The following is a 1016424-nucleotide window of genomic DNA, read 5'->3' as shown; positions in this document are numbered from 1 at the left end:
CCATGGTACCTTAAAGTGAAAAGCTAACTTTTTGTTCTTAAGTTTTCTCATAAGGTATAAAGAGCTGCTTGCTCTAAAAGGGCAGATGTGTGTTTCGTGGGTAAAATAACTCAGTTTTCTAAATCTTTTTCAGACTCTATTTTTAGCTGCTAAACTTTAAATCAGTGTTTAAACTCTCAATCAGCTACAGGCTGACTTTGATACAAGTAGGATCTCTTCAGGAAAAACATTACCAGCCCATGTACTTGTATCTGAAATGCTGTCTTCAATGGGGAAGATGAAATTTGGCTATTTATGATGTTTAAATGCATTGTGATTCTCTGGCAAGCTTATGGCATGGTTCTGGTTAGATGTGTTTTGAGTTAGCCCTAAGAAACTATCTGTAAACAAAGTGCCTCAGGCTCCCAGGTAGCCGACTACGTTTTTATATGTTCAGTTTTGTCTAGTGAAATCACAGGCACTGTTACTACCTGTAGAAATGGAAGGCTTATATGACAATCACCTTTAATACATTTACTTTTTAGTACCTTTATGGAACAAATACCTGAATTTGTGTTGTTTTCTTAAAAATTCTGCCTACATAAAAACAGTCATAGTGATCCTCAACTACCAAGAAACAGGTTGGGGTATGGAAGAGTGAGTAAAAACAAAACAGTCAACCGGGCGACGTGGCTCACGCCTGTAATCCCAACACTTTGGGAGGCCGAGGCAGGCGGATCACGAGGTCAGGAGATCGAGACCATGCTGGCTAACACGGTGAAACCCCATCTCTACTAAAAATACAAAAATTAGCTGGGTGTGGTGGCGCGTGCCTGTAATCCCAGCTACTTGGGAGGCTGAGGCAGGAGTATCACTTGAACCAGGGGTTCGGAGGTTGCAGTGAGATGAGATCACGCCACTGCACTCCAGCCTGGAGATAGAGCCAGACTCCGTCTCAAAAAAAAAAAAAAAAGTCATAGTAACCTCAAAATATAGGCACTGAAGTCCAAGTACAGTGATTAGAAGGAGAGGGTTTAATTCTTAAGAGTTTTTGATCATCAGGTTCCTGCTTTAACACAGACCAGAAATAGCGAAATTAAGATCAAGGAAGCTAGAAAACATTAAAAAACACAACAGAATTAAGCCATTTAATGTAGAAACATTTGGTTAGCACCAGGTCTAGAAGTCTGAATACTGCAAATATTGCGCCTGCTACATAAGGATGACATGCCATCAGCCTTACCCAGTTCAAACATAGCACTCAAGGCTAACATTTACTTTACGTCAGGATAGTTATCCACTCAAAACTGTTCTATATGCTCTGGAAGAAAGTGGAGAAGCATGCATTTAAAAAGATACGTCCAATGTTGATAAAGTTTAAGATGTTAAATTCTGTAACCTGAAATACAGGGCCTTGATCAAAGTAAGCTTTTTTTTTTTTTTTTTGAGATGGAGTCTCGCTCTTTTGCCCAGGCTGGAGTGCAGAGGTGCAATCTTGGCTCACTGCATCCTCTGCCTCCCAGGCTCAAGCAATTCTCGCACCTCAGTCTCCTGAGTAGCTGGGATTACAGGCACTCACCATCATGCTGGGCCAATTTTTGTATTTTTGTAGAGACGGGGTTTCACCATGTTGGCCAGGCAGGTCTTGAACTCATGACCTCAGGTGATTAGCCCGTCTCGGCATCCCAAAGTGCTGGGATTACAGGCGTGAGCCACCGCACCTGGCCCTCACTCATAATTTTTGAATGAAAGAATTTATTTATAAAAGGTGCCAAATATCTGGAACCACTATATTACCTATAATAAGTGCATCAGTAGAGCACTATATAGAAAAGCTATGGTCCTTGACTTGGATGAGATGTACATTTTCTTGATCACATGAACTTCTTGGAAGCATTGTAAAACACTGATTCTCTTATTTTTAAAATAAAACTTCAGCAGATCTTGGGACACCTGTTTAAGGGAGGCAAAAACTTGCCAAGTTTAAGGTACAGCAGCTGAAGTGTTTAAGTGATCTGAGAAAGTGAAAAAAAACTATGGTTTCTGGGCAAATTTTGGTCATTCTGTACTTTCCCCTACTGCTAATGCCCTAAACCAATGCAAGTTAAACAGTAACAAGAGGGCCCCTGCCCTCCCACAGCTATGACTTCACCTTAACAGCTTCACAGATATTCCAACTCTCACCACTCTTGGTCCATCCATGTACTATCCAAAACTAGTTTACGTGCTCACTGTCTGACTTCTCCTAGTGACCCTCCACAATAGCAGAGGCTATCAGAAACTCTATCCTTGTTCGCTTCTCTTAAGCCCAGTGTGTACCACAATGCCTGGTCAAAAAATCATTTATGAATCAGTAAATTATCTAGTTCCCATATCAGAAATGTGGAATCATTCAATTCCCTCTTTACCCCTATGTTCATATTAACCATCAAGCCCTACAGTTACTAAATATTGAACTCTTGAGTTAATCTACTTCTCTTCACATCCACATCCACCACCTTCTACCTAGATTATGTCAGTAGCTTACTAACTGGTTTCTGTTTGTTTTGTTTCCTTTAATATGTAGAGGCAGAACAAGTTCTAAAATGCATATTAACCATTTTACTCCCTCACCTGTTTAAAATACACTGACTTTCCACAGATGGCTATGTAAAATGAAGTTCAAACTCGACAAGGCCCTTCATGATTGGTATCCTGCTTTACAGCCTTATATTTACTTGCTATCTTGTTATACTGAAAGACTTGCAGTTCCCTGGTAGGTTATGACCTCTGTCACCTTGGAGACTGTATAAATACTGCTCCCTCTGACCTTACTGCCCACTCTCCATGGCCCCTCATCTTGGAATGGTTAGTTCCTATTCATAATTCAGAATCCGGTTTACCCACCTCTTTGAGGTGCTCTCCTTGACCTGCCCTCCACCCTCCACCTTGACAAAGCTGTCTTACCTTCTTTGTACTCCCTCTGAATAATGTGTCTGCTTGATTTCCCCTTCTACTCTGTAGGTTTCTATAGTGTAGGAACTCCATCTCAATTACCTTTTCCTCTACTCTAAGTTCCTTTAGTGTAGGAACTGCATCTCAATTACCTTTTCCTCTACTCTAGGTTCCTTTAGTGTAGGAACTCCATCTCAATTACCGTTTACTCTAAGTTCCTTTAGTGTAGGAACTGCATCTCAATTACCTTTTCCTCTATTCTAGGTTCCTTTACTGTAGGAACTCCATCTCAATTACCTTTTCCTCTCCAGTGCCCAGTAGAATGTTAAAATTCATTCAATGGATTCAAATGACCAACTTCAATGCAATTTAGGAACATACTGTTGTAACTTGTTGATTTTATCTCACCTGGAACTCTGCACCTTTGAAGTGTTGTCTTATTATCCAACTCTTATGACCCAAAACTCCTGTCTTTCCAATGCTCTCACACTTATGAGTAAAAGAAAATTGCCTCACTTCTTTTTTTCTGCATTTAGCCTAGACATATTAGCAACTTATTGTGAAATAGTTAAGAGGGAAAATGTTCTTTGTACTGAACTTGAAAGTTTTTAGAAAAAATATATATTGCTTGCTAATTCTTTTGCAAAAACTGCTTTACTTACTATTAATGTGAAGGGTTGCTAAGTATGGCTTTCAGGTTGTCACAATTGGATCAGATCTACGGCTGAGCCCATCAGTTCTGAACCACATAACTAGAAACCCCCAATTGGATTTCATGAGAATCATGATCTTGACATGTCCAAACAACTCACTGTCTTCCTACTAAGACTTCATTGGCAAAAGGCACTGCTAACTGCCTAGTCTCTGGATTAGAAACTTGTAGTCATTGACAGGCACAGTGGCTCATGCCTGTAATCCCAGCACTTCGGGAGGCTGAGGCAAGCAGATCACCTGAGGTCGGAGTTCGAGACCAGCCTGACCAACATGGAGAAATCTCATCTCTACTAAAGATACAAAAATTAGCCGGGCATGGTGGCACATGCCTGTAATCCCAGCTACTTGAGAGGCTGAGGCAGGACAATTGCTTGAACTCAGGAGGCGGAGGTTGCAGTGAGCTGAGATCGTGCCATTACACTCCAGCCTGGGCAACAAGAACAAAACTACATCTCAAAAAAAAAAAAAAAGAAGAAGAAGAAAAAAAGAAACTTATAGTCATCCTAGAATCCTCCCTCTACCCTAAAGTCCATATCCAACCACTGATCAAGTCATCTTGAGTACATTTACTTAACTCACATGCACGGATTCTTCTTGCATTCCTCACGACCACTGCCTTATTTCAAGCTTGCTTTATCCTGCACTTGGCCTATTCCAATTAGCTCTAAACCAACCTAACTCCAAAATTCTCACCTTCCTTCACACTGGAGGCCTTCCTGAATTATAAAAGAATGGCTCATTAAATATAGACCTGTTTAGTGGTTTTCAAACTAGGGTTCAGGATCTGCCAATTTTCCACAAGCATCTTATTTTGATTCTTAACATATATGCAGTATCTTGAATTACCTGGTTAACCATTTATGATGGCACTTATGTCAAATAGACAAAAATTTAAAGAATGGAATTTAATATGTAAATGACACATTTGTTCCTTATGAAAGGCAACTGATAAAAAGAGTTATAGAAAAAGTTATCTATCCCATGGCTAGGATGCAAAAAAACATGCTTCATTAATGGTCACTATAAAATTCACACTGATGCAATATAGTTTTAGCAAAGCAACATCATCATTCATTGCTTTTGGTTGCAAACTGGAATTTTATCATTTCTATAGTCTTGTTTGTATTTAATTTATAAATCTACTTTTAGTTGTGTAAACCTCCAAGAATAAGGAGTTTGTTACTGGTCTTAGGTTTGTACATACTTAAGTAACAATACATATGTAGTTTAAGTCAGTATCAAAGTGGCTGTGTTGGCCGGGCGCGGTGGCTCAAGCCTGTAATCCCAGCACTTTGGGAGGCCGAGACGGGAGGATCACGAGGTCAGGAGATCGAGACCATCCTGGCTAACACGGTGAAACACCGTCTCTACTAAAAACATACAAAAAACTAGCCGGGCGAGGTGGCGGGCGCCTGTAGTCCCAGCTACGTGGGAGGCTGAGGCAGGAGAATGGCGTGAACCTGGGAGGCGGAGCTTGCAGTGAGCTGAGATCCGGCCACTGCACTCTAGCCTGGGTGACAAAGCAAGACTCCGTCTCAAAAAAAAAAAAAAAAAAAACAAAGTGGCTGTGAAAATTTTTTTATTTAAAAGGGGTTGAGGCCAGGCACGGTGGCTCACACCTGTAATTCCAGCACTTTGGGAGGCCAGGGGAGGCCCATCACTTGAGGTCAGGAATTTGAGACCAGCCTGGTCAACATGGTGAAAACCCATCTCTACAAAAATTAGCTGGACATAGTGGCGCGTGCCTATAGTCTCAGCTACTCAGAGGCTGAGGCAGGAGAACCCCTTGAATCTGGGAGGCGGAGATGGCAGTGAGCTGAGATCACGCTACTGCACTCCAGTCTGGGCGACAGAGTCGAGACTCTGTCTCCAAAAAAAAAAAAAAAAAAAAAAAAAAAAAAAAAAAAAAGGTGTGGGTGTTGAGACATCAAGCTTGAGAAATGGGTCACCGGGCGGATCACAAGGTCAAGGGATCAAAACGACCCTTGCTAACATGGTGAAACCCTGTCTCTACTAAAAATACAAAAAATTAGCCAGACGTGGTAGTGCGTGCCTCTAATCCCAGCTACTCAGGAGGCTGAGGCAGGAGAAACGCTTGAATCCAGAAGGCGGAGGTTGTAGTAAGCTGAGATTGTGCCACTGCACTCCAGCCGGGCGCCCAAGCAAGACTCCGTCTCAAACAAACAAACAAAAGTTAGTATTGATGGCCCATATGCAAAGGGAAGTGCATTAGACATCACCTTTTAATGGGAGGTGTATCCAAGTTCTGGAACAGCATATGGTACCAGAAATAGTGTATGGCCATTTTTGGAAAATAAAACATGCCATAAAGTCCATATGAAGATGCAGAATCCTCTTACTCCTTGAGATCTTTCAGTTGCACACGTTATTGTTTTCATTTGCTCTCCCAATAACTTTGAACATCCTGGGGGAAACTCATCCAGACTACACTATTCTAAATACTGTTGTGTGTTTTTGCTATGTTATTTAAGAATATTCAATTCTGCCACAGAAATTGAGAGAAACTAAGTATGGGAGCAAATGACTTGTTAGACATAATGAAATTTGTAAGATGTATTATGTATAAATAAATAATTATGCTGTGAGGCATGTTAAAAATAGGATGAACGGAACATATGTGTATTGAACATACACAAAAATAATGGAACACATGAGAGTTCCATTTTTAGATTAAAAGGGCTGGAAAGACCAAGTAAATCTTTTTTTTTTTTTGAGATGGAGTTTCGCTCTTGTTGCCCAGGCTGGAGTGCAGTGGCGCAATCGTGGCTCATCACAACTTCCGCCTCCCAGGTTCAAGCAATTCTCTTGCCTCAGCCTCCCAAGTAGCTGGGATTACAGGCTTGCACCACCACACCCAGCTAATTTTATATTTTTAGTAGAGACGGGGTTTCTCCACGTTGGCCAGGCTGGTCTTGAACTCCTGACCTCAGGTGATCCGCCAGCTTCAGCCTCCCAAAGTGCTGGGATTACAGGCGTGAGCCACTGTGCCCAGCCCCCAGTAAATCTTAAATATTCATAAGGGAATGATCATGTTACTGCCAGATTGACAACTACGTTATCCCTAAATCAGCCACTCACTGGTGAGATCCACTCTGGCCCCACGCGTGCTCTGTCCAAGAAACACAGATACCATCCATAACTGCTCAGTAGGTTTATTATAACTGGTTATAAATCCAGTTATAGCTGGAGTCAGGTTCCAGCAGTTCTCCAAAAGAAAAATGTGTGCTGGCTCCACCTTCTACCTGCTGAGCACTCTTGCTCATCCTCACTATGGTCCTCATAGTGACCATATGGTCCTTCCACCAGCAAGGAAGGCTGATGCATCAAACAGTACATGAACAAGATTCAGACGGTATAATCCTTCCACTCTCTCCCCTTCCCACATCCTAACCAAAATATGTTAGTCCCCTCAATCTCTTTCCCCTTGCTGTTATGTTTTAAAATGATTTAATAGGGTACAGCTTGTATGCTTGTTTGGCACAGAACTGACACCCGTTTTGTGAAGTGGCAGCTAAGAAGACTGGCTGACGGAAAGCCCAAGGAAGGAGGCAAGATCGAGAACAACAATCCTATTAATTTGAAAGTGGCAGGGCAGAATGGGTCTGTGGTGCAGTTTAAGATTAAAAGGCATATTCCAGCTGGGCGCAGTAGCTCACACTTGTAATCCCAGCACTTTGGGAGGCCAAAGCGGGCGGATCACTTGAGGTCGGGAGTTCAACATCAGCCTGACCAACATGGTGAAACTCCGTTTCTACTAAAAAAATACAAAAATTAGCTGGGTGTGGTGGCAGGCACCTGTAATCCCAGCTACTTGGGAAGCTGAGGCAGGAGAATCACTTGAACCCGGGAGGCAGAGGCTGCGGTGAGCCAAGATCCCGCCACTGCACTCCAGCCTGGGTGACAGAATGAGACTCCATCTTTAAAAAAAAAAAAAAAGGCATATACTGCTTAGTAAATTAATGAAAGCCTATTGTGAACAGGGTTAGGCAATGAGGCTGATCAGATTCTAGACTTCATGTGCAACCAATCAATGAAATAGACACACCTGTAAAGTTGGAGAGGGAGGCTAAAGATACAATTAATGTGTTCCAAGGACAGGAGGTCTTGACTGAAAAAGGAGTCTGCTACTTTAATACAGAACTCTGTTCTTAGGTACCAAGAATGCATTTTCATTTAGAAAACTGCAATTTGGTTCCACCACACCCTGACTACTATAATTTTCTCTATCCTTTCATTTTCCTCTTCCCCATTACTTTATTGTATGTAAAGTATATGTTAGTTACAATGTAACTATGTAAACAATTAAATGTGTAACTACAAGATCTCTAGGAGTAACAGAATTCTACATCTTCATATAGTCTTTATGGCATATTGTATACGCCATAGTTATAATGCATAAAAGTGTATTGCATTTTTTAACCAAATGGCCACTGTTATCTTTTGATCCACATCAAATGAAGACAGGATGGGGGAAGAAATATGGTTTTGTGAAGAATCCCTTCTCCATTAGTGCCATGCTCATTGAGGTCTTATCTTTATATTCGTTATTTTGCTCCATTTTAACAACAACAACAAAAAACAACCCACACATAAAACAAACAAAACACCATAACAGTTTTTGCCTATCTTCTTCAGTTGAAGAACTGTAATGTATTTCGTTTACAGCTGCAAAGCCAAGGACATTTTTTTTGTTTTGTTTTGTTTTTTGAGACGGAGTTTCGCTCTTGACATCAAGGCAGGAGTGCAATGGCGCGATCTAAGCTCACTGCAACCTCTGCCTCCCGGATTCAAGCGATTCTCCTGCCTCAGCCTCTCAAGTAGCTGGAATTATAGGCATGCGCCACCACGACCGGCTAATTTTTGTATTTTTAGTAGAGATGGGGTTTTGCCATGTTGGTCAGGCTGGTCTCGAACTCCTGGTCTCGAGTTCCATGACCCTCTGGGATGGCCTGACTTGTACGTGGAAGCTACCATTACATCAAGGTAATTTCCCACCCCATAAGTGTTTTAACAAGTAATATATTATTAAATTCACACAACAACCTTATGAGGAAGGGATTATTATTCTTACCCTATAGATGAGAAAGCTGAGTCTCAGAGAGGTTGACCCAAGGTAGCATGGCTAACAAGTGAGGGAACCAGAATGCATGCCCACGATGATTCTTTTTCACCAAACTCATTCATGTTTGTATCATGAATGCCTAAACATGATGCCCGACACACAATATTGTTTGATGACATTAAGTGAATGAATCTGATTATTTGCCAAGTGGCCTATAGTAAATTGAGACTCAGTTGCTTAGTAGAATCTATGTGGCTATTAAAGTTCACAGATGAAAAAAATTTCACTCAGCATTTGACCCCAGTAGTTGCTTTAAGAAGGACTGTCTACCCCCACTCTATGGCAGGTTTGAGAAAGAGCTTTCGGCATTTTCAACGCTTACAGTGAGATCTTGATCCTATTTACCATCCTTCAGCCATCCACAAAACAGGTGCATGCTGTTCGGGTCACGGCAAGATCCCGTCAGTCTTTCAGCTTCAAACTACTTAAATCTCTCTTCCATTTTATTTTTGTTAGACCAAACTATTTTTTTTCAAAAAAAATTTTTTTTTCAAAATGTTTTCCTGACTTTAGTAACTTGTCCCTCTCCCCCTCACTCACCCGCATTGACACACACACTTTCCCCCAGCCACTTCCCCTTTTCGGTTGTTTACGCACAAAACCAGCCAGCCCTTTCCCTACCGAAGTGTTTGGCGGTGTAGCTGCCCCGTCCCTGGCGCTTCACACAGCAACAGCGCGTTCTCTTGGCCTCCCGCAGTGTCTCAGGACAGTCCGGGCTAGCGCAAAGCACCGTGTTCCTGGTGCACCACGAGGGTGAGCTCGGGAATCTCGAGCCGACCTGCAAGACACCTGCCGCACCAGGTGGCTAGAACCCGGGGAGGGCGAGGCGAGGTGGGACCGGGCGGGGTGGGCAGGGAGCCGACTCCCTCACGGGGCCGGCAGTAAAAAGAGACCGCGAGGGCTCTAGGCGATCTCCTCAGGAGTGGGCGCCCGGAGGGGGCGAGCGGAGGAGGCGGGACCGATGCGGTGAGGTGGGGCCAGCTGGAGTAGGCTGGGCCGTCCAGAGCCGGCGGCGTCCCTCAGGGGAAAGCCGGGCGACTGGGCGGTGCAATAGAGTAAGGCGGGGCCAGCGGAGGCAGGGAGATTTCCTTAGGCCGCAGGCGGGGAAGTGGGGCTGGCCGGGATAGGCGGAGCCCCGAGGCAGGGGAGGCGGGGCCTGCCGAGACTGGGAGAATCCCTAAGGCCGCAGGCTGGGAGGCAGGGCGGGCTGAGACGGGGAGGATCCCTTAGGCCGCAGGTTGGGGAAGCGGGTCGGCCCAGGCGAGGAGATTCCCTTAGGCCGCAGGCGGGGAGGCGGGGCTGGCCGAGGTTAGGCGGAGTCCCGAGGTGGGGGAGGCGGGGCCAGGCCGGCGCTGGGAGAGTCACTCGATGGACCGGCGAGAAAGCAGGGCCGGCGCGGCGGGGCGGGGCCGGCCGGGTCCCTAGCGCTGGGGGCGGGGCGGACCCAGCGGACCAGCGGACCACCTGCGGCCTGTGGTAGTTGGAGGTAGCCTGCTTAGCTCAGTTCCTTCAGCGCCTGTAGCTTCGGCGGAGTCTGCGCGATGGGTGACCCGGAAAGGCCGGAAGCGGCCGGGCTGGATCTGGATGAGGTAAATGTTGCTGTCGCTTCTTCCCCCTCCCCGCAGACACGCCAGCCCGTTAGATTGCAAGTTGCAGGACCGCTGTAGGAAATGTTATTCGTCGCGGTCAGGACAGGCCTGTCCGCCCTCCCTCGCCGCAGCCTGGCTTCGTCGTTGCGAGCGCCGAGGAGGCCGTCCCCGGGGAGGGCGGAGGAAGGAGCTGACTTTGGGTTTGCGTCCCGCTCCGCTGCTCTGCCCCGGAGCCAGCCAAGGACGACGCTTGGAGGCCTCAGGCCGGGGTGAGACTTACCCCTGCGTTTATCCGCCTCACGCTCTCCCACCCTCCTTCCCTGTTTTGGAGCCCTGGCTAGGGAAACTGAGGCAAGGAACGAGGACTGTGGCGGCTCTGCTGGAGAGGTGCATACCATTTGGGATGGAGAACGCGTGTGGAAATTGACACAGGTGGATGGGGTGAAGATGACACGTAGAAGGGGATACGAATTCCTCATGACCTCCTCCCAATGAAAAAATCAGGGTAGGAGGCCGGTTTTGCTCTGGCCCGGCTCCTTAACTAACTGAATCTTGGGGTCACTTTCTTCCTTTATACAATGGAAGTGATACTTCACAGAGAATTAAGGAAAATGCTTTATGCAAAGTGCCACGAAAGTTGTAAGTGCTTTTAAGCCCAAGTTGTTCATCCTGTCCACAGATCTTATGCTGATAAAAGTACCTAAAATAAACCAGAATTTGTTAGACTCTAGGATTGTATGGTAGTTTAAACTGTTGCTGTATAATTTTCAAGCTGTCATTTTGTAAATACTTCTAAGTCGTTTGTGAACAAGAGAAATGCTTTTTGTACTACTGGAACCTGTTGCTGTGGTGCCTTTGTTTTAATACTGTGAAGATTTGGAGGAAACAAACGTTTCCACCCCCAAGAGATTCATGCTTGGCCCTACATTTCTTTAGAAAGTTGTAGATTCCAGGTTTGGGATTTTATTTTATTTGACTTGATTTTTGTAAGCATTTAGTAACTAACTGTAAATACCCCTCAAGCATTTTCTTCCTGTTTTTAAACAAATGCGTTTAGTACCAACTTCCTTACTCAAAGGGGAAAATTCAGACTTTGCTGTTTATGCTAATGACACCAGCAGTGATTCAGGCTTAACACCTGGATATTAAACTTTATTTATTACTCCTATCTCGATACAGACCCGCAAAGACAGACAGAATTTTAGATTCAGAATGAATTTTAGTGGTCCAAAAGTTTTTAACTTGAGATGCTGGGATGCCTGAAGCACTTTGTTTTTCTAGATGCCAGAGTGCATACATGATAGGAGACCTACATCAGAGTGACTTGGAGTATTTTGTAAAAAATGTTAATTGCTGGACCCACACCCCAAACATAATGAATCAAAATCTTTTGAGATCTGCATTTTTAACAAGTACTTCAGCTGATCCTGGTACACATATTAAAACAAAAACAAAAACCCCCCACTGTCTTAAAGAGTCCATAGGTAGACTAGAAGGGGCTTTATAAGTCTGAAGTGGTATGTAGATTTTCTATGTGCAGATGTTAATCTTCTGAGAAAGGGGTCCATAGTTTTTGTCAGTTTCTCAGAGTTAACTATTGCTAATCTAATTCGTAGTCTATTTTCAAGATAAAGTTTAGGCCAGAAAACATTAAATGGCATGCCCAGGACTCAGTAGTGGAGCTAAATTTAAAACCAAGTTCTTGCACCTGGGCCAGTATCCCATTTGTTCTGTCAGATTTTGTGGGATGAAAATGATACTTACAAGTAGTGTATGACTATGACAACATGCAGATATTTTACAGATGTAGAAGAGACATAAAGGCAAAGAAACAGAAGTGGTAGAATTGGGGCTGGATGAGAGGTAAGAGCCTGGTATGATGCCAGCCTAGACTGGGGCATCATAGATGCTTGCTGGGGAATCTTGACCTAAATTGTTGTCCTGACATGCCCAGGCATATCTCCCAACTGGATGACCAGAAATTGAGTCAGTCAGAAACTGAAAGTACCATTCTGGAAAAGACAGTAGAATGTCACTAAGGAATGCCTACTGCTAAACTTTATTTCAAATTCTCATCGCTTCACACCTGTGCAGCTACAATAATTTTGTTGTTTCTCTATCTCCTATATTACCTGCCATTCAATCCTAATTACCATTGCCAAGTTAATCCTTCATTAGACCAGTGCCTCTGTGTTACTGACCCTGTACCCCCCAAAAAACTCCCAAAAGGGGCGCAGTTCCTACCAAAAAGCCTGGCCAACACCTTAGGCTGGTGAAGTCTTGTTGAAGCTGCTTTTTTCATGCTAACTGCCACATCTTTATTCAAGTCCTCATTTCCATCTTTGAAATTGTTTCGTTAGTTGCTTGCAAAATCTAGTTTTGTATCAATTAATCCTATACGTGGGTTTCTGATTAGTCTTCCTAATGCAACCTCTATTCATGTTAATTCCCATTCAGAAACTCTCCATGACTATTTGTTCCCCCAAATCTGTGGGGTACAGATTTTCAAACTGTACCCTGCAGTGAACGCCAGCAAATGGGGGCAAATGGGGAGAATTGGAGTATGAGCCTTCCAGACCTCCAAGTGTTTGAAGATCTTTGGCCATAAAATTGATTCCTAACTTCTTAGTCTGATTTATCTTAAAAGTCTGGATCCTTTGCTTTAGCCAAATCACATCATTCCTACTTTTGCTTTTCCTTGTCCTGCATCCATTTCAGTCTGTTTTAATCTCAGCTGGCTCCTCTTCTTTCATCTGCCCTTTAAATATCAGCATTCTCTAAAGCTGTATCCTTAGTTGTCTTGCTACTCTGTATGTTCTCTCTGGATAATCACATCCATTCCCTTGGCAGCCACTAATGGGATCTCCATCACTCCTGTTCTGCAGTGTTATATTTTTAACTGCTTACTGGACATCTTGAAACTGAATTCATTATATTTTTCCTTTCTTTCCTTTTTTTTTTTTTTTTTTTTTTGAGCCAGAGTCTCACTCTGTTGCCAGGCTGGAGTGCAGTGGCACCATCTCGCCTCACTGCAACCTCTGCCTCCTGGGTTCAAGTGATTCTCCTGCCTCAGCCTCCCGAGTAGCTGGGATTACAGGTGCACGCCACCATGCCTAGATAATTTTTGTATTTTTAGTAGAGACCGGATTTCACCATGTTGACCAGGATGGTCTCAATCTCTTGACCTCGTGATCCGCCCGCTTTGGCCTCCCAAAGTGCTGGGATTACAGGCGTGAGCCACCACACAGGACCTGAATTCATTATCTTTTCTAATGACCTAGTTGACTTTGTGTTTGTAACTTTGTTGTTATCACCTGGCTTGGTGGGAGGAGTTAAACTTCTGTTAAACATTTAATGTGAGAAGCAAAATTTTTGTCTGATTTATTCATTTATTCTCCAGGTACTGAGCACCTTCTATGTATTTTTTATGTCTTGTTATCACCCAGTTACTGGAGCTGGAAACATCAAGGGCATCTTTAACTGTTCCTTTTCCCCTTGTCCCAAATTCAAATTTTTAGCAAGAATAATTCTACTTCTGAATATCACTTAAATCAATTTTTTTGTGTGTTTCTAGTTCAGGCAAGAGATGGGTAGTACAATAATCTTTTCATTGTTCTATCTGCCTCTAATTTCTCTTCTAATCTAGCAATGTTTCTACAAAAGCAATCTTAAAACATACATCTGATTATGTTATTTGCCTGATTAAAAACCTTCAGTGGCTCCCAATAGCATACATGTTAGAGTTATTAGATGCCAAAGTGTTTTATATATAAGCAGCCCACTTCGACCTGCTCCACAATTTTTTAAAAATCAGATTACTACTAACCAATTTTGCTCCTTTACTAACCCTATAAAAATATAGATACCCATGAGCTTTGAAGTTTCTGTGGCTAGTAGGCTGCTCTCTCATGCATCCATATATTTCTTTTTGTTTTGTTTTGTTTTTTGAGATGGAGTCTTGCTCTGTCGCCCAGCCTGGAGTGCAGTGATCTTGGTTCGTTGCAACCTCTGCCTCCTGGGTTCAAGCAGTCTTCCCACCTCAGCCTCCCAAGTAGCTGGAATTACAAGCATGCGCCGGCACGCGTGGCTAATTTTTGTATTTTTAGTAAAGATGGGGTTTCAACATGTTGGCCAGGCTGGTCTTGGACTCCTGACCTCAAGTGATCTGCCCGCCTACCTTAGCCTTCCAAAATGCTGGGATTACAGGCATGAGCCACCACACCTGGCCAGCCACCACATCCAGCTGGCACTGATATATTTCTGTTCCCACTAGAGGCTGGGTGAGGTGGCTCATACCTGTACTTCCAGCACTTTGGGAGGCTGCAGCAGGAGGATCGCTTGAGGCCAGGAGTTCGAGACCAGCCTAGGCAACATAGCAAGACCCCATCTCTACAAAAATTAAAAAAAATTAACTAGGCATGGTGTCATGTGTCTGTAGTCCCAGCTATTCTGCAGGCTGAGGCAGGAAGATCCCTAGAGCCCAGGAATTTGATGCTGCAGTGAGCTATGATCATACCACTGCACTCCAGGCTGGGTGAAAGAGCAATACTCTGTCTCTAAAAAAAGAAAAATTTTAAAGCTAGAAAGTGTAGGTGATACATTATGGTGTGGAATATTCAAAACACTTGGGGCTTTAGTCGGTGAGCCAAGTTTAAAAAAGTTTGACCATATGGCAGAAGATTAGTAAAAATAAATGTAAATAAATGTATGTGTTTAGGCTGGGCACAGTGGCTCACACCTGTAATCCCAGCACTTTGGGAGCCTGAGGCAGGTAAATCACCTGAGGTCAGAAGTTTGAGACCAGCCTGGCCAACATGGTGAAACCCTATCTCTACTAAAAATGCCATAGTTAGCTGGGCATGGTGGCGGGCACTTGTAATCCCAGCTACTCAGGAGGCTGAGGCAGAAGAATTGCTTGAACCGGGAGACGGAGGTTGCAGTGAGCCGAGATCATGCCATTGCACTCTAGCCTGGGTGACAGAGCGAGACTGTCTCAAAAAAAAATGATGTGTTTAAGTCACATAGTTTAAGGAATACACCATTTTCTTATGATTCCTACCTTTAGCCAATTTTCAAGTACCTGTTTGGATTGCTTTGCATAATAAAGCCTCTACTGTATTATTGTCACTATAAATATTGTTTTTTCAATTTTGTTTGGCTTTGGAAAAAAAATTAAAAGCTTGGTTCAACTCTGAAAAATCCATACAAATGGTTACAGGGTTTTAAATTTTTTTTTTTAACTGCCTATTTTTCACTCTCATGGTATTCTTCAGTTAAGCAGAGACACCAAGAGAAACTTTCATCTGAGGTCATCCAAAAAAAAAAAAAAAGAAAGATAACCTGGAAACACAAGTTTATGCATTGATGATTTGCTGATTTCCTTTCTGTACAGTATAAAACATTTGTTTTGGTTATTTTTATTACTATTTTAAAAGGATAAAAACATTTAAAAGTGAAATTTTCTCCTGGTGTTTGTGACATTAAGGGGATCACAGAGTTCACTGGGAAGTGTTCTCTGCTGCCTTTTAGGTTTCATCTCCTCCCATTGTCCCCCACTACCATGAAGTCCAGACTTCTAGTTCTTCAAATAGAAAATGACTTCTAATTCTTCAAAAATGTCACATACCATCATACCTTTTTTTTTTTTTTTGAGATGGAGTCTTGCTGTGTCGCCAGGCTTGAGTGCAGTGGCGTGATCTCAACTCACTGCAACCTCTGCCTCCCAGGTTCAAGTAATTCTCCTGCCTCAGCCTCCCGAGTAGCTGGGACTACAGGCACGTGCCACCACACCCAGCTCATTTTTGTATTTTTAGTGGAGAGGGGGTTTCACCACATTGGCCAGGATGGTCTCGATCTCTTGACCTCATGATCCGCCCGCCTATGCCTCCCAAAGTGCTGGGATTACAGGCATGAGCCACTGTGCCCTGCTCATCATATCTTTTTTCACATTGTTTTTTTCTTCTAAAATATGGGTTCTTAGATTAGGTCCGCAGATGGTACTCTGGAGAGCCTAGAGTTCCAAGATGCATGAAATTTCTGAAGTTGTATTTAAATGTATGTTTGTGCACGTATCTAAGCATTATGAAATAATATGTCATCTCTAGCCCAGCTCAAGGGTTGATGTTGGTTAACCTCCTTCTCTTCACATTGCAAAATCCTTTGTAATACACTCCTAATCCAGCTCCTCCTCTTAAGAGTCTACAGGTTTTCAGGATAGAACAGGAGAATGTATATACAAATGTGACTTTCATTCTAACTTAAAGGTACTAGTCTTCAGCAGATCATTTATTTATCATCATTTAAAAACTTCATTCATCATCAGGGCATTTGGTGCTGAAGAGTGACTACTTGTGGTGTCCTTCCCAACTTTCAGTAACAAAAGTATGGAAGTTCCCAACTTTCATACTTTCAGTATATCCCAAATTTCAGTAACAAAACTAGCAAAGGCCAGGAGTTTGAGACCAGTCTGGGCAGCATAGCATGACGCCCATCTCTACAAAAAATTTAAAAATTATCCAGGCGTGGTGATGTGTGCACATAGTCCTAGCTACTTGGGAGGCTGAGACAGGAGGATCACTTGAGCACAGGAGTTTGAGACTGCAGTGATCTGTGATCACACTACTATGATCTATATACTCTAGCCTGGGTGACAGAGCAAGACCCAGTCTTAAAAAAAAAATTACTCAAATATTTGTGGAATGAGTACCAACTAAGTGCCAGGTACTGTGCTAAGCACAGGGATTCTACAAGGGGGAAAATGGTTTTTACTTTCAAGAAGCACAGGAAACTATAGACAATTAACAGGGAATTACATTGCAATGAGCTATGTACTTAAATCTAGAACCTAACCCAGGCCTTTGGGGTAATATGAAGAGGGGAAAATATGATTGATTTAGTGGTTATTGTGTTGTGTCACTGATGTATTGAGGTCCTATGTTAAATTACAATTTTCTAAAGGTACCTAGAAATCTGAGTACAGGAAGAAGAGAAATTAGCAGCCCATTTACTTAGCTAACATGCTTGGCACGATCCTAAGTTCTGGGAACATCACAACAAATAAAAATTGGTTCCTCTTCTCCAGGGCTCAAGTGTTGTATCTGAGGAGGCCCACACCTTTAAACAAATAGTTAAAATCAAGACAATCTGTACTGTGATGGCAGTAGGTATAAAGCATGCAAGTCCCCCTGTATTTGCATAGCCTTATGCTTGTATTTTGGGCTTTCTTCTTGCGAAGGCTTAGCCTCCTCCTCTATAACACTTGCTTTGGTGAGGTGACAATGGGTGGAGGCTGGAGTAAGGAACATAATGGGCCTGTCACAGTAGAGAGAGACAGTTTTGGTTAGGAGTCTAGAATTTGTTTGTGTTCTAATCCTGGTTTATACATGTTTAGCTTATTGGTATGTCCTTTGTTTATACTCATTCTCATGCATGTGCGACTCTTCTGGTCCTCTTCTGATGTTCCCGCTGACTATTTTAAATATATCTACATGGCACCATTTGCTCTTAGAGTGCAGTCATATTTTGAAGCAGTATGAATACAGGTTTGTGTTTCTCATTTTATTCACAAAGCTTTGAGACAGCCCACAGTGAGATCATATGCAGTAATGTTAAAATGTAAATAGAAGTAACAAATTGGAGTATCAGAAGGTTAAGATGAACAAAGGTTAAGTTGTAGGTAATGAGTTTTCAGATAAATATTATAGTATTTCAGTGAAGAGCAGAAAGAAAAAACATTAAAATAAAGTAGCTTATACCAGTAGCTTATTCATTCCAGCATTCTATATCAGAGAGACTCTAAAGGGACATTTTGTTCACAAACTTAGAAATTTGTCCATCATGACATTTATGGATCTAGCTTTCTACTTATCCTCAAACTAGCAATAATTACAATAATTTTTGAGTGCTTATTGTATACCAGGCTTTGTTTAAAGCACTTTTAATCATCAGAATAAACCTATGAGGCAGGAATTACTTTACAGCTGAGGAGACTGAGGGTTAGAGAAGTTAAGCAGCTTCCTATGGTGACACACGCACTTCCTAACAGTATTAGTCAGCTACCAGGTAACAGTAAGGATTCAACCCAGGCTGACAGGCTCTCAAACCAGTGCCGTCTCCCTGACTTCCCTAGATGTATGTTTAGGTATGAATAAAGGAGAAATGTCTATATAAAAAGCATGTTTGTACTTTATTTTTCAAAGACATCATCTTCAGATACCAACGACAATGAAATAAAGTCAAATGAAGAGCCCCTCCTAAGAAAGAGTTCTCGCCGGTTTGTCATCTTTCCAATCCAGTACCCTGATATTTGGAAAATGTATAAACAGGCACAGGCTTCCTTCTGGACAGCAGAAGAGGTACGTGGCATTGCCTTCATGAGCATTCATGTCCTATAGTGCAGTGTTCCCTTCTTGTTTTACAGGATATTGAAAAACTTTAACTTATACGTTGAAGAAGATCAGTTGCAGAAGATAAGTTTTGGAATTACTGAGACTAAATACGATGTTCTCAATGTTTTAGTTTAGATTACTATCTATAAACTAGTTTTCTGCTGCAACAATGGCATCTAATTCTCCCAGATTTTTATTTCCAATGTATTAGAACATTTTCTTTTTTCTTTTTCTTTTCTTTTTTTTTTTCTGTTTGAGACAGAGTCTCACTCTGTCACCCAGGCTAGAGTGCAGTGGCACGATCTCGGCTCACTGCAAACTCCACCTCCCGGGTTCAAGCGATTCTCCTGCCTCAGCCTCCCAAGAGCTGGGATTACAGGCACCCGCTGCCACGCCCGGCTAAGTTTTGTGTTTATAGTAGAGACGGGGTTTCACCATGTTGGCCAGGCTGGTCTCAAACTCCTGACCTTGTGATCCATCCACTTCAGCCTCCCAAAGTGCTGGGATTACAGGCATGAGCCACCACGCCCGGCCAACATTTTCAAATTTTAAACAGACTTTGAGTTTGATATGGCCAAGTAAGACTAGTCTCACTAGTCTTATAAGGTCGGCAGAATAAGTAAAATTGCAGCTTTAGTCAAAAAATGAGTGAAAGCTGGAGCAACTCTGCTTCCAACTGAGAGACTTATCTGATTGTACAAAGGGAGGCGCTGCATGAAGAGTTTGATCTTCAAACTCTTCATGGACTCACTCCTGAGTCAACCAGGTGGAATTCACAGTGCTGCTCCCAGTTTGGCCATGCCCTCAGCTACATCAGACGTGACAGAGTTGCCACTGTGAAAGACCAGCTGTAGAATGCTTTCTGTTAATTCCATCTAGGAGATCAGTTGAACACAGCAAACTAGAAAATATTTGCTGGTTGGTAAGGACAGTGGTCATGAAGATGATTGCCCTGTAGTCTAACTGAACAAATAGTTATTGTCTTGATCTTTGATGGGTGTTACCTGTACAGCACTCTTGTTCTGTATATGTTTGTATATGTATCTTTTTAGATAGATGTATCTATTTGGATAGATAGATTTGAATCTATTTTTTCAAGAAGTTAATTCTATAAATGTTAAACACATGCTGTTAAGAATGCAGGCTATGGGGTCAGACTGCCTAGGTACAAATCCTGTGCCACTACTTACTAGATATGGGACTGGGAAAGTTGCATGACCTCTCTGTGTATCCTCATCAGTAAATTGGGCTAGTTGTACTTGGCTATTTGGGTTGTTATGAGGATTAATGAGATGTTTAAAATGGTAGTTGACACTTAGTAAGCACTAAATAAATGTAAACTATTTTATGCACAGAAGGGGGAAAATTTAACTGAGAAATCAGAAGGCACCAATGTTTGAAGTTCTATTACACTAATTTTACCCATATGCCATCTTTGTTACATTGTAGTGTTATATATTGTCAACATCTTTGTTATATTATAGTTGACATATACAGCAAAAAACCAAACCACACAAAAACAAACACCCAATATTTTCATACTGGGTCATAATGCTCGACACACCTGACTGTCCCTAACTGTCTGTGGTTTTTAGAAAGTTTTTTTGTAAGATACAGTTCAGAGAACAAGTGGAATACACAGGTGGCTTTTTGGTTCATCATGTTAAAAAGGTACTTAGGATTCTTAGGATTCTTGAAATTCATTTGGAAATTAACTTGCATCTTTTAGCAAAGATAATATGTGACCTGTAACAAAGAAGCACTAATTTTTAAAAACTGAAATCTACAGGTTGATACATGTTTTTTAGGTAATTATAGGAAGATTCAAATACGTATTTTGAAGATAAGTCAAACACATTTTTAGTTCCACATATTTTTCATTTACAAATTATGTAAATTACCATTTGATAAGCTTAAATGGTTGAGCTTAATTCTTAAATATGGCTGATCAACAGAAACCCTGATCAAAAGACAAAAATCTGGGGTTTGGGACTTTTTTCTTTAAAGCCACTCAGGCAATTACGATAATTATATAGTTTGGAATCAGTATTTAAATGATGAAATTGAGAATTTGCTCAAATAAGAAAAAGCTAGGCAGGAAGGAAATATGACTAATGTAGTGTAAATAAAGTTTACAAGACCTTTGAAAGTGAGTGTTCAAAGAGATAATTTTAATATTTAAAAGGAAGCATCTTACAATATTAACATTTAATATCAAACATATATTTTATGTGGCTCACACCTGTAATCCCAGCACTTTGGGAGGCTAAGGTGGACAGATCACTTGAGGTCAGGAGTTCGAGACCAGCCCGGACAACATGGTAAAACCCTGTCTCTACTAAAAATACAAAAATTAGCCAGGCATGGCAGCAGGTGCCTATAATCCCAGCTACTCGGAGGTTGAGGCAGGAGAATCGCGTGAGCCTGGGTAGCAGAGGCTGCAGTGAGCCAATATCATGCCACTGTATTCCAGCCTGGGCAACAGAGTGAGACTGTCTCAAAAAAAAAAAAAAAAGTGAGGGGTTATAATATATTAGAATGAAGAAGATGTCCTTCAGTTAAACCTAAGTTGAGCTTTTAATAGAACAGAACTTGATTTTTAGGTTGCATATTAAAAGATGAAGACAAATGTTTCCTCCACCCTGCTCCGTTGTATCCCCAGTGCTTAGCACAGTGTCAGGTGTGCAGTAAGTGCTCAGCAAACACTTAAAGAATAAATTAATGGGAAAAAGGGTTTGGAAAATAGCATAAGTACTCAGCAAACACTTAAAGAATAAATCAATGGGAAAAAGGGTTTGGAAAATAGCATGTGATTAAAAAGTTGGGACATTAAGTCCTTTTTGGAAAGGTCAAAGAGATTGAGGCTTTGTGTTTTTTGTTTTGTTATTGTTGTTGTTTCGAGACAGAGTTTCTCTCTGTTGCCAAGTGGCACAATCTTGGCTCACTACAACTTCCGCCTCCTGGGTTCAAGCGATTCTCCTGCCTCAGCCTCCCAATGTCCCCTGGGCTGGAGTGCAGTGGCACAATCTCAGCTCACTGCAACCTCTGCCTCCCAGGTTCAAGTGATTCTTCTGCCTCAGCCTCCCAAGTAGCTGGGATTACAAGCACCTGCCTCCACGCCCAGCTAATTATTTTTATTTTTAGTAGAGACGGGGTTTCACCATGTTGGCCAGACTGGTCTTGAATGCCTGACCTCGTGATCTGCGTGCCTCGGCCTCCCAAAGTGCTGGGGTTACAGGCATGAGCTACTGTGCCAAGGTGAGGCTTTGTTAGAGTAAATAGAAGAAAGGCAAAAGACAAGGACAGTTACATATTTCAACTGTTTATGAAGTTAATCCTGAGAAATATTTAAAAGATTTTTTCTGACAAAATTGAAGCAGGATAGTTTCTCTGATCCCTTCGCAGGTGGGAACTGGAATTCACACGCTGGAGCTAGCTGGCCGCTTTTGCGCTGGCAGGGGCAAACTCCACTCACTTGAACCCACTGTGCTCAACCCCTTGAGGGAAGGAGCATGCAGGTGAGCAGGTGCAGGAGCTTGGGCAAGTTCTTTTGGGCACCAGCAGGAGCAAAACTCCATGCAGGCCTCGTGGCAGTATCTGTGGGGAGTACCCACAACCCTTGAAGACCCAGAAGGAATGTGTTATAGTCAACTCTCTTTTAGTTTTTGCTGTCCGTGGATGGCTTGTTTTAACAGTTCAGTGGGCCCTCTGCCTTTTCACATGAAACAGTTGGTCTCCACCAGTGAGGGCAGAGGGTCAGTGTGACAGCCTTTAGCATCCACACCTGTGGCACCCGAGCTCTTGTTCAGCATCCAGGAAAAATCAGATTACATGAACAAATCGAAGGGTGGTGAATACAGACGATTTTATTGCTGATGAAAGTGGCTCTCAGTGGGAAGGGAAGCTGGAAAGAGGATAGAGTGGACTCCTCTCCAAAGGATGCTGTCAAGCTGTCCCTCTGAAGTTAAGCTGCTTCTCTCTGATGTTCAACCATAGTCTCTGGCATCCAGCTGCTTCTCCTCTTCTCCTCTTCTCCTCTCCTCTCCTCTTCTCTGCTGGTAGAGCCTGGGGTTTTTATGGGCATAGGGTGGGGTAGCAGGGCCACAGATGGTTTTGGAAAAGGCAACATTCGAGTGGGAGAACAGGAATGCATGTTGTCACTTTGGGCTGCAGTTCCAGGATTGAGGGTGGAGCCCTCGCCGGGGACCACCTTCTTCTGCCCAGAATTTCCCTGCCTCCTGTCCCTGTCAAAATGATGTCTACATATGCTGTGTGATGCTGTTTGGAGGTGGGATCTTGGGAGGTAATTAGATCATGTGGGTGGAGCCCTCATGAATAGGATTAGTGCCCTTATAAGAAGAGACATGAGAGATATGATCTCTCTCTGCTATGTCAGGATACAGCAAGAAGGTGGCCATCTGTAAATTAGGAAGAGGGCCTTCACCAAGAACCCAACTAGGCTGGCATCCTGATCTTGGGCATTTAGCTTCCAGAAATGTTAAAAAAGAAGAATAAAAGTATGCTGTTTAAGCAACCCAGTCAATGGTAATTTGTTATAGCCCCCAGAACTGACCAAGACAGGGTACATTGAAAGACAATTTTTGGCTGGGTGCAGAGGCTTAGGCCTGTACTCCCAGCACTTTGGGAGGCCGAGGCGGGCAGATCACTTGAGCTCAGGAGTTCAAGACCAGCCTGGGCAACATGGCAAAACCCTGTCACTACCAAAAATACAAAAAATTAGCCAGGCATGGTTTTGTGCGCCTGTGGTCCCACCTGTGCCTCTGGAGGCTGAGATGGGAGGATTGCTCGAGCCCAGGAGGCAGAGGTTGCAGTGAGCTGAGATTGTGCCACCGCATTCCAGACTGGGTGACAGAGTAAAACCCCGTCTCAAAAATTTAAAAAATAGACAATTTTTAAATTATAGGTTTCACCAAATTCTAAAGTATATCTCCCTTAATTCCAAAGACGAATTCTAATGAACATTTTCAAAAATATTTCCATTCCCAATGGAAACCATGCCTACGTATAAACTGCTTGGGAGGCTGAGGCAGGAGAATGGCGCGAACCCAGGAGGCGGAACTTGCAGTGAGCTGAGATCCGGCCACTGCACTCCAGCCTGGGCGACAGAGTGAGACTCCGTCTAAAAAACAAAAACAAAAACAAACAAAAAAACAGATTATTGGTCACCTGTGGTAGCTCACACCTGTAATCCCAACACTTTGAGAGGCTGAGGTAGGAGGATTGCTTGAGGCCAGCAGATTGAGACCAGCCTGGGCAACATAGTGAGACCCCGTCTCTTTAAAAAAACAAGACAAGGCCAGGTGTGGTGACTCACGCCTGTAATCCCAGCACTTTGGGAGGCCGAGGCGAACAGATCATGAGGTCAAGAGATCGAGACCATCCTGGCCAACATGGTGAAACTCCATCTCTACTAAAAAATATAAATAATTAGCTGGGCATAGTGGCACCTGCCTGTAGTCCCAGCTACTCAGGAGGCTGAGGCAGAAGGATTGCTGGAACCCAGGAGGCGGAGGTTGCAATGAACCAAGATCATGCCACTGCACTCCAGCCTGGCAACAGAGCGAGACTCCGTCCCAAAACAAAACTCAGGTTGTTACCTGCCTGGCATTACTTCTGGATATAAAAGTAGATTGATTACCTGGCAGTAAAGTAGCAGCTACAGTTGGTTAATAGGTGCTTAATTATCTAACACCATAGCAAATATTGTATAAAATGTTAAAGCAATGACTGTTGAGAATCATTAGCTTATTCACTTCAGTGCCTTCTTGACTAGTTTTTATTCTCCCTACTCCCCTTTTAGCCCTTCTTTCATTTGCTCTGGTGCCACTAGATTATGTTAATTTGGATATTTTTAAAGTACATCCTGGCCAGCTTCTTAATTAGCCAGAAAATTTGATTCTGTTGTAATTTTTTAAAGATAAATTTTATTGTGTATGTTTAAGGTGTACGACATGATGTTATAAGATACATATATATAGTAAAATGGTTACCATGGTGTAATAAATTAACATTTCCTTTGCCTCTTGTAGTTTAGCTGTTCCCCCTCCCCCACCAAGAGTAGCTGTAATCTATCATTTAACAAAAATTCTCAATATAATACACTTATTAGCATAACATTTTTGTTCTATTTCTTTGCAATGCTAACATCTTTCTTTTTCCATAGTTTACTGGTAGTGGGATATTCCTACTTAACTTTACAATGGAAGTTAGTTTCCCAACAGTTTCCCAAACACGTTGAGAAGAACTTAACTCCAAATTAAAATTTTTGAAAATCTTTTTATTCCAGGTCGACTTATCAAAGGATCTCCCTCACTGGAACAAGCTTAAAGCAGATGAGAAGTACTTCATCTCTCACATCTTAGCCTTTTTTGCAGCCAGTGATGGAATTGTAAATGAAAATTTGGTAAGATTTTTGCTTGATTTAACTTTTGTTCTCCTTTAGCAGTTAAATGATGATAATGTCATTAAGATTATTAAATTGAGCCAGAGGAAAGATGTCTAAAAAATGAACTAGATGAAGCTTAACTCTTTAAATGTTTTTCTGATGAATTGCTTATCCTTTGACCAGCAAATGTTATTAAATCAAGCATAAATTATACCAATCAAAACTATTTACAGTGCAGTAACATGAGTTTGATTTTTACCCTCAGATGGTAAGCTTAATAGAGAACCTGCACTTTAATAACCTTTGGAGCTCTGTAATAGAATACTGGGTTCTGGCTCCCTATTTTGAAACTTAACTATGGTTGATCAGAAGGCATAATTTCTTTTTAAAAAGAATAGAAAGATAGGCCAGGTGCGGTGGCTCATGCCTGTAATCCCAGCACTTTGGGAGGCTGAAGTGGGCGGATAACGAGGTCAAGAGATTGAGACCATCCTGACCAACATGGTGAAAACCCATTTCTACTAAAAATACAAAAATTAGCTGGGTGTGTTGGCACGTGCCTGTAGTCCCAGCTATTTGGGAGGCTGAGGCAGGACAATTTCTTGAACCCGGGTGGCAGAGGTTGCAGTGAGCCAAGATGGCACCACTGCACTCCAGCCTGGCGACAGAGTGAGACTCCATCTCAAAAAAAAAAAAAATGTGTGTGTGTGTATATAGATATGTATGTGTGTATATATGTATATATATGTGTATATATATACTGTGCAACTAATTTACCACGGATAATTGATGGATAAACAGTACTGCCTAGGATACTGCTTAAAATAATCCATAAGGTCTTTCTGACCTGTTTGTTATGTGACAGGCAGTTTTTAAGTGATAATGCTGATGTCCGGATTCTGATTTGCAGTGTTTAATGAGAGCCTATAGAACTGGATATGTCTGTTTCCCTTTCTTCTTAGGTGGAGCGCTTTAGTCAGGAGGTGCAGGTTCCAGAGGCTCGCTGTTTCTATGGCTTTCAAATTCTCATCGAGAATGTTCATTCAGAGATGTACAGTTTGCTGATAGACACTTACATCAGAGATCCCAAGAAAAGGTATTGTTGGGATTTTATTTACAAAATATTGCTTATGGCTTGGTTATATTCAGATCAGAATTTATTCCAAAATTCAATGTTAAGGAAAGATTCAAGTATGGAAGTTTCTGAGCATAATATTTTTTATTGCTTAATAATGTATTGAGTTTAAAAAAAAACTTGTTATAGAACCAGTTAACCTTTAGATATTTTATCTTTAAGAACTGTTCAGTAGCATCTTCTGTTTAGAAACTGAATACTCAGATTTAGCTGGTTTTGTATGAATCAGATTCAAACTAATAATTTGAGTTTTATTTCTATTTTATGGGCATGTAAAAATGTATAAAAACTGCCGATCTGGTATCATACCATAGAGTTACAGTTATTATCTCTGATTAAGTTTAGTCCAATTAAGAAAAACAAGTGAGGCCAGGCATGGTGGCTCAGGGCTGTAATCCCAGCGCCTTGGGAGGCCAAGGCAGGTGGATCACCAGGTCAGGAGATCGAGACCATACTGGCTAACACAGTGAAACCCTGTCTCTACTAAAAATACAAAAAAATTAGCTGGGTATGGTAGCGGGCACCTGTAGTCCCAGCTACTAGGGAGGCTGAGGCAGGAGAATGGCGTGAACCCGGGAGGCGGAGCTTGCAGTGAGCCAAGATGGCGCCACTGCACTCCAGCCTGGGCGAGAGTACAAGACTCTGTCTCAAAAAAAAAAGAAAAACAAGCGAATAACTTTGCTGTTCATTCTTTTGTTTTTACAGGGAATTTTTATTTAATGCAATTGAAACCATGCCATATGTTAAGAAAAAAGCAGATTGGGCCTTGCGATGGATAGCAGATAGAAAATCTACTTTTGGTATGTGGCTCTAATTTATATATGATCAGATTTGCCTCAGGTGATATGACAATATTTTATGTGGTGTGACTAGCCAGTACTAATCAAAGTTACAGCATGGAAAAGGAGTACAAATATCTCAAATGCACCTTTACCAAAATCATTATTCCTAATAATTAATTAGAAAGTGTTGGTAAAATAAAGCTGTTATCTATTCTACTTAATAAGTTGGAAGTTGAAAAGTTAAGATGTTAGTGCATAATGACAGTTAAATAGGAGTCAGTCATATAGCAATAACAAGAGTATTATAGCAATTCACAGTTTGTACCTGGCTTTTAAGTTTATTTTAGGAATTTTTATTTTTTTTTTTAGACAGAGTGTCACTCTGTCACCCAGGCTGGAGTGCGGTGGCGTGATCTGTGATCTTGGCTCACTGCAACTGCTGCCTCCCAAGTTCAAGCAGTTCTCCCTGCCTCAGCCTCCTAAGTAGCTGGGATTACAGGCACCTGCTACCATGCCCAGCTTATTTTTGTATTTTTTAGTAGAGATAGGGGTTTCACCATGTTGGCCAGGTTAGTCTTGATCTCAGATGATCCGCCCACCTCGGCCTCCCAAAGTGCTAGGATTGCAGGCATGAGCCACCACGCCTGGCCTATTTTAGGAATTTAAAGCAAGTGAAAACTTAACATTTTTGAGGAAACAAATATCTAGTTTCTCAAAAACTAAAGATTAGTGTAATCAACCAGGACAAAAAAACAATTTGTAATAACAGGCTTATTTTTCATAGGTAAGCTAAATGCAAACACCCTTCTGGCTGACTTGAGATCCCATAGCATTTTTTTAAGGAAGTGTATCATATTATGTCTTACACATAATAGTTGCTCAATAAATATTTACTAAATTTAATTAAAATATTTCTATCTTTCATTTGGATAGCTCTAAGTACACATCTCATTCTTATCTGTTTTTAATTGGTGTTCTTTACTTTTTGGTTTTATTCATTATGTGAGGAAGCAAGTCTCAAAATTTTTGGTCTCAGGCCTCTTTGTACTCTTAAAAATTATTAAGAGCTCCAAAGTGCCTTTACTTGGGTAGATTATAGGTATTGATATTTCTGCATTAGAAATTAACATTGAGATAATTTAAAAATATGTATTAGTGCATTCTAAGATAGCAATAATCAACCCATTACATTTTAATACGGATAACATTTTTATATAAGTTTCTGTATTTTCCCAAAAAAAAAAAGAATAGCATGCTTTTAAATTTCTATAAATCTTTTAAATGTCCGACTTAATAGAAAACAGTTGGAGTACCATATCTGCCTTTGCATTTGATTTGTTGCAGTGTATATGTATGTAGTATATGCCTCATTTAAATACATATTATAGTTAGAAAAGGGAGGAATATTTTATTTAGCTTTTCAGATTATTATGAATATGTCATGTAGCTTCTAGAAAATACCATTGTAAAGTATGAGAGACTGGTAGTTAAAAAAAATAAATAATGCCTTAATGTTATTATGAAAATAGTTTTGACCTCACAGGTCTCCTGGGTCTGTAGATCTCTCAGGGACTCCTGGACCACACTGAAGAACCAGTGATGTAGTGCATATATGGGCCAGCATGTAGTATACCAGGGATGAAGCAGATATGTTTGCCTCCTTGCCTTCAGTTCATTTCGAAAATGAGAAAGGCAGCCGGGCATGGTGACTCACGCCTGTAATCCCAGTGCTTTGGGAGACTGAGGTTGATCACTTGAGGCCAGCAGTTTAAGACCAGTCTGGGCAACAAAGCAAGACCCCCATCTCTACAACAAATTTTAAAACTAGCCAGGTATGGTGGCATGCATCTGTAGACCCTGCTACTTGGGAGGCTGAGGGAGGAGGACCACTTAAGCCCAGGTGTTTGAGGCTACAGTGAGCTATGATCCACTGTGCTCCAGCCTGGGTGACAGAGCAAGACCCAGACTCTAGAAAAAAAAAAAAAATTAAATAGGAATGAGAAAAGCACTGGTTCTCAATATATGTAAAAATCATCTGGAGAATTTGTGGAAAAACTCTTAAGAATCCTGCCAAAAGTGATGTAGGAGGCCCAGATGGGACTGAGAAATCTGCATTTTTGTATTCAGTTGATTCCCTCACAAGGAGCTTCAGAAAGACTATGGGAAATGCTGGCTTTAGAGAAAAAAGAAGGGAAAAGGCAGAGTGTTCCATATACACTGAAAATACTAGTATGGACAAGTAGTGATGAAAAATGATGAGCAGGCCCACAGAAAGCATGTATTTCATGAACTACCCAAGAAGGACAACCTAGAAATAGAGAAAACAGAGAAGGCTGGCAGTCACTATGTAACTACATGAGGACTCCAGCTAGATTCTTCATATTGCTTAATCTCAAGGGAAACCCCATTTCGGGTTCTAATTTAGGGTCTCAGAGGAAAGAACATGTTCTAAAATTGTGGAGGGGGAGTTGAATGAATGTAGAGTGGAACAGGGAAAGGGGAAAGGGTGAAGAGTGCATTGGTGACTCTCGTTTTTGGGAGTGGAGCTAAAAGACAGTAACATGGAAATATCGCCTTGCTTTGCTGCACACTGTTACTTTCCTTTAACCAGCTGAGGAAGTGCTATTTTATGAACTGATTGGGCTACCTGCACCGTTAGTAGCTATAAGTTGACAAGGAAAGCTCATTCATCTGGCTTAGGGTTTTGCCTAACATTTTTGGTGACCTTCTTAGTGCCTTTTGCACTAAGATCCAGCATAGCAACTATTCTTTCCTTATATCCAGACTCTTATAAGCCTTTATTTTTAGCTAAAGAGAAACTAAGAATATTTCTTTAAAAATTATTAGTTTGTCTGAAAGTTTATGTTATAACAAGATTCAATTCCTATAGAGCAAAAATTTTCCTTATTATATATCTGTATAGATTTTTAAAAATTGAGGCATCTTGTTTAATTTTTAAAATATTTTTAAAGAACTTTAAAATATATAGATTAAAACTTAATATATGTAATGAAATTTTATTTCAAGCCTCAAAAAATATTAGCTACACAATCTTAGTACATTGCCATCATAGAGGTCAGCTGTATCTTAAAAATATATCCAACCTTCCCCTCTCTAAAATGAATCATGAGGCCTTTACATTCACTATAGTTTTTAGGAGAAATGTTCTGGAACCCTCTTTTTATTTCACATATATCTCAAACAATTGTAAAATGTGCCACCTGTAATCCTTTAATCTTCTCCAAAAAAGAATAGCCTTCTATAACTATGTTATGATTTTCATTCTTTAGTATTCACATGAATGTATAGCATGGTTACAATACCAATTTTCCACTAGGCACGGTGGCTTGTGCCTATAATCCCAGCTACTTGTGAGGCTGGGATAAGAGGATGGCTTGAGCCAGAAGTTCAAACCAGCCAGGGCGACATAGAGAGACCTTAGCTCTAAAGAAATAAAAAAATTAGCCAGGTATGGTGACGCACGCATGTAGTCCCAGCTACGTCAGAGGCTGAGGTGAGAGCATTGTTTGAGCCCAGGAGTTTGAGACTGTTTGAACCATTAATGCGCCATTGCACTACAGCCTGGGTGACAAGAGGAAGACCCCACTCTCTAATAAAAATAAAAATATCAATTTTTCTTTTATTCACGTTTGTATTTAATTATAGTCTACTTCCCTTACAGATAATTATCCTTTTGATGTTACCTTAATGTCAATGAAAAATGTATCAATAACTATAAGTTATCTTAATAGTAAGATAAAAGATACAGTAAGTTATATGTTAAACTAATGACAAGTCTCTATCTTAAGAATAGTGATTATGCTGATGATGATTTTTGAAATGGGCTCACTCTGTTGCCCAGCTGGAGTGCAGTGGTGTGATCATAGCGCACTGCAGCCTTGACCTCCTGGGCTCAAGCATTCCTCCCACATCAACCTCCCAGGTAGCTGTGACTACAGGTGTGCACCACCACACCCAGCTAATTTTTAAATTTTTTGTAGAGATGGGGTTTTGCTATGTTGCCCAGGCTGGTCTCTAACTCCTGCATTCAAGTGATCCTCCTTCCTCGATCTACCAAAGTGCTGATATTTCAGATGTGAGCCACTGCAGCACTTAGCCTAGAGTGGATTTTAATGTCTTCTCTCATCTAGTACTTCTATAGGTTCCAATGAGTCAGTTCAGGACTTGTTTATTTATTTATTTTATTATTTTATTTTTTTATTTTTTTGAGACGGAGTCTCGCTCTGTCACCCAGGCTGGAGTGCAGTGGCCGGATCTCAGCTCACTGCAAGCTCCGCCTCCCGGGTTTATGCCATTCTCCTGCCTCAGCCTCCGGAGTAGCTGGGACTACAGGCGCCCGCCACCTCGCCCGGCTAGTTTTTTGTATTTTTTAGTAGATACGGGGTTTCACTGTGTTAGCCAGGATGGTCTCGATCTCCTGACCTCGTGATCCTCCCGTCTCGGCCTCCCAAAGTGCTGGGATTACAGGCTTGAGCCACCGCGCCCGGCCTAGGACTTGTTTATTAAGTGACTTCTTTGTGTGTGGTCCTGTGACATGTACTGAGGTATAAACCGTGATGTCATCTATGAAAAAGGTTTGTAATGCACTCAAGCACTCAGCTGCCTGTATCTCACAGTCTAATAGACCAAACCTTTCTCCTTAGACATATATAAATACATTTCTCAAGCATATGCAGTGTGGTGACATAAGCACCTTGTGAATGACCTTTTGGGTTAGAGCTCTGATCATCCTGCATAATGTTACAGATATGCTGCCACTGTAGACAGTTTCTTAATAGGAGATGGATTTCTATGAAGTCCTTGCCTAACAATGAGTAACCTTTAAAATTGGCCCTTTCGTATTTAGCAGAAAACGTACTTTTGCTTATTTTATGGGGATATTTTATCTAATAGATAATACTTATTATCCTCAGTTGGGCTTATCTATTTTTTTTAAATTGCAGATCCATGCCAATGGTTTTTGAAATGTTTGCAGATGGTCTGTAAGATACCATAAGTTTCTGAAAATATAAACTTAAGCAACCTCTCCTACTTTCAGAGGAAGACACTTGTCATAAAGTCTACCTTCTACTCACCAGTCTAGTACACACACACATATGTATACATACTGCACACATATGCATGTACCTGCACTCACAGTCATGTGTGGGGCACACATAAATCACCTGTTGTTTTGAGTATGGAAGGTCCTTCTTTGTCCAGACACCAAGACCTATAGAAGTCCATTGTCTGACAGAGGATTTGAAGGAGGCATACCTTTCTGCTCCAGTAGGTAGAGGTGGCACATTTTCTCCTATGGAGATCTTTGGCCATGGCACTAACTTGTGTATTTTGTTTCTTTGCAAACAGTCATGGTATTTATTGATATATATACACCATATACATCAATAAATATTTATTAAATTTATTTATCAAATATACATATTTGCATATATATATGCAAATGTTTGCGGTATCTGATATTTCAAAAACTGAAATGATTTTATGTCTCCCAGGGGAAAGAGTGGTGGCCTTTGCTGCTGTAGAAGGAATTTTCTTCTCAGGATCTTTTGCTGCTATATTCTGGCTAAAGAAGAGAGGTCTTATGCCAGGACTCACTTTTTCCAATGAACTCATCAGCAGAGATGAAGTAAGGAACGGAATGTTTTTCTAGCTATATTTGTATTCATATTTGATGTTCATCTATTTTTCTTTTCTATCTTTTTTTTTTTTGAGATAGGATCTCATTCTGTCACCCAGGCTAGAGTACAGTGGCACGATCATGGCTCAGTGTAGCCTCGCCTTCCCTGGACTCAAGCAGTCCTCCCATTTCAGCCTCCCTCGTTGCTGGGACTGTTGCAGGTGCCTTCCCTTGTTGCAGGTGCCACTACACCTGACCTAATTTTGGTATTTTTTTTTTTTAGAGACAGGGCTTCACCATGTTGCCCAGGCTGGTCTTGAACTCCTGGGCTCAAGCGATCTGTCTGCCTCAGCCTCCCAAAGTGCTGGATTACAGGCATGAATCACTGTACCCAGCCCATTTATTTTTCTTTCTCCTGAAAAATGCTATGGTGACACAGGTATCCTGGTAATTAAAATAGGAAGTCACGTCATCTTGCTTTTAAGACACTGCATTTTCCTCCTGTGTCTCTTACCATTTCTCCTCAGCCTCCTGGTCATTCTTAATATCAGTGTCCTCCTAGGTTCCCGCGCTGGCCTTGCTCCTTTACTGTATATGCCCTCTTGGCTGATCTTATTTACTGTCATGAAATCAGCTACCATCTAAATGCTCATAACTCCCAAAACTTACCCTTTGTCCCAGATATTCTTTGCTAAGTGCCAAACCCATGTATGCTAGTGCATGTTCGACATTTTCTCCTTGAAGTTCCCCCAGTTGTCTCAAACCTGTTATTTCAGAAATCAAACTCATCATCTTTCTCCAAAAATTTGTTGTTCCTTCTGTTTTTCCTATTTCATTGAGTGTCTCTATCCTTCTTTTCCAGTCATCTAATTTGAAATCTAGGAGTCATTTTAGATTGCTTCTTCTTTTTCAGCCACATCCAATCAGTAACTAAACCTGGTCTCCCTCTGCTTGCTATACCCTTTCCATCTTTCTTACCACTTTTTTTTTTCTTTAACCTTTTTTGGATTACCTTCTCAGAAGAGACATCTCAAAACTTTCCTGATCAATTAGGTGAAATTGGCCACTCTTTCTTTTATGTATCCATTTGAAACCTGCACCTGTCCATATCTTGGAGTCCATAGTATGTATTGTACTTCTTATTTCTCTCTTCTGCTAGACTTTAAGCTCCTTAGTGCAGGGACTTTGTTTTATTTATCTTTCTGTTCTCAATGTTTTGGCTATTATAGCTATTCAGTTAACATTTATTGCCTATGCTAATCCTTAACTTCTCTGAACTTTGGTTTCTTCAACTATAAAAATTAACCATTTTGTTAGAATGCCATGAAATAGTGTATGTGAAAGTATTTTTTTAAATGCCATAAAATGCTTCGTATAATTACTTTTTGCTTTTTCATGTCTTTAAATTTTTAATAACTTTTGTTAGAAATGTCATATAGGATTGTTATAGAGAATTGAGAGAATAAAAAATTAATCTCAACACACAGAGAACCACATTTACTGTTTTGTGGATTTCTTTATAGACTTTTTTCTACATTTAATTCAATTTAGATATATAAACATATTTTAATCATTCATATATTTAGGAGTTGAGATGTTCTTTTTCCACTTGGCAAAATACTGCAATCATTTTTCTATGGCATTAAGCACCTTTTGAAAATAGTAGTTTTGTTAGATATATGAGCTAATGAATGAATCATTTATTTGACTTTTATAATTAGAAATTTAGATTATTTCCAGGTTTTTTGTTTTACTATGGTGTAAAATGAATACCTTTACATATATATGAGCTTTGTCCTCCCTTTATATTATTTTTCTAAGCTTGATCACAAAAAGTAGAATTACTAAGTTATAAAGCCATGCATACATACATACTTGCAGATTTTTTTTTCCAGTAATTTTATAACAATTTTCAGCCCCACCTAGCAATGTATAAACATTTTCTACCATACTCTCACCAGAATTTAGATTAATTTGCTAAACGTTTGGCAAATTTGATAGGGGTAATTGGTATTTCATTATTGGTTTTATTTGCATTGTTTATTACTTAAATTGAACACTTTTCATAATGATATTAGTCATTTGTATTTTTTCTGTAGTTGCCTACTTTTATCTTTTGCTTTTGTTTCCGGTTTAATATTAACATTTTTCTTATTTAACTCTGAGTGCTCTCACTATTTTAAGGTTATTTCTTCAGTAGTCTATTATCCTTAAAGGAAGAGGTCATGCTTGCTTGTTCATTGGTGTATTCCCAATGTACAGTGACTGATTGGGTCCTTTCAACAAGTATACGTTTATAGCATTTGTTATATTTATAGCACAAATATAATATAAAATATACATTTGCTTATATTTATTTCATATATTTTCCCGATTTTTCCTTTGCTTTTTAATTTTTGTTCTTTTAACATACAAAACCTTAAATTTTATGTAATCCTCTTCCAGAGATAAATTAATTACACATATTTTCTTCTCGGTTTTTTAACCTTTAACTCTCTAGTACAGTTGGAATTTGTTTAGTCTAAGTAGGATTTAGCATAAATATAATATATTAAAACGTTAGAGTTTAGCTTAATTTTATTTCAAACACTCTTAGGAAGTTTTTTCAATTTGCCTTGTTAAGTAATCTATCCTTTCTTCATTGACTTGCACTGTCTTCTTTATTATCTATTAAGATTTTATTAGACTAAAATCAGTTTCATGGCTATTTTTTCTTCCTTATTGACCTATCAGATTTGATTCTATAACAAACCATTTTAATTATTATAGTTTCATATATTTTAATAATTTGTAGAGTAAATATTGAAACTTTTCTTTTGAAAGTGTTCTTACAAGATTCTGTCCATTTATTCTATTCTTTTTTTTTTTTTTTTTGTGAGACAGGGTCTCTCTTTGTCACCCAGGCTGAGTGCAAGTGGCATGATCCTGGCTCACTGTAGCTTTGACCTCCAGGGCTCAAGCAGTCCTCCCACCTCAGCCTCCTAATTAGCTGGAACTACACGCATGTACCACCACGTTCAGTTAATTAAAAAAAAAATTATTGTAGACACAGGGTCTCACTGTGTTGCCCAGGCTGGTCTGGAACTCCTAGGCTCAAGTGATTTGCCCACCTTGGCCTCCCAAAGTACTGGGATTACAGGCATGAGCCCCTGTGCCCAGCCTTCCAGATTAACTTTTGAATTAAAAACAATCCCATTTAGGCACTTGACCTCTGTGCCCGCTTGGGACTTGACCTCTGTGTACTTTCCGTTCTTTTCTGCTCTAAAGCCTTTTAAAATAAATTACAAGCACACACACACACACACACACACACACCAATTCCATTGAGATTTTGATTGGTATTGCGCTCTGTAATAAGTTACCTGTCAGTTTTCATCAACACTTTAACATCTTTCAGCCTTGATGGTAATTTCTTCTTTCTTCCTTTTTTTTGAAACAGGGTCTTACTGTCACCCAGGCTGGAGTACAGTGGCATGACCTCTGCTCACTGCAGCCTTGACCTCCCAGGTTCAAGGGATCTTCCTGCCTCAGCCTCCTGAGTAGCGGGGACTACAGGCATGCACCACCATGCCCGACTAATTTTTGTGTTTTTTGTAGAGATGAGGTTTTGTCAGGTTGCCCAGGCTGGTCTCAAATTCCTGAACTCAAGGAATCTGCCCACCTTGGCCTCCCAAAGTGCTGTATTACAGACATGAGCCACCATGCCCGGCCTGGGAATTCCATCTTTCTATATCTGAGCTCTCTCTCTTTTCATTTTGAATTTTTGAAATTTTCTTTTTGTTTTTTTGATATTTAGCTCTATACTATCTATTCTGTGTTTTGGAGTCCTGATTATTTTAGGTTGACTCTCCTTGGCCTATTCTCCAATTACTTAAGATTCTATACTATTTATTGCATTTGTATAACCATACTCAGGGGTATTTCACAAGTTTATTTTCATTTTTGGTTGAGTTATCTGTAAGATCATCTCTGCTTTATATCACTTCAGGTGATACTCATCGTTGTTCAGTTTCCATTTTCTTATTATTTGCTTATTGGTATTTTTTATTTCTATCTATTTATTTATTTTTTGTAGAGACTGGGTTTTGCCATGTTGCCCAAGCTGGTCTTGAACTCCTGGACTCAAGCAATCTGCCCACCTTGACCTCCCAAAGTGCTGAGGTTACAGGCATGAGCCACCGAGCCCCACGTCAGTTTCCATTTTCATTGGAACTGAATTTATTTTTATCTTGAGCCTTTCTTATTTAATTACAAATGTTGTATTTTTGAAATCTGTTATTTAAATACTACTCATTATTTTTCAATCATTCCTTAATTATTTTTGAAATTTAAAAATTAGTGAATTTTCATTTCAGGCTTTCTTGCTTTATTTTCCTTTCCAAAATGCTTTTATTTGCAGATTGTTTGTTCATAAATTAGTTTTTCTATAATGTTGATGAACTAAGATTTGCTGGCATTGAACGTTTTTGTTATAGGTTATTGTATTGGCATTTAATGAGATTTGAAGGAAGGAAGTTCCTAGTCCTATTAACCCTCTTCCATTTTCCAGAAGTTCTGCGTTATATTCCTAGAACCACTTTATATGATGCTTGACCCATCACTGTGTGCAAATAGCTGATGACCAGTTATTTGACAGTGGCGTTTTTCTTCTCTTTTAGGGACTTCACTGTGACTTTGCTTGCCTGATGTTCCAATACTTAGTAAATAAGCCTTCAGAAGAAAGGGTCAGGGAGATCATTGTTGATGCTGTCCAAATTGAGCAGGTAAACCAGGAAGTTTGTGTAATTAGCACATCTCTCTTTCTCTGATGTTTGTTCCACTATTATATTGACTCATATGAAATTTTGTAAGTCAATAAAAATTTTGTAGGTCATTTTGTAGGTCAATAAAAATACCAGCAATTTTATTATGGTCGATCTGACAATGCCAGTACATGATATATTACAATTATTATGTCAGTTTACAATTTGCTTTATTCAGTCAGTCTTTATTATATATTAAGGTTTTATGTATACTAAAACCTGTTTCAGGGCTGTTTTTCTGTCTTACTGATCTCTGTCAAATTTTATGCCATAATCAGCTAATTATAGTAGCTTTGTATTTATATATTTTTAGTGACTAGAGAACAGTGATGATTTCTTATTTGTTTTGTATTTTTAATAATGTAGCGAGGTACCTAGCTTGAAGCATACACAAATTTTTATAGAAAGAAGAAGTAAATTAATGAAAAGTAACAATTAAGTTAGAGTATGTAAAGATTTCTTACTAGAAGGAGCTACATGTTCTACTTACGATGTGTTTTTATCATTCTAAAATTACTTTTTTTTTTTTTTTTTTGGTAACACTGCATAGTTTAACAGGCATAGTTTGTATATTGGAAGAGGAAAAAGGCATAACAGGCACTTTGGTATCTTTAGTCATTTTGAGAACTAAATCCAAGTGGTTAATATATTTTTATTTTTTCTCTTAACACTTTACCACTACATAGTCTTTCAGTATGGTTAGAGCTCATTTTATCTCCCAACCCCCAAATCTGTTTCTTTCTTTTTTCTCATTTTCTTTGTTAATTGAGTTTTTCTCTCTTTCCCAGCTCCCTTCCATGGTCATGTTCTTTATGATGATCATCTTTGAATCTTTTTCCAGATATTTTAGAACAAAGTATCTTTTTTTTTTCTATTGAGAAAGCATACAAATCCAAGTCTTATATCTGCTACTTTAAGAAATCCAGTAATTTGGTAGTTCATTTCCATTTATTTTGGCTCTTTGAAAATGTGAAAAAATGTGAATAGTAATACCCCAACTATTTTTAAACATACGGACATCATTTGCTACATTGAAAGAATTTATCCTAATATATTTCCTTGGACAAAATCAGTCTTAGAAATAAAACAAAAGTTTTATTTCTATTTGGAACATACATATTTATAGTTTTGTTTATACTTTATTCTGTTTTTGTTTTCATCCCAGGAGTTTTTAACAGAAGCCTTGCCAGTTGGCCTCATTGGAATGAATTGCATTTTGATGAAACAGTACATTGAGTTTGTAGCTGACAGATTACTTGTGGAACTTGGATTCTCAAAGGTAATGTGTTTAAAAATGTGTTACTACTAGTTAAAATATTATAGGAAAGCAAGGACCCTAAAATATATTTTACTGAAAGCATTTGTAACATACTGTTCTATTTTTTAAATGTCCATGACAGAGACTTGTTTCATATGAACAAGGTTTTACAAAATCCTTTGAAATTTAAAATTAATAACTGAAGTAGGAGGCTGGTAAAATATTAGAACTAATAAGCTCAATAAATTATTTTGCAATAATTTCAGCTATATATTTAATAGGATTATTTTCAAGGGGTTAGGTTTAATATGCATACGTATATTCACGCTTATAAATCTCCATGTGTCTATGTTGTAGTTTGGGAATTAATACTTTTAAATATGGAATAGTTATTAGGAAGACATTAACTGTCATAATGTAACTCTTTGAACAGAGTTATCCAAGTTATTTTTGTCATTTATCAGAGATAATGTACCTGAATTTCATCACGTGTGATTTTCCTATTACTTAAGACATGGAGCCTGCAGCCACACTATCTGGGTTTGAATCCTTGTTCCACCACTTTCTAGCTGTGTGACCTTTGGCAAGTTGCTTAACTATCTCAATTTCCTCATCTATAAAATAGAGATAGTAATAATATTTACTACAAAGGATTGTTGATGAGTTGATACACTTAAAGCATTTAAAATAATATTAGACACATAAACTCACACTAGATGGTCACTTTGTACTTAAGTGAAACACAGAAATTCACTATGTACTATACCATGGTAATTAGAAATTACAGATTTTGATTTCTTGTCGTGAAAATGTAAGTTTAAATTGTCTTTAATGAGAATCCTTATGAAATCTATGATGCTGTGGTAATCATTACCTATTTTGCTGATGTTGTATTAGCAGATATAGCAGAATTATATTCTGATAACCACCCAGGTACTTAAAGAGTCAAGTGTGGCGTAGGTTTTTTTGGTAAGATATACTGCATTTTAACGTTTTAGTTGCAAGATCTTGTCTGTGTTTACTAATTAATGAGAAATCAAGATTATAACTATGTTAATATAATCTCTTAAACTTATGAACCTCACGCCTGTAATCCCAGCACTTTGGGAGGCCGAGGCGGGTGGATCACAAGGTCAGGAGATCGAGACCATCCTGGCTAACATGGTGAAACCCCATCTCTACTAAAAATACAAAAAATTAGCCAGGCGTGGTGGCGGGCACCTATAGTCCCAGCTACTCGGGAGGCTGAGGCAGGAGAATGGCGTGAACCTGGGAGGTGGAGCTTGCAGTGAACTGAGATTGTGCCACTGCACTCCAGGCTGGGCGACAGAGTGAGACTCCGTCTCAAAAACAAAACAAAACAAAACAAAACAAAAAAACTTATAAACTATGTGTATTAAAAGAAATTGTGTTTGCTCATAACTTTTACCAATATTTTTGTTATTAGAAAATGAATTTGCTTATTTAAGCCTTATAGTGAATTCGCTATTCTTTAACCTGTTACCATATCCTCACATCCACATGTTCATGTTCTGCTGCTTATTAGAAAACTGCTGACCCTTGGGTCTGATTTTCCTTTTGGGAACTTGCTAACTGTAGGTATGTAAAACATGCCACCTCCTGCAGAAGAAGATCTAAACACAATGTAAAACTTTGTTTTTCCACAGGCTTCAAAATATCTGAATAAATTCTAAAATGCAGAAATTATAGAGGCCTTAGATTTTTAATGCAATAAAAGTAGAAATTGATTTAATAATTGCCAAAAGCTTCATCTACTTAGAGATTAAAAATATATATCCTTTAGGTCAGGTGCAGTGGCTCACACCTGTAATCCCAGAACTTTGGAGGCCGAGGTGGAAGAATCACTTGAGACTAGGAGTTTGAGAACAGCGTAGGCAACATGGTGAAATCCTATTTCTACAAAAAATTAGCCAGGCATGTTGGCATGCCTGTAGTCCTAGTTACTCGGGAGGCTGAGCTAGGAGGGTCACTTGAACCCGGAAGGCAGAGGTTGCTGTGAGCTGAGATTGTGCCACGGCACTCTAACCTGAGCAACAGAGTGAGACCCTTTCTCCCTCTCTCTCTCTCTCTCTCTGCATATACGTATATCTTCTTTAAAATGAGATTTAAAATGAAAATAAAAATTAATTGAAAATATAAAGTAAATGACAATATGATTACTATATATCAAAACTTGTAGGAGCTGGGCGTTGTGGCTGACTCCTGTAATCCTAGCACTTTGGAGGCCAAGGCAGGAGGATTGCTTGACACAGGAGTTCCACACTAGTTTCAGCAATATAGCAAGACCCTATCTCTACAAATAAAAATAATAAGGCTGGGCACAGGGGCTCACGCCTGTAATCCCAAAACTTTGGGAGGCCGAGGTGAGTGGATCGCCTGGGGTCAGGAGTTGAAGACCGGCCTGGCCAACAACATGTTGAAACCCTGTCTCTACTAAAAATACAACAATTAGCTGGGCATGGAGGTGGGTGACTAGAATCCTAGCTACTCAGGAGGCTGAGGTGAGAGAATTGCTTAAACCCAGGAGGCAGGTTGCAGTAAGCCAAGATTGTGCCATTGCACCCCAACCTGGGCAAAAAGACCGAAACCCTGTCTCAAAAAAAAAAAAACACATACCAAAAAAACACCAAAAACAAGCCATTTAATTTAGTTTGGTCTTGGTTACTTTGTCCGTGCTGTGAATGACTTAGATCTAATTTTTTGAAAAGTCTTCAGTTCTAAAATCCAATGAGTCTGTGACTGTTGGTTCAGTGCCCTTTCACTGTATCTTGCTGTGTATCACAGCTCCAATATTCCCTCACTTTTTGCATACAATTTCTGATGGGGGAATTTCATAGAATTTCACTCAGCCACACACAGCATATGAGTTTTTGGAAAAAAGATATATAGATATTTAAAGCTTTATTTAAAGATATAAATCACATAGCTTGCAATTCACCCATTTAAAATGTACAATTAATAGTTTTTAGCGTAGTTACAGAGTTGTGCAACCATCATAACAACCTATTTTAGAACATTTTTATCACCCCAAAAAGAAACTCTATCCCTATTAGCAGTCAGTCACTCCCCTTTCCTCCTCTTACCCACCTTGTCTTAGGCAACCACTAATCTAATTTTTGTGTCTGTAGATTTGCCTCTTCTGTATATTCTATTTCATACAAATGGAATCATAATAATATGTGGTCTTTTGTGGTTCTCTTCTTTCCTTATTATAACATTTTCATGGTACCTTCATGTTGTAGCATGTATCAGTGCTTTATTCCCTTATATGACCAAATAATATTCCACTGTATGGATATACCACATTTTATTTATCCATTCGATGGGCATTTAAGTTGTTTCTTCTTTTGAGCTATTGTGAATAATGCTACTATGAACGTTCATGTACAGATTTTTGTGTGGATGTATTTTCATATCTCTTAAGTATACACCTAGGAGTGAAATTGCTGGGTCATATGGTAACTCCATGTTTAATCATTAGAAGAACTCCAGATTGTTTTCTAAAGCAGCTGCACAATTTTATATTCCCACCCTGTATGAGGGTTCCAATTCCTCCACATCCTCACCAACACTTATTACCTGTTTTTTAAAAAAGTATAGCCATTTGAGTAGGTATGAAGTGATATCTCATTGTGATCTTGATTTGCTTGTCTCTAATGGATAGTGATGTTGAACATCTTTTCATTTTGTATATCCTCTTTAAAGAAGTATCAGTTTGTCTATTTAGACACTCTGCCCATATTTAAAATTGGGTTACTTGAATATATGTTTATCTGTGGTGTTCTTATTTTTTGCTGGGATACTCCTAAATTGAGAAATCCTCTTCTGTTACCCTTGTGAATCACTGAAATATCCCACACTTTCCATCAAGCTGTATCTCCAAGTCTGCTTCTTGAATTCTTTTTCTTTTTTTTGAGATGGAGTCTTGCTCTGTCAGCCAGATTGCAGTGCAATGGCGTGATCTCGGCTCACTGCAACCTCTGCCTCTCAGGTTCAAGCAGTTCTCCTGCCTCAGCCTCCTGAGTAGCTTAGATTACAGGCACCTGCCACCATGCCTAGCTAATTTTTGTATTTTTAGTAGAGACGGGTTTCATCATGTCAGTCAGGCTGGTTTCGAACTCCTGACTTCAGGTGATGCCACCCACCTCGGCCTCCCAAAGTGCTGGGATTACAGGCTTGAGCCACCATGCCTGGGCTTGCTTCTTGAATTCTGAAGCAGTAAAAAAGCTTCTTGTTAGCATAGTCCCCCTTTTTATTTGGAGACATCTAGTGACTATGGATAACATTTATTGTGTCTTCCCTGATCATGGTCCCTTAATGACAATTTGTTGATTATCTGTTCTCTTATTAACTAAGAAACATATTTAGAACCACAGTAGATTGTTGCCAATTTAACATTTTATAGTATCATGTATGTGTGACTAATAGTAATACCTATGAAAAATGCTCATGGTGTATTGGATATCTCAAGCTGTGAGAACATTTTCAATTGGGCAGTATTAAATATTTCAATTCCTGAAATAGTTGTGTTTTTTTCTATTTATGAGAATGCCAGAGATGCTAGTAGAGTTTCTTGAGGAGGTTAGTGGTCGATCTTGGGTCATCTTACGATTTGTCAGCCTTGAGTGCCTCCAGGGTCTTAGGGGAATGATGGGATCTTGTAACTGACTAGACAAGTTTCCAGAAACCTGACCTCTGTTTTGGTCATCTTTGCTCTTATTGTGGGATGTAATTTGATCTGTTCAGAATGTCTAATGATATTTCTTTCCTTTTTAGATTTTTCAGGCAGAAAATCCTTTTGATTTTATGGAAAACATTTCTTTAGAAGGAAAAACAAATTTCTTTGAGAAACGAGTTTCGGAGTATCAGCGTTTTGCAGTTATGGCAGAAACCACAGATAACGTCTTCACCTTGGATGCAGATTTTTAAAAAACCTCTTGTTTTAAAACTCTATAAACTTGTCATTGGTAAATAGTAGTCTATTTTCCTCTGCTTTAAAAAAATTTTTAAAGTATATCCTTTAAAGGACTGGGGGTTTGCTCAAAAGGAAATCCAAAACTTATTCCACACAATTTGCATTTATGTAATTTTCCTGTTTAACAGCAAGAGTGTGGCCTAAACGCTTTTGTCTTGTCACTGAAATAAAAGATGGCATTATGTGGTTAATAGCATGGGGTGAGGGGTCAGACGTGAGTTTAAGGTTCTGCCCTTACTCCAATGTGTGATCCTTGGCTAGTCAGTTAATCTTGGTAAACCTCAGTGTACTTATATTTAAAATGGGAGTAATAGTAGGTCCTACATTCATAGAGTGGATATGAGGATTAGGATGCAAAAATAAATGCTTAACCAACACTACTACTGTTAGCACCACTACTAATTATCATGTCGTTGATAATATTAATTGCAGTGATGTTGTAATAAAATACTTTCTTTTCCTTAAAGTAATTGTGATTCTAGGCCCTAGGATCTAGAATTAGATCTTTGTATTTTTAATGCTTAGGGGAAGAATATAAGTATCTCCTTAAAAAGAACTTAATTCTCATTAACGCAAGAATAAGTTCTTTGAATTCCTCAGTATGTAGTAAAGAAAATTTAGTTTTTAGTTGCTTTGGGAAGCCTACTTACGGAGTGGAAACCAGGAGGTTATCATGGTAGTTGACCTTGTAAGAAAAATGATTCTTCTTCAGAAATTAAAAACATAACTATTGCCAGATTTAGCCCTGGAATGTTTAGAATCAGGCCAGAATAGCATTTTCAAATAATATTCTAAGAACTTCAGATATTTTGTAGGGGAAAAATGGGATTCTATGGTCAGATGAGTTTGGGAAATGCTGTTTAGCAAGTACAGTCAGTACATCAAAGACTGAGCAGTTCAGTGTGGTACATAAATTTATCTCGCCCTGCATATTCCCAGCATACTTAACACAGATGTTTTTTACCTGTTAACATCTCACCCAGCTAGTGTTCCTCAGAACAAAGATTGGAAAAAGCTGGCCCAGAACCATTTATACGTAGATGAAGGGCTTATGGACTGAGAAAGGGAGAACATGGTAGGGATTATTGAATCATTTCAAATTTATGCCAGGCTGAATAATGTACCAGCAATTGACTTTGGCTGTGTTTCTTTATGGTTTTATAACTCTTGAGCTGTTGTTAAGAGATAGTTCTTTTAATGTGACTATGCTACATGCTAGCCAATGATGAGGGAAAAGGAGGTTTCTCTAGAAGAGACTGATGAAAGGCCGGGAACCAAGGTTTTTGAGAAGTCTGCCCCTATTTGTTTTTAGTAAGTATCAAGAGGTAGCCTGAGCCTAGTTAAAGTTAAACCTGTCTTTGGGTGAAGAAGTCTTAATACTGAAATACTGAATTTTGAATACATTATTATTTGGTGTTCTGTATACCCCTTCAAGCAGTTGTTTCCCACTCCCAACAAACTGTACTTTATACAGTTCTGAATGCTAAAACTTAGAGATTTTATCTTTGCATAAATTTTGGCTCCATTCTTTCCATAACAATCTAATCAAAACTGGGAGTTCTCAAGTGAATGCAAAAGGAGCAGGCCATAACTTTATTTGTTAGAGAGACTGTCGGAAACTTGAGATCTTTTGGCCTACGATAATACCATTAATTTTTGCATTGCTTCACAGTTTGCTAGGTGTTTTTACATCATCTCATTTGATCTCAAAACAGCTTGACAGAACAACTGTAATTGAAATATTACAGATGGAAAGAATGAGGCTCAGGGAAGTTAAATGACTTGGCCAAGATCTGCTCATCGTCACTGTACAGTATTTTTTTTTAGAGGTTGTAATGTCTCATATTTAGTCCTTTGCCATCTATGTTGATTTGCTTTTGTCTGTTTCCTCATTAATTGAATATACTTTAAATATATACATTAATTAAAGTATCAAAATATAGAGAAACATTTGAACTATATTCAGGTAATATGTTTAAAGATATTTATATATTGCCATACAAAAACTTAACATTTAAAACTGATAATATCTGTAATGACATCAGAATGAGAGAAAAAAAGTTGTACAGTGTATATTCCTTGTTTTGAATCTAAATCTTTTTCGTAGGTAATGACTGATGCCTTAATGTGAAGCTTATTTATAATAGCAATAAACCTAACTGGATTTGGATGAAGAAGTCTTAATACTGACATACTGGATTTTTAATGCACTGGTTTGTTATTTGGTATTCTGTCTCTTTTTCCAGGCCTCCAGGTTGCACATTTATTTATTATGTTCAATACTTTGGTTCTTAGTTCTTAAAGAATCAAGAAGTTGTGTAATCTTTTAAAAATATCTTGCAGGTAAAGAAAAAAATTAAGAGTGTGTTTACAACTGTTTTCTCTTTTTTACAGCACATGTATTTAAATCATTGCTATAATAAAGTTAAGTTCATTATTTAGGAATATAAAAACTTGTAGTTCTATGATAGATTGCATTTATTAAAAATGTTTCATTGTAGCACATAGAAATATGGCCAGGAAGGACTTGAGAAGACAGTTTGATCCATTGCTTTTAGACAGGACTGGGTTTTGCTGTCCAGTCATATACAGTAATAGTTTTTCTTACAATGTAAGCTGACCCCAGTCTTGTCTTGATATTAATATATGAAATTTTTATAATTGTCTCATTTAGAAACATCCATATTTTTCTGCTTTTTCTATTGCCATTTTTTATTTGTGCATGAATTGATTATTGAGAAAATGTAGCAGTTTGCATATTTAAAAATTAATCATTTTGCATTTTACATTTAAATATGCTAATATCACTGTCATATAATTCCCAAATTTCATTTGTAGATATTGAGCTAAGGGCTAATGTCAGGACCTGATTTTTAATGCTAAAGCTGCAGATGGGCTAAATAAAAACCAAATTAGTCCTACAATCAGGTATTATGTTTTTCAACCAAGTTGAGTGAATTGATAGTGGACTTGGGAAATATTCCCCATTAGAATCTGGATGAGTGGCACAGAATTGAAATCTCTTTGTTTCCCACCATTTCCCTTTAAGTGCTCTGCTCCTTTGTAAACAGTTAAAGATTTGAAAGAGAATCTGATATTCGCGAGGGATTAGGAAGAAAGGATTTAATCCCTTCAATTTGGGGCTTAATCCTGTTAAAGAAAATGTAAGTGAAAATGGAAAACTGGAGAGAATGATTGCTTTTTGTACAGTTAAATAAGGTCACAATATTCTTACGTACTTTGTTTTACAACTGTGTTTTCATTTTTTCAAATGTCTGGTCATTTACCAAAGTATTTACTATTTACTGTGTACATAGAAAGTTTTATTATGTGTAGTCTATCTAAATTTCTTTTTTTTTTTGCTGAAATACATTATCGTCAATCAAGCCAACCCTGCGTGTACAGAATTTGTTTCTTTTCCAAATAAATTAGTTTTCTTATTTTTTTGGTTCAGTATGTTGAAATAAACCATCATAGCTTCATCATTTTGTCCATTTCCTTTTTGAGGAAGTGCAAGGGCTACCCTAATAAAGGAATGTATATATTTACTATTTGTGTCTGCAGATAAATACATACTGGTTTGTTCAACTGTCACCCCGACCACAGTTTTTACATTAAATGAGATCCCCAGTTCTCTCACCTGTCTTTCTCCCAATCCATAAGCCTCTCTTCATGTTTCTTTGTTTCCAGCTGAGATTCTACAAACATCATATTACTAGTAGTAGCACTCATACCAGTACCCTCAACGCTGTCCCTTATCTGCTTTTTACCATACATAGAAAAATTTAGAAAAACCCTCACGTCCGTTTTGAATGAAACAAGTTAGTTTTTCCAGTATTTGCACCCCAGCAGCCAAATGCTGCTAGAAGAAAAGTCATACAACGAGGCAGTTAGATTCTCTACGAATTCATGATTTCCCTATCTCAGCACTATCTGGAAATCCGACTACAATTTCCTGGTAAACTTGACCTCCGTTGTGCACAATTGCTTTTTCACACCTCCTCTCTCTACCTCTACCCCTGTTTCCCAAAGAGGTGACCATATCTTTGTGGACTTTGCACACATAGAGGTATTCTCAGAGTTTGTAGAAAACTTAGACAATATAAGAGCCCCAAATCTAGAACTTAAGAAGTTAGCAGTAGATATAAATTCCCATGTGTTTTTTCTGCTGTGGAGTCATTACAATCAGGGAGTGATTGAAAATATCTGGGACTAACAGCCATTTAATTTTGGGGACTGCTGCTCTCATTCCCACCATGCGGTTCTCCCAGGGCTGCCAATCCGCTAGTAGGCACTGCTTCTGTCTGGGCACAGGCTTAAGCATGTGATCCAGACTGGGCCAGGTCCTTACCTAGGGTTTTCCTAGTTGAAACTGAAGAAAGAGAACTACTTTTATTCTAAAGACAAGCTAGAGAGAGTCCTAGTTCTAAACTCTCTGAGGCTCAACTGTGTTCTTTGCGTTGTTTCATTTTCAAGGTAATAAATGCTACTTTTGGCCTAAGATAGGTCAAATTATGTTTCTTGATTTTCAACCAAAAGGATTCTAGTTAAAACAGAAGTTGATCCCTGGAAGAAAAAAAAAAAAAAAAGTAAGTGGAAATAATCCGGGTGTTTATGTGAGTATCAGGGTCAGCAAGAAACAGATGGCAATTCAAGTTAGGGTAATTCAAAAGAAGTTTGGCAAAAGGACAATTTAGAAAGTTATGGACAGGAAACCATTGGAAATAGTGTAGTGCATGGGGCTGCCAATTAATTACAGGGCTGTAACCACCCCTGCATTCAAGGAGTTAAGCTTGAGGGAGCAGTTAAACCAGAGGGAGAGAATTACTGATAAGATGTGATCTTTATTTAAAGGAGACAGCAAGCCTAAGGCAACTTTGCTGAGAAAGAGCCAGAAAATAAATACTCTCACCTTGTTCCTCTTGCCTCCTCTCTCCTTCAATGGCTCCCCATTAGCCAAAACCAACTAGGCACAAGAGGGCAAGGGAACTTGATGCCATCCTTACAGATCAGCCTCCAGGAGGAGGGTGGAAAATGGATCCGGAGGACATATAGAAGACATGTCACAAAGAGTGCTGGAAATTATTGGTACTTTCCTCAAAGAAATACAAGAAAGAGATGAGCTCGGGAAACAATTAGTAAGTTTGTAAGAAAAACCAAAAGGAAATCAAGAGACAAAAAATTAAGTACCCTGCAGGACTGAAAAAGCAGGCTGATTGTAAACCCCCAAAATAAGGTTGGAATTGAGAAAATTTCTTTTTTCTTTCTTTTTCTTTTTTTTTTTTGAGACAGAGTCTCGCTCTGTCGCCAGGCTGGAATGCAGTGGCACGATCTCGGCCCACTGCAACCTCCACCTCCTGGATTCAAGCGATTCTCCTGCCTCAGCCTCCCGAGTAGCTGGGACTACAGGCATGCACCACCACGCCCAGCTAATTTGTATTTTTAGTAGAGATGAGGTTTCACCACGTTGGTCAGGATGGTCTCTATCTCTTGACCTCGTGATCTGCCAGACTCAGCCTCCTAAAGCGCTGAGATTACAGGCGTGAGCCACTGTGCCCGACTGAGAAAAATTCTTGAGATAAGAATTCATTAAGACAATCTTGGCAAAGGTAAGAAGAGAGGTGTGAGAAGGTAATGTAAGCCTCCTGAGAAGGTGGGAAAGCGCAGGTGGAGGGCTTGACCTCAGACACTTCCCCTATTGTAGCAGGAGGGAAGCCAGGGAAGGTGAATGGATAGTGATGGGGTATGTCTGTAGTTTAGTGAAGAGACATTGTAAACTTGTTGTTTGTTGACTTAATTTCTCTGTGAAAGAGATGATAAGGTCACCTCCTTGGGAAGTGGGGGTAGGGGCAGCAAGGGAAGGTGTGAAGAAGCAATTGTGGAGGATGGAGATCATAGTAGATTCAGTTTACCTTAGTGTATGGTTTTTCTCTAGCAGCAGCTAGGGTACAAATATGTAAAAACTGGATTGTTGCATTCAAAATGGGATTTTCCTGGATTTTTCTATGTATGGTAAAATATATGTATGTATGGTAAAATGTAGATGAGGAACAGAGTTAGGGCTATTAATAGGAATGCCACTACTAGTAATATGATGGACTCTGGAATCTTAGCTGGCTAGAGAGACATGAAGAGAAGAAGCTCATGGATTGGGAGAAAGTAGATGAATGAGAGGACTTGGGGGTCTTGATTAAGTCTAAGAACTGTGATGGGGGGAGTAGGTGAACAAGTGCTCTGGAAAGGGAGGAGATTGTGGTCAGAGTGAGGTGCTAGAATTGGTGATTCAGAACATGGTAAGTGTGGGAGAAGGAGGCTGGGGTTTGATGCTGGGGAAGCGGGTGGGTTCATTAGTGATGAGAACATCAGGGAGCTGAGTCCAGGGTTTTGCATCTTGGGTGGATCCTGAGAGCCAAGTATTTAAGTCTTCAGTGAAAGAGAGGTACTGTCAGGAGGACAAGATGAGGAGTAGGAGAGGGAGGTATAGCTGAGTTGTGAGTCTTAAAAGAGCAGGGTTGTAACAAAAGAATGGGGTGTCTATGGTCTAGAGGTGTCAGTGGGATCAGAGGACTCCAGCGCAACTTTCCCCACATACCTGAGAGGTCCATGGGGTATGAGAAAATAAAAGCTTTCTTTCCGAAGGCAACATGGGAAGAGTTCCCAGGGCAATGCCCTGTTTCAGGTAACATAAGGCCAGTAGAGGGAGACACCGACTGACTGCTTTTGGAGCAGGGATTACCCAAAGGCTCAGGGCCAGCATTTGGGAGGGGTAGACAAGTGAGGCTGGGACAGGAATGGGGCCATGTACAGCACTATCAGGACTATGGTGAGGCAACTGTAGATAGCTGGGGGTGGTACTGACTTGTTAAAACTGGCTGGGTTGAGGTGCAGTGAAGATCCACCATGTGAAGGAAAGAGTTGTCCTGGTTTTATGGGACCTTGCTAGGTGATGTGCTTATGGCAGGATAGCACTCATTGCGCATCTGGGCTTTCTGCTCCTGTGCCAACTCTCACAACCACATCTCCTGTTCTCTGATCATTTCTCCAGCTTAGCATGTTTACACATCATAGAAAGAAGGGGTGAGAAGCATTCTCCAGTCGCTTACTCAATTGTCTGAGTAATGGTCAAAGGCTATGTTCTTTATACTCTCTCATCAATAATGATAATGTCCAAGTTCTGACAGTAAAAGTGTAAGCTTCACTGTATCTTGAGGATTTATTTCTCAGGAAATTAATAGTCTACGACCATACCACCCTGAACGTGCCCGATATCATCTGATCTCAGAAATTAATAAATATTTATACATACTTTAGGGTTTACAAGGTGATTTTGCAGTCATACCATTGCAATCATTTCATTGGCTCACCAATTTTATGAGAAATTGCTGTCATAATAATATTATTATTATGATAACAATGATATTTGGGACTTGAAGCTCAGAGAAGTTAAGTTTCTTGTCCAAAGTCACACAACTAGTAAGGGGTAGAGGCATGACCCTAACTCAGGCATCATGGTTTAAATTGCATCATCTTTTCACTGAATGCACCTACATTTCTATTGTTACAGCTGGTGGAAGTCAAGACAATTTTTGGTGGGATATGATCCCTTAGACCTACACACCCTCCATAACACACTCCATTGGCAGGTGTCAGTTTAGAGCTGCATTTGTCCATCTCAAGGTCATGCGTCATGGCTTGCTGAGAATTGTGTTTGAGCATCAGTTCATGACTGGAATGGCAATAATGTTTGAAGACATCGAGACTGCAAGGGCAGTTGATACTTGTTTGCTAATTACATTTGGAAAATCCTCTGTGAAGTTTTTTTTTGTTGTTGTTTTGTTTTGTTTTGTTTTTTTGAGATGGAGTCTTGCTCTTTCACCCAGTCTGGAGTACAGTGGTGTGATCTCGGCTCACTGATCCCGGCTCTCTGCTTCCCGGGTTCAAGTGATTCTCCTGCCTCACCCTCCCAAGTAGCTGGAATTGCAGGCACACACCACCATGCCTGGCTAATTTTTTGTATTTTTAGTAGAGACAGGGTTTCACCATGTTGGCCAGCTGGTCTCGAACTCCTGACCTCAAGTGATCTGCCCACCTTGGCCTCCCAAAGTGCTGCGGTTACAGGCGTGAGCCACCACGCCTGACCTTGAAAAGTTTTTTTTTTTTTTTTTTTTTTTTAAGTAAAAAAGTAATTTAAAAGCGTTAAGAAAAGAAATATTACAGGTGAAACTCACAATGGCGTGTCCAGCCAGTGGTTGCTTATGACAAATTTTGGAAACCTGAGAACACATCATGTGGTCTACTGTGTAAAATGTTAGATGTTGCTCAAAGGGTTTAGAGGAGTTTTCCAAGAAGTCTTGCCCAGAACTTAGGGTAATAAAGTGGTGGCAAATAAAGATATGCTTGCTTCAATTTATTTAAATTCCAGACCGATATGTTTCGGATTTGTGGACCCGCCCAAATCTCATGTTGATTTGTAATCTCCAGTTAGAGGAGGGGCCTGTTGGGAGGTGATTGGATCAAGGGGTCAACTTCTCCCTTGCTGTTCTCATGATAGTGAGTGAGTTCTCACGAGATCTGATTGTTTAAAAGTGTGTAGCACCTCCCGCTTTGCTCTCTGCCTCCTACTCCGGCCATGAAAGACATGCCTGCTTCCCCTTCACCTTCCGCTGTGATTGAAAGTTTCCTGAGGCCTCCCGAGCCATGCTACCTGTACAACCTGAGGAACTGTGAGTCAATTAAACCTCTTTTCTTTATAAATTACCCAGTCTCAGTTTCTTTATAGCAGTGCAAGAACGGACTAATACATAGACCATACGTAGCACCCGTTTCTAATTCCTGCTGTCTGGTGGTTTGGGTCTATTGGAGCCAAAAGTCTCAGAGAACTTGGACTGCCCTTCATACAGTTCTCCAAGAGACAGTCTAACCAGCTAACGGCAACATCCAGATACATCTCTAAGGAAAGAGATTGGTAAAAAATTATTCCAAGCATATCTTTTGTGTGTGATAAAATTCATCATCTACTCATTTCCAGGGACTCAGCTTTGTCAATGGGCACCAGACTTCAACATAGAAAGTTTTTTTCCACCTCCAGATTTTTCCCTGCTTCTGCCTTCCTTCCTGGCTAGTCTCTGCATGCTCATGGCTCTCTGTACTTATGACTGCTGTGGCATATGGTGTACTGAAATTGTAATTGAACTAGTTTAAGGTAGGGACCATGCTCTTTACATTTTTATTGTCCTGCGTGACTTGTAACAGATGCTCAGTATTTCTTCAGTGAATGAATGGATGAGGTGACAATCATAATTAATTGAATCAAGAAGACTGGTGTCATGTAATCAAAATAAGCTGCTGGTTAGAAACCATCATTTATTGAACATGTGTAACCCAGATTCTTACACATGTTATCTCATTTAGTGCTCTTAATCCTATTGGGAAAGTGTCTTTTTCCTCCTTCCCGCCACAAATATTTATTATCTTCTAAGTGCCAGGCACTGTGTTAGGTACTGGAAATAAAACCATGAACAGAACAGACACAATGTCTGCCCGCAGAGTGGGGTCGAAACATAAATGAGAAAAGGAAATAAAACATTTCTCTCATTTTCGAGATGAGTTTCAGAGCAGTTCTGCTCCTCGTTTAAAGTGATACAGATAGATCCAGATTTCTGTCCCAGTTCTAACTGATTCCAAAGCTTATGCTTTCCCCAGAATCCCCCAGTCACCTCTAATTGGCACAGAGTTCCAACCCATCTCAAAGGGTTGGTGGCCTGGGATGGGGGTGTGGGTGGTGAGAGCTGGTAGCTGCAGGAGTGATCTGGCTCCAGGGGAGAAGCCAGCAGATGTGAGGGTCAGACACTGCAGCAGCTGGTAGGCAATGCTATTACAGTCAGTGAGGACTTTAGTGGGCAGGGCTGATGGGAGAATTTAGCAAAGCTAATTGCATCTAATTATCCGAGAGGGAAGAGTAGCTTTAGCATCTCCAGCTGCTACCAATATAGAGCTCAGAGTCAGTAGCCCCCATGTGCCCTGAATGGAGTGGGGAGAAAGCCAACAGAAGCTGTTGTGGCCTTCTGCCTTCTCTGGGGCCAGGAGAAGCAAAAGGCGGGGCAGATGAGGGGACAGGAGAGACACTGTGCCGAGTCCCTTTCCTCACCAGACAGGCCAGAGCCATGACCTGGCTGCTTCCCTCGTCCCCATTCCCCATCTCTGGGCTTGGCCTTCCTGTGAGTAGCACCTGCTTTTGAAAATGACAGAAATGTCTTGCTTGAGGGCTTGTTTCCTGCTTTCCTCATGGTGGAGCCCTTGAACCACTGGTTTCTCAGAGCCTGCTCCTTCACGGAGGGAACTGAGGATGCAGATTTTCAAGACAGAAGATTCTGTTTCCAGAGGAGCTTGGTGTCCGGCAGGAGAGATACCTTCGGACACAGAAGATATATGTGCTCAGCCCTGGCCCTTTAGGATGGCAAAATTATAGTAGGAGCCCTTGGAGGAATTTTCCCCTGACTGGCTGTACAAAGATGAAAGTCTAGGGGATGATATCAAGGGGAAACTCTTGTTTTGGTACCAACTGAAAGAGGAAGAGCCTCTTTCCATAAACGGATCCCAAGCAGTTATGAAACAACCGACAAAACCACACACCTTTTCGAAGTATCAGGTGGCTTGGACTAGTCATGAATACCTGTGACTTTGATATTTGCTAATCCACCAGTTGGGTGGAGAGGGGAGGGTCAGAAATGTCAGACAGCACTAATCCTCCAGCCTATTCTGAGAAGAGCTGGAGATAGAGCAGGATGCACTAGCACCTGTCTGTTGTCCCAGAATGGGTCATGTGAGGTCCTTTGGCCCTGGGTATGTGGAGGCGCCCTTCTCAATGTGAGGAGGGCAGTATCTCTGGTCAGGACAAGATGTGGGTGTTTGCACAATCAGATCTGGAGAGCAGGTTTCCTGGGAGAGAGGGGGTCATGAGATGATGCTGCATCCTATGAAACCTACATCTATCTTGACCCGGGTAACTCACTGGCAACCCATAGACAGTCCCTCGAGATGTTGGACTCTGCACTGTGAGATGTGGAAGAGCACAGGCTTTACAGCCAAACTGCTGGGGTTCAAATCCTGGCTTTCCACTTGCTGGCTGGGTGACTTTGACAAATTAGTTGTCTTTGTGCCTGGAGTTCATGATCTGTGAACTGCGAAGAACAGTAGTATGGACTTCTTGTGTTATATAAATATGTGGAGCACTTCAAATAGCACCCAGCACACAGTAAGCACTCAATAATTGAAGCTATTATCTCAAAGCTTCTATTTAGTACTAAAATTTCAACTCTATGCTGGAACATTTCCATTAGCTTAGAGGGGCCTTAAAATTAAGAAGTCTTCTAAGGCCAAGCTAATGGCTTCCTGATACATCACCTTTAACAATTTCTTCATTGTATAGGTTTTCAGTTCCATCTTGCAGACTGGCTGTGGACATTTTTAGCATAAATTTCTAAGTATTCTTAGTATCTAGCATTGTAGTTGGCTGGGAAATATATTCTTATGTTTCCTTAACAAATAAGATAGCTTTACTCTGCTGACAGCATTAGGAGCAATTGACATTCCGTTTACCTTAATTATCTGTGTAGGTTTAACATCATTTGTCGCTGTTATCATGAACATTTTCTTTTAAGGCTAATTAACAAATCACAAGCCCTAATAAGGAACAATTCGTATTTCATTCTACAAATGGCAAAGTCAAATAACTTTAGCAGCGCAGTATGTCACTGCTCAGAAAAGCCCCTGGTCCCAGTAGATCTCATCCTGCTGTCCCCTCAACTGGATTGATAGCTTAAGGGTGCAGACTTGCTGCCCCTCTGTCTTTAAAGCATCTCCTTGCAATGAATAGAATTCAAACTGGTTATTATTTGCAATACAGAGCTCAGTTTGAGACTAGGCCCTACCCATGGATTTGGGCATGGTTGGGTATGTGGAGAAAACTGCAATGGTGGCTCAACCAAAGTTTCTATGCATAGGTTCTCCTCAGAGAGAATCAAATCTGGGGTAGGAGACAGAACTGAGGGGGGTGAACCCTAAGTGATGGGATGGGGCAAAGATTCTGAATGGAGCATGGATGGCATTTGAGAGACCTTCCCAGGTAGAACTGAAGAGTAGTTTCACAAAACTTGGTCTGTTGGGGTACAAAGCACAAAGAGGGTAACACAAAGGAAAGAGGGTCATTCTTTTCTCCAGACCAACTCTGTAATTGACCTCAGTGCCTGGCAGAGCAGGATGATGTAGTAGTAGTGCATATGTGTGTGTGTGTGTGTGTGTGTGTGTGTGTGTGTATATACACACATATATGTCTACATGTACATGTACATATATGTGTATATATGTATACACACACACATATCTATGACTTTGTACATGTCCACGATTTTTCCCTGGGGTAAGTTGGGTTAGAAGAATACAGAATTTTGAAGCTGCCCTGTGTGTGGGTATACATATACACACACGTATATATATACACACACACATATATACATACATATATGTACATATGTATATATGTTATATATATATGCACACATACACAGGCCTTTTTTCAATATTAGAAACTTTCTTTTTACTAAAACTGTAGATATACTCTAAAACCTTTTCTTTGGCCCAATGGGAAGAATTTTTATTTTTATTTTTTTGGCCACACATTTATTTATCTCCATATCAGATACTCTTAGCTATCTACCAAAGTCATTCCAAGCCCTTACCCACTTCCAATGATAGAAGTTGGGAAAACCACATACTTGGCTTCCCAGACCCCCTTGCAGCTCAAAATGACCAAATGGCCTAGTTTAGTTAATGAAACAAAGAAATGTCTGTTGGAGTCTTGTAGAGAAATACTTTTTCCTCCTTGCTAAGGGTGAGGTTTGTGAAAAGAGTGTCTCTGCCAGGCATGCCTCATTGTACCCTGCCTTCAAACAGTTCTGTATGGATATGATCCTTGGAACAATGGCAGCCATCTTGTGACCATGAGGCAACAAACACAAGGAGGAACCAAAAAGCCTTGATTCTAATAATGGAAGAGGTAAAAGGAAAAAGAAACTTGGGGTTTGAATATACTGTTACATGGCTGGACCAGCCCTGAAACCTCCTATCACCCGTTTCCTGTTCTGTAAAACAGTAAATAAACAAAATTACCTAAGCCACTCTTACTCATGGTTTCAATTACGTATAAGGAAAACATCTTAATTGAAACAACCTCTCCTATTTTTTTTACTTGAGACATGGTCTTGCTGTGTCGCCCAGGCTGGAGTGCAGTGGGGCTCAATCTCAGCTCACTGCAACCTCCGCCTCCCAGGTTCAAGTGATTCTCCTGACTCATCCTCCCAAGTAGCTGGGATTATAGGTGCTCTCCACCAAGCCTGGCTAATTTTTGTTATTTTTTCAGTAGAGATGAGATTTCAGCATGTTGGCCAGGCTGGCCTAGGATTCCTGACCTCAAGTGATCCACCTGCCTCAGCCTCCCAAAGTGCTGGGATTACAGGTGTAAGCCACTGTGCCTGGCCCCTATTTGTTTGTTTGTTTGTTTATTTAGAGACAGGGTCTTACTCTATCACCTAGACCGGAGTGCAGTGGCACAATCATAGCTCATTGCATCCTTGACCTTCTGGGCTCAAGCAGTCCTCCCACCTCAGCTTCCCAAGTGGCTGAGACTACAGGTGTTTACCACCACAGCCGGCTAATTTTTTAATTTTTATTTTGTAGAGACAGGGTCTCACTATGTTGACCAGGCTGGTTTTGAGCTCCTGGCTTCAAGTGATTCTCCTGCCTTGGTCTCCCAAAGTTCTGAGATTACAGGTTGGAGCTACCATGCCTGGCCCTTTTAAAACAATTCAAAGTGAGTTCATTATTTCTTCTTATCATTCTGTGTCCCTCACCCATAGGGTGATTTCAATACTCCTATTCTGATTACATTCCTTACAAAACATTTAAAACTGTACATGGACACTCATATCCACTTCTCAGCAATGCTGGAATCCTTCATGTACATTCATTTCCCAGCCCTCATTTGGCATGGCTTTTCTATATTTCAGCAGATGGAATAAGGTGGTCCTGAGTAGTCAGATGCCTTCCTGGTGGCCTCATCCCCTGACGGTGGTGAGGTCACAGAAGAAGGTGTCCAAGGCATTCCTGGGCTCTGCCATTGGGGTGCCCTGCCTGCTTTTCAATTTGGGACAATGCCCCAGCACCCTTCTTTCCTAGGGAGGAGTGCTACTGCCTTTTAACTGAAACCAAATTAGAAATGCTTGATGTTCAAATCAAAACCTTTTTGTCCTGGAGACAGTACATCAGGTACTCATGCCTGGAATACAAGAAACTCTGGCTTCTCCAGATTGGAAGACAGCTGGAATTGTTTTCCCTTCTGCAGGTATGTTTGTACTGAACAAAATGTTTGATTGTATTACTTTTGAATGGCTGGTTTCCTGTTGTGATCTAGCTAATATTCAAGTTTTCTGTGACAGGAATAAATTACAGAGCTTATTCTATCCTGTAGCTTACACCTTTCACAAAACAGCCCAGCTGAAGATGGTGAGACCCTGTGCTCATCATGCCAGGTGGCAAGAGTGGGAAGACGCAGGCAGGATAAGAAATGCCCCCTTCCTGGCTTTAGTGTTTCGTAACTGAGAAGGGCATGAAAGGAGGGGCACAGGCTCAAATGGAGGTATTGTCAGGTATGCTAGGCTAGGACTAGGATTCAAAGCGTATGGTGTGTGGAAAAAAGTACGAGGTCGGGAGTTACAAAGAGTGGCAAAGCAGAAAGATGAAACACTTCAGGCAGAAGAATCTCAGTTCTATGATTTATTGGCCATGTGACCTTGAATGAGTTACTTAAGCCCCTCTGAACCTCAATTTTCTTATCTATAAAATGGGAATATATATTGATCTGTGGTTTGAAGGAGCTGCAGTGTAGACGAGAGTCTGGATCTGAGTTGAGTGTAGAAAGGGAGGAGTGCTGGGAGACAGAAGAGATGCATCAAATCCCAGTTTGTGGTTGGGTTAGTCTTGGTGGGTTTTAATCCTGTGGTCAGCCCAGGCTATCCTGAAAGCTGTTACTCTCAGGGTGCTACCACGTGCTTATTTTATAAGAGAAGGAGACTGAGGTCCCAAAAAGTCAAGAACCTTGCCCAAGTCCAATATAGAGCAGTAACTAGAACTAGAACTAGGTAATCAGCTTTAACTTTAAATCCTTCTTAATAACTTGGCTTTTAAAACTTGTTCTCAGCTGGTCATGGTAGTTCAAGCCTATAATCTCAGCACTTTTGGAGGCCAAGGCAGGAGGATCACTTGAGCCCAGGAGTTCAAAATCAGCCTAGGCAACATAGGGAGACCCTGTCTCTACAAAAAAAATTAAAATGAACAGATGTGGTGGTATACACCTGTGGTCCCACCTACTCAGAAGGCTGAGATAGGAGGATTGCTTGGGCCTAGGAGGTCAAGGCTGCAGTGAGCCATGGTTGCACCACTGCACTCCAGCCTGAGTGACAGAGTAAGACCCTTTCTCGATCAATCAATCAATCAATCTCTCAGCCTCAGGCTAGCCATGGGTAAAATGAGGTTAAAATGAAGAAATTATAGGCCATATCCAGTCTCTGTGCCTTTCCCTTCTCCTTACCCTCTGAACCTCCTCAAATATGAGTTTTACTCACAGTTGGTGATATAGTTTGACTGTATGTCCTTGCTAAATCTCATGTTGAATTGTAATCCCTAGTGTTGGAGGTGGGACCTAGCGGGAGGTGTTTGGGTCATGGGACAGATCTCTCATGGCTTGGTGCTGTCCTCCTGATAGTGAGTGAGTTCTCATGAGAGCTGGCCCCAACTCTCTCTTGTTCTTGCTCCCACCGTGTGATGTGCAAGCTCCTGCTTTGCCTTCTGCTGTAAGTAAAAGCTCCCAGAGGCCTTCCCAGAAGCTGAGCAAGTATCAGCACCATGCTCCCTGTACAGCCTGTAGAACTGTGAACCAAATAAATCTCTTTTTAAAATAAATTAGCGAGTCTCAGGTATTTCTTTATAGCAACACAAGAATGGCCTAACATAAAAAGCTGGTACTGGGAGTGGGGCATTGCTATAAAGATACCTGAAAATGTAGAAGCAACTTTAGAACTGGGTAAGAGGCAGAAGTTAGAAGGGTTTGGAGGGCTCAGAAGAAGACAGGAATATGAGGGAAAGTTTGGAATTTCTTACAGACTGGTTAATTCATTGTGACCAAAGTGCTGATAGCAATATGGACAGTGAAGTCCAGGCTGCTGAGGTCTCAGATGGAAATGAAGATCTTATTGGGAAGTGGAGCAAAGGTCACCCTTCTTATGCCTTAGCAAAGATTTGGATTTATTGTGTCCTGAGGCTGCCCGGAGCAGCAGGCCCTGGGCCTGGTCCCCAAAACCATTCTCTCCTAGGCCTTTGGACCTGTGATGGGAGGGGCTGCCTCTGAGATCTCCAAAATACCTTCAAGGCCTTTTTTTCCATTGTCTTGGCTATCAGCACCTGGCTCTTTCTTAGTTATGCAAATCTCTCTAGCAAGTGGTTGCTCCACAGCCTGCTTGGATTCCTCCCCTGAAAACAGGCTTTTCTTTTCTACCACATGTCCAGGCTGCAAATTTTCCATACCTCTACTTTCTGTCTGCTTCCCTTTTAAATATAAATTCCAACTTTAAGTTATTTATTTGCTCCCACATCTGAATGTAGGCTATTAGAAGCAGCCAGGTCACATCTTGAATACTTTGCTGCTTAGAAGTTTATTCTACCAGATACTCTAGGTCATCACTCTCAAGTTCAAACTTCCCTGGATCACTAGAGCATGCACCCATGCCTGGCTCTCGTGGAGCTTATGCCTGAGAGAACTCCAAGTAGACCTTCATCTTGGCTGCCCAGGGCTGGACAGAGGTTATTACCCCATGAGCTCTGCTATTGTCTTTCCTGTTGAGTCGGAAAGGAGAATTGTGGTTTTCCCTGAAAGTTTACTCTTAATGCTTTGTTAATACTAGGAGAAGAAGAGTGGAGTGGCTCTAAAATGGATATAATTGAGGTTTAATTTCAAGATGCCCCAATACAATGACCAACAGGCACCAAAACGAGTGTAAGACTGATTCCTTCATTTACATAGGAAATTGTGTGGAACTCTTCCATATTGTTCAGCCCTTTAGCCAGATTAAGGAAATAGAGGAGGGTTGGAATGAAACAAGGACACAGCATAAATGAATTTCTTTGGAGAGAAATGCCATCTGGTTGTAAGCCCCACTCCCCTCTGGCGAGAGATGAGGGCTACCCCCATTTCAAGTCTGCTGAGAGGGACTGCCGCGGGACCCCCTGGAGGGCTGACATGTGCTCCCTGCAGCTGAGAACACAGGTGACCTGTGCTCACAACTGCAAGAACTCACAGGTGGTGGCAACAGGTTGTGCTGGGGTGGACTTGCAGCAATTCCCACATACCAGAGACAGAGCTGGCCTGGACCTGCCTGAGTCCTAACCAAGAGGGTCTTCACCAGAGAGAAGGGAATTCCAACAGTGCAAGTGGGTGTGGGTAAATTCCCAGGAAAGGAGAGCTGGGGGGGACTGGAAGCTGCCAGACAGGGGAAAGCTGGTGTCGCTCCCATGACTGAATCGCAGCTGGATTGGCCTGCAGGAGAACTCCCCCCAGATCTTCAGAAGAGCCTACAAAAGAATGCCAGCCTTAAACTCTGACTAGAGCAGAGAGTGTAACTCTAACTGAGAGGGGCACCAGTTTGGAGAAGCTATTTCCTGTCCCTTACCTGGCAAGCCAGAGCAGGGGGAGTGAAGGGGAAGAAGCCAAGAAGCGTCCCACCAAACAGCATCTTTGTGCACACAGGAAAAGGCCTGAGTAGGAATGGTGGGCCCTTTCCCACTTCCCTGGAGTTGCCTAGAGCCCAACTTGCACAACTGTAAGCAATGGTCATGAGACAAAACCAATCACATCACTTTTTGCCACTGCAAGAAAATTTGAACTGGAGAAGGAGAGTATATTTGGTATATTTAACACTAAATCAAATTCGAAGTTTTGACTAATGTCTTGGACTGAACATTCAAATTACTCAGTTGAACTGTTTTGTAATTTATGGGCCCCAGGAGAGTCTACAACCCAAGAAAGAACAGAAGAGGCCATGGCACCTACCAAGTTTTCATCCAAGGGCAGGGATTTGATTTTAGCATGTCAGTGGGTGATAAAAATCAAGTTACACTTTGATTACAACTCAATTTGTGCCTGTTTAACACACAAGGAAGAAAGGAGAAACTCTCAGGTATCAAGTGGGTTGGACTGAATGGACTCAACCTTACATGTCTGAACTATTCACCATATTGGAACAAACAGCAAATAGGTTTAATTCGTATATTGAGACTTCTTTAAGTCAAAGAGTTACAAGCATTCAAGGAGCATTCCAGGAAAGGAAAGAAGATAAGCTTGAACCCCTGGAAAAGGCCCAGCTAATGTTGCTGGGAGAGTGAAGACAAAGTTCTCCAGGGAATGACGTTATGACACTAACATGATGAAGACAGAGTGTAGCTCACGGCCACCGTCTTCAATGTGGGAACCAGTGGATTGACAAAGGTCCTGTTTGGTACAGGACTTTGGGGAAAGGCTGACAGGAGGACTTAGCCACAGAGTTTCTTTGCTGCAAGCAATCAGGCGCTGAGATCTCTTGTAAGTACTGGATATGGGACTAACTTAGTTAAGGAAAGTCCTTATATAAGGCATTAAGACCAGATGCTTGACTGAGTATGTCCAGGGTTCACCACCCAGGACTCGTTTACAATATCTGAAGACATTCCTTAATGCTCCAATCATGGGAAACAAAATGAAAGAGCTGAGAACAGCAATATAACTATGGATGAATGATATAAAGTCTATTAAAAAAAAAAGGAGCAGTCACATGCATGTCCATCATCTAATATAATGACAAATGCGTTCTTGCTTAAATTCCAATTCCTTTTCAAGATTTTGGCAAACCCTTCCAGGAATGGCTAATCCCAAATCTGATTCTAGCCCACTTTTTCCAAATTCCATCCTTCTGGCCCTGGCCTATGTTTATTGTAAAATCTCATATTGGTCTTTAGCTCTCTGAGTCCTGAATATCTCTTTTTATATTGTATTTAATTTAATTTTAATTTTAAATTGGAATGTCTCTTAAGGCCTGAGTGTTTGCCAGCATGCTCCAGTGCACTCATATGCAGCTACTCTGGCCTGGCCTTCTCTTGGCCTCAGAGCACTCCCATGTTGAGCTTGTTTTTACTCAAATTTTCTTCCACGTTTTGCCCTCTGCATGATCTCTAAGGACTTTTTCTTAGGCCCCTGCTCCTGAAAGCCAAATCTTCACCTCCAGACCTCTAAAGCAGTATTTCCCAACCTTGTACCCATCAGGGCACACTGAGAAGATACTTTTGTTACACACTTTTGTTACATAGTTTTGTTACACACTGTGACAAACTGGCAAGATTTGGAGCCCCACGGGAAGCTGCAGAGGCTGAAGGTGACCAGCTCAGGGCTGCAGCCACCCAGAATCAATGTCTCGGGGTGTACTTGCAGGGATGCTTCCTGTGCCCTTGCTGTCCTGAGTGTGGTCCTCAGACCAGCACTATAAGCATCACCTGGGAGCCTGGAGTCCCAGGCCACACAGACCTACAGCCTAGGACTCTGCATTCTTATTTCTACTCTTCTGGTCCTATTCCTACAGTTTATTTTCATTACCTTTCCCCATCAGTCTGTTGGTATGTTCTTCTCTGGAAATAGAGTAATACAAATTTCCTCTCTGAGAAAGAAAAACAGGAAACAGAGATGTGAGTCTTCCTTTGTTCTCAAGGAGACACTGAAACCATTAATTCCAATGCTGTTTGTAAATTGTTTTCTTTTCTATCTGCTCATAGGAAAAGCTACAGAGTTTAGTATATTTTTGCCATTCAAGAGCTAAATATTTACTAATTAATCAGATGGAGACAAGGTCACAAATCAACTTGGCCTTGCTATCCTTGGTGGTAAAGGTCTTTGCCATTTTTGCCCACGTGACAGGTAAACTTACCATGTATTTGTGCCCTTCAAGAACCATGGAATATGTTTTAGACAATTATGGAAAGTCATAAAACATGACTTAGTATAGAAGGTAATAATGGTTTATAAACTGTATTTTTTAGTCAATTTAGATATAACTTAAAATAAGCCTTAGTTTTAAATTCTGTTTCTACCAAAAGCTAAACTCCCTGTTCTAACACTCTAAAAATTCCATTCTAGTTTCTGGTATGTGAAATACCAGTTCTCTTTCCCCCATTGTATAGTAGTTAAAATAAAACCAAAGCACAAGACAAAGCTCTGTTTATTCTTTAGTCTTACACTCTCAGTACAATGATTCCACCATCTTTGTCGGGAAAAATATCCTTGGGATAGAGCATTGCTGAGAAGACTGTCCCTCATGCCAGCAAACAGACCATTCATTTATTACAATGCACTGTTTCCGTTTATAAAGTCTTTTCCCTGGCTTTGCAGAACTAGCATTTTAGAGCCATGTTCTACTCTCCCAGACTAATAGAAATTATGTTCATGACTAAAGAAGTACCTTATATTATTTTTTAAAAATTCTGTGATTAATCCCATCTTCCTAGGGTTGGGTAACTTATCCTGTTTTGTTAGGAGGAGTTCCACAGATATGCAGCAGGCTTCTGTTGAATGAGGAAATATGACCTTAGGGCCAGCATTGCCATTCAGAAGGAAACAAAATATGGAGCCAAGGTCTGGATTGGACACCTTCAGGGTATATGAGTCCCTGTATCTCATGGAAAGTCAATGCCAGATATCCTTCATCAGGAACCTCTGTCAGTGTCTTGGAAAAAGCTGGAGGATCTACTTCCCCTGTAGGTTTTAGGCTTCCATTGTGACTGAGGGTTGTGTGGCTATGAGTATAGCAGTGCTTCCTTCCTATCACCTTTGGAGGTTGTATAGCACAGTGGGAAGAACAAGGGGTGTGGGTTAAACATCTGGCTTGGGATCTGTATTAGTCCATTCTCATATTGCTATGAAGAAATACCCTAGACTTGGTAATTTACAAAGAAAAGAGGTTTAATTGACTCAGTTCTGCGTGGCTGGGGGGGCCTCAAGAAACTTACAATCATGACAGAAGGCACCTCCTCATAGGTGGCAGGAGAGAGAATGAGTGTTGAGCAAAGGGGGAAAAGCCCCTTATAAGACCATCAGATCTCATGAGAACTCACTATCATGAGAACAGCATGAGGGTAACTGCCCTCATGATTCAGTGACCTCCCACTGGGTTCCTCCCACGACACGTGGGGATTATGGGAACTATAATTCAAGATGAGATTTGGGTGTGGACCCAGCCAAACCATATCAGAATCCCAGCTCTACCACTTACTATGTGACCATAAGGGAATTTTTTAACCTCTGTGCCTCAGTTTTCACATTTGTTAAATGGGATAAAGCATCTGACTGGTGGGGCTGCTGTGAGAATTAAATAAAATAAATTGATAAGAATAAGAATGAAAAGTGCTGAGAGCAATACCTGGCATTACTAAGAGCTCAAATGGTGTTAGCTCTTCTTTTCCCTTTCATCTGGCCTCTTCCACTTGTTTCTTGGCTCATGGTCAGTTTAAGAAAGCAGATGAACCTGGAGCCCAGCACAGTTCTCGTTCTCTGTGTCTTTTAGTCTTGGTGTTCTGCAGCTCCATCTTGGAACCGCCTCCTATCTCTTCTGTCACGACAGACTCTTCCAGTGTGATTTCAATGTTTTTTGAAACACTGCTAACCATATCCTTTCTCCTGAAATCCAGACCCCGATTTCCATTTACTCACTGGACATCTCACAGACACAGATGTCATTCACATCAAAGTGGTTATCTTTCCTTCGCTTATAACATTATATCGCAATTCTTTTTATGAGCATATCTTCCTGATTAGACCCCATGATTCTTTTAAGGGCAAGGATTGTTTCCTATTTTTGAACCCTTATTGTTCAGAACAGATTTTGTTTATTTAAAAAAGTCTTAATTTTACTTTCATTTTTAAAACATTTTTGCTAAGTGTAGAAATCTGGATTGAACTTCCCCACCCCTTCCCATTCCCACCCTCAGCACTTTAAAGATCTCTTTCCATTGTCTTTGGGCTTGTATAGTTTCTGACAAGAAGTCTTTGTAATTCTTACCTTTGTTTCTCTGGATGCAACATGTTCTTTTCCTCTAGCTGCCTTCAGGACTTTCTCTTTTTCTTTGGTTTACATATTGAAGTTTAAATATGATGTGTCTATGTGCTTTTTATGGGGGGTTTCTATCTTACTTGGGGCTCTCTAAGATTTTTGGATCTATAGTTTGATGTATTTCATTATTTTTGAAAAATTCTCAACCACACTCTCTTCAAATTCTTCCTCCACCACATTCTCTTTCTCCTCTCTTGGATTTTTAATTGCATGTATGTTACATCATGAATTGTTCCACTGTGTTTGGATGCTCTGTTCTGTTTGTTTTATTCTTTTTATTCTTTATATTTCAGTTTAGATCATTGTAATTGACTTACCATTAAAGTTCACTTTTTCTTTCCTCAACTGCATCAGTTCTACTAATTATAACATTGAAGGCATGCTTCATCTCTGTTATTATATGTGTTTAATCTTCTAAGCATTTATATTGGATTTTTCTCTCTGCTGAAATTTTCCTTTTGTTCTTATGTGTTTTCCATCCTTTCCACTATAATCTTTAAGATATTAATCATAGTAATTATTTCCTGTCAGATTGTTCAAACACCTAGGTCATCTCTTAGTTTTGTATTGTTGATTGCTTTGTCTTTTGGGAGTGGGTTTTTCCCTTGCCTTTGTATGAGTGTCTTATAATTTTTAGTAAAATGCTGTCCATTGCATATAGCATAGCAAAGCATGAGATATACAGTATTTGTGCCTGGAAATGGACACACAATTTCTTCTGCGAGACCATTAGTGTATATGTGTGCTGGTAATGGTAGATGACAGATGCTGAGTCCATCGAGTCAGGAGTTGAGCTAGATTTGGATTCTGTTGTTGTTATGGTTATGTTTGTATACCACTAACTTCACATTCTTCTGGTGTTAACTTTGTTAGAATGAGGACTGTGGTACCAGAGAGTTTTCCTCAATGTTCCTGCTTTCATTTTCGCTTTCTGCTTTCCTTGTGCACCATTCTGTAGAGGGGTCTCTCTCCATGCTCTTGCCCCTCCCCTAGAGGTAGTCTATTGTTGCTTTTTACTTGGTACTTGCTAAGTCTGGTGGTGGAGGTCAGGATATTTTTTTCTGTTATCCTGATCTAGTCTGAGTCTTACATCTTCTGCAACAGGGTTTTAGTGTGGCATCTCAGTCATCCTGCTCCTCCTCTCCATGGAAGCCAAACTCTGTTTTGTACTTGCAGCAGATCTTGTGTGGAGGGAGTTTTCTGTTCCCCTCCAGTGGAGGGGGCCTTTAATTGTGCTGGTACAGTATTCTGGGCCAGGACTGTTACCTTTTTTCTTGTACTATTTCTTTCCCCTTTTCACCCTTTTTTCTTTTATTCTTTCCCCAGCTGCAGTAGATCTTCATTTGTTCCCTGGGGTGACAGAATTTGCTGCCCCATGCTAGTGACTTAAGGCTTTCGTTTTATAGAGGAGAAGGGAGAAGGGTATAAATGGAGTTTCATGTTTTTCCTCTTTGAGTCACATTGTCAGAGCTGGAGTGTCAGAGCTGGTTTACAGCGGTAAGTGCCACCCTGACCTGTTTTTCCTCCCTCCTACTAATATCTTACTGCTTCCCATTGATTGAATCCAACCAGAAGCCATGTAGCACGGGAACTTGAACTGTGCGATCCACAGGGGTTAGCATCCCAGGGCAAGAGCAGGACAGAGAAGAGTGGGGATTGGAAGTGGGGTGGAGGAAATAATGGAGAATAACCAGCACACATATACATATTTTGTAATTATATTAAAGTAAAAATAAAATAAATTCAAGAGATAAGAGAGTGTTTGAAGGGATGGGCCATTGGATCTGGCTGCATTGGGAAAGATATGGATATAGGGCCAAACACAGTGGCTCACACCTATAATCCTAGCACTTTGTGAGGCCAAGGAGGGTAGATCACTTGAGGTCAGGAGTTCAAGAGCAGCCTGGTCAACATAGCAAAACCCCATCTCTACTGAAAATACTAAAAGCAGCCAGGCGTGGTGTTGTGTTCTTGTAATCCTAGCTACTTGGGAGGCTGAGGCAGGAGAACTGCTTGAACCCGAGAGGCAGAGGTTGCAGTGAGCTGAGATTGTGCCACTGCACTCCAGCCTGGCCAACAGAGTGAGATTCTCTCTCATTAAAAAAAAAAAGAGATACGGATATAGAGGGTATCTGATGCAATGGGAGACAAAATAGTTCCAGGCTCTGGAAGCCCTTCTGAGGGAGAAGGTTGAAATGGAAGTGAAAATTTGAGAGAGTAGAGAGGATCAAACACTGTGCTCAGGGGGAAGATGGAATCTAAGATTTCTGAGATGCTATCAAAATTGAGAGCTTGGCCATCGGTAAAGGATGGCTGCAATGGGTTGTGAGAGTCAAAGGATTTGTAAAGCCAGAATATTGGATAGTAGTTTCCTTAGACCTTGATGGAATGAAAGATAATAATGGTACAGAAATTGGAGGGCAGAACTTTGGTACCTCACATTATCCTCAAGGAATGAGGGATGGAATAAAGAGATCAGATGCCAGAGGTAAGGAGAGGAGGAGGCAGGTATGGCCAAATGAGTGTAGCTTGAAAAAAGCTGTTTTATACTACTATTGCTTCTAAGCTTACTGTAAAGGTAAACTGAGGCTGGAGCCAAACCGGGAACTAAGACACAAGGCAAATGGCAGTGAGAATAGCCTTTATTAGGACTCGCGGGCGAGGTTCCTCGGTCCAAAGGTGCGGGCCGAGGAAGTTGCGCTGAGGGAGGAGGGTAGGGGCTTCTTATAGCCTGAGAGGTAGGGAAGCTGGTTGTGCAAACGGCCTGGGGGGTCTTGAAACTACTAGGGCAGGAGTTGAGTAAGGGTCACGAGGAAGGGGTCTTTGGAAACTGTTAACTGAAACTGCTGTTTACAAACTTGTGGAATGCAGGTGAGCTGCAGGTCATGGGGGAGTGTGGCTGCCCAGCTGGAACCTCTGACGTATGCAAGTCTGCGGGTGTGTACAAGGGTGAAGGGAGTCTTTAACAAAAGGCCTGCTACGCCGGGTAGCGCTGCCATGTTGGGTCTAGATTCCTGCCTAACATTCCGACCTCTTTCTAATAAGAAAATGGGGCGACGTGTTCATCTGGCTGCTTCCTGCTGGTATGGGTCGTCGTGGGGTTCTTTGGAGGTCAGAACTCGGGTATAGGGGTGGAGCAGCATCTGATTGAAAGTGACCTGGGAGACTTCTTTCATGTGGTGCTGGATGAAGTGGAGGACACAGGGAGCTATGAGTAGCAAGAAGCCAATGATTAGTAAGGGGCTTAGGAAGGGTAGGACTTAACCGGCCACAGACGACTGCCACCACCTAAGTGAGGGCCTTGATCCGAGGTTTTTCTGGTGGAGTCTTTCCCGAATCTTTTCTAGAGTGAGGAGATTGGTTTCTACTAGTCCTGACTCATTGATGTCGTGTTCGGCCAGGAAGGGGAAAGGAGGGGGTTAGGTTAGAGGAGTTAAAAGGGCTGGGTAAGGGTACTGCAAGCAGTGGGGGCTTATTCTATCTGCTGTGAAGCTTTTTGTAGTGGGTGTGAGGAGTATGCCTAGGTAGGTGACAGAAGGGCTGCAAAGTTGAGCCTTAGCCGGGGTAACCTGATAACCTTGGTCACCTAGAAAATTTAAAAGTGTAGCAGTATCTGCAAGGGAGCACTCCTAGGAAGGACTACATAGTAATAAGTCATCGACATACTGCAATAGTGTGCTGTGGGTCAGGGGACAGAGGACAACATCCTGTGCCAGTGCCTGTCCAAAAAAATGGGGGCTATCACGGAACCTTTGAGGCAAAACAGTCCAAGTCAGCTGGGAAGAAAATATGAGTGTCTGGATCTTCCAATGTAAAAGCAAACAGAAAGTGGCAGTCTGGGTGTAGAGGGATGGTAAAGAAGGCATCCTTCAGGTCAAGGACAGTGAAATGGGTGGTGTCAGGGGGAATGCGCAAGAGGAGTGTATACGGATTAGGAACAACTGGAAAGGTAAGGACTACTGCCTCATTGATGAGGCGTAGGTCCTGCATGAGACGATAGGCCCCAGAGCTTTTCCGTACAGGCAGGATAGGAGTATTGCATGGTGAGTTGGCGGGAACTAGAATGTGCTGTTGGAGCAGGTGTGTAATGATAGGTTTTAATCCCTGTCGATGTTCAAGGGAGATAGGAAACTGGGGTCTAGAGGGAAACTTGGAAGGGTCTTTTAGCCGGATGCGGACCAGAGTGTGGTGCTGGGCAATGATCGGGGTGGAGGTGTCCCACACCTTAGGGTTAATGGGGACTGGAAACGGGAGTGGGGGGTCAGCCTGGTGGGGTTTGTCTGGTGAGAGAAGGGGGAAGAGGAATGCGAGGTGTGGGGAGGGGTTGGGTTGGAAGTGAACTGAGGCCCCTAGCTTGGAGAGGAGATCTTGTCCTAACAAGGAGACTGGGCACAAAGGAACGATAAGAAATGAGTGCAAGAAGAGGGAGCCACCCAGGCGGCAAGACAGAGGAGGAGTCTGGTGGTAGGTGGAGGGAGTTCCGTCAATTCCCATGACTGTGACAGTGGAGGGGTGGCTGGGGCCACTGAAGGAAGGCAAAACAGAGTAGGCAGCCTCCGTGTCCATAAGGAAGGATATGGACTTACCTGCTACCTGGAGCACAACCCTGGGCTTGGCGAGAGTGAGAGGGGTCCCCGAGTCTGGGCCTCTTCAATCTTCGTCAGTGTCAAGGAGCTGGAAGGCGCCTCCAATACCTGGAGGAGGGTCGTCACGTGGAGGTGCAGCGACCATCCTTAGGTCGGGGCAGTCTGACTTCCAGTGGCCCATCTGCTGACAGTTCGGACAGGGGCGGGTTGGCTCCTTTGGGTTAGGGCACTGCCTGGCCCAGTGGCCGTCATTGCCGCACTTGAAGCAGGCACCAGGTGGCGCTCGGGTAGTACCTCCTTTCTCGGAGCTCCTGGAGCCGGCCAGCCTCAGGGCTGCTACCAAGGCCTGGGCTTGGAGTTGTACCTTCTGTTTTAGCCTGGCCTGTTGTTGGGCCTCAGCTGCTTCTTCCCTGGAGTTGTAGACCTTGAAGGCCAGTTTAACTAAATCCTGGATGGGAGTTTGAGGGCCCTCCTCCGCCTTTTTAAACTTTTTTTGGATATCGGGGGCTGACTGAGAAATGAAATATGAGGCCAAGATGGTCCCCCCTGCAGGGGAGGCAGGGTCAAGGTGGGTGTACTGATAAGTGCCTCAGTCAGCCAGTTAAGAAAAACAGCAGGATTTTCATCTGCACCTTGGACTACCTCCTTTAGTTTGTTAAAGTTGACTGATTTGTTAGAGGCTGCCTGCATGCCGGCAAGAAGGCACTGAACCATCATGTCTCGGCGATGGCAGCCTGCCTGCCCTACCTGGTAGTCCCAGTCAGGCTCAGCTGAGGGCACTGCCTTGGTGCCGACTGGCATGGCAGGGTCAGTTAAATGAACCTGGTTAGCATGCTGCCTGGCTGCCACTAGCATGCATTCCTGCTCCTCAGGAGACAGGGTTGAGGTCATAACGACATGAAGGTTGTGCCAGGTAAGATCATATGCCTGGCATAGATATCTAAACTCTTTGATATAGCGAGTAGGATTGGCCGAAAAGGAGCCTGCACGCTCCTCAACCTTAGACAAGTCTGCCAATGAAGACAGCACATGGACCCGGACTACTCCTTCGGCACCTGCCACCTCTCGTAAGGGACACAGGAGGTCGGTCCTGGACCGAGTATGGGCTGAGACAGGCGAGGAAGAGGAGGAGGTGGAGGTAGGGGAGACAGAATCTGTCAGGTTTGGTAAAGGCACAGGAGAGGGGGAGGGGTGGGGAGGCGTTGACGAGGACGGGGATAATGGTGGGTCAGGGTAAGGAGGAGGTTGGGCGGGAGATCGGAGGGGTGGGCGGGAGACCGGAGGGGTGGCCAGGATATGGTGTCAGGAGGCTCAGAAAAAGAGGAGGAATCATCCCTCTCCTTGCTCAAGGGAAGAGACTTTGCGAGTAGGACCTGAGCTAACGAGCATTGAGCACAGAGATCTGGGCGAGAAGGCAAGTCCCAAAAGGCCTGAACATAGGGTATCTTGGACCATTTGCCTAGTCTCTTGCAGAAGTTGGTCAGATCTGTGAGAATGTTAAAGTCTAGAGTGCCTTCTGCAGGCCACTGAGACTGATTATCCAATTTATATTGTGGCCATGCTATTGTGCAGAAGAAAATGAGCCGCTTTTATGTCTTGGCTGAGACTTAAAGTCTGGAGATTCGCCAAGAGGCACCCCAGAGGAGATTTTTGGTTTGGTTTGGACTAGGTAGTTCTCATGGTCTCAAGGCGGGCAGTTGGGAGGCAATGGGAGTGTCCTCCCACTGCCACATGGAGTGTGGGGTACAGTGGCTCCCAGGGAGGTTGGACATCTCCTAGTCCCCGGTGCCAAGGTCACAGCTGACTGGAGAGAGCCCCTGATGTGGCCACGCATTTCGGACAGGGACTCCCAGAGGGAGCCTTCGGGACAGAAGGGAAACTTACCCAGCAGTGATCGAATTGAGTCTTGGATTTGGTGAAATGGCTCCCGGCTCAGAAAGGAGGTCCTGACTTGGGGAGAGGAGAGCCTGCCCGACCCAGCAGGGGTCTGGGGGGGGGTCTCCTCCCGAATTTCAGCACCAAATGTAAAGTTAAACTGAGGCTGGAACCGAACCGGGAACTAAGACACAAGGCAAATGGCAGTAAGAATAGCCTTTATTAGGACTCGCGGGCGAGGTTCCTCGGTCCAAAGGTGTGGGCCAAGGAAGTCGCACTGAGGGAGGAGGGTAGGGGCTTCTTATAGCCTGAGAGGTAGGGAAGCTGGTTGTGCAAACAGGGCCTGGGGGGTCTTGAAACTACTAGGGCAGGAGTTGAGTAAGGGTCACGAGGAAGGGGTCTTTGGAAACTGTTAACTGAAACTGCTGTTTACAAACTTGTGGAATGCAGGTGAGCTGCAGGTCATGGGGGAGTGTGGCTGCCCAGCTGGAACCTCTGACTTATGCAAGTCTGCGGGTGTGAAGGGTGAAGGGAGTCTTTAACAAAAGGCCTGCTACACCGGGTAACGCTGCCATGTTGGGTCTAGATTCCTGCCTAACACTTACTACTTCTGTTATCATTATACTCAGGTCAACTCTCCCATAATAGTATGGGTTTTGTGGTCTGAAAGCATCAGTAGGGAGCCAGAAGAATTCTGATCTGCTTCTATTGGTTTTATAGTTCAGTTACTCTCTTGCACTACACAGTATGCTTCACCCACATTGAGTTTGCATTTCTTAAATGATGGCCATTTGTTTCATGTTTTTCAGTGGCCCATGTTCGGACTCCCAACCCATAGATGCTGTGAGATAAGAAATGTATATTGTTTTAGGCTGCTAAAGTTGTGGTGTTTGTGTGCTATGTAGCAATAGAAAATTAACATGCTCTGTGATACATACTTTGCAGATATTATCTCAACTGATTTTCACAACAGCCCTAAGGAGTTGATGATATTATTATCCCAATGTTTATAAATGAGGATTCTGAGGTTCAGAGAAGTTGAAAAAGCTGTCCAGAGTCACATAGCAGGTAATGGATAGGGATTTAAAGACAGGCCTCCAACTCTAGACCCCATCGTCTTTACCTGCCTTTGATAAGATTTCCAGATTCTTAGTTTTGAAAACACAGTACCAACCTTCAAAAATTTAATATTAAGTTTATAGTTTTACCCACAATGGATAAGAGGATCTGTTTCTCAGCATTCTTGCCAATATTGATTTATTTGTTTTAAAAATGATAAATTTACAGTTCCTGAAGTTTGCCTTTCTTTGGGCATGCCTTCATATTTTTGTTTTCTAACTATAGTTCCTCTTTCATGTATGGTTCATTTATGAACAGCACATTCTTGGGATTTCATAGTAAGAGAGGGTAGCTCATGAGGAAAGCATCTCTAATTTTCATCTCTTCAAGTGAGAAAGCAAATTTTAGATTAATAAACTCTGAGTGAAATGACCATACAGAGACCTGATGTAGAATGGCATTTCAGTGAAATGAAGTGGCAAGCCTGAAGTGCCTGTCTACTTTTGGGCTGTATTTCAGTAATATGGCTATCAAAGCTACCATGGCTTCCAAAGTACCTGGGAAAAAGTCATTCCTATCTCAGGGAGAGAAATAGCCATACCTCTATGAGCTCTAGATATCCACACAAAGTCATTTATTAATGTGTATTTTCTGTGCTTTTGGGTGAACTCTAGAGCACTATAATTAATTTTTCCCCATTATGCCTTTCTGAAAAACTTCATCCTACAAATTGTGTTTCACCCAGTAACAATCGGATTATGCAAATAAAATAATTTGGTAGTAATTAAGTTCAGAAGGCAACACTTTTTGGATGGATTTAAGTTTGTCCCTCAAGAGAACTCTACACATTTATGAGGTTTTTTGCAAATTTATCCAAGGAGGAAATACAAAATATCTGATTTTTGTGATGTTTTCCATGGCATTATTATTAGGAGCAGGTGCTTTTTCTTTCTGCATGAGGATGAAGACTCATTTCAGTTAATAAAACCACAAATTTCAGACACTTCTCAGTGAGAATGGAAATAGTTCAATTATGAAGACACTCATTTTTGTGGTACTATGATTGCTGCTGAGTTTAATAAGAAAAACAATCACGACTGTAACACCCATATTTTCTAAACCCTTTAAAATAAGGCATTAAATCAATCACTAGTCAATTAATATAATCATGATGTTTTAAAAATCAGAAATCTAGGATATGTAGTGATATTATAAATATATTTGTGAAAACGAACATTACCTCCACCAGCCAGCAGAATGTTTTATGATTGAGCTACCTTTGTAGCTCCCTAGTTACTTCTATAGATTGGCTCATGATGATGAAGATGAAGCTGCTGCTGATTGATTGATTGATGATAGTTTTGCCTTAATAAGGACTTATCATGTGCCAGGAATATTATCTCATTTAATCTCCACCACAGCCATAATAATAAGAGCTGTTATTCTTATTTTACAGATGAGAAAATCAATGCTCAGAGAGATTAATTTGTTCAAGGTCACATGGTTGGTGAGTGGCAGAAATAGGATTCACACTCAGTATGCTTGACTCAGAAGACCACTAACTTTGCTAGACTAAGTCATGCCAGCTCTACAAGCTTGGATTAGTGTTTGAGAGCTGAATCTTATGTCTTCGTTCTGGTGGATACAGCCAAGACAGGATCACTGGCAAAGGTCTTTTAATTCTTCTCTGCCTTGTCAAGATCACCTTTTAGGCATTTCTCTGATATCTGATGATACAGAAGTATCTGTATTAGGCTGTCGAAGCTCTGTAATTTCACTAAAATGCTTATTTATTGAAGATAAAGATTATTTATTGAAGATACTTGTTTTTATTCCAAGTATATTTGTATTATTAGAAACTGCAAGTGGCATTCCATGACTCAAATGTTCCTTTTATTTGAAAAGATGATAAATCTAGCGTTTATCCTAGAACTTCACACCTTTCAACAATTAGAAATATGGTCACTTTTGCATGGAGTTAATGGGTTGTGCACAATGTACTTGCCCCAGAAACGTGGTAATTCTCTCTGCAGCAAGGCTTGCCATGGGAACTGTCCATGGTGGTTCCTGGCAGAACTAACAAGTTGTATGAGGAGCTTCCAGTGTGGGACAGGTATTGAATTTCTAGGTAGGTCTCCCTTCCCCCTCAATTTTCAATTTTTTTTTCTCTCTCTCTGGACAAGGTATTGAATTTCTAAGGTAGGTCTGCCCTCCTCCTCAATTCTCAAAATTTCTCTCTCTCTCTCCCCCCGACCACCCCCCACATACAACACATGCTCTTCTTCCATTCCTTCATTCACATATTTGTGAATAAGAGACATTAGGAAAAAGTATATGTATCTAGCTCACTTATGCCCTTATAGTTTAGATTTTGAGATTCTAATTTTCTGATGACTATAAATTGCTATATGTTTATCACATGATAAAACAATGAAAGAATACCCTTTTATAGGAAAGATCACAGAATATCTATCACGCATAAAAATATTTGATGTCTTTAGATTGAATGCCTTTTATTGTTAATCTTTAAATCCAGCCATATAGAAAGGCAAAAAGTACTGTAGTTACAGGCCTACTTTAGTTGAATTTCTGAGTATAAGGACCACTTTTAAAGGTGTAAAATAAAACAACCCACTGTGGTCAACTATATTATGGTTCACCCATGATTTTGGTGCTTCTCTCTGTGGTGTCCCTATCTATGGGAAGATTATACATTCCTACCCTGTTGAACCCGGAAGTGGCCATGTGACTTGCTTTGACCAATCAAATATGGGAAACATTCCACAAATGTGTTTATTCTAAAAAAAACAAAACAAAGGTGGACCACTTCTGAGCAGAAGGAGTTAACAGCCAGCATATATGGTTCACAATGCCACGATGACTGGTAATGTTTCTGACTGAGGTGGCTCTATTAGCCTGAGTCCCAAAGTGAAAATTAATCAAATCAGAGCAGCAGCTGACTCTCACCAGATGGTATGGTTTGAATATATGTCACTGCCAAATCCCATGTTGAACTTAAATCCCCAATGGTGGTGGTGGGGCTGGTGGGAGATGTTCGGATCATGGGGGCAGATTCCTCACGGCTTGGTGCCTTGGGATAGTGAGTGAGTTCTTAGGAGGTCTTGATTTTTAGAAGTGTGTGGGACTGCCTCCACCCCTTGTTCCTGCTCTGCCATGTGGACAGTATATGCTCTTGTTTTGCCTTCCACCATGAGTGAAAGCTCCCTGAGGCCTCCCCAGAAGCCAAGCAGATGGTGCTACCATGCTTGTACAGCCTGTATAACCATAAGCCAGTTAAACTTCTTTTCTTTTTAAATTACCCAGTCTTGAGTACTTCTTTACAGCAATGTGAGAACAGCCTAACATAGAAATTAGTATGGAGGAGTAGGGCATTGCTATAAAGATACCTGAAAATATGGAAGCAGCCTTGGAACTGGGTAATGGGCAGAAGTTGGAAGAGTTGGGAGGGCTCAGAAGAAGAGAGAAATATGAGGGAAAGTTTGGAACTTCTTAGATACTGGTTAAATGATTGTAACCAAAATGTTGATAGTAATATGAATAGTGAAGGCCAGGCTGAAGAGGTCTCAGATGGAAATGAGGAACATATTGGGAATTGTAGCAAAAGTCACCCTTATTATACCTTAGCAAGGAACTTGGATGTGTTGTGTCCATGCCCTAGGAAGTCTGTGGAAGTCTGAACTAAATAGTAATGATTTAGGGAATCTAGTGGAAGAAATTGCTAAGCAGCAAAGTGTTCAAGAGGTGGCCTGCTGCTTCTAATAACCCACACTCAGAGGCAGGATCAAATAAATGACTTAAAGTTGGAATTTATATTTAAAAGGAAAGAAGAGCATAAAAGTTTGGAGAATTTGTAGCCTGGCCATGTGCCAGAGAGAGAAAAAGCTTTTTGGACAGAGGAATTCAAGCAAGCTGTAGAGCAACCACTTATGAGAGATATTTGCATGACTGAAAAAGAGCCAGGTGCTGATAGCCAAGACAATGGGAAAAAATCCTCAACGGCATTTCAGAGACCTTCAAGGTAGCCCCTTCCATCACAGGCATAGAGGCCTAGGAGGGAAGAACGGTTTTATGGGCCAGCCCCAGGGCCCTGCTGTCCCTGGGCAGCTGTGGGACACTGCTCCCTGCATCCTGGCTGCTGTGGCTCCAGCCATGGCTCAAAGGGCCCCAGGTACCACATGGGCTGCTACCCCAGAGGGCACAAGCCTTGGTGGCTTCCATACAGTGTCAAGCCTGTAGGCACACAGAGTGAAAGGATGAAGGAGGCTTGGAATCCTCTGTCTATATATCAGAGGATGTATGAGAAAGCCTAGGTGTCTGGTGCAGAGGCACAGCCCTCACAAAGAACCTTTACTAGGGCAGTGTGGAGAGGAAAAATGGTGTTGTAGGGTCCACACAAAGTGCCCACTGGGCCACTGCCTAGTGGAGCTATGGGAAGGTGCCCACTGTCCTCCAGATCCCAGAAAGTAGATACACCTGCAGCTTGCACTCTGCACCTGGAAAAGCTGCAGGCACTTGACAGCCTATGAGAGAAGCCATGGGGGAATGTACCCTACAAAGCTGAAGAGGCAGAGCTGCCCAAAGATTCCTTGCAACAGTGTGTCCTGGATCTGGCACATGGAGTCAAAAGAAATTATTTTGGAGCTTTAGGATTTAATGACTGCCCTACTGGATTTTGAACTTGCCTGGGGCCTGTAGCCTGTTTGTTTTGGCTGATTTCTCTGTTTGGGAACAGGAATGCTTACCCAATGCCTGTACTCCCACTGTATCTTGGAAGTAACTAACTTGTTTTGATTTTACATGCTTATAGGTGAAAGGGGCTCATTTCCAGATGAGACTGTGAACTTGGGTCTTTTCATTGAGTCGAGGCTGGAATGAATTAAGACTCTGGGGGACTGTTGGTAAGGCATGATTATATTTTGCAATGTGAGAAGCACATGAGATTTGGAGGGTCATGGGAGGAATGATATGGTTTGAATATATGTCCGCACCAAATCTCATGTTGAACTGTAATCCTCAGTGTTGGAGGTGGGGCCTGGTGGGAGGTGTTTGGGTAATGGAGGTGGATCCCTCATGGCTTCGTACTGTCCTTGTGATAATAAATGCTTGAGTTCTCAGGGGACCTAGTTTTTTTAAAAGTATGTGGCACCTCCCTCCCCAACTCTCTCTTGCTCTTGCTCTGCCATAAGATGCCCGCTCCTGCTTCTACCATGAGTAAAAGCTCCCTGAGCCTCCCCAGAAGCTGAGCAGATGCCAGTGCCATGTTTGTATAGCCTGCAGAGCCAGGAGCCGATTAAGCCTCTTTTCTTTATACCCAGTCTCTGGTATTTCTTTAGAGCGATGAAAGAACGGCCTAACACACTGGATAAGTAGAATGAGGGAGAAACAAACCTTGTTGTTCTAAGCCACCGGGTAGGTAGAGCCATGTTTTGCTGCATCCTGGCTTATCCTGACTGATACACTCATCCACTCCTGTTTGCCATCACAAATCCCCCAGGGAAAAAGGCAGCCATAAAATAAATTTCTAATGGGAATACATAATAGACTTGGAATTTAACATAATAAAACCCCACATGTATTACAAAACTCTCAACCTTCTTTTCTCTCATGCTGGCTAGAACCAATCCCTTTTTCCCATCCTAGAACATTCCAGATAGCACTTCAGACCAGTTTCTTGGCTGTCTGGAAGACACTTTTGGGTGCCTAACATGCCAGGGAAGAGCTGGTGGAGGTAGCTGTGAGAATTCCCGTCGCTATGTACAGTATTTCCCTTTAAAAACAACGAAGTTGCCTAAAATCAAAAGGAAAGTCTAATTGTACCCAGTACTAATTTAAAATTAAAGTAATTCCTTGTTGTCTTTTACATTGTATTTACTTTGTTTCATGATTTTTGCCCATCCTATAAGTCCATATGTCCCTTTCTCAGATCTTTTTAACCCTGATACTCCATTTTTCTTTCCAAGCTTCTGATCAACTTGTCAAGCCATTGCCACTCTGCGTGAACCTGCATATATTCTTAATGCAGGGCACTTCTTTTTCCATATAAAGTGAGTAGCTAGGTGCACTCCCTAGAACTATGCCCACTGGGAGGACCTCCCTGTCTTCCAGAGCCATAACGAAGTGGTGGTGTAAGTCAGCAGCAGACTTACCTGATTATGCCAAGCCAACCCATCCACAAAACAGGACTAGTCTACTTTCATCCTCGTTCAAAAGCTTCCCCACTTCCATGTAGCCCTAGGTATGAGCAGAGGCCCAGAAGCAGAGGGGTTCTGGTCCGTCCCCATGTGCTGCTTACTTATGCCCTCTGGCCCTGCTTGTGACTGATCCTGGACGCACCACTTCCATCTTATGAAGGATTGCTCACCTTTGACAGAACCTACCTGCTGATGGGCAGGTCTGGTTGCATGGTCACTTAATGGTCTATGCTCTATTTTTATTTTTTATTTTTATTTTTTAAAAATTTATTTATTATTATTATACTTTAAGTTGTAGGGTACATGTGCATAACGTGCAGGTTTGTTACATATGTATACTTGTGCCATGTTGGTGTGCTGCACCCATCAACTCGTCATTTACATCAGGTATAACTCCCAATGCAATCCCTCCCCCCTCCCCCCTCCCCATGATAGGCCCCTGTGTGTGATGTTCCCCTTCCTGAGTCCAAGTGATCTCATTGTTCAGTTCCCACCTATGAGTGAGAACATGCGGTGTTTGGTTTTCTGTTCTTGTGATAGTTTGCTAAGAATGATGGTTTCCAGCTGCATCCATGTCCCTACAAAGGACACAAACTCATCCTTTTTGATGGCTGCATAGTATTCCATGGTGTATATGTGCCACATTTTCTTAATCCAATCTGTCACTGATGGACATTTGGGTTGATTCCAAGTCTTTGCTATTGTGAATAGTGCTGCAACAAACATACGTGTGCATGTGTCTTTATAGCAGCATAATTTATAATCCTTTGGGTATATACCCAGTAATGGGATGGCTGGGTCATATGGTACATCTAGTTCTAGATCCTTGAGGAATCGCCATACTGTTTTCCATAATGGTTGAACTAGTTTACAATCCCACCAACAGTGTAAAAGTGTTCCTATTTCTCCACATCCTCTCCAGCACCTGTTGTTTCCTGACTTTTTAATGATCGCCATTCTAACTGGTGTGAGATGGTATCTCATTGTGGTTTTGATTTGCATTTCTCTGATGGCCAGTGATGATGAGCATTTTTTCATGTGTCTGTTGGCTGTATGAATGTCTTCTTTTGAGAAATGTCTGTTCATATCCTTTGCCCACTTTTTGATGGTGTTGTTTGTTTTTTTCTTGTAAATTTGTTTGAGTTCTTTGTAGGTTCTGGATATTAGCTCTTTGTCAGATGAGTAGATTGCAAAAATTTTCTCCCATTCTGTAGGTTGCCTGTTCACTCTGATGGTAGTTTCTTTTGCTGTGCAGAAGCTCTTTAGTTTAATTAGATCCCATTTGTCAATTTTGGCTTTTGCTGCTGTTGCTTTTGGTGTTTTAGACATGAAGTCTTTGCCCATGCCTATGTCCTGAATGGTACTACCTAGGTTTTCCTCTAGGATTTTTATGGTATTAGGTCTAACATTTAAATCTCTAATCCATCTTGAATTAATTTTCGTATAAGGAGTAAGGAAAGGATCCAGTTTCAGCTTTCTACTTATGGCTAGCCAATTTTCCCAGCACCATTTATTAAATAGGGAATCCTTTCCCCATTTCTTGTTTCTCTCAGGTTTGTCAAAGATCAGATGGCTGTAGATGTGTGGTATTATTTCTGAGGACTCTGTTCTGTTCCATTGGTCTATATCTCTGTTTTGGTACCAGTACCCTGCTGTTTTGGTTACTGTAGCCTTGTAGTATAGTTTGAAGTCAGGTAGCGTGATGCCTCCAGCTTTGTCCTTTTGACTTAGGATTGTCTTGGAGATGCGGGCTCTTTTTTGGTTCCATATGAACTTTAAAGCAGTTTTTTCCAATTCTGTGAAGAAACTCATTGGTAGCTTGATGGGGATGGCATTGAATCTATAAATTACCTTGGGCAGTATGGCCATTTTCACGATATTGATTCTTCCTATCCATGAGCATGGTATGTTCTTCCATTTGTTTGTGTCCTCTTTTATTTCACTGAGCAGTGGTTTGTAGTTCTCCTTGAAGAGGTCCTTTACATCCCTTGTAAGTTGGATTCCTAGGTATTTTATTCTCTTTGAAGCAATTGTGAATGGAAGTTCATTCCTGATTTGGCTCTCTGTTTGTCTGTTACTGGTGTATAAGAATGCTTGTGATTTTTGCACATTAATTTTGTATCCTGAGACTTTGCTGAAGTTGCTTATCAGCTTTGCTCTATTTTTATTAAAATGAGATAATCTTTCTCCACTGAGGCTCAGTAGTATACTAATAGCTGCTTTTGGGTCATTCATAGTGCATGGTTCTCTGCTGCAGATGGTATGCCCCTGCTCAAAAACATTAGGGGTCTACCATGCAATGCTCCTACTGTAGCATGTGATGAAACACCTCACAGCATCTTTTCTTACCACAGATACTTCAGGTACCATAGGGACTACTGGGTTGCATGGTTCAAGAAGCAGGGCTACTTGCGCCTCAGCCTGAATCTACTTCGGAGCCTTTTCTTGCCCAGGGCCCCACGTAAAGCTGGCAGCCTCTGAGCTACCCAATAGATGGGATGGAACAATATTCCAAATGTGCTGTATCAGAACCCCAAAACATCTACCAAATGTGCTTCTTTCTTAATGATGGAAGGTGTGAGATGCAAACATTTGTATTTTATTTTGGAGAGGATGTCCCAGCATGCCTTGGATCCATCCAGAATCTTCACTTACATGGTGGTCCCCTGCATCTTTGTAGAATTTACCTCTCACCCCTGGAGTCTATGTGTCTTCCCATGCTCCAACGTATTTCCTACTCCTGGATGATCAGTTCTGATTAACCTGACATCACTGATGTTGTGGACCAAACCAATGTTCTTCAGAGTGTCAGGCCGTCCAGGTGCCCTCAGACTGTATTATGCCAGAAGGTAATAGAGTTAACATAGCCCTGGGGCCAGACCATAACCATGTAGGGTTTTCTGTCCTATGTGATTGTGAACTACTTATCCCTCTTCCTGGTAGGAGTGAACAAGAACACAGATACCAGGTCAGTGGTCACATGCAATGTGCTGGAGGCCATGGTTCATCTGCTGTAATAGAGATATCATGTTGGGCACAGCTGCTGCAATTGGGGTTACTACTTGGTTGAGTTTGCCATAGTCTATTCTTATCCACCATGCCCCATCTTGTTTTAGTAGAGGCCACATGGTGAATTAAAGGAGGATATAGAAGGACCACTAACCCTGAATTCATTAAAAGCTTTTGAAGGTGGCACTAATCTGTGTCATTTCCCCGAGATGTAGCCCTATTTTTTATATACTCTCTTAGTCAGGGGTTTGGGGCAGTTTCAGATACTTCTACTTGACCTTCTTCCCTAGAATATCTTACCTCACAGGTCAAGGAACCAGTGTAAAGCATTCAATTCTACCAACTATCAGGTATCTCCATTCTAGTTATTCATGTGAAGACTGGAAAAACAGGTAGCTGTCTGTACCCAGTGGGTCCACTGTGAGCCAGACTTGGGCCAGGACCCCATTTATTGCCTGGTCCCAGGCTATGAGGGCATTTAGGGTTTCTGAGTATCAATTTCAGTATACAAATCTTTGAAAAGTCTGGGCACTCCCATTTCTCCAACGTGTAGCTATCCTAGTAAACAGAAGTAGATCCCTTTGGGGAAGAGACTGGGGAATTACTACTGAATACACTTGCTACCGTGTTGTAGGGTCACATTCTCTTGGGCACAACGAACAGTTCAGGAATAGGCCAATGACAGGCAATGATAGCCATCAGGAATCCTGGGAAAGATTCTTACTCTCTTCTTGTTGGACACGAAGGAGAGAGGATGTAGTAGCTCAAATCGCCACAGTCATCTATGACCACATGAGACCAGAGGATGGAACCAACACTGATGAGGTGGAGACAGAGAAATGGAGGGAGTGGGGATCTTATTTAGATGACATCACTTGAGTCCTACATCAAGTTGCACCTGAAGCCACACTGAAGTGAGCCACTACATTCCCTAGTCTATTCTTCCTCCAGTTTGGATTGTGCTTACTGTCCTACCTGGCACGTTGAGGGAAATGGCATTTGTGACAAGAAGGAAAAAAGAGTTTTCTGTGACTTTTTCCATGTTAAGTTAGGACAATGGTTGGGTTGTGGATAAGGTCATGTAGCAGAATAAACTAGGGAGCTTTTCTTTTCTTTTTTTTTGAGACAGAGTCTCACTCTGTTGCCCAGGCTGGAGTGCAGTGGCACCTCCACCTCCTGGGTTCAAGCAATTCTCCTGTTCAAGCCACCTCAGTAGCTGGGACTATAGGCTAATATTAATAGAGATGGGGTTTTGCCATGTTGTCCAGGCTGGCCTTGAATGACTGACCTCAAGCAATCTGCCCACCTTGGCTTCCCAAAGTGCTGGAATTATAGGTATGAGCCACTGTGCCCATCCATTTTCAAACCACCCTTGCCCGCTTTCTCTACCAGGACCCATTCTAGAATCACCTCCCTTTCTCTCTCTCCCTCCCTGTCTCTCTCTCTCTCTCTGTGTGCACATGCACGTATTTATGAATGTGATAAGTTTAAATCACCTCCCCCAGGTAATTCTGATGCAGCCCAGACAAACCCCTGGACTCACTGAACTGAGAGTGGAACAGATTCTGCTGCCCATATCCTGGCCTTGAACATAATGCCTTGTTAATTCCATGGGCCCAGTGTCTCACTGAGGACCTCCACAAAAACCTCACTTGCTAACTTTATTCAAAGGACTGAACACTCCACCCGCTCCTAGGCCTTCTGTGGCATTCTGTCTTCCAGCTCTCCCTCCTCTGAGAGAGCTACCTGTGGGCTCTTACTTTCCCTTTATCCCCATCTCTGCTCTTAGGACTTTATTCAGGTCAAACTTTTAGGTTCTATGAACTCATCTAGTCACAGAACTAAGGAATTCAAGGTGTGAATTCACAATACAATTCCCACTAACAAGAACTGATTACAAGGATGTGGAAACATAAAAGAATAGATATTTAAAGCGATGAGTGGGAAGTGAATACTAGAATACTTGTAGCCTGGAGGTTTGGCCCCTTCCCGCCCCCTCCCACAGTGTTGTCAAACCAATTCTCTCTCCTTTTCTTTCTCTCTACCAGATGGAAAGAGTTGGTTAAGATTCTGTAAGGTAGTTTTTCCCGATGTGAAGCTAGTTGGTCCTTCCTGTGCTTAGCTGGCCCATCAGCATTCTGTTTCAAGGAACAGGGGAAGGGACAGGCTCTTGTATCACATTATTGAAACCACAAAAGTGAAAGAGGGATGAATCAAAAAACAAAATTGTGAGCACAACATCCTTGATTGAAATGTACTTTAAGTAATTAGACAGGCTATCTCCAAAGCACTCCTTCCAGCTGCCTCCCACAGACAGGGTAGTGCTAGCTGGCTGAAGACATAGAAGGGGAGGTCACTGAGCATGAACAGAGAAAGTGAGCATTTCTCAGCTTCTCTGGAGACAAAAGGCTCTGAAGCTCCAGAATGTCCCATTTTGGAGAAAGACTAAGGTGACCTAGCACTGGACATGGCCCGTTGCATGAAAGATGTTGGTAGATTTCTTAGAAAATGACATACTCGACAGGTCTTGCTGAAGTTCCTTCAACCACAGGAGCTGCTAGGTGGGCCTGGATGTGCTGCGAATACCTAGAAGGCGGAGGGTTCTGTCAAGCTCCACACTTTGTTCTTTGGAGTTACCCCAGGGACTGAAGAGCATGTGTAGGAGCAACCAACACATAGAATGGAGATAGCTAAATGCTGTACTTTAAGTAACAAAATTTACAGAAAGCAAAAACTCTTAGCAAAGTCATTCTGCTGGGGTAGATTCCTTAATATTGTTTGGCTCAATCTTCTCTGCCAGATCACCTACAGTTCAGCAACCACTTCGAGAGCTCACCTAGGCATGGGCCAGTACCAGAGGGTGGGTCTTCTTTTCTTTTTGGGACAGAAACCCTGTTGAAATCTTCTACATTAATTATAATGAATGCTTGTGAGGGTGTAAGGCTTGCAGGCAGGTAGTCACATCTGTGCATATCGTGGGAAAGATAGTCTAGAAGTATTTCATTCTTATCATATGCAGGTCATAGTTTTCATAGCACTTTATATGTCGTATTGCTCTTAGTTTGTAGATATAAAGTACCAAAAGATGAGTGCCTTTAAAGTTGAAATTGTATTTTACTTTTCTATTCACCTTTTTTGAATTTTAAGTGATTTTATTTTCTTCATTGTTATATGTATGTACTTTCTTGTTTTTCTACATGAATACATATTATATGCATTTTTAAAAAGTAGAAACATTGTAAATTATTTATCACATACCATTAATTCCATACTATAAAATCCACCCTTTTTATACCATTCAATAGCTTTAATATATTCATAAAATTTTGCAACCATTACCACTATCTAATTCTGGGACATTTCCTCACCCCCCCCCAAAGGAAACCCTGTTCCATTAGCAGTTATTTCCCCAGTCTCCCTCAGCCTCTGACAACCACGCATCTGCCACATAGGACACCGTGATGAACTATCCAAAGTCATAGGTCTCTGTGAGTCAAACGATTCCGATTACTTCTTTGACTCCATTATCCACTATGGTAACCATGTCTACCTTGCCTTTAGCAATTAAGTGCCATCATTTGGCTTCCATGTTTTCTACCATCCTGAAGCAGTTGGCTTGATAAGATGGTGGAATGGCCCTTTGAAGACTCAATTACAGCCAGCTGGTGGCAATACCTTGCAGGGTGAGGACAGTGTCCTCTGGGTTGTTGTATATGCTCTGAATCAATATCTAATCTGTGGTGTTGTTGCTCCCATAGCCAGAATTCATGAGTTTAGGAGTCAAAGCGTAAAAATGGGCATGGCTGGTGATCCACTAGCAAAGTTTTTGCTTTCTGTCCCCACACACTTAGACTTTGATGATCTATATAGGTTTTAGTTTCAAAGGGAAAAATACTTCTTCCAAGAGATACAACAGTGATCCTTTGACCTGGAAGTTGAGACTGCCACCCAGTCACTTTGTGCTCCTCATGCCTATGAATCCACAGGCAAGCAGTTATTGTACTGGCTGGGGTGATTGATCCTGGTTACCGCAGAAAAACTGGGCACACAGTGGAGATAAGGAAGGGTTTGTCTAGAATACAGAAGGCTCCTTAGAATACCTCTTAGTACTACCGTGCCTTGTGATTACTACAAATCAATGGAAAACTACAACAACCCAATTCAGGAAGGACTACTAATGTCTCAGATCCTTTAGGAATGAAGGCTCGGGTCACACTACCAGGTAAAGAACTATGGCCAGCTCAGGTGCTTGCTAAGGGCAAAGGGAATATGGAGTGGGCAGTGGAGGAATGCAGTCATAAATACTATGACCAGGTAACCAGTTGCAGAAACGAGGACTGTAGTTGTTATGAGTATTTCTTACTTATTTTTAATGAATATGTTTATATATATAAACAATTTTTTTTTGTTTTCTTCTCATTATTATACCCTTATCCTCTCACATAAGATGTATTAAGTAATGGTTACCTTTGTATCATAGTGTTTAAGTTACAGGCTATCAAAATAGAAGAGTGAACATCACCTGAGGACTTTGCATCCTTCTTTGGGGAAAAGATTAGCTTGATTTCGGTTGTACAAAAGATAGTTGTATCATGTAAAGCAGAGCATGACTTTGTTATTGTCCCTATCTGGAGATTAAATATGGTTTGAGGAGATGTGTATGGAGGCCAAGTTGACAAGGGATGCACTGAGATGATCTTTTTGACGTGTCAACTGCACTTGGCTAAACTTCCCAGTTAATCAAACACTCATCTAGGTATTGCTGTGAAGGTATTTCTTTAGCTATGATTAAAATTCATAATGAACTGGCTTTAAGTTAGTGAGATTTTCCTAGGTAACTTGGGTGGGTCTTATTCTACTGAAAGGCCTTTAAGAGTAGAGCTGAGGTTTCCCTGAAAAAGAAGAAATTCTGCCTGTGTTCAGCTGCTTCTGCCTGTGCCCTAGAGTTCTGCTCTGTCTTCCAGATGGCCTGTCCTATGGATCTCAGACTTACCTAGCCAGCCGCTATAGTTATGTAAACCATTCCCCTGCAATAAATTCTGTTGCTATATATCTCCTACCAGTTCTGTGTCTCTGGTTGAACCTGATTAAATGAGCCTAGCTAAAATGACGTTTATAAAATATTAACAGGGATTATTTCTTGGGACGGGGATTAATTTTTAGGAGATGTGCCTTACTTCCGTTTTTGTTCTATTCCATGGTGTCTAATAATTTTGAAAGAGCATTATGAAATAAAACAGTCGTTAAAAATAAGCATTTTTACAAAAATAAAATAGTTACATGTCAGTGATTCCTAATCATTACCTAAAGCCTAATTCCATTCACTAAATGTCTCAGAGAACTCTAGTATTTGTAAAATTTAGAGTTTCTGAAAACATAATTTTAAAACCCTTTGGTTTTTGTCTTTTCCATAGAATTGAACCAAAAAAAGTCTATATTCTCATCTCCTGTGCCCTTTTTGTTTCTTGAATGTTTATCAAGCCCAAGGGCCCTATCTTCCTCTTCTTTTCTACTTGCTGTGAACCATGTACCTAGGGCTGAATACGTGACAGGGCCCTGTCAATGTTTCTTCATAGGTACAGTCCATATACACAAGTGTGTATGGTCTAACTTCCCTTAAATAACTTTTGTCTAGTAATTCAACACAATATCCATGTAATACTTTTAAACTAGAATATGAGCACTTCAGTTTTAAAACATACTAAACATTAAATTATTACATCCCTATTTTCTTTATTTTATAACTATAATTTACAGACTATATTTATTTTGTTATAGTTGAAATAGCTATGCACTTACTATTTTGTACTTTGCCCTTTTATTAATAATATTTCAAGCCTACATAATCTTGAGTCAACATAATCCATAAACTTGTCTTTTTAATGATTATAGAGCAATCCATCATGTAAATATGTCACAGTTTGCTCATCTGTAGCTCTATTTTTGGACATCTGGGTTATTTCCAGTTTCTTTCTCTTATAAATAATGTGACTGTGAAGGCTTGTTTAGACCAATGACTTCTAAAATTTTCTCTTTGAGATCATTTAGTTAGGTCAATATCTCTAAAGATGATTTATTTGGAAAAAAGACATGAGCAACTTGTTACTTATTGCCAAATTGCTTTTTAGAAAGATTAAAACAATTTACAGCATCATCAACAATATATTTTCCTGAAGCCACATTCATGGAATGTATTAATCAAGCCACATTCGATTATTAAGATTATTATTTATTTTTGCTAGTGCATAAGGTATAAAATGGCATTAAAGTTGCTTTAAATGTGCATTTCCTTAATTGCAAGCAAAAATGTTCTTTCTTCCATCTGGTGACACTGTCCGCAAATCCATGTCTGTGAATTGTTCATTTTTACACTCTGAATGTTGATTTTGTGCATGTATTCTCTCTTTATATGTGGTAAGGTGTGTTTTTAAAATGTTTAATGTATTGTGGTAGGAAAAATAATGGCCACCCAAAGATATCCACACACTAGTCCCCAGAAGCTGTGAATAGATTAGCTTACATAACAAAAGGGACTTTGTTGATGTGACTTAGAGCACAGGGGAAATTATCCTGGGTTATCGGGATGGTCCCAATCTAATCACATACATGTTTAAAAGTGGAGAACCTGGCCAGGTGCGGTGGCTCACGCCTGTAATCCCAGCACTTTGGGAGGCCGAGGTGGGTGGATCATGAGGTCAGGAGATGGAGACCATCCTGGCTGACACGGTGAAACCCCATCTCTACTAAAAATACAAAAAATTAGCCGGGCATGGTGGCGGGCGCCTGTAGTCCCAGCTGCTGGGGAGGCTGAGGCTGGAGAATGGCGTGAACCCGGGAGGCAGAGCTTGCAGTGAGCCGAGATCGCGCCACTGCACTCCAGCCTGGGCAACAGAGCGAGACTCTGTCTCAACAAACAAACAAACAAACAAAAAACAAAAAAAAAGTGGAGAACCTTTTTAGTCTGTTTGGAGAGAAAAGTGTTGACAGAAGAACATTCGAAAAGATGTAATATTGCTAGCTTTGAAGATGGAGGAGGCGGCCATGAACCAAGGAATGTGGGCAGCCTTTCAAGTTTGGAAAAGACAAGGAAATAGATTCTCTCCTAGTGCCTCCAGAGAAAAACAAAACAAAAAACAACAACAACAAAAAACACAACCCTGTTAACACCTTGATTTTAACTCAGTGGGACCCATGTTGGACTTCTGACCTATAGAACTAAAAAATGATAAATTTGTATTGTTTTAAGCCATTGTGTTTACGGTAATTTGTTATAGCAGCAATAGAAAACTAATATGTTTAAACAATGCATTCAAGAAGTTTTGCTGTGAAGGGAAGGAAAGAAAAGGAGTGCCATTTAGAGTATTTACAACACATTTTTTCTTAAAACTTCCACACTTTCAGATCTATCGTATCTTCTGTTTAGATGTTTACTCTCCTTTCTCAGCCAGAAAAGTGTATTCCCTGGGAACTGGGTCTTTTATCTCTGCATCTGCAGGTTTTAATCTTGTGCCAGGCACAAAATTATTCAGTATGTTCAAAAAATAAATAATTGTGGATGTTAAAAGACACTCTCTGTCTTTCTCCAGGATGGAACGGGTGACAACATTTACACTTGTGCCTTTAACCAAAGGGACGTACTGTCATGGCTATGGGCATGCTGCCCAGATCTTTGTTAAGTTCTTGTTTTACTACCTATTGTCTCTCTTTTAACTGCCCTCTCAGCTTGCTTTCCTGTGTTCTAAAATAAATGTGCTTGGGCTCTAAGAAGGGGAAGCAAAGCCCTCCAGGGGTTAAAAATAGCCTCACCCTCCTTCTCAGAGTGTCAGGTCAGTTGAGGAAACTAAGTCATGGGACAGAAGTTCTAACTCCTTTCAAATGTTCTCTCTACCTTGCAAAAAGTATGTGGCAGAGTAACTCTGGTTCACCTATCTCTGGCCCCTCCTACTTCTGGAAGATATTAGGAAGGGGTGGCCTTTCCCACCCACCTACAGTTAGGCATGGTCAGATGACTTGCTTTGGCGAAAGATAGGTAAGCAGAAGTGTCACTTCTGGATGATAGCTTCTTAATAGTTGGTGCCATTTTCTAGGGCTTCCTTGGTTTGGTACCTCCATAGGCTGACCCTGAGGCAAGGATTTGAGTGCAAATAGTTTGGGAAGAAACACCAGTAAGGGAACAGGGAAGTAAGACAACCAAGGAAAGGAAGCCAGCAAAGGGTGCCTTATAAAGCCTGTAATTGCTATTGGCAACTGGATTTCAATACTACTGGGGAATTATTGGAGTCAGGGTAGAACTTGCTGCAGAATTATTCCAACTGAGGCTGGGGTATTTATCCACTGATTCCCTATCTGTTGCTGGCTGAGAGCTGCTTCTGGGCATAATAATTCTCTAGCACTTCCAGTTTTCCCTGTAAGCATGCTCTGGGAGCTAGACAACCACTTACTGGAGCAAAGGGTCTTACTAGAGCAAAGGGTGTTTGAAGAAAGCAGCCATTGGCAGGTTAAAGTGAATGTCAGTGAGGGTGTGGCCTCAACAGTGTCTGCAATACAGTGCTTCAGCTTTCATGAAAGTACAAGTTGATATGGAGATATTGAGCCATTATGGAGGGTAGGTGCCCTATGATTACCCAGACCTGGAGCAGATTTTGTAAGAGACATAAGCCACTGAGATGAGAGAGAGTATTTGTCACCACAGCACAATATAGTATAATACTGATTATTACAAAGCATAAATTGAGTGTCATCATGCAGATGGGATTTCAAAAAAATTTCTTCGTATCCCATAGCTTCCCAGAAAAACATTTATCCATCCAGTTCAGTTTAGCAAACATATATAGAACACCTGGGAAAGATACTTTCAAGTTACAAAGAACCATGACATGCATAGTTTTCCTCATGTGATAAGGTTATATTTTATGACTCTATATGGAAGTAATAAAGACAGAGTAGTTGCATGGCTAGGGCTTTTGGAAGAAGAGGAATTGATCCTGTAGAATATAATTTAGGTTTTAGCAACTGACCTATTTGGTTTTCCTTTAAGAAGCAAAATCTGTTACTTTCTACTCTACTGCTTTGCGGTTATGGTGTCTCAGCTACTCTCTGTAATCTCTACCACTTCTCTAGGTTACCAACTGCCTATACTTTACTCTTCCTCCTATCTCAGAAGTGTGTCTTATGCTTTCATTGCTTCATATATCCCATTGCCTTAGGACCTCTACTGATCCCTGACCTCTATGGCTTCATGGTTGTGCTCACATGTACAAGAATTGTACCTTTTCACCCTACTACCAGCTGCTGACTTCTTTTGTGTATTTCACATTATGACTCTTGAATAGAGGATCTGATTGCTTTAGTTGTCACAGTTGGCTATGTTGGGCTAAGCTCTTCTCCTTGGACATTGCAGAAGTTGCAATAATGTCAGTTGTTCATGACTGGCCTAATGAGCTGTGGCTACGGTGACAGGTCATTTGAAGCCTTTACTTAGAAATATATCAAAGATACTTACTACTGTCATTCATTTGTTCATTATCAGCTCATTTCTGTGCATCTACTAAGTGCCACAAACTGTTCTAGGCATTGTGGTTTGTTTCAGGTATCTATTGCTGCATCACAAACTACCCCAATACCTAGTAGCTTAAAACAACAATCCTTTATAATATTCCATAATTCTTTAGGTTGACTGGGCTCAGCTTGAAGTTTCTTCCTGTAATGTTGGCAATGGCTGAGTTATCTTAGTGCTCAACTAGGTTGGAACATCCAAGATGGCTCACCCACATGGCTGGCAGTTAGTACTGGCTACTGGTTGGGATCCTGGCTGAGTCTGTTCAATAGAGCACCTCAGTTTTTCCCCATGTGGCCTCTTTATGTGGCTTGAGCCCCCATAATAAAGTTGCTGGGCTATAAGAAGAATGAAATGGAAGTTTAAGGCCTGAACTTAGGAGTACTAGATTCTCTTGGTCAAAAGCCACATTATACTGGTCAAAAGAGCCACAGAACCAGCCAAGTTAGAAGGACAAGGGAAATGAAATTCCACATTTTGATGAAGGAGTGGAATGTGCACACAGGTCAAAGAGGAATCAATTTGATGATCTTTGGAAGGTATGTACCATAGCCAGCCCTGTGGCCAAAACAGTGAATGTCTCTCCCACATGCAAAGTCATACTCATCTCTTTCCCAAAAGTCATGTTCCACTGTGGCATTGTTGCAAGGTCCAGAGGCTTATCGTGCAGGTCAAATCCAAATATGAAGAGCTCCCTGAGTGTGGTCTCTTTGGTGGTGGTCCTAGGGGTGGAGAGATCTTTGAACTAAAAGGGTTATCCATACATCACGCATACAGTGGTGAGAAAGGTGCAGGATAACCACCATAGACATCTTTAATCCAAAAGAAGGTGAGTACAAGTCTGCCAGATAGAGAAGACAGATATGAGCATCTTGGGCAGAAAGAGCATTGTTAGAAAAAAGACAAATCTGAGAATACCATGGTGAAAATGTAGGCTGAGCAGAGCGAAGCTGCCAGAGTGTATCTGGAAGAGCAGGTTAGGACTTATTTGTGAAAGGCATGTAATAAGATAATACGGAGTTTGATTTTCATCAGGAGATGATTTGGAATTAGTGGAGGTTTTTCAAACAGGGGATTCTCCCTGTTCAGTTGCCTTTTGGAAAGATGACTGAGACTTTAGTCTGGAGACAGAATTGAGGGAGGGGAGGTAGTCAAGACTTCGGATATGGAGAAAGTTTGGAGAGGAACTTTTCTAATAGTATAGGAAAGAGAAGATGAGGACATGAACCTCAGTGACATTAATGTTTTGTCTTTATGACATCAACTTTTCAGTAGAGAAAAGACGAGGTTGTGGTCTAGAATTAGATAGAACTTAGTTTAAAACTCACTCTTGCTTCAACCCGGTTTTGTAACCCAAGCAAGTATTCCTCAATCTCTCGGCCTCAGTTTCCTCTTTGAAAATAATGGTTTCTCCATTTTGGGTCATTGTGAGGATTACATTGGATAATGCACATAAAACACTTAGCATGAATCTGGCACAAAATAAGTGTCCCATAGATATTAGAGTGATGATGATGGCACTGACATTGTGCCATATGGTGTGTGACATAGATCCAAGTTCATTCTCCTCAATCTTATTAAATAGTGTAATGGAGACAGCTTGAGATTTGGAAACAGAAGGGGCTAAGTCTTAACACTACCACTCATCAACAGTGCCATTTTAAAAAAGACAAACAATTTTTGGGAGCCTCAGTTTCCTTCTCTACAAAATGGGGTCACTGTCTTCATACAGGGCTGTTGAGAAGTTCTAGGTACAATAAGATATGTGAAAACCTTTTGTAAATGATGAGGTTCCAAACGCATAAAAAGTATTATTTATCTGATTGTTCCTAGCTGCTATTCAGCATGATTCCATTCTTTGTTACTTCTGGTATGTCATTAACATTTTAAGACTACAAAATTAGAAAATTAGAAACCAAAAGAGACCAATTTCACAACCAAAGAGGGTAGCACTCAGCAAGCTCTGAAGTCTCCTTCAAACTCTGGCTCCTGAGACAAAGTGGCGCATCTCCCTTCACAAAGGCTACAAAGCTGCAGTCACATTCCCACCCAGATAAGAACAGGGCATGTGGTAGCCTTGAAAAACCAGACAGAGAACAAAATGAACAGAGGTTCTGCTCCCTGAGGTGCCCAGAGCTGGTGCCCTGGCTTCGAAAGGGTAGACTTTCGTGGTGTCTGTTTCCTAGATGCCATTGCAAACAGAGCTCATGCAGAGAAATGCTGTGCCAGGCCCATATTTTAATATTGGAGAATTTACTTCATATGAGCTTCAGCAGTAGTTTGCACACCAGGCTGGCTGCCTAAGACCCACTTGGGGTGGGGCTTATAAACAATTGTATTCACTCAGATATTTATTATATCTCTAACATGTACTAGTACTAACCTGAACTCTAGACACAGGGATACAGCAATTAACTAAACCTAGTTAAGACTCACATGGAATTTACACTTAAATGTGGGGATATAAGTGATAAATACATAAATATATCCCATGTCATATGGTCACAAGTGCTATGAGGAAACACAAAGCAGGATAAAGCGGGGCTGCTTCGATCTGTGGCTCCAGCATCTCCTACAGCTCAGCATCTACACCTGCAAACGGGCGGCAACGTAAAGAGGATGTGGAGGGGCTGCGTCCACTTTTAAAAAGCCTTGATCTGGAAGTTTTACACTTTGTTTCCTTTGTATTTTATTGGAGTGATCTAGCCACATGGCAACAACTAGTTGCAGGGGAGAAACTTAGAAATTTAAGCTTTATCTGAACAGTGGACTCTCAACCACCCGTGCATTCAATAGAAGGGGACAGTTATTTGGTGGATTTCTAGTTGCCTTTACCATAGTCTGTGATCATCTTTTCATCACTATTGTCCTATTGTCATGAATACACAGTTTCATGTCTAAATTGGAGATTAATATAAGGACCCCAGACCCTATATATTTTTTTAGTCATATTGACAGCTTAATAGTTTAGTCTTCAGTTGTGCCTAATGGGTGATTCAAACTATCCAAGGGATTTCTAAATTCAATTAGTATATTTTTATGTTTAGAAGTTTTTTTTTTTTTTTCAAATCAGTTTGGTCACTTAAAAACTCTGGTTCTAATGCCATAATTTCAATCCCCTCCTTCCTTTCTTTACACACATTAGGTATCCTAATTTTATCCTCACCATGTGATTATTTCAGTGGTTGTGGTGTCTGTGGTCTTCATCCCATTTGTTTCCTAGGCTGACTCTCATTCAAGATGGCTATTTCCCTTGTGCATGTCTGTGTGTAAACTTACTGAACTCGGATCTTTATTCTTTGAGGCCTGAATTCAGGACATTTCTCCCCAGAGGAACTAGGCTTGCTATTTCCAGGCACCCGGCAGCACTAACAATCCGGACCTGTGCTATCATACATTCTCAGCTTGGATTTCTCTGGCTTTACAGATAGGCTAGATTCCAGCCCCAAACTTATGACAAGGTAACTTGTTGTTATGAATTTTTCAGCAAGATGTCAAACGTACCTCTTAAGAAAATAAGACTTAAGAGAACAAGCAAGTTTTCTTATCCGCCTATGTGGAACACCCTTTTTTTTTTTTTCCTAGTCAGTTCTTCTGCTGTGAATGTCATCTTTTGGGGATCCTGACTTGATACAAAGGTCTGATTCGATTTCTTTCCATTTCGTGCAGGCTCTAGACTTTATTTTCATGTGAACTATTTAAACTGAAACTCCGCTGGACGCGGTGGCTCCCGCCTGTAGTCCCAGCACTTTGGGAGGCCGAGGTGGGCGGATCACGAGGTCAGGAGATCGAGACCATCCTGGCTATCACGGTGAAACCCCGTCTCTACTAAAAAAATACAAAAAATTAGCCGGGCGAGGTGGCGGGCGCCTGTAGTCCCAGCTACTCCGGAGGCTGAGGCAGAAGAATGGCGTGAACCCGAGAGGCGAGATCGCACCACTGCACTCCAGCCTGGGCGACAGAGAGAGACTCTGTCTCAAACAAAAATAAAAACAAAAACAGAAAAACAAAAACAAAAGCCAAAAAACTGAAACTCCAAGCCACCACTGTTGGGGAATACCCCCGGGCAGCCACTGGTTCACTTCACTTCATGGCTTTCTGCTTATATTTGGCTTCTGAGAATGTCTTTTATTTTCCTACCTCCTCAGTGGTACAGAAAAGAGATTTTTTAAATGTTTTCTCTCTCATTTTAGGAATATGTCAAAGATAGCTGGAAATTATTTGCAGATATTAGGGGGATACCTAAATATAATAAGCATGAAATTATGACTAAGTTAAAATCCTAAATATTTTGCTATGTGTTCCTATGGAATCCTAAAAAATGTAAAAAAAATGTAAAAAAAAAATCTTGTGGAACTGCAAAAATGTTTCCATTTGAGCTTGTAGTTTAAATTTTCAGTTAATTCTTTTTGAGTTTTCTAGGTGAACAATTATATCACAACCATAAATTCTCATACTTTTACTTCCCCCTTTATTGTACATTTTTGTAAATTTTTTATCTTTCTCCTTTTTTAATTTTTCAGAACAATGTAAAGCAATTGTTATAAAGGATATGATTGTCTTTTTTCTGTCTTTGTTTCTTTCTGTCTTTAATATAAATATATCTAGCGTTTCCTCATTAAGTAAGGTCCTATAGTTGAAATCATATTTTATCATCTTTAGGAAGCATGTATGTGTTTTTATCAAGAGTTTTTTTGGAATATCAAGAATGGAGTTTAAATTTTTATGAAGTCTTTCAGTATCTATGGAATCAATTATGTGATTTTTCTTTTTGATCTATTTAATATGGTGAATTATATTAATACATTTTCTAATATAAGTGATCTTTTCTTAAACTCCACATGTTCATTGTGTATTTGTGTTTTTTTAATGGACTGGTGAATTTTGTTTGCAGTGATATTAATTCTTTTGATACATTAAGCAAGATGCTATAGTTGTGATCATTTCATTGTGATTAGAAATTCCCTAGGTAACCACTGAGAACTCTCCACCCTGGCTGGTCAGAGCTATTGTCTTTTTACCAGGTGTGAGCTCTGGGGAATTCTATGTTTACGACTCCCTGGTTCTTTTTTACTTTGTCTTGTGATGTTTCACTCTTTGTATGCATAATCCAGCACTCATCAGACTCAAGTAGACCTATATGCAAATCTCTGGGTCTTCTCATCTTCTTACCTCCCTCCTATTCAGATCCTGGCCCACAGCTTCCAATTGTCTCAGTCTCCCCAAACTCTCAGTTCCATCTCTTCATTTTCATGAGGCTCCCAGGCTCTGCATGACTCCTCCAACCTGGGTACCCATAATCCAGATATTGACTGCAAGCAAAATGCTGTGGTCAGTATGGGGCCCGGTTGGCTGTTTCTGTTCTTTCATGGATCACTGTCCTGTGTTGTTCGTTGTCCAGTGTCTGAACAGTTGTTGCATACGTTTTGTTCAGTTTTCCAATGAAAAAGCTTATGTCTAGTCCTTGTTACTCTCCCATAATTGGAAGCAGAAGGTTTTCACTTTGGCTTTTTAACTACAGTTCCTTTTATTTATTTTTATATTGATTGCTCTAAGGATTACATATGCATCATTAACTTATAGTCTTCTTAGACTTTCTACTGAATTACTTCAGGAAAATTACAGAAAACTTGTAATAATATAGTCGCGATTTTTTCTCATCCTTTTGGCTGTTTTTTTCATATATATTGTGTCTTCTTACATTTTTGGGAGATATAATTCACATACCATATATATGATTCACCCCTTTAAAGTATATAATTCAGTAGTTTTTATTATATTCACAAAGTTGCAAAACCAGAGCATTTAATCCAGAACATTTTTCTCACTCCTAAAATAAAAGCAATACTCATTAGTACTCACTCTGTATTCCTCTCTACTCCCAGCCCCTAGAAACCACTCATCTATTTTCTGTCTCTGTGGATTTGCTGAACATTTCATACAAATGGAATAATATAATTTTGATATAAATTTTAAACCTAACAACACTGCATTACAATGTTTGCCTTAGAGGGTCAAATGTCTTAAATTAAGAGAAGAAAAAACATGTAGTTTGTTTTAGTGTTGCATCTCACAGATACACTTACTCATGCCATGAAATAGACCACACTTATGCAAGTATACAGCGATGTTCTGTGTTCCCATCTAACACAGCTTGTGTAAATTTACAGGCAGACTAATGTTTCATCTAAGTAAAACTGGTTAGTAATGACCATGAGCAGGTGCAGGACTCAAAGCTTTCTAAGCTTTACTTCTTTTATCAGCACTTCTGATTTTATAAGCAATAATGCTTATCAACCCCATTCCTACCCAAATCTCCTGGCATGCTTGGTTATAGGAGGGCTTCATGGCGATCCATACATTTTTAATAATGCTTTGGAACATCTCAGTGCCCCGCACTGAGATCAGCACAACACTGGCTGAGCCCCACAGCCAATGACTATAGTTTTTGTATTCATCCACAGGCTACCATTTTTGGTGCTCTTTTTTCCTTCCTGTATATCTGAGTTACCGTATGATGTCATTTCTTTTTATTCTAAAGAGCTTCCTTTATAACATTTCTTGCAGTTTTCCCTTCCATTGTGACAAACAGGGCCCTGGGGATCTTCTGTGACGTAACATATTCGTTACTTGATAAGTTGAATTTTTCAAGGAATTTGTTCATTTTATCGAAGTTATTTAATTTATTGCCATAAAGTTGTTCATATTGCTCCTATATGATACTTTTGATGCCATGGTTTCTGTAGTGACATCCCCTTTGAATACTGATATTGGCAATTTGCCTTTTCTCTATTTTTCTCTTGAGGTTTGCTAGGGGTTTATGAATTCTGCCACAAGGAGTCGATTTTTGATCTTATTAATTTTCTGTATCATCTATTTTTTATTTCATTGATTTCTGTGGTATCTTTATTATGTTCACCTTTCTGCTTATTTTAGGTTTAATTTGCTTATCTTTTTCTAGCTTCTCTTGGTGTTCAGTTATTTCATTAATTTTAAACCTTTCTTCTGCTCTCATATAAACAGTTAAGGTTATTAGTTTTCCTTTATTATAACTTGAGTTACAGCCCATAAATTTTTATATGTTATACTTTTATATACTTTATTCTGTTCAAAATATTTTCCAATTTTCATGGTAATTTTTTCTTTGATCTGTGAGTTATTTATAAATGTATTGTTTAAGTTTGAAATATTTGGGGCTTTTCTAGCTATTAGTGACAATCTTTTCATTCTGGCTTCCCCAGCTCTGAACCTATAACATGTGATCTTTGCAGGGCCCTGGGTAATCTTGTCTTGCAGTCCAGCTATGGTAGCCTGACTTGTAAGGTGGCTCTCAATGGTCCTTCCACCTCCTGATCTACATGCCCTTACAGAAAGAATCCTTTCCCTTTGAGTATGGGCTGGACCTAATGACTTGTTTCTAATCAATAGAATACAACAAAGGTAATAGCATGTTGCTTCTGTAATTAGGTTTTGACATATCATCACTTCTGTTTTGCTGGCAGACTTGTTGGCTTTGATGAGCAAGCTACCATGTTGGAGAGGCCTATGTGGCAAGGAACTGAGGGTAGCCTCAAGCCAACAGCCAACAAAGAACAAGCCCTTAGTCCAACAGCCCTCAAGGAACTGAATCATTCCAGCAATAGGAAAGTGAATTTGGAAAAGAATCCTCCCCAGTTGGGCTCTCAGGTGAGACCCTAGCCCTGGCAGATTGCAGCCTTGTGGAAATCCTTGAAGAAGAGGACTCAGGTAAGCCATGAATGGATTCCTGAGCCACAAAAGCCAGGAGATAATAAATGAGTGTTATTTTAAGTGGCTACATTTTGGGTAATTTGTTGAGCAGCACTAGATAACTAAGGACATGCAGTTAATCCTATGCATACTTCTGGGGCCCTTCCCGTGTGCAGCTCCCTTTTCTTAGGTATCCTTCCCTGGAAATCTTAATAGCTTTAGTAGCCCAGAGCTCTGATCTCCATGCATGTCTGGTTATTTTAAGGGCAAAGGTTGAGTTACATCTTAATATCCTGTACAGAACCTAAGTTAATACTAAGTAAATTTCTAATGAGTGTTCCTTTAGTGTTTGTTGACTGACATATTTTCCAACTTGAACTGCCCCAATGCAGCCTTGATCAGGGACACATCTTAAAGGGAGAATGTAAAAACCTTTGCAGGCCTCCCTAAGTTCGAGCCCCAGGGCTTCATGAACCTTCCCTTTACCAGCTCTCATGTGACAAGTCACTCCTTCTCTTTCTAGACCTGAGTGGAATGGTGTCTTGCAGAATGTGGAATCTGGCTTTTCCAGTGGCCACCAGGTGGCTGGATGACATGGCCTGGCAATGTAGGGGAGTTAGCTGCCTATGGGGTAAACCTTAACCAATAGGAAATGGGAGCCATGCAGAAACTGGGCAGATAGATTCTATTTCCTTTCTCCCTTCTATAGATTTCTCTGAGGTACAGTTCCTCTTTGAAGCCCTGTCAGAAAAGTCCTGTAGCTCCAGGAAATGAACCTGCTCAATGATCTGCTACATCTCTTTGTGACTCATTGTAAAGGAATAGCCTGCACAGTAATCCAGCCTTTGCTTTACATCTTTCTTTGTCTCACTCCCACTTTTCTTCACCTTCCCTTCATCCTAGGCCTGCACCTCTCGAAGAAAGCATCTGTACCTTAACCCTTGCCTCAGGCTCATCTTTCCAGAGGACCCAGACTTAGAGAGATGGCACTCATAGTTTACTTTCCATGTTTGTCTCAATAAACAATTTCTGCAGAGTATACTTTAGCAGAATAAATAGAACTATGACTCACCTTTGATAATTCACATAGTCAGTGTCACATATTATCATGTGTCATATTCTGCCACATTTTGGATGTCTTCTCAAAGACATCTAAGTTTCTTAAACTCTATGCTAATGACAATGGATGTTAAAACTGACTGATTTAGGAGAGTCAATTTGAAGGAAACGATTGAACACATAGTTTGCAGGTGGCTCCTAGATTTCATAATGACTGGATAGAGGGAGTTAAAATACTTTTAAAAGTGGGCAATTTTCCAACTTTCCATGTGAAACTCAATTATGAATTTTACTTTTGCTTTTGCCTGCATCCCATGTCACCATCCTGCCAGGCTTCTTGCAATTTCTGCTGTTGCTCTTCAGGCCCATGAAAATATAAGATTTGTTGAAAGGGCAACTCACAAAGAAAGGCAGAGACCAGTGTTAGTTGGTTTAACTCCCTTCTCTAACCAGTTCTGATTTTCAAAAGCATATTGAGTAGAAGCAAAAACTCAGAAATGTAGGGTTTTCTTTCCTTAAATACATGGGAGCACACAAATAAAATAACTGCATGTACATGCCTGATCCTTTCTTTCCACTATACTGCATGCAGTCAGATGAAAGCATTCCTCCCTAAGCCTCTATCTTCATGTAAATTAGGTGCAATTTATTTTCCCTTTAGCCTCAAAGCTTGGTAAGTATAGTCAGACCAAAAAGGCCATTAATAAAAACAGACCCTAAACATTAAGAGAAAGTGAGTTACTTCTAATGCTTTTCATTATTTTGGAGTAGCAAATTACAGGTTCTTTCATTAGCATACTCAGAGTTCGAGAGAGACTGTCTGGGAGGGTAGCAGTAGCATGGTTTCTTTTCCACTCTGATTTCATTGCATTTACTGTGTCTCCATCATGATTTAATGGAGCTCATCAAGTCTGGAGGGTTGGCAATCATGTGATTCTATGGTGGTTGTTAAAATTGCTCTGATCCTCATATGCATGAGACATGGGACATCCAATAGAGGCCTCTAATTTAGCTTGTAAGATAGGGCTGAGGAAAATTAAAGGAGCATCTTTCCAGAGTTTGACACCATTGAGCTAATTCTTGAAAGCTAAATGGGAGCTGGACATGTGAATACATGAGATGAGGGAGTCCTAGAAATTAAAAAAGATGTTTTAAAAAGATTTTTGCCTTTAGTGAGTAGACCATGGTGTATAATCATTCTTTGGATATTGAGCTTTTATTTTGCCTCAGAGGCACTTTCCTTGAATGATAATGGGATGTACACATAGCGGGAATAAAATATGGAAGACAATCTGTACTACCCAGGGCTAAATAAATATATAAACAAGTAAAATAAAGATTTTCTTATATTATTATCTTCTAAATAATTTCCTACTCAACTAGCCTCATCTCAACCTAAAAACATGTTCAAGTCATGTCTGTCCAGAGAGAGAAACCCTTATCTATCAGGTAGGGCTTTTTCAGGTCAAAGTTGAAGCTGAGACAGAAAACCTGACTCTAACTACTTGACTAAAAAGATAACTTATGAATATTGTTGAAGGTGTAGGGTTAGTCTAGCTCCAAGGAAAGCTGGATACAGTGGCTTGGATAATGTCCCCAGAACCTAGTTTCTCTCCATCTCATAGTTCTAACTTCTGCTGTGTTGGTTTCATTCTTTGTTAGGCTTTCTTCTTATAGGGCAAGACAACCACAGAACTGAGAACTGCTTTTCAGTTAAAATGTTCCTTCTTGCAAAAAAGAGTACCTGCTTTCCTAATAGTTCAAATGAAAATTCTAGAATTGAATCTAGATGCCTAAGATTTCAAAGAACTTGGGTCATTTCTCCATCCATGCCAATTCCTGGGTCATTTGCCAAAAAACGAGCACAAGGTAAATGCTGGTGATACCCAATATGTCCACTTTTGGGTCATATGAAGTGCATGGAATGAAAATAGAGAAGATGCAGCATCCCCATAGCAATTCTTTTAGAATTGTTATCAGAAGCAGGGAGGTAGGTGCTGAGCGGCCAAAACAATCTATGTTGTCTGCCATATTTCCTATGTTGCTTTCTCATCATGCTAGTGCCCTGTTTATCTTACTCGTTGTATGACTTAGCAGGTTTCTTAATGCTTCTGTGCCTCAGTTTCTCCATCTATGAAATGGAGACAATAGTACTTTACAGGGTTGCTGTGAGGATACAATGAAGTAATGTACGTGGAGAACCAATTGTGTCCCAGACTGCTCTCCTTGATGCCTCCTTTTCCCTCCATCCACCATTTAGTCTCAAAGCTTCTATCTCTTGAATTCACTTTATTTCTATTCCCACTGCCACTGCTGTGTTTTCGTTCTGTGCCATCTTTTCCATAGCTATTTTATTACGTCTTTTGGCCCCAAGCTACTCTACTTGCTAATCTTTTCTCCATTTTAAGAACCTAGTTTCAGGAAACCAGTTCCATTCAATTGATTGATATCATCGATTTCTCCATTTTAAGATCCTAGTTTGAAGAACAAAGTTCCAAGGATTAAAAAGAGAAATCTTTGTTACCTGAAGTGTTTCGGTTAGATTTAAGTTAATCAGACTCTTAAAACTTGGGATTGCATTGAATCTGGGAGGATTTAACACATTTATAGTGTAAAGTCTCCTTATACAGAAAAATAGTTATCTTTCACTAGGTCACTATTAGTTTATGATCTAATAAAAAAAGTAAGAGTAATAATCATGTAACTGATGATTTAAGCTCATTTTTCCATTCAATAAATATTGAGCATTCACTATATCTAAAGCTTAGTGCAAGATAGGAAGCAGTTACATTAGATAATGTGAGAGACTGGCTATGAGAATTATAGGCAGTCAGAGGGAGCGAGCTGAATTGGCAGTTGGGCATTGAAAGATGAGAGATCTGGTTAGGTGGAGGGACAACAGGAGGGGATGAGTGAAGGTTAGGGAAAGGAAGCTGGGCTACCAGGAGTGTTTGGGGAGACCCATGTGATGGGAAGAAATGCCAGGCCTTGAAGGCAGATTTCATTTCCTAGAAAAGAGTCATATTTTGAAGGCTTTTGCTAATTAGATACTGGAAATCTGTTTATATATTTAGTTTGGTTTTTTTGAAGATGATTTATTAGTAAACTTTTTAACAGCTTTGAGACATAATTGACATATAATAAACTGCATCTATTCAAAGTGTGCAGTTTGAGAAGTTTTGACTTATTTATATACCTGTGAAACTATTGTGTCAAAATAATGAACCACCATCTTCAAAAATTTTCTTGTGCCTTTTTGTCATTCTTCCTTCCTGCTCCTCCTATCCATCTCTGGGCAAGCACTGATATGCTTTCTGCCATTATAGGTTGTTTGTATTTTCCAGTATTTTATGTAGATAAGCTCTTTTTTTTAGATGTTATGCCTTCTTTCACTCAGCATAATGATTTTGAGATTCATCCATGTTGCATGTATCTGTAGTCTGTTTTTATTCCTTAGTTATACTTTATCATACTTTATTCACTCACCTGTTTATGGACACTTGGTTTGTTCTGAGTTTTTGGATATTACAAATAAAACTGCTATGAACATTCACATATAAGTCCTCCTGTAGACACGTGTTTTTATTTTTCTTGGGTAAATATTTTGGAGTGGAAAGTCTGGGACATATAATTGGGATATATTGAACATTTTAAGAAACTGTCAAAAAGCAGTTGTATCATTTTATATTCCTGCCAGCAATGAATGAGAGTTCAGTTGATCTACATCTTCACATTTAATATGTTCAGTTTTATTAATTTACAACACTTTAGTGAGTTTGTAGTTGTACCTCATGGTATATAATCTTGATTTACATTTCTGTAATAACTAATATTAAGTATCTTATGATATATGTATTTACCATATATGTATCCTTTTGGTGACATGCCAGTCCAACTCTTTTGTCCATATGCTTTTTATTATTTTATTTTATTTTTTATAATATGTTTGCAGCCCAGCCTGGGAAGCTGCAGAGCATGAGTGTTCCAGGAAGAGCTATCTATATTTTAAATTGAAGTTTCTTTTTATTGAAGTATAATGGTTCTTTTTATGTTCTGTCTAGAACTCTTTGTTGGATATTTGAAAATACTTCCAGCATAATATATCTTTTTCCATCCTTAAAAAAAATACTCCCGTTTTTAGAATGATTTTAGATTTATAGAAAAATTGAGAAGATAGTACAGATAGTTCCCATATGTCCCTCACCCAGTTTCCCCTACATTAATATCTTACATTACTATGGTACATTTGTTATAATTAATGAGCCAGTATTGACCATTATTACTAATATCTATAATTTATTCAGATAACCTTAGTTTTTACCTAATGTCCTTTTTTTGGTTCCAGGATCTCATCTAGGACACCCTGTTACATGTGGTTGTCACATCTCCATAGGTTCCTCTGAACTCTGACAGTTTCTCAGACTTCCCTGGTTTTGACAGTGTTGGCAGCTTTGAGGCATATGGTCAGGTATTTGGCAGAACGTCCCTTGTTATGGGTTGAATTGTGTCTCCCCAAAATTCATACATGGAAGTTTTAATCCTTATACCTCGGAATGTGACTATATTTGGCAATACGGATAAGAAGCTTAAGGTTGAATGAGGTCATTAGGGTGAGTCCTGTTCCAGTATGACTGGTATCCTTATAAAAAGAGATTGGGACACATACACAGAGGGAAAACTATGTGGAGATACAAAGAGAAGATGACTATCTATAAGCTCAAAGGAGAGGTCTCAGAAGTCAACCCTGCCAGGATCTTGATCTGAGTCTTGGTTCTGTTGCTTGCTTTGACTGGTTTTATTCTTGCATTTTCACATGGCTTGCACTTTTTTTGTTGTTGTTGTTGAAAGCCAGACATGATGTATTGAATGACGAGATCTTGGGCAAATAACTTTTAATATGAGGTTTTATGTTAATGTTCACTGAATCTGTAACTGCCAGAGACTTCAATTTCTTCTAGTGTTCTTGTTTTTGTCTCTCCTGTTGTCTTTGGAATTTTCTAAGGACTCCTTAAATAGAGGCCTCACCTTGCAGCTCTTTCAACTCTAGTCCACTCTTATTCTACCAGAACTCTGCTGATAAGGTGACAAGGTATGGAAATAAGAAGCATTCTATAATCTTATAATAAGTCTCAGTTTTTTGTGAGCCTGTGTCTCTGGGCTGTGGCCTCAAAAGTGTTTCTTAGCTTTTCCCACTCCCCTGCAGGGAGGAAAGGCTAAGGGGGATGTTGTTTAGCAATTTTTTTTTCCCCAATCAGATAAGGCTCTGGTAGTTTTCATCCCTCAGTTTATGTCTCCAGCAACTTCTGCTTTGGGTCAGCTGATCTGGGCTGTGATTATCTATATTTGCCTCTATCAATTTTGGAGTGATGGTTTGCCCTGCAACCTCAGTTCTTTGATGGCTCAAAAAAAAGTCATTGATTTTCAGTTTGTTCTACTTTTTTCTTGTTGTAAAGACAGGAGTGATGACTTCTAGTTTCTTTATGTGTCACAGCTAAAACTGCTCCATTCTTTTAACATATCCACATCACTATATTAAAATGAGTTTCTTGTAAAGAACATCTACTTGGATCTTATTTTTTATACAATCTGATAATCTCTGTTTTTTAATTAGTGTGTTAAACAATTTGCATTTTGTAATTATTGATATGGTTAGGTTCTACCATTTTGTTTTTTTTTTCCTTCCCTCTTTCTTGTCTTCTTTTGGAGTCTTTGAAATTTTTTAGTATTCCATTTAAGTTTATTTGTTGGTTTTTTGACTAAATCTCTGTGTATCATTTAAATAAAAACTGGTTGTTCTAAGAATTACAATATACATTTCTAACCTTTTGTGGTATAATAAGAATTAATATTTTTTCACTTCTGGTAAAATATAGAGACTTTTGAACTTTATAGCTTCCTTTATTCTTCACCACTTATGTTATAATTTTCACATGTATTAACCTATATACATTGAAAACCCCACCAGACAATGTTATAATTTCTACTTTTGACAGTCATGCATATTTTAAAAAATCTTACAAGGGGAAAATTATCTATTATACATTTTTATCATAAACATAACCTGATTTAAATCACACAACCTGAAATTCATTGTTTCCTTTCTTTCTCTTTCCCCTTCCTACTTTATAAGATTTGTGGAAACACTGAGCTCAACCTGTCATTACTCAGATCTTTAATATTTTTGTTTCCTATTTTATGCAACATCCAAGCTAAACAGCCTCTCTCTTATGACATTACTGATGGGAATGTAAATTGGTGCAGTCTCTTTTGAGGACAATTTAACTCTGCTTATTCTATTTGTAAAATGCATAGTCCTTTTGATCCAACAATTCTAATTCTATGAATTTATCGTACAGTTATACTATGGTCTGAATGTTTGTGTCTCCTCAAAATTCATGTGGTAAAATCTGAATCCCCAAAGTGATGGTAGTAGCAGGTGGGGCCTTTGGGAGGTGATTATGTCATGAGAATGGAGCCCTCACGAATGGAATTAATGTCCTTATGGAAAGAACTCATAGGAGAACTCTTGCCGCACCATGTGAAGACGCAGCAAGAAAGTGTCATCTATGAGCCAGGAAATGGGCCCTCACTAGACACTGAATCTGATGGCAGTTTTATCCTAGACTTCTCAATCTCCAGATCTGTAAGAAATAAATTTCTGTTGTTTATAAACTACTATGGTATTTTGTTATAGTAGCCCACAAGGACTAAGAGACGGTATTGTCGTATGTGCCCAAGATTTATGTACAAAAATATTCATTATAATATTGCTTATAATAGTAGAGGGCTGGAAACTCATTTGAATATCCATCAATCAGAAACTGGTTAAATAAATCATATTATAGCCATACAGTGAAAGACTCTGCAGCCATAAAAAATAAAGAGAACCATGTGCACACATATGGAACCATCTCCAGACATATTGTTAAGCATAAGAAAGTAGGAGCTACAGAATGTTGTGTATAGTATTCTCTCATACATATGCTAATAGATACATAGAATCCTTATGAAACATTTTATAAGAAATGTGTTACTGCATCTGAAAAGGAAGGGATTAGGAAATTGGGAGCATTAGTGGCATGAGGTATAAGGAAGACTTACTTTTTAACATATTCCCTTTTGTATTGTCTAATTTTTTTAAACCATATGCAAGTATTTTTTCAGTTCAACATAATAAACAGGACTCTCACTTCTGGCCATAGTCAAGTAACAGAGATTAAATTTACCCTCTTGCCCCAATCATCTAAAAAACAAGCACAAGTATATGAAAATGACAGTTATCACACATAGAACAGAAAGCACAGGAGAGTGATCTCCCAGACAAGGTAAACAAACAAAAAGAACCTATCATCTACCCCAGCTTACTGCCTGGAGAGTCTCCCGACCAAAGCTGAAGAAGGAGGAACCCAAGTGGAGCTCAAAGGTCTCTCTGAATTAAAGAGACAGAGTTGAGAATTTGGGAGAAGGGGATAAAACATGATTAGAATTTTTAAGGCAGTATACCTGAGGGAAGAGAGCTTCCCAAAAGGAGAGCTCAAGAGATTCCCGGAGTCCTGGAGACTCCAGCTAAGTATTGCTTACAGCATGAATGTGAAGAAAATGAGGCGGGAGAAAGAACTGTCAGAAGAAAAACAAGTGGAACAATCCCTACAGTTCTCACAGAGATGAAAATAATTCATGTTGCCCCAACCCAGGGTGGAAAAACCTTGCAATACACAGGACTTTGGGCAGAGTAGTTAAAAGTGTTAGCCTTGGTAGTTGAGAAAAAATTAGGCCCGGAATAAATACTTCTCTTGTCCTGCCAAACAGCTTAAAAGGATCAAACTGTTACCAACTTACTTAAAACTCTAGACTATTTAAAGGAATTTAAAGATACCTACAACCCACAATAGTAAAATTCACAATGTCTGGCATCCAATAAAAATTTTCAGGCATATGCAAAGAAGAAGGAAAACATAATTTATAATGAAGATAAAAATTAATCTATACAAACAGACCTAGAAATGATGAAGATAATAGAATTAGTAGACAAGGATATTGAGGTAATCATTATAAATATCTTCCAGTATGTTCAAGAATATAGAAGAAAAATATTCATATCAAGGAGAGACATAGAAAATATATGAAGACTCAAAGTGAAATTTTAGAGATGAGCGATACATTGGGCAGGATTAAAACAGATTAGACACTGTAGAAGAAAAGATTACTGAACCTGAAGACATAGCAATAGAAAATATCTAAAGCAAAACACAGAAAAAACACTGACCAAAAAAAAAAAAAAAAAAAAAAAGAACAGAGCATCCGTGAACTGTGGGACAACTTTAAGTAGCCTAATACGTGTGTATTTTGAGTCCTCAAAGTAGGGGTGTGTGTGTGTGGTTGAGTACAATATTGAAAAACTAATGACTAAAAGTTTTTCAAATTTGATGAAAAACTTACAGATTGAAAAAACCAAATAAACCTCAAATACAAAAAACCTGAGGAAAACTATATGATGGCACATCTTAAGTTTCTTGAAACTACTGATTAAAAGAAATACCTTAAAATTAGCCAGAAAAAAAAAAAAAAGACACATAACGGATAGAACAGGTATGAGAGCAGACTTCCTGTTGGAAATAATGCAAACAGAAGACATCTTTAAAGTACTAAAGAAAAACTGTCAACAATTTGACAATAGAATTTTATACATAGCAAAAATTAATGCCAAAAATGAAGGCAAAATAAAGACTTTTTCAGACATATAAACTGTGAAAGAATGTATTAATAGCAAACTTGCTGCAGAAAGTGTTAAAGGAAGTACTTCAGGTGAAGGCAAATTATACCAAGTGGAAATCTGGATCTATTTAAAGGACTGAAGAATACCAGAAATGGAAAATATGTGGGTACATATCAAATACATTTTTCTTATTTTTTAAATATCTTAAAATGTAAGTGACCATTTTAAACAAAAATAATGCCATTAGGTTGTGGGGTTTATAACATATGTAGAAGTAAAATGTATAAAGACAGTACAAAGGCTGAGAAGGGGAAATATAACTGTATTGTTACAATGTTATACAATATGTGAAGTAGTATATTACTGCTTGAGTGTATATTATTATTAATTGAGGGCATATTATTACTATGATAGAGTCATCACTAAAAAAGACATTCAGTAACAAAATAACGAAAGCCATCACTAAAATCACAAAAGCAATCATATAAAATAAACAAAAGGAGGTGTAGCTAATAAGTCAACAAATAAAATGGAATAATAAAAAATAAAGAGGCAGGAAACAATGAAATAAGAACTGAGGTGACAAATAATAAACAAGGAACAAAATGGTAGCTTTAAACCCACACATATCTGTAATCATACTAAATGGAAATGATCTAAGCATTAATTAAAAGGCAGAGATTGTCAGACAGGATAAAAAGGCAAAACTCAATGGTATCCTGCTTAAAATAAACCAAATCTGAATATAATAATACAAATTTGCTAAAGGTAAAAAGATTAAAAATATATTATGCTACTGCTAATCAAACAAAGCTGGAGTGACTACATTAATATTGGATAAAGTAGATTCAGAGCAAATACTATTACTAGGAGTAATGAGGATCATTTCATCATGACACACTGGTCAATTAGAGAACATAAACATTCTAAATGTCTATGCATATAATAACAGAGCTTCAAAATGCATGAAGCAAAATACATGATACAACTTTAAGGACAAATAGACAAGTTCACAATGACAGTCAGAGATATCAATACCCCTCCCTCAAAACATTTCTAACTTCCCTTTAGACTTCTTTAACCAATAGGTAATTTATAAACATGTTGTTTAATTTCTGAATATTGTGGGACTTAAATTCCAAATATTGCCGGGCGTGGTGGCTCACGCCTATAATCCCAGCACTTTGGGAGGCCAAGGTGGGTGGATCACCCACCTTGGTCAGGAGTTTGAGAGCAGCCTGGCCAACATGGTGAAACCCTGCCTTTACTAAAAAAATACAAAAATTAGCCAGGTGTGGTGGCGTGCACTTGTACTCCCAGCTACTGGGGAGGCTGAGACAAGAGAATCGCTTGAACCCAGGAGGCAGAGGTTGCAGTGAGCCGAGATCATGCCACAGCACTCCAGCCTTGGCGACAGAGCAAGACTCCATCTCAAAAAGAAATACAAATATTTAGCAATTTTTCCGGATGTTTTCCTGTGATTGACTTCTCGTTTTCTCATTTAATTCTGTTTTATGCTCAGATAACATATTTTGTATGATTTCATTTTTTTTAAAGTTGCTAAAATTTGTTTTATGGCCAAGAATATGGTCTATCATGGTTAACGTTTCATATGAACGTGAAAAGAACATGTGTTCTGCTGTTGTTGGGAGGAGTGCTCCAGCAATGTCAATGAGATCAAGTCAATAGCATTATTTAGGAATTCTATATCCTTGATGCATTTCTTTCTACTTGTTCATTCTATTAATTACTGAAAAAGTAGTGTTGAAGCCTCCATCAGTAGACTATAGACAGTGAGTTGAAATGGAAAGACAATGGTTCAATAACTTGATAGAGTTCACCTTTTTGGCCACTGAGCATTTATAATCACTTTTCTACACATTTGTACTTCCATACAACAATCAACACTTCTTTATGCTAACACTTAACAAAAGGTAACAAATATTTTGTGTGACCAAAATATTCCTTACCCTCTCCCCAAAATGAAGAAACAAAAGGTTCCAAAAGTCATTAAGTCCATCCCTATGAGACAATCATGATGGATATCTCTAGACTATGTTAATGACCTTTCAAATTCAGTCACAGTGCCACCTGAATATTTTGTAACCTAACAGTGAATCACAATGTTAACCACCACCATCAATTCTTATATTCAATAATAAAGGAATAGAGGAGACTAGAGAGAATTATAAATAAATATACTAGTAGTTATATATACAAATAATTATATATACAAATATAATAATTTTGTAGCATATACTAATATACATATTACTATATGAATACATACACACATATATACATATTCATGAACACACAAACTACATAGGACAAGCAAGGAAGGAAATATGAATAGCTGTCAAGAGTCCCTATGTCTATAAATGGTCACAAGGAGGCTGGTCACTTTCTTCTACCACTACTCTTTAATGTTTCCTTTGTTTTGATCAGAATTTCAGCTGATCAGAGTTATTTACCTGATGAATTAATTCAAGCCTTCATTATTGAAGAATCTGCATCTTTAGTAGCTCTGCTTAAACATTTTTTTCTTTTTGGTAATTATTGTTATTTTTTTTAGACAGAGTACTGCTTTGTTGCCCAGGCTGGAGTGCAGTGGTGCAATCTTGGCTCACTGCAACCTCTGCCTCCTGGATTCAAGTGATTCTCCTGCCTCAGACTCCTGAGTAGCTGGGATTACAGGTGTAGACAACCATGTCTGGCTAATTTTTGTATTTTTAGTAGAGATGGGGTTTCACCATGTTAGCCAGGCTGGTCTCGAACTCCTGACCTCAAGTGATCTGCCCACCTTGGCCTCTCAAAGTGCTGGGATTACAGGTGTGAGTCACTGCATCTGGCCTTTTTTTTTTTTTTTTTTTTTTTTTTGTAAATTCTTATTAAGTTTTATTCTTGGATATGGGAGTATTAAGAAGTACCTTAGAGAATGAATCTTCTGGGTGCCAAACATAATCCTCCTCACCACCACTGTGCAGCAGCAACCTCATTTTCCGTTGGTAGTTGGGATAAATCATGCCAGCCAGCCAGAAGAGTAACCCTTTGCCTATTGGATCAGGGGTGCAAGGAACCCAGAATGATCAGGCACCCTTTAAACTTCCAATTCAGTGAAGCTTTTGTTGTGTCTTCTTGTGGAAGAATTTCTCTTTTAAGAATCAAGACCAGCTGGGCAAAGTGACTCATGCCTGTAATCCCAGCACTTTCGGAGGCAGAGGTGGGCAAATCACTTGAGGTCAGGAGTCCAAGACTAGCCCGGCCACCATGGTGAAACCCTGTCTCTACTGAAAATACAAATAATTAGCTGGGTGTGGTGGCATGTGCCTGTAATCCCAGCTACTTTGGAGGCCAAGGCACGAGAATTGCTGGAATCCAGGAGGTGGAGATTGCAGTGAGCCGAGATGGTGCCACTGTACTCCAGCGTGGGTGACAGAAAGAGACCCTGTCTCGAACAAACCAAACCAAACCAAACCAAACCCAACCAAACCAAACCAAAACAAAACAAAACACCAAGACCTCCAAACCCACCAAACTCAAAGTTGCAGGGATGGGTAAAAAAAAAATTATATAATTGGGTTCATAGGTGCAATAGTAAGAGAAGCTACTCCCATTTCCACTTCTTGATTCCTGGACCTAGATATTCTGCTTATATTCCCTTACACTGGTTGTTAAAGCCTAACTACATCCTGTCTTAATCCACTCAGAGTGTTGTCTCCCAACTGTTGCTATAATTGAGTTTTCAGCAGGCCATCTAGCCAGCTGCTTGCTTTCTGGGCAATGGTGTGTACGGATCTATGGCATGAGTCCATTGCTGCACTTCTTAGTGTTACTGGAACCGGAAACTAAGAACTTCTAACATGAATGGCAGCACCAGCAGTAGAGATTGTGTAGGTTGATGAGATAAGAGAAACTTCATAATTTTTAATCCTGAAGTTTATATCTGTGTCAGACCCTGAGTTTTACTTCTACACTTTTCAGTAAGATATGAAAAATATTGACCAAATCCTACTGTAACTACATTTAAAGTTATGTAGTTCATTAGAATTTCTTGAATGGGCTCCTAGATGGATGGGATTTATTACCATACGATTTTAATTACCCTGGAATTGTTACAGCAGGGATTCAACCTTTAATGCCATGCAAAGATTAATCAATAGCAAAGTTTCTGAGTCTTTGTGGATCTAAAGCTCTTATCAGTAAAGATAATACCAGTAAAGATAAAATAAAATGCCCCTTGATCAAGCCATGACAGACTAAGGTTTCTGTAGGGGTGCCTTTTAAATGGAAATAAAACATGTGGTCTATGAAGAAATTAGTATAGATTTGAATCACAGAATGAGAAAGGAGGTCATGGATTCTCCTTTTACTTTGAAATAAATTACCAGCAAGACTGAAATCTATCAGAGGCAGAAGTCAATATAAAGATGTAAGAGCTGATAAGGGTACTTTCAATTTTAAAATTGCCTTTTTAAATGCAGTTCAGAATATTCAGAATGCGGTGGAGAGTAATTGCTCCATTTATTTCTATTTACTATTAAAATTTAGCACCATCCCAGAACCCAGAAGGCAAAGTTGTTTTCTGCCTAGATACCTAAATATATTTTCTCCATTTCCATTTCTTTAAACATGGCCATGATGCCGTTTGTAACATAATTACAAACATACTTTGCAAATACATCTAGCTATGGCTCATAGGATTTATAAGAAAGAAGAAATAGCCTATGTTTTGAAAGTGTTATCTTCTTAAAGAATAAATCTTTGCTCTGAAAATCTACATATGGATATCCAGTGTGTCCAGATCTCTGGGGAAGGAGGGAAGGTGTTTAAGACTTAGACAAAAAGAAGAAAAGCATATTTTCCCATGAGAGTTGAAAACAAAAAAGAAACATAAGGAAATATTGTCACGTAGAGAAGATAGAGCAAGAAGGATGGGATCCACCTTCCTTGAAAGCACAAACAGAATAGATAAAAGCAGAGCCGCTCTGGCTAACTGAGGTTGGGAAATTGAGGGTGGGATTGGGGAAGGCAAGTCCAGATAAACAGTCCCTCCTCCAACTCACCCCTAACCAGGCTGTTCCCGAAGAGGACTCTGTAGAGCTCGATTTTGAAATCACTGTTTTAAGGAAAGAAAAATTAGAAGATGTTTCTGTTTTCAAAATTTTAAGTTCTAAATGTATAGCTGAACTGATAGCAGTGGCTACATGTCCAGTCTTTTTTGGAGCAACTGTTGTGCTCTTGTTATCTCTTCCTCTGCTGGTTCCTACTTATTCTTGCATGCCTTTACTCACTTTGTACCTTCTGCTCCCCAAATCCTACCTATCCTTTACGATTCCGCTCAGACTAGGTGCTGTGGCCCTTGCCTGTAATCTCAGCACTTTGGAAGGCTGAGGCGGGTGGATCGCTTGAGGTCAGGAGTTGGAGACCAGCCTGGCCAACAGGGTGAAACCCTGTCTCTACTAAAAACAGAAAAAATTAGCTGGGCGTGGTGGCTGGCACCTGTAATCCAAGCTACTCAGGGGGCTGAGGCAGGAGAATCGCTTGAACCGAGGAGGCGGAGGTTGCAGTGAGCAGAGATGGCGCCACTGCACTCCAGCCTGGGTTACGGAACAGGACTCCAACTCAAAAAAAAAAAAAAAAAAAATTCAGCTCAAATCCTATCTCTTCTGTGAAGTCTTTCCTGATCTTTCAAGTTGAATGTAACTTCTCCCTCCTCTGAGGTCCAATCATTTCACTGCATTTGTATTTGTATCAATTAATTAAATATTTATCATTGAATGCACTAGCATGGTGCTAGGAGTTAGGGATACGGTGGTGAATGAGATAGGTATGGTCCTTGGCCTTTAGAGAACTGATTTAGTGGTAGGTAGTAGTGGTAGGGACAGCCAATAAAAAAGTAAGCAAGTAAACGACTTAAGTACGGTTTATGATAACTGCCATGCAAGAAAGAAACTGGGTGATGTAATAAAGTATAGCTGGATCTCAGTGTGCACGTGTGTGGGGGTTACATTGGCATGTGGTGTGAAAGGCCTGCCTGAGCGGCTGGCATATGAGCTGAGAGCTACAGGAAGAAAAAGGAAATGGGAAGGCTGGGGAGAACCACACCCAGAATTATAATATGAAGTCCCAAAGTCTGAGGAACAGAGAACAGAAGGCAAGAAGCAAGTCAAATTGGGATGTTGAGAAGCAGAAAATCTAAAGACAGAGATGGCAGCAGGGACCAAGGAAAACAATTTTGAAACAACTTCCAGATGAGAGCCCGGATGCCCTGGGGGCCTTCTGGCTGGGCGTGGTGGCTGGATTACACAGGTTTATGTTCCTACTTAAGGCCAACTGATTAGCAATTTTAACTCCATCTTCAACTCTTAATTTAACTCCTTTAGGGCCTGGGGATAATGATGTGGACATCTCTGAGAGGTTATTATACTAATGACCTCATGCTGGATTCCAACCCAGCATCTACAGAGCTTTATGACCATGGGCAAGTCAATAACCTTTTTAAAAAGCTTCATTTGATAGTAGGGTAATAGTAATACTTTCCTTGTGGATTTTTGGTGAAGATTAAATGTGCGAATGTGTGCGATGTGCTTGAAGAGTGCCTGGCACACAGCAAGCACTGAGTGTTAGCTATTTTTATTTTAGACTCAAAGAAACTCGCTCATCTGGATCTAGATTAGAGACCCCTCTTGTGAACCCGCGAGACAGCGGCCCTTCTCTGACCATAGCACACCTCCAAATTATTAGGTCGGTGCAAAAGCATTACTTTTAATGGCAAAAACCACAATTACTTTTGCACCATTCTAATATAATGTCACCATCTGTTTATGTGTCTCTTTCCTCTATTAAACAGAGTTCCCTGAGGGTAGGAGAATTAGCTTATGGATCTTTGTAACTTCATCATGCTTCATACAGAAGAGGCTTTCCAAGAAATGGCTGAAATATATTACTATTAGTAGTAAAAAAAAAAAAAAAACCCTAGTCTTTTCATAACATAAGACAAATAAAAGTTAATGGGTAAAAATGTCTCTGTTGTATAATTTTCTCCCACACCATGTTCTTCAAAATTCTAGGACCTCCTACCATTTGTCTTTTATGGAATACTTTCAAGATTAAACAAAATTATCATCAAATTAATTATTATTATTAAAAGTGTTAATTGGCTGGGCATGGTGGCTCACACCTGTAATCCCAGCACTTTGGGAGGCAGAGGCGGTGGATCACCCGAGGTCAGGAGTTCGAGATCAGCCTGGCCAACATGGTGAAGCCCGTCTTTACTAAAATTACAAAAATTAGATGGGTGTGGTAGTGCACGCCTGTAATCTCAGCTACCTGGGAGGCTGAGGCAAGAGAATTGCTGGAATCCCAATGATGGAGGCTGCAGTGAGTCAAGATCATGCCACTGCACTCCAGCCTGGGTGACAGAGCGAGACTCTGTCTCAAAAAAAAAAAAAAAAAAAAAGACAAATGTTAATTGATGAAAAGTGTTTGCTTTAGAAAATTAGTATTCATGAGAAAATTTAAAAGATAACTGATCAGCTGTCACTGCCAACATGACTGGTCTGCTTCTTCACATCCACGCTTTGGAGATGAAGAGTAGTACTGAAGTAGTACTGTGCTCTGACAGTGAACAATCGTTTTTAATGAAAACCTCTCTACTCCCCTCCACACAGTGAAGTTGTGACTTTGGTGGGTATGTCAACATATCCTTAGCTAGTAAGCACAAGCTATAATCAGATGAAGAGATATTATTAAATACACATGTAGGAGGAAAGAAACCATAATCTAGACGTAGGGTGTAGAGATATGATCATCCTTGAATGGAAATCATCCTTGAAAGGAAGAGACATTTAAAAGAAATAAGTTCCTTTTATAGAGCGTGTAAACTGAAGGGGAAAGAAGAGATCTAAAGGGAAATTCCAAAGTCTTAATTAAGATGTCAGGCTTAAGTTATCTCAAAGGGAGTCTACAAATTCTGAGGTTTCATAAGAGGAAGACTCTTCTGTGGGCAAAATTCAGAAAAGATTGGCTTCTAGGTGGCTATATGGGGTGTAGCTTTGATCTAAGGCACCATGGATTCAGTTAGAGTTCAGGGTGAAGATCTCTCCTTCAAGCAAGTGCATACGAATATTAGAGCATTTTCCCTGCAATGTAACATAGGTTTATGTGTGAGTCTCTCTCAGTAGACCTTATGGTTGGTGAAGTATGTACTAAGCTTTGATTCCTATAGATAGAGGGCCCTAAATTATGCATGTCATACAGAAAACAGAGTAACTGAGCTGAATAAAGGAGCTTGTCTCATAGAATTTAAGATCCAGAAGGGAGCAAAGAAGCCTTCTACATTGGTGGGCTCCAAATCTATCTGAATAACAGAATTGTCTATGGGGTGGGTGAGGGTACTTTTTATTAATAAGAATACTAATTCTAAGACACACAGAAGATACATCCCCTTACTCTCTCCAAGAGAGGCAACTCAAAGTACCCACCTAACCAGTCTATGCAGGGACAGATCTCTGGTATAGGGACCTGAAATTTTGTGGCCCAGGCAATCTCTCTTGCTTCACCATCACCCCCGCTCCATCCTTCCAGATGATTCTGATGAGATTTTGGGCCAACTGTTTTCAAACCTCTGCTAAATGGCATGTTCAATTTAGAGAGCATATAAAAAGCAGCTGGGAACTTTGTCTACTGATCAGCCCCTGTCCCTAAGCCTTTTCTCCTGTTACAGAGGTTTTGGTATGCCATCCGGAAAGGAAAATGCCTCAAACATCCTTTGCTACTCTGAGTGTGATTTCTGGACAAGAAATATCAGCATAACCTGGGAACTTGTTAGAAATGCAAATATCAGGCCCAAATCCAGAGGTAATGAATTACCACCTGCAGTATAACAAGACACCCAGGTGATTCTATGGATCTAAAGACTGAGAAGCGTTGTTTTAGGCTAGAGTGATCAGGAGTGTATAGTTTGAAAATGCTTTTTTATAGTTATGTACATTTTTTTTGAAAACAGCATTATTGAGCTATATTTCACATGCCAAACAATTCACCCATTTAAAGTGTGTTATTCAGTGACTTTTAATACATTCAGAGTTGTGCAATCATCACCACAATGCATTTTAGGACATTTTCATCTCCCCGTCAGGAAACCTAATAGCCACAGCTGCTATTCTCCATTTCCCCTTCATCCCTGCAACCCTAAGAAATTGCCAATTTACTTTCTGTCTCTATAGATTTGCCTGTCCTAGACATTCCATATAAATGGAATCATACAATATGTGATGTTTTGTGACTGGCTTCTTTCACTCAGCATAATGTTCTTAAGGTTCATCCATATTGTAGCATGTATCAGTACTTCACTTTTTAATAGCCAGATTATATTCCATTGTATGGATATACCACATTTTTAAAATCCATACATTAGCTGATAGAAATTTGATTTGTTTCCACTTTTTGGCTATTATGAATAATGTTGCTGTGAACACTTATGTTCAAGTTTTTGTGTGGATATATGCTGTGATGGTTAATACTAGGTGTCAACTTGATTGGACTGAAGAATGTCTAGATAGCTGATAAAGTATTGTTTCTGGGTGTGTCTTTGAGGATGTTGCCAGAGGAGACTGACATTTGAGTCAGTGGACTGGGAGAGGAAGACCCACCCTCAATGTGGGCAGGCACCATCCAATCCGCTACAGGTGCAGCTAAAATGAAACAGGTGGAAGAAGGTGGGATAAGCTGGCTTGCTGAGTCTTTTGGCTTTCATCGTTTTCCCCGTGCGGGGTGCTTCCTTCCCTCCTTCCTGCCCTTAGACATCAGACTTCAGGTTCTTTGGCCTTTGGGCTATTGGACTTACACCAATGGTTTGCCGGGGGCTCTCAGGCCTTTGGTCACAGACTGAAGGCTGCACTGTCAGCTTCCCTGCTTTTGAGGCTTTTGGACTCAGACTGAGCCACTACTGGCTTCTTTCTTCCCCAGCTTGCAGATGGCCTATTGCAGGACTTCTCCTTGTGATCGTGTGAGCCAGTTTTTCTTAATAAACTCCCTTTCATATGCTGATTAGTTCTGTCCCTCTGGAGGATCCTGATTAATATATATACTTTCATTTCTTTTTATATACCTAGGAGTGGAATATTGGGTCATATTGTAACTCTATGCTTAACATTTTGAGGAACTAATAAATACTTTCGCAAAGTGGCTACGCCATTTTTCAATCTCACTAGCAATATATGAGGGTTCTAAGTTTTTCTGGATGATGGCTGATCATATCACAAGGACACTTGGGTCTCAGAATGAATAATGCACAACACAAAGGTAAGTAAAATTCATTTACAACCACACACAAATAAAAATCCCTGACTAGGCAAGGCAATCATGAGCAAAAAGAACAAAGCTAGAGGCCTCACACTATCTGCTTTCAATCTATGCTACAAAGTAATAATTCAAACAGCAAGGTTCTGGCATAAAAATAGACACACTGATCAATGGAACAGAATGGGGAGCCAAAAATGAACCTATACATGTACTGTCAATTGATTTTTGACAAAGATGCCAAGGATACACATGGGCAAAGGATAGTCCCTTCAATAAATGGTGTTAGGAAAAATGGATATACACATAAAGAAGAATTAAATTGGACCTTTATCTCATCCCATATATAAAAATCAACTCAAAAGGAATTAAAGACTTAAGCATAAGACTTGAAACTATAAAACTACTAGAAGAAAACATAGTAGAAAAACCATATGACATTGGTCTGGTCAATGAGTTTTTGGATTTGACCCCCAAAGTACAGGCCACCAAAGCAAAAATAAACAAATGGAATTGCAAGAAACTATAAAGCTTCTACACAGCCCAGGAAACAACAGTATGAAGAGACAATCTATGAATTAGGAGACAATATCTGAGAGCCGTACATCTATTAGAGATTAATATCTAAAATATATAAAGAACTCAAACAACTCAATAGCAAGAAGACAAATAATCTGATTTTAAAATGAGCAAAGGGCCTGAATAGACATTTCTCAAAAGAAGACATACAAATAGCCAACAGCGATGTGAAAAATGTTCAACATTGCTAATCGTTAGAGAAATCCAAATTAAAACCACAGTGAGCTATCACCTTATACCTATCAGAATGGCTATTATCAAAAAGACAAAAAAATAAGTATTGGCAAAGAAGTGAAAAAAAGGGGACCCTTGTACATTGTTGGTGGGAATACAAATTAGTACAATCATGGAAAACTATATGGAGTTTCCTTTAAAAACTAAAAATAGAATTACCATATAGCCCAGCAAACTCACTTCTGGGTATTTACCCAAAATATTTGAAATTAACTTGTTTAAGAGATGTTTGTATCCTCCATGTTCATTGCAGCACTATTCACAATAGCCAAAACATGAAATCAACCAAAATGCCCATCAACAGAGATGGATAAAGAAAAGGTGCTATACAAGTATATACATAATAGGATACTATACAGCCTTTAAAAAGAAGGAAATCCTGTCATTTATGACAACATGGTTGGATTTGGAGAATATTATGCTAAGTGAAATATGCCAGGCACAGAAAGACAAAATCTGCATGTTCTCACTTACATGTAGAACCTAAAACAATCAAACTCATAAAAACAGAGAACTGAATGCTGGTTATCAAGGTTGGGGGTGGGAAGGGGGAAATGGCAGTCAAAGAATATGAAGTCCTAGGAGGAGTAAGTTTTTCTTTTGAGATCTATTATTGCACGTTGTGGCAAATATAGTTAATAATAGTGTATTATACATTTCAAAATTGCTAAGAGAGTAAATTTCAAATGTTCTCACCACAAAAAATGATAAATATTTGAGGTAATGGATACGTTAATTAGTTTGATTTAATTATTCTACATTGTATTCATAAATCATAATTCATAAATCACTTCATATCCCATAGATATGTACAATTATAACTTGTCAATTTACAATAAAATTTTAAAAATAATAACCAGAACTCTCATATATTGCTGTTGAATGCAACTTTGAAAACAGTTTGGCAGTTTCCTTTTTATTGATACATAATAATTTTACATATTTATAGTGTGCATGTGTTATTTTAATATAGGTATATGACATATAATGATCAAACCAGAATAATTGAGATATTCATCACCTCAAGCATTTATCATTTCTTTGTGTTGGGAACATTTCAAATCTTCTCTTCTAATGATTTTGAAATATACAATAAATTATTGTTAACTATAGTCACCCTACTGTGCTATCGAACACTGGAACTTATTACTTCTATCTAGCTGTGCTTTTGTACCCATTAACCAGCCTCCTTTCATACTCCTCCCCTTCCCAGCCTCTGGTAACCACCATCTGCTGTCCACTTCTATGAGTTCGTTCGCTTTAGATTCCACATATAAGTGAGAACATGTGGTATTTGTCTTTCTGTGTCTGGCTTAGTTCACTTAACATAATGTTCTCCAATTGCACCTACATTGCTACAAATGACAAGATTTCATTCCTTTTTTTTGGCTGAATAATATTTCATTGTGTATATATACCACATTTTCTTTATTCATTCATCCATTGACAGACACTTGGGTTGATTCCATACCTTGGCTATTGTGAATGGTGTTGCAGTAAATATAGAAGTGTAAGTATCTCTTTGATATGCTGATTTCCTTTTTTTTTGGATATATACCTAGCAGCCGGATCATATGGTAGTTCTATTTTTTGTTTTTTGAGGAACCTTCATACAGTTTTCCATAGTGGTTGTACTAATGTATATTTCTACCTGCAGTGTATTAGCATTCCCCTTTTCTCCCCATCCTTGCCAGCATCTGTTATTTTCTGTCTTTTTGATATATATGGTTTATCTATATATATATCATAGTTATACACTTACCATGGGATCTAGCAATGCCAGTCCTATGTATTTGACCAAATGTAATAGTAACTTCTATTCACACAAAAAACTGTAGGCAACTATTTTAGTAGCTTTATTAATAATTGCCCCATACTGGAAATAACCTAACTTTCCTTCAACTGGTGAATGAATAATAACCTATGGTACATTCATACCATAAAAAGGAATAAATCATTGATGTACTCAACAACACAAATGAAAAACACATGCTTTATGCTAAGTGAAGCCAGACTTGAAAGGCTACATACTATATGATTCATTGATCTGACGTTCTTGAAAAGAAAGAACCACAGAGGCAAAGAACACATCAGTGATTGCCAGGGGCTAGGGTTAGGGCAAAGGCTTCACTACAATGAGCAGTCACATTATTGGAGGGGTGACAGTGCTCTGAATTCTGATAGAAGTGATGACTATTCAACTGTGCATTTATTAAAACCCACAGAACTGTTTATTAAGAAAGTGAATTTTATTGTTTGTCAATTAAAAAAATAAATTGCAAAAGAGCCTTCAATGACTTTGTATTGTTCTTAGAATAAATTCCAACTGAGAATAAATGTTATGTTCTTGATCCCGAGTTGCAAAACGGTCTATGGTCTGGCCCTGACACTCTGTGACCTTGTTTTTTACTCTCCCTTTTTTCCACTGTATTAAACTCATTTTATGCATCCTGTAAGATTGATGATAATGCACCAATTTGCTAGAGCGAACCTAGCAGTGGTCTGTACTGTCACTGCGTTCAGGAGGCCAGGTTGCTACTACTTCTGCTACTACTTTGGATTGAAGTGCTCACTGTGGCTGCTGCTCCCAGTCCCTCAGGGTGCTCTCAGATACAGCCAGCCCAGCAGTGCCTCACCTCCTGTCATATGCCTTGCCTTCCACCTTGGGACTTCCCTGATGTTGTCCAGGCAGCTACTTTGTGGCCACTCACAGGCAACCTAGGAGGGCTAAGTTAACTATGGGAGAAGGGAGCCTGCCAGTAAGTTTTTTCTCTTCTAACCACACCAGTAGCCTTCCTTCACTACCGACAGATGTTTTGAGCTTCAGAAGCATTACATTGCTTCTCTGAAGACCATAGATCAGTACCTCTCTCTTGGATCCCTCCTAAACTCTCAGTAATGCCCCCACACTGCCTCCTGACCAACCCATGGTGCTCCTGCAGACTCAAGTGGCAATGCCCAGCTACAGAATGCACTTCCTTGTGGTTGCTCTCCCTCTTCTCCTGACTCACTTCCCTTTTCTCTCAGTCCTACGCCCCTGTGGTTTCACTTCCTTAGGTACTGTTCATGCCTAACCTTTTGCTCAGGCTCTACTTGCTGAGGAGTTCAGCCAAAGGCGCCCCCACCAAGCTCTAGCCACATCTGATTTCCTTGATTCCAGAATAAGCTGTGTATTTCCTCCCAACCTACCCTCAAATTAGAGACTTTGCACTATGTTTCCTCTGTGTGGCTCCTTCCTCAGCTGTTCCGTCAATCATTCATGTGAATATTGACATATGCACTCATCTAATATGTGTCTTATGTGCTCTATTTATTTTTCTCTCATTAAACTATAAGCCCCACAAGAGCATGAACCTGTCTTGTTTAGTGCTATATCCTGAGAGCCTGGAGCAGCTCTAAGCACATAGGAGGCCCTTAGAATGAATACTTGCCATTGTTGGACTGGCTAGTCTAAAATCTATACATTCAGTTGCTTGCTTGACACAAACTTGCCATTCAGTGCCCAAAGTTTACCAAATGAGGTGGTGAGAGAACTGTCTCAGCAAATGAGATCTCTTGAGGTGGGAGGCTCTGACCGTAGACTTACTGCCAGTTGTCTCAGTGTTCCCAGTTTCCAATACCACACTGTTGAAAGAGCGTTTAAAAAAGCAGGGCCCGGCCAGGAGTGGTGGCTCATGCCTGGAATCCCAGCACTTTGGGAGGCCAAGGCGGGTGGATCACCTGAGGTCAGGAATGTAAGACCAGCCTGGACAACATGGTAAAACCCCATCTCTACTAAAAATACAAAATTAGCTGGGCGCGGTGGCGGGCGCCTGTAATCCCAGCTACTCGGAAAGCTGAGGCAGGAGAATTACTTGAACCTGGGAGGCAGAGGTTGCAGTGGGCCGAGCCGAGATCACACCATTGAACTCCAGCCTGGGCAACAAGAGTGAAACTCTATCTTTGGAAAAAAAAAAAAAAAAAAAAAAAAGGAGGGCCCAACATTCAGGCATAAATCTTTATGTCCTTGAATTAGGCAAAGCCTTTTAGATACAACACTAGAAGTACAAGCATCAAAAGAAAAGATAGATAATTTGTGTTTCATCAAAATGGAAAACTTTTATGCTTCAAAGAACACCACCAAGAAAATAAAAACGCATCCCACAGATATGGAGGAAATACTGACAAATCATAGATCTGATAAGGTACTTACATCCAGAATACACAAAAAAACTCACACCTGGATAATAAAATGATAAATAACCAAATTTAAAATGGGCAAAGGATCTGAATAGACATTTCTGTGAAGAAGTTATATAAATGGCCAATATGAAAAGATGATCCACACCATGAGCCATTAGGAAAACGGAAATCAAATGTTATAAGATACCATTGTATGACAACACATGGAACATATGGGCACAGGGAGGGAACAACACACACAGGGGTCTGTTGGGGGGTGAGGGGCAAGGGGAGGGAGAGCATTAGGACAAATACCTAATGCATGTGGGGCTTAAAACCTAGATGATGGGTTGATGGGTGCAGCAAACCACCATGGCACATGTATACCTACGTAGCAAACCTGCACATTCTGCACATGCATCCTGGAACTTAAAGTAAAATTAAAAAAAAAAAGATACCATTGGACCTCTACTAGGATGGTATAATTTTTTCAGCAGCAGATAACAGGTGTTGGCGAGGATATGGAAGAAATCTGGAACCTTCATATAGCGCTAGTGGGAATGTAGAATGGTGCAGCTGGTTTGGGAATAGGTATGGCAATTTCTCGAAATGTTCAATGTGGAGTTACCACAAGATCTGGCAATTTTACTGCTAGGTATATATATATATATATACACACACACAAGAAAAATGAAAATGTACATCCACAGAAAAACTTGAACACAGATGTTCATAGTAGCATTATCCATAACGGTAAAAAAGTGAACCTAAATGTCTGTCAACTGATACATGGATAATCAAAATATGATGGAGCTATACAATGACCTCTTATTTGTTCATGAAGAGGAACAAAGTACTGATGCATGCTACAACATGAGAGAGCCTTGATAACATTAAACTGAGTGAAAGAAGCCAGTCACAAAGTCCTCATATTGTATCATTCCATTTATATAAAATGTCCAGAATTGGCAAATCTATATATAGAGAAGATAGATAAGTGGTCACTGGAAGTTGAGGAAAGAAGGGAGTGAGAGCTAACAGGTATGGGATTTCTTTATGGGGTGATGAAAATCAGTTCTCAAACTGGTTATGGTAATAGTTTGTACAACTAACTGTGCATATGCAAAAAATATTAAATTGCATACTTTGAGTGAATAGTATGATGTGTAAATTATACCTCAGCAAAACTGTTTCTTTTCTTTCTTTCTTTTTTTTTTTTTAACAGTAGAGATCATTAAAGAAAAGTCACATCAGTAAAGAAAAGTAGATAAAGTGGACTTTAAAATCAACCCTCTCTCAGGTATACCACCCCAAGCACCTTCCTAACTGCTGCCTATGCACAGAGTCTGTCCAGACTGCAGGTGATGAACCAATGACCAGGGGACCACTTGTGGCCTACAGATTCTTTTTGTCTTGGCTTATAGAGCACATAAAATATTTAAAAAATAAGTTGCTAATATTTTAAAATTAGAAGAGTTCGCATTAAATATGAACTTCTGGCTTCTCTTGGGGGTAGGGGGAACCAAACCAAAGTAAAATAAAATACCCCGACTTGATGGCCACACTGGACCTTCTTTTCCCATGTAGAAAAATGAGGCCGCCTTTTTCAGGGCCATTGTGCCATTCTCAGTTTGTCTCTGTATAACCATTTAAGTTACTTCTTTGTCACCTGCTTTTATCCCTTAGGGACATTTGAGTTTGCAACACCTGTGCAGACCTTTCACTGCATCACATCTGCCTGGGTTTGGGTTCTGTTGCCTGAGGCCTTGCTTGATGATTGGCTAATCCCATGGTGGTTTCCAACCCTGGCTGCACATCAGAGTCTCCTGGGGCCCATGTGAAAAAAATACCCATACAAAGCTGGCCATTCCTGCACCCCGAATTTTTTTTAACAATTAGGATTAGACTCTCTTGGAGTGGGGCCTAGTATTAAGAAAAATGAAAAAAACGAAAAACCAAAAAATCCAACTTTCCAATGCAAATTTTTGCTTGCGTTGGGTTAGCAGGTTAGTCCAGCATTTTTCTTCCTGTATGTCCAGGAAGGGAAATGCTGGGCTAACCTGCTCACCCAATGCAAGCAAAGGTTTTAGTATTTGATAACGGTTTAACGGCCTCTCAGATAATTTTTGTTTTTCAATTGAAAGCAACCAGTAGAGCTAGGAAAGGGTGCTTTTGATTAGATCAACCTTTTACTTGATGTTTAAATCAGAGTTGGCAGCTGTCTGGACCTCAATGGAACTGTCCTTTCTATAACCAGTCATGTTAAAAGATTTTGCAAACATTATAACAAGGAAGGCCAGGTCACGGTGCCTTTGCAGCCTTGTTATTTGTAACCAGCAACTTCTTAAATTGATGAAGTTGAGTTGCTCTTGAGACCTTCTGCGGGTTCTGGAAATGTCACTGGGGTTGACAAGCACAAGGAGTTAGTTACAGTGGCTTTTTGAGAGGCCATGAGTGGACGACACAGCAAGACAGGAAACAGGTGCTGGCAGCCAGCAGGCACTCGATAAATATTGGGTGAATGAATTGACAAGACATTTCGCTTCTCATTATCTCCACACGAGATGAAAAATTTGAGGGGAGGAAGGAAGGGCAGGAGAGGGGCCCCTTAGATGTCTTCCTCCGGATTTTTTGTTAAGCCTTTCCTAGACAGTTTACAGAAGGCTTTGGGTAGAGAAAGCACTGGTTAGACGAAAGCAGCCCCCTCCCACCTTGTGGGCATGAAGAGTCCAGAGTAGACCATCTGAGAAGCTTTTCAACTGCCTTCCAAGGCTCCCTTGAACTTCACTGCGGGAGAGTAGGGACCCCGGACCCCCACTCAAATAGAAGTTTCGAAGGAGGTGCTCTAGGCTGAATCTGACCTCCCATGACCCAAGGAGGCAAACAGATGGTACCCCTCGGAAAGTAGCAGTGCAGGTTGGCTAGAGGCCTGGGCGGTGAGCTAGGACTATGGGGCACAGTGGGGACACGCCTGGTGGCTGTACCAGGGCAAGGCGGGGGCGTCCACTGCACCTGCAAATCCCGCTCCTCATCTTGGCCCCCCTGTATCCCCGCGGTCAAGCCCACCCCGGAGAGGCTGCCTGCGGGGCTGCAGTGGAGAGGGGGTCTGCGGCCGAGAGGAGGGAGGCGGCGAGCCAGGCTGGGGAGGGGGGCGCGGCTGGCGACGGTGCTGTCCAGGGGGAGGCGGGCGGAGGGAAGGCGCTGCCGCTGCTGCCGCCGCCTCGCCCGAAGCGACACAGACGCCAGGAGCGGCCGAGGCGGTGAGTCGCAGCGCCTTCCCTCCGCTTCTCGGGAGCCAGAGCGGAGTCGGAGTTGCAGCCGGGGCGGGTGTGCCGGGGGCGGCGGCGCCGGGAGCGGCTGCTGGGGGGACCTATGCGCTCGGGGCGCCGCGGGCGCAGGGGTGGGTTCGAGGAGCGCTCGGTCCTGGGAACCTGGTTCCAGCAGCTCCCTCCTGGGTGCAGTTCACCCTGTCAATTTCTCTGTCATTCCCCCAATGCCTCTGAGGGAAAACAAAACAAAATCACAGACCCTGAGGGTGGGAGGCGGAAAAGGAGAGAGCAACTTTGCAGAGGGCCGCGCAGAGACGCGTGGGGCCGGCGGGATGGGGCGGGATGGGGCGCACTGGGCGGAAGGGGGCGTTGGTGAGCCTGGCGGCCCGGGGACATCTGGAGCATCCCGCCCCGCAGTCCGGGGCGGGGGTCCGGGACATCCGCTGGATCCCGGGCCTGCGGAGTCTGCCCGGAAAGGCCGCAGGAGGCGGGTGCGAGGCGTGGGCGTCTGGGGAGGGGGCCGAGGGAGAGGTCGAAAGGCGCTGGTTGAACCTGGACGAGGAAACAGTCTGCGTTTCGGACTCAAGACCTGAAAGATTCGTGTCCTTGCCCTCGAGGACTCGGAAAGGGTGTGCTGGGGAGATGTGTTTGAGTGTTTTTCAGTGCATACCGATTTATTTTTAGCTCCCAGAGAAGCAGGATGTGCAAAGTGGGTTGTATCAGCCCGGGAGGGGCAGGAGGTCTCCCTGTCCGCAGGAAATACACAAGTTTTTTTTTTTTTCCCCTAATGCTGCAGATGCTTGCTTTAACTTTTGTGCATGGAGAAAGAATGCCATTTGGCTCTCTGCAGAGCTCCTGCCAGGGTTAGTTTCTTCCTGCCGGTCTGTCGGAGGCTGCAGGCGAGGCGGCTGTGTGTGCTTCTGTGCTTACACGCTAGCCCCGCAAGAAGGTCTATGTTCTGTTCCGTAGGGCAGCTACGGTGAAACACAGAAGTAGGCTGCCAAGATCTCACTCTCTCAGAAGGAAACCACACAAGCTCGCTCAAAGTTTTCCCAGTTCTGGCTGATTTGAAAATAATAAACCTAAGCCACTGTATTACCAAGAGCAGAGTTTGCTGTCGGGTTTCTCAGACCTAATTGGAAATGCTTGTGAAGTTTTTCACTCCAATTGGGAGATCCCTGTGTTTCATGGCCAAAGGCCGTGATGCAAAGACTGCAAAGGAGAGGGGGTGTGGTGTGACGGTGGGAGTGTGGGTACTTGCCCTAGCGGGGCAAGGACAGATCTGGGGAGGAGCTTCAGGGGAGGAGGCTCGAAAAACTGAAATTCACATGTTTACCTACCCAAGTCAGATCTCTGGAAATTGTCCTGGAGTCTCCCCTGTCTCAACCATTCATTGTCCAGTCCTTAAGACCCTCTGTCTGTAACTGTACTAGGAGAGTTGCCAATATGGACATTAGGAGTGTGGGCTCTGCAGCCAGACAGCCGGGTTTGAGCTGTGGCTCATTCACCAATAGCTCCTGGATCTTGGGGTCCTTACTTAACCTCTACTGCGTTTTCTGATCTGAGGCATGAGGTTGATAATAGATAACAAAGCTATCTCAGGGTTACTGTGAAGATAAAATGAGTTAATACCCAGAAAGCACTAAGCATCATGTCTTATTGTAAGTGCTGCATAAATGTGAGCTCTTATGATTTTTGTTGTTGTTGCTATATGCCCTCTTCTCTCAGTGCCTGCTATCACTGACTTAGTTCATATTCTCAGCACTTCTTGACTGAATTGTTCCAATTGCTTCTGAGCTTGTTGCTCCCAATCAGGACCATCTCACTCCAGTCCATTCTCCAAACCGTGGACACTCATTTTGAAAACAAAAATCTAAGCCAGTCATTCTGCTTAATTTCCTTTAGAGGTTTTCTGTGGTTTTCAGGATAGAATTCAGACTCCAGGCACTTTCCCGGTCCCACCCTTCTCTCCTCATTAACCTCATCTCCCAAGCCTCCCCCCGACCCCCCCCCCCCCCGCCATGTAGCCTCTGCCCATGCCACTGAGTCTCAGCATCTATCCTCTCCCCAACCTTCCTTGTCTGGTCAACTCCTATGCATTCTTTGCAGCTCAGCTGCTGCCACACTGCCTTCCAGCAGGCTGCATGGCACTCCCTCTCCCAGAGGTGCCTCTGCTTCATGCTGCCATGCTACCCTGGATATAGCCCTTGCATCATTCTGCACTATTATCTATGCATCTGTCTTCCTACCTGCAAGTGCCTTAAGAGATGGATTCTGATTGTAGTACATGTTTGTTGAATGAATAAACAAACACCAGTCAAACACAATCCAGTCCTTTTCACTAAAGCCAGAATCAAGCACAGAGAATAATAGAGAGGAGGACCAAACCAAGCTTTATATCTAACACTCTACAACAAAAAACCTTGGGAAATACTAAGGAATCAAGAGTTGGTCAAAAGAAATGTGGCATACTGTCTTGAAACTGATCTGATCCTTGCCCTCGAGGTGTGTCTTTTTAATGGTGAGGGGCAGACTAACAATGAAGAAACGTAATGATCTGAACCCTTCTCTTTCCTTGCTTCCCTCATAAAAAGGTCGGGCATCTCAGACGTGGCTGTAGGGGATGGAGGTCCAATTTTTTTAAAGGGTTGTGCGGTGAATTGGTTCTGGAGGCAGAGGTGAAGTTCGTAACACAGATGGGTTTTATAGCTTTTCCTTGAATTACAGCATCCCTCAGAGTGTGAATTTCAGATCGCCTGGTATTGGTATGATAACAGGAAACCTCCAGTCACCAAAGCTCTTCTGTTACTTTTTGGACTATTCAATATGTTCAGAGGGTGCTTTTCCGACTTAGGCACCCACTCCAAGCTCTCCAACTCCTGGGGTCCCAGGAAATTGCACAGGAAGATAAGAACTGCTGCTTCCCTGAGGCAGCCCCAGAGTCTGGTTTCAAAGCTCTAGAGCAGGGATTTTTGTACAAGCAAGAGAGCAAAGAATGAGCTTTATATTTTTAAAGGGTTGTAAACAAAAACAAAACACAACAAAACACAGAGAAGAACATGTGATAGAGACCATGTCTAAAATACTTACTACTTAGTTCTTCATAGAAACACTTTGCCAACTATTGCAGTGAAGCTGAGACACACTGGTTTCATTTTGCATGTCATCTGGTTGGTAGTGGCTGCCTGGAAAGCTGGGTCCGATAGGAATCCAAGGCTGGGTCTGGGCTCAGCAAGAAAGTGCTGTGGTCAGCTAGTGATGTCTGTCTGCTAGGGAATGGGATTAGGAAATAGTCTTCACCATTCCTAGCCTAGATAACATCATTTGTGGATAATGAAGACAGAAATCAGGGATAGAGCACATGAGTTAAAAGTCCTTAGAAGGCAGGAGCTTTCTACCACAGCAACGAACAATCACTGCACTTAACACTGATATTGCCATTTATTGAGTGTGTACTATGTGGCCCTGGTTTACGTGGGATACCTCATTTAATCTTTATGATAATTTTTCAGAAGATGTTTTACTTAGGACTCAATTCTGTTGTGTCAGGAACCCCAACATTCAAACTGTTTCAGCAAAAAAGGAATGTGATTTTGGCTCTGATAACTCCTCAGTCCAGGGGAAAACATATCAGGTATGGCCTGATTCAGGCCTCAAACACTGTTAGCAGGACCTCATTTCTCTATTTTTCTCAGTTTGCTTTCATGGAGTCGGCACCATTGTTAGTACCATCTCACTGCGGCCCCATCTCATTGTAGGATGGCTGGAAGAGCTCCAGACCTTACATAGTCTGGGCTTTCAATCCAGCCAGAAAGTGGAAGTCTCCATCCCAGCATTGCTCACAATGACTTACTTTGGCTCGTCAGCACTGATTCAGTCCTGTGTCTCTTCCTGTGACCAGGGTGCCACATGTTACTAGGCTTGGGCTTGGTCACATGTCACACGTTTCATCCCTAGAGATAGGCAGAGAAATAGGAGCAGGGGTGTTTCTCCAGCAGAAAATTGTTATACTCTCACCAAGAGATGAGCCCCTGGATTTTCGATTGCAAAGCAGCAGATGTTCCCTACAGGACTATTAGCATTCCCTCTTCGTAGATAAGAGAAACAGCCTTAGCAGCATGCAATAATTTGCTTAAGGTCACATGGTCAGGAAGTAGTGGAGTTCTCATCTGATATCCACAGTTTATGCACTTAGTAGAATTACTTGTGAGCAGAATATTTAAAGTGAGTTTAGTGAGCTTATGTGAAGCTCTAGCCTCTCTATTCCTGCAAATATAGCTATATAACTTCAAGAAATTTTAAGTTCTGACTGGCTAGAATACATGAGAAAAATGACATGGCATTCTCTGCCTGGATTTTTACTCAACTATTTGATTAATATTCTTGAGCAGTTTCTACACGCTCAGCATTCTGTTAGGTTGTAGAGATATAGGCTGAATAAGATCTAGTCTCCTGTCTTTAGGAATTTATATTCTAACGTGAAAGTGCAAGACATAATTAGGGAAGGGATTGACTAGAATCTGGAGCAGGTGGGGGAATGTGCAGGAGGTGACTTCCCTTCCTTGGGATGGTGGTCTTGCATTTTTGTTTCCTGAGGCAGCCCTAGTACAGTGCTTTGTGCCGTAGGCAAGCAATGAATATTTCTTGAATACAACCTTTTAAAAAACTGGTTAAATATACACAACATAAAATTTACTATTTTAACCATTCTTAAGTGTACAGTTCAGTGGCATTAAGTACATTCACATTATTGTACAACCATCATTACCATCCATCTCCAGAACTTCTTCATCCTGCCCAGCTGAAAGTCTGTTTCCATTAAATACTAAATTCCTATTTCCTCCTACCTTTCAACCTCTGGCAACCACTATTCTACTTTCTGTCTCTATGAATTGACTACTCTAGGTACTTCATATAAATGGTATTTGTCTTTTTTGTGACTGGTCTACTTCACTTATCATAATGTCACCAGTGGTCATTCATGTTGTAAGATGGGCAGAATTTCTTTCCTTTTTAGGATGAATAATGTTCCATTGTATGTATGTACCACACTTTGTTTATCCATGTATCTGTTGATGGATATTTGGGTTGCTTCCATCTTTTGGCTATTGTGAAAACACTGCTGTGAATATGGGTGTACAGTGATATGTTAAAGTCCCTGTTTTCAGTTCTTCTGGGTATATGCCCAGAAATGGAATTGCTGAGTTATATGGCAATTCTGTGTTTAATTTTTGGAGGAACATCCGTTGTTTTCCGTGGTGGTACCATTTAACATACCTACAAGCAACACACAAGGATTCCATCATCACTTGTTATTTTCTGTTTTTTCTTTTAATACTAGTAGGTGTGAAATGTTGAACACATTCTTGAAGGTAGGTTGGAATAGAATTGTGAGAAATAGTGGGAGAGTTTAAACTTCATTCGAGGGGAACCATTGGATAGGTGTTGCCCGTAATAATGGCATGATCAGAAGGTTTGGACATTAGAGAGGGAGGGGGCGGGGAGAAGAGAAGTTACTTTAATTATTTAGATGAGAGAACATAATAGTTTTCCCCACATCTGTACCACTGAAAATATTATGTCTATCTCTAGTAAATGGTTTTGAACTTGGGGAGGAAACATAAATGCAGCATTGAGAGATCTCATGGCCCAGGATTCCTCAGAGAAGTAGACTACTGTTGCTAAAAATAGCACTCATGATAGCAAATGCCTAAAGGTGATTCAAGTATTGATTAATTCTGATAAATCCTATGAAAGATTCCTCCTCCAGCATCCCTTAAGGAGGAAGATGAACTGCTCAAAAGGGAGTAACTGAGGAGAGTTAATGAAGGGACTATTTACAAAGGTGTGGGTAAGGTCAGGGAACCCACCAGAAGTGGCCAGCAATGCGTGGAAGCCTTCACCACCCAGCCCTGACAGCATGAACATGGAATTGTTCAGGGGACAGGACTGCTGGCAGGAGCTGTGGTTTTCAGTAGAGGAATATGACTACTGCCTATCATGGCCTGGTGGGGAGGCATCCAGGTGAATAAGGCCCCAACCACTCTCTTCCATTCTCTGATCTGGTGCCGGTGCCACCCAGTTGGCCAAACTAGCCAGAGCCAGACCTCAAGAAGGCCTGTTGATATGGGACTATCTTGTAGTCCATAGCAGCCAACACAAAGTAGTGTTCTAGTTATCCCCAATTTACAGGGAACTGAACCGAGGCATTGAGAGGTTGAGTGATTTACCAACATTGGGAGCTAGTGCAGGTTATGGAGCTGAAATCTGAAGACTGACAATCAGAAATCAGCACATTTCTTCTGTATATGCAGCTGGATCTGGAAGGTACGTTTTCCCCAACCTGTGTGTTTTGACTCTGGAAATAATCTGATGTGTACAAACTTGGCTTGGCTGTCAATAGGTGGTACGGGTGCCTGCTCAGATCCCCCACTTTTTACAAAAATAATGTACTTAACAGGCATATTTCATACTTGATTTATTATATTTAGATAAAAAGAATATTTTCCATATACTTGATGGGAGTGACAATCTGTCCTTGAATCACATTTGCTCCACATGAAAAAGATGCAAGTTGTGGGTTTTTTTTTAATTTTTTTTATTTTTTGAGTTGAAAGTGCCAACAGAGTTGACAGTGTCACCTGGCTGTTTAAACATTAGTGAGACCTTGGGCTGCCATAAGAGAATACTGTTCAAAGAAGGGAGAGGCTTGTTCCGTCTGTGCTGCCCTGACAGGTACAAGTTAAGGGGATTTCTCATGAGCTGGCAGATGCCGAGGACAGTAGCTGGGACTCTCTGGCCTGGAATCGCTCTGTGGACTTTTATATTCTTTTCTTCACATACATGAAAGCACTGCACTGAGGGAAAGGGATTAGACTCATGTGGGGCCGGAACTAGGCCCACCGTGAACACGGAATGGGCTGCTTTGGAAGGCTTCATATAGTCCCTGGCTGGAGATTGTGAAGCTGAGGCCACAGGTGAGAGATGGGGCTGTGAACTTATATTTGTTTCCTGTGGCCGCTGAAACAAATGACCACAAAATGGTGGTTTAATGCAACAGATATTTATTCTCTCACAGCTCCGGAGGCTAGAAGTCTGAGGCCAAGATGCCATGCTTCCTCCAGGGGTTCTAGGGGAGGCTTCATTCTTTGCCTCTTTTAGCTTCTGGGGGCTGCAGCATTCTTGGGCATGAGGTTGCATCACTTGAGCTGTGCTCCACGTCACATTGCTTCCTGCTCTTCTCTCTGTGCGTCTCTCCTCTGCGCATCTTTTATAAAGACATTCGTCACTGGATTTAGAACCCACCTGTGTGATCCAGAATGATTTTATTTTAAGATCCTTTATTACATCTGCAAAGACCCTTTTTTCAAATAAGGTCGTATTCACTGGTTCCAGGGGTTAAAGCTTGGTTATGGCCAGGCCTGGTGGCTCATGTCTGTAATCCCAGCACTGTGGGAGGCTGAGGCAGGAGGGTTGCTTGAGTCCAGAAATTTGAGACCAGCCTGGCCAACAAGGTGAGACCCCATCTCTACAAAGAAAAAAAAAAAAGAAAAAAAAAATTAGGCCTCTTGGCATACACCTGTGGTTCCAGCTACTCAGGAGGCTGAGGTAGGAGAATCTCTTGGGCCCGAGAGATAGAGGCAGTAGTGAGCCATGTTGACACCACTGCACTCCAGCCTGAGTGACAGAGTGAGCCTTTGTCTCAAAACAACAACACCCCACAAAAAAAATAAAAAAAAGTCTTGGACACTTGGACATACCTCTTTTTGGGGGTCGCCACCATTCACCCCATGACAGAGCTCAGTAGTTAGTATACACGGCAACTATTGATTCTCTGACTCTGTGACGGTGCCCCTAGCTTTGATTTGCTACCTGGATTCTAGATTCCTTGATTCTAGCTTCTAGATTCTAGATGCTTTTGATTTGATCATTTGAAATTTTATTCTAACTTTAGACAACAAAATAAACAAACACTTAAAATCTACCATCCTTTACTTCTGAAATAAAGGGGTGAGTGAAAGAGGCTGTCAAAAGTCAGTTTGTTCCCTATCTCAGCTAAATGTTTTCTGGGCTTCGTTTTGCTGGATGGCATTGAAGGAAATGAACAGGAAAAAGAGCTGCCACTGGTCCTGTTCGGGCTTCTCAGCTGGGGCTTTCTCAGATTCTTTTAGAAATATAATTCCTCAGAGGAAGGCTACGGATGCTGGAGCCTTTCAGGAAAGGGAAGCAGAAGCAGTAGAGACTCGTTTCTAAGCCCATGCTTCAGGAAGCATCCACTACAAATACTGTTTGTGAATGCCATTGGCCCATCGGCGGGTCTTTTATTTATGTATTTTCAACAGTGAGCCCCAAGGTAGGGCCTCCGTACATCGGGCACATAAGGCAAGGTAAAGAGTAGCTTTGGCAATGGCCTGGAGAATTCGATGACTGTAGCCCATCAAATGAGGTGTATCAGAAAAGTCCTCTCCAGGGCATCAATTATTCTGTTTTATTGTCTGCATTGATCGCATTAACTGGGGAAGAGCCAAAATCCATTCAGTCTGTGCTATGGAGAGGCAGTTGTAATTAAGGTCTGTTTCTCTCTAAGGGGCAGCTAATTTTGGTTTCTCAGCTGCTTTACAGTTTGATTTCAAAAGAGAGGAAGGAAAGAAAAAAAGGTAAAAATGCCCCTTCATGTTACCTATCCTACTGTATCATTGTTACTCTAGTTAATATTAACTTTGGATCCTTTTGTTTTGAACCGTGTATCGGAATACTGTGATACGTACAGAATTTAGTGTCCCTACCTGAAGAAAAGGTTTGCCCTGCAGGGGATCAGCTACATAGTTTGTGGGGCTCAGAGCAAAATCAAACTGTGGGAACTTTGTTTAAAAAAATTAAGAATTTCAAGATGGTGCTAGTGGAGGATTCATGCCAGTGTGGGGCCCTGCTGAGCATGGGGCCTGTGTGATGGCACAGGTCACATGCCCATGAAACTGGCCCTGGCTTTGTATATATGCTGAGGATGGTATCCTTTTGCCTACCTGGCACCTTAATTCCCAAAGAGTGACCAGGCCAGTTTCCTCTGCCTTGGTTGGCGCACAGCTCTTCTGTAGGGCAAGGGCAGTAAGCAGTCTGGATATCTCAGCTGTCCTCTCCATATCGCCACCCTCTTTAGGTTCCTTCAGCCACTTCCTCCCCTTATGCCTTCAGGTCTAGGGTGGTCATGGCTTCCTGCTATTACTAGCCTTAGAGTCCGGCATTACCCTTCATTGCTTTCCTGAACCCCTGTGTGACTTTCTTCTCAATAGCCTCTTCAATAGGATTCCTCTGTAGGATTCAAGAGCAGCCTCTTTCATTTTGTGGTTGGGCTTTACCTGATTTGGTAACCCTTGGCGAGAGTTTGGCCACACCTTGCTGTGCTGCAGGGTGGAGAGAAGCTGAGGGGTGTGATAACAGGTGACTCTGCCGGGCTGGCTCCTGGCAGAGACGGGCGATCAGAAGGCAGCACATCCACATCTACAGTGGTGGGGAACATATGCTTGAGAGCTAGACATCTGAATTCTCTGGCCTGACTTTGGGGAAGTCATCTCATCCATAAGATGAGCAAATGACAGCCCTTCACTTACAGGGCTGTTTTGAGCATGAAGCGAGATCACGCAGGCATCGTGCTTATCATAGTGCCAGGCACACAGGAAGTGCTCAAGAAGCATTGTTGCTTTTAGCTTTAGTTCCATGGAGTGACCCCCTCTAGGGGATACACTCGCTACTTTTCTCAGATCTGAACTCAGGCACTGACAGCCTAGACTACACCAAGGATTATCAAGTTTTCATTGATTCACGGTTGTTCGGGGTGTTATTTCTGTCTTTTCAACTAGATTGTTCTGAAATTGTTGTTATCTTATATACCTTTTAAAAAAACGAATCTAAGTGCCCAACCCCGTAGGTAGCACATCATAACTGGCCAAGAAATATTTCTTGGCTAAATATAAGGCGACTACATAATTTATTGTTCACATCGGGACATTTTTGAGAGTGAAAGGGGAGGGCTTTCCAGTAATTACAGCAAAACAGCAGGCACAAATGGGGACTGTCCTAGACAATCCAGGTAAAGAAACAGTTACTCTACTTAAGTGGTTTCTAAAGCAGTTATTTTTGAGCAGTTTTCAAAATACGTTTTTAAAATTTGCCAGCCTACCGTATTTTGTATTCGTCTGCCGTTGGTTTATGAGATAAAAACATGAGATTTGAAAAACATAGGGAAAAATATGTTTAATATTCCTAATAGATTGTTGGCCTGAATTTGAGGCAATGGGTCAAGGCCTCTTACCAGATAGATACCTACCTTTATACTTTGTTACCCTACTTTACACGAGGGTAAACTTTCTTCTGTGCCTACTTTTAAAAAAGATAATCCCCTAATTATTGTCTTTCTTGCAATAGTGATCATTTATGCTCAAAAGATGGCAAAAATAGATTTACATACATGTGTTTTTTGGAACATCTTTGTCTTTGTATTTCTGGTTGCCTGGGTGACATTTCCAAGAGAATACGTGCTAATCTGCTATTATGGAAACAGAGATAAGGTGGAAACTATTTTTAGGCCTGTCTATACCTTTCTTTTTCCTGCCCTAGACCACTTAATTGGTTTATTTTTTTCTGTTTCCATTGTCTGAAGGGCATGCATAGCTTCTGTCTTAGTCCATTTTGCATTGCTATAAGCGAGACTGGGTAATTTATAAAGAAAAAAGGTTTATTTGGCTCATAATTCTGATGTCTGTAACAATTCAAGATTGGGCATCTGGTGAGAGCCTCAGGCTGCTTCCATTCATGATAGAAAGTGAAGAGAAGCTGGCACGTGCAGAGATCACATGGCCAGAAAGGAAGGAAAGGGAGGGGGAGGTGTCAGGCCCTTAATAATCAGCTCTCCACTAACTAATAGAGTGAGAACTCACTTCCCTCCCTCCTCCACCCAGGGAGGGCATTAATCTATTCGTGAGGCACCCACCCCTACAACCCAAGCACCTTCCATTAGGAACCACCTCCAACAATGGGGATCAGGTTTCAACATCGGATTTGGTGGAGACAAACAACCATATTTAAACTATAGCAGCTTCCTTCCTGTAGTTCTAATTTGGGGACTGGATAACTTTTTTGAAAACTGATGTAGTCATTCAGTATCTTCTTCATTTACAATAGCTAAATGTGTATTGATAGCCAATTTGTTTGGTTAGTTGATAACAGTTGTTTTTATCACAGTTTGTCTAAAACAAGCTTAGGCAAGGGATATTTTTGGTATAAAAAAATAATGTGGAGGCAATCTGTAGTTCTCTGGTGGAAAAAGTACATTCCTTCTGGAGCTGGATTAATCTGGTTTTGGTCTTAGTATTGCCACTTATTAGCTGTGAGGCCCCTGGAGCTTGAATCTTCAGGTGACAATGGAAGCAATAATAGTACCTGCCTTATGGGGTTGTTGTGAAGGTTGAGAGGGTTAAGTAGAATAACACATTTAAGGAGAAGATGCAGCATCTCACGAATAGAAGTGCTGATGCTGCTGTTCTTAATATCAAAGGTACAGGTGCACCCTACCTTTAAGAAAATAATCCCATGCAAGATATCACAAATATTTGAATTTCCTAAAGAGATAAATTAGGGAGATCATTGTTTTCTTTACTAAAATGTTTTTGTTTTTATAAACATTTCAGAGAATTTCTTTCAGTGGTGAACATCCTTGGGTGTATTTATAGTAATATTGAAATTAAAAGTTTCTAATTTACCCCAGCAGTTTTAGGAACATAACTGTTGTGTTATCACCCATAATTCAAATGTTCAAAGGCAGCCAGAGTTAATATTTGGGGTCTTTTCTTCCCCTATGTTTATGTAACGATTTTGTGAAGATGTATGTATCATTTATGTGGGGTATGTAACTGTAGTGTTCTGTAAGAGATTTTGAACATTTATCTGACTGTTGCATGTGCTTGAAGGGGAGATATTTAGCCTAATTCCAATATTTGAGATAGGGCCTCAATTACTGCAGTTAGAGATCTGAGATGAGTCATTTGGATTATATGGCAAGTTTGAGAGGAGAGATGGACTTTAATTTGTTGTTATTTAAAACTGTTTAATATTGGGGTGTTGCTCTGGCTGGGGTTCCTTTGGCTCTCACTCTTTTGCGTTGTTATTGTATTTTTAAAGGCAGATTGCTGCACCATTGCTCTGGAGTTTGTCTTGCTGCCCTTGAGGATAGGGGAAGGAGAGAGGAAGCAACACTCAGATACGCATTTGCACACCACACACACACACACACACACACACGTCTCTTTAGTCATATAATCTAAATTTTCTCAGTTGTTGTAAGTGGAGGCTGGGGATGTGGGAAGTCGGTGATGTTGCGTTCCCACCGCCTCACCCTTTGGAAGACATGATGGCCATTTCTATGCCAGGCCAAAGGACAAGCAATGAGAACCAGAAGTCCATTCTAGCCTCTGAAGTTTCTTGGGAAAGCAGCAGGAAGACATTTAAAGAATATGTTCCCCAGACCTTTGGTGTCGTTCCCTCTGTATCATTGCCCCCACAATTATAAAAGTAAGGTATTATAAAATAAAATAAAATATGCACAATATAGAAAATTAGAAAGAAGAAAGAATCACTCTTATTCCAAATATTCAAAGGCATCTTGGGGTATTTATTATCATTACTTAATATAGAGATTTTTTTTTTTTAGTTACATAGTCATATTTATCTATTTTTTAAAATTATTTTTTTCATTTAACCATATGTCCCAAACATTTTATGTTTTATTCTGCAATCTTTGTAGACAATGCTTTATTGCATATATAATATTTCATTGAATGGATTATACCTCAGTTTACTTAGTCATTCAATTTTTGTACATTTGGTCAACATTTTATATACATTTTTTGCTATTATTATTTTTGTACAATAACATTTTTCTCCATTTAACATTATATCCTAGTATATAGTTTTAGTGAATTTAATAGATGGAAGGTTTGAACATTTAAAAACTCTTAACACATTTTTAGCAAAAGCCAAGTTACTTTTCCAAATGGGTTAGAGCAAATCATGTTGTGTGACTGTGTCGATTTCATCTTCCTTTACCATGCCTTGACCATCATCACTTCAAAATACTTTCACTAACTAATCTAAGTGCCCAACCTAGTAGGTAGCACATGATAACTGGCCAAGAAATATTTCTTGGCTACATCTAGGATGACCGTATAATTTATTGTTCACATCAGAACAGTTTTGAGAGTGAAAGTGGGGTGCTTTCTAATAATTACAGCAAAATGACAGGCAGAAATAGGGACTGTCCTAGGCAAATCCAAAATACTTTCTTTTAATTTGTATTTCTTTGATGACTAGTGAGGCTGAACATTTCTTTTTTATATTATTATATACTAGTTGCATTTCTTCTCTTCGTAATTTTCAGTTACATGTTCTTTGCCCTTCAATGTTTTTCATATCAGTTAAAATTAAAAAAAAAATGTCCTTCAAATTTTAAAAGCAATATATGGTTGTGATAACAAGAGAAACAATTCAGGACAAAGATCCACAAAGAAAAAGCTCTGATGGCTCATTTCTTCTCCCAGGGAGCCAGTGCTAAAGGCCTGGGTGTTTCCCTACCTTTCTCCTTGTGTGAATACACTTCATTTTAAAGATACAAAGGGGGCTTGATATTCTCAGTCATAGTATACATATTATTCTGTAACTTGCTTTATTTTTTACTTAAAATATATATTGTGGACATAAGATCTTTATCATAATAAAATATCTTTGGCACATTTGGTACAAATATTTCCCCAAATATTAGTATATCACTTGCCCATTTGACATAGTTTGACATTGGCGAGTGGGCAAATGTTTCCCTGCAATTTCTTCCACTGACAGGACAGCCTGCTCTGCACTTTTATGGGGTTTGCTACTCTGCTGTCTGCTGGTTTTAAAACATTCTTAACCTTCAAAAAAATCATTATTTAATCCAACTATAATTTATTTTTGTGTAGGATGAGGAGGAAATAAGGGGCCAAACTGATTGCTTTTCTCCTTTAACTTACTAATGAATTGGCCCATCACCCTTTATAGAATGAGGCTTAGAAAAAAAAAAAAACCCTTTCATTTCCATAAGGCAAGTTATCCCTTTTATGTGTCCATTTTTTTTTTTCAGCTATAAACTAGTGGTACCATAATCAGGAGAGTATTTTTCAAAGGCAGGGAAGAATTTGCATTTACCTGGAATTAGGTGGTTCCACAGAGAATAACCTGATTTCTCAGGCCCCACATCTTTGCCTTGAATTGAATATCGGGATGCCATGGGAGTGCGCGGTCTGAGAAGCTCAGAGTGCTTCTGCTAACGATTTCACATTCATTGATCCTGCATTGTTGTGACGTAGGAGGGCCACAAATACGATCTCAGTTTACAGGGGATGAGGCTGAGCCAGTCTCCATGATTCACGCACGGTTGTTCCTGCTTTCCAATCCAATAGTTCATTATTTTATATACTTCTGTCTGTTTTTGTGGTTGTCCTTCTGGTTCCCTTTCTTAGTGATAAATTTGTGTTTGAAACTTTAATCTTAGTTGGCTACTTTGACCACTATGAGGAGAATCTCAAAAAGGCTGCCTAGAACTGACGGCTCTTCCAGGAGCATTATTATTATTATTCCTATTTAACAAACATTTATTGGGAACCCGCTCTGTCCACGGCACTATGCCAGATGTGGGAAATACAAGGTGAAAAAAGCACTTTTCCTCTCCTTGAAGAATTTACTACTTTAGTATTGTTGTAGCTCCTGCTGTTGTCCTTAGACCTTTACAAAAGGATATCAATATTTTGTGTTGCGTCTACTCTGCTGCCTTGATTGCAATGCTGGAGGATGTTTTCCGTCCAGCACGTCTTACGAGTGCATTGCAGGCTGTTTCCTATTCACAGAACTACCACGAGGCATTTAAAACACCCAAGGACTTGACTGATGCATATTTTATAAGCTCAGATGGTCTTAGAGATCTTCGGTGTCAGTGTCCTCTGTTTCTAAATAACTACACTTTTCGGCCCCAACTTCTCTTCCTTTGGGCATTTAGGTTACTCAACTGGTCAACCAGGATCTAAAAATAAACCTAGAAACTTTGAGAGTATTTTTCCCCCATTGGTTGATTGATGTGTGTTTTTGTGTATGCCAAACTGCGCTGTGTAACTATTTACTTTTGCATTATGTATAGCACTTAGCAACCCACAGTGGAAATGATAGCTAAGAGCACAGGCAGTCCCCAGCTGAGGCGGGGGAGCTCGCCTGCCCAAGTCTCAGCCAAGTCTCCTTCCCTCCCCCATCCTGTACCTTGCTGGCCTCTAGTTCCTGCTTTTTGCCTTCTCTGCTGGCGGCCAAGTGGGGACCAGGAGCAGGGGCAGGAAGAGCCCCTCCTGCCCCTACTCTTGCCTGTTGAGATTTCCCTCTGCAGGTCAGCGTGGGTGGGGTGAGGGGAAGGACGCAGGCCTTGGCCACCACTGGTGTCTTGGCATTGGTGACAGTCCTGTAGGGTCAGAGGCACTGAGACGCTATGTCTTATTTGGAACTCTAAATGCATTTCCATAAAAAAAGGATACCAGTTGTGGCTGGGCCCTCAAGACAAAACTATGTGACTTCTCAGGAACGCTTTCTTTAGGGTGACATAATTCAGTACTTATAGTGTTGCTGTTAGAGGAGAATACGTTCTAAATTCTAAACATTTCAGGTTAGAAAGAAACTTAGGACATAATCAGCTTGTAACTCAAGGGACCGTCTCTAAAGTTAAAAAGTGGCTTATTCCCACATGAGAATGTCCCTTTGCTTGGGACTTTGGAGTGTGCTGAATGAGCTCAGCCTTTCTTTCCTTAGCCCTCTTCTGTAGCTGTAAGAATACTTTGGTTCTCTGATTTTTAGAGTAGCAATTGTACTAAAAAGTTCATGCCTTGATTTTACCAGAAGGGTGGGAGAAAGGCCTTGGGGAGTATAGATTTAATTCCTTGATTATTGCCTTTTAGAAAAGAATGCAAAACAAAATGTACCAGGGCCATTGTTAAAGATTCTTACTTTTTCCTTAAGTACTCCAACTTTTGTTCCTTTTTAGGACTCTTGTGTGCCTCTTATTCATAATGCATTTTGGGGAACAGATTTGAAGAATATTTCTGTGTGTGTGTGTGTGTGTATATATATATGTATAATAGATACACACATATATTTAGGCTGTGGATAAATAATTTTCTAAAATAAAAAGTTTCTTTGAAAGTTGATTTATATCATCGTTCTTTAGTAAAATCAGTTTTTTTTTAAAGGGCTAGAAAGCATACATCAGCAGTTCAGAATGATTAAATAGTACTTACTTGGAAAGGGACAAAGTCTGTGAACTTAACTTGTGTGGTTTTCACAGACGGGGACAAAGCAGTAGAAAAATCAAAACCCTCCAGCCTCAGGTGAATTTTCTTTCCAACCTCAGAAGGGGTGGGCCCACTTGACACAGGAAGCGTCATAGGACAGTGGTTTGAGTAATGAGAGAAGGCTTATGGGTTGGACTTAGCTGTTGTCTACATACTGAAAGACAGAATGGTCTATAGAAACTCTCCTAATTCCATGGCCTCTGCGTTTTTTTGCAGAGTGCATGCATTACACACAGGACACCTCCCCTACAAGAACAAGGAGCTGCAGAAATAGCTAGAGCTATAGACTGCAATGGAAGAGGAGGCTAAGCTTCTAGCAGTTGCAGACAAAGAGAGAAGTCTTAGAGGCTGGCATGTCAGCCCTGGTGTATGGAATTAACCAGCCCTGAAGGTTCAGTGCAGGACCCTAGAGGATCAGGGCACAGTGCAGGATAAGGATGAGAACAGGGATGTGTCCACACATCCGAGACACTTTCCTGTGCTACCCATAGCCGTAGGTATATAAATATATGATAATAGTTTTATATGTATTGTATCAAAATATATTTATACTTAATATATACACACTTAATATATATACACTTTCCTGTGCTACCCATAGCCGTAGGTATATAAATATATGATAATAGTTTTATATGTATTGTATCAAAATATATTTATACTTAATATATACACACTTAATATATATACACTTTCCTGTGCTACCCATAGCCGTAGGTATATAAATATATGATAATAGTTTTATATGTATTGTATCAAAATATATTTATACTTAATATATACACACTTAATATATATACACTTTCCTGTGCTACCCATAGCCGTAGGTATATAAATATATGATAATAGTTTTATATGTATTGTATCAAAATATATTTATACTTAATATATACACACTTAATATATATACACTTTCCTGTGCTACCCATAGCCGTAGGTATATAAATATATGATAATAGTTTTATATGTATTGTATCAAAATATATTTATACTTAATATATACACACTTAATATATATACACTTTCCTGTGCTACCCATAGCTGTAGGTATATAAATATATGATAATAGCTTTATATGTATTGTATCAAAATATATTTATACTTAATATATACACACTTAATATATATACACTTTCCTGTGCTACCCATAGCTGTAGGTATATAAATATATGATAATAGTTTTATATGTATTGTATCAAAATATATTTATACTTAATATATACACACTTAATATATATACACTTTCCTGTGCTACCCATAGCTGTAGGTATATAAATATATGATAATAGTTTTATATGTATTGTATCAAAATATATTTATACTTAATATATACACACTTAATATATATACACTTTCCTGTGCTACCCATAGCTGTAGGTATATAAATATATGATAATAGTTTTATATGTATTGTATCAAAATATATTTATACTTAACCATTTAGAAAATTGTTGTTCTGCTGGGTGTGGTGGCTCACACCTGTAATCCTAGCACTTTGGGGGCTGAGGCTGGAGGATCACATGAGGTCAGGAGTTTGAGACCAGCCTGGCCAACATGGTGAAACCCCATCTCTACTAAAAATACCAAAAAAATTAGCCGGGCATGGTGGTGCACACCTGTAATTCCAGCTACTTGGGAGGCTGAGGCAGGAGAATTGCTTGAACCTGGGAGGCAGAAGTTGCAGTAAGCCGAGATCACGCCACTGCACTCAAGTGAGACTCTGTCTCAAAAAAAAAAAAAATGTTGTTCTAGAAGGGCCCTCTTGGTGGTAAAGGACTAGGATGTCACTCAAACTAATTTGAGTATCGGGGTTCTTGTAGCAATGACTACTACTCTCATTGATTCAGACCTCACTATGTGCCAGACACTGTTCTGAGTATATTATCTCATGGAATCTTCTCGCCCATCCTGGGAGGTAGTGTGTTATTATTCCCATTTTACTATGGAGGAGCAGGCATAGAGGATGTTCTCTAAGGCAGCTGTGTGGGAAGTGGGAGAAGTGAGTCGCACGCAGGAGGTGACTCTGGAGCCATGATTTCTAACCACTATTCTAGATCTGTTCCTGGAAAAGATTCCATGACAGTGAATCAAAGTACAGCTGGGCCTCATGGCGTTCAAAACAAGGGACTGGAAAATCAGGAATGGAGCCATTTTCTTTCTCAGAGGTCATGTGGTCTCTGCTCAACTAGCCCCTGCTCTTCTCTCCTGTCTTGTTTCTTTATCTTACATATGGCGCCTGAAGGTCAACCAAACCCATAAGGCTGTACCATGAGACTTCAATTTCCCTCAGCATCTCCTGGCATAAATTTATAAGCAAGAGATTCCTATTGGTCCAGCTCACTGAGTCAGGCAACACAAGCTGTTGGAGCCCGGGCAGCAAAATAGTTACCTGCCTTCATGTTGCTCTTTATCTTAGTCTCATTAGTGGCCATTTCCCTGAGGAGGGGATTGTGCGAAAGGCAGTGCACACTGGAATGGGAAGTAGTTCATAGCAAGAAGTTAACATCTCTGGTACAAACTCATTTTATACTTTGATAAACATTTTTTGTTATCTTTACAAAGTTTCTACTTAAAAGAATCTATATATATCTGTATCTATAGAGTCTACATCTCCTTAGGTTACAAATGTTAGAAACCTGATTCAAAGGGGCTTACAAAAAAAAATCAAATTAATTGGTTCATGTAATTATAAAGGCAAAGGTTTGCCTGGATCAAGGTCTCAAGCGATATTATCAGAAATCTATCTCTTGGCTCTGTGTTCGTCTGGATTGATTTTATCCGCAGGCACGTCCTCTCTACATGATCTCGAGATACCATCAGAAGCTCTGGGCTTATCTATTCACTGAACAATTCCAGCAGAAAGCTTCTCTTTCCCCATAGTTACAGCAAAGTTTCCAGGTTTGATTCTTATTACCCTGAATTGGTTTCATGCCTATTGCTCAACCAAACATGGCAGCCAAGCTGATTGGTCAGGCGTGGGTCATTGTCCATCCCTGGAAAGGGCTTAAGTCTCCTTCCACTCCCCACACATGCATTAAAGCACATAGACTGGGAATGGGGGAGTGTGGTCTCCCATGACAATGGACATGTTAGTACCACAAGAAATGGGAAGGGATACTGTCCATGCAAAACAACCCACATCACTATTGAACATTTTCAGGTCTATTACAAATAACTGGCCAGCTGTAATAAAGGTTTTGGGGCCCAGGAAAAGCAGACTGGACCACAGGCTGATTCTTATGTGACAAATTTAAAGACCTAGGAAATCCAAAGTGCAGGGGTAGGCCTACATCCTAGGCCTTTTTTTAGGTTATAATTCTGAAAGATGATGATATTTAGTCAAAGAAAATTGTTATTAAGATTTGCAACTTTTTGAGAAAGATGATCACAGGATGGTTTTGTCTTTACTTTTTGATCAAGTAGAAGGATAAGACTTGAAGGGCTCTTGCTAGGTGCCCCCTATTTGAAATCTAAGCTGTTCTGGCATTAAAATGACTGGTAAATTACATACAGGCTTTGTGTAAACCCTCACAGTGCCTAGGATTTAAAACTCAGTTTATTTAGCTAATGATTAAAATGCCCAGTTTATATATCAATGATCTTAATACTCACTGGGAAATAATTGGTTTTTAACTATATAATCAGGAACTAAATATATAATCAGGGACTTGAAGTCGTGTGGAGGTCAAACCAGCAAGTCTTCACACTTGCGGATATGGTTTGAGTCTCCGTGACCGCAGATGTTCAGTAGCAGTTTGTGTGTATGTGTTTGTGTGCGTGTGCGTGTGCGTGTGCGTGTGTGTTTGTAAATATAATTTTGTACTAACAGAACTACCATATCTCTTTGCTTACTCCACCTGCTACAATGATCCCAGATGTCCATTGGAACAAATTATCAGCTTATGCCTATCAAAATTTTCAGGCAGTTGCCTTTTCACTTATTTAAACATTTGTATTTAAGGGATTAAAAAAGTCCCCTCTTCTGTTTCTCTTCTGTTTCTCTTCTCTTCTGTTGATTTTCATGTAATGTTGACTTTCATATTTAACAGTTGTTATTTCTTTACATGCTGTTTTGAGGTTTTTCAATTGCAAACAACAGTGAGATAGGCATTGAGGGGGCCAGAGCGCCTCCCAGCTACTCTAGAGGCTGAGATGGGAGGATTGCTTGAGCCCAGGAGGTCAAGGCTTCAGTGAGCTGTGATTGCACCACTGCCCTCCAGGCTGAGTGACATAGTGAGACCCTGTCTCAAAAAAAAAAAAAAAAAAAAAAAAAAGAAAAAAAAAGAAAAGAAAAAAAAACAATCAACATGGACTCTAGGGTCTGACTGCCTGGGTTTGAATCCTGGTGGTGTCTTGCTAGCTGCTTCACTATGGGCAAGTTACTTAACCTTTCTGAGCCTTTATTTCTAATAGTTTTATATAATTTCCCTAACACTGTGCGGTATGGACTGTCATTATTCTCTTGTTTAAGAGAGAATTGGGTGTTAGGGAAATTATATAAAACTATTAGAACTGTGCCCATCCCATAGTAAGCAAGCAGTCAATCACTCAATAGGTGTTAACTATTGATATGATTTGAACAGGCAGAGAATGGGGTAGAGTGTGTTTAGGGAGAAGAGACGTGGCAATCGTTGGCAAGGACAGTAGAGGAGAGGGAAGGCACAGGGACAGCTGGGAGGTTGGCGTGAAGCTGAGTCCACCAAAGTTCCTTTCCTCTGAGTCTGTATTTTCCAGAGTCTCCTCTTAACTCATCTGGTTTCCCCAAAAGGACTTCAAAGCCCAAGAGAAGCATATCCGGATCCCCCTGACAATATGTTTCCCAGGATACTAAAGTGGCCTTCTGGTTTATCAGTCAGTGCCTCGATCATTTAGTTGGTGTGGGTTGGTCCCCTAGGGTCTCATCACCCCCGAGTGAACTGATAAAATCAAATTCCTGCATGTGCAGAGCTGAGGACCAGGCCTTGGACCTGTAGTGACCCCTGAGAGGCACAAGAATTGTGAGGCCCAGCTAGAAACCGAGAGCTCACCCACCTCTCTCTTTCTCCTTTCCCTTGATCTTGCTGTTAAACTTTCATAAATGCGACAAACTGCATTCCAGACATCGGTGGGATTGGGCAGAGCCTGGTGTGCAGAAGGAGGAGCTCAGGAAGTGCTTCTGCAGCGGAGGAAGAGTACTCGCTGCTGCTGAGGCAATGGGCAGTGGAGTGGGGCTGGGGGGCCACACCTCAGAAGCTGGGCTCCGGGTTCTGGACCCTTTTTCCACTTGCTAGGTGCCTTTGGAAAAATCCCTTAACTGAGCCTCAGATACCTCATCTATGCAATAAATATCAAATCTGAAGGTGGAAGACTGCTCCATGTCCTCTGGTGTCCCTGCCAGCTCTGACACATGTGCCCTAACAAGGGTACCCCCAGCAAGAGTTAGGGGTATTGGGGCACAAAATGTTTCCTCCCCGTGGAACTCAAGGGGAGCCACAGGGTAGTCTCTGCCTTCGTCTGTGCGCTGATTGCTTTACGTTTGCTTTCCTCGTTGCCCTATTTGAAATGTAAGCTGTATTGTTGGGTGGAGTGTTAATTGTGAGAGGAGGATGGACACAATTGTTTTTGTATTACCTACTGTGCCCATCACAATTCTGAGCATTGAAAAGGTGCTCCATATACATTTGTTAAAATGAATTGAATATTATTGCCTAGCAATCAATGAATTACATCACATTCTTACTCAAAAGACATTATTTGCTTCATTTACAGCATAGCAATAATAAGAAAAACACGACAAATAAAATCGATTATTTTGAAGAATAGAGGATGAGTTTTAAGAGCTATGAGTTCTGTTTCAGAGTTGCCTTTACTTAGTTACAGTTCATGTTAGTTTGTTATAAGATGCTTAATTATTTAGAAGTCATTCTCCCATCCCCAGCTTCAACTCCATAAGATAGAAAATTAAAACATTGATTTTGTTTTAAAATTCAGGCTCCCACACAGCCCCATTTGTAAGAGTGAGAGGTGTTAATACTGCTAAGTTGCTCTTCATGTAATTTGGATAAATGTTGCTCACATCTTTATTATTCTAAGGGGCATTCAAAGGGGCATTCATTTCTAGTCTGAGACTAATGTGGGAATCTATCACACTGGTCAATAAATGAACAGCCTGTTCCATACACACAAGAATTCCAAAAGCTCTCATTTTAGCCACACAAAAGCAAAACAAAACACACACATAAAATACCCCATTTCCACTTGTTCAAAGCTTCTGAAAATAAGGTTATGGTTGCGATATATTCCTAGGCCTTCCTTTGTGAATGCATAGGCCAGCAACACACTCTGGAAATAATTCCCTGCACAAGCTAATACTGTTAGGACTCGGCTTTCTGCCCTGGATCCAGTGCAGCCTTCGTATATAGAATGCTGCTAATTCACCACTAAATCAGGTGTCAGCTAGAGGCTTGCAGACACCCTTTATTTGACTTGTAGTTTTTTAAAAACTTCTAAAAATTTGTTGCTAACTTAAAAAAATAGCGGATGTTTTATAAAAATGCAGATTTCAGGCTTCTCCTGAAAAATCATAATATCCGCATATACTACTGGGTCCATTTCCTGCCTGGCAGCAATCGGAGAGCTGAGTGATGCGTGTTCTCTTTAGAGAGGACGCATGCACACGGGTCCCTGGAATCCCCACCCTTCTGTCTGTCACACATCCTGACTGGTTTCACGTGCCCACATGTCTGCCTGTTCCTTTAAGCATTTTTGAGGGTTTTTGTTGCTGGTCATAGTATAAAATATACATAACATAAAATTTACCATTTTAACCATTTTTAAGTGTACAGTTTAGTGGCATTAAGTACATTGACATTATTGTGCAACCATCACCACCATTCATCTCCAGAACTTCATCTTCCCCAACTCAAACTCTGTACCCTTCAAACAACAACTCCCCACTTCCTCCTCCCCACAGCCTCTGGCGACCACCATTCTGCTCTATTAATTTGAGTACTCTAGGCACCTCATGTAAATGAAATCATACAATATTTGTCCTTCTATGACTGGCTTATTTCACTTACCATAATGTCCTCAAGGTTCACTCATGTTGTAGCATGTGTCAGAATTTCCTTCCTCTTTAAGGCTGAATAATGTCTCGTTGTGTGTATATACCATGTTTTGTTTATCCACTCATCTGTTGACGAACGTTTGGGTTCCTTCCACCTATTGGCTAATGTGAACAATGCTGCTGTGAACATGTGTGTAAACTCTCTGAGTCCCTCAAGCTTTTATGTTTCTTGACGATTTTCTCAACCATTTCCCAGCTCTGCTCTTGTAACTCCAGCTTTTATTTCTCTCACTTGTGCCCCAAAGCCTAAACACTCCAGGACTTCAGCTTAAATAATTAACTTTTTTTTTTTTTTTTTTTTTTTTTTTTTTTTTTTTTTTTTGAGACGGAGTCTCGCTCTGTCGCCCAGGCTGGAGTGCAGTGGCCGGATCTCAGCTCACTGCAAGCTCCGCCTCCCGGGTTTACGCCATTCTCCTGCCTCAGCCTCCTGAGTAGCTGGGACTACAGGCGCCCGCCACCTCGCCCGGCTAATTTTTTGTATTTTTAGTAGAGACGGGGTTTCACCATGTTAGCCAGGATGGTCTCGATCTCCTGACCTTGTGATCCGCCCGTCTCGGCCTCCCAAAGTGCTGGGATTACAGGCTTGAGCCACCGCGCCCGGCTAATAATTAACTTTTGAGGAAGCATTGAAAAACATTCTTCAAGATATTTCATGAAAATGACTTGGATCCTTTAAGATTGTTCAAAGTAGTTGCTGTGGGATTTTTAAGATTTAATGTCACATTAATAAAAGTATCTGGATATAACATTTTGTGATTTATTCCTCCTTGAATTTAGTTATGAAAAGCTCCTATTTGAGGAAGAAAATTGCAATATATTTGATTGTTTTGATCCAAACAAAACTTATTCTTCTTGGTTTGTGTGCTATATATGCTAAAGAGGCCTTTTGTTGTAAGTGTTGATGAGTGAGGAATATGAAAATAATTTAGGTTTTATTTCCAAATTTTCATGTTGCATTAAGCTAGGAAAAGCGTGACTATTTTTCAGGGAGTATTAAATGGAAAGGACAAAATACAGTTTTTGCTCTTTGTTTTCAGAGACTATGATTTCTTTCTCTTTTCTTTTCTTTTCTTTTTTTTTTGTAGACAGAGTCTTGCTCTGTCTTGCTCTGTTGTCCAGGCTGGAGTACAGTGGCGTGATCTCAGCTCACTGCAAAGTCTGTCTCCCGGGTTCAAGTGATTCTCCTGCCTCAGCCTCCCGAGTAGCTGGGATTACAAGCGTGCACCACTTTCGTAAATTTTTTGGTAATTTTAGTAGAGATAGGGTTTGTTTTTTGGTAATTTTTGGTAATTTTAGCAGAGTTGGAGTTTCACCATGTTGGCCAGGCTGGTCTCAAACTCCTGACCTCAGGCAATCTACCCGCCTTGGCCTCCGAAAATGCTGGGATTACAGGTGTGAGCCACCATGCCCGGCTGAGAGATTGCTATTTCTGATTTGTTTTTTTAAGTAATGGCAACATCAACCTAAATGTCATTATCTGACAGAAGCACATGGCAATTCAACTTTATTATTATGTGAACAAAATCTTGATGTCAAGATTCAAGGATCAGTTGTGTATCTTGATATGGGCATATTATCTCTTGATAAGGACTTGGCTCTTCCTGTTTACTTATGTTAAAATGAATACATTTCAATTTCAAGACATATAGGGGAAATCCCTAAAGTTAAGATCTAACATTCTTGTCTCATCAAAGTGTGTTGTACTTTGGAATGTTCTTTTCTACCTGCTCCCCATTCTCAAAAGATACTGTTAGTGACTATGTGAAGGAATTCTTTCCCTTGACAAGTCTTTGGTGCCTTGGACGATTGGTGTAGCATGGATTAGTAAAGGAGGCCATTTTTACTACTCAGGACTGTTTTGTTTGCAAGTGACAGATATCTAACTCAAATTACATAAACAAAATACCTTGGGTAACTGAAAATTCCAGAGGTGGAATTCAGATCCATTTGGATCAAGGTGTACAAAGAATGTTAGGAACCTGTCTTTCTCACACTTTCTACCTCTCATCTCTGCTTTCTTCTGTGTTGACCCAATTCTCAGTTGGTTCTCTCCAATATGGAAGCCAACATGGCCATCAACAGCTTCAGGTACCCATCACCCTCACAATTAACAAGCTTAGAAAAAAGAAAAAAACTTCTATAGTAGCTCTCACAAAATTACCAGTGAGAGATGAAGTCATTGTTGGGTACATGCTCATCCCTGAGCCAATCACTGTGGCAGGGGATGAGTATCATAATTGGCCAAGTCTCATTCATGTGGCCATCATGGTACAAGAAACTGAGGAGTGGCTGGTTAAATTCCAAGTGTTTGGAAGGGCAGGGTCTGGTGCCCTCCCTCCTCATAGGGAGGGCAGGGTCTGATGTCAGAACAAGAAAAAAGATGCTTCAAAACTCTCTTCGGGGAAAGACTAGTTTTATTCATCCTTGTTTCTTTTAGGGTGAATGACACAAGGCCTACCAAAGTTGCTCAATTATGGTTGCTGAGTAAATGACTGTATAAAGGAGTGATTGAAGAGAGTTTAACTGAAGAATTATTTCTATGGTGTCAGCAAAGTTAAGGGAAACCAGCAAGCGATGATGAAGCCCCGCAGGCCCAGCAACGTGGGAAGCTGTTAGAATCCTCAGGCCAAAAGAAGCCGGGGAGAATAGTTCCTAGAACCTGTGAAAGGATTAGCTGGAGAGGGAAGCCTGGAAGGAGCTGAAACTGGGGTTAGAGGAATGCAACATTGTCAAACTGGGGCCTGGTGAGGAGGAAATGGGGAGGATAAATACCCCAATTGCTCTCTCATCCCACCCTCCACCCTCTGCAGTCTTTTCCATTACCTCAGCCCATCTAGAAGCCAGAGGATAAGGGACATAGTTAATTTAGCACATGAAGATCTGTCTCCAGGGATCTGGATGGACAACTGGAGGTCATTCCAGTCTTCTTTCTCACTCTCAGTTCTCTTTTGACTTCTTCCTAAAGCATATCTTGGATGTATTCACACCCCACCCACCAACTCTCATACCCAAACACAGACTATACTTATTTTACTGCCTCATACCACATGCCCTTCGCAGGGGCACAGAGATGGCTGTGCAGGAAGTTCTGTGCACATTGTGTGAATGACATCTTCTGAAACTGTCCGATTCACGGTGTGTTCTGTGGCTTTGCATTGCGTTGTGATTTGTGTTGGCTGCTGGTAAGGGTGGGAGGGTTCAAGGAAATAAGAAACAAAGAGATAGGGTGAAGCCTTGTCATATCATAATTTAAAATTAGGAAATAATGGCCAGTTTAGTTTCAGGGGTGAAACTGATTTCTCAGGTTATCAGACATGCTGTCAGAGCAGAGAGCTTGAAGACCAAGATTTCAGTGCTAAAAATGATGAAATCAGTTGAGAGTCTTGTATAAGGAGGTACTTTTGAAATGAGGTTATTGATGATTGCCAGAGAGGGATGCTAACAAGTAAGTGATATCCAGCTTCATGGAGGCATCCAAAACTGCTGGCCTTGGCCTTCATGACCCACTCAACCTCTGATGAAACAGCATCTACATGTGTCACGGGGAAGGGATCTGGAATAAATATCTTATGATGAGCCACAGAGAGCACAAAGCCAAGAGCAAGAAATAATATGGTCGCCATGCACTTAAGCACCCGTGTGGTTGGAACTGGGTGTGGGGGCCTTTGGTTGTGAGTAAGGACCCTGGCTTGCAGGCTTGTTGTGCAGATGCATGAAATAATAGGTGGAAAATGTTCACAGACTATCAAGTGCAGTGTGAATGTTAGATGCCATGAATGAACTGATTCTTTGTCGTTCATTATTTTTTTTTCCTCCTGTGCTAGTTCCTCTGTGGTTCCTAACTGTTAGTCTCACTTTTTAAAAATGAAATGTATGAAACGTACGAATGTACGAATACTATGAAATGTAGGTAAGCTATCCGGGAACTGTCTGTCTTAAATCTCCAACATACATGACTTCGGGTGATGCTGATGTTTTCAGGGCTGTAATTGTATTTCCCAGAAGTCATCCACTATGTTTAGTATCTTTCCCCTTAAAATTCATGTGTTGAAGTCTTAGGCCCCCAGTACCACAGAATGTGACTATATTTGAAGATAGGGTCTTTAAGGAGGTAATTAAGGTAAAACGAGGTCATCTTGTTACCAGTGGATGGTGTCCAGGCTCTTGGCGTTTCGAACAAATAATTGGACAAAATGCACAAATAAAGCAGGGAAAGAATGAAGCAACAAATGCGGAGATTTATTGAAAACAAAGCACACTCTACAGGGTGGGAGTGGGCCCCAGCATAGGGGCTCAAGAGTCCTGGTACAGAATCTTCTTGGGTCCAAATACCCTCTAGAGATTTCCCATTGGCCACTTGGTGTTCTCCTCATGTAAATGAAGTGGTGGCCCACCATCAGTCTGATTGGTTGCAGAAAGCAACCAACCAGAGGCTGAAGTGAAGTTCCAAAGGTCACATTCCTATGCAAATATCTGATTGGTTGCAAAAATCAACCAATCAGAGGTACTTTCAATTTCCCATCTGCTGTGCAGAAAAGATGGGGGTTTGCAAAGGGATTAGTGTCTGGTCCTTTTGTTACTTAGGCTGGAAAGTTAGGATTTTCCTTTCAATTCAGTTCTAGGAAGTCAGCATGAAATGGGCTTAGGTTGCGTCCCTCCAGACCCTATTTTCCTGCCTCAATCCGGGTGGGCCCTAATCCAATACTGGTGTCCTTATCGGACGAGGAAATTAGGACACAGATACACACAGGGGAGACAACGTGAAGACACAGGGAGAGGATGGCCACCGACAGTCAAGAGAGAGGCCTTAGAAGAAACCAACCCTGTGGTCATGAGAAGCCAATGTGAGTGCTCTTGAAAACTCATCTTTGCTTTTCAGCCTGCTGGCCTTGTTTTAGCCTCATCCCTTGGACCAGTATTTATCCCATAAGATTCTTCTTTGAATTTACCTTTTGGATCTTTGGATCAGTTTCCTGCCCTTTAGTGCTTGCTCATGCGACCATACTATTCTTTATTAGAGGCAGGGGGACAAATGTTCAGGTCTCCCCAGGCCTGGGGAGGTTCCTGGGATGCAGGACCTTTAGGGCTAAACCTGGGATGTTCCTAGGTAAACTGAAATGAGTTGTTCACCTTGATAAGACAGAAGCTTTGGTAAGATTTATGTATTTCAGCTTACTGGCTTTGTTGGAAGGTGACTAGTCTAACAGAATGTTATAACTATTGTTACAATTATTGTCTTTGAAATGTTTATTATACATACATTTAGAAACTGTTTTGAAATGGGTGCTTCCACCATGAGGTAAGCCAAGTAATGAAAAAAACAACTTCAGATACTTTTCACTTCCATTGTCTCCTACTTAGTTTCATTTTTAACAAGAATATTGTCTTGGCTTGGGTTTGTATTATTAATAATTTCATACATTTCAGGGTGTACATGTTGAGTAATTATCTCCCCAGTGCTTCTAAGCATTTGCATCAGTTAACTGAACCTTTTAATGAACCTACTAACAATGTCCTTGGCATTATATAAAATATAAAATTGGAGTCAGTCCCTAGTCAATGGGTTTTAGCTGGTCCGAGCCTAACAGATGCTCATAATCAAAACACAGGTCCAAGTTGGTTTACCTTTTACGGCCTTATTTTGGGCAATTGGAAAAACATGAGGTGTTCAGTTCTTTAGATCAAGTAACAAGGGCTCCTGCCTCACCATCAGAACACGTGTTCTTTATTCACATCTCGCTGGCCCAGCTCAGTTCTTTAACACAAGCCACCCACCACACGTGGTCCTGCCTCCCTCATTCCATCTGCCACCCTCTATCTCTCACACCCTTCTCAGTGTCTTCCTGGATGGGGCAGGAGGAAGTACTGGACACATTCCCAGCTCCATTTGACCATTGTACCACCCCCATATCATGTGACACAGGCCTCGCTTTATACTCAACAAAACATACATTATTGCTAAAGCCAAGGCAGGCCGAAGTCCCAGCTAACTTCTCTGTTATTTTTCCAGGGCTATTGCAACAAATTATAACAAATTGAGTGGCATAAAACAACAGAATTGTATTTCCGCACAGTTCTCTGGTAATCAAGATGCCAGCTGGGCCCTGTTCCCTCCAATGGCCCTAGGGGAGACTCTTCTCTTGCATCTCCCTAGCTTCTGGTGGTTTCCAGCAATCCTTTATGTTCCCTGTCATGTGGACACATCACTCCAATCTCTGTCTCCATCTTCCTATGACATTCTTCTCTCTGTGTGTCTCTGTGTCCAGATTTTCCTCTTATAAGGACAACAATCACTGAATGACAGACTTCCCTAATCCAGTATGACCCCATCTTAATTGATTAAATCTATCAAGACTTTCGAAGTAAGGACATATTTACAGGTACTAGGAGTTAGGACTTCAACATATCTCTTTGGAAGATACAATTCAGCCCATAAAAATGTCTTACTATAAATGCCATGAAGAAGAGCGTTTGCTCATTAATAGGACTTAGTGAGATCTCAATCACACACTCAAGATACTAACAATCGCTGGTTTGGAAGCAGAATGGAGTAGTGGAAATAGTACAGGATGTGGAGGCAGATGTCTTTAAATCCCAGCCCTGTTTGAGAGACCTTGAGCAGATCACTTCCCTTTTCTGGTCCTCGGTTTCCTTATTTATAAAATGAGTACAATATCTACCTTACAGAGCCATTGGGAGGTTCACATAAGATGATTTATACAAAGCATCTGCTACAGTGCCTGGTACAGACTAAGTGCTCACTTAATGCTATCTCCAACCGCCCTTTTAAATTGAGCTGATTTCATGTAAATAAAGTTGCAAACTTCATTGTATTCTTCACAGAATTTAGAAGTAAAAACTCTCTAACTAATATTGAGTTATTAGCCAGTCTGAACACCTAAGTTTTGTATTTGAAGAGTGACCCTTTTGGAGTGTGATTGATAATTTTGGATATACAATAGGAAATGCCTTTCATCATGAAGTGGATGGTGAAATGTCCATCAGTGGATACTTTATAGATAATCAAATACCCTGGCTCATTTATAAATAATTGCCTTAGGGATGTGATTGGAAATGATTAACCCTGATGAATTCTTGCCACTCTGGGCTCATCTATCTTATCTTCAGGAATTTGTCGGGCATTGAGGTATTTAAGGGCAGAGTTTGTTTCTTTTCATTAACTGTCACATCAATTAGGAATTGTGTTTGACTGCAGGGTAGAAAGCTGACTTCAGTTGCTCAAAAGCACAAGGATTTGTTTTGTTTGCTCTTAGAAAAAATACTGGCAGGTAGTAAGACCAAGAATGTATGGCTGTGTTTTGGTCACTGGGGACCCAGGAACCTTGTGGTTTTCTGTTCCATTTTTACTGCATATTTTTGTTCTTAAGACAGCCTTATAGTCCAAGATGGCTTTTGGAGCTTAAGCCAATGTTTCAGGTAGAAAGACGGAGAAAAGAAGAAAGAGGCAAAGGGCCATGCCTCCCAGCTGAGTCAATCCTCTTGAGGATTTTACCCAAAGTCTACCTTCTGTTTTTGCTTTATTTTTAATCTTTTTTTTTTTTGCTTTATTTTTAATCTTTTTTTTTTTTTTTTTTTTTTTTTTTTTTGCACTTTATTTTTAATCTTACCAACCATACTTACCTTTAAGGAAAGCTGAGGGCATGTCAATATTTTTAGCTGGGCACTTTGCTACTCAATAATGTAGATAGGAGAGAAGGGATATGTTGACAGCTAGCAATCTCTGAGTCAGTTCTCTCAATGCATTTGATAACCCCCTTCATGATGAAAAGCATTTCCTACTGTCCAATCAAACTATTATTCAGACTCCAAAACAGTCACTCTGAAAGAATAAAAAGAGTAGTTCTTTCTAGAGCACCTAGGATAGTTCTTTAATTCATCAGAGTTTAGTGAAGTCATTCATTTATACAACAAATGGTGACTTTATTTATTTATTTTTTTGGAGACAGGATCTCACTCTGTTGCTCTGGCTGGAGTGCAGTGGTGTGATCATGGCTCATTGCAGCCTCAGCCTCACTGGGCTCAGGTGATCCTCCCTCCTCTGCCTCCTGAGAAGCTGGATCTACAGGTGTAAAGAGGAACTTTTGTGTGCCTGCTAAATATCTGGCAATGTGCAAAGCTCTATGGTTAGAGCAATGAGTAAGACAGACATAGTCCCTGCTCTCATATAGTTATAGTCCAGTGGAGGAGTAGAGGTACATAAGTCAAAGAAGCACTGGAAGACATGAAGAATTCCTATTGTGATAACAAGGCATGATGTGAGAGGTGCAAAAAATGGAACTGTCTTCATTGGACAGAAAAGAGCTAGGAAAGGCTGCTGACTCCATGGATGAGTTGGGATTTGATGGATAGGTAGGAAATAACTAGTTGAAGGGGATGTGTGGGTAAATAGCATTCCAGTAATTCCAGGCATTCCAGGAAGAAGGAATAGTTCAAAGGGAAGGTCAATGTGGGAGGAGCATGGAAAAAGGCTTGTTGCTGTGACTGAAGCACAGAGAGCAAGAGGAAGCACATTATGAAATGAGACAGGGACCAGACATGTGAGGATATGTTAGGCATACTAAGGACTTCAGTCTTCCTTCCAAGAGCATTGGGAAGTCACTGAATTTTAAGGTGGGGGTGTTACCAGAAAGGGGTCCTGATCCAGACCCCAAAAGAGGGTTCTTAGATCTCACACAAGAAAGAATTCAGGGCGAGTCCACAGAGTAAAGTGAAAACAAGTTTATTAGGAAAGTAAAGGAATAAAGAATGGCTACTCCATAGGCAGAGCAGCCTTGAGGGCTGCTGGCTGCCCATTTTTTATGGTTATTTCTTGATTATATGCTAAAGAAGGGGTGGATCATTCATGCCTCCCCTTTGTAGACCATACCGAGTGAGTTCCTGATGTTGCCATGGCATTTGTAAACTGTCATGGCACTGGTCGGAGTGTAGCAGTGAGGATGACCAGGTCACTCTCATCACCATCTTGGTTTTGGTGGGTTTGGCTGGCTTTTTTATTGCAATCCATTTTATCAGCAATGTCTTTATGACCTATATCTTGTGCTGACCTCCTATCTCATCCTGTGACTTAAAATGCCTTAATAGTCTGGGATTGCAGCCCAGTAGGTCTCAGCCTCATTTTGCTCAGACCCTATTCAAGATGAATTTGCTCTGGTACCAACACCTCTGACATTTTCCCCCTCCCTTTTATAAGAGAACCCTTAATCCTAAGAGTTGTGAAGGGACAAAGATTCATCTTCTGTAACTTCTTCGGGCTGAATAGGGGTGATGATATTCCTGCCTAACTATTAGGGTCTCTTGTGTTCAGGGTAGAGAGGAGCTCAGTCAGAAAGCATCAGTATGGTGAGGGCCATTCATAACTCCGAGTTTTGACAAAAGGTGATATCTGGAAGATTAATAATTGTTTGATTTAAGAAAGCATTCAGTAAGTTTATCCTGCATTCCTACACAGAGTATAACAGCACTATATTCTATAACAGTAAGACAAAATAAGTAAAATTATTCCAAGTAAACTAAATAAGAAGGCTTTCCATGAACTGGCCAACTGTTGAAACCATGCTGATATGGGGTTGCTAGATGATTACAGTGTGCCCAGAATTAGAATATTGATTCAGATTTTTACATTATCCCTCCCTCTTTCTTCTGAGCAGCAGTCAGACATCACTGGTTGGTTCACAGCAATAAGCAAGGTTAGCCTAAATTGCAGAAACAAACTCAAAAAACAACTAAGACTAAAATCTAATAACAGGTGTACCATAGTTCTTGAAACATAATTTTTCTTTTTTTCTCTCTCCAGTTTCCCATTTTTACTAACAACAAATCCTGATAAGACTGATTTGCTTTATTATACTTGGCATGATTACTTGTATAAAGTGCAGCAAGAATAATTATTTTTCACTTAAGCTCTTTAAATTGGCTTTGATGGAACTCTGTTCCATAGACAGAATCTCAGATAAGACTTTTTTTTTTTTAAAGCCAAGCCCAGCCACGGGTTTGTACCTTCAAATACCTATGAGTTGGGTAAACTACTCTCCTCGAGGTCCCAAGATACCCTGGGGCTCTGGGGCCTGTTAGAAAGTGACATCCTTTACTTACCACAGGTCAGGAACCCTGTACATGGTTTGTAGACAAGATATGAGACCAGTTTTCCCAAGGGGCTTCTAATAGTTCTATCTTGGCTCAAGTCAAGTTTGATTCCTTAAAGGAAAGCATACCATTCCAGACAATGCCTTGGTAAAATAACCAATTTCTCCAATTGTGTCCTATTACAAAAGAAAACCGATTCTTATTGTACTTATGCAAATAACTATATTGCCATAAGTTAAGAATACTCACAACTAGTTTCCAAATTCCAGAGAAATCAGGTAGAGAGAAACAAATATGCTCCAAATTTTGTTTACAGAAGTATACTCGGTTGTTAAAAGCTATAAATAACTCAAAAGAAAAGTTTTCTTGGCTCTGGAAAACAAAAAGATTCAGCAATGTTTTAAGCAAAAAATTAAAAAAAGATTACTTCAGTTTTTTATTAGTTCAGTCCATGCAGTTAACTCCTGTTCTGTCATGAACATTTGAGCTCTCCATGAGAGTCTTGAAAGTTTTTCCTCTATTCTAATCTCACAGTCTCCAAAGTTATCAGAAACTTGCATTTAAGAATGTCTGTCAAAGTCCTGAAGCTGATGATAAGCCACCTTTTGAAGAGGATCAACATAAGACAATAATCATCTGTAGATGGCAAAAAGTTTTAGGACAGACACTATTAAAGCCACAATTAATAAGAAAATTTGGTTACTTCTGTGGTGTATAACAGTTTCACATAATAATTATAACTATTGATAACATACACTAAGTCATATCAGAATTATAGGAGGTTCTCATAATTTTGGAACACATACCAATAACACATTTATGCAAATACAACCCAAAGAAAGCCAAACACTATTTCATATTTGACAATGCTGTCTATATGATTTTTCTACCAAATAAGTCAATTTTCACCTTTATATTAGTATACTGTTAATGTCAACTCCAATTTTTAATAAAACCTGATAAAATTAAAATCTATCCAATTTGCAACCTCCACCTCCGCCTTCTGGGTTCAAGCAATTCTTCTGCCTCAGCCTTCCGAGTAGGTGGGATTACAGGCGACTGCCACCATGCCTGGCTAATTTTTGTATATTTAGTACAGATGGGGTTTCATCATGTGGACCAGGCTGGTCTTGGACTTCTGACCTCAGGTGATCCACCCACTTCGGCCTCCCAAAGTGCTGGGATTACAGGTGTGAGCCACCACACCTGGCCAAGATAAGATTCTTATAAACCTTTTATAACCCTTTACAAGTTTTTGTTAAAGAGCAGATTAGATTAGTGCTTTAAGAAAAACCTGTTGTGCTTTTATTCTAATGTTTAATTTACAGAAAAGCTGAATACCCCTTTAACTTTAGCCAATTTGTTCACACACAGAATTTATTTTATGAGATTAATTTTTTCACAGACCTTCTACAACTTGTTTAAACCTTCAGCTTTATCCTATCTAACTTAAAACAACCCTTTAACCCTTTAGTTTAGGCCAGAAATCCACATTCCCATGACTTTTTATAATTTTTTACCAAAAACACATTTCACTTTCTTTACACACCTTCCACGTAAAACTGTTTTTATTTTCCAAAGATTACTAAAGTCATGTGAACTAAAAGGCATTACACTTTTTACTTCTCTTTTAAAATATTTAAGCTCTTATTATTCTTAAGCCAATTAAAGCTCTTTCATACATAAGCACCATACACAAAACATATAGAAATACACAGACAGAAGAAGACCTAGTAGTTGTAATATTTTTCATTTGCCAGTTTATTTTCTTTTTCCTCCTTTTTTTTTTTGAGACAGAGTCTTGCTTTGTTGCCCCAGCTGGAGTGCAGTGGCACAATCTCGGCTCACTGCAAGCTCCACCTCCCAGGTTCATGCCATTCTCCTGTCTCAGACTCCTGAGTAGCTGGGATTACAGGCGCCCGCCACCATGCTCGGCTAATTTTTTGTGTTTTTAGTAGAGATGGGGTTTCACCGTGTTAACCAGGATGGTCTCAATCTCCTTACCTTGTGATCTGCCTGCCTTGGCCTCCCGAAGTGCTGGTATTACACGTGTGAGCCACTGCATCTGGCCTATTTGCCAGTTTCTTAATTGAATTACTGGCTTCAGGATGGACCCCAGGGCCAGGAAAGCATGTAGTTTTTAATGGCGTAATAAGCAAACATAGTTGGAAGGCAGAACAGATCCCCCAAAATTAAGGGTCCCAGTTTTATATCAGATTCTGGATCCCCAAAAGAGGGAATCAGCCCATCCCCAAAAGGACATTTCCTACCTAGTTATTACACACCAGAGCTGTCTCATAATGTGAAGTAATTTCTGATGCTCCCAAAAGTAAAAAATGTCAGATAATGCAATGCAAAACAGAACTAAGCCTTAGATTTTGAGAGAGATCTATTTTTAATTCCTGGAGAGCTATCTACTTTTAATTCCTGGGGTTCCATGAGGAAAACAGAGGTTGTTCTTCCCCCCCTCCCCCGAAAACAGGGTCTGTGGCACCTCCTGTGTTTTTTCCCAAGGAACTCCAGGCTGTTAGAGCTTGAATACCCACTTTTAATTAAGCTGACTTTTAACCATAGCACTCTTTAAAAACATCCTTTTGAATTTTTTATTACTCATCTTTAGCCTGGCCAAACGGCAAATATTTCTGGCTTTTAAACGTTACTAAAAGTAACCTCACAGGTACTCTGAGAAAGGAAATTCAAGACAGTTTGTGGAGGGAAAGAATAAAAAATGGTAAAGGTCATGCAGATATTAAATCAGGAAGAGCTCACTCCTAAGCCAGGAATTGAACCCTGAAACCAGGCCACCATTGTGAAAAGAGAAAGCACGGCCATGTGGTTACAAGGTCAAGCTCCTAAGGACATGACTGACCAGTTTCCTGGGCCATTTTGAACAGCAGGCTTAGGTTCTAAGCCCATTTTCTATCTAAAGTAACCCTCTCTATGACAGAAAGATACAGAAAGACAAATTCATAGCACAAAGTGCAACAGATTTGCTACAGCTTGAGATTAGCCTCACAAATCCTTTTTTTCCCATTAATCAAAACTTTACAGAGGAGATAAACAGTAATTTTTTTACCATTCATTTAACTAGTTTGCAGAGAGAGACAGAGAGAGAGAGAGAGAGAAAAGCATTGCCTAAGGCAGGGTGGGTAAGGTGAAGATCTCAGGGAGGCCAGAGACAGACCCACCCATTGCTCATAAGTTCAGGCAGCTGCTTATCAGTCGTGAAGGGATCTTTTCCAGCAGTCCCATCAGCTCTCAAGTTTCCCCTTTTGGGAAGGAAAAAACTCCCCATGTCCCATGGTCCTGTACATCCCTAGTTTTGTCACCTGTAGCTGTCAGCAAAGACTGCAAGGCAGGTTAATCCAAAGAGAATAGCAGTTAACATCCCATAGTGCCAAACCTGGTCTTAGTCAAAATTGACTTTACTGATCCTCTAAATCTTAAGAAGGACTCTAATCTTCTTAAGTTGGACCTCAAACCCAAGCTTGGTCAAGCATCCTTGCCTTTTATTAAGAGGGGCCTATAACCCACTCTGTCTTAGGAGAGACTCTAACTCCCCTAAGTTGGGTCTCCAACCCAATCCCATCCTTTACCTGGGTGTCCTACCACTTACCCAAAGTTGGCCAATCAGTGCTGCAGTCTATTTCTTTTGGGTTGGGGGTGGCAGGTTCTTCAGTATCGTCTCTTTCCTGGTTTGCCAGAAAGATGTTACCAGACCCCACCACTTACCCAAAATTAGCCTTTGGGTTGGGGGGTTTCCTTACTACAGTACCTTCCATGGTTTGCCAGAAAGATGTTACCGGAAACGGGTCCCAGTCCAGATCCTGAGAGAGGGTTCTTGGATCTCACACAAGAAAGAATTCCGGGTAAGTCCACAGAGTAAAATGAAAGCAAGTTTATTACGAAAGTAAAGAAATGAAGAATGGCTACTCCATAGGCAGAGCAGCACTGAGGGCTGCTGGTTGCCCATTTTTATGGTTATTTCTTGATTGTATGCAAAGCAAGAGGTGGATTATTCATACCTCCCCTTTGTAGACCATACAGGGTAAGTTCCTGATGTTGCCATGGCATTTGTAAACTGTCATGGCACTGGTGGGAATGTAGCAGTGAGAACGACCAAGTCACTCTCATTGCCATCTGGGTTTTGGTGGGTTTTGGTTGGCTTTTTTTGCTGCAACCTGTTTTATCAGCAATATATTTATAACCTGTATTTGTGCTGATCTCCTATTTCATCCTGTGACTTTGAATGCTTTAATAGTCTGGGAATGCAGCCCAGTAGGTCTCAGCCTCCTTATACCAAGCCCCTATTCAAGAAGGATTTGCTCTGGTTCAAACACCTCTGTATGTGAAATGATCATATTTGTTCTTTGAAAAGATTACACTTGTAGAGGACTGGACTGAATGGTGGCAGACTAGACAGAAATCCAGGCAAGAGATGATAGTGACTTGATTTAAGAGGAGGGTAATTATGGGTATGGAGAGAAGTGACTGGATTTAGGTGGACAGATTCTTTGAGCCACTTGACTTTTGGGAGCTAATGATGGTATAGATGTGTCTTTCTGAGATATAAAATTTCATCTTTAATATGGAAAAAGAGTGGTTACATTAGATTCATTGGGAATAAGAGGGCTCTGTTCTACAGGTTTGTTTAATCTTAAGATAACCTCGACATCGCCAGACTTGGATTGGTGATATTTTTGTCCTGGTTTGGTCTTAGTGCAATATTTGTAATTCCATATAGTTTTCCAATCATAAACTCTGGTATTTTGATAAAATATGCACAAAAGACCTGTACAGTCTTGTGCACTCAGATGAGCAATGCTCAAGTGATGTTTTCTTTGCCTGTATGAGAATTGTTAGCTTTTTTAATTTCTCAAATTTAGAATTTGAGAAAGAATTGAGAAATTTTAGGTGCCCAAATTTAAACATGTTTTAAACAGGGTACCCAAATGTAATGTTTACTGTTGACTCTTTTCCATCCATAACACTGCAAAAATGTCAGGAAAAAAATATTAAGCAGCATAAATTCATAAGGACAAAGAAAATAAGAAATCAGATGACTATATATGAGAGTCAACAAAATTTTGAAATATGGAAGGCAGTTGGATGAATGGTAATTGACTTGAATTTTAGTTTTTTCTGCTTGGTTAAAAGCCTAAAGCCAATTATAAACAAGCTGATTTTTGCCACAAAATTCCAGACAGGCTCAGATATTGGTGCCACTAGACACTTTAAAAAAAATTTTTTTTAGACAGAGTCTTGCTGTCACCCAGGCTGGAGTGTGGTGGCGCAATCTCAGCTCACTGCAACCTCCTCCTGGGTTCAAGCAATTCTCCCTGCCTCAGCCTCCCGAATAGCTGGGATTACAGGCACCTGCCACCATGCCTAGCTAATTTTTGTATTTTTAGTAGAGACTGGGTTTCGCCATGGTGGCCAGGCTGGTCTTGAACTCCTGACCTCAGGTGATCTGCCTGCCTTGACCTCCCAAAGTGCTGGGATTACAGGCATGAGCCACCATGCCTGGCCAGCACTAGATACTTCTAAAGGCAGGGTTGATAGGAAGATTTGTTTAAAAAAGATCCCCTCTCTTCTGTCGTCATGCTAGGGAAGTACTGTTTATTCTGCATAGATAGGAATTTACTGTCTAGAGAGGGTGACTGGGAACTCCCAGATGTGGGACAAATCAGACATCTGGCAATGTTTGGAGACATTTTTTGTTGTTTCACAATTGGGTGGCAGTTTCCTAGTGGCAACTAGTGGGTAGACGGCAGAGTTCTGCTAAATATTCTACAATGCACAGGACATCCCCATAACAAACAATTACCTGGCCCCAAATATTAATAGTGTTGAGGTTGAGATACCCCAAGTTAAGTGAAGATCTAGGGTGAGACTTTCTGCCTTCCATCCAACCAGGCATGTGCATGTACAGACCCTGCAGGAATGGGGGAATAGCTCTGTGGGGAAATTGACTAGCAAATCAAAAGATACAGACACCTGCAGATTTCTTAACAAGACAAGTTTCTGCCAATCACCCACTGTGAGTTTTACTCATTCTCCCAGAACTTCCATTCAAATTATTATGACTCTTTCTTAAATACAAGCAGAGAGCCACATATGACCAGATAGTTGAGGGAGTCTCTTACATAAAAAAAGGAAATAAAATTGAAGAGAAAAAAGAATTCAGAAGAAAATAATGAATACAAGCAATAGAAAAAAAATGCTAAGAATAACTTGATCATAGTAGCTCCCCTGCCAGGCAGGGTGTCTCACACCTGTAATCTCAGTGCTTTGAGAGGCCAAGGGGGGAGAATCACCTGAGGTCAGGAGTTTGAGACCAGCCTGGTCAACATGGTGAAACCCTGTCTCTACAAAAATACAAAAATTAGCTGGGCATGTTGGTGTGTGCCTGTAATCCCAGCTACTTGGGAGACTGAGGCAGGAGAATCACTTGAACCTGAGAGGCAGAGGTTGCAGTGAACCTAGACCGCGCTGCGCCATTGCACTCCAGCCTGGGCAGCAAGTGCAAAACTCCATCTCAAAAAAAAAAAAAAAAAAAAAGGAATAACTTGATCACAGTATTCTAGAAAGATAAGAGATGCTATTGCACTCCCTAAATTAGAATAGTGTGCTATTAACAAGAAAGGGATATTGACAAAATAAGTTATTAAAAATACGAGAGGAGGAATAAAAAAGGAAGGGTTAGGAAATGAAAAATTCTCAGAAAGTAGAATAGAAAGACTAAGGGATAAGGAAATAGGAGGGAAAAGATAGCAATGAAGAAAAAAAATCCAAGGGGCTTACCTCCAATGAATTGGAATTCCAAAAAGAGCATAGAAGGAAATCAGAAGATAAAAAAAAGAAAAAGAAGAACTTTTCCCAAAGGGCATGAATTTCCAGATTGAAGGGGTCCACTGGGTGTCTGGTAGAAGAGATGCATATCATCATAAAATTTCATACCAGGAATGAAGAAAAATCTTATGAGCTACCACAAAGAATAAGAAATCGATTATTAGACGGACACTATACTTTTCAAAAGAAATATTGGAGGTGGAAGATGATGGAGCACAGCCCTCAACATTTTGAGGGAAAATTATTTCCATTTAGAATTCTATATTCTGTGGAAATTCTGACAAATGTATAGGTGGAATAAATACGTTTTTCACAATTACATGACTGAAGGAATTTCCTTTCTATGTATCTTGCCTTAGGAATAGCTGGGAATGTGCCCCACCAAAAAGACATCTAAATCAAGAGGGAAAAAGAAATGGGATCAGGTCAAGAACCTGCACAGTAAACAGGAGAAGGGAGTAGCCAATTTACAGTGTGCATCAGGCCCACAGAATTTGGAAAGATTCTAACAGGAGGAGGAAGCACTCCAAGAAGGATGTCTTTAAGGAAAACAAACAAATAAAAATGATGTAATTTAATATTGTTACAGTAGGTAGTTAGACATAAGCAGGGCAGGAGAGCCCCCACCCCGCCAACCCAACCAGGAAAGTCAGGAGACCATCAGGTGATGGTCAGACAGTTGTTAAACTGTCTCTAAAATAATAATTGGTTGCAGGCAGCACCAGGGAAAGGCAGTCTTCCAATAGATAGAAAACACCTGAAAGTGGTGATCAGCAGCTTCCTGATAAGATCTCCATAGTTGGGCGGGTTCAAGCTTGTGGACTAAGAGGCCAGATGGTGGAGTTTATCTGGTATATGACCTTCTTCTAGGAACACTCTGCTGGTAAGGGAAAAACGCCTCAAGTGAGCATGTGTACAATTTCACACTGCACGTGGGGCCCCTCCCAAGTGCTGGCAGGCCACTGTGCATGCAGACAACACCCCACCAAGGGAAGAATTGGGGAGAAGGGGGCGTAAACCCTGGAAGCATGCCGGTATATAAAACTCCAGGTCAAAGGTCAAACCATGCACCTGAATCTTTCAAGTCTCCCCGTTGGTCCTCTTCCAAGTGAACCTGACTTCCTTTCGTTTCTGCTCTAAAGTTCTTAATAAGCTTTCATTCCTGCTCTAAAACTTGCCTCAGTCTCTCACTCTGCCTTATGCCCCTCAAATTATTTCTTCTGAGGAGGCAGGAATTGAAGTTGCTGCAGATTCGTGGCCACTAACCTACTTTGGTGCCGTGTGATTTGGATACATTCCCTAGCGGTAAGAATATCTGCAATAAAAGAAATGTTAGGGTTTTGTTTTCAGGATACATAAGTGAAAGTAATGTAGAAAATTAAGTAAATGAAAAATGAGGCCAGGGCAAAAGAAAAGACATGAGCAAGAAAGGAAATCTCTTCTGACTGTGCATTTAGAGAGTGCTCAGTCTGCACCTGCACTGTGTAAATGTTGGCACATAATTATTCATTGAACCCTCAGGCCCATGAAGTAGGTGTGAATACTTTTTTCATTTTACATTTGTTGAAAATGATGCACAAGTTTACATACCCAGTGCCTGGTGGAGGCAGAATTTGGTCAAAGCTGTCTGGAATCATAGTCATAACAATGTAAATACTGTATTGCTTTAATCAAAATAGCGATATGACTATATAGAGGTGATGGTGGAGTCAGAAAATGGGAGGAAGTAATGCAACAGCTAGGTGATACTCTTTGACAGCAGGAAGTAGATATTGTCTGAATGGAAAAAGGAAACGATAGCAATGAAAGAGTTAATGTAAAGATGTGGAGATTATGATCATAGAGAATAGCCAAAAAGAGTCGAGAGTGCCTACTTGGAAGGAATGAGACTGGGAGGGGATAGGAATGGGGTAAAATTGGCAGCTCTTTTTCTTTCCAGGCTTAGAGTGCTCTTTGACTTTAATAATACATATGTGTTAGTCTGATTTTTTAAAAAGTTAAAGATAAAAAGAATAAAGGAACTCTTTAGCCTTGTATTGGATCACCCAGTTGTAATCTAAGCTTCTACACAGGAAAGGTTCATTATCCCCATTCACAGAGGCATTTCACCTTTCTTTTATAATTGCAGGCATCAAGCTTTAATTGGTTATGGGAAGGCTTATAGGGTGTTCTAGAATGGTCTGCTTATTGCCAAAGATAAGCCAAAATCATGCTGAGCTGGTTTGAAATACTGGTCTGCTATTCATAAATTATTTCAATTCGAGAAAAAGGTCTTCCTGGTTTGAGTTTGTAGATTTAATTAGACAATTTCAGAGTCAGTTATGGAGCCAGTTGCCATTTTAGGGTTGAGTCAGGGTTTATGAACTCATCCATGGGGAAGACACTGAGGTTATATTTTACTTTTATGAGTGTTGCCTCCTGTAGTTTTTTCATTCCTTATCTACTGAAGGAAAAATCACTGTTAATAAATACAAGGAGTGAAACAAATTGACTTTTCTTTCGCTCTTCTGGAACTAAGTAGAGGAGACGTTTGCATCTCAGTAGTAATTCTTCTTTTTGTTCTGAGCTCTCTGTTGCATTATTCACCCGTGGACTGGCAAATTATCTGAGTCAGAACCGTAGTCGGAATGGCCTCAGCCAGGGACTGAGAGGCAGACCTAATGCTAACATGAATTTGCAGCCCCATTACAGTTGTGCCCTGCGGTGGGGGAGAGCTCAGTCTCTTATGGCCAGGAAGTCTTCTGAAGTGAATAGGCTTCTATTCTATTTAACCACCACGTGGTCTTGAAAACTCCCTCCTGTTTCTTTTTTCAATTTTAAAAATCCGGTGATTTATTTCCTGATGCTCTAATGTAAAGAAAAAATAATGATTCTAGCCGTGACTGAGGAAATAGTAATTGCAAATGTTAAACAATGCATAGGGGTAAGTTTTCTATGTGGGGCATTTGTGGATGCTGCATATTTGACCGTCTGGAATGGGAGTTGGAGGTGGCCGATTGTGGGTGCTCCACATGTATTTTAGTTAGAGAAGGATCCTGGGAAACCTTGCAATAAGAAGCTCTCTTCATTTGTATCAATTTCTGGCAGGGACAGAGAGCTCATGTGTCAATCATACCTTTAAAGAGAGCTTTACTTCTCAAATAACTGCCCATTGAAAGGGCTATTATTTGAGAATAATAGAAATAAATAATAAAGAGAAAGTCTCTCAGGACAACTACTGACACCTTTTTATTGCTTTTTGCACTCTTAGAGATAGAAAACAAGCCACTAACTTGGCTGCGGCAGCATTAATGAGTATCCCTGTGGATGGGGCAAGGGGGATGTTGGGCTATGAAACCAGATTTAGACAGGCAGTGCAAATACAACACTCAACTCTGCTCTTTTCATTGTGTGATTGTTACAAGGCAAAGCAGTAGGTTAGGGCCACTCTGATGGACCACCAGACACTAATAGCTCATATTTACACCAATAAACCAAATAGTTGCCTTTAGGGCTAATCCAGCAGCTGGAGGGGTCCTTTAGGCTTGTGTTGGTAAAAGCACCAGTCGTGCCCAACCCAGGGTTTCTCCAGTGCCTTGTAAAGGGGCTGCCAGCAGAGCTCTTTAATTTTTATGTTTATCAAATGATGTTCTGTGTTTCTTCTTATGACGAAAAAGGAATCATCTTTAAATGTCAGCACGATGCCTGGCTTAAGTCCGCTGGCTGACGGACTGAACTAATGGGAGAATTGCAGAGTTCAGAAGAGGTAAAGTGCGCATGTGCAAAACCAATGGGCTTTTTACCATTATTTGAATACTCCTCGACTTAAATCAGAAATAGGCGTAAATGAACTAAACTACTTGGAAGCCCAGGGCCCATTTGTGCCACAGTATACTTTTATTTCCATCAGCGTGATACCAACAACATTAAGGATCAATTTTCTGTACGAAAAGGCTTTGTTGAGACAGTGAAAACAAAATGACTCATTAAAGAGGTTAAACCTCAAAAATAATGTGTAGATACATTTGAATTCTAAGCAGACCCAGTTGTAGGCTGGTTATATTGTGGTCATGTGAATTTTTGACATTGTGGTAAACAGTATGTTTTCTAACATTATTAAAACCTTGAATATTTTGTTCTTTTCATTTTTGTTTTTTTTTGACAATAAGAGAAGAGCCACCAAGAGAAGGCGTCATAAAAGAACCCTTTTATTGCTTCTATTCTTAAGGGAGTAGTTCTTGAACTTGGGGAGCTTGTATAAAGCCACCTCCCAGAGCTTTAGATTCAGAAGGTAAAAAGAGGGGTCCATGAATCGGAACATTTACAAAATGCTGCAGGTGATTATGCTGCAGGTGGTCCGAACACCACACTTTGGGGGAAAAAAACCCCAACCAACCAAACAAAAAATTTCCTTCAAATCTTCTTTGGCATCAAAATTTGTCCCATGTCTCAAACCCTCAGGCCTTTGCACACTTTTAGAGGCTTCGCCTCACTGTTTAATGAGTGGGCTGGAGACACAGACCAGCTGGAGCCTCAGAGCCCACTGGTCTTGTATAATTCAAGAACCATTGATTAGGTATGACACACGCCAGCCCTTCTGTCTCCTTGCAAACACAGTTTTTATGGGAACCCCAAGTCCTCATGCCCACCATGCACAGTGTTCACGGAACATTTAGTGTTCCCAGAGGTTCCCCAGAGCCCACGCTTTTGTTTGAGAGCCTTCCTTCTGAGTAAAATGAAACTCCTAAGGCTTTCTCTTTGATGAGTGGGAACACCTATTAAATTCCTTCTCCCTACCCTACCCCTGACAAGAATACGTTAATCCCATAGGGTTGAGGTCCCCTGAAGTTCTCTGACCAGCCCTGACAGGAACAGAACAATAGTGTGCCCGGGAGTCAACCCTTAAAATCTGCAGTAAAATACTTGGCCTGCCTCCCGCTCCCTTTGTGCTCTCTGAAAAAATGTGGTGTGCCATGCTATATTGTTTTTGGGTAATTCTGCAGGCCAGTATTGAAATGAATGCTTGTAGGAAGCTGTCAAGATGAACCTAGCATTAAGCTATAAAGGTCAGTTGGAGGTGGTTTAAATAAAGGCATTTGCTTGGGGTTGTACAGAATAATGGAACTCTTAAGTGAGAAGTCGAAATAGCAAACACTGCTGGCTGCCAACAGCACACCGTGCCATTAACCTTTCATATGAAGTCACTGGAAGATAACTGAATTATATTTCCTCGGGTGGATTTTTTTTTAAGAAGGTGAGTGGCAGCTGGGATCTATTTTTATTAAAAAGGCTTGAGAAATGCAGTGAAATGGCTGTGTGTTTGCATCAGGTCTTCCCTGTTATTTGACAAGGCCTGAGTAATTGGAGGCAGAAGAATCAGTAGTTCTGCCACGTTGCTGTGGCACTTTGCTGGATGTGCTTTATAATATTTGGGCAAGTGTGCCATTATTCTTGTGTCTTAATTTCTCACTTCCTGAAATATGACTTTATGCTTCGTAGCATGATGGGATTTCCTTAAATGTTGGCAGATTGCTTTATGTGTTCAGATGTGCAAAGGGAAAATAATTGAATTTATTAATTATGCATTGCAGGTCATATTCATTTAAAGCTGTCAAGTGATTAGCTGTGGGAGGTGCGTGAGAAAAGGACTGTTAAAATGACAGCAGTTATTGCTATAGATAGGGCTCCTTGTTGCTATGCCCATAACCTCTTAAAGAAATGCACTGTTGACACTTTAAACCCTAGTTAATCAAAACTGGGTTATGGACAACAGAGTCATTTATATTTCTCCCTTTATAGAGAGCACAGGCTATCATGTGATTGCCTTCCAAAAGAGTGGATTCCATGTATAGAGATCATGTTCCATGACAGGAGGTGCTCATCCTTCCTATTTGCAAATTAAGACTTTGCCAGATGCTAGCAGGTGTCATGAGAAAGACACATACACCTGTGGGTCTCAGTTTCTCTCCCTAGAAAATGGGGAAAATACGGTGGTTGTGCAGAGTGTCCTCTTTGGTCCAGCTCACTTACCCAGGATATGTTTGCCATTTTGGGGTTAGAAAAGAAATAACAAGGCCGGCTGGTAGCTCTGCAGTGTCTGGTCTTAGTTGGTACTCAGTGCTGTTTGTGTGCACGAAGCGAAAGCGCACTGAAGCTAGCTCAGGTAAAGGGGGTTTCATGGAAAGGGCACAGCAAACTCCCAAACACAGGTATTGCAACGCAGCCAACCTTCATGGAACTGCAGCAGGAAATGACTAGAAATGATGCGGTGGTCTCCAGTGGCAGGAGTTTTCTGGTTTCTCTGTATCTTCTCAGCCAGCTTCCTCCACTAGGTTCAAGCATGTTTCTGATCTCTGCAGTCTAGAACTCACCACTGACTGTAGATGCTAAGACCTATATTCCTTCATTTACCAAGTATTAATAAGTGCCTACAGTGCTCCAGGCGCTGTTTTAAGCCCTGGTCTCCTGTGGAAGGTTCAGGCAATAATCAGATAAAAAGCAAACCCATCAATAAACAGTATACTTTCAGATGCTGATGAGTGAATGCGAAATAAAATAAGGTATTAAGGTAATTGGATGGGGGAATATCATGCCGCTTTAAAGAAAGTGACCGAGGGGGCATTTGAATAGACTTGAATCATGGGCAGAGCCTGCAATGCAAAGATCTGGGGAAGACAATTCCAGGCAAAGAGGCCAGCATGAGTCAAGGTCGTGTGTCAGGAGTGAAGGTGGTGCTTTGAAAGATCAGCAAGAAGTCACGGTGGCTGGAGCATAATGAATTAGGGGTGAGTAGTGGGATTTGAGGTCTGAGAGGCAAGAGGTAGGGACATCTCACAAAGGGACTTGTAATATGGTCAGACATTTGGACTTTTTTTCTAAGCGAAATAAAAAGCCATTGATTGGAAGGGTCTTAAGCTGACGAGTTACATTTGATCATGATTCACATTTTTAAAAGATCACTCTGGTGGCTGTGTGAAAAACAGAATGTAGAGGGGCAAGAGTAGGAGCAAAGAGACCAAGCAGCTGACTATTACAGTAATCCCCTTGAGAGGTGATGGGGCTGGGCTTAGGGTGGTGGCAGTGGAGTTGGTGAGAAGGGGCCATGTAGGGATATTGCAGGATTTGTAGGTGAGTTGGTTATGGGGTGATAAAAAAAAGAGATAAATTGAGGTTGATGACTAAGCTTTGCCAGAGCAACTGGTTGCATGGGGTGACCATTTGCAGACATGAGGGAAGACAGGGAAAGGACCAGGATGGGGGCGAGGGAGGAGAGAAAATAAATTCATATTTTGGACACGTTAAGTTTTGAGGTGCCTACTAGGTCTCCAAATGAATCTGTCAAGCAGCTACTTGGATATTTGAATCTGGAGCAGGGGAGCGGTCAGGACTGCAGGTTAGCTAAATCTTGCCAGAGGTCTAGCTAAAATCACCCAGAGAGAGAACATGTATAGAGCAGAGGAGGCCTGGGGCTAATCCCTGGGGTACCCCAATATCTAGAGGTGGAGACAAGGAGGAAAGCCACCAAAGAGAACTGAGGAGCAGCAGCCAGTCAGGTAGGAGGTCAAATTCCAGAGACAGTGAATTCAACTGATATCTGGCCCACCAAGGTGTAGGGCTCCTTCCAGTCTGCTCTCTGTCCTTGACCCGGTCAGTAGTAGCTAAAGGGAATGGGGGTATGAGGCCTGCTGTCTACTAAGTTTGTGGGCAGGTCCAGATTTCATGAGAAGGGGAAGGGATAGGCCAGGCAGGCATTCTAACACTTGCCTAAAGTGTAATTTAAATTTTGCTGACAGACTGTTAAGGGATATTATTTCTTTTTATCATACCTTTCTTTTAATTTATCTCATTTTTACAGACTTTTTGTTAGTTCCCTCTTAACTTTTACTTTCCAAACAATTTCAGAGGCATTTGGTACCACCAGTATCAGGATTTCTTCCTACTTTTCTGCCTTCTTTCCTTTCTCGGTCCAGCTTTTAAAGGTTTCTTTCTATGCTCCCGTCCATGGACACAATGCAGCCTCCATATTTTGAACCCTGTGGAGAAACCATAGGATGGGGTGATCATCACAGTCAATTCTTCTCCAGGCAGTGGGGAAATGATCCTTTCAACGTGACACGAGTTTTGTTGGAATGAACCTTTCACCAAGTAGTGCTAAGGCATCCCAGGAGGCTCACATTAGCGATTCCCCCCACCGCAAAGTAGAGACAGGAAAGGAATAGAGAACATTACTTAATTTGGGGAGTTATGTGACTAGCTCTTGATGAAGAGAGACTACATGATTTCAGGAAGGAACTGTAACGGAAGGAACATGAATGGGGAAGATGGTATAGCATTGCTTCACTCTGGCGTCAGGCGGAATTCTCCATCCCAGGCAACAGGTCACTGTGCAGGTGTGAGTCATGGGTGGACCACAGGGACAGCAGGGTCACAAATGTAGGCAATTGTACAAGTCTACCATCGCCATTAGAAAAACAACTTCAAGTGTGTGTCATTTGAGAAGGAAGGCATGCTATTTGCTTTAGGTAATTATACTTACCTGTAATTAATTATGTAATTACAGCTACCTGTAATTATTTGGGTAATTACAGTTACCTGTTCACCAGCATGTGCGGTACATGCTTAAAGATGCAACTAGAGAGGATTTATTCAATCTAGAAGCCTCTTAGATGAGTATACGTATTATTTTGTGTTGGTTCCCTAGATCCTCCTTGCTGTGAGAGGATGCATTCTCTCTGGGGAGTCATTTTGAGCTTCTATTTCCCACATATAAACTGTGGATAATAGAGTTGACCTTTTTCACTCTGATTATTGAGTTTAATGGCCTTGAGATGTGGCAAATCCTATGTAGCTGCTAAAATCTTACTCCATTTCTATGTTCCCAACCTCTTGGCTTCATTTTTAGGGAGACTTTCTGTTATAACCGGTACAGGCAGCAGGTTCAGCATCTGCCCAGGGAGAGTGAGACTGATTTTCTGCAAGCCTCTGTGTGGTCACTCATTAGCTTGACTTGGTTACTAACAGTAAGTCACCTGTGTTCTCTTAGCAGACTGTTTTACAAACATTTTTAAAACATTTCAAAAGTTGAGAAAAGAAAGAGGGAATATCTTCATAACACATTTTCTTAATAAACACGTTTTCTTTTTTTATTCCTTTTTGGTCTTTATACTATTTATATGTATTTTTAGAATTTTAATTATAGCATACACAAGTTGTATAGTCCTTTATAGTATTTCATAGTAGTTTTATTTTTTGCATACTATTTCATAGATTAGAATGACCATAATTTATTTGATATTCTCTTTGGGGACATTTACTTTGTTTCCAGTTTTTTGTTTTTTTTTTGAGACAGAATCTTACTCTGTCACCCAGGCTAGAGTGCAATGGCGGGATCTCGGCTCACTACAACCTCCGCCTCCCAGGTTCAAGCAATTCTCTGCCTCAGCCTCCTGAGTAGCTGGGATTACAGGTGCTTGACCCACACTTGGCTAATTTTTTTGTATTTTTAGTAGAGACAAAGGTTCACCATCTTGGCCAGGCTGGTATTGAACTCCTGACCTCGTGATCCACCTGCCTCAGCCTCCCAAAGTGCTGAGATTACAGGCGTGAGCCACCATGCCTGGCCTATGTGGAAACATTTTCATGAGTCTTGATTCATCTTGCCAATGCCTCTTAAGTTTATTATTAAGATTCTTTTATTGATTTACATAAGAAGGAACCTCAGAAGGGAGAACTATAAAGGAGAAAAAAAACCCCAAGAGATGCAATAAATAATTATCCAGGTTATTCTAATTTTAGCAGACCTACATAATTCTACAGTATTATACAAACACACATTGTATAATATTATAGTATTAGACAACCCTCTGCCTTGGTACCACTATTGTCCCATCAAGTCCTGAGAAAATGAGAGCAAATTTCAATGACAGCTGAACCTCCTGTTACATTACTTTAATCCTATAGTATTATGTAAATGTAATCCTATAGTTTTATATTTATGTTTCCATAAATATTTGTGGACACATAGGGAAAAATTTCCTTTTGGTAACATCTATGAGGTTTAGATTTTTCTTGGTGTGGCACTTACAATGAGTTGTCTACTTGTTATATGTTCTCCTTCTTTCTTACCAAGAGAAATCTGAGTTTTTTCAGAGCAACAGGCCCCATTAAATATTCAGTTTCTCAGAGTGTCTTACAGCTAATTGGCCAGGAGACACAGTTCTAACCAATATAAAGTAAGCAGAAGTCTGTGATGCTGTCTCTTCCCATTCCTCCTTCCTTTTGCCTGGGATGCAGCTGTGACGCATTGAGGTGTAGCAGCCACATTATCACCTTATGGAAAAGAAGCCATACACGAGAAGAAATGATGGAGCAGTAAGACAAAGGTCCCAGCTGAATGGAATCGTAATGGCCCCACCCAAAATAGATTAAAAAGCCACAACTGAATGGAATCATAATTGATATACCCCAAATTGATTAAAAAACCATTGTTCTAGTTTATCGCATATATTTTACAAGCATCTTCAAGTTCTTTACAGAAGCAAGTAGGTGTAAACCTGCATACACATCAGTAGTAATATTGTGTGGAAGTAAATATGCCCACAGGAAGAGGCGGAAGATTTCCTGTGGAACCGACATGAGAGCTGCTGATCAAGTGCAGTCAGGGTTGATGGCCAGAAACCTAATTTCTGAGACTCAAAAACCAGTGAAAAAGTATATAGGTCATCAGTCTGGGTTGAGGCACAAGAATGAAGATCTCGAAGAGAATATGACAAACAGGAAGCTAGGTCAGTCTCCTAGGGGTTCAGAATCAGCTGTCACACCAATGTCAAGAACTTCTGAGATAAAGACAGGGAGAACTTTACAGATGAGAATGAGAATTTGCCCAGAGAGGTGGATCGATATTAGAGAAGCAACCCACAGATACCAGATTGTGCTTCTGGTGCCGTTTCCTCCCTCTTAGTCCACCCAATAGCTTAACCAACCCTCTGCCTTGATACCACTGGTCCCATCGAATCCTGAAAAAATGAGAGCAGATGTTGATGAAAGCTGGACCTTCTGTTCCGCATCTGATGATTGGGTGTTTTTTTTCCCGTAGACTAGCTTTTGGCTCTATACATTTCAAACCTTGTTTCTCCTTCGCTGCCCCCACACTTCAGTGCTAGACACCTGAGGACTTGTTCATGTCCTCTCGCCTTGTGCCTTCAGTAATGACACTGGGTGAATCAGCACAGTGGATGGTAGGAACGTTCCTGAAAGTCCTATCTACCATGGGACAGATAACAACCACTTAACTACACGTAGAAATGATCACAAAACTCATTAATGATGTCCTGCAAAACCTCTAACTCGAGGTATTCCAACTCAACTGCCAGATTCCCAAAACATCTAGTGCAAGTCTGGCTACCTTATGGAAGAACGAAGGAGAACTTGTGGTGAAAAGAGACAGCAATTTCAACCAGTCGCTGTTGAAATACCTTATTAATGCAAAACTTTTTAAAAATGGCTCTGAAGGTACAGCGTTAGGACCCTCCCTAGGGCTTTAGAAGGGGCTTATGTTCCCTGAGAAAGGGTCCTGAAGCTTAAGCTCCTATAGCTTTAAGGCAAACCCATCTTTGTACTCTCCTTTCAGGAGATGTGCCAGCAGCACATATGACACCCTGTGGACTGCTTTGTATGCCACTTGACAATTTGAGACAAATAGCTTTAGAAATAATATATATTTTGTTTTGTTTTATAATTTTAGGTAATCCATGCTGTTGTTAAAAAAAAAAAGAGCATAAAATATTTTTACTGTAATTCTGCCATTTCATGTAATTTCTTTCTGATAATCTTTACATCTATATATAGCTATATAGATATATCTATCTCTCTATCCTCATCAAAAACAGGACAACTTCCAAATGTCATTTTAAAGATGAGATTTATTGTGAGCTTTCTTTTATATAATTATATGTCATGAAATATTCTCATAAAAGGGTGATATTTTATTTTATTTTTTGAGTCAGGGTCTCACTCTGTTGCCCAGGCTGCAGTGCAGTGACACGATCTCGGCTCACTGCAACCTCCGCCTCCCGGGTTCAAGCAATTCTCCTTCCTCAGCCACCTGAGTAGCTGGGGACTACGGGCATGTGCCACCATGCCCAGCTATAAAAGGGTGATTTAAAAAATAACTTTGGCTGGGCGCGGTGGCTCACACCTGTAATCCCAGCACTTTGGGAGGGTGAGGCGGGCAGATCACCAGGACAGGAGATCGAGACCATCCTGGCTAACACGCCATCTCTACTAAAAATACAAAAAATTAGCCAGGCATGGTGGCGGGCGCCTGTAGTCCCAGCTACCAGGAGACTGAAGCAGGAGAATGGCATGAATCCAGGAGGCGGAGCTTGCAGTGAGCTGAGAGCACACCACTGCACTCCAGCTCTGGGTGACAGAGCGAGACTCTGTCTCAAAAAAAAAAAAAATAAATAAATAAATAGAAATATTTACAATATTCTAAATTTCCCTATTATTGGACATTTAGGTTATTTAAATATCTTTTATATTATAAATAAAGTTATGGTAAATATCTTTCTACATCCATATTTATGTGTACTTTTTATTATGTACATGATAAATTCCTAGAAGTGAAATTACTGAGTCACGAGATATAGAAAATGTTAAGAATTTTATACATAGAGATAAGTTATTCTCCAGAAAGTCTGTATGAATTTACACTTATGAAAGAATGTGTGAGAGTGCTTTTCTAACCCTTGCCAGAAAAATGTACAATTATTTAGAAAAATCTTTTGAATGGTGTCCCATGGTTAATGCTTATTTCTCTGATGATTGTGATGCTGAACACTTTTTGTAAGTATTTTGGCTTTGTGTAGCTTATGTAAATTGTCAGCTCCTTGGGCAAGAGTTTTTCATTAGATGATTTTTAATTAAGGCACTACATTTCCCAAAGTGCATAAAGCCTATTAAATGTATTATTATTATTATTATTATTATTTTGCTTTTTTCTCTGTCTGCTCTTTCTCTGGCTTTTCTTCTTTTCCCTAAGCAGAGGCGTGCCCAAAGAGCTGCCCTTCACAAACCCGGTTGTTGTCTTCATGTTAAACTGACCCAGATGATACTCTCATTTTTGGAAGGCTGAAAAATGGTTGACTATCAGAAATTTCATGTGGTTAAACCTGATACATTTCTCCTGACAAATCTGATTTAATTTCCCTTTCTCCCTAGAGCCAAATCTTTCCCCTCTTTCAAGGGTCATTTTAAATGTGATTCTCTTGCTGAGTGCTGCCCCTCCCATCCTTCAGGGACACCCCAGCTGGAAATTCACCCTTCTGATAACCCTTTACATGCACATCTTCTCTGGAACGCTTTTCTTCCTACCATCTGCTTATTTTAGAACTTTCTTTTATATTGAGATATCATTTACATAGATTAAAAAAAAAATCTTATTTGTACAGCTTGATGAATTTTTACATACGTATATTCCTGTGCAACAACCACTCACATCAAAATACAGAACATTTTCATCACTCCAGAGAGTTCTCTCATGCCCCTTCCCAGGTGATAACCACTGCCAGCTACCAAAGGTAATGACTGTTTTGATTTCTATCATAGGTTACTTTTTCATGTCCTTGAAGTCAAATAGATGGCATCATACAATATATACATACTATTTTGTATCTGGCTACTTTTTCTCAACACAATGCTTCTGAGCTTCATCTATGCGATTGCATGTATCAGTAGCTTGCTCTTTTTTATTACTGTGTAGAATTCCATTGTATGAATATATAACGATTTTTTTTTCATACCTTCTCCTGTTGATGGATACTTGGGTTGTTTCCAGTTTTTCACAATAATGAATAAAGATGCTGGCCAGGCATGGTGGCTCCTGCCTGTAATCCCAGCATTTTGGTAGGCTGAGATAGGAGAATCTCTTGAACCCAGAGTTGGTCTATATCCTCACCATCATTTGATATGTACATCTTTTTCATTCTATGGTATGTGTAGTGGTGTTTCATTGTGATTTTAATGAGGCATGTTGTTTTAATTCCATGATGGATAACAATATTGAGCACCTTTTCATATGGTTAATGTCCATTTGGATGTCTGCTTTTATAAAGTGCCTATTCAAGTTTTTTGCCCATTGTCTTAACGACTATTTTTTATGGTAAGTTTTATGGTAAGTCTTAAAGTCTGGCCATTTAAGTCCTCCAACTTTATCTTTCTTTTTTCAGAGTTGTCTTGGCTATTTTAGATCCTTTAAATTTACACATAATTTTCAGAATAAGCTTGTCAATTTCTACAAAACCATACCTGCTGGGGTTTTGACTGGGACTTTGTTGGATCTATAGGTCAGTTTGTGAGAATTGATATCTTCATCTGTGTATATTGTATATCTTGCCATTTATGTAGGTCTTCTTTCATTATCTCAGCCATGTTTTCAATGTAGGGGTCTTGCATATCTTCTGTTAAATGTATTTCTATGTATTTGATTTTTTATGCCATTGTAAATGGTATGGTTTTAAAATTTCATTTTCTGATTGCTGATTGCTAATATATAAAAATACAATTTGTTTTGGTGTACTAACTCTATTTTGTTTCTCTCCTTACTTCATATATTCTTATAGTTGTTTATAGATCAATTTCTTTGGATTTGCTAGATATACAATTATGTAACCTGCTAATAAAGGTTTACTTCTTCCTTTCCAATATTTATGCCTTTTATTTCATTTTTTAAACCTTCTTGCACAACTTCTATACATTTTTCTCCCCTGTAAGCTGCCTGAGGCAAGATGCTTTGAGGCAAAACCCTAGCATAGTGCTTTAAACATAGAAAAGGCTAAGAGAATTTTGGTTGGTTATGTAAATGATGAAGGGGAAAACAATGAAATTAAAGCTGTAATTTGCTATTCTATATGATCAGTGAACCGCTATGAAGAAAAAGGAGACTGATTAAAAACCATTTTTATGAATTGATACATTTTTATTTGCAAGGATTGCCACAGGCGTGTTCAAGACTCTCCCAGGTCATTCTGCTTGGTTTGTGGTTCCTGGTTCCTGGATCCTACACTGATGTTATGTTCGTGTTCATTGCGTTCTTTCATAAGACTCTTACTAAGCATTTTGAGAATTCCAAAATAGCAGTAACTGCTTCTCCCCAGGATAGCACAGAGCAGATGGATCCCTGAACCTCACTGCCTTTGGTCCCAATTCCCCAAGCTTCTGTTGGTGTAGAAAAAAAAATTCTGCATTTTCAATATTGCTGGAGTGAAGCCTGGGAAATTTTCAGCTTTGAGTCTTTAAATTCCAACAAGCAATGTTATTTTTAGATTTCTGCTACACACTAGGAGTTTGTGAGTGAAGTCGTATTAAGGGGTGAGGATGAGGGCCTGTGTGAGTGGGTGGTGGTCTTTTCCCAGTAGCAGCCATTCTTGCCAGTTTTGAAGATACATAGGATTGTGAACTGGCTGCCCATGAGCTGAGATGACTCCCAAGGCAGGAGGAAAATAATTGATTGGACATTGATACCTATTTTTGCATTTGGTTGCAGTAGTTATTTCTCTTTTATAGATTTCATTGTCCATATGGCTGAAAGATGCATGATGAGTTGTTTTCTAAGGCAGTAATTCCATTGTTTGTTTCTTTGCGAGCTGTAGATATGCTGTTAGACATTTAAACAGTAGATTGGTAAAGTATTTAAGGCAGTTTTGACTCCATGACCACAGGGATTGTTCTCTGGTTTTTCCAGAGAGTGGTCCCCATGAATGAGCTAACTATGTTTTTGCTGTTGAATAAATATGGATCATCTTGAAAAAAGTGAAAGTGACAGAAAACAATAGAAAAGAGAAAATCAAAAATGAATACTCTTGTGAATTTGGATTAAATAATGTAAATGCAGAGTGATAACTTTTTTCAAATATTTGAATTTTTCAAATATTTTATATATGTTGTTCTTTTAAACATTTACATATTGACATTAAAACAGTGTTCTAGAAGTAATTTTGTGACTATTATTAATGGAATGTTTCTTTTGCCCCAATCACCTGAATTCCTACCATTCAGAAATAGTTATAATCATTTGTTATAAAATAATTGTAATTGTTATGAAATAATTACTGTTATGAAATAATTACAATTACTTTTTTTTTTTTTTGAGACAGAGTCTTGCTCTGTCACTCAGGCTGGAGTGCAGTGGTGCCATATTGGCTCACTGTAGCCTCTGCCTCCTGGGTTCAAGCAATTCTGGTGCCTCAGTCTCCTGAGTAGCTGGAATTACAGGCATGTGCCACCACATCCGGCTAATTTTTGTAATTTTAGTAGAGATGAGGTTTCGCCATGTTGCCCAGGCTTATCTTGAACTCCTGGCCTCAAGTGATCTGCCTGTCTCTGCCTCCTGAAGTGCTGGGATTATAGGCATGAGCCACCAAACCTGGCCTAATTACAAGTACTTTCCAAATTAAAAAAAAATTATATATCCTGTTTGGAAACCTGCTTTTGTCATTTAACAATCTATGTTATGGGTATATGTCCATGTCAAGAAATACAGAACTACATTATTTTAATTTAACAGCTACTTAGGATTTCTGTGTGTGTGTGCACGCACATGCCCATAAAATAACCAGTTCTTTGTTAATAGATATTTTTGTTTAGGGTTTTTTCCTACTATTATAAGCAATATTGCAATGGATATCCTTGTTCATAAATATTGAGCATTTGTCTGATTAGTTCCTTAGGATAACTCCTAGGAGTGGAATTCTAGGACTCAAATTGTAAATTTTATTTTTTGATTCATATTGCAAAGCTTTCCTGCAGAAAATCTAAATTAATTTATATTCTCATCAACATCAAATTGAGAGTATTTGTTTACCTGCTCCATTGTCAACACTATTTGTTGTGCATCTTTAAAAATTTTATTTTATTTTTAATTGACAAATAATAATTATTTATATTTATGGGCTATAATGTGATGTTTTATATAATGGGATATAATATGATACATGTTTGCATTGTGCAAAATTAAATATAACTAATGAACATAGCCATCACCTCACATATTTATCATTTTATTACGATAACATTTAAAGTCTCTTGTAGCAATGTTTAAATGTATGATACATTATCATTAACTATACTAGCCATGCTGTGCAATGGATCCCTAAGACTTATTCCTTCTGTCTAACTGAAACTTTGCACCCTTTGAACAACATCTCCCCATTCTCCCATCCTCCACTCCCCTCACCCAGCCTCTGGTAACCACCATTCTACTCTACTTCTATGAGTTTAACGTTTTTAGATTCCACATATAAATGAGATTATTCTGTATATGTCTTTCTGTGCCTGGCTTATTTCACTTAGCATGCTGTCTTCCAGGTTCATTTATGTTGCTGCAAATGACAGAATTGTCATCTTTTTTAAGGCTGAACAGTATTCTACTGTTTATATAGATCACATTTTCTTTATTCATTTGTCTACTGATGAACTCTTAGGGTGTTGCCATATCTTGGTTACTGTGACTAGTGCCGCAATGAATGTTTGCATGTCTTCTTTTGAGAAATGTCTATTCACATCCTTTCCCATTTCTAAATGGGTTATTTGTTTTCCTGCTTTTGAGTTGTTTGAGTTTCTTATATATTTTGGATATTAGCTCCTTATCAGATATAGGGTTTGTGAATATTCTCTTCCATTCTGTAGGTTATCTCTTTACTCAATTGTTTTCTTTGCTGCGTAGAAGCTTTTTAGTTTGATGAAATCCCATTTGTCTATTTTTGTTTCTGTTGCCTGTGCTCTTAGGGTCATATCCAAGAAATCATTGCCCAGGCCATGGTGTGGCTTATTGTAAGTCTTGACTTGCTTCTGTTTTTGACTTTCTGTATATTTGTATCTTCAGGAGAATTGTAGACTAAATTAGTTAGGATTCAGTTGGAAAACCCAAAACCACACTAGGTATTTCTAATACCAGAGATTTCATACAGGGAAATGGTTCCCCAGGTGTTGGAAATCTGAACGAGCTAAAAGGAAATGCTGAAGTCACACAGGCATAGTAATAGAAAGAAGCAGCCATCTTTCCCAGGGCTGATGGGAGGGTAGAGGGTATTTACTGGGAGAGGGCTGGAGGAAGGGAAAGAGGACACAATTTAGACCATGACACCAGTACACAAACTCCCTTAACACGCTGTACTTTCAGTCTCAAAACGCTATGCTAGCTCTAGCTTTTTTCCGGTTCTAGGTACAAGGAATGTACTTACTAGTTGTTTGTTAAATAAGTAAATTTTGTATTAGATGCATATTCATATTCAGACTTTTAAGTCTAAAGCCATCATACATTTTAAATTGAAATTACAAAGAAAATCTGTCAGACTTTTAAATGTCAGATGTTCTTAAACTTTATAAACAGCTAAATACCAAATACATGCAAAGTGTCTCGAATATTATAAAACTTATTAAATTTAACACAGAAGTGTAAACTTGAGCTATTTCATCATCTCAGTATTTCATTCTTTAAATGTTCCTAAGGTTGAAAAATCACTTATCCAGTAAAAAAAAAAAAAAAGAGATTTTCTAACTCAGGTAAACTGAGGCTATCATTTCAAGACGGTGGAGGCTACTTGGTCAATTACTTAAAACCACAATGTAGTTGCTTATGGGTTAGGACTTGGATCTGGGCCATAGGATCTGTCTTAGTGTTCCTTCGGGGGATTCAGGAAAATGGGATGTAGCATGTTCTGATCACATGAGAGAATATAACTTGTTGCTATTGTTAGACAAGCAAAACAAAAATAAAATATATAAAGGAAAGCATATTTTGAGGAAATTTCTATGGGAAACAGCAACCAATTGAAAAATTTTGCTATAAAAAGTTAAGAAATTCAGTTTTGAGAAAGGCTGAGTCTTCAGTTTCGAATGTTCAATACCAGAACTCTGTAACCACTGAAAAAGTACACAGAAAAACAAACCAACCTTTCCGGGAGGCCCAAGATCATGGATCATGTCCACAGGAGACCATTCCCAAGGGAAGAAGGGGAATTTCATGTATTCAGAAGGCTTTGTTGAGAGTTCACAGAATGGATGTAATGGATAAATTACTGGCAGATTTTTCATACCATTTACTATCTTGAACAAACCACTTAAGCACTTTGCTAAGTATGCTTTATGGGTAATAAGCTAAAGGGTGTGGGGGATGTATTAAAATGTATACAATACCATGTGGTTACCAGACATTATTGTTAGGAGGTTCATCTTATCCCAACACTAACCTCACGTACATGGATTACGTATAAAAATACTCTTTTGGGGCCAAGTGCAGTGGCTCATGTCTGTAATCCCAGCACTTTGGGAGGCCGAGCCAGGTGGATCATGAGGTCAGGAGATAGAGACCACCTTGGCTAACATGGTGAAGCCCCATCTCTACTAAAAACTACAAATAATTAGCTGGGCATGGTAGCAGGTGCCTGTAGTCCCAGCTACTCAGGAGGCTGAGGCAGTACAATGGCGTGAACCCGGGAGGTGGAGCTTGCAGTGAGCCGAGATCGGGCCACTGCACTCCAGCCTGGGTGACAGAGCGAGATTCCGTCTCAAAAAAAAAAAAAAAAAAGAAAAAAGAAAAGAAAACAAACAAACAAAAACCACTCTTTTGTGAGATGAACATCCAAAAGAAGGAGGAAATTCATGATCTGGGAATGTGGAGGTGGTGAGTGAATCTGGGTTAATTTGGAAAAGATTCATGAAGGATCTGTTTCAGTTTATTACTAGGGGATTGCTGGGGTTGGACTGCTGCCATCACAGGAGTTGGGCTGAGCCAAACTGAGGGTGAGAGAGGAGGGGATGCTAGGGAGGCAGTGATCAGGAGGCTGTATGTCCATTCATTCTACAGTCACCTATCAAGCTCCTACCGTGGGTCCAACAGGGATCAGGACAGATACAGTCTCTTCCTTTGAAACATATCTGGTAGGGAAAACAAAAGAAACAACTAATTATGGTTGTTTTTCGGTACAAGCAGGGGATTGGTTCCAGGACCCCTGTGGATGCCAAATTGGCTCATACTCAGGTCCCCAAAGTCAGCCCTGTGGAACTCGTGAATGCAAAAAGTCTCTCATCCCATGAATACTATATTTTCCATCCATGATGGGTTGAAAAAAATCCACAATTAAGTGGACCTGCGCAGTTCAAACCCGGGCTGTTCAAGGGTCAACTGTGTACGATGAATTATTTAATTATAGTTATTATGATACGTGCCAGGAAGGAAAAGTGCAGTGTGCAGTGGAAATGTGGTATGGGGACTTTATCTGATGTGTGTTGAGAGGGCAGGGGAGCTGAGGCCTGAGGAGGAGGGGCTGGCTGGGGGAATGGCTGGGGCAGAGCAACCAGCACAGCAGAGGCTGCTTAGCCGAAGCCTAGGATGGAAAGGAAATGGGCACCTTCCAGGAACCGGAAGAAGGCTGGACAGACCATGATGAAGCTGGAGGAGGGCAGGACAATGTAGGCCTAGGTAAATGATTTTGGATTTTGGACTCTGTCCTGGGAGCATGGGGAACCTGAGGTGGGATTGGAGTGGAGCAGTTTGGCCTCTATAGGATAGGTGTTGGCCTTGGAGACGATGGGAAGTATCTAGATATTAAAAGCATTTTAGAGGAAGAGTCGCTTGAGTTGGGAACTGATTGTACGCAAGTGGGGAATGAATGAGGAAGTGTTAAGGTTGCTTTGAAGTTTCTGGGTGGACAGTGGAGCCATTAGCGGAGACAGGAGACACTGAAGGAAGTATAGGCTTGTTGGGGAAGATGACAAGCCTGGTTTAGGATACAGTGAATATGTGTTCCTGTGAGACATTCAAGTGGAGAGGCCAACTAGACATCTGGAAATATGGGCTTGGTGTTCAGGATTGTGGAGGTGGGGTGTTTAAGAGGTGATGGATTATAATTGTAACCACTGAGTGAATGAGATTGCCTGGAAAGAAAAGAAGGAAGAGAGAAGAGAGTTTCTTTGGTGGGCGTAGATATAAAGTGAGAATAGGTAGGACAAATAAATAGAAGTTGTTTATTTCGAGCCTGGACCAAAGCCCTTCTGTCCTTAGTGAGATTCATTCTTAATTTGGGGGTTGGTGTGCTAACTCCAGGGCTCTTCTGGTCTAACTCAAATTCCCCTTCTTCCCTTGGGAATGGTCATGATCTTGGGCCTCCTGGAAAGGTTTTTTTTTTTTTTTTCCTTTTTTTTTTTCAGTGCACTTTTTGAGTGGTTGTAGTCTTGGTATTTTTCTGAACTGAAACTGAAGTCCCAGCCTTCTCCCAGAACTGAATGTCTTTTTTTTTTTTTTTTTTTTTTTTTTTTTTTTTTGGAGACACAGTCTCACTCTGTCACCCAGGTTGGAGTTCAGTGGCACAATATCGGCTCACTACAACCTCTGCCTCTCAGGTTCAAGTGATTCTCCTGCCTCAACCTCCCAAGTAGCTGGTATTACAGGTGCCCACCACCAGGCCCGGCTAATTTTTGTATTTTTAGTAGAAACAGGGTTTTGCCATGTTGCCTAGGCTAGTCTTGAATGCCTATCCTCAAGTAATCTGCCTGTCTCAGCCTCCCAAAGTGCTGGGATCATAGGTGTGAGCCACTGTACCTGGCCAGAACTGAATTTCTTATCCAATATTTTGTAATATGTATTTTTCAACTGGTTGCTGTTTCCCATCAAAATGTCCTCAAAATATGCTTTCCTTTATATATTTTATTTTTGTTTTACCTAATAACAATATGTTATATTCTCTATGTCAAGTTTTTAAATTTTTTTACTTATTGTAAGGATCCTGTTTGGCTTCTTGTATATTTAATAAAAAATAGAACATTTCATTTGGCAATTAGAGCTTTTACCTAACAATTAGAAGATGATATGGGTTATTTTTATATACTATTAGAAAGTCACTACTGATTTGCCCAAGTCTTATCATCCTATCAGTTCTGTAGGTTAGGGAGTTCAACTCAGTTTATTCTAAACACTGTGTGTGTGTGTGTGTATTAGTATTCTATGAGCATAAGCTCCATGAGGAGAGATACTTTTGTCAGCTTTACACATTGATGTATCTCAAACATGCAGAAAAGCACCTGGCATGTAGTAAGTGCTCAATAAATATTCATTAAAAAAATTGAATAGTGTGTGTTGGGAATACAGTCAGAGGTGTTTAAAAGACATCCACATACTAGTTTCAATCAGCAAATTCTCATTGTGGCATTGTATGGCTGGTGATTAACTGAATTTTATTGATTTTATACTTTTTTTGGTTATGAGTATCTGGCATGTTTTTGCCTTCAAGTGCTTTGGACTGTGGCATTATTAATTTCTATTTATTTATTCATTTATTTAACTAATGTAGCAGGTATAAATTTCAGTCCAAAAATGGGATCTTAGCCATTCTTGAGGCCCCTTTCCATATCAGGGTTGCACCAGAATTGAGATATGTGGAACACAGGTGAAAAGAGGGACCCAGACCTGGGCCGAGAGTCCAGACGTCCTCAATGTACCACAGTTGCACCTTGCCATGGCCTCAGGACATTGTCACCAAGTAGTGGTCAGATTCTACCCCTCTCATTGTATCTCCCAGCCCATCTAGCTGGCACTAATCCTGGTGGACAACTGTTGAAACAAACAACCTGTGAACCTCAGTGCTTAACAAAACAAATGTTTATCTTCCCTCAAGCAGTGTTAAATGTACATATTCTGATTGAACAGCTTCCCTCCAGGCACTGACTCAGGGATCCAGGCTGCTTGCATCTTGTGAAGCTACCATCCTCCAGGGCTTCACAGTTCTTCACCCCCACCATGTGGAAGGAGGAAAGAAGAATACGGAGAATGAAGTCTTTGGCCAGGCAGAGACACACATCGCTTCCTCTCACTTTCCATTGGTGAGAACTAATCACGTGGCCTCATGTAGGTGCTGCAAAGTGAGCTGGGAAAGGGCCGTAGCTGAGCAGCCAGTTCCTGGCAACAACTCGACACCGTGGGGGGACTATGGCTCTTTAGTGCTTGCCCACCTATCTCTGCCACAACCCTTCTATTTTGCTGATGTCAGCTAATTTTTGCCCATATCCCTGTTGTCTTTAAGAGCACTTGGCTAATATTTTCAATGAGCTCAGACTTTAGGAAAAAAGTCAGGAAGGAAAATACCTTGCTAGCAACATCACTTGGGGCTTGAGAAACAAGGTTTTTTCCAAGAGAAGTCAGCTTGGCTACTTTCATGGAACAGGGGAGAGAGAAATTAAAAAAAAAAAGAAAGAAACACAAGTTAATTTTTAAATTAAGTATCCTGTTGTGCAAATATTTATTGAGCAGATACTATGGGCTAGACATTTAAATATGACTGTGTTCTTCCTCAAGTGGGACCCTAAGAGAGGAAAAAAACGAAGAAATATTGCAGTGCTCAAGACAGAAATGTGTTTTAAAAAGCTAGATTATTTTAGAAGTAAGAGCTAGAATGGAGGAAATCAACAGAGTGGTGGAATCTAGAGAGTGTGGGCAGGGGTAGGGAGGCAACTTTAAACTGGGTAGCCAAAGGTGGCCTTTCTAGGGATTAGAAGGTGATTTCTAGGCTGACACCTGAGACAATAGCAAATTGAGCCTTGTGAAGAACAGAGAAAAGAACATTCCAGGCAGAGAAAACAGCAGCGCAGAGGCCGTGAGATGGGATAGAGCGTGGCCTACGCAAGAAACAGGAGAGAGGCCGGAGTGGCTTGAGCATGGAGGAGAAATAGTGGATGCTGTGAATGAGGCCGGAGATGGAGGTAAAGGCCAGGACACCCAGAGTCGGCCATGGAGGGAGGGGGAGTTTTTTCCAGGTGCACTGGGCAGCCACAGGAGGGTTAAGTGGGGGAGCGTGAGATCCCCCTGATCACTGCTGGTCTGGTGCCTGTCAGTCTGTGCCCAGCCTCTTGATGCCTGATACGCTTCTCCTGTGGTGTATTCCTGCGTGTAGGTACACGAAGTATTCTCTCTCTCTCACTCTCCTTTAAATATTTTGGGCTTTGGGTGGTGGTAGGTTGCAAAACTAGTTCTCATGTATGTCTGTGGGTGAAACACTGGAAGATAAAGCCACTTGTGTAGACCCAGACCGATAGAACTGGAGGACTAGAAATGGAAATGCAATTCAACGGAACAGAGCAAAGGGGGAGCCTGTGAGAAAAAGGGTTCTGGCATTGTGAAGCCAGATGGAAAATAATTGTATTAGACCAGGAAAGAGAGAAGGGCAGGAAAAACAGAGCCTGGGAGAATACGACAGGGGAAGTCTGTTTGCTAGATGTGATTTGGTTTAGTTCTTTATTCTCTACCTGCTCCCCGTTTTGTGGGGTGCCTGCTTCCTGCTGCAGGATAGTGAGGTGTGTTACTGCAATAATATCTGAAGTGGACTCTGGGGCTACACATTCCAGAGGGTATAAATGATACTGCTTAGGCTGCCTCACAGGTATATGTTTAACTTTCTGAATCTGGCTTACGTTCTCCCATTCTTCAACAATTACCAGTTTTTTATGGTAGCAAGAGGCAGTTATGATGATTCAGAAAGATAATGCCTAGTGGTGCTTTACTAGATTCTCTTCCTGGAAAGTCCTTGTTAAAATTATGTCAAGGTCATATAAGGACAGTCGTGTGTGTGTGTGTGTGTGTGTGTGTGTGTGTTTGGGACAAAACTGATTCTGTGTCACTTTAAAAGTATACAGTTGAAGGACGAGTAAACAACAACAGCAAGGTTAAGCGTTTGAGTAACATTTTTTCAGTGATACCTGATCTGAGTTTGATATCTTGACACAGCCTGCCACTTTGGGTTCAGTTGTTATTTTAAAATGGCTTCACGTGTTTTCCTGTCACCTCAGGGGTGCTTCAGAGGCCAGCATGCTGGAAATGAGCACACGTAGAAATAAGACACAGACTCAGGGTTTGCACATATGAGAAGTGGACCCATTTCTCTCCATGGGTTAGGAATGGGCAGTGGTTTGGGGGACTCTATTGGAGATGGTTTGATGGGCCAAGGAGATAATTTTTTCATTTCCACTTTTAGAATCTGAAAGATTTATTTCAGTCTTCTGGACTCTTCCTTTAAAATGCAAACAATTCTGACCAGGCCATTTTCACCCAATACCTCTGTTAGAATTAGTAGAAATGAGCTTGGAGGTAGGTGTCCAGAGGCAAATGGAGATGGGTAGAGCTTAGAGGCTGGAAGGTGACGAGAACTATGGAAGGATGACATCAAGGACAATGTCAGGCCAACTGCCTCATTCATGAGTTGGGGCTGTGAGCACTCTCTTTCTGAAATGTTGTGCTTTGTTTGAAGCGTTTTCCCCAATATTTTTATTTAACATAAATTTGTGCATTTTGGTGCAGAGCTCATGCTGCTTTCCCAGAGTACAAGAAAGAATTAGGTGGAAGCTTCCTATTCAGACATGCCCCAAGGCACGTTAACCTGTGGGCACACACCCGCCTTGCTGGGGGTTTTCCCTCTCTTCTCTAAGGCCAAGTCTTGAAAGGAAATGGATTTCACAAGTTGTGTTCTTTTAAAGCTATGTCACAATGGTCACTAAATAGCTATTTGTGTCATGAATGACTGCCTCCCAGGCTATGCCTCAGTCATCTTGTTCTTCGTGTATTGTCTGGGCCGCGCACCATGCCACTCACACAGTGAGTGCCGACTGCGAGTAATGCAATAAGATTCTAGAATTGCTGAACAAATGCTTGAATAACTGTAAGATGGTATTAGAGATACAAACCTTGTCTTACCTTGGGTAAAAAGCGTACGCTGATCCTGCTAGCAAATGAATGAGATCCTAGAATGTAAAATATATTTCAGGAAGGCTGAGTGAGGAGGGAGTGGCTCTCTTGGGGACAAAAGTTATTTCTAGTTCAAAGTTATTGTGACATTTGTGGAGCACATGACCTGTGACATTTCCTTCCAGGCTTCCCCGGCCTGCCTGCCTTTTCCTCATTTCAGTATTTATTGGCCTCACCTTCAGGGAAGTGGGGAATGAAGAAATGGCTCATTTTACTACTTGTTAGTGCTGTGAGTTGGGTCCAGGAGGGTAAAACTAATAGCTGAAAAAATCCTAAGGGTTTTCTAAAGGCTTACTTATTTGTCTTCTCATGAATAATTGAGAGCCATATATAGTTATAAAATCATATATAGTTATAAAAATTGTCAAGAAACCCACAACCCACTCTTGTCTCCTTGGAAATGTGGTATGGAAATGTGCAAGAAATTTATTTATTTATTACCTTATTTTAATGTTTATTGTGGAGACAGGGTCTCGCTGTGTTGCCCAGGCTGGTCTTGAACTCCTGGCCTCAAGCGATCCTCCCAGCCTCCCAAAGTGCTGGGATTACAGGTACACACCACCTTGCCCACACTAAAATTTTACTTTTGAGGCAGCATAGCTGTGATATTTATGATATTAGTGCCTCCAGTAGCAAACTCCTGTAGCCCTGGGGAGTTTGAAATTGGGATGACATTGGATGGAGGATGCAGGTGGTAGAGAACAAAGAAAGCTGAATTCCAAACATGTGCAGCCTCAATGCCCTGACCTTTGTGTCTCTCGCCGCAATGTACTAAAGGCCTCTGTTTCGTTTGTAAGCAATCAGTCACAGAGGAATAACCTCCCAAAGGTTTGTAGCAAGCATTCCTGGGGATCTGTTGGTAGCTCGGACAGAAGGCTGAGTGCCTGGAGTTGTTCACATCCGCGCTCTGCCCGCTGTCACACTGCCCTGAGGTAACAGGCAAGCTGCAAAGCAGCTTCCTTGGGTGGTGGCGCCTGCGTATGCAGCAGTGGAAATATATGGGCGGATATGAAAAAAAAAAAAAAAAAAAAAAAACCTCACTGATTCACATCAGGACCAAGAAGTAATGTGACTTTTCAGATTAGCAGATCGAAATCTGTTGCAGCCGCTCAGCATTTCTATTTCAAGCCTGGAGAACATCTCTCCAACTGTTTCTTTCTTCTTTCTCCACTCCCGCTTCAGCCCTCAAAGCCCCTGCTGCTTTTCAGCTTTTTGGTTCCTCCTGTGCTGTAGAGTCCATTGCCTGAGGTTTCTTGATTTTTTTTTTTTTTTTTTATGCCAAGGTAAGAAGAATTGTCAAATCTGGTACTCCATTGTAGGCTAGACTCCACTGAAGACACGTCAGAGAAGCAAGGCTGGGGTTCCCATAAATCCTAGTTGAATGAGCGAGGGCATGAGTGGATGGGGAGACACTTAGGGAAGAGTAAAGCGCCAAAGAATAAAGCACAGCTTCTAGGGCGCTTCCCGCTGACAACCCTCGACTTTGCACACTGGCTCAAACACTGTGTGAAGAAAGTTTTCATTCCTGTGTGGTATGTAATTTTTGTACATTTCATATCATTAGACCACCAGATTCATGGAGCAGCTACTACCCGTAGACACTGCACTTGACCCTGAGGTTTCAGAGGTTAATAAGCTTTAGCTGCTATCCCCAAGGGGCTCTCTGTGGAAGCTGTTTGCTTTGGACCTGCATCACTTGTAGAAGTAGAAAGGGCTCAACAAGTGTCTGAGAAAGGGAGTGAATGATGTTCATACAAAGAACAAAAGAACTGAAAGTGATTCAGCAGGTATTATTTGTATTTGGTGGACCTGGGTCCAGTGGTGCCGTGGAGGTGTGGGGAGCCATCCATTCATTCTGCCTCGGCCTGCCTTGCCCTGGTGGCATCTGTTTCAGGGACATGGGGCTGGGTTAAAGGAACATATACCTGACTCGTACAAGCATCCAGTGACCCTTCCGCTGAGCCCTGGCAGTGTTGGGGAGTGGGTGTTGCTAGTACTCTCTCCTCTTGGTGTAGATATTCCCAGATTTCTGGGGCTGCAGGATAGATGAGGAAGGGTTAACTCTAGGGCAGTGACAGCTGAATATACAGCATAAACAGCATTTGGGGATGAGATCACTTCTGTTTTGGGAACCTACAGGCAAACACAGTTGCATTTGTTCGTGTAATCATTGCCTTGTTTGAGGTTGTTTATGTTTAGAAATTCATGCTGGAATATTTATCAGTTGGGGCACAGAAACCAACTCTGGCTACTGAAGCCAAAAAGGAATCCGCTATAGGCCATGGAGCCGTTCCCAGGATTGAGGGAAAAGCATGAATTGTACATGAACCTGGTCTCAAAAGGAAGTGGGGGCAATTCTGGGGTTCTAAATCCTGGGAAACTAAGGGATAGTCTTTTCAGGACTCACCTCAGGATGAATCAGGAGCTGTTTTCCATCCTGAAGTTTTTCCCTGGAGATTCAAATTCCTGGAAGAGCAAGTTGGCTGGGTCATTCTGCCCGTCCCCTTAGGTCACTAAAGGAAGTCAGGTGTGAATGCTGGGAAGGCAGAAGCTGGCAGCTGTCCACCCTGACTGTGAAACGATATTTTCTTTCTCAGGCCTCCCTCTTCCTAATCTCTCCGGTCTATTTCCTTTGAAACAGGCTTTCAAGAGTAGTTTTGAACTTTTAGAGCATTGCTTGGGGCTGTAGTGGACATGTTGGCAACTGCAACTGGAAGAAACCATGAGAACAGCATGGAGGCAACAGATGGAAAAATTTGAAGTTTCATTTAAATAATGATCTTAAAAAATATGTCCCTTTATCTCCTTATTCCAGATCATCTGGATGATATTAATACCACAAGCACCTATTCCTCTACTCATTCATTTTTAGTGCATTTGGATTTTCTGAAGCATTGGTCGGTCCTGAGTAGAAATTCATTAATTGTCATGGTCTAATGAGAAAAAATAGGCTTAATATAAAAATAATGCATCTGCGTCAAGTATAGGCCAAATGATATCACAGAGTGCTGTTTTTAGAAGAGAGAAAAATGTTCGGGAAATGGGGTCTTTATGTGGCACGTGGCAGCTCAAGCATGATGAATGCAAGGGAATCTGGGCCATTGCAGTCAGCACCATATTCAAATCGAAAGCAGCAACTTAGTTTCAGCAAAACAATATAATTCTTTACATGGCACTAATGGTATTTTGAGTTTTATTGGCTTTGCAGTTTTGGGTTAATTTGTGCATTTATTTTATAGTGGTATGAGACTACAAGCATATAAATCATTTTGTAGTTCTATATATTTAAGTGAGTTATAATAAAAATAACTGGGCAACCCTGGTGGTCCTTGAGGATTTTTTTTTCTTTAAAAGGAAAGTACCTTATTCAAGTTTTAGAAATGCTAGCCTATGGGAGATATTTGCACCCTCTCTGACTCTACCTCTATGGGAGGAGACACAGGCTAGGCTTGGTCATGTGACTTGCTTTGGCCAGTGGGATATTATCTGACATGAAAGCAGAGACTTTATAAGAGCTTGTGGATTGGCTTGGCCCCTTGTACTCCTCTCTTTCTCTAGGAGAAGATAATGTTTCAAATGCTGTTGGTTCAAAGAGGATAACAGACGTGTAGAGCCTATCTGAATCCCAGCTCAGCCAACCTGGATCAGCTAAATTATAGCCAAACAACAGATCTGTGAGCAAGAAATAAATGTTTGTTGTTGTGTTAGACTGAGATTCTGTGGTTGTGTGACACACAGCATTGTTGTGGCAATAACTGACCGATATGGTCTAGTATGTTGATGAGGTGGCCACACCCTGGAGCATGTGAGCACAGGATTTACTGAGCACTTACCATATGCCAGTCATTGTGGTGGATGCTGAGGCTACAACAGTGAACAACAAAGACCAAGTCTCAGTCCTTAGGGGGCTTCCATTCTGGTGGGTGTTCAATAATTTTTGCTTGACTATTTATCTGATGAAAGCTTTATTTTTCCTTTTCTCAGAAAGGCAGACTACCTCTACTCTGACTTTTGTTGTTTGTTTTTGAGACAGCAGCTTGCTCTGCCACACAGGCTTGAGAGCAGTGGTGCAATCATAGCTCACTGTAACCTTGAACTCCTGGGCTCAAGGGATCTTCCCCTCTCAGCCTCTCCTGCCCTCAAGTGATCCTCCCACCTCAGCCTTTCAAAGTGTTGGGATTACAGGCGTGAGCCACTATGCCCAGCTAACTTTGACATTTTTGAAAAGTGAAACATATAGGTAGATGTGATCTTATCTACATATGGATTTTATATTTAACCAAAAAGTCAAGGAATAACTTGGCTAGTGATGTCACCATTATCATCAAAATTCCCTTTGTTAAGGCATTTGCTTCTCTTGACTCATGTCTAGAAATGTCTACAAAGAATATAAAAATAGATGAAAAAATAAGAACATCATCATTTTGTCTACCAATTTTGCTCGTGGTTGATTTTGCTTTATACAAAGTTTTGACTGGGTTCCATAACTAAAAATAATCTCCCTGTGTACGTGAAATTTCACCAGGGTAGATGCGCTTGTATTTATGCACGGCTGAAAATTCTGCCGAGTATGGAGGTCTGTGGCGGCTAGGCTGGAATGAAAACACAGTCCTGGGAGGGGATTTGAATGTAATGTTGAATACATTTAAAAATATTATTCAAATGACTGCAAAAGTTCATTTTTATGAATTTAGGACTATTGGGAATCAGCAGCAAAATTTCACATTTCTTGTTTCATGGAGAGCAGGGCTGAAATGCAGCTGCATATATTATATTCAGCTCTCGGAGGCCTTAAAGCGGCAAAGCCCATTTCAGATTTAACTTGAAGGAGTTGTCTAGGCCAGCGCTGGGTAGCTAGTAATAAATAGCAGGCAGTTTTGAAAAATAATCTGTTGCACTCTGGAATGTGGTGAAATTTGGAATATTTTTGCTTTGGTGACCAGCTCCCTTTTGTTTAGGTCCCAAATGTCAGTGGTCCGGGGGGTGGGGTGGGGTAACCCTATGGACACAGTCATGAAGTACTTGGATGTCCATCAGAGCCATAAAAGAGATTTATCCATTCATCCTGGGGACTCCTTCCCATAAGTGGGTATCTGTAGTTCTCAGAGAGAATCTGATGCTTTCTCCCTGCTCATTCTGCAGATGGTCATTCTGTAGAGACTCAGCTTGACTCACTGTAGTCTTCTGGATGGGATTTCTTGTTCTTTCTCCAGAACCTCTGCTTTATCTCACTGAGTTTTCACTTTTGGGGAGGGGAGAAAGGAGTAGATTGTTTGGGTGTGGGATGTGTTGTCGGGGCAGGAGTCTGGGACAGCTCTAAGTCTGAAAGAGCACGATCAAGCTAAATCGTGGAAAATGAGGAAAAGTGGCTTTTGTCGCTTTGTTTCCAGATGTAAATAACACTGCCAAGCCACGCAGAGTTGGAAGAGAATTTTAAGTATATTTTGGAAATGTTAACCATATTGTTTCACCTTGTCCTCATTCTTTTTGCTGCTTTCCCACTTGCTTAGAAACAATGTTTTACTTCTGGTAAAGAAGTTAATGTTTTTGTTTTTTTGGTTTGAGTTAAGCCTGAAGTACTCGGGACACAGATGACTGATTGTAATGCAATCTTGTCAGATCTGCCCTCAAATCTGTTGAATTTTCCATACTTGTCTGACAGCCCTGTGCTTCCCAGGCCCACATGCTGTGGCTGATCTGTTTTAATCATCAAGCTCTGGGGTTCAGTCAAGGGAGAGGTGTTGCCATTGTCAATGGAAAAGAATAAGCATTGGGAAACCTGAAGCTAAATGAGGGTCTGGTTCCATCAGAAATAGTTCTGGGTGGTCAGGGAAAGGAGGAAGGAAATTAGTATTTACCTAATCCTACCTCACCCAGCCAGTGCCTGGACTCAGAAGTGAGGTCTCAGACTGGTTGTCCAGAGAAGCCAGAAGTGGTCAGAACCAGAGATCCAGGGTGATCTATGACCTAGAACATTGGTTTTCAAAGTGTGTTCTCTAACCAGCATCGTCTGTATCACTGGAACTTGTCAGAAATACAACTTGAGGCCAGGCGTGGTGGCTCATGCCTGTAATCCCAGCATTTTGGGAGGCCAAGGTGGGCAGATCACAAGGTCAGGAGATCGAGACCATCCTGGCTAACACAGTGAAACACTGTCTCTACCAAAAATACAAAAAAAATTGGCTGGGCGTGGTGGCACATGCCTGTAGTTCCAGCTACTCGGGAGGCTGAGGCAGGAGGATCACTTGAACCTGGGAGGCGGAGCTTGCAGTGAGCCGAGATTGTGCCACTGCACTCCAGCCTGGGCGACAGAGCGAGATTCCATCTCAAACAAACAAACAAACAAACACCAAAAAATACCACAAAACTTCATGGCCCTACTCCAGACCTGCTGCATCAGACACTCTGAGGGTAGACCCCCTGGCAGCTGGGTTTTACCAGGCCCTCTGGTGGATCCTGATGCCTGCAAAGTTGGAGAACCACAGTCCTATCTTTAGATAGTTAAAGGGCACTAAGAACCCCAAAATCTGTCACTTAAGACTGGGACAGGGAGTGGGGTGTTCAGGTCTCACCAAAGAAAAGAAGACTTTTCCCTTCCTACCTAATAGTTAACAAACTTAGCAGATAATTCTTATGAGATCATTAAACACTCAATCTTTTTCTTTCCTAAATGGTACTGTAGCATAGCAGTGATTCATGGAATATTATAAACCTAGAAAAATGAGTATTCGGATCCTATTTTGATATTTTACAAATGGTTTTACATGTTTATAGCCTGATTTCATTTCTGTTTGCCTTGACTTCTTTTAGAATTCCAGTCTGTAACTAGAAGTGTTATAAACATCCTTTCATCCATTTGTTCGTTCAGATATCAGGGACTGCCTGCTGTGTGTTAGACCCTGAACTTAGATGAGAACACATGGTCTTTGCTATTAAAGATACATAGTATAGGGAGATGATGGAGTTCTGTTTATAATAATAATCACAATATACCCACTTGAGGTGAATATTTGAAGATTTGGGAGCAAAGAGGATGGAGTAGCCCATCAAAGAACCTTACAAGAGGATGTCCTTGGAAAGCCCTCATGGAGAAGATGATATTTGAGGAACAGAAGGGAATGAAACATTTACCATGTAGTAGAGGTAGGAGAGAATGTTCTAGGTAGAGGGGAATACATATGGAACTATATTTGCTGTAACAAAGTACCACAAACTTGGTAGATTAAACAATACAAATTTATAACTGTAGATCAAAAGTCTGACGTGGGTCTCATTGGGCTAAAATCAAGGTGTTGGCAGAGTGCATTTCTTTCTGGAGGCTTTAGGGGACAATCAATTTTTGTGCCTTTTCCAGCCAAGAAAGGCCATCTGCATTCCTTTCCTTGTAGCCCCCTCCTTCATCTTCAAAGATAGTAACGGTGGACAGAGTGCTTCTCGCACTGCCGTTTGTTTGGTTTTCTGGTTGGACCAAAACCAGGTTGGACCACCCTGAAAAACCTATGATAATCTGCCCATCTCAAGGTCATTTATCTTAAGTATATCTGCAAAGTCCTTTTTTGCCGTGGGGAGAAATATACTCACAATGTTCTGAGAATTAGACCATGGGGCATCTGCAGGCCATTATTCTGCAGCCACCATGGATGCCTGAGAGTGTAGACTGTTTTAGAAAGAAAAAGAAAGCCCAGTGTAACTGTGCCAAGGCCAACAGCGAGGGAGAGAGTGCTGCTGAGAAATGGAAATGGTGTGTGGCAAAATGGAACAGGTGACGCTCTCAGCAGAGGTCCGAATTTTAAAAATATCAGTGGCTGACTTAATTCAGTTGATTATTTTAAAGAAGCAATTTCTTTCTTTGTGGGGGAAAAATGAATGGCGCCCAGAGGGACAGGTATAGGTAAGTAGAAAACATTCCGTTTCTTCTTTTTCTAGTTTTTCTTATTTTATTTATCTGTCTAACTCACTGATCCAGAAATTTATTGGGTAAGCCACTGTGAATGACAGGAGTTTGGGTGCAATAGATATGCCTTTCAATAAAAAACTAGTCATTGAATTGCTATAGTAAAAAACTTTATATTCACATTGCCTGAGGGGTGCATTCAGGGTGGACACAGTGTTCCTGTGCAGTAAAATAATGGTAAATCTTGCTCACCTTCCTTTCTAACCGTGTTGTTTGACCTGTGTTCTCATTCTTTTAGCTGCTTTCCCAGTTAAAGATGGCACATCATAAAAGGAGACCTTGCTGGCTATTTTAAATCTCCTAACATTTAAATCTCTCAGCTGGAAAATTATCTTCCTTAGTACTCTGGAATGCATCTTCAAATGTTCATCAGCTGATATTTATTGAATACTTTCTGTGAGCAATAGTGGACTTTAAATTGACTGTAACCTACACACCCTTTTCTGATCCAATCTCCAGCAAATATTTTATTGTATTAAAAGCTCAGACTCTAAGAGCTTAGTATTCAAGTGCTTCATGCCTCAAAACTACCTTGATTATTGTTATTCAAAATTTTTTTCCTTAAAGGTTCACCCCTGGGAAAGGATAAGAGGAAAGGAAAGTTAGGCAGTGAATGTAAGCTGGATCTGAGAGATAGATGTGGAGAGTGTGGAATTAAAAGAAGTAATTTTAACCCAAACTGGGAAGAGTAGTAAATCGTATGGTCACGTTGTGAAAGCATGGGCTTTGGAAGAAGGCTGACTTGAATTTAAATCCTAGCTCATCAAGGCAGGTGGAAATCTAAAATGAAACAGTTATTTTTCAGTAGAGACTGGAGCATGAAAATTTTAGCAACATATATTTCTATCAGGAAAACTATAAAATATAGCCAAACGTGCCCAGAAACAACTTCTATTAAATATCTGGTTGTGCATTGCAAATCTTCTTTGGTATACTCACAGATGCTGAGGTCGTAAGTTGAAGAAGTCTATAAATAGCACTCTTCTTTCCTGCTTGAGTTTAGAACTAATTAAGAAAGAGATACAGGAGTCAGACTGATGAGAAATATCTATCTATCTGTCTGTCTATCTATCTATCTATCTATCTATCTATCTATCTATCTATCTATCTATCTACATGTACGTGTGTGTGTGTGTGTGTGTGTGTGTGTGTGAACTAGCCAAGTAGAAGGGAGAATGTTCTAGGCAGAAGGAAAACCATGTGCGAAGGCCCAGAGGCAAGGGGGAGCATGTAGAGTAGAGAAATTACAGACTTTTTGGTGTGTCTTAACATGAGGTACCCACAAATGAGGCCAGAGGAGTAAGCAGGGGCAGATTACAAAAGGCTTTGTAGGTCACTTTAAGAGTTTTCACTTGATCATAGGGTTGTTAGGAATGTTTGAGGGACAGCTGTCAGGACTCTTGGTGAAATCCTTGTAGCAGTTACTGTCAGACTCCACTTTCTTCTCAATAAATGCAGAGGTTGTATCTCTAACATACGATAAGCACTTGAAGTGATGGCTGCATAGCCTGTGGTCTTGTTTCTCAGCATGAGTACTCGATGATGTAAATCCTGTCTTCATCCAGTGTTTAAGAAATAGAGTGAAGTCCTGAGCCATGAGAATTGCTCACTAACTGAGGTGCTCCAGCTCGAGTGCCTGGACTCGAGAGCCGTAGGTGTACGGCATTAGGCTTCTTTCTCTAAAGAGACTTTAAGTCTCATCAACTAGGATGGGACAATGGAACAAGTCTTTGGTCAGATAGAGAGGGAGGATGAAGGTGTGGTAGCTCCTTGTGATTTCTCTCAGCTCAGGAAACCTGTGGCCAAGATGGAGGACTCTAGTCCATGGGATAGCCTGGCATCCTCACCATGACCAGCCAGCTCCATGGGGAGACTCTGGATGGTTTATTCAGTTGTTCAATTGTGTATCCACCCATTCCTTCAAAAATACACTGACTGCATTTACTGACTATTACTATTGAAATGTAGGTGTGCAAGGGTCTGTAATGAACATTGAGGAAGGCATATATTATTGCCGTTTTGCAGATCTGAAAGCTGGCACCCAAAGAAACCAGGTGACTTCCTCATATCTTGTGGCTCTTTAAAAGGGCAGGCTCAAAGTTCTGACTTGAGTTTTCTTCTCCCTAAAGCTCAGGCGCTGAAAACACACACATAAACAAATAAGCAAAAACAAACATAAGCCCCATTGTTCTTAATAGAGAAGGTACACAAATTCTTACTCAAAAATTGAGAAAATAATGCAGTTAAATCACTCCATATGTCTTATGATATTATTTTGCCTTTTGGATAATTTCTAAGATGTGGAATTGTTTAGTTCAAAAGTATAGAAAATGTTAAAGCTTTACAAATGAATCTGGCAGACTGACCTCTGGAAGAGTGCCAAGTTACCTGCCAGAAATTCATGTTCTTCATTATACGACACTCTAAGAGATCACTGAGGATGTAATGAAACATACCTCTCGGTGTTTGTTTTGTGCCAACCATGAGCTCCCTGTGATGAATTTGAAGGGCTCTGTTTTGATCTACCGTAGGGGGCAGGAAAAATGAGGCTTTAAAAGTAGTTTAGTTCATCAAGACCCAGTAGGAAATAAAAAGAACACAATAAGAAAGCTGAGGAAGAAATTTGATTTCAGTTTACTTCTGTTGCAATCAACTGTTCATTGTGAAATTTCACATAGTCGTGTGTTGTGTGTTTAAGAATGAGAGTGGTCCTCTTACCAACTGCCTAATGACTGACAAATATCCACCATTTGTTAATTTGGTGGAAAAAGAGTAAATCAAGCTATGTCTGAGTCAATGGACTATTCAACAGAACCGGCTGGTTCCATCCAAAGGGCTCATTTGGCACCACCATATGCAGGGTAGAAGTGATAGAAACAAGGCAGGCATTTTATGTAGCAAGTTGCTTAAAATAAAAACAGTGAAACGTATAGTTTTATGTCCTTATTCATAGCTAATATTTGTATTTGTCAAGCACTTATATGAAGACACTGTTCTAACGGCTTTCTTCTCTTTATGTCGTGAATGTAGGCTTTTTGCTCTGGCTGTGAGGACAACAGGCCATTTTTGGGTGGCTGGTAAGCAGGAGCAGTGACTGCTCCTCCCAAGGCAATGGAGTCCCAAAGTGCTAGGCATGGCCCCCACCGGCTTTTTTTTTTTTTTTTTTTTTTAAGCATATCATGAATGAATATGACTTAGGTCTCTCTCTCATTCTTGAATGATTTGAGATAGATTTGAAATTGTCTCAGTGGCATCTTTGTGTAAATGCACTTGGCAATCATTTTGGTCCACTCGGCAGATTCCCAGTGGGTTTGGCTCTGCAGTCCTTCCAGGTTGTTCTTCTGAGGCCAGGTCACAGGATGAGTGACCTGGATATTGACATATTGCTCCTCACAGCGACTGCAACATCTCTACTCCCAGCGGCAGCCTGAGAGAGCACCCTCTGTCTACATCTCATCGACACTGGGTGAATTTTAAGAATACCCCCCACTGCCCGATCTGATGGTTCTGGAGGGGACTTGTATTAGTCAGTGTTTTTCAGAGAAACGGAATCAATAAGATGTGTGAGTGGATACAGAGACAGAGATAGAAATATAGAGATAGAGATATAGAGATAAAGATAGAGCTTATCTATCATCTATGAATATATATCATCCTATCATCTATCTATCTATCTATCTATCTATCTATCTATCTATCTATCTATCTATCTATCTATTGGAAGAGAAAGAGAGAGACATATCACATGGATCCTGGCAAGTCTGAGATCTGTAGGGCAGACCAGCAGTCTGGAGACCCAGAGAAGAGCTGATGTTGCTAAAGTCTAAAGGCGGTCTGAATTCTTTCTTGGGGGACCTCAATCTTTTCTGCCTAAGGAGTTCAACTAATTGGACAAGGCTCATCCAAATTATCTTGTTTAGTTATTTATTTTTATATATTTAAGGGGTACAGGTGCAAGTTTCTTACATGAATATACTGTGTAGTGGTGAAGTTGGCCACCCACATTATCGAGGGTAATCTGCTTTACTCTAATTCTACAGATTTAAAAAGCTAATCCCATCCAAAAAATACCTTTACAGTGACATCTAGACCGGTATTTGACCAAATATCTGGGTATGGTGGCCTCGCCAAGTTAATATGTAAAATTAACCATCAAGGGACATTATTCATTTTGTAAACCTCCCTGCCTCTGAGACAATGGCTTGCACATGGTAATCATGTTCAGTGCATGTGTTTCTGACTCAACGTGTGAGTGAATGACTGAAAGAAAGATCTGACTCTGCTTCTATCTTAGTTCTTTACCTGTATGGGATGCCATGAGGGTCAATGAGGAAAATCACAGTTGACATGTTCTACTATGTTAGAAAGAAAGATGTAAAGCGTTTCAAATTGTGTAAGGATCACATATGGATAGAATTGGGAGAGCATTCAATTTGTATGTGAATAAAGAGTTAAGCTTTTTTGTGCATAGTTGGGTAGCTTCCTTATATATATTTTATCTAAATTGGCAAATCAATTTTAAGACTGAGAGTCCTTAAAAATATGCATTTGTGTGTCAGTAAAAGTAAAGTATAAATACATAAAAAATGAGAGGCCATTGCAATCCTAAAAGATTACTGATTCAAAGTCAAAGAGAAACAACATCTAACTCCTCTGGTATATGTTACTGTTACTAGGTGGTTAACATTGCCAGCTCTGGAGCTGAATTGTCTGGGATTCTGGCTCCACTGTGTATTAGCTTTATGTCTCGGTTTTCTCCACTGTAAAATGAGAATAACAATGATCAGCCTCACAAAGCTGCTGTGAGGATTAAATGCATCACACACGGAAAATGCTGCATCCAGTGCCTGACGTATGGTAAATGGTCGAGCAGTGTTACTCATAGCACCTCTCTCCCTACTTAACTGCTTTTACAGTCAGTTAAGAATAGAAATTACATTTTTAAATATTCCAATTAAAAATATTTCCTATTTAAATCTATATTTAAAATACCAAATACATATTTAATATTAGTGTTTACTATTTAAACATCTCTTAATGTTGAGAGGACATATTAAATTAGATATTAAAGAAATCAAGATTTCTTCATTAGGTTTGAATTTCATAAGACATGAAATGAGATTATGATATATGGTGAATTTTTAAACATACATACAACGAGTTTCTGGGCATATTGCTGTTTATATTTGCAAATTGGGAGCTTCTCCTTGTAGGATTCTATAGTTCACTCCAGTAGAAGGATCTGGCTCCTGTTTATGTGTGACTATGAAATGTTTTGAGATTTCTTTCAGGGCAAACTCTGGCCTGTGGGCTCAGTTTGGCCCAATACTTGTTTTTATATGACCCTCAGGCTAAGAATGGTTTTAACGTTTTTAAACGGCTGGGAAAAACATCAAAAGATGGATAATGTTTCATGATACATAAAAATTACATGAAATTTAAATTTCAGTGTCCATAAATGAAATTTGGCGGGAACACAGCCACACTGATTCATTTGTGTCTTCTCTGTGGCTGTTTTTGTGCTACAACTACAGAGCTGAGTAATTTCAACAGGCTCGGAATGGCCTGCAAAGCCTAAAATATTTACTCTCTGGCCTTTAGGAGAAAAGTTGGCCAATTTCATGCCTGTTTCATTTCAAATGTGGGAAAGCAAAGCTGAAGCGGTGAGATTCAGCTTTGTCCGTTTTGGAAACTGTTACCAGGTAGGGGAAGAGATGGAAGTCTTTAAGGAAAATAAAGTTCCTGAATTATGTGTGGATTTAACCACTTCAAGCTCTCCTTACCTTCCAAGATAACACAAGTGAGAATACTTTTGAGAGGGAGAAGTCCTCTATGGCAGAAAGCCTGATGCCTTCAGAGTTGACACCAAAACGTTGTCATGGCAGGTGGGTCTGCTGTCCAGGCAGTCGAGAGGGAGCCTGTGAATGGAGTTCTGTAATGTGTGATTTTCATGAGGTCCTAATGCATTAGATAAAATGTGCCTAACCCAGTGGGGGGGTTTTTCCTTTGGATTTCCATACTCTTAGGATATAGTATTTTCAACTGTGTCATCAAGATTGATCTGCTGCAATTACTGAGATCTGCAGCACATGTTATCAACACATTGGAAGAACTAAGAAGCCTTTCCTTAAAAACTAAAAAAAAAAAAAAAATTATCTTAAGCTGCCAACCATGAAATGCTTTAAAAATAGTTCTTTGTATAACTTCATAAAGTGCTTCTGAGAGATTCTTCCCATTTACCTGGTGTTGATAAAAACCCAAAGAACATTAAATTCAGTTTCTTTGCAGATAGAAAAAGTCTGGTGGGTTTCATTCTCTGGGCAGGTCGCAGTTTGGAATTGTGCATTCTTCTGCCCATTTGAAGTTCTATTTTAGTTTTTGTTGAAATTTCTCTTTCAGCATAGTTCCTTGTTATTGTTCAGAATGAATACCCTAGAGGAATAGCTTCCAGAAGTCTTGTGTTTTAAACATACTGAAGTAATGAAACGTGATAACTTGGCGCACTGTAGTTTGGATTTTGCATAGCACACTATGATTTTGGACTTCTGTGTTCTGATAGCTTAGTCATGAGCTGAAAGGGCTCAAAGCTATTGCCCTTCAAAGTACAGTGCTGCTGAATAACCCAAATGTCAGCCCTGCAACACTGGAAAAGCAGCAGCAGCTGAATTAGCAGAATGCATTTGAGATGCATCCATGTAAATGAGTTTGAGATTCATCCGTTCACCTTTTATAAACCAGTTGACAAAAGAAAGAATAATTGTGCAGAAAAGGCAGTTTTGTATTTTTATAACAATGAAAAAAATGAGTAAAAGTTTTTAAGAACAATTGAGATGACTAGGTAAATTGACAAGATTAGAAACTGTGAGAATTGCTTTGGGGAGTGCAAAGGCTACTGTGGTCCAGCCACACTGAGCTCTCATAAGTACCATGTACGGAGACCTGTCCATGTCCTTTCCACACATTAGCTCATTGATCCTCACCATTGCACTCCAGGCAGGAGTTACTAGCTGCATTTTGTAAACAGAACTTCAGGCACTAAGAGGTTAAACAACTTGCTTAGGGTCACACTGGTGCTAGGAGTAGAGACAGGATCCAAACCTAGCACCTGGCTCCAGAAAATCAATCAGGCTAACTGAAATTTACAAGCAGGTCAAAACAAGACTGGGAAGAAAGGACACTTTTGGGGGTTGAGAGACAGGGCAGAGAGAGTTGACTTGGACCTCACACTCAGGCTTTGGACATTTCTTCCAAATGAGAGTATATAAACACGTGTGACATTTTTTGGGTGATTTTATATAAAAATTACTTTGCATATATGTTGTATATATAGCATATACTATATATTTTGGTATATATAGCATATATAAAATTATATTTACAAAAATATATAGTATATGCTATATATACAAACATAATTGATAGAATATATTATATATACAAATGTATAATGTATGATATTTAAAGTATATACTATATTAAAAATATAAATGTAGTATAATTTTTGTCATCTTTTTAGTGTTTTTAATAAAATGAGACCCTAAAAAAATTGGAAGTGCTGCATTTCTGTCTTCCCCTGAGAGGTCCTATAACATATTATTGAAGTAATATCACTATTTAATACATAGAATCAATAAAAACCTGGCATAATGGGTAGTTATTTCACTTTTTAGTATTTCACCTTGCAGTATCAATTACATAACATTAACTCTGTTCATTTAAAATATTCCAAAATAAATATATGACTATGTCCTGATTGTTTTACTCAAAAATGAGATTATTAAGAGAATGAAAAGACAAGTTATAGACGTGGAGAAATCTTTGAAAAACACTTATTTGATCAAGGACTCATATCCAAAATCTACAAAGAATTTTTAGAACTCAACGATAAGAAAACAGCTCAGTTTTTAAAAAATGGGCAAAAGGTCTGAAAAGATACCTCACCAAAGAAGATATATAGATGGCAACCATGGAAAGATGGTTAGCATAATCTCTCATTACGGACTGTAGATTAAAACAGCAATGAGATACCACTACACATCTACAATTCAGTACGCGGACACCAACCAAATGCTGGTGAGGATGTGGAACAACATGAACTCTCATTCATTTCTGGTGGGAATGCAAAATAGTACAGCCACTTTGGAAGACAGGATGCTTGTTTCTTACTTACAAAACTAAATATACTCAAACCATTTAATCTAGCGATTATATTTCTTGGTATTTGCCCAAATGAATCAAAAACTGAAGTATATTAAAACACCTGCTCATGAATGTTTACAGCAACTTTACTTATACCTGACAAAACTTGGAAGCAACCAAGATGTCCTTCAGTAGATGAATGAATAACCGATGATACATCATACAATGGAATATTTTTTTCAGCGATAAAAGGAAGTGAGCTATCAAGCCATGAAAAGACATAGAGGAAACTTAAATGCATGCCATTGTCCCTCGGTATCCATGGGGGATTGGATCCATGCAGTTGGCCCTTTGGAATCTGTGCATGTGGAAAGTTGCCTCTTTCACTCTGCATCCTCGGATTTCATGTCCCTTAAGACTGTTTATTTTTTCAGATGTTGGTTGAAATTGCAGATGTGGAACTGTGGATATAGATGGCTACTGGCTGTGGGATCCTGAGTGATTTACCTCCGTGTTTTTCATCTCTAAAATGGAGGAAAAGGCCAAACCTACCATTAATAGATCTGTGAGGATTAAATTAAGATACATAAAGTGCCTCACATATGATAAGCAGACAAATTATAAACTTTTACTTTTCTCTTCCAATGGAATTGGAGGAGCATTAAGGCTGTTACAGGCTTTGCACTCCTTATCCTAACTCTTCCACCACCACCAGTTTAAGTAGTAAGGAAAAGTTGAGTTAGAGGCAGCTGTGTACTGAAGGGTAAGAGGCAACTAAGTCTTTAGTTCTGTTTGACCTGGTTAAAACAAGGCACCTCCCCTTACAGAGTCCCCATAGAAGTCATTGTTTCGAAGTAGAAGTGTGTGCGTGTATTTTTTGGCGCTTTATTTCTCTTCTTCAAATAGAAGAAAGTACATAAGGAGGCAAAACCCACAAACAAATTCAAAACATTTAATGAAACCTCTGACACACACATATATACATGTCATGTATACACAGCAATTCAGCTCAACTGCAGGTAAATGAAAACATGCAGTTCTCCTCTATAGATATTTCCCATGTTGGCTGAAACAGTCTGCTCATAGCCAAGTGGCCACTTGTGTTATTTACTCTTCTCCTGTTCTGCTGGTGAAGAAGGCTGTGAACCCCACTTCCAGTCCAGAGAAAGAGTCTCTGAGTGGTCAGCAGCAACAGTACACACAAGAGACCATTCCCCAGGGACCCGTCAGGGAAGCCACATCTGAGTTAGTGCTGGATGAACAAAGGGACACTAATATGCTATCAAAAGGTGAGTCTTGGGCTAATAGAACTTCTCAGAGAATTGCCTTTACTGAGTTATATTTTCCTGCAATATTGCCTGCTTTTATGGAGGAAGAGAGAGACAGGAATTACTTGAGCAATCCTGTATCTTTGGTGAAGCCTGCACACCAATTTGATTGATATCTTGGTCAAGAAATAAATAACAACAGATGCTGTGTATAACTTAAAGCCCCAATATTTTTAGTCTTTAGTTAATTAATTATATTTTTATTTTTTGCCTTAGGTGGAAAGCTTTAATCAATCTTCTAACTCAGAAATTTGGTGCTTAGAGACCTTTCTTCTATCATTTTTTTCCCTAAGTGATCTCTATTCTTTATGATCCTTAAATGTCTTAAGCACAATCTAGTCTATGAGCCCCTTCAAACCCTCTCAAAAGCTGGTAAGAATAAATCTTAAGTAAATGTAAAAATAGTGTCATATCCTCAAGTGGGCAGAGACTCTCCAAACCTCTTGATCTCAACCCTTTTATTTAAATCACAGAGACATTTGGTTTTAGAACTGGAGGGTTCCTGTATTACAGATTTTTTCCTGAAAAAAATGGGAAGAATAATAATAGTACCTACTGGGCAAGATTGTCAGAAGAAGTAAATTACATAAAGTGTATATAAAAGGCTTGGGCTAATGCTTGATCCCTGATAAATGCTCAATAAATGGCACCTTTTATTGTAATTTTCTTTCACCAGGATCGTTAGCATGTTCTATTATAAATGCTCTAGGTCTGCAGTAATAAAGTAGCTGCAGGGCCCATGTGACTATTTAAATTTAAATTAACTAGGATAAAACAAAGGTTAAATTTCAGTTTCTCAGTTGCTTTAGCCACATTTCAAGGGCTCAATACCACACATGGCTAGTGGCTACCATACCAGGCAGTGAAAACATAGAACCTTTTCATCATCACAGGAAGCTTTCATGGACAGTGCTGCTCTAGAGTATATCAACAGCATTGGAAATTCATAAGCCAAGAGTGTCTTTCAAATATCAGCTAATTAATGAACTAATATCATGTCAGATATCACCTCTATAACATTTAAAAATACTTATTGTGCTATTATGAATAGTGCTGCAATGAAGATGAAATCAACCTAAGTGCCCATCAATGACAGATTGGATAAAGAAAATGCAGTACGTATACACCATGGAATACTATGCAGCCATAAAAAAGAATGAGATCGTGTCTTTTGCAGGAACACCAATGCTACTATTATTCTTAGCAAACTAATGCAGGAACAGAAAACCAAATACTACATGTTCTCACTTACAAGTGGAAGCTAAAAGATAAGAACCTAGGAACACAAAGAAGGAAACAACAGACACTGGATTCTATTTGAGGGTGGAGGATGGGAGGAGGGAGAGGAGCAGAAAAGGTAACTGTTGGGTACTGGGCTTAACACCTGGGTGATGAAATAATGTGTACAACAAACCCTCAGGACATGAGTTTATTTTTGTAACAACTATGTAACAAACCTTCGTATGTACCCCCTGAACCTAAAATAAAAGTTTAAAAAAAAAAAAAAAGGGGAAAAAACTCATTGTGAGCCAGGCATGGTGGCTCACACCTATAATCCCAGTACTTTGGGAGGCTGAGATGGGCAGATTGCTTGAGTTGGATGGCAAACCCCATCTCTACAAAAAATACAAAAATTAGCTGGGCATGGTGGAGCACACCTGTAGTCCCAGCTACTTGAGAGACTGAGGCGGGAGGATCACTTGAGCCTGGGAGGCTGAGGTTGCAGTAAGCTGAGATCTCACCACTGGACTTCAGCCTGGGTGACAGAGTGAGACCCCATCTTAAAAATAAAAATAAAAATACTAATTGTGAGATGAATTAAGATGAACCTATAATAATAAAAAATGACTAGAAGATTAGATGTTTATCTAGCTGGTAAAATTAATTGGGTGAAAGAAAATTACAATGCATTGCTATTGCTTTCCCAATTTGTAAAAGTGGTCTAAGAATATGCATGGAGAGTACATACATGAGCATGAATGTCTGATTCTGCCAGAGAAGCTTAAACATATATGGAATTGTGAGATACAGTAAAGGAAAGGAAAACCTGGCATCATCTTGGCAACAGGCTGAGTTTTTTTCTACGGGGACCCTGGGACCTCTAGATGCCCTGGCCTGGTACGGTAGCCAGTAGCTGTGTGTGGTATTGAGCCCTTGAAATGTGGCTAAAGCAACTGAGAAACTGAAATTTCAGCTTTATCTGAATTAATTTAAATTTAAATAGTCACATGGGCCCTGCAGCTACTTTATTACTACAGACCTAGAGCATCTGTAATAGAACATGCTAACGATCCTGGTGAAAGAAAATTACAATAAAAGGTGCCATTTATTGAGCATTTATCAGGGACCAAGCCTTAGCCCAAGGACCTGGGAGAGTTTATCATATATTGCTCTCAACTGGTGAAGGGGAGTTTATAGATATTTGGTGCAATTTCAGGGCACATCCAGCCAACAATGAATTACGTTAATGTAATTGGTGAACAGTAAACTGTGATCTGTAAAAGCAAAATGAACAACTGCTGCTTATTTACAGTGTACATGGAATAATTTTTATCACATGCTAAATTATTTTGGGGAATGTATTATCTAATTAGAAAGTTATCTTAACATTTAGATTCTAGTTTAGTGATTACCGCTTTATGGGTTCAATAAACTTTGGTGAACTTTGTCTTTGAGATTTTAGAAATGGTTGGCAGAAACGACGCAACATGGCATTGTTTAAATGGTGGGTGGTAACCAATTAGTGATTATGGAATCAGTTTAGTTGGTCATGACCAACATTTAAAAAATGAAATGGAGTGAATAGAATGGAAAATACATTGCATGTATCAAGGGAAAATATTGTGTTATAAAATGTCTACTTTAAATATATATGTAAGGGCATACAGAGTCACAATGAATTTTTTTATTCCATGGATTGTGGTAAAAACATGTTTAAAAGCGACTGATATAGAGGAAATTCGAGTACCAATTGGTTAGTTGAACCCTGTGTTGGTGATGATAATGACGATGATGACAAAAACAGCTACAGTTTGACTGTTTACCATAAACCAGTACTTTTTTCTTTTTTCAAACACAAATTTTTTTTTATTTGGAAAATGCTTTATATAATTCAGTTATATAATAAAGAAAATATGTAAGCATTTTCTAATTTCATTTTCATAAGCAGCCGGTATGGTAGGCACATAACATTCCCAGTCTATTTGTGAGCTATGTGCATTTCAGTGAGGTTAAAGTGCAGTTCCCAAGGTCACACAGCTGGTAGGAGTTGAGATGTGATTTGAACTGACTCTGCCTCTAGGGTTAATGGACTAGTTATACTTTAAGACCCTGTAGAACAAGGCAGTTCTCAACTGCTTGATCACTGCTTACTGACACTGTCATAGAGCATGGCAAGAAGAAATGAAACTAAACTTGATTCCTTCTTGTTATGGGCCCCATGGCAGAAGTCTCATGGCAGCGGTGCATTACTGTAGAAAGCCCTGGGTTTAGAAATAGACGTTTAGGTTTGAGTGTGATGTTGAGCAGTTGTTAACCTTTTTAGTCTTGATTTTCTTCTTGATTTCCTTTATTCTTTTTTTGTAGAGCTATTGTCCAGTCAGGGGCTAGTGCACTTAAATGCACCTACTGTGTACTTCCCATGTACTAATGCATTGAATCCTCACGGGACTCCACTTAGTGGTCCTGCTAGCATCCCTGTTCTACTGGTGTCCAAACTGAAGCCCGGAGAGGACCAGTAACTTGCCCAAGTGCACACAGGTACCATGGAATTCATCTCATGTAGACCTGCTCCTGAGCTATGCTCTTAGCTATATGCTCTTAACTGTGGCACAAACAAGATCATCCCGAAATGTTAAAGGAGTTCTTCAAGTTTCCCCCTCAGGTCTTTGGACACCTCTCTGAATCCCTTCTGACTCTCCATGGAAGTGCTTCCTAGCTTGCAGAAATGTCCACTCAATAGTGTCATACCATCTCTCTTCTTGCCTGCTTACTCCATTTGTGGAATGAAATATGGCCTCATCCTTCTCATGCCCGTAGAAGTTATGCTAAGGTTTCCCTCAGCCCAGAGAAGCAGTTTCCCAAATATGCCTCTCTTCCTAAACCCATTTTGGTGTGTCCTCATATTCCCTAGCAAGGATTAACTATTTTTATTTGCTTATTCGTAAATAATAACTTTACAGCATCTCCAATTATCTTTCTGAATTCCTCTTCTGTTTCTTCCAGTCTTTGTTAGGCTTAAATTTATCAGACTTAAATTCTCAAAAAAGAACTTTTTAAAAATAATCCATGTAGTAATGTTTCAAGTGTTGTTTTAACATATTCTGCTTAAAATGAAGGTCATCACTGGCTGCAAGTAAGTGAACATATGTTAAAATTTCATGTGTTGGTGCTCAGAGTTCTGATACCATTTGAATTTCAAGAATTTGAGGCAAACTAGAGTCTTTGAACAAATGCTCAAATTATTTTTCTTCCTAGTAAGAATGTAACCAGAGTCCTTGTCCCAGGACTTAGGCTATCTTCTTTCTGGCTTGGCTTTTACTTCAGGTAGGGAGAGGGAAGCAAAGAAAATGAGCAGTGGTGTAATTTTCTCCTTCCAAGCCCCCTAACGCCAGCCTGACTTAACACAACACATACAGCTAATGCTGCTGCTTCTGCTGCTGCTTCCCCTCTCCCTCCCCCCTCCCCTACCCCTCCCCTTCCCCCACCCCTCCTCCCTCCTCCCTCCTCCTCCTTCTTCTTCTTCCTCTTCTTCCTCTTCTTCTTCTTCTTCTTCCTCTTCTTCCTCTTCTTCTTATCCTGTTTGTAACGGAGATGAACAGCTCCTAACTAACCACCTAACATTTTACCTTTTATACTTCAAGTCCCATTCTAGTTTACTCCTTAATAGTCTCAATTCTTTTGACCTTTCCTTCTCCATGCCCCCAAATCCACAGCCTTTATTTTACAGCATTTTGCTTGCATCCAGATTTTCAACCTATTAATGTTAGTCTGTTAATGTTTAGTCAAGAATACAGATGCTTGCTGTGTTAAGGGCAAGATAGCCATCAACTCTATGGAAACAATTACAGAAGGCAGCAGGAAGAACATCAAAAACGAAACAAAACAAAAAGCTAAACAAATTTTGAAAACTCAGATCTCTTTCATGCTAAAGAAGAGTTTCCAAAGCTTAAACTTTAATAAATTATCATCCTCAAATGGAAATGGGTGAAGAACACACATGAGCTCTACACGAATTGGGAAATACAGTTAACTGCTCTTAACCATTAGGTGAAGTTCAAATATGAATAAGCCCATGTGACCAAATGACCTCCTTGTGTGAGAGGTGAGGTTATACTTTGGTCTTAATGCATTGACAGAGCAGCTTGAAGATAAATCTCAATTTATCTTAAGCTGTTTTGGCTGGAGTGGTATGTTGGCTACTTTCTTCATGTTCTCCTCTTCCTTTTACCTACACGACTGGACTGCATCTGGCTCTTCCACATTGGAATGGAAAGATAAGAGGAGCCAGAAGTTTTGACTTGGTGTCACTGTTTTTAGGTAGCCTTGAACTCTCTGGGGCCTGGCAGGTGCATGTAAGGCTAACATTTTTCCTTCTGGATGTTTCTGTGGATTTTTCAGAGACTACCCACCCTCTAACATCTCCCAACCCCCCTGCTTTCTGCCCTTACCCTTTGCCACCCTGATCACCGGGTTGTTTTCATCTCTAGCTTCTGTGATGCGGATAATGTGCCCTCTCTCCTCTGACTCTTCACTGATTCCTTCTTCACTTCAAGGAGTCTGGTTGGTAGTCACCTCCAGCTTTCATTAGTTGGGGTCTCATAAAATGTCCGGGAGACCCGACAAGACATAACCTAATGTGACCTCACACCAGCTCTCTCATGAGTGGCTCACTTCTGGTCTGTAGGACACATCCAGGCATCCTCTGCACTCAGAAACTTGGATACCAACACAGCTACCTCTCCTTGAGCTCATGTCAGCAAGCGCAGGGTATCACCTGCTTTAGGATCTGCATCCACCTTCCAAATTGTAGGAGCCCCATGTAAAGCTCTCTGAGTGGTCCCATTGAATTCCCCTTCTTTAGGCTTGAAGTGAGAATAGACTCTCTCTAACCCTTTCCCAAGGGTTAAAGTACAGCTCTCTCCAAAGAAATCCTTCTCACAAATTCTTTTCTCAGTAGATTTTCTCTTGTCTCTGACTTTGATATTCTTGTTGTGGGTGAGAGGTCTCTGTCTTCTAACTGGTTCTTGTTCATTAACTTTGAAATTCTGCCTTGGAGTCTATTAATCTCCAAACTGAGATATAAAAATTTCCCATTTTGGCATCCTGTTATACAAATAACAAGTACACCAAACTCTTTGAGGACTGTGTGTACTGTTAGGCCTAGACCAAGCTTTGCTAGGGCAACATTTGCTCTCTAGGGATTTTAGCAGGGAATTCTTCCCTGGGGAAAAGCCTATTTTAAAAACCGTCTACCCAATAGGTAATGCTCTGATGGACAGAGCTTGCCACCAAATGGTTTAAAACCCATCCTATAATAGTAGGTGATTTGACTTTTTTGGTTAAAAAGAGAACACATTTTTCTTTGATCAAAATATCCAAGATCATTAATTGAGCGCTAGCGGCTGAGGCATTTCCTCTTGATTGTTGCCTTTGCATTCACACTGCCTGTGTGGTTCCAGCTTCTCTTTTGGACTGGAACAGGCCAAGTGGAGAATTCTGAGCTCAAAAATCAACTAGGATGGCAATTTTCAGAAAGCAGTTCTGATTGCTTTGACTTTCTCTTTAGCTCCTCCTGCCTTTGCTCAGTGTCTGCATTCCCCGTATCAAACTGGCTTTGAAAGAGCCTCCTACTCTCTAGGCCTTTGGTCATTACAAGTGAGTGGCCCCAGTCATCTGTGGTTCACTGTGGGGGTTGTGTTGGGCCATTCTGTTAGGTCTGCACAGAGTTTTAAAAGGCAGGTCATCTCAGCTCCTCTGGTTCACCTTAGATCCCGCAATTCCTGCATGCTAACTGCACACATCCTGCAGGCATTTGGGCTTTACTTCTTGGATCTTCTAGTACATCTTCCAGTGCGAATTAAGGTAAACTCTCTGAAACAAACCAACATGCCTTTGAGTTATTGGGAGATAAGGTCAAGTGTTTTTAGTTGTAACTTTCCTTTCCTTTTATCAATGATTTGTTGTTGTTGAGGAGGAGTGACTTTTGGAAATACCTGACAAGATAGAAAGGAGACATTGGGTGTGTGTCGCTATGTGGCACAAAGGCTGCAAAGGTGAAGAATAGAGACAAAAGAGTGCAGATAATAAAAGAAAGGAGATAAGTAGATATTTACTCAGATATGCTTTTTTCCCCTACCAATAAGAGTTGTTCTTTAAAACCTGAATTGAGAAATTAGCAGAATAGGTGAGAGATGACTGAGAAGGTCTTTTGGCCCATGGTACTTTAATGCGACAGAAAACTACCCTGGGAAAATATGCCTGTAACCACCCCTTAAACTTTTACAGGGTATAACCACATCAGCGCCCAGAAACCTAAACTCCTCCTTCAGACCACAGCAGCCCTGTCATAGGGAGCTTCCCATTGGCTTGGTGGTATAATATTTGACTGGAAAGTGTCATGTTATGAGTCTGGCTCTGTTCTGAAGACGGATGCCTGTTTGCGCTCTAGACTGGGATGGAGGCTATGTAATGCTGATCGTAGTGGTAGGAACCCACTTGGGTCTGTGTCCTCATCTCAAACCCAGAATCCTGTTGGACAAAAGGAAGCAACCATACTCCTGCTCAGGCCAGGATCCTTTCTGGAGTATGCAGCAAGCTCATTCATTCTTGCCTGTTTTTCCCCATTCTAATCAGGGTAACAGCTACAGGCTGGGTGGGCGTTCTTCCCCAGCTACAGGTTACCTTTCTCTAGGTTGATACACAAACTCTTTATTGCAGTATCTGTTGAAACCTTAGATTTCTTTCTTTCTGTCTGTCTTTTTTTTTTTTAATTTGAGACGGAGTCTCACTCTGTCACCCAGGCTGGAGTGCCGTGGTGCGATCTTGGCTCCCAGCAACCTTCACTTCCTGGTTTCAAGTGATTCTTCTGCCTCAGCCTTCCAAGTAGCTGGGATTACAGGCATGCACTCTCATGCTTGGCTATTTTTTGTGTTTTTAGTAGAGATGGGATTTCACCATGTTGGCCAGGCTGGTCTCAAACCTTAGATTTCAATTGTAGTAGCATGTTACAATAAGAAGTGAACAAAGCCAATTTTGCTTTGCTAGTCTGTTTAGATAATGTAATTGATACAAATAGCAATAAATGTGTATCCAATCCTTACTATAAGCTAGTCTTTATGTAAACTCATTCAATGCTCACAAACCCCTGGGAAGTACATGTTATTGCATCCCTGTTGTCTTAGTTCCTTTTGTGTGCTATAAAGGGATACCTTTTGTGTGCTGTAAAGGGATACCTGAGAAAAATGGTTTATTTGGCTCACAATTCTGATGGCTGGAAAGTTCAAGATTGGGCATCTGGAGAGAGTCTCAGGCTGTTTAGACTCATGGTGGAAAGTGAAGGGGATCAGGCATGTACAGATATCACATGTGGGGAGAGGAAGTGTTTGGGGGTAGGTAGGTTGCCGCTCACGTGGGAACTGAGTAAGAACTCAACCTGAGGGAGAGCACTAACCTGTTCATGAGGGATCTACCCCCTTTCCAAACACTTCCCACTAGGCCCCAACTCTCAACATCACCACACTAGGGATTTCATTTTGACATGAGGTTTAGAGGGGATGAACATTCAAATCATAGCACCTGTTTTACAGGTGAGTAAACTGAGGCACAGAGAGGTCCAGGAACTGGACTGAGCTCATCTAGTAAGTGGCAGAATAGGGAGCCAGTCCCAGGCAGTCTGACTCCAGAATCTTAGTTCCTATTCACTACTTCCCAAGCTCTATCATATTAATGATGTAAAATTCAGATGAGATTGTATATGAAAGTTAAATAAACTCCAAACTGTGAGACAAATGTCAGTGATTGCTCTCTTTTAGACTCCTTGGGGTGAATGGTATAGATACACATGTCTTCCCTCTAAACTGTGTTATTTCTTTTCTGAAGACAGTGCAAGTGTGATAAGGAACATCAGCAACCCATATTCTAACAATCATCATTATATTCCTTTTCTATGACTGTGTAAGAAAATTACCACAATTTAGGGGCTTTGGCTTAAACAACATACATTTATTATCTCAGAGGTCCCAGAGTCAGGAGTCCAGGCACAGAGGACCTAGCACAGGCTAGCTAGGTCCTGTACTGAGAGTCTCACCAGGCAGAAATCAAGGAGGTAGCAGGGCCTGTGAATTCTCATCAAGGCTCAGGTTCCTCTTTGCGTTGGCAGAATTCATTTCCTTGCAGTTGTAGGCCTGAAGTCCCTGTTTTCTTGCTTGCTATTGGCTGGGGCCTTGCTTAGCTTTTAGAGGGCTCCTGTGATTCCTTGCCAAGTAGCCCCCATAGGCAGGTTGTAACACGTTTGCTTTTTTTGAGGACAGCAGGAGTGTGTCTCTCTGACTTCTGATCCCTCTCTAGTTGGCTAGTATGGAGTGACTAGATCATCACCATTTGCCGTATAATTTAACCTAATTGAGGAAGTGACCATCCTATCATTCTTACAGAGTCCACCCACACTCAAGGGGAAGGGATGATACGAGATGTGTACCCTGGAGGGCCATTCTAGAATTCTGCCCACTGATCGTTGTGGTTTTGAAGCTCCAGGGGGTTTCAGCCACATGGCTAAAGTGAGTTGTGGGAAAATTGTGGAATGGGTTACTAATGAATATGGATGTGCCACTGAAATGTATTCATGTGCTATTCTGGTGAATGCTGTAGAAACTGGAGCCCTGCCACTTAGGGCTTCTAGGGGCTTTGCTGCTATGGGAATAATCAAGGCCACCAAATGCCAGGTGGTGTAAATTGCGAAAGCGGTTCCTGGACTTGATCCTGATGAAAGTTGATGCAGCATCCTTGCTGGCTTACAGGCTCACTGTGTTTCTTAGACTCCGCAAGCCCCATGCAGAGCATTGTGTGATGAACATGTCTTATCCGGAGCAGGGATTGTTCTTTGAGAGAATATAATTATTGCCTCTGTCTTGCTGACCCGTCAGCAATTGTTTTCTTTCCTCGTGGCGTGGGCAGAGTCTGTGTGGGAAGGTGCTGGTTTAATTTCTGTCACATCTCACTTGTCCTTTTCTCAGGGGCAATGTAAATCTCAAAATCGATTCAGTTGGGAATTACCATTAGGAGCTCCAGGGTCAATTTGGTACAGTAAGGCAAAGGCCGTCTGGAAATCCCAATGAGTCACGTGGCATAAGGCCCTGTGGATAAGCAGCACTCTTCTTCCCAGACTGGAATTTTGTGTGTGAAGCTTCAATTCCTGCAAACTGATAAACTGAGATGACTTATGAGTGAAAGGGGAGAAGTAAAGACACCTTATTTGGATACATGGTGGGCTCTTTGAAACCTCTGATATTGAAATAATAAAAATCTTTTATTGATGTGAAATGTTTTTATTGATAAAGTGCTATCAGTTCAGGTCCAGGATTGTTTACTCTTTTGTTTTCTTCATGAAAGCAAACCCAACATCTCATGGTAATAAAGGAGGTATACCAAAATGAAGTGCTTCAGTGTGTTCCCAGATGGTCATGCTAAGAACTGGGTCCTCTCAAGTTCTAGGCTGAAGGCAGTGGCCTATCAGGAATACTTGAGTTGGTACCAAGAACATTTGTGTATTTGTTATTGTAAGTGTAATATATGTTAGTTGTGAAAAATAACACTGGAAAATTAGAAGAAAGGAGAAAGTAAAAATGCCCTTAATCTCAACACCTAGAGATAGCTCCTGCTATTTATATTTATATCTGTAGGAGATAGCTCCTGTTAGTTTGACATATATAATACATGTATGATATGTATATTACATCTATCTATACACATACCAAATGTATACAATATCTACAAACTACAATTTGATAGCTTCATTTAAAAACATTTTACAGGTATATTTTGAGATTTTTGACATGTTCTTAAATATTCTTCTATAGTATAATTGTATGTTGGTTAAGAGCATGGAATCTGGGGCCAGATTGCCTGAATTTGAATGAATACTGGCTTAACACTATTTGATTTCCTGGCCGTGGGCAAGTTACTTAACTTTCTATGCCTTTCTTTTATCTCTGTAAAATAGGGACAATAATAGTACTTATCTCATAGAATTATAGTAAAGATTAAATGAGTTAATATATTTATAAATTGCTTAAAATAGAGCCTGCCTTTTAACATTGCCATATAACTGCTTGCTTTTGTTAATGGTTATGTACAAGTCCATCTTCTGAGGGAGCTCTAATTTATTTAACTTATCCATTGTTTGATATTTAGGTGTTCCCAATTTTTATTACTACAGATTATAAAACCCTTACACATGCTTTTTTGTGTGTTGATTAAAAATTTTTTTCTTTACGTTACAGGAAATAAAGCTTCTTGATCAAAATATATTAATATTTTTCAGATTTCTCTTACTTTTTTGGCAAATTAATCTTATAAAAAGTTGACCAATTGGCACTTCCACCTGCAGTATTGAGTGTGTGTTTCCCCTTATCCTCATGTGTCAAGGCAATGGTAGTATCTTATATTTGATATTTGTTGTTGTTTTTTTGAGATAGAGTCTCACTCCATCACTCAGGCTGGAGTGCAGTGGCATGACCTCAGCTCACTGCTGCCTCTGCCTCCAGGATTTAAGGGATTCTCTTGCCCCAGCCTCCTGAGTAGTTGGGATTACAGGCATGCACCACCACGCCCAGCTAATTTTTGTATTTTTAGTAGAAATGGGGTTTCACCATGTTAGCCAAGCTGGTCTCAAACTCCTGACCTCAGGTGGTCGGTCCTCCTGCCTCGGCCTCCCAAAGTGCTGGGATTACAGGCGTGAGCCACCATGCCTGGCCTCTTATGTTATTTTGATTGGCATTTCTTTGATTGCAAGCTAGATGTATATTTTTCCATATGTTTAGCAATTTACATTTATTCTTTATAAATTATTGCTTCCTGAACTTTACTTATTTTTACTTTTCTCTTTTAAGTGAAAAAAATATAGTGATATATATATATATATATAAGGTTATGTGTGTATGTGTGTGTGTGTGTGTGTATATATATATATATTTTTTTTTTTTTTCTGTCACCCAGGCTGGAGTGCAGTGGTTAGATCTCAGGACACTGCACTCTGCAGCCTCAAACTCCTGGGCTCAGTGATCCTCCTGCCTCAGCCCCCTGAGTAGCTGGGACTACAGGTGGGCATGATTACACCTGGCTAATTTAATTAAATTAATTATTATTATTATTTTTTTTTTTGTAGAGATGGGCCTTGCTATGTTGACCAGGCTGGTTTTGAACTCCTGGCCTCAAGCAGTCTTCCTACCTTAGCCTCCCAAAGCACTGGGATTACAGGTATGAGCCACCATTCCTGACCAGCTTCTGATCTTCTACTAGAGATATTTTGTCATAGTCTCTGTGTTCTTCAAACTGTTTATTATTATTATTATTAGGCTATGTTTCTATAGCAATAATATGATTTTGTGATATAAGTAACATGTGCAATTAGTTGGGGAAAGGGTTGCCATGAATGTCACTAGAAATGGTGCAAGAACATGACCATGTCCTGCCTCTGCAACTTCAGAAATCATTTTGAATGAGGAGTCTTTTGCGAATGAAATTCTATTACAGAAAATTTTTATCTTTGCAATTGTGGTAAATATTGTGACTACCTGGGAGAGAATCTTTTGGTTCATTAAAGAGATAAGTAGTTACCTAATGAGAAACTGTCAGTAATCTCATGGACATGTGGAAGAATATTTATTTTTAAAAGCCTAGTCAAGCAGAGGGCCTCAGGAACAAACGCTGATTCACTCTTTTAATTAGTTCCTGGATTCTGTTGCCTTTCTCTGGACTATGGAGACCTCTGGCTACACAGTGCACTGTTACTGAGTGTTGGATCTCAACAGAAGTTGATATTCTTTGTGTTTTCTGATTTTCTTCATGTGAATCATTGTCTCATGGCAGGCTAAAGCAAGTGTGATACAAATATATTTTTTAAATAACATAAAAACATTTAAACTTTGGAAGAGGGAGGGAATGTGTTCTGTTCTAGAAAATAGACCATTATCAATGGGTAAAAGGTCACCATTTTGGGTAAATATGAGGAAGAACTTTGTTATTACAGAAAGAGTCCCCCCATAGCATGGCTCACCTTTTTGAAGCAGTCACTGAGATTCTTCCAGCAGAGACCAGGTGATCAAAAAGTACGTTACTGAATTTAAGATGAAAAAGGTGGGGCCCATGCACTGGGTGAGACCTTGCACTAGGTTACTTCTAGTATCGTTTGCAACTCTTAGAGATTCTACACTTACGTAAGATTTTAAAAACCATGTGTGTACTTATCTAAAGTAGTGAAATTCATAGAAATAGAAAATAGGATGGTGGTTACCAAGGCTAAGGGCAGGGGGAAAAGGAATGTTATTGTTTATTGGGTATAGACTTTCAGATTTGCAAGATGAAGAAGTTCTAGAGGTTCATTACAAAACAAGGTGAATACAATGAACACTACTATACACTTATAAGTGTGCCTACTGTGAGGTTAGCCCTAGGCCAAGCACTGTCAGGGACACATAAGTTTAAGACAGTCCCTGCTTTCAGTTGTCTCACGGTCCATGCTATTAAACCAAAGATGCTGAGCAGCAGCCCAGAAGCCCACACTAGCCAACCATGATGTCATCACTGCCACTGCCATTGAAGGTACTGCCAGAAGCCCAAAGAAACAAAAACACTCCTCCCTTCTTCCGGTCTTACAATATCCTGCTAGTGCTCCCATGACAAAGCCCAATAAGAAGCCAATTGGTGAGTTAGTCTGAGAAATGTGGCGTGCTACTTTCTCTCCCCATCAGTATAGTGGAAGGTATAAGGATGAATGCGAATTTGGGTTGGCAATACACTGTTAGGCACAGTCCACCCCTTTGTCTCCTTTTCATCTATACACAGCCCTCCACCCATATATAAACTTGACAAAGCAGCAACAGCAACATTGTAATGCTTCTGTTGATGCAATTATCCTTTGTACAAATGAAGGCATGCTCACTAGTTCCCTGATAAGGGGGATACGAAATGCCATTAGTCAGTGCATTTATATTTATATGTTGATGATGTTAATTCCCCTTACAGGTTAATCAAAATCCCATTTATCATGTAACTTACAAGACTAAATTGTAAAGTTAACCACCTAGTTTGTAGTTAACTTATATGACACACTCCTTGTATAACAGACACACTTGGGGAAAGGAAAAAGGCGAAAGTGAGTTCTATACACAAATATGTACAAGGAAGAAAATATACATAGTTGCTATAGTTCTCACTTCTGTAACTGATCACAAAGCTGTGTGTGTGTGTGTGTGTGTGTGTGTGTGTGTGTATTTAGAGGGAGGAGAGAGAGCAAGCAAGAAAGAAAGATGTAGGATTTACATTTTTATATATCTATATCTCTTCTTTCTTTCCTTATCAACTCCCATGTGCTTTTCTCTTTAACCCCTTGGTTGGTGAGGATTCTTTTTCTGAAGGGCTGATGCAAATCTTTACTCCTGAAAAGTCTGTGTCCTTAGTCATCCCTCCTTTGTTGGTGTATTGAAATCTTCTATTAACTTTACTACTGGACATGGAAGTAAAAAGGCACCACAGAGAATCCTCTGGATTACAGACATCTTTCTTAATGCCCCCATTATCCAGCAACAATCTTATTTTAGCTTAGTAATTGGGACCCCAGTTAGCACAGTAGAACCATTTTGGTTTGTACAATGGCTTAAGGAGTCTGAATGACCAAGTGGTAATCTCAAATTCTAGTTCAGTGCAACCATTCTGGTTTCTGCAGCTGGCTTTTCTTTTCTGGGAAATGAATAACTTTAAATGAGCAGAGCCCAAAATCTTAGGCACAGGTAGCAACATTTTTGTGACTAGCGTATTAGGCATAATAGTTAGAATAGACTCTCCCATTTTAATTTTTGATTCTCCAACCCATGTCTTATAGATACGGGAGGAATACCACTCTCTAAGGGTTGTTGATTCAAAGCATGTACTTCATCCTGTAAGATATAGTGCCATCAACTTTCAAGAGGTTACCTCCCAGTTAGTGACAATTGAGCCTTCAGTAGGTGATTCCATCATTCTACCAGGTCAGCTGCTTCTGGATGATGGAGTATATGGCAGGACTAGAGAATTCTGTGGCTGCAAGTCAATTGCTGCACTCTTTTGTTGTGAAATTAGCGCTTTAATAAGAAGTGATGTCGTAAGTGGTACCACAATGGTAAATAAGGCATTTTCTAAATATGTAATTGGTGGTACTTGCAAAAGGCAAACCCATATCCAGAGGAAATGTTGATTTCCCTGAGAACAAATCTTTGCCCACTTCATAATGGAAAGAATCCAGTGTAGTTCACCCACCATAGCATGGCTAAATAGTCCACCTGGACTCATTGCTGGCCCCTGCTGTTCGCAGGGTGAACACACAGTAATGGTGCTAGCCAGATTCACTGTGGTGAGCCTACACGTAAGACTCTTTGATTACTGTCATGACCACTCAGAAGATAAATCTATGGAGAAGTTACTAGGGTGGCTGGGAAGAAATGGCTGGCTGACATCCTCAGAATATGTTATCTTGTCCCCCTGATTATCGACAGCCTTCTCTGCAGTGGACGTCCTTTTGTGAGCATGCACATGAGATACAAATATTTCCCACTCATTGCCTTTTCCAAGAGGTCATCCATCTGCCTATTCCTCCGTCCTCCTTTTTAGCAATTTTCAATTCTGTTCTTTCCAAGTCGATGACCATCTGGCCAAATCATTATCCATTATGTATGAGTTAGTGTAGATTTGTACTTCTGGCCATCTTTCAGTCTAGACAAAACAGATATCCAGATGTGTTATGAAGTTCTACCAACTGGGAGGATTTTCTCTCTCTACTAGTTTTCAGGGCCACCCCGAGTGGATATATAACAGCCTGCTTCTAGCTGTTGCTGATGTATAATGGAGTATCATATGCAAAACGTGTCCGAGTCTTTTTTTCCCCTATCATCGTCTGGTTACAGGGAACTCCTTTTGAAGCCATAGGTGTGGATTGAGAGAGAGGCAGCAATGTATCAGGAGTAGGTGGCCATAGGAATCTGAGCCATCGAATCATATGGCTTACTTGTATCCATAGGACTTGCTACAGACCCATCTTATATACCACTTCCACTTGGTGACAGAGGGTGACTTCACTTAGCTGATTTTATGGTTTGGTGGATTAAATGATGACCTGTTAGTTTATGGTGGGCAGCAAAGCTCATATGGTCATCTAGTGTCCTAGGGCAGGAGTTCTGTCTTCACAAGAGCCTGAAAATATACTTTCAAGGGGAAAAATCAGCAGCTCTTACTCAGAGAGAGAAAATTAGCAGAAGAGGCTGGTTTTGCTCCAAAACTCTAGTACTCTAAGCCATGATTCTTACATAGGGCTTACTCTAGGCTTGGACACAATCCCCTTTTGTACACGGGGAAATGAACTACACCTCCAGGGATCACAGGGAGATCAGAGGCCGCAGGGTTCTATGATTAATGAACATCTTTCCTTTCATGTTTTCATACTCAAATTCTATTTCTTCCTAGCTAACATTTTTCTAATATTGTTCATAGCAATTTATTGAATATATTTTTGCTCACCTTCCTTTAATAGGAATTATTATTGCCTTATTTACCTGTTATACCTCTGAAAGTGATCAGATTTTTCATATTTTCAAGGAGTTTGATGGAGATATTTTTCTTTACTCTTTTTAGATCAAACTACATCATTATAAAATAAAACACAGACATAACCCCCACTGCAAATCAAATATGTAACATAGTGAATGACCATAAGGCAAACACATTTGTAACTACCATTCGGGCCAGGAAAGAGAACTTCACCAGCCTCCCTAGAAGTCTCTTCTGTGTGACCCATCTCCTTCATAACCCCCTTCACTTTATAAGTAACCATTACCTGGACTTTTATGTCAGTTGCCCAGCTATGCATCCCTAGATACTATAGCTTAGTTCTGCTTGTTTAATGAATGTTGATATGCCATTCTTTTAATTTGTACATTCCTGCTCCATCCCTTTCTTTTTCCTTATTATTTGTCTGTGGATGAACTCAGCCTTCTGACTTGTAGAGTTTCTCATAGGCTAGATTTTGCTGATTGCAATCTTATGGTACATTTCATTGTGTTCCTCTGTATTTCTTGCAGCGTGGTGGCTGGAATTTGAGGTTTGATCAAACTCAGGTGCAATTCGTTTGGCAAGATTATAGATGTGTTTTTCCATCAGGAAGCAGATAACATTTGTGTTGTTTGTCTTTTTGTAATATTAACAATGGTTAATGCTTAGATTCATTTAGTTATTGGGGCTTCTAAGATGATGATATTCCACGTTGACATTTTTTTTGCATTTATCACTTGGGATGCAAAGAATTGCTTCCCTTTATCTACTTTATATTTTATTTATTTATTTATTTATTTATTTATTTATTTATTATTTTTTGTGATGGAGTCTCATTCTGTTTCCCAGGCTGGAGTGCAGTGGCGTGATACCGGCTCACTGCAACCTCCACCTCCTGGGTTCAAGTGATTCTCATGCCTCAGCCTCCCAAGTAGCTGGGATTACAGGCGTGCACCACTACATCCAGCTAATTTTTGTATTTTTAGTAGAGATGGGGTTTTTCCATGTTGGCCAGGCTCGTCTTGAATTCCTGACCTCAAGTGATCCGCCCACTTCCAAAAGTGCTGGGATTACAAACATGAGCCACTGTGCCCAGCCCCTTATTTACTTTTTGGTTACCCAGTGATATAGTTCATACAGAGAGACAAGATAAATATTTGATTCTTTTTATTGACCAGGTTTCATAATAATAAGTTGGTTCTCTTTCATCCTCCAAAGGTTTATATACATACGTGAACTTGTGGACTTAAGCATTTTTAATGGCTTCCATTTAATTGCAGTTATCTTTCTGAAAGCTCAAATTATTGCATCTTTGACCAGTGGAAGCCTTTGAAAGTTGGCTTCTGTTTGTTTTTTCCTGGATGTTATTCTTGGATGTTCTTTGTGGATATAAAACTCTTGTGAACTGAAAAATCAAGAACTACTTCTCCAGCTCAGGCCTTTCTCTGATTTATTCATGGCCTTACATGACCAGGGAATATGTTTTGAAGAGTGGGGCACACCCTCTATAGAAAGGGAATACATGGTTTCTGTTTACAAATATTGCTGGCTTTGTCTTAAGAGACCAGAACGCTGGCTTCCTGTTGAGCCATTCTCCTCTGGAAATGAGATTGCCTCACCAGTGTTGTTCACCTTTTCCGGAAAGATCTGATATGAATAGTTTTCTTTAGAATAACTTATTCTTTTAGGAGGCATGTGCTCTTGTCTAGTCAAATATCTGGAATAAAATTGAAAATAGTTGAAAACCTGCCTTTTAACATTTACCCCTGAAATTTTCTATGCAACCCAGTAAAGAGCTATAAATAAACTTTAGGAATAATATAATTAATCTTACTAAATGTGAGAGTGCTTCAGGCTTCTTTGCGTGCAGTAGGAGGACTTGCATTAAAGTGAGCTGTGCCTTCAAAATGTAATTTCGCATCCTGACCGCAAGCTTATCGCATCCCTCCCCTTTTAGTGACCTGTTTTTCCTTCAGCTCGAATGCTGTGTTTTTGGTTTTTATCTCTAGCTTGGGCAGTTCTGAACATTTTAACTCTCTCATTTTTGTTACTGTGACAGTGACTTTATGGAAATAGGGCCGTGAAGGTTTTTATGATGAAACATTGACAGGAGAAGTAATACTTGGCCCAGCACGTGAAACAGAATCACTCACAAGAAAGAATAAAGGTGATTTTGAAAAGCTTATGACATCAATGTCTGTGACAATTTATTTTGGCTTATAGCATTCATGTTTGCAGGCTGAGTAATATAGATTTTCACTTACGAGTTCTATTGTAGAAGACCCTTCCCTCTGTAAAAGATCTGATTCTCTGGCTTTAAGTCTTTTGCCTGACATTCAGGGCCCTCCACAGATTTATTCCTGTCTCCCTCAAAAACACTTAGTGACTTCCTGTTGCCTGTTGGATTAACTATACACTTTTCACCATGATTCCATTTTTACCTCTCCAGGCCCATCTCCCTGTCTTTCCTATGGACATCTCTTCGGATCAGCTATTTTAGTTGCCTCCACTTTCCTGGTATACCCTACATTTTACTACTTTGGTCTTTGCTCACACAGTTTCTTCTATCCAGAATGACTTGCTCTTCTATCTGTATCTGCAGAGATCCTATCATTCCTCCTCCTCCATGAAGTCCTTCCTGATTCCTTCAAAGAAATATCACTCCTCTGAATTCCCAGGCAATGTCTTCATGACAGTTTCTTTATATTATTTTGTTATGTGACTAGCTGTTGTTGCTATTATTTATGTGTTTGTCACCACTCTGGAGTGACAACCATACATCCAAATTTTCCTGGGACACTCCCAGTTTATACCTGTTATCTCAGCACCTTGTCTGGTTAGTACCCTCCTTTTACTCTCAAAATTATCTTGGTTTGGACAATAATTAAATGGTCACTTTTGGAACAAATGACCAGAAGGTTGGGGCTGCATCATGCTCATCTTTTAATCTCTAGTCACTTAACACAAAGAGCAGTGTAATTCACATATGGTGGGCAAAGGAATTAGCAGAAAAGAGATTGGCTTGTGTTGGGGCAGGGACCACTTTGCCTGGGTCATCAGGAAATGCTAACCAGATTAGTTTTTATTCCTCCCAGAGATAGTCTTCCTAATGGTACTGCCCAGGGGCTATTATTTTTCCATCAGAAGGTTGGGATCCCCCAGGGTTTGATAAACAATCCTTCCCTACGTGAAGGCTGCAGGCATTGTTCCCCCTCAGTGGCTAGTGCATTTAGAACTTCAAAGGAGCATACTTGGGCATTGTGTAGAATATTTAGTTCACATGTGACAGAGGCTTGCTTTATTTACTTGCATTCCTTTTTATTTAAAAAATTAACCTACAGAAAAGTTATAGAAAATAGTACATAGTCATACTCTCTTCATTTTGCTACATTTGCTTTCTTTCTCTTGCTTTCTTCCTGTATATACACATAGACTCAACTTTGTGTTTAAGTAAGATGTATGCATAACTGTTCAGTCTTTTCCTGAACTGCTTGAATGTAGATGAGGATATCATGATACTTCACCCTTCAATACTTCTACATGCTCCTCAAAATAAGGACATTTTTCTATGTAAACAATATCATTACTACACCTAAGATAATAATTCACAAAATCATCTCAAATATAGTCCATATTCAAATTTCCTCAAACTTGTTTGGGATCCAGAATCCAAATCTTATCTTGAAACACTACAGTTCCCATAATCCCCATGTGTCATAGGAGGGACCCAGTGGGAGGTAATTGAATCATGGGGGCAATTACCCCCATGTTGCTGGTCTTTGGATAGTGAATGAGTTCTCACAAGATCTGATGAATTTATAAGGGGCTTTCTCCCATTTTGCTCATACTTCCCCTTCCTGCCGCTGTGCGAAGAAGGGTGTGTTTGCATCCACTTCCACTATGATTGTAAATTTCCTGAGACCTCCCCAGCCCTGCAGAACTGTGAGTCAATTAAACCTCTTTCCTTTATAAATTACCCAGTCTTAGATATCTCCTTATAGCAGCATGAGAATTGACTAATACAGTAAATTGGTACTAGGTGTGGGGCACTGCTGTAAAAAAAATGTGGGAACCACTTTGGAACTGGGTAACAGGTAGAGATTGGAACAGTTTGGAGGACTCAGAAGATAGGAAGATATGGAAAAGTTTGAAACTTCCTAGAGATGTGTTGAATGGTTTTGACCAAAATGCTGATAGTGATATGAACAATGAAGTCCAGGCAGAAGTGGTCTCAAATGGAGATGGGGAACTGGTTGGGAACTAAAGTAAAGGTCACTCTTGCTATGCAAAGAAACTGGTGGCATTTTGCCCCATCCTAGAGATCTGTGGAACTTTGAACTTGAGAGAGATGATATAGGGTATCTGGCGGAAGAAATTTCTAAGTGGCAAAGTGTTCAAGAGGAAGCAGATCATAAAAGTTTGGAAAATTTGCAGCCTGATGATGCAATAGAAAATAACTATTTTTGGGGAAGAAATTCAAACCTGCTGCAGAAATTTGCTTAAATAATGAGGAGCTGAATGTTAATCACCAAGATAATGGGGAAATGTCTCCATGGCATGTCAGACACCTTCACAACAGCCCCTCCCATCAAAGGCCTGGATGCCTAGGAGGGAAAAATGGTTTTGTGGGCCAAACCCAGGGCCTCCCTGCCTTGTGCAGCCTTGGGACATGGTGCCCTGCATCTCAGCTGCTGCAGTTCCAGCCTTGGCTAAAAGGAGACAACATACAACTCAGACTGTTATTTCAGAGGGTGCAAGCCCCAAACCTTGGCAGCTTTCACGTGGTATTGGGCCTTTGGGTGCACAGAAGTCAAGAATCGTGGTTTGGGAACCTCTGTCTAGATTTCAGAGGATGTATGGAAATGCCTGGATGTCCAGGCATAAGTTTACTGCAGGGGCAGAGCCCTCATGGAGAACCTTTGTTAGGGTAGTGCAGAAGGGAAATGTGGGGTCAGAGCCTCCACTGGGGTACTGCCTAGTGGAGCTGTGAGAAGAGGGCCACCATTCTTCAGACCTTAGAATAGTAGATCCACTGACAGCTTGCACTGTGTGCCTGAAAAAGCCATAGGCACTCAACACCAACCTGTGAAGGAAGCTGACAGGGTGGCTGTACCCTGCAAAGCTACAGAGGTGGAGCTGCCCAAGGCCATGGGAGCCCACCTCTTGCATCAGCGTGACCTGGATGTGAGATATGGAGTCAAGGGAGATTATTTTGGAGCTTTAAAATTTAATTACTGCCTTGTTAGATTTCAGACTTGCATGGGGCCTTTAACTTCTTTGCTTTGGCCAATTCCTCCCATTTGGAATGGCTGCATTTACCCAATTTCTGTACCTCTATTATATCTAGGAAGTAATAACTTGCTTTTGATTTTACAAGCTCATAGATGGAAGGAACTTGCCTTATCTCAGATGAGACTTTGGACTTGGACTTTTGGGTTAATGCTAGAATGAATTGAGACTTTGGGGGACTGTTGGAAAGGCATAATTGTGTTTTGAATTGTGAGGACATGAGATTTGGGAAGGGCTAGGGGCAGAATGATATGGTTTGGCTATGTCCCCACCCAAATCTCATCTTGAATTATAGTTCCCATGTGTTGTAGGTGGGATCTGGTGGGAGACAATTGAATTATTGGTGCAGTTACCCTCAGTGAGTGAGTTCTTACAATATCTGATGGTTTTATAAGGGGCTTTCCCTGCTTTTGCTCATACTTCTCCTTCCTGCTGCTGTGTGAAGAAGTATGTGTTTGCTTCCCCTACCATGATTACAAGTTTCCTGAGGCCTCCCCAGCCCTGTGGAACTGTGAGTCAATTAAACCTCTTTTCTTTATAAATTACCCAGTCCCAAGTATGTCCTTATAGCAGCATGAGAATGGACTAATACACTGTTATTCTTGTGGCACCCCCCAAAATGTATAGCTGTAGACATACGTTCCCCCTCTGCACACCTTTTGTTATACTTAAGGATCCACATGCTTCAAAGATATAACATGATTTTTGCCCACAGGAAGTTTGTAGTCTAGGAGAAAAAAGAATAAGATGGAAGTGCATTATGTATCATGGGTACTCCAATTTAATTCTGTTCAGGGCACAGGTGAGTTGCTAGGGAGGCAGTGGACTTTTCTATCTGCATGGTTGGGGACAACAGAATATTATGTACACATGGAGTAAGGCTGGAGCTACTACTCATTGATTTTTAAACTTTTATTGAGTACTAGGCACTGTGCTAGCCTCTGGGGATGAACTTTGAACCTGAACCATCTCTACTTCACAGAAGTGAGTACTCATTGTGGGTGATGAGCTTTGAAATAATAACCTCAATATTAACTATATAACCATGAGTTGTGATAAATGCAATGAAGGAAAAGAATAGTGAAGAGCATGTAGCAAAGACCAAACTTCCTTTTGGGGTGGGCATGATGGGAGGTCTGACTGGGAGAGTCACATTGACCCTGAGTCAAATAATGAACCTGACGAATGAGTTCAAGTTAGGTGAATGAAGAGTAGCTAGCAAGGGGTCTCCATGTTGAAATGTCTCCACTGAGGAAGGAAGCAGAACCTACAGAGGGCTGGCACAGCTAGAGTTGAGCCCGAGAGGAGGGTAGTCTCAGGTTGAGAGGCAAGGGACAGGTCATACAGGGCCCAGGAAAGAAGTTTTCCTCTTGAAAAAAGAAAAAAAACATAATCGTTACATGGGCTCTTTTGGAGTTGGGATGGGGAGCAGTTGGTTTGTTAGGACATGGAGAACAAAGTATCCTGATAATTGGAAAGCAAAACAACTTGACAAGGCTGGAATATGGGATGTGAGGGAGGACATCGTGTTGAATTTTGAATTCTTCTTAGAAGCAACAGGGAGCCATTGAAGGGTGAGTATGATCAGAGGGGTGATGTATCAAAAGTGTATTTAAGAAAGAGAAATCTCAAAGATGAATGAATTACTTGAAGACACTGAAGGCTGGAGGATCTTGCAGTTGTCCAATAGGTAGAGGACGAAGGCTTAATTAAGGCAATGGAAATGGGTGGAGACCAGAAGACAAAGTTCTTCAGTAGTCACTATCTGCGGGATTTGGTTATTGATGAGAGGAGGAGGAAGTGGAGTATTAAATGGTGTTCAGGCTCCTGGCTATGTGATGACTGGAAAAGGATAGCAAGAAAAGGAATTGTTTTGGGCAATTGATGGTGTTTTGATTTGCCCCGATAAGTGCCCCTGATAAATGTGATTTGTACCCAATAAATGATAAGGGAGATCCAGCCTGATGTTACATAAGCAACTGATTAGTTAATGTTTTCTGGGCTTGAAGATGTTCTCTCTGAATATTTTTGATCTATTAACATGGTATTTATTAAGCAAGTTGGAAGCATGCAAACTATTTATAAAGGAGTACTTGCATTTTACAACTGACAGATTGCTTTATTCGGAATTACTCATGACAGGCTTTTTTGTGTGTGTTTGAGAGACATTTGACTTTGCTACAGTTTTTTAAAAATATGGTATTTCTGGTATGTTTATATTGTGGGTTTTCAAAAGCAGTTAAATGTCACAATTAGGTTTGCTGTGTTCTGTTTTTTTCCCATTCAGTTACCCATGAAATATACAAGTACAACATCTGGCATTCTTCTTTATAAGAACTCTGGCAAAAGAGCAACAAGGATTAGATTCAGCACTTGTCAAATCATCCAATTGTAATATTTTCATCTAGAGTTGAATCTGAAGCTGGGTGAAACTGCCATGTAAAGAGAAGTTCTGCGTAATGTCACAGAGGGGCCATTTAGGAGAATTCCTTTTATGGTTGGGGCATTCTTGAGATGCCTGGAATAGCCCATTTGTATTGTATCATTGAGATGGAAACACAGCTAGGACGGGTCAAGCCACCCTGATGACAAGATCCACACAACACTTCTTTTCTGTTATTTGTCAGACTAGAGCCTTGGTTGGCTGATAATTGCAGACCTTCCTTTTTTGCTTCATTTTTCTATGGCAAATCCTTGGTCTCGGAAGTGGAAAGCCCCTTTCCTAGCTTGAAGGCCATATATTCTTAGAACTGGAAGGGACCTCGATAACTGTTTTAATCCAAATCACTGGCATTTTTGCCAATGAGAAAAATGAGACAGAGAGATTACACAATTTGGTCAAGGTCAACATACCGAACTCCCTGCCCCTGCTAGATTCCCCCTTGGGAATGGGCAGCCTCTCTCTTCCTTTTATTTATTTATTTATTTATTTATTTATTTATTTATTTATTTTTGCCAGAAATCAGAGAGTCTTCATTCACTTTATAAAAGTCATCTGACTCATTTGAAAGAAAAATAGAGATTTTTTTTCTGAAAACTTATTTTTGTTTTATTCTAAATGAGTTTTCGTTCTAACCCAGTGTGATTCCTCTCTATTCTAAGAGCGCTTTCACGGCACAGTATGACCTCTCTCTAATGGCCAGTGTTGCCTAGTTGGGCTTCAGTATAATGGTTACAACAAAACCCTCTGTGCTTTGGAGCATAGCATCATCTCTAAATTCAGGAAAGAACAGATACTAGAAACTGTGGTCAGTGTCACTGCCTGGGCCTTTAGGGCGGGTGATGCTAGGAACTTCTTTAGAAGCAGCTGTTTATTCAAATGAAATTTTTGAAAGGATCTTTGATTTTTGAAATGACAAATCTCATACCTTGGCCCTAGGACCAAGCACCCCATGACTTGGGAGTGCTAATGGGACTTGGTTGTCACTGAAGGGAGGGTGTGTGATGGGGTGGGTGATACCTGGAGCACTGGCCCAGTCAAGGGAAAGAATGAGAGTTTTAAAAATGAGTTGTGAGGGGGAAAGAGGACAAAAACACATGTGGTGCTTACCATTTACTGGCTTGGATGGGGAGAAATGGATTCACCAGAAGCCTCTTTCTCAGGAACCACTATGACTACACAGTTCTACCTTTCTCTCCCTACCTTCTCCCAGCAGAAAAGAATGGTTTCTGGTCTGGATGTGTGGGAGGGGTGGTAAGTATGGCTCTTGTTCATCATGTTGACTATGTTCTGAGACTCTAGGGGCTTGGCTTAGAAAGCCAAAGCCTTTGCTTTGCTCTTGCTGGAACCTGTTTTCTGTGAGGTAGTGGACACTGCAAGAACCTGTTTCTGAAAAGGATCTGGAGGATGAGAGCAGAGGGGACACATCAATACTAGATCAAAACAGAATGCCCCTACATTTTAAGAGCTCAATTAGAGAAAAACAGGGTCTGTATAGTGGGGTGTTCTCAATCTGAACCGTTTCCAAAAACTGCAAGAGAGTGCTGTCATCTGAGCTAAGCACATGGAATGATGAAAAATTGCATCCTGGTGGATTTTCCTTAAGTCTTTGGAATAAACATAAATCTCTTCTTGCTGTTGCAAAGCTTAACACTTTATTGAAATGATCATAGAATACTGGATTATCCAGAACTGGATTGTTCTGTGGGGACTCAGAGATGATCTGTGCTGGGGAGTCTCCATTTGTCCTTTCAGACCCACCCTCCTCCTTTTCCACACTGTTCTGGATCCAGGGAGGCTGGTCTCCATGGATCCCATCAATGGGCCCCCTGACCTCTGGTTTCTATTTGGATTTGGCCAATGGGAGGCACCTGCATCACCCCCTCTTGGTGGTTCCCTTAACCCTGTGTAAATAGTCACACTGTGTAAATAGTCCCCTGCACTAAAGCTCCCATTTGAGAGTATCATCTCTTTTCTGCTGGGACCCTGTACAAATACATCATCTAATTCTGTATGTCCATTTTACAGATGAGGAAACTGAGTCACATGAGGGCTATGGCTTTTCTGGTTGTGTCTCTTTCCTCCTCATGTTCCCAGACATGGCTGAGTATTTCCAACCTGATATCCCGAGTCCTAGAGTGCTGGATGGGGATTAGGAGACCTCTGGCACTCCTGTCCTCTCTACTTCAATGTGATGGTGCATGCCGAAGAAAGTTCTCTGTATCAAAAAACTGTATCCTTAAAAAATGATATTTTAATAGGACAAAAAAGTAGTTAGGGAGAAGAGTCTCTGCTGGGAGTACACTGTCATTTACTGGGCTAGTGGAAGGTCAGAAAGTATCTCTTCCTCCATTGTGGAGGCACCTGGTGCCAGGGCTTGGCTAGAGGCTGTGGGCTCATTGACCTCCACCCATCTCAGCTTGGTGCCCTGTTAATGCTGTGGTTCTGAATGTGAATACCTAAGCCAATTTATTTCACTTATATCTTTATATTTTCCTTTTATATGGGCATCATAAAAATAAAAAAAAAGTCTAATAGAGCTCTTTTAATATGTATAAAATAAAAATTTTAAGTCTTAGCATTGTATCACACTATAATGTGCCACCATTTCTTTCTTTATAATTGGTATATAAAATAGTATTGTTTCTACAATCAGTGAGTCCTAATTAATGAAATATGGTAGGAAGCTTATTAAATTATCAATATGAATCAAAAGATGCATTGGAAAGCTAAGGACTGAGGATGTCTCTATTAATTCTTTTGCTCAATAAATATTTATTAAACATCTTCTGTAAGACCAGTCCTGGTCTAGGCATTGAGGATCCAGCTGTGAAAGACACAGACATGATCTGTGAACTCACAAGGAAGACAAGAAATACTGAATATGTATTTGTATACATGATGTTACAAAAGAAAAAGTGCAGTGTTCTTTGGGAGTGTTAATAAATGAACTTAAGATGGTCAAGTGCAGCAGATGACTTGACTGGAGGAGCAACACTTAAGTGGAGAATGGAAGGACAAGTAGGAGTTAGTCAGGTGGAGGTGAGTGGGGAAGGAGGAAAGTTAGTCCTGGCCAAGGGAGCAGCGTGTATGAACGCTGGGAGCTGGCAAGAGGTGAGGTGGAACTGAAGGAAGTGTGAAGTAGCTGGAGCTCAGGCAATGGTACAGAGATGAGAGATGAGACTACAGAAGTAGGCAGATGTTAAATGATGAAGTACCTTAGATGTCATGGCAAGGAGTTTGGCTTTTATCCACAGGGCAAGAGAAAGTTGTGAAAGGGGTTCCAGGAGAAGAGTGTTATGCTTAAATTTTAGAATGATCACTCTGACTACTGTGCAAAACTGAAGTGCTATATATCACAGTCAGATGAAGCAAGCATGGTAGTAGTCATACTCGCTTGATTAGTGGGATGGAAGTGGGATGAGAGGACAATAGCAAATGATACAAGGAAATCTTGGAGCAAGCAATAATCCCCATCACTGATTGCATTCTGCAGATATTATATTCTGATTTTAGAAGCAATCAGAACCAATGTAGAACCAATAATAAAGAAAGAAATAGTGGCATATTAAAGTGTGATACAATGCTAAGACTTAAAATTTGTGTTTTATATATATTAACAGAACTCTGTTAGATGTATTTGGACTTTTTAATTATTCTTCCTAGTTCCTGATAAGCTAAGACAATAATTTTATTTTTGACAGAGTGATTTCTTCTGACTTGAGCCTGCAGTGTGCTGTGAGAGATCCAACACCAGGTAAGTATAGAACAAGTTTTTCTTAGGTTTGTAAACAACACTTTTCTCCCAAGATTCCCTAAGACATACATAAACCTAACATTCTATGTAATCCTCATTTTAGCCTTTTGAGTCTTATTTCCATCTTATACATGAGGAAATTGAGGCACTGGTAACTTGACATGCACAAAAATGTTCATCACAGCATACATTATGATAGTAAAATAATACAAAATGAAAAGGAGAGAATGTAAATATCCAATAGTAGGTAAATTGTATTAAATTAATTATGGTACATTCATTTGATGGAAGTATTTTAAAAATATTCATTATCACCTTAAGATGTTCTCTTCTATTCCCAGTTTGCTAAAAGTCTCTATTATAAATATACGTTGAATTTTATTAAATGCTATTCTATATCCACTGAGATGATCAAATGATGTTTATGCTTTCATTTGTTAATTTTAGTTTACATTAATGGATTTTCTAATGTTAAGCTACCTTGCATTGCTGAGATAAAACCAACTTTGTAATGATGTGTTATCTTTTCTATACTTAGCTAGATACAATTTGCTAAGTTTTAGTCATAAATGAGATTGACTAAAATCTTTCTGTGATTTTCCTTGTCAGGAATAGTTTTCAAAATACTGAAATTACTTGCTATTTAAATGTGTACTGGAACTTGACAGTAAAACAGTTTGGGCCAGATGTTTTCTTTGAGGAAAGAAATTTTACTAACTGATTTATTTTCTGATTTATTTAGGTTTTCTATTTCTTCTTGAGTCAGTTTTGTTATGGTTTCAGTTACATATACATATTTCTGTTGAATACATATGCAGGAGGGGAATTTCTGGATCATAAGGCAGGTATATGTTCAGCTTTAGTAGATACTATCAAACTGTTTTCAAAAATGGTTGCATCAATTAAAAAATTTATACTATAATCAGAATCAGGAGTGTATGGGGGTTCTAATTAGTCCACATATTTTCCAAAACAAGGTGTTTTCTGTTTTTTATTTATTTATTTATTTATTTATTTATTTTTTTTTTAGTTAAGCTCTTCTGGTAGGTGTGTAATAGCATCATATTGTTTAAATTTGCGTTTCCCTATAGACTAATGAGGTGGGGCACCATTTCATATATTAATTGGCCATTTGGGTATCTTGTTTTGTGAGAAGCCCCTTTGGGTCTTAAAAATGTGAAAACATTGGGTTGTTTTAAAAATTAAATTGTCTTTCTTATTGAGTTATAGGCATTTTTAATAATATATATTTTAGATATATCCTTGGTAGGATATATGTGTTACAAATATCGTCTCTTTTTTTGTGGTTTTTTACTCATTTTTATGAACAAAAGTTCATTATTTTATGAATTTCATATATTATTTTACCTTTACATTTCAATCTATAATATGTCTGGAATTGATTTCATTGTACATGGTGTGAAGTACAAGGTCAAGATTAATTTTTTTCCATGTGAAGATCCAGTTGACCAAGCCCCATTCTTTTGCCATAGCACTATATGTCTATTTTGGTTAGGGTTACTGAGGTATGATTAACACATGGAAAATTCATTCTCTTAAAATATATGGTTTGATACATTTTGAAAAATGTATGTAATCATTGTTTTACCTCACAATCAAGAGGTAGAATGTATCAAACACTTGAAAATGTACACCTTTGTAGTAAATCTACTCCCTCTACCTGTAGCCCTTGACAACCACAATCTGGATTTGGCTCTCTGCTTTCTCTTTTTTCCAGAATATATAAATGGCATCATATAGTATGCAGCCTTTGTTTCAGATTTTTTCACTTGGAGTATTTTTTTTTTTTTTTTTTTTTTTTTTTGAGATTCATCCATGCTGTTATAAGTAACAGTGGTTTGTTCCTTTTTATTGTTGAATAGAAGAATTCTATTGTGTGGTATACCGCAAGTTTATCCATTAACCAAATGATGAAGATTTGGGTTGTTTACAGTATTTAGCTACTAGGAATAAAGCTGCTACAAACATTCATGAACAGGCCTTTGTGTGGACGTATGTTTTCCTTTCTCTTGGATAAATTACTAGGAGTGGGATTATTGTATCATACGGAAAGCATAGCAAATATATGTTAAACATTATTTAAAAAAATCCCCCAAACTGTTTCCAAAAGGACTGTGCCACTTTACATTGCAATCAGCAATATAAGAAAGTTTTAGTTGCTCCATAGCTTCTCTAGCACTTGGTATTATCACTCTTTGTAATTTTAGCAATTTGAGTGTATAGTGTTATCTCATCATAGCTTTAATTTTCATTTCCCTGATGATATTGAACACCTTTTCATGTGCTACTTTGCCATCTGCATATCTTCTTTGATAAAGTGTCTGTTCAAATCATTCACCCATTTAAAAATTATTTGTCTTAATGATATGTAGCTAATTAGAATATATTCTGGATACAAATGCTTTATTAAATATGTGCTTTGCAAATACTTTTTCTCAGTGTCTAGTTTGTTTCTTTAAAAGTCCTAAAAGTATCATCCAAAGAGTAGAAAGTTTTACATTTTGGTGAATTTCAGTTTATCAGTTTTTAAAAGTGGAAGAGTAGTTTTTTTGTTTTTTTGTTTTTTTTTTTTCCTTCTTGAGACGGAGTCTTGCTCTGTCACCTAGGCTGGAGTGTAGTGGCGCTATCTTGGCTCACTGCAACCTCCGCCTCCCAGGTTCAAGCAATTCTCCTACATCAGTCTCCCAAGTAGCTGGGATTACAGGTGCCCACCACCACACCCAGCTAATTTTTGCATTTTTAGTAGAGACGGGATTTCACCATGTTGGCCAGGCTGGTCTCAAACACCTGACCTCCGGTGATCCACCCGCCTCAGCTTCCCGAAGTGTTGGGATTACAGGTGTGAGCCACTGCACCCAGCCTGGAAGAGTAGTTTTAAGTACTATTTAGGAAATCTGTGCTAAAATGAAGGATGCAAAGATTTTCTTATTTTTTCTAGAAATTTTAAAGCTTAAGCTTTATATTTAGTTATATGATCCATTTTGAGGTCATTTTTTATGTCTTTTGTGAGGTAAGGGTCAAGAATAACTTTTTATATGGATGTCTAAATTTTCCAGCATCACATATTGAAAAAGCTGCTCTTTCCCCATTTTAATTACTTTGACACCTCTATCTTTCTCTCCCCTCTTTGGTACTCTAATTATATGCATATTAGACCATTTTATACTGTTTGACAGCTCTTGCATCATCTTTTTGTTAAAAATATTCTTTCTCTTTTGATTTCAACTTGGATAAAGTTTCTATTAATCTATCTTTAAGTTTGTTTATCTTCTATACTTTCCCTCCCTCATCTAAGATCCTTTATCTTTTCTTGCATTTTATCCTCCTTTTCTATGAAAGCCTTTAACATATTAATCATAGCTATTTTAAAGTCTCTGATTGTTCTAAAATCCAGGCCATCTCTCTTTCTAGCTATGTTGATTGCTTTATTTTGACAATGAGTTGAGGGCTTTTTGTTTTTGCTTTTTTGAGTGTCTTGTAATTTTGATTGCATTTTGGAAAGTGTTTGTAGAACAGCAGTAGATAATAAAGTAAATAATATTGCTACTCAGAATTGGGCATACTTTTTCTTCTGTAAGATTGTTGATATGAAGGGTTGAGTCAATCTTGTTAGTAGTTAACAACAAGATTGGTAATTAGTATCGAGTTTAGGTGGAGATGAATTTGTGATTGCTGTAGTTACCTTCAGCGTAACAGACTCCAAAGTTCTCCAATGGTGGACTGCAGTGACCTTATGCAGTGGCATGCCAGAATGTTTTTCTACATGTCTAAGCTCCATCCTCAGTTTTCAGCAGACTCTTCACCCTTGCTCCACAAAGGGGACCTCTCTCTCCATGTTTGTGCTCTTCTGCTAGCAGTAGATTGCTCTTGTTCATTGTACTAGGCAAAGCTGTGGTGGTGGTGGTGAGTTCTCAGTTCAACTGGGCCAGCCTCAGTCTTAGGTAGGCCTTATGTTTCTGGGCCTTGGGACTGGGGCTTTGTTAGTGTTCCTGCTTCTCTTCAAGGCAGCCAACCTTTGCCTTGTATCTGTGGAGTGTTTTGTGTGGGAGAGAGTTTCCTGCCCCTCCCTCACTGGTAACAGACCTCTTGTTTGTGTCAGCACAGGATCCTGGACCTGCAAGTTTCTTGTCCTTCCCTTAGGGCAGATGGCAGGCTTTTGCTTGTACCCCTTTCCAAGAATCAGTGGATTTTTGCTTGGACCTTGGGGCTAGGAAGGTGTTTTGGTCCTCTACCAGTTGTTGAAAGCTTTTGCTTAATATGAAATAAAGTTTGGGAAGTAGAAGGAGTTACTTGCCTCTGCCCTACTAAAAGGAGAACTCCCCAGTCTCCAGCCCCACCCTTCTTCTTTTTAATGAGTGTTCATTGTGGAACCCTAGGAAAAAGCTTGAGAGAGAGCTGGGGCTCATCTCATGTTTCTGAGGCTCCCAGGGATACTGTCATACTTGCCCACACTTGCCCTTTAGAAATTCATTAACATTTTAGCTGTTTTCTTATTCCTGCTTTCATGATGGCTGCCTCTTTCTACTGTGCCCTGCCAAAGGGGACAGTTTGTGTGACCCCTTTCTCCTTGGAAGGGCATGCCACTCTTGGCAAACTTAGTTCACTTGGTTGCCTTGTGTCCTTAGCTCTCTAATGGGTTCAATACAAATATGATTTTGTTGATTATGAAGCTTTTCTTGTTGTTAGGATGACAGTGATGTTCTCTGTGGTTTTCTGTATCTTACATGGATGTAGAACTGTGTCGCAACTTTTTAAGAGTCACTAGCTTAAAGGAAAATTTTGGTTGTAAATACAATTGCCAGTCAAAAATGAATGGAAACCGAATCAAAAGAAGGCAATAAAACCACAATCTAAAATTTAATAGGAAAACTGAGAGGACTTAAATTTTATTCTTTTATTAGGTTGGCTGTGTTTGGCATTTTTCTTTGTTCCTTTGCAGAAATATATGACTACAATGGCAGGAATATTGCAATAGAATAGCTTTATTCTGAGGTCTGGGGTAAGGGAGAGAGGAAGATTGGCTTCTCCTTGCCATAAATATCTTCAAGACAGGGTGATGAAATGGGAGAAAAATGAAAAAAATACAAAAACGAGACAGTAGAATGGGCATTCTGGAGAAGTTTGCAGCTTCTCAGAAGAGGGGTGTACAGTTAAAGATCTTAAAGAAGGACTACTAATGTCTATGGGTCGAGAAGTGCATCAGTCTAATTCCACAACTTATTGATTTCCTAGCCATCTTGGGAGCATCACGTCAACTTTCAGCTTGGTTATATTAACCGTCTACACCCTTGGTATTCCAGGGGTGGTCCAGGCACCAGCAGCATCTGCACCCACTGAGATCCTGTTAGAAATGGAGAATCACAGGTCCTATCTCAGACCTGATGAATCAGGATCTGCATTTCAACAAGATCCCTGAGTGATTCTTGTGTACTAGAATGTCTAGAATGTACTAGATGCGGTGTTTTACGTAATCATGGTTTCTGTGTTTTTTGTAGTCGACTCTGTATTTAATGACATTAAAATCTTTCAAAGTCAAAATATTTGTGAAGGCAACTCTACTGTAAGGATAACCTGGTGGGGTGGGGGGTACAGTGCACAGAATTAAGACATTTTAAATGCATTTTCTAGTTAAATTATCAATTTAATTGAACAATTATCATTGATATGCTTATTTAAAACTTATTACTTTTAAACTTTTTTTTTGAGCTCTGTGCTCCTAGCATTTAAAAACTCTTTCTTGTAGCAGGGATTTTTCTGGTGCTTTCTCTCATAAAGAGATTTCCTTTTAGACCTATTGCTATGATGGGATCATTTGTATACCCCCCAGGATTCATATGTTGAAACCCAACCCCCAAAGAGATGGTTTTAAGAGGTGAGAGTCTTTGGGAGGTGATTAGATCATGAAAGTGGGGCCCTCATGAATGGAATTCATACCCTAATAAAAGAAACCTATGGGAATTTTGCCCCTTCCATCATGTAAGGACATAGCAGGAAGGCACCATCTATAAATCAGGAATAGGACCCTCACCAGATTCCGAATCTGCTGGCACTTTGATCTGAGACTTCCCAGCCTCCAGAACTGTGAGCAATAAGTGTTGCTTATAAGCCATGCAGTCTGTGGTATTTTATTATAGCAGCCCAAATGGACAGAGACCCACATGAAGCCTGCTTCCTAGGGCAAATCTGCCCTCTCCATATTGGTCTCAGCTTAAGAAACACGTTCCTGCATGAAGTTGCTATTGATGATTCAAACACCTGGCTCACAGGGTCGTAGCAAGGACCCATTCCTCTGACAAGGTTCTTGCCAAGAGCTCTCAACTTCTTAATCTTCCCGACTTTGAGTATCTTGTTATTCAGTGAAGGGAGTGTGCTGCCAAAATTCTAGTTTTCTCAACTCTTGATAAAGGTTAATTTTACATTTGTCCAAATTCTTAAGCTGTTCTCTTTCTTTTAATTCCACAGAAAATGCTAGCCATGATTTCTGGATTAAAGCATCTGCTCTCCTTTTGTCTTTCCTTTTGTTTTTGGACTCAAGTATTTTAAGCTCATTCCTGTCCCCACTTAGAGACATGAAGTCAAAACATTCTGGCAACATCATTAATTTTTTTTTTAAACATATCTTGTTCAATTTGGGACCATTACATATGTGTTCCAAGCGGGTAGCCAGAGAAGGGCACCAGGTCATGCCTGGTGGAGTCAGCCGAGGTAAAGAGTTCTGGTTGCCCTGGCCAGTGAATTCTGGCATAATCTCAATGGTCACCCTTAGCTGCAAAGGAGGCTGAGAAATTTATCTTTAAGTTGGGCATATTCTTTCTGCAAAAGCAATTGGAGCTGGGCTTGTTATGGATGGAGAACTAAATGTAGACATCAGACCAACAAGGAGCTACAGATTAGTGGTAGGACCAGTGCTGCTGTATTGGAGAATGAGCTTAAATTATAAACAGATTCATCTATAATGACACCTCCTATTACTTCGATTGCTGAAATCTTCTTTCATGGAAAAGAAAAATACGTACTGCTGAGACTAGAAATAGAGAGAAGGGGAGGTACCTAGCCCACCATGCACTTACCCACTCTCAGGCTCAGCAATTCAATTCACTCCCTTGAGGGAGCATGGAGGGATGTAGTGAGGTGGAAGAATCACCTTCTAGTAGCTTCAAGAAGATAAACATTTTGTTTTATGTGCCCAGGTAGTAGGAATGTTGAGATGGAGAGAATGATGCTTCTTCTAGTAATTATATATGTATGCGTGTGAGGGTATATATTTATGTGTGTGTGTGTGAGTGTACGTGTGTATATATAAACATATCTGATTGTTATATATTATTACATATTGTGCCAACTGTATTATATTAGTTGCTTTATATGTTTACTCAACTCCTACTACTAATGACCTTGCAATGTGGTGATCTGCTATGGGAGCTGAGAAAAGGGAAAATTCATGTGTGTTTTGTAGTCGTGAAGCCCTTTTAAAGGAGATGGGATGAACTGCTTATAGATCTTAGAGAATGGGTAGACTTGTTTCAGGTAAAGAGGAAGGGTGACTCAGGGTAAATAAACAGCAAGGACCACAGCCACTAGGCCTTCAGCTGTTTCAGAAGCTCACTGCATGATTCATCATTAGATCCCTCTGCATTTCTTCTCAAGACACAAACAAACAAGCAAATGCAGATGACTGGGCAGTAGCTTCTGTGATTACACATCCTGCTACTCCCCGCACTAGAGGAGTGTTTGAGGCAGGCGCTGTTGGTGTATAGCAGGCTCTGGCCTCTCCTTATGTCCTTGTCGTCTTTGACTCCTGATGTAATCCTGATTTGGAAACTCTTAGCAACTAGCCCGGCTTCCTACCCGAGGCTCAGCCCAGGAGTTGGAATTGACAGCTAATTGTCGCCACTGATTGCTTTGCTGACAGTGCTCTGTCGCTATTTTGGTTTTTCTTGAGAGTTCCTTAATTAGAGAAAATGACATCGTGTGCTGTCCAATCAGTTGCTTGTTGGATATTATTACATTTGTAGGAGAATCAGGCGACATTCGGGCTTGTTCCTGCCAAGCTGGTATGAGGTTCATGACCTGCAGCACAGTTTGCTTGGCAGAGCAGTGGTCCCCACACAGCTGAGACCAGTTTGCCACTGACTTAAGGGAAAAGCATTCTGCATTCCCAGTGTGGACTCAAAGTACCCAGGACTCCTTCGGGGCAATGTCCCATTGAAACTGTACACCTCACAGTGGCCAATTGCCTCATAAGAATGTTGACTTTCTTCTCCCTGAAATGAGATATTTCAGGATTGCTTTGATATTTGCCTTTCTGACTAACATGGAAAGACCCTTTTGTTTTTCCATGGGAGAGATACAAATATGAACTGAAGATGAATTTCCATTTGGTGAAACTTTAAATGTGGTTTCTCATACAGTATAGTAAGAACTCAATACACTGCTTTAACTAACAGGAAGGATGATCTTAAATTAGAAAATATTTTGAGTTATAAAATAAGTTTGAAGAGTTTTACAATTCTGAAATCCACAGAATAATTTTTACAAGCTGATTTTTAGGTAGCAGTCCCTTCTGAGGCTATGTTTTTGAATTATTTTGGAATAGCACATACCTACTTTATGTGTTTATTTACACATAAACTAGGTAGGAAAGTTTTATACATAAGATTGTCAAATGAGCACTGACCTTTCTAGTTCCTTATTTCTAGCATTAATTCATTGCATCAAATATTTATTGAGCCTTCAAGGGTACCCTTGGGCTTAACAAAGAAGTATGGGACACAGTTTCTGTCCTCAAGAAACTTACATCCTAACTGGGAAATTAACATTCTCAAGTGAGACCCCGTGACTTCCTCGAAGGGATTTATAAGGTTGTGTAGCATTTTTCCTGGAGTTATCAGTGTTGGAACAGAGAGTAAAGAATGCAGGATTGATCCAGGCTTGAAAAGATAAGAGGAGAAGAATATTGAGGATCCATGGAGAGTTCATAACATTCTCAGATTGGGCACAGAAGGAAGGAGACGAAGATGTATCTGTGTCTGTGTTGGGGGAGTAGGGGTTGACCATAAAGATGGAGAAAGTGGTTAATGGGTATGGTGGATGGGTAGAAGTCAAAGAGGACTCCATGAGGTCAAGAAAGAAATGAAGAGTAAGTAAGGGTCAAGAGAGATCAAACAATGTCTCTTGTCCATGTTTCCTGTGGGTCTGTCTTTGCCTCCTCGACTACATGGTAAAAAAGGGACCAGACATGACATTTCTCTTGTGCATCCTTCCCTGAAGAAATTCACAGCTAATTCATGGGATTTATGAAGACCATTTGGTTGAAATTATCAACTTTCTTGTACATACATAGAAATGATTGAGATGCTCATTGGTTCGTGTGTATAGTGACCTCCAAAGTGTTTCCTGATGTAACCTTATATGGTATAAACACACCCACACACACAATGAAGAAGAGAAAGTCCCCATCACCGATAATTGTTCATTACTTTCAAGTAAAGGAAAATTATTATCTCTAGGGAGACGTCAGAGAGACCCCCGTGCTGGAGGTAATTTTGCCTTACCAGGAAAGCCAAAGTTGCTGTTCTTTCCCACAGGCCGACAGTTTTTTTACTCTTCCTGGTTTTTCAGGCTAAGTGTATTTGAAGGCCCAAATGAACAACTTAAACTTCTTTCTGTTCCTGTTACTGTTTTCCTGCTCAACACTCAACTTATTCTCATGTTTATATTTAACCAGTGTAATCCTCATGAAAGACTTTTACAGTTGAAGTCACAGCGAAAGCTAGAGAATAAAATTTTAATTAAAAAACCAAATTTAAAAAGCTCAGACTTTATGATGTCATAATTACTGTAGATTCTTGGATATTTTATAATTGCTAATCCCTGGGCACCACGCCTGTTGGGGGTAGCAACTATTTGGGGCCAGTGGCAAGGGCAGTAAAAGAATTTACCAAGACAGTTGTAGGTAAAGAAAGGCAGATTAATCAGAGAAAGTATGCAAATACACTGCAAGGATGCAGTGGGTAGCACAGCAGAGAAAGGGCTGTCTGCAAAGAGGCAAGGGTTGGAGGGAAGTTTTATAACATCTTGCTGGAGGGTGCTACATGTTTGTGATTAGCTATATCTCAGAACAATTGGTCATTGCTCTCCCCACAGTGGGGCCCTCCCCAACCTGAAGCCCCTCCCCAACCTGGGGCCCCTACCTCATTGTTGCTTACTTATCTTATCAGGACTCCTCACCACCCACTGTAAGTCCCTTGATATAGTGTCTTCTATTCCTCTTGGCTACCCAAGTGCTTCCCAGTACCGGGGGACACAGTGGGGCCCGTGCCCTGAAGTGAATGTGTCTAATGTCCAGCTCGAACATACCAGCAGTGCCTACTGTAAGAGCTTTTTTTTCTGAGGTAGCATTTTAAAATTCCTTAAGCTGTATCCCAAACATGAAAGATTTGACCTGAATCATGTGGTTACCATGGCATCTAAAGAGAGCCCTTAGAAGCTCATCGATTTCTCCAGACAGAAAGATGGTAAACTGCTCCAAAAGAACATTTTCTACCTTGCAGGCTGAGAATAAACACAGCAAATCTGCTCTTCAAAACTTCTCTCAAGCATAATCTTTTATGAGATATTTGCTGAAAATTGCTCACCGGTTTATATGCTCCAGCACTGACTTGTAGTAGCTTTTCTTTCATCTCTGACCTGGAAGCTTCTTTTCAAATCAAATAGAAATATGAAGGACCCCAGCTAAGAAATCTCTTCCAATTTCAGAGAAGGGTTGAACTACCCTGAGCTTTCCTCCTTATTCAGGGAGACAGAAGCAAAAACAGGTCTGCCCTGAATAAAATGCAGGTCCACTTTGTGCACAGGCAACCTCTCCCCTTCTGACACAGTTCTTTGATGTTACTCTAATTCTCATTAATTGCTAACTCTAAGGCAACAGAGCTTAAATCTTTGAAAGGATTGCTTTTTATACAATCTTATTGTCTGAAATTTGTGCTTAATAGAGAGGTCATTGGACCCCCAGCTTTTTGCCTTAGAGTTAGTAGGCAGGGACTGTCTAAGTCATTGATTTCTATTGCTTGACATTTCTATAACACTTGGCATCTTCAAAACACTTTTTTTACATCCATTGTTATTTGAGCCACAATGGAGTAACAGTGCCGTGAGGCAGAGAGACAGATATTTTAAAAAAAATTACCCCTCGCTACTTTTTTATTTTTTTGAATTAGAGGACCGAAGGTATAGGAGAGACAAAACTTTTCCTCTTCTCTTTTAGGGCGCATGCGCTTGTGTGTGTGTGTGTGTGTGTGTGTGCGTGTGTGTGTGTGTGTGTGCGCGCGCGTGTGCGTGTGTGTGTGTGTGTGTGTGTGTGTGTGTGGAGGGGGCCACGGGGAGGGGGCGGTAGCTGGGCTTGGAAATTCAGATAAACAGGAGAAACCCAAATCTATTTAATACAAGTTTTATGTGACCTGAGGGCACTTACAAGGAAATGAAGACCCAAAGAAGCAGTTAGAATCAGTTACTTCTACACTGAATTGGACAAAGACTAGTAAATTGTGTAATGGTGTCAAGGCAAAGGGGCTTGGTCGGGGGTAGTTAATTGGGTGGAGAAGCAACTACGAAAATAAGGGTGAGTTTATCAAGGTTTGTTTGTACAGATTGCTACTGGCCTCAACTTCTTTTCCTTGATGTTAAGAATGTTGCTTTCCTTTTGGTATAAGGAGGACATTTTTTTTCGCATGGGAGTTTTATCTCCTGCTTTTAAGAAACAGAAGGAAGGTCAGAGTGATCTTGCATGTGCTTTTTTTTTTTTTTTTTTTTTTTTTAAACTGCCTTTAATTCAGAATCGTCAATATGCCAGAGCAGCATATTTTGGAGTGGCACATTCTTAATTACTTTAGAGTTTGTGCCTTTTTAAAAATCGGTTCTTAACCCGTGGCAGACTTGGAACTAGAACCTATTCCTGTCCCTAAGGGTTGTTCAGTCATGATGGACCAAGTATGAGGATGGGAACGGAGAGCTCATAATCCCAGCACTTTGGGAGGCCGAGACGGGCGGATCACGAGGTCAGGAGATCGAGACCATCCTGGCGAACACGGTGAAACCCCGTCTCTACTGAAAAATACAAAAAAAAACTAGCCGGGCGAGGTGGCGGGCGCCTGTAGTCCCAGCTACTCGGGAGGCTGAGGCAGGAGAATGGCGTAAACCCGGGAGGCGGAGCTTGCAGTGAGCTGAGATCCGGCCACTGCACTCCTGCCTGGGAGACAGAGCGAGACTCTGTCTCAAAAAAAAAAAAAAAAAAAAAAAAAAAAAGAATTGTCTGCTTGCTTGTCTGTCTCCTTGATTTGACTTTCAGTTCCTTGAAGATGGAGGTTCTTTTATTTATTGTCAGATCCTCAATGACTAGAATAATAGCCAGCACATAATAGGTGCTCAGTTAACATTGCTAAGAAACAAGTAATAATGTCAACATTTTCACTTCTGTCTATCCTACCTCTTACACATGCCAAAGGCAGAGGAAATGTTGAATGGAAGAATTATATCTACAATAAATAGGCAAAAATATGGACACAGAGGGAGAATCATAGGTTGTTGATTTGCCAGAACCTCTGGGTGAAGGACACTGAATGGCTGTAGAAAAGCACAAAAGAAATTGAAAATCCAGCTCCTGCCTTCGGGGAGCTCAAAGTGTACTCAGAGAAACAGAACACCCACCATGAAAACGATGAGGAAAGTCGGTTGGCCCTGCCTTCTTGGAAACTCAAAGTTTGGGGGAGGGTGTGGACATGCACTACAAAAAACCTTAATCTCAGAGGGAGGAGGAAGTAGAAGAACTCTAGTGTCATTGTCTTTGTTTGGTTCTATAATTACCTGCACCTACATACAAGTGTTTTTATGGATGAAAATAAATTCAGCAACTGGTCGAGGGATGAATCATTCTAATTAACTGGAATAGAAGGTGAACCTTGATAAAGCTTCATTTGGCATTTTTCTTTAAATAGTCAAGTAATCATGCTGTAGTTTAGCATCAGTAAGCAATTGTTTCCATCCTTATCCCTACCAGAGCTAATATTTTCCAAGTCCTTTAGAGCTGTACATTTCAAGGTTCAGTCATCAAGCCACATGCTTATGTATCAACTGATGAAATTCTGATTCAGGGCACCTGAGAATCTGCTTCTTTTCCCCTTAGTAAACATTTTATCTTGGAATAATTTTATATTTACAGAAATATTGCAAATGTTGCAATAAAATGTTGCAAATATAGTACAAAGAGTTCCTGTATTTCCTTCAACCAGATTTTTCTGTTAACTTCTTATAGACCAAAATAATTTGTCAAAATTAATAAACATTGGTATAGTAATGCGAACTAAGCTACAGACTATTCAGATTTCACCAATTTTTCCACTACTGCCCTTTTTTCCTGTTTAATCCAGGCTATCACATTACATTTAGTCCTCGTATCTGCTTAGTCTCCTTGGATCTATGATAGTTTTTTAGTCTTTCCTTGAGCCTGCATTTTTAATAAGCTCTCCAGGTGGTTCTCAGATACTAGAAGTGAACACCATTGCTCTTCCAAAGCCAGGGCATACCTCACAGGTGCTGAGAGGGGACCTTCCCTGGCCTGAGCGGTGCCTTGTACTCTTCATCCCAAGTCGTGCCTGAATCACTGGGGGACCCAGCAGGACACATAAGGCACACTCTGGAGAGAAGTTAACAAATATAACAAAGCACTATTTACAGAAGTGTAGACAGAAATAAGCGAACAAATAAGGGTTGTTAAGGCAACCAGGAACTATTTACAGTGAAAAGCTTTGATTCACTTTGGGAAGGGGGAAGAGGAGTTGGGGCCACCCAGCGGGAGCAGTAGTCAGAGATGTACCATTGGAGAACCAGCTTCTGTCAGAACCACCAGACTCTGAAGTACAGACAAGTGGAGGGAGTCAGACCGTGAACTTACTTCCTCTAGCTCGGATCTCCTACTGATGCCTCCTGTTAATGGAACTCAACAAGAAGCCAGAGGGCAGGGAATGGGCCATACTCTTCCTGAGCACAGAGCGGGGAGAGAAAGGTGGAGAATTGATCTAGAGACTAGGTCTAGGGAGGAGTTGAAGTGACAATAACCAGAATTGTTTTAAAGTAGAATGCAGGAGAGATAGCCTGGGTAGCTAACTGTGCCGGGATTAAAACTTGTGCTCTGTTTATTAATTTATATCTACTGTGTTATTAGGGGCCCATTGCTTACTTAAAAAAAAAAAAAAAAAAAAAGAGATCCAATGAAAACATTACGTTTAGCCTTGGAAACTGTACAGTTTGTCAACTTGTTGCAAATTCAACAAATATCCTTTTAGTGGGTTAATGATGTGAGAGAAAACCATAGCTTCCAGCTAAATAAGTAAATATTCAAACCGAAGAAAAGAAGTGCCATCTGAGATACAGTCTTAGAACGGATCATGAATTTTGAGAGTGGCGTATACTACCTTGTAAGGTTTGGACAAAACAGTGCTTTTTATTTTATTTTTTCCATTTTGTTAACTCTCCAGTTTTTGAAAGGGGAGATGACTTTCTGCAGTATAGTGAATCAAATTCTGGGAACTAAAGAAAAAGATTCAGAAAATGTTTTTCAATTTTTTTTTGTAATTGCAAAGGAATAAGCACTTGAATGGAAAAGAGCTCATAGTATTATTTTATTTTTAGAGAATAATAGCCTACTTTTGTTTTTTATTAATTTTTTTATGTTCCATATACATAGTTGCTTTTATTTTATTTTATTTCAATAGGTTTTTGGGGAACAGGAGGAGTTTGGTTACATGAATAAGTTCTTTCGTGGTAATTTCTGAGATTTTGGTGCACCCATCACCCAAGCAGTGTACACTGTACCCAATGTGTAGTCTTTATTCCTCATCTCTGTACCCTTTCCCCCAAGTCCCCAAAGTCTATTATATCATTCTTATGCCTTTGCATCCTCATAACTTAGCTCCCACTTATGTGTGAGAACATATGATGTTTGGTTTTCCATTCCTGAGTTACTTTACTTAGAATAATGGTCCCCAGTTCCATCCAGGTTGCTGCAGGTGCCTTTATTTCGTTCTTTTTTATGGCCGGGTAGTGTTCCATGGTATATATCTATCACAATTTCTTCATCTACTCATTGATTGCTGGGCATTTGGGCTGGTTCCATATTTTTGCAATTGTGAATTGTGCTGGTATAAACACTTGTGTGCAAGTATCTTTTTCGTATAATGACTTCTAAAGAACTCATTTTATTCAAGCATCCATGGTATTCAAGCATCCATGGGACTTACGTGGAATCACTAGTCTTTAGAACTGGACTTTCCTGGGCTTTTTTTTTTTTTTTTTTTTTTTTTGACAGCGAGTGTGAGTGGGTATGATATTTTTCCCCCTCATTTCAAACCAGGAGTAGAAGTTAGAAAAGAGGAATATTAACTCTAATTGCATTTTTTTGCCATTGAGTTTGACATTAAATACATTAAGTCTGCTAAAAGAGAAGGCTAGTGGAAGTTTGTTTGACTCATGCATACTTTTCATAGGTATGGGCCTTTTGTGTTTGCTCATCATTCTCAGTCAGGAAAGGGACACCTTTATCTTTATTTTAAAAGCTGGTTACATTGGGGTCTTGGCTGGAAACAGAATTTGCCTCCGAGGGTTTGAATGAAGAGAGTCTAGTGAAGGGACTACTGCAGACCCCTGGGGAGGATTATAGTGATAAACAGAGGGTGATCTGGCTCCCAAAAACCAGCAGCAGGGGGAAGCCATTGCCATCCTTGGGCCACAGAAACAAGAGGAGCAAATTGTGGAGTCCCATGAGGGTTGTAATCATGGTGGAAGGGCCACTGGGCAGAAGCCAGAGCTGTGAAGGGACATACCCACTGTGGGACACTGCAGTGAAGTGGAGAGAGTAGGAGAAACAGCACCCAATTACACTCCTCCCGCTCCCCCACCTTTGGCTGGTGCCACCCTTCATCAAACCCAACAGAAGCCAAGGGTCATGGCAGTGTAGATGACATTGGGACAGCGAGAGGTGGAGTATGGCTGGAGGAATTGTGGGGTGGGGAGAGACAGGGAATACCAGCAAAATGGCCCATTGCAATTGAGCCCCCAGATTATTACTTGTGACATGAGGTTTGCAGGAAATGCAAAGTATATGCATTAAATTAATGAGTAAATCCATTTTTAAAAAAAGAGTCAGTTTTATTGTTTTAAAATGACTTGCTACTCCCCTAGCCTGTTCTGAAGTTCTGGTGTAGAAAGACCCTGTTTGCCTGAGTTTTCTTAGCCTCACTGTGTGGTGAAAAAGGTGGTGACCTTTAAGAATGTGGAGGCTGCATTTGACCTCAAGGGGCCTGGAGGGATGGAACAGCTGTTATTGGTTGCCCAACTGGCATTTTCAGAGTTAAAAATGGCTGTCATTACCTGAATGCTCTTATTGTCCTAGTGGGCTATTTCTGTTGGAGCTAAATGTAATTACTGAATAATCATTTCCAGTTGTTCGTTGATTATTTGTGCATACATTATTTAATGAAAATAGACTCAGATGATCCAGTGGTAGAAAAGCCAATTTCTGGGAAAAACATCCACTGTAGCCTCTCATATCCCCAGCTGTAGATTATTGGAAAACAAAAGCAAAACAACATGATCTTAAATGCTCTTGGCAACTTGAACCAAACCTGGTCCCAGGATCATTTAAGAACTTCTGCTGCGAGGCTCAGAGAAAATAGAGCTGAAAATAGACCAGTTGCAGCAGATTCAGTGGAGCGACCTGAAAATATTTTCTTTAGCAGGGAGTTTTTAATGAGCAACAAAATGGCATGCCCAGAAGATTACGTTCTTGGGAGAAGAAATTCGTGTTTGATTTTCCTTTTCCCGGTGGACTACCTCTCTGAAGTAACTTTGCATCAAGTCTTTAAACATGATACAGTGAAAGCTTCTCAGCCTCCTATCTGCAGTGATGTTTTCGTCTTATTTAACCCAATCTTTTCTTCCCCTATTTGTGATGGATTCTTGGGCAAAGCTACCTTCATCTAAAAGGTTCCAGAAAAAAATAAATAAAAGCATACTCTTTAAAAATATTATTTATGTATTTACATTGTTCCTTAGTTTACATTGTGTTTCCTTTGTTCCCTAGCCTGGAACAATGTCTGGCCTGGCTTTGTCCTCATATTGGCTGCTCTCTTTATATCACAAAATGTTAAGTTAAAACGTCAAAAAGTCGTCATAAGCTATTCGCTCTAGTGGCTCATTGGCTTAAATAAAGTTTGAGAGCCTTTGACTCTCAGAGCTTAAATGAGCTTAATTGAAATTTTGAGCAAAGCTTAAAAAGCCAAATCTGTCTATCATGTCTTGTGAAAGGAATGTCATGACTTTGAGTAGCTGGAATCCATAAGCTGCTCATAGTTACTGACTCTAAGTAGATACCAAGGCCTATCTTGCTCTTATTGATCTGACCTGTGCAAAGAGTTTGAGCAGGCAGTTAGTAGTTAATGCAACACCATGCTAGCTTGTGCTTTAACCTAAGTTAAGAACCCGAAGCCTGTGATAATGGGGATTAGCACTGATGTAAAGATAATCTCTGTCCTTTGCAGCTATTCTTGTCTGTGTCAGGATTATTTTCCAAACCACTGCGGTCGTAACATTGATGCGTCTTTAACTCTGTTGCCTGCCATAGTCCCTGGAGGTCAGTTAGTTGCCATGGTTGTCTCTTCTAGCTCTGAAAGATACATCCATTTCCTCTTCCACTGTTATTTTCATAGGCAAGGACCTTCTTTCTGCCCTGACTCATCAAGATGACCTCCAACAAGACTGCCTGCTCACAGGGTTCCCTTCCTCTTGCCACAGCAGGCTTCCTAGACCTATGTAATATTTATCAGGATCTGACTCTGCTTAAAAACTCTCAGCCAGTTACTACCAACAGAGTAAAACCCCTGTCAGTAAACAATGAAGATACTGTTGAGAGCAACTGCTATGGACAAGATCCAATGCTCGGCACTGTAGGAACCCAGATGATGTTCACCTGCTTCTTCACCTTGTGTCCTTGATTAGTTTATAATTTCCTGTAGGCCAGGAATTATACTTGATGTGTAGAAGTGCCCAGCAACAGGACTGGCTTTTCATCAGCATTTCTGATTACATAGCTTCAGTTGATGATAGCTCATTAAAGCATACAGCCTGGAAACTTATATACATAGTCCTCTCAAGGCTGTTAGATGTGGCTCCTAATATTTTTGAAACTGTCTATTTAGAATTCTCTTCAGAACTCCTAAGTTATGAAAAGAGTCTTGTTACTCCATCCTTTTGTTCAAGACACAATTGACTGAATTCCTGCTCAGTACCAGGCACCATGCCAAGCCCTTGGTATGCCAAAAAGCCCACAGAACAGACTGCCAGGAACACACCAGAGGCAAACAAACTTAGGTTTATTACCTTGCTGCTGCAGTAAGAGAGAGTCACACCTTGGAGAGGTGTGGGGCATTTCAACAGGTGGCAGCTTGGGAAGAATATCTATAGAGTTTGCAGGGTTGAAGTTAGTTATAGGATGCTCTTGAAAGAGATTGGTCAGAATTCATAAACCAGGAAGTTGCTGGAACAATCAGTGCTCTTATCTTGAGGACACATGACTCTGTGGCGTTACAGGTAGATCAGTTTGTCTGTGGCCTTATTTAGAACATATATGATATAGTTGGGATATTTGTCCCCAACCAAATATCATGTTTGGGAAATGAAAGCCATAGTGTTGAAGGTGGGGCCCGGTGGGAGGTCTTTGGATCATGGGGCCGGATCCCTCATGAATGGCTTTGGCCATCTTCTTGGTGATGAGTGAGCTCTTTCTCTGAGTTTACAGGAGATCTGGTTGTATAAAAGTATGTGGCACCTCCCCTTTCTCTTGCTCCTGTTTTCACCATGTGGTGTGCCTGCTCTCCCTTTGCCTTCCACCATGATTGGAAGCTTCCTGAGGCCTCCCCAGAAGCATATGCCGCTATGCTTCCTATACAGCCTGCAGAACTGTGAGCCAATTAAATCTCTTTTCTTATCAATTACCCAGGCTCAGGTATTTCTTTATATCAGTGCAAGAATGGCTGAATACAATACGTGTCTGAATGAGCAGGTATAGAGTCCGGGTTTAGTTTGTTTTGCATGTCATGGCTTATACAGGTTTTCAATGTTGTGAATAATAATCTAATTTTGCAATTATGGTTTTGGTTTGAATTTTCAGATCCTTCGCACATCTTAGTTGCCAGCTGAATTGACTTTCCCTTCATCAGAAGAATAATGACTGAGTTCCTGTTCTCAAGAAGTCCCCAGTCTGGGCTATCATAATATAATTTGATGTGTACTATAATAGAGATATAAATAAGGTGTTACTGAGTTCAGAAAAAGCAAACTTTAAAAAAAAAAAAACTATAACTTTGTTGAAATCCTACCATATACAAGGCTCTACACAATTAGGCACTGCTCAAGTTCCATACATTACTTTATTTGATCCTCAGCAATCCTACGAAGTAGATGTTATTTTTCTTTCAAATTTTAAAGACAAAAAAGTGAGATGCAAAAAAAGTTAGATGGGTCACTCAAGGTCACCCAGCTAAGAGATGATTTTAGAACTTTATTAAACAAATGCTTGCTGGGTATTGTTCTAGGTGCTTTATATAAACTCCAATGTAGACCTCTGAAGTAGCTACTACTCTATTCTATTTCATCATTGAGAGTAATGAGCCTTGGGGATATGAAGTAACTGGTCTAAAGTCACAAAGCTGGTGAGCATGTAGTAGAGGCAGGATTCAGATCCCAGCTATGTGGCTCTCTGGGTCGTGCACTCTCCAGGTCATGCACATGGCCCCCTTGCCCTGCTGCTTCTCCTCAGCCCTTGTCATTAGACTTTCATGCCTGTATCTTTAACCACTGTGCTAGTGTGGCTCATGGACAGGAGAAGCTTCACAGAAGGATTGACATGTGGGCTGGGATTTGCTAGATAAATAGGATATCTCTGGATGGATCAGGAAGAGAAGGCTGTGACACTTCATTCAGGAACAGTAGCCCTTGAGGAGCCCTGGGAACAGGAAAATCTCTGCTGGGCTAGGGGTGGGGTGAGGCTTGAGTGTGTAAAATCAGAGAGCTGTGGGTGGTAGTGATAGAGCTGGAGACACTAACACTAGAGTGATAGTGTTGGAACCAGATTGGGACTTCACAGTCACCCTGGCATTTGACCAATAGGATGCTTCTCTTCCCAATACCTCCCTTGGCTCTGAATGGTCACTCTTATTTCAATGCATCCCCTCAGGAGAGAGATCACCAAAGATATACACACTGAAAGCAGTTCCGGAGAAGTTCTAGAAATGTGTTAAGTAAAAGAAGCTTTAGGAAAATATGCTGCCTAGAGATATTCTTATGGCAATTGCCTTGATGAACATAGCACTTATTGTAATGTCTACGTCCTCATAAATTAGAGAAAGAAAATGTCACTACTTTTCAATCAGTCCAGAGTCTGGAAGAGCAGCTTTTATTTATGCAGTGCTGGGAGGTGACTTGCATTTAATCTTCACATCAATTCTATAAGGAAGACTCTATTCATATGTCAGTTGTATAGATGAGGAAACTGAGGCTCAGAGGACTCCAAGGAGTTTGGTACGTCACAGTGATAGGTGATAGAGTCAAGATTTCAACCCGGTTTGATTCCAGAGTTTGTTCTGCCACATTGCTTCAAGAAGTCTATGTCCTTTTAGTTTGTGAAAGTGCAGTATGTCCCAAACACAATGGCCAATCCTATGCCATGGAGAGTCAGTAGTAGGAGAGGCAGGAGCAGCCTGGAGTAGTAGGGAGAGGCAGGAGCAGCCTGGAGTAGTAGGGAGAGGCAGTAGTAAGAGGACCAAGAGGAGGGGGACTTGTTGGAGCTTCACCCACCCTTCCCCATTCTGTGCCAGACCTGCCCCTGCATCCCATCCTTGGGACTTCCTGGTATAAAATAGTATCCCACCCAGTGTTACTCCTTAGACAGCAAGAGATAGTCCAAAACCCAAAGACTGAAATTCCAGGTCCCACTGTGGGCAGCAGAGCTCCTCTTCCCTTTGCTGGGACATTAGTTCAACAGCCAATTAGCAGATAGATTTGTGTTGACCCTTCTGTTAACAACCTAGTAGTTTACTTATTTAACTAATGACAGGTGCCTTTGTTGGGCGCTGTGGGCACAGAAAGGTCTTTAATGACTCTGGAAAACTGATGATATTTATAATTTGGGGTATGGCATTCTAAATTTTTGTAGCACCAGGGAAAAGGTGGCAGCAGCAGGTAATGAACCCAGGGCTACACATTCTGGAAATAGAAGGAATGGTTTGTTATCATCTTTTTTTTTTCCCTCCTGTAGAGTGAACTTGTGGATTAATTGTATTAGTTTATTAACTTACTCTAAGTAGGACTTGTCCCTTTGGCCCTTTGCATGCCCCTACCATCCGTAGTATCTAGTATGGCTAATAAGCATGAGACCACCAGTGTCTGAATCCTGATTCCTCAGCTTATCTTGGACAAGCTGTTTAAACTTTCTGTGCCTTACTTTTTTTTTATTTTGAAGATGGAAATAATAGTACCTACCTTATAGGGTTATTTGAAAGATTAAGTAAAAAAAATCCTTGAAAATCACTCAGCACATTGCTCAGCACATAGTAAGAGCTCAGTAAAGGATAAGAATATTAAATGCTGAGTGAGCACCTGTGGTGTGCCAGGCCTGGGCATGGGCTGAACACTGCACTCCCAGGGGTGCCTTTCATGGACAACAATGTTAATATGACTCTGGAGTTGTGCAATGCGATGACCCCATTCCAGAAACTGCTGTGAGTGATTCACATGTGTTTGCTCTTTCAGCCTTGCAACAACCCATTATTATTCCCATTTAGAATTCAGACAGAGAGATGTTAATGGCTTTGCTCAAGTTTAGCCAGCTGGTAAGTGGCAAAGATGGGGTGTGAGCCATTCATATTATTGTGGTGTGGACCAGCACAGTTGACCTCTTTCCTGTCAGTTGCAACATGGAGGAAAGATCTCCTTGATAGTTTGGTTTTCTTTATTAACCCATAATGCATGATTTGTCTTTGTGTATTTTAATATTTCTTAGAAGCATTTATATTTTTAGCCTTTATAAATAATACATATAATTGCAGTTTAATAATAGAAATTCATAAATTCACTTGACCTTGGGCAAAGGTTATATACTGTTACTTATCGAGTTCAACTGTATGTGATTAGAGAAGAGGAAAGGAAAGAGGAAATGGGGGTTGGGGAGACAGAGAATGAGAACAAGGCCACCGGACATTTGAGTAGTACCAGCACGTCTATCTGCCCATCCATCTGGCTCCAGGGAAGGATTTGTCACCAGCCCATGTTCTTTGTTCAGATGGCTTCAGTTCCCATGCGACTTTCATAATGCAGGCATCTTGCCACATGGAGTGTAGTAATGCACTTTTCATACAACATAGCCTATAAATGAAGCCAGATACTTTAGCTGGTAGTCAACCAGAGAAGCAGGGGTTTGCTCCAGTACCATAAGAAAAAACTGGCTGTGCTAGTTTTTTTACCATCTTTTTTGACAAGTGACATGGCAAGTCCCCAGTGAGACACCTTTCTGAGGGATTTTCAAGAGGACCATCCTCTTCCAAAGACCGATTTTTGCTCTGCATGGTGGTCAGTGATTTTCTAAAACGGTTGTGGGCCCTCCATGGCACCTGCCTTGGCCACAGACGAGCTAAGAAAAGCACGAACAGATTTGTTCCATTCTATTTTCTCCTCCTCTCAACCTGAGCCCTTCCTTGACCTAGTTAGCCCCTTTGCATAGAATGGTTTGCTGAGCTGTATTGCTCTCTCTCCTCAGGGTCCTGTATTGCCTTTCTCTGTTGGCACCAGAAACCTCTGAGCCTCCTAGCCCTTCCTGAACTTTCTTGGCTCTTACCTGCCTGGGAGGAGAACTGACACGTGAATCGGTACTATTTATGTCTTCGGTAACTTTTTGCGACCTTTTGAATGTTTCAAAATTAGTTTTCTTCCTCCCAAAATTTCATTCAGGAGGCCAAAATAAGAAGGTTTTTCATTTTAAGGTTAAAGTCTCTGTGATAGTGACATTACAATAGAGACAGATCAATACTGACTCCTTTTCCCTCAAATTCTCATCGTGCTTGCTGCTCTAAGGGTAGCAGCCTCACAGGAACAGGTAGTATTGGTGGCGTTTCTGTGAGAGGTTAGGGGCACCTGATGATTGATAGCGATTATGACAAGACTATGTAGTTTCTCTGATTGCCACACTGAGGTGACTCAGGGCACCATCAGAATTGGAGGAGATGAATTTTATATATAAAAATAGGATGTTGTTGATACAATGCAGTCAAAAAATGAATCACCATGCCCTCTACCCCTAACAAAATATGTCTTCCTTTCTGCTTAAGACCAAAATAAATTACTTTCTGCCACTGCCATTCACAGAGCCAAATTAGAGCCTAGCTAAGATGGAGCAGAATATTTTTGTCTAGGACAAAGCAAATCAAAATGGCAAGATTACCAGTTAGTGCAATGGCCTAGCCACAGTGGGCACTCAGGTGTTAGTTCATCTGCTATGTGCTGAGGGGATTTTGTTCCACAAGTTACTTTTATGATATCTGCTAATAGATAGGTGGTTGGCAGGGGGCTATATTTAGGAGAATATTGCTTGCCCTAATGCTGTGGGAGTCTCAGGGAATGTGGTTGTATTAGTCTATTTTTATGCTGCTGATAAAGATATACCTTAGACTTACAAAAGAAGTAGGTTTAATGGACTCCCAGTTCCATGTGGTATGGAGGCCTCACAATCATGGCGGAAGGTGAAAGGCACGTCTCACCTGGAGGCAGACAAGAGAAGAAAACTTGTGCAAGAAACTCCCCTTTATAAAACCATCAGATCTCATGAAACTTATTCACTATCCAGAGAACAGGAAGGGAAAGACACACCCCCATGATTCAATTACCTCCCACTGGCTCCCTCCCACAACACGTGGGAATTGTGGGAGCTACAATTCAAGATGAGATTTGGGTGGGGACACTGGCCAAACTATATCAGTGGCTTAGAAACATGAATACAGAACCTGAATTGAGCCTGTTTCTTCATTTTCCCACCTGATTGCTTTGAACTAATAAGGACTGAATTTAAGTGGGATGCTGTCTCCCTCCCTGGCTTCCTCAAAGCTGGGTTCATTGTACCCCCTAGGTCTTGCCCATGATTTCTCTCTCAAGGCTATCATCACATTTTGTGAGAATTATCTGTTCTGTGCACTTTTTATAGGTTGAGACTATGACATATTTGGTGCCAAAAACAGTGGCATATAATTGGTGCTTCCTTGTGGAATGAACGAGTGAATGAATGAATGGTGTTAAGATGTTATGTTTCTCTTTTTTTCAGCAAGTTTCTTAAATAAAAAACCAGGATGAATTCTACAGGGGATGTGGCAGGACCATGCAGGCTCTCCACAAAAACACTATCTAAGCATTCTCCTTACTGACCCAGGCGTGCTGGGACTTTTATTTAAAGAAATGTGATGTGAAAGGCTGTGTTAACCCTCTAAACCCAATTGTCAGAGAATCTGAAATTGTAAAAGTTTCAAAACCTTAAAATGAATGCAAATTCTTATTCTTATCATTTCTGTACTAGAACCAGGAGAATGAGAGGGCCTAGGACCAGATCTCTTTACAGTGAGGTGGGCACTTACAGATGCCACAGCTCTAATCGGATGAGGGTTAGTCCATAAGTCACTTGTTCCAAGGAAACTGAAGGAGTTTTGAAAGCCAGGAGAAGCAAGTGAGTCAGCAGAACAACATCAGCAACGGGGCTATAGTCCATCAATCTAAAACAATGATATTTCCTGTCTCCTTTAAACTGCATATGGACAGCTCCAGGATTAGAGTCAGTGTTCTCGGTTTTTATATTATATATTACATCACAAAATTGTTTTCCAAGTTGCCGCGTTGTAATTTTAAACAAAGTCATAGCATCCTATTAAATCAATCTGCTCTAATTTGGTTGGTTGGTTATTTCCAATTTTTTTACACTGTAATAAGTAATGTCATGAGCATCTTTTTGTGTACAAAGTTTATTCCTTTAGGATGAATTAGTAGTGCATTAAGGGTGAGAAACATTTTTGTGGCTCTGGATACCTATTGCCAGAATATTTTTCAAAGGGCTGTAGTGAATACATCCAAGGCCTGTTTTAGCTCCTTTTGAAAACTGTGTGCTCTGCTCACTGACATTCCCTGCTTTGTGATCACTTGTACTTGTTATAAATCTGAAACTGTATACTTCACATTGCTCCCTCTTTATCACTTGCCACACAGCCCTCACAAAAGCCCGGTTCCCACGAGGTTCAGTCCCAGTAGAGCACCAAATTCAAAGAAACGTCCAACAATCAAAATTAATTAGAAATATTTAATTTCAATCTTTATTGTTTCTCTCAAACAAATCTAATGGACATTCTTAAAACTCCGGTCCTCTCCTTTTCAATCCTGTCGCATGCTGCACTTGCTAGACACCTCTCCATCTCTCTTCCCATTGCTATCTCACCTCTCATTGGCTTCTCTGGTTTTTGTTTTCTGCTGGCACCTGCTGTCTAGCTCATTTATCCAGCCATCTTCCCCAAGGCCCATGCAACCCACAGGGCTCTTCTTGCTGTGTAGAACCTCTCTGGGGAAATAGAGTCTAAATGTCCTCTGGCGGATTTTCTCTCTCAGACTCAGACTTCATATAACAAGGGAAAAACCCTGAAGCTGACTTGGTAAGCAAGAATATACCTTCGTTACAAGCAGACAAGGATGGGGGAAGACCATGGATAGTCACATATTAATAATTTTGTCCTTACCACAGATAACGACAACAACAATAATAACAACGGCACTTATGTTTAGTCAGGCCAGACACCGTTCTAAGTACTTGACCTGTATTGTCACTGAATCTTCGTAACAACCTTATGAATTAACTAATATGATCAACTCCATGTTTTAGAGGAAGAAACTGAACTAGACAATTAAGTAAGTTTCTCAATGTCATACAGTGACAGAGCTGGGATGTTCACTAGGTGACCTGGCTCTAGAGTCTGGGTTCTTAACTACTCTATTCTACTGCCTCAGCCTCTGTATATACATACGCACACATACATGCATATGCATATGTTAATATGTTATATATTACACATATAATGCCTTTCAGTTTTTCCTTATTTTGTCAAAATGTAGAGCAAGAACTTGAAAACACTATGGAGTACCCATGTCTTATGAGTTACTTCTTTTAATTAAAAATTCCTTTTCCAGGTGAGTTTGTGCTACTGTGTCAGTTTGTGTGTCAGATCTTATTGATCTAGGGTATGGTGTTACTTTATCACTTCTTGTGATGGAAAAGGTGTGTTTTGACAAGGTCGGTGGAAAGATGTAATACATCTTGGACTCTGGAATATCCATCTAGTAAAATGGATGTGCTAGTATGCTGACAGGGGAGGTGCTGAGGCTCTGCAAGAAAGGAGTTAGTAATTTAAGTTGATTTTTATCAATTTCTCAAGTAAATGTACACATCCTGCCTATGTCTTGGGTTTGTTTTTCATGCATCAGCTTTTATCATTTATGTTTTTCTTTTGGATATGCCAATTAGGTGGCCTGGTTCATTGTTTTCAGCCCAGAGAGATGCACGATGCAGTGCTCAGATAGGATATACCTTCTCCTTTGGAAAGACTGGTTGCATATTACATACATGGACACAGCTTTCGCAGTCAGAGGACAAAAGTAGGAATTTTTTGATTTTGTTCAAGAAGAAAATGTCTGGCAATTTAGGTCACTCTTCACAGGAAAAAATGCCTTTAAAAACATTAATCAAACATTCACTTTGAAACACTGCTGCTAGTCTGCCCTTCAAAGAGGAGTGCATGTTGAGAAAACGCAATAGTCGCCCAGTTTTCTGTAGTGGAAAGAATGTTGGAATAGGAGTGAGGAGATCTGAGGTTGAGGCCATTTCTGCTGACTTGGGGGGCTTATTACTTATCCTCTGAGTTTTACTGTCTTCATCTGTGACCTGAAGGTTTGCACTAAATAATGTCTATACCTTTTTTCATATGTAATAAACGTAAGATAAACCTCTGTGTAGGTGGCCTTTAAGATTCCATCTGTCCTATGCAGGTGTGATTCTGGGGACCCCCAGGCCTGTCTAACAGGGCATCAGCAGCGCCTCCCTGCTGGAGACTCCTCACTCCCCTCACATTCTTACTTATCAACCCCACTGGCTGGCTCAAGCTCGGAATTACCTAATTAGCAGTTCTGTCCTTAAGATTAAGCACTGGGAAAGACAAAAATATTCCTGGAAGAACCTTTGTTAGCCACTTGCTATAATTATTTTGTTCTGTTAACTAATCTAATAAGCAGTAATTTAGTGTATAAGCTATTAAAGATACTGAGTTGGGCTCCGGGTGTGTGTGGAGTTGGGTGAGGAGGAGAGCAAAGATGCAAGAGAGATGGCCCTGCCCTTGATGCTGGAGAATGGGCAGAGCTGCACAGAGTCAGATGAGAGCTGCAAGTTATGACTGCTGTATGAGTTTAAATGGGGAGAGGGATTGCTGGCAGCTGTGGTGGGCAGGAATTTTTTTTTTTTTTTTAATTGAGATCAGGTTCAAACATGACTTTGCAAGATGGTTGACTGAACAAAAGACATAGGTAAGAGCCTATGGCTTGACATGAATCAAAGCTTATAGCTGGGAATAGCCAAGGCATGTTCAGAACCAGTTCAAGGTGAAGCCATAGTACCATAAAAGATGGACAAAGAGAATTGGAATGTTGTCGGCTGGGCACGGTGGCTCACGCCTGTAATCCCAGCACTTTGGGAGGCTGAGGCAGGTGGATCACCTGAGGTCAGGAATTCAAGACCAGCCTGGCCAACATGGTAAAACCCCATCTCTACTAAAAATACAAAAATTAGCCAGGCATGGTGACACCTGCTATAATCCCAGCTACTCAGGAGGCTGAGGCGGGAGAATCACTTGAACTGGGGAGGCGGATGTTGCAGTGAGCTGAGATCGTGCCACTGCCTGGGCAACAGAGTGAGACTCTGTCTCAAAAAAATAAAAAAGAAGAAAAGGAAAGAAAAAAAAAAGAAAAGAAAATTGGAATGAGCACAGTAAACAAAAAGGAATGACCATTTATTTTTGAACAGGGGAGTGATATACCGATGGCAGCTTGAGGAATGTTGTGTGGCAGGAGTGTGCAAGAGAGTTTTGAGAGGAAAGAGTCCCTAAGGCTTCCAAGTTCCAACCCTTACTCCTTGAATGTTATTAAATGCGTGTTTTAAAAATTTGATCTGAAGATCCTTTCGGGAAGAAATGTTGAGTATAAATAATCTTTCCAGCCAATACAAGCAGCTTGGGAAGAAAAAGGAAATGTTTGAGGGATCCTAATGTGAGGGGACAGGGCTTGGAATGCCCATTCAGGCCTGATTTTCTGGTCCCAGTGACATTCATGTTCATCCTCTTTCTTCCTTTAATTTTTCTAGCCCTTAAAACAGAGTAAAATGTCAAACTGTGAAAGACCACAACTGCTTTTCTTTGTTATATTTAGCCTCTCACAGTTTTTAAAAATATAAAAGCTATAGAATCTGCCTCATCTCTCATTTCTCCATCCTGTCACTGGCTGAGGACGTATTTAACGAGTTTCATATTGGAATTACCAGGAAAAGTTCGGGCTGTCTATGACTGCATAACAAACCACCCTGGGGTCTAGGGGCTTAGCACAACAATCACTTCCATCCCTCACGGATCTCTAACCTGAGCTGGTCCGGGCGGGAAGGCTCAGGTCTGTTCTGTACACCATCAGCTGGGATGAGTCGAGTGGAGGTTGGAGAGTCCACTTTCAAGACGGCTCACTCACATGGCTGGCGGCTGGGAGCTTGGGGCTGTGGGGGTCATCAGAAGACCCGGGGTGAGGGGAGCCCTAGTTTCTGTCCATGTGCACCCCTCCACGGCTTGTTGGCTTCCACACAGCATGGCGGCTGAGTTCCAAAACTGAACATCAGGGGTTGTAATATGCTTTATGTGAGTAACTTGGGTTGTGCTTTGAAAACCTTCACCCTTTGATTAAAGGATAAGGGCAGGCCCTTAAGCTACATAGTTCTTTAAAATCCATGTCCCTGACTCTGGTGTCCTCTGTCACAGGCTACTTAAAGGGCTGGTGTCCATGGGAGGTATTCCAGCCCCCAAAGTGTGTGGGGGCCTGAGCTCTCAGCTGAGATGGGAAGTTGAGTCCCAGTGAGTGAACTGAGGGGATGGTGGGTACTCCCTGGGTAGAGTTGTCTCGGAGAAGCACAGAATCAATCATTAAATACCATTCTCTGTGATTTAAAAGTCGAGTGCTGGGTTTTCAGCACTCCCTGAATCTTGCTCAAAAGGAAACTTAATCAAGAGAATGTTGCTGTACTCTGTTTGCTTCAAATGGGTTCTGCGTGGCTAACGTTATACTTGGCAGCTCTTGGCTTGTCTTCAGTTTCAACTGTAGGGAGAGAGAGGATATTGTTTTGGAGAGTGCTCTAAGCCCTCTCCGCTGATGGAAAGAACATGTTTCAGTGCTTATTGGCCTCCCAAGTTTCTGAGAGTTGTTTTTGAGTCATTTAGAAATAATTAAACTGGGTTAAGCAAACGCTTTTTGCTTCAGAGCTTCAGCATTTATTAGTCAGTTATCCTGTAGAGCAGGTTTTTGCCCTTATTCTTCAAAGCTCAGGCCATTTATTCTGTAAGTGATACTATCTGAGGTCACAATGATATATATTGTTATACTGGTATTTATCAAGACTATGTAATGAAACCATATGTTGGAAGAAGGCTGTGTCTATACAATTAGTCTTGAAAGCAGGAACTTTTCCCTTTGGATGCAGTACCTGGAATTGTGGTACTATATTTTAACTGAATACAGAATGTTTTTGGCATTAAAATCTTTAGGAAAGTTAAAGAGTTAGAAACAGAGAACTGTCCAAGTAATAAGGAGTGAGCCGTTTTCATAAACATCCTGTTCTTAGGTGCTCATGGTTTGTGGAAACCTCAGGTGAAGACATTTCTGAAGGATGCTAGACTGAAAATAATGTCACAGGGTCCAGGCAGGAAGCAGCATATTCAAGCAGATGATTCAGGAGAGACATGTTTACAAAAGTGTTGGCATGGTTAAAAGAAACTAACAGAGGATGACGGAAGCACCCTGAGAAGCCACTGTGACCCCTAAGCCTGGAGGGGACTGGGTAGGGAACCAAACCCAGATACAGGAGGTGCCACTGGACAGGGGCTGCGCCTTACACAGAGGAGCGCATCCACCCGCCAGGAAGATGGTGGGAAGAGTCAACCCACCAGTTCCTCTTCTTTCTGATCACCTGCCAAGGCCATCCATTGGCAAACCTCAACCAAAACCCAGAAAGGCCAGAAGGCCCATGGCTACATTCCATAAAATTCAGCCTTCTGGGGTACAGAGCAGTGTGGAGAAGGGGAGGGAGTGGATTTGAAGGAGCCAGCGGAAAGTATCCATCACAACACATACACACAACACAACCCTACAGTTCTGGTTTGTTAACGTTTGTTTCACAAAGACAAACTCATCAGGGAGGCCTAAGTTGCGTGGGTGAATTTAACATAAGTTTTTCTCTACTAAGATAAGGGTGAAAATTCAGATTGCATAAAATTCATCCCAAAATATCATGAGCTCTGGGACAAAGAGAATTTGAAACTTCTTATTTCTGGCTTTCTTCAGGCCATGGCATAGGGATGGAGTCCTGGGGTTAGGGAACAGGGGGAGGGCTAAGGTGTTTAGAACTAACCTTTCCTAAAGAAAAGGAAATCTTGGTTCTATAACAGAAAATAAGCCCGCGGCAGAGCCCCTGAGATGGGCCAGGGGTGAGGAAGAAGAGAAAACATGCCCATCAATTAGGTGACAACAGCCCTCGCTACCTGGTAGCAGAGGGACAGAACCCCAAAGGTAGGTGAACTTCTGCGATAAACGTGCTCAAAAGGGAGGACAGTTCTGAGACTCATTCAGTCTGTATCTCAGAAGTATGTGTGTCTGGTAGAAGACAGCCACTTGGGGGTCTATTCACACTGTGGCTTATTTCTCCTTTAACAATGGAATTGTTTAGACTCTTGATACTCAGTGGGTTTAGGCTGCTGTTTGGTGCTGAAGCTGCCTAAGATGGAAGGGAAAAGCATGCGTCTGCTAAACCCGTTTCCAGTGTATGCTAACTTATTCAAGGTCACAGAACACGTGTTACATGACAATGGTACATGGAATTTTTTTTTTCTTTTTTCGAGACGGGGTCTCACTCTGTCGCCCAGGCTGGAGTGCAGTGGTGTGATCTCGGCTCACTACAACCTCCGCCTCCCAGGTTCAAGCAATTCTCCTGCCTCAGCCTCCCGTGTAGCTGGGACTACAGGCATTTGTCACCATGCCCGGCCAATTTTTTTGTATTTTTAATGGAGACGGAGTTTCACCATGATAGCCAGGATGGTCTCGATCTCCTGACCTCGTGATCCACTGGCCTCGGCCTCTCAAAGTGCTGGGGTTACAGGCGTGAGCCACCGTGCCTGGCTGTGGAATTTTTTATATGTGAGAACTCATAGGAATTTTCAAGGCTGTGCCCTTATGAGAAGCCTAACTTCTTGCACAGTGACTTTCAACATACACGGTAGGTCCATAGTATTTTATAGTTTATATTTAGTTTATAGTTATAAAGTGCTTTGTAAACTGTAAAACTTAGAGTTTATAGTTACTTCCCATTCAGTCTGCCTTAATTCCTAATATCCAAAAGGACTTGGTGTATGACAAGCTCATGGCACCTGCTCAAAAGCAGTGTCTTAAGGTAGTTTCAATTTCTTTGGCTTAGAATGTGCGTTAGTCTGTTTTTGTGTTGCTATAAGGGAATACCTGAGACTGGGTACTTTATAAAGAAAAGAGGTTTATTTGGCTCATGGTTCTGCAGGGGGTACAAGTACGGCACCAGCGTCTGCTTGGCTTCTGACGAGGCCTCAGGAAGCTTACAATGGTGGTGGAAGGGAGAGGGGGAGCAAGCACATCATATGATGAGAGCAGGAGCAAGAAAGAGACAGAGGAGGTGCCACACTTTTTTCAATAATTGGATCTCACGTGAACTCAGAGGGAGAACTCGCTCATTATCACAAGGAGGGAACCAAGCCCTTCATGAGGGATCCATCCCCATGACCCAGACACCTCCCAGAAGACCCCACTTCCAACATTGGGGATCACATTTCAGCGTGAGATTTGTAGGGGACAAAACATTGAAACCGTATCAGAATGAATCTGGCTCCTTCTCCCAAAATAAGGATGTAAACTACCCTTTGATACTTGGAATTCATATACACTGAAGTCTGTGTTTAGAAAAAGAAATGTTCATATAAATAGGTTATAGTTCCTTAAAAAGCCAGGTTCAGCAGATGTAGCCATAAAAAGATTCACAGGAGCTGAGAAGTTCCTTATGGCCATTTAATTTGAAAGTCACTTTAATTTGTCATTGGTCTTGAATTCAAATATTCACAAGGGTAACCTTTGGGCAGGAGAATAAATCAGTACTGTTAATTGCACTTGTTTAATTCAGCCATGAGAAAAATTAATCCTTTCATAAGCGGCTGGTTTTCTGGATGACATTCTGCTGCTGAACCATTCCTTTTATTTTAGGATGGAAAGAAAGGTTATAAAATGTTTTTAATTAAAAGTTTTAATCTTTTTTCCCCTTCTCTAAAAATACATTGTGGAAGAATACTATTTTAATTGGAAGAAATATTTAGCTCAATGAAACCAAAATATAACTGGCTATAATCAACAAATGAAATAATCAAGATAGGACATCTGAAGGAACCCACAAGGTTTCTTGTAGGTATGCATACAAGAAATTTATACTGAGACCTGTAGTTTTTCAGAATAGGCACTAAGAAACCCTGGTAATAAACCAACGGGTTGGCCATTTGCTATGTGCAAAGCTAGTTTGAGAAATACAAGAGGCGGTTATTGCCTTCAAGGAGCTAATCTGATTGCAGAGATAAAACCCGTGAAAAGTGATGGACATACAATAATTAAATGACCGTTCAGTTGAAATAATGCCACAAAACTGTACTTATCTCCCAGATAAATGGTACTGGTAATAAGTGCTTTATCTGGAAAACAGAGAGATGGTTGTGGAAAAGCATGCAGTGACTTGGAGATGGAACTTGAATTGGGTTTTTAAGGAGGAATAGGACTGGGATAGACTTAGAAGGGCCTTAGGGATGACAGAAGAAAAGCAAGAAATAATCGGGCTTAAAATGGCCTGGGATCTTCATGGCTATGCAATCTGGATGGGACATGAATACTGCCGGTGACTCACTGCTTTCATGGGTAACCTGCTCTATTTTTGCACAGTGTTAGTCATCAGAAAGTACTTTTGTTTAGTCTTCAGGTGAAATCTATCCCTGCCCCCTTGAGCTTCTATTTGAGTTTTTTCCTTGTAGAGAAATGTAAAACCCTCTTCCAAATATGAGCCCTTGAAATATGTGAAGAGGACTATTTTGTGTCCCCTAAGTTTTCTTTTCTTCCCCAGTTCTTTCGGTTATTCCTCATTTTTCATTGTCTCCAGATACTTTGCCTTCTTGTTCAGTTTTGTCTATGTATCCTGAGACCCTTCACCAATACGTCTTTCTCTCGCAAAGCCTGGGTCTGATCCCAGCCCTGTTAAAAACCTGCAGCCCCTCTGCAGTGCCCACAGAATAACTCTGGCCTCCTTGTTTGCCTGTGACATAGTTCTTCATTGGGGGCTAAAACGTTTGCACTGTGCATGCCTCCCCCTTCAGTAAAATGCCGCCTGTGCCAGAAGACAGGGCATAACTGTGACACAGCATCTAATGTGCACCCCACCTCCACTTTTCCTTGTGAGTGGGCAGGGAGAAGATGGGGAGTGGGGCTTTGGGGTTGTACATTTTCCCCTTTGGTGAGAGAGCAAGGCCATTGTCTGAGTGCTATAGACACTGTCTTTTGTTGTCCTGACCACTGTATGGGCTTCCAGGGATGCCAAGGCTGATGGGGAGTCATCCAATGCTCCCCACCCCTGCCCCTGTTTTGGCCTTGGCTCAGCGCTGTGTTTTTGCCCCTCAGAGCTGCCAAGCCTTCACAGGACCACCACCACCCTGTCCTCCCGCCAGTGAGTTCATAAGGCCCCTCAGGCCCTGATGTAACACAAGGACGATCCTGGCTGAGTTTCTGATTTTCACCATTCCTTGAAGCTAACAGGGTCTCCGGGGCATCTACACTGGCTGGGAAAGTAGGTTAGTTGCCAGAATGACCCAGGTCTGCAGAATCCATCCTTAACACTATAGATGGGGATTTCTTCACTTTTTTCTATTTGCTGCTCTCGCTCTGTTGTATAATGATTTGAGCTGTTATAGTCTAACTCAGTCACACTTCTTTCAGCATTCTGAAAGGAAAACTATGTCTATAAATTCCAGGAAGAAGAAGAGATTGTAGCTTTTGGCTTTACTGGGAAAACTCAGAATGAGTTCTTGTTTTTCTTCTGTGTTATTTTAAAGTGGGTAACATGGTTTCTTGCAGATGCCTCTTCCCATCCTGACATCCTGAGATTTCTCATGGTTACTTGTTGATTTGCTGTAAGCTCCAAGAGTGTTATAGGACTCTATTTTTATTCTCCGCATAGCACTTATTTCCTGATATTTCTCATGCATATTTGCTGATTTGTTGTAAGCTGCCTGAGAGTAGGAACATTGTTCATTACTCTGTCCCCAGCATCCAGTGAGGTAGACGTGCAATGAACAGTGGAATGAATGACAAGTCATTCTTGGTGTAGAATGCATTCTTTGCCATACTTTGGGGGAGGGCTGGCCTTATGAGCCTTGTTAGGTTTTAGCTAAAATAAATGTCTCCAGGATGACTGCTACCCGAAAGACACCCTACTGATTACTTACTAGTCTTTGGGGTTGCTCCCAGTGTCCCCCTGCCAGTGGTCATCGGCCCAGCCCCACTCTTGGAATCTTCTGTAATGAAAATCTGCCCACTGCTTTCTGCTTCTCTGGGGTTTGGCTCTCTGAGCATTTCTTGCCTGTTTGTATGTGGGCTGATTTGATTGATCTGGGTAGTCTACCATTTGACTAATAGTTTGCCCCCCATCTTGTTCATTACTCTGAGCTACTGAAAACCCACATCCTTGTTTCTTAAAGGGCCATAGCATTCAGATCCAGGAACTGAGCTTCAGACAGATGTGATTGCTATCTGCTTTTTACCCAGCACTGGTTTTTACCAAACACTGTTTTCCTTTGGAGAGCTTGCCTGCCTTCCTTTCTTCATTTCTTGCTTCCTTCCTCCCTCTCCTCAGCACTCACTTGTTGATCCCCTACTTTGTGCCGAGTGCTTGTGCTAAGTGATGAGGATCCACGGTGAATAAGACAGGCAGGCTGCCTGCCCCCTCAGGCATGTTAGAGACTACTATAAAAACAGGGTCTCACCACCGCCACCTGCATACATTATGTATGCTTCAGTTGAAGGGTTGAGTTCCATTTTGACAAATATCATGGTGTAGAGACTGGGCTGTAGAATCAGGCAGATCTGGGCTGACCTCCCAGGCCTTCCATTTAGTACCCAGGTGACCTTGGTCAGGTAACTTACTTTCTTAATGCTTCAGTTTCCTCAATTGTATAATGTGGAGAATAAATAGTCTTCACCTTGCAGAATTCATAGGAAGATAAAATGAAATACAATTTCTGTAAAGCACTTAGGACAGGACCTGACTCTTAATCCGTGTCAGTAATGAGAGTGAGGATGGTGATAATCTCTGGGAGCCTGGATGAAGGGTGTGGAAATAGTTCATCCTTGATTATTATACAAATGCTCTTAATCACCATTTGCTTAACTAAAGGATAAAAGGTACTGTTTAAATTAGCAAAGGGGAAAAAAGAGGTAAACATAGTTGGGATACATGAATACAGAATCATATTTTTTGAACTTGAAGAATCAGCCTGTGTAGTGTGACAAGCAGGCTGGGTAGCATGACAAGCAGGCACGTGCACTTCTCAGGGGTGGGCACAATGTTTGTATTCGGGTCACTGGTTGCTGTATGGATGAGGCACATCTACCTTAATAAAGAAGCTGCTGAGAGGGGACAAGGGGCTTGTTGGGGAGGTGGCACTGAGGGCGCAGAGAAGGAAGAGGAGAGGAGACAAAGCCCGGGCTTGCTCATTTCCTGCTCTATTTACTGTGACTTACCTAGAGCTCTTTTAGCCTCTTTAAATAACTGAAGACCATCTTAAGTACCAGGGCCTTCATGAAAGTAAGTAATATGCCCAGTGGCCCTATGCTGAGCTAGGATAAAAATCTAAAAACTCTGAGAGGATCACAGTGTGTGTCATAAAGGAGGAATTTGTCACCAAAATGGGAGGGCCAGTACCTGTCTGTGCTGGTGCCAGAGTGTGGTTGAGAGCTGTCTAAGGATTGCAGCCCCCAGAAATGCTCAGGGCAGAGTGGGTGCACCTGGAAGGACGGATGGTGGCGTTGTCCTTGAGTGTTCACATCTGTGTGGCCTTTATTGGGATGTCTGCTTGAAACAGTGAGAGCAGGAAGTGTCTAAGGGGCCAAGCCCCACATTAATAACAAGTTTGCTGCTTGAACATTCAGCTAATTTGAAAATTGTTCATTTTTAAATGCCTTTTAGCAATTTGAGTACTTAGAAAATTTCTTTGGGAAACTTAACAATAATTCCAACAAAAATGTCCTAAAGGATGGAAAAAAAGTCTCCCAATTCTCTTAGAATACTTTTAACTTTTCAGCAGAGGTATCCAAACATAGAGTGTGAATGTTGAATAAATATAGTTTAGGACAAAAATAGAAAATAGAGACTTGTCCTCCTAGTGCGAAAACACATGTAATAACCACAATATTTTTCTTTTTTTTCCACTGTAAAAAAAATTCTGGGTAATGTTTCATGCTAGGCAAATGGTTATTTCTCCTTTCCATCATTACCTGCTGAGAGACAGGTAATGAAAAGGTGGAAAGGAGAAATAACCATTTTTCTTTGCTAAAGAACTCATATATTTAATGTGTCTTTGTTTCTCTTTAAATTTAAATTTACATCAGGAAAAGATTCAGAAAAGATCATGGTGAGATGAAGTATCTCCACGTAAGCCTGCTATTTTCTAGGCATGATCAGGGGCCCTCCCCAACTTCCTGGCACTGTCCCTGGCCCCCCAACTTCCTCTTTCCCCACTCCTGTCCCTTTGCCTTGGATGCTCTTACTGTGTCTATGTTTCTCCTCCATAGCACCACAGTAGTAATTTAAGAATCAATTTTGTGATTCATTTTTAAGTATTTCCCTTCTGTGCTAGACTGTAATGTCCATGAGGGTGGGGGTGTAGACTCTTCACCTGGGTATACACTGGGTCTGGCCAAGTGCCTGACACATAGTAGGAGCTTAATTTATATTGTTGAAAAATAGGTAATGTTTATTGAATGACAGGCATTCTCCTAATGAAAGAATCAGGCTTTAAAATGCTTGGCAAACCATCAAAAAAAAATAAGCTTCAAATAAAATCTAAAAGAATCTATGTGTACAATTTATTTTGTATATTGCTTTGGGTATTTAAGCTATTGCATACATCAGATGCTACAACTAGCTTACATATGAACATTCGAGTTTCCAAAAGTGTAAGTTGAGATCAAATAAATTATTTTATCTTTTCATCCGTGTGTGATGAGGGAAGGGGAGGGGAGTTTTGCTAAGTTGAGTTAGCACAGGGAGAGTAGGTCATTGTTAGTCGGGGGAGTCCCCAATCCCAGGTCTCTCAGGAGAACAATCAAAGAGACATGGCTTGTGTACCAGCCAAGGTCACAACAGGAGGTGGCAGGCACTCTCAAATGGGTAATTTGAGGAGAATTTAACAAAGGGGTGACTTGTGAAAGTAAGGGCAGGGTTTATAGAAATCATTTAGAGATAGTGCAGCACCCAGGGCTAGCCACAGCTGAGAGCCTTTACTTCCCCTAGGGTAAGGCATGGAGAGTTACCAGAACCCACAGAGAAGAGCTATAAAGAGTTGGCCACCTAAAAGGAGCTGTGAAAATGGTAACGGAGCATAGCAAACCCACAGCATCTTGTCAGAGAGGAAGCTGGGGGAGTGCACACTTTTCTTCCACCTCCCAATCTCCTGCCAATGCCTTCTATGAGTACAACCCAACCAGCAGTCAAGGCATAAGGGAACCATTGCTTTGGTCTATAAGGGTCAATTGTACAAGGCCCAGAGCAGAGTAGAATAGGTTGGAGAGTGAAGGTGAAATGCAAAGAGAAGATATAAGGTAAAAAAGAAGATAGAAAACACAGCTTGCATACTCTCCACAGAAGCCTACCAGAGGAACAGAAAACCTGGAAAGTATGAAAATCCCATATTAAAATGAGGACATTTATGTGAGAGCTTTGGAAGGTCAACCTCTGCACTGTCCCAAGGAGGAGAAGTGATATTGCCAATGTCAAGTTGCTGCTCACTGGCAGCAGCTAACCTTAAATTGTAGAGGTCTCACAAATTCAGTCATCTGAACAAATGCTAGTAGTTGCAAGCACCTTGGTGTGTTGGGCACAGGAGCCTTACAAGGGTTATTTTTGGTGCCCCCATTTTCCAATAGAGCAAGGCTGTTTCTGTAGGCTTTTCTTCAGTACAGTGACACTCACAGTGAGGCCCCAGCAGTAGCACCTGGGAGCTAATTAGACATGCAAATCCATGACCACACCCCAACCTTCTAAATCAGTATCTCTGGGGGTGGGGCTTCGAGAGCCACATTTCAACAGCTCTCCAGGTGATTCCTATACACACTGAAGTTTCAGAACCACTGCGTTTGCAGCTATGGCAAACTTTTGGAACATGAAGAAATAAACTTAAGGCTGTGAGTAAAACACCCCTCACTGCACCAGTACACACAATTTTTTCTTACTCTTGGCATATTTTCAAATAGTCCTGTAAAATAAGGAAACTGGGTTAGGGAAGTGGTTTTCAAACAGAGTTTATTTGATCCCCTTAGAGCCAAAGGGGTCACTGGGCCAATTCACCCAACCAATGTAATGTTTAGCTTTATAATATTTCATTTGTACATAAGGTTCTAAGACTTAAGAAGCATTGAAAAACCTCTGGTTGGGATGACCTAAGGTCCTCTCTTGCTCAAATATTCTATGGTGTTGTGTATATGTGTCAATTGCATTGATTCAGTATGTGTGGTATCTATATTTAGTGCTTACATAGATGGGCATATTTTGTTTCATTTCAAAATATTAGTACTGGCGTATGCCCAGAGGTGCTATTTTTCCATTTCCTGTCCTTTCTGGCATAACTAAGGTGTTTTCCCATAGATCTTTCTACTCTGAATGCATGTATAATTTCTAGAATAGCAGTTACCCCTTGTTGGCATGTTATTAGTTATTTTACTATCTTTTATTGCTGTTTTGAACACACACAAAAATTGCAGAAAGTATCATTGCATGTTTGCTTGTATCAGCTTGTGTGTCTGAGCTAGTCATGTAAGCATTTAGGCTATTACGTATTTTTTAAGGGAGCGGCTTCAGCAGGCAGGATCAGAGTTGTTCTGATCCCTGTTGTGTACTTGGCTTATGTGACATCCCACATGCTTGAGCAAGTGCCTGTCCTTTCTGTGCTTGCATTTTCTTGTCAAAAGGCCATGGTAATATTCTGCCTCCCTATGTCACATGGAGTAACTCCAGAATTTCTACATAGAAGGGGGTTTGGGGCAGTAATCTTTTTACTGGGGATAGAGAGTGGGACAGGGACTTTTCATGAAGGTAAATTTGGAAAGGAAGCACACAGCTTTTCTTAGCTTGCATATCAAAGGTCATAAAATTTAAAAAGTTTTCCAAATATGCTTTTGTTTATATTAGGTTGGTGCAAAAGTAATTACGGGTTTTGCCATTACTTTCAGTGAAATGAAAATTGATGAAATGGGAAATTGGTAAAGTGGAAATTAATTATATCAAGGAATACTTTTAAGTAAAATTTGGGCTGGCTTTGGGGGAGGATTATTGAGGGCAGGGAGAGCTAAAGTTCTTGCCCCTGGCCACTTGTTAAATAGCTCTTGTGTGACCCTGGGATCTTGTGAAGATAATAAACTGATGAAAGAATGGAGCAAGTGCAAGATTAGAAGGATTATCAGGCTGGTAGCCTTTGTATTTCCTTAAGGGTCTTTAGAGAAGGAAAAGCATTTGATTCATCTTTATGTCTTTCTCCAGCTCTCAGCACCTGGTACGGTGCCTGACTCATAGTAGCTGTTCAATAAATATGTGAAGTGCAGAAGAATTTGTAATTCAGATGTTACCTGGGGTTGCCTGATTCTTTGATGTATAAAAAGGACTTGAACTCTATCCTAGTTGCTCTGCAACGTTAGAAGCTTATGGTCTCATGGCCTACTCTTGCTCTGATTTCTGGTTGCTCCAGAACTCTTGGTCACACGTCTGTCTCACCTGTGGCTCTTCCCCTCTGTGCTCTGTGTGAACCCATCACCAGCTTCTTCTCCTTGGTTTACCCCAAACAATTCTCATACATGGCATTTGTGTGCAGTGGACAGTCCTAGTTCTTTGTGGATGCCAGTTGGGAGACAGCAGCACATAGATAGTTTAGGGTTAAATATTAGTTTTCTTTTAAAAATGATCCTGGGGAATATGCACCTTTGATATGCCTCTGAAGTCTATTTCATTCAAACCCCTAACCTCAATCTAAGTATAGAAAAACATCAGACAACTCGCAACAGAGGGCCATCCTATGATATGCCTTAGCAGGACTTTCCAGAACTCTCAGGGTCATCAAAAGCAAGGCAAGTCTGAGAAACAGTCACAGCCAAGAGGAGCCTACGGAGACATGATGATGAAATGGGATCCTGGGACAGAAAAAGGGTATTAAGTAAACACTAAGGAAATCTGAACAAAGTGTGGTCCTCTGTTCTCATACCTGGAACAGAAAATTTCTTTCTGCAAATTTTCCTCTTTGCTTTCCTCGTCAAGGTGCTGGTCCTGGCCTCCTGCCCCATCCATATCACTGCCCGTCTTTTCCTCATACCACTCCTGCTTTGGGGCACCTCTCAGTATCCCCCATCCCCATTAAATTTTTCATGGAGCACTTTGGGGGCTCTTTGTTTTACCCTGGCTCATCCAGTTGCTCTTAAAGTGACAATTGTCTCTTCCCACTGCAAGTGAACAAACTGTTTGTTGTGAGCTGCTCCTCAATCCAGATCCAGCTTACCCTATGCAGTTCTGGGGAACTCTGGGATCATAATCTTTCAGTGTGGCCTAGTTCAGGACAGCTGAATTACACCAGCTGGAGCATTCCCCATCAGGGAGAGAAAGGTTTGCTCATCTTTCAAGGCTTTATCTCAATATTAACTATATGTTTTCCCCACGATGGACATTGAACTACTTCTAAACTATGTATTTAGGTTGGGAAAAAGTAACTTCCAATTCAGTGCCAGGCACTGAGGATACTCAAAAATGCCCTTAGTAATGAACCTTCTAGAAATAAGCTGAATTCACTGAGTAGCAGATTTCCTGGTAAGCTTTCAAACATCATTGTTCCTGCAGAAATTATCTTCAGGTTGAAAAGTGGGTTCTTAGCCATGTTATTCTCATCAAGACCATCCTAACAAAAATAAGGGGAAGAGAGGGAAAAAATAGTTACCCTTTTCTGGAGTAGCAGATGGGTTATCTCATTTAATCCCCACAACAATATATTAAAATAGCTATTTTTGTCCCAATTAGAGACAAGGAAGCTGAGATGTGGATGGTGGTATAGCCTATGAGTGGCCCGTCCAGAGTCCAACTGTGCCTGACCGCAAAGCTTGGGCTCTATTCAAAGCCCTGCCTCCTCACTGCTTTTCCAGAAGTCCTGGTGCCAGTGTCATTGGAAGTACTTGATTTTTTTTCCACGTTCTTGACTTGTGCCTTTATTTTTTGTGAGTGCTTTCTAGAGATAGAAGTTTAAATTTGCATGTCAGTTTTCATCCTCATCAACATCCTCCTCCTCCTCACATATCTCTAGTGAAGCAGTGGATTCCTGTGAGAGGTTTCGTGAGAATACATGGAAAGGCTGTTCAGGTCCAATTCTCTTCCCACCCAAGGTGAATCTAAGAGCCCAACCTCCCAGCTGCAGGAAATGGCATGGCTTTCTGCAAGCCATTACATATTTTCTCATGTCTTTTCCAGGTTTCTCATATGTGGCACGTATAAGATGAAGGGAAGGAGGAGGAAAACGGGTTAGGTGGGCAGCCAGGTAAATAAAAATAGAGTCAAGAGGCCAGGTCAGTCTTTCTGGGGTCTCAGGGTCTTTTATTAAGCCATTTCAGCCATCAACAGAAGGCATGATTTGTGTTGATGCCCACTATGAATGCAGTTGGTACCACTTTGGACTGTCACTGTGTTAGTCCATTCTCACACAGCTATAAAGACATACCTGAGGCTGGGTAATTTATAAAGGAAAGAGGTTTCATTGACTCACAGTTCCACATTGCCAGGGAGGCCTCAGGAAACTTCCAGTCATGGTGGAAGGTGAGAGAGAAGCAAAGGCACATCTTACATGGCAGCAGACAAGAGAGAGCAAATGAATGAAGTGGGAAGAGCCCTTTATAAAACCATCAGATCTCATGAGAACTCACTCACTATCATGAGAACAGAATGGGGGAAACTGCCGCCATGATCCAATCACCTCCCACCAGGTCCTGCCCTTGACACATGCAGATTATGGGGATTACAATTTGAGATGAGACTTGGATGAGGACACAGAGCCAAACTATATCAACCACCTAACCTTTATTGTCTGAGGGAAGGAATGATGCTTCAGACAGGAGGAGTCAAGCTGGAGACCATGATGCTCACTGACACCTCATGCTTCGTATCTGTCTTAGTCCATTCTGTGTGGCTCTAACAGAGTATCTGAGGTTGGATAATTCATAAAGAAAGGAGTTTGGTTAGCTCATGATTCTGATGTCTGGAGAGTCCCAGGGCATGGTCCCAGCTTGGCTTCTGGTGAGGGCCATGTGCTGCATCAAGACATGGCAGAAGCAGAAAGGCAGGTGGGCATGTGCAAGGAGGCAAACACAGGGAGGGACCTCACTTTATAACAACTAATCCAGTCTTTCGAGAGTGAACTCCCTCTGTAAGATGGCATTAATATACTCATAAGAGACCTGTCCCCATGACCCAAACACCTCCCATTAGGCCCTGCCTTGCAACATTGCCACAACAGCAATCAAATCTCAGCCTGAGTATTGGAGTGGAAAACCATATTTGAACTGTGGCAACATCTTTAGAACACTTCAAGGGAATGACTTTTGTCATTGGGTGAGGGGGCAGATTTGAACAGCATTGTAGCAAACACAGTTGATGCAACTTAGTGGGTTTATGGGGTTCTTCTGAGTTAAAAACTCGACTAAAATTAAATTTTAATTTTAATAAAATTAAAATTCTGTTACAACGATAGAAGCAAAATTCTGTCATATGCCTTCCTAGGAGCAGCCTAGTTTCTGTTAAACCACATGTTAGGCTTTGAGCCCTGAAACTTAACAACTGTATAGAGTAATATTACTGCTAGAAAATAGCCTGTACAGCCAAAACAATTTTTGGAGTAGACAGAGCTTTTGGGGATGGGGCCACAAAAATTCTACAAAAAGTTCAGACTCTTTTAATGGTAGAAATCTGCCCTCCAGGAGGGGACAGGCAGTACCATTGATGGAAAATTTGCAAGGAAAGATTTTGTTATTATAGTGCTATTACAATGCAATAATACATAATGCAAATACAAGTTCATTTTGGGTGAAAAGAGGTTGGAAGAAAAAGTAGAAACCCGCAGAAGCAATTTAAATAAATGAACAAAGTCTCCATAATTTCCATATTAAAAAGTAAAAGGCATTAAAGAGGTTGTTATTTCCTGCATTCTAAGAATCTGGAGAGCAGAAACTGAAATAAGTAAGGACTTGGACTAAGAAATGATCTATGATAGCTAAGTTACTACAGAGATAGATCAGTGATTGGAAAGTTACAGGTAAGTTACTTAATGCTTATGGAGCTACTTTTCCTCATCTTTCTTCTCCTTCTCATCATTATTGTTACTATTATTATTTGTAGTATTACTCGGAGAGCACTTTGGGGATTGTACCTAAGTGGCTAAGCTAAATGATGTATGCTGTATTATCTGTAAACACGTATGTGCGTGCACACACATGCACACTTAGATTTATTTCTACTTTCTACATTTTTCAGACCTGAAATCAATCTAAGAGCTTGGGCCTGTCTAGTCTGCAGAAGGCTGAAAGGTGTAAAGTATTAGGTCAAATCATATGAAATTGTTTTTGTAAGCCAAACATTAGTCATTTCATATGATTCAATATGGAAAATTCTAGATGTATCACAAAATGTAATGAAATGTCATCCATTATCTGGTAGTAGTTACCAAGATGAAGTTCCACGCTGGAAGAAATTAAAAAGTCCTTTTGAGGTGTGTCTTTTTTGCCAGGCAGAAGCCACCCTGGGCTCTCATAACCATTGGCCCTGTCTGAGAATCAGAAGACCTGGGTTTTACTTATGCCTTCATTAAAAGATACGGTAATTAATATAATACTCTCTCCCAAACTATGTCTTTTTTAGAATTTCTTCTAGTCAAATGAAAGAAATGTTGAAAGGCTTTGAAAAGCTAAAAATTATGTTGAAGTAACAGTATCGTCATTACGAAGTGTGGGGGAATAGACTGAGGGCTGTTCAGAAACAGGAGAATGGAATCTTGAATAATAGAAACCCACTCAGATTTCTTGGTCCATTCTGAGTAGTGGATTCACCAGCTAATACAGGCAGGAGATTTCTCCCCTTAATGTGAGAATGGGCCTTCAAGCTTGGCTTAGATAAAAATGGAGACATCATTTGGATGGTGCCATATTTTTTGGAATTAAAAATAACTGTAGCTTTGTGCTGAGAACTGCAAGGAACAAATGGTTCTGCATGTCACCAGATTTAATGGAGACAGGTGGTGTGCTCGGCTCTGCCCTGGGGGCTTTCCTCACTTACAGAGACTGCTTGTGTTGCCAAATTCCAAGGTGGTTTAAGGCTGAACCAATGAAAGCTCCAACCTGCTTCTCCTCCTGTGAATACAGTAGAATCCAATCGCAATTCATTCAGGACTGGATTCTCAAGCAACTGGGGTCCTCAGAGATGCTTGGATTGCATTTTGCTAGCAAGTATTTTTCACCAGGCAATGGGGCTTCAGGCAAGCTCTTTCAGGAACACATTCACCAGTTTGCTTGGTATACATTGTGGGGTTTTGCTGAGAGTTTACTGGAAGGGGAAAAAATTTATGATAGAATTTGAAGAACACAATGTGAAGAAGGCATATGCCATTTGGACCAGCATTTTTTTACATGAGAGTGATGTGGAGGGTTTTGAGGAAAGGGTGGGTAGATGGCAGGCACAGGGAGTGGGGAAAGAAACTACCATCCCTTTCCTTGTGCCAGGTACTGGGCCATAACAGTGCAGGCATTACAGCATGCATTTTTCACGGTGTCTTGAGCCAGGAGGCATTGTGACCCATCTTAGGGATGAAGAGTGAGGTCTGACAGCAAAGCACTCTAGGCAGTACCTTGGTGTCAACCACTGACCTCAAAGAGATGAGGTCGTGACTTTTTGTTTATCATGACTTAGTCCTAGATGATTAAACTCCATCCTGGAAAAGTCTATTTGTCACAAAAATTGTCTATTGATCTCCTTGTTTGATCCAGAAAAGGTGCTTTAAAGTACAAGGGGCTATATGAAATGGAAGTTAGATCTATTATTTTTTTTCTTTTAAGTTGGCCATTTGTTTCCAGCTTTTGTGATTTCTTCACCTTGGAACAAAACTTCTTTATTCTGGGAAGACCCACTCGAGTAGCCTCTTTTACCTGTGTAGATGTAAAGCCAATACCTACCTACTCCAGAGTCTGGGGCTTGGAGAAACCTGGAGGTCTGTAGATGGGTAACATTGGTCATATGTTCTCCAAAACATATTATTAGACAAAGCTGAAAGTGATGGGCAGATTTGCTTAACACTTCTTAAGGGGCAACTCATTATATTCTCTTTCCCTTTGAGGCTCTGACTTGTTCTCATGGCCAGTGATCTGGGTGTCACACTACACTGGGGTTGTCAGAGGGGAGGTTGCTGATGCTGAAACTCCTCTGGCTAACCTGCCTTGGCAGAGCATCTGGCCTGAAATGATTCTGAAGGTGAGTGCGTGTGTGTGTGTGTGTGTGTGTGTGTGTGTGTGTGTGTGTGTCAATTTCAAGAGCTGTGTCAAGCAACTCTAATGCTGGGAACACAGGCCTACTTTGGGGTAGAGAGTCCAAGAGAGTGAGGCTGAGAGAGAAGAATCCTCACCCTCTGCTGCCTTGCTGGTGGCAGTGCAGGGCCTTGGTTCCCAGGACTCTTGTTGGCATTGATAATCCATTAGGCCCTTGGGTTCTGAGATGCCTGCTAGTTGGCAGGCCCTGGCACTGGAGGTCTGTGTTCTGCTTTTAGCAGCACCACTGTGGTTGTCGCAGTGGCAGGGTATGGGACAGTTAACCAATTGATGCAACTTTCTACCTTCTCCTCTGCAAAGAGACAGTAGCCACATCTGACTGCTTGGATTGAATAGGGGCCCCTAGGATTCCCGTCCCTTCCAGACAAGGGTTTCTCAGGAAGAAAGGCATCTTTACCAAAAGAGGAATCGATCTTAGAGTCATATTGTTTTTACATCAAAATGTGGTGAAGATGAACTTGTGTTCCCTAATAAAAGTCCTTGGATTTTAAACATTCATTTGAATTATTTGATGCCGTTTGCTCTCCTCTTCTAAGAGAAATGGGAGTCCAGCGTACGTCCTTGGCAACTTCCATTGTGGTTTACGACACTGTTCATGAATCAATTGCTAAAATTTTCAGGCTTTAAGGGCATAGTGAGCACGATGTTATCACCAACAGAAAGGTAAAAAATGAAAATAATTTGAATTTAGTTTGTTCCAAAAATTTTTGGCAGCTGTTTTGAAAGCTCTAGTTCTTTCCCTCCGTCAGGCATTCCAACTGCTTTTTATCATGGACGTGTTATGTACGGCTGAACACACACACGTATATGCTCTAAAATTAGCATCATGAATATATATTATTTTACATCCTAATTTGTTCCCCATATAACATTATTTCGTTATTATTTTTCAAAAACATGACTTTTACTGGGTGCATTCTCTTGTATAAATGTACCGTGGTTTAATTAAGCAATGACACAATGGGTATTTCCATCTTCATCATTAAAAATAATGCTCTGATGAACATCCTTGCACCTGAATCTCTGTGATCTCCTCTGATTATTCTTTTAAGGTAGACTCTTGAATATGAAAGTTTTAGATTGGAGAGAAAGTTTAAGCTTCTTCATACCTATGTCAAACAGGTCTAGATAGGAATGCTAAGTTTGCCACATTCTTGCCAACATGTGTTTTAACCTTTAAAAAAAGATTTGCCAACTTGATTTGTAAAAAATGGGTAACTTTTCTCTTTCTCTTTTTTTTTTGCTTTGATTGCCATTGAGTTAAACTATTTTATTTTACTGATACTCTGTATTTTGTGAAATATCTAATAATGTTCTTTATTTTTTTCCATCAGAGTATTTATTTTTTATTATTTCATTATTTGCAAGTGTTCTTTATATTTTAGGGATATTAGCTCTTTGTCATAATCATAGCAAGAATGTTCCTAAAACTTTTATACTGTTTATTAACATACAAAAGCTTTTATTTTCATCCAGTTAAACCTATCAATTTATCCTTTTTGATCTATTTCATTTGATTAAGTGACAAATAAATATGAGTAATGTGGGAATAACAGCACAGCATTGCTATTCCTTACAAATTATTCAGGCAATAGAAAACTTTTTCCAAAAATAAGTGTTTTTCTTTCAATCTGCTATTGCTCTTTTCTTTTTTTTAACATTTTAAAAAATTATACTTTAAGTTCTGGGATACATGTGCAGAACATGCAGGTTTATTACATAGGTATATACATGCCATGGTGGTTTGCTGCACCCACCAACCCGTCATCTGCATTAGGTATTTCTCCTAATGCTATCCCTCCCCTAGCCCCCCAACCCCGACAGGCCCCAGTGTGTGATGTTCCCCTCCCTGTGTCCATGTGTTCTCACTGTTCAACTCCCACTTGTGAGTGAGAACATGTGGTGTTTGGTTTTCTGTTCTTGTGATAGTTTGCTGAGAATGATGGTTTCCAGTGTCATCCATGTCCCTGCAAAGGACATGAATTCATCCTTTTTTAATGGCTGCATAGTATTCCATGGTGTATATGTGCCACATTTTCTTTATCCAGTCTATCATTGATGGGCATTTGAGTTGGTTCCAAATCTTTGCTCTTGTGAACAGTGCTGCAGTAAACATACGGGTGCACGTGTCTTTATAGTAGAATGATTTATAATCCTTTGGGTATATATCCAGTAATGGGATTGCTGGGTCAAATGGTATTTTTGGTTCTAGATCCTTGAGGAATTGCCACACTGTCTTCCGCAATGGTTAAACTAATTTACACTCCCACCAACAGTGTAAAAGCGTTCCTATTTCTCCACATCCTCTCCAGCATCTGTTGTTTCCTGACATTTTTAATGATTGCCATTTTAATTGGCGTGATATGGTATCTCATTGTGGTTTTGACTTGCATTTCTCTAATGACCAGTGATGAGCATTTTTTCATGTTTGTTGGCGACATAAATGTCTTCTTTTGAGAAGTGTCTGTTCATATCCTTCGCCCACTTTCTTATGCTTGAGAAGAAGTGGGCATTCCTAACACACTCCTTAAGAAGCCTTTTGGAGTCACTCTTCCTTAGGTGCTTCCCATTCTGTACCAAAACATTTTCTATTTTTATGAAATATGTGTGCTGCCATATCTATTTTCTGTGAGACATCATTCTTTCAAAATTGGGCGAATCTTTGACTGTCCTTATGGATAATTTGGATTTCTGTAAATGTTTAGACATTTAGACAGATGTTTAGACATTTTAATATGGTATTTGTGGCAGAGATTGGCTCACTATTCACCAAACTTCTATCCTCTTCCTTCTGGTTACACAGCTAAGTCTCTGGGTTATGGGAAATGAAATGACTGTATGAGCAGAAGTCATGTGCACCAGTTCCAGATTTGGCCCAAACCACATGTTTCACCAGGTGCTCTCCTCATACTGTTTCCATGGTGGCTTTGGAAGCCATGCAGTGAAGCTGGTGGAGCCACAAGATGGAAGGCTACTGGGACCATGAATCATCACCAATGAGAACCTTGCCTTTGAATCTATGCAAGGGAGAAAGAAAAACTTCTATTGGATTACACCAGTGAAATCAGAGGGTTATTGGTTATAGAAACTGGTATTACCTTCACTAATACTATATTCTTGTGGTCAAGTTAGAGAAACTTTAGATTTGTAATAGATTATATCCTTGTATGCAAAGAAAGTAGATTAATATAAGCTGATGTCAAAGTGGTGGGGTGTGTCTAGAGGCCTTCTATTCATAGGTGAGAAGGTTCAGTCCTTCTCTTCATAGGTGAGAAGTGGTCAGCAGTCTGGACACTTGAGAATAAGATGGTTAGAAGAGAGCCATGATCAATATTTTCATGTATTTCAAGATTTTTTAATGCGTGGCTTAAGAGAAGATCATTACAACCAGTGACTAGAAATTAAAGAAAGGCATATTTTAGCTCATTACAGATAATTTAAAATAATAGGATGTACTGCCTTGGAAGGACATGAAGTTCAATTAAGTATAAGAGGCTGGTCATTTCCTGTCATGGATTTTTTTCAGTGGAAGTAGAGGAGACCATTAAGATCCTTTCCATATCTAAGATTCAGTGAAACTGTGAGCTACTGTACCACACTATTATCATGATTGACTTCTTAGTGATATCTTTCCAGGTGGTTTCTCTTTTCCTGAGATTGCAGGGCTGATAGGCTGTGTTTGTGATGCCCTCATTTGAATTTACGGTAGCTTGTTGTGCCAATAAAGAACTTACCTTCTAGACACACTGTTACTAGGTTTGTTTTTCAGTTGCAGCTATAAAACTTGGATATTTATTGGCTCATCTAATAGGAAGTTCATAAGAAGAGCAAGCTTCAGGAAAAGTAGATCCAGAAACTCAAATTTTATTATCAACACCCAGATTCTTTCCATTTTGTTATTCTGTCATCTATCCAGTAGCAGTTCTGTCCCTCATTGTGGGAAGTGATGTCAGCAACAATTGTAGTCACATACCTCCTCAGCCATGACCTCAAGAGTTGATAGGTTGCAGGAAACAGAAGTGGGAAGTCTAGTGCCACGTTAAGGAGATCTAGACAATGAAGTGGAATAAGTGGGGTGCACTGAGATGAGAGGGAATCTTTAAAAAACAGGAAAAGGAGGTTAGATATGTGTGCTCAGTAATTAAAAGTTTCTTAGGTTCTGGAGCAGAGGCATGGCATAATGAAAATCATGTTTAGAAGGTTTAACTTGGTGTCATTTCATTGTAAAGAGGCTTTAGTGAAAAGTGGCCATGACTTGAAAAGAGTCTTTCTGAGGGTCTTTCAGTGATGTGTTGGTGTAGTTCTTAAGAGTTTATAAGCCAATTGTTAAATTTTTAGGAATTCTGTATGCCAGCTGTTAAACTGTTGGCAGCCCGAAATGGACTCTGAAGGAGTATTTACACCATGGAAATTGGCAAAAGGTATGAATCAGGGCTCTTTATCTTCGTAAAGCCAGTTTACTACTACCTCACAGGTATTGTGCAATACGTCTTTTTTCTGTTGTTGTTTTTGTTTTTAACCTGCCCCAGGATTATGAGAAATTCTAGTAAATAAAAAGAAAAAATAAATTATAAGACCAAAATAATATCACAAAAACCCCATGGGGTCAATTATAAGTTATTGCTGTATGAGAAACAAACCTAATAATCTATTCTCCTTTATTCCAAATTAATATAGACTAAGTTTATTTAATTTCAAGTGCCTCAAAAGCTTAACTCTAACTTAGTGCTTCTCAAACTTTAGTGTGCATGTTAATTACCTGGGGAATCCCATAAATGCAGATTCTGATTTAATAAATCTGAAGAGGTGTCTGAGATTTTGCATACCCAGCAAGATCCCAGGTGATGCCATTGCTACTGGTCTAGGGACTTTGAATAGCAAGGATCCGAACCTCTTTCAGCCACTGAATTTGTCATCTGTTGCAGGAGAAAAGGGTAATGGAAGCAGGCTGTTGGAAGCATTAAAACTAATTTGACTGAAGCTAGGTGCTGCATAGGCCAGCAGCCAGATTGACTTGACTGGCTCTAGCAAATCAAGAAATGAGAGCAAGCTGAATGGAAGAGATGTTTATCCTTCTTTTGTGTTTGTTTCTGTTGTAGGTAGATCATATGTTTTATTGGACTATCAAGGTAACAAGATGAATTACAGGCTGCCAACTGGAGTTTGGCAGACTGTGCCATGACACAGCTTTGTCTATAAGACACATTGCATTGTTTTCAGACTTGTTGCCCAGGAGTCATTTTTCAAGGGTGAATTATTGCCAGTTCACTGAGTTTGGTGTCACTGAGGAGATTATTATGGGTTTTTGAGTGGTTAAGTATAGACTTCTGCATTTTTTTTTTTTTTTTTGAAATAACAAAATGAATAAGTCACAGTTTGGTCCTTTGCTTTAATAGTGTTTTTAGGAACTCTCTCTTTTGAGATAAACTGATGTCTCTTGGACTGTAGATTTTCATCTAGGGTTTTGAAACTTCACTAAATATATCTGGGTGAAATGCCAAATTTTACTGCCTTTTCTGAGGTTTCTCTGGATTCTGTTTTGGTAAATATTTCACTATGGCCCAAGCCAAATGACTGTAAAGCTAAAGCCAGCCTCAGTTTTTTCTTTGGAAATTAGAGTAGAGGAGAGAGTTGAGGTAGAGTGGAAATGCAGGGACCCTGCAGAGTTGGCTAGAAATTCCTTTGTAAATTTGAATTAAAAGTATAGTTAGCATGCTAGACACAGTGGCTCACACCTATAATCCCAGCTACTCGGGAGGCTGAGGCAAGAAGATATCTGGAGGTCAGGACTTCAAAACCAGCCTGGACAACATAGTGAGACCCTGTCAATTAAAAATAAAAGTATAGTTAGCAAATGGACACCAGATCCAAAATACCCCAGCAGTACCACAGTCACTCTTTCAGAGATGCTGCTTAGGCAACAGTAGTTCAGTTTTTACCAACAAAGGACTAATTTGTCATTGGACAGGACTGGAAACTTTGACCATGAGATAGAAAAAAACTGCTGAACTTTAATCCTGGAAGAGACCTGAGAAATACTCAAATTTACATTGCAGGATTTATAGGTGAGAAAACTGAAGCTTAGATAATTTTATGGCTTGCCCAAAGTTACCCTGCTTGCTGGAAACAGAGCCAACGCTAGAATTCAGGTTCCCTGATATTTTTTTATTATACCACATTATTATTATCTGGTAACTTATTATTTACCAGATTCTGTGCTAAATATTTTACTTATATTATCTCATTTGATTCTCATCAAACCATCTATAATAGCTACCATTCATTTATTCATTTATGCCATGCATATTTATTACACACCTACCATGTGCCAGCCACTGTCCGAGGTACTAGGGATACAACCATCATAACAGCGCTCATATTCTTTCTAATGGGAACAGTAGACAATGACTGAATAAGCCCAAATGTGATCCTTTAGATAGTGGTGAGTGCTACGGTGAAAATGAAACAGGCTGTTATGATGACGGTGGGTGCTTGACGGAGGAAGAGAATAGCTTCAAATTAAGGAGGTGACATTTGGGTAGAGACCTAAGTGACAAGAAGAGTGTCTCAGGCAGAAGAAACAGCAAATGCAAACCCCCACGGAGGGAAGGAGCTTGGTATATTCAAAGAATAGAAATCAGTCAGGGTGATCAGAGTATATCGGTGAGGGTGAAAGTGAAACAAAGGGTCCTCAAAGCCAAGGCAAATTGCTGAGGGAGTGGAAAGCCTCTGGGGGGTTTTAAAAGCAACAGAGCAAAACGATCCAATTCATGATTATTATTGTTCCTTTTCTATCACTTCCTCATTTTACAAGTGAGAAGTCCAGGTTCACAGAGGTTCTGTGACGTGCGTAAGGTCATCCAGCTGTTAAGTGGCACAGGTGTCACCAGCTCTGACTCAAGTAACTCCAAATCCTATGCTGAGTTGTTTCCAATTTTTTCCGATACCAATTTTCTCCTTCTCTAGCCACACTATTCCTACTTGTAAAACAGTAATGCCGGTATGTTAAATGAAAATTTTTGATTTGAAGTTTTCGATATGATTATTTTTTCCTGAAAAATGGGTCAAGGCAGTGTGTTTCACTGCATTCTACTCTATTCTTCACTGCATCCTACTCTACCGAAGGAACTTATTTTTTCCTTGGGTAAGTTCTGATGTTTAAAAGTCCTCTAGCAGCTACTTCAATGAGTTTTTTCTCTGGCTGGTGCTGCCATTATCTTTTGGACACTGGCCAAATGCACCAGCATGGTATGGTGGGCACTGGTGCATCTCAGAAAATGTATAGAAAATAGAAACGAATAATATGGGAGCTGTTTAGCATCCCTTCCTTTGAGCATGAAAGAATTAGCAAATGGCAGGCTCAGTCCTCTTCTTCTGTCCTTCTGGAACATGTTAGACCAAAAGCTGTTACATACGGCTGTCTAAGGTAGGTGTTCACTCAGTGTACATGGGCCTGGGTATTGTGGAATCGGAGAGGGATGCTTTGGTGGTTCAGGAAGGACATTGGAGCCCAAGTGGGATGAAGAGGTGTCTGTACAGTCCTAAGGCGTTAAAGCCTGAGGGGGTGAAAAGGTATCTGCAGTAGGGAGGGTGGGTGGGCATCAGCAGCAGTGAGCAATTGCTATGAGCACACCTAGTGCCCAGATACTGGTTCCTAAATACCATTTTCCACTAAAGGAAACCAAGGATCTTTAGAGAAATTATATATTTCAGAACAAGGGCAGACAAAGTACAAGTTGAGCCTACAACAACATGTTGTGCCAAAAAGTAAGACTCAAAGAATGATGGGGATGTTTCTGAAAAACCTAGTAGCCTGCTGGACGGACCTCCCACTGGCCAAATCTGGAATAATTTGAACATCAAGAAAAGTGATGACAGGTTATAACTCAGTGAATGAGACAGGAATCTGAGTTCACATTAATATAAATAAATTAACAAATAAATAACTGGAAAGTTTTTTGAGGATTGGGATATTTATGCAGTCTCAAAGTACCTTCTTATGAAATACTTACAGATTACAAAAGAAAAGTGAGTAATTTACTCTGGTGTGTCTACCAGGTTTCTCCAGCTAACATCACCATGAATGAGACAAATTGAAATTTTGTGCCACCTGCAAAGTCCAGAGAGAAGAACACAGCATCACTTCTGTGATATTACCACCAAAGATGCATCACTTGAACCTAATTGTGAGAATACATCAGAATAACTCAAATTGAGGGCCATTTAAAAAAATAACTAGCCTGTCATCTTCAAAAATGCCAAGTTCATGAATGTCAAGGTTGAGACTCTGTTGCAGATCGAAGGAAGCTAAATAGCCATGAGAATTCAATGCAACCAGTGACTCAGAACTGGCCCCTTTTGCTAGAAAAGACATTGTTAGGACTAGTGGATGAACATAAATGGGGTCTGAGGATGAGATAGTAGTAATGCTTCAGTATTTTGTTTCACAATTTTGATGTTCATGTTGTGGTTATAGGATTACTACAGTAAACTATTCATGGAATGATGAGGAAAAATATCAGCAACTTATTTTCAAACAGCTCGTGTGCTGTTTCTGCAACATTTCTGTATATTTGGTATTGTTCAAATCATACATTTAAAATGTAAAATAAAAGTGGGCTAGGAGTTCAAGGAATTAGCATCATTCATATACTGTGCAGTTGTGTTTATACTGAAACCTCGCGAAGCATGCTAGCTCTGAAACCAGGTATTCCAGGTTCAAATCCTATTTCTGAATGTCCTTGGTTGAGTTATTTAGCCTCCTTGTCCTCAGTTTTCTCTTCTACTAGAGCGATTGAGGGATAATGACCAATTTTTTAGGTTTGATAGGAGATTTTAGTGAGACAATCACACAAAGGCCCTAGAACAGGTTCTGGCATATGGCAAACAGTCAACATCTCTTAGCTATTGTTCTTATTATTTTGTAAGCAGGTAAAACATTTATGTAATGTAGCCTCCTCAGTCCTTTAATAACACAGCTCCCTTGAATGAGATCCAATACGTTTTCTCCTTGGGCTCGATTCCTCCCTACATCAGTGATATAATAACGAAGCTTCAGTTTATGTGACCAATTATGCTGTATGAGTAAATTCCTACAAGCATTATCAGATTAAGGTAACAGGGTTAAAGATTTTCCTAAAAGCTCTTAGGAAGCCTGTTGGTCCATCCTTGGCCAACTAGATATAATTGTGCGATTTGACCAGACAAAAATATGTTGATTACGACTGCCCACGGCCAAGACTATGGAGGTCTGAAAGTTAATTTCTCTGAATTTAGAATTGCTCATTATAATTCCATTTCTAGAACTGAAAAGAACCTCAGTGATTACTTGTTTCACCCTCTCATTTTATAGGTGAGAGGACTGACACCCTGCATGGTGAAGGATGCCCCAGGTGGGATCATACCGCTGGAGTTTGAACCCTGAGCTACTCTGACACAGAAGTAAAATAGTTTGGGTGATGCTGAGGTCCCATAGAAAAAGTGTTTCTGGAGGAGAAGTGCACATCCTTTTATGGTGTTGGGAGGAATTTACTAGTTCCAAGTAGGGTAACTCTGGGGTATCTTATGGGGTATCTTGATCTATGATACCCCAGCCTGGGGGCTCCATTCCAACAGCCTGGTGGGGTCTCAGCTCTGAAATCTCCCAGTTTTTCTTAGGAGATCTGCATCACATGTCTCACACCATAGACAAAGCACTGTCTCATCTTTTACTTGCCATCCCTGTGTTCCTTCAGGCTCTTGTATAACCAGACAAGGTGTCAGGCCTTAGCCTTGGGCTCCTGACTGATCTCTTCTGAGTCAACCGTTGAGCCAGATTCCTCAAGTGCTCTGTTCACTTTGTGTCCATTTCACATTTTAGGAGACTCCAACTATTTTTGGTAGGAAAACAAATATCCTCCAGGCTGCCAGCGAGTTTTCCAAGACACATCCTGATTCATTACAAAGCCACCAAGATATAGAGGTCTAAAAATAGGGAACTTGCTTAAATCTTTCATTTGGCATCAGGATGCTAAGTTCATGTTAACTGCAGTCAGTGTTTTAGACTGATTTCATTTGATTTCCTGGGTATTATGCTCTTTGGCTGTGGAGGGCAACTTCTTGTTTATCTTCATCTCTGCCTGGCTTCAGATGAAGGCTTTGTGCTTAAAAAAAAAAAACCCAACTTTTCTTTTTACTACCCATCTGGTTAATAATTATTTTCTTTTTTGCTTTTTTAAGCTCACTTGTTATGCTAACATAACTCTGTCTAAATAGAATGTTTATAATTGATTGCATTGTTCATTTTTAAAGTTTTTCTCTTTCTGTTTAATTAGAATTTATGGAATGCCAGAACTAGATCCCTCTCAACAATGCAAGAATCAAAATGACTTTCAAGCCTCCCGCTGGGTTAATGACAGGGTCTGAATTTATCTCTGAGCTCTATTAAGGAAGAAACTTTCCCTGTTTTCATTTATTTCTTTGGGAGGGGGGATTAAAATTTCATTTAAATATGGCATTTTCAGAATTTAACTTTTCCTAATTGGTATCTCTATATTTTATGAAATTGTGAAGTAAACTTTGGGTAGAATGCATTTTGAGAATGAAAGTGAAGTGCAACCATTACATGATTATATACTTCCAGCTGGGCACAATGGTGTGGGCTAGGTAAAAGGGATTTCAGACTTATGAAGGGTGTTCTTTTTTCAATCATTTTTCTGACTCAATTTTGTGAGGTTATGTAGGGGACTTTTACCCGGTTGTCCATATCATTTCTTGACTGTCATCCAAGTAGGCATTATTTAATGGTCCATAGTAGATAGTCTCTCTCTGTGTGTGCCTCTCTCTCTCTCTCTCTGTCTCTCTCTTTCTCTCTCTCTCCACCTCCCTCTCCCTCTCCTTCTTTCTCTCTCTCCCCCATCCCCTTCCTTCCTCAGAATATATGTAGATACATATACATACCTGTATTGCTATAAAACTTCAAAGCACTTGCCTTTGGTGTGTGTTTGCAGTAGCATTTGTGTTTGCAGTAGCATTTGTGGCTTAGGGACAGTTGGGGATTAGTGATTACTGTGACTTGGATAGTCTCACTCTGATTAGGTATCTCTTTCTGCCAGCTGTGTTTGGGTAAACTTCAAGAAATTGGTTTGAGTTGATTCATTTAAGCATAGTCATTGGCCTCACATTCTAAAACATGTTACCTTTCCATGCTTGGCATGTAATCAGCCTGAGATTTTCTTGTGTTTTGGCTGCAGAAGATAGGAAAACCATGATTCAGATTCAGTGCCGGCCAAATGAAGTCTCTCTGGGGTGGGTAAGCAATGTTCCTTTAACATCCATGATTTATTCATCATATCAATCAAGAGAGTTTGGGGACACTTTTAAATTATAATTTCAAACTTACAGAAAAATGTCAAGAATAGTACAAATATTTATTCTAATTCCCTTACCTAGATTCTCCTATAGGTTCACATTTTTGCTTGTTTGCTTTCCATCATTTTCTGTTTCTTTCTTTCTCTGTATGTGTTTTTCTAAACTACTGGGGAGTAACTTGGAAGATACCACAACCCATTACCCTTAAATACCTGAGTGTGTATTTCCTAAGATTGAGCATATTCCTTTCATAACCACATTACCATGATCAACATTAGGAAATTAGATACTACAATACTAGTATCTAAGCTACAGTCTACATATAAATTTTGTCAATTGTCTCAATACCTTCTATAACTATTTTTAAGATCAATTATGTTTGAAAACACTGAGTTTTGATTTTGCTACCTCTATGTTTGGCCATTTTATCCCCACCTTATTGTATTTAATTAAACCGAAAACAGATTAAGAATTATCTTGTTTCTAAAATACTAATTTATGTTTTACTGGAAACTTTTATAAATATGTGAGCCCAAGTCACTTAAGAGCAGAGTCTGTTATGTTGTTAAACATTGTATTTCCTAGAGTCCTTAACTTACTGCCTGTATTTGCAAAGTGAACAAATGGGTAAGAGTCACATTTTAGACCCTAGACGTCTCAGCTTCCTAATTATTAATGATCTGTGACTTTTATTTTTTCAGAAGGGTCTTGTCCTTGGGCTTCAGCTTTTGCCTTGTTCTAGGCTCCAAGATGGGCCCAGTAAGTCTACTTTTTTTGTGAGATTGTATATATTCACAGTTGCCCTCTCTACGAAAGAGAATAGTTAGTGGACTCTCTGGAAGGCATTTCCCTTTTGTTTCACTAGGGCCAACGTCTTCCCCCCTCTTAAAATATAAAACTAGGTCTAGGGATTATTGTTCTATCCCTATATTCTCATTTAATTAAGACCGTGAGGCATTTGGCGATACTTTCTCTTTAAGGTTCTTCTTCACTCTCGCCTTATTCATTGCTTCTGCCATTTATTCACTTGGCAAGACAGTAGTGATCTGAAGAGGAGAGTGGAGGCTATGGGATGGAGGAAAGATCTCTGGGTTCTGAGTGACGTGATCTAAGTCAAATCCTGGCTCTCTTATAGGCTGTTTGTGTGCCAAAATGGGTCAGAGCTCCATTTTGCAGATAAATAACTGAGGCTCAGAGAGGATCAAGGACTTGGGGGAAGCCATAGATCAACTATCACAGAGGCAAGACTCCTCATCCCAGCTCTGAAATACTTGTTCACGAAAATATTATGATTCTAGAATCACGCATGGCATTTATGAGGATGATAATGATGATTCTTATTTCTATATTATCTTTAGCGTAAGTTGTAGTCTACTGGTCTATTTACACTGCCAGGAATGGCAAGTCAGTTTTGTCTCAAGTGCTAACTAGATCACTTTGTAGACTTGCCTGGAGTGCTGTGGAAAGAACTCTGGCCTCAATTCTCTCCTCTCCTCCCTTTGTTCTCTCTTCTCTCTCCTCTTTTGCCCTCATGTCCAAATTGCTCTTGCTTGTTATTGCAGAAAAATGCAGTCATCCTTTCGATTGAGGGAGGACAATGGTTGTTTCTCCCCGTGGTAAGAGTATTTTTCTCTGATGAGAGACAGAGAGAGAGAATGGATGAGGGAGAGGGGAGAAGTATGAGGGGTGGACTCAGAAGGGAAATAAAAGCAGAAAGCAGGAAGCCAGGAGAGGTCAGGGGAAATGAGGAGGGCCTCAGGCTCCGGGCGGGGAATATTTCTGCTTTCCATGTGTCATGACCCACCTGGGCAAGGGAGAGGGGATCACTCACCGAGGAACTTTCAAAGGAGAAAACGTTCTGGCCTGAACAAAGTCCTGTCATATTCTGATGATGTGCAAGTGACCATCATGAGTTGCCATCCAAAATATGGATGAGTAAGAGACAGGCTTGCTCCTGAGGTCCCTAGGTGCTGAGGCTCCTTCTGCCATAGGATGGCCCATACCCTGGAATGCACCTCAAAGGCAGCTCCCATAGTACTTGCTAGTGAGTGTCCCCCATGTTGGCTGGATGCTAAGCCCTTAGAAGGCCAGGACTGTGTCTCTCTTTCTCACCATGGTGTCTACAGAGTATTTGGGAGTTTTAGTGCAATTCTGTTGCTAACTACCTGGAGTTAGGTCAAGGGCTCTGCCCTCTACAAGACTTCTCTTATTTTGGACACTAGCCACAAGCTCTGGGATTGATGGGGGCTTTCCATCAGCTCCCAAAGCCCACAGGCCACCTGCGCTTTTGACCAACTGGCTACAAATTTGGGAATTCCCATTACCCCCTCAGGTTTGATAATTTACTGCATTCAACAAAGGGTGAGGCAGTCACAATTCTGTATGACAGAGATGGCTGTGCCCTCTGAAATCCACATAGTCATCTTATAATAGCACCTTGGCCTAAGTTACTCACCTTCCATCTCACTGAATGCAGTGTGCGTTTATCAAGTGCCTGTCATGAGCGAGGCTCTGGCTGAGCCCTCCTGATTCTCTTTAAACTGTTTTATTACAGGACCCCCTTGAGATCTCTGATCCTTCATTTTAAACCCTGGTCCTTGCAAGAAGATTTCCTCGGATCTTGGGAAGGCAATTTGATAATTGCATGTCATCTTTGTTTTACACGCCAGTTAGTGCAAGGTAGATTTTTGCCTGACTCTTGGTGTCGCTCCAGATTAGAGGCAAGAGAGCTATTGACAAAGATGGTTGGCATAAGGTCAAGTCCTAACAGCCATCAGCTGACCCTTGGTTCACATCATGAAGACCTCTGAGGGACTGTGGCAACTTCGTGCCTCCTACAATATTCTTTAAGTTGGGAAGCACCAACAATGAGAGACTCTTAGGTTGAGGAGCCACCATCAGCAGCAGCTAGTCTTCATCTGGTGACAAGGGGGTGAGCCACCACCCCATCTGCCCCAAGTTGGAAGAGCTGCTGTCATTCTCCCAAATGTGAATGTGATTGTCCTGACAGCTCCTCCACTCTGTGAGAGACTGAAGTCTTGGGCCAGCGGCAGAAGCGTTCCTGTGAGAAATCTGGCTCGTTACCAGAGATCTAGGATGTGCAGCCACCCAAACTCCTCAAAACCTGCAGGGATGAAGGAAAGGAGGGAGATAGAAGGAAACACTGGAAAACAGAAAGTGTTATTTCTTTAAAAAAAAAAAGTTTTGCTGTTGCCTCTGACAGCCAGCTCTGTCAGTTGCATTTGTGACCGCACAGGCAGTTGGCAAGCCAGGCAGAGAACTCTGATCTCATCTTCACAAGGTGCGGATCTCCTGTGCTCCCTTAGCACCCGGAAAAAATTTGCCCCAGGGAACCATGTAGTGCCATCCACACTTAAGGGCCCCATCATCACAACGTTCAAATCTTTCCCACTATGTTCCTATCTTTCTTCTCAGTTGGGGTGTGTTAGGTGTGAAATTTGCCTTCAGGCCCTGTGGGCTTTGGGAGCTGATGCAAAGCCCCCATCAAGAGCCTGCTGACAACACAGGTGCTCTCAGCTGTGACCAGAGATGAGTGGGGGGTCAGCAGGCCTAGGGGTGTCAACACTGGAAATGATTCTACCAGGAGGGCTGAGATGTGTCTGGTGGGTATTGCCTACATGGCTTTGCCTAGTGCCTGCAGCCCCCAAAACCAGGGGGTAAGAAGAAGTAGGGTTCTGCCAGCCAAAGATGGATGGCAGATGAGGCCACAGGAAGAGGAGATGCTGGAATCAGGAAGAGATGTCACAGCTTGGTGGAGAAGAGGCAGTTTGTAAGGCTGGTAGATTTCAGCAGGTCTGGTGTGAGAGGGAGCTGGGGAAGAAGATGTGAGTGGTCAGTGGTTTCATGGGACAGACTCGGAGTCCCGTACTTGCATTCTTTGCATGGACAAGACCCAGCACTCTCAGTTCCCTCAGGAACAGAGGACAAGGAGGGCAGCTCTCTGGGGCTTCCTCCCAGATACACTCAGCAGTCAGTTCCCACTTGCCCTCCTGCCCAGCATCTTCCAGGGATTCCAAGAGGAGCTTGGGTCTAACACTGCCCTAGGAAGAACTTGCTCCTTTTTTGTTGACATGATAAAAAAGTTATCAGAGAAATAAGGTGTTTAAACAATACTTTAGCCAGATGACCCCTTCCTCTCTCTCGCTTAGTCCAGGCATGGCTGTGCCTTGACTGACATTGGACTCCGTGCTCTGGAGAGGACTGGGGGCTCAGCATGGAGGGTGCCGGCCACTTGGTCCTACCTGTGGATGCCTGAGGGACAGTCTGAAGTCGGACAGACAGACCATAGAAGTTCTCAGGCCTCTCTATAGCTTGAGAATCAGATGGATATCCATCGTGGAAACATATCGCTGAACGAGACCCAGGAAACCGAAGTAAGGGGGTCAGATGACTTAAAACCATTTATTTATTTGTTCAAGAAACATTTACTGAGTACCAGGCACTGGGAGGAATGTTAAAATATGACACACACATGAAGTGTTTCAGGAATCACCAGCTCCAGAAGGCTCCAGTCATGGCTGATGGCAGGCACTGAAGCCTCTTCAAACCCGGGTGCCTCCAAATCCAGCCCCATCTGAGGCAGAGTTGAGCAGGGAGTCTGCACTCAGCTGTAGTCCGGCCTCTGATGTGCTCTCTCCCCGACGTTTGTGGAGCATGGCCTGTCCTCTAAATTATTCCGTCTTTGCCAGCTCCTCACTGTCTTCACTCTAAGATTGCTGAAGGTGCTCCAGTTGCCTCTGCCAGCATGCTGCCTGGACATCTCCCTGCTCAAGGCTTTGAGTTCATTAGGTATATTTTCAATCTTCCAAGTTACTGTAGGTAACAATTATACCAAACATTTTGCCATTAAAAAACATGGGGCACCATTTTTCTAGTTTCCTATAATATTTTCCTCATCATTTTTTCTAGCCTCTGAAAACATATATATTGCAATAGGTTATAGTTATAATATATTGCCGCCTGTGACCTATTCCCAAAACCAAGACCACCATTGGAAATGATTCTCCCAGAAGGAGGGCTGGCTGAGGTGTGTCTGCTTGGCATTGCCTACATGGCTTTGCCTAGTGCGTGAGGCCTCCAAAACCAAAGGGTGAGAGGAAGTTGGGTACCTAGAAGTGGAATGCTGCTGTACTAAAAACTATACACTGTAGTGTTTAGTACTTCTGGGTACCTATTGCCATCTGAGTCAACTCTGCTGTTGAACAAATAACCTTAAAATGTCAGTGGCCTGTTACAGCTACAAGAGCTTGTTTCTAGCCTATGGGACTGCAGGTCATTGAGCTTGGTTGGGCTTGGATTCAGGCTGTGGGCTTAGATCAGGTCTGTTCCATGTGGCTCATTCTTCTTGGACCAACAGGCTACTCAGGAATTCTCTTCTACTGCAATGTCAGACCTTCAATAGTAACAAGTGGAGGGAGACAATGTCTTTTGTAGCCCAAGCTCAGACTTTGTTCACTGTACTCTGCCCACATTCCATGGGCCAAGGAGGTCTCTTAGCCAAGCATAACCTCAGTGAGGCACAGATATACATTCTGCTTTTAGTGGGAGTGACTACAAAATCACACAGCAGAGGGAGGGCTGACAAAATGGAAAGATAATGCAATCTATTATACCTATCCTGCTGCATAGGAAGGCTCTCTGAGGGTCTGATGGTCTCTTAAGAAGACGTCCAGTGAATCTTCTTGCTTTTGGCCCCAACAAGATTTCATTACTGTTGTCTCTTTTCACATTTCCTACTTTTAGAAATGCCTGGTCCTGCTAATTCCTGAGCCATTTGGGGATTATGCAATGTAAATCTGGTTGCTTCTTGGCTTTCCGGCTACCGCCTTAGGATTCATATTTTCAGGTTTGTTGAGTCAGTCACCACTTGCCCATCTGCTTTCCAGCTTCCAAAATTTCATTACTGTTGTCTCTTTTCACATTTTCTTTGTCCTTGTGGGTTTATGCCTGTAATAAAATCCCTTTACTGTCATTTTTGTAGGGTTTGGGGAGAGAGCAAGGCTAAATGCATTTTTCAATCCATCATCCTGCCAACCTGGCTCTTTCTTGACACCTGAATGATCAGCCGCCTTTCCCTCTCAGCTGCTCCAGCTTTAATTACGTGCTGCTCAGAGCCCCTTGTTGCCCGGTGACAACCAAGTGGAAGAACTTTGATGAAGTTCCTGACTGATGATGACTCACCTCTCAGTCTGGATGGTTGTTGGAACACAATGTCGGCTGCAGAATAACCCTTTCTGACTCAATGTTGTGTCCACAAACACAAATTTTGAGAAACCAACCACCTCTTCAGAGTTTTGAATACATAGTATCACCTGATCTGTTTTTTTAAAAATCTCAACCTGGGGCATAAGGATCATTCAATTGCTGGATTTTCTTAAGTTAAATTGCAAAAGAATACAAAACATAACCACTTGGTCTATTTGGATGGCCTTCAGTTATTTTCTATCAGGCCATTGGAAATGATGGGCCTGGGAAGGATACTCCGTAGCTGATAGTTTGATCAGCTGTTTAGTGTCTTTCAAATGTGGATTGACCATTGGAGCTTACCATATGACAGAGGGGGAGGCCGAGTTCAAGAGCACTACCATAGTAATAACATTTATTTCCTGACGTCGTTTGACCTGCAGCCTCTCAGCAGTACTAGATTTATACTACTAGCATAGCAGGAGTTCTGCAGGTGAAAGCCATCTCGAAAATTAATGGAAATATTTTTGTAGTGCTATGGAGACAAGGACCTACAAGTTTATTTCCAAGCAGAGAAAGAAGAGAGACTGACCTGTGATGATTAGTGAACCTTCAACCAGATAACTAGGATTCAAATCCTGAGTCTGCGTCTTACATTCTGCATGACCTTGGGTAATTTTCTTGATCTCTTGGATGAGAAAACAGCTGTCTTTGCTCACAGGATTGTGGGGTAAATTAAAGGAGCAATGAAAGCTTTTTGCTACATAAAAGTTCTATTCAAAGACAAGTTTTATTTGGGGATAATTATGAATATAAGTGGCTTATACAAGGTGGGTAGGTAGTAAGCAGTTCATTTTTATGCACTTTTTTATTACTTGGAACACGTGACTCCTAGCAAAATAAATGAACTCTATAAGATGTTTACTGTAAGATACACTTAACAAGAAGCACCTGATGGGCTCTTGGTACATGCCAGTTCCTGTTCTGAGCACTGTATACATAGTAAGTCATCTGAACCTCAGAACCACTCTATGAAGCAAGTTCTACAGATGTTATTATCACCATTTTAAAATGAGGGAAACTGAGGCCCAGGAAGCTAAGTAAGTTGCTGCAGCTCCTCTCGCTTACTAGTGGAGCCAGGACCTCCCCACAGGCAGCCTGGCCCTGGGTCTTCAGGGTAACCTCCGCCCTGCACTCTGGGGTTGTGGAATGGCCACCGTGCACATTTCCTATTCTTTTCAACTGTTCCTTTCTAGGCTGTTCTTCCTTTGATGGGACACAAAATGTTAATGTCTTCTGGGTTCTCGCTCAAGCTTTATTCTCATCTCAATACCCTCTGCCTGAGCATTTGCTACCTATCCATGGTTTTAATCACCATTTATATGCTAGTGACTTCCACATCTGTGGCTAACCCTGGTCTCTCTCCTGGTTCCCAAAGGGATTATTCAACTGCTTACTAAGTGTCTTGCCTGGGATACATTAAAATCACCTCCAACTCCTCATATCTAAAGTTTTACTCCCGATTTTTCTTCCAATCCACTAAGCCTGCTCCTCAGTTTCTCAGCACCCTTCTCCTAGGTAGGTAGGAAGAGTGCTGAGATCATCCTTGGGTCTCCTTCTTCTTCACCTCCTATATCCATGCAGCCCATATCTAAGTCCTGTCAACTCGGTCACCTAAATAGCTCAACACTGTCTGTTTCTTTATATCTTGGGCCAAAACCCTAGTCCAGGCCAGGGCCATCTCTTATCTAAATTATGGCAACATCTTCCCCAAACAGTTTCCCTGCCTCTAGTCTTGTAGTCCTTCAGTAGTTATCTCACATTGCAGCCAACAGGACTTTTTCAAGATATAAAACTCGTCACCTATTTTCCTGCTTAGAACTCTTCAAGGACTCCTAATGACCTTAGATAATGGCCAATTTCCTTAACTTGGCTTCCAAGACTGGCCATAACCTGGCCACATCCTACTGCTTTAACCTCAGACTTCAACACAGTTTTTCCTAATCTTTTTCTACAGCCATCATAAACTTCTTTCAGCATCTCTATGCACCTCTCTCTCACCTCGGGGGCTTTGCACGTGAAGCTGTTGCGTTTGCCTAGAACAGTCTTAATCCCTCACCCACTACACTTTTATGTCTAGCTCCTTGTCATCCTTCAGGCATTAACTGAAAGTGAAAACTTTTTCTGGGAAGTCTTCCTTGACTTTTCTATCCTTTGTTAAGTGCCTTATATGAGAGGGCTTCAGAAAGTTCATGGAAAAATGGAATTAAAAGAGAAAAAAGTATAAACTTGATTTCTCAATATAAACTTCATCAAGGTCAATACAACTTTGTAAGTGATGATATCAGCTGTTTAGTCCATCCCTAAGTAACTGAGGGTCCTGGGAATTTAACCATGTAAATGCAGTCTTTTTTACATTATTAACTGAAAATGGGGCCCTTTAATAATTTTTTTAAATTAGGGAACAAAAAGAAGTCAGGAGCCAGATCATGATTATAAGGTGAATGCCTAATTATTTCACATGAAAACTCTCACAAAATTGCCCTTATTTGATGAGAGAAATGGGCAGGAACATTGTCATGGTGGAGGACTCTCTGGTGAAGTTTTCCCAGGCATTTTTCTGCCAAAGCTTTGGCTAACTTTCTCAAAACACTCTCATAATAAGCAGATGTTATCATTCTTTGGCCCTTCAGAAAGTCAACAAGCAAAATTCCTCTAGCATCCCCAAAAAACTTTTGCCATGACTTTTGCTCTTGACCAGTCTACTTTTGTTTTGAGTGGACCACTTCCACATCTCAGTAGCCATTGCTTTGATTGTGCTTTGTCTTCAGGATTGTGCTGATAAAGCCATGTTCCATCTCCTGTTAGAATTCTTTGAGAAAATGCTTCAAGATCTTGACCCCACTTGTTTAAAATTTCCATTGAAAGCTCTGCTCTCGTCTGCAGCTGACCTGGGTACAATAGTTTTGGCACCCACTAAGTGGAAAATTTGCTCAACTTTAATTGTTTAATCAGAATTGTGTAAGCTGAACCAGTTGAGATGTCTATGGTGTTGGCTATTGTTTGGGTCATTAATTTTCAGTCCTCTTCAATTAGGGCACAAACAAGATTAATTTTTTTTTTTTTTTTTTTTGCAAATTGATGTGGATAGTCTCCACTGTGGGCTTTGTTTTCAATGTTATTTCATTCCTTCTTAAAATGTATTATTCATTTGTTAACTGCTGGTTTCTTTGGGATATTGTCCCCATAAACTTTTCATAAAGCATCAATGATTTCATCATTCCTGCACCCAAGATTCATCATAAATTTGATGTTTGTTCTTGCTGCAATATTAGTGTAATTCCTGTTGCTCCGATAGGGCTCAATTGAAAATGATGTCTTATCCTTTTTAGTAACTCAAACTAGATACCATTCTGACATATTATAAAAAGTTAGTATGAGTTTATTTTGGTACAAAAAAATTGAGCTCCATGCATAGTTTTTAAAATAATATGCATTTTCCATAAACTTTTTGAAGACTCAGTTGTACCCTTACGTGACACTTACTATAATGTATTGCAATTGCTTTCTTACTTGTCTGTCTCTCTGGCGACATTGTAAATTCCTTAAAGGCAGGCTCCATGTAGGTCTAGCCCATCATCGCATCCCCTGAGATTAGCACAATGTTTGGCACATAACAGGAGTTCAATAATCATTTATTGAATATTTAAATAATGTTATATAAAAACATCAAAGATTGCAAATTACCCTATTCTCAAAATAAGACCCCCAAAAATTCACGCTTTGTTTTTTTTCATAGATCACTAAGTGAGAAGGCAAACTGAAGACAGAGCTTTGCTTTATTCAAGACATTGGGAACCAAAAGAAAGTAAAAGGCAGATTTTCCTCCATCTCTTTTTCAGAAATTCTGATGCCCTATTAACTGGGATGCTTTTACTCCTAGGGAAGCTATAATACGAGGAGACAAAGGTAGATGAGGTGGAAGGGCTTCTGGAGGATGTTTCTAAATGCTTTGTGCCTGCAGAAAAAGGAGAGCATTGAGAACCTTTTTCTAAATGGAACAAAGGATGTGAGTGGCACACCATTTAGCCTCGTTTACTAACTCTTCAAACACTAAAATTCTTGCCTGGCAGGAGATAGGTTCTCTAGAAGCTTAGGAACCTTTGAAAGCAGGGATTGAGGACAATGTCTGGACTAACGTTGGCCATCATAAAACTTGTCTTCCACATGACACATCTATCAAAACCAAGCATTATCTGTCTTCAGTAGAAGATGCATTATTGGAGGGGACATGGGTTCACAGTGCCAGCCTAAGCATTTTTACCTAAACAGCTTATCTCATGCTCTTTTCTGTACTCACTGTGGTTTAATTTCCTCTGTATCAATCTCTTCATCCATAAGATGGAGAGTTTGGCTGATAGCAGCTCCAGTCATTAAATAGAGATGAAGTTCTACATGAGACCTTCTATTATTGTCTTACCTGTTTTCCATTTTCCTTTGAATAACTAGTCACGGTTTGTGATTATAAGCTTGTTGGCATTACTTGTTTACTCTCTGCTCCATTCCCCATTTTAGCCCCTGCCTCTCGTCGTCCCCCACCTTCATCTCCACCCACCATTGTAAGGTCCATGAGGGCAGGGACTGTGTCTATTTTGATCCTCTATCCCCAGAGCGTAGCATGATGCCTGGCACATAGTAGGGGCTCAATAAATGCTTGTTTGAAAAGTGGCTGGTTGAATGAACACCATCATGAGGAAAGTCATGCAGTGGCCCCCTGAGTTTTTGCATACATTACCGAGGCTCTCCAGAGAGCCTTGGTGGGGTTACTGATTTATTGTAACAGAGGAACAGGAAGAATAAGAAGGCCTCTTAACGGATGTCACGTAGGACACAAACATTGCTCTGATAGGCCAGCTGTTATTCCATCGATTTTATGTCAGTTGCTCTCTATTTTGTGTTCTGTCACACATCAGCCCCAACTGAAAGGAAAGGCTACAGGCTGGGATTTGAAAGATAATTTAATGAAGGGATTATTTATAGAGGTGTGGGCAAGAGCAGGGGAACCAGATGGGTTACTGAAGCAGGCAGGGACTAGCAGCAGTGAGAAGCTGTTGTTACTCTTGGGCCTGACAGGAAAAGCTGGAACCTGGGAGAAGGGAGGTGTGGACAGGGCCGTGGACAGGAGCCATCATTAAAGAGAGCTGCAGTCACCATTGGAAGCGCATTGCTGGCAAAGGGGGAACAGGAAGAAATACTGCAGACTCTCCTCCTGCTCTTTCGTCTCCTGCATGGTCTCCAATTGGCACTGCCCAATGGGAAAAGGGATCTCAGGTATACATGTATAGGGCATAGAGGTCAGCCTTCTGGGGTACTGGAGGGCAGAAGAAAAGCTAGCATGTGCCATTACTATTAGTGATTTTCTCTTTGCAGAGAGAGGTGCTTGTGATCAAGTTCATGCTGCTCACAGATACTCCAGTCAAGCAGGCACCTGCTGTTCCTTGACTTCAGTTTACAGCATCTCTCTGTTTTCTTGCTTCTCTGCCACTCTCCTTTCTACTGTTCTTTATATGTCTTGCATTCAGACTCTTCCAGAGAAAATCTGACGGTGTCACCCTCTGGTATTGGTCGGGGTACACATAAGCAGCCTGTAAAAACTACCTTCAGGTGAGGTACCTGTCTCTGGTCCAGTTAAGCAGGCTGGTCTTGCCCATGATAAAGACTCTCAAAAAGGGTGATGGGTGACCAACTCCTCAGAGGAAACAGTCTGATTGGAAGTCACCTTGTATGACTTGTCTGGTACATTGTCATCCTCACTTCCACTCCAGTGGTGACCATCCTCCCATATGAAGGATAATAATATCAATACTAGGCTGCTGGAAGGGACTAGCTAATGCTCACTATTAGAGTAATGCAGGACAAGTTGCCCGTTTTTTTTTTTTTTCCCCCTCTTTCTTTCTTTTTTGAGATGGAGTCTCGCTCTGTCACCCGGGCTGGAGTTCAGTGGCGCGATCTCGGCTTACTGCAAGCTCCGCCTCCCAGGTTCATACCATTCTCCTGCCTCAGCTACTTAGCTGGGACTACAGGCGCCCACCACCATGCCCGGCTAATTTTTTGTATTTTTGTAGAGACAGGGTTTCACTGTATTAGCCAGGATGGTCTCGATCTCCTGACCTCGTGATCTGCCCGCCTCGGCCTCCCAAAGTGCTGAGATGACAGGCTTGAGCCACTGTGCCCAGCCAACAAGTTGCCCCCGTTAATTAGATTCATCAAATGTGCCCAGCACTGGTGGGCCTTCTCAACGTGATGCCTTTTCAGCTCTCCCTCCTGCTCCAGGAGTGACTGGGATATCTGTCATGCCCCAGATATTGTGTTCAGGGTCTGTGAGCTGGTTTTCTTCTGCTTCTAATCACAATAGCCATAGTCATTTGTATTCATAGAAGGTAAATGCCTCTGTCAATGAGGTTCCTGATAAGAGGAATGGGGAATAATGCCTTTTTAGTCCTAATCAGCCCTGTAAAACCTCCTGCAAATAGGAAAGGATTGTTTTCTGGCATTTGAGATTATGCTAAAAATTGAATTTAAAAAAATGATAGCAACTGGTTGTTGGTAAAGTTCTAGAATGGCAGCCTTGGTGGGTGGCAGGGATGCTTTTCTCTTCGAGTACCTATTCTTCCTGGATGGGGAGTCTCTTTTGGGCCACCTGCTTCAAAAGCAGTCAGTGCGGCAACCCCAGAGTACTTACTGTGCCATTGCAAACCATTTCTCAGTGTCAGAACCCCACCCCCACCGCCACAATGTTTGGTTCTCTGTACACACTCTTCGCTTCCCCCTCCAGAACACACTTCCCCTTTGCCTTCATCTTGCAGAATTCTCATCTTTCCAGTCCCAGATCAAATGCCCCTTCTCATGACATGGTGCTTAGGGAAGGAGGCTCTGCCGTCAGCCACTTGCATGTCATATCTAGTCCACCACTCATCAGCTGGCTCTTAATTTCTTCATCTTTAAATATGAGATGGTAATTGGATGAAGCTGTATGTCACAGTGGGTAAGCATGTGAATGTTAGAGCCAGATTGTTAGGTTTCAAATGCTGGCTCAACCACCTACTTGCTATGTGACCTTGGGAAAGCTAATGAACCTCTCAATGCCTCGGTTTCTCGATTTATAAAACGGGGGTAGTAAGAAGTATACAATTTTGTTGTGATAATTAAATAAGTTAATGAATGTTATACTTTATTATTCTCTATCTCACTCAGTTGTAAGAATTAGTTAGGTAAAACATGTAAGCATTTGGGATCATGCCTGCCCCAAACTCAGCTCTTCCTATGTAATTGGGGTAGTTCTTATGTTCTGTTGTATTCTGTTTGTTATTGCCCAACATGCCAGCAAGGGTTTGTGCCTCCTCTGTGTTCTCCTAGTATATTGATTATACCTCTAATAGTATTTTTCATACTGAATTATCATTGTTTGGATTCTGTTTTCTCTATTGCACTGTGATCTCTTCACAGGCAAGAACAGATCATTAGTAAATAGTTGATATTCATTAAAATGAAAAGTTTGCATAGCACAGAAACGTTTCTGGCCTCAAGATTGGTGTTGAATAGCTTGTCTGTGAAGTTCTTGGTGCAGCAAGAGGCCAGCAGCAGATGGGTTAATACTCTTTCAGTGCATCTGCCTCTCCTTATTGTCTCTTATGGTTTACCAAGTGCAGTCAGAACATGAGTTCTAGTTCTGAGAGTGGGTGTCACCTATTCTTTAGATAAGCTATATACAGTGTTGGAAATGAATGATGTTAAGTGAGACTTGGATTCTCTCCTTTTCACTTCACTTTAAATAAAGTGCTTGGTTTCAAATGTAGGTTTCATCCCCTTGACTCCAAATGGAATTATACCACCATAAAGAACTGTTTGCTCTGTAAAAAGATGACTCATTCAGGTGAATGGCTAACCAAAATTCTGGGGAAAAAAGAAAAAGAAAATCATAATTTACCACTTACTGTTTTTGGTTTTCCTTATGCAACCAGATATATACCTTTTTCTAATTTGAAGCCATTTGGCTTGTGCTTGTGAGATATTAATGACTGTAAAGAGCTGATATCAAACAATCATATATTTGAAATTGCTGTAGTTAAGGCTGATGGTGCTTTTCGTTATCACCCCCTGTCAGCCTGTCATCCCTACTTCCCCATAAATATTTTTGCAGGTGCCTTCATATGACAAATGTACCACAAAATACACAATATGAGCCCTTGTTTGTCTTATTAGTTGGAAAGATGCACAGAAGTTATTTTTGGAATCTTGTTCATAAGTTTATGTTATGCATGAGAAGAATCATAAACACTAGTTTATATATGTATAGTGAATGAATGAATGTTATATTAGATTTCTGATTCAAAGTGGTCTATGTCAGGCTGGTACTGATACTGGTTCATGGCCTGTTAGGAACCAGGTTGCCCAGGAAAAGGTGAGCAGCAGGCGAACCAGCATTACCTACTGAGCTCCTGTCAGATCAGCAGTGGCCTTGGATTCTCATAGATGGCGTGAACCCTATTGTGAACTATGAATGCGAGGGATCTAGGTTGAATGCTCCTTATGAGAATCTAATGCTTGATGATCTGATTATCTGAGGTGAACAGTTTCATCCTGAAACCATGTCCTCCTATCCCGGTCCTTGGAAAAATTGTCTTCCAGGAAACAAGTGCCTGGTGCCAAAAACGCTGGGGACCGCTGGTCTATGATAGAGAAACACAGACAAGTTTTGTTGTTTAAAATGTCTTATAGCCTAGACTGCAGAGGGAAATTTATCTGATGAAATGTCTCCATTACATTTGTTATTATTTCAGGTTAGATTAAAATCTTAGCTGTGTTGGGTTTTTTCCTTGGTGAAAAGTTGGTATTTACCTTCTTCTTTAAAAAATCCTTTTAATAAGCATTACTAATTTTATCTTAAAATTATTTTATAGCTTTGATGGTGGGTTCTATCAACTCAAGGTCCTATTTGGAAGCCTGTGGAGCCATCTAAATGCGTTAGCTATAGCAAGGGCAGATTTAGGTGTTCTGTGTGGTGCACCTTTAGCTTAGAAACCACTCAGTTTTATTCTGTTTTTTTTTTTTTTTTTTTTTTTTTTTCATTCATTGGCTGAGCAATTAGGCTCTGTGCAGTTTATCCAACATGTTGTGATGCTTTATGTCTTTTGTTTAAACCTAGAGCTTGTCTCCTTCTGGGTTTATATTGTCTGTTGGCTTAACAGCTGTGTTCATTGTACTGTGTTTGCCCTCTGAGTTTCCCAAAACCTGCTGTGCCAGCTGCTGTTTGTAGCCATCACACTGAAAATTAAACAGATGTGGGAGCTCTATCCAGATTCAAATATCTAGTGCTGTTTGGTATATTTCTACTTTACCTGTTGGTGTCATCAGTTGATGGGGACATGTTGAGGCTCTCTAAAATGGACTCCTCTTTTGCTTCCATACACATTTCCTCTGATGGATGATGAATTACTGATTGTTATATAGGTCCACACAAGGGTGTCACTAAATTTTCTTGGTTCACTTCAGTGTTTATGCCCCTTAGTCAGTAAGTTCTTATCAATATCTAACCCAATTTCTTCCTATTGCCACCTAAGGGAATCAGTTTTCGTTGGATCTTTGCTCTAATAATTACTTTTCTAAAAGTATTTGAGATTCATTTCTACATGCTGCATCCAGAACATTCTTCTAGGTACTCCTCAAAATTGCAAATGGAGCAAAATTCATGATGCTCAAGATGTAGACAAATGTTCAAAGAAGTACAACTGTAACCTTGAATATATGTGATTAAGAAAATAGGAATAAAGGCAGGCTAATTGCCACTCTCTTAAAAGCAGCTCTTAAGCTCTGAGTTGGCTCTCAGAGATTTTGGTCTTTTATAATGTGATGAGAAAAGCACCCATGGGCTTTAAAGGAAGACTGACCTATGGTCACATGGCCACTTACTAGCTGTCGGATCTTAAGGCTATTATTTAACTTCTCGGAATCTTTTAATAGTAGTGGCCTCATGGAACTGTTGGATCAAAAGACATTATCAGATAGAAGATACCTCACCGATGGTAGGCATTCCACAATGCTCCTTTCTCTCTGCCAGGTTTGTCAATGCAATGTGACTGTTATGTAATATGTTGATAAGTACACTGAATTTAATTGTTATAAAGTTTCATTAATTACATCAGAATTTGTAGTTATTTGGATAGGGTTGAGCTGAAGTTTATTTATTTTTTTTTTTACTAAGAAGAAAGGATTAGCCAAGCAAATTTTTCTGTCAGCCAGAATGGAGATAAGAAGAAAAATTAAGCTACTTAAAGCTTTTACAAACTCCAATTTGCAGATAAAGAGAAAGAATTAATTAAAAACAATCATTATCTAAGTCATTGAAAGGATTGGGGAGACAACCTACTTAGTAATGCTTGCCTCTGGTTCATGTACAATTGGCTTCTGTGTGATTTACAAAGGTGTGCCTCATTAAAACTCCTCTATATTTCAGACATCTTATCAATTAAGATATGCTTTCATTCATTGAATCTGAATCTGTGAATTTCTCTAGCATTGAAAAAATGGAGTATTGAATAGAGGTAAAGTGCTGTCCATTGGTCACTAAAGCTGTGGGAAAGATCTTCATTCACTTGTACTGATTTATACTGTCACTGCAATTCCTGTTTCCTATGCCTCCATTAATTTATCAGACATTTATTGAAAGACATCAAGGACTGTGGGCACTCATTGACTAAAGTAGAAGACTTTTTCTTCTGGCCTCAGGCTACAGCAATACATCTTGCCTTCCCTAATAGTGAAAGCGTGCTTTCTCCCTCTATAGGGAAATTCCAATCAGATCCACGCACTGATCGATCTCGGACTTAACAAGGTATTTAATAATGACATTTATTGCACATTATACTCCATCCTTTGAATGAATACAGATGAGGCAAGAGTTAATTGTTTGATTTCCAATTGTGAATATAAGGAGAGCAAGCCCTTTGGCAACACCAGACAGATGCTGGTGATCACTTTGTAATTATCAGGGATATATGGGGTCATGTCCCTGTGCTCAGTACAGGTTGAGGGTCTGACCTCAGCTTCAGGCTTGAGGATACACCATAGGTTATTATCGTTATTAAAACATTTTCTTGGATGCAATTATTCGTTGCATCTTTCTATTGCCACTTACAAGTTTTTACCATTATTTCTTTGTTTGTTGCATTATTAAGACATAGTTAGAAATAATAAGACTGAGATTATCCTACCCATCCTGATGCTACAATTTTGATCTTTTCTTTGCATTATTATCCAAATGTATGTGATATGAAAACTATAGCTGTTTATCTTGGAGAACAAGATTGTTACTAGACTCTGTAGGACATAATTGTTAAGAGCTCTGGCTCCGAGTCAGACTGTCTGGATTCATATCTCCATGACTCCACTGAAGTACTATGTAACCATGGTGGACTTTCAAACCTCTGAGCTATGGCTTCAGCTTCTCTTAAGCGGGCATAAAAGTATATTCATAAGAGTATTATAAAGGTTAAATGCAAAATAGCACATGAGTTTTCAAATATGTATATATAATATAAAATAAATAGTAGTGATTTATCATTACAACCAGAAGTCTAATGAGCCAGATATTCTTATGTCAAAATGAGAAAATAATGGATTCTTGAAACAATTGCTTATTGAGTTCATTAAAATTTAGGATGGATTATTAAGCAGAAGGTTTATCAGAATCTTTGGAAAGAGAGAGAAGCAGTAGGGGCTCATAAAAAACAAGTCATGGCACATCATGGTTAAAGCAGGAGCATGCATTAGACTTGAAGTCTGGATTTCAGAAACATCTTTCCTAAGTCTTTCATAGTAACCTTATGGACAACTGAGAAGTTGGGGCTAATATGTGACTTGGGGACCATAGCTTTCAGTTATCTGTCTCAGTATTCTCCAGGACAACATTCTGTTTGTTTTCCTTTATCACACACCACAACTCTAATTATTTGGCTGATTAATTTTTTTATTGATTATTTGTCTCATTAAAAGAATATAAGCTCCATGAGGGCAGAAACCATGCCTGTCTTGATCACATTTGCATCCCATGACTTCATACAGGACCTAGCCCATAGCCAGCAATCCTCAAATATTTGTGGAATGATGAAGAAATGAGAAAATTCTTGGCTGGTCAAAAGGTGTGACCCTGTGAATTTCATTGCAGCACTATTCACAATAGTAAAGAAATGGAAATGACCTAAATGCCCATCAATGACAGATTGGATGCAGAAAATGTGGTACATATACACCATGGGTCACAGAAAAGAACAAGGTCATGTTTTTTTGCAGGAACATGGATGAACCTGGAGGCCATTATCCTTAGCAAACTAATGCAGTAACAGAAAAACAAATACCACGTTTTCACTTATAAGTGGAGCTGAATTATGATAACTCATGAACACAAGGAAGGGAACAACAGACACTGGGGTCTACTTGAGGGTGAAGGGTGGGAGGAGGGAGAGGAGCAGAAAAGATAACAATTGGCTACTGGGCTTAGTACCTCGGTGATGAAATAATCTGTATAACAAACCCCCATGACACGCGTTTACCTGTGTAACAAACCTTCACATGTACCCCTGAACCTGAAATAAAAGTTAAAAAAGAGGTGTGGCCCCAAGAGCAATGGATCCCTAGAATGACGTCTGTTTTAAAACATCACTTCTTTGTTAGGCTTTTCTTGGTTAGGATCATTTAATGGTTTATTCATTCACAGGAAAACATAGAAGGCTTGCTAGTCGTCTCTGTGGGTGCCAGAAGTTGGAAGGTGTAGCTAATATTATAAAACAAAATTTAAAATTATCTCAATAAGCCAAACTATAAGTCAATAAGATTGAAGGAATTAAGAGGAAAAAATTAAATGCCTACGTTTATCAGATTTTTAAAACTCAGTTTCCCAGATAGGATACAAGAGACAAGGTCCAGTGGGAGATCATGTGGAAGAGAGTTGGGTTTTAACTGGCCACACAATAATCTGAGCTTAAAACACTATATCATGGTAGATTTTTAAACATAAACCTACCCTAGACCAGTGGTTCTCAACCTTGGCTGCATATTAGAATCTCCCAAGGCACTGGTAAACAAACAAACAAACAAATAAAAAATACCTCGCCATCAGAGATTTTGGCTCTGTTTTGGGAAAGATCTGAATATTCTAATATATTAGCAAGTCTAATGGGGTTAAGAACCTCTACTCTGACTTTGCCCTTACCAATAACTATATACCTTCTATAATCTGTTGCTAGCATTCTACTTTCTGATTATTACCTTCTATATTTCTAAATAACTGCACTGCAACATTTTTTTGCCTTCTGGGACCTCTGATCCATTGACTTTGCCACCTCTTGGCTATTTCTCCCTTCATTTCCCCATTTCTCTTCATGGTTCCATTCTAGTAGTCCCTGCCTTGCATACGCCTTCAGTACCTCCCCTCCTCACCTGACAAGTCCTAACCATGATTATTAAATCTAAGAGAGACTGAATGTGATTGGAGAAAAATATGCAAACTTGCTGATTGGTCTTACTGAAAATTCATGACTGCAAATGTCAAGTAGAAAATGCCATGTTAGAATCCTACTAAATCTCCTTAGTCAATTTACTCTCATTCTTGTAGATAATTGTTGCACCCTTCTTCTCTCCCAAACCTCAAACCAACCCCTTCCTCACTCTCAGCTGATGGCCTTGCCTCCCTCACGGAGATGAGGCAATCAAGGAACTTCCACAGATTCCTGCTACAAAATCTATTCACCTCCCTGCTTCTGGCCCTGTGCCCTCTTCCCTCCTGTTAACTGAGATGAATCATCACTGCTCTTACTAAAGCCAGCACTTCTCATATGCCCTGCACCTGCTCTCTTACTTAGGCCTTGGCTTCTGCAATTGGCTGTCAATCACCACTGCTTCATTGATTTTCCTGTCTTCCCTGCATCATATCCATCGTCTTACGTAGTATGATGTCTTCCATCTTTAAAAAAAATATAAAAAGAATCTCTTGATCCTATAAGCTATAGCTCAATTTCTCTATTCCCCTTGATGGCAAAAGAGTTGTCCGGACTCATCATATCTACTTCCTCTCCTTGCTTTCTCTCTGCAACCCACTCCACTCAGAATTACCTCCCCACTGCTCCACCAAAGACTTTGTCCAGGCCCCCAGTGACCTTGACATTACCAGACTCCAGTGATCAGTTCTCAGATCTCATCCTGCTGAACTTTTCAACAGCATTTGACACCATGGATTATTCCCTTTTTGTTCTTTATTTTCCTTTACCATTTTAACCACTTGTTTTCTATTGTAAACTATAAACTCTTTAGTTTTATGCTAGGGCCATCAAAATCTTATCTGGCCGGTTCATTTTATAAAAAGAATATTTTAGCATCCTACTTAAACTCAACTTTCATTTTCATGTCTATTGCTATCAAATTTCCTTAGGATGTATATAAAATCTTATCTTTTAGGTCAGCGCTTAGGAATTGTTTGCTAAATTCCAGATTAACTGTGGAAACCTGGTTTTTGGAGTATCTATTCCCCTGTCTCCTACTTCACCATTATATATTAATTGTCTGAAATTTCTTACCTATGTTTATTTTTTTACGTTGTAATTTTCACATTTTGTCTTGCTATTGTTAATTTTGCCTTTTTGATGTAGAGGCTATTCCTTTGTCTTAAATTTTTCTAACTATTCCCACTTCTTTCTCTAGCGCATCTGCTTTCAGATGTCTTTAATTCTTCTTGTGATCTTTAATTTGAGACTTCTTTGACAAGTTTTTTATATATAGTCTCTTACTTTTAAAATGTTTTTCTTCTTCCCAGCCAGCTTACCCCACTGTTCTTTGGTGATATTTTCACTTATTTTAGTTTTGCCTTAAGTCTGAGGAGGATGGCCCAAGTTGATTCTTATCTTCTCTTTGTGTATTTAAATTTTATCTCTTCTTTTTAGTGGCAGCTTGTAAAGCCTATTTTTGTCTTCAAAGTTTAAAAACCTGACAAGTCGGCGTGGTTCTCATTTCCTTCTCAACCAAGGTACTTGGAAGTGCAGCACGCTGCCTCCATTTCTTCACTTCCCATTTAGTTCTAAGTGTTTTGCAATCTGTTTTTTTTTTTAATTTTCCTGTCATAATCTAATAAAACTGCTCTAAGGAAATTCACTCATGGCTTTCTTTCTATTGTCCCTTTCAGTATTTGTCTTACTGAACTCCCTCCTTCCTGAAGCTCCCGACTCTTAGATTCCATGATGCCATTTTCTCTAGACTTTCCTCTATTTCTTTGACTAATTTATGGGTCTCTTTTCTTTTGCTTCTTCTTTAACCCTTCCTGTCCTCCAGGGCTCTGTTTTTATTTCTCCATTCTTCTTACCATGCCTAATCTTCTTGGGGGAGCTTATCCACTCACTAGCCCCTCTGACTTTGTGCTATTTCGTGTACCTGGAATTCTTCCCTTTCTTGCTCTCCCCACTGATTTTTCAAAATCCATTTAGCTATTACTCCCTCCAGGAAGGTTTTCTTCAGTCCTTAGGTTGGACCATCTCCTCCGTTGTGCCCCATGAGTACACTGGTTGACACCATTGTCATATGTTGTAATAAAAATTGTCTGCAATCTTCTTAAGGACAGAAACCATGACTATTTTGTATCCCTGCACCAAGTACAGAACTCAAGAGGTTGTTTTTGAGGCTTGCTTTCCTCTGAATCATATGTAATCCTCTTCATCATCAAACTGAGATTGTATTTCAGCTCAAGAAAAAGTTTTAAAAATTATGATCTGGATCACACTTTCTGTAGTATCTCTGATATACATGTCGTTTGCATATCAAATCCCCTTGATCTACTTCCTAGTCCTATCTAAGTCACTATCATATATTTATGAAGTCTCTCTGTGGGTTGACTTCAGCCATCACTTAAGTGCTAATGATTCCAAAATCCTTTTCTGTAGCCCCTACCACTGTCTGGAACTCCTGATTATTCCTGCACATCCTATCCCATTGCTTGCAATCATTTCTTGTCCTCATGGTACAGATATTCTGCTGCCTTGAGGCCTCCAACCCCCAAGACATGTCCTTTAGGATCGATGAGGACCGGGTACTCCCAAATCCCTCATTTGAGTATAATGTGTAGGTTGTCAGGGCAGAGCAAAGTGGGGTGGAGGTGAGGGCAGCATGGAAAGGCAGTTGCAGGATGAGAGGTAGTTGTACCAGTTTCCCATTGCTGCTATAACAAATCACCACAAACTTAGAGGCTTCAAACAGCTCAGACCTATTCTCTTGTAGTTCTGGAGGTCCAAAGTCTGAAATCAGTTTTATTGGGCTAAAGTGAAGGTGGCAGGGCTGGTTTCTTCTGGAGGCTCTGAGGGGAGAATTCATTTCCTGGCCTTTGTCAGCTTCTAGAGGCTGCTGGCATGCCCCAGCTCCTGGCTGCATCCTGCCAATCTCTGCTTCCGTCGTCACAGTGCTTTCTCCCCTGACTGATGGCTCCTGACTCAGGAAAATTGTGATCACAGTGGGTGCTCTTAGATAATCTCTCCATCTCAAGATCCTTAACTTCATCACATCTGCAATGTCCCTTTTATCCTACGAGGTAACATTGACAGATTCTGGGGACTAGGACATGGACATATTTGAGAGGCCATTATTCAGCCTACAACAGCGATCCTCGGTCAGGGTAGATCATGATCCTTGGTCAGGGTAGAAACACAAGCAAACTACTTTTAGCAAAAGGAGATCCAGAATATTTGATTTTTAGCAGGTATGTGTATATGTGCGTATGTGTGCATCGGGGAAGAAAAATTGTTGCTATCAATGCTATTTCTAGGTAATAGAAAACAACATGAAGGGGAAAACATTCTAAATTTTGTGTGTGTGTAAAAGTAACAAACTTTAGAGTCATTTATCTGAACTGCCTATAATTTATGTCTAAATACTTGACAGCAAAATAATATTCTCTAGCTAACTAACTTGTTAGATTGTCATCATTTAAGTTTGTTTTATTACAGTGTGCTCAGGAGTCTGTTCCCCACCTTAACAAAGTGGGGGGCTTTGTTCAGCGCTCAGTACCTCTAATGAGCTTGCCTTGTAATGGAGATATGAGGCAGCTGGGCTTAAGGACTCTGAGCAAAGGAAGAGAAGAATGATTAGACCTTGCTTTTCTCTCTCCCTCTCTCTTGTATTCTTTTCTTTAAAGAAATCTGTGGTTAAGGGAAATAATTGGCTAAGAGGGGAAAAAAAGGAAAGAAAGTCCTTCATTTGCACAGCTTGCCTTGACCATATAAAAGACACACACCCTGAAGAGGAAGCGCTGCTGAACAGGCAGGGGGAATGGAAAGGGTGATTGGGAGATGGCTTAGTTTGGTTTCCCCTGGAAGCAGATTTTTAATAATGATGTGATTATTTTGGGGGACGTGCAGAAATGTCTCCCAGAGTTGTGTCTTGGGTCAGGAGGTGGGTATTTATCTATCAGTTACCACTCACCATTGGCTGAGGACTGTCGTCAGGGGCTTTACTCCTCTGCTGCCTGGCTGCATCTGTGGACCGCAAGTCTCTGCAGCAGGGGAGGGACCTGGTGGCTGAAAGAACATGCCTTGGATACAACTGACAGAGCACCGTCAGCCCTAGAGAAGCCTGCACTCACCTCGATCTGCCTTCCAACTGCTGCTGAAAACAGAGGGGTAGGTGGGATGTAGCTTAGGGAGCTCAAGATGAGGGCTACAGAAGATCCCTTCTCTAATGGTAGGTAGTGTGGCAGATGGGCTGTGATGGCCACCTGCTTCTGAAGGGAAAGATGACAGGTGCTCCTAAGGGCCTGGGCTGTGAGTGAGACAGATATGGGGTCACACCCCATTAATACATTTGCTCCCTAGCCAAGCCTCTGTTTTTCCGTATGTAAAATGAGAACAACAGCATCTCCTTTTTAGGACTGCTTTGTGAAATAAAAGAGATAATGTGTGTAGAGTGCTTTGCAGGGCCACTGGGACAGGACTACACCCATACACGAGAGTAGTTGTGTTAAAAGGAAAATGAAAAAGACAGCAAAAGCAAACCAAAACCAAAACCAAAACCAACAAAGAAAATACAAGAAAGGAAAAGAAACAGGAATAAAAAGGAAGATGATTGACACTTGAGGCATCTGTTATAGGAAATACATTGCATGTCTTCGTATTTCTTTCTAAATGTCTGCAACTTTTTCAGGACTCAGGACATGGAGTCATGCACACATTTTACTTGAGTGTCCAGTTCAGGCTTCTTTCTGGTCCCCCAACTCTGTGTCCTTGGTATTGCTTTGGTAGAATTTGTGGCATCAGATACACAGTGTATCTGATATTGTTAACAGGGTTGTTTTAGGGCCACCAGCATGTCCTCACCAGCCTTGTGAAAAAGGCCAGACATTTGTTTATTGGAGGAGTCTTGGTTTCTTGCTCAGATGAATGATAAGTGAACTGCCTCAGGTCATCAACTATGTTCTTTTATAAAGTCCAAATCACCATTTGGCAGCAAATGGCTTTTTCACCCAGGGGTGGATGTTTGCTTGTTCCCTGCTTCTTGGAACCCAGATAATGAATACTTAATTCAATATAGGCTTGGTGACCCCAAGGCCCATAAAGAAAGTCAGTGGAGTGGTCCAGGCTGGCGGACATCAGGCTCAATGATACCAGGGACAGTGGTGCTGGTGACACAGCTTTCACCTCTGTTTATGTGGCACTGATAAGGGGCTTCTAGTTCAGAAAGCAGAATCGCTAGCAAACGCCTCCAAAAAAGGAATTGTATAAGCCTTGCCATAGAAACAAAGCAACTCACAGACTTCTAATGCCATGACTTCCCTGGAATAGAAAAGGTCAAGGTAATGACCCAGGCACTTGATGTCCTGGCTGCAGAGGGACACACTCCCCCACAGCTTTCACACACATACTTCATGCTGGCAAAGGATTTGTTTGAATGCTGCTATCTGGATTGCTATCTCTGGGAAGTATTTTAGAGCCAAGACCCCATACAATTCCAGTGGGATGAATGTTGCTTACTCATTCTGCTACAGTTTCCATTATGTGCGCTCTGTGTTGGTGGGTTGTGTGGAACAGGAGATGTGAGCTTTCCTAATTTATTAAACTGGGAGCACAGGCCCTCTCCTGCTGGTCATTTAGGGTGATGAGGGAGGAAGAGGGCCCAGTGGTTAAGGAGCCGCAGGAGAGGAAAGTGCTGAGCTGGAGGCACTGTGAGCTCAGGAGCTCAAGGCACCCTGACATTGAGCTCACATAGCCATGTTTTTGTAAAATAAAGCGATTTTGCTTATGATTGGTTAAGACCATTGTCTCTTCCCATAGGACTTACCCTTACCCTCTGTCGTATTGATCAGCAGCAAGATGGTGTTGGAGTAGCCAGAGGCATTTTGGGAATCAGACTAAAGGGAAGCTGAATCGGGGATGCATTTTGTTTGGGTTTAATGAGATATATTTATGTAATTTACAGTCACTTCCATGTATACATACATCTGGTAGTTAATAAAAATATGTTATTTTTCTGGATTTTTGTGATGCGAAGCTATTCTTTAGTTTTTAAAATTTATAATTTTGTAATTTTCTCATTTTAAAAAATACTCATATTTGTTATCTAATTTTGTAACCATAATTTTTATTTATTTTTATTTTTTATTTTTGTGATGAAGTCTCACTCTGTCGCCCAGGCTGGAGTGCAGTGGTGTGATCTCGGCTCACTGCAACCTCCATCTCCCAGGCTCAAGTGATTCTCCTGCCTCAGCCTCTCAAGCAGCTGGGATTACAGGCACCTGTCACCACACTGGGCAGTGTGGTTGTATTTTTGTATTTTTAGTAGAGATGGGGTCTTACCATGTTGGCCAGGCTGGTCTCGAGCATCTGACCTCAAGTGATCTGCCCGCCTAGGCCTCCCAAAGTACTGGGATTACAAGACATAATTTGTATTTTTAATAAAGAAGTCTGTATTTGTATAAACTCAGACCCCCAAACCTGGATCTGCCCTCTCATCCCCAGGGAAATACCCGTCCCTCCCTCCCTCCCTTTGTTACTCCTTCCCTCCCTCCTTCCCTCCCTCCCTCCCTGCCTCCTTCCCTCCCTCCCTGCCTTCTTCCCTCCCTCCCTCCCTTCCTTCCTTCCCTCCTTCCTTCCTTCCTTCTTCCCTCCTTCCCTCCCTCCCTCCCTGCCTCCTTCCCTCCCTCTCTCCCTGCCTCCTTCCCTCCCTCCCTGCCTTCTTCCCTCCCTCCCTTCCTTCCCTCCTTCCTTCCTTCCCTCCTTCCTTCCTTCCCTCCTTCCCTCCTTCCTTCCTTCCTTCTTCCCTCCCTCCCTTCCTTCCCTCCTCCCTTCCTTCCCTCCTTCCTTCCTTCCCTCCTTCCTTCCTTCCTTCTTCCCTCCCTCCCTCTCTCCTTCCCCTCCCTCCCTCCCTGCCTCCTTCTCTCCCTTCCTCCCTCCCTCCTTGCCTCCCTCCCTGCCTCCTTCTCTCCCTCCCTCCCTTCCTCCCTCCTTCTTCCCTCCCTCCCTCCCTCCTTCTTCCCTCCCTCCCTCCCTTCCTCCCCCCTTCCCTCCCTCCCTTCCTTCCTTCCTTCCTTCATTCCTTCCTTCCTTCCTCCCTTCTTCGCTCCCTCCCTCCCTCTCTCCTTCTTCTCCCTCCCTCCCTGCCTCCTTCTCTCCCTTCCCTCCTCACTTCCTTCCTTCTTTCTTTCCTTCCTTCTTCCCTCCCTCCCTCTCTCCTTCCCCCCCTCCCTCCCTGCCTCCTTCCCTCCCTTCCTTCCTCCCTTCCTTCCTTCCTCTCTTCCTTCCTTCTTTTCTTCCTTCCTCCCTCCCTCCCTCCCTCCTTGCCTCCTTCCCTCCCTCAGTTCCTCCTCCTCCTCCTCCTCCTTCTTCTTCTTTAGGGGCTAGAACTTTGCAATATTCACCTGGGTTCTTGATTTCTTGCTCCTACTCACATTCTCATAGAATCGAGGGGAAAACATTTTATGTATATAAGGGATTAAATAAGATTTTATAGAATGATTTGACAGCCCGACTATCACATAATATGGGAATACCCATAAAAGAGTGTGTCCTGAGTTCTGAGCTGCCCACTTGAAAGGCCTTCTAGATAACACTGTCTCTACCTGATCTGGCCTCCCCGCACCATTCAGGCTCACCCCTCACCTCCCCTGACACCCTGCACGCCTCCCTTTCAAGCCAGTCCTTCCAGTACGGTATATTTCACAGCGCAGTGTTTTTGTATTTAATACTGTTGACTCAGTTTCTCTTTATTCATCTTTCACTAAAAATGCTAACAAATGCAAAATGCTAAATCATCATGTTTCTCAATCTAAAGAACAACTAGAGCATTAACGTTTAGGGAAAAGTTGCAAGAGGCAAGCACGCTGAAAGTCGTAAGAAGTCCTGAAAATGAATAAACAGGAGATCAATAAAGAAAAAAAGAAAAACTCCTGAAAGTTATTGAAGAGAAAGGAAAAAAATAAAACACAGAAAACGTTAAAAAAAAAAAAAAAAGTGTCCATAGCCTGAGCCCATTTGGTTTAGAAGCGAGCAGGTATTTGCACTTCAAAGTACCTGAGGGCAGCATCATGGAATCTCTGATATTCATAATGGTTAATGTGTGGAGCTGGTATATAAAAGGCAGAAATTTGGAAAGATTATCATCCAAAGAGGTATATGTTTTAAAGGTTTCATTTTAACAGGATCTCCGTGGTCCAAGAGGCTTACTTCTGTAGCATACATTGTTTTTCGGTACTATTAGTCAAATAAGATGGTATTGTACTAAATTAATGGAATTTGGGGAAGGTACAGCATAATAGTTAAGACTAAATTTGGAGTGGGACAAGCCTGGCTATAAATCCCAGTTCTTCTACAGGGTTAGCTGTGGGAACTTTTCAAGCTTCATTTTCCTAGAAGATGAGCATCATAATCTCTACATTGCAGGATCGTTGAGAGATTGGACAATCTTAATTAGTTGTTAAGTTCTGTTAAGGACTCATAAAACAGTTGCTGTATGAGGCTTTTTGCAAGATCATTTTTCAGTTAGTTCCTGGCTTGTCATTCAAATTGCAATCCTGACAGATTTCCAATGTTGTAAGAGTTTAGCGCTTCATCAGTCATTTAGGCATTAAATAGACGTGAAAATATTTGTTAAAATATTTTCTCCTCTGTTATTTTTAGGTTTTTAAAAAATATTTTTCCCTGAGAGTAATAGGAGAACAGGTTGCACTGAGAATAAAAGCCACACTCCACCCAGGCCCTGACTTTGGCTTGGGCTGGGCTCTCCCCTGTGGTCAGAGCAGCTGAAGTCTGGGATTGGTTGCCCCACCAAGGCCACATGGAGCTGGGAGGACACTTCCACAAGGACAGGACACTGGGTAGACACAACTGCCTGGATTCCATAGACCCATTGCAAGGGGCTCCTGAGGACCTGCCCAGCAATCTTCTCTTGCCTGATTTTTCCACTTCTTGCCTCAGTGGGCCTCATCTCATGCCACTTTCTTCTGTACCCACTGCTCGGATGTTGAACCATGCCACACCCTTTCCCATCTCGGGGCCTTTGCACAGGCTGTTCCCTCTGCTTAGACTGCCCTTCCTGACTCTTGGCGAGGTTGGCTCCTTCTTACCCTTCACTCCTCCACTTAGCAGATCCTTGCTCAGACACATTCATCACATGCAGACCCTTCTCTGCTACGCTGCATCTCAGGTCTGACTTCTCTGCCGCAGCTCCCTGACAACAGTGCAGGCTTGTTGTATGGATACGTTTGTTTACTTGTATTCCGTCTGTCCCCCCATCTAGACTGTATGCTCCACCAGAGCGGGGACTTTGCTCTTCTGTTGGTGGGACACTCCTGGTGCCTGGCACAGAGCCTGACACATTCAGGCCCTCAGATGTTTTCTGAATGACTGATAATGAATGAATAATAAACTGGTGAAGAGGTAAAATGAGGTGGGAGGAGGCATGAGGGTGGATGACAGAGGACAGCAAGGTGAGGATCATGCTAGTGGGTAAATAGACTTGCTGGGATCTGGTCCCAGGTGGGAAGTGACTGCAAACCAGCAATACTCAGAGTGAAGGAGGAAGCCACAGGAGAACAGGGCCAGTGTCTGTTAATTGAAGAGAGACTTTGGGGCCACTTGTTTCAGGCACCTGTTTTGGCTCTTCTCAATAGGACAGCGACTGTTCTAATTTCTTTGTATGGTATAGGAACAAAAAATAATAACCCGTAACACAATTCAGAACATGAGAAGAGCATTCCAGGAAAGTGGCCACAGAAACTAGTGCCACTTCCCTTAACTCCACTCATTCCCTAGGGAGACTCACCACCTCCTTATCCCTAACCCTAACCCTACCTGGCCATGATACAAGTGGCATTTCTAGTTGTTTATGACATGCTAACACTTGTGTTTCCCAGGAGTTCAGTGAGCCTAAGTGGGGAGAAGAGTGACGGGAAGTTGTTAAGACTGTGGTCTTTGAAGCCAAGTGCTGGCTCTGCCACCTGGTAGATCGTCAGCATGGACATATTATTTAACTTCTTTAAGTTGAGTTAAAGAAATTAAATTTTTAAACTTATTTAAAATGGAAATAGTCACTAATAGAGATGGTTCTGGAGATTAAATTGGATAATTCATGTAAAGAGCTTAGCTCAGTACCTGTGCATGGTTAGTGTCAAATAGAAATTTATTTCTGAGTCCTTCCAAGCCACAATTATCTTCTAATCAGCCCCTGTGGTTGTAGAAAGCTTAGCATGTAATCAACAGAAATAAACTGAGGCTATTGGAGCCAGAAAAGAAAAGTTTATTGGAGGGCTATTGATAGCTTAAAGAACTGAGGGAAGAGCTGACCAAACAGGCCTCAGGAAAGACGAGAACCAGGGGAACGGGGGGTGCCAGAAGCAGGAATTCATGAGCCATCTTTCCAAGGTCCTGCCACTGCTGATGGCTCTGCTGCCAGTGCTCTTGTTCTTGTTGGCTGCAGATTTAAATGCCCGGGAGGGAGAATCAGACAGACTGCAGTGGGCTGGGGCTCTCCCCTGTGGTCAGAGGAGTTGAAGTCTGGGATTAGTTGCCCTGCCAAAGCCACATGGAGCTGGGAAGACAGTTCCACAAGGACAGGACACTGGGTAGACACAACTGCCTGGATTGCATAGACCCATCGCAAGGGGCTCCTGAGGACCTACCCAGTGAACATCTCTTGCCTGATTTTTCAGCTTCTTTCTTATCAACATTTAATTGCCTTTAATCATAGCCCAGCATCATTTCCTCCTGTCTTTCCAGTCAATCATTCCTTCTTTTGAATGACCTCTATAATGTTGATTCGCTCATACATTCATTTGTCAAATGCTGTGTGAAGCTTCTTTTATAGGAACGTATTTATGGCATATTTATTGAATACCTATTGGGTATGGGGTTCTGTTCTGGGGGCTGGTTTAGCTCAATGACCCAAAGAAATCCCATGCCCTCAAGGACATGTCATTGGCACCATTGCCACTTGATGTTATATATCTATTTAACATATAAATAATGTGACTGTGAGACAGACAGCCATAAATAAGTAAATAAATAAATATATAACCCGAAGTGGCAATGGTGCTAATGAGCCAAGTGCTAATGAGACGGGGAATGAGTGTAGAGTGTGAGGGGGTATTGCTCACATTGGTTATTCATGTTTATATGTGTCTGTCCTTCAACTGATCACATTTTGTTACTTTATTCTTACTTGTCTGCCATAAGCGACTAGCTGGCTTCTGCCTTCTGGAGCGAGCACCTTAAAGTACCCTACCCCTGCCCCTTGGTGGATGCTGAATAAATGTTTGTTGAATGAATGGATAAATGCACCCCTTATAGTCTGGCTATCAGGTGTCTATATTTTTCTGCATGTGAAGCACCCAGCCACTCTTCCAAGGGGAGCATTGCAGGTGACGTGGACAGAAGGGAGAATTATGCCTGAGCTCTGCCCTCTTGGATACTCTGTAATGTTTTTGACTGGCTGATTGATTTAACCCTCATTTAGCCAATCTCTCTTCTCTGGAATGAGATTTGTTTCTTTGTGTTATTTATTTATTTTTCTTTTGTCATACATGCTTTCTGAATTTAAGACCAACTCTGAGATATAAATAAGGAAAATATTCATCCCTCACAACTGAATCACAGAATCGACATCAGAATGAATCACAGCATCTGAAGGAACCTCAGGAGAGTGGCAATAATGAGGGTCCTTTAAGGAAGCCTGAATCCTCTTAAATCTATATTTAATGTCTATGTTTATGAAAATGAAAAGAACTAGATGAATCCTCATTTAAGGACTCAGTCTAAAAGTAGACAAGACAATGGAATGCTTTAAAATATTTTTTCGACATTTGTGTAAAATGGAGCAGTGTGGATTGCATGCTGTTCAGACATTGGCCTCCATCTTAGCAGGATCTCTGGTTTTTCACTGCAGGCCAATGAATGCAAGGCCATTGACACAGCTCTCTGGTCCCGGTGGTAACTGTGTTTATAAATGGTCAGCTGTGTTGTGTGTATATTTAGTTTATGCTAAATGCCCCTGAGAGGATGAATATCATCTGCTTCCAGTTTAGTTATGATTTGGAGCATGGTAGATTTTTTCCAGATGAATGAATACTAAGCCTTTTCCATTTCCTGAGGAAAGTTAGGGTTGAATTCTGAACTGCAAATTGCCAAACTTGTTAAATCGAATTAAGACTAAATGTGAAGTGCTGTTGACTCTATTTTCAAGCACTTGTCAGAATATACTGTACTGCTCAATGAAAATGCCATGTTTTGAGTGAAAGATTAGATACCAGTGCTGACAGACCAGAAACCATTTCATTCACCATTAGCATGAATGGATGATATGGCTGACTGATAGCATGGTTAGAAATAATGGCTAAATGGTATTGGTGACTATATAGTATCTTTATATAATATTAGAACTTTTCAAAGCCATTTTTATCTAAATGTTCTCAGAGTTTCATATCTCTGAGGATACAAGAATACACATGATGGTAAAGATGGGAACAATAGACCCTCGGGATCAGTGGATGGGGAAAGAGGTTGGGAGGCCTAGGCTGAAGAACCACCTATTGGGTACTCTGCTTATGGCCTGGATGATGGGATTGGTGGGAGTCCGAGCCTCAGCATCACACAATTTACCCATGTAGCAAATCTGCACATGTATCCTTTAATCTATAATAAAAGTTGAAATAAAAAAAACTATCTTTCCAATAACATTATCAGCCCTGATAAATTTGTTAATAAAGTCTTTAAAATAGTCAAGCTCAAATATTCCATGTTACATATTCTATTCGAAACACAGGGAAAAATGGGATGCCAGTCAATACCTTTAATAATGCAAATAGAATCCCAGCACTAAATATAAGAGAAAGAACTTATTTTTAAAAATGTAATTATGTACAAAGTCCCTTTTAAAAAAACCTTGAAATTAAACCAATATGTATAAAGTATTGTAACCATTATCACTATTACAAAAGGATTCTCTCCAGGATACTGAGAAAGCAAAGTTGGCCAGCTACATGTATTTGTTTATTCATAAGCCATACATTCATTGATAGAGATCTTTTTTTTTTTTTAGACGGAGTCTTGCTCTGTTGCCCAGGCTGGAGTGCAGTGGCAGGATCTCAGCTCACTGCAAGCTCTGCCTCCTGGGTTTACGCCATTCTCCTGCCTCGGCCTCCCGAGTAGCTGGGATTACAGGCGCCCGCCACCTCGCCCGGCTAGTTTTTTTGTAATTTTTAGTAGAGACGGGGTTTCACCGTGTTAGCCAGGATGGTCTCGATCTCCTGACCTCGTGATCCGCCCGTCTCGGCCTCCCAAAGTGGTGGGATTACAGGCTTGAGCCACTGCGCCCGGCCTTGATAGAGATCTTAAAGGAAAAGTTAGGACCAACTTGGCATGGATGTCAGAACTGGAAGGGACTTGACAGCAGTTACACATCATTTTCTGTGTATAGAGAGCTAGTGATAGCGAGTGACTGCTCCAAGGTCACTTATCTGCCAATAAGTGGCCAAGGTGGGGTTAGACCCTAGACTTTCATTTCTGTGCTCTTTCTGTCTTACCTCCTTGCCTCCCAGGAGTGAGATAGATTAGCAAGATAAATGTGTAGTTGTCTTAGTCTTTTCATGCTGCTATAACAAAATACTCACAACTGGGTAATTTATAAAGTACAGAAACTTGTTTTTGTGGTTCTGGACTTCTGGGAAGTCCAAGATCAAGATGCCAGCAAATGTCTGGTGAGAGCTGCTGTCTGCCCAACATGGCGCTTCTTCTTGTGTCCTCACTTGGTGAAAGGGACACAAAAGGGCAAAAGGGCCAAATGCTGTGTGAGGCCCTCTTTTATAGGAGCCTTAATTCCATTCATGAGGGATGAGCCCTCATGATGTAATCATCCACTTAAAGCCCCACCTTTAATACTACAGTAGTCCCTCCTTGTCCATAGTTTCACTTTCCTAGGTACAGTACAAGGAGATATTCTGAGAGAGAGAGAGAGAAATAGAGACCACATTCACGTGATTTTTAATACAATACAAAAATCACATTCATGTGATTTTTAATACAATATAGTGTTACAGTTATTCTATTTTATTATTGGTTGTGGTTAATCTCTTGCTGTGTATAATTTCTAAATTAAACCTTATTATAGGTATGTATGTCTGTATGTGTAGAAGAAAAACATAGCATATGTAGAAAACATAGTATGTATCAGATTCAGTACTATATGAGGTTTTAGGCATCCCCTTGGGGTTCTTGGAATGTGTATTTCCTGTGGATAATGGGGCACAACTGTATTGTACTGGAGATACTACGTTTCAACACCAATTTTGTAAAGACACAAAAATTCAAGCCATGGCAGCAATCTGTAGAATTTTTTTTTTGCATATATATTTTAATAAAGCAGCTATTATATGAAGAATGAAATACATACTCTGTCGTTATTATCCTTGTGCTCCTACATGTTCCTGCTCTTTCAATCCCACCTTCACTATTTTCTCATTAATTGCTGAGAACAAATAGGTAAGATAGGGTGTGTTTCAATGTGCTTCTGTGAGCAGGTCAATGAAACGTGTCCAATAACGTAGAAGATAGATTTTTTTCTTCTCTTGGTCTCATCCAGTTGTCTTACACATCACCTAGTAGCTTGGTATTTAATGGGCTGTCCATTCTGATGCTACAGAAATCTGTCAGGGTTCTCTCATAGGTCAGCACTAGTCACCACTCATTTATTTATCTTGTCATTTAACCAAGCACTTTTTTTTTATTGCATGAAGCATCATCATTTCCAGAGACACCATTTTTTAAAGTAAAATCTCAAAATCTAAAATTGAGTTAATTATATTTTAAATCATAAAACACTTTAAATTCACTTTGACATGTTTTCAGATCTTAGAGGCTGAGGCAGGAGAATTGCTTGAATCCCGGAGGCAGAGGTTGCAGTGAGCTGAGATTGTGCCACTGCACTCCAGCCTGGGCAACAGAGGGAGATTCTTGTCTCAAAAAAAAAAAAAAAGTACTTTTCAAGTTGTATTATGTTTGGGTGTCAACAATATAACTTTGAGATGAAGGAATATACATAAAAATTATTTCACAGATTTTTTTCAGTTAAAAAATCATACTTGGAAAGATTACATTTTATTAAACCAAACATCTCCCATAGTATCTATATTATTAAAATATACAGGTTATTATGAGTAAGGAAAAAATTAAGAATCTGTCTTAGATAAGAATTCTTAGATTGTTGGAGCTAGAAATAGAGTAATAGTTATAATCTGTGGAACATTCCAAGGTTCAATAACTTACATGAAGTCCTTACCACTGATGTATACCACTTCTAGTCTATGTTCAGAGGGACACCTTTATTAACTCTTTGGTAAAATCCTGATTTCTCCTTTAACAGTATTCAATTCTCCATTAAGTGCTTAGATGAATATGAGTCTTTGGTGCATTGACTGAGGTGCATTTGTAGTTATTGGTACATCACCAAATATACAGAAATTGGTTACATGTTTTCTAATGTTTTCCTAACATGTCAGTTGGAATACCTTTTCTTCTTTGATTATTACAATTAATTTTTTAATAAAAAAGGAATTTTAGAAATCCAAACAATTGCACATTTATTGATATTTTATTCCCAATAAAAGTGATACTTTGATATTTAAGAATTCAATAATATAATTTGAGATTTTTTTTTTTACAGATTTCTGAAGAGGGCTTTGGTCCTCTTAATAGCTTTGAAACTGCACTTGACAGACTAATTAGATTGTCTAGACTGGCACTCTCAGGTACTTAAATGCACATTTTACGTCAGACACAAAATCTGAGAGACTCCTCCTTCCTTGTGCCCATTAGTAATGGGATCCAATAGATCACACCCACTTCCTTGAAGCCTTCTCAATCAGACATGCTGAGTTAGTCCTTTCACAGGCAGTTCTTTTGATACCTTACTTCCCTATGAATCTAACCAATATAATATTCCTATTTATTGACTCATTTTATTGTAATTTCCTATTGTCACATTACATGGACTGCGTCTGCTAGTTCCTTTTTTTCCAACTTTTATTTTAGATTCAGTAGGTATATGTGCAGGTTTGTTACCTGGTATACTGCATGATGCTGAGGTTTGGGGTATCAATAATTCTGTCACTCAGGTACTGAACATAGTACCCAGTGGTTAGTCCTTCAACTCTTCCCCCATTTCTCCCTCTCTCCTCTAGTAGTCCCTGGTGTCTGTTGTTCCCATTTTTATGTCCATGTGTACCAATGTTTAGCTCACACTTATAAGTGAGAAGATGTGATATTTGGTTTTCTGCTCCTGTGTTAATTCACTTAGAATAATGGACTCCAGCTTTATCCATGTTGCTGCAATGAACATGCTTTCATTCTTTTTATGGCTGCATAGTATTCTATGGTATATATGTGCCACATATTTTTTAGTCTAATTCACCATTGATGGGCACCTAGGTTTGATTCCATGTCTTTGCTGTTGTGAATACTGTTGCGATGAATATGTGAGTTCATGTGTCTTTTTGTAGAATAATTTATTTTCTTTTGAATATATACTCAGTAATGGGATTGCTGGGTGAAATGGTAGTTCTGTTTTAAGAATTTTCTTAAAGTTTTTAATTCTTAAAGAATATTTCTTTATGAAATCTCCAGACTGTTTTTTTTTCCCTCTTGAGACAAGGTCTCACTCTTTCACTCGGGCTGGAGTGCAGTGGCACAATCATGTCTCACTATAGCCTGGACCTCCTGGGCTCAAGTGATCTTCCCACTTCAGCCTCCCAAACAGTAGTGGTGCATGCCTGGGACTACAGGCATGCACCACCACACTCAGCTAATTTTTGTATTTTTTGTAGAGGTGGAGTTTTGTCATCTTGTTCAGGCTGGTCTTGAACTCCTGGGCTCAAGTGATCCGTCCACTTTGGCCTCCCGAAGTGCTGGGGCTACAGGCATGAGCCACCATGCCCAGCCCCAAACTGCTTTTCTACAGGGGTTGAACTACTCTATATTCCCACCAACAGTGTGTAAGCATTCCCTTTTCTTTGTAGCCCCAAAAAATTTATTAAAAAGTTTTTTGACTTTTAAATAATAGCCATTCTGACTGGTGTGAGATGGTGTCCCATTGTGGTTTTGATTTGCATTTCCCTGATCATTGGTGATTTGAAGCATTTTTGCATGTTTGTTGGCTGCTTGTAGTTTTCTTGTGGGACGTGTCCACATTTTTTTGCTTTTTAAAAATTCTTTTATTTTTTGTTTGCCTGCTGAGTTTAAGCTCCTTATAGATTCTGGATATTAGACCTTTGTTGGATGCATAGTTTGCAAATATTTTCTTCCATTCTGTAGATTGTCTGTTTACTCTGTTGATAGTTTCTTTTGCTGTGCAGAAGCTCTTTAGTTTAACTAGTTCTCATTTTATCAGTTTTTGTTTTTGTTGCAATTGCTTTTCAGGGCCTAGTCATAAATTCGTTTCCAAGGCCAATGTCCAGAATAATGTTTTCTAGGTTTTCTTCTAGGATTCTTACAGTTTGAGGTCTTACATCTAAATCTTTCATCCATCTTGAGTTAATTTTTTTATATGATGAAAGGTAGAGGTTCGGTTTCATTGTTTTGCATGTGGCTAGCCAGCTATCCCAGCACCATTTTTTGAATAGGAAGTCCTTTCCGTGATGCTTATTTTTGTTGACTTTGTTGAAGATCAGATGGTTGTATGTGTGCAGCTTTATTTTCTGTGTTCTCTATTCTGTTCCATTGGTCTATGTGTCTGTTTTTGTACCAGTACCATGCTGTTTTGGTGACTGTAGTCGTATAGTATAGTTTGAAGTCAGATAACGTGATGCCTCCAGCTTTGTTCTTTTTGCTTAGGATTGCTTTGGCTATTTGGGTTCCTTTTTGGTTCTATATAAATTTTAGAATTATAGAATTTGGTTCTATATTAATTTCATTTCTTGTTCTGTGAAAAATGATGTTGGTGGTTTGATACAAATAGCATCGAATCTTCTGGGTTGCTTTGGGTAATGTGGCCAATTTAACATTGATCCTTCTGATTCATGAGCATGGAATGTTTTAGCATTTGTTTGTGTCATCTTAGGTATCTTTTGGCAATGTCATGTCGTTTTCCTTGTAGAGATCTTTCACTTCCTTGGTTAGATGTTTTCCTAGGTATTTTTGTGTGTGTGTGTGTGTGTGTGTGTGTGTGTGTGTGTGTATGCGTGTGTGTGGCTATTGTAAATGGGATTGTGTTCTTGATTTGGCCCTCAGCTTGAATATTGTTAGTGTATAGAAATGTGACTGATTTTTGTACATTGATTTTGTATCCTGAAACTTTACTGAAGAAGTTTATCAGTTGCAGGAGTCTTTGGACAGAGTCTTTAGGGTTTTCTAGGTATAGAATCATATTCTCTGTGAGGAGAGACAGTTTGATTTCTTCTTTTCCATTTGGATGCCTTTTAGTTCTTCCTTTTGCCTGATTGCTCTGTCTAGGACTTCCAGTATTATTAATAGACTGAATAGGGGTGGTGAGAGTGGGCATACTTGTCTTTTTCCAGTTCTTAAGGGTAAGGCTTCTAGTTTTTGCCCCTTTAGTGTGATATTGGCTGTTGGTTTACCATACATGGCTCTTGAATTTTGAGGTATGTTCTTTCGGCGCCTAGTTTCTTGAGGGTTTTTTTCATGAAGAGGTGTTGGATTTTATCAAAAACTTTTTGTGTTTATCAAGATGATCATATGGTTTTTGCTTTTAATTGTGTTTATGTGGTGAATCAAATTTGTTGATTTGCATATGTTGAGCGAACCTTGCACCCTAGGAATGAAGCCTACTTGATCATGGTGAATTAACTTTTTGATGTGCTATTGGATTTAGTCTGCTAGTATTTTGTTGAGAATTTTTGCTTCTTTGTTTATCAGAGATATTAGCCAGTAGTTTTCTTTTTTTGTTGTTGTGTCTTTGCCCGGTTTTGGTATCAGAGTGATGCTGGCTTTGTAGAATGAGTTAGGGAGGAGTTCTTTCTCCTCTATTATTTGGAATAGTTTCCGTAAAATTGGTACCAGCTCTTCTTTGTACATCTGGTAGAATTTGGCTGTGAATCCATCTAGTCCTGAGGTTTTTTTGATTAACAGGGTTTTTTTTTAAATTACTGCTTCAAGTTTAGAACTTGATGCTGGTCTGTTAAGGGTTTCAATTTCCTTCTAATCAGCCTTTGGAGGTTGTGTGTTTCCAGGAATTTACTCATTTTCTCTAAATTTTCTAGTTTGCATGCATAGAATTGTTCCTAATAGTTTCTGAGGATCTTTTGTATTTCTGTGGGATTCATTGCAATATCACCTTTGTCATTTGTGACTGTGCTTATTTGTATCTTCTCTTTTTTTCTTCATTAATCTAGCTAATGGTCCATCAATCTTGTTTATCCTTTCAAAGAACCAGCTTTTAGTTTTGTTGCTTCTTCATATGAATTTTTGGGTCTCAACTTTGTTCATTTTTGCTCTGATTTTATTTTCTTCTGCTAGCTTTGGGGTTACTTTGCTCTTGTTTTTCTAGATCCTCTAGGTTTAATGTTAGACTGCTAATTTGAGATCTTTTTAAATTTTTTTTTTTTTTTTTTTTTTTTTTTGAGACAGAGTCTCGCTCTGCCGCCCAGGCTGGAGTGCAGTGGCGTGATCGAGGCTCACTGCAAGCTCCGCCTCCCGGGTTCACGCCATTCTCCTGCCTCAGCCTCCCAAGTAGCTGGGACTACAGGCGCCCGCCACCTCGCCCGGCTAGTTTTTTTGTATTTTTTAGTAGAGACGGGGTTTCACCGTGTCAGCCAGGATGGTCTCGATCTCCTGACCTCGTGATCCGCCCGTCTCGGCCTCCCAAAGTGCTGGGATTACAGGCTTGAGCCACCGCGCCCGGCCAAAATTTTTGAGGTAGGCATTTACTGCTATAACTTTCCTCTGCTTTTGCAGCATCCCAGTGATATTGGTATGTTGTATCTCTGCTTTCATTTATTTCAAAGAATTTCTTGATTTTTGCCTTAATTTTATTGTTTACTAAAAGCCACTCAGAAGCAAGTTGTTTAATTTTCATGTAATTTTGCAATTTTGAGAGATCTTGGAGTTTATTTCTATTTTTATTGTACTATAGTCTAAGAGTATGGTTTTGATTTTGATATTTTTGAATTTATTGAGACTTGCTTTACAGTTGAGCATGTGGTTAATCTTAGAGTATGTTTCATGTGCAGGTGAGAAGAATATATATTCTATACTTGATGGATGGAGTATTCTGTAGATGTCTGTTAGTTCTCATTGGTCAAGTGTCAAATTTAAGTCCAGAAATTCTTTATTAGTTTTCTGCCTTGATGATCTGTCAATGGGGTGTTAAAGCTCCCTACTATTATTGTGTGACTGTGTGAGTCTTTTTGTAGGTCTAGAAGTACTTGTTTTGTGAATCTGGGTGCTCTGATGTTGGGTGCATATATATTTAGGATAGTTAAGTCTTCTTCTTTAATTGAACTTTTTATCATTATGTAATACCCTTCTTTGTCCTTTTTCACTGTTGTTGGTTTAAAATCTGTTTTATCTGATAAAAGAACAGCAACTCCTGCTTTTTTTCGTTTTGTTTTCTGTTTGCATGGTAGATCTTTCTCCAACCCTTTACCTTTGAGCCTATGGGTCTCTTGAAGACAGCAGACAATTGGGCCTCATTCTTTTATCCAACTTGCCACTCTGTGCCTTTTAAGTGCGAGCATTTAAACCATTTGCATTCAAGTAATAGTGATATGTAAGGTTTTGATCCTATCATAAGTTGTTAGCTGGTTGCTTTGTAGTTTCTATTTTGTAGTTGTTTTATAGAGTCTGTGGGCTATGTACTTAACAGTACTTTTGTGATAGCAAGTATCATTCTTTTGTTTCCATGTTTAGAACTCCCTTAAGGATCTCTCATAAGGCTGGTCTAGTGGTAACGAATTCCCTTAGCACTTGCTTGTCTGGAAAATATTTTGTTTAAATATTTTATTTAATATTTTATTTAAATATTTTATTTATTTAACCTTCTTTTGTGAAGCTTAATTTGGTGGGATAATTCTTTTTTGGATATCCCTAAACTTTGATATATCTAGAAGGCAGCTCATCTGGTACCTGCTCTGAACTGAAAATGAAGGCCCACATTCTTGAGTATTCCTTTACTTAACTCTCATATCCTCTTCCAAGGAGTTATAAATATTAACAAGAAGTCCATTCCAGGTTCCCCATTGTTTCAGTCTCTGCTTTCTTTTCTCAGGGAGTCCATTTTGCTGAACCTCACATCCACCCTAACCTGCACTCTCTTTTCCAAAACACATTATTAACAAGTAATAAACCATGTCATGGGACATCAGTCTCCCAGTGTTCTGCCATTAAAATAGGTGGGATAATGACCTCAGGACAAAGATTCCTTAAAGATATTTGCATTCACCATTATTGTTTTGCATGTCTTCTTTCAGATTATCTCAACTTTGGTCTCCTGGGACCGCTCATTGGTGACAGTCAGAAAGTAAGTGTACATTTAAAATTTTCTTTTTAGCTACAAATAGAAATCTCAGTTTTGTTCAGTGGTTTTCACAAGAGACCATTCTGTTCAAATGTTTTATCAAGAATAGTAGCATAATGAATGGGAGTTTCATATATATAAAAGATACTAAAGACCCTTTAAAAAATTTATGGAAATGATAAATAGAAATGAAGTAAATAAGGTACTGCCTGCCTATCACCTTTGAATATTACTTATAGCATAATAAAGTATATTTGCAGCCACTGAGTGGAGTAGTTTTTACATAACATCTTCATCCCAGGCAGCTGCCAGAGTCTTCTCAAGGGGCACATTACAATAGTCTCCTCCTTTATGTTAAATTGGGTCATATTCCAAGAGGTATCTCAAATGGCATTAAGCACCAATTAACAGATATCAGATAGTCTGGCACCTAATGGGAACATAACAGATATGTATTAGAGAATGAATGTGTGGGTGAATTAATTCATCAATTTGTGTGACAGCTCTGCAAAGTCCTCACCACTGCAAGGCAATGTAGGAATTAGCTCCAAATCTAACTCCAATGTGGTTAGCTCCAAATCAGGATCCAGATACTTGAGTTCAGTTTCAGCTCTGTCGGTTACTATCTGGGTGACTATGGGACATATCCAAATATCTCTGTTTCTTGTTTTTTTCGTTCGTAAAATGGGACTAATACCACCTATCTTGTTGTTAGGAGGTTATTACAAGGATTAAGTGAATTAATATTTTCAAAGTGCTTAAAACAGTGCCTGGCACATGGTAATCACTGCAAAAATGTTTGTCAAATACATTAAAATAAATTAAGAATATAGGGACATTCCAAGATCCCATATTTAGAGACTGAAAAACTGGTTTGGTCTGGAAGCAAACAATACATACCTATTTCCCATACCTTGGTTTCTAATACTATTTTCCGATGAAATGAACTAGGGTTCCTTGGAGAAATGGCTGATTTAAGACTGTGGCAGAAAATATACAAGATGAGCCTGGAGCATCTTGTAGTGCTATAAAGTAAAGGAGTGCACAAAATAAAAATCCACAATGATGGTTGTATGTGAAAAGAATACAGGACCCAACCGAAAGTACTTTCAATGTCCAAAGATGGAAAATTCGAGCAAAGAAAGTTAGAATTAGGATATCACTTAAAGCACAAAATACATGTCTATACTGATGTAAATACATGATTGAATAAATAAATGAAGATAATGTGGAAGAATTCCAAATAATGTATGTAAGATACTCTGCCTTTCAGAGGGTAAAGCATAACCCTCCCTGGGGGCTGCACAGAATGACTTTCTTTCAAAGAGTATAGTAAAGAAAGGGATGGGGAAAGGTAACTTCACAATGGAGAAACCCGAGCAAACACTATCTCAAGCCAGGTGATTAAGGTTAACATCAGCAGTGGCAGGTCACACTGGTAGTAGGTACCCTTGACATGATGTGATGAGAAGAGCACTTTGCCTTTGTGATCTTCCTCTCCAAAATACTTGATCTAAGTCTAATCATGAGAAAAGCATAAGACAAATTCTAATAGAGTGACATGCTACAAAATATCTGACCAGTACCCTTCAAAGCTGTGAAGGTCATCAGAAACAACTGAAGTCTGAGAGATAGTCACAATCAAGAGAAGCCTAAGGAGAGATGATGACTCAATGTAATGTGGGATCCTGGACCAAAAATAAGACATTAGGTAAAAACTAAGAAAGTTTGACTAAAGTATGGAGTTTAGTTAACAATAATGTATCAACATTGGTTCATTGAATGTGATAAATGTACCATGCTAATGTAAGATGTTAATATTTGGGAAAACTGAGTATGGGGTATATAAGAACTTTCTGTATTATCTTTATAATTCTGTAAATCTAAAACTGTTTGAAAATAAAACATTTATTTAAAAAACACTTAAGTAGGCCAGGCACAGTGGCTCACACCTATAATCCCAGCACTTTGGGAGGCTGAGGCAGGTGGATCATGTGAGGTTAGGAGTTCGAGACCAGCCTGACCAACATGGAGAAGCCCCATCTCTACTAAAAATACAAAATTAGCCGGGCACGGTGGCGCATGCCTGTAATTCCAGTTACTCAGGAGGCTAAGGCAGGAGAATTGCTTGAATCCAGGAGGTAGAGGTTGTGGTGAGCTGAGATCACACCATTGCAGTCCAGCTTGGGCAACAAGAGTGAAACTGTCTTAGAACAAAACAAAACAGTTAAGTAGACACACCAAAACCAAAAACAACAAAAATGAGAACAAACAAAAAAAGAAACTGGTTTGGGGGTATACCTTCCAATTTTTAAGTACCAAAATGAAAGTATTTTGATATTTTGAAAAATGTTGAATCCAATTCATTTGTGTTTCAAGACTCACGGATGGAGAATGATATTCTGCATTCAAGTTTTGAATTGAATAAAGGTATACACATGTATAAAGCATTCTGCTATATTTCTGTTATCGTCAACAGCAGGAAGAAAATAATAATTGGCAAAGCAGAACTTTTTTTCAAGAATGGCTGTTATTTGAGTGCAAAGTGGATTATGACATGTGTTGGTTGTATATTGCTACATAACAAATCGCCACAAATATAGTGACTTAAAACAATGTGTATTTGTTATGCTCCATCTTCTTGGGTCAGGAGTCTAAGTACAGCTTGGACCTCTGCTTAGGGTCTTGGAAAGGTGTCATCAAGGTCTTGACTGTGCTGTGTTCTTGTCTGGAGCTTGGGTTTTTTTCTTCTAAGCTCACGTAGCTGTTGGCAGAATCCAGCTGAGATTGTAGGACTGAGGTTCCCACTTCATTTCTGGCAGTCACCTGGGTCACTCTCATGTCCTAGGAATCGCCCATAGCTTCTTCCCAGTGGCGTCTCACAGGCTTGTCACAACATGACAGCTTATGCCTTCAACCTCTGCAGGAGAAACTCCCATTGCAGCGTGCTAAGACATCAAGGCAGTGAAATATTCAATGAAAGCATTGACTATGCCATATTCCATTTGCTAAAAAGCAAGTCACAGGTTGTGCCTGCACTCTGTAGGAGGGGATTACATAAGACATGACTCAGTGGGGAACACCTGAGGGCGTGTCCACTACAATATGAGAGTTACAAAACAGATACATGTGGCTGGGCGTTGGGATTCCACCACACATGAGCAAACTAAAGGAGAGGCAAATCAGAAATGCCTGCTTCTTGCTTTCAAGCAAACTATAGCTCGAGGTAAATAAATAGATTTCATCTCTTCCCCCCGACAAAGTTGTTAAAAAATACTTCTAAATACTCCTCAAAGTTATCAAGTGAGAATTAGGATTATCTGAAGATGAAGGAGTTGGAAAAAAAGATTTGGAGACAGCTCATAAATACATCATCATTTCCCTGACTAATACTTTCTCTTTTTTAGTGAGGAAATTTGCACAAAAATATGTTCTCAACTCCACAGCAACAATGTCTATGCACCTTAATAACTCATTTTATGAAAGTTCAAATAACATGATCTCATTTTCAACTTTTCATGACTTAATTTTTTTTCATTTTTGAGACCAGTTTTTTTAATGCTTATATTTTAAAATTCTGCCTGCCAATAATTATTAATACAATTATACTGTTTAGTTTTTTAAATATTTTACATGATGTTTGTAAATTTCATATTTTAAATGTATTCAATAATTGTTTTCACTAGTTTCTTTCTTTTTTTTTTTTTTTTTTTTTTTTTGAGACCGAATCTCGCTCTGTTGTCCAGGCTGGAGTGCAGTGGCGCAATCTCGGCTCGCTGCAAGCTCTGCCTCCCGAGTTCACGCCATTCTCCTGCCTCAGCCTCCCGTGTAGCTAGGACTACAGGCGCCCGCCATCACGTCCAGTTAATTTTTTTGTATTTTTAGTAGAGACGGGGTTTCACCGTTTTAGCCAGGATGGTCTCGATATCCTGACCTCGTGATCTGCCCGTCTCGGCCTCCCAAAGTGCTGGGATTACAGGTGTGAGCCACCGTGCCCGGCCCTACTAGTTTCTTTTTACGAGTTCTGAATCCTTTCTTATAAAATATGAATTACAAAAATACTGGCATGGCCGTTTGGCTCCAGCATTGTAATCACCACCCAGATTTTTAGGACCTCAAAAATATTTATTTTTCCTGATTGTTCTTTAGAACACGAAACTGTCTCAGAAATCCTTCTATTTAGGTATCTGAAGTGCAAGTTTCTGCTTGCATCTGGAAATAAAGCACAAGATCCCTTATTAGACCTTGTGTCTAATTGTGGGTTTGGATCATGTCATCACTGTGTCTATGAATATCCAGAGAGATTACTACAAACCTCTTAGGGGACTGAAGCAGAAACCTTTGCTATTTATGTCTCAGATATGCAGCCACCATGAAGAAAGCAGGTAACCTGTGGAAACGCAGCTCATTAGTAGCCAAGATGAAATGAAAAGGAAATATATATTGCAATCATTTAATTAATAAACTCACAAGAGGGGCTGGGTGCCGTGGCTCATACCTGTAATCCCAGCACTTTGGGAGGCCGAGGTGGCGGATCACTTGTGGTCAGGAATTCCAGACCAGCCTGGCCAACATGGCGAAACCCCGTCTCTACTGAAAATACAAAAATTAGCCAGGCATGGTGGCGTATGCCTGTAGTCCCAGGTACTAGGGAGCCTGAAGTGGGAGGATCACTTGAACCTAGGAGGCAGAGGTTGCAGTGAGCCGAGATCGTGCCATTGTACTCCAACCTGGGCAACAGAGTCAGACTCTGTCTCAAAAAAATAAAAAAGAAAAAAAAAAAATTCACAAGAGGAAGGATTTCTTGTGGCCTCCTTCTCCCCCCTGCTTTTTTTTTTTTTCCCCAAGTCTCTACATGCCTGTATTTTTCTTTTTTCTACTCGTTCACAATAAGCCTGAGGCTGTAGCTATTGGTTCCTCTTGTGCCAAAGGGTACAAAGGATTGTTATTAAGCATTGTGAGAACATGATCACCTGTAGCTATTGGTAAAATAACTCATTTAGCACATAAAGGTCAGAGCTTACCTGCTTCCTTCTTTCCTCCCTGGGGTTGTTTTCTTTGTATGAATTAAATAAAGGGGTCTTTTTTGAAAAATAGGAAGTAGATTAGAGTAAATAGAAGTAACCTTTCCTGTTTGTGAAGGAGGCATTCAGTGAAAGCTCAGAGCAAGTGCATTTATCTTTAGCTGGAAGGTCACAGAGCGAAATGATTCTTGATCAGGGCTAAATTCATGGAAAGTTTTAGGTTTTCTCAAGGTCATTGGCCTGTAGTGGTCATCAGAGCTCTTTCTCATGGTTTTAACTGAGCTTCACCAGGGATTTAGGTTTGCTTAGTGGTTTTATCAGATATATTTGCCACGTATCTTAATATATAAATCTGGTACATGCACCTTTTACCAAAATTCTGGGTCTATTTATTATGTGAATAGAACAACCACTAGATCTTTTTGTCAAAAGAGCTGGATTTATTTTGAAGTAATGCATTTTATAAATAGTATCTTTGTACATTATATCTGTCTTTCCATTTTGTTTCTAGACCATCCTAGCATCCTTTCTGTATTACAGTGATTAAATCCACATTGGATTTCCTTGTTAGGGAGTGCCTAGGTAGCACGTGGCTGTGGCAGTCTGGGAAGACAGACATTCACCAGCTCATTTGTTATTTCTCTTTATTTGGTACTATTCTTGGGACCCTGTGTCCCTGAAATTACCTCCTCTCATTCTAAGCTCTCCTTTCCTGGGATTTCCTATTACATATGTATTCTGTATTTGGTCATCCCTGTCTTATTTCCCCGTTGTTTGCTATTGATACTTTTTCTCTCCAGACACTATAAGCTCTTGGAGGGCAAGGTCCTGCCTTCTTGTCTTTTATTCCATCACAGTACTTGGTGACCTCAGCACTCGATGCCCACCTGCCACCATCCCTCATACCTCCTCCTCTCACATCGGATCAAAACACTGTTTCCTCAAGTCAAGTAAAAACTTACATACCTTCCATTTGCCCTGCCCTATGCTCAGGGCCACAGAGATGGGGCCAGTCAAGCAAAACTTCCTAGAACACATCTGTCCTAGAACCTCCCATCCTCTTCTCAGGACCACTTTTCCCATCTCAGAGGCCCTAGGCTCCTTTCTGGGCATTTCTCCTGTGTCTCATTCTCTGACATCTTTATCCTCACTGAGGTCGCAGTGTAGGATTGCTCCTCCTAGGGCAATCATGTTCTCAGAGAGTGATCCTGAAGACTAGAAAGACTTCAGGCCCAAAATAATGCCCTCCCAATGGTGAAATTCTAGGTACCATGATAGGCAATGGTGGAGACATGATTAACCCATCCTTGTCCAGCCTCCCTTAAATCATATCACATAGGTAGATGCATACTTTGCTTGCTATGGGTCTACCCTGTCTAGGAACTATTAAAAAACGGAAATGTCGATCTCTGTTCTTAAGATGTAAATAACCTAGCAGGGGCGTTACACTAAACATGCCTATGGAGAAAGATGAATGTACTGTTTAAGAGGTGTTCTAATCACATAATCCTGGGTTCTCGCCTCAGTTTCTCTATACCAGCTGTTTAACCTTGGGCAAGTTTCTGAAAATTTCAGAGGCTCATTTTCTTTATCAATAACGCTGGGATAACAAAGCCTGTTCTGAGGTGGTTATGAAAATTCAATGAGATAACTATATGAGATAGTATATGAGATAATTATATGCAATTCTTGGTACACAGTAAGTAGCATGACACTTGTGCCATCAATAAGTTTGAGCAAGGCAGTGTGGAAGTCTGAGGCTGAGAACAGGAGTATGGAGCAAGGCAGTGATGAAGGTGCAGGAGGCTGGAGGGCTTCACAGGAGGACATTTCTTTGGTTCATGGGAAGCACTGAGTGTTGTCCAGTATCTGTGCCTGCACAGGATGGATACTTCATCCTTTGATCAATTCTTGGAAGCAACCTGCTGAGGAGTGCTGAAAAGTATGAGTGGAACCTGTCAAAAGACAAAATTACAATAAATTTAGTTGAAAAATTGACTTGGCTTTTACTTGTGATTTTAGACTCAGGCACCATCTCATTCTATAAAATAGAATGGGTGCTCTGATGGGCTCAGCAGGAGGGGGCTTATAGGCAGTAAAAGGCTGAAGAAAGCAGAAACAGGGAACAAAAAGCAGATCAGTCGTTTCAAAGACCACCTTGAAAAAGATCACTTTCCTTATAGAGTTAAAACAGAGGAGACTTCTTTATTATGCTGGCTCAGGTAAACTGGGCCTCTTCTGATTTGTTGCTATGAATCTCTTGAGTTTTGGAAAACTGGCCCATTTCAAAGTTCAGTTTGATGATGTGGCACTTAGCACAAGTGACTCCATTTTGATTTGGTCTGGTCTGTTGGGGCCTAGTGCAGGAGCCTAATCCAAAATAATGACCTTCTTTAAATTTTTGTTTAATAAACCCATGCACATTATCACTCTCCAGCTCGAGGGATAAAGGTAGCTTCCTTCCTTATTGTAGCTGTTTATTTCTAAGTCTCTCTCCTCCATTGGACTATGTGGTCCTCCAAGCAGGGATCTGACAGTTCATTCCTGTTATCTTCAGGTCATGAGTAGGAGTACATGCTTAGTGCTTAATAATTGGTGGAATTATTGAAAGGGTAGAAGATGCAGGAGTTTTATTGCATGAAATCTTCTAACGACACTAGTGATCATATGATGCATTTACTAAGACTTAGTACAAGGATGTGAACATGTTTTTACGGCAGGCAAGAACATGGTTCCGTGAAATGAAAGATGGAAATATTGTGGTTTGTGGTTCTCCAAAACAACATTGTTTGTGGGGTCAGAGGAAGAAAAAACATGTGACTTAGGAAAGTTGCAACAGTCTTGAAAATGCTGGGTTTGCTGCTTGTTCAGAAAAAAACCAAACAACACCCTCCCCTCAAAACTTCCAAGCACATAAAACTGGAAGAAGAGCCTGTGTAAAATCCAGCCGGATGCCAAAAGGGACGGGTTGGCAGATTGGAATGGATCATTGCGAATTCCTGCAGCCACCTGGCATGTGATTTAACACTTCTCTGAGCTTTTGTTTTTCCATGCTATTCGGGGCTGAATTTATTCCTATCTTATTGTCCTTGTCAAAAGCAACGATTTCTTAAAAGGCTGTATATTTTCTTTCCATTCTTGTTTACACCTTGCTGTCCTGCTGTTTACAAGATTGGTCTCTCACACTCTGCCTGGGGTGTTTTCTATTCTTGCCTAGTTAAAATTGCCAGAGGAGTTTTTTGAGCTGCTCTATTTTAAAGAATGGGGGAGCCCTGCTGCCTTGTGGAATCCCAACATGGCATGGCATCTCCCCAATAAAAGAGGCACATAGCTATTATGAATTTGTGACCAACTGTGAAACTTTGCACATTCAAGTATTTTAAATGCTTGAAAGTGCCTGCTGTGCATCTTGTTACAGAGATATAATACCAGACATGCTTCTCACATGGGCTGATGACTCCTTGGAAGTTGCCTGGAGAAGCATGAAATGTAATTTCTTTCCGAAGTGGAGCACTTGCCATCTTCTCCCTAGCACTGGGTTGGAAATAATGTTCTATTGCCTCCTGTCCCGTCCCCTCTGCGGGCTGTCGTAATTAAATGAAATGATGGATACAAAGTCCTTTAGCATGGTGCTTCTAGGCACTTAGTAGGAGTTTAATAAAATATACTAAGTGCCACTAGGCACTTAGTAGGAATTTTAAAAATTATTTAATGAAATATTTAATAAAATAATACAATTTATTAAATTATTTAATAAAATAAAATAATAAAATTTAATAAAACTCATATTTTATTGTCTCTCTTTAACATATTATGTCTCTCTTTAACATATCCTTTAAGAAGTGGCTCTAGAGAGTATGACAAGAGTTTCTACATGTTTCAAATTTACCTGCATATGGGGTGGATCCAAATAAGTGAAAATGGCATCAAAGTAGCCAAGAGGAAAGATCTAGTGCAAAGGTAACATTAAACAGCTGCCTATAATTCTCCTAAATGGGCATAGATGTTGACAATGATGACGAGGTTGTTGCAGGGCTGAGACTAGAGAAGGTGAGTAGGACATTTGCTTTTGTGCAAAATTAGAAGGTGCCAAAAACTCCATAATCAAAATAAATAGCACTTAGCACAATGTTTTTAAAAAATTGAATACAAAGCGTCCATGATGGACAAAAGATCAACGTTTTAAATAAAGATAGGATCAATAACAGTGCTGTGCAGAGTCACACTGGAACCCAGGGCAAAAGAAGAAAGCAGTAATAGCGATCCTGTCTTAATTTAAAATATGATATTTTATTCATCATGAATGTCTTCATTTATTTTGATTTTCTTTAAAACATTGCATTAAAATGTTACTTATGTAGATTTATGCTTTTGTGGCACCACCTTAAATCTTGCGCCTAAAAGCAGACTGCTCACCTATTTGGCCTCTCCATGCCCTTGCCCTGGGGTGATGTCCACTAGGCTAGGAGGAAAGTCCCAAAGCGGCCTTCAAATATCCACTCCTTATTCTCTCTTGATCAACTCTGTAGTCCTGAGTTTAGTTTAACTATGATCTCATGAAAAGACTACACCAACTGAAATTCTGATGTTTTTCCCAATCAAGTGACTGCAATGAAAGGTCTAGTTTGGAAGGAAAACTAAGTAAATCATTCATCAGAAGCTTGGTTTAGGCTGGGGTCAGCAAACGGTGGCTGGCATCCTGGCTGGTTGCTTTGCAGGTAAAGTTTTATAGGCACACAGGCCCACTCATTTGTTTTTGTGTCAACCATGGCCATTTCTATGCTTCAATGGCAGAGTTGAGTCATTGCAACCAGAGACCGTACGGTATGCAAAGCCAAAAATATTTACCATGTGGCCTATTGCAGAAAGAGGTTGCAGGCTTCTGATTTAGGTGATTAAAGCACCCAGATGTTCTTGGATCAGAATGTGGTTTTGGCGGCGATTTAGAACTTCCAGTTGTTTGGAGATTATATATCAGAAAATTCAAGGATGTTTACAAAGAATTATATGTAAGAAATGAGGGAAATGGGGAAGGGATTAGAGTTCAAAAAGTAAATTGAGAGAAGCAGCAGGTGTGGTCTGTGTCTGTCTCTGCCCTGTGGAGTTCCATCAGGGCCCAGCTGTGATTTGACATCATAGAGATATTAGATACTTACATGAACTTGACATCACCCATAATTGATGGTAAGCAAACAATGAGTTTGTGAAAAACTGCATTCATTTGCATAAATGAATCACATAAATGATTCATGGATTTAATTACTTCATTCTGTTAATGTGGTCAATTTCAAATTGACTTACTTCACTAATTCAGCAAGCATTTATAGAGCATCTATTTATGCAGAAACTGTATGAGTCTCCTTCAAAGTAGTCTACATCTAAGTCTGAGTGTCAGCAAATAGAGATAGGGAGGCCCTGGAATCATATTCTGATGCTCCTTGAATTTGGGGTGCATAGAGGAGACCACAGGGAGAGAAGAGGAGAAAGAAGGCTCATTGAAGGTTCTGGATCCTGGCTAGGGAGCTTCAACTTTAACCAGTAGCCAGTCAGAAGCTTCCCTGATCAAGGGAGTGGCATGGCCACATCTGCACTTTAATTAGGATGTTAATTGAGTGGTGGTATGTGGAGGGGTAGAGAGTGGTTGTAAGTAGAAGTTGGGAGACTAGTCAGAAGGCAATGTAAATAGTGTGGGATGGTTTGTAGACTTACAGAAATGACAGAGACCTCAAGTCAGTGGCATCCATGGAAATGGAAGGAAAGATACATCTGAGAGAATGTTGGTTAGGGTAGTGCTCAGCCACTTGCTGAGGTTGGCCTCCTGAATTTGGAGTTGAAGTGATTGGGAGGCTGGAGAAGGGAAGAAATAGAGAGTCCAGATAGAAAAGCAAGTGGAGGGGTCAAAAAAATACCCCCGGGGAAAAGAGAAGGGAAGAAAAGAGAGAGAGAGAGAGAGAGAGAGAGAGAGAAGAGGAGAGGAGAGAGATTGGTGCTAGAGATAAAAATTGGGGAATTATCTGAGAAAAGAAAATCATAGAAGCCATGGGCATAGAAAACATCAACAAGGGAAGAAGTTAGAGAATGGAGATAAGCTCTGAAGAAACAACTGTGGTAGGATTGTCAGATTAAAAAATAGGCAGCTCAGTTAACATTAACACTGAATTTCAGATCAACAAAGAATAAAGTTTTAGTGTAAGAATGTTCCATGCAATATAAAAATTATTCATTATTGATCTGAAATTTAAATTTAATTGGGCTTTCTATGTCTTTTTTTGCTAAATGTGGCCACCTTTGTTGGTGGGGATTACTCTTGTTTATGGAATGGGCAAAAGAGAAGGAAACTGGAAGAGTCTAGGAATGGACAGATAGGTTCCAGGAGCACCAGGATGTTGCACTGTCACAGAATCAAAGGGCAGAGTGGGGTTCAGAAGGGTAGAGCAGAAAGCTCAAAGCTGTTGCGTTTGGCAACCTGGGAATCAGTAGGGACCTTGCAGGAAGCAGAGAGAGGTCTGGCTGCAATAGGTTGAGTAAATATAGGAAGAATGATGAAAATAATCAGTTAGATCCTTCTTCTGGGATGCATGATGGAGAAGAGGAGAGAGAGAGAATTGTAAAGGGTAATAAAATAGAAGGAAGGCTTGCAGAATCACAGAGGCCAAGGCTGTTTTCCAGCTTTGGGGAAGGAGCCCAGAGAGGTGGTATCCTGAAGATGTAAGAGGGCTGGTGGTGAAGGGATGGAGTGAGATGTGGATGACGCTGGAGGGGAGAGCAGGATATAAACGGAGGGATTAACCTTTCCGTGAAGGATGCTCCCTCTTCACTGGAGTCATGAAGGAAGGAAGGGGGGAGATGGGAAAAGATGTGGCGATTTTGAGAGTAGGGAAGGAAGGCCTTTTGTTTCTTTTGGCTGTCAGACTGTGCTAGAGAGTGCATGATATGAAGGAGGGATTAGGGGAGCGGAGGGGGGTGGAAACTCAGGCTCAAAATACTCCTTTGCTGATTGCACAGGATAGATATGATGAGGAGCTCAAAGGTGCTTATAATTCATCCAACTGGGAGCAATTTATTTCTCTCATTTTGTGTCTTCTTCCAGCTCCAGAGATCCCTATCGATTCACAGCATAGCTGAATTACTCACCAGGGAAGGGAAAATAACAGAAACAGAATTGAACAGGCTTACTGTCCTTCATTTTATTCAACCAGGGTACCCTGGCCTTAAAAGGATCAAGGCCATTTATGCTCATCCCTAGTCCTACAGGAGCGCAACAGTGGGCATTTTGGGGAATGTGTGGGATTCCTAGTCTGGAGTCTGTGTCTGCAGATTGTGTCATGTGGGGTTAATGGCTCTGCCATGTCACACCCAGCATACAAGGGACTCACAGATATACAGGAGACACACACTAACCCCAGTCACCCTTCTTTCTTTTAGAAGCTGAGATCAAAAGGCAGCCAGGCTATCATGCATATGAGAGAGGATGAGACTGAGGAACAAAACAGCCTGCAATCTCTTAGCCACTTTTCCTCTCTGCTGGTAAGAGCAGAGATACCTTTGTGGCACAGGGAGGAGGCATTTGCAGAGCTGAGGAAGCCTGGGAAGGCTGAGAGAGAAGTGTTTCAGGGAGGAGGTGGAGGAGTGCTGTCTACCCAGGGAAGGTCTTCAGTAGCTCCATCTCCAGAGAACAGCAACATTTCCAACTTCTCTACAGTCCTCATTCTCTCCCTCGCTCTCGCCCCAATGCAAAAGCACAAATGAAATTCCTAAACATAGCCTGGGCGTGGTGGCTCACTCCTGTAATTCCAGCACGTTGGGAGGCCGAGGTGGGCGGATCACGAGATCAAGACATCGAGACCATCCTGGCCAACATGGTGAAACCCCGTCTCTACTAAAAATACAAAAATTAGCTGGGCGTGGTGGCACATGCTTGTAGTCCCAGCCACTCGGGAGGCTGAGGCAGGAGAATCACTTGAACCCGAGAGGCAGAGGTTGCGGTGAGCCGAGATCATGCCACTGCACTCTAGCCTGGTGACAGAGTGAGACTCCATCTAAAAAAAAAAAAAAAAAAAAAAAAAATTCCTAAAAGTAAACCTCTGCGGTGTAGTTATTTTTAGTATTTGCTGTTAGTATTTACCAAGCCTTTCAGTGTTGATTTGTCTGCCCACTCATTTCTTGTCCTGCCTCCACGTGCTGGGCTTGGGATGGAAGGAACACACATAAGAAGCAGCTGGTGACCTCACAGAAATATGTCCTGGAGAGTAGAGGCTGCAGGCCTTTAAAATCGATCTTCTCCACCCCTGCCTTGCAGAGAAGAAAGAAAGGTCTTCACTCCGTTAGCCTTGGAGAGCAACGCAGTTGTTGGTGAAAGTGAAACCATTAGAATGTCTAGGTGGTGTGTAGTTAGGTTAGGGGCCCCAGCCGAAGAGCTGGGTCAGGGAATCCACACATGTGCACAATGTCATAACGCAAGCAAAAATGGGTCAGAGGCCAGGTAAGCAAGCAGAAAGCAGAAATTAGGAGGAAGCACATGCTGGGGGAGAGAAAAGTATAAAAAGCCATGGAATCAGTCAGGGATTTGAGGGAACTGAAGGTTGAGAGTAAAATGAGTAGGGCCAGCGTTGAAAAGGCCAGAGGAGGAAAGCTCTGCAGCACTCTGATAAGCTATGGCTTAACGCTGCAACACTGCTTGTTCCTGCCTCGGCTGTGGGTCCAGTCATCTGGAGGCAGCCTTGCCCAGAGTAGCCACATTGCTCTGTAGGGGAACTCTAGGGCATGTTCTAACAGAGGGCTGTTGAAAGGAGCAGGACCAGTCAAATATGAGTCACATTAGCCTGCATGGTTACTGGACCCCTGGCCAACCCATGAATGTATTCATTTCTTAGGAAGCAGAAAGAAGTTGTTTCCTTTTACTACTTCAAAAAACATATTGGCTTCCTTTTTGCATTCTTTTCTTACTTCATTATTTTTTCCAATTTCTAGGAAAATGTAATGAATGAAGTAAAAAAAAAAAAAAAAAACTCAATGGATGGGCTAACATGAGAATGGAGTGGACAGAGGAAAGAATTGGTGAGCTTGTAAATAGAATAGTAGAAATTACCCTATCTTAGCAATAGATCAAATAGGCTGAAGAGAAAAATGGCAGGGATCTATGGGAATATAAAAATTACCTAACGTGTGTCATCAAGAGAAAATAATAGGGTGAGTATGGTGGCTCACACCTGTAAGCCCAGCACTTTTTGAAAGGCTGAGGTGGGTGGATCACTTGAGGTCAGGAGTTCGAGACCAGCCTGGCCAATATGTTGATACCCCATATCTACTAAAAATACAAAACTTAGCTGGGTGTGATGATGCATGCTGGTAATCCCAGCTACTCGGGAGGCTGAGGCAGGCGAATCACTTGAACCCAGGAGGCCGAGGTTGCAGTGAGCTGAGATCACGCCATTGCACTCCAACCTGGGCAACAAGTGTGAGACTCCATCTCAAAAAAAAAAAAAAAAAAAAAAAGAAGAGATAAGAATAATACAAAGAACAAAAATGGGGGAAGTGCAATAAACTTTCGTTCTCCTCTTAAGTTTTCTAAATTATATTTCACGGTTAAAGCAAAAAATAACACTATCTGATGTAGTTCTTGATGTACATAGATAAATATTTAAGAAAATTATTTTATAAATGAGGAAGAGTAAAGGAATGTAAAGGGAGGTAAGAATTCTACCAATAGACTCTGGTAAGTTGTATATATTTATTGTAATAAGGAGAGCAACCATTGAAAAAGGAAGACAAAGAGATATACCTAAAAATACTATAGATAAATAAAAATGGAATTCTTAAAAAGTCCTAAATACCCACAATAAGTCTAGAAAATAAAAATTAAGGGAAAAAAGTAGAGAACAAACAGGACAAACAGGAAACAACAAAAATGGCAGATATTAGCCTAAGTATATCAATAATTACATTAACTATAAGTGGCCAAAATATACAAATGAAAGATGATGGACATAATGGATTAAAAAAAACCCAGCTATATGCTGTTTATAGGAAATTCCTGTCAGATATAACAATATAGGAGGATAAAAATTACAGAATGAAAAAATCTTTTAATGAAATCTTTTAATGTAAATATTAATTTTTTAAAAAGCAGGAATACTATATTAATGTTAAAGAAGATTTTAGAGAAAAGAAAATTACCAAGGACAGAGAGGGACGTTATATAATGATAAAAGGGCCAATTTACCAGAAAGACATAGCAAACATACTTATTTTGCATGCAAACCCTAAATATATACCCAAAAATGTGAGCTGCAAAATATGTGAAACAAAACTGATAGAACAGAAAAAAGAAATAGGCAAATTCATAATGAAAGTTAAAAACCTCAACACACCTCTCTCAATAACTGATAGAACTGGACAGAAAATCAGCAAACATAGAGAAGACCATAACATTATCAACCAACTAGATCTAATTTACATTTATACAATCCACCCAACAACAGAAGAATTGACTAACAAAATGTATACCAAAATATACCATAAACCATAAAACAAACCTCAACAAATTTAAAAGAATTGAAATTATACAAAGTGTATTCTCTGGCTGTAATCAAATCAAGCTAGATATCCCTAGCAGAAAGATGGCAGGAAAATCTCCAGACAGTTGGAAATAAACAACAAACTTTCAAATAGAATCTGTAGGTCAAAAAGGAAGTTTCAAAGAAATAAAAAAATACATTAAAGTGAATGAAAATGAAAATACAGCATCAAAATTTATGTGACTCAGCTAAAGCAGTTCTGAGAGGAAAATTTATAGCACTAATACAATGCTTACATTTGAAAAGAGGAAGGTCTCAAATTGATAACCTGAGCTCCTATCTGAAGAAACTGGTTTTTCAAGAAACTAGAAAAAGAAAGAGCCAAATAAACCCAAAGTAAGCATAAGAAAGGATATAATAAAGATAAAAGCAGAAATTAATAAAACTACAAGGAGAAAAACAATAAAGAAAATAAACAAAAAGCTAGTTCTTTGAAAAGAAAATTGATAAACCTTCAGCAACACTGACAAAAAAGAAAGAAGACACATATTGTCAATATCTGGAATTAAAAAAGGGACATCATTACAGACCTGCAGACATCAAAGAGAATAATGACATTCTACAAATAACTCTACACATTTAAGTTTGACAACTTATATGAAATGAAGCAATTTTCCAGAAAGCACAAACTACCACAATTCATACAATATAAAATAGATAATTTTGATAGTCTTGTGACTGAGGAAATTGAGTTAGTAATTTAGAAACTCCCAAAACAGAAAGTTCCAGGTCCAGATGGTTTCTCTAAAAAATTCCATAAAACATTTATAAAATAATTAATACCAATTCTCTACAACCTCTTCTAGAAAATAAAAGATGAGGAAATATTTCCCAATTCATTTTATGAAACTGATATTATTTTGATACCAAAACTAGAAAAAGCACAATAAAAGAAAACTAGAGACTAACTACTCTTATAAAGATAGATGTGAGAATCCTAAAAATACTGGTAAATAGTGTTCAGTAATATATAAATGTAATTATATGCCATAACCAAGGGTGGTTTATTCTAGGAATAAAAGAATGGTTCAATATTTGAAAATCCTCAATGTAATTCACTATATAAACAGTCTAAAGAAAAAAATCACAATCACACTAATTGATGTACAGAAACCCATTTGACAAAATTAAACAACATTCATGGCAAAAACTCTCAGAGAAATAAGAATAGAAGAAATCTCCCTCAAATTGATAAACAGTGTATATGAAAAACCTATAGCTAACATTGTATTTAATAGTAAAAGACTGAATTCTTTCTCCATAAGATCAGGTAAGGATGACTGCTGTCACCACTCCTATTCAATATAGTACTGAAAGTTCGACATGGTGCAATAAAGAAAGAAGAGCAAATAAAAGCCAAACAAATCAGAAAGGAAGAAATAAAACCATTCCTATTTGCAGGTGACATGATTGTCTACTAGAAAAATTCAATTTAATCTATAAAGAAAAAACCTCCTAGAACTAATAAATGAGTTTAGTTAGGTTGCAGGATGTAAGATAAACATATCAAAATCAATTGTACTTTTATATACTATCAATGTACACATGAATATCAAAATTAATTATACAATATCATTTACAATCTCTCAAAAACATATGGACTACATATGTGTATATCTAATGAAACATTTATGGGATTCATATGCTGAAAACTACAAAATGCCAATAGAAGTAATCAAAAAGTATCTAAATAGTAGAGAAGTGTGGATTGGATTTGTGTTTGTGGATTGGAAGAGTCAACTTAGTAAAGATGTCAATTCTCCCCAAAATGATATTCAGATTCAGGTTTAATGAAATTCTTATAAAAATCCCAACAAGAGCCTATAATCCCAGCACTTTGGGAGGCCGAGATGGGCGGATCATGAGGTCAGGAGATCAAGACCATCCTGGCTAACACGGTGAAACCCCGTCTCTACTAAAAAAATACAAAAAACTAGCCGGGCGTGGTGGCGGGCGCCTGTAGTCCCAGCTACTCGGGAGGCTGAGGCAGGAGAATGGCGTGAACCCGGGAGGCGGAGCTTCCAGTGAGCTGAGATCTGGCCACTGCACTCCAGCCGGGGCGACAGAGCGAGACTCCATCTCAAAAAAAAAAAAAAAAACAAAAAAACAAAAAACTCCTAACAAGAATTTTGGAGACATATACAAGATTATTCTAAAATTTATATGAAAAGCAACTAGAATGTCTGAAATAATTTCAAAAAAGAAAAATAAAGTAGGAGAAATCACTTGTACTAATTTGAACCTAATTTCAAAATTAGTATAGCTACCGTAGTCAAGACTGTGTGGAATTAGCAAAAAGATTGATACATAGGACAGAACAGAGAACCTGAAAACAGTCACATATATGCCACCCCAAAACTTAAAAAGCAACTCAAAATGGATCATACACTTAAAATAAAACATAAAACTAGAAAACTTGTAAAAGAAAACGTACCAGAAAATCTAAATACCTATGGATTGTTGAAGAGTTCCTGAACATGATATCGACAGCATGATCTATAAAAGAAAAAAAAATCAACAAATTGGACTTCATCCAAATTTAAAATGTTTGTTCTATGAAGAACTCTGTTAGAAGGATGAAAAGACAGGCTATAGACTAGGAGAAAATATTTGCAAAACACATACCTAGATTATACTAAAGAACTCCAAACTCAACAATTTTTTAAAAAAACAAAAATCCAATGAGGGAATGGGCAAAAGAGATATCTTACTGTAAACAATATTTAGATGGCAAATAAGCTCATGAAAAGATGTTCAGCATCCCTAGCTACTGGGAAAATGCAAATGAATGCCATGATGAGACAGCACCACACACCTATTAGAACAGCTAAAATAAAAATAGTGACAATTCCTGTATTAGTCTGTTCTCACACTGTTAATAAAGACATACCCAAGACTGGGCAATTTATAAAGGAAAGAGGTTTAATTGATTCACAGTTCAGCATGACTGGGGAGGCTTCAGGAAACTTTCAATCATGGTGGAAGGGGAAGCAAACATGTCCTTCTTCAAATGGTGGCATCGAGGAGAAGAATGTGTGCTCAGTGAAGGGGGAAGCCCCTGATAAAACCATCATATCTCGTGAGAACTCACTCATTATCATGAGAACTGGTTGGGGGAACCTCCCCCGTGATTCGATTGTTTCCACCTGGTCTCTCCTACGACACATGGAAATTACGGGAACTACAATTCTAGATGAGATTTGGGGTGGGACATAGTCAAACCATATCAATGTCAAATGCTGGTGAGGATGCAAAAAAATGGAATTACCATACCATGCTGGAGGATAAAATGCTAGAGTCACTCTGGAAAATAGTTTGGTGGTTTCTTTAAAACTAAACATACATTTACTATGTGACCCAGAATCACTCTCCTGGACACTAAAACTTTATCTACACAAAGTCTGTACATAATTGTTCCTAGCAGCTTTATTTTTAATAGCCCAAAACTGGAAACAAAACAAAATGTCCTATAATAGGTAAGTGGTTAAGCAGATTGTACTACTGTCATACTATGGAATACTACTCAGCAATGAAAAGGAACAAACACCACTGATACATGCAACAACTTAGATGAATTTAAAGGACATTATGCTGAGTGAAAAAAAAAAAAAACAATATCCAAAGGTCACATACTACATGATTCTATTTATTAATATTATAGGAATGACAAAATTATAAAGATGGAGAACAGATTAGTGATTGTCAAAGATGAGGAATGGGGGCCCAAGGGGTGAGTATAACTATAAAATGGTAGTAGGATGGAGTTCTGTGTGGTGATGGAACACTTCTGTATCTTGATTGTAGTGATGGTAACGTGGATGTACATGTGTGATAAAATAATATGGAACTGTAAAAAAAAATTACATATGGGTTTGCCTCAACACAAATATTGTTCATTCTTGGTATTCTTGGGCATAATTATTTATATGTGAAAAAGATACCATTTCTATGTAGTTGGCTATGTAGTTTCATTCGTTCATTATGTTTCTAAGGTGTACCCAAGCCATTGCATGCTGCTGTGGTTTATCGATATTCCATGTTATCTAATATTCCATTTAATGACTATCACTTATTTCCTTGTTCTCCTGTTAATGGACATTTGTGTTAAATCTAGCTTTTTGCTGTTTCGAAAAAGACATGTTTATGCATGTCTTCTGGGAAGTGTGCAAAAGTTTCTCTGGATGTCTCAGTCTGTCTGTACTGCTATAACTAAATACCTGAGACTGGGTAATTTATAACTAATAGAAATTTATCTCTCACCATTTTGGAGGCTGGGAAGTCCAAGATCAAGGTTCAGGAAGTTTGGTATCTCCTGAAGCCTAGTCAGTGCTTCCAAGAGTGTTACCACCTCAGGAGGGGATACATGCTGTGTCCTCAACATGGCGGAAGGGCAGAAGGGAAAGAGGGCACTCCCTTCAACCTGGAGCCCTTTTATAAGTGTGCTAATCCCATTTGTGAGGGTGGAGCCCTCATGACTTAATCACCACCCCCAAGGCCATATCTCTCAACACTGTTGCATTGGGGATTAAGTTTTAATATAAATTTTGGAGGGAACACTGTCATTCAAATCATAGCACTAGAGAATGTACATAGGAGTGATTTGCTCAGATGGAGGGTAGGAGAGCATTCAACTTCATAAGACAAGGTTAAATTGTTCCAAGTGGTTATATCAATTTCTACCCCCACTAATTTGCATTTTCTTAATTAAAGATGAGATTGCTCATCTTTTCCTACATCCATTCACCATTCATGTTTTTCTCTTCTGTGATGTGCCTGTCAGATCTGCTGCTCATTCTTTTTCTATTGTGTTGTCTTTTTATGACTGATGTATAACATATGTTTATATAACCTGAATACTGGTCTTTTGTTCATTTCAAGTGTTGCAAACTTGTCTCACAGATTGGCTTATGTTTTTGCTTTCTTCATTGTACCTTTGGATGAATGCAAGCTCTTCATATTACGGTTGCGAATTTATCAACTTTGCCTTCCTTTTATGGTTAACACTTTTGTGCCTTAAGAACTTCTCTCCCATTTTAAGATCAGAAAGATGTTTCCCTATATTTTCTTCTAAAAGTTTAAACCTTTGGCTTTTTACAACTAAATCTTTAATTCCTCTGGAATTACTCTTTGGGTATGGTTCCTCCTTTACTTTTGGCTCAGTTATTCCACACTTAATGAGAACCCTGTTATTTTGTAATAGCCGAGTGGATGAGAAAATCAAGGAAGAAAACCCTCATCCACAAGATGTGGGAAGCTGGCTAATTCTTCCTTAGGTAGCCTTGAAATAAATTTTGGTAAAATGACCTAGCTTTTCTTTGCTGTAGCCAAGGCATTCTTGCTTTAGAACTTTTGCAAATGTTTGAGTGCCTCATGTTAAAAAGTAAAACAAACAAAAAGCAATGAATCCCCTGTCACCATTTGAGCTATGTCTCAGATCATTTAAATAAGCTATTTGTTGGGGGAAAAAAAGGCATACATTTAAAATGCCTGTTTGTATAGCATTCAGAGTATGGGTCCTGCTTTTAAAGAGGTAATGCAATTTATTAGAAATATCACTGGACAGGGAGTCGGAAGACTTGTGTTTAAGCCTTGATCTGTCATCACCTGGTTGAGAAACCTCTTTGTATCAGTTAGGATTATGTGCAGTGGCCTGTAACAAGAATCCTTCTACAGTGGCTTAACCAAATAGGATTTACTTTTTCTCATATAACAGCCTGGAAGTAGGCAAGCCAGGCCCAGTGCAGTGGCTCCTTCTTTCAGTTTAGGCTTCATTCACAGCATGTGGCTTTTGTTTTCATGTTTGTGACTTCATGACTGCAAGAGATAGCTCTTCCTCCAGCTTTGCATCAGAGTTGCAGGCATGATGAAGAGGAAGGGCAAAGAACAAAAAGTGAATGCCAGTGTCCTTTGAAAGCACTTTTCCAGGAGCCCTACCTAGTAACTTCGGCTTGTTTGCATCTCCAGAACCAAAATTGTTCCACCTGACCACCATTCTTAGCTGAATCTTAACTCAGCAAATTCCTGCCCTGGACAAAATCAAGATTCTGTAAGGGAAAACGGTAGACTTGTGATTGGATAGGCAACTGGCAGTGTCTGCCCCACTGTCTAAGCTTCCAGTGGGGATGCCTGCCCACTGCTGACAGAGTTGTTTTCATGGCAAAATAGAAGATCAAAGGTAAGAGTGCTTCATACACTGTAAAATGCACTTGATAGACAGAGTGGAAATATTCGGAACTATTTTCTCAGAGAGCAAATCCAATGTCGATGGAAAGTTCAGGCTGGGTGTGGTGGTTCATGCCTGTAATCTCAGCACTTTGAGACACTGAGGTGGTAGGATCACTTGAGGCCAGGAGTTTGAGACCAGCCTGGGCAACAGAGCGAGCCCTTATCTCTATTAAAAAAAAAAAAGTTAGCCAGGCATGTTGGGGCATCCCTCTAGTCCCAGCTATTCTGGAGGCTGAGGCAGGAGGATTTCTCGAGCATAGAAGTTTGAGGTTACGCTGAGCTATTATTGCTCTACTGCACTCCCATCTGGGTGACAGAGTGAAACTCTGTCTCCCTAACTCTGCAAAAAAAAAAAAAAAAGAAAAAGAAAATCCAGCTAAATATAGAGCCTTGGGTCATCAATATCTATTGAACTTCCACTCATTCTCTTTCGGACATCTGCAGATAACCTGAGTACTAGGATTTTTATACAAAGACATCCTCAAATATCAGTCTTCAGATTATTGTGAAGCACTGTTGTGGTGGACATTTGCTGATGCCCTTCCCACTTTCCCTTTACTCTAAGTACCCCCAATGTCTCTCTAGGTGATGTTTGTTTGGATTGACCCTACTCTTACCACCAGGGATAAGTCTTAACTAGTTTAAGCCATTTGACCTATGAGACCCCAAAATACAGTGGCCGATTCCGCAACGGGTCATCAGAATGACCTCAGAACTTTCATTGGGACTGCCATGACGCCGACACTATCCTCTGGGATGATAGATATGTGATCTTGAACTGCTACAACCATTTTTATTGCACCAGAAGGGGAACAGCCTGAGGGTGAAGCCAATTCACAAAGAATACCTGTACCAAGAGAATTGTCTAGAATCAAATGATACAACAAACTTGTGGTTTCCCAAAACCAATCTTACTTCTGGGATTTTTCCCCACCTCAATGAACCGATTATTTCCTTATTTTGTTATTTATTTGTATAAGTGAGTTTGAGCTGGGTTTTCTGTTACTTGTAACCAAATGATTCCTAAGTGATAGTTTCTATATATATTCCAGGAAAAATTATATATATTACATTACTTTAACATGTTATTTATTCTTTTAAATAATTGAAATATATTTAAATAATATAGTATTTAATATATGTGTATATGTATATATTTATATTTAAGTTAGTTTATTCTAATGTTTATAATCCTTCCTGAATTAAGGCCATAAGGCCTGAATGTTACTCAGCACGCCTGTTTCTCCCTGTAATAAATTGTCTGCATAGCATCTGTCCAGAGGAGTTGACAGTGAGATGCTCAGAGCTGATTCCTACTCTGGGGACTGTGCCTGTTACCCCTGGGTTACAAGACTCATTCCTGGGTACTTTGAACCAAAAACCAATTAGGCTAATATACATCAGTGTTCTTGGAGGTGTATTTCCTGTTTCCTGTTTGTGAAGGCAACTACAAAAGAAATAAAAGTGACAGTCTCACCAAAACTTTTACAGAGCTGTCAAATGTTCAAGTACAATATTCACTAATTATGAGTGATCTCGGTTGCAGGGCATCTGATCTCCTGGTGTTAAAATCTGTTGCCATACTGAGGAAGGCCCCGAGATCCCAGGCATTGAGTGACTGCATACTGTGAGTTAGTTTTTTAATCTCTTGAAAGGGTTAAATTGTGTAAATTATGATTCAGAATGCAAAGCTGTATCCTAGGTAGGTTTCTGTGTGTTTATATATTTGTATTTGCTAAGTAGAAAAATAAGCTTTATTATGGGGTAGCCATTTCCATTTTTAACTCTTGATGAATGTGTATGTTACTGAAAAGAAAGCTATGCACCCATTTTAATTAAAAAAAAAAATCTGTTCTCTTTTTTAATGACTGATTAAACGGAAACCTTATTTAAGTGTAAGACATTTAGTAAAACAAAACAGAACATATGATAATGGAGTAAAAAACCTGGCTTGTTGATTCCTGGAAAAAAGGTAATTTATACCCCTCCTTACTTTCCGAATGGACTCATTTAGTATAGAGGATTGAAGAGGATATTATGCAGCAAGTAGATGGGATGTTTTCTAATTCAAAAAAGATTCTTTTGAAATTCTATTATAGTATAATTAGGGCAGCAACACCAGCAATAGTGAATTTCCTGTTAGAAGAGGAACATTATTACTTTCCTAATTTGTTGATATGAGTCTCAAAAGCCATCTCATTGAACAGTTAGGAAATTGGCTTTTCAGGAAAGGAAATCTACTGAATTTCTTGGAAACTTTTCAAACTAAGTTAATGGCCCCAGACAAGAGCTAGTGAAGAATTGCAGGCAAAGTCTTATGGCTTAGACCTCAGTAATATGTTTTGTGCCTGTTTGGAAAAAAGTCATGAAGATTAATCTGATATTTATTTGGTCAAACAGTTGTGTATGAGGAACAAATGGAGAAAATAAAATAAATGGGGGTAGGACAGATACACTGATATCAAATGAAACTTGAGTAGACTTAGCTCTTTTTATCCCACTTCCTTTTCACCCATTAAGTCTCTATGGTTTAATTACTACGTGAGCAACATGGCTCACCTAGATGTAATAAGAAAGTGAAAGTGAAAAGTTTTTATTCCAAATTTGGTAGTCCAGCCCTTCTAATGAGATCTATAGAAGAGTAATGAAATATTTGAAGTCACGTTAAGCAAAATCTAATGTTTTTCCTTTCCTCATGGCATTGAGAACTGAGTCTCAGCCCTATTGCATTTCTCCTGGAGGCCAAGGTAGAGCTGTGCATTGTAACTAGTAATGATCATGCAGTCTGGGAAGCTCCTTCTTCTTGAGATAATTTGGTTGAACTATTTATGGATATCACAACCTGAGACATGGCAGTCGCCATTGCTTTAGTTCCTTGGTTCTTTCTGACATCAAGCTAAAGCATAACAGGAAAATGTGTGTTTTTGCCTAAAGACAGTAAAGCTTGAGTAGGATTTAAGATAAGAACACTTGCCCTTGGCATGGAGGTGTGGATAATCAATATGACGCTATTGGCTTCTAGTCATTTTTATCCCTCCTGCAGCACCTGGGTCCTTCTCTGTGTCTGTTGTCTCAGGGGCAGGTAATTCCTTGCTAGAGTGAGCTCCAAATAAGCTAGACTTCATCTCTCATTCACATGGAGCAAAGGGAGACTGCGAGAGTTCATGCTGCAGGTTTGCAGCATCTGCCAGACACAAACGAGGATGATTGGGATGAGAAATTGACAGAAAAGCTCTTGGGGCAGTGAAGAAGCCACTCCCTGCTTGACTATTAGTGGGCTCGAGAGAGTAGTGGGCAGGCAGGGAAGAGGATGACCTCTTCAATAGAGGTTAAACTTCCTAACAGGTGCTTTCCATAAGAATGGCCTGACTTAGCAAATACTTCCCAAATTTCCTGGGCTTTTTGGGATTTTGTTCAAGAATTTCAGACAATTTAGTAAAAATTGCCTAGTGGCAGAAGTCCAGATAACCATAGATGGGAGGAATACATGTAAAGAAATTATATGAAAGCAAGGTATATGAATAGACTCTAGGTTTACAATTATTACTGATTTCCCGATGTTTGGATATCTCTCTTTAGCCTGCTTAAGCCAGGATGGTTTGTCTGGGTGCCCAGGAAATCTGTACTCTTCCCAAGGCTCCTTATGTGACTAGCTTCTTACTTATAGGATGTTACATGGAATTTCATTTTTCTGTGGTTTTCTAAACTAAAGACTTCTTTGCTTCTCCTCTTAAAAGAATGAAAGCTGTTTTAGCCCTTTTAGCTTAGGAGTTCATTCTTCTGTATTTTCAATGTCCCACAAATTCCCCTCTGTCAAAAAACATTGATTTTGTCAACAGAATACCTTTCATTTAGGAATAATATGGAGAGAGATTATCTCAGAGGCTGAGAGCACGAGACACCAAATATTCAGAGGATAATGAAAGTGTGCTTCCAGATGTTTTCAAATACAGCCACAGAGACAAATACTCATCAGTCGAGTAATTGATTCCCTGCCAACTATTTTCCATCTAGTCATGTTCTTAATTCCAAAACAGCTAATAAATTCGTCAAAAAACAAAAACAAACTCCTTTTGTATTAGTATGTAGAAAAAAATAGAAAGAGAGTAGTTTATTTTCCAGCAATTTTGCAACAAATTTTTTAGTGTCATATAGACATACGCGAATGGTGTTTGCTGGAGATGGATGATGATTTCAATTAACCAACAAATGTTGACTAAGTACCTACTAACTTGAGCCCTAGGGAAGAATGATATGGTGTAACATGGACTTACATATTTGTTAACAGATTATGTTTCTAGAAACATAACTCATTTATTTGTTCAATGACTATGTATTGAGCACTTGCTGTGTGACAGGCACTGTGTTAGATGGCAGGATATTAATAGGGACAGGAAGGCATACAGCTGAGAAGAGTGGGGTTGGGAGCAAAGTTAATCAAATAATCACACAAATACATTTTACAAATGTGTTAAATACTATGATAGAAAACAACAACAGCAAAAACAAGTAACTGAGACTATAAAATGCAGGTACCACATCTAGTCTCAGTGGGGATCAGGGAAGGCAGAAATCTGAAGGTGTGGGAGATGGCCAGAAGAATGGCCAGAGCAGAGGTTCTAAGGTAGAAGGGAGCATGGAGCTTACTAAGAATTGAGCCAAAGCTAGTGTTGCTGGAGAGCAAGGTGGGCATCCTATGGGGGAAAGCTAGAGAGGTGGCAGGAGCCAAGTCATGAAAGACTTTGTAGAGAATGAATAAATGAACTAACATGAGTAGTTTATAACAGGAAATGAGTCCTGTGGTCTTCTGTAAAAATAAAAGGAGTTTGCAATTGTATAATGACTCTGCTGATAGGGAGAAGATATTCATTTACTCACCCAGCCAATATACCCAAGACAAAAATCCCTATTGCCGTGGATCTGAAATTCTAGTGGAACAGGCAGACAATATGCCAATAAGAAATATATAGGTTTTATACTAAGTTTTTGCTTATAAGTAAGTAGTGTAGGTCTTTAGATACAATTTAAAAACGATTTCAAGTATAAATTGTATTGCATGTAAGTGTGGTTATTCTTCTGTTTAGTTAAATAAAGACATATGCTCTAGAAGTCCTAAGAGATGTTCAGGACAGATGTCCTTCAGAGTACCCAATTCACAGTCAAAGACTTTGGAGAAATTTCAAGAGAGGGAAACCAGGCTTTGTATTAATTTATTCTTGTTTCTGAGACAATAGTGATCCCATTGTCCTCCCTGTGCCTCATTCTGGAGTGGTGAGGGGGGAGGAAGGGAGCAATACGAAGACTTAAATGAAACTCACCGAGTCTAACACTGATGGAGAAGGAGCTGAAAGGGAGAGCATTTCAGAGTCTATTTCTTTGGTTTTATTTTCTTCATTTGTTTTTGAAACGGGATCTCACTCTGTTGCCCAGGCTGGAGTACAGTGATGCAATCTTGGCTTATTGAAGCCTCAGCCTCCTGAGTAGCAGGGACTACAAGTGCACAACACCATGCCCAGCTAATTTTTGTATGTTTTGTCGAGTCAGAATGTGTCACTGTGTTGCCCAGGCTAGTCTAGAACTCATGGTCTTAAGCAATCCTTCTGTGTTGGCCTCCCTAAGTGTCTGACCTCTTTCTATTTTTTCTTACCAAAAGGCCTTATGATACCTTATTATATATTTAATATGCTTTATGCATTTTGCACATTTAGCATGTCTAGAAAAGGTTCACATCTTAGAATCAATGTACACAGTTAAGGAGAGGGATTTCTCTCCCACATTCTCAAAAGTTCTTATTTCATATTGCTTCTTAAAGCCATTACTGACTTACAACACAGAAAACAATACATGCCTGGAACCTTATTTGAGGTTTTCAGCTGTGCCTGTCTTTTACAAAGGTCTGCTGGAAGACTTCTTGATGCAATGTTTGCTTAGCTACATAGAGAGTATTACTGACATCAGTGGAATTACACCAGGGCACCCGTGAGGATTACCTTCAGGTCTTGTTTGCAAAAGGCAGAGGGTTTGATATTAGTAGTTCATTATATCAAAGGAAGGCATAATAATTATCTGTTTTAATCTTCAGGAACCTCCTTGTTTCTGACTTTCCTACTGTATGAATCAAAGTGATTATTTCTGTATATGCTGTCTTAGTCTGTTTAGGCTGCTGTAACAAAATATCATAAACTGGGTGGCTTATAAACAACAGAAATTTATTTCCTACAGTTCTTGAGGTTGGGAAGACCAAGATCAAGTTACTGGCAGATTCGGTCTGTTGAGGTCTTATTTCCTGGTTCATAGATGGTGCCTTCTCACTGTATCCTCCCACGGTGGAAGGGGAAAAGAGACCCCAGGGTCTCTTTTATAAGGACACTAAATCCACCCTCATGTCCTAATCACCTGCCCCAAACTCCACCTCCTAATATAATCACCTTGGGGGTTAGGACTTCAACATATGAATTTGGGGAGGGAGGCAGACACAAACTTTCAGACCATAGCATATGCCAAGAATCTTAGAACTGGGAGGAATGATGGACATGTTGTTAATGTGATCCTTTAGTACAAGTTTTTTTCAACATAGCACTATTGTCATTTTGAACCAGATAATTCTTCTGGAAGGGAGTGTCTTTCACATTATAGGATGTATTGCAGTATGTAGTATCAGTATCCTGGTGCCAGTAGTATATGCCCCAGTCATGACAACCATCTGAAGACATTGCCAAATATCTCCTGGGAAGGGCAAATATCACCCTCAGTTGAGCACCCCTGCTTTAGTGCATCCTGATCAATGACTCACACTGCTCTGTTTTAGCCTTGTATTGTAGTTGTATCACAAATGTGTGCAATTCTAAGTGTATAGCTTTCAGTGTAACAGGATAGTATCTTTATAGTTCTGTAATTCTCACATCCACATTGAAGATGATATTATCAAACCAGAATTATAAGATGAAATAATTAGATATTTACTCAGCCAAGTATGTGAAATTCTAATGTGATAATACGTTTTTCTGGGAGTCTCATTTCATTTGTTAAAACCTTAGAAAATTTTACCCTCAAAGTTTAAATCTTACTTAGTGGTTCAGCTGTTTCTGAAGAAGATACGTTTATGAGAGTCTTAATGCCACAAAGACTCCACTTCAGTCAACTGCAAGAATTAAGAGCCTTTTGGTGCCTTGGCACCAAACTTAAATGAGACATAAATGAGGAACATTTAATGAAATCAATTCTAGTTTTATAGGAAACTGAGAATAACAGAGAGAAAAAAAGTGCTGCTCTTGTGTCCTTTGGTGATGGTGTTTGACATTTTAGTGTAATTTATTATAATAGTATACTGGTTAATGTTCCCATATTATCTGTGGCTTAATCAAAGTTTCTGAAAATGGGAAGAATGTGTTCTATCTGTCACTGTAAAGCTAAGAAATGGTATTTCAAAATTACTTCAATCATACATGATTAGATCTTCTAAAGTGGTGTTTTACTGTGCTGTGGTGCAGGGAAGACTTCAAATTGCAAAAATGTACTTAGACATGTAGTAATATATGACACCATTAAAGAGATTATTTTTAAATAAAATTCCTTTTTATTTGTATTTTTTTACTTTAATAGATATTTATTTTGTTAGGTAGTTTTATGAAAGTGAAATTCCTTTTTACTGTTATTGTTCACCTTACTTAAAGGCTTCCTGCCTTAAAGTGTCACATATAGTTCAAATGAGCCAATATTATTTGGAAAAAATAGAGCTTCTTTTGTGTCATGATGCTGTTCAGAAATATTAAGGACTTCTGATTATCTCAAAAATAAAGTTCTAACTCCTTTTCATGACATTCGAGGCCCTCTAGTAACTGGCTTCAATCCATCTTTTCACATTTATCTCCATTACCTCCCTTTGCCTTGTCCCCATATCATATTCCAGCCATAATGAAGGAGGTAGCCCAGGTCATCTTTGCACTTTTCTGCCTCCATAGCCCTTCTCATGTTGTGATTTCTACCCCTCAAATTCTAATCCACTCTTAAGAATCATTTATTTGACAAAATATTCTCAAATTTTCTTAGTTGGAATTAAACTCTCTCTTTTTTTTTGTATAATGCTTTGAAAGCACTAGAGTAGTGCTTTTCATGCTATGTGGGAGAGAATTCAATTTTTGAAAAACTTTCCAATTCATCACAAATCAATAGGTGTCCTTCTGTCTGTGACTACCAGTACTTAGAATCTACCACAGGAAACTCACCATGCAAGTTTGGCAATCTCCAAACCATTCCATACCCCATTCAATGAGATGAGTTCACTTGATTGCACATTTGGATGCTGCAGCAATATCCAGCTGCTATAAAAATTTATTGACAACTACTTGCAGTATCTGTATTTGCCTTATTGAAGTCTGATAAGACTGGTCTATAGACCACATTTTAAGCAGTGCTGTCTTAGACTCTAAGCTCCATGAGGACAGAACCTAGGGCTGCTTTTTTTCATCATCATAATTCTAGGACAAGGCATTGACTTTCACATAACAGCACATTGATTACATGCAGAGGTTCTGTCAGTAGCAGTTCCTGCCTCCAAAGTAGCTTGGATTAGATCTTGATCACTTTTTAACACCTATAGGATCATCATCCTTTACTTATAACAGAAAATAAGAATAAATGGGACTATCAGGCTGATTTATTTTTAAAATACATGCTCTTTAATGTAAAATCTACTAAAAGAAACATAATCTTAGCCTCCTGGTGCTGGTATGACCTCCTTATAAAGATCACTTGATCAATAATTTAATTTTCTTTCACTAGATAGTTGTAAAAATTCACTTACTTCAAGTTCACTTAAGTAAAATAAAGGAAGCTTAAAAGAAATCTAAAACAATTAGCCTCTTAAATAGCAAGACTGTATGAGAGAAATGTGTTCCTTGTACAAGGGAACCCCTGTAAAAAAACAAAATTATATTTAAAACCAAAATGGCTTTCTATTATGCAGCTCAAGGAGAAATACTGAAACTCTTGAACAGTCTAAAATTGTATTTCTGAAAATGAGAATCACATGGAATTAGTTTAGCATCTACCAGTGTAATTTCTATGGGGCAGAGTAACATTTTTCAAAGTTTAAAATGTAAGATTCTTAATAAATTACTTGACAACGCTATTTGAACATAACAGCTCTCACTTTCAGTAGTTCAAGAATGTCTTCTGAATTGGTAGGAAGTTGCAGTTGAATGTTCATAGTTTTCACTGAATGTTTCATTATATTAATGTTAACAGCCAAGAAAAACAAGGACATTTACTATATGTTTTTCCCACCCTTGGCCACTGACTTTTCCGTGGAACATTTGTTATTTCTGGGAAACATATGGCATATGCCCAGAACCATAATTAGTAACAGTTTGATGTTATAGGAGTTTAAAATTTAGCATTTTCTAGCTTCATTAGATCAGTGGCTTCCTCTGAAATATAAAAGCAACAAATACAGATCCTAAAGATACATTCTGGAGTCAGCTTTTTTCTCCTTTACTAACTGCAGTATTTGCTTGTTTTGATGGGGAGGTGTTCAAACAGCTCTTCCCCAGAGCCAGAAGGAGGCACTGCTCTAAGTACTTTATATATATCAACTTATTTAATCATTGCAGTAACAGGTGAGGAAAAAAAGGGACACAAAGACATTAATTTGCCCAAAGTCACTTAAATGGGAAATTGTGTAATCAGGATTCCTCCTAGGGAGTCTGCCTCCAGGGTTTGTGTTATAATATTCATACATAGTATCTTTTATGCAATACTGTTCCTCTAATGAGATGGAAGCTTCCAGAATTCCATTGGTAAAATCCTGTTGAAAAGGTTATTTTCTTGCAGACTATTTCTGACTAATGCTTATGTAGTAGCTGAGAAATGCAGAATGACTGGGGAATGCTGGGTAGCCAGGAATGCTGGATAAATGGGGGAATGCTGGGTAATTAGGAATTCTGGGTAACAAGAGAATGCTGGGTAACTAGGAGTGCTGGATAATAGGGGAATTCTGGGTAACTGGGAATTCTGGGTAATCAGGGAATGCTGGGTAACATGGGGAGAGGGACAAGAAGTCATTAGTTATCAGCTCACCCTAAGCAACCTTCTAGTATCTGTAAACCAGAGGGTTGTCATTAATACAGAATCTGGGACTGCTGCAATGTTGATTATCTTCACATAAGATCCTTCAAATCAGTATTATCTTTGAATCTGAAGGATATATATTTGTAGATGCATTTTACTTCAAATCTTTAAGCGTATTTAAAATTCACAGTTTTCTAGCACTTGCTACATACACATATACAATAGCTGAGAGGAGACATTTCAGGGAAAGAATGTTACTTATTTATTAATTCATTTATTTTTTACTTAAGACTTGAAGACTTTGTGGGGGAATGGGTTAGCAGAGAGAACCCTTAGTCTTTCCAATAGGATATTTACCACGGAGCTCTCATACATATCCTAGCCGGGGGAGAAAAGATAACCACTTTCGCTTTGTGCTGGAAGTCATCAGTTGCTTAGGCTGATTATTCAAAGAAGGCAAAACGTCTCATTGATGTCAAAATGTAGTTTGTCCCATCTTGTGTTACTAATGCAGTTATTAAGGACTGAAAATGTGACATTGCTTAGCAACATGCATAATAGTATTTACTATTATTTGATTTGAGCAGCAGCAGCAATAAGTACTATGTCCTGTAAATGTCCTGGTGACATTTTATTTTCCTTCTCATCTAACTTTGCTTGTATCCATTGCCATGGTATTAAGCAAAATGCTTAGTCTGTGGCTTGGTAGAGTGGGTTTAGATATACTCCCTTAAGTACGGAGATAAGTCCTGAAAGCTGGCATTAGCACAATGTAGAACCAAAAGGAAATTAGGCTGCAGGTAAGAAAAAGTAGTAAAGGATTCCTACAACTGTCATGGTTTATGTACGTCTTCTAATTTTCACTAACGGCAAGTATATCATGATGTCCTGTGAGATGCAGGAACTTGCTATAATACTGTTCAGGCTATTTGTTTTGTTGTCTCTAGTCTTTCAGGCAGCAACTACTGTTCATAATAATCAAAAGCAAACATAATCCCTATTTCCTCCTAATGAAAAGACAGCAATTTGACTAATAACTGTGCCAGCACTCCCTTGTCATTTACACTTCACCCTGTGTGTTGGAGAACGAGTTGATGTCTGCGAGAATTTGATCTGGGTAGACTTCCATCCAAGCCCTCCTTTCTTCTCTAAATTAGAATAGCAACTGTACATCTGAGAATCCGGGCATTTCTCTAGTATTTTCCCTTTTTTTGTCTCCACAGTCATCCTAGCTTGATCTCTTAAATCCTGGTATATTAACTTGACTTCTGCTTGAGGAAGAGCAAGAAATCCCAGAGGCTAGACCATCTAGCTAGAAAGACTGTCACTAAAGGAGTTGAACAATTTTGAGACGAAAGAGGGGCCAAGCTTCTCTCGTAAAAACAATAGAGAAAGAATCAGTTCACCACTACAACAGAGACAGTCATTCATCGTGGAGGGGAAAGATGTTCCACTTGGGACTGTCACCCAGTGATTGATGTCTTTTCAATTCCAGGACATGTGGAGGTGCTTTAGGGATTTGAATCAGTGAGCACATTGTTTAATTCTTTGTCCTTCCCAGGGAGGGATCCTCAATGTGAACATCTTCCTCATGCAGTTTCAGTTTTTGGTGCCTTCCACGTCCTTGGCTTTGCTTTTGCTTTGTTGCATCTTAGAATCATTAATTAATTATGGACCCAGTTCTTTCTGTGCACTTGCTAATTGGATGTTTTGAAAAATTGCTCCATGCTGGCTTCAATAATGAGGAGAGAATTAAAAGGCTGAGAAGTGCTGGGAAATAGAGACAGACCACAATGGTCATGGAAATCTAGCAAAAACCACCGAGATATCCATTACCCCAGTAACCAGGGGACATGGAGCACCGAGCAGAGAGGTTAGAAAAAAGACAATGAAGTGATAAAAGGGACAGGGTCAGTGAGGGGGCCTATTCTTGAGAAGAACACTTGCAAGGAGGGAAATCCTGTGTGAATGGTGCATTGACTGGACAGCCTGAGCTAGCTGTTGCCTCCTGTTGAGGAGGGGAGTTCCCTGAACAGGACGAACAGCCAGGACTTTGGAGTCTAGCATCCTGACATCTGTGACTGCAGTCTGCCATTTACTGTCTGTGGGATGTGGAACTTTACCTCTCCGATCATCCAGTTCTTCTTCTGTGAAATGAAAAATAATAGTACTTGTGTCATAGTGTTGTGGTAAGGAATAAGTGAGATCAAGTTGGTCAGACTGTCTAGGCTACTTCCCGGCACATAGCAAACTCTCAGTAGTGGCTAGTCATTATTACTATGCAGTTATGTTGTCAATTTAATAATGTAATAATAAAATATTAACACAGGTAACTTAGTCTGGCATAGCTCAGGATTTAAAATACTCCGTAGGAGAATCATTGTTTCCATTGATTCTGCTCCTTTCTCTTTCTGGCCAGTTTGTTTTTTCCCATTTTCTCCCTCCCTCCCCTTCTACTTAGGAAGAGGAGAGGAGTTAAAAACTGGATAAGAGGCTGGGCACAGTGGCTCATGCCTGTATTCCCAGTGCTTTGGGAGGCTGAGGCAAGAGGATCACTTGAGGCCAGAAATTTGAGACGAACCTGGGCAACATAGTAAGACCTCATCTCTACAAAAAAAAAAAAAAAACTTTAAAATTAGCCAGGTTTAGTGGTGCACACCTGTAGTCCTTGCTGTTCAGGAGGCTGAAGCAGGAGGATCACTTGAGCCCAAGAGTTGGAGGTTACAGTGAGCTATGATTGTACACTCCAGCCTGGGCAACACAGGGAGACCCTGTCTCAAAAAAGAAAAAAATTGGTTAAGGAAAATGCAGCTGTTTGGCTGGAGGCCTTTGGTTGTTGGGATATAGCAGAAGTGTGGGAAATGCTGAAAGAGGCCATCAAAGCCCAGCTGGCCAGATAACCCATGGAAACCCTTCCCAGTGTGGATCCTATCATCCTGGGCCATTACTTATTTGGCATTTAGACATAGGTGATTTGCAATTTCAGATTCTAGATTTTCTCCTCCATTAAAATGTAAACCTTTACAATGGAAAAGTTTGTTGTCTCTTGTTTACTGCTAATTCTCTAGTGTCTAGATACAGCTATCAGCTTCACCTTTGGGCTCCTGAAAGTCCTCAAATGGGCCTTCAAGTTCTGACACAATCTCCCCCATCCCGTGTTACCTCTCTGATTTTATCTCCTACTACTCTGTGAAATCTAGCTAGATATATTCAGGAGTAGTTAAGACTTTTGGGCATATGAAAGACATCTAGCAGCAAAATGTAGTAGAAAGATTTAGAATGAATCATGTTTGAGGTCTAAGTTCTAGTGCTGCTACTATTTCCTGGGGTGAAACTGGGCCAAATCATGTGACCTTTGCAGGCTTTAGCCTCCACACTGAAAGAGTTTTGGATCGGGGTGCTTCTAATCGTAAATTTAATGGCAATGCTATCCTTGGTTATAGCATAATATGAAGTTGATTTATCCATTCAGAAACATTTCTGAGTATTTTTGGTCCCTGGTGTGAAATTGTGAATCTTAGCCTGGTGATTCATAGGCTAACAGCTGCTTTCCCACCCTCTACCCCAAACTCAGGGCTTTGCAATGGGGGCAGCAGTATGGCCAGAGCTGACATCATGTCCCATTCTTCCTAGGTCCAAGTCATTTCCATTAAGCAGCATTTCCCAGGCTTTTGTCATTCAGGTCCCATCTCCACGATTTTTACTATATCACATTCTATCTATATTATTGTTTACTTAATGTCTTTCTTTAGACCACTCCCTCTCTATATTTTACCTTGCATCTGCCCTAAGCAGCAGTTATAGCTGTGAATAGCTTTGAAGTTGGATATGCCCGCTATACTTTTTTCTAAAGCACATGAAAACAAATACACAACCATAATCCACCATAACTATGCACCACTAAAATTGTCTTGAGTAACTCTAGTGGTTTGCCTTTCACACTTTGGGAAACACCACCGTGAAGGTGAGGGACAGAGCTCTGGAGCCTTCACTGCCTTCCGTGTCCTTCCAGTGATCTTAGGCCTTGGGAGGAAATAAAAAGCCATTCTCAATGAAAATCTAAGGGAGCCCTTTCCAAGGCACTGGAGATTGTTCACTTTATTTTGATTTGGAATGTAGTGCAGAAATGACTAAGCCTTCCCGAGAGGCCAAGGGCTGCTGGAAAGAAGAAAGAAAGGTATTATGCTGGCTTAAAAAACAGAAGTCAATGGGAAAGGAACATGCTGAAGGGAAAGAGCAATTAGCTGAAGTAAAATAAAGCAGCAGAAAAGTGAGAGGAGTGCTGGGGAAAACTGCTGCAGAGAAATGCAGTTGCTCTTAGAAGCAAAGCATTAGTGGAAGTTGAGAGACTTTGCAGAGATCCTCATTTCCTCCTCATTTTGGACTTTCGGATTCTCTCTCTCTTATGATGTGAGAACTGATTAGATACACACAGGGGCTCAGCTTGGAGGCCCAAAGTATGATATTCTTCAATATGCTTCCTGCTATTGGAATCATGCTCTAAACAGGTCAGCTCCTCTATGACATATAGTTTTGGCATGAAAGATGGTTCTAAGACTACCAGAGAAAAAGAGTTAGAAATGACTGTAGACTTTCTCTAGCATCTTTTCATACTTAATTAAGAAAGGGAAGGACCTTAGCCTTTATCATGATATAGATTTTATTGACTTAGGCCCACATATCTGCAAGGGTCAGCCAAATTTAAATTGTAAACATGGTTTTAGAGAATCTGAATTTCACAGCACAACTGGCTTGAGCGATTGTAAACAAGATGCGGGACCCCAACACAGACACTGTGTGGAATGACATCTTAGGCAAAAAGGGCATCTTACCCACCAAGAAAAGTCTGAAAGAATTGGAAGAGGAGGCAGAAGAGGAGCAGTGCATCCTTCAGCAGTCAGTGGTGACAACATACAAAGATATGACTTTGGAAGAGCTGGAGGATGATGAAGACAAGTTTAATGAGGAGGATGAACATGCTATTGAAATGTACAGATGGCCGAGACTCACTGAGTGGAAAGCAATTCAACTGAAGAATACATTTGGAGAAGTTTTGGAGGTCTCAAAGAAGTATTATGTTCAAGAAGTTACCAAAGCTGGTGAGGGCTTGTGGGTCATCTTGCACCTTTATAAACAAGGAATTCCCCTCTGTGCCCTGATAAATCAGCACCTCAGTGGACTTGCCAGAAAGTTTCCTGATGTCAAATTTATCAAAGCCATTTTCAACAACCTGCATACCCAATTATCCTGATAGGAATCTGCCCATGATATTTGTTACCTGGAAGGAGACATCAAGGCTCAGTTGATCAGTCCTCTGGCATCTGGCGACATGAACCTGACAAGAGATGAGTTGGGGTGAAAACTGTCTGAATCTGGAGCAATTAAGATGGACTTGGAGGAAAACCCTAAGAAGCTGATTAAAGATGTGTTGCTGTCCTCAGTGCGGAGCTCTGTCCCCATGAGGAGGGACAGCAATTCTGAGGGTGACTGAGGCTGCAGCTGCTATCACATGCTGAACTTTCTTGTGACAACTTGTCTGGATTTTTTAAAAAAAGAAAAAGCAAGAATGAATCCTTTTGGTTTTTAGTTTTGTATAAATTATGTTTCAAATCTTTACATTTTAGAAATAATCATTGCTGGAAATTCCGTTAAATATTTTGGAACTCTTTTTTTAAACTATAGTATTTCCTCTAAAAAAAATTAAAACCAGCTATTGGTATGGCAAAAAAAAAAAAAAAGAAAAAAAAAAAGAAAATCTGAATTCCAGAGGATTAAAATATCTCTGTTTGGGAACATCTCCCCTGGCACACAGCTGAAGTAAGTGCCTGCAGATGGTCCCAGCCCTGTTGAGGGGAACTGTGTTGGGGTCTAGCATGCATTGTGCTGGGCCCCTGTCGAAGCTGATGAGTTCCAATCGAGAATTTTGATTAGGAGGAGGGAGGTATGTTAGGAGCCAAGTCAGCTGCACAAAGGCTGATTGGAAAAACCTTCTGTATTGTTTTGTGCTTTTCCAGATTTTTCTATTTAAAAATAGTGCCTATTAAGAGGGAGTGCTAATATCGTTACCATCCTTTCCAAAAGGGGACAGGAACTGGGAGGCTCTGAGGAAATTAGGTATGGTCTATACAGCAGACAGGACAGATTCGGCCAAAAGACAAGAAGCTCTTGGTTAAGCTGTACCAGGAATACTATCAATTACTGTTTCCTGGGATGACTTTAGGAAAAACCTAAGAATTAAATTGCACTCAAACACATGAAATGCAGTTTCATATACTGTTTTTCTAAAACCTCGACTAGGATATTTATAATAAGGTTTTGGTTTCTTTCCAGACTTGAGAGAACATTCATCTGAAATTACATTTTTCGGGTCGGTTTTGGCCAGATGTTCTTTAGATAACTCATGAACATTTTCTTTTTTGGGTGGAGGGGTATAGAGCATGGTCCCTTGAACCCTTTTCGAACCTTTTTGTTAGATACTGTTTCTTTCCTCATTCCCTCTTTATTTTCTCTTCTCATTTCTTGAGTCTCTGTAGAGGCTGACCTGTGGGCCAAATCCTATTTCTCCAGACCTTTGTCCCCAGTAAAACAAAACAAACAGACCATCTTTCACTTTTCAGAATTTTCAAGACTATGTCAATGCTTTGACTAAGTCAGACCTTTGGGGAGAGTACATGAATCTCAGCAGCAGCAGTGGTGAGTTGGCCTCTTCCGGAAGGGAATTCACTGCATATGTGTGGGCCACTGAGTTAAAGTGAGTTTCACAGCCCACTTTGCTACCCTTGCCTGGTTCATGAAATGGTTCAAACAAAGTAACAACTTAAATCATCGGAACAGAAAAAAAAAAAAAAAGGATTATTAAGTGCACTCTCTTTTATGTGATTTTTATTTTTGTTTGTTTCATATGAACTTTATGTGAACAAAAGGACCTTGGTGAGTACATGTGCAGCCAAATCAAACTTTAATAGAATCCCCTAAGATAAGACAGGAACTATGGGAAAAGGTTTTATTATTAGGTATTTGTTCTGTCCCTTCTCTGAAACACTCATTTCTAACACTGCTCTTTAGTAGGGAAAAAGTCATTTTTCTTTATATCTAAACTATTGACATCATTATATTTCTGATGGGGGGAAATTTTTAAGTGTGTGAAGTAAAGAGAGTGATGGGAGGCTGAGTTGGAAAGAACACAACATCTAACTGAGTCCCCTCTTCTGGTGAATTAGTATTGTCCCATGCTCATGAACTAGTGTATTTTCTGTTTTTAATTTCCTCAATTTTCAAACTGTAAAATAAAATATTATGGTGTCTGTTTTCTGGGAACAGAAAACACATGTAAATATTCGAGAAATTTGATACAGAGAATTTTGGTTTGAAGCTTGTCAAAAAGATACATGAAATCAAGCCCCAATAAAATATTTTTCTTGCTTACATCTGGTTTATCATGATTTGATTAAATTATTCTTTGTAACACACTCCTGAATGATTTTATAACAAATGCATAAATGGGAGGATTATTTAAATGCCATTATGCTAACCATACCTACAATTTTAGTCATCGCACAGACATGACACTTAAAAATTAGTATACGTGTGTAGACTTTGGTTTAAGTCTTTTATTAAAACAGGACTTTGAGATTTTATTGTTATCAATTAATATTTTAGGGTGCCTGAGGCAAGAGGCACATGGAACCTGCAGCCCCTCACCTTGTCTCCCCTTCCCATCCCTGGCTCTTTGTGGCAGGACTCCCATGCAATCAGGCTGTATTAGTTTTCTGTAGCTGCTGTAACAAATTAGCCACAAATGTCATGGCCTAAAACCATGCCAATTTTTTATCTTGTGTTTCTGAAGATCAGAGTCTAAAATCAAGGTCCCAGGGGGGCTGCATTCCTTCTGGATGCCCTATGGGGAGAATGTCTTCCCTTGCCTTTTCCCTCCTCTACAGGCTGCCCACATTCCTTACTTAGCTCAGAGCCCCTTTATCTCATCACTCCAACCTCTTACTTCCATCACCACATCTACTACTGACTCTGATCCTCTCCCCTCTCTCTCGTAAGGATTCTTGTGATTCCATTGGGCCCGTCCAGATCATCCAGGATAAACTTCCCTTCCTGAGATCCCTAACTTAATCACATTTGTAAAGTCTCCTTACCATAGGAAGTAACATATTCATAGGCCCTGGAAACTAGGATGTGGATGTCTTTGGGAGGCCTACCACATGTGTGAACTCTCCAGGCCCACATTGTTCCAGCTCCATCCTTTACCATCACTGCCCCCTACACTAGAACTGTTTTGTCTGCCCTTGGGAGGACCTCCCCAGGCAAGGGCTCACACAGATCCTAGGAGTGGCTCTGTTACCAGTAGAGGGTCTTGACTGCAATTTGCCCAGGTTCTTGGCATTTTGAACAAAGAATTAGACAAAATACACAGCAAAGCAAGGAAAGAATGAGCAATGAAAGCAGAGATTTGTTGAAAATCAAAGTGTACTCCACAGAGTGGGAGCAGGCCGAGCATTGGCTTAAGGACCCTGGTTACAGGATCCTCTGGGGTCCAAATACCCTCTAGAGGTTTTCCATCAGGCACTTGGCATACACCCCATGCAAATGAAGTAGTGGCCTGTGATCAATCTGATTGGTTGCAGAAAGCCTTTTTTTGTCTGTGCTCCTCCTCATGTGTCAAGGAGTTGCTTTCTGCAACCAATCAGAGGCTGAAAGGAAGTCACAAAATTATGCTCCTATGCAAACATCTGATTGGTTGTGGAAAGCAACTAATCAGAGGTGCTTTCAACTTTGCATCTGCCCGGCGGAAATGGGGGAGGTTTGCAAAGGGAGTAGCCTTTGGTCCTTTTGTTACTTAGGTGTGAAAAGTTGGGGTTTTCCTTTTGATTTAGTTCTAGGAAGTCAGCATGAATCAGCCTTAGGTTTCCTGCCTCCAGATCCTATTCTCCTTCTTCAGCTCAGACCAATTGAACAGGAAATTCCAGGATCCCTGGTACCTGGAGGGCTGTCAGGGTTTAGGAGAATATCAGTGCAAGCTCAGTGTGGGCACAGGGCTCTCAGATTCCTTGACACTTGAGGAGGATCACAGACAAAAAAAGGCGAAAGTGGGGCCCTCTAAGGCTAGAGGCCCAAGCAGGGGCCAGATGCTGACATCTACAAGCAGTGTTCCTCCAACAGCCAGGCAAGCAGCATGATTGAATGCCTGGAGGTGGACCGCAGTCAAACGGAGACTGTCAGTCCCTTCTAAAGGAGGCAGTAGACATACAGTGCCAGGGAAGAGGCCCAGTGTTGCTACATCTTAGCAAAACTAAAAATCTATTTTCATTTTGTTTTAAACAATGTGCAAGCCAGAAAAAAGGGTTGAGGGGACCAGATATGGCCCTCAGCCCTTCAATTTGCAGCTGACCCCTGGTTCAAATGAATGAGCACAGCATACCTAGGCATAGATGACATTTTATTGAATGAGTGAACAATGAACTTCAATGTCACATTAGAGATGGTGCATTAATTAAATTACCCAAAGCTGAAAAATTCATCCCTAATTATGTCACATTGTTCAGTAGGATCATCAGAGATTCAGCAGGGAGATAACATGACAACTTTATGATAAATATTAATAAAATGTCCACGATATGGCAATGACTTCAATTTATATAAACCCTTTTCCATGATACGTTTCACAGACAAAAAATAAAGGCTACAAATTAAATCCCCTTGCCAGTGAAAATTCCAAAGTTAAAGTCCAAAGAAATTAAAATCCAAAATTGAAAGCTCTTCTATGGAGTTAAAAATCCAAAGGAATCAAAGTTCCAATCGCAAAGGTAAAGTTCAAAATTACTTCAGAAATTTCTAAGAAGTTGCTTCATCATCATTTAATCATTTGACAATTCTTTATGGAGCTTCTACTGTGCGCCAGGCACAGTGCTAGGTCCTGGGGGAGAGCGGTGAATAAGAGGCAACCATGTCCTTATGGAGTTGATATTTAGATAGGGAACAACATAAGCAAGTAAAACATGTAGCATTTTAGGTAGTGATGATTGCTAAGGAGAAAAAAACATAGGAAAATTGAAGGTAGAGGCAGTTTGAAATTTTAGATAGAATGGCCAAGGATAGTTCCATTGAGAAGGTGACTTTTGAGGAAAAGCCTGAAGGAAATGAGGGAGGTGACCTGGCAGATACTTGGTGGGAGACCATGCAGGGATGAGGGAGTGCCGAGTACAAAGGCCTGTGTTGGGTGTGGCTGGGTGTGCTTGAGGAACAGTAGAAGGCCGGAGTGGCTGGAGCAGAGAGAACAGAGATGAGGGATAGTAGAGGGTGGTGGTCAGAGCAGAAAACGGAGCTAGATCGTGGAGGGTTCTTTAAAGATAAGAACTCTGGCATTTACTCTGAGTAAGATGGGAGTGCTTGGAAGATCTTGAGCAGAGAAGTGACATGCTCTGACTTGTTTAAGTTTAAGTCAGACCTCTCTGGCTGCTGCATTCTGAAGAAGCTGAAGAGAGTAAGGACAGAACTAGGGACACCCGTTAGGAGGCCATTGTAATACCCCTGGGAATGGCTGTTAGTATTAAAATTTGGTGGTGGAAATGGTGGCAATGAGAAGAGGTCAGATTCTGGATCTGTTTTGATAGTTCATATAACAGGATTTTCTCATGTATCTGACTGGGGTGTTAGGAAAAGAGAAGTCATGAATGACACCATGGTTTTGGTTTAAACAACCAGAATGGAATTGCCATTACGAGAATGGGAATGACTGGGAAGGAAACAGAATTTGAAGGAAAGATCAAGGGGCAATCTGGGGACATGTTAAGTCCTAAACATCGATTAGACATGCAAAGTAGATGAGTAGGTATTTGAAGGTGTGGATCTGGAGTTCAGGGGAGAGGAGCCAAACTGATGATTGTCAGCATGTAGATTTTATCTAAAGCCATAGGACTGGATGAGATCGCCTGGAAAGTATGTGTGGACAGAAAAAAGAAGAGTTTCTAGATCTAAGCCCTGGGTGACTCCAACGTAGAGATCAGGAGGATGAGGGGGAACCAGCAAAGGAAAATGAGAACAAGCATTTGGGAAGGTAGGAAGAAGAAATCATTTCGTGGAGTAGACACTGAATAGCTGTGTCAAATGATGCTGGGGGGTGAAAAGGTGAAGGCTGAGAATTGACCATTGGCTTTAGCAACATGGAAATTAATGGAGACTTTGATAGGAGTAGACTCAGCTAGACTGATGGACACTCTGGTGCCTGGGTACAGCCGAGGCTCCTTTAACAGCCCTAGCCTGGCTATCTTCCAGGAATGGATGTAGTTCTCTCAAGTACTGAAGCACTTGGAAGTAGAGTTAGACACAAGATCACCCAAGTGGATCACTTTTCAATACATCTGAAGAGTTGATAATTGACCTAAGATTATTATAGAAATAGCCCCATCCACTTGAAATTAAAAATAAGACAGTCTGTGGCTCCTAAAAAAATTATTTTAGGCACAAGTCTATTCCCCAAACCAAGTATTTATTATTGTCAAATACCATAGCACAAATACAATACACTGAGTAAAGGAGGGTAGGTAGAGAAAATCTTGATTTCAGTTACACCAGGATCCAGTAAACCTACCATACTGGAGAGCTTGACCTGTGAATTCACACTTAATGAAAGAAATGTTACATGCACAAACACTACCACTGCAGCCACCCAGAAAGAGAGAGGAGAGAAAGAGAGAGAGAGAGGAGAAAGGAAACCCCAGCAGCTTTCCCCACAATATAAACCCTGCCTCCCTAAAGCACAGTCTGGGACCGCATAAGAGTTCATGTGTCCTGCAGGCAGTTAACACCTCAAAGAGATACACTGAGTGAGGAAGGGCTGAGGCTCCACATTCCTAGTTTCTATCCCCAAAGGACTGATTAGAGAAAACACTGCTTCTCCCCTAGGACAGTGAGGCAGGGAGAAGAGAGGCTAGGAATAGCCCTCCAGGAGTCCTCCTAAACACAAACTCAGGGAAAAGATTTGACTTCTCTGCCTCAAACTCCAACAAACACAACAGGAAAGGGAATTCAAATCATTTTATTTGATTGGTTCTTTGGTATAAAATTGGGAATAATAATAAATATGTCTTTGGCTACAATGAAATTAGAAACATGTGAGTTTTCATCATTCAAAATCTCTCTTATTCTGGATGTAGAATATTTATACACATAGTCTTAGATGCTCTTGTGTGTATATCTGTCCATGATCAGGGAGAAACTAGAACCCCCTTACTTCTTGTTGAGTCCTTGAACTGTCCCATCTGCTGATGAGAGCACTTATTATAATTAAAATACCATTCTAACCAGTCTGTTATAAACTCATGAACAAATCTATGTTGAGTCCTTCATTTAAGATAGATAAAGATTACAAGTACTCTTTGTCCTTCTAGAAAATTGGAACAATCCGGCCGGGCATGGTGGCTCACACCTGTAATCCCAGCACTTTGGGAGGCTGAAGTGGGTGGATCACCTGAGGTCAGGAGTTCAAGACCAGCCTAGTCAACATGGTGAAACCCTGTCTGTACTAAAAATACCAAAAACTAGTCGGGTGTAGTGGTGGGCACCTGTAATTTCAGTTACTCAGGAGACTGATATGGGAGAAAGACTTTAACCCGGGGGGCAGAGGATGCAGTGAGCCAAGATCATGCCATTGCACTCCAGCCTGGGCAAGAAGAGGGAAACTCTGTCTCAAAAAAAAAAAAAAAAAAAAAAGGAAAAGAAAAAGAAAAAAAGAAAGAAAGAAAATTGGAACAATCCTATCAGATCATATAAAATATGGCTTTTCTTGTCAAGTCTTTATGAAGATGCTGTTTGTTGTTACCTTAAAATGCTTGTCTCACCTCTCTCTCTCCAGATCTCTCTCCTTTCCTCTGTCAGCATTTAAGATTCTACTTTTCCATGGAGGCATCCATAATTAATCCCACTAGCCCTCATCAGCACTGGCATTCCATCACCCTCACATGCACTGTGGCTTTTGTAGGTCATGGTCGCGCTTTGTTGTTGGTTGTTGATATCCTTGTGTGTCGAGTAGACACATTTGCACACACTTAGCCTCTTGGAAGGAAACTGGAACTCGCCACTCCACAGGCGACTTGAAATGGAACGTTTTATGTTCTCTGAGCCACCCTATGGCAGTAAGTAGATTTGCTTTAAGTGTCTTATAGATTGATTGAGCTTAATTGGAATTATATACAGGACATATAAATGCTTGGGAAAGTATATAATACTATCTGATTACAAGGTGCTGTTCTGATGGTTGGTTAATGTAGTTTAGTTCTCTATTCTGTTGCATGTTAGAATCACGTGGGGAGATTTAAAAAAACACTAATGCCCGGGGCCCATCCCCTTGGAATTCTCAGTTCATTGCTCAGGGATGCAAAGCCGGTGTCAGCATTTTTTGAAAGCTCCCTTCCCTAAGTGCTTAAACCACAACCCTGGTTTGCCGTTTCTTGCCAAGTAAGTCTTCCCCCAATGGTCACATGACTCACTCCCGCATTTCATCCAGATCTTTGTCAAATGTCACTGCCTCAGAGAGCCCTTCCTCTACCCCTCTGTCTGAAATAGTCCTCCCCGCTCTCACCCATAGCTTTCTAGCCTCTCAGCGTGCTTTTGTGTTTTTCAAAGCATTTAATGGTTACCTGATATGATATTAATACATGGAATGATAAGGAAGTGAATTTCATTCAACGCAGGAATGGAGACCTGCCCTCCCATGGAAGCATCTCTAAATTTCCAATCCCCTATTATTTTAAGAATACCAACCACAGAATGGAATGCCAGCCTAAATCCCCCTGGCTGGTGGGAGAAGGCAGATGATGATAGAGGAAGCCTGGGTTAAAAAAAAAAGTGAGAAACATGGTTTAAAACATTTCAAAAAGAAAGGGAAGGGGATAGAGGTGATACAATCTTTTTTAAAAATTGAAAGCAAGACTTTGGCAGAGGCCAAGTTGGCAAATGGAAAGAAACCTCATCCCTACAGTTACAGAACCAATATCTGGATTGAGTGGGTAAATCTAGTTGATCAAAGAAAAACCCCAAGGTTGGTAAGAAAATAGTCACAGATGAGATAGGCTCCGATCTTCCTCCATACCACCCCTCGCACCGTGAGAATGATTCCCAGATGAAAGGGAATGAGAAGGTGATGGAGTGAGGAGGAGGTTTGGGAGCTGGGTGGGAGTTCTAAGGAATGAGCACACAGTGTGGAGAAACAGGCTCCGGGGTCAGCTTGCTTGGATTTGATTTCAGAACCATCGTTCAGTAGCTGTGAGGACTTACACACTTGACTTTTCTTCCTGGGTCTTCACGTCTGAAGATGACAGAAACTCCTGATTCATTTGGGTCGTTGTGAAAATTGAATGAAATAATATGAAAAAGTTTGTAGCAGAGTACTTGGGAGACAGTCAGTGCTTAATAAGTGCTAACAAATGTGTGTTATTAATAATGCCTTTTTAAAAGGGAGTGAGCTGTCAGAGAAAGCTGGAAAAACTTTTCTTTAGTCACATAGCACTTATCCCAGGGAGCCAAGGACAGGGCATGTGACCTAACTTTGACTCTTCCCCAAATGAGGGAGGGATTTTCTATTTGTCCCTGTTAGAGAAAACTAGCATGAGATTAAATGATAAATGGCAGCAATCAAAGTCAGTGAGAAATGTACACAGCTGTACTTGGATATTTGTCATTTTTTAAAATTTTAGTTAAAATTGACTGCCTCCTTTATTATGCTATTAGATATTAATCACTAGTTACTATTTGCTTGTAATTTGAATAGTTTGCTTTTAGAAAAAAGCATAGCAAAGTGAAGCACATGCTAAACATTTTCTAACTTTTGTACAAGACTTTGAAAGATTAATACTAAGGAGGCTTCATGGATCATAATTAAAACACCATTCATTTGGAACCAGCTTCTAAAAAAACGTTATGCCTGTAGCCTCAGACTTGATTAAGGGAAATCCTGTAAGTCCTAGAAAATATCATAATTGCAGTAAGTAGTTTATTAATTATCGTGTAGATTTACTTTATATAAAAACAGTGTTCCTGAAAAACTGCAACTAAAACAAATTTTTATAGTTTTATTCATTTCTTCATTAACTTATATTGTAATATCTGTGAAAGTCAATCGTTTGTTTTGGATTGATTTTTAAGGCACAGTAACTTCTAATTCTTTGTCAGACGTGATAGTTTAAAACCTGTGCATGAATACTTGGTGGTATCATGGAATGCAACCGTTTTGTTTGCTACTTAAGGGCAGCCTGGTGATGAATCCTTTTGCAGATTTGTGGAATTATTATTATTATTTTAAATGACAGTTATATAATTGTGATATAAATGATTACAAACTCCCTGAGGGCAAGGAAATGTATCTTCTATTTACTGCAGCACTGTGCAGTGAAAAGGTAAATAGTACCTGGACATGACTTCGAGACCTGGGAACACACGCAACCTTAACAGCTAACTTGTGTCGACAAGGCACCTACTTTTGCTGAACACTAATTTTCTCATCTGCCTTCCTATCTTACAAATGCATAGGGTCTCAGATGGGATCATAGGTACGAGAAATGCAACAACATATGAGAGAACACAATAGAAACATTATAGCAGGTGCTCAACACAGAGCTGTCTAATGATTCGTTACCATTGGATGTATTTGTTCTTTTAAAAGACTGCAATTTTCATGTTTACTTTTCTTGAGGTAGGGCACTTGTATACTTTGGTGAGCTGTTTGGTTTTTGCTTTTTTTTTTTTAATATCACGCATATGGGCTTAACATATTGACTTTGGTTTGCTCAGACTATGTCTTCCAGGTTTTTCATGAGGTCTTTGTTCCCACGGCTCCTCCTACCTGTGTGTTCCACCCCTGTTTTTAGCAGTTCTGTATGTAGTGTGGTCTGATGGCTAGAGCCACAGTGGGCTCTCCCAGTGTAAGCTGAGAAACCCCACTGACTCGGAGGGTGGCAGGAATCTAGTGAGCTCCACAGTTAACTTCCCCTGGGTCAGGGGTCTCTCAGTTTCCTCCCCTTCAGCCCCACTGACAACCCAAATCAAGAGGAACAAAGTTGCCCGTATTAGTTTTCTTTTGCTAGTATAACAAATTACTACAAACTTAATGACTTGAAGTAACACAGATTTACTATCTTACAATTCCAGGGGTCAGAAGTCTCAACAGACATGCTGAGCTGAAATCAGTGTGTAGACAGGGCTGGTTCCCTCTGGAGACTCCAGGGGAGAATCCTTTCCTTGTTTTTCCAATTCTAGAGGAGTGATGAGTTTTTAAATGTATTACCTTGGCTTTTAAATATAATTTATTTAACCATAAGCTTATATAATTTAATTCTAAATAATGACTGTGTTTAACAACCAGCTTATAAAATTTCTAAAAATTTAACATTCAGCTTTCAGAGGCCAGTACAAGCAATTATAGCTCACAATTGCTTCCATATCTCTAAACAATCTGCATATACTGCTGTTTCTTGATTTTTCAATTTTGACACAATCTCCTTATAATGGAAGATGATGATTTAGCTCCTCTCATTCCCCCATTCCCCTGCTCTCCCTCAATTCTCCAGTGCACACCTTCTTTTACTCCCATCTTCCCAATATAATACTATCACAATTATGGGTTAAAACAGTATTCACTGTTTATGTCATTATGGTTGACTCATTATAGCTAACATATGAGCCACATGGATACATGTGGTGATTGCGTTTCCTTTCTTGTACAACGTTTTTATTCTCCTGGACTTAATTGCCAATGGCTATAGCTCCAAGAGAGAAGAACAATTTTCTCAGTAAGGGTCAACATTTCTGGTGCTTTAGTGGTTTCTTGTGTGTTTCTTGGAGCTGTGTTTATGGAACTCTCTGCTCTCCTGTGCCAGTCAGGAGTGATTATTCTCTAAACCTACAACACACTTTTGTTCTGAGAATCCACTTCATCATCACCTTGGGAGGATTCCCCTGTTTCTTGTGTTGGATGTCCTCCATGGCCTTCAGGTCCTCATCTTTCCAAGTTTTAATCCTTGTTTTTATAGAACTTAACCTCCGGTAGTTTCCTGAGGCAGCAGCTTAAGAAAGCGTGCATTGGAGGTAAGTTTTAATACTTGCATGTATGAAAAGATATATGAAAAGATATTTATCATGGTCCAGTTCTTGATTTCAGTATTAGCTTGGAATACAATGCTTCACTGGAAATCATTTCCTCTTAACATTTTGAAGACAATGATCCATGGTCTTCTTAAGTACAATGCTGCTTTTGAAAAGTTTCAAAACTACAATTCTGATTTCTAAGCCTTTAAAAAATAATAACCAGTCATGTATCTCTAGAAACTTTTGAATCTACTCTTTATCTCTGACATTCTAAAAATTTCACAATGATATGCCCTATTGGGGTCTTTTAAAAATTTATTGTGCCAGGCCTTTGGGCACATGGGCACATTTAGTCTGGAAGCTCATGCCCTTTGTTTTGGGAAATGTTCTTATATTACCGTTTTGGGAACATGCTGATAGTTTCTCTTCCAGAATTTCTATTGTTCATAATAGAACAAGGACATCTTGGTTTAATGCACTACTCTTCTTATCCTTTCTCTCTGTTCTTCTTCCTCACACTTCTTTTCTTTCTTTTTATACTATGTGTAGGAAGATTTCTTAAATTGTGTCTCCAAAATTGTTTATTAAACTTAAAAAATCTCTGTTATCATGCATTTAGCTTCTAGAATCTCTTTGTTAATTTGCTAAGGGGTCTTTATCTAGCCTCCTATTCTTGGTCATGGATATAGTATCTTATGCCTTTCTGAGGCTATTAATTATCATCATATTACTCAGGGTTCTCTAGAGGGACAGAATTAAAAGGATATATGTATATATGAAGGGGAGTTTATTGAGAGAATTGACTCACATGATCACAAAGTGAAGTCCCACAATAGGCCATCTGCAAGCTGAGGAGCAAGGAAGCCAGTCTGAGTCCCAAAACTTGAAAAGTAAGGAAGCCGACAGCGCAATCTTCAGTCTGTGGCTGAAGGCCCAAGAGCCCCTGGCAAATCACTGGTGTAAGTCCAAGAGTCCAAAAGCTGAACAACTAGAAGTCTGATGTTCGAAGGCAGGAAGCATCCAGCACGGGAGAAAGATGGAGGCCGGAAGACTCAGCAAGCCTAGTCCTTCCAACTTCTGCCTGCTTTATTCTAGCCATGCTGGCAGTGGATTAGATGGTGCCCACCCAGATTGAGGATGGGTCTGCCTCTCCCAGTCCACTGACTCAAATGTTAATCTCCTTTGGCAACAGCTTCACAGACATACCCAGAAATGATACTTTGCATCCTTCAATCCAATCAAGATTAACCATCACAATTGTTAAATTTTTTCTGCCTCTGACATTTTTTGTTTCTTCCAAGTTCATTTCTCCTCTTGTTTTGTTGCATGTCTTTCATTGGAGATTGTTCTCAAATATCTGGTCATTCTGTTTTCCATTCATAATTAAGTGCACAATACTAACAAGTTCATTGGAAGCTCTGTGTGCAGGAATGGAGCTCCTTGGGATTCTCATTGGGGCTATCATCCAGACACTTGTTCATTTTGTTGAGGAACCCATAAATATCTATACTGTAGACTTTTCCCTAGGGCTATTCTATTTCTTCCAAGAGAAATCCTCCAATATTTTGCCAGACTGCTGACATTCTAGATGCTGAGTACAGGATGGGAACTGTGAATCCCATTTTCAGTCTCTGGTCTTACTCCCACTCCCTGCTGTGCCTTTTGTTCAGAACCTCTCTGGTTCAGCCTCTTGTAAGTAAACCTCCAGTATCAGTTTGGGATAGGGGAGGAAGTCGCCTAACTGCGGGGTAGAGAAGAGTGCGTTGGAACAAAAATGCTTTCTAACTACCTTTTTATCACCCTTCTTATTTTCAGTTCCACCTCTCACCTTTATTTTCAGAGGGATCTGGTGCCTGTCATTCCTGAGATTTTTCTGGCTTTTGAAGGGCAAATCATTGACTTCAATCACTGCAGATGGTTAATTTCAGTTTTATTCCACTCTGTAAATCCAACCACGTGTGACACTGCTTTCCATTTTCTGAAAATTTGTTGATATCTCTCTTCTGATGTTGTCTCTTCTTCATCCTCTTTTATGTGTGTATTTACATTTTTACATTCTTTTACTGTCGTTTTATTAGAGTTTTGACTGGGAAACGATACTAATAGGTGTATTTAATTTGCCATTTTTAACATGAAGTTTGTATATATGTTAGTAAGGGTTTTGTTTTGTTGTTTTAACCAAATTGCTCTCCAAAAACACTGATTCAATGTCTATCCCATTGACAATGTCAGTGCTCATTACTCTGCATCCTTGCTAACACTAGGTATTATAAGTACATATTTGTATCTTTGCTAAGTTGTCAGGAAATATTTTATATCGCATTGCTATGGCGAACTGGTTTGCCTGGGGCTAACGGGTTTTCTGGGATGTGGAATACTCAGTGCTAAATCCAAGAAAGTCTTGGGCTAACCAAAACAGGTTGGCCAACTTATTAATTGTTTTAATTTAATTAACTTATAGTTTCCCCCAAAACTCTCCGAAGCTGGATTAATTATTGATGCTGAAAGAAGAAATAACTCTATCTTGTTCTCCCTCTTTTACTTCCATTGACTTGACATCTCCCCCTGCTTCAACCATCACCACACTTTGACTTGCTGTCCTCTTCTGCATGCAAATCTCTGCCTTCTTTTCCTCTGGAGATAGCAGAGCAAATCGAAGGTGCTGTCTGGAGGTGTGCTAGTAGGATCAATGGGATTAGCAAAGAAGTCTGAAGCCCCTATTATATTATTTCTTTGGGCTTTATACTTGAAGACTAAACTCAGTAAAAAGTCAGAGTTCTGTGGGAGAGAGAAGTCAGAATGCCTTTGAGTGAGTAGATATGTGCATCTGTGTCTTCTTGGCTGTGTCAGTGTTAGACTGTGTTGGGGATGGGAACCATGCTGGAAATTCATGCCAAAGAGAAACTGAGAAATTGTGCTCCCAAATAGGTCTTATTGAAACTATCTCAATCAAAAGAACTGTGAATCTAAAAGGAGACAGAGTTAGAGGAGGAAGATGGACAGTGTTACATACTCAGAAAAAGTTAAAATTTGAAGCAAATCTTAACATCCTATTATTTATTCACTATGTTGCTATGATACAGCCTTATGGTAGCAATGCTTAGTTCACAAGCAATTTTGGAATTATCTTCATTTATTTACTCAGTGGACACTTGGGATTGATTAGAGGTAAAAGAGCTCACAGCATGGTGGGGAAGAGAGTCACATATATAATATACCAGAGGTATTAGTGAGGTGCTGTGAGTGTACGCACACTGGAAGGAATAGTTTCCCTGAAGAGTGGGGAGAGAGTCAAAGTAGATAAGGCTCTATCAAAGGTGGGCATCTGAATGGCTCCTAATGGAGAGGCAGCAATTTGCGAGGAGTGGAAGGAGTCAGGACATCATAAGCAACCTGTATGTGTCATGATGTGGCACTGTGGATGGCTATGATGCATTTGGCGATTGGGTCTGGCTTTGTGGAAAGCAGCAAGCTATGGAGCTGGGTAAGTAGGATGAGCCTGAATTCCAGGGACTCCTTTATACCTTGCTAAGGAGGAGGATTTTCTACCACAGAAGATATTTTATTGGCTCATTAAGTATACCATAAGTTTTCATATTTATGTAAATAAGTACTGATATTTTAGTTCACTTAGACTAGCAGTTTTCTTTTTTTTTTTTTTTTCTTAATAGCAGCACCATTTCTTCAAATAAAATCTTACACATAAGCCCATGTAGAAACATGTAAGATCAGGCTGGGCGTGGTGGCTCAGACAAGTAAAAAATGACAGTAAAGGAGTCTTTGCACTTTGAGAGGCTAAGATCGACAGATGGCTTGGGGTCAGGAATTCAAGGCCAGCCTGGGCAACATAGAGAAACCTCATCTCAATGAAAAATATAAAAGTTATCCAGGCATGGTGGCATGTGCGTGTGGTCCAAGCCACTCTGGGGGCTGAAGTGGGAGAATTATGTGAGCTTGGGAGGTAGAGGTTGCAGTGAGTCAAGATTATACCATTGCACTCCAGCCTGGGTGACAGAGCAAGACCCTGTCTTAAAAAGGACCAAACCAAACCAAACAAAAACAAACAAAACAAGAAACATGCAAGATCAGAGCTGCTGTAGTTGATCCAGGGTTGGGACTTAGATCCCATTCTTCATCTTTTCCTCTTCCAAAGCTGCCTCCAGGGAACCCCTGGTGTCCTGCAGAGGTGAGTCTGAAACCCACTGACAGCCTGAGGTTAAACCCTGAGGGTGTCACAGCAAGAAGTATGAGTGTTTGTGAAGATATCTCTATTTGATCATCTCTGGACTTCAAATAAAGGAAGGGAAAATGATTACTAAGACTTTATAATTAGAAGCAAATAACATGACATCAATAATACAGTAGATATGTTAAGAGATTGAGCTTCTAAGACATCGCTGTCTTTTATTTCTGTCTTTCTGGCCCCTCATTGTTGGTTCTGGGGATCATCCCTACTCCCTCTGATTTATTTCTTAGGTTTCATGTTTTCTCTACACCCATAATGTCATTTTCCACCTATGTACTTGTACTCTACCTTCCATCTGAGGCCCTGATGCATCTCTATCAAGATGTGCGATGATCATTGCAAATTCTTATTATCATCCCCTCTAAACTTGAGATTTATTTCTTGAGTATATCCATGTCTTTAAATGTAGCCATTTCTATCAGGATTGACTATATTATGCTGCTCTAACAAACAGTCCCCCAAGTCTCAGTGGTTTATTGAAACTAAAGTTTATTTCTCACTCACATGAAATCCTCTGTGGGTACAAATGACTCTCTGGAGTTGCTCATTTAGATGTACACTCAACATTCTAGGCTGCCTCTCATCCTATGATGATTCACTTCCGGGAGAAGGTAAGACTGAGGGATCTCACATCAGCAATCAAGTGCTCTGGCCTGGAAGTGACAAATATCACTTCTGCTCACAACTCATTGGCTAGAGTTAGTCATATAGTCCTATCCAAAAGCAAGGGGGATGGGGTATTATTCTCCTAAGTGTCTGGAAGAGAAGAGGGTGTGCTCCCTCTCCATTACTTGCAACTACTCTTCTTCCTGTTAGGGATACTGGTCCCGTCTGACTACCTGACACTTGTTCATTCTTCATGTTTGTTCCCCTGTGTCTTTTCTGACTCCTCTTCTTCTTCCCTCCATTCCTCTTCCTCCCCAGCAACCTCATCAGGAGGCTCTCACCCATATGTCCAAGCACTGTGCTCACTTCAACCCAACCCTGCCCTCGCTGCTATATTTGTGTGGGCATGCCAGTCTTCCCCAGTTGGACCAACACCATGGCATTATTGATCTCAGTATCCCCAGTACCTAATAGTGCATGCTACCTGTAGATACTCGTTGAGGTTTATCGTGTAAGATGAATGAATGTTGCAAGTTCCTAAACATGTGATTCAGATGCCCAATCTTACTCTGTTACTTTATGAAATTTTTTTTAAAGCTATATGATGTTATATCAAAATATGTTGTTATACTTTGGGATAATTGATGTGCTAGCCCTGAATTTAAGCGTAAGTCCCATTTTTTTTTTCATGGGAGTCTAGGAAAACTATATGTTTATTCAGCAGTAAAATACAGTTTGGAACTTAAATGAGGTATTGATCAATTTCTGGTCTTATGCGAGAAGGAATAAAGCATCAAGAAAAAGGAAAGACTTGCTGTCAAGAACAGGAAAATCTGACAATAGAATATTAAGAATGCAGGAAATGAGGGGAAGTGGAAAGGCAGCAAGTGGGAGAGAAAAAGTACAGGGACGGTAAAAGTGAATGTAGGAGCTTTCTGACCCATGCGCTTCAGGAATGCAATTCATCCCTAAAATACTGTTTAGTGTCTTAGGTTGCAAGTAACCAAATTAAAACCAGATTGAAAGTAGAGTGAGACAGCTGTCATCATGAGACTCATTTGATCTGTTTAAAGGCGGCTGCTCTTATGCAGGGACCAACACTCACCTCCAGGGCAGCAGCTGGTGCACACTTCAAGCGCAGACCCTAGTAGCTACCCCCGGCAGTTCCCGCTGCCAATAGTGCAAACGACTCAGAGAGACTTCATTGGCACAAGGGAATACTCTCGCCTTTCTGAGTAAAGAGCAAGTAGAACTAAAGGTTTCACATTTTTTTTAATATATTTTTATTTATTATTATTATTTTTTTTTTGAGACGGAGTCTCACTCAGTAGCCCAGGCTGGAGTGCAGTGGCGCGATCTCGGCTCACTGTAAGCTCTGCTTCCTGGGTTCATGCCATTCTCCTGCCTCAGCCTCCCTAGTAGCTGGGACTACAGGCGCCCGCCACCACGCCCGGCTAATTTTTTGCATTTTTAGTAGAGATGGGGTTTCACCGTTTTAGCCAGGATGGTCTTGATCTGCTGACCTCATGATCCACCCACCTCGGCCTCCCAAAGTGCTGGGATTACAGGTGTGAGCCACCATGCCTGGCCAGGTTTCGCATTTTAAACATACTTTATATTCCTCCTCTTAGGGGTCTCCAGCCTGCTTTCATGCCAAAGCAGATGTTATATCTGGCATAGAGTCCTCGGAGCAGCAGTTGTTCCTGAAAGTTCCTTTTTGCATCTTTGTGCCTCATGCAGTGGCTTACAGGTCAACCAGGCTTTTCCCCTGACTTTCGACGTGTAAGAGTTTGTGTTTCAAATGGGTTTGGTTTTCTTAATGTCACCCTAGGTTGGTGGAAAGGAGAGTAAATGGAAATGGGGGTAAGCAGGGTCCCCTGGGGAGGTTTACACAGATGGAAGTCTATTGTCTCTTGAGAAGAGAGGAGGCTATTGAGTTTTCATTCCACACTCTGCACCTTTTCTGTTAGCAAAGAACAAGCCCCACTCTCTAGCAATTGCTTTCCACTGGACTCCCCCGCCCTGGCCCCCCCAGCAAAAACCTAGGGATCAACTTAGTTCACTCCAAATTAGAAAATTAAATAGTCATTTGTTTCTTCTTGTCCACAGGGAGAACCATTTTCTTTTCTTCTTTCAAAATTGCCCAGGTCTTGTAAAGGGTTATTAACACCAGAAATAAATACATTGTAATAAGCTTAAATCTCATTGCTACCTGAAACCATCAGATTTTAGTACTGTAATATTTTGATCCCTCTATCTTTTAGGCTCTGACACCAAAATTGCCATAATGAAGGTGTTTCACTTCTTCTCATTCATTTTTATGGGATCTTTTGTTCCCAAATGTCTTTTCATCCCAGCCAAAGGGAGAAATGTTAATAGATCTGCCATCCAGAAGGTTCCAAAGCTGGCCTGTCAGGTTTTCTGTTTTCTTGTTTATTATCTTTGAACTTTTGTTTTAAACACTTATTTACCCTGTAACTTAATGCCTGATAGTATTGAAAGCATTTTATGGGTTTTAATTTATTTAATGCTCATGAAACCCTATGAGGTAGGTACTGATATTATTTTTATTTTACAGATGAGGAAGCTGAAACAAAGAGAAGTGAAATGAAAGCTAGTGAGTGATGGGACCAGGGTTTGGACATGGGCAGTCTGGCTCAAAAATTGTGTGCTTTTAACTACTATGTAATGCTGCCTCACAAACAACTTGTCTCGCAAATCGTTATTCTGGATCAGAGGGTGTTCACTGGCCTGCAATTGTATTTTGTATGGCCCATACACAATTCAGAAGTTTGAAAAATTTACGTAGAAATCTGCATTTCCTGACTTCTTTTGAAAATAGGAATACCAGATATCATTAGGCTCGAATTCCCAATATGGCAACAACAGCTGAGCAACAATCAGCTGTTTAGATGAGGCACCTGCTCTCCAATTTCCACAGTCCCCACCAGTGCAGACCATAGTATCTACTTAAATTTCCTGCACGCCTCAGAGAAGCTTCTGAGCTTGTGACCTCTGTTCCAGCTGCCCTATGTATGGACACTGCCGCAGTACAGCGAGGGCCTGCTGCAAAATGCGTTTCTTAGTCTTCAATACTCATTTCTCCTTGTAACTGGATTTCTGGTAAGTTATGTCTCATGGTGGATCTGCCCCAAAGATAGAGACTGAATGGAAGTGAGTCACCCGCCCTGGCCTCCATTGTTCTGAAGAAGGTTCCAGCCACATGATTGAGGTCAGCTGGTTTGCCAGAGCCAGAGCTGGGTTTCAGGACAGACACACCTGCATCTGATAGTGAAAGGCAAGGTTGAAAGGCCAAGACCAGCCTGAGGTCTGAGAGACCAATGGCATCACAGAGGCCAGAAGTTCAGAGGTGGACATAAAAGGAGTTAGGAGAATAAGGAAGTGAAAAGAACATAGTACAGTGTATCAGAGAAGGAGCTCCAGACTGGCAAATATAACTCCCTTGAGAAAGTTAATGCCTGTCTGCTGAATTCACACTTCCTTATCCATGCGTCTCAGTCCATTCAGGCTGCCATAACAAAATCCCCTAGACTGGGTAATTTACAGATAATAGAAAATTATTGCTCATGGTTATGGAGGCTGGGAAGTTCAAGTTCAAGATGCCAGAAGATTCAGTGAGGTGAAAGCCTGTTCCTCATTCTCACTGCATCTTCACATGGTGGAAGGGGTGAATTGTCCTCGTATGGTAGAAGGGGCAAGAATGTGCCCTTCACCCTGTTTTATAAGGGCACTAGTCCCATTCATTAAGGCAGAGCCATCATGACTTAATCACCTCTCAAAATGCCCCATCTCTTAATATCGCTATGATGGAAATTAGGGTTTAATATAAATTTCAGAAGGACATATTGAGACCATAGTACCATACAATAAAATCAATACCCCAGCTTCATGGAGTTGTTGTAAAGATTAAATGAGATAGTGTACTCTAAGTGCTTAGCCTGGTGCCTGGTGTGATCAATGCTAACCCAAAGGATCCAGGAGGTCTCGAGTGGCTGCTGAGAATACTAATGGGTGTTTGCAGTCTGCCTGTGTGCAGAGGCAGATATGGAGTATGGGTGGGTCCAGTCAGTTCTCAGGGGGCAAATCCAAGACGGAGTTTGATTATTCATAACCTTAACATTGTATTGCCATCATTTATTTTAATTTTTAGTATATTTATTTATATTTAGTTTTTAGTTTCAAAAGTAAATATGATAAACAAGAGAGCTAGGGCAGACAAGAGAGTTATGGGTGACAATGCTAAGTGCTTTCGTCACACTTACTATTTTTTTTTTTTTTAATTTAATGAGAATGCCATACACTTCCCTCTCTCTTTACGTCTAGAAATATTGTATGAACAGTGATTTCATAAGATGCTTGCAACTTTAGGTGAGCTAAGATTTTGCATTTTGTTATTTCTTCACTTCTTTTCTCCCTCACTCTCTTTCTTCCTTACAGAAATTTATAGATTTGTCTTATAATCTAGTTCAGCATTTCCCAAAATGTAAGCTAAAGAACCTAATCTCATAAGATTCTCCAGGAATAACAGGTTTTTATGATCAAACAAATTTGGGAAATGCTTTATATTTTATCTCTGCTTTGAGATTTACTAAACATGTTGAAACATTGATAAGGCTTTCAGTTGCCTTGAAGTAAAACAAAAACAAAAATAGAAAACACAGAACATTTAGTCCAATATTTTCTGAAATGCATTTGGCCATGAAACTTTTCCTTTCTTGAGTAAACCCTAGTAACACCCTGCTGGATCCAACTGGACAGCTGTTGATCTGGGTCTTCTCATTAAATGACTTTCTAACCTTGGAACTGGACTGATTATTGTTACTGCTGCTTTCATTAAAGGTGCTATGTTTTATGTTTATAGATTTATCTTCCTTCCAAAGACCTAAGTTTAAAAAAATCAGAAGAGCGTATCTTCTACCCTCTGCTTCATACATAGTCATTGAAAATGATGTGATGAAAGGATGCATCATGAGAAAGTAAACATACAACATAGGTAAAAGTTGTTCCAGGTCTTTACAAATGTTCTTATATCTTCAACCTGATTATGGCTCAAGATATAGTAACTTTTGCGGGGTTTTGTCATTGTTTTTGTTTTATTTTGTGAAAACATCCAAGAGCCCCCAACAGCCTTTAGATTTGCAGATCCTTTCCTTTCCCAGGTAGCCTTGCATTCAGGAAACATTAACTTCACACAAATTCTTCTTTAAATAAGTGTATAGTGATCTTTTTCCCCTCATGGGCTCTGCACAAACTTGTTCTCTTTTTCTCTCATCATTTACTTACAAAAAATAAAACCTGTTAAGAAGCAATTTGTTCTATGTTAGGTTCATTTACACAGCAGGCGAGCAGGAGATGGCTGGTGACATCAGCCATCTCCTAGTGTCTTGGAAGTGCATTGACACAGGAGCCACCTGGGTTCTGCTTCATCTAAGGAGTGCTTCAGGACATTAGAGAGCTGAGGGAGACAATCCCAGATCAAGTGAGAATTTTCCTTTGCAGGGTAGAGACTGATGCCCAGGCCTGTGACACTCGTTTGGCTCTTTCAGAAGCCTCTTCAGTGACACGGACTCCAAAGCACGGTAGCTGATCTTTCTGGATAACACCAGGCAGAGCTGGACTTAGGTACTTGCTCAGTCCAGAGGCCTCTTCAGATGTGACAAGGGAATGGCTAATCAGATGTGGAAAGTACCTTGAATGAATAGTCTCTGGGGAAACAAAACAAAACAAAACAAAACAAAACACCTCTTAAATTGGTTTTATTGAATGTAGAAGAACTGCCTGAATTTTGTGAATGGCTGGGGAAACACAGGGAAGGGCCCCTGTCTGTAGTGTGAATGCACTGTCTTCCCTTGCTCAGAGCCCCTGCCTTTGCTGTAGCTCTTCCTTTCAAATTCAATGCCAGTCATGGCAGCAAAGATAAAAGAAGCCAGCGCTAGCTTGTCTCTGCTTGCTCATAATTCTGTTCAGGGCAGATTTATGGAATGAATGATTCTTTCCATCACAGTTGGCTAATTTTAGAAAGATTAGAATGCAGGAGACTTCCGTTCCTATGCTAATACAGCCAGGCAAGTTACTACTATCATCTAGCTGTGTTAACTGAATTTTACTTTTGTGTCTTTCTGATTTCCTATCTGAAAAATGAGCAGGGAAATGAAGACCTTTTACAGAATGACATTAGGAATAATGGACAAAAATTCATTACAGACCACTTTACAAATTAATAGCTCCATATTTATACTATGAATCAACATGTAATTTTTATCTTATAAATAACCAAGGTAGTTACAAATTCCTAGTGCTTTTTAAATCAGATACCAAATTCTTTTTTTTCCTTCAACTTTTATTTTAAGTTCAGGGATACATGTGCAGAATGTGCAGGTTTGTACATAGATTAACATGTGCCATGGTGGTTTGCTGCACAGATCATCCCATCACCTAGGTATTAAGCCCAGCATCCATTAGCTGTTCTTCCTGATGCTCTCCCTCCCCATCCCTCACAGGCCCTGGTGTATGTTGGTCCCCCCACAACGTGTCCATGTGTTCTCATCGTTCAGCTCCCACTTACAAGTGAGAACATGCGGTGTTTAGTTTTCTGTTCCTGCATTAGTTTGCTGAGGAAAACAACTTCCAACTCCATCCATGTTCCTACAAAGGACATAATCTCATTCCTTTTTATGGCTGCATAGTATTCCATGGCATATATGTACCACATTTTCTTTATCCAGTCTATCATTGATGGGCATAGGGTTGATTCCATGTCTTTGCTATCGTGACTAGTGCTGCAGTGAACATACGTGTTCGTGTATGTTTATAACAGAATTATTTATATTCCTTTGGGTATATACCTAGTAATGGGATTGCTGGGTCAAACAGATACCAAATTCTATTCACTTGTCTTAAAATTCTTAGAAGCAATGTTGTAGAACAACATATTCCAGGCTGGATTTTACCTTTCATTTTTCTTTGTTACTACTAGATACATGCAAAAAATTGAAGTTAATATTGTAAATCTTACCCTTTAAATGGAAAACAGAGAAGGCACTGAGTTAGAGAAACTTTCACTTTCAAGAGCAGAAAGCAATCAACATTAAAAATCTCAGGACCATTTCAATGTGACTCTCCCTATAAAACCCATAGATTCTGGGAATCATGACCACTTCTTTTATAAATATTATTTCCCTAAAATTAGTATCAAACACTTTTAGGTCTGGAAAGCATCTTGGAAATGGATCTTCTGAGGGGTCCAATAGCTTCTTACTGTGTCTGTTTGAGAGTTAATAGCTCACCTAGAGCTCAGATCTCCTAAATCTCCAGACAAAACTTTTTTCAAGTTTGCTCTTGTTTCCTCATTCCAGAATTATTTTATAGTATCCAAGCCACTTCACTTTCCACCTTTCCCTTCCTATTCTCCGCCATAAATTGGTTCCTATAGCTCCCTGCTGCTACATGGAGACCCTGAGGTGCCATAGGAAAGGGAAGGTTGTTAGCTGAGCCTCTGGGTTCTCTACAACTTATTGAACCAGAATAGCTCAATTTTTAGCTATTTTTCTTATGATGCTTTCCTGAGATAAGGGCTCCATGGCTTGAAAATGTTTTCAAACCACTGTCCTCCCTGACCAAAACCACATGCTTGTCTCACTCCATGTTCCTCATTGAACCTCCAAAATCTCTTTATAGCAACTTTTGTAAGGTTTGTCCCTTCTCTTTTCCCTTTTATACCACTCCCCATCCCTGCTATAGACCTGAACGCTTCCCAGCATCTTCTTTTCAAGGGCCACTGTTTTTTATGAGTGTAAATGCCTGAAGTTAAACTGTCTTATCTAAGATCCCTAAATTCAGCCTCATACCTCAACTCCATGCTCTCTTCCCCAATCTGAATATTTTCAAAACAGCTCCTCAGGACACCTAGGAGGTGTTCTGGCTGCCATAAACCTTAAGTCTCCTTGGGTCCCATGTTCACCCAGAAGCTGTGTCTCTTTCCTGTCTTCAAAGCTACATCAAAGCTCTTTGAGGACAGGAAACATATGTTTTCCATCTTCACGTCTAGCACTGGTTTTTAACATGGTAGGTATCTTAGTTAATAATTTCCTTTGGCTAAAAATAACATGGACCCCCAAACAATAGCTTAAATAATTAAATGAGGGGTTTTCCCTTTCCCATATAATCAGAGGTCTAGAGATGGGGAGTCTGGAGCTGGCATGACAGCCATGATGCTGCAAGAGACCCAGGCGTCTCTGTCCTCTCAGGTATCCTTGGCACTTGCTTGTCACCTGTGGTCTCAAGATGGAGGAACCCCTTCTAGAAGGCATCATGTCCATATCCCACTGAAGAGGAAGGGAAGGCGATCCTGTTGTAGCTCATGAGTGTGATAATTGGGTGTTCACATGCATGTGTGAGATGTGCCACCCTCTGAACCTTGTTATAACACTGGCACATTACCTGTCTGACCTGACTTGGGGGAAAAAAAAGAAGAAGAAGAAGAAGAAGGGAAAGGAATTGAGTCATTTGTGGTGGAAAATTTGTTGGTGAAAGACAGCAACAAAGCAAGAGTCAGGCAAGCTTCTTTAACGAACTTTCTAGAAGTCCCACTTGGTGACATGCGCTTACATTTTACTCATAAAAACTGTGTCACATGAACCCCTCTAGCTGAAAGAAGTCTGGAAAATGTAGTGTTTTTAAGACTGGGTATGTTGTTAATAACATTGGTGTTCTGTCGGTAAAGAAAGAGATAGCAGATATTTGGTGACAACCTGCAGTCTCTACTGGAATAAGTAGGCAAAAATACTGCTTATGGCTGGAATGGAAAATGTCCACTCCCACCATGGTCACCTGTGTTGAGTACCTGGAAGAGTGGTTCTCAAAGCGTGGTCCCAGGCCAACTGCATCACCTGAGAACTTTTTAGAAATGCAAGACACATTTCTAAACTGTCTTGCATTTAGACAGATTGAGTTAGAAGTAGATGGAGTCAGTGATCTGTGTTTTAAATGCCCTACAGAGGATTTTAATGCTGCTAGAGTCTGAGAACCACTGGCCTAGAATGATCATGCAGAAAGTTCTAGACTGTCATGCTCTGCTTGTCTTGATGTCACCAGAGTGGTCTGGGATGGATTGGTGGCCAAGATAGGCACTAGATAATCTTTACAAAGCAGTTTAAGCTCACCCAAATAGAACTAGAATGATCCAGGTTCCTGATGTTGCGGGGTGGAGGGGGAGCTTGAAGAAAAACTGGCATGGAAGTAGAACCAGGCCAACCAACTTTAACATGCCAACAAATGCCAGAGGCTCCTTCCTCTCAAAACTATCTTCCATTCTTCTCAGTTGAAGGGCTTTAGTTGCAAAACAGAAAGTATTACTCTAGGATCTTGCAATTAAAGATTATCTGAGATGCTGGCAAGGATATGGAGAAAGGGGAACTCTTGCATACAATTGGTGGGAATATAAATAGGTACAGTCATTACAGAAAAAAGGATGGAGAGTCCTCAAAAAACTAAAAACAGGAATATAATACCATCTGATCTAGCAATCCAACTGCTGGGTGTATATCCAAAAGAAAGGAAATCAGTAAGTTGAGGAGATATCTGCACTCCCACGTTTGTTGCTGCATTGTTCACAGTGGCCAACATATGGAATCAACTTCAGTGTTCTTCGGCAGATGCATGGATAAAGAAAATGTGGTAAATATACACAATGGAATATTATTTAGCCATAGAAAGATTAAAATTCTGTCATTTGCAGCAACATGGATGCAGAACATTGTGTTTAGTGAAACAATCCAGGCACAGAAAGACAGATATCACACGTACTCCCTCCTATGTGGGAGTAAATAAAAGATCATCTTATGAAGGTAGAGAGTAGAATGGATGATAGTTACCAGAGACTGGGAGTGGTGGGGCAGAGGAGGGTAAATATAGAAAGGCTGGTTAATGAGTACAAAATGCAGTTAGATGGAAAGAATAAGTTCTATATTGTTCGATAGCACAGTAGGATGACTGTAGTTAACAATAATCTACGGTATATTTCCAAATAGCTAGAAGAGAAGATTTGGAATGTTCCAACACAAAGAAATGATAAATGTTGGAGGTGATGAATATCCCAATTACCCTGCTTTTACCATGACACATTATATGCCTGTATCAAAATATTACCTGTACCCCATAAAGATGTACAATTACAATTACAATCAATGAAAAAGAAAGAGTATTTGAAATGTATCATCCTTGAACTTCAATGGGACCGATAGGGATGGTTTGTGTGGAGAGGGTTGTAGTCATCCCATAACATCCATCTGCTTCTCCCCCAAGTAACCCATAATGAACACAGTACAAAGAAGTATCATAAAAAGTGCACACAGAGCACACGCAGCTTCAAGTTGGCTCCTCTGGCCCAGGGCTCCTCCAAGCATGGTCCACAGGCAGATCCATCCTGAGAACTCTTTGTTACTGGTCTGCACTGAGATAAAGAACTGAAATCCGAATGTAAATCAAATACATTACTGGGCTCACTCTTTAGTTCAGCTGACATTTTTTCAAACTAAGACTTTCTCAAAGAAATTAGTGCACAACAAGAAACAAACAGTTCATAGACTGATTCTATGAACTGTTTTGAGTGGCACTGCCCCTGCCTTCCAACTAGACAGTCACCTCTGCCCTTCATGGAGATTCTGTAGCTGCCACTTTAAGCATCCTCCTGTCCTTCATTTCTTTAACAAACATTAATTGAGGTCTATGGTATACAAGCACAGTTGGGATGCTGGGAACACAGTGGGCAACAGGACAAACAATCTGTAAGGGTACTAGTTGTCATCAAATGGCCGTATCCAATGGGACAGTATGTGTGGAAGTACTTCATAAACCTAATTATATTTAAGAATCGGGTAGTATTCTCTTTCCTTCTTTAGATGGAATAAAAGGTGCAAAGAGAACAAGCACCCTGCACAATATTGCTAGAGTAAGAACGCCCCTCTCTCTGGCCACTAGCTGAATTTGCTTCATTCTTTTCTCTCTCTGTAGCGGGTCTCATCTGAAAGAACATTCCTCTTGAGCTTAAGAAGGCAAAAGAATTTAGAGGGTCAGGTGCAGTGGCTCACGCCTGTAATCCCAGCACGTTGGGAGGCTGAGGCGAGAGGATCACTTGAGGCCAGGAGTTTGAGACCAGCCTTGGCAACACAGTGACACCCTGTCTCTATGAAAAATAAAAAAGATTAGTTGGGCATGATGGTGTGTGTCTGTAATCTCAGCTACTCAGGGGAAGCTGAGGCAGGAGGATTGCTGGAGCCCAGGAGTTGAAGCTACAGTGAGCTGACTGTGCCACTGCACTCCAGCCTGTATCACAGAGCCAGGCCCTCATCGCTAAGAAAAAAAAAAAAAGAATTTAGAGTTGCATTTCAGGTGAGAAGCACATGATATTATTGACAATTCAGTTTGCTCCCAACCTCTCTCATGGGTGTCTGAGCATAAAGTCATCTCAGCATATACCATTGGAACTTAAGGGAAAGGGGACTAAAGCTCCAGGTAATGAAAATTACTAGTAACTTGGCCCCTGGTGGAATGCCAGTGAGAACATGCACTTCCACAGGTGCTTGAATTCTCTTGGCCCAGGGCTTTAGGAAGCCACAGGAAAAGGTCAGGATGCTCAGGAATAGAGACGTGCTGTCAGAGAAGGATGGAAGGGTGGAAGAGAACAGTGCTGGGCCTAGCAACTTTCAAAAGACTTGCAAGCCAGTATGGCAAATGTTAACATTTGTTAAATCTGAGGAGTGTGCGTATGGGTGCTATGTTTTTTCTCTGTACTTTCTTTTATATTTTAATATTTCATAATTTAACATTTAAAATTTTTAAAAAGATCCTCAGCCGGGCATGGTGGCTCATGCCTGTAATCCCAGCACTTTGGGAGGCTGAGTCTAGTAGATAACTTGAGGCCAGGAGTTCAAGACCAGCCTGGCCAGCATGGCAAAAGCCCATCTCTACAGAAAATACAAAAATTAGCTGGACATGGTGGCACATGCCTGTAATCCCAGCTATTCTGCTCCAGAGGCTGAGACACAAGAATGGCTTGAACCCAGGAGGTGGAAGTTGCTGTGAGCCGAGATTGCACCACTGCACTCCAGCCTGTGACAGAGCAAGACTCTGTCTCAAAAAAAAAAAAAAAAAAACCCACAATTTTTAAAGATTCATAGAACAAAATAGTGTCTTCAGATGATCAATGTAGCACAGAAGAAGAGAAGCTGCAGTAAATAAAATATTCATGGCCCTAAAATTATGAAGGGCAGTATGTGTGTGTGTGTGTGTGTGTGTGTGTGCGCGTGCGCATGCACGCACACGTGTACATGCACATACTCAGAAGCTTTCGCATGCATCAAAATCCCCTGGAAGGTGTTTAAGCCACAGAGTATTGACTCTGTCTAGTTCTGATTCAGTAGGTCTAGCGTGAGACCTGAAAATTTGCATTTCTAAGAAGTTCTCACAGCAAATCCTCATGATATCTTTTTGAGTAGATATTGTGTACTCTTCCCACAATTACCTGGACTGGTTTGACTCATTTGTTCAACAGATATTTAGTACTTACCTACTATGTGCCAAGTACTGTGTTACATGCTAGGGGTATATGATTTATTGTGCACATATAACTCCTTATCTAGAGGCAATCGTTAAATACGTATTATATGTTTATGCCAAAAGCTGAGCAATCATCTAAACCCTTAAGCAAGCTGTTGGGTATTATAATAGCCAATCAGTAGGACAGGGGAACACCATGGGATGGCTGTGTACAAAAACTACTTTTTTATGTATGGTATTTCATAATGAATACAGATAACTTTCTTTTTCTTTTCTCATCTTACCCCCAACCACCTCCTATTTTTTTCTCTCCTTTCTGTCTCTCTCCCTCCCTGGGATAGATGTGTTTGATGGGCTCATCCAGCAGCTCTCTCAAGCCACCCCTTGCTGCTGCCTGTTACCAGAGGTTCTGAAAAACCAGATATTTGCTCTGCCAGATTCACTGGCAGCTGGGGCTGGCCACATGCTCTAGTTTTGGCTAATGAGATATAAGTGGAAATAGATTGGGGGTCTTTGGGGAAGATTTTGCTTCTATACAAGAGGACAGAGGTAAGAGGAAGATCACTGGCACAGCGCCCTTTCCTGTCTTTCTGCCTTAGGACTGCAACAGCCATCTTGTGACCATGAGGCAACTAACATAAGGATAGTTCCAAAGGTGACAGAGTGACAGAGACTGGCTTTTAATGACATTTTTTATCAATTCAACCAACATTAGCACGCCACCCATACTCAGACTGAATGTTAGTGATAAAAGCAAAGCTCTCTTTTAATGAACTGTTAATGTCTATCGCTTGCAGAGGAAATCACTCCCAACTGATACATCACCTTCTCCCTTTCTTCCTCTTCTTTTTTTTTTTTTTCCTTTTTTTATTTTCTTTCTCTCCTTGGTATGTGTGAATTTTGTCCTCCTTGCAAATTCATATGTTGAAGTCCTAACCTCCAAAGCCTCAGCATGTGACAATATTTGGAGATGGTCTTTAAAGAGGTGATTAGGTTAAAATGAGGTCATTAGGGTGAGCCCTAATCCAGTATGACTTGTCTCCTTAAAAGAAGAGGAAATGTGGACATAGAGATGTAGAGAGGGAAGACCACGTGAAGACACAGGAAGAAGACAGACATCTACAAGCCAAGGGAAAAGACCTCAGATAAAACCAACCCTGCTGACACCTTGATCTTGGACTTCTAGCCTCCATAACTGTGAGAAAATGAATTTCTGTTGCTTAAGCCACTTAGTGTGTGGGACTTTGCTACAGGAGCCATGCTGAGCAAATATACTTCTTTCTCCCACCTTTTACTTCCCCCCATTCTTTCTTTTTCTTTATTTGTGTGGATATATAGAGAAAAAGATAGAGATATATATATATATAAAGATATATATATATGGATATATATATCTCCTCTATTTGTGTGGATATCTATCTCCCCTTAGAGATATATAGATATATATATCTCCAAGGGGTAGCCTAAAGTGAGGAATCCCTTCGTTAGGGCCCCTTAGCAGACTTCTTCTTATGTCTCCTTGGCCAGAATTATGCTGCATGCTTATATGTAAACCAACATCTGAGAAGGGGAATGAAACCACTGTAATTAATCTAAACCAGTCAAGATTCACCCTCTTTGGCTGGAATGTAAGCTGCCTTTCTTACAGCTTATGGATGCTCACAGAACTGTGGGGACAACAAGACTATAAGCAGGGTTCTGTAAGAACAATGGTTATCAGCCTAAGGCAATTTTGCATCTGCCTTTTGCCAATTCAAGGGACATTTGGGTAATATCTGAAGATGTTTTTGATTGTCACAACCTGGGGGAAGAGGGGAGTTGCTATTGGCATCCAATGGGTAGGGGCCAGAGATGCTACTAAATATGCTACGATGCACAGGAAAGTCCCCTACAACAAAGAAGTATCCAGCACAATTGTCACTCATGCCTGGATTGAGGAACCCTGTGTTAGAGGAAGGGAAGAAGGGTGGCTATTAGGAGGACAGCAAGAGGTGTTTGTCATGGATGGAAAAACACATGTACGTGATGTTCTCACAGCCTCCCTGTGAGTCTCACCGACTTCAGGCCACAGCATCCCTGAGTGACAGAAGCTGGTCTCATTACATTGGCCAAGCAGCCCTCAGTCTGCAGCTATCTGTCAGAGACCCAGTGAATCAGAAAGATTGGTGCAGACTAAAATTAGAAAAGAGATGAAAAGTGATTATTTGGAAATAAATTTGAATATGCCTGTTTAGATCCTCCAAGACTGCAGTCTGACATATAAATAAGACTAAAAATATGAAATTGTGGTACCCCGTCATCCTATTCACTAGATTTCACTAGCTCTGAATCTAATAAGGCCTTCATCATTGTGTTAAATTAATGCTTTTTAATATTTAAAAGATATTAATCTTGCTTTGGTATGTTGTTGGTCTATTTTTAAATTTAATAATTTCAAACAGTAGCTCTTCAAGTATTTGGATCAATGATTTTTTATATCCACTCATCTTGATGTTTTGCCGTAAGTAACAAATGGTGTAATAAAATATCTTTGTGCTTCAAGTAATACCTCAGCACTTTTTAAACTTCTTTGCAAAACTTGAATACAGTTTACGTATATGAGTTATAGGCACACATATCTGCAAAGGTGGCTAGATTTTTAAAAATTAATGTCATGACCTGCAATTTCCTTTGCAAAGGAAATTGTCCTGTTTGCTTTATGGCTTGTCCTGTTTGCTTTATGGCTGTTGTTTGCAACATCATATTTTCCCCTCAAATAAAAAATTTTAAAATGGCATAGAAGACTTTGGCTAAATTGGCTAACAGTTTCATAACGTTTGATATTGTTCCAAGTTTTCATGCACCTAATTTTATATATACGTAATGTATCAGCTTTTGATATAGCAAAAAGCACATAGGTAGCTTAAACTGCAAAGCATTTTCTGTTTTTCAGGCTGTATATTGCAAAACCTACCAAGCAACATATTTGCTTAAATGTTCCGTATTTAATTGCCAGAGTTTGCAGTGGACTCTTCATTTCTTAAAGACTTACCACAAATGTATTCACTTATTCAGCTCCTGTGTGTTCACATACATTTCTACCACTATTTTCTTTTCTTCAATCAGCCAGTATCTAGAAGTAAGAACCATCATCTTTAATTCAATCTCTGGCTTATTATAGACCTAGGATCCTCACAGGAATATTTGTTCAATTTGAACATGCTCTTCAGCTGGTTTTTGTTTGTTTGTTTGTTTGTTTTTTTGTTGCCTATGGATGACAGAGTGATGTTTTACACATTTAAGAGAACTTCATTTCCTTATTACATGGACATATTTCTAATTGGCTCCAGGCTCCTTACTATTAATAGCTGTTGAAGATGCACTGTACATCTAATTTAGCACTGCCTGGGGTGACACAATTGGTTCTCAGTTACTTTACTGCCAATATGTACAGCTTATGCCACAGGGAGCCTGAAACTAATTGGTGAGATCCTCGCCCTCTGAGACCGAATCTAACACATGCTTCCCAGACAGCTTCCCTCTCAGGGACCTCAGCGTTCCTCATTATCCTGACCCTCTTTGATTTGGTGCCATGATTGACATAAGGAAGGCAAAGCCACCTCCTCGGCTTGATTTATTCTAAAGATATTTGACTTTATCCATACCCATCCCTGTGGAATATGGAAGCCCTCAGGGGTGACTCCTGAATTTGCATATAGGAGCTTAGGGGTAGCAATATAGAAGGCCAGGGGCTTGAATGAATGTATGTTTGCAGGGAAAACATACTTTGTTTCATTTTAATTGTATTCTTTAGTGAGGAGGTTGATTGATATTTGGTTCCAGCAGGGAGTGTAGGCTCCCTATGTCACCCTTTGTACCTTTGCAGAGCCACTGGTGATTCTCCTTGTGGAAAGCCCTTTTTGGTGCCACCACTGAAAGTCAAACCTCTTACTATGACTTTAAGGAGTATAGCATTAACCAATCCCTTGAGCCTTACGTTCCAGCTCTCCTGCCACCCCAACCTCCCACTCAGCCAAGCTGCAATAATTCCATGAACAGGACATACAGCTTTTTTTTCCCCTCTTCTGTTCCTTACTTTTTGGTGTCCCCAAGGTCTAGATCTGGCCCTCTCTCCCCAGTGCCAACAGCACTTCCTGCACCCCACTATCGTCACAGGTCAGGTGTGGAATTCCCGTGGTTCAACATACAGTTTTCCCCAGCGCAGACTGTGAGCTCTTTGAAGGCAAGGCCCATATCTTAGTTGCTTTGGCATCATGAGTACCCAGGTGGGTTCTGACATTTGGTACTCAATAAAAGTGTATTGTGTTAAGCTCTTATTGTTACTCTGGCATTCTGTCTTTATCAGCAGAAGAGAAGGAGGGTTTCCCCAATAACATGGTGAACAGGTAGTTGAAATATAACCCTATAAATGCTGAAACACTTTCTGGATGAAAAACATCTCAAGTCTCTGCCTTAGTAACAAGGCCTAACATATGTTTTACTTCAAGACTCAAGAATATCATTGTGAATGTTGGTTATGATACTGACCCCTGATATTAGCAGTGTTGCACGACCTATGAAGGTGCCCTGAAATAATGGTGTCAATCAATGCAACTTTATTTTTTTTTTTTTTTTATTTTTTTTTTTTTTATTTTTTGAGACGGAGTCTCGCTCTGTCACCCAGGCTGGAGTGCAGTGGCCGGATCTCAGCTCACTGCAAGCTCCGCCTCCCGGGTTCACGTCATTCTCCTGCCTCAGCCTCCCGAGTAGCTGGGACTACAGGCGCCTGCCACCTCGCCCGGCTAAGTTTTTTTTTGTATTTTTAGTAGAGACGGGGTTTCACTGTGTTACCCAGGATGGTCTCGATCTCCTGACCTCGTGATCCGCCCGTCTCGGCCTCCCAAAGTGCTGGGATTACAGGCTTGAGCCACCGCGCCCGGCCGCAACTTTAAATAAAACATACACATTGACAAAAAAACAAAAAGCATAGGTCCATCCAGTGACCTTCCAGTGAAACACCAAAATTTATTTTGTGAGACTTCGATTTCAATGAGTGAATGCAGGTTTACTTGGCTCATGAGACAGCTGGAATTTTTTTTCTTTTTTCAGATTGTTTACTGTGAACTTCTTATAAATGTTCCTGTTTTCTGTTTCTGGAAAGTATTAATATTCAGGACTGAAACACTTAACTGGGCAGGGTGCTGTGGCTCACGCCTGTAATCCCAGCACTTTGGGAGGCCAAGACGGGTGGATCACGAGATCGAGAGATCAAGACCATCCTGGCCAACATGGTGAAACCCTGTCTCTACTAAAAATACAAAAATTAGCTGGGCGTTGTGGTGAGCACCTGTAGTCCCAGCTACTCAGGAGGCTGAGGCAAGAGAATCACTTGAACCTGGGAGGTGGAGGTTGCAATGAGCTGAGTTCGTGCCCCTGCACTCTAGGCTGGCGACAGGGCAAGAATCCATCTCAAAAAAAAAAAAAAAAGGAAAGAAAGAAAAGAAAAAGAAACACTTAACTATTCAATGACTACAGAAAGGTTATATGAACTTGATCTATATTATATTTGTAATGAAATAATTTTTCACCTTTAGAGAATCAGGTTGTTGTCACAACAAAAATGTTGTATAATACACTGTATTAATAATAGCACACTAAATAATTTTGTCTGTCTTTTCTCTATGCTGTCGTTCAACAAGTACAATTTGCTATATGTTGTGATAAGTAGGATCTGAGGGAGTAAGGGTATACAAGATAGACATGATTCCTGCCTCAGGGTCTTCATGTTTAAAGGGGAGGGACAGACCAACAAATAGAATTGCAATACAGAATGTTTCAATTTTGAGACTTTCACCAGCCTATAAAACATAGGCCACCTTTACCATCACTTGAAATTCTTACAACCTTTTCATCACCAGTTCAAGAGACCATCATAATCTTGACTGGGGCCCATGGTATTGCTCTGGTGGCAGGAATCAGGATTTTAATAAAGGCCTATGGTAATTTCCCTGGGCATGGTTATTTTTGGTGTTTTGTGGTAGGGTTGTAGGTCTGGCTAAGGTTCATAAGATTTATATTCATAATCTCAGTGACTTGTATGTGGAGAAGAATGGTGATGCCTATCAGTGGTAGTAGGTTGTAGTCACCAGTGGGAACCTCAATGCAAAAGACTGTGTCTAAGTAGAGAACATGGGAAGTAATTACTGCTGCTGGAAGTTGGAGCAGAAGTTTCTACTTGGAGCTTTTCTGGAAACACGTTTTGCTTATTCATCAAAATATGATTGAACTGTGTAGATGTCCAAATGTTGTAAATAATGGAATTTAATGGTATGATTTATGCCTGTGTGGTCTTTGTCACGTGTCACTTACACTATTTATTTGATACATATTATATGTAGAGAACCACACTAGACACTGAGGGAACTCTGTTTTGGTCTCAGTGGGTTTACAGATCAGGAATGGCATCAACCAAGGACACAGGGCACACCTGTTCAAGGTCACAGGGCAAGTGCCAGCTGTGAATGGAAGTAGATTTAGGTTCCTAATGAGAAAACAAGAGTGTTGTGTAGGACTGTTTTAAAAACGCATCCCAGTGAAGTGATTGGCAATGGAGAGGTCCCCTAGGTCTGAGAGCAGGAAGAAGAATCCCATAACCCTAGCAGAGCAGGGTGGCTGATATTAGCTGGTGCTGGGCTTGAGAACAACCATCAGAGGTTACATTAAAAATCAAATGTATTATAGGTTTTTGAGATTGAGATTACCTACATTAAATATGGAATAATTCGACTTAACTAATACTTATTTAGAATCTATCAAGGTTCTCTTTAAGCTATAAGGAATTTCCTCTTGTATTCTTCTACATGAATGAGACTAACATAAAAACCTAAAGTCTTTCTCAATCACAAACAGAGAATTAGGGGACTGGGCCAACCTAATTTTGCCTTTTTAATGGTGATTTAAAATTTATTGATAAAAAATTGTCTTACTGAGGAATGCACAGAGTTTTTACTAAGATCGTTCTAGTCTTGTGGACTAATCATAGCATATTAGAATTAGAATTGAGTGATCGTCTTAATTAGGTGTTTTCAGATATTGTTTAGTATAAAATCCTTTGTCTAAACAAAGTTTTAGCTCCAACTCCCAGCGCGAGCAACACAGAAGACCGGTGATTTCTGCATTTTCAACTGAGGTACTGGGTTCATCTCACTAGGGAGTGCCGGACAATCAGACAATCGGTGCTGGTCAGCTGCTGCAGCCCGACCAGCAAGAGCTGAAGCAGGGCGAGGCATCGCCTCACCTGGGAAGCGCAAGGGGAAAGGGAATCCCTTTTCCTAGCCAGGGGAACTGAGACACACAACACCTGGAAAATCGGGTAACTCCCACCCCAATACTGCGCTTTAAGCAAACAGGCACACCAGGAGATTATATCCCACACCTGGCCGGGAGGGTCCCACGCCCACGGAGCCTCCCTCATTGCTAGAACAGCAGTCTGCGATCTAACCGCAAGGCAGCAGTGAGGCTGGGAGAGGGGCGCCCGCCATTGCTGAGGCCTAAGTAGGTAAACAAAGCCGCTGGGAAGCTCCAACTGGGTGGAGCTCACAGCAGCTCAAGGAAACCTGCCTGTCTCTGTAGACTCCACCTCTGGGGACAGGGCACAGATAAACAACAACAAAAGCAGCAGAAACCTCTGCAGATGCAAACGACTCTGTCTGACAGCTTTGAAGAGAGCAGTGGATCTCCCAACACGGAGGATGAGATCTGAGAAGGGACAGACTGCCTGCTCAAGTGGGTCCCTGACCCCTGAGTAGCCTAACTGGGAGACATCCCCCACTAGGGGCAGTCTGACACCCCACACCTCACAGGGTGGAGTACACCCCTGACAGGAAGCATCCAAAGCAAGAATCAGACAGGTACACTCGCTGTTCAGCAATATTCTATCTTCTGCAGCCTCTGCTGCTGACACCCAGGCAAACAGGATCTGGAGTGGACCTCAAGCAATCTCCAGCAGACCTACAGCTGAGGGTCCTGACTGTTAGAAGGAAAACTATCAAACAGGAAGGACACTTACACCAAAACCCCATCAGTACGTTACCATCATCATCAAAGACCAGAGGCAGATAAAACCACAAAGATGGGGAAAAAGCAGGGCAGAAAAGCTGGAAATTTAAAACATAAGAGTGCGTCTCCCCCGGCAAAGGAGCGCAGCTCATCGCCAGTAACGGATCAAAGCTTGATGGAGAATGACTTTGACGAGATGAGAGAAGAAGGCTTCAGTCCATCAAACTTCTCAGAGCTAAAGGAGGAATTACGTACCCAGCGCAAAGAAACTAAAAATCTTGAAAAAAAAGTGGAAGAATTGATGGCTAGAGTAATTAATGCAGAGAAGGTCATAAACGAAATGAAAGAGATGAAAACCATGACACGAGAAATACGTGACAAATGCACAAGCTTCAGTAACCGACTCGATCAACTGGAAGAAAGAGTATCAGCGATTGAGGATCAAATGAACGAAATGAAGCGAGAAGAGAAACCAAAAGAAAAAAGAAGAAAAAGAAATGAACAAAGCCTGCAAGAAGTATGGGATTATGTAAAAAGACCAAATCTACATCTGATTGGGGTGCCTGAAAGTGAGGGGGAAAATGGAACCAAGTTGGAAAACACTCTTCAGGATATCATCCAGGAGAACTTCCCCAACCTAGTAGGGCAGGCCAACATTCAAATCCAGGAAATACAGAGAACGCCACAAAGATACTCCTTGAGAAGAGCAACTCCAAGACACATAATTGCCAGATTCACCAAAGTTGAAATGAAGGAAAAAATCTTAAGGGCAGCCAGAGAGAAAGGTCGGGTTACCCACAAAGGGAAGCCCATCAGACTAACAGCAGATCTCTCGGCAGAAACTCTCCAAGCCAGAAGAGAGTGGGGGCCAATATTCAACATTCTTAAAGAAAAGAATTTTAAACCCAGAATTTAATATCCAGCCAAACTAAGTTTCATAAGTGAAGGAGAAATACAATCCTTTACAGATAAGCAAATGCTTAGAGATTTTGTCACCACTAGGCCTGCCTTACAAGAGACCCTGAAGGAAGCACTAAACATGGAAAGGAACAACCGGTACGAGCCATTGCAAAAACATGCCAAAATGTAAAGACCATCGAGGCTAGGAAGAAACTGCATCAACTAATGAGCAAAATAACCAGTTAATATCATAATGGCAAGATCAAGTTCACACATAACAATATTAACCTTAAATGTAAATGGACTAAATGCTCCAATTAAAAGACACAGACTGGCAAACTGGATAAAGAGTCAAGACCCATCAGTCTGCTGTATTCAGGAAACACCTTTCACACGCAGAGACATACATAGGCTCAAAATAAAGGGATGGAGGAAGACTTACCAAGCAAATGGAGAACAAAAAAAGAGCAGGGGTTGCAATACTAGTCTCTGATAAAACAGACTTTAAACCATCAAAGATCAAAAGAGACAAAGAAGGCCATTACATAATGGTAAAGAGATCAATTCAACAGGAAGAGCTAACTATCCTAAATATATATGCACCCAATACAGGAGCACCCAGATCCATAAAGCAAGTCCTTAGAGACTTACAAAGAGACTTAGACTCCCATACAATAATAATGGGAGACTTCAACACTCCACTGTCAACATTAGACAGATCAACGAGACAGAAAGTTAACAAGGATATCCAGGAATTGAACTCATCTCTGCAGCAAGCAGACCTAATAGACATCTATAGAACTCTCCACCCCAAATCAACAGAATATACATTCTTCTCAGCACCACATCGCACTTATTCCAAAATTGACCACATAGTTGGAAGTAAAGCACTCCTCAGCAAATGTACAAGAACAGAAATTATAACAAACTGTCTCTCAGACCACAGTGTAATCAAACTAGAACTCAGGACTAAGAAACTCAATCAAAACCGCTCAACTACATGGAAACTGAACAACCTGCTCCTGAATGACTACTGGGTACATAACGAAATGAAGGCAGACATAAAGATGTTCTTTGAAACCAATGAGAACAAAGATACAACATACCAGAATCTTTGGGACCCATTTAAAGCAGTGTGTAGAGGGAAATTTGTAGCACTAAATGCCCACAAGAGAAAGCAGGAAAGATCTAAATTGACACTCTAACATCACAATTAAAAGAACTAGAGAAGCAAGAGCAAACACATTCAAAAGCTAGCAGAAGGCAAGAAATAACTAAGATCAGAGCAGAACTGAAGGAGATAGAGACACAAAAAACTCTCCAAAAAATCAATGAATCCAGGAGTTGGTTTTTTGAAAAGATCAACAAAATTGACAGACCGCTAGCAAGACTAATAAAGAAGAAAAGAGAGAAGAATCAAATAGACGCAATAAAAAATGATAAAGGGGATATCACCACTGACCCCACAGAAATACAAACTACCATCAGAGAATACTATAAACACCTCTATGCAAATAAACTAGAAAATCTAGAAGAAATGGATAATTTCCTGGACACTTACACTCTTCCAAGACTAAACCAGCAAGAAGTTGAATCCCTGAATAGACCAATAGCAGGCTCTGAAATTGAGGCAATAATTAATAGCCTACCAACCAAAAAAAGTCCAGGACCAGATGGATTCACAGCTGAATTCTACCAGAGGTACAAGGAGGAGCTGGTATCATTCCTTCTGAAACTATTCCAATCAATAGAAAAAGACGGAATCCTCCCTAACTCTTTTTATGAGGCCAACATCATCCTGATACCAAAGCCTGGCAGAGACACAACAAAAAAAGAATTTTAGACCAATATCCCTGATGAACATCGATGCAAACATCCTCAATAAAATACTGGCAAACCGGATTCAGCAGCACATCAAAAAGCTTATCCACCATGATCAAGTGGGCTTCATCCCTGGGATGCAAGGCTGGTTCAACATTCTCACATCAATAAACGTAATCCAGCATATAAACAGAACCAAAGACAAGAACCACATGATTATCTCAATAGATGCAGAAAAGGCTTTTGACAAAATTCAACAGCCCTTTATGCTAAAAACGCTCAATATATTCGGTATTGGTGGAACGTACCTCAAAATAATAAGAACTATTTATGACAAACCCACAGCCAATATCATACTGAATGGGCAAAAACTGGAAACATTCCCTTTGAAAACTGGCACAAGACAGGGATGCCCTCTCTCACCACTCCTATTCAACATAGTGTTGGAAGTTCTGGCTAGGGCAATCAGGCAAGAGAAAGAAATCAAGGGTATTCAGTTAGGAAAAGAAGAAGTCAAATTGTCCCTGTTTGCAGATGACATGATTGTATATTTAGAAAACCCCATTGTCTCAGCCCAAAATCTCCTTAAGCTGATAAGCAACTTCAGCAAAGTCTCAGGATACAAAATTAATGTGCAAAAATCACAAGCATTCTTATACACCAGTAACAGACAAACAGAGAGCCAAATCATGAATGAACTTCCATTCACAATTGCTTCAAAGAGAATAAAATACCTAGGAATCCAACTTACAAGGGATGTAAAGGACCTCTCCAAGGAGAACTACAAACCACTGCTCAGTGAAATAAAAGAGGACACAAACAAATGGAAGGACATACCATGCTCATGGATAGGAAGAATCAATATCATGAAAATGGCCATACTGCCCAAGATTATTTATAGATTCATTGCCATCCCCATCAAGCTACCAATGAGTTTCTTCACAGAATTGGGAAAAACTGCTTTAAAGTTCATATGGAACCAAAAAAGAGCCCGCATCTCCAAGACAATCCTAAGTCAAAAGAACAAAGCTAGAGGCATCACGCTACCTGACTTCAAACTATACTACAAGGCTACAGTAACCAAAACAGCATGGTACTGGTACCAAAACAGAGATATAGACCAATGGAACAGAACCGAGTCCTCAGAAATAATACCACACATCTACAGCCATCTGATCTTTGACAAACCTGAGAGAAACAAGAAATGGGGAAAGGATTCCCTATTTAATAAATGGTGCTGGGAAAATTGGCTAGCCATAAGTAGAAAGCTGAAACTGGATCCTTTCCTTACTCCTTATACGAAAATTAATTCAAGATGGATTAGAGACTTAAATGTTAGACCTAATACCATAAAAACCCTAGAGGAAAACCTAGGTAGTACCATTCAGGACATAGGCATGGGCAAAGACTTCATGTCTAAAACACCAAAAGCAACGGCAGCAAAAGCCAAAATTGACAAATGGGATCTCATTAAACTAAAGAGCTTCTGCACAGCAAAAGAAACTACCATCAGAGTGAACAGGCAACCTACAGAGTGGGAGAAAATTTTTGCAATCTACTCATCTGACAAAGGGCTAATATCCAGAACCTACAAAGAACTCAAACAAATTTACAAGAAAAAAACAAACAACCCCATCAAAAAGTGGGCAAAGGATATGAACAGACATTTCTCAAAAGAAGACATTCATACAGCCAACAGACACATGAAAAAATGCTCATCATCACTGGCCATCAGAGAAATGCAAATCAAAACCACAGTGAGATACCATCTCACACCAGTTAGAATGGCAATCATTAAAAAGTCAGGAAACAACAGGTGCTGGAGAGGATGTGGAGAAATAGGAACACTTTTACACTGTTGGTGGGATTGTAAACTAGTTCAACCATTATGGAAAACAGTATGGCGATTCCTCAAGGATCTAGAACTAGATGTACCATATGACCCAGCCATCCCATTACTGGGTATATACCCAAAGGATTATAAATCATGCTGCTATAAAGACATATGCACACGTATGTTTATTGCGGCACTATTCACAATAGCAAAGACTTGGAATCAACCCAAATGTCCATCAGTGACAGACTGGATTAAGAAAATGTGGCACATATACACCATGGAATACTATGCAGCCATGAAAAAGGATGAGTTTGTGTCCTTTGTAGGGACTTGGATGCAGCTGGAAACCATCATTCTTAGCAAACTATTACAAGAACAAAACCAAACACCGCATGTTCTCACTCATAGGTGGGAACTGAACAATGAGATCACTTGGACTCGGGAAGGGGAACATCACACACCGGGGCCTATCATGGGGAGGGGGAAGGGGGGAGGGATTGCATTGGGAGTTATACCTGATGTAAATGACGAGTTGATGGGTGCTGACGAGTTGATGGGTGCAGCACAGCAACATGGCACAAGTGTACATATGTAACAAACCTGCACATTATGCACATGTACCCTAGAACTTAAAGTATAATAATAATAGAAAAAAAAAAAAGTTTTACACTGAAGTGTGGTATGTCAAAAAGACAAAAGTGGAGTTGGGTGTGGGGGATAATCCTTATTGATTTACTCCAGTCAGATCTCAAAGGGATCCCCCAGAACCCCCAGGGATTCCCCAAGACACAGAAAACTGCAACTCCAGATCACTTTCCACATTTCATAAATGAGAGTGCCAAGGCCCAGGAAGGGTAAGTGAATCTCCCCATAGTACTACTTGTTAGAGGCAGAAAAGGATCTAGCGTTTTTGACTTATTTTGGCTTATTTCGGCTTATTTCATTGAGCTTTTTTCTGAAAACCTAACACAATTTGTGTATCTTTTCATTTGTGTTTACAAATGCCAGTAGTTTCCAAGGTAAGCTCCTGATTGGTTTGTAACTGAGGGAAAGAGTGACTGCTATGTCCTGAGCCAAGAGAGAAATGGGCTGAATCCACTGTCTGTCTTCCTTGTATTTGATGGTGTTTATCTTTGCTCTTCAGTTGGAAGAGAGTGGCCTCCACAAACCCCAGCCACAGCCCCGTCCCTTCAGTGGGAAATGTAGTTCCACAGATGATGATGGATTTCCACGTGCTTCTTTGTTAGAGCGCGTCTATGTGATTCTGGCATCTAGTAGCTAGAGCAGGGCAGCTTATGAGCACTGGGGGATCTTTTCTAGACTTCCAGGGGTTGCCTTTGGGTAACAAGGCCCTACGCAATTCTGCCTTACTACTCTTTAGGTGATCTAGAGCCATCATTTTTAACCACTGTTCTAAGGTATGTCCACAGCTCTGCATGCTCCCCTTGGTGGTGTAGATTTGTTTCTGCAAAATAGCTACTCAGTCAGGGACCATCCCCATCTTCCCCTTCTGCCCTGGCCACACGCAAACTCACACACACACATACACAGACACACACACACACACAGCTAGGTATACCATATGAGCAAGTTCTAGCGCATGAAATGTGAATGGAAGTGATGTGTGTCATTTCTAGCCCTGTCCTAGCAAACCCTCCCATGCAGTGTTCCTCAGGGCTCTCTCCCTGTTTGTTGGCTGGATATATAGAATTTAAGCACCTAGAGCAATGTTTCTTAAGGTCAGTCTATCAGCATTTGGGTCTGAAGAATTCTTGGTTGTGAGGACTTGTCCTGTGCATCATAGAGGGTTAAGCAACATCCCTGGCTTCTACCCACTCCATGCCAGTGGCACCTCCCCGTTGGAACAGCCCAAAATGTCTCCAGGCATTGCCAGATGTCTCATGGTTTGGCAGAAGGTGGAGGGAAGCAGGGGTTGGGAGGGCAAAATGACCCCTGTTGAGAACTACTGCCTAGAGTATTGCAGAGCCATATGATGGAAGGGGCTAGGGGCCCTGCACCACCCGAGATAGAAAGCCAACTGGCACTTACTGCGCAGGGCTGTGAAGCTATGGAAATGTTGAGGTTTACTTGTTACAGCATCTGATGGTACCTAACCAAGCACACTGCTTTTTATCTGCTTTGCAAAATGAACTTCTACGTAAGATTCCTTTTAAAGAAAGGATCCCTCAAAAAGAATGAAATAAACATAACCTTTGGAAACTTTTGACCCAGTTTAGTCTCTTCCCTTTACAGATAGGAACCAGTTACAAAGAAGTGAGGTGACTTGTCCAAGACCACACAGCTAGGGAGTTGTAGAGGCAGGCCCAGAACTCAGGCCTCCAGGTGCTTCACCCTGTGCCCTAACCTGAAGCCGCTTACCTTTAACGTTCTCTAAGCAGGAACAGATGGAAGTGATAAAACCAGCCACACTGGGTACAGTTTAACTTGGCCTACATGTAGGATGGGTTGATAAAGTGCCTTAAGTTCCTCCCCTGACCCCATCATGTTTCTTCCTCCTGTTCATTGTGTTATATCATCTAAGTCACTATTTAGGGAGAAGGCATTGCCTCACTCGTCAAAGTCCCTGTTAAAAAGCAGGTTGTTTCCTGGGGGAAATCATACTTCTACCTGTGCTACCTGGCAGTACAGATCCCTTTATTAGATTGGTCAGGTGCCCCAGAAGAACAGGGAGAGCCCAAAAATGGGGTCCCGAGCAGCTCAATCCCCAAAGCCGGGCCAGCATGGGCTTCTGATTGGGATGAGGAAGAGAATGAGGAACAGGAAACAAGGGAACCTGAAGGCCCATCCAGTGGCCTAGCCACACCTGGCCGGGGCACGGAGTGAACAGCTGAGTCGCCAGTGGAAAAGATGTTTCCAGCTTCACGTGAAGCCTGGCTCTCATTGGCTCGGGCCCTGGGTGGGGCTCAGCTTGCAGGCCATTCCTGGGGCAGCTGGGTGAGTCCAGCCCCAGCAGGGGGACACTGGCACCTCTTCACACATTACAGTGGTGTCATCTGGAGAAAGGTGTGAAGTAAATGCATCGACTAATGTACCTTGCACACGTTTTCACACCCTCATTTTTCTGTTTCATGCTCCCTTTCTCCCTCAAGCCAGCTCCGAATGTGTGAGTCTTTGTGCCATTTCTGAATTTACAAATCCCCCCAGAAGGCACTCATCATGGACTCTCTTTCTAGATCTTTGTTGCCAGTTATGGAGAAAAGAATGGACTTAACTTTCCTTAGGGCTATTATAAAACAATGATCATCTGTCCCAGGTGGTTAAGCTTCTATAAATTCTCACAAGTAGCAGAAGCCAGGCTCTCACCCACCAGGGAAAGCTGAGCATTGGCCTTACCATTGCCAAGTGTATTTGGAGCCGTTGTTTTTCTCTTCTGCTAACTATTCCTTCCAGCCAAAACTTAAGTTGAGAGAAGGGGAGCAATTATCCTCACTCTTTGAGAATTACAAATTGTATTTTAAACTGGCATATTTTTACCAGTTGTATACACCTTTTTCTCTTTTTTTTTTTTTTTTTTCAGTTTAGATAATAGTTCTTGGAGTTAAACCTTGGCCTTGGGGATATCTGAGCTGGAGGGGGTGTTAATTGTTGAATTGTCCTGAGCTAACAAAATTGTTAAAAAAAAAAAAAAAAAAAAAAACAGTAATTTCATCTTAATTGCTCATGAAAAAAAGTAAAGAAATCTGTAGACATTTGGGGTCCTATATGCTTTATTAAAACTATAAACAGTCATAGCCAAGGCAGTTTGGACAGTCTGCTGAACTGTGTTATTGTTACGAGACTTCAAAACTTAGATATTCAGCTTTTCTATGTTCTGTTGCAACATTTGTTACTTCACCTTTTTGCATCATTTCGAATGGGATAAAACTTTCAGTATTGAAAGTTTCTTGGAAAGTCATCTAGCCTCTTGGTGCTCAAAGTCTGTCTGTGGATCCGTAGCACTGTTATCACCTGAGAGCTTGCTAGAAATGGAGACTTTTAGGCCTTGCCCAAAATCTATTGAATAAGAATCTGAAGTTTACCAAGATCCCCAGGTGATCTGTGTACACATTAAAATTTGAGACTCTGTGGTCTAGTCTGACTGCATCCTATGAGGAACCTGAGGCCCAGGCAGGTTTCCAGAAGGGGAAGCTGTGGCTCAGGAAGAAGGGCTACACCTTAAAAGCAAGCTGCCGTGAACTCATAGCCTCTCCAGACCCAGGCTCAGGGTGTGGCTGAAAGCCTCATGTATCCATTTTCAATCATACTTACACATGGTCACAATATAAGAAAATGTTCTAGAGCTGCTTCTACTGTGGGTACTTTTCTAAAAATAACTGGGAAGGACTTGCCCGGTAGACAGACGGGCTGACATGGTAATTTCAGACCTGGCAGGTGAATAATGAGTCACCATCTATTTAGATCACAGTTGCGGATAGTTTCTCAGGGTGGCAAGACGGCAGTCGTCCACTCCACAAGAAGGCTGGAAGGCAAAGCCCACAATATTTATGTTGGCATTTTCACTGTTTATATGAGGAAATATTTTCATTAATCTCAAACGTGTATTATTGAGTAAGTCTCTGAAATCAGGTGTTTGCTTAAAAAAATAAATATAACCTAGTTCTCATATTTCAGGTTTGAGGCAATAACTACCTCTAGCTCCTTGGAGCTGTGTTAGATTTTATTTTCGCCATAAATAAGACTATACATTCAACAGATTGGTCAGCCATGCACAGATTCTAACATGTTACTGTCATTATAAAGAAGAAATCATTTTTGATTGTCCAACCTTGCTATGTGCCTGGGAAGCAATGAAAACAATTATTTTAGAAGCCAAGATGGGGAGAATCAAATGCCATGTATTTCCGATAGGAGAGGAAGAAGTTCAAATGCTCCATCTGGTGTGTAGGTCTAAGTTCCCTGCCTTGGGCAGAATGGTCGGGCTGTTAGAGGCCTCAAGGAAAAGGTCCCATGGATTTATGGGCAGAAAGAGAGCGAGTAGGAGAGAAGGAGTTGTTTCTTTCCCCGGGTGGAGACAGAGAAAGGAGGATTTGCATTCCTTTGTGACAGGATTGGAAGCATGTAAGTCAGATATAATGTAAGTTAAAATGCAGACCAGACCACAAAGGCTGGTATATAGGAAGCACTCCATAGATGCTCATTCCTTACTGTCTTCTCTTTTTCTCTCCAAGAGTCAAGCTGATGGCACAGTCCAGGCAAAACCCAGAGGCATGTTTGATTTGCTTAAGAGGCCTTTATCTGCACTGGCAAAACACAAAGGAGAATGTTTTCATTGTTACTAAGAAAAGAGCTGCTCTATGAATCATGGCTGCTTCGTGGGAACAGCAGCAGTCAATGCAGAGTTTCCATGCCTCTGGGGGCATGGGGAATTTGGATTTCCTAATGAGAACTAGGGTTCCTGTGGCCTTGCCCTGAAGTGATAGGAGCCATTGAGATCTAGAATCATCTAGATGAGGTCGGAGGGAGCACAGGGTGGTTCTGATTTAGGCTGCTGCACTGAAATGACCCTGGGCAGAAGGGAAGATGCTGGGGGCACAGGCAAGGAGCCCTGAGCAGGTGATTCTCAGGGGCCACAAGTAACTGTGGGTTCATGGGAAAGGTGAAGAGGAGCTCGCACAGCAAACAGCCTTTTAGGGAAAAGCAAGTCTGTCTCATGATCCCAGTTTTTCTTCAAAATAATATATAAAAGTCTAAAAATGGGGAGGGGGAGAAAGCAACAATGACCTACTCAGAATTTCAAATACCCTTTGATAGGTTTCACTTATCAGACTATTACAATTCTGATTCACCAGTGAATTGGAGAGGGATTTGAGAGTGGGTACATGCAAGGTAATGAACCTAGGTGAAGATAATCCAATGGCACAGATAGATCTTCCTAAGCAGTAATAATCATGTCTGACATTGGCATGGCTTTTCATGATTTATAGACCATTCTTATTTGATCCTCATGGCAACCTTATGAGGAATTTCCCTCTCGTTAGCCCATACAGCCTTGGCAAGCCCAGGGTTTATGCTCTTCCACTAGACCAGTGGCCTATACATGTAGGGTGTACAGGAGAATCGATTGCTTGCAAAATAACACTATTTAGATAATTTTTTTCTAAAAATAATGAAGAAATTAAACTTTACCAATACTGAAAATATGGATTGAGCCAGCCATGCCGTGTCTGTTTTATGTCATACAACGCCACATCATGTACACCCAAGCCAGGTCAGCTGAGGATGGAGGGACTTTGCACTTTTCAGAGGGTCGAAGTGCCCTCAGCTTGCTTCCTCACTTCCTGCATATTGTCTCATGTTGCCCTTCACTCAGCACGTGACATGAATTTATCGATTTTATTCTCTTCCTTACTCTGACAGAATGAACAAGCTACTGAAAATTATTCCTCTCCAAAAATGCAAATGAGGGAAATAACAGTGGTGTAAGCGCACAGCAAGTCCCAAAGGCAGCAGAGCCCCACCCTTCTGTTATTCCTATGTGCTCTTTGTCAGTCATAATGTGAGATTGAGAAAAATGACAATCTCATCTGAGCTAACAAGCGGCCAAAACATTTTCTTTCTTTTTTTTTTGAAACAGAGTCTCGCTCTGTCATCCAGACTGGAGTACAGTGGTGCATGCAACCTCTGCCTCCCAGGTTCAAGTGATTCTCCTGCCTCAGCCTCCCGAGTAGCTGGGATGACAGGCGTGCACCACTACACCTGGCTAACTTTTGTATTTTTAGTAGAGACGGGGTTTCACCATGTTGGCCAGGCTGGCCATGAACTCCTGACCGCAGGTGATCTGCCCGCCTTGGCCTCCCAAAGTACTGGGATCACAGGCATAAGCCACCACGCCCGGCCCAAAACATTTTCAGGAAGGTTATTTGAAATGTGAATTATCTTTGCCATCCTTGATAATGAATGTCACCCAAGTATCGATCGTATCTTATAAGCCCGAGGGTATTGAGACTGCATTGAGATCAGCAATTCATTGAACCTCGCAACATCCAAACAGGAAGACAAACCTCTGCAGTTCCCCCATCCCACCCCGTGGTGATTAAAAACATAAGATTCTCAACAGTGTTTTAAAAGTTTGCAAAATTTATTGATAAATATTTAGCAGCTTCTTTTGAGACTTCTTACCTAAAAAAAACAAAAAACAAAAAAAACAACCCTGTGACTGGGTAAATCTGCAACTGGGTAAATGTTTGTTCTTTCTGATGCTATTAAAAATGGTGGAAATAACACTTAAAAATAGATATAATAACAAACAAGATGCCAAATGCCTTTATTAGTCATATAATACTGTTGAAATAGAAAGAGAAAGTATTGCTGAATGTCTGAAGAATCAAGGATGAGAACAAATGATGCTGTATAGGATGTTTGCTATTTAGTTGTATGAAAGCATACGTGTTATCAATGTTTCGGTTTAGGGTATTCGTCAGGTTCAGTTTCAGTAATTCAGAACCTAAAGAACTACTTTAAATTTGTATATGTGTGTGTGTGACACATATGGGAAAATGTACCAGAAAAGATATTTCCTCAACAATTACTTCTTTAAAATTAAATTTCCTCAACAATTAAATTACTTCTTTTAAAAAAAGTTTTATGGAAAACCTAGGTTAAGTGTGCCCACTGAGGCAGAGATTGAGCTAGATAAAAGTCATTCCATGAATTATTCACAGGAAAGCTTTTATAACAAAGTAGTTAATGCCAGAATTACACAAAATGTTACAGGATGTCATCCATATGGGTTAACTTTATAAAAACAAGACTTTTAAAATATAGTGGAGTCTTTATAACACTGTATAATGAGATGGGTAGTGATCATGAAAACCTTTTGTAATACATAGACCAGGTTCTTTGTAAGTTCCTTGTAAGTTATTTTCTATCAAAATATTAAAGGAATTGTTGAATTTAAGATAAGTTATTCAGCTATTCATTTTTCTCCCAGAAAAAGATGAGACCTAAATATGCTGGCCTTTCTTTGATAACAAATATTCTATCTAGAAAATAGGTTGTGAAAAAAATATTAGCACTGTAAAATCATCATAAAGAATGATGGTGAGAAGGAGACATTTTCATTGTCTAACTGGCCGAGGAAGGCTGTGACTAAGATTAACTAAACGCTTCGTCTTCCTCAAACCCATCACCTCAGACTAGATTAAGTGCCCTCCTCCTCTCTGCAATCCTATAATACCCCGTATACACATTCATTCATTCACCTACCCCCCCCACCAACCCACCCACCCATCCTTCTATCCACCCACCCACCCACCTACCCACCCATACTACAAATATGTATTGATCACTTATTAGGTACCAGCGTTCTAGATGGTGGTTATACAAAGCAGACAGTGGACAAAAATCATCGAAAAACCCAGCTGTCATGAAACTTACATCCTAACTAGGAGACACAGATCATTTAAAAAATGAATAAGAAGCTGGTCATGGTGGCTTGAGCTATAATCCCAGCTACCTGGGAGGCTGAGACTGGAGGATGGCTTGAGCCCAGGAGTTTGAGGCTGCAGTGAGCTATGATTGTGCCACTGCACGTCAGCTTTGGTGACAGAGTGAGACTCTGTCTCTTAAAAAAAAACAAGTTATATAAGTTTGTGGTGATAAATATTATGGACAAAAAAAAAAGAGAGAGAAGGAAATTAGGGAGCGCCAGGGAATACATTGTGATTTTAACTTCAGTCATCAGAGAAAGCATCACTGAGAATACAATGCAGAGTAAAGACCCCAAATAGGTGAGAGAGTGAGAACTGCAGATTATGGGATAAGGGAACAGTAAGTGCAGGGAACAGTAAGTGCAAAAGCCTAGAGGGATTGTGCATCTGTTTTAGTTTTAGGTGAATGAGTGACCGGGAGAGGAAGCACTGAATCAGTGAAGTAATCGAGAGCAGGGCTGGCAAGCTGGGCAGAGCCTCGGCCTTGCAAGATTTAGGTTTTTATTCCACGTGAAATGGGAAGTCCCTGGAGGGTTCCTTCCATGCAGAGGTCGTGACATGGTCTGCCTCATGTTTTAACAGGGTTGTTCTGGCTGTGTTATGGAGAATAGACTGAATGGGGGCAAGTGCAGAAGTAGAGAGCTGGAAGGAGACAGGGCAGGGATCAAGGTGAGAAATGGCCCAAGGTGGCCTGGACAGAGTGAAGATGCTAAGTGTTTGCAGCTTAATTGCTATGTTACATTGAAATTGTCTACTTACTTTTTATCTCCTCCATGTACATAGTGCATTTCCAGCACCTACCACAATGCCTCACCCCTACAAAATCACAAACTGTCTCCTTTTTAGAAATGACCCATGTCCATTTTGAGGGTGGTATAGAACTCATTTCCTTGTGGCTAACCTATCTACAAAGGCAATTGAGGTAGAAAAAGTTACTTAAGGATTAAAGGAAAAATCAGTGGTTGATTGTGGGTTAAGAGAAAGCAGATGATTGGGGGAGTATGTTCTTGGTCGTAGAGACTAATTTTAAGGAAAATCTTCCTTTCCTAACAACTCTGTGTGTTTTGGTCTAAGACAGAAAACTGTTTCTATCTGATGTAATAACTTGGAACCATCACATCGCACAGTTCCAGGACATGCCTTTCCCACAGAATGCAGTGTGAATCCCTGAGGTTGTGCAATGTAGTGCTGATTTATGGATATGTATCTATCTATATCTTTGAGAAGTCTCTAGCTATTGGGAGGTGTCTCAAATTCACATAATTGCAGAAATAAAGTGAAAGGCATGATCTCACATACTATTTGTTCAGGGACTTGTGGCTTTGGATAGTTATAGTAGATTGAATAATAGTTCCCAAAAATGTCAGATCCTCATCCTTGGTACTTGTAAATACTTCCTTATGTGGAAAAAGGGACTTCGTAGAAGCTATTAAATTAAGGATCTTGAGATGGAGAGATAATCCTGGATTATGTGGGTGGGCCCAAAATACAATCACAAGTGTCTGTATGAGAAAAAGGCAGAGGGAAATTTGACATGGACAGATGAGGAAAAGACAATGTGACACAGAGGCAGAGACTGTAGTGATGCAGCCATAAGCCAATGAATGCTGACAGCCACCAGGATCTGAAAGAGGCAAGGAAGGGCTTCTTCCCTGGAGTTTTTGGAGGGAGCTCCAACATCGTGTCTTTGGCCCAGCAGTACTGATTTTTGGTCTTTTAGCCTCCAGAACTGTGAGAGAATAAATTTTTGTTGTTTTCAGCCAGGAAGTTTATGGTAATATTGTTACAGCAGCCACAGGAAGCAAGTACACTACTATGGTAGTAGCTTTAACTTATTTCTTGTGTGGTCATTTATCCTCAGAAAGAGCAACTACATTTTCTGTCTTTAGATTTGTCTATGAATATTTCATCAGTGACTCTATGCACAACAGTGATTTTAAAGCGAAGGCAAGGTGATTATAGCACTCTTTGGTAGGAAACACCTTCTACCTCCTGAACTGTTAAGCCAGGATCCTCCTAATTTAGGGTATGAGAAGTCTGTTTGCTAAATAACATTTTTATAAATAGCAAATAGTGGTTGAAAGGAAATTATACAACTGAGCCATCTTGCTTTATGATTTTACTTACTTAATGGTTAAAAATCGATCTATTCAAAGATTCCAAATGACCCACATGCGTATCCATCTTTCTGTTTTCCCTGAAAAAACTGAGAGCAAGCTTTTATCTGGAGTAGAAGCTCTATGGGACATGTAGCAGATGAGTTAACACTATGCATGATGCTAAAAAACCTAGTTAAATGTGACTCCAAACTCAATCTTACTTGATCTTTCTTCATCTTGATACCTCACAACCCTCTAACCCCTGAATCATGGGAAGATTCTAGAAGTCTCATGAAGACTAAAACACTGAGGAATGTTGAAGATGTTTTAGCTGAGAGGCTTATTGCCTAAGTTCCCACAATCTCTGGGAGTGTTTCTTTGCTAACTTGCCCCATTTAGATGTGGAATTTATTACCAAAGATGGAAACCCTGCCTCCAGGGTCCAATCTTCTTGGGTGGACTATGAAGCTGTTCTTCTCTGAAGTCCTGCTGTCTTCCCCAGTATCTTGAGTGCTGGAGGTATGGCTCCAGTGACTCATGGAACCTATGAACCATGGCAATATTGTATCACTGTGACTCAGTGCTTTTCTCTACCTTCCAAAAGCCCGCAATTGTCTTCTCTCCTCTAAGTATTTTCAATGAACTTTGATTCTAGCAACAAAAATCATAAGGGAAAAGTCTTCAGGTAACATCTTTTGGCCTTGCCATCTAAATCCTCTAAGTCAGATGTGAGAAAACTATGGCCTGTGGGCTAAATCCAGCCTACCTCCTGTTTTCTTTTTTAACAAATAAAGTTTTATTGAAAGACACCCATGCCTATTTACTTATGTATTACAATACATAAGTAGCTGCTTTTGTGCTACAGTGGCAAAGTTGAGTACTTGAGACAGAGATGGTATGACCTGCAAGGCCTAAAATGTTTAGTATCCGACCCTTTACAGAAAAAGTTCACAGACCCCTGCTTTAAGTCAAGGGAACTCAGTGTCTGATTACCATCTTTTAACAGAGATGGAAGGTACTGAGAGGGCTGAACTGGACTGAATTACTGCCACAGGATATCCTGCCACTTAGGCCCAGAGGTTGTGGGAAGTCTGAGTTAACTGGAGGCCCAACACGATTTCTATCCAATTCCGAATGATCCTTTGCTCTTGAGCTACTGCAGGGATGGTGGCAACACACATCCCAAAGGTGATCTCACTCTCCATTTACCCACATTCCAAGGCAGGCCAGATCTAACTGGATTGTTCAAGGATGCTTCCGTTGAGGCTGTACCCTCTGTCCATTTGGGTTTCCTCACACATCCTCCACAAGTCCTCAGGCTGCTTCATGTGTGGACGAACTAGACTGGAAGATGCGGAAGGACAGGCCTTCCAGACAAAGAGCTCTTCCTCAAGATCCCCTGGCATATTGTGCTGTGCGCACTGGAGGTGCAGGAGCATCCCTACTGTGTACTACATTAACTGTGAGACCCAACCTTCTGCTCAGAGGATGACAACAGATGGATGCAAATTGTCCTATGATTGCCATTTTGGAATTGCCATTTGAAGACAGTGGTGACCTGTGGGTCTGGAGGAATCACTGCAGGGTGGGACATACGTATCAAATTCTGCGACCTGGGTCAGTTGTGGTGGTGTCTACTTTGGGACACTTCACAAAGAAAGAAGAGGGAAATAAAATGATGCCTATATAATTGCCTCATGGAAAAGATTCCCTATCATGTTACAGAAATATAGTCCACTATGTAATGACTCTGGAGGACGATAGCGTCCAGATTCCTCTTCAGTATGGTGTGTGGTTGGTTGTTAGTTTGTATAGAATGAATGATGGCCTCTGTTTGCCTGCCAACCAAATGTGGGACACTCAGAAAAGCCATTTTTTCACATCAGACAGATCTGGATTCAGATTTTGGGCTTACTTCATTCTGCCTTTGCCACTTTGGTCAATTTAATTACCTTTAGTTTTATCACCTGTAAGATGGGAATACTGTTTCTTGATTCATAATGTTATTGTCAAGATGAAGTAAAAGAGTTAATAGAAAAGACTTCCACACTGCTGGAATAAATAGTAGTCACTCAATTCTTTGCCATTTTCAGCTTGTCTTATTGTTGAACTAAACAAAATTCCCAAGGAGATTTGTGAATTTATTGAACACATTTTATTGAAGAGGTGGTAGGAGCATTGGTTCAGCCAAAAAAATAAAATAAAATAAAATTTAAGATTAGTATAAAGTAATAAGGATAGATCTACAGTTGTTATTAAGGGAAGGTAGGATCTGTATGTATTTATACCCCAGTATGGTGGTTTTCTTTGTAATGCTGGAAACTGTTGTCAGCCTGAGAAAATAGCAATAACAATGTTTCATTTATGGACACAGCTTTCGACCCCATCAGGACCCTGGTACAAAAGGCCAGTGGAAGCTGGGAGGGCTCAATGGATAGGAAGCTTGGCACTGATAGTAACAAATACTGCCAGTAATAATAGCATATTCCAGCTTCTATATAAAGGTTGGGACTGGGCCAGGATGGAAGTTAGAAGAGAGCATAGGTTCTGTGCTACTTCCAAAAGGTATTTCGTTCTTCCCGTATTCTTTGAGATCAGAACAAAGAAACAATTGACTGGATATAGAAGTTTCATGACAAGTAAATGACATTTTGTTCAGGATAATTGTAACGTTTGCATTGTTTCCTTTTGACAGTTGATCAAAAGGAAATTTAAATGTACAGGGCTAACTGCCCCCATGTAGGTCAATAAATAAGCTAGTGCATTCAGTTTTCATCCTAGGGACTCTGGAAGGCAAACTTAGGAGTCTTTCCAGAATTTTCCTCCTCAGTTGACTCAGTTGGCATTCCCCTATATAATTGTTTCAGTGGTGCTGCCACTGGGTGCTTGTCAGCCTCTGCCATATTCAGAGAATTGTGTGGCTTCCTTCTAAAGCTTTGCTGCATTCCGATCTTAAATCCCAGTTAAAGAACTACACATTCTGAGGATAGTCTTGAATTTTCTAATATTTTGAGAGCCCATCAGACCTGTAATGTCCTCACTTCTTCCTATTTAGAATTTATTTTTTCCATACTGTTAACCTTAAGAAGCCAGGAGACTGGTGGTTTTTGCATTTTTTTTTTATTTGCTCAATGTCTTGCCAGGATTGTCCAAAAATATTGTTTTAAAACCTTTGTCCTAAAGAGCTCTGTGAAATTACAAGGCAAGCCAAACTCAGCATGTTGGTTGGAGTGAAGTTCACCAATGGGGAGGCCTTATAAACAGAAACTTAGACTTGCCGGGCGCGGTGGCTCACGCCTGTAATCCCAGCACTTTGGGAGGCCGAGGCGGGCGGATCACAAGGTCAGGAGATCGAGACCACTGTGAAACCCCGTCTCTACTAAAAATACAAAAAATTAGCCGGGCGCGGTTGTGGGCGCCTGTAGTCCCAGCAACTCGGGAGGCGGAGCTTGCAGTGAGCCGAGATCGCGCCACTGCACTCCAGCCTGGGCGACAGAGCGAGACTCCGTCTCAAAAAAAAAAAAAAAAACCTTAGACTTGAAGGAAGACCATTGAAGGATTCTTCTTGTCTTTCCTATTGATGCCTCTTAGAATTGTAGCCTTTTAAACAGAGGTTCCAGTACCTAGTTTTTCAGCCAGTTCTAAGATTTCTCTTTTGCTTCTTTTTCAATTATGTAGAAAATGGCCTAGCTAACAGTAGGAGGAAAACAAAAGAATTTTACATTCTACATGCTCACTGTATTTTTAATTGCCTAAAACTGTGACTACTTGCCAAAATTATTCTGGCATTCTATGAAGAGATGCCATTTGTCATCAGAAAACTTTTGAACTCTACATAAATGCAAAGTATCAGAGGATTTTTTATATCCAGACAAGGCTTATAAAAACAATTAGACTGTACTTTTTGGGTTTTTCTTGGGTCGAATATGATTCTGATCATCAGAAAGGGATTTCTCATTCACTCCTTGATGAATTGCATCAGTAAGGGTCTACTCAGGAAAAAGAAGGCATGTTAGGTATGTCAAACAAAGGAGGTTTAAGACAGACCTGATTGTAAAAGAGCTGAAGGAACAAAAAAGAGGGAGGGTTGGGTAACCCAGAAATTAGATTGTGAGGCTGCTACCACTGGAAGAATGGAAGTGCTGAGGGGAGCCAGCACCCCGACTTGTGCTCACTGGAACTGTTGGAGTTGCATCTGTTTTGGAACTTCCTGTTTGTACCTGCTGGAATTACAAAGGCTGCAGGAGCTCGCAGCTGTTCAAGGCTGCTGCTACTGCTGCTGCTGGAACAGCCAGCACCACAGGAGCCCAGAACTGCTGTCTGCCACCACTGCCAGAACTGACTGCCACTGCTGGGTATGTAGCTGGAGCAGAGAGAAGAACAATGGTTTCTCCCCCTTCGCCCTTTCCACGTCCACCGATGTCTCCCACTGCTTTGATCTAATTGGAAGCCAGTTGTCAGGATTCTGGGAAATGTAGCTTGAAGGGTTTGCTGAGCCTGGAAGAGAGGGAATGGAATTGAAACCAAGTAGGCAATCGACCAGCTCCTTTCTCTCCTTCATGAAGCGGTGGAATGTGTTCTGGGTGAACCTGCCATGGAATATGGCAATGTGTGACACGTCCTTGCCAGCTCTGTGAATGAGTAAATGTTCACTTGGCTTTCTTTTCCTTCCACAAAATATTTTTAATTTTGAGTAGCTTCCACTTACTTAATATTTAAAGATAGACTATGACTACAAAAATCGAGCAATACATTCTATAATTTGTCTTCCGTAATTTGTTTCTTTAGAAAGTTTTGGAAGGAAGGCAACTGACATTGATTTATGCTTTTACAAAGATGTTAGGTGACATACAAACATTTTTCATTTAATACTTACAACAACCTTATGCAGTAAGAATAACTTTTATCCCCAAAAGCAGTGTCTGGAGGAAAGTTTCACAAGCTCTTCATCTCCAGAGCCAGGAGGAGACCTCTGTCTAACACTTTCCATCCAGCCAGCGTGTGGGAGGCTCATATGCTGGAAAAAAATTACATTTTTTTTTTTCACTTAGAGCCCAAGAGGTTCCTGGATATGGGAAGAATAGGATTTATGAGTAGATTGCCAAAGTGTTTTTTTCCCCCACTTTGTGGTGCTGCTATGAGCTCAAAGAAACAATGTGTACTCCAGTGGATAGAGGTGCCAATCTTGAATTTGCAGAGGACTTGGCTTGAATTTCTTGACAGCACAGCTTCCAGTCTTTCTTTTATAGTTTTTAGTTACATCCAATAGATTGGAAGCACTTTGATGATGCCATAGTGTCATGTTCATCTCTGAATCCTAAACAGGACCTGGTGGAGGGCTGGCACCTCGAGAGGCTCAACAAAATGTGTGACTATTTAACTGTGGGTGTTGGAAGGCTCTGCCTCCTTCATGGATCACACAGGATCTATAATCTTCAGAGACAACTTGGTTCAAATCCAGACTCACTGCTTACCAGCTATATGACCTTGGGAAAGTTATTACTTTTTCTATAATCTCTTCTGTAAAATGGAGATAATACCTACCTATCAAAGGTCATTGTAAGAATATGTTGGTTAATGTATATAAAGTTCTTGGCATTATGGTGAGCATATGATAAATGCTTAATGACTACCTGTTTACCATTGTGTCATTTCTTACTGAAGTTAACATATATTAAAAAATCAATTTGATCACTACTCATGAGCAGTGCACTGATTTGAAAATATTTGTAAATAAGAGACCATCTATATATAAACGAACTTTGCTTCTTTTGCATGTTGAGTGCCTGGAAGCTTTCTGCAGGGAAAATCAACTGGTTGAATTTGAAATGGCCTGAGTTTTGGATAAAGATGCATGAATCAAATCTTGTGTATATGCATGTGTATACTCGTGCACGTGGTGTCTTTATGACATTATTCTCTTTTGAAAAACAATTCTTTGGAACTTCATGTTTCGATTTACTTACCATGAGCTTTCTATATACTTGATGATTAAAATGTCCCCATTTGGTCTTGCTCTCTGATTGCTTTCCCAAATTTCTGGTTATTTGCCATTTCATGCTATGAAAGCACAAGAAGATGGGTGCCAATGTAGTTAACTCAAATATTGCCTGCATATTTCCAAGTGTATTGTTTTGAAGACAGTTAAATAGTCACACATTTGTTGAGCTTCTCGAGGTGCCAGCCCTCCACCAGGTCCTGTTTAGGATTCAGAGATGAACATGACACTATGGCAGTCATCAAAGTAAATAAAAACTATAAAAGAAAGACTGGAAGCTGTGCTGTCAAGAAATTCAAGCCAACTCCTCTGCAAATTCAAGATTGGCACCTCTAACCACTGGATATGTCAAGGGACAGCATATCCTGACATTGGTAGCTTTGGTTTAACCTGGAAAAGCTGATTTGGAATTAGCCATGTCATGCACCATTACAGAGCCAGAATTTTTTTACAGCCTATCCTATTCTTGAGCAGGGATTCCTTCCTTACCAGGGCACATATTACTTTGGCAAAAATTATAGAGACTGGATATCAATTTTCAGGAAATTCTAAACCGGTATTAATTGGGTTTCCTTTATTTTTTTACAGTATAAAACCCTAGTCCAAGTTTAAGAAACCCCTCTTGAGACAGTTCTCTAAATTCAAATCATAACTCTGTTTGGGGAGTCTTTACCCCTCAAAATATAAGTTTATTCATTCATTAATCGATTCATCTACTCATTTATTTATTTAACAAATACATTTTGAGTGCCTGCAGTGTACCAGGTACTGTTCAATGCTGTGAACACATACAGAGTGAACAAAATAGGCCAAGTCCCTGGTTTAAAAATGTTAAAGCTAAAAGGGACCTTAAATTTTGGTGCTGTATTTTCATTAAAGGCAAGATTATATAAGTATATAAAATCACTGGAGGTCAGTACACAGAAGATGGGAGAATTGTCTTTCAGACAGTCAACTCTGCTTCATACCTGAAGTCCCTCTTAATAATAAAACAAATTAAAATATCTAACCCTCATAGTTGTAAAGGAGGACATCAGTTAGAATAGTTATGGCTAGTAACAGCTCACCTAATTTAAAATGGTTAGACAATAGAGTTTAACAAAACAAAACATTAAAAGGAAGGGTGGCTTTAGGCACTATTTCTTCCACAGGTGCAGGAGGTAACAGGGTCTGAGCCCCATTTGTTTGAAATTCTCATGGAACGTCAGCCAGCTCGTTTGCTCCTGTGCTCCTGGCAGTGCGTTTGCAGCTGGGCAGTGGGTTCTCTCCTTTCCTCTTCACTCTGTACCACGGGCACTGCTGCTGTTCATCTCACTAAGTGTTATTCATATGAAGAATTAGAATACTGCAACTACAAATGAGTTCACTCCTTCTTTAAGATCCCAAATCTTTTAAATTATATACACAGATATGTATGACGGACGAGTGTCAAAAATGGCCTGGTGCTGTCAAACAAACAATTCTGGCAAAACCCAAGGGGTGGGAAGAGATTTACAGGGGAGAGCAACATAGAGCTTATGTAGTAAAAACTAAAGAAGAAGAATAATCTCACTGGGATAAACTGGGAATTGGGGAAAGAATGTGCAAAGCTATGTCTGGTGAAGAATTGAAATCTGGGTCTCAATAAGTAAAGGAGTAATGGTCATAATACAATTTACAGACAAGAAAATACAAATGGCAAACAAATACATCTTTAAAATGTTCAACCTTTCCGGTAACTCAAGAAATAAAAATCCAAATGATGTCAAGCTATTATTTGGCATTTATTAAACTAAGAACAATACATAAAAAATAAACATTATGTGTTTATAAGTAAACAAATATATATGATGTAGTGCTGACAAGCCTGTGGGAAAATGGTATATTTAATGCTTGTTAGTGTCAATAACAGTTTACAGTTCATTTAAAAGTCTGAAGAGAAATTCTGTCAAAAAGCATAACAATTTTCATACCTACAGCTAAGTAATCACTCTCTTTAGGATTATTCCCAAAGAAGCAATTTGAAGGAAGAAAAGTGATGTATAAAGATGCTTATTTTTATTTTTTATTTTTATTTTCTTGAGATGGAGTCTCGCTCTGTTGCCCAGGCTGGAGTGCAGTGGCGCGATCTTGGCTCACTGTAACCTCTGCCTCCCAGATTCAAGAGATTCTCTTGCCTCAGCTCCCGAGTTGCTGGAATTACAGGCATGTGCTACCATGCCTGGCTAATTTTTGTATTTTTAGTAGAGATGGGGTTTCACCATGTTAATCGGTTGGTCTTGAACTCCTGACCTCAGATGATCCACCTGCTTAGCCTCCCAAAGTGCTGGGATTACAGGCATGAGCCACTGCACCTGGCCCTAAAGATGCTTATATATTGTCATTTATAATAGGGAAAATCTAGAAGCAACTGAACTCTGTGGCAATCAGAAAATGGGTAAAAATAGTATGACATATTAGTTCACTGTAATTTGGCTAGAAACTGAAAAAGATGTGAAGAGGAGAAACATGGAGGTGTTGAAGGCTTGTGGAAGATATTTATTAGCCCACATTGAAAAACAGAGGGAAAATTTTTGGCTTCTCAGTGTTCTGGAATTGAGTGTTGGCTCTTACATGAATATGTAACTCCACCTGTGAAGTCTGGTGTCTCAGGTGAGTGCCGTATGCTCTCCTGAGATGGCATTCTCCTGTCTGTAATCATGGTACTTACCTCCAGGGGATAGCGTGAAGATCAAGTGAGATCATTCGCATGAAACACTCAGCGCAGTGGCAATTGCAAAACAAGCCAAGGAAATCGCTACCTAAATATTATTACTGTAACTGTGTTTATTTTTTTCTTTGTCAAATTAAGAATTAGAAAAGAGCCTGAGAAAAATGGAGAAAAGGTCCTGTGCATGATAATGGAATGGATGGAAGTTTTATTTTTAAGCATTTCACATTATAATGTTTAATAATTTTTAAACGTTGACATTTTAAAAAATATATTTCTGAGTCCAAATACTTCCCAGGGCAAAGTCCTCATACCAGGGCCTCGTCTCTCAAGCAGCTGGAAAGCCTGACTTCATAGCCCGACCACAAGTGCTCAGAATGCAAATACGAAACTACAGAGTCCACCATACAGATTTAAAATGAACTGATTGTATCTTTATCCTTCCCGCAGCTGTTTTGGGAGAAACCGCTCTTCTTAGATGTCTGATTATTCCACACCTGTGAGGATATAGTATTGCTCCTTGAGAACCAAATCATGTTTGAAATCTCTGGTGTCAGAGGGTCTTTAAAAAATGGATGGCTTAGCATTTCCTCAGAATGCTGCATTCACGGGAGGGGCCTTCCACCTGACCTGTCGGGAACAATGCATCTTTCAGTCTGCTGGGCAGTGAATGGGATGCTCTGAACTCCTCTCTTTAGGGTTATTATTCTGAAATCCTCATTGTCGGCAATGCCTTCTTGGCAGCTGGACAGTAAAATGCATCTATCAATTCAGTCTCTTTCCTTTTTTTTTTTGGTAGCTGCTTGGCTAAAGAAGCAAAAACCAGCATAGTTGCATTTTATTCTGGGCACCTGCATTATTTATGCTGTCAGAAATTCTAGGCAAGAGGCTGAAACCGTGATTATTATTAGGCTTGGGAACTGTGTGGACAAGCAAAAGAGACTTTCTTTTAATGTGGGTGACAGGAAAATGAAATGACAATCCGGAAAGAACAAACTCCAAGGCATGAACTTCTAAAATGATCTGCCAATTAACTGTGAAGAGGATGGCATCCTAATCAAGCGCTTGATCTACTTACCAGGCGCTCCCTGAGGCTCTTCTGCTGGCTCCACCAAGTAGAAGGAAAAAGCTGATTCCGTTAGCCGTGTAGAACACCTTCCCAAAAGGAAGAACAGGGACTTCTATTCTGGCACATGAATCATTCTCAGAAGGGCTCGACTTGGGTTCAGCCAAGGAATTGGACTGGACAGAAGTGCAAAGAGAGGCAGGAACATCCTAAATGGCTTCTGTGGCTTGTGTGATGAAAATATCGTCTTCTGGGTTTAAAAGGGATAGAAACACTCTGAAGGGCAAGCCATGAAGAGAGCAGGGATGTGCTGATTTCATCTTTTTTTAAAAAAGACACTTTTAAAAGAGTAGTTTTAGGTTTATAGCAAAGTTAAGAGGAAGATGCAGAGATTTCTCATTTACCCCTGCCCCCACAACATGCATAACCTCCTTCATTGTCAACATCCACAGTGGCACATTTGTCACAACTGATGAAACTACTTTGACACATAATCACCCAAAGTCCATAGTTTGCATTATAGTTCGCTCCTGGTGTTATACATTCTATGAGTTTGGACAAATGTGTAATGACATGAATTCACCATCACAGTATTGTAGCAGGGACAACATTTTACCTCTGTTTCTTAGGGTTTTTTAGCTGGTCCCAAGAATTAAATTGACATAAGACAGATCAACAGGAGAAAAATGTACAAATATAATACAAGTTTTATATGACCCAGGAGCCCTCCTCATAAGGAAACAAAGACCCAAAGAAGTGACAAAACCTAAATGCTTCTACATTAGGTTGAACAAAGACAGGCAATTGTGAAAAAGTAACTAAATTACATTGTAGGGGCACGGCAAAAGTAAGATATGAATTATTTTAACAAGGCCTGTTTGTATAGAATTCTTCCAGCCATGACTTTCCACTACAGAATGTTTCTTTTCTTTTCATACAGAGAGGATGTCTTTCACATCGGAGTTTTTATCTCCTGTTTTCAGGAAGAAATTAGGGAGATTAGAGTCTCCTTGCATACTGTTTTATAAGTGTGTTTTTCTCAGAATAATCCTTATACCACAGTGAAATATTTTGGGGTACATATTCTGCCACCTTTCAGTATCATATGTGTAGTTTCACTGCCATAAAAATACTCTGTGCTCCACCTATGTAAATCTCCCTCCCTCTGACCCTCTAGAAAACACTGATCTTTTTATTGTATCCATAGTTTTGCCTTTTTAAAATAATGTCTTATAGTTGGAATCATACAGTATGTAACCTTTTCATATTGGCTTCTTTCATTTGGTAATATGTGTTTAAGGACCCTCCCTGTCTTTTCATGGTTTTGTAGCTCATTCTTTTTTAGCACTAAATACTATTGCATTGTCTGGATGTACCACAATTTATCCACTCACCTACTGAAGGATATCTTGGTTGTTTCCAAGTTTTGGCAATTGTGAATAAAGCTACTATAAACACCTGTGTGCAGGTTTTTGTGTGGACATCATTTTTCAGCTTATTTAGGTGAATACCGACGAGTGTGATTGCTGGATCATATATTAAGAGTATGTGTAATTTTGTAAGAAACTGTCAAACTGTCTTCCAAAGTGGCTGTACCATTTGCATTCCAGCAGTGAATGAGAGTTCCTGTTGCTCCACATCCTCACCAGCACTTGGTGATGTCAGTGTTCCACATTTTGGGCATTCTAATAGATGTGTTGTAGTATCTCACTTTAATTTACATTCCCCTGATGATATCTAATGTGAAGCATCTTTTCATATGCTTATTTGCTGTCTGCATATCTTGTTTGGTGAGACATCTGTTAAAGTCTTTGGGCCATATTTTAATCACGTTGCTTCTTTTCTTATCGTTGAGTTTTAAGAGTCCTTTTTCTAGATGTAATTTTTGTTTGTGGATATCCAATTGTTCTAGCACCATTTGTTGAAAAGACTGTCTGTGCTCTATTGTATTGCCTTTTCTCCTTTGCCAAAAATCAGATGACTGTATTTGTGTGGGTCTATTTTCGAGGTCTCTATTCTGTTCCATTGATCTATTTGTCTATTCTTTCACCAGCACCACACTGTCTTATTACTGTAGCTTTATAGTAAGACTTGAAGTCAGGTAATGTCAGTCCTCCAACTCTGTTCTTCTCCTTCAATATTGGCTGGCTATTATGAGTCTTTTGCCTCTCCATATAAACTTTATAATAAGTTTGTCAATATCCACTAAATAACATGCTGGATATTTGATTGGGATTGCTTTGAATCTATAGATCCAGTTAGGAAGAACTGACATCTTGACAATATTGAGTCTTCCTATCCATAAACATGGAATATCTCTTTATTTATTTAGTTCTTTGATTTTGTTCATCAAAGTTTTATAGTTTTCCTCATAAAGATCTCGTACATAGTTGTTAGATTTATACCTAGGTATTCCACTTTGGAGGATGCCAATGTAAATGGTATTGTGTTTTTAATTTCAGATTGTATTTGTTCATTGGTGGTATATAAAAAAGTAATTAACTTTGTATCCTGCAACCTTGCTATAATCCCTTATTAATACAGGAGTTTTTTGTTAATTCTTTTGGCTTTCCTACATAGATGATCATGTCACCTGCAAACAAAGTTTTATTTCATCCTTCCCAATCTGTCTACCTTTTATTTCCTCTTCTTGTCTTATTGCATTGGCTAGTACTCCCAGTATGATGTTGCAAATGAGTAGAGACACCCTTGCCTGATTCTTGTTCTTAGTGGGAAGCTGTGACTTTATCACCTTAAGTATGATGCTAGCTGTAGGTTTTCTGTAGATATTCTTTGTCAAGTTAGGGACATTCCCCTCTATTCCCAGTTTACTGAGAGTTTTTAATCGTGAATAGGTGTTGGATTTTGTAAATGCTTTTTTGATCTTTTGATATAATCATGTGATATTTCTTTTTTAGCCTGCTGATGTGATTAATTACATGATTTGATTTTGAATGTTAAACCATACCTGGTGTAAATCCCATGTAGTTATGGAGTATAATTTTAAAAATATATTGTTGGATTCAATTTGCTAACTTTTTATTGAAGATTTTACATTCTGTTTATGAAAGATATTAGCTCATAGTTTTTTTGTAATGTCTTTGGGTTCGGTACTAGGATAATGCTGGCCACATAGAATGAGTTAGGAAGTCTGTTTTCTTCTATCCTCTGAATGAGATCATTGAGAATTGGTATAACTTCTTCCTTAAATGTTTGGTAGAATTTACCAGTGAACCTATCTGGGCCTGGTGTTTTCTATTTTGTAAGGGCATTAATTATTGATTCAATTTCTTTAATATATAAAGGCCTATTCAGATTATTTATTTTGATAACATTTCCAGAGACACTTTTCTGAGTTTAATCACTAGATTGTCTTCAAGTCTGCAGTTTTATGTAGTAAAAATGGGCAAGCATCTGACATGTGGGGAAGGGTAGAGGGTCTTTATGTATATGGACGGATTTTCACCATGAATTCTAATCTTGGGACTTTTCTATGGCAAAATCTGGACCAACCCTATAATAAAAGCCATTTTAAAGATGTCTAGTTTCTGCAGATGTTCTGTTTTCTGAGGGTGATCATGTGATGTTATTGAAGCCTTCCATGCACATTGTGCGAGCTGTGTAATGCAAAACCTGAGGGGTATTTACATAGTGGTTTTTGTGCCAAAAGAAAATATGTTCACTTTATAATGAGCATGTGTTACCTTTAGAAATGGGTGGAAATTTTTTAAAGGGCTTCACTTAAAATATTTTAAATTGGCCTTGAAGTCAAATGACATAGGTTTCAATCTGCCACCAACTAGCTGTGTATCCTTGAGCAAGTAGCTCAGTTACATCCTTGTTACATTGGCTTACAAAACCCTCCCTAAGCTGTCCCATGTTTGCCTAGTTCATCTGGTGCTCCCTACTCTTTTTAGCATTCTGGAATTCTGGTTTCCTTTTCAATTCCTCTAACATGCCATGCTGCAATGGTTTTAATCATACCTTTTGCTCTGCTCAGCACTTCTCCCAACTCCTCATCTGGCTCATTCCTCTTTCTTATTGACTCAAAGGTCATATCCTTAGAGAGCCCTTCTATAAAACTCAAGACTGAGTTAGATCCTCCTGGACAAGCACCAGTAGCTATCTTTCTGTATCGTTATTTGTTAAATGTTGAAATTCTTCAGTAACTGTGTCATGAGGCCAAGGTCTGTGTCTTTCTTGTTCACTGCTGTCTCCCCCAGCCTAGCACAGTGCCTGCCACACAGAAAGCACTCATTGAAGATTTTTGAAGGAAAGAATGAACGAATGAACTGAGGTAGAGAATCTCCAAGATTTTTTTCCATTTTGAGGAGTCAGTGGCATTAATTCAGTAAAGAACAAGGATGTGCTGATGGTGTTTGTATGTGCTCATTTGCTTTCAAGTGATAGAACACCCACTCAAACTGGCTTAGGAAAAAGGAGAAGTTATTGGTATGATACTGAGGTGGCTCAGAGAATCTAAAGAGGAATTGTAGGGACTAGAGAGGCCCTGAGGAGTTCAGAGATTGTAACTGGGAACTCATGCTGGTAGGAATCTGACTTCAAGTCCCTAATTCCTTTAGAGGGTTCCATTGTTACTCAATCCCAAGTGGACAGCCTTCATGGGTCATACATCTTCCTTTCATCCATTATTCTCCTCTTCTGGTGAGGGTAACTCCCTATTGCCTCTCAGTTCCCATTTTTGTTTTGACTCTCTTTACTGTCAATTGAGGATTTCATGGTGAAGTTTCTTATTAAAAATTGCTTGAAGAACAAGCCAATGTCAAGTCTTGATGTTCTGGAATTTTTTTTTAGTCCTTGTCAGCCACGACACAAAGTGGATCCAGACTGTCTGGGCTCTCACTTCTCTTTAGTTAAGTTGCTGAGCTCAGGGGATATTGACTTTACATTATGGAAAACTCAATAACTGAACATCTCATTTTGGATGTAGAAAAATTTAGGCTCTAAAAGCTTTAGTGGTGAGCTTGGTTCATAGACTGCTTTGGTGATGGTAATAAAGGGCTGGATTTTTATATAACCCCTGAGTCTCTACCCGGTGCCCTTTGAATGACCACACTGGCTCTTGAGAGAGAACCTGCATTTGGTTCTTCGGTTGATACCTACTTAGAAAACCAATGTTGTCATTTTGCACAGATAAGACTATGGAAAAGCAACATAGCCTCAAGGCAGGTTTAACAGGACACATTCCCAGGATGGCTGTGTAAATTAACCATCCCACTCCATTCTGAGAACAAATGTTTTCTGCAATGCTATATTTGAATTGTAGATGATAGAAAAAGAGTAGTGCAGTCCTTTGATTTCTTTTCTTGCTTGTGTTTAGCACATTCTCTGATATAAGCCACATAGGCCAGTTCTTGAAAACTGTCATTGCAGTTTAAGTCCTTTTGTAAACAGAAATTCTAGAATCAGAGGACTTGACAGAAACTACCAAAAGCCACCTAGGCAACTTTTTGCCTCTGGGAGGCCTGCCATGAAGACCCTGCAGTAGGTTTTTCAGTAGTGGATTCACTCCAAGCTCGAAGGAACATCTCCCTCCCCTGAGGCCCCACAGCACTTTGCTGTACTTCTCTTGGGATGCTTAAACTCTCTCCCATTTTCTTCCCTATCACCGTTTTAAGGGCTTATCTTTGCTTCTTCCATAAAGTCTTGCTCGGAACATGTACTCAGCATGCATTTGTTGCCTGTATTAATTTCCTATTGCTGTTATAACAAATTACCACAAACTTGGTGACTTTAAACAATGCAGATTTACTGTGTTACAGTACTAGAGGTCAGAGTTCCAAAATGGTCTCATTGGGTTAAGGTGTAGACAGGCTTTATTCGATTCTGTAACCTCTAGGAAAGATCAACTTCCTTTCCTTTTCGAGCTTCTAGAGGCTGCCTACATCTTTGGCTCATGGCCCCTTCCTCCATCTTCATAGCCAACTGCAGTGGGCCAAGACCCTCTTATGCTGCCCTATTTCTACCTTCTTCCACTTTGAAGAACTCTTGTGATTACATTGGGTTCACTGTATAATTCAGGATAATCTCTCTATTTTAAGGTCAGCTGATTGGCAACTTTAATTCCTCTTTGACATGTGAGATAACATACTCACAGGTTCCAGGGATTCGGACATGGACACATGGGGAGCAGGTACAGGGGAGCATGAATCTGCTTATCACATTGCCCAAACACAACTGAAATCAGTAACCTGACTATTGGAACAGTATTGACGGCTGCCTCCTTTTTTCAAGTGGCTTTCTGAAAATTCATAATAAACATTTTTTTCTGAAATTGATTTTTCAAAATATTCCCAGGAGGGGATAGGTATGCTGTAAATGTCCCAATTAATTATTTTTCTGCATTAGGATTTATATATATTTGATTTTATTAAAGCAAGATTAATCTCTATTACACTGTGAGAACATTGATTTATATAAATCTGTGTAAGGGTTATGATAGAAAAGCTTTTGCATTAAAAAAAGAACTAGGCATTAGCAACTCTTTGAGTATGTGGTGTGTGCTTTTTTAGGGAAAGCTTTTTGAGAAGAGACACTAATATCAGCAAAGTAATAAACTAATGTCCTATTTCCTCTCTCTTGTAAAAAAATAAATTTAATAGGCTAAATATTATCCTAGGCTGTGGTTTGTACTGTCATCAGATGCTACTAAATAGAAATTTGGGCTATGAAAATATAAATATAAATTCATAATTCTCCTGATGTTAAGAACTGTTATAATTTACTGACTAAGGAATTGAGTGGAAGCAGAAAAATCACATTTCTAACAGATCCATTTTTTAGAAAGCATAACTTAGGGTAAACTGGACCTTAAATAGCATATTTCTTAATTATTCTCCCTAATTATGGAGAGTAGCTCTTTCAGTCTAACTGTACCAGCTACACTGCTAAATTTGAGCATTACTCCTTACAATCACCCTTGAAGGTAGTTACTAATATTGCCAACTTAAGGACAATACAATCAAGGCATAAAGGGGTTAAGTAAATTGTCCTAAAGTCACATAAATAAAAAGTCATATTTGGAGAGTCCATATTTAATTCAGAGTGTGCCTGACTTCAAAGTTTATACTCTCTCTATTATAACACAGCAAGAGTCCTTGGTGCCAACATTTTGCACAGAAACTCAACAAAATGTGTGACTTTAGACTGGAGATCAATTTTAGAATTACTTCTCTGCTCTTGTTTGTAGGCGTTGCACTGTCAACACAGGCACCACACGGAAAGAATCTACATTTATCACTCTGCTCAGCCCTACTTCCTCATTCTTTGGAAGCAGAGAGAAATAGAATTTGTGATGATTTGTAAAAGTCAGATTTATAAATGTACAGTGGTGTCAGCCTGACAACAAAGAGAGATTCATGGTCTTGAAACAATCTTTAAAAAAAAAAAAAAAAAAGAGCGCAGGCCAAGTGCAGTGGCTCACACCTGTAATCCCAGCACTTTGGGAGGCTAAGGCAGGCAAATCACTTGAGGTCAGGAGTTCGAGACCAGTCTGGCCAACATGGCCAAATGACTGGTTTTAAGTAGAGCTATATTTGGCTGTCTCTTTCCCAGTCTCTCTGTTATATGGTCTGCTTCATTTGATATCACACCCAGCTGTTAGGCTCCACTAATAAACACGACGGGGTTTAGTAGAAACCCCATCTCTACTAAAAATACCAAAATTAGCTGGGTGTGGTAGTGCATGTCTGTAATCCAAGCTACAGGAGGCTGAGGCAGGAGAATCACTTGAACCCGGGGGATGAAGGTTGCAATGAGCTGAGATCACGCCAGCACACTCCAGCCTGCACAACAGAGTGAGACTCTGTCTCAAAAAAATAAATAAAAGTTTAAAAAGAGCAAAAACACAGATTCTACTATAACATTTGCACTAGTTGTACTGGATGCTGTTGATGGAAAAATAATATTTTGTAACTTTCCTTTTATATAGGAGATTAAATATAAAGAGGTGATTTGTGGACCATATTCTTACAAAACAAAATCCTTAGTTTCCTGTGAGAAGCTCTCTGTCTCTGCGAAAAGACTTATTTACCTCATTCAAACTGCGAAAAGGCATGCAGGGTGAAAGAAGAGGCCATTTTTACTCCTGTAGTGATTTTGATGTCTCTTTCCTTCTTTTTCTTAGACTTCAATCCATATGACTCTTCCATGTCCAGGGAGACTTTAAAGAGTCTATGCATGAATATTACCAAATATTAATTAAAGTTTACTAATTTAATACTTGGAGAAATAAAGAGCTGTTTTCCAGTATTTCTTCTGCAATGCTTTTAGAAGGCACTTCTATTTTCTTCTTTAGGGACTCCTGGAAATTTTATAACATTCCACAGCTTATTAAACATGTGATATTTCACCTGCACAAGATGTTTTTGATGGTGGATACTCTAACAGTTGGGAATAGGTTTGGCATGTAGTAGTGGTATCTTAAATAAAATGGAAATCTCTCTCTCTCTCTCTCTCTCATGTAAAAGTCCATAGAAAAGCAATGTAGTCTTGAAATGGCAGCTTTTCTCCATGAAGTCTTCAGGAACCCAAGCTTCTTCCAGCTCACAGCTCCGCCATCCATCTTTAGGGTATACAGCCCACTTCCTCATGGTCTGCAGCGGTAGTCACCATACTCGTGGTCCCAAGCAGTAGAATGGTAAAAGGAATTAACATAAAAAGGGGGCAAAAGGTTTAGACAAGTTTGTTTGCCTGTTTGTTTTTAAGGAAAATTCTGGAAGCTACCACGTGACATATCTATTTACATCCCGTTGGCTTGTTCTTAATTATAAAGCCGCAGAGCTAGAAAGGGAATTAGGAAATGTCTTTATTCTTCACAGCTATTAACAAGCTAAAGATTCTATATCTATGGAAGAAAGAGAAAATGGATATTAGAGAACAATTAGCAACTGCTGCCACAGATGTAATAGGCTGCTCCTTGAGATCTCTGAAGGGCAGCCATGTGAACATAGCATCAAAGAGAAAAACATAAATCTTATAGTAAAGTTTTAGGGAGGAGACATTTGGTTCATCATAAGGAACTTTCTAACAGAGTAGTTCCACAATTGTAAGACCTGACATTTTATAATTGAGAGCTTACCATTACTGGAAAGTATTCAAGCAGCAGGTGCTTACAACTCCTTAGTGATAGTGTAGAGGGGATTTCTTCACTGAAAGGTAGATAGGACTGGGTGACCACTAAGGTATCTTCTAGTCTATGAGCCTGTGAAATCTGCTATTTCTTAACAGCTGTAAGATCTATAATTATGTTCCCCTTTTATTACAGATATTGGTAATTTGAGACTTCTTTCTCTTTTCTTTCTTGATCACTCTTCTAAGGTGTTATTATTAATTTTATTAATTTGTTCAAAGTATCAACTTCTATCTTTTCATTTTTCTCTATTACATTTTTTCCATTTAATTAATTTCTTCTCATTTTATTATTTCCTTCCTTCTACTTTCTTTAGTTTTATGATGCTCTTCTTTTCCCAACTATATGAGGTAGAAATTTAAATCATGGATTATCAGCCATTTTAAAAATTAAATGCTTTTATTGATTCAGGGTCAAGGAAAATAGAATTGTGAAAGTGCTATGTAAATTATAAAGCACAATACAAGGGTGCTATTTTTACCAGTATTTCAGTAACTTTGTTGTAACCCTTTATGACTGCAGGTGATGGTGATTTGGAAGATTTTTGTGTCTGCTTCTAATAGTTTGTATGTGCCTTTCAGATGTTGGTTTAGATTTCTTGAGCACCTTGGCTTTATTCTACTTTGCTATTTCTATTGGATTGTAAAACCAGATAATCCTATTAATATGGTGTTGAATTAATATCAAAATTCTTTGGCTTTTTGATCCTGGGCAAATGATTTAATTTCTCTGGTCTGTGTTTCTGCGCCTTTTCTGGTTCTCTATTTATCCTGTGGATTCAAATTACCATATGGTGTTATTTTCTTACTCTAATACAACTTTGCTCTTCCCCCTTTTCCTTTGTGCCATTGTTGAATATTTTACAATTCTATATGTTACAACTCCAATATATAATTTTATATATATATATAGTTTTATACAATTGCTTTTTTAATGAGCCAAGAGAAGAAGAAATATGCATTTATGACATCTTTTATAATTACACAATTACCTTTTCTGATGCTCTTTTTATCTGAGGTCACTTGCTTTAAGCATGAAGAACTTCCATTAGTATTTCTTGTGAAGTACTATCTACTATCAATGTATTTGGTCTGTTTTAGTTTATCTAGGAATATCTTTATTTTTGCCTTCATTTTTGAAAGATAGTTTTGCTGGATATAGGCTTCTTGGTTGACAGCTGTCTTCTTTCAGCACTTTAAATATGTAATCCCTCTGGCTTCTGGCCTCCATTGTTTTTGCTAAGGCAGTTGTTAATCTTATTAAGGTTTCCTTACATGTAATAAGCCATTTTCCTCTTGCTGCTTTCAATATTTTTTTTGTCTTCATCATTCAGCATTTTAACTATGATATGTGTGGGTTTGGATCTATTTGTCTTTATCCTGTTTGGAGTTCATTAACTTCTTTGATGTGTACATTAATGCTTTTATTTAAATTGGGAAGTGTGTGCATAGGTGCATATGTTTTATACACATATTGATGTCCCATAATTCTTTGAGGCTCTCTCTGTTCATTTTCTTTGTTCTTTTTCTTTCTGCTCTTCAGATTGCATGTTCTCTACCAACCTATTTTCAGCCTCACTCATTCTTTTCTCCACCCATTTAAATCTACTATCATTTCTCTGTAGTGAAATTTTCATTTCAGTTATTCTGCTTTTAAATTCTGGCATTTCCAGTTGGTTTTTTAATATAATTTCTATCTCTTTATTGATACTCTCTATTTGATGAGGCATTGTCATTGCAGCCTCTTTTACTTCATAAAGTATGGTTTTCTTTAGTTCCTTTAACATATTTATAGTAGCTGCTTTGAAGTCTTTTTAAAATACTACATCTAAATCATCTCACAGATAGTTTCTTTGTCTGCTTTTTTTTCCTGTGTACGAATTACATTTTCCTTTTGCTTTGCATGTCTCATGACTTTTCATTAAAAGCTGAACCTTTAAGGTAATATAGTATAGCAATTTTGGATTCTGATTCTTCTTTCTTCTCTGGAGTTTCTGTTGCTGTTTTCTTGGGGATTTGTTGTTGTTTTTAATGACTTGATTAAACTATTTTAGTGAGGTCTATTTTCCCTACACTGCAAAGCCTTTACTATTTATTTTCAGAGGGCACAGCCTTGGGCATACTCACATCACCCTGGAATGACTGGTTTTGGTAGAGCTATATTTGGCTGTCTCTTTCCCAGTCTTTCTGTTATATGGTCTGCTTCATTTGATATCACACCCAGCTGTTAGGCTCCACTAATTTTTTGCTGATTTTTCTAGTATTTCTTAAAATGTTCTTGGGCATAAATTATTTCAGTCTTATCCAATTAAATTCATCCAGTGAAGTTTTGGCGGTTGATATTTGAGGTTTGCTCTTATCCCAGGAAGGATCTTTTTGGCTATCTCCTTTCCCCATTCTCTTTGATAAACTAGCTGGTCTGCAGGTTAGCTTTTGCTCTCCTATAGTTATCCACCTCCTCTCAATTGTTTACCATCAAAATCTCCATGTTTTCAAGAGCACCCTTAAACTTGAACTTTTATATACTCTATTACAAATAAAGTCAGCTCCTTTGGGGAGAGCTTTAGAGCTCTCTGTTCCTATGGATGGCCTCTCCATCTGGGAAAAATTTCTGAGTAACTGCTTTAGGTACTAGGCAGTGATAGTAGTCTCTAGTCTTCTCAAACTGCCTTCCCTGACATAGAACCTCTACCCTAAAAGCAAGATGCATTGAGGGCAATATGAGCCCTGGTATTTTTGATCTACTGGACCTAGAGTAGAGTCTCTGCCTTATGAATAGAGGATAGATAGAAGAAGGGAGTCCCCAACCTCTTGGGTGCAGTCACTAACCTTAGAGCTGGAGAAAGGCTGGTGTCCTACCTTTCCAAGGGAGATAATTATATTCCTTGACTGAGACCTAATGGGAAAAATAGGCCACACTTATGGGTCACATCTTCTCAAGAGAGGAGCTTTTATCAGACTGAGCTGAGGGTTAAGGAAGGACTGGATCTTAATTCAAGTGCTCGAGATCCTAAGTGTTCTTTCAGAGTTTTAGTATATTTTCTTGAATAAATGTTTCTTCATTGTCTATATGCCCTTAGAATGATTATTAGGGACTTTATATATATATGATTTTAAAAAGTATTTTCACAAGTTATACTTAAGTCATTGGGAAACAGGTCCATGGAGCTTTTCAAAGTGCCACTTCAAAAGTAGAACTTCTGTTTTAGCATAAACACATATGTGCATTTTCATTAAATAGTGCTGCATGTAAATTTTGATATATTTTTGTCATTCAGTTAAAAATGTTTCTAGGTTGCAGTATACAGGCATGTCTCAGAGATATTGCAAGTTTGATTCGTGGCCACTGCAATAAAGTGAACATTGCAATAAAATGAGTCACACACATTTTTTTGGTTTCTCAATGCATATAAAAGTTATGTTTATACTATACAGTAATCTATTAAGTGTGAAATGGCATTATGTTTTAAAAGTATATTTTATTATAATTACTTATATATAATTATTTATATATTAATTTATTAATTATATTATATAATAATTAATTATATTATACTAATTACATTATGTAATAGTTAATTATATTATATTAATCATATATAATAGTTAATTATATTAATTATATATTAATATAATAATATAATGGTTATATTATAACCATTATATAAAATATAATGGATATAATTATTATATTAATCATATTAGTTATATATTATATAATAATTATATCCATTATATTTTATATAATGGTTATAAATATTATATATTTAGAAAATGCATTTTTATAGATTATTGTAATATAAAATATTATTTCTAAATGCAAATTTTTAGAAAATAATTTTTCTAAAAATGCTAATAATGTATTTTCACAGATTAATATAAAAAATTATTTTCTAAAAATCACTAAGGAACAAGTTCTAATCTTTTTGCTAGTGGAGTGTCTTGCCCCAGTGTTGATGGCCACTGACTGATCAGGCTGGTGATTGCTGAAGGTTGGGGTGGCTATGGCAATTTCTTAAAATAAGACAACAGTGAAGTTTTACCATATCAGTTAACTCTTCTTTCATCATGGATTTCACTGTAGCATGCAGTGCTGTTTGATGGCATTTACCCATAGTAGAAAATTGGAGTCAATCCTCTCAAACCTTACTGCTGCTTTGTCAGTATACTTTACGTAATATTCTGAATCTTTTATTGTCATTCAACAACATTCACAGCATCTTCACCAGAAGTAGATTCCATCTCAAGAAACCACTTTCATCTGCAGTTACCTCCTCCACTGAAGTCTTCAACCCCTACAGGAAGTCATCCATGAGGGTTAGACTCAACTTCTCCCAAACTCCTGTTAGTGTTGATATTTTGGCCTCCTCCCATGAATCATGAATGTTCTTAATGTCATCTAGAGTAATTAATCTTATCCAGAAGGTTTTCAATTTACTTTGCCCAGATCCACCAGAGGAATCACTATTTATATACTTTAAGAGCTAAAGTCTTATGAAATATACTTTTTAAATAATAAGACTTGAAAGTTGAAATTACTTCTTGATCCGTGGGCTGCAGAATGGATATTGTGTTACCAGGCATGAAACCAACATTAATCTCCTTGTATATCTCCATTAGAGCTCTTGAGTGACCAGGTGCATTGTCAATTACCAGTAATATTTTGAAAGGGATCTTTTTTTCTGAGCAGTAGGTCTCAACAATGGGCTTAACATAGTCAGTAACCCATGCTGTAAACAGATGTACTATGATCCAGGCTTTGTTGTTCCGTTTATGGAGCATAGGCAGAGTAGATTTAGCATAATTCTTAAGAGCCCTACAATTTTTTGAAATGGTAAATGAGCACTGACTTCAAGTTAAACTTACCTCTTGCATTAGCCCCTAACAAAAGAGTCAACCTGTTTTTTAAATCCTTGAAGCCAGCCATTGACTTCTCTCTAGCTATGAAAGTTCTAGATGGCAACTTCTTCCAGTCGAAGGTGATTTCATCCACATTGAAAATCTGTTTTTAAGTGTAGTCACCTTCATCAATGATCTTAGCTAGATCTTCTGCATAACTTGCTGCAGCTTCTCCATCAGCACATGCTGCTTCATCTTGCGCTTTTATGTTATTGAGATGGCTTCTTTCCTTAAACTTCATGAACCTTTGCTAGCCTCACAGTTTTATTCTGCATTTTCTTCACCTCTCTCAGCCTTTATAGAATTAAAGAGAGTTAGGGACTGGCTTAAGAACAGACTTTGGCTTAAGAAAATGTTGTGGTTGATTTGATCTTTTCTCCAGGCTACTAAAACTTTCTACATATGAACATAAAGCTGCTTTGCCTTTTTTTTTTTTTTTTTTTTTTTTTAAATCATTCATATCTTCACGGTAGTAGCATTTTAAATTTCCTTCAAGATCTTTTTCTTTGCAGTAGAGTTGGCTGTTTGGCACAAGAGGCTTAGTTTTCAGCCTATCTTGGCTTTCAACATGCTTTTCTCACTAAGTCTAATCATTTCTAGATTTTAGTTTAAAGTGAGAGACAGGCAACTCTTCCTTTCACTTGAACACTTAGAGGTCATTGTAGGATTATTAATTGGCCTAATTTAACATTGCTGTATCTCGGGGACTAGGCAAGCTCAAGGGGAGGGAGAGAGATGAAGGAAGGCCAATCAATGGAGCAAGCAGTCAGAACACACACATCCGTCAATTAAGTTTTTCATCTTTTATGGGCATGGTTTGTGGTGCCCCAAAACAATTACAAAAGTAATATCAAAGATTACTGATTACTGATCACCATAACAGATGAAAAAATGTTTAAAAACATTGCAAGAATTACCCAATGTGATACAGAGATATGATCTGAGCTCATACTGTTGGAAAAACAGCACTGCTAGCCTTGCTTGATGCAGGTTTGCCACAAACCTTCAGTTTGTAAAGATCACAGTATGTGTGAAGCACAGTAAAGCAAAGCACAATAAGATGAAGTGTGCCTGTAAATCATACCGCCATGGCTTTAACCCGTGGACGACTGAGAAATGCATTGTTTAATTTCCATTCAGGGATTTTCTATTTGTCTTTCCAATATTGATTCCTAGCTTTAATCCACTGTTTACAAAGAGTATTCTCTGTGATTTCAGTCATTTATAATGTGTCAAGACCTTACTTGTGGCCCAGCATGTAGCCAATTTTGGCGAATACGTTTGAAAAAAAGGTGTGTATTTTGCAATTGTTGAGGTCACCAGTTTTCAAATATTGACTAATATATTAACTGGATCAAATTGGTTAATTTTATAATTTAAATCTATATTTCTACTTTTATCTACTGGTTGTGTAAGTTACTGAGAAAGATGTTTTAAATTAAGACTATGATTGTGATTTTTAAAATTTATCTTGATGCTATTAAATGTGTGCATATTTGGAAAGGTAAATTATGAAGTGTTTATATCTTTAGTAGTATTTCTTGCTTATATTTCTATAAAGTACTATTTCTATAAAGTACTCTTTCTTTCTCTTTCTTTCTTTTCCTTCCTTCTTTCTTTCTTTCTTTCTTTCTTTTTTCTCTTTCCTCCTTCCTTCCTTCCTCTTTCCATTCCCTTTCTCCTTTCCTTTCCTTTCTTTCCTTCATCCTTTCTCTTTCCTTCTTTCTTTTCTTTCCTTCCTCCTCTGCCCTCCCCTCCCTTCCCCTTGTCTCCCCCTCCTGTCCCCACCTCTCCTCTCCTCCACAACCATAGCTCACTGCTGCCTCAACTTCCTGGGTTCAAGTGATCCTCTTGCCTCAGCCTCTAGTAGCTATAAAGTATTATGTATTGACAGTAATATTGCTATACCAGCTTTGTCTTGGTAGAGTTTGTATGATATATATGTATTTATCTTTTTACTTCTAGCCTTTCTGTACTCTGGATTTCAAAGTGTGTCTCTTGCATACAGCAAAGAATTATAATATACCTGTTAATACAGTATGATGTTTATTTTCTTTTAATTGCAATATTTGGTCAGTTTATGTATTATGGTAATTATTGATATGTTTGAGATTACATCTTTAATCTTACCATTTCTATTATCTTACTATTTATTGTTCTTTTTTCCTCTTTTCTTCTTTTTGGGAATCAAGTAATTTTTAGAATTATTTTTTCTGCTCTATTAGCTTATTAGCTATATGTTCTTTAGTTTGTTTTTTTGTTTTTTTTTTTAAGTAGTTACTGTAAGGATTACATTGTACCTAATAAGGGACTATTTGTACTTATACAAGAATTCTAGAGTCTTAGGACACTTTAATTCTATTCATCTCTTTTACTTTTGTGCTAATATTCTATATTTGAAATCTACATTTATTTTATATCCCACACAACATTCTAATTTTATAAAATTAGTATTTCTTTAGTGTTATCTATATATTTTCCCTTTTTATATGTCTATGTTTCCATCTGGAATCATTTTTCTTATGCCTAAACAACTCTTGAGAAATTTGGTATACTTCTGTTGGAATTAATTCTCTCTGTTTTTCACTGAAAACATCTTATCTCACCTTCATTTAAAAAATTCTAATTAAACTTTTATCTTGAAATAAATGTAGATTCACATACAGTTGTAAGAATAATACAGAGCGAACCCATATGCCTTTTACCCATTTTCTTCCAAAGGTAACATCTTGCAAAACTGCAGTACAAAATTACAATCAGGATATTGATACTGATACAGTCAAGATACAGAAGGTGTCCGGCACACAAGGATCCTACTTGCTGCCCTTTACAGCCAGGGCACTTTCCTGGCTTCCCTACCTGCTCCTTAACCCCTTGCAACTACTCATCTATTTTTTATTTCGATAATTTTGTCATATCAAGAATGTTATGGAAGTGGATTTATACAGTGTGTGAACTTTTGAGACTTGTTTTTCTGCTCTGTAAAATTCTCTGGATATTCATGCTGGCTTTTGTATGCATAAGAAGTTCAATTTTAGTACTAAGGAGTATTCTGTCATATGGATATAGTGCAGTTCGTTTACTCATTCCCCAACCCAAAGCCTCTGGATGGTTCCCAGTTCTTGGCTGTCATAAAGCTGGCTGCTATAAACAATCAGGTTCAGGTTTTTGTGTTAGCCTGCCTTCATTTCTCTGGAATGTCCAAGTGCAATTGCTGAGTTGCATGATAGTAGCTTGTCAAATTTTTCAAAGAAACTGTCCAGTTGTTTTTCATAGTAGCTTTATCAGTTAAGTTTCTCTGCCTCCTTGCTGGCATTTGGTAGTGTCACTATTTTTTATTTTAGCTGTTCTGATCTCATTATGGTTTTAACTTGAATTTCCCTAATGGTTAATGATGTTGAAAAACCTTTTTGGACTTGTCATCTGTGTATATTCTTTGATAAAATGTCTCTTCATATCTTTTGTCCATCCTTTAGTTGGATTGTGTGTTTTACTGTTGAGTTTTGAGAGTTCTTTATATATCCTAGATATGAGTCCTTTGTCAGATATTTGATTTGCAAATATTTCCCCTCCAGCCTGTAGCTTGTCTTTTCGTCTTCTTAACAGGTCCTTGTGTATACTATCAATTACTTGTTTTATAGATTATGATTTTGGTGATTTTCCAGCACCATATGTTGAAAAAAAATATTCTTCTTCCATTGAATTGCCTTTGTAGATTTGTCAAAAACCCATTGGTCATATTTAGGTGGTGAGCTATTGGGTTCTCCATTCTGTTCCATTGATGTACATGTCTGTCCCCATGCCAATATCCCACAGTCTTGATAGTCGTAGCTATATAATATGTTCAAAAATCAGCTAGAGCGATGTCTTCCATTTTATTCCTTTTTTTCAAAATTATTTAAGCTATTTTAGATCCTTTCTTTTTCAATATAAATTTCAGAATAATTATGTATATATCTGTAACAAATCTTGCTGAGATTTTGATTAGAATTGTGTTAATTCTGTAAATCAGTTAGAGGTTAGTTGATATCTTTGGTATGTTGAATCTTTCAATCTATAAACATGGCATCTGTCTCCATTTATTTGAACCTTTGATTTCTTCCATTGGCATTTTATAGTTTTCAGAATGCAAGTTCTGTACCTGTTTTGTTAGATTTATACTTATTTCATCTGGTTTGGAGCAATTATAAATGGCACTGTATTTTAAAATTCAGTCTCTCCATGTTCATTGCTGGTGTAGAGAAATACAATTGGTTTTCAGGTTTATCTTGTATCCTGTGATCTTTTCAAACTCATCTATTAGTTACTGGAAGTTTTGTTTGTTTGTTTTGCAGATTCCTTGGGGTTTCCTATAAGACAGTCATTTCATCCACAAATGAAACAGTTTTATTTCTTCCTTTCCAACCTGTATGCCTTTAATTTCTTTTCCTCACCTTATTGAAATGGCTAGAACTTTTGGCATGTTGTTGAATCAGTGGTGAGAGTGCACATCCTTACCTGGTTCCTAATCTTAAGAAGAAAACACTTAGTCTTTCACTATTAAGTATAAAATTAGTTGTAGACTTTGGGTAGATACTTTTTATCAAGATAAGGACATTCCTCTCATTCTCATTTTTCTGTGAGTTTTTATCATGAATGGGTATTGAATTTCTTCTAGGACTTTGAAGATATAAATATTAGGGTTTTTTTTATAGTCCTATGGGTCTCAGAAGCCTTATTTCTTACTTTATTTAATTTATTTTTTGTTTGCAGTCTGTAGTCTTCCTGGGAACAGAAGACACTCCACATTCTTACTTTTTTTTTTTTTTTTTTTTGAGACAATGTTGCTCTGTGGCCAGGCTGGAGTGCAGTGGCATGATCTCGGCTCACTGCTACCTGCGCCTCTCAGGTTCAAGTGATTCTCCTGCCTCAGCCTCTGGATTAGCTGGGACTACAGGTGCACGCCACCACACCCAGCTAATTTTCGTATTTTTAGTAGAGACGGGGTTTCACCATGTTGGCCAGGATGGTCTCAATCTCTTGACCTGCCTGCTTCAGCCACCCAAAGGGCTAGGATTACAGGCGTGAGCCACCATACTTGGCCTCCACATTCATTTTTAAAGAACATTTTCTCTGTATATATAATACAAAATTTGCACTTTTTCCTTTTGTCATTTCAAAGTTTATTATTCCATTATCTTCTAGATTTGACAGTTTCTGTTGAAAAGTCTTTTGTTGCTCCTTTGAAGTCAATGTGGTGTTTTATCTTGCTGTTTTTAAACTTTTTGGCATTGTCTTCAGTTTTTAGCAGGTTGATCATGAGGTTTCTAGGTGTGATTTTATTTGTAGTTATTTATCCTTTTGGGGGTATATACAACTTTTTAAATCTGTTGTTTTGTGTTGTAAACCCCAAACATTTGAGACAGGTCTCAGTTAATTCAGAAAGTTTATTTTGCCAAGTCACGCATGCCCATGACACAGCCTCAGGAAGTCCTGATGACACGTGCCCAAGGATATCAGGGCACAGCTTAATTTTATACATTTTAGGGAGACATGAGACATCAATCAATATATGTAAGAAGTACATTGGTTCCATCCAGAAAGGCGGGGACAACTCGAAGTAGGGAGGGGCTTCCAGGTCACAGGTAGGGGAGAGACAAATGGTCGCATTCTTTTGAGTTTCTGATAAGCCTTTCCAAAGGGGGCAGTCAGAAAATGCATCTATCTCAGTGAGCAAAGGGATGGCTTTGAATAGAATGGGAGACAGGTTTGGCCTGAGCAGTTTCTAGCTTGAATTTTCCTTTTAGCTTTGTGATTTTGGGGGCCCAAGATATTTTCCTTTCACAGTATCTTTTTGTAAGTTTTGAAAATTTCTTTATTCTCTTCAAATATTGCTTATTCTTTATGTTCCTTTTCTCTCGTCTTTCAAATTCACATTAGCCTTTCATCATATTCCAATGTCTCTTACATTTTTCTGTATTTTCTATTCTTCTTATCTTGCTTCAGTCTAGATATTGTCTGTTGATCTGTCTCTTTCATTAGTTTTTTCTTTGTATGTATGTTCTTTGCTCTTAAACCCATCTATTGTACTTTTACTTTCCATTGTATTTTTTAGTTATTTAATTTTAATATTTTCCTTTTTTATAAATTTCATTTTTGTGTGAGAATTCTCCAGTTTGCCATCTTTTTCCTTGAAAATACAAATTAGAGTTATTTTAAAGTCCCTCTCTGATGACTACAGAAAATGAATAACTTATGAGTCTACCTATATTGCCTATTTTCTCCTCAGAGATTTTGGTCAGTTAGACCTATTTCCTGGCATGCTTAGTGATTTTGGATTGAATTGAAAATGGCGTATGAAAAATTTTAGGGGTTCTGGAAAATGTCATCTTCCTTTAAAGAGGGTTGATTTTTTTGGAAGGTAGTCAGAAAGGGGGCAAATTATCTTGATCCAGTTAGGGAGTGTAATGATTCTAAGGTGGATCCTGGCTTTTGTGAGGGCTCCTCCATTTCCTGTTTTTCATTTCTTCTAGGACTTAACCTTTCAGTTTTGAGATGTGAAAACTTAGGTTTACCAGGTTCCAACTCCTTGGAGGATATGAACTGTAATTTTGGTTTCCCTGGTACTACACGACTGCCAAACTCTGCCATTCTGTTTTAGCCTCTTTGCTGCATTTCATACTTCACTTCTTGTCCTCTTGTCTCATGCCATTTAGGAATTGGGAAATGCTTCAAGGGGAAAACAGTACAGATTGTTGGAATATCTTTTCTGTGATTCCATTTTTTTCTCTCTCTCTCCAGTCTCAGTCCCTCCAGTCTTGAATATTTTTAAATATTTGTACTCCAATTTTTATCTCTTCAGCTTCTGAGAATGCTAAAAGCCCCACACCACTTAAGAATCATCCAATAATTTCAGAAGAAAAGCAGTGGGAAATGCAGAGTCTATATCTCAGTGCTTCACTAAATGTTTGTGTCTTCCCCAAATTCCTGTGTTGAAACCCTAACCCACAAAGTGATGATATTAGAAGGTGGGCCCTTTTGGGAGGTTATCAGATCATAAGGGTAGTGCCCTCATAAATGGGATAAATTTCCTTATAAAAGAGGCCCTAAATAGCTATCTTGATCCTGTGTGCCCATCCTACCATGTGAAGACTCAGCTTGAAGGTGCCATTCAGGAGCCAGGAAATGGGCTCTCACCAGAGACCACATCTGTAGGAGCCTTGATCTTGGACTTCCCAGCCTCCAGAACTGTGAGACATACATTTCTGTTTATAAGCTACCTAGTTGATGGTATTTTGTTATAGCAGTCCAAATGGAATAAGACACTCAATATATTTTCCTTTTATCTGAGACCCTGGCACTTAAAATTTTTGCTGCCTCTGCCACTCTTTGATGTCTTCCAGCCATAAAAAAACAATCTAGCTATTGTTGTTATTTCAGTGAGAGTACTGAACACGTGCTACTTCATCATAGTGGGAAACAGATGACCCAAATCACCCAAACCTGTGCATTCTAAACATTGCTTCAGCAAAGACTATAATTTAGGCATAGTTTTATTCAGGACATTTTCTCTAGTTTACTTTGCCCATTTTCCTTGATTCAAATTTTTCTGACTAGATTCTTTTCTTGCCATAGAACTCCTTAGGCCAAAGATAGATTAAGATCTTTCAAGTTCCAAGATGAAGAAAAGATAAGTTGGCCTTCTCCCTTTCACAAAAAATTTAAAAATAAAAACAAACCTACATTGTAAAATAAACATGAGAAATAATTCAATTTTTTCTAAAAACATATCAAATGTAAATTATTTCCAAAATTTTACAGAGCTAAGCTTCTTGAGTATAAATCCTGGCTCTGCTATGTAGTAGGTAAGCAAATTACTTAATCTCTGTCTTCAGTTTCTTCAGTTTCTTCAATAGTGCCTGCCTCATAGGGTTATTATAGTAAATGATTTAATAAATGTATAATACTTAGAAAAATATTCCACATGTAGTAAGCACTCAATTAATGTCAGTTAGTGTAAAAGATTTTCCAACATCAACAGCAAGAACCATTAAATACGTCCACATATAACTTACATGTACTCATAATAAATATTTATGATTTAGTAGGGTTAAGTTTGATTTACTTGGAGCCATGCAGTTTTAGAAAAGTTTATGATAACTCAATATTTTTGTTCTTTCTTTTTTCTTCTTTGCCTTCTTTTGAGATTGGGGGTTGGAGAGAGGCTCTCTTCCCTATTAGTAGGAAGAAAAAGGAACCATTTCTTTCTACTCTTCAACATTTATTTCCCCATAGTTGAGTCATTCAACATGGATTGAGGACTCACTGTGTTCTGGGCTGTGTGCTAACTGTAGTGTTGTACAGATGAATAAGATTTCATCCTTTCCCTGAAGATCTTTGTAGGCTTATCAGAGCCAGACAGATAAACAAGAAATGACATACACACTTGAGCCATCTACCCTGTGGCAAGGTGTCAGAATTTTATAATATATTAACTTTATTATCCTCCAAACAACCTTAAGATGTAGGCACTGCAGCTTAGAGGACTTAAGTAACTTGCTGAAGGTCCAATCATAAAAAAGAAGAAATTTGAACCCGGTAGCTCTAAACAGTAGGTCCAGGCCTGCCCACTAACGTTAAGACAGAGGAGACAGCAACATCCCTACCTACAAACATTGACAAAAGACTGGTTAGAATTGCATGACCCAAACCACCTGTTAGTTCAGGTGTGTGAGCCCAGGTCAGACTGCTTATTTAGTGGCATTTACCAGTTATTTCTGGCAAAGTGGTCAAACTAATAATAGGCAACCTTGACATTCTTACAAAGAGTGAAAAATACGATGCAGAACTGTTTTTGAATGGGTATTTTTAAATTTGGTGAATCATTTTCACCTTTAAAAAAACGACTTGTCAATTAGAAAATAAAATGGCACATATTCTCTTCAGTGTAGTGAGCTGTGATTGGAGAAAGCTCTCATGTATTTCCTATGATACGTTCAAATACATTTGGGTTAATTAACCAAATTGGTAGAAATCTGAGCTCCAAAGAGATCATCATCATGCCTTCAACCTCACAGAAGACTGGTAGCTTCCTTCACTCTAAGAGGAAACTCTAAACCTAGGTAGTTTGCAAAGGAAAATGAGTAGGTAGGCAAATTACTTAATCTCTCTCTTCAGTTTCTGGTTGAAGCATGTTGTAGAAAAAGGACTACGTGCACCCACTTTTCATTTTGAAGGTCAGTTCACTGGATTTTTTTTTTTTTCAAGATGAAGTCTCACTCTGTCGCCCAGGCTGGAGTGCAGTGGCATGATCGTAGCTCACTGCAGCCTCCACCTCCCAGGTTCAAGCAATCCTCCTGCCTCAGCCTCCTGAGTAGCTGGGACTACAGGCCTGTGCCACCACGCCTGGCTAATTTTTTGTATTTTTAGTAGACACAGGGTTTCACCATGTTAGCCAGGATGATCTCGATCTCCTGACCTTGTGATCCACCAGCCTCAGCCTCCCAAAGTGCTGGGATTACAGGCATGAACCACCATGCCCAGCCAGTTCACTGAATATATTAAATAGTGATGAGCTGAAGCCCAAGGCAGCATAAAGTATATTTAGTCTTAAAATGCTAGACCAGTCAAAATAAAAGTGTTGTTTTTTTGCTAATTTTCAAATTAATCCGTTTAAAGTCCTGAATTTGAGGCATTTTTTTTTTCTAGAACTGAGAACTTCTTATTTCAGAAGACATCACCTCTTAGCAGAATGTGGCACTGCAGTTTTTCTCTCTTAAACGCTAAAGCTGCATAAAGAGGAGGAAGAGTTGATTAGGCAGCCATGGATTAGAGCCAGAGAGATGGTAAATTAAGCAGCTCAGAGAACATGGGTCCCAGGAAAGCTAGAAGGGTATGTTTTTCTGCCTCTTCCCATTTACTCATTACTATGATGTGCATTTCTGAACATAAAAGCAGAACAATAATTGAAACCAATTGTTAGTTTATGAATTGTGGCTGTTGGTGAAATCTGCTAGTGAGGCTTTAGGTAGACATTGAATTCCATTGTCCTCATTCAAACAGGTAAATTCCCAACTGTCATTAGTCTGAAATTAAAGGAAGAAAGTTCTTTATAGTTTGATTTCAGTTTTGCAGTGCTACAGCTAATCACATCAGGAAAATAACTTTTTAAATAAACGTCTATCTTTTCTCCTAGTTGGGGTTGGGACAGAAATAAAGGAAGATGAAAAAGAGGATGGAATAGGACGGTTCTATGACCAAGCGGCTTGAACATTAGTCTTATTATTAAAGAAGCAATTTCTGATTCTACTAAAGAAATGTCATTCTTTTACAGTGACACAAATGTAATCTGCCTGGCTGCCTTAGGTTCCATTTGTATTTTGTAGCACCCCAGAGCTACTCTTATTTGTTTAGTTATTTATTATTTTTTTTAAGAAACAGAATAGAAGTCCTTATAAGCCTAGCATGTAAAGGTCCTTACAGTTTTGAGGGCAGTCTCCTCTTCCCTGCCTTTTAACTCCTTGTCCTTTGTTTGGGCATGCATTTTCTGAATGTCTTTTTCAGAGTACCTTCCTGTGAGTTTCATTGATTTTGTTTAATTGGCTTCCCATTAATTAGGAAGGAGAATTAACTGGGAAATAGGCACGTGTGCAGAGTTAAAAGTAAGCCAGGGCGGTCCTAAAGGAAAGAAAGCTAATGTTAGAAAGCATGTGAGATAACCCTTTTATTCTGTGACTCTGGGCTTTCATTACCTGGCCCCTGTTGACTCAATGTTGAGTCCCAGCAAAGGGGTATGGATGAGAGGACTCAAGAGTGGAGGATTTGCCACCCATATGGCCCCAAAGCAAAATTTTCAGCTTACTCACACGGTTATTTTAAAGTAATACTGTTTTGAAACTCATTTGGTCATCATTTTTGCCTATCCATTTTACAGTACAGGAATCCTGAATTTATGTTATCTGATGTCTACATCCTACTTGGTATCAGGATCATTAGACGGTCTCATCTGTCTCTGGGCCATCACCCACTGTTTTTTATTTTTCTTTCCATCACAAGCATGGTCTCAGTATATCTATGTAGATTCTGATATAGTTTTTAAAATACATTTTCTTCCAGCCCCTCCCCCTGAGCTTCTATTTTTATATATTTGCTTGCACATAAGTTTAATTGGCTAAGAAAACTACTCCAGAATTTTTCAGTTTCTTTCCTTTTGTTATAGAGAAAGAGAGAGAGAGACATGCTTCATGCTGGTGATAGTGAAACAAATGAGAACTTCAGGGTGGCATGTATTTTCCTGCAAGTAACTGTAGAGAAAAGACACCAAAGCCTTGCAGGGGAAAGTTGTAAGCATGCTGGAGTCACAACTTCGGGGGTTGAGGTTGTCAGGGAGCTGTCCGTGATGGTTCTATGGTGTGTGTGTACACACATACTCTCTCTGTCTCACACACACACACACACCACAGTGACAGATGACCTATTGAAATAATTTCAGAGCCGGTCTGTGGTTGCTACGACAACCAATGATCTCTTGGCTTTCATCTGGCCATGTGACAGGGACTTTGACGTCAGCTAGAGGCAGAGTCTGTGGCTGAGTCCACACAGTCAAAGGCTTGTGAGAATCTGGTGGATGCTGGACCTTGCTGCTGCTGCTACTGCTGTTTCCACGGGCTGTAGAGCATGGACAATTAAATCTTGCACTTCTTCTGAGTGAGGTAATTAGTTTGCTTTATATACAATAGTTAGATGTTTTTATAGCTCATTGTGGTTTTCCCCTCTCTCTTACCTCCTACAAGTTTGTATTCATGAGCAATTATTGTTGTACCAAGGGGAAAATGTGAAGCAGCTTCTAGTTGTGAATTTCAGGCAGGTTCTCTGGAATTTGGTTAAATTTGGATTAATGTTCTGTGAAGTAGGTTAAAATATAATCGCCTTGCAAGCTCAACACTTGCTAACATAACATTATGTAGACGTACGGATTTTGCAGCTTGAGCCAAATATTCTCTCTTGGATTCCAGGAATCCTCCCTTCAGTATTGTTTTGGGTTTAAAAACTCCAGCATAGCCTTGCAATGTGTTTCTAACTTTTCTTTTTACAATTGCTACTCAATTCTGAATCAGCCTAAAATAGTTTGGAATTGGTTTCTATCTTGTTTGCAGCATTCATATTTAGCAACAATAGGAACCACGGGAAATAACATAACTGAAATAAAAGTTGGGATTTTGCTTATAAATAAGACCTTTGGTATTCTGAAAGTACCAGGAAAAATTGTCAACAGCTTCCTGTTTAGAGAGAAATAATCGGGAATATGCCAAGGAAGTTGGGGTGGAACCTTTTACATGTGTGCATGCAATTGCTTTTTGGTTGTTAGAGCAAAGTGCATATTTCCAGTATCCTCCCCTGAAAATTCAGCTGTGGAGAGAATGGCATGAGATGGGCTTTGCTAAGGAGTCATGTAAGCTGTTGTTACTTTTTAAAATCATCATAATTACCTAAAGAAGAAAACAATAGCCCTCAAACGAAATGTGTCATTGATACACGTTCTACTTTAACTCAAACACAGATAGAAGTAATCACTCACAATTTGCTCTGGATCTTAAATGAATAATTTGATAACTGTGATTAATAAGAATTTTATCTTTATTCCTATAATACTATATACTACAAATTGTTTTCTTCGTATTGTAGTTTCTTTCCTTCCCAAGTGTAGTAATTTCAGATTTTCTTTCATGACATACAGTTTGAATTGTTTTGGAGGTTGTAATTTAAAGAATATCTGTAATACTGAAGTTAGCCGAAGTCTAGATTTATAACCAGGTGTCTAAATCTTACAAGTTTAACAGAAAAAGGGGCAAATTTTAGAGCACTACATGTAATACAGCTAGTATTTTAAGTAGTAGAAAAAACTGGTTGAACTGTATATATGAATACTGTATATTTACAGTGTGTGAATTATACCCTAATTTAGTGCAAGAATATATTGTTTTAATTTTTATGTTCTTATTAGTTTCAGAATTCTAATAGCATTTATTTTACTCTTGGAGGTGAAAATTTTGAACAGAATTTAGCTACAGTAATAAGTGAATAACTGTGGGTATATCAATAATTTCTGAATAGCTTTCAATGAGTGAATAATCATTAACTTGCTGGCATTTGACATGTCTATTTTTGGTCAGAGTCTCCATGGAGGATTTTCCAAAAGTCTAACGTGCTTTCATTCCAGGCACATCTACAGAGACATAATCTCATCATTTAATTGATCTCAAAATTATAATAACCCAGAGGCCATGTTCTTAACACCCCTAGAAAAATGATAATCTATATGTAACATTTCAGTTGAGCACGGATAAGACCAGTAGCACTGTCATTTAACAGCACTATCTTCAATGAGGTACACTTTGACGTTTACTTCTTTTACTTGAAATGTGGAATTATCATTATAGTTTTTCCAGGTAGCAGAGATTTTCTTGGTGCTGTCTCTACGATGTTTTAAATTAAAGTCTTATAATAATTGTATTCAATGCCCTTTCAAAATAGACTGCATTTTAGCAGTATGAAATATAAGAGAATAATTCAGTGTTGATGGCAAAATCTCAATGATGAAGTTTATCACTAAAAGAAAACAACCTATGCCGTGAAAGCAGAGATGCTCTAGAATCTACAGGTCTTTTCCTATGGGAAAATAAGAGAAAAAAAGACTCTCATCAGAGTCATTTATTTACAGCATTGAGACTATGTTGATTTCAAGGTCATGTTTGTTGCAGCTTCAAAAGATGCTGGCAAGGAATGAGTTACTCTAGAAACCTGGCTGTTGCATTATTAAATATTTTGTGTATAGTTTCGGGCATTCTTAACCTTTTTGGTGCCATGGACCTCTTTGGCAGCCTGGTGAAGCCTATGTACTTTTCTCAGAATTATGCTTTTACATGCATAAAATAAAGTATGCAAGGTTACAAATCAAACCACTTTCATTCATTGAAAAACGTCAATTGAAGTTTACAAAATTGTGATACATGTTTTGTTAGTAACACATTATTAAATAATACAAACTAACAGCAGTTATAATAACTACCATAATTTTAAAGTAGTGGTGAGCATAAAAGATATTTCAGGATATCTACAACAACTGTAAAATGAGGTGAAAATATCTGTGATTTCTCTTGGCAACAATATCACGGGTGCTGTGGTTTGTGGCCTACATTTTAATTGAAGGAAATACTAAATTTCAGTTTGAGGTTAGTGAAACTGAAGATGTAATTTTTTCCCAACCAAGTTCCCCAGGCCCTCTTGAATTTTATCCACCCCCGAGTCAATTGATATGTACGTTAGTGATGCCAAAAGGTGATAGAACAGCACTGGACAAAACCCATCCCCCCATTTCCACATTCAGGTCCACTGCATCGGATTTATTCTCTGAGTGTGTGAATTTTGCAATGTTCTCTAAATTCTGCATGAAAAGGAGTAATATGTTTGTATAGCTGCCAAACTGTAACTTTCTTTTATTTTCTTCCTTGAGATCCATTAACGGTCTTATGTTCCCTGGATTGGGAAACCCTTGCCTGGTTAGACAGGGGTTAAGAGGAAAACTCATAGTGTTAGTACAAGTTATGCGAGTTAAAACCATGGGCCACGGTAGTAAGACTATAACTATTTACAAAAGAGCCTTTATCCACTCAGAGAAGATAAGCAAGTAGTACTTCGATGAAGAATGCTGGATGTTATATGAGATTGTAGCTGAAGAAATACTCTAGAAGGTACTTCATGTGCTCATAACATTTGAAGCAAGCATTAAAGAAAGTATGTGGCTTTCCAGCTTAATGTAAAGCACATACATGTGTGAATTGATCAATTGTCATGTTAATTCCAGATACTTAAGAGAGAGCCCTAAAGGTTTATCTGACAGAGATCTCTAGGATGAGGCATGTTTGAAATTAAGCCGAAGTGGAGACACTTCCCAAGTATCTGAATGCAGAACCTTATTGGCCTTATTGGATATTTAAGACCGATACAAGGGGTGTTAGTAGTATTGTGTAGCGTGACTTATGTAAGTAATTGTCTCATTCTACATGTTTCTTTAAATGTGCAGAAAATCGTGCCTGATCTTCCTCTCCAAACCAACAGCATAACTTTGCAGTTGGTCAGCTACCGTCACAGCTCCTACGTTCAGAACGTCCAGAGTCATCCTTTCTATGACATCACACCCACTGTCTCCGCGTAAGAGAATGGGAGCTATGACATTTTGCACAAGCTGTTGTTTAAACTCAATCCAAATCCCTCGCATTTGAAATGGAAGCTTAGCAATTTGTCTCTGTGTGTTCTCAAAGGAATTACGAAAGAGATGTTCTCAAACGTTTCTTTTTCTTTGGATTAGAAAAGAACACTTGTCTTGGGAGCTTTTAGTCTCTGTAGCAACTTGATAAAGAAACTTGGAAAAAGTTTAAAATCTCTGACTCCAGGCTGTACTGTTTGCTTCTCAATGCCAGGTGTTTGAAACTTTTCAAAAAGGAATGTACCATTATTTTTCACAAAATCCACGTGTATTTAACTGGTGCTTCATGATGGAAATCTCACTAGAAATAGCATTCCAAAATGTAGTATTTTTTATTGTTTCCAGAAGTGATACCATAAAAGTTAATGCTCACTAAGATTTTGATATAAAAATTATATGATAAATATTGAAATTCACTGCAGCCAAACTAAAAACAGTCTGCCCTTTTTATCTCAGTGGTGAACTTCAGGGGGTTTGTTGCACGTATTTTCATAAGTGCCTTTAAATAAAGACACAGCATCCCTTTAAAATTTAGTAACCAGAATATTCTCAGGTCACAATGCAGTTTTATATTTGATTTGTAGGAAAGAAATCTCCAACCTGAAAGACATTCCAGCTGTTACCTGTGTTGATGGGAGGATTCTTCACATTTTCTGAATCTCTCCCAGTGACTGCAGGAAGACCAAAGGTTGCACATTGCTTTTATGCAAGGATGAATTTTTTTAAAAGATGATTCTGGATTTTGTTTGCTTTAATGAATTTAAGCCCTATCTATTAGAGATAAATGTCAAGAAAACTGCTGTGTTCTTTGGCTCTGGTGACTCCCACAGACTTTGATATGATTCATGTAACTGAAACCATGATCAGCTTTGTGACGACCATATTTACAATAGCGATGGAGATCAAAAATAGCATCTCACAAGAGTTTCCCCATCCTATACCTTCCTACGTCTTACCGTGGATCATGTGCAGCACAGTCACTCAACTGGCAAACATTTGTTAACTGACTACTGCATTCACAGTATTATAGTAGGCATATGAGGTCCTCCCTGATGGAATCCTCAAGTGAGATATGCCACTGGCGTGGAGAACCCAAGTGCCTTTATGGAACCTGGCTTTTGTTTGCTTGAGCTTTTATTCGACCATTCAGTCTTTCATGCATTCAGCAAATTTTGAGCACATACTAGGTGTCAGGCATTGAGCTAGACCCCAGAGTTGCTATGAGGTACAAGACAGGGCAGGTCCCTTCCATCACAGAACATGCAGTCTAACTATATAGAGAACTTGCCCAGATATGTACCATTAACTGTGGTTCTTTTTCCCACAGCCACACTGGCCACTGCAGTCCAAAAGAGAATTTTAAAAGGAAACAGTACAAAACAGAACATCAAACAAAACAGACAAACAACCTGGGAACCATTAGGTTTTACACCAGAGTGAAACCCCAGAAGAGACACTCTGCAGCTGGTGAGCAGCCAGCCTCATTTGTGAGCAATCTGTTCCCATCCATGTCAGGGATTCCAGGTCGGTGTGCTCAGTCCTATTCCCAGTTGGCCAGAGGCTATTTGTCCCGTAATTCAGAAGACAAATGAGACTGGTAGCAACTGACCTAGAGAATATCTTCTTTTATGCAAATACCCTCTTTCATGCAAATAATGAAAACCATTGCATTTTATGAAAAGTCTTTAAATTAGTGATATTTCCAAAAGTATCTCTACCATCTTCCCTGTACTAACCCAGTCAGGACAGGGTCACTGCTGTAATAAACAGCCCCCAGTCTTAATGGTATAATCCAACATTGTTCATTTTTCAGTCACCCAGAAAGCAGGATTGGGAGAAGGGCTCTGCTCCACACAGTCCTCCAGGGACTCAGGCTCCTTCTATCTAGTTAAACTGATCAGGGGCCTGTTTCTACCACTTGCTAGTGATACTCTGGGCAAGTTACTTAAGTCACAGTTTTCTTATGTGAATAATATTAGGGCCTCCCTCTTGGATTTTTGAGGCAACTTACTTGGCATAGAAACTGACAGGTATTAGGTACTCAATCATGTGAACTGTTGTTATTAATCTTCTACTTCTGGTAGTGCTGCCACCACCATCCCCCAAGGAGGCAAGAAGAATCCATCAGAATTGGAAGAGTATTATAATATTAGCTAACATTTAGGAAGCTAGATAGTCTTCAAAGTTATTTTCAAAATAACTATTTTTTTAACAACATTCCAATTTTATAAATGAGGAAATTGAGGCACTGAGAGCTTAAATTGTTGAGTGTCACATAAGTATATCATAGAGCTCTAGGCATTTGGCTCCAGAGTCCTGGCTCTTTATTCACTATGCTATATTGCCTTTCAACTTGGAATATACAGCAGAGCCTCAAATACTGTCATTTCGTTCAACATCATTTTGTTGTAATGTTAATGAGAAAAAAGAATTGGTTTTGTTGTCAATGATGTTGTGAGGACTTACTATTACATATTGTATTTTCCCCAGAATTAATGTTAAATGTTGTGGCAGATTGTATTCAAAAATAACCTTACAATTGAATCCATTACCACATTAAAAAAATTTTTTTTCAGAGATGGGGTTTCACTCTGTTGCCCAGGCTGAAGTGCCGTGGTGTAATCATAGCTCACTGTAACCTCGAACCTGGGCTCAGGCAATCCTCCCACCTCAGCTGCTTGAGTAGCCAGGACTATAGGCATATGCCACCATGCTCAGCTAATTTTTTGTTTTTATTTTTATAGAGATGGGGTCTCGCTATGTTGCCCAGGCTGGTCTTGAATTCCTGTCCTCAAGAGATCCTGCCTACCTTGGCTTCCCAAAGGGCTGAGATTATAGGCGTGAGCCACTGCATTGTCACATGTTCTTCTAGAATCTTGCTCCTCTCCATCAGGAGGTGAAGTCTATTGACCCTCCCTTTGAACCTAAATGGGCTTATGATTGGTCCAACTGATAGAGTACAGTGGAAATAATGCTAGGTGACTTCCAAGGATAGATCAGAAAAAGAATATAATTTTTTTCTCTCTGGCTATTCTTTTACTTCTTGACATTTTTCCTTAGAATCCAGTCACCATATTGTAGGAAATCCAGACCACATAGAGAGGCCAAGAGTAGGTATTTCAGCCAACATCTCTTGCTGAAGTCTCAGCCAACATCCAGCATCAACTGGCAGGCATGTGAGGGCAAGCTGTCAGATGACTCCAGGCCCGGTCATCAGGTCTTCCTTTCCCCTCCCAATGCCAGGGAATCATCCCTGCTGAGCTCTGCCCCAAGTTGCAGTTTCATGAACAAAATGAAAGTTGTTATTGTTTTAAGCCCATAACATTTGGGGTGTGGGGGGTAATTTCTTAGGCAGTCAGAGTAACTGGAACATTGGGGTAATTGGAAATGACTGAAATGTCTGTGGAGAGGGCTAAACTTCAGGTACATATGGATTATTAAATAGACTTTTGCGATTTGGCCTAACCTAACCTAATTTCCGGAGGAAAATATGTTTCTGTTACCAAACAAATTGCAAATGAGCTTTTGGAAATTTGGAACAATGTCCTACATGTTAATGCTGTTACTTGTTCTAGGAAAGGATCTGGGCTACACTGAGGCCAGACTGCATGCCTTAGCAAGGTCTCACTCATTGGCCCCCACTGACTGGGTCCCTCCCTGCAGGAGAGTGCAGTGTGGATGGCAGTACTCGTACCATCTGTCCTAGACCATTGCTCAGTCCTCCTTGTCCACCTTTGTCTCCCTCTCCCATATCTACTCTGTCTAAATTGCTGCCTACTTTTCTATTGTTAGAACCTGTTGTCTCTTTGACACACTCTTTTGGCCCATTTCCTACGCTTCTAGGGCAATTTTTCTGCTCTACTGGTTTGTAGTAAAGCTAGGGTATTCGCCTTAGCCAGGTAAAATTTAGCTAATTCAACAAAATCTTATGCCTCTTAACAAAGTTGCCAAAATGACAGCTATCCCATTGGCCTGTGGATCCGTGTGTCGGTCAAATCTAGCATTTGAAATCCTTGATGTGGTCCTTGTGTCCTTACTCAAAGAGGCATCCCTTTCCCTTCTGCTGTAGAGAAATCAATGCCCTAACTCTCTTCTCACTTACTTAAACTTCACCCCATCCTAATAGTTTACTCCTCTTCCCTTAAGAAGGCTCTCATTCATTTATTTATTCAGCATTTGTTAACTCTGTACAGTGAGCCCTAGAGTTGAGTGCCTATGAAAATATTCCTTTCATGTCCAAGGACTGCTAAGGTTTCTCCAGTTGTTCCTCATTTGCTTACCATAGACACAGGGCAGATGTGGTGCAATCACCCAGACTTTTCAATAACCAGAATATGTCCCACCTCGTCCAAGATGTTTCAGCTAAGTAGGATACTACAAGAGTAATATAGGAGCAGCCAGTCATTGAAAAGGCGACAGTCTAGTTAGGAAGGCTGGATGGCATCTGCAGTTGAGGGCCAGAGCTACGTCTTCCACCCTGTCTTCAACTTCCCGCAGTGCCCAGTATCATGCTGGACATACAGTGCCTCCTCTTTCCATCTCCGTTAGGTGATTAGTGAATAGATTAACCCCAGAGGATAGATGGCATTGAGATGACTTCGGAGAGGAAGTGAGTTTTGAGTTGGGCCTAAAGGATGGAGAGCATCTGGCATGAGGAGCAAAAGTGGAAGGATAATCCTTCATTGAGAAGCATGATGAGGACATCCTAGTGACAGAAATAGGACACTTCTCCACCTGGAATCAAGAACATGGTTGGGAAAAGGAAAAAAATGTATAATCTATATGGTGGGTCCATGGAGGATCTAGGATTTATCAGCTTAAGCTGGATTCAATCTGATAGACACTAGGAAGCTGGGGAAAGCCAGGAGCAGGGAAGTGATGTACATGTTAAGTGGGGTGAGTATATTTTAGTGACTCTGTTTCTTTACACAGCTCATTTAAATCCCTGAATATGTGTTAAGTTAGGGGTTCCCTTTTTGTCCACTTTTCTCATAGAAACGTTTTAACTTTTTAAATTTTTAAAAATGTGAATTCTCTTTTGCCCTCTGTATGGTGTGAGTAGCCATTTTAACTTTAGCTGGGTTATATCCATAGACAGAGCTGTGTAACTTCATAGTTTTAAGCATATAACCTGTTTACTCATCAAAATCATACTCATATAAGTTCCAAACCAAATGAACAAGTCAAGCCTTTAAAACATTTTCTATAAAACTATACTATAATGAGCATATAATGAAAATTGATATAAATATATATTATAGATAATTATAGATATTATATGTATTATATATACACTGAAACCCCTGGGATATTGCACCATTATTCTGAACAATCTTTGAATCATGTCACCAATGAAAAGTTAAATTGTGTTTAGTGAGATTTTATTCGTAAGTTGTGAGTGCATTGCATTACATCTGAAATCTTTGAATACTGATCATCAATATATGTGTCTGGCAACTATCAGAATGTTCTTAACCAGAGCATGCCATCTTTAAGAAAAATATTATAAATTATACATGCAAAAAGTATATATAATATATATGTACAATACAAAGAATAATAGAAAATAAATCCCTAGTTAGCCAATAAAAACAGCATCTGTTAATCCCTCTAGTGAAGTGTAATGCATTGATATCGATGATAATTTCACTCCAGCAGCACACAGATTAGTACTGTCCCTAAGGTCCAATACCAGAAGAAATTGAATCAGCGATGTATATTGTAACTCTTTGATCACATAAAGATTTTAAACCAGTCGAGTCATTTATTTCAGTCTCTGATGGTGAATGAAAGGTATGTTTTGCACTTACAAAACATCACTTCCTATTGCTGCTGGCAGTTGTGAAGGTTTGGAAATTGGTTTTTGTGTCCAGAGGCCTTTGCCCAAAGGTCATTGCCCATGTTGTGGTTTTTGTCACCTCCTGGCTATTCAGGAGGGAATGGTCAGGGAACCGTTGGTGAATCCTGAGCTCCTGTACAAACCCAACTGCCAGGAGTATTTAAAGCAAACCATTCTCTCTCTCAGGGTATATATATATGTGTGTGTGTGTGTGTGTGTGTGTATATATATATATATGTGTATGTATGTATATTCAGAATATATTTCACAAATAGAAGCTATTTAACCATTAAAGATGCAATATTTGGTCCAAATTCTACTTTGTAAAAGAAATTGTCATTAGATCTGTTTGTGCCCACCTTGAAAAATGTTGACCAACTTCCAGTTTTTAAAGGCCAATCTGTTACTATTTAGAAATAGAACTCTCTTTCTCCTCAGACTGTCAAAACAGACTATGGATTAGAGCCAAGACTATACTGTTAATGAACCAAGAGTTCATTAACTGTTCCATCAGCATCCCCATCAGGAGGGGTATTTTGTTAGAGTCACAAAAGGCACAAAACTTAGTTATGCTAAAGGTTAACTAAAAGGCACTGATTTTGAAATACTGTAAAAAAAGAAAGTTTTCACTGAAATCATGTTATATCATGCCTGGATTTAAAATTAACGGACTTTTTTTATTGTGGTAAAATATGCATATAAAATTTGCCATTTTAGCCATCTTTATGTGTATGCTTCAGTTCACTAAGTACATTCGCATTGTTGTGCAGCCATTACCATTGTACATCTCCAGAGCTTTTTCATCTTCCCAAGCTGAAACTCCATCCCCATTAAACTCACTTCCTATTCACCCCTCCCCATCAGCCCCTGCCAACCACTGTTCTACTGTTTTTAAACAGGGACATTTTTAGGGAATTTAAAATAAACCTGCCCTTCCTCTTTCTCTTGCATAAGCTCTTCAACTAATAAAATATCTGTTAAAAGTCCTAAATTAATTGGAAGTTTCTTAGGTTTAAACACATGGGCAAAATGTACACAAAAAATAAACATCTGTTTCATGGAAGATGTTTTAGACATACAACATTGGGAATATGTCCTTGATGTTAAAGGAAAGGAGATGGTAGGCTGAAGTGTGTGTTCCAAATCACTTACTTAAACCAGTGCGAGTTTTACATAATCACTCAACTAACCAGCCATTCAACCCGGGAGACTTTCTAGTCCTAGTAATATACTCAGATAGTCTTATGTTAGTCTTCTATTAATATTCATTTGAAATAACTTAAGTATAGAATCAATATATGTTTATGGTTGAATATTTGGAAGACACAGAAGAATATGAAAAACATTCTTCATGTTTCACTGTTTAAAGATAACAACTACTAATATTTTAAAATTAAAAAGCATTACATTTAATTTTACTTTATTTCAGCAGAAGGAAAAGAACTCTGAAATGAAATTGAGGATTTGAACTTCACACAGCTGTTTGAAGTGAGAGTTACTGTTTCTAACTAATTTTAATTTATTACAAATTAAAGATCAAACTCTAAGAGATTGAGGATTAACTTAAAAATCTAATTGTTTCATAATGAGTACAGGCTTATATTTTTAGTTAATAAAGCTTAGTTAACTGTCTCAGGAAGACAGAAAAAACTGCAGATAATCAAACAAAAATACCCTTGGTTGGGAGAAGGGTTTTTAAAACGGAGTTCAAAACCTACTCCCACCTTTAGGATTGTTCTCTTGGTGAAAATTGTATAAAAAAGGGCAATCTGTAAGGAATATAGTTCATGAAGTCATAAACCGCTTTCAGAAGGAAAATGAACTGTACAATAGGGAAGCAATTCTTTCCCCCAGTGAGCTAACACTCACGGGAAATATAGAAGAACTCCCTGCATCTATTGACTCTCCCCTTTGACCAGAGAGGCTTAACTTTGTTTGCTTCTAATACCAGTGTTTTTTATATTCCACAAATTGTTTAAACACATACTACATTTTAGTTTGCTATATTTGGGCCACAATTGCCCTTCGTGTATATTTATTTTTCTAAAGTTTCTACTTATCTTTGTCTTCTCTGATTGACCTGGAGAAACTAAAATCGTCAGTACATATGTGGCATGTCATAGTTTAATTTTTGATGCTTAATTATTAGTCATGGTAACCTCTTTCTTATTGAAGATGCTCTCCACTAAGCCCTCTGTGCTACCATTTAATGTGGACTAGATTTAAGCTCTTCTACTAGAATTTCTTTCCATCACAACTGGATTATTTTCATTGTCTCCACATCTACCCCTTTCTTAGACTCACTTTCAATTTTTCTAGAGCATATGTTTGATTTTTTTCAAAATAACAGAAGAAGGGCTATGTCTTTGTAAATCTTCATTTTGCTCTCATAATTGAAAAATAGACTCCAAATTACTTTCCATCACAATTTTATGGACTTTGTTTAACTGTCTTCTAGCAACCTGGAAAGCAGATGCAGAGTCTGCTGCCATTTTGATTTTCATTCCTTTATAGGTAGCTCCATCCCCCACTCCTCTCCCATGAACTTTTAGCATTTTCTTGTTGTCCTTGGAGGTAATAAATTTTACCAGGAAGTGTCTGGGTATTTTTTTAAATTACTATTCCTCTTCAGGTTTTTTAAATCCAAATATTCAAGGTTTATTCAGCCCAGAAAAATATTCTTCTATGATTTATTTGAAGTGTTCATCTTTATTTTCTTTGTTTTCTCCTCTAGTAACTCTTACTTTGGAAAGGATAGTGGGTCTCTTAGCTCTAGGAGATGTTAGGTCTCTTGGATCTCTCTTCTATGGTCTTAACTTTTTTCTCATATTGTCTTTCTTCCCTTTTATGTGCATTCAGAGGATTTTCTCAATTTTGTCTTCTGGATCTCAAATTTATTTTTGAGTCATTTCATCACTGAGCATCTTTGTGAAATCATTTTTTATGTTTATGAATGCAGACTTCTCTCACATATCCCTCAAAGAATTACTTTTTTTTTTTAAAGTTACCTTCTTTGTCCTTTGTTTCAACTCCATTTCTTTTAGTATCAGATGTTCTGTTGCTCCTCTGGATCCTTCTTTCATATGTTCTAGGTTTTCCTTCAATAACCAGTAACTTTTGACTGGCCCAATCATATTTATAAATGAAGGACTGGGTTGATTTTATTTAAAAATGAAGGGCTGGGTTGACTGGCCCAATCATATTTATGAATGAAGGCTGACTAGTAGAGGTGACTGGAGAGATTTCCTTGGCAATTATGTAGGAATGGTTTTCCACCACACTTCTCTTCATGAATGGAAGGGCTGGCAGTTCCGCTCACAGGCGGCACATGTGACAGTGGGAAACAGACAGGCAAGCCTATGACTGTCCTGACTGCCAGGACTAGGAAGGCTTTATTTTTAGGGATGAACTACTTTTGTGTACTGCCTTTCAGTACAAATCATAAAGGGGGGTAGAAAGAGATGGAAAACAACATTCTTCATAGTCTTTTTATTAATTTTCTTGACTGTTCCTTGTCCCTGTGGCTCCAGACCTGAATTCTTCAGGATTCTGTTGAGAAGAACAGCTCTCATCTCTTCACTAGCTCTCTCCAAAATTGATTTTACATTGTGGTTTTTTTGGTTCAATCCAAACATACCTTTTGGCTATTTTCTAGAAATTTCTTAAAATTTCTGTCTACTGATGGTAACTTTTCTTGATTTCCATCCAAGTTCTATGATTTATTCTTTTCCATACATATTTTCTGTCACTTAGCTGGAATTTTTGAAGGAAGAACAGGTAGACTATCATGTCTAGTCTGCCATCTTGAAAAGAGATTATATTAACATTAGAGTGGCTGCCCCAATGTGCTGATGCATGATTGGCAGGAGGCCATGGCACATGTCTTACTTTTCATGAGACTATTTCTCCTTCTTTCGTGGCCCAGACAGCACCCCCAACCCTGACTGAGCATATGATCAATATGGATCATTTACACAAGAACGAAGTGAAAACAGATGGGTCACAGGAGCCAATTCCATTCATCAAATCCACAATATCTGCCTCAACCATGTACTGTATCATTCTTCAGGACTCCACTGGGTCCCATTCCTAACTTCCCCAGAACTCCTGTCAAATACCAATCTAAATTACACCACTAACCACACAGTTCTACAATTTTCTGTCTGTCTCCTCCATTAAGCTACAAGCTTCCTGAAGGTACATGGTGTCTCATTTCATATCTGTGTCCTCACTGCACCCCACGAGGACTGGGATTAAGTACCCAAAACAGACTGAATAACTCAGGGACTGAATGAATGAACAAAGAAATGAGCAAGCTTGATGTTGACCTGGGAAACAGGTGTGTTGTCTTCCTTTGCTGATGAGGCTAGTAACCTCCTTTTCAGTCATGTGATGCTTTGGAGAAGGGTGTTTCAGGCAGAAGGAGCAGAATGGATGAAGGCCCAGAGGCAAACTGGAACATGGCTTCTTTGGGGGAGACTGGTGGAAATTGTTCCCAGAGGACTGTTGATTATTAATTCATCCAAAGAAAATCTCTAACCTCTGTTGTATCCTTTTCTGCAGAGTGGTAGTCTGACCACAGGATCCTTCTCATCTTTGCCAGTTCACTGAGTTCAGGTCTAAATAGAGCTGTTTTGTTTTAGCAGAAAGGTTGGGTCCTCAATTCAATAGGTGTCAGTAAATGCTCTTTCATAGTTCTATATAATCATGATTTAAAACCTACATCAGCCTTCTTTGCAAATGTACATTAAAGCATCTGCTTATACTTGTATTAAGTAGCATTACTTGTACTAAGCCCTCACTTCACAGGGACATTATGAAATCACAGGCAGCTTAGAATGGAGCTTTCAAGTCATCCTTGGGCCTCTGTTGCCTGCTGGAATGGATAAAGCATGACCCCCTCAGCCAACGAGCTCTGCTGCTCCTGTGATGTTTGGTAAAACTTCCTTGCTCCAGTGCCTCCGACTCCAGTCAGCATCTGAAAGTTCTTCCCAGAGGTTGGAGTGCTTTGCCTCCTATTTCTGCAAACTTAATATTTAAAAGAATTACTAGTTGTCAAAAGGAATCAGGCTCTTAATTCCTGGTTAATTGAAATTAGTCTTGTAATTTTAGATGTGTTATTCTATTCACAAAGCAGGTACCTGATAAGTGTTTGTCAATGAGTGAAAGAGTGAATGACACATTAGAGGAAAGATGGGGTTTGTCTTTCATGAAATTGGAGTTAAGGGGCACATTTGCTGGGAATTACGCCAGGTAAGTACAGGGATCTGCTTTTGATCACAGGCCATTTGTTCTTTCTATGTTAGCCATTTTCAGTCTGATCATGTGCTGTGCACATCGTTCATCTCTTGTCTTTGGGGATAATTAATTCCAGGTTTCAGAGCATCACTAATGACATCTCAGTAGGGTTCTTTTGTTTGTCTATAACAGGATTGTCTGGGATCCGTGCTGTTCCCAAAGATCTCACTCCTCACGTGATGAGGCAGAGACCCTGACTCACAGGGCATACCCGTCACATCCCCAACTTCTCAGCATCAAACTGGGTTTGTTTTAAGAATGAAGCCACTAGCATTAGAAGTGTGACAGTGTAAGACAGGAGATTCTCAGTTGTATGACTCAGGAGACACCTTGGCAACCCTCAGTGAAATGCTGGGTTATCCTAATAGGCAAGTGAGGTCTTGGAATGCTAACAGTGTAAAGTCAGTGGCATAAAGGGACACGTTCTCAGCAGCCCTTGATGAAGTCAAGACTAGAGACACCAGGAGAGAAATGACTGCCTGTGAAGGTTGCACAGAGAAGATAAGGTTCTCACATTACTGCAACCTCCAGCTGGATCTGAGCTGCTGGGTCAGTGGAGAGGAGCACCAGCCCAAATGGATCCCCCAGCACTCTTGGTTGGAATCTTCCCAGAAGCCTGAGGGGAGAGGTATAATGTCTAAACACAGGTCCCTCCAGTCACTGGCATCAGAATCAGAGCCACAGCAGTGTGGTGGAAAGAGGCAGATTCCTGAGGCCCAGTTCAGAATCTACAGAGGTGGGACTTGGAATCTGCCTCTGTAAAACCTCCTAGGTGATTTTTAACTCACACCAGCTACACATTGAGAGCCTCCTGCACCTCCTAATCTCCTCACTCTATAGGGATCTCATGCTGTGGACAGATTGCCAAGCACCAGAAGTTTTAGCCAAGCATGTGTGTGGTTGGCACATAACATGAGAGGCAAGTTGTGTGCCCTTGAATTTAACAAGTAGTGCTGGAATACAGGCACTACATTAGGCCTTGATGGCAATTCTTGCCTTTAGGGGACAGTAAGTTATGAAGTCATAATCTGTACTCCGAGCCCAATGTGATGAACCATGTAGCATCACTAAAAACTCCTGTAGTGGATTTACGCCATTGGTGACAAAGAGATCCAATGCCAGGAGGAAGTTCTCAGCCTAGATCACTACACGACTGGAAAAAACAACCCTGAGCAAGTTTCCTATTTGTGAGGAGCAACCTAAGGATGGGACTAATCCACAAAGCTCCCAACAGAACGGACACAGATCCCCTTAGCAGGGCTGCCCAAAAGATTGAGGCTGCCAGACTTGGATATCTGGGCACCCTAAGTTGACAAGCCTAAAGGGCAGAGAGCATGCTCCCTTTATCTTTGTCTTCCTAGAAGGCCTAGTGCAGCATTCAGCTTATAGTAGGTAGAGAGAGCCATTGTTAAATGGTTCTTATGCAAACAAGGCTGACCTAGGCGCTGGGCCACATGGGAATGTGGAAGCGGAGAGCCCAGCTAGTGGGACCGACATGCCTTGGGTAGATCTTCTCACATTCATGGCGCCTATTGCCTCCGCCATGACTCACTGCCCATGCACTCCATCACTTGTGAGACAAGATGTGACAAGCAGCTGCTGAAAGTTGTGCCTTGTAACCTAAATATGTCTCTTTGCTCTTTCTAACTTCATGGAAGTAAACCTCTTCTCTAATCACACATGAGTTAATGTAAAGGTTTCAGAAATTAAATCACATTTCCCCACTGGTTAACTTGATCATTTCAGAGTTACATCATCATTGTGGATTGTTTTTTTTTTCCTCTTCAAGGGTAATAAATTAATGAACTATGCACAAGGGAAGTTTCTATTTTAAGAAAGCTGTGTGAAGTGGAAGAATACTTTGTTCAGTTATTTCTTTCATAGTAGGTCTCCACCTTCTTTAAGCTGAAGCACACCTGTTTCAGGGAAAAGAGTTGGCCAACAAGACAGCATTGGCTTTGTGGGAATGTGCCAAAGAAATTTCAAGATATTGTATTCTTTTGATTCATATTCCTAAGTTGCTATCCGGAGGAAATATGCTAGTGGAAGGAGAGAATAGCAGCCATTTACAGGTAATTAGTGAGTCTATGGTGTATGATTCATTGAATTCCATTCTAGATCGCTATTTATAATTATTAGAGATTTCTTGGCAATGCTTAAGAGACAAATTACCCAAATCCCCTTACTTGTCATAGCAGCAATTTAACTTTGCATAAGCGGTACTCCATGACCACTGAATTAGTCATTTTTCATTACCTACCTTTGAGGTATGTTAACATTAGTCCTCTTTAATGAATGAGAAAACAAAGTCCCAATAAAGTTGATTCTGGCCCAAGAACATATAATAATCAGAGTAATGTCCATAATTCTTAAACTTCTTCCCTCTGAGAAAGCACATGTTTTTCAGTGGGAAATACCCTCAATGGGAGGTACATAGGCCAACATTTAGGAAGTGTGTTTTTATTTATATAACTAGTCCTATGTTTAGAAAAGGAATATTCAACTCTAGTCTCACGTAAGAATCAGCCAGAGAGCTTTAATAAAATGCCACTGCTGGGGCCTCTCTCACAGGATTTCTCACTCATTTGGTCAAGTATGAGGCCTGGGCATGGGTCTTTTGAATTAGGTGGGGAAGAAGCTTCCAAGGTGATGCACATGTGCAGGGAGCGTTGGGAATCCTGGTCCTGGCAAAATTCTAAATCTGACCCCACAGTTTCCCCCATGGTCTCCACCATCCTGCCATTAGAGCCCCTGCATGTGGAACCTTCTGGAAACTTATACATATAGCCTGGCTTCCAGCATTTTGTTACCAGAGAGGGGACATTTGCACAGAGTGGTTTAGCAGTTGAGCTGTAGTACAGCTAGATTGCTCTGGCAGAGGAACAGGGAGAAAAGAACAAACCCATGGCATTGTGTGCTGAACTGACTGGTGAGGGAGGGGTGCAGCTGAGAACCCTAGGCTGCCCCAGGATCATGACCGGACAGGAGTGCCATGCTCCCAGACAGGGCTTCTTGACGATGAGTTGGTAGACCCTGATATGGAATGGAAAATCAAGGGAGGCTTCTTGATTCAGAACAGCATGCCCTTTGAAGTCAGACTGCCTGGGTTCAAATCCTGGTTCAATCACAAACTCTGTGATTAAAACTTGGGCAAGTTACAACCTCAAAAATGATTCATTTCCTGATTTGGAAAACAGAAGTAAAAAATTGCAACTACCTCATAATTTTTGGGGACAATGAGATGAGATAATATATGATATAATATACTAGGGTCTACTCCTACCCCTTTCTGGGGTCACTGGATCACCATTAAATTCTCTTTATTAAAATGGGGATGGACCATGACCCTCTTCTTTGAGGTAACCCATTCTCACAAGGAAATATAAGGTTAGATTTAAGATGGTGAACCAAATGTTGTCCCAGAAGCAAGAGATTTCATGGAAAACAATTTAGAAGGGAGGCACTTGGCTTCAGAATAGTAGAGTAGAGCCATGGGACCCATGATGTGTCCTTGGACCAAAGAATGAGAACAGGTACCAGGAGGCCAAATGGGATTGTGACCAGACTTGGGTCAAAGAACACAGAGAGCAATCAAAGCCAGAAATTATAGAGTCAAGTGCTAAGAGAATTGATGACCTGGACACCAAGGAAGATGCCCAGGGCTGAGGACAGTGGGTTCAGGAGTAGCATGCTAAAGAACAGATAGAGAGTTGTTTTGTTCTCTGCCTCCTTGGGTAGTTCGCTAAGCCGAGGGGGTCCCTGAAGTCCAAATCTTAACAGGCCATTCTGACAAATGTGTTTGCCACTAGGAAGATACGATTTCTAAATCAGAGTCCTTGGATTCTGCTCTAAGACTGTGGGCCTATCAGCATTTCCCACAGTGAATCCTACAGAAGGCTGGTTCTAGGGTTGTTCCAGGATAACCATATTTGCTGGATGAATGAAAGTTAGCATGTTTCTTAATTGGAAGACTTTTTAGTGCTTTTAATTTGCTTGTAAATCTCTAAGAGGAGGATATGATAAGACGTGTTTCTCAAACTAGTTTGACCATGGGACCCTTCTTGGCATTGGAATCCCCAACTCCTACTGTTTTTGCCATCTCAACTCAAAGTTTCAGCCTTTAGGCCAGACCCAAGTCTCTCAGGGGTGTATAGAACTCTCTTTGGGATGTGGCCTCATTCCCAGGTTCCTACCACTCAGGTAGAGGCACAAGATAAAGCTGTAAACTGAGTGGAAGGCCCAGGCCTGCCTTGATCGTATTCTGTCTGGCACATAATTGCAACTCAGTGCCTATTTGTGGAATAATTATTCATTGAATGAACGGGATAACCTAGTTCATGCCAAACTCTTTTTTTTCTTTTTTTTTTTTTTTTTTTTTTTTGAGGTGGAGTCTCGCTCAGGCTGGAGTGCAGTGGCCAGATCTCGGCTCACTGCAAGCTCCGCCTCCCGGGTTCACGCCATTCTCCTGCCTCAGCCTCCCGAGTAGCTGGGACTACAGGCGCCCGCCACCTCGCCCGGCTAGTTTTTTGTAGTTTTTAGTAGAGACGGGGTTTCACCAGGTTAGCCAGGATGGTCTCGATCTCCTGACCTTGTGATCCGCCCATCTCGGCCTCCCAAAGTGCTGGGATTACAGGCGTGAGCCACTGTGCCCGGTTCATGCCAAACTCTAATTGCTGACATAGATAGTACCTTGGGTATATCCAGGGTTAACTACTCAACTGACCTGAACTTGTTGGGGAGATGTGTTTTCTTAGGATATTTTGTATGAAACTAAGAATAATAAGGCATAAATTGTCCTGATTTGGTGCCTTTCTTTTTTCACCGATCCAAAATGACTTCATAATAACCTTGCCCATCTCACTTCAAAACAGTCATGAAAATGGTTTGCCAAAATTAAATGCTTCACAAATATAAAATATAATCCTAATAATTTCCTTAGGCATTAGATGCATCTGTTGATGTCCTGGTAGGCCCTGTAGTACCTCATCTGAACCTTTGTGAATATCTAAGCATATGGCAATAAAGCCTGCCCCCAAGCATGTTTTATAACCACAGGCTTTGCAAGTTTAAATGGAGAAGAGAGATGAAACAAGAATGGGCTATTTTCCTTGACTGTTTTATCTTGGGTAATATTTATTTTGAGCAGTTTTCTAAATAAGCAAAGCTTTTCTTCTATGCTTCATGCTCCTGCATCCTAGGAATGATGTATTTTGTGGGAATTTTCGTCCACCCCACCTCCACCCTGAACTTGCTGATCTGGAGGTACCATGATGCTAGCTAGAGTGGTCCCTGGCAAGGCTCTGCAGAGGGTCATGTCAGACACAGTCCTAGCCAAGGCAGGGCCTCGTGTGGGCGCCATATCTTGTTATTGCTTGTGGGTTTCATCCAACTGCATCTACCCGATAGCAGTTCTTTTTTTATTTTTATTTTTTGGAGAGGTAGGTAGAAAGAAAAGAAAGTAACTTTGATACAGAGGTGGGGAACTGGAACTTAGATCCACATCTACAACAACAAGGAAAGTGAACTAATTTTGTCTGAACCCTCTGAGTTGCAAGATGTGTTTGAATTGAAGCGTTAAATTTAAACCTTATTATCACACATAACAATGCATAAAATCACAATGGCCATATTTTCTTAACCCTGCATCATAATACAGCCTAAAGATTTTATCTATGTTTTAAAAAATGTATTTATATAAACAGTCTTCAACCTGCATAAAGATGAAACCACATTTAGTTTTAAATTAAAAAAATCACTGTGTTGAAAATAAAATCATTTGAAATCATGACTTTTGGGAAATCTTGACTGTGGCTGTCTCTGCCCTGTGCCTTGAGAGAGAAAGAAAGACTTGGAAGTCTGTGCTACTTGCCAAGTGTGTCAGGAGTCCTGCTTGTCCCAGATGACAACTGGCACACACGGACAAGCCACTCGCTCTAACTTTGTTTTTTCCTGGTAAAGAAGTAGCAACTACTTGCCAGCCTACTTCTTCTTTGCAGGAAGCCCACCAGGAGTTTGCATAGTCAATCTGTCATTTGAAATCATTTATTCAGTGTAAATCATTACCATCAGAAAGTAAGAAGGAATCTGTTTACAAGGAGATCTTAGATAATGGGAGAAAATCTAGAAAAAAAATTTACAATAATCTTGGCTACTGATTATAACATCACCTCTTGCTGAGATTTCTTTAAGGGGTTAGTCTGGTATACCAAGCATATTCAGCTGCTGAGTTTTAGAAATGAATAATACAAGAGAACCAACTAATGTGCCTTTGGCTCTTCCAAACCAGTCTGGTACCTGCATGAAAACATTGGTTATTTTGGTGTCCAGTTGGAGAGCGCAGGGCCACACAGCAGGATTTCTGAAAATCAAAGCTCTCTTCCTGAAATATATGGTACAAAGGATGCATTTCTGGGATCTGATGTTTTCTGGCTTATTAAAATAATAATGATGGTGTTAGGAACCTTTCACAACTATAGGACTCTTCTTTATGCTCAATGCCAAGAACAACAAAAGCCTCACCAATCTGTGAATGATCTTTGTTCATGTTAGAATTCTCTCCCTGAGCTGTTGGTTCTCCCATCCAGGGCTTGTCTGCTCTCCCTTCAGTTAGGCTGGCCAGCATTGATCCAGAGTCCTGGAATGTAAGTGGCTCAGCCTTTGATAATTAGGTTACCTGATTCCCCGCATCCCCGGGCTAATATTGTTTAAGATTTCACAGTGCTTCTAAATTTACAGATGTAAACAAACAGTGACACACTTTTCTTCAAGTCATTTATTAGAATCAAAATTAGGAAGAGTTTTTAACCTTCATACAGTTGAGCTGGTGAAAGATGCTGTTGTAGGTCATTGGAAATGTTCATCAGTGTCTCAGAAAGAGAGAGAGAAGGAAGGGAGGGAGGGAGGGAGGGAGGAAAGAAAGAAAGAAAGAAAGGAAAGAAAGAAAGAAAGAAAGAAAGAAAGAAAGAAAGAAAGAAAGAAAGAAAGAAAGAAAGAAAGAAAGAAAGAAAGAAAGAAAGAAAGAAAGAAAGAAAGAAAGAAAGAAAGAAAGGAGAGAGAGAGAGAGAGAAAGAAAAGAAAGAAAGAAAGAAAGAAAGAAAGAAAGAAAGAAAGAAAGAAAGAAAGAAAGAAAGAAAGAAAGAAAGAAAAGGGAAGGGAAGGGACGAGCGAGGGAGGGAGGGAGGGAGGAAGGAAGGAAGGAAGGAAGGAAAGAAGGAAGGAAGGAAGGAAGGAAGGAAGGAAGGAAGGAAGGAAGGAAGGAAGGAAAAAAGGAAAAAAGGAATGTGTATTTTCTTCTAATCATGCCTGCTTGTTTTAGTTTTGTAGGCTGTGGGTCCGTTAATCAATGTGAGCCAGTTCGAGGATGGCATGCCTAGGTTATTTTCCAAGGGAAAGGAATATGGTCTTCCACTATTAGGTTTGGAAATATCTAGAGTGTGTTCACTTAAAAGCTTATAGGTAGTATATTATAATTAATTTGCTTTAGGAAGAGAGAGAACCAGAGCAATTAGGACATCACTAATGAGCTGTTTGAAATACTAGGAAACATTAGTCTTATGGATATAAATAAATTGGGCATAGAACATCAAGTTTAATACTGGACACTATGGTTATAGAACATGAAAAGTAGACATTGTATTAGTTTCCTATTGCTGCTATAACAAATCATCCCAAATTTAGTGGCCTAAAAACAACAAATTGATTATTTTACAGTTCTGGAGGTCAGAAGCCTAAAGGTCAACAGAGCAGCCTTTCCCTCTGGAGGCTCTAGGGGAGAAGCTGTCTTCTTGCCTTTTCCAGCTTCTCAATGTTGACTGCCTTCCTTTAGCTCACAGCCCACAGCACTCAGACCTCGCTTCCACCATCACCTCACGTCTGACTCCAAAGCTCCTGCCTCCCTCTTAAGAGAACCTTGTGATAACACTGGACACACCTGAATAATCCAGAATAAGAATAACCTTCCCTCCTCAAGATTCTTAACTTAATCAGATCTGCAAAAATCCCTTTTGCCCTGCAAAGCAACCCATTCACAGGTTTCAGGGATTAGGACGTGAATATCTTTGGAAGGCCATTATTCTGCCTACCACAGACATTGACATCATAGATAAATTAATTTACCCCTTCTTTTGTTTAAATTTTTTTTTTTTTTTTTTTTTTTTTTTTTTTGAGATGGAGTCTCACTCTGTCGCCCAAGCTGGAGTTCAGTTGCACGATCTCAGTTCACTGCAATTTCTGCCTCCTGGGTTCAAGCGATTCTCATTCCTCAGCCTCCCAGGTAGCTGGGATTATAGGCATGCACCACCACACCCAGCTAATTTTTGTATTTTTAGTAGAGATGGGGCTTCACCATGTTGGCCAGGCTGGTCTCGAACTTCTGACCTCAGGTGACCCTCCGGCCTCCGCCTCCCAAAGCGCCGACATTACGGGCCTGAGTCACCACACCAGGCTAATTTACCCTTTCTGATTGGTTTTCTCATTGGCCCTCCTACAACTCTGAAGGAGTGAATTGTAGCTATGGTCTGCAGGTATGGACCGTGGGTGTGACCATGCCATCCTGCAGCGAGACTTCCTGTGAGAATAAGATCTGCTGGTGCTGTGGACTCTGCTCTGTCCGAAGGAAATTTCTGGTGGGCACTAGAGTGATGTTTTCTTCTTTTCCACCAGAGTCTTGCAAATGTAACATGTATTATAACTCACTACTCAGAATCAAAACCTGATTGTGGTAGAGTTTATAGGTAACAGGGCTCTAGATTGAAGCAGGTCAAAGGCTGAGTCTCCCCCTTACTACATGTGAAATGTTGCCCAAGTTCCTTATTTTAATTATGCCTCAATTTCTGTATCTGAAAAACAGAGATGATAACTTCCAGAATTGCTGTGAGATTAGGAAGATAAAATATGCACAGTTTTTAGCACACGCCTGACATATAGTTGTTGCCCAGTTACTGAATATGGTCGGAGGCTTTCAGCAGGCCTACTCTTGCTCTAACCTGCTGAGAACAAACACCACGAGTGAAGAGTAGCCACAAGCAGGGCAGAGAAAGCTGTGGATCAGGCCACAAAGCCATTCCCCAGTTAATCCATGAGGCCGACCGCCAGCATTGTGCAGGGAAAGTGGAATTCTGCACTTAAATTGAGCTTGCAGAATTTGCAGATGGAAAGTCTAAGAACTTGTAGTAAAACCTGGGCAAATCCCAACATGGAATGGTATGGATCATGACATTTTCAACATCATAGAAGAGGTTAGGGTCCAGAGGAGAGAAGTCCAGTTCAGTTGAGTCCATAGGCAATTTCCTTAGCCATCACAGTTAGGGCTGACCCCTTATCCATTAGAACATATGCAGCTATATAATCATCATTTGCTTGCTCACTCCCAATGAATGGAAAATACTGTCTTGTCCCAGAATGTGGCTTCAACTTTATTCCCAATAGTCTACTTTATTGTCATCCTAAGACCTGACTTTAAAAACCTTCTCCAGATGTTGTTTTATGTGTATGTGTGTGTATCCATTCAGTCAATGGATTCTATCAATGAAAAACACCAGTATTTATTTATTGAATATTTACTCTATGCTAGTCATCGTTTAAGTGCTGACTGCCTAAAATATATTTTGTTACTTATTACTTGCAGTATTTTTATTAAAATTCTAGTAAATCTATTATTATTTTGACTTTACAGATAACCAAACTGAGACTTCTAAAGTCTATGTAACTGGCCGAACTTATAGAGATTGTAAGTGGTGGAACCAAGAGGCCAAGCCAGGTCTGCCTGTCTCTAAGCTCTAGGTTCTGGTACCTGAAGGGGGGAAACTCAGCTGAGAATAAAATGATAGCAGGAACAACAACTATTACTAAAATGGAAAGATGTCCGTAAGTGGAGAAAAATGAGTTACAGAACTGTACATAGAATATGATTAAATTGTTGTAAATTAAATAGGAATGTGTATATTATGTATATATATACATATATAGTTTTAAAACTTATTTGGGGGGCCAGGCACAGTGACTCACACTTGTAATCCCAGCACTTTGGGAGGCCAAGGTGGGCAGATCAACTGAGGTCAGGAGTTTGAGACCTGCCTGGTCAACATGATGAAACCCTGTCTCTACTAAAAATACAAAAAAATTAGCCAGGCGTGGTGGCATGCGCCTGTGGTCCCAGCTACTCGGGAGGCTGAGGCGTGAGAATCGCTTGAACCCAGGAGGCAGTGGTTGCAGTGAGCCGAGATCACACCACTGCATTCCAGCCTGGGTGACAGAGAGACTCCATCTCAAAAAACAAAAACAACAAACAAACAAACTTCTTTGGAAACTGATGAAAGTTATGGTCCCTTTTAAAACACATATGTATAGATGCACACAAAATTTCACACACAACTTAGAAGCTCAGGTTAGGGATCTCTGATATGTACATATCACGTATAAAGAAAAATCTGGAAGGATATAAACCAAACTGTTAATCATGCCCTTTAAGGGATTAGATTTCAAGACATTTTTCATGCTATCTTTTATGTTTTTCTATCTGGTGAATTTGTTTTCAATGAACATGTATTATTCCTATAATCCAGAAAAACATGTTAAAGATTATAAATGAAGGCCAATTATTTCCAATTTAAAATGGAATTTACTGGTTCTTTTTCTCCTGATGGGCAGGCTTCTAACGTTTTCCCATGTCATGCTCAGATATGATTGGTGCACCTCTGAAAAAATTCAAAGGACACTTTGGTGAATACACTAAATGTGAGTTATTTTGTCCGTAAAGAAACTTTCCCTAAAAGTTAAGAATAACCGAAAATAAGGAGATGTCGGTGAGTTGCGGGGGAGAGACCATCAGGAGCATCTGGGACAACATCATCAGTGTCTTCCACTGAGAGTGACATGTGCACGTGAGACTTCCAGTGGAGTTTTCTATGTGAGAAACAAGGGGCCTTTCTGACTAATATTATGTGCCCTGTAGAACTAAACAGTAAATGAGGTTAATGCTGCATTTCAGAGCAGAAGTATGTTGTAGTAGAGATCTGTATGCTAAGCAAATTATCCTTGAGCTATTGTTTGAAATGACCTCTTAATCTTCATTTCAACTCAGTCTGGCACTAATTGAAATGGCTGTTTCCAGGGCACCCTGGTGCTTAACAAAAGAGTTTCCTTATGCTCTTGACCTGCTCACTGTTGCAGTCCCTGCCAGTTGCTTTGGGTTTGGAAGATACTTTCTCCCCGTTCCTACTCCTCCCCAACATACACACACCCGCCCGTCTTCAGCCCAGGACTCCCCATAAGCTGGGTAATCAAATCTTATGCTGAGCATGAACAAAGATTCCAGGAGCATCTTACTTTTCACCAAGAACAAAATTTTTAATTATGCATGTTTTTTAAAGGAATCTGTAATATTGCAGATGGATTTATTCTTGGTTTAATCTGATTTTTTTGCACACGTTGGGGTTAGACAATAGGCAGAGACCCCAGTAGTTCTCATTGCCAAGGACAATGATGAGCCCTTCCCAAGGCATTCTCTCTCCAGAACGTTGCCCCACTCAGTTTAATGCAGCAACTGCAGAAACAGCAAATATTTATGAAGCTCCTTGGATCCACGCCAGTGTGCTAGGTAAAAAAGGACAGGACTTCTTTTCACTCCCCTGCTTAATCTGAAAATAGAATTTGCATGCTACTGTTTGTTCCCCTCCTTGGATGTGATGTAAGTTCCGTTTGCCTGGAGTGCTGTGTATAGAAGTCTATATTAGGATAACTGTATTATATATCTTGTTCCTAAAGGTTGGGGCCACAGAAGGATACAAATCTCTTTGCATACTGCTCTATACGATTAGGAGCTTCCTACATACTGATGAGAATCCTGAAGATTCACATCTGCCTGGTACCTTCACAGGTCTGATCTTGCTGCAGGAGGCAGGCTCTATGATTAGCAGACTCTATCATGGGAGCCAATAGACTGTAGTAGTAAAAAGTCCCTGTGTTCAAGTTAGAACAACATGAGTTTAAATCCTGACACAGCCACTTTCTGACTGTGGTTTTGTTAAGTTTCTCACTTTCTTTTAGCATCTGTTTCCCTGCATGAAAGATAAAGATATTAATATCTACATTGCAAAACTATTAGGAGGATTAAATTAGGTGTCACATGCAAAGCACCTGCCACCACAGTGAAGTGCTCCATAAACGGCGGCTAATGACATTATTAGCATGCTGCTAGTGCTCCCATTAAAAACAAAACAAAAACAACACTTTCTCTTGACCCCTTTTTCCCTACCAACAACTGTCCCATTTTCCTGCACTCCTTTTAAGCAAAGGTCTTTCAAAGGGGGCCTGTACTCATTACCTCTGACTTCCCTCCTCACATTAATCCTAAACCCACTCCAATGGGACTTTGGTGCCACTTCTCTGGTGTTATTTTCCTTGTCAGGGTCACCAGTGGCCACCAGACCACTAAAAATGCAATGGCATTTTCCAGTGGAAGTGACCAACAGCAGCATTTGGTATAGGGCATCGCCCCTTCCTCCTTGCTGTGATACTCCCCTTAGTCATGACACCACATTTTCTTGGCTTCCTCCTATCTCAACGGCTGCACCTTCTCAATGTCTGCAGCTGAAGTCTCTGATCTTTAGATGTTGGAGGACTCAGTAATTGTTCCTCTTTCCTATCAACACTGATTCCCTCAATGAGCACATCCAGTCTTATGGCTTTGAATACTGTTTTTGTGCCAGTGATTCCCAAATATATAGTACCAGTTTTCAACTCAGTCCCAATCCCAGACTCAGATCCATCCACCTACTTGACTAGAATATCTAACAGGCATCCCAAGCTCAGTGCATTATTTAAGGTTCTCTTGAGAGACAGACCAATAGGACGTGTGTGTGTGTGTGTGTAGAGACAGAGAGAAATTTGTCATAAAGAATTGGCTCATGGGATTATGGAGGTGGGCAAGTCCCAAGATCTGCAGGGTGACCTGGCAAGTGGGAGATCCAGGAGAGCTGTTGGTGTAGTTCCATTCCAAAGGCCAGCAGCCTCAACACCCAGGAAGAGCCAATGTTTTAGTTCAAGTCTGAAGGCAAGAAAAAAGCCAATGTCATGGTTCGAAGGCAATTAGGCAAGAGAAATTCTCTATTACTTGGAGGAGGGTCAGATTTTTGTTCTATTCAGGCCTTCAGTGGACTGAATGAGGTCCACTCACATTAGGAAAGACAACTGCTTTACTTAGTCTACTGATTCAAATGGTAATCTCATCCAAAAACACCCTCATAAAACACCCAGGATAATGTTTGATCAAATATCTGACACCCTGTGGCCCAATCAAGTTGACACATAAGATGAAGCATTCACACACAGCATGTCGGAAAATTAGACTGTCAATCTTTTGGGCAAACATGACTCTGTGTGTATCTTCCCCTGTCATTGCTTACCAACTTCACCCTCCCAGGTTTAGCTCAAGCCAAAAACCTTGGAGTCATTTCCTCCTTTCATATCTCAGTTACAACCTGTCAGAAAATTTTGTTTACCTTCAACACCTATCCAGACTTCAACCATAGTTTGCCACTTGCATTGCTACCACCCTAATTGAAGCCACAATCATTACTCAAGGAGCCCTGTTCAGAACACCATATTTGAACTGCTGCCACCGGTATTCCTGGTCTCCTTTACTCTAATTATATCCATAGTACTTACTGGTTTCTAATATTCCATATAATTTTCTTACTTTTTCTGTTTGTTGTTTTTCTATTTGCCTCAGACAGAATGCCTAGCACAGTGCCTGATATGTAGTATACACTCGATAAATATTTGTTGGATGAATTGCCATTGTAGAGATAATGAAACTGGGACTTAAAGGAATTAAGTAACTTGCTTGGGTCCCAAGTTAATAAGTAGTAAAGCTATCCTAAAACAGTACCTAACAGAATCATAGGCAAGAGCTGCTGCTATTAGGTAAGTTTCTTCAGTTGAGCATCTATTGTCCATTTTTTATTAAAAGTAGGCGTCTGGGCGTGGTGGCTCACACCCGTAATCCCAGCACTTTGGGAGGCCAAGGTGGGTGGATCACAAGGTCAGGAGTTCAAGATCGGCCTGGTCAACATGGTGAAACCCCGTCTCTACTAAAAATACAAAAATTAGCCAGGCGTGGTGGCAAGCGCCTGTAATCCCAGCTACTTGGGAGGCTGAGGGAGAGAATTGTTTGAACCCGGGAGGCGGAGTTTGCAGTGAGCCGATATCGCACCACTGTACTCCAGCCTGGGTGACAGAGCGAGACTTCATCTCAAAAAAAAAAAAAAAAAAAAAGTAGGCTTTGTCCAGAGAGCAGTGTCTATGGACCAGTGCTGATTTATGTGATCATGTTTGACCATAAGCTAAGGTTTATTCTTTTATCTCTGTGTCTTTCAGCCATCTGATAAACTCCCCTTGTTTTGAAACATTTTCACCTTTCAGAAACTAATGGATTAATATTATGTTCCTCTTGCCTTTTCCTAAGTCTCTTAAGCGAAGCCAGACATCATTTTGGAGATTTCCTTATGAGTTAACCCTTTTATCTTTTTATAATACATATAATAGTATTAAATTATCTCACCAGAGCAAAATGGAATTTTTATTAGCTAGATCTTTATATTATGATCCACAAATACGGGGTGAGAACCTACTTTATGAAGGCTCTGTGGAGGGGGCTGGGTTGGAAAAATAAAGAGGTATCCAGAAGCTCCTGGTCTATTTAGGGGAAATGCATATATATTAGTCGGGATATTGAATCAACTGATTTAACAGAGACTAAGTAACAGTGGCTTAAACAAGGTAGAAGGGTTCTGTCTCTTGCTGTCTCTCATCTCAGCTGAACAATTAAGGGAGAAGAATTGGCCTTATGCTCCCAAAGTCATTTGGGGCCCAACTCCTTCCACAGTTTTGCTCCACCATTCCCAACTATGTTGTTCTCCCGAGATAGTGGAATTTGGATTATACTCCCACATGTACATTCGAGGCCCTGAAACGGGGGAAGAGAAAAAGTGAGTAAATGTACAACCCAGAAGTGGTACATTTCACTTCTACTCACAACTGTTTGGCCAGAACTTAGTCACGTGGCCATACTTAAGGCAATCTGAGAAACCGAGTCTGTAGGGTAGCTGCGTGGCAGATCAGGGGATTCCATTACTAAAAGGAAGAAAGGGAGACTGACTATTGGGAAACAAATAAGTCCCTGATTAGCCATATCTGTAAATACTGCTGTCACCTCCAACTAAATAATAAGGCCTTAAAGGGTAGGGCTGCATTTTACACTTTCAGTGTCTTCAAATGATAAGTTCTCAATAAATATTTCCTGACTGGGTGATTTGGTGAATGCACTTTCATCCGAGAGATTTTCTGGAGAGTTTTCATGATACTGCCAAAAACAAACACTATTCAATCCCAGGGTAAACACTGCAGGAAACTAAATGTCACAGGGCGACATAGTCGTAAGTGGGTTCTCCCTATGCTCACACGCCCTTCATTCTAAGCTGGGGAAGCTGCTGTAGTAACACAGATGCAAAAGATAAACTTGGACTAAATGGCTTCATGTTCCAGATGATTGGCTGCCTCGTTAAAGCACCCAAAGATGAAGCTACTGCTCCAGCAAAGTTGCTGACCTAATTTTGAGAACTAAAAGACAGAGCTAAGTGTGTTTTCATGGCATCCCACATTCCTTTCTTAATTCATCATGTTTCATGGGAACCAGGATCTCAGGCTGCCCCTCCCCCAGGTAGCAGTTAAGCTGGTGGAATTGTTCTCTCTAGTCCATAAGGAAATGGAAACGGATCCTGCTGGAGGAAGTAAATAGAGCAGCAGTAAAGCATCCCTCCCCCCTGAATGTGAACATCTGTTCAAACTTTTCACAGCTCCCAGGAGGAAGTGGATAGAACACAGGGCTTCTAACTATAAAGGGAAAACTTCACCCATTTGCACTCTGCTAACTTGAAATTTATGATGATTTGACCTGACCTGGCTTTGGCTTTATCTCTATGATGCCTTTGAAGAAAGGCCAAACTGGGTAAATAAATATGATAAACAAAAGTCTAAAGGGTGCTGTTATTATATTCACGAGAGCAAACCTTTGTAGGACTTAACTTCATGTACTATTTGAATGTAAATTACTACTGATTATGGCAAGTGAGAGAGATTCAATAACATAGGCTACAGCCACACCTCGACTTGAAAACTTACGTTTAACATAAAGCTGAGTTGCTGTATGAATTTGACAGAAACAGCCTGTGCGCCATGGTTCTGGAATTTCACGAATGCACACTGGCTTTTCTTCATCTATCTGAATTAGCAAGAGGTTTGCTGCATCTAGTTAAGACAGCCAGACGCTCTCCGGGAACTTCAGCCACCCCTAATCCAGACGTCAGTTTGCATTTACTTTAGGATGAATGGAGGTCCCTTCCCCCTCCTGTTGTCATCTGTCCTTCCCAGAATATTTTGCAGTAGGGCCTGTGGCAATCCTTTTCTTCTTGCTCGCTCTGAGTGGTGGCTGCTCAGTGGAGGGCCCCCAGCTGGCTCTGGTTTCTAGCTGCTTCAGAGCCCACTGGCCTGGAGGTAAAGCTGCAGAGTGATAAGCATTGTAAAAATAAAGCCCGTTGCTAAGCCAGGCCAGCCAAACAGCGTGGGAGGAGTGGAAAATTCAGGCTATGTGTTCTTGGCGTGACACATTGTCAGTATCTGAGGTGTTCTGCTGGAGGAAATGGGAAAAGATGTTCTGTAATCAGACCTATCTGTGTATTATCAGTCAGTAGCCCTTGGAGAATCATGTCAAAACTAGGCTCTTGGGACTGGAGCCGTAACCTTGGGTCAGCTTGTTTACTGCCCACCATCTTGACTTGACCAACCCCTTGGGGTCTGGTGTGGCCTTGGGAACCGCAGTGTCTAAATACAAGCGTCGCTGCCCTTAATTGAACTACTAAGAGAGAGTAAGTGCTAGGTATTGTTTAATCAGGGATCAGGCCAGTCTCTCCCTCCACTTAAGCCTCCCATGCGCCCTTACTGATGATACATTTTTATCTAACGCCCTGAGTTACAGATATTACTACCCATGTCAAACTTTGGGGGTAGCGGTACATTTTTATATTTTTTGCACAAAGGAAGTGACTGTAGCTCCTGGAAATTCAGTCTGGTCACCTGAAACTTTGGTAATTTGGTCTGGTCTTCTTTGGGGCTGTATGTCTAGTAATGGGGTTCCCTGTTCCTCGGCCCCCAGAACCCTTTATTGTGTGGCAGATTGAAATAAGAGTAGGAAAGAGAACATTGCTCTCCTAGCCCTGAGAGCAGGCAGGTCCCTGAGATACCTTCAAGATCCACCTTGAATTCAGATGAGAACTCCTTCCGGAAAATAATCTGGTATGTTTTCCTCGTTTTACTGCTTACAATTTTCCCCATCGGTGTATCAAGACACTAACAGCAAATCCCTGTCTCTCTCTCTCCTCCTTCTCCTCCTCCTCCCTGACTCTCTTCTTCCCTCCCTCCTTTTCCCCCTCTCCCTCTTTGTCTTCGAAGACACTTGACGACTTTCTGGCATGTCGCCTAGGCTCAGGAGAGAGAATCTTTATAAAAATTTCTTCTAGCCATTGGCTTGGAAGTACTACATAAATCAGCAAGACACTTTGTTATAAAACTTTCTCATTATCAACATTCACTACTGTTCCATTTTATGAATGCTTCTTTGTCTTCCAGAAAGCATTTAGGATTAAGTAATGCTGTTATTGAAAATGTGGGTGGTTTCTGCTGGTGTGCTTGGCTGGCTGAATTATAGATGGTTGTCATGAATATTACAATGCCAGGTTCCTATAAGTGAGTTAAAAATATTAATGTATGAAGTAAGTTGGGGATGGCAAGTGGAGATTCAGCATCCTCATTATCCGATTGAGCCACTGGATTTGTACTTTGTAGTAAAAGAGCTCTAAGATCTACATGTGATGCAACTCTCCAATTCAAGTAGGGTTTGGGATCTTATTATTGGATGCATAGATTCAAATTAAATTACAAAAAACAAAGTATTTTGCACATCCTGTGTCCCAGCACTATGCTAGACGCTAGAGAGGCACAGATATATAAACACCAGACCTGCTATTGAGGTGTTCATAATCCTGTGAGGGAACTCTAATCTGTAAATAGAACTCTCTTGCAATGTAATGAGTACCACAGAGAGGGCCGAGAGGTATGAGAGCTGCACGCCTAGAGTCAGGACACCTGGGGACAGGAGGCATGTGGTGGACGTGGTGAGTAAGAGCACCTGGTCTTTGATGACAGATATATAGAGTTAAATCCTGGATCTGCCATAATTCATGGGAGGAACAGATTACTGAATGAATTAATACATAGCTTTTATTGTTATTGGGATTCAAGGAAATACTGCAGTGTTTATATAAAGTGCCCAAGACAGCGTTTGGCACCCAGGATCAATGGTGATTTGTCATTGGAAAGTGAGCACTTGTTTCAGGCTTTATTTGGTGGGAATCCAGGCAGGATGAGTAGGAACAGGGGAGGCTGGGACATCAGCAGGAGACAGCCTGTGGAGGGGAGAGCTGGGGCCTGCTAAGAAGGGCCTGCCTCTCTGTGGAGTTGGAGCAGGAGCTGGTGGAGAGAGGGTCAAGTGCTTTAGGCAAGGCAGGCTGGGGCCAGATTACAAAACCATTTGTAGTATTAGACTGAAGGATCAGACATGACACTGAAGACAGTGGGGATTTATTGGTATTGGTGAGCTGGAAAGTGGCATAAAGAGATGTGAGTTTAAAATAATCAGCCAGCATGGTAGTTCACACTTTTAATTCCAGTGCTTTGGGAGGCTGATGGCAGGAGGATTGTTTGAGGCCAGGAGTTTGAGACCAGCTGGGCAACATGGCCAGACCCAATTTCTACAAAATAAAAAATTATCCAGGTGTGGTAGCATACACTTATAGTCCTAGCTGCTTGGGAGCTGGGAGGCTCTAAAAAAAAATTTTAAAATAGCCTCTCTGATAGTTGTTTGGGTTAGGAAATGAGTACAGTAGTGCAGGCAAGAAATTATGTTCACATTTACTTCACCATATTTGTTGAAGGCCTACTGTGTCCCAGGCACTTTGCTAGGTATAAATGAAGGTAGAGTGGAGACAAGGTTAATAAATATAGGGATAGAGAAAGAAGAAACACTATAATAATTTTTTTAGGTAAAATTGATATTAAAAAAAAAAACCTACCATCTAGAACTGGGCTGATGGAGAAGGCCAAGTGAAAAATTATTTCACGGAACAATGAAATCTTTTTGGAACATAAGAATTCAAAATACTTCATTAGACCTGGGAATAAAAAGAATGACAACCATTTTTCTTTTTGCTCTTCCTCTCTACCTCCTTCTTGTTCATTGGGAAAAGTCACAGAAACTAGAGAGGACTGGCCCTCTCTGAGTAGTTGTCTCTGCAGCCCTCAGAGGTCAGGACATGCTCTGTATTAAGTTCCAGAGAGATAAGGAAAATGGGGCAAACAGTTGGAAAGTAACACATAACTTCATCTAGTATTCTCATGGCTCACCATAGTACCTTGAATGTTCAGTTACTTTTCTTTTTAAAAGAGAGACTAGTACTTGACTTCAGAAAGTTGTTTTTTGTTGAAATGGAAATGTTATGAGAGGTTCTATTGAGGAACGGAAAATATGGGGTTATTTGATGAGAGGTTGAGGACATGATCTGAAGGCCATTGTGGGTAAACAGTAGGAGTGAGCAGTGATGTGTAAATATTGACATGGAACTCAGGAGGAAGCAAGAGGAGGAAAAAAGGATTATGGCATGAAATAGTTTTTGCTTATTGGAAAGATGTTGTTCCTAAAGAATAATAAATCTTAAAGGAAAGACAGAGACGTAAGAGACTAAGAAGGGAGCCATTATTGTCTTTGATTGTGTTCATCCTTCCAGAATTTCTCAGCCACACCCATGTTGGAAAGGTGGCCATGGTACTGTGGCATTATTCATTGTCAGGTGAATAAGTCAGTCAATTCCTTATATACTGCATAGTAGAGATTCTAATAGGATAAATTTAATAATTGTGAAACAAGACATGCAATGTATATCAAGCCATATTCTTACCAGAAAAATCTCATCCAGTCAGATTTTCTTGTCAAGTGCGTTTGTAACTGGTGAGAACCACTCACAAACTGCAGTGCAGGTAAAGTTGCATCCCTCTTATTTTAGTTAATTCTTCAGAAATCCAATATACCCCATTAGCAGGCAAACCAGTATCTCTATCTTGTTCTTTTTCTTCCTCTTAATTGTCCTAAAATCTCCAGGGTTTATTCAGTGCAAGGATGGCCCTTGACTTCCGAATGCATAGCATAGACTGCTGAGGTCTCTTTGGTCTACCTTGCACTTGCTTTTCACTGCCACACAGTGGCGCAGTTGAACACGGGCCAGGTACAGTCTGATAGTCATTGCCTATCCGCTGTTGCAGGGAATCCTAGCTGGTCCTGCTGACCATTCAGGCCAAGAGAATGTCCTTGCCAGGAGAGTTTACCTATACAGTGACATCTTGGGTCTCAGGACAGCCACAGTTGTGCTGAGTCAAGGCCTCTTAATGATCTGCCACCTCATGGAAGCTTTCTCCCAAGGTCCTTCACCAAAACAGTGAACTAGCTTTTCTGTTAAATCCTCAAAATAAGGACCTTGAAACACTTATCTCCATAGACAGTGGAGCCACTAGCAGTACATTTGTACTCATCAATGAGGCCACCTCTGATCTGATTTCCTGCCATTTGTCTTGGTTAAAAAAAAGGGGGGGGCGGTCAGGGGGATTTACAAAAACTTAATCTCTGGTAGGTCCCCTCTGATGACAGCTCAGCACACAGTATGTGTTTACGAATTGTTCTGCTTCTTATTCTCCCCACATTAGTCATGATTCCAGAACTTGAAGTGGTTCAAAGTGAGCTCACAGTGGCATTTAACCTGTTGAGAATCTCTTGTCACCACTGTGTGTTTTCACTGGTAAAAAAGTCGTCTGGTTTACCATGTGTCCCCATGTTCCTGATGCATACATATTCATACAGGACATGGAAGCCAAAAGTAAGTGGTTAGCCACAAAAGATTTGTTTTCTCCTATTTTGCTGTTTACAAAGGAGTGTTATCTTATGTTGAAAAGGATTTCAGCCAAGAACAGCAGTGAGGGGGTAGGAGCAAAGTTACAATGTATTTCCCTGGCTTTTTCAAAACCTATTCCCCCATTTCTGCCTGCAAGTCTTAGAATGTGAGATGCAGGCTGGAAAAGCTGCTGGAGGGGAAAGCAGTAATAGAAAAAAGAAGAGATTTTGAGAGACAGGAGAAGGTGGCATGAATGGTGGAGGAAAGAGGTAAGGAAGAGTCAGGAGCATGAAAATTATCTGTGTCCCAGCATTGGGCATGAACCCCGATGGCTGTTGGATCCATCTTTAGGCAAAGACAGCTGTGCTGTGCATGGTTGACGCAGTATATCTGAAACAGGCCAAATTGACCTCTTGTTTACCATGATTAAGGTGACTATATGATTTATTGTCCAAACAGGAATACTTCTGAGAGTAAAAAGGAACACTATTAATACTGAAGCTGGGGCAGCAGGTATCAACTGGGACTGTTGAGGGCAAACCAGGAGTTAGAGTCATTTGTATTTTGAAGGTAGTTTCTTTAAAAATCGAGCCTTTAACTGTGAACAGTGCATTATTCTGATTCCTGTGTTAGCTACAAACAAAATAAGATGGTGCCACCTCAAAGAAATAACAATCTAGTTTCTGAGATGAGACTCACACACAACGAAATTATCAGTCACCATTCAAGGTGATGTCTAACCAAGTACCAAATAAGTGACAGTATGGTCATGGGATGTGGTAGGAAGGGCACTGGCCTTGGAGTTAGAAGACCTGTCTGGATCTCTCTTTAGCGGAGTGACCTTGTGTAAGGTACTTAATCTCTTGGAACATCCATTTATTTTTTGACTGATTGATTCATCCATCCATTCATTCATTTATTCATTCATTCATTCAGTAAACATATGGACTTGCCCTGTGCCCAGTGTATCTTGGTGGTAGAGAACACAGTCTTTACAGAGAGACACCTGGGTTCAGGTTGTACCTCTGTCACTACCTGGAGACCTTGAACTTGTAATTTAACCCTCCTGCGCTTCAATTCCCTCATCTGTTAGATGGTGATAACACCTGCTATGGTCTGAATGTTTGCATCCCCCAAACTCATATGTTGAAATTCTAACCCCTAAGGTGATGATATTGGGAGGTGGGACCTTTGAGAAGTGATTATGTCATGAATGGGATTAGTGCCATTATAAAAGAGGTCCCAGAGAGACCATTGCCCCTTCCACCACATGAGGACACAGCAAGAAGTTGCCCTCTATGAACCAGGAAACCAACCCTCATATCAGATATCAAATCTGCTGGCATCTTCATCTTGGATTTCCCAGTCTCCAGAACTGTGAGGAATAAATTTCTGCCATTTATAAGTTCCCCAGTTTATGGCATCTTGTTATAGCAGCACCAATAGACTAAGACAATACCCAACTCATAGAGCTGTTGTAAGATATTGTAAATGAGAGAATAAAGTGAGATTTTGTATAGGAAACATCCAACAGTTTCCAATATACAGAAAAAGTCCAAGAAATGATAGCTAAATGATAGCTAAAATTATTATTCCGGATACTGTACTAGTTGCTGGAAATGCAAAGGAAAACTAGGGAAAGGGCTCTACTTTGCAGGTGGAAGCAGACCGTGGTGGTACCTGCCGACACACCCCCTAGGGCTGTTAGGAGGGTCCAGTGAGGACATCAGGTGAAAGCACTTCACAGGCTCTGCCATGCTGCACAAAGGAAAGACCTTATGCTTCTTACCGGTGGTTGGGGCATTGTCTAGATCCTTCTCTTTTCCTATTTATTAGGATTCTGTCAACTGTAAATAAGAGATAACCCAAAATATCTTAAATCATACGTCATCTCACAGAACAAGAAGTCCAGAGGTAGAGTGTTTCCAGGATTAGCTAATTCTGTGGTTTAATAATGCCATCAAGAGTCCATAATTGCCGGGCGCGGTGGCTCACGCCTGTAATCCCAGCACTTTGGGAGGCCGAGGCGGGCGGATCACGAGGTCAGGAGATCGAGACCATCCTGGCTAACACGGTGAAACCCCGTCTCTACTAAAAATGCAAAAAATTAGCCGGGCGAGGCGGCGGGTGCCTGTAGTCCCAGCTACTCGGGAGGCTGAGGCAGGAGAATGGCGTGAACCCGGGAGGCGGAGCTTGCAGTGAGCCGAGATCGCGCCACTGCACTCCAGCCTGGGCGACTAAGCGAGACTCTGTATCCAAAAAAAAAAAAAAAAAAAAAAAAGAGTCCATAATTCCACTCTGCTAATCTCAGTTCTTGGTTGACTCACCCACCTCAGAGTGATACATTGACTGCATCAACTCCAGGCATGTCATCCTCACCACATCACACACTAGACTCAGTAAGAGACTATCCCTTCCTTGTGTCTTAAGATCTAAGAAGCCCTTCTCAGAACCCCACCCCTACACTTGCAGACTTACTTGTCTTACTGGCCAAAATTGGATCCCAAGTCCCTTCCCAAGCCAGTCCGTGGTAAGATAAAGTTATTGTAACTGCCTTATGCTGATCAAGATCTATTCTCTGGGGCCTGGGGATCTTTTCATATTCCCTAAAAACATGACATTGTAGAGGGTGTAAAATACCTGAACGAAATCAAACTTTTGTTAACAGGAAAGTGAAGAGAAATGGTTGTGGGTAACAACCAGCAGTGTCATATATTGTCTCTGCAGGTCCAGTTCCTAATTCTACCTCCAGAATTCACATTGGCCTTTGTCCAGGTTCTTGATATCTCCCATCTAGGCTCTTGATTCCTTCTCTATATCCTTGTCCCACCCATCTGGTCTTCCCTTCATCTACCAGTCAGACCTTTATACAATTCAAGCCTGATTATACCATTTCTTAACTTAAAGACTCTCAAGACTCAGTTCAGATGCAACCACCTCTTTGAAGGTGCCCTGGATGTTTTATTTATGTCTCTTTTATAGCCCTGATGAGAGACAGTCATGCATTTGAAATATTTGTATATTTTCTCTGCCTCCCACTATCTTTCCTGTTCAATATGGTACCATTGGCCACATGTGGCTACTGAGCACAGGAAATTGAGCATTGAAATTCAAATTGGGATGGGTTGTAAGAATAAAATACATGTTGAATTTCAGAGATTTAGAACAAAAAAAGAGGATCGTAAAATATTTCATTAGTGGCTTTTAAAATTGTTACATGTTGAAATTCTATTTTGGTTAAATTAAGTTTTCTTCTTAATTTTCAATGTGGTGACTAGAGTATTTCAAATTGCATATATCATTTGACATTTGTAGCTCACATTATATTGCTGAGCACTAGATTGCAAGCTCTTGCAGAGCAGGGCTATACCTTATTTATCCATTATTTATCACACCAGCTTTCTTTTCCCACCTCAGGGTCCATTAGTGTTGGAACCTAGTCCAAACACTTTACTTGGTGAAAATAAAGCGTAAGAAAACTCAATTTAGGGATGAAAGAGCACAGGATAATTTCATGTTATTTGACCCGCACTTCTGGATTTCTGATACATAGGTTATCTTTTGTGTGTTCCAACTCATCTAAGCTCTTAACATCTGCCAGGTTTGGAAATCACTCTTTGTTGTGGTTACTTCAGGGCACTAAGTTATTATGGACTAATCCAAGTTGAAAAAAGAGAGAAACCAGAATTTAATTATTTTGGTCAGGTTTGTTTTTCTCTGTTAGTTTTTATTATTCTGCTTAGATGTCCATCACTAAATTATATTTTACATTTTTAAGGTAGTGGCAGTGTCTCCATGACTATAACCTCAAGAATATTTTAGTTATTTTTACAGTTATTAGGAATAAAGAAGCAGATGTAAATTACGATTTCTATTCAACTTCATTGAATTATAGCTGAAAGTTGCATTTTTTATGGATGAATTATATATATTTTACTGTTTATTGTATTTTTAGCAAGGATCATTTAGAAGACCAAGAAAATGACCATATTATACAAAATATTTAAGAGAAAACCTGTTTCTAACAGCATAATGAAATCAGAAATTTTAAAATATATATTTAGTGAGCAGAAGTGATGGAATTAAGTTTTATATTTACAGTAGCCAAAACATGCCATTGTTTGGGTGAAATAATATTTTTCTGGAAATGTCTGATAAATTTATACTTCTAACTTGGAAATAAATAATATTCATGGTCATAAACCATGTGCTGAAGAATACAGCAGGATTATGTGGTTATCATCTGGTCAAAGGGCCTGGCAGCCTTTGAAAGCTGAGTCGTGGCTGACCCCCACCTTTGGGGTGGGCTGTCTCCACGAATGAGCACAAATCATTGTGGAGTCCATTATTTTTCAGTGGGACTACTTAATAAGTGCTTTTTGCCAGGTCTTGTGAAGATGATCGCTTCCTTTGTCTTTGATCTTTTCTCAGTCACTGAGGAAAGTTCTGCCCCAGTGACATGTGGCCACCAGGAAGCCGGGGTGGATTTCTGGGTCCTCCCCTTTCATGGAGATGTTATCCCTGGACAGCTGGGCAATTCATTTCCCTCCCTCCCTCCCTCCCTCCCTTCCTCCTTCCCTTCCTTCCTTCTTTCCTTCCTTCCTTCCTTCTTTCCTTCCTTCCATGGCGAAATAAACATAACAAAAAATTTACCGTTTTAACTAATTTGGGGCATAAAATTCAGTGGCATTAAGTATATTCACAATGTTGTATAACTGTCACCATTACCCATTTCCAGAACGTTTTTATTCCATAAAGAAACTATGTACCTATGAAACACTAACTCTCCAGTCATCTCCTTCCCCACACCCCGACACCCCAGTCCCTGGTAATCTCTGTTCTACTTTACATTTCTAAGAATTTGCCCATTCTAGGTACCTTATATAAGTGGAAACATGCAGTATTTGTACTGCCATGTCTTGCTTCTTTCATGTAGTGTAGTATCTTCAAGATTCACCCATGTTGTAGCATGTGTCAGAGCTTCATTTTTTAAGGCCGAATAATATTCCATTGTATGTGTATGCCGCATTTGTTTATCCATTCATCTGTTGATGAACTTTTGGGTTGTTTCTACCTTTGAGCTATGTGTGGTTTATAATAGTGATATAAAAGGTGATGACACTGGTCATTTCTGCACTTGGGTGTATTTCTGATGGAAAGGAGAATTCAAGCTGTTATCGTACCTAAAACCTTTTAAGTGATGTACCCTAAAAACGAGTGTGATTTCCTTGCTGAAAAAGAGAGCCACTCTGCAGAAGGCGTGTCATCAGAGGTGGGGACCTCTTTACAGTTCAGATTTCCCAGGGCCAAGTGCAAACATCTCCCAGAGAAGGCAGGCCTGCTCATCACCTGGCAGAAGATGAGGGTAGGGGCTCCTCACTTCCCCCGGACATTCCTAGGCAGGAAGGACTTCAGAGGGTCTAACAGAAAGCTCTAGGCCAAGTGTTGTCTGTTTGCTTTAAAGGGAGAAAAGGGAATTTTTAAAAGGAGAATGAAAGTGTCCTTGTCTCTAGAATTGAAGCAACTTGGAGGAATGAGTGGAGTCTTTGTTGAAGTGAGTGACACTTCTTTTTGGCGTGCCTGCTGCCATTTTATTCCATGTGGTGGTTGAGTATGTTGCAGCCAGAGACCTGGAAATATCCAAATCCTGCTCTGCCAATCGCCCTTCTCTCCTGGGGGTTTCCCTAGGGGCTACAAATATATAGACTTGGGAAATCAAAGTACTTGTTATCACCAGTTGGACAACCAGGCTGGGCCTCTCCACTTATCAGGTCAAGAGAATGGTTTGGACTGAAGGCCCAGATGCGGCCTCTTCTACTCTTTTGGTTAAATTCCAGTGTTACCACCTGATATGGTTTGGCTGGGGTGGTTCCCATAATCCCTATGTGTCATGGTAGGGACCCGGTGGGAGGTGATTTAATCATGAAGGTGGTTACCCTTCATTCTGTTCTCGTGATAGTGAGTGAGTTCTCATGAGATCTGATGGTTTTATAAGGGGCTTTTACCCCTTTTGCTCAGCACTTCTCCTTCCTGCCATGATGTGAAGAAGGGCATGTTTGCTTCCCCTTCTACCATGATTGTAAGTTTCCTGAGGCCTCCCCAGCCATGCTGAACTGTGAGTCAATTAAACCTCTTTCCTTTGTAGACACCCAGTCTCAAGTATGTCTTTATTAGCAGCACGAGAACAGACAAGTACACCACCATCCATCTGCTATGCCAGAAGAGACAGCAGCCCTGTACTATGTGGAAGTAAAAGGGATGAGGAAGAGGGTACCGGGTTTCTGCATATCTCGAGAGCCAGGTGAAAGAGAGAGATAGAGGGAATATATTTGACTTTAACAATCTGTAGTCCTCACCTGTGGCAAATAGTGGACTGGAGGGCTCACTCAGTGATATCAGCGCCTCTTGAAAAGTAACCTGAATAGATGTAGGGGGAAGGGCAGTAGTTTCCTCCTTCCTCTGTATATGCATGGACACCAAGCTAAGGGTTTTATGAATGTTTCTCTATGCAACCTTATATACCATGTACTCACTATCATCCCTACTTTGCAGGTGAGATTACTAAGGCTCCAGGAGTATAAATAGCTAGCCTGTCATACACTTAGTGGAAAAGCAGGGCTCTCACCCAGACCTACTGGACATAGTGGTCTGCGATTAATTATTCTATAATAGTGTTCTTGTCAGACTGGGTTCCAGAGGCCCCCAGAACTCTCGCCTCAGTCAGCCCTTATTTTAATCTTATTCAAAAAGCAGAATGGGAATTCTGTGACAGGTCAGTTCCAGGATTAGTTTTTGCTTCTTTGGAGAAGCACTTCTGATCATGGAGACTATCCATTCTGCAGAGCCATTTATGAGGCTTAATTTAGAAACAATTGAAGTGATTATAGCAAAATTGTTTTAAAAGAAAAAGACAAATGGTCTTATTTCAGGATAATGTAATTATGTTAAGGATTTATTTCTAATCCACTCTGGAACCCTGGTTAGAAATACGTGTTAGAAAGCAAAGCATTGGCTTTAGGAAGTTTTGTAGAAGGAATTTTTAAAGCCCACAAAATGAAACTCATGAAACTGACAAGATGCTGTTGTGCAATTACATATGGAAAACACACACACACACACCACGCATGCACACATGCTCCAGGGTAAGAAGAGCAAAAGAGACCACACTCCTATTGCACAGTGATTATCCTGTGGCACCAGCAAACCTCACATACTCCCTGGCCTTGAGAGAGCCTACCCTGGTTCTGTTCTCCAGATCTGCTTCTCTTCATCCCCATAGTTTTATGATTATATCAGCACAGAGACTGCATAACATACTGGTTAAGAACAAGAGTTCTGTGGTTATGGCCCTGCATTTTAGTGCTGACTCTACCATTGTTTGCTGTGTGATCTTGGATAACTTACTTAACCTCTCTGTGCTTCATCCTTCATCTGTAAGTAAGACCATCTTCAAAGTGTTGTTATGAGGATTAAATGAGTTAGTGTGTGTAAAGCACTGGTTCATGGGGAGTGCTTTATAGGAATATGCTCAATCACAAAAAACCACAGAGGCCAGCCGAGCCCACCGTGGGCAGGGTAGGAGGCAGATGGAGAAAGGCCTCATATTCACGAAGGACCACACTTTTGTCACTCTGTCCACTAAGTTTATATGTCAACTCAGAGTTACACTAGTGAGATTGATGAACGAGCTGACAATCAAGTCACTTAAACTTGGGTCCCTAGACCACAGCACCTAGGGTGCACTGTGAATTAGTATTCTTCTTGATACTACAATTTGCTTGTGAATATTATAACTGTAGTGCATTGAATTTTTATTTGTGTCATAAATCGGCTAAACGTAAATACTTAGAGTAAATCACCATATTTATGAATCTGTTTTTCCTCCCTTTTTAATAAGCCATGGGGACACAAAAAAGGCAGGTGGCCAGGTCTCCCTTGAACTCTGGGATCAAATCCAATCCTTTGGGATATTTTCTGAAAGGAAAATGTCTCATTTCATTACAGGAGGAAGGTCTGAGTCGATGGTGGCAATTCACTCAAATCAGAGCTTTCCTCATTCTGTTATTAGTGTACAATAATCACTTTTCCCGCCAGGTGTGGTGGCTCACGCCTGTAATCCCAGCACTTTGGGAGGCCGAGGCGGGCGGATCACCTGAGGTCAGGAATTCGAGACCAGCCTGGCCAATATGGTGAAACCCCGTCTCTACTAAAAATGCAAAAATTAGCCAGGTGTTGTGTTGTGGTGGGTGTTTGTAATCCCAGCTACTTGGGGGGCTGAGGCAGGAGAATCACTTGAACCCAGGAGGGAGAGGTTGCAGTGAGCTGAGATTGTACCATTGCACTCGAGCGTGGGCAACAAGAGTGAAACTCCGTCTCAAAAAAAAGATCACTTTTCCTCAAGCTCGGTGTAAAAAGGGAACCCTGGAAAGTAGGCTTACAGAGGAGATAATCTGTAGGGAAGGGCAACTGTGGTTGTTTCCATGGTGTCCCAGTTGGGATGCTTCCAGGTACAAGTCTGAAAAACTCCAACCTTGGCTTGCCACAGAGAAAATTTATTCTCTATCTCACACTAGTGAAAGTTATGGGAGAAAGCCCAACTGGTGACTCAGTGATATCATCATGACTTTTTCTATCTGTCTTTCTCACAGCCTCAGGGGTACTTCATCCTAAGGCCTTGCAGTCACAAGATGACCATAACAGTTTTAGTCATATCATCAAACTGCAGGAAAAGGCTGTTTTGCTTCCTTGTGTTCCATCTTATTAGCAAGGAGACTCTTTTCCCAAAGGCTTCTAGCAGCTGTCCTTTCCTGATTCGTTAGACTTCCCCTAACCAATTCTTGGCAAAAAGATGCAACCACTATCATTGGCTTAGACCAATCAGATTTTGCCTGCGTCACTGTGGGAAGGAGGAGAAGACGCCAGAAGGACATCAGGACTCTGTGGGTGTGGGGCAGGAAAAGAGCTGCTGGGTGTGGGTCCAACAGACTGTGTGCAATGCGAACTTTCCAAAGCAGAGGTGTCTAAACTGGGTTTCGTGTTGGAACCACTTATACTGGACATCGTAGAGTTGGCTGCTTTGAGGGCAGTGTTGGTGATGGCATAATTGAGATTGGGCCATATCTCTTAATCAGCACATATTTGATTGGAACATCTTTGCCCTAACACCACAAGAATGAGAGGAACAAGTCCAGGTTGTAATTCCATCGGGGTAGCATGGCATCCCAGATATGACATCTTTTTGGTAGAATTTAGTGAACGATCCAAGTGAAAAATGAACCTTAGCTAACGATAAGGTCATCATTATTACTATTCAAAGATTTATCTACGTAAAATTTATATTTGTCCAGTTAAAGACATAAATGTAATATATTATTATGTAATAATTAATAAACATAACCATTACATTTCAGAGGTGCACGGTGATGATCATTTGGGGTACCGGTTTTGGTTGATGAAAAAACAAGGAAGCTCATTTTGCAAACATTGAAGGAAAATATTTTGCTTCACATTTGAAGACCTGAATTTCAAATCTCATCACAGCAATCTGAATCAACATGAGCAGTTATGAAGCTCTGCCTTGCGTGTGTTCCTGTGTTTCCATCCTGAAGAGGCTGAAGTGAACATGAAATTATGGCACTAACATATATGTATCATAACCTTTGTTGTTGCTATTGCTATTATTAATATTTGTATTACACTGGATAATTTCTGCAACACTTGTACATACAGTACCTCATTTGGTCCATACCTTATAAGGTATTATTGTGCCCATTTTACAGCAGATTAAATGACTTGCCCAGGGTCACCGAACTAGTAAGTGACAGAACAGGAACTCAAATCCAGATCTTGGACCTTGATGTCCATGTTCATTCATTACCATTATGAAACTTTATTGCATGTTTTAGCATTTCTGAATTTCATCTTTTCACTGGAGGCCTGAATTCTGGCTCAATGACTTTCTCTCTCCAAGCCTATATTTTAAAATCCGTAACATGGGATACAATGTTAACTAGTGCACAGAATTATTGTGGACGATTCAGTAAGACAGTGGGTCTGAAAGTACTTTGTAAAACTGTACGCTAGTATACAAATGTAGGTTCATTTCCAGCTGTCTTTCTTTAAATGAGATATGGTGGTGCATAATGATCAAAGCAGGGACTTGGAGTCTGGTGTGCCTGGATTCAAATCTGACCGTAGCACTTACTGTCTGCCAGATCTTGGATAAATTATTTAATCTCCCTAAACCTTAGTGCCCTCATCTGTGAAGTGAGGTGAGTGATACTCTCTCTTACAGTTATTACAGAGATTAAATGAGATAATGTGCTAAAAACATTTAGCATATTGCTAGGCAGGTGACCAGTAATGAAATGAGGGTGAACATTAGGACTGAGCACACTAGGAGGCCCTTGGATGAGTTAGAGACCTATCACATTGCAGGTGATTGTGGTGATGCCAAATAGCAGGACAGAACAGACGTAGGGAAGCAGGGCGCACTCACTGCATTGTGACATCACTTTGTAATTAAGTGTTTTCCCAGAAAAGAATTGTCTTAACCAAGTCCTATCTATAAAAGTTTCTAATTAACTCAAGCCACTCCACAATGCTTGGAAAGACCACCGTGCAGTGTTCTTTGGCTCTAGTACATCTAATTTTGTCTTCAAAGAAAACCTGACACAGTATGAGGGAAGCTGAGAAATGAAAAGAAAATCTTCTGTGGACAGATTTTCTCCACCTACGTCTCAGTCATTGCATTTCAAAGCCCGTTTCCACATAATCGAAACTGTTGCTCACCAGGGCGCGATGGCTGGGCACTGAACATCACCCGTCTGGGTTTATGTGTATTTTAAACAACGAGAGATGACAGGCTAAAATGGTAAAGTGGATCTATTATCTAAGAAAAAGCAATTGAATTATTCTGAATCAATGGTGGAGCATGCGTAATAGATTTGTTGGCTTTTCTCTTTTCTGCAATGACTACATTTTTTGAGAGTTCATAAAATTTTAATTTTTACTGCTTCATCAAGGACGTTCTCACTGAAATGAATAGTCCCCCCCAAGCTACCCCCGACAAATGCTTAATGATGACATGAAGATCCAAAGACTAATGCTTCAAAGCCACTGCTTCGATTCCTACAAAGGCTCCAGCAGTCTTTCCTCACCATACAATTACTAAATTTTATTTTGGTTATTTAAGTCAGGATTTCTCATCCCAGGTGAGCTGTGAGTGAGGCGTTATCGATCCCTTGGCTTTCCAGGCAGCAGGAGTACCGGCTTCCTGGAGTCTTCAGTATTCTCATCCACTTACCAGAGTACCGCATAAATAGTGTCATTTTCTCTGTGTGCCTAGAAGTATAGAGGGCCAAGCAGCACTGTTGTAACAGCCTGCCAACTGTAATAGCCTCCTGCTCCCCTGGTGGGGCCATGTGGGTAGTAGAAATTCCCACAGGTAGTTTGCCTGACTAAGCTTGGTCTTGACAATGAAGATATATGGTAGATAAACTAGCAGTGAAACTGGATCTCTGCACAGCCTGAAAATCAGACCCTAAGATTTTAAAAACTTGATAGAAAGAAACTTTAAACAAAAAATGAAAACTCATTTTAAGATCTGCCAGCACTATGTGTCTTGCTAGAGACGGAGACTTCTCAGTTACTTTGGAACTGTTTCTTTGACGATGATAACCACCCAAGTGAACTTTGAATTACACACACGTAAGGATTTGGTTCTGTTTGGAACTGGAGATGTTTAAAATGCTCTAGTTTTAAGAAGCTAAAAATATATTTGCTTTGGGAAGAGGTGGAGGTCAGGGATAGTCTGCCGGGAAGGCAGAGGTGGGATTCCCATCTCGATTGATACAGGTAGACGGTGCTTCCCTGCCTTCAGTAGATGAGCACCAGGGGACTGAGGGGGCCGGACTGGAGTCTTTGGGGAGGATCATGAGGACCCCGAATCCCAAAGATGGTGGGAGCTGAGGAAGGGAGAAAGGGGCGATTAGAGTAGCTTGATGGCGGCCCAGGGCCTGAGGCTTGACCTGTCGATGTGTCTTTGGCTCGTTCCACCAACAAATTGTATTCTCCTTGGAAGTCACGTGGACACTTCTCCAAGTCAAGGCTCTGTGCTATTTACATCTCAGTGCCTTCTTAACTTCTCTGGGGTTAAAGGAGTTCACACACTCTCCAAGCCACCTCTGTGATTTCCTAGCCGACGCCTTGGCCCGAAGGGATCCTTTCCCACCTACTTGGGTTACTCAAATGTTGGGGGTTACTCAGTCCTTTGTTCCATTTGCAATTAGGAGCAGATTTCAGACAAAATTTGGTCACGAGATGCTGTATGCAGAGCTTAGCTGTGTGCTTCATCCTCAGGACACTTTTATAATTCGATTCTGATATCTGTCCTCATAAATTCATGAAGAGATTGGTTTATTGTCATCCTGTTTCTTCCGGCATCTGTGAATAATGAAAACAGCCTCCGAATTGATAGTGTCACTCACAGCTCAGTGTTATTTGAGGGAGTCCAGGGAATGAAAGGCAGGGAAAGTTCAAGAGGAAAATATCACTTTCCCTTTGTACTCACCTGTCAACATCCCCCTGTGCCCATAAAACCACCTTTACCTTTCTTAATAGGTTGGGTTAAAGGCAAAACCCAACAATTCTAATTGCTGCTTAACCCAATCTCATAGTGAAGAGAAATCCTACCTTTGTTGTAGACTTAAATGTTTCATGCGTAATGTGTTATTGCCTTAACTAGGTTATGCTATTTGAATATAGATATCACAACTTTTCTATAAAGCAATCATCTCTCTGCTCTACAAGCTGACCAGTCTACCCTGCCATCCCATCCCATATCATGCTTTGGACCTACTGTAATATCCAGGAACACACTGAGTTTTCAGGAAATTCTTGTGAAATAACTCAAAGGGCGATGGAATCTTCCTGAGTAAAGACATTATTCCAAGCTTCTCTCACGTGCTAAAGTGCATAGCTCATGGCTTTTATTCTAGGAATGATATTCATTCTAATTTTTCAATCCTGCTATTTGATCTACTGGGAATAAATTTAAATATTTTAAAATACACTCTCTAGTACATATTTAAATATATATTTAAAATCTTGTAAGCCCTGAAAAGGAATGAGATCGTGTCCTTTGCAGGGGCATGGATGGAGCTGGAAGCCATCATCCTCAGCAAATGAACATAGGAATAGAAAACCAAACACCACATGTTCTAACTCATAGGTGGGAGCTGAACAATGAGAACACAGGAACACAGGGGAGGGGAAACAACATACACTGGGGCCTGTCCAGGGGTGGATGGAGGGAGAGCATCAGGACAAATAGCTAATGCATGCAGGGCTTAATACCCAGGCGATAGGTTGATAGGTGCAGCAAACCAACAAGGCACACAATTACCTACATAACAAACCTACCTGCATGTTCTATACTGTATCCTAGAACCTAAACTTAAAAAAAAAAAAAAAAATCCTTGTGATCTAATGAGGATCAGTTTATCAAACTATATACATACTACTCTTAAAATATAGGTTTTTAAATTTTTATTTTTTGCTACAAAACAAAAATGGATTCAACTCAGATTTGATCACTGGTGTGTTAATTCTAGTATTTTACTGTGCTTCTATGTTCTTTTATTATCACTTCTCTATGCATACAATCAAATTCTATTTTTGCATACTTTTCTTATAATGGAAAATGCTACTCTTAAATAAGCAATTGACTCAGGATTGGCGTGGTGCTCTGTATCATTTTATACGTTGTTGCACATCATAACTCATGATGAAGGGAAAGAGAAATACTAGCAAATTTGTCTTCACAGTTATTCAAATGGAATACTTACATATAGCGTCCTTCCTTTATTGCTTTCTTCTTCAATAAAATTATGTGGATGAATTTCCTTTTTCTTTCTTTCTTTTTTTTTTGAGACAGAGTCTCACTCTGTTGCCCAGGCTGGAGTGCAGTGGTGCACCGCTTCATGGGTTCAAGCGATTTTCCTGCCTCAGCCTCCCAAATAGCTGGGATTACAGGTGCCCCACCACGCCCAGCTAATGTTTTTTTCTTTTGTTTTGTTGTTGTTTTAGTAGAGTCAGGGTTTCACTATGTTGGCCAGGCTGGCCTCAAACTCCTGACCTCATGATCCTCCTGCCTTGGCCTCCCAAAGTGCTGGGATTACAGGCGTGAGCCACCGCACCCGGCCCTTTTCGGTTTTTTTTTCCTTTTTTTGAGACAGGCTCTCACTCTGTTGCCCAGGCTAGAGTGCAGTGGTGCCATCATGACTCACTGCAGCCTTGACCTGGACTAAAGCAATTCTTCCACCTCAGCTTCCTGAGTAACTGGGACCACAGATGCATGCCACCATGCTTGGTTAATTTTTTTTTTTTTTTTTTTTGGGTAGAGATGGGGTCTCCCTATGCTTCTTAGGCTGGTCTTGAATTTCTGGGCTCAAGCGATCCTCCTGCTTCAGCCTCCCAAAATGCTGGGATTACAGGAGTAAGTCACCATACCTAGCCCCTCCTTTTTTTTTTCCTTTCACTGTAATAATCATTTTTGTTTCAATACCATCCATAAAGCTGAATTTGACTATAGGAGTAAGTGTATTTGAACCTTTAGCTCTATCTTCAATGAGGAAGGTTTAGGTTGTCAGTCCCGGCCATTTATTACATGACTATATTTGGGCTTCTGATTATACACTGTGTGTCAGCTGCATAGATTTAAGGTGTTTGCTAGCTATACATGATAAATGCATAGCTTTTTTTTTTTTTTTTTGAGACGGAGTCTCGCTCTGTCGCCCAGGCTGGAGTGCGGTGGCCGGATCTCAGCTCACTGCAAGCTCCGCCTCCCGGGTTTACGCCATTCTCCTGCCTCAGCCTCCCGAGTAGCTGGGACTACAGGCGCCCGCCACCTCGCCCGGCTAGTTTTTTGTATTTTTTAGTAGAGACGGGGTTTCACGGTGTTAGCCAGGATGGTCTCGATCTCCTGACCTTGTGATCCGCCCGTCTCGGCCTCCCAAAGTGCTGGGATTACAGGCTTGAGCCACCGCGCCCAGCCGATAAATGCATAGCTTTAAAGTCTCCTCTTCTTAGATCACCTCTGTGGAGCTGTGTTTGCTGACATCATAATTACTAAGCTGTGTGTACTAATAAGCTTGTCTGTGCTGCAAGATTAAATAGATAAGGCCAGAAGTCACATTATTTGGGAAAAAGCTGAATGTAATTTTCTTTACAATTTCGTTTCATGGCGTTAGCACATCTTGTGATTCAGCAGCATGTGTATTTTTAAGTGATTTACTGTGTGTGTACACAGGGATGCAGGATGCAGAATTCCGGTGCCTCCTCTCCTTGGCCTGGCCTGGCAGCAGGGAGTAGGATCTACCTGACCTTGCTTCAGCTGTCCTTAGCCTGAGTAGTGACAGTTCAGGAAAATACTATAAGCTATTTTGAGCCACTTTAGAATATTTGGGGAATACATTTTTTTACACTGATTCTACCGAGTTGTTTGTTTGCCTTTACAGTATTTGCTGTAACGTAGACTAGAAAAAGTAAAGATAGTTCAATAGAAGTGAAATTATCTTATTAGCATTTAGAATGAGCAGGAAAAATCTTAGGTGGTTCCTGCTGGAAAGGGGGATGGATGGGAAGGTGCAGCGTGGTATGTGAGTGAACCCAACCAGGCATACACAGACAGCTTTAGATAGAAGGTGGTTTGCCTACTGGCACACAGAACCTGTCTTATAGAGATGTGGGGAGCCTTTGTTGGTTTTTTTGTCTGTCCGTTTGGGTTTCTTTAAACCACTTTGTGGATATATGTTCATCTTTCCTCTCTTCAGATTAAGCTTCTATTTTCATTTTCTCTTAACGAGACATGGAAATGGTAACCAGAGAGTAAATATCTAAACAGGAAAGCTTTTTCTTAAGCACACAAATATACACACATCCTCTCTGAGTCTCTGCTCTGTTTCATGAGATACCCTGTGGAGTGGAAGGAGTACAAAGATCTGTGTTCTCCTCCACGTTCGGTACTTATCGGCTATACCTATAAAACCTTGGGCAAACCCTTAATTCTTCACCCTCCACTTTGTTAATGTTGGGATAATTAATCTTCCCTCTTCCTTTCTCATGATATTTCAAGGATCTACTGAAATAGTGTATGTGAAAGTCCTGTGGACTCATGCGAGAAGGGACTGGCCTTTATTTCAGTCTATAGCACTGGGCAGCTGGTCTAGTGCCTGCACATACTTTCAGTTCAGCAGATATTAGTGGTAAGGATGAGTGTTTAAAAGAGACCCTGTAGATGATTCCAAAAGCAGTGTCCTCTGCTAATTTAAATCTTTTATAATCTGTATGGTGAGATTAAGAGTAGAGGGAACAGGGGTCAAATTACAATTGAGACAAAATTGGGTTTTAATAATTTCTTCATTCAGGCAATAGATTTTTGTTAAGCAACTGTTACTTGCTAGGCCTTGTTCTAGGCACTGGGGTTAGAGCAGTGAACAAAGCAGGCCCAAGTCAGTGGCCTCATGAAACCTGCATTTTAGCAGGGTGTATTAGTCAGGGTTCTCTAGAGGGACAGATCTAATAGGATAGATGTATATATGAAGGGGAGTTTATTAGGAGTATTGAGTCACACAATCACAAAGTGAAGTCCCACAGTAGGCCGTCTGCAAGCTGAGGAACAAAGAAGCCAATCGAAGGCCTAAAACCTCAAAAGTAGGGAAGCTGATAGTACACCCTTCAGTTGTGGCTGAAGGCCCAAGAGCCCCTGGCAAATCACTGGTGTAAGTCCAAGAGTCCAAAAGCTGAAGAACTTGGAGTCTGATGTTCCAGGGCAGTAAGCATCCAGCAGGGGAGAAAGATGGAGGCCGGAAGACTCAGCAAGCCTAGTCCTTCCAACTTCTGCCTCCTTTATTCTAACCAGGCTGGAGGCTGATTAGATGGTGCCCACCCAGATTGAGGGTGGGTCTCCCAGTCCACTGACTCAAATGTTAATCTTTGGTAACACCATTACAGGCACACCCAGAAATGATACTTTGCATCCTTCCATCCAGTCAAGTTGACACTCAATATTAGCCATCACACAAGGAAAGGTAGACACTAAACTAAATAAAACTGGTAGTATATTAGAATTACAAGTGTTAAGGCAACCCAAAATGCAGAAAAGGAGGATCAGGTATTATTTTTTAAACTAGGGGGTAAGAGAGGGCACTGCTGAGAAGGGGAGATTGGGGTAGACCTGAAGGAGGTCATGAGTAGGTAAGGAGCTGAGGACATGGTGGGGAGAAATGGAGCCACAGGGATGTGAGGGGAGGCAACCAAACTATGAGGATATAGGGGGTGATATCCAAGCCACGAAGATGTGAGAGGATCCTGGAGCCATGAGAATATGGGGGATGGGGACATTCAAGCCATGAAGATATGGGAGTAGGAGGGCATTTGAGGCAGAGAGAACAGCACGTGTACCCTAAGTGGGGGGATAATGCCAAGCATGTTTGAAGAAAGAGACCAGTGAAACTAAAGTGGAGGGAGGTAACTTGAAATAGAAGGACATAGAGTCAGAGAGACAAGAATGATGATGATGATGATGAAGATGATGGTGATGGAGACACTGTTGAGTGCTTACTTCGCCAGGTTCTGTTGTGTTATCTCACATCAGCCACACTAAAACATCAGTTGAGGAAACTGATGCACAGAGAAGTATGAGTTCCTCAGGGTCACACAACCACGAAGTCTTGAAGCCAGGACTGGCACTCAGGGTCCTCTGATGCCAACAGCCCTGTCCTTAACCATCGTGCCTTATCATGTCTCCTGTAAGCAAGCCAACCCCAGACAGATAGCATTTTTTGGTGTTCCGTGTTCTGGGTGACTTTTTCTTTCTTTTTTTTTTTTGAGATGGAGTTTCCGTCTTGTCACCAGGCTAGAGTGCAGTGGCGCAATCTCAGCTCACTGCAACTTCCGCCTCCCAGGTTCAAGCGATTCTCCTGCCTCAGCCTCTCGAGTAACTGGGATTACAGGCACCTGCCACCACGCCCAGCTACTTTTTGTGTTTTTAGTAGAGACAGGGTTTTGCCATGTTGGGCAGGCTGGTCTCGAACTCTTGACCTCAGGTGATCCGCCTGCCTTGGCCTCCCAACGTGCTGGGATTACAGGCATGAGCCACCGTGCCCGGCCAGGTGACTTTATCTTATTTTTAGTCAGCTTTGTAGTGAGCGTACTATCACCAAAAAAAGTCCCCTGAGACTACTCTCAGGTTCCTAGGAAAAACAAAACGTAAGGAGAAAACCTATACCAGTACCTTTGGTGATAAACTTTGGACCTAGATAAAGAAAGTCTCAGTTTCTCAGATGCAGAAACAAGACTCACTGAAAAGATGACCGCAGACAGTAGCTTTGGAAAGGTACGATCTTTCATTATTACCAACTGAATGATTGCCAGGAATACTTGCCAGCTACCTTGCTATTCACCTAACACCAATATTTATGAATAGTTCAGCTTCATGGAATTCTTAAAAATGACAAAAGCAATGCAGCACCATCTACAGTCAATATGAAGTAGGGGCAACAGAATGGAGCCATTGTTTCTTGAGCATCTACCACATGCCAGCGTCTTTCTCAGTGCTACAGAGGGAAGCACAACAAAACTCCATCGGTGCACTCAGAGCTCCCTGGGAAGAGGGAGGACACCGAATGGAAGTGACCATCTCCACCCGAACGCTGAGGAAGACTCCAAGGAGAAGGAGGGAGTCAGAATTTTAATGTTAACTATTGGGAAACACATCCATGTTTACAAAAAGTTTTGTATTTATTCTCCCACGAGCTTCCTTCATAGGGCTGGAGAGGCAATAAAAACACTTGTCATGGTCAAGGTAGGGTGAGGAGTTTGGTGATTCCAATCAGGTTGGGATGCGGCCTTGAGAGGCCCTGAGGACGAGGCTACGGGGTTTGGCATTTAATCTGTCATCAGTAGGGAACCGTGGAAGATTTTTGAGAAAGGACATGACTTGAACATGTGGGGAGTCTTAAAGAGGCTGAGCAATTAATATTTTTGACTTCAGATGGGAGACGGTGAAGACAGTGAAGGCTGGGATTAAGAAATGGTAGCAGTGACAGGAAATGAAGTCGAGAGCAGCACGGGCAACACAGACCCTGTCTCTACACAAAGTAGAAGAAAATTATAGCCATGTGTGGTGGTGCATGCTGGTTGTCCCAGCTACTCAGGAGGAGACACTGGTGAGCCATGATGGCACCACTGCCCTCCAGCCTGGGTGACAGAGTGAGACCCTGTCTCAAAAAAAAAAAAAAAAAAAAAAAAAAAAAAGTGTTGAGAGACAAGAATTTCCTTATGGCTGTATTTTTTTTTTCTTATGACAAACGAAAGTTGTTTTGTTTTTTTAAAAAATTAGTTTATTCCTCTTTCTCATCTGTCCTACATTCTTGTGAAAAGCTGATTTTAAACACAGCAATAAAACAACTGAGAATCATTTTTTCCCCTGGGTAAGAAAGAATTGATTCACTCAATCAGTCAATATGTGTATTTTTTACTCCTCAGTGGCATCCAATTTGTTCTGAAAATATAATTCTTGTCCAGCCAGAGCCTGGGAATGGGTAACAAGTTGCCCTTAACAGCACTAAGACCTTTCCAGAGTTGGATGGCCATTTGCTGTGGGGCTTCTCTGAGTCTGCTCTTATTCTGCCCAGACCCCACTTGGTTTGGTCTGTTTAGTGATTGATGGGCCTTGAAAACCCCAGAGGTTCTTACCTCTTTGGAGTCTTTTTTCTCCCTGAACTCTGAGCCATAGCTACCATGTCCACTCGCCACTGGGCGAGTGGACACTGGGACAGCTATTGGCTGGGCCTGGGAAGTGGTCTTTTTGTTGGACATGGCCAGGTTTAACTCTGTGTTTTTAAGACACCACTCGGAGCCTCCAGGACGATGTGGAAACACCGGCAGGTGTAGTTAGAGCATCTCCACACCTGCTGTATAAATAGGGGAAATACATACTTTTTAGCACAGTAATTGGCATGCAGTAGGAACACAAATAGGAATTCCCTTCCTTTCCTGTCCCTGCAGTTTGGTTGCTGGGACACGAATACACTGGAGAAGAACTTTGAGAGGTGTTGTGACCACTCTTTAGACATGGAATGAACCACTATCCAAAATTTAGTTCAGATATCAAGATTGATGGTACTATACATACACTAAAGGGATATGAACCGGTTTTCTACTTACATAATGGGGGCTTAGAGCAGGACAAGCCTACCAAGCTAGTCCCAGAATGGCTTGAGAGAAGAGGAAAAGAGACAGCTTGGGGTTTTCATTGCAGTTAGGGGGTACATACAGAATGAGGGCTCCTGCATGTGAACAGGGGCTTGCCTGGCTTGAGTCTCCCACTGGTGTCAAGGAGGGAGCACCTTTACTTATCAGCTAGCCCAGATGTGTGGGGCACAAGGGGGAAGAGGGATGGGTGATGCTCAAAAGCTGTGAGCAGTCAAGCATCAAAAAATTGAGTCGGATTTTTTTATTACAAGAGGCCTGATGTTAGAACAGAATTGAATGGAAGTGAGAATCAAGGGTGACTCAGAAGGAAGCAGAAGGAGCCTCACTCCTCACCTCAGACATAATATTAGCCTCCGCTGGCTACAGCATAGATCAATATAATCCCGATGCAAATGGAATCCTTAGACTGTGGAAATCTAATCACATGGCCTCCATTCAGCCATGAACACAAGGGAATCTGAAGGAGAGGATAATATGCTGAGTTATGTGGATTGCTAGAGTTAGCAAATAAAAATGCAGGATGTTCAGTTAAATTTTAACTTCAGATAAACCACAAACAATTTTTTGGTATACATATGCCCATCAACATTCGGGACATACTTAAAAAAGTATTCATTGTTTATCTGAAGTTCAAATTTAACTGGATATCCTGCATTTTTATATGACAACTTTAGTGAGCCCTTAAAAGCCCTGCAGACCTGAGAGGGGAGGCTGGGGAAGAGAAGAGGATGGTAGAACATTTGTCTTTAGGTAGCACAGAGCATCTTGCTGTCACCCTCTCGGGACACACCCATCTTTGTCCTGAGGATGCTGTTGGGTGCTGCTTTTTCGACAGGCTTGGTAAAGCAGTAGGAGCAAAGCTTCCTTTAATATAGATTCTTATTTAGCTGGCAAGGTTAGCCAGAGGACTGGTTGCTTGTAACTTTTCATGCTCTTTTCTCTCTTGTCGGTTTAATAGGTTGGCTGCCTGTGCTGGTAATCACAGACATGACTATGTGGTTTTGTTTATTACCTGATTTCTATTGTCTTCAGTCTTTGTTACTTCCTATCCTCCCTTCAATCTGTCATTTTATCCTGCTTTCCACCCCAACCTCCATCCCCCCATCTACCTTTTCTCCCTTCCTTGCTTCTTTCCTTTTGTTTTCCTTCCTCTTGTTCTTCTTCCCTTCCTTCAATGGCTTTTTGGGGCACCTCCTAATTTCTAATCTGCAACGGTTGTTCTATGTCCTCTTTCATCCAGAATTAGTATTTTCTAGCTGTTTTGGACCCATTCAGCGTAAACTCACAATGCAGATAATCTAATCAATGCAGATTCTGCTTAAGGAACATCATGGTAATGACACAGATTTCTTTACCGAGATTCAGAATGGGGTTAGAAAACACTGTGGATTTTGTTGTTGTTGTTGTTGTTTTTGCCTTATTTGTTGGCCTGGTAATTGAAGAAGTGTGGTGTGGTTCTTACCACCAAGCATTGATTACTGCAGCAGGAGTTCCTTGAATGAATGGCCTGGGTCCTTTAGGGAATATATCCCTTGCAACTAGAGCTGTGTCCAACAAGGAAGAGGTGTCAGCATTTATCCAGAAGAGCAAAAAGCCTGTAGGTGGGATGCTGGGGTCACAGCAGAATAAAAAGGTTGTCAATGGCAACAAATTGTCAATTTGTCAGTGACAACAAATGCTTATTAAGTATCTGTCAGGAATGGTGTTAGGTGCCAGAGATACAATATGAAACAAGACAGAATCCCCCTACAATGGAGTTTAGCGTCTGGCAGGAGAAGTAGATTGTAAGCATATAACTGCAAATAATTCCAACTGTAGTAAATGCTTTTCCTAAACACAAGATGTGATTGGAGCAGGTCATGTTCCGGGTGGTCAGAGAAGGCCTCCCCGAGGAGGACATGCTCAGTGAGATCTGCAGGGTGAGTGTGTAGGAATTAGGGTAATGAAGACGTTTAGAAAATGGGAGAGGCTGAGTTGGAAAGGAAGGCATTTCAGTCCTGAGAATGGCTGCTGGGTGAAGAACAGATCTGATGGAGCTGCGGCAGAGGCCACAAGAGCAGCTACAGGCAGTGATCCAATCAACTCCTCCCTGCTCCTGGGGCACTGCTAACATAAGGGAGCCCTGGGGCTCCTCCTGGAGAGGACCGTCAACACAGCCAAGCATCACACGGTTGCTGTGACTGATGAGTGACACTCAAGCAGGGCTCATGGGATCTGTAGACAGAGCCACAGCCTCCTCAGCCCCAGGAAAAAAGACCGGAAAACAAAACAAAACAAAAAACCCAGCATTCTGCTCTCCTTTAACTACTTCTCTAATGGGTCTTTGCTTAATTTCAGGTTAGAATAAGGACTTCCATGCAGGAATACCCTCAGTGGGGGACTGGCAGTCCCCTCTAGATACACATCCACAGAAGTCTTTCAGCCCTGGCTAGCAATCTGAGGAGGGGAGTCGGGCTGGAAGCCAGCAGTGGTTCTCTTTCATTCTTGCTTGCTTGTATTGCTTTCATGCTCTTGTTCTTTCTTTCTTTCTTTTTTTTTAAATTATACCTTAAGTTCTAGGGTACATGTGCACAACGTGCAGGTTTGTTACATATGTATACATGTGCCATGTTGGTGTGCTGCACCCATTAACTCCTCATTTACATTAGGTATATCTCCTAATAGTATCCCTCCCCAACTCCCCACAATAGGACCCAGTATGTGATGATCCCCTTCCGGTGTCCAAGTGATCTCATTGTTCAATTCCCACCTATGAGTGAGAACATGCGGTATTTGGTTTACTGTTCTCGCCATAGTTTGCTGAGAATGATGGTTTCCAGCTGCATCCATGTCCCCACAAAGGACACGAACTCATCCTTTTTAATGGCTGCATAGTATTCCATGGTGTATATGTGCCACATTTTCTTAATCCAGTCTGTCACTGATGGACATTTGGGTTGATTCCAAGTCTTTACTATTGTGAATAATGCCGCAATAAACATACATGTGCGTGTGTCTTTATAGCAGCATGACTTATAATCCTTTGGGTATATTCCCAGTAGTGGGATGGCTGGGTCAAATGGTATTTCTAGTTCTAGATCCTTGAGGAATTGCCACACTGTTTCCACAATGGTTGAACTAGTTTACAGTCCCACCAACAGTGTAAAAGTGTTCCTATTTCTCCACATCCTCTCCAGCACCTGTTGTTTCCTGACTTTTTAATGATCGCCATTCTAACTGGTGTGAGATGGTATCTCAGTGTGGTTTTGATTTGCATTTCTCTGATGGCAAGTGATGATGAGCATTTTTTCATGTGTCTGTTGGCTGTATGAATGTCTTCTTTTGAGAAGTGTCTGTTCATATCCTTTGCCCACTTTTTGATGGGGTTGTTTGTTTTTTTCTTGTAAATTTGCTTGAGTTCTTTGTAGGTTCTGGATATTAGCCCTTTGTCAGATGAGTAGCTTGCAAAAGTGTTCTCCCATTCTGTAGGTTGCCTGTTCACTCTGATGTTAGTTTCTTTTGCTGTGCAGAAGCTCTTTAGTTTAATTAGATCCCATGGCTTTTGTTGCTGTTCCTTTTGGTGTTTTAGACATGAAGTCCTTGCCCATGCCTATGTCCTGAATGGTATTACCTAGGTTTTCTTCTAGGGTTTTTATGGTTTTAGGTCTAACATTTAAGTCTCTAATCCATCTTGAATTAATTTTCGTATAAGGAGTAAGGAAAGGATCCAGTTTCAGCTTTCTACTTATGGCTAGCCAATTTTCCCAACACCATTTATTAAATAGGGAATCCTTTCCCCATTTCTTGTTTTTGTCAGGTTTGTCAAAGATCAGATGGTTGTAGATGTGTGGTATTATTTCTGAGGGCTCTGTTCTGTTCTATTGGTCTATATTTCTGTTTTTGGTACCAGTACCATGCTATTTTGGTTACTGTAGCCTTGTAGTATAGTTTGAAGTCAAGTAGCGTGATGCCTCCAGCTTTGTTCTTTTGGCTTAGGATTGTCTTGGCAATGCGGGGTCTTTTTTGGTTCCATATGAACTTTAAAGCAGTTTTTTCCAATTCTGTGAAGAAAGTCATTGGTAGCTTAATGGGGATGGCATTGAATCTATAAATTACCTTGGGCAGTATGGCCATTTTCACGATATTGATTCTTCCTATCCATGAGCATGGTATGTTCTTCCATTTGTTTGTGTCCTCTTTCATTTCACTGAGCAGTGGTTTGTAGTTCTCCTTGGAGAGGTCCTTTACATCCCTTGTGAGTTGGATTCCTAGGTATTTTATTCTCTTTGAAACTATTGTGAATGGGAGTTCATTCATGATTTGGCTCTCTATTTGTCTGTTACTGATGTATAAGAATGCTTATGATTTTTGCACATTGATTTTATATCCTGAGACTTTGCTGAAGTTGCTTATCAGCTTGAGGAGATTTGGGCTGAGACAGTGGGGTTTTCTAAATATACAATCATGTCATCTGCAAACAGGGATAATTTGACTTCTTCTTTTCCTAACTGAATACCCTTGATTTCTTTCTCTTGCCTGATTGCCCTAGCCAGAATTTCCAACACTATGTTGAATAGGAGTGGTGAGAGAGGGCATCCCTGTCTTGTGCCAGTTTTCAAAGGAAATGCTTCTAGTTTTTGCCCATTCAGTATGATATTGGCTGTGGGTTGGTCATAAAAATAGCTCTTATTATTTTGAGATATGTTCCATCAATACCGAATTTATTGAGAGTTTTTAGCATGAAGGGCTGTTGAATTTTGTCAAAGGCCTTTTCTGAATCTATTGAGATAATCATGTGGTTTTTGTCTTTGGTTCCATTTATATGCTGGATTACGTTTATTGATTTGCATATGTTGAACCAGCCTTGCATCCCAGGGATGAAGCCCACTTGATCATGGTGGATAAGCTTTTTGATGTGCTGCTGGATTCGGTTTGCCAGTATTTTATTGAGGATTTTTGCATTGATGTTCATCAGGGATATTGGTCTAAAATTCTCTTTTTTTGTTGTATCTCTGTCAGGCTTTGGTATCAGGATGATGTTGGCCTCGTAAAATGAGTTAGGGAGGATTCCCTCTTTTTCTATTGACTGGAATAGTTTCAGAAGAAATGGTACCAACTCCTCCTTGTACCTCTGGTAGAATTCAGCTGTGAATCCGTCTGGTCCTGGACTTTTTTTGGTCGGTAGGCTATTAATTATTGCCTCAAATTCAGAGCCTGCTATTGGTCTATTCAGGGATTCAACTTCTTCCTGGTTTAGTCTTAGGAGAGTGTCAGTGTCCAGGAAATTATCCATTTCTTCCAGGTTTTCTAGTTTATTTGCGTAGAGGTGTTTATAGTGTTCCCTGATGGTAGTTTGTATTTCTGTGGGGTCGGTGATGATATCCCCTTTATCATTTTTTATTGCATCTATTTGATTCTTCTCTCTTTTCTTCTTTATTAGTCTTGCTAGCAGTCTATCAATTTTGTTGATCTTTTCAAAAAGCCAGCTCCTGGATTCATTGATTTTTTGGAGGGTTTTTTGTGTCTCTATCTCCTTCAGTTCTGCTCTGATCTTAGTTATTTCTTGCCTTCTGCTAGCTTTTGAATGTGTTTGCTCTTGCTTCTCTAGTTCTTTTAATTGTGATGTTAGGGTGTCAATTTTAGATCTTTCCTGCTTTCTCTTGTGGGCATTTAGTGCTATAAATTTCCCTCTACACACTGCTTTAAATGTGTCCCAGAGATTCTGGTATGTTGTATCTTTGTTCTCATTGGTTTCAAAGAACATCTTTATTTCTGCCTTCATTTCGTTATGTACCCAGTAGTCATTCAGGAGCAGGTTGTTCAGTTTCCATGTAGTTGAGCGGTTTTTATTGAGTTTCTTAGTCCTGAGTTCTAGTTTGATTGCGCTGTGGTCTGAGAGACAGTTTGTTATAATTTCTGTTCTTTTACATTATCTGAGGAGTGCTTTACTTCCAACTATGTGGTCAATTTTGGAATAAGTGTGATGTGGTGCTGAGAAGAATGTATATTCTGTTGATTTGGGGTGGAGAGTTCTGTAGATGTCTATTAGGTCCGCTTGGTACAGAGTTGAGTTCAATTCCTGGATATCCTTGTTAACTTTTTGTCTTGTTGATCTGTCTAATGTTGACAGTGGGGTGTTAAAGTCTCCCATTATTATTGTATGGGAGTCTAAGTCTCTTTGTAAGTCTCTAAGGATTTGCTTTATGAATTTGGGTGCTCCTGTCTTGTGTGCATATATATTTAGGATAGTTAGCTCTTCCTGTTGAATTGATCCCTTTACCATTATGTAATGGCCTTCTTTGTCTCTTTTGCTCTTTGATGGTTTAAAGTCTGTTTTATCAGAGACTAGTATTGCAACCCCTCCTTTTTTTTTGTTTTCCATTTGCTTGGTAGATATTTCTCCATCCCTTTATTTTGAGCCTATGTGTGTCTTTGCATGTGAGATGGGTCTCCTGAATACAGCAAACTGATGGGTGTTGACTCTATCCAATTTGCCAGTCTGTGTCTTTTAATTGGACCATTTAGTCCCTTTACATTTAAGGTTAATATTGTTATGTGTGAACTTGATCCTGTCATTATGATATTAGCTGGTTATTTTGCTCGCTAGTTGATGCAGTTTCTTCCTAGCATCGATGGACTTTACATTTTGACATGTTTTTGCAATGACTGGTACCTGTTGTTCCTTTCCATGTTTAGTGCTTCCTTCAGGATCTCTTGTAGGGCAGGCCTGGTGGTGATAAAATCTCTAAGCATTTGCTTCTCTGTAAAGGATTTTATTTCTCCTTCACTTATGAAACTTAGTTTGGCTGGATATGAAATTCTGGGTTGAAAATTCTTTCTTTAAGAATGTTGAATATTGATCCCCACTCTCTTCTGGTTTGGAGAGTTTCTGCCGAGAGATCTGCTGTTAGTCTGATGGGCTTCCCTTTGTGTGTAATTCGACCTTTCTCTCTGGCTGCCCTTAACATTTTTTCCTTCATTTCAACTTTGGTGAATCTGACAATTATATGTCTTGGAGTTGCTCTTCTCGAGGAGTATCTTTGTGGCATTCTCTGTATTTCCTGAATTTGAGTGTTGGCCTGCCTTACTAGTTAGGAAAGTTCTCCTGGATGATATCCTGCAGAGTGTTTTCCAACTTGGTTCCATTTTCCCCATCACTTTCAGGCACACCAATCAGATGTAGATTTGGTCTTTTCACATAATCCCATATTTCTTGGAGGCTTTGTTCATTTCTTTTTTACTCTTTTTTCTCTACACTTCTCTTTTCGCTTCATTTCATTCATTTGATCTTCAATCACTGATACTCTTTCTTCCAGTTGATCAAGTCAGTTACTGAAGCTTGTGCATTTGTCACATAGTTCTCACATCATGGTTTTCCTCTCTATCAGTTCTTTTAAAGTCTTCTCTGCATTACTTATTCTAGTTATCCATTCATCCATTCTTTTTTCAAGTTTTTTAGTTTCTTTGCGCTGGTTACGTAGTTCCTCCTTTAGCTCTGAGAAGTTTGATGGACTGAAGCCTTCTTCTCTCAACTCGTCAAAGTCATTCTCTGTCCCGCTTTGTTCCATTGCTGGCAATGAGCCTCGTTCCTTTGGAGGGGGAGATGTGCTCTGATTTTTTGAATTTCCAGCTTTTCTGCACTGCTTTTTCCCCATCTTTGTGGTTTTATCTGCCTTTGGACTTTGATGATGGTAATGTACTGATGGGGTTTTGGTGTGAGTGTCCTTTCTGTTTGTTAGTTTTCCTTCTAACAGTCAGGACCCTCAGCTGTAGGTCTGTTGGAGTTTGCTTGAGGTCCTCTCCAGACCCTGTTTGCCTGGGTATAAGCAGCAGAGGCTGCAGAAGATAGAATATTGCTGAACAGCGAGTGCTGCTATCTGATTTTTGCTCTGGAAGCTTTGTCTCAGGGGTGTACCCGCCGTGTGAGGTGTGAGGTGTCAGTCTGCACCTAGCGGGGGACGTCTCCCAGTTAGGCTACTCAGGGGTCAGGGACCCACTTGAGCAGGCAGTCTTTCTATTCTCAGATCTCAACCTCCGTGCTGGGAGATCCACTGCTCTCTTGAAAGCTGTCAGACAGGGGCATATACCTCTGCCGAGGTTTCTGCTGCTTTTTGTTTAGCTATGCCCTGTCCCCAGAGGAGGAGTCTATAGAGGCAGGCCGGCCTCCTTGAGCTATGGTGGGCTTCACCCAATTCGAGCTTCCAGGGGGCTTTGTTTACCTACTTAAGCCTCAGTAATGGCAGGCTTCCCTCCCCCAGCCTTGCTGCCACCTTGCAGTTAGATCTCAGACCACTGTGCTAGCAATGAGGGAGGCTCCGTGGTTGAACAGTTGGCGCTGGTCCGCAGGTGCAGCCCGACCAGCGAGAGGTGAAGCAGGGCAAGGCGTCGCCTCACCTGGGAAGCACAAGGGGGAAGGGAATTCCTTTTCCTAGTCAAAGGAAATTGAGTCAAAATCCTTTCCTAGTCAAAGGAAATTTCCTAGTCAAAATCACCTGCAAAACTGGGTAACTCCCACCCTAATACTGCACTTTACCAAGGGTCTTAGCAAACGGCATACTAGGAGATTATATCCCACACCTGGCCCAGAGGGTCCCACACTCTTGTTCTTTCTAGTTCTCCATGGAAGTAAAACAATGGGGAGAACGTCCCCAACTCTGGAGGGCTCATCATTGTAAACAACCCAACCAAACTAAACCTTTATGTCATTCAGATGAATAGTCCATGTTTAGCAAGCACCTGCTAGATTCCAGCCATGATGCTGACCTATTCATTGGGGAAAATGAATTTTTCCCCCTTTCTCACTTGGCCCTCCAAACAGCCCTATGGAAAGGGTGCTATTGTGCCTATTTTACTGCAGAGCAAATGAGACCAAGAGATGTTCAAGGACTTGTCCAAGGTCACATAACACAGCACCATATTAAGGACTTCAGTAGAGTTGTTCTGCTACTAAGTCCAATTCTCTTTCTACACACCTTGCTGGAGGAAGCAAAAGATGCAAGAGGTTAAGAAGTTACTTCATATTCTCTTCTTGTGAACCAAGTATTAGGATTCTCACTTGCACATATGTTTGATGAGTAAACATTAATTTTCATAAGTTTGATAGACAAACATTAATATTTTTAGCCATGTTGGCCAGGATAGGGATTGACCAGCACCTTCCAACAGAAGCAGCCACTGAAACCTTGAAAGTGATCCAGCTAGAGACATGGAAGGGGTGAGGGTGAAGAGGATGATTCTGGTTCTACACCCCTGGGACCATGAGTTGCATGAATTTGCCATGGCAGTTCACTCCTCTACACTCCTTATCCTTGGAGAAAAATCAATATATAACATCTCTCACATCAATTCTATAGTGAAATCATGAGGATAAAATATTATTGAAAATGCTCCAGACTGGGCACGGTGGCTCACGCCTGTAATCCCAGCACTTTGGGAGACTGGAGCAGGTGGATCACTTGATGTCAGAAGTTCGAGACCAGCCTGGCCAACATGACAAAAACCGATCTCTACTAAAACTACAAAAATTAGCGGCGTGTGGTGGCATATGCCTGAAGTCTCAACCACTCCAGAGGCTGAGCCATGAGAATCGCTTGAATCTGGGAGGCAGAGGTTGCAGTGAGCTGAGATTGTGCCACTGCACTCCAGTCTGGGAGACAGAGCAAGACCCTGTCTCAAAAAAAAAAAAAAAAAAAAAGAAAAGAAAAGAAAAAGAAATTCTCTGAATTGCATCCAGAATCCCAGATTCCTGTTGTTTCTCTGTCCTATGTAGGATACTATTTTTCCAAAAAGATTCCTTCTAAACCAGGAAACTGTAGATGTTAAACACATGTGTGCTGAATAAATAAAAAATTATGAACATTTTTAGAGTCTATGGAGGGTCTTGAATCAATTTACCAAATGAATCTGTGGCCTGTAGAGAACATCTAAAAATGGGGACTTGAGCTCCTCCTAGACCTCCTCTGCTAAATTAAGTGATGAGCCCCGGATCACCATGATGGATCTATTTGCCTCCCCAGTCCATGAGGGCCGACTGTTTTGCTTTATGGTTTTATCAGAACCCAAAGTAGTAATAATGAGTTTTAAGTAAGATAATATTTAGTACCCTAGTTAAGCAGACATTTACTGCAATAGGAATTCCTCAGAAGTTTCCCAGAGTAGGGTCTTAAGTAGCCTAAAGTCTCAGCTACTCCAGAGGCTGAGCTATGAGAATTGCTTGAACCTGGGAGACAGAGGTTGCAGCCTTGAGGGGCTGTTGAGGCCCCAGAGCACCCTCCTCTTCCCCTGGCTGCAGCCTTCCCTGGTCCAGCATCTGGCTCCCAAGGCAGCCAAAACAGGCAGTTCTGTTGCAATGGTCTGATGGCCAGGTGGTCTGATGGTGAAGAGACATGTGGACTTCATCTGAAGCCTTTGACTTCAGACACTCCCAGAATTTCTTTGTTTGGGACAGCCTTGGAGTTTCTGTAGGCCTGGAATGTGACCATTTAGTAAGGCCTTGGTCCACTTTCTCATGGGCTCTTTAAGCATGCAGTGTAAGTACCCCTCCAATTGCTGGCAACCTGGGAGGGAGTAGAGGCAGAGTTAGACACTACATGGACTGGAGTATCTGGGAAAGGAGATGCCGTCAGGAGTTGAATTTCAAGCTATAGAAGACGTAGGATGCTATTGAGGTAAAATATGTCTTTAGGTTGAAACAGGAGAGAGGGTATTTACGTGGTTACAACAGTGCACTCTTTTAAGAGCAGGGTGGATGTGCCCTCCTAAGCTCTGGAATAGCAAATGCCAAACTCACATGTGTGTCACTATAACTCAGGCAGACCATGGGGGTGGGGAGTGAGGCGTAGAAGTCCAACTCCAATTCCAATTTAATTCTCATCTTAGGGGGTATGTAAGCTCTTGCAAGATGCGTAGTTGGGTTATAAGGGCTTTAAAGGAGAATGGCTTACTGGAGAACTTACTGCAAAGAGGTTCTTCATGTCATTGGCAAGAATAAGTTTTTGCCAATATCAATCAGCTCTATCTGCTAAAAACCCTGCACTGGCTCAGCCTCAGTCCAGAGTGAAAGCCAAAGGTCCCTACAGTCACCTCCAGGCCCCACATCATCTGGCCCCTCATGATGGTGCTGATGTCATCTCTTTCATACTCACACCCTCCACTCTAGCCACAGCCTGGTTCATGCTAGGCACGCCTCCAGTTTAGACCCCTCTCTTTCACTGTTCTCACTCCTGAAAGAGTCTTCTCACAGTTACCTCCATAGTGACTGGCCTCACTTCCTCTGGTCTTTTTCCAGTGTTGCTTTCTCAGTGGGGCCTTCCCTGGCTTCTGATTCAAAGCTCTGACACCCATTCACCAACTGCTGGTATTCTACGACTCCCTTCTCTTCTTTACTCTTCTCCATGGCACCTCTTCATCTATCATTTCCCCTTCTTATTTTGTTTATTGTATGTCTATTGCAACTAGACTGTAAGCACCTGTTTTAATGGTGCTTACAGTCTGTGGCAATAGACGTATAAGAATAAGATCTTGCCAATGACATGAATAACCTCTTTGCAATAAATTCTACCTAAGGGTTACAGGAACCATGACCAAGTGAATAAAAGAAAAGTGGAGTCAACCTAAATGTCTATGAAGGGGAATTAGTTAAATAAATTCCATATAATGGAATACCAAAGGGCTGTAAGCCTCATATTATGAACCACTGTATCTGTTACCTAATTCGATGCTTAGCACAAGGGCAGTGCTCAATTGATTATTTGTTGAATCTATTGATAAATGAAAATTTAGCAATTTGAAAGGGTTACATTCATATGTATGAGTTACATTCATACGTATAACATGGAAGAATTTCCACAATGTTCTATTTTTTTTTTTTTTGAGATGGAGTCTCTCTCTGTTGCCCAGGCTGAAGTGCAATAGCGTGATCTTGGATCACCACAACCTCCACCTCCCCGGTTCAAGTGATTCTCCTGTCTCAGTCTCCTGAGTAGCTGGAATTACAGGCACATGCCACCATGCCTGGCTAATTTTTGTATTTTTAGTAGAGATGGAGTTTCACCATGTTAGCCAGGCTAGTCTCGATCTCCTGACCTCGTGATCTGCCCGCCTCGGCCTCCCAAAGTGCTGAGATTAGAGGTGTGAGCCACCATACCCAACCAATATTCTTTTAAGTGAAAATGAAGGTTAAAGATTAATATAGAATGATCCCATTTATGGTTAGAGTGTACAGGTTTGATACATATGCATTTAAATGTCTAAGGGGATATATATGATTTAAACTGTTAATAGTGTCTTTTTATGGAGTGCTATTGGATCAGAATGAAGATGTTCACTTTCTCATTTTGACATCCCTTTATTACTTAGATTTTTTTCAATAATGATGTAATACTTTGGTAATCCGCAAAACAAAAAATGGTATTTCCATATTTGGAGGAGGGGGAAAGAGTTGCTGTTAGACAAGGTTCTGCTCAGATTCTTATCAGAAGTATGTTTTATTGGCAGTAATGTGGTTGCACTTTATTTTTATGAAAAATAAAACTTGGAAAAACCCCCAGGCCAGGCCCATTTCAACCTGAAATGCACACTCCAGTAGAGCAAGGTCTCTGATATTTCGGAGACTGTAACCTCTGCTTGCCTGGAGTAGACAAGATGATTTCCTGGGCTTTATCTCATGCTGTAGGGAAGGCAGAAGAAGAGTACATTTGTTTCTAGTGAGCCTCTTGCTCACCAGAATTTTGTACCATTTCAGTTCTCATCTCAAACCCAGTCACCTCTCTGCAGGGGGTATGAGAGCCAGGTGTGTAGCTGGGAGCCCCAGGCCATGACCCTTCACACAGGAGGTATGAGCCCACATGCCCAACCTCACTGGGAAGAGGCCTCACTGGGAGCAATGGCTTCGTAGCATATTTCAAACAATTCCAGCAAAGCCATTTGGTGATCCAAATGGGGCATAGGTCTCATTTCCTTACATTCATTGGCTCATCTTAGCAGAAGCAAGACGAGAGAATATTCTTCGGTCAAGATAAAGACTAAGTTAGTGAGATTATTATATAACTCTTCCATTCTCCCTTCCTTATATTTCAAGAACCTTTTTTAAGTTGTGTCTCCACAATCTAGACATTCCATTGGTTGAAAAGTCAAAGCAACTGTTAGTGGGCAAGATTACATGCTCCAAATTAGGCAAACTTTTTTTGTGTGTTTTTTTTCCTTCTGTTTGTTTGTTTGTTTGTTTTGTTTTGTTCTGAGATGGAGTCTCGCTCTGTTGCCCAGACTAGAGTTCAGTGGTGCAGTTTTGGCTCACTGCAACCTCCACCTCCCAGGTTCAGGTGATTCTCTTGCCTCAGCCTCCCAAGGAGCTGGGACTATGGGGGGGTGCCACTATGCCCAGCTAATTTTTTGTGTTTTTAGCAGAGACGGGGTTTCACCATGTTAGCCAGGATGGTCTCGATCTCCTGACCTCGTGATCCGCCCACCTCAGCCTCCCAAAGTGCTGGGATTACAGGCATGAGCCATGCCCGGCCCTAGGCAAAAGTTTAATGAACCTAGTCTCTTTCAGGAATCCCTGTGGTTTCTGGGTTCCTTGTTGCAGCCAAACTTGACTTTAGCTGCTCGATTCTTGCAAATTCCATTTTAGGAGACTTCTGTGCAGTTTGCGTTGAGACTTGTCCTCTAAAGTTAATCAGGCTGTCCAGGATAAGTTATGTCCTTTGCCCTGGAAAATCTAACTCTGGGCTCTGAGGAATTAAGTCATGGAGCTTTCAGAACCTTATGAGGAATCGCAGAAATGCAAGGCTGCAAATCTTTCCCTCCATGGATACACAAAATAAAGAAGGGAACGCGCTTATCCTGAAAGCCTGTTCACCAGCCACCATTTCCTCTCACTGTGGCATCATTTTTTGTTGTCATTCCTTGATTTTTCTTTTTAAGTGGAAACGTAAGTTCTTATTTTAGATTCCTGATAGTAGCTCCTTGTTGGTAATTGGGTGTCTTCTCTTTGCATATGTTTTACCTTTTTCATCTGCAGTCAATATCAACTCCAGATTTATGTTTTGATCTCTAGGAGACTGGGTGTGACCCAAAATAAGTTGAGAGATTTCACATTCCCCTTCCCAGTGTAAATTACTGAATAACAGGATGCCAGTGTCTAATAGAAAAGGTGCACAGTCACATAAGGAAATGCAGGACCAAAGCAAAGGCCCTTAAGAGGTAAAAGAGGGGACATCCAGGAGGCCAAGGTGCCTGGAGCAGAGAGAGAACTGAGAGGTAAGTCAGAGATGGCCCAGGGCCAGCTCACGCAGAATCTTGCGAGCCAAAGAGGGAATTCTAACTTTATTCTAAGCGCATGAGAAGACTTCATAGAACTTTAAGCAAAGGATTGACATAGTCTGATTAGTGTTTTTAAGAAGATACTTTTATGCTGGGCGTGGTGGTATGCATCTGTAGTCCCAGCTACACAGGAGGCTGAGGCAGGAGAATTGCTTGATCCAGGAATTCGAGGTTGTAGCGTGCTAGTGCACCACAATCTTGCCTGTGAATAGGCGCTGCACTCCAGCCTGGGTGACATTGAGAGGCCCTGTCTCTAAAAAAATGAAAATATTTTATAAAAGGTTACTCATTACTCTTGGAGGCTGAATAGATTGGGACAAGGAGTAGGGAGAGGGAAGATGAGTGAAAAGTGAGATTTCTGTGAGAGAGTTGTTGTAGAAGATCAGGTAGGAGATAATAGTTTGTATTGAGGTGCTGACAATGGAAATGGCGAGAAGTGAATGGATTTAAGACAAATTTTGGACGTGGATCCAACAGCTTGCTGATGGAACAAAAGTGAAAGAAATCATGGATGGGCCTCAGGGCTTTGGAGAGAGCAGTTGGGTGGAAGATGGTGTTCTTCACTGAGATGAGGCAGGTTGGGGTTCGGGCTGGGGAGAGCACAAGATTCAGAGAAAATACCAAGAGCTCCAATTCTTACTTGTTTTGTTATATTGAGAGCTTTCAATGTCCAGCCTTGAACTGGGCATGACGGACACAACATTGAAGAGGGCATGGTTTTAGCTTCCTTGTGTTTGTCTACCTACTTTACTGGCTGTTCCTTCTTATTCTCCTTTACTGGCTCCTTCTCATCTCCCAGAGTCTAAATGCCACGTGATCAAAGGCTCAGTCCTTGATCTACATTGATTTCCTTGGTGCTGTCTTCTGGTGTTTGGGTAGAAACAGTATACATATCCACTTCCTCGGTGCTTTTCTATCCACATTCACGTCCCTGGTGCACTCATTCAGTCCTTGGCTTTGAACTCTATCTATATACTGATGACTACCAGATTTATATCGCCTCACTGAACCTCTTCCTCTACCTATAGACTTATGTATTCAAGTGCCTGCTTGACATCTCCAACTGATGTGTAATAGACATCTCAGGGTTAACACATGTACAACTAAATATTGATACTCATGCCTCATCCAAAAGCCCTGCTTCTCTTGCATTTTCCCCATTTCTATAAATGTCAACTTTATCCTTACAGTTGCTTAGGCCCAAACCTTGGTGCTATGCTGCACTGTTCTCTTTTTTCACATCCTACATATGAACCATCAACCAAGCCTGTTGGCTCTACCTTCAAGCTGTACCCCGAATACAACCAGGTGCCCTTTTCTGCTGATACCACCCTGGTTCCCGCCACCATCACCTCTTGCCTGGATCATTGCATGGACATCCTAACTGGTCTTCCTGGCTCTGCCCTTTTCTTGTTTAGTTTACACTCAACACAGCAGTCGGAGTGGTCCTGCTAGGATATAAATCAGCTCTATCACATCTCTGCTAAAAACCCTACACTGGCTTGGCCTCAATCAGAGTGAAAGCAGAAAGTCCCTACAGTCACCTCCAGGTTCCACATCACCTTGTCCCTTATGATGGTGCTGATGTCATCTCCTCTCCCACCTCATGCCCTCTACTCCAGCCACATTCTGGATCATGCTAGGCATGCCTCCAGCTTAGATCCCTCTCATTCACTGTTCTTGCTCCTCAAAGAGTCTTCTTACAGATATCTCCATGGCGACCTGCCTCACTTCCTCTGGTCTTTTCCCAATGTTGCTTTCTCAGTGGGGCTTCCCCTGGCTTCTTATTCAAAATTCCAGCACCCGTTCACCCACTGCAGGCATTTCACCACTCCCTTCTCTTCTTTTCTTGTCTCCATGGCACGTCTTCATCTATCATTTCGCTTATTTATTTCATGTATTATATGTCTATTGCCACTAGACTGTAAGTGCCATGGAGATGGGAGAGCTCCCTTGACCCCTTTGTGGGACTTGCAACAGGGGTGTGGCTTGCTTCCTTGGACACCATGCTCAAACCCCCTGTGAGAGGGGGAGCATGCAGGCAGGAAGGTGTGGGCCGGAGGTGAGCCCTTTTGGGCTCCAGCCCCACAGAAGTATCTAGTGGTGTTTTACAATTAATCTTCTTTTAGCAGTTGCTGTCTGCAGATGGCCAAGTGTTAACCAGCTCAGTGGAGAGTCAGGGTGACAGTCTTTTACACCCTGCCATCTTGGTACCCAGGTTCTTGTTTGGCGTCCAGGAAAAATCAGGTCACATGAATGGTTCAAAAGGTGATGAATGTGGAGGATTTTATTAAGCAGCAGAAGCAGCTCTCACCAGAAGGGAAGCTGGAAAGGGGATGGTGCAGGAAGAAGGCGATCTTTCCCCAGAGCCCTCTGTCTCTGGCCGGGCTCCTCTCTGAAGTCATGCTGTCTGAAGTTAAGCCATGTCTATCCATAGTCTCTGATGCTCAGTTGCTGCTTCTCGCTTGATGTTCAGCCGCTTGTCTCTCTGCCATCTGAGGTCTGGGGTTTATATAGGCACAGGATGGGGGGCAGTGCAGGCCAAAAATGTAACATTTGGGTGGGAAAACAGGGATAACAGTTCTTATTTAGGGCCGTGATTTCCAGGCTTGAGGGTGGGGCCTTTGCCAGGGAACCGCCCTCTTCTACCCAGTATTTCCCTGCCTCGTGTCCATATCACCATGAAAACGGGGGCTTTGCCTGTGATGCTCCCTGCTGAATCCCCGGTGCCTAAGAGTGCCTCACCCCCAGTAGACACACTTAGTGCCTGTTTGTGGAATGAATGATTTCCAATAGGAGGTTGTCTCCTCCTTCTTCACTACTTCTCTCTAACTTTTTATGGACTGTTGTCTTAATCTCTATAAATGCTTTGTCCTTGGAAGTAGTAAAGCATAGGGCTAAAACCACTAGGCAACCATGCATCAGCCCACACTGACAGTTCGGCTCTCTCATTTACAAGCAGTGTCACCTGGGATAAGTCACCCAGCCTCTGAGTTTTCATTTGTTTGCTTATGAGATAGAGAAAGCCTGCCTGCCTAGCACACAGGTTGTGAAAGTTCAATAGGATGTCACATGAAAGATCATTTAGGATAAGGCATTGTTTTCATTTATGGCAGTGCCTGGCCCTGACTGAATGCCAGAGCTTTACATGTTTGACTGTCTCATTTAACTCTCACATCGAATCAATAAGAGATGAACTCATATCATTAAACTCATTTTACAGATGAGAAAACTGAGGGGCACCGAAATGTGAAGTGAATTACCCACCAGCTAATAAACAATTGAGCGAGGCTTTGAAGCCAAGCATTTCTGTTCTAGTGTTTTTCCAGTGTTCATCCAGAGGGACATCCAGGAGGCCAATGTGCCACAGTTCCCAACAGACTATATTCTGAGTTATCTACAAACATTTTTGAGTCACTTGAAGATTTGTCTTTGCATTCTGATTGTAGTTTCCACCAGCCCATGCAGACTAAGTAGGTCTCATTGTTTTCTCTTAGAAATGGTAAAATATCATCTAGTCACTTATGAGAAAAATTGTGATTAGAAAAAATGTTAGCGTTGTCCACTTTATGGTCATTCAAGAATGGTAAGTGTGAGCAGAGAACAACAGTTCCACAGATTGATTAGTTGGTAGTTTAACGTGGATGTCTGAAAAAATCACATATATGTAATTTCTTAGGATTCTTAAATTAGTAAATCTAGTTTACTGAACCAGTATTAGCATCACTATTTTAGATTATAAAACTGCCTTAATTGTGTAGAATTGGCTTACAGATTGTTACTTAAGAAGAATGGGATTCTACCTATAGTTCTGTTGTAGCACATTTAACAACAAACATGAAAAGATATATTAGCTTTCATAGAAACATGTTCGTTCTATAAATAGGTTAATGGTATGGTAAGTCCCCTAAGATAACTGAATTAACATCGTTTATATTAACATTACTGCTGTTGATAAGGCCATATGAATTTGTGGGTTTATCTGAATTGTAGGCTATTCCCATTATTAAAAATAAAGACAAAACTTTGAGTTACTATTTGTGAAAACCTTATTGTGCTCTGTAGAAATATTGAACTAATGTTAAAGTATTTGAATGCTTTGGTTTCAGGGATTGGTTTAGAATTGGAGTCCTTTTTCATTGGTTAGTCTTACAAAAGTGTAAGCCATTATGTTTTTGACTATTTAAATAAAAACAAGTGCTATTTTAAATGTACAGAATAGATTGATAGTATAGAAGAGTCTTAAGTTCTTCATAGAACTTTAGAAAAGAGAAAGATATGCTAATTCAGTTTGTTTCGTCTTCTGCACTGTGTATATACACTTGGTAATTATGAGCTCAATTTTGTTTTTTGAAAATTTGTGTTCATAATTTAGGTAATTTGCTACTTAAAGCACTAAGTCTCTGATACCTGAAAAGTAAATGTAAATGGTGATGGTAAAATAATATGCAGAGAAAAAATTATTAAAAGATAGCCCATCATACCTATGTTCAACTAGCACAAAATAAATGTTTTAATGACTGATTGGAGTTATGAAAACGATTTGACCCAAGGTGCAACTTTTGTCTCCAAACTGTTTTTCTCTTGACTGCTAATTACCGTAGCATTTCCCTAATGTTATCCTGCCCCATCCCTTCAACTCAAACTAGCAGAAATTCCTGTTTTCCCAAAGAAAAAGGCATTGTCAGGCTTTCCTCTGTCTTCCTCCTCGCCACCTAAGGAATGAAACTCTGTCAAATGTCCCCTGAGATTTTTGTTGTACCATCTAACCAAGTCCAGATGGTGTCTCAAGTTTAGTCCTCATACGTAGTAAAGTGTTTGTCGTTATCTACTAAAATGAATTCTAGGCTTAATTGTGAACACTCGTTTTCCCAATAACTTATTCCATGCTTTTCTGCCTTGTTTGTGTTATGGCCTTTCTGTGCTGATGAGTTTGTAAATGTGGTTTAATTACTGTTTACCAAAAAATAGCTGCCTACAGATCAGTCTCAGTGGGACACTTCGCCAAAATGTTGAGGCAGTTTGTTTCTAGTGCTAAAGCAGCTAATAAATTTGAAGCACTTTTTAAACATTGGGAAAGGCACTTAAGTTTGGTTGTGAAGAAATGGTACTTTATACATTGGAGACATAAATCATTCTTTAAGAGAATAGATTTGAATATCAAAATGGCATTTTTCCCCAAGATCAGGCAAGCAGCAATTTGCGCAAACTGTAATAATGGTGATTTGATTGAAAACCACCCGAAGAGATATATTCTAAAGAACTCCCCAAAAGGAAAACTTGAACTTACTTGTAAATTCCATAAAATGTTTCAGAGCTCTAGAAAGCCGGGTATTATGTATTACTGGATGTTTCTGAATTCTGGCCGCAGGCAAATTGCCAACTTAGCAACTAAATGACAGCTTCACAATTCTAATACAAACCAGCCTCTGTAACTTTGTTTTTCTTAATCTCCAAAGGAAAAAAAGGACACAGAGGGAAGTGAAAGATACTAGACTGTTCAATTTATAAATTCCATTTGTTCTCCATTTGAGTTGTAGTTTAATTTCGCTTTTGCATAAAACGGTGTTTGCTTGATTCTGCCCAAAGAGGGAACTCTGGGCCGAGCGTGGTGGCTCCTGCTGGCAATCCCAGCACTTTGGAGGATGGCATGAGCCCAGGAGTCTGAGACCAGTCTGGGCAACAAAGTGAGACCCCCGTCTCTACAAAAAATTAAAAATTTAGCCAGGCATGGTGGCGCACACCTGTAATACCAGCTATTTGGGAGGCTGAGGCAGGAGGATTGCTTGAGCTCAAGAGTTTGAGGCTGCAGTGGGCCATGATTGCACCACCACATTCCAGCCTGAGTGACAGAGTCTTAAAAAATAAAAGGCTGGAGGGAACTCAAAAAGTAAGTTCCTTCCTACAGCAGTTGGCCATACTCATAAGTGTGGTGCCCCATACTCCCGTCCCTTTGGATGCCTGCATATGAGCAGGGCAGCTTCTGCCTCCAGTGCAGAAGTCAGAAAACAAAATCAATAAACTTGGCAATGAATGAGGCTTGCTGGTCATTATCTGAACCATGAGTATTATGAAAGCAGTTTGAGCAGTGTAAGATACAAATACCACCCTGTAGAAGTTTATTTTTAGTGAGGTCACCAGACAGGCCTCACTAAATTCAATACAAGAGGTCCTAAGCTCAAGTCTTAACCACCAGATAGTTTTCAGTGTGTAAAATAGCATCCTGAAAACCAAGCCCCCTTGTTTCTGGCAATAAGCCTCCTTTTCCAAGATTATTCCATGTTTCCACGTTGTAGTTACCTTTCTATCAATCATTTTTCTCAGTCATGCCTTCATTAATTCATTCTTTCACCAAACGCCATTTGTGGTGGGCCCTAGCAAGACGAAGCAGCCCCAGTGGAGACTCTGCCTCAGGGGTCTGACCGTGTAGCAGAAGGCAGACAGAAACAAGCCCCCAATGGCTGAAATCGCAAAGAAGATTGACAATCATTATTAAAATGGAGATATGCTGTCTTTCAGGTATTCCGTAATTTTTCTAAGCCTTGCTTTCAAGTTTGTTTTGTTTTGTTTTGTTTTTTCCCCAATAGAGGAAAAATGTAAAATACAAGTGCAGAACTTTTTTTTTTTTTTTTTGAGAAGGGGTTTATCTTGACCACACTTAAATCACATACCTTGGGAATTAGGAACTAATCTCATATATCACCTCCTCCAAAAAAGCTTCCCTGAGAGCACCCATGCCCCCTTTGGGTTGGGCATCTTTTCCAGGTACTCTCGCCAAATCCACTGTCTATTCTGTGGCATATCTGTCATATTGTCCCCTCACTGTCACCACCATCCCCTGCACACACAGCTAGGTGCACTTAGGGAGAAGGGGCCACGCCTTATTCTGCATCCTCAGAACCAGAAACACACTGGTAATTGAGAGCCAAATGTTGAGCCAATTTGTCTCTAGTGCAAAAGCACTATAAATGAGAAGCACTTTTTATGCATTGAGAAAATAACTTAAGTTTGGTTTTGAAGAAATGGTGCTTTTTATACTCAGGAAAATAAATCATTCTTTTTTTTTCGAGACTGAGTCTCGCTCTGTCACCCAGGCTGGAGTGCAGTAGTATAATCTCAGCTCACTGCAAGCTCTGCCTCCTGGGTTCATGCCATTTTCCTGCCTCAGCCTCCCAAGTAGCTGGGACTACAGGTCCTGCCACCATGCCAGCTAATTTTTTTGTATTTTTAATAAAGACGGGGTTTCACCTTGTTAGCCAGGATGGTCTTGATCGCCTGACCTGTGATCCACCTGCCTTGGCCTCCCAAAGTGCTGGGATTACAGGCATGAGCCACCGTGCCTGGCCAAAAATAAATCATTCTTTAAGAGAGTAGCTTTAAATATCAAAGTGGCATTTTACCCCAAGGTCAATAATAATTACAGATATTTCCCCACCTAGTAAAAGTTGCCTTTATTTTCCACATCATATTAAGTTTAAAAATAGATAACAAAAAGGTGTGCATTCTTGTGTTTTTAAAATGTAAATGTATGGAAATATATATTAACAGCATATTTAAGTACACATACAAAAAATCTGGAAGAACACATATCAACATCTGGCAGTTGTTATCTCTAAGGGTTAGTATTTGAACTGATGCTAATTTTTTTCTTTATGTATCACTGTTTTACTATTTTGCTATAGATATGTGCTACTGCTATGATAAGAAAATGCAAAGTTATTTGTATTTTAAAGAGAAACGTTTGGCCTATTTCATAAGCCAAAATCATAAGACATAACTTTATGATGCATCATCTTTACTATGAAATCCCAACATTGTCAGTGATTTATTCCATGCATTTAAATCACTGAACTAGCATGGTAGAGTTTGCTGGTATTAGACAGGTTTGCTTCCATTTTCCGTCTTCATGTCTGTGTTTATAATATTCAGAAGGTATCCAAGCAGCATTTTACTTGGAAATATTCTAGCAATAAAACCTGCTAAATGATTTCCCTTGGTCTCTCTCTTCCTCCTTTCCTTTACTTTTCCCTGCTAATACCTGGATTAGCTATCAGAACCCCAGCCTTCTTAAATTTAAGCTCAACCTCTGGCAAATTGATGTCAAAATTAAGTAAGCGATTAATTCTCCCTCCCTCCCTCCTCTATCTCTCCTTCCTTGCCCTCACTTCCCTCTACCTCACCCTCTCTCTGAACCTTTTGCTTTCAGGATGGCTCTGTATAAAAGAAATATTCATTTTCTGGTCAGTTATAATTCTGCTGTGCATCCTGTACTGGCCTATCTTTCTATTATTTTGTTTGGCTGACCAGTATGTTGCAAAACCTAGACAGTGTTATTGGACTCGTATAGAGTTTATTTGTTTGTTTTTTCTTCTTCCCAAAGGAACAATCACAAATTATAAAATGCAGCCCTAAAGAGCAGCTCTACAAGTTATATATGTTTTCTTTTCTATCTGCAGCTGAATTCTTGCCGCCAGGATGGGGAAACAGAACAGCAAGCTGCGCCCGGAGGTCATGCAGGACTTGCTGGAAAGCACAGACTTTACAGAGCATGAGATCCAGGAATGGTATAAAGGCTTCTTGAGAGACTGCCCCAGTGGACATTTGTCAATGGAAGAGTTTAAGAAAATATATGGGAACTTTTTCCCTTATGGGGATGCTTCCAAATTTGCAGAGCATGTCTTCCGCACCTTCGATGCAAATGGAGATGGGACAATAGACTTTAGAGAATTCATCATCGCCCTGAGTGTAACTTCCAGGGGGAAGCTGGAGCAGAAGCTGAAGTGGGCCTTCAGCATGTACGACCTGGATGGAAATGGCTATATCAGCAAGGCAGAGATGCTAGAGATCGTGCAGGTACGTAGCCTGAGCCCTTTATAAAAAGAAGGACATGTATCTCAAGTAAGAATTGGAAGGTGCGCAGTATAGCACAGTGCAGAGGTTGCAAACGGGTGAGTGACCAGGACACTTCATTTGGCCCACCCTGCATGTTTGAACAATTTAACCTGCATTACAGTGTGGGGAGACTGCACATAAAAATCCACCCTGGTTGGCATCTCTTGAAAAACTCAGAACCTCTGGCCACACTGGGCTCAGAATCTGGCCTGTTACAAGTCACCTGATACTTTGTGGTGACCCTTACACTGCAGATGGACATATACTTTTTGGGCCACATTCATTGTGGCCACTCCGTCAACTTATTGCAATGACCTGCCTGGACCCAGATCCTTTGGGGTTATATCCCCCAGACTGGGGGTTAATGACAAAACTCTGACCTGAGTTCAAATCTTGCATCTTTCAGTCACTTTGACCAAGTTAGTTCACCTACACGAGCCTTAGTATCCTCAGCTATAAAATGGAACTATCAGTTGTACTCTCCTATAGCATGGGGTTATTTTAAGATTAGGTGTGACTCTCCATGCTAAATGGTTAGCACAGTGCCAGTCATATGGAAAGTTCACCATCATCATCATTATTTATTCACAACTTTACTAGAGTCTCGAATAAGAGCAGGGATCTGGGCTCCAGGCTCCATTCCATCAGAAGTACAAACACTGTAGCACTGAGGCCTAGGTCATTTTAGTAAGAGACACTCCATTTTACTCCCCAAATCACTCTCCCAGAGTCAGTTTCCTGAACATAACAGGGGGAGGGGCCCTAGCATTGGCTACATTTTCCTTGTGGGACCCCAGCAAACTTGGGGAGGTAGGCAAGCAGGGTAAGGAGCTAGAGTCATGGCAATGACAGGTGGCTCAGCAGTGGGTGGGACCCAGAGACAAACATAAGGAGACAGAGACAGGACTCAGGAGAGGACCAGGAGAGCCTCACCTGCAAGGAACAAAAAGGACTGGATGGGTGGGCAGCACCAGGGATGCTGGCAGTCGCTCCCTGTCTTGGCAGGCAAGTGAGGCACAATGGGAGAGCATTTGGCAGCAGACAGCAGGGCCACGGGAGCGGGCCTTTGGCTTCCTAGAGGGCTCATTTTAGAAGCCAGCCCTCATTCCAGGACATCTGGGTCCTGCAGAAGTGGAGCTACAACCCCTGAGAGAACTGTTGGGGTGCTGGATGGGTGAGGGGACATAACACAAGGAGACAAAAAGGACTAAGCTACAGGGGAGGGTGGGATGTGGGTGTAGTGGCCTACAGCAAACCCCAGGGAATCTGGTTATGGAAATGGAGGCCTGCAAGATGAACTGTTATGGAGCCTTGAAGCTGAAGTCCAGGGCCTGCTCCCAGGACAGTAGGACTAAACCCATGTGCACAGTTAATGGGACAGTTCATATTTGGGTGGGATGCAGAAGCAGGCATTCGAAATGACCCTGACTCATCGGAAGTGCTCCAGGATCTGCCAACTACTTCTCCTTTCTTGTTGGGCCACCAGTGGTTGTTCCTTCACCTAGAGCAGTAACTATCTGAACAAGTTGTGTTAAATTAATTATTCAGAGATGAAGATTTTGAAACAAACAAACAAAAAAAGATCCCTCCCTTCCTCTGAGAATAAACTTATGAAAAATACAATGTCTGTTGCACAAACAAGGCAGTATAGAAAAACATAACAGATAAACAGAAAAACTTATTCATAATTCTACCCTACCCACAAAGAGAATCTCTACTAATAATTTTTTAATACATCTTTCCTGGCCCTATTTTCATACATCTAGAAATATCTAATTGATTTCATTATGTGGATGAAGTTTTCTGTCTTGTCATTTTCACTTAATAACAAAGGTATTTGTCAAATTTTAACAACTTTGAGTACAGATATTTTAATGGCCGCATAAGAGTCCTACCATATATTATAATTTGCTTAATGTTCCCCATTGTTAGGTGTTTAGGTTGTTTTCAGTTTTTATTGTTATACATAATGCTATAACTTTTTAAAATAAAACAAATCAATAATTATTGTGAATAAAGTGTTTCTACATTCAGGATTATTCCCTGAGAACAAATTCCCAAAAGTGCAATTACTGGGCCAAAGGATATGAGACATTTCCAAGGCTCTGGATGCACTCTGAAAATTGTTTTTCCAAAGTGTGTGATGGATGTTTCCATATCCTTGCACTTGTCTAATTTTTCTTAATCTTTGCTAATTAAATAAAAATTAGAATTACATTAAAATTTAAAAGGTGATTAAGATTGGGTGCAGTGACTCAAGCCTATAATCCTAGCACTTTGGGAGGTTGAAGCAGGTGGATCACTTGAGGTCAGGAATTTGAGACCAACCTGACCAAACCCCATCTCTACTAAAAATACAAAAATTGGCCGCGTGCAGTGGCTCATGCCTGTAATCCCAGCACTTTGGGAGGCCGAGGCGGGCGGATCACCTGAGGTCAGGACCAGCCTGACCAACATGGAGAAACCCCATTTCTACTAAAAATACAAAATTAGCCAGTGTGGTGGTGCATGCCTGTAATCCCAGCTTCTTGGGAGGCTGAGGCAGGAGAATCACTTCAACCCGGGAGGTGGAGGTTGTGGTGAGCCAAGATCAGGCCATTGCACTCCAGCCTGGTCAGCAAAAGCGAAGCTCCATCTCAAAAAAACAAAAAAAAAAAGGTAGCTGGGTGTCGTGGCTCATGCCTGTAGCCCCAACTACTTGAGCTACTTGGGAGGCTGAGGCAGGAGAATTGCTTGAACCTGGGAGGCAGAGTTTGCAGTGAGCTGAGACCATGACATTGCACTATAGCCTGGGTGACAGAGTGAGACTCTATCTCAAAAAAAAGAAAAAAAGAAAAAAAATGACACATTTTAATTAGTGTTATTTGTGTTCTTTTCTTTAAATCTGGGAGTGCTATGCTCCACACCTCTGTAGTGAAAGGGATGAGTACATTCTCCATTTGAAGAGAATTGCTTCATGACTGGAATCTAAGGAAAAAAAAAATCTCATTAGACACTGCCGATGAAAAGAGTCAAACACTGCAAAACATTTGGAGATGTATTATTCTGAGCCAAATATGAATGACCAATGCCCTGTGACACAGCCCTCAAGAGGTCCTAAGAACATACGCCCAAGGTGATTGGGGCACAGCCTAGTTTTGTACATTTTAGAGAGACATGAAACATCAATCAAATACATGTGAGATGTACATTGGTTCCATCTAGAAGGGTGGGGCAATGTGAATGCTGGGGACAGCCGGACTCCCAGGTCATAGGTGCATTTAAAAATGTTCCAATTGGCAATTGGTTGTAAGAGTTATGATCAATAAAAAGGAATGTCTAGGTTATGATTAGTGGTTGTGGAGACCAAGGTTTTATCATACAGATGAAGACTCTAAGTAGCAGGCTTCAGAGAGAATAGCTTGGAAATAGTTCTTATCAGATGTAAGATCTGTGTTGCTGTTAATACCGGTGGGCTTTTCCTGAATTCCAAGAGGGAGGAGGGTATAATGACGCATGTCCAATACCCCTTCCATCATGGCCTGAGCACGTTTTTCAGGTTAACTTTAGCATGCCCTTGGCTAAGAGGAGGGTTTCATTCAGATGATTGGGGGAGCCTTAGAATTTTATTTTTTGGTTTACAGCACCATGTTAGCTCCTGCTCAACACTTTTGCCCAGTGGTCCTGGCTGCTGTTGGTCAATGGTTTTGTGATCAGTACTGATGAAGATGCAGATGCTGAGGCAGGGAGGAACCTTTAGTCCTCGTAGGCTGATGAAATCAACACTCCCTGCTAAGAACTCGGCCCTGAGCAAATAGTATAGGGAGGAAAATGGACACTGTCCCTTTTCTGTGGAATCCAATTTGGGCAAGAGACAGAGAGAATTGCAGAGAATATACAGAAGGCACGAATTGACCCCCACCCAACCCCTGTTGACTTCACTCCACCACATTTGCTAAGGAATGTAAAAAGTGATCGTCAGAAGGAAGGTGCTTTGGGGCAATGTCTTTTGGAAAAATAAATAAATGAAATGAAATAAATAAAACAAAAAGAAGGTGCATCAGCCTCCCAGAGGCATTTTCTTCACTATAAAGCATCTCAGTCCATTCACAGGCCCACAGTGTTTCCAGGCTATAACTGTAAGGACACCCATTCCTTACAAAATGCTCAGATACTCATGGCTCTTAAGAAGCCTGCAGAGGAAAGCTTGAATTTCTTAAACTGTTTTCTAGAGCGCTAAGTCCTGATGATTAATATTCAGGACCACAGAAAGGAAATATTGTAGCACCCTGAGGTGACTTCCAAATCATCAAAGAGATTAAATTAAACTTAGAACCATTTTCTTATTAAGGGCTATGTTATTCTATTCTGCTACTTTGCAAACTGACAATTCATGTATTCTGCCACATTCTTATGCTAATCTCCCTGCTTTCAATCATTCTGGATAAATTGGAATTTACTGCAGGATCTCACAGAGCTTCCCATTCTATTTTTTTTTTCTTTTTTTCCGCTCCCTCTTTGAAAAGCCACACTCCTCAAGCCTTGTGACTGCTGCGGGAAGCTTTGTGCCTGTGTCTGGCCGTCTTTTCTTTCTTGTGGCTGGTCTGCAGCACTTAGGAGAATGATCCTTTGCTTCAGAGGAGTCACTGTCAAGTTTCTGTTTTGTGCTTTTCTAAATATCTGTTAGAAAGTGATCAGTTAGGAGCAAGCTATGGACCAGGAGAACCATCAACAAATTAAGGTTCTATTTGTTAATATGAGTTAACACCTGTAACTTGATAACAAGTGTTGATACATGCATTCTTACATGTCCCTCCACAACTGAGAAATTCAAGCAATTTAATGAAAAATACAAATTTATGATTGTTCACCTACAAACACCAGTAACTGGTCTGGGTGAAGACTGGGGTGAAAACAAGTTTATAATTAATTAAGCTTGACAATGAATGGGGTGTAGGACTCCAACTCATGAATTTTCTAGTTGCTCTTCCCTGACATTGCTTCCTATGGTTTAGCTTTAGTATCCACAGAATAGTGCTTGTAGTGACAAGCTGAAATTGTTTTGTATTTCATAACATTTGATAGGGAAAAACTCTAAAATTTATGGGACTACTGTGGATTCTGTGTAGCTCTGAATCATACCAGATTAGTTCCCCTCTGGCGGCTATAACAATGTTTGAGAAAGCCAGTCGCTTAAAAACACAATTATTATCTTATAGTTCTTGAGGTCAGAAGTCTGAAATCAGTTTCATTGGGCTAAAACTAAGGTTTCCTCAGGGGTGTGTTCCTTCTGGAGGCTGTTGGGGAGAATTCTTTCTCCTGCCTTCCCCCAGTTCTAGAAGCTTACTGAGTTCCTTGGCCGATGGCCCTCTTCATCCGTCTTCAAAGGCAGCAACAGCAGATTGAGTCCTTCTCAGGCTGCCGTCCTCTGTGTATTTTACTCTGCTTTTCTCTTCCACTTAAAAAGATCCTGGGATTTCACTGGGACCATGTGAATAATTCAGGGGAATTTTTCCTTCCCTCTCAATATTCTTAATGTAATCACATCTGCAAAGTTTGTCTTCCTGTACAAGTTAATGTATTCACAGGTTTCAGCGATTTGGATGTAGACGTCTTTGGGGGCCATCATTCAGTCTGCCACATATGCCAAAATGCAGCTGTGTTCCTTTTTAAAGAAAATATTTTTGTGCTAGATCAACATCTGGGTGAATGAGCAAAACCATATGCAGATTTATTTTTAGGACCTCAAATGAACATTTTTACATTCATGTGTTTATTTTATTTTTTATACTTTTTTCTTTTTTTTTAAATTATACTTTAGGTTCTGGGATACAAGCGCAGAATGTGCAGGTTTGTTACATAGGTATACATGTGCCATGGTGGTTTGCTGCACCCATCAACCCGTCATTTACATTAGGTAGTTCTCCTAATGCTATCCCTCCCCTTGCCCACCACCCCGCAACAGGCCCCGGTGTGTGTTGTTCCCCTCCCTGTGCCATATATTCTCATTGTTCAGTTCCCACCTATAAGTGAGAACATGCGGTGTTTGGTTTTCTGTTCCTGTGTTAGTTTGCTGAGAATGATGGTTTCCAGCTTCATCCACGTCCCTGTAAAGGACACGAAATTATTCTTTTTTGTGGCTATATAGTATTTCTATGGTGTATATGTGCTACATTTTCTTTATCCAGTCTAACATTGATGGGCATTTGGGTTGGTTCCAAGTCTTTACTATTGTGAATAGTGTTGCAATAAATATATGTGTGTGTGTGTCTTTATAGTAGAATGATTTATAATCCTTTGGGCATATACCCGGTAATGGGATTTCTGGGTCAAATGGTATTTCTATATCTAGATCCTTAAGGAATCTCCACACTGTGTTCCACGATGGTTGAACTAATTTATGTTCCCACCAATAGTGTAAAAGGATTCCTATTTCTTCACATCCTCTCCAGCATCTGTTGTTTCCTGACCTTTTAATGATCACCATTCTAACTGGCATGAAATGGTATATCATTGTGGTTTTGCTTTGCATTTCTTTAATGACCAGTGATGATGAGCTTTTATAAATATGTTTGTTGGCCACATAAATGTCTTCTTTTGAGAAGTGTCTGTTTATATACTTTGCCCAGTTTTTGATGGGGTTGTTTTTTTCTTGTAAATTTGTTTAAGTTTTTTGTAGATTCTGGATATTAGCCCTTTGTTAGATGGATAGATTGCAAAAATTTTCTCTCATTCTGTAGGTTGCCTGTTCACTCTGATGATAGTTTCTTTTGCTGTGCAGAAGCTCTTTAGTTTAATTAGATCCCATTTGTCCATGTTGGTTTTTGTTACCATTGCTTTTGGTGTTTTCATCATGAAGTCTTTGCCCAAGACTATGTCCTGAATGGTATTACCTAGGTTTTCTTCTTGGGTTTTTATGGTTTCAGGTCTTACATTTAAATCTTTAATCTATCTGGAGTTAATTTTTGTATAAGGTGTAAGGAAGGGGTCCAGTTTCAGTTTTCTGAATATGGCTAGCCAGTTTTCCCAACACTATTTATTAAGTAAGGAATCCTTTCCCCATTTCTTGTTTTTGTCAGGTTTGTCAAATATCAGAGGATTGTAGATGTGTGGTGTTAATTTTGAGGCCTCTGTTCTGTTCCATTGGTCTATATATCTGTTTTGGTACCAGTACCATGCTGTTTTGGTTACTGTAAACTTGTAGTATAGTTTGAAGTCAGGTGGCATGATGACTCCAGCTTTATTCTTTTTCTTAGAATTGTCTTGGCTATACAGGCTCTTTTTTGCTTTCATATGAAATTTAAAGTACTTTTTTAATTCTGTGAAGAAAGTCAATGGTAGCTTGATGGGAAGAGCATTGAATCTATAAATTACTTTGGGCAGTATGGCCATTTTCATGATATTGATTCTTCATACCATGAGCATGGAATGTTTCTCCATTTTTTTATATCCTCTTTTATTTCCTTGAGCAGTGGTTTGTCATTCTCCTTGAAGAGGTCCTTCACATCCCTTCTAAGTTGTATTCCTAGGTATTTTATTCTCTTTGTAGCAATTATGAGTGGGAGTTTGCTCATGATTTTGCTCTCTGTGTATTACTGGTGTATAGGAATGCTTGTGATTTTTGCACATTGATTTTGTACCCTGAGACTTTGCTGAAGTTGCTTATCAGCTTAAGGAGTTTTGGGGCTGAGACAATGGGGTTTTCTAATTATACAATCATGTCATCCTCTGCAAACGGAGATAATCTGACTTCCTCTCTTCTTATTTGAATACCCTTTATTTCTTTCTCTTGCCTGATTGCCCTGGCCAGAACTTCCAATACTATGTTGAATAGGAATGGTGAGAGAGGGCATCCTTGTCTTGTGCCAGTTTTCAAAGGGAGTGCTTCCAGCTTTTGCCCATTCAGTGTGATATTGGCTGTGGATTTGTCATAAATAGGTCTTATTATTTTAAGGTATGTTCCATTAATACCTAGTTTATTGAGTGTTTTTAGCATGAAGGGGTTTTGAATTTTATCGAAGGCCTTTTCTGCATCTCTTGAGATGATCATGTGATTTTTGTCATTGGTTCTGTTTATGTGATGGATTATGTTCATTGATTTGCATATGTTGAACCAGCCTTGCATCCCAGGGATGAAGCCAACTTGATCGTGGTGGATAAACTTTTTCATGTGCTGCCGGATTCGGTTTGTCAGTATTTTATTGAGGATTTTCACATCAATGCTCATCAGGGATATTGGCCTGAAATTTTCTTTTTTCTTGTTTCTCTGCCAGATTTTGGTATCAGGATGATGCTGGTCTCATAAAATGAGTTAGGTAGAAGTTCCTCTTTTTCTATTGTTTGGAATAGTTTCAGAAGGAATGGTGCAAGCTCCTCTTTGTACCTCTGGTAGAATTTGGCTGTGAATCCATCTGGTCCTGGGCTTTTTTTGTTGGTAGGCTATTAATTACTGCCTCAATTTCAGAGCCTGCTATTGGTCTATTCAGGGATTCAACTTCTTCCTGGTTTAGTCTTGGAAGAGTGTAAGTGTCCAGGAAATTATCCATTTCTTCTAGATTTTCTAGTTTATTTGCATAGAGGTGTTTATAGTATTCTCTGATGGTAGTTTGTATTTCTGTGGGATCAGTGGGGATATCCCCTTTATCATTTTTTATTGTGTCATTTAGATTCTTCTCCCTTTTCTTCGTTATTAGTCTGGCTAGCGGTCTATCTATTTTGGTAATCTTTTCAAAAAACCAGCTCCTTGATTCATTGATTTTTTGATTTTTTTTGTGTCCCTATCTCCTTCAGTTCTGCTCTGATCTTAGTTATTTCTTGTCTTCTGCTAGTTTTTTAACTTGTTTGCTCTTGTTTCTCTAGTTCTTTTAATTGTGATGTTAGGGTATCAATTTTAGATATTTCCTGCTTTCTACTGTGGGCATTTAGTTCTATAAATTTCCCTCTAAACACTGCTTTAGCTGTGTCCCAGAGATTCTGGTACATTGTGTCTTTGTTTTCATTGTTTTCAAAGAACTTATTTATTTCTGCCTTAATTTCATTATTTACCCACTAGTCATTCAGGAGCAGGTTGTTCAGTTTCCATGTACTTGTGCAGTTTTGAGTGAGTTTCTTAATCTTGAGTTCTAATTTGATTGCATTGTGGTCTGAGAGACTGTTTGTTATGATTTCCATTCTTTTTCATTTGCTGAGGAGTGTTTTGTTTCCAATTATGTGTTTGATTTTAGAATAAGTGTGATGTGGTGCTGAGAAGAATGTATATTCTGTGATTGGGGTGTAGAGTTCTGTAGATGTCTATTAGGTCTGCTTGGTCCAGAGCTGAGTTCAAGTCCTGAATATTCTTGTTAATTTTCTGTCTCGTTGATCTGTCTAATATTGACAGTGGGGTGTTAAAGTCTCCCACTATTATTGTGTGGGAGTCTAAGTCTCTTTGTAGGTCTCTAAGAACTTGGTTATGAATCTGGGTGCTCCTGTATTGGGTGCATATATATTTAGGATAGTTAGCTCTTCTTGTTGTGTTGATCCCTTTACCATTATGTAATGCCCTTCTTTGTCTTTTTTGATCTTTGTTGGTTTAAAGTCTGTTTTTATCAGAGATTAGGATTGCAACCTCTGCGTTTTCAAAAATTTTATTTTATTTTATTTTTTTGCTTTCCATTTGTTTGGTAAATCTTCCTCCATCCCTTTATTTTGAGCCTATGTGTGTCTTTACATGTGAAATGAGTCTCCTGAATACATCACACTGATGGGTCTTTACTCTTTATCCAATTTGCCAGTCTGCACCTTTTAACTGGAGGCATTTAGCCTATTTACAATTTAAGGTTAATATTGTTATGTGTGAATTTGATCCTGTCATTATGATGCTAGCTGGTTATTTTGCCCATTAGTTGATGTAGTTTCTTCATAGTATTGATGGTCTTTGCATTTTGGTTTGTTTTTGCAGTGGTTGGTACCAGTTTTTCCTTTCCATAATTAGTGCTTCCTTCAGGAACTCTTTTCAGGCAGGCCTGGTGGTGACAAAATCCCTCAGGATTTGCTTGTCTGTAAAGGATTGTATTTCTCCTTCTCTTATGAAGCTTAGTTTGGCTGGATATGAAATTCTGGGTTTAAAATTGTTTCTTTAAGAATGTTGAATATTGGCCCCCACTCTCTTCTGGCTTGGAGAGTTTCTGCCGAGAGATCTGCTGTTAGTCTGATGGGCTTCCCTTTGTGGGTAACCCGACCTTTCTCTCTGGCTGCCCTTAAGATTTTTTCCTTCATTTCAACTTTGGTGAATCTGGCAATTATGTGTCTTGGAGTTGCTCTTCTCGAGGAGTATCTTTGTGGCGTTCTCTGTATTTCCTGGATTTGAATGTTGGCCTGCCCTACTAGGTTGGGGAAGTTCTCCTGGATGATATCCTGAAGTGTTTTCCAACTTGGTTCCATTTTCCCCCTCACTTTCAGGCACCCCAATCAGACGTAGATTTGGTCTTTTTACATAATCCCATACTTCTTGCAGGCTTTGTTCATTTCTTTTTCTTCTTTTTTCTTTTGGTTTCTCTTCTCGCTTCATTTCATTCATTTGATCCTCAATCGCTGATACTCTTTCTTCCAGTTGATCGAGTCGGTTACTGAAGCTTGTGCATTTGTCATGTATTTCTCATGTCATGGTTTTCATCTCTTTCATTTCGTTTATGACCTTCTCTGCATTAATTACTCTAGCCATCAATTCTTCCACTTTTTTTTTCAAGATTTTTAGTTTCTTTGTGCTGGGTACGTAATTCCTCCTTTAGCTCTGAGAAGTTTGATGGACTGAAGCCTTCTTCTCTCATCTCGTCAAAGTCATTCTCCGTCAAGCTTTGATCCGTTACTGGCGATGAGCTGCGCTCCTTTGCCGGGGGAGATGCACTCTTATGTTTTGAATTTCCAGCTTTTCTGCTCTGCTTTTTCCCCATCTTTGTGGTTTTATCTGTCTCTGGTCTTTGATGATGATGGTGACGTACTGATGGGGTTTTGGTGTAGGTGTCCTTCCTGTTTGATAGTTTTCCTTCTAACAGTCAGGACCCTCAGCTGTAGGTCTGTTGGAGATTGCTTGAGGTCCACTCCAGACCCTGTTTGCCTGGGTGTCAGCAGCAGAGGCTGCAGAAGATAGAATATTGCTGAACAGCGAGTGTACCTGTCTGATTCTTGCTTTGGAGGCTTCCTGTCAGGGGTGTGCTTCCTGTCAGAGGTGTGGGGTGTCAGACTGCCCCTAGTGGGGGATGTCTCCCAGTTAGGCTACTCAGGGGTCAGGGACCCACTTGAACAGGCAGTCTGTCCCTTCTCAGATCTCAGCCTCCATGTTGGGAGATCCACTGCTCTCTTCAAAGCTGTCAGACAGAGTCGTTTGCATCTGCAGAGGTTTCTGCTGCTTTTGTTGTTGTTTATCTGTGCCCTGTCCCCAGAGGTGGAGTCTACAGAGACAGGCAGGTTTCCTTGAGCTGCTGTGAGCTCCACCCAGTTGGAGCTTCCCAGCGGCTTTGTTTACCTACTTAAGCCTCAGCAATGGCAGGCGCCCCTCCCCCAGCCTCACTGCTGCCTTGCGGTTAGATTGCAGACTGCTGTTCTAGCAATGAGGGAGGCTCCGTGGGCGTGGGACCCTCTATCCCACTATCATGCCCGGCTAATTTTTATATGTTTAGTAGAGACGGGGTTTCACCATGTTGGCTGATCTTGAACTCCTGACCTCAGCTGATCCGCCTGCCCCAGCCTCCTAAAGTGCTGGAATTACAGGCATGAGTGACCGTGCCTGGCCCCCATTCACTTTAAATGATGTCTAAATTTCTTAATGAGTCATATAACAGCCTTTGTGACTGGGTCCCCATCTCTCTCAAGACTCTCTCACATTTGTGACCTTTGAATGCTCCATGCCTCAGTTATATGTTAGCTGGAAGATACCAGAAAGTCACCGTGGCCTCTCACATCCCACAGCCTTTTCTCATGCGGTGTCCTAGAGTGCACTCTTACCACATCTCCCTCTCACTCCGTGGAGGTGTCTCCTCTGCCCCCCACACCCCAGTCCTATGCACTTAACTCTGTTGTTGATCTCCATCATAATAATGCTTTTTGTTGTTGTTGTTAATTTCAAGTAGATTGCTGTTTTGTAATCATGAACAGCTCCACTGAAAGATATAATTACTTTATGATCTCTTCAACAGGATTTTACCATGTTGAGTGCTGGATATTTTTATAGCTCTATAAATGTTCTTAAACTTTCTTCCGAGACACAGTTAAATTACTTGGAAACAGTTTGAACTTTCCCGGTCTTGCTTTTCAGATTCATTAGCTGACACAAGAGCGGCACTCAGCTAGCGCTGATTATTACCACTACTGAGGCCAGACCTTTCTGACTAGCCAGTGCCCCACAAATCATGAGGCTCTCCCTCTGGCTGACGGAAACAGGCACGCTTCTGGACCCTGTGGGAGGGCCAGGTACTCTTTCCTCTAATCCTTCCACTTGGTTCTTTTTTCCCAGTCCTGGGTAGTTTCTTCCCATGTGTAGACTGACTATGCTGACTACTTGAGGGAGACCTGCCACAGCTCTCCGGAGTTCCCTGTGTGCCACTCTCTCTTCTCTTTTACTCTGTCCAGTGATCACTAGCCACTTTAGTGTCTCCAAACTCTCAGTGCCATCTGCTCATCAGTGAGTCCACCAGGTATCACATAGTTCCCTGCTCCTGGCACTGTGGCTTGGAAACTCTCTCAAGTCATTAAGCCGGGGCCAACATAGGACTTACCTCTCATGTTTTCATTTTCTCAGGGATCACTGTCCTTTGTTGCCCAGTTCTCAGCATCTGGTAAACTGTCGTTTCATGTCCATTGTTTTTTGGGTTTGTGGTTGCTGCTGCTTCAGGTGGGAGGTTAAGTTCAATCCCTATGACTCCCTCTTGGCCAGAAGCCACACTCTCTACTCTCATGCTGATGTGTTTCTGTGTTGACCTGTCCTGCTGCCACCTGTCCTGTGAGCTCCTTCAAGGCAGGGCTGTGCTGATGCCAAGGGATTTCGCACCATGTTTGTGCTATTCATAAAGTCCGCAAATGTTTGTTGAATAAAGTAAGTGTTAGACTCCAAAACATACAAAGATGAATAAGACAATATCTCTGTCTGGAAGAAACTTAGAAGCCGTTGGGAAGACAAATCTCATGAAGCAGCATTCTAGGCTATTTGTTTTGGGGAAAAAAAAAAGAGGAACAGAGAAAACAGTCCAGATGAAGAGGGAGTCAGAGTAACAGTCAGTCCTAGTGCAGATAGAACTTTCTTGAGGCACTACTTTCGTAGATGTTTTGTAACAAAAGGGTTCTGGTCAAACCAGTTTGAGAAAACCTGGTTTAAATAGATTTCAACAGGTCTCTTTACTGCAGGAATTACCAGAATCTTTAATATGTTCATGTGCGTTGTGATGTTTTGAGAAGGGAATAAAGTAAGCAGTGTTTCCCAATACTGTTTTGATGATGGGATCGCTCTGATCTTAACACATCTTGGAAGGCTGACATTTCTTGGAAAGCGCATTGAGAGACACCTTTACAGCATTGCCGATGTGTGATTGTTCAGCCTTTGTTTCTCTATCTCCAATATCCATGAACCCGCTTCTGCAGAGCAGCCTCTTGCTCTTCTACTGTTGCACACCACAGAACATAAAGTTCTTCCCGTGTTAAGGCTACATCTAGCTTCCCATAAGTCTTCAAGTTATAAAAGGGCATAGTGCTGGGTTATTTTAAATAGTAAGCTCCCCTAGTGTGCAGAGAGTGCAGTGTACAGATCTTGGACTCTCTCATTCCGTTTAAGAATCACAGTATCTAGCTGGGCGCAGTGGCTCACAGCTGTAATTTCCACACTTTGGGAGGCTGAGGCAGGAGGATCACTTGAGCCCAGGAGTTTCAGACCAGACTGGGCAACATAGTGAGACTCTGTGTCTACAAAAAATTAAAAATTAGCCCAGTGTGGTGGCGCATGACTGTGGTCTCAGCTACTCGGGAGGCTGAGGTGGGAGGATGGTTTGAGCCCAGGAGGTCCGAAGTTGCAGTGAGGTATCATCATGCCACTGCATTCCAGCCTGGGAGACAGAGTGAGACCCTGTCTCAAAGAGAAAAAAAAGAATCACACTATCACAAAGGTACACAGTACACGAAGTGGTTCAGTGGTTTCAAACTCCATTTTCAGCAGCAAAAATGGTTCTTCACTTCTATGTGAAGTACTGTTTTTTAAATCTATAATCTGAGGACAACCAGGTGCTGCTGAACTTCTGTTGTCCATAGTCTGCTGTCAGAGACTTAGGTGTCTGGTTTCCTGTTAGAACACCCTATATTTTGTGATGAAATATCTGGTTTCCTTCAGAGAAGAGGTTGAGCGTTAATTCTTGGAATTTTGCCTGCCCTCAGTTAATTGCACAACCTTGATCAGTGCAGACCTCAGTCCTCCCTTTCCAACATTCCAAGAGATTGTTTTTTCAAAGAGAAAAAGAAAAAAAAAAATGTAGGCCACAGGGAAGCTGATAGGGGCTCTGGCCACAGCAGAGAGCTGTCTCAAGCCTGGCACGGGCAGAGTCAGGGCTGGGCTCCTGGGTGTCCCAAAGCTCTGCATTTACCCAGAGACAAGAAAAGGACTTTTCAAGTTTAATTAAAAACAGGATGACCCTGCTAGGCCTCTCATTGACATTGCTAAAAATAAAGTAGGGAAGTAGCCTGGTCTCTTCACGGTTTAATCCCATTACATGTAGAAGGGGTGGGGACTGGAGCTAGTAAAAGACATGATTTGTCTCAGATGGCTGTCTGGGGTCGTGTTTATCTCCTCTGTGCTATGCAGTCCCAGATTTTAAAGTTCTGATACAATCAGCTCTCGGTTGTTGATGCCGTGGGAAGGGAGCAAAGGGACAGACAGTCCTGCCACTGTGGCTCTGCAGGGCTGTCACTCACTCACTCACTCTGGGGGCCACTGGGACTCGTCGCCTCAGCTCTCTGCTCACCGCTCTGGTACCACCCCTGACATAGGCCTGGCTTTGTAAATAACCCACTAATTCCTATCTGATCTGAGTGTCACAAAAGAGTTATCTGTGAGCCCCTTGAAGAAGACCCCCACTTCCTCCTCATACCCACAACACACTCAGACATGGTGCCTCCCTCCCCATTCCAGAAGCCCTGCTTGCACATATGTTCACGTCGGGGCCTTCTGACTCTGTTCATTTTGTGGAGGAAGTAGTGGGAGTTGTTTGTTTGTTGTATTAACTGATTCTCATTTCTCTGTGACAGCCTCACTCCTTTAGCCTACTACTGAATACCAAGACTCTGGAAGACTTTCCATTGAGTGTGAGAGCTTCACACATTCATGTGTTTGCTTGAGCTTTCATTCATTTCTTCAACCAAGGGTGTTAAGGGAATAACCCCTAGATTATTACACCGTTGATTTTGCATCAGAATCCCAAGAAGAAGAGTTTCATGGGCCACAACCTTAGACGCTGAAAGTCCCAAAGAGTGCTCCAGACCAATGGGTTTTACTTGCCACCAGGGGACCCAGAGGTAACCTAGGCAAGGGCTTTCATAACAGCTATCAAGGCATTGCTGGGATGACTATACCCATCTAAATGGGGATTATTGAAAAATAAGGTGTTTTTGGTGCCCCATATGAGACCTCCCAACTCCTGTGCTAGAAGATTGTGAGACATGAAATAAGAGAGAGCGGCCAGGCACAGTGGCTCAGGCCTATATTTCCAGCACTTTGGGAGACTGAGGCAGGAAGATCTCTTAAGCCCAGGAGTTCGAGACCAGTTTGGGCAACATAGGGAAACCACATCTCTACAAATATTTTCTAAAAAATTAACTGGGCATGCTGGTGCATGCCTTTGGTCCCAGCAACTCAGGAGGCTAGGACAGGAGGATTGTCTGAGATCAGGAGGTCAAGGCTGTAGTGAGCCGTGATAGCATCACTGCACTCCAGCTTGGGCAACAGAATGAGACCTTGTCTCAAAAAAATAAATAAATAAATAAAAATAGAGAGTATATCAGTCTTGTTGACAATTGTTTCTCCACCACTTAGCACATAGTAGACAATACATAATTATTAAATAATTTACAAATGACTAGTTTTCTTTTTTAAAATTTTATTTTAAGTTCTTGGATACATGTGCAGAATGTGTAGGTTTGTTACATAGGTATACGTGTGCCAGTGGTTTGCTGCACCTATCAACCCATCATCTAGGTTTTAAGCCCTGCATACATTAGCTATTTGTCCTAACGCTCTCTCTCCCCTTGACCCCCACCCCACAGCTGGCCCCAGTGTGTGTTGTTCCCCTCCCTGTGTCCATGTGTTCTCATTGTTCAACTCCCACTTATGAGTGAGAACACACGGTGTTCGGTTTTCTGTTCCTGTGTTATTTTGCTGAGGATGATGGCTTCCAGCTTCATCCGTGTCCCTGCAAAGGACACGATCTCATTCCTTTTTATGGCTGCATAGTATTCCATGATATATATGTGCCATATTTTCTTTATCCAGCCTATCATTGATGGGCATTGGGGTTGATTACATATCTTTACTATTGTAAATAGTGCTGCAATAAACATACATGTGCATGTGTCTTTATAGTAGAATGATTTATATTCCTTTGGGTATATAGCCAGTAATGGGATTGCTGGGTCAAATGGTATTTCTGGTTCTAGATCATTGAGGAATCACCACACTGTCTTCCACAATGGTTGAATTAATTTATGTTTCCACCAACAGTGTAAAAGCATTCCTATTTCTCCATAGCCTCATCTGCATCTATTGTTTCTTGACTTTTTAATAATTACCATTGTGACTGGCACGAGATGTTACCTCATTGTGTTTTGATTTGCATTTCTCTAATGATCAGCGATGTTGAGCTTTTTTTTTTTTTTTCATGTTTCTTGGCTGCATAAATATCTTCTTGAGAAGTGTCTGTTTATATCCTTTGCCTACTTTTTGATGGGGTTGTTTTTTTCTTGTAAATTTGTTTACGTTCCTTGTAGATTCTGGATATTAGCCCTTTGTCAGATGGATAGATTGCAAAAATTTTCTCTCATTCTGTAGGTTGCCTGTTCACTCTGATGATAGTTTCTTTTGCTGTGCAGAAGCTCTTTGGTTTAATTAGGTCCTATTTGTCAATTTTGGCTTTTTTTGCTTTTGGCGATTTCATCATGAAGTCTTTGCCCATGCCTATGTCCTCAATGGTAATGCCTAGGTTTTCTTCTAGGGTTTTTATGGTTTTGGATTTTACATTTAAGTCTTTAATCTATTTTGAGTTAATTTTTGTATAAGGTGTAAGGAAGGGGTACAGTTTCAGTTTTCTGCATATACCTACCCAGTTTTCCAGCACCATTTATTAAATAGGGAATCCTTTCCCCGTTACTTGTTTTTGTCAGGTTTGTCAAAGATCCGATGGTTGTAGATGTGTGGTGTTATTTCTGAGGTCTCTGTTCTCTTCCATTGGTCTATATGTCTTTTTTGGTACCAGTACTGTGCTCTTTTGGTTACTGTAGCCTTGTAATATAGTTTGAAGTCAGGTAATGTGATGCCTCCAGCTTAGTTCTTTTTGCTTAGGATTGTCTTGGCTATACAGGCTCTTCTTTGGTTCCATATGAAATTAAAATTTTTTATTCTAGTTCTGTGAGGAATGTCAGTGGTAGTTTGATGGGAATAGCATTGAATCTTTAAATTACTTTGGACAGTATAGCCATGTTCACTATACTGATCCTTCCTATCCATGAGGATGGAATGTTTTTCCATTTGTTTATGTTCTCTCTTATTTACTTGAGCAGTGTTTGTAATTCTCCTTGAAGAGATCTTTCACCTCCCTTGCTAGCTGTGTTCCTAGGTATTTTATTCTCTTTGTAGCAATTGTGAATGGCAGTTCATTTATTATTTGGATCTCTGCTTGTCTATTGTTGGTGTATAGGAATGCTTGTGATTTTTCTATATTGATTTTGTATCCTGAGACTTTGCTGAAGTTGCTTATCAGCTTAAGGAGTTTTGGGTCTGAGATGATGGGGCTTTCTAAGTATAGAATAATGTCATCTGCAAACAGAGAAAATTTGACTTCCTCTCTTCTTATTTGAATACCCTTTCTTTCTCTTGACTGATTGCCCTGGCCAGAACTTCCAACTATGTTGAATAGGAATGGTGAGACAGGGCATACCTGTTTTGTGCCAGTCTTCCAGCTTTTGCCCATTCAGTATGTTATTGGCTATGGGTTTGTCATAAGTAGCTCTTATTATTTTAAGATATGTTCCATCAATACCTAGTTTATTGAGAGTTTTTAACATGAAGGCCTTTATCAAAGGCCGTTTCTGATCTACTGAGATGATCATGTGGTTTTTGTCATTGGTTCTGTTTATATGATGGATTATGTTTATTGATTTGCATATGTTGAACCAGCCTTCATTCCAGGGATGAAGCCAACTTGATCATGGTGGATAAGCTTTTTGATGTGCTGCTGGATTCAGTTTGTCAGTATTTTATTGAGGATTTTTCCATCAATGCTCTTCAAGGATATTGGCCTGAAGTCTTCTTTTTTTGTTGTTGTGTCTCTGCCAGGTATTGGTATCAAAATGATGCTAGCCTCATAACACGAGTTAGGGAGGAGTCCCTCCTTTTCAATTGTTTGGAATAGTTCCAGAAGGAATCGTACCAGCTCCCCTTTGTACCGCTGGTAGAATTCGGCTGTGAATCCATCTGCTTCTGGGCTTTTTTTAGTTGGTAGGCTATTAATTACTGCCTCAATTTCGCAGCTTGTTATTGGTCTATTCAGGGATTTAACTTCTTTCTGGTTTAGTCTTGGGAGGGTGTATGTGTTCAGGAATTTGTACATTTCTTCTAGATTTTCCAGTTTATTTGCCTAGAGATATTTATAGTATTCTCTGATGGTAGTTTATATTTCTGTGGTGTCAGTGGTGATATACCCTTTATCATTTTTATTGTATCTATTTGATTCTTCTCTCTTTTCCTCTTTATTAGTCTAGCTAGTGGTCTACTTTGTTGATTTTTTCAAAAAAACAGCTCCTGGATTCATTGATTGTTTTGAAGGGTTTTTTGTGTCTCTGTTTCCTTCAGTTCTGCTCTAATCTTAGTTATTTCTTGTCTTTGTCTAGCTTTTGGATTTGTTTGCTCTTGCTTCCCTAGCTCTTTTAATTGTGATGTTAGGGTGGCGATTTGAGATCCGTCTAGCTTTCTGATGTGGGCATTTAGTGCTATAAATTTCCCTCTTAACACTGCTTTAGCTATCTTTTGCTTCTGGTATGTTGCAAATGACTAGTTTTCAATTCTCTGAACACCACTGACTGCAAATAAGGAAGGCAACAGAGGTAAATTTGGGAAATGAATGTGAATAGGAAAATCAAATTTAATGACACTTCCATCTTTTGTTGCTCATTGGAGAAATACAGATCCCTAAACACTGTGAGGCCTCAGTGGTCTTTCCCTGCTTGCTCTAGACCCACATCATGTACTGTACGCCCCCACACTCTGTTGACCTCCTTGCCACACTCCCACCCTGGGCTTCCATGTGGTGGTTCCCTCATCCCTGACTTACTTAAGCCCTATACTTTCTTCACATCTTTACTCAATCCTCAGTCCTCAGAGAAGCCTACCCTAACCCTTCTGGCAAAACCTAACTCTCCCACTGTGTCAACACAGAAGCCATGCACTCTTCTTTCTAGCACTTTTCTCAACAATGGTTTTATGTGTATTTCTTTATTTTACTAATGTCTGCTTTATTTCACAGCAAAAACCATGAGGGAAAGGATTAGATCAATGTCAATATCTGGTACACAGTAGTTGCCTATACATATTTGATGCATGACTGAGTGAGTGGATGGATGAAGAAGCAGTCACCTAAGAGCAGGGATTTCCATGACCTGGGGTCCATGGATCAACTTCTAAATCCCCAAACCTGAGATCGTCCGCAGTGATGGGTGGGTTTGCATGGTTTCTAAGGGAAAAGCTCAAAGCTTTTGACAGATTAAAAATATTTAAGGGTTTTCACATGAATATGTTTAATTATGTGAAGAGAGAGAGGAGAAAAAGAAAAGAGGAAACTGAAAAAAACATTTAAAAGGATAAAGGGGAACTTTGTAAATTGGAGCAGTGCAGAAGAAAGGTGAGAGGGGAAAGAATGAGAGGGCAACTAGGGGACAGTTATTCCTGAATAAATTCTCTAAACTAAGTGAGGTTGACTGTATTCAAGACCCTATGTTAGGCACTATCAGGGGTTCAAAAAATAGCCAGATGTGACTGCTACCCTCACATCTAAAAGGAGAACATCCTGGGTATGAGTTCAGGGTAAATGGAAGGAAGTGATACAAGAGAGGCTGGGATGGAGCGCTTTGCTAGCCCCGAGGGAGGGAGATTACACATAGCAGTAGAAGAAGGGAAGATGATGGAAGGCTTCCTGGAGGAGGGTAACATTTCAATCTATTCTTAACACATGGATAAGAGTCCAAGGAGGAGGGGAGATGGGGTAGGTGAGCAGTCAGATGAGAGAATATAAACAAAGCTGCTTGTCCAGGACACCAAGGAGCGTATCATATTGTCAGACTCTTGACAACAGCCTTTGTGGAGCATCCGAGCTGGGAGACACCTCCTATGGCCAGTCACAGGCACAAAGCCAGTGGCATCTAGAGGTACCACATGAGACAACCTTACTGAGGCCAGACAGACATGGAGAAGGAACAGTCCAGCCCCAAAGAAGATTGAGAATGAATAAATACACAGCCCCCTTAAAACTTCTGGCAAAAATAAACTCATCCCTTGTCCATAAGTGCTCTTCCCCACAACACCTCTGCAACTCCTGAAACGGCTCCACACTCTCTCCTTTAAAGAGATTGTGCTAATGTGATCCGCAGGGACGCCAATTTCTAGATGTTGTGTTATTGTTGTCCTAAGATTTCTGGGCTTAAGAATTCACCAAATATTTAGATCATATGAGCTCGAAACGTATGTGACGGGTGTGCACGTTTTCCTAGTTGGTGCCGATTCCCTTTTGACTAAGTCAAGAGTTACGAAAAGCTTCCACTGTGGGAGCAAAGCAAGCTGGGGAGAGGTTGCTAGACCTCAAGACTTTTGCTGGTGTGAAAAGACACCTGCTGTCTACTGTTACTAAATCTTCACCTGGGCCTGTTAAATCTCAGGGCCTCTCTTCTCCCATTTGCAAAAACAGCTCCATCTCTCTGGCCTTTCCTAGCTACCCCAAGAACTTAGGTGTCCCCGGCAGTGAGGCACATGGCACTACAGCCCCAGCACAGTTGGTGGAGTAGACCTGGGCTGGGATGACAGGCAGGGGACCGTGATTAGGAGGACAGACGATGGCTCCCCTCTTGTCTCCAGAACACACTTTGGTGAGCATTTCTTGGGAATGAAATGGCTCAGCTTACCCCAGGGACACTCATAATCCTAGACAGCACCCTAACTCTGTGCTTTACCTCCCAGAACAAGTCGCCGCGGAGTCAGCTCTGGAGTTCAGTAACCACGTTGGGTGGGTTTGAGACAGACTCAGGGGGCCTGTCCAGAGGCGTCCCTGAGGGATGGGATCAGCCTAAGGGCCAGAACACTGGGTGAGTCCGTTTTCATTCTTATTTGGACTGAGATTAGAGTACTCACCCTACTTTATCCAGAACGCGTAAGGGACTTCTGGCAGGGTTGGTCCTGAGCAAGACTGTAAAGCAACTCGGTTGAACCTTCAGTGTCTTTTTCTGCTCCCGCCTTTCCCATTTGGAGGTGACTCCCCACAGCTGCTTTCCTTTCTCTGTCCTCTCCACCTGCCTGGCTGCCCCTAGAGCTCCAGAACTTTCTGAAATTTTCTGCCTACTCCCTGTCAAAATTTATTTTTTCTAAAACTTGTCCCCAAGACTAAGATGCCCAAAGTGACTCTGATTAGGAAAGTCATGATCTGGGGATAAAAACAATGACTTTTCATTCCTCTTCCCAAATAAAAACTACCTTCGACCACAGAGGCCTTTGGGCCCTTGCTGAGTCCCATGTGGAGGTCACAGGCAGTGGGGTGATAGTTTCAGTAGTGCTTACAAAACTCCACAGAATCCTCTTTCGCCCATCAGATGTCATAGCTGTACCTAGTTTAGCTCAGGCCTGAGGTTGTGTAATAATTCAGAGCTCTGATGGCAGGTGGTTTCCATCTCAGAACTACCTGGGAGCTTGCTGAGAAGGAACGTGAGACCATTGTCACACACAGGGGGAAAAGCACTGGAATGGACTGGAAGTCTGCCTGGGGGGAACATATGGCACACACTTACAGAGTGTCACATGTCTGTCATCCTTGAGGGGTCATTGTGGACTCTCAAGGGTCCGTGATAGGCATCCACTTACCTCTCTAGCCTGAGGAATGTCATCTGCAGCCTTGCTCCTCAAAGTGGGGACCTTACCTCTCAAAGCAGGGTCTTTAGAACAGCAGCATCAGCATCACACCGGAGCTCATTAAAAATACAGACTCTCAGCCCCGCCCCTTCCCCCAGCACTACCCAATCAGATTCTGCATTTTAACAGGATTCCCAGGGGATTTGTGTGCACATGAACAATGGAGATGGCTAGGAGAGGTAGCTTATGTCTGTAATCCCAGCACTTTGGGAGACAGAGGTAGGAGAAGCTTGAGCCCAGGGGTTTGAGACCAGCTTGGGCAACATAGTGAGACCTCGTCTCTCCAAAAATAAATAAATAAATAAATAAATATATAAATATATAATTTTTTAAAATTAGCCGTGTGTGGTAAGGAGTACCTCTAGTCCCAGCTGCTTGGGAGGCTGAGGTGGGAGGATTGCTTGAGCCTGTGAGATGGAGCCTGCAGTGAGCTGGGAGTGTGCCACTACACTCCAGCCTGGGTGACAGAATGAGAGACCCTATCTCAAAAAACAAACAAAAAACACTGGAGACACAGGGTCTTCCTGCTGGTTGTCCCTCCTGAAGGTCCTCACGGGAGGAGAACAAGCTTTGTGGGCCTAGCTTCTTCTACCTGTGCCGCCACATCTTATACCAATCAGCAGGGATAGGACTAGGTCCAATGCGGATGGGGACATTCCCTTCAACCCGCATTTGGGAGGTTTAATGATTGTGTGCCATACCGTTTTTCTGTCTTACCACCATGTTGCTTCTGTCCCCAGGCAATCTATAAGATGGTTTCCTCCGTAATGAAAATGCCTGAAGATGAGTCAACCCCAGAGAAAAGAACAGAAAAGATCTTCCGCCAGATGGACACCAATAGAGATGGTAGGAGGCGGGGGCTGCACTGCTTAGCTCAGATGAGGGTTGCTGGAAGGACTGGGGAGTCCATACTGGGAAGTGCCACTTGAGGTCCTTCATGCGAGTGGCTCATCCTCCAAGCCTCCCGAGTGGGTAGGAGGGGAGAGGACCAGGTGGCCACAGGAGAACTGAGCCCAGAATTGTGGGAAATGCCTTATTTCTAGTCTTTTCTATCCTCCTTGTAGGTCAACTTCTACCTCCAAGAAAATAGAATGGATCTTGTGGGGCAAGAATGAAAGGACCCAAGAAACCATTGTTAGCACAGACCCATCCTTGGGACAGGCTTAGGCCACAGCAGGCTGGGGCCCTGCAGTCCAGGTCATCAAAATGGGGAGAGGGTTGTTATTCTGTTGTTCTACCCAGGTGCTGACAGCCTTCACTCCAGCCTGCCGAAGGGGTTTTGTTGGAGTCTCCTGTGCATGCACTGAGATGTTGTGTTTCCCAGAGACAGTGGGCTCCCACAGTCACTGGGGTGCCAGGGCTAGTGGTGAGGGAGTAAGGTGCCCAGCAGGTTCCCACCCGGATGGTGCCACCCACAATTCAAACCTAACAAAGTGAAAAAGAGAGTTGAATTTCAAACTTAACAGAAGGATTTTGGATCTTAAATTGCCAGAGAGAATACAGAAGGCCCAATTATCCTTGAATTTCAGATAAACAGCAAACAATTGTTAGGATTAGTATGCCAAACTAAAAAAGTCACTTGCTGTTTATCTGAAATTCAAAGTTAACGGGGCGTCCTGTATTTAATTTGCCAGATCTGGCAACGCTATTTAAATGTTATACTTGAGTGAAAAGCGCTGAGCTCAGGGCCAGGCTCTGTAGCTCTTGCTGTTATTATCAGCTCACCCGATCTGTTCAGAGGCCCTGGCAATTCTTGTCAACCATGTGCACATGCACTTGGGCCCCCACCTGGCGCTGATCTACAGAACAATAGAAGCCTTCGCCATAGAGAGAGCCTCTGTCTCTTTTTATCCCCCGCCCAGGTAGAGCTGCCTGAGAATCTGGGTTTGTGTGGTATGGGCCAATCTGCTTGCTTTGTTTCCTCCACAAAGGTGCCATTCCATTTTGAAACATCCTATGTCCCTTTATTTGCTTTGATTTACAATGAATAGTTGTGACTAAACAAGCATGGGATTATTTTAATTAACTTGTTGATATTAAACTGCAGATTTTACTGGTACTCAAAAGCACAATGGGTTTGTGCTGTGCTCTAGGTCCGGACACCTCTTTAGGATAGGGCTAAAGGATGGGAGAAGATCAGATGTCACAGGATAAAGCCCTAACTCTGTGTTGATCGTAGGCAATGAATTAGGCTCTCTCCATTGGTTCTTTGCTGCTGTAGGATCACAGAGCCCTGATTGAGTTAGCATTCTCAGAGCACAACTCACTGCTAAAGACCTGTGCCCTTCTAAGGGAAAACCTTGTGTTTAAAATTAAATTAAATTTTCAAAGGTTAGGGTTGGGGGAGGAGGGTGGGAGCCATAGAAGGAAGGAGGAAGAGGGACTGTAAGTTCACAACTCTCAGAGAAATCTTAGCCCAACCAGGGGATGGGGTGCTTCAGCTCAGTGCTTGGCTACTGGACCCCAGAATTATGGCCACCTGCACCCCTCCCTGTCTAGAGCAGAGCAGACCTCACCTAGAGTCTCCTACCCTTAGATTTAGCTTACCTGATGCTCTTGGGAACTAACCTCTGGCCTCTGATTCGAAGAGAAAAATCTGGGCCCACAGGCAAGTTCTCCTAGGAACCAACTCTGAAGCATGCAGACAGTTAACTGAAGAAAGCCAGATATCATGCCGAGCTCCAGGTCTGCCCCTGCTACCTCCAGCTGGTGCCTCCCAGAGCCGACCTCTGAGAGATTGCAAAGTGTTCGGAGACCACACCAGTCTCCCTTCTGTCATGCCTTGCCAAGCTGGAGGAAGTCATCACCATTTTAACTACTGTGGACAGGGCAGGACTCATAAAAAATGGCCAGAACACAAAGCTTGGCGGGGATCAGCTCTACAAATTAAAAATAAATTAATAAATACATCCCTATGTTTTTCCTTCATGGAGATAAAGTGGGTTTCGTTAAACAAGAACTAGGTTCTGGTGGGGAGGGAATTGTGGCTGAGGAGAAGATATGTTTGTTGGTGTTTCTGTTGGGGGAGGCCCCCTCCTGTCAGGTTTGGAATAAGTTGGAAAATAAAAGAGGACAGAGGTCAAAAGAGAGAGAGACACTGGAGGCTATGGCTTAGCGTGAGAGTCCAAGGGCGTGCTGAAAAACCCACAGGCGTGCAGAGCCAGGCAGGCCAGGTGCTGCCCTTGGAGGAGCAGATGGAAATAAATCCTCTCTCGTGCAGCTCCTTCCAAGAGAAAAAGGGAGGGCAAGGCTGGGCGAAGATGCCTGGCAATTCCTCCCAAATTTACCAATCTAGCATGTCACTTCACTCCCAGGGGCGAGGTAGGCAAACAGGAAGGGTCCTTCTGGAAGCACCAGGAATGGGGAAAGCCTTGCAGTCCCCCCAACTCCTACCCCACCGCCCCCTCCTCTCCTCAAGTGACAGAAGGGCCTTCCTGGAAAAGAATTCCATACGTGCCCCAGCGTGTGCAGAAAGGAAAGGTCACCGGGGTCTGAGTGGGAGCCCAGGCTGCTGAGCCTCCCTCCTCCAGCCATCAGGGTAGCAGGAGAGCACCCTAACGGAGAGGCAGAAACCCATGGGTTACCCTCCGCCTTGAACACATACCCTGCTCTTCCCCTGACCTCAGATGGAGGCACAACTGTCTTCCCGTGGTGTTTGTATAAACAAACACTTATGTCCACGACTTCTTCCCCAAGATAGGATGGGCTCTTGCAGCAAACCTAAGAACACAGAGTGGCGTGAAGAACACGAAGTGGCTCAGAAGGCTCCGGGGAACATCATGGGAACCAACTGGGTGCTGCCAGAGGCCAGCTCGTTCTCATAAAGGCAGGAGGGCCACTTATTTTACAAATGCTGAGTGAGCCTCTCCAGGGCACCTGGAGCCAGGAGGTCAGGGACCAGGTCAGCGTCATCCAGCACCCTCTCCCCAGCCCCGGGCCCAGGGCCGGGCACACAGTGCGCTCTCAGGCAGCGGTGTGTGATTGCCACTTGCACTGTCCTAAGTGCTGGCAATGCCATGGTGAACGAGGCAGCAGTGTTCCTGGAGAGTCCCCTGCGCTCTTCCCCGGGACAGGTGAGTGCTGTGTATCACAGCGGCAGTGAGGCTGCAGGCAGAAGGTGAACCGACGCTGCCCAGCACACAGGAGTGGGAAGGGTGTAAGCTCATGCAGCTGCCACCAGCCACCACTCACCCGTCCTCTTGCTTCCTAGGAAAACTCTCCCTGGAGGAGTTCATCCGAGGGGCCAAAAGCGACCCGTCCATAGTGCGCCTCCTGCAGTGCGACCCGAGCAGTGCCGGCCAGTTCTGAGCCCTGCACCCATCCATTGAATTGTAGAGCTGCTTGTGTTCCCTTTTGATTCTTCTTTTTAACAATTTTTTTTTTTTGCCAAACAATATCAATGGTGATGCCGTCCCCTGTGCGGTCTGATGCGCCTTCCTCCGTGACGCCTTCAGCTTCTTTTGTCGTGGATGCTTCGTGGGAATGCCCAGAGCCCCAGTGTGCTTGTGGAGAGCATGGACAGACTTTGTGGTGTTCATTGTTTGACGGTTTTTAAGCGTTACTATTATTTTTTCTTTTGATTCTAATGTCTCTGTTCTAAAACCTAAGACTCGGGGGTGGGGGGAAAAGAAGGGAAACCCATCCAGTCCCGTGATTCTATTGCAAGCTTCAAGGGGCTTATTGTTTGAAAGACAAAACTCCCCGCCTGGGTCTGTTGTCATACATGCCGCTGTAGGGGTGATGGATGGCAGCGGATGCTGGATTCCCCAAGAACAAGTTACCCTCTGGGGTGAGGCTATTCCAGGGAGCTGGGACATTTCCCCATGGGGGCCCACTCCCCCCTCTTCCCCAGCAGGTTGTAGTTTCTAAGCTGTGAACATTTCAAGGTAAATTAATAGAGGAGAGGAAAAAGATGGCTCAGCTATTCTTTCACAGGTTTACACTAGTTGAGCTAATATGCGTGTCTTTGGAAATTAAACACAAATGGTAACCTAGTTCAAAACCAGACCCATCTTGTTGCCTATTGTGATAAAATAAAAAGACTGCTGTATATAACATATTGGGTATTGCAGACCAAATTAAGTGTTTTGCCTTGTTTAAATGAAATGCATGTTTAGTGAGCACTAATACAATCTTATTCCAGAAGACTGTTTTTAGTAGCTTATTGTGAAGTAAGACAACTATAATGAATGTCTATGTCTTGTTTTGAAGTCATATCTGTCTTTGCACAAATGTACCAATCGACAAGTATATTTTATATATTCCATAAAAATACAAAGTAACCCTGACTAGGGCCCAACCTTAATTTTGAATGCGTTTCCAGAGTGGCCGTGCCTAGAGGGCAGATGCAGAACAGGTGGTAGTGGGACAGGACAGTTGGAGCACAGCAATGTTAACATGTATTATGGGGAGCCAGGAGTGTGGTTTGCCTCCCAGGCCCAGCAGCCCATTGACAGCATTAGACTGGCGGCATGGTGCTTTTCTGAGCAGATCAATACTCTGCAGACTCGAAAAAAAAAAAAAAAATTGCATACATTCTTGGAACTTCCCAGTGGTTTAATCTGTGTGCATGGTTAGGGAGCCAGGTCTGGAATATTCAGTTTCCCTGCCCCTGTTAAAAAGTCAGAGGTTGGGCAGTCATCAAATTCATCATAAAGACAAGGGCAAGTGCATCTGTGGTTTCCAAGGCCCCCCGATGGAGAATCCAAAAGTATTTTCCATTGCTGTGCTCTTTGAATGCAGACTTCTATTTCCAGAAGTGACAGCACAAGTCTGAGTTGCTGTTTGGTCTGGTGACCTCAGACACACTGATTTGAATTGAAAGCTAAGAGTGAAAATTTGCTGGTTACAGGCGAGTCATATTCTCGCAAGTAGCTGGCAAAGGGAGGCCCAAATACTTGAGGTTGTTCATGGGGAATTTGCCCGTAAGAGAAGGCAGAGAGGTCCCCAGTGGGTATATTTACTGCCAAGCCACTTGCCGAAGAACAGGAACCGCAGAAAGAGAGACATCATAACCAGGAGAAAAACGTGGCCGAACATGCTAACCTCCAGGTTTCTATGTATGACTTGAGTCTGCTGTAACTGGTAGCAGAAATCCAAATTTGTATGGTAGACCAAAAGGAACCAAATCTGTAGGGTGAAACTTTGAGACCTAGACTCTATAAAAATAATCCAAGTCTTTCCCCAGGGGTCAGTTCCTCACAGTGGTTCTGTACCAAGACTTGCCAAATTCCTCCATGGCCAAGTGTTAAAACCTGTTTTTGAAAACTAGCGAATTAACCTAAGACACAGAAGGCAGACTGGGTGAGGAGACCCAGCATGCCCTATTGGCAGTGCTCAGGAGCTGCATCGCACTTTCCCCTGCTCTGGATCGAAGTCCTAATTCCTTCCTTTAATTCTACTTTGGTAGGTGGAATCAGTTAATGTTTTGAGAAACTTGCCCGGGCTCTGCCCTTAGTCAAGACATCTCGTTGAGCCAGACCCACTCTGTTCCTTGGAACCTAGAGCTGGAGTGAGGACTAGAGGTCTCCGGCTATTCCAGAAAGAAAAGTGAGCCACATGCAGGCCAATGAATGCCGACACTTCCAGAATGTATGGAAATGGTCCCTGTCCTGGCCTGCCACTGACCCCGTCTGTATTTTCTCGGAGGTGGCTTTTCTCCTTCTCCTTCCCAGGAAGGTCTTCGTATGTCAAATCCAACGCACTCAAGTTTGGCCAAGGGACTCCACAGCACCCAGAAGGCTGCATGCCTCAAGGTTTATGTCACTCCTCTGCTGGGCTGTTCATTGTCATTGCCGTGTTCAGGGACCTTTGGAAATAAAACCTGTTCTGTCCCAAATAAAATCAGCCTGTGATGTTCAAGGGACTGGAATAAAGTGGCTTATGACCTGAAGGATTCTACAGAGTGTTCGACTGTTCATACCTCGTTCAGAGTCGGGGGTTGGGGGACTGGGGGTGTTGTCCCATCCCATCAGTATGCCCACGGTGGATTTAATAATATATAATTTATAAGTCATAGCCTATGGAGTGGCCCGTATATCAGTTGACTGTGTAGCTCTTGCCTGGCATTAAAGCATGTTTTTGGTTTAACATGATTGTCTGGAACATGAGATTTTCATGCTGAAACTGCTGCCACAGCTGAATCTGTGCCTTATTGAGGCTCTAGCTTCTGATACTGCCTTCCTCCTGGGTGTTCTTCCTGCCTAGAGCGACGCAAGGAACCAAGGTGTGTGAGTGGGGGATGAAAGAGGCTGCTGACCCCAAAGTTCTGTTCCAAGGCATCTTTGGTCTTTATATGAGCTTCCTTACATCCCTCCATGGTCTCCACTTTCTTCCCATCTCCTCCCCTTCCTCAAACTATAGTCCAAATGTTAAGTACAATAAAAGGAGAAACTGAGGCAACCTCCCCTTCAGTGGGATCTGGGTAAGCTTCAGGAAATAAATAATCTCTTCACCCCTCTCAACCTGAGAAGATTCAGTGAAAAAGATGACATGAGGCAGAGCCTACACTCTGAAAACCAGTTCCGATCACAGTGTTGGCTATTGTTGCTGTCATTGGCCTTGCCTCCAGCACAGGAGGCTGTTAATGTAGAGAAAAGGAGCTGCCAACTTGCTAACTTGAGTGTTAGCCAAGGGAGAGCCTCACGGGCCAACTAGACCTTGTGTGGGGGGTAGAGTTGCCCTCGAGGGAATCTTTTCCTACTGCACACAGTCGGCCACTATGGACCAGTGATGGCCCTGACACCATGAGTCCTGAGCATGAATAACACAAGTCTGATCCTGAGAAGGTGTCTGGGTGTCTCCAGTCTCATCAGAAGCCTGCCTACCAGCAACCTGGGAATTTCCAGCAAATTTCCAAACCTGAGGCTCCTATTTTCAGGGCATTTTCCTGCTGCCCCAACCCAACTGAGTCCCCACACATCCTAGTTTGGTACCCACCAGCTGAGGAAGAGTCCAAGTGTTCTCTCAGTCAAGGGCAAAGGAGAACACAAGAGCTGCCTTTGAAGGAATGGACCTCCTTCTCTTGCCTGGCTTGTCTTTGCCAGAAGTATGGTGAACACTTTCCCGAAAAATTCTGGTTTGGAGGTGGCCGAAGAAACAGAGAAAAAAACATTGAGTCTATGTTTTCTAAGTCAGTAGAGTATCAGTCAAATCCACCTGGAACAGATGATTGCATAGGGAAAAATATTCAGGCTGAGGGTATCACCAATGATCTATTCATTTCAAGCAGGGTTCTCTACAGTTGAATGCTGACCACATGTCCAGGACTTAGACAGGTCCTGGGCACTTGCGGTACTGGGTGCTAACGTAAAATGCATGGTCCCGTACACCCTTGGGGATGCACACAATGATTACTCTGAGAGCATCCCAGTCTTATTTCATGACTTCTTTTCTAACACTATTCCAGGAAATGGCTGACATTTTAATAGTTCTCTAAAAGAAATAGTGAAAATGCTTCAAAGTGCAGGGGTAGCAGGGCCTTCCAACCCTTATTAAATACTCACCTCTGCTACCAATACATAATCCTCATGAAGACAGACGGGTAAAGACACTGTCTCAAGATGTATTTTTTTTCCGGTACCAGTATTTAATCACTTTATTGGGTTCCCATTGAGTGTCCAGTGGCGGCCGAACACAGAACCAAGCACTATATGCAATCTTGGAGGTAGGCATGGGGGTGGGGAGGGTTGGGGTTATTAGCAAAGAAGCAGGAGACCAAGCTCACAGCCAATGCCTTGAAAACAATTACAAAGTAGCTTACACCTCCATCCCATGGCAGAACAGAAATCAAGTTCTTTCCACAGTGGTCCATGAGGGGTGTTTGCTGCCAGGGATCAAGCGGGTGATGTTCACCTTGGTGCCTTTTCACCATCCTCTTCCTCTTTCTTGCTGCTTCTCGCTGATCAGAGGTCCCGCTGTAGAATTCCGGAGTCCCCAAAATTCATTCCTGAGCTTCTAAAATGAATCCCATGCACCCATTAAGAGAACTCAGAGACATATAGGGACGAAGGACTCCTGGGAAGAAAGGGCGTGTCGTACTAGGGTGATAGTGCAGAAAACCCACTCAGGGAAGTTAAGTGCAGCCTGACTGACTGTTTATTGGAGACTTTTTAAAAGAAGGGGTTGGCCTTGCTCCAATCTTCCCTTAGGAGAACCTGCAGCTGAGAGCAGAGTGGCCTGCCAGGCTCCAGGTGCCATGCCTGTGGAGCCCCTCTGAGGCCATGCTCTCCCGGGAGGTGAATGGCTGCACACAGCAGGGGCGTTAGGGCCGTGGCTGTCTGTGGCAGGGCATTAGGACTGGGCCTTCTTGCCCAGAGTGGGACTCCTCCTGTGGGCGACCATTGTCTGGGGCTCCCCACTGACCTGGCTGAGACTTTCTGGGAACTGTGCTATGGTCTGAGACTTTTTCCACATGGACTTCCTCCAATAAATCTGCTAAACTTCTAATCCCATCATGTCATCTACATCTTGGAGGACCTCAAGTGACACAGCGACCTTGCCCTTAACCTTCCCATTGACCCCCCAGGAACAAAGAGCTCCAACCGTCGAGTCGGCAGCCTTCCCAAAGTGAGGATCACAGTGGTGACTTCTCATCATATCCAGAATGTCTAAGGGTAAGAGGGGTCTATGTGTCTTAGGACTAGGGAGATGACAGCCCTGACTCTCCCAGGGCAAATGTTTGTCACTGTGCTGATAGACACCAGATCACTATCCTTTTGCACCCCGCCTCCTATGAGGGCAGACTATGTCTAACTTGCCTCTCTCTCTCCAGCACATGGCAAAACATCAGGTCCAGAGTAATTGAACTGAATCAGTGTAGAGAGTGGAAGGCAAGAGCTGGTACTAGACTTCACGACAATGACAATTAGCCATCATCGCCTATCCAACCAGCATCTCATTCCAGGGAGCTGGGTGGCACACATGGTGAGCACCTAACAGCAGGACCGTGGCTGCCACAGGCCAAGGGGGAGGCTGTCTCAGGAGATGTGGAGACCAACTCATGCCCTCAGCTGGACCTACTTGGGCAGCTGGGGAGAGCACCAAGACCTCCTAATAAGGCTGTGGAACACAGTCATGACAACACTCCTTGGGGCCCGTTTCTAATCCCAGGATCTCTCCAGAAGGCTCTGCAGTGAGCGCTTCCTCCAGCCCCTCACTTCCCAGCCCCTGGTCTAGGCATGGAGGCCACTGGAGATGCCGCTGGAGTTGAAGTTGGTCAAGAGAGGTTTCCTAAAGGCAAATGTTTAGCCAAGATTTGAAAGCTGTGGACATGGATAGACAGAGAGATGGGAAGATGTAGAAGAATGTAGAAACGCTACTTGTTTGGAACAGAGCTGCTCTTGGGAGATAATCATGGACAGCGGTTAAAGGAGTGTGGGCAGCCCCACAGAGTGGTGCCCACCAACGAAACCCCAGCAGATACCGGGATAGTGCATACAGGTGTTCACGTTCGAGCCAACAGATCCTAAGGAGCCTGTGGGTTCCAGGGCAAGAGACTGTGAGAAAACTGGAGTTTGAGCCACATGGTTTCAGCCTCCATGCGGAGGTTGGTGCAGGTGAACTAAGGAAGCAGAAAGCTTTTGTGGAAATTGAAGGGCGAGCAAGTGTGCCTGGGAGAGAGGATGGGCAGAAGCAAGTGAACAGAACCAACTCCCTGCCCCAAGGGACTGGCCAAGAATAATCACCCTGGGGAGCCTGCCGTGGTCACACAGAAGCCTTGGAAGTCCTTCAGTCCTCCTCACATTTAACACTGGGGTGAAGCACAGCAAAGTAACTTTACCAGGAAATCCCTGCTCTGTTGAAGCCCAGGACCTGAAGGCGGGGTAGGCAGCTAGAATTTTCCCACATCACACAGAAACCTCTCTCCAACCAGGTAAAAATCCCCAATACTGGCCACGCAGAAAGCACCAGGCACTGTTGTTTTACTCTTATGTTATGAATATTTATTTTTTTCTTCTTAAAAATGTACAAAAAATAAAATAACTGTATTTATAGTTTATAGATTCCCCCTCTCCCATTTACAAAACTATTAAGTTACATTTACCTTTTTTTTAAAACATGAGAGCAAATTGTACATATATCAATCTCCCTTGCTTGTCTTTAAGAAAGGGCCGTTCATAGCATTTGGCACAAACCCTCTATTTCTGTTGCGTTTTCATGATTTTAAATAAGAAGGAAAATAAACATTTGATTCACTTCACGCTTCCTAAGTTTCTGGGCAGGGACATGCCTCACTCTTTTAGAAACCAGTTCCAAGATGACATCTGACTGCATTTTTCTGTTGGTCTCAACTTCTAAACACTCATAAAGTCTAAACAATTTGGAGATGTATGAGGAAAAACTCTTGTTCTGTTCAGTTCAGACTTTGTTTAAAAAAAGAAGAAAGAAAGAAAAGAAAAATGCTCATTTCACATGTCCATGATCTTCCACGGATTTTTTTAAGCTTATTTATTTGAGTTTGATTAATTTAAGGGACAAAAAAGAAGAGGCGGCAAGTTTTCCTATCTCTTTGGAGTGTTTTGCTCGGGAAATTTTGCTCATCAAAGTTCAGCTAACATACACAGCGTACACATCAAAGGCAAGCTGGGGTGCTCCGAAGACGCAGAGGGGAACAGATCGAAAGGGATGTGGCACTCGGCACCACCCTCTGGTGGCACTGGCCTCAAATCCCTTGTTGTGGCAATTGTCACCACCACGATTGCTCAAGGACTTAGGAAACATGTGGAGCATCTCCAATTCATCTTCTGCCTTAGGGCAGGACTGGCAAACAGTTTCATAAAGAGGCTGGAGGGAGAGGGGTAGGTTGCCTGTGTCAGGCTGCCAAATCTTTGTCTTTTTCCTACTCTGGAGTCCTAGGCCCCAGCCCGAGTATTTGCCGTTGTTATGTCTGCCAATCGTGTTCGAAACTATTCCTAACCCTAGGAGCATGGGAAGTGCATAGTACGACATGTATTTCCAACACTGAATTTGTCCATCTCAGAACAGAGCCCCATTAGTACCCTGGAGGGTCCCCAAGCTGCTGGTCCAGGGCGTGGCAGTCAGAGTGGAGGAGGAGGGGACAAACTGGAGCACAGCTGGATCCACGATGCAAACCTTTGGCACCACAGGAAGGGTTAACATGCCCAGAGGACACACAGAAAGGTGACCCCTCACTGCCGCTCTGAGATCTTCTTGGGCACAGCACCTGCTCTCTGTCCCATTCAATTCCTCCGCAACCTCAAGGAGAAACAGCTGAGCTAGAAGCAGCCCCTCCACCCTGCTCTGCATCTCAGGGGCAGATGAGGCGGGAGCACAGGAAGCCCTGAGAGAAGGGGCCTCCAGGTAAGAGTCAAAGTGCTTTACAAACAAATCTGGGCCGTTGTAGAGAACCTGTCCTAGACCCAGGGCCTTGGGTGCAGGATGTGTCTACCTACCAAAAAGCTAGTGCTTCAGGCCACAGGGGCGAACGCAAACCCCTAAACCTGTCCCCTCAAAGAGAACAGTGGCCCATGATGGTTCATCATTTTGTGACTGTTTAGGGGAGTGTTTTTCTCTTCCAGCTCCCAGGGCATATAGCAGGAGACCACAGCTTCTCTCTCCCAGTTTGCCTCCTGAGGCTGTTTTCACGGGAGCCAGGTCTCTTGGCACATTCTTTCTCACTCACTTCCTTAAAACCCAGCATGCAGGAGCGAGGCAAACAATCGCCCCTTTCCGTCTGGTGGCCCAGGAGGAAGCCCCAGCCGGCCAACTCAGGGGCTTCGGCAGCAGGCCTTTTAAAGGGCCACTTGAGATGAAGGGCTTGTAAACTGGGAGGCACGGCACAGTGTCCAGGATTCTCATGATAGCCAAGGAGCTCTGCAGCAGGCCCAGTCACAGGGCCCTGATGGCAAACCCCTGCAGAGGCTCTCCAGAAAGCTCAGGCTGTGCCCGCAGCCAAAGCTGGAGAAGGAGCTGGGGTCTCAGACAGGATGGCCTTTCCCACGAGACAGCTCAAAGGGAGAGTCAAGGAAAACACATCATTGTGAGATAAACGTGGTGGCCTCGAAGGAGAGTCATGCCTGTGGAGAGGGAGGGGGGCTTCCTCTGGGGACAGGGAACGAGCCCCCAGGTACGCCCACTGCAGAGTCCATCTCGGCATCAGCTGCAGTCACCTTAACATCCCAAAGGCCCTCTCCCTAGCCCGGCATGTCTCCTGAACAGGCACAGAGGCAAAAACCCCTGTTAAAATGGTCTCCAGGTCTGTGTCTCCTCTAGGCCAGTGGCAGTAAACATGCCCACATACCACAGGTAAAATATATTATTACAATATTATAAACACTATGTACAATGCAGACAGGCAGACTTTATGTGTTACTTACTAATTACACGGTGGCCGATGGTCTTCCTGCACAAGGCCTGGTGGCCACTTGCTGGGAACCCTGGAGGTATTTAGCAAGACGACCTTCCCCAGAGCAACCTGAAGGTGTTTGACCAGAAAGTGGGCATCCACCTCTCGCCCCGCCTATGACTACTGCACCCAGAAGTAGCTCATTTTGTCCAGCCACTCAGGAGATGTGGAGGGGTGAGAAAGAAGGGATGGGAATTTTTTAGGCTGTTCGGGATGAGTGTTTCTCTCAAAGGGGGAATGCTGGACGGTCTCATCTGGAGCTAGCAGTGACCTGCAGAGTCCTGGAAGGCCTGGACCCGGACTCCAGGAAAAGATGGACAATAAATAGGAATCCGACAGGCCTAAGGCACTTTCCTGAGGGGCTCAGGATTCAGCTCCGTGGTAGGTGCCAGTGGACGGGCCAAGCACACCAACAGTGGGGCCTGTCCCTTGCCCCACTCCCCAGCATAGTCTTGTAACAGCAGTTGTGAGATGAGGGAGACGGGTCTCCGGGTTCTGGGGCCGGGGCTTCTGTCTCTCCCAAGGAGGAACACACTGAGAGCTCCAGCCAAAGCGGATGCCAAACCCAGGGCTAGATTTCCATGAGCGTGACCTTGAAGCCCTCCACCATGCTCTCCATGTTGAGGATGAAGGTGTCCTCGTTCGAGTAGTGCTCGATGATGTTGTCATCCATGTTCACCAAGATGCTGCCATGGAGAGGGGAGGGGTATGAAAAACAAAGACGTGGTGAACAATGTGCCCAGGGCAAGGGGAGCTCCAGGCTGGGGGTTCTCGTAGCCATTCTTTTGCGGTGGAGGCTGGGAGGAGTGGAGGAGAAAGGACACAAGGCAGGGGAAGACCCTCATTCTGTTTTCTTTCCCCAAAAACTAGTTTGAGGAAAGCAAAGCCTCAATTTCTCAGAACTAACTTTCAACCCAACCCGCTTGCTTTATAGATGAGTAAACTGAGGCCCAGGGAAGTTAGGAAGCCCAGAATGACAGAGTTAGTGATTACCAGGGCCAGGACCTAAATTATTAGGCCCCCTCTTTTTCATTAAACCATATTGCCTCTATGAAAATGCGTTTTTAAAAAGGCATTGCCTCTACTTTTAGGAGGAAGAGGAAAATAAGCAAGAATTGCAGCTACCCTTTTTTGAGCATGTTGACCTTGTATTTAGTTCTCACAGCCACTGTGAAGGTAGGTGTCATCATCGCCATTTTGCAAATGAGAAAACTGAGCTCACCAAGGTTAAATTGTTTCCCCAAGTTCATTCAGTTAGTGCATGGCTGAGCTTGATTTTGAAATTAGCTTTACCTCGTTCTGACACTTGTACTTTACCACCTATGACCTACTCCTTGGCTAAGTATCCCTGGTAGAGTTTTAAGAAAGCCAACAGCTTCCAGAGACTTCCATAATTTCCTTAAGCCAATTTCATGATTTGAAGTCAGACAGATGCTAGTTTGAGAATGAACCACTGACTCTATCATTTTACAGTTATGTGTCAGCAGGCAAGCTGTTAGCCTTTCAGAGCCTCAGTTTATTCTTCTGTAAAAATAAGAGCAGTCACCCAGCTTTAAAGGATTGTTTATAGGATAAAAACATTTAGCACAACACCTGACACAGAGCTTGATGAAAGCAAAATGTTATCATCAGCATGTACCTCTGCACTGAGGATTTCTGCTCGGCAATAAGACTGTGAGACACCACTCAAATCTCACTGTCAGAGGAGTACGCCCAGCCTACTACACTGACCTTGGCAAGAAGTATAATGTGCATTTTAGTGAATCTTCCAACAAGAGCTCAGGTGGAAAGGGTTTCCTGTCGGATCCTCCAATCAACCAACAGGACTCATCACTCAGAGAGCCTCAGCTTCCCAGATAATCCAATTTCCTTTATGAAAGTGATCCAGAGAACAGTTGAAAGACTCATCTTCTGCTTTTGGTAGGAAAATACCCCAGAAGCTGAGTCGACAGATACCCTCTCCTGGCACGTACGCTAGCTCCTGTGGCCCCTACTCTTAGACCCTTACACATAGGAAGCCCACACAGAAAGTCAGACAGCAGAACCTGGGAGCTAAGCACTTGAGCTTTGAGGACACAGACTTGGGTTCAAATCTGTGCTCTACCTACTGAACATGAGACCTTGGGTGAGATGCTCAAGCCCCTCTGGCTTGCTTTCCTCATCAATAAATCAGAGATAAGAGATTCCACCTCATAGACTGGTGAGAACTAAATAGAGAAATACATGTAAAGTACTTAGGAAGGGACCACGAACCTACTGAACACCCAGTAAATATGACCTATTGTTCTTAACAATGAGAACACACAGGTCCAATGATCATTTGAGAACATTTTCTTGATAACTACCTTAGAAGAATCCCCTATGTTCCAAACCATTTCTTGTTCCTAGTATGCCACCCAGAAACCAACCCCAAGGGCCATACGTGATTCCCTACAAACTCCACTCCCTGCACAAAGGTGACTTCGGCGTTCTCCCCAGTGTCCTCAGCACCTCCAGACCTCTGTGGTCTTCCTGCCCATCTTGTCATTGCAATAGGGCATCTCAGCTGACATAGTGCCAATGCACTGCCTCCCTCCTTCCCTCTCTCCCTAAAGATCTTCCAAACCCAATCTGCTCTGCAATTCTCTGGAAGAAGGACACAATTTTTATGAAAAGTGGGCAACAGACCTAACAAAAGACAGGCATCATTTTATTTTTAAGGCATCATGTGGACTTATCTGATTTGAAAGTCAATTTAAGTTCAGTTTCTTTCTTACCCTTTTTTGCTTTTCTTGTAAAGCTTTGCTATCTTCTCCACAGGCAGCCCATATTTCTCAGATATCTGTAATACCAATAACAAGAAGGCAGATGAGCACAGAAGGACGCCCAACTGGAAGCAAGGGGGAAAGTTCCAATTTCACTCCCTTGGCCATTTTCCCGGGAATAGAGTGCTCTTCACTCATGAGTCAAACTCTCAAAACACTCATTTATGAGCCTCTCCCTTTGGATAGACTTTAAATCATTCAACAAAAAATTCAGCCTCATGGGAATTCAATCTATGATAAAAGTGGCATTCCAAGTCAGTCAGAAAAAGATGGACTGTAACTATGATGTTGGATGAAATAGCCAACTAGAAAAAAATTTAACAAGTTACATTGGATTCCTTCTCTACTCCTTACACCAAAATACATTTGATACAGATCAAAGATTTACATGTGAAAGATGAAACCATAAAAGTAGAGGAAGAAACCATGAGTTAATTTTTTGGATAGCTGTCATCTTAAAGTAAGGAAGATCTTTCTAAACAAGACATGAAACCTGAAGAAAAAGGTCAAAAGGTTAATAAAAACAACACAACTTTAAAAATGCAGTACAGAAAAAAAAAAAAAACTAAAATGCTGAAGACAAAAAACACACTGGGAAACATTTTTGCAACACAAATGACAGACATGGAACTAACTTCCTTAAGTTAAAAAGAACTGCAAATCAAAAAAAAGATCAGCAATTCAATGAACAAAGGAAGAAAAAACCTGAAGAAGCAATTCACAGAAGAAAAGTAATTGGACAGTGAGCATATAAAAAAATGTACCACACAGTCATAATTTAAAATTTTCAAATTAAAGCAAAGTAGGATACTACTTTTATTTATTTTTATTTATTTATTTATTTTGTTGAGATGGAATCTTGCTCTGGTGCCCAGGCTGGAGTGCAGTGGTGTGATCTCGGCTCACTGCAACCTCTGCCTCCCAGGTTCAAGTGATTCTTCCACCTCAGCCTCTGGAGTAGCTGGGCCTACAGGTGCACACCATCACACCCAGCTCATTTTCGTATTTTTAGTAGAGACAGGGTTTCACCATGTTAACTAGACTGGTCTTGAACTCCTGACCTTGTGATCCACACACCTCGGCCTCCCAAAGTCCTGGGATTACAGGGTGAGCCCCCGCACCCGGCCTATTTTTCAAACTAACAACTAAAACTTGATAATACAGCATCAGCCAGACTATGAGAAACAGCAGTTCTCTCAGATGTTACTCTCAGATGCAAGAATAACATGCTCAACCTCTTGGAAAGAAATTTGGCAGAAGCTATTAAAATTTAAAATGCATATATCCTTTGACCCACATATTCCATATCTAGTAATCAGGTCTACAGAAATACATTCAGATGTACACAAAGATTTTCAAAGCATCATTGTTTAGAATAGAGAAAACTGCACATAACAAACATCCATTAAACACATTTTAATCATTCACACTTAAAACTCATGCAGTCATCAAAAGAAATGTGGGAAGCCTATATGAATTCACATTAACAAAAATATCCTTAACATATTGAGGAGAAAATACCAAGTTGCAAAACTGTGTTTATAGTGTGATCCTACTTGTATTTATATATACATATGTAAGTACACAGAATATTTGAAGGATCCACAACATATTAACAGGGACTACCCACTGAAGAATGGACAGAAACAAGGAGACCCTTTTACTTTTTATTTTGAAAAATTCTGTTCTATTTATTTTTACAATCATTGCGTTTCACTTTTATAAATATAAAGTAGTAATAGTTTACAGATGGATTTGGGAAAGCCCTGCCCTAAATGTCTTTCGTACCCTCTTTGCTCCCAAATCAAATCTGTCTGCCCCTTCTGAGCCCAGCAGCTGGGGGGGCTCACAGGCAGCTGAGAAAGGTGAAGTTTGAAACTTGGATTATTGGAAAGTCTAGCAGAGTCTGGAAAGAGAGGCTGAAGAGGTCTAGAGCAGAGCTGGAGGAGCTTTGGATCCTAAGAAGAGTTCACTCTATAGAGAATCACAGATTCTCACCCTTCCAACTATCTCACCCCACAGGAAGAACTCCCCATCCCCTAATAAGGCCCAAAGGCACGGAACAGGTGAGCAGAGAGCTGGGAGAGCAAAAAGAGACTATGACCGAGCAGCGGGCCTGACAGACATCACTAATCCACCACTGATGAGATTCTCTCACAGCCACACCTGAGCCAAACGAGCCAAGGATGAAAAACAACACATCCAGTGGGGGCCTTTGGACTGCAAAGAAAATTGGCAGAACTTCTGTTGGAGGCATCCATTTGAACAGAACATAAAAGAGCGCTTAAGAAAAACAGAACACCTGTGGAGCACACACACGCGAAATTCTGATATACAAATATGATTATTGATCTAAACATTTTTTTAAGTTGAGCAAATGAATAAAAGGATAGGTGGTCAATTTAGCAAACTTAATAGTGTCAGGAAAAATCAAGTCAAAAACAATTTCAAAGTGCAAAGCAAAAGGATAGAGCATAGATGGAAATCATGACGGAAAAGAAGAAAGACGAAAACATCCTGGAACTTCCCAGACAGAAAGAGCAAGTTACCCCAAAAAAGGATAAGCCTGGCTTCAGTCTTCTCATCTCAACACTAGAAACCAAATGACAGTGGACAGGAACTCTTACAGACTCCAGGGAAAAAGTATTTCACTCCACAAATTCCATACACCAACAAGCTATCTCTCACTTATCAGGGTGAAAGAGCAGTGTATTGAAAAAATACAGTTGGCCCTCAGTATCTCCAGGTTCTGCATTCTTGGATTCAATCAGCCATGGATTGAAGATATTAGAAAAAATATGAAAAATAAAAGTACAATGGCAAAAAGTAATATGAATCAAAACAATACAGTGTAACAATTATTTGCATGGCCTTTACAATGTATGACATATTATAAGTAATCTAGAGATTATTTAAAGTAATGGGAGGCTGTGTGTGTGTTACAGGCAAATATCTATGCCATTTTACTTGAGGGACTTGAGCATCTGTGGATTTGGGTTTGGAGGAGGTATCCTGGAACCAATCCTCCCGAGAACCTCAAGGGACCACTAGACTCACAAAAGAGCTCCAGCCAAATAGCAAATGCATCCAAATGGAGACATCAAACTAGGGAAAGGGGGAAGGAAAAAAGCCACCAGTGTCATGCTGTAAACTTGAGTATACATAGCAGGGGTGTCCAATCTTTTGGCTTCCCTGCGCCACACTGAAAGAAGAATTGTCTTGGGCCACACATAAAATACACTAACACTAATGATAGTTGATGGGCTTAAAAAAAAAAAAAGAAGCAAAAAAAATTCATAATGTTTTAAGAAAGTTTACAAATGTCTGTTGGGCCATATTCAAAGCTACCTTAGGCCACATGCAGCTTGTAGGCCATGGGTTGGACAAGCTAGGGTTACATGGACTGCAAATGTGAAGTGTAAGTGCTAAATAAGGATTCTTGAAGTTAAAAAAGGACATAATACAAAGGAAAATCTAAGCGTTTTCTAGAAATAAAGCACTAAGCTATTTTTGCAAAATCTAGAAGTTGAAAGTTGATGGGGAGAGAGCAGGCATTTCAACTGGCTCATTTTAGCAAAAAGAGGGAAGGCAAGGGAGAAAATATAGGCCTAAGGTCTCATCTCACAGAGGGAGGAGCGGAGCTGGAGGGCGCTGGTGGAGAAAATAGTTGAAAGTTTGTTTTCAAATACTAGAAAAGAATTACTTTAAGAATTTGGAAAATTTAGGAAAAGTAAATAATAACTTTCAAATTTAAAAGTTGAAATATAACAACTTAGAATCTGACTGCAAAACTAAAGAGAAAGTAAGAAGAAGCCACAACGTGAAATAAATAATAAACAAAAAGATGGAAGAAAAATCAAATGTATCAGTTATTATACCAAATGAGAATAAACTTCATTCTTCCAGTAAAATCTAGAGTGTCTGAGCGAGTGTAAAAGAAAATAAATAAATAAATAAAGAGAAAGAGAAAGAAAGAAGCTCAGTTGTATGGTGTTTAAAAGAAAAGCACTGAAGACAGTGTGGTGAGTGAAGGATGACTGATGGGTGACCACACCAATCAAATGCAAACAGAAGCAAAAGAGGAGTGACAAGGTATAATTTAAGGTTGACGAGGTTAAGAATGGATATGATATAATGATATGATATACGGATATGAATGGATATGATATATGATATAATGATAAAAAGCACAATTGATGGAGAAGCTACAGCAATCATAAAACTTTATGCATCCGATAACATGGCACTTAAGCAAAAATTATTATAGGTAATTATTACAGATGTAATCATTTTTGCTTAAGTGCTTTGCTTTTGCAAAATGAAAGTACAATTATTATGGGAGATTCACTTGAAAACCTTGAAACAATGCAATTATAGTGAGAGATTTCAATAGACCTTTTTAAGAATTGAACAAATCTAGTAGACGGATAGGTAAAAACAGTTGGATAATCATTATACTTTATATAATATACACACACCTATAACACACATTTATATATAGATATACACACACAAATATTATAAATATTACATATCCTAAAGAGATTCTCCCATGGATTGGGTAACAAAGATAAGCTACGTTGAATCACAATTCAATAAAATTAGAAATAAAAATGTTGTAAGTTTCCAGAAATGTTTAACCTCTTCTAAATACTTCTATGTAACCCTGGCTGTATAGCAGCTCACCATCTCTTTAGAATATCAAATTCCTTTAGCGACTGCTTGAGAAGAATTATATCTGTCTAAACGAACACTAGAAAGGTTCCTCAAATATTTTAATGCTGTTAATGCTGTTTCCAAATCTGGTGAGACACTCAATAATGTACGGTTGACATAGCTTTCATCACACCTCCCCCAAAATACCGTTTGGAAGAATTTATGCTTTCTTTCTCTCTTCCTCCCATGCCTGGCATCTGCACTGTTTGTCAATGTCTCCTGGTGGCCATGCTTGCACATGCAAATTAAAAGGGAATTGTCAAGGGGAGCTGGTTCTGCACCCAGAGAGCTCTGAGCAAAGCTTTGCTGAAGGGATGAAGGAAGAGGGACCTAGATGTAGCCAATTCTCAGGAGTCAGCTCACTACCTTCCCCATTCCCTGGGATTCTAGAATGATCCAGTTAACAGAGCTGGTGACTAGAAAAAATCCTTGAAGGGCAACCTACTTCCACATCATTTCTGGAGCTGTCATTTCCTCAGCATGGTTGATCTTAACCTGGAGGTCTACAGATGCCCAAAGAGTATATATATGAACTTGAATGGGGGAAAACATTCATCCTTATTTTCACTAACTTCAAACTGGAATGTAGCATTTTCTTTTTTTTTTTTTTTTTTGAGACGAGTCTTGCTCTGTCACCCAGGTTGGAGTGCAGTGGCACGATCTTGGCTCACTGCAAGCTCCTCCTCCTGGGTTCACATCATTCCCCTGCCTCAGCCTCCCGAGTAGCTGGGACTACAGGCATCCGCCACCACACCCGGCTAATTTTTTGTATTTTTAGTAGAGACAGGGTTTCACTATGTTAGCCAGGATGGTCTTGATCTCCTGACCTCGTGATCCACCGTCTCAACCTCCCAAAGTGCTGGGATTACAGGCATGAGCCACTGTGCCTGGCCGGAATGTAGCCTTTTCTTCAAGCTGGAACATAAAGTAACATTGGCAGTACCTGTGTCTTTTTTAACAAGGGAAATCACAGATATTTCATGTCATATTAGAATCCTGCAGATGTTCCAAAATACTGATTACATTCATTCATCACTTTGAAATTATAGTAGTTATTAGTCTCACCCATGGATCATATTTAATGCATGAATAAGGAGCACATGTATTTCTATATCATAAGCATGCTTTTTAAAATTATTTTGATGACTAAATATCAATATAACTAGTTTCCTTTATCATCCTATGTATTTTATTTTATACATCTAAAACATTATTCTGAAAAGGGTCCGTATATTTCACCAGACTGCCAAAGGTATCCATGGCACAAAAAAGTAAGCACCCCAATAAACATTTTTCTGTATATAAGAGCTTGTTGCGTACTTGGAAGTCCTATAGACTATGTTATCTGTACCTAACTACCATTCTGACTTCCTTGCCCTTCAAGAGTTGGCTTCTTTGAACTTTGGTTAGTGTTACTTGGAACTTCTTTTTAAAATAAAATGGAAAAATAAAATAGGAACTTTTTCCCACGCAACATCAACCAGCTTATATCTGTTAGTTCCCCCTGTTCTGAAAGAAAACTGAATCTGATGCTTGGGTTTTGTCTTTTTGGGGGTTTGATTCCCAGCTCCCCGAAGCATGAAAGGGAACACCTCAGCTCACAAATCAACTGATGCAAGTCAGAACTGGGTAAGGGGCATAAAATCTAGGGTAGCAGTGGCACCAGCCATAGCTAGCATTTATTGAGTCCCTGGGTCCCCAGCACACAGGCTTGTGGAGCTTTGCATGTATTCACTTGCTTAGTCCTCACATCATGAGAATGGAATTAGTGCTTTTATAAGCTCTGTTTCTCAGATTAGAGAACTGAGGCTTCCTGTCAGTCAGTAACTCACCCAGGATCCCTCAGCTAGTAAGTGGCAGAGACAGAATTTGAAAGGGAACAACCTGGCAGATGGCTTTAGATTCTGAACTGCTGGAGAAGATGGGCATATGTTGAGATGGTTTGGAGACAAGACTCACAGACCCCATCCTGTACAAAGAAGCAACTGGCAAAGGTGAAACCTCTGCCTCCAGGAGGGCAAAGTCCTGCTCTCAGTGCAACTCTCCGCATCAAAGGCAGCTTACAAATGTGCCACCCTGGGACAGTGTTCCCTGCCTCCATGCACATCAGGGAGATGCGCTTTGCCAAATTCAGAACCCTGGAAAGTGAGACCAGGCAGGATATCATCATGCAGAGGAAGCTGGCCATCTGTCAGGGGTGGCAGAAAATTCCTTCTGCCCAGGGGCTGGATGACATCACCCACACAACAATCCTTCTATGAATGAAAACGTGTGGCACATGATCGTTCTGTTGGAACAGGGTGATTCGGAGTGCTTGGGTTTTTTTCTTTGTGTTTTTCAAGTTGTCTCAACTGAGCATGCATTTTTATTAAAAGTACACTTTATAAAAAGTGCATTATCAATATTTGTAAAAACCCCAAAGACTTCCTTGACACCCAGGAAGATTCTAGATCTTGGAGATGTCTCATCAATGTGTTATTGGTTGCCTGATGATCTAGAATTTTTAGACTTTTATTTTGTGGAAAGTTCTTTGCCCAGAAACCTCATGTATGTGATAGGCAGAAGTGATGGACCAATATAGGATTCAGTCAGCCTTCTCTAGAGGCATACAACAGAACTGCCTGCTCTGGAAGTCAGTTACTTTTAATTGTTTTTATGTGGAGTGATACGCTGTTCATTCATTGGGGGCGCTTAAGATATACATCAAAAAAGCAGTGAACTCTTGCTTGTAAATGCTTCCTAGGTGTCTGTGTTTGACCTGTCAGGAGAACCAGGTAGGATTCATGAATCACCTCCATCCATGAATGACACAGTTGGACAAAAAGTGGGTGCTACTAAGGCCATGAGCAACCTTTTTCTTTGTAGACATCAGCTAGCTTCACCAGAGAGAACATCCCTATCCCTTTCTCTAGCCTCTTTGCCTTAGGGGAAACACAGTCTGTCTCTCCACCTCATAGTACTCACAGTCATTGTCTGTATGTGTGTATATATATATATGTGTGTGTGTGTGTGTGTGTTAGACACATAAAATACACTAACAGACACACACGCAGACACATGGACACACACACATGGTATATACTCATTTATAATTTCTGTGTGTTACTCTAAGTACCATGTATACACACTCATTTATCCTCACATCAATCCTATATCCCATTTTATTATCCTCATAATATTATCTCATTATTATTCTCATTTCAGAAGTGATGACACTGGAGTGTAGAAAGGTTGAGTAACTTGACCAGCTCAGCTCTCTGACTGCATGGGATCAACAACACACAGACTACTTCTTGCCTAATGGCCTAGTATTGCCTAATCTCTTTTCCTTTAGATGTGGTGAGCTGTGATTGGGAATGTTTATCCTTCTTGTGATAACTTTCCAGTTGTAAATGTCTCCCTAATTGGGCTTAAAATTGCTTGAGGACTTAAGTTGGCTCTATCAATTTGTGGAGCTATCAGCACTTTGGAAACCACCCCTTCTGGACCTCAGTTTCTACATCTGTAAGGTAGTGATGATGCTATTTACCTGCCATGTTCATGGGGATATTGTAAGAATCCAATGAAGCAGGGGATGTGAATATCATGCCACCCACAGCACTCAGTCTAGGGGTACACATACAGCAGATACCCAATTCAGTCAACTTATGCTGAAGGCTCTGGGAATACACCACAGAAAAGAAACACAGCCCCTGATCTCATGAACTTGACATTCAACTGGGGAAGAGAGAAACGATAAACATGGAACAAATATAACTATGTCAAGTGGTGATAAGTGTTATGAATGACAGAGAGTGATGAAGATGCTATTTACATAGGTGGGCTGGAAAGGCCCATCTGATAAAGCAACATGTGAGCAGCGGCCTGGAGGAAGTGAGCCTTGTCCCTATGGAGGAAGGGCATTTCTGGCAGAAGGAACAGCAAGTGCAAAGGCCCTGAGGTATGAGTGGCCCTGCTGGCCTTGGGGATTAGCCAGAAGGTAGTGGCCAGAGATGCTTTATTTGTAAGATTACTAGGTAAAAATCACTAGAAATGCAGAAAAAAAAGAATTGGAAACTCATCTCACTACCACCATCACCACCACCAAATTCTTTGTCTTTAAAAAGCAGTTTAAAACCTAATTATAACAATAAAGAAGCCAAATTGAATCATCAAAATTATGTGGATGGCTTGATTGATGTAATACTAAACATGCAAATGAAAAGAAAAATAGTCTATATTCTCCAAATGATACCAAGTATGGGAATATTTAGTAACATCTGGCTGATAGATAACTTTTTTTCTTGTTCTATCTGGGTGTATAGATCTGTATAGATAAGGATTTTCTGGCAGGTGAAATGAGGGTCTGGGGGTTTAGGACTACTGAATAAGAAGAATAATACAGAAAAGTGACTCAACTTGGCATAGATTAAACCATAATTACATTCCTCTTTGTTGTGGTCAAGAGTTCTTTCCAAAACAGTAAGAGGTCAAGGGTAGTACAAACAAAACAAAACATGGTAGGCGTTTTTCACATGTTGCAAGGAAGGAAACCAAATATTCAAAAATGGACATACTCAAGACTACACAGTCATGATTTGAATCGAGTCAGTCAAGTTCCCCAGTCTACCATCTCCTCTCATGCTGCTGCACTTGCACTTAATGGCAGTGTCCTGACCTCACTCTTACATGGAGACTTCTTTTTCTTTTTCTTTTTTTAGATGGAGTTTCGCTCTTGTTGCCCAGGTTGGAGTACAGTGGCGCGATCTCGGCTTACCGCAACCTCTGCCTCCCAGGTTCAAGTGATTCTCCTGCCTCAGCCTCCCTAGTCGCTGGCATTACAGGCATGCAAAACCACACCTGGATAATTTTGTATTTTTAGTAGAAACGGGGTTTCTCCATATTGTCCAGGCTGGTCTCAAACTCCTGACCTCAGGTGATCCGCCTGCCTCAGCCTCCCAAAGTGTTGGGATTACAGGTGTGAGCCACCACGCCCGGCCTGGAGACTTGTTTAATGAAGGCAAACTCAAAAATATTATCTCAAGGAAGAACATAATGTCTGCTGAGTGTAAGAACAGCCTGATTTCTTAAATAACAGAACTCCATCCTATCAAGTGGCTTAAATTACAGACTCCAGGAAACCCGTGTAGGCTGTAGGAACACTATCACCATCGCCAAACTGTTCAACAAATCTGCCTGATGTGACACCTTCTGACTCAACCCTAAGTTCCTTGGAAGGAAGGTGGCAACACTATTCTATCAAGATGACAAATCCACATTTCACCACCAATTGCCAAAAAAAAATTTTTTTGGCTCTTTATTCTCCAGTTCAGACTTTCTTCTACACTTAAATAATGCCTGGCTGAGGATAGGGAGTTGGGTGTTCAACAGGAGCAATAAGAGCAGGTTCTCCAATGGAAAGCAATTCAAATATCCCTAATGTGGAAATAGCTGCATCATCAACATCATTGCCATCATCTACTCAGTTAATATCTACTGAATATGTGTGTTAAACTCATTGAATGCTGTTGATGACTTCATTTTATAGATAAGGAAGTTGAGGCACAATCAACCTTTCAATAATTAGTTCAGGAAGAGAGCAAAACAATGTGAATATTGATATGAAGCAGGTGTTTCTATTTCCAAAACAATTGCAAGACTCACACAAGGCATACTTTTACATTTGGAGTTGTGAATTCTGCTGGCCCTGGAAGACTATGAGTTCCTTTCTCGACAGAAAGCACTTGGTCTTCCCAAGCCCTTGATGAAGGTGATAGCCTAGACCCAGGCCAATTCCTAAAATCCGCTGGGATGGGGTTATGAAATAATAGTCTGTAGGGCCATGTCTTGGTTTAAAACTACCTTTGCAGCATGTGCAACCAAAAGAGTGTCATAAGGTGACTTATTACCATCCTAAGTGAATACTGCATGTAGGACCTTAGGGCAGAATCAGACTCTAATACCAGTTCCCAGCCAAGGTACACACCAGCTAGTGGCTCTCACATTAATGTGCTTCAATTCAACCAGGAAGCTTGTTACCAGTGCTAATTCCTGGGCCTACCCCTATAGAATCTGATTCTGAAGATCATGGGTGGGGTTCTGGGATGGCATCTTTGTTTTTGTTTTTGTTTTTGTTTTTTTTTGAGACAGAGTCACTCTGTCACCCAGTCTGGAGTGTGGTGGCACAATCTCAGCTCACTGCAAACTCTGCCTCCCATGTTCAAGTGATTCTCTTGCCTCAGCCTCTTAAGTAGCTGGGACTACAGCACATGCCAACACACTCAGCTAATTTTTTTGGTAGAGACGGGGTTTCACCACGTTGGCCAAGCTGGTCTTGAGTTCCTCACAGTAATGAGTAGGGAACTATGTTTGTGTTTATGGGAAGCCATTTTCAACCAGTGACAGAGTTCAAAGTGATGGCCTCAGGTCAAGCATAAAATCTCTTGATCAATCACGTTTTCTTAAAAGTTAAGGTTTTTTCCTTTTCTACTCACTGAGCATTATTTCTGTCTATATAACTTTCCGCTGTTAAAAACTTTAAGCCCCCTCACAATGATATTATTTTGAAATTAAAAGTCAAAACAAAACATGGAGGCCAGGGTCACGTTGCCTTCTTGTCTTGAGACTTTGTTTAACGTGGGGCTTTGGACTGTGGGGCGTAAAGATCTTTCTTGGGAGCAGCTTTGTGCCTCTGGGCTCAGGAGAGAGGACCTCCCCACATGACTTCGGAGTTTCAGATGCAGATACCTGCACCATTTCCACAGCCCCGTGCCTCCTCTGAAATTTCAAATTTGTGGTATATTACATAATGGAATCATGAGTAAAAATAACATTCTGCCTTTTGGACTGTAGGAAAGGAGTACTTGAGAAATCCAAAATCTGAGGATTTCTACCCAAACAATGATTCAGTAACAAAGGCTAATTTAACTGTGGACTTGGTATATACCAGGGGCCAGGCAGAGTTTCAGATCTCTGTTGTCTCATTTAATCCTCACAACAATCCCACGAGGGAGGTAGTACTATCATTTCCATTTTAACAATGAAGAAGAGGTTAAGAAACTTGTCCAGCTAGCAAGAGGCACAGTCAGAAATTGAACACAGGTTTTCTGAGGCCAAGCCCATATGCTGACCCCTAAGCTATACTGTCTGTATAGTACACGTGTTTGTTTTATTTTACACACACACACACGCTACCAATATGCATTTGTATATATCAATATAGATATACAATGTCATATTGCATATATTTATATTATACACATGCATATTACCAATATACGAGTGTGCACTGGTAAGTGTCACTATGGTAAAGTGTCATGCACTAGTAAGGTCCTGGTCTAAAGAGAACCCACACCCTGAAAGGAAACCCTGTCTTACCCCACCCAGGTCCCAAATAAACTTAGGGTAAAACTACAGTGAGCGGGAGCCACTGTTCTTGAAAATTCTACCACCTCATTTCACAGCATGCTTACGGCCTCGCTTACACAGAGCCTGCTGTCCTTCATGGCTGCCCCCAAGTTGCTTTGTCATTCCAGACTGCATCACCCGAGGATCCTGGAGGAACTTCTCTTGCACAGCTTTCCCATTTGCATAACTTAGGAAGCAAGGAGATAGCTTGTGTTGGTGCTTCAGTGAAACCTTTTCTTTTTAGACATAAAGGGGAGATGAAATAAGAATTGCCCTAAGAAATCTGACCAGAGCCAGCCTAGGGAACCTGACTTTTCTGTGGCTTACAGGTTCAAAGGATACATCCCCACCCCTCACCCTGTACCTTCAGCTAACCAAAGTGAGGCAGGTGTAATGAGCTCCCACTAAAAGGGATCAACAGCCAGATGCTGCTGTGGCGGGCAGGGTAGGCAGAGGTTGCTGAACTACTGTTTAGATGGGAGTGAAGGTGACATTGAGTTCCACTGTGATCCAGTCCAACTCCATCTACAGAACACTTATACAACTGGTCAGATGCCATGGAAAGCAAAGAAAAGACACCAAGGAAAAAGGAAGAAATGGTCTACATCAGAGGTTCTCGCACCTAGCTCATCTCAGAATATCCTCAGGAGCTCGTTAAAAGTAAAGGTTCCTGATCCCCACTTCCTCCCTTCCCTGATCTACCTGCAATTCAGAAGTATCAGAATCTCTAGAGTTGAAGTCAGAGAATATGCATTTAAGCGACCGCTTCTGTGGTTTTCAAATACCACGGTCCCAGTTAAGTCAGTTTTGGTAATATGGTCTTAAAGGCTAGACTGGAGTATGAAATTATCCAAAGTTGTCCAGAGAGGTCTGAATATTTTGTGAGCTTCCAGCTTAGTCTATCCTCTAGCGATCTTAGACTCATTTTAAAAATCTTGGTTTATTTGAAGAGATACAGATCATATCTTTGTGGCATTGATTTCTGTTTTTGTTTTTCCTTAATGTGAAGTAGATCCAGTAACAACAAACTCCATCCTATGAAAAAATCCTGTGTAACAAAAAAGATGACCTAACCCTCCATCAGTGTGTTTCTTAGACGGAGGTCCTTAGTGTTCTGCTTGGAATTGCTTCGGGACTTGTTAACAACAGATCACGGAGGGCAGCGCGATGACATCGATAACATTCCTACACAGTTTTAAAAACTTTCTGGTGAACAATGAATACTAGATAGACAGATAAATAGATATCACAATTCACCATTTTAACCATTTTAAAGCGTATTATTCAGTGCTGTTTAGTAGATTCACAATATTGTACAATCATCACCTCTATCTAATTCCACAACATTTTCATCCCTCCCAAAGAAAACCCATTAAGCAGATGCTCCACCTCCTACCCCCATCCTCTGGCAACCACTAACCTGCCTTTTGTCTCTACGGATTTGCTTATTCTGAACATGTTCTATAAATTGAATCATACCACATGTGGCTTTTTGAATCTGGCTGAGCAATTCCATGCCTTGGAACATACCCAAAAGAATTGGAAACAAGTATTCAAACCAAACTTGTCCATGAATGCTCATAGTAGCAGTATTCACAATAGCCAAAAGGTAGAAAAATTCCAATGTTCATCAACTGATAAATGGAAATACAAAATGTGGTATATTTACACAACGGAATATTATTTAATCATAAAAAGTGTGAAGTCCTGATTTATACTATAACACAAAGAAAGCTCAAAAAAGAGTATCCCAAATGAAAGAAATGCTGTGATTCCACTTCTAGGAACTATCCCATATAGTTTAACATTTGGCTTCATAAGCCAAGATTCTCCAATGTAGCAGTTTTCCGAACCAACCAATAATGTTGAACTGTGTTCCTGGCTCTATCACAACAAAAAAACAAATCTTCTACAATATAGTTGTATGGGGCAATGGTGGGGTGTGGGGGTGGGGGTGGGAGTGGAGGCAGTTAGAGAGTGTATTCAAAGTAGAGTTCTATTGAGGTTATATTCAGGTGAATAACATATAAACAAAATGTAAAATAACTTCTTGTGAGCCCAAGTTGGGTAATACTAGATAAGACCGTGGTAGGAAGGAAAAGTCTTACTGCAAATCACTATATTTCTGCATCATTTTTTTTTCTTTTCTTTTCTTTTCTTTCTTTCTTTTTTTTTTTTTGAGACAGAATCTCGCTCTGTTGCCCAAACTGCAGTACAGTGGCGCGATCTCGGCTCACTGCAAGCTCCGCCTCCCGGGTTCACGCCATTCTCCTGCCTCAGCCTCCTGAGTAGCTGGACTACAGGCACCCGCCACCTCGCCCCGCTAATTTTTTTGTTTTTTTAATAGAGACGGGGTTTCACCGTGGTCTCGATCTCCTGACCTCATTATCCGCCCGCCTCCGCCTTCCAAAGTGCTGGGATTACAGGCGTGAGCCACCGCGCCCGGCTCATTTTTTTTTCTTAACCAAGAGATCATATTTTTATTTTGGACTACACCATCACGGCCAGCGAGACACTTGTTAATTATTTTTGTTTTGTATATATTTGGGAGTTAATCATATCTAATTTGGTTTCATACCAAGAGACAAGTGAGAACTCAGTTTCACCTTCCTCCACAGCATCTAACTGTGATTAGCCTTAAACTGACAGGGAATTGGCAGTTTTTCCGTTTCCTTCTCCTCAAGATGCTAATAAGCCTTGACAGTAGTGAGATCAATGCCTCCACAAATCTCAGGTTTTTCTTGTTCTGTATAAAGCTCATTCTGAAGCCATCTCAGTGGCTGCACATTAGTACATGGATTCCAGAGGAGAGGGAACACAGCAGGTTTCCTGGAGGCTGAAAGGAGCGTATGGCTTACCGCTTCCATCAGGCCCTTCACTGTGGGAGACTTCAACATCAACGCATCGAACACATCGTCAGTCTCCTTCCTCACGTACAAGAGCACTGGAAGAGAAGGGCAAGAGAGCCACGTGACCGAGGGGCTGCACAATTTCACAGCTACTCCAGGGAACTGTTACCTATCACACAGGTGTTGGAGTCTGGCACCTCCTGCGAAGCCTCAGACCCCTGGTCCAGATAACATTCAACAAGGGTGACTGAGACATCTCCATAAACAACCTGTGGCTGGGGACTGTTAAGGAGTGATTCAATGAGATAAACCGACAACCTGGCCATAAGATGCTTTGACACAAATGTTCCCATTGGAATTTCTCCAGAGGGGTACATGACGTGTCTTTCTGCAACCTCTTTCCTCTGTTATTTGTTCCTTTGACAAATATTACTGAATGCCCACCTGGGCCCATAGATTGTGTGTGCTAGGAGTTGGGGTTGTAGCAGTGTTAGTTAAATCATAGCTCCTGTCCTTAAGGAGATTGCAGTCCATTGAGAGAAGCAGGTGTTCCTCAAATACGCAGACAACTAGACACAGGGTTATGGAGGAAAATGACAGGAAACAGTCCTTATAGGGGCCTGGCCATGACCTGGAAGGGTTGGGGGAAGCTCCTTTAAGGTTCCCTTGAAGGAGAGATCCAGCCTGTGAATTGCGTGTGCATCAATGCAGGCAAGTGACTAGGTGGGGGCAGTGGGGAGAAAGGGAGAAGAGGGAGAGCAAACTCCAGGCAGATAACCAGCATGTGCACAGGCCTGGGAGGGAGACGGGACACTGTCCGAGCAAGGGGAGGAAGAGGAATAGGATGTGGAGTCCCACGGGGCTGGGTTTGACCCCAGAGCGCAACCCCTGCTGTGGGCCCTGGTCATTTAAACTCTCCAAGCCTTGGTCTTCTCTGTGAAACAGGGATAATAATATCTGCCTCGCAGGGCTACTGTGAGTGTTAAATGAAATAAAAGCCATGTGGCACGCTTAGCCCAGGGCCTGCAGTGGGGGAAGCAGTCGTCATGGTTCTACTGCCCTCAGTGAAGTGGAGTACAGCTTTTCTATTTATTTCTCTGAAAATAATATTCTGAATTTGAGAATGTAGAGAGTATGAGATAGTAGGGAGGTCTCGGCTATCTTTAAAGATGTGCATACTGAGGCAGAGAGAGGCTGAGACACTCCCCCAGGGTCCCACAGATGTGACAACTGCTGGCTAATGTTCCTTCTGCCAGCCTTGCCCTTTCTGCCTGTCCCCATCCTTACAGCAGTTGTGTTGCAGCTCAGCTCCCAGAATAAACTTGGAAGTGTCATTCAGAGGCCACCCTCATCCCCACTGAGTGGTCTCCCTCCTCCCAGGGATGTGGCCTCTGATTCTTACTTCAGAGGGAAGGAAGAGGGTTAAGGCTGAAGCCCCACGGCCATCCAGGAAAAATGCAGAGGTCAAAAAACCCTGCCAATTCTGGGTACCAGTGACACTCAGATACCAACAGAGCCATCAACCAGAAGAACAAAGTTGAAGCTAGAAAATGAAATTAGCTCTCATCCAAACTCCCACCTCCTCCCCCTCCTCCCAATCCTGGGGGGACTCCATTAAAGCTGGTTGCTTCACAAGGGCCAAGTCTACACGGGTGCATGCGGCTTCTGCCTGCATTTCCTTTCTGCAGCCAGTGGATGTTCAGTTAGTATATGAAGAAAAGAAAAAAAAAAGAAAAAGAAAATAATAAACAAGTATTGCCAAGTCTCTTGTCTTTACCAAATATAAAAGTAAAACACCAATTAAATAGATAGAATGTGTCTCCAAAGATTTCCAAATTTAGTTCTTTGGAAGGAATATTTTATAGCCTTCATTTCAGCTAAAATAATCGAATGACCTAGTGGCTATTATAAGAGGATGCAATGTTAGCAGCACAAGGAAAAATAATTAGAATACAGGACCTTAGTTACATCCAGATAAGGAAAATTAAAGTCAAGGGAAAAAGCCATTGGTTGCTGCTGCAGATAAACAGTCTATAATTCTCTCTGCAGCCCCCAACAGGAAAAAAGAAAAAAAGTAATTTCCAGCAGGCTGACCCCCAAAGTATATTCTTTTTCTTTGAGGCGGAGTCTTGCTGTCACCCGGGCTGGGGTGCAGTGGCATGATCTCGGCTCACAGCAACTTCTGCCTTCCAGGTTCAAGTGATTCTCATGCCTCAGCCTCCTGAGTAGCTGGGATTATAGGTGTGTGCCACCATACCTGACTCAGTTTTTGTATTTTTAGTAGAGAGGTGGTGTTACCACGTTGGCCAGGCTGGTCTCTAACTCCTGGCCTCAAGTGATCCACCCGTCTCAGCCTCCCAAAGTGCTGGGATTACAGGCATGAGCTACCAAGCCTGGTCCCCCAAACCATATTCTATTATGAGCACTGCTTCCACTGGATTTACAAATCTCTTCTTTTGAAATTGTGGTCTTTGAAATGATATGGCTGCTCTTCTTGCTTCAGGTGTGGCTGGAAAGTGTTAAAGGGAGCATTGTGCCGTGTTGATGGGCCTCCGAGAGGCACCAGGCAGGGCAGCTCCACCATTCCCCTGCTGGGCCTGTTGACAGCAACTCCCGAGGTGTACTGGGCTCACAGTACACCCCCACAGCTTTCCCAGGGAGCCAGCTTTCATTACTCTGTGTCTGTGGCAGAGCGATTGAAATAATCACTAGGCTGATAGTCGCAAGAACAACTATCATGCGTCCCAGACATTGTGCAGCCAAAGGCAGGCGGCCACACGGGCAGCCCCCAAGGGACTCCCACCTAGTCACCTTGACAAATGGCCACAAAGGCAAAAACCAATAATCACGGCGTTGGTAATAATTATGCCCATTCTCTCTCTTGGAGAACTTCTAATAAATAAACAACAGGCAAAGTCATTGAGCCTCATTCCCCTGCTTGTCAAAGACCAGCTCAGTGGATGCTCCAAGCAAGGGGCCCAGGAACCCCACTGACCTTTTCCAGAGAAAAGTCACTCCTGGGGAAAGTGCCCTTTATTGCTGGAAGGCTACAGCGCCCTCATGTGTCTATGATTCAGATGTTTCAAAGGCCACAGCCCAATACAATTTCTACTGGCAATTTTTGTGCTGGTTTCACAATCTCAAAATAATCTGAAAAACAGTCTTTGGATTACCCTCCAAGCACTCTGTATGAAGGCTAGCCATAATTAACTTCACCTGTGTGATTCTGTGATTCCTAATGTCCATGTTACTGCCCTGACTCTATAGAAAACGCATCCAAGAGTGAAGTTCAAATGTCCTGGAATATTTGATGGTGAGTCTGTGAAATCAGAAATTTTTTTAAAGGTTTGGCTGGGCATGGTGGCTAACACCTGTAATCCCAGCACTTTGGAAGGCCGAGGCGGGCAGATCACTTGAGCTCAGGAGTTCAAGACCAGCCTGGCCAACATGGTGAAACCTTATCTCTACCAAAAAATTAGCCAGGCATGGTGTCATGTGGCTGCGGTCCCAGTTACTCAGGAGGCTGAGGTGGGATGATCACCTGAGAGTGGCAGGCGGAGGCTGCAATGAGCTGAAATCACACCACTGCCCTCCAGCCTCGGTGACAATGAGACTCTGTCTCAAAAAAATAAATTTTTTTTAAAGAAATTTTTGTAAAGGTTTAAATGTTTCTAATGTAGCATTTATGCATTTATGCTGTTTCCATCCAATAGTGAAGCACTAATTACTTATCCACAGTTATGATAATATCACTTAACTAGTTACTAATAATAAAAACTAACAGTTACAACAGTGAACACAGAGTGCTGCCTATGTGGGAGGTACCTGCCTGAAGCGTCTCCCAGGTGTTAACTCCTCAGTCCTCACACAGCTCTATGAGGACAGCACTCCTGCCATCTCCTTTTTACAGATGAGGACGCCGAGGAGCAGAAGTGTGAGGAACCCCTCCAAGGTCACACAACTGTGGGTGGCTGTGGCAGGCTACAGAGGGGTTCTCTTGACCACAGTGCAAATCCCATTACAACAAACAGGAAAAAAATAAAATTTCTCAATAACAAAGTACTTAAGCCTATGCAGATGTTGGGCATATTGAACATGGAGAACTGACTCATTAAAAGTCTGCACAGCACTTTGGGAGGCTAAGGCGGGCGGATCACGAGGTGAAGAGATCGAGACCATCCTGGCCAACATGGTGAAACCCCGTCTCTACTAAAAATACAAAAATTAGCTGGGCGTGGTGGCGCGTGCCTGTAGTCCCAGCTACGCGGGAGACTGAGGCAGAAGAATCGCTTGAACCCAAGAGGTGGAGGTTGCAGTTAGCCAAGAGCATGCCACTGCACCCCAGCCTGGCAACAGAGCAAGACTTTGTCAAAAAAAAAAAAAAAATTCTGTACTGCTGGTAGACTCAGGCAGGAGGATAGCTTGAGTTCACAAGTTTGAGACCTGGGCAACATATTGAGACCTCATCTCTACAAAACATTAGACAAATTAGCCAGACATGGTGGTACATGCCTGTAGTCGCAGCTGCTCAGGAGGCTGAGGTGGGAGGATAGCTGAAAGCCAGCAGGTCGACGCTGCAGTGAGCTGTGATTGTGCTACTGCACTACCTCCTGGGTGACAGAGCAAGACCCTGTCTCCCCCCACAAAAAAAGAAAAAAATCCAATACTGGTAGGTCTTGGGTCTCTATAAGCCTCCTCAGTGTTGGCTGCATCAGGATATTGGGGGAAATGTGCACCCACACACTTTCCTCTTACTCCAAGGAAGGGCATGGAATCGTATACGGTATTGACATGTTGGGCAAGACATGAACACAGTCAAGCTTTGTTTCTTACCCTCTTGGTGAAGCAGAATAAGACCCTTGACTGGGAGAAAATGAGTAAGTGGTGATGCCACAGAAACCTGAGGCTCATTTATTTGGGTGAGATGAATTGTTTGCATGTATCAAATGAGGCTCAATCGCTAGTTCTTATGAGGTGTGACTGTCACATCCACACAGCAAGAGTTTCATTCTTAACCTTGTACCCGGCTGCTTGATGAGTCTGTTTATTCATTACGTTCTCCCAAGGCAAAGGAAAGAACTAGCACCCAGGAATAACAAATGTTTCCTTAAGGTGTTGAAAGGACAGAGTTTAAAGCAAAGGAGAAGACTGTGGACTTCCTGTGTGAAGAGAAAGTCACCAGGCTGGCACAGAGCCATGGGGGCCTGGGCAAGAGGGCTGCAAACTCTTCTTGGGAGAGACACCCCGCATCCCTTCTGGGAGGGCATGCCCCAGCAGGAGAGATACCTCGCTTTGTCCCTTCTTCTTTCATCTGCTTTGAAGGCACTGGACCAAACTCCTCTTCCATGGGCCTGAACATCCGTTTAACCAGGACACTGCCGCTAGAAAAGATAAGCAGAAATCCTTAAGTAAAACAAGCAAGGTGTCAAAACACACATTCATGTACGTGTCAGTTTCTATCTTTTCCTTTGCTTATACCATCCCTATGCTCTATAACCGGATCCACTCGCCAACCTCCTCTTCCCCTTGCAGGTCCCAAGCAATCCCTGTCTGAAGCAGCACACACACCACTATCTTTAGGGCATGGACCTAGCGTGCTTCCCACCGCGGAATATGGATCCACAAAGGTGAGACCTCAAAAGTGGGTTTTCCCCACTCCGTCCTACACCTATCCCTTCTTTCTGCTCAAGATCGGGGCTGGGGGGAAGTAAATCCCTGGCGTCCGTATGGTGTTCAAGTCACATCAGCCCCTCACAACCGGCTGAGGCCTGGGTGGCCTCCTCCCTTTTGCCAGCCCTCTTGGGAGGAACAGCAGAGACCTCTGGAAATGCTGTCAGCCTGACGTGAGTTCTGTGATGTGGCTTTCCTGCCTTCCTGCATTCTACCTCTCCATCTGGCTGCAGCAGATGAGACTGCAGTGGTGGAAGTTCCTTAGACACCCAGACCTCACTGCCCAGGCCTTTGTTCTTTCTCAGGAGAGGTCTGCAGTCCCCTTTCCCAGAAGCCTGTGGTGCTGAGGCCTTGCGTGTCCCCAGCTCGGCCGGTTCTGATGTTTCTGCATTTCCTCCCACAGTCCCTGTCCATTCCGGGTATCCTAAGCAAGGGGAGGAATTTTTTTTTTTTTTTTTCTGAGAGAGAAACAGAAACTGAGAGGATAGAAGTCATTGATAATGAGAAAATGTCCCCGAATGGAATCTGTTTTTCAAACCTTCAAGGGAACAGATGCAGGTTTTTAGAAATTTTTAGTGTCTCTGAAGATTCCTGGGACCCAGTGCTGATCACAATCCCAAAAGACACAATCCCAGGTGCCATGATCCTGAATGTTGAAATCCCAAAAATACGACGTGAGGGATTTTAGACTTCAGGGCTTTTGATCTTTTGAGATTTCAACATTCAGGATTAAGGCCCAAGCTTCCAGGGGCCAGGCACGTGAAACAATGCGAGATGGGTAGCTCCGCACAGCTGTTAAGACAGGAACTCTGAGACCACATGACCTCGGTTTAAATCCCCGCCTTATAATTTGCTATAGGAGCCTGGACCAGTTCCTCAACTTTCTTGGGCCTCAGTCTCCTTATCTTTAAAAGGAGGCTGTTAAGAAAATTGAATAAATCCCCATGTGTAAAGCACTCAAGGCTCCCTGATACATAGTAAGCACTCTTCAAGTGTTAGATGAAGATGATGATGATGATGATGATGACAACAACAAGTTGGAGAGATTCAAGGAAGAGAGACCTTGAGAAGAGTAAACAAGGCAGACAGTTTGAAAGATGTTCGAGTTTCCATTTACCATCAGATAGCAGACATCCCAAACAGCCACTTTGGTCACCTGAAGGACTAATGTTGGTAAAGCTCCCTGCATGGGAGATTGACAGTATTATTAGTCCCAAGCTTTCAAGATCATGCAAAACCTTCAACTCTCCATCAGCATTATTGTCATTATGAAGTTATGTATCAATTCTCAAATGAAGTTAATGGTAGCATCTAGTGGTAAAAAGAGCACATGGTATATGGCCGGGCTTGGTGGCTCACGCCTATAATCCCAGCACTGTGGGAGGCTGAGGCGGGAGGATCACTTGAGGTTGAGAGGTCAAGACCAGCCTGGTCAACATGGTGAAACCCTGTCTGTACTAAAAATACAAAAATTAGCTGGAGGTGGTAGCGCACGCCTGTAATCCCAGCTACTCTGGGGGCTGAAGCAGGAGAATTGCTAGAACTCAGGAGGCAGAGGTTTCAGTGAGCTGAGATCTCACCAGCCTGGGTGATACAGCAAGACTCCATCTCAAAAAAAAAAAGAAGCACATGGTATAAAACTGTGAACAGTCCCCAAAGTATTTCTGTTAAGTCTAACAGTTTAAGTTATTAAACCAATGCTGCTTTAATTTACCTTCTCATACTAGCTGGTCTAAAAGGTATATCTGTCCTTCAAAGTCCTTAATAAGACTTCAGATGTTACAAAGCACATTTCTCCTCTGTCACTGAAGTCTTACGAGCACCCTTAAGCCAGCCGAGGCAAGGACTAATTTTATCCCATTTCAGTGATGACAAGAGGTGCAGTGTGTTCAGTGTCAAATGCAGGGCAATGCAACTGATATGTGAAACAGGCTGTTCAGAGAAGCACCTTTGAGGAAGCGACCTCATGATAAAGCTATTCAATAACCCTGAGATAATGAGGAAGGGTATGAGAAATGCTCTTCAGTGTCAGCATCCTCTTCATTTATTTCCTAGTAAGTCAGACTATAGAAACAACTAGAGAAAAAATATAAAACCCAGATCCCAGCTGAAGGTGGTAACTTATTAAAGATTTTAGGGCAGTGTTCCCTCCACCTTCCTCTCACTATGTTGTCATAAAAGCAGGTCTGTTACTCTGTCCATCTTGGAACTGAAGTGACCATGGCCTCAGGGCTAGAAGATTTAAAAACCCATTCACAGCAGTCAGTGACCAGTAGGTTAATAATGGGTAAATAGCCTGAAATATCACCAGACACTCCATCATGCTGTGTGAGGGTTCCTAACCTAGTGACTTTCTTTTTCACCAAGCAAGATTTATTTATATTTTTCCAGTTCTGCTGACTTTTGGTAGCACCCTGTTCTGAACCATGACCAACTCTGCCATTAAAATAACATCTTGGATAAACCACATTTCTTCTGGGAGTTCAAAAATGCTTTTTCACACTTTCAAATCTGTAAACTCAGTAGGAGTGAATAAGTTTGTGTGGCTCAAATTCAACTGTTTCATTTATTTTCAAAGCAAGGCAAGAAAAGAAGGGCAGCCATGACTGCCCCATTTGACAGAAGAAGAAAGCAAATTTCAGGTCTCCTGATGCCCAGTCCAATTGCAGCCCGCCCTCTGTAGCTGTGGGTTCCACATCCATTCTTATAGCTTCAACCAACCACAATAAAAAAATTCAGAAAAAAATTGCATCTGTACTGGACATGTACAGACTTTTTTTCCTTATCATTAGTCCCAAAACAATATAGTATATCAATTACTTACACCGAATTTGTGAAGGATTAGGTATTATAAATAATCTAGAGATGATTTAAGGGAGGACGTGTGTCAGTTATATGCAAATACCATGCCATTTTATACCAGAGACTCTTCTTCAGTCTGTGAATTTTGGTATCCGTGGGAGGTCCTGAGGCCAATCTTCCACAAATACTGAGGGATACATGTACCACAGAAGGACCGGAGAGCAAGAAAAAGGTGCTTTCTCTGACATCAATTTCCACCTCCCTGGCACAATATGGGGTTATTATGTAGAATGATTCTAGGCTCAACAGCACATTCGGCCATTACCTTGTAGGATCAACTCAGGAAAAGCAAGTCCCTGAGGTGTAAAGGTAGTGTTAAGTTTCATCAGAAAAACAGTGGGAAGGTGTCAGGTCTGAACCAAGGATCTCTGGCCAAACCTGTAAAAGGCAAGGTTGCAGCCTACCTGCCAGGGTCAACTTCACTAGGCATTGTTTGCCTACTGAGGAGGTGCCCAAGAAGAGGAAAGAATGGGGTTGCAGGCACCATGGAGACGTAGTTTGCCTATTTCTCAACTCTGCTTGTGGCCTATGTATGCTGTTACCATGAATGCCCTACCTAAATGGAAGTCCCTTGCCCATGTTATCCTCAGAAAAGAAGTCATCTTATATTCAAAGCTGCACAAAGTCTTTCACATTATGAAGTAGGGTCTAAATCCATTTATTTTCAACGAATTACTCTTTGGGGAAGAACTTAGCCCAAAATGATTTCAATCAATGCTGCTTTAGGAGGTTTAATAGAAATCATTTGAGAGAATCAGTAAAAAACCAAAAACAAACAAAAAACACACAACATACATTTAGTAACTATTAGTGAATTATGAGCTCAAAATTGCAAGTCATAAAAAACTAGGTCAGTAGGCCCCAGAGGAATCATTTTCAAAGGTAATATAGATATTTCTGTTTCCTGCTAAAATGTTATAGCTTGTGGCAGACCAATGTTCCAGCCAAGAAGACTTGAAAAACTGTTGAAAAAAATTTTTTAAATCTTATTGAAGGTATTGGAGAGCTGCTGATGAGGCAGCTGGAACCTGAGGAGCTGAAATCTACTGCAGAGAGGTGAGCTGATCATCAGTGACAACTTCTTCTCTCAAAGCACTTGCCAGTTCTTGGTGGGGTGTAGAAGATGAGGCTCAGACCTAAGGGCAAGGATGCTTTCATAGCTTTCAGCAATCTCCTAGTGTTTGAGAAACAAAAATTGGGGTTTAGGATTACAAAGGTACCCAGAATTTATTGTCAAACTTCCAGAGAGAAGGGAGGTACAGAGAAGTGAGCCAGACACTCTGTAGTATTCCAGTGAAAGCATTTGCCGAGTTCTTAAGCTGCATAGGACAAGAGAATAAGTTATGCAAAAAGCCCTTGAAAAATCATTGAAGAGGTTTTGGCAGTCTCATCATCCTAAGGAGTCAAAAATCAGGTTATCAGGCCTCACCAAAGAAAAAGACCCATAGTAAGTCCCTCATAACTACAACCTAGGGTGAGCCAGAAGTAGTTTGAGGCTAATACAAACTACAGGTTTGGGTCAGCTCTGCCCCTGACTCAGTTATAGTGATCTGCACCCACTGAGGCAGCATAACTTGCATAAGAAAGAAATATGATCATATACAATCTCCATAATTTGTATATACATTCTCTACCATTAAATCAATGTTTATCAAGCGGACTAATAAACAGGACCAAAAGAAAAACAGACAGTAGAAACAGACCCACATATAACATTTATATCAGTTATTTGAGGTAAAAAGTAACTTCAGTGATGAGAAAGGACCTAATGTTGAAGGTGAATTGTGAAGAATTTCAGTAAGCGTATTTCACAAAATGTGATAGATATTTCTAAACTATACAACATGTTTTTATTTAAATGTATGTGTAATTAAATTAGCAAAAGGTAGTATCAGTAAATCATTGACTCTTTTGGCTATATCTATAAAGGTTTACCTATTTAGACTGGCCTCAAAACTTTATGTCTTCATCTTCTCCTTGGGAAATTGGGGACATTGCCCACTATTTTTAATCACTTTATATTCAGGTATATTTGGTAATGCATAATCCACCACCTCCTACGTTTCATGGTTTGCTTGGCATCCCTGGCAACTTTATCAAAGAAAAGCACTTGATTCTCTGGAAAATCATTCCTCTAAGAGAAATAGTACAGGACTCTAGAAGAATTTTATTTTGTAATCCCATAAAAACTGATAATAAACACAGAGTGATGAGTTTTTAGATTTAACATTATGTTGATTAAATGCACTCACTGTTGATTGGTTAATAATCTCTGACTCCCCAAAAAGGCAATAAATTCTCGCCAAAATGTTTGATTCCATGGAAGATGAGCAGGATCTTGGTCTCCTATTCTCAACAACACTATGATCGAGCTCATGGTTTAGTCTGGCAGTGTCTACAGGACCTCCCTCCTGCAGGAGAGGCAGGGCCCTCTGCTGCAGACACTCAGAGCCTCATGAGTGAAGTCACTTCAGAAGCCAACTCTCAGAATGGTGTGAGACCAACCTTGGGGGTGACCTGTCCAACGTTTACCTTCTTCTGGCTCTTGTTTTCCTAAAGTCTCAACCATTGACGAGATTATACATGGTGGTTCCAAGGGAGATAATGGTATGTGGTGTGCCTTTAAGAAGCATGGGAGAAAATAAATTCTTGGAGAGAGTTGCGGTCTGAGCATCCCAAGCAGCCTGGAAATGGTAAGATCTTGAAGAGAAACCACTGACCTCTGAACACACGATCACCCAATCTTACAAGGATCCTAGTGCCCCAAATGCAGTGTAGAAGCCACAGAGCTGCTTGACTTGAAGGGGTCTTGCTGCAGGCTGGAAAAAGAGGACCTCAGCGGGACCCACTGAGGACAGAGGATCAGAGCAAGAGGGGTTTCCAAGAAACCAGAGGCCAGATGTAGATGAAGACCAGATCTCCAAAAATAATGGAAATAGAATTTATCATCATGCATGCTATTTGCATATCAACTTGCATATTATTTCAGGGGGTTTAAAGCCTGCCCCTCTTTCTCCGTAAGAGACATCCATAAATTCCACATTAAAGGACTATTCTCTATGGAAAAAGTATTTGTTTAGCTTCTTCTTTCTTTTCATCTCTATCTCCCTCTCTTCCATTTCTCAATTAAGTATCATTTTTTTCATGGTCGGAATAGGAATCTTAACAATAACAATAGCTATGACTTAAAAAAAAATCAAATTCCATGTGTCAGGACATTCTTTACATTAATGCTTATAATAACGCTAGCAGGTGGGTATTATTATCCTGCTGTTAGATGAGAAAAATGAGACTCTAAAAGATTGCTATTTTAAGTTAAGAACTTCTAAGATCAAAACCAGATTCAAATTATGGCTGACTAACATGATATTTTTTAAAACCCCAAGTGATCTGATTGTGCAGCAAGAGACCTGGCATTGAGAACTGCTGTCCAAAAGACTCTATTTCTAACTGCCATATTCCCTGCCTACCAGACTAGAAATGCAGAGAAGTCAACACATCTGCGTGATTGTGGGGTTACCAGGAGAGGGGCTCTTGTGTGTTATATCCTCAGTCTGGTCATTGTGTGAGTGATGATTTTAAGCACTCATTTGCATACTTGAACACGAATGTGAGCATTAATTAATGTATTAATCAACATGGCAGGGAGAGGAAAGAATGTGGCCAATGAGCAGTCCTGATGGAAGTTGTACAAATACCCGTGAAGCTGGCACTCCTTAAGGTTAGGTGAACACTTATGGTGGCCTCAGATCTGCTCCCCTCTGCTAGACACACTCATCTGGGCTTGTCACAGTCTAGGTCCTACACTCCAAGGAATGAACCAAGGGTGTGCCTTTGTGAAGGCCGGAAAGCTATCTCAGCGAGGGCCTGTCTCTTGATGCCTACTTTGTAGCCGCAGTTTGAGAATTAAGAGGATTAGACAGTAGAGCATCATGGCTAAAAGCCAGTGATGGGAAATACAGCGAGACCCAGGTTTAAATCCTGCCTCTATCACTTACCAGCTGTGTGTCTTTGAACAAGTCTCCTAATCTCTTGAAGCCTCAGTGTCCTCATTATAAAATGGGAGTCATGGGAAGTCTGGGAGAATTCAATGAGATCTTGCATAAAGCACTTAGCACAGTGCCTAGCCAAGGTATCCAGTCATGTTAATTATTACTTTTACACATCACTATAGCCACACACCTACCATGTCTTAACACTCAGGCTCCAACACTATTCATGTCACTCATTCAAACTCTAGTGTGATATGTAAGAGCAAAAGATGCAGGCCTTGGGCCTCATGTTTGTACAATAACACAGGGTGAGCCAAGACAGAGAAGCCAAACCAATGGAGTTACAAGTAGGTCGATGGCCATCTAACTGCAGTCAGCTTGCAAGGAAGGACAGTTTGAGGTGAGAGAGATTTACAACTGAGGTCTGCACATCAAGGAGCTTTCAGGATCTCAGACCCTTCTCACTCATAATACTAAGTTTTCCCATGAAAACAATAGCATGTTACTGTTGGATGGAATCTTCGAGATCTTATGCAAGATCCTCAATGTCAAATTAAGGAAACCAAAGCCCAGAGATCAAGGAGCTGGCCCAAGGCTTTACATTAGTAAGCGGTAGCCCAGGAGTGGAACTCGGGCTTCCTGAGCTCAGAGTCAATGTTGTTTCTGTGACTCCACATTGTGCCTCATTAAACATGGGAATTACTGATTAGAATTGACAGTGCTAGTCATTTCTGTTCATTCTAACCACTGGGAATATATTATGTATGTGCCAAGATAGAAAGAACAGTCTAATTAGGTATTTAGAAGATTTAGAACTCAGAATTTAGAGGTTAAGTGCTGGATGAGGTTCTGCTCCTCATCAGCTAGGGAATCATTTGACTCCTTTGAGATTTTCTGTCTTTTAGGATAGAAGGTGGCAAACTTCTTCTGCAAAGGGGCAGGCAATATTTAGACTTTGCAGGCCATATGGTCTCTGTTGTAACTATTCAACTCTGCTGCTGTAGCAGCAAAGATGCCACAGACAATACATAAATGAATTGACACAGCTGTTTCCAGTAGCACTTTACTTAAGAACACTTGGATTTTATTTAATTTTCATGTCACACAATATTATTCTTCTTTTGAATTCTTTTCAACCATTGAAAAAAATGTAAAAACCATTTGTAGTTTGCAGACGATACTAAAACAGGCAGTGGGCCTGATTTGGTCCTCTGGCTATAGTTTGCCAACCTCTGCTCTAGGAATAAACTCAGCAATATCTGCTCCATTTTGCCAACTGTGAAATGTTTTGTAAGTAAATATATTAATTATATAAGAATAGGGAAGCCCTGGTTTGACTGTAGCTTGAAGAAAAAAGATGTAAAGATTTTAGTGACACATATGTAATGCAACCAAGAACATAAAGTAGCTATTGAAAATGCATGTAGTTCTAGATTGCTTTGAGTATAAAATAGCATCCAGGTCCTAAGAAGAAATCTTCCAATATAATCTGCAACTCATGTGGTTCAGAACATATATTTATTCTGATCCAGCCAATTTTAAGGAGACTACTAACAAATTTAGTAGTATACCTGGGAGGGAAATTAAGATGTTGAGAAGTAAAACTATGTTTTACCAAGAACAGTTGTAGGGAGGAAGGGGATGTTTGAATGATGAGGGAAGATGAGACTTATCCAGAGAGCAGAGCTAAGACCAATGGTAGAAGTCAAAAGAAGGTAGACATCAGCTCAACAGACAAAAGAACTCCCTAAGAGCTGGAATTGTCCAATAGTGTGATGAGCTATCTCACACACATGAACTCTCCATCACTGGGAATTTTCAAGTAGAAAATGGCTGACTGCTTGTCAAATAGGTGGTATAGCTGTTACCATCATCTACGAGGGGAGGTCAGTTAAATGACCTTAAAGTTTCCTTTTGGCCCTAAAATTCTGAGTCTACAAACTAAATTAATGGTGAGAAAGCAATTTGAAGATCTGGCTGCTCCTGAAAGCCTGCAGGACCACATTCAGGATGTGGAGACATTGGGCATCTCTGTGACTGTCTCTTACCCACAATTGAAAAGGCTCTCAGTCCAAATGATATTCAAACCAGCCTCACTACTGGCCTGCCGGGCTAACTTCTTCTCAGGGAGAGGGATTTGAGGGTTGTGTGTGCATCCCAGACAGTACCGGAAGTAGGGTAGGCTGTCATCTTTGAGTCTTGCCTCAAGCTCATCTTGATCTTGTGTTGGGGCCAAACAATAGGTAAGAAGAACTACCAAGAAGATTTCACCAACTGGATTATTGATGAAAGGATGGAATGGAAGGAATGGGTCCCTTAGAAAAACAGCTAGTTATTCAAAGGGGTGGGTCATAGGGAGGAAGCGGGTGGGGAAAGAATCCTGGAAGCAGAAAGTTATTCATTCCTCCAGCCCCCAGCCTCCCTCCCAGATGGTTCCCAGAATCAAGCGTCTCTCAGCTGTGAGTCCTGAGGTGAGAGGAGGGTTTCACTTCCTGCCTAGGGTTATCCAGTGCTGGAAGAGCCATTACCACTGACATGCGCTGACTTGGAGCATTGAAATGAAAGAACCGAGTGTCTTACCCTTCTCGTTCATCATCCGCATTGTAATACACCTGTGGAACAAAACAATAGGCTTACTGTAGGTCAGAGAGAAGAAATGGAAAAAATATTACGTGATGTACAGACTTTCCTAAGGCATAAACTGTCTCTTAAAAAGGCAAAAGACTAATCTGTTTAATGATGCTGTGTGTGTGTGTGTGTGTGTGTGTGTGTGTGTGTGTGTATTTCTAAGGAAATCCATATTTAACCTCCTTATAATCTCCATGGAGTTAATTCCTAGATTTTAATAAAATAAGATTGGAAATCTGATTATTTCTAGCTAAAGTCAGTCGGATTAGATTAACTATGGCATTAAGCCAAATCTTACTCTTGACATTAAGGAGATATTTTGGTGGGATCTAAAATCCATTGTTTACAAAGGCTCTGGCTTTGCAGGGTGGGTCCTTTCCTGCCCCCTGTGTAGCACAGTGTCTGGAATCAGCTTGCCTGTGGATCAAATGGGGGATGGAGAGTGGGGTAAGAGAGCAGTGTGACGGTAAGTAGGCCTGTCTACTTACTCCCCAAAGGGGCTCAGGGTATCTTGGCATCCCTGCAACCACAGAAATTTAGGAGTCAACAGTCTTCAGGCCAGGAAAGGTCATTTAGCTCTGGAAAGTGTTCCTGGCCAGAAGGAAGATCTCCAAAGACAGACTTTAGGTAGTTGGCATGGCAGAAGGCAGAATCAGATTAAAGAAATTATGAAGCATCCTTATTATTTTATAGAAAGAACCATGGGAGAAATCCAGAGGGCATCTGCTATGTATATATGTCCTCTTGACCCAATTATCTGTAAACATTAATTGTGAGTCTTTTGTCATCTTTATCTGTGTGTGTCAGGACTGTTGTGTTTGAGTGAAGAACAGGACTATTGTGTTTGAGTGTGTTTGAGTGTGTTTGAGTGAGTTAGTATCAGGTATTTACATATTAACTCAAAAGTAACCTCTGATTCTAGTACATTAGTCACTGTCCCTGCCTCTGCCTGGGTGAGAAACAGCTGTGTCTAGATAGACAACCTCCCTGCAAACCTTCTCAAAGGCTCTTGGCAGTTCCTGGGATGCCTTCAAGCCTAGATCTAGTTACAAAACAAGACTGGTTACCTGGAACTCTCCGGGAATGAGTCATTCTAGTCATTAGCTCAGATTTCTACAGGAATTTGTCCTCTTAATTTTTTAATGGCTATGGTGGTTTTTGACTGCAGTGGTTTTTGAGATGCTACAAATCCTTTCGTCTCTCTTGCTCCCCTTTCTCTTTCTACCCACTTAAGGGAAACCAGCCATATCCACTGGCCTGCCACTGCTGGCTCTTGTTTTGCAGGTCAAAGTTAGCCAATCTCTGCTCCATCCCCAAATCTAAGGCCATGGCACTGCCTCTTCTCTCCCGTCTTTGGAAGGATCTTTGTATTGCATACTTAGTTTCTTCTTAAACAGAAAACAGAGGAGGTAAGTTTTTTCTTCCCACCAGAAGTCTCAGCATGGCATTCAGAGCAACTGTCATTGGGATGTACAAGGAATAGGACTGCTTAATTTCATGAATATGGAGTAACCCACCTAAGTGAAGGAGGCTGGGGCATTCCACTGGCCATGCAACTGGATTATTTTGATAAAGTTCCCCATGTTGGCTTGTGTTTTGCTGCTTTCTTTAAACGTGGCATAGTGCATCTATCTGGCCTGACTACTGGCCTCTGCAAAGTTGGTTGGTGACTCAAAGATGGAAGCAGCCTTCTCTTAGGTGTTTTCCCACCCTCCAGAATGTTCTTTACATCACTGTCCCTTCTTTGTCATTTCTCCTCCTTGCTCACAAGGACCCACTATTTCTACCATGTCAGCTATTGGGCCCATTGCACTAACTTAATTTTTAGAGCATGTTTTTCAAACTTTAGAGTGCATAAAAATATCTGGAGACTTTATCGTAAATAAAAATTCCTGGAACTCACTTGGGGAATTTTAACTCAAAAGATCAAGGATGGAACTCAGGAATCTGAATCCTTATCAATAACTCCTATGATTTGGAAAAAGTTTTTTTTTTTTTTTACAAACAACAGTGCAAGAAATGGTTTCTGAGTGTGTGAGAGAGGAGAGGAGTCCTCCTTGGGTTCAAGAGCTTTGAAGAAGGTTGATGCAAGCAAAGTAGACATTATCTAAAAAGACAATGCCTCTGCATCCCACCATTTTTCCCAATCTCGCCTAATCACATGACCTTTAAAGGCATCCAGACAAAAACAGCCTGAATATCAGGGCTTCAATATCAGGTGAGTGAGACTGAAGGGCTCCATAGTGCCTGCACATTGGATTTATTCCTTCATAATAGTTTTGATGAGTGTCTCAAGAATATTTCAATCCACATGTGAATCAATGAGATAATGGGAGAGGTGGGGGGCAGGTAGCCTGACAGCGAAATACCCACTCCCCAAGTCGTGTCCTTGAGTGAACAAGGACTGCTGCCCTGTAGCTTCAGCATAGCTTGGGAGTCCCTCACTGCCCATGAGAACCACAGGGCTGCTGGCCCTGCAGTTGTGTACAGCTGCAATGCAGCTGATTTTAGCAAGTCTCAGGACTGCAGTGGTTTTTGAGATGCTACAAATCCTTGCGTCTCTCTTGCTCCCCTTTCTCTTTCTACCCACTTAAGGGAAACCAGCCATATCCATTGACCTGCCACCGCTGGCTCTTGTTTTGCAGGTCAAAGTTAGCCAATCTCTGCTCCATCCCCGAATCTCAGGCCATGGCACTGCCTCTTCCCTCCTGTCTTTGAAAAGATCTCCCAGGCATCTAGCTTTTTGGAGAAAAGGCAGTCTGAAAGTCCCTAGCCACTGTCCAAGCTCCTTTCCTTCAGCTAAGCTAGCTGATCAATCACAGGATAGTCACAGGTTGTTCTAGGGACAGCTGAGTGTGTTCCTTTGTTACCAGAAACTCAGGGCAGGCTTCTTCATTGATCCTCCTCTCCGAATCCAAGGCCATGGGAGAAGGCTGAGAGCTCAGAGGAAGGCCTTCAGATATACAGCGGGATATACAAGCAGGATATACAGGGGGGTGCTGACTGGGCTGCCTGGCAAATGCTGAAACCAACAGACTGAAACATCTGCACTTTCCTTCTGATTCTGCCTCAGGCTGACAGCCGGGCTCATGACACCTGGGGGCAGGATAGGTCAGTGGACTGACAGTCAAGAGCAGCCAGATAGGGCCACTTTTCCTCCTCAGATTAATTTACACTTCGTGTATTTTGGAGAAATCTTGCCAAGAGAACAGGTCAGGTTGTTAGCTTTGACATGGAACTGAGGCCAGAGTCATGACAGTAAACTAAACAATAAGAACAATTTAACTCAATTATCCCTTCTTCTGGAAGGCATGGAAACCTAGCTCCATAAAATCCCATGGGGCACAGACAGTGCAGACACAAATCATCACCATGGTCTTAGGAATTAAAAAAAAATAGGTACTGGCATGCTTATCTTGATAAATTATAAAATTCCTCCTCCCCACTTTGTGTCCTTGTTCTTATCCAACAAGTAAGACAGGATGAAAATGTTAAATCAGTTTTTAGTGTTAATGTGTTTTCAGAAACAGCTATAGGCATTTTATTACCATGTTGGGTCATGAATAACAAGAAAAAAGCTGTGGTTGTAGAGTTGCTCTGTCTCATGAATCTAATGAAAGAACACAGAATACTGGGGGGCAAAATACATCTAAAAGAGAAAGTAAAGCCAGTAGTGATTTCTCTTCCTACACTAAGGTCAATTCCAATGAGTGTCTGCATGCTTAGAATGGAAGAAAAACTTAAATGTGTCAGTATACTCCTATTTCTCAAAACAGATGTTTCCTCAAAGAACTTTGGGTTTAAAAGAAAACTCATCGAATCAATAATTCATTAAAACCCAATTGATTTGGTGAAAAACAATTCTGGTTAATGCTAAGGAAATAATTATTTTTTTCCTTTTTCACACAATTTTTTTTAATCACATAACAGAAATAATACTAAAAACAAAAACAAAAAATCAGCCATATCTCATAACCCTGTAAAAAGTGTTGCAATTTTTCTTGCTCCCTTCAAATTCAGTTACATGTTTTGGGATCATAATATGAACACAAATTACTATTCTACATTTTTTTTTCCACTGAACATTATCATAACTAGGTCCCATGTTGCTACGTAGTTTCCATAATTAAAATTTTAGTGACTGCATAATATTCCATCAACTTGAGCTACCATAGTGAGTTAATTATTGGACATTTACGTTAGTTTGAAATATTTCGTTTCACTTGTAGATATAACTAGAAGACAGAAATTATTTCTTAAGGGGGCTTGTCTACAACCTCATTTTTATTTTGATGTGAAATGATTTACCTATTAAATGGGAACTTTTTATTTACTAAGCGAAAATTTGTTGAATGAGTTTTATTTAAGCTGAGACTCCCCTTGTGCAACTTTATGAAGTTATAGGTGCAGTTTAACTTCCCACCATTAGGTGGAGCTCTATTGTGTCAGGATAATCCCCGCCATGACAAAGCTGACAGAACAAAACTTACAGGTTATCAGCCTTCTCGCTTTCTTTCTCTTCCACGCTTTGTCAATACTTCACTAATACCAGCTTACTCTCCTCTTCGACTTAGTTTCCTCTCCTGAGACATTCCTTTCTATAAAAATGCATTTACTATAGGGAATGACATTGACTTTTTCTCTAGTGAATGGAAGGTAAGTTATTTTTAAGGTCAACACTGTCTTGAAATTCTTCTATCTTAAGGCCCTACGTTCCCTGTGGATGGATGGGAGGTGGGAGTTAGCTGGTAGGTCATACCTGTCCAGTCCTCTGCAGGTTTGCAAAGTGAACATCAGGTATGAAGAGAACTGGCTGTGAGTGGAGATCAGGCATGGTTTTGAAGTAGGTGATGTCACTCTTCTTCTGTAAAGGTATGGCGGCCAACTTTCCATCAGAGGCTGGATGGGATCACAAAACTCATAAATGAGAGAGTCATATATGACTAAGAACTCTCAATTCTAAGTCCTAGTCTTAAAGTCCACAATTTTCTCCTAGGAAGCTTTCTGAATACCATAGATGTGAACACACTTTGACACCTCCCACCACCTCATCCCAGCAAAACCAGAAGGAGCATGGACTTCAAGTGAGCACTCCTGAGGTGAAGCTCAACGCCCCTCACACCCTCCTATCCCTTCATGCACCCAAGATTCCTTGTCTGCAGAAGGAGGATGCTGGTCTCCACGTTATTGCAAAGTCCTTCCTAGCTCAAACACACTGTGCTCATGTGATTCTATTTGCTTTTCACAGGGATAATCAATCACCCTGTCTCCACTGCCAGGGGAAGGCAAACCATGCCTTGCATGTATGTAGTTTTACCTGCAACCCATTTCTTCCACCTGTTCCCCCAGTGGACACAGCCCACCTGCAGTCTTTAGAAAGCAACATTAGTCTCAGTGAAACTCACAGCTGTTACATTGAGTTTGGGAGGCCTGGCCTTTCCCTTTCTTCCTGTTCTGCTTCCGCTCTTCATCTCGGATTTTTCTTTCTGCTCCCTGATAGGAAAAAAAAAATACAGACAATGCCAGGCATATTAGCAGAGCATGCAAAAGTCATGTCACACATAAGTCATGAGGATATGAAACAATACAGGGGAGAAGGAAACCAGGCAGCCCCATTTCTATTCCTCTGGCAAGGTTGGGCTTTGGTTCTGAAAGCCAAGACCACTCATAAGTCTATAGCACATTTGTGTCCTGTGAGTGATCCTGCCTCTCCCAGATTTTCTCTCCTTTTTTGGTATCTTTCCTATTTAAAGAAATTCAGTTTTGAATCCATATGGAAAAAATCAACACAGTTCGCTAAACCAATGAAACCCATTAAGTGACTTTAGTGATTATAATAAAATGTCAGAAGATGAATCATTGACCCATTATATTTATTCCTAGGCATGGAGAGGGTTTTAAAGTGTGAATTCCCTATAAAATGTTTCCTTTGCTTTCCTTTTAAACTTTAAAAAATTATTACAGTGGTGGAAATGAAAGAAGCCATAAGGAAACCACACAAGATGTAGGACTACTTTGTACATGTAAGTATGGTTTTTGTTTTTGTTTTAATATTTCCATATGTTCTTAGAGAGAGTGCTCATTCAACCAAATAGAAAAATGTTTAGTCTATTAAACTCCTGTTTGCTCCTTTGTTTTTGCAATTTGCCTTTTTCATGGGCTCCTCTTGCCAAATCGCCAAATCGCATCCTACTTAACCATTTGACCACCACCCTATATCTCTTTACTTCATGGCCTATAATGATGCCCTATCTTTTCTCTTTGGTTATTTCTCTCTATGAGCTTTGCTAACTCATTTTCTTTTCCTTATCCCCCAAATACAGACATTCCAAAATGGATTCCTTTTCCTTGCTCTATCTCTACTCTTGCCGTGGAAGAATTAATCTGTATCTTCGTTTTCACAAGGCACTAGGTAGGTGACACTCTGATCAACATCTCCCACCTAAACTCCTTCCCTAAGTTTCAGATTCATGTTTACAGTTCTTGCCCATTGTGGTGGCATATTTAGGGAGCAGCAATGCATAGAATGGCCAGCAACCTTTCACCCTTCCAAAATTGTCCCCAAATCATCACATATAAAACAGATAGATTTAACAATATAAAAATTTAATCCTTCTGTATGCAAACAAATCAATTAAAAGACAAAGGAAAGGTTGGCAAAAATACTTGCAGTAAAATATCACATAAAATGTCAAATCCTTAATATATAAATAATGATTCAAATTTTAAAAACAGCTAACATACTAATAGAACAATGGACAAGAGTCATGAAATAGGCAATTCACAAAGACACACACACGGTTTGAATTATTACAGGACAACGAGAGATATTTTTTGCTTATCAAATTGGCTTTTGTAGAAAAGCAGATTCCCAATTCTGGCCAGCATGATGCCATGACACAGTGAGAATTTATGGTCAATGAAGGCTTCACAAAAGAGATGGCTTATGGCTTTAAACTAATTTTTGGAGAATGAGTAATAATAGCTAACTCTGTGCCAGGGAATTTCTAAGAGCTTTACACAATAGAATTGAAATAGCTTAATATTTTAACCAGATCATTTAAATGTGCATTTTTATATTTTAAAAACTACCAAATGAAATAATTATTTTACTTACTACCAAAGGGGAGAATTTTATAGTGCTTCATATGAAGTTTTGAATTGTCATTGACACTTGCAGATCATGGAAATTCACAGCAAAAGGGGAATAAAATATAAAACTATCTGCTAGGGAAATCTCTTCCTGATATATAAAGGTTTTGTACAGTTTTGTGCTAGAAAACATATTTTCAAAAAATGAAGTGCTAAATGCACAGATACAATCTTCAATTGGATGTGAAACATAAGCAAAGGGGTTCTTTAAAATACTAAAGTCTGTAATAGGAGCTATTTTTTTAATTGGGTCCATGTAAGGCATTTTTCTACGTGCTTGGGGCTCTGTACAATATAACATTTAATAGAAATAAAATTTAGATTTTGTTAACCTGTATAAATTATAGCTGCCCCCAGAAACACCCCAAGTTGGGTCAAGGAATTTGATTTCTGAGTTAATGTTTTATTTTGTACTATTTATGAGGAAAGGGAAAATAATTAATCTGTTTCAAGATTTATACAGAAGCATACCTCAGAGGTACTATAGGTTCAGTTCCAGACCCCCATAAAAAAGAAATATTGAAATAAAAAGAGCAACACTTTTTTTTTATTTCCCAGTGAATAGAGAGGTTATGTTTGCACTATAGTGTATCAAGTGTGCAGTAGCATTATGTCTTAAAAATGTATATATCTTAATTTAAAAATACTTCATTGCTAAAAAAATACACACTGAAGCTTTAGCAAGTTGCAATCTTTTTGCTAATAAATGGTCTTACCTTGATGTTGATAGCTGCTGACTGATCAAGGTGGGTTGCTGGTTGGGGTGGCTGTAACAATTTCTTACAATAAGACAAAAATGAAGTTTGATGCATCAATTAACTCTTCCTTTCAGGAAAGATTTCTCTATAACATGTGATGCTGTCTGATAGCACTTTACCCACAGTAGGACTTCTTTCAAAATTGGAATCAATCCTCCCAAGCACTGCTGCTGCTTTATCAACTAAGTTTATGTAATATTCTAAATTCTTTGTTGTCATTCCAACAGTGTTCACAGCCTCTTCACCAGCAGTAGATTCTATCTCACTTTCTTTGCTCATCCATAAGATGCAACTCCTTACATGTTTCTTATGAGATTGCAGCAATTCAATCACATCTTTAGGCTCCACTTCTAGTTCTAATCTTGCTGTTTCCATCACATCTGCAGTTACTTCCTCTACTGAGGTATTGAACACCTCAAAGTCATCCATGAGGGCTGGAATCAACTTCTTCCAAACTCCTGTTAATGCTAATATTTTGACCTCCTCCCATGAATCACGAATGATTTTAATGGCATCTAAAATGGTGAATTCTTTCCAAAAGGACTTCAACTTACTTTGCCCAGAACCATCAGTGGAATCACTATCTATAGCAGCAACAGACTTACCAAACACATTTCTTAAATAAAAAGACTGGAAAATTAAAATTATTCCTCGATCCATGGACTGCAGAATGGATGTTGTTGTGTTAGCAGGCATGAAAACAATATTTATCTTTTTGTACATCTCCACCAGAGCTCTTAGGTGACTGGGAACATTGTCAATTAAAAGGGATCTTTCTTTTCCTGAGCAGTAGGTCTCAACAGTGGGCTTAAAATTAAGCCCACCAGAAACACATAAGCTGTCATCCAGGCTTTGTTGTTTTGTTTACAGAGCACAAGCAGACCAGATATAGCAAGATTTTTAAGGACCCTAGGATTTTTGGAATGGTAAATAAGCACTGACTTCAACTTAAAGACAGCAGCTGCGTTAGCCCCTAATGAGAAAGTCAGCCTCTCCTTTGAGGTTTCAAAGTCAGGCATTGACTTCTCTCTAGCTATGAAAGTCCTAGGTGACATCTCCCAATAGAAGGCTATTTGCTCTACAATGAAAATCTGTTGTTTAGTATAGCCACCTTAATCAATGATCTTAGTTACATCTTCTGCATAACTTGCTGCAGCTTCTACATCAGCACTTGCTGTTTAATCTTGCACATTTATGTTATGGAGATGGTTTCTTTGCTTGAATCTTATGAAGTGATCTCTGCTGGCTTCAAACTTTTCTTCTGCAGCTTCCTCATCTCTCTCAACTTTCACAGAGTTGAAAAGACTTAGGGCCTTGCTCTGGATTAGGCTTTGGCCTAAGGGAATGTTGTGGCTGGTTTAATCTTCTATCCAGACCACTAAAACTTTCTCCACAACAGCAGTAGGGCAGTTTCACTTTCTTATCATTTGTGTGTTCACTGGAGTAGCACTTTTAATTTCCTTCAAGAACTTTTCCTTTGCATTCGCACCTTGGCTAACTGATACAAGAGGCCCAGCTCTTGGCCTGTGTCAGCTTTTGATATGCCTTCCTCCCTAAGCTTAATTATTTCTAGCTTTTGATTAAAGTGAGAGAGATGCAATTGTTCCTTTCACTTGAACACTCAGGGACCACTGTAGGTTTATTAATTGGCTTGGTTTCATATTGTTCCGTCTCAGGCAATAGGAAGACCAAAGGAAGAGAGGGAGAGAGACTAGGGAATGGCTGGTTGGTGGAGCAATCAGAACACACACAACCCTGATCAATTAAGTTCACCATCTTATATGGGTGCAGTTGGAGGTGCCCCAAACAATTACAATAGTAACACCAATGATCATTGATCGCAAACATGACAGATATAATAATAATGAAAATGTTTCAAATGTCGAGAGAATCACCAAAATGTGACACAGAGACACGAACATATTCTGTTGGCAAAATGGAGCTGACAGACTTGATCGATACAGGGTTGTCACAAACCTTCCATTTGTAAAAACCTGCTTTCTGTGAAACATAATAAAGCAAAGCACAATAAAATGAGGTAAGCCTGTATATTCAATGTAGAATTTAGCAAAGTCACATGCTTGTTATTTTTCAGGCACTCTTTTATATGCCAAATCCAAAGAATTAACGTAAAACACAAAGTATCTATAAAGCAGGTGGTGGCCCTTCTACAAAAGAAATTTCCTGCCCAGAATGCCCAGCTATCAGCATGACAAAACAATTTTGATAAATCCACTCAAGAGAACCACAATTCTTATTTCTAGAATAAAGCTTTTGACTTCACAGTGACCCCGGGAAGCTTCGACACATTCCATTAAAGTAAAGAAAACACTCCTTGAGCAAGACCTTCCAAGTATTCCACCTCTATGATTCTTTGTGACCTGAGACTTTGAGAAAATATTCTTTCCACTGTTATTAAAGTGCAAAAGTCTAGTTCTTCCAGAAGAGAATAATTCGTTACAAATACTAAATTTGTCATTTGAAAATAATTTCCTCCATCTAAATGTTCACTATAGAGTGTTAAATTTGGAAAATATATCTGAAAAATTCCTGCCAATATGGTGATCATTTTTGCCACCACTTGAGAGGTGATGGCTGTCTTTGTTTTTTATTTAACACTTAAGTTGCTCCTGTACATGTATTTTAAGAATGTGGCTTTATTTCTCAGTTTTTCCATGCGTAGCTATTGTTTGCAGTAACACAAAATCTTCACGAAAGATTGTGAAAGAATTTAATGTTAGCATAAAGATATGCATGTAGGTATCTATATAGGTAGGTATATAAACAGATCCTGAAGTTTAAAAATGTATTAACACATGCATTTCAATAGAAGTATCTTAATACCAAGTATGGTTAGGAAAGCCCTTTATTTTCATCTGCACTCTCACAGATGTGAGATTAATTACAATTGATTAATTAATTGATTCATTAGAAATCAAGCTGGAGAACTGTAAATAGTGCAGAATTCCATCTCTTGAAAACTCTAGACTGTGATGAGAAAAATACATGGTTTTAAAACGGAATAGCCCTCAACTCTTTTGCCTGAAAGGACAAGTCAAATTGGGCATTTGTATTTACACACCCATTTGAACAGTATACAAATTAAACTTTTATTTCTCTTTTTAATCTCCCAGGAATCAGTTTTACTTGGATTTTGAAATTAGAGTGCAACAATGATGACAAATTACAGCAAAAGATTTCGGGTCTAGTTTGTTAAATAAATTGACAGTAATTACGATGAATACACCCTGCAGGACCCGTGAGATTTCTTCCTTACGAGTTTCCTGACACACCCCACTCCAACTCTTAACATCAGGATGTGTAACTTCCTGCTAGAACCTCTTGACATCGCTACTTACTTGGAATAAATGCTTATCATTTATCCAACATTCTCCAACCATTTTCTTTTACTTAGCACTGATATTTACTAGACTGATATGCAAAATAGGAGCTATTGGAAATGCCACCTACTTTCTGATTGGCAAGGTATTTGTTGACATAGTCCTTCCCAGTTTTTATGCATATTTACAAACATATTCACACAAATAAGTGGTTCTTTCAACCATTTCTTTCCTTGCCACAGATTACCCTCTTAACACGACTTCAGGAAACAACTGCTTTGGAAAAACCCATACAATCCTCTTTTTCACCATTTCCCTTCTACAGGTTAAAATAACTGAATGAAAATGTATAAAACTATTTTCAAACAAAAGGTATGATCAATCAGTAATTGTATCTGCCCTCTTAGTGTCTTATAGTCCCTCTCATTCTAGGACTTAGGTGAACAACAACATAACATTCGCTGTACATTATGCATGCTTTTATTCTTTGTTTTTCTTAGTATTTATTACATTAACACTATAATGTAAAATAATTTTAGGAGAATCCTTAAGCCCTCTCTCTCACTTTCAATTCCAACTACCAAAGTGAATATGAATGGATTGCCAGGTTCCTCTATCCAATTCTTCCCCCTCTTTCTCGTCATCTCTAACTTTATTCTTTATTTCCAAGAAGGGGATTCATGGAAGGGGATTCTACAGTCTCCCCCGGAATATCTGAAATAAAGTAAGGGAATTCAAATTATTTAAATGCTTCCTTATTTTTGCTTTAAAAAATTGTCTGTTGGGAGGCCGAGACGGGTGGATCACGAGGTCAGGAGATCGAGACCATCCTGGCGAACATGGTGAAACCCCGTCTCTACTTAAAAAATGCAAAAAAACTAGCCGGGCGAGGTGGCGGGTGCCTGTAGTCCCAGCTACTGGGGAGGCTGAGGCAGGAGAATGGTGTGAACCCGGGAGGCGGAGCTTGCAGTGAGCTGAGATCCGGCCACTGCACTCCAGCCTGGGTGACAGAGCGAGACTCTGTCTCAAAAAAAAAAAAAAAAAAAAATTGTCTGTTATACATCATTTGAAAATGTTTAATATGCTGAATTAAAGATATAAGCTGAATTTTGGTTTGGTTTTGTTTCTAAAGCCTACCTTGGCTCTTTGTTGAGGTGTTGAAATGCCAGTTGTCATTTCGGTATTTTATGTTTAAAGTTATTTATCAATTCCAGGAGAATGAGTTTGAAATTAGACCTAGATTTGCATCTAAATACTCTGCATTCTCACTGTGTGTCTCTGGGCAAATTGCTTATGCTGTCTGTACCTTTGATATTTCACCATTCCTATACAACTGTGTCTGTTGATTTAACAGGCCTCTGGAAACTGTCATGGAAACTTCTCTACTGTCTTGGAAACTGTCCTACTGATTGCTGTGTCATGGAAACTGTCCTACTATGTACTGTCCTACTGTGTACTGTGAAGTGTCCTACTGTGTACTGTGAACTGTCCTACTATGTACTGTCCTACTGTGTACTGTGAACTGTCATACTGTGTACTGTCCTACCATGAACTGTCCTACTATGTACTGTCCTACTGTGTGTGTACTATGAACTGTCATACTGTGTACTGTCCTACTGTGAACTGTCCTACTGTGTACTGTCCTACTATGTACTGTCCTACTGTGTACTGTGAACTGTCATACTGTGTACTGTCCTACTGTGTACTGTGAACTGTCCTACTATGTACTGTCCTACTGTGTACTGTGAACTGTCATACTGTGTACTGTCCTACTGTGTACTGTGAACTGTCCTACTATGTACTGTCCTACTGTGTACTGTGAACTGTTCTACTGTGTACTGTCCTACTGTGTACCATGAACTATTCTACTGTGTACTGTGAACTGTCACACTGTGTACTGTCCTACTGTGTACTGTGAACTGTCCTATGTACTGTCCTACTGTGTACTGTGAACTGTCATACTGTGTACTGTCCTACTGTGTACCATGAACTGTCCGGCTATGTACTGTCCTACTGTGTACTATGAACTGTTCTACTGTGTACTGTCCTACTGTGTACCGTGAACTGTCCTACTGTGTACTGTCCTACTGTGTACTGTGAACTGTTCTACTGTGTACTGTCCTACTGTGTACTGTGAACTGTTCTACTGTGTACTGTCCTACTGTGTACTGTCCTACTGTATACTGTGAACTGTCCTGCTATGTACTGTCCTACTGTGTACTGTGAACTGTTCTACTGTGTATTGTCCTACTGTGTACTGTGTACTGTCCTACTGTGTACCATGAACTGTCCGGCTATGTACTGTCCTACTGTGTACTATGAACTGTTCTACTGTGTACTGTCCTACTGTGTACCGTGAACTGTCCTACTATGTACTGTCCTACTGTGTACTGTGAACTGTCCTACTGTGAACTGTCCTACTGTGTACTGTGAACTGTTCTACTGTGTACTGTCCTACTGTGTACTGTGAACTGTCCTGCTATGTACTGTCCTACTGTGTACTGTGAACTGTCCTACTATGTACTGTCATACTGTGTACTGTGAACTGTCCTATGTGAACTGTCCTACTGTGTACTGTCCTACTGTATACTGTGAACTGTCCTGCTATGTACTGTCCTACTGTGTACTGTGAACTGTTCTACTGTGTACTGTCCTACTGTGTACTGTGAACTGTCCTACTGTGAACTGTCCTACTGTGTACTGTGAACTGTTCTACTGTGTACTGTCATACTGTGTACTGTGAACTGTCCTATGTGAACTGTCCTACTGTGTACTGTGAACTGTCCTACTGTGTACTGTCCTACTGTGTACTGTGAACTGTCCTACTGTGAACTGTCCTACTGTGTACTGTGAACTGTTCTACTGTGAACTGTCCTACTGTGTACTGTGAACTGTTCTACTGTGAACTGTCCTACTGTGTACTGTGAACTGTTCTACTGTGAACTGTCCTACTGTGTACTGTGAACTGTTCTACTGTGTACTGTCGTACTGTGTACTGTGTACTGTGTACTCTGGACTGCCTTACTGTGAACTGTCCTACTGTGTACTCTGAACTGTCCTAAACTGTTCTACTGTGTACTGTCCTACTGTCCTACCAGTGTCATGGAAACTGTCCTATTGATTGCTCTGCTGCTCTGATGGCTGGATGATTGGCATTAACTGAAATCATCATGGCCTGAAAGGCCGTTGAGACTTTAGGGATATTTACTGCTACACCGCATGTCCCTAACCCCTATGCAGTTCTTGTTTACATGTTTTCTTTCTGTTTTCCTGACCATCTCTGCTTTCTCCTGCCACTGCTAAACCAGAACTCTCAAACATGTTAATAGTATTAAACCTTTAATACAACTGACTGCAGCACCTGTAAGAGTGATGGGCTGAATTAATGGCATTTGCAGTGCCTTGGATAAGACTGGAGACTATTACTCTAAGTGATGTAACTCAGGAATGGAAAACCAAACATCATATGTTCTCACTGACATGTGAGAGGTAAGTTACGAGGACCCAAAGCCATAAGAATGATACAATGGACTTTGGGGACTTCTGGGGAAAAGTGGGAGGGGGTTGAGGGATAAAAGACTACAAATATGGTGCAGTGTGTACTGCTTGGGTGATAGGCACACCAAAATCTCACAAATCACCACTAAAGAGCTCACTCATGTAACCAAATACCACATGTACCCCAATAACTTAGGGAAAAATAATTTTAAAAAAGAGTGATGGGCAACAGTGAACTGGCTACTAATATCTTCTTCCTGTTCCTCTCTCTCCCCAGCATCTAATATGAAGTACTATCCTTTCACTCACAGTTAATCTATAAGCAGCTAGTCAACTTATTTTACTGCTCATATACCCTTCCTATCCTTCCCAGTTTTAAAACAATTGTACGATGTCTACCTTGTCAAAATATACTGTCACACTGTCTCTGCCATCATTTAGAATTAGATCTACAGGTAAATAGATCCTGAATGCGCACCACCCATCGTTTTACCAATATCTTTACAGTAATACTGCTTGTCTAAATTGTGTTCACTACTAGAGTCCCTGAGAAGAAATATTCTCTGGATGTTGGGGATTTGTTTATTTTGTTTGTGCCTGCAGTCTTTACACTTCAAAGTCAATTAGGCTGTGTATAAAATCCTTGGCCCACATTTTCTTTACTTGATTACCTTAAATATCATTGTCTTCTGACAAGGTGTTGCTGTTGAAAAGTTTGATAATCAAATTTTCCTTATAAGTGATTTAATATTTATTTTATTTACTTAGAGGCCCAAAGAAAATTATTTTCTTTTTTCAAAAAGTCCAATAGCTTAACTATTTTGTATTGGTTATAGTGGATCAATTTTCCCAAGTGTGTGGTGGACTGTTTAAATACATATACTTTCTGTTTAAGGTTTTCCTTTGAGAATATGTATTTAAATGCATATTTAAAGCAATGTATTTTTAGTATTCCATCCCCCCACTTTTTTTTCCTCAAAGATTCCTATTATATGTATATTGGAATTTTTTTTTTTTTTTTTTTTTTTTTTTTTTTTAAGATAGGGTCTTGCTCTGTCACCCAGGCTGGAGCATAGGTCTCCACAACCTCAAACTCCTGGACTCAAGCAATCCTCCTGCCTCAGCCTCCCGAGTACCTAGAACTACAGACATGCATCACTGAACCTGGCTAATTTTTACATTTTTTTTTGTAGAGACAGGGGTCTCACTTTGTTGCCTAAGCTGGTCTCGAACTCCTGGACTCATGTGATCCTTCCACCTTGGCCTCCCAAAGTGCTGGGATTACAGGTGTGAGCCATGCACCCGGTCTATATTACATCTCCTTTACCTTTCTTCTATATCTGTATTTTCTCTCACACCTCTTTCTTCATTTCCTTTGATTTTAAAAATTTTGTTTCCTAGCTTCTTTTCTTAAAGCATTATCTTTTATGTTTATTTACTCTTGTGTTGCTTCTAGCATAGTTTTTATTTCTAATCCATTTTAATCTTTTATTTCTAAATTCCTTGAATTCCAACTCATCTTTTTCAAGTCATTCTATTTTCTACACATCTCAAGTTGACTTTTTCAAATTGAGATTTATGTTGATCTTCATAACGTCCATTATTTCCTTAATTTCATTTAGCTTATTTTGAAATATTAGGCTACAGTTTTCACCTGTTTTGTGGGCCTATCTTTTTGAAACGCATTCATTATTCATAGGGAAGTCAGTCTGATCTTAATCTATTTTTTCATGAAACATTGTATGGGATTCAACTGCTTTTTCTTTTCTGTTGGTCATTTTCAAGTGAAATGAGTGAGCCAGGATTTCTTCTAGTTTCGTGGCTCCCAGGGTCCCCATCTGGTGTGTTCACAAAGTGATACAAATATAGTCAGATTTTCTGAGATCTGCCTACTCTGTATCCCTTCCCATCTTCCTCTTCATTTTCATTTTGACCTCTTTCCTTCTCACCTTTTTTTTTTTCCAAATCAACTTGGACTTTACTCCGAGAATTTTTTTTTTTTTTCCAGAGCAGGATTTTGTCTTAGAAGGGAACTTTAGTTTCTGACTTCCCAGAGTTCATAGAGCCCAAAACATTTCAATGCTCAGTCCTCTTACACTCACTGGCAAATTAGAATCCACTAGATCTGCACCCTCCCACCCAAGTCTCACATGCTGTCCAGAGACAGCCCACTTCACTTTCCAGTGAGTACTTTGGACAACTTTGTAGGTTTCCTGTTATTTGGCTATCAAGTGGCCCCATTACTTTCCCTCACAAATGCTGATATCACACAGGGTTTGAAATTGTTGATGCTTGGTCCCATTCATATTTGGGATTTGTGAGGATTTCCTGTCACCTAATCATAGGGTTTTAAGTTCTTCTGTTCAAATTTTTCAACTCTTTTGGGGTGGGATTCAGGGAGATTCAAAGTACATGTTTACTGAGTGCATATGTACTAATGAACTTATTTTATAAGTGCTATTTCCATTCCAAAAAGTCCTAGATGAGGTCCCATTTAACCCATAAAATAATAACGGATGCACTGATATGCTCTGGGACAGGATCTACGCCCAGTAAAGAATATTAATCTGTTATTTGAGCTATCTCATTGGATCAAACCTACAGCACAATGTGTTATAGACTAAAAAGTTTGTGTGCCCCCAAAATTCATATGTTGGACTCCCAATTCCCAATGTGATGGTATTTGGAGGTGAAATTTGGGGGAGGTAATTGGGTTTAGATGAGGTCATGAGGGTAGAGTCTTTATGATAGAATTTGTGTCCTTAGCAAAAGAGACACCAGAGAGCTTGTGTGCATGCTCGCTCTCTATGCCATGTGAGGACACAGTGAGAAAGCAGCTGTCTGCAAGCTAGGAAGCGAGCCCTCACTAAGATCCAAATTAGCTGACATGTTGACCTTGGACTTTCCAGCCTCTAGAACTTTGAGGAATACATTTCAGTTGTTTAAGCCACCCTGTCTACGGTTTTTTGTTATAGCAGCCTGAGCTAAGAAACAGTCAGTCGTTAACTTAGTGATAAAAATGATAAACTGAAAAAAAAAATACAGTTGACTGAAGACTTCCTAGATATCTAACAGGAACTGAGAATAAAAGATTACCACTCCCACTGTGATGAGTAAAGTGACTATTTTGACACCACTAGACAAGTGAAGGTGACAAGGAAGAAATGCCATTAAAAGTAATACGTAATAACAAAGATACCTTTATAAAAAACTGTCATCTTTACTCACTTTGTCACAGAAGACCTTGATCTGGCAATAAGCTCTATGAATGGGTTTATTGCTACGATTGTTATAACTGTATGTGTCAATCTGAATCATCAAAGGAAGTCCTTTCACCCCTTTCTGGGAGGAGAAATCTGTACTCAAGCAATTCACGGTGATGAAAATCTGAGGGAAACAGAAAGAAAAAGTTCACAAGTCACCATAAAAAGAATGTACAATAAATGCATAAACTTTAGACTTTAAGTCAAAATACTAAACAACCCCATAAGGACAACTGAAGAATATTTTGATAATCTTTTCACATAAAAACATGCTGAGCATAAAACATATAATTTATAATTATACATTATTTTTAAAATCTGCTTTCATATTTAATCTTGAAACGGACCATTTAAATTGCTTTCCTGGAAGTATATCAGCAAAGTCTTACTTATTTTTTAAACATGCATAAGTGGCCTGGGTAAAACACTGTTTCCTCAACACATCAAAGTTGCCACTTCTAATAGTTATATCAGTTATTCTAATTTCTGACCTGTGGAATAAAAAAAAAAAATCAGATAACACCTTCCTTTGCAAATTACTGCATTGAAACCTAGTTATTTGTTTACATATCTGTCTTTCTTCCTTGATTATGAAGCATGCAATTTGAGACCACTTATTATTTTTGTATTACTGGTACCTAGTGCCTGGAGGAAAATAAGCACTCAATAAACATTAGATGAGTGAATCACTGAGCTTATCTGCGGAAAGCCTACTAGATTGGGAGTCAAATGCCTCAGGTCTTAGCCCCAGCTGTAGCACTAACCAGCTAAGAAACCTTACACAAGTCAATGTCTTCAGATTTCAATTTTCCCTTTAGGATCCCCCTGCAGGACAAAATGTAGATACGTATATACTTTCATGTTAGTGAAAAAGTCAAAGATTGTTAAATGTAAGATCTGAAACAGGAGAGAGAAAATATAGTGAATATGGTGAAGGTATCCTCACCTTACAGCACAAGGCATCAAGAGATGTAAGAGAAATCACACGAATTCAAAAAAATGGAAACTCCAGGAAATTAATAAGATTATAATGCTGACCAACAAAAGAACTAAAAATAATTATTTTATTTTATTATAAAATTTGGTAAGAAAAGAGGGAGGAGTGTAAATGAGCTAAAATTCTCCTCATTTTACATAGTGGATGGCAGACCATTGATACCATTTAAGAGTGATTTATCACAGAATGGAGGTTTCAGTGTAGCACCCAGGTTTACGTGGTAACTACACTGATGATTAAGAGGTGGTTTCTGGGGAGATCCAGGTACACTGTATTATACTCTTGGTACTATTTTCATTTGATGCCACATGTATTCTTTTTATTTAAAATAAAATGTTAAATTATTTATTGCTTTAAAATTGTACAATTATGTGTTCTGAAAACTATTTCATTTGATGTACTATTTAATGCTTGTCTTATTTGATTCCCTGGGTTTTCCATTCACCTTTAAGCCTTGGACCTGAAGTCCGTCACACCACAGCGACACTATGGAGAGCAGCCCTCAAGGAAGTAAAACCATGAGAAACGGACTGCATGTGAAAGGCTTTTCAGGCGGGCGCGGTGGCTCTTGCCTGTAACCCCAGCACTTTGGAAGGCTGAGGCAGAGGGATCACCTGAGCTGAGGAGTTTGAGATCAGCCTGGGCAACATAGTGAGATCCCATCTCTACAAAAACTTTAAAAACCAGCCGAGTGTGGTGGTGCATCCCTGTAGTCCCAGCTACTTGGGAGGCTGAGATGGGAGGATTGCCTGAGCCCGGGAGTTTGAAGCTGCAGTGAGCTGAGATCGCGCCACTACCCTGCCAGCCTGGGTGACAGAGCGAGATCCTATCTCAAAATAAATAAATAAAATAAAAGCCTTTTGAAATTTTGATTTAACTACTAGGCCCGATCTAGTTCATTTCAAACCTAAAGCCTGTAGGCTTTTGGCAATCCAGGCATCTCATTTTTAGTGCTACATCTCTATAAACTTCATTTTTATTTTATTTTTGAGCTCCTCATTTGGCACTGAGGATTGTCTTAGTGGGGTACCACATCCACACCAGTCAGGCCAGATGACAGGGCTTAGTGACAGGTTGATTACAGAAACCCTATGCCCTGACCCCTGGGCTCTTACACTTCCAGCCACTCTCTGAAAACAAGTGCCCAACAACGATCTAATTATGCCAACAAATCTAGCAAACTAAGGTGCAACATGAGGACCATCAGTAATAAAAGTGTACTGTAGATGGAGGTCGGGGGAAAGAGAAAAAATATATATACTGTATATGGAATCCATGCTAAATGAGTAGATTTTAGCTGCTCTTGCCAAAAACAAAAAGAAATGGGTAACTGTGTGAGACGGTGGATATGAGATGATGGATAAAGTATCTACATATATTCCATAACATCATGTTGTGTATCTTAAATATACACCACGAAAAGTTGCTTTAAAAAAAGATGATCTAACTACCAATATATTCATTTCCTTCATTTATTTCTTCAATTCATGTATTCATTCAGTCTGTAAACATCCACACAAGCCCACAATGGGTCAAACACAACATTAGATACGGGGGATGGAAAAGAAACCCAAAATCCTGCTTCACGGAGCTGACAGTCCAAGAGGGAGACAGATGAGTGATCCAGCGGTGACCAACACAGAGTCATCCTCTGTGTTGTGTGTACAGAGAGGCAGGTGTGTACAGAAGCCCCGGGAAGACAAAACAGAGCCCTGGGCTTGAAGAACACTAGTGAAATACAAACCCACACATTCACTGGGCTTACAGCAGGGGCCTGACAAGGACTGAGGAACAGTAAAGAAAAAGAGAATGACTAAAGATGCAAATGTCAGGTGATTCACAGGAACTGAGTGATGAAGACTACTAAGAAAGAACACACAGGCTGGGCGCGATGGCTCACGCCTGTAATCCCAGCACTTTGAGAGGCCGAGGTGAGTGGCTCACTGGACATCAGGAGTTCAGCCCAGCCAACATGGTGAAACCCCATCTCTACTAAAAATACAAAAATTAGCTGGGTGTGGTGGCGGGACCCTGTAATCCCAGCTCCTCGGGAGGCTGAGGCAGGAGAATCTCTTGAACCTGGGAGGTGGAGGTTTGCAGTGAGCAGAGATTGTGCCATTGCATTCCAGCCTGGGCAACAAGAGCAAAACTCGAAAGAAAGAGAGAAAAAAGAAAGAGAAAAAAAGAAAGAAAGAGAGAAAGAAAGAGAGAAAGAGAAAGAAAGAAAGAAAGAAAGAAAGAAAGAAAGAAAGAAAGAAAGAAAGAGAGAGAGAGAGAGAGAGAGAGAGAAAGAAAGAAAGAAAGAAAGAAAGAAAGAAAGAAAGAAAGAAAGAAAGAAAGAAAGAAAGAAAGAAAGAAAGAAAGAAAGAAGGAAGGAAGGAAGGGGAATAAAGGAAGAAAGGAAGGAAGGAAGGGGAGAGAGAGGGAGGGAGGGAGGGAGGGACAGGAAGGAAGGAAGGAGAGAAAGAGAGAAAAGAGAGAGAGGGAGGGAGGGAAGGAAGGAAGGAAGGGAAGAGAGAGAGAGAGAGGGAGGGAGGGAGAGACAGGAAGGAAGGAAGGAGAGAAAGAAAGAGAGAAAGAAAAGAGAGAGAGAGAGGCAGGAAGGGAGGGAAGGAAGGAAGGAAGGGAAGAGAGAGAGAGAGGGAGGGAGGGAGAGACGGGAAGGAAGAAAGGAAGGAAGGAAGGAAGGGAAGAGAGAGAGAGAGAGGGAGGGAGGGACAGACAGGAAGGAAGGAAGGAGAGAAAGAAAGAGAGAAAAGAGAGAGAGAGGGAGGGAGGGAAGGAAGGAAGAAAGGAAGGAAGGAAAGAAGGAAGGAAAGAAGGGAGGGAAAGAAAAAGAGAGACACAGAGAGAGAGAAAGAGAGAGAGAAAGAAAGAAAAAACACGCTATGTCTGATTCTCCTACTGATTTTTCATGGTGTAAGTATTTTGTCCACTACAGCCACACAGAAAATGCTATTACTGTCCCTGGAGAAGCCCTAATGGCAGAGAATTTTTATTTAACAGTCATTTATGCAACAAATATTTTTGAAGTGCCTACTAAGTTCCTGAGGCTGTGCTAGGTGCTAGCATAGACACATTGGTTATAGTTCCTGCAACCACAGAAGTCAGGGATGATTGAGAGAGAATGTATGATGATGCTCTAAAGATAACAACAGCTTCATCAAACACTAACCTTTAGGTTATAAAAAAGTATACTTTTCAGGGAACATCTGAAAAACATCTTGGCCAGAGTATATAAATGCAGTTGTATGTCAGCAAAGCAAATGATCACTCTGGGGAGCTATGCAGTTGTTCATCATTTTGGCCACGTCCTTCATAGAGATCTTCCTGATGGTGGCCATAATCACAAGAGTCTTAACACAGACTGGTTATTTTCCACTCCTCATAAAGCCTGGCTAGAACTACAGGAGCCAGAGGAGAAAAGTGTGCTGATGACTATTTCCTAAGCTATTAAGATTCATGGTTGGCTCACTGATTTAACCACGTGTCACTCACAGTGGACATACACTCAGACAGACAGGAAGCAATATTAAATGTGGTCTTATCAGCTCAAGTCTCAACTAAGAGCCGACGTGATGGATTGTGAATATTTACAAGGGCCATTTAAGTGGGACAGCCCCACTAGATCCACTGAAATAATTGCTTACTGGCAATATACTATAATACATGGACTGAATTTTCCCTGGAGGAGTTATAAAAACCAACCACCCAGGAGAGATGGTCTTTAAAGGTCACATCAGACTTCACCGGGAGACACTTAGGCTGGATTCTCTCAATAGAGAGAGGTCCTTAGCAGAAGCTCTAATGGGCTCTCTAATTCCATTAAAAGTAAACAACACAAGAATCTGCCTTTTCTGCTACATTGTGTTGTCAGCTCCCAGTGAACCTATAAGGGAGGGATTTTATAATAGGGTTGGCATTGTTTTCCTCTTGCGTAGCTGCCTGACCCACTGGCAAAGCACAGTTTCAGTACCTGATGGTATCAATCATAGTCTCGCTGTGCTGCACTCAAAACCCAAATGGTTGAACTTTAACTGAAACTGGGGGTGGGGAGGAGTTTGGGAAGTCATGGAAGGACATTAAAGCCTTAGCTTGGAGACTGATAAGCATTCATTTGTTTCATCTTGCAAACCCAACCATATCTCAGCTCCATGCACAGCAGGCAAATGTGAAAGCAAATTACTTGGAAGTATATCTACAAAGCACTTGTTTGTAAATATGTATTAGAGGGGCTTAAGGAAAAGGTATAATTTCCTCTACCAAATGTTCATCCAAATGTCACGCACAGAAAGTTATTTTTCACTTCGGTGGAAGCTTTGATTATGTAAAAGATGTATAAATGCCATAAACAATCTATCTGTCTCCCAAGCATTAAGAAAGTTACGAATGCGCATATAATATTTGTAAAACCTCACTTACTTGTTTTCCTATAATGCTAATAGCATGTAATTTATTTTTTAAGAAAGAATTCATTAGATCAGGTGTATTCAGGCAGATAATAGATACAATTTTAATTTTGTCATCAGTTCAAGGGTTGATTCAGATAGAAAGATTATTTCTAAATGTACCAAGATCTTTCCCAGAAATAGAAGCAGTCTCATGATATTTGGCGTTTTTTTACAAAATCATTTGTTACATATGAATTACAATTCCCATTTTGTGTTTTCTACCAGAGGCAAGTGACTTTGCTGAAATTATAATACCCCTCAGGTGTACATTATGCATGCAGTAAGATTTATTAAAATAAACACAAATCAATGAGCTTTAGAATTGCTACATTAACTTGATTATTGACTCCTAAAGCTTTTTCTGAGAGCTTTCCATTAAAATAAATGGGCCTACCTTTGATTCAGAAAGCAACTTGGGATTCAAAAAATTGTAACATCTGTGATTTGATACAATATATTTATTTTCCTCTTTAAACAATTGTATTTTGCACTTTTAAGATGTTTCTCTTTAAAGACTAAGAAAGCTACTTATATCCTGATAATTGAGGTTGAAAAAAAATTATTTTCCAAGAAATTGCACAGGATAAGCCTCTAAATCACAGGTACAAGGTATGTATTAAGAAATAATCATTTTAACATTTTCCTTTCACAAACAATATATAACTATATAAATGTGCTTTTGCCAGATTCTTCACTCTTCCTTTCTTGGTTTTTAGAATTTCTACAGACAGCTTTCTCACATTTTACCTTTTTTCTTCCATTTTGATAGGATTGTATTTGTGTGCAGATGCAATGCCAAATTGAGACAGAAGATAGACTAAAAGTAAACAATATTAAAATGTGAAATCTCAGCTTTGGGCAACCATCTTTTTTTATGCATGTATTCATCAAATAGTGATTTAATGTCTTCTTTCTGTGCTTGGCATCGTGCTGGGAGATGGGAATACAGGATGTAAGACAGACTACCTGCCCTCAGGGAGCTTGCTATTTTGTTGAGGATATAAGAAATGCCTAGATTTCATAAAATGTACAATGATATAGCACTTTTAGGAAGTACTTTTTAAGAATGTTTATTTCATTTCTTCCTTTCTTCCTGATAAAAGATTTATTTTCTCCTCTCAATTCTGCGGGTATGTATGTATACACAGAGATGCACACTTGGTGGACTCACATACTCTACCATAGTTTCCCGTATTCTTTCAGTGCTCAATTTTTTGTTTGTTCTCCTTTCAGAGGCTTTGCTGCCTGCTGTGTGCTCTGCCTTCTGTGCTGTCCTTGCAGATCATCACACTGCCAGCTCCTTCTTCTCATTCAGATTCAGTCCAATGTCAACTCTGCAGAAATATCTGCCTTGACCATTCCATGGAGAGCTGCCTTTTACCTCTTCTTCCTCCTCCTCTCAACCCCTTGGCCCATGACCAGTGGCAGAGTCTGTCAAATTTCTCTTTTCTCCTCTCTTCATAGCACATACAATTACTTGAAGTTATCTTATTATTTATTTGCTTAGTGTTTAATTATCTGTTTGCTGTATGATGCTGAAAAGCCCTTAAGAGGAGGGTACTTGTCTGCTTCAAGCTCACTGTATTCCCAGTACTAGGCCCATGGTAGACAGTCAACAAATATTTGTCCAACAACTTAAGAGAAGATAAATTATTTTTCTAAACACAACTTTATCTATGTTCTTGCTTTCATAAGCAATACCTCCTAAGAGCAGAGATTAATATGAGTAGCTGAAGTCAGTTTAGTACAGTGGAGTTAGCTGCTCTGACTAGATGTTATGTATCAACAATCATAAATTGAGCATCAACTATATATTAAGCATGAATATCTTCATCAATATCTATCTATCTATCTATCTATCTATCTATCTATCTATCTATCTATCCATCCATCCACCCACACTATGAAGATGCTATATATAGAGGCCATGGGAAATACAGAAGTCTATCTATGGCAGGGCCCTACCCTCAAGGAAAAGGTGGGGGTCCAACAGTATTCACTGTTGTGGAAGGTATGTAATTAGATATTAAATTGAACACTCCAGACTCTGTTTGCTTTAAGAAGAGAGAAGGTCAGGCATGGTGGCTCACACCTACAATCCCAGCACTTTGGGAGGCTGAGGCAGGTGGATCACCTGAGGTCAGCAGTTCGAGACTAGCCTGGCCAACATGGTGAAACGACATATCTATTAAAAATACAAAAATAAGCTAGGCATGGTGGTACATGCCTGTAATCCCAGCTACTGGGGAGGCTGAGGCAGGAGAATTGCTTGAACCTGGGAGGCAGAGGTTTTAGTGAGCTGAGATCCCGCCATTGCATTCCAGCCTAGGTGACAGAGCGAGACTTCATCTCAAAAAAAAAAGAAAGAAGAAGAGAGCTCAACAAGGCAGCCAGGGAAGATTTCCTGTAGGAGTCTTGAGACAGGAGAAAGAGAGATGGAAGGGAAAAAAAGCTCATGCTGGCTCTGAAAAAATGTAGAGATCACCCTAATGGAAAAGGAGAGTTTATATCTGGAAAGTGAAGAAAGAACCTGAAAGGCAGGGAGTGGTGAGGAAAGAGGCAAATCAATCTGTTTTTATCACTGTGATCCAGTAATAAGCACTGAATGAGGCCAAGTGTGCATCTCTGAGGCCAAGGCAGATAGAGCTGTGGCCATAGCCTCCAACATCCAAGCTACAGAGAGGACAGGGGCATGAAGACTGAGAAAAGGTCATTGTGTTCAGTAGTGGAGAGCATCCATGCTACTTCCAGAGGCCAGACCAATGGAAGGGAGGAGAGGAAGGTGATTGCTGGGCAAGTGAGACAGGTCAAAGAGATGGAGAAGAAGCACCTCAGCTAAGGGAGGGATGGGAGCACTGGGAGCGGGCAGCTGGCCCAGCAGACGTGCACTTCTGAGATGAAGGAGGCGTCCACACGACAAGAGATGAGGTATGTAAGAGGCTGCAGAGAGGAGTGGCTGTGGGAGTCAAGAGCCTCAGAAGCAGGGGATAAAGGAGATCAACTCAAAAGTGAAGTTTTATGAGAGGAAGAAAGAGCTTTCTCTGAAGCTGGAGGGTGAGAAGACGTAACAGTGAGACAGCAAAAGAACTAACATAACTAACTCCATTTTTGTTTAAGGGGTCGTTACCCATTCCTACACATAGGCAAGGATGATTTCAGAGCACTGACGTAATATGTGAAAACAGCAGTCATGTAGGTTTTATAACTAATCCTAGGATGAAAGGGGAAGTATGTAAACAACTAACTATGTTTATGTTTTGTTAAAGATTTTTAGGAGCATTGTGACCTGATCAAGGACAAGGAAGTTCCCAGCCTCCTCGGACACTCACTGCTGTCCAGATGTCTGCTGTCACTGGTTACCTCTTGATCTCAACCCCCTTCTTGTCCTCCTGCCCTTACTATTGAAAGAGCCTAAAGGTTGTACTGACCTATGATGGTACCTTAGAACATTAGCTCACCATCTTCTTGGTTATGCTCCTTTCTGAATAAACCTGCTTTTCCTTCCACCAACCCTTGTCTCTTGAGTCTGGCTTTCAAGTGGTGAGAAGCCAAACCTGGGTTTGATTATAATGAAAGTAAAGCAAAGCCAGAAAAAAATATCCGCCAAGAGGCTCAAAATGGTGTGCCTGGTGCAAACCCTAGCACTACAGCCTTGGACTCATTGTCTAACCTTTCTGGGCCTCACTTTCTTCTTTTAAATAGGCATAGCAATCCCTACCTTGGTACTGTGACACTTAAATGAAATAATATTTTTAAACTGTAGAGTGTCATGAACATCGAAAGAATTTTACTATCATCAACATTATCTCTCTCCGTTCAGACAGCTCGTCTCTCAGCTGGTCTGTTCTTGAACTCCAAGCTCTCACCCACATGGCAGAGTCAACAAAGTCCTCTCCATTTTACCTCCCTGAATGCTCCTGCCTGGGTGGCCTCCTTAGCATTCCCAGGGTCCCCCAGTTCAAGCCCTCCTTCCTGTAGGATTACTACTTCCTCCCTCTATTGCTACCTTCCAGCCGGATTCTCTCCCTGGGGATTTTGTGAAGCTAACTTCAAATGATCCAAAGGTAGATGAGTTCTGATTTGCATTAATGGAACAAACATTTAATTAAGGAACATTGATTTAAAAACATTAAATCTCTCTCCCCACAGCACTTTGGGAGGGGTTGAATCCCAGGTATTGCTGGGGAGAGCACGGGGAAGTCACTCAGGCAGAAACCTTCACTGCTCTTCAAACTACAACAGTTTCTCCCACTCGGCTCTGTCATGAGCAGATCTTGCGAAGCAGCACATCGGGGTGAGGGAGACTTTTGACACTGCGTAATGAGAGATTGGGCTGCTTGGTGAAATAATGAGCTCCCAGGCAGAAGAACTTCAGTACAGATGGAAAGATTAATTCACTCAACTTTTTCAGCATTTATTACATGAAGCTTTTTCTGTCCATGTTTAATACTTAAAACTTGTTTTGAGTTCGCAATACCTGAATATGGTACAAAATCCAAAAGGCACAAAAGGGTAAACTGTGAAAATTACCTCCCTTCCTTGTTCCCCAGCCAGCCAACAATTTCTTGAGTATCTTTCCAGAAACACATTATGCAAATGCAAATACACATCATTTCCTATTTTACACAAGTGGTAGCATAAAACGCACACAGGTCTGCATCTTGCTTTTTTCACTTAACAATAAAGTCTGAAGATCACTTTCTCTCTCTCTTTAAAAAAGCATGAAATATAGAATGACAATTTCTTCAACATTAGGTTGTTTCCAGTGTTTTCCTGTCATAAACAATGCTGGAATGAACTTCTTTCTACGTGGCTTTTGTTCACATGTGCGTGTATAAATTTACTTCTGAAATTGCTTTCTTCAAAGCAAGGGCAGCCTTCTCAGCAGCATCTTTATAACAGGCGTTTCCTAATTTAATATGCATCAGAATCGCCAGAAGGCCTGGCTGAAACACAGGTTACAGGGCCTCATCCCCAGAGTTTCTAATTCAGTGGGCCTGGGTTGGGAGATACAAATATTTGTGTTTCTAACAATCTCCCAAGTCAGCACTGATGCTGCTTATTGAGGATCACAGTTTGAACAATCACTGCCTAAACCATTGGGCTTTGGTGGCCCTCTCTTGTCCTCTTTGTCCTCCTTCTCCTTCCTTCCTTCCCCTTTCTTCTTCTCTGCTCTTACTCACCACCCCTTCCTTCTCCTTCCTTCCTTCCCCTTTCTTCTTCTCTGCTCTTACTCACCACCCCTTCCTTCTCCAGCTCCTCTCCCTCTACATTTTCTAAAGTCCCATCCTTCACCCTGTTTTGCCCACCCTCCAATTCTCTCCACAGCAATCTCATCCTTTGTCATGACTTCTATCATCCCCTCTTTACAGCTAACACTAACTTGTCTCCTGAGTGTCACACTCTCCTGAGTGGCGCAGTGCCCTCTCTCCTTGTGCTTTCCAGGTTCTGCACCTTTGGATGCTCCCTTGTTCCCCACTGCACACTCTTCTTCCAGCTTCCTTATGTCTAAGTCCACCTGATCCTGAAAACACACCCTATGTGCCACATCCTTCCTTGTACCTTCCCGATCCCACAGAAAGAGGACCTCTCTACATGCTGAAGTACTTAGAACTAAGGTGTAGGGGTGTGTGTGTGTGTGTGTGTGAAAGAGAAAGAGAGAGAGAAATAAAGCAAATCTGGCAAAATATTAACAATGAGTCAACCTAGGTGAAGGGTAAGTGGTATCAAATGTATTAGTCTTTCAATTTTTCACTTGAAATTTTAAAAAATAAAATGTAAAAAAATAAATAATGGAGCTGCCTCTCTCTTCAGACCTTTTCTTCTAGCACTTTATCTCCCGTAGAGTCACTGTCACTTACCTGCCTTATATTTCAATTATTTACATCTGCATCTCAGTTCCTAGCCTAGTCCAAACATTCTCTAAGCGCAGGGATTCTGCCTGGCTTGTTTGTTCAGGACCTCCACCACCTGGCCCAGTGCCTGATATGCAGTGGGTGTGCTGCTTCACAGGAATGATTATTCCCTTGTCAGAGGTGAAAGGAGATATTACTACTAGGTCTTTCCAAAACAAAAAGGTGCCATGGAAAAAGCACATGCTTCAGAACCAGACAGCCCAAGGTTAGAATTCCAGTTCTACCATGCACTAGCTGTGCAACCTCAGGTAAGCTAGTTAACTTTTCTGGGCTTCAAATTCCTCATTAGTTACATGGAAATTGTTATTCACTTAAAAATATGAATATTGCATAATGTATATGGAGTGCCTGGCAGAGTGCCTGGTATAGGGTAATCACTGAACAAATATTAGTCATTGTGTATACATGCACACACAATCATTTATGAAATCCAAGTATGCAGTCTAATTCTCTGCACAATACAATAGTTCTTACATGTTAATTACAGAGTCCTAAGCAAAATTCAGTCCAGAAAAAATTCTAACAAAGATCTAGCCATTGATACCTTTGGTGAGATGCCTTCCAAAGATTATTCCTTTTATATATGAATTAACTCCAGCTTTATAGCTTTTCCTAACATCCATTACCTTATAAAACTGGAACAAAGGCATGGCTTTGTTTAAGTTCAATACCAAAGACTCCAGCAAATGTTTACTTTTCTCTTGTAAGGCTTCCTTTACCCACACCACACCTCAGCAAACACATAAAAATGCCATTTGCCCTGCTTTGCAGTGTGCAATTCAATCTTTCAAGACCCCTCCTAGGAGTATCCCCCAACCCTATTTTTACTTTTGAGACCAAGGGATATGTTTTGTAATATTCTGTAATTTTCCACAAGATTGCCTATTTAAAATCAGGCAATACATTAATTTAGGCAAAAAAATAGAATATAACTTTTTCTTGATCATTAACATCTACCAACCCCATATCATCCTAGACTGTCTTGTAAGCAGAAAAAGAACTCCCCAGTCAAAAGCACTGGGCTGCTGAGGGGTGCGGGCTGGGGAATAAGCAAGGTCATGAACCCACAGGGCACTCAGGAATGTAGTCGCCTTCAGACAGTCCTTTGGTTTCCATTTTCATCCTGAAAAACAGTATTTACACATCTTTCCTTCTCCTTTGGTATGCAGCAATGGAGTTCAGTAGAACAAGAACACTGTCCATTTAGGAACAGCCCTTCGGAAAGCATGATTCGTTAAGACTACTGGAACTTTAATTTTCAAAAGAGCTGGCTTGGCACACAATGGAGGCTCAATAAAAACTGATTAAGCAGTTTAGACCAAAAAGGAAGAGAGACAGAGGGAGGGAAAGGAGAAAAATAACACATTTGAGACAACTTAATGGATTAGCCATGATATGGTACTGAACACAAGCCGGACTTTCAATTAGTATAACCTTATTTTTCACCCAAAGAGACTGAATAATTTGCAGTATACGAGAAGTTAGAACACCTGTGTTTTCTCCAATTTATTCCTTTTTCATAAGCTATGGCCAAAGCCCTGCGGTTCTCACCATCTTATCTTTCAAGCTACTGAAATTGAGATAACGAGGACACAGAGCTGTTTTTCCTCTCTAATAGCAGCTGCTGGAGCAGAAAGCTAGGCTTGGCTTGCTCACCTTGAAAAGACAACACTGAGAGAGGAGGTGAGCGGAGGAAGTGAGAGGAGGAAGAGAGTTAGGTTTTCTACGGAAATAGTAAGCCAGCCTATATGATGGCTCTAGTCACATCTCACAACATGAAGCCAGTTCACTGTCGTCACCATGACCCAGGCCACATCAGATGCACTCCTAAGTCCAGGGCAGCTGTCAGGCAGTGCTGGGACATTTAAATCAACTTCATTTTCTCCCTTAAAAATGGATTTACAAATACAGATGAGAACATTTTACTTTCAACTTGCACTTCTAGTTTCCTCTCACCAGCCAGCTCATCTTAGCACATCTCTGTTTACCTCCCTGAGACAGGCTCTCAGTTCTTAGACGATATGTACTTGTTAGTATTAAAGCAAAATCCAACAGGAAGGCAATGGGGCAAAACTATTAATGCAAATAGGACCCAGAGGAAATATCAACATGTCTCCTCACCTTGCATTTTCCCACAGTTTCAAAAATTACATACACACCTCTTTCGTAAATCCAATGCATTTGAAGCATTCCAAAGAGAACCAAGATTACAGGAATCTCTCTTTAAAAGGAAAATTGGCTTATGTGTAAGTAGTCATTTCCAATTACCATCCTGGTAAATGTGAGGATTTGTTTGTTGGATTTCTTAAGTTGCACATGTAGAGTGGAGGGTCACCGTATGCCTCCTGCAAGCTTCATCTTCTCTGATCATAATCCTCATTCTTGTTTTGGAAATTTTTTAGTGCTGTGCTTCTTGCATGGTTTTGAAAAAAAAAAAAAAAAAAAAAAAAAAGAGCAAGGAATTGCCTCCACTATTCATAACAGAAGAAATATACTAGAGAAAGGTGTAAGAGATCGTGTAAATGAATAAAAATGAAATTCAGGATACCAGGGAAAGGAGCTGGAGAGAGATGGGAGAAATGAAGAATAAATGTGTAAAGGCATGGAGAAGAAAACACTGATATGTCTCAGCACTGTAATTGAAAGCATGCACTAATCTTTGCAGAGGATCTCACTAGTGTTAGGCTAATCAGCATGCAAATGCTCCATTGAAGAGTGCAAGGAATTTTCACTCCCACATCAGTTCCGGTCAGTATGTATGATACAGACAGGTGATGTACCAGGGTAACAGAAGACGTGGATAGGGAGAGCCCTATGTGCTGGAAGTGCTGGACCAGCAGGCCCATTTTTGTGGGGAAGGAGAAAGTGTGGCATGAGGACAGGGCAGGTGGCAAAAGCAGGGTGGCCTGATTGATCTGCTTTGCTTGAGGAAATGGGGTTAGCCACTCATTTTCTTTCTTTCTGGATGCGCACAGTTTGTCCCCTATAGATTGCTTGAAGAAGGAAAATCATAGCTTGCTTTGGTTTAAACAAAAATCAGATTTCTCTCTATCAGGATAGTCAACAGCATGGGCTCTGGACTCATAGGGCCCTGAGTTCTAAATTCACTTTTTCCATTTGCCCAATCTTGCAGGACCTGATACGTTGAGAGGTCATATTTAGTGGAGTCAGAATCTGAGAGGCCCAAGAAGATTATCCATGATGCCTCTTAGACTCTTGCTCCCTTCCCCACCTCCATTGGGTTTCAGCCTTGCCCACCTCCAATCTCATTAGGAAAATTTATTAACAGAGATAAAAACAGATGCCTTACTTTGTCCTTGGCCCTTTCAAAAACTGCAACAACTTCCTGTCTGGAAGGTCCTCCCCAATCCCAAAATGCAGGAAGAACATTTGCTGATGCTCTAACAAAGCAGAAGGGTAGACAAACCAATACCCCTAAGTCCTCTCCTGCAACTCAACACACAGCGGAAGGGGGGAGTGGGATACACATGGCTCAGGAAAGTAATCACTCTGCTTCTGAAAACAGAGGCACTGGCCTAGAAGGCAGCAAAGAATAACCCTGGGAGATCAGAGTTTTATATTATTGAATTATAATGGACTTTTCTAAAAATCATAAAGATCGGAGATGGCTAGTAGTAGATTTATTTGTCAGCATGATTATTTAGTGTGATAGTGAGAGGTGACAACGTGCTAGCAGCCCTCGCTCCCTCCCGGCGCCTCCTCGGCCTCAGTGTCCACTCGGGCTGCACTTGAGGAGCCGCGCGGGGTCCTCCAGCACCGCCGCGCTGCGCTGGAATTCTCGCTGGGTCTCAGCCGCCTCCCCGACAGGCGCCGCCCCCTGCTCTACGGCGCCTCCTGATCCCACCGACCACCGGATCCCATCAACCGCCCTATCCCATCAACCGCCGAATCCCATCAACCGCCCAAGAGCTGAGGAGTGTGGGCGTGAGGGGCAGGGGACTGGAGGGCAGCTCAGGCTGCAGCCCCCCTGCAGCATCCACTAGGCTAAGCCAGCTGGGCTCCTGAGTCAGGTGGGGAGTTGGAGAACTTTTATGTCTAGCTAAAGGTTTGTAAATGCACCAATCAGCACTTTGTGTCTAGCTCAAGGTTTGTAAACGCACCCATCAGCACCCTGTGTCTAGCTCAAGGTTTGTAAACACACCAATCACTGCTCTGTGTCTAGCTAATCTAGTGGGGACTTGCAGAACTTTTGTGTCTAGCTAAAGGATTGCAAATGCACCAATCAGCACTCTGTGTCTAGCTCAAGGTTAGTAAACGTACCAATCAGCACCCTGTCAAAACGGACCAATCAGCTCTCTGTAAAATGGGGCAATCAGTTCTCTGTAAAATGGACCAATTGGCATGATGTGGGTGGGGTCAGATAAGGAAATAAAAGCAGGCTGCCCACGCTAGCGCTGGTAACTAGTTGGGGTTCTCTTCTCTTCTGATTGTGGAACCTTTGTTCTTTTGCTCTTGGCAATAAATCCTGCTGCTGCTCACTCTTTGGGTCTGCGCCACCTTTATGAGCTATAACGCTCACTGTGAAGGTCTGCAGCTTCATGCCTGAAGCCAGTGAGACCAGGAAGCCACCGAGAGGCATGAACAACTCCAGACATGCTGCCTTTAAGAGCTGTAACACGGTGGAGGTCTGTAGCTTCACTCCTGAAGCCAGCGAGACCACTAACCCACCAGAAGGAAGAAACTCCAGACACATCTGAACACCTGAAGGACAAACTTCAAACACACCATCTTTAAGGACTGTAACACTCACGGTGAGAGTCCGCGGCTTCATTCTTGAAGTCAGCGAGACCAAGAACCCACCAATTCCGGACACAATGGTAGTGAACAGTTTCAGTGAATCCTGAACTAAGGTCATTCTAAAAGGCTTGGAGGCAGAGCAATTTAAAAAAATATTCCTGGAAAGAAAGCTTTTTTAAACCTTATGTATTATAAACCAAGGAAGGGTGAAGAGTAGAGACATGGAGGAATTGTTACAGTGTTCCAGTGAAAAAATCCGAAAAGGAAACATGTTCCTGAAAGTCAGTGCAAAGCACTAAGCATCTTTAATGCTCAAGTAATTCTTCCCTGTGGTCACATGAGGGAGGTCTTTGTAGCACACCAAGATTGGTTTAATCTTAAAATCATTGTGAACAGAGAAAACAGCCCTGGACGAAAATAAGGGGCCCAGTTTCAAGACTCCTTAGAAATCTAGGAGAAAAGGAAGTCTGTAATTAGGGTTTGCTGCACTCTGCTCGGGGGGTGATGTCATCACTTGGAAAAGGCAGTGCTCGGTGCCAGGAATCTGAGCTCACAGCCCTTTAATAACTCACTAGGGTCTGGCGTGGGAATTCCTCATCTTAGGGATTAGTGACCAACAAATCTACTTCTTAGGTGCCAGTGTTTGGGTAAGGAGAGAATGAAAATTTAAAAATTCTTGTAAATGGGAGTCATGTGAAAGAATATGACACAGAAGTCCTCCCATTGGGATCATATGGATGGGATCTTAATCTACACATACACATATGTGCACACACACAGTTCCCATTGTTTTGTGGCTTTTTTTTTTTTTTTTGAAAAAAAAAAAAAAAACGGAAGTAAAAAGCCAGTTACTTGGGTGCCAGGGCTAGAATCTGGTGGTCTGAACCCCTTTTCAGTGCTCTTTCTGCTGCCACACACTGGGCCCTGCCCACCATCAATTTCCAAGCGGTGACAGTGTGGACACTCAGAACCTTGTCCACCTGGATATCAGCAGCCCAGGGACACCTGTTCACATTACACAGGCTTCCAGACTGCAGAGACCCTGAGGACAAAAGCCGATCCTGTTGGAGACTATTTCTGCTGCAAAGACTCTGTGTCACAACCAGCAAAACGGGTTCTGGGTTGAAGAACTCCGCAATAGTTCTGCGAAAATCCGCCTGCAACGGACACTGCAAATCTGGAATTAATCCCCAAACCTCGTTTTAACTAATAGCTTTAACACCTTCCCTGGGAAAACATTTTCCTATAATTTAATTAAATTAAATGATTAGAGTTTCATGTCTTTCCTTTTTTTCTGTTCATGCTAAATGAGAGGTAGAAATAAAATGTAAGTCAGCAATGAAAGAAAATGTATGCTTTGGAAAAATCCATAAGCCTTATCATCAGGTCTTGATTATAGATCTGTGGCAAGAATACCAAATACTGGATTGGTTTTTTTGGTTTTTGTTTTTTAAATAAATGCATCAAAACCTAAATATCCAAATAAAAACTATCCTTTAACATAATCATCTTGGGAAGACATACAGGTTTCTCCAATGATGCTGCCATGGCTTTAAAGCATATTTAGAAGGTCTCCTCTGATATGGCCGGCTCCAAAGATGATATATAAAACTTGGTGACAAAAAAACCCTCATTCTTAATCCTCAGGTGGTATTATCCAGCTTGTTGATATGTATTCACATTTGGATTGAGGTGGTTTCTGGTGTTTTGTTTTTTTTTTTAACATCTTGTAAGACCAAGATTTACCACTGTTGTGAGCATTCAGAAGAATGTCACAGATTCCCTCTTCAGCAGTGGGGACACAAATCAGTGCCTGGCCTGCTGCAGCTGCAGCACCATGAGGACCAGGCCAAAGGAGCCAGGGAGCCAGGGAATGCTGGTGGCCTTGCTTGCCCCATTCCTCTGAGCTCCGGGCAGAAAGACTGAACCTACCTACGGCTTCAACCTGCATTGTGTCACTACCCTCCTAAATGCTGAAAGGCAGTGAAGAGCTAATCTGCATATCAGTTGCCTGGGGGGCATAGTTGGGCATGAAAACTCAAATGTTCACCAGGGCTAGGCAGGGAAAATTCCAGAATGGAGAATGCTAGAGAAAGCCATAAAGAGCCCAGTACCTTATTAGAGTCACTCATCACCTTGCAAACACTAGGGCTTAATGGTTGCCAGAATCTTCAATTATCCAAGAGACTTAAAAACCTGGATTTTTAAAAATAATAATCTTCTGATTATTTAATGTGGGCCAAAAAATGTTAAAATTTTAATAGAAGTACAAAAATGCATAACACACACATACATATATGCATTCTGTGGACCATCTAAAGGCTGCAGGCCACAAGTTTGTGTCCTCTGGACATACAAACTAAAATATCATGTGATACTGAAAGGGCCTGCTGCCCTGAAGCCTAGGAAAGATTTGTGTGCAGATGTTACCAATGGGAATTTTAAAGCAAATGCAACTACTCGTGACAGATAGGTCCGCAACAGGAAGATCACAGACACTTCCACTGTGAGAGGGATGCCTTTTACTTCTTGCTTTGTTGAAAACCTTTTTTTCAACAATCATGCAATTTTGCCTTTTGTAGTCTGCTTATTATAAAATCAATGATATTTTAGAGAAATGCCTTAGGCTCCGCAGATTTAAAAAAATCCTCTCAGCCTTTCTAATGAAGTAGTTTTAACTTTTATGGTTTCTCTTTAAAAGCTCTTCAGTAACTAACACGGGAACAGGAAACCAAACACCTCATGTTCTCACTCATAAGTGGGAGCTGAACAGTAAGAACACATGGACACGGAGGGGGAACATCACATCACCAGGGCCCGTGGAGGGGTGGGGGTCTAGGGAAGGGAGAGCCTTAGGACAAATACGTAATGCATGCAGGGCTTTTACTTCTTGCTTTGTTGAAAACCTAGATGATGGGTTGATAGGGGCAGCAAACCATCATGGTACACGTATATCTATGCAACAAACCTACACGTTCTGCACTTGTATCCAGGAACTTAAAGTAAAATAAAACATTAAGTGCTCTTCAGTAGTCTGGAGAAAAATATTTGGAACTTGGCCGGGCGCGGTGGCTCAAGCCTGTAATCCCAGCACTTTGGGAGGCCGAGACGGGCGGATCATGAGGTCAGGAGATCGAGACCATCCTGGCTAATACGGTGAAACCCCGTCTCTACTAAAAAATACAAAAAACTAGCCGGGCGAAGTGGCGGGTGCCTGTAGTCCCAGCTACTCGGGAGGCTGAGGCAGGAGAATGGCGTGAACCCGGGAGGCGGAGCTTGCAGTGAGCTGAGATCCGGCCACTGCACTCCAGCCTGGGTGACAGAGCAAGACTCCATCTCAAAAAAAAAAAAAAAAAAAAAAAAAAAAATTTGGAACTTTTTTCATTACTTATTGATTAACCCAAACCTCAAACAATTGCTGCCACCAAGTAATAGTCACTTAAAATATTATTAATGAAGCTAAACAAATTTTGCAACATAAAACAATGCAATATAAAATATCCTCCACTGTCATTTTTCAAAGCATATGTGAGCTTAAACTTGTCTGCTCTGAGCAACATGGTTCATACACATGCATACTCACATGTACACCCACATGCACAGGCACACACATTTAGACAAGGAAAGTAAGCTCCTGCTTATGGTGAATGAGTGGTATGGAATGAACTGGGCTGGAAGGTCAACTCAACTCCACATTAACTATCTCATTGGTTTACTACAGAGCCTGAAGCTTCCATCATTAAACTGTCCCTTCTAGGTTAGGCATTTCTATAAAAGGTTCCTATTGAAGCAGAACAGTTAAAACATTCACCCACTAGCACTCATTATCACAGATTGCGTGATAATGAAAATTATGGTAATGATTACAGCTCATAGTTATAGCTCGCCTTAACATTTGTTTTGTTGTTGTTGGTGGTGGTGGTGGTGGTGGTAGTGGTGGTGTGTGTGTGTAAGACAGGGTCCTGGTCTGTTACTGAGGCTAGAGTACAGCGGCATGATCATGGTTCATTGCAGCCTTTACTGCCTGGGCTTGAGCAATCCTCCCACCTCTGCCTCCTGGGTAGCTAGGACTTCAGATGCATGCCACCCTGCCCAGCTAATTTTTATTTTTTATTTTGTAGACATGGGGTCTCCCTACTTTACCCAGGTTACTCTTGAACTTCTGGCCTCAAGGATCCTCCCACCTTGGCCTCCCAAAGCGCTGGGATTACAGGCATCAGCCACCATGCCTGGTCCTTTAACACTGATAAGACACTTCCATTTTCTTCCCAGGGACTCTGACATAGGCCCTGCCTCTCCCTGGTCACACTGTTGCTCAGTTACTGTTTCCCAGGCCTCCCCTCCAGAGCACTGGATCATCCATCGTGGTTTATGCCCTCAGCATGATGCTGGCTGCAGTAGAGACATTTGGAAATCTGTGTGTTTGTCTGCATGCCAGAACCGAGGCCCAGAGAGGTCAGATAACTTGCTCAGGATGACTCAGTGGCCATCCTAGTCCTGTGCCGTCACACAGACTGCCTCTTACTGATCAGGTCCAGCAGTCTAGCCTCTGAGAGAACAGGGAATGATGAGAAAGGGCAAGCATTGGCTGGAATAAGGAGGCACTAGGCAGGAATGTGGGAAAGGTGCAGAGAGCCCTGAGCACAGGAGCACAGTGTTCTCAGGAGAGGGGAGGGGCAGGGAGAACGGGGCTCAGGTAGCCGAGGAGATTAATAAAGTGCCAAAAGCACATGGCTTGGGCAGGAAACTTTAAATGAAGGAGGAGTGGACCTTAGAGACACATATGCCTACAGTTCTGTGTGGGACCAATCTCGCACCCCACAGCAAGGTCTGCTTCCTTTCTGGGAGGCACTGAGACTGAGCCACAGAAACTTCTCCAGGCTGTACGGGCACTCTATCACCATTTGCCCATTTGGGCTGCCTTTCTCAGGCCTATTCTACATTGTTTTATACTTGAGTGAAATGAGACACTGGGCAATTCTTCTTCTGTAGCCGTGCCTGCAAACTCCCAACCCATTTCCTTTCTCACCCAGCCTTCCCCCTGCTCTCAGACAATAAAGCATTGACCAGAGCAGTGTACATTGACCTTTTCATTTGCTTGAAGACAAACTCTTCTAACACCCACCTAGATGGTCCAGAACTAAACCAAAAAACAAGCTTACGTTTCATCTGGCACCTTCCCATGAGTGCAAAATAAGAATCAAGGATCAGAAGCGAAGGAACACAGAAAGGAGAGTGGGCATAGCAGAACGGTTTGGGGTTTTCATAAAATCAGAGACTCGTGGCCAGAAAGCAAATCTGCCTTCTTTCATCCAAACTGGTGCAATAGTGGACGTCTCTCTCAGGGCTCACTTCACCACAGATTTTGCCTTTGTACTTCTTAACCATGTGTGCACCCCGAAAAACAGAAGAAGGTTAGTGAAGCAGCCAACATTAAACAAGTGGCTGAAGGTCACACTGGTGGCCACACTTCCGTCAGTAGAGCTCAGGGACCTGCAGCCTGCTTCCTGTATTCCATCCTTCAACCAGCTTAAGCCTGGTGGGGCTATGGGGTCAGCGGTCTGCCCAGTAGCTTACCTACGAACACATCAGCTCTGAGTTCCTCCCTGTGTCTGGAGGAGGCTGCACGGAGAGGCCTTTGGGGAAATCTGCACTGCAGAGAGAAAAGGTTTTCTGGCCTCATCTTCCCAGCTGCAAGTGCTAAAATGAAGCCTGGGGCCTGAAGGATTTGGGTGGGACATGCAACTTGGCTCATTACATTCTACAGGAAGCCACAGAGGAGCACGCTCTTTTTTCTCCCTTACCCTCCGCAAAGGCAAAAGATGAAAGGTTCGTTTTCCTTTCAATACGAGGCTACCAATAGAGGCTTTTAAAAAAGAATAAACTGCAGAGGATGGGCACGTTATTAGGAGGTATGAACAATGAATCAATGCTATTTTGTCACTCACCTTCGCCTCTTCATTCACGTCCCAGGTAAAGGAAACAGCATTATACGCAATCTCTTCGATGTTTCCAATCGTATTAAAGCTCTCCTTGTAATCGGCTGTAACATTAAAAAAAAGAAGCTTTTAAAGCAGTAAGAGTGACTCGGTGACATGTACTGAACCATCATTTTCCAATGGGTAAATTTAAACTTTGCTTATTTTTCTAGCTATCTCCATGCTAACGGTTAAGGATTGGTGCTCACTTATGTTCTTTTACTCATACTTACTCTGTAAGAATATAAGCGTGTTCCTCTTTTAAAAGAGTAAAACTAAGCAAACCAATGTTCTTAGCTAATTTGTTCATTAGTTTCATATTTTACTAGTTTTATAAAATTATTAAGGTTTTCTCTTTTCTTCCAAGCCCCATGTCACCTACCCACTCTCCCTCCTGCTCACTTTTCTGTCACTTAATTTTGCTAGAAGTACCAGGGTACTCCATACAGAATTTTTTGTAGAACAGAATATTCTGTTTATCAGCCAGGCAGTGTCATCAGGACTTTAGTTAAAAAAAAAAAAAAAAAAAATTTCAGGAGACCACAGTAAAGTTTTTTAAAAATTTCTTTTTAGGGCCAGGTGTGGTGGCTCACATCTGTAATCCCAGAACTTTGGGAGGCCGAGATGGAAGGATCATCTGAGGTCAGGAGTTTGAGACCAGCCTGGCTAACATGGTGAAACCCTGTCTCTACTAAAAATACAAAAATTAGCCGGGCATGGTGGCACATGCCTGTAATCCTAGCTACTTAGGAGGCTGAGGCACAAGAATCGCTTGATTTTCTTGCCTGGAAGGCGGGGTTGCAGTGAGCCAAGATCGTGCCACTGCACTCCAGCCTGGGTGACAGAGTGAGACTCCATCTCAAAAAAAAATCTTTTTGGACTTAGCTATGGAGACTTGAGTTAATCATACTTAGTTCACTATAAACATTGGTCTATTCAAGGCCCTCTCTTATTTTACGACTTTATTTGGTTACTATATATTTCTTTTTCTTCCTAGTATCCTTCCCACAAATGCAATAGCTATAAATATGTTAACATATATCCTTATGGAATATATTGGTTTGATTTGCCTGTGTACATAGCTTTAATTATCATAAATTCTGTCATTCTATGACTAAAGTTGCCAGATTGGGCAAATATTTGGGATATACTTATCTTTAAAATGTATTCATTATTTATAAGAAATTCAAATTTAACTGGCACCCTGTATTTTATCTGGCAATCCACACTAGACCTTTTCAGATCTAACCTTAGTGCTAGTTGCATGCCTGTTTCTAACTGTGGCTGCAGGGACCGTCGACCACAGTTTACTTATCCCCCATCCCAGAGATGGACCCTTCAGTGGTCTCTGCTCTCTGGTACAGACAACTCTGTGATAAAAATTCATATTCCTGGGAGCTGAACCGATGGCTGATCACATACAAAGCTCCTAAATGTGCTCTTCAGGACAGCCCTCCAGACTCAGTCTCCAGGATGGATGAGCCAGTGCAGCCTCCCACCAGAACTCTATTTCCCTCTTTGTCCCTACTTTCTTGCCAATCTGATGAGCACAAGGCAGCATTTCACTGACAATATATTTGCACTTCTTCTACCACTTTTAAGTTGAAACATCTCTTCTCACACAGGATAGCCAACCAGGTGTCTCCTTACGGAGACTGCTTACTAATGTCCTTTGCCGTGCTTCTGTGGTTTCCCCCATGGAAATTTTAAAGCCAAACTACATGTTTACATTTTAAATAAAGCACACACTTCAATATAAAAGCATGTGTGGCCACCACAGGAGAGTCAGAGATCATGAACAAATAAGAAAAATATTTAAAAGCAACCACAATCTTCTTATCCACAAATAACCAACTATAAACATATCTGTGGTACACTTTATCCTTCCTATCTTTCTCTCTGCTTCCCTTTCTCAAAAATATGTAAACATTTTATACAGTACTATAACAGTTATTTCTTAATGTATTTATTTTTGCCTAACACATCATCAGCATCTTCCCATGTCAATAAACTGGTATAAAATTACTTTTAATGGCCAAATACCACTAAATTGAATTATGTGCCATGACTTTATTTTGCTTGTCTCAGCCAGATGATGTCCAATACTTTTCTATTTCAAATAAGGTTTTATTTAATTATCTTTACAGCTAAAAATGCATATACGCTTCATTGTATTTCATTAATATATATTCTCAGAAGTGAAAGTAGCAGGTCAAAGAAAAAAAAATTTAAGGCTTTTAATTCATTTTGTCGAAGTGTTCCTGCAAAAGTTGAAACAGTTGATGTTCACAGCAACAGTACACGTGTTGTTGTTTCCTCAAAATGTTGCTTTCCAAACATGTATGCAAAACATGGTGACTCATTAATTTAATTTGTAATTTATTGATTGCAAAGGAGGTTGAACCAGCTTTCATTTTGTTTTTGACTCTCTGTATTTATTTTTTTCTCTTTGTTTCATTTATTTATTTTTTTTATTTTTTTATTTTTTGAGACAGAGTCTCACTCTGTCACCCAGGCTGGAGTGCAGTGGCGCGATCTCGGCTCACTGCAAGAGCTGCCTCCCGGGTTCAAGCGATTCTCCTGCCTCAGCCTCCCGAGTGGCTGAGACTACAGGCACCTGCCACCACGCCTGGCTAATTTTTTGTGTTTTTAGTAGAGACGGGGTTTCACCGTGTTAGCCAGGATGGTCTCGATCTCCTGACCTCATGATCCACCCGCTTCGGCCTCCCAAAGTGCTAGGATTACAGGCATGAGCCATGGAACGCGGCCCTTCTCTTTGTTTTAAAAATGTATTTATTTATTACAACACTTCCTGCTCTGTTCTTTGCGTATTTTTTTCTTAGGGTATTCAGTTTTCTTACTGATTTTGAAATAAACAGTTAAAGCTAAAAGAGAAAACAAAAAGCAAAGAAAAACAATTTTATATCTTTCAAATTTAGAACAAGGTTATACGACTATACTTGGGATGATTTTAAATATAAACCTGTGCTTCCAGCAGGCCAGCCAAACTCTTAAAATTTTGAAGAGAAAAGAAGACCATTGAATTTAGATCAACGGAAGTCCTTGATTCTTTATAGCTAATTATTCTAAAAGATAGTCTTGCAACTTTGAAGTTTTAAATACACATTTAAAAATAAGCAGCTTTTAGGTGAATTGTAAAAAAGAAAGCAAATGTTATATCTAGAAATAAAGACAAACCAAGAAAATTTGGTCAAACATGTATCCTAGCTCTCATGAGTTACAACATTATGAGGTTTTATTTCCCATAGCTTCTCCACATAAAAAATGTCTTCCATAAAAAGCATATTAGCTCAAATAAGGAAAGAATTTCAAAAACAAATGCAATATAGATCCAAATAAAATACTCTAATCTTGTTCAAGGTCCCTGTCAGTTTCTATCACCTTCACTTAATCAACAAATGTATTGAGGAATATTTACCATGAGCCCTCTATGTGCCAGGCATTGTCCTCATGCTTGAGAAACAGCAAGAAACAAAACTAGGTCCCTGATCTTTTGGCTCTTTCAGTCCCAGAGACAGAATATAAATAAGTATATAGATAAATAAATGAACAAGACAGTTATCCTTAATCTGCTTTTTTATGCCCAAAACAAAAGGATAGTAAGACTACTTGTTATTGGGTGGTTCCATTACCTTGTATATGTCCTTCATGGCATGTACAAGTATTTTATTTATTAGTTTACTATTTATCACCAGCATTTCTCATTAGTTGTATATGTTATATGAGGGCAAGGAACTTATCTTAAATACTGCTGCTTTCTCAGTGCTTAATATCATACTCATAGGATGTGCTCCATAAGTTTGTTCAGTGAATGAATGGACAGATCCTTAGGCATTCTAAACAAGCAAGATAACTAAGAGACTAGATGTCATGTACTCCTCTCCAGCCTTATACCATACAAGAAATGTCTGCTCATCTCTACCCTTTGTGTTCAGTCTCTACAGGTGGTACAATAGCTTTGCTCCCACTTCACGACTGTCAAAGTCTTCCAAGAGACTAAACAGCTGATGCAAACCAATGTGACTTCGTCCACATGCATAGTTGTCTGACAAATAAAATGCTAATAGTTGTGCCTCCGGTTTCTGAAAGCTGGGTGAATGTCCTTTGGTGAGTGTTGTATGCTTAAGAGTTTATGGCCAACGGTAGGAATGGAAACTCAGTGACCTGGTGCTGAGCCTTCCTCAACTTATTTTCTCAAGAAAGTTTCTCAAACCCAAATGTTGTCAATTTTGACAGCTATAGTCAGGAAAAGGCATAGTCATGAGCTGCTCTGCCAGTTTCCTTGAGCTGTCATCACTAATTATCATAAACGTGGTGGCTTTGAACAACAGGAATATTTTTGCTCATAGTTCCAGAGGCCAGGAGTTTGAAATCAAGCTGTGCCATGCCAGCAGTGTGTCACTCCAATCTCTGCTTCTCTCTTCACATGGCCTTCTCTTCTGTGTCTCTGCATCTGTTCCCCATTCTCTCTCTCTCTGTCTCTCTCTATTTTATTTATTTATTTATTTTGATACAGACTCTCGCTCTTATTACCCAGGCTGGAATGCAATGGCTCACTGCAGTCTCTGCCTCCCGGGTTCAAGTGATTCTTCTGCTTCAGCCTCCCCAGCAGCTGGGATTACAGGCACCTGCCACCACGCCTGGCTAATTTTTTTGACATTTTTAGTAGAGATGAGGTTTCACCATGTTGGCCAGGCTGGTCTTGAACTCCTGACCTCAGGTGATCTGCCTGCCTCAGTCTCCCAAAGTGCTGGGATTACAAGTGTGAGCCACCGTGCCCAGACTGTTCCCCCTTCTAAGGATTTGTCATTGGATGTAGGGCCCACCTTAATCCAGAGTGATCTCATCTTGAGATCCTTAATCACAATCTGCAAAGATCTTTTTCCCAAATAAGGTCATATTTACAGGTTCTGGGAGTTAGGACGAGGACATATCATTTTCAAGGGTCCCTCTCTACCTCCTACATCTGGGATTCCTTCCTGTGATTAGAACTCATGTGACCTGAGTGAATGGCTTCTTTTTGCAATGATAGTTACCATAGCTAAAAAATAATCATCCCTCTTTAAACGAATTATAAAACACATCATTGTGAACATATTGAATTTCAAATGGACTTTTTTTACCCTAAAAAAAGTGACAAGGCAACATAAAAACTACACATTTTAAATACTAGTTTGTAAACACAATACTAACATCTACCTCGTGAGGATAAGTGAAAAAATAGGAAAATGGCTTAATATTTTCCAAAACAGGCATGATGCAACAATATTATTATTGGCCGAAACAGGTTTTAAAAAATTATGCTGGCTGGGCGTGGTGGCTCACTCCTGTAATCCTAACACTTTGGGAGGCCGAGACAGGCAGATCACCTGAGGTCAGGAGTTCAAGACCAGCCTGGCCAACATGGTGAAACCCCATCTCTACTAAAATACAAAAATTGGCCAGGCGTGGTGATGGGTGCCTGTAATCCCAGCTACTCTAAAGGCTGAGGCAGGAGAATCACTGGCACCCGGGAGGTGCAGGTTGCAGCGAGCTGAGGTCACGCCATTGCACTCCAGCTTGGGCAACAGAGACTCCATCTCAACAACAACAACAAAAAGAATAAAACCATGGGGAGAAAAAATGGGAGTCTTTTTAATGAAATAAGAGTGAACTTGATCTCATTGTTAATGTCATATGCTGCCAGTGATACAGCCAAAACGTTCAGGGTCTTCTCTAAGGCTGTGTATGTCCTTGGAATCTCAGAGTGAAGTGTATGGGAACACACGGAAATTCTCTAGGGACCTGCTAGGATCCTCCCAAAGCAGAACAAGTGTTTCCAAATTCCCATGGCTGACAGGCTTGAGTGGATATTCTATAATGGTGCTTCTCAAATGTTGCAGGGCACCAGAGTCACCTGGAGGGCTTTGGTAAAATGCAGATTCTCCGCCCACTCTCAGAGATTCCGATTCCATAGGTCTAGAATGTGGCCAATAATTTGCATTTCTAGCAAGCTCTCAGGTAGAGCTGATGTGGCTGGTCTGGGGACTACACTTAATACTGTTCTATGGCAAATGGAAATGCCAAAATAATTAAAAGGAGCAATTTCATTATTGGATTATTTTGGTGCATTTGGTTCACTCCACACAGTATTAGAAAGTGCTATATTTGGCCAGGCATGGTGGCTCGTGCCTGTAATCCCAGCAACTTGGGAGGCCAAGGCGGGCAGATTATGAGGTCAGGAGTTCGAGACCAGCCTGACCAACGTGGTGAAACCCTGTCTCTGCTGAAAATACAAAAATTAGCCAGGTGTGGTGGTGCGCACCCATAATCCCAGCTACTCAGGAGGCTGAGGCAGGAGAATTGCTTGAACACGGGAGACAGAGGCTGCAGTGAGCCGAGATTGTGCCATTGTACTCCAGCCTGGTGACAGAGCAACACTCTGTCTCAAAAAAACAAATAAACAAAAAAAGTGCTATATGTGTCATTAAGGTCCTAAGTCAACTATCAATGAAGTCCATGTGAGAGTTCCTCTTCACTTCTCAGATTTCCCTTCTTAGGAGGACTAAATACCAATATGGGAGGACAGGCAGTTACCTGCACAGAAAGATTCAAGCACCACCTGCTTCAGGATGTCTTCTTATTCCTATGCCTGGAAGCTCATCCTGAAACACTCCATCCTTTGGATAAAGACATTGTCATCTCCTGGCATTAAAGTGCAAATGCTCTCAGGATAATAACTGCCACAGAGAACTTACAAGCTCGTGCCAAGCCTATGTGAAGCTTTTATCACCTCTGCTAATCCTGGCAACCACTCTGTGAAGCAGGAATCAGCATCTTCCTCCCACAGAGAAGTTAAGCTGTTTGTGGAAAATCACGTAGCTGGTAACAAGCCAACCTGAGATCTGAATCCGGGTCTGCTTGATGCCAAAGGCCACACTTTTAACCACTGCCCATATTCGTCTTGCAAATTCAACAATACATTGTCAGCAGATATTGGGATCAGAGTATGTCCTACAATGGCTACTAGTTTGTTGGGAAGCACTAAAGGAGTGTAACCTTGATGAGGCAAAGAGACTGGACATTTTGGGATCATTGCAGATTCCTTGACAAGAAGGACAGGGTTGGGGTGCTTCAGTAGAGAGGAGACAAACAAGAAAGTATCTCCATATACTGCAAGCACTGTGAAGACTGAAAGAAAAATTCCAAAGTTAGCCTTTCTAAGAAAACAAGAGGTGTCTGTGTTGGGGAAATGATGATAAACTTTGCAGTGCTTCAGCAAAGGGCTGTTGAGGATGTGTGAAAGTGCAATGCTTTGTGTTTGTGTTTCTGGCAAGTTATATTTGGCACAGAAATTCTGGGATCCAATTCTATTTGAATTGTTACGGTGAATCTTTTTGTTATCTTTTCTATTTTTTATCTTTTGCATATAATCACTGGCCTGTTAATAGGTTTTTAAATTCAGACTTCTGGAGGCTGAGCTTTCTTCAGACTGACTGGAGGTGCAAGTGTGATTCTGGAAATCCCGTCAAAGGCAGTGTTAATTCCTCCACCTTAATTAAGCTTCACACGCTTGGTAAATTATAACTACCCCTTCTAATTATTTTTGTATATATTGTTGGAGATTAAAAAGAGTAGCATAATTAATATAAAGATTGCTTCTCTTCTGAAAGGTGCGGATTCTGTCTGGACTAGTGAAATAATGAAGCTGGAATGCTGAAAATGGCTCTGGGCACAATTGCTGACTCAAGGTACATATACCACAGCCTAATAAGATGCTTTTAACAAAAGCTGAGAGCTCGACATAGTTTATATATTTGGGGTCCTGATGCTTACAAGTCTATTTACAGGGTGGCAATCAGGGCATAAAGAGAAAGGACATGGTGGTGGAGACACAGACTTGAATTTAATTTTCCGTCCTTCTTCCCACCAAGCCCTGAGACCTCCGGTGAGTTAACTCAACTTCTCTGAACTTGAAATTTCCTCATCTACAAAATAGAGACAATAGCTAAGAGAACTGGGCCCTGCTAGTCTCATAGTGGACGGTGGGACCAATAATGGTCTCCACTTTGCACCTCCCACCTGTCCTCAAACATCCACTTCTCCCTGTCTGCAGTGCCCAATAGGATCGGCTCAAACTCAGGAAACAGGAGAGGGTCATTCCAGGAGCATTTGCTCTGACTTGAAACAGGCAGAATAAATGAAACCTAGTCTAAATAGATTCTGAGATTTTTTTTTTCTGTTTTCAAAATCAAAGCAGTGGCTTCTTAAAACCCGAATGACTCACAAGAACTCACTTATGAGTTCATTATTTTCTTCATAATGCTTTACAGAGTCAGAGGTGACCTGACTGGGTTTCCTTAAGTGTGTTGACACTAGAGCTGATTTTCAGAGGCACTAAAGTATTTCCATCATTGAAATACTGGCCCATGAGCAAATAATAATAATGGCCACCACTTTTTGAGAGCCCTGTGCTAAACATATATACTTCACAAGTATTACCTCAGACAGCTTTGCTTGGTAGCTTTTTATTGTTATTATTCCTATGTCATAGGATAGGAAACAGGTAAGCATGTAAGTACTCTCCCATCCCCCACAGTCAGTTTGTAATCCCAAGCTGGGATTGGAACTTATGAAATTCATCTACATACATGCCAGAGGCCTTTGACTTCTCTGCTACACAGCCAAATGAGCACCTTTCCACACAAAATCCAGGGCAATTACAGCTGAAATTATGGAAACATATGTGACCAGCATAGAGAGACTCCTCTATTAATATATTATTAAAGGTATAATTATTAATAATATCATTACTATTTGCTCTCCATGGCTTAGTATAATACCCTCACAGATAACATTTGTGTTTCTTAGAACTTTCCTTTTAGGCTACATCTAATGTTTCACTTGGGTTTGATTCACCCTCCTGTTTGTGGAGAAGGAATTCTACAGACAATGTTATAGCTTTCAAGTTGTACTGACCAGAAGCACAGAGTATGAACATTTTATATTGTACCCCATTACTATGTTCTGTGTATGCTAGTATTTTTTATTCTATATGATTTCATTTTTTAAGAATGTTGGTCTTGACTAGCAAACTTGATTTCAAACTGACAATAGGCCATATCCTGTACGTAGACACACATAAACACACATGCACGTGTGCCCCTGTTTGCACCACAGCACATAGCTCCAGATTTAGTAACTCAGACAGGCTTAACATTCAGCTCGTTTCATTAGTCCATGTGGCTCAGGGAGATTTAACTATAACCATTTTGTCTCTGTCCACAAATTTAATTTGTAAATCACACAAAAGTACCTGGCAGTTTCTGACAGTTTTCTGAATGAATGAAAATGCAAACTGTGCTTTGGTAAGTAAGACGCTGATAACACTGCACGAACTACTCAAGCATATGCCGGTTTTCTATTCTTCATGCTGTTGTCTAATATACTGACACTCTTGGGAGTACATGAGGGGACAAGAAGTTATAGGCACGTAGGATTAGAAGTTACTGCCCAATGTGGTTAATCAGCAGTAATCATCCCAGCAAACAGGGCCCCTTCTCCCACAAAGCTCTCTAATCTTTTCCCACCCCCGATGATATATCCAGAAACTATAACACTTGGTTAAACCGACTCTAATTTATAAAATGAAACTGAACTCTTTCTGAAATGGTGGTATTTTATATTATTGGCAAGAGTCTCAAGAACGTCTGTTCTATAAGATTCCACAGCCTCATTCTAGTGTCTAACAACCCTCAGTGTGAGAAAAAATTTTCAGACACTTATAGTTGTACTTCAGAGTTGCAGACTGAATAGATTCAAACACTAGAAATAACTTTTTGGTAATTGGTAGTGCAGAACAAAGACTACAAATCTTCAAGTGGATTATCTTTTACTAAATTTGAACTACAAGCCCAATTACTTGAGCAACTCAAAATACGGTAAGATAAATGTTCATTATCAAGCTTCCCACTTACCCCTGACTGCCCAAATCACAGACACAGAATGAGTTAAGTGACGTAGGAAGGTAAACCTCTTACCTGTGTTAAGTCAGTGGGAAGTGGCTCATGGACTATTCTAGTTTGTTGCAGGAATGATTTTTGCATTAACTGCTACTTGAATGACTCACGTTGCTAGTCCTGTGTACTTTTACTTATTTTTCATCAATTCCGAAATTGTTAGAGATTTTGATATTATGTCAAAATAGGAATTTGAATTCTCCTAAGGAGGGAAACTGCTGTTGCTATTACAGTTTACCATTGTAATGCTGACCCCAGATGGTGGGTGTGAGTGGACTTGAGTCCAGAGCAACCTTTGGAGAACTACATGACCTCACTAAGCTGGCTGCCTTATCTGTGAAATGGAGACACTACAGCACCTATGGCACAGGATTGTTGAACAATGACGAGACTCTCATTTATTAAGCACTCAATTATTTCAACACATGTCTTTTCAAAAGCAGAGAAACTAGTGGTGGTCCACATTCCTGAAGCCTGTTCAAAGAGTTTTCTTCAGATTAGCTTTACCTTATTTTGGCTTCTACAACCTCAAAGAGTTTAATTTAATTTTGAAAAAACTTGGCAAGTTTTAGGTTTTGTAAACAAGGAAGAAAAACTTTAAATTTGCCTAATTTCACACTTGTGGATGTTACAAAGACATACATTTGTTTCTATTGAAGGCCACAGGGGCAGAAACTTCTAGCAAATGCTAGAGGGTGGCTGAATAGACCAGCTCTATAGTTTTGCTTATGAAACACATGAGTCTCATGAACTATCTAATTGTATCTCTACGATTTTGTGTGTGTGTGTGTGTGTGTGTGTGTGTGTCGTTTTTAAGCCAATCCAATAATACTGAAAACTATAATACTATGAGAGTGCTTGAAGTTTCCTTAAATGCATATCTGAAAAAAGAAAATGAGGTTCCAAACGAAAAACATGAAATCAAATAAAAGTATAAATTCCACTCTGGAGATGAAAGAATGATGATACAACTATGGATATAACAAAAGTCCCATCAGTTAGGGGAAAAACAACTCAATGTCCAGTAAATGTGTATAAAAAAATGACAGATAGGAAATATAGCATTGTATAGTACTAAACACAGTAGGTCTATCAGTGGTTTCAGTTATCTGTGCGTGTGAGTATGTGCGTATGTTTTGATTTTGAAATCTCATCATCTAAACCAGTATCTCTATAGGACAGCTTTACCCTGTCATTAAAACAGACCCTCAGAGGGCTCTTCAAGTATTGTCTGCTTTTGTCTTCTCTGTAACATTCCTTCTGGTTAACCACTCATAGCTTTAACATTTCCAGGAGTAGGAGAAATATCAGAAAAGGCTTATTAAACAATAATATGCTGGAACCAGAAAAACTGAGTTCCGAGGAGCAGTGAAGAAAAAGATGAAGGGACACATTTGTTATAAGTTTTAATTACACATCTATCTACTTTAAAAAAAAAAGTTTGCCTTTCAACAATTTTCCACATTTGTTTCAGGAAAACAGAAATAATTTCTAGTTAAGTTTAAAAGGAGACATTTATACTTGTTTATGAGTATATATATATATTATGTTTGTAGGCTAGCAATTAAGTCTCAGAGGTATTGAAGTTACATCAAAATGTTTATAGTACAATAAAATATATTTAAATATAAGAAATGGAAGTATTAAGGCATAGTCTTCCAGTATCAGAAAAATACTACCAAAAATGATTCTTTCAGCATGAAAGAGGACAGTCCAACCCCAGTCAGATTTCTCAGTGAACCAGGCACATGTCTGCTTACTGTCACTGTCACCTAGATGCACAAAACCACACATGGCAATGTACTCATCGATTATGCAACATTGGTTGAGCATCTGTTCTCTGCCAGGTTCTGTACCAGCTGCTAAGCATACAAAGATTCAAGGTTAAAAAAATCCTCTCTTCATTCAAAAAGTTCAGCGTCTAGTAGGATGAATAAATGAATGAATGAATGAACCAAGTGAAACCCTGCCAAGTGCTATTGTTTAGATCTAAAGCAAAGCCCGCAGTGGGAGCAGCTGACTCTATCTGGGAAGATTAGGAAGATCTTAGGGGAACAAGGTCTCAAGGTGTGAGATGTCTTCCAGGTGAAGAAGCGAGGGCGGGCTATTCTAGGCAAGGAGAACCCCAGAGAAGGGTCAAACAAGAGGTTGGAAATAAGTAGGAAAAAATAGTGAAGGTTGAAAAGAGATCTGTCATTTCAAAATATTAATAAAAGACAGATTATGCTGGATTGAGAAATGAGTGATAGTTTAAGATGTCGGGCAGGAAGCACAGGCTCCTCTCTTAAGAACCATGGGGTGGAAGGAAAGAGGAGGGCCCAGCAATAGTTTGAAAGGGAGTCAGGGGCTGGAGCTGGGATAGGATCCTGACCCTTCCCTGGAGGGAACCAGAGGGAGCCCGAGGACCACCCCTATCACACACACAGCAGAAGGGATTTTCCCCAGAGATGCTGGCCTCAACAGAATGAGTTTCCAGGATTCATCCTGAGACAGTTATCCAGTAAGTGAAAACCCACAGTGGCTCAATTATGATTGAAAATTATTTTCTGCCTAAACAAATATCAAACTTTAGAGAACACTTGCATTTACAGTGTTTTAAGTTAATTAACCTTCACAGCCTACTGCACTTTTATCACAGAAATGTTTCTAATCAAGGTTGAGATGAAAAGGAGTTTTCCGTAACTGCAGCTTTAGCACGTCTCTAGAAAACAGAGCATGTCTCACACTGCACATGAACTCGTGATAACAGCAAGGGCGGATGCAACAAAGAAGGATCTGGAGCTGCAAGTGAGGCCGTTGCTGGCCCACACCCCAGAGTCCCCCTCACATCTGGTCCTGGGGAGGACGTGGGGATGGAGCTTGCTCTTCTGACTGAGCTCTAACTACAGCCTTAATTCTCACCAGCCCTTGGATTTTGTTTTTTTTTAATTTGGGAGCTCTCAAGAGGTTTGGTTAGGTTTGTAACCAAATTTATTTTTCATATCTATTCAGAAGTATGGAAACAGCCTAGAAAAACATCAAAAAATGAAATTCTATTTACTTGGGTTATTTTTAAGGGAGGGAAGACCTACATTTTCCAGACTGTAGGGAGACAGCAAATCTGTATTGTTTGGGGAAAAGGACAGCCCTCCAGAGAGCCAGAGAACTAAACTAGCAGGAAGCCCTGCTGAAGAGAGTTGGGAGTTGCTGATGCCCTTGCCTCCCAGGCCTGTTGGGGCCACAAATTCAAACTACCTGACCACCTGGCCACCTGGACACCTGGACACTTGGCTACCTGACCACCTGGCTATCTGGCCACCTGACCACCTGACCACCTGTCTACCTGGTCACCTAGCTACTTGACCACCTGGCTACCTGACCACCTAGCCACCTGACCACCTGGCCACCTGGCCACTTGATCATCTTACCACCTGACCACCTAGCTACCTGGCTACCTGAACTCCCAACAATTGGACATCACCTCTTCCCACACACCACCTTAAATCTCCACCCTCCCACTTTTCTGCATAGCTCTCAGAGTAGCCAAGCCCAGGACTGGCTATAAAAACTGAGAAAGCATGCTTATAGGGCACATCCAAAGCCAGCTTCCTCTAAAAAACTAAAAGAAAAAAACTCTTTATTTTTTTTAACAGTTAAAATAAACTGTCCTTTGGTTTTAATTATGATTCCTGTTTGAAAGTGGAGCATGAATCCAGATTAAAAAGAGCTTCTAGACCTTAACAGGACAGCCATGCTGAATCATTCACAGAGGTCAACTAAAGTCTGTGATCAAGAGTCTTTTGAGAGGCTTCCTTTTCCCTCAAAGAGAACTATGGAGAATCAAAAGCGAAGAAATGTTTTCATTTCATTTTGAAAGCTTAAGTTTTCAAAAAAGCGTGACCTTACTATAAAACTACTTTCAACAGAACACAATTTAAACACTAACTCTTAAGAAATAGATTTGTATTAGGACACAGACGAAAATCCTATAATCACATGCTAATAACTGAAATTGTACTATAATTGCCTGCTAATTACCATGGAAATCTATAGGATTAATATTAACAATGTAACTAATAAATCCTGATACAGGAAAGATTACTGCAAACCAACATTAAAGACAGACATTGAATAAAGGGCGTACAGTTTATTTCATAATTAACTACAACCTTGTATCAATAATGCTTACACTGGATGTGACTATAAAGTAATGATGTTTATTTGGATGTGTTTATGGAATCAGGCTCATTACATCACAACCTGTACTGCCCATTCTGAAAGCACAAGAACTGTTACGTGCATTATTTTGGAACATCTGCACCACAAAGTAGTAAAGGAATTCTTAGTTCTCTTCCATAGGGAGAAGTTATATATGAATGTGCTACCAATTAACTGTTGTAGCTTCTGGCTTTCGCTCTATGAAGTTAATGTTGGTTGTTGAACCTCCTCTTCTAATTTCCCTTCCCTGTTTGAAAGGTAACAAATAGAAAAATATGCCTTCCCGAGAACGTGGTTTTGGAATTATCCACTATTTGAGGAGATTTGATTGATACCTAGTCCAGTTAACGTTTTTATTTGTGATCCATTTTAAAGATTTTTTAAATGGCTCACACACTGTGCAAAACAGGGTAACTCCACTGTGCAAATAAGTCCTGGGAAACTCCCAGACTATTCTGTGTGTAGATGGTGCCTCAAAATCAACACGCCCCTGGCTGAACTCAGTACCTGGCCAACCTCCATTCCCCCAACACTTGGCCATGCTGCTCCTTCTGTCTCCCGTGCCTCTGGGGAGGACATCCAACCCTTTAGCAAAGCTGCGCTTTTCTACATAATCTTTTTCTTCCCCTGTATCCCCCACAGCCAATCAGTCATCAAGGCTCTATCAGCTCTACAGTTTGTCTCTCACTCTGGGTTAATTTTGTATTTCCCCTTTGCAATTCATGCCTCCAATCCCAGTCTTTCGCCTGGCTATTGCTGGTCTTCTATTGCCAGTCCATCCCTCACTGCATCCATCCCACATGCTGGCTTAGAATTACCCCCCTAAAATACAGATATTCCATTACAGACCTGCCAAAAATCCCCAGTGGTTATCCAAAGCCTCCAATATCAAGCACTGCAACTCATTCCAGAGAAAGTTCATTTTATCACAGTATTCTATTTGACTATTACTTCTGCACATTCTCTACTGTCTGTCCTTATTCTGGGAGGACTGATGTGCAAATGTAACACAGCCACTTGGATGAATGGCTATTTGCAGGTATAATTTCTATTATTACCCTCTCTTACACATCTTGGATCTCTAAAATCTTCCTCATTCAACAACAGAAAAACATGGCTAAACAAGATATTCATGATAAACCTCAGTATAAAAAAGTATAAATACACATACATACACACACACACACACACACACTTGAATATCTCCCCAACAAAACTGTAAAACAAGACTTTGTAGAGCCAAGATACGTTAAAGCAACAAAGAGTAAGAAACTCTGAGCTCCACTTCTGGCTTAGTGATGTTCATCTGCAAACACGGTGAGGTGGGTGATCACAGAAGAACTCAAATAGCATTTCCCTAACGTTCTATCCGCAGCTCTGAGGTTTGCCACCAGGACTGAGGTGTCAAGAATCAATGAACCTCTAACACTCAGAGCCTTCTGGGTCTGTGGACCCCTAGAATCCTCCCTGGGCTCAGTCAGCCTCTATTGGGGACCCAGGGCTTCAGCCTGTGACACATAAAAACAGCTTAACCAGGGTTTCTTTCAGAGTTTGAGACCAGAAAATTCCATCTATGCTTCATCTCCCTGCCATTCTAAGATCCCCTTTAAAAATGTAAGCCTTTCCACAGCCCCATGTACTTTCTTCTTTCACCCTACTCTCTGCATGGGTCAAATCAACTAGCAGTCTCACTAGCATGCATGAGAGTATCCACCCTTCCTACCTTGGCTAATAGTGTTATCAGACTTTATTAAATAATTTGTCAGTCCCACTTTTTTTTTTTGAAACAGAGTCTTGCTCTGTTGCCCAGGGTAGAGTGCAGTGGTGTGATCTGGGCTCACTGTAACCTCTACCTCTTGGATTCAAGGGATTCTTCTGCCTGTCTCCTGAGTAACTGGGATTGTAGGCACCTGCCACCATGCCCGCTAATTTTTGTATTTTTAGTAGAGAGGGGGTTTCACCATGTCGGCCAGGCTGGTCTAGAACTTTTCGCCTCAAGTGATCTGGCCACCACGGCCTCCCAAAGTGCTGGGATTAGAGGCATGAGCCACCACACCCGGCCTCAGTCCCACTTTTGTTTGTCTTGATTACCGTACCTATGAATGTGCTATTGCACGACTTGCAGCACCCTTCCCTACCTTTTTGACCTCACATGCCCTAGTTATCCTTTCAGATGAGTCTCAGAAACTTCTCTGGGAAGCGCTCTTCTATGCTGCCACTTACCACGTGGTATCTCAGCTAGTCATCTTCTTGCCCCTTAGTCTTGAGCAGTTTGAGTACAGGGCTCTGCCTTAATTACATTTGTGTTGCCAGTACCTAACAAAGGGTCTGGCACATAGTAGGTGTTCAGTAAACTTTTGCGGAATGAATATGGAATAACTATGCTTTTCCTGAAACCGGTGTTAACTAATATGGGGCCATTCCTAACTCCATGTCTTCTTTTAAAGGGGCTTTCTCACTCAGAGGAAATCAAACTGCAAATTTAATTTAAGTGGTGATTCCACACAGGAGGTATAACTGATACAGGAATGCTCCTGGGACTGCAGAATGTAAACTTATTTATGACCTTGAATAATTGTTGTTATTCAAGGAGCTTACAAGAATGAACTTGTGAGACTTAGAGGACTTTGCTTATGTGTTTTGAAAAGCAGCAGAATCCACTTGGGGCCTGGGTTTGTTTGGTTTACTTATATCAAGTTAGAGCTCATTGCTAATGTTTTCTTCCCCTGCCCCCAACTCCTGCCAAACAGTTTATGACCCAATGTACAAGAACCGCGTATCAAACTGGCTTCCACCAGTGTCAGAACCAGCAGGAGCCAAGAGGTCCACCACTCAGACTGCAAAACATCCTCCACATCTGGAGAGGAAGGCACAGACCAAAGAATCAGGACGTCTGTAAATCAGCCACTCTCCATGTAGATGGCCTGGTGGATGCCAAGAACTGGCTAGAGGCTGGAATACAAAGGCGGTATATGGTGGAGAGAGAGCTTCAAATATTTTTTTTTTAATGGCGGGGTGCAGTGGTTCACACCTGTAATCCCAGCACTTTGGGAGGCCGAGACGGGCAGATCACGAGGTCAGGAAATCGAGACCATCCTGGCTAACACTGTGAAACTCCATCTCTACTAAAAATACAAAAAATTAGCTGGGTGTGGTGGCACGTGCCTGTAGCCCCAGCTACTCAGGAGGCTGACGCAGGAGAATCGCTTGAACCAGGGAGTCGGAGCTTGCAGTGAGCAGAGATTGTGCCACTGCACTCCAGCCTGGGCAACAGAGTGAGATTCCGTCTCAAAAATAAATAAATAAGTAAACAAATAAATAATATAAATAAAAATAAAAAATGGTGCACATTTTGGCATTCTTGGGTTTCTATCCTACCTACATACCACTTATCACATGTGTGACCTTGCATAAAATTCTTCCCTCTTAGCATCTCGGCTTTTAAACAAGAAAATGGGTTATTTTGGCCAGGTGCGGTGGCTCTCGCCTATAATCCCAGCACTTTGGGAGGCCAAGGCAGGCAGATCACTTGAGGTCACCCTGGCTGGGAAGAGTGACGGGGAGGGCGGGATGAAGAGAGATTGGTTAATGGGTACAAACACAGTTAGATAGCAGGAATAAGTTCCAGCATTCAACAGCAGAGCTGTGTGACTACAGTTAGCAATAATTTATTGTATATTTCAAAATAGCTAGAAGATTTGAGATATTCTGAACACAAATAAATGGTAAATGTTTGAGGCGATGGATATCCTAAATGCCCTGATTTGATCATTGCATATTGTATGCCTGTATCAAAATATCACAGGTATTCCATAAGTATGTATAATTATTATGTATCAATTTTAAAAAAAATAACCCTTGCTTTAGCTAAGGGGCCCTCATCTTGGTCTCTAACTCCAGCTTCAGGGTCACTGCCTGGCTGACTTGGTTGGATCTGCAGACCATAGATGCTAGTGGAGATTTGGGAACTGCGACTTTTGAGCCCTGAGTTTAACCTCCTGCTTCACGGAGGTTTCAAAAAAGAAATGCATCAAATAATTCCGGATACTTCTTTTTTTATTTTATTGTTTAGGCCATTAGAAGGCTCCTAACCAAAACTGGCAAATGTATGGCCCACCCACTCTGCCTTCCTTCACCCTCTGCAGGCAGTGATAACCTTCCATGATACTCCTTGTGGAGACAAGGGGTGACCTTCTCAACATCACACTCCAGAGTTAAAGCAGATGACGGTGCAACAGGCAGACATATGTGCCAGGACACCATCGGCGCTCCTTTACATGGGAAATGGTGTTTACAACCCACTGGCAGAGAAATGCATGATTTGATTTTTTTAATCTAGCAGAAGAATGAATTATATGAGATTTTTGCATATTTTCTCACTCTATGTGAGCAGATGTCAGGTTGAAGTTGGGGTAGAGACTGTGCTCAGAAAATACATGTCTCATTGAAGCTAACTGATGGATTTAATGCCTTGTTCTCAGGTTGGAAGCAAGTCACCCAGCTACCCAGAAGCTACTTAGTAAATGTCACGAATCTCAGAGACAAAGCATGTGTGTCTGTGGGGACACACGTGTATACAGAAAGAAAAGTCTGAAGGCACGCAAGAGATGATAAAGAAGAGAAGATTTGAAGTCTCACAAGATCTGAAAAATCATTCTAGTCTCAGAAAAGTAAACCCTGTAACGATATCAAAGTTGGATCAACAGGTATGCCAGTAAAATGCTTTTATTATTTGCCTTATTTGGACCCACGCCATATTTCTCTTTAATTGCTCCTTTCATTTTCTTGGGTAATAATTTTAAGGCTAACTTTTTAAATAAAATAAAATTGTTCCTCTGCTCTATGCAGATTTAACTAAACAGGTTAAGGCAAGTATCCCCAATCCCCGTCCTAGTCACCAGGTCTTGGTTTAGTTTATCAACCCAGGTCAGGAAGACAGATCTTATCCCGGTTGTTGCACTAATTATCTGAGGGGGAGTCATGTGATATAGGCCAGTGAGCCTTCCTAGGCCCCAGTTTCCTTGTTTATTCGATAAATATGTTTGACTAGTTAATACAATAGGTGTATGTGTGTGATGCAGGGGTGAGGAGCGGCTTAACTATTTTGCAAGAAAAACCAGTAACTAGTTTCAATATCTTCTACGGTGAGTCTCTGACCCTATCCTAGTCACTAAAATCTGCCATTGTGGTCAAGGAGTCCTAGCCAGGGTGAAATGGAAGATCTGAAAAGTCCTCACTGCAGTGTGTAAGAAATCAAAGTAATCATCCTTTGCAAGGCTCAGTAATACCTTTTCATACCCAACATGATGGGAACCTTCACTTAGCCCACACTCATTTGGACTGCAGCATCTTAGTCAGCAAAATGGAGTAATAAAGTCTACAAATGAGAAATGACTTACTTCTTATGGAAACAGTCTTAAAATTATTTGGAAACACATACATTACTGTCTGTTTTTAAGTAATTTTTGGAGCCTTTAAGATCTATTCCCTGACTTCCCCTGCTTTGCTCTGCATCTCAGAGGTTGATTCTGCAAACTGCACTTTCCGGGTTAATGTGCCCTTTGACTCTGAGTTAAATTCTGCCAATGGGAGGCACTGGCAAGAGATCAGGAGGCAGAAAGAAGCCAGGACAGTTCTTCTCCTCCTTCTTGGCATTGAGAATGTCTCTGGCAGTGATTCTGCTGTGCTTTCATCTCCCATTGGAAAGCAGCTCTCTCTGTGGTCCCAGCTCCTGCTGGGTGGCTCCTCCAACACCCACCTCCTCCTCCCTTTGATTCTCCAGCCCTGCAGGTAATAGCTGAGTTGTCTCATTGTGCCTTCAGCCTCTCCAACCTTGGCAATGGACTCATGCCCAGTGAATTACTGGGCATGGGTGTTGCCTTCCAGACTGAACCCCGAGTGATGTGCCATCCAGGGGGCTGCTGGTCTGTACAGAACAGACCTCATGTTTAGGGGTATACAGACTCCTGGCAGATTCACTTCTTCTTTAAACGGTTCACTTGCCTGACCACCTAGCATTGCATACACTAGGCGTGTGTTGAAATGGAAAAAACACTGGACAGGGAACTAGAAACTCACCGTGTAGTCACGTGACCTTTGCCAAATGCCTTTAGGGTCACATGAGCTTGAGTTTATTTATGTCACAGGGATAAGAGTTCATCTGACCTGCTGACTGCCTATTAGGTTCAAATGGAGAGGCCATGAAAACACGTCTTAGGAATTGAAATGGTCATTGCAAATCTAAATATATGACTATGATTTTATGAGACACAGTTGACTTTCATAGAATAGAAAATGCTTTGCTCTCGCCTTAGCCTGATTTTGGTTATTCAGTCTGATCTGCACTAAATGTCCTGACATAGACTCGTGCCTGGCACATCACAAGAGCTCTGTGGCTCCAGCTGTGATTACTGCGCCGGGCTCCCCTTGGCATCGAGACAACATGTCAGTTTATCAAGGATTATACAGAGAAGTCAAGGTCAACTTACCAATGTCAAGGACCCTCTGCTTTGCCGTATGCTGCCGAGAGTGCCAGTATTTCCAGTATTTGAGCTGTTCATCTCTGTTTTTGTCTTCACTGAAGACCACCATCACCACACTCTGCAGAGGGAAGAATCGTGGAGCTTACTTTTTGTTCAGTGCCTCTGTTGCCTCAGTCTCCAGTTCTGGAAGTTCTACCAGAGGTATTTTTGTGTCATGTTGCTTTTCTTGCTTTAGAAAAGCCCAGACAAGCTTGGTTGTATGTCTGTTTTGTTATAAAATGGACCTACTCAAAAAATGATTGAAAAATAAGAACAGCATGAAGGAAAAAAAAAGAGTCCTACATCAGTTTTACCAGGAGGTTATAAACAACCAGATCAACCAATTATCAGCAAATGTATTATTTAGTGAGGTCAGCAGAAACCCACCCAAATTTTTTTTTCTTGCATTGGAAACAAGCATTCTTTTGAAATTTCTACTCCTTAAACATAAAATGTGATGCCATTTGTAAAGAAGCAAACATCTGTTTGTGGGCTAATGAAGTGCCTCAGGCTGGAATATCAAAATTAATGAGAAAAATACCAAGGAAATGAGGAAAATGCTAAAAGACAAATTCATACTGGTGAACATAGATCTAAACTACAGATATTTCATACACCGAAAAACACAAGAGCAACTATGATATCTATTTAAATCTAATGTGAATGTACTTTAAAAATGAGCTTGAGAAACTAATTATATCTTGCAGAAATAAGAATTCAAAACTCTTTTCAGTTCTAAATTATAAACAGCCTCATTAAACTAAATACACATTAATTCACCGTCACTTATGAAATGGAAACAGTACCAAAAACAACCCTCTTCCAAATAAAACCCTTTAATTACAGTATCAGGAATACTCCTCCTCTCACTGCAATCCAAAACACTTCTTAGGCACCTTCCTACTGTTCCAGAAAAATATTTCATGGACTTTCATTCCTTAAGAACTTCTTAGGGCGGGGCTGGGTAACTCATGCCTGTAATCCCAACACTTTGGGAAACTGAGGTGGGAAGATCTCTTGAGTCCAGAAATTCAAGACCAGTCTGGGGAATATAGTGAGACCCTGTCTCTGCAATAAAATAAAATAAAATAAAATAAAATAAAATAAAATAAAATAAAATAAAAAGCCAGGCATGGTGGTGCACATCTGAAGTCCCAGCTACTTGGGAGGCTGAGACAGGAGGATCCATGAGGCTTCAATGAGTAGTGATCATGCCACTGTACTCTAGCCTGTGTGACAGAGCAAGACCCTGTCTCCAAAACCAAAACCAAAACAACCTTCTCCTTTGTAGCAGTTTACACATTAGTAGTCATTTACTTATTTACAATTATTCAGCCAATGGCAATGTCTTCCCAATTAACAGCAAACTAACAAGGACAGAAACAGTGTCTGCCATTCACCCTGGCACTTGACGAATAATAGACAGTAAATACATGCTGGTGGCTGGCTGTCACTTCGAAATCTGGCTCTTGCCTAAAGTATGTGTAAACAATTTTTACACAAGAAAGCAGATGTTTGTTAGGAAAACCATGTAGAAATATGTATCCATATTGTTTCAAATTCACAAGCAGTGTGATCTTCAGAGGCACTGGATACATGACAACAAAGAAAACCATTCTCTGTGCTGGTGCAACTATGAGCTCAGCCAGCTTTTCATTCTACCCTCTGCCACGCCTCAAACTTTTCCATTTATGTGTAAAAGCTTACTGTGTGGCTTCCTGGTGTTTATTTCTGTCTCAAAATAACAATAACATTTAAAGTAATATTTTTTCTGGCAAGTGTCTAAATTAGCATAAATAATGGCATATTCTTGGTATGGAAATTTATTTCTTCAATGATAAAGAAAAAAGCAGTTTGAAACTGTTGTTACCACGCCCTACATGCTTTGACTTGGAATGAAACACTGTTCTCAGAAATAAATGCTGGTAGGTTACAAACACATTTCTCCTTCCTGCCCCAGAGCTGGGGAGTAAGAGCGAGCCACTCTGAGGTGCCAACTTAGTCTCCAAGGGTAGAGGCTGAAGTCCTTACAAAAAAGGGGGGACTCTTCATTTCAGCCAAAATGGAACATAAAGAAATAAAATTTCCTTATTAAATTATTTTCATGATTTCAGCAAAGTAGAATTCTTGGGAAAGTCCCTGTACTCCAAACTCTTGTCATGACCTTAGAATACTAACCACCCACCATTTTTTCCAGGTTGATGATAATGGTGTTAAGAGGGTGTATACGAGTTATATTAACACTTGGAATTTATAAGGCTTAAAAAAAAAGCAAATTTATTCAGCGTCGTCTTACCAGATGCTCGTATACGAGAGGGGGAGGATGTAATTTATAGGAAATATATCCAGAGAGAAATATATCCAGGCTAACATTTGCCTGCCTTCAGGCCTCCATGCTGCTTAACACAGCGCAACCTCATGGTAAAGAGAGTTGGGTTCAGGAGTCTGATGGCCTAGGGTGGATCCTAGTTCCCTTGCCTTTTAGCTATGTAACCTTGGCCAGTTACTAGCTTCTGAAACTTTATCACCCAGTTTCCTTATCTGTAATATCATAAAAACAATAGTGCCTTTTTCATAGGGTTGTTGTCAGTTTCAATGAGTTACTAGACAGATGGTACCTAATACAGTACCTGGCGCTTGAAGATAATAAATATAAATTGTTATTTTATGACTCTTGCTATTATTATGATGATGGCATATTCTCCACTGCAGTCTTGACCACAGCGTTAGAACTTACTAATTCTCCTGATGGGCACACAACTTTCTCACTGCAGTGAGCTCAGCCTTGTGTGGAACTTGTGCCCCACCTGCACTGGGGGGTGTGCCCGAGTTGTGGCGCTGTAGGCACACCATGTGCTCCTTTCTTAAGTGTTCTGAAGTGGTTAGGAGGAGGGAGCTGTGACTAAAATAAGGTGGGCTGGGCACCATGGACACAACAGCATAAATCATTTTACAACAGATCAGGAAAATCCTTCCACCTCTTTTCAGAGCTGTGCTATCATTTTCCTTTTCAGTAGAGAAGGATTACCGGGCCTCTCCCTTCTTGGCAGTAGCACGTACGCCAGAAGCTGGCAGGCTTCCAGAGAAGGGAGAGCCAGTTGCATTTCCCACAAGTAGAACGAACACTCATGAATCTGAAAATTCCCCCAAGTGACTCCTGGTGGGGATCGTACCTCGTCTCTGGAACCCTGAGAAAGCACTGGGCTGCAGAAGGCTTTGAAACCGAGTTCCACCGGGCCCAGGGATTCAGAGTGAACTGCATTTTCCTTTACAGAATAGAACACAGCTCTTTCTCACCCACAGAGGGGTTCTGACTTACAGCTACTTACTTGAAAAATTATGACCCATTGATTGAAAACAACCACAACAAGGAAGCACATAAGCAGTGAGTGAAGCGGGAAAATTCCTCGGATACAGTCAGACAGCATGTTCCAACCACGTCCCTTCCCTGGGGTTTACTGGTTACTCATTACAATGATAAACTACGAGCCGGTAAGTGCTCTTGCCCCAACCCTCTGACGTTCGTTCTAGAATTATTTATGTTGAAGGTTTTATCTTTTTTTCCATGCTATTCCACAAGGCTGTGAGGTAGCCATTCCATTCATTGGATTCCTTTGTACTTTATCTGAGAAATTTGGCCCCTACCCTGACTTTGCTGATGGGGTGTCGGAAGCATTTGTTGTCTCCGGTCTCACTGAGTGTTATGGCATAGAACTGTCCCTTGTTGAGGTAGGTCATGGGGCCCTCCCCCTGCTTCTGACGGAGAGATTTGGTGGCTTCCAGGGTGTACTGAAACGTGCCACTGTGAAAGAAAACAAACAGTGGTCAGATCCACTCACTTGGACATTTCTGCTTTTTTGACCAATTTCACATCAATAGCATTTCACATCAATATTAACCAATGTTTACTGTTTTAGAGACAAAACACAGCATATGGCAAAAGAGATGAGACCAGACCAAAGGTCATTGCTAGTACAACGTATATAACATTTCTAATAGTGGCCCATAAACCAGATGGTTTGGAAGGGGAGAAAGTCCACGATGTGCCTGGCCAATTGTGCAAGAAAACGCTCTACCAGGAGAACCCCTGGTAGATCTTAGCTGGCAATTAGGTAATGCTCGAAGCTTAAGAATGAATAGAATTTGCCATTTTTACCCTAACAACAAAACAACGCAATAAATAATTTTGTTCAATTCATATATATACCTAACCTTTTTTTGTTTTGTTTTGTTGTCTAACCAAGGTGTTACAGATAGCTGTATCTTACTATAAAGCATCTCAAAACATGAAAATCCAAAACTCAAACATTCACCTGAGAATCTAGTTCCCTAATAACAGGGAGTACTTTTTGTCTTTTGCTTCTTGCTTTCAAGCCTGCAGAACTCATGGTAGGGTTGTTCAAAATCAGGGGTTTGCAAATGATGGCCCATAGGCCAAATCCCTCTCACTGCCTGTTTTTGTAAATAAAGTCTATTGGAACACAACTGCACTCACTTGTTTACATATTGTCTATGACTGCTTTCGTACTACAACAGCAAAGTTGAGTCGTTGTGGTAGAGATGATAGCCTGCTAAACCTCAAATTCTTACTCTCTAGTTCATTACAAAAAAAGTGTGCAGATCCCTGCTCTAAATAGTGTCCCTCATATTTTTTTAAAAACATGATATAATTTACAAAAGAAAAACACTGATTTTTCCCAACTTAGAAGAGAATATCAATTATTTAAAATAACACAACAGGTATGAACCACAATCATTTTTTGTTTAACACATTCATTCAGAAATATTTATTTCTGTTATACTGCAGGACAGCACACAGTGACAATCCACTAACAAACACTGCGTATTTTCTAGATCATCAGAAACTCTCCATTGAGTTTATATTTTTAGCTCTTTTATTTCAAAGTCTTTGGAAGGCTGGGCACAAAGACGACTCAAACTTTGTCTCTGAAAATGGTTTCCTGACAGGATTATGGGGGATTATCTTGCTTTCTATGTTAAATATTTCTGTAATGTTTTGTTTATTTTTGAACTTTTATGATGACAAAAAAAATCTGAAGGGCAGAATAATATTCCTCTTTTATGATAAAAAAAATCTTAGGCTTAAGCTAATAAACTAAGCAAATTCTGGAATATGTGTCTTAAAAGAAGTTGGGAAATAAGTCATTCAAAACAGAACTGGTTCCATTGTCATTTTGTCTGAAAAAGCAATTTCAATACAGTGCCATTGAATCATAGCATTTTAGACCCGGACAGGATATTAGGAATCACCTAGACCAGTAGCTTGCGTCTTGTCTAGGGCACAGACTGCTTTGAAAACATGAAGAAAGCAGTGAACTTTCCTTCCCAGATAAAGGCACTTATGAACATAAACTATTTTTAATATAATTTCAGGGATTTGTGTCCATCAAGCCTGCCCATAACACAGGATAAAAACCTGAGATTCAGCCCACCTTCCTCATTTCGCAGCTAAGGGGAGGCTAAGAGACGCGCTCACTCTGCTGGACCATGGCAGCAGTGGAAAGAGAAACTAGGTCAAGTCACTGGTAGGTCCTTGCTCTTCCCACTGGCCTAGCAGCTGCTGACATGGTGCTTTGGATTTAGAGCATGCAAATTAGACTTTTATTCCCACATTTTAGAAGGCAATTTCAAGTCCAGTCTTCCCTGCCTCCTGCTTCCTGCCCCATCTCCACAACACACTCCAAATTCTAAATAAGATGATCTGGGAAGGATGAGTGGGGAGCCTGAGATTGGAACCAGAGGACTTTAAGAGGAAACCAAGAGAATGGAAGAGGGCCATATGCGTAAAAGCAAAGGAGCAAGAAACATAGTGGGAGATGGGATTTTAAGTAAAGAGGGACCAAAACATAGAGGGCCCTGATGACCTTCATAAGGAATTTGAGTTCAATTCTGCCTGAAATGATGAAATATTTGGTAAGTTTTGTAAATGGGGGAGATAAATTCATTTCTTGCCACTTTCTCCCTCTCTCTCTTTTTGTTTTTTTAAATGTAATGGCGTCTTACTGTGTTGGCCAGGCTGGTCTTGAACTTCTGAGCTCAAGTGATCCTCCCACCTCAGCCTCCCAAAGTGCTGGATTACAGGCATGAGCCACCACGCCCAGCTGCCATTCTCTCCTGTCTTCAGACATGAGCATAACCAAGGTCTTAAAACATGACTCTTCTACCTGGAATGTTCTTAATCTTCCTTCTTTCCTTAGAAAACACCTGCTATTAACCCTTTAAGATGCAGCTCAAATGCCACTTCCTGTGAATATTTGCCCTCAACCCCACACACCTTCCTACTCCCACACACATGTGCAGGACTATAGGTCCATTTAACTCTATTTATATATCTCCATAGCAGGACTCATTTCTTAGCAAATGTTTTTCAATTTGTCTGTCATCACATTTGTCTCCTTCAAAAGTGTAAGGACCTCTTGTAAGGGGAGATTATATCTTATCCCCAATCCTACTCACACTGCTGCACATGGAAGGCACCTGAGTGCATGATAGCTGGTAGCTGGCTATGTGCACAGTGGAACAAAAAAGAAGTGTTGGCAGGGAGATCCAATGTATTGTAATAGCTCAGGAGAAAGTTGACAAGGATAATTTGGAAAAGAGATGACAAGTGGAACAGACAATTCAGCATTTGGCAAGTGCTGAGAAAGTCCAATATGAAAGAAGCCAAATCCTTTACCTCTAGCTGGGGTGGCTTGGAAAATGGCTACATCATTAGCCACAATAGGAAATAAAAGCAGAACACTAGGTGTGAAACCAGTGGAAGAGGAGGGAAAGAAGAAAAAAAGATAGAGCTTCATATTACACTTGTTGGGCTAGAAGCATATGAGTATGAGGTTCAGAGGAACACCTAAGAAGGAATGTCTAACCAACAGAAGGAAGAAAAGGGGTGTAGGCCCCAGAAAATTGGTCAATACTGGAAATAATGATATAGAAGTCCTTTGTATAAAGAAAAAAGCACTGAGGCAAAGGAAATCACACTGTTCTGTAAAAGTTTACAAAGAAAAAAGGTTTAAAGGTATAACTTGAAGGTATATTTAAAAGGTTATCAGTTAATCAGTTTCTAAGGATGCATCTCCTGGTAACTCACCTTGATGTCTGATCATACATGTACTCCTCAGCCCCAGCTGAAGCACTCCGAAATTTCTGCAAAATATGAGTCATCGGAATTAAAACAAGTAGGTAAGTCATTATGCAAAAATGATAATAATAAATGTATCCCAACTATTTTATTCTCTCACTAGAAAAGAAAGCTATATATTTGATATTATGTTTTCAACTACAGCAAATGTAGTCATAGAACTCACCTATCACTTCCTCACTTAGAGCTACACTCAACAGAAAATACATTTGTGCTTTGTATGTTATTCACGTGTTCACAGGTGTTCCTATAGTGTTTGAGATACTGGAAGCTGTTTCCTCAAATACATAATACATCTCTGCCATTTGCTATTGTTTCCAACACTTATTCCAAATGTCACAAATTCTGAATTAACAGAACATGAATTACACAGAGATTATATAGCACAGCAAAAAGCAATACAGTAGAATGGTTAAGAACATAGTTTCTGGAGCAAGATTGTATAGGGTCAAGTTCTAGCTCTTTTACCTGCTACCTATATAAAATGAGGCAAATGCTATATTTTCTTCATCTATAAAATTTCTATTTGTAATAAATAGAAGAATTAAATAAGTTTTAAAAAGTACTAAGAATAGGCTGGGCATGGTGACTCATGCCTGTAATCCTGCACTTTGGGAGGCTAAGGCAGGAGAATTGCTTGAAGCCAGGAGTTTCAGACCAGCCTGGACAATAAAGCAAGACCTGTCTTGACAAAAAATAAAATAAAATAAAATTAGCTGTATGTGGTGGCTCATGCCTGTAGTCCCAGCTACCCAGAAAGTTGAGGCGGGAGCATCGCTTGAGCCCAAGAGTTCAAGGCTGCAGTGAGCTACCATCACGTCACTTGAGTCCAGCCTGAGCAATAGGCTGGAGTGCCTATTAAGACCTTATTTTCTTTAAAAAAAAAAATAAATAAAGTTACTAAGAATAGAGCCTGGTACATAGTGAGCACTATGTACATGTATAAATACTATTATAAAGTAATAGTTTGACCCTATTCAGTGTCCTTCTCTAAGGATCTTCATTATCACAATATTGTAAGAGTAGGTTTTCTGGGGAAACTAAGTTTAGTATTACACACAAAGAAGCTTGGGTCTCAAGATGTTCAATTGTATGCACAGTGCATATAGGATGTGCTTTGCTACGTTTTAGAACCTTTTCAAAAGTAGATGACCAAAAGCCCTAATTCTTGATCTGAAGTGAATATTGTAGAATATGGATGAAAAAGCATTTCATTGACCACATATCTTGTTCTTTCACTATGACCATTTTTCAAGTGTCTCGTCTTAAGAAATAACCTTCTTGTCTCTCATTTCTGTGCAATAAACTTACATTCTTTGACCAGCATTTCAAGGGTTTCCTTCTAAAGGAGAAATGTTATCACAGCTATTTTCCAAACTTCCTCACAACCCCTAACCATCATCTCTGGAATTCAGCATACCTTATATCATAGTTTCCATACATATTTATGATCCTTCTTCTTATCCAGTCTTACTCCTTGAATTCAAGAAGATGATCTTCCCTTCGAACTTTACCCAGACGAATCCCATGAACATTGCCCAAATACTTGTTGGCTGATTAAATAATCATGACAGAGAATCAAAGGTACAGATTTGTGTTTCTTTTGCAATCAATTAGGTAATCAGCAAAGCATTCAATGGGAATTTTCTGGGGCTTCACCATCTGCTTTGGTGCCAGAAGAAACACACAATTATATATGACACTGTCCTGGCCTCAGAGAGATAAAAATTGGTCGAGGGGATGGAATACATTCACGTTAAAAAAAAAAAATGAAATACAGCAAATGACTACATATGAAAGTCTATGTTGAATCATCATTCATTCATGTGTCTTGACTGGAAAAGCATAGAATGGGCATTGCCAGGAAAGGAAGATCAGCAAAATTATAGGGGGATTTCATAGAGCTGGTGAGCTTCACTCTGACCCTTGGAAGCCAAAGATAGCCTGGATTAACTGAAGGAACTGAGAGAAAGTAACCCAAGCAAAAGAGGGCCACCGTGAGTCAAGACAAAAATGATGAGTACAAATGTGGTGCATACATGAGACCAAGGACACAGGCCTTGCTTGGTTATTTAGTAGGAACTTGAAAATTTAGGTCTTGGTGCCCAATATGATAGCCCCTAGCTCCATGTGCTATTTAAATTTAAGTTGATTAGACTGAAATACATTTAAACTTTCGGTTCCTCAGTCAACTAGCCACATTTCAAGTACTACATTCACACATTGGCTAGTGACTAACGTTGGATAGTATTAAAAAATTTTCCATCATTGCAGAAGGTTCTACTGGACAGACTGATTTAGGAAAATGTATTTACATTTAATATGGTCAGGATTTAGAAAATTTTGGACTAGGAAGGTAATATGATGAAAAAAATATTTAAAGGAGTGACTTGGAGACACAGATGCATTTCCAAAGTCTTTGCTTGAAGGAATATGCAGTAACCCATAAAAACCATGGTGAATCAGCATTAGTATACATGGCAAGAGTGGATTACCATCCATGCCATAGATTTCTGCAGTCTGAGGATAGGCTAGCCTCCTAAAGCATATTGGACTTGTAAATTCTGTGGTTCTAATTCCCCAGATTGCACGAGAAGGTGTGATACTACAACTCTTCAGACTCAGAAAGATTCAACTACGTGCTGGCTGAAATACAGAATCCCACTTCAATGCATGAATGCATGAGGATAAGAACTGTGAAAAACTAAACGTACATATACACCATGGAATACTATGCAGCCATAAAAAAGGATGAGTTTGTGTCCTTTGTAGGGACATGGATGCAGCTGGAAATCATCATTCTCAGCAAACTATCGCAAGAACAGAAAACCAAACACCGCATGTTCTCACTCATATGTGGGAACTGAACAATGAGATCACTTGGACTCGGGAAGGGGAACATCACACACCGGGGCCTATCATGGGGAGCAGGGAGGGGGGAAGGATTGCACTGGGAGTTATACCTGATGTAAATGACGAGTTGATGGGTGCTGACGAGTTGATGGGTGCAGCACAGCAACATGGCACAAGTATACATATGTAACAAACCTGCACGTTATGCACATGTACCCTAGAACTTAAAGTATAATAATAATAAAAATAAAATAAAATAAAATAAAAAAAGAAAAAATAAACGTTTTTCCTAGTTCCATGTTATAGTAGTGGTGACTACTGTAGTTACCATGTTACAAGCCTAGATATTATTTTTCATTAAGCTGAAAATTTTTTCTTCAATTCTGTTACATTATCTTTATAATTTTAAAAGAATTAAATGGATAGTGTACCTAGAAAACATCACCATCCTTTAGATGAGACCTGATTACATTGATGGGTTATATGGCTATAAATGAATTAGTATTAGGAATTAGAACCAAAATGCTCAGGTCGTTCTGGATACAGTTATCAAGTTTCCACAGTTGTTTGGAGACCTATTAATATAATTTGTAGGATGCCAAAAGGCAGTCAGACAGCCAACATCACTGTATTTTACTGTGACTTGATATAGTGCATCTATAAATTTGAACTCAGAAAAATGATAGTAAAGAAGGTATGATAATATATATTTGATAGATTACTCTTAAAGGACCTTGGACATCAGGCAATCATAAACATATTTAAATCTCAAATATTAGAATTCTGTTCTTTCTCGTGTGTTGTGGAAACGAGCTATCTGGTAAGAATATGTCTCAAAAAGACAATGTTTCTTTAACTGTATGGAAATCACAAATTGCTAAACCATTTCTTGTCTTTGACTAGCCACTAATTTTTTAGGTCCCATCATTTATTCATTCACTCTTTCAATAAACATCTACTGAACATTTACTTTATATCAGGCACTGTGCTCAGTGCTACAGATACAGCGGTGAACAAAAGGAGAATATGTCTCTGCTCTCATGAAGCTTCTGGTCAAGTAGGAAAAAACACTAATCAAACAATTGTTTATTTTTAAAAGCTACATTCTGTGTGCAGGCATTCTGAAGAAGAGCAACAGTTCTATATGAGCTCATCACATTCACTGCTATGAGAAAGCGAAAATTGGCACCACTGGCAGTCAACCTTAATGTTCCTAAGAGAGTGCAATGCTTCCAGAGAAACATGGATAAGGTCGACAGGAGGTAAGCAGTGCTTCCAATAGAGCCCCAGAAGATAATAACACAATAACAAGGTGAATAATGCTCCCTCCTTCTGAACAATGATCATGAGATATCCAGTTGCTGGGTGTCCCTACATCTTGACAGTATCCAATTCAGAGCTGGTTGTCACTTCTGTAATCCCTCCTTGGACTCATCCAGCACATGACCAAACATTATGAAGAGCTCTCAACTCTCCCTGACTGAGATGCTGTTAAGGGTCTCCTGCTGAGGCAGGCTAAATAAGTGTAACTTTGACTACGGATGTGTTTGTGGTCGTCTCCGGGGTGGTGGATTTAGATACAAAGAAAACTGACTCCAGTAGGAATTGGAGTGACAGAAAAAAAAAAAAAAGGGCTTCCCTAAGGAAGTTACACAGAAGGAAGGGTATAGAAAGGTAGTAAAGAATACTCTAGGGCAGTATTGCCCAATAGGGTCTTGTACAACAATGGAAGTGTTCTATATTTTCACTGTCCAGTATGGTAGCCTCTAGCTGCATGTACATGTAAAACATAGTTAGTGGGACTGATGGACTGAATTCTTAATTTTATTTCATTTTAATAATCACACATGGCTAGTGGCTATGGTATTATACAGCTCAGTTCTAGCCCATGGACCAACATACACATAGGTCCTGAGTCAGAAGGGGGCATGTGAGGCTCACAGAACCTATTGGAGCCTAGAGCAGAGGATAGAAGGAGGGAAGTTGTATGAGAAAAGATGGGAGAAGCATTGGAGACACAGACTCCGCAGTGCCTCGTAAACCCGTTAAAGACTTAGATCTTTAACTGGGCTCAGTGGCTTATGCCTGTAATCTCAGCACTTTGGGAGGCCGAGGTGGGCAGATCACTTGAGGTCAGGAGTTCAAGAACAGCCTGGCCAACAAGGCAAAACCCTGTCTCTACTAAAAATATAAAAATTAGCTGGGCATGGTGGTGCCACGCCTGTAGTCCCAGCTACTCCATAGGGTGAGGTAGGAGAATCGCTTGAACCCGGGTGGCGGAGGTTGCAGTGAGCTGAGATAGCACCAGTACAGCCTGGGCAACAGAGTAAGACTCCATCTCCAAAAAAAAAAAAAAAAAATTTAGATCTTTAATCCTAAGAGCAGTGGGATCTAAGTGAGGGGGTGGAATGATCAGATTTCCATATTGAAAAGACTATCACAGGTACAGTGTACAAAATCTGAAATGGCAGTATTAGAGGCCAGAGATAGTGACAGCTTGGGCCCGTATGGTGAAGTACAGTGGAGACAAATGGATGAATTTCAGAGATGTTAAGAATGTAAAATTGATAGAATTGATAATGGATTAGATGAACTGAAGGAAGAGCTTGAGCAACCAGAAGGATGGCAGTGCCACTTATGAAGGTGGAGAGCACAAGGGGAACATGGGGGAGGATCATAAGTTAGACGGGATAAGTAAAAAAATCAAATGGGCAGTTAGATATAATAAAGATTATTAGTTCAGAAGAGAGGACCAGGCTGGAGAATAAAATTGGAAGGTCTTTTGGACACAGATGATAACTGAAGCTGTGGACATGAAGCCAAGAGCATTTGCAAGAGGGAAGAGTGATCAACAGTGTCAAATGGTGCTGCAAAGTTAAATAACAGCTTTAACAGAACTGGGATGTTCATATATGTTCTATGCATGAGGTGGGTAAATGCCCTGTTAATCTAAAAAATGCGTGATCTAGTCTTATCAACTTTGACTACATATAGAGAGATTTAAATCTTCCTAAGGTATAAAATGTGTATGCCAGAGATTTTCTAAAATTTTGCTTGATGTTAAAACACATTAACAAAATGATAGAAATTTGGTGTTATCATAGCCACTGCATCATATGTTTAAGATAAACATAATAAAACTGTGCATTAATCAGAAGTGAAGCCATGTTCCAATTTAGTAGATGAATCAACATCTTTGAGATTTTATCCTTTAAATGTGTGGGGGATAATGGACTACCAGTTGTCAATCAATCAAGTTGGATAGGATTTAGATCCAGGATCACTTCCAGTTTCAGACTAGATGAATATAAAATCAATGGACTAATGATCATACATCTATCCAGATAATGACAAATAGTCATTCTTTGCTTTCATTTCAAGATGCTCTGCAAACTATGTTAATTCTACAAATAATGTGCCTGGAGTTGAATTATGAACATCAGACACAGTAGAGCTGTCTGATATTCACTCATAAATAATTCTCAATTCTTGAGCACATGGGAGGACTAATGGGAGAATTAAACTTCTTGGCCCTCTTGCAGTTAGGTTGATCATGTGGCTAGTACTAGCCAATGAAATGTGAGATGGTGCAGTTGCGCCGCTTTCAGGTCAGCTAGTCAATATGACTAAAGTCAGTAAAGTATGGCTTTACTAGTCAGTATGCCATCTCCACAGCCTCCCTTCCTCTGCTGGGGAGATACTAGAAACCACACATAGAGATGATAATGTCACAAGATACAGGGCCCCTGGATTCCTGAGTCACTAATTGGAAGAGAGCTGTACAGACATGCATCAGTATTTTTATTAGCAAGAAATAACATTTTATTGCATTAAATCACTGAGATCTTGGTGTCCCTTTGTTCCTAAACCTGAAACTATTGTTAACTAACTTATAGAAAACTGTAGTACAGAATAAACAAATTCTTCCTTCCATTTTGATTTCTTATTACGATTACATATCTATATGATTTTTGATAAAAATCTTTCCATCTTTTAATTTTTAAATGTTTTTTAAAACATTTTTGGTCTTAATTACCACTCCATTGTACATTTATCAACTATACTCTTTGCTTATTAATGGCATGATCTTCGGTTTGTTTCTTAACCTCTCTGAACCTCTGTCTCTTCATTTGTAAAATGGGAAAAATAATGCACCTTCTTTGCAGGATGGTAGTAAGGATTAGATGTAAAATGACTAAGCCTTGGTCCCTGACACAGAGTAGAACTCAGTAAATGGCATCTAGCATTATTTGCCTTCACACATACAAACAGATTGTAAGCTTCTAGCAGAAACTAGGCATGCCTTTTGCCCTAAGCTTCCACATCACCACGGTGCCTAATACCCAGTATAAATCAACACGTACTTGCCAAAAGTTATTACAAAGAGGATGTAGAATAAAAGATAGATCAAATTAGCTAAAATTCATCCATTAAAGTACCTTTTTTTTTTTTTTTTTCTGAGACAGGGCCTTGCTCTGTCACCCAAGCTGGAGTGCAGTGGCATGATCATAGCTCGCTGCAGCCTGAACTTCCTGGACTAAAGCAATCCTTCCACCTCAGCCTCCCAAGCAGCTCAGACTACAGGTGCATGCCACCACATCTGGCTAATTTATTTCATAGTTTTGTAGAGACAGGGTCTCACTATGTTGCCCAGGCTAGTCTTTAATTCATGGGCTCAAATGATCCTCCTGCCTCTGCCTCCCAAAGTGCTGGGATTATAGGCATGAGCCACCACTCCCAGGCTAAAGTACTTTTAATGCTACCACTGTCTTTTCAAAAATCCCAGCCTCAGTTAAAACAAACTACTCCCTTCCCTGCTACACTACACATGAACATGCACATGCACATGCACATGCACACAGAAGAATTGGGATCAAATGGCAAAATAAATTTGATTATTCAACAAGGGCTCTAGATATTTTAATAGTTTGCCTAGAATAAACGAGTTTAGACAAATTTTCCTTAATGAAATTTTCTTGGTGAAATTACTCTGAAATCACTTAATCTTATAACCAGTTGGCAATGAAATAGCTAACGATCATAGAAGGTCATTCAATTTAATTTACATCAGGCTGAAATACAATATGCCATGTAAACACTGATTTCTAAGACAAGGAAAGCAGCTCAACCAAAATCAGTGGGAATAGTCTTTATACTTAGTTTCTGGTATGTTTCTTTACTTTCTCATCTACTTCAAAATAAAGCCCAAAATACAATAGCTTCCTTTCACAAGACTCTTTATCTACAATACAAACATAACTGATAACACATCCCCCAAATAGCATGATGATTCCGTTGACATTGGACCACGTCCATACACTATTCTGTGACTAATGGAATATTTCTACACTGTGTGAGAAAATACATCAGTGGCAATCTTTTGGTGAAAAAGCATGTACCTCACATGGGATCGTGGAGTGATAATTTCAGTTATTTGCTTTTCTACAGAAGCACCCCTGACTACTTGAGAGCAAATCAAATAATCAACAATACCAAAGACTCTACAGGATCCTTCACTCAGTTTAAAAAAAACAAAGAAAGAAAGTTTATTAACTATTTTAAGCAGTATGATACAGAAAGGTAATTTTAAGACCATTTTTTAAATTTCAAGGGCATTGAAAGTTTGATTATAAAGCTACCAGAGCCCAAGAAATACGACAGCCTCTTAAGGACAAGAAATTTATCATATGTCACTTTTGTCACTCCCTTATTCCACAGAATATAGCAGGCACTCAGAAATGACTGGTGCCAGGAGTGGCAGGGCTGCTAGTGCAACTTCTATGACCTAGTATAAAAGAGTTGCTCTCGGCAACTTTGCAGAGAGCTAGTCCCTGCTCACCAACCTTCTGTACTCTTTGCTTACCTGAAAGATAAAAAAAAAAAAAAAAAAAAAATCTGATATGGACCAAGGACAGTCAGATATTTTTTAAAAGAGTTTGGTGAATCACTGTCTTAAGCAATGGAACTATTGAGAATTAGAAGGCCCCAGTCTTCTCTGAGTGTGTAGTCATATGGTTAAGGATTTAGGTCCTGAAACCAGATAGCTTAGGTTGAGTCCTATCTCTCCCACTTACTGCTAAATGACCATGAGCATACTTATGCTCTCTGATCCTCAGTTTCCTCATTTAGAATATAGAGATGACAATAATAGTACCTACCACAAAGGGCTTTTGTGAGGCTTATATATCACTTAGGATGACGCCCAGCACATAGTGAGTACCCATCAAAGGTTCATTATTTTTAAATATTATTACTTAAAGATAAAATCTCAAGCTCAGGTAGCTGCATTTTTCCCCAGTGGAAATTAAATAGGCAGCAGGTTAAAGATATTATCATGCTGCCACTACACTTGCTCCTCTTTAGGAAATTGGAAAACCACACATTCTCTCCTTCTGCCATTGTCTTTTATTGGCTCAGGTGGGCTGGAAAATAGGGAACCAATGACCCTCATCTTGAATGCAGAGGCAGTGCTTCTAAACAGTGAAGAAGCTGATCTGAGCTAATAAAAATACACATTACATATTCTAGGTCAAAATTTGGAAAAGGTACCAACAATTATATCATAAATTGCTGTTTTACCAAGATCCCAAGGCAATTCAATGAATACAAGATCATCTTTTTAGCAAACCGTGCTGGAATGAAACCAGTATGGCTGGATATCAGTATGGACAAAAGGGTCTCAATCCTTACCTCACACCATATATGAAAATCACATCACCTCTCAAGCTTGGTGTTTGGTTGGTGGGGACCCACACAGGTTCAACATGCATATTAAGAAGTGTTATTTTTGTTTGGGAGCCATCTACCCTGGCCATGGGATGATGTTCATCCACAATAATTGCAAGGTGTTCAGATTTTGCAAATCTAACTGCCATAAAAACTTTAAAAAGAAGTGCAATCCTCACAAAGTTAGGTGAACCAAAGCATTCCAGAAAGCAGCTGGTAAAGAGCTTACAGTGTATAATTCATTTGAATTTGAAAAACGTGGAAATGAACCTATCAAATACCAGTGAGAGCTATGGAATAAAACTATTGATGCAATGAAGAGAGTTGAAGAAATCAAACAGAAACGCCAGGCTAAATTTATAATGAACAGATTGAAGAAAAATAAAGAGCTACGAAGTTCAGGATATCAAAGAAGTTAAGCAAAACATCCATCTTATCCGAGCTCCCCTTGCAGGCAAAGGGAAGCAGTGGAAGAGAAAATTGTACAACAGTTACAAGAGGATGTGGAAGTGGAAGATGCTTCTTAGAAATCTCTGTAACCATTTCTTTTATGTACATTTGAAAATGCCCTTTGGAGACTTGGAACTGCTAAATTATTATTTTTTACATAAAGTCACTTAAATGAAAAGTGATTAAAACATATCTTTCCTACATTTCCATCTACAAAACATCAGATATTACGGATGTTAGATTGCATCTCAGTGTTAAATTTTTACTGATAGATGTACTTATGTAAATCATGAAAATTCTACTTATAACTATAGAAGTGAACTGTGGATGTAAAATGGTTATGCCATTTGGATAATGGCACTAGGCAGCATTTGTATAATAACTAATGGCAAAAATTCATGGCTAATGATGTATAAAATAAAACATTCTTTGCAGTAAAATATTCCCTTTATTAATGTTACAGAAGGGGGATACGACAAGGAACTAACAATTTGTATGACAGTGTCAAATGTTATTTTGATTTTAGTATTTCCTATTTGGTTTATTTGCATCTTAGAAAAGCATAATGACATTGTTTGATTAAACCTAATTATGCTGGACTGTTTTGACCTGGTTTAACCATTCTGATAGGTAGTTGTGGATGTTGGGGATGAGAACTGAATAATCTTTGCTGGAATGACACTATACTCTAGAATTTCCACTTTGGAGAATGCTCAGTTCTAACTTGTGATTTCTGATAGAACAAACTTTATTTTTCTAGTCCAGTAATGATCTAGAAGCAGAGGAATCCTAGTGCCTTTTTAAAGTTATTATGTGGTTTTCTTTTAAAAAGCTCCTGTTTTTGGAAAGTAGAATTTATAGGTACAACATCTGTTCATTATTTGCACATAAAATAAAATCATTTAAAAAGAAAAAAAAATTACTTCAAAATGAATCAGAAACCTACATGAAAGACATAAAACTAATAAACATCTACAGAAAAACAGAAAAACAAAAAAAGTGTGTGACATTGGATTAGGGAAAGATTTCTTAAATGATATAACAAATGTATAAACTATAAAAGACAACATTAATAAAGTAGACTTAATCAGATTAAATACTGTCACTCATGGAAAGATATAGTTAAGAAAACAAAAAGGCTAGTGAACTGCAAAATATGTGACTAACGAAGGGCCTATATTCACATTATATAAAGAACTCTTACAACTTAATAAAAGGAAGAAAACTCAATTTAAAAATTGGACAAATAATTTGAACAGACACTTCACAAAGGAAGTTATAGGAAGGGCCAAATAAGTACATGAAATAATGTTCAATATCACTACATTTTTTAAAAAATGCAAATTCAAAGCACAATGAGACACTATCACATATCCACTAAAAGATCTAAAGTTTAAAAGTTACCAAGTTTTGGCAAGTGTGTGGAAAACAGGGATAGTACCTTATAAAGTTAACTATACATGAGCCACAAGGCCTAGCAATTCCAGCTCTAGGTATTTACCCGAGAGAAATGAAAGCATATGTCCACTTTAAAATATAAACAGGAATGTCTATAGCACCATTTTTCATAATAGCCAAAAGCTGGAAGCAACTAAATGTCCATCAACTAGTGACTAGCTATAGTGATATACACTCACTATGAACTACTACTCAGCAATTTTAAAAAACAACTATTAAAACAAGCAACAAGGCTGGGCACAGTGGCTCACACCTCCATCCCAGCACTTCGGGAGGCAGAAGCAGGTGGATCACCTGAGGTCAGGAGTTCAAGACCAGCCTGGTAACATGGTGAAACCTTGTCTCTACTAAACACACACACACACACACACACACACACACACACACACAAAATGTAGCCAGGCATGGTGGCACATGCCTGTAATCCCAGCAACTCGGGAGGCTGAGGCAGGAGAATCGCTTGAACCAGGGAGGCAGGGTTGCAGTGAGCCAAGATCTCGCCACTGCACTCCAGCCTGGGCGACACAGTGAGACTTCATCTCAAAAACAAACAAAAAACAAGCAACAACATAAATGAATCTCAAAAATATGCTAAGCAAAAAAAAAGGCAACATAGAAGACAATATCCTCTATCACTTTATTTACATGAAATTTTAGCTAAGGCAAAACTATAGTGACAGTAGGCGGATCCATGCTCTCCAAATGCAAGGCGAGCAGGCAAGGCTTCAAGTGCAAAGAGGTTCAAGGAAATTTTCAGGGCAAGGGAACTTTCTATACCTAGATTCTCATGTTGGTTTCACAACTGTATACAATTACCAAAATTCTCAACTGTGCACTTAGAACTTCTGAATTTAAAACAAACAAGCAAAGTTAGTCCTATGAGCTCCTAAGAATCCATATTCTCTATTTGTAAGGTAGAAAGAACGCACACATACACACACTTAATTATTGATAATGCAAATTCTCCTTCTTGAGTATTCCATCAGACAAGGTTTTTTAAAACTTTATTGGCTTGTTTTGCTTTGTTTTGAGATGGAGTTTCGCTCTTGTCACCCAGGCTGGAGTGCAGTGGCATGATCTCGGCTAACTGCAACCTCCGCCTCCCGGGTTCGAGTGATTCTCCTGCCTCAGCCTCCCAAGTATTTGGGATTACAGGCACCTGCCACCATATCTGGTTAATTTTTTTTTTTTTTTTTTTTGTATTTTTAGTAGAGACAGGATTTCACCATGTTGGCCAGGCTGGTCTTGAACTCCTGGCCTCGATCTACCTGCTTCAGCCTCCCAAAGTGCCGGGATTACAGGCATGAGCCACCGCATCCGGCCAAAATTATGCTGTATTTTAAAAAGGAATGGACAAGTCCTACCTTTAGCTACCTACCATTTGGAAGGTTATAAACTGGAAAAGATCAAGGTGAAAACTTTACAAAGCAGAAGTTTCCAAACAAACATCTCTTAATTCCTCACAAATATTTAATCTTAAGACTAAAATGAAAACAAAGAAATCCATCATCTAAGAACCAAGAAAAATAGAAATATTCCTCCACACACAAACACATAGATAGGTTTATTAACACCTGTTTAGAAAGAATGCCAGACTACCAACAAACACATCTTTTAAAAAACTAATTGAAACTAAAACTTACTGTTTAATGCATTTATCACACTTTGAAAGGAAATAGCAAAAAAATTAGCTAGGGGCTCTCTGGGTTTGAGTTCCGGCCATCGATGGCGCCTGGGACTCACCTCTGTGGCTGCGTCCTTGAAGCTCTCGCTGTACGTGCTGTCCGGGGTGCTGCGCTGGTCGTCCTTGAGATAGGCGCTATGGGTGGCCAGCGAGGGCACGTCATACTGAGTCTGTTCAAAGATAACCACTCGTTGCTCTTCCCCATCTCCCCGGGGATAGTGCACAGGTGGGGCCATGAAAACTGGTGTGAAATCTTCAGCTTTCACCACCGTGATTCCCGACACCGGGATGATGGCAGAGCTCTCAGGGAAGCTGATGCTGTACTGTTCCCGCTTGGAATTCTCCAGGTGATCTTGATTTAGGGAAAGGTTCACTGGAACAGTCTTTAGGACTTGCACTCGGTTTTCTCCTCCACTCAAATTACTCTGGGCTTCACTGGGGCCAAGGCAGTTTCTGTGTGTTCAAACCCGCCCCCGCAACATAATAGAATTAGAAAAATCACCATTCGGCAACGCCTAATAAAATAACCAATGCAGGCCATAATCATTGAATGCTAATGCCATTAAGGGACGGGGGGCTGGCAAACTTCACAACGAAACGCAATGGGATCCTTGCTTCACTAAAAGTAGGATTACGAGTAAGCCATGCGCCCTCTGGTATCATGCAACCTGAAGTACTCAGTCTCACTGTAAAAAAACAAACAAAAACAAAATGAGACCTGGAGCGGTGCCTCACGCCTGTAATCCCAGCACTTTGGGAGGCCGAGGCGGGTGGATCACCTGAGGCCAAGAGTTCAAGACCAGCCTGGCCAACGTGGTGAAACCCCGTCTCTACTTAAAAAATACAAAAAATTAGCTGGGAGTGGTGGCGCATGCCTGTAATTCCAGCTACTTGAGAGGCCAAGGCAGGAGAATCACTTGAACCTGGAGGTGGAGGTTGTGGTGAGCCGAGATCATGCCATTGCACTCCAGCCTGGACAACAAGAATGAAACTCTGTCTCAAAAAAAAAAAAAAAAAACCTGACTCTAGGTCTAATCAAACCTTCATATCTAACTTTCAGCTCTTAGGAAATACAGGAACACAAAGAATGACTTAAACAACATCAAAAAGAAGCGATCAGACAAACCAGAATGCAGCACATCCTACTGACCTAAATTTGTCAACAAGTCAAAGGCATGAAAAAAGGAGGAAGGGTGGGAGAAGCGTTCTAGATTAACAGAGATTTAAAAGTCATAAAAATCAAGTATGACGAGTAGCTCTTGTTTGGATCCTCACCTGAATGAACCAAAAAGGCATTTGTCAGGCAATGGGAATTTTGAGGCAATTGAATATGGACTGGGAATTGGGTGATATTAGGAAGTATTGTTGTCGGGCGCAGTGGGTCACGCCTGTAATCCCAGCACTTTGGGAGCCCAAGGCAGGCGAATCACCCGAGGTCAGAAGTTCAAGACCAGCCTGGCCAAAATGGTGAAACCCTGTCTCTACTAAAAATACAAAATTAGCCAGGCACAGTGGCTTGAACCTGTAGTCTCAGCTACTCAGGAGGCTGAGGTGGGGGAGGGACAGAGTGAGAATCCGTCTTAAAAAAAAAAAAAAAAAGTATTGTTAATTTTAGTTAGGGGTGATAATGATTTTGAGCTTATGTAATAAAATGTCCATTTTTATTTTTTAGACATACAGAAGTAGTTAGAGGATAACTAATATGATGACATGACAAGGATTTATTTTAAATACTATTGCAATTTGAAAAAAAGAAAGAAAAGGAAAGAGAGAAAAGGTCAATATCAAGCAGATATTAAGCAGTGGCAAAAATGTGTCATTGTTGAACTGGAGAATGGGATGGGTATTCGGGGGCTTTATTACACTATTCTCTGTACTTCTGTATATGTTTGAAAATTTTACCAAAAAGTTAGTTTTAAAATACAAAAAGAAAAAAGCAGGAGGAGGACAAACATGGTAATTTGAAGGATTGAGGAGTGGGGAGGATATTTTTACCATTCTGTGGGCACCTTAAAGGAGAAATAAGATAATGAGAATTTATCATTCAAATATTTTCACCAAATTGAGAAAGAACATGAGCTCATTGACGTCCTTAGCACTGAATTCCTTTGGGGGCTTAAGGAAGTGGTGTAGCTTGGCTTATGTAAAATAAAATCTCTCAGATCTCAGACCTCCTGGGTGGTACAGAGATAAAGGAAAGGATGTAGAAAATTAATTCTTGCCAGACTAGAATAAAGTACTTTCATCTATACTAAAGAAGTCTAGGAGAGAACAGAAACAAATAAGAACTCATTAATGGAAAATTATTGTTGACAGCAAAATGATTTTATTAGCCAAGTCCCTCTGGTCAGTGTAATTTTGGGGCCACCTCTCACTAATTTATGGATTCTTCTGAGTAATATGGCGAGAAAATATATCTTTTGCCCCCTCTCTGATGCCTGGGTTATTTGTTTATTTCTGTTTTTTATCCAGCATGTGCTTTCTGGGACTTTCTGGCATCTCTCATTGCGAGGAATATTTTCTTAAAATTTGCTCTTCTGGGGCTGGGTGTTGTGGCTCATACCTGTAATCCCAGCACTTTGGGAAGCCAAGGCAGGAGGATCACCTGAAGTCAGGAGTTCGAGACTAGCCTGACCAACATACAGAAACCCCATCTCTACTAAAAATACAAAATTAGCCAAGCATGGTGGCGCATGCATGTAATACCAGCTACTCAGGAGGCTGAGGCAGGAGAATCGCTTGAACCCAGGAGGCGAAGGTTGCCGTGAGCTGAGATCATGCCATTGTACTCCATCCTGGACAACAAGAGCGAAACTCCGTCTCAAAAAAAAAAAAAAAAATTTCTTCCAAGAACTGTGCTATCCTGGCTCCTGTGTATAAAGAAGGAAGCCCATCAGCCTTTGAGCTTGCCTAACTGTGAAGCAGGACTTGATATTTTCAGCTTTGATTTTTCAGATGAAACTTCGAAGTGAAACTTGCAAAAAGAATTTCTCCACATGAACACAGCAAATAGAAAAATATTTAAGATACCTAAAAGTTTATTTGTAGGAAGAAATAAGTCTAGAAAATAATTTCCTAAGGAGTAAAATCACAAGTCTACACACTTTCTGGCCTTAAGTAATGACCTGGTTTCGTGATCAAATCAATAGCGTGAACCTGTACATAAGAAATAGTGAAAATTTAGAATTTATGTTTCATCTGAATCCAAGTAGTTGGAGGGTGCCAAAACCCAGACCACCCATTTACATTACCATGTCCTAAACCTAAACCTCATTGTTTACACATTGCATGGAATGTTAATAGAGATTCCTCACATACACACACAAAAAAGAGTCCATGGTGAAATCAATAATAAAAAACAAACAAAATTGCCATAATGAGACCACCGTGAGTGGGTTGCAAACATCATGAACCCAGTAAAGGTACCAGCGTTCCTTCACCTGTTTAACCAAAACCCAGGATTTCCCGAACTCATGTCAGCCCAGAGCCTTTAGTGAAGAAATAACCATTAACACTTGGGGATAAGCCCCTACAGGTGAGGAGTACATAAGCTGGTCTACATTTATTGGCTACAAAGTTGTTATTCAGTTTCCACTCTAGGTTTTGCACACACACAGTCTCATTGGCTTTGCCAAAATATTCAAAGTTAACCAACTTCTCTATAGTTAGAGTCCATTTGGGGCCAAGTTTCTTAATTATTTAATTCATGCAAAACTTATGAATTCTAAAGAAAGAATACAAGTCAAAGTATTTTTTGGCTTTGTTGTCCTAATAAACAAACAAATAAGCAAGCTATGGAATTGCATAAATCTAGTTGAATAGTATCATACCACCAGAAAATAACAGCTTCGACACCACCCTAAAATGTGTAACTATGCCTCTGTTCAACACTTTTAGATTTTGAAGCTAATACCAGAGAACTTCACAAAGACATCTAAAAAATGGGTAACTAAAACTAAGAATTATTGTGAGATAGTAATTATCTGCAATAGAATTTAAAATTGAACCAAATATTGTAATATGAGAAAAATGCAATGATAATAATGGTGTGTTAAACATACTTTTTAGAAAATTCAGATCATGTCTTTGAGATTCTGTTTTTTCCAGGTAGCAACTTCTGTATACAAACAGTTGTAATGATACTATGTTAACATACGGCACCTTAATTCATTAATACGCTGTAGATCACAATGACATCCTTCCAAATTATATTCGATGAGAATTTGGTCATAATTAATCTATATAAGGTAGGTTAGTCTATACTTCACTGCAGTTTTTTTTTTAATGCTCTGTGAAAATCACAAAAGTAACCATTAAAATACAATGAGCAGCTGTTGCTTTGTAATGTTGTCCTAAGAGATACTCACTTGTCTGTGGTGTAAAAGGTAGACAGAGTACATGGCTTAAACTTGTTTTTCCCTGATCCTGCTGTAATTCCGGCACAGGACTAAGCAGATAGCACAAGCTTAACTCAATAAAACTGACTGGATCAAGGGAAAGTTTTAGGGCCTGAAGAGTGTCAGCCTCTTCGTCCTTGTCATCACCTCTGCCAGCGAGGTCCCAGGACCCCAGGGCAGTGTGGAGCTTCAGGAGATCCCTAGTGGAACAGTGACTCCGATGCAGGCAGTCTTCATGTTCTGCTGGGGTTGTACCCCGGAGATGCTGCACAGCACAGGGCTGCTGGTTGGTGGAGAGGCCCCTGCTGCTAATCACAGAAGACTGTAATGTCACAAGCAGTTCCTATCAAGGCCAGGTCAGATTCGGACATATGTGCTAGTAGGGGATTTTATATCCATATGGAAGAACCTCCAATAGAAAAACACCACAGCTTCTCTCCATCCCACTGCAGGGGAAGAGATGTATTGATTGGTGAGTTTGAAAGAAGTGGGTGAGTTTGGGCCGGGTGCGGTGGCTCACGCCTGTAATCCCAACACTTTGGAAGGCTGAGGCGGGTGGATCATGAGGTCAGGAGATCGAGCCCATCCTGGCCAACATGGTGAAATCCCGTCTCCACCAAAATACAAAATATTAGCCAGGCATGGTGGTGTGCACCTGTAGTCCCAGCTACTCAGGAGGCTGAGGCAGGGGAATGTCTTGAACTGGGAAGTGGAGATTACAGAGAGCCAAGATGGTGCCACTACACTCCAGCCTGGTGATAGAGCGAGACTCTGTCTCAAAAAAAAAAAAAAAAAAAAAAAAAAAAGTGGGTGAGTTTGAAAGAAGTAGCTGAGCAGGGTGATTCAGTCCCTTCTGGTCCTGTTTCTTTTTCTGGATCATCCTGGCCAAAGAGAGGGGACTCTCCCTCCAGTCACCCCTGCTGTGCCATAAATGGTACAAAGTCATGCCTGGGACTGAATGGGTACACTTTCCTAAGTCAGGACTGAAATGTTACAAGCTGCAGATTCTGAGTCACATTCTCCAATGGGCTTCATCAGAAATAAAGCTGCTTTTGATTTTTCTGCCCCTTTTGAACCTCGATTTATCGGACTGTGCCTTGCTTTTCAGCTGGTTCTTGATTGAGGAGGGCAGACAAGGGGTGTTTTATAGTGATCTCCTGCAGCTGTCCTGCCCCTTCACCCTGACAGCGGTAGCCCTTGCAGTGGCCTCCACCTGTGCCTCCCCTGGCTGAGAAACCGTCCAACCTCCTTTCTTTCCCCTCCCCCATCATCAAAAGCAATCTTTCAAGTGTCTCACTTCCTGAGGGGCCTAATTGCAGTTATAATGCCATAGGATTGATCAGAAAAGTTAATCCCAGCAATGTGCTATCTTGCCAGCATCTCATCTCTGACTCAGGATTTTAAGCCTCCTTGGAAGTGGGTATCTGAAGAGGGTGCAGAGACCCTTTGAATGCACAACCAAAAATGCAATTTGCTCTCCTCATTGAGAGATCTGGCATTGGTCCAGATTCAAAAGACAGAGGATGCTAAGCTTCTTGACCCCATCTCCTCTCAAGAACAAAACATACAGTTTAATAACATTGTTTTCAGAAAACATAGAGTTATTTTGGGGGCCAGGCAAATTCCTTTACCTTTTCTCCTGGTCTTCTTGGCTGTCACTTGCTTTGCTTACAGACAGCAGCCTCTTGTCTCGAGGAACCTGGAAACATCACCAACCATCAATAAGATGTACATAGATGCAACCATGACCATGTTCAGAGCTGGACACCAGCATAAGCAAAGAAACCAAAACGGGATGTTCTCCGGGAAATGGTGGAAAAGTTGCTATCACCAGGAGATGTTAAAGGCGAGTAGCCTGAGTGACAATGATTATGGAGCCAGAGACAAAGGGTTGGTGATAAACATATGGCCACAGCAGACATGATTCAGCTGCTCACTGCTGGCCTAGGTGACTCTCCCTGGACCCGAGCACCTCTCATGCACTCCCTACCTTGGGAGTGGAAGAGGGGAGAGAAGCAATGTGAGCAGAGGTGAATCTAGACTTGGGTGCCTTTGATCAGACAGAAAACATAATGGAGTTACACAACAAGTGTCAGCATAAAGAACAGGGATCTACCCTCCTCTCTGATAAGTGCTGACATGGTGGGGGTGCTTAGGCACAGGGGGCCGTACTGAGCTAGCAGCGGGGGGAAGCATCCAATATACCTGGGCCCCCCTTTGTCCACCTTCCTACACAGCTTGTGGACTTGCTTCCACAATTTTGTTTCTAAATACACTTTCATTATTGTCTTAAAACTCCTGATGCCCTTTGGGAGGCCGAGGGGGGCGGATCATGAGGTCAGGAGATCAAGACCATCCTGGCTAACATGGTGAAACCCCGTCTCTACTAAAAATATAAAAAATTAGCCAGGTGTGGTGGCAGGCACCTGTAGTCCCAGCTACTCGAGAGGCTGAGGCAGGAGAATGGTGTGAACCTGGGAGGCGGAGCTTGCAGTGAGCTGAGATCGCACCACTGCACTCCAGCCTGGGTGACAGAGCGAGACTCCGTCTCAAAAAAATAAATAAATAAATAATAAAATAAAATAAAATAAAACACTCCTAATGCCAACACATTACCTGAAAGATATTGAAAAAGTGCTCACTGAAAGAAGGGCCATCCCACCAGCCGTGTCTCTGACCATCACCTAATCGCCTGCTGCATCCTAGATCCTTTACTCCGCCACAGTTTTCAAACACATGAATAAGTAGGCTTGAATTGGGTTGGTTTACTGAATTTCTTTGTGTATTTTTCTTTATTTCTTTTTCTATATCTCCAGATCTTCCTTCTAGCCAAACTCCTTTGCACCCAAAAAGCAACTTTTGCTTTCTTGAGATGAAAGAACATTCACGAAAATCATCCCTCTACTGGAGTCCTCTAGCAATTCCTGTGATTTCCACTTACCTGAATACGACACAAGCCCAGACACCTGGCTTAGGGTGGGGACAGAGCAGAGTGGCCAGGAGTCCAGACCTAGAGCCTGCTTGCCTGGGTTCAAATCTCAGCTCTACCACTCAGTAAACTCTGTCCCACTTTCCTCATCTGTAAAATGGGCATAACAATAGTCCCTCATCTCACAGGTTTTTAGTAAAATTAAATGAGTTAATGTAATTTTCAAAGCACTTGGAGTGTGTGGTACTTTATATTTGTTAATAAAAAACAAAATAAATCAATTATAAATCGTTCATGTTAACTTTCAGAGTCTATACTATATCAGGCATTGCTAAACACTGGATAGAAAAAAGATAAATGATAGTTCTCATCATCTATTGAAGATGACAGATAAACATACAATTTCAATACTCAATACACCTGTGTTCATTGCAGCACTATTCACAGTAGCCCGCAGGAGGAAACCACCCAAATGTTTAACAGCAGATGAATGGAAAAACAAAATGGGGCACAGCCATACAACGGAATACTATGCTGCCTTAACAGAGAATGAAATTAAGGTGCATGTTGTAATATGGAGGGACCCTGAAGACACTACGCTAAAAAACTAAGCCAGATACGAAAGGACAAATATTGTATGATTCCACTTAGATGAGGTACCCCAGAAGAGTCAAATTCATAGACAGAAGATAAAACAGAGAGGACCAGCAGGTAGGAGGATAAGAAAGGAATTATTGTTTAAGGAGTACAGAGTTTTCTGTTTGGGAAAAGGAAAAGGCTCTGGAGATAGATGGTGGAGATGTTTGCACAACTATGTGAATGTACTTAATGCCACAGAACTGGACACTTACTAATGGTTAAAATGGTAAATTTTATGTTATATATCTTTTATGACAATTTTTTAAAGGCATTAAGGAAGAAGTAAGTGTTTAAGGAGACCCCACAGGCATAAAAATAGAATGAAATCATGTCCTTTGCAGCAAGATGGGTGGAGCTGGAGGCCATAATCCTAAGCGAATAAATGCAGGAACAGAAAACCAAATACCACATGTTCTGACTTATAAATAGAAGCTAAACATTGGGTCCACATTGACATAAAGATGGGAACAACAGACACGGGACTACTAAGGCGGGGATGCAGGGCAAGGGCTGAAAAACTACCTTTTGGGTCCTATGCTCATTGCCTGGGTGCTGGGCACAGTCGTATCCCAAACCTCAGTATCACACAATATATCCATGTGACAAGCCTGCACACATACCCCCAAATGTAAAACAAAAGTTGAAATGATAAATTTTTTTTTAAAAAAGGCCTGCATATGTATCCCAGAGCTTAAAGTATAATAATTTAAAAAATAAAAATAAATAATAAAAGGGGGGAAGGAGAAAGAAATTCTACTGGCATTGAGATTAAAAACATAATAAACTGGAAAACTATACATATATTAAAAAAAGAAGACCTGCCTCCCCAGCTCTGCCTGCTGCTGTACCCTGAGTTTATGACTCACCCACCCCACTAGAGAGCACTTAGTTTCTCTCCTAAAGTGTAGTTATCCCTATAGTGTTTTAAAAATTTAATGCCCCGTGATATGAGATAAAACTGTGCTACTGACAGGATTCTCTGGAAGCCTAGAGGGTGGAGCTCCCCAGAGGGGCTGAGCCATAGGTAGGAATTTGTAAGGTGGATGGAGAAGGCTTTCTAGCCACTGGAGCTGCTTATAAAAAGGTTAGAGGACAGGACAGAACAAGGCATGGCCGGCATGAGGAATGAGTTGGGGGAGGTGTGGCCTCAGAGATGAGCAAAGGCCAGATGAGGAAGGGCCTCTGAAGCAGGGACAGATGGTTTACTTCTTTTGTCATGTGCTATGGCACCATCACATTTTTCTTGACTGTCAAGCTTCCCTTGCCCTCTCCCCTTCCAACCAGGTGGCACAAAGTCCACTGTGCCTCTGAAACCCATCCCCCACCCCTGGACACCAGCCTCCAGGCTCAGTCGCCAAAGTCCTTGCTTGGGCTGCACAATCACTCCTAACTGGTCTCTCCTCTCCTTCATTTCATTCCTGTGAATTATTTCTGGATCCATTAGGAAGACTCAGAGTGGTCTGCTTAAAATGTAGTCTGACCTTGACGTGTTGCTATTATACTTAAAACACTTGAGTGCTTCCCATTACTCTCAGGTAGGTAGTCTCAAAAACGTCTCCCATCTCAGTGCAGGCAGCCCCTGTTTTTGCTTCTCACACTTGGGCCAACTATATTTATGACCATGCAATGCTCCTTCTCACAAAAGAGCCATCACACGAAATCCTCTCTGCCTAGAACATGTCCCACCCCTCCTACACCCACACCACAACCCATGCCTTCTCCAGGCTAACTTGTGTCCATACTTTGAGTCCTATCTAATTTTATGTGTCCATGATATGGCAATCTCTATGTCCACCTTGTCATGGTTATGTTCTCAGTGCCTGGAATGTAGTAGGCCCTCACTAAATACTTATTGAAAGAATCAGTTGATCAATGAAAATGGCCTGGAAAAGGCAGGACCAAAGAAATAGAAGAATAGGGATTCCAAACACTGAAACGTGTTAGCAACCCCCAAAGATTCATGGAAGTGAATGTTATTGTTGCCAAGAGTCCCTGATGTGAGCTCTGCGCAGACACCTGTGCTCGGTCTAAGGTGCTAGGCACAATACTATAAAGGTGGTTATTAACGTGCGGGTTTGCTCTTCTTTGAACCATGCTCTTTTTTGAAACTTTGGCTTTGCAAACCATCTTTAGATAAACTGAGAACTCTGAACTTGGTCTCTTCCCTTGAGTCCTAGATGTCCCTTCCTGGACATCTTGCAGGCACATCAAACTCAACTCTTTATTATTCTTCTCAGAGCCTTTATTCTGTACTCTCTGCCTTGATTAATCCAGAAATCATCTTAGGCATCTTGCACTTAGTTATGAACTCCCCTCACCAACTCTCTGTCTCTCTGTCTCTCTCTTTTCTGTCCTGGTCTGTGCATGTGACAGATCGTCCTCTACTCTGGCAGAGTAGGCATTGTTTCCTCTGGAAAGCCGGTGAATTATCTGGGAGGTTGTCAGTCAACCTACTGCTCTTAGAACATAACCCTTTTAGAGCACTGACCTCCATAAATCATGGTTGTAGGTTTATAGCACTGTGTTTGTCCTGGACTGTGATTGTCAGTGATCTCTCTGAGGTAGTGAAATGAGTCTCACCTGCCTTTAGATATCCAATATTTATCCCCATTGCTAGGAGGTCATAGCTACTTAGTGAATATTTTTTGGGTGGGTGTGTAGGTGAGTGGGTGGATGGATGGATGGACGGATGGATGGATGGATGGATGGATGGATGGATGGATGGATGGATAGATGGACAAACAAATCAACCAACAAACTGGTTTCCAGCAGTACTGGTCAGTAGAACAGATAGAAACCAACTGACCAGGGAAGCCTATTTTTCACTACAGCTAGAACCAGATGATGATAAATCAGCTCTCTCAAGAGGAAAATAAAGTTACATAAAGTAAGTCAAAACATTTTTAAAATATCTGGCTAATTGAATCTGTCACGTTTTTCTGTCATGCCTGAAATTCATGGAAAGGTTGCACAACTCTGGAGCTATTATTGGTAAATAGTTTAAACTGGATAGAGAACTGAGCTAGAATTTTAGTCTCTAAATTATGACAGATTCTATACATTTGGATTTTAAAAAATAAACACCACTTGATGAGTAGGCAACTTATTAAGCTCCAAATGCATACTTTTAAAATTTTTAAGTGGATTCAAAAAAGGGCATTTTGTAAATGGTAGACATTGTAAAACAATGGATATTAGGAAACATACAGGATTGTCCTATGATCTTGGGTAAATTCCACTGAGTTGCGGAACTATAAAATGTAAAACCTGATGGACTTCGCTGCAATGATGCTGTGGTGACAGTTATCAGATGCAGGTGAAAAGACCTTGAAATTTATGAAGTATTACGAAAGGTATGCCTTCGCCACATTCACAGGACAGGGACCACCATTTCTGGAGTGCCTGCGTGTGGCTCATGAACTCCTCCCTGTGGACAGAGTCCACGACTGTCCCCTCGGGGATGATGTACTCCAACTTCAAGAGTGAGGAAAAACAGTTTCTTTGACAAAAATAGAATCAATTCATACTCTGAAGAGGCATAGAAAGTCTGTAAAACGTAAATGATAACATGGCAGCAATTTTTACAATAATTTAACTTCCCAGAGTTTACACAAGTTTAGACCAAACAACCAGAACTGCTTTGTTTCATTAACATTTCACTTGACTACAGAAAAAGGTCCAGCCTCAAGGGACATTTAACTTTGTTATAACTTTAACACCAACATATATAAGCTGTGAACACCCAGGGAACTGAAAAGGGCTTCAAAATGATCATTTGAACAGTGTTTGAAAACAAGACCAATTCTTTCCAGAAACACTAAAATGTTTCAAGCAAAAATATAGCAAAGCTCATGTGAAATAAAAGCAGCTATGTAACTCCAGTAGTCCACATGGTCTTGGAAATATTAATTCAACAGAAGGAGTTACAGACTTGGCTGCAACTTGAGTTTTATGTAAACTCCCTACCTGGTATCTCAGAATATTTACAGAAAGCAGTATTTCAACTTTCCTTTAAATGCTAGCAAATATATAAGAGGACAGGTAATCTAGGTACCACATTTACTAGTACTTAATCACCCATATTTACTAATACTTAATTATCCTTTGCATCTGTGGGAAATAAAATACATTGCCTTCATAAATTACTAATTATAGACTGGACGTGGTGACTCATGCCTAATCCCAGCACTTTGGGAGGTCAAGGCGGGTGGATCACTCGAAGCCAGGAGTTCAAGAGCAGCCTGGCCAACATGTGCAAAATCCCATCTCTACTAAAAATACAAACAAAAAATAAGCCAGTTGCGGTGATGTACATCTTAGTCCCAGCCATTTGGGAGGCTGAGGCAGGAAAATCGTTTGAACTCGGCAGATGGAGGTTACAGTGAGCTGAGATCATGCCACTGCACTCTAGCCTGGGCAACAGAGCAAGACTTCATCAAAACAAACAAACAAAAATTACTAATTATGTTTGTTTCGGGGTATGCTTCTCTTTCTCACTAACACAAAAAAAGAATTGTCATCAAATACAGATATATGAAATTATATCCATTTCATAATAACAGAATAAAATCTATTTTTAAAAAAATAAGAACAGGCCGGGCGCGGTGGCTCAAGCCTGTAATCCCAGCACTTTGGGAGGCCGAGGCGGGTGTATCACGAGGTCAGGAGATCGAGACCATCCTGGCTAACACGGTGAAATCCCGTCTCTACTAAAAATACAAAAAATTAGCCGGGCGAGGTGGCAGGCACCTGTAGTCCCAGCTACTCTGGAGGCTGAGGCAGGAGAATGGCGTAAACCCGGGAGGCGGAGCTTGCAGTGAGCCGAGATCGCGCCACTGCACTCCAGCCTGGGCCACAGAGGGAGACTCCATCTCAAAAAAAAAAAAAAAACAGAATAAGAACAATATATTTCTCCTAAATATAATTAGTATATTTCTTCAAAGCCTTATGAAAACTATTAAGTTACATATTAATTTAACATTATAAAATTACAAACAGGCCCGGCACAGTGACTCCTGCCTGTAATCCCAGCACTTCGAGAGGTCGAGGAGGGCGGATCACGAGGTCAAGAGATCCAGACCATCCTGGCCAACATGGTGAAACACCGTCTCTACTAAAAATACAAGAATTAGCTGGTCATGGTGGAGCGTGCCTGTAATCCCAGCTACTTGGAAGGCTGAGGCAGGAGAATCGCTTGAACTCGGGAGGTGGAGGTTACAGTGAGCCAAGATCTTGCCACTACACTCCAGCCTGGTGACAGAGCGAGACTCCATCTCAAAAAAAAAAAAAAAAGTTACAAAGAGAAGTTGTAAAGATCTGAATAATCAAATCAGGGTCACTTTAAAGATATATTTATAGATTTTGAAGATCAATACAACCGTCAGGTTTTGACTATTTTTTTAATCATAGAAGAAAATCACTTTTCAATTTCTTTCTAAGGATGAGACCAAAAACAGTTAAGCCCTCAAGAAGTGGCCCAGTACACGAAGCAGCCTAATTTGATGAGTTCTGTGCTTCCCAACTATCCTCAATACGTTTTGAAAATTTTCAGTTTGAAACATTTATAATTTATCCTTGCATTTCTCAAATGAGATCCTCAATCAGAAAGAATGAAAACTATAAAACCACCACAGCCAGAAAAGAAGAAGAAGAAAAAGCCTACCATGAAATCATTTTGGTTTTCACCCTTTTTTTTTTCCAGGAATTCCCCTTCACTGTAGAAAAAATAGCCTTACTTACATGCAATGTAGTTTAGGCCTCAAAGCATCCTTTCATCTTGAACCCAAGTCCCCCAAAGTTAAGGTCCTTCTTGCTATGTCACGAGTCCTGCTGGGAGTTTTATGCCTTCATAAGAGGGTGGTCACAATCTGCCAGTGCTGGCTCTCTTGATAAGTGGGAAAGTCAGCCTAGACTGGAGAAAGCCTAGACCAAGAGAAAGCCCTTCATATATTTCTCCAGCACTTCCTAACTGTAAAGGATGCATTTATTTGAGTTAGCAATATCTTTATTTAAAATACTCTGGATGGACCTACCTGTCAGTCACTTGCACCTGCCACTCATACCTTGTTCTCCATCTTAGATAAAGCCTCACTTTGTTTTCAATAATCTCCCCAAGGAGGAATCCCTCCTGAGTGTTTTAACGGGAAAGAAGTTGGAAAAGAAATGTGTAATTTTAGAAAACTCTGGCAGAAGAGTAGGTGTGGTGGCCCTGCCAGAGCTGGTGGTGGGAGATGTTTTGAAAGCATGAGAACTGTATTAGGGAAGCGACAGGAGACAATAGCTTGCAAAGTGGAGGCTGCTGGAAGTTAACAGGAAGTCGGAAGCAGAAAGGAAACAGGAAGTAGAGACCGAAGTTTACTAAAAGGGAAATTATCTCTCCTGCATGATTTTGCCGAAACCTCTGGTTTTTCCATGATGGAGGGAGAAGGGGAGGTGGGATTCAGTTCTTATTCTAAAATAAGAGTTCATTGTGCCCAACCAGCAAAATAAACACAGCCATCCTCACATTTGTGCCAATGCCCAGCATCAGCCAAAGGTGTTTACAATCAAGGCAGGTAATAAATCTCATTCAGTAAATACTTGTCAATTTTTTACACTTCAATAATTCAAAAGGAGCAGGTCATACCAGGCATAGTTCTTTATGCTGGAGAAAAACTATTGTTTTTTGTCTGATTTCCTGAAATACTCCTATTTTATAGGTAGTATATGGCAAGTAAATTTTTGAAATGTAAGTGCTTTATATTTATTTTGCCTTAAGAGTTTTCCAAAATAAAAATTTACTACTCATCAAAACAAATGGAGAAAGTTAGGGTTGTAACAAAATTAGGTATTGAAATTGCTGCAAACGTCTTCCACAAAAGTATTTATCAGAATGTTCCTTTTAAAACTGAAAAATCTAGAAAACCTGAATGTTTCTTATAAATAGAAAAATCTAGAGGCAACCTAAATGTTCAACTACTGAGCAATAACTAAATTATGGTATAGCCACTGATATGATTTGGCTCTGTGTCCTCACCCAAATCTCATCTTGAATTGTACTCCCATAATTCCCATGTGTTGTGGGAGGGACCTTGTGGCAGATAATTTGAATCATGGGAGCAGTTTTCCCCATACTGTGCTTGTGATCGCGAATAAGTCTCACAGGATCTGATGGTTTTATCAGGGGTTTCCACTTTTGCATCTTCTTCATTTTCTGTTTCTCCTGCCACGTAAGAAGTGCCTTTTGCCTCCTGCCATGATTCTGAGGCCTCCCCAGCCACGTGGAACTGTAAGTCCAATTAAACCTCTTTTTCTTCTCAGGCTCTGGTATGTCTTGATCAGCAGTGTGAAAATGGACTAATAAAGCCACACAATGTAATATACTTCATTCAGCAAAAATAATAATCCTAAAGTAAACATGGTAACAAGGAAGTATTTGTAATATAAGAATAATATGCAAATAATATTTATGCATGTGAACAAAGAACACAAAAAATATTATCCCAAAATGAGCACTTCCTCTGGGTGGGTGATAAAGTTGAGCTTTGTAGATGGGGAAGCAGGGGGCAATGAGAACAGGAAGAGGCTGAATTCTATATTGAGTTTGGAAATGCTATTAGTTCCCTGGTCTGGGATGAAGAATCTATTCCTTCTTCCCACCAGCAAACGGATGTCCTGGAGCAGGAAGAAGAGAAAAGTGGAGGCTGGGGACCTACCTTGTAGTAGTCATAGAGCAGGCCGAGGGCAGCAGCACTGTCCTCATCACCATTAATGCTCATCATGGCCTTGGTGGCCGCCGTCAGGGGATTCTCCAAGTATGACTTCCAGGCTTCATCCTCACTGGTGTAGGCTCTTCGGGTATTGAATGGAGGGTCACTGGGCATGGGCACTAAGGCCACTAGTCTTTTATTACTGTAAAAACAAGAGAAATGGGAGGTTCATTATCAGAGAGAGCAAATTTCTTACCCCTAATAATATACACATTACATGACTACAAACCTTAATTTTTATTTCCCCAGAATGGGGGAGAAGGAAGGGAAGAAGATTAAAGTTAAAGTGACAACTGATTTATTTTTTTACTGTCTATGCAAAGTAATAAGTCTTTAAAAAGTAGTCCCAGTAGTATAAGTTGGTATTATGGTTTGAATGTTCATCCCCTCCAAAACCTAAGTTAAAATTTCATCAGCATTGTGGTGGTATTGGAAGGTAGGGCTTCTATGTGGTGTTGAGCCCACTCCTCTTTAAGAGGTGTTTAGGTCATGAATGGATTAATGCCATTATCCAAGGAGTGGGTTCATTGTGACTGAAATAGCTTTGCCCCCTCTTGCTCTCTTTCCATCTTGCTCTCTCTTTACCCTTCCATCTTTCTCCATAAGATGATGCAGCAAGAAGTCCCTGGTCAGATGCTGCCCCTTGATCCTGGACTTCCCGACCTTCAGAATTGTGAGCCAACAAATTTCTACCCAGGGTCAGGGATTCTGTTATAGCAGCACAGACAGTTGGTCCTCTTCAAACTCAGGGCTCTGTATCCAGTCATTCTAGGGGCCAAGTAATTTTATTTATTTATTCTTTTTTCTTTTTCTGAGACAGAGTTTCACTCTTGTCATCCAGGCTGGAGTGCAATGGCGCAATCTTGGTTCACTGAAACCTCCACTTTCAGGTTCAAGGATTCTCTGCCTCAGCCTCCCAAGTAAGTGGGATTACAGGCGCCTACCACCATGCTTGGTTAATTTTTGTATTTTCAGTAGAGACAGGGTTTCGCCACATTGGCCAGGTTGGTCTCAAACTCCTGACTTCAGGTGATCCATCTGCCTGGGCCTCCCAGAGCGCAAGGATTACAGGCATGTGCCACCATGCCTGGCCTAATTGTTCTTTATTAATGAATGCAAGAATGGAACCCTAAGAGAGAGCATGTTTCATTTAATTCTCTGAGTTCTCATTATAAATAAATGCAAGACATTAAATGTAATCAATATGCTAATGATTATTGAAAACTTTTATCTAGTTTAATCTATACTTGAAATTACTAGCAAATTATAGATGAACCCATGTCTCAATTTAAAAAGGCAATGTAAGCTACTTTGCAAACACAATGTATTACAGGTAATGCTGTGTAAAATGATATGGAACAGCAGGAATGAGACGGACTCTATTGTAGATCCTGTGCTGCTACAGAATTCTACAATATTTAGGTGATATAAAAGCCACAAGCTACAAAGACCATCATGGAAAGTGAGGGAGTCTATATGGGGAATTTACAGTAGAAACAGAAATGGGTAGGAGTCAATCAATCCTAACCAAGCTAGCCTTGCATAAAGCAGCAATTGACAAACAAGGCAATGTCTTCAGGTGAGTGTGATGACTCAAGTACCCAAAGACCATGACAGTCCTTAGCATCTCCCCATGCTGGGTGCTCAGCTATCAAACAACAGAGCCTGCAGAGGTTCGGTCACTTCTCTCCTAGCCCTCATATGCTTGTTCATTGAAATGAAACCAACATGGAACAATGAGACATTGTATTTCAGTAACACCTAAGTCAGCGCATCGTAACATGGCAGGGACATGTGACAAGGCTGGCAAAGGCAATGCCAACATCAATCAATGGAAATTCAACTGCCAAGGCCTTCTGATGGTCATGCAGTCATAAAAGAGGTCCTTTTTTTGCCAAGAACCAACATATGTTGGTGCAGATGCGGTGGAAAGGGAACAGCTATATACTGTTGATATGAATGTATATTAATACAATCTCTATGGAAAAGAGTATGGAGATTTTTCAAAGAACCAAAAGTAGATCTACCATTCTTTCCAGCAATCCCATTGCTAGGTATTTACCCAAAGGAAAATAAGTCATTATATTAAAAAGACACCTCCACTCATATGTTTATTACAGCACAATTCACAATTGCAAAGGTATGGAAAAAACCTATGTACCCATCAATTGATGAGTGGATAAAGAAAATGTGGTGTACACACACCATGAAATACTACTCAGCCATTAAAAAAGAATGAAATAAGGTCCTTTGCAGCAACAGTGATGGAACTGGAGGCCACTATCCTAAATGAAGTAACTCAGGAACAACAACAAAAAAAAAACAAATACCACATGTTCTCACTTATAAGTGGGAGCTAGGCAGCTATGGGTATGCAAAGGCAAACAGAGTGATCTAATAAACATTGGTACAATGTACACTATTCAGATGACAGGTGCATTAAAAGCCCAGACTTCACCACTATACAATGCATCCATGTAACCATAAACCACCTGTACCCCTAAAGCTATTGAAATGAAAAATATAGAAATAAACTAAAATGGAAAATAGAAAAAGAAAGACTTAAAAAAAAAAAAAGAGGTCTATTTTTGCTGACCCTCCTATGGGATCTCCTAATGGTACATGGTTCCTCAGTTCACTTTGTGATGGAGAACTGGTGTGAACTCATAACAAAGAGTGTGTCAAGGGCCCTTTATGTGCTGTCATGTGCATGCTTTGGTGTAAAATCAGAAAAAAAGACACTGACATTGGTAAGATATGTTTGGGATGTGACAGATGGGAAATGCACGTTTAGCAGAGTGGAATTCCGGTCGCTAGGTCTCTGAATCAGGCTCTGGAATACATGAGAAAACACCCTAAGGCCGGGCATGGTGGCTCACACCTGTAATCCCAGCACTTTGGGAGGCCAAGGCAGGCAGATCACAAGGTCAGGAGTTCGAGACCAGCCTGGCCAACATGGTGAAACCCCATTTCTACTAAAAATACAAAAATTAGCCGGGCATGGTGATGTGTGCCTGTAATCCCAGCCACTTGGGAGGCTGAGGCACGAAATTGCAGTGAGCCGAAATTGTGCCACTCCACTCCAGCCTGGGTGATAGAGCGAGACTCCATCTCAAAAAAAAAAAAAAAAGGTAAAAAAACCACCCTGGTTGGCGGGCTTACTACCATACTATTAGGCACTGTGGTGACATGGAGTAGCATAGGCCTTAGAAGTAAGTACTTGTTCACCATTTACAGTGGTGGGAAGCTGGGTAATGTCTAACGTTTAGTTTCTCCTGCCTTAAATAGGAATAGCAATGCCCACCCTACTTACCTTACAATGTGCTTGTGAAGATCACATAAAATAATTGATAAAATAGGATTCTGCAAACTGCATAGTACTTTGCAAATAACAGTATGACTATCACTGCACAGTTTTATGTTCCCATAAGATTTGTGGATATATCAATTTTTGGTAAAGTTGAGAATAATTTAAAAGTCTTAAAGATAATCATTAATTGAAGGGAAATTAAAGTTATTCATTTAACAATATTCTTTAAATATTTATTGAGAGCCCAATAGTTGCCAGACATTGTGCTGGTTGTTAAGGATGGAGTGGCACGTAACATACTGTTCCTTACCCCATGCACCTGCCAGAGAGAGAGAATATCACTACTACAGGGCCATGCGTGTGAGAAAGGGTGGTGTTGTGAGGGCACATGACAGAGGGGACTAACCTAATGAGGGGACAAAGTAGGGGGCCAGCATTTCTAAACAAAGCTGAAGCATAGGTAGGAATGTGCTGGTCAGTGCTGAGATGGGGAGATGTGGGAAATGCTTTTAAAAGTGAAGGATACTTTCGTAGTGTGCAGAATAATGGGATTTTCTTACAAAAGGAGCACATTTGTATTTATTTTGGAGAGTCCGTTAGAAAAAATGTACATTTAATCTAATGATAAAATAGCATTTCCATGTAGAAATCTTCTAAATATGCAGGGTTAGATTTGGAGACAGGAAATGCTGGTGGACTCCTGAGGATCTATAATGAGGCCTTCGGGAAGAACTAAGAAGGCAGCAGAGGTGGTGGGCCCGGGCTGTGACAGTGTCACCTGGCCCACCACAATTGATTAGTTGGGGCCACCCTGGGTGCCTGGCCTACAGCCTCCACTTGGAGAGTAAAATAGAGGATTTGGAACCTCAGTTGTTGCCCATGATGGCACAGGCATCATGCACACTTCCAAAAATGCCCAGTCCTGCAGGAAGGACTTCACGTTATTTGGAGTGACCACACCATTGAAAAGGATGAGGATTTTACTCTGTCATGCCTCAGAGACACACACATTGCTGTGGAGGAGTGTGGGTGGGGTGAGGTGTTAATTATAACACTGGCTAAATTCCAAAAGTTTATCAGGAAGCACCAAGCCGAAGAATCACAGCCAAGTCTCGATTTTCACTAAAATGTGTCCTGATTCACTGGAGAGATTTTTCCCTAAATCTTCCTCTTGAAATCCCTACTCCCTCCTGCTGAGTCTCTTAGCTTGCTGATTTCATGTTTCCTAGTACAAAGCTTGGCTCATAAATTTAAGAGCGGCATCAGCCTTTCCCCTATAATGAAATTGTTGATTAATCCTTACGTGATCAGCAGAAAAAATATTCTGGGAAATCACAACTTTATTAGCCATTTTTTTTTTCACATTCTTGACAGCCACAGGGGCCTTTTGTGCTCTTCCCTTTAACTACACAATGACTGTGGTCTTTTCTTCGCAAATTATAATCTCTCTGGTACACAGCACTGTTGAATGAAGTTTAATTTAATAAAAACAGAACAATCTCTCTGGTACACTGAGCAAAAATGTAGACTTGTAAAGAAAGGAAACTTTCACAGAGCAGCTTTCACCACAATTAGGAACACTCTGAAGCTGTTTTATCATTGCTCTTTTGGAAGGGCAATTCTAATTCTTTTCTGGTCCATTTCTTAAATATCCTCTGTGAAGCTTTAGGTGGGCTATGTCCTGGGTAGCCTCAAACACAGAATGGTAAACAGCAACTGTAAACTCAATCCCAAGGTCCTGCTTTGGAGGAAAATTTTGGTGATCGCCAGAGCAATCACAGCAAGGCTAAGGCCATGTCACACAGACAACTTTTTTTTTTTTTTTTTCTCGTTTGTTTTCTTTAATCCATGACTGCACTGCTGGGAGATGGCTGAAAGACGAGTCGCCAGCTGAAGCAGTGAAAGGGACCACGCAGCTGTGCCACTGAGACCAAGACCAGCCAGTCCACAAGGCTCCAGAGCATTCTGCCAGGACAGCCCCCTCCACGCTCCCCTGAGTATAATAGGAGTCAAATGCAGGAATGCTTTACTGGGGAGAAGCAGAGGAAGCTTAACACATAACATTTTCCCCTTCTAAAGATATGTGCAATAATGGTCAACAGATCCAGACACAAATCCACTTATAAAGACACTTGGGATCCAAAACAAAAACTAGGACAGTGCCTGTCACGCAATGCATGTTCATGGTGAACCCGGTGCTAAACCATTAGTGGATGATCTGCTTCCGGGTCAGGCCTTCTTATGTAGCAGGGCAGCTCCCTCACAGTGATCTGTTGAAAATCAGCCCTAGACACATGGTTTGTAGAGAACAAAAACAAAGAAAAGAAATTTAAAAAAAAAAAAAAAAGAAAATAACAAAGGAAAAAACTAGGACAGTGAAGTACGCACACAAATTATTACTTTTAATCAACTTCTTATATCCATTTCTACAAGGACATTGGTTTGTGTTTTACGGAATTTTTGTCTTGATCTAAGGGAAGGATGCTTTTGGAGTTGAGTAACTTCAGTTTAAATCTCAGCTCTATCAATGAGTGAACTCAGATGAGTTGCTCATCTCCTTGATGAGCAGGTATCTCTTTGAGCTTCCATTTCTTCTTCTGTATCCTGATATTTTATATTATTCTAAAGGAATCACTCAGATATTTCCATTTGAAGTGCTTGGTGCATTACAGATCTTCCCTACATAATAGTTAGATAGTAGTAGTACCCTCCATAGAGCTAATTCTACTAATAACCAGCTCAAAGTCCAATGGACTGTTTTTGGGTCTTAACTCCTTGAATTTTCTTGTCCACTTTTTACTTTTGTAAAATCCTGCTTTACTTGTGAGACAGTATGCTAAGGTGGTTCTTCTTTTTAGCCAACCATTCTTTTCTAATTTCTGTTCTACCTGAACTCTCCTCTTCCTTCTCTAACTCTGACCATTCCTTGGTCTTTTTCTTATTTATCTACATCATTGTTCTTACAGCTTTCATTGCTCTACCTTAATGACTAACAGACATATAGTACCTGAGAACCATTTCTGTATTTCTACATAGAATCCTTTTGTCGTGGAATCAACCTAATGCCCATCAATAGAAGAATGGATAAAGAAAATATGGTACATATACATCATGGAATACTATGCAGCCATGAAAAAGAAGGAGATCAGGTCCTTTGCAGGGACATAGATGGAGCCAGAGGTTATTATCCTTAAACTAACACAGGAATAGAAAACCAAATACTGCATCTTCTCACTTATAAGTGGGAGCCAAATGATGGGAACAAATGGACACAAAGAGACAAACAGACACTGGTGTCTACCAGAGGGCTGGGGGTGAGGGGAGGGGAGGGATAGGAGCATAAAAAATAAATATTGGGTACTAGGCTTAGTATCTGGGTGATGAAATAACCTGTACATCAAACTCTTGTGACATGCGTTTACTATATAACAGACCTGCACATGTACCCCTGAATGTAAAATAAAAGTTAAAAAAAAGAGCCTTTTCAATTTAAACTCAATGTCTTCAACACTAAGTGAATCATCATTTCTCAACCAGACACTCTTCATCATTATCTGTCCCCAGTCACTCAAGGCCAAACCTTATGTACTGTTTTAATATCCAGACTCTGAAGCCAGACTGCCTGGGTGCAAATCTTGGCTGCACCACTTACTAGCTGTGTTACCCTGGATTACTTAATTAACCTTTCTGTGTATCGATTTCTTCACCTATAAAATGGAGACATATCCCAATGTAGACAGAATAATGATATTCACTTCCTATTTTTGTCAGAATTAAATATACTGACACACTATAAAAGCAGCATACATGCTAGCTATTATTCTCTTTATCCCTTACATGAAGTCAATCACCATATTTATGATTACAGCTTCAGTCTTATCTCTTCATGCCTTCAACTTTCCCCTCTTTGATCCATACTGAAGGCTAGTGAGATAATCTTCACAGAACGTGATTTTTCAGAGTGTACTATGACTCTTTACTGCCTATAACATCAAGTCCAAAATCCTCCATCTGACATTTAAGGTCTTCTATTATCTGGTCCCAATCTACTTTTCAAAATTTACTTCCTTGTACTTATTTAATATAAGGAATTAAGCCATTTTCTCTGCAGCTTCCTAAAGATGCCCATTCTTACTTCTATACCTTTGCTCAGACTGTTCCCCTGCCTGAAATTCCCTTCCTGCTTTTCTATCTAAATTGTGCTCTTATCAAAGTCCAGCTGCAACATCCCATCCTCCAAAAAATTTTCCAGGATTTTCCCTATTTTAGTCTTTCAGGGCCTCCCTTTGCTAAAAACTTTTACAGCCTATGTGTTATTTATTGCAAAATCTACCATTTAATTTGTATCATGGAAAGATGATTGACTATGAAAAGAAAACTGTCACTGAAGGCTAGGTGCAGCGGCTCACACCTGTAATCCCAGCACTTTGGGAGGCTGAGGCGGGTGGATCACCTGAGGTCGGGAGTTCGAGACCAGCCTGGCCAACATGGCGAAACCCTATCTCAACTGAAAATACAAAAAATTAGCCAGGCGTGGTGGTGCACACCTGTAATCCCAGCTACTCGGGAGGCTGAAGCAGGAAAATCACTTGAACCTGGGAGACAGAGGCTACAGTGAGCCAAGATCAAGCCACTGCACTTCAGCCTGGGCAACAGAGCGAGACTCCATCTCAAAAAAAAAAAAGAAAAAAGAAAACTGTCACTGAACTGTCGGATCCACCAACGACACCAAAACAGTGGCATTTTGAATCATCAGATAAAAAACCCAGCAGTTCCCATGCACAGTCACTGGCTTTTGTCCTACCTTGGATTCACAACAACCTGGCTTCACCCTGGGACCTGGAAAACCTTCTTCTCTAGCTTAGCCTTTGGCTTTCTTCTAGAAGCAGCAAACTCTACCTCATCCCCAAGTGCATTCACACACACACATACACACACACACACACACACACACATCTCCCTGAGTAAATTAACACTCATACACACCCAGACTGGCTCTAGGCACTTACATCTAAAGTGTGTCAGATTGTTTGTAGAAAGTGTTAACACACATAAAGATTAACTAAGTTGTCCAGAGTAACACAGCTACAAAATACATCCAGAATCTGACCACAGGAGATGGTCATAGAGTCAAATCCCTGTCACACAGAACTTACTAGCCCTATCACATAGAACAAGCGATTCAACCCGTCTGGATCTCAGCTTTCTCATTTGTGAAAAAGCTGATAAATTAAATGAGAGAAATGCATGCAATGCACCTAGCAGAGCCCTAGACACAGAGTAGTGCCCTCTAATTGGGCCATGATGAGGATTAGAGAAGAGCAAGATAAATAATGTAGGAAAACCAAACATCTGCTCTTAAATCACCACCGCAGCCACTGCAAGACACTTTAAATCTTTGTCTGCCTTCAGCCTTTCCTGTCTCTGTTGGTGAAAACTCTACCCTTCTAGTTGCAATACTTGGAGTCATATTTGATTCCTCATTTTCTTACATCCACTTCATTAGAAAATCTCAGTGGGTCTACTTTCAAAACATATCCAGAATCTGACCACTTCTCACTACCTCCACTGCTAGCACCCCGGTCCAAACCACCATCATCTTGCACTTGTATTATTGCATTGTCTCTGTGGTAGCCAGCCTCCTATATGGCCCTTATTGATCCTTGACTCCTAGAATTCACACATTTGCAAGTCTTCTCCTACATTGGACCAAGGTTGGTCTATATGACCAATAGCACATAACAGAAGTGATAGTATATCACTACAGAGCTAGACAATAAAACTCTGCAGCTTCCATCTTTGTAAGTCTCTCCCCCACTCCCACCCCATCCCCTTGTGCTAGCAAACTACCATATTGTGTCATATTTTGGCAAGGAACTGAAGCCTTGACAGCTGGTGAGGAACTGAGGGCTGCCCACAACCAGATGAGTGAGCCTAGTAGACTCTCCAGTCTGAGTCAAGTTTTGAATAAATTATGAACCCAAATGACAACTTGACTGCCACCTTTTGAGACCCTGAGCCAGAACCTCACAGCTAAGCTGATCCCAGATTCCTCAGAAAGTGCATGAGATGATGAATGTATGCTAGTTTAGCTGCTACATTTTGAGATAGTATGTTATACAGGAATAGAAAATGAATACAGTTTCCTAATAGGTTTCCCTGCTTTTATGATTACCCTCTGCCTCCTTTCCAGTCTATTCTCAACTAAACGGCATCTAGAGAAATCCCATTGAATCAGAAATCACATCATGCTCTCTCGTGCTCAATTCTGTAATGACTCCCCATTTCCTTTAGAATAGAAGTGATGGTTGTTACAATGACCTACCAGGTCCCCCAGGATCATGGGTCCCTTACTTCTACAGTCTATTCTCCTGATACTCTTCTTCTCACTCATTCTCATCTTGCTGCACTGGTCCCACCTTAAAGCCTTGACTTCAGCTGTTTCATCTTCCCAGAACGTTCTTCCCCCAAATACCTAAGGCTAGCTCTCTCATCTCCTTTAAGCTTTTGTCCAAATCTCACCTTAATGAGACTTAACCTGACTACCCCATTTAATGCAGCAACCTGCCTCCATCCATGCTGGAATTTCCAATTCCTTTAAAACTTTCTATCTCCTTTACCCAGCTCTCTACTCTTTCTTTTTTCCATAACAGCCATCACCTCCTTAAACGCAACGTAACTTAGTTTTTTATTATGGTCAATGTTCCTTGTCTGTCTACCTCCGCTAGAACCTAAGCTCCACGGGGCTAGGGTTGTTTTGTTCATGAATATATCACAAGCACCTTGAACAGCGTCTGCCACATACTTCGTAGTCAATTAACAACTGTTGAATGAATGAATAAAAGCTCCATTGCCATTGAGGAATTGAAGTAAAAGTTGTGGCTTAAAATATTAATGAGAGAATGGGAGGAGCTGCATTCTTCATGTTTTCATAAAATCAATTCACAGCATATTTGTAAAGTTGGTTGTGAGCTATAAAGTGCTATGCAAATGTAAGTTGCCTTGATTTTAGGAAGCATAATTATAAATTTAATTTAATAAGCATCGATCCAGCTTGAACTTTCTTCTCCCTCTTAATTCTCCCCTTCAAATTAAAAAAAAAATGTGGGGATTCATTCTTCTATTCTCCTTAAATGTGAGCTAGGAAACCAAGGATATTTACATTCAGACCTGAGGCAACTGGAAGGGAAAGCTAAACTTCAATCAACAAAGGCATGATATTAAGAATTCCTTTCTTCTACCTGTTGTCTATCATTCCCAACGCCGACTTGACTTAGGGGCAAAAAAAATTTCTATCCACTACCTTTTCCTTAGAAGAAGTAGTGAAACATTTATATAATTTCCAGGATTTCATGCTATGTACTCCGTCTCAACTGTCCTCTCCCCCACCTCTTTCTCTTTATCTCTCTCTCTCTCTGTCACACACACACACACATACACGCATAGCCTTTATCTTGAGAGCACATGAATTATACTTTTTTTTTTTTTTTTTTTTGAGTCAGAGTCTCGCTCTGTCCCCCAGGCTGGAGTGCAGTGGCGCAATCTCGGCTCACCGCAACCTCCATCTCCCAGATTGAAGCAATTTTCCTGCCTCAGCCCCCAGGTAGCTGGGATTGCAGGCACGAGCCACTACGCCCAGCTAATTTTTGTATTTTTAGTAGAGACAGGGTTTCATCACGTTGGTCAGACTGGTCTCGAACTCTTGATCTCGTGATCTGCCCGCCTCGGCCTCCCAAAGTGCTGGGATTATAGGCATGAGCCACCGCGCCCAGCCGAATTCTACTCTCTACATTATTCATATTCTGAGTTTTGAGCACTTGAGATTGGGTCTCATTTTCTTGTAGCTGATTCACTACGGCTGATTACTGACTTATGTAATCACTTCAGCTTCCCAGCAAAAAAATGACCATATTCAGACCAAAAATGAAAGAGCAAAGCTTCAAAATATGATACTTACTTTTTTCTTTTGGAATATTGGCTTTTTTCCCATTAACAGAATAAGACTTTCAAATGGAAATTAATGAACCAATTTTCCTACCCAGGATTAATGTCACAACTTAAATGCCAAAAATGATTGTTTGACTACTAGTTGCTTTCATGCTCCTTTTAGTGCTTGCTAGAGGCAAATCACAAGAGATAACAGATACTTTCCATGTTAGAAAAAGAGTTAAAATTTATTTGGAAGACTCTATGCTCAGAGCTTGTCCTTGATGACTCTAACCTTTTACCCTTGACATAACCTGTCTAAGATTCCTGGGAAATGAAATGAATCCATAAGCTCAGGACAATATTGATAAGCTTCACGTTAAAGATGGCTATGCTAGGGAAAGAGAAGATTCGATTAATTCAGTGAAAATATTATAATGCCCTCCACCACATAAAGTGCATAGTTTTTAAAAACAGTAAACTGTAAAACAAAATTTACGTCCATTGAAATTAAGATGGTTTCATTTTAGATACTGATTGCAAAATATACTGATCTACTGCTTGAAGCATGGTCTCTCTCTCTCTCTCTCTCTCTCTCTCTCTCTCTCTCTCTCTCTCTCTCTCTCTTTCTCTCTCTCTCTTTCTCTCCTGCCCCCTCTCGGAAGCCCCAGCTTTGTAGTGCCCTAAGCATGCTATTAGTTCACCTATGAAGTAAAAGGATTAGAAATAAAACCAAAGAGCTACAGGAAAGGTAACCCACCGAGTTCTAGAAACAATGAAAAGGATATCACAATAGAAAGTGAAAGTAAGAGGACAAGACAAGAATTTTTAAAATGGAGAGGGCCGGGCGCGGTGGCTCAAGCCTGTAATCCCAGCACTTTGGGAGGCCGAGAGGGGCGGATCACGAGGTCAGGAGATCCAGACCATCCTGGCTAACACGGCGAAATCCCGTCTCTACTAAAAAATACAAAAAAAAAAAAAAAAAAAAAAAAAAAAAAAAAACTAGCCGGGCGAGGTGGCGGGCGCCTGTAGTCCCAGATACTCGGGAGGCTGAGGCAGGAGAATGGCGTGAACCCGGGAGGCGGAGCTTGCAGTGAGCTGAGATCCGGCCACTGCACTCCAGCCTGGGCGACAGAGCAAGACTCCATCTCAAAAAAAAAAAAAAAGGAGAGAATTTGTAGAGATAGCAACTTATGAAATGACTAAAATTGGTTAGTGTGTGGTGTGTGTGTGTGAGAGAGAGTAAATCAAAATCTAAAACGTTAGCAATGATTATAGGTGAATTTTTATTTGCTCCTTTCTACTTTTTGACTTTTCAAGTAATCTTCAATAATAACGTCATACTACTTATTGAGCATCTACTATATGCCAGCTAATGTTCTAAGCCCCTTACATGGGTTAACTCATGTATTCCTTATATTAATAATAACCTTAGAGTCAGATATGGACATCACGCCCTTCATACAGATGAGTAAATTGAGAATAGAGTGTTAAGTAACTTGCCCAGGGTCAGGTAGCAGTCAGCATTAGATCAGCATTGCCTCCAAGTGCCTGAGTTCTTTTTTCTTTTTCTTTTTTTTTTTTTTTTTTTTTGAGATAGGGGGTCTTAGGGGGTCTTGCTCTGTCCTCCAGGCTAGAAGGCTAGAGGAGTGCAGTAGTACGATCATGGCTCACTGCAGCCTGAACCTCCCAGGCTCAAGTGATCCTCCCACCTCAGCCTCCAGAGTGGTCCATCATGCCTGACTAATTTTTTTTATTTTTGTAGAGACAAGGTCTCCCTACATTGCCCAGGCTAGTCTTGGACTTCTAAGCTCAAGTGATCCACCTGCTTCAGCATCCCAAAGTGCTGGGATTACAGGTGTGAGCCACCACACACAACCTCGGAGCCTGAGTTCTTATGCATCCTTCTCTATTTCCTACTCTTGACCATGCTCTATTTTCACAATTAGAAAAAAAAGTTAGTTGAAAAGGGAAAACTCATAAACAGGATACAAAAGACCAATATAACAGGAGATATGTCCAAATTCAGAGTAATAGAGAAATTATGTAAAAGGGCAGTTTGTAAGTTCCCTGAAGAAAGACAACATGTTTACATTATTTGTAGAATTCCAAGGTCCTAGAACATTCTAGAAAGTATATATCAGGCAGGCAGGCAGGCAACACATATTTATTGAATGAACTGAATGGGGTGATGGGTAGCAAGTCCTAACTTATCTTTAGTATAATATAACTAGAGGTCATCCGTTTTTAAATGTCCTGCAGAAAATTGATAGCAAGTGATTCATGTAACAGAAATATAGATTAAAGAATTGGGAAATAAGGGAAATATTACATTTAAGAGCAAATGAAAATATGATTTTTAAAGGAAAGATCTATGTTATAACCAAATCAGTTTTGAAACTTAAAAAGAGTCAGTTTTTCTGAGGAAATTACAGCAATTGAATCTCTAGCAGTAAGGGAGAAAGTACAAAAGCATTTTACAAGCCTGCAGGACCAATTTCTATTTAAATACCATTTCACGGGTTTACCTCTAATGTTTACAGCCAATATGGAAAAGAAATTTTAATGCAATTCTAGGAGATAGAAAGCAGAAGAGATTGGAATAAAGGAGAAGCCAGAGTTGAGAAGGCTGCACCCCACCTTTGGTGCAGGAAGGGTTAATGTGTGCCTGAGGACTGTTTTTCTCTCTGAGCTTGGAAAACTCAAGTCTTCAGTGCCTATGGCCAAGCCAGTTCCTGTACAGTGTGCCCAATGGAACTAACTACAACATTAATTGGCTTCTTAAATACAGAGGAGTCTGCCTTTGGGGTTCCTAATGCCAGAGAGAGAAAAAACATGGTAAAACACCTAGAGTAACTTCAAACTGCCACAAATGGAAACAGACAAAAAATATGAGCTTAACACAACAGAAAAGTTATCTCATGTGTCTAACCTCCAGCTTGCCCCGCTGGGCTTCACTTGTATATGTACAAAGGACCCTCCGGGCATCCTCAGAGCCTGTGACCAGACCTTCCATCAAGAGAGCAGCCCACCTCAGGAATAGTGAGCTCCACTCTGCTAACAGCCTCCTGCCCGGGCTAAAAAATCTTCAGTCTAACTCTTCATTTTTAATATGAGAACTAAGAATAACCACACATTTAAGGAAACCTTACATGAGTAAAAGAGAAGCCCCAAGATGAGCAAAAAAGGTTATTTATGAGGAAAATAATTAATGCTGGATACAGAAAATAAAGTTAAAAGGAAGATACTTGAGAGGTAATGGGTAGGGGCCTACTAGAGTGAAGGGTAACAAGATGGCGACCAAGACGGTGGCGCACCATAAGCGAAAGATTGCTGAACTAAAGCACGAATATCTTGCTCGTGGTTTGGAGACCAAGGAAATGAAACAAGATGCCATCAAAAAGCTCCAGGCCTTTATTTATTTATTTATTTATTTATTTATTTATTTATTTATTTATTTATTTTTAGAAGGAGTCTCACTCTGTTACCCAGGCTGGAGTGCAGTGGTTCAATCTTGGCTCACCACAACCTCCGCCTCCTGGGTTCAAACAATTCTCCTGCCTCAGCCTCCGGAGTAGCTGGGACTACAAGCACGTGCCACCATGCCCGGCTAATTTTTGCATTTTTAGTAGAGATGGGGCTTCACTATGTTGGCCAGGCTCGTCTCAAACTCCTGACCTCATGATCCACCTGCCTTGGCCTCCCAAAGTGCTGGCTCCAGGCATATCTTTTAGGTCATGCTGAAGAAGAGGCAAATGAGGATGTACTGGGAGGTGAAACAGAGGAAGAAAAAACAAAGCCCCATAGAAATCCCTGTCAAAGAGGAAGAACTCCCTGAAAAAAAACTGTTGATGTGGAAGCAGAGAAGAAAGTGGTAAAAATTACATCTGAAATAGCACAGGCAGAGAGAATGCAGAAGAGGGCTGAATGAGTGCATGTACCTGGGAGCTTGTAAAGTAAGAAAACTGCCTGGGCAGCTGGGTTTGGGACTTCTCCAGTTCCAACAAAAGATCTGTCATCTGACAACAAACCTACGATGAACCTGGATAAGCTAAAGGAAAGAGCTCAAAGATTTGGTTTGAATGGCTCTTCAATCTCCAGAAAGTCTGAAGATGATGAGAAACTGAAAAGGAGGAAGGAGCGATTTGGGATTATCACCGGTTCAGCTGGAACCAGAAGGAACCACAGAGGATACAGAGGCAAAGAATAGGAACAGAGCCGCCTGTGAGATTGCCTGCTGAAAAGTTCCTGCTGCTTTCTGCTCTCCAGTGCTTTCCATTTCTCTGATTCTTCTCGGTCACAAATATACCTAAATGCACAGTCACATACCTACCTCCTGCCTTGCAATGAGGGCACATGTACCCCAGGTACACCTGGGAACTCTAGCAGCAATTTGACTTATTGCTGTTCCAACTTTAAGGCTGTCATGTTTTTGTTTTTGATTTTTTGCTTGTTAGTTAAAAAAAAAAAAAAATCTGAAAAGAGACAGGGGTAAAAAGAAGCTACTGAACCTACAACAGAAGCAGAGGCTACTAGAAAACAAAAACCACAAAACAAGTTACATGATTTTTAAAATAAAAATAAAAGTTTGTATGAGGACTGAATAGGAAAGACAGCACAAAATGAATTAATAAACTGAGCAATCAAAGCATTGCCCAGTTTTTAAACAAACAAAAAAATCATAAGACAAAGTTAAAAGGTATGCTGGATGATTACAGGCATAAAGTTCAATTAACAAAAGTTACAGAAGAAAGCAATGAAGAGGATGAAAGAGAAGAAACAAATACACAAAAGAAGACTAGACTAGACTAGAATAATAATGTCTTACAGCTGAAAAAAAAAAACTTGAGTATTGGAAAGGCACCAAAGTGTTGGAAAGAATAATGAAAAAGTGGCACTTCTATTCACATCTTGGTGAAATTTTTGGGTCGAAGATTAAATTTAAAAATGCTACAAATACTAGGAAAAAACTTAAGTAACATTCAACAGAACAGAAAAAGAAACTGCCAGCCAATAAACTTCTCATCCACATCACTAAATGCTGCTGGGCAAGAGAAAAGGGATTTGAACATGAAAGTCTAAACACAGCAAAAGATCAATTAAGTGTGATGGCAAAGTAAAATACCTGTTTAGTCGTGAAAAGATTAAAAAACGATTCCACTCATGTATGTGTCCCTTTTGAAAAATTTATCCCTTGAGCCAAAGTAAAGAAAGATATGCACGGATAAGGAAGAAAATTGATACAGCCATCAGAGAATATCAAATAAGTCAGTAAAATATTGATTGTAACTGATTTCTGATCACGGAAATGAAATGTATGCCACTAAGAAAGAATTCTTAAAGATAATATGAACCTAAAATGAAGCACCTGAGAGGTGATAGGAGCAGAGTTGTTTAAAAGGTGTATTGGGCCCAGCACAGTGGCTCATAGCTATAATTCCAGTGCTTTGGGAGGCCAAGGTGAGAGGACTGCTTGAGGCCAGGAGTTTGAGACCAGCCTGGGCAACATAGCAAGACTGTGTCTCTACAAAAAAAAAAAATTTAATGTAATAATGAGATAAAATAAAAAGTATGTTGATTTTGCTTTGTACGTAAGAAGAGTAATCAATAATGGTTAACTCCTGATATTGATAGAAAAGATAAGTTTATGCTTATTAAAAGTTCAAGGGTAACAATTACTAGGATAAAGATAGGATAGGATATAGAAATTAAAGAGCAACAATTTCCATAGTATGGTGTGCGGACACCTAGAGAAATCCCTTAGATACTTTCAAGGGTCTATGAGTTTAAAATTATCTCCCTAATAATACTGAGATATATGTGCCTTATTCCCTCTGTTGACATTTGTAGTAATGGTACAAAACTAACACTGGGTAAAAGTTCAAGCTTCTTACATGAATGAAGACAGTGGCATTAAACTATACTTGAGGTGTTATATTTTTATCGTCACATAAAATAAAAACAAAACAAGCAAACAAACAAGCAAATACATGCAGTTTCACTTGAGAATGTCCTTCATGAAGCAGTGTAGAATATTAATTGTATTAATCTCAAACTTTGGGTACCAACCTTTTTAATATTCTGTGTGACAAAGCAGGAAGTACATGTAAAGCACTTTGACTGCATACTGAAATACAGTGATTGCCTCAAGGAAAAGCACTCGTGCGATGCTTTGAATAGGAGTTGAAACTAGCTGCTTTTTTCAAGGGATTCCATTTTTACCTGAAAGAATGACATATTGACAAACTACGTGTTCAGACTTGAGTGTTTGGCTGATGTCTTCTCAAAAATAAACCAAGTGAGAGTCTATCACTTCACAGAAAACTGACAGTATTTGTTGCCAGTGGTAAAATTTGAGCTTTCAAGCAAAAAAAAAAAAAAAAAAAAAAAAAAAAAGAGAGAGAGAGAAAGAAGAAAATGTTTGGAAGCTTGCATTCACCACTACTGATAACTTTCTAGTACTTTATTTTCTGATGAGGTTAATGGGTATAATTTTTTGCTAATGTATCATGAAGCACATTAACATTTGGAAAAATCTGAATAACTCAGTCAGTGAATATTTCCAAATGCCAATGCGTGATGTTATAGAATCACACACAAGTATAAGGTCTATTCAAAGTGCAAAACAGGCCTACAGATTTTAATGTAACAGAGAAAGTTCAGTGTATGATTTCAGTTTCCACATTGCAATTAACCTTTAAAAACCCACTTTTGAATTTTGGTGAAATATCAAAGAATATCTAGTTATATGAAAATATATTTTCCTTTTCCAACTATCAGTGTGAAGCAGGATTCTCTAGCCAAAATAACATTTTGTAATAGATTGAATGAAGAGGCAGATGTGAGAATCCAGCAGTCATCTGCTAAGCCAGGCATTAAAGAAAGTTGCAAAAATGTAAAATAACACTACTCTTTCTCATTAAATTCATATGTTTTGAAAATTTTAGCCCAGGCGCGGTGGCTCACACCTATAATCCCAGCACTTTGGGAGGCCAAGGCAGGCAGATCACCTGAGGTTAGGAGTTCGAGGCCAGCCTCAACATGGAGAAACCCCATCTCTACTAAAAATACAAAATTAGCCAGGCGTGGTGGTGCATGCCTGCAATCCCAGCTACTTGGGAGGCTGAGGCAGAAGAATTGCTTGAACCTGGGAGGCGGAGGTTGCAGTGAGCCAAGATCGCACCATTGCACTCCAACCTGGGCAACAAGAGTGAAACTTCATCTCAAAAAAAGAAAAAGAAAAAAGAAAATTTTAGTTTAGGTTTTATTTTTTTGAAATAGAGTCTTGCTCTCTTGCCCAGCTGGAGTGCAGTGGCATGATCTCAGCTCACTGTAACCTCCACCTCCTGGGTTCAACCCATTCTGCCTCAGCCTCCCAAGTAGCTGGGACTACAGACATGTGCCACCACCCCCAGCTAATTTTTGGTAATTTTTGTAGAGATGGAATTTTACCATGTTGGCCAAGCTGATCTCAAACTCCTGACCTCAAGTGATCCACCCGCCTTGGCCTCCCAAGGTGCTGGGATTACAGGCACGAGCCACAACTGACCAGTTATGTTTCATTTCAAAAATGTTATTTCAAGCTGGGTGTGGTGGTACACACCTGGAATCCCAGCTACTTGGGAGGCTGAGGCATGAAGATGGCTCGAGTCCAGGAATTCAAGACCAGCCTGGGCATTATATCAAGATCTCATCTCAAAAAGAAAAAAAAAAAAAAAAAGGTTAAAAAGCATAATAATAAAATAAAACATTACATTAATATGCTTTATAACTATCATATGGTTTACAGTTATTATTTTAATTGAGGCATAAATAAGTATTTTTTTAAATTTACTATCTTTAAGTTTTCATATGATATATATCAGTAGATATAACCCACACAAATACAAGCTCTTCTGGGACTTCAATAATTTAAGAGTATTAAAGGATTCTGAGAACAAAAATTTGAGAAGCACTGCTCTAGAAAATAACCAGAGAAAAATAATGAAAAAAGATAGCCGGGTGTGGTGGCTCACGCCTGTAATTCCAGCACTTTGGGAGGCCGAGGTGGGCAGATCACCTGAGGTCAGGAGTTCGAGACCAGCCTGACCAACATGGTGAAACCCCGTCTCTGCTAAAAATACAAAATTAGCCAGGCATGGTGACGCATGCCTGTAATCCCAGCTACTCAGGAGGCTGAGGCAGGAGAATCGCTTGAACGTGGGAGGCGGAGGTTGCGGTGAGCCAAGATCGCACTAGTGTGCTCCAGCCTGGGCAACAAGAGCAAAACTCCATCTCAAAAAAAAAAGAATTATTGATCAATGCAACAAAAATAAACAAAAATAAAAATAATGATGTGGCATAGAAAAAATAAGACACTATATATCAGTAATTGTAATATGTGAAAATGGGTTAACGCTACCTTTAAAAAATAGATACTTTCAAACTGGATTTTTTTTTTTAAAGCCAGTATTATCTTTTAAGTACCCATGAGACATAAGAAAACTGACCTAATATCAGGCCACCAAGCAAGACTCTACCCATTTCAAAGAACTCTTATCATACAAACCAAATTCTCTGACCACAACATAGTGAAATTTTAAACAGCAAAGAAGATGAAATTTAAAGACTATATGTTTTTAAATTATAATATAGTTTTCTAAATATTCACAAGTCAAAGAACAGCCCTTAAAGGAAGTTTTTTAAATTAGAACTCCATGATAAAATACTATATGTTGTGGGATATAGATAAATCAGCACTTAGAGGCAAATTTCATACTTTAACTGCTTATGTTAGATGGGAATAAAGGCTAAAAAGTTAAAGAGCTAAGCATACAACATGTTAGAAAAAAAATAAAAGAATTAAGAACTTAGAAAGATGGATGTAATAAAGATAAAACAAATTAACGAAGTAAAGACTTGACAGAAAGGACAATTTAAGATGAAAGTTGGTTCTTTGAAATGGCAAAGAAAACTAACAAACTGGCAAAGATAATCAAATATTAGAAAAGAAAAGGAAGACAATTTTCGATGCAACAATTCTCTTTTGAAAAAAGAGAATTTTGTGAATCCCTTTATGCTAATAAACTTGAAAACAGACAAAATGGGAACATTTCTAGAAAAATATAAACAATCGAAAGTGACTCAATTATTTGGAAAGAGAAAAACAGTAATTTTTCAGTGCAGAAACCTGGCAGCTACTACCTTAACCAAGTGATGAAGGTACACCCTGAGAGAGGCACATCTTGAAGAGAAAACATCAGACAAACCCAAACGGTGGGGCATTCTATTAAGCACCTGGTGATTGATGATTATGGTAGCAACTGCATTAAAACAAACCAGTAAGTATATGAGTCAAAACAAATAAGGTTATGAACCAGAAGAAAACAAAAACAAGTAACTTTTGGAGGTGGGACTGTGAGTGATTTGTCTTTATTTAGTAGTTTTAAATATAGATAGATAGATAGATAGATAGATAGATAGATAGATAGATAGATAGACAGATAGATAGATAGAGCTTATGCAACTGAATATAAATGGAAGAGAAGGCTGGGCCAGTGGCTCACACCTGTAATTCTAACACTTTGAGAGGCCGAGGTGGGAGGATCGTTTGAGTCCAGGAATTCAAGACTAACCAGACAACATGGCAAAAACCCAACTTTACAAATAATAATTTAAAAAATTAGCCAGACATGGTGGTGCATGCTTGTAGTCCCAGCTACTTGGGAGGCTGAGGTGGGAGGATCACTTGAGGCCTGGAGATTGAGGCTGCAGTGAGCCGTGATTGTGCCACCACACTCCAGCCTGGGTGAAAGAGTGAGACTCCCACCCCCCTTAAAAAAAAAAAAAAAAAAACCTTTTCAGGGGATATAGAAGTATTGGACTGAAGAAACAAGCTGGAATGGGTGGTGCGGGGGAACTAATAAGTTTGGGTGTTTCCTCTCCATAGCAACCAGCATTCTTGATTTCCTCTCCTCTGCTTCATACATAAAAGCATGGTCACAGTCATCTTTATGCAGTTCCCTTCTCTAAGTCATGAGGTTTCTATTGTGTATCTTTCTGTCTTCACCTGTATGGGGGAAAAAAAAATCCCCTTTCATTCCTTGTAAGAATAATAGATTTTGGCTGAGTGCGGTGGCTTAAGTCTGTAATCCCAGCACTTTGGGAGGTCGAGGTGGGTAGATCACTTGAGGCCAGGAGTTTGAGACCAGCCTGGCAATGTGGTGAAACCCATCTCTACTAAAAATAAAAAAAATAAAAAAATTAGTGGGGCGTGGTGGCAGGTGCCTGTAATCCCAGCTACTCAGAAGGCTGAGACATGAGAATCACTTGAACTGGGGAGGCGGAGGTTGCAGTGAGCAGAGATTGCGCCACTGCACTCCAGCCTGGGTGACAGAGCAAGATTCCATCTTAAATAAAAAAAAAAGAAAGAAACAAAGAATAATAGTTTTCTACTTTGTGGTCCCAGTCAGTCTGTGACCAGAAGGACTATTTAAAAGAGAAATTAAAGTAAAAAAACAGCAAGTTATATTTCATGCAACTTCAATTCCAAAACAACTCAGATATAGATGCTTTATATATATATATACACACACACACACACACACTTATAGATGTTTTTTATATATATATATAAAATATATATCTCTCTCTATTTATAAACATACTTATATTTGTAAGGCTTGGCAATGACCTGAGGTACTCGTTTTTGTGTTTATGAATAGACCTGTAACACACAAGTGCTGAAAAGAAATCTTCATGATCATCCACTCCAAACTTCTCATTTTACAAATAGGAAAACTGAGGTCCAGAGAGATTACACCATTTCCCTGGGATTACGCAGTTATTTTTGTTAACATTGAAATAATTCAAGGACAAATTGCTGGAGGACACAAATCCACAGGCGATTGATTCCAGGCCCACAGACGCTCAAGTGTCTTGTATAACATTGCCTGGTATTTTAGGTATATAACCCATGCACATCCTACTATATACTTTAGATCACCTCTAGATTATTTATAATACCTAATACTATGTAAATGCTAGGAAAATAGCTGTTATATTGTTTTATTTTCATTTGTATTATTTTTGTTATTATTTTTATTGTTTTTTTTCTATCTTTGAAATACAGTTGGTTAGACCCACAGTTTTGGAACCTTGGATATGAAGAACCAACTGCATACTGTTGGCTAATCATTAGTGCTTTGCAAACATATAAGCACTCTTCCATGGGAACAAAGCTAAAATTATAAACAGCTTCCTGCCAAAGTTTTCTTCCTCCATTCACACCCCCTGCCCTAAATTTCCCACTCAGTTCATTGAACAAACCCTTTATTGAGTTCCTGCTGTACTACAGGCTCTGAGCTAGGTGCAGGAGGCAGTGTTGACCAAGCCAGACACAGTCTCTCCTATTAAGGAGCATTTCATCTATGAATTAATTAGTTCATGTAAGCTTATTACCAGTTTTCTCTAAAAGCTAACAAAAAATTACATTTTGAGAACTTTTTTTTATAGTCGGCCCTAATCCCTAGGTATATAAGTCCAAGTATAAAGATGTAATACAAAAATCATATCATGGAAGATATGTCTTGTTAAATAATGGAAGCACTGCTACTTAAAAGCAATGAAAGTTAAGACCACGTTCATTCCACAGGTCTTAACTGAGCACCTACTGTGAGCTGGTACTGCTTTGAGTACTGGGATATAGCAATGAAAAAGACAGACCCAGTCTCTGCCCGGGTGAAGCTCTGACAGAAGACTATACAATTGCAGATGTGACAAGTGTTAATGAAGAAAAGTACAGGGTGCTGCAAGAGAAAATGTCATGCGACCATGTGGTAGCCAGGAGCACCTCACAACACCTCTAACCACAGAAAGCATCAGGGGCCAAGGCTCCTGTTGCCCGTTGCTGAAATCTATCATTGCATTTGTGTGGAGGCCACACTTCACCGTGGGCTGCTTCCAGCCAGCGATCATGTGCGGTAGGACTACCAAAGCAGGAGCATTCTTGGGGAACAGGGACTCCTGTGATGGCTGGCTCTGACTCAAAGACCCTCAGCCTCACCCCATGGCCTTGCTGCATCTTCTTTAGACTGCACAGCAGGCCTGGAAACTTCTGCTCAACATTCCCTCCCTCTCTCCTTCACTCCAGGTCAGACTCACATTGTTGTCTGACAGCTCCCCCACTATGCCAGCTCCCTCCTTATATTTTTCTCGCAGGTGGTTCCCCTAATACAAGCATTGCATGTGTAATCCTATCTTAGATTATTCATCTTGAAGAACTCAGACTGATGGAGGATCTAATTTAGATTGAGATGGGGTGTTTAGGATGGGGTTACTGCGAAAGTATTCAAACGCAAATTGAGACTTGCAGAAGGAGGAGGGATTTCTCAAGGAAAAGAGGAAGGAATGTCATTACAGGAACAGCATGTGCAAGGTCCCTGAGGCAGGTTGGAACTTCTCCCAGTCGAAGAACTAAATGAAGGGCAGCATAGCTGGACGATAATGTTTCAAGAAGGAAGAGGGCAGTGTCTGATGAAACTTAAGAGATAATCAGAGGCCAGATTATGCCAGGATTTATAATTCACTTTTAGGATTTTACATTTTGTAAGTGCACAGGGTACTTATGTGAGGTCTTTAGGAAGGGAACATCTTGATCAACCTCTTTTCTGTTCAATCCATACACAGGGTGATCTTTTGAAAACACAAGATGTTCCCTTGTGACCTTTGAAAGATCACCCTGTCTGCTGCATGGGATTGAACAGAAAAGAGGTTGTAGGAGACCAACAAGGCAGTTACTGAAATGGCCCAGGAAGGATAAACTAAGGATTACTTTCTGCATAATGAGAAAAATCACCTTTATAAGGTCTTCCTTAAGATTCTGTAGCTCTTTTCTTTATTTCAAGGCAGTCAATATTTCCCGCCATTTTCTTTATTCAGATACCGTCTTAAATTTTACATCTTTGTGCAAGTGAGCATTATGTCTCACTCAATTTGTAACCTCACATACTATGTGAATCAGTCTATAATCTCCAAAATTGTGTAACAGAGATATTCTATGGGAAAAATGTTGGCCTCCATCTCTGTCTTTAAAGCTAAGAGAATAGATTAGAAACTTACTTTGCAGGAGTTCCACAAGAGAGTAATGGGAAAGTCTGTATAAAATCCATACAAAATATGTTGCTTACACAAGATATCCCTTCTAGAAAAGGAGATAGGGCAAATAAATTGACTTTATGATAAGTTTGATCTAAAATTAAAATGTTGGAAATAATAAAAGCCAATTAAACTTTGGTTTGCCTGATTAAAATTTAGATGGGCTTCTAAGGGAACTATTAGGAAAATAAGAACTAATTATCTGTTTTTCAATAGTTAGACAATAATCAGAAGCACTCAAGTCCTCTAGTCCTGGATCTGTGCTTGGATTTTAAAATATTCTCATTTTTAAATTGATTATTAGCAGTGAATAGAGGGGGGGAAAAGCCTTTTTATCTGTATATGCATATGTTACATGAATATGCATACACATATACATATATCTTCATATATACATACATATGTGTGTTTGCAATACACTTACGGTTAGGGTGGGGTGTGTGTGATGTGGATGAAGGTCATTTGTGTGTTAGCTTATTTAAATTAAACCTTTACTTGAGACGATTTAAATAAATTCCAGACAATTTTTTTTTAGTTGTTTCATATGCAATCATACAAAAAAAAAAAAAAAAAAGCTGAGCATGGTGACACACCTGTAATCCCAGCTTCTCTGGGGTGAGGCAGGAGGATTGCTTAAACCCAGGAGTCTGAGGCTGCAGTGAGCTGTGATTGCACCACTGGACTCCAGCCTGGGCAACAGCGTGAGATCCTTTAAAAAAAAAATCAAGTAATAAGTGATGAATATTTAATCTGATCTTGGATTTGCGAACAGTTATATAAACATAAAAACAGTGGAAGAATCAATGAAGGGCCAAGTACAGTGGCTCACACCTGTAATTCCAGCACTTTTGGGAAGCCAAGGTGGGAGGATTACTTGAGGCCAGGAGTTCAGGATCAGCGTGGGTGACATAGCAAGACCCTGTCTCTTAAAATTAAAAAAAAAAAAAAATCATTGAAGAAAAAGTGACAACTTTAACTACAAAACTTGAAACACCTAAAAATAAGTAGAGATTTCCAGTGAAAGGCATCAGAGTTAGGCTGTATTATAAACCCACTCTCCCATAAAACCTAATAAAAATGGACAGAAATTGTGTGTGTGTGTGTGTGTGTGTGTGTGTGTGCAGACATCTCAAAAATTTACCAACTGCACAACCCCACACCATACATTCCAACAGATGAGGCCAGTGAGGGAAATGGAAGATTTTCTTACCAATGTGCCTCACAAACAGCAGCACAGGAGACAGAAGTTAAATCAACAAATTACTTAGAGTGCTTGCTAATATCCTCCCAATATGGACAGAAGTCCAGAGGAGTAGACCACACCTTAGAACACTCTTTGAGATGTCATTACCTCCACTTTCAGACTTTAGCAGAGATGGAAAGAACTTGGGGGTCTTTGTAGTACGGGAGAAAAGAGAAGCAGCACAGAACGATCTCAAACATGCAGAGCTAACTCATGGGCTAGGAGTGAATCGTTCTGTTGAAAGGACGTTGATCAGTGCATAGAAAGAAAACATGTGGCATGGGTGATGAGCAGGGAGGCAATGGCAAAAATAGCTGAAGACTAGGCACTTGCAGAATCGTTGTATTATATTCTTGTAACCAAACACACCAGGAGAAGTCAAGTGGAGTTCCTCCAAGTGAGGAGGTGATCCTGTATGGGTACCACTCCTGGTACCCTGGAAATGGTTCCCCTTCCCTATACTAGGGATTTTATTTATTTTTTCCTTTCTTTGAGACAGGGTCTCACTCTGCTGCCCAGGCCGGAGTGCAGTGGCACAATCACGGCTCACTGCAGCCTCGATCTCCAGGTCCCAAGTGATTCTCCTACCTCAGACTCCCAAGTAGCTGGGATTACAGGTGCATGCACTGCCACGCCCGGCTAATTTTTTGCATTTTTTGTAGAAACGGAGTTTCGCCATGTTGACCAAGCTGGATTAATGATTTTCTAATAGGGAAAGTCACAAGGAGGTGGAGGATATCATCATTAGAGGCAGGGAAGTATGTGACATGGGGGGAGATTCACAGAAGAGTTCAGGAAAAGGCTGCTATACTGTTGATGAAGTGTCAGATCAGGAGGGTGAGCCGTGTTACAGTAGAGAAGAGTGTGTGGAGCCTGAAAACTCTAGAACTTCTAGAACCCTGCAGTTACATGGGCTCTCCTGCTGGCCATGTGATGTAGGGGGAATAAGCAGGGTGCTGGTGAGCTGTCTCTTCTACCTGGTGTCACTGCTGCATGAAAATGTGGCGTTCTCTCTCCCAGGTTCACTCATATCAAGCAGGTGCTAGCCAAGTAAGCCTGTTAGAAAGTCAGGTAGGGCTGCAAGAAGCATAAAGCCTTAAAGCTTTCTAGGAACTATAGCTGCTTAGTTACAACGTCTGTGATGCTTGCATCAAATGACTGCAAATGGACATGAAAGTCTGAAGAAAAAAACAAAGGTCAGTGTTGTACTTTTTATATTGTCTGATGCTCTATGAAAGCCTCATCTTGTCTGCATTGTCTCTGAGGAAAGCGAGAATTTTTTTAACTACAGACTCCCCAACAACTGTTAGAATATTGCCCAAGGAAAGTGTCCTGCAGAGCTGAATCAAATACAAAATGCAGCCTGATTTTGTTAGCAGAAAGAGTCCACTAGACTGAGAGCACAGCCCTTTGCACTGGTGGCCATTAGTGGCTTGCTTGGTGTTACTGTGGCAGCTGTCTGGACACTTTCCCTGCACTCTCTGTTGTCCTGGGGATGCTAGTCCATCCAGAGGGGTTAGGTTGAATGGAAGGAGACGTCCGTGAATCATCCCCAGCAGAGAATAGGAACTTAGCAAAACTGAAAACAAAATGGGAGATAAATGCAGTAAGACCCTTTGAAGGAGGGTAAACTGGGAAGGGGACAGGGAGAAGACTGCTGAAATCCCCAGATGAAGTTTCATAAGAATTTTCCACTGTGATTTATTGACGTGGCTCCAAAATCCCAGGTTCCCTTTACTTTTAGCCCTAGTGACTAAGAGAGGAAAATGGAAAGGGTAGATGTGAAGAGCCAAAGCGAGGGTCCTCAATAGAAGCAGAGGCGCCAGGACTCCATGATCAAGTAGAGGACTGACGTAGAACCCAAAGGCATCCCGCCACAGGAAGAGGATGATGCTGTCCTGCAGATACAGAGTGAACTTGATCCAGAACATTTAACCGAGGTATGGGGGCTTTTCCACACTGCCACACCTTCAAATGCCCAGGATTTTCACTGGCCTTAAAAGTCCATGCAAGTGGGTTTCAGATGGTAGCAATAAGTGAAGAAAGAATTGATTCATGCAAGTAGGTTGTGGCAGAGCCAAACCTTTATCTTCATGGTTGAAAGTGAATAGATAATACATAAAATCATAGATCAAGAAATAGCAGTATTTATTTCTGAGACACATAGAGGTAAACAAGAAGGAATAGGGTCTGGGTGTGGTGGCTCATGCCTGTAATCCCAGCACTTTGGGAGGCCAAGAGAGGAGGATCACCTGAGCTCATGAGTTTGAGACCAGCCAGAGCAACATAGTAAGACCCAGTCTTTACAAATTAGCTGGGCATGGTGGCGTGTGCCTGTAGTTCCAGCCACTTGGGAAGCTGAGGTGGGAGTGTCCCCTGGGTCTGGAAGATCAAGGTTGCAGTGAGCCATAATCACACCACTGCACTCCATCCAGCCTGGGCCACAGAGGGAGACCCTGTCTAAAAGGGAAAAAGAAAAAAAAAAGGAAAAGGAAAAGAAGTAAAAGGAAATCCAGTACAGTTGCTGGAGATCATAATCAGAGAGAAGAGTGGGAGAAACTGCTGTTTCTTTACAGATTGCTTTAAGTATTATTTGATATTTTAAACTAAATACACTTCTTTGATAAAAATTAAAATTATATTTTAAGAAAATACTATGTGGGTCATTTGCAACATGACTGCAGCCCAGAGGCACCCTGTAGTTGCCAGTTGTCAACCACTAAACCACCAGGTTTCTGGAGGGAGGCCGTAGGTAAATGGGCACCAGATCTCCTGAGAAGTAGGAGACCAAAACCCCATTTGGTCCCTTTTCAGGAAACAGGCAGTGAAGCGTGAGGTTAAATTCATAGACCACAGAGTCAGACCACAGGGTTCCAGTTCCATCTCTGATGCCTGTCAGCCCTGTGACCTCTGACAAGCTACTGAGCATACCTGTGCTCCCATTTCCTCATCAACCCTCACAGATGTGATTCAAGAATTGAGTTATCCGTGGACAGTGCTTAGAGGGACGCCTGTGACACACTATGCACGGTAACTATGTAAGAGCTTGATATTAACATTATTGTAAAGTGCAATATTCTTAAGCCGTCTTTGGTAGACTACAATGGCCCCAACACCAGTCAGCTGGCAAAAGACAGGAAGAGTTTGTAATGGGAAACTCACTAGAGAGGAAGGAGAGAGGACGGTCAAGCTGACCTCTTAGGTGCAATCCCCAGGCTTTCCTGGACACCTTATCTCCTTGATGCTGGAAATCACCCCCCATCCAACCTCTGCACTGTGGGCATGCCTCACGGGAGAAAGTCTTCCATGCGAAAACACTTAAGCTGCCTCTCATTGCAACATGAAAATGCAGTGCCCAGCATGCAACACGTCTTGGTTTTCGACATACTCTGAAGGGTGGAAAGAGCAGAAATGGCAGGAGAGACCCAGGCTTCCTGGTTCCATTTTACGTTTTTTTTTTTTCCTCACTATATTGTAACAAGGACAGAAACCCTGACTTAAGTAAACCTCTAGTTCCTGAACTTGTCAACAATGAGACAGGACCCTGGGAAGAAAGACATTCTCAGGCTGGGAGAGGGGAAGGGGATGTTGAACTGCTGAATATAAGCGTCATCAGACATTTTTTAAATTTGTAAGCGAAGCTGAGGAAGTGGGAAAAGTGATGACCACACTCCAACCTCATATATAATATTAATGTGTGTGTGTATGTGTGCGCACGCGCATGTGTGTGGAGAGAGACAAAGAGGGAGAAAGAGAGAGGGAGTTAAGTCTATTCTCTCTTTTCTACTGCAAGACCTCATTGCAGTGGTCCCTATAAGGAGGGAGGGAGAGAGGAAAGGAAGGGAGGGAGGGAGGGAGGGAGGGAGGGAGGGAGGAAGGAAGGAAGGAAGGAAGGAAGGAAGGAAGGAAGGAGGGAAGGAAGGAAGGAGAGAGAAGGGAGGAGAAGGGAGGAGAAGGGAGGAAGGGAGGAAGGGAGGAGGGAAGGAAGGGAGGAATGGGGAAAGGAAGGAAAGAAGAAAAAGAAAGGAAAGAAAGGGAAAGAAAGGAAAGGGAGAAGAAAAAAGGAAAAGAAGGAAGAAGAAGGAGGAAGAGAAGAAAGGAGGAAGGACAGAGAGTAGAGGAGGAAGGAGAGGAGGAGGAGAAAGAAAAGTGAGAATGAAAATGGAACTTAAAGGTTGAGACTTTTTCACTCAAACACAAACAGTCCCATCCTAACATTCTTCTGCCTAAACATCTCTAGAAATAAGTTACTACCTGAAAAAGCTCTTCATTCCACTGGCAGAAAGCTCGAGTTGTTAGGAAACTTTCACTTTGTGGCAGCCACTAGCGGGCACCTTGCAGCACTCCAGCTGCAGGGAGAGCAGCTGCCCACGGGCCCGGCTGCCGCCAAGCCTCCCACAAGCTGCTCCCAGCTAGAGGTTGTGCTGGCCCGGATTCCATGGCAGGTGGAGGACTCCTCTGATGCCCTGATGGCACAAAATAAAGCACTCCTAGGGCTTTGAGGAAGCTTTCTTAGACCGCTGGGTCTCCCCAGCCCTGGGGTTGGGCTTGCCTCAGAGTCTGGGGGCTCTCCTTGCCTTGCTGAGCTCCCCCACTCCATTCCGTCACAGGTGCATTCCCTTAGTAAGATCTTCGCATGTTTAACCTCATCATGGTGTCTGCTTCTTGGAGCATCTGGACTAACACATACATAAACTGAGACAAAATCTCTTTGTTTTCACCTGTTGGTCCCAGTTCTATCCCCAGGAATCACTGTATAAGTCTAATGTACTGTGGCTCCAGTTTTTCTAGCCAAGTATTCATAAAGGCACTGAACTGTCCTCTGTGTGTGCACATACGTGTGTGAGCGTGTAAATGTATGTGTATGTGTGTAAGAGTGGGACTGGGGTGAAGAGAATGGCAGGAGAGGTAAAATCTGATGAAGAAAGGGTGAGAAGACAGACCCAGTGAGATAAGGGAGACCAGAAGCTGATGACTTCCTGTAAAACATAAATGCTGAAACTTGGCCCTAGTGTGAAAGCCTCAGTAGATACACAAAGGGAGCATAGAAGACATTGAAAGGTTGGTCAAGGACTTTCATGGGCCCAGCAACCTTCAAGGAATAGATAATTTCAACATTGTTTGAATTGTTGGAGCACATAATAAAGCATGGAACGTTTCCCAGCTCATTATAATCGGCTGGTATAACACAGATATCCCCCGGCCGGGCGCGGTGGCTCAAGCCTGTAATCCCAGCACTTTGGGAGGCCGAGATGGGCGGATCACGAGGTCAGGAGATAGAGACCATCCTGGCTAACACGGTGAAACCCCGTCTCTACTAAAAAATACAAAAAAACTAGCCGGGCGAAGTGGCGGGCGCCTGTAGTCCCAGCTACTCGGGAAGCTGAGGCAGGAGAATGACGTAAACCCGGGAGGCGGAGCTTGCAGTGAGCTGAGATCTGGCCACTGCACTCCAGCCGGGGCGACAGAGCGAGACTCCGTCTCAAAAAAAAAAAAAAAAAAAAAAACACAGATATCAAAATGCACAACAGCGAGGCGCGATGGCTCACGTATATAATCCCAGCACTTTGGGAGGCCAAGGCGGGAAGATCACCTGAAATCAGGAGTTCAAGACCAGCCTGGCCAATATGATGAAAACCCTGTCTTTACTAAAAATACAAAAATTAGTCGGGCATGGTGGCAGGCGCCTGGAATCCCAGCTACTAGGGAGGCTGAGATGGGAGAATCATTTGAACCCAGGAGGCGGAGGTTGCAGTGAGCTGAGATTGAGCCAATGCACTCCAGCATAGGTGACAAGAGCAAAATTCCATCTCAAAAAAACAAAAACAAAAACAAACCAAAAAAAAGCCCAACGATAGCATGCACTCACATACACAGACACATACACACACCCAGGAAACAGGAGACTAGCGTCAGTTATAGTAACAACAATGAGAACGAACATTTACTGAGTATTTACCACGTCTCACAGACTGTTCTAAGGGTTATATACCTCACCCTAATGTTGGGAGGCAAGATCTTTCACTATTATCCCCTTCTTACAGTTGAGAAACTAAGAGAAATTAAGTAATTTACCCCAGGCCACAACCCCAGTAAGTAGTGGGATTGCGATGAATATAGACATAAAATCCTCAGAAAAATATTGATGAACTGAATCTATTATTTAAACAACTACCACAACAACAACATGACCCTGTAAAGCTTATCCCAGGAATGCAAAACTACTCAAAAAAGATTAGGAAATTTATTGATTGATATCATTATATTAAGAAAACAAAGGAAAAAACCCAATATAAAAATTATTAACAGCTGCAATAAACTGAATGTTTGTACACCCCTAAAATTCATATGTTGAAACACTATCCCTAATGTGATGGTATTTAGAGGTGGAGAGGCCAGAAAACTAGCCAGCTAAGAAGAGGGCCTTCACCAGAGCCCTTCCATGTTGGCACCCGGATCTCAGACCTTTAGCCTATGAAACGGTGAGACATCAGTTTCTATTGTTTATAAGCCACCCAATACTTTGCTGTGGCAGTCTGATTGCACTAAGACAACAGCCAAGAAACCAACAGCACCATTACGCTCAACAGTGAAACTCTGAAAGCATCCTCTGCCAATCCTGACCAGTGTAATAAAAGAGAAAGATTTAAGAAATCAAAACACAGCCTGACCAACATGGTGAAACCCCTTCTCTACTAAAAATACAAAAATTAGCCAGGCATCACCTGTAATCCCAGCTACTCGGGTGGCTGAGGCCAGAGAATTGCTTGAATCCAGGAGGCGGAGGTTGCAGTGAGCTCAGATCGTGCCACTGCACTCCGGCCTGGATGACAGAGTGAGACAGTGTCTCAAAATATAAATTAAATAAAATAAAATATATTTAATAAGCAAAGATACCTCTTAAAATAGTACCAAAAAGATAATATGCTTTTGGATAAACTTTTAAAAATAAATATAATAAAAGTACAAGTTCTAATGAAAAAATGTTTTAATGATACTGAGGAACATCAAAGATGATTTAAATAAATAGAGCAAAACATTTGTTTTTATAGGAATGCATGATGTTAATAAGATATCAACTCTATACTAAAGTTACTCATAAAATTTAATGAATCCCTTCCCTTCTCCTCACTCCCAAATCAGGTTTTCTTAAGAACTACAGAAGCTGATTCCAGTTTACATTAAAAAAAAAAAAAGCCAAAGTAACCAGAGATTTTTTTTTAAAGTAGACTAATTAGATGGCACAACATTTCCAGATATTAGAACATTGTATAAACTTAAATAAATAGTTGCTTCATAGGCATAAATAGATCAGTGTAACACACTGAAGAGTTAAAAAATAGTCCTAAATATACAAAGGAACTTAATCTATAATAAAGGCTGGATTTCAGACAAGTGAGGGAAATATTAAGTATCGCTTAATAAATGGCATTGGTACAATAGTTTGGCCATCTAGAAAAACAATTATATAAAAACTTCACCTCATTTCTTCATTGAATAAATTCCAGGTGGATCAAAGCTTTTAGTGAAAATGTGAAACCATAAAAGAATAAAATAAATAGAATGATAGAATAAAATTTAGGAGACATTTGTGTGGGGGAAAAGGTTGTCTATGTTTAATTTTAGAGCAGAGAAAGCCTTCCTAAGCAAGGCATAAAACCTAGACGTCATTAAAAAAAAATAAAATAAAAAAAAAACAAGATGAGGCTGGGCACGGTGCCTCATGCCTATAATCCCAGTACTCTGGAAGGCCAAGGCAGTGGGTGGATCACAAGGTAAGGAGTTCGAGACCAGCCTGGCCAACATGGCAAACCCCATCTCCATTAAAAATACAAAAATTAGCCAAGTGTGGTGGCACATGCCTGTAATCCTAGCTACTCAGGAGCCTAAGGCATCACTTGAGGAATTGCTTGAACCCAGGAGACGGAGGTTGAAAAAGACTGATAAGATGCACTGCTGGGATGGTAAGCAACAGTAAGCATATTTGACCATTATTGATTGGATTCTAAATTAAAGTAGCATTTTTGGAGAGCAGTCTATAAAAGGCTTCAATATGCATAGTCTTTGCCCCAAAGGTTCCACTTCTATGAATTTGTCCTTCAGTCACTTGTATATTCATTCTATGAAATATCATGCAACCAAAAAAATGAAGTGACTGTATTATTGATACAGAACTATCAAAATCATAAAACAACATGTATAAAATTATTTTTGTAAATAATAAGACAAGTGAAAAAAAAATTTTTTTTCTTTTTTTTGGAGACAGAGTCTTGCACCGTCACCCAGGCTGGAGTGCAGTGGCACAAACTCCGCTCACTGCAACCTACACCTCCCAGGTTCAAGCAATTCTCTTGCCTCAGCCTCCTGAGTGGCTGGGATTACAGGCACGCACCACCACGCCTGGCTAATTTTTTGTATTTTTAGTAGAGACAGGGTTTCACCATGTTGGCCAGGCTGGTCTCAAACTCCTGGTCTCAAGTAATCCGCCTGCCTCAGCCTCCCAAAGTACTGGGATTACAGGCATGAGCCCGGTCGACAAATGAAAAATTCTAAAACTCTCAAATGCATGTGCATTTATATGTGGTACAATGCCTAGAAAAACATCTGGAAGAATATCCACAAAAATTGTAAAAGTTCTATTAAAAGTGGTAGGAAAGAAGTATAAATGGGAAGTTTATCTTTTTTCTCACTAAATTGATAGTTAATTGTGTAATAACTTTTTTTTAGTATTTGTAAATTTTAAGCTAAGAAATTCTACTTATAGAAATTCATTCTAGGAAATGATCTAAAAATCTTTTTTGTCTTCGCTCACTGGTCCTTAATTCAGGAATATAAAAATCTTGAAAGATTTTATGCCTAAGGATTTTTATAGAATTATGACTTTATAATAGTGAAAACTCTAGCAACAACCTACATGTAACCTAAATGTAAGTCAATGATAATAAATCTACAGTATATAATGCTCTGCTGACATTAAAATATTTACTGAAAAAGTCATAAAACTCATGGACAAATACTTATAGAGTTAGTTTGCAAAAAGTTAAAAATACGGCTAGGTGCAGTGGCTCATGCCTGTAATCCCACCACTTTGGGCGGCAGAGGTGGGCCAAACACTTGAGCCCAGGAGTTCGAGACCAGCCTGGGCAACATGGCAAAACCCCATCTTTACAAAAAATACAAAATTCAACTGGGCATGGTGGTGTGAGTCTGTAGTTCTAGTTACAGCTACTCAGGAGGTTGAGGTGGGAAGATCATCTGGGCCTGGGAGGCCAAGGCTGCAGTGAGCTGAAATCGCACCACTGCACTCCACTCTAGGCAACAGAGTGAGACCCTGTCTCAAAATAAATAAATAAATAAATATACGCAATATAACTAATTACTTGAAGATTACCCTTCATTTACATAAGTACTTTATAGGTTTTATGGAGGAGAACCATTATTTGTTGCTTGCAAGTGATTGACTTCCTAATCAAGCAATTCTTAAATTTACAGCTTCAAGAACATTAAAAAAAAAAAAAAAGTAGGAGAAAATATAGCTTGGATCACATGAAATCCTAGATAATCTAAGAATGTATTTAAAATAATGAGTTTAACCTTCTACTAGAATTAAGTATATTCTTCCCCTTAATCAGCAGCCAAACTAATTAAGCTGAATTTTTCTGTTCATGCCCTCTCTGCAAGATTTGTAGAGGAAAAATATATATTTTTTTATATGTATACATTTTTTTTATATATACACATATATATATATCTATAAGGTTAACCATAAGAGGAAAATTGAAGAAAATAGCCTCAATAATTCACAGACTGGATAATGAGTTCCTGATTAATGCAGCTGGCTCTAATGCCATCAACACTTTTAAGACAAATTCTTAATTGCCCTACATGTTTTAATGTTGTATCTCAGTTTAGAAAAGTACCAAATTACTTCCATAAATTGCCATTTTCCACAGATGTTACCTTTAACGTTATAAGCAACATGCATGTGACAGATGTTTTAACCCACAGCTCTAGGAAAGTTTATATAAAGTTTACTTGCAGAGCCCTGGAGCCTTATCTTTGAAAAGTGACTTCATTTTAAATAGCCCTACTATTTAGATAAACAACCAAAGTGTTTCCTAACCACTAATAGGCCAAAAAAAAAGAAAAAATATACCCCCCCACACACACACCCCCAAAAAAAAACAGGAAAAAAGAAAAGAAAAAAAAAACAAACAGGGAAGGGATGAAAGCCTGACCAAACCTGAGAAATGAAAAATAGTGGCAGACCTTTGAAATCGAAATAAAGCACAAAACTTGAAGACTCACACTATCTTGCCTCATTCTGGACCTGCCTCCACATTTCCCACAACTTAATTATTGAAGACTGGAAGGTAAATGTGCAATTGCTTTTTTCCCCTAAATTATGTTCTTTCTAATTACAGTCTTAAACCTTGACCTAATAGTCTGTCTCATCTCTGGGGTTTCCGCGTTTAGCTCGGTACCCAGCTTTGCGTCTGGCTATAGGCACTCAATAAATCACATAGTCAAATAGGCTTATGTGGTGGCCACTCATTTATTGTCGTTTGGATGTATTCATCCTGAACTCACCCTTGACTAGGTTCTTTGAATTTGTGGTCATTGATCAGGGGACTTGAAATGCTGATCTGAGTCACTGCTTTCATTGGCAAAGGAATGAGGGCTGTGAATTAGGGATTGTTCTCAGACCCAGTGACGAAGAGATCATGGCTCCACACTCTGCTAACAAACTCTTTTTTACTGACTGTAAATGCTCTATAGCTGAACTCTGTACAAAACCCTAAGCACTTTCAAGATCTCAAAATACTCTCTATATATTTAAAGCAAACAAAGATAAAGCTCTCCTGTGATCAAAAAAACCACCTGAGTAAATGGAAAGAAATGCAATTCTAAACAAGTTACCATTTTTAACCTACCAAATTGGCAAAGACTAAAGAGAGGATTATAATATGCATTGTCAGAGACGGAATGTGGAATCCTAATCTCAGATACACCATTGGTGGGAGTCGTTAATTAGGAGAAAATATCTGGGTGGCAATTTGGAAATATGAACCAAATGTCTTCAAAAAGTGCGTACCTTTTGATTAGGAATTTCTATTCATTGAAATGTATGTCAAGGAAATAACTAAGAAGTGTGCAAAATTTAGTAATAAGGACAATCATTCAAGGCCAGGCATGGTGGCTCACGCCCGTAATCCAAGCACTTTGGGAGCCCAAGGCAGGGGGATCTCTTGAGACCAGGAGTTTGAGACCAGCCTGGTCAACATGGCAAAACCCCAATATTCCTGCTGAAAAATACAAAAATTAGCTGAACATGGTGGTGCACATCTGTAATCCCAGCTATTCGAGAGGCTAAGGCACAAAAATTGCTTGAACCCGGGGGCCAGAGGTTGCAGTGAGCTGAGACTACACCATTGTACTCCAGCCTGACTGACAGAGTAAGACTCTGTCTCAAAAAAAAAAAAAGGATAATCATTCAAGTATTGACCTTAATAGTAAAAAACAGGGAAAAATCTAAATATACAACAAAGAAGAAATGGTTAAATTAATTTGGATATTTTTACCCAATGTAAAACTATTGGGCCATTAAAAATATTTATTGTCGTGGAAAGCTATCCGTAATAAGTATCAGTTTAAAAAATAAGTTACTAAACAGTACATAAATCACTATCTTATCTTTTCATACATAGTGTAATTGTATATACATGCACAGAAAAGGGAGCAAAAATACAGATTTCAAAATGTTAACAGTATTAACATCTCTGAGTGGTAGAAAATTGTTATTTTCTGATACTTTTACATTTAAGTATAAATTAGCTACCTCTTATAGAATCTTTTAAATAACACTTTAAAAAGGCTAAAATGAAAGAAAAAATTTAATGAGTAAAATCCATACAGATTAATCTCAAGCTTTCCATATGTGAAAGGAATGAAAGTACTCACACATGCATAAGACCAACATATTTGCCATTTAAAAATTTAAACCTCTGAACATTTTTTAAACGTGAAATTAAAGTAACAAATTGAAATGATAGCCAGGATTTTAACAAGAGGGTTAATAGTTTTAGGTGCAAAAAGAGCTCTCACAAGTCAATGATAAAAATATGAGTATCTCAATTTATTTTTTAATAAATGAAAAATAACAGGCCTCTGTGTTGCAACTGTACAGATGTTGAAAGGTACAACTTTGGGTAGACACCAGAGGGAAGCACAGCTGGATCTCAGCCTCAAAGTTCCCCTCAGCCAAGTTCCCACTCCTCCAGAACGTAACACAATCATAGGTAGTAGCCAGGGTAAAAGCAAGAGCTTCACTAAAAAAGAAATACAAATTACAAAATAAAAATCTGAGAAAATGTTTAATCCCTTTAACTATCAAATTGCAATTTATTTATTTATTTTGCCTTGCAAATAAACAAATTACAATTGTCATTTACTGGTGAGACAATGAGAAAAAGACACCCTCAAACACTGTTGGGAAAACACAAATTGTTAGAATCTTTCTAGGTGTCATTTTCAAATTATGTATCAATGACATAAAAATATTTGTCTTTTGTTCTTGTACTTCCAGAAGTCTATTCTACAGTAATAACCAGAGATAAAAACCTTTACATACAAACATGATTTATAACACTGAACATAAATATTAAAAATAGAAGATGGTAGATTTCACCTTTAAATGCCATGTAGGAGAATGCTTAAGGGACTGGTAAAGTACCAATAGTATAGTATTAAGTGGAAAATGCAGAATGGCATGAATGATGCAAAAAACAGAATCATAATTTGCACACTCTTTGTAAAACCACATTGATATACTATGCATGCACATATTAGAAACTGTAAGAAAAGACAAAGTATTAACAGGGTACTGGAATTATGAGTGATTTTTCTTCTACACACTTTTTTCTGTTTTCCAATTGTTCATCATGAGCACATATTATTTTCATAATCAGAAAAAGAAACCTCCCAGGAAATGCTTCTTTAAAAAGTAAACACATATGATGCAAAACTGTATCATAAAACAGTTGCAATAAAAGTCAGCCTGGGCAGTAGCATTGAAAGCTAGGAGGCAGGTCATTCCGAAATGCTTCACAACAGCAATTTATGAAATAATCCATTAAATATACAGTACAATAAAAATCTCTCTATCAAAATAGCATTTTCAACTTCTTCCATACTCTAGAAATATTTGCTACAATGACAACAGCAGCAAAATCTAGTTAGCCCTGAAAGCTCTAAATAGCATGTTTAATTTTGTTCATCTTTCCAAGCACGCATGGGTGTGCTGCAGTGGAAAAGCTTGGAGCTTGTAATTCAATGTGTCCTGGGATTTGACCACATAGATATTTTATTGCTTAGAAAGGATTAGGAAGGCTAAAAAGCGTAACGAGACTACTGCTGCCCCAGTTCAACTTCGAGACGCTAAAAGTGATAAACGACTTGTGTCCCAAATTTTGTGAACAAAATCAAAATGCAAATTTGTGTTTTTCATGTGGCTGAATATGATACAAAACATACCTTACAGAATGTTTGCTAAAACTGAAGATAAACACAAGATAAAAGGAGACTGTAGTCCTTCCCTCAAGTCTCCCACAAGCCCCTTAAGGATAGGTGCCTTTATTTAGACTTTTTTTTTTTTTGAGACAGTTTCACTCTTGTTGCCCAGGCTGGAGTGCAGCAGCATGATCTTGGCTCACTGCAATGTCGGCCTCCCAGGTTCAAACGACTCTCCTGACTCAGTCTCTCCCAAATAGCTTGGATCACAGGCATGAGCCACCACGCCCGGTTAATTTTGTATTTTTAATAGAGACAGGGTTTCTCCATGTTGGTCAGGCTGGTCTCAAACTCCCAACCTCAGGTGATCCTCCCGCCTTGGCCTCCCAAAGTGCTGGGATTACAGGCGTGAGCCACCACGCCCGACCCATTTAGACTTTTAACATCCAAAGAAGATCATGATTTTTTGAAAATATTAGATATAGTATTTGAGGTTTGAAGAATTTCTATACAATACGAAGAAAAGGATGGGGGAGGGTAGGACCAGTTGGGAGTGGGAGAGGGGGGGCAATTGCAAACTCACTTTTGAGCACACAGCCAAAATGTATACCTACTAGTTCCTGTTTCACCACCTCTGTGTTGATTCCGCAGTCGAAGATTGCTTTGGTTTTGCTCACATTCTACAAAAGTTCATTTCCACTTTTTTTTGTTGTCGTATTTTTAGCCTCCTCTTTTCTGGTTTTTTTTTTTTTTTTTTTTTTTTTTTGCCTAATGCAATGTTGGCAACTTCAGTGACTCTGGGAGGCCAGTTTCCCCAGCAAGTTCCCATCAGGTACTTTTTGTTCCCTGCTGTGGATGCTTCTTGGATAGGTTGATAAGCAAATAAGTTCATGTTGGCGACAACACTTCCATTAAAGACGCCTGCAATAAATCCTATGATGCAATCGCCTGCAGCTTAACTAACAGACCCAAGCTGGTCTGGCATGATCTATGCACCAGCTTGCAGAAGCAGTCAGATGAGTCACTGTGTGGCCCTTCGGGGAGAAGCAAGTCTATACTCTAAAAAATAAATAAATTTTTATTCTAGAAAATAAAATTTAAAGAAACCCTCAACCTTGCCTAGAATTACCTTTTGTTTTTAAAGGAAGTCATATCTCAGGCTCTCCCTGTCCCTCCAAAAGAGCTCAAAACTGGGCCCAACACCAAGTCTTTCCCATGAACATTCAGGCTGGGTCTGAGGCGATGTGGCCGGCAGGTTTGTCTCGGGAGAGTTTGCTTCAAGTGAAACTACGTAGGCACATGCAGCCCACTGAGTGGAACAAACTGAGTTTCTTTCATTCTTAGTCATTCCTCAGCCTCAAATTATACACATGTTGGAAACTCCTACACCTACTTGTGCTATTTTGAAAAATAATTGGATTTAATAATTGAACTTAACCCATATGCAAATGTAAAAGGACAAGGTTGTGGAGACACAGATAAGGCATCTACAGGTCACTGAGGAATAGCGCAGAACCGACAGGCAGCGTGCCAGCGTGAAGGGCAGTGTGGCATTCCTGGGACAGAGGGGAGAGGGCAGGGCCTTCTGCAGGGGATCGGGTCAATTCTACCTGCAACAAGCAAGTAGCAAGCAGGCTTTTCCGTTTTATTTAGAGATGTGGGTATCATTTCTAAGGGTCTCCACTTGATAACTATTTTTATACATAATCTTTAACTTTTTAAAATAAATACATCATAAATACATAAATGCATAAATAAAATTTATCCTTAATTACAAAAGCAGTGCAAGCTCACATCAGCACAGAATGAAAACACAGAGAAACAATAACAGAAAAAAGTACCTTTATTTTATCCTTAAGAGAGCAAACCACTGTTAACTTTTTGTGTTTTTTCTGAATTCTTTATTCTTCATCTTTTTATGCTTATAAACATTCTGATATAATACATCATGAACATTTATCTTATCATTAAGGATTTTTTCATGAATGTGATTTATAATGCTTGCATATTGTCTCATCATCTCACTAAACCATTCACTAAACCAACTCTTTATAGCCGGGCTTTTAGGGTTATTCTGATTTTTTTGCTTTTAAAAATCATGTGGCACTGTATGTCTTTGGTTATGTCTTTAAGACTAATTCCTGACACTGGAATTTAGTTGTCAATGGGTAGACCCATTTCAACCGGTTTTGCAAAACTGCCTTCCAGAAAGTTTGTGATAATTTATAATTCTCCAAAAATATATTTTACCTGAACCCAGTTTTGTTAATTTTAGCCACTTTGACAGGGAAACTTAGAATATCTCTGTTAGATAATCTGTATTTTTCTTATCACTAATACAGCTTACAGCTAATATTATTTTCTGTCTTTATTAGCCACTTATACAGCTTTTACTAATTGTCTACTCATGCTCTTTGACCACTTTTCTATTGAGGTAGTTGTCCTTTTTTAAATTATTTTCCAAAATATGTAAGATATACATATTCTTAAAAGTATACCCCAGGACTCCAGAGCAACTTAAAACTCCTACTCTGCAGAGGAAACATAAATGTCCTGAGACCTAATCAAAATTCCCTCCAACATGAGAGCCTTTCAGGGGCAACTGACTTCAGAGACTTTTAAGTTCTATAACACAGTAGGATACCAGAGGAGATTTTATTCCTGTCCTAAATGAATGATCATTGTGCGTCCTGAAGTGAAATAATACATTACCTTATCCTTGAAGTGAAACTGCAGCTGCTATTCTTATCCTTATATTATTTGAAATCTCTTCTGAACATTTACTAAATTACTTGCTTGGCAACATTTTTTGACAGTGGGTATCTGTGAATTACATTTTATTAAAAGGAGTAATAAGGAAAGGGAGAAGGGGGAGAAAGAAAAAAAGGAAGGGGAAGGGGAAGGAGAAGAGGAGGAGAAGGAGAAGAAAGAGGATGAGGAAAAGGAGAAGGAGGAAGAGGAGAAAGAATAGGAGAAGGAAGAGAAGGAGGAGGAGAAGGTCGTCCCTTTCACCTATTTAAGGTTTTCAGCTTACTAAATTTTAGTCAATGTTCCATCCATTCTGATATTGCCTCACTCTCACTTCATGAGCCTGCGAGAATGAACCACTTCCTGGGCTGTCTCTGGGAAGAAGTTCTCAGCGTCCCTGCCAGCCCATTTGTCTGATTTTCTTGTACCACTTTTCTACCAGCCCAGTAAGGCTGTGCAGGAGTCCTCTAGTGAAACCATTGATTTCACCGCCTCGCTGCCCTTCTGAATTCCATGTGATCCTCTGAATTCCTCCTGCCTTCCAAAAGTCTGTTTGTCATCTGAATCAGACCACCACTGATTTTAGTAAAGGCGGTGAGGGGGCTTGGGAGCAGAAGCAGGTCCCACTGTGCCTGTAACCTCCTGTCTTGCTAATGTTCATGGCCCCCGCTGTGAGCCACGACCAGCTCTCCAGACCCCTCTGGAGGGAGAAAATGAGACACAGAATATTGCAGCAGATAATTATTCTCAGAGATCATTTAGTTCAACTCCATTTTACAGATGAAAAATAATGAAAGAAAAATCCTCTGATCTTATGTTAATTATCTTATTGGCAATGCAGGAAAGAGGCAAAATCTACCTTTGTTCCTTGTTTCTTTGAAAAGTTAGATCCAAGAAGTACAAAAGGCAGTTATTTTATGGGGCTCACTGAACTGAGAACCAAAAACAATGATTTGGGGTGAGTGTGGGAAGAAAAGTCCATTTTAACTCCCAGTAATGGTATCAGAATTTTAACCAGGTATTTCACAGACTCAAGTTCATGGTTTAAGAAGTAAACATGCAGTGCTTATCCTGCTCTCAATCTTCCAAAAAAAAAAAAAAAAAAAAAAAAGCATGTTTTTTCAAACTAATCAAAACTCCAAATTTTCAATTTTTACTTAGAATCCCAAAATGAAATACAGAAGAAAAAATGTAAGATACTTTTCTCCTCAAACCAGGCTTTTAGATCAAAATCCTATACCTGCTCTCTCACATGCCCTAAGATGCATTTGGATGATCCCTAAGGCTCTTTCTAGCTCTAAGATACTAGATTGCAAATTAACACCAAAACCAATTATCTAGGAGGCCAAACAGCCACATGCTGTCCCACCCTAGGCCCCGGCAGCAGCCCCTGCCAGCCGCTCACACTCCACTGAGAAAACACTGGCAACTTAACAGTAGTTACGCAGTTTCTTCCTGCTCTCTCCCGTCCTTTCCTTTCTCCATGCCTCTCTCCTTCACTTCAACCTTTCCTTGTCTCCTAAAACCCTGACCTAAATTCATGGGCCTTAAAAAAGAAGAGACTCTGGCTCTCAGGGTTAGTTATATTTGTATATTCAGAGTTCAGATGAAAGGCTGGCGCCAAAATAAAGAGAAGCCACAAGCAATTCTTGCTTTCCGTTTCTGTTCCGGAGGGTATCTGCATTCACACTTGTAAAGGAAGCATTTCCTTGGGAGTGAAAGTGAAGTGCTCCCCACAAAGTTCATTGCCATGTTCATTACAAAGTAAAATAAGGCACTTCATCTACCACAGGCATTGATTGCTTTCCACTGAATGCCCATTCAAATGCATGAACAACCTTCAGAACCCTGACTTATTTTCAAAATATACATTGAAATCCCCTGAAATGCACCAGCTTTTCTAGCACTTCCTATAAGAATTCTTAAAATGTGTTATTTGATTAGTATTGTATGTGGCAAATCAAAAGGTGCTCTTTTTACAAATAATATTACTACTGCTCACCAAAACTCATGAAGCTGAATCATTTCTCTTTTCCCAGTATAACTAGGGATGGGAGGTAGAGATCCCCAAAGGAATGCTTTCTTACTTCTATCCCACTTAACCCATTATAATCCAGTACTTTTTTTTTTTTTTTTTTTTTACCATTTACCATTAAGAAACTTACGGCATAAAACAACACTTTCAGTCGGGTACTCACGCCTGTAATCCTAACACTTTGGGAGGCCAAGACGAATGGATCACCTGAGGTCAGGAATTCGAGACAAGACTGGCCAAAATGGCAAAACTGTGTCTCTACTGAAAAAACAAAAAAAGTAGCCAGGCATAGTGGCACCCGCCTATAGTCCCAGTTACTCAGGCAGCTGAGGTAAGAGAATTGCTTGAACCCAGGAGGTGGAGGTTGCAGTGAGCCAAGATCGTGCCATCGTACTCCAGCCTGGGCGACAAGAGCAAAACTCCATCTCAAAAAAAAAAAAAAAAAAAAAAAACACTTTCGTTATTACCTATTATAATCCAGTACTTTTTACCATTTACTATTATAAGAAACTTACAACATAAAATGTACTCTCCTGGTAATGGAAAAATAAACAAAACTGATCTGAAGAGCCTAGATTCATCCAAAGGAAGAAAATATGCAGGCAGATAGATGGTAGAATGAATCTGAAATTTGGAGGCCTAAATTTGAAGACCAGTGAAGCTGTCTGAGGGACTCCCAGGTACATGTTGTTACTAAGCAACCCACCAGTCCTCCTGGGCCAAAGCAAAAATTCCTATCCAGCCTGTTGCTGCTCATTAAGGAATTTTCCCTGGAGAACTCTGCCAAACCAATCACTGCCCTCTTTCAGGTTAGGCCTAGTTTTTGTTTTTTGTTTGTTTGTTTTTGTTTTTTGTTTGTTTGGTTGGTTTTTTTTTGAGACAGAGTCTCGCTCTGTTGCCCAGGCTGGAGTGCAGTGGCGTGATCTTGGTTCACTGCAACCTCCACCTCCTGGGTTCAAGCGATTCTCCTGCCTCAGCCCCCCAAGTAGCTGGGACTACAGGTGCATGCCACCATGCCTGGATAATTTTCGTGTTATTACTAAAGACGGGGTTTCACCATATTGGCCAGGCTGGTATTGAACTCCTGACCTCGTGATCTGCCTGCCTCGGCCTCCCAAAGTGCTGGGATTACAGGCATGAGTCACCTCGCCTGGCCAGGCCTAGTTTTTATAACTGAACAAGAGTCATTGAAAACCTCTTGAAAAGGAAAAGAGTATCAGTGCCCTAGTGAATGCCAGGGATCATGAATGAGAACTCTAATTAACTTAGGGTAAGGCTTTTCTTATACTAAAAATAACTTCAAATTTTTCCAAGGTTAAACCTAGTTGACATGATCTTACCTCTTGGCCCAGGTAACAACGATGGGCTGCTGATGCTGTAAATACTGAAAGAATGCAGCAAAGTTCACTAACTATGGCAGCACCTAAAATCAGACTCACATTTATCTCTATGTGCAGAAGCTGTGCAGCTGTCAGTTCTCACCAAGTAATACGGGAGGAAAAAAGAAACAGGAAAGTGACATTAGGGAGACAAACCAAGGAAGGAAAGAAGGGAAGGAGGGAACAAGAAGAATATGTTGGTTTAAATGAGGGAGGAAGTAAGGAAGGGGAAAAATACTATGTAACCATTGTTAATTTTTTAACCAGAAATGTATGGCTATAGTTAGACCAAAGTCATAAAGAGGAACTGAGGCAGTTGCCTGAATTATCTAAGACTTTTTAAAAAGTAAATTTAACAACCTAACATCCAAAAAATCTTATTTGGATTTGCTATACATTTCAAACAAACACTTCTTGAGGTGATTGGGTACTGTTAATGTTGTTTAAATGCTTCTATGTATGTTTGATTTATCCAACTACTTTTCTAAATTCTCCTTTTACTTTCCTGAGCCTAGCAGAAATTGCTAGACATAGCTTTTCATTGATCGCTCTAACACTTACTCCTGATCTCCCTTAAGTCAGGTGGCACTGGGACCATTTGAATGGCCTGGACTCTGCAGTCAGTTTAAAACAGACCCTCACTGTAGGCCAACAGAAGATCTAGTACCATCTTATCAGAGTAATACTTTAAGCTACCATGAGCCTTAGAAATGAAACTGCAATCATCATCCTATCAAATCATTTCACCAGGGACCAACATCAAACTAGAGCTCTTTACCTTTGACTTTGTGCTACAAAATAGAATCTGAATTCAGTGAAACAGCAGTCCTCAAAAAAGTGAATACCAAGCATGGTGGCTCATGCCTGTAATCCCAGCACTTTGGGAAGCTAAGGTGGGTGGATCACTTGAGGTCAGGAGTTTGAGACCAGCCTGGCCAACATGATGAAACCCCATCTCTACTAAAAATACAAAAAATTAGCCAAGCGTGGTGGCACACACCTGTAATCCCAGCTACTGGGGAGGCTGAGGAAGGAGAATCTCTTGAACCTAGGAGGTGGAGGTTGCAGTGAGCCAAGATTGTGCCACTGCACTCCAGCCTGGGCAACACAGCAAGACTCTGTCTCAAATAAATAAATAAAAATATATATATAAATAAATAAAAATTGAACATCAGCTCACACATGAGTGGGATTCAGCCAGAAACCCGAGCTAGACCTTTGGCAAGCCTAGGGAGGCCCATGTGGGTGACATCACTTCAAATCAGTTCTTTTGCAGCTCTGGAAACATATTCCCCTTCAAAAAGAACCCTTTCTTCCGGAAGCAGCAGTTCAACAAAACAATGAAAGTAAACATCTAGAGCAGGCCTAAGAAGTCTTATATCCACGTTAAAATCATATCTGAAGCTGCTCATCCAAGGTAGCATAAAGTAAAATAAAAGTCCACAGGTTTCTTTCATTTACACACAGGATATGCACCTGAAAAGTTGCATATAAATTGTATCTATTATGTAAACTAGCATTAAGTTTCATTTGAAGCAGTGTTGTCCTATTTAAGGCAATTATAATGCCTGGAACATTGTTTAGATGCAGATTCCCTGTGCTTTCTCCTGGAGAATCTAATTCAACACTGCTGGGTTGGGACCCAGGGTGCCTCAGATGATATATTATATGTTTTAAACTCAGGTGAGTTTGAGATGCAATCATTTTAGAAATTCCTGTGGAGATTCCTATTTTTAAGCATGTGCATCATCTTCAACTTGTTTTTCAGTTAGGTTAACTTTGCCTGTATGTCAGTTTACTTCATTGAAGATGGGAAACTCACTAAAGCACATGCTATGCAGTGTTCCTCCAGACACAGTGGACAAGTTCATGTTTTCTGATGGATACAGTTTATAGAAACTGAACAAGAGCAAGAGGAAGGCAGCAAGGGCAAATTTTACCTTGCACAAGCCTAATGTTAAGGAGTGGAGATGGTAGCTGAAGGTAGGTTATGCTACGAGTTTTAGGGAGGTGGGTGTGTCTGAGCAAACACTATCTGTACTTTGTCTCCTTTAGTTTGAATCCTCAGGGATCCTCCAGAGTGTGTGCATTTATTCATCTCTGAATTAAGGAGTGTACAAGATTTAATCCGTTGTAGGGAAGAGAACTCTGGACCCCTCACCATTAAACTGGTGATACTCAGGGAAAGAAACAAGACTGATGGTATTAGCTGGTTCATCATTTACTCATTGGGTATTGCTATCTCTTGATTACCAAGACCACTTACAAGAACAATTTTGACCATTTTGAGTATGCAACTGTCCAGATTAATACGTAGAGAACTGATCATGTTTATTTGATAGTGCCATTATCTCTGACTCTGATTCACCCACACAGAGCTCCTTTCTGGTCCTAGACCATCTAACCACACTGTCACCCCAGGGCCTTTGCAATTGCTCTTCCACCTGCCTGTAACACTCTTACCCCAGGTATCTCAGGGCTTGATGCCTCACTGCACTCAGGCCTCCACTCAAAGCTCACCTCATTGGAGAAGCTGTCCATGATCACCCTATACAAAAGACCTCCCCCATTATTCTCAGTCCTTCCAGCCAGTTTTGCTTTCCTTCATAGCACTTATCATCTAATTAATGTTTACTTTTTTGTTGATTTACTGTCAACAAGTCTGCCCCTTCCCCCCCTGCCGCCCCCCCCTCCTCCCACCGGCCCCCCCACACACACACACTAAGTACCATGCAGGCAGGGACTAGGTTCTATTCACCAGTGAATCTCAATGCCAAGTATATAGTGGCGTTCAAGGCATACTCATTCAAAAAGTGAAAGGGTATATGTATTGGTTTGAAAAAGATATGATAAATTCTTGACGTTTCTGACCTTAAAAGATATTTTGCATAGCCAAATGTAAACAAGCATATGCATTTATAAAACTAAAGACTAGAGAGTTTAATTAAAATGTAGAGTCATCCCATTACTTGAAATGTTATCCACATGAGATACCTATAACTTCAGCCATTTTCTGAATAATAGCAGGACCCCTTAACAAAAAACACACAAAATGACTAAAATTATCACAGGCAAAAATGCGATGAGTAGGGAGAGGCAGTATTTATCATGACCTGTATTGTTTTTGTTTTTTGAGATGGAGTCTTGCACTGTCACCCAGACTGGAGTGCAGTGGCGCAATCTCAGCTCACTGCAACTTCCGCCTCCCAGGTTCAAGGGATTCTCCTGCCTCAGCTTCCCAAGTAGCTGAGAATACAGGCGCCCACCACTACACCGGGTTAATTTTTTGTATTTTTAGTAGAGACAGGGTTTCACTATGTTGATCAGGCTGGTCTTGAACTCCCGACCTCGTGATCCACCCGCCTCACCCTGCCAAAGTGCTGGGATTACAGGCTGAGCCACAGCGCCCAGCCCCTGTACTGTACTTTTAAAAACTTTTTTGTAACTATTGTATTTTTTGTAACTATAGGCATCGTGTTTATTAAAAGTATGTCTGTCCAGGAGTTGCTTTCCACTACAGTTTAAGCCCCCTGAGAACAGGGCTCATCTTATCCATCTTCGCATGTCTCTATTACGCCTATCTGAATGTGTTACGAATAGTAGGTAACCAGAAAATACACTTACCTAATGAAAAACACCTGTGAGTATCAAATCACATAGTACCTATATGTTCTCTGAATATATTTTATACATTTTGGCAGTAAAATAAGAGTTTCTTAATTTAGCATTGTTTCGCTTGTACACATGCTTGCTGACAAAGATCTTAAATCTTCATAAAATTTAAGATGGAGTAGAGAATTTTAAAATATGTACAAAGACAAAATGTCCTAAAAATACTTTGTTTTAATTGACGATAGCATCAACACTGCAGAACATCAAAAGCAGAACGTTTCAATCTGAAAAGTCCACACCATAAAAAAGACCATGCTACTTCAGTCCAGACTTGTTAACCAGAAATATCATCCTGTGCAATCCCAAAGATTGCCTAAATCTTAATGGGATTATGAAAGAATATCCAGTGTGTGTTCGTTCATGTTATTTCCAGAAACTACAGACAGGCCTCGTAAGGCGGATTTTCAATGAGGCTCACGAAGCCTCTCACTTGCTCAGGAAGGAAGCCCCATGGTGTGCCCAGGGGCCCGTTTCCTTACAGTCCCCACCGCATCTCACACACATAGTTGCATAAGCTTCAGACCCACCCCTGCCAGGGCTCCCTTAGAATATTAATATTAAGAAAACTGGGCTAGAATTCGCAGAAATGATCCAGAAGTCATGTATTGACTTAAAGCATTTTCAACAGCCCAATGAGAGAGAAACAAACCAGGTCGAATTGTCTCTTTGCACCATTGTAACCATTACTTTTCCCAGGATACAAAATTTCGTGTTGGAAACCACGACTAGATAAAAGCAACGTTCATTAAATGTAAGCAGACGTAATCCCAGATACTTATCACCCATAAAAACTAGGTGATGTGTGTGGTGAAACCAGATTGCGGGCGCTCAGTACTTATTTCTGGTGGTAAACACATTGTTCTTATTGCTGCTAAATATAACTGGTGAAAATAGAGACCGACTCGTTTTCATTCAGAATTCGAGTCCTGTTGTATCACAAAACTAAGCAAACTAAACGTTAATTGCGCGATTAATTAAACTAGATTTGCAATCATCTTTGACGCACGCAAGGATCAAAACAAACCCCAAAAACTTGCTGTCGCCTCGGGATTTGGCTACTGAAAATTTCAAACTCGAGTCGTGTTTCCTTAAAGACTAGAAAGATTTAGGGAAGAGCTGGGGGTGTTCTCAGACGACCACACACTCTCCTCTTCCTACCCTGCCTCAGACCCTCTCCTGTGTTGGTGACGCTAGTTCTTCCCCTCCGGTATGCTGTACTCGGTTAATTCCTCATCGGTGGCTAACGGGGTACAACTATCTGGCAGTTTTTTGCTTGTTAAGTATGACAGCGCATTTTCTTAGGTTCGCCTAACCTACCAAGCGGCTTTATGTTGAAGCTAGTCCTTCCCCTTCACCCCTGAACAGATCCGCTGGGCCTTCCCACTCCTTCCTCGTGGTCCCTCAACTTGGGACGGGTCCCCACCACTTCTCCATGACAGGCCCAGCGGCCCGCGGCCTTGGGGCACCGGCCCTCTCCGGCGACACGCCTTCAGGAAGGCCACCTCGGGGTGGCCGCAACGCCACGGCAAAGTTACCGGGGAAAGCAAAAGGGCGGCCCCGCGCATTCCAATAGGACGCAGCCAGTTCCCAGGCCCGGACGCGCCCGAGAGGAGGGGGAAGGGAGTGTCCCCGCCGAATCCCGAGAAAGGCCGCGGGACCCACCTCCGGCTCCCTCCCGCGCCCGCCCAGGCCCCACCTCCCCCGGATCGCACAAAGCCTTCCGAGGGCGGGGGCCGGCCCGCGGGGAGGCCGTCAGGACGCGGCCAGACCGGGCCCGGTGACCCGCGGGCGACTCCGGCCGCGCAGGCTGTGGCTCGCCGGCGCGTCTGGAGTGCCTGTCCGGGACGGGAAGGACGCGAGCCCAGCGTTCCCCCCGCCCCGAGCCCCCGGCCTTGACGGCGAGAGCACCCCGAGAAGGCTCTGCGCGCCCCACGCAGCCCCGCCTGTCGCGTCCGAGTTGGCGGCCAACTGCGTGGAGGGCCGCGAGCTCCAGGGGCTTGCAGCCGCCGTCGGGGCGCGGGTGAATCGCTCAGCAGCAGGCGCCCCTTGGCGCCCCGCCGAGGCCCTAACTCGAGGCCTCACATGAGTTCCCCCACTTTGCGAACCGTCCTTTCCCCCGGGCACCTGAGGAAGGTGGCCAAACAATGCGGGGGCGGACCCGGGGGAGGGAGGCGGGGGAGGGGAGGAGGGAGGCGGGATGTCGAGGGAGTGGGGGACGGCGCCGGCCGCCCCCGCGCCCCCCGGCCTCCCAGCGCCTCGCCTCCCTTCGGGGCCACAGGCGGGCGCGCACTCACGCCCACCCTCCTGCCCGGTGCGAGAAGATGGCCGTTTCTGCCTCGGTATAAAAGCTCTTTGTTGCGGTCACACAAAAGCGGCCAAGCCCCACTTTTCCAGTAGGCCCTTTGGACAAATCGAAGGAACTCAGCTGAACTTCCAAATGGCCCTAAACGCCAGATCGGTGGGAGCAGCTAAAGCAGAGGGGGAAGAGCAGGCCTCCCGCGCCCATCTACCAAAACCTCTGGCAATATCCAAGTATTCATCCGGGAGCGGGAGCTGAGACCATTCCTAAGGGAGGAAGGAAAAGGAAAACCCACTTTTACTATCAAGGCCCAAAGGGGATATTAAACATTCACATTGTTGTAGGGTTTCTCCTCTTAATCAGGGTAGAAACATAATGCGGAAAAGTCTGGATCCACCAAAAAGAAAAAGAAAAAAGAAAGAAAAATACCAACAATAGCAACTTAAAAACAAAAACATAACAAACCAGTTGCCATCAGCCCAAAGTGGTAGTAGCAGCAGCCGGCGCGTGTGATCCACTTACTTGTCCGACTCTTGTGACATGTTTGATCCAATGAACTTGCTCCCCTTTTCCTGGAGCCTCAGCCTCTGGTGAAACTGGACTTTCAAGTCTGTGCAGGTGAAGGTGTGTGAGAGCGCCCGAGATGGCAGAACAAGAGCTACAGGTAATTCTGCTTTTCCGTCCCCCCTCACCACTCTCGCTCGCTCGCCCGCTCGCGCCCTCACCTAGCCGGAAAGGTGGGATAAGGGGGGGCCCCTCACATGGGGCCCGAGCTCGGAGGCGGCCGGGCGGCGCGGAGTCCTCCTGGATCGTGGCAATGGGCAGACACAGAGCAGAAAGTGGCGGACTTGGGCGGCCACAGGTAACTTTCTCGCAAGGAGCTGAATTCTTTCACTAAAGGGTACAAGCCCGAGGGACGAGCTGCGCGATGATTGGCTGGGGAGCTCCCTCAGGTGAGCTGCCATTGGCAGAGGCGCACTCAGGTAAGGCCCTTCTCCAAGTGAAGGTAACTCACTCCGAAGTTTACCTGAGTGGAGCGGCGGCATGCTTGCAGCTCGGCGGCAGCCTGTGAGAGCTGAGGGTCAGTTCTTCGAGTAGACCTCAAGCTGCGTTTTCCTCCTTCTCCAAGGCAGGGATGGGAAGGTCGGGGGTACTGGTTGAAGCGAAGAAAGGGGTTGGGGGAATGCAACACCTGCAAACACTAGGGATTATGGGTCGAGCGGAAGAACTAATGAGAGCCGAGCTCAGGTATCCCAAGTCAACCAGAATCAAATGCGCAGTACGCCACAAGGCATTTAATGCCCACAGTAACAGGGCTGTTTGACAGTGGCAGAAGAGGACGGGACTAAAGTTACTTTGTGCTGAGAGGGGGAAAGAAACACAAAGTTTGGTCTGTTGCGTAATTGAATTTTTAACATTCTTATCCACAACAAACACTTTTCGCGTCCTGCTGTGTAAAAGACATCAGATATATTACAGATTTTCAAGCAGGTGAGCATCCTTTTACGAGCTGGGCAGGTGGGGAGTGGCGTGGTTTTGATGGAGTGAGGAGATTTGGTTGAATGGACACTAAGATGGCCAGGCGCACCTCTTCGATCTCAACTCTGCAGCCTGGGATTCCAGAGCTGCAAACAACCACTGAATTCGTTCTGTAAACCTGTTGTCATTTGACGTTTCCAGGCAGGCATCAACATTTACATTGTAATTCAATAGACGCTACCGCTACAAAGGTGCTTTATTCTTCCAGCTTAATATGGTTGCTACGGAAACACTGCAGGATGAAACTGATTTTTTTTGTGGTAATGTTTCTCCTGGTTGGGAACAATGCAAATTAGCAGAGGTGTAATTTATAACCGCCGCTACCAAAGAGTGAAGTGTTTGTGGAAGTTCTGACTGGGATCTAGCTCGTACATATGGATTGTGGAAACAAAGGAGGACGTGGAAAGCTTACCATATTTTATTTCAAGTTAATACTAAAGCTGCCAGACTTAATACAACTTTTCTTTTAATCTTATGGATCACATATTTTCTGAAAATTACACGATAAAACAAGGTTTGGTTTGTTCCATGTGTCCATTTTCAACAAATAAATTTCAAAATTGTATTTTTTTAAAACAATATAAACACACACTTAGAAACTAATATATTTTAAGACAATGCAGGTACTATTTTAATATAATATTTTAAGATAATGCAATACCTATCATGTTCCTCTCCTTTTTAGAGGTAGCCACATTCCACTTTTATCTGTCTCTTCTGTCATTCACCTCCCTATTTCTAAATAATTTATACTGCCGTCTCTTGATTTGCCAATAGATGTTGTGCTCTGACTACCTGTTGCTTCAGATTAGGATTTAGCTCTTTCATGCCAAGCAACTTCTCCTTCCAACACAGCACTTTCACAGTTTAGGAGCTAAGTGACTATGCCAGTAGCAATGACAACAGAGCCAATAGTGTACTATTATTGTTTTCTTTCTTATAAAAACTTGTATCTATTTACTTAATTTATTATGCACCTATCCTGATATTTTTCTACAACTGATCTATCAAATGACTATCATATTTATTTTCCAAATGATCAAACAATCAATTCCAATTTTCCCCTGAAAACAATTCCTCCAGAAATTCATTGTTCTACTGTTTCAGTGGAGATGAATTGCTCTGTGAATCCACTGCTCAAGTGTCATCCTGGGACACTCCTTTTTTTTTTTTTTTTTTTTTTTTCAGAGTCTCTCTCTGTTGCCCAGGCCGGAGTGTAATGGTATGATCTCAGCTCACCGCAACCTCTGCCTCCCGAGTTCCAGCGATTCCCCTGCCTCAGCCTCCCAAGTAGCTGGGATTACAGGCATGTGCCACCACATTCAGCTAATTTTGTATTTTTAGTAGAGACGGAGTTTCTCCATGTTGGTCAGGCTGGTCTAGAACTCCCAACCTCAGGTGATCCACCTGCCTCGGCCTCCCAAAGCGCTGGGATTACAGGCATGAGCCACCATGCCCAGCCTGGGACACTCCTTAATTTGTAGTGTGAGATACCCATTTCTGTGTTTTGTGCCTTCTTTCTTGGTTTACTGCTTCATTTTCCATGGCACATGTTTTAGTAACAGCCCAAGAAAAGGTACAGAAGGTAAAATTTGAGTTCTTACATACTAGATATGTCTTTATTCAACTTTTACTTTTAATAGAGAGTTCGACCAAGTGTAGAATTCTAACCAGAATTTCTTCATTCATAATTTTATAGAAATTGCTCTTTCACTTATTTATTTTAATTTTTAATTAAAAAAACTTTTTAGGCCATGCACAGTGGCTTGCACCTGTAATCCCAGCACTTTGGGAGGCAAAGGCAGGAGAATCACTTGAGTCCAAGAGTTCAAGATCAGCATGGGCAATGTAGCTAGACCCCATCTCTGTAAAAAATACAAAAATTAACCGGGCATACTGGTGTGCACCTGTAGTCCCAGCTACTCAGGGGGCTAAGGTAAGGAGATTGCCTGACCCCAGGGAGGTCAAGGCTGCAGTGAGTTGAGATCATGACGCTGCACTCCAGCCTGGGCTACAGAGCAAAACCTTGTCTCAAAAAAAATTAATTAAATTTTTAAAAATAGGTTCTTATTCTGTCACACCAGCTGGAGTGCCATGGTTATAGCTCTCTGCAGCCTCAAAAGCCTCAAAATCCTGGACTCAAGTGATCCTCCTGACTCAACTTCCCAAGTAGCTGCAATTACAGGCAGAAATTGTTCTTTTATCTTCTAGCTTCCAGTGTTACTATTGAGAATGCCACTTAATTTTGCCGTGCTTCAGTTTCCTCATCTATAAAATGGAGATAATAATAGTAGTTACCTCCCTAATATGTCTGATTCACTTAGAACAGTATCAGGCACTTATTAAATTATCAATTATTATTCAATCTTATTATTTATTTTTTAAACTGGATTAATCTCAGAATGTTCTTCATTGTTTTTTCCTGTTGCACATCTCTTCATCTTTTGCCCTATTTTGGAGGATATTTTCTTGCTTTACTTTCTACTGCAGTTGTTATCTCAACTATTTAAAGAGCTCATTTCATGCTGTCTGTTATAAATAGAATGTAGTGATCATGTCACAGTCGCACTAACTTTTTCTATCTTTCCAGATAGGCTGTATCCTTTGCCTCCTGCCTAGTCTTGGCTTTCTCTAGCTTCCCTTCTCATGTATTTGTTTTAGTCCCATCACGTTAGAGGCTTTCATCAACTGTCTGTAAATCTTTTCCTCTCAGGAATGAGGTAATAGAAACCTCACCAGAAACTCTGTATGTGGGTGAGAAAAGTATGGGCTCACTGGTGGGCTTGCTGTATGGTGATCAGACGAAAGCTCATTTTTTCATGGGAAGATACCTCAAATGTCAGAAACTAGATGTCTTTTCTTTGGGGCTTGTCAGTTTCTCATGAGAAATATCTTACAATCCCTTGCCTGAGGAGGCATTCACTTGGCTGCCAGCATTCTGGAAGCAGTTCAGGGGAAGAGGTCTGGATGAGTAACTGCTTAGGATGCAATCTTTCACACTCTTTTCTTTCCTGCAGGTGCCTTATTCCTGCCTTCTTTGTGCCTGCTGGGCAAGCCTCCCTCCTCTTTCTCTTGCTGACTGCGAGGAGTGGGACAGGGCACCTGAGACTCCAGCAACTCCAAGCGCCAACATTGACCTGGCCCCTTGCTTTTACCTGCTCACCTCTGCCTCACCTTCTGGGATCCTGGGGCCCTTCATCAGTATTTTCTTCTAGTGATCTCTGTCATCTCCAAGGCCCAGACCACGCTAGGGTTTTGTAGGGAATTGGGCTCTTTCTGTACTGACCTCTATGGCCGTATTACAGTGTAGCTTTCACTGTTCTGTTAAACTAGTTTTCACTCCTCCATCGACCCTCTCTATTCTTCAGAATTGTGTTGAAATATAACTTTTGCTGATGACTCCTCCTCTATCTTCTTTGCCCCTATGGTTTTATCCCTTTATGTTCTTTTACCATCTTTTTAGGGGAGAATGAAGATAAATAAGTGTGTTTAACCCTTTAATCTGAAGTCCGTTTCCAAAATTGTACAAAAGCTTTTACCAAACTATCCTAAATTTGTTTGTGCAAAGAACCCCAGTGTTCATGTTTAAACCATTCCTTTTGTTGGTTTATGATAGTCAAGAATCTTTTCTTCCTCTTTGGTATCTAATAACTCAACTTCGTTCAGATAGCTTGTTGTCCCTCTACTGGCTAACTACTGCTGTATTTATTGGTTAGATTAGCAAAGGAAGATGTTCGAAAGGACCGTTTTAAAATGTCAACCATGAAATTACCTGTTACTCAAATGTTTTGATTCCTTTGGCAGAAGAATAGTAAATAAATATGAAAGCTTCTGCCACACTCACCATGAGACTCTACTACTCTCTCTCCAAATATCTTTATTCATAAACACTTAAGTGCAGCAGTGGTTCCCAAAGTGTGGTCCCTGGATGGACTGTCAACATCAGATCCCCTGATAACTTGTTAGGAATGCAGATTCACCAACTCACCCCAGACCCATGGAATCAGAAATTCGAGGAGGTGGGCAGCAACCTGTGTTTCTAACAAGCCTATAGATGGTTCTGATGTATCTTAAAATTTGAGAAACACAGCACAGTATTCTGACAGCATAAAGCTGCACACCCTTAGCCATTGAAGACCATCATCCTAAATTATGCTGGACATGCAGTTTTGCAACAGACAGCCATAGAGTAAGTAATGGATTTTACCTGTGTGGATTCTTCCATTCTGAACCTAGTGATTATTTATTTAATGGTTGGCTGCTGTCCTTAGTTGGAGTAGTTAGCTCCTCAGAATAATGATCCTGGAATCTGCTGCAGTATGCATCATGAACTTGGAAGTTTCAGCACAGTTTAGAATTTGATGGTTATTTTAGGAGGCAGCAACAAAGCAAATGTTCATATAAAAACTGGTAACAAGATAGTGCTGTTTCTAACAAAATTGTTTATGAGTTAAAATTTTTAATTAAATTCCTGGGGAAAAGTAATGTTATTTTGATTATCATTTAAGTAATGGTCTTAATAGATGACTATTAAGATGGCTAATCTCATTTTCTTATTGTCAAAAGTGTTTAGAATTTGATGCTAAATTGTCATTTCATTATCATGAACCTCTTATTATAGTGAGACTTGGGGAAAAGGATGCCATTCTATGCCATCTGGGCAGAAGAATTCAGTTGGTTGGTTTTTGTTTTTGTTTTTTTGAGATGGAGTCTTGCTCTGTTGCTCAGGCTGGAGTGCTGGTATGATCTCTGCTCACTGCAACCTCCACTTCCCAGGTTCAAGTGATTCTTCTGCCTCAGTCTCCTGAGTAGCTGGGCCCATCACTAGGTTCTGCAACCATGCCCAGCTAACTTTTGTATTTTTAGTAGAGACAGGGTTTCACCATGTTGGCCAGGCTGATCTGGAAATCCTGGCCTCAAATGATCCACCCACCTTGGCCTTCCAAAGTGCTGGCATTACAGGCAGGAGCCACCGCGCCCAGCCAGAATCCAGTTTTAAAGGGCTGCAGATCTAGTTAAACAAGTCTGCCTGCTGACTGTCTTCCGCCATATGTCATCATATGCGGGCCACTATAGCAGATCTGTCATTGAATATGCTGTGAAGCCGTGACAGGTACTATCTCCTCCTAGGTTGTTTTGCGCTGTAAAAACACTAATTTGTTAAATTGGCTATTATCCCCAAGAAGGAACCTGGAGAAGAATAAAATGTACCTGGATGCCTGAATTTGAAATCGACCTAAGGATGTATAACTTAACCAACTGAGCATTCAATGGCAGTTCCCTTGCAGTTTGGAGCCTCTTTTTCAGCCAGCAGTCTGTTGGGTTTTGTATATTTCTTAAGGATAGCAAGTGTTTCTGTTGCTGGAATTAGCCATAGGTAACCCTTTCACAGAAAGCACTGCCCTGTTAAAGCAGCATTGAGCAAGTGTCTTTATCTCTATTGCTTCATCTTTTTCTTCTCTTTTCTTTTCTTTTAAGACAAGGAATCACTCTATAACCCAGGCTGGAATTCAGTGGTACAATCTTAGCTCACTGCAGGCTGCCTCAATCTCCTGGGCTCAAGCAGTGCTTGGCCTCTCAAAGTGTTGGAATTATAGGTGTGAGCCACCACATCCTGGCCCTCTAGTCCTTCCTGAATCCTCAGTGATAGGAGCGTAAGGAAGGAGATGAAAGTATTAAAGATGACAACAAAATTTGGAAATTAGAAAGTGACTGAAGGAGTAGAAACTGATTTAGCAGAGTTAAGACAGATGAGCTTAATCATCTGTGACACTGAGGGTCATGACCATTTAGCCTGTAGAACCTCAGAAAAGCCTAGAACAGGTGTGTCCAACCTTTTGGCTGCCCTGGGCCAAATTAGAAGAAAAATTGTCTTGAGCCACACATAAAACACACTAATGATAGCTGATGAGCAAAAAAAAAAAAAAAAAAAAAAAAAAAAAAAAAATCTCATAGTGTTTTAAGAAAGTTTACCAATTTGTGTTGTACTGCATTCAGAGCCATCCTGGGCCGCATGTGGCCCGCAGGCCAAGGGCTGGACAAGCTTGGCCTTGAAAATCAAGTGTCCAATTATCATTGAAGGTGGGAGTGAGTGATAGGGCTGATGCCAGAGGGATTGATTGAAAAGCTTGATACAAAGCTGTTAGGCCCCTAGGCCCCCACCTCCACCCAGTGCAAACAAGCTCTCATCCATGTTAGTTTTCCAGGCTGCCATGACAAAATACCACAGATGGTGTGGTTTAAACAACAAAAGTTTATTTTCTCACAGTTCTGGAGGATAGAAGTCAAGATTGAGGTGCTAGCAGAGTCACTTTCTTTGAAGGCCTCCTCCTTAGCTTGCAGGTGGCCATCTTACTGGGTCCTCACATGGTCGTTGCACTGTGAGCCCACATGTCTGTGTTCTAATCTCCTTTTCTTATAACATATGGGATTAGGGCCCACCCATATGACTCCATCTTACCTTATTTACCTCTTGAAAGACCCTATCTCCAAATACACTCACGTTCTGAGGCACGAGGGGGTTAGGACTTCAACACTTGAATTTAGGGAGATACAATTCAGCCCAAAACTCCATCCCTCCTCCACGCTAGCAGGAGACAGAGTGTACTGTAGTGAAATTGAACCAGGAGGACTTCCCACTTGGGTACATCAGGGGAACTATCAGGAGAGAGCCACTGGACCTGCAAGAAGGAGAGCAAGTGAAAGATCATATGCTAATGAGTGAGATATCATCTCGTAGTTTCCTCCACCCAGCTTAGTAAGCCAGGAGCCAAGTTTATACCACCACCCCCCATCCCTCTCCCCCAAGGCAAGAGATCAGAGGATGTTTCTTTAAATAAATTATAAGGTCCTAGAAAAAGATCTACAGATGTGAATGTGTAGGTGTTCCCCAATCCAGAAGGAGAAAGGGAGGAAGGGAAGAAAGGGAAGGAGGGAGGGAGGGACAGAGAGAAAAGAAAGGAAGAACCAGGCATGGTGGCTCATGCCTGTAATCTCGACACTTTGGAAGGCTGAGGCGGGCAGGTCACCTGAGGTCGGGAGTTTGAGACCAGCCTGGCCAACATGGAGAAACCCCATCTCCACTAAAAATACAAAATTAGCCGGGCATGGTGGTGCATGCCTATAATCCTAGCTACTCAGGGGACTGAGGCAGGAGAATCACTTGAACCAGAGAGGTGGAGGTTGTGGTGAGCTGAGATCACACCATTGCACTTCAGCCTGGGCAACAAGAGTGAAACTCCATCTCAAAAAAAAAAAAAAAAAGGAAAGGAAAGAGAAAAAAAGGAAGAAAGACGCTTGCTGTCTACCATATCTCCTTTCAAAAAAGTCATTCAGTTCCACCCTCACAGAGAGTCTCTACCGAGCTTCTTATATCACACTTAAATATCACCATGAGGTCAGAGATCATCAGTGTTTGAGAAAAGCCTCCAAAAGGAAGTACAAACACCAGAACAAAACAAAAGTCTAACTAAAAGAATAACTTTGAGAAAAACTGACAGTACAGGGATGGTATAAAGAGTATATAATTAATATGTAAACAATGCACCCATGAAACAAGAACAATGTACTATTTAAGAGCAACAAAGGGCCAGGCGTAGTGGCTCACGCTTGTAATCCCAGCACTTTGGGAGGCCGAGGTGGGCAGATCACTTGAGGCCAGGAGTTCGAGGCCAGTCTGGCATGGCGAAACCCCGTCTGTACAAAATATGCAAAATGTCGCAGGGCGTGGTGGCAGGACCTGGTATTCCCAGCTACTTGGGAGGCTGAGGCAGGAGAATTATTTGAATCCAGGAGGTGGAGGTTGCAGTGAGCCCAGATTGTACCACTGCACTCCAGCCCGGGTGACAGAGAGAGACTCTGTCTCAAAAAAAAAAAAAAAATGCTGAGACTCGGGAAGGGGAACATCACACACCGGGGCCTATCACGGGGAGGGGTAGGGGGAGGGATTGCATTGGGAGTGATACCTAATGTAAATGACGAGTTGATGGGTGCTGATGAGTTGATGGGTGCAGCACACCAACATGGCACAAGTATACATATGTAACAAGCCTGCACGTTATGCACATGTACCCTAGAACTTAAAGTATAATAATGAAATAAATAAATAAATAAATAAATAAAATTAAAAATAAAAAAATAAAAATGAAGGCTGGGCATGGTGGCTTATGCCAGTAATCCCAGCACTTTGGGAGGCCAAGGCAGGTGGATCTCCTGAGGTCAGGAGTTCAAGACCAGCCTGACCAACATGGAGAAACCCCGTCTCTACTAAAAATACAAAATTAGCCAGGCGTGGTGGCGCATGCCTGTAATCCCAGCTACTTGGGAGGCTGAGGCAGGAGAATCACTTGAACCCGGGAGGTAAAGGTTGTGGTGAGCTGAAATCACGCCATTGCACTCCAGCCTAGGCAACGAGAGTGAAACACAGTCTCAAAATAAATAAATAAGAAAATCAATCAATCAATCAAATAAAAGCAACAAACACAAATATTAGAGAGGCAAAAGAGTTTCTGAACATTAAAAATAGGAAAGCTGAAATAGAGTCTTTAATGGAATGTTTAAAGACAGAATCTAAGAAATCTCCCAGAAAGTAGAACAAAAAGACAGCAAAATGGACAATAGAAAGAAAAGAAAAGTGTACAGTCAGTTAAGAAACAATCATGTGTGACTAACAGATGTTTCAGAAAGAGTAGAAAAAAATAATGGGGAGAAAATCATTAGAGAAAACATAAAATATGATTTTTAAAAACTAAATAAAGCATTATGTTTCTTATTGACAGGACCCACTGAATGCTCAGCCCAGTGAATTCTGAAAGGTATAAATTGAGGCAATTATCATTAAATTTCTTGACTGAACTTTCCAGAGAGTAAAAATAAAATGAAATAAGCGAAGAAAAACTGCTTGTATATGAAGGGTCAAGAATCAGAATCTATTAGGCTTTTTAGAAATACCGCCAGCTTGAAGAGATTAGAAAAATGCCTTTACTGGATTCTGTGCATAGACAAGTTATCAGTGAAGTATAAAAGTAGAATAAAATTTAGTTTCAGAAGTGCAAGGTGTCAAAAATTGCTTGTCATGCACTCTTTCTCAGAAAGGTATTGGATGATATCCTTCATTAATACATGGGAAAATACCAAAAAAAAAGGAATAGTCCTAAGATTCAGAAAACAGGGTAGCCAACAGAAAAAGAGGAAGGGCCGGGCATGGTGGCTCATGCCCATAATCCCAGCACTTTGGGATGCCAAAGTGGGTGGATCACTTTAGGCCAGGAGTTTGAGGCTGCATCTTGAAACCGGTGAAACCCCGTCTCTGTTATCCAGGCGTGGTGGTGCACACCTATAATCCCAGCTACTTGGGAGGCTGAGGCATGAGAATCGCTTGAACCCAGGAGGCAAAGGCTCCAGTGAGCTGAGATTGTGCCACTGCACTCCAGCCTGCACAACACAGTGAGACCCTGTCTCAGAAAAAAAAAAAAAAAAAAGAGGAAAATCAGAGAATGATGGCTTTGTAGCCAACTTAGAGAGTAACTAAACTTCTCCTTTAACAGAGGTCTCTGGATAAAATAGAGGGGGAGAATCCAACTACTAACTTTAAGATTGTAGGAAATTATATTGATAGTCTTTGTGAGTGCAGAAAGTATTAGCAATAGGTACAGAGAAAACAAAGGAGATATTTAGCATTCAGTAGCTCGAGGGAAAAAAAAAGTACAAGGATGGAAATATAATCATATTAATCTTAATACATACTTGGCTCAACTGAATAATATTCATATGGTCATAGTAATATAATTACTGAAAGATAATTTGCTAAAATTGGTGATAAAACTCAATTGGAGCCGGGCGCAGTGGCTCAAGCCTGTAATCCCAGCACTTTGGGAGGCCGAGATGGGCGGATCACGAGGTCAGGAGATCGAGACCAGCCTGGCTAATACGGTGAAACCCCGTCTCTACTAAAAAATACCACAAAAAACTAGCCGGACAAGGTGGCGGGCGCCTGTAGTCCCAGCTACTCTGGAGGCTGAGGCAGGAGAATGGCGTAGACCCGGGAGGTGGAGCTTGCGGTGAGCTGAGATCCGGCCACTGCACTCCAGCCTGGGCGACAGAGCAAGACTCCATCTCAAAAAAAAAAAAAAAAAAAAAAAACTCAATTGGAAAGATAAAGGGAGAAAGGTACTGAAGTTGTATGTATAAAAAGGAAGTGGAGGGTTGTGGAAGAGTTAAACCAGCTGCCATAGCAGTAAGTCCATAGATGCTGCCTGCAACTTATAAATCATGAACTAGCAGCATTAGTGTTACTTAGGAATGTGTTGGGCTGCTAGTAAATCAAGGCTAAGAGTTTTTTAGAAAAATAGAATTTAATTTTTCTCACTTAAATAAATAATGGTCTCAAAGCTAGTGACACTGGCTTCGGTCCTGATATTCAGTGATGTCAATTCTGGTATCTCCAAGATTCTCTTGGCCTTTTCCCTGTGGGCAGAAGATAATCCCTTCAACTGTAACCATTACATCTGTGTTTAAGGCAGTAAGAAGGAGGGAGGAGTGATGCTAACTTCAGCTATGGTATTCATTAAAAAAAACAATACCAGCATTGATATTAGAAGCTTCCAACATGCCTTCATCTGATGTCCCATTGGCCAGGACTGGATCACACAGTCACCCCTATCTGCAAGGGTGGCTGGAAGAGTGAATAGCAAGCTTTTCCAAGCCCTAAGGCAGGCAAGAAAGAAGAAATTGGAAATCTGTTCTGGGTTAGCAAATCAGCATATTACTTGGAAATGCAGGAGTAAATGTTAAAATTTTTATTTATTTATTTATTTATTTATTTTTTTTTTTTTTTTTTTTTTTTTTTTTTTTTTGAGACGGAGTCTTGCTCTGTCGCCCAGGCTGGCATGCAGTGGCGTGATCTCAGCTCACTGCAAGCTCTGCCTCCTGGGTTTAAGCCATTCTCCTGCCTCAGCCTCTCGAGTAGCTGGGACTACAGGCACCCACCACCTCGCCCGGCTAGTTTTTTGTAATTTTTAGTAGAGACGGGGTTTCACCATGTTAGCTAGGATGGTCTCGACCTCCTGACCTCGTGATCCGCCCATCTAGGGCTCCCAAAGTGCTGGGATTACAGGCTCGAGCCACCGCGCCCGGCCAAATGTTAGAATTTTTAAGAGAAAGTTCAAATGATGAAAAAGAATTGCTGCCAAGCACAGTGGCTCACATCTGTCATCCGAGCACTTTGGGATGCCAAGGTGGAAGGAATGCTTGAGTCCAAAAGTTCCAGACCAGCCTGGGCAACATGGGGAAACCCTGTCTCTACAGAAAAGATACAAACCATTAGCCAGGCATGGTGATGTGCATCTGTAGTCCTGGGCAAAGGTGGGAAGATTGAGGAAAGAAAGAAAGAAAAAGAAAGAGAGAGAGAGAGAAAGAGAGAAAGAGAGAAAAGAAAGAAAGAAAGAGAGAGAGAGAGAGAGAGAGAAAGAAAGAAAGAAAGAAAGAAAGAAAGAAAGAAAGAAAGAAAGAAAGAAAGAAAGAAAGAAAGAAAGAAAGAAAGGTTGCCTCTAAGGAATATGACTGGCAAGTGGATAGGAGTGAGGCATGCATTGTAAATAATATTATTTTCAATATTATTAATCAATGTAATCACTTGACTTTTAAACTACATATATAGTTTTATATACATGTATAGTTTATACACACGTATACATATACACACACTTTTAATCAAGATAAAGTTAATTTAAGAAATTAAAGTACAAATTGCAAACGTACTATCCACTCTTGCCCATTTACAGATCTGTCTCCTCAAAATTCTTGTTTTCTTTCCTTCCTCACCCAACTAGCTCCCAACCTTCTTTCGTGTCAGCGTTCAATCATCTCTTCCTCAGGGAAACGTCTTTGACTCTCCCAGATGAGAGATAGGTATTTTGGAAAGATACCTCTCTCCATAATGTATGTATGGAGCAATACCTTTCCTCTTGAATTACAGTTGTAATTTAACATTTACTTGTGTGGTCTTTGATCACCAACCATCTCCCACCACTAGACTCTAAGCTCCATGAAGGCAACTAACCAATAATGCCTATTATTGGTTCACCATCATCTACCCAGTGCATAGCTGGCAGGTAGTACATATGTGATGAAAGAATAAGTGACAAACACTCTCAATCACAAGCACCCTTCCCATTCTACAACTATTCCATGGTTGGGGAACTTCAACTGAGCGAGGCATCACATTGAACACCTTCATCAGCATTGTCGAGCAAATAAATTCCAGAAGCATTTATGGAGCCTCTGCTATACTCCAGGTGAACTGGCTTCCTCATTTAAATCTCAAAAGTATTCTATGAGATGGTAATTATAAGACTTAAGGATGTTTTCTGCAGCAAACCAAAGAGCAGCCAGCTAGTAGGGCTAGTAGGGCCTTTGCCAAGACTGTTTAACTTCTCTTGCCTGGTAAGAGATCTGGAGCCTGGGACAGAGGGAGGCAATTGCTGACATTAGATCAACAACTCCATAATTCACAAGTCTGAATCAGTGTTTTTGCACTAGTCTGCTGTTCATGGTAGAAAATATCACGTCCTTGCATAGTCACATTTAAAGGCATAAAGAAGGTAGACAGTGCAGGATGAACATTTTAATGGGAAGCTCTCATCAGACTTCCACTTGTATCTCATTGGCCAGAATTGGGTCACATGACAAGTATGGATCAGGAGTTGGAAGCACTGTCCATGAGATAAAAAAAAAAAAGTCTCCACCCAATAGATAACCATGAACAAATCAGGGTTATCTTAGCAAGAAAGAAGTGAGAGACAGCTGTTTAACAGAGCCAGGCATGGTGGCTCACACCTGTAATCCCAACACCTTGGGAGGCCGAGGCAGGCGGATCACTGGAGGTCAGTAGTTTGAGACCAGCATGGTCAATGTGGTGAAACCCCATCTCTGCTAAAAATACAGAAAATTAGTCAGGTGCTCATGCCTGGAGTCCCAGCTACTTAGGAGGTTGAGGCAAGGAGAATCATTTGAACCCCAGAGGCAGAGGTTGCAGTGAGCTGAGATCACACCACTGCACTCCAGCCTGGGTGACAGAGTGAGACTCCATCTCAAAAAACAAAACAAAAACCAAAGCAAACCAACAGCAGCTGCGCACAGTCTGTAATCCCAGCACTTTGGGAGGCCAAGGTGGGAGGCTCACTTGAGGCCAGGAGTTTGAAACCATTATGAGGAACATAGCGAGACCTCTGTTTCTACTAAAAATACATTTTAAAAAAATTAGCCAGGCATGGTGATGCATACCTATAATCCCAGCTACCCAGAGGCTGAGGAGGGAGGATTACTTGAGCTCTGCAGTGAGCTGTGATCACACCATTGCACTCTAGTCTGGGCAACAGAGCAAGACCCCACCTCAAAAAACTATATAAAATAAAATGAAATAATTTTTAAAAACCCAACAGTGATACCACAATATTAATAGTTCCATAGTACAGATAATACATTTGACTTTCACTTTGGATAATATAAGTAGCAGAGCTACAATTCAAATCCAGATCTGCCTTTTTTCTTTTTCTTATTCTTTTCTTTTTTTTTTTTGAGGTGGAGTCTCGCTCTGTCACCCAGGCTGGGGTGCAGTGGTGCAATCTCGGTTCACTGCAAGCTCCGCCTCCTGGGTTCACGCCATTCTCCTGCCTCGGCCTCCGGAGTAGCTGGGACTACAGGCGCCCACCACCACACCCAGCTAATCTTTTGTATTTTTAATAGAGACGGGGTTTCACCATGTTAGCCAGGATGGTCTCGATCTCCTGACCTCGTGATCCACCCACCTCAGCCTCCCAAAGTGCTGGGATTACAGACGTGAGCCACCGCGCCCAGTCTAATCTGCCCCTTTTCAAAGCTTGTACCATACCACTTCCTAGACTTGAATATGAAGTTGTTCCTGTTCCTGTATACAGATGTGGTAGATTGAGTCAGGAATGGCTTCAGAGAGGAAAAATACTTGAGGCAAGGTCTTGAAGAAAATAACACAAACTGGGTGGGTGGAGAGAATGAGAGGGTGGTTGTGGGAGGTTGTATTAATAGCACCCTCTTGACTTTCACGCTGCATAAAAATGATTTTTTATGTATCCTATTGATCATCAGAGCATCTCTCTCCATTTTGGGGATTATTGTTATTGCTTTGGTGGCCTAAATGAACTAAAAATAAACCGAGATGAGATAATATTTATCCAAGGGAAAATGCCAAAATGTGAACCCAGAGACCATGGCTGGGGCCACAGCAGAATGGAATGCTCCCTCTGAGATTTTTAATGAGACATGCTTATTGTTGATGCCTCAACATCTTGGAAATGTCTCAACCTGGAAAAACATATTCAAATAACCTAATATCATGAAACTTCCTCCTCCCTATTTGAAAACTTTCAGCAGTTCCTCAATACACATATGGCAACCTAAAATACCAGTTGCAACCTTCCTCTAACCCCAATTGCCTGAACCCATCCCCAGTGGTCTTCCACATAAGAAGAAACGAGGTGGGTGTACCTTTATATGGGGTCTGCAGAGCTACAGACTGATGAGAATCATTCTTGTCTAAGCCTTGGGACCCCTTCCCAACCCTCGCCCCAATCACAAATTTGACCACCTAAGCCATGTCTAAACATTTGGAGAGCAGGTCAAAAATGCCAGAAAGGGTATTTGTAGGGAAAACTTAAGTAGGCTGAAAAGAGATATCAAAACAGAACCAAGCCAGCCTAGGCTGCAGTGAGCTGTGATCACACCACTGCACTCCAGCCTGAGTAATGGAGGGAGACACTGTCAAAAAAAAAAAAAAGAAAAATAGAAAAGAAAGAAAGAGGAGGAGGAGGAAGAGGAAAAAAGAAAAGAAAAGAAAAAGAGAAGAAATGAAAAAGAAAACTGGACCAGGAATCTAGGATCTCAAGCCAAGAGATATGAATGAGTGAAAACCAAATGGGAGCATAAGATTCAGACAGTGAAAAACCTAGGACAATCATCTGCAACATTTGCTGATGGGATAATTTGCTTTTATTGTCAGACCTGGTCTTGGCATGGCCCCTCCCTCCCCCGCCTGAGGTGCTGTCAGCTCTTCCTATGTGGTCCTGGCAAAAAGCCCTGACATTTCTCAGGGTACTACAGAGATACTAGACAGGCCTCTGTGACAGTTTCTGGTTCATACCCTTCTCAGTATACTAGGTTTTGGAGATAACCAGAGCACAGTACATTTCCACTGTACTTTGTCTATCTCTAGTTGCAGAGCTCTGGGCAGAGATATTTGTGGAGTGGGGAGTAGGACATGGCTAGATCTAGGTGTTCCAGCCCGGTTGTTGGGGGTCTTGTCATGTGTTCAGGCATTAGCAGCAGATGACAAGTGAAGGAGGTGTCTGAGGCCATGACTGGTCCCACATAGTAGATTTCCAGGTTGGGAGACAGCAAATTTGCCAGGAAGAGAGCCCTACAGTGTTACCCAATTCAGGCATCCTCTCTAATTCTTAGGCAGTTGGCATTTCAGTCATGAGAGAGGATCTCTCGGAGTGACCTACAGCTCCTTCTGCCTCCTGCCTGGATGTCAGATGTTAGAGACACATTAAGGGCTTGCTACTTAAAGTGCAGCCGCAGACCAGTTTGCTGTTGGAATAACCTGGTATCTGGTTAGACGTACAGAATCTCAGGCTGCACCTCAGACCTCCTGAATCAAACTTGCAGTTTCACAAGATTTGTATAGACATTAAAGTTTGAGAAACACTTGTCTAAGGTTTGGAGATACAGCCATGAGTGGAAGCCATAGCTTCGGGGGGTTCAGGGCAAAGAATGACATGAATTTTTGTAGGTAAATTGTGACCAATGGACCAAGTCTATTGTTGTACCAGAGATTACTCTTCAAAAATCAGCTGTGATTATCAATGAATGAAATTAATATGGCGAAGGGATGATGGGAAACTTTAGAATGAGCTATGAGTTGGTCACCACCTAAACCCATTGATCAATCTTAACATCACCAGACCTGATGGGCCTCCTGAAGGACCAACATGGCCAAGCCCATGGCACTACCTTTGAGGTGTTCTTGTCTTAAAAATCAAGATGAATCGGATCAAGCCTCCAGAGCTAATGCCTACAGGAAATAAGGGAGATAAGAAAACAAGTTGAATAACACTCCAAAGAGCCAAGTGAAAACAATCTCCAAAGTTGGGAAGCTTGCAGGCAGCAGAGTTAGTTACTGCAAAAAATCAGTGGCATGGGGGAAAAATGTGAAGGTTGGAGAGGGGAAGAACCTACATTAAAATGGATTTAAAAGGCAAACAACTAAATGCAATCTGTGGACCTGGTTTGGATCTTGCTTTAGACAATTAACAACCAGCTGCTGCTTGGCTCACTGGTTGCTTGTCCTAGCACTGAGGGCCAAGAAATAAAGGACATCAATTTACCTTTCTCAGTCTTACTCCCCAATACTCCCCTTCATTGACTCTGTGCACCAGTTGAACTGCTCTGCTCTGCACATTAAATACTGCATTTTCCAGCTGTTTTCAGTTTCTTTGTTTGTTTGTTTGTTTTGAGACAGAGTCTTTCTCTGTCACCCAGGCTGGAGTGCCATGGAACCATCTCAGCTCACTGTAACCTCTACCTCCCAGGTTCAAGAAGTTCTCTTGCCTCAGCCTCCTGAGTAGCTGAGATTACAAACGTGAACCACCACACCCAGGATTTTTAATAGAGGTGGGTTTCACCATGTTAGCCAAGCTGGTCTCGAGCTCCTGGCCTCATGTAATTTGCCGGCCTCAGCCTCCCAAAGTGCTGGGGTTTTAGGTGTGAGCCACCACGCCCCACCAAAAGTAACAATTTTAAGAGTTCTGTATGTATTTGTAACTAAGTAAGCATTTTATTTCTTTTTAATTTTATTTATTTATTTAGAGACGGATTCTCACTCTTTTTGCCCAGGCTGGAGTGCAGTGGCGTGATCTCAGCTCACTGCAACCTCCACCTTCTGGTTTCAAGCGATTCTCCTGCCTCAGCCTCCTGAGTAACTGGGATTCCAGGTGCCCATCACCACGCCCCACTAATTTATTTTTGTATTTTTAGTAGAGACGGGGTTTCACCATATTGGCCAGGCAGGTCTCAAACTCCTGACCTCGTGATCCACATACCTTAGCCTCCCAAAGTGCTGGAATTATAGGCGTGAGCCACCGCGCCCCGCCTAAGTAAGCATTTTAAAAATGAAACAATGGTATGTTTGTTGTCTGTTGCTGTGTAACAAATTATCCCAAAATTTAGCAGCTTAAGACACAAACACTGAACATACCACATAGCTTCTAAGAGTCAGCGATCTAGGAGCAGCTCAGCCAGGGTTCAAGGTCTCTCATGAACTTATGGTCAAGCTACCAGCGGGGCCGTGATCATCTGAAGGCCAGAGGATCGCATGATTGTTCCACAGGCTTTTGGACAGGCTTTAATTATAGGCCTTGTGAATCTCTCCACATCCATGTCTCAATATCCTCAAGACATACGAAAGCTGGTTTCCCCTAGAGCAAGTGACAGAGAGAAAGAGAGAGACAGAAACAGAAGTCACAGCATCTTTTGTAACCTGATTTTGGAAGTGAAAGACTATTCTTTCTGCTGTTTCCTATTGTTCATATAGACCAATCTTGGTGCAGTGTGAGAAAAAAATGTACAAGAGACACAGGATCTTCAGGGGTTGTCTTAAAGACTGCCTACCCGATATGGGTAGTTTCCAAAGCTTAAAAATAAAAAAAAAAAAAGGGAGGCCGAGGCGGGCGGATCACGAGGTCAGGAGATGGAGACCATCCTGGCTAACACGGTGAAACCCCGTCTCTACTAAAAAATACAAAAAACTAGCCAGGCGAGGTGGCGGGCGCCTGTAGTCCCAGCTACTTGGGAGGCTGAGGCAGGAGAATGGCGTGAACCCGGGAGGCGGAGCTTGCAGTGAGCTGAGATCCAGCCACTGCACTCCAGCCTGGGCGACAGAGCGAGACAACGTCTCAAAAAAAAAAAAAAGCTTGTTTTTAATACACCTTATTCAAACAAGATGGTTGTAAAAATAAAATAGGTGTGAGGATACTGTGTAATATATAGCTGTGTATGCATCCTGTCAGAATGTCGAATCAGTCTTAACAGGAGAGCTTAAAGTGTTTCACAGGTCTCTTATTTTGGATTTTTTTAATATATATCTTTTCCTTTTATTTTTATTAGTGCACGCTACTTCTAACAACATATTTGGGATGCTTTAATGATTATATGTTTTCATAATAAATGCAATCCTTTCTTGTTTTTCCTGGCTGCTCGATTTTTATCCCAAGCATTTTGCCTTTTTGGTTAAATCGATTGTGTCCTTGTCTCAGCTGTCTAGCTGTGTCCTTCAGCTGGTAGGAATTTACCAATTTATCAATCTACAGAATCTCAACTGAGTCGAAATTCTCTGGTTTAAAAAACAGAATCAGCGAGAACAGGCAGATTAGGAGGGAGAGAAAGAACAGTCAGAGTAGAATTCTCCAGTGAGTCACCAGCTGCCTGAGTCGCCCCAGGCAAAACGCAAAATGGGTCCTTAGCCAGGATCTGCCCGCTGTCCCCACCCGCTCCCTCCGTTCCCTGCTGCAGGCATCTCAGTCCTTTGAAAGGAAGACAGCCTGTCCCTAAGAGGGGCCCCAACCCTCCCTGCCACAGATTTCATGATATAGGCAGCCACCTATGCCGAACAACCTTAGAGGCCCTCTGTTGCTCTGACAATAGACAAACTAGGCTGGGCGCAGTGGTTCACGCCTGTAATCCCAGCACTTTGGGAGGCCGAGGAGGGCGGATCACCTGAGGTCAGGAGTTCGAGACCAGCCTGACCAACATGGTCAAACCTTGTCTCTACTAAAAATGCAAAAATTAGCCAGGCGTGGTGGCACGCGCCTGTAACTCCAGCTCCTCAGGAGGCTGAGGCAGGAGAATCGCTTGAACCCAGGAGGCAGAGGTTGCAGTGAGCCAAGATCACACCATTGCACTCCAGCCTGGGTGACAGAGCTAGACACAAGACTCCATCTCAAAGAAAAAAAAAGGCAAATTGGCAGCCTGGGGGTGGGGGAGGGAATAGGGAATTCTGCCCTAAAATGTACTTTGTTGATATCTTTAGTGATTTTTTTTTTTAATTGAGACAGTATTTTTAAAGTAAAATGTCACTTAAAAGTCTGATTTTATCTTCTTTTAAAAAAAAAAAAAATCACATGCTCTGACAACACTGGGCCCACATGGCAATAATGGCCCTAAGCAAAGATAGATGCCTCCTATTTGCTCCGTCTCTACCACGCTCTGCAGCTCCACAGTCTTCAGGCTGGGTGTCAGCTGCCATTTAAAATCACTCTTCTACTATTTTTCTAACATTTTTTTTTTTCTGAGCATACGTCCTTATCATTAATGGGGAAAAAAAGCCAAACTAAAAGGATCACCTATTTTAAGAAAATTACAAGAGATCCTCCTTCTCTATGAAAATAAAATTGCTATGTGTTTATTATGTAAAGAATGACTGTATTTAAAGAACACAAATTAACAATTTGCCATTTTTAAAACGACATTAGGAGGTAGGATAAATGAAACAATACAAGATGAAAATGTTACCAAACTGAAAAAGAGGATAGCCACTTCAAGAGTTTGTTTTTACAAGCAAAGTTGCTGCAACAATGTAGTTATAAATTTGATGTCAGGGCATTTAAGCCTGTTACAGATGGTGAATTTCTAAAAAAGTATCTATTGACCATAGAAAACAAAATATATCCTCCCCAACCAGCATTGAGAAACAATGTAACTCAGCATGTTGAAGACAGGGCTGGAAAAATTAGAGAAATGGTTTATTGGAGTCTCCAAGGGGGCCCCCAGTAAATTGCACTCTTTTTTCCCTACCTAGGTTCTAACACGGTGAGAAACAAAATAAAAATTAAAGATGGGGGCCGAAATGTCAACTACAAAAGACAATTACAAATGTCAAATACAACTGACAGAGGTACAGTTGAGGTTGTGATTTCATAAGGGAGCAGAATTGAGCCTGCAGGTTGAAGTCCAGAATTCCAGTCCCCAGCCTGCAAACTGACACTCTGGGAGACCAAACCCATAGGCAGATTTTGTTCAAGAGAAGGAAGGAAAGCTGGAAGCCAACATAAGTATGTCTCGTTTCCTTTCCTAAATTTTCAAATGAGACAAGTCACTCTAAACTCACCAATGATGGGCTGGGCGTGGTGGCCCACACCTGTAATCTCAGCAGTTTGGGAAGCCAAGGTGGGCGGATCATTTGAGGTCAGGAGTTTGAGATCAGCGGGGCCAACATGGTGAAACACCATCTCTACTAAAAATAAAAATAAAAATAAAAAAATTACCCGGGTGTGGTGGCGGGCGCCTGTAGTCCCAGCTACTCAGGAGGCTGAGGCAGAAGAATCACTTGAACCCAGGAGATGGAGGTTGCAGTGAGCCAAGATCGTGTCACTGCACTCCAGCCTGGGTGACAGCGCAAGATCCTGTCTTGAGAAAATAAATAAAATAAAATAAAATAAAATAACCAATGACGTATTCTTTGATGAGAGTGCAGGTATAAACAATACCCTCTAGTTAACTTTATGAATGAATGGTGTTAATGAGAATTTAGAGGGAACCTTGGATTTCTTAGACATGTCAACCATGTCAGGAAAGGATTTGGTTTTATGGCTGTGTAGTGTAAGCCTGCACTGGTAAATCTCTTTAAGTGTGACCAGTGGGGATGCTCCTATGAAGAACACTGTGAATGTCAGACTTGGTTCACATCCTAATCTAAGATGGTAATATGTTCTACATTCATGGAACATAGAAATGGAAGCTACTGAATGCAGTATCATGTAAAAGCAAAACATGCCCATACTGGAATACCTAATTCTGTAAGTACCTTGGGAAAAGTTACCCTAACTATAAAAACAGAGGTACCTACGTTTGCACATAGTTGTTTTCTATTATGAAATAGAATTAAAAGAATCTCACCTAGAGAATTCCATGCTAAACTTGGAGTCGCACAGCATGAAGAATAAGGCCTGAGATAGCAACAGGAAAGGTAAAGGAACATTCTGTGGTCCTATGCAAAAGAGGAATGAAATGCCTTACAAGGCTCTTCTCATCCCTAGAGAATTAGTCATTCTCTAGGTTGGATTCCCATGGCACTTGGGATTTATGCTTTGAAAAAAGCATAAAGTTAGAACTCTGGGTTGCAAACACAGAAACCCACTTGGGCTGATCACAAGTGGCAATACCTCATAAGGTATTGTATTGATTCTATGAGACAGATTGTCCCCCTGCCCACCCCCCGATTACGCCCCCCCACCTCACTGCCACCATCATCACCAAGACCACTAATTTAGAAGGGCTGGGCTGATAATTCACTAGGTGCCCACTAAAAGAGTGTAATAAATGTATCCGATTTTTCTCCTGGCTGAACATGGGCAGGGGGTACTTTGAAGCAAGGTGATTGCATCTTATTCCTTTTTGTATTTTCTGTACCTAGCTTAGTAGCCTATATGTTAGTGAAGGGAGTGTATGCAGTAAACTGAATAGATGTTTTTGTGGAGTTATTGACTGTAAAAATGCACAGACCCAGGCTGTGCTTTGAGGGCAAAACACAAATGTGCGCATATGCACATATGCATAGACACACACAAACACATACACACATACGGCTGTGAGCTGTGTCCTTTAGGATTTTTTAGTTACAATCAGAGAAAAAAATGAGCTCTGGCTACTTTAATCAGAAATGGATTTCTTTTTTTTTTTTTTTTTTTTTTGAGATGAAGTCTCGCTCTGTCACCTAGCCTAGAGTAGAGTGGCGCAATCTCAGCTCACTGCAGCCTCTGCCTCCCGAGTAGCTGGGACTACAGGTGCCTGTCACCATGCCCAGCTAATTTTGTATTTTTTGTATTTTTAGTAGAGATGGGGTCTCATCATGTTGGTCAGGCTGGTCTCGACCTCCTGACCTCAAATGATCCGTCCACCTAGGCCTCCCAAAGGGAGGGGGGATTGCAGGCGTGAGCCACCGTGCCTGGCCAGAAATGGATTTCAATAGAAGGATATGGGCAGCTGACAGAATCAAAGGGGAACCTTTACATCAGGGCTCAGGAGGAACAGGAGCTGGGTTTGTTCCTCCGGCTCTCCATGGGGTTGAGTTGATGGTTGGCACAGGGCACTGTCACACCACTTTCTGCTCCTAGTTCAATAGTCAGAGCCCAGGGAGAAGGCATCCAATGGGACAAGGGTAGGACCCCCACATCAAGACTGGGAAGAGGGAAATTGTCTAGATAGGCAAAGGTAGTGGAGTCTACTGCAGGAGCCACTTCAGACCACTGGGGCAGTTACCGCGATGGAAAGTGAGGTGGCTGCTGCCTGTCCCCTTCATTCTGCCTGCTGGAAAGTAACTCGGAAGCCTCTGATACAGGCACCCAGGAGAGACACCCCGCTGCAGCTCCATCTGTGAATGCTGTCTGAACGCTCCCTTCCATCCACACTTGGAAGTATTTCTGCCTCGGGGTCCTGGACCAACACAGCTTTGGTGGATGGTTTTTCTCTCATTCCTAAACTGCCTCCAGCACTTTTCCAATCAGGAAAATCAGAAGGAAAAGCCAATGGTGGGGAAGGGGAGAGAGGTGGGGCACTCTCCTGGGGGTGGCAGGGAAGACAAGCTGGTGTTTAGTTAAAGCATTAATCAGTATCATCTACAGATTCCTCAATTGAAAGATCTGGGGTAGACTCAAAAGTGTATGGAACTAGCAGACACCCTTGGGAGTCTCTTCAGTCCTCTAGATTTGGAGATTCTCCAGATGAGAGAGTGATCTTATCTCAAATGGTGGGGAGGTGAAGTCCACACAGTGTTCATTTCCAGATCCTGATTTACTGGGCTGAAGAGAACATCTGTGATGGCCCACGTGTCTGCCTCAGTCACCTGCCCCAATCCTGCCCACTACTGTCCTGGAACATAGGCCTGGAGTGCCTGGGAGGGGTGTCATCTTGATCTGGAATCAGGCAGTTGCAATGCCCGCTGAGTGCAGAACACTTTTGATTCTAAAAATCTTGCCTTGATGGAGTCTTTCTAAAGCATTCAATTTAGTTTGCATAGAAGGAACAATTCTGGCTGGGCATGGTGGTTCCTGCCTGTAATCCCAGTACTTTGGGAGGCTGAGGTGGGCGAATCACTTGAGGTCAGGAGTTCAACACCAGCCTGGCCAACTTGGTGAAACCCCGTCTCTACCAAAAATAAAAAAATTAGCCTGGTGTGGTTGTGAGCACCTGTAATCACTTGAACCTGGGAGGCAGAGGTTGCAGTGAGTCAAGATCGTGTCACTGCACTCCAACCTGGGTGACAGAGTGAGATTCCATCTCTAAATAAATAAACAAGCAAAAGAACAATTCTGTTTGTTTTCACACTCATATTCCCTTAGTTTATGTAATATTCAAGTAAATCACTTACATTACAAGGAACATAATAGGTCTGGTGGCAAACTGAGCTGAGCTTTGTCATGCATGCCCCTCAACCTGGGAAGCCAAGGTCTCTCCCGGCCATCCTGGCTCCCTGTCTGGGGACAAATTGCCTATTACACAGAAATATTGACAATGGCTGACTCTAGTTTGTAGGTTTATGGGTGATATTTTTGGGTGGTGCTATTTTATAGTCTCTAAAATTTCTGTAGGCTTATATTACTTTTTATAATCAAAGAAAAATGTGTTTTTAAAGGCGTATTTGCACATTCAAATATATTTTTGGCATTTATGAGGAATATACCAAAGATAATTTTCAAGGACTTTGTTGATAAGAGACAGAAAGGGAAAAAACAATCAGTTTTTGATGATGGTATATGAAAGTGGTTTTATAGATTTCTTTGAGTGCCTTTATGTGTTTACCCTTTATTAACCAGACCTCTACTTACAAATGGAAATTGGAGTCAGAATTAACCATTGTAAAACCTCCTTAAGTGGGCCAATCAAGATAGGATTTTTAAAAGTTACCTTACGGACCAGGCATAGTGGCTCACACCTGTAATCCCAGAACTTTGGAAGGCCAAGGCGGGTGGATCACCTGAGGTCAGGAGTTCGACACCAGCCTGGCCAATGTGGCAAAACCCCGTCTCTACTAAAACTACAAAAATTAGCCAGGCATGGTAGCAAGCACCTGTAGTCCCAGCTACTTGGGAAGCTGAAACAGGAGAATCACTTGAACCTGGGAGGCAGAGGTTGCAGTGAGCAAGACTGTGCCACTGCACTTCAGCCTGGGTGACAGAGAGAGACTCCGACTCAAAAAATAAAAACAAATAAAAATAGGCCAGGCGCGGTGGCTCAAGCCTTTAATCCCAGCACTTTGGGAGGCCGAGGCGGGCAGATCATGAGGTCAGGAGATTGAGACCATCCTGGCTAACATGGTGAAACCGCATCTCTACTAAAAATACAAAAAAATTAGCCGGGCGTGGTGGCGGGCTCCTGTAGTCCCAGCTACTCGGGAGGCTGAGGCAGAAGAATGGCATGAAGCCGGGAGGCGGAGCTTGCAGTGAGTCAAGATCGCACCACTGCACTCCAGCCTGTGTGACAGAGCAAGACTCTGTCTCAAAAAAAAAAATTAAATAATAATAATAATAATGATAATAATAAATAAAAATAAAAAATAAAGTTACCTTATGTAGCATCGTATGTTTTTCGATTTACTAATTTTTTTTACTATAAATGTAATAGAATTCATTTCAGTAATCAACATTGAGAGAAAGGACACAACAGTCACTCAATCTAACCACTGAACTGTGACATTTTTGTTTCAAATTATTTTCTCCCCTAAACTTTCAAACCATTGATGAGTCTTGCCCCATTTTAGCCTCAAAACAATGTTCAGAATAGGCCAGGCAGATGTGATGGTTCCAGTAGGTTCTACATAGAGACAGCCAGCCTGTCAAAGGGAATGCCCACTGCCTGATTGCTTTGTGCCAGGCGGTTCTTCCAGAGTCAAGCTGGCTGTGTCCAGTGAGGGACACCTGCACCTTGGGAATGATTAGCACATTCCCCAGAGATAAGGCAACTCTCACTAACCAGACCACTCCATGGATCACTAGGACAACAGAAAAATACTAAGGTCACTTTATGTAGATGATTTTTGTTTCTTTATGTGCGTGTGTTTTAAAATTTCTGATATTTGTTTCATCTCATCTTTCTTTCGGAAATATCGTATTGTTTTAAGTCTCTGTGTCAGAAATTGATACAACTGTATGAAATATTTAATCTGCCATATGGACCCTTTTTTAATGACCTGAATACCTGAATACCTGTTTAGATAAAATTTAACACGATTTTAAAATTGTTTACCTTTCGGTGGTAATACAAAGCAATTGAATATATGCCAAACATTTCCCCTCTCATCTCTTTAACTATTAAAAAAAAAAAACCTCTGGATTTGTGGGGGTTTTTTTGTTTGTTTTCGTAACATTCTCTGAAACTATTTTCATACCTCAGGACAATTTTTTTCTTTGGGAGAACTTTCTGCCACTTTGCTGGGTTTTAGTCCAGAGAAACTGAAGGGTGGAATCCAAACAAAACCTTGTTTACTTTTTCCACACTTCAGGAACTAGAGTAAATTCAGTCCACAGAATCCTAGGGGGATGGAAAAGAAAAAAGGGCTTTTCGTTGTGCACAGCTGAAGTTAGCAAAGAAGGCTTTGTTTACACTGGACATTAACATCCTAATTAAAAGGGTAAGGCAATACATTGATAATGATAGATAATTGCCCTTGAGAGCAGCTATTGATGAGCTCTGGTAATCAAATGTTTGGAGGTATTGAGATGTTAATAGAGTTAAATTCTAGGAACTGCTCAATTTTTGTGGAAGGAACTTAACATTTGGACAGAGTTTTGTTCTGGCAATCACCCTTGACGGTGCTTCACCTGTCTGAACCTGGGTTCAGACAGGCAGTATATTCTCTTGGGCGCCTGTCACTTTATTGTTGGCTTCAGGGAAAGAGACAGGGCCCCACAGGTCTCCCTGACCCCGGTTGAGGCTGGTGGCTGCGTCAGGCTGTCCAGTCAGGCAGCGCACCAGCCAGCCTTCTTCTGCTGTTTCACCTTTTCATTCCCTCATTTTCCCCCATTGGCTCCCAGTGTGGGACACTGCTGTGGGCTTTGGTTTTCTACCGCAGTGAGCATTCAACAGTCTGTTTTGATGCCTTGCTTTTTGAGCCAGACTTAACAAAGCAAGGCACGGAATCACTTTCTTAGGAGGTCAAGAAAAACAAATCTAATCGAGCTTCCACTGGTAGGCTATTGCTACTCTTTCTGTTTTATTTTTTTATTTTTATTTTTTCCACTTTATTTTTATTCATTTAATGTTTGAGACAGAGTCTCGCTCTGTAGCCCAGGCTAGAGTGCAGTGGCACAATCACGGCTCACTTTCAGCCTCCTGCTCTAAAGCTCAAGCAAGCCTCCCACCCCAGCCTCCCTGGTAGCTGAGACTACAGGTGCAACCCCATGCCTGGCCAATCTTTATATTTTTCATAGAGAAGGGGTTTTGCCATGTTGCCCAGACAGATCTTCAGCTTCTGGCCTCAAGTAATTCGTTTACATCGACCTCCCAAAGTGTTGGGATAACTGGCATGAGCCGCTGCATCTGGCTATTTCTGTGTTATATTAAAGAAAGCCTTCTTTCTTCCATAATATGTTAGGACATATACAGTGGCTGCTATTTAACCATTTTAAATGTATTAAGTGTACTTTTTAAACATTGTGGTAAAAACCACATAACATTTACCACCTTAACTATTTTTAAGCATATGATTCAATGGTATTAAATATATTCATAATGTGCAAGCATCACCACCACCCATCATTATAACGCTTCTCATCTCGTAAAACTGAAACTCTGTGCAAATTAAACCATAGCTTCTCATTGTCCTTTCCCCTCAACCCTGACAACCACTACTCTACCTTCTGTCTTTACGATTTTGACTACTCCTCTTCATACAAGTGGAATCATACAGTATTTGTCTCTTTGTGACTGGCTGATTTCACTCAGCATAGTGTCCTCAAGGTTTATCCAAGTTATAGCACATGTCAGACATTTTTTTTTTCTTAAGGTTGAATACCATTCCATTATATGAAAACACCACATTTTGTTTATTCATTCATCTGTTGGTAGACACTTGTGTTGCTACCATGTTTTTGCCAATGTGAATAATGCTGCTGTGAACATGGGTATATGCAGATATATCTTTGAGACTGCTTTCAATTCTTTTGGGTATATACCCAGAAGTAGAATGGCTAAATTCTATGGTTATTCTAATTTAAGTTTTTTAGAGGAACTGTTTTCCACAGTGACTGCACCATTTTATATTCCCACCAACAGAACACAAGAGTTTCTGTTTTTCCATATCCTTGCCAACATTTGTTATTTTCTGTTTTCTTGATACTAGCCATCCTGATGGGTGTGAGGTGGTATCTCACTATAGTTTTAATTTGCATTTTTCTAATGATTAGTGATGTTGAGCATCTTTTCATTTTCTTATTGGCCATTGGTGTATCTTCTTTAAAGAAAGTCTGTTCAAGTCCTTTGTCCATTTTTGAATGTGGTTGGTTTTTTTTTTTTTATTGTTAATTTTTAAGATTTCTGGGTATCAATTCCTCATCAGATATACGATTTGCAAATATTTTCTCCCATTCTGTGGGCTTCTGTTTTACTCTGTTGATGTGTCTTTTGATGCCCAAAATTTTAAAATTTTTGTGAAGTTTATCTATTTTTTTCTTTTTTTGTCTGTGCCTTTGATGTTGTATCCAAGAAATCTCTGCCCAGTCCAATGTCATGAAGCCTTTTTTTTTTTTTTTTTTTTTTTTTTTTTTTTGAGACAGAGTCTCACTCAGTGCCCAGCCTGGAGTGCAGTGGCACGATCTTGGCTCACTGCAACCTCCACCTCCCAGGTTCAAGTGATTCTCCTGCCTCAGCCTCCCAAGTAGTTGAGACTACAGGTGCCCACCACCATTCCTGGCTAATTTTTTTCTTTTTTTTTTGTTTTGAGATGGAGTCTCACTCTGTCGCCCAGGCTGGAGTTCTATGGTGTAATCTCAGCTCACTTCAACTTCCGCCTCCCAAGTTCAAGCGATTTTCCTGCCTCAGCGTCCTGAGTAGCTGGGATTACAGGAACCCCCACCATGCCCAGCTAATTTTTGCATTTTTAGTAGAGATGGGGTTTCACCATGTTGTGCAGGCTGGTCTCGAACTGCTGACCTCAGGTGATCTACCCGCCTCAGCCTCCCAAAGTGCTGGGATTACAGGCTTGAGCCACCGTGCCGGCCTATTTTTGTATTTTTAGTAGAGACAGGATTTTACCATGTTGGCCAGGCTAGTCTCAAACTCTTGATCTCAGGTGATCCACCCACCTTGGCCTCCCAAAGTGCTGGGATTACAGGTGTGAGCCACTGCACGTGGCCTATGAAGCTTTCGCCCTATGTTTTCTTCTAAGAGTTTCATAGGTTTAAGTTCTACATTTAGGTCTCTGAAACATTTTGAATTGACTTTTGTATATGGTGTTAGATGAGTCCAACTTCACTCTTCTGCATGTGGATATGCCGCTTTTCCCTGCACCGTCTATTGAAAAAATTGTCCTTTTCCCATTGAATGGCTTTGACACTCTTTTCAAAAATTGTTTGACCATATATATATATTAAGGTTTACTTCTGGGCTCTTTATTTTGTTCCATTGGCCTATATGTTTGTCTTTATGCCAGTACCACACTGTTTTGATTACTGTAAATTTGTACTAAGTTTTAAAATCAGGAAGTATGAGTCCTTCAGCTTTGTTTTTCTTTTTCAAGATTATTTTTACTATTTTAGGTCCCTGGAGATTCCATATGAATTTTAGTATGGGCTTTACTATTTCTGCAACAATTTTACCATTTTTGGTTTTTTAAATGTCAGTTTTATGCCATTCAACTTAATAGTTGAACTCTATGGCCAACAATAAAGTGAGGTAGGCTAAAGGAGTAGGGAACTGATATTTATTGAAGACACAGTATGTACTAGGCTTGATAACCCACTTACACCTCAAATTACCTCTGCAGTATAAATGATGTGAGGGTGAGTATATGGCTCGGCTATTTGCTAAGCAAGTAAATGCTTAGCAGTGGCATAAAATAGACTGGGATATGACAATATCTTCCAGAATGTTTATGAATGTAAGCCCTGTTATATACAAAAAGCATATATGAAAAGTATACCTGATATAGTTAATAATAACTAAATTGTAATTTTATAATAAAGAGTGCAATTGGATTGTCTGTAACTCAAAGGATAAATGCTTGAGGCCATGGATACCCCATTCTCCATGAGGTGCTTATTTCACATCACGTGACCTGTATCAAAACATCTCATGTACTCCACAAATATGTACACCTACTATGTACCCACAAAAATAAAAAATTGAAAAAAAAGTGCACAAGGAGGTGGCTGGCATATGTTAGCAGCTCAGTGAATGTTGGGATGGAGAAACTGGGGCTCAGAGAAGTGAAATCACGTGTCCGAAATAAAGTTGATACGTAGTGGAGGCAAACACCAGCATTTTCGGTTGAATTCAAAACCCACCTTCTTTCCATCTCACTCCCATGGTTGGATTTTCTACAAGCTCCAGTCTTGGTAGCCCCGACAACTCTGCTCCCCACAATCCCCCAATGTCCACCGACAGTTCTTAGTCACATGATCAGCGAAGTCTGTGAGGTGGTCATCCGGGTCTGGACCACTGGAACTGGAAGAAAGGGCAAAGACTAGACGACTTGCCCCCCATGCATAGCCACTGACCCTGCTCAGCTTCCTCACCAGCCCGACAGCCTGCTGATGGCTGAACTGGAGGCCAGACTGTCAGAAGTGTGTGAACCAGAGCAATTCCATCTTGAATAGGAGCTGGGTAAAATGAGGCTGAGACCTACCGGGCTGCATTCCCAGATGGTTAAGGCATTCTAAGTCACAAGATGACATACAAGGTTGACACAAGATACAGGTCATAAAGACCTTGTTGATAAAACAGGTTGCCGTAAAGAAGCTGGCTAAAATCCCCCAAACCAAGATGGTGATGAGAGTGACCTCTGGTCTTCCTCACGGTTACCCTCTCACTAGCGCCATGACAGTTTACAAACGCCATGGCAACATCAGGAAGTTACCCTATATGGTCTAAATAGGAGAAGCATGAATAATCAACCCCTTGTTTAGCATATCATCAAAGAATAACCATAAAAATGGGCAACCAGCAGCCCTCGGAGCTGCTCTGTCTATGGAGTAGTAGCCATTCTTTATTCCTTAACTTTTTCTTTTTTCTTTCTTTCTTTTTTTTTTTTTTTTTTTTTTTTTGAGACAGAGGTTTGCTCTTGTTGCCCAGACTGGAGTGCAATGGCGTGATCTCGGCTCACCACAACCTCTGCCTCCCGGGCTCAAGCGATTCTCCTGCCTCAGCCCTCCAAGTAGCTAGGATCACAGGCATGCACCACCACACCCAGCTAATTTGGTATTTTTAGTAGAGACAGATTTTTCCATGTTGGTCAGGCTGGTCTCGAACTTCTGACCTCAGGTGATCTGCCTGCCTCAGCCTCCCAAAGTGCTGGGATTACAGGCGTGAGCCACCATGCCCAGCCTTTATTCCTTTACTTTCTTAAACTTGCTTTCACTTTACTCTATGGACTCACCCTGAATTCTTTCTTGCACAAGATCCAAGAACCCTCTTTTGGGGTCTGGATCGGGACCCCTTTCCTGTAACAAGACTGTATCCCCTTGGCAGACATATGATTCTGCACCCCCACTTGGTCTCCAATTTCCAGAGATGGAGAAGGAGGGAAACGAGGGAAAATGCTTACTGAGGCATCTTCTATGAGCAGTCACCATACTAAGCTCTTTATTTACATTGCTTCTTGCACTGTTCACAACAATCCATGATTATCCTCAATTTAGAAATGTGAAAACTGAGATCACTGATGAAAAGCCACACACTGCATTTCGACTTGGCTCTCTTTCATTCCAGAACCCTTATGACCCAAGATGGAACTGAAATGCCATCCTATTATCAAGAAGGAGCATAAGAACAGCTAGAGGAGAGATGCAAGATTGAAATATCATGGAATGGGCTATGGTTTATCCTCTCTTCTGGTCATAAAACATCATCAGGTTGCAATTGCTCAGATCAGAAATACCCAAGCTTTTAATAAGGCCCTCAGGGAGCCTCATTCAGGGACAACTGCCCTGTCACTGGGAATAAGTAGAGTGTGTGGGAAATATGTTGTCCTTGGTAAAACCTCCCCTTAGGAAAGAAGGCAAGAGAATTGAGTAAGATAATGATGGGCCAAAAGGAAAAAATAGAGAAAGAGGCTGCATGCTACAGAGAACAAGAGCAAAGATTCGAAAGCTTGGCACAGTTGGGCTTGAAACCATCTGTGTAAAGGGGACTAATAATGCTGACCTCATTGGGTCAAAAATGACGTTTAAAATGATGGTGTTTGCAAGGGACCTAGCACGTATTAAGAATTTAATAAACATTGGTTTTCCTCCCTTCTCCTAGGGATTACGGAAAGCAACATCACTTTGCTTAAATGCATATAAAAAGGCTTCAGACTGCTTCTTAACAATGAGCATCTTTTGACAGTGAATATGCAAACCAAAAATAAAGAGCAGTTGAGAAACTTTGGCCAGTGGTATCCCTATCTCTGCTTACGATCTGGCTTGTCACGAGGGTTTTCAAACTTGGAAAACAGCAGAGGCTCCTGTTTGCAATGCTCTGTCTCTGACAGGGGTGAGCCTGCCCCTTCCCTGACTCCAGCCCATGCTGGGAACAAAAGGATCTTGGGGAGAAAAGCCCTCCCTCTTGGTGCCCCCTTTGTCATTAGCAGAAGGACCAAACCTTAGAAAGAAAGACTAGAGGTGGAGAGGGTGGGGACAATAGAAGGTTTTTACAGCTGAGTTTTCCTGTGTGCTATGAAATATGCACAAAAGAGAGAACCAGGGCCTGTAGGGTAACAATTCATAGAGTCACAGATTTCAGAATCTAAGGTAAGATCATAATGTGTTGTTGTGATCATTTTATTCACATTCTTTCATCAGTATCAAGCTGATCCTAGGTACAACTCATTGAGACATTCAATGTTCTTAGCATGCACTTTGTTTCTCCTTTAGAAGTATAAGAAGCATTTCAACTATTTTTTCCATGTGTAATTGTTTCCCTTGGACCCTGATGCTTTAGTTCCTGTCCATTGTTGTTTGTCAAAGAGCTTTCATTAACTCATACAGCTTCAGGGAGTTCTGCCTTAGAGCGGGTGTTGAATCCCAACATGTTCCTTGCGTCCTTCAGGGTTGGTGTTAGCCTGTGCCCCTCCTTGCCTGTCCTGCCCATTTGTTCTGCTTTCCCTCTCACGTTACTGAAGGCAAACATCTCAAATGAACCATTTAACCCCCACCCCTACTTTCTTCCAGCTCTGTTGGATCCCGAGGCTTTTAAAACATTTGACTCATTCAAATGGACTTATTCAAACTGACAAAATGCAGTTTTATAGAACTCTAGCCATGAAAACACTATAGAAACAGGCTTTAGGTCTTTATCATTCTGCAAAATAATAAAAAAGGAGAACCAAAGTGATTCAAATGGCTGTTTGTGTATTGAGTGCACAGGGCGTTAGGGACCAGGCTTGGGAGACAGCCTTCTGTTTCCTCCCCACTTCATTCCTCTGCTCTGGTACGTTAGCACTTGCCCTCTGGGCAAGCGGGCTGATTATTTCGCTGGGCAACTGCCCACATTTTCCTTTTTTATAACAAGTAAATATATTTCCATTTTAGCTTGGTTTTAGCTTAGGGGCCACACAGTAGGCCTGGGAGAGGAATGGCTTTGCATGTTGAGGGAGGGAAGGCCAAGGCCAAGATCAGTGTGGATATCAGGTAGGTCTGCAAGCCTTTACTGGATTAGACAGACACATGCCAATTACTTCCAAAAGCTTGTGTTTCCTCTACCACCCTCACCTTCTCAAACTTAATGTCTTGTTTATGGAATACCAGGAAGTGGCTGCATGCCATGAGGTGGTTTTTTATGCACAAAAGAGTTCAAGACACCAATAGTCACACTAATTTTTCTTTTTAAATTACTTTTATTTTTCAGTAGCTTGAGCACACACTTAACTAACTTTGTTTTTCTGAGACGCCCAAACCCTGCTTAGGAAGGACTGCCTATGGAATGAAAAACTTATCCACAATCACTGACAGAGTCCTTGACAAAATAAAGTGTTAGTTTGGCCAAGCAGCAAGAGTATATCACATTTTTATTTATTTATTTAGTTAGTTAGTTAGTTAGTTAGTTAAGAAGGAGTCTCCCTCTGTCGCCCAGGCTGGAGTGCAGTGGTATGATCTCGGCTCACTGCAACCTCCGCCTCCCCGGTTCAAGCGATTCTCCTGCTTTAGCTTCCTAAGTAGCTGGGATTACAGGCGTGTGCCAACATGCCCGGCTAATTTTTGTATTTTTAGTAGAGATGGTGTTTCACCATGTTGGTCAGGCTGGTCTTGAACTCCTAACCTCATGATTCGCCCGCGTTGGCCTCCCAAAGTGTTGGGATTACAGGCTTGAGCCACGGCGCCTGGCCTGAGTATATCACATATTGGCTAAGCAAGTGGTTTTCCGCATTTGCTGTGTATGGGATTTACCCAGGTGATAAAACATATGCAGTTCAGATTCTGCCCCAGAGATTCTCATTCTATGAGCCTAGGCCTAAGTGTCTTCTTCTCTCTCTCTCTCTTTTTCTTTTTTTCTTTTTTTTTTTTTTTTGACAGAGTCTAGCTCTGTTGCCCAGGTTGGAGTCCAGTAGTGCCGTCTCCACTCACTGCCACCTCTGCCTCCCTGGTTCAAGTGATTCTCCTGCCTCAGCCTCCTGAGTAGCTGGGATTACAGGCATGTGCCACTGTGCCTGGCTAATTTTTTTTTTTTTTTTTTTTCTGTGTTTTTAGTAGAGGCAGGGTTTCACCATGTTGGCCAGGCTGATCTCTAACTCCTGACCTCAAGTGATCTGCCTACCTCGGCCTCCCAAAGTGCTGGGATTACAGGCGTGAGCCACCATGACTGGCACTGAGTGTCTTTTAAAAGCTCTTCAGGTGATTCTGATAGACAGCCAGGGTTCAGAACACTTGGGCTAGGCGCTCTCCTTTACAGAAAGATCCAGAATTTATTTTAGAAAAACCTATAAAATAAATTTGTTGTTTGGAGGTCTGTAACTACAAAACTAGAGTTATTGGATTGATTGTACTGTATGTAAATTGTTCTTCTACCATTAACAACCACCCAACAACTGTGTGAATACACTAGACCCTAGTCTCCTCATCTGTAAAACGGAGGCTTAGCTTATATGGTTTCAAAGGTCCCTTGCAGCTCTAACTTTTTATCATATTATGATTCCTAAATTGCTCCAATTCCTGAAGAGGATTTCAGCTGGAGGAAATAAGTAGGAATTTGAAAGAAAGAGGCTAAAATCATCATCATCACCATAAACAATACTTGATAGAGCCAGATCTTAAATCTGGGTTCCTTAAGGGGCTGTTTATGTGACATAGTTAAGAACACAGACTTGGCCGGGCGCGGTGGCTCAAGCCTGTAATCCCAGCACTTTGGGAGGCCGAGACGGGCGGATCACAAGGTCAGGAGATCGAGACTATCCTGGCTAACACGGTGAAACACCGTCTCTACTAAAAAAATACAAAAAACTAGCTGGGCGAGGTGGCAGGCGCCTGTAGTCCCAGCTACTTGGGAGGCTGAGGCAGGAGAATGGCGTGAACCCGGGAGGCGGAGCTTGCAGTGAGCTGAGATTGTGCCACTGCACTCAGCCTGGGCGACAGAGCGAGACTCCGTCTCAAAAAAAAAAAAGACACAGACTTAACGATGCTCAGCTCAGCTGCTTATGACCTTGCACATATTCCCTAACTTCTTCACCTCAATTTCTTCGTCTGTAAAGTGGAGTCAGTAGTAGCATCTATGTCATAGAATTTTTTAGAAGATTAATTGAGTTTATATAAAATACTTCTATGTTGGCCAGGCTGGTCTTGAACTACCTGAACTTGCAGGGGAATAGTTGTTTTTAGGCACATTATTCAAATTCTCTTTTGCCACATCTATTACGGTCCTGGGTTGTTCTTAAACAGCCAGAGAAAATAGGTCGTTTGGAAGAGTAATCTACTTCGATCTTGCTTGGAAGAGTAATCTACTTCAAGCAAATGAAAATAAATACTTTTTGATTTATGTGGGAGACAAAACAGTAGACAATGATTTGACTTACTTGAATATTTATTATCTTACATAATGGTAAAATTCTCTCCAGCAGTTTTCCTATTGCATTTCATACAAGCATGTGATTTGCTTTAGGTGTTAAATGAGGAGGGAGACTGTCAGAAGCCTCAGGTGGAGATCAAGACATTTGGTTTCCAATCTTACCTCTGCCTTGGCCACACCACCAGCTCTCGAAGCCTCAACATCCTTGGCCATAGTAAAGCATGAGTAACTTGTCTAAGGGCCCTATCCACAGTGAATTCTGTTTAGGCGTGACTTTTGGTCAATATATTTTATTTATTTTATTTTTATTTTTTGAGGTGGGGTCTCACTGTCACCCAGGCTAGACTGTGGTGATGTGATCTTGGCTCACTGCAGCCCGGACATCCTGGGCTCAAAGGATCCTCCCTCCCCAACCTCCCAAGTAGATGGGACTACTGGTGTGTACCAGCACACCGGGATAATTTTTGTTTTGTTTTGTTTTGTTTTGTTTCTTTAGAGACAGCGTCTCCCTATGTTGCCTAGGCTGGTCTTGAACTCCTGGGTTCAAGCAATCCTCCCTCCACAACCTCACGAAGTCCTGGGATTATGGGTGTGAGCTACAGAACCTGGCAGACTTTTGGTCAGTTTGTTGATTTTTTCAAAGAACCAGCTTTCGGTTTTATGGATTTTTTTTTCTCTATTGTTTTTCTAGTCTCTATTTTATTAATTTCTGCTCTAATCTCTGTAATTTTCTTCTTTCTTTTTGCTTTAGATTTAGTTTGTTGTTTTCCTTTCTTAAGGTGGAAGTTTAGGCTACTGATTTGAAGTTACTGTCCTTTCTTAATGTCAACATTCAGAGCTATAAATTTCGTTTTAGTCACTGCCCTAGATATTTCCCGTAAGTTCTCATATGTTGCATCTTCATTTTCATTCATGTCAGGCTATTTCTTTTTGTGAGTTTTCCAACTTTTTTCCTACTGTTGATTTTATTCTGCTGTGTTCAGAGAACACACTTGGTAGTATTTCCTTTTTTTTTTTTTTTCTTTTCTTTTTTTTTTTTTTTTTGACAGAGTTTCGCTCTTGTTGCCCAGGCTGGAGTGCAATGGCGCGATCTCAACCTCCGCCTCCCAGATTCAAGCGATTCTCCTGCCTCAGCCTGCTGAGTAGCTGGGATTACAGGCATGCGCTACTACGCCCGGCTAATTTTGTATTTTTAGTAGAGATGGGGTTTCTCCATGTTGGCCAGGCTAGGCTTGAACTCCTGACAACATTTGATCTGCCTGCCTCGGCCTCCCAAAGTGCTGGGATTACAGGCGTGATGCACCACACCTGGCCCATGTTTCTATCTTTTAAAATGTATTGAGGTTTGTTTTGTTGCCTAGCCCATAGTTTATCCTGGAGAACGTTCCATTTGCACTTGAGAAGAATGTGCATTCTTCTGTTGTTGGGTGGAGTGCTCCACAGACGTCGGCTAGGTCTAGTTGTTTTACATGTCATTCAGGTCTTTTATTTCCTTGTTGATCTGTCCAGTTGGTCTACCCACCACTGAAAACGTTATATTGAAGGATGTACTTGACCTTTGAAAAATACTTTGACTATATGAGGCATGTTCAACGTCTAAAGGGTATTTATATCTATGAAGCACAATTGTAGTCACAGCACCGTGTAAAGCAGATAAATAATGATATTTAGAGTTCTTTTCTTTTTTCCTCAGGAGGAATGTGTCTCAGGAGTATTCTCTTTATTTTATTTATTTCATTGTTTATTTTTTGAGACGGAGTCTCACTGTCTCACCCAGGCTGGAGTGCAGTGACATGATCTCAGCTCACTGCAACCTCCACCTACCTGGTTCAAGCAATTCTCCCACCTCAGGCTCCCGAGTAGCTATGATTACAGAGGTGCACACCACCATGCTTGGCTACTTGTGTGTGTGTATTTTTTTTTTAGTAGAGACAGAGTTTCACCATGTTGGTCAGGCTGGTCTCAAACTCCTGACCTCAAGTGATCCAGTGATCCTCCTGCCTTGGCCTCTCAAAGTGCTGGGATTACAGGTGTGAGCCACCGTGCCCAGCTGGTAGTATTCCCTTTTTTAAAATGGAAAGTAGAAGCCTGGAGCAGCTAACCGATGTGCCCAGGACACAGTGAAAGAGAGTGGCTGAGCAGGGACAGTGGGCATCTTTGAGGGCTCCCAGGATCACCTTCTCATCAGAAGAACTGCCTTCCTTGTGGGCTGGTTACAAGCTGATAGATGCGCACCAACATACTGTGTGTGTGTCAGTGTGACACAGGGAGAGAAAGAGAAAGTGTGTGTGAAGTGCACGGGGCAATTGCGACGCTAACTTTCTGTTTATCCTGGAGCCAGTCAGGTTTAATCATTCCTGGAATTTTCATGCATGAACAGGGTGTTGTTGTGGACTCATTATTTACATAACATTTTTCTTTCCTCTCCCTCTCACCTGAGGGGGAAAGGGGCTTTCTCTGGAGCCAGGAGAGACACCACCTCCCCTTATCTTTAGTGCTGAGAGCCCACAGGCATGCCTGCTGCCTGCTGCGTCCTCTGGACTGTGTTAGGGACATGACTTGCAGTGTCAGACCAACCATTCATAAGGCAGATATGCACAAGGCTTCTCTCTACTCTTGTTTCCTGTCTTTCCTCATTCTCACCTGGTTGTCCACACAGTAGGCACTCAATCAATATTTATTGATTTGGTTTTGTAATGAGGCCAGGCCAAGTTATATCCTGGTTAATGAACTACCGACTTCAATGAGAGGTGGGGCTCTGTTTCTCAGGCATTTTCTGGAGTCTCTCTCTAAGAATGACAGATGAAGACCAAGAGAGGGAACAAGCAGCAGCCCAGGGTCACAGCAAGAGTGGGACGCCTGGACTCTGGTCCTGCCACTGAGATGCTCCACCTCTTAGGGGAGTCCTGGCCTCTGTGTCCATGACTGTACTGTATGGGTGCTTAATCTAAAGACTGGCAGGGTTGACTTCTGCTTTAATATTTTCTCATTCCGTGAAATGAAATGCGCCCTTCCTTTGCTCACTTGCTTTCATACTCATGCCCTGATTCAACAAATATTGATACAGCGCCTACTCAGTGCCAGGCACAAAGGAGACCTGGAGTGGCAGGTAAGGATGGGGATGCATAGAGAAACAATGGGCAGCTCCAACCCTTGAATCCAACTTGCTGGGTGGAGGGCCAGAATGTGAGACAGACATCTACGTGGATAATACTACTGGGCGGGATCAGATCGATAGCTCCTGGGGTAACTCCCCACACAGTCCTGTACTGAGGGTGCTTGCCTCAGAAATCTGGGAAACTGAGGTAATGCCAAGGGGAAGCTAGAAGGTAGCAGTGTTCTTGAGTGGGTAGGAAGGTTCAGTGGGACTCCCCTGAGCACTTCACTACATTTAAAGAGATCACGGATTACCTCTCACCCACCCGACGGAGACATCAGGAATGTATGCACATGATGACTGTGTGTCTAGATATTTTGAGTTGAGTGAAAAAACCCACATGGAGGTGTTTATGCCATAGGCTGGGGCTGTCAAATAGGCTACCAGTGTTCTCTGAGATTGGTTGCCCTTAAGATCTGTTGTTCCTCAAAGATCAACAGAACTCAAGGAGGCCTTAGAAGGAGGCCCACACGTCTTCCAGGACTATGCCCCAGGTAGCCACAGCCTGACCTGCAGTTGAGCACAAGCCATCACCTTGGCTCAGCTCAGCCCCATTCTTAGTAATCACAGAGCCCTCAAGCCAATCCAGCCCATGCAAATGCCCAGCAGAGCTTGCAAACAAAACCAAAACTAAAAAACAGAAAATTAAACGAAATCCCATCATGCACTCTCTCATGCAGCCCAAATAACCCTGCTGCCATACACAAGATCAGGCCACACATCTGCTCTTGGCTACTGGATGATGGAGCTCTAGTACTGTATTCTTTTCACTTCTCTTCCCAATGGACCAGAAGAGGGGGGAAATTCCACCTGGATCTGGGCATACCACCAAAAAGAGATGCAACGTGGATACCATTCAAATCCCAACATGGCAGAGAAAATAACAACGACCTAGCTAAACTGACTGCTCACTGTATTCCGGGCACCGTGTTAAGCACTTTATATACATTATCTTATTCCATTCTTCAATCATACAGGGTAGGGCTATCATTGTCCTTGTTTTTATTGGTGAGTAAACTTAGGATTGGAGAAAACAAACAGTACAATCACTAAAAGCCAGAGTGAGTAACTCCTAAAGGCATATTCTCTTTCTCTTTCTCTGTCTTTTTTTTTTTTTTTTTCCGGAGGGATAGGGTTTCGCCACGTTGGCCAGGCTGGTCTCGAACTCCTGACCTCAGTGATCCACCCACCTTGGCCTCCCAAAGTGCTGGGATTACAGGCATGAGCTACCTTGCTCAGACAAGGCATATTCTTAACCATTACCCCATGTGGCACCTCTCATGGCTTTATTTTACCATAAATGAAAATTAAGCAACAGAACACACACAATGAAACCTCTTTCTCTTCTTTAGAATTCAGTTTTGATCTGAGTTTTTGAAGCATTTCTGCTGGATGTGTATTTTTAATATTGTAAGCCACTGCAAATCCTTGATGAAAATAGGCACATCACATAGCTCAGTTTTTTAAAAAAGCAACAGAACACACACAGAGATCATGGAAATCGGCTCCAACCTCCGTCTGGTTATAACTGCTTTGGAGTGGGGGCTGGGGGAGCTGTCTTTGTGGCTGCCAGACAGAAGGTTGTTTGAACTTGGCTGGTTATGAGAGCCAACAGAGTGAATTTGAAGAGAAAGATAAACATGCAATAACTGTTCAAAGCTTTAGGCGTTATGATTGCTAATTGAGAAAGGCTCTAAATGATAGCTGCTGGGGTGCAGGGATTTCATTCCTGGGGGATTAGGGACTCGGGGTAACTCTGGGACTGTGTTCCTTCAGGCTCCCCCTGAAAAACATTAACAGTGGTTGTAGGGTCCTAGTCAACTGGGAACAGACATACGTCAGAGTGACCCAGGGTAGCAAAAACGCCTTAACTCTGAACCCCTTCAGGTGGACTGTTCACATGCACACATGTAGGCGCTCTCAGACACGTACTCACACATATATATGCGTGCTGTCTTACACACTCACACCCAGACATAGCCATGTGCAAAAACACCAGCTCACATGACACGCTCACATTTACACATTCACATGCACACATTCTCACACACATACACACACTCCTACTCTCTCTCTTGCCTATACACGCATGCTCCTGGCAAGCCTGTGGCCATCATACTTGCCCAGGTCTCTTTCTGGGCCCAGCCCCAGCCCGTGCATCCTCAGGCCTGTCTCATTGGGCTGCCATGCTGTCTTCACCTTTCCCTCAGAGCCTGGTCACACTGTCCTGCACTTCAAATGATAACTGTGTGAGAGGCCCGAAGCCACTGCAAGTAAGTGTGACTGTTCTGACTACATGGTCCCTGGGGTAACAGGCAGGACCCATAGCTGGCCTCTCACAGGGGCTACTGGCATCTTGCACCCCTCTGGCTCCTTCCTCTTCCGGAGACAGCTTGATGAGGTGGACAGGGCTTTGGGAAAAATAAGACCTGGGGCAAGCCACGCTTCTGGGACCTTGGGGAAGCTGCTGAAACTTCTGAATCTTGATTTCCTCAGCTGTAGAATGGAGCTAATATGCTATGGAATTGCAGAGAGTATCAAATCCCATGGCTGACAGGAACTTGCTATGGCAACGAGGGTCGTTATCAGTGATTCTTCTGGCTGATAAGTTGTAAAATGTCTCTCTGACTCACTCTCAACTCATATTGGCAAACTTTCCTGCCAGATGAGTCAGTTTTGTGTCAATCTTGCTCCAAAATATGTTTTTTTAGAAGAGGCACCAATATGCTCTACCGATTACCCTCACGAGAAAAGCACCTTTATGCTCACTTCCTCCTGCAAGTATATAATGGTGTTAAGAAAATAGCCACCACCTGCTCCCACCCAGATCTGCACAATAGTCCCATAACTGGCCCCTGCATCCATTCTCGGCGTCTTGCAGCCCAACTATTTGTTTCCAGAATGATCTTTCAAGCCTCATCTATGATTATTTCATTTCTTATCGCCCATGAGATAAAGTCCACACTTCTTAACTTGGCCCACTAGACCTTGTGTTAGCAGGCCCTGTCTTCCTTTGAAGTCCCATTTTGCATGCAGCTGTTTTGCTGTGTTAGGAGCACGGTAACCTCTCCCTGTCTTGTCAGGGATGCTTCCTCTGGGTGTATAACACTGTTCTTCTTCCCCAGCTCCAGTACTCATTCATCAGGTTTTGGTTCAAATTTCAATTGCTCCAGCAATCCCTTCCTGCTGCCCACAGACTGCGTGAGGGGCCCTAACACGAGCTCCTGCTCCAGCACACTCACACTTCCCAAGAGTCACATGTGTGACTGCCTTCCCTAGACCCTAGAAGCTGGAAGTTCCATCAGGCAGGGACTGGATCATCTTGTTCACCAGTATAGTCAAGACACTTAGTTCAATGCATGACACACAGTGGACCCTCAAACTGGCTGCTATATACAGTGGGGCAGGTTGCACACTGAGTAACTCCGGGGGCTCCATTTGCATAAACTACACTGTGGACACACCCCATAGAATTATGCAGGGTCCGGCCTAAACACACAGTGGCCCAGCAAAACGTTTTGGATGTATGATCAAATGAATAAATAAATTTTGCTATTTTCGGTGCTCTCTGTTAATAATGAAATTAATGTTTGGCTAAAGGAAAATAATCTGATTTCAGTAGTCTCTTTTCAAATGCCAAAGAATGAAACATTTGCAACTAGGCAAAAAAAATACAGAAATCTAATCAATGGTTCTCAGTCCTGGGTGCCTGTTAGAATCACCTGGAGGCTCTGAAACATGCTGATGCCTGGGCACAATAGAATCTCTGAGGGTGGGGCCCAGCAGTGGCATTTTTAAATATGTCCCCACATGTCTCTAATGTGCTGCCATGACTGGGAACCTCTGGCCTTAAGAGCATCCAAGCACATCCAGAGTGCTTAAGAAACCCACCTGGTAGCCATTAACTGCCCTCTCAAACATTTCGTTCAGGAGCCACAGCGCTGAGCACCCAAGACGAAAATCTCTTTGAGTTGCACGCATTTCTTCTCTGCTTTTTGGACCTCAGACGCGGAGAGCTGAGTTTGCCCTGTTCATCAGTTCATAGCACAGTGACTTCCTTGGCCCATGCAAGACTGTTCTCTGGTTTTATACATTTCCTCTTTATTCCTATTTCTCCACAGACAACCAAGCATTCTAATGTCTTTGATGAATAATGGTACATACATGTGTTTTTATGCATTCTCACACAAATATGTTTTGCTGCTTTTTTTTTTTTTCTTGACACAAACTCTTGCTCTATCACCCAGGCTGGAGTGCAGTGGTGCGATCTCGGCTCACTGCAACCTCCGTCTCCCAGACTCAAGGGATTCTCCTGCCTCAGCCTCCTGAATAGCTGAGATTACAGGCACCCACCACCATGCCCGGCTAATTTTTTTTTTTTTTTTTTTTTTGAGACGGAGTCTCGCTCTGTCGCCCAGGCTGGAGTGCAGTGGCCGGATCTCAGCTCACTGCAAGCTCCGCCTCCCGGGTTTACGCCATTCTCCTGCCTCAGCCTCCCGAGTAGCTGGGACTACAGGCGCCCACCACCTCGCCCGGCTAGTTTTTTGTATTTTTAGTAGAGACGGGGTTTCACCATGTTAGCCAGGATGGTCTCGATCTCCTGACCTTGTGATCCGCCCGTCTCGGCCTCCCAAAGTGCTGGGATTACAGGCTTGAGCCACCGCGCCCGGCCAACCCGGCTAATTTTTTGTAATTCTAGTAGAGATGGGGGTTTCTCCTTTATGGCCAGGCTGGTCTCGAACTCCTGACCTCAAGAGATCTGTCCACCTCAGCCACCCAAAGTGCTGGGATTACAGGCATGAGCCACCATGCCCGGCCTGTTTTGCCACTTTTTATGCCTGCAGTTTTACTTTATGTAGATATATTGTCTTCAAGACTCATTCTGATTGTTAATTTTTTATTCCATCCATGTTGCTATGAGTACATCCAGTCAGTTGCTCCTAACTGCTGCAAAGTATTCCAGTCTGTGCTCTCCCACATTTTCCATGCATGCCCCCAGTGATATCCACTCACATTGCTTCCAGCTCCCCAACGCTACAGCTCTGCAGTAATCATCCTTGCTTATGTCTCCGTATGGACCGGAGTGAGAATTTATCTGTGATAAAAATTGTCTCTCTAGCCTATAAGATATATATTTCAGGTCTCATTATTTATGTGTTTCTGTATAATAGATACACTTTCTCCAATATATGCAAAAAAGGTCCAAGCGTTTTGTATATGTTGGACTACAATAATGGGCCCAAGCAGTATGTGTGAATGGCAGTAGGAAAACAATCAGACTCCTAATGCTACAAAAGAAGCTGGGAATCTTGGGATCTTAGTTTCATTTAATCCTGATACTCCTTCAGGCTGAATTTTAACAGAAGGGTAATCACTAGCAGGGACCACTGGGTCACCTCAAGCAAAATCTCTGTGAAATGTAGCCATGTCTTGGCTTGTTTTAAATGCTACTAGGTAAAAGACTACTAACTCCGGTGGCTGTTAACAGATCGTCTTCCAGGCTAAATACGGCCAAAGATGAAATCCAGTTGTATGCGTTAAACCTAACCTCTACTAACAAAGCTAGGCAGCATCAGACATTCCAATTTAGGAGAGAATGACATTTTGCCAAAACTCTGCTTGTTACAATCAGCATCATAAGCTGAATGGAATGCTGAGAAGACCTCAACATTTCATTGGCAAACATCCTGAGTGGTAGTAATTCATTGAAAATCCTTTGTACAATAGCTACGTTATATAATGCACTGATATCTATGAGATTTTCAAACCAGATTTCTGTGTTTTAAAGTAGTTGTTACTTTAGCAGAAATATGCAGGTTAACACTGAGACTTGTGATAGTTTTTTCCATTTGACCAGAAGCCTCTGCAGTTATTGAACATTTACTCTCTGGCTAGTGTAGCAGTGAATATTGCAGGCTGCTTGTGATATTGTCACTTAAGGAAAGATGAGTACCTTCTCTGTGCCTCACTTCTTCATGTGAAAAACAGGGATGGTAGTAGGGACCCCTTTTGGTGGTGGTGTAAGAGTTAGATGGAATAACACACCTAAGGCACTTTGCAGATGGTAAGCCCTAAAGTGTAACAAGCTCTGGAGATATTCATCAAGTATCCTTGTGATGATTATTTATTTGGACATCCTGGCCAGAACTGGACATTACAACCCCAGGTAATTTCTTTAGATTCACTTAGTTTGTGGATCCTTCTCTGTCTAGTCCCATAGCACATGCTGTCCCCAAGCATCTGAGCCACATAACCCTCCTTCCCTCACCCATTGCTTTGGACTGTTCATCTTTTAATGTGCATTTGTTTTGTCAGCTAGATTTTTTTTTTTTTTTTTGAAATGGAGTTTGTTCTCATTACCTAGGCTGGAGTGCAGTGGCACCGTCTCAGCTCACTGCAACCTCTGCCTCCTGGGTTCAAGCGATTCTACTGCCTCAGCCTCCCAAGTAGCTGGGATTACAGGTGCCCGCCACCACGCCTGGCTAATTTTTGTATTTTTAATGGAGATGGGATTTCACCATATTGGCCAGGATGATCTCGAACTCCCAATCTCAGGTGATCCACCCGACTCGGCCTCCCAAAGTGCTGGGATTACAGGTATGAGCCACCGTGCCCGGCCCCAACTAGATTTAAATTGGAGGGGCTTGACGATGTCTTATTTCCTTTGTATTTCACAAAGCCATTGGCAAGTTCTAAAACACGCAATAGACTGGTAAAAAATGTTCCTTTGGTATTAAATTACAAAGTTTCTTTGAAATTTTGCTAGCATAGGAATTGTACTCTCTGAATTTATTCTGTATATTTACATATATTAATGGAATCTGAACAGCATAACTTTTCATTCCCTCTTTTAAAGAGAAGTTGAGCTGCTCTTTTTTTCTTGGCCAGTTTTAGCCAGTTTACCTGTAGTTTCTTTCTCTCCAAAGCTCCCACCAGCATCAGTGGAGATGTGCTTTGGACACAGGTGGATCTTCAATCACTTTTTCCATGGAAGGACTTTCAGTTGAAGTAACTGAGCAGCACAAAGCCTCTGTGTTGTGTTGTGTGTATGTGTGCGTGTATACGAATGTGTGTCCATTCTCTCATAAGACTTTCTAATGGCTAGCACCTAAACTAAAATAAAAAATGTGCATCTGCATCTGAACTTCTTTTTTAATCATTATAAAACTATTTTTCGGAACACAGCGTTAAAAATGTCTTTTGAGTACTTACGGGAAGTAAAAAAGTAAAAAAGGCTAATCTAGTGTGGTCCAAACAGCAATCACTCAAGGAGACCCCGCCTCCTGAGACGTTTGCTTGAATTTGAATTTCAGGAGAGCCAGTTTCAAAAAGTCACTTCCATTTTACACGATTTTTTCAGCCTTGCTGTGTTCTCATGCCATCAAATGTTATTATCATACATAATTGTGAAACAGTATTACCTTTTACAGGTAGGAAGTTGGATGCATTTCAATAGCTTCACCCAGCCGCTGTTGATTCATGTAGTTTTCTGACATTCAAGTTTAAACACATTGCTTCCATAAACAGAAGCGGTGATTTCCACGTGGGATATGGCCTTTGTATTCTTATATAATGCTCACTCTTAAAGGCCAAACTGATTTCTAAAGATCATCATTTGTTCTTTCTGTAATGAATGTTTCCCCTTCTGACATGCTTTTTTCTTTAGCTGACCCGTTGGGTGCTACTGACGACTCAGTAGGTTTAAGTTCTATATTTCTATAGTCAAAGATTTTTTTATAACCAGCATCATCACCCTTCCCTTTTAAATTTCAATACTAATTTTTATTTTATTTAGTTATTTTCTACTTACCTTGCTTTGTCTAGAAAGGACTTATGATGGCTAGTGTACAGAAGATGTTCTTTTTTCATATCATTTGTTCAATAAAGCCTGCTACCTTCTGTAAGTTTCTAATCTCATTTATTTGCCCAGGGCCTTGAATCTCATCTTTAGCAGAAACCAAAGATCCAGGAGGCAATGGTTGTGGGGCAAAGAGAAGGCAGGATAGGGAGGACCCAAAACAACACATGTGATTAGTGTTACGCTTAGAGTTTTTTTTTCCTTTTGAAACAGTCTTGTTCTGTCACCCAGACTGGAGTGCAGTGGCGCAATCTTGGCTCACTGCAACCTCCACCTCCTGGGTTCAAGCGATTCTCGTGCTTCAGCCTCCCAAGTAGCTGGGATTATAGGTGTGCACCACCACACCGAGCTAATTTTTGTATTTTTAATAGAGACAGGGTTTTACCGTGCTGGTCAGGCTGGTCTCAAACTCCTGATCTCAAGTGATCTGCCCACCTCGGCCTCACAGAGTGCTGGAATTACAGGCGTGAGCCACTGCACCCGGTCATGATTAGTGTTAATTGTCTGTTTCTATTCATTCTTTTTTCTTTTTGATTTTAAAAATGTTAGTACCGTTCATATCAATGTGTCTGGTTCATTTCAGCACCTTACTGCCAAACCCCCAGAGGCAGAGATGCCTTCATTTTCTCTGCCTTGTCTTTGTGATAAGCAAGGTACATGCTGCAGTAAACTTTACATTTCACATTATTCTTCTTTCCCTTGATTTTGACAGATTTGGTGTCCTTTTGCCCAGCCGTGAGCAGAAAGTTTTTAATTTCCTCAATTTTTTGAGGTATGGCAAGAGGCGCGCAGGATGGGGGTGCGGATGGGCACGGCGAGTTTGAGAAACGGGGAGGTTGGAAGACCTCTTCATGCTCACTCCCCACCGAAGGCCTTGGCCAAATGAGGTGGACTCTCGTTCTCTTCTGGGGCAGGACAGGATCATCTGATGTGTTATGTCCTTCTCTGCTCTAACTCAAACATTTAATCTGAAGTCCTCTCAGGAACACGTGAGTGAGACACCGGACAGTATTTGGTTTGTACTCATTCCATGTCCTTGTTTGGCATCAAGCTTAGTTTCTCTCCTCTGGCTCCAAGGTCTCGGGTCCCGGGGAAGGTGGGGTATCACATTCTCTTGTTCCTTTACACACCACCTGGGGGGCTTCTCTTGGTTGCCTCCCCTGAGCTCTACCTCCTTGTCTCCGGATGGCATTCTCTGAAAGCTACTCCCTGCATTCCTGCATCTGGAGGACTGTGTCCCCTAGACCCTATTCTCTCATGAAATTTTCTAACTGCTGGCATCAAAACTAAAAGCAAAAATACTCACAGGGTAGTCATACAGTTGCTTGAATCTGAATTTTAGGGGAGCCAGACCTTTTGATCTCTTTCATTAGTGACTCAGGCCCTCATTAACTAACTGTCTGGCCTCCATTTAATTATGAAGTGAATTGAGGATTCTTGGGGCAGCATCTTGTAGAAGTTAAAAGCACAGGCTTCAGCAGCCCAGAGACCTGGATTAAAATGTGGGCTTTGTCCTATACTAGCTGGATGACCTTGGGGGAGTTACTTCATATCTCCAAACTTGTTTCTTCATTTGTCAAGTGGGCATGGCCATGCTGATATCCTGGGATGGTTATACAGATTAAATGAGAAAACACATGTTGAACAGCTATGATGGATCAGGCACTATGCTAAGCATGGTGTGCCACAGTGACCAGGTGGAAGCCATGCCTGGCACCCTGCTGCTTAGACACTGGGTTGGAGGAAACAAGGTCACATCCCAGTTTTGGTACAGTGTAGACATCCTGTAGAAAGTGATGTCAGCCAGGTGTGGTGGCTCACACCTGTAACCCCAACACTTTAGGAGGCCAAGGTGGGCGGATTGCTTGAGTCCAGGAGTTCGGGACCAGCCTGGGCAACATGGTGAAACCTCTTCTCTACTAAAAAAAAAATTAGCCAGGTGTGTTGGTGAGGGCCTGTAGTCCTAGCTACTTGGGAGGCTGAGATGAAAAGATTGCTTCAGTGCAGCAGGTGGATGTTGCAGTGAGCCAAGATCATGTCACTGTACTCTGTACTCCAGCCTAGCCTACAGAGCAAGACCTTGTCTTGAAAGAAAAGGGAGAGTGGGTGTGTCTTTTGGGCCGGGCGCGGTGGCTCAAGCCTGTAATCCCAGCACTTTGGGAGGCCGAGACGGGTGGATCACAAGGTCAGGAGATCGAGACCATCCTGGCTAACACAGTGAAACCCCGTCTCTACTAAAAAATACAAAAAACTAGCCGGGCGAGCTGGCGGGCGCCTGTGGTCCCAGCTACTCGGGAGGCTGAGGCAGGAGAATGGCGTGAACCCGGGAGGCGGAGCTTGCAGTGAGCTGAGATCAGGCCACTGCACTCCAGCCTGGGCGACAGAGCGAGACTCCGTCTCAAAAAAAAAAAACAAAAAAAAAAAACAAAAAAAAAAAGAAAGAAAGAAAAGGAAAAGGAGAAAGAAAGAAGGAAGGAAGGAAGGAAAGAAGGAAAGAAAGAAAGAGAGAGAGAGAAAGAAAGAAAGAAAGAAAGAAAGAAAGAAAGAAAGAGAGAGAGAGAAGGAAAGAGAAAGAAAGAAAGAAAGAAAGAAAGAAAGAAAGAAAGAAAGAAAGAAAGAAAGAAAGAAAGAAAGAAAGAAAGAAAGAGAAGGAAAGAGAAAGAAAAAGAAAGAAAGAGAGAGAAGGAAAGAGAAAGAAAAGAAAGAAAGAGAAAGAGAGAGAGAAAGAAAGAGAGGAAGGAAGGAAGGAAGGAAGGAAGGAAGGAAGGAAGGAAGGAAGGAAGGAAGGAAGGAAGGAAGGAAGGAGAGCGAGCGAGCTAAGGAGAGACCTGAAGGATGAGTAGGGGTTAGGTGAGGAAAGTCATCCAAACAGGGGGAAGAACATTTACAGTGTTCCTAGATCAGGGATGGGGAGAGTCTAGAGGGGAGACTGGCAACATAAACCTCAGCAGAGACCACCAAAGACCACGTAAACCACTGCTAGAAGACCAGGTAGGAGGCTGTTGTCTTAATTCAAACGCAATATATTGCTGCTGTATATGGGGATCAAAGCAATGAGGATGTAGAGCAGTCAGTGGATTTGAGAGGGAGTTAGGAGGTAGAGATGATGGGAGTTGTCATTTATTAGGTGTGGTGAGTTCAGTCAGCATGGATTTAGCAAATATTTATTGGTTATATTAGGTTGGTGCAAAATTTGCAGTTTTTGCCATTACATTTAATGGCAAAACCACAATTACTTTTGCATCAACCTAATATCATTGTGCATTCCAGTACCTTAACTGACTTACTTCCTTACTAACCCCTGGGTCAAGGATTTCTCACTTGACCAGTCCATCCCCACCCATCCCTAGTGGCCAGGATGTAGGCTGGGGGTGGCCTTGGGCCATTCCTGTTCTAGAAGAGCCATGACATTGAAAAGAACTGTCACCATTTGAGGATTTGGGAGTTGGTCACTCAGTTAGTGGATTCTGTCCATCTTTGGATTCTTTCCCTGTCTGTGAAAGCCTGCTTTGTCATCAGCATGGTGCCCTAAAGAAAAGGTCAGAGAGGAGCAGTTACTGACACAGCCACTGCAGCTGAATTCACTGAGCCAATGGTAGAAAAGACTTCAAACTGTAATCCAAAAGTATTTTCTCCTTCGGAGAGCATTTTCGTTTTTTGTTTTGTTTTTGTTTTTTTGAAATGGAGGAGTCTGTCTCTGTTGCCCAAGGCTGGAGTGCAGTGGCGTGATCTCAGCTCACCGCAACATCCACCTTCTGGGTTCAAGCGATTCTCCTGTCTCAGTCTTCCGAGTAGCTAGGATTACAGGCGCATGCCACCACGTCCAGCTAATTTTTGCATTTTTAGTAGAGACGGGATTTCACCATGTTGGCCAGGATGGTTTTGAGCTCCTGACCTCAGGTGATCTGCCCACTTCAGCCTCCCAAAGTGCTGGGATTACAGGCATGAGCCACCACGCCCAAAGCCTCAGAGAGCCTTTTCTAATCACGCTTTGTATTCTTTTATGCTAAAGTCTCTTTAAAATCCCTGATTCCATGCCAACAAATGGCAAGTAGAGGCAGTAAGTACTGTGAGGAATGGCGGGGAAAACAGCCTAGAATTGAAGGTGTTGCATGGACAGGGAACTGCTATGGCCTCTGAAGAAATCAGAACTTCCCCTTCACAGTGTTGGAGAATGACAAGCAAAGAACTTTGATTTATTTAACTTTGATTTATTTATTTTACTTTTATTTTTTGAGACAGAGTCCTCACTATGCTACCCAGGCTGGTCTCGAATTCCTGGCCTAAAGGGATCCTCCCACCTCAGCCTCCCAAGTAGCTGGGACTACAGGCATGAGCCGCCATGCCCAGCCAACTTTGAGTTATTTTGAAGTTACTTTTTGATTGTCAAACATACATTCTGAAACTGGGACAGGTGGGTCAATGTTTTAATAAGTTTTATATCAGCAAGAGCAAAAATAGCTGACATTTATTAAAGACTTTTTATGTGCGAGGCCCCGTATCAGGCAGGGAACCTCATCTCATTTGTTCTATACAATGATGCTATTAGGAAATAGGACAATTGTTCCCCTTTTGCAGATAAGGAAGCTTGGACTCAGAGAGTTGATGTAACTTGCTCAGTGTTTCATAGCTAGTCCATGGTGGAGTAAGCCAGCAAAAAAGCATTAAAATGAGGACCTTTGGGATTGAATCAAAGTTGACAGCAAAACAGTTCAGTATTTGTGGAAAATTTTGTGTTCAGTAATAGGAAAATCATGCTAATTAGTTATGTTGTATAAATAGTAGTAACCACCGTGGTGGCAGGCGCCTATAATCCCAGCCACTCAGGAGGCTGAGGCAGGAGAATCACTTGAACCCGGGAGGTGGAGCTTGCCGTGAGCAGAGATTGCACCCCTACACTCCAGCCTCGGCGACAGAGCAAGACTTCATCTCAAAAAAAAAAAAAGTAGTAACCACATTGCGGCCTCTTGTGCTTGGACGTCTTCACAAGGAGAAGTGTTCGTTTGTCCGGTTTGACGTCTGAAGGCCGCTTAGGTATCTACAGCACCTCGGTGGGAATCGTGGTGCCCGCAGCGCCGCGCAGCCCTCATGAATGAGCGGCGCCCGGAGCACAGCCAGGCAGGCCTCTGCTGGGGCTTCGCCGCCCGGAGTGCACGCACTCTGCTTGCTCTCCCTGAGAGCCGTTGTTGAGAAGGGCGCTAAGCAGGCCTGCAGCCTACAACCTCCCCACCCCAGCGCCCCGAGGAAGTTTCGCTCCCAGGAGCCAGCCCAGCCGGCCAGTTTGGCTCTGGCGGACAAGTCTGAGCTGGACAAACAGCGTAGGAAGTGCCAGTTCCTGCTCTGCACGGAGCGATCCTGAACTCTTGGTAGAATAACCTGTCCGGCCCAAGAGAAGAAAAATCCCCAACAAACTGGCCTGACAGCCCCACACTGTCAGAAACTTGCTTGAGAGGCTTGGGTTCTTTGCCTGGATTTTTGAAATTCCCTAAACCGAGCAGTCGTGGAAGCACCTTCCAATGGCGCTTCTCTGACAATGATTTTGCTAGCCTGCGATTTTCACCAACTCCCACGGTCTGCTCTGCGAGGAGCCTGGCCAGCCGAGAGCCATCTGGCCAGTCACACCTCCTCTCTAGGCCTCAGTTTTTGTGCTTGTAAAATGAAGTGTTTCGATTCAGTGAACCTGTAGCTTTGATTCTGAATTTGTTATGGGTAGAATAAACATGGTAGACAGCATGGCTAGAACAGTGGAAAAATGGCCTCTCAATTAAAAAGTATGAACTCATGAGGTGAAATCCAGAAGGGAAGCTGTGGTTATGAGGGCCTGTATTCTACTAACATGTCCCTAGGAAGGGGAAGGAAGCCCAGGGATTTTCCACACTTGAGGGCGGTCCCTAGACACATACCCTCAGCTGATTGAAGGTCCACTGGCAAAGGACCCCTACAACACTGGTGAAAGGTACGAGCATTTCTGGGACATGATCCCCTACTTTGGGTGGCATGAATAGGAGAAAAGAACATTGAACTGGTGCTGGGAGAAGCCTTTACACAGGGGACCCCCCTCCTTCTCCCTCCTCGAAAGGGGAAACCAAGTCCCAGACAGCCCAGGTGACTTGCCCACAGGCTTACCTATAGCAAGTTTTGTACTGAGCTCGCAGCAGTCTCCTATGCCCAGCCCAGCGCCAGAAAGGGGAGGAAGAGAGTTTCCGCTGTGAGTCACTTCTGTTTCTGTCCACCCTAGGGGATTTGTTCTCCGTGCCATCAGGGTGGACAGCTCACGGCTTCCGTGAGTGGATTTCATTTTAGGGGCCCTCGCTCCCCTAACCTCTGCCTTCACGCCATCCTGAATTGCCACAGTGTGCTAGTCCAGAAACCCCACACGGCGCACAATCAGCCTTACCATCCAGGGTGAGGGAGGAAAAAGAAGCTGTTAAAAAGTCATCTTTCTGATTTAAATCAGCCCTGGCTAAAATAATCAAGGGAACTCGGAACTATGGAAAGGTCAAAGGTTTGCAGGTTTAGGGTTTCGTGGGAACATGCGCATGTTTGGACCAGACCCAAGTGCCTGGGTGACCTGTTTGACAGGTAACAATTAGAGAGTAAGAGCTTGCCTGGCTGGAATGTGGCTGCAGAGGCCGGCAGGAGGATCTGGTTTACCTGCTCCACAGGTGGGGCCTGCTGGGTCCGACAGGCATGTGCACGCACAGCATTCCAAAGAATCGGTTTTCTTTTAAAGACTCACCGATGACTTCAGGGCACAAAAGGGTTGGGTTGAGCCCTGGCTGGAAGCCGTTAGCTATTTGCAAGGTAAAGAAGCAAAATAAATAGTTCCCTGAAGACAGCTCAAGGAAGAAACTGCAAAGGCATTCAGAACTTCTTTTTTCATGTCTAAAATGAATGCGTGCTTTTTGTCTCAAGACTTGAGAAACCCCAGACTGGTACAAAATGCCAAAGATAATAGAACTGAAAAGTCATCCCTCTCCTCCTCGGACTTTTTTTTTTCTTTTCCTTTATAAAGAGGCCATAATATTGTTGAGAGCCAAAGACAGGCTTCTTGAAGGGTGATACCTTGCTTGAGATTGTCCAGAAATATTGGCTATTTCTCTCAGCGTTGCCGTAGAAGACACCGAAAAAGGCAAAATATTGTTGTTGTTGTTTTTTATATCAATAAATTGTAGATGATGTGTACATTTTGAAAGTTAAAAGTACTATTGGCCAGGCGTGGTGGCTCACACCTGTAATCCCACCACTTTGGGAGGCTGAGGCAGGCGGATCATGAGGTCAGGAGTTTGAGACCAGCCTGACCAATGTGGTGAAACCCTGTCTCTACTAAAAATACAAACATTAGCTGGGCGTGGTGGCATGCTCCTGTAATCCCAACTATTCAGGAGGCTGAGGCAGGAGAATCGTTTGAACCTGGGAGGCAGAGGTTGCAGTGAGCAGAGATCACGCCATTGTACACCAGCCTGGGTGACAGAGTGAGACTCTGTCAAAGAAAAGAAAAAGAAAGAAAGAAAGAAAGAAAGAAAGAAAGAAAGAAAGAAAGAAAGAAAGAAAGAAAGAAAGAAAGAAAGAAAGAAAGAAAGGAAGGAAGGAAGGAAGGAAGGAAGGAAGGAAGGAAGGAAGGAAGGAAGGAAGGAAGGAAGGAAGGAAGGAAGGAAGGAAGGAAGGGAAGGAAAGAAAGAGAAAAAGGAAGGAAGGAAGGAAGGAGGGAGAAGAAAGAAAGGAAGAAAGGAAGAAAGAAAGAAAGGAAAGAAAGAAAGAAAGAAAGAAAGAAAGAAAGAAAGAAAGAAAGAAAGAAAGAAAGAAAGAAAGAAAGAAAGAAAGAAAAAGAAAGTTAAAAGTACTATTTTGGTAAAACATATTTTTAAAAAGTAGGTAATTATAAATAAGCAATTTCTTTTTTAGTGTATAAAATAATAGATTAGAGGCCTGGCTTGGTGGCTCACGTCTGCAATCCCAGCACTTTGGGATGCCAGGGCCGGCAAATCACCTGAGGCCAGGAGTTCGAGACCAGCCTGGCCAACATGGTGAAACCCCATCTCTACTAAAAATATAAAAATTAGCCAGGTGTGGTGGTACATGCCTGTAATCCCAGCTACTTGGGAGGCTGAGGCTGCACTCCAGCCTGGGCAACAGAGTGATACTCTGTCTCAAAAAAAAAAAAAAATCAAAAAATAACAGATTAGGATAATATTATATATATATAAAATGTGTGTGTGTGTGTGTATGTGTGGATACATATATATACACACATATATACACATACATACACACACATAGACACAGACCCACCTCCGTTAACATGACTTCCTTTTGAATTCAAAAGGCTTTTTGATAATATCAGCTGAATTACCCTATATCATATTCATGGTTGATGAGAAGACAAAAGTCAAACTCAGGGAGACTGGACTTGAAGATTATAATGTAATAGGAAACACTGCTAAAACATTCTCAAAACTCTGAAAATTTCCAAGTAATTAATCTTTTCTTCTTTAATTTACAAAGTTAGTTTTCTAAAAAATAAAACCCCCTCTTCTTTCCCAGTGTTTCTTTTCATAGCAGAAATTGTCAGCTCCAATGAAATGATAGGTACTTTCTGTTCTTCTGTGTCCTCTCGAGGCTCTGAAGCCCTAAGATGCCATCTAGGGTGCACATCACTGAAGTTCCAGCAGTGAGATGGGAGAGGCAAGGAAGAATTCACAGCTGGTGATTCCACTGAAAGCACCTCGCCCGTCCAAAGAGTTAATTACAGCAAAGAAGAAGAGGGTCTTAAAATTCGACTGGCAAAAAGCAAACAAGCAAACAAAAACTTAGTCTCATTGTTGATTACTGCTAGTGGTAAAACAGGTGTTGCTGTGGCAACTTAGCTCTTTATTTGTGTAATATGAGGGTTATTATTTTACAGACTACTTACCAGAATTTATTTAAAAATCAGTAATAATAGAGCTGGGCACAGTGGCAAGCACTTGTAGTCTCAGCTACTTGGGAGGCTGAGGATCGCTTGAGCCCAGGAGGTTGAGGCTGCAGTGACCTGTGTGTACGCTGCTGCACTCTGGCCCAGACAGCAGAGCAAGACCCTGTCTCTCTTAAAAAAAAAAAAAAAAAAAAAAATCAGTAGTAATAATAATAATAGTGAAAAGTCAGAAGAAAAACTTGAGGTTACATACTTCTTACTATGTGCTATGCTGAACTGTCTGCATTTTCTTTTTGAATCTCACAATTCTGAGGCTGGTATTCTCATGATCCCATTTTACAAACCAGGACACTGAGGGAGAGAGAAGTTCCAGGACTTGCCTACAGTCATACTGTTATAAGTGGCACAGCTAGGATCTGAATGTAGACAGTTCATTCCATCAGTGAGAGTTATTCAACTCCTGCTCTGACTCAGGCACAACGCCAGTTCACCATACCATGATAGACAAGGTATAGTTGGTCCTTCATGAACAGATTAGACTTCATGAAGTCTAATTACTATCTTCGATTCCAAAATCTGTTCTTTTAACTGTCCCCTTGATGACATCTCAATGGTTCACACACTTTAAATCATGTATTTGTCTTTTATTTCACTGATTACCATTCCAGAGACAATGACTTTCACCTCTGCCACTCCGCTGCCATGCTGAGACACCTTCAGTAGCAATGTTGTAGTGAGGCAGAGGACCGTGGGCATTTTCTAGGGCATATGTTACATTGACTCCAGGCCTGCTTTGTTTTATTTGTCTAATTAGTGTCGGAGCAGGGAATTCACGTTCGAAAGTCCCGCAAGCAGAGCTTACTATGGGTGTGAGAAGCTACTCTGATTATGAAGTATCTTATCAATGACAAATATTTGCTTGGCGATTTTCACCCCTTGATAATCAGAACTCGATCTTCATGGATTCTGACATAATGACTACTTCCTGCCAATCCCGAAAAAAACCAAAGCAAAATTAGCTTGCACTTTACCTCCCAGAGGAAAGCACCCCAAAGCCTTTTCCTTTCCCTGTGGCATTCCACATCTTCCCACGAAGTCCTGCTGTCATTTCCCTGATAATATTTCCTTCTAGTAGTGTAGATAAATCCTAAACGCTGTGTTCTTTGTCCAATCCATCCCTTGTGTGCCTTCGTGCAAACTCTAAAGGACAGACATGACTCCTCTGGCTGATTATCTTTCAGTGGTTATGGACAGGCTGGATAGCGACTTACTTGGGGTGGATTTTAAAAAGGAACAACAATAAATGGTAATAGTAACAAGTATATTGAGCCCGGGCACATTGGCTCACACCTGTAATCCCAGCACTTTGGGAGGCCGAGGCAGGTGGATCACTTGAGGTCAGGAGATCGACAGCAGCCTGACCAACATGGTGAAACCCCGTCTCTACTAAAAATACAAAAATTAAGCAGGTGTGGTGGTGGGCACCTGTAATCCCAGCTACTCGGGAGGCTGAGGCTAGAGAATCGCTTGAACCCAGAAACTGGAAGTTGCAGTGAGTGGAGATCACACCACTGAACTCCAGCCTGGGCGACAAGAGTGAAACTCTATCACACACACACACAAAAAGTATATTGAGGGCCTTCTGTGGGCTACACACTGTGCCCAACACTCTGCATGGCATTGTCTCATTTAATAAGCACAATGATCATAAATATGTACTATGATTGCAGGTAACAGGTAAAGAAACCCACTTGCAGAGGTCAAGTAACTTACTTGAGTCACACAGCTAACAAATGGCAATGCCAAGATACAGAACTAGAGCCATCAGCACTCGCACCAGTGTCAGGCAGGATGTGGAAACAAATGACAGCTTAATCTTTAGGGTTTTAAGATTCTGAGATGCTCTGCTTGGGACAAAACATACCTGAAGTGTTACCCCTTGGTTCCTCTGGTCACCACATTTGAAGTGGGAAAATTAAAAATCTGAAGCTGGTTTTTAAGAGAACAACCAGAGTGGAGAAGCTAACTCAAACCACATTCCATGAGGAACAGTTTAAGGAACAGAAATGTTTAAAGCTAGGAGTTGAGACCAGGGCCGGGGATCGAGGAGAGAGAGTATGCTAACTGCCTTCATGTCACCGAAGGACAGAGGGCAGAAAGCATAGGCTGGTGCTGTGGGACTCCAAGCTGGAAAACCAGACCAATAAGGCAAAGTTGGAGGGAGACGGATTTTGTTTCTGTATAAAGACACGTTTGTTGCTACTCTGATTGGCAAGTGGTAGAAAGACTGTTTGAATCTCAGTTCCTCCACCGTGGTGAGCATTTGTTGTTTTACTTGCTGGAGTCCCTTCCCCTTTATTCTGAAAGCAATAGTTTGATTTCCTTTTGGGAAATTACATGTTTTCTACTGAGGGCAGTCTTTCTTGCCAAGGAAACCAATCAAATTATGCTATCTGATCTCTCCGCAGGAGTTGAGCATGAGACCCAAGTCAGCCTAATAAGGTTCCTTTTGCCAGGACCTATTTTATGTGGAGTAACCTGAGGGTAGACAAATGGCTGGAGCTGATTCTTTCCTAAGTAGTCCCCTTACCAACCTCGGTAGTGGATCCTATCCCTCGAAGTTGGAACTTCCCACAGCAGAATCCAGGGACTGGCCATGAAACATTAGACATATCTAGTAAGAGGGCTGCATCCCCTGGGCTGATGTCCACGCCAATACTGAGAAGGAATCACTAATCGATCTGCCCTTGGAGGGAGCTCTGATGGGCACCCTGCTTAGCGCCTATAAAGACTACCTTCCTCAGAGGATCTACCGCAGCTTGAATCAGGAACACAGACTCACTCAAATTGTTCCAGAAAGAATAAAGTTTATTGAAAGGACATGTATGCCTGGGAGCCCTGGAAAAACTAAGAAACACAGCCTCAGGAAAAGCAGGAATCAAGGCAGCTCCGTGCTACACTCTTTCACATTTCCAACTCCTCTGCTTACAGCAAAGTAGTTCTCTGTATATCGCCTCTTTTATCCTCTTTCTTCCCAGTTCAATATTTCTGGTTATTTGTCTACACATGGCCCAAAATGGCTGTTCAGCACCCAAATCTGTGTGATCTCCCAGGTCCAGCCATTGGAACTAATTTCCCTCCAGGTGTCTTTGCTAAATCCCTGAGAGAAGAATTTGACTGGCTTAGCCATTGAGCCAGACTGCATCACAGGTCCCTGGCCTACAGATGGGCTAACTCTGCCACGTGTCCTCACCAGGGACAGTGAGCTAAGCTGGGGAGATGAGTTCACCTGATCTGTTGCCTACTTAGCAGAAGCTTGGAACTGGTCAGGAAACACATAAGCCTCTCTTGAGAGGCTTCTTGCTTCTTAATGATGATACCAAAAACAGTACAAGATACATTCTTATATATTAAACATGTATTTTCACACCATTTTCTTGCAGCACTTTTTTTTGAGACACAGTTTTGCTCTTGTTGCCCAGACTGGAGTGCAATGGCGCAATCTCGGCTCACTGCAAACTCCGCCTCCCGGGTTCAAGCGATTCTCCTGCCTCAGCCTCCTAGTAGCTGGGATTACAGGCATGTGCCACCACACCTGGCTAATTTTGTATTTTTAGTAAAGACAGGGTTTCTCCATGTTGGTCAGTCTAGTCTTGAAACCCTGACCTCAGGTGATCCGCCCACCTCAGCCTCCCAAAGTGCTGGGATTACAGGCGTGAGCCACCGCACCCAGCTTTCTTACAGTTTTTAAAGAAACTCTCCAAGAGCTATATCCCCAACCCCAATTCTTTAGGAAATGACTTGCCTTGGGCCAGGCGCAGTGGCTCACACCTCTAATCCCAGCACTTTGGGAGGCCAAGGTGAGCAGATCATTTGAGGTCAGGAGTTTGAGACCAGCCTGGCCAATATGGTGAAACCCCATCTCTACTAAAAATACAAAAATTAGCTGGGCGTGATGGCAGGTGTCTGTAGTCCTAGCTACTCAGGAGTCTGAGGCAGGGGAATCGTTTGAAACCAGGAGGCAGAGGTTGCAGTGAGCCGAGATCATGCCACTGCACTCCAGCCTGGGCGACAGAGGGAGACTCTGTCTCAAAAAAAAAAAAAAAAAGGAAGTGGCTTGCCCTGAGATCCCCTACCAGTATATGGAAGTTTTCCTTCTGTGGTAAACATGGAATGTCAGCTTTAAGCAACTGCGTCTTCAAGTGTGTTGTGTAGAATTCCTGAGCTAGCACTGAAGTGTTTTAACTGAAAAGCCCGGTGTCCAGTTAAAGAAGAGGTGAAAGGGGCACTTTGGGCCATGGGGATGGGAAGAAGATGACAGTAGAAGTGAAGGGAGTTGAACAAAAGAGCTGAGGAGGAAGAAAGGCCTGATGGGAGCTGCAGGTCAGAGCAGGAGGAGAGTCAGCCAGGACCAGAAACCAGACAAAAACCGCAACTTCCACCTTAGGAGCCAGAATGTCTCATGTGAAACTAGAGAGTACGGAGAGCCAGGGCATAATGAGATCACTGGGCTAGGTGAGGATGAGACACCAGGAATTGTGATGAGTGCCCACTATGTACCAGGCACACAAGATCTGTCTCAAGCTTGGAGCTGTACTTACCTGTGGGCCCCTAATTGCAGCCTGCATTCAGTTTGAACACTTGTAAATTCTTTGTTACTATGGTCTCATGGCCTCTGACCAAAGCTGGTTCAGGAGGTAAGAAGGAGGATACATTTCTAAGACCAGGAAAATGTCTTAACTGCATTTAACACAAGAGAGGGTAGACCGCCTTAAAAGGACCCTGGGACATGCTGTTCCCTGGGAAGATCTGAAAGCCAGTCCAGAGATTGCCTGTAATTCACTGTAGTCTTGCTTTCCACTCATATGGCTGTGAGCTCTGGCCCCAGGGCTGGGCTTGCATCTTTCCAACTTGTTTTGGAATTCTCCTTTGACAGAATGTCTCAGAGAAAACATTACTACATGCTATAGGAGTGGGAGGTTTCATGGATTACCCGTGGGCCTCTGGCAACTGGACTAAGGATTCCGGGCCCAGAGTTTTGGACCCACACACTTGAAATCTGAAGATTAACACTTGATCCTCCTCTGAAGGGGGGTTAAGCCTCTGCTAGTTGATTACAAATGTTCCAGATACAAATCTTTAAGGTGAGAACTCTGTGAACAACAAAAACAGCCACAGAAAAACTCCATGAAAAGCCTTACTTTCATTCATGACTCAACTTCGTGAATTTTGAGGACTTAATAAGACATTTTAAATAAAGAAAGGAATTAAAGGTTGAGGATATGTTGGACTGGCTTAAATTGGGCAATGAGAAGCCTAAGGTGCCGTTTCAGGATATTATTCACCCTATAAAAACAAAATGTATTTGTTCACAGTAAACATGTCAGAACAGCAGCTATAGAGAACAAGTGTAGACTGGTTGCTGTCCAATCTGCCAATTTTCAGATAAAAGACTAGGATCTGGCCGGGCACGGTGGCTCACGCCTGTAATACAAGCACTTTGGGAGGCTTAGGTGGGCAGATCATGAGATCGGGAGATCAAGACCATCCTGGCCAACATGGTGAAACCCCATCTCTACTAAAATACAAAAAAATTAGCCAGGCCGCGGTGGTATGTGCCTGTAGTCCCAGCTACTTGGGAGGCTGGGGCAGGGGAATCGCTTGAACTTGGGAGGCAGAGGTTGCAGTGAGCCGAGATTACACCACTATACTCCAGCCTGGCAACAGAGCAAGACTCTATCTCAAAAAAATAAAAAAATAAAAAAATAAAAAGACCAGGATCTGATAAGTGACAGATTACCATGAGAACATTTGCAGTGGGATTTTTTCTGATTGATCATTTCAGCACCAAACATGTAAGAAATCAATAAAACGTTAAGACAACTGCTGTTCTCACAATATATTGACAATATTTTTTGAAAGGAAGAGAAAGCTCTGTTTGATGGCAACCCTAAAGCCATCGAAACTCCATGACCTGTCAAACAGCAAGCAGGCCTAGTGCTTGTGGAATAGGGTTGCTACAGAGTAAGGCCAAATCCCTGAACTATATATAAAAATATTTTCTTCCTCTTCATGAGCAATTCCCATATCCTCTCTATGCACCCATTCATGAATCTATAAAAAGGAGAGAATTATCCCTGTTCAACGTGTCCCACACCTCAATATTTTGCATACTACCCCTTCATGATTTTTGCAATATGATCATAGCATTGTGTCTGTAATATTATTTATTGAGCGTATTTTTAAAAATCAACTCACTGTTTTTTAACCTAGAATATTTTTGTATAAAATATGTTATTAACTATTTCTTCCTTTTTTTCCTTTTTCTTTTCTTTTTTCTTTTTTTTTTTTTTTTTGAGACTGGGTCTGGGTCTGTCACCCAGGTGGATGCAGTGGTGCAATCTCAGCTCACTGCAGCCTTGATCTCCCAGGCTCAAGCAATCCTCCCACCTTAGCCTCTTAGCCTCCCGAGTAGCTGCACTACAGGTGCTTGCTACCACACCCAGCTATTAGAGATGAGGTTTCGCCATGTTTCCCAGGCTGGTCTCAAATTCCTAGACTCAAGCAATCTGCCTGCTTCAGCCTCCCAAAATGCTGGGATTACAGGCATGAGCCACCGCACCTGGCTGGCCTTCCTTCTTTCCTACCTTCCTTCCCTTTCTTTTTTCTTTCTTTCTTTTTCCTTTCTCTCTTTCTCTTTTTCTTTGTCTTTCTTTCTTTCCTTCCTTCCTTCTTTCCCTTTCACTCTCTTTCTTTTCTTTCTTTCTTTCTTTCTTTCTTTCTTTCTTTCTTTCTTTCTTTCTTTCTTTCTCTTTTCTTTCTTTCTTTTGACAGGGGTTTTGCTTTGTCACAGGCAGGAGTGCAGTGGCATGATCACAGCTCACTGCAACCTTGGCCTCCCAGGCTCAAGCAATCCTCCCATCTTAGCCTCCTGAGTAGCTGGAGCTACAGGCATGCACCACCACGCCTGGCTAACTTTTTAACTTTTTGTAGAGACAGGGTCTCTCCATGTTGCCCAGGCTTGTCTTGAACTCCTGGGCTCAAGTAATCCTCCTGCCTCGGCCTCCTAGAGTGCTGGGGTTAAAGGCATGAACCACCACACCTGGCCAATACATAACCATTAAAAGAAAAAAATGTTGTCTTGCTTTTTAAAAAGAGCTAAAGAGGTCTTGTGTAACCATGAGTGGCATCAGAACACGTTTTGAAAAACACTGCCTGACTCTGTGGAGGTTGCTGGGTGTGAGTGAAACTTTCCGAAACCTGCCCGATTTATCTGTGGAAGAGGCCCATTGTTTCCAATATTCTCGCTAATTGGCTGATTGATCCTTAGTAAGTCACTTTACCTCCTACAACTTCATTTCCTCATCTGAGGAAGTTGGGCTAAACAATTTCTTTCTGTCTTTATTTGTGATTTTCCAAGACTGTGCTTGCAGGGCCCGGCATCCCAGCAGGAGACGGTGCCAAGAGCTGTGGAGCTATGAACACAGGTCAGGTCCCTGTCACCACCCCGTGGCATACTTAATCTTCCTGGGAATTTTGCAGAATTTTGCTTTTCTTTAACCATGGTTAAGGAATACTCCTCTCAGCCAGTTTATGAAAAAAAAAATCCCTCTTTCTCTACTTTGGGTGAGTTGCAGTGGGAAAAACGGCAAATAGGAAAATGGAATTTGGTGGGTTGCTTTGAAGGACTCTGATTCAACCCCTTCTCTTGTCTCCTCATTTGTCTAACACACCAACCACTTTGGAATGATCCTGGGGAAAAGAAAAACCTAATTTGATTACTCCACACCTAGGAGCACAGTGATGGTAAATAATAAGAATAATAATGCATAGTCAATAATGTGTCACCAGTCTAATACAGTAATGGCAAGCCAGCTACTATCACTGTGCCTTTATTTCCTCATTTGTAAAACAAAGAGTTTGAACTAGATGATTCTTTATTTATTTAAATTTTTAATTTATTATACCTTTTTAAAAAATTCTTAGAAACGATGTGTCATTATGTTGCCCAGGCTGGAGAGCAACAGCTATTCACAGGCGTGCTCATAGCACACTATACCCATGAACTCCTGGGCTCAAGCGATCCTTCCCCTACAGCCTCCCTAGTAGCTGGGACTACAGGTGTGCACCACTGTGCCTGGTCTGAAACAAATGATTTGTGAAACTTCTACCAGCTTTAATGCTCTTTGATTGTATAATCTCAATTTATTTTTTTAAACAAAAAGTACTAAATTTTAAATGTGATAGGATCCCTTCTAATCTGCCTGTATGAGAAGACAAGAATAGGGCCAGGCACGGTGGCTCACCCCTGTAATCCAAGCACTTTGGGAAGCCAAGGTGAGTGAATCACTTGAGGTCAGGAGTTCAAGACCAGCCTGGCCAACATGGTGAAACCCCGTCTCTATTAAAAATACAAAAAATCAGCCGGATGTGGTGGCGCGCACCTGTAATCCTAGCTACTCAGGAGGCTGAGGCAGCAGAATCGCTTGAACCCCGGAGGTGGAGGTTGCAGTGAGCCGAGATTGTACCACTGCACTCCAGCCTGGGTAACAGAGTGAGACTCCATCCCAAAAGAAAAAAAAAAAAAAGAGGACAAGAATAAAGTTATATTTCAGGATAATCATTTATCAGACTTTTACATGTATATCTTTTGTAAGTTTTCAGAACTATGCAACAGTCTGTGGTGCAACTGAATCTAAATGTTACATGGCTGTGGTATTTATTATTTCATTCATTTACTTGGCCATTCTTTCTTCAAACATGCTCTATGTACCTATTATGTACCAGGTAGTAGAGTAATTTAGAGTGTAGCTCTGGAAGCAAAATAGCTTGGGATTGAATCCCATTTTCACTACACATCAGCTCTTTGACCTTAGATAAGTGACCTCACCTCTGTAAGCCTTCCTTTTGTTTTCTCCTTTATCTATAAACCAAAAATGACAATAATATTGATTGTAACCATAGGGTTATCGAAGACTAAAAGACATAGCAGATGGGAAGTCAAATGCCCAGAATATAGCTAGCATTCAATAAATGGTAGCTGTTATCATCATCTTCATCACCATTGTGATGGGCCAAATTGTGCCCCCTCCCCTCCAAATTACTTCCACATGTGGAAGTCCTCATCCTCACTACCTCAGAATTTGCCTGTATTTGGAGATTTGGAGGTAGGGCCTTCAAAGAGGTAATTGAGGTGAAATGCAGTTAAGTGGGTGGATCCTAATCCAACCTGACCAATGTGCACGTAAGAAGAGGAGATGAGGACACAGACGCACACAGATGGAAGATCATGTGAAGAACACATGGGAAAGACCACCATCTACAAGCAAAGGGGAGGGGCCTCAGAATGAAATCAGTCCTGCCGATGTGCCGGTCTTGAACTTTTAGCCTCCAGAACTGTGAAAAAATAAATTTGTTGTTTAAGCCACCCAGTCTGTGTTTGTTCCAGCAGCCCTAGCAAACTTGTACATTCATCATCATCAACAGGATGTGCTGGGATTCAAAGACGATTATGACACTAACTCTTCTTCAGTGAACTCACATCTATAAGGAGGAGACAAGCACACAGACCCACGTACTTTACAACACAGCGTGATATGGATGGAAATAGAAATCTGTACCATGAGAGCACAGAAGGGAAGATGCTGTACGATGTGGGGAAGGGGAGTACTCAAAGAAAAGTAAAGGAGAAAAAGGTAAATGGTTATAAAAGATGCTAAGTCTAAAAAGATCAAGAAAGGTCATTTGGCAGATAAGGTAGGACAGGGCATTGCAGTCAAGCGGACAGCACAAGTGGAATGCATGTGTGACAAGGGCATTCTTCAGAATTTGTTATTTAGAAATCATTGGTCCCATAACATGGGACTTCACCTGTTTGTGATGCAGAGAAAGTAGAACCTAACCAATGCCGAGTGAAATGCCATTAATCAGCTAGATAAGCTGCTGCCCAAACATTCGTTTCTACTGTCCGGATAACTTAAGGATACCATAAAAGGAGAAATTCCTATTTCAGCCCAACAGAAGCACTTAGCAAGCTTGGTGTTTTTCTGTTGTTTGGAGGCTAAGGTAACATGACCCCTCAGCTTTAGTTCGGAAGGGCTAAGAAGACAATAGGAGTAGGGGAGAAATAACCTAGTTCAGAGGAGGTAAAGTGTAATCCACTTCTTTTGGTGTGTGTATATATATATATATGAGAATGTATATACATAAAATATGATTATAACTCCTTCATATCCTCATAATAAATTTTTAAAAAATGCCTTTAAATGAACCGGAATAAGCAAGGTGGGGAGCTGATATTATTCTCTGCCTGCTTCAAGGATTGTTGGGGATTAATGAGCTAATGTCTGTAAAGCTCTCTAGAAATGTAGAAGAAAAGAACTCAAAAACAAGGACGCACTATTATCTCCTCCTCCACTCCCTGCAAGCTAGAAGACAGAACACACACACAAAATCTGCTTTAGCTTATCTTTTTTAATATAATAAAAATGATTAAATAATATTTTGTTAAAAGACCAAAAAAAAAAAAAAAAACTCCATTTTACTGATATGGCAAATTTTATTGCTCCATAGTTCTTTCATTTTCACTCTTCTTCTTTTTTCTTTTTTTTAAGAGACAAGGTCTTGCTGTTGCCCAGGTCGGAATGCAGTGCAGTGGCTCGATCATGACTCTCTGCAGAGTCAAACTCCAGGGCTCAAGCAATCCTCCCTCTCGCCTCAGCCTCCCAAAGTGCTGGGATTACAGGTATGAACCACCGTGCCTGCCTAAATTAAAAAAACTTTTTATAGAGACTGGATCTCACTTTGTTGCCCAGGCTGGTCTTGAACTCCTGGCTTCAAGCGATCCTCCTACCTCAGCCTCCCGAGGTACTGGGATTACAGGCATGAGCCACTGCACCCAGCCCTTGTTTTTATTCTGATTCATTCATGGTTGTAATTATTTATGTACTTTGTATTTTAAATACTTATGGGTTTTGCTGTTTTTGCCTTAACTTTTTGCTTTTACTTAACATATCACACAACTTCTTTGAGTTGCCATACAATCTTTGTAACAATTTTTAAAGTGTTATGTGGAAGTATAGTTTATATGCTGTAAAAGTTGCCTATCTTAGTGTTTAACTCAGGGACTTTTAGTAAATTTATAGAGTTGTACAACCATAACCAAAATGCAATTTTAGAACATTTCCATCAGCTTCAAAACTGCCTCATGTCCGCTTGGAATTTCCAGTCTCACCTGCCTGCCACAGGCAAACACGGATCTGCTTTCTGTTTCATAGATTTGTATTTCCCAGAAATGCTATGTAAATGAATTTCTGGCTTATTTCACTTGGCAAAATCTTTTTGAGGTCCATCCATGTGGTAGTATGTATCAATAGTTTGTTCTTTTTTATTGCTGAGTAGTATTTCATTATATGAATTACCACACTTTGTTTATCCAGTCTCTGGGTGATGGACATTTGGATTGTTTGCAATTTGTGGCTATTATGAATAATGCTGTCATGAACATATGTCTTTGTGTGGACATATGCTTTCATTTCTTTTGGCCAGATAATTAGGAGTGGAAATGCTGCTGGCAATTCTGCTTAACCTTTTAAAGAAACTTCCCAATTGTTTTCCTAGTTGGCTCTACCATTTTACATTCCCACCAACAATGTGGGGAGGTTCTAGTTTCTCCACATCCTCTCCAGCTCTTGTTATTGTCTATTTTTAAAATTATAGACTTTAAAGTGAGCATAAAGTGGTATTTAATGTGGTTTCAGTTCCCATTTTTCTAACAACTAGTAATGTTAAACGTCTGTTGTGCACCTATTAGAGTTTGATGTATCTTCTTTGGTGAAATGTCCATTCCAGTCTTTTGTCTTTTTCTTTTTTTTTTTTTTTTTTTTTTTTTGAGATGGGGTCTTACTCTGTCTCCCAGACTGGAGTGCAGTGGTGCAATCTTGGCTAACTGCAGCCTCAACCTCCCAGGCTCAAACCATCCTTCCACCTCAGCCTCCTGAGTAGCTGGGACTACAGCCGCAAGCCACCACACCCAGCCAATTTTTGCATATTTTTGTACAGATGGGGTTTCACCGTGTTGCCCAGACTGTTTTGTCATTTTAAAATTAGATTGCTTGTCTTCTTGTTATTGAGTTATAAGTTGTGCCAGGCACTGTGCTAAGTGCTTTACAGCCATTATATCACTGAATCTTCACAACTACTCTTAAGGTATATATGATTGTCTTCACTGGACATATGAGGAAACTGAGTTAGACAGGTCAGCCTATAATGATCATCGGATAGACAGCAGAGCCAAGACTGCAGCCTGGGAAGTCTTCCCATCTTGCTGCTGAAATATCTATTCACTCTTGTGAGTGGTATTCACTCACCGGAAGGAGTAAGCGGGATGGAGGAGTAAACCAAGCTGTTTCTCTAGATTTGTATTTCAGCAGATGTATTCATCTTCTCTGCACACCTTTATCAACGCTTTCATTATATTTCACAATAAGTGCACGGGGACTTGTGGACTGAGGTGATTGATTTTATAGGCATGAAAACTGTTTTGAACTTAATAGAAATTGACAAAAAGGGAAAGGTTAACCACTGAAGGAACCCAGAAAATGATTCTCACTCTTTAATTAATGTCTCCTAGCCTTCATCAGTCTCTTACGGGTGACTATGGAATTGAAGAAAAGCTGTCTATTTTCGTTTTATTTTTTATGTTGAATGTGAAGATTCATTTGAAGTCTTTCCAGGACGCTCAATGCTGGGCTTCTGCACTATCCTTAGGCATCCTCACTAAGTATTTTGCATACACTCCCTCCTACTCAAAAGCTCTCAAGCCTTGTAAACCAAGGATGCAGCAACTCCTGCTCGCTTGACCTGGCAGTGTGGATGCAGCGGAAGACCTCCGGACAGGTGACAGAGCGCACAGCCGTGCTGTCCTTCAGAACAAAAGGAGAACCTCTGCAGTGGTGGAGACACTGGCATCACTGCCATTCTTGGCTCAAAGGAGCAGCCAGGGACAAAACAGCAGGGGCCTTGCCTGGGGGACTGCAGCTTAACATAATGGAGACAGTCTGAGCAGAGAGAAACGGAGACACAGTTTCTGAGCTCTGCCCAGCAGGCCCCACGCAGGTGGCCCGGGCCAGGAGAGTCTGGGCGTCTGCTTTGTCCAGGTGGGAATTTGGGCTGCCTGGCCCAGGACTCAGCCCGCTCTCAGTGAAAAGCTGGCATTGATATGGGCAGCAGGTCCAGTTTCATTCCAGGGCTGCACCCTGAAACAGCACAAGCCTAAAAGTAGTTCTTCCTTCCCCGGGGAGATGCTGAGAGCGCACAGACTAAAACCTCACACTCCCCTTTCCAACTACCTGCGGCCAGAACTAACCCCACACTCCAGGCTATTGTTCAAATGTTTCCTTCTGCCCAGAATGACCTTCCCACCTTCCTATCTGCCATTCTTCCAAGTGCAGCTCAAATCCCCTCTAAGTCATTCACGCCACATGAATGTATGCTAGGCATGCTTGCCGACCCGGGAAATGGCCCTAGTTCTCCCTGGTGTGAATCATCTCTCCCTCCCCAGTGCTCTCTTAGCATCTTCTTTCTCTCTGTCTTGGTTTTTATCCTGCAAGCTGCTGTTCTGCTCTGATGCTCTGAGGCTGCACTCCAGAGTTTCTTCTTCTGCTCTTGATTCTGAGCTTCTGTCTTCCAGCCCCTGGCTCAGCCAACTGCTTCCGACTTCCTGGTTCTCACTTACCCACAAGACTCTTGTTTTGTTTTGTTTCGTTTCTCTCAGTATGTTTATTAACAATCCTATAACCAGTGCTTCTTGGCATACACTTGGTGAACACTGGTGTAACGCCAGCCTGGAGATCTAGCTTGGATTCCGATTGTTCCCTTGACTCAGAGCTTGGTGTCAGTTGTACTACCCCGGGATGAACCTAAGCTGTGACCATCTCAGTCGTAGAACCTCAGCAGCAAGAGTGCCTTCCGTGCCTTACATATATTTATATATTTTAGTTGTAACTTCTTTTGCTATATACAAAATTACCTTATAATGGAGGATTAGTGGTTGTGATGGTTGAATGTGGCTGCGTGTGGGGAATAGATATCTCTGGCCTCCTGGGAAATGTGCTCCTTCCCTGGGTGCTGAGCGTGAGGAGTAGGGTCTGGGTGCAGCTGGTGTCCTTTAGCTCTCGAAGCTGGTCAGGAGGGCAGGGCAGGAAAGACCAGGCAGACCCCTTGCCCTCATCATAGCCTCTGATGCTGTTCTGTTGCCCATGATGCCTTCTGAAGCCCTCTCCTGCCTCAATTCTCTACCTATTTTTCCATTCCTTCTCAGCCTCCTTTGCGGCATCTTCTTTTTCTACTCACTTCTTTTTTTTTTTTTTTTTTTTTTCCCAGATGGAATCTTGCTCTGTTGCCCAGGCTGGAGTGCAGTGGCGCAATCTCGGCTTACTGCAACCTCTGCCTCCCAGGTTCAAGCAATTCTCCTGCCTCAGCCTCCCAAATAGCTGGGGCTACAGGTGTGCACCATCACACCCAGCTAATTTTTGTATTTCTAGTAGAGACAGGGTTTGCTTCACCATGTTGGTCAGGCTGGTCTCAAACTCCTGATCTCAAATGATCCACCTGCCTCAGCCTCCCAAAGGTCTGGGATTACAGGTGTGAGCAACCGCGCCCAGCCTCTACTCACTTCTAGAAGCGTTCCCTAGCCTTCCCTTCCTCCATTGGCCCACTCTGTGATCTCAGTCCACTCCATAAATTAACTTCCACATATAGTCAAGGATTCCCAAATCAATCTCCAGCTCAGACCTCTCCTAGAGCTCCAGATCCATAGATAATCAGCTGTGTCCTATTCCTCCTTGGGAACAAATATGACCAAATAACCAAATTCTCATTTGTTACGGATGGGCTGTGGGAAGTTGAAGACGGAATGATGCGTTGACTCATCCATTCACTCCCCCGTCCACCCAGCCATGTCTGCTGGATGCTGAGGACGGGGTTGGGCACCAGGAACCCAAAGAGGAGTGAGACATGATGTCATTGTCATGGAGCTCAGGCCCACGTGACACATTAGAGATGACATATAATACAATGTGCTAAATATAATGCTTGACAGATATAAACAAAGTAGAAAAGTACCCAGGGGTGAGAATTTCTCACTCTGCCTATAGAAAACTTCACAGACAGGGTGCTTGGAGAAATTCCTGGAGATCTCTGGATTTTTGTATATGTGGGCATTCAAGCACATATAGATAAGTGTTCAGTAAATATACAGCAAGTGTGGTGGCCAGGCACAGTGGCTCACGCCTGTAATCCCAGCACTTTGGGAGGCCAAGGTGGGTGGATCACTTGAGGTCAGGAGTTCAAGACCAGGCTGGCCAACATGGTGAAACCCCAACTCTACTGAAAATACAAAAATTAACTGGGCATGGTGGCTCACGCCTTTAGTCCCAGCTACTCGGGAGGCTGAGGCAAGAGAATTGCTTGAACCCAGGAGGCAGAGGCTGCAGTAAGCTGAGATCATACCACTGCATTCCAGCCTGAACAATAGAGTGAGGCCCTGTCTCAAAAATACATATGTATATATAGCAAGTGTGAGAATGGAAGCCAGTAGCCAATGCTAAGCCAGTGCTAAAGATGGTGGATTAAGAAGGAAGAAGGAGGCCAGGGCCATTGCTGATATTATGGGGCAGCTAGCCTGACCATATTTCTTCTATATGAGAGAAAAGCAGACCATTCTCTTTTAAAGGCTTCTGTTAACACTTTCCTTGCTACCTAACAAAATTCTTAAGAAAAAAAGAGTCTTAGAGATCAACCGGTCCTGTTTTGCAGTAAAGCTTTCAATCTTAAACCTGTTACTGTAAAATCTTAGGTGCCCTGTCGTTGATGTGAGGATTGAATCTCTCGTGAACCTTCCTGCCTGTGGCTGCCCATGAAACACTTCTGCAGATTCCTAAGCCTCCTGGAAATAACTGCAAACCATCATAGCCTCTTTTTTTTTTTTTTTAAGTAGCTGAGAAAATAAAAGCTACGAGAGATCAAATAATTGGCCCAAGGTCCCAGAGGTAGATTGTGCTGAGGCCAAAACCAGATTAAGGTCTTGTGGCGCTGCCCACTCTGCTTTTCTTCCTTCCCTCTAGGACCCTGATATAGGGAGACTGGAAGGGACAGAGCAATGTGCTAATGAAGAATGGAGGTTTGTACTCTGAATTGTAGAAACGAAAAGGGCAGGAAACAGGAGGGATGAAGACAGAAAAACACTGGAGCTGCAGCGTCAAGACCATCTATTGAGTAGCCTGCTCTGTGTCCAGGGCTACCTGAGGATGAGAAATCGTGGTCCTCAAATACTGCCTTGTAATTGATTTTATTATCCCTGCTCTGGTAGGTTTTCCTCCCCGATGTGAAGATGCTTCTGCCATCGATCAACCAGTCTGCAGCTTCTAAGAATCACACAGGGGTACTCAGCACTGTGTGAAATGTGCAGATACAAAGGAGCGACAGAGACGGCCCTTTCCAGAAGAGATTGCTCTGGGGAGTTTGCCCAACTTGCGATATCCTCTTAACTTCCCACCCTACATTCATTCACAAGAAGTGGGCTCCTGGCTGTCATGCTTATCGACTGCATGGCAGGGGCAGTCATGACCCTGCACCCTGGGCCCAGTTGACTGGACTACAGATGTCCATTTGACCCACAGATAATCAATCACAGCCTATTCCCAGGGAGTGTGTGGGGTGGGATTGAGGGGAGGAAAGGAGAGAGAATGACAGAAGAGGAACAGGAAGAAGGAGGAGGAGAAGAAGAAGAAGAACAAGAAAAAGAAGAGGAGGAGAAGGGAGAAGGAGAAACGGAGGAATAGAACAAGGAAAAGGAGAAGCAGAGAGAGGAGATGAGACGAGAGATAGCCAGATGGTGAGACCAATGTAAAACCACAGAGATTTAGTTGTCAATCTTCTGCCTTCTACATGTAATGCACACCAGAGAAAGCAGATATCCTGGGAGAGGGTGGAATGGACACTTGCAGAGCACCAGAGAGAAAAACAGGGAGATTATCCTCAGCATTGCGGGCAGCAGCTTCCCAGTCTTATAGGGAGTTCAGGGACAGAGCCTGAGAGAAGGCCAACCTCCCCAGGACACACCTACCTGCCACGACCTGGCCTCTACCCACTCCTCCTCCCATCTCTCCCCCAGCCCTGCTGACTCTCAGCCCTGCAGCCCTCCTGGTTATTCCTCCCACAGACCTTGCTGTTCCTTACCCATGGAGCTCTGTTTCTCTCTTCCATTTGCCCAGATGCTCCTGCCCCTTTTCTCTGTTAGGCTACTCTGGCTCATCCTTCAAGGCCCAACCTGGGCACAATCTCATCCAGGGAGTCCTCGCAGTTGTTGAAGGCCCCGCTTTGTGCTCTCTGCACTTACTGGATCACTGAAACGGTCTGCATCTGTGTTCCTCTCTCCCACTTTGCTGTGACTGATGTGCCGGGCACATGCCAGATGCTTCACAGATCCTAGTTTACAGTTCAAATTGCCTCCTCTACCCCCAAGTGTAGGGTCTCTAGAGTAACCTCAGTCAACCAGACTTCAGAAGTGCTTCTGCTTCAGCAGGTGACTCCGCCCTCTCAGCTCTGGCCTGACTCCTGGTCCTCCGCACACATCTTATCACCATGGTAGCCTGGCAAGCTGAGCTCCCCTCTACAAGGTTTCTGTGACCACATGTGGGCTGCAGGTCTCATTTCTGCATTCATCTTCCCTGCTCCTTCCTGGGTGCTCAAAGCAGCTCTTCCCACTCCTTCCCCCAAGAAACACCAGCATGTCAGACATTTACTAAAAATTCGGGGAGAAAAAAATTCAGTCGCAGTCAATTATAATACAGGAAGCAATTTAAAAGTATGTGTGAAATAATAGTGTCCTAAAATGTCTCTCACCCATTGTCTGCCTTCAGCTCTATCCCTCCAGAGAGCCTCCTTAGATTTCTGTGCTGTCTCAGGGCCTGTCTCACCTGGAAGCCCATCAACGCATGCCCATCTTCTTTCCACTTGCCAACCCCAATTCCTGCTAAGTACTCATATAGAGCAGCTTCAGTCTTCATTCCCTCCACTAACTAAGATCTGGGTCTATCTTTAAATGTCCACAACTCGCTAATAAATAACAAAGTGCTGTCTCCTGCAGATCTGCACCATTTGGCAGCACGCATCAACAGCAGGAGCTTAGAAATCCGTTTCCCTCACACAGGCATAGGCAAGCTGCCTCTCCCACCGGGCTCTGTAAGTGGCAAGGGAGCAGTCCAGAGAATCCAAAAGGAACTAGCCCCCAGTGTTGGTGGGATTTGATTTGTTTGTTTCTTTGCTTGGGTTAGTGATGATTTTCTTTGATATCTATCAGCACAACTTCTCTCCTAGGCTGGAGCTTCTGGGGACAGACACTTGCTTATCTTTATATCTCCAGGATGAAGCACTCAGTAAATGTTTGTTGAAGGAATTAAAGAGCTCATGAGTGGAGATAGCTTAGCTGAACAAATAGCAAGCATGTAAAAATGACCATTAATGAATTGATGAGTACATTCGAAATTGCTGTACTCTTTCTTCACCGTCTTCTTAGCAGACCCTGATATTTCTGTCTCTGACTCAGGCAGTTAACCCAGCCTCTACTGCTCATGACGGTTACTTTTATTGACCTTGGACTGTGTAGAGGTTAGTGGTTAAGGATTCAGGCTCTGCAATCAGATAGACTACATTTCAAATATGTGTTACTTAGGAGCCCTGCAGGACCTTGGGCAAGACACATAGTTTAAATCTGAGTTTCCTCATCTTAGACTTCAGAATAACAATAGTACTGCCCTCACAGGTTTGAGGAAGAATACATGGAGATAATCCTGTAATGTGCTAAGCATAATACTTTAATGCCTAGCACAGAGCAAGCACTCAAGGCACGATAGGTGTTGTCATTAATTATTGCCATTGTCTTCTTATTGCTATTATTGTCCCAGGTGTGGACTCAGTGGGGAAGCTCTAAGCCTGTTCCCCATGACCAAGACTTAGCCTCTCTGTGGAGATAACAGTTTACTCTTCTTGCCAAGGTACATCTATACTAGATAGAGGTGTTCTGATTGCTCCAGGAGGGGGTTCTGTATTCTAACAGTGTAATCTGTCTTTACTTTTTTTTTTTAAGCAATATATATAAGAAATGTCAACATACAATGAGATCAAAGCAGAGTTCTTTATAGTGTGGTGTTTATTATGTGAGTGTCTGATGGTACAGGAGGGGATGAACCAAACCCAAACCATCATTCAGCATCTCCATTGGAACCACATTTTAAAACTCTGCATTTTACTGGTCACACTGTTCTGATTTTATATCTGCCTAGACTGCTGCCACCACATCAGGAACATTCCAGAAAGCACTTGGTGTTCATCATGGACTCCAGTATGATAGAAATTTGCTTTAGAGAAACTTCAGTTTCACCTAAAACTCAGCTTATGTCCTTATCCCTGACTTTGATAACTGTATTTACGGATGGGAAGAGGATCGCATCAAAATCCCGTGGGCCCTGCCTGGGCCACATGTGCCATGATTGGACTTCCTCTGAGAAGGAAGCATTTTCCTCTTATTAGCCAATCCAGAAAAATCAAAGCAATTTATATGGTCTGGGATGTTCCCAGAACTCTTTTTAAAGTCAGTGATAATTTGAATCCATTTGAAATAAATTGGATCACTTTGATCTAAAATATTTTGTAAGTTTTACAAATATGTCATTTTTACAGACATATCTCCAGTTATATAAAGACCACAGATGATAAGGATGTCATTTGTGAATCCTAAAGGAACTAGATTATGGAATATATACTTGAATTCAAAACAATATTTATAAAAAACCACTGTGAAATTTCCTCTATTAAATAGGGAAGGTGATTTTTTTTTTTTTAAATCAGGAAAAATAATTACAATAAATAGCTGGGCACAGTGGTTCACATCTGTAATCCCAGCATTTCGGGAGGCCCTGGGTGGAATGATTGCTTGAGGCCAGGATTTCAGGACCAGCCTGGGCAACATAGCAAGACTTCATCTCTACACAAAATATTTTAAAAATTAGCCAGGCATGGTGGGTCATGCCTCGTAATTCCAACTACTTGGGAGGCTGAAGTGGAAGGATTTGAGGCTCAAGTGATTTGAGCCCAGGAGTTTGAGGTTCCAGTGAGCTATGATCTCACCACTGCACATCAGCCTGGGTAGCAGAGCAAGACCCTGTCTCAAAAAAAAAAAAAAAAAAAAAGTAAAGACTCTAAATGTAAACACTATTTCCTAGTTTTTCTAGCTAAATAGTCAAACCAATAAGACGCAGCTTTTATATGGACAGTGAATTTTTGACTAGCTGGAATTATTTAGTAGTGGCATGTGTTGGTTGATGAGATTTTCTCTACCTTGTAAAATATTTTTCTAGAACCTAGTTTCTTTATCTTTCCCTTCCTCCTTTTTCCCTCTCTCCGGACTATTTTTACTCCCTTCTTTCTCAGAAATGAGGATAGGGAATATAATGTAATATTTCGGCTTCTCTAGACAATCATTCTGAACACTGGATTTTACTATTCAGTCTTGAGATCTGGAAATTAGCTGGATTCATTCTCTGGTCAATGAACAGTGAATAAATCTATGGGTATTTGACAAATCCAAAGTCAGTTTTTATGACATAGTCTCCTTTTACTTTCTTTACAGAATACAATACTATTTGAAAATAAATAATTCATGTATTCATATAGTGTCTTCTATCTTCTTGACCCTCTGAAATGTAAGCTTTGCAGAGCAATGACTCCCATCCTTGTTCTCAGCAGACTCTCCAGCACCACAGGTACCTGGCACAAGAGAGTCTCTCAGAAATGTTTGTTGGAAAATGAATATCTAGTTTTTTAATTCTTCACCTATTACCAAAAAGTCAAATGTAAGCATTTCTCCTTGATCCTTGTTCAACGATGCCTTGCCAAAAAAAGTCCCTGCTTTTTACTACATTGTGTTCCAGAAAACTGCATCATAAAGTTGATTGTTACAAAGTAAATTGTATTCCCTCAGAAGAAGGGTGAACTTCTTTTGAGATAAAGGTATTTAATTAGAGAACATCATAAAAGAACGCATATAATGTGTCTAAAATCATAGCCAAAGGACACACAGTCTCTAAACCACTATAAACTGTCACAATGTTATCTCCTAGATCACTGGTCTTCAAATTGTGCTCCTCAGACCCTTGGTTCAGCCAAGGTATGTTAGGGACTTCCTTGCAAAGTGAAAGGGGAAGCCAATGAATGGGCTTCCAGATTCCCCAGCTGTCCTCTGCCCCTTCAACTCTTTGGTTTCACTTCAATGAAGGATTCCATGGATAAGGAAGGCTTGAAAATGAGAATTTTAGATCTAGATGACCACTGCAACTCACAATTCCTTACTGTGCTCCAATTAACTTCTATCCACTGAGCCATTCAAAAACATCCCCTGAGTGCCTGCTGTCCGGTCCCGGAGGTGCAGCTGTAAATCAAGGGGACATGGCCTCTGACTTCATTGAGCTAGGATTCTAGTGGATGAGACCAAAACCAAGACAATAAAAGCATATTTTAAACAACAGGTGGTGAGGAGAGTAATAAAGCAGAAGTGTTGGGAGGTGGGCTCAGGTGTTTGCTTGGTCTCATCAGGTGATGAAGGCAGACCTTCTTGCTAAGGCAACATTGGAGTAAAAGCGTAAAGGAAGGGAAAGAGGATCTGGGTAAATTTCTGATGGAAGAGTGTCCTATCCCAAGGGAAGAGCAAGGGCAAAGGCTTTGAGGTAGGAATGTGCTTGGTGAGGCCATGAGGAGGCAGCAGCAGGAGGTAAGGCAGCAAGGTTGGGTCGGGCTGATCATGACCTGAAGGCCATCGCGGCACGTAGGCTCTTACTCTGAGTGAGACAGGAAGGCATGGGAGCATTTGTAGCAAAATGAGAGGACCTGACTCAGGTCATAGCAGGATCCCTCTGACTGCTGTGTTGATAATAGACTGTATAAGGGCAAGCATGGGTGCCAGTAGAGCAGTCAGGAGGAGCCTGCAAACATCCAAGTGAGAGATGCAGGTGACCTGGGCAAGGTGATGGTGGTAAATCTATGGAAAGAAGTGGTCAGATTCAGCATATATCTTGGAGGTAGAATCGACGTGATTTCTGGTGGATTGAAAGTGGATGTGAGAGAAGGACTGGAGTCAGGGATGACCCCAAGGTTCTCTCCCGGGCTTGGAAGGAGGGAGTTGCCATTTTATTGACCTAAAGCCTGGAGGAGGAGCACATTGGAGGTATGGAGAGGGAAATGGGAAAGTTGAGAATGAAGAATTTGTTTTGAGATATGTTATGTGGTGATGTCAAGCCGTCATACAAGACTGGAGTTTAGGGAACAGGTTCAGGCTCGAAATGCAAATTTGGGAGGTATCAGTATAAGGTGATATGTAAAGCCTTCAGACCAGATAAGAGCACCAAAAAGTGAGTATAATAGAGACGGCAGGGGAGGACAAGCACCCTCGAACTTGGGTGGGCACTCTGGCTCCACACAGATGAGGAAGAACCACTGAGGGGACTACTATCCCAGACCTAGAACACTTGGATACACCTATGAGTTTGCCTTTTTGTCTCCTGTTGTTGGAGTTCGGTGCTGATCGCAGTGCTCAGCAGAGACCTTCAATAAATTTGGGAAGGCAAGAAGAAAGGAAAGAAAGGAGGGAGAAAGGGAGGTGAGAGGGAAGAGGGAGGGAATGAAGGAGGGAAGAGGGAGGGAGTAAAGAAGGGAAGAGGGAGGGAATGAAGGAGGGAAGAAGGAGGGAGTGAAGGAGGGAAGAGGGATGGAAGTTCTCCCGTGTGTCCTGAAGGCAGACTACCAAAACTGTATGGGAAAGACTGCTGGGACTGGGGGCATCAGAAACCTGGATGCTAAGATGCTGAACAGGTTTTCTACAAAGCTATTTAGACATGTGATGTGGCAGGTCCCTATGATGGTGGTAGGATCTAGGGGGAAAGGAAAAGTGTGAGCCAGAAGACAAGGTCCTCAGTGACTGGAAGGAAATGAGTGGATAATCTATAGATGACCTCAATGAGTCCCAGAGAGCCAGGTCAAATGCCGCAAGTCTGAAAGGAGGAGGGGTTTGCTTGAGAGTGTTGAGGCAGCAAATAGGGGAGGCAGAGGAGCCATCTTCCCTTAAATGGACAGCAGAAAGGTAGTCCCTGGGAGAGAGCCAGGTTTTAGTTAAGAAAGGAAAGGAAGTTTTGTGCATATCAAGTAGCGGATGCAGAAGAGTTTGATCCCCATAAATAAATGTTTTGAAAGGCACATGAAAGGAAGGTCGGTAGTGAAAGGAAGAATCAAGAACACATGGAGCATTTGGGGGATAACAGTTCAAGGAACTGCAGGATCTTGCATTTTGTCCAGAGGCCAGTGTAGACAGAGAAGGGAGGCAACATGGATTTATCCACCTTCCAAATTCTGGCCACCATAGACCAAGCATTTGGCTAGTGCTGACTGCCTGGTAATGTTACCCAAACACAGTTATTGCTCAGCCTTTGTATAGAACATTCTTGATAAAATGCCCCAGTGCCTCCCTAAAGAATTCTAGTTCAAATGTCGAGGAGAGGGTCAATTGACCTTCAACAGAATCACAGCAGGCCTTAGGGACAGGAAGCCTAAGGATTATGTAGTGAAGTGGCAGGGGAAACTTGTGGGAAAGGAAGGTGACTTTCCCAAAAGAATGCTCCCCCAAGAAAGGTGAAGGGGACCGGCTAGGTTTCTGCCCTATTCCATCCTCCCACCCGGGTGAAGCTCTAGAGGCTCAGATGGACAGGACTTACAATTTCCTAAGCCAGGCTCAGGATAACTTGGAGAAGAGGACTCTCCTATAGTCCTTTTCCATCTGGTTGTCCCCCTTTCTATTCTTCCCATGGTTGTCCTATCTTGAGTTAGTCCTGCTGCACCATTCATAGAAAATGTAGCTCTCTGTCTGCTTCCAGATTGACCATGAGATCCTCAAGGACAGAGAAGAGTCTTAGCCATGTTGGTATCTCCAGTATGTTGAACTGAAGATTTGGGAAATGAAATGAAAATGGTTAAGGATTCAAAGAGTCTCACTCTCATGATTTGGCAGCCCAGAGTGTCTCTGCAAGTGTCCAGGCTGCCACCTTTCTTTGGGCCAACTAGGCACACAGAAGAAACCAACAGCAGTCAGCCTGTAGTAACTAAGTCCCACTCTCCATATCCTGGGCCATGTTAAATTCAAATAAATAAACAGTAAGGATCTTTTAAATTCTCCATTAATCATTCATTCCTCTGACTCAAGCACTACCAAGTGTTTGGGGTTCTCTCTTCCCATAATGAAAATGAACTTATGGGACCAGCTTTCAGGCAGGTGGGTCAGAGCCAAGCAAGCAGGGCTCCAGTCCTGGTAAAGAAGGGATGGAGGAAGGTGAAGAAAGGAATGCTGAAGACAAATGTGTTATCCTCTCGGTTTTGCCCTATTTTTAGCATCTGAACTGTACATAGTGATTACTTCATGTTTCTAGTTAGTTTCTCCCATAGGTTCATATTTTGCACGTGGGGCTTGATGTCCCAAAGCCTTTCATTGGGTTCACCTTTCCGATATGCACTGACAATTGCTCACTGCTTGGCTGAGACAGAATTCTCATCTTCCTGCATCGTTTATCCACACTTAGCCCTAAGAGAGAATGAAAAAAAAAAAGTCTATTCACTCTCCCCTTCCAGACTAGTTACCATGCCTAGTCTGGTTCTGATTAATGAAAGCTAGATGTTGGGATGTTGGCAAGCGTACCCTTGGGGGTCAAAGAGCTCAGCAACTGTTTGGAGGGGAGGACAGGTCACACCATGAAGGGTGAACCTAATGGGAAAGGGGCAAATGAAAGGGGCTGTCAGGAGTAAGGAAGCCACTAAACTATGGGAAGGGACCTGACAAGGGAGAGGGGAGAAGGTGAGGGAACCTGTCCCTCCTTCCAAGAAAGGAGATGAGCTGAATGTCACCATTTCCTTAGGAGATGAGACTTACAACTTCATGGCTCAGTTTGTTTGGATGTTGCCTTCTGTTTTATAAGTAGTTCAAACCAGGACACTGGCTATCAACAAAATCTTATAGGTTATTATTACCCTATTTTTAGACTTGAAAAGACACAGTACATTTTTTATCAGAAATGATGGCCAGGCAGCTGCAAATTGGTTTAAAGTGTGTGGGGAAGTGGCTGATCTCCTCAGATCTAAGTCCCAGGACGAGGCAGGTGGGAACATATGAGCAGGGCCTCAGGAAATCAATAGTCAGGCAAGAGGTAGAATGAGATGGGCACTTTCAAGGAAAACAGGCCAAATTCAGAAAGTTCTATTTTCTAAATCTCCAACTCATGCAAGGACAGTCAGAAAAAATATGCATGACTACTGTCGTCATTTATGTCTTGATTCACATGACAGCTCATATTTATACTTTTTTTTTTTTGAGATGGAGTCTCACTCTGTTGCCTAGGCTGGAGGGTAGTGGTATGATCTTGGCTCACCACAACCTTTGCCTCTCGGGTTCAAGCAATTCTCTTGCCTCAGCCTCCCAAGTAGCTGGGACTACAGGCTCACACCACCATACCTGGCTAATTTTTGTATTTTTAGTAAAGACAGAGTTTCACTATGTTGGCCAGGCTGGTCTCATACTCCTGACCTCATGATCCACCCGCCTCAGCCTCCCAAAGTGCTGGGATTACAGGCATGAGCCACAGCACCTGGAATGATACCTGGTAACTTTTTGTTTGAGCATCATTTCTTGTCTTTAAGTCCTTTTGAACAGAGACTTTTCTATGATGTAGGGTATGCTTTTCTCACCAGGGCACTGAAACATAGACACAAAGCAATAGGCCAAGATCAGGTCCTTCAAGGCATGGCTTGGAGGACAGTATGGGGATGGAGACACTGAGAAGCCAGGGCTTAGCCCAGACCAGGGATATGAACTGGTTCTGAAAGCCAGAGCAGGTAAAAGATCACCCTCTAGGGAGTCAAGTAATGACTGCAGGTTGGAGGGGCCTAAAGGACCCTTAGTCTTGAGAGAATCCTCCACTAGCTGCCTACACTGAGGATTCTCGGAGCTGTGCAGATGGCCCCCTGGGACCGTAGGCTCTGCATGAGGATGGACCTCATGGAGCAGAAGAGTCTGTCTCCCATAATGGGCAGGCCCACTGGGCCTAGGTTGAGACCAGGCTAATAGCTTCCTTACCTCTGATCTTGGTCCTCTAGAGGTTACTACTTTTATGGTAAGAAAAATCAGGAAGATTATTCAAAAGAAAAGTCTACCTACTGAAAAAGTGTTTCTCCTGAAGGCTCAGAGTAAAGCTGGTCTGAGCAACCCTTCTTGGAGCTAGAGGCCAGTGGAGGCCCCAGACCTGTCTTCTCTACCAGCCTTATGGGGTCTCCAAGAGGGAGAAAGGAGGCAGAGGAAAGATGACAGAAAGTCAAGCGCAAAAGGCAGGACCACAAAGATGCCAGGGCTCCTCGTAACCTACTGGCTCTTCACCCAATAATTTTCATCCTGATCACTGTGACCTATCAAAGTCATTGACCTGGCCCATATAAAACCATCCTGTCCTCAGAGACAGAATGGAGAGGGGGCCTTAAAGTGCCACAGCCGGAGAGGTGATCTGAGCAGCGGGACTCAGTCTCAGGTGTGCATTTGTTATCTCTCTGAACCCTTCATACCTGCTGAGTGCCAGGCTTTTGCTAGCTGTTTTATAAAGATTCTAATATGGCATCTTCACAGCAATCTTTGCAGGATATGTATCATTATTCTTATTTCATAGAAGGAGAGACTCAAAAAGACTAAGGAATTTGCCCAAGGTCAGATGGGCTAGGATGTCAACTCCAAAGCCCATTCTCTCCCATCTGCACTGCATTTCTGAGGGTGTCTGAGCAGAAAAGAGCAGAAACTTTTAAGCAGTATTTCCTGCATAAGCCAAAAATAGCTTCCAACTTTCTTTGTCATCCAAGAACATCATTATGAATGCCCTCCATTGAGATATGTGTTATAATTCAGCTTCACTTCTTGAAGTATATAGGATCATTCTCCGCTATACCAAATGTCCCCCAAAAAGCTGTGCACTTTTTGGTAGTTTTCCTTTCGGTACTGCTTGCTCTAGTCAGTGTTTCTCAGCAGCTTCCAGTCTTTTCAGTATTTTCATGCATAGGTGTTGCCAGCAGGCCTGAAGACAGTTCTGCCTTATCTATGAGAAGTTTATGAAAGCTTTTAACTGCTCAAAGACTTTTTCTCTGACTTCAGTGTTCACCATTAACCTCTGAAGGGCTGGAGTCACCAAATACCCAATTTCAACATCACTGAGGTACGTTCTCTCAACAGCTTATCTATGAAACTGTGTATTATTTAAACTCTCAATTTTAGATTTGTAGAGAAGTCACAAAGATAACGCAGGGAGGTCCCCTTACTCTTCATCCAGCTTCTCCTAATGTTAGCATCTTACCTATCCATGGTCTGTTTGTCAAAACTAAAAGACCAACAATGGTTGTATATGTACATTTAATACGCAATAGGATACAAAATGTACATTATGTAATTTCTGATTTTCTAGGTAATCTCATTTGGATGCAATTGTCTAGGAATCCAGTTTCCTCTTGATGTCTCAGGTGATGAAGCTCTTTGTGAAAAAATGCTCTACTTCCCCCTTCCGCAGTGAGAAGTTTACAGCTGTGGCAAATCCAAACATTTGGTCTTTTACTTCTTTGTTTCAGAGTTGAATCAAGAGAAGAATGAAATGTACTTACAACAAAATAGTAGCAAAGTACATATATAATTTCACAATTACTGGTTTGATTGGTGTATCAAGTCTTCAGACTTGTACCCACGGGTAAATTCTATTTACCTAATTATAGAAGAACAAATGAGTCAGTTGCTGCTGCATTAATTTCACTTGACCCAGTGGATAAAATCCATTCTGTAATTTCCTTCTCCCTTAGATTTCAGAAAACCTGAACACAGTCATTGGCAAGTGTGTTTGTTTCTAAAAAACCATTAGGGAGGGGGACCACTAACTTATCAGCTCTCTATTTAGCACCTGTATAACAGCCAGATAATACAAACAAAGAAAAGAAGGTGAAGAACAGAAGGAGTGAGGGGGAGAAAGAAAAATGTGTTTTCATGAAAAGACATGAAGGAAACTTAAACGCATATTACTAAGGGAAAGAAGACAATGTGAGAAGGCTATATACTGTACAATTTCAGTTGTGTAACAGTCTGGAAAAGGCCAAACTGGAGAGAATGAAAAGATCAGTGGTTGCTAAAGGTTAGGAGAGGGAGGGATGAATAGGCAGAGCACAGAGGATTTTTAGGGCAGTAAAAATACTTTTTATGATACTGTAATGGTAGATACATGCCATAGTACATTTGCCCAAACCCATAGATTGCCCATCAACAGTAAGCCCTAATGTAAACTAGGGGCTCTGGGTGGTAATGACATGCCAATGCAGGTTCATCGATTGCAACAAATGTACCACTTTGTGGGGAAGGTTGACATTGGGAGATGCGGAGCATGTGTGGCGGCGGGGGTAGGCGGAGTATCTCTGTACCTTCTGCTCAATTTTTCTACGAACCTAAGCTGGTCAAAATATAAAGTCAAATAAAAAAATTAAGAGGTATTTTAAAGTTGTTGAGACAGAAAAAACAATCAGTTAAATGAACTTGTGAGATATTTAGGCAACAGACAATGAGATTGTAGGAAAACCAGGAGACTTCAGCATATTAGGGCAGGTCTCTGGGAACAAAGTTTGAGAGAGAGAGAGAGAGAGAGAGAGAGATTTGGCAAGGCCACAGGAACAGCACCTATAAGGAAGTAAGGGGATCAGGATGGGGCAGAGAGAGGCTTGAAATGTGATCCCGTTACAGTGGAGCCTCAGCCCATCCAAAGGGCAGTTCTGGAGCTGGCATGATCCTTTAGAATTGTCCCAAACTGACATGGGGGAGCTGGAACTCGTACCTCTGTATCAACCAGTCCTTAGGTGCAGGCTATTCTTGCAACAGGGGCATACGTTTAGTCAAGTCAGCTTCCTCCATATAAGGATAATTCCTAGAGATAGACTTAGCCCTGAGCTGTCAGTCACCAACAATGCTGGCAGCCAGAGCAACGAGTTCCTTGGTCCTGCAGCGGGGATCTGAATAGCATGCCAGAGGATCTAGTGTACAGGGTATCCTCAAGTCCAAGAGAAGAGAATGTTTCAGGAAAGGAACAGCCAGCCATATGGAATATTTCTGAAAGGCTGGGTTAAAGGAGGATACAGATGTGGCAGATGTAGGTCATCATGATCTTAACCAGATACATTTTAGTGGAACTGGAAGGATGCAAATCCAACTAGAAAGACTGAGAAGAGAAGGAAGGATGAGGAAATGAAGACAACAATACAGACAATTCTCTTGAGATTTTTGAGGTCAGTCAAGAAGAGCAGAGAGATTGGGTGTTAAATGGAGAAAGGCATGGTGCTAAGGGTAGTTTGTTATTTGCTTTAAGTTGGAAGATACTGGAACGTGTTTGCTGACAAACAAAATGACATGAATGATGGAGGAAATTGAGATGCAAGATAGGGAAGGGAGAGTTTCAGGAGTCATGTCCTTGAGAAGGTGAGAAGGAATAGGATGCAGGGTACAGTTGGAGGGGCTGACCTTGGACGGGGCAGGGATACATCATATATAGTAGTAACAGCGTTGGCCTCCAGAAGGTACTAGGTATACACATATAACTAGTGTGTGTGTGTGTGTGTGTATATATATATATATAGAGAGAGAGAGAGAGAGCATGAAGCAGATGTGTGTACAGAGGAGAAATGGGACAGGCTTCTGATGGCTTTGCAAGTCCAGGCCCTCCCTGAGGTCTGCCTGGAGAATCTCTTCTATGCCATCAAACACCCCTTTGTCTTTACTATAAACATCTCTTTCTTGCTAAATTTAACTCTACTGAGATACTGATTTTTGCAACCAGAATCTTATCTATGATACAGTGCATTGCCTGATTGACATGCAATTAGCTTCAGGCCAGATACCCGAGAAGACACCCTTGATATGAGCCAGCTTCATCAGAGAGAGCTACCCTGCCGCGTGACTCAGTCCCTTTCCTAGAACTGTACCATGGATCTCATACAACACTGATCTGTCCAGTGCCAGTCCACTAGTGGAAGACTGGATGCAAGAAAATGTAAAATCTAAGGAACAATTACGATAAAGCCAATCTATTTTTCAATAAATAATATCTAGCCTTCAAATAGATTCTGTGAAGACTAGGTAGAAATATAAAGTAAAACAGAACACTGATTTTAATGCCCATTATTATAGCATTGTAAAAAAAATGCATTTGGTTGGGAGGCTGAGGCGGGCAGATCATGAAGTCGGGGGATCGAGACCATCCTGGGCAACATGGTGAAACTCCGTCTCTCCTAAAAATACAAAAATTAGCTGTGTGTGGTGGCATGTGCCTGTAATCCCAGCTACTCAGGAGGCTGAGGCAGGAAAATCGCTTGAACCAGGGAGTCGGAGGTTTCAGTGAGCCAAGATTGCGCCACTGCACTCCAGCCTGGTGACAGTGAGACTCTGTCTCAAAAAAAAAAAAAAAAAAGCATTTGGACTGAGTTTGGTGGTGTGCACCTGTAGTCCCAGCTACTCAGTAGATTCAGCTACTCAGGAGGCTGAATCAGGAGGGGTGCTTGAGCCTAGGTGTTCTGGGTTATAGAGAGCTATGTCTATCTAGTGTCTGCATTAAGTATGGCATCAATATGGCAACCTCCCAGGATCAAGGGACCACCAGATTGTCTAAGGAGGGGTGAACCAGTCCAGGTTGGAAATAGAGCAGGTCAAAACTCCCATGCTGAGCAGTCATGCAATCACACCTTGGAGTGAATAACCACTGCACTCCAGCCTGGGCAACACAGTGGGAGCCCATCTTTAAAAAAAAAAAAAAAAAAAACCAAAACACATTTGGGAATAACATGGGAAAAATTCATCAAAATGGTAATAATAATAATGTGTTAGGTTAATGGGACCACGTATGTTTCCCCCTAATTTTCTCTATTTTAATTCTAAAATGTGGCTATATTATGTAGACAATTTAATGCAACTCTTCTTCCTGAAGCTCACACCCAAGCAGCTGGGGTGGTTTCCGGGATGTCCCCAAGTTATCACAGATTTTAGGTACAAAAGGAAGAAAATACTCAAGAACTGCGGCCAAAGAAGGCCATCAGAGGAAGTAGTTGTTAAAATCAAAAGGGACACCTACCTTCTGGCCAGTGACACCAATTATAGTCCCACAATAAAGCCCAAGATGAGAACTGGGTGACCGCTTGAGCATGATCAGATTTTTCAGCCTGTTCCCATTGCAGGAACACTGCCATGAAATCTCTGAAATGGAAGAAAAGGCTGGGCACATGTGGCCGGCTCCTGTGGCAGGCCTGCCCCTTCCTGGTCCTCTTTTGTGCCTGTTCTCTCAGCACCTGGACCTCCCTCAGCATTGCTCTTCCCGAAAGTGCCAAGGGTTTTATTAGGAACCACACTGAGCACTGACCCTGAACTTCATCTTTGCTAAATACTTTCAAATGACCTTAATGAGGATCCCCCTCCACCTCCCAGGGAGGCCAGTTTAAAGGTTGTCCTGAGACTCTTCTTTCACAGTGAGTAACAACAGGTCATTAAACAGCTTACTCAGAGACCCACTGGGGCAACTGGAGCAGGAACTCTGTGTTCCTCTGGGCTCAATACTTTTCTTAGCTCACCGAGCCCAGCCAAGGCTTCAGGCGAGTGAGAACTGAAAAGAATAAACAGTGATGGGGGAAGGAGGACTCGTCATCCAAGCTCTGCCCTGCGTGAGCAGCCATGCTTCTGTGCACCTGCTCACTCCCTGACCTTTCTGCTGTTACAGACAAACTAATGGAGCCCTATTGTTCCTCCAGCTTCCATAGAGGCCAAGGAAAAATGGACTGCTATGGGGTTCAGGTTCACCAAACGAGTGAGACACCCACCCCAGGGCTAAAATATAATACAATGATTAGCCTTGTGTTTGTGGATAGTCATAACTAAGGCAGGTGGCAGCGTGCTGGCAGGAAGTTCTTCCTAGAGAGCAAAGGCATGTGGGAAGAATTTGAGAAGAGGCCCCACCCACAGATGACTGGAGCCAGTTATCAAATAAATGGAAATTAGTGACTTTATATTCAATATTGCTATTTAGTGAGTGGTACTGTGTGCAGGGCCCATGCTAGGTGGGAAGCAAAGCCACGGCATTCCCACATGTCAATACCCACTGTCAGGGGCCAGGGATGCTGGTCAGGTAGGCTGATGCCTTGGTGTAATCCCACGGAGCATTTGGACTAGTCTGTGTGGTCTATTGGCAAGACCAGATAAAAGCAAAAGGCAGATGCAGAATTCACATCCATGGAGAGGTGCCTAGAGTCACACCTACAGGTGGGTACATGTCAGAGAAGCCAAAGGAGTTAGCAGGGCTGTGTCACCTCTTACCTAACCTGCAGGTGTCTGCTTCAGTGCCACTTCCTCCCAGAAGTCACCCAATCACTCTCAGGCATATGTTAAGCTCCCCTGTTAGATACTCAGATTGTACCACTCATGACACTCATGAGCGTGATTGTTTGGTTAAAGGTCTGTTTCCATGAAAATAGGGATGGGAGAAGGGGCTCTTTCATGTTCCCTGTTTGTCCTCAGCCTGGCACTAACAGGCTTTCTATTCATATTTTGTGAGCCACTAGTCTTCACAGCACTCACTACATCAGAAGGCTGTAAGTGCTTGGATAATTCTTTTTTTTTTTTTTTTTTTTTTTTTTTTTGAGATAGAGTCTTGCTCTGTTGCCCAGGCTGGAGTACAGTGGTGCGATCTTGGCTCACTGCAAGCTCTGCCTCCCAGGTTCACGCCATTCTCCTGCCTCAGCCTCCCAAGTAGCTGGGACTACAGGCGCCCGCCACCACGCCTGGCTAATTTTTTGTATTTTTAGTAGAGATGGGGTTTCACTGTGTTAGCCAGGATGGTCTCGATCTCCTGACCTCGTGATCCGCCCGTCTCGGCCTCCCAAAGTGCTGGGATTACAGGCGTGAGCCACCGCGCCCGGCCAGATAATTCTTTATTGACTGTCTTCCTCCTTGCTAGGTTGTAAATTGTAAAGCACAGGAACCCCCTTTGTTTTGTTCTCTATCACGTATATCTTTGGCACAGATTTACACGTAACAGTACTCACATTGTTGGCAGAAATCAATAATAAGTGAATAAACAAACATGAATAAAGGTCCAAAGAATAGAAGTGGGTAGAAAAAGGAAGACAATACCGAGAGGTTAGGAATTCAGTATGTCCAAGAACCAAGTTAGGCGAGCAGAAAGTGAGAAAGCACAGGACTTCTGTATCAGTAGATGTGGGATGCCTAGAATCTCCTTTTCAGGAATGGACCGCATGGTGGGTGTAGTTAAGCGAACAGGGAAGGCATGCCATCATATTAGAGATGACTGATCAAATCTAAATCTTCTTTATCCTAGGAGGAAAGCTAAGCCATTAATTTCCTACTCTGCAAAGTGTAAAGCAGGGATCCTTTTCTTTTGCATGATGAAGCCTTAAGCTCCTGCAAAGTCTGGGGAGCCGGGGAAAATGGCTTAGCAACCTGCAGGATCAGGGTTCCACAAATAAAAGTGGATCCTAGACTCTTGGCTGGGAGCTTTAGTGCCGCTTGGCGAGTCCCTGAATCACAAGGGCCTGACTAGTTATGCTGCTGCCTTCCTGTCTGGTAGATAGAGGCCTTACCACGCATCATTTGTGGCTGTTTTTGCTGGAACTTCAAATCCCCTTTCTTCCCAGGTGTGAGTGCAAAAGGCTCAGGGAAGGGTTCAGGAAGGAGAGTGAGCCTGCATGATGACATGAGAAGATGTGGTCCATCTGAAAAGCTCCACAAGGCATCTCTCATCTCTCTCTTTGCAATAAATGTCCCTGGATCCCTAGACAGTGCTTGCCAGAGTTGGCTGCTAATGCAGAGACTTGCCTGGAAGTTAAGAAACAGTGTGAATATTCAAGAAGTGTAAACCAAGTTCCAGATGGGAATTCCTGGAACCCTCTTTTTCTCGGTGATCTCCTCCTCCTTCTACTACCATCCTAAAACTTGTTTTGATGGGCTGTTTTTATGAAATTCCTTCTTGTCTCCAACTTCTGCTTCCCACCCTTCTGGTCACCAAAGTGGAAGGAAGAGCACTGAATTTTTAAAGCAGCTGTCCGACCCCCACAGCAACAGACACACACACACACATACACACACAGCCCTCCAAGACATTTTCTCCATTTTTAGCAAGCAAAAGGGGTGTGGGGCAGAAAGCAGGCTTTTGCAGTGGTCTATCTTATTTCCTGGTCAATCCATTTGGATGATTACTGACAGATTTTAAAATGGAGCCTCATAGTTTAAGGTGCTGCACTGTGATTGACTCCATCTTGTTGCAAACAAAGAAAGTATTTATCACTAATACCTTGTAGGGCTCCTGGGAGAATAGAGGTGGCATACACTGCACCACGCTCGCCTAGTGTTCAATTTATTCATGCTAATTTTACCAGTCTTTGGAGGGGGATGAACCAAAATTTTCCCTTCCAGGTGTATGTGTGTGCGTGTGTGTGTGTATGGGAGTGTGTATGTAAGTCTGTATGTGTGTGTGTATGTGAGTGTGTAGGTGTGTATGAATGTGTGTGTATATGTGAATGTATGTGTGTAGGTGTGTGTGTGTATATGAGTGTGTGTGTATGTGTGTGTATGTATGTGCGTGTGTGTGTCTGTGATTACTCTTCCATCTAATATTTTAGTCCAATTCATTCCCCCAAATTTTCAAGATAAATTTACTTAATTTTTTTTTTAGTGCAAGTATCACAAATGTTGGTTTTCTATATCACTTGACTAGCCTAAAAAATGTTGGGCCTCTGTAAATTGCACTGGCTTGATTTAAGCTGTTGTCTAATTTGGCCTTAATCATAACAACAAAAAAAAAGCATACACGACAAAAACTCTTTGGAGTTTTACCGAAGTGAGGAGTTTCTATGTTCACTCAAACAAAGTGCTCACAATCATGTTTTTACCAAAATACAAAGATATAAAATGCTATTTCCAGGCAGGAGTAAAGAGTCATTCCCAAACTTGTAACTCTAAAAGGATCTCATTCCGCTAATAACTGGAGCCTAGCATATGTATTGACATACTGGAGGCACACACAGTCGTAGACTCTTTATTGTCAGGCTCTTCGCCTGACTTCAGCTTCCACTGCCCTGCCAGCTACATAGGTGTGTGTCAGTCACTTCACCTTTCTGGGCTACCGTTTCCTTCTGTGGCTCACGAGGCGACCGCGCTTGCCTGTTTCTAAGGCCCCCTCTAGCTCTGGAGTGTCATGAGACTTTGAATAAGGAGGAAAGTTAGAGTCATTTTGTCCAGGGCCAAATCTGGACCACTGCCTGATTTTGTATATCTCACATACTAGGAATGGCTTTTTACAAATTTTAGTGGTTGGAAAAAATAGTATTTCGGGAAACATGAAAATTATGTGGAATTTAAACTTCAGTGTCCATAAATAAAGTTGAACTGGAACACAGCCGGGCTCACTTGTTTGTGTATTGTCTGCGGCTGCTTTCACACGACAATGGCAGTGTGCAGTAATTGCCATGGAGACAAGCCTATAATATAGCCCACAAGCCTAAAATACTCACAATCTGGCCCTTTCCAGTAAAAGGTTGCTGGCCCCTGCTCTCGTCCAACTGCTTGACAGATGAGGACATTAATGCTGAGTGAACTGACTTGGCCAAGGTCCTGGTTCTTAAAGACAAGGTATAGTTATAGGAAGAAAGGCAAATGGCCATTTTGAAGCATCCAAAGGAACAAAAACAATTAACAATAAGCCAAGATTAAGGATGCAAAAGTAATTTCTTCCTCAAATGCCAAAGGATAATGTGTTCTACAACAGATAAGGACAAAGATATTAAACCTTCCAGCACCCCACATCATTTGTGAGGAAGAACCGATATTTTCCTAATCTGGAATCAAATGACAATGGGTTGGTGAAGAGGATTTGGGAAGGGATAGATTACATCAGAAATGGCTCAAGATTCTTCATACTGATAACACTCCAGGAAGCCTACATTCACAATTGCTGAAGGAAATGGAGGTGGACATTAGAAACGCTTTAGTGGGTCTTTTCAAAAGTGCAGGTCTGGAAGGGATGAGGCAATACAACATCTGGGGCAGGAAGCCTGGACTAGATTAGAATTTTCATCAGATGGAGGTCTAGTGTTAGGAAACCCTAAAGCCCTTTACGACACAGAGGCTCAACTTAGAAGAGCCAGCATTGTTCTGAGGTTGGCCCCTACTAACCTCCTGGCAAGAGGTTAAATAGGAGCAAAATAAGTGTTGCATTGGCAACATAGCAGTTTTGAAAAGCTTTAGACAAAGTTCCATGTGGAGATAAAGCTCCTCACCCTTCAATTTATACAGGGCAGATTGCCTTTGCCTGGGAAGTTCCTAGTAGTTCATAAGAAATATTCCATAATAAATAAATAGGGGCGAGATGAAACTGCTCCAATGTCCAAACTGTTGGCAGTCCACTAGGTGCCAAACATTACCCCTGCAGGAAGGGCCTTAGACAGTCAAAATATAAAATTGAAAGCTGGGTGCAGTGGCTCACACCTATAATCCCAGCACTTTGGGAGGCCGAGGCAGTTGGGTCACTTGAAGTCAGGAGTTCAAGACTGGCCTGGCCAAATGGTAAAACGCTGTCTCTACTAAAAATTCTCTACTAAAAAATGAGCCAGGCATCGTGGTGGGCACCTGTAATCCCAGCTGCTCCGGAGTCTGAGGCAAGAGAACTGCTTGAACCCGGGAGGCGGAGGTTGCAGTGAGCCAAGATCACGTCACTGCACTCCAGCCTGGGTGACAGAGGCATCCATCTCCAAAAACTAAAATGAAATAAAATAAATAAAATGAAATAAAATTGAACTTGCCAAATAGGATTAACCTTGGAACATCGGATTATATACAACATACAATAAAGGTGCTGCAGAGTCAGTGAGAGTCAGAACGTTACTGTCTCAGTTTAACTCAGTGACAAGCTGCCCAGGGTTGCATCCAAAATCGACTGCTTGCATTCCCATGCAACTCTGGACAGGTTGCTAAACCTCTCAAGCCTCCTTGTCTTCTCCTGTAGTGCCAATAAGAACAATAATAATAGCACCTACTGTATGGACTACTGTATTTAAATGAGATTTTAGAGGTAAAGTGCTTGAGAGATGTTGGTCATTAATAAGTGTTCATTAAATGCCTTCTGTTCACTGTTGGCTGCATTGTATGGCATATTAACTGAGAGCATGGATTTAGGTGCAAATAGTTCTGGGTTGGAGTCCCAGCTTCATCACTGAGTAGCCTCATAACCATGAGTAAATTCCTTCAATTCTTTGAGCTTCAATTTCTCTACTGTTAAAAAGTTATAATAATAGTTACCTCAAGGGGTTGTTGTGAGGATTAAATGAAAAAATATACGTACAATGCTTGGGAGAGTTTCCAACGATTAGATATCACTATCATCATCATCATCATCATTATTAATTGGTTGGTTCTGTGTTTAGAAATCTTCTGAAGACAGCCTTCAACACAGGAAGCCTGATATAAGATGCTTATGTGGCACACAGAATATTAAAAGTTTTTACATAAGTGATTTGATCCACTGAAGTTCCTCATATACATCAGAAAGGCCAAGTGAGACGCTAGTGAGAAGGACTCCAGGGCCAACCCTGCCTGCCCCAAAACCCCCCAGGCAAGCCCAGAAGGTGCTCCCTGGATTCCCTACTTCAGAATCACTGGGGTTCTTGCTTCTTGTTTGCTCACCTTCTTTCTGCTAAATTCTGTTATTCTTGTTTGCTGCCAGGCTTCTCAACGTGTGGAACTTACTGCCACCATACTGCCTCATGTTCCATGTAAGAGGTAAATGCCAGTCTCATCTTTATCAATAATCAGGTAGAAACCATTGCCTCTGAGGAGGAAAGGGCGCCTTCATATCTGGCCCAATCTCCCTTCTTAGTTTGTGGAACCAATACTGTTTCCTACATTAACAGATCTGTTTGCTTATCTAATATTCCCAGATTAAATTGCCCAGTTTCCACTCCGATGGGCTTGACAAACTTGCTCTCTCTATAACTTGCTACCCTGCATCCTTTCACACCTGCTGATTCCTTCACAATGAACAGAAGGGAGCCAGTCAGCTGAGATTAAGGAATTATAAAAACATGTACTATAGGTATCAGTGGTGCCTTATTTAGCACACGTTTTGTGATAAGTCCAAGGTATTGTTTTCACTAGTTTTAAGAACTGAGGATCTCTTCTGCCAAGTAAGCCAGATTGGTAGACTTGGCTTTCCATCCATTTCCCCATGTGCCTGTATGGGTGGAACACTAAAGAATAAATAATGCAGGAAATTCAGGGCCCTGTATTCCTAGGTTCATTCCTGTAAGAATCACATCTCACCTCTTCATTTTACTGATGAGGAAATCAAGAAGCTGTAACTCACAGCTGGATTCTAGTCAAGCCAAGATAGGATCTTAGCTCTCCCAACTCTCGGGCCACTGCTCTTTCCTTCTTAAAGTTTTGTTGCTTTCCAGGCTCAGAGCTGGAGTGGATTTTCTCTCTGTTTTAAAATGTATTTTTTAGAGACAGTGTCTTGCTCTGTCACCCAGGTTGGAGTGTAATGGTGTGATCATAGCTCACTGTAGTCTTGAACTTCTGGGCTCAAGGGATCTTTACACTTCAGTCTCCTGAGTAGCTAGGACTACAGATGCATGCCATCATGCCCAGCTAGAGGAGTGGATTCTCCTCGGTGCCTTTTCCTTTTGTTCTGTGCAGCCGTGGCTCATTTGGGGTGAGCCTAATCTGTCTTCTTACTCTTGGGTACCAGCTAATGTCTGGGTCCTCTCTGTGCATGCCATTCTCTGCAAACTTCCCCCAGTGGCTTGTGGTCAGAACCAATGCTTATTTGGGATGAATAATTCAGTTGCCTGGATCTAAATGGCAGAAAGATTTGGAGTGTGGAGCGTGAAGCCACAACATGTTCTCTCAGTTTTGGGAAGGCTCAGAACCCAAGTTCCAGTAGAAAAGCCAACTCTGAACTAAACCAGAAACCAAGAGGGCCTTGGGGCCTGGAGACCCCAACCACTCTCCTCTCCAGCAGCTAGAGTCTGAGTCTGCAAGGCCAGTCTGAGGAGTGTCCTGGTGCCTTACACCCATGGTTGTAGGTTGAGTCAAAGGGTGACTATGAGGTTTGTGTCTCTAGGATCCAATGATATTGGGCTCCAGTGGTATACACAAAGTGGGTGGCCAAAGGCAGAAGCCATAAGGGGAATGTGGGGAGCCAAGATACAAAAGAGTGTCGGAAACCAGACAAGAGCTCCTGGAGAATGTGTGTATGTGCAGGTCTGTCCTGTCTCTGCCAAGACCATGTGGGTGTCTCACTGAAGCTTCCCAGCAATTATTTGAGGTAGATGTTATTCTCCCCATTTCAAAGGCCAGAAAACTGAGTCTTAGTGAAGTTATTTGCCAAAGTCACACACCTGTAAATGTCAGAGTCAAGACCAGAGCCCAAGCCTTCTGACTCCACAGCTCATGTTCTATCCAGTTCACCATGCTGCCCTCTAGAAAGGTCAATCTGTGTTTACCAGAGAACTCAGACTGACATATGTGGCAGCCGTCACGCAGCCAACTATGCAGTCCTAGGGCTGGAAGGACACCACTAGTCATCTACCCAACTCTAAGTACATTGATTTCATTGGCCACAGCAGTTCTCACATCATGCCCTGAAGAGGGGCCTCAGAAATTTCAGTGGGGACAAAGAAGGAGGATGGACACAGGTCACGTGCTGTTTCCAGTCAGCCCTTGAACCCCCATCCCTTCAACCAGAGTGACCTGTTTCTTTGAGTTGGGAAAGGGTTTAGATAACCTCAGTTCTTCCAGGAGCTCCAGCCTCTGCTTCAATACCTTGCATAAAAGGGAACTGCCCTAGAGCTAAGCAGGTAAAGATGTCTGGGCAGTGCTCATGAAGTTGTCTTCTTGGCTGAAGAGCCCTGCACCACCAATAAAAATGTGATAAGCTAAGCCTAGTACAACCACAGAAGTTAATGGCTGCCTTAGAATTTCCTCACATTCATTCATTCACTTGAGAATCATTGAATTAGAACCACTGTACATCTGATCCAGCAATCTGGTTTTTACAGAGGCCCCAGTAGATTATGCTGTGGGATAAACAGGATAATCTCTCTGAAGTCACCCTCAAAAGATTAAAGAAGAACACCTTTAAATCACAGCTAGTGATCTATCAGGCATAAACTTATCTCAACTTTTTAATAGAGGTGCTATTTATGTTTTTGGCTATCATTACCTCTTGACATAACAAGTTCAGTAAGTTGCCACCACCTAGGCACTTCCTTTTACCTGCCCTATATTCACCTCTCTCACTTTCCAGGGGTAACCCCCGGGGGTGCTATGTGTTGGTAAACATGCTCAACCTGCTGTGGCTGAAGCACTACTTTAGCAAATAATTCTTGAATTGACGGTCCTGACAAATGGCATCATCATAAATGCATATTGGCCAGGTTTTCAGTCCGGTAAAATCCTTTCTAGGGGAGGGGTCACCAATGTTCTGGAATTTTGGACATGCTGAGCAGTTTTTCTATTATTTAGACAATTTTTAAATCCTCAGACAACTTTCAAACCCTTGTCATGGGTAGAGGCTTGGCATGAGTGGCTGGAGTAAGGAGTGTTGATTGCTTCCCATCTGTTACATGAGTTCTTTTATATATCTTCACCTTTGTCTCCCTAGCCAACATATGTACATTTAGACAAATTTAAGCAATCTGTTATCTTTCAATATACTGAGGCCAGAAAAATTTCATTCTGATGGCCTCTGCACAAGCTGTTGGCAATTCCAGGACCTCTTTGATGCGTTCTAATAAACCCCATTCTAGATATGCCTCAGTTTATAGGCATCACAAAGGAAGAAGGGTATCACAGAGGAAGAAGGGTATAGTTCTGGATGAAGGAGTTCTGAAAACTAAGAGTATAATTATTTAAGTTCCAAAAAGTTTAACCCTTTGCAATCCAAGTTTATTTATCTAGTTCAGCACAGATCCGGGGTTCAAAATGTGGCTTCACAAACCATAACAAGTATTTCTCTGTTTGAGTCCCATCTGCTGGCAAGAAACTGTGATGAACATTAAGAGGAGCTGCTTCATCTCCTTCAGTGGGAGCGTGGTTGTCTGATGGCTCCAACATTGTCCCTCTGGACATTGTACCAAGGCCAGGTTTCTCATAGTCTGTTCCCAACCAATGATTGAACATGGTGGCGTTCCTGCAGGACCTGCGTCTCCTCAACCAGGAGATGCTGCCTCAAGAACTCCCCAGAAGCCTGGCTGAAACTTTCTTGGAATAGGGCTACATTCCGAGACTCTTCCTACTTAATTCTCCTTCACAGGGGTCAGACCTGCATCATGGTCTGATGGTTTCCCCAACGTAGTTGGCTTCTTCCTTCTTCTCCTTCACAGGCAGTGCCCTCAATAAATGCTTTGCTCATCTAATCCTGACTTAGTGTCCGCTTTTTGGGAGACCTGAACTAACACAAGAAACTGTAGCCTTCTCTCCTTTAAAGTCAGGCTCCACCCCATTCCCAGCTGTTTCCAGCAAGCATCTCACACGTGTTCATGAACATGGGCTACGCAACATTCACCCTCTTCCTCCCGTCCTGTGCTGCTCCACCTTCCTGGAGTGATGCCTGCATCACAGTCTTTGGTATTCCCAAGCTTCGTGGGGTCCTCACTGCTGCTAACACCTCTTCTCCTATTTGTGGAGCCCCTGATACCCACTTCCTGCAGATGTATCAGAAGTCAGGGTATACCAGAACCCTCTGATGATTTGAAGCTATGCCCACTGCAGACGGATGCATCTAAGCCTATGTGCTATGATAAGTCCCTTACCTTCGTTCATTACAAGGGTTCCCATGTAGAGCTGGATGGTGCTCCCATTGTCACATATTACTTTTTGTGAGAAGAGGTCATTCAGTTTTTGCCCACAGTTCCCTTCCTTTAGAACATAGACTCAGTCCTGAGCTGAAAGAACAGCTTGATGACAGATGTGCTATATTTAAACCATTCTTCTTTTCTGACTCTAGAAGAGTCTGACTTCTCTCTCTTTGGATGAATGTTTTCCTACAAGACTCCTTACTCCTTAGTCCTTCATTCAAAGAATCTTCTTATGAGTCCCCAATACGTATATAATTCTGTAGTGCTGATAGCAAAGGTTCAAACTGGGCCTACCATATTCTGGGTTGCTCTATGTGGGGTTTTGTGGATTCATCTGTTTGTATGTGTGTTACATGTGTGTGTGGCAAAACAAGTGTAATTCTTACATCCCATCTTGCCTCTCCTTCCCACCTCATGACACCTCCATCTGTCACAGCCTCCATGGCCTTCCCTGCTCTTTCAGCTCCCAGCCTCCATCCCCCAACCCCATGCTCTTCTATTGCTGCCAGTATTTCCACTTGACTGGTTTTGGGGTCTTTTTTTTTCATTATTTTGTGTTTCAAAACATTTTGGGGGAACTTGTAGAGTCAAAGTTGTGCTAAAATGTGAAAAGTTAAAGACATTGGTGTACAGCAAAGTAAGGTTTACAATACTTTGTTTGTAGGTAATGCTCAAGTTAAGGAAGAAGGAAACTGAAATAATCTAGTGTTTACCCAGGGAACAACACTGGAGAAGCCACTCTGAGTAGGCATGGCAGATTTCCAGAAACAATAACAAGCACAACTGATGAAATTTTTTGACTGATAAATGTACACATGCCAAAAATAAACACATGTTATAACAGACACTACTGACTCCGCCAGATCCCCTTGGACCCCTTGACTGTTTTCTGTGTGCTGTTTCCCTGGCCTTTGTGTGTTTGTACCACTAACAACTTGTGACTATGAACTTTTCTTTGGAATACTTCCCTCAGGTTACTGGAACACTTTACCTGCACATGCAGAGAGCCAGAAGTACCTGGAATTTTGCACCTCCCCACGCCACTCTTATCTCATGATAAGCTGGTTTGATAGTATGAAAGCCCAGCTCCCTAGCCTGAGGTTGGGATAAATTTAAAAAGGTGTGTGTAAATAGAGATTTATGCCTTGTTGCTGCATTAAAAACTTAATATTGAGAATTGTGAGTTCTCAAATTAATATATAAATTGAATAAAATTTCCATCAAAATTTTAATTGGAATTTTTGGGAGTAGATATAATTAAAAGTCTAAAATTTATCCGAAACAATAAAGGTAAAAACACCCCCTCCAAAAAAATTTTGTAAAAAAAAAATAGAGAACTATTTTTAGAGAGAAGAGAAACAGAGAGAAGGAAGTCTTCTCTCACCAGATATTAAAATGTATTACACAATTACAGCAATTGACTTTAACCACCGAATGACATGGTTCTTGGTTCTTGTGTAAAAATATAAAGAGGGGCAGAACAGAATAAAAATTCCAGAAGCAGACCCAAATATTTGTACAATCATTTAGAGTATGGTAATGGTAATTATTTATATCATTATGAAAATATTACTCAAGGAATGATGTTGGAAATAACAGGATAACTCACCCTCAAATTAAATACATTCCAAGTGAATTGAAGTTTTAAAAAAGAACCTTCGTCTTCTAGCAATAAGAGGCTAGGCAATTCAGATCAATGCTCCTGCTGAAAACCATCAGAAAACCTGAAAAACTATAAAACACATCTCCTTGAAGGTATCTGAGAGTCAAAAAGTCCGTGAAGAATAATAAAGTCAAGATCTAAGAGACGAAGGAAACTCAGAGAGGTAAACACAGCATCTGGGGATGCTTTGCCCCTGGAGGTGCTGGGCAATTTCAAAGTAGATGGCTGAGAAACTGTAGACCAGAACACTTTTGAGAGCCTTAAGGAGCTAAGAGAATGAAAACTGGAGTAAAGGATAATTCGGAAAGGAAAGCCTCTAGTAAACTCCCAGTACATTGGTTTGGGTTCCTGAAGGGCTGTGCCTGAATAGTGAGTGTGGAAGTAGATGAGCCCTCATATTGAACAGTTTCCAGTCATTTCCAACCCTGATTGGATTGGGTTGATCCTGGATTGTTATAACCCTAAGCAGCCTCCTAGAAGTACAGGTATATTTTGTTTCATGTGCTTTGTTTTGTTGGACTTCCCTTGATTGCACTTCCCAGATACTCTGTTTTTTTAAATAAATCGAAGGTTTGTAGCAGTGCCGCATTGAGGAAGTCTATCAGTGCCATTTTCCCTACAGCATGTGCTCACTTAATGTCTCTGTGCCACATTTTGGTAATTCTTGCAATATTTCAAATTTTACTGTTATTATTATGTCTGTTATGGTGATCCGTGATCAGTGATCTTTGATGTTACTATCAAAGATCTAATTGTTTGGGAGCCCTGCAAATCGCACCCATATAAGGTGGTGAACTTAATTGATAAATGTGTATGTTCTGACTGCTATGACTGGCCGTTGCTCCATCTCTCTCCCTCTCCCTCAACCTCTCTATTCCCTAAGACACAACAATATTGAAAATAGGCCAATTAATAGCTCTTCAATGGCCTCTAAGTATTCCAGTGAAAGGAAGAGTTGCATGTCTCTCACTTTACCTAAAAAGCTAGAAATAATTAAGCTTAGTGAGAGGAAGACATTTTGAAAGCCAACATAGGCTGAAAGGTAGGCCTTTTGTGCCAAATAGTTGGCCCAGTTATGAATGTAAAAAAAAAAAAAAAAAGTTCTTGAAGAAAATTAAAAGTGCTACTCCAGGCCGGGCTTGGTGGCTCAAGCCTGTAATCCCAGCACTTTGGGAGGCCAAGACGGGCGGATCACGAGGTCAGGAGATTGAGACCATCCTGGCTAACCCGGTGAAATTCCGTCTCTACTAAAAATACAAAAAAAAAAAAAAAAAAAAAAAAAAAACTAGCCGGGTGAGATGGCGGGCGTCTGTAGTCCCAGCTACTCGGGAGGCTGAGGCAGGAGAATGGCGTGAACCCGGGAGGCGGAGCTTGCAGTGAGCCAAGATCGCGCCACTGCACTCCAGCCTGGGCGACAGAGCGAGATTCCTATACAGGAAGTTTCAGTAGTCTGGGTAGAAGATCAAACCAGCCACAACATTCCCTTAAGCCAAAACCTGACCCAGAGCAAGGCCCTAACTCTTCAATTTTATGAAGGCCTAAGAGGTGGAAAAAAACTGCAGAAGAAAAATTTGAAGCTAGCAGAGGTTAGTCCATGAGGTTTAGAGAAAAAAGCCATCTCCATAATGTAAAAGTACAAGGTAAAGCAGCAAGTGCTGACGGAGAAGCTGCAGCAAATTATTCAGATCTAGCTAAAATCACTGATGATGGTGGCCATGCTAAAACAACAGATTTTTGAAGTAGAAAGAAACAGCCTTCTGTTGAAAGAAGACGCCATCTAGAACTTAGCTAAAGAGTAGTTAATGTTGGCTTCAAAGAACAGGTTGACTTTCTTCTTAGGGGTTAATGTAACTGGTGACTAAATTGAAGCCAATGCTCAGTTACCATTCCAAAAGCCCTAGGGCCCTCGGGAAGCATGCTAAAGCTATCTGGCCTGTGCTCTATAAATAAAACAACAAAGCCTGAATGACAGCATATCTGTTCACTGTCATTACATGCTTACATTCAGTAAGCATGGCTTACTGAATATTTAAAGCCCACTTTTGAGATCTACTTCTCAGAAAAAAAAAATGTACAGGGATGTGTATTAATGTTGTTCTAATGGCTGCTAACACAGCATCCATTCTGCACCTCTTGGACTAAGAAATAATTTGATTTTCAGGTTTCACTATTAAGTAAACACATTTTGTAAGATTATAGCTGTCGTAAAGCATGATTCTTCTGTTAGATCTGGGCAAAGTAATTGAAAAGCATCTGAAAAAGATTCACCATTTTAGATGCCATCAAGAACACTTATGATTCATGGGAGGAGGTCAAAAAAATAATATTAATGGGGTTTATAAAAGGTAGATTCCAACCATCACGAATGGCTTTGAAGGGATCAAGACTTCAGTGGAGGAAGTAACTGCAGATGTGGTAGAAATAGCAAGAGAACTAGAATTAGAAATGGAGCCTGAAGATGTGACTGAATTGCTGCAACCTCACAATAAAACTTGAACAGATGAAGAGTTGCTTCTAATGGATAAGAAAAGAAAGTGGTTTCTTTAGATGGAATGCAGTATCCCGGTGAAGATGTTGTGAATATTGTTGAAATGACAACAAAGAATTAAGAATGTTTCATAATCTCAGTTGATAAAGCAGCAGTAGGGTTTGAGAGGATTACTCCAATTTTGAAGAAGCTCTATGGTAGGTAAAATGCTATCAAACATTATGGCACATTAGAGAGAAATCTCTCAATCAATTCACCAAATTTCACTGTCGACTTGTTTTAAGAAATTGCCACAGCCACCTCAACCTTCAGCAACCACCACCCTGATCAATCAGTAGTCATCAATATCAAAGCAAGACCTTTACCAGCACAAAATACTATGACTCACTGAAGGCTGAGATGATTGCTAGCATTTTTTAGCAATAAAGTATTGTAAAATCAATATATGCATGTTGTTTTCTTAGATAAAATGCTATTGTACATTTAATGGACTACATGGTAGTATAAACATAACTTATGTATTCCCTGGGAAACAAAAAAATTGTATTACTTGTTTTATTAAAATATTCACTTTATTGCCATAGTCTGTAACTGAACCCACAATATCTCTGAAGTATGCCTGTAAATATAAATAATTTTCTTAGGAAAAATTGCACTTTGTCAGTCTCAAATTATTGTATATTGCATATACATCTGAAACCCAATTAAAAAAATAACCAAGCACACAATGATACCAGATGATTTTATTAAAACTTATGGAAAACATGAGACAATAGAAACAGATCCAGAGAAGATACAGAAAATACAGTTACCACAGATTTAAAATGTGTGCTTACTTTATTTGAGATAAAATACAAGACTGAGAATTTTGTAGTGGGTTAGAAACCAGAAAAACCCTTAATAAATGGAAATTCTATGGCCAGGCGTGGTGGCTCATGCCTGTAATCCCAGCACTTTGGGAAACCAAAGTGGGAAGATCACCTGAGGTCAGGAGTTCGAGACCAGACTGACCCACATGGAGAAACCTCATCTCTACCAAAAATAATCAGCCGGGCTTGGTGGTGCATGCCTGTAATCCCAGCTACTTAGGAAGACTGAGGCAGGAGAATCACTTGAACCTGGGAGGTGGAGGTTGTGGTGAGCCAAGATCGCAACATTGCACTCCAGCCTGGGCAACAAGGGCAAAATTCTGTCTCAAAAAAAAAAAAAAAAAAAGGAAATTCTAAAACTAAAAATTAAAATAAATGAAATTAAGAACTCAGTGAATGAATTTAATCAGAATTTAGACAAAGTTGAAGAGAGAATTAGTGAACTGGAAGATAGCTCAGAATAAAGCACAGAAAGGAGAGGGGAAATGGAAAAACATGGAAAAGAGCATTAAAAACAGAGGATATAGCAAAACGTTTTAACATATGTATAAATGAGGCTTCTTAAAGTAAGGAGAAGCCCAAATGAGGTAGAAGCAATATCTGAAGAGATAATGGCTGATAATTGCCTAAAACTAATGAAAGATAATCAAGCCACAGATTTCAGAATCACTCAAAATTCAAAGCATGAAAAATAAAAGTAAAATTATCATAGTAAAACTTCTTAAAGTAAGGACTAAGAAGAAATATTGAAAGTAGCCAGGGAAAAAGAGAGATACCTTCCAAGGCATAACAAACTGTTCCCTGACTTTTTGACTGTAACAAGGGCTAGAAGATAATGGAATGGTATCTTCAAAATACTGAAGGAAAATAATTGCCAAAGAATAATTCCAAATGTTACCAAAAAGAAGTGAGACATGTTATGTTACAACAGATCAAAACTAAGAGGTTGTTCTTCACACAGAAGAAAAGTCAACTCAGAGTGAAGATCAGAGATGCAAGAAAAAATAAAGAGCACAAAAATGGTAAATATGTGACTAATTTAATTGACCATTGACTATATAAAACAATAATAATAGTGGCTTAGGGTAAAATACAATAATAATATATTTTTATATGTAATATATATAGTAATCCCTTAGGGTAAAATACACATAAAGAACTAAACAGTAAATTACACATAAGTCATGAGGGAATAAATGAAGTTTAAAGCTTCTAAGGTTTTTGCATTACCTTGGAAAAGAGTAGAAATACCAAGCAACGTTAGACTTTAAGTGAAGATTTTAAGTGTAGTCACTGAGGTAAGCACAAATAGAAAAGCAAAATTATATAAAACTACCAAGCTAATAGAAGAGGGAAATGGAATAATAAATAATATGGAGTCCCCAAAAAGGCAAGAAAGAAGTAAGGAATATAGATCAATAAGAGAAAGGAGAAGTAAAAGGGCAGATTAGATCTAAACACATTAGTAACTACATTTAATATAAGCAAACTAAAACATCCAATTAAAGTTTGTCAGTCAGGATTTTAAAAAAATTACAACACATTGCTTACAAAACACTCATCTAAAGTACAAAGAGGCTGAGTGTGGTGGCTTACGCTTGTAATCCCAGCACTTTGGGAGGCAGAGGCTGGTGGATCACCTGAGGTCAGGAGTTCAAGACCAGCCTGACTAACACGGTGAAACCACATCTCTACTAAAAATATACAAATATAAAAATTAGCTGGGTGTGGTGTAGGGCACGTATAATTCCAACTACTCGGGAGGCTGAGGCAGGAGAATCACTTGAACCCGGGAAGCAGAGGTTGCAGTGAGCCAAGACCACGTCGTTGCACTCCAGCCTGGGCAACAAGAGTGAAACTCTGTCTCAAATAAAATAAAATAATAAAATAAAATAAAGTGCAAACATATAGAAACAAATGGAAAAAGAAAGCTATAGTAGTTATATTAATATCATGAAAAGTAGATTTTTAAGGCAAAAGTGTTACTACAGATAAAGAGAGATAATTCATAATGACAAAAATGTGCAGTTTGCTGCAAAGATTTTGCACTTCTAAGATTGTATGTCTTTAATAACAGGTGAAAATACACAGCACAAAATTTAACAGAACTACAAAATAAAACTGTTTTTCAAAGTATCTGTGGTGAAGGAACATTTAAAATTTTCTAAACTGCTGCAGTTTAATACTCCTATAAAATTACAATAAAAACTGATTAATAGAGAAAGTGAAAACCACACAAAATACAAATTCACTAATAATGCATAGATGTCACAGCAATGTCAAATTGCTAATAAAGTTGCTAAATAGTTGTTTCAATTTACAATGTGTTCTAAGAACACGCTAATTTATGTGCTCTTGGACAGGTGACAGTTTGGAGACTACCACTGGCCAGCAGAACACATTTTGAATAGCACTGAAACAGAAAAAGCCACAGTTGTAGTAAGAGACTTTCCACATTTCTTATAGAAGAAGCACCTAATTAATAAGTTTAATCCAATTGACATATGTGAATGTTGCACCCAAGATATGTGTCATGTGTACTTAAAAAGGGTATCTAGGCCATGCATGGTGGCTCACACCTGTAATCCCAGCACTTTGGGAGGCCGAGGCAGGTGGATCACGAGGTCAGGAGATCAAGACCATTCTGGCTAACACAGTGAAACCTCGACTCTACTAAAAATACAAAAACAAAATTAGCCGGGCATGGTGGCAGGCGCCTGTAGACCCAGCTACTCAGGAGGCTGAGGCAGGAGAATGGCGTGAACCCAGGAGGCGAAGCTTGCAGTGAGCGGAGATCAGGCCACTGCACTGCAGCCTGGATGACAGAGTGAGACTCCATCTCAAAAAAAAAAAAAAAAAAAAAAAAAAAAGGGTATCTATCTGCCAATTCCATCTTGCAGCATATAGACAATTTTTGTTTATGTGTCATGTGTACTTTTCACATGTCACATAAACAAAAATTGTCTATATGGTATAAGATGGAAATCACACCAATTATGTTCTCTGGAGTGGAAGTAGGCTAGAAATCAATTTTTTTTTTTCAAAAGAAAGATTAGCTGGAAATCCTCTCTGTATTTGGACATTTAAAACTACACATTAAATAATCTATGGGTTAAAGAAGAAATCACAATGGAAAAGTCATGCATACCAAAACTTCTAAGATCCAGCTTAAGCTATGCTTAGAGAGCAATACATATCCTTAAGTGCACATATTAAAAAAGAAGATGAGTTGGATATCAGTACTCTCAGCATTCATCTCAAGAAATTGGCGAAGTACAGTCAATGAAACCTAAATAAAGTATAAGAAAAGACATGTTAAAGAGCAGGGCCAAAAGAGGTTAAATATAAAATAAAAATTATAAGAAACCACAATAGTACTTAAAGAAAATAGGAGGTTTTTTAAATAGTTGGGGTGCAAATAGCCCTTCTAAATATGGCATCAGAGACAGAAACTATGAAGGGAAAAAGATAATGCAATTAGACTATTTACTTTTAAAAAAAATCTATGTCAAAATCACCACAGACAATACTAAAAGACAAATGACCACACAGGCAAAATATTTGCAAATTATATGACAAGAAGTCTGTATCATTTCTATGCAAAGAGCATATGCAAAATCAATACATAAAAGGAAAACATTGCAATAGAAAAAAATAGCCCCAAGACATGTACCGGCACTTGCAAAAACAAGATACATAAATGGTTCATAAACATATTAAAATACATAATCTCACTAATAATCCAAGAAATAGAGTAATGTCTAATCTCACTGACAACAAAGAGTTTTCAAATACGAGCTTTTATTTTCAAGCATGATTATACTTACAATAAAACCAAAAGCGGCTAGGCATGGTGGCTCACACCTGTAATCCCAGTACTTTGGGAAGCTGAGGCAGGTGGATTGCTTGAGCTCAGGATTTCAAGACCAGTCTGGGCAACATAGTGAGACCCCATCTCTAAAAAAAAAAAAAAATTAAAAATTAGCCAGGCAGGGTGGCACATGCCTGTAGTCCCAGCTACTCAGGAGGTTGAGGTGGGAAGATTGCCTAAGTCTGGGAAGCTGAGATTGCAGTGAGCTGAGATGACATCACTGCACACCAACCTGGGCAACAATGTGAGACCTTGTCTCAAAACAACAACAACAAACCCCAAAAGCAATAATAACAATCAGTGGTGAATGATGAGTGCACACGAGTTATGTGTGAGGTATAGAATGAGGTATAAAAAAGGGGCTATTTTTCCAGAGAGAAATTTAACAATATGTATCAAAAGACTTAAATGGAAACCACTCAACTCAGGAAATTCATTTCTTAGAATTTGGCCTTAGGAAATAATCATGGATACATACAAAGATGTTTTTACAGGTATGCATATTATCACACTGTTTATAATAGTAAAAAAAAAAAAAAAGTGAACTATATAAATGTCCAAAATTAGGGAACGTTAAAAACATTTCATACCCACATAAACAGAGTAGAGGAACACAGCTTATCTATTAAAAATGATAACATGAGAGAATATTCAGCAAAATGAAAAGTGATGCATGAAATATTGGTAAGGGAATAAAGTAGACTGTGAAATACCGTATTTTATAAAACATTTAAAGCAAACCCGTGTTGCTTAAATAAAAAAAAGGAAAGAAAAAGAAAGGAAAAAAAAAAAAAAAAAGAAAGGAAGGGGAGGGGAGGGGAGGGGAGGGGAGGGGAGGGGAGGGGAGGGGAGGGGAGGGGAGGGGAGGGGAGGGAAGGGAAGGGAAGGGAAGGGAAGGGAAGGGAAGGGAAGGGAAGGGAAGGGAAGGGAAGGGAAGGGAAGGGAAGGGAAGGGAAGGGAAGGGGCAGGCTTTCACTATGTTGCCCAGGCTGATCTCAAACTCCTAAGCTCAAGTGATCCACCCACCTCAGCCTCCCAAAGTGCTGGGATTACAGGTGTGAGCCACCCTGCTGCCCAATATATGTTACTTTTCATCAGAAAAAATGGTGCTTAAAAAAAAATTTCTGGTTTTGAAATTTTAACCTTTGCTTTCAAATTTCAAATGAAATGCAGAGGAAGCGTATGTACAATTCATTGCTTACTTACCTGGCCCTTGTTCTGCAGAGTTCACTTGGTCATATAGTAAACTTGTTTTCACACTAATATTTGACATGGAAATTGAAAGAAAACACTGAACTTGTTTTTATCACATTTGGAGCAGCAGCTTTTTTATTCTAATTTTTTTAGCTTATCGAGATAAGTGGTTTTCTATAGGATATTAAACATCATTTCCAAGGCACGAAATTTCTCGTAAAGGTAATCTATTCACTCATGCAATAAATATTTATTAGGCATATTTCTGTGTTCGGCCCTGTGCCAAAGACTGAGAATACAGTGATGGACTAGATCAGCCACCACTGCCCTTGTGGGGTTCAAGGTCCAAGGTCTCTCCTATCAGATGCATCACACTTGACGATCCATCACTCAGGCCACAGCGTGGGCAATTTTCAAATGCAGACCACTCTGCCCAAATTCCTGAGCCCTTCAGCGCACACTGAGTGCACCAGAAGCAAATGTATTAGCAGGAGTGTGCAAGCAGTCCTTCGGAAATGAGGAAGTCACTCTCTTCCTGAAAAGTAACATATCAGCTTTTCTCAACTATTTCTGGAACTAAATTTTAAAAATTTGAGTCTTGTCTTAAAACAGCTAAGAAAAGTAAATAAATGAAGCTGCCAACAATCTCTCACCCTCGAGGATGTGAGGAAAGAGTGTATTTATGAAAGGGAACCAGAAGGACTGTGCTCACTGGCTGATAGACAACGCAAATAGGAATTCATTTCCCAACAATGACTCAGCAGAACCACAGATATAATGTAGGCCCAGGATTGAACGAGGAGAGTCATACACAGGTCATAACACAGCATGAAAGTAATGAATATTTGTACACCCAGTTTTCTCTCAATTTGTTTCCTGCTCAGAAAGTTCAAATGCCAATCTGTCCAAAGCCAGATGTTGTGGTAACGCCAAGTTCAGGTGAAGCTGGATCAGCAGGTCTTGGTGGAATTGCATAGACATGCAGCAACTCAGGCTGTCACAGATGTGGAGATGGTCTGCCAGGCCTGGGAGTAAGAGGTTTGGTCCAGATGAGATGGGGATTGCTTTGTTTATCTATTGCTGTGTTTAAAAAACAAACAAACAAATCCACAAAACTTAGTGGCTTAAAACAAATACAGACATGCAAAATGTCTTAATTTTTCATGAGTCTGAGGGCTGAACCGACTCCACTGGACAGCCTTCCTGCTTCACGTACTGCCGTCGTGTGCAGTCATATGGCTGCCTTCATCTGGGAGCTTGGCTCGGGCTGACAGTCCAAGATGGCATCTCATCCTTCAGCGTCTCTCTCCACGCAGCCTATTAATACTCAGGAAACCACCTGAGCAATATTACAATACGGCAGATGACTTCAATGCATAAGCACCAATGGGGTCCCTGCTTGCATCCTATTTGCTAATGTTTCTTTGGCCAAAGCAAAGGAACATTCACATCGCCCATTCCAGAGTCAATGCAGGAGGCGCTACACAGGTTATGACTCTTTTGGGCTGTGGTTTATTGGGGCCCTCAATCTAACTGTCTACCACAGGGACCAAGACCAGAAAACGGGTGAGATGAGGACGTGAAAGCGGAATATAGTGCGGGGATGAGGTGGGGCGGAGGCCACAATAGGAACGTGGTCACCAAACAAGACAATAGCATAATTGGAGTTAGGAGTGGGGACACGGAGATCAAGGTGAAGAGATATACAGAGGAACTGTGGCGCTGCTGCTCCTGGTTCCCATCTTTCCTGGTTCTCCAGCCCCTCCATTCTCTGTCCCAAACATTGGCTCAGGTGTTCCAACTTTGAAGATATGTTTTTAATGTGGTTTTATATATGTTTTAAATGTTTGTAAAAAGTGGAATATCAATAATTTAACCAGTAGACTTACATTGTAAGAGGGGAGGAGTCTGTCCGTGGTTTACAAACTCTCATGTGATTCTCTGACCTCATCTTCCGCCCCCCAACCCCCAGTCGCAGTCTCTGTAGTTGCACTGGCCAATTGTTCTACAATAGGGCCTTTTGCCTGCCATATAGCCCCTGTCTGGGAACCTCTTCCCCGACATACATACACGGCTCTCCCATTTTTTTCATATCTTTGCTAATGTGTAATCTCACTGATTATTTCCCTAGCCATTTTCCTGACATCATTTAACATGGCAACTTACCCTTTCTCCACACATCACTGTTCTTTTTCTGTCCTGTATTTCTCTAGAGAGCCCTCACACCATGTCACAATATATATATTTATTTGTTTGTTGTTGTTGCTTGTCTGATTTATTTTGCATCTTTCCACAGTCCCAGGATGATTCTAACATGCAGTCAAGTTCACAAGGAGCAGGTTTAGGGCGCAGGCTTCAGTTACTCAGAACTCTATTCTAGTCCTGCCTTGCAGCTGAGAGGACCCATGATCTTGGGCAGTTCCTTAACTTCTGAAAACCTCAGCTATAAAATGCAAGTCATGAAAGTTTTTCTTATCTCTTAGGTTCTTGCGAAGATTACATGAGACTTGTAAGCATGGAGCTCAAGCTCATGGCGCCCGGCACGTGGTAAGTGCTGCGTGACCAAAAGGTTTTTGTGGGAGGGGATTTGGGTCTCCCATTCTGTGATGGTTGTGTCAACCCTTCTTGAGAATAGCATGTGGGGTTAAGCACACCTGGCTGCAGTGACTGTCTTCTTTTCTTTTCCGTCAGCAGAGATTGTTAGGGTTGCTTAGCAAAGCACCTGCTTGTCCTTTTAGAGCCCAGTCTCCTGGTGTCAATAAATTCATAATTGTTCATTAGATCACATCGATTTCTTACAGCAAAGTAAAGAATATTGAAATCATAGTTGCCAAAGGTTTTTGGCTAGGTAACAGCCACAGGAGAAAATGGATGTTATGAATTTCCTTTTGATACACATTAATTATATTTTCTCGTTTGAAAATCATTTGAAAGAAGTATGTCAAAGCTTTTCTGGCTAGGTGCAGTGGCTCATGCCTGTAATCCCAGCAATTTGGGAGGCTGAGGCCGGTGGATCACGTGAAGTCAGGAGTTCGAGACCAGCCTGGCCAACATGGAAAAACCCCCTCTGTACTAAAAATACAAAAAAATTAGCCAGGCATGGTGGCAGGCACCTGTAATTTCAGCTACTCGGGAGGCTGAGGCGGGAGAATCACTTGAACCCAGGAGGCAGAGGTTGCAGTGAGCCTAGATTGTGCCACTGTACTCCAGCCTGGACAACTGAGACTCTGTCCCCCCCCCCCAAAAAAAAAGCTTTTATTTTTAAAACTTTCTTTCTAACAGAGAGAGCATTATAGCAAATCACCCAGGACTATGGTACTAGGCATCTTACTTCCTCAGGACTTTCAGGTTTGTCCAAGGAGCATTTCTAGGATCTCATGATGGTGCCAGCTATTTTGTTTATTTCAGAACCTCTTCTCAGGGAGCCTTATATTAAAGTGAATTCTCAGTAGAAACAATTTCTCTCTAGCTTATCCTTCCTGGAAAGATCTGATAGGAGTAAAAGAGAAAGCATTTTTAAAAACGGTTTATTCATTACTCATTTAAAACATGAAAGTATTTATGGAGCTCTGCTGACATGGAGGAGCCCAGGCTGGCCTTCACGGAGTTTACATTCTATCAGAGCGACCTATCAGATTTGCATGCAGCGAAGTGCAGTAAAGTTTGCTAAGTGCTACTGTAACAGTATAAACAAAGCAGTCAGGAAGAGTGATGACTCACAGCCGGTTATGGAGCAGGCATTCTCAACAGCTTTCCACAAGAGAGATTTCACCGGACCCAGAAGAGAGAGAGGCTCATTCAAGTGACAGGATCAGCTGGAGAGTCTACTTAGAAATTTGAAATTTATTCTTCAGGCAATCAGGAGCCATTGAAACGTTTTGAGCAAAACCAAGTCATGACTAGATCTGTGTTTAAGAAAGATCATTCTGAGACAGGTCCCCAGTCCTTGACCAGGCAGCACAATTGACAATGTGGTTAGATATTTTAGGAGTGATGGTGAATTTCCAGGATAGCAGTTGTGAGAATCTGTTAAATAAATAAATAAATAAATAAATAAATAAATAAATAAATAAATAAATACTTGAGGTAAGAAATATGGTTGTCTGCTTTGCTCTGACCTCGGCCTTTGCTCGTTTATCTGCTGGGATTTGATCAGACCCATTCTAGCCTCTTTTTTGCTCTGCCACCACCAAGGGTAGTGGTCCTGGCCCCAGGCACTCAGCTCCCCTTCTCCATGAGCTCCCTGCTCTAGATACTGAGGCTCAAGACAGCAAGTCAAGTCAGTTGTGTTGAGTGAATGTCATGCACGAGGAATCGTGTTGTGGATGCTGTGATGTACTGCCCGTATGCCCATCCACGACTGAAGGACTCACCTGCCTCACTGCTGAGGGTGCTGCCGGCCCACGACCCTCAGCTGTCAGTCTAACTTCACAAGCAGACAGTTCAGAAGAGTCATCCCATCTTCAGAATTCTAAGTCAGGTCAAACGAGACTTTCTTTGAGATTGTACTGCAGCGCGACTTCTTCCTCTGCCCAATCCTGCTTCCTCCCCTCCTCTTCTTCCACAGCACTGACCCCAAAAATATTCATTATGAACCTCCTGTATGTGAACCTTCATCCCATGGTGTGCTTCCTAGGAACCCCCCCGAAACAGATAGAAAGAACAAGAATCAAGGATTAAAAGAGAGTGTCAGTCCATCACACGATGACAGGTTCATCACACTGGGATGAACATCAGTGCTCCCCTCGACGGCTGGGGCCAGGACTCAATGAGGCTTTCAGTGATTTTTGATTCAGATAATGGATGGAACTTTCTCTGTAAATGTTTTAAAAGCCCATGCAATTCTCAGTTATCATTATAGTTGTAAAGCAGAGCAAAGATAACCTCAATGGATAACTGAAAGATGAGACTGGATTCAAAGTTGGAGACCCTGCAGCAGAGAGGGAAGTGGAGAGGATGTCACAATTGCTCAGAGGGGACATAATGAAGATGAGAAGGAGACTAATACTCAGAAATGGGCCATCAAGAGTGTGCAAGGCTTCAGAAATGTCAAGTGGGTTAAGCAATTATGGAAAGTGTTAGATTTAAGAGCAATGCTCACACTCAATTTTCTAGGAATGTCTGATTGGTCATCAGTAGTCTATTTGGAGAAGCATGGGGCAGAAATGTATCTGTCTCCTTTTCCTATGCCTAAGAAGCTGCTGGTACCCAGGGAGCACCCAGCGACTAATTATTATTGTTGAATAATTCTTAGGTGTTTGAAAGCAAAGTGCATAGTTTATTGCCACTAATGAAGACAATTATTGAAGCAGTATGTTGGAAAGTTTGTCTGCTACTGACCTCTGCCACACACCTGTGAACACACTCATCTACCTATCCATGCTCTATCCAGCCTGGTTGCTGACTACAAACAGAATTATCTCCCTAGTATCTTGGAAGTTGTTTTTCCTATACACACGACCTAGAAGGAAATCTCTAAGCCTATCCCTAGACTTTTTGTTTGTTTGTTTGTTTTTGTAGAGTCGGGGTTTCACCATGCTAGCCAGGCTGCAGGCTGGTCTCAAACTCCTGACCTTGTGATCCACTCACCTCAGCCTCCCAAAGTGTTGGGATTACAGGCATGAGCCACTGCGCCCAGCCCTCCCCTACTTCTTTAAGGCCCCTATACCTCTTTGAACATTATCATTCCTGAAAGAGTATGCAAATGAACCACTACTAAGATGGCATGCTTCTGAATTTAATCATGAAAGGGTAAACACATGTTACGGAATTAAAGATCTAAACACACATTTTGAGGGATATACTAATAGGATATTGAAGGCAGAGGAATTGTTTCCAAATAAAACAGCCTCCTTTGAAGTGAGAGTTCATCAAAGCAAGTTCTTCTTACCTTTAGGAATGTAGGCTTCTTATAAATTTACATGGCCACTTGGATTGGTGATCAGGGCATAATTTCCCCTTCCAATTTTGACCTATTTGGGTTGATGTTTAGTGCATCACCACACAATGATTTGTCTATCTCCCCACTAGACTATGAATTTTTTTTAGGGTAGGGACTTTTTCTTTAATCTCTGATTCCCTAGCACATTGCAAATAACCTGTTGCTTGGGAGACACTAAAAGGATATTGAAGGAAGGGAGAAGGGCAAAGAGAGGGAGGGGAGGAGAATGGAATGGAGTCCAGTTAGACTCATGGCGCTTATTCAGAGTTGTCAAAACACTTAATTCCTATTGACCTTGAGGGAGCTTCCTGACTCCCAGAGCACTGCGGGATAGTGAGAAGTAGGTAAAATTTGGAATCAGGAAACTTGGGTTTGTGTCCTAGTTATGCCATTTCATGCATATATGTCCTCAGATGAGGCATTTAACCTCCAACCCTCAATATCATCTTCTGTAGATTGAGAATTATTATGTCTACCTTAAAGAGATCCTGAGTGATTAAGTGAAATAAAATATGTGAAAGCATTCAGCAACCTTTTTTTTTTTTTGAGACAGAGTCTCACTTTGTCGCCCAGGCTAGAGTGCACTGGTGCAATCTCAGCTCACTGCAACCTCCGCCTCCCAGGTTCAAGTGATTCTCCTGCCTCAGCCTCCTGAGTAGCAGGGTTGTAGGTGCACAGCACCACACTCAGCTAATTTCTGTATTTTTAGTAGAGACAGAGTTTCACCATGTAGGCCAGGCTGGTCTCGAACTCATGACCTCAGGTGATCTGCCTGCCTCGGCTTCCCAAAGTGCTGAGATTCAGGTATGAGCCACTGTGCCCAGCAAGCATTCAGCAATTTTTTAAATGCCATTTAATTGTTACCTACCATTATTATTACCCTGAAATCAGAGCCATCTTCCACTGAACTCCCTTTTCTGTTTAATTTGGCAAAATACTGTCTTTTTTTTTTTTTTTTTTCATCCAACAGGAAGCCACAGCTTTATTTATGATAGAAACAGTACAAATTTCAAACCAAGCTGCAGTTACTCCTTTGAGACACCGAAAAAAGTTGCTTTCAGATGGTTATATTGTTAATTCCATAATAGCATTTACAATATCATTACTGTTCTTCAGGGCTCGGACTGCCTTTGCTCTAGACACATTTGCTTGTGACATGACCAATTCTATGTCCTTAATTTCCACACCTGTTTCATCGACCTCTTCCTCGTCACTCTCCTCTTGTACAGTTGGAGTCTGTGTGTTTTCCTGAACGTTTGAGATAGCTTCACCTTGAACTTTGAATTTCTCAGCAGCTGCTAGTTGTGCTTGCTGAGATAAATCTTTGATCTTGGCTTCCCCAAAAGCTATGCAGGTATCCAAAGCAGGGTTCTTGTAGACATCTGGTTTTGTGATGACAGAGAAGATATTCTTAGATTTCCGGATAGTGACTCTAGTAACTCCTGTCACCTGTCAAAGACCCAGTTTGAACACAGCTTCCCGTGCCTTCTTTTCACTCCGCCTCTGTTTTGCTTTACTGACTGGTTCTTCATTAATTTCAGCTGCTACCGCCAGCTGGGCTTGTTGTGTGGTTACCTGGGTGGAATCCTGTTCTTCAAGCTCTGGTACTGACTCATTACCGTCAGATTCTGTTCCAGACCCTGTCTCAGCCTGGGGCTGCAGCAACTCCTGCTCTATACCGGGGACGGTTTCTGTGGCTTCGCCGGGCATTTTGTGGAGGGAATGGGGAATCAAGATGGCGGCAGAAAGAGAGCGAGCAAGAGCGAATCCCATGCCTGTTGCAGAAGGAAGCCTAGCGCCCAAAATACCGTCTTTTGATAGAGTATTTTAAAGAAGGGGGAAAGTCTGACTTTAAATTCATTTTCTTTGCTTGTTCTCAGGATTTTGGTGAAGTGTATTGGATGGTTATTTTTTAAAAAATGAGAGCAACAGTGATTCCTGTCAAAGGTTTGCTACTGGCCTCCAGTTTAATCAGAACCACTTGAGAACTTCATAAAATACAGATTCCCAAGTCCCAATTCCGAGGACCTCAGTTCAATTGTCCTTGAGTGGGGATGGGGAAACCTGTAGCTTAAAAAGCTGCCCAGCTGAGGCTGATGAGAAACCAGGCTAGGAAACCTGGATAGGCTCCTTTTTCCATTTAAAACTGTCAGCACCTGTAATCCCAGCACCTTGGGAGGCCGAGGTGGGCAGATCACTTGACATCAGGAGTTCGAGACCAGCCTGGCCAACAAACATGGTGAAACCTCGACTCTACTAAATATACAAAAAAATTAGCCAGGCGTGGTGGCACATGCCTGTAATCCCAGCTACTCGGGAGGCTGAGACAGGGGAATCACTTGAACCTGGGAAGCCGGGTTGCAGTGAGCTGAGATCATGCCACTGCACTCCAGCCTGGGCTACAGAGTGAGACTCTGTCTCAAAAACAAACAAACAAAAAACTGTCAGAAAAGCTCCAAGTTCAGGCAAGAGAGTATGAATATGCCCTTTCTACCTGGCTAATTGTCAGCGGAATAAACCCTCACATGCTATGAGGGTTCATGGCATTCAGACTTGTGGTTTGAAACTAGCAATGTTATAGAAATGCCAGCCTCAGCCTGAGCATGCCTTTTGTGTAACAAATTCACAGGTAGGCACATGCACCTAAAATCAAAGCTCTGGAGCTAGAGTGGGAAATACAGGATTAGTAGGGCTCTTAGAAAACACATTTGATCTCTTTTGTCTTATTTCCTCAGCTTCAGGAGAAAATGGCATAAAGCATACCTCTGTCTATTTTATAAGAATTTATTATGATTATCATTATTATTATTTATTTCACTATTTTTTTTAGAGACAGGGGTATCACTTTGTCACCCAGGCTGGAGTCCGGTGGTGTGATCATAGTTCACTGCAGCCTCGAACTCCTGGGCTCAAGCAATTCTCCTACCTCAGCCTCCTGAGTAGCTGGGACTACAGGCGTGCACCACCATACCTGACATACAGGAGTGTTTTGACCTGAAAATGAACGTGAAGAAGTAATGGTGATTCGAACTTTTTGGAAAAACTCCTCTGCCTCATCATCTTTGGGGCTCAGGGTAGCTCCAGAGTTACCATTCAGCACAACTCTTATAAAAATTGAAATTCTACATTTATATTCCACTGGGACTCATGTATGGCTGGTGGTAAATTGGTACAACCACTTCAGAAAACTGTTGAGTAGTGTCTAGCAAACTAAACATTTGCATACCCTATTTTGCTCCTATGCACATACCTAACAGAAATGTTTACAATGTTTACCAAAAGTCATGTACTAGATGTGCATAGTATATTATAATAGCTGATTATAATTATAATAACTGATTATAATAGCTCAAAACTGAAATTACCCAAATGACCATCTACAGTAGAATGAATTGTAATATATTTGCACAGTAGAATACCATACAAAAAAGAAAATGAATTATCTATAATTACACGCAAAATTAGATGAATTTCACAAGCATGAGTTTGAATGAAAAGCTAAACAGGAAAGAGTCAATACTGCACTTACATAAAGTACAAAACTGGCAGAATGAAGAAGCTGAGATTATGGGTCTCCCAGACAGTAGTTCAGCTTCCAGGACTCTCTTCCAGCATGACCAAAGACACCTCTTCACACAAGATGGTAGCAACAAATTATAGGTACAGTTGCAGCAAACTCACAGATCAATTGAAAATCCTCATCAATACCTTCAATCAAAAACTTTGCTCAGGTTATTCTACCAAACAAAAACTTGGTTTATAAATCAATACAGAAGAGTCAAAAATCCAGATCTGGTTTCAGAATTGAAGAGCTAGGCGTGGATTCTAGAAAAGACCAGAACCAGAGACTTTAGAATCAAGCCAGAGCCACGGACAAGATCAACCTGGTGCAGAGTTTCAAAGCAGAGAAGCTCGACGGTGTTGTACCACCTACAGTGCCTCTCAATTATGCCCTCTCATCAAGGCATTTTTGAAAAACCCATACTCTAGGACTGATTCCAGGAAGCAACTTGCTAAAGAAATTAGTGTTCCAGAGTCAAGAGTCCAAATTTGGTTCCAAAATCGAAGATCTAGATTTCATCTCCAGAGAAAAAGGGAGCCTGTTGTGTCCTTAGAACAAGAAGACCAGGGGCAAGATTTCTGAGAGACTTCAAGGTACAGAAGATACACAGAATGGCACCACCCTCACTAGCAGCTCTCATTTCTCTAGAGCCAGAACATGGTGAACACAGTCAAGTTCAGTGTATTTGATATTATCAACTTGGGCCCCAAATCTCTCTCATAGTCTTCTTGGGAGATGATAAAGGACTTGGCCGGGTGCGGTGACTCACACTTGCAATCCCAGCACTCTGGGAGGCCGAGGCAGGAAGATTGTTGAGCCCAGGAGTTTGAAACCAGCCTGGGCAACATAGCAAGACCGTGTCTCTACTATCAAAAATAAATAAAAAGAACTGTAGGAGGCAGAGATAGGTACAGGAGGCACCACACTACCCTATTGACACAGCCTGGATCCAGAGTTCAGCAGACCTGAGACAATGAAAATAAACTTAGTAATAATAATAATAATAATAAAAAGATTGTGGTTACCCTTGGGGTGGAGGTAGGGGGTTAGCGATTGTAAGAAGATATGAGGGGCACTTCTGGGGTGCTGATATATTGTATACTGATTCTTTCTTTCCCCTTTTTTATTTTTTAAATCTTTGTAGGTACACAGTAGGTGTATAAAATTCTGTTTCTTGATCTGAGGGATGGTTACAGAAGAATGTTGAGTTTAAAAATTAATTGAGTTGTGTATTTATGAGATCTGCATTTTTCCATGCATATTACACTTCAATTAAAAGTTTAAATCTGAGCATGCTCCTCAAAACAAGAAAAAAGAAAGTTGAAATCAACTCCAAGAATGCATATCCAAAGCGTAGCTGATGATGCTCAACAAGGGAGAACTGGCATTTATTTATAGCAAGACTCACTTTCTTTTCAATTACTTTATTATTTGTTATTAACTTTTTAAAGATGCGCTCTTGCTGTGTCCCCCGGGCTGGAGTGCAGTGTAGCGATCATACCTCACTGCAGCCTCGAACTCCTGAGCTCAAATGGTCCTCCTGCCTCAGCCTCTCGAGTAGCTGAGAATACAGGCAGGCACCACCACACCTGGCTAGTTTCTTTCTTTTTAAAGATGCTGGGAAGAGCCCACATGCTGTAACTTCTGAACAGTTTTCCCAACTGACCATTTTGGTTGTCTTTAGAGAAGTCTGACCAAAAAAAAAAAAAAAAAAAAAAACCCATTAGGTGTATTTTACAAAGGCTTCGTGAGCTGACAATATAATTCAACTATGCCTTCTGAAATGAAGGAGAACATTTCCTCCATATTCATAGAAACTTTCTTTTCATCTCAAAACATGCCTTGAACAGAGCTTGGGAAGAAATGTGTTAACCTGGCCTGAAAGGTTAACTGGTCTGCTGAGTGAGCTGTTCAGAAACTAACACACACACAAAATGATTTGAAAAAGTATGGCATTGTTGCTGTGTGTGTGCTTTTAAAAATTCCTTCTTAAAATGACTTTCTTTTAAGCCAGGCATGGTCATGTGCACCTGTAGTCCCAGCTGCTCTGGAGGCTGAGCGGGGAGGATCATTTGAGCCCAGCAGTTCGAGTCCAGCCTGGGCAACATAAAGAGACTCCCATTTCTAAAACAAACAAAAAAAAAACATGTTTTAAATGGCCTTATTTTTTAACGAAACTTTACATGTTCAATTTTAAGTCAATCAATACAGAAAACTAAAGAGCAGGAACCAGTATCTAAAATAAAAATCACCCTACATGCCTCCTCCCTAAGAAACTATTATTAGCATTCAGTGACTCTCATTCCAATAATTCTCTAGGCATAGATAGGAATTATTTTGTAAACATGGGGGAAATTTTAAACAAAAAGCAAATTATAAAGGAAAATCACTTGCATCATCTCCATTTATCTCTTAGAGGATGAAGGAGAGAGAAGAACTTTTACTTCCACAGATTATAAAATAATCTTTCTGGCCTCTCCTTTGATGAGATGAGTGCTCTGATAAGGAAATTGTTGAAATTCTAAGGTGAGTAAATAGTGCCTTTCTGATCAAGCATTGGCCTAACTTGGGTGGGAGGTGGGTTGGAAAACAGAGGAACCATGTCTAGTTGGTTTGATCATGGTGGGACTTTCTGAAAGGAGCCATTCACATAGAATCAAGACGTAGACCACCACAGAGCAAAGGAGAGAGAAGGTGTGGCCCAGAGCCATTAACAAAGCAACCACTGCCGGGGTGCCTGTGCAGATGAACACACAGGAAAAGTGACTAAGATAATGATGATTGGAAGATTTGAAAAATGATCATCCCAGACCTGATCAAAGGAAAGAAATAGAACAAAATAGTGTCATAGGTCTGGCTATTCTTAATTAGAATAATTTCAGTTTCTTCTATAACTTTTAAAAGGAGAGTTTTTTTGTTTTTTTTGGTTTTTTGTTTTTTTTTTTTTTGAGGCAGAGTCTTGCTCTGTCACCCAGGCTAGAGTGCAGTGGTGCCATCTCGGCTCACTGCAACCTCCGACTCCTAGGTTCAAGCGATTCTCCTGCCTCAGCCTCCCCAGTAGCTGGGATTACAGGCACGCAGCACCACACCCAGATAATTTTTGTATCTTCAGTAGAGACGGGGTTTCACCATGTTGGCCAGGATGGTCTCAAACTCCTGACCTCGTGATCCACCTGCCTCGGCCTCTGAAAGTGCTGGGATTACAGGCATAAGCCACCGCACCCGACCAAGGAGATCTGTTTGAATCACAGATTAAATGCGTTGATGCATAGATTCTACCTACTTACAGGTAAGCCCAGCCCAAAATTAAGATTTTTATTTGTTGTATGGCTCCTTCTCCAACTGGGTTTTGCAAAATTCTCACAAGATGAGGATTCCTTTAACTGAGGGTTTGAGAGATAGCAAAGTGCCAATCCTGATCTTTCTAGCACTCTGTGATGCTCCCTCTCTGACCCAGGAGGTAGATGGTGATTCACTGCCTAAGGGAGTCAAGAAGGCTCTGAGACTCAGAAGGAAAAATCGCCGTTCTGTCTTGAAACTTTTTCAAATGAAAGATTATATAGATTGAGACACTAGGACAGAAAGCCCTCAAAGCTTGGTACATCTCTCCTTAGACCGCATTTCCATTATGAAGTCTCAAACTTAATGTGTGTCTTTAGTACACATTGTTACTGGTTCATAATGGCAGGCCAACCCAAGCCATTAAAACCCCACTGATTGTGAACATGTTTGTTCACAGTTTGTGCCCTGCCCTGGTCCACGAGCTTGGCATATACTGGCTTGTTTAATACTCATAACTATAAGGCAAGCACCGTTATTATCCCTATTTTACAGATGAGGAAATGGAGGAAAAGAGAAGGTAGGCTGCTTGCCCAAGGTCTCAGCGCTAATGCGTGAGGCCTCAAAGGGCATGCTTCGAGCTAAGGGGCTGGTGCCAAAAAGCTGATTCATGAAGGCTGGGGGCAATTAAAGTTAGAATAGAGACCAATTTTCTTTTTTTTTTTTTTTTTTTTTTGTTGTTGTTGTTGAGACAGAGTCTCGCTTTGTCGCCCAGACTGGAGTGCAGTGGCCGGATCTCAGCTCACTGCAAGCTCCGCCTCCCGGGTTCACGCCATTCTCCTGCCTCAGCCTCCCGAGTAGCTGGGACTACAGACGCCCGCCACCTCGCCCGGCTAGGTTTTTGTATTTTTTAGTAGAGACGGGGTTTCACCGTGTTAGCCAGGATGGTCTCGATCTCCTGACCTTGTGATCCGCCCGTCTCGGCCTCCCAAAGTGCTGGGATTACAGGCTTGAGCCACCGCGCCCGGCCGAGACCAATTTTCTTTACAACAATTCCTGGTCCTTGCTGTAAATTCTCAGATTATTTCAAGCCTTGGAAAGTCACAAAATCTCACAGCACACCACCCGCCCCTCTGGCAGTTTATTACATTGGGTGCTGGTCTCCTGATCTTGCACCCCAGAGTGTACTCAGCTTCTATGCAGGAAAGCAAGAGGTGTACACATGCATGAGTGTGTGTGTGTGAATGTGAGTGTGCATGTGTGTGAGTGTGAGTGTACCGAGCGTGGACAGGTGTGTGGGCGTATGTGTGAGTGTACCGAGGGTGGACAGGTGTGTGGGTGTATGTGTGAGTGTACCGAGGGTGGACAGGTGTGTGGGTGTATGCGTGAGTGTACCGAGGGTAGACAGGTGTGTGGGTGTATGCGTGAGTGTACCGAGGGTGGACAGGTGTGTGGGTGTATGCGTGAGTGTACCGAGGGTGGACAGGTGTGTGGGTGTATGCGTGAGTGTACCGACGGTGGATAGGTGTGTGGGTGTATGCGTGAGTGTATTGAAGGTGGACAGGTGTGTGGGCATATGTGTGAGTGTACCGAGGGTGGACAGGTGTGTGGGTGTATGTGTGAGTGTATTGAGAGTGTATGTGTGTGTCCGATTAAATGTGTGCATGTGCATGTCTGTGTGCCTGATAGTGTGCATGTGTGTGGTTATGGGAATGTGCATTGTGTGAATGGACGTGTGGCTGTGTGTCTGAGAGAATGTGTGTGCATATATGCTGCTCCCAACTTCCTTACCGGCAACAAGATCAGGTGACACAAGAGCTGTGCCCTCTGATGAGAAAGCTTAAGGAAGTTGTCCAAGAACAGCTCTGTGCCATCGGGAGAAGTTGTCAAGTGGCCTCTGAGAGGCACGAGCCCAGCAAACCCACTTGTGCCACTACAGGCATAGCTCACCGGACCACTCACGTGACTCTGACTCCCTTTTAGAGCCTGTGGGGTTTCCTTTTCTCCTTGATGAGTGGAAGTGGTCAGGTCACTGGGATCAAATTCCTGCTCCGCCTCCAGACACGAAGGGACTGTGGGCAGGCCACTTCACCTTTCCAGTCCTCACTGTCCCTGTCTGATAAAAGACAGCAGTAATACCCAGCACAAAAGTTTATGGTGCTGCTCAAAGGAGCCAAGGCAGGCATCTAAGGAAAAACCTCACTAGATAACGTACTTTGCACAGTGTATGTTTAATAAATGATGTTGTTGTTGCAATGAACAATGAAAATATTTTTTGTTTTGCGCCAAATCAATAGTGGAGCAAGGCACCGCAGGAAGTTTGCAAACGCTTTGCATGTATCTTATTGTATATCTTAATTATACATGAGGGCACCTTGAAAGTCACTGACAAATGAGGCCCAAGGTTCAGAAAGAGTTAATACACCAGAAGAGTTAACGGCACTCCTCACGGTCACCCAGGAAATCAGCCCTTCGCTTTAGCCAAGGGGAAAGTGGAAAAGTCCGTATTACACCACAAACCTAATTCGACCGCTGCAAATACTGACTGGAGTGAATTACACCTCTTTCAAAATGAAACACTACACCTGTAACTGTAATTTGATTGCCCAACTTTTTAAGGACCAGAAAAAATGAAATAAAGAAAGGAACTCTCAGCAGGAAGGCCGCGGTGTCACTGAGGAGATCCGACTCAGAACAATGACGGCGCTGCCTGCCGGGGCCACCTGCCTAAGAGGCGGGAATTAAGTCAATAAAGGCATTAAACAAACAGTGGAGCTTTAGTGTTCTAAATCAGTTTGTACAGTGGTTAAAGCTTGTGGGCCGAGGAGCACTGAAAGACTGCACACGTCCTCTATTAAATCTGAGCCAAACTCCTGTGGCAAATGCTTTGTTTACTCATGGCCTTTCTTTGCAAGACGGCTGCCCATGAGGATCATGAGCTGAGCTGGTGGAGCAGCGGCCAGAGGACACTGGAGCTTGGGGTGGTATCTGCACCTTCAGGCCAGTCGACTACCCTGCCTGCAACAAAGTGTTGGCTGAATGTTCCTCACAAAAGAGGGGCTTAGGCCCCATAACCCTAATAAAGCAGAAGCCTCAGGTGAAGAGGACAAAATGGAAGAAGACAAAGGCGTGAAACAGGCTCTGTCAGTTAGAGACAGTCCTGGAAACAGGCTCTGTCATTTACAGACAGTCCTGGAAAGTAGCTTTTAAGATTCCTTTTTTTGTTTTTGTTTTTGACAGGGCCTCCCTCTGTCACCTAGGCTAGAGTGCAGTGGCACAATCTCAGCTCACTGCAGCCTCGACATCCTGGGCTCAAGCGATCCGCCTACCTTAGCCTCCCAGGTAGCTAGGACTACAGGCATGCACCACCATGTCCCCCTAATTTTTTGGTTTTTAGTAGAGACGGAGTTTCACCATGTTGCTCAGGCTGATGTCAAACTCCTGAGATCAGGCAATCCGCCCGCCTTGTCCTCCCAAAGTGCTGGGATTACAGGAGTGAGCCACCGCTTGCGGCTGCCTTTAAGATTCCTGCTCCAAGGTACAAAAAAGAGCCCGACAGGAAGAGAGTGGCTGGAAGTCTGGGTCAGAGGTTCAGGGTCTCCCCTGAAAGCAGAGCTCAGCCCTCAGCCAGCACTGTTCCTCTGCCTTCCATCTGTGTGTAGTACTTAAAAATACCTCCACGTTAGCAACGCAGAGTCCTTTAGAATTGGGACAAATTAAAATTTTTTATAATTTTTAAAATTTTTTGTAGATATGCGGACTCACCAAGTTGCCCAGTTTTGAACTCCTGGACTCAAACGATCCTCTTGCCTCAACCTCCTAAAGTGCTGGGACAATAGGCATAAGTCACTGTGCCCAGCTACAAATTTAAATTTTAAAACTCTGGGAATATGTCATATGATTTTAAATGTGATAAATGACAAGATGTGTGTCAATGAATTAACCACATTTATGGCATTCACAAGAGGTAGCTTTGTCATCATGAAAAGCTGGTCATATTTTTGTGGGGACAGGGGTGGGGCAGAATGGTTCCCATAATAAGTCCTAACCTCACAACATTTCACATTTTGGAGGCAGTAAGGAAGCTGGGAGGAGAGCAATCAGTGCCAAATTACACAGCTTCCATGTAGGCGCAAGGCACTATCTTGTAACACTTGGACTTTGTCTTTAGTGCCTTATTTTCCATGGTGCACCTGTCTCTCATTAATAACAGGAAGGAGGGTTTTCTGGGGCTGAGACACAAGTGGATCATGAGAAGTAAGAGGATATCAATCTTTTCCAGGCCCAACTGCCTCTAAATTTTCTGTGTTGCAACACTTCTTCCTCTCTTCTTCCATCAATAAGGAAACATTTGACTATGTCTGGAGACATTTTTAGTGATTACAACTGAGGGTGGACTGCTCCTGACATCTCTAGTGGGTAGAGGCCAGAGATGTTGTTAAATGTCTTACAATGCACAGGACAGCTGCCCACATCAAAGAATTGTCAAGCCCAAAATATCAACAGTACTAGGCTGGAAAACCCTGCTTTCATGTCCTGATATCACAGCTGTATTGTTGAAAAGCCTCTCTTTGAACTAACTCACAATATGGTTTGAATAGCTAATAGTGCATATATAACCTTGCCAGGCCCAGTTGGCTTTTAAAAGTGGTTCTCACTTATTGGCAGGACTTTAAGTCAGGCAAAAAAAGAGGTGAAGACTCTTGGGTAGCCAGTAGGAGAATGTGTGTGTGTGTGTGTCTGTGTGTGTGTGTGTATTCGTGTGTTGGGGAGGCTCTCCTGACTATTCCTCTCATCTCATCATGGAGGCATCTACCTACTTGTTCTATGGGTAGAAAGACCAGTCCTGCCCACTCATTCTGGCAAGGGCTGACGTGAGGACCCAGGCATGTCATCTCCTCTACCTGCAATTGGTGGGAGGCATAAGCATTGACTGACATACATGGTCCAGGTTACCCTGTGAGGAGAATGATTCTCAGTTAAAAGACTGAAGGGATAAAGCTGGGTCAGAAAAGCCACCAGGAAAAGGCTGATGTGAAGACTGGACACATTGGCCCTGACGCCTACTTCTGCACAGTCCTCTCCAAGTAGTTTGTGAAAATATACTGAATGCATCTTTTGAGTTAGAGGTTCTCAACTTTGGCTTCATGTGAGAATCCCTAAGGCGGCTTTACAAACTCTAATGCCCAGGACTCATGGCCCCAGACCATTTAATGAGACTATTTAGAGGTAAAACCCAGGCACCAGTATTTTTTAAGTTATATTTTATTGAAGTATAACATACACATAAAACATGCATATATCTCTAGCTATTCCACTTCTGGATATATCCACAAAATAATTAAAACAGGTTCTCAAAGAGATATTTGTACACCCATGTTCATAGCAGCATCACTCACAACAGCCAAAACGTGGAAGCAACCCAAATGTCCGTTGATGGAAGAATGGATCAACAAAATGTGGTGTACCCAATTCAACAGGATATTATTTGGCCTTAAAAAGGAAGGAAATTCTGATATACGCTATAACATAGATAAAACGTAAGGCCTTTATACCAAGTGAAATAAGGCCCCCAAAAGACAAATACTGTATAACTTCACTTATATGAGGCACGTAGAGTGCTTCAATTCACAGAAACAGAAAGTAGAATGGCCGTTGCCAGAGCTGGGGTGGAGGGAGGAATGAGAGTTGTTGTTTAATGAGCTTGGAGTTTCAGTTTTTCGAGATGAAAAGATTGTTATCACAACAATGTGAATGTACTTAACATTACTAAACTGTACGCTTAAACTGATTAAAATGATACAGTTTATGTTAGGTGTATTTTGCCATCATTTTAAACAAATATATATATATATATATATATATATATATATATATATATATATATCTCAAAAGAATACAGCTTGATGAATTTTCACAAAGTAAATACACACATACATCCAGCATCCAGATGAAGAAATAGAATATGACCAGCACCACACAAGCCTTCTTTATGCCCCCTCCTGGTCACTATCTTTACCCCAAGAGTGTTGGTATCCTGACTTCTAACACCACAGTGTAAGTCTAATTTTTAAAACATCTGCAATAGTTTAAAGATACATATTTTATACCATCATTCCCTCTTCCTCTAATTGGACTTGAAAGATTTTTTTATATATATATAAATAAATGAGCTACTTTGGGCATCTATTTTCTTAGGATAGGTTGATTCCTAAAGGTGGAATTTCTGAGTCAAATGGTGTGAAATGTTTAAAGACTCTTGATTTTTTTTTTTTTTTAAGATGGAGTCTCACTCTGTTGCCCAAGCTGGAGTTCAGTGGCACGATCTCAGCTCACTGCAACCTCTACCTCCCGGGTTCAAGGGATTCTCTTGCCTCAGCCTCCTCAGTAGCTGGGATTACAGGCGGGTTGCCACCACACCTGGCTGATTTTTGCATTTTTAGTAGAGACGGGGTTTCTCCATGTTGGCCAGGCTGGTCTTGAACTCCTAACCTCAGGTGATCCACCTGCCTCAGCCTCCCAACCTGCTGGGATTACAGGTGCGAGCTACCGCACCCACCCCTAAAGGCTCTTGATTCTTAAAGAATCTGATGTAGAGGTTTTCAGGGGATCACAAGGGGCAGCCATGGCAGGAATCACTGGGTGGGAGTGTGTGGAGGACCTCTGATCAATTCCTTAATGAATATGCCTTTAACCTCCACTAATCTATACTTGATCCAAATGGAAATTATTTGAAGATTCAAAGAAAAACGATGTAGCAGTTGAGATGGCTTTGGCTGCAAGGAAACAATTAGACATCACTTTAACAAGGTTTGTTGTTCTCCCTTAACAAAATAATTCTAGGTAGGTAGATAAGTAAAGAATTTGGAGTTACTGGGGAATTTGGAGAAAGAATTTGGAGAATTTGAAGAGAAGGAAACAAACAACATGTAAAAGGCATCCCATTTTAAATTCGTTTGGAACAACATATATATCTAGCTAGGGAAAACAGGATATGGAGCAGAAAGGGGAGTATAAATAAATAAATCATAGCGTTTTAGGCCAAATACCAGATTAAGTATTTAGAATTTATTAGTCCATTTAATTTGACACTTAAAAAATGTGAAATAGCTATTACTGTTACAGGAAAGGGGTCCGGATCCAGACCCTAAAAGAGGGTTCTTGGATCTTGTGCAAGAAAGAATTCAGGGTGAGTCCATAGAGTAAAGTGAAAGCAAGCTTATTAAGAAAGTAAAGGAATAAAAGAATGGCTACTCCACAGACAGAGCAGCCCTGAGGGCTGCTGACTGCCCATTTTTACGGGTTTTTAAAAATTATTTACTAAACAAAAGGTGAATCCCCTTTTTAGACCATATAGGGTAACCTCCTGATATTGCCATGGCATTTGTAAACCATCATGACACTGGTGGGAGTGTAGCAGTGAAGACAACCAGAGGTCACCCTCATCGCCATCTTGGTTTTGGTGGGTTTTAGCCGGCTTCTTTAATGCAACCTGTTTTATCAGCAAGGTCTTTATGACCTGTATCTTTTGCTGACCTCCTGTTTCATCCTGTGACTTAGAATGCTTTAGCCATTTGGGAATGCAGCCCGGTAGGTTTTAGCCTCATTTTACCCAGGCCCTATTCAAGATGATGTTGCTCTGGTTCAAACACCTCTGACATTTCTATCTCCATTTCTCATGAGATACAAGCCAAATATTTATTTTTCAATTTTATTTTTATGTATTTATTCATTTTTAAAGACAGAGCCTCACTCTGTCACCCAGGCTGGAGTGCAGTGATGTGATCTCAGCTCACTGCAACCTCTGTCTCCAGAATTCAAGAAATTCTCCTGCCTCAGCCTCCCAAGTAGCTGGGACTACAGGTGTGCACCACCTTGCCCGGCTAATTTTTGTGTTTTGGGTAGAAATGGGGTTTTGCTATGTTGGCCTGGCAGGTCTCGAACCTGTGACCTCAGGTTATCTGCTCGCCTCTGGCTCCCAAATTGCTGGATTACAGGCATGAGTCACCACGCCCAGCCAAGATACAAGCCAAAGATTTAACTGATGTGCCCAGGAATACCCAATTTGCTAGCAAGTGTCAGGGAATCACATAGTCTTCATCCTGCCCCCAGCGTGCCAGATGGCTTTGTACATGCTCCGGGCACCCCCCTCTCCAGGCCAGCTTTCAGCCACTTGGAACAAACGATCTCAAAGGTTTATTTTAGATTTAGCCATTAACCTGAGTGCCATTTTCAGCAGTTACACATATACTAATGGTTACTGGAAGCAGGACAAAAGAATAACTCTGAAACCAATGGCATTGACTACAGCTTCAGGAGCAATTTGGGAATTGAGAATTAAGAATAGCTTAGCAAAACTTTAATATTTAGCCCATTAAATTAGACTATGGACCTTAGGATGCTAAGCCCTATCACTGTGTGGCCCTCCCTGGATTCCAAGCCTCCAAGAGTCCTGAAGACACTTTCACAGTGGGCACGGCTGCCCTAAAATTCAGTCACTGTTAACTTGCTTTATGCTTTGAGCTTTATGTTCGCCACGGCCAGCCTTGTGAGCTCAGAGCCTTTCCAAGACCATTTCTGTCCTCTTGATGCTTCTCAGCCACAGATGCCATCCACCAGGATCACAAAGGGCTTTCTTTTTCTTGCTCGATACAGCCAATGAAGTCTTTTCTGTGTCCAGCCAGGAAATGGAGGAGCCTTGTAGCTTAATTAAGATGAGCTTATTCAATATCACTCAGAGGGAGCTGCATTTCCCAGTCAGCTAACAGCATTTTTACTAACATTAAAATGGCTTATGAGAGGAGCAAATTAACATTGCTATGGAAACTTCAGAATTTTATGACATTTTAGAGTTGACATTTTTAGCCTCAATCTTTCCTCAACAAGGTATTTAGTATTTAATAAGTTCTGGGATTAGGAGCTTTCTTCTCCAGAGACAAATATTAGCTGTAGTCTGCAAAGATCGCCGTTGCCTAAATGTTGAATAAACCCAGAATGTTTTCCCCAAACATCCAGAACATATTTAATTAAATGCTACCTATCTCTCATACTTCCTCCAGCTGCTAACCAAGACTCTTCTCCATCTATCTCCATAAAAAAAAATAAAAAGGAATCTCCAGACATTTCTGTAGTGGGAATTTTATGTGACTTAAAAAATATATATTCACAATTTTAAACATGAATATATATATATACATATATATATGTTTGTTTGTTTGTTTTTTGAGATGGAGTTTTGCTCTTGTTGCTTAGGCTGGAGAGCAATGGCACGATCTCAGTTCACTGCAACCTCCACCTCCCAGGTTCAAGTGATTCTCCTGCCCCAGCCTCCTGAGTAGTTGGGATTACAGGCATGCACCACCACATCCAGTTAATTTTGTATTTTTAGTAGAGATGGAGTTTCACCATGTTGGCCAGGCTGGTCTCGAACTCCTGACCTCAGGTGATGACGTGCCTCAGCCTCCCAAAGTGCTGGGATTACAGGCATATGCCACCATGCCTGGCTAATTTTTTTATTTTTACTAGAGATGGCATTTCACCATGTTAGCTAGGCTGGTCTGGAACACCTGACCTCAGGTGAACTGCCTGCCTCAGCCTCCCAAAGTGCTGGGATTACAGGCATGAGCCACTGCGCCTGGCCAAAATGTGAATACAATTAATGTGACCAAAAATGTCAATTTTGAACATTAAAGAAAATGACAATTTAATGAGACTAGAAATTGAATATTAGTCTTGCTAGAAAGGAGAAAGCAAATTATTTCATTTTTGCTGAGAAAACAATATTTAAAACTATAAGTTTCTAGGTATTACTTCAACTGTGTCATTTTTTAAAGTGGATTCCATCCATCATCCTGTCTGTTCAGTTCAGATAATGTCAACTGGAATGGAAGCTACACGCTTAGACTTCAAATCAGCTGAGGTAATAACAGCTAGGACAGATTCCATCCAATACACATTTAGTGCTGTGTTTCTTCAACAGTATTTATCTTTAACCAGCAGATTCCATCTATCCAAAATCACCGAAGATGACAGTGCTCGTATCGTTTGTAATACTTTCCATTTATACATTCCACTAGGATGTGTAAACACGTGGAAAATTAGGGATACACCTTAACAACAAAATAAAGACAGGTAAAAAGGCTATATAGCCCTTATCTTCTATATCAATTTTTGTTAAGGTTTTTCTTTTACTTTTTTCACGCTTTTTCCAAATAAAATTTAGTTCTTTACCTAGTTTTCTGGGTTTTTTCTTTAATATTAAGATGCAGGAGAACTAGAAATGATAGCTAATATTAAAACAGGTCGTATGATTTTTATAAAAAACAGGAATCTGTTTTCACTGGAGGACGCCCACTGACATCTCTTGAGTTCTCATGACAGGCCAGGCCCACACATGGAAGAAAAAATGCTTCTCTTCTCCCAAAACAGTTGAGTGCAAAGTGAAAGAAATATTTGATAAATTCAGTTTATCCTTAGCTTGCAAGGGTCAGCCAGGCTGCAGTCCCACCAGCCTGGTCCCTGTGTTGGATTTTTTTCCTGCAGTGTGACCAGTGAAATCATGATGGAAGGGACATCAGCCCAGCCTTCTCAAGACCTGCTGCTGCTCCTTTCCCAACAGGCTCAGGTCTCAGTGCTCAGGGCTTCAGCCAGTTGTGTGCTGGTAAATGTTTAACACAGGCCCTCCAAAAAGAAAAGGGTTGGATTTGCTAGTTCCCTTAGTATAGATAAATCCACCATGGCCAAATTTTTTTTTTTTTTTTTTTTCAGACGGGGTTTTTTACTTGTCACCCAGGCTGGAGTGCAATGGCACGACCTCGGCTCACTGCAACCTCCACCTCCTGGGTTCAAGTGAATCTCCTGCCTCAGCCTCCTGAGTAGCTGGGATGACAGGCACCCGCCACCACGCCCAGCTAAGTGTTTGTATTTTGAGACAGGGGTTTCACCATGTTGGGCAGACTGGTCTTGAACTCCTGACCTCAGATGATCCACCGCCTTGGCCTCCCAAAGTGCTGGGATTACAGACATGAGTCACCATGCACCATGGCCAATTTTTAACTACCAACATGAAGTCACTGAATATGGAGTTGGGAAGACATGTGCACAGTGGGTTCTAGCAAGCTGGCAAGAACTGGCACCAGCACATCCTCTGTCTTTAGCCCTGGAGACCAGCTCCCTGATGACCGTTCCAGAGTTCTAACACCTTCTCTTCCTGGTGGTCAGGGAGGTGGCGGGTTCAGGCCCACTGCTGACTTGGCCAAGCAGAAAAGCACTCAAGACAGACGGCAAAGCTCATAGGCTATGGTGCTTTATTTAATCACCTGGATTATATTGCCATCCTTCTCCTCCCCCAGAGAAACTAAGACACCAGCATCATGAACGAATGTAGCACATGAATGTCGTTAGCATATACAGTCATCCCTCAGCAGCCATGGGAGATTGGTTCTGGGATCTCCTTCAGATACCAAAATGCACAGATGCTCAAGTCCCTCATGTAAAATGGTGTAGCATTTGCATGTAACCTATGCACATCCTCCTGTGTACTTTAAATCACCTCTAGATTACTTATCATACCCAATACAATGTAAATGCTGTGTAAATAGTTAATACTGTATTGTTTAGAAAATAATGACAATTTAAAAGTCTGCACATGTTTAATACATACATCCCTATTTTTCTCCTGAATAATAATAAAATGGTATAGCATTTGCATATAACTTATGCACATCCTCCTGTATACTTTAAATCACCTCTAGATTACTTATAATAACCAATACAATGTAATGCTGTGTAGTTAATACTGTATTGTTTAGAAAATAATGACAAGTTTAAAAGTCTGCACGCGTTTAATACATACATCCATATTTTTCTCCTGAATACTTTTGATCTGTGGTTGGTTGAATCCACAGATGCAGAACCGACAGATATGGAGGGTTGACTGTAATTATGTCCCCTGTGTCATTATTGCCAGAAGTCATTATCCAGAGCATGGTGTATAGGTTAAATGTGGTAGGGGCTATATTTGTATTCCGACAGGAGGGGAAGTGGTTTGACCATTTTGATCTAAATTAATAAGCAAAAATGATTAAATTGTCAAGAATAAGAAAAATAAACCTACAGTCCTACAGAATATCAAGCAGAGCAGAAGAAAAGGTGCTGATTAGTTAAGAGTCAAGAACTTTATGTCCTAACCTTATCTCAGATCTACAGGTGGGGTGTGTTATTAATTTAGGACAAGTTATACATCATATGTTCACGTTTTCCACATACATTATAACAAAGTAATAAATGCACTTTTCTTTTTTCCTTTTCTTTTCTTTTCTTTCTTTCTTTCTTTTTTTTTTTTTTTTTTTTTTTTTGAGGCAGAGTTTCACTCTGTCACCCAAACTGGAGTGCAGTGGTGCAGTCTCAGCTCACTGCCACCTCCACTTTCCAGGTTCAAGCGATTCTCCTGCCTCAGTCTCCCGAGTATCTGGGATTACAGGCACCTGCCACCACATCTGGCTAATTTTTGTATTTTTAGTAGACAGGGTTTCACCATGTTGGTCAGGCTGGTCTCGAACTCCCGACCTCATAATCCACCCACCTCGTCCTTTCAAAGTGCTGGGATTACAGGCGTGAACCACCATGCCCAGCCTGGGTCCCATCTGTTAATGTTCGAACACAGAGGAGGTGGAGTTCCCAGAAGACTGGGACATAGAGGCTTCACAGAAGGATATCTTTTTTATTTATAAATTACCCAGTCTCGGGTAGTATCTTTCTAGCAGTGTGAAAATGGACTAATATATCATTTATGCTGCCTTGCATAGTGAATTTTCCCTAAATTATTTAGAAAAACAAATTGTGAAATTAATATTTATTGTATTTTCACAGTGCTCAAGAATTGTGTGGAGAAATGTATTTAAAGTGGTTTGTCTAATTTCTAAACAATCATATAAGGAGTGATGCTTTCAAAGATCACTGTTCTATTCAAAAGAGTTAACTCAGAAACTTCTAAGCAATCTAATGATGTTATGTGTTACAAAGTACATTTATAACATTTGTTTAGAGTTTCTTTAGAAGCAGTTGATGAACCTCATGATAAAATCAGTCTGAGTAATAATTTTATGTGTGAATTAAAGTTATATTTTCCATCAAAGTCATTGTCCAGAATCATCATCCAAATACTTTTGACTGCTTCCAAAACTAAAATTCATTTCTCAAAAGAAAGATTAACCCTCCATGAGGTTGTAGAAAAGAGTCTCAGGCTCTGAGAGCATTTTTTGACTTTTTTCTTTTCTTTTTCTTATAAAAAGTACCATACATTCAGAAGAACATAAAATAAATATAAATTGCCTAAGGAATAATAATGATAAAATAAACACCTGTGTACTTACCACTCAGGTTAAGAAAAGGAACCTTACCCCAAACTGGCTACATAATTAAAAGGCCTAGTGCAAAATAAAAACGAGGCTCCCTTGCTCAAAAAGCAGGAATAAAGTACTATTAAAAGTACTAAAACATAAAGCTTTTTCTTTCTTTCATGTTTCTCCTCTGATCATGCACATGTTCCATTGTGCCTTTACTTAAAAAGCCTTTACTTAAAAAACACAAGCTCAAAGATAACATTATCAAGAATTTCCAACCATGATGGCCAAGCCTTAAACCTAGTACAGGGCCCTTCTGCGAAAGGGGCCCCATGTGATGGTACAGGCTGAACACATGAAGTCAGCCCTGAACTTGAAAGTCTCCTCTGCATCTTGCCCCAAATGTTTCTCCTTCCCTCTCTCCCAGGGTGAATACAATTTCTAAAGGATAATGTGGGTGATTAAGGCATCACTGGAATAAGTGCATAACTCCTGAAACACATCATTCATTTGGATGTACCTTTATTTGACCAGGGAATAAAGACTTTCTTACTTTGGAGTCACACTGTACAAAATGCCGTCACCATAAATAAAGGATAGAACTTAGTAAGGCAGATAAGGCATAGAACCACGAGAAGTTAGATATCAATATAAGATGAAGCTAGCATGACAACAGAAGAAAAGAGCTAGAATAATGTGTCAAAGGCAGGAGTCACAGTTCAGGAAGGATATTGACAAAGCGCTCTGAGGAGGGTGGCTACAAATGTAGAAACCATGTGGTATCCATCGAGGATCCCCTGAAGGACTTGGAGAAAGGAGGACTCAGAATGCTCGATGGCTGTCTCCAGTCAGTTCTCAAGTGGAACAGGGAGTCGGCTTGTCCTACATAGCCTCCAGGAGTCTAAATAGAGAAAAGACCTTAACCAAGATCTGGAACTTTACCCAAAAAAGGAACAGGGTATCTGGGACAATGGTAATTTCCACATGGCTGGATGTTTAAAGAGAAGCTGGTAATATTCCAAGCAGGAGGGATGTTGTTGAAGGAGTTCAAGCACTGAATGAATGATGAAGCTGGATGAGTTTTTAAAGGACCCTTCCAGCCCTCAAGTTCCACAATTCAAATTCAAATAAGACAGGGGCAAAATGATCACCAAAGGGGCGCTCTGTATTCATAGGAAGGGCGGATCTCGGATGATTTGGTGCATTAAGCTCTCACACAGTATTTTTCAAAGTACAAGATTGCCAGCCATTTCAGCTTATGAAATCAAGTGGGCTGACTAGCACTTTAAAAAATGAAATTGAATAGAAACAGAATGCATCACAAGTAGGATGGGTAAATGTGAGCAAATGTGTATGTGTTTATTATTTACTCTGAAGCTAGGATAAAAAAATTTATTTTGAAAGCTTGGAAGCTAGACAGAGTCCCCCAAATACCATTTCCCATTGTGCAGGGCAGTCCCTGGCAAAGTAGAGATACAGCTAAGCAGAGAAGGACTGCAGGTCAACCCAGGCCAGTCAAAGTATCAGGTATACAATGAACAATGCTAACCTCTGAAGCAGGAGACCCACCACCAACCAGATGAGATCATGGATTACAGGCAAGAGGAGCAGGTGAATCAAGAAGACAAGACAGTAAATGAATCTCGGAATTACAGTGAAGGATTAGGGAGTGCTGATACTCAAGGGAGGGACTGAATCAAACAAGTAACTGGAAAGCTATGTAGGCACCAGGCAATCAGACAAAAGGAAGCCAGAGAACGTTACAGCCCCTTTGAAATAATTCGTGTAAAAATCATTCATTGATGTTAAAACCATCGGGTGAAATGTTACTGAGGACAATATATTAACTTAGTCTAAAAGTCCAACCACATCTATACTTCACTAATTCTGAAAGGGAAAAGCTACCTTCACAACAGAGAGATCTAGTGGCCATTTCCTTAACCAAAAGAGCTAATGTAACATCATCCATAAAGAGGTGAGCAGAACTTATGGAGCCCCTGATAGGATGCACTGAGAGGAATACAAAGCCATCTTTGTTGGATTCTCACCAGAAACGTTTAACTTGACCCTAGCCTTGAGGAAATAACTGGACAAACCAAATTTAAAGGCATTCCATAATACTGGCCTGGACTTTTAGAAAATGTTTGTATCATAAAAGGAGAAAAGAGGCTGCAATGGCCTCTGATGGTCATAAGTGTTACAGATCAGCAATCAATGTGTCCACAGTGGTCTGACATCATCCTTGTCCCAGAAAGACTCAGTGAGAGCGTGACTCATGAGGCTCTTCCTCAGGTTAGAAGGGATAACAGGAAAGTGAAGATGCTGAGCCTATGTGCTGGGCGTTATGTGTTGTCCCTTTTAATACTGAAATCACGTTTGAAGTAGATGTCATTGTCCTTAGTTTACCGATGAGGAGACGGAGTTAGATCATTTGCCTAAGGTCATGCAGAGCTGGCATTAGACTCAGATGCACCAAATCCAAATCCTTCTTCTCCTCTCTCTTCTTCTTTGTAAAATCACCATTTTCAATCACAAAATATTGCAATGATGAAAAAATAAATACAATAATATAACAGACACCTATGTAGTCACCAGCCGGATAAATGTTAACATTTTGTCACAGTTGTTTTATATTGTTTTTCATTTATGGCTCTTGATTTAAACACCGTCTTCAATTCAGGCACCTGGGGGTTTCTTTTCTCTTTTCTCCTTTTTCTCCTCCTCCTCCCTTCCTCCCTTTCTCCTCTCAGTTCAACCATGTAATTACCTTAGAGGAAGTGGTGATTTTATTGTATCTAGCATTTCTATGTGTTATAGGAGGAGGAACGTTCATATTAGCTCAATCTATCTTGTCATCAGAGTCAGGCTTCCAGTTCTGTTCTCTTTCTGATAAATTACAATAGTTGGCAACGTAAGACATGTACCTGGATTTTCACAGTATGCAAAACTTAATCACCCAGTCACCAAGGTTCATTAGAATCTCTTCAGGCTCCAGTTTCCAGGAGAATCCAACAAGAAAAATCAGGACTAGATTCCTCTGGTCTTAGAATTTTGAGAATGGCTATTAAAGAGTCAAATTTGAAACTTCAGCTCACTGTGCTTTTTTATTCATAGTTTATTAATTTGCAACGCTGAACAAATTAAACCAGCACCATGGATTTTGTGAAGAATAACAAGCAGGAGGTTATTAAAAACCATACATAAAAGGTTGTAAATTCATGAGCTTTCTATCTCCCTTCAGATTCTATCAGATGTTACACTAAGCTCATGAAGTTCCAAGCAAGTATCTCTTCTTCTGAGGTTCTCCTCTCCAAAAAGCCAGTGATCTAGAAACCATACATATGCCTTGAGTGTATACGGGAGGTGATGTAAGTATTCCTCTTTATGAAGCAGTGAATTTGTCAAGCAAAGCATAAAATGTTTTCTCCCCTAGTAGCTCTGCCCTAACTGGCAACATTTAGGAAATACAATCCTAAAAATATATGATAATGGTCTCTGCCCTGAGGGTAAGGATGATGGTAATCTTTAACATTTGCAAAAATGTTACTGTACTAAACATTGTATAAGCATTATATAATTTAATGTTCACCAAAACTTGTGAGACAGGTACTACTATGATCTTCCTCTTACATATAAGGAACGGAGCCTCTGAGAAGTTAAGTAAATTGCCTAGTTAGAAAGTGCAGGGGACTGGTTACAAATGCTCATTCTAGTAAGTCCTTATTTGCTCGATTCCAGAGCCCTGACAGCCTGGTTCAAATTTCCATCTTCAGTGTTAGCATTTCCTGAGCTCTTTCCCCCTCACACCTACCCCTGTCTTCATGCCCTCTATCGTATCACATTGCTTTGTGCTTATTTGCTGAGGTATCTTTCTCTCCTCACAGATTCTCAGCAACTTGAGAACGGATACAGAATCATATGTATCTTTGTTTCCTCAACACCGGCAATGGGACCAAGTACATGTTAAGGGACAGTTGTCATCATCAGGGCAGTTTTAATTGTAAGTAATAGAAACTAAATTCAAACTACTTTAGCCATTATTTAGTGGTTTACGTAACTAGGAAAGGCCAAAGTTGTAGCTAACAAGAACTTTCAGCTTTCTTTTTCTTTTTTTTCCTCCTCTGTACTTATAAGCTCTTCTTTTCTTGCTCCAAAGGCTGATGGACTCATTCCACACAGAGGAACCATGGCTGCTAAGGCTCTTTAACGTATTTTCCAGTTTAGTCAACTGAGATGGTGGTGCCTGAGCATCACCACCACTAAAGACCTCCAGCCTTCAAAAGTCTCCTTGGGGTGGGGAAGAAAACTCCTTGGCATGGTTTGAGTCACATCCCTACTTCTGAAGTGATCGATTGAAGTGTGATGATTGCAGTCATGACTAGAACTGCACAGTTGAAGTCAGGGAGGAGGAGGAATTATTCCCAAAATGGTAGGAGGTGAATTTGCTAGAAGCCAACAAGAGTGTTAGGCAAATAAAACAATTTCTTTCTACCACAGGGCTCCAATTCAGTTTTGTGGAACTGAAATGGAATTGGAACCGTGCCAGCCCCACTGGAATTGGACCCCATATTCTCTTCTGTCTCTAGAGAAGCTTTGGCCTTACCTGAATCCCACTCTCAGGCCAATGGAAGATAGTGAAGTGTGATCGCATGAATTCTTGGAATCAGCATGTCATAAGAAACAAGAAGAAAAATATAAGAAAATAGAGGAAACAGCACCCTAAGATGTTTGGGGGGATCTTTTCATAGGCTTCCTGCAGGAGCACACTAAATCCTGGTTAGTCTTGTTCCTGAGATTTTACTTGAATAGATGATCTTTTAAATCTGTCTCTCGAACTTTTAGCTGTGCAGGGTTTAGGATTTAATAAGTGCATTTCTTTTCTTTTCCTCTTCTATACTTACAAGCTCTTCTTTCTTTCTTTTTTTTTTTTTTTTCTGAGATGGAGTCTTGCTCTTTGCCCAGGCTGGAGTGCAGTGGCACAATCTCAGCCTCAGCTCACTGCAACCTCCGCCTCCTGGGTTCAAGCGATTTTCCTGCCTCAGCCTTCTGAGTAGCTGGGATTACAGGTGCTTGCCACCATGCCCAGCTAATTTTTTTGTTTTTTCAGTAGAGATAGGGTTTCACCACGTTGGCCAGGCTGGTCTTGAACTCCTGACCTTGTGATTCACCCGCCTCAGCCTCCCAAAGGGCTGGGATTACTGGCGTGAGCCACCGCACCGGTCCAAGCTCTTCTTTTCTTGCACCAAAGGCTGATGGACTCATTCCACACAGGGGAACCATGGTTGCCGAGGCTCTTTAGCATATTTTCCAATTTGGTCAACTGAGATGGCGGTGCCCAACCATCACCACCACCAAAGACCTGCAGTCTGGAAAAGTGTATGATTTAATAAGCAATTGCAAGCAAGGAGAAAACCGTCTCAGTGTTTATGACCAAAAAGGTAAACAAAGTTAGTTTAATACTTGGTATTCATATGCCAGGTACAGGGTGCCAGAAATCTATTGGACAGTTTCAGATGGGAAGAGCTGCGAAAAAAAGAAAGTCTCTGGTGCGGGGAGTTACCTCTTCTTCCAAGAAGAGAACGTCTATACACTGGGAATCCAAAGTTAGTGGAATCTCTCCATTGGAAGTGTGGAAGCAGATTCCTTTCTCTCTCTTTCTTTCTCCCCACTGTCCACTAGGTACTGGGGGAATACAAAAAATAAAGTCATGGTCCTTGCCTTGAAAAATCCTCCAATTACTTGAAGAAAGATGGAAGCCCACACATACATGTGAAAAGACATGAGAGTATCTGCAAAGCAAGATGTCGAGGGTTGGGAAACGCTTTTCCTTGGAATGTGGAAGAAGTGTCCTGGGTATTAGGAGACCTGGGATCTGATTCCAGCTGGGGGCCCTTGAAAAGTTCCAAACCTCATTGGGCTTTCATTTTCTCATATGTGAAAATGGACAATATAGAAAGGTTGAAAAACAAACATCATGATTCAGTAAGTGTTGCCAGTGACACACTTCTTGTGCTTAGCTTTATATATCTCTATGAGGTACCTTCCTAAAATTCAGATAGCTACTAAAACCTAAATTAACATTAGGCCCAGGTACTGAATTGCTATGTTGAAATAATATTTTCAAATAATAATAATAATAAACTTTCAATTATACAACTTACACTATAATTTGGTCTTGTACAGATAATAATTAAAAGTATTATTAAAATATTATTTTTTCAGTTTTCTCTCATCCTTTAAAATGTTCCATTTTTGTATAAATTTTCTATCCTATGTAATATAATGCTGTAGTCATATATGTGTATGATTTTGAAATAGACATACAAATACAGAGGCATGGACATAAATGTTGCTTAATTTCAGTTTTTACTGATAAGGAACATAAGTCAAAAAGTTTAACAATCATTGCTTCTATCCATTAAGACTCAAGCCCCAAGCAGACTCTTCCCAGTAAGACTCACTATAGTTTTGTTCTCTTGGGACCTCCCCAAGGTCCTTGAAGACTTTGATGATAAAATCTCGCACAAAGTTTGGTCTTCAAATAAGGTCTTCATCTAGACAAGGCAAAGGCAGAGGATGTGCTTTCAAAACTCCCACATGCAGATCTGCACTTCAGAAAACTACAGATGCTGGTACTTTTAATATGCACATTTCCAAGTGCTTATAAGTCACCAAGGTCATCTAATAATTGTTTAAAATTCAGTGAGGTTCTTCACATCATGAGGTAAAGTTACCAGTGCATTCTCTCACCAGTGTTCTCCATGGAGACCTGCACACCTCCTAAAATCCAGGCAGCCAAACTGTCTTGCCTTACTTGAAGAGAATAGAAAAAGAAAACTTTCAAATGCATCCTCATCTGCAATATGTGTGTGGTGATACCTTCTCTATGTTAAGTGCCCCACACAGTGCCTGGCAATTATTGGCATCATTAAAAGTTGGCCCAGGAATCCAGAGGGTAGCAAAAAAAGAATCTAGCAGAGGAAGTAAAGAGATCAGTCTAGGAAGAGAAGAGGAGAAAAAAGACTTTTAGATGAGCCTGGGTCAGGAGTAGAAACAATATTTTGTACTAGGAGCAAGGGAATCTTTTTTAAAAATACAATGATATCCCAATCCCCACAAGTTGCTAACCTAAATGTGTGGGAAAAAAAAAAAAAAAGATAAGAGGATAAAATAATTGAACAGCAGTAGAGACAGCCCCAAGAAGCATGTGATTAATTATCAGAGGAACCATCAGAAACTAGAGCTAGGAGCTCCAAGGACTTTTGCTTGCTGTCCCTGGAGCCAGGTCTCATCTTTGGTGGTTGGTCGATTTTGGCCATTTAGAATAGAAGCTGTATCTCATGACCCTCAGACAAGAGTGTAACTGGCCTCATATCAGAAGACATGCTGTGGGTTGTAGTTCTGTTCAGTTCTACATTGATTATGTACTCACTACATGTCAAGACCTGGAGTGGGTGCCAAGAATGTAAGGATAAATAAGACTTGGCTCCTGTCCTCAAAGAGCTCATGGTCTAGTTAAGAAAACAAACAATAATCATCATTTCATTACAATATGGTATGTGGAATGGAAAGTCAGCCTTAGCAATGTTACGAATATTCCAAGTTTTCTTCCATCCATTATCTCTTTGATCTGGAAACAGCACTGAGAGATGACTAAGACGACTGTCCTCATCGTTACTAAGAACTTATGTCTTATATGAAGTGTACTTTCCTCATTTCGAAGTGCCTCACATAACTAAGTTCAGTTAATCATTGATTGAGAATCTACTGAGTGCAAGACTTTATGCCAGGGACCGGGTGTTTATAGAAGTACATAATTTGTTGCCAGAATTTTAAAAACCTAAATTATAATTAGAAAAGCAGACTATTTGGATAAGCACACATATAAGGTACAAATGGCAAATGAGTTATAGTTAATACATAAAAAATGTGTCTTTGGCAATGACGTAACTGGGTGGGAAACCGCCTGGATGGGAGAACAGGAATACCCACATTCTGTCTCAGGCAGCTACTCTTTTCACATCATGCATCGCTGCAGGGACTCAAACCCTGGGGCATAACTCCAGGGAGGTGACTGGTCCCTGTGGAAAACTCCCTTACCTTAAGGTGTAGTTTCTCTGAATGGCCTAGAAACAAGGCAAAGAAGCTCTGACCTTGACTCAACCACAGACCTTCCCACACACCAAAGAGAAAGACGTTAGAATCTGAGCAAGACTTGGTCACAGTGCTGAAGACCCTGGAGCAAAACAACAACAAAAAGCAAGACTGAGGACGCAGGCTCCTACTGCCATTTCCCAGAGTTCTAGAAGCACCATCCAACACAGTTAGGGAAAGAAGCGATGAAAATTGGAAACAAAGCAAAATGATCATCATGTATTAAGACTGCAATTGTATTTTTAGATAGCTCAGGATGATCAGCCCCAAATTTTGGAACTAAAGAAAGCATCAAAAAGTGGTTATTTTATTAAATTAAAATACACAATCATTTTAATATAAACAGACAATAACCAGATGGGAAATATAATACAAGAACTACCTTATACACCACAGCAAGTAAAAAAAACAATAGGTAATATACAAGAAATGTAGAAAATATATACACAGAAAAATTTTAAATGACCGCATAATGTAACAGAAAGTTTATCTTATTCTTGGAAAAGAAAACAGTAATATAAAGTCAACTATTTCTTTTTTTTTTTAATTTTTTAAATTTTTTTATTTTTTAATTTTTTTTTATTATACTTTAATTTCTAGGGTACATGTGCATAATGTGCAGGTTTGTTACACATGTATATGTGTGCCACATTGGTGTGCTGCACCCATCAACTCGTCAGCACGCATCAACTCGTCATTTACATCAGGTATAACTCCCAATGCAATCCCTTCCCCCTCCCAAAGTCAACTATTTCTAAATTAGTTTGTATATTTTATGTTACCTCAATAAAATAGTATTTTTTAATAGCAGGAATTTTAAAGAATGATACTGGAAATAAAAGGAATGAATGCAAAGAAAACTTCTGAGGGAAATAAAAGAGTAAGTAGTGAGAGAGACTCTAACAGATATTAAAGCCTATAAATGAATAAGGTCCCATTTTCTTCTGGAGAGGAAATAATCAGAGATTCGATTAACAGAAAAGGGAATCCACAAAGAAACTCACTTATGCTTATTTATTATCTTATAAAAGTAGCATTCCAAACTAGTTGGACAAGTTAGATTATTCAAGAAATTGTGAGGAAACTGACCAGCTCCTTGGAAAAAAACATAAAGCCCAATTCCTGTCCTACTGCTCATATAAAAATAAATCCCAAATAAAATGGACAGAGATTTCAACATTAAAAAAATATATATAAACGTGAAAAATAAAATACAATCTGAGTGGCATGGTGAAATACAAGACCCAAAACCGTAAGGCAAGTATTGATAACTTGTACAACAAAATGCCCCAAATCCAGAACACTGACAACACCAAATGCTGGTGAGGGTATAGAGCAACAGAAACTCTTATTCCTTGCTACTGATTATGCAAAAGGATACAACCAATTTGGAAGACAGTTTGACCGTTTCTTACAAAACTAAACATACCCTTACCATATAATCCAGCCACTGCACCCCTTGGTATTTACCCAGAGGAGCTGAAAACTTACATCCACATAAAATGTAGCACACGAGCCAGTCACAGTGACATGTGCCACAACCCCAGCTACTCAGAGGCTGAGGCAGGAGGATCACTTGAGCCCAGGAGTTTGAGGCTGTAGCTCTGATCACACCTGTGAATAGCCACTGCACACCAGCCTGGTCAACAAAGTGAGATCCTGTCTCTAAAAATAACAATAAAAAAACAAAACAACACCTGCACATGGGTGTTTATAGGAGTTTTAATTCTAATTGCCCAAATTTGGAAGCAAACAAGATGTTAATAGGTAAATGGATAAACTGTAGTACATCCAGACAATGGACTATTATTTATCACTAAAAAGAAATAAGCCTTAGTCGGGCATTGTGGCAGGTGCCTGTAGTCCCAGCTACTCAGGAGGCTGAGGCAGGAGAATGGCGTGAACCCGGGAGGCAGAGCTTGCAGTGAGCCGAGATCGTACCACTGTACTCCAGCCTGGGCAACAGAGCGAGACTCCATCTCAAAAAAAAAGAAAATTAGCCATCAAGCCATGAAAAGATACAGAGAAAACTTAAAGGCGTATTACTAAGTGAAAGAAGCCAATCTGAAAAAGCTTCCGTTATCCCAACGATATGACATTCTGGAAAAGGCCAAACTATGGAAACAGTAAAAAGATCAGTGGTTACCAGGGATTGGGAGGCTGTGGGGAGAAGGAGCGAGAGGCAGAGCACAGAGGATCTATAGGGCAGTGAAACAACTCTCTATTATACCATAATGGTGGATACACGCCATTGAACATTTGTCCAAACCCATGGAATGTACAACACCTAGAGTGAGCTTTAAGATAAAGTATGGACTTTGGGTGATAAGTATGTCAATATAGGTTCACCAATTGTAAGAAAAAGGTACCACTCTGGGCCAGCCTTGGTGCCTCATGCCTGTAATCCCAACACTTTGGGAGGCCAAGGCGGGTGGATCACGTGAGACTAGGAGTTCAAGACCAGCCTAACCAACGTGGTGAAACCCTGTCTCTACTAAAAATACAAAAAATTACAGACATGGTGGCGCACACCTGTAGTCGCATCTGCTCAGGAAGCTGAGGCACAAGAATTACTTGAATCCCGGAGGCAGAGGTTGCAGTGAGCTGAGATCAATCGTACCACCGCATTCCACCCTGGGCAACACAGTGAGACCCTGTCTCAAAAAAAAAAAAAAAAAAAGTACCACTGTGGTGTGGGATATTGATAATGAGGGAGGCTATGCACGTGTAGGGGTAGGGGGCTTATGATAAATCTCTATACTTTCCTCTCAATTTTGATGTGAACCTTAAACTGCTCTACAAAAATAAAGTCTTAAAAAATAGTTAAACTGTACACCAGACGCGTGGCTCAGGCCTGTAATCCCAGCACTTTGGGAGGCCAAGGCAGGCAGATCACGAGGTCAAGAGATCGAGATCATCCTGGCCAATATGGTGAAACCTCGTCTCTACTAAAAATACAAAAATTAGCTGGGCATGGCGGTGCACGCCTGTAGTCCCATCTGCTCAAGAGGCTGAGGCACAAGAATCACTTGAACTCAGGAGGCAGAGGTTGCAGTGAGCTGAGATCGAGTCACTGCACTCCAGCCTGGCAACAGAGTGAGATTCTGTCTCAAAAAAAAAAGTTAAACTATGTATGTTTAAAACAGTAAAATGACAAGCTAGGAGGAAGCTTTACGCAGCACATATATTTCCTTAATTTATAAGCTTTTGTAATTTACAAAGAGTTTTTAAAGTTTCTTATAAAACTGAAAAACATTCCTGTAGAAAAACAAGCTGAAAGTAAGAGCAAGTAGATACAAATGGCTCGTAAGCATGTAAAAACACTCAACTTCTAATTTTAAAAATGTAAAAGTAAACATTAAGACCAAAATGTTACACCCATCTAATTTGCAAAAATCAAGTTTGAGAGTGTACATTGTTGATCAGAATGCAGATTATCTCACATGTGGTTGCTGAAATTGTAAGCTGGTACCCTTCTCTGGAGAAAAATTTGATCAAAATTTAAAATGCACATGCCTTTTAATTTGGTGATATATTACTATAAATTTAACACAAAATATGTTTGCAAAAGGACAGTAAAGTTTATTTATAATACTTCTTGCATTGTTTATAATACCAAAATTTGTCAACAACCTAAAATGCTTCTCAATAAGAGACTATCAAATAAATTATGATTGATATGCAGTGGAATGCTGTGTAACCATTTCTTTCTTTTTTTTTTTGAAACTAAAGGTCTCACATATTTATTACTAAACCAAGCCTACCAGCACACATACAACACATACACAAAGAAAAAAGAGAAAATATATAGTCCCAATAAAACATGTCCAACTGTCCAGATAGTGGTGACATTTTCAGCTTGCTGTGGTAAGATGGTCATGCATAAATGTGTGCCATTTCATGTGCAATTCCTCAGAGACCCAGCTTGCTTCTTCTCCAATGGTTGTTTTTAGAGTTGTACCTGATTTTATTACCAGTTTTCATTTAAATCCACTGGGGAATAAGGTGACTTTGCTATTGTTACTTGACCAGGAAATGCTTAATCCTGAAAGTCTTGTGAGAAGACATGACAAGAAGTGGAGTCAAGCACATGCCATGATGGCAGAAAAAGGAAGAGAGAGCCCATTTCTTAAATAATGTGGATCTGTGCAACATCTGTACAAATACAGTAAAAATAGCCAAAACAAGTTTTTTAAGTTTAAAAAGCAAGGTGCATCTCCCTGAAGTTGGGGTATTTGGGGGAAAAAAATCAAGGAGTAGACCTTTGAGCCTAATATAATCCTTTTTATATTATACACTAGTATGATCCCCATTTTACAGATGAACAAACTGAGGCACAGGAAATTTATCAATTTATCCAAAATCACAAACGTATTATGTGGTGAAGCTAGTGTTTAAAACCAGGCAGTTTTGGGTTCAAACTAAGTTAGTGGTGGTGGGAATGGAGATGAAGAAATACATCTGAAAAATATTAAGGTACAGAATCTACAGGCCTGAATGTGAAGGATAAGTAGGAGAAAAGGAGGAGGGATATTTTTCAGATTTTTTTGTTAAATCTCATAAACAAGAAATTCTGATTTTTGGCAAACGTACTCTACTTTTCCCTGAATTCTCTTATTTCAAGAAATTAGAAATACTAAGTGAAAATTTTATAAAACCTTGCCTAATTCCCAGAGCTCACATTGGGCCAGGGAATGTTCAAGCTCCCGCCAACCAGAGTGGAAAAGTCTTCTTGAATATATGCACCATTCTATAGACTGCAGAAAATTCCTACTTTAGTAGTGGGGCTAAAACAGCTGTGAAGACTGTTCTAGATACTGATCCCCAAGAACAGAGCTCAACATAATTTACTAAAGTATCAAAGAGATCCACAATGAATTTAACTGCCTGCCCTAACAAAAAGCTCAACACTCTTTAAATAACAATATCTATCTATCCACAACAAGATTCACAGTATCCATCATCCAATAATAAATCAGTAGACCTATAAAGAAGCCAAAAACTGTGACCCACACGCAAGAGGAAGCTAGTGAATAGAAACAGACCCAGAAATGAGAGAGATGATAAATTTAACAGACAAGAATATTAAAATAGCTATTTAAATATGTTTTATATACTTGAAGATACAAAGAATACCATAAACATAATAAGAAGAAAAATGGAAGATATTTATAAAATAAATGGAAACTCTAGAAATAAAAATACAGTATCTAAAACGAAATTTTTATTGGATGGGATTAATAACATATTAGAAATTGTAGAAGAAAATATCCTGAACTTGAAGACATAAAAATATAAACTTATCCAAACTAAAGCACAGAAAACAAAGTTCAAGATACATTTTGTAAGTCCTAAAGCAATCACTTTTTAGAAAGCCAATAGTGAAAATAAAAACTGAATACTAAAGGCTACTCACATTCACCACTTCTATTCAACATGGTACTGGAAGAACTATTCAGTGCAATAAGAAAAGGAAAGAAAATTCTTTATTCTGAAGCAAAATAATAATGTACAGAGGGGGAATAAAACTATGATCAAGTAATTATGAAAACGAACTGGCATTCATTGATAGATACTATGAATTTTTTCTTTTTGTTTTCTGAGACAGAGTCTCACTCTGTTGCCCAGGCTGCAGTGACACAATCTCGGCTGACTGCACCTCCACCTCCTGGGCTCAAGTGATTCTCATGCCTCAGCCTCCTGAGAAACTGGAATTACAGGTGTGTACCACCATACCCAGTTAATTTTTGTATTTTTAGTAGAGACAAAGTTTCACCCTGTTGGCCAGTCTGGTCTCAAACTCCTGACCTCAGATGATCCACCTGCCTCAGCCTCCCAAAGTGCTGGGATTACAGGCATGAGCCATCACACCTGGCTGGAATTCTTGTTAATAATTTTAGGTTTGATAATGGTATTCTTGTTATATTTTAAGAGTCCTTACATCCTTGTGATGTATACTAAAATATTTACACATGAAAGAACATGGTATCTAGGATTTGCTACAAAATATTTTGCAGTTGTGGGAGTGGGGATGGGAAAGAGGGTAGGAAATGGGTTAATAATAAGACTGGCCTGAGTTGAAACTGGGTGATAGAAATATGTGGGTTTATTGTGCTAGTTTCCTCTATTTTTGTATGTGAATTTTTTTCATAAAGACAACATAGAAGAGTGAAAAGGGCAAATGACTAAGTAACAAAAGATACAACATATGTAAGCAACAAAGAGACAGTGCCTAAATTATATAGAGTCCCTAGAAATCAATTAAAACAAAAGCAGACAACCAATAGAAAAATAGGCAAGAGATTTGGACAGGAACTTCCAAAAATAAGGATATTCAAATGGTCAGTAAACAGGTTAATTAGTAATTAAGGAAAAACCGTTAAACCACAATGGTTATGACTCACACCCCTTAGAATCACTGAAGTTAAAAATGACTGGCAATACCAAATGCTGGTGAAGATGCAACCCAATGGGAATGTTCACACACTCTGGTGAGCATGCAAACTGATACAACAACTTTGGAAAATAGATTGGCGTTATCTACTACAGTTAGACACATACATACCCTGTGACAGCAAATCTATGCCCATGAATATTCTTGGGGGAGATATATTGTTCAAGTGCAAATTATATGTCCATGTCCAAATCTCTGGACAAGAATGTTCACAGGCTGTATTATTTATAATAACCCCAAACCAGAAAGAACCCAGATATCTATCAGTAGAAGAATGGATAAACTATGCTGTAATCATACAGTAGAATTCTACTTAGCAATGAAATGAACAAACCACAGCTAATATACTATAATATACATGAATCTCCTAAACACAATGTTAAGCCAAAAAAATAAAGCCAAACATAAAGAAATCATACTGTATTATGCCATTTACATAAAGATTCAAAAACAGGCAAAACATATCTATGATAAAAGTTGGGAAAATGGTTGCTTGTGGAGAGGATGGAATAGGCAGTAATTGGGCAAGGGTGTGAAGTGGGCTTTGGGGTGCTGGTGTTGTTTCATTTATTGGCATGGTTGGTAGTTAGTTAGTTTGTTTTTTGAGATGGAATCTTGCTCAGTCGCCCAGGCTGGAGAGCAAGTGGTGCCATATTCACTCACTGCAGCCTCCACCTCCCGGGTTCAAGCAATTCTCTTGCCTCAGCCTCCCAAGTAGCTGGGATTACAGGCTCACGCCACCACGTCCGGCTAATTTTTGTATTTTTAGTAAAGACTGGGATTCGCCACGTTGGCCAGGCTGGTCTCGAACCCTTCACCTCAAGTGATCTGCCCAGCTTGGCCTCCCAAAATGCTGGGATTACAGGTGTGAGCCACTACGCCTGCCCAGACATGGTGATCATTAAGTGTGTTCATTTTGTGGGAATTTTGTGCTGTTTACTTATAACTTGTGTGCTTTTCTGTGTGTGTCTTCTTCATATTAAAGAGTTTAATACAAAGAGATAAGTCATTCATTCATTCATTGTTCTATCAATTCCTTGATTCATTCAGTAAACCTTTGCTGAGGGTTGGTGTATTAGTCTATTCTTGAATTGCTGTAAATATCTGAGACTGGATAATTTATAAGTAAAGAGGTTTAGTTGGCTCATGGTTCTGCAGCCTGTACAGGAAGCATGGTGGTTCTGCAGCCTCTACAGGAAGCATGGTGGTTCTGTAGCCTGTACAGGAAGCATGGTGGCATCTGCTTCTTGGGAGGCCTCATGGAGCTTTTACTCATGGCAGAAGACAAAAGCAGAAGCAGGCACTTCACATGGCAAAAGCGGGAGCAGGAGAGCAAGGCCAGAGGCGCCACACACTTTTAAACGACCATACCTCAAGAGATCTCGCTCACTATTGAGAGGATAGCACCAAGGGGGATGGTGCTGAACCTTTCATGAGAAATCCACCCGCATGATCCAATCACCTTGCACCATACCCCACCTCCAACACTGGAGATTCTATTTCAGTATGAGATGAGGAGTGGGGATACATATCAAAACTGTATCAGTTGGCTGCAACATCATTGGAGCACTAGTTCTTCTCATGGGGGAAAAAAGTTCTTGTGCACAGGGCTACATTTTTAAAAACCAAGGGTCTGAAACAATGTATTTACTCACTGAACTTGATTTAGTCCTAACCACAACTTGCTAGTTTAGTTTAGCCAAGCGGTTATGCTTCTCTGGGCCTGCGATGATCCATAGAGTAGGTGATCTATCTTTTAGCGCCGAAAGTGGTAATTTATTAATTCAATCAACTGTAGTTGAGTGCATATTACCTGTACAGTGATTTGCTAAAGATAGGAGCCACAAAACTAGAAAAACAAACAAAAGCATGGTCTCACTCTCCAGAAGCTCCTAGCCTGGCCAGTGACAAAGGGACCACTGTGGTGGAGCAAAGTAGTGCATCGGTGGACCTCATGCCCAGGGTGCTAAGGGACCACTTGTGAGCAGCTGCTATTCCTGATCCCAAAGGAAGGCAGGCAGAAGCGGAGAACCGATCCCACTTTCGGCTGTATATTAAATGCTGCGCTATGCGATAGAGTATTACCGGGTTGGGGCCAGCACAGCTTCTCTGAGGCCTGGAAGCAGGAGAAAGCTTCTGTCAGACAGAAAAGCAGCAGAAAGATCAGAGTGAACAAAAACCAAGAGTTTTTACTGCTTTTTATTTTTCAGGTCTGTGTAGATAGGATTCTGGGAGGCAGTGTACAGAAGGGAGTGGGAGTCCAGAGCGTGGCAGGACTAGGGCAGGAAAGACCTTGATTGCCCTGATACAAATCCCAGCAGGAAGGAGCCAGCACCTCCCCAGTCACAACTTCCAACACCTGCCGCTGAGCTGGGCCCGGGAAAAGCAGTCCCCTAGTGGCGAGTTTGGGAGCTCCCGGTTGCTCGTGGCCTGAAAACCTTGCTCCAAAGAGGACAAATTCTAAGGGCTCTTCAAAACCCCAGAGGAATATAAGCCCACTGGAAATGTAGGTAATCAGCTATGCAAATGTGAGGTTAGTCGCACATAGGAAAGCACAATAAACAAACCAGGGATCTCATGAGAAAGTACCAGAAGACGCCTTGGCTTAGAGAGCAATCGGACAGCATTTCCCCAGGGCAAGGATCTGCTGATCCTGAGTGTCTGAAGGGTTGCTTTGCATGTGGCTTCAGCAGATGTGTCCATTTGCATGTAGGTAAATTTCTGCATATAAGGTCTCAGTACCAAGCAGGTCTTCAGAGGACTGAATGTTACAGGATTAAAATCTAAAACTCATTTAGCATTCACCAGTGCAACCAGCTAATAGGCATCAACAAGATTTATATCAGAGGATCAAGATCTGTAGTTGGTTTAATGGTAAGAAATACTCTTAGAAATGGAGCTTAGAAAAAAATTTAGAGACATTTATAGCAGCCTCAGAGCTGCCCCCTTTGGCAGCTCTACAGTTTCTCACTCTATCCTCTGTACAGGAAGCGGTGTTTCCAGGATCTGCTTCCCTGTGGGCTCTGTCCACAGTGCTCTTCAGGGCTGCTCGTGGCTGGCCTAATGATGTTGAGCGCTACTGGCTTTTCACGGGGCCAGGGCTGCTGGACACCGTGCAATGTGCAGGACAGTCCTGCCAGGCGAAACTGTCCCTTCTCCTGCATGACTCTGGAATGTCCCACTGAAATTTTATGTACATGAACCACCTGCTGAAAAACTTCTGAGCATAAAAGCTAATTCAATTTGGATGTAAACAAAGTATTTTTCACGTGGTTTAATGCACACTGAATTTTTCAGCAATGCAAGTACCATGCAAACTGGGGAAAAGACTAGGCTTAGTTTTATTCAGAGCTTTGTTGGGAGTTGTTCACTATGTCAAAGAAACTTGAGGTTAACATGTGCAGCCGCTCCATTTGTGGGGTTCCATGTAGGGGGCCAAGTGTTTGCCTACTTCCTGTTGGCTTCTGGCAAAATCGGGCCTCCACTTCTGTCTACTGAAATACATATGCTTTTGTTGGAAGTTACTGTCTTTTTATTTCTTCTCTAGGGCATTGTGTTGATTTTTTGAAATTAGGCATATAGTTAGGTTATTATCTATTAATTTTAATTCAACCTAGTAAAATGGGGGAGGAAGGTGGTACAAAATATTTTTTTCTCCCTTCCTTCCTTCCTTTCTTTTCTTTTCTTTCTTTCTTTTCTTTCTTTCTTTCTTTCTTTCTTTCCCTTTCTTCCCTCCTTCCTTCCTTCCTTCCTTCCTTCTTTCCTTCATTCCTTCCTTCTCTCCTCCTTCTTTCCTTCCTTACAGGGTCTCACTCTCTCACCCAGGGTAGAGCACAATGGCATGTTCACGACTCACTGCAACCTTGACCTTCCAGGTTCAGGCAATCCTCAAGCCTGAAATTATTTCTTTTCTTTCCTTTTCTTTTCTTTTCTTTACTTTTCTTTCTTTCTTTCTTTCTTTCCTCTCTTTCTCTCGTTCTCTCTTCCTCTCTTCCTCTCTCTCTTTCTCTCTTTCTCTCTTTCTTTCATTTTGTTTTGGTGGAGGACAGAGTTTCACTCTTGTAGCCCAGGCTGTAGTGCAATGGCGTGATCTGGGCTCACTGCAACCTCCAGCTCTTGGGTTCAAGCAACTCTCCTGCCTCAGCCTTCCGAATAGCTGGGATTACAGGCACCCGCCACCTTGCCTGGCTAATTTTTGTATTTTTAGTAGAAACAGGGTTTCCCCATGTTGGCCAGGCTGGTCTCACACTCCTGACCTCAGATAATCCATCCACCTCAGCCTCCCAAAGTGTTGGGATTACAGACATGAGCCACCGTGCCCAGTCAAAAATATTTCTTATATAAGGACCTCCATGTCTGACAGGGTAGAACACAGAGGGATGAATCTGGACTTTCTGACTCACAGCCTCCGCTTCCTTATCCCCTAAATGGAAAGAATGCCTAACTCATAGGGTGGGGCCTGGGAGTGTTTCTTTGGAGCTCAGAAAGGGATAGAGGATATGAGAGAAGCAGCATTTATTGAGCACCTACCATGCATCCAGTTTTTTGCTCCTTGAATCCTTACAACAGCCTCAGGGACTAAAAACGATCACACTCACCATCCCCCTGAGGAACCGGGCTTAGAGAGAAGGTGTGTCTACGTGCACTCCGATCTTCCCGGCCCTTCCTCCATCAAAAATATTACCAGTTCTATTTTCTGACTGCATTGGTATAAAGACAAATACATTGATATGTATTAAAACATTTTCTTAGACCTAAAGTTATATACATGTATATATTTGTAATTTAAAAAATAATATTTTTATGGGCTCCTATGAGTGTGGTGGGCCCTAGGTGTGGTCTTCCTGTGCCTGAGGGGTAAGTGGGTCCTGTGTGTCTGGTCCAAGATCACAGAGCCCTAGTGGTGTGCTGGGGGTTCAGTGCTCCCCATACATGATGTGCTTTGGGGACCCCAGGTGAAGGGACGGATGGAGCCAGGAGGGCACAATGGGGAGGGGAGGAGTTTCCATAGCGACTTAGCCAAAAATGAATTTTCAAAATGTGAGTATTGGCTGGCTTCCTCTAGACGCTGTGTACTACTCGTGATAAAATAAAACCAGCATTCTTTTATACTTAGAAGGCAGGCAACCCTGCTCATAGGCAATACTGTCAAACAGATAAATAAGCAAGGGGTCAGTAATCGCGTGACTCTCTAATAAGGCTTCCTTTAATGGTAGGTAGTCACTTTAATATTTACAACTTAAAGTTGCATAGAAACATTTAAATTATGAGGAAAGTAATGAAAAATGAAAGGTAGGTCATCTCTAACCTATTGAAACTTCATAGGAAAATAGTAGCTAAGTTCTAAAAGTTCAATCTAATATAATCTTTTCAGAATATCTGTAGGCAAATGGTACTGCTCTCCACCTGGAGAGGCACTGAAGGGTGTGTGTGTGTGTGTGTATACGCACACGTGTGAGGGGTACACCTTAGGTGCCAAGAACTTTCAAAAGGACTGAAACTGGTGGAGTTGGTTGCATCTCAGAGCCCCAGTGAGGCTGCAGTCGGATTCTCATGGTATGAGGTCGACATGCAAGGCAGAGCCCTCAGGCCTCAGCCGGGTTCATAGAGAGCAGGAAAGCGCATTGAGGGGGCAGGGTACTCCTGGGGACTCACGGGGCCCTGGTCTGGGAGAACTGGCATGGGGTGGGCAGCAGAGTACCCCTGTGGGTAGGCCTCGAGATGCTGAAGATCTCCCCAGTCAGTGCTCAGCATGCATGAAAATGACCTGGGCGGTCAGGGGAGTGGGAAGGTGGGAGGCGGGGCAGGGCCAGGTTGAGTAGATCCCTGGAGTAGCTCACTATATGAGCCTGGGGAAATTATTCAAACCCGAGGGCTTAGAGCCATCCTCCACCTTCGGTGGAATACGAAGTGGTTGAACGGTGGTCCCCAAACGGTATGTCCATGGCCTGGAATCTGCACATGTGACCTTATTTGGAGAAAGGATCTTTGCAGATATAATTAAGGATCTTGAGATGAGATTATCCTGAATTACCTGGGTGGGCCCATGATCCTATGGAGAGACAGAAGAGGAGAAGTCATGGACACAGAGGAGGAGGAGGCCATGTGAAGACAGAGGCAGAGATTACAGTGATGCAGCCACAAGCCAAGGAAGTCCGGCACCCTCAGAAGCAGAAGAGGCAAAGAAAGGTTCTGCCCTAGAGCCTCCAGGGGTAGCATGGCCCTGCTGACACCTTGATTTCAGACTCCTTACCTCCAGAACTGGGAGAGAATAAATTTGTGGTTTTAAGCACCTTGTTTGTGGTACTTTGTTATAGCAGCTCTTTACTCTGCAGCCCAGCATGAGAACATTGAGCTGTCATCAAAGCCACAAGGTACTAAAAATGAAGATTTCACAGAAAGAAATCTGATCAGACCCAGGCTTTCAGGCGCCACCCGGGCTGGGAAGCCTCATCCTGAGGTCAGTGCTGTCATGAACCTGGGCTCGATCTTGTGACATTGACTTTGCCAAGCCTCTGCTGGACACTGCCAGTGTGGGCCACTCTGTAATGTGGGGCCTCAGTAAGGTCCTTGATGGTGAGATTGAACAGAAGCTCGGTGTCTCTTAAATAAGTTACGTGAATGCATCTCTATTAAATGCTTTTATTTTCTCCCAGACTTCACTTTATGAATGGGATTTTAATAGCTGAAATTATTGGATCTAGAGATGTACTGTAATATCCATTGTAATGTTAAGAAGCTACCTTTCCATTAAGTGGCTCTGAACCCTGTGACAAGCACCTGGTGACAGTGTCCAGGCATCGGTGGAAGCAGCACTAAGAGGAGCTTAGTGCTGCAGCCGTGCTTACTACTCCTTCCACCAAGCGAGTGACCAGGGATGCAGCATCAGAGCAGCCACATAGCTGGGGATGTCCAGCTACAGAACCGGGGCAGAGGCGCGGGAGACACTTTGCAGCAAGCACAGGGAACATCACACTGTTGGCTATAGCCAGAACCCTGGATGCAGATGTGGGACCCAGTCCCACGCCTATCAGAGGAAAGAGGAAACCGCAGGTCTTGGGGAGCCCCACAGTGGTGGAGGTCACAGCCACACACTTACATTTTGGCTTACCTGAAATTAAAAGATGGGGATTGACGTATGCCTGGTTTAGGCTAAGCAATTTGCATGCATTATCTCTTATAATTCTCACCCAAACCCTTTAATCCCATTCTATTATTTATTTATTTTTGAGATGGAGCCGTGCTCTGTTGCCCAGGCTGGAGTGCAGTGGCATGATCTCAGCTCACTGCAACCCCCGCCCCCCAGGTTCAAGCACCTGAACTCAGGTGATCCAACCGCCTCAGCCTCCTGAAGTGCTGGAATCATAGGTGTGAGCCCTTGCCTGGCCTAATCCCATTTTATAGAGGAGAAAATGGAGACTTGGGAAGTTTGAATAACCTGCTTATGCTCCTGTAACCCCACTGTCAGCTAGGATTTGCATTCAGATGGGTCTGCGGCCAGAGTTCAAAAGCTCAAACTGCCTCTTACTGGGCGAGGAGTCCATTTTCCCAGTCACTGAAACTGTTCCTTGCAGTTTTTTCTATGTCTTCTGTTTTGATAGAAATCTTGTTACCCTTATTGCATTATATAGTGATTTGCCGTATGAAACTGAGCATTCTAAGTCTAAGTCACACTCGATGGATGACTCAGGCTTCTTGACAACTGGGCTGAGCTCTCACATGGTGATGCACTCGGGGGCTCTCTGTTCCTGCTCTATTTAGTCCCAGTCTTCAAGTTTTCGTTTGCTGTTCTTTGGGTTTTTCTGTTCCAGTCTTAATACCATCTTTCTGAACTTGAGTCTATCTTTGTACCTGCCTCTAACAATATTTCCCTCTTCCAAACAGTACTTTTTCACCCGTTATATGATTTGGTTTTCTGGCATTTATTTGGTTTTCTGGTATGCTAGAAAACCAAATAATCGAGTTCGAATTATGTCTAACATAAGAGCAAACAGACCTTCCATAAGGAGCTCAATGTCTCTCTCACAAATAAGCTACATGAATTCATCTCTATTGAATGTTTCTGTTTTCTCCTGTGCTTCACTTTATGAATGGGATTTTAATAGCTGAAGTTATTGGATCTAGAGATGTACTATAATATCCATTGCCATGTTAAAGAGCTACCTTTCCATCAGGTGCTTCTGAACCCAGTGACAAGCGCCTGCTTTCAGGAGCCAAGAAGTCCCTGGCAGAGTGCAGGGGCCCTCAAGCAAGGATTCTGGAGTGCTGATCGTCCTTCACTGAGGTCCAAGGAGAGCAATCTGGTATCTAATTGCCGCCTAACAGAGTCGCCTGAAATATTTGTGTTTCCTTGTTCATATGAGGAAGTAGATTTCAAAGGAATCAAATCTGAACCCATTGTTTTACTCTAAAATACAGTAATTGATAGAGAAATGAAATCCCACCTTTTACCTCGTCCCTTGTGACACAATATCGCCACCTGCTGGCCAAAACATCACAGCGCAATTGTGCGCATCAATAGTTTGTTCGGAATGCGTATTAGCCGTCAACCTTGAAATACAGATTACAGCAATCTGTGTTCCAATCCACAACTTAGCACGCTAATTCTAAACTTCACGAAGCCAAGTATCAAGCCCCAATTACACTGCTTTTCTCCAGAAATACGCTTTCTTTTAAAATCAGAAATTACAATATTAAGTCTTTTATGTTCTTAATTTACTGTAGCTTTTACATTTAATAAATATAAATTATGAAAAAATATAATAATAGGTGTATTGTCTGATAGCAGGCAGAAAGCACAGTGTGTGCCAAAGAGACCTGGTTGCATAATCCTGCTGTCCCGTATATTGGCTATGTAAATCTGGGCCTCAGTTCCTTTATTTGTAGAATGGAAATAAGAATACGTACCATAGAGTGCAATCATGCGAAATAAATAACATCAATTTGTTACCTAGAACATGTTGTTCAGGACATGCTGATTTAGTCTCCTTTTATTAAAGAAACGATCATTCTGTTAACTATGCACACACCCACATTTCCTCTAAAACTACTACAAGAGAAATACGATTTGAAAGCATAAATCTCATACAAGACTCTAAAAGCAAAAGCAGAACTCAGATGGTAGAATAGTTTATTTTGTGTTTGTTTATTGACTTTATGGTTCATTACAATAACTTTCACTGAATAGCTTCAAAGGAAAAGAATTTAGTGCAATAAGGTTCTGCAATTACAAACATACGTTTCATTTTTTAAGTGAATCAAAAACTTTTATCTGAGGAAGCAGAGGACTAAAGAGAGCTCAGTGAATAACCTCTATGAGCTGTCGAAGTGAGCAAGCCTCCAAAGGGGTACTTGTGTGTGAGTTTTCAAAAGAAAAATACTGCATTCAGAGAGCAGAGGTAACTTTGCCTGGTTATCTTTGTTTATCTGATATTCTGACATGAAATGCCTCCTTCTCAAAGTATTATAATTGTTTCATTCTAATTCTATGGCTCATTATAGTTCCTTTTAATATTGTATTGGTGAAGAGGGTGGATTCTAAAGTCAGGTTCAAATCTTGATCTTGAACAAACTACCTAAATTCCCTACACCTTGCTTGTAAAGTTATTGCTGAGGTTTGATGAAGCAATGCATACAATGGCATGTGGTTGGAACAATGCTAGGAATAAAGTAAGTGCTATACTCATATCAGATAGCGTGTATTTAAGGCAAAAAACATTACCAGGGATTTCAAAATGTCATTTCTGGCCGGGTCCAGTAGTTCACACCTGTATTTCCCAGCACTTTAGGAGGCAGAAGGGTGTTTTGAGGCCAGCAGTTCAAGACCAGCCTGGGCAACATAGAGAGACCCCTGTCTCTACAAAATATAAACAAAAATACAAAAAAATAGCTGGGCATGGTGGTGCAAACCTATAGTCCCAGCCACTCAGGAGGCTGAGACAGGAGGATCGCTTGAACCCAGGAGGTCAAAACTGCAGTGAGCAATGATGGTGTCCCTGGATTCCAGCCTGCATGATAGAGTGAAACCTGTCTCTAAGAAAAAGAAAAAAAGAAAAAACAAGGTTATTTTTTAATGATAAAGTGGTGAATTCACCTAGAAGACATAACAATTCTAAATGTTTACATAGCTAATAACAACAGAGATTTTGTTGATTGGTTTCATGGGTATACACATATTTCAAATTTATCAAATCATATGCTTTAAATATGAGTAATTGCACATCAAGCATACCTCAATAAAACTGTTTTTAAAAAGTGACATAAGATAGATGCAGGATGGTTGGCAATATGACTGTAGATATAGCCTGATTTGAGAGGCGTTAGGACACTTTCACTTCTCTATCCCAAAAGACTACCATGTCGTTTTCATGAATGACTGAAATTACCTCATCATAGTTTCTTTCTTTGGGAATAAAATCATATTCCCTCTTAAAATGCAAAGAAGAGTAACTCTTAACGTGACATTGGTTGTTTTAGTACCTCAATCAAACTGAATTTGTAAAATTATTTCCATTTTTCCAAGGGCCAACTTGGATAAGGATGAAGGGGAGGGAGAGATCCTGATTATAGGTGTAGTACACACACCTGCTATTTCCACCCACCCACTGTCCATTCTACTTTCTTCCCATAAGAAAATCCTAGTTTTCCTTTGAGGACACTGCAACTTCTTGACTCTCAGTCCATGTGACTTTGGTGGGGTGGACCCCACCCTTCCTCCCAATCATGGACATTGAGCAAGAAATGGATCAAGCCAATTATCTTGATGAACAATCTTCATGCCCAGTGATCTTGGGCAGTATCCTCCTACACTGCTTCAGAGTTGATCTGTGTGGCCAACAGAATAATGCCGAAATGACAGCATGTACTCAAAGTCAATGGGACTCAATTCCAGGAATTTTCTTGGAGATACTGGGAAAAAGAAGTCCCTTTATTTTGAACTTGAAATGTGGAAGCCTGGAGCTTTTGAGATTCATGTTCCTATATAGGGATAGTTTGTGAATGGAGGCAAACCGAGAGAGAGAAGAGAGCACATAAAACTAGATATTGTTACAGCATTTGGGCATTGTGGTAAGCAGTCTTATATGGCCCCAATCCTTGTCATCTGGTGTTTACAACCTTGGCTAGTATCCTCCTACACTGTTTCAGAGCAGGTCTCTGTGGCTAAAAGAACAATGTAGAAATGATGGTATATGGCTTCCAAAGTTAGACCATCAAAGACAATGTGGTGTCTGCCCTACTCTCTTGGATCACTTACTCTGGGGAAAGCCAGTCGCATGTCAAGAGGAAACTAGAGTCCTCTGGAGGGGCCCAGTGAGGGAGGAACTGAAGCTGTTCACCAACAGCTAACACTAACCAACCATGTGACTGAGTCATCTTAGAAACAAATTGTTTGGCCCCAGTCAAGTCTTCGGATGATACAGCCATAGCCTACATCCTGACTGCAACCTCATGAGAGAGCCTAAGCAAGAACTGCCCAGCTAGGCTGCTCCTAAGTTCCTTACCCACAGAAACCATGAAAAAAATGATTGTTGTTGCTTTTTTCAGCCACTCGGTTTTGGGATAACTTGTCATGTAGCAATAGATAACGAATACGAGTATCACTGTCACTGCCATGCCTGGAATGTTCAAAGCCAGACCCTAGGCCAAGCATAGTATGATGAAAAAAATCACCGGTCATCCTTCCCAAACTCCCCAAACTCGTTCCCGCCTAAAGGTGTTTGTACTTGCTGTTTTCTCTGCCTGGAAAATATTTCCTCCAGAACTTTCCATGGCTACCTGATCATTTAGGCCTCAGCCCTGTGTCACATCCTCAGAGAGGCCTTCCCTCAATACTACATCGAAAAAAAGTGTCCCCTCTCCCAGTCACACTCTATCACATAGACTTATTTGTCTCTCTAGAACTTGGCACATTATGCAATTATCTTGTTTATGGATTTGTTTACTTGTTGTTATGTGCCTTCCTCCAGCAGACCATGAGTTTCACAAGAGTAGCAGCTGTGTCTGAATGGTTCACCACAGTATTCCTGATGGCTAGAACATAGTCAGTAATTGCTTTTTCAATGAAAAAGTTCCACTCTTTGCTCATGGGTGACCTTGTCAAGTCATGCCCTCCCTGCCCAAGGTTGTTGTAAAGGTGAAATGGAATCACATTCGTGAAATTACCTCATATACTTGCCAACACATGGGACATCTTCAAATGTCTTAGCCTAGTTTCCCTAGAAAATAGGCTGAGACAAAGCTTAAGTGCAATGCTTTATTGGAAGGAAAATCCTAGGGCTGGGAAAATGAGGGGAAAGGAAAGAAAGGCAGGGAAGAGTAAGAAGCCAATACAGAGTAGTGCTACTGAGAGGCCCACTGCTTCACAGATACAGCCAGCCACTTGGCCATGGGAGACATCTCCAGATAAGCTATAGAAAAACACCACCCTTCAGAACAGTCCCTCACTGAGAGAAATGCAGAGGTTTTTAGTCCATCCGTTTCCCCTGTAACATGCTTCGCATTGGTCAAAGTGTGCCCCAAGAGGAGTTACCTCCCTTCTACTTTGGGGATTCATCACGTAGTCATCAAGGAAGCCAGACTCCACTCCCTTTGGTGTGGCACTTCATCTGAAACCTAAAGTGATGTATGGACCCAGAGACTCTGGGCTCTAGTCCCCAAGGGTCCTGAAGATAGATGAGGTTAAGAGAGTCTGAAGCAGTCCAGGTGTGTCTGATACATCAACAAATGCCAGTGAGTCCTGCATGTGAGCAAGGACTGAGGCCAGGACCCAGTCCTGGGACTGAGGCACATAGGGGTCAGGGATGGAGGACAGTTTGATCACAGGTTAAGAGGCTACACATTAAAGCAAGGATGTCAAGAGTGTCCAAGAATCTGAGAGGAGGGCAGATCTGGTTCTTGGTCGTCTGTCCTCAAGGTCCTCATGGCCCTGCAGGTCCAGTCATTAGTCTTCCCTGCTGGTGTCTCTGTGGCATCTGTGTTTTCCATCTGCTCCCTGGTCATCTATCTTTTCCCACCCTCTTATCCTAAGCACAAGGCCTTCTCAGGTTCTCTGTCCCTCTCCCTTGGGCATCTGACACTTCCTTGGGGAATCCCAGGAATTTTGGGATGTTTGTTTGTGCTCTCTTAGGAAATGAGAAATGCAAGACCTATGATATGGTTTGGCTCTGTGTCCCCACCCAAATCTCATCTCAAATTGTAATCCCCACATGTTGAGGGAGAGACCTGGTGGGAGCTGACTGGATGATGGGGGTGGTTCCCCCATGAGATTCTTTTGACTGTGAGTGAGTTCTCATGCGATCTGATGGTTTAAAAGTGGCAGTTTTCCCTGCACTCTCTCTCTCCTGCCACCTTGTGAAGAAGGCGCTTACTTCCCCTTCACCTTCCAAGGCGATTGTAGGTTTCCTGAGGCCTCCCCAGCCATGTGGAAGTGTGAGTCAATTAAAGTCCTTTCTTTCATAAATTACGTAGTCTCAGGTATTCTTTATAGCAGTGTGAGAATGGACTAATATAGCCTATCTCAGACTATTTCCTCCTGGACATATAGGCTGCCATTTCTAGCTTGTCATAACCATACTCTCAAAAGAGACTTATCCACAAGACTCTCCTGGGAAGAGAGGTCCAGGTCTTCTCTGCTCCTGAATATTACTAAACCTACTCGGGATTTTTAACATGCACAGCCCGACCCTGGGTCTCAACCCAGGAGGACTGTTTGCAGAGATGTATACCAGTTTCTAACCCCATTACTCTTCTCTTGTACTTATCTCTCTTTTTCAGCAATTGTTAGAACTCTTCACCTATTTTATCTCTTGTTTATATTTATAAATATATATGTTTTGCTCTGAGTTTTTTAGGTATGGTTTCTGAGGCTCAAAGCCTGGTACTTGTAATTTCATACTTTTTTGTCTCCAAGATATGTTCATTACCAAATGTTTGATAGTTTATTTTAAAACGCAGTTGACACTTTTTCTTTTCTCAGAACGTTTGCTGGGTCTTTTTTCCCATGAGGCAAAAATTCCATTTGGTCTCTTACACTGCCCAGCACTTGCAGTTAGGCAGGGCCACTTGACTAGTTCTGGCCATGAAATATGGGTAGAAATAATGACTGCTGCATACCTACATCCATGTACAATTTTTTGTGCTTTCTTCTGCTGTGCCTACCAAGGAGGACACGTACTCAAATGATACAGCTACAAGGTGATGGCACCCGCTTTAGCCTGAGTTCCTGAGTGACTATATGGAGCAAAGTCCTTCACTGACCCACAGTGAACATGTAGCATGAATGAGAAATAAACTATTGTGTGTTTAACTATTGAGATTTTTGCAGCTGTTTATTATTGCAGCACAGTCTGGCCTATCCTGACTAATACCATAGGCTGGAATGCTCTTATGCATTGATTGAGGAAGTACCAAGAATATAATGAGACTCTTGAGGGAAAAAGAAAAGAAACAAACCTTGGTTGATACTATAAACTATTATCCCATGACAATTTTATAAGGCAAGGATGTTATTCAAAATAATGAACAACCTGTACAGCATGAGTCCAACTAATCAGAACAGTCACAGAAACAAATCAGAAGAGATATCACCCAGTAGAGTATTCAGGGATGTGTCAGCTGAAGATCCTTGGCATGTGGTCAAACCAATGTGAGCATTAAATATCTTGAATATGGAATAAATGAATGAGTAATACGGCTGATTATAAGCTGAGTTCATGGCCTCTGCATCTAAAATTTACCTAAAGAAGGTGGACCTCAGAGTCTGGAAGGTTAAATGGATGCATTTCCCTGGCTGTTCCTTCTGTTTCATCCTGAAAAAAAATAATATTAAAGCAACTGGATCTCAGCATCTGTATCTGCTTATCTATTTTATGGCCAAATCATTTCTTGTCTGTTAACATTTAGCCTGCTCAAAATGTGGCCATTTATATGTCCACTTATTTATTGATATGTTTTCAAGTGTACTTCTAATTGTCTGGAATGTCAAATTCTTTCTGGGAAGCTCAAATAATTGACATATTCCTGCCACTATGGATAATCAATAGTCTAGTGATGTCCTAAGTAACAATCTGAGAGACCGAGAAGACCTCCTGAACCATCAGAGAAAGATTCAAGAATGTTCTGGGTGGTTCTAAAGTTAAGTACACACTGCTGTGGGCTTATTTGGACATGGGCCGTTGTTATATGATTGGAATATTTTTCCCCTCCAAAACTCATGTTGAAACTTGTACACAAATGTGTCAGAATTGATTGGTGATTGGATCATGAGGGCTCTGCCCCAGTGAATGGATAAATCCATTCATTGATTAAAGGGTTAATGGATTAATGAATTATCATGGGAGTGGAATGGGTGGCTTTATAAGAAGAGGAAGAGAGCCTGGGCTAGTACACAAACGCACTCAGCCCCCTCACCATGTGATGCCCTGCCTACCTCAGGATGCTCCAGAGTCCCCACCAGCAAGAAGGCCCTCACCAGATGCAGGCCCTCGACCTTGGATTTCTCAGCCTCTGTAAGCATAAGAAACAAATTCTTTTTTCTTTATAAATTACCCAGTTTCAGGCATTCCCTTATAAGCAACAGAAAACAGACTAATATAGTCATTACTAATGCCATTTTAGTAACTTTCATCTAGCCAAAAGAAACAATTCACAAAGAATCTCATTTCTCAACCATTGAAAGAAATGGAAGTTTTCCATAGTGTAGCCAGTGAAAGCTTACACATTACAAGAGGCAATGAACCTGGAAATAACTGAATGGCTGAAATTATGTGCAAAAGTTCTGTCTTTGTACTTACATGCTTGGCACATTACTAGCTTTATACATGCCCCAAGAATATTTTTAGAAAATGAATAACCCCCAAGTTGCAAAGATAATTTCCTTGCAAAGAAAGGACTTTTTCTGACTAATCCAAATGGCAAAATAAAAACAGGAGACAGAAAGATAAGTCTAAATCTTAAAAACACTTGAATTGTAGTTAAAAGAAAATCAAAGCCTCAGATGGTAGAGTTTTGATGCATTTAGATGAAAATTAAAATGAAGAATTAAAATGAAGAATGGAGAAAGCACTAAGTAATCCTCTTCTGGTTGAGTCAAAGGATTTGCTTCCTGAACTTAAAGTGATGATAGAAGGAGGGAGTACATGGTCTAGCATCTGAGCCTGGGGAGGAGTGTGGCAGGAATGCTGTCCTGACAGCAAGGTTGGAAGGGGAAAAGAAAGCTTGCTTGGCAAGCTTGGTCAAAGCTTGTTTGTTGTAAAATCAATGTAGGCAGGGAAGGAGAGATTTCTGGAACAGAGATTCCTTAACTTGGAGGAACAACAGCTGCCTCCAAAGATCCAAATGTCCTTTCATTTATTTTAGAAGAGATAAAGAAGGACATATATTAAAAACTAAAGAGACTTGGGGTTAAATGAGAAGATCTGGAGTCAGAAAATACAGATACCAGAATTTTGTAGCTACCAGCAATTTATGTTATAGAAACTTTTTAAATATTGGGAACAACTTCTCTTTTTTTCCCAACACGGAGAAGATTAAATGGGGAGGATGGAACTGGAATTTTTTGCAACTTCTATTTCTCTATTTCAAAGCTGCTAACAAGACTGCCATAAACTCCAGCTAGGCCGCGACTGGAGCAAATTCGGTCTGTGGGTCATTCTTATGAGTATTTGACCAAGCAACTTTGCCATATGACTTTTCATAAGCATAAATCTGGAATTGTAAAAGAAACTGAAATCAACATTTATGGAGTGGGTCTAAAGGGCAGGCCCTGCAGACCTGAAGTGTAGGTCACAGTTGCTGCAAAGATTCCTTCCTGTCTTCTCCTGGCAACTGTCCCCACTCCTACTCCCATGCCCCAACCTTGCTCTTTTCTCCTGGTCTCTCGAGGTCTCATCCTTCTCTCACTATCTGCCGCAGATGTCCAAAGGGACTGAGAAAACTCCACTATTATAAAGAATGAGAGAAGGGAGATTGAGGAATAACTAGCCATCTGCCAATCACATCATGCTCTTGTTAAGTGTCTCAGCATCAGAGAAGATACTTCATTCTAAATCACTTTTGCATTCCTAGAACCTAGTCCAGTGCTTGGCACATAGTAGGTGCTTAGTAAATGCTTGTCAAATAAATTACTATCATGTAAGAGAATCACAGAGCCAGATTTTTAGTGTAAACTTTGTGAGGATGAAAATAAAATGCCTTTTAAATAAGTAAAGCATTGAAGATACTATTTATTTGTATCCTAATCTAGTACTCAAAATGCAGATGACTTCTTATTTCTTTAAAAGGGGGGAAACCTTTACATTAAAACAACAGACAAGAGGCAGAAAATGAAAAGACTAATAGGCCTAAAGTTAGGCGTAATCTCACCGTCTTGAGTTTTGATCTCAGCCTCCTCACTTACCCAAGAAGGCATCTGTCATCCCTGAAGCCTTAGAAGGAAGTTCATCCTTCCTTAGAACCAGAAAATAATGGGCACAATTGTCTACTGGCCCCAGGCAAAGGGTGGCACTAATAGGGGAAAGGAGAGAGAGGTGATGATAAGGCTAATCTTAGACTTGTAATTTTCAGGGACATGGCATCAAAGAAAACACCACTGGTTTGCTAATAAACAGCTTAAGTCACCTTTAAAGCAATAGTGCAACACCAACATGGAATTCAGTGTCCTCCCAGGAGGTTTTGTAGCTTCCACTAAAAGCAGGTCTTGGAAAGGCTCCTTCCAGAGCTCTGCCCAGCTGTCTCCTTCTGGCTCTTGCAGTGTGTTTTCCTTTGCCCCTCACAGAGCCCCTGGTCCAATGGGAAGCACAGACAATTACAATCCAGAGGGATGGATAGAAGACACCCTGGAGTGTGGCCAAGGCATCCGGGGCTCACAGGGATGTTGGTGTGCAGAGTGGCTGGGAGGCTTCATGGAGCAGCCCAAGCTTCAGGAGAGATTTAGAGGGCAAGCAAGAGTCATTCAGCCAGGGACTGAGGAAAGGAGGAGACCCAGACCTGAACAAAGACAAAAAGCAGGAGAGAGCGTGGCATACCTGGAGAACTCCAGATGGCTCAGTGAGGTCTGTGAGGAAGGTGCCATATGGAGCAGGGGCTAGGCCTACCATGCCAAGAAGTTTGGATCTCATCTGTTGATGACAGGGAGCCACTGATGGGCTTTAAGAGGAAGAATAACATCATTGGGTTGTGTCACGAAAATCTGGCAGCCATATGGGGCATAGAAGAGGGAAGACTGGGGACTAGAAAACTAGTGAAATTGTTCAAGGGACACAAATGAACATCTGGCCAGGGAAGGAGCTGGTAGGATCAGAGTTGGGAGGACAGATCTGGGAGCTTAGAGGAAACCTGCAGGCTTTAGACAATGATGGTCTCTGAGGGAGTGAGGGAGGGAAAGGAGGCAACGGTAGCTTTCAGGGCTTCTAATAGGAGCCATCTGAAGCTTGATGGTGCCATTACACCTTAGAGGAGCAGAACTGGGAACACAGATACTTTAGAAGTGACAAGCCTGGTTTTGTTAGATCGAGTTTGAAGTATCTGTGGGACATCCAGGTAGAGGTGTCCAGTCGGCAGTGGGTACTGAGGTCTGTAGCACAGGAGAGACCAGGCTGGTGAGGGACACCTGACACCTGTCTGAGTTCAGGTTCCCAGGAGTAAGGCCACAAGTTGAGGATTCATATACAAGTGGTTTATCACAGAAGTCCTCCAGGTGGAGACCAGTGAAGGAGTGAGGAGCACAGGAGGGAAATGGAGGGAGCTCAGTGTATTGGTTTCCAAGAGCTGCCATGACAATGTAGTACAAATTGGATGGCTTGCACAACAGAATCATATTTCTGGAAGTCCAAGACGAAGGCGTCAGCAGGGTTGGTTCCTTCTGAGGGCTGTGAAAGAGAATTTGCACCCTGTCCCTCTCCTGGCTACTGGTGGCTGCTGGTAGACTTCAGTATTCCCTAGCTGGCAGATGCAGCACTCCAATCTCTATCTTCATCTTCACACAGTGTCCTCTCTGTGTGTGTGTCTGTGTCCAAATGTCCTCTTTCAATAAAGACTCCAGCCCTATTGGATTAGAGGCCCATCTACTCCAGTATGACTTCATCTTAATTTAAGTAATTATATCTGCAACAACCTTATTTCCAAATGAGTTCACATTCTAAGGTAGGGGAGGTTAGGACTTCAACATGGGAATTTGGGGTAGACACAATGCACCCCACAACATGAAGCAAGGTGAGATCTAAGCAACAGGTTTGCAAGGGGAAGTCTCAGCCTCACTCCCCTGGGAAACTGTGGGTAAGAAATACCTCAGAGTCATCCCAATCTGAGCTTGGCTTTCATACTCCTGGGCTGACAGTCAGCAGTTAATGGTCTCAGGGCTGTAGAGGGAGAAATGGAAACTGCTAGTCACCTCTAGAACTGTGTGTAACTTTGTGTGGTTAAAAACACAGTAAAAGAATTTTTAGGACCAGGTGCAGTGGCTCATGCCTGTCATCCCAGCACTTTGGGAGGCTGAGGTGGATGGATCACCTGAGGTCAGGAGTTTGAGACCAGCCTGACCAACATGGAGAAACCCCATCTCTACTAAAAATACAAAATTAGCTAGGCGTGGTGGTACATGCCTGTAATCCCAGCTACTCAGGAGGCTGAGTGAGGCAAGAGAATCACTTGAACCCGGGAGGCAGAGGTTGTGGTAAGCTGAGATCACACCATTGCACTCCAGCCTGGGCAACAAGAGCAAAATACTGTCTCAAAAAAAAAAAAAAAAAAAGAATTTTTAAGAAGCACTAACATTGTCCACTACAGTGGTCATTAAGATTGAAGGGTTAATTTGCCATGGGAATGGCTGAAAGCCAAAGACCTATATTCTAGAGGCAGGAAGAACAAGAGGAACTTGTGAAGGAGAAAGAAGGTGGGCAGAGGAGTCAAGAATCCAGGTAATGAAGATATTAAACCAGGTGCCCTAGTTTTATAGTAACTTTGGATCCCAATTGAAAAATCAAGACAGCTGACCAACCAGATATAGATGGAGACAAAGAGACACTTTTGAAATGAAGACTGAAAAACCTGGGCCATGTAGTTGTTATATCTGGGCTTACTGTGTGCTGGAAACCCGGCTGATGGAGCCTCAGGACCAAGATGAAGAAGAGGAAGGCTCCTACTCCCATCTGCTGATCTCATTCCATGATGACCACCATGTTGGAACATTCACATTTCCCAGTGTCTGGATTCTGGCTCCTGGGGAGTTGTCTAATAAACAGCACCAAGCACTCTGGTGGTGACTGTAACCAGAGTCATCTGAAAAAATCATAAAGTAAAACCACATAGCTCTGATTTGAAAAACATCATCTAAGACAAGAAATCTATTTGATGTCTGAACATACTCATGATCTCTGCAGGCCTGGCCAGCCAACTTTCAATCAAACCACAATGTCTAATAAAATGTTTCTCTGTATCTAAGAAAAAAAACAACAACAACAGCAACAATAAAAGACCTCTTCAAAGATCGAACTATCCAGGAGATCGAAGTTTGAGAATAAATATTATTTTCACATATTTCTTTTAAAAGGAGTCATACTTCTCAGGATGGTTCCGTAAATAAATAATTATCCAAAGGGCATTGTCTTCACCCTAGCTTTCTTCTTCTTCTTTTTCTTTTTTCTTTTTTTTTTTTTTTTTTTTTTTTTTGAGACAGTCTTACCCTGTTGCCCAGGCTGGAGTGCAATGGTGCGATCTTGGCTCACTGCAACCTCCACCTCCTGGGTTCAAGCAATTCTCCTGCCTCAGCCTTCCGAGTAGCTGGGATTACCAGTGCCCACCACCACATTCAGCTAATTTTTTTTTTATTTTTAATTGAGATGGGGTTTCACCATGTTGGCCAGGCTGGTTTTGAACTCCTGACCTCGTGATCTTCCAGCCTCTGCCTCCCAAAGTGCTAGGATTACAAGCGTGAGCTACTGTGCCCAGCCCACCGTAGCCTTCTGAGTCTGAGATTCAGAGGGGTCCCAAGGAAAATCAGGTAGCTGCTACCTCAAGAAAGGGATGCTGGACTGGCAGGAGTGACAGATGTCCAGACACAGGATTTGTGAGTGTCAGCTGATCATGACCAAGTATAGACCTCCCTGTGGAGACAAACTGAAAGGCCATGTGGATCTAGGAGAGCAAGGAGTCCCACAAACATCTCAAACAGTGACACCGTTTACAAAAGGCTGCCTTCTTTGCTTTCATACCTAGTCAGAAAGACAAAGAACTGCAATACTGCTGGCAGTTACTATTTAAGGATTTACTTGTCAAGTTGCTAAGGAAGTTGCAGAAACAGATGGACAATACCACTTAGGAGATGAAATCTTCAGAGTTCCTGGGGGTTATGGAGCCCCATTCCCATCCCTCCCTCACGCCATCTGGGCTTTGATGTGGGCTGTGACAAAAATACCACCACTTTACTGCAGAACTGCAGGATTTAAAATATGGCAATTTCGTGGAGTTACATTGATAACATCCCTCAGTTGGTGTCTTAGCTGCCATATCTCTCTGAGAACCTTGCCTTTCGATTCTTTCTGTGATACCTGGAAAGCAAACATTTATGAAATGAAGAGAAGAAAGTATGAATAAGGAATATGCAATTGACATCAATATACACCAAACTACGAGCTAGACACTGCCACATGTAATTTAATTTGATCTTCATAGTAATCCTGAAATGCTGATCAGAGAGTTATCTTTAAAAAACTTAGTCTGTAGTTTGGGAGAGAAAGCATACACAGAGAAATGTTAAATGATGAAAACAACAGGGTGCAATAACAGAAAGGATTCATTCATTTGTTCATTCATTCATTCATTAATCAATAAGCAATTACTGAGCACCTGAAAGGCACTGTCCCAGGTACTGGATAAACCATGGTGAGGAGCTCACATTCTACTGAGGCAGACGGTCCATGAACAACATCAACATGGAAAGCAGGTGGTGACAAGCGGGATGGTGGAAAGTGCTCTGGAGAACCCAAGGCTGCCAAGTGTGACACCCAGTGAACTGCCATGAAGGGAGAGAGGAAGAGAGGCTGAGCCTGGGTTGCTGAGGAGGACGCCCAAAGGAAGAGAACTCAACCTTGAACTTGAAGGATGAGTAAAATTTAAGTGAGAAGAGTGCATTTATTTGTTCACCACTTAGGCAATATTTAGTGAGCACTACTGTCTATTAGAAATTCCGGTAATAATTAGGCTTTGTCCAGTAAATGATTATTACTGGAATGCCTGACAGATAGTCAGCCAGTGAGTTAACTTAGCTTATTTCATGTGTGTGCGTGTGTGCGTGTGTGTGTATACATACACACATATATATGTATATGTGTATATATGTGTGTGTATATATATATATGAAATATATAGGCCAGGCTTGGTGGCTCACGCTTGTAATCCCAGCACTTTGGGAAGTCAAGGTGGGTGGATCACCTGAGGTCATGGGTTCGAGACCAGCCTGGCCAACATGGTGAAACCTCATCTCTACTAAAACTATAAAAATTAACAGGGCATAGTGGCACATGCCTGTAGTCCCAGCTATTCAGGAGGCTGAGGCAGAAGAAACGCTTGAACCCAGGAGGCAGAGGTTGCAGTGAGCCGAGATCGTGCCACTGCACAGGGTGACAGAGTGAGACTCTGTCTCAAAAAAAAAAAAAGAAAGAAAAATATATATCTCACATATATATAATATATATAATCACTTACACGTGTACACACACACACACACACACACAGAGCTTATTATTATCTATCTACCAGGCAAAGTTCCAAGTGCTTTATATACTTTACTTCATTTCACCCCCAATGTACAAATGAAGAAATTGAATTACAGAGAGATTGAGTAACTCTAAGTCACAAAGCAACGGAGCTGGAATTTTTTTTTTTTTTTTTTTTTTTTTTTTTTGAGACGGAGTCTCGCTGTGCAGCCCAGGCTGGAGTGCAGTGGCCAGATCTCAGCTCACTGCAAGCTCCGCCTCCCAGGTTCACGCCATTTTCCTGCCTCAGCCTCCCGAGTAGCTGGGACTACAGGCGCCTGCCACCTCGCCCGGCTAGTTTTTTTTTTTTTTTTTTTTTGTATTTTTTAGTAGAGACGGGGTTTCACCGTGTTAGCCAGGATGGTCTCGATCTCCTGACCTCGTGATCCACCCGTCTCGGCCTCCCAAAGTGCTGGGATTACAGGCTTGAGCCACCGCGCCCGGCCCGGAGCTGGAATTTAAACCCAGGTAGTTTGGTTCCACAGCAGCACTTTTAAGCAGGGGTCTGCAAAGTATGGCCCATGGGGCAACTTCATTGTACTACCTGTTCTTATAAACACCACTTTACTGGAATATAGCTATACCTGTTCGTATTATCTATGGCTGTCTTTGTGCTATAAAGACAGAGAGACCATATGGCCCACAAAGCCTAAAATATTTACTATCTGGCTCTTTACAGGAAAAGGCTGCTGACCCCTGCCTTTAACTATCACACCACACTGCTTCCATAGATGGGGTGGAGACGGTGATAAAGTCTAGACCCTGCCCTCGAGATCATCACAGCCTGGTAAAAATAAGAAGCCATTTCAGTGCATCCTGCTCTCACTATGTAACATAAAAATAACAATTAACAAAACAACAATGCAGCAATAATGACAATAACAGTAATCATAGCAAGCATTAGTTGCCATCAATGGGTGCTCAATACACCCACTGAGTTTTATATTTTGTCATCGAGTTAGTTATATATTTTGTAATTGAGTTGTATATTTCATGCACAGTTCCTGAATGGTCTTCTAACTAATCATTTCTGGTACCATGTCAAACGACTCAGATGGCTCCCATGCCATTTCACAATGAGAAGGAGTAAAGGAGCCGATCACTATTCCAGTGCCAGGTGCTGGGCTGTGTGCTTCAGTACCCAGCATGTTACCAGGTTTAATACAAATGAAAAAATATAGGATTTCTGCTTTCAGCTAGGGACCACACTTACCTTCCTATCTTAACCAACTGAAAAAATGGACAAACTATATGAAACAATGTTCTTCAGACATTAAAACCTGGCCATACAGGTGATCACTGAGAAAAGGAAAACAAACAAGGTGAGTCCTGTGAGTGCCTTAGCTCGGGACTTGGAGCAAGTTTACAGGCTACAGGGTAGGAAAGGTGGCCCCAGACAGAGCCTGGTGGTCCCTTGAGTTGAAGAAACTCAATTCCTAGAAAGAGAGACAAAGATGACTAAAATTGGTAGGAAAAATAACAGTGTGACATTGTGAGATAACAAGAAATATATATATTTGATCTCCACCTCCAGTTCCTGACATAGTGCTCCTGAAGCCCTTGTAAATGGTGGTGCTAGGAGGGTCTTTTGTTCTCAACTTTGGTCTTTGACCCTAGCTCCTGACATAGAGCTCCTGGGACCTCTGCAATTTCCTAAGTGATAAGAATGTCTGACATAGAGCTCCTGAATCCCTTGGAATTTCCAGAGTGGTAGAAGCAACTTTTGTTCTGATTAGGCAATTCTTGGTGGGCTCCTGGATAGCCTGAGAATGGAAGCGTGTTTCTAGGGAAACCAACCATGTAAATAGAGGGTTGAAACTTTCAGTTCCATCCCCCAACCTCTGGGGAGGGTGAAGAGGTTGGAGGTTGAGTTGATCACCAATAGCCAGTGAGGGAATCAATCATGCTTATGTAATGAAACCTCCATAAAAATCCACAATTATGGAATTTGGAGAGCTTCCAGATTGCCGAACACATGGAGTGCCTGGAGGGTGGCACTCCCCTTCCTCCATATTTTGTCCCATGCATCTCTTCCACATGCCATTTGTCTGTATCCTTTGTAATATTCTTTTTTTTTTTTTTTTTTTTTTTTTGAGGAGTCTCACTCTGTCGCCAGGCTGGAATGTAGTGGCGCAATCGTGGCTGACTGCAACCTCTGCCTGTCGGGTTCACGCCATTCTCCTGCCTCAGCCTCCCGAGTAGCTGGGACTACAGGTATGCGCCACCACACCCAGCTAATTTTTGTATTTTTAGTAAAGACAGGGTTTCACCATGTTGACCAGGATGGTCTCGATCTCTTGACCCCGTGATCCGCCTGCCTTGACCTCTCAATGTGCTGGGATTACAGGCATGAGCCACCATGCCTGGCCTTGTAATATTCTTTATAATAAATGTGTAAATGTAAGTAAAGTGTTTCTCTGAGTTCTGTGAGCCACTGTAGCAAATTAATTGAACCCAAAGAGAGGGTGATGGGAACCCTGATCTATAGCCAGTCAGTTGGATGCACAGGTCACAACTGGGGCCTTATTACTGGCATCTGAAGTGGGGGCAGGGATCAGCAGTGTTATGGGACTAAGCCCTTCACCTGTGGGATTTGATACTATCTCCAGGTACATAGTCTCAGAATTGAGTTGAATTATTGGACATTTAGCTGATGTCTACTGGATAACTGCTTGATGTATGGGGAGAAGTCCCCATACATCAGATGTCAGAAAGGGTGTGTTGGTGACTGTGCAAGAGACTAGAAAGGAAAAAAAAAACAAACAAACAGTGCTTTCCCTCAAAACAAGGAGTGAGAGAGAGAGAGAGAACAGACCGGAGTTCTTCAGAGGGATCCCCTTGTATGTATGGTTGTGCTGTACTGATCCCCATAGGCAGGTAAGGAGACCACAGAGAATGGGGAAAGAATCACTGAAAAGATGTAGGTGGAACAATTCCAACAGCTCACAGAGACTAGAAGAGTTTATATGCACTAGCCTGAGTGGAAAAACCTCCAGATACATAGAGCATTGTACCCGTAAGAAGGGTTATTACTTCATAGTGAGACCAAATAAATCAAGAAGTCCTATAGATTGTTCTGAACTCCCCTTCCTAACAAAGCTTAAAAGCAAGTCTTGAAAGGTTCAAACTATTTCCAAATAACTGCATCTCAGAACAGAGCCCAGCAACATTTAAATAATAGTTTAAACATGCTGAGCATTTAACAATGTAAAATTCACATTGTCCAGCATCCAGTCAAAAATTATCAGGCATGAAAAGAAGCAGGAAAATACAACCCACAGACAGAAGGAAAAAACAATCAAATGAAACAGACATAGAATTAAATTAGCATACATGGACGTTAAATGAGCTATTATAAATATACTTCATATGTTCAAAAAGTTAGAGGAAAATCTGAACATCATAAGGAGAGAAATGAAATACACATAAAGGACATAAATGGAACTTCTTATAGATGAAAAATACATTATCAGAAAAGAAAAAACATTGGCTTGGAATAACAGCAGATTAGACACTGGAGAATTAAATACTAGTGACTTTAAAGACAAAACAATAGAAATTATACAAAATGAAACACAGAGAGAAATACGATTTTTAAAAGTCTATAAGAGCTGGGCATGGTGGCTCAGGCCTATAATCTTAGCACTTTGGGAGGCCAAGGCAGGCAGATCACTTGAGCCCAGGAGGTGGAAACTGGCCTGGGTAACATAGCAAAACCCCATCTCTTCAAAAACTAAAACACAAAAATTAGCTGGGTGTGGTGATGTGCACCTGTAGTCTCAGCTACTCAGGAGGCTGAGGCAGGTGGATTGATTGAGTCCGGGACATCAAGGCTGCAGTGAGCCCTGACTGGGCCACTGTGCTGTAGCCTGGGTGACAGAACAAGACCCTGTCTCAAAAAATAAACAAACAAACAAAAATAATAAGAACTGAGTATCAGTGACCTGTAAGACAATATAAAATGACCTTGTAACTACAATTACATTTGCATGTACTTACTTGTAATAACAATTACATTTACATGTAATAAACACATGTAACTTGGAGTGCCATATAAAGAGCAGAGAGAGGTATTAAATTCCTTGGCTAAATTTTATAAAACATGTGCAAGACATACACTAAAAACCAAAAAGCATTGCTGAGGGAAATTAAAGAAAGACAGATATGCCCTATTCATGGGTCAGAAAACTCAATATTGTTATCTGTCAGTTCTCCCCAAATTGATATATAGGTTCAATACAGTTCCAATCAAAACCCCAGCATTTTGTAGAAATTGACAAACTAGGTCTAGAATGTATGTGAAAAATGCAAAGGACCTAAAACGTATAAAGTATTTTGAACAAGAACGTTAGTGTGGAATGAGTTATATTATTTGATTTCAGTACATGCAATAGAACTATACAGCAATGGAGAGAGTGGTATTTGTGTAAAGACAATCATATACGTCAGTGGAGCAGAGAGTCCAGAGATAGTCTCATTCATATGTGGTGAATTGGCTTTTGACAAAAAAAAAAAAAAAAAAAAAAAGCCCAAGATAATTAAGTAAGGAAAGAATAATCTTTTCAACACATGGTCCTGGAAGAGTTAGTTATCCAAATCTTCCATATGTAAGAAAATAAATCTCGACCCTTATCTCAGACGATACAGAAAGACTAACTCTGAATGAACCATAGAGCTAAGGGTAAGACATAACGTTATACAACTTTCAGAAGAGAACACAAGAAAATCTCTGTGACTTAGGTTTGGGAAAGATTTCTCAAATCGAACATAAGAAGCCTGAAGTACAAAAGAAGAACTTAATAAATTGGACGTCATCAAAATTAACAACTTTAGTTCTTCAAAAGACACTGTTTAAAAATGGAAAGAGGCCAAGCAGGGTGGCTCATGCCTGTAATCCCAACCCCTTGGGAGGCTAAGGAAGGAGGATCACTTGAGGTCAGGAGTTTGAGACCAGCCTGGGTAACGTAGCAAGACCCCATCTCTACAAAAAGGAGACAAAAGAATAGAAAAAAGACAAAACAATAGAAATTTTACAAAATGAAATGCAGAGAGAAATTTAATTTTAAAAAGTTTTTTTAAAACTTTTTAAAAAAAGTTTGCCAGATACAGCAGCTCATACCTGTAAGCCTAGTTACTTGTGAGGCTGAGGCTGCAGGATCTTCCTTCCTTCCTTCCTTCCTTCCTTCCTTCCTTCCTTCCTTCCTTCCTTCCTTCCCTCCCTCCCTCCCTCCTTTCTTTCTTTCTTTTTCTTTCCCTCTCTCTCCCTCCCTCCCTCCCTCCTTCCCTCCCTCCCTCCCTCCCTCCCTTCCTTCCTTCCTTCCTTCCTTCCTTCCATCCTTCCTTCCTTCCATCCTTCCTTTCTTTCATTTTTTTAGGGACTTTCTGGTGAATACTGGAAAAGCTGCTAGACAAATTCTAAAAGAGCTATAACACTACGTGGATATTTTTCAATACATATGTTGAAAAACTTTTTGTAGATTTGCAATAATTTGAAAAAATTCAAAGATGAACTGTGTAGCCTAGAAATGTTAAAATTAAGAAAAAGTTAGGTATGCCATGAATGCATAAAATGTATGTAGATACTAGTCTATTTTATCATTGACTACCATAAAATATACACAAATCTTTCACATAAAGTTAAAAGTTAACAAAACTTACACACACAAACGCGGACTGTACATGGCACCATTCACAATCAAAAGAAATGGAAACAAACATAAAGATGGAGTATTAAATCAGAACTGCGTAAATTAACCATAGTACATCCTGTGGTACTGTAATAACTTCATAGGCACCTCCTGCTGTTATTGTGGTGAAGCTTACATTTTAAGAATATCCACTTAACATGCCATGTAAGCTATTCATCTCCATGTGGGCAGTTCGTCTCTCCAGTAAGCTGCACATCCAAATAAAAAGTGATCTTTGTTGGTTCTCAGGTATTTTTCATTGTGTTCGTTGTAATACTGTAATCCTTGAACACCATGGGACCAGTATGAAGTGCCACCAGTGATGCTGGAAGTGCTCCCAAGAAGCAAGAAAAGTAATGTCAGTACAGGAAAAGGTTGAGTTTCTTGATGTACCATAGATTGAGGCTTGTAGTAGCTGCAGTTGCCATTTTAGACAGAGGATTCATCTTGTAAACAGACAATAGAAACTTACGGTATTGATAAATACGGTACAGTACTGTAAACGTATTTTACCTTCTTTATGATTTTCTTAATAACTCTTTTCTCTAGCTAGCTTTATTGTAAGAATACAGTATATAATATGTGTAACATACAAAATATGTATAAATCGACTGTTTATGTTAGTGGTAAGGCTTCCAGTTAACAATAGGCTATTAGTTAAGTTTTGGGGGAGTCAAAATTTATATGTGGATTTTCAACTGCAGGAGTTGGGGGGGTGTTGGTGCCCCTAACCCACACGTGGTTCAAGGATCTATCATATATAATAAATTTTTACCACTCAAAAATATTAAGAAAATAAACCACTCAATTTAGGTAAAAAAAATTGGCAAACTTTTTGAACAGACACTACACCAAAGAAGATACATGAAGTGCTGCTACCTACATAAAACGTGTTATCAGAAAAATGTGAAAATTAAAACTACAATAAATTACCACTGTACAGTCACTAGAATAGCTACAATTTTAGAAGACACATAATATCAAATGTTGGTGAGGATCTGGAGAACTGGCACTCTCAGGCTGTGCTGGTAAGAATGTAAAATGGTGTAGCCATTTTGAAAAACAGATCGGTAGTTTTTAAAATAAAGGCTGCCATATGCCCTGCACTTTGACTCCCAGGTATTTATCCAAAAGAAATGAAAATATTTGTCTGCCCAAAGACTTATGCACCGATACTCAGAGTAGCTTTATTTATAGTACGTAAAAACTGACACCAACCTAAATGTCCACCAATGGATAAATAGAAAAACATATATTGTAGGATATTCACAAAATAGAAAACCACTGAGCAAAAAAGAAAGGAATTCTTAATAATAGCAACAACATAGATGAATTTCAAAAACATCATGCAAAGTTAAAAAAATAAGGTTGGCATAAAGATTATAACAGCATGGTTCCATGTGTATGAAATTCTAGAAATGGCAAGATGATGGTAACGGAAAGCAGGCCATTGGTTGCTCAGGGGCAGGAGTAGGAGAAGGGGATTGACTGCAAGGGACATAAGGACATTTTAGAGGGTGATGTAAAAATTTAGTATCTTTACTGTGGTGGTAGTTACACAACAACATACCTGATTTCTAAAAATCACTTAATTGGGAACACTTAAAATTGGTGAACATTTACTGTATGTAAATTATATCTAAATAAAACTGACCCCACCCCAAAATGAAGCATGTGTCATCCCCAGTTCACAGATGAGGACACTGAGGCTTACAGAAGATTGGGAACATGCTTACGTCACAGAACCAGCAGGTAGTGACTTCAAGATTCAAACCCAGGTGACTAAGTCCACAGCTCATCTTCCTTCTTCCACATCTGGTTTCCTCCCTTGCTTATTCATTCCACAAAAAAGTATTGAAGACTCATTAAAAGAACCTAAAAACTAGCAGAATAAGTCATGTATTATGAAGGTCCCTTGGCCAAGAGTCTATGGTTTTCCCTACTTAGTTCTTGCCTCTAAGCTCCTCCCTTATCAGGCCCTTCTTGCAGACTATTGCCCCGTCCAGGGCATGAAGGTGCCATCTCTGAGATATGCAAGGCTCTCCAAGGCCTGCCCTCAGCCTGGAATGCCTGAGCCTCCTGCCCTGCCCTACCCAACCTGCCTCTCCCTCCTCCTTCCTTCCTCAAATCCTGGTCTTTTGCTTCCCTTATCTCCAGACTCAAATTCACTCCATCCCATCCTTAGCACTTGGACTTGATATTTACCAGCTCTCCATTATTTTGTTATTTGACTCCCTTTGGCCTTTGTCACCTACGGGCTATGAACTCCCTAACTAGACCTTGAGCTCTATGGAATGCTACTCATTGAGGTAGTGTTCCCACAAAGCACCAGACAGAATCTGTTACACATCTGGCACTTCCAAGCAGGCTCTTGAATCTTCTCAGCCCCACTTAGTTCAACTGAGCAAACCCTCACTCGGCCCCTGCTCTGGCTCACGTCATGCTGGTGTTACAAATACACACATGAGTAAGACGAGGTCTTGGTCTTCCCGGACCTGCAGCACAGCGAGGGAGAAAAGCCTGTGAACAAGTAACTACCCACCAGGGCAGTGGACACAGAGACAGAAATATGAGCAGGTCCAGCTGTCACAGAAGGCAGGCGCTTGCTCTCCTTGGGGTGGGCATGGCGGGAGCCAGTGTGGACGGCAGGGGAGTCTTCTCGGGGCAGGTGACCCCTGTGCTGGGTTTAAAGAATGGAGAGGAGATGTAATGTAAAAAGCCCCAGAAATGCCGTGTGCAGAGCCATTGACACATGAAGGGGCACAGCGTTTCTGGGAAGCAGAGTTTGGTGTCATTGAGTATGGAGGGTAAAGGGGGAGGGCAGGACCTGAGGTCTAGGAGGTGGCAGGGCCAGGAAAGAAAGGGCTCTTGCTACAAGAATCAGAGACTAAGCCAGAGCCAGATTTGTTAACAGAGGCCAACTCTGACCCAAGTACAGAAAGTAAAGTGACAGAAATAGCACGTACTGGGCTTCCAGTATGCGTTAGTGTTGGACACTCTTCTAATCACCTTACAGGTATCACACCACTTGGTCCTCACAACTCAATCAGGTAGTAAGTAGCATTGCTATCCCCATTTTACAGATGAGGAAATTGAGGCCTAGAGAGGGTGAGTAATTTGCCCAAGGTCAGTATGTTCTCAGGAAGTTTGACTCAAGAGTCCAACTTTAATCACTTTGCTTCTCTTATCCTGGAAATACCAGAAGGATTTCAGTTTTTAAAAGGCCTCCAAATAACACTAGGCCAATCATAAGGAATGAATACAGTGTAAGTAAAAATCTAAAATAAAGGAAATAAAGCACACTCAAAATACCAAGGAGATACATAAGATTATCCCAAATTATTTTGAGATGAATGCTCAAAATTACCAAGGAAGGATATTCCTCCTGGAAAAACAGCTAGAGGTTTATACACCTCTTAGTCTGTAGACTAGCAGGGCTATTGTCTGGATAAGGTTATGACTTATAAACACGATAAGGCGGAAGTCTACTGACGCTACTGTAAGGTGATGCTGTTTAGGTGATGTTCCCTGAGTGGCGTTTCAAGCATGTTTGGTGGAACTTGGCATCTTCCATGAAATAACTACCTTTTCTTCTGAAAAAGCCACCAGTAATCTTCCCCTTAGCTGTTCCCAGATTCTCTAGGACTCGGGGGATCCCTGTGACTCCAGTAGCATAAACCATAGGCTCAGAACACACCATTTCTTTAGGCCGCTGGCATCTTGAAGGTCATAACTACCATCCTGTTGCTCACTGAACAAAGTCTAAATTCGTTAGTTTGGCATTTGAGGTCACCCACTACTACCTTTCTCTATTTATCTATCACCACTGCCCCCTACATACATCTGCTCCAACCCAAATGACCCACCATCCCTCAGACTTGACTTGTGGATTCCTAAGACTGGGTCTTCACTCTGAGTCACTTTGGCCTGGCTGCACCCACCTTGCCTCACTCCCAGCTGTCCCATCAAACAAAATCCAACCCATCCTTCCAAGGCTCAACTCCAGCACAGCCTGGTCAGCCCCATGAGCAGCATCCTCTCTGGGGTGTCTGGTGTCTCTTTGCATCTTTCTCACTGCTCCTCCCATCCTCACCTCATCCTCCCAGAGGGGCAGGACCAGGTCGTATACAAGCCTGGATTCTCCCCAGGAACCACGACTGGGCCTGATGGAGACCAGGTGCTCATTAAATATTTGCTGAATGACCACAGAAATCATTTCTTATATTCACTGCTTCCAATTCCTAAAAATCTCAGACACCAGCAATCTCAGATAAGAATGTGTCCTATCTTGAAAAGAGTCACCAATAAAAAGGATATTTATACCTTTCCTCTATGGCTTGGTCTAGAACATAATAATTCACTGTTGAGAAATTCTTGATGTTTGCTTGAATTCCTCAAGCCATATTGTAAGCCAGTTTTCTTTGTTTTCACCCCTGTACTTTGGAGAACAGCTGGTGCCCATATTTGGCATAATGGTCCTTAGTAGACCTTAGAACTCTCTTAAGCATGACTGGCTGTCACTCAGGGGAGCATGTTTATCACACGATATCATGGTATTTTCTGCATAGAACTCCATAAAGGGAAGCCCCTATGGTGTAACTAGCCCACACATCTTTTAGTCCTGTGCCCACCTAATCAAGACCTGCGCTTCACTTGAAGATTTTATTAAATCAACTTTCTTCTCTCCAGGTTAAGTAACCTCATCTCCCCCAGAGATTATTTCTGGCCTTCAACAATATTTTCAAGTTGAAATAGACTACATTATTTTTGTAAGGGTCAAAGAGAAGCTTCCAAATATATTAAATCTTGCATGTGTACATGTGTAGGGTGTGTGAGAGAGACACACAGACAGACAGAGAGTATGAAGCTTTCATTCTAAAGATCAGGTTACAGTATAAAAATACCAAACCAGTCTCAAGCTTAATGAACATAAGGTAAGCATTTGGAAGCCTGCTTAAGTACTTGAAATAGCTCTTCTAACAGCTGGGACCTCTTGTCATTTTAGCTCCAGGAACTGATCAAAGACCACCAAACAGCCCTTTCTGTGGTCACCTTGGTATGGCCCGAACGCAGCAGATGTTGGGAGAGAGAGAGCGGAATCTCCCACTCATTTCACGCTGGACATTTTTTACTTGTTGGAGTTATTTCACAATTCTTAGGTTTGACTTCTCTGGCCCTGACCCAGAGATTCTTCACTGCTTTGGTCAATCCTAAAAGAGTGGTTGGCTTTGGTTTTGCATTTGTGCTTTAAGTAAAATCTCAATCACTGTCACTGTTTACAGGCACACACACATATGCACAAACAGACACACACTCACACTCACACTCACACACACAATGGTGTACACCCAAACTGTTGACTGTGTCCAGGAAGAGGCTTGCCTGTGGCTCCTTTTCTCTGGGAGACACTTTGAAGCAACCCTCCCAGATCTTAGACAAATAAACCCAGTTCTACATTTTGAGCAGCAGATGGCGCTGTGGACCGCACTCTGCAGGGCGATCTAGTGTGATTTTTGAGGGATTTTACCAACTCCCTAATAGAAGGGTGCTCTACCCCCAGAGCCTGGAGTTAGGGACAGTCTCCATTCTGACACACTCTCCTGCAATCTTACAAACATTATTCATCCACCACAAGCCTGTGAATGGATCATAAAATGTATAAAAACCGCCTCTTAGTCATGTATTCATTCGCTCAGCCACGATTCAGACCGTGCTTCCTCTCTGCCAGCTCAGTTCTGGGTACCGGGTTATGGTGGCAAACAACACAGATGGCTCACTGACGCCCCTGCCCATGCAGAACTTTCTAATTGAGCAGTCCGACAACACAAACACACAAATAACTCTGTCATGTAATATCTGTTAGCAGAAAAAAATAAGCAGGCTCTTTGAAACTGGCTGGCCTTTTGGGGGAGGTGACATGTCAGCAGAGTCCTAAATGATTCTAAACGGCTGGTTCCAACCTTTGGTGCACATTAGAATCACCTGGGGAGCTTTTCTAACCCCGGTGTCCGAGGTCCACCCCAGGAATGCTGACCTAACTGATCGGGGTGAGTTCCAGGCTTTGGGGGCTTTCAACTGTCCTGGGTGATCTAAATGTGCAGCAGAGTTGAGGGCCATTCACTCTAAGTATCTAAGCAGGAAATCATGCACTTGTTAGGAAATTATCCTGTAACTGCATAAAAAGTGCCTCTGCTATTCAGAAGAGCAAAAAACACTGCCTGGGATTCTGTTGCTGATTGAAACACAGTCCAGCTGGGCAGCGGAGATCAGCCAGCAAACCAGGAATCACTCTATGCTCTGCCAGCGCTCTAGGCTGGCGAATTGTCTTACTTCTCCGAAGAGTGGAGGGAAACATCGCCACTTCCCTCTCCTAGACCCACTGGAATTCATTTCCAGGCGCCCTTGGGGAGCAAGGGCTGTCCTAGTATCCTGCCATGTTAGGAAAGGGAGCAACCCTGTTTTTCTCTCCAGATAAATTCAGGTAACTGGCCCGAGCTGCTAATCCCACACCACCACCTCTTCTGACCTTGAACCTGAACTTCCTGCTTCTCCCGCTTCTGCTCTGGAATTTATCAAGAATCTTAAAGGAAAGGGAGGTCTTGGATTCTGAAGCTGATGAGGGAGTAGAGCCATGATCTCAGAGCCCGATGGATTCCAGCCCTCAGCCTTCAGCTCCCACGCCTTGTTCTGTCAGTCTTTCTCGGGGCACCCGGGTCCCATCTCCCTGGGTGCCAGAGTGAGAGGTGGTGATGGACGCAGCTCGGCTGCTCCCTGAGCATTTCCTTGTTTCTCTTTCAAGCAAGCTGGAGATGGTCTTTCCTCATCTGAAATGCTGACCAGGGCAGCTGGCCACATCGTCTTCCTCAGGCAGTGCTTGCAGGCAGTTTGCTCTCAGACTCAGAAATGCTCAGGGAGGCCAGTCTGAGGATCTAGACCGAGGACAGACATGCTAAGGAGAGAGAACCCTCTCTAGTGAGATCTCTCCTTGGTATTTGTCCTGGTACCCAAGGTCACAGTTCTCTTCCTTTTTTTTTTTTTTTTTTTTTTTTTTTGAGATGGAGTTTCGCTCTTGTAGCCCAGGCTGGAGTGCAATGGCGCCATCTTGGCTCACCGCAACCTCCCGGGTTCAAGCGATTCTCCTGCCTCAGCCTTCTAAGTAACTAGGATTACAGGCATGTGCCACCACACCCAGCTAATTTTCGTATTTTTAGTAGAGACAGAGTTTCTCCATGTTGGTCAGGTTGTTCTCCAACTCTCGACCTCAGGTGATCCGCCTGCCTCGGCCTCCCAAAGTGCTGGGATTAACAGGCGTGAGCCACCGCTCCTGGCCTTCAAAGGCCAGTTCTCTTAAACTGAGGTCAGGTTGGTGCCTGATATAGGCAAATGTCTTACTGATTTTTGATTTAACCCTCTTCTTGCTGGGTGAGGAGCAGGGAGCCTGGTAGGAACCTTTGCCTTTGGCCTTGACCTGAGAGTTTTAAGGGGAGGCACTTGAGACTTGGGCTCAGACTCAAATCCCAGATCAGTCCCTTCACAACTTAGCATGGGAGTTCCGTGAGTTGCTGAATTTTTCTGAGTCTCCACTTCCCAGTCTCTCTTATAAGGAAGACAAGCTTACTTGTCATGATTAATATTCATGGAGAGTGGTCTGTGAAAGTACTTGACAAAAGTAAATAAACATTAGTATATTATTATTGTAGTGTGTAATGTAATAATGTAAACATTATTACATTATTTCCCCTTTAAAAAAGGTATTAGTTGAGTTTTATTCTCTAATATAAGACAGTAAGTCTGAATTATCTGGATAATTCTTAAGAAATCCATTCAAACTGGGAGTGGTGGTACATGCCTTAACCCCAGCTACGTGGAAGGCTGCAGTGGGAGGGTTGCTTGGGCCCAGGAGTTCCAGGCTGCAGTGTGTTGTGATTGTGCTTGTGAATAGCCACTGCACTCCAGCCTGGGCAACAAAGCAAGACCCCATCTCTAAGAAAAGCAAAGAAAGAAATCTACTCGAGGTTTAGTGGTCTTGTCCTTAAAAGAGACCTCCCTAGTTAAACCACTCTTTCAAGTTTAGAAGTTTAAAAAAAGCAAAATTAACTGTTATTTGCTCCTTCAGTCATTAGAAGATGGCCTTTGGCTCCTGGTTACTTTTAACTCTTTTCCCTGGAAGCTGTTCACTTACAAAGGCAGGATGAACAAAAATCAAACCATGTGTTCACAGGGATTTAGCCAGAGGCAGGATGCAGAATCCTAGTTTATCTCTGGGCAGAAGAGGCTTTGTTGCACTTTATTAGGTCAACCCCTGTGCAATATAAACACCATGAGATGCTACATAGGCAACTTATTCGCAGTGTTTTAGGAGAGTAAATTGGTTTCCTGTTGTTGCTGTAACAAATTACCACAAAGCTAGTGACTTCAAACCACATGCACTTTTAATCTTACAGTTCTGGAAGTCAGAAGTCTGTAGTGAGTCTCACGGGGCTAAAACCAAGGTGTCAGCAGTTCCTTCCGGAGGCTCCAGTGAAGACTCTGTTCTCTGCCTCTTCCAGTTTCTAGAGGCCGCCCATGTTCCTTGGCTCCTGGCCTCTTCCTCCTCACTCAGACCTCTTGCTCCCCACCTCTCATCTCCTGCTACCCACTCTGTTCTTCTGCCTCCCTATTACATGGGCCCTTGTGACTATATTGGGCATGACCAGTGATCCAGGGTTATCTCTCCATCTCAGAACCCTTCACTTAATCACATCTGCAAAGCCTCCTTTGCTAAATATGGTAATATTCCTAAGTTTAGGGAAAGAAGTCTAAGCCCTGAGTTTTGGGGTAGTTTGTCATGTAGCAGTAGCATTTTGCCCCCTGCCTCCACCACCAGCCTGCCTACCACAGGGGAAGAAAGAGCTGTTGGAAGTCTAGGCCTCACAAACCACCTCAGAACTGTCTCCTTTTTTTAGATCTTCCTGGGTGTGGACAGTTGACAGTTGCATACACCATGCTCTGGGAAACCCAGGGCTAGTCATTCAACAGAGAGTAGGAATTTGGGGCCTCAGATGAGATAACATTGCCGCTCTCTTCTCCCTCAAATATGGAACTTTCTCAAACTGTGAGCCTCCGTTCATAAATAGCTATGTAGTCATCATCAAATGGTATCAGTTTTGGACCTTGCCAGTTTATATGAAGCTGTGCAGACGTTATATAAATTTGCCATTCCCCTTGAATCTAGGCAGGTTCTGTGACTGTTTCGATCAGGTCCAGGCTTTAAGAGTCAGGAAACTTTCATTTCCTGTCACTCAGAGCACGGGCTCTGGGAGCCCTCCATAAAAGAAGCTCAACTGCTTTGCTGGAGAGATAACATGGAGAGGCTCTCCTGGGAGACGAAGAAGGGCTCAGCCGAGCATGGCCTTCCAGCTGTCCCTACCAAGGCACCAGGTGTGTGTGTGGCCTGCCCTCCAGACAGACCGGCTGCCAGCTGATAACCACTGAATGATCCCTTTCTACATCACAGGGTGCAGACAAATCACGCAGCCAAGTCCTCCCTAAATTCCTGATCTACAAAACTATGAGACAGAAGAAAGTGGTTGTAGTGTTAATCCTCTAAATTTGGGGGTAGTTTGTTATGTAGCAATAGGCAACCAGAACAGAATTTGATGACTGCCATGTGCATTGTGAGCTAGTTATTTTCTACAGGATCTGAGGATGGAAATGTAGGGGCATCAATCCACAAATCCCAGTCAGTATCCACATCACATAGTACTGATTTCAGACCCCTCTCTCTGCATAGTGATAAACTAATGAGTTTCCTCATCTCTGGAGCAGGGATCACTGAAATGGGAGTCACAAAGTTGTTGGGGTGACAAAAGAAATAAGAAGAGCTTTAGAATGTGAGAAAGCCAATCCAAATGTTTTAGTTAGCAATGGTAGTTACAGTCACAGTATTGCAGGAGAAATGAAATGGAGAATAGTCATTCTTCGCTTGTTTTAATATTGTCTCTGAGTATGGATTTTGATCATGGGGTTAAAGTCGTTTCACTTTTCATCACAACTCATTTTCAATATTTAAGAAGAAAAAATAAGACGAGGGAACATGAAAACAAATTATTTTTTTCTCCCTGAGAGTTTGGGATCGAATGTGTTACTTGCTAATGTATTATGTAATTTGTGGATTATGTAATTTGTGGACAAATTTATTCTCTTCCTGTCCTGAGCTGACCCCCTTCTCTCGCCTGCCTTCTGTGATTCACATGCACTTTTATGTGTGCCCTTTCACTACAGTGTAATGAAAATCTACTGTGTAGACTACACTTAAGCCTGTGACTACTATTTAAAATCAATTGTCCTTCAGAAAGTTTGGTCAAGCCTAACACAGACAATGATCAAAGACTGGAGTGGAAGAACTGTGTCTCTCCAGGGAAGATGGGTCGGACAATCAAGGCATGAATTTGAGCCCAGAAAACAGCCAGCACATACAAGGCTAGAGAGCTACCTTTGAAGACATCTCTAGTTTAGTCTGCACACAGTGAGATCTGCAAAAGATTAGAAGCTGGAATTCAAGGGCTGTCAGGAACCAGACCAACACAGCCTCTGGGACCCAAGGCCTTTGATTAGAATATACAGAAGTCTGTTCTCGAGTAACTGAGAAAGAATATACAAATGCACATTTCTTTCTTGTAGAGTAAGATTCTTGGGCCAAATTTTGAATTTTAAACACCAATTTGGAATTTCCATATGTTTTTGACTTTTGTGAAAGGCTTTGCTCATTGTCGACTGGCCTACTCTAATCAAAACCAGATCAAATGAGTGGGTTTGAAAGAAACTACAAGGCAGGCCTATCTTTGCTTAGCTTCCCTCTGGGTCTGCTGTGTTTGAGGAGGTTAGGAAAGATCAGTGTATCCTGGAGCAGGAGGTCTTCCGTGCCTGAGGTCTTCACCTTTTCATTTGACAGAGTCCCTGTAAACATGGGTAACCTGGCTCTTCCAAGACCAGGGCACCATCCTCCAAAGGCTGCACCCCTTGTTTAGAAAGGAAGCAGCAACTCCCTGGATATTAATACTGAAGTCAAAGACCGGATCTCCAGTCCAGTCCCCTGCTCTGGAGAGAAGGGGAAATTGCTGATACTGTGTTCCCTGACAGTGATCTACATTTGCTTGGGCTGAGAAAGGAATGGAGGCGTTTCTTTTCCCAGCAAAGCTGAAATTTCTCAAGACTGAATTCCCTGAAATTCAGAGATTCTACCCCTGAAATTGCCAAGCCCCAGAACCAAGGTAGCGTGGTGGCCACAAAACACAGCAAGCAAGAGTAAGGTGCCCCAGAGGAGCCTGCAGGTGTTAACCTGCAAACCAGACACTGCACAGGTGAGGGCAGAGGCACTGGGGGTGAGGCACAGATGAGGAGCCTCCCAAACTGGAGCCCGGGGGCAGGGCTGAAAGGGCAGCAGAGAGACCAAAAGGTAGGCATTGCAGACAGGCAGGCTTAGCTGTGCCATTCATGTGTGATTTTGTCAAGTACCCTGACCTCTAGGCTGGAGTTTCCCCACGGGAGAACGAGGGTATCACCTGCCTCGTGCTGGAGGTTGTTTGAGGATTCTGTGTGAGAATATTTGTTGCAGGTCACCCTGATAGCATAGGGAGAAAGTGGGCGGGAAGGAGCTGCTGCAACGTAAGATTTGAGAAGCCACGGTCAGTCTGGGGCAGGCAGGGCTGAAGTTCAATGCGAAGTCACTCCCAGCTTGGAGGCGAGAAGCGATGGTTCTACATAAATACTTACAGCCGCAATCAGGATTGCTCTGGGATCTCAGAAGAGAGTGCGGGGAGTACCACTAAGTCTCTCTATCATCATCAACCTCCTCAGCTGTGCAGACAAGGATGGCTTGGCTGGGACACAAGGTCACACAGTTGAGCTGACACCCACCCAGGCTGTGCATATCCTCCATTCTTAACAAACGCTTCTATAAATCCCCCACACTTCTGAATTCCAAGTTCTGTTGCTTTTCCAATCTTCATGTTTCCATCTGGCAAGATTTTTCTCCTTAAAACCAATCAAATATGATGAAATTTGGGCTTCAGATGAATATTTAGAAAAAGAATTAAGTGATGGGTCTTTATTTCTCATTTCTTTTTGCAGCTGTTATTCCAAGTCACCAATTCCCAAAATAAACTTGCTTTTTTGCTTTGAACCAAGAATTTTACTTGACAGACAGATGATGTGTAAACAGTGACCTTTCTGGACTTGCAGAATTCTTTGACTACATTATTTATCAGCCCACAGGTGCTGCATATGGCTATAAGGTAGATATTAGGAAGACCAAAGAAGAAAATGCCAAATGAAATTCATTTCTTTTAATGAATGCAGTGTCTCTGATGCCATTTTTCCATTAACCACATATCACATTTGTGTGTGTGTGTGTGTGTGTGTGTGTGTGTGTGTGTGTGTGTGTGACTTCAGGAACTCTGTAGGATTTCAAAACATGTGGTGAATCCTACCTTTTCTGAGATGAGGCTAGAGTGCAGTGATACAATCATGGCTCACTGCAACCTCAAATTCTTGAGCTCAAGTGATCCTCCCACCTCTACCTCCTGAGTAGCTGGAAACTACAGGCGCTCACCACCATGCCTGGCTAATTTTTTTTATTTTTGTAGAGACAGGGTCTCACTAGGTTGCCCAGGCTGGTCTCAAACTCCTGACCTCAAGTAATCCTCCTGCCTTGGCCTCCCAAAGTTCTGGGATTACAGGCATGAGGCACTGCACCTGGCTGTGAACCTTACCTTTGAGCCTCAGGCTTTGCAGTGGCCCTGCGTGCTAGGGTAAAGAAGTAAACAGCTTGGCCTCACTTTGCTTTAATGTTTTAAAGAAGTCTAGTTTATTTGGGAAGGAAAAGGCTGAATAACAGTGAACTTTATCTTTGCATGATGCCTTTTTCCGAATACTTCACATCTGCTCTCTAATGAGATTATCATGGCAGCGTTGAGAAGCAGCAGAAGTTAGACATGATGCCAACATCGGCACCTGTGGAAACAGTCACAGAGTTGGCTAGGGCTGGCCTGAGAAGATGTCACAAGCTGATGGTGACAGAAGAAGGTCAGGGCTCAGGTCTCTCTCCTGTTATCCTTCCTGATGAAAAATTTTTAAAACAATTATTTTTACTTGTATTGTAAGGATAATATGTACTCATGAAAAAAATAGAAAATAGAGAAAAGTAGAGAACAAAAATCATCTTTAGTTCTACCAGTTAAACACAATTTTTTTAACATCAGTTTTCCAGGTCAAAAGGGACATTTTTAAACCAGGAAATAAATGACTCATCTAAGCTATCTTGTAGTGGATAGCTGTACCCAGCAATCTTGCATTAATTGAGCTGTCATATGGATCCGGGCTTGCATTGGTGGAGCCAGGTGTCTGCCCACACAATGTGAGCTGAATGGCACCAAAAGAGAGCCATTTCTGCCCACTCCCTTCTTCTAGGGCCATTATTCAGTTACCTAGGATAAGTAATCCTGTCTCCAGAAGGCAGATCCCCATTACCTGTAGTGAGGTCTCACGGGATGAGTAACCCATTAGCACCCATTAACAGAGATGAGTTTCTCCAATTAACGGGCTCCAAACAAGGCTCTATGGAATGGGATATAGGGTAGGTAACTGTTGAAACTAGCGTGAGGAGTCTTTTCTAAACTATAATGGTGGGGGTGGGGGGGTCTCTCTGGTACATGTGGGAAGCATGTACCAGAGGCTTATTCTGCAGCTGCTGCCATTATTGCCACTGATGCCACCATCCTATGAGGGGTAGATTGCATTTTCCAAAGATGGAGATTACTATTTCATTCCACAGGCTCTTCCTATAATGTGACTGGTGCCCACCCACTGAGAAGTGGCATCTGTTTTTCCTCTACTTGAATCTAGGGACAAGCCCATGGCTGCTCAAGTCACTGAAGAATGGTGGAAGTGACTGATGCTCCGTGACTTCAGAGGCTAGATCACAAAAAGGTTAGAGCCTCCATCCACTGCTTGCATTGCTTTCCACCTCTCCTCCTACTTCAAGCCCTCCCAATGCTCACTTTCAGAATCCAGCCACTGTGCAGCGACGAAGACCAAACCAGTCCAAGTGCCACATGGGGAGGGGCTGATGACCTCAGCCAACAGCCAGCATCCACCACCAGACATGTGAACGGACAAACCTTCAGAAGATTCTAACCTGCAGCCTTCAGGGCTTTCAGCTGAGGCCCCAGATGCTGTGGAGCAGAGACAAGCCAGCCATCCTCTTGTCTCTGCTCCATAGAATTCCTCTGCCCTGATCGAATTCCTGACCCACAGAATCTGTGAGCCTAATACATGGCTGTTTTATGCCACTATGTTTTGGGGGTGGTGGACTGCGGGGAGGTAATTGTTATGCAACCACAGTAACCAGAGCACAGGTAGCCACTGACACCTAACTGGCGAAAGACATCGAAACCAAGAAAATCAGATAATCACTTTGTAAAAATATATCAGTTAGCTGTACTCTTGAGTTATGAACTCTGCAGTTTAAAAGCCAAGATAAACACCCTGCCCAAGAATTAGAAATTGTATAATTCCACATTTCATGTGCCTTTACTTCACTAATTCTCCACTTCACTACCATCCCCCTAAAGCCAGGGGTGTTCTCACCAAGGTTGTTCAGGAACCACATGGAGGCCCCCAAACTGTAACCATAACATCCATCCTCGATTTCCTCTCTTCCTGGATCTCATCAATGGAAACAACGATAGGGGTTTTTCAGAAGCCATGTGGGAAGATGGGCTGTGAGCGCTAGCATAGCAGATGTTAAGGTGCACAGTCTTTAGACACGAACTCCCAAGAGTGTGTGCTGGCTGTCATGTCTAATATTTTTAAGTCAGCTAAAATTAGTGCATGTTTAAAAATGTTTAAAAAGTCCTCCTATCCCTCTCCCCATCCCCAGGAGTAGTCACAATTAACACTTGAGAGGACAGTAGCACATTCATCTGGCACAAGGCCCAGAATGAGATTGCCTGGCTTTGAATCCCAACTTTGCCACTAACTAGCTATGTGACTTTGGCTCCAGCTCTCTCATCTGTCAAATGAGGATAACTTACCTCCCAGGTTTTTTTGAGTTAAATAAGTTACTATAGATAGAGTACTTAAAGTGTCTGACACATACAAGGTCTCAATGTGGTTAGGCACTACTGCAGTGGCTGCTACTACTATCACCATCCTCTTTATTACTAATAGGACTTTCTGTAGCTTTGTTGGGCTCAGGAAATGGCGAATGTTGGAAGAAACCCAGCCTTTCTTCCAGAGGTAGGGAGAGGACTCCCAGACCAAAGAGTGACACATCTGGGTCCACTGACACTGTGGGATGGGAGGGCCCATATCATAGCTTTGCCTCAGGCTGGTCCTATCCATGCATTTAGGGGGGGCTCGTGGATTATTGAGCCCTTGGTGCATCTCTAGGTGTTACAAATCACATTTCATAGCTTATTGCAGAAAAATGAGAGCTAAACATGGTTCAAGTATTTGATATAAGAAAAAAAAAATTGGCTGGGTGCAGTGGTTCATGCCTGTAATCCCAGTACTTTGGGAGGCAGAGGCAGGCGGATCACTTGAGGCCAGGAGTTTAAGACCAGCCTGGCCAACATGGTGAAACCCTGTCTCTACTACAAAAATGTGTTGGGTGTGGTGGCACACACCTGTAATCCCCGCTACTTGGGAGACTGAGGCAGGAGAATCGCTTGAACTTGAGAGACAGAAGTAGCAGTGAGCCGAGATCATGCCACTGCACTCCAGCCTGGACGACAAAAGTGAAACTCCATCTCAAAAAAAAAAAAAAAAATCAACAAAACCTGGCACCATCCTAACAGTTTAGGACCTCTAACGAGTTGTGAGAAGAAAATGAACTTACCCGGTCCTTTTCAGGAAAATTCCTTCAGCTTTCATCTCTAGAACTCTATGAGGCTGTCCTTAAACATACACCTAGTTCCTTCTGCTCACATTCACCATGCTTATTGGAGTTAAGGATTCTTCACGCAGGCAATCAGTAAATGCTACAGAGGGAATGTGCCTGCAGCCTCCCGCAACCCACCCGCAATAGCAGCAGAGGTGGAAAGTCTACAGTTTGGTCTTCTCAATAGGGTGGCCCTTGAGAGGCAGCCAGCCTATCCCCTCTGAATAGGTAAATTATCTGATCTTGTGAGCCAAGCATGGCTAACGACCCAGAAATTTCCTTTTTATACCAACTCAGATGCTTTGGCTACAAACAGAAAAACCTAAATAAAAGTAGCTTGAATAATAAGAAAAACTAGTTACCTCACTTAACCAGGAGAAGGAGGAAGTCCCAGGGTTGTTAGCTCTGGGATTCACAATGGTTTGAAGAACCCAACAGCTTTTTCATTTAAAAAAAAAAAAAACTGTTCCAATGTACACTCCTCCCCTAGACTTTCTCTTACATCTCGTTGGTCAGAGTTGTGTCACATGAGCATGCCAAAAGCCAATCCCTGCCAAGGAATTACCATTATCGTCTTAGACTCATCAGCACTCACCTAAAGACTAGCCCAATGTGGGGACCTGGGAAAACAGGGAGGTCAGGTATGTTGCAGTTAAGAAATTGATTTATCTTTCTTATTCCAAAAAGGCATTTTTGGTGATACATGCAGTTGAATGAGATAACATTTACTAGAATTAAATGATGATGAAGAAGCAAAGGAAAAACAAGGCTACATAAAATGAACCCTGAAATATGATCAAGTATCAAAAATACACCCCATGCATCCTCTAAGCTTGCCAAGGGGAGACCACAAACATGGCTTTAGCTGTCAATTCAGGAAGGCTTTTCCAGAGGTTGCAAATGGGTGGCTTGTGGGCCAAATGCAGTCCCCAGATATATTCTGTTTGGGTTTTTGCAGTATTGCCTGTTTGTTATTGGTTGGCTATCAGCCTTTAAAAAAAAATTGGAATCTTTTATATTTTTTTCAAATCTGTATTTCTGACTTATTTTGGTTTTTTTGAGGGACTCCCACTGTTTTGCTCAGGGTGGAGTGCAATGGCACAGTCTCTGCTCACTGCAACCTCCACCTCCCGGGTTTGAGCGATTCTCCTGCCTCAGCCTCCTAAGTAGCTGGGATTACAGGCATGCACCACCACACCCAGATAATTTTTTGCATTTTTAGTAGAGACAGGGTTTCACCATGTTGGCCAGGCTGGTCTCAAACTCCTGACCTCAGGTGATCTGCCCACCTCGGCCCCCAAAGTGCTGGTATTACAGACAGCCATGATGCCTGGCTATCTGGCTTCTCTTTTTAAAAAAAAATCAAAAGATGCAGCAGCACTGGGCCTCCTTCCCACCTGACAGGCGAAAGCAGCTGCCCCTCTAAACCTTACCTGTGCTCCCCACTTCTCCACGTGCCTCACCTGTTGCCTGCATTGTACCCTGGGCCTTTGAGAGCGTGCCCTGAGTTAGACAACTTACAAGGTCCTGGGGATAGAGGCCAGCCAGTTCCTGACAAGCACAGATGAGCCTCACCAAGTGACCACTGTGGACTGTAACACACGCCCTCAGCTTCATCTTCACTGCAGACCGCTGGAAGAGCTCCCAAGGATTGTCCTTTATTATGGCTTTCTACACAAACCAGGGGATGGAGATGTAAGGAATGGGCATGTGGCAGATGAGAAAGGGGTAAAATGTAAGCCTGGAAGTCATCTGCCACTCAGGGATTACTTTCCCAGAGAAAGCTTCCACAGTTGCTTCCTGTTTTGATAAGGCTGGGTCTACTGCAGAAGAGGAATTTGTCCCAGAAGCCATGAGATTAAAGAGAATAAATAGGAAAGCATTCAGAATAAGACTAGGTTTGGATAATGATTCTCACTGTGAGAACAACTTGACAATCTGCCACTATGCTGAACTCTGATTTTCTACTCAACAGTTAAAGCGGTTTTGGATTTAAAGAGATGCTGCCTGCCTTCTGATTCAGCCTTTCTTGGCAGCCATATGTCTCCTGGTCCAAAAATGTCCACTGACTCCAGCAAGGGATTAAGAAATTCACACAAGAATTTTTTAGTCACGTTATTTTAAATGTGAAAGGCTTTCTCTAGAATCAGGTAAAGGGGTGCCGAGCGGATGTGTGCACAGATGGATGGGGCTTATCTGATTCCCTGTCCATCCACGCCCACACACTCCTGGCTGTCAGGAAAGGTTAGATGCTGACAGTGACTCAGGAAACCAACAATGTGAATTATGTGAAATGAAGCCCAAATCCACCCATGTAAGGTTACGGCTCAGCCCACCACAGCAAGCCTGAAAAGGAGACGCCATCTTGCTTAAAAAAACAAAGGAGTGGGGGTGGATTTTGTAACTCTTTTGTGTTTGTCAAATAACATCCATCCAGTTTGCTGGACAGAGAAACAGAGCAAGAGAGGGAGAGATGAGAGCTACCTAGAAAACTTGCTTGGACCCCCTGCGACATACATGCCAGCACACCCCGCATGCCCACTGACCCACCAGTCTCCACCCCACTGGTCTACATCAGAACCGGGAAAGGCCTCCATGGAACTGGAGCGGGAAGCCACTTACCAAGATGTCAGCTAAAGCTGTTGGATATCCACAGTCACATTATATGCTTCACTGAGCTCTTCCACAGCAGAGCAGTGAGCACAGGAACCTCCCCACAGTGCGGCAAGTGGGGACAGCTGCTGTGCTCCTAGGCCTTGAGCAGAGGGTGAGAGGAAAGAGCTGAACTGACGCTGGCACCCAGCAGTTCAAGAAGAGGAAAGAGCAGGGGAGCTACAAGAAGAGCTGAGGCTAGGGCTGTCTGCCCAAGGTCAGGCCTCCTGCAGGCCCTAGAGCGGACCCCCAGGAAGCTCTGCCCCCTCCACCCACCCTCTTTGGTGCATGCAGGGTCCTTGGATGTATGTCTCTGAGGTTCATTCTGACAAGATTTCACCAAAGCAGAGGTCCTTGAGGGAGAAGAAAAAAAGCCACAGTGTGGCAAGACAGCAGAGTGAGGAAGAACTAGGGATCCAGAGGGAGACAGCCTGGCTTTGAAAGTTGGCTCCACCCTGTGTCATCTTGGATGATGTGTTGAACCTCTCTTTGCTTCAGTTTTCCTACCTGTGAAATGGATATAACAATAGCCTATTCGAGGAATAGCAAAGGATTGCTATGGAGACAAAATGAGATAGTATAGGTAAATCTGGGCACAGTGCAGGGTACAAAGTGCTGAGTTACTGTGAGCTTCTTCCTGCTCCTAGCCTCCTCATCCATGAAATGGACTTGAATATGCACAAAAGCATGACTGAAATTAACACATAAAACACAGAGCTTATCCCTGACTACAGTGAGTAAATGCAAGAAGTCAAAAGAGAGAATATCCCTGGCACGTCTTGATAAAGTATAAAACACTATACAAATTTCAGAGTCCACTAAGAAGTAATTTTAGTAGTCCACTGAAGTAACTGCAAAGAGGCCTGATATTAATATTTTTCAGCATAGAGAAAAATAATCCAGCCAAGGTATGTTACATTCCTACCACATTCCTGTCACTACAGGAAGAAAAAGATATAATAATAATTATTAAGTTATACCTTTTGCATGCCAAGTACTGCCTACAAATAACTTTTCTTCCTTATAATCCTTCAAGGTAGATTTTATCTCCATTTTAAAAGTGAAGAAATTGAGACACAGAGGTTAAACCACCTGGCCAAGTACACACAATCAATAAATGACTGAATTGGGATTTGAACTTGAGTCTGTCTCATGACAATGGTAAAGATAATAGCATTGATGGAGTGTTTTCTAAATGCCAGGCAATGTGCTGACCTTTTACCTGCATTGTTCCATTTCATCTTCACACCAATGCTATGAGGCAAGTACTACTATTATGCCCACTTTACAGATAAGGAAAGATTAAGAAACCAGCCCAAAGTCTCATAGTCATATAGAGGAAGAATCAGGCATCAAGTCCCTGGTCAGGGTGACCCCAAACCCCAGGCACTTGCGCAGTCACCACACTGCATCCTTTGTGTCCCGGCAGCAAGAGAGACATGACTGTTCTCAATGTGAAACTCTTCGTAATTCCAAGGGTCCTAAGTAATGTGGACAGCCTGACTTCCCCCTTTATGCAGAAAATATTTTTATTTCTTTCTCTGCATTACAAATGGTTCTTAGGGAGCATTTCCTCCGAGGAAAATGTGTTTAACATTCTCCGAAGGACTCTACTCCTAACCTCTCTCGAAAACCTAATACACTCAAGGTCATGGAAAACATTGTCTCTAAGAACATATGGTTAAAAGAGAAACAAGAGGCACTCAGTTAGCTTGGATTTTGAAGGGTTTTTACCAAGAGAACACTGGAGTGATTTTATTTGAAGTAATTACAAGACCTTCAAGCCTTCTAAGTGGCACAAGCCTTGCATTTAGTGCAGGTAAACCTGTCATTTGTTAGTGCTGCCAGCAGGATTCTTTTGTGGGCAGCATCTGCCTTAAGTGAAACCCTGATCCTTCAACAGCACAACTTTCTTCAAGAGAAACAGGTGAAACAGGAATTGTCAAAACCCAGCGTTCCCTGACCACCCTCCACCAACTTTTCTCCTTATCAACCCCCAACCTATGGTATTTACAAATCAAATCGCGCTTGTGTGTGTGTGTGTGTGTGTGTGTGTGTGTATTTTTAGTAGAGACAGCATTTCACCATGTTGGCCAGGCTGATCTCGAACTCCTGACCTCAGGTGATCTGCCCACCTCGGCCTCCCAAAGTACTGGGATTACAGGCGTGAACCACTATGCCCAGCCAAAATCACTTTTTAATTCTGCTACAAAGCATGGACAAAAAGAAAGGTGTAATTGTCCTTCAGACACGGGCTCTCTGATACAGCAATCACAAGCTAGAGTTAGTTAAAGTTAGTTAGTTAGAGTTAGTTAACTAACTAACTAGAGTTAGTTAGCAATCACAACTAAAGTTAGTTAAAATTTAAAATTCAGCTTGTCAGTAACACTAGCCACATTTCAAGGGCTTGGCAGTCCCTGTGGCTGGTAGCTATGGACAGCACAGATCTAGGACGTTTCTATGATCACAGGCGGTTCTTTGTGAGCAGTGTTGAGCTAGCAACTCCACTCTGAGGAATCTGAAAGGCCTGGAGCTTCTCCTATGGTTGCTGTTTGAGTTTCAGTTTTCCCAGAAGTAGATTTGGAGGTAAAGATTTAAGTGTGAGTAATTTATTCAAAAATTGCAGGAAGTGCAAGTGGGGAGGTGGCACGGGGAAGGCCAAGCAGCCAGTAAACCTACTTAAACCTGTGGGAAACTGAGAAATGGTGTAAAATACTCCATTCAGAATTATCCCATCCAAGCAGGAGTGAGATGGGGTATCTGTATGCCAACCCTGAGGACTGCTTCTAAGGCTGTGAATTTCCTAGTACTTCTGGTCTACCTGTGGTTAGGTGGAAATTTCAGAGATTGGGCTGGGAGTGAGGGCAGAAATTATCAATATCAGACTCAGAGGCAGAGACTGGCAGAGGAAGTTGGCCAGAGCACCCCCACAAGTTCTGAGAGATGTAGATGCTGCACACACCATCTGGCTACATAAACGCTTAAGGATCACCTTCCTCCCAGAATTTTGCCTGGAACGTTATGTCCATGACCTTGATTTGTGTCACTTTGAGAGGAGCAATCCAGCTCCTATGGCAGGAAACGCTTAGGGGATGTCAAGGGAGAGGGAAGGAGAGAGCACAGAGAGAAAAGAAATTCGAGGATGCTCAGCAGGGCTGATTCTACATAGACTTAAGTGTGAATTGGTGAGGAACATAGGGAAATGTTGTGCATCATTCTTGGCGTCTGGATTCTAGGTGTTGTGAGATGTACTGATACAGTTTGTCTGTGTCCCCACCCAAATATCATGAATTGTAGCTCCCGTCATCCCCACATATTGTGGGAAGGACCTGGTGGTGGGTAATTAAATCATGGTGGTGGGGGGACGGTAGTTTCCCATGTTATTCTCATGATAGTGAATAAGTCTCATGAGATCTGATGGTTTTATAAAAGGCAGTTCCCCCGCACACACTCTCTTGCTTGCCACCATGTAAGATGTGACTTTGCTCCTCCTTTGCCTTCTGCCATGATTGTGAGGCCTCCCCAGCCACGTGGAACTGTGAGTCCATTAAAGCTCTTTCCTTTATAAATTACCCAGTCTTGGGAATGTCCTTATAGCAGCATGAGAATGGACTAATATATGTACCATGAAGGCTACAAGCCTGATCAAACAGTGAGATGCCCTGAGTGTCCCATTCATGCATCGGTGTGTCCTGGAGCACAAGTGCTCGAGCTCTCTGCCCGTTACTAAGAGCAGGGGATGTGGAAGCCCAGAGCAGCCCCCTTGTTATGATCTGAATTAGCCTGCCAAAAAGATGTTGAAGTCCTACCCCTTGTAGATACCTGTGAATGTGACCTTATTTGGAAATAGGATCTTTGTAGATGATAAAGTTAAGATAAGGTCATTAGCATGGACCCAAATCTAATATGGCTGGTGTCCTAAAAAAGAGGGAAATTTGAACACAGTGGCAGCTATGTACAGAGGGAAGATGATGTGAAGACACAGAGAACCCCACCTACAAGCCAAGGGTGCCAGAGGCTACCAGAAGTTGGCAGAGAGGCTGGAGCAGGTTCTCTCTCAGCACCTCGAAATAAACCACCCCTGCTGACACCTGGGTCTCAGATTGCCAGCCCCCAGAACTGTAAGAAAATAAAATGTCTGTTGTTGACATCATCAGTTTGTAGTACTTTTTCACAACAGCCCTAGCAAGCCAATACACCCCTCTAAGACTCCTGCTCCTTCTTGTTCTGTATCCAGGGAGCCCTCTCTAGCCGAGCAGCCGTGTGTGGAGGGGAAGAGCTGGGATTCCGAGCCACTTGCCTGTGTTTGCATCCTAGCTCTGACACTATTAGCTGTGTGACCTTGTGCAAGTTACTAAACCTCTTAGTGTTTTAATTTCCTCAACAGTAAAATAGTGAGAAAATAACCATACTTAGCCTGTAGGGTTTTTCTAAGAATTAAATGAGTTGAAATTTGTAAGGTGGTTAGAAGAGTACCCAGCAACCTAATAAACATTACTTAAGTAGTGTTATGAGGGCTACTCTCATAGACAATTAAAATAAAGCCTCAGCTTTGAGGCCCTGGATTGGATCAACATGAGTTTGGGGATTTGTGGCCCCAGAGGGAAAGCCAGGACCCAGCTCTATAATGGTCCTAGGTACTAAGGGAACAGCTCCTGCTTTGGTAGTAAGTCTTTTGGGCAGGAATTCTGGGAGGAGATGATAATTCAGGGTGTCTTAAAGTTGAATGGGAGCAAACCTGGATCCTGCCTGCAACTCAGGCCAGAAAAAATGAGGAAGGTCATTCCAGGCAGAGGCAGCCCCCCTTGGTCTGCTTCAGACTTCAGCCTCAGCTACAATGGGCTCAGAGCCGACAGTGCAACACCCACCTCAAGTTACACCATGCATCCTTCTGATTTCTGCCTCTAGGGCCTCTTGTAAGCCAGGTCTGCAAGGTGGGGGAGGTTACGTCCAGAGGCATCTCTCAGTGAAAGGGGATAGGAGCTGGCAGATAACCACTCCAGCCTCCCATCATTTGGAGGCATTGTGTCTGCTTCTGAGGGCTTGGTGGAATCCCTCACCCTATCCTCCAGCAGTGACCATGCACACACAAATTGGCTGTTCCTCCTCCCTGTCTCACGGTTCCCACTCTCTCATACCTGCCTCTAGGATCACCCCTCAAATTAACTGTTTGCATCCAAATCTTTGTCTCAGCTCTGCTTCTGTGAGAGTCCAAATTAAGACAAATAACAGGGATAAAGATACAAAGTCAAGGGCCTGTGTACTTTGGAGTGAGAGCATGGAAGACACTAGAGGCGGGCTTGTTTTACTGGTATGGCGGGCTTGTTTTACTCAACAACCAGTAGGTTGTTGAGAGTCCAGAGTGGTAGCCAGGGGGGCCAGATCACAGGGCCACTGTGTGCCAAGTAGAGATCTTAGCTCTGTCCTGTAGGCTGTGCGGAGCCACTGAGAAACCAAGGGGGTCAGAGGAGAGCCAAGAAGGGAAGTGACCTTCTCAGAGTGCCTTCTCCAAAGATGGCTCTGCTAGCTGTTTGGAGGGTAAATTTGAGGGAGCAAGTCTGGGGGCATCAACATATATTAGGAGGCCACTGCAGTGGTCCAGGTAAGTGCCAGGAAGAACCTGAACTAGCAAGGTAGCCTACAGATGGAGGAGATGGAGTCAAGAAATGGAGGTGAAGTTCATCTGCGGTGACTAACTCATCACTGTTTCCCCAGATTTTCCTGACTTTTGCAATGAAAGTCCCACATCCTGGGAAATTCCTCAGTCCTAGGAAAACTGGGATAACTGGTCATCCTAAATTCCATAGACTTGTTTGACTAAATTGTGGCAAGGGGTGAAGGGAAAGGGAGGAATCAAGAAGGGCAGGTGCGGTGGCTCACGCCTATAATCCCAGCACTTCGGGAGGCGGAAATGAGAGGGTTCCTTGAGCCCAGGAGTTTGAGACCAGCGTGAGCAACATAGCAAGACCCCATCTCTAAAAAATATATACATTTTTTAAAGGAATTAATTTTCTATTTCAAGCTTAAGTAATTGGGGGAGGGGGTTGCCATCACCTGTGACAATGAACACAAAAGAAGCTGATCTTGAAGATAAGACGATGCAGTCGGTTTGGGAATTGGAAGTATCTTCGGGACTTATAGATAGTCATGAACAGCAGCATTTTGGATTTATCAGATGGTAGAAGGAACTGTGAGAATGGTCGACATCATTCCTGGAAAGCGGCAGGATAATGTACTGTGACTAGGAATTCTTTTTCCTTAATGAGTGAACCACCTGTGTCTCTGGAATACTGATTTTAAAAATTATAACCATCTCCTGAGATGGTTATGAGGGCTGCTCTGATAGAAAACAGTATCCCATGAATGTTTAGAGTTGGTTTATCAAAGCAGCTGTGTCACTTAGCAGGGCACAGGGCCCTGAAGACAGGGAAGGTTTGATGGCAAATCCCAGTAAAGTGGAAAATACAAGTCTCCCTGCCTGGGGGAGCTGTCCCCATGGAATAGGAGGGTTACACTCACTGCCAGGGAGTGTGATGTGAGCAGACCCCTGGGAGGTGGGAGGAAGGCACCGAAATTGGGGGGACTTGGAGAAAATGAATGGAAAGTGTTTGACGCCCAGCTTGGCAGGCACATAAGGGGCCTCACCACTGAGTCCTTCATTGATCTGCCCACGACAGGTTCCGGTGGTTCTGGCTTAAACCATGATTTACCTTGTTAAATCTTCTCTCTGGTAGCTGCTCACATTCTATAACAACCCTGAGATTCTTTCTTTGGCTTTCTGAGGACCCGTAAGCCAGCCAAGGCAATAAACACAATTATAATGGTTAATATAGTTGATTACTTTCTACTTGACACTCTTCTAAATACTTTACACATATTAACTTGTTTAATCCTTATAGTAACCTGCCAGATAAGTACTTTCATTACCATGTTCATTTTTACAAATGAAGAAATTGAAGCATAAAGAGATTAGGCAGCTTGCCAAAGTCATTTAGCTGGTGCATGACAGAGCTGGTGCGTGACTGACAGCCTCGCTGAATAAGGAGTTGGATGCATGCGGTGGGCTTCAGATCCCGCACACCCCAGCCCCAGCACATCTCCACCCACAGCCCCTGTCCCCCACCACCTCTGCCATCGCAGTCCAGCCTGGAAAGCAGCCTGCACTCTCAGGTAAAGCAGGATTTTCTCCTGCCCCCAAGCACCAGCCCCTGCCCTTCCATGCCTCTAGCTGATGTCCAGGTACCCCTGACTTCTTCAGCTGCTTTTCAAGAACTCCCTGACCCCCTCCTTCTTCCTTCATTTTAAACTAACAAATGAGTAGATCAATATCCTATGCTCTTCTGCAGAAAGCATGTTCGTCCTTTTCAGAGAGTTCTATGCTCTGCTGATCTGGACCAGGAGTTGTGGGACCTGGGCTTAACACACAGCATTGTCTTTTACTCTGTGTTTCTGGCTGCCTCCCTTCTTTGGGTCTCTCTGGCTTTCCACATCTGAAAAATTAAGTTAACTTGATCAGTGATTTTCAACTTAAGAAGGAGCATAGAGAAGGGGGTGTCAGAACTGTGGGATGCAGAGAGGGCAGGACTTCCCGTCGTGTGCTCCAGGCTATTCCTAATCACTTTTATCACAATGTACCTGTCCTATGTCCCCTTCTCTCAGGGCTATGCCCTCTAAATGACAGAAAGCAAACCTGACAGCTACTATCATGACCCCTGAGATCCCCATGTGACACTCCCCACCCTACCCCACCCCAGTCCAGATCACCACTGTAGAAGGCTCTTTCTGCTGACAGGAAGGTGGCTCAACCCTTTAGAGTGTTGCACGGGGGAAAGAAAGATTATGAATCACTCACTGTTCCAGATGATCTTTGGAACACGGCAATGCTCAAGTTCTATGAGACTATGATTTCTGTACAATGCCAGTGTGAACAGCTGTTACCTCCCAATCACTTATGCTACAGAGCAAAGGAAGAGATAATTAGCCTTTAGACGGCGGAAGAAACAGGGGAGGATGGAGGACGGGTAGAATGTGTCAGTGGGTCATGTCATGAGCCACGTAAATGTGTTCCGCCATAGTCATCTGGAACACTCCATGTCACCTTCTGCCCTGGGCTGTCTGAGAAAGGAGGTAGGCGCCACTTTCCCAGCCCCAGTATAGAGATGTCTTAAGACTCGTGATGTCCCTCAGCTCCTCTCATTCAGGAACTCTGCCCAGATAGATCTCCCCAGAGAAGGCTTCCCCTGTACCCTACTTCTTTCAAACCACTGATGTAATCTGTCTCTCTGGTTCTCCATTGCTGTGGGTTACCAACTAGTCAGGTCAAGTCAATACAAGCATTTATGGAGCAGCCACAGGTCTATAATCAGGACCCAATGGGGAGCAGGGAAAGAGGGGGCAAAAAACAAGTAAGCTTCAGCCCTGCTCTCAGGAAGCTCACAGTTCAGCCCGCATACCCACTGGACACAACTTTTTTTTTTTTTAACTTTTATTTTAGATTCAGGGGATACCTGGGCAGATCTGTTACATGGGCATATTACATGATGCTGAGGCTTGGCATATGAATGATTCCATCACCAGGTACCGAGCTTAGTACCTGACAGCTGGTTTTTCAACCCTTGCCCCCCTCCCTTCCTCCCTTCTCCCTCTAGTCATCTCAGTGTCTATAGTTACCATCTTTATGTCCACAAGTACCCAGTGTTTAGTTCCCACTTATAAGTAAGAATATGTGATATTTGGTTTTCTGTTCCTAAGTTAGTTCGCTTAGGATAATGGCCTCCAGCTGCATGCACATTCCTGCAAAGGACATAATTTCATTCTTTTTAATGGCTGCATGGTATTCCATGATGTATATGTGCCACATTTTCTTTATTCAGTCCACTGTTGGTGGGCACCCGGATGGATGCCATGTCTTTGTTATGGTGAATAGTGCTGTGACAAACACTTGAGTGCCAGTGTCTTTTTGGTAGAATGATTTATTTTCCTCTTGGTAGATACCCAGTAATGGGACTGCTGGGTCAAACGGTAGCTCTATTTTTAGTTATTTGAGAAATCTCCTAGCTGTTTTCCACAGTGGCTGAACTAATTTACATTTCCACTAACAGTATAGAAGCATTCCCTTTTCTCCACAGCCCTGCCAGCATCTGTTATTTTTTGACTTTTCAATGAAAGCCATACTGACTGGTGTGAGCTCACATGTCATTGCCACTTGGATTTGCATTTCTCTGATGATTAGCTGTGATGAGCACTTTTTCATATGTCTGTTGACCACTTATACATCTTCTTTTGAAAAGTGTTTGTTCACGTCCTTTGCCCACTTTTTTACGGGGTGATTTGTTTTTTCCTTGTAGATTTGTTTACGTTCCTTATAGATTATGGATATTAGGCTTTTGTCAGATGCATAGTTTGTGAATATTTTCTTCTATTCTGTAGGTTGTCTGTGTACTCTGTTCATAGTTTCTTTTGCTGTACAGAAGCTCTTAAGTTAATTAGATCCCACTTTCAACACAACTGTTAAAGGAGAAAAGAGAACAGAGAGAATGAACAGAGAACAAAGCCATGTGTTCATTTATTCACGTGGCAGATTTCTCAGTGCAGAGGTGTTCAGCACACCTTGTCTTATCACATCTGAAAGGAGTGAGGGCCAGGACTATTTGTCCCCTGCTCCTGGCAAAGACATTTCTGATTCACCCAGGGCTGGCCGTCCATCCCCACCCAGTGGCCCAGGCAGTGACCCATTTCCAGGTGGTTTGGACAGTTGTGGGTAGACCAGAACTCCACTGACTCCCTTGGAAACTCAGAACACAGGCTTCTATCCCCATAAAAAGATAATACACCAGTTTCATGCTTCTGCCTAAACTCTCTCTGTAAAAAAATGTTAACACGACAGGGTTTTTCTATTACCATAGTAACCCCTGCATGTAAACAGCAGACTCCAAGGCAAAGAGGATGAAAATGCAGAGAAACCCAAGCTTCAGAATGGCATATTGGAAGAGAGAAGCAGGCAGGGGGGGCTGGTCAGCTGTAGGCCTGACCCTGCTGGGATGGCCTGCAATCTCCACGCAGTCTGATCTGACCGCCGAGTAAACTGGTGTGTGATTTCTTTTGCTGCAGTCTTTGCCTACAGAACTGTAGTATCTGGAGGTCCAAGAACAGCGACATTGCCCTAGTTTTCATTGGGTTAACATGAGAACTTTCTGCCTATCTTTCTTTTCCTTCTTTTTTCAAGAGATCTGGGGGAAGATACTTTTGTTTTCAGATGGTATCATGATGTGGCATAGTTTGAAAGAGAAAGGATGCAAACAAAGCAGAAAACGATAGGGAGATGAAATCAAAGAACTGGCAAGGAATAGCTGTAATGACCCAAAGCTGTAGGCACTCAGTCCCCCTTGGCCAATGCGTGCAGTTCTTCACTCTGTGTCCCTTCCAGGTCACAAGTCCAAGGATACAAAGAGCCTCCATTCAGGCTTCAAAAATAACAAGGCTGGGCACGATGGCTCATGCCTATAATCCCAACACTTTGGGAAACCAAGATGGAAGGATCCCTTAGGGCCAGGAGTCCCAGATCAGCGTGGGCAACATAGTGAGATCCTGTCTCTACCAAAACAAAACAAACCAACAAACAAAAACAAGAAGAGCAACGAACAAACAAACAGACAGAAACCCCCGGTCGGTTGCCAAGTTACGCAGAAGGGGCTGCTACTTAATCAGTCTTCCTGTCAAACATTCTGTGTCTACATGAAATGAAACTGCATGCAGATGAATTAAGGGAAAATGGATAAAGATAATAACACATCTGACATAACACAGTAATGTGCTCACCACAGTGCCTGGATCTTCAACTACAAGGTTTGCCACTTGGAAGAACGCAGTGGAAGTGTTGTTCTCAGAGGGCGTCCTGCTCTCAGTCGCTCTCTGTAAAATAGGTTCTGATTCCTAAGACTGGGGGCATCACTGAACTTTGGAGAGTGTTGCCTCAAAGTAACTGTTTAACTCTGTGTGTGTGTGTATATGTGTATGTGCGCGCGTGTGTGTGCGTGTGTGTGTCCGTGCATGTGTGTGCGCACGTGCACGTGTGTGCATATGTGTGCGCGTGTGTGCATGTGTGCGCGCGCGTACGTGTGCGCGTGCGTGTGCGCGTGTGTGCGTGTGCGTGCGTGTGCGTGTGTGCGTGTGTGTGTCTGTCTGTCTGTCTCGCTCACATTTACATACAAACTTTTCAAAACACTTAACATCTCTAAGTGATACAGATGGCGACACTTCCCATGTTTTAAACTCCTACATGCGTTCCTCTAGACATCAGGGCAGGGAAAACATAAGAGGCTTCATTTCCAGCAAAAACAAACTGCAGAGCCGTGGCAACACCCCCTTTCTCACTCCTCCCTTCCGGAGCACCTTCCCACTTTCTCCTCTTTTGCCAACTCCTGAGCCTCCATCAGTGTCGCTCTGAAACATCCTCTCACCCTAGAAGTTTCTCTGGCATCCCAGGCACAGTTAGGAGCCTCTCCTAAAAGAAGGCTTCTTAGAAGATGTGGCATTTCTTGCCTGGCTGACAGAGGTAACTCTGCTGGAATGTGGCAGACAGTGTCGCGCAGGAGAGCCCCAGCTGCAAATGCAACACGACAGCAGAGCCTCTGTCACATGCTTCCTGTGGGCAGAGCCTTTACTATCTACTAAGGGATTTAATATCTCATTTGAATCCTCCCAGAGGTAGGTGTTCATACCCCCAACTTACAGATAAGGAAACTGAGGCTTGGAGAGGATAAAAAAATTTCCTGAGTCAAACACCTATGAAATGGCAAAGCAGGTGTTTTAAACACAAGACTTGGGTGAAAGCCTGTGATTTTACCGTGGTGCTAAGTGACTTCCCTTGATGTGTCCACTAGGCTTTCACGGTGTTTTCTCAGTCCACACAAGTCGACAAAGATTCTAAAGCAAAGCAGTGTGGCCATTTTATGCCAGCAACTTCCTGCCTCCTTTGTAAGCCTTGGCCACAATCCTGGCAGCAGCATATCAAGAGCTTGATTCTGAAGAACCTATGCCAGGCCGCCACTGGTCCATGCAAAGGCCTGGGAGATCACCCAGGGAAGGTGCATGCTTTGCTTAGAGCCCATCAATGTTGCTGTTTCATGCTCCACTGATTCCTATCCAAAATTTTTGCAAGTCCTAAATGCTAGAAGTTCCACCTCAAGTTTAACCCACGCACAGTCTTTTCTTTCTGACTTCTGAGGTTTAAAATTATTCTTTGATTCAAAGTTGTGTTTCTAATGAAGATGACTGAAAGCTGATTTGAAAATATCAGGCATCATTCGCTGTGAAGAGAGAGCCAAAGGGGGCTGGCTGGTGCACCAGACCCGGATGGTTGCAGAAGACACTGGTTTCCTATTTAATTCAATGGAGGAATGTCATTCTGAGAGGTGGCTTTGTTATTCCTCATTCCATACCCTGCCCACCCCAAGATGAAGTCATAGCCAGAGGTAAGATGGGCACCAGTGAAGAGCAGGGCCTTTGGACAAAACTACCTCCTTTGTAGTTACCTTTGTGAGCCTAAGTGAGTCCATTTTGAATCTCAGATTCCTCATCTGTAAAATGGGGCCACCAATGCTCCTCTCATACAGATGACCAAGAAATTAAATAAAATCGTGTACATAAAGCATTTAGTAGCACTGGTCACAACACAGTGAATCCTCTATTTCAGTAAACAAATCAGGTGGACTTCAGATTAGCCAAAGAGGAAGGCTCAGTTCTGTTCAAATTCTTTTGGTTCAGTTCAAATTCCCTTTCGACAATAAAATTCCCATTCTAGAATATGACTTACATTTTCCTAGAGGTAAGATGTACCTAGAGACTAAATCCCAAAGGGTGCGAAGAGCAGATGGGAGAGAAGGGGAACAGGAGATGGTGGGAGGTGGTCAGGATCAAGGATGGCTCCAAGATTCCCATCTCCCCCGACTCCCCCGCCCACCCCCTCCCTGTGCACATGCCTCGTGTCATCCCCTCCCCTGATGTGAGTGGGACTTGGGAATATGTCAGGAGAGTCACTCCTGGGATTAGTTTATGTTACACATGACTCCATCTTAGCCCACTGGAGAGAGGGATTTGTCCTGATGGCCTCAAAGAAGGGAGCACACTGTCACACTGTGAACTGCCTATGGGGGCCACAGGCTCAGACTGGAGGGAGGCCTCTAAGAGCTGACAGCCACTCTGCTGACAGCCAGCAGGAAAACTGGAAGAAGTAAACTCTGCCAATAACCTGAGTGAGCTGGGAAGAGGACCCAGAGCTCCAGATGAGACCACGGCTCCAGCTGACCCCTTGATCTCAGCTCTGAGGCTCTTAGCAGAAAACCCAGCTGTGCCGTGCCAGGACTTCTGGCCTACAGAAATTTCAAGATGATGAACTGGTGTCATTTAAAGATGCTAAGTTTGTGGTCATTTGTTATGCAATATAGAAGCCTCTATGGTGGGCAAGGGCAATGATTAGGATTTCTTCTTGCCCCTTTTCTTGCCTCCCCATAAATAAAGGCAGTGCTTAGAGCAAGTGTGGAAGAGGCACCCAAGCTGAAGACTTCCTCAGCTTCAGGCACACAGGGTCCTCCACATTCTGAGCTGTTCTTCCCTTGCATTCAGAGGCTCCACTGGGGACCGAAACCTCAGCTGGCTCTTCCATGGTCTACCCGAGTCCATGCTGTCACATCACACAACTGACGCATCCGGGAGGCCTAGGGAGTATGTGCATTAGGGGATGGAATTCTTTAGAGAAAAATTATACTGCCCTACAGCATTTCATATAACTTCCCTCTTAAATAATATAAACGTTCGGCCGAGTCTTCCAAGGCCTTGAAAAGAAATGAGAGCATCGTCACCTGAACGTTTATCTAAGGTGGGGAGAGGGCAGTAGAGAGGGAGGTCATGATAAGAAGATGGGTTAAGAACCAGTGAAGATGGGCCGGGAACAGTGGCTCAGACCTGTAATCCAACACTTTGAGAAGCCGAGGCAGGTGGATCACTTGAGGTCAGGAGTTCAAGACCAGCCTGGTCAATATGGCAAAACCTTATCTCTATTAAAAATACAAAAATTAGCCAGGTGTGGTGGTGCATACCTGTAGTCCCAGCTACTCAGGAGGCTAAGGCAGGAGAATCACTTGAACCTGGGAGGTGGAGGTTGCAGTGAGCCAAGATTGCACCACTGTACTCCAGCCTGGGTGACAGAGTGAGACTCTGTCTCCAAAACAAACCAACAAACAAAAGAACCCTTGAAGGTGGGAACTGTGAAGGCTTGTGGGTGGCCCAGGGGCTAATGGAGAGAAGGCCAGACATGAGGATGCCTCAGTGACAGTGGTTTTGTAAATGAGGTGGTCTAGTTCTGGACTTTTCCAATTAATGCCCCCTCCTCCCCATCTTGCCTCTATGTTCTTCCCACAGTAGGCAATTTTTTTTTTTTTTCAGTTGCAAGATTTAATAGAGTGGAGACAGAGCTCCCACACAAAGGGAGGGGACCCAAAGAGGGTAGCCGTTGCCGGCTCGAATGCCTGGGTTTATATCCCAATCACTGTCTCTCCCACTGTGCTCTCAGGCGATAGATGATTGGCTATTTCTTTACCTCCTGTTTTTGCCTAATTAGCATTTTAGTGAGCTCTCTTTACTACCTGAATGGTGGGGTGTGAGCTAAGTTGCAAGCCCCATGTTTAAAAGTGGATGCAGTCACCTTCCCAGCTAGGCTTAGGGATTCTTAGTTGGCATAGTAGGCAATTTTTATAAATTCTTGTTAACTCCCTCCCTTTTCTTTCCCTCCACCAAGAAGTAGAAAGAGATTAAAGCACGTCTTCTCCAGAAGTATATGCACAGTAGGAAAGTATAGGAAATCTGAAGGTCTTCAGGACTCAAAAGAATGAACTGACCAATGGTGGGTTTTCAGGCACCATACCATGGCATCAAGTGGAGGAAACCATCTGGGAGCAGTTTGCTTCCAGGAGATGCCCCCAGCCCACCATGTTGACAGTGGTGCATCTGATTCCTGGGTAGAGCAGGGGTCCCAGGATTGCAGAAAGTTAGAGCAGCAAGAGACCTTCTGTTTCTACACGCCTGACTTCAAAGGAAAGGAATCAGGGCCTGCAGAAGTAAAAGCAATTTGTCCGAGGCTCCCCAGCATGATAAAGGCAGGGCCTGGTCTAAAATCAGGCCCTTTAGTCCCTGAGAAGGGCCTACCAACCCACACAGTCCTCCAGTCACTGTGTGGATGGATGTGGCCAGAATCCAGGGAAGTCATGAGTCTCAGAGGCCAAAGGAAAGGCAAGCAAGGCTGCCTGCTACATCAGCTGCCTTGGAGTCCCCTGAGGGAGGCTGATGGAAAGCCCAGCACCAAAGTAGGAGCTGTGGAAAGGAGAAGGTCAGAGCTGGAGGCCTGAGGAGCAGGCAAGGTAGTGGGTGGTGGAAAGGGCCTACTGCTGCCCTTCTCTGGCATGGCCCACCTTGAGCTCTGCTGGAGGGGAGTAGCAGTCTCCAGCTGGGCCTCCTGCCTCCCATCTCCAAACTTTCTCCATACCACTGCCCAAAAAATCTTGCTAAAGTAAAAATCAGATCATGGCATTCCCAAAACCTTTCTGTGGTTCCCAACTGCCCACAAGTCAGAGCCATTCTTGGCTCTTCTTTGGGCACTTACAAAACATTCAACTAACAGAGGCTCAAGCAAGCAGACATTTAATTATTTCACATAACAAGAAGTCTACAAGTAGGCACTCAGAGCTGGAGCAACAGCTCACCCTCATCAAAGACTATTTCTCATCCTAACTTTCCACATCCTCTTCCTTAGCCTGTGGGTTACCACCTCAGGGCTGAAGGCTGTTGGTTGCAACTCCACATTATGTGTGTATTCCAAGCAAGATGAAGAGTTCCTGCCTGGCAACAATGACTCCTTCAGTAGGAGAGTGATATGGTTTGGCTGTGTCCCCACCCAAATCTTGAATTACAGCTCCCATAATTCCCACATATCATGGGAAGGACCTGGTGGGAGGTAACTGAATTATGGCAGTGGGTCTTTTCCAAGCCATTCTCATGATAATGAATAAGTCTCATGAGATCTGATGGTTTCATAAAGGGGAGTTTCCCTGCACACTCTCTCTCTCTCTCGCCTGCTGCCATGTAAAACATGACTTTGCTCCTCCTTTGCCTTCCACCATGATTGTGAGGCAGCCCCAGCCATGTGGAACTGTGAATCCATTAAACCTCTTTTTTTTAATAAATTACCTGGTCTCAGGTATGTCTTTATTAGCAGCGTGAGAACAGACTAACGCAGAGAGCAAATCACATTTCTGCTGCAAACCCCAGGTAGATATAAGCTTACTGTCTTTGTCTAGAACTGTGTCTCATGGTCACTTCTCTCTGCAAAGAAGATGCAGAAAATGTAGAGTTAGCTTTTCCAGTCATGGTAAGATGTCAGAGGAGAGAAGGTTGGGAATGGTTATTGGGTGAGTCTGGCAACACTGAAGCCACACTGGCTTTCAAACTCACCAGTGGCTACTTCCTCTTTTGCCAGGCTTGCTGACTGACTCCCCATTTCGTTCCTTGGGTTCTCAGTCTGCAACGTCCTCCCCAGCCTTGCTGGCCTGGCAATTCCTTACTCCCCCTCCAGGACTCATGGCCCCTCTCTGCTATCCAGATTCCTCCCTGGCATCCTGCACAAATTTTCACCATGGCACCTCCTCTATGAGAGCAAATTTTTCCTTTACCTGAGGTCCCCATCATTAGCCTGTGAGTTCTTTGAGGGCAGGTGTTGTGTCTCATTTTTACTTTTTCAGTGTGCAGGCCTAAAACCTTAGAGTCATACCTCCTTTCTTTCTTCACATCCCATATCTGATCTATAGTAAATCCTGTCACATATCCTCTATGTAGCATACATAACCAGGTTTCTGACGCCCCATCACCATCCTGACCCACCTTGTCTCTCACATGCTTTGCTACAGTGCCCTTTCAACTGCCTCCCTGCTCTGCCCTTTCCTGACCTCCATCCAGTCAATTTCCATCACAGCAGATCATATCCTTCCTCTTCTTGAAACCCCTGGATGGCTCACATTCCACTCAGAGTCAATGCCACAGTCCTTTACATGTCCTATAAACCCTATATCATCCGCCTCCATCCCCTACATCTCCGATTTCCTCTCCTACCACTTTCCCCCTTGAACATGAGATACCCACTGGCCTCCCTGCAGGTCTTAAACCACACCAAGCATGCTCCAGCCTCAGGGCCTTTGCACGGCTGTTCCTTTTACTGGACAGATGGTTCTACCCCGGTGTATTAGTTAGGATTCTCCAGAGAAATACAATAGAACCAACAAGATACATAGAGATATATAAGAAAAGATTTATTATGAGAATTGGTTCATGTGATTACAGAAGCCAAAAAATCCCACCACCTGTCAACTGCAGTCTGGAGAACCAGGGAACCTGGTGATGTGATTCAGTCCAAGTCTGAGGGCCTGACAACCAAGGGAGCTAATGGAGTAAGTTCCAGTTCAAGGACAAAGGCCTGAGAACAGAGTAGCCACTTGTGTAAGTCCCAGAATCTGATCTCCCAAGAGCCAGGAGCTCTGCTGTCTGAAGATGGGAAAAGATGGGTTTCCCAGCTCAAGCAGAGAGCTAATTTGCCCTTCCACTACTGGGGGCCTCGACAGCATGGATTGGATGGTGCCTGCCCACATTGATGAGGGTGGAGCTTCTTCACTCAGTCTGCTGATTCTAATGATCATCCTTTTCAGAAAAACCCTCGCAGATGCACCCAGAAGTCATGTTTCCTCAGCTATCAGGGCTTCCCCTAGCCCAGTCAAGTTGACACATAACATTAATTATCACACTCAGATATCCATGTCCACTCCCTCCTCTCACTCAGGCCTTTTAACTCAATGCCATCATTACAGTGAGGCCACCCCTAACTGCAAAATTTAAAATTGCCATGCCCCACCCAACACTCCCCATCTCTCTTCCCTACTTTATTTTCTTCAAGGCACTTAACTAACACATTAATAGTATATACTTTAGGTATATAATTTATTCATTTGTTTCCACCACTCTCCCTGTGGATTATAAGTACTCTAAAGCCTGTTTTGTTCTCTGCTATAAACTGAGGCCTAGAACACATAACAGTTGCTCAAAAAATATTGATAATTAATTGACTGATTGATTGCATGAATGGATCTTTGCATCCCAAGCACGATGCCTGGCCCACGGCAAAAGATCAATAAATGTGTTAACCCGATGAACAAACGACCAACTGAGTTGGGAAGTACAGACTGGAAAGAATGGATGCACTGAGCAAAGGCTGTTGAGAAGCTAGTGCTACAACAGCACATCAGGAAACCAGGTATCACAGCAATATGAGTAGAGTGTGGGGCAGGAGAGCACTGGAGAAGGGAAGTGAGAGGGAAAACTATGACATTCAAGCCATTAATTCCATCCAGGATTAATTTTAATTAATCCCCCAAAGGCAACTCAATTTTATTTTCTCTTTCATCCTTCAAGTTGAAGCATGGATCTTGATTTAGAGGGTAGGAGGGGAGCCCGTCTTGTATAGATGGAGGAAGAACACAAGAATAAGAAGCACTACTGACTTTGCAGAGTGGGCAGCAGAACAAAGGTCTGGTTGTGCTAGTGCGAAGCCTAGCCAAAGATAAAGTGGGAAGGAAAAGAAAGATCCTGGTGCCGTGTCCAAAATCTGGTTGCCCCTGTAATGCAAGCTGTGTTTATGACCCATTTTCACTGTGGTTGGTTGTGTGTGTAACAGAGTCGAATCTGGGCAAATCCAGCAGCTATTTCTGAAATGCAGTTCAACCCACTTACATTTTGTACCAGGTTATGCTGTAACCATGAACTTTTTATTGAAAACTGTACTACTAGAGTCAATGGAATAGTTTTAATTTATTCCAATTTCTCTGAGAGAAGACCAAGTAAAAAGGGTATGCAAACTCTTCTTCCCAAGAGATGGCAAATGACCTTGCGCAGGACCACATTCCCAGGTCGTGGGGTTAGGCTCCAACCACACAATTCACCCCAGTGCGTTATTCATGTGAGCCTGGCTAGTCCTGTCGTGATCCACCCATGAATGGTTGGAAGTAAAGCTGAATGTTTTAGAATATTCTAAAGATCAGGAGACAGAGGTATTAAAACCCAAGAGTCCCTGCTCCTACCCCATCACCAGTCTGATCAGAGGCCCCATGTCTACTCTGTTTTCATCAGATTTGACCTGCAGAGTGGGCCCAATGCCCTCTCCATGCTGAGGAAGCCAACATCTTTTGTTCTCCTCCATGGGAAGAGGGGGACCCCAAGCCTCAGAGCATGTGGCACTAGGCTCAGCCAATGCTCCAGGCTAAAAAATGGGCTGCCCAAAGACCTTGTTTGCTCACTTTGCAAAATGGGCCTGATAATACCTTCCTCCTCGTTGGTTTTTTGCAGGGTCATATGAGATATCTGCGAAACTGCTTTAGAAAACACAAAGGGATGTTAATGAGTCAAGGTGGGAATAAGCAGCACTGGACTGGGCCCATGGGCCTGAGGGACCTGTGTCACTGAGCTGGGCTCAGAGGCGACAGCCAGAGAAGAGTCTTGGCCCCAGGCAGCTCCAGCCTGCAGGATAGAGCAGGTTGGAGACGCCAAGGAACTCCCAGCATGAAGGCCTGCTGCCTCTACTCAGATCTGACTATACAGAGTGGGCCGTGTGTGTCCCTTGAACTAGAAGCTTGACCCTGACAGTCTTGGAAGAGGTCTGTGAGACTCCCAGAAACAGCACCAAGAGCTATCAACTCTAAAGTATTAAGACGCCCTGTTCTTTTCTGTCATAAATCCACTTATCTAAACAAAAAATAAATAACATACACCCTCCCTTCCCACCTTCCCCTTTTCCACATCCCCTCCTTTAAAAGCCCACTTCCCTTACAGAAGCGGAGCTCTTTCTGTTGATTTGGGAGAGATCATGTTAAACATTGCAAAGGGGACCCAATGTTCCTAGTTATAACCCTGAGTTCTGGTTATTCAAATGAAAGGGTATCTCAAGATCAGACCGAGATTCGGCATGTCACCTACACATACCTGTATAACCCATGTACAATGTGAGCCTCCTACCAACTGTAGATCCACATGCACATGTAGTGTGCAGCCTTTGTCTGAACACAGAGTAACCTTGGATACCAAGAAAACCAACTTCCTCGGTCTAGTTGCTAAGACAACAGGACAGAGGTGGGTACGGGGGAGCCCAGCATAGCTATCTACAGGCTGTGCTGTCGGCAGGGGGACATGGGGAGGGGAGAACGGGAGGGCTTTGGTCCGCCCACCTCTCCAAGCCTGGATTCCAAAGGCTGCAGGGACAGTGCAATATTCTTGTGTCACCAAATGCCAAGGAACCTCTAAGTGGGACCCTATGATGCAGTCCTAGAGGGATGCAGGACTGACAGAACAGCCTGGAGGCGGGGGTCGGAGAGCAGATGCAGGCAGACATACGGTGAAGGAAAGGGATGCTCCAGAGTTGAGGAGTGTGGGTTGCGGGACACAGCAGTTACCTGCAGAGATGAAGGTCGAATCCAGAATATTCTGGCTCCAACCACACAATTCATCCCAATGCGTTACTCATGTGAGCCTAGGTAGCCCTGTCGTGATCCACCCATGAAGGGTGTTCTCCTCTAGGCCCCAGAGAGGGAAGAGTTTCCCTACTCCTTCTTGAGCCTGATAGGGAAATCACTCTCATGGGCTGTCAATCCAGGCAGGGCTTCATGACCCTGAACCACCTGTGTTCACCCAATTCATGAATCATAACTTTTAAATTTTGTTCTTATGATTTATAAGTTTTTGAAGATATAAAGAAATTCACAAAGACACAGGGACGATGGGCCATTAAAATAATCATTAACTGAAAATTCCATCAAATTGCAGATGTAAGGGAAGGCCAGTCAAGGAGTGGACTAGGGTACTTGTATCGGAAAAATCTAGGCTAAAGCTAGTTGCTAAAATTAAGCTGAAAATTTAGATCTGAGCTTTATGGCAACCATTTTCTATGTACCTCAATGAGTTTCTAATGGTCTTATAGGCACTAGAGAGCCATTAAAGATGAGGATCATGGACCCTATGCCCACTGGGCCTGCGGAGGAAACTGCCTGTGCCCATGGCTTCTCTCGTCCTTCTAGGCCTGCCCTTACCTATGCTGGCAGCTTGCTGGATGAATGCAATCCATCCAGAAATGGGCTATCCATTGTGCATCAAATATCTTTTGAGGACTGACAATTTGCCATGTCCTGTGACAAGTATGGGGTATACAATGGTGAACAAAAGAGTCACAGTCTATTCCCATGGGAAGTTCATGGTCAACAAAGAAGAAAAACCCTAAGCAAATCACTCCCCTTTGGCCTAGAAACATTAGATGAACTGGACCAATCAGATACTTCTCTCAGAACCTGAGAATTAGGGCAGTGAGCAGGAAAGCCAGGAAGCTGGGAGGTCATACCGAATAAGAAGGTGGCTGGGCCATGGGAAAGCAGGGGAGCCTGCACAGGAGACAGGTCTGCAGAGGGCATCCTGGAGCAGAGGCTCAGGGAGGCCTTAGGCCAGGTGGAATTAGGAAGAAAGTGGCCTTGTTGCCAAAAGCTTTCTGGATTCCACAAGACTTGCAGTAAATATCCCCTTTACCTGAGTGGTTTGAGTGTAAGTAGATTTGAGTGGGTCTCTGTTGCTGGTAATCAAAGGAACCTTGGTGATAACCCCCGCAGTTCTTCACAGCCACGACCATTTGGAGGTCTGTAGAGCCTGTCTTCATTCTGGTCTTTCCCCATACACCTTCTGCTCTAGCAGACCAGACACCACAGGCCTGGCAAACACCCGGGGAATGACCTGCTCATGCTGTGCCCCTCAGCTCACCTCTGCCTATCTCAACCCTCCCCACCTGCCAGGTTCATTGGTAGGCTCGCCCCTTCCTGCAGCCCTCTCTGGTCCTCTCTGTGTGGCCTCTCTCTTACTGAACTCAGGCATGGCTGGGCAGCCCCACCATCGTCGCTTGTTAATCTGGTTTCCCTAACTGCCCAGCAGCTCTCAGCCCTCAATACGTGTTTTTGTTTTTTCAAAAAAAGTAAATAATCATTCTGCACATGTACCCCAGAACTTAAAGTCTAATAAAAATAAATTTAAAAAAACATAAATAATAAGGTTAAAGACTCTATCATTTATTTTCTGTAGGTTCTCCCAACACCAAAGTGGATGACCTAGAACCGCTGAGGAGGCAGAAGTCAGAGAAGTGAACAGCAGGCATTGGGCTCCAGCTGGACACAGAGGCACCAGGGGAGCAGGCAGGCTGCAGTGAGGAGGGGCAGCCCTCCAAGACCATATCGGTGGCCCCTGCAAGTAGAGAAGAGGGGAAACGACCAGACATCCCACAGAGTGAAGTCAAGGAAAGAGGACAAGGGGACAGGGAACTAGAGAAGGAATATGGGAAAGAGGTGAAGATTTCTCATTTGATTTCAGAAATAAATCATTTCTGAATGATTTCCGATTTGAACCAGACTGGTTCAAGATAGGATGTGTGTTAATATATATTTCCTGAATTATAAAAGTAATAACTATTTGTAGTAGAAATGTAGAAATTTTGGTATTTATTAAGAAGAAATACAAATTTTAAATAACAAAATAACTGACAATCCCAACACTCAGATAAAATGTTTGATATCATTTCAGTCTATATACATCTAGCTTCTCCCTACCCAGTGTGTGCATCTGGGCATGCATGAGTGTGACTTACTTACTCGTAGGGTATCATCACACAATTGTGAATGCACTGATTTGCAATACATATTTTCTCATAAAACTAGGACTTCTGAAACATTTGTATATCTACTATATATCTATTAGGTGGCTATTTATAATAAATCAATTGTGATTTGTGTATTCAATCCCCAGTGTTGGGCATAGTGTTAGTTCCATTTTTTGCTGTTCTAAAAATGCTAAGACGACATCTTTGTGGATGAATCTTTGTACTTATCTATGATTATTTTCTTAAAATAAATTTCTAGAAATAAAAAGTAAGTAAAATTGTAACACTTTTGATAGGCCTTGCCAAGTCCCCCTCATTTTTCCACCTGCCAGCATGTGGCACTGCCTGCTACCCCATCCTGGACAGGCCCACCCAGCAGACCATGTTCCTGCTCATTTTAGCTGTCTGATATCTAGGGACCTCCTAGTGCCTGACATGAGGTCCATGTAGGACTCGATAACTCCTTGTTGCTGCTGTTGCTGTTGCTGTGGGACACTGGGTCTCACTCTGTCACCCAGGCTGGAGTGCAGTGGCATGACCACTGCTCACTGCAGCCCCCACCTCCTGGACTCAGTGATCCTCCCTGCTCAGCCTGCTGAGTAGCTGGAACTACAGGGGCGTGCCACCACATCCAGCTAATTTTTAAAATTTGTAGTACAGACAAGGTCTCACTGTATTGTCCAGGCTGGTCTTGAACTCCTGAGCTCCAGCAATCCTCCCATTTTGGCCTCCCAAAATGCTGGGATTACAGGCATGAGCCACTGCTCCCAGCAATAAATCCTTGTGGATTATCTGAATCTTCCCTTGCACCCTTTATTCTCCTAACCATATAAACACCCTGGAGACCTCAGTCTGCCACCTCTTGTTTCCAATAACCTGCTCTTCACCCTTTCTTTGGTTTGAGCTTTGGAAGGTCTGTGGGGAAGCAGTAGAAGAACTGGACAGTTAGCTTTCAAAGAAGTAGTTAAAATGTCTAGATGGTCTCATCAAAGCCTAGGGCATCAAAGCTTCATATAGAATGTGTATATTTGTATTTGGGTCTCTTGCGAAGGAGCTATGCGACGTTCCATCACTTCTGAGTTTCCTTCCATCTTCAGCTTCCTCTTAGAAGTTTATGCACAAACTTAGACACCCAAGCTAGACCCCACTGAGAGACCTGAGATCACTCTTTACGTTGCCCTGCTTTTGCGCATGCTCATCTCTCAGCCTTGAATTACTTCCCCTCCCTTCCTCACCTTCCTTTTCACACATTTTTTTTTCTTTTTAAAGATTCTGTGTAACCACCTCTTCTTTTGTATAAAATGAACCCATTCCCCATCCTAGATAGAGTTGACATCTGGTACACACTTCTATAATAAATCCTTTTTATTTTAGTTGCCTGTTTTCTTGCCTGTCTTTCCCTCTAGTCCATGCAGTTCTAGAAAACAGTCACATGTTCATTCAACACGGCAACCTCAGCCCTGAGTACACATAGAAGCAGCCAATAAATGTTTACTCAATATGCATTTGTGAAGTTAATAAAAGATCCTTGATGATCATTTTTATGGATGACTCTATTGACATGTATTGACTCAAAGTTGCTGGAGTTCCCACATCAAATAAGGCAATGCTGATGGCGCCCCCAGCCTTGCTGAGCAAGGAAGGGAGGCCCCAGGGCCACAAACCTACCAGCCTCTACCTCCTGACTCCTTTAAAATCTAAAAAGAATGGGGAAATACCCAGAAAAAGGAAGTGCAGATACCTCAGAGGGAAGTCTTGGAGTCAAGTCTTCTCCTGGGTAACAGCTAACATCAAGGTATCACATTGTAACTGCCTGACAGTTTCTAAGTGGTGTATGTATAGGGATTCAGTGAAACCTCACAACACTCCTAAGGGGTAAACACTTTCATCATTGCCATTTGTCAGGGAAGAAAACTGAGGCACCATGAGGTTAATAGAACTTGTCACTCAGGCCAGTCGTGGGGGCTCATGCCTGTAATCCCACTATTTTGGGAGGCCAAAGCAGTAGGATTGCTTGAGGCCAGAAGTTCAAGTGCAGCCTGGGCAACATAGCAAGTCCCTGTCTCTATAAACAAACAAAGAATTTGTCACTCAGATAACAAGGCCATAGCCAGGATTTAAACACAGGTAATCTAGCTGCAGCATTTGAGCCTTTATCCTCTATACTAAATGACTTCTCAAGTCTAGTATAGTGGAGATCTCTCACCTATGCTCCCCAGCAGCCATTCATCTTTTTCTGGTAACTAAATAGCATAGATTTTCCTCTTATCCTTGTGCTCTGGTTGGAGTGCTGAAGCATCTGACCGGGACCTAGGCTGGTACCAATCAGAACAACTCATTTCCTATGCCCAGTGATTGGACCCAATCAGAGCCAGTGAGATTCAACTTGACCACTGCAGGGCGTTCTGGGAAAGAGACCTCTCTATCTGTGGGACTGGTAGTTGAAGACTGTGAGCAGCAGCGGCAGCCATCTTGCCGCTATGGCCCTGAGCGTGAAGCCAGCAGGTCGGAAGTGGAGCTGAAAGATGAGGACTAGAGACCAGGCGCAGTGGCTTATGCCTCTAATCCCAGCACTTTGGGAGACAGAGGGAGGCAGATCACGAGGTCAGGAGTTCAAGACCAGCCTGGCCAACATGGTGAAACCCTGTCTCTACTAAAAACACAAAAATTAGCTGGGCGTGGTGGCACACACCTGTAATCCCAGCTACTTGGGAGGTTAAGGCAGGAGAATCACTTGAACCGGAAGGTGGAGGTTGCAGTGAGCCGAGATTGCACCACTGCATTCCAGCCAGCACAACAGAGCCAGACTTCAACAACAATAAAAAAGATGAGGACCGGAACCCCGATCCTGATGACCTTGTTTGAGGCCTTCTCAAGCTGTGCCTGAAACCAGACATCTCTTGAACTTTTCAGTAATATTATCTGATAAAGTAAAATTTTTTTCAAGCCAGGCTTTGTTTTAAAATGTATTTTTTTTTTTTTTTTAGACGGGAGTTTCACTCTTTCTGCCCAAGCTGGAGTGCAATGGTGTGTTCTCGGCTCACTGCGACCTCTGCCTCCCGGATTTAGGCGATTCTGCTGTCTTAGCCTCCTGAGTAGCTGAGATTACAGGCATGAGCCACCGCGCCCGGCCTGAAATGTCATTTTCTTTGTTTGGTGCCACGGGGAAGTGACATAGTCCTGAACAAAATTATATATCCCATCTGAGGTTGGGATGAGGCACAGAGGTGGGAAGAAGAAGTCCACAGTCAAGTACATGGGCTGCACATATAAGGAGAGCATGACTGAAATGCTGAGGGGGCTGCAGGGAGAGGCACGAGTTACTTGCATGTAGTGGTGATAAGCCTAAGTGAGGCAAATTGAAGTCCTCAGGGTTTTCTATGTTTTTGTTTTCCACGTGGCTAAAAATTCTGTGGTTTTTGTACACTATTGCAGAAATACAGAATCAGGTCTTTTATTTCATAATTTACTGACACTGGCTTAATTTCTTTGGACAGTTCTACCCTATTTCCAAAAAGCTGAAGAGAGGCATGTACTAGACCACCCTCCCCGCCGCACTATGCCATAATCTCTTTTGGGCACACTTTATATTCCTGTCCATGACAAGCAGCCAGGACAGAAGAACTGTCTACATTTGTGCCACCTTGTCTCCAAAACCTGCTGTCCCCTTTGGGCAGACTGGCCTATCCCTGGCCTCTGTGGAGAACAGAGGGGAGCCTCCGCCTTCAATTCCTGACAACAGGAGAGATTCTCTGACTGTTTCCAAGGATGTCATTCTCAGCCTCATCTCCATGTTTGATTTTATACAACAACCAATAAATGTGGTTTCACCTTCCTTGAGTTTATAACCATTTTCCAAAGTGTATTCAGAAGAACACGAGTCCTGGGAGGTATTTCTCACAAACAGAGCTTGAAGGCCAATTTGGAAAATATTGCATGCCATAACTCCCTTTAGAGATTCACAGTGCACGCTTTCATTGCAAAGGCTTGGAGAGCCTTTTCTCACATTTTATGGGCAAGGAATGATTTTTAATGTGTTAACATTCTTCAGAGCAGGTATTCCATGGAGTAGGCTTTGAGAGATACCAATTTAAGAGCATAGTTTATGATCAGTAAATTATAAGCAAATATTTTATTAATTCTACTATTACAAGAACAATGTCACTTTAAATAATTTGAAACAGACTAGGAATGTTCTTTTACTGTCTGCTTTGATGAAAGTAGATGCCTGTTATGTCCAAGTGAATGTGAGTCCATCATTTTCCCTCTGTTTCTTAAAACCTGCAGCTGTAGTGCTCATGCCATCACCATGCAGGAGGCCAAGTGAGATGAGGACTAAGAATTTGCTGTAAGGAAATATGGTATGAGCAGGAACAGGGGTAATGGTTGAAAATATGCAACTGAGGACAGAATGTATCTAGAAGACAGTGGCTGACTCTCCAGCAATGCTACTGAGGCTGCTAATAGAGGTGCTGTGTGCTCCCCCATTTTCACACTCGTCTTTTGGAGGACAGAGGCATGCAGAGCCAAAGGAATAGAGAGAAGACATAGCAGTTCCAGCATCCAAGACAAGGGTCACCATGGATGTATTATCCCTTCTGGTTCCCAGTGTAAAGCCACTCACAATGGCCATGTTTGAATGATGTATGTGCCAGGTGCAGGGCTAAGAGTTTAATATCATGATCTCATTATTAAGTCCCCACAACGGTTTTGAGAATGTCATTTATCACCATTTTGTAGATGAGGAAACTGAGGTTTAGAAGCTGACCCACAGCCATAAATCCACTTAACTGGCAGGGTTCCCATATCCCTTCACCAGGAAGCTACAAGGTCTCACATCACCTGGGCAGTGTCCCACCAGCACATCCTGCTTTGTCCCACAGGAGTGACATGGGAGTGTGGCAGGTGTGTTCAAAGCCACAGGCCCACAGTCCAATCAGGCTGATCTTGTGTTGACTGACAGCCTTGGGACTTGGGCACCTGAGCCCCAGTCTGGGAGGAGACGGGAAGCCAGCTGGTAGTTGAGGAAGACTTATGAGCAGTTTTTAATGTAGCCTAATAGATGCTAGAAATAGAGAAAACTATTTGACTCTGGTGTGTTTGACTTACATTTTGAATTTTTAGTAACATAAAAATGGATTATATTTATCATTAAATGAGGGGTTTTTTGGTATTTGCATTAAAAAACAAGGGACAAAAAGAAGAAAAATTGGTCTTTATTGGGCAAACAACTATGTAATAATTTACTATTAAGAATAAAGTAGGAATCTTAATATCTTTTCAGTTTTTAAAAACTAAGAAATTTTGATGGGGATGAGGTAATGAACCCCATCTCCAGCCCTTTCTTTAGTGAGGATCGCTTGTGATGAGTTGGGGCATGCAGAGAGGGGAGAAAAGAAATTGAGGGGTAACATCTTGGGATATCATTGTTTCTCGGTTACTTATTTCTTCACCTTCAGCTGCTATCATGGAGCTGGGACTGAGTCATTCTAGAAAGGGCACACATTTACCTTCCATACTTATCTTATTTAGAGTGTCTATTATCTAACTTTGCCTGCTAGTATTGTTAACTAGGTACATATGTGACACCCCCACTATTTCATACTTCCACATTTCAACTTAACCCAGTAATGATAAAAGTGAGGATCTGAAATCTGACCTGAGTTCAAATGCTGACTTTGCATATGACCTCGGATAAATTAGTTCAATTCCATGAGCCTCAGTTTTCTCTTCTGTAAAATGGGGATTATAACAGTCCATTCCTCAAAGGGTCGTTGTGAAATTTAATAAGCATGATGTATATATAGTTCTTAGTGCAATGCCTGGCACATAGGAAGCGCTTAATAAATGATGCTTGTTCCATTCTTAAGGAAAAGGCTCTGCTTTGTAATGAAGAAAAAGTTACCTATTTGTAAAGTAGTTTCATGCAAATTATCTTGATCCTAATACAGAGCTCTGCAACTAGAAGTCAGGCTGCTTGGGAAAACTTGGCATTCTGTTACAATGATGGTGGAATAGTAATTGAGAAATCTTTTAGGAAGGCAATATGGTAACAGAAATCAAAGACATAAGAAATCAAAGACATTTTGACCCTGCAGGACTTGTACACAAAGATGCATATGTAAAAGTTCATCATAATCTTGTTCATAATATTGAAATTTTGGAAACAACCTAAATGTCCAACAATATGAGATTAGTTTATAAATTTGGGTACATCCACACAGTATGTATGAGGACTCTTCTAGTTGCAAGTAACAGTATGATATCGGATGTAGCTTAAGCCACGAGAGGGAATAATTGACTTGATCAAGAGAGGTAGACCTAGCTCAGGTGCCCCTGCTCTGTAAACCCTTCTGTGACCCACCAGGCAGGATGAATTACTCCTCTGTGCTGCCAGAGTATGACCTTTACGTATCTTTGTATCCCCAATACCTAGAGCAGTGCCCAGTTCAAGCTAGGAGCTTAGCAAACAAATGAATGAATCAGCCAATTAATCAATGACTTTATGTGAGGGGCCAGAAGGAAGTAATGTGGTCTAGTGGAAACAGATGTGGAAGCAGGTAGTCCTCAGGGCAGAACCTACCTTTACTGCTTACTAGCTGTGGTTACCTTAGGCGAGTCACTCAACCAACCTGAGCCTCAGGTTCTGCTTTGTAAAATGATAGTCATGGTAGCCACCTTTTCCAATAACTGCAGAGGATTGAAGAAACCACTTATCTTTAGTTTAAAAAATACTGACATATCTTTCTAATTATCGAAGTAATACTTACATTGCATCTTTTTTTGTTTGTTTGTTGGTTGGTTGGTTGGTTTTTTGAGATGGAGTCTCACGCTGTTGCCCAGGCTGGAGGACGCGATCTCGGCTCACTGCAAGCTCCACCTCCCGGGTTCATGCCATTCTCCTGCCTCAGCCTCCTGAGTAGCTGGGACTGGGACTACAGGCGTCTGCCGCTACAGCTGGCTTTTTTTTTTTTTTTTTTTTTGTATTTTTAGTAGAGACAGGGTTTCACTGTATTAGCCAGGATAGTCTCGATCTCCTGACCTCATGATCCGTCCCCCTCGGCCTCCCAAAGTGCTGGGATTACAGGTGTGAGCCACCGCACCCGACCTTAAATAGCATCTTTTGATGCCTCTTATGCAACTTGAAGATTTTAACCCGCTTTTACTCCCCAGATTTCTCCTTTACTCACTTCCAGGTCTGTATGAATATAAGCAAGGTTTCTAGGTATTTCTTAAAGTAGCATTCAGTCATTCATTTATTCAACCCATATTTACCCCCAATACCAACCAGGCACTATACATGTTCCGAGAGCTCACAAAGATGGACAGATAAATGTAAAGAACAAGGCTATGTGGAAAATGCTGTCAAGGAGGTGTGGCTTAAAAACATACTATAGAAACACAGAGAAAGGAGGTGCAGCTCCAGGGAAGATGGAGGAAGTCAGTTCTTCCCAATAATCACTGATACATGAAGCTTGAAGTTGCTAAAGAAGACATGGGGTTTTTCTTAAGTAAGCAGGACCATGCAGGGATGCTTGACTTCTAGTTACAGCATGCAGTGGTAGTGACAGTAGAGAAGTGGTCCCTTTGATGGAATGTCACACTTCTGGTATCTTCCTATGAGGGAACAGTGACAGGACTGACCCCTTGTACTGGGGAAGCCCTCTGGGGCTCTGGAATATCATGAAAGATGAGCTGGTAAGACAAAGTTTGGTCTTCCTGCTAATGGAGGCATGAGGGGCCTCAGGTGGTGGATCTTAGGACACCACTCAGGGAGTTCATTGTACCCAGCCAGGAAGAGTAAGAGTCCTTGGTTACACTAGAAAACTATTCTTGGCTGGGTGCAGTGGCTCACGCCTGTAATCCCAGCACTTTGGGAGGCCGAGGCGAGCGGATCACCTGAGGTCAGGAGTTTGAGACCAGCCTGGCCAATGTGGTGAAACCCCGTCTCTACTAAAAATACAAAAGTTAGCTGGGCATGGTGGCAGGCGCCTGTAATCCCAGCTACTCGGGAGGCTGAGCCAGGAGAATCGCTTGAACCTGGGAGGCGGAGGTTGCAGGGAGCTGAGTTTGCATCATTGCACTCCAGCCTGGGTGACGAGAGCAAAACTCCATCTAAAAAATAAAAATATATAAAATTATTTTAAAAAGAAAGAAAACTATTCTTGTCCTGTAGGGGTGAACTGTCACTCCCATTTCCCTAAATTCTATCTCAGGGTCAAACTGCAAGCAAGGGTGAAGGCAGTGTTGGCTGGTAGGTGTGTCTGAGGCTTCCACTCCAGTTTCATTATTTTGAGCTTGGATGCCTGTTGTCTTCTAGTATCTTCAACTTTCAAACTCCCAGACTCCTGAGGTCTCAGGGTTATTTGTCTTGGTAATCAACACATGAGCATTCTAGCTCCCACCACCTGTTCAGGCAAGGTAGGGAAGCAACCAGGCTTCAAACATATGACACCCGGCTCCGGGTGCCTATCCTGACGTCCCAGTATACTTCTTATTTTCTGGTTTCCTCATTGTCTCGGATCGACAGCTAATTCTTTATTTAAGCTGCTAACACCCTTCCCTCTGTTGTTCTATGAGCTTCCAGTCAGAAGGATAAGAACCTCAAACTGCCTCACTGGTATAGGGCCTATGAATGAAGGGAGAAGGAGGTGCATTTTGAGCTGAATTACACTTCTGCCAGCTTACTCCAGAACTTTTCCTATTAACTGAGCTCTGTTTGCCATTCCATCTCAATCTCATAGCCTTTCACCATATACTGGGCAAACAGAACAGGCAAAGATGCATTTTGGGGCATCTTAGGTTATTTCTACATTTCTATCATCTTGGGATTCTCTATATCATCTCTTGGAGGATGCTCTGAGAACACAACTTGGGCAGAAACAAAACCAGAAAACGCTTCAGAAGAACATTTGGTGGGCACACGGGAAGTACTTCCCCAGGATGCTAATAATGGCAGCTTAGCTCTACAAAGCTTGTTAGCAAAAGCATTTGTAATTCCTGACATATTGTTTAAACATTTAAAAATCCATATATTGAAATTTAAAAATAATAGAAAGATGAAGAATATGCACATTCCCCCTAATTTTCAAGACTTCATATTTTAAGTCTTCATTGCTGAAAGAGAACTGAAGAAAGCAAAGGTCTTGGTTTTATTCCTCTGCTTGACTCCTCTTTTTATAAGTTTCACTTTTTCCAAACCACCTGTCTTTTGTTTCTAAATCTTCCTTCTATTTAGTTTTTCCCCTTGCCATCCCTTCTTTTGTAAGATTTCAGTTCACAGTCAAAACGAGGAGGTGGCCAAGTTGGAAGTCAAGTGCAGGCTGCTGATGCCACACGGAGGGTGTCTCTGTGCCATCCACGGATGAGTCAAGCATCCTGGTGGGTCATCACCTGAGCCAACCTGTGGATGCATGTATCTATTTACTTCCTTCTGTGTCGCAACAAAATACTGTCAGTGAAAGGTAGATGGAGCTACAATTATAGCTAATTATTTGCTATTCAAAGGATAATGTTTTGGCAAATGGCAGTAGGTCAGATTTGTGCTTCAGGAAGATTATCCTGCCAGCAATGTGGGAAATGGCTTTGAAACATGCACAGCCTCCACAGTTTGAGGCTGCTGCGGTGACCTGGGAGAGAGGTGGTGTGGTCAGTTGTTATCATAATGGCTCCCAATGAACCGTGTCTGCCTGTGTTTACATTCTTTTGCCATGTGTATTAGTCTATTTGTGTGATGGAACAAAATACCTAAGACTGGGTAACTTATAAAAACAAAAATTTATTTCTCACAGTTATGGATGCTGGGAAGCCCTAGGTCAAGGCACTGGCATGGGGTCTGGTGAGGGCCTTCTCGCTGCATCTTCACATGGCAAAGGCGGTGATATGGTTTGGATCCTTGTCCCTGCCCAAATCTCATGTTGAAATGCAATCCCCAATGTTGGAGGTGGGGCCTAGTGGAAGATGATTGAATCATGGGGGTGGATGTCTTATGAATGGTTTAGTGTCATCCTCTTGGTACCGTCCTCATTATAGTGAGTGAGTTCTCATGAGATCTGGTTCTTTAAAGGTGTGTGGCACCTTTCCCATATCTCTCTTGCTCCTTCTTTCACCATGTGAAATGCCTGCTCCTCCTTTGCCTTCTGCCACAATTATAAGTTTCCCAAAGTTTCCCCAGAAGCTAAGCCGATGCCTCTATGCTTCCTGAACAGCCTGCTGAACCATGAGTGAATTAAACTTCTTTTCTTTGTAAGTAACCCAGTCTCAGGTATTCCTTTACAGCAATCAAAGGATAGCCAAATACAAAAGGCAAAAAGGACAAAAGGGATAAATGCTGTGCTCTCGCATGGCAGAAGCAGTGGGAAGGAAAGAGGGGTGCACCCACTCCCTCAAGCCCATTTTATGGGTGCTAATCCCATCCATGAGAAACAAGCCCTCATGACACAATTACTTCCCAGAAGCCCCACCTTCCAATACAATCACCCTGGTGATTCGGCTTCAACATACAAACTTTGGAGGGCCATATAGATGCCAAGGGAAAACTTCTCTGAAGGTTCACTGAAAATCTCTGACAAAAGAAGAATTAGTAGGAGAAAAGGCATACATGTTTATTTGATCATAGTTTTCCTTGACACGGAAACCTTCAGAATGAATACCCAAAGATGCAGAGGACACTGTCCATTTTTATGCTTAGGTTCACAAAGTATGGACAGCTGTGTAGAAACGTGATTGGACGGAAAGGGTATGACCTAATGCTAATAGACTGAGTGGGGAAGCCCAGCAAGGTCTGTCTAGATTCTTCTTGGCCTCTCTGTGCAGCATTTCTTCCCACTGGGTGTGGGGCAGGGCCTCTCTGGAATGGGAGTCTTGTAACCTACAATCAAACAAGGTAGGTCAGATAATTTTTTTATGGCCAGTTTTTACACAGAAAAGTGAAGGGCTGGGGTTAAACTAATAGACTGAGTCTTTTGGATGGCTTTGGGGAGAAGGGGTTCTGGTTTCTAAGACCCACCTTGAGGGAGAGGGCTTCTAGTTTCTATGGGTAGCTTTGGGAAGAATGAGGGGCCAGAGACAGAAGTTCAGCAGATGATCAGAGAGAAACTTTTGCATCTGAGGTTCCTGATGAGGTCTTCATTTTGGGGTACCATTTTCTGAGCCCTAACATCCATGTACATTTAAGTCATATATGGCATTGCCACTCCTCCTTTCAAGAGGTTAAGTCTATTTCCTCACACCTTTGAATCTTCCCTAGCCTTGTGACATGATTTTATCGTAGCAGATGGGACTCTGTGTGATTTCCAAGACAAGGCCTTAAGAGACTGTACACTTTTCACATTCTGCCTCTTGGAACTCTGAGACCACCTCACGGTGAAGAAGTCAGTCATGGTAAGAGGTGGCAACAAGGAGAACTGAGGCACCCCGCTCAGCCAGCCATTCCAGGCAACTCTCTGACTGCAACCGTGTAAGTGAGCCCAGGCAAAGCCAGCCCAAGAACCACCCATCAGAAATGACGAATTTCTGCTATTTTAAGTCATTAAGTTTGGGAGAGGTTTGTTATGCAGCACAGATGACTGATACAGATAGAACTAGAGTGTTGGTAGGATTCATTTATTCAACAAACGTATTTGAGCACCTGTTATGTGGCAGGCTCTATTCTAGGCATTGGGAATATGGCAGTGGACAAAACGGCTAACATCCCTGCCCTCGTAGCTTATATTCTAGTGAAGGAATGGACTGGAGAGAGAGGATGCATTTGAGAAAGATTTAGGAGATGTATTTGGAAGGACTGATTGGATACAGAGGGTGGGGGAGAGAGGAGGAAAGAATGGATTCAGGCTTTCAGTGTGGGAGACTAGGGCAATCCAGAAATAGGCAGATCAGACTGAGAGTTGGTCAGTTTTGGACTCATGAGTACCTATGGAGCAAGAGGTGGCAGGTGTATGTAGGCATCTGACACTAAGAAGGGATGCTCAGGATAAATATTTTGAAGCAATTCTGTCCTATACAGTTCAGCAAATATTTATTGAGTGACAATCACATACTAATCATTCTGAGACACCCAGGAAATACAATGACAAACAAGACATATATGATGGATCCCTTCATGAAAATTATGGTGTCGTGGAGGAGACAAAACATTCATGTGGCAAGTTGTTAAACAGAAAAAACATGCAGGGCTCTGCCTGACTCCAGCTTGGAGAAGTTGGATATAGGTGGTGGTTGAAACCACGACACCAAATAAGGTTGTCCTTGAAATGTACAAAGAAAAAAAGTTGGTGGGCCAAGGACAAAAACCTGTGAGAAATGCAACGAGGTGCTTAACAGTAAGGGGAAAAACATAGAAGAAAGGGTAGAGACACTGGGGAGGAGGGCGGACATGAAAAAAGGGAGAGCAGGGGAGAGGGAGAGATGAGTTGCCTTGTGTCTTTGACCAGGGATTACAGGGGCAGGAGACTAGTGAGGAAGTAGCAGGCTAACCATGTTCAAGTTGATTTGGAGTTGAAACAGTCTAGGCTGCTTAGGCAGTGTCTGGCTTGGCGGGAGATGTGTTGTGGACTCCCAGGCAGTCTACAGAGGATGCTTGAAGGTTGCTCTGGGGGAAATCTCCCTCCCAGAGTACACAGGAGGGATATCCTTTCAGCAAGTCCCTAAGGAGCTCTGCTTCCTGCTGCCACTGTAACACCCGGTGCATTGTTTTCTCAAGCATAACCCTGGATGTCCTTTAAGCTGGCTGATTTATATTAATTTTGCCCTTACTTTTTGCTTCTTAGATACGATGGGGCCATCTCACTTGGGGTCCCATGTTTCAGTAAGCTCTCCCCAGCTACAGCCTCATGTTCCACGCAGGCAGTGCTTTTGCAGGTTAATGAAAGCAGGACGCAGAGAGGTGAGCCCACTGCTAGCTCTCACGATCTGCCCTGAGGAGGAAACACTGCCCCGAATAATCCTGTTCTAGGTTGAATTGTGCCCCCTCTTCCCACTTGCCCCAAAAAAGATATGTTGGAGTTTTAACCCTCTTATTTGGAGACAGGGTCTTTACAGAGGTAATCAAGTTAAAGTGTGGATTCTAACCAAATATAACTGGTATCCTTATTTTTGAAAAGGAAATGTGGACACTGAGACAGACACACACACAGAGAGAACACTAGGTGAAGACTGGAGTTATATTGCCACAAGCCAAGGAGCTGCCAGAAGCTAGGAGAAACATCTGGAACAGACCTTTTCCTGGCACCTTCAGAGAGATGATGGCCCTAATGACATCTTGATCTTGGACTTTTGGCCTCCAAGACCATGAGATGATAAATTTCTGTTGTTTAAGTCACTCTGTTCTTGGTACTTTGGTATGATAGCCTTAGAAAACTAATACAAATTGCGAATTTGAATATCCCAGAATCATTTGATTGAATCTTTGAAATGTATCAGAACAGATTTTTTATTGATTGGGATTCAACTGGATCAAGAATGATGATGAATTCAGAAGAACACTGGATAAATTTTTGCCACTGTATTATCTTTGTGTTTCCTGAATAAATCATATACGAGAGAAAGCAGTCAGGCGCAGTCTCTCAGGCCTGTAATCCCAGCACTTTGGGAGGCCAAGGTGGGAGGATCGCTTTAGGTCAGGAGTTCAAGACCAGCCTGGGCAGCATAGTGAGACTTCATGCCCACAAATGTTAAAAACAAAAACAAAAAAACCCAGCTGTATGTGGTGGCACATGCCTGTGGTGCCAACTACTCTGGAGGCTGAAGTGGGAAGATCACTTGAGCCCAAAAGTTGGAGGATGCAGTGCAGTGGCAGGATCTCGGCTCACTGCAACCTCTACCTCCTGGGTTCAAGCAATCCTCCTGCCTCAGCCTCCTTAGTAGCTGGAATTACAGGTGTGTCCTACCATGCCCGGCTGATTTTTGTATTTTTAGTAGAGATGGGGTTTCTCAGTGTTGGCCAGGATGATCTTGAACTCCTGACCTCAAGTGATCCACTCACCTCACCCTCTCAAAGTGCTGGGATTACAGGCATGAACCACTGTGTCCAGCCAGAGAAAGCATAACCTGTTTAAGAGGACACATTGTTTTCACACTCTCATTTGGTTTAGAAGTCTCCTTACATGCAATTAAAAGTGGTTCTTATTGACATATTGAGGTGAGCCCAGGGAACTCCCTTATTCCTGATGCTGCTTGTACTTACACATAATCTAGTCTCTAGTGCAGGCTTCTCTCTGGCTTAGGGTGATAAGTTGTCTCTTTAGTTGGTTGGAACAGGTGAGATTTCAATACTAGATCTGCTGGGTAGTCCCTGCTGGCCTCTTCTGTTCTACTCTGAGCCCGGGAACGTTGACCCACGTGGACTGCAAAAATAGATTTCCTGCTTCTTGGGTTCAGCTGGAAGGAGGTACTGGCAGAAATTGAGGGAGGGAGGGAAGAGGAGAGTGGAGGAGGGGGATTTATTCCCTGGGGTATGAGACTCCCTGCTGCAAGTCACTGTGAGCTGGCTGCATTCTTCCAAGAAGACAACAACTTCTGTGGGAGTGGCGGCTCCACACAGCTCCCCTCTCTGTCCTGTCTGGGTTCTGTGCATCGCTCGCTCCCCTCACCCCTTTAGTGGTTATACTGTTAGTAGCTTACAGCAATGCAGCCTCCAACTTTTGGGCTCAAGTGATCTTCCCACTTCAGCCTCCAGAGTAGTTGGCACCACAGGCATGTGCCACCACATACAGCTGGGTTTTTTTGTTTTTGTTTTTAACATTTGTGGGCATGAAGTCTCACTATGCTGCCCAGGCTGGTCTTGAACTCCTGACCTAAAGCGATCCTCCCACCTTGGCCTCCCAAAGTGCTGGGATTACAGGCCTGAGAGACTGCGCCTGACTGCTTTCTCTCGTATATGATTTATTCAGGAAACACAAAGATGATACAGTGGCAAAAATTTATCCAGTGTTCTTCTGAATTCATCATCATTCTTGATCCAGTTGAATCCCAATCAATAAAAAATCTGTTCTGATACATTTCAAAGATTCAATCAAATGATTCTGGGATATTCAAATTCGCAATTTGTATTAGTTTTCTAAGGCTATCATACCAAAGTACCAAGAACAGAGTGACTTAAACAACAGAAATTTATTATCTCATGGTCTTGGAGGCCAAAAGTCCAAGATCAAGATGTCATTAGGGCCATCATCTCTCTGAAGGTGCCAGGAAAAGGTCTGTTCCAGATGTTTCTCCTAGCTTCTGGCAGCTCCTTGGCTTGTGGCAATATAACTCCAGTCTTCACCTAGTGTTCTCTCTGTGTGTGTGTCTGTCTCAGTGTCCACATTTCCTTTTCAAAAATAAGGATACCAGTTATATTTGGTTAGAACCCACCCTAATGACCTCATTTTAACTTGATTACCTCTGTAAAGACCCTGTCTCCAAATAAGAGGGTTAAAACTCCAACATATCTTTTTTGGGGCAAGTGGGAAGAGGGGGCACAATGGGGCTATGAAAATGTAAGGAAGAGATATTCGACCATGGATGAGCAAAATGCACCTCTCATAAAAACAAAGAGTTGACTCTCTAAATAAGGAGGCCATAATTGGAGTAAAGAAAGCAGCGAGAATGAGACATCTGGGCTGATGCCATTCTGTGAGGTGCAAATGTTTCTTTGCGGCCAGGTAGCAGCCTGTAGTTTAGTGTGCACTCTATTACCCGTGCCCTCTGCCTTTTAATGCATTAGTGGTTCTTTATAAATTTGATGACCTAGATGGCCTCATGAATATTTACTTACCCATTCATCATTCTCCACCTAGGGTTTAAGGAGTGAGCCATCAATTCGGTGCCGTCAGGGGTTTTATGTGCAAGACTCCTTAGTGAGAAGCAATTGGATGGGCTCACCTCCCATAGCATCCTGAAATTCTTAAAGCACCAATATTTGCTTGGGGCACTTTAATAATAATACCATATTTTTAAATTTTGTTCGATTCTTCTTTAAATCATAAGCTAAAAAATCTCCCTGTCTCTCTCCTTGGCTTTTAAGGGTTGCAAAGCCTGTACCTTGGATGTTCGCTAAGGCAGAAGCAGCCATGCTTTACAGGAGAAAAAAAAAAAAAAAAAGAAAGAAAAACTAAAAGGCAAGCCTATGGACTATTTTCTGTCCATAGGTCTGCAGGCTGGCAGAATTGCAAAAACCACACCCACCCTGGCTCCACTCAAGGCTAACATCCTGAAATTGAAGCCTCTTGTTCTTTCTGAAACACTTGGAAAAACAGGCTTTCACAATCACTGATCCTACGGGACTAATGCCCCAGATCCTCTCTACCTAAATACAAAGAAGCCTTTTCTGATAAGCAAATGCTCTTTGCTGCTTCATGTTCTTGCTGCTGAAGTTAATGGTGGGGCCACAGGATTTTGTCTTATAGGACAGTTCTATCACTAGATAGCTGGTTCTGTCTAACAAATTTAAGCCACACATAGGAATATAAACAATACTATATGGGAAAAATAGATCAGAGGGCTAAACATCTTTGGAGCTAAGCACAGCTAATATAAAATTCCTGTTTTTACAGGAAACTAATGGCTACGTTATTTGCCCAAGACCCTGTGGCTGGTTCATGGCAGAGTGGAAACTAGAACTCATGATTTCAAGTCTAGTGTCCTTTTCACAACATTCACCATACCAGTGGGACACTTGGGGGTACATTGAAAACATCAATAGAAGCCCCAGGGTCAGCTCTTTCTTTCCTGCAGTTTATTCATATCTATCTCTGACTGTCCATTTAATCTACACATCTCTATATCAAAGAGTCTGGACAGAAAAAAAAAAAAACGTAATTTTTAGGAGTGTGTTTGATGATTTACCCAGACATAGAAATTAAATTGATTTAATGCAATAAGAACCACACTTTTGTAGCCCAGATATTTTGTTCTTATTGCTATTCATGTTTAGCTGGAATGTACAAAGTCACAAGGGCAGGGAATATGCTAAAGTTTTTCATGTTTCCCTTGGTGTCAAAGTGCTTAGGATATAGTTAGCACTCAACAAATATCTGTTGACTATGAGATTATTATAAATATTGGCACGCAAATTAGAAATGAATAAGTTACATTACACAAAGAATTCTGGGATATTCTTGGGATGACATCATGATTGCCAGATTTTTTTTCATCTTCAAATGCCTGTGTATCTCATTGTATCTCATTGCTGACTTATAGAAATTATTTACTCCAGACTTTATTATTGTTTTTACACTGTATTATAAATTCTATAAGGTTATTTACTTCTATATTATTTACTTCTGTATGCCCATGGCTGGGCCCAAGGCTTGGTACATAGTAAGCACTCCATAAATACAGGTTGTTGCATTTCATTTTTACAACCCAGTAAGACCATTTGCCACCTCGCCATTTAGTGATTGTCAGCACAACTTGTGGCTCTTGCCTAAGAATACTGGCTGGTTTCAAGACTTTGCAGCTAGCTTTAACTCTTAGACAGCAATGAAATATATAACAAGCTTCCTAACACTGGGCCAGATAAGCTCTTAGCGTTTATAAATACAGTAGCAATCAAAGTGCCAATGAGTATACCAGACAGCTTAGCTCTGGGACTGAACAAATAAGAGTTCTATAAGCACTCAAAGAATCAATAAGCCTCCTTCTCACTAATATAAAAAATTACTTTGGCAGCTTTCTCACGAACTCTAGTTTCTCATCTGTGCAGAAAGTATTTTCTGAAGTATTTGTTCTTTTGAGAGCTTACAGATGGCAATGACTTACAAGCCTGTTTAATTCTAGTAACACACTTCATGATCCTAACCAAATTCCAAATGGCATCAGTTGACTAGACTTGAAAACTTGGATGCTCACAAAAATTGCCTGCTAAATGCTTGTCAATTACATTCTGAAATAGTAGGCAGAGATGTGGATGGAAAAGGCCTTGAGATACAAGGATGACATGGAGAAAAGGACAGTGATAGGAAGGAACACAGATTGTTTGGATGACATTAAATAGATCAGTATAAATAAAGCAAAGTTTGTGAAGAAGAGATAAGATATGATATATGGATTGGGCTCTGACATGTTTACTCAAAAGCCTTGAATTCCATGTATTAGTTAGATATCGCTGTATAACAAACTGCCATAAAACTCAGTGGCTTAAAACAAAACGCATTTATTATTGCCCACAATGATATATTATTTCCCACAATATTGAAGTTATTTTGGTCCTGATGGCTCACTCATATTTCTGCAGTCAGGTAGGCTGTTCTGCTGATCTTGGCTGATCCCTCTCACATGTTTGGTGATTGCCTGGCTGTAGGCTTTTATAGGAAAGAGTTTAATGTTGTAGTTCTGATCATGTTGCTCCTCCAAAGGACCTGCTTATAGAGCTGACCTTTGGCTGGTATCTAGGACCTTCGCTTTTGGAATGTTTCTTATGTTACTATTTGTGTTAGTTTTCTATTGCTGATATAACAAATTACTGTAAACTTAGTAGCTTAAAACAACACAAATGTTTTATATATTAGGGCGCTGGAGATTAGAAGTCTAAAATGGATCAGAAGGACTGCATTCCTTCTGGAGGCTCTGGAGAATAATTCATTTTCTTCCTTTTCAAACTTCTAAAGGCCATCTGGCCTGGCCCATGATACACTATGGTTTGAATGTTTAACCGCTCCAAACCTCATGTTGAATTTGATCCCTGATGTTGGAGGTGGGGCCTACTGGGAAGTGTTTGGGTCATAGGATCAGATCCCTCATGAAAGGCTTGGTGCAGGATTTGGAGTAATGAGTGAGTTCCCACACTATTAGTTCCTAAAAGAGCTGGTTGTTGAAAAGAGCCTGGCACCTCCCTTCCTCTCTTGCTTGCTCTCTTGCCACGCAGTGTTTGCACACACAGGATCCCTTTTGCGTTTTGACATGAGTGGAGGCAGTTTGAGGCCTTCGTCAAAAGCAGATGTTGGTGCCATGCTTCTTGTACCACTGGCGGAACTGTGAGCCAAATAAACCCCTTTTCTTTGCAAATTACGCAGCCTCAGCTATTCCCTTATGGCAACACAAAAGGACTAAGACATGACCACTTCCTCTATCTTCAAAACCAGCACCAAAGCATTTTCAAATCTCTCCCTCCTTCAGCAGATCTCTGCCCTCTACTTCCTTTATCTTGCCCTTGCTGACTTCAATCCTGAATAATTCAGGAAAATCTTACCATTTCAAGATCCTTAATGTAATCGTATGTGTAATGTCCCTTTTGTCATGTAAGGTAATGTATGAACAGGTTCTGGGTATAGGAACTTAGCCATTTTCGAAAGGCCTTTATTCTGTCCTTCTGTCTACCATCTAACTGGTAAGGCTGTTTGGCATGCCCACGGCGCTGACTCCTACCATACCAGCTTGCCTAGAATGTTTATCCAAACAATGTGATTTGCACTGGACTGGAATTTCAGTAATTGTGGCTGATCACTCTGCCTATTTCTCCAATAAAATCCCAGGATTCTGAGCCTCCCGTCAGCTTCCCTAGTCAGAAATATTGTGTATGTGTTACTAAATTTTACTGCTGGAAGAAAAAGTGTGTTCTGTGTAATCCCCGTCCTGCACCAGACACAAAACTTTGGAAGCCTGCACTTAAACTCCTCCAGACTGATGTGACTTTTTCCCTTGTCAATGCTGTCTTGTAACCTTTGATCACCTATAACCATGAGCACAACTACCTCTGAGTCCTGGAAGTCCTTCTAGTGAGTCACCAAACATGTGGGTGGCCACAGGACTCCTCCCCCTCCCCCAGACAAGGCTGATCTAAGATTAGCCTCAATTGGGACAATGGGGCTCCCCTCTCGTGATCTCTCATCCTCCAGCAGGCTAGTCCAGACTTGCACTCTCATGAGAGGGTTCTGAAACACAGTGGCAGCTGCAAGGCCTCTTGAGGCAAAAGGCAAGCTGATATTCAAGGGAGGGAGAAATAGATTCTACCCTTTGATGAGAGATTTTCAAAAATCTCACTGCAATGGGTATGGATACAGTGAGGTTTTTAGCTGGGGACATAAATTCAATCCATCTACTATATCCTGTTAAGAGCTTGGACACTCTTCAGCAGTAATGGGGAATGATAATTACTGTTTTTATAACAGGAAAATAAGACAACAAAAGCAGCGCTTCTGGTTCATTAACTGATGGTGAGAGTAAGATGGATTAACAAGCAGGAAGTCCTAGAGACAAAGCAGTTAGAAAGTTGCTGGAATGCAATCATCAGTGATTGGAACACCAGCCAGAAAACCAAGTTATCTATTTGAAAATGGAAGAAAAATATGTTAATCAAGACCAGTTTGGGTAGAGCTTGTAATATTCATACTTTTACCCTCAATTTTTTTTTTTTTTTTTTTGAGACGGAGTCTCACTCTGTCACCCAGGCTGGAGTGCAGTGGTGCAATATCAGCCCACTGCAACCTCCACTTCCCATGTTCAAGAGATTCTGCTGCCTCAGCTTCCCGAGTAGCTGGGACTACAGGCGCAAGCCACCATGCACAGCTAATTTTTTATTTTTGTAGAGACGGGGTTTCACCATGCTAGTCAGGCTGGTCTCAAATTCTTGACCTCAGGTGATCCACCCGCCTCGGCCTCCCAAAGTGCTGGGATTACAGGAGTGAGCCACCACGCCTGGCCTCCCTCAAATATTTATTGAGTGTGTACTATATGTTGGGACTACAACAATGACCAAAATAGACATGTTTCTTTCACCATGGGGCTTACCTTCTAGCTAGGTGTTTCTAAAAAGGGAACATTTAAGCTGAGCCCCCTAAATTTACAAGGAGATAGCCCTACTGAAATGAGGTAGTTCCAAGGAGAGGTAATGGCATACATAAAGAACTGGCATTGGAAAGTATGTGGTTTTCTACAAGTGCAATCAAAAGTCCAGTGGGCTAGAATGTAGAGAATGAGGAGAAGGGTGAACCTAATAAGGCAAGGAAGATAAACAGATACCAGCCCATGTAGCAGAGCTTGTATGGCCACAATAAAAAGTCTAGATTTCATTCTAAAGGTAACTAGAAATCACTGAAAGGTGATGTGCCTTCATAATGATAACTCCAGTGTTGAAGGGCAACAGTGGAAGTGGGAAGATTAGTTAGAGTCTTGCTACTCAGTGTGTTCCACAGACCAGCAGCATCAGAGTCACATGGGAGCTTATCATAAATGCAGAATCTTGAGCCCTTCCACAAACCTAGAATCAGAATCTTAATTTTAACGAGATCCTCAGGAGACTCATTTGCACATTTAAATCTGAGAAACACTAAGTTGGAAGATGCTACTAGCTTGGCCAAAGGTAGTAGCTGAGGAAATGGAAACGTAGAGGGAATTAATATCTTAAAGACAGTCACAGGCATGAGGACTTGGGTTGGAATTAAAAGCAGGTATCAGAGGAACAGTGTTTAAGACACATGGAGATAGTGGCTGAATGCAGGCATGGAACACTAGTTTCTGGTGTCAAGAGATTATTTCAAGCAAAAGTCCAGTACCCTGGAGAGCTCCCATAAAGCAATGGTTGCGTCAAGATGAAAGTCTTAAGAATCACAAGTATACATATGTAACAAACCTGCACGTTATGCACATGTACCCTAGAACTTAAAGTATAATAATAATAATAAATTAAAAATAAATAAATAAATAAATAAACATTTAAAAAAAAAAAAAGAATCTACAGAGATGCCAGGCGCGGTGGCTCACGCCTGTAATCCCAGCACTTTGGGAGGCCAAGGCAGGTGGATCACCTGAGGTCAGGAGTTCGATACCAACCTGACCAACATGGTGAAACCCCGTCTCTACTAAAATACAAAACTTAGCTGTGCGTGGTGGCGTGCACTGTAATCTCAGCTTCTTGGAGTGCTGAGGCGGGAGAATTGCTTTAACCCAGGAGGCAGAGGTTACAGTGAGCCAAGATCACGCCATTGGATTACAGCCTGGGCAACAAGAGTGAAACTCCGTCTCAAAAAAAAAAAAAAAAGAAAAGAAAAGAAAGAAAAGAAAAAAGAAAATGAATCTACAGAAGAAAGATGCCACTTAGCCTCAAACCCTTAAAGTCATCCTCCTGGGAAAGTTCTGATGATCACTAGATTAAGTTCTACGGTTCCTATGAATCATCTTCATTACTCAAAGAGTTTTCTGTCCCACACGATGGAATGGCCATGATGTCTGCTATGATTTGCATACTGTAGTGAAATTATAATCCTAAGGAGGTCAGAAAGAAAAGATGAGGTAGAGGTGAGAGGGAGACACCTTTCTTGATACCATTTGCTTTGTCTCCTGGAACAGGGGCTGAAGTTGGATCCAGGTTCAGGGATTCAACTCCAAATAGAAACTGCCAAAGAATTAACTAAAGTAAAATTCTGAAAGTGAAAAAGTGTCAGATTTAGGAGATATTGTGAAGGAAAAAAGTATAGCTTGGTGAAGGATGGGGGAGGGAGAGAGTGGAGTACAAGAACCCCTAATTGCTGCCAGGGTCCTCCTATTGCTCTCATCTGTCCTGCCTAGGGTTGTGAGTAGCAAATATAGAAATTCCATTAAAAGTCCCCTGACCCTATGAGATACCAACCATGTCACTCCCACTAAAATGATTAAAATGAAAGACAAGTGTAAGTGATAATGTGAAACAATTAGAACTTCGTACATTGTTGGTGAGAATGTAAAATTGTACAACCATTATGGAAAAGTTCTGAGAGTTTTTTATGAAGTTAAACATACACCTACCATATGACCCAGTAATTCTACTCATAGGCAAAACAAACCCCCGTGACGAGACTTGGCCAGGCGCGATGGCGCATACCTGTAATCCCAGAACTTTTGAAGGCCAAAGTGGGTGGATCATCTGAGATCAGGAGTTCGAGACCAGCCTGGCCAACATGGTGTAACCCTGTCTCTACTGAAAATACAAAAAAATTATCTGGGCTTGGTAGCGGGTGCCTGTAGTCCCAGCTCCTCAGGAGGCTGAGACAGGAGAATCACATGAACCCGGGAGGCGAAGGTTGCAGTGAGCTCAGGTCATATCACTGCACTCCAGCCTGGGCAACAAGAGCAAGACTCTCAAAAAAAAAAAAAAAAAAGACTTTTACAGGACTCTTTGTAGCAGCTTTATTCATAGTAGACATAACTAGAAACAACTCAGATGTTTCTCAACAAGAAAATAGATAAATTGTGGTGTATTTGCATAGTAGAATATTGCTCAGTAATAAAAAAGAACAAACACATATGCACAACACAAGGATAAATCTCAAAAAGATTATGGATAAACAAACTGTGGTCTATTTACATAATGAAATGTTATTCAGCAATTTAAAAATAGTGAACAATGGATACATGCAACAACAGGGATACATCTCAAAAACAAGAACTCAGATACAAAAAAAATAGAAAAATAAGAGTATGTATCATATGATTCCATTTATAAGAAATTCTAGACAAAGCAAAAATAATCTATGTTAATGGAAGGTTAGGCTATTATTGCCTGTTGTCTGGGGCAAGAACTGAAAGAAAGAAGAGAGGAGGTAAGCTCCTGGAGTGACAGAAATGTTCTACATTTCTTTTTTTTTTTTTTTTTTTTTTTTGAGACGGAGTCTCGCTGTGTCGCCCAGGCTGGAGGGCAGTGGCTTAATCTCAGCTCACTGCAAGCTCTGCCTCCCGGGTTCATGCCATTCTCCTGCCTCACCCTCCAGAGTAGCTGGGACTACAGGCGCCCACCACCTTGCCCGGCTAGTTTTTGTTTTTGTATTTTTTAGTAGAGACGGTGTTTCACCGTGTTAGCCAGGATGGTCTCAATCTCCTGACCTCGTGATCCGCCCGTCTCGGCCTCCCAAAGTGCTGGGATTACAGGTTTGAGCCACCGCGCCTGGCGATGTTCTACATTTCAATTGAGGAGATGCTTACTTAGGTGTTTACATTTGAAAGAACTAATCCAATGAACAGCTACAATCTATGAGTATTATTAGATATAAATTTTCCTTCAATATAAATAAAATTTTAATTACAACAATAAGAAAATCCCTTCAGTCTTTGCCTCATTCTAAGGGCACAGTCCATATCTGCTGGGTTGTTTCACCCTAGAAAAATCTGTGAGAGGCCAGGTGCAGTGGCTTACACTTTGGGAGGCCAAAGTGGGAGGATTGCTTGAGCCCAGGAGTTTGAGACCAGCCTGGGCAACATAGTGAGACCCTGTCTCTACAAAAAAATACAAGAAATTAGTCAGGCATAGTGCATGCACTTGTAGTCCCAGCTACTTGAGAGGCAGATGTAGGAGGATTGCTTAAGCCCAAGAAGTCGAGGCTGCAGCGAGCCATGATCACACCACTGCACTCCAGCCTGGCAAAAGAGCGAGATCCTGTCTCGTGAAAGAAAGAAAGCAAGAATCTGTGAGGGATATTCAATAATCCTTCTGATTCGGAAAGAATGTGGCAGAGGGACTGGCAGTTTGCCCAAGTGGTTGGTGCAAAGCTTGAAGCAGCTGGGTTTAGCAAAAGCTTTCATGCAACTTAAAACAATGCCAGTAACGTGTGACCATGAAATTGTAACATCCCCGCTGGAGCCTGTGTGTCACTGGAAATCTCATTTAGAGTGAGCTCGCATCTCCTTCTAAGCCACAGGGCCTGATGAATTGCTCAGCTGCTCTTTCAAGCAGTTCCGGTTTCAATGGCAACTGGGGAAGGAAAAACTCCAGGTTTTCAGAGTTGTGAAAAACCAGTCCAGTATAAAAGAACCTAAAAGAGGAGCCAGTGAATAAGACTATAGAATAATGAGCTCACATGCTCTGAGTTTGCTCCTCTTTTTTCCCATTGCCAGTTCAGTCCCAGTTCTGGTAGAGTTTTGCAACAACTCCTTCCCAAGGAGGTTACTTCAACCAACATGTTGTATTTACTGTGACCCAGGTATCGTGCCATGTCGACGGAACGCAGACAAAACACAGATACTGATCCTTGGGAAAGTTAAACTAGTGGATATTAGGCTGTTGTTACATCCATTATGTAACTTCATCCTTACAACCTCTCTGTAAGGTAAGTAAAGCAGGAATAGTTCCAACTCCCATTTCACAAATGAGGAAACCGAGACTCAAGAGAAATTAAATGAGTTGCCCAAGGCCACATAGCAGATAGTAAAGCTGAGATTTGAATTCAGGTGTTCTTATGCTAGGTCCTCTGTTCTTTCCAATTCATGATGAAAATGTATATAAAATAGGTATGATTCTTTCTCCACTATAAATTCATGAAAGCCTTGGATCTGAAGAATGTTGGGCACTCGTAAGCACAGAACTAACGAAAAGGAAAAGAATCAGGACAGGGTCAGCCTAGCTCTCAGGAAGGCACCTAGGCTATCAGTTGTATACTGTCTGAAGGGATATGCAGATTACTGGCCTGGTTCAGACAAGTGGTCCATATCCGCAGGGATGTGAGCAGATGAACAGATGATGGTGAATGTTAACCAGGTGTCTCAGTCCATTTGGTGCTACTATAACAGAATACCACAGACTGAGTAATTCAATAAGAACAGAAATTTATTTCCCACAGTTCTGGAGGCTGTAAGTTCAAGATCAAGATGCTGGCATCCAGTAAGGATCTTCTCACTGCATCCTCACATGACAGAAGATGGAAGGGCAAGTGGAAGATGGACAAGTACTGTGTCTTCACATGGCAGAAGAGCAGAAGAAGGCAACGCAAGTCCTTTTTCTAGCAGCATTAATTCATTCATGAGGGCCTCATTATCTAACTTCCCACTAGGCCTCACCTCCCAATATTGTCACATTGGAGATTATGTTTCTGACACATTAATTTGAGGGGACAGTCAACCCATAGCACTGGGGAAGGTTAGTCAAGTTAATTAATTCCATTCTTTTTCATCAACAATGTCATTCAAAGGTCCCAGATCTATAGGTGAGAGGCACAGGAAGCACAGCATGGCAGGGAGAGCATCGGTGTCCCAGCAAGAAAGGACTCACAGTAGGTTTCTACATCTCTATCAGAGTTCTTGATGGAAAGCAACAGAATCAGACTGTAGCTCCCTTAAGCAAAAAAATACTTTTTTAAGGACACAGGTGGCTCCCAAGTCTAAGAAAAAATTGAGGGACCAGACCTCAGAAGGGGGAGGAATCAGGGCAATTCTCAGGATTCAGGTAGCAACAATAAATGAAAAATCTCTTCCCAGTGTCAACTTCAACAGTTTTCTATGCTTTTTTATTTTCACCCAAGATCAATTTCCAGTAGAGGAGACAGCCTGATTGCCTGAGCTTGAGCCACCTGACTTCACTTTGGCAGGTGACAGAGATACACCTTGAATAATAGAACCCTGAAAACTGTGTGCACGGAAACCATAGTAATGAACTTTTTATGTTCTGTTACATTAATATGTATTGATCTGTCTTGCACTTTGAATTAATCTTTTATGCATGCATGATTTTGTAAAGTCAAACATTGGTCATTAGGAAAATACTGGTTCACTGAATTCTGCGGATCTTCCAAATATTGACACTTTCATTATACAGTGTCAAAACAATCATATTCACTAATATTGCCACGGATATTATCAGAAAAATCTAAATATTCAGAAGCTGTTAATAAAATATGGAAATATATCAAGCTCACAATAGTGGACACACATTTTCCAAAATTCCAGTTTTGCTCAAAAGCTTGAACTTTATCCCTGGCATCAAAAACTGTAAACTGGTTTCCCCAAATGGGCTTCTTTTGTCCAAATTTGAAATAATGTCTATAAATATTTATGTCTAAATAAACATAGTTTGTCAATCATCCTTTCAAGTAAAAAAATGAGCTAATTTAGCTTTCAGACTAGACAATCACATAAGTGCTTTCATTTGAGATAACAATCATACTTCAATATGTAACAGAAGGTAACTTGTATTTTTTCATATAGAATATTTTTTAAAAGTATACTCAAAGGTCAATGCTTAATTAAATTTAAAATATTGACTTTTTCATCAAGGACATCAAGTGAAACTAATTTTTTCTCTTTTTCTGCAAGTGCGTGATGGAATACAAAAATATAACTACTATTACTATCTTGTATATAGTGTGTGGCACCAGCAGTTTTACCCACCAGTGGTTTTGTAGCATTAGTGGAAATGTTACCTACAGTGAAAAGGACAAATAACACTTTAGCATTATTTTAAAAATAGTTTAGATCTCACAGAATTCATGAAAGGGTCTAAGAAACCTTCAAGGGTTTATGGATGACACTCTGAGAACAGCAGGCTTAAACTAATTAGGATCTAGAGCCTAGGGTGGGGTGACTTTGTCCTGAATCATGTGGGGAAAAAAGTGAATACCCAAACAAATCTCGGATTCCTTTATGAAAAAATAAGGAGTAGTAGATTTTGGTAGGCAACCAGTAGTGTCCACTACATATGGGCACAATGTATGGAACCATAGCATAGTTAATGTGGTTAGCTGCCATGGAATAACCAATAGGTATAAACACCTTCCTAAATGTCACCAAGACAACCGATGTCCACATGCAAAATAATGAAGTCAGATTCCCAATTCACACTACATACAAAAATTAACTCAAACTAGATCAAAGGCCTAAATGCAAGAACTAAAACTATAAAACTATCAGAAGAAAATATAGTAGCACGTTTTCAGGACCTTGGATTTGGCGATGATTTCTTATTTAGGATATCAAAAATACAAGTAACAAAAGACAAATTAAATAAGTGGGACTTCATCAAAATTACAAACTTCTGCGTATCAAGGGATACTAACAAGTAAGTTAAAAAACAGCACTCAAAATGGGAGAAATGTATGTAAATCATATATCTGATAAGGATCTAGAATGCTGAATATACAAAAAATTTCCTACAACTCAATAACAAAAAAGACAAAAAATCCAATGAAAAAAATAAGCAAAATACCTGTATAGACACAATACAAATGGTCAACAAAGAACATAAGAAGATATCCATCATCCTTAGTCATTGGAAAAATGAAAATCCAAACCTCAGTGAGATGCCACTTCACACCCACTAGAGCATGCTTTCTATAATCCCATCTGGGCTGGCTATAATAATACTTTTTTTTTGAAAAACAGAAATTACAAGTGTTGGTGAGGATGTAGGAAAATTGGAATCCTCATACATTGCTGGTGGGAATGTAAAATGGTTCAGCTGCTTTAGAAAATAATTAGGCAATTCCTCAAAAAGTTAAATGTTGAATTACCATAAGCCCCAACAATTCAACTTCTAGGTATGTAACCAAAAGAATTGAAAACACATGTTCAAACAAAAACTTGTACATACATTTTCGCCATAGAACTATTTACAGTAGCCAAAAGGTGGAAACAACTCCAATGTCCATCAACGGATGAATGGGTAAATATAATATGGTATATGCATACAATAGAATATTAATCAGTCACAAAAGGAATGAAGTACTGATACATACCACAGGATACTGAACTTTGAAAACATTTGGCTAAATGAAAGAAGCCAGACACAATGGGACACATACTGTATGATTTCATTTGTATGAAATGTCCAGGATAGGCAAATCCACAGAGGCAGAAAGGGGATTAGTGGTTGTCACAGACTGGAGAAGGGGTAATGGAAGTGACTGCTTCGTGGGTAGAGCGTTTCCATTTGAGATGATACTCTTCTCGAACTAGACAGTGGTGATGGTTATACATTGTGAATGTACTAAAGACCACTGAATTTTACACTTTAAAATGGTTTAAATGGTGAGTTTTGAGTTGTGTGATTTTTTTACCACAATTATAAACAAAAAGCTGCATGACAGCAAGTAAGTCCTGGGGACGTTTTGGCAGATGAATTATGACAGTGATGAAAGTCCAAGATCTGTAATTATTTTAAAAAGTAACCATCACACAATGCACTAGGTTCAAACCATAACAGGCAAGTGATATCCTGACAGAGAGACAATAATTCTACTTAACTCAACTGACAAAGCTGTGAGACTTAACTGGCATAGATGTCTCGTGGCAATTCACAAATATATAATTGAACAAACAAGCAAATATACCTCCCTGGAAAAAGTGACAGAATGAATCAAAGTACATTTGGCTCTGAATGTTACACTTGAAACAGACCTTGAAAATATTCTCATTTTATTTCAGAGATATTCTCATTCTCATTTTAGAGACTTAAGAAGAACAGTTATGACTTGCTTAAGGTTCCATAGCTAGTTAGTGGGAGTACTTGACCCAAAAGAACCAATGTCCCACCTCTTCCCACCATGTGATGTTCATAGTGAGGGCAATTCCATATGCACCTCTCAGAATGGTTGTCTCTGAGTGTTTGCGAAGCCAAGGACGACTACATTTTCCTCTGAGTATCCTCTGGGCTGCTGAACTGCATGTGTACAGAGAAACCTGCTGTCTACGTGTCCTACCCATGTGCTCTAAATCTTGGCTTGTGCCACGACCCAAGTTAGAGAGCTGGCTGCTCTGGGACTACCTCTCTACTTCACCGCCTCCTGTTCTAGAAACCAGTCACCAAAACTTCCAATTCTAACTTTGGAACATCTAGCAGATTTGGACTGTTTCCCATTCTCATCAAGATTCCCTCACCTTTTATTTGGACTATTTTATACTACTCTTAACTGCCCACAGTTATCCACAGGTGAATACAACACTGACTCAAGAGACACGTGACTCTGAGGTGGAACTTAGTTCCAATCACTAGGACACCTACTATTGCTATCGATGGAATAAAATCTGGGTACTGTAGTATTCCCTTCCCTGGATACAGTTCCAGACTAATAGTGACTAAGTTTAAAAGACTCTGACCTTAACAGTGGCAACTGTGACAAACTCTTGGTACTTTGTTCCTTCAGATGCACAGAGAGCAACTTTGACTTAGTATTACAAACAATACGGGATTATTTGGTTTCCTTGGTAACCTGCAGTTCTGCCCTAGGTGACAATCAAAGACTGTGGAGGCGCCAATTTTTTTCTAGATCTAAAAATTCTCATTCTATGAATATCTGGGGTTGTAGACAGCCTACTAAAGGGAGACTGGTACAAAAGTAAAGCCATTAAACTTTAAGATATAGGAGCAGAGGCAAAGTTGGCTGCCTGGGAGGCAATCTGGTGAAATTTAGGAGAAAAAAGACTGTTTCTTCCGTGGGCAGAATATGCTATCAGAAGTGTCCGATGGCAACCCTAAATTATCATTATCAGAAGTTTAAGTTATGTTCCAGCCCATTCTGTTAACAAAAGCAGAGTAGTGCTTTTTTGTTTTACAAAAAGGCTACAACCTATACATATCAATAATTAAATTGTGATTTTTTTTTTTTTTTTTTTTTTTTTAGAAAATGTTCTTATATTCTCTGATAGTAGATGATGAGCTGTTACTGTATTGTACTACCAGGAGCACCAGTTTTAAGCACAGACATTCATACTAGAAAGCAGAGGCTAGTGTCTGATCAATCCAGCAGCTTCTGGAGGGACAGGGAGAGAAATAAGAAAATCTTCTAATGGAACCTGAAGCCCTGAGAAGCTGCCATGTCATAGATGGTCCTTCATGCAGGAACAGAGTGCACAGTCAATTGTGACGAATATTCTTGAGCAAGATAGGCTAAGGGTGGCTGCTTTCTTTTAGGTAAGATGTGTACAGTTTTGTGCTGAGGGAATATCAATGACCTCCACCAACTCCTTGCTTAGAGGCCCCTTCGTTTACTGTTCCTGTCAGTTTTTCTCTTTTAAGGAGTCAAGATCTTGCTAAGTTGCCCAGGCTGGAGTGCAGTGGTGTGATCATAGCTCACTGCAGCTTCGAACTCCTGGGCTCAAGCCTCAACTTCCAAAGTAGCTAGGGCTTCAGGTATGTGCCACCGCACCTGGCTAGTTTTTGTTGTTGTTGTTTTCTTGTAGAGATATGTTGCTGAGAATGGTCTTGAACTCGTGGCCTCAAGCGATCATCCCACCTCGGCCTCCCAAAGCATTGAGATTACTGGAGGAAACCTGTCACACCTGGCCAGTTTCTCTTGATACAAATGTCTCCATAAAAAGTTTGGGAGAAACTTGTCAATTGGTGTCAAAAACAAACCAAAAGACACTATCAGTGGATCTTACCACGGCCCTGGGGTAGTCGCAAAAGAGATAAGGACATTTCCCATTGTTATTAGCTGAGTCTTGTCTACAGAGGCCTGGCCCCACAGAGCATTGTTTGGGTCTCCAGAGGGCCCCATAAAGAGCAAGCCTTCGCCCGGGCACAGTGGCTCACACCTGTAACCCCAGCACTTTGGGAGGCCAAGGTGGGCAGATTGCCTGAAGTCGGGAGTTCGAGACCAGCCTGGTCAACATGGTGAAAACCCGTCTCTACTAAAAATACATACACACACAAAAATTAGCCAGGCGTGGTGGCATGCGCCTGTAATCGCAGCTGCTCAGGATTAGGCTGACGCAGGGGAATTGCTTGAACCAGGGAGATGTAGGTTGCAGTGAGCCGAGATCACACCACTGCACTCCAGCCTGGACAACAGAGTGAGAAAAAAAAAAAAAAAAAGGCCAGGTACGGTGGCTCACACCTGTAATCCCAACACTTTGGGAGGCCAAGGCGGGTGGATCACAAGGTCAGGAGATGGAGACCATCCTGGCTAACACGGTGAAACCCCGTCTCTACTAAAAATAAAAATAAAAATAATTAGCTGGGCGTGGTGGCAGGCACCTGTAGTCCCAGCTACTTGGGAGGCTGAGGCAGGAGAATGGCGTGAACCCAGGAGGCGGAGCTTGCAGTGAGCCGAGATCGCGCCACTGTACTCCAGCCTGGGCGACAGAGCGAGACTCTGTCTCAAACAAACAAAACAAACAGAAAAAAAAAAGAGAGAGAGAGAGCAAGCCTTCATGCTCTGGACAGAAGAGGTGGCAGACAGCTAACTAAAATCTACCTTCGCTGCTGCTGAATCCTGGGTTAGAAAACACAGCTCAGAGTAATCGCTCAAATGGGTCGGCTTACTACAGTCGAAGCTTAGCCACCACCCAGGGGAAGGTGAAGTCTGCAAAGCAAACACTTTCAGGTGGCAGCCTTTTGCTAGTCCAAATAAAAAACGAAGAAAGACAAGACCAAATCCTACTCCATTCACGTAGAGATGCTGTGGAAGACCCACTCTATGCAGTAAACAAGCGTGGACAATGACTTCCCACCACCTTAGCGCTTGCACCTCCTCGGTCCGTAGCGGAAGCGGTAGGGTGAGAGGCAGCTGTATTTAGGGAAATTCTTCACAGCACTATCTGGCTTAGAGAGGAGAGGCAGCCCTATGTTTGTCTAATTCTAAACCAAACAATGGTTATAAAACCTTATTAAACCTTGCAGGGTTAGGAAATAGAAATATCTCAAATATTGATCCCCTGCCTGCCAAGCTTTGAGTTCTAAAGGCTGTTCACTTGCAAGATCTGCTTTGCCAAGACCCCAGGGCTGAAAATCCTGCAGGGGTGCCAGGAACAACAGGTGGCTCCCACACGTGGAGTGTAGTGTGTGCCTGGGGACAGGGTGACTGCCCCTCCTCCACCCCCAGTGTCTGTGGGAGCCTTGACCTGCTGGCATTCGATTAAACACCACTTGGATGTGCCAGGGACAATGGTCTTCTGCCCAGAGCCTCGGCGCTTGTCCCTATTCCAGCTCCTTCTAGGGGAGGACCTAGCCCTGAACCTCTTCCCAGTTGGCTGGAGGTTCTCTCCCCTTGGCCTGGTTCCTGCTAGCTCTTTTCCTGTCTAGATTTTAGTTCCCCTTCATTGGCTGGATGCTCCTTGAATACGTGCAAGGCCCTGAGAACCACTGTCACCACACTTTCCTCCTCTCTCCCTTCCTCCTTGGATCAGATGTTGAAACCAGGCTTCTCCCCTTCAGTGCTGCTGACATTTTGCCCATTGAGGCAAGGAGAACTGGCAGGAAATGGGCATTTCTGCTCTCTCCAGGCACTTGCTTGGCATGGCACAACAAGAACCAAGGGTGAAAAGCTTTCAGTCTCCTTGTGCTCTTCACCCTCTTCTCCAGGCCCTCTCCACAGCCTCCCATTTTCAACGCTTTCCTTCATCTTTCTTGGACTTATGTTTTCCTTCGTTCTCTACTATCCACTTTTCTTCCTCTTCCTCTTTCTATTTCTGCTTTTTCTTCTGCCTTTTGTATCCCCCTCCACCTCTACTTTCTCTCCCATATATAGTTATAACCTGATGGCCTGGATTTGTAATATAGCCTCCTAAAAACCTCTCTGCAGATGCAACTTCCACCTCAAACTCTCCCTTCCAACACTTCAGGTAGAATGGCCACTGTATGTCATTCCCTGACTCAAGACCCTGCTCTGACTCCCTGGGGCCCACAGAATAGAGCCCAAACTCCAAGACAACAGACAAAGCCCTTCAACACTTGGCTTCTGCCTGCCTTTTTTCTCTTTTACTCAATTATGTATTGGTTCAGCAAACAAATGAATTTGTTTACTGAGTGCTTACCATGAGAATATACTACACCAGGAGTTGCATATAAAATTAATATGGAATGACTTTTAAAAACGTACAGGTGAAATGATATGATGTCTGAAATTTGCTTCAAAATAACCCACAGAGTGGGAGAAGAGGAGTTGGTGCAATGGGAGAGGCACAGACAAAACAAGACTGACCTTAGGTGATAATTATTGAAGCTGGGTGATGGCTATGGTGGAGTCATTATATTATTCTCTTTATTTAAGTATATGGCTGAAAATTTTTGTTGAAAATAATGATAGGTGAACGATAGGTGAACAGAACAGACATGTCTCTGGATTTTCTTTTCTCACAGTTCTCCATGAATACTAAGCTTTTCAGTGCTTCAAATAGTCCAGGATTTGTACCTCCCGGCATTTCCATGCTTCTTCTGCTTGGAACTCTATTTCCTCCATCCTTTCCTAATTGCCACAGCTGGTGCCTACTCAACCTCTAAGCCCAGCTCAAACAAATAGCACTTTCTCTGGGAAGCTTTTTAAGACCCCTACAAATTAAGGGAGGAACCCCTGCCCCATGTTTCCACAGCACCTTGTCCTAGCACTGCTATGATTTGTTGTAATTGCCTGTTTAATTGTGTTTCTCTCACCAGGCTACAAGCTCTCAGTTTACAAGGATTGCTTTTGTCTTGCTCCCTGTTTTATCCCCAGAGCCTGGCACACAGTAGCAGCTCAGTAAATATCTACTGAATGGTTGAATAAAATGAACTGTGAGGTCTCTGGCAGAGCAGCTGGCACAAACTTGGCCTTGTTGTATGGTCTGGCATGGTATGCGTGAGGAAGGGGTGGAACTACCTTGGCACTGCCTGTTCCTCTGCCAATGTCAGGCATTTCCACCCTGGGCCAGCACCTTCAGGGCTAAGTCCACTTAGAGCAAAGTCCTAGAACTTTCCTGGACATAGAATTGTAGATGCTCATTTTGTAAAATCCAAGCTAATGGCCTGGCAATACTTTTCCTGTCTTTTCAATGAAGTACAAAGTGATCTAATTGCAAATGACCAGAGTTAAGAGTGGCATTTATTCAAAATTTTTCTCAATAATATACCACCTGTGTCCTTCCATACCTTAACACAGCACAGATCATTATAAACTATATGAAATAGCATGGTTTATTATTTAACAGGAGTGTAAAGTGTGGGATCAAATGTCATACCTCCTCCTAGTTTGCTGACACGGATGGCTGGTCATATACGTGTTTCTCAGAGATACACCTTTCCAGACCATTCTACCTATAATAGTGTACCCTCTCTCCCCATCCAGTCTTGCTCTCTTCTGTCCAATCTTTTTTTTTTTTTTTTTTTTTTTTGAGTCAGAGTCTTGCTCTGTTGCCAGGCTGGAGTGCAGTGGCAGGATCTCGGCTCACTGCAACCTCTGCCTCCTGGGTTCAATCGATTCTCCTGCCTCAGCCTCCCAAGTAGCTGGGACTACAGGCGTGCACCACCATGTCCAGCTAATTTTTGTATTTTTAGTAGAGATGAGGTTTCACCATGTTGGCCAGAATGGTCTTGATCTCTCGACCTCGTGATCCACCCACCTCAGCCTTCCAAAGTGCTGGGATTACAGGCGTGAGCCACCGCGCCCAGCCAAAAATAAAAACATCTTTACATGCTGTTGCAAATTCTTCCACAACAGCTTTTTTTTTTTTTTTTTTTTTTTTTTTTTTTTTTTTTTTTAAGACAGAGTCTCACTCTGTCGCCCAGGCTGGAGTGCAGTGGCGCGATCTCATCTCACTGCAACTTCTGCCACCTGGGTTCAAGCGATTCTCTTGCCTGAGCCTCCGGAGTAGCTGGGATTACAGGCACCTGCCACCGTTCCTGGCTAATTTTTGTAGTTTTAGTAGAGACGGGATTTCACCATGTTGGCCGGGTTGGTCTTGAACTCCTGACCTAGAAATCCACCCGCCTCAGCCTCCCAAAGTGCTGGGATTATAGGCGTGAGCCACCGTGCCCAGCCCACATCAGCATTTTTAATAGCTACATGTTATTTTGCCATATGGATTTTCTTTATTGTTGGGCATCTAAGTTACTCATAATTTTTCATTATTGTAAGCACTGTTGCTATAAAAATATTTCTATTAATAGTTACATCTTTGTATTAAATAATTACTTTCATAGAACAAATTCCTTGTCAATAAATTATTAGATTCAAGAATATAAATATTATTAAGGCATTTGATAGCTTCCCCAGACACCCTATTTCTGAGTTTTATCTGTGAAACGGCATAGATCCTTAACTCCACCCTGCTAGTGGAGGCGTATCCCTGTGCCCAGCCCAGTGGGTGGCACCTTGCCCCTCATATATCAGTCACTCATGTTTACTTTCTGTCTGCCTCTTCCCATGACTTTCTTTCTAGCCCTGACTCCTGAGGCAGATCATTTCTCTGAACCATGTTAGGCATTGCTAGACCCCTTGCACAGGATCATCCCTGCCTAGTGGGTGACCAGAGTCAACTCTTGCCTTTCCTTATGTCTTCCTTTCTGTGACCATTGTGGGACACCCATATAGTCCCAAGCCATGACAATTTTTGTGGTGTCTTGGCTCTTGTGACACATTTTGGTCATCTCTGCAGTTTATATAATACTGCTTCCTTAGTCATGTGTTCTTAAATGTAACTCTTAATTATAAGATTGGCTTTTTAACAAAATATGAGCTTCTTGATAATATCAATTGCCTAGCATGAGCACTGGGATGTCTTATGGAAAAAGTAGATGACAACCAGTAACAACCCATTAACAGACTAGCAACTCAAATGATCCTAGTAACAAAACAATGGTATTTAAGTTGTTTTAAATTTTTATTGTGGAAATATACATATAACATGAAGTTTATCATTTTAAGCAAGTGTACAATCCAGTGGCATTAAGTACATTCACAATATTGTGCAACTGTCACCACTATCTAGTTCCAAAATTCCCTCATCAACTCAAACAGAAACTCTATAACCATCAAGGAATAACTCTCCCCTTCCACACTCTCCCAGACCTGGTAACTTCTATTCTACTTTCTGTCTCTATGAATTTGTCTTTTCTAGCTATCTCACATAAGTGGAATCATACTATATCGTCTTTTGGAGTCTGGCTTCTTTCATTTAGCACAATGTTTTTAAGATTCATCTATATTGTAGCATGCACCAAAATTTCATTCCTCTTTATGGCTGAATAATACTCTATTGTGTGTGTATACCAGTTTTTTTATTCATTCATCCACTGATGGACATTTACATTATTTCTACCTTTGACTATGGTGAATAGTTTTGCTATTATTAAATGCCTAGTGACTCTAATTACCCTAATTTAAAAAAAAAGAAAAGA

At 41.3% G+C, this 1016424-nt stretch overlaps 3 protein-coding genes, 3 long non-coding RNA genes, 2 other non-coding genes and 6 pseudogenes across 29 annotated transcripts; 9 read left to right on the top strand and 5 right to left on the bottom strand.

The window, feature by feature from the left end:
• The first annotated feature begins 10363 nt into the window (after window positions 1-10363).
• Window positions 10364-47248, top strand: RRM2B (ribonucleotide reductase regulatory TP53 inducible subunit M2B). Its single transcript, XM_015455091.4, is given in 10 exon segments — window positions 10364-10573; window positions 10575-10628; window positions 18558-18713; window positions 25054-25170; window positions 26115-26248; window positions 26993-27087; window positions 32586-32719; window positions 37369-37473; window positions 38678-38791; window positions 43568-47248. Coding segments are annotated over 10 exon segments (1272 nt in total). The 3' UTR covers window positions 43721-47248.
• Window positions 47249-98499: 51251 nt separating this feature from the next.
• Window positions 98500-98682, bottom strand: LOC123575116 (ATP synthase subunit ATP5MJ, mitochondrial pseudogene; annotated as a pseudogene).
• A 29630-nt stretch (window positions 98683-128312) lies between these two features.
• NCALD (neurocalcin delta) lies at window positions 128313-572758 on the top strand. 13 transcript variants are annotated; one of them, XM_065519486.2, is made up of 8 exons: window positions 128313-128340; window positions 224385-224476; window positions 240230-240282; window positions 339197-339246; window positions 362616-362696; window positions 543062-543458; window positions 566607-566712; window positions 570077-572758. In XM_065519486.2, exons 6-8 carry the CDS (start codon window positions 543081-543083, stop codon window positions 570172-570174), a joined length of 582 nt encoding a protein of 193 aa, XP_065375558.1. In that variant the 5' UTR covers window positions 128313-128340; window positions 224385-224476; window positions 240230-240282; window positions 339197-339246; window positions 362616-362696; window positions 543062-543080; the 3' UTR covers window positions 570175-572758. The 13 variants fall into 13 exon arrangements, with proteins under 13 accessions (XP_065375558.1, XP_065375557.1, XP_065375560.1 ...); XM_065519485.2 differs by lacking the exon at window positions 224385-224476; XM_065519488.2 differs by lacking the exon at window positions 339197-339246.
• LOC141407446 (phosducin-like protein 3 pseudogene) lies at window positions 375779-376773 on the top strand (annotated as a pseudogene).
• Window positions 401443-401547, top strand: LOC123575408 (small nucleolar RNA U13). The gene has a single exon (XR_006700698.1). It is a non-coding gene; the product is annotated as a small nucleolar RNA U13 (small nucleolar RNA).
• Window positions 572759-576786: 4028 nt separating the features above from the next.
• On the bottom strand, window positions 576787-761495 carry GRHL2 (grainyhead like transcription factor 2). Of its 10 annotated transcripts, none has more exons than XM_065519483.2 (17): window positions 761313-761495; window positions 708977-709172; window positions 699346-699413; window positions 693377-693770; window positions 680096-680151; window positions 676633-676789; window positions 672955-673066; window positions 652221-652315; window positions 630117-630275; window positions 620008-620070; window positions 617545-617632; window positions 616899-617038; window positions 612092-612123; window positions 602274-602368; window positions 596997-597082; window positions 581989-582053; window positions 576787-579918 (listed from the first exon to the last, which is right to left on the bottom strand). In XM_065519483.2, exons 2-17 carry the CDS (start codon window positions 709142-709144, stop codon window positions 579804-579806), a joined length of 1893 nt encoding a protein of 630 aa, XP_065375555.1. In that variant the 5' UTR covers window positions 709145-709172; window positions 761313-761495; the 3' UTR covers window positions 576787-579803. The 10 variants fall into 10 exon arrangements, with proteins under 10 accessions (XP_065375555.1, XP_045255122.2, XP_045255124.2 ...); XM_045399187.3 differs by lacking the exon at window positions 761313-761495 and adding an exon at window positions 760808-761158; XM_045399189.3 differs by lacking the exon at window positions 761313-761495 and adding an exon at window positions 761011-761158.
• On the top strand, window positions 689764-690252 carry LOC123575314 (probable ribosome biogenesis protein RLP24 pseudogene; annotated as a pseudogene).
• On the top strand, window positions 723035-725850 carry LOC135964549 (SAP domain-containing ribonucleoprotein-like; annotated as a pseudogene).
• LOC135964788 (uncharacterized) lies at window positions 760906-837281 on the top strand. The gene is made up of 3 exons (XR_012416568.1): window positions 760906-760949; window positions 827641-827771; window positions 833397-837281. It is a non-coding gene; the product is annotated as an uncharacterized lncRNA (long non-coding RNA).
• Window positions 816516-848408, bottom strand: LOC135964789 (uncharacterized). The gene is made up of 3 exons (XR_010577425.2): window positions 848299-848408; window positions 817028-817198; window positions 816516-816893 (listed from the first exon to the last, which is right to left on the bottom strand). It is a non-coding gene; the product is annotated as an uncharacterized lncRNA (long non-coding RNA).
• Window positions 848409-876033: 27625 nt separating this feature from the next.
• Window positions 876034-876833, bottom strand: LOC102119294 (nascent polypeptide-associated complex subunit alpha-like; annotated as a pseudogene).
• A 1890-nt stretch (window positions 876834-878723) lies between these two features.
• LOC102118906 (double homeobox protein A-like) lies at window positions 878724-879588 on the top strand (annotated as a pseudogene).
• Window positions 879589-899174: 19586 nt separating this feature from the next.
• Window positions 899175-901021, top strand: LOC141407445 (uncharacterized). Its single transcript, XR_012416567.1, has 2 exons — window positions 899175-899294; window positions 899792-901021. It is a non-coding gene; the product is annotated as an uncharacterized lncRNA (long non-coding RNA).
• A 37002-nt stretch (window positions 901022-938023) lies between these two features.
• On the bottom strand, window positions 938024-938085 carry LOC123575372 (U7 small nuclear RNA). Its single transcript, XR_006700666.2, has one exon. It is a non-coding gene; the product is annotated as a U7 small nuclear RNA (small nuclear RNA).
• Window positions 938086-1016424: the final 78339 nt, after the last annotated feature.

The sequence above is a fragment of the Macaca fascicularis genome, chromosome 8, assembly GCF_037993035.2.
Source record: "Macaca fascicularis isolate 582-1 chromosome 8, T2T-MFA8v1.1".
NCBI lineage: Eukaryota > Metazoa > Chordata > Mammalia > Primates > Cercopithecidae > Macaca > Macaca fascicularis.
This window is presented reverse-complemented; position numbering and strand designations above follow the sequence as displayed.

Coding starts and splice junctions, on each gene's coding strand:
- NCALD (XM_045399198.3), top strand. CDS start 543,081: ATGGGGAAACAGAACAGCAAGCTGCGCCCGGAGGTCATGCAGGACTTG. Junction 543,459..566,606: donor AGATGCTAGAGATCGTGCAG/GTACGTAGCCTG, acceptor TTCTGTCCCCAG/GCAATCTATAAGATGGTTTC. Junction 566,713..570,076: donor GATGGACACCAATAGAGATG/GTAGGAGGCGGG, acceptor CTTGCTTCCTAG/GAAAACTCTCCCTGGAGGAG.
- GRHL2 (XM_045399187.3), bottom strand. CDS start 760,827: ATGTCACAAGAGTCGGACAA. Junction 699,414..708,976: donor TGCTCTATGACTACTACAAG/GTAGGTCCCCAG, acceptor TGATGTTTCCAG/GTTCCTCGAGACAAGAGGCT. Junction 612,124..616,898: donor ACCTGCAGAGGACTGGACAG/GTATGACCTACC, acceptor TTTGTTCCACAG/GTGTATTACAATGCGGATGA.